The 1,153,433-nt window shown below is 45.6% G+C and overlaps 3 protein-coding genes and 2 pseudogenes across 8 annotated transcripts in view; 2 read left to right on the top strand and 3 right to left on the bottom strand.

Moving 5' to 3' along the window:
- Positions 1–6,893: 6,893 nt before the first annotated feature.
- Positions 6,894–277,333, top strand: LNX1 (ligand of numb-protein X 1). 6 transcript variants are annotated; one of them, XM_085642096.1, is made up of 12 exons: positions 6,894–7,159; positions 40,382–40,860; positions 136,585–136,829; positions 148,575–148,712; positions 155,004–155,171; positions 158,289–158,491; positions 172,813–173,178; positions 214,477–214,611; positions 246,485–246,662; positions 258,725–258,956; positions 270,844–271,002; positions 276,558–277,333. In XM_085642096.1, exons 2-12 carry the CDS (start codon positions 40,466–40,468, stop codon positions 276,691–276,693), a joined length of 2,355 nt encoding a protein of 784 aa, XP_085498222.1. In that variant the 5' UTR covers positions 6,894–7,159; positions 40,382–40,465; the 3' UTR covers positions 276,694–277,333. The 6 variants fall into 6 exon arrangements, with proteins under 6 accessions (XP_085498222.1, XP_085498224.1, XP_085498223.1 ...); XM_085642098.1 differs by lacking the exon at positions 148,575–148,712 and having other exon boundaries at positions 6,923–7,159; XM_085642097.1 differs by lacking the exon at positions 214,477–214,611 and having other exon boundaries at positions 7,003–7,159.
- Positions 277,334–392,177: 114,844 nt separating this feature from the next.
- On the bottom strand, positions 392,178–393,635 carry LOC146862796 (phosphoinositide 3-kinase regulatory subunit 4 pseudogene; annotated as a pseudogene).
- Positions 393,636–396,633: 2,998 nt separating this feature from the next.
- On the bottom strand, positions 396,634–916,939 carry FIP1L1 (factor interacting with PAPOLA and CPSF1). The gene is made up of 17 exons (XM_085642102.1): positions 916,426–916,939; positions 910,051–910,108; positions 832,881–832,941; positions 772,317–772,420; positions 771,570–771,634; positions 728,563–728,670; positions 706,947–707,077; positions 615,003–615,112; positions 578,605–578,752; positions 575,305–575,467; positions 539,579–539,605; positions 497,998–498,052; positions 480,340–480,395; positions 460,489–460,714; positions 427,562–427,585; positions 418,248–418,397; positions 396,634–396,987 (listed from the first exon to the last, which is right to left on the bottom strand). The coding sequence occupies exons 1-17, from the start codon at positions 916,664–916,666 to the stop codon at positions 396,840–396,842; spliced, it is 1,875 nt and encodes a 624-aa protein (XP_085498228.1). The 5' UTR covers positions 916,667–916,939; the 3' UTR covers positions 396,634–396,839.
- Positions 901,192–906,853, bottom strand: LOC146862798 (homeobox protein Nkx-6.1 pseudogene; annotated as a pseudogene).
- Positions 916,940–973,393: 56,454 nt separating the features above from the next.
- The window catches only part of SCFD2 (sec1 family domain containing 2), a 1,689,485-nt gene continuing 1,509,445 nt past the window's right edge, over positions 973,394–1,153,433 (top strand). Inside the window, exons 1-2 of the mRNA XM_085642103.1 lie at positions 973,394–974,246; positions 1,034,995–1,035,163. Of these exons, the coding sequence (XP_085498229.1) occupies positions 973,484–974,246; positions 1,034,995–1,035,163 (932 nt within the window). The 5' untranslated portion in view covers positions 973,394–973,483. The remainder of the gene's footprint in view (positions 974,247–1,034,994; positions 1,035,164–1,153,433) is intronic.

The following is a 1,153,433-nucleotide window of genomic DNA, read 5'->3' on the forward strand; positions in this document are numbered from 1 at the left end:
ATCCAGTCCTCAACCAATCATAAGAGTATCAACTTGGAACAACAACTATTTTCTAAGCCCTCAAATATGTTCTGTACTTCACAGTGAAATCTCAAAGAGTAAGCATCATAATCTAAAGGCACCTAGTGGCATAAAAAACATAGTCAAGCGGGTGCCTGTCATTTTCATGCTAGTCCATCTAGCTGTGTGCAGCTTACAGATCTCTTGCTTCTTGTAGCACAGTCAAGATTCCACAGTATTTGAAATTGAGGGCTGCTAGCTCTCACTTGCGGAGCCAACGTCTTTACTTCTTCCAACAAGTCCTCCACTGCCCGCGTCTAACCAAACATCCTTTATATGCCCTAAACGCCCCACGCATATTCAAGGCTGGGCAGGGTTTTTTTCTAACAGGCATTTTCCTGGTGGGCTGGAGCTCTTGCAGGTTGGTTTTAAGAAGCCCAGGCTGCTCCTGTGACTCTGACACTTTCCCCGGCTCCCCCAGGTTAATTTCAGCCAGCACTGAGAGGCTTTGGGAGAGAGGAGGAAGGTAGAGAGAAAGTGATCGGGAAGGGAGAAGAGAGAAGGAGAGAGAGAAAATGAATGGCTGAAAACAGAGAGATTGCATGAGGAGACAAAGGAAGTGGGACTTCTTTTTGTTTCTCAGCCCAGCACTGCACATGCTTGTCCAGGGCCAGACTCGGCTGTCAATCAACACTGGACTGCTTCCAGAGCTCTATGGTGTAGTGCTACCAACCTTCCCCTGACTGGCGTGATCAAACACTTGTTGACAATGTAATGATAAACAGCATTAGGGTTGCATGGAAATAATGTAATAGTAACATAGATGTGAGTATGACCAAAACTGTACTCCACCGACAATTGACCGAGCCAACTGAGACTCGTTCTATTGCGTTGTAAGTTCCCACTGCATGCGTGAATAGAGAATAGGTACAGAGGAAAGAATTACATCATAACAGTTTTTCTAGTCGTTTAGTTTATCATTCTTATAGATAAGATTTAGATTTGGGTGGTAAAACAAAGCCTATGATTTGTGGAGGAATGTACTGTACATTTCACATGTTAACTCCCTAGAACTCCCTAGACCTTCTGAAAAACTCCTGCTGAGATATTAGGCCGTAATTTTAAATATACAAACAGTAAGCATTCAGAAAAGACAAGCAATGCTGTCAGTTGTAGAATCAAGATCATTTAAGAATGATAATACATGCCCTTCATATAGGAGTGCGATGCATGGTTTAAAAATATAGATTTGTGACCTGTTGTGATGAGGGCAAGCACACAGAACATACCAGGCAGACCTGGTTTTGAGAGCCAGGCTTTTAAGAACATTACTAGAAATAGACAGTATAAGTGCATGTTTATGAGGTTTTTCACTAAAGTTCACACACACACATCTATCTAATAGAACCCCCTCCCCTCCATAGAACATACCTGCTTCAAGACATCGGATTTGTCCCCAGATGTTAAGGAAGCACAGGATGTGAAAGATCAGTTTCACTTCATTTAAAACCATTCAGTTCAGAATGTCCACTCTCTATTGGAGTTAAGGGCAGTGTTTCCTAAAGGCAGATTCCACAATGGGACTGCACGGTAGGCAAAGGAGCGACCTCGCACTTCTGCTTAATGGATCAGAAGCCCAGAGGTGGTCAATTTCAAGGACCAGGATGGATGGACAGTAAGCCTGAATTAGCCTGTGGATGAAAATAGAACTATGGCCAATAGTGCCCGATACATAGAGTTTTAGATTTAAACAGATTCTCACTAGGGAGCCGATGAAGATGCTCCGGGTGTTCAGAGACACATACCCTGCATGGGAGACCCGGACATAATCGACAACTTATAAAGTTAGTATTCAACTAAATACAAATAGAGACCATTGCGGTAGTCCATTCATGAGCCAATAACGGTACCAATCACTGACACGATGTTGTCAGTGGAAGTAGAGGTAACATTTTGTTCAGTAATTGCAGATGAAAAAAACCACCCAACGGATATTTTGGCAATTATAACAGAACATGAATGTTGTGGAGAAGTGTGGCTCAATGATTAGAGCGGCAGACCCTCATGCAGAGGTCTAGCCCAGGACCAGGGTTCAATTCCCCGCCTCAGCGGGTCTTGGGCTCAAAAATTTCACGGACCTGATAATTCTCGCCTCGGTGCCTATTCCAATCATGGAGTCCCACTCTGCAACTCTGGGCAATAGCTTGCTTAATCTCCACAACGGCCCCCACAACGCTAAGGATGCCTGGCCTCCACCTAGGGGGTGCCCAGGAGTGGACGCCTCACAGGGAAAGCCAGGATGGGTTCCACAGCGGTATTCGTACAAGCGCCTTGAGACCCTTGTGGGTGAGTAGTGCGCTATACAAGTATCAAAATTTACATTTGCATATCAAAGATAAACCACAGATTACATGTGGCAGATACATGTGTGGGCACATTAACCAGGGAATGCGGCCACCATACTCGAAACCATGCAAAGAAGGTGCAGCAATGACAAGAACATCTGTTTTTTAAGAATTTAATTTCAATTAATTCTGATTGATCCACATGATGGATTAATTGACAGCTATAAGACAAGGTTGTACATTATTTTGTGGTTGCTGGTGATCTCTATACAGTCTGAAAATGTTTAATAATGTTATTAAAGGTGCTACATATATATTATGTGAAGTTTGGCCTCGAGCCACCCCTTCGGAACAGTATAGACAAGCTTGGAAGCCGAGGACTGGTATGGGGGAGAAAGACAACTTGCACCTAATCAGATAGCAAAGGCTGTAGCCATGCTAGTGCCTTATCGAAGACCGCTTCCTCCTGCAGCCAATCCAGTTACTACGACTGCCTGAGACACTGTGTCGAAAGCTGCGAACAAATCAATTAAAACCAGGGCAGCTATGTCACCCACATCCAAAATCATGGATCCAATCCATCACTATCAGAGGGGCCACTTCCGTGCCATTAAATGCATGGGAGCTGGCGTGTTCATCCTCAAAACTTTCAGAATTATTCACAAAACTGTTTGATAATCTCCATTCCCGCCACCTAAAACAGAAATGAAAGCAGGGAGATTGGGTGGAAGTTACTGGGAATACTAGGATCAGCATTCTCTGTTTTTAATGCGGCCCTGCAGTAGCCTGCTTCCAATTAAGTGGTATACAGACTGAATCAAAGGGGATATCAATCAGATGCATAGTAGCAGGGGCTGTCGCATCTACAGCCACATAAAAATGAAACTTTTGGCAGGGCAAGGTTCATTTGGGGAGACAGATTTAGTGGTTAAAAAAGCAGTGTTGGCCTCATCAATGCTGATGGTCCAAAAGCCAGAGAGAGTGAGGCAATGGAGATTTTACACTGGTCTCTTGCTAAGACTTTGCATTTACGTTTAGTTATTCTTAGAATTTCTGTATCCTACTGTGGTGAGGGGATCTTAACTCCGACAATTTCACCTACACTATTTGTCACCCAATTGTTCACCCTGCATGGTTTTATTTTTTATTTGTTTTGGGTGTGGGTGGAGTTTTATATAGCGCGAACTAGACCCAAAGGTATCAGATCGCTTTACATGAGCACCAGTTGCGTTACAGACAGACACATTCATTTTTGTTAGGCACGGGAGATTAAGTGATTTGCCCAGAATCACAGGATGATGAGCGTCCCTGCCGACACTTGAATCCGGTTCCCCAGCTTTGAGGGTGACCGCTCTAGCCGTTAGGTTCTTCTTCCGTATTGATATAGGTCGTAGAAGCTCCAGACAGAAGGACTTAATTTATGATTCTAGGAATCAAATTTAAATCATTTCTACCAGCGAAGAATAGAGTCTCTCCTTTCCTCATCTCACCCATACTGGAAGCGGTAATATTAAAGGAAATAAGATAATGGTTAGTTCAACTAAAGGGAGAACTATTTAAATTAGTTACAAGACCAGGTATAGAGAAAATAAGGTCAATACAATGATCAAGGCGTAGGGAATTTTACCAGTTGTTCTAATCCCATGACTTCAGATGCCTTCATGTGGTAGAGTTAGGGTCATCAGTTTTATGCATATTCAGTGGTGAAAATATGGGTCCCCCAATCATTGGGTTTGTATCCACCCGTTGATATACATATACAACCTATAAGACATCTGCAAACCCAAGTTAATTGCAAGCATCATAACAATTAGTATGGACATTATTTTAATTTAGCAAGAGGGTATAAATATATCAGGACTAAAGAATAATTATTGTTTGCTTACATTTTAATACAGGTCCAATTTAATGTACATTCACAGCCTTTTTAGGGCTTTTACTTTGTGCTTCATTTGGTCACACAGGTCTGCTTGGTTCATGGATGCTTTGGCATCATTGTTTACCTTCATTATTTGAACTGAATACTATTTTCATGGAAATAGAAAACATGTTTTTCGAGGATGGTGATGCCTCTTGTGTGTGAAGCCGCTGAATGTCAACTACATTGGCAAGCTGGCCAAAGGCAAGTGTGCGTTGACACATCTAGGCTCAGAACTGGTGAAATTCATTGTTTGCCACCTCTCCGTGGGATGTGCGATATACATATTCACGCACACACTTTGAATAATTTGCGCAGGAAGCTCGCTTAAAGCACCTTAACTCATCTAACTTATAATTGCTAATGTTCAGCTGACATCCAAACTCAACAGCAGGTCCTCACTCAGTCCTCATACCGCGGTGTGAATTCAACTTGGATTCCGGTTAGATAGTGTCGTCTGATCCTTAACAGAGGCCGAGTCCCAGAGACATTTGGAAAGAGAGCCTGGGAACAGAGCCCTGCAACACTGCGGAAGAAATACTTAAACCACAGGTCTTGGAGCAATAGAAACCTATGGGCTATTTCGCCACCAAAGCAATAGTTCATGGTTTGCATAGTTCATGGTTTGCATAGTTCATGGTTTGCTCCCCCAGCACCCCTAAATTGTGTGGTGCTGTACTGGTTTGAGAAGGAGGTTTGAGTACCTAGCCCAGTGAACTGCTGAATTATGGTGAAAGGCCACCCTCCCCACGGGCGCTTTCTCCAGCACCCCCACATTGGTTGGTGTAGATCTGGATTGTGGGGGCTGCCCACTGCGGGCACTCGCACCCAAGCCCCCTATAGCTCTGTGACTTCCCCTTAGTCTCTTAAAAAATCTGGGTCACATACTTTCCTCCCAACAACATAATGTTCCACAACATACAGTATCCAGGGAGGAGGTAATGGTGGGCCTGGACTCTCATAAACAATTCTGAGATTAGGAGATGTGCGTGCCCTCCACAAATGACATTCTCAGGGAAGGGAGTTGATTCAGCATAACACTGTAGCCCTAAGGCGGGTAATAACTCCCCTCAGCATGTGGCCCCAGGAAGGTAGGGCAACTTCGCACATGGAGGACCCAGGCAGTGATGTGGACTCCCCAACATGGCAGCAGCCAGGCGCGCAACGCCCGTAGGGCTCAAGGGGCTTCAGCCCCCCTCCACCCCCCGTTGTGTGTGTAAACCCGGGCTGAGACAGCTTCCCGGGCACATACACGGACATTTTTGTCTGGTGTCCATCTTATTGCAGCCTCACCCGGGCACTTGACATGTCTTTAATAGACCATTTACTTGCTAACTAGGCTATGTTGTTTTTCAGCCCTTCTTAGAGCCCCTGCACTCCACTCTGCCTATTGCTGGAAGTATTAGCCTCCTCCCCCCCCCCCCACCCCCCCCCCCCCCCGAAATGTTGGTATCCCCCCACCCGAAATTTGGCTCCAGTTGCGCCTCTGGCAGCAGCCATCACGGTTGAAATATCCACCAGAAGGGGTATCGATTGTGGCAGAGAGGACGCCTGCCAGATAGAATGGGACATCTTCCGGAATTTGATTGACAACCTGTCAAACTGGGTGACATCATTTGATGGAAGCTTTACTTGATCCATCTTCAAATGTAATAATTTTTTATCACCACTGGAAAAGTATTTTAGGATAAAACCCTTCTCTACTCCCTCAGTAAATCCTAGGGTGGTGCGCCCCCCTTCTCCACCCTAGGAGGAAGGCACTTACTCGTGCCTGTCACGGTCACAAATGCATGTTCAGTTGCAGGGTGAGCAACTATCTGTACGAGGAATTTGAATAAACAAAAACGCACGCGTTTGTAGATGTTCACTTCTGCAAGAGGCCAGTCCTAAAAACGCTAGTGATCTCGCCTCTAACTCTAAATTTGCAGATGCAGCATTTGTACCATTATGGCTCATATTTCAAATGCACAGAGCACCTTATACATGCACAATTACACCGCACCTGATTCTGTACCACTGGATTGCTCCAAGTGAGCTATTTTACCATGCTTAGGAGATGCATTTGCGAAGAAAATGCCTGAGTCAGGTAAGACCGTAGATTCGGAGGTATCGCGCGCAATGTCCATTTCCTGGCTTAAATGTGATCAGTTATCCAGAAAAAGACAGGTGGGCCTGAGGCCTTAGTTTGTACTACAGCAGAAAAACACAGCCCATGGGAGTTAGATTGCCGCCCTTTCCCATGTGTGTTTTTTGAAAGTCTGCATTATTATGTTTTTGGGCGATCGATGTAGGAACGCCTCGGACGCAAGCAGTCTCAGGACGGCCACCAAAACTGCAGGTGATCTATAGCACAGAATTAATGGGAGGTAGCTTCTCTGGCATCCCTTTTAAAGTGCACTTCGGCATCCATTCACATATTCATCAGGAATGACCTCTCAAGAGTGCACCGTACACAAGATTTGCCATGCGATGTGCCAAGTTACCAGCTGCCTGCAGTTTTTGGCCCATTGGTTGACCAAATTGGGGTTTAAGCAGCTGGGTAACGGCTACAGGACAGGAACGAGGCCTCCGAAGTGTTATCCGCACGATCACCGCCCAGCGTCGTGCAGCCGAGCATACCTGGCAGCGAGGTACTGCAGGGAGGCAGGGCGTGCCCCGCGGAGCTCCAGGCACCCAGGTGTGCCGCAGCCGTGCAGGCTGGCTCCCGTGATGTCACACGCTTCCTTGTACTTAATAATCAGTCACTCCAAGGGTAGGACGCAAGCCGCCTGCAAACTCTGCGCACCGGACCGCGGACTGGTCCTGCCTGCCTGCCTGTCACGGAGGTGCCTTGGACCCAAGGGGAGCCAAGGGGCGCGCGGCCGCCAGGGACACGGAGAGGACGCGTACCACACAGGTAAGGGCGCCGGGCCCGCAGCGCCGATCCCTCCACCGGCCGCGTCTGCGGCTGAAAGTGAATGTGAAAGAATCTGTCGGAGGTCACCCGGGCTGCGCGTCTGAGAGGAGCCGGCACTGGCCGGCCAGCAGCAGCCATTTTGGCAATAAAAGTAGTACTTCGTAGGGAATGTGAACGCCGAGTGTTATAAAAAATGTCACATTTGAGGGTGGTAAACCTGTTAATATTACATTGGACTGTGGTGATTTCCTAAAGGGATATTGAGGTTTTTCGTTGGTTTGCCATGTTACTGTTAGTGAAAAAACGGAATTTATTCAGACAACTAAAAGCGCCAAGAAGCGAAGTAATCAGCGAGCAGCACTACCCTTTAAAACACGCTTTAACCTAGCATCGGTGCTCGTACTAAATCTTGTTAAAAACCAGGGTATGTACAACTCGACTAAAAAGCGGCTGCGTTTTCAGAGAACGTGGGAGTATCTGCATTGATTTACAAGGACGTTTCTCAGTTTCAAGGAGCTATACATCAGTGTTGGCACCAGGGAGACTGGTGGCTAATACTCCCCGCCTCCCCCCACGAGGCGGTGACACGTGCTGCTATTATCGCCCACTGACACACAGAATCCAATGCAGCTCAATGGTGCATTTTAATGGCACAGGTGGTGCCCAGCAAACGTCACGTCCCTCCCAGCCCGCTCTCTTCCCAGCTGGCACACTGGACTCCGGTGCCTGCCGCCGTGTCCTCTGTTTACCCACGTTTCCGCCCTCTGATCGCTTTAATTAGCTGTGGCCGCGCGCAGCGTTACTGCCTAATTGTTTCAATAGGCAGCCTCTGACTGTGTGGTTACAATTTAAAGCGCCCAGATTACGCTCCTATTAAGCGAATGTTCTTCCTGTGTGCCGCTGGAGAAGGGGGGCGGGGGGGGGGGCTTAGATCAGCGCACAACGTTTAGAAGATTGTAAAGCATCCATCTCTGTCACCGCGCCCGAGAGCTTCACTTTCATCCCTTAATGGGACGCACTGTATTATGCTGGCGGTGTCGGAAAGCAGGAAAAAACCTGCTTAATAGAACAAAGATTTATCCCCGGAGTCCTGCGACGGGAGCTATGTAGGGTAGACTGTCCCATGCGGGAGAAAAAAAGGACGTGTAAGAATAACCATGTTGTCAGGTGATTTTTAAATATGTCCTTTCCTTTTTCAGTAGGAGCAATCAGCGTAATTGGGGAACGGGATGTTGTACGAGTTTATGCACATTGTGCCGGTGACGGGCAACTGCACCCACCAGTTTTTTTAAAATTATTATTATTATTTTTTTTTTTGCAGTTTTTTTTTATATAGCGCGAACGCGACCAGAAGCTATTAGAGCGCTTTACTTGAGTACCAGTTACGTTACACGAGGACACAATTAATGTTTTAGTAGGCATGGAGAGAGATTAAGTGATTTGCTTAGAGTCACAGGATGTTGGGCGACGCTAAGACTCGAAACTGGTTCCCCAGCTCCAAAGTCGGCCACTCTGACCGATACGTCACATCCTTGAGTTGACATATGATTGAGGGGACTTGATTGAATATGTCGCCTTCACACTGATCAGCTGGTTCAAAATTCGATTTGGCACTGGTCATCTCTGCAAACGTCGCGGCAAAAATACGAGTCACTGATGCAAAATTGCACGAACAAGTGCAAAATAGCCCTCATGTGGCTGAATGGCAGTGCAGTTTATGCTAAAAAGTGCTACCCTGCTTCCCCATGGTCGCCTCATGCCACTTAATGTGACTGAGTGAGGGATCGTATACACCACACTGGCGTAGAGGACAGATCTGTGTATTTTGGTCCCCAGAATCTGGTGGACAGGACAGATCTGTGTATTTTGGTCCCCAGAATCTGGCGGAGAGGACAGATCTGTGTATTTTGGTCCCCAGAATCTGGCGGAGAGGACAGATCTGTGTATTTTGGTCCCCAGAATCTGGCGGAGAGGACAGATCTGTGTATTTTGGTCCCCAGAATCTGGCGGAGAGGACAGATCTGTGTATTTTGGTCCCCAGAATCTGGCGGAGAGGACAGATCTGTGTATTTTGGTCCCCAGAATCTGGCGGAGAGGACAGATCTGTGTATTTTGGTCCTCAGAATCTGGCGGAGAGGACAGATCTGTGTATTTTGGTCCTCAGAATCTGGTGGAGAGGACAGATCTGTGTATTTTGGTCCCCAGAATCTGGAGGAGAGGACAGATCTGTGTATTTTGGTCCTCAGAATCTGGCGGAGAGGACAGATCTGTGTATTTTGGTCCCCAGAATCTGGCGGAGAGGACAGATCTGTGTATTTTGGTCCCCAGAATCTGGCGGAGAGGACAGATCTGTGTATTTTGGTCCCCAGAATCTGGCGGAGAGGACAGATCTGTGTATTTTGGTCCCCAGAATCTGGCGGAGAGGACAGATCTGTGTATTTTGGTCCCCAGAATCTGGCGGAGAGGACAGATCTGTGTATTTTGGTTCTCAGAATCTGGCGGAGAGGACAGATCTGTGTATTTTGGTCCTCAGAATCTGGCGGAGAGGACAGATCTGTGTATTTTGGTCCTCAGAATCTGGCGGAGAGGACAGATCTGTGTATTTTGGTCCCCAGAATCTGGCGGAGAGGACAGGTCTGTGTATTTTGGTCCCCAGAATCTGGCGGAGAGGACAGATCTGTGTATTTTGGTTCTCAGAATCTGGCGGAGAGGACAGATCTGTGTATTTTGGTCCTCAGAATCTGGCGGAGAGGACAGATCTGTGTATTTTGGTCCTCAGAATCTGGCGGAGAGGACAGATCTGTGTATTTTGGTCCTCAGAATCTGGTGGAGAGGACAGATCTGTGTATTTTGGTCCCCAGAATCTGGCAGAGAGGACAGATCTGTGTATTTTGGTCCCCAGAATCTGGCGGAGAGGACAGATCTGTGTATTTTGGTCCCCAGAATCTAGCGGAGAGGACAGATCTGTGTATTTTGGTCCCCAGAATCTAGCGGAGAGGACAGATCTGTGTATTTTGGTCCCCAGAACCTGGTGGAGAGGACAGATCTGTGTATTTTGGTTCTCAGAATCTTGTTGTGGACTGGTGGGCTCTGCTTTGCCCAGAATGGGATGGGAGACGCTGTACTGTCAAAGTCTGCCTGGTGTTCACAGGTCTCCAAGAAAAATAAAGTTTTCAGTGCCCTCTCGAAGGCTTGTCAGGTAGACAGGAGCCTTGAGTGATTGTCTCACATATGCCCGTAGCTCGTTCCATGTCTTGGCTACGATGTGGGAGAAGGATCTTCCACCTGCTCTGGCTCCGTGGGTGCGCTGGGTTTCAGCTAGTGTGAGGTTAGAGAAGCGGAGGCTTCTTTTGGGTACGTGGAAGTTGACTCTGTCGTTGAGGTATTCCGGTCGGTTGTTGTGTAGGCATTTGTTGGTGTTGGTGAGGATTTTGAAAGTGATTCTTTTCTCTACGGGGAGCCAGTGGAGTTTTTGTAGATGTTGGCTGATGTGTTCTTGTCGGGGGATGCCAAGGACGAGTCTGGCTGCGGTGTTCTGTATGGTCTGGAGTTTGCAGAGTAGGGACTTGTTGATGCCGGCATACAGTGCGTTTCCATAGTCCAGTCTGCTGGTGATGAGTGCGTGAGTGACTGTCTTTCTTGACTCGGGTGGGATCCATTTGAAGGTCTTGCGGAGTATGCGGAGGGTGTTGAAGCAGCTGGATGTGACTGCGTTGACCTGCTCAGTTCATGGTGAGTGAGGAGTCGAGGATGATGCCTCCATGATGCCTCCATGTTTCTTCCAGCAGAATTAGCCTTGACTGATCCGCCTGACGATCGACAACCTGTGAATTTGATCCGTGGTATAGTGTGCACGTTTTTGTAGGTATCCTACGACTTTGCCACTAAAACTGTGCATACAGTGCACAATGCTTTAAATTAAAAAAATAAATGTTTTAGTTTCACTGGAAATCACCAAAGTGCTTTCGCTCCTAGTGAGATGTGGTCTGTCTTTCTCAGGTTCAACAGAAACCTCACTCGGTGACTGGTTCTGTATATGGTCAAGTTTCTGTAATTCCATTTTAGGCATTGGTGTAGATTAGGTTAAAATAAACCAGGCAGAATGACAACAGAGGTCTTGTGAGTTCAACCCATTGGTTGATCTGTGGAATGGGATGGCCCTTCTAAGGCTCGTGCTCTAGATGCGCATTTCCTGCTGGTTGCAGAACAGGTTTGAACAGAATCAAAATACCTCGATTTTACAATATACCTGGGTGTCATCGCTGATAAAAACTATGACGACCTCGGACATGGGTTGTCATTTTCTTGCCGTTGGCCCATTCAGACCCAGGCACTTCTCCTTCATCCAGAAGTAGATGTGTCTTGAATGTTAGACAATCTTGTTTGGGTTCTGAGCGCTGCCATCCCATATACGCAGAGGACACTGTGCCTGTCGTCCGCATGCATCTGGACCTGTAGCTCATGTGCCATGACCTCTACCAAGGAAACAGCCAAAGCTGAGAAGTAGTGGAGAGAATAAATGTCTGGAAACCAATGCAGGTGATGTGTTGGTTGAAGAGATGCTGTGTCCATTTTGACTTGCTGTGTTGGGATGGTTTTCCAGCTGGACCATGTGGTCCACTGCTTCATGGCTGCTAATAGGTCAGGGAGGAGCCACACTTCTCCAGGCCTGTACGCACAGCCTGCCTTGCAGTAGAGTTGTAGTCTCTTCAATGTTGTATGTGTGCTCATTCATCCTACGTACCCAGGTCCATCAACTTTTCTATAACGTTTATATTCTATCACTTTTCCTGATTATTTAGATTTTGGTTTTTTTTGAGGTAGCTGTTTAGTGCCGCCTAACACCTGGGATCAGCATTGCACTTTACAGAACTGGCTTGGCATGGACCGTAACCACCAGAAACTGAAATTGAAACTGGTAAATAACAGCAACAGGCTTGCTTGAGGGAGAATTCCAATTTTGCATTTTATGAAATTTCTTGCATCTCTGAATAATTCTTGCTAAACCTTTACATATTCTTCTCCATAATCTGCACATTTTTTCACTTGTGACTCTTGTTCTAGAGCTTGTAATGCAAGTACACGTTTGGGCAGTGGAAGGCATGTCTTTAGGGTAAAGGTATCCGAAAGGGGGAGGTCAGCATTTATTTTTGTGATCATGAAGAAAAAAAACCTTGGAGGAGAGATTTAGGTTAAAATAATTTGATATCTTCGAGTCATTGTTGGTCCATTCATATTTATCCAAAAGGGATAGTCATTGCATCATTTATTTGTTTGAGGATTTGTTCAGAAAATCAGAAATGTTTTGTGCTTCGAAAGGACTTTCTACCTGTGGCAAGGTCGCCTGCATACATTGTGTGCTGGTTTCAGAATCCAGAGAAACCGCGGTTATGTTATTAGTTCATTTTATAAAACTGAACTGTGATTGGGGAGATAAAGGGATACCCAGCTGTTTATCGCCTTTTGTGGTTTGTCTCTCTTGGATTTCTTTTTCTTTCTGTCTCAGAATATTGACTGGATGATGTGATTCACTAACTGATCTTCAGGTGACAGAACCATAGACATAGATCTTTGGGTTGGTCCAGGGCAGGCCCCAGACTTTGCAATTCCTTAAGGCCCAGACTCAGAGCAATTCTTCTATTTGTGTACACTATGACTACACCTATTCGGACAGTCTCATATTTCACGCCCAGTGTTTTATTTAGAATTTAATATATGTACAGCTTGTTTCGATGCACTTTCGGTTTTGCAGCTATGGGAACTGGGGCACAAGGAGATGAGATGATTTGCACAGGATCACACAACTTGATCATGCATCGAAGGGAGAAGTAGACCCTCTATACTGTCCTTCCACAGCCAATAGTATGATCTATAGAGTTCACTAACTTCGAGAAGTGCTAAAACACAAATCTTCAAAGATGCAAACAAAATCAAAACTGCAGGCTGCCACTTAATCACACACAAGACAAGCTTGCCAGATTAAAATAAGACAAGTAGAACAGTCCAACATGGCGATGGAAGTCACAGAAACCAAAGTGTCTGCAAGTAAGAGGCGCTGAGCTCTGTGCTGCCGAAATCCACAAATCAGTATATACCGCCAATAAGAATCTAGAACCCATTAAATGATAAAAGGACCATCACTGACACATCCAGTCTGACTGCACCTCCTTTCAGATTTGATGATGAGAGGAGCATAGGGCCTGAAGTGTGTTGAGAGAGTGAGTAGCTAGCCTGCTCGATCCAAACCAAATCCAGCCACTGTGACACAAATTGTCCTCTTCCCTCTTCGATTGTTGACCTGCAAAGATGATCCAACCGAGTCATACGTTAACGGGTATGCAGAGTAGTTGTGTGACATACTCAAAGTCGCAAAATTGCATCACAGGATCTAATCTCCTTTTTTGTCACTGTCCTTACTATGATGTGGCTTCCACCTCCGAGACAGGAACTGCAGTTCTAGGTTTCTGAAATGGCTGTAGATTGGTTCTACAAGAAGGAAACCCTGTTCAGCACCCTTCACGTTTTCGTCTGTTTCAACCCATTTAAGAGCTTCAACGCTAAGTAACTAATGCTCTTGACTCTTAAAGTAGCCCCTGTTGGCATGGTGAATTGTGGGATTATGGAAATGCAAAGAGAAACACGGTGATCGGGATCCCCTAAAGCAAGTGCATTTCAAGTATGCAGCGCTTAATTTGAGCCAGAGGTTCCCGGTGCGGACCACCGGCAATCATTTGTGGGGACCCGCACTTATAGCTCCTCATCAGATATTTGCTTAGAGCAAGAGAGGGAAAACACACAAAGATTAAAGAAGGAGAAAGAGAAAGATGGAAAACCATGGCAATGTGAGAAAGCAGGAAGCTGCAAGAGTGAAATAAAAAAGGCATGGAGTGTCTGCTGATGGATTCAAGAGGCTTGAGATGGATCCAAGACTAGGCAGCCTTGGTATGCGGCGCTCCGACGTTTAACAGCACCAGCTGTGTGCTTCTGAGCACAACTTTAGGCACGGCACTCAATATTTTACAAATTAAGCAATGCAAGTATGGAAACTGTTCCATGTAGTGCTTCCCCTGCTGGGGTTATGAGTACGGAAAGATAGCTGTAAACAGTTCATGGAGAAGGTAAGAGGGCTTGGCCTCGTACCTTGGACTTCATGCTAGTGACCTGGATTTCAGAGTGGGGGTTTTCCTTCTGCCGCTGAGATCCAGCCCCCTGATGTGGAAGGCCATGTTATATTTGGAAGAATGGAAGCCCACACTTATGCATGGAAGCAGTGGCCCAGTCACTGTGCATACTTAGTGAAGTTGCTTTCGTATGGTATGTGTGATGCTAAGTGTTAAGAAAATTGCTTTGAAGTCCACAGTGGTACTCAAAAGGGGTATGGAGGTAGCAGGGTGTTCTGAGCATTGGCAAAGAAAAAGAAAGCATGTCACACAGGAATCCTCTACATCCACGATCCCTCGCACCCGAGCAATCTATGGGGGCAGCACAAGTAGGGTTCTTAAAGAGACTGTAATTCCCTGCCAGCAGTAAAAATAAATGCAGGGATAGATGGAGATTCAGGAGGGAAGACATAGTAAGAAGCATGTGAAAAAGAACCAGTCTCTCTCAGGCTGTTCAAGAGGCCTTGATTGTGATATAGCGAGAATTTAAGGAAACATGGAATGTCACCTCAGAAGAGTTAAAGGGCACGTATTTGTTACACCCGGTTCCAGCTAAAGTTTGAAAAATACAGTTTTTGCTGCATCTTGGGTTCATGTCCTTTCCGTGGGACCCATCTATGTGTATTTTTCTTTCTCTGTAAAAAAAAAACAAGTTGCCCATAAATCAATGTGATTTTGAAATATCCAAATGTAATATATCTTCCTTGTTTTATGTCAAAATGTATAAATAACCCTATCATCACCCATAAAATCTATATCAAGACTGGTGGTCAAATTTGGTTCCTTTCAGGCTACAAAATCAATTGGACTAAGTCCACCATGATGCCAGTTTCAAGCGGAGAAATAACAGGCATTGGCCAAGCTAACAGGTCTGACTTTGACGCCATGTAAACGCAGGTATTCACTGATGCTGTTTATATGCATTGCAAGCGCACATGTTGTTGCTTACAGTAAAACCTGCCATATTGGCATAGCCTATGCTGGGGAAAAAAGAAAGCATAAGTGTTTGTTTTCTAGATAAAATTCATATGGGAGATAAAGAATTAAACGTGACACACAGAATGTTGGTTCTGATAATTTTTTAGATATAAAATAGTCCCTAATACATTCCAATGCAATCCCTTCTTGGAAGGTGGAATGATACGCTAAATAGAATGAGTTGAGAGAGTAATACTCATCTGGGTGGAGCCAAAGCCCATTCCATGTATATCTCAAAGAATTAGCAATAATCCGTCATGCAGATCATTGCAATGTCAAACTAGACCTAAAATGAATGGGTACCAGGAAGCCAGAGACAGTATGTGCCAGGACACTGTCCTAAAGCCCAAGTTGAGGAGTCGCCACTGTCCAAAACGCCTAAATGGATTTATTTTGGAAAACAACCAATCAAACGCTTATCATTCTCAGTGTTTCCTTTTGGGGGCAATATGCAGCTTCAAAATAGATTGATAGACAGTGCAAGCTTTGCTAAACATGTCTTCAAAAACCATATAAAATACACAAGAGTTGACTGTTACAAATGTGGTAAATTCTTCTATTTTGTACATTGCAAATATTCTTTGCTGTATAAATCATTTTTTTCAGATAGTAGGACATACCATAAGATAATCTTATAAGGGAAGTAATGCAACAAAATGAGAAATTCAGCTATCACTATGAATAAAAAAAATACCATGGTCTCACTCAAGGGATTTGTCACAAATGTGGGTTGTACCACCAACGAATAATTGGGTCCTTCCAATATTTGTTATTATTCAGTCTCTTTTATTCTTCATTCATAATAAAAACAGCCAAGCAGCCAGGACGTTTCATCCAGCTTCAGTGGAATTCATCAGGGCTTAATATCGATTTTCAGTCTCTTATTGATAGTGGAAAATTGCCACAATGCTGTCCGATTCAGTATATCTCCCACGTTTGAACTGTGCCCTCCTGTATCCAGGGTAAGTTCACTATTACTCGGTTCCTGTGCCACCCCACATAGTACTTCTGAACGCCAAAGTCTGCGTCTTTCCCATGTAGTGTTGAGCTGGTGCTTCGGCTTTTCCAATTAATAACGTGTAGCGTGTTGGCGTAAACACGGCACGAACAGGCTCCCAAGGCAATGCCTGTAAATTCTACGTGCTGAATCGAATTTGGTGGGGAATGTCTAAAAAATAGATATACTGAATCAGACAGCATTGTTGCAATTTTCCACAATCAATAAGAGACTGAAAGTCGATATTAAGACCTGATGAAGTTCACTGAAGCTGGACGAAACACGTTGGCTGCTTGGCTGTTTTTATTATGAATGAAGAATAAAAGAGACTGAATAATAACAAATATTGGAAGGACCCAAATATTAGTTGGTGATGCAACCCACATTTGTGACAAATCTATTTTTGGTCTTGGTGACTGCTCTCTGGAAACAGATGAAGCAGTTGCACGCCGTCAGAGTGAAATACTCAAAGCATTGGACTCTTTGTGGGGGATTTCTATCTTTGGAGGAGGTGCGTAACATGCATACCGAAGTGAGAATGTTAGGCTTGCTGTTTCATTTTTGTACTGTCTCACTCAAGGGATGAATGGACTTATTTCAATCCATGCCAAATTCTAAAACGAATGAGTTATGATATCAAAAATCCTGAACCGAGAGCCTTGGCCTTCAAGGAGCATTCCTTACAATACACAAGCTAAACAAAGACATCCAAGCTATAAATTCTAGTGCCTTCCAGTGAGTGATAATACTCACCTATTGCTAAAACATGACTGAGAATGTGAGCTGAATAATGACATATTAGAAAAGAACTGGTTTAAATTTCTAAAATGGCACCAAAAGTGTGTCACCAACCAAAACTCAATTGAAAAATTGGAATCAACCATTGATCCTCACATTGATATCTGGCTACTCAGCATGTCCACCCCAACTCAGCTGCAGAAGATATTGTAATTATTGGACGCACAATCTGAATTGTTTACTATATGGAAAGATTTTTTGGAACTGTATAAATTCTGAATCCTAACAGTGCACATCCAGTCATCTCTCCCCATATCGAGCAGGGATGATTCCTCTCCATCCTTCTGAGCAGTTCTTTAATATCTAAGGAAAGAGCTGTACTAGCAGTAGGATAGGAAGATGGTTGAGCATTAAGAAATCCCATGCTGGTATCCATTTGGCTCACATATCGAAAATGTTTGCAGCCTACGCAGCTCAGTCATTGTGCTCAAACTTTAGGGCCTCTACGGAGCTATTGGGAATGCCAAGATGCTGTAGGCTGCTCAAGGGAATGAAAAGGCAAGTGAACCTTCTTTTCACATAGGCTCCAAAGGCATTAGAGCTTCAATGTGCAGGTTCTTCAGTAAAATCTAGGGAGTAGTTTTGGAATCCGTACATGAGGAATTAGTAGCTACCGCCACCTGGTTGCTCTAAGCCGTGGGCCTAGTCTGGATCACTGATTTCTTTGTTTAACCTAAAATCTCTGTCCTTCCACTCTCCTTAGCATTAGAACAAATGGACAAAAAAACTATTGACTAGGAAGGTTATTTGTATGGCGGATATCACCTCAGTACAGACAGTGGGGGAACTAGATATCCTTTTACATTTAAAAAAATGTGGCCCAACTTGATGCTTTTATTGTTTGGAAGGATCTGCCTCTTGAGCACAAAGTTGGGGTGGGTTTTCACACACGATAAGAGAGATCCCTGCTGACTCTTTTAAAAAAAAAACTCCAGCCCCAGTAGGGGATGGATTGGAGCACATTATCATCTTTCACATTACTAATTAAATAGCCATTGGATGAGGAATAGGGATGTGGAAGCAATATCTTGATTACTAATAAGTAATCCTCAACCATGCTCCTCTTCGTGAGTAAAGCTGTGAGGAAGACCAGGAGTAGAAGGATGGAGCATGATTAGTATCCAGAAAAGGTTCTAAAATACATGGAGATTTAGCTTGTGTCTGCTTGTTTTTTCTTTGGAGTTTTATATAGCGGGAACTAGACCCAAAGGTATCAAAGCGCTTTACGGCAGCACCAGTTGTGTTACAGACTGACACATTCATTTCTGTTAGGCACAGGAAGATTAAGTGATGTGCCTAGAATCATAGGATGTTGAGCGTCCCGCCAAGACTCTAAGCCAGTTCCATAGCTCTGAGGTCAACCGCTGTAGCCGTTAGGCCGCATCCTCTCCCTGGGCTATAGGACCATGTCTGAATAAAAAAAATGACCAAGAGGCTAGCGTAAATGCTGATAGAACGTAAGTCTTAATGTCAAATCTTTGGAATGACTGTTTCTGGCCCCTTTCAATGGACCGATGTCCCACCTCGGTTAAAGTGGTGAAAAACGTGGGCATTAAAATTAAATGTGACCTTAATCTGCTTCCCAGAACAACTCTGCGATCCCTCGCTGTGTGTACTATATGCTCAGCAGCCCAGACCAATGCTAGCAAGTGGCTTGTCATGCCTTCCATTATTGAATCGCACTGGGACTACTGTATGTCTGTCTAAGTCGCATTACCTACATTTCTACTACAGCATTTGGAGCCATTCACAACTTTGCAGTCTATCTCACCTGCGAGCTCCTAAGTTTTGTCATGCTGATCTTCATCCTCAATCACTATCATTGTCTCCAGATGCAGGCCAGGATCTATTTCAAAGTTATTTGCCTAGTTCATCCTTCTATCTTTGGCAGTTCCCTTTCTTTATTAGACAGCGAGTGCCCATTTTTAGATCAACTGACTTAATCCCTCACTCAAATCACCTGCTGGTCCCCAAGTTAACAAGCGATGCCATGGCAGCCGTAGCTTCCCTGCGTTGATCCTTGTTCTCCAGAATGCTCACATTAAGGACATTTTTGAAAACCCGCCTTTTCCCTTCTTGCCAGGACTGAATTGGTCTGAAAGTTCTGTTTCCCACCTCGGTCAACTCCATCAAACCCATGTGGGTGTAAGTATAATGAACAAAAGCTAATTAACATAATACAGAAGTACTTAGACTGTTTTAAACAATTATCTTTTATAAAGCTGATGAAAGTAAAGATCTCACCACAATACCATACAGGGGTTTCAGTAGAAAACACATCGTTTACACCAGACACAGGGAATACTCAATAACCCACCATGTCCAAACACAACATCATTGGCACGGCCTCTTCAACGATGTGGAGACATATCACCGGTGTACGCTTAGAGGTTTAACACATAAAATTGGGAGGGAATTTGTGAGAAAACACCATAGAAAGGATAGCCTGGGACAAAGATCATGAAAAATCCAAACTCGTAATACTGGTCCACCTTCTTCTAACCAAGCGTATCCTCTGTGAGGAACGTCTACACAATTATCATTTATTTGCATAAGTCGTGATGAGCAACATTGAGGCTCATCATTTCATGACTCACGCAGGCACGTGCCTCCACACAATGGATGCTGCTTATACTGTGCCTCTGACACGTGGTATGCCATACTGCCCATGATGAATGTAATAGTCATTCAACTACCTTATCGTAATGACAGAATTAGTGTCCTGTAAACTTCACATAACTATATCACACAAAAGACAGAACAACGGGTTCAATAAGGGAGGAGGAATGGCAGCCGGAACGGGAACTGTGTGCTTGTGCGGTTTCTCAAGTGCCTCAGATGATGTTGTGGGCTGTGGAGCTGAGCTTTAGAGCATTCTGGGAAGGAACTTGAAGTACTGCAAGAAACATGTAGAGGCATGAATGCCGCTGGTGTAGTAAGGATGTATTTGAGGGGTGGATGGGCTTATCGGGGAGATTGAGTAGTTGGTTGTCTGGTGGGGCAGGGAGATAGCCCATCAGTCTAGAAAAGCCTAGGGGGGGGGAAGAAATACTTTTTGTTTTTAAGTCTGGCTTGACAGCGTACCTATCTCAATATCTATTAATACTAATATTTTGAAATATACATAGAGGGAATGGTGTCAGACTATCATTTGACAAAAATATCTTGTCCTATTTATAGTTTTCAAAATATATTGCCCCATGGGAGTTAATAATCGAACATCTACACCCAATTGGACAATATTGTAATGTTTTTGTAAATATTATTCATATCAGATGATATTTATGGATACAATGGCCCTGCCAAAGGAGTATTACTTGCTCACCTCAAGCTGTTGGCAAATCTGGTGTATCATTTCACCTTCTATGAAATGGTTGTAGTGTAATGTATCAGGGACTATATTAGATGACGAAAGTATACTGAATTTTCACACATTTCATTATTTATCTCATAGATCTATTTTATGCAGAAAGTAACTATGTGTTTGTTTGGTTTTTTTTAGTTTTTTTTTACTGCTGTAATCTTTTTTAGCCAGGACTCAAAATACAAGCCAGACCTATTGGCTCTGCCAAAGCTTGTTTTTTTCAAGATATTTATAGTCCTGCAGGGAAGATAAATGGCAATACCAGGAGGAATTTAGTCACACTGAAATAAATGTATTTAGATAGTAAGACAAAGTTAATGATGTAAATTTGCTTACTCTTCAAATTCATATTTCAAACATTTTACATTCCTTGACCAAACAATTACCACTGTTGTGCAGACATCAGTTCCTCAAGGAGGTGGCATGGAGTTTGTCTTGGGGACGTGGGTCCTGGAATGGTGATGCCTTCCTGAACTCTGCTAGCATTCTGATCTGGCCACCTCTGGTTCCTGTTTTGAAGGGGAGTCTGGTGCGCTGAGGATTCATGGGACTTTAGAGACCACCGGAGATGCTGCAGGGCTGTAGGAGAATACAGCAGCGATCGGGGTACCACACTAAGATTAATGTCTTGCATCCTTTTGGGATGGTCTTAGGACCTGGTTGGCAGCTTCCATCGGATGTGGCATGGGCACCCAGCTCCCAGACCGGTAGGAACATCAGGGCTGGGAAGGAACCCAGAGAGGCAGTTCAACTATGAGATGAGGAACTATGTGGTCAAGGTGACTGCTGCAGAGAAGACGTTTCGCTATTTTAAGGCGGTGGCGTGACTAAAGAGTATTGAGATCCTCCCCCTTTTCCCTTTTTTCACCTCTCTAAGGTCGAAGGTACTGGAGCCAAACGATGGCTCAAATTATGAGTGGTCTCCAACATTGCTAGAGTAGAAGCGAGTGCAGGGCAGACCTGGAGACACAATTGGGAAGGCACACAAAGACATGCTGCCCGGAAGACAAACAATTTCCCCATAGTGAGCGTTTGTCTCCTATTCACAAGTCCCAGAACCCCATGGCGCTAGAAGCTCTCCTTTGTTGGATGCACGGACACCTCGAGGGCTTGGGCTGCTGTTTCTCATCATCTTCAATCCGAGAGAGGGTTCTTGACGCATTACTGATGAGCATCAAAAATAGCTTTGAAAAGTCTTTCATATCAATTTGCATAACATGGTGGGGGTTCATTTTATTTCTTCCTGAAATGTTGGCTTTACAAGTTATGTGACGGAAGTAAAGATTAAACAAGTAACATGAACATGAAATTCCATGGTCCCACTGAGCACTCTGTTTCTTTGTTCCTTCGTGTTACACTTTTATCTCTTTCTCCTTCTCTGCTGGCTAGTCTCCCCAACTCTTTGGTGATTAAGTACAGATGCAACATGGCTCCTGTATCTAGGATGGTATCGCATACGATAGGATAGGATAGCATAGGATAGGACAGGAGGATAGGATATGGTTTCACTATTATCTAAGATAAGAGATGATGTCACAAAAGTGCATCTCTGTATGGCCTCTGCATCTCTGTATGGCCTCTGCATCTCTGTATGGTCTCTAAGAATAAGTTTTTCAGTGACAATCAATGTACATTGAGATAAACGGTGGGACATTGAAAATGTCTCCTTGCAAAAAGTATTCCTATTACTTGTCGATGGAAACTTATCACCTCTGTTGCTGTTTTATACATGTTTGTCATCTTCTAAACTTTGTAAGTTTTTGGAAGCACGTGTTTCTTGGACACGGAGACAGAGCTCCCTGCGCACCTTGAAATGCTTGTTTGTGCATGGCAGTGATTGTTAGATTAGATACGGGATAGGGAGAGGTTTGTGAGCAAACACCAGCGCTTAGCAGGCCTCACTGACACTGGTAGTACCAGCTATCTGAGACGTGCACCCATAGCTGCCAGGTGGCCCCATGCCATGTGTGGCACCTAGAGGGCTGTTGTTATGTTGGGCCCTAGGCCCTCATGCTCGGCAGCAGTAACGGACACAGACACATAGTTGGGGTAGTAGGGAACTGGCCTCGAGCACGTGCGCTCGGCCCTTTTATTACCCTCGTCACCTGACCCAGTGACGTAGGTGGTGGGTGGGTGTAAAGAGTATTACACACATGCATGAACACTAGAACGTGTCCATGCTAGGACACTACAGGCTGTACTCTGCAATCGAGACTTGAAGGTATGTTTCCTCATTACAATTACTGGTATGCAAGTCTCCGAATGCTAAAATGCCAAACTTAGCTCTTGGTGCCTGAGGTTAGATGGTGCCACTTGGAAGTACTGAAAGTCATGTGAAGTTCCCTAGAACATTATATAGGGTCAGGCAGTTTTACATGGTTGCCGCTGCCATAAATCAGCTATTTTGTGCTCAGACTGTGCAGGTCCCCATAACTGAAACGCACGTGCAATTGGGCCTTTCTCGTCAAGAATGCACCGCAGGCAGATCTGTGCTCAATGTTTCAAGCACTCCACACTTAAGAAAAGTGAGAGCCGGCCAGGAGAAATGCAGACGTCTGCGTAAAGCAACAAAAAAACGTAATGCCCTAAATGTAATTGCTTTAGAAAAAACATTTGGATGAAGCGAGAGTGCGGTATGATGCATGACGACTACAGCAGAAAGAGAAGAAATATATACGAGATGGTCTTGGGTAGAGAATGACAAATATTAAAATTGGTTACAATATAAAAACATGGCCTCTATAACAATGGTAGGTTTACGCACTTAATAGACAGGCTTTGGCGATTACGTATCCTTGGTCACTCCCCTCGGGTAGTGATTGGCTGGAATGTAGGCCACGCACACACACCAGCACGTGCGACGAGCTCGTGACATTACCAGAGGATCTGTCTGAGCCTCTTTTATAGTGTGCCTCAATATGACTGATAAGCACGTTTGAGCGCGCGATGCCTGTTCGAAAACCGGGTTCGAGCGCTTGCTCCTCCGCGCCAGCCTATACGTTCCTCAGTGAATGTTTGCACAAGCATACATAATGCCTTTTTGTGTGACTCGGGGATGACTGACTGACTGGCATGCCTCATGAAGGCAGGTTGGTTTTACACATGGAAGTTTTAATTTATTTTGTGCATAGCATGTACGTGCTTTTATTTCTGTCCTTTATTTCTCTCGATACAGCCTCGAGGTTAGTTTTTTTTGTTGCATTTTTATATAGCGCGAACTTGACCCGAAGGTATTGGAGCGCTTTACATGAGCACCAGTTATGTTACACAAGGACACATTCATTTTTGGTAGGCGCGGGGCGATAAAATGATTTGCCCAGAATCACAAGATGTTGAGCCAACGCCCAGGTTCGAACCCGTTTACCCCGATCCAGATCCGGGACCTCTAGCCCTACATCCTCTCCCGAGTTGCAATGGGCTGCAGCCGTGGCACCTTTTTCAACACCGACTTTGTCTTTTATTTATTTATATTGTGCACCCCACAAAACCAATTGTTTCAGACTTTTAAGAATTGTATGTCAGAGTGGAACTAATCTAGAATTTCAAGCAGCCTCCCATCAGAATAGCAAGTCCCTTCCAATTGTCTTCTAAATAAAGTTGCGTCAGCTACACCGCACTGACCACATTCCAAATGAGTAAATTGACATGATTAGACACATCCTGATATGACGAATCCAGGTGCTATAAACTGTTTAGTCTCACATGCGTGACAACAATATTTAAAGTAGGTAAAAAAAACTGAGTTGGTGGACTGGTAAAGAGGCGCGGCCTAAGAGGCATGACTAAGGAAGGAGGTGTGGCCCCATGGAACAAAGGATTCTTCCTAATAGTGCAGACTAGAATCCCGTGCCTGTTGAATTCTTAGCACCCCACCCCCCTCCCCCCTTAGTTCCATATGTTTTTTGTCGTTTTTTGTCATTTGATTAATTTACTGTGCTTTGCGTGCGCTCTTTAAAGGTGTGTCTTGCACTGGTCCAGCAAGCCATTGTAGGTTCCCGAAGAGGATGGTGTGAAGTACTCCTTTCCCTTTGTTTCCGGCTCCCTTCAGAGTTTGCTTCTGAGCAGCGCTTATGCTCTGTGGTGTTGGTCCAATTCCATAACACAGGGCCTGCTATCCGAGGCGCAACTAGAGCCAAATTTCGGGGGGGGGGGGGCTAAGAAAAATTTCGGGGGGGGGGGGGGGGGGCTGAATCTTTTAAGCCATAGGCAAAGTGGAACTGCAGGGGCTCTTAGAAGGGGTGAAACAACAGCGAGGCCTCATTAACATGCAAATGGTCTTTTAAAGACCTGTGAAGTGCTCGGGTGCGGCTGTGTGTGCGCCGGGAAGCTGTCTCATCCCGGGCTGCCACACACGACCGGGAGGGGGGGGGGGGCTGAAGCCCTGTGAGTCCAATGGGTGTTGCGCGCCTGCCTGCTATAGTCCAGTGTAAGGTGCATGTCACTGGTTTGATCCCTCATAAAACCGCTCCAGTGTTAATGTTCCTGCTGCAAACAAATGTATTTTATTGATGTTGGTCACCGGTGTGTAGGAGGATGGATTCACTTGTTTGTTGCGGAGATCCACGTGTGAGCTGCAGTTCAGATTCCAGTACTAGTAGGATAGCTAGGTGGGTTGTGTGCCCACCTGAATGGCTTGTGATGCTTGAGCCTGTTTTTAAATCCCTACATGGCTACCTCAAATTTCTATCCTTCTCAGTTTGTAGCAAGTACCCTTGAAACAGGAGCGTAGCCTCACTAGTGAGATTCGGGATGCGGGGGGTGGGGACGTGAATCTCAAATTTCCCAACTAAAAACAGTATGCTGAAGAGTGAAGGGATGGGATGACCAAGGTTTGGGATACACTGTTCCCATGAGGAGCAGGTTCAATATTGGTTTTTATTTGGTGGGTGTCTGTCTAAGTTCCTAATAAAAAGGTTAACAAGTTAAAACCTTTTAGTCAAATAATGACAAAGTAAAAAACCAACAAAGGCATTGGAGATCCAACTCAGGGCCCCCAGACCCAACTCTCACGCCAATAATGCATTTATATGGGTTGTAACACCCCAAACACCCTCTGAAGTTAAGCCCCTGCATTGAGATAGTTTACAACACCTGTTGGCTCTGATTGTTCTACACACCTTATGTTCACTCTTTCTCTGGAAATATGTTGTCTTTCCGGAGAGCATGAGAAAGAATATTGATTTCATATCCTTGTTCATTACTATATTTACTTGGGAATTCGGGCAGAGGAGGTCTCATTTTACCCCTAGCTTTATTTCTCCTAATATCCCACTGGATGGGGAGGAAAGATGGAAAAGAATCAATTGGTACTTATTTTGACCTCTGTCAGTTTTATTCAGAAGCAGCACTTAACTACCAAAATATAACAAAGAGCATTTTTGATTTGTGACAGAGCAGAGCACCAGCTGGGTGTGGTACAGCAAAGGCTACACGGAATTTCCAGCTCACTGGGTGCCTTTTCCACCTATTTGCAATACTGGCAGATTAGTAGGAGTATATTAAAATGAGTTTCATGAGTTACCAGCACCCATAAATGGTGATTGATCAAAATATTGAACATAAGATATTGCGTGTCCAAATATTGTAGTAAGAATTTCGAGGAAAAGAATATTGTGAAGCTTAAAAAAAATCTCAATCCTTTTATTGCTTGATTAATTAAAAAAAACATTAGAATATATATATATAAAAACATCAATCGAAAACTTAGCTTTGCGCTACATTGATCGCAATCTAGGAAAATGTGACAATTATATGTTAGTATTTACATTTAGATAAAAATTTCCTTCTAGAAAAGAGATCTGTCATGTAAAAACAGGTGTAAAACAGCGCTAAAGTGCATAGGTATTTGTAATCCAGTGCAAATTCAAAAAGTTGACTTGTTGCGGTAATTAATACTGTATTCAAACAATTCATCAATTGGATAAAAAGCTCTAGGTCAAATTTGCTTGTTTCAAACTATGCTGCCGCAGTTTAGATGGATTTAGGCCCAGATCTCTGTACTGGGGTGATTGTATGACATTGTTCTGCATTCTGTCCATCAACTGTTGTTTTTGCATTTGTCACCTCGACTGGGACGGGTATGCTCAGATGTGAGTCCCGTGCTCTCCATGCCACTGGAATCAAGCTATCCTGGCTGAAGAGGGTTGAAACCCCGAAACCGGTCCTAGGATGCTTGGTTCCAGTCCAGGGAGGACCTGGCTTGGCAGTACGGGCTGGACTGTTCCCATGAGGCACAGGGTCAAGACTGATTTGCATATGGCTGGGTTCAAACTGGAATGCCTTTCCTTCTAACATGGATCTGTATGATCTGGGGTACATAAGCTGCGGGGTGTCCTCCTTCACCTTGGCCCTCAATGGTCTGCCAAGAAAGAGGATTCAGAATCAGGTAGGTGGTCAGGAAGCCCATGTGTTCCACTGGAGTTCTGACTCACTAGTTTTTATAGGGAGTTTATAACCCCTCTCAGAACCCAACCACACCTATGAGTACTGTGGTTGGTGGTCTGGTGGCATCCCCTAGTCCTGCATAGAAGTGCCTATTGGGTGGCTGTGATCTGTGACTCTGCCGCTTCTCAAAAGGGAATTCCCTGCCTTAGCTCCTGGAGTGAGAAAACAAATGGTTGTTGGCATTCACTTTCTGGGAAACTGTTCCCTCACTCCCAGAATACAGCTGGAGGGCGATCCTACTTCCTACTCAGACCATCAGACACCAGAATGCTCACTTCTTGGCTCATTAAGACACAAAGAGGAAATATTGTTACCCCACCCAAGGTGTGGGCAGTACAGTACAGTCTCCTTTATGCCTGCAGAGGGAAGGGTGGTCTGATGACCCCCATTGCTGCCACCCTCCCAACCAAGGAGGTCACCACAAATAAAGTCCAGCAGTGGCCATGCACGCATGTCTCATAAAGATGGGGTGGTGCGGGATAAGGGAACAACCACTGGAGTGCCTATTCATATCAATTGTCAATTTAAAGACTTTTGCAGAAGAATACTAAAAAATAGCACATCAAAGAAATGATAAACTATGACTACTGAAAGCTTGCACAAATTAAGGTAAAGAAATACGGGTTGTGTACGAGCAAGTGAATTGTCTTAGCAGGCCTAACTGGCATTATTTAGGTATGGTGGAAGTAGGAACAAAGGCAATCAGGAGAGACAGAGTCCAGCTTCATTGTTCTAATTACAGTACAATTGTGTGAGTAGGTAGTTTTCAGGTCCTTTAAAAAAACGGTTAAAAACAAAAGAGTAATTAATTGACTGCCCCTAGTCAGACTACCTGATTGATGACTAAGGGCCAGGTTTAGATCTTGGTGGACGGGTTACTCCGTCACAAAGGTGATAGATATTCCGACCGCCGAAATATAAATCGCATTACATCCTATGGGATTTATATTTCGGCGAACAGTATATCCGTCACCTTTGTAATGGAGTAACCCGTCCCCCAATATCTAAATCGGGCCCTAAGTTCTTCTCTGACATTGACAGAAGGTGCAGTAGTGGTGAATAGTTTGAGGATGGTGCATTACAAGATATTCAGCCATCTGCAGAGCATCACTCTGAGTGATTGCTTGTTGTAGATGGAACACTTATAACCTGCATGCACAAATCCAATATGATTCTCGATGTACAACCGGATGTAGTTACTCAGCCATCTATGCCACACCTTCTGGTGCCCAGGAATGGCCACAGTGTGACTGTAGTCCTGAGCCAAACAAAGGGCTCAGTATTGATGTGTTCCCACGTGCTTGATTCAGTGGGATATATTTCTTGACACTTCCACCTGGCGTATAGGTGGTGCAGACCATGACAAGCATAATCTGCTCCATTTGCAGTGACCTCTGTTGCACTTGCTCTGTCTCACATGTTTAGGTAGCCTATCCCACCATTAGAGCAAGTTTGTAAATGCGTTGAACCATATCAGGGGCGTAACACAGGCCCCTGCAGCCCCCGCAGTGCGGGGGGGTCCCTGAGTTTCAGGGGGCCCCCTCAGCACAGTACTCAGGCCTGAGAGCTCCGGATTTTTTTTTTTTTTTTAAAAACCTTTATTCGTGCATCTTAATAGAACAAATACGGGCCTACAACCGTCAGGCCGGCCACGATACGGTTAAGCACTGATACCAACATTACATCCCCTGTGCTTCAACGGTCAAGATTAAAAACGAGTTATGAGTTATATACTGGAGAGATCCTTGACACCAGGGGAAGGAGAAGTGAAGGTTAATTTTAAGTTTTTAAGGTAATTTTATCAGGGAAAAAAGTCAGTGAAGGATAAGAACAAAAGAGATTCGAGTCCGCCAGATAGCTTCACCACACGGGAGAGCAGCAGCATCATTAAAACAACAATGGAAGCAAAATCTCAAGCAGTGAGGCGGTGCAGTGATATAACAGGATAGTCACATGAGCAATTACGCACCCCTCCAGAGCCGCCCCCACTCAATCCACCCCACACCCGGACCCCGAATCGAAGCAAGTATAGCGCAGAGACATAAAAGAAAAAGGCCCATAGAACTAATTAAGAACAGAGTATTACCCCCCACCCTACACCAATGCGGAGGCTACGGCCTGCCCCCCCCCAGCATAGTGCCTGTCGCCCAATGAACCCGAAATATAGACAAGAGAGAAAGTAGGAATAGAGTAAGGAAAATAAGAAAACAGAAAAGAAGGTGGGGAGGAGCCCACGGAACACCAGAGCGCCCCAAACCATCAGCCAGCTATGGCCTCCACACACTGAGAACCCACTACGCCAAAAAACTGCGTGCGAAAATAACGTGTCACAACAATTTAAGCGAAGGAAGACAAATCGCGACGAGTGCACACAACACATACATACAGTTCCAGTCCCAGTCCAGCCCGTCCATGAACCATGGCGATATAAGTCATTCTAGCCCTGGCCCGATCGCGGGCTTGGGATTAAGCCAGCCCCTACATGAAGACCCCGCATCCCGAGCAGACAAAGACAAGATGGCCGCTTGTGAGAAGATGGTGAAGTAGGATCACGAAATGGCCGCCGACCATCTATTGAGGTCCCTCTTTGCACCACATAAAATCCAGACCTGGCAAGTAGAGTACAGGAGTTCCACAGAAAAGAAGCAGTAGGCCACCGCGGACGATTCCTCGAGGCTGTCAGGTATCGCTCAGCAGGATACTCTTGCGGACGCGGTGAGGCAGGCAACAATGAAGCAGGCAGCCATGACCAGGGGAACAAAGTATCCGCAGTTGAGCTGGAGAGCGGTTGATCCTGGGTGCCGGGGACGCCGGATGCAGGCACCAGTGTAGCACAATCATACACCGCCGTTGCTTCCCCGCAAGAGGACAAAAGCACTGGTAGACCCACGCCTTGTTGATGACAAACAGAGCGCTCACGACCCGCAGCCGACAGTATGGAGTCAAACCGCTCACTCAGCGCCTGCAGGCCAGCACACATTTGTAGTCGAAAGTCCCGCAGGACAGCCAGAACGGAGCCACATGTCAGCGGAAGCTGGGCCCCCACATCGGCAGCAATCCGGGACGGCACTGTGGAGCTGGTGTCCGGAAGAGGGAGGGCGAAATGGGCAGCGGGCGAGACCGGAGCATCACCCCCCAGCCGCGAGCAGGCAATCAACGCCATGTTTTACCGCTGTACGGTGTAATGGCCAGGGGGGGGGGTCATGGCAAGGAGTCAATTCCCCTCAGGTCTGCGCCGCAACAGGGAAGGCCGACAGTCGCTTCTCTTCCCGCGGGTTCTCTTTGCCGCCGGCTAGGCAATAGAAGAAGGGGGTCAGCAGCCTCCCACAGCGCGGTCCTCAGAGCGGGGCAGGAGACCCGTCGCACCGGGGCCCACCCCACAGCTCCAGCCCGTCAGGCGCAGGGTGCAGAAGGTGTCCGGCCGTCCCTCCCCGGGCTCATCCGGCGACGATCCGTGGTGCGAGGTGAGATCGGGACCGCGGGGCTCAGGTTTGCGCTAGCGGGTACGGTAACTGCGGAGCTTCCAGGGGGCCGGCAAAGGCCACAATGGCACAGGGGTCCAGTGCAGAGAACAAAAGCACCCAGAACTCCGGCATCCGGGCGGGCTGAGACTCCGGGAAAGCGGCGGCGCGGTCAGCGCGTCTTCGCACACGTTGCACCTCGAGAATCGGCGAGGATGGGCATCAGGATAATAGTCCGAGGCCAAGGGCCGACGGAGCCGGGCGCTCAAGCGTCTGCTCCGGTCGCCATCTTGGCTCCTCCCCCTTGAGAGCTCCGGATTTAATCCAGAACAGGGGCCCCTCTGTGTACCTTGCAGGGGGGCCCCCTCAACTTTCATTACGCCACTGAACCATATGTAAAATGCACTAGATGTTCAATATAAGCAGCAGAAAGATATACCCACATATATAGTGATCTGCACATTGAGCATGAAGAGTAATAAAAATGGTAAATGTATTAAACGTCTGTGACTTGTGAATTAAAATTCTTGCAAAAAAAAGTTTTTATTTAGCAGTTTGTTCAACCAAATATTTAGATGATTTTCCTGTGTAGATCTCCAGAGCTCCAGAGCTAGTAATTACCTTTTTCACTTGTGGGTCACGAACCAAGAACCATCACACAGAACTTTTCCTGAAGCCCGGAGTGTGTCCATGATCAGGTTGAAGGCAGATGAATTAGGCAGCAGGATTCCATATTTTCCATAAAATAGACATAAGTGTTAATGTTAATGTTAGTGTTATTTGCATTTGTAGAGCGCAGCTGCTACCCGAAGGTGTCCTGGCGCTAGGTGAAGATCTCGGGGGGGGGGGATCAAAGGATTGGTGTATTGCGCAACCTAGTTTGTGAAAAACCATGTTTTTAAAGCCTTCCTGAAGGCCATCAGATTGGTCATGCATCTCAGATGTATTGAGAGGGTATTCCAAGCTTTAGCAGCATTGGCAATGAAACTTCTCCCGCCCCAGCTAGCTTTTTTCACCAGGGGCATCATCACCAACTTAGCATCCGAGGACCGGAGTTCTCTTTTAGCTGAGTACCAGCGGAAGTGTTGTTTTGAAAAGTCTGGCCCTGTTCCCTGAATGGCCTTGAATACCAGGCATAGAGCCTTGAATTGGGTGCGCTTCCTAACTTTCAGCCAGTGAAGTTTTTTGATCTCTTTGACCGATGCATACTTAGGAGTGCCCGTGAGAAGTCTGGCCGCTGTGTTTTGCAGCATTTGTAATTTTTTCATTGCTCCTTCTTGTAGCTTGAGGAAGAGACTTTTACAGTAGTCCAATCTGGACATTACTAATGCGGTGACTACCGTCTGTTGAGCGTCTTTTGGTAGTAAAGGTATTATTGTTTTACATGCTCTAAGAATGTACGAAGTAGTAGATGCCACAGAGTTCACCTGGTCCTTGAAACTAAGTATATCATCAATCCATACTCCCAGGTTCTTCACATTTCTAGTCGGGGAGCGCAGTGGTCCTAGGGAGTTCAGCCAACAGTCTGGGGTCCAGAAAATAGGATTGTTGCCGAAAAGCACAACCTCCGTTTTGCTGGAGTTTAGCTTTAAACAATTCTGTGCCATTGACGTTCCCACCGCGTTCATACAGTCTTGTAGTCTGGATGTGTTATCTTGAAGCAGCTCAGGTCGTATTGCCACCACAATTTGGGTGTCGTCTGCGTAGGATGTCAAATTAAAACCAAAGGACTCAATAAGGGGTGCCAGGGAGGACACATAAATATTAAAAAGCGGCAGGCTTAGTGAAGAACCCTGTGGGACTCCACAGGGTAAGGAGAAAGCTTCCGCCTCAAATTTGTCCAAATTGACCGTTTGGGTTCTTTCTAAGAGAAAGGATTTAAGGAGTTTTTGGGCCATGCCCTTCACTGCTATCTCTTCTAGTCAGTCCACCAGTAAGGCATGATGGACCGTATCAAATGCTGCCGAAAGGTCAAGCATGATCAGGGCGGCCCTACCTCTTTGATCGAGAATAGTCCTTATTTCTTCTGTGGACTTGATGAGCGCCGTTTCTGTGCTGTGGCCCTCTCTGAATCCATATTGGGTCGGGTTCAGAGCTTGAGATAAGTTTAGAAACTGGTTGAGTTGGGCGTTCATATTTCTTTCTATTATTTTTGCTGGAAGGTGTAGTCTGGAGACGGGTCTAAAATTATTCGGATCATTAGCATTCCAATTGGGTTTCTTCAGCAGGGGCAAGATGGAAGCCTTTTTCCAGTCTTTCGGGAAGTATCCTTCTGAGTACATTAAGTTGAAGATAGAAGTAAGTTTACCTACCACTATCTTTGCCGCTAGTTTTGCTATCTCTATCGGGCAAGGATCGTGAGGGGAGACTTCTCTTTAGCAATGAGATTATGGGTATCCTCTTCTGTGAGGGGGTTGAAGCTGTTGAGTTCAGTGTTATCATTTCTTTTTTTCATTGGGATAGTGGATGTGTCAGGTGGCTTTCTATTTAAGGGTCCGAGAAGGTAAGAAAAATGGCATTGACTTTATCGAAGAAGAATTTGGCTATATTATTGCATAGTTCTTGACTCGTTGGGATGGAAGGGGAGCTGAGGTGGGCTAGAGTATTAACTGTTTTAAACAGCAGTTTGGGTGAGTTTTTGGACTCCTGCATCTTTTCAGTGAAATACTTTTGTTTAGTGCTTTGTAGCAGTTGTTAGTAGTGAGCCAGGCTCAGTTTGTATTCCTTTTTGTCTTCGTCTTTGTAATCTTTCATCCAGCTTCTATCCTGGTGTTTGCAAACTAGTTTTTGGTCCCTGAGCTCATGTGAGTACCAAGGTGAGGAAGGCCGTTGCCTGTGAAGGCGTACCTGTGTTTTGGGGCTAGCTTATTCCCTGCCTCTTCTAACCAGTTTGTGTATGATTTGGTTGCTTGGTCCAGATCTGTAGGAAGCTGATTATTAGTTGTAGTGAGCAATTTGAGTAGCTCCTCCTCTTCTATACTTTTCCAGGCTCTTGTTTCAAAAAGTTTTTGGGGGGTTTTTATACCTGAGTGGTTATGTGTGATGAGTTTAAAAAGTACTGCCGTGTGATCGGTCCATGTTAGAGCGCAAAGATTCATAAAGGATAGCTGAGGGTTGTTTGAAAAGATACCATCAAGAGTGTGGCCAGATTGATGGGTGGGTCCAGTTACCAGTTGCTCTAGATTTCCGCCCTGCATCAGATCTAGAAGATTGGCGGTGTCAGAATCAGAGACTAACTCCAGGTGGAAATTAAAATCGCCCAGAATTGTGTATGAGGTAGTGTTTAACCCTATTTCGAATATGTTGCCTACTTGAGTTATGAACCGTCTTATAGGGCCGGGGAGCCTATAGATAAGGGTGCCTCTGAAGAAATCATGGGGTGTAAGGTAGAGACAAAACTTTAAGGCTTCGCATTCCTCTTTAACTAGTGAATTAAAAGAAGACGTGATTGTGTTGTGGTGTATAACCGCTAGTCCCCCCCCCCTTTCCTCTGTGCTCTGTTCAGTGAGTAACAGAGATAGTCCGGTGGCGTAGCTTTCACTAGATCAGGACCGGACGAGTCGTCCGTCCAGGTTTCTGTAATAAAAGCAATCATAATTTCCTCGTCCTCCAAAAAGGAGGCACACTCAGTACTATGCTTGACCAGGGACCGCACATTGATGAGGACGCAGTTCCAAGCAGTACCTGTCCTTTTATGTCCCTCATTTAGGGTGGCCACTGGTAGAGACGTGTTTTCCGGTAATTTGTTATGGCAGCCAGAGCAAATCATAACGTTTTGGGTGTGTCTGTGTTCTGGGTGAAGAATATGGCAGTTATGGTCCGCCTTATTGGGATTAAGGGACTTCAGGAAATTACTGGAGTAGAACCGAGTTTTGGCATTACCTTTAGTCATTTGGGCAGAGGGGCTGGCGCTGAGCACGGAATGAGCGCGGACGTGAGCAGACGAGAGCAGACGGGCTTGCCGGCGGGGGGGCCGCTGCACGTATTGCTGCGCGCTCGCGCCAGCGTCTGGTTAAGTACCAGCAGGGGCATCAACAACTAGCCCGCTGACCGAATTACTCCCAAAATGGTGGCGGTCCCGCGCTGTAACTGTGGGGAACTTCGTGCTGTGGACTCTGTGACTGGTGAATCCACAGTGTGCAAATGCGCAAATTAAAACTTAAAAAAAAGACAGTATTAAAAATGCTGCAAGTGCAGTGCTTTCATTTTAAAAACAGAACACGCAATAATCAAAACAAAGTTGGTCTCTCCCGGCTCAAGCCTCAGGAGGACTTCACCTGGCACGCTCGTGCCAGCGTCTGGTTAAGTCCCGGCAGGGGCATCAACAACTAGCCCGCTGACCGGATTGCTCCCAAAATGGCGGCGGTCCCGCGCTGTAACTGCGGGGATCTTTGTGCTGTGAACTCGGTGACTGGTGAGTCCACAGTGTGCAAATGCGCAAATTAAAACGTTAAAAAAATACAGTATTAAAAATGTGGCAAGTGCAGTGCTTTCTTTTTAAAAACAGAACGTGCAATAATCAAAACAAAGTTGGTCTCTCCCGGCTCAAGCCTCAGGAGGACTTCACCTGGCGCGCTCGCGCCAGCGTCTGGTCAAGTACCGGCAGGGGCATCAACAACTAGCCCGCTGACCGGATTGCTCCCAAAATGGCGGTGGTCCAGCACTGGAACTGCGGGGAACTTCGTGCTGTGGACTCTGTGACTGGTGAGTTCACAGTGTGCAAATGCGCAAATTAAAACTTTGAAAAAAGACAGATTAAAAATGCGGCAAGTGCAGTGCTTCCTTTTTAAAAACAGAACGCGCAATAATCAAAACAAAGTTGGTCTCTCCCGACTCAAGCCTGAGGAGGACTTCACCTGTGGAAAAACCCCACTAAGTATCATGCCATGTGATGTCTCTGTGTAGCGTGTTTCGTGATGTGGGTTCCACCTGTGGCAGTGCAAGCCAGGACGCTGTTCTGTCAATCTGGGTCCTGGTGAAAACTTATTTATGTAACAGTTAATGGAAATAAGGTCACTTCTGACCTAATCAGCGTAAGACTCCATTTATAGCACACAAACTCCGAATAGGCGGTGTTTACCTCACCCAGAAACTACCCTACCCTAAGGTAATTGTATTCTCTGGGTGCTGTACATACTTCACTCTTTACTGGCATCCTTGTATTTGATGTCTTGGGGACACTTCCACTTCCAGTACTTAAACGTGAGGACCATTGTCTGTAAATTATGATTTAGTGAGATCTCAAGGCACCCATTTGAGACTATATATGTGCCTTAGTTGATGGTGTGTGTGTATTGCAATCATGGGTTTTTCTGCCGCACTTTTAGTCTTTGTTGCCTTGCGGCAGGCTACATGGTTGGTCGACGTACCGGAGAATGACATTACAGTGTACTGGAGAGGACTCTTGTGAGCTGTGATGTCCAGCTGGCTCTGTTGGGAGAACCTCAAATGACATTAGTACCTCCCAAGTTAACAGGTGCCCCTTTGAGACAGTCTAACTCATCTAATAATCCACATGAGAATGTCTGAGGAAAATATTGTCAATCTCCAAACTGTGGCACCATAAGTGCATGTTGCACTGCTTTCAGAAAACATGGCTCTGAGGATGTGTATCATGCGTCCACTTGAAGGAATTTGAACGTTCATGTTTCGGCATGGGTGTTTCCTGTCTTTGGTATCTATGATATATAATGTCCACAAAGAATATTTGCAAGGTTAATTAGCATATGTTAGTCAGAAGCTGTGGCTGCACACATCACTTGAGACCACAGAGACATTGGTGCAGTTTTCGTTTGTAGTTGTGTAGGCTGAGGGTGATATATGTCACCACATACAGCTCCTCGTCGAGATTAAGCCCTAGGATACACTCAGTGAAGCCGGGTATGTCCGTGACGATGAAGTATGTACCGCCCTGAGATAAAGGCAGCGGCTGGCACATTCACTTATCCATTGTCAGTGTGTCAAATGATTTATCTTGAATATTTTATTTGCAGCACATCGGGTATCTATAACAGCTGTGCCAACAAGACTGGATGATGAGTATCACATTATATCCATGAAGGCAGAGTTACATTCGTAGACATTGACTTAGGCTGAACTAGTAGTTGAGCCCCTCTGCAACTTCCTCGACCATATCATGCAGCACTTATATCATGGTTGACTATTTGCTGATAGAGAATGGAAAAGACATTCCTAGCCTGTCTGTATATGAGAGTAGATTGTGGACATGGGTTCACATCAACTGTACTCTTGCAGCATCAACCACGTAGAGACCTCTCCGCTAAAGCGTGAATCACAGATTGCTGTGAATTTGTCTTTTTTACTTTCATCTTCTTCTTTTTCTTTTACTTGTTTCCTTTCTCACCCCTTTTGCTGTGGCCTCCCTACAAGCGCTTAGGTTACTCAGGGGCAAATTGAATATCCTTCTTTGAACTGAATACTGCGTTCTTTTGTCTCTGCTGTGGTTGCGTTTGGTGTGCTTCCCTGGATTTTTGGTGTTGCTGGTGCTCATGTATGTGGTTATTATCAGTCCCATTCTGATTTGAAGTTGATGAGAGTGTGAGTTGGGGTTCCTGCAATTGTAGAACCTATTCTACGTGTGTGTGTGTGTGTGTGTGTGTGTGTGTGTTGCATGCGTGTTGCATGCCAAGGAGTTCATACTCTTGCTACAGTCTGAGTCACTAATGGAGCCAGAGGGCATTAAGTTTATAAATTCAATCCAGATTTCTCAAATATACGCTGCTAGAAATTCCACCAAAAGGACAATCCTGCTGGCATCTGTTCTTGTTCTGTAGGTGAGACACAAAGGTGAGTGAGCAGTGCTTATCCTCCAAACTTTCTCTGAAATACTCATTTGCCCAATTCCAGGGAATTGCCCCAAGCAAGCTTTGTTCCTGCTTTCCTCTGTCCGCCTTCATTTGTTTTCATGGTTCCCGTGTCGGCTCTGTGTGCTTTTTCGAAGCCATCCTTTTTCTAAATCTAGATGTTTGACCTAAATGCTATTTTTTCATCTCCACTTGTAGGGCTAATTTCAGTTTGGCAGTTCTATGAATAGCTAAGGTGTTGCCTGCAGCAATTGGTGCTAAAACCACTTCATTCGAAATTCAAATGAGACCAGGGTAAGGACAAATTCAGATCATCCTTAGTAGCTGTGAAGTTGTGACGTGGTCCCAGGGGCTTCCCACAGTGATGTGTCTTCCTCTACAAGCCAGTTGCAGTCTGAGAAAAAAATCCCCCTCACATGTTCTTCACCAGAGGAGTTATTCGCAAAAAGAGCAGTGTATTTGAAATGATCCCTGTAAAAATATTCAAACCTGCCCCATCCTGCAGGAGGTCGTGGCTAGAATAGCGCCATGAAGGCATGGTTGGATCATCATAGCTCCTCGTGCTCTGAAAGCAGCCCCCAGCATAAACCCCATGGGGTAAATAGCAGGATTGCCCGTCCCGCTCTGGGTGTTGTTCTGATTTAGAGCAATTTTACTCCTTGCAATACACATGTTGTCTTGTGGGCTTAAGGGAACCAAACCATTAGTACAGTAAAGGGTTATCCCTTGAGGATTTAGTAATGTAAAATTGATCTACTTCACTCCTCGTCCCTCAAGGATCCCGCACTTCTACACCCTTCTGTTTGTCCAATAGTGGATTTGCCAGTTACTGGGAACATGTGCTGTAATTAGTAAATGTCCAATAAAATTTAGATGCTTTTTTATGTTTAAATCAATTCAGTTTAGGGTACTGTACATTTTCTTGGTCCAGAGCTGTTTTGTATTTTTACTGGATCGACCCGGCTGGAATGGGTAGCCAACAGAGAGAGAATTGTTTAGGGAATCTCTGGCCTCTTGATTTGGAGATACAAGGAAGGTAAACCTTGACCCCCACACTAGGAGGGTGCATTATTTACTTAATCTTTGAGTAAAAAGGATTGCCACAGAACCTACTTCTGGGGCAGCATCTCTGGTGGTTGTGGAATGGGGACCATGGATTCTGAGGAAACGAGTTTCAGCATTGGGGAGATGTTACGGAGAAGCGCTGCTAATCGGATGAAAATCTAGTAGATTCTTACTGATGTCAACAGCACTGTTCTGGTAAGGCACCACTGCTAATATTCATTATATAAGGTGTATGTCAAGCTGGTACCCAGGAGAGAACCGACTATGATTAACATGACGGATGCTGGAGTGAAGCGGGTCAAATGAGAATGTATATCCTAACTATATCACATGATATAACTATTACATTGACTACATAGCAAGGTCAGTGTAGGTACGTAGACGTGAAGTTAAAAGTAGTAAATCTATACTTAGCCGAACAATGTAGTGCTGAGCGATGAGGTGGATGTGCTATTTTTGTAGGTCGATATTGTCGACCTCAGTATAGTCACATCCAACCATTGTGATTCCATGTTGCATTTGTAAAGCTTGTCCTCATCTCAGTGAATTGCTTTTAGAATGCAGCCGGGAGCCATGATGTTGAGGAGGACAGTAGACTAACTTGCAGGGGGAGTGTGCAAACTATATAATACTTTTATTAACTAGTGCTATCACTGGGCTATAAAGCATGGCAAGAGCACAAGCAGCAAGTACAGCATGGGCTTTGCATAAAACATGTACTTTGCAGTAACGTGGAGGTCTACACCGCCATATGCAGACTCAGCTAAGGCCATTTCGAGATGTTTGTACCATTGAGATCACTTTGGACCATATCCTAAAACTGTCAGGTAGCCAGTGCAGTGTGCAGAAAGGGATCATGTCTAATGTGCTTTGTGTATCTTGGCAGAAGCCGTGCCATGTTTACCAGTAGATCAATCTGTCAAATGCATGAAGAACTAACTTTGTAATTGCAGCGCATGACGGTTCGCCAGTTTCATCGAGTGGCGTGCTTTTAGAAATGGAAGTGGAAATGCAGAAACACATATTGGCATATACAGAGATTGAGTCGAAGCCTCTCCTAACCAGCACCCCACAGTGGATTTGTAGTGTGTTACTCCAGGACTGAATGTTACATAAATTATAAGCTCTTCCAATTAATGCTCCATTTATTAGAAATTATCCTTGTAGTAATCATGCCACCACAATATGGGCACAGAGATGAGGCCAGTGCTATTGAGCAGCAGTGGAACTAAGTTCACGCAGACCGTCTCATCCCATCACATTTGCGAAAGAAGGTCTTCTGGTGTGATGGTTCTGAAACCAAAATCCTCCCCACTCCCAAGGGTCAAGTCATAGGTTAATCAGAAGAAAGGGAAGAACTCAAAAAATTAAGTAGCTATTACATTTTTCACATAAAATTCACAGAATATCTTGGTAACATTTGATTCAAATCCTTTATTTTCCTTTCAGGAGTATAGCTGACATATGTTTCGACCCATAATATTGCGTGCTTCAAGGCTAATCGGGTAATGAATGAGCTAAGAGGGCTAAAACATCCTGAATGCCTGCTCCATTTTATAGTCTGGTAATGAGATGGGTCATATCCCTGTATTTCTATTACTGCCTCTGATAAGTTGTGAAGTTCAAAAATAGGAATAGCAATGTGCAGGTTGTTTTTGATTCCCATCACTGAGTGACAACGAACTGGTACATGCATTAAGAAGATCGCGCTCTCTCAATAAAATGATTACTGAGCCTCCAAAGGCTCATTAAATGTCCTGTGACACATTCCAATAGTAGTAGGAAGACCTCATGCTCACATTTTTCAGAAGATCTGATGCCCAATGTATTCCGTAGCTTCATTCCAGAATCTACATGTCAGGTCACTTGTAAAGCTGAGATGTCAGCATTTCAGCCATTACTTCTAGCTTGGGAATTCAGCTTTCATTCTTTTCTTTTTTTCGTTCTTTTCTTTTTTCCTTTCTTTCTTTCTTACTTTCTCAATAGATTTAATCATTTTCTGATTTTGTATATTGTACTTACATTGTCTAAAACTCCTACTGTATGGCAGGTACCTACTATTTAAATCGGAGCTACAGAAACGTAGCGGTCTCCTATGCATGATTCTGACTGGTGTGGGTTTTACTTTTAGGTTTGGAGCTTCGACAGCTGACTGAAAACAGAAACTGGAGAAATCTGCTGATTCATTGGCTGTTGCTCAGCTTCCAAGAAGACCATGGAGCAAAACGATTGTGTGGAAGACATGGTCATCGGTGACTGCCCACCTTTGTGCGCCACGTGTGGCCAGCTCCATTCTCTGGAGGAGAACCATGTTTACACCTACCCAGAGGACGTAGATGATGACTTAATCTGCCACATCTGTCTGCAGGCCTTGCTGCAGCCACTGGACACCCCTTGTGGCCACACCTATTGCACCATCTGTCTCACAAACTTCCTGATCGAAAAAGACTTCTGCCCGGTGGACCGCAGGACAGTGCTGTTGCAGACCTGTAAGAGATCCAACATATTGGTGCATAAACTGCTGGACAAACTCCTGGTTACCTGCCCTTTCACAGAGCACTGCGCGGAGCTAGTGCCGCGATGTGACCTCGAACAGCATTTCAAAAACAGGTACGTCTGCTGGAAAGCACTCCTTAATGCTGTAGTGATGTGAACAGACTTTCATTGGCATGATTGGTTATCTCTTCATCATATCTTGACTCATGTTTTACCCTTCACTGCTCAGATCCTCCCTTTTGCATAGATAAAATATTATTTCTCATAAAAGAGATGTGGAAAGATACAAAGGATAGGTAGGGAAAGAGGAGAGTGATTGTAGGAGGGTAAATCATAATCAAAAACATGAAAGTTCATGTTGTCTCAGTAGTTGTGTTCTAATTGTTAATGTGTTCACCTGTGTTTTACGAGAAGCTTTCCTTGCTATCTTTTTTTATTTGTTTTTGAAGCACACTGTATTTTTTTTATATCAAATTATTTCCTGCTAATTGTGAACGATTGATGCCATTATCAGGCTGACAGTGACGTTCTTTCGTATAGTCAGATGGCATTCACATAAGAAAAATACATAGTGCAGGACATCTCTATTAGTACCATTACACGCGGCACTTGGAGTCTTACATATTTTCCACCTGTTTCTAAATTCTGTAGATTCTAGAATATAAAAAATTGCTGTCTTAAACAAGACTCTATTCTCCAGATTATTAAGAATTATAATGTAGAGGGTTATTTGCTCTTTCCTAAAAAAAATGCCCCTCCATGGGACGGGTGTGTCCCCAATATGTTCACCTACCATGCTGTCCCCTGCAGTCAAGCTTAAGTTTAATTAATTTAGTTATTTCTGGAATCTGCAGTTTGCAGTGAACCGTGTATTCAGAACCTGTTTTTGAGAAATCCAGTAACCCACTTCTTACTCAATTTATTTTGCATAGTGGTTACATTATGGGATGACCTATTCAACTCCTGATCAACATCCAATGAGCAAGGTACTTATCCTTACACCATATCTCTTTGTCCTTTTGAGGCAAGTCAGGTTATCGGTGAGAGGATGCATTTGGCCCCCAGTAATTAGTTGTATCTATCCTTAGATGCTTTCTTTCAAGGACCCCCACATTGCTCCAAGCTTCATTATTATCATTTTTTTTTTCAAATCCTGTAGGACCGCCAGCTGCTCATTCAGTCTTTTACCTGACAAATTGATGGGTAGTTGCCAATCCCTCAAGGTCGAAAATGTCAAGCTCAGATATTTGAAGCTATTTATTTACCTTTCTAATTGCTTCGCCTTCTAGATAGAACATTTTGTTCTTTAGTACTTTTTTGCCCCGCATAATGACCTCTGTTTTTGATTTGCTGACGTTAACTACATTAGCTTGTCTGCGTAGTTGCCATGAGATGTTGTATCCCATTGACAGTTCTTGCAAGCAACAGCCTTCTGTGTAGAGCAGTAGCACGTGTTCTCCTTTGTCCTTCCTTAGAAAGATATTGTCTTGCTTTCCTTTACTCTCCCTTTAGGCCAGTGGAATGTAGGTTGAAACTGATGGTGCGAGCTAACACCTTCGCTTCAGAGGCTAATGGAAATGAGTACTACGCTAACTGGTCCCATGTTCCAAAGCAGACTTGGGTCATTACCGGAGCACATTGTTTCTTGATTATGCTTATCAAGCACAGATCACTGTTGATTATTTTTTTCTTGCTTCTGCCTTAGCTTTCCAAAGACCAAGCTAACAAGTTGGCCAGGAAAGCCAGAAGTACTTAGATATAAGAAAATGAAGAATGGAAGCTCTCAGCGATGAGCTGTTGTCTGAATCCCCATGGGCGTGGTGATGTGATTTGTTGAAACTCTAACCATTCATTTAAAGTAATCAGAGTGAATTAAAAAAATAAACTCCATTTATGATCGCTCTGTGAGATATGCACTGTTACCCTTGTTTTAGGGGAAAATGATGGTACCTTTCTACAACCTCAGGGTGGCAACACTGGCAACGTAAAGCTTGAAAAAGTTTGAAGGATTGGCATCCCCCAGTTTGTAACCTTCCTTTAGATATTAATTCATTCAGAATTTGTTTCGAGTCCATTATTGTCTCTGATACCTATCAGCATATTGCTTTTTTTAGGCAGTCTAAAGCAAGCTACGATTTACTCTAGCTTTTATCTTTCCTGAAGCCACCTCAATTGAGACTTTGGGGATTTTCAGGGCGGGCAATCCAAAGATCCTTTGGGGTGTCCCCCTCAAAGTTTCTGTATCTTGTGTCAAACTCCCAAATCCATATTTTCCATGTGTTTGGACCGTTCCTGTTTTGTTGCTGCTGAGTTTCTTCCCATTGTTTCTGCCAGAACTTTCTTTTTTTCTCTTGATCAAATAAGTTTGTGTAAATATTAGTAATTTCCCTGACCAGGGTGCTGAGCATTAAACATGTTTTGAGTTCTTTCTTTTTATGACTGTGGAGAAAGGTTAGTCACGATTGACTGCAAAGATCGAATTAGAAGGTGGAAAAGTTCGGGAACTTCTGGAAATCCACACCCTGGCTCGCGGTTTCCTTTCCCACATTACATTACATTTCGAGGTTTATTTCAAGGGAGCTGAGCCAGATAATTCTGGGCATTTCTCATTTAACTACAGAACCTCCTACAATATATGTATTCGTTTTTGTAAAGAGCGAACCTAGCTGTAGAGCAACTGGAGAGCAGCTGAGGAGGCAGCATGCCCACTGGGAAGATGGAGGCAGCATGGTCACCAGGAAGATGCGATGTCCATCCTGCTGCTCCTCTGGCTTCCCTCCCACAGCCTCCTCCATTCCCACAATGCACCTCACACATCTGAAGGGCCCCCTTCTGGCATTTGACATACTTTCACACTCGTCGTTCACGTGCTAACACCAGAAATGGATTCCCTTCTGTGAAGAGAGTGCCCTGCTTGAACAGTCTCCATCGCTGCACGACAAAACCTTGCCCATAATCTTGACACCACATAAATTAAATAGAATCCTTTTCGCTTTATGTTTGGCACTTCCCCCTGAATGTAGTACGTCACTGGCACGCTGGCTCGGGGAGCCTTACCTCAGTAGACGTGCTTCCCTCTCCGATGCCTTTCGGCTCATTTCAGTGATGGAGTGTACATTTTATTTTCAGCCTGGCAGCCAGAGCCAGCGCGGATACAGCTTGGTTCTCACAGCCCATCCGTGATGTAAACGCACCAGCTGCCTGCAGAGAAGCACTCGGCGTGGGAGGCAGGGCCCTGTACCGCTCAGCCTCAGCATCACTCCCTCTGCACCATAAGTCACGGCTCGCCTGCTGTGCTCTGCTGTCCCCGCAGCCTCGTGCACCCCTCCACGAGCGCGATCGGCTAATCCTCTTACAGGTCAATGGTTTTTCCAGCATAGCTTAGCATAAGAGATTTAGAGGCGATTCCTAATGTGCTAGCAAGTGAAGTGAAATGGAAAGGCTCGTTTAAAGAGAGCCTGGCTGCCACCGGGGGCTGGGAGCGGAGGGTGCGAGCGCAGGGCACGGCGCGGCGGTGGCAAGCCAGCCAGGAGCACCAGCTCCTCGACGCTGCGAACATGAAGGCGCTTCTGTTGCTGGTCCTGCCCTGGCTCAGCCCTGCAAACTACATAGACAATGTGGGGAACCTGCACTTCCTGTACTCCGAACTGTGAGTACGCCCTTGAAGACTTTGTGTTGCATGTCTACGAGTGTGGTGCATGTTGCGTTGGTTGCAAACCATTTCTGCCAAGATGCATATAGCATGTGATTACTCAGAAAAATGAAGTAAATGATGCTGTATTCTAAGCAGAGGTTAGAAAGCAGCAGCAGTTGAATGGGGGGTGCTTATTGCTTGTGGTCCCCTTGGTCTTCTCTGTGTCTCGTCAGACATTGGGGGCAGGCCCGCCCAGTGTTGAACAGTACCCCTGGAGCTGCATGACTTCATGCACTCTGTGGACTGCACACACCCTTCCCAGGATTTTTTTTCCAATTGAACAGCAGAACCCAGCAGACCGCCCTGGGCCCCTACTCTTCAGTATCCAGGAGTAGGTCTTACTTCCTCATCTATGAGCTTTGTGGATCTTCCCTGTTCACTATGTCTCTTTGTAGGTTCACACGTTTTCTCTGTTTTTTGTTGTCTAAAGAATCACATAGGTTGTGAATCCTGCGGGCTGCGGTGACGCCTCTCTGTGGCAGTGCACATCTCCTGACCAGTGAGGCTCTGCCTCTTTAACAATCATTGAAGGGTCAGGACTTGCAGGAAGAAAACTGTGCGTAAACATGTAACAGACTGAAGGGAAACTGGCAATGTGGGCTTTACAGCAGAACGCTGGGCTCTTTGATAGTTGTGTTTTGCAATATACTAATTGCAACCAGTTGTGATGGGTACTGTTGTGTTGAAGTTGGTGTGTATCAATTGTGCTCTGCTGTATATTGATTTACCTGTCAACTGTAATGGGTATTGCTGTGTTGCTAGTGTGTATCAATTGCGATTGTTATCTGTCTCTTATGGGTTTGTTTCTGTTGTAGTAGGTATCAGTCTATTGTGATGGTTATTATCAGACGTGGGTGTCCGCCAGTTGTGATGGGTTACGTTTCCATTGTGTTCTCTTATCAATCAGGTGTAGCAGGATTCTATCCACTCAGGACCATTTATCCATTTAAATTGGTTCAATCTGTTCTAGCATCTTTGTATTCAGTGTATTGGCGCTCTTGCTGTCGGTCTCTCTCTCTTTCTCGGTCTCTCTCTTTCTCTCTCTCTCTTTCTCTCTCTCTCTTCTCTCTCTCTCTCTCTCTCTTTCTCTCTCTCTCTCTCTCTCTCACTCTTTCTCGCTCTCTCTTTTTCTCTCTCTCTTTCTCTCTCTCTCTCTCTCTTTCTCTCTCTCTCTCACTCTCTTTCTGGCTCTCTTTCTTTCTCTCTCACTCTCTCTCGCTCACTCTTTCTCTCTCTCTCTCTCTCTCTTTCTCTTTCTCTTTTTCTCTCTTTCTCTCTCTCTCTCGCTTCCCCTTCCCCAGCTAGCAGGTGTAATGGCACAAGTATTGGAAGGAAATGCACTGTTGAGGGTAAAGGTCAGACGAGGAGGGCCTGGTGAGCTGCGTGCGCTGTCACATTATTTTGGGCTGATTCACAAAGGCCTTTATTAGTACTGGGAGTGGTACTACCGGAGTGCTCGTTTACATACTTGTGTGTCTTTGTAAATCTGTCCTGAAAAGTCAAACTCACTGTTAGTAAAATTGCAAAGAGGGCACGGTCCTTTCTATTTGAATTGGGTATGAATATTTCCTCCATGTTCCCATGTTATTACAATTTTAGATGTTTTGGACCAAGTCACAAAACATGTAAAATTAAAAGAGTACTACAGGACTACAAGTTCAGGTGCTCCAAATCGCCTTTGCGAACAGGCCCCAATGCATGGAAGCCCTGCTTGTGGGGATGCTGGCTCACTTCAAGGTGCTGCCCCTGTAACACTGCATCTCGTGTGTGTTCTTTGGCTCTTCGTCGGTTCGGACTCTGTGCTTTCATGATCTGGACTTGGTGAATCGTCAGTCTTGCTGGAGTGCTCACTGTATGGGAATTGTTGGTGGCATTTCCGGCGCTGCAGTCCCACGGTGCATGGAATGCATTAAGTAGCGCCCAGTGTTTTGGGGTGCTGGGATGAAATGCACGAACACAAGACAGCAACAGACATTCTGAAAGAAATCTAAAAATGTCGTTTCTTTCAGTTTGTGATTTACTGCGTGCTGTGCTCTACAGTGGGGGCTGCTTTGGGCCTCCAAGAAGGCACAGAGGACACAGTGAAGGCCTCCATCACTCCTACAGGTGAAGCACATTTCCCAATTTGCAGAGGGCGGGTTGGATATATAATTATGAAGGAGCATGCTAAGGTGCCTAGAAGGTTTATTTGTGTTGTGACGTTTACTCCCGGCTTTGCTAGTTCGTGAATCCCTCAGCTGTGAGTCAGTGGTTGGTCGGAGTTCACCTTTCCAGTCAGTGCACGTGCTGCTCCACGGTGGGAGCACCGTTTGCCTTTGTGTTTGGACTGACTGAGGTTCGAGTTTGCAAGGAGTGTCCTGGGGGAGTGGATGAGATGGAGCGGCCCGGGCTTGTTAGGGCTGTAAGTAGAGCAGGCAAAGCCTGGCACAGCCAGCAATGACATCTGGGGCGCTCGCTGTGCAGGGAAGCGCGCGCTGATGAGGTGAGTCACGAGAGGGCTGCAGCAGCGCGCGCCGCTGGTCCCTTCACGAGGGCAGGGTATGCACGAGGCCCGCAATGCTTATCCGTGATTACAAGCCGCGCGGCCCTGCTGCAGGACAGGCCTTTAGACATCACATCACGTTCCTAAAGGCAGGGGCGCACGCGCCCCGGCTGGGCCCGCCTGTTGGATCAATGCACTCGTTTGTGCAGCGGCTAATGATCCTGCCTCTGCAGACACTGGTCGATAATGGAGGTGAGGCCTGGAGATTGAAAGTAGCTCGCCATGCAATGCAGGGCTGTAAATATGAATAAATAAATGATAGATCATGTGTGTTCTGCCTGGTCAGGGAGGATCTAATGCTCGCCTTGATAGAGGGCACGTGTCAGGCCTTCACCGTGTGTCATTGCACCGAAGCGTCTTCAAAGGCAGATGGAATCGCAGACCTACCTAGGCGCTGTAAGTACATCTATCCCAGGGAGTGAGGACACAGCTCACACTGTCAGGCGTGTGTTCAAGAGAGTCTGTTAGGAAGACACCCCTTCTCATCCAAAGCTTGTTAGTCTGAGTGAACATGTTTCTTGTTGGGTACTAAAGGGAATATTTGGGTCAAGAGGTTATTGAATCCGTTTCTTTTGTTATATATATTTGCATGGGTTTATCTCATCCGTTGTTTGATGTTTGTTGACGTACTAAACTCTGCTCTGTCGCAATGGCCATGTTCCCTACGGTAACTTTTTGGACCAAACTCAATTTTAAATAATTGTCCAGGGGGAAAGGAGCCATGGGTATCCAGTTTGCGCATCCCAGCGCATTGCTTATGATACTTTGAATGTCCTACAGTATCCCTTCCGAGAGCTGTCGAAGGATGGGGAGGAATCCGGCCCTTACTAGGCCTTGCTTGTCCCCAACGTTGCCTCTGGAATTCTCTGAACATCTTAAAAAAATATTGGGCCGGACTGCAGCTGGATGTCAATCGCAACCAGTCAAGCGTCTCTTCTTGACCATCACACTGTTGCTCCGGTAGAACTGTCAATCCAAGAGCAGAGACCAGCTCACCCTCGGCTTCTAATACCCTTAAAATACCCGAAACCTGGACAACTACCCTTCCTCGAATCAAAGCAAATCAATTTGGCTTTCTTTTTAATCACCTCGATAATCCAAAAAACTATTCTTTTTCCGGTATCTGAAAGATTAAGATGGCATACTCTCAGATATTGGGCAAACAAAGTTTAGTTATTATGGCGCACACCAGGAAACTCAAAAATCAAACAAAAGTGCACTGCATACGGAAGCCTTTTCATCTGAACTTTAAGTTCAACAACTTTGGTCGTGTTTGAAAAATTCCTATTTGTGCTGATGCCTTGCACAATAAGGAGGTTGAATCAGAAACAGGGAGGACATTTATCAAGCACAGGCTATACACGGGAAGAATAGCTGAGTTGTTCTATTAAGCTGCCCTGGCTTCATACATCCCACAATCATGTAATGTTGCATTACGTCTGCAGCACACGCCTCTCCATGACCTCATCTATTTACTTGGAAAAGCAAAGCTAAAACAAGAAGAAAAAACATAGTTCAGCTGAATGGAAAATAATATAATGCAATCACGTGAATGGACATAGCTCCTGTGCAGGAACAAATGCATGCTATCTCGCCACCGATGTGTGAGAGGCTCCAAAAAGAGATGCAGGGTGAAGCATCCAAAAACCGTCCCACACCTTTTCAAGCACCCTCAGTGCCTGTTGGTTAAGTAATTTCAGCGTGTTATGCGCGTAGGGAAATCTCCTGGTGTGCAAGTTTATAAAATATTTAAACAAACAAATCTTGGCTAGAAAACTGGAGGTGTAAGCACACATTATGCTATGGGCAGGCACCCAGAATCTGCTGAGTTCTGCTGTTCACGAGAAAGCCTGCAGCGAAATATTGTCACTGTGTGAGGTTTGAGTTTCTAGGAGTCTGAGGTATCGTTAATCACGTGTGTTTGTTCTCTGAGGTGAAAGCAGTCACAAGTATACATATATTTTTTAAACCCAGTCAAGAATTTGCTGGCCCATAAGAAAACACTTTTAATTTTGGAACATCTCTAAAAGAGACTTGGCGAAATAAACTGATTTGTCCCAGATCACACCATGAAATTGTGAAGCTGGGATTAGAAACTAGGACTCCTGGATTCACGGTCCACAGTTAAGTTACTAAACCTGAAGCAGATGAAATGAAAAAGGGCTACCCATTGGCTAAACAAAGCAGTCTATTCCTGTGTGCTAAAATGCCTTCCTGAAAAAGTGAAGTTGTATTTGTCCATGTAAAAGTGTGTTATTAACTAGAGCGCCAGATCCCAGGGCGTGCACGATGGCAGAGATGTCCTCGCGCCGTGCTACAGAGGAAGTGTGAAATGTCCTCTATGCCCCCTCACACTTGCACACGCCTACTCAGCGACCATCACGGTGCTGGAGGGTCACCTGCGGGTGTGCTGCAGGCCCCCCAACCCCTGAGGGGGCTGAAGGCCCAAGCGAGCAACGGCGCGTACAGTCCTACACTGAACCAGCGTCACTGGGGTCCACAGGCCCCCTCAAAAGCCAAGTGTGCCTGTCTGCGTGACGGTGACCCCTGCTGCAATGGTCCTGCTCGCGCGTGGACTCGAGCTTCTGGACACACAAACTAAGCACCAGCTGCTATAGCTGCCAATGCCAAGCCATGGCATCAGCAGACCTTGCTACACAACTGCCTGCCTCCCATCACCTGTAATAAACAACCTGTCCGTCATCCTAACAAAATCACTGCTAAATCTAACCTATTGACATTCCAATGATCTTGCTTCAGCTGGGCCACACTTTGTCATTCATGTTAACAGTAGTTTCACATCTGGGATTCGGTGTAAGGCGCTTTTGTGGTTTGTGGGGGGTAATGTACAGGGAGGTGTGGTTGGATTGGCAGTGCATTGCCTCTCACAGCATCCCGAATGTACTATTATTGGGGGTAGCCACGGTCATACTATAATGTATATATGGCACAGCTCGCGATTGAACACAAGTATGAAAGCCGAATGCTGAATAATAGACCTTACAGTACGCTCAGTATTTAAAAACACAAAGCTCTCCACTGGACACTTTTTACAATCCTTGGCTCGTTGCTGGGAAGTAAGTAAAGAGGTCAAGTAAGTGACGCAATGTGAGATGGTGCTGTATCACCCTTCTTCCGCCTGCAGCAAGTTCCTACCCCATTCCTCTGTCCATAAGAGGTTTCTAGGTCCCTAGTTCAATTACTTGTCACTATGAGGAAATATTGGGGTTCACCTGGTTGCTGCTTGTGATGTATCACCTGCTATAAATACATACCGAAGATCTCTATCGTTAAACTGTGGATGTAGGAAAGCAGTTCAATCAATGTAACATTCATGTCTTTGAGACCAGGGTCATATTAGTCAGTGGTTGTTAAATCGCTTTGAGAGTAGACTTTCCTTGCTAACAAATAGTTCTATACCCTTATTCCCCGCTTCTGCCTTGATTCAGCGGTGAAATCTGACAACAGACGGCTATTATATTAATAATAATATAACTCCTATTTGTAAAGTGCAAACATATCACCCCTTAGGTTTCAAGGCGGGGGGGCGTAGGGGAGATTATGTGAGCTATTGCCCAGAGTATGATGATGCTGAGCTGCCGCTGGGAATCGAATCGTGAGCCCCGCGCTCTGGAGTCAGTGGCTCTGGCCGCCGCGTCACACCTCTCCCACGGCTGCATGTGGAGTCTACGGTCGCTTTTTATTGATATATAGTTAATCCTACCAAGTCATTAGCTTTTATGAGAAACTAAGCACCTCAATCCTTTTGCTTCTGCGAATAAGAGATTACCAGCCCATCTGACCTCACCAGCATTACCACGCAGTGTTATAAAAGTGATATATATTAGGTCAAAATAGTTTAAGTACCATTAGCTTGGATGGGGACATCAGATTGTCGGCTTCTGGAACCACCCCTCAGATGCCGCCATCCAACTCCTCTGTCACTACTGTAATTTTGCAGGAGTTGAGTTTATAGCCCGAGCCCCATCCAGATTTGATTTCAAGCGCTTCTACTGCTGGTAGGGCAGTGGCAGGGTTAGTGGGATCAATGATGATGTCATCTGACTGCACAGTGACCTTTCTACTGACACTACTCATTACAACTGGTGGGGTGTGCGCTAGAAGGCTATGAAGGCTTTCAGGGGAAGGGTAAAGGGGGACGCAGACGCCCCTGCTGCGCTCCACATGTAACGGAAAAATAACTAGAGGGTTGACCCATCATACAGGTTTCTTTGCTCTGTGGTACACATACGTCTCACAGATCTAACTGAGGAATGGATTACCACCACCAAAGTAATGGAGAAATTGCCACAAATAAGGCCAAGACACTTTGTTAATTGCTTTTTCTGCTTCTATGAGCCTAGGTGTGCGGGTCACACGTGCAAATAACGCACAGCCTCACATTTCTTATACACAACCTTCTTCAGGGCTAACTATATTTAAACTTTCATAAAAGACATTTCTTTTGTTGAGCATCATTTGTTATCTGCCTAATATTAATGTTTTGGAATTTAATATATTATCTTCACATGGCATTTGCAGAAAGAATCTTTTTCATTGTTCTCATGTGATATGCATTGTTTTCTTAAGTATTCCGAATTTCATTGTTAATCTCAGGATGTCCTTATGCTGTCAAAAGCTTCCTGGCAATATTTCTGTCGAACTCCTCTTCGTTCTATTTACCTAGCGCCTCTATCCAGGGAATCTGAATCCTCCCCTCTTGCAGCTGCAAGTTTCTCAGTTACCAGATATGCACATAAGTGACTCCATGAATGCATGAGTCCCACCTTCACTCCACAAACACAAATGAGTTGACTGTTCGCGTGCGAATTACTCAAATGGAAAAAAAACCCTTAATAATCCCCCTCTGGTGGCATCAGCTGTGCTCCCAGATTCCTATCTGGTGGCATCAGCTGTGCTCCCAGATTCCTATCTGGTGGCATCAGCTGTGCCTCAGATTCCTATCTGGTGGCATCAGCTGTGCTCCCAGATTCCTTAGCTGGTGGCATCCGCTGTGCTCCCAGATTCCTATCTGGTGGCATCAGCTGTGCCTCAGATTCCTATCTGGTGGCATCAGCTGTGCTCCCAGATTCCTATCTGGTGGCATCAGCTGTGCTCCCAGATTCCTTAGCGGGCTGCTTTGAGGCAGCAGGTCCAATGCACACGGCTTTGTGCTTTTCTGTAAACTGGTGATTTTTTGGTAGCAATAAGTATTGTTCCATGTATAGTTTGATTTCCCTCGCCTCCACAGTTTAGGAGGTACACTGTTCATCATAAAACAATAACCAGTGTTGGGGAGTGGGGGGGATCAGCCATTCCTGATTGGCCTTCACTAGGGCCCTTCGCCTTGGTCTCTGGACCTCTCCTTATCTCCTGAAAGCAGCGGCGGCTCCCAGAGGTAACGCTGTGGGGTGGGGAGGCGGGGTGGGGGCGTGGCTGGGTGGGGGTAGCGGAGTCCGACATACGATGGCAGATATTTATTTACGTTTACCTTTGCCGTCGTATGTCGGACTCCACTACCCCCCACCCAGCCCCGCCCCGCCTAACCGCCCCGCGGCGTTACCTCTGCGATCCGCCACGGCCTGAAAGGGCCTGCTCCCCACACCATTTACACTTACGTAGAGTGACTTCCAGTGCGGTGTTTCTTGATCTTCGGATATTGGCGAGGACCGCTCTGTTTGAAAATGGCACGCTGATTTCCTTGTGTTTTGTGAATTCGGTGTCTGTGGAATCTCGTGTTGCTTATTACCACATGTAGTAAGTACATGCATTCTATTACACTATTTCCACATCCGGTCTCAGACTGCATATAATGATTTTTGACAATAACAGCTTCTTCATTCCAAACTGTTGCACATTTCCCCAGTATTAGGAGCAGTTTCAAGACTCTGACCAGCACCGCGTTCCAGAATTAATCTGACGGGCATCTTGCTCAGCGATGGCCAACATCTGGCCCAGAATATTTCACTCTATATCAGTATCTGAAAGGTGATCAGTGTAAGTCATTGAGTTGCTTCATGGAATGGATTCATTTATTCAGTGCTGATGTGTGCCTAGAAAAAAAGGCCACCTTTGAGGCTGAAATTAATGAGGCAGTTCAGAAAATGATGGTAGGCGGCAGAAGGGTACGTATCCCTATTTGACTCCACCATCTTCTCCATCAAAAAAGGGCTTTTTACTCTACAGTGCTTTAAATATATAAATAAAAAAAAAATATATATATATATATATATTTATTATTTTTTTATTTTTTCCTTACTCACTACGTGGCGCCTGCCGCTGCTTGAGAGGACACGATTGAATACCTGTCAGTGATGGGATTTGTATGAGGGTTTGCATCTGCAGGTTGTGAGATGGCATCGCCGTGGTGTAACGATAGTGTTAATCAGTCAATGGTTGATTTTCATTTCTTGTTATTTTTCACTCCCTTTAATAGCTCCAGATAAACCTTTCCCGTGGGCCTGGTCCTGCAGTGTCAGATTACATAAGGCAGCTTAGTATGTGGATATTGGCCTACCATTGGCTGCGGCTCCCCAAACCAATTCTAGGTCACTCAGTTTACACCCCACACCTACCTGCTATGCCGAGAGCAGTCACGGCATCTCCATGATGCTTGCCTGGACTGAGTGACAGGTGACCAGAGAGTAGCTGTAAGGCCTTTGTTAAGCCAGCCTTCATAGCAAAGTGTGAAGGTGATATTTCAGAAGAACTTCAAAAACATAAGCCTTGAATTCTGTGGTGTTTCTTTAGTATTTCATCTTGTTACTGGTGAGATAATTACTGAATCTCCCCTTTCAAGTGTAAAAGCTGATGGTGCACCATGAGATATAATGCTGAGGGGTGAGTGGTCCCACACATTCCAATTTTCACATGCACTTTTCAGCTCCCTTGCTCTTACGCCGCTCTTTTCTGTTTTCCTTGATCTGATTTCCTTTGTTGGCAGAATTTGCAGTTTCAGACTAGATCGGTGATCTACCCAGGCGGATTCATCTCTGGCCCCTGACATTTAGCTTCTCTAGAGCAGGCTCCCTCCAGGAAGAGTTTACTTGCTGCCTGATTTCACCCTGCAGTCCTTCACCAGTACATTAAAACATTAAAAATTGCCAAAGGTGAATAATCCGATCTTCAGATTAATGAAGAGCTTCTTAACTACTGATGTGTAGCAAAGATATAGAGCAAACATTTGGTTTTAACTATGCCCTTAAAGTAGACTATTTTTGTGTTCATACTGAGGAACCAGGTTGGAGCAAAAGAAGGAAACGTCCATCACCGGGAAGGTTTGTCTACCCACCATTTGGAGGCTAATGTAAATATTTAATTAATTGTGCCCCTGTATGAAGCACACTTTGGGGGCTTCCCAGGAAGTCTTATTATGGGAAATGTTGAGGAAATTGATACCATAGGCACTACAGGCCCTAACATCTGTTTCTATTTGGTGCTAAAAAATTCCTGACTTTTTAGATTAATTAAATCATTTCAATTATTTATGTTGACTAAAAAAGGGAATAGCTGTTCCTTAGCATTTTGGTTTTGTTCTTGAGGAAAGTGAATGCAAAGCTAGGTGAGTTTCATTAATGAGCACTTCTTGTGGATTAAAGTGAGCACCTTTAGAGGAAAAATAAATAAATCAGAAAAATTGACAATATAGAGCACGGCAAGTCTGACAGTGAGAGCACCACAATGAAAATACAACAGGCAACCAACCAGTAAAGAATGCCACAGAAAAATTAGCCATTGAAGATGCCACAGAGATATCAGTGAGTGATGATGCTGCACACAAATCCAATAATAATGATAGCACTGCGACAGCCTTTAAAGCTACGCCAGACAAATCGTTAAGTAAAAGGTACCACTGTGACAACGTATTTTCTTCCTCCTCCATTACTTTCTTGGCTCAATCAAAGGCCATGAATTGAGCTAATATTAGTTACCACTTACTACTGTTCTGTCGCTCCAAGTTTGTCTTTTGCTCTTCACTGACTCGCTTATGAGGTAGATCCACTTCCTCGACAGGAACTCTGCTGCTGCTCACCCACCAGTGACTTGCCCATCATACCTTCGCAAAATACCTTCCCTGCATCCCAGAATGCCCCTGAATAGACCTTGCAGGACAGTTTATGCTACAGGACCCTTCATTAGAAGCAGGTGGGTCATAAGGGCTATGACGAGGAAGAGACAGACTGGCAGCAGAGCAGAATTAATGTAAGTCATCTAGACCACAATTCCAAGTGCCTGTCCCTTTTCATGGTCCTAACTTGTCATGCTTACCAAACCGTGCTGAGGCTGTTGCCGGTGTAAACAGAATAAAAACCTCCAACTAAAAGTACTGCATACCAACACAGCAAGTGAATACAAGAAATGTATCTCAAGTTTAACTAATTTACAATTGAAAGGGGGTGGTGATAAACATTAACCCACAATCTTCATTAATCTGAAGCCAACTCAAACATATGAGGATTTGCCTAGGTAATTGCCGACTAAATGTGCACTAAATGAGTTACCACCCCCAGCTCCCTACCAAAAACCTCTTCCCAGGATGCTGTCGTGTCCACTTGTTGATCATCCCTGGATGCTTACTGGAATGGTACTCCTCATATCAACTGGTGAGTTTATCTACTTGATCTGCCAATAGTGATTATAGGTGACTTTCTACTGTAAAAGGACACTGTCTGTCCAGAGCAGTGTTTGATGACTTCACCGGCCATCCTCTCTCTCTAACATTTACTTTTCCCATGGGCCACCTCATTGCCGTGCTCCACCATTGTCCCTCTCTAAGTCATCTCCTCTGCCTTGAAGAGAGGGGACACCATTATTGGAGACCAGGAGAGCACTGGGTCTTACGAGACTGGGAAATTCCAAGGGGCTGAAGGGGTGTCGGGCATATACCCTGCCGGGGTATTGTGCTTATACCCCAACGTTGTTGTTGAGCTTCAGCAGGGTTCCTGTCCGTGAGGTCAGCACACCTCATAAGGGATGGTTCATTATTCATTGATATCTTGTATTTAATCAATTTCATGTATCCTCTTCCTCAAAGTCTCATCGCACAGGGCCTACATTTTAGCCCAGAAGCCCCGTAATCGTGGCATGAATTTGCAGATTTCATGCTTCCCTTCCTCTTCTTTTTGTAGCATAAATAGCATCCCTTTAAATGCTGCGACCACAACAAGCCTGTGCAACTGTCCTGAGCTCCAAGCACCTTCTGACTGTAGTTTATTTTGGGACCTGCTGAGGGGATTTTGGTGGATTTGCATCACTTGCACCTCCAGTGCGATGTATTTAGAAACACAGGAGTAGAACTGATCACATCTTTGCCTCAGCAGCTTGCTCTCTGCAAGCGATGGTATACAAACCGGAAGCACGGGACACGTCACAAGGGGCTGTGGACGCAGCTACCGGGCTGCGCGCGACCTATTTCTGACGAGCCCACGGGCTCGAGCGTCAGCTAATGTGGCTTGATGTTTTCCGAGACATGAATTGCAGAAATTAAACAGGCCCGCCCGTGTGCTTCGCAGTTGCGTCATCAGTGGAATTCTTCGTCAGGAATAGATGCACGTTTATACTTGTGTGAAATGTCTGCAGTGGAATGCTCGTCTCGAGGAAGGCTCTGTCGTGTCTTGAATAGAGCCCATCCCCACCCTTGGAATTCTGCTCTCTGTTCAAGGACTACTGTTAAGTAACAACCAGAGGATTTAGCATGGACAGTAAGATTGGGGGGTGCGAGCTTCGGCTTTTCCAGCAATCACGCAGGCATATAATGTTATAATACGTTATAGGACAATGAGGGTGCATGAGAGGGGCCTAGCCCTAGGGGTGAGTGGAAATGGAGAGGAATGCGGATTGGTGGGGGTACTACTTGAGAAAAAAACGAAATATTTTGTAAACTAACCAACATTTTCGAGGCCTTTCAAAACAGAGAGGGGGAGAGTGTGTGAGCATGTTTGTATGTATGTATGACAAAATTCTTGGTGACATCCAACAGATGCATCACCAAACCTGACTGAAAGCATTGGTATCCAACTATTTACCCGAAAACACATTTAATAGTCTAGGGGTGTAACACCCCAAATATCTCCTTGAAGCTGCGCCCCTGAAACAACAGATAACGAAGCAGTTTGGATGAATGTGACGTTCCTGGCACAGGATAGCCGTGTTTATAAATGTAATTTCTTTTTAGGTCGAGGCTGAGCAGTGCAAGCGCTGCGAGGCATGCTGTATTTGAGTATAGACTTGAAGCCCTGCCCGCTCTCCGCCCATATTTGTCATTGGCTTGCGTCATTGTCCTTCGTAAATGCTGGCTTCAGATTCATTAATAGACGTGTTAGTCCCTCCTTAGTACCGCCTTGTCTTCATTTGTAACCTCCCACGAGGACTGACCCTTTTACGTCTGCTGTTACATGGTATGTCTTATTTAGTCTGTAAGTACTATTTTCTTTAATGAGTTTGTCCTACTGCAGGCACGACATGCTTTCCTGCAGCATTCAGCGCGCCATGCGCACTTTCACTTTCCAAGCAGCCCGGGACAATGGCGGCCGCTACTTTGAAATGAAATAGGTCTCACATTTACAAGAGTTTGAGCTATTGGCATTGTAAATGACAATGCCTTATATTTATGTTAATTATCAAAACAGATAAATAAAAGGCATTGTCATTTACAAAAGCCAATAGCTTAAACTCTCGCAAATGTGAGACCTATTGCATTGCAAATGCTTATTCTTTTTACCTGTCTATGAAACCCGAACCAATGACTGTTTCATAACCTAGCTTTAAAGTCCGCCATTCCTCCCTTCCAGACCTGCCCGTGCAGGTCAGGAATTCTTTCTCCTGTTCCTGTCTGGAATTAGAAAGAACGTACAAATTCCAAAAGTTTCTGTCAGTTTTGTTGTTTACACCCTTTCGCACTTTTCTTAACCATGCAAAGAACATCAATATACGTTTTTAGTCTAGCTCGGGGCTGCGTCGGGGAGGTTTACTTCCCATCATTCAAGCGTCTGTGCTGAGACGGAGAGGATCCAATTTTAGTGCAAACACTTTGTGCAGTTCTGCGGCACTCCATGCTCCATGATTTTACTCGTTGCTGCGAAGCAGGAGATTACTTTCATTTCAATGCCACATTCATTCTGCCGTCTACCCCTGATAATTCAGACAGCTTAGTCTTATATTTACATAATGCCTTCATCTGCCTTGAGTGGTCCTTTTTAGGTCTCGCCTGGCTATCGCGTAAGCGATCGCCCAGCGAGACTTATGTAGGGGCTTCAGAAAATGCTCCCAAAGGCTTCCCAGGCGGATCGGGTGGCGGTTATGCGCACAACCACGCGCATTCCATTTGCCACCAGCTACTTCCTGCGCGTGCGCCGCCTCACGCATTCAGAGAGATTTAGTTAGAGGCACAAGACCTTAGGAATCCGGTTTATGGCCAGTGCATGTGAGGCATTCAAGCGCGAAGCTGGCATCTGGCATCGGACTTGAAAGCAGCAGACTGCTTTCGTCAGCGCGCGCTCGGCTCACTTCCTGCATCCCCTCTTACAACAATTAACGTTCGTTATAACTCACACCCCATATGCTCGTTCCCTCCCACCCTTCCTTTGATGTCCGCTTTTCTTGTTGTTTACAAACCACGCCACACACTGCTGCACGCCACACACTGCTGCACGCCACACACTGCTGCATGCCACACACTGCTGCACGCCGCACACTACCGCACGCCACACACTGCTGCGCACACTGCTGCATTACACACTGCTGCATTACACACTGCTGCACGCCTCACACTGCTGCACGCCACACACTGCTGCATGCCACACACTGCTGCACGCCTCACACTGCTGCACGCCTCACACTGCTGCACGCCTCACACTGCTGCACGCCTCACACTGCGGCATGCCGCACACTGCTGCACGCCGTACACTGCTACACGCCACACACTGCTGCACGCCACACACTGCTGCACGCCGCTGCACGCCACACACTGCTGCACGCCACACACTGCTGCACGCCACACACTGCTGCACGCCGCACACTGCTACACGAAACACTGCTGCACGCCATACACTGCTGCAAGCCACACACTGCTGCGTGCCACACACTGCTGCACGCTGCACACTGCTACACGAAACACTGCTGCACGCCACACACTGCTGCACGCCACACACTGCTGCACGCCGCACACTACCGCACGCCACACACTGCTGCGCACACTGCTGCATTACACACTGCTGCATTACACACTGCTGCACGCCTCACACTGCTGCACGCCACACACTGCTGCATGCCACACACTGCTTCACGCCTCACACTGCTGCACGCCTCACACTGCTGCACGCCTCACACTGCTGCACGCCGCACACTGCTGCACGCCGCACACTGCTGCACGCCACACACTGCTGCACGCCACACACTGCTGCACGCCGCTGCACGCCACACACTGCTGCACGCCACACACTGCTGCACGCCACACACTGCTGCACACCACACACTGCTGCACGGCACACACTGCTGCATGCCGCACTGCTGCACGCCACACACTGCTGCACACTGCTGCATTACTCACTGCTGCATGCTGCACAACACTGCTGCACGCAGCACACTGCTGCACGCAGCACACTGCTGCACGTCACACACTGCTGCACGCCGCACACTGCTGCACGCTGCACACTGCTGTACGCTGCTGCACGCCACACAGTGCTGCATGCCTCACACTGCTACACGAAACACTGCTGCACGCCACACACTGCTGCACGCCGCACACTGCTGCACGCCACACACTGCTGCACACCACACACTGCTGCATGCCACACACTGCTGCACACACTGCTGCATTACACACTGCTGCATTACACACTGCTGCATGCCGCACACTGCTGCACGCCTCACACTGCTACACGAAACACTGCTGCACGCCTCACACTGCTGCACGCCTCACACTGCTGCACGCCACACACTGCTGCACGCCACACACTTCTGCACGCCACACACTGCTGCACGCCTCACACTGCTGCACGCCGCACACTGCTGCACGCCTCACACTGCTGCACGCCGCACACTGCTGCACGCCGCACACTGCTGCACGCCACACACTGCTGCATGCCACACACTGCTGCATGCTGCTGCACGCCACACACTGCTGCACGCCACACACTGCTGCACGCCACACACTGCTGCATGCAGCACACTGCTGCACGCCGCACACTGCTGCATGCCGCACACTGCTACACGAAACCCTGCTGCATGCCACACACTGCTGCACGCCACACACTGCTGCACGCCACACACTGCTGCCCGCCACACACTGCTGCACGCTGCACAATGCTACATGAAACAATGCTGCACGCCACACTCTGCTGCAGGGCACACACGGCTGCACGCCGCACACTGCTGCATGCCACACACTGCTGCACACTGCTGCATTACTCACTGCTGAATGCTGCATGACACTACTGCACGCTGCACACTGCTGCACGCCGCTGCACGCCACACAGTGCTGCATGCCTCACACTGCTACATGAAACACTGCTGCACGCCACACACTGCTGCACGCCACACACTGCTGCATGCCACACACTGCTGCACGCCGCACACTGCTGCACTCACTGCTGCATTACACACTGCTGCATTACACACTGCTGCATGCCGCACACTGCTGCACGCCTCACACTGCTACACGAAACACTGCTGCACACCTCACACTGCTGCACGCCTCACACTGCTGCACACCACACACTGCTGCACGCCACACACTTCTGCACGCCACACACTGCTGCACGCCTCACACTGCTGCACACCGCACACTGCTGCACGCCTCACACTGCTGCACGCCGCACACTGCTGCACGCCGCACACTGCTGCACGCCACACACTGCTGCACGCCACACACTGCTGCATGCTGCTGCACGCCACACACTGCTGCACACCACACACTGCTGCACGCCACACACTGCTGCATGCAGCACACTGCTGCACGCCGCACACTGCTACACGAAACACTGCTGCACGCCACACACTGCTGCACGCCACATACTGCTGCACGCCACACACTGCTGCACGCCACACCCTGCTGCATGCTGCACAATGCTACATGAAACACTGCTGCACGCCACACTCTGCTGCACGGCACACACGGCTGCACGCCGCACACTGCTGCATGCCACACACTGCTGCACACTGCTGCATTACTCACTGCTGCATGCTGCATGACACTGCTGCACGCCGCACACTGCTGCACGCCGCACACTGCTGCACGCTGCACACTGCTGCATGCCGCACACTGCTGCACACCGCACACTGCTGCACTCCACTGCACGCCACACAGTGCTGCATGCCTCACACTGCTACACGAAACACTGCTGCACGCCACACACTGCTGCACGCCGCACACTGCTGCACGCCACACACTGCTGCACGCCACATACGCTGCACGCCGCACACTGCTGCACGCCTCACACTGCTGCACACCTCACACTGCTGCACACCTCACACTGCTGCACGCCACACACTGCTACACACCGCACACTGCTGCACTCCACATTCTGCTTTTATGCGAGTTTATGCTACTGACATTGTAAATGACAATGCCTTTTATTTGTTTTAAAACCAAAACATAAATAAAAGGCATTGTAATTTTACAATGCCAATAGCTCAAACTCTTATAAATGCGAGACTTATTGCATTGCAAATGCTTGTTGTTTGAAGTAGTTAAAATGTATGGACTGGGTCCCCGTTTTCTATGACTGGACAAATTATTGTATACCAATCTCATAGCTAGAGTCAAAATTGGTTATCATATTTCGGACCCCATTGGACCCCGTTTGGAATACAGCAGGGCACTTGCCAGGGTTGGCCATTGTCTCTCCGTTTTTTTCCCCTTGCATTGGAGCTGTTGGCACATCACCTGGGCCCCCAAGGCCAACATTGGGGGATCCCCATAGGAGATGGTGCACATTCGGTCTCCCTTTATGCAGATTACATGCTGCTTTACCTTAAGGGTGTTGGATCTATACCTCCCACTCTTGCAGACCTTCTGTCCAAATTTGCAACCATCGTCAGTCTTCACGTTGGCTGGACCAAGTCATGTCTTTTCCCTTTCAATATTACTAACCCAGACGCACAATACATGGTGAATGACATCACTCTTAAGTGACAACCATCCACTTTTCGGTATTTGGAGATACAAATTTACCACAAGTCCAAGGATCTTCTGGAGGGCAACATGGTATGTGCTGTCACTGCGCCACTGGCACAAGTATATTTTTGGCAGACTCTTCAACTGTCAGTGGCAGGGATAGTGATCCTGACGAAAATGGTGGTCTTGCCTCGACTGCTATACTATTTTACTAATTTCCCTCTGTGTTCCACCACTGCCCCCTTTTCCATATCTTAGAGAGTTTATTTGTCACAACACATGAAGCAGAGTAGCATTAATCCAGCTTTACCTCCAGACTGATGGCGGCGGGCTCGGTGTTCCCAACCTCAAACAATATTATCTATTCTCCCAACTCCTGTGGATTTCCTGTGGATGATACCGCAACCCTTCAGCCTTCTTGGGATTTAGCAAGAGTACTTTGCCCTGTTCCACCCTCTTGGCAGGACCCCACTACCAAACATCCCCTTCCTCCAAACCGCTCAAACCACTTCCCAGGGGCGGCTCCTCCATTAGGGCGGAGGAGCATCGCCCCACTGCTTTCTCGCAATACGAGAAGCAGAAACATAGAATTATATTTTAAATGCCCTTTTATGTTTCTGCTTCTCGCAATGTGAGAAAGCAGAAGGGTATGCCTGGTTAGGGGCGGGCTAGTGGGTGGGTCGGGGAGGAGTGGCTTGTCCAATGCTGTGGGCCCTGACTGTTTGGGTTGACCAAAACAGTCATGCGCACTCTGACTTTTCTCTATGTTGACTGCATGCAGCCTACATAAAGAAAATGGCCTCCCAATAGGTGCTGTCCCCACCAATCATAATGCTGCCTTTGGGCATTGTGATTGGCTTACGGGAGGGGAGGGTGGCTGCCTGCTTCCTGATCAGCAGGAGAGCAGGAAAACGGGACCCGGCCAGGAGCCGCGACATCGCAAGCCCCAGGAAGGTAAGTTTAAAAAATGTTTGAATTAAACACCCCCCCCCACGAACCTCCGCGTGACCCCCCCCACCCGGTAGTCATGCCGGCCGGGACTGCCACTTACTGATGTTACTGCAGGGCCCTGTTTATTGCTAGGTTGATCAAACCTTATGCCCCAGACCTGCCGCTACTTGGAATGCCGTGCGGATGCATAACCACTACCCACAGGGAATTAACACAATGGCATGCAGCAGGTTTACACACCTTAGGCGACCTATATCGGGATGGCGTTCTCCTCTCTATAACGGACTTGCTGGCTGGCTCTGACCTCTCGCCTGGCCGATTTCTATTATTTGCTTCTTTTCTTGGAATACTACACAAATCCTGGGGAGAGATACAAGAGGAGCCCAAACAACACCATGCTGTCGAATATTTGCGTGACTTGGGCAGAGGGGACACCATACCCAGTAGTTGGCAGGCGCCAATGGCACACCCACTTGCCAAACTGAGGAGACCCCGGGATCGCGGATCTTGGTAAAGCATGCACTGACGGTGAATGGTGACTACTTCTGGCCTATCCTCTGTTAGTGTCCCAAAATGCCTGTTTCAAATTGATTCAAATTTTATATATTATACTGCGCATACCTGACCCCCCCATAACATCAACTGTTAATTAAACCACAACTATGCTGTATGCCCCCACTGTCTGTTGCATAACACTAAGTTGGTACATATGCTGTGGTCCTGCTTGTCACTCTCAAGTTACTGGCCGATGTAACTACGCACTTAACTCGATGTGCAGGATCTGTTTTGACTTACACTTAGGAGGTGTGCTTCTTGGGCCTTTACCGCCATGTTAAAAAAATATAGGGCACCAACACAGTATCCAGACCTCAACATCCTATTAGAGAAGAGACTGCTAATCCGTAAGTGGAAGGCTGCGAACTCCCACCCCCCGTGGTTCTCTGTGTGGGTTCTTTCTATGCTGGCGTGGGCCCAGGCGGAGAGTATACTGTTGCGAGGGGATAAGGTGAAAGGGCTCCATAAATATCAGATCTCAGATACATGGGATGCTCTTTTGGACAAATTCTGCAATGGTGTGTCAACGGCCCCACATCCCACCTAACACCTCCTTCGGCACGCACTCTTCCTCCCCCGCGTCGCTTCTCCCTGCTTGCAGTGTATGTCTGCTGGGGCGCTTGAGTATTACTCACCACTTGGCACTGCTGTGTACGACCCCTTTGGTCCCCTCTGGATTCCCAATTTCTGTGCTATTTTATGCTGTCATTATGAGCGTGCGCAGTTTTTACTTTGTTCTTTATTAAGTTCATTGTTTAGTAATTTACCCATTTTTATTTTATTCTATGCATTTGTTTCATTGCATATACTGATTGCATTTTCATAATTTTGACATTTTACCCTCCAGCAGGCCTCTTTATTTGGACTTTGTACTACCAATCGACACTTTAATTGCTGTTACTTTTGTGGCCCTATTTGATCGCCCATGTATGGAAAATTGACCAACACTATTTTCAACGTTACATGTCATCTTCTGCACACCTTGAGGTAACACGACAACTGTCCTGTATTGAAACTATCTTTGTAGACAAAGGTAGGTAGGCGCACTCTCAGGATACAGCAAAAGTAGACACAGTATTGCAGGAAACTGTTTATTCCCACAACGCGTTTCGACTGTCCAGCAGCCTTGCTCATATGTGCATATATCACCACTAGGGTGTCCTTTAAAAATGCATGGTAGAAATAAAGAAAGGGACACAAGAGTCTGATGTGTCGGCCATATTGGAACTTGTTACACTAAGTTAGTGAGAGTAGTACATGTCATGAAAAGTGCATATCTAAACTAATGTAGGAAATTAACAAAACCAAAACGCCAATCCGGGCAAATAGCCTGGTAGTCAGATGAATTGCTCATTGCAGGTTGGCACCAAGTGGTGAAGGCTAACTTACATGGGCAAAGTTCCCACCAAAATTACGTTGCAAATGTAAACCTAGACCTGGGAACAGAAACACGGCAAGCCAGTGGGCATGTAGGCATAGTGCCAAAATTACGCCGTTTTCTAAATAAGATCCTAAACCATATGGATAGTTCAGGGTAGGTAGGTGAGTGTTCAGGATGTCGAGACGATTACTCAAAGTGAGTGTGTCCTGGGTACTGGACAAGTGTCCTGACTCAAATGACCATAACTGCAAAATGCAATATGTTCCACTAAGAATAACAACAAAAATCAATCATGCATGAATCTTACCTGTAATGGAATCCCATAAGTGAAGACAAAGAAAAGGGTAGGGATACCCGTGCAGGTGGGTTTCAAGTGATGGGTCCGTTCCTTTCCTCCTGCAAAGGAGAAAACAAAAACAAAATAAAATAGTTTGCATCAAAGGCACAATTAAAAACACTTAATGTGCGTATGTACACACAAACTGTACATATTTCATTCTCATTGCAAATGAAGGAAAATTTAAGATTAGGGATAGAGGTGAAGAGATCATTCTTCTTTGAGGTGAAATGCAAGTTCCTCATTCTGGTTCAGCCCTTCCGGGATTTTTGTCTGGAAGTCAACTATATACTTTGACTCCCTTTTCCTAAGCTTCAGGACCCTGCCCCACCCCTATGATCATTGATTATTTGCTCAATGGCACAGTATTTGAGTAGGGATGAGTCTGAAAAATGTTTGTCTTGGAAGTGTCGGGCTACCAGGTACTTGACGTCCCTGTTATTGACGGCCCTTATGAGTTCTAAGATCCTTTTTTTGGCCATCAAGGTAGAACTGCCAATGTTGCAAAAACGGAGGAACCAATAGCTTTTGTACTGAGGTCCTGCACAGTGCTCCAAAAGTATGATAAACAAAACCAGGAGTGCAGTTCCTCTGGGAGAGAGGGGGAAAGTGGGGAGAGCGATTAGTCTCTATAGAATGCCCTCACACACCTAGCAAGGTGTCATGCTTCATCATAGGGCTGTGCTCCTCGTCGGGCCGGCGCTGCAATGCCCGACGGGCATTTACTCAACTGCATTGCACTCTTACACATCCCGGGTTACATTACTATCGCGCTACCTCAATAGACGCTCGCCCGAATTCTTTCATTTAATACCTCGCAAAATCACACCACCTTACATGTGATCATGCAATCTGAGACTCGTCTTTGAACACCCCCTTTGTGGTAACATCATTAATTTATGCTCCCGTTACCGCGTTGACCACGCAATAAAGTTTCTTTCATCCCCAAGATGGCCGTCCAAGCATACGGTCTAGTCGTTCTCCCTTTTGCGTGCGAGCACTTCCTTTATTTTGAACACACCTTCGTTCCCTCACCACGGAAGCCAAAGCCTCAGTAGGAGTACGGCTGCGTGCTCGCCCAACTTTCGTGAGTACAGTCCTCTACATGCCGGTATTTGACATGCCGCCTACGGTATTTGAAGGTAAATTAACGCTTTCTTGTACGTTTTTCAGGGCGAGCTAATTCCGGCTTTATTGGCGAACCCGTACAGCAATATCTGTATCCCAGGGGGTGAGTCTTCCCCTTATGGAGTCCCCCTCATTCGTAGCCATTGGCACTGGGAGCATTACGCATTAAAAGCTTTCCATGTCTCCTTCACAACTTGAGAAGCCACCCGCGACCCGAGATTTGGGGGCAGCGGCATTGTACGCAATTTGCCACTTCTGCATCCCACGTTACCTCGCTAACGAATTAGCCCATATACCTGGGGACGGCAGTCTTTCAATGCACTCTGCCCGCCACTTGCTCTGCCACTAATCGCGGTCTCACGCCACTCATTACTTCATGAAGTAGTCCACAGCATTTGGCACGTATGGTGTTGTATTTTGTAGTTGGTAGTCCGTATATATTTTTTCCATCACGAACTCCACCCGAGTAGTCTTCTAGATGGATAGCCTTGGTTGCACCTATTTAGCCATGATAGCATGAATCTCACCATTGGACGGTTGCCCACCTTAGCCAGCCAGTAAGCACCGATGACCAACGCTGAATTTGTTCCTTGTGTTGTCCTGTTTTCGTTTCTCCTTTCTTCTAGGTCTCGCAACAGTGGGTCCACTCCCCTTTGGGACCCAATGGACTCTCTTTGGTGATGTACTAATTTTACTATCACCCACTATGTAGTAGAGATTTTTTTGAGCACTCTCTCACTTGGTCCTGAAGAATTGCCACCGACCCGTATTGGGCACAGGGCAAGAAACATGTCGACCTTTCTACTTCCCTGGGGAGCATCATAATCCCCTTGGGGGTCACCTATTTTAATTAGGCTGGTATACCACCAGAATAAAATTGTTCCTTGATTGGCAATACCATACCTATTTTAACCCACCACACCACCACTCACTACACTTGTTGCACCTACCCCCACGCACCCATACGGCTGTCTCTAAAAAGATCTCCGAAAAAGAGCCCCTTCGCGGGAGCCCGTCGGGCATTGCAGCGCCGGCCCGACGAGGAGCACAGCCCTATGATGAAGCATGACACCTTGCTAGGTCTGTGAGGGCATTCTATAGAGACTAATCGCTCTCCTCCCTCCCCCCCCCCTCTCCCAGAGGAACTGCACTCCTAGAACTGCCAATGTACCATAATTTACAAGGGCACTCAATAATGTAGATGACAAATTTAGTACTTCATGTGAGAAATTGTGAGATGACCTTTTTGGTAGGACCCCGTCTCATTTCTTTACGCATCAGACTATTTGTGCACACCTTACAATGACCACAGGGAAAGAAACACTGTAAATCATGCTTGTTACCACCACTGATCGTTGTAATATCACTGTGGACTAACATGTCCCTGAGGCTGCTCCCTTTCCTATAGGTAATGCGGGGTCTGTCCTCTATGCTGTTGCCTATAGTTGTCGTTCTTGAGAATGTTCCAGTTTTTCACAAATATCCACTTGACATTATTGGCATTGCCATCATAAGTCAGAATGATCCTTGTGCCATCAGCAGTGTGTTCTGTCTTGGTGTTGATCCTGTCAGCTGTTCTTTCCTGTCTTGTGATGCCATCAGCTCTCTCACTAGCCCTCTTAAGGACCCAGTTCAGGTAGCCCCTTTCCCTGAAACTCTTCAACATGATCTCACGTTCATGTTCATAAGCTGTCACGGTGTTGCAGGTCCGTTTGGCTCTTAATAACTCCCCTACGATGCAAATGCCGGGAAATTAAATGAACCAATTGTATAGATAACGTAGTTGAAAGAGTAATTAAATTGGTTTTCCAAGTAGATGAAAGTGTTATCACTAGTGACTTGTCACATTGTGAAATATTATTGGATAATCATAAAGTCAAAGCCTTTTTGATTCCTGTTCTCCTATTACCATTATAGATAGCAAATTGTTACTTAGGTATATTTGGTAAGAGAGAGTACCCTCTAAAAGAACCTTATAATAATTCTGGTGGGTATAAAAAAGATTCATACTTATTAGGGTGGGTACAATAATGTGAACTTGTTATGAAAAATGATCACGAAAGAGCTGAACCATCCTATCTTGTAGAAAGATCTTTAACAAAAGTCGATGTCGGTGAAGAATTTCCAGAAGGTTTATTTTAAAGTTCAACCATTTAAAAAAACTTCCAACATAAAATAAAACAGTAAGCCAGTGGTACATAACGTCCATCCTAGTCCACACTTAATGAAGGAACCATTAAAGAAGAAACTTGAGAAGTTATAAACTATGGGATCAATTGAACCAGTAGAGGCATTGGAATGGTTAGCTCCCATAGTTCTAGATAGAAAAAAATCAATGGACAAGACTTACGACCCTGTATTGATTTGAGAATTATGATTTCATAAATATCGGTTGACAGGCATCAATTGCCAAAAATTCCCGATGTGTTGAGTATCATGCATGATGAAGGTTATTTTACAGTTATTGATCTCTCTCAGCTGCCTACCACCAGGTTGAACTACATCCTGAGTCACGTCACTAAATTACTTTTGTTACACCCCTTGGTGCATTTGGGTATTGCAGAAAGCCATTTGGCCTGGCTTTTCAACAGCTGCTGTCATCCAGCACATAATGCAAGAAATTCGAAATGGTCTAAATAAAGTATGTTTTTTCCTGGATAATATAGTGATATATTGTAAATACATTGAAGAACCGAGTATTCACAACCGAGAAAGTGTTACCGCACCATAATACCCAAATCCAAAGAAGACCGATTTCAAGATTATGATTCAGCCACCAATCTGAAATCCAAGATGGATTTTCTGGAGACGAAAGCTAAGGCTTCAAATATTCTTATTTGAGAAGCCTATCAATAGTGCCTATAAATAATCCTAAATATCTACATTATGGGGTTCTGTGACTACCCTGGTGAATATAATGAAGGTGTCTCAGATTCCTAAAAAAACATCCTTCAGATAAAAACTGAGCTGGATAATCCTCTGTACAACAAACTACTTTTGGTGGTAAGAGGATCACTTTGTTACTCATAATATATACCATATGAGCATAATATTATATCCACTATATTGACCTGCTCCTACATTGTAAACTATCCATATCATTAGTATCAATAATTTCACTTAGTTTTGCTTATACACCCCAATTAAAGTATGGGTTTAATTTAGAATAATAAATATATACTTAACTAACAATGAAGCGGTAGGTTAGGGTAGTGGATGTCATTATTGTAGGTCAATATTAACATCTGTGATATATAGTGTCATTCAAATGTTTTTGTGATGCAGTTGAATATAGCACTGCTTCACCGTGAGGCATTACTATGCTTTACATCGAGCTGAGAGATACAAAGTAACAGAAAAAGCAGTGATGCACTATTAGCAGTGTGGAACAAACAGGTTGGACAGGCTTAGTTGGTGAATGTTCCTTGAATTATTTGGGGTCGGTGTTGTTCAGGTGTGTGCAGAAGAGCTTCTCTTTTTTGTTGATTCCTGAATGCCAGGAGGGTGGGTGCAGTTTGGATCACTACTGGAAGGAAGTTGCTGAAAGATGCTGCGGCCCAGGAGAAAGTGTGCTACAGCGTTTGAGAGATTTTAAATGTGTGTGTTTTGAGGTGTAGAGTGAATGGTTCTGCTGCTTCAATCTTTTTTGCCTCCTGATATATTGCAGTTATTTAAGCACCGGTGTGATGTGACTGTTTTTTCTTATCAAAGACGGGAGATGATTGGTAGAATAACTTACTGTTTCAATTATCGTCGTAAATGATTTCAGAATGACATCCAAACCAGCATTTTCTTGAGTAGTGTGGATGCAGAAGTTTTTAGCTAGGCCAGGAATATAAATGTGTTGATGTTCTTGATGTAGAGCAGATTGAAATTAGCTGAATTCGCTTTTCTGTTTGTGCCAGATAAATGACAAGGAGGGTTTTATTGAGTAGCATGCCTGACTGAACTAATATGTCTTGATGGAGAACCCATGCAACTGGCTATGACACAAAATTTATTTTCATTGGCTCGGGTTCACTCTCAATATCTCTGATGTAGATCATACCCAGAGAGATTTCAACCTCTAGACCAGTGGTCTTCAAACTGTGTGGCGCGCGCCCCTGGGGGGGCGTGGAGACATCTCAAGGGGGGCGCCAGTCGACCATTCAAAACCATCGGTACTGCATGCTCCTTCACAGACTGCATCCACTTGCTGAATGGGGCTAAAGTAATATCTATTGTAGGATAACTGGGCGTGATTTACAGATGATGGCTAGTATAAAATGCGCACGTTCTGCTCTGATGTGGTAAATCTGCCTTCAGTGGGATTGCTGATGGCTGAATTACCGCCAGCAGAACCGTACTACGGTCATTTAAGTTACAGAAAAATAAACAAATTGTTTCTTATATAAACTACGTGCATCTGTCAAACACTGTTAAAACGTGATAAACACTGCCTCGTTTACTGTACAGTGGCTTTCAGCGACTTTAGGAATCAATCATGCATCACCCCATTGAAAGGCCCACCCTCCTACCTCACTCTTATCGCAGTGCCTCGTCAAGACCGTCAGTATGCTGAAAAATAACCAATTACACATTTCCAGCACTTATTACAGGCTGCAACCATGGTGTGGGACGGAAATGTTTCACAGAGGCACCAGTTATTGCAAATATTAGCTCCACAGGTCCTGATGCTCTTAGGTAGATCCCGCCTTGTATACACAACCAAATACACAAACATATTTCATGTAAATACTGTTTTAACGCCTTTTCTCTTTTGCTTGGCGGTAATATTTCAATTTGGTTGGAGGCCGCAGCTGGGTTGGCAAAGGCGGTACAGCGTCTAGAGCGCCAAACATCTAATGCGATTCTTATTGTTTTCAAACCATTGCAAATTATTTAAATAATTATATCGGGCAATATAATTTAAAAGCCGCATTTTTCACAGTTATCTACCTATAAAACATAAAGACAATCTAAACATGTAGAACAGTCAACTGTTTGTTACTTTAACATTACATTGCGGAGCTCGAAAATTCTCACACTCAAAAGTGATCTGTCATATAAGTTTAAAAATGAAAAAATAATCTTCACTAAAAGGCACCTAATGACTAACATAAAAGCATCATTTATGTCTCGATAAGCTTTATACATTTCCAGAAATTGTACATTTGCATTAATGGGACATTGTTGACTTCAAGGATAATATATAATATTTTCTCCTTTATGATTAGCTGATGCACGGAAATTCAAGCATCTGGGCAGACGTGTAGTTTTATTGATAGAATATGGCATTTATTCATGCCGCATTTTCGTGAAGTTAAAAAGAAGTTTGCATACTTAGCAGTGGCCGTGTTTTTTAGCCTGGGCATTGGTTTCAGTTGTGCACCAAGTGCCTAGATAAAATATGGTTATCATGGGTGAGGTGAGGATTAGTCAACCTAACAGATATTTTCACTTGTATATCACTGCAAGCGGGTGTATATAGGAAAAGAAACCAGCCACCTTCCATAATGCATCAGGGCTCACCAAACCATCAGTCTGTAGATTATTTTACAGCCATTCTTAAAAGAGCCATGCAAAAGTGTAGATAATAATTTATGACCCCTGACTTTTGAAAATCTAAGTGCATCACCAGTGTTACAAGTTCCCCATCCCTTGTTCTAGTGAGTGGCCAGACTATTAACCAGTAGGGAGGGAGGAGCGGCATGGATTACCATCCACCCTCTTATGTCATTGTCATTTCTGCCACTCTATCTCTCCCATCTTATTCACAGACAGTTCGACAGAGAAGGATAAGGATGTGATAAAATGTCACTTTTCAGTGTTCTGGGATACCAAACTAGGGGGTGGGGTTGCATTTGTGGAATCTACTTTCATGAAATATGTGAAATGTTGTGAAAATTACACATAACTACCCAAAATGCAAATCTGTCATTTAGCTCAATATTTTAGTGCAAAAGTGTTGTTGTACCAATTTTGATGAGAGGACATACTTTGCACTGAAAAAAAGTGTGAAAAACACAAGTGCTGCTGGCTTTCTGGACGTGTGTGTTCATCCCACGCTCCAGCGCTATAACATTACCTCAAGCAATGGCATAATTACGAGGTTTGGCATAATGGCATAATTTTGGGAAACTCGTGTAATATGAAGCTCCCGAATTTATGCAAATTATGCCACAGCAATTTAAATTTCACCGGGGCCTATACCAAAACGACTGTGATTTATGACTGCTTCCTAAAACTGGATTGTACCCAAATGTAAAGCAAGGCAGTGCAGCGCCACTGTAGGGACCAGATTTACTAATGCTTTGCAACAGGTTTGCGTTACTTTTGCAATGCAAACCCGATGCAAAGTGTTATGCTGGGATTTACTATTCAAAGCAAGTCAGGATTTGCATTGGATAGTTTCCCAAAGTAACACAAAGTTTTGCCACATGCTGTCTTGCATTACTTTGCATCAAGGGTGCCTTCCATGAGTAGCGCATGGGTGTCTTTGCAAAAGGGACATTAGGACTCATATTGCTTGCTAGCAGTAGAGAAGAGGAAACCCTTGCTGCAGAAGAGACAATGTGTGGGAGCAATTTTTTCTCTCAAAGGAATGCAGAGCCTGTGTCAAGATGGGAGTGACGACCAGGCATGGCGGGGAAGGAGTAAAAGAGGTGTGCGAGACAGCCTGCTACTCAGGAATGCAGCTATCATTGGTGGAGCAGGTGGTGTTGCATTGGGGCCCAGGGATGTGAAGGGCTCACAACTCTCCCAAATATGAGCAGTGTTTGTTGATTAATTTTTGTTTCAAGCACTTACTCTATTATAAGTCTCACATTACTGTGGATTATGAGCTACAGAAAAAGCACCCCTGCAATGGTCTCACAAGCCCAAACCTCTGTGCTCAGCCCTGCCCCTCCAGCTCTTCCAGTCCTTGTCATAAAGTTTAGGGGGGGGGCGACTTCAAAATAGTTAGCATGGGGGGGCTCAACGTAACAAAGTTTGAAGACCTCTGCTCTAGACTCAGGCAGCTGTTTTGCCATGGTCATCTTCATGAAGTGTGTTTTACTAACAGTCATCAGCATACATATCGACAAGGGAGCCAATCAACTCGTTTTTCTTGAGGTTTCAAATGTATATAAGTAGTCTTGGAGATAATGCTGACCCTTGCTGCACACTAATGTCAGCAAATGGGACTTGAGGTGTCATATTTAAACGTATTCATCTACAGGACAAAAATATCTGGACCAGCACTGCACAGTGCCTGTAGCTCTGGCCGGCTGCGTTATCCTGACCTGCAATCAGTCATGACCCATCATACCACACACTGCCCATATGTGCAGCAAACTTTTGACTGTGCTTACTATATATAATCATATAGCAATATCAATTCTTTACTCGCTCACTATATTTTATAGACATCTAGTTTTACCAGCGATGTATCTGAATCGATCAAAAAAGCATACCAGCCCCAGCTCCCTTGAAGAAACCAAAATCAATTTCTTTTGTGACAAGGAAAATGTTCCGGGAATTTAAAGATATTGACTACCTCTACCTCATTAGTTGCTTTAAAATCTGAAAAGACTTGGATGCTTCCTTCATTCATGGGGGCGGGTATAGTAGCTATGGCCTTTTCCTTTTGATGTTGTCTAAGATAATAGTTTTTTATCAGTAAACCCATTTTTTAGATTTTTACATACTTTTTCCTGGTTCCAGATCCATGCCATGCTTACAGGATAACTACTCAGCATGTAAATGTGTTCCATTTAGATTGCTTGTGTGCTAATGTGTCTTTTGTGAAAATCTGTAGAAGCTGGATTGGATCCAGGCCTCCATTTTGTCCTTTGAAAGTATCTTTGTTGACTGAAATAAACATTTTTGTAAACATTTTTGAGTACTCCCAAAACTTTTTTATTTGGTAGACGTGTTGTAGCTGCCATCGAGGAAGTTGCACTGTGACCGACTGGGGAAAATCGCCTTCCCACACACTGCTATGATTAACTATTATATCAATTAATTAGGTTACACTAATCATCAGCAGATATATTCACGTGCAGGATAGAACCTAGCTTTAGTAATGACAAGTGGTACCAATTAATAAGTGACAAAATAATAATATGGTATGTAAATTTGTAAAGGGTGCGTCTCACTGGAGAGTTTATCCCGGTCCTTGAGCAAGCCAAGGGTCCTATGCCGGCTGAGCCTACATTTTAGGTAAAGCTGCATATATTCAGTTTGTTACAGAACTCGAGGACTGACATTGCTCTGATGTACAGTGGAAGGTCGTTCCAGGCTTTGGGGGTGAGGTCAGCAGCGGCTCCTCTGCAATGGCGGACGAGCGTCGCCCTACTGCTTGGCTCAGAGCCAGCAAATGAAAAATAAAACAATGTTGTAGCCTCGTTTTATTTTTCATTGCAAGCTGTGAGCTAGCACTGTAGGGAGGGCCGTGCCGAGGCATGGGAGTGGGAAGAGGAGTGCTATGTGTGCTTATGTGATTTGGCCGGCTGTCTCAGGCCGACCAAAACACACATGCGCACTTAGGTTTCTCCAGCCCGGCTGCATTGAGCAGCCGGGCTGGAGAAACCCCACAGACGCCCTGAGCGGAGCGTCTTTTCAGCCCGGTCAGGCCATTCACCACGCTGCTCTCCTAGCAGAGCAGGGCGGGGTTCGGATGGGAGTCTGTCACAGAGCCTGCCGGCAAGAGAAGAGGAAGCACATCGTGCGTGGCGAGGTTGCTGTTGGCTTCAGGTAAGTACATTTCTTTTAATTCATATTTTATTACTAACCTCCCTCTCCCCAGGAGCGCGACGGGACCCCTTCCGCCTCACCACCCTTTGTTTGTGGCGGCCTTCACTGGGTGAGGTATAGAAGGGTAATATATATATTATTTTACTTTCTGCATCAAATATCTAACAATATTTATTTAATCGTGAAACTGTTAATGTTGTAATATTTTAGAGTTAATTCTTCATTTATGGAACATGATAGGCATATTTCGCCCTAGTAGTGGTACTCATGATGGATACATTATTGTTTACTCTCTGCAGAGTGTGTTCTCGAGAAATCAGTGACTCCGTAATAGCCAATAGAGTTTTAGCATGGTTCTGCTCGGATTGTGTGGAAAGTTATACATACTTCTATATAGTTTAATACCAAAACCAGCACACACATCGGAGTTAGAAACCTCTTTTTATAAATAACTTAATGCAGCCATAAACCAAGTTGTTTAGTCTGTCTGTTGTGGTTAACAACTTCCTGTCCAAAATGTTGATATCGGGGAAGTTATTTTGAAAGAGGGTCGAAAAAAATCGTGACACTGTAGTGATAAGAGTATTACACGCAGAAAAGAGGTCCGGGTTTTGCTGGATTAGCCATCTGCAGTACGTGCGGTTGTTGCAGTAGTATTCACAAAATGCAGACTGTCGCGTTTTTGAGGCCTGGATGCAGTCTATCAGCACATAATGGATGCAGTCTATCAGCACATACAATCTGCCTGCTTCTCGGCAGGAGCCGGACACAAGTGTGCGTATCCCTCTGGGGCTCTTAGCCGCGCTTGACTGCCGATGGCCATCGCGTGCTTACATGGCGTGCGTGGCTGCGTCACTCGGGCGCTCGGCAAGAGGCACGCAGACGGACTTCGTCATGCGCTTTCTGTTCCAGCGCGTGCCGTTTTGTGCATGTTGTTTCTTCCATTTCCTGACTGGAGGCCCGACTCACAGATTTGTTTCCATGCCTAAATTCAGGGTCATCACTCAGATAACTGTATTCTGCAAGAGCAAAAGCACAGTCCCCATTCACTGAATCTTCTACCTCGCAACCTTCACCATGTGAGAGAGGTGTAGTGACCTTGGATGGGGCAGGGCCTGGGAAGGAGGTGAGGCTTTGATCCCACTATTGACTCTCCAGAAATGGAGAGGCACTTATGAAGATGGGGTCACCTATGGTGTGGGGCTTTGTTCCTGGCGCTTCACGAGCAGCATCTTCTACTCCCCAAGCTCCCAAATGTATGTGAGGCTGCAGATGATGCCCTAGGGTGGTTGCAAAATATGCACTAGACACAGCTGTGCAGAATCTCCACTCAGTGCTGGGGTTTTCAGCTTGCCTTGTGCTCACTGTGTGATATCGACTCTTCACCAGGTGAGGGGAGCTGTTTCGTGCCCCATACAGTCGTGCTGTCTGAGTTGGCAGGTCAGGAATCAGGATTGACATTATGGTAAAACATCGATTTCCTGCCAGTAAAATTAGGTCTTACCTGCAAACATAGAAAAATACCCACAAACTGGCATATTTTGGTCTATTCTGATATTGCTTGCATGATGTTTGCCATCCCACAAAAGACTGCAAATTTACCCCTGCTAAGGACAGAAGGAATAGTACTTCCAGGGGGTGAACAGGGAGGAAATGTCCCGATATTTTATAGAGGTGTACGTGTTTTTCCATGAGAGATATTTTGCCATTGGATATATTTTAAAAAGTTACATGCTAAAATGCATATTACTGTCAAATTTTCCTAAAAAGAAATTTCAAAATGGTGAAAGTTCTTTATGCGTACATTTAATGCATATATGTGTACTCCTGGGAAACATATTTTTGAGCAAATTTCCAAGATATTGTCCACCATCCCCCCCCCCCCCCCACCGCATGATGATTTGTCTTCTCCGTTTGTTTTTAGTGTTAGTTGATCCCTCTTCTTTCAATGACTCTTCTCATTTTCCATTTCTGGTAGCCCGCTGTCCCATATCATGGGTCCATTTCTTTTGTCCATTTACCACTTCCCTCTTGACAAATGTTGGTTCTGTCTTTTCCTCTCAATTGATTTCAAAAATAGTTTATTTAAATAATTTAAATGAACAGTCCTTGTCCTGGCTTGCGTTATATTTTGATATGGGTCCATAAATGAGTAAAGGTGGCCTGTTGGTCATGCTTATTAATTTGCTGTCCTACGTTCCTTTGATAAACCCACCACTGCAATCTCCAAGAATAGCCACTTCCACATTGACTTTGGGATGCCAATATTTAAATAGGCACTTTCTTGTTTTCCCAGTAGTGGGTGCAAGGATATGGAATCCATACCTGTGATTTTGCAACTGAGGTGGAGTTCTTGATTTCAATGTTCTCTTAACTCCAGGTACATTTTACAAAACAATAAGCATTTTATTTTCCTTTTGTCTGGAACTGCCTTCTTCTTATGTGACATTGCTGCATCTTTATGACAGGAGGAAGTAATGTTAGATGAAAATAAACTTTAGTGATCAGTGGGAGTAGAAGAATGTAATACATACATGAGAAAATACGATGAATATATAAAAAATGTAAGCTTCCAAAGGTTTATTTCTTTTCTGCCATTTGACCAGTTGTATTTGGCAGGCACCCCACCCCAACCCATGAGGGTTATCACTTACAGCTCTCTGAGGAATATCATATAGTAGAAGGGCCAGTGGCCCCTTTTCTGGACCCTCGAAAGTGGAAGATGCGCACTTTTCTTGGGCTGAAGGAGAGGGCAGGGATATGATGGTGCCTTAGCGTTATCTCCTGATGTCTAACAGTGATCCAGTGGAAATTATTTTAACATTTTATTTCAATCTATATCCAAATAAATGGATATAATGTAATGGATACTAAAAACTATACATGAGCCTGTATACAAACACCTTTTTTAAAATATATTTCTCAAAGAGACTGCAATCGTCATTGCAACATGTGACATAGTAGTGCAGACGAAAAGTGTATGATGACTTGATGCAAAACATTTGTTGCCGCAGCACCTAAGTGGGATGGGTATGCACAGACGTGGGTCCCTTGCTTGCTGTGCCACTGGATTCAAGCTAGCCTGGCTGATGAGAGGTAAATCCCGAAACCGGTCCCAGGATGGTTGTTTCCGGTTCAGGGAGGACCTGGCTTGGCAGTTTGGGCTGGACTGTTCCTATGTGGCACAGGGTCAAGACTGATTTGCATATGGCTGGGTCTAAACTGGGGTGGCATGGTGAGCAAAAGAACAATAGTTTTAACCCAGATCTCTTGACTGGGGGTGAATGTATGATTTATTCAGCATTCTATCCATCATTTGTTTGCGTAGCACTTTTCGCCCTAAGTGGGATGGGTATGCACAGATGTGGTCCCTTGCTTGCTGTGCCACTGGATTCAAGCTAGCCTGGCTCAATAGGGGTGTTACCCCAAAACCAGTCCCAGGATGCTTGTTTCCCGTCCAGGGAGGACGGAGCTTGGCAGTTCGGGCGGAATTGTTCCCATAAGGAACAGGGTCAAGACTGATTTGCATATGGCCAGGTCCAAACTGGGGTGGGGTAGTGAGTAAAAGAACGATGAATTTAACAAAGATCTCTTGACTGGGGGTGAATGTTTGATTCATTCAGCATTCCATCCATTCTTTGTTGCAGCAGCACTTTGTGCCAAACAGGTCTTTCAAAAATTGCCAAAAAACATCAATTGTAATGTGTGTAAAGGGAGATACTAGCTGAGTCCAGGCGTGTTACACTCACACCGTGGGACTGGGCATATCATACTTTCCTATACTATCTCATACCACACTGCTTGCACACACACATGTGACACTGGGCGAGCATCTGTCTCCCTCCCTCTCTGCAGCTTGTACAGTCTGCAACAAGTCACTGGAATTCGCCTTCTCTTCTCTTTATTTTGGTTCTTACCCAATGACATGTAGGTCCATTCCAGCTCTAGAGACACGAAAGTGTCACTGGAGTTCAAAGCTCACGAGGCTTTGGCTCGGAATCTGCTTGCAACGTAAACATGCAAAACACAAGCCGAAGAGACCCGCGGCCCTTTTGGAGTTAAACCTCGCCCTCAATCAATGCACAGGGTGTCACGCTCGCTGTGATATGCCTGTTGCATAGAGACCTGACATAAGGGGTAAAGGTACAGCTCTACAGACTGCCTGCACATTAGTAAATCATTTCTGTGAACTCCGTCTTGACCCCGATGCTTGCCTTCTGTGTTACTGCAATAAAAAACAAGGTGAAATGTTTTCTCTGAATATATCTTAAACAGTAACCAGGCCATAAATGTGCGCGCGTGTGTCTGCATGGCTGCTGGAGCAATAACAGTGAAAAAGTACAAATATCCAGGTTTGCAAAGGTGCATGATGCCAGGTGGCCTGGGACTAGGGGTGCGGCATGTGCTGCAGCACCCCAAGCCTGGAGGCAATTATGAAATAAATGGTGACCAAGGAGTGACTTTCAATCCGTTCTCTTTTCACAGAAGCATGAGCTGTTTGTTCCTTTGCAGTAAAAGGCCAACGGTATTAACGTGAGCCCAGAAAACAACTTTCAGCAAGCCACTGCACATTTGCTTGTCATAGATCCAAGGGGCATATCAGCGAGGCGAGGCAATAGAATTATCGCCGCTTTTGCGGCCGTTTTTGGCCGAAAAGCGGCGATAATTTTATCGCCTAATTAGCAAGCTCACGCTAACGCGTGAAAACTTGCGTTAGCGTAGGAATTCCTAACGCCCAGCTTTGCATCTCTAATGAGATGCAAAGTGGGCGTTCCTGACCTGACATGACAGGAGAAATGTCGCTAAGCGACATTTCTCCTATCATCAAGCCCCACTCTATGAAGCATAGCGGCAGGAAAAGTAGCGATAAACCCTGCTATCGCTATTTTCCATACGCCTGCTTCAGGACTGGCTTAGCCATGATATCCTAAGGAAGGTGGACATCATGGCTAAGTTTGTGGGGCCCTATCAACAAGCTATCGCCACATTGCGGGAGATTATCGCTGGGTTTCCAGCGATAATCTCACGTTAGGCAGTTAGTGTGAGGATTGTTATCGCTTTTGAGATAAGCGTTGCTAATAGCACTCTATCTCAGCGATAAAAATCCACGCTAGCCGGCGCTAATTATCCTAGCGCTAAGTGCGCTTAGCGATAATTATCGCCGGTTGTTGCTGATATGCCCCCAAGTTCCTATTATGAGGCTTCCAAGAGACAGCATTGCTAATTTTGGTCACACTTGTGATCAGGTCCCATGGAGAATGAAATAACGAGGCATGTGAAAGGTACCCATGGTAAAAACAGCCCCTTTTTAAACTATAGAAATATTAAGAAGAAATGGCAAAGCCAATAGCTCTGGCCTTAGCAAACATCAATTTTTATTTATTTAATTATTTTTCAAATATACGCAATAGAATTTAAAAAGTGTAGGCAGGGCTTTAAGTGGGCCGGGTCTGTTCGAATCTGAGCACCGGCAGTTAATGTCAGGGGGCCTCAAAACGGGTCTCTATCGGTCTCTATTTTCGGGCCTCGCAAAAGTAGTCCATTTTCTTTTTTTTCCCTCCACTGCAGTGGGAGCATGCACATCGATGTGCGCATGCTCATTTTGCTTACTACTGAGTAGTGGAGGTCAAGGCGTGACGTCATGCCAGGCGAGCTGCGTTGTAGGAGGAAGGGTAGTCCTTTAAAGAGAGCTATTTTCTCCCAGGATTTCCCTTCTCTTTTTGCAACGCCGGAGCAATGGTGTTGTGGTGCCAGCCTTGACATCGTGGGATGATTAGGAGAGAGACAGCCACAGGCAGCCTGCTCCAGCACAACCCTGCTCTGACCTTTCACACTGAGCGGCAAGGCTGCAGTGTAATCCAGCAACAAGTGAAGCACAGAGAGAGGAACTACTCTGCGTGATCCTGCCCCAGCCCTAACATAATTCTAGTTATCTTGATTTAAACCACGCTCCTACTTGGATAGGCCACACCCCTTTATGAGGTTTGCCCCACCCCTTTTAGAGCACCCCCATTTTTTTCCCCACTTAAAGCCCTGAGTGTAGGAATAATAAAAAGTAACACTGGTGCCATATAAAGGGAGTATGTATATGTTTGTAAAAAAAAACTAATAAAAAAAATTACACACTAAAAAAAATTAAATACATATTAAATGATAAAAAAACAAAGACCAAACTTCCCTGAAAAAGAAGTTGAGCACACGCGGGTCAATCGTTAAATTGCTCCTTTATTCTGACATAGTGCATGACGCGTTTCATCCGTAATGGACTTCCTCAGATGCAGCCAGAACAAAATAATTAAAACCAGTCCACACTTTTTAAATGGTATGCCCCTCTTTGATTGGGTGGAACACACCTTGCAGGCACATTGGAAAGCCCGGACTCGAACTCCAAGTCCGCACGGAGCAGGCATCAGGCATTGGTACTGGCCCCAGTGGGCGGTGTCTGCTCCTTACAGCATACCAGCAGAGATCTTGTGCGGATGGCGGGCAGTTCAGCGAGACCCTCACTCCGCCGCTGACATCCCGATTTTCGTCATCTGGCGCCACTTAAGTAAGTCGCTGCCCCCTGCAAAGTTGCAGTCCAATCCTCAATTGGTTGCAGTCCAATCCTCAAACATATTAAATGATATCAGAGTCGCCTACAAGCCCTGCAACAAAAGTATACAACTTTCTAGATAGACATGCACATGTAAAATAGAAAAATGCAATCACTCCCAGCAAAGAGAGTCAATAATTGAAGTGGGCAGAACCAAAATGTAAATGTCACTTGAACTGACCAATAGATGAAGAAGGCTAACCAGAAGCGCCTTTATGTAAATATACATATCTATTTCCACAATGGTTGTTTTGTAAAACATGGGGCTGGCAAGACAGTTTAAGCTGTTTCTAGACCAAACTTAAAAAGAAATAGATCAATTTGGATCTCTTAATTGTGGAATGTGGTGTTAGGTAAGTTTCAAAGTAGGATGAGAAAACAAACCAATACACATTTATTGCCTAAAACCTCTTTAATTTATGAATGGCCTTTTTAAAATCTGTTTAAATAATATTGAAACCATTTTTCAAGATTTATAAGAATATTGCATCATAATGTACCAATAAACCACATTTTTGCAAAATAATCTGACTACGATCTCCTCCACCTTCTTCCCTCCAACAAACACATGCTCCCAACTTAAAGATTTTTGTTCTTTTGATGCACTTGCTTGTTCAATAAACCCAAGATATTTTTAGAATCTGTATGTAATTTTAGTGAACCGATGCCCCTGACCTGCACCCCTAGCCAGAAAATGGTCCCACCACCACTGCATGATGCCATGCCTTTATGTTGTTCTACTAGGGATGAATGCATGATGTACGCTCTTTTGCATAGATACCAACATTTTGCACTCGGTGCAAATGTTACTTGAAAAATTTGAACTGCTCAGAAAAGCAGAAGAACAAAAAATGTGTTCCATTTTCTCCCAAACTAACAAATGATAAGATGTGGGCTTTTGCAGGTTCATTTTTGGCTGGTGAAGATCAGCTCTGGAGTGTAGGTAAGGAGATGAATGAAAGACCTCCTGCAATGACTAGTGTTTGTAAGCGGTGTGGGATGTTCAAGTATGTATGGAACGGGAGCATGCTGTTGATTTTGTGTGCTTTAGAGGAAAGCGTGACCAACAAATACAAGCAATTGACCACTGGTCAATTGCTTTCATTGGCCTTTAGAAATTTCTCTGTTTGACTAGGACAGGAGTGGTAGTGCCTCTGTTGGGGATAACGGCTCTACAGTACAATGTATGGCCGAGTCACCACTCACACCACAACCGTTGTCCCCCATAGTGAATAGGTCAATAAATTGGGCTCATACAAGTTTATAATTGTGATGCGCACATCTCAGATAGCAGTGATTACAGGCAAAGAGGTGCACCACAAAATTACCTAAGCAAGCAAATCACTTCCATGGTATACAATTTACTTAATTCACCTTTCCTATTACTATTGATATCAATATTGTCTACCCACACCCAGTTTTGATACTGCACTCAAAATCAGACATCATGTCACTGCATTATTAATCATGGGAAAATTATAATGGAATACTTAAGTCCTACATCCTGAACAGAGAATGAAGAAGCATAATAATGCCCTCAAAAAAAGTTCATTACTGATATGAAAAAATAAGCGATAAATGAGGTGTAGTCATTAGATCACACTGTTTTTTTCTGAAAAAAAATAAATTCTTGGAGCTCTTAAGGTTCTTGAATCCATGTCTGCGTAGCTCATCCAGCCCTGCTTTATTTTTTGCATCAGCCTACTTGCAGTCCTATTCATCTCATTATATTTTCAGGACTACAAGTACCAGAATGCAAAAGAAATGGACTGGGTGAGCCGCTCAGGATTAGAACCCATAAACTTCAAAGCTCTAATGTCCATTACTTTTCCTTGCAGCATTGGAGGCCAAATATTTTGTTTGTCTTGCTCGGAGACATGAATTCGACAGGGTGGATTTCTAAATTTTTGTATGTGTCTTCAGTTAATGTTGAAAGCCATTCTGGCTATATCATCAAAATGTGTATATATGGCGAGCAAACTAAAAAAAAGATTTAAAGAAACAGAGAGCCAACAAATGGACATGCACAGAGTAGACATCTAAACATTGTAAAAAGGAAATTAAAAATTATAAACCATTTACAACAAGCATTGGAAAAGCCAACATGTCTTGCTTTTGACACCTATTATCTCTGCTAATGTCTTTTGCTCATGCTGTACAGCTTCAGAAGAAATGCTGACTTGCCTGAACTTCTTGAACCGGAGCAAAAGGTCGTTTATCTTCTGATAATTCTAGAGTCTTTTTCAATATTCTTAGTAAGGCCTCTTCCTTAGAGTATCCGCTTGCTGCCATAGCTTTAGACGCGGAAAAAGCCTTTGATGGGATTGGCTGGGACTTTATGTTCCATGCTCTCAAATGGATAGGGTTCCCATCTAAATTAATTTCCTTGATTTCTCTCTTGTATTCTGGTCCCAAAGCATCTATTTTTGCCAACGGTAAAATCTCCGACTATTTTTCTCTTTCTAGAGGTGTACGTCAGGCCTGCCCCCTATCCCCCCTATTATTTGTAGTCGCATTGGAACCTTTCCTCACCAAAATTAGGCAGGATGCTCAAATTACAGGGTTCCATTTGGGCTCTCACCAAGTCAAAATGTCTGTTTATCCAGATGATATTCTTTTATATTGTTCCAATCCAGACACTTCTCTTCCCCCTTTCCTCTCTCAGGTGGATGCGTTTTCAAAACTATCAGGGTATCGTCTAAATCGAGATAAGTGTGAAGTTCTGCCCCTTAATGTCTTGTGACTCAAACACTATTTTGCTCACACTGGTTTTTCCTGGCAATCCTCAAAATTAAAATATTTAGGACTATGGTTTTCCCCAACTATTTCAGAGACTTTAAAACTGAATTTTGATTACATTATTAAGAAACTAAATGATTCGATTACTCTCTTGGTGGGGTAGATTAGACTCTATTAAGATGATGCTTGCTCCCATTATTTTATACTCTCTTTCAATGATCCCTGTACATATCCCAGGCTACTATTTTAAAAGATTAGATCGCATTTTATTAACATTTCCCTGGAAAGGCAAACCCCCTCGAATAGCTTTATCTACTCTTAAATAAGATAAATCAAATGGCGGGCTTAAGTTTCCCGACTTTAAATCTTATCATTATGCGTTTTCTCTAAAACAAGCCTCTTGCTGGCTTTCTTCTGACTTTCCTTTCCTACCCTCCAATTTGGTTACGCATAGAGAAGTTCTTCACTTCCCCCTTTACCTTTCCAGAATCCCTTGCTTTCTCTGCTAACACCTCTTCTTTACGGCATTCTGTCATTTCTTATACGCATAAACTCTTAGCTCCTCTTCTGCCGTCTTCCTATCCTTCACTTAATTCACTTTCTCAACAACCTATCTGGCACAACAAATTACTACGCATTAAAAATCGTGCTTTCTATTGGAAAGCATGGCATTCCAAGGGGCTGGTATGGATTTCTCAACTCTTGTCTGATAATGAACCCTTATCTTTTTCAGTCCTCCAATCTAACTTTGCTCTTCCTAATTCTTTCAAGAAACAATATGATCTTCTACTCCCTTCTCTTCGCCAATACCTCTCATCCCTCCAACCATCTCCTGATCTTCCTACAACATGTTCTACATTGTTTCCATTATTAAACGCCTCCCCTTCTGCATCTTCCCTTTACAAATGTCTATTATCTTCTTCGGCAAGGTGCAAAACGAAGACTGAATTGGCATGGGAAAAGGATTTATTGCAATCCTGGTCTGTCTCTGTGTGGGATAAGTTATGGTTAAAGATCCACAAAACTTCACGGGCGGCTAACACTACTCAAACTCTTTATTTTGTGTATCAACGCTCATTATATTCACCTGCAAATTTAGCTTCCTTCTCCTCTAATACCTCCTCACAATGCTGGTCCTGTCCATGTTTAAGGGCTGATTTAAAACACATGTTATTTGAATGTCCTAATATTGTTAAATTTTGGCATTTAGTTTGGTCTCAAATTAACAAAATATTTAACACTAAGGTTTCCTTTTCCCTCCCAAATATTTTCCTAGGTTCTTTATCCCCTTCTTGGTCTCAGTCCCCATCACATTTTCAGCTAATTGACTTGTTACTTGCTATAGCCTTACACTTAATCACCTCAAACTGGAAACATGCGGATAAAGTTACTTACAGAGCTTGGTGGAACGCCCTCTGCTTTCATCATAGGCTTGATACCAATTATGTTACCCCTGTATCATTAGCAATTAAAAGAGATTTGCTATGGCTCCCTCTCACTACATATTTATCTGCTTCCGCTTCTTCAAATACGTCAATTAATGCTATTGTGAGAATGTCAGATGATGTTCGTAAACCGCCCCGATTTTGTTTCATTGTCTTTTTGTCGAATAATCTAATCCTGTTTTACATATTATACTTGTACAATTATATAATTATATCTTTTTTAGAGTTTTAATCACATGCAATGCTCCTTTTTTATTGTTTTCATTTTATTTCGGACTCTTTTCAATGACATTTATATTGCCCCCCACCCCTTTTTTCCTCTTTTTCTTTTTTATTCTAGGATACAGTGTTTATTGTAGCCAATATGCTTTTTATCCTTTATTGTATATATTATGGTTACTTATGCTTTCTTAATGGTTTTTGATTGCGTATTGTAATGTCTTTTTCGTCTCAATAAACTCAAACTTAAAAAAAAAAAGAAGAAATGCTGACGCTGTACAGCATGAACAAAAGTTTAAAAAAAGGAGCAGTGAGAATCCACTGGCCGTTTTGCTGGTATTTTTTGTGTGTTAATGAACTGAGTTAGATTGCTAAATAAAAAAAAATGAAAATGAAGTAGTGCAAAAGCTCTTTTTTATAAAAATGGAAAGGCTTGCTGTCTGGACCTCTCAAAAAATCTATAATTAAAAAATATATATTAACCACGGAGAGTGGGGCAATGAGGAGTGGATCAGAGTACTGGATGGAGAGGAAGAAGGAAACAGAAGCATACAAAAATGAGGCAGCAACCTGAGTGCTGGGACCGGGGAACAACACCAAGAGCAACACAGTGTGTTGTGGGGAGAGAAACATACGGGCAAGAAAAAGCAACATGGCGTGCGGGTTGAGAGAAGCACATGAGGGAGACACCTGGAAAGTATATGCAGTCTCATGGAGTGCTTAAGCAAAAAATAGGTATTTTGCAACCAGACAGCTTGTGCTGTGTGGTAGGCTCCACTTAAAAAGTATTCTGACAAACCCCAAGAAAGGGTGGCTAGTTTAGCTGCCCACGTTTTCTAGCGTATTACATTTTACAGAGAATATATATTTTCTCTGTATTAAACAGCCGGATTTGGGCTACCAATCTTTTAAAGAAAGCAGAGCCCATAATAAAACTATGAATGTGATGGAATCTGCATATATGAACCAGGAAGTGTGGCTGTGAGGTATGCACGATGAGCAGCGTCCCTTTGCCATGCCTGTTGCAATTTCTTATTGCATCGAACGAGAGATGTGGGGCAGTAGGAGAAGCAAAGGGGAGTTATTAGTGGTACATTTTTGCTGACTTAGGATAATGGGCCATAGGTACAGAATTTAGGGATTGCAAGTTCCTAATTGCAATTCTATGCGAATCGCAATTAGGAAATCACAATTCCTAATATACAGAAATGTACAACTTAGTAATAGCGATTCCTAATGAGGTCGCAATAGACCTACCTCATGAATATTAATGAGGTAGGTCGCAATTTGTGCCCCATTGGGAATTGCTGCCGTCACAGGGATGGTGGCCTGCTGGATTCAGCAGACCACCATGTTTGTAATTGCTTTTTAATAAAGCACATTTTTTGCAGCCTGTTTTCTTTAACCCCTTCGACGCGCATGACGGAACGGTTCCGTCATGCACGTCGGTTGGGCTGTGCTTATGACGGAACCGTTCCGTCATGGCCCCGCCCGCGCTCAGAACCTTCAGCGTGGCGCGGAAATCCGCGCCGCGCTGAAGGGGTTAAAGGAAAACAGAATGTGTTTCAAAAAATAAAATGACACATTTAAGTTTCATTTTTTAAGAGTAGGCAATGGTCCCTTGGGCCACTGTCTGCTCTTAAAAAATATTTGTTTCACCATTCACAAAGGGGAAGGGGCCCCTCCCTATTTGCGAATGATTAGCACCACCCTTGAGGTGTCGGTAAAAAAATGAATGTTTTGTAACTGACATTCAGTTGCAAAACATTCATACGTAGCTCTGCAATTCAGTATTTGGAAGGGATGCCCTAAACACGCCCCGTTCAAATACCAAATTGCTAAATACAAATTGCGATTTGGTTACCTGTTTCTGAAACAATATTTGTGCTCTGTACATATGGGAAAGCATTTTTTACGGTCAATAATGACCCAGTTCTGCGAGTCGGTCCATTTCCGACCACAAAAATACCTTTGTACATATGCCCCTAAATCTCTTCCCTGACAAAGAAACTTTTTAAAAGGTTCCTGTAGAGGTTTTGTTGGTAGGGAAGGGATGTTTGCATAGAGAGGGATGAAAGAGCACTGTTTGTCACTTTATAACTGTAATGTGTGTCGACACAGTCATGATTAGGTTGTGCCATACAGTAGCGGTCCGTGGAGGGAGTTCGGTAGGGCAGTGAGGCGGGGCAGGGGAGGGGCAAGGTGGGGAAATGTAAACACTGGAATATGGATGAACGGAGGTAAGTACACATTTAAATAAATAAAACTAATTCCTTTGCGCGCCCTGCATTGCAAAATGCGATGCAGCGCGCGCAGCGATGCAGCGCGCGCAACGAAATTCGTTTTATTTATTTAAATGTGTACTTACCTCTGTTCATCCATATTCCGGTGTTTACATTTCCCCACCCTGCCCCTCCCCCGCCACACTGCCCCACCAAACTCCCTCCACGGACCGCTACTGGTGCCATATTCTGCGAGTAAAAAAACACACATGCTAAGTAGAGACCGGATTTGCCCTTAACTTAAAGGGCAATATATGGACAAGTTAAACAGCTACCCATTTGATGGAAATATGTACCTTGTGTAGAAGGTATATGTAATATAATCATTGATGCATTGTATGCAGAGGGCTCTAGTGATACGCTGCCAAGGTAGAACAGGCACTACCTCAGCAATAACCCAATAATGGACAATTACAAACATGCACTGAGTAGGGACAGGCTTCGATTTGTACGCTTTAAGATAACCCATCTCTGGAATTGGACAGCAGAAAAAAATGTCAACGGTGAGTTTGAAATGGATTGCAAACACTTGAAGGCAGACATACTATAATTTTGCACCACGTTTGCTTAAAAAAACTTAAGCAAACTCAAAGAAAATCTTTATTTGGAATTTACTTTCCAGCACAAAACTTGTTTTGCAGTGGAGAGGTGCTAAAAGTAACAAACATTACTCTGAGTCAAGAGGGCATTCCATGGGTACGTGGGCATTCCCATGCAACCGCCAATGTTTTTGACGGAAAGCCCTTTCCACTAACAATGGTAGACAAGGCACTGTGCCCCAAAAAAAAAATGCTTCTTTGAGGCAGAGGGGAAATTTACTTATTTACCCATACGTTTCCAGCTTCGCATGTGTCCTGCACATACAGTACAGGTTCAAAAAAGTTGTAAAGTTTGTAAAGGCATAGTATTTTCTACTAGAAGGGTACCCTTCCAGTTCAAAACCCATGGACATGACGCATACACTTTTGCACTATGGTGGAAAGAGCGATCGTGGCAATTGGCAGGCATAGTTTTGCTAGGGAGAAAGCAGGACAGTGACGCATCTTGGTAGATATGTTGCTGTCATGTTCCCTCCCTGTCATGCAACACAATGCAGCAACTCTGGTTGCAGCACAGCATTGTGTGGGTTTTTAGTACACATACGATGTGCATGCGGTTAACCTTTATCATATACACACGTGAAAGACATTTGTGACACTTCAGGTCTAATAAGTGCAGCGGCGGCCAGAACAGATAAACGTGTTAAGGTGGAGAGGGGTGGGGTGGTAGCAGGGGGCAGTCGAAAGACTACGGAATAGGTATAATTAAATAAATAAATAAGACCTATTCCGTCATCTGTCAGAATTCCCCCATGCCGCCCCCTGCCCCGGCCCAACGCGCTTATCTGTGCTGGCCACCGCAGAATAAGCAAGACGATAGGACAGAGTAGGGCAGACATGCACAAGGGTGTAAAGATCTGTAGCAATGGCCCTTTACATCAAACTATAAAGGCAATCGGAATCAGGTGCACGGCCGGACTGTGAATCACACATAAAATTGGCTGACACAGCTCAGTTAAGTGAAACAAATAAAACTCTGGCACTGTAAGAAAAGATAGACCCTCAAATGTAAGTGGAAGAGATGGCTAAAGCAGGCATCATTATACGAGAGGCTAATATGATTACCAATGGAAGGAAGTGTACACAGCACTTCTGAGCAAAATATCTCCAACACAGGAGCGGCGGTGATCCTAGAAGCACCGGAGCGGCGGTGATCCTAGAAGCACCGCAGGAGGGAACAGAGGAACCAGGAATCATATTAGCCTCTCGTATGGACTGATAAATGGTAGAAGGAATGAAGATCCGGTTGTGAGAAGGACTGTTGAATGCAGATGATATTATTAAGGAACCTTAGATACTAATGGAGAACTTGATGCATTGAGGCCATGAGTAATGCCAGAGCATGATGTGAGTAGTGTATACTGTGATAGGACAAACATGAGTTAGAAGAACCTTGCAAAAAGAAAGATGTATTCTACTTGGGTGATGTTTTATTCTGGGCACAAAGACTATTTCACCACCCTTTCTTAGCTGCAGTCCTATCAACCCTTCTTTGCTCCTACTCTGGGCTGCACTGGTGGGAGCACAAGTCACCCACTGGCAGCAGACAGGCTGCCCCCGGGGGAGGGGGGGCAGGCTGCAGATGCAAAGGGCTGGCCAGGCTCAGTTTCTCCTCGGGAATGCAATAGAATTATGGACATTCCTGGCGTATGCTATGAATGTTGTGTCGTGATCTCGCTTGGGAATGCGGTGTTTATGCTTCGCTAACAGTCGCACTTCTGTTTACATAGTTACTAAGGCAGACATGGGTCAATGGGGCGCATCCTAAATTAGTAGAACACAATGTGAAGAAAAACAATAAGGCAAAGAAAAAAGAGAAAAGAGAAATGTGCTCAAAGTCAGTGACACGCGCCTGCCCCTCCTCTCCAGGGCTGTCTGCCAAGAGCACTGAGATGCAATCTGCAGGAAACTGGCGCCAAAAAGCGAATTACCCTTCAATCAGCAGAGGCAAAATAAACAGTGAAATGTCGAGCATGAGTGACGGGTTTCAGACCCTCCCCTTTTGGCGAAGGAGCCGCTAGGAGGGGATCTATCACAGTATGCGTCAGTGCTTGATTTGTAAAAGAAAGAGTGCCAGTGCTCGAAGCTCTGCTCAGAAGGCGTGGCCGACGCGATTAAATGTCAGCGTGCCGAATACCAATGCTGTGTAGCCTGCAATCCACCTCATGCCTCTTTAATCGATTACCAGACACTTCCTTCCCCTTTATCTCATTCCTTCAGGTTCCTCCTGTCTCCATTTCTGACATTTGTTTTACAGTTGTCACTTCTTCCATCTTTCTCCTTTGTGTGTTTTCCCTCTCTTTCTCTCAAGAAATGTCCAATGAGGAAAAATAAGTGCTGGTCTCCAAAAAGGACTGCCGGTAGCCACCACCAGCAAACAGCGGCTCAAATTAAGTGTTTCACCAAGCCATAATTGTGTCAATTTAACATTTTAATACTGATTATTTGATCAATAGTCAAATCTATTGTTTCAGTAATAAATAATGTCAACCATTCTTGCATATGCTTGAAAAATGGGATTACATTGTGTGATTTTAGTCAGTAATGGAGCCAGGACAGTAGTGTGGGCACTGGATTTTTGTTCTGTGAGACAAAGAGATTGAGGGCTGGGACCAGGAGTATTGTGAGCAGGTAAACTAAGACTTTTGCAACACAAAATGTACACATAGCGGGTGGGGGAGTGTGTGTGCGCGCATGCGTGCCTTGTACTCCCCGCAGGATGTAGACAGTGGACCAGCTTGCACGGCGAATCACTCACACTTGCTTTGCTTATTTAAATTTGTTAAATTAAACATCAGAACTAATCTATCGTCCATTAGCTGGAGTGGGAACTATGAGTCATGACCCTTCATGAACAGGGTCATTTGATAGACAAGTGTGGCATCCCTCTGTGTGTGAATGCCAGCAGTCATACTCTTGTGGTGACTTGGTAGCCTCCGCTCTTGCCCCAAGTTGTGAGGTCACAGATTGTAAGCCTACCTGGGATCCTTCAGTGCCAGCTGCTTCAGAGAGACCCGATCTGAGCTGCTGCTAAATTATTCTCTCCTGGTGGACCCTTAGGGGCAGATTTATTAAGCTTCTGTGCTGTGTTTTGTCACAAAAGTGACGCAAAACAGCGCAAAATCTTTGTTTCCTAATTTACTTTCTAGTGCTAAACTTGTTTAGTGCTGGAAATAACGTAAAAGTAATGCTTTGGCCCATGGGGGCGTGCCAAGGGTGGTGCATGGGCGTTCCCATGCAACCACCCAAGGTTTCTCACCCTAAACCCAATTTTCCAAATACAGTAAATTGGGTTTAGCATGAGAAAACTGTGCCCTTTTAAACTATGCGCAAGGGAGGATAAATGCTTTCATTTGTCCTTCCTTTTCCGACTTTGCATGCACGCATACAAAGTGGGAAAAGATTTCCCTTGTGTCTAGGCATAGTATTCTGTACAGGAAGGGTATCCTTCCTCTACAAAACCTATGCTGGACTCACAAACACACCCTAGTGCTATGGCGCTAAGGAGTGTGGGCGCAAGGGAAAGGAGAGGAGAGAGCCGTATCTTTGTAAATATGGCGCTCTCCTGCTCCCTCCCTGTCGTGCAACGCAGCGCAGCCTCGCAAGGAGATTTGGTAAATCTCCCCCTTAGTGTTTACTTAAACTGTGCTCCAGTTCATGATTTGAAACTTTTCTTCAAACATAGGTGAGGTTTTACATCCACGAAGCGTGTGCTTGTCAACATTTCTTCACTTGGAAGGCTGTTATTGGCAGATTGACACTGCCACAAGAGTGCCTCTGGCCTCTGAATAGAGGCTGGTCGGGGGAGGGGGAGAAAGTGGGAAAGACCAGAAAACACGTGTGTAATTGCACTGTAGCTCTCTGTCCTGCATATGCAGCACTTGAGCAACCTGTAGTTAAGCAGATCCTCATGCTAAGGCCCCGTGTACTGTGGTCACAATGGCAAAATGTGATGCAGCATCTGAAACCATAGGCCCCCTCTAATCCTTTCCGCTAACTAAAGAAACGCTACAGGTGCTGATAATGGACCTTAAACAGGCGTACCTCAGTGAAAGTCATTCAAGACAGTGCCGTGTTAATGCATGGGCACGCTGGGTAGTTGTCTAGTGGCCCCATGAGCATAGGGCCCCATGCAGACCAGACTTTAACACTAATTTTCCGTTAAACATTTTTATTCCTGTAAGTGGTTGTATAGGCAGGGCCCAGTGCAATGCTTTGCCTGGGGGTCTATAAGGCTGTTAAGACGGCTCTGAGTCAAGATAAAAACTTTGAAACGCCCACAGTGCACTTGTGTAGAACGTAACCCTGTGAAAGTGGGCAGCGTCCGGCCAGCAGTTCAAGGAGAGAGCAAGCATCTCTACAGACAAGCCTGAGATTGTGACCGCTTCTTCCTAGAGGTCGAATGGACCCGGTGGAGTTAAGGCCCAACACATGACCTTTCTGAGAACAGACATGGTTTTGTGATTTTTTTTAAAAAGTGCAGCGACACATCAAAATCATCCAGAGGGCATCGACGAATGGCTGCCCACGGCTCATACTGATATGGACTCACACTGAAGCACACATCAGGATTGGGATAACCCTAATAACATATATGTAAAAATGCGGAGTGAGCGATTGCTGCAGGAAACCCACAACCATGCAACAACGTTCTTGCAATATTTCTAATTTTAAAAACACCAAGAACCGAAGTCTGACGGAAAGCCGTGGATAGGCAAACGCTCACTGGAGAAGACTCTGTTTAGTCATAGACATAGAAGAAATCAGACTATAATTCCGGCAAACATGATGGGTGATGAGGGGACTTGAGAATCAGTAGCATCACAAGACCTCTGGAGCAGATGTAAAGGCGGTGAAAGTGTGCCAACATTTGTTTACACTACCACAGAGGAGGGATGGGCATGTTTGCAATACCGGTGTGAAGCTAGCAGCAAAGACCACATGGTCTGGAATAGACACATTCTTAATAAGTTAACTTATCAAGTATAGTATTATATAATTAAAAATATTTGAATATGAGTTACTCATAATGTTTGTTTGTTTTGCGTACATCTTAAATCCAAGCCTAGGCAATTCAGTGCCACGCTGGAGGGCCAGCACAATATTTAGCTAGTGTTTTTAGGCCTCGCCTCAGACAGTGCATGCGCTGTCTGTTGCAAGCTATTTTGTTAGCTTACTGTAGGCTTAGAATCTGTCCACTGATTACCAGCGGTTGGCATCATTGTCACTCTCGTTTACTTGCTTCTTATTCATCAGCTTCCGTTGGCTTTCTTTCCCTTTCGTGTTTTTGTCTCTCTCCTGCAGCATGAATGGATTACTTGTGTCCTTCCACTGCTCTTTTTTCAGGTGCTACTTTTCTCGATTTGTTTAAGCACTCTACGAGAGCGTGTGTGTTTTCCAGCTCTCTCACTCATTTAATTCTCTCTCCCCCCCCCATGGTCCTTTTTCTCACCCTCCCGCAATAACCAGCTTATTGCCCCAGCCCTTCCTGCTAGCTTGTCATCTTGCAGCCCTAGCCCCTCCTGCCCTTTGTTATCAACTTGCTTTCCATGCCCCTCCAGCCAACTCTTCATTGTCAGCTTGCTTCCCGATCCCCACCAGCCCTCTTTTGTCAGCCTGCTTCTGCATCTTCTCTCTCCCGCCATCCATTGCTCACTTCCTGCTCCAGCCTCTCCTGCCCACCCTCTATTGTCCATGTGCTTCCCCTCTGTCTCTCGATTGGCTTCTCCCCAACCTGCATCCTTCTCTAATGCCCTTCCTCCCTCTGTGTTGATTCATCGCCCTACCTACCCCCCTTTTTTTCAAATGAAGGAAGCACATCAGCACTATTAAAAAAAAATTTTTTTAGCCATGCTGCTGTACAGTATGGTTAAAAATCATTGCTGAAACCAATGACTCTAATGGGCTGGCCCTAATGGTTTTGCCAATGCTTGTTTTTGTTATCCGCTTCTTGTTTTTTTATCACCCTCCTGTTTAAAGTATGTCTCTATGTTACAGTAGTTCAAAGCCAATAGTATTTTTTTTATGCGTGCCAAAAAGAATCATATTGTTCTGTATTTGTTTTTTTTAGGAAGGGTTTATATGATTGTTATATGTACACCTGCGTGCTAGGAAGCAATGGTACTGTTCAGTTGCGAATATGTGCAATGGTTATTTTCTCTTAAAATTTAGAGTTGTAGCATGTGGCCACCATGTGAAGGAAGCATCATGTTTTCTTTATTTTGTCTTTTATTTTGTTTTCTTCTTTTGGCGTATTCTTGCAATTAAAAAAACCCATTACAGTAGTTTAGAAGGGAAGACCTCTTGCCTTTGCCAATGTTTGTTCTACCTGTTCCTCCACTGAATCAAATGGAGTTGATTATCAATCACAAAATGGCTCTACCAGCATAATCAGTTCAAAAATCCCCAGAGGTGGTATGAAAACCTATTGCAAAATCGCACTTGCCATATTGAAATCCTTTTTTTAGGATTCTGTGTTCACCAAGAGGATGTTCACTTGGCTGCTGGTAAAGCTACTTGGAACACATGCAGTTTACCAGAGGATGAGGCCATAAGATCAGAGCTTAATTTGTAAAACAATGTGTCAGGCCTAAACTTGTATTCCTGCCCTACAAATATCATGTTGCCGAAAGCTCAGGCTTCGTAGTCTTGATTCCACCTTGTACCTTTTTCATCCACCCCTGACACTCCCAGTCCCTTTGTCACACTCTTGCAGATTCTTTTTCATCTTTGCTTTCTACATTTGTAGCTGTTTTTCGGGCTCTCTCTCCGTTCCTCTTTTGTGTTTTTCTCCCCTTGCTCTGGGTACAAGTCAGATGAGTTAAAATAAATGCCATTCCTCAAAAAATGAATGCCCTCGGTCCACACCCGCAACCACCAGTTTAAATTGAGCACTGCATAAGACAGCTCAGTGAGTTAAGTGACTGATGCTGAGATCTGTGTCCATTCTTAGGTTTGAACAGGATCGTGGCCGCTCATCCTTCCGTGGTCGTAAAGTCTGCACCTTGGAGTTGTGGTAGTAATTACAGAGGGCCTACAGGGTTTTGAAACTAAAATCAGATGTCAGTGAGTGAACACAATATCATTGCTTTTAGTAAAGGGTTTGATGGGATGAGGTATTTAAGCGCTTTAAACACAAAGGACATTTACACCAGTCCTGGGCTGGGCAGGCCTCGGGCAATTTTCCCACACGCCCAGGCAGGCTTGGTACTGCTGTGATGGCTGTATCAGAATGAGCATAGGATAGAACACATCCCAGACAGTTTTGTTGACTCTTCTTTGAAGAATTTGACAGCGATTGTCACAGGTGGTTGCCTTATAACCATTTTTAGAAAGAAAGTCTGACACAAAAATTGGCAAACCCAATAGGTCTCGCCTCTGGGATCTGTTGACTTTGCCAGAGATGTTTGGCCATGCTGTGTAGCATGGCCAAACGGAAATTAATAAAATGCAAAAAAAGTGCGATGACGAGTCTGTATCATTTTGTAGACTTCTTTATGTGTCACTATGCATGACATTGGCGTATTTTTTTTATTTGTCCATCTGAGATGGATCTGTACATTTTGAAAAATAAAAAAGAAGTGGTATGAAAGCTTTTATCTAAGGCAATTTTCTGCCTGATCCTCTCCAAAAATAAAATAACAATTGAAAAAAAAAAAAAGACAGGGTCCTAGGAGACAACAGACAGCAGACAAACACGTGATGGAAAGCAATGGAGAGTCATGAGGAAGGGGAAAAGTAGCATGTAGGGCAAATCAGCACTGGGTGAGGTAGAAGCCCAGGTGCGAGAAAGCCACATGGAGTGCGGAGGAGGAGGGAGCCTGGTAGGTGGAGAAGCACACGAGAGAGAGTTTGCAGTAACACGAGGGAGATAGCAACACAGAGTATAGAGGCAAGCATTTGACAGGGAGAAAAGCACACAAGGGAGAGAAAGAGATGGAAAACACATGCACTCTCGTGAAATGCTTAAAAAAATCAAAAAGCAACTCTCTAAAAGTGAGCAGTATAAGGATTGAAACCACACTTGGAGATATGGTAACTAGGCTATGCTCCATGGGAAGGACAAACAGAAGATAGAAAAGCTGGGACAAGGAAAGCAACTGAGAGTGACAATGATATCAACCAATGGGCAGGATGTAAGCCACAGTAGATGTTTTACAACTAGCCTTCTTGCTCTGTCTATTAAGCTCTACCTAAATAGGCCTGAACACTGCTACCAACATCCTTTTGAGTAACCGTTTCCCAGTATTCTAACAAATGTAGATATCCATTATTGGAAGTGTGGGCACATACTGTTTCTGCGTGTGTCTTTGTGTTAGGGTGTGCTGGCGCGCCTATGTCTTTTACATAAAATGATTCTTAAAATTAAATCTGAACTCGTATCTTCTCTCACATGTATGGGTGCAGGTTTACAATTATTTTGAATTTACAGAGTACTTCTGTAAAGCTGTGGTAGTCACTGAAATGTTTTGTGTATTCCAAATTACATGGATGTGAAGTCAGCTCTGCATGCGTAACTGCACATAGCATGCAATTGCGCATGTAAAAACGTCTTCTTGTGTGTGCAATACCTTTTTTGCCTCTGAATAGTGAACATATTTTCCTCTTGGACAACCCCCTTCTTGTTGCTTAATTTGAGCTGGTGGTTGCAGATGGGGCCCACTGCAACTCATTTTTAGGTTGAAGCCTAACAGACAGTACAGCTGTCTGGTTTGTAAAGACATCTTGGAGGCATTCAGAAAGCTTCCCTGGGAATGCATTCTGCCCTTTGCTTACCGTTGACTTGTGGCTTGTAACTCACATTTTCTGGTTTTCTATTTGCTGGCTTTATTTGCTGCAGTTTCACTTTAATAGCGGCTGCACACCATTTGTTAGACACAACTTTTTTAAAGAAAGGGGCGCGACTTTCATGCATGTGAAAGTGCGGCATGGGGGCTTTGACAACAAAAAACATATTTGCAATCCAATAGGTCTCGCATTTGCAAGAGTTTAAGCTATTGGCATTTACAATGCCAATAGCTCAAACTCTCTTAAATGCGAGACCTATTGCCAGGGCACAAGTCCTAAAAAAAGAAGTGGGGGGACGCTGACATCACAACAGGAAGAGACGTCACGAAAGGTGGCTTGCACCATCAGACACATTGCCTCACCTCGCTCACCCCTTAGATGCGATTGCATCAGAGAGGCCAGCGCGTGAGCAGCGTTCTGAATGAGCTCCGATCTCGCCCAAAAGAGGCCAAAGAGTGAATGTGTGGCTCCATTTATCGAGCTCCCGATAACATAAGTGGGGGGACGCCGACCACCCGCGTGGTACCCCGACTCGAGCCCTGCCTATTGCATTGCAAATGCTTGTTTTTCTTCCACTTCATACTGTCACCCTCGGCGTTACCACAAGATGTTACTGGCACGATAAAGAAAAATAACTAAACAGAGAAAAATAACAAAACATAGGAACCCAAGACACTGCTAAAAGTGGACTTTTAGTTGCAATTCACCCTTTTCGCAATAAGTTTTCTAAGAATCCGAGCATTAAATACATTTTAAAGAACACTCATGAACAGTGAGGAGCCCTCAAAACATGGTCCCCTTTCCCATCATTGCCATCTGTACACATCAAACGTGTTCCAGGTTAAAAGACCTATGCTGAGAAGTGAAGGCAGTAGAAAATCGCTTAAACTGAAAAGCATGGGAAATCGAAGGGAGTGCGGAATGCCATAGAAAATGACAAAAAATCATGGTTCCTGGGACATCCGTGACAAGTGTGACAAACACCCTGCCCCCTGATGATCCCGCCGCATGCCAGTTTGGAGACAGGCCCTATTATCCCAAGGTTCTGATTGGATGGTTCCCTTACCTTTGCCTGACCTTATGGCGGCCCCAGGGGTCTTCGGGGTCAGCGAGGTCAGAGGAATGTGTCATGGAATCCTGACTTTTGGGAGGCTTTTAACAGTGCTCCATCAAATAAAAGGTGTCAAGACAGGGGTCTTTGTTTGGAAATAAGCCCCCTAGCTTCAGTGCCAATCCGTCATTCACAGAGTGCTCCGGGCGCACTCGCACACGAGACCTCATCTGCAGATGTTTCAAATGTATATGGCGCCTCCTGAGTCTGTGGATGTCTCGTGACTGGATACTGTCCCCTACAGCAGCAGACTTTTTATGGTTCAAGCGTGCATATCTGGTGCACGAGAGAAGGCCTGGCTGCATTTAAGTTTCGAAATTCCACCTCAGGGGGGAAGATGGTGGTGAAACAGTATACAAAACAGCTAACTAGCTTGCATGCGAAAAGGTAAGACATAATATCAGCAAGAATAAATTCTCGTTTGCAGGCAAAAAATGAAATTTGCTAGAGAAGGAAAAAAATTGAACTGATCAAAAAATTAAAACTAGCAACACTCATCCAAGGGCAGAATAAAAACGTGACAACATAAGAACATAATGGATGCGTCAAGAATACTCGCAGAACTTTATTTTACCGTGAAAATGTCCCTCGGGTTTTGAGCGAAGGACAAAAATGCTTAAATAGACAGCTCGGCAGCAGGCCAGACACACACACAGAGGATGCTGATATGTATCTTAACAGCGGAGTTTGACAACTGGTCAGCGACAGGGTAGGTGTGGGGAGTTCCCCAGTGCACTGTGCACCTTATGCTCAGCTATGATGCGCTAGTGATAAAACCTACTTCATGTATAGCTGTGTATACTGATATCCGCGCATAACATTCTCTGTGTAGAGTGACATACCCCCTCTGCCCACAGAATGTTACTCAGCATTAGCCTGCAGCTCGGACGTATTCCCAGACCTTGATCCTGCAGCAGCACAGACAGGAAGGCCTTAGACTGACAAAATAAAAACAGACACAATTGCATTGACTTTTAAGAGATGATTGGCAGGCAATTCTTTCCAAATTGGGGAGGCGCCAGACATTTTTGGAATGCCGGCGGAATACTGCTTCAGAGTAGCCCGCATTAGACGCTGATAGACTACCCCTCGAGCGTCCCGAGGCGCTATTTACATGACCTCTTGCGTCCCAGGGGAATAATGTGGCGGAATGTGATGAGCGCGCGCCGCGTGTGGGACGCAGCGCCGCGCGCCGTTTGCTTCCGGGGCCTGCACGTTATATGAGCTTCGTGTCGTTGCTGCGGATCTTTGACCCTCTGTCCAGAAACCGCATAACCCTGGACAGCTCTACGGACACGTGGGAAAGGGATGGAAATCAGTAGGAAAAGATCTGCCATCTGGATGCTGCTTTCAGCATTCACAGAGATGCTCGGGCGCAACAAAGGAAACCGCGGCACCCTTCATTCTAAGGCCCATGAATATCAGTGAGAATCTGGAAGTCTCCGGGGCCAGCACCACGTTCTAATTAACGGGCGCTCACTTGAGGGTCAGCAGCAGTGCTTAATTTGTAAAATAATAAGTGCCAGGTCCCAGACTGGGAGGCCACTGGAGCTTGCACCACCCAGTGCCCTGTCATCGCTGCCAATGGCGGTACCAAAACTACTACTAACCATCTCTCTCGCCTGCAATGCGACAGTTCAGATTATTCCAGGTCCCCAAAGCTAAAGGAATGGCTGGGGAGGCGGGCATTAGTAGTTTTTTAGGTCTCGCCTGACCCAGCGCATGCGCTGGTCTGGCGAGACTTATTGAGAGGGCTCCAAAAAAGTGCTACCAGGCCAGCCTAGAGCTACAGTGCATGTGCGCGGGCGCGCGCGCCGCTCTTTACCGCGATTACTTTCACTTTCGGGCAGCTTTGACTCGTGATCGTGATCACTTTCACTTTCGCGGCCGCACGGCAGCTTTGCATAGCCAATAGGTCTCGCTTTTGGGATCTTATAAGTATTTAGTTATGCAACTGTTGCATGGCTAAACACTATAAGGTCCCAAAGGCGAGACCTATTGGCTATGCCAATGCTTGTTAATGTATGCTGTATTCATAAACAACCGTTGTTATGCTCTTCTCTAAATTAGATGAGCAGTGCCCCCATGTGGCAGTGTCACAAGCGTGGTGATTACAATTAAGTGCGGTGCCGAGCACCAGAAATCATTGGCTCAAGTCAAGCACTGGTCAGTAGCCCAAGTAAAATGCAAACCACACAAGTGCTCCCAACGGTCTTACTGGGTGTGAAATGCATTGAGCCAGAAGATGACAACCCATATGTAGAAGGCGCCTAGATCGCAAGAAATTGCCAGCTGCAGTAAAGAGTCCGGGGATACAATGAAGTGCAACGTTTTAGCAAAAGGATTCATACACCCCACTTCCCTTTGGAACAACAAGAGTGTAGGGCTGCCGTCTGTACAGGTATGTGTGAGTGTGTGAACATGGGCTCCTGAGGGCAGCAACAGGTGCACTGATAGCTGAGTAGCAGCAAAGCCACATGTTTAGGCTTGGAATGAAGCTGATAATGTTTCTCCTTCAGGAAGCTATTGTATGACCATGGGTAGAGCTGCTGCCTGATTGCAGGCCTTGTTTACATAGGTGTGTTTTAGTGGCATTTTCTGTAACATTAATGGTCCCCATGGAAGATACAAAATGTGACTACAGTCTCCACAGTGGACCAACTGGAAGGCAAGGTACAAGCTTTTATAAAGTGTAATAACCTTCTTCTAAATGTGCACACGAAGTAAAAAGATTTAAATCGAGAAAAAAACATGGGAAATAAGGTTGCTTTTATTACTACTAGTAAAGATACCACTTCTTCTGCTACTATTACTAGCGCTACTATTCTTTCTACTAGTAAAAGTACCACTCCTACTCAAGCTGGCAATAGATAAGAGGATAACTGGGAAGAGCTAATACCCACGTCTTATCCTCAGAATTTATTTTTTGATATCCCACACATACCCTGCTTTTTCCTCTACCTTTGCACCAACTGATGCAATGTTAGTTAGACGTCTGGTTCAATGAGGATTTCGACACAATTATGTATTAAAATATTTCTAAAAAAGTAATAAAGGTGGGCGGACCTCGTGGAGTTTCACTCTGCGGAATTCGCTGAGTTACATGAATACTCAGCAAATTTCTGCGGAGTTCCACCAACAGGCAAAAATATGCACGCCACACTGCTAGCGCTGTAATTTATCTCCGATACTTCCTTCCACCCTGAAAAATCAGCGCAAACTGCACCACACAGTCCTCAAGAGAGCATGGCCATTCAAGTTTTTTGCTGCTGCTCGAGTAGAAACTCTACTCAAAAAGCAGCCCACTGACTGTGAATGCCCATGTTAGAAAATTGTACCAGAAGTCCACCTAGCAACCGGAAATCGCACTAGGGGATGATAAATCTCACTCGCACACTCTTGTACTCACCAGTTCACATTTCTAGAGCCTCGCAGGAGAAACATTCTGCCATGCAGCGATTAGCAGAATTTGGATGGAACTCTGCGTTAAAAGAGGAATATGCAATGTTACATCGCATGTCCTACAAGGCATGCGATTACAACACGGTCATTACAACGACCGCGTTGTTACAACGCAAACCATTACATCGCAAGTCGTTTCTACGACTTGCTGTAGGGGGCGCGCTGGACTTAAGAATAGTATAATTTACTATTCCTACTCCACCGTGTGCAACAGTAGGGAAGGTGTTGGAATAGTAAATTATAATATTCCTTAGTTTAGCGTGCCTCCTACAGCAAGTCGTAGAAACAACTTGCGATGTAATTGCTTGCGTTGTAACAACGCGGTCATTATAACGACCACGTTGTAATCGCATGCGTTGAAGCGCATGCAATGTAAACACTGTTTCCCGAAAAGAGTAACCCAGAGTCGCTAAATTCCCCCAATTCCAAAAGCGAAATTACATTTTCCTCCCAGGCCCCCAAAAATACTTGGAACGTTAAAGCCAGATGATACAGGACATACCAGAAAACAAGATACTTTACACTAGAGAAGAAACAAATTATAGACAAGCTATTTGGACAACAAAAAAGGCACATTATATAAAACAAGAGTTATAGGGGGTCATCAATAAAGGAGAATTTCTTTAGAGTTATTTGATAAGTCAGAAGTCCAACCTGCCCTCTCAATTACGGGTTACTAACTGGCACATTAATGGCAATCGTGAGTCAATGTATAGTTTAGTCACAGACATGGGTCACTGAAAAATGGCTGTATGTTTATAAGCCTCTGCAAACTGCCTTTCTTGATCAAGAGGTTTTCCCTATACTCTCAAAGAACGCTTTCACATCATCGAAGATGCACCATTTGTTAGTGCCCTTTGTGCCAAATAGACCTGGTAGGTGGCAGATAATTTATCATAAAGACGTAAACATTTTGAGAAAAAACGCCTACTTAAGACAAGGCACCAGAAGGATGATCCAATGTTCTTGCAGATTCTTAAAACATGAAGCTCCCAAGCTATGTAAGTTAAGTAGTGGATTTTTGTCACCCTCTCCACAGCAACTGGTTTATATTTTAAAAGCAGCAATATACCTATTAGAGGTGAAAGCTGTACCTTAGAAATAAAATCTAAGATAACATACTAATGGTTCTATCTGCTATTTAAGGAATAACAGAACACGGTGTGCTGTCTTCTTCAATAACACTAGTTTATTTCAATTATTTACATATACTTTTACTATATTGTAATCATCTTTGTCTTAGGCACACTTCTTCCTATTTTTCCCTTAAAAGGAAGAATAAGACCAGTGCTTGATTTGTAAAAGAATAAGAGCCCGGCCCAAAGATTTGCTCGGAAGCTCACGGCTGGCACTTTCGAATTTCAGGCTGGGTAGTCTTGATCACACCTTATGCCTCCTCCATCCCCCAGCACACACTTTCTGCCCCCTTATTTCACTCTTTCAGTTTCCTTTTCATCCCTCTTTTCTTTGTCACTATTTTTCTGTCCTTCTCTTCATCTTATTTCCCCCTTTTGTGTGTTTCTATCTATTGATCTGTTTCAAAGCCTGATGAGGAAAATAAGTTCCGGTGTGCCCCACCTGCAACCACTGGCTTAAACTAAGCTCGGAATAAGACCTATTTGCCTACAATGTAACAAACAAGTTTTAGATACAGAAGATATTTGAGCATTTAGAGACAGAGTAACGGTGATGTTAATACATATGTTTTTCACTGCTTTTGTTGGCTGAGAACATCATCTTTTTGGCCCATGGTGAAGGTTTCATAATTGGTATTAAGTTTTGACCAGGAGAATCTCTTATTTAGTTAAATTTAGTTTTAAAAAGTTCTCTAACATCTAGTTTCTAACTATAGAGAAAAAAAGTTTAGATCGACACCAGTAACATATGCTCTGACTTACATTGATTGTAGATCCTTAAGATGATTTGCATGTCATCTGCATACATCACAAAATTCATGCCTATTGATCCCATGAGGATAGCTAAAGGCCTCAACAGTTTCTAGAGCATGGGTCTCCAACGGATAGCTTGGGAGCTACCGGTAGCTCACCATCTGCCAGCAGGTAGCTCTTGGACATGGATCCCAGTTTTTATACATCATTCAGTAAATTTATAACTTAGCCTTGATGCTTCCTGCATTGTGCAGTAGTCCGTACCTCTAAGTTGTAGACCGCACCAATTCCACAGACCCATACTCAAACACACTTACAGTGTGATTGACAGCACGAAGCCTGCAACATAATCAATCATCATGCAACGAAGGACCTGCTGACACAGGCCCTGGTGCTGTGAGTCTGGGTGTGAGTTCTGGCCTAGGAAGGAAGAGCAGAGTACTCCAGTTTGGAAATGCAAGAATTGAAGTGTGCAAACTTAAACAAAATAATCTGATGACCATGACTGGGAACTGGTACTGTAACAATTATTATTTTAGTAGCTGGAAATGATTCCTGTTGATCAAAAATTGTTCTCCTTATAGATTATAGAAGAGGGTCTAGAGATGGGATACCTGGGAAACTTCCAAGGGCATCAGAATCAAGGGGATTAGGTAGCTATTGAATAGAAATGAGTGATTATGGATCCCTGCACTTCGCCTCAGTAGAGTGTGTGAGGTACTGCTGAAAAAGGGGACAGGAAAACCAGGCTTTGTCGGTGTTAGAGGTATGGAGCAATCCATTTTAGACTATCATGTTCACCAAGATGTTGTAGTCTGAGTAGTTGCACGTGGTGGTGGACTGTGTCAAACTGTGCTGATAAGTCCAGTAGTAGAAAAGCAGTAGGTAGTAGTAATGTAGTATATGTCAACCATAAGTTTAAAGTTGTCCCATAGGATAGGATAGCGGACTGTGTGCCTCTGCCTCGTCTGATTCCAGACTGTTAATATGACAGCAGGCTGTTTTCTTCAGTGAAGTTGGATGAAAACACTCTTTTGAAATTGGTCTGAAGTTTTCTGGGTTGGATGGGTCACATTTCTTCTTCTTGGGACATGGTCTGATGTAGGAAGTCAGCTGGGATGGGAAGGATCCCTGCCCTAAGGATTTATGTATCTGGTAAATTCCCTTGCACTAGTTGTCAGAAGGATGGAGGAATGCTGATCCTGACTTCCGTCTTGCCTTGACAAGGTTGATGAATTCTTCTACAGAGAGCACGCTGAAGGTGTTAAGAGATGGTTGCTCTCTTATGTTATATCCTTGGTGGTGGGCGTTGTTTGGAAGATTAGCGTTAGCTGTTTTTTTCTTAAGGTGCTCCTCTTGTCTTTCAAGTTTTAGATGATATGTTTGAGAGTTCATCACAAGAGCTATTTGAAGAGACCGTCTGCATGCAATTTTCTAGTCGTATTGTTGCCTTTTTGTAGTTCTGGTTGCGGTTTTGCAGGCCCTATTATAACACTGTAGTAGAATTTGGTATTTGTCGTGCTGCAATTTCTTCCACTTGCATTGTAGGATGCAGAGTTGTGTTCTAATTTTTCTGATCTTGCCATCGTCCCATATGATCCTTTTTTTGGATGTTAGGTTTGTTCAATATCTTTAATAGTATTTGGTTGTCTAGACCTCAGTATAGATAGCTGTAGAAGGTGGTTACATTCCGTGGTAGCAGGCAGTCGGAGTGTTATTGATTTGGGAGTTTAGTGTTGTGAGGTTGTTTTTTTCTTCATTTTCTGTACGTGCTATTGCTGTTATGTAGTCGTCTGTGCTTTTTTACTTTGGGCTGGAAGCTTGAAGGCAATGACGGAATGATTAATTCAGAACAATGGGGAGTTGCTAGTTAGCAAAGCAAAACGAGCTGGTGAGAAAATTACATCTGTCTTGTGTGTGGAAGAAAGAGTAGGTTTAGAAACAATTTGATGACTGCAGTAGTGGTAGCACTAGGTGCATCACTGGTAGTTGGAGGTGTAATATGTGTATAAGCAGTAGTATGGATGGGTGTAGGGTGGACGGTTCATCAGGCATATATGTCTGGGGGTGGAAGACATGACCTACTCAGACCTCAGTCTGCGAAGAAAACCGTGGAACAACAGTAACAGTTTCTAAACATATGTCTGAGGGTTGTGGCGGGAGTCACAAGGTATTGATAGGATAGCCCACTTCCTAAAGCCTTCTTCTTGACAGACATATTTATTTTAGTCTTTCAGGCCTCCTTCATATATTATTCCCCTCAGTCCTCTATGGGATGTGCTGCGTTCGCAGGTATTTTCCCATGTGTCTTTGTATGTGGATACTAGCCTTTCTATAGTTTCTTTGTCTAAGGTTCACAGTAGATCCCAGCTGTTCTTATATCCCAGTGACCTAAGGTTCCTAGCTTTAGATTATTTCTTTAACAGTTTTTTATTCCTCTGGTTGGTGAAAATAACAGCCACTTTGTAGAACCACTAGTTTATTGAGAGGAGCAGTATCCCCTTGAAGGAGAAAAGTCTGACTATGGCTCTCGTGTAAAATATGCATCAGTAGGATAACCACTTACTTTATTAAAAAATATATATATTTTTTTTAAACCAAGCATGGGCTAGTGCATAATTTATAGAATAAACTGAGGCAAAATATTGTTTTGTGGCCTATTTGCCTTGTAATCTAACAAAAATACAATAACACATAAACTAAAGAAACATACTAAAAAAATGAAAAAGTCAGGATTCATGTCTTGTTACCTGTTAACCAATGCTTGGTCATTACGCATCATTACAATTTATGTTTACTCCCAATCTGCTAGGCTGGTCTCTCGGTTACAAGGATTTTCCCGCATCATTTGGTACCCTTACTAAATTCCTCCCATTGCTCCTGACCTATAATAAGTATTCTACATGACACAGCATTCGGGTGGACACTACCCAAAAAACTCACTTGATCACAACTCAGATGGATGTACCAGGATGTACCAGGAAGTCAAGACAGTTGGACGCCATAACCCAACTTTACACAACATGATAGGCTGCAACAGAGAGGCAATTCTCAAACCTAACTCTGTCTCAGATGGACAAAAGCTCCTATGACCACAATCCTCTTGGTAACCCAAAAATGGACAATACAGCAGTAAAGCATAAAAACACCAGGCACAGACCCCTGGCTCAACCTCCAAGCATTACAGAGGCAACTAGGAGATTTCTCATACACACTACCATGCCTTGTGGAACCATGGACCTACCCAAAGACATGCATGTATACAAAATAGTCTGTCACATTAAATGAGCATTTAACCTTTTTCATTATAGTACAGTGACAAGGTACGAAAGGTGACAAATACATTATGATTTACTGCTTATGGAGACAACCATATCTCCCCATAATAGCATTATTTCTAAAACAAATTCAGGGTGTTTGAAAGTCTAGAGCTTGACATCGTTCAGTGAGTTACATAGATGGCAAAATATAAACATAAGCTCTTTTACACTGCCAAAACGCAGGCGGGTGAAGGCTTGCTCATTCTACCCCTTCAAAAGAGGAAAACACTCTATATATGTCTCATAAAATATCCCATTAAAATGACGCATACAAGATTTACGGGAAAACACACAAAGTCCCAGAAAAAAGAGAATTATAGCTCAAGCTTTCTAGAACAATCTAAACTCAAAAGTTGTGTGACACAGTAGATTATAATTTTTACAATATACAATGAAAATCAATTGTAGTGGGTGAAACTAGAGAACTAATCACAAAAATAATTCAATAAGTTAACATTTAATCAGATTAGTCCACATTCAGAATTAAAAACATGACATATAAAAAAAATCTTTTTAATAAAAAAACATTTCATTTAAAAATATACATATATTATGCAATACAATGTGAAGAAAACATCTTATAAAAAATATAACCTACTGTGTCACACAACGTTTGAGTTTAGATTGTTCTAGAAAGCTTGAGCTATAATTCTCTTTTTCCTGGGACTTTGTGTGTTTTCCCGGACTATTGACCATGTCCCTGATTGATAAATAAAGGTACCTCCTTCTCTTTTTGTGCATACAAGACTTAGCCAGCATATCCATGGATATGTGTCTGCATGGAAATCTATCAAATTCTAACTCCTGGGGCGCACCAACATTTAGAACCGGGAACGGAGTAGTCCTGATACGGACTTTGGTCCTCCCCTACTGGAACCGCCTCTTTTAATTAGGAGGACCCGTGCAATGATACTGAAACATTCTTATAAGAATGACAGACAAAGATACTCCTTTCAGTGCTTTAAATAAGAATTAATTGGCAGAATACAGAAAAGGTGCCATGAGCACTTTTAGCAGCAAGAAGCATATAAGACTATAAGTCATACATTCACAGATTCTCATTACAGTTCTAAATGAAATCTTGCATAGTTTTCTAAGATGGGGAATAGGGGGTCTCTGTTGCTAGCAAAATCCACTCTCTAATATAGGGATTTAGACAAAGATGTTCCTACATTCTTTGGGACTACATGATTCTCAGAGTTTTGGACCAATAGGGAATAACCTAGAAGAAACATTTTACTACAGAATACATCTACGGTTTCTCTCAGCATAGTGGTACATTGAGATTCAACCATCCCCACAGCTTCTGTAGAGATCAACTTGTGTGCTACGCAGAAGAATTACCAAACAGCTCCAAGCCGCGTGACATATGGGGCCCATTGACCGCCTACTTGTTGCAATGTAATGATAACTTATAAATTAGCCGATGTTACACACATTGTGTTGTCGTATGTGGATCAAACTGCCATTTGTAATTTCATTGTCAAATGTAGGAATTGTCTGTGTTAGCTGTATTGATTCATCTGATTGTACTGTATCAATGTGTGCATACGATGCTGATTTCGTGCTGTTACTGTTTTTGAAAACTTAAATAAAAAAATAAAAACTATCCCCACTGCTTCAGCTGTACAGTTAAGCTGATACATTGTTTAACATACACCTGGGACAGTGAGAGTCATCCTTTATTCAGTATTACGAGGACATTTCTCTGAGAACACTTTCTACTTACTCAAGTGAAACTAGAAATGTTTTATTTAGCGCAGTTCTGAATAGTACTGTGAACATTGTCACTTACACTAAAATGCAGGAAACCTAACAAAAGGCACAATCATTAAGGCTAGACTTGGGGGCTCTGTCACTGCAAAGTAAACATGAGTTGCCTACAGTTAAATGTTTTTGGCCCCTCTCCACTCCATAGATGGTTTACAGCTAAACTCCTGCTAGGACAGTGCATGTGGTCCATCTTGGAGATTAAAGAAACTCCACATGCCTTTTACCCCTCACAAGATCTTCCTGCTCCCCAGCGCTGTCCAGAGGGCGGTCCAGGCCCGGCTCTGGGCTGACTCTGCGGTGGGGGTGGCAGGAACTGCTTGATTCCTTGGTGAAGGAACACAAGGGCCGTCGGCTCCGGTAAAGCCGCTCTTTCTTTTTAAGGAGTCTGTGAACCACGCCTGCTGGCACGGACGTGTCATCTCCAGAAGTTGCAGAAACCAGCCAAAGTGAACTGCTGTTTTCTATCAAATGTGCATTTGACTGCATTATGGCCGGATGCGCAGTCACCAAGCACACTCTCAGAGCAAATTCCTGATCTACATGTGAATGTGTTGGGAATTGTTCTGTGGTAACCAGTTTTATCTTGTTTCATGCTCAGTAACCCCCACCTACTCTCCCCCACAACGTCTTAGGGAAAGCTGCCAACACACTACAGTTTTTCTCCAATATAGATCCCTTAGTGGCTCGGCCTTGTACAACATCTTAGGTATTTACTTTTGAAAATTATTAATGGGGCATTATGAGTAGCGCAATGGGGCTCCCTGGGGGTGGCAATGGGGCGGAAGCCCTGTTTGTTCTGCTCACGGTCAGTGCATTTCTCTACTCCTGAAAAGGTCTTATGGAATGTGCTCATTACAAACAAAATACATGAGAAAAAATAAAAATTCAGTGCTTCTCCAATTTTTTTTTTTTTAACAAACGTGGCGATACGCTTTCCTGCTTAAATTGGCAATGACACAGTTTGCCTCCAAATCCAAGCATGAAACATAAAAATGCAAGAAGTGAAACTTTGCAACCACATTTGCAGGTCGACCATGACACTCAGAAGGTGAAAAAGGCAATGAGAGAATGAAAGCAGCTGGTGCTGTGCTTGGAGAATATTGGATGTTCTGGGCCTGCTGAAGCTTCCCACGGTAGAGAGCCTCATTTGTGTCCAGTCTCCGTACTCTCATACACTCAAATCTATTAGTCTGGAAATGCTACTTTTATGTTAAAATTAGTGGCCAGAAGAGAAGCCCCGCAAGGCTAGCATTGCCTGCTCTAGGCCCATTCAGGTTTGCACATCTCCAAGTAGGCAAGGCTTCTAGCATTGGGTAACGTTCCTGCTCCCCGTTTTGCTTTACATCTGACAATATATCTGAGTTAGATCCTGTTTATATTACACCATGGATCGCCTTTAAAAAGAAGGACATTGAGACGACCACTGCTAACACTGCACCTTATTGCGCTTTCCATTCGTACCAGAAGGCAGGAGGTGAATGGTTGCCACATCGGGACAAGATGCAGGCTAGTGCTCAGGTAGGAGTCACAAATAGATTACAATAGCTGTGAGGCCTGCTCTGGGGTGCCGGGAACCCAGAATAGATGACAACAACATGGTCGTACTGTCTATGTTTCAGACATTCATATATTTAGAAGGTGGAGGCAACCTAGTGAAGTGGACTCCTCAATTCTTAAGTTCCACCATCTGTAATGGTCCTTCTCTCCACCTTGTCCTCCAGGCCAGCGCCATCCTACCTGCCACAACCAGATCTGTGAAGCCAGGAAGCTGCTTTGGAGTGTCGTTCCTAATACTAAAGGTTGTCCTAGTCCTGTGTAATGGGCAGAGGGTGATAGTGAATGTATAACGGCTGTGGAAGTGTTGTGTTCATGTAAGCCGTCCAGGGGTCGCCACATTTAGGGAGCCTGTGGAGTCAGGGGTGTAACACAAACAGTTGCTGGCCCCCCTCTAGAATTTTATGAGGGCTACCTGAGTCTTTCATATCCCACAGGTATTCATTGGCCTTGGGCTGAAGGGAGGCCCCTGAAAGGGTGAAGAGTCCCTGAAGGATTGGGGGCCTTCTGTGTCGCAGGGGCCTACGCTGTTCCCCTGGTTGGGGGACTAAGGTCCGTGGAAAGGATACATCACTGCCTTGATTGACAGGAGGTGTGTCTGCAGTACGCATGGGCTGAGTCTGGCTTGAATGCTCGTGTTTGTTGGCGACTGATTGCTTAGATGCCTGAAATAGAGCGACGGAGTAGATAGCTATGAACATTTGGAAAGACTTAATTGTGTACAGTGGCAAGAAGGGTAAACCTGCCTTCAGTCCAAATAACACACTAGCTGGGAGTGTTGTCCTTGGGTAGGGCTTACCATCGGACAGGCCTTCCCCAGAGATCGAGCAGGAGTATCTGGGAGCCACGGCTTGGTGGGGCAGTCCAAGGCAGTTTCCTCTGGCCTCATCTGGGACAGCACTGTACCTAGAGATGAGTCATTAGAACCAGGACCTACGGATTTCCTTGCAAGCTGTAAGTGGGCAACTCATGTGAACTCCTCAACATAAGGCTATCAACTTGCGTGGGTGAGAAAAGACACAGGCGAGACCCCGCTCTCATGTTGTGAGGGTAAATCTTGTGCAAACTTTGGTCATGGACCAGTACCATGCCTTAGATTTAGCATTAAAAATGTGTTATGCAATATTCTTTCTCCTGTGTCCTCTGTATTTAGCTCTTACATTGCAGTGCCTTGCACCTCTTGCCTTCGTGGTTCTTGCAGCATGAACAAGAGCACACGCTCTCTCATGGTTGGGTTGGTCTTTTGGGCACTGTACTGGCCCACAAACAGATTGCCCATCTATCAATTCGGTCTCTTTGGTCTCTTTTGGTTGATGGTCAAATAGGGCATTTCCAGAGTGCAGTAAATGAGACAACTATGGTTTGTGAAGGCATTAGAATCAAACTTTGGGGTTTCCGTAACGAAAGGAGCAGCTTGTGCCCTATTAGTAAAATGAAGGATTAGTGAGTTTTCATCTTCCAAGCAGGCTGATGCTACTGCATAACTCCACGCCATGGAATTGGTAAAAAGACTTACAGCAGGGTTCTTTCTTCCTTTCTGTCATTCTTGGTCATTCTGACTTTATACTGTAGCAGATTCAAGACAGCTTCAAAAAGGATTTTTTTGCATAATTAGAAAGTGGCTTAGATGGCTTAGATGAGATAGATGTGCTGGTAAATTTAGAAAACATATTGAAGACAGGTTGACATCATTATTGGCTCAAAAGCAAGTAAAGGCGCAGATAAGATAATGTAGCGGTCTCAAAGCTATTTTCGTCTTTACCTTTTAATGGGATTTGTCTTTAAAAGGATTGATTAACCTTAGGAGGTAACTGACAAAGGCATAATGCCCACACCTGGCATGTAATGCTATTTAGTGATCTCATTATCCCCTCTTGAAAAGGCGTCTTTGCGTTTGCTGCGCGTAGTGCTGTTTCTCTGTCGTGTTTTGCTTGTGTTGTTCTGCCTGCAGTGCCAGCTACATTTCAAGTATAATGACTATTTTGAAAGTCCCATGCCATTGCAGGATGGCAGTTTCCTTGTAACGCCCTCTTTTGGTACTATATTTAGATGCTTATTCAGCTTCCTTTCCTGTCCCCAAGCACAATCCCTTTAGAAATTAGATGACTGATGCAGGAAAAGAATGAGCCATCTTGTTTAAACTATCAGTGAATTAAAATACATGAAAACTGGGGACTTCGTCATAGAATATGGATGAAGAGGTGTGTGTGGTGGCTTAGTAGTCTTAAGCGTTCACTGCAGGGGCCTGTGATTGACCTCATGGTCGCAGATTCAAATCTCGGTGGGTGCATTCAGCCTTTCATCCTCCTGAGGTCGCTAAAAAGAGTATCACTGAGTTGGGTAACAATAAACATCTGTAAGATGCCCACGGGTGAACGTGCACTTACAAATACACATGTTGGTCGGTGGGGACGGGTGGTTGGTGGTTTGCTAGGAAGGTGAAGGGAGACATAATTTATGTAAATGTAAACTTGCAAAAGTCTCATTTCTGAATGATGGTACACAAGGGACGGTGGGCTATTTCAATCCACTGCACGTTTGCCCTTGAAAAGATATTAGTCAGAGTGCACCACTGCATTTAGATCCTTCCATCTGACCTTTCTGGTGTGGCCAGCCCCCTCCATGGAGAAGGTCCTGTGTTAGCTTTGAAGCTCTGCGAGAGGGGAGGATGTGAGCCGGATGGAAGCAGGCAAGACTGGTACATTCGCAGGTCAAAATGAGTCCATGTCATCCATGCTTTTATTGGCCAATCAAGCAACCCAGGATTATCACTCAAATGTATCTTTCAGTTAACATTTGTAAATTATGTTCTTTAAACACTGCCTCCATGCCGCCAGTGGCACTTTGGATTGCTTTCTTCCCATAAAGAATACATTAGAAACTGTAGCTGCAAAAACCAGCTGGTCCAGTTCCGCCGCAGTTGCACGAGTTGTTTGTCGAGAGACAGTTACCACTGTAACAAGGAAATACTCAGTCAGAAGCGTTCAGAGGACACATGTACTGAGGTCATATAGGCCATAGAGAAGATTAGTTACACATACTCTATACATCTCACTTGCATTATGAACAGTGGCAAAACAGCGAGCTGTGAGTCCCTCCTGTGAAACTGTTGACCATCGCCGTCAATCTTCTCCAGGTCGGCCTCCCCACCGATCAGCAAATGTCTTGGGTTAAACAGTGGGTTCCTGCATCGCTGGAGAAGCATGCACACCCGTGCATACAACACTGACCAGGCAGAGGCATGCTTGTGTCTACCTGAACCAGCACTACGCATATTGGCCCACAAAGGCCATACAACTGCCACATTTTTTCTAATATTCACGAGGAATAAATTAACATAGGGTTAATCTAAACACAATAATTGACATAGTGGTCATATAGAAAACCAGGCATGGATGTTAACTGTGAGGATCAACGAAAGACAACCTTGACATAAACAAAACAAGCAACTACCACTCTGTGGCTCCCACTGCAGGGAGGTCTAAGGACATCCGTGATGTACAAACTCCAGGAATCCTTCTTCTCGCACTTCCTCCTCACTGACTGCTACTGTAAGGAGCTAAGTGGACCACCTTATTCTAAACAAACTCATGAGCCCCTGTTCCCCTTCCCTCTCATTGACTACTACCATAAGCAGACATGGGGCCAATCCTGCCCTAAACAAAACAAGTACCCTACTTCTCTCTCCCACTTCCTCCTCACTGACTCCACATATAAGGTCACAGCAACAACATCAGTGGTTCTTTTAGACTCATATAGTAGGACATTTCATCACTCTATTGGGATTTATGAATGTATTCCTAAAAGGATGTGATCCAAAACTAGAATATCATATATAAGATTTGTAAAGGAATACATATAATAATAACAAAAGGGGTGATTAAAACCGCACAATGCTCATTAGTTGTGAAATTGTGAGTTAAAAATTGAATCTTTAGAACAATTCTTGATGTATAAATCAATGCCTGGTACGAGGAAAGTTAGCAGGGATAAATGTCTTATTAATTATATTGCCCATCCTATAGAAAACATTTAATCCAGTCCAAAGCTGAAAACCATCAAACTTTTTTAAAGGAGCCTTCATCAGCACAATAAGTGTGTATCTACAAAACAGGACCCATATCACTACCCCTTAGTATTAGGAATTCAGGTTTGGCGAAGGACAGAGGATGATAATACCTAGCGCATGTGGCTCTTATGCCAGTATGACTAAAGGACAGGAATGGAAATACAAAAATTAATTGTTGAGTGTGGTGAAAGGTACAAATGCATGTGAGAACCAGGAGATGTATCTTATAGGCAAAGTTTACCACGAATATTTGGATTGGAAGAAGTAGATTTCTTTAGCTTCTGAAAGAGTTACATTAGAGAAAAGATCTTATCAGGAAAATATTAGGAATGTGGTGAGTGTACAACACAACCAATTATGTCTCAAAAACTGGTCACCCAGTCAATAACAGAAGGGGTTACAGAATCGCCCTGCTCTGTGAAATAAAACAGAAACCATCAAGTTTCTTATGAGAACCAACTGCACTCTGTGGAGGAAGATGAGAAAACACTTATCAGCGCTCCCACTCAATGCTATTCTCAGTCTAGAGTGGGCAAGGTGCAGGATTGCACAAACAAAAGAAATGTACTGAGTCATGGCCGCGTATGTGTGCACACCATAACTCTGTAGAAACTTTATTTGAGGGAATTCCTGTGTCCACTTATGACAATGTAGGGGCTGGTATTAATATGTAAAAGGGGGTGGGAGCACACTGACTTCACATCGCAGCGTCATTACCTCTAAGCATCGTGGTAGATGTAGTTCATTGTTTTTGGCACAGGACAAAGTTCGAAAAGTTTCTTGGCTCAATACCATAATTTTCAAAGCGTATCCCTAGACACGTGTTTCTGGATTTCTCCGTCATCAGTAGGGAAAAAATAGTAGGTTGCTGGACATGCTGCCGCTTAATTTTCTCAGGCTCAATTCCACTCTGGGCATGCAGGCGCTCCCAAGCTCGTCAGCTCAAGCGGCTCGAGGGAGCCTTTTAAATTATGAAAAAGGGGGTGGGAGCACACTGACTTCACATCGCAGCGTCATTACCTCTAAGCATCGTGGTAGATGTAGTTCATTGTTTTTGGCACAGGACAAAGTTCGAAAAGTTTCTTGGCTCAATACCATATTTTCAAAGCGTATCCCTAGACACGTGTTTCTGGATTTCTCCGTCATCAGTAGGGAAAAAATAGTAGGTTGCTGGACATGCTGCCGCTTAATTTTCTCAGGCTCAATTCCACTCTGGGCATGCAGGCGCTCCCAAGCTTGTCAGCTCAAGCGGCTCGAGGGAGCCTTTTAAATTATGAAAAAGGGGGTGGGAGCACACTGACTTCACATCGTAGCGTCATTACCTCTAAGCATCGTGGTAGATGTAGTTCATTGTTTTTGGCACAGGACAAAGTTCGAAAAGTTTCTTGGCTCAATACCATAATTTTCAAAGCGTATCCCTAGACACGTGTTTCTGGATTTCTCCGTCATCCGCTGGTATTAATATATATCTGGACCAAAAATAATTATATAAAAAATATTTAATCAAACTGTAAGAAATACTTAAAGGGTGTCGAGAAGAAAGGCTGCAGCCTGAAGGAAATGGAGAGCTGGCAGAGACACTTATCCCTCTATAGAGGCGGAGGGACAACCGTGAGCTAAACAAATCCAGAAACCTTAGCACCGCTTCCCCTTCAATAACTCCTACTCTAGGAAGACGTGCAAACAACCCTGGCCGAAATAAAACGAGGACCCTTTTTCTCTCAGTTCCTCCTTATTGACTCCTTCTGAATGGAGTCGTGTGGACAACCCTGACCTAAACAAATCCAGGAACACTCCTACAGCTTCCATCTCATTGGCCCTAATGTAGGGAGGTGTGTTGACAACCATGTCCTAAACAACGCCAGGAATCCTCCTTCTCCCTGCTACGTCCTCGTGACTGACTCCTGGTAGTAGGAAGACATGGGAACTACCAAAAACAGATATGCATCATAGGATGCACATTAAAAGACAGGCCCAATAAGGGCATCCAAACACGCAATCCTTCCTGCTCCTTGTAGAGCAGAGATCTTTGAGTTTCTACTAAGGCTCGAATGGCTCAAAACTTATGTATCTTGATGCAAAGGACACCATGATCAACTGGCATATTGGAACGCAAAAGATGGAGGTAATGCCTTAAAAACAGCAGAGCAAAAAACATACAACAGACCCTACTAGATCTCAGGCTTTTCCTTGACCTCATCAACAGCAGGGGCATCACCGCCTGCCTCTCCCAGGTGTCCTAAAGACCCTGTGCCTTTGTGCTTTCTTTACCACGGTTGTAACATAGAAGCAGCCTTGAAAGAGGGCTCCGTTGCAGTAATCCACTGCACGTCCATGGTGTCTGCTTGTCTATGGGCTTTACCTACTTTGAATTGTATCCCAGTTTTACCAGTAGGAAAAAACAAAGCTTATCAAAGTTAACAGCGCATGAATCTGATACGAGTGTCAGCAACCATTTAAATTTAAATGCCAAACACTTACGGGTCAGCATGCACTGACTTCCTTCAGTGGTTGGTACAGAAACCTAGATGCATTCCCTCAAACGCAGCAAGTGCTTCTTGTTTGTATTTTCTATATCCTGCACAGGTGTTCTTCTTTAGCAAAGACTGTGCACTTCGTCGCATAAAGAGATAGCAGTACGGTACTGACAAGAAATCGGAGCAAACCTATAACAACCTTGAGCACACGCAATGCTTAATAGTACAACATGGCAAATGTTTATTTGTATTTATTGTTAAGAAAGTTCCTGTCACCCACAGTGATCACATTCTCTCACCTGTTGGTGTTGTAGAGATTTGTCTTTGGCATGGATCTTTCCGTCTCCCCTGTTGTCTTAAGTTGTAGACAGGAGGCAGGGACATTCAGGACATGTACTGCTTTGGGATATTGGTGTCAACCCACTCAAGACTTCATGTGGGTATACTTGCCAATCCTGCCCTCTCCTATTAACATAGATCAGCACATAAAGCAGGTGAAAACGTATAGCAGGTGAAAAATAATGATACCTTGTACACACTGGAGGTCCCCCAGGGCAGAGAACGTATCGTTGCATCCTGGGCTAAGGTTGGCGCCCCCACACACGGATGAGTTAAGTGCTCCCAATGTCTTCTGGGGACAAGGATGTCCTGCAAGAGGAAGCTGACATTACCTAGAGTAATGTTCACACTTGCTGTCCCTTTAACTCATACTTGCCCATACACACATGCTGGAACACACAGTTGCATCCTTGGTTAAATCTGGCGCTCCCACACACGAGTAAGCAGAGTTTGCCCAAAAGTATGTGAGGGTCTCCTGTTCAAGGCAGCTTCCTCACTGCCCATGTCTCACATCACCTGTCTTTGCTATGGCCAGCATCTCAGGGGTCTCTGTCTTTAAATAAGCAGCTCTCTGAATAAATAGCACCACCTGGGCCGTTTTACTTTTGTGTTTTTTAAGAGACTCGCACCTCAGCATTCAGACATGGGATGGCATTTCAATTTAACAAGGAATCATCAGAGAAACAGGAAATGTGCTGACTCTATGCCAGAGAGAAAGCAGGGGCCCGACTGTATCCCCAGTCTTACACCATCCTAACTCAATTGTGCACACCACACAGCATGTATGGAACTGCAGCAGACAGGACCTGGGGGGACACCCCATCATAATCTGTTCTGGACACTGGCCACAGTCCTGATTCCTTAAACCATAAATTATTTCCAATTATGTGTCTAATTAGTTCAATTGATTCATCAGGTTGTCACTTGAAAACCCAGGACTGCGAACAATGCCTATGACAACAAGGAGCAAGATGGCCACTTCTGAGTGCAGGCCAGGTTCATTGTCCAGGCACACCCATCCCGAAGTCATAAAGGAGCTGAGTAGGGTACAGGACACCTGCTGCAAGGGAATCCAAGGCCTAGATCCTCCAGCCCAGAGGTAGAGTCTGCCCCTCCCAATATCCCGCGTGAGATCCACTCACCCAAAGCTCGCTCCCGCAGACTCTCACCGCGACGCTGGCACACCCAGGACTGCGAACAATGCCTATGACAACAAGGAGCAAGATGGCCACTTCTGAGTGCAGGGCAGGTTCATTGTCCAGGAACACCCATCCTGAAGTCATAAAGGAGCTGAGTAGGGTACAGGACACCTGCTGCAAGGGAATCCAAGGCCTAGATCCTCCAGCCCAGAGGTAGAGTCTGCCCCTCCCAATATCCCGCGTGAGATCCACTCACCCAAAGCTCGCTCCCGCAGACTCTCACCGCGACACTGGCACACCCAGAGCTGGGCGAACAAATGGATGAAAAACACCCAAATTCAGGACACAAGGAATGGTGAGAAGTTTCAGGAGCATGGGAGATATAGAGAGGACCACTATAGTAGGACCCCTGCAACCGAACTAATCCACCTACACTGACTACCCAGAAACCCCGCGTACTGACTAGTGCACAAGCAGTTCAGGGTGGAATAGTAGCTATAAATAGCGCAGAAGGTGCAGTGGCACCAAGATCCAGGCACTGCACCCCAGTTATAGCTGCATTTTATTACCAAACTAGAGACTAGTGTTCCTTAACTTCATTAAGGACCTTTGCCACTCGTACAGGGAAGGTAAAGGGTGAAAAGGAAAACAAATATAGCAGAAGGGATGGTAGGCATCCAGTTTTGTGCGATACAAATAAACAGGGAGTCTAGGCGGAGTTCAACCCGAGGAAGAGTAAGAGTCTAAGTTAGGGAGTGTGTGTAGGTATTTTTTTTAAAGTTCATTTTAGGGCTATGGCAGGCAGGCACATCCTGACTGTGCACCGTGGCCAACCTCACATTGTAAGGACTGGGATGGCGAAGACGGGCACAACAGAAATGCCTTGGCAGGGTTTAGTTATCTTCCTATATGGCTCAAGTTCTCGCCACTCTTAAGGCCATATAACAATTGTGCAAGCGAGGATTTCTCTAAACAGAGACCGCCTTTAGCACACGGCCAAGCAGCTTATAGACCTCACTGTGAGGCGCTTAGTAAATGCATAAGCATTTCCTGAGTACATTGCCATATGCATATCCTTTAAGGCACACGTGGAAACGGGCAAGCCAGCAACATGTGCATCTGTACAAAATGAGGACTAATGAGGGCAATGCCTGGAGTATTGGAACCTATCCGTTGTGCACCTCTATGCACTCAATAGGCGTGCACTAACTCGTACAAGTGCACTGCACAAGCGTGTAACTTTGCTGTCCCTCCAGGAGCTGTGCTCTTTGCCTGAATGAGAATACCTCACGAATATTCATGGTCACCCCTATAGAAGGGGTAAAAAAATGACTTTGGCACAGATTTACAATTCTGAAGATGGGCTCTTTAAAACTCACTCTCAGGAACTTTACCTCGACACGAAAGAGTGCAGTGTGCTGCCTGCAGGAAGCAGCGGTAGAAAGAATATGTAGGAACTGCTCATCTGTACCAGTGTCAAAGTGTTTTGTGAAATATGCAAAATGTGCAAATATCCTGTGAAAATGATTTCTGCAATGTTTTACTTTTAATGATGCATAAAGTCTTAACCGAATAACTGATGAGATTGCACCTAAAATTAATTACCTAGGTCATTAAGAAGCGGAAATAATACTGACTGGCTATGCCACATTTTCATGTAGGACACCATTATTTTGAAATGGATGCAGTGTCTAGTGGTTTGTTCAGCTTCTCATACTCTTTCCCCCGACCAATCAGTGTCCCTCTGAAAAGCCAGCTCTCATTGCAGAGCATCGAGTGAATGGCGCCAATCTATAAGAGATGTACATTTGACAGAAAGCGTGTATTGTGAATGAGACCTCCATGATGTACCCGAAGTATCATTTCCAAGGACTTCTTTTGGAAGTTCCACTGAAACCACGATGGTGTTACTTCTATGGACCATTGTTTAAGAAATGTTTCTTTCATTTGTATTCTCATCTCCGGAGTGCACTTACTCTGACCCTAAAAAATGTGCTTGTGCTGAATAATTGAGTCATTTTTAATTATTTAGTTGTTGTTCCTTATTTGCCAGATGTGATCCTAACAATGATCATACCATGCTGAATTTCAAAAATGTATCAATAGCTTATGAGATTTTCCTATAAAGCCTCTGGGATTCTGTGTTGCGCAGGATTACTTTGCCAGTTTCCTTGCGGGTGATCTGTTCTGCCGCCAGCACTCTTCATGAGTCTGACTCTCAGAATGGTTGCTTGGATGATGCCAAACTAGGGTTTTATGGTGTTGCATTTATTCTGTATTTCTGTCATTTGGGCCTTCATGTCAAATCATGCATTTTCTTTATCTGTACCGCATTTTTATTATTCTGTAATAAATACCCTTTTTGCTCCATTTTAATCTAGAACTCAGTCCTTTTTGTGGTCAATATTACATTCTGTTTAACTCTGTTAAATTGTAGTCTCCTGATGAAGAGTGTAGTCTCTCACCGCTCGATCAACAAGAGATTTCAGATCTGAACTATTGCGGTACAGTTTTTTGGGTATGGTCAATAATTGGGGTTCAGATGATTATTGGGGTTCAGCTCCCACACCAGTAATGCATAGTTATTAGTCAACTGAAAATCAATGTGCATGTCAGCTGGCATGTAGAAAATGTGCAAGTTCGTTGATGAATCGCTTCTTTGGCACTATATGCCAGCATCTTTGTGTACACAATTGTAAGTTGACTCCAAGTTTTTATGCACTATTGTTAGAATAATCGTGAATTGGACTATAGGGGTCACATTCAAAAAGCTTTATTCATGACCTTTTTTAATGAAATGTTATACCTAGAAAAATGTACAATGTACACATGTATTTAAAATAGGTTGACTAGACTACGTGCAATCGGGCACATAACTGCAATGCACATCTTAATAATGTACAGAACAAGTCATTTGCACATGTAGTTTCCGAACAGAAGTGCAAACGTGGACGTTCCAAGGAATGTGTTGGAGGACTGAAAAACACATGCAACGCAAATTTCGACACAACCACAATTAAATTACTTTTAGGACATTCACGTGGCTTGTGGAATTCACTTTCTAGCCTAGATAAAGGACCTATTCAATACTCAAATTAACCCAGCATAAGTTGTGCAATGGGCCTTGAGGGAGGTAAATTTATGGGGATTATTTTTTTTTTTTTAAACACAAAAAAGGGAAATTAATAAATGAATTGTGCATTACCCGTTATTCAGGAACTATATCACACCAGCTGTTGTAGATCATGGCAACAACAACCAGGGTGAATCGGCTTTGGGTAAAATAACAAACTCAAAAAAAGCATTAGCAAAGCCATTAGGTTTCACCTATGTGAGACCTAGTGGTGTTGTCAATGTTTTTTTTTTAGACATATTGTACAGCAGCGCAGGCTGCTGTGCAAACATGGCTCAAAGTACATTTTTGGACTTCTTTTAACTATGACATTTTGATCCCATCCTCGTCGCCAAAATGTCTTCGGTAAAAGAAGTCCAAATGTAGCCAGGTAGTAAGCTCCAAGATTGTAGTTTATTGATCCAGTTACAGAAGATGTAATTTGTAGATAAGATGTAAGTAAGATGGTAAATAGAAGCCCCACCAAGAGCTGCCTCCCTGCTGCTCAGCCTGCATCCACCAACTGGCACTCCACACGTAACCAATCACCCATGCATTCCATGACATCACCACACATTCCAACACTCATCCTGATTGAGCAGCAGGGAAGATGTAAGTGAAAGAAAGGAGAGGCGAAAATCAAGTCACAACAGAAACCTAGCCCAAAACTGAGGCCGGGCACTGCCATCAGAATAAAAAGGAGTGAGCCTAGGTGCACATCACTAGGGGTGTTCAAAGTTTTCATTTCGGAAACAAAGCCCCATGTAGACCAAGATTGATGGCCTAACTTTAGTTCTTAGAGTTAACCCTTTTCCTTACATCAGTGCCCTAGTGTAACGTTTCCACGCAACCTGGTAATATTTCTTAACTGGTGCTGGGAGGTGCTGAAAATGGAGGCCTTGGCTTTCTGCTAATTGCTTTTAAAATGGGTTTCCTTGCAATTTTGAAACTAGAGGGAGTTTGTGAGCCTTTTTTCCTCAAAAAATGTAGCAAAAGTCTTGATTTTCACTTGTAAACTCACTAAGAGGAATATTTGCAAAATACAGATAATACTCATACTTAAGGATAATGTTGCACATCCTTATCCAGACCAGTACACAAAGGGAGTAGCTGAAGACGCAGGATGCAGGCAGGAAGCCTCAACTCACTCTTTTACCTCATACTGATTTGAAAATCTACAGGGCAGTAGATAACGTGATTGGAAATTCCCAAAAGGTGGATACAATCCCCAGGGAAATGGAGGGTGCCACAAGGCCCATAACCTGACTTCTGTCTGCTCTAAAGGGCGGATTAATTGTATGCATCCCAAGCATACACCAGAAAAGGGGCCTGATATAAAGTTTGGCAGATGGATTAGTGTCTCTCGGCATAGAGGAGGACATTGCCTCCACAATCCAGAGAATACTCTGCATGCCAAATTAAGAGATGACTGATGGCCCTGCGGTCATTTTAGTACATTGAAAGGAACTGCCATTATGGTGTTTCCTTTCAGTGTACTAAAATTTGGTGTACAACCAATGTCAGAAATGACAGTCATCCGCCAATTGTAAAAATGTTTTTGTTTTTAAAAAACAAACTCCCAAAGCGGGAGTTTGTTTCTGAAAAACAAACAAGTAATGACCCCACACCCTGGGAATTTACTCCCAGGGTGGGACGGGGGTCATTTTTGGGCTTTTTCATCTCTCACCACCAGGTTTTCCCGGCAGTGATGGACAGCCAAAGAAGGCACTACACCATCCACCCTAAAAACGGCATACTGTGAAATGTTCTTCCTCTGACCCCCCTGCTCTTTCGGGCCGTCAGAGGAAGTTTTCTGTTGATGGAGCCAGTGGGGACTCCATCAACGGAACACTTATGGTCAACCCATCTCTAAATAACACAGGCAGACTGAAGGTTAAGCAAGCAGGATACTCTGTTGCGTTTGCGACAGAATACCCTGTACACCAATCTCTAAATTGAGGCCAAAATCTTTTATCTTCATAGACATGAACCATAAATGTTCCCTTTCAACCCTGTGCCCTACTAAAGCTCCAGAAACATGAGCATGCACTATGATAGAGGAAGGAATGGATTAGAGAGATCCTAGGAAACCATGTGTTGCTCTGCATCCCTGGATGAGCAGGTCTTACATAGTCTGATGGCTGTGATAAGGGGACGTTTTTTCAAGACCAGGCCAAGTAAGGAATCCACTATCCAACTTAAAGCCTTCTTGGGGAACCTGCACTGTAAATAAGCTGAGGTCTTGAGGGGATGAGGCTTCCCATGGGCTTCATTCCATGTGGTGTACAAAGTGGTCAACCAAGCACAGAAACTGTACGCACCCATTTTTCCACTTTGCGTATACTATAGTATAGGATATGGGGAATTGGTGCTCCCTCCTAAGTTTTGTAAATGCAATTTCTTCTAGGAAGGAAATAGCACAAGCAAACCACGGCAGTAGAGATACTACCACGCACAAAAGTAATAATCGGGGCAAAAAGCAACCCAGTACGATGCACAAATGTCATTTAGACAAGCATCCATTATTACCACAATACTCAGCATTAAGACTTTAGGCGGTAGAGCCTTTAAAGGTGGACGTTTAATGTGAATGAATACAAGAAAAATGATTTAATGTCCTATACGATTAATGCATGATTAATGAGTGTTTTTTCTTATTTTATGGGTTAGGGCTTCACAGACATGCTGGCGTAACTCTCAAAATATTACTGTAAGCATATGTCACAAAAATAAAATGAAGAAAAAATGGCAGCAGGCTGCAGCCTAAATTTGGAAAAATTTATGCTTGCAATAAAATGTTAAGTTAAAAAAAATGGCATTCAATTTTGATTGTGCTGTATGAGCGTCATTTAAATTAATAAAAGTACAGCATTCTGGATATGAGTGAAGCCAGCTGCGTCATATTTGTGGAAATCAAAAACCCTGCCAGTAATGTGTATGGCCATTAGGGAGCATCTTTCATCATGTGTAATAAACCCACTTATGGTGGCCATATTGGATGAGGATAGTTTAACTCAGTCCATGCTTATTAATGTGTGGTTGAACAGTATATAGTTTTAACACTTTCACGTATATACAGGCCAGCTTGTACAATTTTAATGTAGTCTTTAATCAAGACATATTGATGTGGTGGGATATTCACTAGGTAGGGATTCATGACACCTTACCATAATGGGGTACCGCGGATTATGTTATAATTAATAGTATTGTATATTGTGTCAGCTGGACACCTGAATAAGGAACTATTGTATTAGCATTGGCCATGTCATAATGCCTTTGCATATTTGTGTAGTTATCAAAACATTTGCAACCATGTACTATGTGAGCCCGTTTATGCATCTGGAGCTCAGAGAAGAGTAGAACGTAAATGTTAAAACACTATAAGCAAGGTGGTTAGTTTGACTGCGGATACTTTTGCTGCTCCTATGTTTATTCATTGATGCCTAAATGCCATAAATTGAAAAGCCTGTATGTCTTGGATTTATTTATGGTCTACTTTATACAGATCTGGTTTAGCCTATGGATAAAGATATTATGTGTGTTGTGGCATATTTAATACAAAGGATTATTTAAACACTTCCTTAATGGAGTGAACCCCTCTGTCATTTGGTTAAAAGTGTGCCATCTGTTGTAAATATTTAAACTTACTGGTCACATTATATTTGAGCTTTTTTATGTAATCCTATTTTTACTAATTGTCTAGAGTTCTACAAAACAATTTACATTTTCTTTCAGAATATAGCATGCCATTCTCTTAAAGAGCAATATATACATTTTGTTACTTCTGACTCCATATATCTCTACAGTGATTAAACATATATATGCACTAGAGGATAACTGTTTTTCAGAAAAAAACAATATATAGTTAGCCAATAATGGCACACATTTACATAACGTGTTAATAATTTATCCAATGCTTTGTACAGATAGCATATTGTTAAGCACAATCTCTTTTATAGATATTTTCATATTTCCAAACTTTTGATCAGATCAACAGATTGTTAACTTCCTCACAGTTATTCGGGTCTTCTGTAGCGGTGTCTCACGTGTGTAACTTTAGCTTACGTTAGACGTGTGGTGGGAATGTTTCTTTAAATGTGGCCATTGGGCATAGAATTATTGAGGTGTTTTGTTCTATGGGTATGAGGTTTCTGAGCAGTTGGAATCTGGTGATCAGAGGTTTGGCTGGCACTTGGTGGTTTCTTATTTTAAGCTGAATGCATCTATCAACTACACTCCTTCTTGTGTGGAAATCTGCTTGCATCACTACGTCACAACATCTACCATTTATGAGCACAGTAGACACCACTGTTTATTTTAACCACTCTGGCTGAAGGCCTGATCTCTGTACGAGATATAATTCTATATTTTTTAATTGCAATATGAATTGTACTTGCTGTATGTAGCTTTATATTCCCTCTACCAAAGGTAACCCTGGTGTTTGGACACACATTGCAGAGTAAGGCAAAAAAAAGGTTTTAGTGAGATTAAGGCATCACTTTAAAGAGCAGTGGCTAATGTAAATCTGTCCATAGATGCTGCATGGGGTATAGCAAACCTTAGGTCTCTTTTATCTCATATACTTGGGCAAGGTGTGGGAAATCCTTTCGGCAACTTTAAGGAACTTTTGTGCGGTTTATCACTTTTCACAGTAAATGGCATTTGCTCCTCACTCGTACTTAATGCATGAGGAGAGGTTCCTACTCCCCACACGCTGAAGTATTGCAAAAACGACCGGTGCCCAATCATATATAAAAGACATGGAAATAGGTGCCTGCAACTAGACAAAGCCCCACCCAAAACATTTGATAGTTCCGCCCCTTTATTTTAGGAAAGCCTGCAGTGAAGGACTAGTAGGGATCTGGGAGTGAGTGTTGGAACATGTAATACTTGGGAGGGAGGTGACGTCTCACCAGAGAATCTGGATCATATGTTACTGTTTTAGCAACCCCCCCCCCCCCCTTACCCCCCTCATCCCCGCCTCACAGTCCCTCAACTAACCTGGTCTGTTCCCGGGGGAGAGCAGGTTTTGGACCCTGCTGGCTGGGCACGGAATGGGCTGGGTGTGGTGAATGTGCTTGGGGCCACTTGGGAAAAACACCAAGTAATATTGTCACGTACATACTTCAAAGGAGGGAAATGTAATTATTAAATAGGAAAAAGTAGAGAATGAATTGTTGAGCAGCCAAGCAGCCTCAACCTCAAAACCTTGCCGGTTACATCATACACGACAGACTCGCTGTGGTCGGTGACCTCATTGGTGGTGTCTTGTAGTTATATCACTTCTGAAATCAAACCACTGCCTGCTATGAGCGAAATGAAATATGGGTATATATGATTTAGATTGTATGTGGATTCCACTCAATAATGGAATGACGTGTAACCACCTTCCCTGCCCCCTCCGGCCACGCTGCAGTTGGATCCGCCTCTATGCGGCGTCATAAAACCTTGAAACATTGAGGCTGTGCAGTCCCCTGCCTCTATCCATATTCTCAAAGTCTCAAAGAACACCTCTTGGCTGCACATCTTGTGAAAAGTAAAAAGCCACTGGCCTAGGTCCCCTGAGTGTAGTTGTGCACTACAGTTGTATGCATAATGTATTATGAGTGGCGTTTTGGCTTTCCCTTAAGTAATGACCCATACTTTTTGCCAAAAAATTAATAACTGAAGATAAATCGACAATGAATGCACCAAGTCTGTCCTCTGCCTTTTTACAAGTCTTTAGGGCTGAACGGCGAACCTGCACCGTGCAGTGTTCCGGTGGTAGGCGTATCTAAGCAGCTCCCTTTCCTCGCTCTCTAAATCCTGTATACCCGCTGTAATTCTCTAACATTTATTTAAGCATCGTTGCTTGTTATGGTGGACCCTGTACACAAAGGCGCCTGAGATATGTGGTGCGATAGGCGCAGTATGGATTTATCGGGTGTCAGTGGCATAATGCAAAATGATGGGGCCCCCATTCACAATGTGAAGAGCCCCTCCCCCCGAGTCTCCCATATATCACCGATATCCATTGGCCTGCGTAGGGCCCCTTGTAGGGTGGAGGGGCCCCCTGAAGGGTTGTGCCCCCCACACCACAGTGGCTGCAGGAGATGGCGTTAAACCCCTGTCGGGTGCAAACCTTAAATTAGTATAGAAATGTAGGCTGACCATTCTCTTGAACATTTTACCAACACCAAAACACATCTGTGATATAGGGGATACATAAAAAGCCAAACTGTAAACACAAATTACAATATATTATTTTGAGGTATTTACAAATCCACCTTTCACTCAACCGTCATTTCAATCCGAAGTGACTGGGAGTTTTCGGGACTGATGGTCGCACACCAGCTCTCTAATAGTCACGTTGTCACTTTGTACGTCATAAACAACCCTGGAATATGCTTCTAGAAAATGCCATGCAAAAGTGTGCCTAACCAAACCCTGACCCGGAACCAGAAGCCCAGTACTGCGGCGCGCGCTGTGCATTGACGTCAAGCGTCCAATAAAAACCTTTCGGAGGTTTCCTTTTCGGAGACTCTGGGGCTCTTAGGCTCCTCTGCATACATTAGCAGCTTCATTCTAGGTTGATTAGTGAAGCCTCTGTGCAGTCAGATGTGGCAGGCCAGACACAGGGGAGTAGCTTTAAACGTGTGGTGGTCAGCTTTAATGATTTATTATTGTATGCGGTTTAATGAAGCTTGGACTAGGCTGCTTATAGCATAACATAATATGTGTATTTGTAGAGCACCGCATCCGAACCTCAGGCGGCTTCTTGGGGATACTGATAGTTAATTGTTCAAAGCCTAGACGGTGGAACAAAAAGAGAGTCCCAGGCAGACGAAGTGGTGAAATGATTAGCAGCTTTATTGCAACAAAGGAGCCAGGGCTGCATCTGGAAGGGAGACACCACAGAGTGTCAGCAACTGTTCAGAAGGGACTGACCAGGGCTTTAAGTGGACCGGGTCCCTCCAGGTCTCAGATACGGTAGTAATTTAAAATGGACATTGAACCGGTTCCCTTTCGAACACTGTATTCATCCCTTCAACTTTTCATGCAAAAACCCTGCTCGAATGCTGAACAATGAGGGTAACAAATTCTAAGGTAATCCACGTTGTTTTGGCTTCTGTTTCACATGCTTTAGTTAATCTTGTATTCACTATGGGTTTGCTTTCTCCAGTGTGTTGTGTTATGGCTTTTTGCCAGGCAGCATATTTCTATTGTCTAATGCATAATTTGAATTGAGTCGCATCCAGGTGTTTATAACGGGGAACAATTGAGTTGTGGCTTGAGGTTTGGTGTGGTGGTCTTGTTCTGGTCCAGCCTGGAGAAGGGAGTTGGAGGGACAGGAGCTGTGTGTAGCATCTGCACTGGGTACTTGTGATCTACCTCACTCCCGTCGAGGACCTACTAGATTGTCATTTTCTTTCTTTTTGCACCAGTTGAGGCGGTTCTCCCGTCAGATGTGTTTACTTGACCACTGCTTCTTATGTTTTACCTGTGGTGCTTTTATTATGCCGTGTCCTGACTTTTGTATATTGTTTACTATAAATGGCAATTAACACAAGTTTAAAAAAAAAACCTTTGCATGTAGCTGAGTAACATATAACTTTTCAGAAAATGTAAAATGTGTGCCATTATAAGTAACTATTATATAAACAACAGGGGATTGATTCATTTAAGGAAAACAGAGGTTGGAATCCAAAAACTAGTAACAACACATGATACCTCTGTCACCATAAATCAAGGGGTCGATTTCTTAAAGTGGATTTTTATTATCCACCTTGTACATGTGATATTCATGGGCTAAGTTTTATCTTTTTCATCAAGGTCTGTTCAGTGCTGTACAACTTTAAATCAGATTACAAAAAACATTTAGAAACACTTAACAATAAAAACCAAATCGACAATTGGACAATCATGTGCAACGACAATATTTACATGGAAAGACAAAGACAGTTCTAAGTGGTACTTTTTGAATAACGGAATGTGAAATAATCAACAAGCAAAGGGAGTCCTACACATTTCATATAAGATACCGGGGACCTATTCTTTTAGTCCTCACAGACTAACAGTATTATTTGAGTGCCAATAGGAGGAAGCCTCCAGACAGTAGGGAACAGGTTTATGACACTGTACTTGGGTGTCGGGCAAATGTTTTTTAAGGACTTGACGTCAATCTTGTTCCTTGGAGTTCTTAATACGGCTTGCCTCCTTTAGAAACCAACGCGTTTCGACCTTCTATGTGGCACTTGTTGTGGAAGGTCTTCATCAGGGTAAACACATGTTTGTGCAGAGGACTGGGTGTATCGTCGGGGAGGTCCTATAGGAGTCCGGTGATTGGGTTTCTTGCGACTCCAAGGGTAGACGCTGTTTGGATGCAGCGAAAAAAAGGGGGGAAGGGAAAGGGTGGGGGGGGGCCTCCAAGCAATGGAGGTCGAGCACCCCAGTACCAGCTTGTGCCGGGGTCAGGAGTTTTCCTTGGCTCCTACGAATCGGAGGCCTGAGAGTTGTTGAGCAGAGTTTCACTTTCTCGCTAGCGTCGCAGTACAGCATGTAGCTCGGGGGCAGTCAGTCATCCCTCCAGAGTGAGGGATGACTGACTGCCCCCGAGCTACATGCTGTACTGCGACGCTAGCGAGAAAGTGAAACTCTGCTCAACAACTCTCAGGCCTCCGATTCGTGCTCGACCTCCATTGCTTGGAGGCCCCCCCCACCCTTTCCCTTCCCCCCTTTTTTTCGCTGCATCCAAACAGCGTCTACCCTTGGAGTCGCAAGAAACCCAATCACCGGACTCCTATAGGACCTCCCCGACGATACACCCAGTCCTCTGCACAAACATGTGTTTACCCTGATGAAGACCTTCCACAACAAGTGCCACATAGAAGGTCGAAACGCGTTGGTTTCTAAAGGAGGCAAGCCGTATTAAGAACTCCAAGGAACAAGATTGACGTCAAGTCCTTAAAAAACATTTGCCCGACACCCAAGTACAGTGTCATAAACCTGTTCCCTACTGTCTGGAGGCTTCCTCCTATTGGCACTCAAATAATACTGTTAGTCTGTGAGGACTAAAAGAATAGGTCCCCGGTATCTTATATGAAATGTGTAGGACTCCCTTTGCTTGTTGATTATTTCACATTCCGTTATTCAAAAAGTACCACTTAGAACTGTCTTTGTCTTTCCATGTAAATATTGTCGTTGCACATGATTGTCCAATTGTCGATTTGGTTTTTATTGTTAAGTGTTTCTAAATGTTTTTTGTAATCTGATTTAAAGTTGTACAGCACTGAACAGACCTTGATGAAAAAGATAAAACTTAGCCCATGAATATCACATGTACAAGGTGGAAAATAAAAATCCACTTTAAGAAATCGACCCCTTGATTTATGGTGACAGAGGTATCATGTGTTGTTACTATTATAAGTAACTATGGCCTTATGTGCTCCCTCTATAGCAGATATCGTATCCAGAAACATAACCACATTTTCTGTTTTGCAACACAGACAAATACAGTGCCAGCTACCGTTCAGAATAAAACCATGTGACACTCTGAAAGGCCTCAGGGGCCAAATGCAACGTGGAATAAAGAGAAGAGTTACAAAGTATAGAAAATATGCACAAGTGCTAGCACACTACAAATGCAATATCCCAGTAATAGATGTTTGTCGTTGTCCAACAGTACCATCTTATGAGCCTCAGAAGCATGAAAGCCTGAGTGAACCTGCTGGGATTTTAACACATGAGCATGGGGTCAAGCACTATTACCTGGAGTGCAAGAATGAATCCATTGAGACACCAGAACAAGCAGACCATACCCCTTGTGGCATCCGAGCACTGTTCCTCAGGAGTTTAACACACACTACCAATAGGGGAACTGGGTAACACAAGAGAGAACATTTAAAATTAGGCCTGATAATATAGATTAAAACACTTGCCCTTATCCAGATGATGATTTTATACCAAGATTCTTCACCAGAATACATGGAGGGTGTTCCCACCTCCAGCCCGACCACACAGAGCTGCTGATGGCTCCCTGCTTCCTGAGCTCAAAGAAGAGTAGATGGAGAATGCAAATGTTAGCACACTATGAGCATCTCTGGTGTACTCTTTCGTAGGTCTGAGTTGAGACAATGCAGCTACTGACAATATACAAGAGTGGGCTTTGGGTCAGCCTTTTTCAACCACTAGCTTTCTTCGACCACATTCTTGCAGCCATTGCCTTGAGACTTTGTCAATTACACCTTGGCGTAAACTAATCACCTCTCACCTAAAGCTATTGGCTGCTTGGGAGTATCCTTCTACTTGCACTTGAGTGTAGTTGCATGAGGGACTACTTTACAACTATAGCCCTCCCTCTATACTTCAGCTGACTCCCTCACAAATGTCTTCCTGTAATATGCTAATGTTGCATGTGTTAGCATATTAAAGCCTAGCCTATTGGCTTTGCCAATGCTTCATCATATAAAGATGTAACACATACACAGACTTACTGTATAGCGAGGTATTGTACAGAGAAGATACCAAAAGGATTCATACATGGCACAAGATACGTAGAGACCAAAACCATAGTGAAGCATTTTGCAGCGGGAGGACGCCATAGATTCTTAACACATACACAGCTCTCGCCAGGGTGACATCATTGCTAGAGACATTGATCATAGAAATGAACTGCATTTGGCACACAGTAGACCATAGTGTTAACACGCACAAAGTATATAGCAGGCCTACTACGTAGAGTCAGACCTGCACAGTGAGTTGGAAGATTGGGGAAGTAGATTCAGGTTAATAATAACTTTAGTGCTTCTTACTATTTCTAAGGTCTGTAAACAACACACGTTGCTTTTGATAGCACTGAATTCACCAGCCTCAGAAGGATGGATGGCTTGTTAATCTGGGCTTCAGATCTTATCAGAAATCATTAGTGAGCGCTAACTTGATGTCTGCTATAAAGGGATTGGTGTACTAGCAACGTGTGCACTTGTCATATAGAGTAATTGAACAAGGAAGAAACATTCAGATAAGATCTGGAAGTGAAAGCATCAACTACTTTCTTTCTACTTAAGCAGTCAAGTAACAGGAAAAAGAGTGGCCCTTCCAAGACCACACATTATATCTGGTGGAATAGGGTGAGCTGGTTCATGCCTTATGTTAGCCTCTGAAGCATTTCCCATTTGTAAAACACCACCTGCACTGACTGGCACCTCAGCTCATGACTTAAAGGCCTCTTTCTGGCATCGAAATTAACTCTAACATACGGTGAAACCCTAGCTGCCATCAATTGCCTCACTGTGGGGAAAACCTCCGTTCCGGACGGGGTCCCTGGTGACTTGTTTCGTGCAGACCCATGAGAATTGGGCAATGTACATTAACATCTTATCAGATGCTATTCTTAAAGAGACCAAAATACCTGGCAGGGGCGATAGAGACTCACCCCTAAACTACAAGCCTATAAGTTTGATTGATGTTACACAAAAAGTTTTGGTGGACAATTTCTATTGGGACTACATGAGTAGACATATGAGATCAAGACCCTGTCACATCTGCAACCCGGATTACATAGTGGTATTAGCACTATAGACCAGGCCTTCAGACGTATGGAGGTTTATTGGAAAATGGTTGTTCTCCAAAAGGCGCCCCTTTATATGGTCTTTGTGGACCGAAATTCCGCATTTGACTTGGTTCCCAGGCCAAAAATGTTTGCCGGTGCTACAACAAATGGGGGTCCCTGTTGAGTTACTGAATGTTATAGTGAGATTGCACCAGGACATTTATGCACAGGTCAGATGGGGCACCCAGGGAGAGCTAACAAAGCGAATAGTAAGTCCTAAAAGGGTCTGCTGAGGCTATGTCCTTGCTAAAACCTTATTCTCCATATACCTTAATGATGTCGTGACATATTTGGGAAATTTTGACATTGATGCACCGTGGATTGCGGGAAAGAAAATCCCCGTTATTGTTTGCAGACGACATTCTGCTGGTGTTTAAGACCCCTATGTGTCTACAGATGCTAGTAGATCATTTTGGGGACTTTTATGCAGAAAGAGGGCTGACAATAAATCATTAAAAAAACACATTTTTGAACATTAATCCACATGAGCCATTTAGAGGAACCATTACGTTAGAGGCTATAGAATCAAAAGTGTCCTAGAATTTGATTATCAAGGTATACTTTTTAACCATAATATGCTTTGGTCTTCCCAGGTGAAGAAGAGTAGTATACATTTAAGCCATCATGTATTTGGGATACAGAGACTGTATTGGGCGTCGAAAACTAGGCCGATCCAACCTGCTCTTAAAGTTTATAAAGTGAAGGCGGAAGATAGTGTCTTTTATGGAGAAGAGCTGTGGGGTATTGCAGGTTATCTAGTTTGGGGAAAAGTTGAGAACAACTTTTTAAGATCCTTGAGGGGCTTCCGAAGAGCACGCCCTTGATGCCCCTATGCTAGGACTTTGGTGTAAAACAAATTATCCATAAAGCACAGCTAAGACCAGTTTGATTCTGGAAAAGGTTTACGTCATCACCTACACTAGGGAATACAATGATGTTTTCAAAGAAATAGCTGAATTAGACAAGAACCATGGGCTACACTGGATTCGATCGATTAAGGAGATTCTCTCAAATCAGCATTGAGGAATAGTGGTCGGATTGCCCCCTGATTTTATCAAAGGTCGCACTTAAAGAAGCTTTTTGAGCCTATAAATGGGCAATCGAGATGAGCAGTAGCAGACAAGAAGTTCTAACAGTTGCCTTTTTTGATCTAAAATCCTATAGCATGTGTAAACCTTTCTTAAAAGATATCTCGGCCCCCTTAGCTAGGCAATTGTACATCAGGTTTAGACATGTTACACTCCCTTTGCAGTCTTTCTGTGCAAAATGGAAATCTAAGATTGATAATAGCTTGGATTGTCCAACATGCTAGCATCCAGATGAGAATCTGCAGCACTTTTTGTTCTTTTGCCCTGCATACGCAAAACCTATAATGTCCTGGATTCTCCCTATTTGTAACCAATTGGGAGCTAGGCAGTATCTAGTGGGCCTAAGGCTTTTGCAAGCAGAGACAAAAGAATCCATTGTCTGTGCAGTAGCGAAATATCTGCAGTTGAGCTGGAGTATCAGGGCAAAATCGCTAAGGCACTCTATATCAGACGTCGGAGATGCACCCTAGAATTAAACTCAGATTAAATTAAGGATGGACTGGGGGCAAATCACTTTCTTAAGTCAGGTCTAGCAAATCCCCTCTCTTTTGAGGGTAGGAGGTCTGGAGCCATATAAATGTCAAATTTTAGTACACGTATAATGAATTTGAAAATATAAAGAAATGGTTTTAGTTTGGAATAAGGAAGATATGGTTACTATATATTGTTGATTTAAGTATTTTAATATGCTCTTATATTTGGTGTTTTATGTATATTATTTATTGATTTTAAATTAATGGTTGTACTTTTATCGTTTACATACCGAATAAAGTTGATTGATTGAGAAAGACAAGACTGTTGTTCCTCCAAAGGGCTTTTACCAGTATCCAATATATCTAATAATAAAGCAAATCACATTCCGGCAAGACTTGGCTCGTGTTAAGTTTTTCTCTTATGCCCAGTCACACGACCCAAACACAACAGAAGATTAAACACATATCTGGGGATCACACGGAGAGTAGATGGGTATAATAGATATCTGAAGTACATTGAAAAGTAAATGTTTTAGGAACACAGGGAAAGTACAGATTGTAGGAACATGGAGAAAGAAATATTTGATGAGCATAATTACAGTAGATATTTAGGGATGAGGAGGAATACAGAGTAGCTTTTTGAAGAACATTGGAGAACTACCTGTTTTAGTCTCCAGGAATGAAGATGAATGGGGAAGGTTCTAATAATGCATCAGGTCTTTTCACTCATCCACCTATCTGGGTTCTCTGCATCTTCTGGATGGAGGAAGCTGCTGTGTAAATGTCATTCTTCAATAAGGACACACCTTGGGCAAAAGGAATGCGTGGTTGGGAAGGCGCATCCAATAGCCCCAATGTTCTGAGACTACTTGGGCGGCATGTGTCTGCTATAAAAATCTACTAATTTAACGAAGGAGGTGGTATTTACTTTTTGCAGGTACATGTCAAAAACATGAATTGAAAAGTCATTGTTGTATACAGTGGCGTAACAAATCTTGAGGGGGCCCCCTGGAAAGTACATAGAGGGGGACCTCCACACTCCGGACCCATTCAGGAGGTCGCAGGCACTGCCTGTGCACAGTGCTGGAGGGGAGCCCCTGGAGCTCGGGCTTTCCCCCCCCCCACGCTGCAGGGGCTGTTGGGGCTATTGTTACGGCACTGGTGGTATAAAAGGATGCTGCATCTTTGTGACCTAATCAATTTTGGTGGAGCAGAATTTTAAACAATAGAGCACTGTAATCAGTATGTAATCCCATCGCCTCTGCAAAACTCTTTAGTGTTATGGGTGCAAAACTCACCTAATATTGCTTAACATGTTGTAAAATATTATAAACCATGTTTTTCACTTCCCTTAGGTGTAAAGGTGCCTCCCACTATGGCATAACTAAAGAACAAAAGCGACGCTCTGAAGATGACGCAACAGAAGATGGATCCTCTGAGTCGAAAGTAGCGTCTCTCACTCCTGAGCTCCCAGTTTCTGTAGGAGATGCTTTAATGGAAGATGAGCCAGGTCTGGCCAATCCTTCGCTCAGCCCGAGTTCAGAAAATAACCAATCTGAGAACAGCTCTGAAGACTCCAGTAGAACAAATAGAAATCGGCGTAAGTGTGGCATAGTAGGCCTCACCGTACCAGAAAATGTTCTTTTCAATGTACTGCACTTTTTTTTTTTTTATTAATTGAGCAATACATAGTCAAGAGAGAAGATTGAAAAAGGCAGCCTTTTTCATACCTGTGTTGTACTGTGGTATCATTAGAAGATGATCTGTTACAGTGTTTGCGTCCAAAAGGGCTTGGCTTCTTGGTGCATGTGGGTTTTGGAGGTGGGAGACTGACTCTTGCAGGTTGTGGAGGATGCGAAGGGTGTGCGCTCTTTGGGGTGTCGTGGTTCTAGTGGTTGATCCTACACACAACCCATGTGGGTGTGATCACTCGGTTGAGGCGTAATCTCAATGGCAAACCCACCAAAGGGGGGATGGTTCTTGCATATACTTTCTACTAAGCCTCTGTGTATGTGTCAGTGTGTGGGTTGGAAGTGATCAGTCAGTCTGTGTGGTATTGATTCTAGCACATACTGGGTAGTGTCATTGCATTTACACCATGGTTTACTGTACAGCACGGGTACACCAACTGTTGGCAGTATTTGTATAAAAATGAAATAAGTCCAATAGAAAAATTTGCAGCTCTGAAATACTAATGATATAACTATCACAATGTATCTCATTATAAGTCCTTCATTATACATAATTTTTCAGTCAATTTTTAGTTTTTTCCAACCCGGAAGCCCATTAAGAATAGCAACAGGTGAGTTAGGCAAGAACGTTGTACATGTTGTTCTCACTAAATGGCAGTGTCCCACACTGTGGTATGCATCTATGCAGCATGTTCCATGTTGTATCACATAATATTATTGAACATTAACTCTGAAGGATTTATAGTACTCCCACGTGCTCAGAAAAACAAGGCTAGAATTTTTTAAAGAGGGACAAGTGTTTGAGAACCTGAAAGAACTATTGTTTGCAACTTCAACTGTACCAGGGAGTAAGGGGGTCACTGTCTCAGTGTAATTCCCATGAGATCAGAATAGTAATGTGTTTATATTTCTCTTTATACTGTTCTTATATGTTCTAAGGGGGTTCAATGCATTTATTGCAAGTGTTTGAGAACAATTACTGCATCAAACATTCTAAATTGCAGAAGCGTTTTCAAATATTCTATATTAATCGAAATGCAAGATTTAGAAAGGCTTACCAATTTTGTAGGCATAATAGAAATGGTGCAGAATCCCTTTCTCCTAGAAGAAGCATTGAACACTTATGTTGGCAATTATTGATTTTACTTTCAATCCAGAAGGGAGCTGGAGAATGGGGGTTCCAGAAGCCAGTCATGTGCTAACACATAATGGACTAAGGCAGCCATTAACTGTCCTTTGTTGCTGACATCTTCAAGAATAAGGGGCAGGCCAGGAACCCTGGGAACTGGGTAGGACAAGTACTAAAGGCACAAGTGGTCCCTATGGGCTAAGTGTAGCCCTTGACTTCCACAGCAATAGTTACAAAAAACCTTCACTAATCAGGTTTAGAATGTGATATACAAATGTATTGTTATTTCACAATGAAAATGTCTTGTTTTCAAAAAGAACTCAATCTTCTGAATCCGTCTGCGAACTTTGTTGCTGACTGGCTCTCGTTTTCAAGTAGAAGAGATAAACATGATCAATGCCGTCTCTACAGGGGCCAAATTACATGATGGGCCTCATTCAGAGTTGGACGGGTTAGTTTATCACAAATGTGACAGATATCCCAGCTGCCTTATTGCAGGTGCAATATATGTTACGACACTTGTAATAAATTAGACTGGATAGTCATAAGATTTGTGATGGACTAACCGGTCTGCTATATTCTACATCTGCCCCCCAAGTATCCAGAGGGTGCAACATGCATAGGCCCCCACTTTCTGTTCCCCCAGGGGCACTTTGGTATTTCAGAAGGGGCCGCAGACGCTTGTATGGCTCCCTTTGTGAGACAGATTGCACCGGAAATAAAGGTTTGCCAGCACAAATGTGAAGATGCGTTCCCTCATTTGCACGGGGGTATGGCAACATTCAAATGTGGGAATACTTTGCCTCTGTGCCCGTGCCTTATTATAGACACTATCTATCTGACTAAAAAAAAGGGACTTACCTAGAACGGCTGGCCGCCGCCTCTCCTCTGTCCTCTTCCAACTTCCTTCTTCTGATCTCCAGTCCTAGCCGGCAACAGGAAGCACCCGGGCACACAGGCTCCCCTGAACCAATCGCAACACCACAAAGCAGCATTGTGATTGGTCTGAGCACCGTGGTTAGGCTCTCAGACGGGTACAGGGAGCCTGTGCATGTTCCTCACTAGGCTGTGTAATGCAGCCTGGTGGGGAACATGCAAAGTGTGCATGACTTCTTGGGCCGGCCAAACAGTCATGCGCACTTAGGGAGTGCAAACCACTCCTCCCCTGCTCTAGCCAGCCCCGCTCCGCTACTGACTGCAATAGGACAAATAAAAGGATAATTACAATATGTTATCATTTTACTTTTACTTTTGAGCAGTGGGGCGACGGTCCTCCACCTTAACGGAGGAGCCGCCACTGTCAAAGACATTCTCTCAATAGCTAGTTATACTCAAAAGGTGTATCAATATTTTTTTGCCAAATGTTTTTATTATATTTCATACACAATAAAGTAAAGCACACATTCATTCATTTAAATACAGTGCTCTTCAAAACACATCACCTTGATTGCATACATCATTTAAATTCCCAAAGTTAGGTACAAACTTTGTAGAATGGAAATTCATTAGGTAGTATAATTTAATAACTATATTATATATCATGTTAGAAGATAAAGTAAATAATGAAAGTTGCCACCTATGCGGGTTCATAGGAGTCTTCTTAAGTAGTTAAGGCTGGTACTCGTGCAGGGAGTCCCTTTGAAGTGTCCCATCCAGCATGATGCTGCTTACAGAATCCAATATCAGCTGCCACTAAATTTACCATGTCTAGCTCTGAGGTTTTCTTGGCAATCCTTCTGTTTGCTAACATTAACACCAATGATTAATTTTGACTACTTGTTCTCCCCTTTCCTAATGGATACCATCCCTAGTAAGCATTGTCTCTAGGTCAACATGCGTCTAGCCAATTTACATTTCAATGTTGTTTAAAAATTGTTCTTTCTTGATACAGGTTCACCACATGTTCCTGTTTCTATCATGCATTTTGGGCTGGAAGTGTTATCTGCACCTATTCCATCCATCAACTGGGAAATCCTATATGTTCTGCGTATGCATTTATAATTAATGAATTCAAGTCTGGCGTTTCTAGTTATTGATTTATCCAATATAGATCTTATGTCAGTCAGCTTCTTCTAGTGGTTCCCCCAAATCAGCATTCTAGGTATCGTAAAGGTGGGAAAGCCTCTTAGTGTCAGTGGATAAGCATGCCTTGTACAACATGCATATGCATTTGCCCCCTCTTGGGACGATGATAACGACTGATTAAGCATGTGTATTTACAGTTCTTCTGGAAACTCTGGTAAAGTTTTATGGATTGTAACTGTCAGCTTAGCATAAGTGATAAGACTAGCACTGCCTCAATTACATCTGGCACAAATTCTGCAAAGCACAGAAAGCGACCTACTTGATCATCATAATATTTTTTATTATAATATGCTTGTGTCTTGTGTTTTTAAATAATCATATCCCTTGGAAGGATGTATTGGGTGGAGCATTGCTTCTCAATAAAGGCTGATATTGAATGTATGTTCCTCCAGCTGGATTGACCCTACTAGTCTTTTATATATCAGTACCTGAAAAGAAACTGCCAATGTGTTTCAACCCTTGATCTGTTATTCATGTGGGTCATCATCAGGCTTCGTTATGGGCCTTAAAGGTTTAATTTGGTTCGTAGCAGAGTTTAAAGCCAGGCTCTTTTTGCTGCACTGTTTACTTCATTGAATGTCTGTATAAGTGCTGGGAGTGGTTCTATTAATTTGCTTTATTGTGATGTTCATCTTCTTATATATGTTGCTGGCCGTGAACGCGTGTTTCTCATGGTTGTAAAGTGTCTGCAACTATAACTGTATAATTACTTTTGTTAGGAAGAGTATGTATGAGTTTTCCTTTTCAGTGGAAGTGTCCGTCATTTGTGTCAGATAAGCAATCAGCAGACTTGCTCCCACTGAGACTGGAGCATGGGTCCAAATGGTGTTTTAATATTTTTGAAAAATAAATCCAATCTTTGTCCATTTAACATGGACTCTCTGCTGAATTTTGGTTTTGAATGAACTTGAAAAGCACCCTTGAAGGAGACCGTGTACTTTTTATAACAAGACATATCTTACATGAACTCTGTAGGTGCACGGTGCATCAGAAATTGCAAATATGGTGGGGGTTTACATTTTTGTTTGGAGGAAACGGCACATATTTCCTCCCTGAAGAATCAATTTAAATACTTATCTATAGGTTATACAATTCCTAACCTAGGACAGACATAGTATAGCATATATAATGCCCTACTGAATACCAGTGAGGCCTCATAAAATTGCAAATAAATACATACCACTGAAATTCCTACATACTCTCAGCCCACTTAGTAAATATGTGTTTTAAACAGCTAAACAGATGTGTTCTGGAAATCGAAGTGGTGTAATTTGCACTACCACAACAGGTCCTGTGGTGTAAAACGATGGATTATGTAAACTGTTAGCAATAATATGCATCAGAATGTTAAGTCTGGGATAGATACCTGTCTTAGAAAGAGAGCAAAAATTAACGATAAATGCCTATATTCACAATTTTTAAGCTCAGAAAGTTAACATGTTGTACCACTTCCTCAGAATGTCACTTCCATAGTATTTCCATCTGCAGCTATACATCACTTATCTAGGTCCCCATTATGATGATACATCACAAAACTCATCAACCAACACTGCTCAGCAAATGCATTAGGGAAAAATACATAGTTCATCTTAGCCTTTTTTTAACCTGTGTCTAAGAGAAAGTTTCCTATATACCCCTGCTTCTCTCGACGAGCATTCTGAGGACATGTTCTAATCATATTAAAGAGCCTCCCAAAAAGTATTACTATTGAGATCATTGCTGTTCACTCAGGTTATGCTCCCTCGCCTTCAGGACTGGACAAATAATTTAGATGTTGAGCAAGTATTTTGTGAAAATGTTACACTGCACTTTTGGCACTACCAGACTTCCATAAAGTGCACTATCGAAAACCTCTGACCAGATGAAAACATTCGGTGTGAAATACTAAATGTAGCAAATACAGGAGGTCAGTCCAACATTTATTCCAATCTGTTTTGCATGATCAAACAGAACCAGTTTGATATTTTACAACTAAGTAGCCAAGATTTCTTTTATATATTTTTTCTTATGTTTAGGCCTTTTCCCATACCTCATGGTAATATACTAGACCTATCGATTTCCCAGTGCAATTTTAGAAACTTAAAGCCATGAAGTGTTGGATTTGGCAACAGAATATTGCTTATCTAACATCTGGGGGTAGGGTTGATGTGCCTTTATTTTGATCATATATGATATTTATTTTGATAATATGTAGATGTTTCGATTTTAGACAATGTGCCTTTACTTAAAATATAAAATGATACACCGCAAGTGAGACCTGGTAAGTTTACTTTGGTAAGCCCAGGAATAGCATATGGGTCGCCCCAAGGATCCTCACTGTCTCCTGGTCTGTTTCATTCATGTTTAGAACCCCAAGCTGATGTTAACAACCAATTCAAGATGCCATTTCGACCATATGCGAATGGTATACAGGTAATAATTCTTCTAGATCAAGGCAGTGGAAAAAGATTAGACATTATCTGATTCTTACCCACGTGCAGGAGTGCTTGAGGAAAAGCAATCTTAGCCTCATTGGTTCAAAATAGAAATCTTAGACTTTGGTAAGCTTACCACAAGGCAATTTGATAAATCTGAGACTCACTTAAGACTTAAAAGTAGGTTATCCGGAAATGATTTGAATCAGTTTGTAGCTTAGGGATGGGAGGGACTTACATGAGTCCACAGCTGTCATCCAGAGAATGTTCTCTCAGTAACCTTCCGAAATGGAATGCACATTTATTTTCTAAGATACCTTGAAGAGAATGAGAATACCTCACATCTCCCTCCGCAGAAGTGCAAAAGATAATGATATATGGCGAAATAACATTAGGAGTTATATGAGGAATAATAATAATACTTGTTGACACAGTTGTGCTGAGACAGTTAAACAAACATGTCTGAAAACGCTTCTGTAATATTATGTTAAATAAAAAACATATTATAAAAGCATAACAGTACAATAAGAATGTATGTATCAATTTAGATAGTTGTGAAACCGTACAGGATGCCTGCAACTCCTTTTGTTTCCTGTTACTGGACACTGAACTGTGAACAGATGTGGGCAGATATTTCTTTATAGAATGGGGGACCAAATCGATTTTACCCTTGTTCCACTCACTACTGCCACTGAGTACCAAACCTCCCCACTATTTTAATTGTGAAACACTCAGAAAATGAATACCTTCCCAGCTTCCTTCTGACCATGTCCCAGACTTTAAATTCTCTCTTGCTTCAGACACTCTAATTTTCTTTCTCCCAGTAGCCACTCATTTGACTTTTTTGGTACAATCTCCAAATCTCATCTTTTTGCCACCTTCCTTCTCTAACATCCAAGATTGCATCAAAACAGAACTATGTTTCCTTCCTCTCATTTTCTCAAGTGCAATTTTATCACCATTCTGTCAGGGCATCCCTCTTGTAGTAGTTTGATAAAAAAAAACTTCAGCTCTGGCTCCTGGGAGAATAATCAATCCATACAAATGCATAAACTGCTTTTGACTCTCCTCAGCAAAATGGTCCTAAAATGTCCGGGATAATCTTTTCCTATTCTTTATTCGGTTTTGTTATATTTTCATTTTCATTAACACATGCTGCTGTTTTCTGTGATGTGTCACTCCTAGCACAACTTTTCCTTCCGCTTCCCCCAGTCATTGGAAACTAGTACATATTCTCCTGGTTATGCCGCTCTTAGTAGGATAACCTTGATATTTCAAATTCAAAAACCTGTTCTCTAATCATAAGATAGCACCAACAAATTTCTTCTGTACAAAATATCCTCTTGGTTTGACAGCTCATTTCTGATGCCATAACTTGCAATCTCATCTCCCAGTTTTTTTTACTGCCAGCCCAGCCTGACAAATTACAACACCCCTTGCAACTTCTCATCCTCTCTAATAGCACAATTCCTCTCCGCCTCAGAGTACCTTAAGTCTCCTCAAACACACTTACAATTACCACATCATCATCTTCTTCACCACAACTTACATTATCATTTTCAGGTCTGTTTAAATGTAACAAAAAATCATCAATTCCATTCATGCAGCCTGGTACATTTTGCAGATCAAGTCTCATGCATCCTTACTTGCCACATAGAGATCTTAGATTTTCTCATAGACAGTATATCAACCAAAACCCGATAATCCATGAACACCGAAAATGAGGCATCCTAACATATAGGTGAGAAAGTTCTAGACCCAGAAACACGCTAATGTTTTTCTATTAATTGTGCAATATGTCTGCTACCCCCACTAACAGGTCCGGGTATATGTGCAACAGTTTCTAATTTACACTTGTACAGCCCCAAGTCGCAAACAAATGGCATTAGTCTTAATTATAGACTTAAACTGCATGCCGTACAGTTTTAAAACAGGACTGTGTGTTATTTCTAACTTGAGTGATCTAAACTTCTTCTCAGATCAATCACTCCACTCCTATTTGTATTTTTCTTTAATAAGTTCCTTGAACAGAAGGTTTTATCTTAAAACGTGCTATGTATCTTGAGTAATGTTTGTCAATCCCAAAAATTATTGCAATTGATCTTTATTATTGGCACTAGGAACATCTACAATCACTTCTACAAGACTGGTCTTGGGTGTTACACCTGTTTTGCTGATAGCGGCACGCTAACTATTCCACACTCTCTAATGCGAAACTGCGTTTCTCTTTTGTTGCTCTTTGCTGTTCACCAAAATGGACACCTCATTTAGGGCTGCATCGTGCTCCTCCTGACAATTCTCATAAACAAGTATGTCATTCTGAAACCATTAACATCAGTGACACCACTAAACAACCAATGCATCATCCTCTGAAAAATTAAGAAATAAAGCCAAAAGGCATCATCCTATTATCGTACACGCCTTCTGGTGTGAAGAAGATGTTAATGGTTTAGAGTCTTTTTGTAATGCCACATGGCGGCATTCAGAAGACAAATTAAGGGTGCTAACTATCTTTGCAGTTTTTAAAGTGGACATTATTTCACTTATGTTTGGCAGCAGATGATGGTTCACCTACACAGATTTTTTCACATCATGTAGATCAATCTATACTCTGATCTTCACATTGCTTTTACCAGAAATAACAACTGGGGGCAACCACTATGAGAATTCGATTTCCTCTGTTGCCCTTTCCTTACACAATTTGTCTTACTCCGTTTTTATATTAGTCCTCATGGATATTGGAATGTTTTTAACTTTGTGTGCCTTCGGGCTAATCCTGTTCCTAAAAAGATAGTCTGCTCAAAACCTTTAAATAGACCAATCTTCTTGCTAAACACTGTGAGATATTTATCTTCCCAAGCCTTACATGGTCGCTGTATCCCAAATGTTGTTCAGGATGTTTTGGTCTAGAGTAATCATCAACTACCTTTGCTAGGGTCAACTCAATAAACAAGTTTCCTCCTTAACGATATACAGTTTAGAGTTGACTTTCTATCCCTTGAACTTTGGAGTTGTATTAAAAACCCAACTACCTCTATGGGCTTATTCCCATTCACCTTCAAGCAAATATCCAGGGGGCACAATTCAAAATTTCTGTAATTGTGAAACTATTTTCTCCTAGTAGAGTGTGTCTCGCTCGATATTTCACCATCATAGTAAATCCACATGTCCAACTGTCATAGTGCAATATGGATCCTTTATTGTGATTCTCTTCCAATACTATTAATTCCAAGATGAACTCCTCTGGAAGTTCTTCTTGATTAACCTGCCTCATTCTGTATTCATCTGTGTCCTTATCTTCTTTTAACCTGCCCCCCTTACAAACGTTTGAAAAATACTCTTTACATTTACTCTTACATTTGCACTTTATGCATGTCTGTCCCACAGCTACATCTATCACATGTACAACAATCACTCTCCCTATCTTTATTGCATATCTCATACATTTTCCTTCCTCTCTAGACTTTAACACAACTAACTTCACTGCCCTTCCCATCGTCATTGACGTTAAGTTCCCTTATTCATTTGTCCTTAGCTTCAAATTGCTTGGCAATGCTGATGACCTTCTTCAAAGTTACATTTTAGTCAGCAGTAGTTTCCTCTGTAATTTCTTATTTGTTTTAGGAACCACTTGATCTTTCAGCATTTCATCATGAAACTATTTATATTTGCATACAGATGTTAATGCACGTAAATCAGTTATGCAACTGTCAATAGTTTATCCTGGATGCTATCCACATCCCAAAAGTGTAAGTCCATCAAATACTTAATTCACTTTTTTTCCAATTATTGGCATCTAGCTTGCTTATTGCAGTCTCAAATTCATCTAGTTCACTCCCATCTTCCTCATTAAAAATCCATCAGTAGTGGAGGTAAATGCCTTAAAACTGTCCTTCCCACGGCTCCCAAATGGTGTTTAACCGTAGTTCCCTCCTTGCCATAAAGATATCACCTCCGCATAAGCTTCAAAGCCTTCCTTCAGCCGATCACAGTCCAAAGGTGGGTCATCATGGGTTTGAAGAAAACAAGTGGTTGCACACATTCTTTCCATGGTGTGAAAGTTGCTTAACTATTATTTTGTTCACATAACAACAGGAGAAAAAAAATCTATTTAATGAATGATGTTTGCTATATACTTAATATTATTAAAAACATATGCAATTTTATAAAAATATTATTTATTTTTCAATGTTCATGAAACCTCTTTGTGTGCATGGATCAAAAGGTGGCTTATGAAATCCTTCTTTTGAGTATGTTCTTCCTTTCCGCCAGATCAGTAGAACGTGTGCTTTCTATCTCATGTGCAATTAAGACGGAACGCCACTAACAGCAACGATCCTCCTGCAAACAGTAGTGCTCGGTGTTCCTGGTTTTCTTGATGACAATGCTGGAGTCAGGCACACCGTGTTGGGTACACCTACACCCAGTGACATGTGCGCGCCATCAGGCATTGTTCCAACCTGCACTCTTACGCTCTGTACTAACCAGAAATAATGGTCTTTTCACAATATTGCCAACTTAGTTTTTGATCAGGTCTCTTTCACTGGGATCTTCTTCCCATTGTGCTAATGGCTGCTGGACAAAAATGTCAAAAGAGCTCCAACTCGGCAAGACCAGAATCATTCCTCATTCCTGAACCAGCTGATCGACTACCTCCATAGGACACTTCGGATCGACTCTGCTCCACTCATTGCCAGTAATCAATCCAGTATTCATATATGCAGTGAAGGTAGATTTATTGGAGAAGACGTGCATGATTGTGTAGCTCAGACAAGGAATGAGACCATCATCAACCCTCATCAAGAAACTTTCGCTCACTAATCTTCCAGAATGGAATGCACATTGACTTTCTAGGGTGCATTAAATAAGAATACTATGGCCACCTTTCCAGTGCCCCTCTACACTGGGTGAGCTCAATATCCCAGCTCTCACAGCAAGGATCCTGAGTAATCTTTGATCGTATACTGTAGTTAACTCTACAGGTGAATGCTGCGATGCGGAGCACACATTTCCAACTTCATGAGGTTATCAAGCCCACACCAATGCTAAACTTTTAACATTGTACTCTCACTGGTACTATTAAACTTCCATTATTGAAACAACATGTCCACAGGTCTTCAGAAGACTGCATGTTTACTTCGGCTGGTAAAAAACTAAGCAGCAAGACTAGTTCTAGGCATGAAAAGGATGGCACACATTACTCCTGCCATTCAAGCCTTACATTGGCCTCCTTTAAGTCTTATGGTAGCCTTCAGGATGCTTTGCATTACCCACACAGCTTACTGGTCTTGAGGCCTAAGATACAGGTCTAAACTATTCAACACCTACAGTCCTGGGCATCGGACACCTGGATCACTCCGGAGTCTTTCAACAAGAATTATATACAGGAACAAAATGCCTGACCACAGGCCTTCAACAACAGCAAGATCATTTCAAGATCCGAAGAAAACCCAAAAATGTTCTTGTTCCATCAGCTTTTCCCTGAAATCATCTTTTAACTGAGCAGCTTTCTAATTCTGACGGTGATTTCGATACTTAGGTGTCCGTCAGTCTGTGCTGGAGTAACATCTGCAGCATTGGGGCAATTTAGTTTGCTTCCATTTGGGTTCCTTAGTGGGACCTATAGTCCACCTCTGAGTAACAGGACTGCAATGCAACATATAGGTTCAGTTATCATTATCTCTTTGAGCATTGCTAGTTTCGACTTCCCCTCTCTCTTCTGAGACACTCTGACTTGCTTAGAAGCCGCAGGTGGGACCTAACAAATCAACTACAACGAATTCCCAAATAATGAAAGCAGGAACCTTTCACTTCATTTAGAGTATAAAATGTTGCTTCTGCTTTGCTTTGTGAATAGACTCTGAGCTTTTCTCTGGAGTCTGCTCTCACGCTTTTGCAAAAAGGAAGCCTGTGTGAAATGTGCCTGTGCTTGGGTTGTAATGGCTTGGCTTGGCAGGAAGAAGAAAGAGATGCAGCTAGTAATCACAGGAAGCTCTGAAATCTAAAACACCAATTTCATTTTATAGGAAAGAAATCGGTATTACCAAAGTTAAAGGATGGATTGCTCCTTGCAGGCGTGGAAGCAGAAGCAGAGTTTCTTTATTTAAAGGCGGATATGAATCGTGTTTGGTATCTGGGTGTGCAGCTGATCAAAGACAGCTCAGGTCAGTGTAATACAATCATGTATAATCTATTGATGGAGATAATCCGAAATCTGCAGTGCTCTCAAAATGTCAGGCCATTGTCAGCAATGGACCAATGACAACCGTGTGTACCAAAGCAACTTCCACTGGAAATATTTAATGGGAAAGTAATTAAAATGATTACAAGCATAGTAAGTAGAACCTGTTTTATTTCACTTCAAGAAAGAATAATAATTGATTTACATTGCATAATCTTAACAGAGAAGGCCAGATGCTTGACACTGACATGGACCAAAGGCTAAGGCAACTGATGTCATTCTAATCGCTGAATTGTGCCACAGTGACTTTTGGAAATCAGGGTTTTCTGAAATATGGTCACCACATAAATGATATATTAGTGAGATTTACCTGGATGGAAAACAGTAATTACAGAACACATGAAGCTTTGGAGCAAGCAAGGAAAGTTGACCGTATAAAACATCTTAGGGGCTTATTTACAAGCCCCTTGTGCAGCCGTTGCGCCACTTTGAATATGGGACAAAGGGATGTACCGGCGGCGCAAGGGACTTGTAAATAAGCCCCTTAGTCTTCAGGTGCTATTGTGGCATTCCACTCACAAAAACTGAAGGCAAGTAAAAATATGGCTCAGGAAGAGAATAAGAGAGCGGGGTCCTTTGCTCTTTCTCTTGACTGGCAAGTCAAGAAGAGAACTTCAGAACACATGCAGCATTCATTTAGTGCATTTTGGAGCTCTCAAATCTTACGATCACAGTGTTATGGTTCACCCTCGTGACACCGGGCCAATGGTCTGGGAATGCAGATTCTACTCATTGTAATGTTTGAATTTTTTATGAGGAAGATTTCAAAATCCCATTAAAGAGGATTTGGCAAGCGAGTGTTCCCAGAGAAAAGTCTGGTCTTCACAGACATGCTCAATTCCTCAGCCAGTCTGTAGCCATGCCAAAGAGGATTCTTTGGACTTATTAGAGCAGTTGTTGGTGACACTTCATAGAGGTGCGAATACTTTGTTCTAAAGAGATGGATGTAATGGAAAAAATGAGAAAGCTGGTGGCTTCAAAAGGGAATTACTGGAAGGTGAAATGCAGTTGTTTTTTTCTTCTCAAAACTGGGTGTTTAGAATCAGGCTATTGGCCTGAGGTATACACAATCACAGTATTACTGTGCAATTTAAGGCCCTTAGTATTTTGAAAAAAATTCTTATAGCGTAGATTCATGCTTGTATAAGACAATGTCCATTAGATGTCCGTTAGATGTAGCTGTGCAAAGCTGCCTCGATATCCATCAACCTGCTTCAGAAACATGCCTGCAACCAGCGTCCACCACTATGACCGCCCCAATCTGAGCTCCCAGGAAAATACTGGGGGGCATATTATCAAAAACAGCCTTAAAATTATCGCCGCTTTAGCTGCAGGAAATTGCCCCTAAAGCGGCGATAATGGGCTTGATAATATGCCCTTGATAATTCCAATAGAAGCCCATGTTCTGGTGTCAACATGGGCCTCTATTGGAATTCTCTGTGGCATATTATCAAGCTCCTTATCGCCGCTTTAGCGGCAGTTTCCTGCTGTTAAAGCAGCGATAATTTTAATGCCGTTCTTGATAATATACCCCCTGGTCTGGAATTAACGATTATAGACAGTATCTCCCCAAGTTTTAACTAGGATCAAAAGCGAAGTTCCTTGGAATGGGGACTAACAAGCTGACCCGAAATGACTAAGCCGTCAAATTAAGTTATTCCACAACTCCTGGCAATTTAAGACTGATATTTTCTACCTGCTCACAGCAGGTGGTAAATATCTGCTGGGGCAATGCATTTCAGGGTCAGTTGAATACGAGAAAGCATAGGGTGAGTGTGGGAAGGCTGTGGCCGGGGACCTGTGCTCAGCATCAGACCTGCGTCCTACGTGACTGACTCTGTCCAGCACTACCAGCCCTTCAGCAGTCCCTATCTGTCAGAATACAGAAACGTGGCCATAGGTAGGCTTATAACCGTAATAGATTAAATACAAAGAAATTGCTGCCAGAGCATTATACCCAATACGTGTCTTCTGTTTGACATTGTAGTGGCTCCACCCCGACCCCTGTGGTTTTCCAGAGGCTGAAACCTTTGGGTAGGCCGTGATCACATCCAGTTCTGCCTGTTGCCCTGCATCTGGTCACCGTGGCCCTCTGCAGCCGCTGTCTGTCTCAATGCAGGGCTGGCTTTAGCGCTGGTGGTGCCCCGTGCGACTACCATTTATGGTGCCCCCACCCCCGTGACCTCCTCCTCGGATTCTGTCAGTACCACTGGGCAAAAATTACCCCTCATCTCTCCAATCATTGGTTTTTGCTAAACATAGCGCATCCCCTGGGGTCAGCGCCCCCCTCAACAGGTCAGCGCACAGTGCGGCTGCACCGGTCGCACTACCCTAAAGCCGTCCTTGTCTCAATGTCAGCTCATCAGCGAGACCGCAGGAGCCTGGCGCACTTCTCCTTCCCTACACGGTGACAGCGCTGAAGATGATGCGCACCCTATGGTTACACCCTGGAAGCCAACACCCTGCTCACTGCTGCTTCTCAAAGGCCCCTTCAGTGCCCCGGCTCCACAAACTCAAACTGGAGCTGCCCTCGCTTCAGCACCCACGGGCGTCCTCCGCTCCTATCGGTTTTTAATCATTGGTCACCAACTTGTAGGCCTTGTTGCGGGCATGGCCGAGCAGGAGAGCCTGGAGTTTGGGAAGGCGGATTTCGTGCTGCTCGACCGAGTGACCATGGAGGATTTCATGAATAATCGAAGCCTCAGGTAAGTGCCTGTGATAGTATGTTTCTGGCAGGGCCACTGGAAACATGCAATTCTGCGGCTACGTATGGATTTGTTGCTCTTGCCACATAAACCATCATCTAGATATTTTTCAGATGTGAACACACACCAAAAATTTCGAACTCAAACGGATCAAAAGTTACAAAAACCTCAACCACGCGAGTTGCCACGAAGTGGCAGGCTCAGCGGCAAGACATCTTTCAGGTGTTAATTGCTGAATCTAGATGTTAAACGAATATTCCTGCCACATACCCCCCAATCCCATCCGCCACTTAATTTCTGTGCCCATAGCAATGAAGTTTCTTAAAAGATACCATATAATTCTGTGTCACTGAACAAAGCGCTGTGGTACTGGGCTTTCAATCCATTAAGACTGAACCATGGACGCTGGTTTTGGGTAACATCGATTGAAGCAATAGGATTGACGCGAATGCGATGGTTTGTGAAAAGAAAGGGAAGACCGGGAGCGTGGTGTCTCCAGAGACATGGAGTCATCTAGCACCTCTATGCAACTGGCCACTTTATGCATAGGCCCACTTGCCACCACAGCTGCTCATAGCTTTGTGCACAGGTGGCACACGTTAGGCTCCTTGTACTTTGTAAATGATCTGACTTGCCACCTTGCACAGATACATTCTGGCGTCAAACTGATGTAAAACTGACCACACTGCAAGTAGAACTGTTTTTGACTCTCAGTCTCCGGCACAAACATTACCCATCTCAGTGCTATTCATTCTAGGAACATGAATAGGATGAAAGGCTGTGTTGCCTGTGCCAGGGTCTGAACCAGTAACTTGTATGTTACCAATTGCGATCAGCAGCAGGCACACAACCCCCTAAGTAATGGAGAGAGAGTTCCAGCAAGCAGACCCGAGACCTCCTCCTTAGCATGAGAGGGCTCACTGCCCACAATCTTGGTCGCCCTTCTGGTCTTTGTTTCACCCCTGCCACTCTCACGCCTATCCGCCCATGGTCGTGAGGATGCTGTTGTGGCAGCTGCGGGTGTCCAAGCGCTCCATTTTCACCTTCTTTTTGCTCTCTGGCATAGGTAAGAGCAACTGCTCCTGCAACATTAATTTCAGCCCACAAAGGAGCCTGCCGCGGTCGTGCCTTCCTTTGGCAACAGCGCCCCATCCTTCATACGCTGTCCAATGACCAGCCCAGAAAGGTTAATTAACGTTCCCAATCCACATGTATAACCATTTAATAATTCACTGTTTCCTTATAAGATTCGATTTTGCTAGACGCTTTTAGCATTTGCCGATTTCCCTCATCCTTCCTACAATTTCTGCCTGTGCTCGCACCCTCCTGCCCCTTTTGATCAATAATGTGCCGGGCTCAATCCTCCATGCAATGGTTATTTATGTTGGTGTCTGTGTATGCTGGGTTGCTGTCACTTTTTTGAATCCTCATACCGTCTATTCTGTCTTTGTTATCAAGGTTGATAACAAAGCCCCATTAAATTAGATAGCAGCATCTATGGCAACACGTTAGCGGTGAGGCTTGGCAACATCAATTTCCTGCTGCCTTTTCACCAAGGCATGGTTTGAGTATGGTTGGGTTGTCCCTTTGTGTTATAATAAAAACTCTTACTTACACGACAGAACCTGTTTGCATGCTTGGTTTCAGGAATGTTAGATGACAACCGAGAGTGAGGTAGCACCCTTATCTAAAGCATTAAGTGCGTTCTCGCATTCTTCTCTCCCATCTAGGAAGTCAATGTGCGACCCTGCACTGCTTTGAAGGATTTCAATTTCTAGTAACATACCTTTCGTAAATTGAAGTACTTTTGAGGTCACACGATGCCCATGACTTTTATATTTGGACACTGGTGATGCCGCTGTGTTCCACTGTAGATACTTAGCATAGCCCTTGGAGGATGTCCGGAAGAAAATAGACTTATAACCCCATCCATGCTGACTGGGTTGGACTGACCTATTGGCAACCTGGCAACCTAGCAATGCCAGAAGGGCTGGTCTGACAGGTCAGTGTGTGGGCTGTTTTTTGTCAGTTTGTAGTCTTGTGTTATGGTCAGGCGATTTCCATGATATTTTACCACGAACAGGTAACACTCATCCTATGAAAGCTAGAGCTGTTCTATTGATGTCTTCAGCACACTACAGTTTCGTTTTTTACAGCTCATTAACGTAAGCTACCAATCCTCGCTCTCTCTCTCACATACACCTCTCTTGCTGTCTCACGCACTCTTCCCGCCTCTCTCATATGGTTCACTTAATGACTTTGAGCACAGTTTCTTTCCCGTGCCGTTTCAAGATTTCCATCTCTCAAACCCACGCTCTCCTTCTCTTCTTAAGGTGACTTCTGCGTACAGATTTGCACCCTCTTCATGCGTCTGTGGCCTGCTTGCCCCTACTTTCTCTCTTTCTCACATACTCTTTCTGCTTCTCTGTCTGGAGTTCATTCACCACTTTGTGCACAAATTGCCTATCCCTCTCTGTCTTCCTATCTATTCTGTGTAGCTCTCATCTCATATATTCGCCATGCCACATAATTCCACTACACAAATACACTACACAACACACAATTCCACAACTAACAATTCCATATCAACCCACATAATTCCACTCCATATCAAATACATCCACAAAAAAAAGAAGAAAAACATGGCTAAAAGACATTGTCATTTGCAGCTCCAATAGCTCAAACTCTCGTAAATGCGAAACCTATTGCATTGCAAATGCTTGTTACAGAATAGAGATCCCCACCTGATAAAACTGATTCCCATGCTTCTGGACCTGGTAATTTTTTATCTGGTAGCACAGGAGCACTTCTAGTTGCACAAAGTGGTACCCTTACCCCCACCCCCTTCCCCCCAGCTGGGGAAAACGCACATGGCAGCTTGTAATGGGGACCTACACGTAAAATATAGGAAACAAAAACAGATTTGCACCAAACTATGTCATTTGAGGAAAAGTTTATGGTACATTTAAACTGAATCTTAAGCTATTCCCTCTTAGGTACACATTACATTGAATAGTCCAGTCTGTGCATTTTGTCTACAAGGCACTCCTTGCATTTGTTCTATGTCATTGTTATATTGTACATGTTGTGTGGTTTGCAATCTGCATCAAGTAATACTTTAAAACAGATACTGATTAAAAGGGGCCTCTGATTGTCTAGGTAACACATTGAGGTTTCTTAAATTCATTTTACAAGTTTAATCTATAAAGTTAATTTGATGTGTTTTGTGAGTTTGGCCAAGCTTGATCTACAAGCACAATTGTAAGGTTATTCAGAGGAGTCATTGACCTGCTGCACAAGCCCATCTGTATTTGGTGTGACATGGGTTTAAATTCTAGGAGAGCGGATTCAGCTTTTCATTTTCCAAAGGTTGGTAAAATTAATACTGTTTCATGGGCAAATGTAATATTTGTTGTCAATAATGTTTAATAATCAACAATTTTGTCAACTCTATAAAAAAGATCTGTTCTTAAGGAGCAATTTATAAAAACCTTCTTCTTCTCTTTCAGATCGACATTTTGAGCGCTCCACTGTAAGAAGCAGATCATTCAAAAAGCTGAACAGAGCTTTCAGCGTTCTAAGGAGAACAAAGAGCGGAAGTGCTGTTGTGAACCCGCTGAACACAGACAGAGACCGCGACAGAGAAACCCCGCAGTACCCAAATACAATAGATGAAGGTATTGACTTCTATTGTCTCTCGGGTACAATCATTTGCTTTTCATTTTTAAAATTTTGTTTTGATTTCTATTTCCAAAGAAACTCAAAATTCCCAAAGCCCTTAAGTCTTAGTAAGAACATTTCATAAAATCTCATAACAAACCTAATGCTTAATATTATTTAGTGCATTGTTTGCAGTTTTAATATCTCTAACACTTGTTTTCTAAAATTTGCTTGTTCATAATGATATCGACCCTTTTCAAAAGAAACTTCCATCAAATAATAAATATTGGCTTCTACATACCATTTACTTTCCCAAGGGTATGTTTTTTCCTTAGGTGTGGAACAAGGTCTAAATCTAAATCCGGTATTTATAAAGCACAAACTACTCACCCCTAAGGGTCTCAAGGTGCTGGGGGCAATCGTGGAGATTAAGTGAGCTATTGCCCAGAGTCGCATGGTGCTGAGCTGAGCTGCCGCTGACGATCGAACCGTGAGCCCTGCGCTCCGGAGTCAACCGCCCTGCCTGCTGCGCCACACCCCTCCGCTCCCAGTGGCCTCCTTGTCTGGTTAGCAGAGTTTCTCTAATGCTACAGGGATCGCACTCCTGTTTTAGTACAATTTCAAATGCTCAAATGTTGTCAGGAACAGGCAAGGCTGTGCATAAGAGAGCATTTTCCAAATGCACAAAATTTAACTACCTGCAAAAAGTGAAGTACCACATCTTTCATCTCCTTCCTAAGTATTCCTTCAGTTATTTGAACTTGGAGAGAATAGGGTCGGCACAAAATGAAAGCTGTCTGGGTCATCATTGATGTGTAGTTTTAGTAAACCCATAATAATGCGTACTCTGAGGAAGGAGTCCATGCATCTCCCTGAAAATGGCAAGACAGACCAACATTGAAAATTGCTAAATCTAGTGCAAGTAGCTTATCTAGAAAATGCATCTTTTTTGTGATAGAAAATTCCACTGAGTTGTAACCACGTACTTGCATGCACTTATACATCAAAAAAGTTGTATTGTATCGAATTTGTATAGTTTTTACTACCACTATGTGGAGCACTGAAGCACAAAGGTGGCACAATGCTCCATGTGGGTGTGTGGTCTAAACAGTGTTGTATTTGCTTCAAGCCTACGAGGGAAGTGTTTCCATGTTATGTGTGCTCACTACCAAGATGCGGCTATCGCGTTATAAGTTGCAGCGCTTAGCGCTGTGATGGATGAGGAGGTGTGGGAGATAGACAAATATTTTTTATAGTTTGCATTTTTCTGGCCACTCTGGTTAGCTGTGCAGGACTCTTTATTGTGTTGGTGGTTTATAGTTTATGTTCTTGATTTACTATCTTGGCTGCGGCAGAAGGTCATCTAATCTATAGTTTTATGGATTTGGGGGAGGTCATAAGTGTGGATAAAGAGTGGGGGGGATCAGAGATCTGCCGAGATAGATTGTGTCACAGTCCTCCTTTATATGATTGCCATTATGAAATGTCAAATGAAGAGATTTGCCATGGTGGACTGCATTACCATCATCCTTTTTGTCATTATTGGATGTGAGTGCTCAGACTATGGGACTTTTTGGAACCTGCAGAGTGGACGATGTTAGACCTCTTGTTACCAGCAATTTCTGGCGGCGCTCTTCGATCTTGGCAGGCGTGCCTGATGAGCATTGAGTGGTTATGTAAGCAGGCTGGTATAATGCATCCGTGCCATCCAGTTGCCAGCAAGGTTCCACATGTCTTTTCATATTCTTGTCCCAATGAGGGATCAGGTAATGAGTTGGGTTACGATATCATATGGGATTTGAATATCATGGTGCTCTTAGAGACTGCCCCTGAAATATGTGGTTACACACCTATCCTACATTCAAGAATTAAGCTGCTCTGTTTACTTATATTGACCTGTACTGGATGCTGTTATATGCTTCATTTGCTTTTGTTGAACTGCGTATTGATAAACAGAAACCAAAGGCTAAAAGGAAAGGATAGCTCACTGAGTGGGATGCCAGGTTATTACCTGAGCTGTATCTCAAGGAAACAATTGGTGTCTCAAACAGGTAGGCCATATCACAGGCACACAGGCCACTTATCTCACTGAAGAAGAGCAAACCAGAGAATCTCCTTATGTTGCATCCCTGCATATCTTGTTTACTTCCCTCTGTGTGTTTTTGATGGTAGTTAGCTTGCTGTTGGAGTGTGACTTTATTTAAAAGATATGCTTATAATGACTTAATTGTATCTAGGCATGCATGATTTAGCTTGCAAACAATTAACTTCAATGGGCTAGCTCTTAGAGTTTCCTAAAAGGCTAGAAAACTGGACAGGTGCAAGATATATGACTCTGGCCCTGGTTCACAAAGGTAGACTTTACACATTAGCGTAAGTTGATGATTTTGTGCAATTCACAAAGGAATTTTATGAGCAGTATCTTTATGAGTGCAGAGTCTCCATGCCCGTGGTGGAGACTCCGCACATAAAAACAAAGGCAGTCGTAAAGATACTACTCGTAAAATTCATTCGTGAATTTAAAAAAATCCTAAACTTGCACTATAGTGTTTACCTTTGTGAATCAGACCCTCAGTATTTAAGCTGGTTCTTCACCTCACGGAAATATATTCCTGAAACTTCAAAATGACAAGTCCTGTGATTTGCCCGCCCTCACACTTCAACTTTAGCAATATTTCTGCCTATGTTTACGCTGATTGCCTCTCGCTCTACATATCTTTGCACTGGTAGTGTACTAAATTGGTTTAATACCTTTGAAAATGATTGACATGTCTTGCCTTTTTCTTTATTAAATATTGAAAGAGAAACAATTTCAGTCAATTTAAAGCCGATAGTTTTTTATAAAAACACCTGACTTCCCACAACTGGTTCAATTTAAGATTGCTGGTTTATCTTTTGTGTTAAGGGTTATCAAATATTTCACTTGGTAAAGTAAAGAAAGTGAATCCTCTCGAATATGAATTTGATCCTAAGGTTAATCAATCCCATTGAAGCTGATGTGACAGCCCAATGGAATTGGCAGGTGATAAAACTGGACAGTGAGGAGGTGTTGGTGTGGTCATGTGAGATAGGTATATTACTACCACCAACAACAACAACTTCCATGCAAGTGTTCATATACATTTCTCTTTCAGCACTGCCACAGCTCTATCACCTGATTCCAGACGGGGAGATAACGAACATTAAAATCAACCGCACAGAGCCCAACGAGAGCCTTGCCATTAGGATAGTGGGAGGCAGCGAGACACCTCTGGTCCACATTATCCTACAACACGTCTATCGGGACGGAGCGATCGCCAAGGATGGGAGGCTGCTGCCCGGAGACATGATCCTAAAGGTAAAGCCTTGGCACATCAATGGGATCGGAAGAGCGAATGATGTCACGGTTGACTGTGTCTGACATATTCAGATGCATCATTCTCAATATCCATCATGTGCTGGCATTCTTGCAATGATGCTTACTTTAGACTGATTTGGTTAGATTTTAAAAGCATTTTCATTGTAAAAATGGTTTTAGGGAGAGTTTATTCACTGTATTTGTGTACCTAGTAGGTGTACAGCTTTCTTCAAATGTTCACCTATTGTATTAGAGGTAGATAACACAATTTATAATCTCATTGTTAGAATGTGATGCTGTGGAGAAATGTCACCATCCCGTTTGAGTTCTTTGTTTGATGTTCTTTAAGGGTACAGTAGTATTGCATCTCCGAGCTATTCCCCTCTGCAGCATCAGGTGTGATTAGAAGCAAACCACACCAGAACAACGAATGTCACCCACCCACGCAAAGCAGTACCAGAAGACCAGGCGAGAACTGTTCAGGGACTGGAAGAGTTTAGATAAACCTGCGGACATAAGATAGTGATAGCTCAAATTCTGGAAGGAAACTTGTATGTGCTAGAAGTCAGATGCTGGTAATGGGCTTAGACTTCTTATTAACATGATTAGAATGTTATTGTCTGTAGTCAAAATAAGCAGTTTCTAGTGACGCGTGAACACGTTGGCTAAACAAATTAAATACAACTGGATCTTCTATGAAAAATATTAGTGATTGCTCGTAATTTAAAATAGAACAGGAAATGTGCTTCATTTATTGGTACTTCATAAAGAAAATACATAACAAATTTCACTATGTTACCAAACATACTTAAGACAAATGATTTTAAAAGGGAAGAAACAAAGCAGACACTTAAACCTGGATCAAATATTGGTATTGGGCATGAGAACAGCCATCACCTTTTAAGATTCATTAAAGCAGCGATATTTTACATTATCAGACCTCCTTAGGTTGTAAACAACCTATTTGAGGTTAGAAGGGTACCCATGAACTCCAAATTAAACCCTAAAGCCCCTCAGCCCTAGCAAACTGCAAAATTACATAGGGCCTTTTCTGCAACTGAAGATGGATTTGGAAAGCATGTAGGAGAAAAATATCATGCTTTACAGAGAAACAAGATAGATCCTTTCCAGGAAAGACCGGTTTAACATAATCTTATTCTTTATGAAGATGTCACAGGGCTCCATAGCTCAGAGAACATGAAACTCATGCACTGGGCCTAAGCAATGCTAAAAAGTACCTGTTTACCAGGCTCCTGGTTTTACATCACGCGAGGCTATAGATTCCAAAAGGTTAGAGCCTACAATGAAGGAAACTTTCCTGTACTAGATGATATCTACTAAATGAGGGCTAACAATTGTTGCATAACTAAATAGGAGTTTGTTTGGGGACAGTTGGGCCATATTATCCTGTTTCAAGCTAAAGAAGATGAAAGTAGTAAAATGTGATCTGGTAATCATCTAATCGCATGAAAATCCTTCCCACAACCGTAGGTACCTAAACGTAAGCCTTCTGTAGTGTGCTCGAGTTGGCAGTTTCCGACCCACCTTGAGAAGGCCAATTATTTTTTGTAGGAAAGACCTAGATGGCTATAGATCAGCTTTTCCAGAATTATGGAATCAATCTAATCTACTGTTGGAAGGGATACTGCACATAACTCCCTCCTAGTGAAGATGATCACACTTTATTGAGGAAAACAGTAAAGGCTTTTTGTCAACTCCAAAAGATCAGAAGACCAAATTCTGTTGCTCCATTTGATGTCACCAAATCCGTTCCATAGCTCTGGGTCCTGCATGGTTTGTCCACAACTAGAATTATGAGCAAAATCCATAGGAACACATAAAGGAACCTGCCAGCCACTACACAGGAGAGGGCTTTATTCAGAGAGGAAATATCTTTACTCCCCTCCAGGATTCAAATTATATTTTGTGGGAAACAGATTTCTTTTGAGGTACCTCAAAGATGTTAGGGTCTGCTTGTGCTATCGCCATTCATACCCCTTTTTTATAGCACCTGGGAGCAAGCTAGAGGAACGAAATGAACACATAATACTGGAGTGTATTGAGACCACCAAGCCATGGTAGAAATCTTAGAACGGGATTGCTGAGTCATGCCTTGAAATAATTTTCCAGACTGATCCCCTGAACCCAAAATCTGTCCATGCCCTTCTAGTGTTTCGCCCGTGGTGAAGTCTAATTGTCAATATCCGGCCTAACAGATCTGATGGCAATGTTCAGGCACTCACTGTGGGGTCACCTATACGATTATGCATCCTGTCTGAGCCACATCATTTAAAACATATGGTATGTTGCATAAATGAAGATTGGGAGGAGGTGCTCACAGGTCAGCAGGAAACTACTGCAGCACAAAGACACAAACGCCATTTGTAATTTGAAGACATCTGTGCTATACCTCAGGGTTGAAAGTATTCAAAGTCCGGCAGGTCTGTTAAGATGGAATGGGCAGGGGAAAAAATATTATGACAGAGTTGCATATGAGGAATTTTCTCACTTGTTTTAGCCAAGCACTCTGGTCCCTCTTAGTGTAGATGACAGATAACCTATGAGTAGAAAGGGAGGCAGTACATTAACAAGGTATCAGTTTTATCCTACTATTATCCTGCATGAGGTCAAACCAGCAAGCAAGGTTTAAAGTCCACCTTGTAAAGGAATAGTACCTCAAACATAATGGAATTTGACATAGTTCCTCGGAAAATTGCTTGCTCTGTGATCTTTCTCAAGAAAGTGGTCTTGAATATCCGCACAGAACAATGCAGAATAGAGGTTTATCTACGCTTTCCACTGTCTCAAGCATCATTTCTGCTATCTTCTTTTTCAAGTTAAACTTTCCAGTGCTAGATTTGCTTTGTCTCAAGGACCAGCTTTTTGTATAATTACTGAAAGGTATATAGCCTCCAATCAAATAGATTATCTGATGGTGACACAGGCTATGTCGGTCACCTGACTCCAGATGGATCTTTCACACAGTGACACAATAGGTATAAGCTGCTTATTGTAATAGAACATCATCTAGACCTACAAAACTCCCATTCATCGGTCATTAAAAGTAAAACTGGTGGACGTAGGTTTCCTTTTTGTTCTCATGATGTCAAATACGTAACAAACACGTAAATATAGAGCTCCAAATCTATCTGTTACCAAATTGGGAGAACTTTCCTATCTTGTCAGACGCTTATTCTTTGTTTTCCTACACGGAGAAGGAAAACCTTTAGATTTCCTCCTTTGAAATGATCAGTTTAATGGGGTATTTAAAAGAGAATTGCTATTTGCAACATATAAGCATGTCAGCAACAGACCTAAGTCATGCAGTAATGACAGGACTATGAATATCATCCCACCAGTTTTAAATCTCCAAAAAGCCCACGGATGGGCAGAATTTGTGATCCTTATTCAAATATCTGCAAATATTCCACAAACCACTATGTTCAGCAGTGTTACACTCTATTTTGAGGAGATGGTGTCTAATCTATTGGTCAATGTTAACAAGATCATGACTCCTTTATCTATACAGTTAACATAATACAAATGTACAGTAGGTTTGGCTAACAAGTGAGAATCTCTATCCTACACTACCAATTGGCTTTCTGAAATAAATGGAAGCAGAGCAACTTAACCTGAGGTTTATGGTGCATCCCTCTTGTTGGAGGGACTCCCATGATCCTACCAAACAACTTGTGTGGCTCTGCGTGGCACAGTAAATCAGGAGTAATGCAAGGCACGCAAGTCCCTGCCTTGCTTTACTCTGTGTTGGAAAGGTGTTCCATGGGTGGAGTGTGATTGTTCCCACGCATCCACCCATGTTTTTTGCTCATTCCCAGATGCACTGAGATTAGAAAACTTGGGAATGCGTCAAAAAGCTATGCCTTCCCGGGTGAGGCGTAACAAAGAGAAATATGTTTATTTCTCCTCGTTCTACCTGTGCTGCAGTATACAGTACACATAGAGAGAGGAAAATGACTCTGAGGGTTGGTTTTGTGCAGGAAGGTGCACCATCCTGCACAAAAACATTCCTGCCTGTAACGCAGGCACCATTGCACCATGGCACAAGGATGCCTTCGTTGGCGCTTGGCAGCCACAAGCTCACCAGCACAGAGAGAGAGAGCAGGAATGCACCATTCCTTAATAGATATGGCACATTCCTGCTTTCTCCATGTGACCCAGCGCAGCAAGTAGTCTTGATGCGTTGCGCCAAATATTGATAAATCTGGCCCTCAGTGCGCCTTAAATCGCCTATTTAAGTCAAGAGGTAAAACGTGTTACACTTGACAGTGTTGCGGGGATTCTGCTCATGCACAGAACTATGCGCAGGAAACCAGGACCTCAGTGAATTGTGGTGTACCAAAAAACTCACCTTAATACCCAGAACCCCTATCCAACTAGCATCAGTGTCTCATTCGTTCTCCGTACTACAGTGAAGCTACCAATGATTAGACAACCCAGAACAAGCGACTTAGGTTACTCTCAGGAATGGTGGGAATCAAGAACACTCTATCATTTTTATTCTCATATCAGTCCACAACATGAGTAATCAGAGACACGGAAAAGTTTAAAATGTTTATTTTTAACTATGTGCTCTAAGGTGCAGTACTTTGGCTAACAATAGCAGACACATGATTAGAAATAAAACCATCAGCATTGCTACAATTCCATAAAACACAAAGGGAGAAATCATATTATAATGATAGTGGAAACAGGTCCTATAGTGCCTTGTTTACCACCCTCCCCTGGCTATAAGCTAGTTTTATAATAATAGAAGGTCTCTAGGCTTGAATGGGGAACCCCATACCTCCAAGATCAGCTTAGGTGAATCACATCACAGGATCAGCACTGCTCTCTGTGTCTGGAAAGGTTTTCTCCAAAAGTGCCAGCATCATGCATGCAATGCAATATTAAAGGCACCCGAGTTTCAGATATTTGCAGCTGTGTACTTGTTGTGTATAGAGCGTGGGCCGATCAAACTGAATCAACAGCATACATTGTTATTAGACCTTGAAGGCTTCTGTACTCAGTGTGCAGACTAAGGTCACGGTGTAAGTCTAGGGATGTGAAAAACAGATTGTTCTCATGTGAACAAAAAGCAAGCAAGCAGTTTTACTTATAATAACAGTTACATGTAGTGTTGTGCGCAAAAGCAGCAAAGTGGCAAAATGGCGTTTAACTTCTAATACGCTTATGCCAATATAACAATGTGAGCAAGCAGAACCCTGTCTCCACTACAACAGTGTCTGAAAATAAAATGATAAACGCCATTTAAAAACCTGGGGGCAGATTTATGTTCCCTGGCGCATCCCTGCAAATCAGCATGGATGCGCCAGGGAAGATGCGTCACGCAAGTTTACCCTTGCGCCACAATACATGCGCCGCATTTACAATGCAGCGCATCGTGGCGCAAGGATAAACAGATGCGTGACGCATCTGATGGCGGAAGGGCGGCGCATTGCTGGAGTTGTGTCACAAGCGCGACGCAGCTCCAGCAAGGCTCGGGGGTGCCCTATCGGTACAATGCTGCGTCAATCCTTACGCCTGCTTCAAGCAGGCGCAGGGATTTGACGCAGCATGGTCGGAAAAGTGACTGAGTGAAATCTTGTAGATTTCACTCAGCCACTTTTCGGAGGCGTTCCTGCGCCGGAACGCCCCCCCTCTGCAGCTACCCCATATGTTGCGCAAGCTTCACAACGTGGCGCATCTCTCTAGATGCGTCACGTTGTAAATCTGCCGCAGCATGGCGCTGGCTTTGCGCCGCCGCTGTGTCACAAAAGTGACACAACGGCGGCGCAAAAGTGATGCACAGGGCTTATAAATCTGCCGCCTGATTTTTAACACTGCTTTAAAAAAAAATTGTTTTACCTCTTGTAAATAAAGTTAGAAATTCTATAGTTTTGTTCACACTTTCTTTGGAAAATCCTACAGATTTGATACTCTAAACCAAGTACTGCAGTGAATGCGGGCTGTTGAGAGTGTGATGCTAACCTGCTAATTCGATATGATAAAGAAATTCCGAGCAAATGTACCTTCCTCTGTTGGGCTTTCATTGTATAGCTGTTCCACACTGGAAAAAACATACAGCATTGAGCATGGCACACAAAATTGATTTGACCAGATTACATACAGACGGCAATAGTGAAGGGTTTAAACACAGCATAATCCAGATTGCAGAGAGCAGCTTTGTTTAGTGGCTGGTGTGAAACTGTAGTCTTGGTTCATAGTGAACCGTTTTAAATGTATTATCCTGCAGGCCATTGTAATTATGTGTTTTTGCACTTACAGCAGCTTCCGCATAATTTTGGATTGACTACATTTGCCCCATAATCCATCATCTGCTATATAGGCTGCAGGCTTCATAGAAAACTATCTCCTAGTTGAACAAGATCAAAGTTACTGAAAACACAGTAACACCTGCTGCCTCAAGAGGAAAGCCCTCACAAAGGATGTCTGTTTACTGTTCTGTTGCTATTTCTATATTCGGGGGGTCGAAGTGGTACTAATGAAGTGAAACCTTTGTCCAGATAGTGCTAACGTATTAAAATGCCAAAATATTGAGGTAATACAAACACAAAATGTGCTGCATTAGGCTAAATAACTTAGTCAACCCTGCCGCATAATTTTGTACTCCCCTGCCGAATAATTCCAGTGGCTCCGATTATCCTTCTAACAGGCTGCTTGATAAAGCAGTATTCCTTAGTCATTGGGATCTCATTAAAGCTTGTGCCCAGATTGACATGTTAAGAATCAGTCCCTCAGCTGTACTCCTCCCCCTACTAAGACAGACGCCAACACACAGCAAACAGTCTCCACCAATGGATCGCAAACTGCGCCAACACTCTCGCCCCCCTCCAGAACTCCGCCAGATGACACAACACGAAAGCCACCTGGTTCCCTACTGACCTCTGAGAATCCAAGCTCTCTTGCTGATGACTGGAGAAAATGTGGAGAAACAGCAAAACCCCGGAAGCACGTTCCGCCTACAAGGCTGCCAAAAAGGCACACCACCAACTCATCAAATCAACAAAGAGAATCTTCTTCCCGGACAGAATTCTCTCCAACTCCCACAACTCCAAGGAACTCTTCGCTATCATACAAGAATTCACCAGACCCAACAGCGAAACTATCAACGTCCCTCCCTCCCAAGACCTCTGCAACAAACTCAGCTCCTTCTTCCACCACATGATCAAGATGCTCTACGACAACTTCAGTGACCAAGACCACGGCACCACCCCCCAGTAGCTCCATCCAGCAGACCCTCCTCACCTGGACCCCTCTCCCCACAGAAGACACCGCAAATAATATGAAAGCATCCAATTGAGCACCTACTGACCCCTGCCCGCCGCACATCTTCCACAGAGCCGCCATCGTACCCGAACTACGATGAACTATCAACTGCTCCCTCAAGACCGCCACATTCCCCAATGACTGGAAGTGCGCCAAAGTCAAACCCCTCCTCAAGAAGCCCTCCGCAGACCCGACAGATCTCAAGTACTTCAGGCCCATCTCACTTCTCCCTTTCGCCACCAAAGTCATTGAGAAAGTCGTCAACACCCAGCTAGCCCACTTCATAAAAACCAACAACATCCTTGATACCGCTCAATCCAGATTCCACAGCAACCACAGCACCGAGACCACCCTTATAGCTGCCACTGACGACATCCACTCCCTCCTCGACCAAGGCCACAAAGCAGCCCACACCCTCCTGGACCTCTCAGCAACCTTCGACACAATCTCCCACCGCACACTACCCACCAGACTCCACGACTCCAGCATCCAGGCAACAGCTTTAGACTGGATTTGATTATTCCTCTCAGGCAGAGCATAAAGAATAAGACTCCCACCCTTCCTCTCTGAACCTACAGAGATCGGATGCGAAGTACCCCACGGATCCTCCCTCAGCCCCATGCTCTTCAACATCTACATGGTTCATATGCCGATGACACCAAGCTCATCCTCTCCCTCACCAAGGAACCCGACATCACCAGGTGAAATTTCCAAGAAGGGATGAAAGATGTCGCAACCTGGATGAGCAGCAGCTGCCTGAAGCTCAACTTAGAGAAAACAGAAGTTCTCATCCTCGTCTCCACCCCCTCTGCATGGGACAACACATGGTGGCCCCCCACTCTCGGAAACCCACCCACCCCTACGGACCACGTTCGCAACCTCGGCATCATACGCGACTCTTCACTCACCATGAGCCGCCAGATCAACGCCGTATCCTCCACTTGCTTCAACACCCTCCGCATACTTCGCAAGACCTTTAAATGGACCTCCCCGATGCCAGGAAGAACGTCACCCATACGCTCATCGCCATCAGACTGAACTACGGACACGCCCTCTGCTCCAAAATCAATAAAACTCCAGACCGTCCAAAACACCGCAGCAAGACTCATCCTCGACATCCCACGACAGGATCACATCACCCAACACCTCCGCAACCTCCACTGGCTCCCTGTCGAAAAAAGAATAAGCTTCAAACTGCTCACACACGTCTACAAAGCAAAGCCCTCCATAACACCGGACCCCAATACCGCAACAAACAAATTTCTTCCCACGCCCCCAAGAGAAACCTCCGCTCTGCCGACCTAGCCCTAGCTACGGTCCCCGCTTCCACAGGGCCAGAGCGGGTGGCAGATTCTTCTCCTACATCGCGGCCAAGACCTGGAACGAACTCCCCCTCCGCATCAGACAAAGCACGACACTGCACCAATTCAGAAAGGATCTCAAGACCTTGCTCTTCGAATGACCTATGGAGCTGCTCGTACACCCCCTCCCCAGTGCCTTGAGACGCTCATGGGTGAGTAGTGCGCTTCAAAAATCCCTGATTGATTGATTGATTGATTGATTGATTGATTGATTGATTGATTGATTGATTTATATCAGCCCTTTCAGAGGCACCAGTAAGCACCTTACTACGACTGTGAATTATTGGTTCCATATTGATTGGCGAGTGTAATTATACTCACATTGAGATAGTCAGGATCCTCTGCTTGTTAAGAAGAGCTAAATGCATGAAATTTTAAGTTGGGTGTGTATTCTTTTACTATTCTCAGACATTGTGTGTACGCTAGCCCTAACAACAAGCCCTGACAAAGCCTATTGGTTTCACCTAAGTTGTATGTTTTAGGCCAAGCTTAAGTGTTCATGGAAGCAGTCCGTTATAGTCCCGATATTAAAAAAAAGAGACAGTGAGCACCTCGCAATCTACAGGCCAATTTCCCTAATCAACGTTGAAGAGAAAATTATAGGGAAAGTGATTTTGTAGAGACTCACTATGTGGGCTAATGAGAAGGGAAGCCTCACTGACCTCCAATATGAGTTTAGACCCAGACAAGGCACAGTCGAGCAGAAACTAAATTTGTACCTCTTGATAGCTAAATATACCAGGGCAAAAGTGGGTTATGTCCACTTGGCCTCAATGGACCTCAGCTCAGCTTTCAATTGTGTTAACAGAGATAAGCTTTGACTGAGCTGGGATCCTTGTGGGTGGACCGGGCACTTTTTCTTTTATGAGAGACCTACTTAGTGGCTTACGAGAGGTGGTTAGGTATAGACCCGATTGGGAATGTTCCCAGTCCTTTGACCTCAAATAAGGCGTCTGCCAGGGTTGAAGTCTGGCCCAGTTTTCATTTATTATGTACGTAAATAGGCTAGAAGATAGAAGAGGTGCTTATCAATATTGATTCCAATGTCCCCAAAGCTGGTGTAAGATCTATCACAGTACGTTTATATGCCCATGATGTGATTTTAGTTTAGTACAGCTAGGAGCCTCCAACGACTTTTAGACACATTTATTGATTTTATGAACAGCTTGGACTTATCCACACATTTTAATAAATTACACTCTATGGTAGTAGGCCCTTAGAACAATAAATCTTGCAGTCTCTCAGCACAAGGACAGGTTTTAACTAGAGTGGAAAATGTCTCTTATCTGGGTCTGTTTCTCAATTCGGGTCTCAGATGGGAATCTCTACTCACGCAAAATGGAGGGACTCTACAGAGCCATCTCGGGGTTAAACAAGTTTGCCAGACACATTGGGCACAAGCCGCCCCAAGCTTCTATTAGATGTGTACAAAGCTAAATGCATCCCAATGCCCACCTTTGGATATGAAATCTGGGGTTATGCCAATATTGACCGTGTCCAGGTGAGTGAATATAAGTTGGTGAGAAACCTACTGGCATATGATCAAAGAACTTAGACTGAAATTATTCACTAAGAACTGCGCATGTCCTCTAGTGCAGATTTTATTTGTGTTTATCTGCTTTTACTGTGGTGTTCTGTATGGCATAAGGAGGATTTACATTTTAACAGGCTCATAGTCCAGGATTGTTTGCTTTTAGATAATGTAGCACAAATCCCATGGCTAAAATATGGATTAGGGCGACCAGGTCTATTTACCAACCCCAGGGACACAGTGAAAAGTGATCTTGCGTGGGTCAAACAGACTTTCTCCCAAAGGGTGGCTGCTGAACGGGAGAATTCTGCCTTAGCAAAGCAGACCATGCTCAAGTATGTCCTTGTCAAATCTGTCATGCTTAATAGGCAATGTCACTTCCTAACACTTTTGAGGTTGATTATTTTTCACCAGCTGTTGTTTCTGAAGGGGGTCTGGTATAAACAATCTAATTTGCCTGTTTGCGACTGTGATCACATCTCGATTTGTGGCACCATACATGTATTACTACTTTGCCAGACATTTTCTAATCTTCAACATAAGTATATCATGCCACTTCTTATTTCTGAAAACTTTAGACAAATTAGACATGCATGTCTCTTCTTACAGCTGCTAACACCCAAATTGTGTTTTTTTGTATCTCGTTTTCTCTCTGGCGACCTATCTGTTAGCTATTAAGTTTTGGATTTTTAGGAACTGGCTCTTCTGGGATAAAGATTGTCATTTTAGTATTTATTTTATTTTTAATTATTTGTTTTTATGTACTGATGTAAGTTTTTTTTCTCTAATTCTTTATTTGATGTAATTTAAGTGATGCATGCTTATTTTGATATATTCCTGATATTAGATAATATGTCCACTTTTATGATTTTATCAAACATTGAATAAAGTTTAATGAACTGAGCTGTTCAGGCGGGGATTTACGAACATAATAAGGCATTTTAAAACAGCATGCAATCTGAAGATGCAAAACTATAGAAAGAAAAGACATTATTTGCATGTGAGCTAGTGCCATATTAGTTATTTTTGATAGGCACAAGAAACAGGCGAAGCGCCTGTACTAGTCATCTCTCTAACCAGTACATCAACTTGGATGAAACAGAACTGGCTTAACTAAAATAATAGTCTGATTAGATGACTGTCGAAAGAAAGGCATGCTGCCTAACACACACACTGCCCATGGGCATGAGCCCATATAAACTAGGATCAAATTACTCTTCAGATATTCATCACCAGTTAAAGTTTTAAGATTCATGATGCCCTTGAATTAGGCAGTTTGATTGTCCAGGCTCCAAAAATGGAATATCGTCTTACGATGTGAAGATGCCTGATAAAATGCTGGGATTGAATTCCCCCATTTTGTTGACCCACTGGTTCGCTCCACTTTGATGAATTCGTCAAGACACTAGGGGGCCTATTAGGATGGCGGGTGGACTTTGGTCCGCCCGCCACCCTAGCGGTGCTGGGACCGGCCGCCAGTGGTGCGGCGGTCCCGCACCTGCAATTAGGATGTCACTGTGGCGGTGGCATCCTCCATTCCCAGCATTGTGGCGCACTGCCCGACACAATGCTGGGAATGCACTGTGTGCATTGACATACACAAGGTGACAGGCACCACGCGGTTTGATTGTCCAGGCCCCAAAAATGGAATACATTCTTACGATGTGAAGATGCCTGATAAAATGCTGGGATTGAATTCCCCCATTTTGTTGACCCACTGGTTCGCTCCACTTTGATGAATTCGTCAAGACACTAGGGGGCCTATTAGGATGGCGGGTGGACTTTGGTCCGCCCGCCACCCTAGCGGTGCTGGGACCGGCCGCCAGTGGTGCGGCGGTCCCGCACCTGCAATTAGGATGTCACCGTGGCAGTGTCATCCTCCATTCCCAGCATTGTGGCGCACTGCCCGACACAATGCTGGGAATGCACTGTGTGCATTGATATACACAAGGTGACAGGCACCACGCGGTGCCAGCCACCTTGTCCATGACAATGTAGGGGGGTACCATAGGTACCCCCATGTGCACCCCCAATACCTAGGTGGTCCGCAACGGGCCCCCGAAAGCACAATCTGCATGCCTTTCCCGGCACGGAAAGGCTGCTTCCCGCTGCCTTCCTAATATGGATGGCGGTGTCTAGCAGACACTGCCAGCATATCAGGCCCCTTTTCCGCCCGGTCACCTATGTGACCGGCAGAAAACCGGCGGACGGTCTTTCCGTCCTCTGGGGTCCCCCCGCCATACTAATATGGCGGGGGGAAATGGGTGGTGGGCGGGGTGTGGTGTAGGGCGGATTGCCACCATCATGCGGGTGGTGGCGATCCGCCCTACATCCTAATAGACCCCTAGGTTTTAACTGAGTACTAATTCTCCCCTCAGCCTGCATCTTTCTCAGTCTCAGACATAAGTGTGAGATATTATCCTAAAAATGCAAAAGTCAGAAGAGACTCCACTTCAGTTATTTGTAGATTGGTACTCCTGGCCTATACTTCGAATCGCTATCATGTGAAAGTATTGAAAAGATGTTGCAACAGTTTCTGATAAACAGTTTCTATTTTTTTTAAATTACTTTCACATTTCCATCCCTCAAATCTTTGCCTAATTCTTTTTGTATATTTTGACATGTTGCATAAGAAGCTTGCATTTGGTAAAACTGCAGAACTAAACAAAGGACAATAAAGTTGTGAAAAGACGAATAGCGAAAAATAAAAAAACGGAAGAAAAACAAAATATCATTACGATTCTTACCATTGCAGAAGGTCCACTTAGGTTCCAGCAAAACTTGTGCCACCCCGGAGACCCCTCACCAAGACTATGCATACTGCCATTTCAGGCTCTGTGTCTTGGCGCAGAGAAAACCGAAGAGTTGACATGGCACACAGCCCCCCTGTGTGCCATGCTCCCATACACTGCATGAGGTACAGGTATATCGCCCCTAAGACAGGATGCACTATATACCATGTGTGGACATATCTGCATGAGCAGATATAACCCTACAGTATCTGAGCCATTCTTGGATATTGTAATGCACAGGGACGCCATAAAGAGTACATGGGCTGGATACATGTCCTTTTGAGTTTCATAGCTCCATGATGGCTTCACTGTGCCCTAAGGTATTTGGTAGCAAACATCTTGTCTTAATAAATCCTCACTGATGCCAGTGTTGGATTTATTAATAAATGCACACATGTCATCTGAAAACCTACCAAGCACTGCTATGGTCACTGACTAGACAGAGCCACTCTGCCACCACCAGACATGTTTCTCATCTCATGGGGTGAAATCCCACACTCTCAGAGGCCTGAAACAAAGCCGGCACGTAGAGTAGGTGCCAAGAGAGCAGGCATGTGAGAAAGAGGCAGAGATGTGATCAGAGTGTGTGTATGCGAAGGACGTGCAGATTATCCACTCATGGGAGCGCACAAACCCACCAGATAAAAATCAACAATCCAATTAAGCTCCAACAAAAAGAAGACTTTTCTTTACATTGCAAACGTTACTTGCTGCGCTCTACAGCAAAAGATAACAAGGGGGTTTACAGCCTGTTACATAAAAAAACATTTATACCCCACCTTACAAGGACATGAAAATCCCGTGAGTAGGGAGAGGAGGGGGAAGGGATATCGAAACAACAATCAGTGGGGAGGAAGGTGGGGGGATATTCAGGGAAAAAACTGTAATTCATGCAAGTTCCATGGAAAACCGGAAGCACTTAAAAGAATGGGGAAGAAGGAGCCGCTGCCCAATGAGAAGCAAGGAAAAGAGAGTGACATCGGAGCCAAACAATGGTAAATATAGGTAATTAATGGGCAGGCTCTATGCCCATTTTTAGTTTTTTTTTTATTTGCAAGCTGTGCAGGTGAAGCCTAACAATGAGCCACAAATATATAAATATTAGCAGGAGCTGCAGTGATAAAATTGCTGTAATGCAAGATGAGCAAAAACTCAAAACTGCACCAGGCAGCACACAAATCCGATGTGGTCCGATCCCTAATCCTGAAGCATGTGCCCTTGCGCCTTGAGACCCTAACAGGTGAGTAGTAGCGCCTTACAAGAAACTTGATTGATCGATTGATTAGATTGTAGTTGTGGACCTGTTAGGTCTGAGTTTTCTCTCAGCTGTATTACTGTTTTCTCTTGTAGGTCAATGGCATTGATATCAGCAATGTTCCTCACAGCTTTGCCCTGGCGGTTTTGAAGCAGCCCTGCCTGGTTCTGAAGCTGACGGTTCTAAGAGAGCAGCGGTACCGCTGCAGGAACAATGGTTTTGCCTCTGATCCACTCCCCACCAACGAAACTCTTCATGTTGCACTCAACAAAGGCAGTCACGATGCGCATCTGGGAATAAAACTGGTCCGCAGGCCGGACGGAGGAGTGTTTATTTTCAGCTTACAGGAAGGGGGTGTGGCTGCTAGAGACCGGCAACTGCAAGAGAATGACCGGGTTCTCGCCATCAATGGGCACGATCTGCGGCATGGGACTCCAGAAAGTGCAGCCCTGCTGATACAGGTTGGTCATTGCTTTCCAAAAGTATACAATGTTCTAAATGTCGATTATGGCCACCAAGAGACCCTTCCCTTGTTTTCCGGGTGGTGCTGCTTGAGAATTCAGAAACATAGGGCCTGATTAACAAAGGCAATCTGAGACAAAAGTCTAGATTTATGACTTTTGGTATTCACAGAGGTCATTTACGAGTTGTTTCTTTACTTCCCAGTCGGGCCGTACTCTCCAGCTTGGGCCGGAATCTCCGGCTCAGGCCGGATGAAGCGTAATCAATAGGCTGAAACACAGTTTTTACAAAAAGGGGCATTAGGAACGTGAGATAAAGGCAGAGGAGGTCATGAAAATCAGTTTGGGCAGGGAAAAGGGTGTGGCCAGACACTGCATTACATCCCAGAAAAGTTTGCTCCTTTGCATCATGGTACATGCAGTCCACAATTTGCGTTCCCCTCAGTGATGACTGTAGTGTTACACCCCACACAGTATTGACCATAGTGTTACACCAAACTTTGGTGTAACACTACAGTCAACACTGAGCGTAGCACAAATTGTTGACCATGATGCGAAGGAGTAAACTTATCTGGGATGTGATGTAGTGTCTGGCCACACTCTTTTCCCTGCCCAAACTGATTTTGATGACCTCCTCTACCATTTATCTCACATTCCTAAGGTTCCTTTTTGTAAAAATTGTGTTTTGGACCATTAATAACACTTCATCTGGCCCGAGCCGGAGATTCTGGCCCTAGCAGGAGAGTACGGGTTGAGCCGCAGATTCCGGCCCGACAGTGGATGTAAAGATACGACTCGTAAATGACCTCTGTGAGTACCAAAAGTCCTAAAGTCAGACTTTTGTCTCAGACAGACTGCCTTTGTGAATAGGACTCATAGTGTGCTCAAGAATTGACCTTTCCAGTTAATATTTGTAAATCCACAGCAAGAATCACTTTGGACAGTTTGGGGGATACAGGGTCCTGCACAAAAGCAGCAGATGGGCAGACAGGACATCTACAGCGTGTTGGCACATGTCCCACACTTACCAGCCTCTACCTCAGGCCCTTTAGCTCAATACCTTACAGAATTAGTTGCCCAGAAAATATTTTATATAGCAATATCAGTCAATCAATCTCGTTTATTGTATTAATCACACAGATTATAACAAAAAAAAAACATCTCAGAATTTTAAAAACAGTATTGGTAAAAAGTAACTAAAATGTACTAGAAACTATTTCCTAAACTTTTTATAAGCAAGGTATAAACATTTAGTAAATGTAAAAATACAGTTACTGGCTTTGATAGTAAAACAGTATTGAACAGCCTCTGAAGTCGATCTTATTTCAATATCAAGTTATCAGTTCATAAATTATGTTCTCTACGTAAAATACAACGCTTTCAAATAAAAATAGTCTTTCTCAAAGTTCCCCTTCATCACTCTGTGATGCCACATCACAACCTAGTACGGAGTGTCGCCTGACTTTGCTTTTGTACTGTATTGTAAGTGTAGGAAAGTAGCGCTTCATACGCCAGACGAGGCGCTGGAAAAAAACATTTGTAAATTGTAGTCTTCAGTTAAGTCAAGATAACTTGGCATTGAGAACCTCATGAACCACAAACCCTCAGTGGAAAGCTGCTTTATAACCGACTCACACGTTTGCCAGATAAACTGCAAGACAGAGCAGCCAAGACGGAAAACAACTGTCACAGAGTCAATGGACAAAATACGGCTCGATGGAAGAGAGTGTAATAGCTACAAGGCGACGAGGGATAAAAAACAACATTGGTGGCATGGCTCAGTGCAGCGCTCATAAATATTGACAGACACCCACGGCCCTTCATCTCCTTCCAGAGAGGATGTGACTTTGTGTTGAAGGAAATACTTGGGTGATGCATGAGCCAAAATAAAATAAATCTGCATACCCTCGAAGGGAAACATCATTATTTCTGCCTTTCGATCTCCTGCTTCTGCTCCTGAAGTTGGCAGCGACGTGTGTGTCGTGCCCCCAGTGCCCTGTGAACCATCCGTGAGCCAGCACCCCGATCGGGGATTGATTATGAACACAGTACTGGAAAGTGAGCTGCTTCAAGCACAGTGAGCCGAATCCAACCCAGGAGCGGCATGCAGGCAAGAGGCTGCTCTCTGGAAAGTGTTCCAGCCTATGGCTGACTCATCGCTGTGTCATTACTAAAACATGGCGGTGCACATTCTGTTAGGCGAACCACTCACATCTAGTAAAGCATGAAAGACATTCTAGAAAATCTAATTTTGATTTATCAGGCTGCCGGCTTAAATAGGAAGCTGTGCTGTGTTCTTCTTGGCAGCAGTGGGTCTTGGCATCAGGGGGGTTTTGGCAGGCAGTCTCTGTTCTTGCAGGCTGTAGTGTGTGACCCAGACACCTGCCTGCAGTCTCTGTTCTTGCAGGCTGTAGTGTGTGACCCAGACACCTGCCTGCAAACCATCTTCAGATACTGCTTAAGGGTGTTCATGGTTTGTTTTAGATTCAGCAGGCATATTATTGCAAACATTCCGTGACAACAGTTCCCAATTTATTTTATACTTGGATAGGTCACTCCAACCCCTACACTCAGCCCGCACAAGACCCGTGATGATAAAGCAGTTCATTTATAAAGCGCTCCTGTATTTTTATAGGTTTGTGGCCCCATCTGACGTGGTAACCAAGTCCAAGCATCACACACCTGGGGGCAGTCTTGGCCAGAAGGATGGCCTATTGTCTAGTGCTTTGAGAGAGATTCTTATCTTCCATACACTTTCAATCTACAAATGACTTCCTAAAACCTTTCTTGGTTGCTGGGCAATGAATAAGTGAACTGCCTCATTACTCAGGTGTCTAAGACCCCGACCAGCCATATATCTCCCATAACTTCTGGTACTCCCACAAAAAAGTACAGCCTGCCGTCACCATTGCTGCTGTCTATATTCACGAACTACTACTGGTAAGCTATTTCAAAGGAAACATTTCTCCATCCCCTCCATACAAGGGATATACATATTGGTCACCGCAGAACAGTTTATTCATTCTTTGGCAAAAATCCTCACATTTGGGACAGGCCCTCAAGAAGTGCAGCATATCACCTTGAGATCGTCATGCCCTCCAGCAACATCTGCCTTGCTGAGATCCCCCACATCTATCTTGATGCAGTTTAAAACATGTGCTGATTCTTCAGTTTAATTTATTTCAGCTACATACAGGAAGTGCATAGAAATATGCTACCTCATTCGTCCTCCCCAGTCAATCTGGTTGCAGTGCCGTAACACAGGCCCAGGGGGGTGGACCCAAGCTCCAATGCCCCCCCCCCCCTCAGCACAGTACTGTGGCCGGAGGGCTCACCATTGAGTCTGGTGGGGCCCCTCCACGTACCTTGCAGGAGAGACCCCCTCTGTTACGCCATTGTCTGATTGTGAATTTTACGATCCTCATTTGAACAGGTCAGGATATAATGTATTGATTGGATTGATCTCCTAGCCCCCGATGAGCACTAGATCCACTTCTTAAATGGCGTTTAAGGTCTAGCAGCGCCCTCTGTACCACGTGTTCAATGAACATCTAAGTAAACAATATCAATGTTTTTCAGTTTCATCAACAGCAAGAATTGCTCTTAGATTGTGGGATATATTTAACCAAGTTACCCTCAACCATATTTTCCTTATAAATTGAGTGATATATCCCTGGAATCTAGGTAATTGTCCTCATAGAACTAGCAATATCTGGAAATCATAAGTAGCCCTGGAGAAGTGATCAACAACAACCAATAGCGTTTGAATGGAGCACATGACGTCTCTGGGTCTATTAGCCGTATTCCCATTTCTTTTTATTCTACACAACTATGAGTCTATAATTCTCTAAACATGATATGGTGAGCCTTTAAGAAGTACAGGGTCTTTGGTAAATAATAGTCTAACGTAGAACTATCTGTAGTTTTTATTTTATTAGCGTAAGATCGAGAACATTGTGTTTCATTATATTGCCTTTAAAACTAAAGTTATATTTTTCCTTGTGTAGTTAAAAGAGTGATGTGTTTAAATTAATAGTACATCAGAAGCAAACAGACTGATTATAAGCTCTTTGTTTATTAACCAGACTCTTGTGATGCAGCTTATTACTCTAATTCGTAACACTAATGGCTCAATAAATGAGGCTTACAACATAGGAGGCATTAGGAACTCTTACCTAATACCCTTATCTAAAAATACATTCTGTGATAATATCACAGTTATGAGGATTCTGTCTTTGTGGGTGCTATATGTGACCTCACTCATTTTGCAGATATTTTTCAAAACCCAGCATTAGCAGCACTTTTAATACGAATGGCCTTTCTATATGGGCCAATCCTTTCTCACATTGAAGGACAGAAGAACAGACACGCTCTCTTTCCTCTTGACTTATTAAATATGTGATAGGTCACTCCTCCCTGCATTGCGGTATACCGGTCTGTTGTGCAGGAAGCCACTTTGATCAGTCTCTACCAGTGCCGACAGGACTCTCACTGTTCATGTCGCTAGACCTTTCCAAAAACATTGACATCAGGATTAATACATGCTTATGTCTTGAATGAGAAGCACTTGGGGTACTTCCTCGGCTATGATGACAGGATGATCATTGCTTCAGACAATGAAGGAATAATCAGCCAAGATTTTAGAAAGAAATTTACAAAGTCCATCTTCGGCATCCGTAGACTTTTCCATAACAAGACACAATACAAGCCATCTGGTGCCTGAGCTCCCCCCCCCCCCCCCCCCGAAACATTTCTGTTTTCCATGTTACCAGATCATCCATCCCTTCTCTCCATTCGTCTTTTATCTTGGATATGTCTAGAGAAACCAAATAGCAGCTTTGCTTTTTTTTTTACCTCCGGCAAAGTTTCAGCTTTGTAAAGTTTTAGATAGAAAGTTTCAGTTCTATCTAATTTCGCTTGGTTAGAATGTAACGAGGAACCCCTGGTGTACTCTTAACACCTCGGTGTCCTTTGAGCGCCCTTGTTTTGAATCTTTGTGGTACAATTCTATCTCCTTTAGTTCCCATTTAAAGAAAAGTTCTGCTTTCATTTGTATGGAGCTGGTTCTACTCTGTGGGTTAAAAGGATATCCAGCTGACCTTTCACTGCCACCAGCCATCTGTAACCCTCCATTATTCCAAATGTCTCCTTTTGAGCTCCCACACTTCCACTCTCTACTGCTGTTGCTGTATGCAAATAGTCTAATAGATTGAAGAACCTATGTGCGTATGAATATAAGGTTGTCATTTTCTCTTGTGTAACCAGTTCACCAGTGACGCATCACATTTGCCTCCTCCAATCTTCTTTTTCTAAGCTTGCAATCTGCCTTTGTACTTAAACCTTGATCATTATTGTCTTTCTATTCATTGTAAAAGGCATTTAAACACTGTCACTGGCAGCTTTCTTATTTTGGAAGGACTTTACCAATATTGGTCTAGCTAAAGTCTCAAGCTATATTGAGCCGTAATCCTCATTTTCAGTTTCAGGAGGTTTGGTTCCATACAAATGGCGACTGTGTACTTATTCTGGCAAGAACTGGTCAGAGACTGAAACACAACGGCGATGTTGCAACATAACCACGTGAACCCCATAATTCCACCAAGTAAACTGCGACAGACAGAAACCACTTGCTTTCTATAACAGAAGGACAAAGTAATGAAACAGAACACTATGCGTACAGCGTGACAAAAAAATGATACCACACAAGACATACTGCCTGTCCTGAGAGCCTAAGTAGAATGTGTGTGTGTGTGTGTGTATACATATATATATTTACTCAATTGTGTCTTCCTTAAAGAAATTCCTAGGGCGTTTTCACTGTATTGAATAAATACTTCACGCTTAAGGAATTGGGCTCGGCATGGTTTCTTTAAGGAAGAAGAAAATGAGTATATGATAGGCTCGCTACCTCGCCGGGAGCCCCACCCCCAACCTAGGCAGGATAATCAGCGACTCATTTTGATTGAATATATATATATATATATATTCAGTGAAAAAACCATAGGTTTCACACATGTTATAGTTAGCTGGACATTTTACTCGTAAAAAACCAATGAAATTGCCCCGTTATAGTTAGTTCAGCTAACTATAACTCACGCGCCCGCAATGCACTGCTGATGACGTCACATATTACATCACTCATGACATGGTCAGTGACATCACTCATGACATCACTGATGACATCTCAAATGACATCACTGATGACCTCACTGATGACATCATCCAGTGAATGTGTGTTTTTCTGAAAATTAAATATGTTTTATATATGTATATCTCAAGGTCGATGGAAGAATAAATGGGTATATAAGTGTCTAAATGGATGATTTGTTTTTAAAAAATTGATTGTGTAACTGACTGATTAAGTGTATCTCTCACTTTGTGTATAAGTGGCTGCATGGGTTGGTGAGTAGCTACATGGGTGTCTATATAGGTTAGTAGTTGTTTTTTTGAGTATCAGTCTGAGTGTCTGTATGGTTCGGTGGGGGGTATTATGTAGTGCATAGGTGCATGAATGAGTGACTCACTGTTTGTATGTGTTGAAGACAGCATGTGTGCAGGACTGTATGGGTGGATGAGTGTGTGTATGGGTGTGTTAGTGAGTGAATGACTGTCCCAATAGTGTCTTCAGGAGTAACTACATATGTTTTAAACTAGTATATGTGACTATTGGTGTATATATGTGAGTATATGTGAGAGGGACAGATTGAAAGAGTTCCTGTATGAATAAGTATGTGTTTCTATAAGTGATTGTTTAAAAGACTAAGTATGTGTAAGTTTCCGTAGAAGTAAGTGTGGTGGTGTGTGTATAACTGTATATGCAGGTGAATGTATGTTTGATTCTTTATTAGCATGAGTGACTATGTGTGTGAGTAACTCTATGGATGAGTGGCATTATGTAACAGGATGTATAGGTGTATGAGTACATATGATGAGTGAGTACATGTATGAGTGACTGTATAGGACTGTTGGTGAATGAGTGGATGTGTATGTGGATCTTAGAATTACTGAAGAGGTTGTTGTAACTGGTATTGGTATGTCCATTGTTTTGAAAATTTTAGTCTCTATTTTTGAATGTGTGTATCAAAGCTTATATTAAGGTGAGAGGAGGTCTGCCACTCTATCACAAGGATGATGTCATCAGTGAGGTCATCAGTGATGTCATTTGAGATGTCATCAGTGATGTCATGAGTGATGTCACTGACCATGTCATGAGTGATGTAATATGTGACGTCATCAGCAGTGCATTGCGGGCGCGTGAGTTATAGTTAGCTGAACTAACTATAACGGGGCAATTTCATTGGTTTTTTACGAGTAAAATGTCCAGCTAACTATAACATGTGTGAAACCTATGGTTTTTTCACTGAATTTCTAAGGTTTTTTAAATGCTAATTCCTAACTTAACGTGTGTGAAACCTATGGTTTTTTCAGTGAATTTCTAAGGTTTTTTAAATGCTAATTCCTAACTATAACGTGTGTGAAACCCATGGTTTTTTCAGTGAATTTGCAAGGTTTTTTAAATGCTAATTCCTAACTATAACGTGTGTGTAACCCATGGTTTTTTCAGTGAATTTGCAAGGTTTTTTAAATGCTAATTTTTTTTTTTATTCTTCATTTTTTTCAAACATATTTTTAATTTAATTTTCTTTCATTTTATAAAGACTATGCTTAAATTTTTAAAATCCTTAAATATTTTTTTTTAATATATTTTTTAAAATAAACATGTAAAATTTATTACCAGATTTTTTTTTTTTTTTTTTTTTAGTACGCGTACCGTAAGCTCACGGTAAGCGTACGGTTTACGCAACGTCCGTAATCTATCTACGCTGCTTGCGTATAGTTACGCAATTTGCGTAGCCGCGCGTACTGCGCGTGGGACGCGTGCGCGCTTACGCCACACGCGCACGTTACGCGGAAGTGCCGGGGAGTGACTGTTATGCGCATGCGCGGAAGCGCGTGTCTTTTTTACGCGCACGCGTACTTTTTGCCGTAAGCGTACCGTAAGCGTACCGTAAGCGTACGGTAGGTCATGTGATCATGAAACACAACTTTTGATTGGTTGAAACTACTTTCAGTTCTAGAACTCTCCTACACCACACCCATTCTCCTCATTTCTGCTTGTGATCCCTTGGGAGAAGGAGCTGGTTTGTCTTTGGGATACGATGGCAGAACAGCAGAGCTCTTCTGAGAGTGAGCCTAGCACCAGCAGCACTGTCTTGAGGCAGAGATCGAGGAAACAAAAGCCTTCTTATGTTTGGGATTATTTTACTTTTCCAGAAGGCCAGCAAAAGGTGAATGCACCCTTAGTTACTTGCTGTCTGTGTAAGCGTGTACTTTCTAGAGGTAATCCTAACAGGAAGTATTCCTTTGGGAATCACACCATGAAGAGGCACCTCCAGGATGTACACGGAAGGACACATGGTCATCTTTTTGGAGGTAACTCTTCAGAAAGACGAGCCAGTACATCCACAGCAGCTCAGCCTGGACCATCATCTGCAGGGCTGACTCCTTCTTCTGCAGGTCAGGTGAGCCCTTCATCTGTGGGGGGAGAATCTCCTTTTGCTGGCCCTCTGGAAATGAACCTTCGATTTCGGAAGGTTGATATTCATTGCACATTTTGTAAAGGTCTAATTTGTCATAGGGAGACCAGTGTTTCCCTAGTGAACAACAAAATAGATCAGCACATTTGTAGCTTTGAATGATTTTCCCATGCTTCCTTTCCTCTGTCCCTGCATGAACACAACGGTTCTTTTAAGAGCCAACCTTATCTTTCATCTTTTTTTTACATATGTTTTTTAAAACCTTTTTTTTTTTTTTTTTACCGTACGCGTACGGTGCGCGTACCTTTTTTTTATTTTTTAAAAAAAACACTAAAAATCAATTATCACATTACAAGGTCCTTGAGAGACTACAATTATTATTATTGACTTACCATACTCACTCAAAAAAATATTTATTCATTTGTTTTTTTAAAAAATAGTTTTAAAAATGGTTGTAGTTTTCGAAAATTTTCTATATCGATCTGAAAAAAAAGAAAAAAGTATTAATATTTTTTTAACAATTTATAATACAGTATACATATTTACATTTTTTTCAAAAAAATATTTTTGCCTTATTTTTGCTGTTTTCAGAATATATTGCATTTCACTATAAATTGTGAAAGCAATTGCATTCATCATTTTACAGCGGGCAAAAAAAAATAACAATCTCAAAGATTGTATTAAAAAAGCCCAGAATCTCTTCTCACTTAAACTTATCATTACAGAAATGCATATTATTCTAAAAAAATATCATCTAAAAACAATACTTATTTCTTTAAAATACCGTCTGATATGTTTGTTTCAGAAGTATAATCACAATATTATATCTCAAATAACTCCAAAATACATCTGATTTCATTTCCTTTAGGCCAAATAGTATTTTTTTTTTTTTTTTTGGAATAAATTTCCAAGGGAAATCCATTAAAATTCTAAAGTTTAATCTGTCCAGATCTCACCGATTCTCTGTAACATTTTGGTTCACGAAAATTTTTTGAATAATTTATTTAGTCCACAATAGAATTGCTTACTTTTCCACATGGCCAAATAGTGATTTTTTAAATCATTTTTGAAAAAATTTCCAATGGCAGTCCAATAGCATTCCAAAATTTAAAATGTGCAGAAGTTACCGATTATCTATAAATTATTGGTTTTTCAAAATTGCATTAAAAATTAAAAAAGTCCACATTACAATTGGTTATCTTTCCTTTAGGCCAAATGATAATTTTAAAAATATTTTTTCTACAAAATTGCAATGGTAATCCAGTAAAATGGTAAAATTATTTTGTCCAGATCTTGCCAAGTCTCTCTAAAATTTAGGTTTCAGGAAGATTAGATAGGAATTTGCTAAATCAAAAGGCAAACGTTGTTTGAAAATCAATTGGGAATCATTACACAGTGTCCAGCCTTTTTCACATTTTAGATAAACTGTGTAATGTCCAGAAGTAACAGTAGGTCCATCATGGAAAATTATTGCAACAGTTACAAAAGTTTTTCCTGAAATTGATAATTGCTGTCCTGTAAACTTCTTTATTAAAGTATCCAATTTTGAACCATCAGCTCTACATCGTTGCATCATTAAAATTACATACTGTCCGTATTCCCTTAAAATTAATGTTGAAAACATGTCAGAATTACACTCACCACATTTCATGCTATGATTAGCATCTTTAACTAATTTTGCAAAAGTGACTGTTTTACTCTCTGGCAATGTCAAATAAATAAACCTTTCATTATCAACAATAGAGCCACATATATTATAACAATTATCACAACTATGTTCCCATTTATAAGAGAGACCAAAAAAAATGTCAATGGGAACTCCTTCTTCTTCCACTACCTGAAGAAAATACATCAAAAATTCGTGTGCATCTTGCTGTTCATTTTGTGAAAACTGTGTTCGTCCTGAACATACATCTAAAAGTTTTCTAATATCAGTAGCACTTTCTATTTGAGTTTTATCTTTACTCAGCTTTTGAAAAAGGAGACTCAGCTCTGAACAGAATCTTTTTCCCTGATTTACTATTATCTGCTCTTGCAAACTTTCCAGATAAAATGCAACATTCAGCACTACATTAGCGTAGCAGTTGACACCAGAGCTATTTTCAAAATGACATCCTACAACCTGTTCTTCATTGTCCTTTTTCTTTTTGCTTGCAATTACATCACTCCTCTTTTTTTTCCTCTTCTCTATATCTTCATTACAGATATTCTCATTTCTCCTTTTACGAGAAACTACACGTTTCTCCAACACAGGATACTGACCTAAATGAGGAGCATAGCTTCTTCTTAATCTATTATACTCCTTTACACAGTTTGTATCAGCACTAACTTTTGAGTCATCAAAGTCTATCATGAATAAACCTGATAATGTTTTGACTCGTGACAAAGCTACATATGCCATACCTTCTTTGAACACAGTTGAACCAATGTTCACAAATGCACAATCTACAGTCAATCCTTGAGACTTGTGGATAGTTACAGCATATGCTAGAGAAAACGGAAACTGCTTCCTACGTACATATAAGTCTTTCACAAGCATAAAACGAACTGTACAACGACAAATATCTTTAACTTCATCTATCTGATCAAATTTTATCTGTAAACATTCAATTCCTTCTTTTTTCTGATAATTAATAAAACCCACAACTCTTCCCATCGCTCCATTCACTAAGCCTTTCTCAACATCCAAATTTCTCCTTAAAAATACTCTACAGTTCATGCAAACATATAGATTTTTTTCTAATCCTGCTGTTTTGGAGATGTTCTTCTCTAGTGAGTCCAATTTATTTTTCAGTTTGCCTGTTACTGTGACAGTAATTCTTCCATCCTCAATTTTGTCCACTGCTTCCAATTTCCTGATCTCTTCCTTTTCCAATTTCAAAAGCTCCTCATTAAATATTGAGCATTCACGTAGAGTTGGCATTAAGCAGATGACACTTTTGTTTTCTGCAATATTCTTGTATATTTTCTCTGCAACTATTTCTTCCTTTGGAAATAAATTATGTAGCAGCCGACTCTGTAATGCTTTTTTCCCAACTTCTGTGAGTAGTCCAATTCTGATATCTTTCAGAATACTTCCATATTCTTCATCGTTTGCTTGCCTAATATTAGTTGTAAGTTCCTTGTACTCAAAGAAGGACCAAATATTTGTATTTCCAATGCTTCCCAATGACTTCTTCGTGTCTTCATGTGTCACAGTATTAAACACTGGTTGTCCTTTAACTGGAGTAAGTTGCAAAAGATCCCCAAAAACTATAACGTGTTTTCCACCAAATAACACGTCATAGTCTGTCTTCAAAATTTGCTGCATTCTTAAATGCACAAAGGCAAGCATTAAGTTTGATACCATGCTCACCTCATCAATAATGAGAACTTGCATCTTCTTCAATACTCTTGAAACTTCCAAGGATGCTTCTCCAGTTAGCTTGTTGAATTGTATTTTGTTCTCATGCTCCACTGGTAACATTAGCAAACGATGTAAGGTGATTCCTTTTATGTTATATGCTGCTAACCCAGTTGGAGCAGTAACCACACAAGACAAAGTAGAATCCGTTTTTTGCTTTAGGTAGCTTCTGATGACTTTAATTAGGAAACTTTTTCCAGTGCCAGCTTGTCCGCTTACATACATCCTGATTGGATGAAATGATGTGCATGAGCACTCTTTTTTTATATGTAGAAATCCGTGATCAATTTTGTTTTTGATCTCTTCATAAATGTGTTGCTGCTCTTGATTCAGTTGTCTTTCCAAATTTTGTAAGTCTATAAATTCTTCTTGAGCTTGATTCATAGCCGTTTCCACTTCATTCATGGCTATTGATGCTTCATTTTCAACGATTGGTTGTCCTAGGGGATCTTGACTGTATGTTCCTGAACTTTGGCTGTCCTGAGAACTGTCTCTAGCTATTTCTGCTGCAATTGTAGTTTCCTGTTCAATTTCTTCATTTAACATTTGCAGATAAGTTGAGAATGTACTGCATTGTATGCTGTCTTTGCAAGCATTAAAAGAATCTTCATAGCTCTGGAATTCTCCCAGTAGTTCATCCTCTGTACGCCATGGTTTAAACAACTGTAAAAGAGCCAAGTAGTAAAATTCTTTCTTGTCGGTTGTGTCGCAACTCAGCTTCCGGTGATTTATCAAACTTCCTTTGGTTTGCTTCACCAAACATCCTTCTTCACCAACAACTTTATATTTTCCACTGTTGATGTCTTCTGCAGCTTTCCGTGAATAAATGTAGTTCTGCAGCACTTCATAGAGACACATGTTCTCCAGATGATGACTTCTCTTGGGATAATATGTGTCCAACATGTTTGTTTTCAATATATCTGTACTTTCTGGGTCATTCTCGGCCAAATATTCAATTTCTCCAACAGATTTCAGTACCCGATTTCTCATTGCTGCAAGGCCTAAACTTGCCCAAATTATTCTTCTTGACTTCGAGTAGAGACTTGCAGAAGATAACCTATCTGAACATTCGTAGGATCCAATTTCTCGATGCGATAACATCTTCAAACTGAAACTGTACAGCTTCTTACTGACAGTCTTCTCGTGAGAAATCTCTTCCCACATTTCCTTCAATTCTGTTTTTTCTGATTTCGTAATGTAAGACGTTACATATCGTGCAACAGCAATGGAATTGTCAGCTACATACTGTATATCCATGTTAGCGTTCCACATGGATAAAATGACTGGGTTGTAGTCATTTATATTTTTTGATTCTTCTTTTCTTTTAAGGTTGTAGGTATTCTTAGGTGATTTTCTTGTGATAGTATGTCTCACAGCTGACATAAAACTGTTGACTCTTCCATTTGAAAGAACAGGTCTAGGAAATCCAAATCGACATTTAGTGTATTATTTTTCTTTGCTCTTGTATTTCCGTCGACAGTATTTTCCACACCGATGACTTTGGAAACGTAGAACTTGCTCCTTTAACTTGTTCTCTTCTTTGCTTTTTGGTATACCACATGTTGCATATTCTTCAATGTAAGATAACACTGCTTCATCAGTATCTGTTCCAAACTTTGGGGCATCCTTGATCCACAGCAGCATATGAATATGAGGAGCACCTCTTGCCTGGTACTCTTTTCTCCAAAAGAAATCCACTACTTCTCCAAGGGGTGGATTTTTTTTATTGCAGATGAAGGACATCATAGCCTCAAATCTATGATTGAAATATCTGCAAACATTAACCGGATCCAATGAGCACAGTTCTCCTGCTGTCTTGTATTCGATGTTTTTAATGTTTGAATTGGCCTCTCGTAGAAAATCCAGTAAATCATCCCAAGCGTACTCGGCACAGCTTAGGGTAAGGAACCATGTTGGTGTTCCTAAATTGCGTAACATGCATTTTAGTTCACCATGGCGTCGGTACCAATATTCATTTGTCCCACGCTGACAAGCCATCAGATTGATCAGTTGTGTTTCCAAATGATCATCTCGGTGCTGCACTTTCTCCATAAAATCCTTAGCAGACACATTTTGTAAATGTACTCCACTTTTTAAAATGTGATTTACTGCATAAGACAGTGCAGACAAGTCGCTTTCAAATAAAAGATGGAACAAATAAGGAATACTTTGTCGAAATCTGGGATCTTCAGCATATAGTCTTGTAGTCCGATACTCTGAAGCTGGAATCTGTTCTGGACGTTCATCGTATCGTCCTCCTTTTCCTTTAGGAAACAGCTGGGGAAAACATCGAGCTTCCAAGCTCTCCTCCCATACACTCACGGGATTTCCTTTTGCTTTCTTCATCTGAAAGAGATCAATATTGTCTCCCATAACTTCTTTCGAATGGAGAGGATTGTAATAATAAGTCCTTGTCTAATAAGTTGTAGTAGAAGACCTTTATTGGTAAATATCCAAAACAGCATCAACGGTCTCATCCGCTGCTTCGCTCAGCCTCGCACAACATAGAATGAATCACCCTCACTTTGACATTCCAATGACATCATAAGAATACGAATGAAATACATTCTGAAGTAGATTACAACACATCTCCCTTACCAAGAAACAAAACAATAAAAACAGAATAAACAAATAAAAACAAGGGAAAACAACTAACATAGGTTCACAATCCAAAGCAAGGTAATACATTACATTGTTCTTAATTTGTAACTCAACTTTCATGCAAAACACATTACATGGCATAATCTTTGAATTTGACAGGCAAATTCCAAAACACATTACATGGCATAATCTTTGAATTTGACAGGCAAATTCCTATTCCTCTGAACAGCTTTCCTGAAGACAGAACTCTTACTCATGGCTTGTTCTTTTCCACAGGTATCAGCACATTCCTTGGAACTATCCACAACTCTACCCCCATCCACCACAGAATGACTCAAACCTGTATGTTTTCCCAAACATTTCACTAATCTGGACATGCTCCACATACAACCCGTGTTCACTTTCACAACATTTTTCCTAATAGAAATAATCGTGAAAGGACCCATGAAAGACGATCTTCCTTTCAGTGTATGCTTGGGGTTCTTCACCATCACTTTATCTCCAACATTCCATTTCCTGTTCCTTACTCTCATCCTCAAATCAAAATCAGCTTTATACTTATTTTGATAATTCAAAATCCTCCTATGTCTCTCTTCTGCAGGAAGTGCCAAACTCGAGCTCGTAGGCAGCCAAGATGGATTCAACTTAGAAACAGCTTTTCTTCCCCTCAAAGCCTCAAAAGGTGATAACTGAGTGAGTGCGTTGGGCGTTGTACGATGCGCCCACCATGTGTCTCTCAAAACACTATTGAATGAAACTCTGGAACTAAGAGCACGCTGAGCACAATCCTTCACTATGCGATTCATTCTCTCAGACAACCCATTAGCTTGAGGTGCATACAACGCCGTCTTCTGGTGTACTATGTTGTGATCCTCAAGAAACTCTCGCATCTCATGAGACACAAACTGCACCCCATTATCCGTTATCAAAAACTTGGGCACACCTTCCGAAACAAAAACATCCTTCAAAAAGTTAATAACTACTCTCGTGCTCACAGAAGAGACACATTTTGTGACTACCCACTTAGAAGTGTAATCAACTAAAAGAATAACAAATCGTTCACTCGACGGCAATAGCTCAAATGGTCCAACTATATCCAAACCCAATTTGGACCAAACAACCTCAGGAACCTCCACAGGAGATAAAGGCGCTTGACAGACCACATGAGACTTGTCACTTGAGGCACAAGACACACAATCCCTGACTACATCTTCAATCATCCGATCCATGCCAGGCCACCAATACCTTTCTCTGACTCGAGCCTTGGTGAGACTCCTCCCTAGGTGACCTTCATGCGCTGTGTTGATAATCTTGCTTCTGAAACCCACAGGCGGAACAAGTCTTTCGCCCCTCACCAGGTTCCCACCAAAATACGAAAGTTCATCCCTGACAGGCCAATAACTTCTCATCTCCTGCTCCAATGTTTTATAATCCGGCCAACCATGAATAATCCACTGCCTCAACAATTCCAATTCTTTATCCTTGTTCACCCCATCTGTCCATGCTTCTAGCGTCAAAGTAGACTCAGCAACCCAACACACATTATCACTGCCATCGTCATCACCCTCTCCTGCCAAAGGTAACCGAGAGAGACAGTCTGCGGACTTGTTGCTAGACCCAGGTATATATTGCACCTGAAAATTATATTCTTGCAATCCTTCACTCCAGCGTTTGATCCTAGGAGTGATGTGTTCACTGTGTCTACAGGAAAAAAATTTGGGTGAGAGGACGATGGTCCGTCCTCACTAAAAAGGGAATCCCCCACAAGTAAAACTTAAAATGTTGCACTGCCCAAAAGATACTCAAGGCCTCCCTTTCAATACATGAGTAATTCGCTTCAGCTCCCCTAAGAGCCCTGGAGGCAAACGCCACCGTTTTGTGTTCCCCATCGATCACTTGGGAAAGAACCGCTCCCAAACCCTTAAGACTAGCATCAGTAGTCAATATTGTTTTTTTATTAGCATCAAAATGCCCCAGAGTAGGCATCTTCCCAATCTCCATTTTAATTGCCTCAAAAGCCTCCTGACACTCACTAGACCACAGAAAATGTGCACCCTTCTTCAACAACGCTCTGATAGGCTCAGTTACACAAGCAAAACCTTGAACAAACTTGGCATAAAATTCAGTAAGACCTAAAAATGACCTTACCTCCTCCTTGTCCTTGGGCGTGGGGGCATTCACCACACTTTGTGCCAATTCCAATTTCGGTTGAATGCCCTCACCAGAGATCACATGACCTAAATAAGTAACAGTTTCTACTCTAATACGACATTTTTCTTTTTTTACTGTTAGACCCTTCTCTCTTAACCTTCCCAAAACTTCTAGTAACGTCCGACTATGCTCATCATCATTCTTCCCATATATCAAGATATCATCTTGAAAAAACATGATATCATCAATACCATCTAAAACCTTCTTCATGACCCTCTGGAAGCATGCCGCTGCTGATGCCAAACCAAACGGCATCCTCAGAAAGCGAAATGCCCCCAGAGGTGTCACAAACGAGGTGAGGTGCCTTGAACCCTCATGCAAAAGAACCTGGTGATAAGCCGACGACAAATCTAGTACACTGAAAATGCGGGCCCCTTTCAGTGTACTGAGCGATTCTGCAATATTTGGTAGAGGCTGTCGATCTACCCAAATCCACTCATTCAAACCTCTCAAGTCAACACACATTCTGATACCTGCTCCACCATCCTTCGGGGCCAAAACAATCGGGGCCAACCATTCCGAGGATTCTATCTCTTCTATAACCCCCAGCTTTAACAACCTCTCCAGTTCAGACTTTAGTGGTTCTATCATCATGTTCGGCACCTTTCTCACTTTGTGCACACATGGTATGGCTCGATTTTTTAAAATGATTTGATGCTCAAACCCCTTCAGACACCCTAACTTATCAGAAAAGACTTCAGGGAACCTGTCAAAATACACACAATTTTGGTCAACTGATGCCCTCTTGTCAACCTCACGATCCACCAGCATGACCTGATCCTTAGGATCTTTGGCGTTAGGATTAAGCATAATGCCCAAATCACGTTGATGCCTCCATCCTAATAGGTTGTCCCCTCTTTCCGCTACATAGACCTTACCCAGAGTGTCCCTGTCCTTAAATGTAATGCGTGCTTCAATATACCCTAGAACATTTATTTTTGCACCCCCATAGCTGACCGGACTAATGTCCGGTGGAATGAGCACTACATTGTCAAAACCCACAACTTCGTCCCACTGTCTATTCCCTATCATCGTGAAAGGGGAACCAGAATCAGCTAAGACTACGAAGTCAAAGTCATCCACCCCAATTTTGCATTCGGGCATTGTTATTCTCCCAGTATCAACATCCCCTTCACCACCATCGCCACCATCAATATGCAAGAGCACCGTGCGCACAATTTCAGTCTTTTTGCTCGAATTGCGAGTCGATCTGCAAACCCTTGCATAGTGTCCCTTGACCCCACACTTCATGCAAGTGGCTTCCCTGGCATAACAATGAGGATAGCTAGAGAAATGAGAGGAACTCCCACACCTGAAACACTTCATTTTAGACTGGTCCATGGCTTTCTTTTCACTGTCGCCAGTGTTAGTACGAATTTCCTTGTCACTCCTAGCTGGTGAACTCTTATGGAAAGCATTAGTACGTAAGTCTTTCTCAGGCACCTTGGACTTCTCTTGTGAAGAAACCTTTGCCACATTATCGGAACTCTCTAAGTACTCTGTATCTGTTACAACATGGACCTCACTAGCTTCCTTCTTCTCTTCATGGTTTCTCTTCATTTCTTTCACCCAAGAAGAGGTGTTTTCCATGCCCTCTACAATCGCGACAGCTTCCACTAATGTAGGATTTTTAGATAAGAGTTTCTCTTGCACACGGGTACTGTTTGTGCACCTAACCAACTGGTCCCTGACTAATGAGTCAGAGAGATCTCCAAATTCACATGTGCGTGCCAGGGTTTTAAGAGAGGCAATATAACTTTTCACTCTTTCATTGCTACTCTGGACTCTAGTGAAAAACTTATGTCTCTCGAGGACCACATTTATCCTAGGGCCAAAATACTTCTCCAACATCGTCATTGACATTTCATAAACATCATTAGGCTCCCCCTCCTCCGTTCCAATATGAATAAGATCCATGCTATCATATGTATTTCGCCCCTCAACTCCCAGGTTATGTAATAAAATGGCTTGCTTCCTGATGGCTGAAAACTTTTCCCCTCCTATGGCAACAATATAAGAATCAAATAAATTCCTCCACCTTTTCCAAGGAAGTATAGGGTCACCTTTTTCCGAAAGAAAAGGTGGAGGTTGGGACATGCTTGTTGAAGCCGCCATCATAACAGAGTAACCAATGTAACAAAATCTGCGTGTGGAAATCTGCGTTGCGTGTGGAAGAAAGAGAGAATAGCAGATAATCAATCTAGTCACTATGAACAAAATAAACTAAAATAATTAAAGTAGTCACCGTAGTCTCCGTCGAGGGAAACGAAAACTGAGTCTTGAATTCACTTGCAAAAAAAAAAAAATGTCCAAAACGCCTTAAACACGTAAAAGAATCCAAATCCAAATAATCCAACTAGCGCCGACGTAGGTTTACGTTGCTTTGAAAACCCGTCAGGGAAAACAGGAAGTGTATTCGGAAAAACACCCCAATCCAAAATGGCGCTGACGCAGATTCACGTAGGATAAACCAACGTAATGACAAGAGAGATCCACTCCGTTTAAGAACTCAGGAAGTGCATTCGGATGAAGGCATGCGCGAGTGCGAGCAGAGAATGTTGAAGCGGTGAGTGCGAGCGCTATCACATTCAAAGAATGCACGGGTTTCCAACGATGTTCTTGACAAACTTGATAAAAAAAACTAAATAGTCTCACCTCCGACCTCACCTCCGACCTCTCAACAGGGCCATCCGCTATCTCATCCAGGCCATCCGAAGCTTGTAGTCACCACAAAAAAAAATAACAATTTTTTTTTTTTTTTTTAATTCAATCGAGAAAGTCCACAAATGGCATAGGGTAGTTAAAAGTAATGCCAGCTCCCCTCTGAAGTAAACGAAATTCGAGGCAATTTCCGTTCGCCTTCGTAAAATCCAAAGGAATTTCAAAAACGAGACATTTTCTCGTTGAAGGTTACGTTACGTGGGTCCGACTTCCGAAAAAAATCGTAGGGGAGTTGATGCTGGAATCCAGTGCTTGTCCCCAATCAAGCTTGGTCCTTCGTCGCCAGTGTAATAATAAGTCCTTGTCTAATAAGTTGTAGTAGAAGACCTTTATTGGTAAATATCCAAAACAGCATCAACGGTCTCATCCGCTGCTTCGCTCAGCCTCGCACAACATAGAATGAATCACCCTCACTTTGACATTCCAATGACATCATAAGAATACGAATGAAATACATTCTGAAGTAGATTACAACACAGATGTATGCTAAAATGTTCATAAATTTCTTCTTCCTTTGACTTGTCCACTTTTTCAATTTGTCCAGTTGGTGTTTCTGTGTGTTCTTGAAAATCTTCTTCTTCTTCTTCTTCTTCTATATAAATTGATTCATACCATTTGTTATTTTTTTTCAAATACAAATTTGCTCTTTGTACTTTCCGCACATCTACCAGCTCCTGCCAAATCTTCTTATTCTTTGTAGGTACACCATTAACCAGAATAATTAATGGTTCAGTTTCCAAAGTATCCGCATCAATAGTTTCCATATTTTTTTTCAAATCCAAGGGCAAATACACCACTCTACCTTTTAAACCTCTCAGTAAATCTGAAGGAGGTAATTTACCAGTTTTGGGCTCCATACGTACTATGGTCTGGAACGGATGAACACATTGAATGAGTATAGACTCATATGTATTTAATTCAGAAAGTTCAGCAGGAATAGCATCCAATTCTAAATTATTATGTACAGCTCTGGTCGGCATTCTATTTTCCTCTAACTTGTTGTAACAGTATTTACAAATACGCTGATCTTCACCCAATTCAAAACAATTTTCAAGAAATATATATGTGGCAAAATCCATCCACTTATAATTATCTTCATTTTCACTCTTTCTGTAGAGATCAACATTCCTAGTTTGTTTTCTATAATGAGTTCTGCGGCAACAAATACAAGTAACATTTGGTCTTTCATTAGAGACTATTGCAAATTTTGTTATGTGATCATTAAATGTGTTACTTACAGAGGGTTCTACATTCTCTTCCACTTCTGCCTCATTTACTGTGTCCTTCTCTGCACTGTTTTGTTCAGGACCAAAGTAACAAAACTGAATTTCATCAACAACCTTCTCTACATCTGATACCGTTCCTCGGAACAGAGCCCTATTCAATTCATTTAACTTTATTGCTGGACTTTTGGCAAAATACAACCGTCTCACAAACTTTCTCATTTCAGTATGATGAACAGCCAGCATCCTAAAATGATGGAAAACACTATTGCACACTTTTCTAGATAGACAAGCAAGAGAATGACCCTGCAAACCAGTATTCTCTCTCACTCTGCATGGATCCAGACTTTGAAGCACCTTAATCTTTTGTTTTACACTTTTTTTTACTATATTCTCTTAGAAACTCTCGAAATCTGTCAATAGATTCCTGACGCACAGTGCAAATACTACTACAATTCCAAGTGTACACTGGGGCTTTAGGACGTCTCCCCATTGCCTCATCTGCCATCACTTGTACCTCATCTCTTGGAACCATTATCTCCTTCTCCATTATGCAACCATTTTTTACTTCGTATGAACGACCTCTGGTGTCAACTGCATGCAGCAAACTATTACTTTGAAAATAGCTCTCTTCATTAAAAAAAGGTTCACTACTTGAACTATGCATCCACTTTCCTAAAAACACTTTACAAAAGTTTGTTCTGTTCACTACTCTTTTGCTTTTGCTTTGTGATTTCAGTACATTAACCATTTTATCTAATGTACGCATCCTATTCAAAATTAATATGAATAGTTTCCTTTTTAATTCTAATGCTTTTGCTGCAATGGCTTCAATTTCTTTTTTTCTCTTGTAATATTTTGCCTTTTGCTTATATTTCTTTACATCCTTTATCAAATTGGACATAACTCTTCTCTGAAACATTTTTCTACGTATCTCTTTAAACGCTGTTTTTCTGTTTATGTTAAACTTTTCAATTGCAGAAGGTATATTTGCATTAACTAAATTCTCAATTTTTTGCTGTTCTCTATGTTTTGTTACATTTTTCCGAGGACAGACATTTTGTACATTTTTCTTTGTTTTGAATATTTTGTTAAGAAATTGTTTTTTCTGCTTACCAGAAGATTTTTTCTTTTTCCCAACATGAGCATCTTCTACTAACTTTGGTCCTCCAGTTGTCTTCAAATATAGTTTTTTTTTTAGCGTTTTTTGAGCTCGAGATTTTGTAGGCATCTTAAATTTTGTTCACTGTTCTTCAGCAATACCTGAAAAAAACTAAAAAAAGAATCCTTTATTGTATTTAAATATATTACTACATTTGTTTTCACAATAGTCATAAAACAAAATTTCTTTGCCAATTTGAATGCACACAAACTGCTCTTTTTTTTGGGCAAGTGAAAATCTCTTTTACAAACTGTCACATTATGAAACCACTTTTCAGATTTTTTAAAAAGCCCATGTCCACAGTGCTACACTCCACCAAGGGCAACCAGCCTTAGTGAAGCTCAATGTATTTGCATTACAGACTGAAACCTGAAACTGCTCTTTTTTTTTCGGGCCGAGTGAAAATCACTTTTACAGACTGACACATTATGAAACCATATTTTTGATTTATTTAATTGCACGTGTACAAACTGTTTTTTTTTCAGACCACCACCATGTGCATTCTCTGTGACTGCCTACACTCCACCAAGGGCAACCAGCCTTAGTGATGCTGAATGTATTTGCATTACAGACTTAAACCTGAAAACCCCAGTGGCTTCTAAATACTGTGCATGACTATACATGGCAAGCACATGGGTGTGTGCTAAGCCTCTGCTTCTTCCCCCAAAAATTCGCTCCCCCTTTCCATCTAATGCAACTGTGAAATCACCAGAGCAAGACGCAATAAATCTCTGCCTATAATTCCTCTATGCACACAGAGTCATGTTTTCACATTAGACCCAAAACGAAATTTCTTTGCCAATTTGAAAGCACACTTACTGCTCTTTTTTTTTCGGGCCAAGTGAAAATCTCTTTTTACAATTTGAAATCACTTTTACAGACTGACACATTATGAAACCACTATTTTTGATTTATTTAATTGCACGTGTCCAAGCTGTTTTTTTTTCAGACCACCACCATGTGCATTCTCTGTGACTGCCTACACTCCACCAAGGGCAACCAGCCTTAGTGATGCTGAATGTATTTGCATTACAGACTTAAACCTGAAAACCCCACTGGCTTCTAAATACTGTGCATGACTATACACGGCAAGCACATGGGTGTGTGCTAAGCCTCTGCTTCTTCCCCAAAAAATTCGCTCCCCCTTTCCATCTAATGCAACTGTGAAATCACCAGAGCAAGACGCAATAAATCTCTGCCTATAATTCTTCTATGCACACAGAGTCATGTTTTCACATTAGTCCCAAAACGAAATTTCTTTGCCAATTTGAAAGCACACTTACTGCTCTTTTTTTTTCGGGCCAAGTGAAAATCTCTTTTTACAATTTGAAATCACTTTTACAGACTGACACATTATGAAACCACTATTTTTGATTTATTTAATTGCACGTGTCCAAGCTGTTTTTTTTTCAGACCACCACCATGTGCATTCTCTGTGACTGCCTACACTCCACCAAGGGCAACCAGCCTTAGTGATGCTGAATGTATTTGCATTACAGACTTAAACCTGAAAACCCCACTGGCTTCTAAATACTGTGCATGACTATACATGGCAAGCACATTGGTGTGTGCTAAGCCTCTGCTTCTTCCCCAAAAAATTCGCTCCCCCTTTCCATCTAATGCAACTGTGAAATCACCAGAGCAAGACGCAATAAATCTCTGCCTATAATTCTTCTATGCACACAGAGTCATGTTTTCACATTAGTCCCAAAACGAAATTTCTTTGCCAATTTGAAAGCACACTTACTGCTCTTTTTTTTTTCGGGGCAAGTGTAAATCACTTTTACACACTGTCACATTATGAAACCACCATGTGTAACTACAACAAAAACAATTCCCATTTCTATTATTCATTTCTTAAGTTACCACATACATCCCCTCTCAAACTCTAAACTCACCTTTAAAATTAGTTAGTTGTGAAAGAAATGTGACACTCAAACAGCAGATTATCAGAGCCAGGATCTCTGTTGTGTTCACCTCTCTCCTCTCAGCAGAACCAGATAATGGCAAACTTTCCCTCTATTTTTCCACACATATACATGTAAGTTTCAAATCTCAGTGCTTCCCCCTTTTTTTCAAATGTAATCACACATTTCTATTGGTTGAAAACCAACCCTTTTCCAAAAGTACCCTGCCCCCAACTTGACTTCTGCCTAGTACCCTTCCCCCAACTTGACTTCTGCCTGCTACCATAGCAACAGCTCATGGAACACTGCTGTGTGCAGTTAGGTCAGAAGTTCGACACACAATGTTTCAATTCCACAGAGCAAGAGTGCTTGACTTTTCAAACCTTACAGCAAATCCATAGTACTGTTCTTTGGTTACACATTTTTTTGTACCAATACAAAACATGCTTCTATTAATTTTCACATACAGCCTAGTTTTTATTCTAGAATGGTATGAAACAGCCAATCAGTTCTTTTTGTTTTAAAAAAATATGTATGCCTCCATTTCCAAACTGTCTTTCTTTTCATATTGCCATTCTACTGAAAGACACCTCCTGAGTGCATCCAGTTCTCCTTTGAAGATGTTCACAGTGTGGATTGTAGGGCACAGCTATGTCTTCTGGAGTGAAAAGTTTGCAGAGAAAACAGATATGGTGAGAGACCTTGCTTTGCCAAATGTAGACATTAAATGGATTGGTCAGAGAGGGTTAAAGTGGCACCAATTGATGCCATTGGTGAAATCCTTCATGCAAATCCAACACCCTGACCTCATAATAGTGCACTGTGGTGGCAATGACCTAGGCACTTTGACTGGGGTAGGTCTGGAAATGCTTATGAAGGACACCTTTGCACAACTGTTTACACTTTTCCCTAAAACTGCCTTTGTGTTTTCCAACATATGCCAAAGGCAAAAATGGAACTGGTCCAATCATTTCTGTCCACAGATTGACAAAGCAAGAAAGCACGTCAACAAATCTGTTTCTGCTTTCCTCCGTGACTATGGTATGGGTGCCATTTACCACAACAACTTGCGTTATGACATGCAAGACATTTATAGAGGAGATGGTGTGCACTTCAATGATGAAGGGAACAGAGTCTTCCTCTTGAACCTTAGACTCTGCATCGGTACTTACTTGTAGGTACCACTAAAAAAATGACTTCATAAACACAACAGCTCTTTTTAGAGCTCCCTAATTTCTAAACTCTTAAATCTGCTTTTCATTTATCTATTTTTATTTTTTTACCGTACGCTTACCGTACGCGTACCCCGTGATTTTTTTTAAAATCAATAAATGTTTTTTTTGTACTTTTCTGTCCTTCTTTGACCCCCTTACAAATGTTAGGGGGTCTGTAACTCTCCTCATTGCCCCCTTTCCTTGTTTTCACTCTTTTTTTTCAGAGTGAAATACACAAAATGGCGGCCGCCGCTTCCTGGTTTCGGCCGATTCGAATGTTTACTAAGATCTAACAGCCAATCAGAATCGCGCTCGCGCACGCCGCCGTACGCTTACCGTAAGCGTACGGTAAGCGTACCGTAAGCGGGCTCAGATATATATATTGATTTAAAGGCTATTTTCTCAGAATCTACTGAACAGATTTACACCAAACCTACAAAAGGCACTTCCTTGACCTAGGGACTACCTCTCTGCCAAATTTTGAGTAATTCTGTTCAGCCGTTCGGGCTGTAGCTCGTTCTAAAGGTCCTATGGAAAAATGCATGGGAAAAACGCGTTTTGGGACCCCCCTTTTATCTCAGCCCCCGCTTGACGGATCCCCCCGAGACTTTCAGGGTAGGAGCGGAGCGTAGCGCCCCACCTATTTTGAGAAATTCACGAGGATTCGTCGACCGGCGCCAAAGTTATTCAAAATAGAATGTTGAGGTTTTCCTATGGAAACGTGGTCCTAACTATAACTACCTACTGGCGACCGCCAGTAGGTAATATATATATATATATATATATATATATATATATATATATATATATATATTCATACTTTATTTCCTAGAAACGTGAAAATAAAATATATTTGGAAACCATACCGGATATGTGCCAACTCCTATTTTCAGAACGAGAAGTAAAACGTGGAAAAATGTTTGCCAGTAAAATTAAATGTGGCCCAACTACACGTTATTTACAACAACCGTACTAATAAACATACATTCACACATTTATCACTACAGTAGAGATCAAAATTACCATAATACAGCAAAAGTGACATTACAGATTGCATGTAACATGCAATGTTTTACCATTGTTGCGTGTGGGGAGGGCATCATGAGTCACTCGAGACTTTGCCTCTCGTGGTTCATGGCCCCTCCCCGTTCTCAACAATGGTAATAAATTGATATGAACAGAAATCACTACTGACAGAGCATAGGCTAACCAGTGTGCAGATTGGATGGCTTTCTTTCAAACCGGTATATTGTGGTTGAATGCACTCTGAGACACACTTTACAACACTGAGCTGTTGCGTAAAAATCCTTCCGCATATGAGCCCGTCGCCTTTGCATTTCCCTGTGGAGGTGTACGTACTCAGTTTGCATTGGAGCAGAAAAACACAAAATGGTAGCAACATAATGCAAACAAGCTCATGGAGGCCGGGATGGTAAAGATGGATAAGTCCAATGTGAGTGAGAGAAACCCATCCATCACCGGCAGGGTCGGACTGGCCGCCAGAGACACCCGGCAGTGACCGGATGGCTGCTCCAACTGGTCACTGTGTGGGCTGGTGTTTTGGCTGGTTGTGCGCCTGATTTGTGGTCTGATGGGCCAGTTTTTACAGTTGGTTTCCCTAATACTACAACAAACCTTGCCTACATCAAGCACAAATAAATACCTTGCAAAATACTAATACTGCAAGTTCAAAACTGCCACCATTTGCAAATGTGGCCCACATTTATCGATAATGGGGGCCACTTTTATTTCGGTGCCCAGGCCTATTTTCTGTACCGGCCAGATGCTGGCCACTGACAGAAAGAGCGAGGGAAGCCAACCAGGCTCAGAGCATGTCTTGGACCAGAAATTTGAAAACAGCATTAGAAACAGAAACATGCTTGGCAAATTGTACTTGATACAACACCCTATTCCAGCTCGCAGTCGAGCGCGTCGCTTCCACTTCAAAAAGCGAAAATAGTGGCGCATGCAGACCTCCGGACACACTCCGTTCCCATGCTTTCCCATTCACCTCCATAGCTCACAGGAAACTGCACACACTGTACTAACAAACCTTGGCCAGCCCCATGAAGGCTGCTGTTTCCACTGCAGTGATGTTAATCATACCTCCTCAGTCTTAGTCACTTAGCCCTTTGGAACTGAGAGGGCTTGCAGTGATTTACTAATGCCTGATACTGCACTAGAAAGCAGATACCATTTGCCAAAATGTTGCACAGGAAATGGCAGCTCACTGATTATTCCCTTAGGCGCTTTTTAATGTGCTCTTTTAATTTCTGTTTCTTGCCGAAAGTGACATGCATCTTGGCTGCCGACCTGTAGCCTGCCCTGCATTTATTGGTTTAATGTCTATGGGGAATATTTATTTAAATAAGGACAGACATCATGACCTGCCTCCCAAAAATAACAAATTATCAGTTAAGTCTTAAGAGCAAAAGAGTTTATGGGTGTTTTGTTGCCTTGTTTTCCAAGTCTTGGGAGGACCCCTGAGGTCTAGACATAGGAAGCTTGTGGTTAAGAATTGTATATTGCTTGTGGTCCCTAGCCCACATAAAATAATCCCTTCTCCATCCTTCCGGTAAATAACTTGGGGACAGATAGGGTGTTATGGCCACAAGGTTGAGAGGTACAAAAAATGACTTTATAAATATTATTTTGGAAGTGCAGGACCGATAGGGTTTTGCTGGTGGAAATATATTTCAAATATTTCCTTCCTGGCCAAGTTTTTCCTTAAAATAAATATCACCTTTATCACCCCTAAAATGTTTGTGTAAGACCTCCTTATCCTGCAAATGTTAATAAAACTGCCACGTCACCAATATCTGACAGCATCCGACTTTTAAATGCAGAAAGCACTGCCAATCCCAATAGTATACTGTAAAATTAATGTCTTTCCATAAAGGGCAGATAGAAGCAAAATCGAGGCCTCTCAATTCTTCCCCATTTGCAGCCATGAGAAGGGACACAACTAGTGAGAAACCATAGGACTACACTGGTTGCAGAACTTTCAAAAGCATCTTGAACACAACAAAACTCCTACTGAACCAGGACTGTGCCGTTGCTCGGATCCACTGATGCATATAAAATAATAGAAAAATAAAAACTGAGAAAACACTTAGGAGGAATCCAAATCATAGAAAAACAATATTAAGGAAAGGTAGTTTTAAGTAAATATAAAAAAATCCAAAATTAGAGGGAACATTTTAAAGGGAAGCTAATTTCAAAGACAAATTAAAAATGACATTAAAAGTTGGTTGAAGGTTAAGGGCAGTAAGAGGTTTTTGGGCTCAGGGTTGGGTGATGTTTAGGGATAATGAGGATTTTTTAGGGATAGGTGGAGTTTAGGGGTGGGTGATCCACATTATGCAACATAACTTGTGGCCAGCATACATATTTTATGTTTTTTAACATTCCATTACCTAGTACGCCAAATGAAATCCACAATACATCATCCTTCAAAATATCTTACATCCACTGCAACTCTCTTGGCTCTGCTAACCCAACATGCAGTCACTGCCTCTTTCTGTGAATGCACTATGTACCAGGAATGGAAGTTCTCATGAATCTCCTCACAATATAAAGAACATGCATTGGTAAAGCCGGTAGGTTTGACGTTTGTACTGTGTGCATTTGGCTTTCCAAGCAGTGCTTAATTTGAGCCGGGGCTTTCCGGTGCTCGACACCGGCACCTAATTGTCAACACCATACATAGAACAGTCTACTACGTGATGGCGCTGCTCTTCTAATTTAGAGATGAGCAGAACAACTGTTGTTTAGGAACACAATATACATTAAAATTGCAAATACCTGCCTCTCCAGCCATTCCTTTAGCTTTGGGGACCTGAAATAATCTGAACTGTCGCATTTACACGCAAGAGAGATGATTAGTAGTTGTTCTGGGAGAGATGACAAGGGCGATGGGTGGTGCAAGCTGCAGTAGCCTCCCGGTCAGGGCCCTGGCACTTGATATTTTACAAATTAAGCACTGTTTGCAAGTACTTGTTCGTGTGGAAGTGATTGCAAACAAAAACATCTGAAAAACAATATAGTATATATAAAGTCATTCCGTGCCATGTTTATAATCAATCTGCAAGCAGCACAGCAGCTTTAGTAATAAGTGCTACAGAAACTAAAGCAACTTTTTTTCTGTCTCATCCAGTGTCAGAGTCCGCGCAAGGGTTACAGGATCACTCGCAGACAGAAAACTAGGCACTCGTGCACTCTAAACAGCCAATAGAAAAACAATGAAGTCAAAATTCTCCAATGTCCCAACCCAATGGCTGAAGTTTAACAGGCAAAATAAACCAATGGCTAAAGGAGGATGGGAATACAATAGAATACAATATGTTTGTAATGATTGGTGCAAGTGCTATCAATACACATCAAAAATAAACTATGGGCCCACTACAACTGTTGTGTAATGAGGGCAGCCAATCTTAAATATCTTATTTCTGTTTAACCTCTGCAATACGTTAGTCACAGAATGACTAAATGTCTACAAAGACTCTGACGTTTGCTTGCATTAATTTCAGTCTGGCTTGTTCCCACACCGAGGCCAAAGACAGACAGGTCTGACAAAACTTCCCTGTAATGCTTATGAATAAGGAACCACAATTTTAGTGATTGTGGGACTGTTTTGTGGTCTGGTGGGCCAGTTTGTGTTGTTTATTTCCCGGATACCCCCGCAAACATTGCCTGCAACAAGCACTAAAACGTGTCTTGCAAAATCCCAATACTGCATGTCTTTGCAAGTTCAAAACTGCCCCTATTTGCAAATGCGGGCTACATTTGTAGCTATCTTTTTTTGCTAATGGGGGCCACTTTTAGTTTGGTGCCTGGGCCTATTTTTTGTCCCAATCTGACACTTGTCACTTCAGATCGAGCGAGGGAAGCCAACCAGGCTCAGAGCAAGTCATGGATCAGAAATAGGAAACCAGCATTAGAAAGAGGAACATGCTTGGCAAAGTAAATTGTAGTTAATAGAACACCCTATTCCAGCACACAGTCATGCGCGTCACGTTTACTTCAAAAGCTAAAATAATGGCGCATGCAGACCTCTCGGCACACTCCGTTCCCATGCTTTCCGATTCACCTCCATACCTCACAGGAAATTGCACACTCTGTACTAACAAACACCCCTTTGAAGAATTTACAAGAAGTGTTCATGTATAAATCCTGATTAAATACATTAATAAATATTTAAAAGGCCTACATGTACCCTTGTGGCCACTACAGAGCCACATTTCAAAAAACCAAATTGCGAAGAACAGCCTGACTGAGCTGTGATCAGTCTCATATAAATCTTGCAAGTAGTAAAATGCTCAAAGATAGAATGCTAAAACTCTGCCTCTGGTGAGGTCCAGGACATATAAGGACCAAAGCTGGAAATTCCAGCCTGGACTTAGGTGGATGGAGCAGCAGCAACTAAAATGGCCTACGCTCCTCCAGGACCCACATCTTCCAATTTTTTACCCGCAAAAATATAGATCTAGAAAACATACTGGGTAATGACTATGCAGTGGAATACCAATGGTTGTGTTGCCTTTCATGAAATGTATGAGGGCATATGACCGTCTCTTTTACTATCCCAATATGTTACACTCTAGTCACGAGACATAAGGTTCACTGAAACTATCAAGAAGGCTTTCTTAGTCTGGAGTCAGGGAACCATGTCCTTGATAGCAAATGTGTCTGCATGCTTCACTGTGCTTAGGGCCCAGGAGTTATGCGAAAGAAATGGGCTGTGTTGGGCTGTATTGGTGATAGGTAACATTGAATAAATAAAGCCACTTTCCTTGCGCTCACTGCATCGCTGACTAGACGATGCGACGAGTGCAAGGTAAGTGGTTTTATTTATTTAGTTCATTTTATCTATTCCGTCGTCTGCCAACTACCACCCTGCCCCGCCCCACTGCCCACCGCTCTTACCGGTGCCGGCTGCCAATGTCTCTTCCTGATGCAAGAGCGGAGAATTGGGCATAGCACAGAACTGCATATATTATTATGCACATCCAAATATATCTTCTGCTTGGAGATAACAAAACAGATATGGCATATGCAAATTAACAATAATCTTTTTTGAGTTGGCTGCAGATAATCCCAAGGTCTGATTTCTACGTTTCTGCCTGACCAATGAATCCCTATTCCATGCAATGACTGCCTTTCAGTTCCATAATTGCAATGATATGGTCACGGTGTTTGGGAGATTATTTCACCTATAGGTCACCAACACACTTCTCCCCATATTAGCAGCCATCAGCACTGATGGTCTTGATGGTAGTGATAAAAAATGTATGGCCGCACTACAACCCTTTGAATGGTAATGGCAAATATATAAATGAAAATATGTACGGATGAACAAAACAAATGTTAATATGTCTTAAGAATGTATATTGTGATATAATGCAAGACATATTGGCTACATTTCATTGCCACTTGAACACAATATTGAAAGTTTACTGGTGACATAAACTAGTTAGTGCTATTGACTCTCAGCAATGTGTCAGATGATGCTTTGGTTCTTCCTATAGACAACCATGGCCGATGCCCGGCGGAGCTGTCCCCTGCAGCTAGAGAGGAGCTTGGCTTGGGTTCACCCCCGTGGCCGGCACCTTCCCAGCTGGACATCTGAGATGGTTTTCCTCGTCTCCCTGCTGTGTTTTCCCCCTTCCCCCAGTGTCTTGACTATACTATACGTAAATTTTCCTTATTATTGAGTAATCTCATGTTTTTATACTGGGCTCCTGTAACTGATGTAATTATGTAACTTGTAAACCGCTGATGCTCATGTAAAGCGCTCGGATACCTCCGGGTCTAGCCAGCGCTATATAAAACTTCTCAAATATAAAAAAAAAATACATTAGTGTAGTCCCTTCCATTCTCAGCAAACCACAAAACCAAGCACATGCAAATAGGTGGTATCTCCCCCTGCTAAAATAATATTGGTGTAAAAGTAGAGCAGTAGAGTGTGGGAAGAAGATAGTCCATATATATTTTCACTGAGCATAGAAGTGTTATTAACTTCTAAATTTGTGTGTGAGGTTTAGGCATAAGGCATGGCCTTTCGACCAGTGCCTTTTTTTTAAATGCGCCTCAGTTTCTCTGAAAGCCGGTTGTTGGAACCAGCAGTGTCTGGTTTGCTGAAGGGATGCCCCAGCCAGGCAGAACTACCGCTCCCATCAATGGCAGGTGATTACACTCGCTTTATAATCCGGGCTCACCCTTGAGCAGCTTGGCACTGAACAGTCAGGCTTACTACAGGGGCAATGTGTAATTAAAGGCACAGCAACCACTCGCAGTAAATACACTGAGCATCACAAAAGAGACTTCACACAGTATCTATGTAAAAACGTTTATATTCAGCACACATATTCAATCATTATAACCTGACCATCATATACTGTTGGGCATAAAACACATTCAGAAATATTACTCGTATTGTTATGATATCAATATTATGCACACTCTGGACAATTCCTAATCTAATCCCCCCCCCCCCCCAAATGAGAGCACCATTATGCGGTGCATGATAGCAAAATTATGAACATACATGAAAATAGAACACTTTTTAGTAGCAACACGAGCCGGAGCCACGCGTTAAAACCCAATGTCAAAAGGTATTGTGATCCGAATCGTGTCCAGGCAATCTGGGCACAGCACTTGGTACGCGTTGGTATGAGTCGTACCAGGCCCTTCAGATGTTAAATACAATGAGTTGCAAATTTTGCACCTCTCAGGAAGGGGGGCATAGTGACCGGTGCACATTGAGATGGATTGCACCAGGCAATTCCGGCGAGACACAGCGAAGAGATGCAATTCTGTACCTCCTTGGGAAGGAGACACCACGACCGGACCCATCTGGTCACACTCAAAGGTGCAAGTTCAACAGAGCCAAATGAGGCAATACTCCGGGTACAACCCCACCTCAGGGGGTCGCACTCTGTGAATCGAATACCGCGCGCAATGAGCATGCAGTCAGCGTGTTGCATGACAGAGATGCGGCACGATCAATTTAACGGGCCACGCGGGGTCCTGCAACAGGTGAATCTGCTCACCACCAACTAGTCACTTATGAGTGTTGGGGTCCCCACAGTACAGGAACCACACGTCTTAAATGCGGGCAAGCTTTCTGGAGCTCCACACTTGACAATCCGGTCTCCAGACACAAGTCTTAGTTCCACATTTGCACCACGCTACCAGTTGAGATTCATTAGCCGAGGTGGGCATTTGAGAGGGCACCTCTCTCCAGATGTCACAGATATCTGGTGTAGGTCCCTCGCGGGAGATCTTTGATGACCCTGAGATCTCCGAGAGAACAGGAGGCCCACAGTCGAGTCCTTGGAGAGCACACTTCAGGGCTTCACACTTCAGCAGGTCCTCTGGCCAGGCCACACTCTATTTAGACAGTTATCCACCATGTGCATAACAGAGTCCTTAACAATTGCACCACGTAATCCAGGTTCTCCGGTCCCACATCCCAACAAGCGTGCAGTTGCAGATCTTAATCTTTAGTGGGGCCATGATCCAGCCCCTAGAGGCTAAGTGTCACAATCTCTATCTTCAGTCCCCCCCTGTCCGCCCTCAAATGGCAGGGGTCTGCCGTTCCGGTGGGATGCCCATGGTTTATGGCTATCAATTGGAGAATGGACAGATGTGCTCACCCCAACCCCTGGTGTCCTCTGGAGCCAGACACCATGGTCCTCGAGACTTCTCGAGCATAGAAATGTCCATATTCTATAAGTGGCATTTCTAAGTGAGGTATACCAAAACCCCTTTACCAATGGCAAGGGTTTGGCACTACAAATCCATTGATATGAAACATTATGAGACTGCTCCACTGCTAGAAAAACATATCAACACTCACCTGTCTGCATTCATTGAATCACCCGGCTGCCTCGACCATTCACAGTCAGGATTCCGCCCTCGACATAGTACAGAATCAGCTCTGGTCAATGTCATAGACAACATTCGAATGCAGACGGATGCAGGCCGAGCGGTAATTTTAATACTGCTCGACCTGTCCGCTGCATTCGACACCATTTCACACCAGATTTTACTGGAAAGACTGCAAACCATAGGAATACAGGACCCGGCTCTAGATTGGTTACGAGACTTCCTCAAAGGAAGAACCCAAACAGTAAACTTTGGACCGTTCAATTCTAAGACCACGTCAGTAACAAAGGGAGTACCACAAGGCTCTTGCCTTAGCCCCTCCCTCTTTAACATATACGTCGCCCCTCTTGCCACTCTCCTAAGACATATTGGGTTCACCCCACTTTCCTATGCAGACGATACCCAACTTCTTCTTTCATTTGATAAAGACTCCCCCAACACCAAAAATATCTTCTCGGAAGGCATGAAAACTATAACCTCATGGATGAGCAATAACCTCCTACAGCTCAATGCAGGAAAAACTGAAATAATGCTATTTAAGGATGCAATTACTAGTTGGGCACCGAGCTGGTGGCCAGAAGAACTAGGCCTACCCCCTTCCCCTAAACTAGTGGTCAAAAATCTAGGGGTCCTAATTGATAGCAAACTCAATTTGGACGACCACATAACCTCCACCAAACGAGCATGCTTCCATGCTCTTGGCCTACTCCGTAGAGTATTCCATTTCCTCCCCCCTCCGACTCGGAAAACTCTGGTGCACGCTCCAGTACTCAGCCGTCTGGACTTCAGCAATGCCCTTCTGATCGCCGCGAAGGAGTCCTCCCTGAACAGCTTACAGGTAGTCCAAAATACGGCAGCTCGTCTGTTAGCCAGTGCACCCCATCGAACCCCTTCTCTCCCCCTTCTCCGTAGGCTACACTGGTTACCAATACGTAAGAGGTTTAGTTTAAAATCTGCTGTCTGGTGTTTAAAGGCCTCAATCATATGGGTCCGACATATCTGGCAGACAAACTAGTTAGGTATTCCCCTTCACGTACCCTTCGTTCCCAAGGAAAAGGTCTCCTTACCATTCCAAGGATAAAACAAACCAGACGGGGAGGCAAGGCATTCTCCTATCTTGCCCCTCAGTTGTGGAATCAGCTACCTCTGGACATCCGTCTCTGTAACAATTACCTGTCTTTTAGAAAAAAACTTAAAACATCACTCTTCTAATCACTCCGCCATCACCTCTTCCGTCCTTAGCACGGAGATACCCCACCCGGGGTGATTCATGCGCTCTACAAATGACATAAATAAATAAATAAATCCACTATTGCAGTCCGAGGTAATGTCAACCACCTCCCCATCTTAACCGATGGGAAGAGCAAGCCTCATAGGTAGTAAAAACACAGATAGGCTTTCCTCACTACCTGAGCGCACATGCCCTATTGCGCACACTGACCTGCGATGGCAGGAGAGACACATAGTTCCCAGCACCAGTGGTGTAAGTGCGCACACCCGAGTCTGCACAACAGACTAGATATGGGTTTAACTAATACGTATGTCTGTCCACACGCACAAGCCTGCATTGGCAGACGGCATACTCAATCACGGGCACCATAGGTGTGGGTGCGCACTCACAGCAGCCTAGAATGGCAAGCTGCTCATGAGTTTACTCACGATAGATGCCAGTGAGCACCCAGAGGTCTGCAATGACAGATCGGCCGGTGTTTCAGAACATGAAATCAGCACCACTTCCCAACACAGATAGGAAGGGCGCGTGCACTTTCACGCTGCAAGGACAGGCTGGGCACATGGCTCTCCCAGGCCCTAGCACCTCTGGTGCAAGTGCACGCACATCCCCCTGCTCGGACCAGCCGAACATGGCTGGACCACCTTATGGGTGCGATTGCGCACTCCCGGACCGGGCACCTTGCTGCTAGCATCATGGATGCAAGCACGCAGACACATGCCTGCACCGGCAGGCCTGACCTGGAGGTTAGAACACCAGGGATGCAGGTATACACTCATCAGCCCGCGATGGCAGGCCAGGCACCTATCAAAAATGCCATAGGTGCCAGGGCGCATCCTCCAACCTGCCACGGCAGGCAAGACGCGTATCCGAAACTGCATCAGGGCTGGTGCGCACACCCCCGTCTGAGCAGGCAGACCAGCCTGTGTTCTGAAACAGCTTGTCATTGTCTCTTCCCAATATGTGTAGAAAGCGCACTCACTTCCCCACGGCCTTAACAATGAGGACATGTGCAGGACCCGGAGACCACTCCAGAGAATCGGCAACACCCCCGGAGTATCCATAGAAAGAGCTGAACTCTAAGGCAGGAGAAAACCCATTTAGGGGGTTCTTCACTACCTGGGCAGGGAACATCTGTATGTGCCCATCCAGCCTTCAGCCTACCCCTCCGCCCCCTGCGCCCATTAGTGCTTCCCTCATGGGGTGCCCTTGCGGTATGGGATGACCCACTCAGGGTTGGCTGAGGCTTAAGTAATGCCAACTTAGGCAGGTGTGCCATGCCGCCCCACAGGCCTGTCCTTGCAGACCCGGCATAGGGTCGATGACAATCCGGTGGGTGGAACACTCAGTGCTATGTCCCACTCCTAGCCAGTGCCGTACCATCCTTGGGTATGTGGTGTTCCTATTTACAAAGCACACAGAGGTTCGGCCCCCAGAACCCATCATATACACGCCACCAGCCCAATGCGGGCGAGGTGGGCTCATGCACCTTACGTCTGCCGTACAGGGGGAAGGTGCCTAGATTCCTAAGGTTATGCAGAGAGAGTCAGCAAAGACTAGGAGGAAAAAGCTAAATGTTTTGTGGTAATTTCTCCTAAGGAGACCATGTTCAACACCAGTGGAAGAGGATTTCAGAGTTGCACACCTACAAAGGAGAGCAAACGCTTTCACCTTTGTGGAAAATTAGGGCAAGAGACCATTTAGGATGAAGACTTCACCCTGGTTTGGGACTTCTGAAATGTGCAGAAACAATAGAGCATATTTGTAAAAGTTGTGATGAAACACAGAGGGCCTGATTCACAGAATTAACTTAAGACAAAATCCTAAACTTACTACCATTTTGGTATTCACAGAAGGCACTTACTCATTTCGGTATTCACAGAAGTTAGGAGTCTTAACTTTAGGACTCCTAAATGCCTTCTGTGAATACCGAAAGTCGTAAAATTAGGATTTTTCTCAGTTTAGTAGTAGTATAGTTAGGACTCCTAACTTTAGGACTCCTAAATGCCTTCTGTGAATACCGAAAGCCTTAAAATTAGGATTTTTCTCAGTTTAGTAGTAGTAAAGTTAGGAGACCTAATTTAAGGACTCCTAAACTGAGAAAAATCCTAATTTTAAGACGTTCGGTATTCACAGAAGGCATTTAGGAGTCCTAAAGTTAGGACTCCTAACTTCTGTGAATACCGAAGTGAGTAAGTCTCTTCTGTGAATACCCAAATGAGTAAGTGCCTTCTGTGAATATGAAAATGGTAGTAATTTTAGGATTTTGTCTTAAGTTAGTTCTGTGAATCGGGCCCAGAGAATTTCAAACTGAACACTGTTATGTTATGTTATGTTATGTTATGTTATGTTATGTTATGTTATGTTATGTTATGTTATGTTATGTTATCTAGAGATTTGTTAAGCGCTCAGCTACTCAGACAGAGTGTCCCGGTGCTGACAGACCCAAGACCATAAAGCTTCTACAGGGAGGAGGACTTACAGGCTGTGTGTCATCGGCATAAGAAACAATCTGGGCTCCAAAAGACTCGACCAGCGCAGCCAGAGGGGACATATAAATATTGAAAAGGATCGGACTTAGTATAGATCCTTGAGGAACTCCCACTTCCAAAGGCGGCAGCTGTGCTCCAGGGGTCTCGTCGCTGGTCCCCCGCCTTCTTTCCTCCTACAGCGCTGTCCGGGCGTCCCTCGCACTGCAGATTCGTGCATCGGGTCGGACGCTCGCACCGCGGCCATCTTGGGTGAGGCAGGCTTGCCAGTCGGCGGACTAGGCTTGCTGCCTCACGGGCGGGAACTATAAAGTGAGCTTCCTTGCCACAATCGGTTCAGACCTATGCCATAGAGACTCCCGGGTCGGCTGCCTTCGGTTCAGAGCCTCTTGTGGCAGCTCATAGCTAACTTGCCTATTTGCACATTTTAATACTTTTAAAACCGTTGTATTGTATATTTGTTTATCTGTCTTGGCGTCTTTTGCACACTTACCCTTTTCTCCTGAGGCGAAAAGCCGGGAGACATTCTCGCTGTACTCTCTCTTCTGGTTGGGGATCTCGGCTCTTACCTTAGGGGCTCTGGAGTGTCCTGTTGGTGCTCCAGGGGTCTCGCAGCTGGTCCCCCGCCTTCTTTCCTCCTACAAGCGCTGTCCGGGCGTCCCTCGCACTGCAGACTCGTGCATCGGGTCGGACGCTCGCACCGCGGCCATCTTGGGTGAGGCAGGCTTTCCAGTCGGCGGACTAGGCTTGCTGCCTCACGGGCGGGAACTATAAAGTGATACGGGGATGCCTCCGCGCAGCGGACGCGTTCAGCGGAAGCGCCTTTCCCGCGCCAAAGGAGCGCCTAAGGAAAGCCCGTCTGCGCCCGTCAGCGTCCCGGAGGCGGACGGATGCGGGCGGGGCTGGGTTCCAGAGAGCCATCGCCACGAGCAAAACTTAGACTACTCCGCCCAACAGCTTCTTGCCCTCAGACAACACAGTTACAGCGGGTGCAGTATCTTTGACCCCGCTACTCGGATTAAACATCACTGCACTAGCTGTGGCTGGTCACTGAGGGGCAGGCCGACGGATACAGAGGCTACAGAGGCTGCAAAGTCTAGCCAATCTATAATCGCATCAACAGAGCAGGCCTCTGCAGTCCGTTTTTTCAGCTGTGCTCTTTTGAACACACGGTCTATGAGCAAACATGCTCTGGACCTGTTTAACTTCCTTACCGATTCTAAGCCCGCCTGCCTGTTCCTCACGGAAACATGGCTCAGCAAAGCGTCAGGCCCGGATATAGCTAATGCCCTGCCCGCGAACTATTTCATATTAAGGAAGGATCGGAGCACAGGCAAAGGGGGAGGAGTGGCATTGGTAATAGACAGACGCTTCGAGTGTTCCATTATACCAACTGATGACATTCGCGGGGCCGAAGCACTCGGTTTCTGTCTTACACTCTCCCCCGGTCAATCTTGCGCTGGTTTATTGGTCTATAGACCCCCTGGCCCGGTTGGATCTTTTAACGAGGAGCTGGACGCTGTGCTAAGTGCTGAGAGAGCTGAGGGGTCACAAGCTTGCATAAGCATAGATGGGCAGGCAGATTGAATATGGTGGTCTTGGTGTAGTTGTTAAGTCTGCATACAACCAATGCCAAAGCAGAAACCACTCGATACAAGAAATTAGAGTATGTCAAATTATGTCACTGTCTTCAGTCCTCTAAAGTTCAAGCAACACGTTTTCATTACTCTTGTAATGTGTGGTGTAAAGGGCAAGTTCCTTAAAACATGAGGATCATGTTCTTTAACTTCTGAGCTGGGGCTGGTGTGGAGTATGTGCCTGAGTACCAAATACAATCCCTTGAAATGTCCTAGAATTTATCTTTAGTTGATTGTTAGTTAATCGACATTTGACATGTAGTAAACTGGAAAATTTGGAGATGCAGATTGCTTGGGTCTCTGTAGACTCATATTGATTCATGTATTAGCCGCATAGTTATAAAAGCTCCACCCGGGAGAACAAATGATTTTGTACAAAAGCTGAACATAGAGATGAGAACTCATAGAGTATGCTGTTTCTATCCAAAACCCAGGGAACGCTATTGGCGCGCCTGCGAATATAAGTGGCCGGTTAAAATGTTTTCTAATACTCAATCCTGAAGCAAATGGTATTTATTTTTAGGAAAAGATGCCCTCTTTCACTCGATGAAGAGGAATGGATACCTTTCTTGTACCCCCAAAAATGGGATTAGATGATCTTAGACTGTCTGTTACAGAGAATTTATAACCTATCAAATAAATAATTTTGTCCCAAGAAATCCTACTTTTTTCACATAGGTCCACGCACGGAACAATCTAAATGGTGAGAGGAACTGTTCAAGCTAGTGTTGCTTCCTTCTCAATGGTGTGGAGCAGTTTCATCAACCTTGGTACAAGTCAATCACTGCTCTAGCGTGCATCCCTTACCTTTGCCCTCATCCGCTGTAAGCGCAAGAGTAAACAAGTTACCAGTCTCGAAGACCACATGCTCTAAGATGGCCATGCTTGGGCATTATAGGCTGTAAAGTTATGGCTGTGAGTATTTTCACAAGTACACACTACATATGTCCAAAGGACCTCAAAGGTTCAATTATTCTCGTATTCTATACCTATTTGTACTAGAGGCCTTATTTCGAGCTTGGCAGACGGCACGCTCCGTGCCATAGGCTATAATGCACTTCTAATACAGTGGGACAGGCCATCCATCCACCACTTTTGTAACGAAGTATCCTGCCAAAAAGTAAAGCCTTAGGTTTCTAACTATGGGCAAAGTACCTTTATTGTCGCTCCTTGTGTCTGGAATAAATGCACTACACACTGCACCGTGTCAAAACCTTGATATAATTCAGACGTGAGTGTAAGTCTCAGCTCCTGTGGATAGCATTCCCAAGCATGTAATCCCCACTGATCTCTCTCTGAAGTAGTTGTGGACAATACACTCGAGGCCTGCTGGTTGTCATGCTGTAGAATCTCAAGAAAATATTGACCTGATGTGAAGAGGGCTGTACTGTTTCCAATCCTAAAAAGCGCGCCACGTAGGCGCCATGCTATCATGCCACAGACGTAGTGACCTGCATGACATGTTGGAAAGTATTCTAAATAAAATACGCCAATAAATTATTATTGTGAAGATAAATTTGAAGTAATTCAACCTGCTGCCTAAAGCTGTGTACTGGATGACGAATTTCACTGACATTCCAGTCATTCCTTGTCTGTGCATTATGAGGCAGATTTACAAGCCCCTTGCGACAGTTTAGCGCCGCTGCTGCGTCACTTATGTGACGCAGCGGCGGTGTAAAAAATGCAGCCAATTTACAACGTGATGTATCTAGGGAGATGCGTCCTGTTGTAAAGCCCTTCAGCAAATTATTTAAAATACAATTTTATGTTTCTGCTTTCTTTGCTGTATTTGGGGCGAGTAAAGAACGGAATGTCGAAGGTCAACAACGCCTTGCTGACCGCTCAGGGCATATATCTTGTGTACGTTTCTAATTGTCGTAAAAATGGCAGCCGAAATACAGACCGGGCTGCAGCAATTACACATATGATTGGATAACACCGGGCTGCTGAAGTCCTGGGAAAAAAGGGTTTCCTCTCCTTGAACTTCGGGGGTGAGGTGCAGGGGGTGGCAATGAGGGGGGCTGGGGTGCTGCTGGATCAGGGCTGTGTTTACATCTGTGTCTCATCACACAGGCCAGCGAGGAGACGGTGCACTTCATTGTGTCACGGCAGAGCAGAGCGCCGACCCCTGACATCTTGCAGGAGGCCGGGTGGAATAACAACGGAAGCCCCCCGCCATGCCCCAGTGAACGGAACCACCCGAACAAGGTGAGGCCGGCTTTTGTCAGACTTCCAAGACCTTCTTTTGATGCAAAAGAAATGAAAGCTACAGTGAGGGCCAGTGACCATGAAGGGCAGATCAGCAAAGAGAGCTCAAAGGGCGGGTTGTTGGGTTTGACCGTGCAGCCTATCGCCTCACGAGGAACAGTGTGGCTTGTCTTTGCTTCCGGTGTCTGCTCTTGCTCGCTGCATGCACTTCACATGGGGGGGGGGGAAGAGGCTGGGCTGGGCAGAGCACCAAGGTGCACGTTTTATTATGTACACACTGTTAGCAAACCTGTCTTCTGCACTGAGCCAACAAATGAAATGTGTTATATGTAATAAAAATAAGGGGATTAACTGCACTTACCCTTTCTGGAACTGAGCCGGAAATAGAACCCTCATGCGAGCTGGCTGGAGCTCCCCCCAGCATCTGGTTTGTGACCTATTTACGGTGCAGTAGCATGGCAGGATTTCAGGGGAACACAACTTAGGCAAGCACCTTTTAGAGGCGCAGCGTACAACGCCATCTGGGGGTTGGAACGATGGGTCTGTCACCTATGGGTCACCACCTTCAATCTGACCATGTTAGCAGCCATCGCCAGCAATAATGATCATGCATGCAGCGATTATAAATGTATCACCCTGTGATGACTCTTCTGATGTTGCTGGACATGGCTAAGTATATATAAGATGAAGGCTAATTCTCCTTAGACACACATGCATGTTCGTCATTATGTAATCTAGAGATATTGGCTGACATCACTGACAATAAAGCACACTACTGAAATTGTACCCGTGCCAGGAGCTCGCCAGGGCTATTGAGCCAATAATATATACAGATATACAACTTACAACACTGCGTGTGCATGTCCAGTGGTACCATATCCCATTGACAAAGCAATCGTGTCGCACAATGGGAGGGGCAGTCCTTTCGTAATTGTTAAGCTTTTTTTACACTGCCACCTTCTAAATTTCCAACTGCGGAAGGGCAGATTTTGGGTGTCATGCTTAAGGCAAGACTATTGACTCAAGTAGCATCTCAGAATGTAGATTCACAGGAAGCGACAGCACAGGAAGAAGGCAAACTGCTCTGTTAGGAGCAGCCTGTCTCAACAAATAATATGCATGATAAGGAGTTTAGTCAGGAACTGCCTGCTCCAATTGATCGTGGGTGGGAACAGGCAGCGTGGACCGGTGGAGCCTGCCACACCAGCTCATTGGTGTAAGCAGGCCAGAAGGAGGCCATTACCCACCTACTAATGGGTGGTGCCAGGACACCTAGTTGGGGAAACAAACCTCAAAACTCTTGGTGGTGGCACGCGGCTTAAGTGGGGGAACCTGTCCCAACAAAACAATGAAGTGGCAGATGCCCTTGAAGGGAAAGGACAATCTGGGAAGGCAAGTGAAGCGTGCACCAACAAATGATAGTGGGTAGCAGACAGGACTGACCTGCCGTAAGGTAAAATGGCTTCAGATAACAACAAAAGGCTACAAAAATTTGCATTTGTTCAGTGTGTGAGAGTTGGAGGCATTCTTCACAACCAAAATAGCATTCTGCCTTGAGCGCTCCAAATCCTGACACATTTCCTAGAGGCAATCTGCTTAGGCACAAGCTGTCTGCTATAACAACGCAGGAGTCTGAGGTGTGCCGCTTGGGAAGATGCCACCTTGTCTATTCACCTACTTGAGAGAGTAAATAGATGGTCAGAGCCCATTGCCAAAATGCAGATCCGTGTGGGTCGAGTCAAAGCCTGCCACATTGCTGTCATATGCCCCGAGTTGGTCCTATATCGCAGGATCGCAAGGCTGATGATGTGCCCTTTCCCAGCTGCAGACAGTGCGGTTAGGCAGCAACTCCTCCGAAGATCTTGGCACCATCCCCCAAATGCCTTTAAGGAGCTGTCAAACTGAGAAATGGTTTGCGGAAGGGGGAAGAGATGCAGGGGAAACACACAGCAGTGATTTATGTCAGGTGTTTCGCCCTTTTCTTCAGTCCTTTTCTTGGGCAACACCACTCTGTTCTCCTTGATGATGGTAGAACAAAATCAAATGCAACTTCCTCAAGTTCACTTTTTTCCCAGTGCGGCGCCAGAAAGTGTAATAGGTTTCTGTTCTGCTGCTCACCGCGTGGCATTTTGCTGGTTACTCTTCTGTACTAAAAAACGGAAACTACTTAGTTTTGGCCGAACGTTTTGTTTTTGGGAAATATTGTTCATTGCTGCCATCTAGAAAACTCTTTTTACCAATCTGAGTTAAGAAGGTAATTTGGATATGTGATTCAGGCCTTGATGAAGTAATTTTTATTGTGACACACCCGTTGGCCTATCAATATTGAGACAATAAACTTTAAATTGACATTTTTTTGCCCCTCACATTTCTTCGTGGTTTGATTTGTGCCGTTTTCCTGGGGTGACTGACCGGCACAGTTTTAAGAGGGCATTTTTTGCCAGTCAATTGAACCTCTCACCCCTAATTGTGAAAAGGTATAATGGTGTTGATGCCCTACTGTGCTACGTGTTTCATTATGGAAAGACTAGTATTTTGGCAATCCAGTCCCCTCACATCCCACACCTCCCATACCTTGCTGCTGTTGCTAGTCCCTGGAGCCCTGTTTCCTTCAGTATTGAGGATTGACAACCGCCATCATTGTATTGCTGCGTGTGCCCGAAGAGCACCAGCGTGTTTGGTAAAGTGTAGTCTCCTGCATAGATTCTTACCGGTATGAATACATACCTATTCATGCATACTCACTCTTGCACACGCCTGTTGTTTCTTTGTCAGTCAGTGAACGTCCGAGGAACAGTGCAGCAGCTTATCCAACAAGCATTTACAATGCAATGGTCTAGGCATTGTTAAAGTTAGAGCTGTTGGCATTGCTCATGACATTATTCTTGTTTTTGTTTTTAAAACATTTAAAGAAACGGCATTGCCCTTTAAATGTGGCATTTGAGTTGGGCACGCCTAGAAATGAAAACGAGACTTCCCCCACTTCTTGCAGCTTGCTGCTCTGAACACAAAGCAAGCAAAGAGCAGGCATAGCCAGACGTCTAGGAGTCAACAAATTGCACAGGAACAAAGTCAGCACGTTACACTATGGCAGGCACAAAACCAGCGCACTGAAAGCAACCAGATACACTATCCAGCTAGATTCCATCTTTTCAAGCAACAACGAGAAAATGTAGGATAGTGGAAAAAAGGAGCATGATGTGGAATCACAACTAAACAATCTTGCTCAATGGCAACACCAACAGTAAATCGGCTGCAACTTGCAAGCTCCTAGTGGGAAAAATTGGGCGCCTGCACTTACACCTATTAATTTTTAACAAATTAAACACTGTTGACAGCCCCTCCGATCGTTGTTGCTTGGTAAGAAAAGGAAGTTGACAGTCTTAGCGTTATTGTTCTCTCTGTATGCAGAAGCAGATGTAGACGTTTATTCCAGTGTCACTATCTGCGTGTCTGACAAAATAGGTTTTATGATCACTGCTCGATGGCTCCCAGACCTGGAGGGGAAACCTCGGATTCACTGATACATGCCAATGACATTAAAATACCTCATCTATCTCGGAGTCATTTATAATTAGGTGGCAAGGAGAAGACACAGGTGACAGCACCGTGTCGATGCACACAAAACAGCTAAAAGCTGAGGCATGCATCAGCTGTAGGTGGTGATGGGTAAGGTGGAACACAAATAACTCAAAGATTACTGCTCTTTGGGGTGGTAGTCAGTGATAGGTGACAGCCCAGGATCGACACTCAACAGTATCTCTCGGAGGCCGATAACAATCCCACAGAGTTGTGGTGGGGCATTGAAAGGGTTCCCCCTCCCAAGCGGACTCACCATGCTGGCGGTTACACAGGCGTTGCTGTAAGTAGCTCCTAAAACTGTTGAAACAAGCACTAGGCAGCAGCACGCTTTGGAAGATGATAGGAAGTAGGAGGAGCATAGAAAAGTAACACGACAATGGAAATAAAAAGAGGACTAAGTAACGATTCCGAAACGTACTGAGCTAAATAGAAACAGAAGAAGGTGTTATAAATATAGTGGCCATGTTTGAAATCTGCAGAGGTTTAGACCCTGTCTAACCGTATGTGAGAGAGGGAGGATTTGCGCTGTTAAAGCGAGCCCCTCTCTTTTTCTACATTCGCTTTGGAAAAAATTATCAATTTCAGCAACTTTCCAAACATGAGGAAGGCGATAATTATTCAATACGTATCATATGTAAAAATGACTACTGTCCTCTGAAATGCCATAGTGTTTAAATATAATAGACTTCCAGAACTTAATAGTTTTTGTACCCTCTTGCGGTCTTCTTAACTCTTCCCTCCGCTCTGATTTAGCCTCGTACTCTGTAAACTGCGGCCACACGTATTATTAGGGTGTATGTACCCGCACGGTAATTTAATTAGTGGAAACGTACTATGAATAGAAATAAACATACACACGCCTTTCCCCCTTGTTTAATGTAGTAATTTAGGCGTCTTTTGAAGTAACGGGGCATAGATAATTCGCATGTGTGCGGTTGAAAAGGGTGGGCTCGTATAAATCACTGGTTCGTTGCATCAGGCGACCCGATCCCATCCGGTTGGTTTTGTACATACTCTTCCTTCAAATCGCTTATTTTGTGTGGCCGTAGGTTATTTTGTGGTCGTTTTCCAAATAATTTTCCTAATTAAAAGCATTGTTTGGTGTAGAAGAGACATGACATGCTAGAGGTCTCAATCGTGATGTAATATGGTGGCACGTTACTTTTTCGCATCAGTACATCGTCTTTCTGCTTGAAAACTGCGTGTTTTCTCGGCGATTTCAGGATAGACCCGAGACCATCTTTTCATGAAAGCACCACCCAGTCTCCCGTCCATTTTCCTATGTTCTGTACGACCAAACATATAATTTAAAGCTTCCTGCATTAAGTTGGAGTGGTGCATTCAGACGCCACCGTGGTGCGACCCGTTAACCAGTAGTGTTTGATGTATGGCCTAGTCTATTTATAAGCGTTCCCAAGGAAACAGTGGCGCAGGGCGTGTGTGATCTTGGGCGAGTTACCCAGTTTTGTAATGAGAGAACGGCACTCAAATCACTGGACCCGATTCCCATGATAATTGTGTGGGGTCTGGCTCGCCCTCTAGCGACAGTGGATGTTTTGCAGCTTCTGCACTTGGTGATGGGCTAACATGTGGCTGCTGCCTTGATATACTGTGACCTCGGATGCCCCCCTCGGAATTTCCGTGCTGCGGATATGCAACGCTTGGCCTTGTATTCTTATTTTTGCAACAGCCGATGGTGGTTAAGTGTTCTTACTGTCTCGTCTTCCTAGCCCCAAAGCAGGAAAGATGCTAGCATAATTACGGAGTCGGGGAAACCGTGCGGCGTGAAGTGACATGCCTTCTTTTTATGGAAACGAGACCAAAGGGGTCTGTCTGCCTGCAAGGGCTAGTGTGCCGCCGCCCAATATCGCCTCGCCCTATATGGAAAGTAGTGGGTCGCAAGCTCGTGAAGTATCTGTTTGCACCACGATCTGCAGCTGGATTACCCTCTTCGCAGTGTTGTAACCATCCTGGAGTTTTGTTTACTGGCTACACAATTATATGGATTTACGTGTTGAGCTGTACAGTTAATCGCCGATTTTCGCCGGGTTTTCACACGCAGCGAACTAACACAAGTGTGCGGCGTTTAAGTGTTGGTTTTCTATTAAGCCTCTCGGCATATAGATATTGTCCGTTTTTCGAGCAAGTGGTAAAAGGTACGGAGGATAACTTAATCCACGTGGTTGCAATAGAATAGCAAAACTACACCTGTTTACCCCCGACAACCCAAACAAGGCAGAGCAAAAGGCAAGCACACCACTGCCTTTCTCCGAGGCAGAGCAGAAATGCCTCGGAGAAACACAGTGGCGGTTTCGGATTCGGGGGCGTGTTTTGCTTTTATCTCCTCTTGCCATTGGCTGGAGGAGATAATTAGACTTTCTGAAAAAAACACGCCCCCCGATCCGAAAAGGACGGGGCCTAATCGGAATGACGGACCTCTTCTCCAATGGCTGGCCAGCATTCAAGAGGCCAGCCAATGGAGAACAGGGGAGAAGAGGGGCGGGTTCAACCCCCTCTTCTCCAAGTCATTAAATCTCGGATCGAGACTGCGCAAGCGCAGCCTTCGAGCCGAGACCTAATAAACGGAGGCAACTTCTGGGGTTGTATACTGTTGATCATGTCCCAATATACTGGGAATTAAGATCCCTAGTTGGACAAACCAGCAGTAAGTAACATAGTAAAAAAAAGAATGAAGCAGAAGAGTAGAAAGACTAGAAAATATAACCAAAGAGACTGTGAAAGGTGCAAGGCTAAGGAAGGAGGATAATTGATCCAAGACACCAAATCTTACTGCAGAAATGCCACAACTTATAGTTTGTGGCTGCCCTCAGCATCCTGGGAGATAAAGAAATCATGTTATTTCTTAGTTCCATTGGACTCGCAGCAAGGATCCTACTCGGAGACCTTCTAGCACCTACCAAGCCTGTCCTGCCTCTGTTAGTTAGATTAACTAAGGCACTGACAATCACCTGCTGTACAACAAAGGAATCACAGAAGAGGTCAAACGAAACTGAGGATTCAGAAAGGAAAGGAAAACAATAAGGCACATATTAAACAAATTATCTCCGTTCTAAAACTTCAAAGATCTAGGTAAAGCCATTCCGACACAATTAATCACAGGCAAATTATGCTGAGTGACCTGTGAAATCCCAGTTTCAACAATAACTCAAACTGACCAGCACCATCAAGCTTGCATCTGCCTTCATCAGCAAAATAAAAACTGCCTCCCTGTTTGAATGCCGTCCACGGAATACCTAATTGTTATGTTTTTGTGATGTTATGTTGATTTGTATGGCGCAGCTAATCACCTGTGAGGGTATTCAGGCACTTGAGCAGGTAGGCCAGACAGTGCTCTTAGTTGAACAGCCAGGTCTTCAGTTTCATGTGGAAATTGAGATGTGTAGTAGCAGTCCTGATGTGTTGAGGAAGTTCATTCCAGTGTTTGGAAGCGATGAAAGAGAAGGTGCGCCCTCCTGACTTGCTTCTATGAGTGCAAGGGGCTTGTGTGAGGAAGAGGGAGGTGAAACGCAGCTGTCTGGAAGGTTGGTAGAGTTGAAGTCGGTCGTTGGGGTATGTTGGTCCAGTGTTGTGGAGAGCTTTGTAGGCATGGATGAGCGGCTTGAATTTGCAACGTTTCTGGATGGGTTGCCAGGTAGAACAATGAGGTACGGAGTGAAGTGAGTGCTTCTGGGAATGTCTAAGAGGAGTCTGGCTGTAGTGTTTTGGATGGTCTGGAGTCTGCGTGAGCTGGGGGAGATTCTTCTACATACTTCAACCACGAGAAAACCTTAACTTAACTTCACCCTAAAGTATTTTTCAGCAACACTTTCAAGTGTCACAAACTCCCACAACAGACAAGCAATAGTCTGCCTAGTAGCAACCAGACCAATATGAGGTCAGCAGGTAATGTTAGAAAGTACATGCTAGTCATTCCCCTGGTGCTTCCCATGTGCATGCCAGTGAGCGTCAGTGATAAAAGGTTTCAACTTCCAGACAACCACAGCTGCCCAACTCGGAGGGCCTCTCAACATCATCCCTCACAGTACCCTGCTCTATTTAGAATCTGGGGAGCACTGTGTTTAAGCCGGTGGGGACTGCACTGACTTTCAACCAGTGAAACCTCTGACCTGATGGTTTGACCACTAAGGTGCTGCCAGGCAGACACGCAAAGGGAAAATGCAGAATTGTCCCCATGTGCAGGGAGAACATTTATTTGGATTGAGAACTCCTGCTTAGGAAGTTTTTTTTCTCAATACAAAATATGTTGCCGAGCACATACTGTGCAAATCTTCAGGGCTCTTAAAGGAGCCCCTGTGGCTACATTCAACGCATAGAGAGAGAAACCCACCAGGCAGGTGGGAATATAACACAAGAAGATAATGGAGGGAGCACTGAAACCTTTCAGACACTCACACCCACTCACAGATCTGGGTTGAATACATAATCGTTCTTTAGCTCACTTCGCCAACTCAGTTCAGACCCAGCTATATGCAAATCAGTCTTGACCCTGTGCCTCATGGGAACAGTCCAGCCCGAACTTCCAAGCCAGGTGTTCCCTGGACCGGAAACAAGCATCCTGGGACCGGTTTCTGGGTAACAGCCTCCATCAGCCAGACTAACTTGAATCCAGTGGCAAAGTGAGCAAGGGACCCACGTCGGGGCATACCCTGCCAACTTATGGCAAACAAAGCAAACATAAGGAGATGATGGACGGAGCGCTGAAACTTTTCAGACACTCACCCCCAGTCACAGATCTGGGTTGAATCCATCATCATTCTTTAGCTCACTTCCCCACCTCAGTTCTGACCCAGCTATATGCAAATCAGTCTTGACCCTGTGCCTCATGGGAACAGTCCAGCCTGAACTGCCAAGACAGTTCTTCCCTGAACCAAGCATCTTGGGACCTATTTCTGGGTAACACCCTTCATCAGCCAGGCTAGCTTGAATCCAGTGGCAAAGTGTGCAAGGGACCCACATATGGGCAATCCTGCCAACTTAGGCAAACAAAACTAACACACGTAGATAATGGACGGAGCGCTAGTACTTTTCAGAAACTCACCCCCAGTCACATACATAAGTTAGAAGACCTTCTGCCAGGTGGTGGAGGCCATAGAGCCAGGGTCTAAAGGACCCCTGAGTCTTGCTTGCTGTCTCTGTCTCACTACATCAGATGTTTTCAGATGTTGTCCCACAACTTTGGTATACTCTGTCACACATATGTTTACCATTGATTTTCAAGCTGTGTTGAAAATACGGCAAACCGGCTGTCATTAAAAAAAAAAAACAGAACAGAACCACACCCATTGTTGAGGATGTTTCTACACAATTTATTTTGTGTGATTCTGTGGTAGTGCTTATTTATCTCACTGTCACATCTTATTTTATATTTTGTTGATGTAAGAATGTCTTGAAGCCGGCTGTCCTGAGTGCATGAAATAATATTAAAAGGTTCGGGCTGCCACCTCTGCACTTCTCTCCAAGTAACAGCAAGGCTGGGATTAAATGCAACGCGTAATGGTACATAGTGGATTAGAAGATTTAATTCATTTTATTTTCATTTATTATATTTACTGATTTGAATAAAGGGCTTTTTGTCAATTTAATGGATAATAATAAATAATTTACATCAGAAATACAACAGATTCCATGTTTTAGCAAACTAATTCAGGCAGAGGGAAAGCCAAAGAACAGAAGATAAAACAAGCTGTAAGACCTGCGGAGTAATGAAAGAGTTTTGTAGGCACGAGTTATTAGAATTTCCACAGAACTGGCAGAGAAACTGGGAGATGAAATGCAAGGAAACAGCACATAAAGATGTCAAAGAAAAATGAAAAGATAAGGTGTGGGAATAGAGTGAATGCATTTATACATTAGACAAAAACGTGAAATCGGAAATAGTAATACATATGGATCCTGGAAAGTCACAGAATATATATATGTCCATATGTAGAGGATGGGGCATAGCAACCAGGGCTGCCAATTTTGGAACTGGAGAACCAGGTTTGAGTCTCGGCAGTGTATGAGTAAGTGTATGGGTAAGTGTGTGGCTGTGTGAGTGCAGTATGGGTGAGTGAGTGGTTGTGTGAGTAGCTGTATGGGTGAGTGAGTGGTTGTGTGAGTAGCTGTATGGGTGAGTGTGTGGGTGTGTGAGTGGCTCTATGGATGAATGAGTGGGTGTGTGAGTAGTTGTATGGGTCTGTCAATGGGTATGTGAGTGTTTGTTTGGGTATGTAAGTGGTTCTGTGGGTGTGTGCATGAAAGGCTGTATGGGGTGTGAGTGGTTCTGTGGAAGATGTCATCAGTGATGTCATTTGAGATGTCATCATGATGTCAATAATCTTGTCATTAGTGATGTAATATGTGAAGTCATAAGCAGTGCATTGCGGGGCGTAAGTTATAGATAGCTGAGGTAACTATAGCTGCTGAATTTCTATGTTTTTGTACGAGTGAAATCTGAGCCTAACTATAGCATCCCTGTAACCTTTGGCTTTTCAGTGGAGATATATATATATATATACACACATACAGGAAACCTCTGCTCCACTTAAGGAAAAGAGCACGCACACGAGGGCTATTCAGGTAAAGGCTATTTTATTCAATTTAAGCCTCCTCCAACCCAGCACAGAGAGATGCGTTTCGGCTGTCGCAGCAGCCTTCTTCAATCTGACTGGTGGCATTTTGGTATCGGCCTATATACTCTGCTATTATCATAGACATAAAAGAGGTCATGTTAACTAAAATTCGTTCATATTTTAAAATTGGTGAACCAAATGCTCGTATAATACATATATACAGTATAAATAGTGTCTATAGTGGAAATTATTGTTGTGAACAACAACTAATGCATCCAATCGTTTATCTCTACGTGCATAATGTACAGAAGTAGCCAGTGTAAAACATAGAATAAAATGTACTAGAGGCACCAAAATAGTAAAATAAAATGAACAGCCTTCATGAACAGCCTTCATGAACATTTAAACCAAGTAATCACATAGGCACCAATTAAAACCATTGCGCTGGTTACACAGATAATATTTGCATGTGAAAATAAATTGTGCTGTATTAATCTTAGGTTGTAGGCGAGACACGCCACTTTACAACATACATTTTTTGGGTAGGCAGGCCCTTTGAAAATAGACCCGTGAGGTCCCATTTGGTTCTTATTTTTAAATGAAAGACAGATATATCAATGTGCATTCTCGGGGTTAGACTCATGCTCTTAAACAAACATTACTAAATAGATGTCCGCATGATTCCACACAGATACAGGAGCCAACATACATGTGAAAATATAGCATCGCAAATATGTATTACATGCCTCCTTTATACTTTAGAAACAGTGTCCAAATCTTCCGTCCGGGACTACTGCTCCCATAATGCCCTGGCCTGTATCATGTAAAGCGTTATGAGGCTTCGTCAGTATGCCGACGCCAAACAACAAACAGGCACACGAAAATACCTCGGCGTCCTTATGTTCTAAGGTAAAGTCTAAAAATCTCCCCAATTTGTAATTGCATGTCTTTCATCTCTGAGTTCGAGCCCGGACTCTCTGGGGCTTTAAACATGAATGAATTAATCCCATACATATCAGGTGTAAGATCAGACAGTCTCCCCTAATGCAGCCACATGAGGGGGTTTCCTACGATAACAGTCCACTGTGGATTTCAATCAACCAGGGGGGCATAACGGCAACACCACTACGGATGAAAAACAAGTAGAACTTTATTTACCATGATGCAATTGCTTCATACTCCCAGGGGGGCGGGACATTTAAACTTCACAGCTGTGTATGAATTCACTGCCGCTGTTCCTCCGATGCCTGCACCAGGGATCAAGGGAGACAAGACTCCAGAAACGCGTATGGACAAGTCAAGGCAAACAGACTCTGTTGTTTCTAAGGATCTCGCCTTATCCTTTTAAGCCACCAATAAAACGGTAATACAACACGAAGTGTGAGGCCCTCAATTGGGAGCGTTACATATGGATGGATATATATATATATATATATATATATATATATATATATATATATATATATATATATATATATATATATATATATAGATAATGCGAAAAGAGTTAGTGAGTTAAAATAATGATAGATTGAACTAGTAAAAGACTATAGAGAAGGAGACTGGTCTATAGTGATGATTAACAATTTAAATTTAAAAAAAATATATCATTTGATATAGCAGTCTGAAAGAGAATAGTGCATGAATGGAACTAAAATGTTGGCATAATAAATTTCCATGAGGTGTCAGTAGACCTTTGTTAGGTTTCAACGTTTGGTTTACACCTGGCTATGGGCAGTCGAGTCAATGGTGACCTAGAAGTCTGTATCTCCATCAGGTTCTCTGTTTGCTTCAAAGTTTTAAACCAGATCTCTGTAACAGAAACTCAGTTGTTGGAATAACCCCAAAGGAATGCCCATCAAGAGACAAATAATGATCAATGGAAGTAACAGCTGCATGCATGTGCTGAGATCCCTTTATATGCTGACAGAGCGGAAAGTGCCCCGTCATGCTGCAGCAGGACGTGAGGAACACAGCATGGGAACCAGTGGATGATGCAGCATAACCATTAGAACCAGAACTGCACATGGGAATTAAGCTGGGGACATGAAGGTAGCTTCAGATTGCAGATGTGCGAATGAGCTATTCTTCGGGTACAGAGGCAGTGCGTAAGAGGGCCTCCCTGGCATTCAAACATGGAAGGCAACAGCAAACCATTAGTCCAACCATGAGACTCAGAACATCTTACAATTAAAGAATGTGACACAGAGGGAGGCAGTCTAGGAAAAGCTCATGAATTTAAACTCCCCACAGTGATTAAAAAGAACAACAATAACAGAGCAAAATCCAGTATGGAATTCTCTAAACAATTAAGTCTCACTTCCTAAGAAGAGAAAGTTGGTGACAACATGAGCGAGATCATAAGGCCAGGAATTTAGTTGAAAGGCAAAACAAAACACTAGAATTATTGCGGAGACACTGTAAGAAGTCCGATGCCCAAGGGACTAGGTTGGTTACCGTACAGAATAAGATGGTGGTCCTGGTAGTGTATCTGACCTGAGAACAGTAGAGAGTGGTATCTTTGTATAGATATCTCTGAGCCCTTGAAGCAATCGGTAGGAGATCTGCCCGGCTCAAGGGTCTTTTAATTACTTTCATGGAAATGTGATGACCACTAAATACACAGCCTGGCAGCATCGCTTAAAAATTAGGCACTTTGAGATAACCTTAAACTGTTGGAGGAATCCAATCAGGAAGAGTTGAAAAAAGCTATCTGAAATATTTTGACGGACGATGTTCATTTGCACCTTGACACTATGGCCTGATCCCAGGTTGGTCGGGGTTTTCCCACCCCAGCACAAACTTCTGTTTGTACAGGGTCAGAATTCGAAGTCGGTGGTATTTACAGCACTTGGTAATTACCGGGTGTGTTAAATATCTCATTCTTCATTACATTTTGGCAGGTCAAACCTGGCGGAATTTAATGAGGGAAAGTGTACGGTATTTAACATACATGTATATTTTAATGCTCTATTCACCAAAATCTGCATATTATTCACCAAAAACTCAAAATAGGTGCTATTTAATTTATTTTGGTGGAAAAGGGGGTTTACAGGAATAATGATTTCATTGTCTCACTAATGTGTCTGAGGAAAAAAAAACTGAATTCTTAGAAAACTCTAGAGTACTTGGTCAAGATATAGAAACTAAAACATTTTCCCTCCTTATTGCTCTTCATAGAATCGAATCATTAGGGACCTCGTTATGAGAATCAAGAGCGGATTTTCCCCAAGAGTGGAATCCACTCTGCCATATTACAAGTTGTCTGGTGTATCCGGATCTAAAACTCAGGTCCTAAAACACCAAAAACAGTTTTATCGAGGTAGATTGGTACCCAGTAAAACTGTGGCTGGAGTGGGGCATGGTCTGCAGACAGACACAGTTCAGTCCCTGCCAACCTCCTCCGTCACCATCCGGACAGCAGACAACACTCCCTGCAACCTGGTCGCAGCCTTCCTTCACCACAGACCCCCTTCCTGCCCAACTGCCCCTGCAGACAGTTACCACTTGCTCAGTGCTGGTGATGAATGCCAGCAGATTTGTCACGGAAATCACACAAAAACATCAGATAAGGACCCAGTAATTTCAGGTCTGCATGGTTGTTCTCCTTTCTGGGAACAAAACAAAATATTTTATTTATAAGCGATTAGGCAGAAATGGAATGTCTAGTCAAAGAATCCGCTGGACTCAAACATTAGTCTGATCTCTCCTGGATACTCTCTTTTATGAAACCGTGGTTGGGGTAGTACTTGTCATTTGTGACTGTTCAAATTGATGTGTAACCACTTGCTAAGAGTTCACTCTAGGGAGCAGGAGGGGGCTAGCCTGGTTAGACATTTGGGGGTTTGCCCTGGAACGTGTTACAGCTGTGGAGAAGGGGCCCCTTCCAGCAAAAATCACAAGTCAAAGTTTCCCAAGGAGACACAGGTTCGTCGTGTCCCTATTACAAAGCTTCTAGACAATTACAACTTAGTGCAAGCATTTCTACAAAACATAGTGTGTTTACACCATATATTGTGTGATTAGAAAGTGTTACAATGACATATCTAATAAAGCAGAAAACACTTTCTTCGAAATACAACCCAACACAGTTTTTAATGTCAAAACTCCTTGGAAGTGTAAAGGGAACACACACACGTGAGGGAGTGTATGTTAATTCAACACAGTGATGAAGGCAACTTCATTGGAGATGGAACTGAGGATTGACCGTACGGGATCAATCAAGAGCCCTTTGAAAAGTATTTAAACATTCTGGGTGGGTGTTTAGTGTGGAAGAGCCGCCCTGCATGAGTGCAGAACAGGGATCTGTGGGAGCAGGGAGGTGAAGTGTGCATTCAAGTGTTTAGTACTTGTCCTTGGCGGCTATCAGGGATTCCTTTTCATGAATCATATGGATCCCCAGAGTACAAGAGACTATGAATTGGATTTTGTCCTTGGGTGACTATCTTCTCGGGTCTTTATCAAGACAGGAGTCCACAGCGCTTTCAAGGAGCAGGTCAGAAGGCCTGTGGCTGAAGCATGTTAAACATTCTACAGTACTTATGTTGGGAGTTTTGTCTTCTTCTTTGGGGTGGATCCGTAAGGGCTGGCATCCGGGACCTACATTTTCCTGGTCATGCGGAGTAATGCATAGCCCATAAATGCTGCTCGTCTTTCAACCTGGTTATGGAGCGGTGCACTTTTGTTGGTTTAGCGTTCTTGGTGATTTCAAATGCTTCACTTTGAAAAGATAATCATTTTCCTATGACTGTGGTGATAGGTGAATGTGCAAACAGGTATTTCTGTAAATATCCCTGCGATAGTCTCTTATACACTCGACCTGCACCAGTCTTTTACTCACACTTGGCATTTCCTACGATATCCGCCCTGTCAATCAAGGGAGTGACTTTGGTTCCTTGAAACAATTTAAAGAGTACACTGAGGTACTATTTATATCAGGGTTTGCCACTCATTAACTCTAATGATGAAGACAGGTTTGTTCACTAACTATAGGATTTCTGGAACCTGGGGTCTCTCTCAGGCTAAATTTGAGAGATTCCCAAAGTAACTATCTACATGACCTCAGGGACTATCTGTATGAAGGTTTCTCTAAGGGTCACATGTAAATCTTTGGCTCCTGGCCTCCTCCTCATCTCGGTTCCTATTCCTGACTTCTACCTCTTCTGCCTCCTACTTTCAACGGTCTCACATTCTCATCACCTCAACATTCCGTTGGTGAGGTTGTAGGCACTTTAGAACGGGCTTACACTAGAATCTTATGCACAACAGCACTCACATAGGCATCGGCTCTACAGACAGATACACAGAAATCAGTAAATCTCATGTGAGATCTGCAACTCCTAACCAGAAAAGAAACAAACAAATGTTGCAATCAATGTTCCCACAGACTAAATGACACTAAATACCAACTAATGGATCAGCATCACTCCTGCTGCGACCAGTTGCTCACACACAGGGGCGTAGCCCCCATCGGTGCAGTAGCACTGAGGCCCAGGGGCCTGAGGGGCCCACTGAACCCTGACTATTGGTGTAGTTTACAATTCTAACTAGAGCCAAGGAGCACATTTCCTTCCTTGCACCGGGTCCCATGACACACTGACTACACCACTGGTTGTGAAAGTTTTTGGGGGGAACTGGGGAATGTGTGAAGGAAGAAATTAGGCGAACCTAGAAACAAACTGTACTCGACACCTCAAGTAAGGACAACAAGGAAGGAAGAAGAAAAGAGTAGGCAAACAGCATCAAAAGCAGCTGATGCAATCAAAGCACCAAGCTAGCAGGTAGATACGGGTGGTAAACTCGGTGTAGTTTCTTGGGAAAAGAAAGAACAGACACGACTGGGGCAAAATCTTGAGTGCAGCGTAAAAGGCAAATTATCAGGCGAGGGTGCAGATCTTTAACTTTAAAAGGTCACCGCAGAGGGATTTTTGAAAGTTTGACAGTACAGCATAAGAGAAGAGTTAAACAGTGATGTATGTGTAAACGGCACAGCGTCGGTTCCATGACAGAGGAAGAACGCTGCACGAGGCCCGAAGGAGGAGCTGTAGATTCGGAACACAAGAAGCGCACAGAGTCATAGAGAAGACAGAGCGAGGAAAGCACGGCAGTGGGGATCGCATCAGAGATACACTGAGATGGATTCCATAGAGAACTACTTAGTGGAAGGAAATATATACCCACCTCATATACAAAAGCCAAATATAACTCCGCAAACGATGTAACAAAGTTGTAAAATAGATGATCTTAAAAGGCAAACCCGTCCTGTTGAATTCCGTAGACCTGTTTGCCCATTCACAAAATATAATTGACTTAACTTTTGGTGCGTTTACATAGCAGGCGCAGCCTAGAAAACAAAAGGTATTAGTGAAAGGAGATGTAGTGAGTTGTTCTTTTTAATAGAACTGCAAGCATATGTTCCTAATGTTTTCTTTTGTTAAGTCGTTTGTATACAGTACTCGCTACTGGTTCAAATAGCTCTGGTACTATTCACCCCTGGGGGTGCTTACTGCACCTGTGTCGCTTCAAGGCTCAGCATTGTAGTGTGAAGTGCGGCACAGCCTACACTGCCTTCCAATGAACTAACTGGTTGCAGACTCGCGATGCATCAGTGGGCTGTGGAGGTCGCGATCGAGCCCTCAGAGGTCCCCTTAGGACTTCGGGTTCTTTCCGGCCGGAAGTCCCTCCGGCAGCACGCGGCCGGCTGCAGCTGCGCCCCCGCGTGACGTACCCTTCAACCCACCAAGTGCAGCTGCGCTCGCGAGACACGCGCTACGCATTCGAGGCTGCGATAATCAGCTGTAAACATTTATCTTACAATAAACAGGGAAAAAAGCACAGGCTGCTGTGTATTCAGGGCCGCGTCCTCTCCGGGTCGAAAGATGGAGAAGGACAAATGTTTGGAAAGGACTGCACTGAAAGATATGCACAGGCTAATAAACATTTCCTGTATCTGACTGACGCAGTATCAGGGATACCTCCACGAGCGTCTGACGTGCACCATAAGCAAAATGACTCTTAATCCGCCAGAGTACTCTGCATCCGACCCCTGTTACTCAGACAGATGCGGCCTTTTTCATTCAGCGAGGATCGGAATCCCAAAAGAGTTTCCATGTACATCCCTGCAAAGAGTTTAATGTGTGATCACAGTTACAATTAAAAACAAAACACACCAGTAGGTATGAGTTAAAAAAGGGATCGAAGGCACTTTTATAAATATATGGACCCGTTTTGCTTTGAATCTACAAGCCCCTTGCGCCACTTTTGCGTCACTTTTAACATGGGCAAAGTGACGCATACGTGGCGCAAGGGGCTTGTAAATCTGAGCCATTGTGTTAAACTTGTCACCTGGCTAGGTATGTCTGTGCAAGCATATGAAATAATAACCGGCGCCCCTGCAGCTCCAAAGACACGGAAGAGATGCAATACTGAAGCACTGGGAGCTGCAACATGGACGAGTGGGGCCACACGTATGACTAGGAAGGATGAGTAGGTTCAGCACAAGGTTGATGAGTTTCACGAAAAGGATAAGGCCAGGGCTTTAAGTGAGCCGGGTTATGCCGGTGCTGGGCACCGGCAGTCCAAAAAAGCAGTTGCTGAGACGGGTTACTACGGGGCTCTTCATTTTCGCCCTCACCCTCGGTGAAATAAATAAACATTAACTCTGCAGCAGTGCCACCCTTCACAGCCTTTGATGCAACTTCAAGGAGACTCGTTATAGTTCTTTCAGTCTCATCAATTCAGCACTGAAGCATTTTCAATATTATATACAATGAAGCCATAGATGTTGCTTGTTTATCTTATGCAACTAACAACAATTGACAAAGCCAATAGTCCTGTCTTGTTCTAGGTATAATGTTACTTGTTGTATTATATATCTAGATACAGTGACAGAAGCAGCAAAATACCAGTCAGGTGGCACACTGTGCTAAGCACAGATTTTCAGTTGACGTGTTTTTAAGCCATGTCTTTAATTATATCGGCCACGCCCCTTTGAGAGATCCCCAGTTTTTTCATCCCACTTAAAGCCCTGGATACCTCTGCTTTGATGAGTCCCACCCTCCAGCATTGCCATGATTCCAAGTGCTGACAATGAACAAGTGCCGGTATGTCTTAAGCAGACGGGCAGATCTCATAGATTGGAATTGTTCCCCTTTAAGGAGGGCTTCGAATAGGTAATACACAGTTAAAATTTGAGAAATAATAATTGAGGAAAACGTGTAGTGGCTTTTGAAGCACATAGAAGAAATGGCAATGTCTGTTTGTATTATGAGCAGCAGGGCATGAGTCGGGGGTAGACGCAGGTACACAGTGTCCACCCACTATTTTCACAGGATGGACGCCGTCCCCCCTGCCAAGAAGTTGGGCCCCACTGAAATATGCTGAACGTGTCCTGGTGTCTTACACCAGGACACGTTCAGCAGAGCCTGCACGTTATCTGCTTTCCATTTCCAGCAGCAACGTGCAGGTAGCGAGGGGTGTTTTTTTAGTCGAGGCTAGTGCAGCGCTCATGCGCTGCTCTAGGAGAGGGTCTCTTGGAATCACTCCAGACTTTCTAAAAACTTGTGCGTGTGGCTTTAGATTTTCCACACATTGTATTGGCCTTTGCGTGTGGCTTTAAAAAATGAAAGCACGCAATTGGTCAAAGGCGGGTGCATGTTCCACCTTTTTCAGTAAATGTTTACTCCCATGGCATCCAGCTTGCGGGAGCGGGCAGCGGCGCGCAGGGTGCCATGTGTTGTGGACCATGTTTCAAATTAGCACGGTCGCTTTCACTTTCACGGCTCCGTGGCCACGCTTGTTTACATTTGCTTGTCTCCGCTCATTTCCCTGCCACGAAACCTTCTTCGGCGCTGCTTTTTTCGGCGCCTGCTATGCCACTGTTAATCTCCCCATACCCATGCCCACACCACCCTACCGCTTCCACAACAGTGCATGCCCGCTCTTTACTCCCGGGGATTTCAATGAGAATGCCATGCTTGTTTTGTATTTTAATCTGCCTCCCATGTATGCATTACCAAGCATGCCGCGGGGCACCGGCCTCAGCAGACCGCGTTCATCAATGGAACTCGATTTCCAAGAATGAAAGAGCATTGCGCCTATTATCGAGCCGGGATCATATGACCTCAGATATAGTTCTGTTGATACCAGGTATTGTTCTTGCTTGTCCTCTCCTGTTTTCTAGATCTATGCTCCCATACCTCAGGTTGGGGGCCTTTGAGGCCAAATATAGCTCTCTCGCGCCACAGGCTCGCTTACACTTTTATCCTGAGTTTTAAAATGAGGAAAGGCGTGAACACCAGTATCAGACCTCTAGCGTGCTGCTGCTGTACAAAAACACATATTGTTTCACAGTGAAAGTTATCGGTGGATACAGGGAGTCTAACCAAATCAGGACAGAGGCAGAGCAAGTCAGAGTTCGGGGTTTATATCCTGCCCTGAGATGTACTGTGCTGTTGTAGATGTTCTCCCCGGCCCTATTGCATTTTCACAGTTAAAGGCCTGCCAGGAAACCATCCCAATTTCCATGTTGGGAATTCTGCTTTTGTCTTCTTTCGGGAGTCCAGTCTTTACAGGAAATGCACAAGTGCTTCGAAGCAGGTCGGTCCTCAACGTGCAGTATACACACCTGCTTACTTATTTCCATAGGCCTTCGCTGGACAACATTCACAATGCTCTACAACACATATTAAAAACGTTAACAAAGCCAATAGCTCTATCTGAACACTTATAACGCCCCAAAGGCGAGGCATATTGGCTATGCCAATGCTTGTTTTTTTTTACCTCCAGCCAGGCCGAAGTTAAGGGGCCATCAGGCCTCCTTTTGTTTTAATATCTTGACTGGAGGCGGCCTGGAACCTAACACTAACGTAAATGCCACAGAGGTAAACAAAGGCACACACCTTGCTATCTCTTCACTAGTACTTAAGAGATGCATGCTTGTGCCTTTGTTCTGTCTCTGTATATAAGTGCAGACACTGTAAGACTCAGATGGGGTGGTCTGTCCCAGTATTTACACAAATAATTTAAATAGCACTATTTTTATTTATGTTTGGAGTTCCAAGTAAAATTAGAACTGATAAAATAATTTTTGAATGTAAATTTGGTCAAGGGCAGGATTTCGCATTTATCATCGTTCTGTTTATATCCAGAGCCAAAAGAGTATGAATTCACTTCTTGTAGGAAGGGAAGACTGGGGATTTGAGATAAATAATAGGGTGTCGTTGGCGTATGCTGCCAGATTCACTTGTAATGTATTAGATTTAAAACCATGTATTCCCTGATTTTGACGTATTTTAGAAAGGAAGGGTTCTGAGGCTAAATTGAAGAAGAAAGGAGACAGGGGACAGTCTTGCCTCACCACTCTGCCTAAGGTGAAAAAAGGGTAAGAAGTGTTATTAACATAGACAGATGCTTTAGGATTTAAATAGAGGAGAGAAATGAAAGAGATAATCTTTGGACCAAATCCAAACCATTTGAGAGCCTGAAAAAGAAAAGGCCAATGGACTCTATTGAATGCTTTCTCAGCGTCCAATGCAATTGCCGCTAGAGACTCGGAGGAATGGGAGGATTTAAACAAAATATCAAAGAATACTCAGGTAGTATTCGTAATGTAGCATCCCTTAACAAAACCTGACTGTTCCCTGCCTAAAAGATCTGGGAGACAAGAGTCCATTCTCAAAGCCAAAGCCTTGGAGAGAATGTTTTAGTCTTTGCTCACTAAGGAAATGGGTCTGTAATTCCTGCAATAATGCAAATCTTTACCATCCTTGGGAATGAGGCAAATCAGGGTTTCAAGGAAAGATCCAGAGGCTTTGCCAATTTGCAAGAAAGAAGATACAAGAGTTGACACTTTTGGGAGAAGTAGTTAACAGAAGTGTATATCAAATTCTACAGTGAATCCATCTGGGCCTGGAGCTTTATCCTTTTTGAGTGTAAGTAATGCCTTATGCACTTCATCTTGTGAGATATCAATCTCTAATTGGTCAAGGTTTAGTTGGGTATCAAAGTTTTTCGTTATAGTGGAGATATAATCTGTGATTCTGAGGGAGAGGTATCTGGTGTATATAAAGAATTATAAAAGTGATAACATTCTTCTTAGATCTTGGAATCTTTATATTTAGGAGTTTGTTGGGAATCTAGAATTGATTCAATGTTAAGTCTATTGTGTTTGATTTTAAGGTAGCTAGCCTGACTTATTCTGTCCCCCATAAAACTTTGTGCTGGATTTTAAAAGATATAGTGAGGCATTATCTGTAGATTCTTTATTGAATTTAAGCTTGGTGTCAATGAGTTCATTTAAACAATCTTTTTTTTTTTTTTTTAAACCGTTTATTACAAATCTCAATAATATACAATTATGGGCCCACAACCTTCCGGCCGGCCGCTAGGAATGGCAGAAACATATGGCATACGTTCATAGAACCCTTGGCATTACAAAGGAGCATAAGCAGGAGTCATCAACATCATGGGCCACAGCCATAATACGTCACAGTGCGGTTTCATTTTATACAAACAACAAAAAAAAAAAAAAAACAACACCCACAAGGCTACCCTACAGTCGAAAGTAACAGCACGTGCTCCCCGAAGGGGAACCCCAACTATTAGAGGAGTCCAAAGAGGGGAAGGGAAACAGAGCGAGGACTGGGGGAACCTGTGCCCGGGGCTAGGGTAAGGGGTCAGCTAAGGGGACGGGGCTGGTGAGGCAGCAGGCAGCAATGGTGGCGCGCAAATACTCCCACGGTAGGCGTTCCAGGGGCCCCACACTTTCACCCATGTCGCAGGCTTACCCCTCGCCACATACACCACTTTTTCTCGAAACATGCACCAATCCATGTGCTCTTTCCAGGCCGACACCGTCGGGGGACTCTGGGATCCCCACAGTTGCGCAATGTCACGCTTAGCAATCATATATCCCAGAGTCACCCACCACGTTTGCGGAGCCGAGTAGTCAGTTGGTTCCCACACATTCAACAGGCATCTCCTCGCTTCCGGCAGCAGCGCAACACGCGTAACCACTGGCAGGACCTCGTGCACCCCGCGCCAGAATCGCTCCACCCTCGGGCATTCCCATAAAATATGCAGGAAGGTCGCCACGGCACCACAACCACGCTTACACAATCCATCCACAGTGTAGCCCATGCGCAGAAGCCTTGGCCCCGTCATGTAGACCCGGTGGAGTATCTTGAGCTGGACGAAGCGAAGGCGAGCCGGTATAGCCACCTCCTTCGGAGAGGCCACCGCGGAGATCCAGTCCTCATCGTCCAATTCCAGACCGTCAGCAACCCAAGCCTCGCGAAGGCCAATCAGCAAGCCCGATCGATCATTGATCAGTTTTTTATAAATAAGGGAGATCGTACTATCTGGAACATGGCCATCTAGCACTCTATCCTCCAGGGGGGAAGACTCCGGGATGGAGGCGACGTCTGGGAAGACGGAGCCCAGTGCATGACGGATCTGCAGGTATCGAAAGTATTCACTACCCTGCAACTGAAACTCCGTCTGCAGCATCTCGAATGTTTTAAATCCTCCCCTCGACCAGAGATCCCCCACTTTACTGATGCCTATCATGTCCCATTTCGCGAAACCCTTCGAGGTCCAGAGAGAGCCCAGCTTCTCAGACGCATACAGCGGTGACGCCCGGGTCAAACGGTCCTTCCACCCCATAGCTGCATTAGCCGCATGCCATACTCTGATCATGACACGCGTAGGTCCCGTCAAGCGAGCATCGGGCGCGCCAGAGTAGAGCGCTCGATTGTAGTCGCCACCGGGCAGTAGCATCTTGTCCATCTCAAACGCCGGATTCAAGGCGGGCCCATAGAGGCCATGGTTAATTGCAGCTAGCTGGGAGGCCCAGTAATACCGTTTAATGTCCGGGAGGGCAATCCCCCCATCATACCATGGGAGCGTCAATTTCGCCAGGGCAATGCGCGGTCTCCCGTCCCAGAACAGGCGGCGCTGTAAACTCTCCACCTCACGGAAGTAGCGCGCCGGGACTGGATCCATAGTGTTCTGGAGAGCGTATAAGAAACGTGGCAACGACATCATCTTAAACAACGCCGCCCGGCCGAGCGGCGAAAGCGGCAGGCGCCGCCAGCGCACGACGTCCTCCTTCAAGCGCTGGAGAGGGGGAAGCAAGTTCCGCTCGTAGCGAGCCTCTGGGTCCAGAGTAATGTAGACACCCAGATATCGAAACCCCTGAGAGGCAATCTGAATCGGACAACCCCGCGGAAGGACAGGAGCCTCCCCAGAGAGCACATACACGCATGATTTCGCCCAGTTGATGACAAGGCCTGAGTTCCGGCCGAATGAACGTAAAACATCAACCAGGACTATGAGTGACTTACGTGGGGAGGCTAGGTACAAAAGGATGTCGTCAGCGTATAGGGACACACGGTCCTCATACTCGGGGGTCCAACGGAGACCACGGATGGAGGGGTGCCACCGCAGCCACTCCGCCAGGGGCTCCAAGGCCAGCGCAAACAGGAGCGGCGACAAGGGGCAGCCCTGTCGTGTGCCCCGGCCCAGCTCAAATGGGGCCGAAACTCTTCCATTCACCACCACCTGCGCCAATGGGCCCGAATACAACAGTTTGACCCAACTGATGAAGCCCGGGCCGAATCCAAACTTCGCCAGCATCGCCCAAATGTATGGCCACTCAAGCGTGTCAAACGCCATAGTGGCGTCTAAGGACGCCAAAATGGCCGGCTCCCGCACGAATGGGACACGTGCGAGCACCCCGTGCAAGCGCCGCAGATTAAGGGCTGTGTTGCGATGGGGGATAAAGCCGGACTGGTCTTGGTGGACCAGGTCGCCCACCACGCCGACCAGCCGATTGGCCAGCACCTTGGCGAGAATTTTGGGCTCCGCATTCAAAAGCGAGATAGGCCGACAGGATGTGACCCGGTCCCGAGGCCTCCCCTCCTTGTGGATCACCACGATAGTAGCCAGACGCTGGTCCGGCGGGAGGGAGCCCAGCGAGTGGGCCGCCAGGAACATCGCGCGGAGGTGGGGCGCCAGTACATCTGGTCGCAACTTATATAACTCGATAGGGATGCCATTTGGGCCCATGGCCTTGCCAGAGGCAACCGAACGTATGGCGAGGGCAATTTCGTCGGATGTAGGAGCGGCATCCAGCGACACCCTGTCCTCCTCCGAGAGGGAAGGCAGCGCGATATCCCTAAGCAGGGAATGGGAGTCCTCCTCCGAGCAAGGAGAGACCGGAGAATACACCTCGCGGAAATAATCCGCGAAACAGGAGACAATGTCTTCTGGCTCGGTGACACTCACACCATCCGTCCTCTCAATCAGCGGGACCACACGATTCACTCTCTCCTTTTTATCCAACCACGCTATCAGTTTGCCCGCCTTATCACCCACATCATACAGTCGCCCCTGCTGCTCCCTACTGAGGCCCCTGGCCGCCTCCGTAACGAGGGCCCTGTAGGCCGCCTGCTTAAGTTGTAGGACATGCAGTGCAGCATCCGTCACTCCGCCCTCTAAATCACCCTCCAATTCAGCAATTTCGGCCTCCACCCGGGTAACCTCCTCCCGCTCGCGCCTCCGGGCATGGGAAATGAGGGACAGGGCCTCTCCTCTGAGAACTGTCTTGAAGGCTTCCCACAAGGAAATAGCCGAAGGGACGGACCCCACATTCTCATCAAAGTATCGCTGCAGGGATTTAATCACAGCAGCGCGAATGGTGGGGTCGCGCAGGTACCAGGCATTGATGGGAACTACCCTGCCCTCACCCCTCGGAAGGACATCAAAATGGAACAGGAGCGGGGAGTGATCTGAAATACCCCGCGCCAGATGGCGCACCTCCCCCACACTCCCAGCATAGGCCGCCGGGACAAGGACATGATCAAGCCGTGAGAGGCTACCATGTGCCCCCGAGTGGAAAGTGTACTGCTGCTGCGTGGGATGTTTTAAGCGCCAGCAGTCCACCAATCCCAGTGTATCCAAGAGGCCAGGTAGCCACGCCTGGGCCCGGGGGAGGTCCCTAGGGGGGTGACGATCCAGAGTCCCAGAAACCACCGCATTGAAGTCCCCCCCAACCACCAGGAGTCCCCCCGGAAGGCCCACGAGGAGGCGCCCCAGGTCTGCAAAAGTGGTCGCCTGCAACCCGGTGGGACGTATACCGATACAAAAACCACCACTTTGCCTTCCATTCTCCCCACTAAAACAGCATAGCGCCCCCTATCATCATGGCGCAGCTCATCAATTTCCAACGGGAGCGAGTTCTTCACCATAATGCCCACACCCCGTGAGCCCGACGTGAAGCCCGAGTGGGCCACCAAACGATAGCCACGCCGATTCATGGCACAGAAAGAGTTTCCAATAAGGTGTGTCTCCTGCAGGAAGACTACATCGGGTGAGATTCGTTTCAAATACTGCAGGACCACACCTCGCTTGATCCTATCCCCCAGTCCATTAACGTTCCAAGACAGCAAAGTCAACTCCCTACCCCCCATAACACATAGGAGCCATCAATCGTCCCCCGGAGAGCACCTTAAAAACAATACAGAAAAGGGTTTGCCTTGTGGTAAAAACGAACAACAACACCCCACCCCAACTCCCCCCCCCCCAACAGAACTCCCCCCTCCCTGCACCCCTGCATGAGCCCAAACAGCCCCCCCAAAGTGCAGTGTGCCTTTCGCCCCATAGATGGTGAAACTAACTAAACCCCCAGAGGAGGAGGGAGAACCCCCAAGAGACCCCACACGACCTCCACAGGAGGAGACTTACTCACACAGGTGAACAGTCTAAAGTGACATCAATTTTGTCCAGAGCGAGGCATAATATTAGGCCCTCAGTCCTGATCCGGCGGGCCCTCTCCCCCCACCGCTCCCCCCCCACCCCCCCGATCCCGATCCCCAGGCAAAGTATCTAACCAGTCCCCGGCTGCTTCGGGACGATCAAAGAAGTGCGTACGGCCATCCAACTCCACCCGCAGCCTAGCCGGGAAAAGCATAGCGTACTTGAGATTTAGGTCCCGTAGACGACGTTTGACTCCGAGAAAGCTTAGTCTCTGCTTTTGGACCGCTGGGGTGAAGTCAGGATAAAAATATATATCCATATTGTCGAGTCTGACCGGCCCCTGTAGTCTGGAGGATTGCAGGATAGCGTCTCTGTCTCGGAAGTTGAAAATCCAGGCGATGAGAGGCCTCGGGGGGGCTCCGGGCTTAGGCCTTCCCCCGGGAACCCTGTGGGCCCGCTCCACCGCGAAGAATTTACTCAGTCCCCGGGGCTGGAGGTGGGTAAGAATCAAGTCCTCCACGAATAGATCCGCCGCCGCCTCCTCCCGTCCCTCAGGCACCCCGAGAATACGGACATTGTTCCTCCGGGCCCGACCCTCAGAATCCTCCAGGCGACGATCCATCAGCGCGCTCGCCTGGCCAAGCCGGCGCACCTCCTTTTGGAGGGCTGCCACATCCGTCGTGAGGCCCGATGTGGTGTGGGCCAACGAATCAACCCGGTCATTAGTCTTGGATAAATCGGCCCTTACCAGGCCAACATCCACAAGGACCGAGTCGATTTTCTGCGCCAGTGTATCAAAGCGCTGGTCCACCGAGGCCTTCATCTCAGCGATGGCGCCCATCACGTCTCGCAGGGTCAGGTCCGCGGGCAGAGCAGGAGCATCAGTCGGGCCCTCAGGGGACCTATGCGGCACCTCGGGAGATCCCTTCTGGAGGGTGTAGCGGTCCATGCTGTTAGACTGGGGGACTGCGCCACGTCGGGCCGATTTCACCTTTGCCCGATCTCCATCTTGCTTTGTGGACATGGTTCCAGTCCCACGGCCGTGCCAGGCACGTCGTAAAGGGCGGGCAAGCCGGTTCACGGGATCCGGGGGGGGGGTCACCACAGGGCCACGGGGCAAGTCACAGCCGGCGGGCCGGCAGGGCACCCCAACGGGGCCACACTACCTCACAGTGCCCCGCAACCCAACCTCGCCGAAACAGCAAGGAGGGTGCAAAAGCGAAAGTGAAAGTGCGGGGTACGCGAGCCGCCGCGCCCAGCCCGCCGCTGTTGTTGACTTTGCCTCCGGATCACCCCACAACTCCAATCCGGGGTCCGGCGTGGAGAAGGCCGGAAATCTCAAACGGCGCTACCGCCGGAGTCCGAGGTCCAATTTGGAAGCGGAAAGCAGGTGCCACCTCAGCTCTGGCTCACCAACACAGTCCCCTCATCTAGGACAGGATATTGTCAGGATATATGTAGGAGGTCGCGGAGGTCCTCGGGAGCCTCGCACCTACGCGGCCATCTTGGTTGCGCGCTAGGCTCCTCCTATTTAAACAATCTTTTGACATAGAAGTAAAGTAGGAGTGTTCCAATTTCTTTATTTTTGTGAAGGGATCAGTGGAATTTTTCCAGGCAATATGTCTCTTTTTGGAGACGTAGTTAATGATAAAGTCCCTTGCTGTTGCTTTAAAGGCGTCCCAAAAGGTATAAAAAGGTAAGTCATCTGATTCATTGAATTTAAAGAATTCATTCACAAAGGAGGTAAAAGAGGAGGTAAATTTGGGGTCAAGAAGTAGGGATTGTTAAAGTGCCAACGATTAGTTAGATTGGGTTTGTTGAGACTATCTAAAAGGATGGAAATTGGTGCATGATCTGAGATTAAAATATAACCAATGTAAGCGGACTGTAAGGGTTGTGAAATATTATTGGAAATAAAAAAATAATCGATAGATGACTGAGTCTGGTGCACTGGTGAAAAAATAAGTATATTCTCTTGTAATGGGGTTGCAAAGTCTCCAGGCATCTAGTAACTTCCGTTGCTTAATAGTTTGTACAAAACATTTGTGGACTTTGTTGTGTGTGAAGGAGGTTGGGAAACTATTGTCAATAAAGGGATCCAAAATTTGATTACAATCTCCCGCCAAGATAAAATTGTCATGGGTGTTTTAAAAGATTTTTTGTGAGGTTAGTCCAAAATAAAGAATCCCCTGTGGTCGGAGCATAGATGTTGAAACGAGAGAGTGGGGTCTTCCCAATCATCAATTCAGTTAACAACCATCGACCTACATCGTTAAGTTCTTGGGAAAGTAATTTGGCATTTAAAGATTTACGACATAATGTAGCAACTCCAGAAGAAAACCAAACCCACCTGGTCCCTTTTTAATTTCAAAGATTCTTTTTCGGTGAGGTGGGTTTTTTGTAATAGAGCTATGTCTGCACCAAGCTTCGATAAGTGTGTTAGTACACGTTGTCTTTTGATGGGGAGTTTAAGCCTCATACATTCCATGAAATAATTTTCAATGACATGAGAACTTCAATGCGAGAAGAAAAGAAATTACAATATACATATGAAAGGGGTAGCAGAGTACAGACCTTATAGTTCAGAGTAAGAAGATAAGTATTGTAAAAATTGCTTGAACGTCAATATTAACATAATAAAGAAGAAAAGAAGACCAAAGAAAACATTGGTAAAGGTTACAGAGAGGGGACAGAAAGAAAAAAGATAGACGAGAGGAGGAAAAGGAAACAAAAATAAGAATGAAAATAAAGCTAGACAAAGGAATACACATACCTAAAAAAAACTCCAAAAAAGGTGGGAGGGAGAAACCACATGAAAGGGTGGCACATCCAGACTCTGTAGACGGGACACACAAACCACCGTAGTCAACGAGATATAAAACAATGACGAGCACAGATAATGATATGTCTAAGGGGGAGAAACAGAGAAAGCATACCAACTTTAAATATCAACAACAATACTGAGATAAAACATCAGAAGAATATATAAACAACGTTAAATATTCTATGGCATTTAAGGAAAAAAAACAGTTCTGAAGATCAGCGAAATCCAGAAATATTAATTTGAATAGGAGGACGAAGGCCTTGAAGTATCCATGGTCTCTGTCTTGCAAGAGTTTATAAAGCTTCTCAGTTGCTGGGATCTTCATAGGCAGTTGTGTTGTTTCTGTAGGTAACTTTAAAAAGGCAGGGATGGATAAGGCCATAGCGGGCTCCCAACGAATGAAGATCCGGTCTCATGCTGAGAACTTCCTTGCGTCTGTCAGCCGTGCTCTTGGCGTAATCCTGGGAGAAAAACAAAGTGTGGCCAGACCAAGAAATACGATCGAGGGATTTTGCTGCTGAGAGAACTTTGAGAAGGTCTGTATATTCCAAATAATACAGGATAACGCCTCTTAGGCATCTTGGAGAAGAAACTGCAGCAGGCAAGAGATCCAATCGATGAGCACGTTGTTAGAGAGGTGTTCTCAGGAAGTTTTAAGAGTTCTGGAAGAAAGCTCTTGAAGAAAGTGAGATCGTCCGATCCCTCCACATTTTCCAGCAGGTCAAAAATACATCGATTATTTCTTCTGTTTCGGTTCTCCAACTCTTCAACATGTTTTTGTAACGATGAAACTTGAGTCTGGAGAGAGTTGACTTTATTCCCAGTATCATTGAAAAGAGAGACGCTACGTTCCACTGCCCCCAAGCACTCGTCCATTTGAGAACATCTTTCGGTAAGGTTTTGTAATTTATTATTCGTTTCTTCCAGAAAGAAACGTAAGGCTCAAATTTCTACTACCAACAGGTCCAATGAAGCTGCAGGAGGAGATTTTGCAGGGGAAAGCAGGTCTTTCTTGAGACGTTTTGTTGAGGCTTTCCCCAAGGCAGTGGAGCCAGAATTTGTGTCAGATAAGGCACCATTTTTAGGAGCAAAGGTAGCTGAGGAAGCTTCCATGGTTGCGAATTTTGAAAAGACCGTAGAATTTTGTATACATTTCTTTTGTTTCACGGGCTCAATACAGGAGTCAGCTTTCCTCAATCTCCCCATATGATAACAAATTAACAAGTTAATAAATGCTCCACAAAGTCACTGAGGTAAGGTAATGAATATGGTGCTTTTATAGGGGAAATGCCATTCAGCTTGCTTATTTAAAAAGAAAGCCTCAAAAGACAATAGCCATGCCAGAGGGCTCAAGAGTTCATGTGGCCAAAAGTGCTGAAATAACCATACCTTGGTAGCCTTGATACCAAGCAGCGTAGATGAGGAATTTTTCTCAGCGTCGATTCCTCAGCTAGGATATAATGAGAGGAAGCGGCCGCAATCCAAAATGGCGGCTGCTTCTGAGGTGAGAGAGAGCGCGCTGTTTGAAACACTCATAAAATACTGCTGCGAGGGAGTTGGCTCCCTTCAAAGACAGCGTGCAGCTCTACCCGCCTTCACAAACCCATTCCGGCTCGACGGGGTCTGATGCTCGTTGTCTGCGTCGACCCGGCGGGAGTCACAGACACGCCGCCATCTTCCTCGGGCATCAAGCCATGCCCCTGGATGCAATAACCCTCGACTTCCTCAGGGCTTAAATCCAAAATATAGGTTCCATCTGCATAGATATATAATATCCCGTAAAGCCAAATATGATGATGTGGTATAATCAACTGCGGAGTCACCCCTCTCGAGTACGAGCCAGTATCTCCTGTATTGGACAGGAGACACCATACTATCATTTTCAAAAACTCCCACCTCTATGTGTCTTGGAAGAAAAGGATGCATAATAGATTGTGTTTTATTCCTCCAATTTGTGTAAATACAAATTCCTTACTAGAATGCTTTCTACAAGTAACCATAGAAGTCAACAACTAAACAATACCAACCTCTTTAATGTGTTCCTTAAAATGGCAATATTGTTAATGTGGAAAACTGTTAGACCGAAAGTTTAAAATTAAAAGTCTTTTCCAGGAGTGGTAAATAATTTTCGATAAACCTCAAATACACTCCTTGAGAAAACGAGATAACCAAAGAGACAACCACATTTGCCATGGAACTGAAATCTTCTCTAAGGAGTCAAATTAACCTTCAAAAGTGGTCCAAATTAAAAGACGAACAATTCCACCCTAGAAATGATCCATATAAAATCGATAGTCTGGGATGACACTATGGACTGCCAATCTGGAGGTTTTTTCAGTCAGCTTGCCTCTCAAATGCGACTCATTTTTATTATGAAGACCAAACTGGGTGGAGTTTACTGTTCCCTTTCTCACAAGCCACAGGTATAGGAGTGTGTACCAAGGATGAATTAGGCTGTTGAGTATCCTGCATCATTCAGTACGGTTTACTTTAGCTGCCTTTCCATATAATTATATGGTCAAACTCAAAATTTGGCAGAGTAATGTAGTCTGTCCCTGTGGTAAATGGCTATGTTGTGTTTTCCTGTGGTTAGCCTTCCTACCATTTTTGGTAGCACCATATGGCCATTACCGTCACAGATTAGAAGAGCTGTGTGGGTTTACTGAAAATCTTAAGTGGGCAATATGTGTCATTTAAATCCACACTTTAGTAGGTGCAGTGGAATGAACAGGCTCATTGAGGAGGGTTTTCAGTGTTAGGTTTGTGTCCTTTAGGGAACCCACAGTCAAGTACTAAAGACGGGTATCTCTGTATAGCTGTATCCTAGAACCTTATAGTTCCTCTGAACCCAAACCTTCAGCAACAGCACTAATCTGTCAAGGACGTCTTGGCTTAAAGGTCATATTCCCAGGTTCTTTACATTTGCATAACCTCGTTTATCTAGAGGCACCGTATGAGGGTCTTTCCAGGTCAAACACTATCAAACCAATTTGGTGTTGAGGATTCAAGGATTACCCTAGCTGCTCTTCAGGTAAGCATTTCACCCATGTGTTTTTTGGAGCTTGCTCAGTACAAGTCGAGGAAAATGATGATTTAAAAAGGGCAAGCAATAACACCCCACTTTCTTTGTCTCCCACAGAGCGCCCTCCATACTGTTACATGCCATGAGAAGGTGGTGAACATCAGCAAAGATCACACAGAGTCCCTGGGAATGATCGTCGCAGGTGGGGTGTCCCACAGAGAATGGGATTTACCCATTTATGTGATCAGTGTGGAGCCGGATGGCGTCATAAGCAGAGACGGGAGAATAAAAACAGGTACAGCCAATGGGCCATGAGAGGGCTGATCCAAATGTAAAAACTGCAGTAACTTTGTGGTATACAAGAAGTCGGGGGTCTGTCTACAGATACAGGAAGAGACTGAGAAAAGATTAAAGCCCGAAGAAATTGGGTGGATCTTTTCCAATGTATGAGGATAAGTAGCCACAGAGACGACAACTGTTTCTGGTGATGTACCAATGCTTCATTGGAAGGTACAGGACTGGTTCAACCCCAGTCATAACACCATAAAAAAGTGCTAATCTACTGGCAGCGTGTATGAATTGGCTCTGCTGTTAATGCCATTGATAGTGACGTGGATTATAGAACAATTCCTGCATTCTTCCTTAAAACATTGTCAATAGTTCTGCAACTGCTAAAGATGATAGCAACAGAAAGACGATGATTAGCTTTCAAAGTTAAGATGAGTTTGCTCTATAGGCACAGAGTGTCCATTAAATCTCATGAAATCAAGCTCTTAGGCCAAAGCATAAAATATGCTTCTCATCAGATAAAAATACATGAGTCAAAAGGGTCACATTTAAATGTTTACAGATGTTGCTTGTGCGCATGCTGCAATGCGCTGCTGTGAATGTGCTCATTGCAATGTTAGCAATTCCTAGAGCGCTCTGCTCAGGTCAGTGGTAGCTTCCGGTTCACAAGTTCACTCTAACAGGACTGAAAAGTAGCAGTGTCCTCAGTGGTGTAAAGCGAACTGATGGCTCCTCAAAACTCTGGTGAGCGGCCACCAACATTTCACGTAGGATGGCTACCTCGCAGGTATATTGAGACACTCCTGCACCAAAGGGTCTGCAGGGGCCCCTATGTGTAGATGAACAATATCACATTGATTGCGCTATAGTGGATTGCTCTCGTTTCCCATCCCCCGGCTTACTCTCTCAAATGGGCAGTCAAAGGTCGTATGTCAGAATATAGACTCCAGAAATAGTGTGCTACAAGAATATTGTACCAAATATATTGATAACCAAAATATTGTGAAGGTAAGTATATAATGGTAGGTATATACCTACTATTCTTAAGTTCATATCTACATACCTTGAAGATAGATCAATAGGTAGTTATGCGGCGTAACGTATAGTAAACCTATACTAACCTATATGTACTTACCTTGTCAATATTTTGGTCATGGATATGTTTGCTATGATCTTTTTGTAGTACAATAATTGAAACATGATATTCTGGTACCTTGCCTCAATCAAAACAGAGTATACTGTGCCTTCCTCACACTTCTGATTGAAGGGTTACTCCGAATCACTGTCAATTGACCCAGAGGAGATAGACCAAACGCTAGTGGTGCATTTACCAAGGCAGACAATTCCCGACAGATGGAGTCTCATTGCATCTCCGAGTGAATAAAGGCCTTGAGTAGATTGTGAGTCTGTTGATGACAGCCTCAAACACAAGCATTGGTAGTAAGAGTCAGTAGGGGTGCCCTATTCATATCCACCTTGCCATTACTGGATTTCTACAGAAATAGAATGGGAAAAAAGAATGAGATGGTTGAACTATGGGAGAATAAAAACAGGTACAGCCAATGGGTCAAGAAAGGGGTATTCAAATATGAAAAACAGAGTAACCGTGTAGCTTAGAAAAAGTCAGGCTTGTCTACAGATCCATGCAATTTTACCTTTTTCCATTCAGTCAACTCAAACTGCTTGTCACTGGTCAACACAAGCATCGCTTCTTTTGAAACCACAGAAGAACATCCACTCAAACTAGGCGAGAGGGAGGTGATCATAAATGTCTCTGGAAAGGTTTGTCAAAGTCCTCTGACACACACAGGTTTGACCAGTGTCTCAGAGGTCAGCCTTTTCAGTTTCCTTCCAGTCTCACCAAAGAATTTCCATAATTGACTGGAGTATGGGTAGCATACACAAACAAGCATTTGCATAGCCAATAGGTCTCACCTTTGGGACCTTATAAGTGTTTAGTTATAGTTGTTTAGTGACTATAAAGTAAGTGGGGCACCAGATAAAATAGTCTGAAAATCGAGGTCACATGCTGAAACATTGAGAGCTTATGGGCAACATCATCAATAGTTGGCGCCCAAACATAAAAAATGTACAGAAGCATTGTTTTCCTGATCAATGCATAGTATATATATATATATATATATATATATATATATATATAGACTTCCCTTATAATGCACTACTGTTGTTACAGGTAAGTAATGAATTCATTTCTAAATTACCAGTTTGAATAGATCTCTAACAGTAAGTGTACAATTTGTGGTAAACTTCCTGAAAGGGAATGCATTTTGTGGAATAAAGCATATACAACAGTGGCATACAATAATCTCCAAATGATTCCACTAGCTGGTACATGTGCCCGTAGCTCAATCTTTAGGACCTGGTCTCTATCCCAAGGTATGCGCACACCTGCATGATGCCAAAGGGCTGATCACAAGTAACTGGAATTACTGCCGGAACTGAGATTCCAGTGTTATCGGTGGAATACAGCAGCCCGGTGTCCAACAAGCACAACCTAATTGGTGGGAACACAGCATGAGCTGCAGGATGTACAGTCGTGTGTGTGTGTGGCAGTCTAGTGCCTGAAGGGGCGGGGTATCCGGGAAGGGAGGAAAAGGAGTAGCGTGTGGGAGGACGGCAGTTGGAGTAGGGACGGGGAAGTGAAAGGATATAATAAAGGATTGACGAGATAGAACACGGTGTCTGTCGTTATTGAGATCGTATCGCGACACGACAGCTGGCGACGAGGGTGGGATGAGCAGTGTGCTCTCCTAAACCCCAACGTGTGACCTCATCTGCCCGAGCGCGAAACGCAGAAGAAGACGTCGGGAGCAGCGCTACGCGTGCAACCGTGTTCAGCGTCTGTCCGGAGAGCGCGGGGTGAAAGTGAGACCCTGGCCCCCCCCTGTTTGGTCCCTTCCGAGCGAGTGACCCGCTGTGTGAGAGCCCCCCCGGCAAGAAGCGGAAGACGAGGGGATCCGGTGAAAGCGGCAGCGCAGCTCACCTGCCTGACACCGACTGAGGCCTCGCGGAGCTGGTGAGTGAGGCTCCCAGAGCATGATGAGCAGCGAGTGAACAAAGGCTGAGACACGTGTGAAGCCCGGTGTGTGGAGCCGGCCCGGCGACCATCTTGAAACCAGGCAGTTCTATGAGGACACCCCCATTAAATCGGATAGGCGGCCATCTTGAAGTCAGGCGCCCAGGAGCCATTAAAGGGGATTGAACAAGCACGAGCAAAGGCAAGAAAAAAAAAAAGCACAGGAATAAATAAGCACGGGCAAAAGCAGGATAACCTTACAACAAACCCGAGCAAAGACAAGTAAAAGAGGTGAATGAGCGTGAGCAAGGGCGGCAAACACATCTAACAAGCCCAAGCAAAGACAAGTGAGCGGAGACAAGTCCACGTGCACAGAAACAAACAAGCACGAGCAAAAGCAGAATAACCTTGCAACAAGCACAAGCAAGGACAAGCAGCGGAGACAAATCCACGTGAGGCGCAATGTCAAATCAGGGATCACCCGTACGCCAAGAGGCGAAACCCATCGTCATGGGACTGTCGCACCTGCGTCCTCCAGAGCCATTGGCGCTTGTGGTCGGAGGCAGCATGGGCCCCCGCTGGGAAGAGTGGATCGAAGACTTTGAAGACTACATCAAAGGCTCCAAAGTACTGGGGGATGAGGATCAACTGATTGCGCTTCGAAACCTCGTGGGGAAGGACATCAGCAAAATGATCAAGGAAATCCCAGCTGCGGATGCAGGGACGTATGCTAAGGTACGGGAAGCGTTGGACAAAAAGTTCGTACACAAAAAGAACGTAGACTACGAGCGGTATGTGTTCCAGCGGGCGCACCAAGAAAAAGATGAAGCGATGGGCACATACATTACTCGCCCAAGAAGGTTGGCACATCACTGCAATTTTGAAGCATTCTCCACGGATGACGCCATACGGCTGCGCGTCATTGACGGCTGCCAGTCTGAGACCCTCCGGAGAAAATTGCTAAAGAAAAGCCACACCTTAGACGTAATCGAAGAGCTGACGAGAGTGCATGACCAGACTGAGGAGCAGGCCAAGGCCATGGAAGCTGGGCGCACGGAACGCCGAGAACAGATATGTCAGGTGCGAACCGGCCGCTCTCGTCGAGGATCCAGGGAGCGAGGGCGGTACGTTCAGCCACCATCGCGCCGGCGCAACTCTGGGCATCGTCGACCGGACTCAGAGAGGAAGAGCAGACGACATGATCACGTGAAGAAGGCGGCAGCACGGAGATGCTACAGATGCGGGTATGACTTCCCACACTCCGGTGCGTGCCCAGCCATGGGACAGCAGTGCCGCAAGTGCGGCCGGAGCAACCACTTTGAAGCCATGTGCGGAGAGTATCGACGCGAGAAAGAAAAGAATTTGCCTGCGGCGGCGCGGAGCGTCACTCGCCGGCATCACGCGCGAGCGGTGCGTGATCGCCCAAAATCGTCATCCAGGTCATCGCATTCCAACAGGGAGTCGCGAACATCGCGATGGTCGAGGAGCTCACCCTCTCGAGACTCGAGATCGACTTCAGACGAACGTGAATACTCGGTGGAGTATGCGAACATGATTGCTGATCCTGATCAGCTAAAGAAATACCCCCGGCTAGACATCAGTGTCGGTGAGCACAATTCAAAATTTGTAATGGACAGTGGGGCGTCGCTAAACTACATCCCAGTGACGGAATATAACAAAATGAACCCTCGTCCTCAACTGAGCCCGGCATATGTCCGTGTTTACACCTGGATGTCCAGGAAGCCACTTCCCTGCCTTGGGAAGTTTTCAACGACGCTGAGACACCTGACAACGTCTGTCCCCGCCGTGATTCATGTCATAGAAGGGCCAGAGGCGGACTGTCTCCTTAGTCTGCCGACGGCCGAACGACTCAGGCTGGTGGAAATCCTATACCGTGTCAGCAATACCAGTGACATCATTCACAAATTCCCGAAGTTATTCATGGGACTTGGCAAGATGATCAGAACCCGGATCCACCTCCACATCAATGAACAGGTCCAGCCGGTTGCCCAGCACCCTCGGAAAGTGCCATTCCACCTCCAACAGGCTGTGGAAGACGAACTGCAAGAGTTGCTGACGGCTGATATCATCGAACGCACAGAGGGTCCCACCCCGTGGGTGTCGCCAGTGGTAATCGTTCCAAAGAAAGGAACTCCCGGAAAGGTGCGGTTGTGTGTGGACATGCGGATGCCCAACACCGCTATCGAGAGAGAGCGTCATCCAGGACCCCACCTGAGCGACATGATAGCGGCACTCAACGGTGCGCGAGTGTTCTCCAAGCTAGACCTTAACAAAGGGTACCACCAGCTGGAACTCCATGAGAGCTCTCGATATATCACAACCTTCGCGACGCACCTGGGGGTATTCAGGTATAAGAGGTTGAATTTCTGCATCTCATCAGCCGCTGAGATATTTCAAGAAGCCATTCGCCAAACTATCCATCACATCCCTCACACACTGAATTACAGTGATAACATTCTGGTGTATGGGGCGAACGTCCAGGAGCATGATACGGCCTTGGACCGAGTCTGCCACGCGCTTCTGGAAGCAAATTTGACACTCAATAAAGAGAAATGCGAATTTCACCAGTCGAAGCTGAAATTCTTCGGGCACATCTTCTCGGGGGCCGGGATGAAGCCTGACCCTGATAAAGTGAGCACACTGAACGACACTAAGAGCCCACAAGATGTCAGCGATGTGCGATCATTCCTGGGTATGGCGAGTTACTGCTCGAGATACATTAGAGACTATGCCACGATCAGCCACCCACTCCGAGCACTGACAAAGCAAGGGCTGACCTTTGAGTGGACTTCCGAGTGTGAGCGAGCTTTCCAGGAAATTAAACACGCCGTGGGAGCAGCTGAAAGCCTGGCATACATTAACCCGGACCGCAAGACAGAAATTACAGTCGACGCAAGCCCAGTCGGCCTAGGTGCTATCCTGGCCCAATATGACAATGACTCGGACCAGCGTCACATAATAGCACATGCCAGCCGAAGTCTCTCCGACACGGAAAAAGCCTACTCCCAACCTGAAAAGGAGAGCCTTGCAGTAGTATGGGCCTGTGAGCACTTTCACATGTTTATTTATGGAAAGCACTTCACCATGGTGACAGATCACCAAGCGCTTGTCACTATCTTTGGGAATCCACGCTCGAAAATGCCGCCTCGCATTGAACGCTGGGGGCTGCGACTGCAGGAATACACATTCACCATTGTCCACAAGCCGGGGAAATCAGCCAACCCTGCAGATTTATGTCGCGGCACCCCGAGGCATCCCAACTCTCCACACCGTCTGTCGCGGATGAATACATTCACTTTGTGGTGGACCAGGCGCGGCCACCGGCGGTTCCCCTAGAGGTCATCCAACAAGCCACCTCGCAGGATGAGATGCTGCAAAGAGTGATCCGCAGGGTGCAGACACACCGATGGCGGCATGAAGAACCCCATGAAGAGAGCGACCCGACAATGCGCCAGGAGTTGCAGGCATTCAGGAATGTGAGCGAGGAGCTGTCCATCACTGCTGAGGGTCTGCTACTAAGAGACCACAGGATTGTAATTCCCCGACAATTGCGTCAAGGAGTAATCAACCTGGCTCACGAAAGCCACCGAGGGGTAGTTGCGACCAAGAGGGCCCTCCGTGAGCGCGTCTGGTTCCTGTTCCTAGACACGATGGTGGAACACACCCTGAAGGACTGCCCCCAGTGTCAGGTAGTGGGTCATGGTGACCCCCCAGCCCCCTTGCAAATGACGCCATTGCCCCCTGGAGTGTGGCATGAGTTAGCCATGGATTTCTACGGCCCGATGCAGTCGGGCAAATACGTTCTGGTAATCAATGATGAATATTCCCGATTCCCCATTGCCCAGTTTGTGCTGTCGACCGGTGCAGCTACTACCATCGCTGTGCTAGACGAAGTCTTCGCAGCCTGGGGTGTACCCAAGGAACTGAAAACTGACAATTGTCCTCCTTTCACCGGGCGGGAGTTCAGTGACTTCATGAAGCTAATGGACGTGCGACACCGGCGGATAACACCATTCTGGCCACAGGCCAATGGCGCTGCCGAAAGGTTCATGGCCACCCTCAAAAAGACATTCCAGCAGGCCACGCTTGACAAAAGAGACCCACAAACAGCCCTCAACGATGTACTCCGATCCTACCGAACAACGCCTCATGCCACCACGGGCAAGTGTCCGGCAACACTCATGCTGGGACGCCCTGTTCGAACACGGATACCTACATGGGAGGGAGCACTCCGACCTGTATCTCCAGGCCGCACGCATCAAGAAGTGATGGTGGCAGATAGAACCAGAAAAGAGAACATGAAAGAGTATGCGGACCGCAGGAGACGAGCCCGGTCTCTCTCTTTTCATGAAGGGGACTGTGTAGTGGTCAAGCAGGAGCAGAGCAAGAAGACGGACAGTCGGTTCAGAGCAGAACCTTTGACAGTCACTCGACAAAAGGGCACCATGTTGACTGCGGAATCGGACAGCAGACGCATCACGCGGAATGTTGTGGAAATATGGATTTTTCTGATCAGTTATGTCCCCTATCTTGGACCCCAACGGTTTCATGTATAAATCACAAGTACATGTATGTTCCCTCCAGTTCCAGTTATGAAGACGCAAACACATGTGCGTCCACCGCCAACATGTCCTCTTTCAGATCCGCCATGAATGGGCTGGATATTCCATTCCTAAGTATGAAAGGCCACCGGCTTTATATGGTTCACTTATGCCATTTTACAGTCCAGGCAAGTAGGCCCTGATTCTGCCATCAAGCTTTTCCTGCCTTCTGCCTCTGAAAGCTCCAGTCTGAGCTCGCATCTGTATCCATGAACTTTGTCCTCATTCTCTGCGCAGCTAACGGTGCCTGACATCAGCCTGTTGCCTGCCAAAAACTGTATTTCACCTTCGAAATTATCTGCTCCGCTCCCTACCCAATGCATTCCTGTCTAGTAGTTTAAGTAAACATTCTTCCAGCTACCGAGCAAAAGGCCCGGCTTCTCTGTCTTTATGCAAGTAATTCATAGCCCTGTTACTATGGAAGATTTCGGCCCTCGCATCTAGTGTAGACACTTAGACGCTTGTACACGCACTAACAGTCAGTATAGTCAGTATAGAATAAGATTCTACTCTAAGAGACCTCTCTTTTGGATAACATAGTTCTCTAAACATAGGATGTTAGATATGATTTGGGATTAGGTTGACTTGACCCTCCAGACTTCTGTCGCCACATGTAGAGCTAAATGTCAAGTCCCCTTCACCCCCTAGTTGCACGTCAATCACACGTCATGCTGCTGCGCGCGCATTTCTGCCAAGTATTTCTGCTGACATTGCGAAATTCTTTCATGGAACCACCCTATTATGACATCATACCTGATGACGTTCTTTAGTTACGCCCAGTTACACCCACTCTAGCTACGCATGTATGTTTTATCTTTACTATCAATTGTTACGCCTCCTGCATTTGCTTCACTGTAATGCCTATTGTATAAAAATGATTACTTGTCAATAAAGTAACGTTCTTCACTTCCTGAACCTTCGTGGTGATGGAATATGGAGCTCCTCAATTTAAATTGATTCTGGAATAAAGCCCGTTCCGAACCTCTAATACCACGGATTCTGCCTCCTATTTTACTGAGCTATTGTTATAGATTTTCCGCATCAAATTAAGTCCCGGTAATTAAATTATTTACCACAATGTGTCGCATTTTCAAAAATGCAGTCCTGCCCTGCAGGACGCCCTTGAGCTGCGGCTAACAACGCCGAGAACTGAACGAACTGAGAAACAAGCTGAGCGTACCGCTAGTCAGGAACAGGAAGATGGGGACAACCTTGGAGCGGTGGCAGAAGGCCGGTCCCTCAGACCACGGCACGAAATTCGACAACCCAAGCGGCTAATTGAAGAAATATAAACTTGTGTTCTTTCTTTTGTTAACAAAGGGGGAGATGTACAGTCGTGTGTGTGTGTGGTAGTCTAGTGGCTGAAGGGGCGGAGTGTCCGGGAAGGGAGAAAAAGGAGGAGCGTGTGGGAGGACGGCAGTTGGAGTAGGGACGGGGAAGTGAAAGGATATAATAAAGGATTGACGAGATAGAACACGGTGTCTGTCGTTATTGAGATCGTATCGCGACACGACACAGGTTCTCTGGATAAGAAGGGGTTTTGCATTTTTATTAGTTTATTGCGCTTAAATGCCCCCTCCATCAGTGATGCTGTTAATAGATACCACAGCTCACAGTGCAAGTTGACAGAGGAAGACCCATGGTAGCGACATAAAGTACAAGACTGCCGGAGAGACCGTATCCCTTCATTGCAACCTTGCACCTGGAGACTCTCATGCATGCAAGATGCAGCAACTAGCTTCAGTAGAGCATTCGTGCAGCACAGGACCGCCTTGAAAGAGAGAGAGAGAGAGTGCGAACAAAAGAGAGAGAGTGAGGAAGAGAGAGAGAGTGCGAGCGAGCAAAAGAGAGAGAGAGTGTGAGCGAAAGAGAGAGAGTGCGAGCGAAAGAGAGAGAGTGAGGGGGAATGAAAAAAAAAAGCGCGACCCGCGCTTTGTTTAATGGCGCGGCCGCAGTAGCCTGATCCCAAGTGGGGGAGGTGTGCTGTGTCTGCCTACTGGAACTCAAACAAGCAGCAACAGTTTTAAAGCACTCGTGCTTGTGCTGGCCTCCACCTTGCGGGAGCGAGCAGCGGCGGTGCGAGAGCCATATATTTTCAATTAGCACGCGCGCCGCTGCTCGCTCCCGCAAGGTGGATGGCAGCACAAGCATGAGTGTGCTTGAAAAGGAGCAGACCGATTTCTAAAGGTCATCTCCTAGAGCAGCGCATGCGCTGCCTCGGCAAGACCTAAAAAGGAGCTCTAGAGGGATAAAGATCAGGTCGCCCTCCTCTCATAATTATCAATCCAAAAAAGACCTGATCTAATATGGGACAATCTTCGTGAGCATACCCCATATCCTGTGTCTGGCCTCGGACTCCACGCGAAATGCAAGTTATCGGTTTTACAATGGGGAATGACACTGAACAACTTTTTAAAAAATATGGACAGGAGCACCTAGGAGTGGACACCATTGTGATAGCTGTTGCTGAATATTTTAGCTAAGATATGGCTTGGGGTATGCTCACGAAGATTGTCCCATATTAGATCAGGTCTTTTTTGGGTGGAGTATGGGTAGGCCTGCCACAGCAGCTCGCACGCAGCACTGCTAAATGTGCTCTCTGATCACACAGGAAGTGCCACATATGCACCATATGCTCCTCCAAAACTAACTTCTATGTGTATTATCTTGATATGTTGTGCACATTTGTGACTCATCACTGCCCTCATCCATGTCCATGGTCTTCCAAGTGTCAGCGTTTGTGCCCTGACCCCACTGGTAAATATCTTGAAATTACAGCACTCACAGTGTTCTCAATCAGGACTTTCCTTTATTGAGGAGACCATGCCTTAAGGAATTAAAAAATGCAAGCAGGCTCCAAAGGGGGAAGAAGAGGCCTCCCTCCTACAATGCTTTGTGATGTTTCTTTTGCACCTCAAATTCACTTTGTGTCGGGGAAGGTAGAATCATTGCACCCTGAGAAATAGATACAATTACTCTTCTCCCATCATCCCCTGCCAATGAGCCACCAATGCACGTCATCCTGACCTACAGAAAGGTTCAAACCGCACTTTACCAACACAAACCAAAAGAAAAGGATTCACTCATTTCCCATGCCCCCAGGTGGTTGGGCAGGGGTGTGTGTGTGTGTGTTTCTGCCTAGCTAAAATCCATGATATTCATCAATGAAAGGAGGAACTAGGTCAATTCAGTTTCCCTAAAGGTGAGGTGAAATTGCTGACAACAGCATTGTGGGATGATATTCAGCCCTCGATGACAAGTTACTGGGCCCAGAGCAAACTACGGGCAGATGTGCATAGCTTCAGGTGTTTGATTACTTAGTAGCGAATAGTTATGAGCAAATGTGTGCTGAATACATTTAGTGATTCCCAGTGGGCTTCAAATAATCCTACCTCATTAATATTTATGGGGTAGGTCGTAATTTGCGACCCATTGGGAATCGCTAAAACCACAGGGATGGTGGCTTTTTGGGGTCAGCAGCAGTGGCGGCTGGCACAGATCGGGGTTGGCGGGGGAGGGGGTGGAGGAGGAAGGGGAATGTAATTTTTTTTTTTAAACACCTTGTCGCCGCTTCCAGCGTCTCTACTCTATCTCTCTCTTCCGTGGGACCTCGGCCGAACAGCAACCAAGAAGCACACCCAGGCTCCACTGACCAATCACAACATTGGTAAGCATCCAGGCTCCCATGACCAGTTGTGATTGGTCTGAGAGCCGTGGTTCGGCGCTCAGCCAGGAAATGGGGGTCTGGGCATGTTTTCCCCGCAGTCTGTAATGCAGCCTGCGTGGAGAACATGTAAAGTGCGCATGAATGTTTGGCCGGCCCAAGAGAGAGATCGGGAACATGCAAGAGAGATATGCATGGGTAGGGAGCATCTAGTGGTGAATTAAAAATGCCTGAGGTGGCATTGGGCACCCTTGCCATTCAGTAGCACGCGCTGCAGGTTATGATAACAAGTTTGCAACCCGGCACTTCTTCTTTTACAAATTAAGCACCGGTTGAACAGACGTAAATTTCACACCTGGTAAAGACCAATACTGCAGGGTACAGTATTTACTGAGAGAATAATTTGTGCCCATTCCGATTTATGCATCTTGTAGTGGTGAATAATGCGACAACATTGCATGACATTCACCATGCTGAGGTTTGCAAAATTACAATGTGCGCTATTTGCATGATTTGCACTAGAATTAAGCTGGCTAAAATTGTGTGGGAAAAAGAGCCCACATGTGTTCAATTTGTGCTTGAGTTGTAATCCCGATTGGTGCACAAACAGGAGTTGGCACCCATATTTGAATTTGCTTGCATTGGAAGGAAGGTCCAGGATTTTACACTCAAATGTATGCAACAATGATACACTGTCATGATGTTCCAAGACGTCAACACGTTGCTAATTCACTGTGGTTTTCCAGGTGACATCTTGCTGAGTGTCAATGGCGTGGAGCTGACGGGTGTAAGCCGCGGCGAGGCCGTCGCCTTGCTGAAAAATACCTCCTCCACCGTGGTGCTCAAGGCCCTGGAGACAAAAGAAGAGGAAGTCCAGGATGATGTCGACAGTGACGCATTGTTCCACGACGCCAATCAGAACAGCCTAGACAGCAGCGAATGGTCACCGGCCTGGGTCATGTGGCTGAAGTTGCCACGGTAAGGTCACGCTTGACATTCCAAAGGCGAGCGAGAGGAAGGACTTGTGTTTCTTGGCCGAGCTCTCTGTTTGGCTGATTCATTGGTCTGTCCTATCTTAATTAAAACCAGACTTGAGCAGATAGCTTCACTCTAAACTCCCGACCCTCCCTCTTTAATTGTATATATGTTTAAACTATTAGGTTCATGTCTTGTTTCAAAAGATTACAAAAGTTTTGAGTTTCATGGTTAAGGAACAGTGCCTGGCAGTCAGTGTACAGGGGTAAACTATTCTGAACATGGAACTCTCCAGCATGGAGCCCTGCCGGATCACAGTGTGCTCTGCAAGAGCCCCCCATAAGTTAAATACAGCCGAGGCCACTCCGCACACCCGATAAGATGTTCACAGATTGTGGTGTGTTTCTGGGAATAGGCTTTTTTTCTCCAGCCACAAAAGTGAATTTGGCAAATACACGGCGCAGCTGTGTTGTATTTTTAATGAAAGCAATAAAGAAAGCAAAGCTCCCCAGTGCAGAACAAATGTTCAAAGCTGCACTGCAAGGCTGAGAGAGTCAGCCTGCAAGCCCTGGAAAGATGAGCTCTGTGTTGCAGTGCAGGACCTGAAACATGTTAATGACTGGGGTGAGTTATTTCGGCAAATGGAATCAATACCTGGTAAGTACCAGGGGGCATATTTGCAACAGGCAGCGATAATTATCGCTGACCTTGTAAACCGCATTTTTTTCTATCGCTGGAATATTTTGCCAGGCTAGCGTTGTATTAACATGGCGATGTATATTCCAGCGATAGCGCCCTTTTCCATGGAACATCGCTGGTTTTCCAGCGATGTTCCATGTAAAACGGCGATATGCTTGATGATACGGCCCTGTGGTCGTATCACATGAATCCACCTCCCATGTTAGGTATGCCTTAGTCAGGAATTTAACAGACGTTAAATTCCTGCGTTAAGGCATACTTAGCGCGATTAAAATAATCGCTTCCCCGCATTGTAAATATCGCAAAGCTGCCGTCGCGATATTTACCCATGTTATTTCCATAGACACGCCTACTTTGCATCTCATCAGCGATGCGAAGTTAAGCGTGCTGGAAACTGGAGCAAAATCAGCAAAACACGCGCTAGCATGGCCTTGCTGATATCGCAATAAACTTATCGCCGCTTTTTGCCCGTAAACGGACGCTAAAGCGGCGATATGTTTATCACCTACCCTTGATAATATGCCCCAAAGACATAAAAAAAACTCCTCCACCCTTTAAGGCTAACTTCAGTATCCTCCTAGCACATCTTAGGGCCCTACAGCCACGCAGGGTGACCTGTACGCATTACCTCAATAGCACGCCAGTGCTGGACAACGCAGACATTTATCAGTAAGTATGGTCCAAACCAATAGGACTTGGTTGTAACTGGAGGCACTTTGCTGATATCTTTCATGCAGTCACTCCTCCATCCAGTCACTCACATATTCACCGTTCATGTATCCAGTCTCTCATCCTCACGCTTGTGCATCTATTCATAAATCCATTGACTCATTCTTGCATTCATTCACATGTCAAACCACAACACACAAACGTAGCAGTTCACTAAGAGGCAATTTCAGACAGACCATTGGTCTGCTGCTAGTTTATGAGGGGGGGTGGCTGGTTGCGTGTGACCGCTACTCTAATAAGTATGGGAGAGTTGTTGGTAGTGTGCTAACGTGTGGGATGGAAGAATGCCTCTGGTAGTGGGTTAATAGTACTCTGCAAGTGGTGTCATTGTTTTCAGTAGTATGTGACTGCTAGCCTGTGTGTGCTTTTCCATCAGGAGGATTTTACAGTTTCTCTTTTGGTTTCATTGAGGCCCCGGCTGAAGTGCTTATTCAACAATGGTCGAGGGTTACTACTGAAACAATAACATAGCAATCTTTCTTGAGAGGAGTCTTCTTCATCCACTCGTGAACACCGATGGTCGACTTTACCCAGTGCGGCAACCCCAAGATCGTGAGGCAGTGATGACCCTAGCTGTCGATTTATTTCTTTTTGTAGTAACCTTGCCCAGTGACCTCTGGTTGGCGGTCCCCACCCACCAACCCACCCTTTCACTGATTACTGCCCTCCAAATCATGTGCATATCCAGATGCACTGTCACCAAGCACTGGGTACTCCACTAAAAATGTCTGACACTCCCCTCAAATCACTTACTGTTCACAGACCCTCCCCATCTGCTCCGGGACTCTGATTCTACCCTCACACGAACAGCTCCACAGCAGTTTCTGGCAGTTTCCCTACCTGCTACGGATGGTCCCAGTGCACCAACTCTACAAGCCTTGCCAGCTCCTCTGCTGCTCATGCATGCCATGTGTGTGTATATTTGCAAAGTGCCCTTCACCGCCAAGGTGCATGTGTGGTACAATGAACCTGACAGGAGCAGATGGACCGCTGCTAGGCAGGATCACTATGCTGCGCGTGTCACTAAGAGCACAGAAGAGCACCTCACCTAAGTACCAGATAAACAAGTATAATGATGTTGTTACAGGAATATCTCCTGCATGGTGTACAGTTGTGTCCCCTGCCCCAGGTGTCCACCTGCGAGTACCAGGGTTTTTGGAAGTTTGGCCCCAGCCTCATGCTGATCTACCATGGACAGTCCCTTGATATGAGTCTGGTCCTGGACCAGCAGGGGTGCTCCAAGCGTCCTCTCCATAGTGACAGGTAACTACTGTCCTTGTCACATGTTGAAGCATACAGCGTGGTGATGGCAGCATACCATGTTTCATGTTGTATATTGATCCTAGTCTGACCAGACCTATTTATCCATGTCACAGGAGAGGTGACCTACTGACCGATTCTTGTAAATGTCTGCAGCTACAGGTGAAGCAGAATCCCTGCGCTGATGTCCCAAGCACATGTATGTATGTATGTGTGGTTTGCATGCTACACGCACTGTGTATGTCCAAATGAACCAGATGAAGGAGGCTTGTGGTTTCCATTTTGGAAACCCCTGGGCTGCTTGTGCACAAAATGGCTGTAAGGTTACTTTCCCGCACAGTGGAAGTGGATTGCTGACATTCCTGACTGGTGAAGGGAGTCGATCTTGACATTGATGTGGAAAAAGATGAGGCACATTAGCACTTAGAAATTCGTTTAGGTCCTTTTGCCCTAGGGAGCTGATCATTGGTTACCATTTGGTGGACGGTTGGAGTGGAGTGTGGGACCACAGTACCTGTCAGAGTGTGAAGGGTCTTTAGAAAGTGGCCAGCATTTTGTCTCTCTTCCTGATCACTGTCAAATGTGGCTCTGATGGATGCAGAATGCTCACACCTCTTTATGGCTCTCCATTCTGGAGACAACTCTGCTGTGAGGAGCATCACTGTAAACTAGGAGTCACCAACTTTTTTGTTAATTAAATCTACTTATGTTTGATAAAAATCATATTGAACTACTAATATTAGGGTTGTAATGGTGACCACATCACACACGGTTACATTAGTGGCCACTGTACGCAAGATTACCAGTAGTAATCACCTATGTGCATCAGGCAATGTTGCCAGCAGTAATTTAAAAAAACCATTGCAGAATGTCACTACATGGGTAATACATTTCAGCCATAGCTGCAATGCCCCTGACACTAAAGTAATAGTATCAGTGAAAAGGCTCCTTAATGCCCTATGACTTAAAACTCAAAGATCAGCTTTAAATAGATTTTGGAAATTCAACCATTTTTCTCCAAACATAAGCTTATGAGTTCTGAAAAATACACACTTTTTCATTTTGGTACAAATATACTAATTCAACCAAGCTTCTAATTTAATAGACTGGGCTGCTGACAGGAGAACTACTCGTTGACGAAGCCTGCTGTAGACAAAGGCTGAGTCTGGAAAGCAGCCTGAGAATTAGATATAAAAGAAGGACAGATCAAAACTGGTTCAGTAAGTGCAAACTGAGAAAACACATCCACTTTCAGCTGGACCAATATAAGAGTGGGAGGCCTTAGTGAAGAAGAATAAAATAGGTCGAGCCACATTTTCTCCTCATTAAGGGGCATATCAGCAAGGGTCGGCGATAATTATCGCTAAGCGCAGTTAGCGCAAGGATAATTATCGCCGGCCAACTCTGAATTTTATCGCGGAGATAGCGTGCTATCAGCAACGCTTATCTCCAAAGCGATAAAATTCAAAGCGCAAGCTGCCAACTGTGCGATTATCGCTTGAAATGCAGCGATAATCGCACAACTTTTGGCAATAGCTTGCTGATAGGGCTACACATACTTAGCCATGATATCCACCTTCCATAGGATATCATGGCTAAGTCAGTTTCAAAGCAGACGTAAGGAAAGTAGCAATAACAGAGGTTATCACTACTTTTCTTGTCGCTATGCTTCTTAGCATGAGGCTTGATAATAGGAGGAATGTCGCTTAGCGACATTTCTCCCGTTATTCTTGTGACGAACGCCCACTTTGCATCTCATTAGAGATGCAAAGCTGGGCGTTAATGAGAAGGGCGAAGAAGCATGGATTCACGCGTTAGCATATCCTTGCTAATAGTGCGTTAAAATTATCGCCGCTTTTCGTCCGAAAACGGAAGCAAAAGGAGCGATAATTTTTTATCGCCTCGTTGATAATATGCCCCTTAGTTGCTTTTTATTTCTTTTTTTGTTATTATATGATCTCGAGCTCCGAGCTAAAACTAACTTTAACTAGACTTAAAAAGTGAAGATAAATACAAGAGATCAGGCAGTGGAGTATAAATTGTGGAAACAGGTTATGGAGAATACCTGTGAAATCAGCAGGTGCCAATGGATTGGGCGCGGTGTGTGAATTTCACTTCATGGGATATATTATTGGAAGCCAGAATCCACTAGGTTGCACCTATGTGTAGAAAACGCCATATTGCACCCTTCCTAGGACAGTGCCCTTGTTATACTGCTTGGCTTTGGCCAATGAACTTTTTATGATTTTAAGCAGCTTTCAGTGCTGGTTGTTAGCTGCTTTTGAAGTCTGCGCTGCACGGTGCAGCATTTGCATGGAGCGGTCTGTAGGAAGCCTGATGACTTGGACAGATTGCTTTCCGTCGCTAGATTCAATTTTGACAGGCTTAGAGCAAAAACAAACATGGAGCAAAAAAAAAAAAAAGGTGAAATACTTTATTTGATTTGCAAAACTGAGGAATAGTGAGATTAACGTGCCAGTCTATTGTGATTTTACCATTTTGCGTTAATGTATGGTGTTACAGTTCAAGATAGCCCTTGATGTCCCATGGGGAGAGATCCGCTTATCCTTCTAGTACTCCTGTGAAGGTTTTGTCTGACTAGGCCGCCTCCAAATAACCGGCAACTATTTTCCATCTCAGGTTGGGCCAAAGGAGTGTCCTGGGGCTGTCGCAGCGAGATACAGCAGGGGCGTCCTGCCAGCAGCAAGAATTTTTGTTGAACAAAGCAACATTGCACCTTGGATATTGTGACCAATGGCAAATGTGAAGTAGGATGAAGTCACTCCCCTCGATGATTGGTTCTCATGTGTTGCAAGCTGCGTTTAACCTTTGCGTTGGTAGGAAGGCGCAATGTCAGGCATTCTCATTCTGGGCTCTGAGTAGCTTTCTTCCAGCAGAGCTGTTCACTGCTTCAGATAAACCCTCAGTGGAACCACGGATAGCTCGAGAATCCACAAGTGTGGGATTCCCACTAAACAAAAATAAAGGGCCCGATTACAAGTTTGGCGGTCCATAGGACCCCCAAACCCGTGCTGGCTACTGCCGCACCAGGGGTCTGACCACCCTATTTTGAGTTTGGTGGTCGGCCCACCACAGGCCGGCTGCAACCTCTGTTGCAGCGGTGTGAGGCAGTAATATGCTGGCAGTGCCGTTGCCGCACCACCAAGCATATTACGAGTTTCCTCACTGCCAGCCTTTTCATGGCAGTGAGACTGCCATGAAAAGGCTGGCGGTGAGGGAACTAAAGGGGCCTGTTGCCTCAGGGCCATGGGATGCATGCAGGGGGGCACATGGGATGCTCACGCTGTCTGCATACACCCCCTTTCCTGCACAGAATGGACTTTACAGTCCATGCCATGCAGGAACGGGCTTTGGGGTTCCCATTGAAGTACTTTTTTAATAGGCACTGCTGTGGGAACGCCAAATGACCACCTGCTAGACTAGGAGAAAACTCCTAATCCGGCGGCGGTCTGACAATGGGTCTGACGATCCTGGACGATGGCGCTGGCGTGGCGGCCCTCTCCAGGACAGCCACACTCGTAATCAGGCCCAAAGACAAGGGAAGAGGGGATGAGGACAGATGTTCCAGGCAATGTTCTAGCCTGGTTCAGTCGATCACTCATTGTGAAATGTGTGAGTGAAGGCATGCATTGATGTACATGGTACAGCTCTGCAAACTGCATCCCTTTCTGGTTTTAAAGGGGGCATGCCCTGGGAAAGTCAGAGTGTGCAGTTTGTTATTGAAGGGGAGGTGGGCAGACATAGCACAGATGTTCTCAGAGTTTCTTTGGTAGGTCGGGCTCCTGGCTTTGGAAGTTTGTGTTCCGCCTGCAGGTGCTGTGGGAATAGTAGTATGCAGCAGAAGATTCGTGGGAAGGAGAGCACATTTTGGGTGATCGAGCACCCATCTTGTCAGGGAAAGTATTTCATGATCTTGCCGCCGAGAATCCCTTTAGAGCCACTGCGGTGGCCAGCCAGGTGTCCTGGCACCGGACTTCTTGCCTACAGGTCACCGGGATGCAAGGGTGGGGGGCTCTCAGTGCATTGTGGGGGTCACTGCTCGTACTCATTCGCTCTAGCAGCTTGTGGTTGTTCAAGCTCAAGCCCCCGCCCCCCGGCCGGCATTCCACATCTGCAACTCCTTTATGAAGTGCTCGAGCCAGGACATGTCTTGGTCACATTGACTCATTTCTCTCTTTCTGCATCTTTAACCCTTCGCTGCGCTAACTCTCCCCCAGAGCGGCTCGCGCCGGCGCAGCGCCCTCCCAGCTGCCAGGGGCCACTGGCTCCGAAGGAAGTGAGAGGGAAGAGGCCGTCTGTCGTGATTGTCAGCCTGAAAAACTCAGCTGTAAAGCAAATGGGAACACGCAATGTCTTTCTACAAAGAGGCTCCGGGCATGAATACAATACCTGCTCTTTTAATATCCCCATTGCTCCGGCTTCATTGTGCTCTCACAAGCTTGGGCGTAAACCTCGAAGCAGCAACTCCTTCTGAAGCGTCCCTCTTCACTTGTGCTGAGTGAATACAGAAGGGCTCCTATGGCAACAGTTCTTAATTACCCTGGTCAATTACTTTTTGCTCATGTTTACTAACTTTTTGCTCGTATTGTGTGAAGCTGATCTACCCCAGGCGGAAGGCGGCAGACGCCCCAGGATTCGGTAATCGTGATGTACTTTCCTAGAAATGCGCCTGACGTCGCTCCCTTGTTTGTGAATCTTTCAGTATGCAGAGGGGCTACTTAGAGGTTTGAGGATTTAGTACAGGTCCCATAAAATAAAAAGTAAGAACGTAAACATGTACATAATGGAGGGAGAGTCCAGATGACAGAGACATTGACATTTCAAAGGAATGATCACACTTAAAGAGGCAAGCATTTTCAGCCTACGAGTACTCCCTGAAAGAGGGTTCACAATAAAAAATTGAAGGGTGGTTGTTAGGGTGAAGATCAGTGCTTAATTTGAGCTAGTGGATTCCGGTGCTCCGCACCAGCACTTACTTATCAACACCTGAGCTGGACAGTCTGCCACAAGGTGGCGCTGTGTGGCTAATTTAGAGATTACAACAACAGTTAATTATTAATTCAATATACTTTAAAATGACTATTATGTACCGCCCAAACCATTCTTATAGCTGGGTTGGCCTGGAATAGTACGAACTCTCACATTTGTGGGAGTGTGGTAGTTAGCAGTTGTGTTGGTACTATCATTGGGAGCATAGCAGGGGTAATGTGTGGTGCAAGCTGCAGTGGCATCCCGACAAGAGCCCTGGAACCTATTTTTTTTTACAAATTAGGCACTGGCGAAGACTATCATTGGAAAGTGCTACAGGAACTGTAGTGAGTATCTGGAACATCTTCCTCGTGGAAATGATACATACAAATGCAGATAGTGGTCTGGGACGTATACAGGAGGACAATAGTACAATACACTCCCATACCAAAACCACTGCCTCTAAACCCATCATCAGTAGGAAGCTGCTACCATCATTTCTGGTCTGTTCTGGACCGCCACCATCACAGAAAGGTTTGTAGTATGACATCACAGCACATCTTCAAATCATCCTGGGCCAGTGCAAAGCAGGAATCAAGTGTTTTATGGCTTCTAAACCTCCATCTTATCATCAGTCATGTCCTGACTGGAAGAACTGCATGCTCATTCTTCCTGATTACCCTTCTGCCTTTGCCATAATGTCCCCATGTAGGTGTGTGGCTGCATGTACATGCTCCCTCTCAAACCTTCTCGGAGATCAATGTCTCTTTCCAGTCCTATGTTCTTCAAACTAAAATATCCATAATAGTAACTGGCAACCAAAACCGGGATTACTCCGCTTCCAGTATTCTGGATGTCTTCAAGAGAGTGATGCAAAGAAAAAAAACATAGCTATATCTGAGATCCCTCTATGCCCAGAGCACATCAATCGCCCAATAACATTTGCTGACTCTGCAAACCCCCTAAGTGCTATTTGTACAGCAACCTAAGAATGCTTCCTGTGTGTGCTTAGTGCCCAGAGAAAGATTTCTCTTGATTAAATAACCCTACAGAACCCAAGAACTTAGCACTGCAGTGATAGGAACCCTGGTCAATGCTCAGGCTTCTAGCCCCCCACAATATCAGCAGGATGGATTTCAGAAGAAACACAAACATTGCTGTAAGTCTGGAGTCAGTCTGCAAGTAAATATGTCCAGCAGCCTTCCTCAACTCTACAAGGACATAACAGCCTCAAACTACAGCCCAGAATAGACGTCAAAGCCCTACAACATGACTTTAGCAAAAATAATCACTCTTCCTTAAACAGATTCAATGACTCTCCAAATCTGTTCCTGCTCGCCACACCACACGAAGGAAAAAGGCTTTGCTATACAAGCTTTTAGGTACTTGAAAATACTGCATCTTCAGAATAGATCACTCCTGATACTCATTTTGTTCAGAAATGCCCTAAGACCATCAGCACATTTGAAAGCAGTGTGTTAACTAAATCCGTATTTTTAAATGTAAATCCGTATTTGTAAAGCGCAAACTACTCACCCTTACGGGTCTCAAAGCGCTGGGGGCCGTTGTGTAAATTAAGTGAGCTATTGCCCAGAGTCACATGGTGCTGAGCTGCCACCGGGGATCGAATTGTGAGCCCTGTGCTCCGAAGTCAGCTGCCCTGGCTGCTGCACCACACCTCTCCACCCTGACACCATTGTGTGACTTGATACAAATAGGTTTGTAGTTGAGTGACCTTTAAGCTGTATTGTATCATTTTCATAGCCTCCACCTATACAGGTTCTTCATAAGAGGGAATATCAATCATGGGCCACCTTGATTTAAGGTTTCTCCTTTGGTTTTAAAATCTGAGGGGGATATGTACAAGGCAGTGGAGGAGAGAGGTGTTAGCCTCCTTGGCTTAACGCCTCTCTCCTCCACTTCTAAAATGTTTGGCTGCACAATATTTACAAAGAAATGATGCAACTTTGCACCAGAAGGGTGTCTGCGTGCAGGGGAGGATTGTTTATGCGTACGAAGGTGTCCCTTCCTGCACATAAACAAACCTAGAAATGCCATTCTGTCACTTTCATGCGTGCTGCTTCATGCAGCACACATGAAAGTGACAAAATGGAATTTTTTTAAAAAAGTTTGTTTATGTACAGGGACACTTTCCTGTACATGAACGAACCATGGCATTTTGCTATTTCCATGTGTGCTGCACCAGGCAGCACACATGGAAAAAGCAAAAACGAGGAGAAATAATGCATTTCTCTTCGTTTCGCCAACTTAAGACCAGTTTTTAACCTGGTCTTAATTTTGGCGCTGCCTCTTATGTACGCCACCCTTGTACATAGATGACAGCGTCAAAATGAATGGGTGTTGCGGTGGGATGCCTACCGCAACAACCACTGCCCACCCCTTTCACGCTAACCAATGCGTGAAAGGGGGCCTTATGTACAAGTCAGCGTTAAGCCACGTTAAGTGGCCTAACGCTGCCTTGTACATAAGGCACAGCCCCTATCACCACCACAACGTCAATATAGGTGACGTTGTGGTGGCGACAGGGGCTTGTACATATTTCCCTGAGTTTCTTTTTTTCAAAAGGTTAGTCCCAAGGCATGAAATGCTTTGTGTGCAATGCGAAGCCTTTGCATGGTATTCTTCTTACCGCGGCTGCTGTGTGCTCAATTCTCTGAAGCTTTCCAATTCATTTTCTAGAGCGTCCAGTGTATGCCCATTTGCATAATCTAGATGGGATATCACAAGGCCCAGCGACACCTCTATCCTCTGTGAGAGGCCTTGGTAGGGCAAGATATGTTGAAGCATTCTAATCATGTCTCTGTTGATTTGGGACTAAACTGAGAGGTTTGAGGTTATGATCACAGCAGTGTTTTTCACTTCAGAAGATGACATCAGAGACTGTCTCATTGCATAGAGAGCATAGGGTCTTGATTTTGCCAGGATCCATACATGAGCATGTCATTTTGGGGGGAATTTAGCTTGGGACGAATCTCTAACATTCACAGTTCTACAGTCACTAGACATCAGCCTAGTCCTGTGTCCTGCCTTCGGAATGGTGCTCCAGTTCTGGATGATCTGAGCATCATCAGCAAAGTAAAACAAAATATATGTGCAGTGTTGTGCAATATTGGTACTTGTAATATGGGTGATGATTGCATACCCAGCTTCCACCCATGTAAGTGTAACATCTTCATTAGAATGTAATTTATCTGGAACATTTCGGTTGTGGAGAGGTTGCCTAAAGTTATGGGGACCACTAAATGATTGCAGATCAGTTTCAGCATCGTCAACACCTTCTACCCTAAGAAAGCTCTTGTTACAATGATAATGACCGTGTAATCCACCATGTTGGAATGGCAATACGCATCATGACACATACATGCGCATGTATGATGACCCACGTGCACACATATTTCATTATGATGAGATGTATTGTTTTTGCCAATGCAGTTCCTCCGCAGCAAGCAATTATGTTTTTCTTTTTGCGGATACTGAATAACATCAACAAAAAAAGTGACAATCCCAAATGAAAGGCAAGGCATAGTGGCTTTGCCAATGCTTGCTTGAACTTAGAAAGCAACAATTATTTTACGTTCACTGTCCTGAAATGTTTCCACAAGTCTTGTGCTTTCAACATCTAATTAAAATACTATAAATATTTTCTTTTCTCAAAATGTGTAAAATTAAAAGAAACAGTAGTTGACTGACTTAAAAAAAGTAATTTTTCATTGCTTTAAAAATGTTCTAAGCAATCGTCCATTGGTATAGTTTAAAATTCATAATGTTGGTATAATATAATACACACCAGCTGCATACATGTAAGACAACTTTCAAAACGCAATATATATATATATTTTTTAAATCTAAATACACTGCACTCCGCTTATTACTACCTATTTTCTAGGAGTAGAAAATGCTTCAATTAGCTGCGAGCATACATTACTTTTGAAAGCAGCTTTCTTTAAAAGAGGAGAAGACATTTTGCAGAATTTAAGCACCATATTGTGGATATAAGTAACAGTATAAGCAAACAATGTGCTGAAAATGGAAGCAGGATATTAATTTAGATTAAGTGTGATAAACGGAAGGGTCCTACTTGGTAATCCCAATATTTATTTCCAGGAATAGGCAAGACAGTATCTTTATGATTTATCAACAACTGCATTTTTTTCACAGAAAATAAACATTTCTACCATCTGATTTCATTCAGATATTTGTGCAGCTGCAAAGAAATCGTGCTGAGAAGAAACACAGCTGGAAGTTTGGGGTTCAGCTTTGTGGGCGGCTACGAAGAGCACAGCGGGAATAAACCCTTCTTCATAAAATCCATTGTAGAAGGGACACCAGCCTACATCGACGGACGCCTTAGGTAACGAGTGTGATCTAACGCCTCTCACAACTCAAGCTCTGTTCCATACACTTTTGTAAAAAAGTAGGGGTGTGCCTAAATCGTGTAATTTGCTCTTGCGTGATTACTTGAAATGTTGCTAAAATTATTTTTCAACTGGGAACTTAACAAAACATTGCAAAACAACACAAAGGACGTGCAGCCGCAGCTTTTGGGTGTGGGTGGGGGTGGGGAATATCAACATCTGACCACGATGGAAAATTAATTATTTATTTAATTGTCCCTCGTGGTCCCTTCCCTCGCACCACTCTTACCTACACCGGCCGCGGTTGATGCCGAGACCAACCTCCACTTGTGTTCTGTTAATACGTGTTGTTCCTGTGCTCCTGCATTTAAATTTGGCCTAGATTGTGACGCAACTAATTACAGAAACTTCATATAACAAGTGTAACACACAATTTCCGGAATTACTCCGGCATAATTGAAATTTCACCAAGCACTACTAAAGGGCGGAGTTTGGCTGAGAATGCAGAATTTCAGACTTCTAGCTAAATTGTAGCAGTGTTGAACTGTCCAATAGCTAAGTCTGTGGTAGCTACGAAGGTGTAATTATTAACAGTAGTAATTAAATAGTTTAAAACTAGAGCACTCCAATTTTTAAAAACAAATAATTCTATCACAGTTCCACAGTTTGTACGGATTACATTCCCTTGCATCTCCAAGAGGCGGCAGGAACAGACCATTCCTTCAGTCCTTGGTGGGGGAGGATTACTAGAAATCATGTTGCATACTTGAGAACAAGAGAAGATATCAAAGTGTAAAAAGAGACATCAATGCGGTATATTGTGAGGAGGCAACAAAGAATGCATTATAGAGGCCATTCAAAGCAGGACCGAAATTCAAGCCCACAGCGAAATCTGGAGTTGATCAAATAGAATCAGAGCTGTGAGACTGACAGGGCATTCTTGCATCCACTCTTGTGATACCCTGTGATTTTTGGATTAGATGGCAGTAGGGAGAGTTCATCCAGTGCAATGGTACGTAATCACTCTCTTCCAGCGAGTAGACTGATACAACATCTGCTTGAGAGGAGCTGGGGACCTGTCCCTGGGATCACCTGAGAATTGAAGAACAGACTGGTAATCATGTGTTAGCATCTCCAGTGCTGGGGAAGGCACCTGCCGGAGCTCGGAGAGCAGTAAGAGCAGTACAAGTGAAGAAACCAAGAAACCAACCAGAGTCCCTGCGTAAATCTCCTCACAACATCGCTAAAGCTGGGGAATTGGTGGAAACTAAGCGGATATGAATGTGTGATCAAGCATGGAGATTTGCTGCTTCCTTTTGTTGTATTTTGGATTTTACAGCCTCTAAATTGCTTGCCCTGAAACAAGGCTTGTCGCCCTCTCTGCCAAAGAGGGGAGTAACTCCAGCCTTAATTTGTTCTTCACGCTTCCATTCTCTTTTAGGTAATGTGAGTGAGAATGAGACAACTGATCGCAGAAAACGAGGAGGGTCCCGAGGTCTCACACACACGACATACTTGTCCATCAACATGCAAAATAGATCAGTGATTAGTTTGACGCTCAATTTTTTAATCAGGGGGTGACGGGGGTCGCATCTCTTAAGGTTTTTGCTTCAACAAAAACAGGAACTTCAGAGAAATGAATTCGATTACAGCAGTTCCTGCTAGATCTGGCTGTGCAATCAGGCATGGGCGAGAACCAATGTTCTCATTCTGAACTACACGCCTCTAATATTCGGAGGTGATATGTGAAGTTTTCCTCATTTTATTTATAGTGCATTGTCAATACATTTTTTAATACACATACATAAATGCAATCAACCAAAAACAAACTAGATTAGAAATAATATTCTATGTTTGGCTGTGAGACTGTGCGGTTTACTGCTACATTTATTGTTTATGCCAGCAATGAAAATTGGAAAAGGAAAGATGTTAAGAGAAAATGAAGTGTATCAAAAATCGTGATAAGGAGGGAAAATCATTGCGCGTCAACTCTTGAATCCTTTCTTCCATTCTTATCTTGCGTCGTCTCCCCTTTGCTTTTGTGGGTTAGATCATTCTCTTCTTTATGACACTCTTCTCTGGGAATGCCTCTGTGGCTGTATTTTAGTGTCTTTTAAACTACTTTCACTTTGTACTATGGTCCTGCCATTATTCGTCTCCCTCTTCTTTACTTGTACCGCACATTTCCATACATTGCTTACTTCTCTTCCTTTAATTATTTTCTTGAATGGAATTTTTTTCTTATTTTTCTGGCAACAATTCTAACGGTCGCCCTTTCATCACACTTCCCAGCATTTACATGACTATTTTGACCATGCAATACTCAATGTCCCTGTAGCCTGCTCATCACTGTCCTACCAATATGAAAATGATGCTCGCACTTGTTCCTGATGTCTTCAACCTCTCTCTGATCGGTTCTCTCTTGGTTTTGCTACAGTGTGTGCATGGAATCCTTTTGCCTTCATGCAACCTTTCTTTACCTGTGTCCTTAACCCATTTTTAAAAATAATTTATTTTGCCTCTTTTTCCCCCACTTTTTTGGCCGCAACCACCTTCCGTACACTCATTCCTCATCTCACCCAATTTCATAACCTGCGTCCCTCTCTCCATGCCTCTGCACTGCTTTTTTCCACTTGAATATTTAAAATATGTTCTCAAACCTACCTTGGCTATAGAGTCCACATGGTTTTCTTAAAATAAATAGTAAATTAATTTATTAACTGCGAAGCCATATTTCTATTAATCGTTTTTTCAAGGAATGTGTTCTGGTACAGTCAATTGTACTATAGAGTCCACAAGGTTTTTCTTAAAAAAAAAAAGTAAATTATTGTTTAACTGCAAAACACGTTCTATTAATTGTTTTTCCATTAAATGTTTTCTTGTACAGTCAACTGTGGCACCCTTCTTTCAACTCTCTCCACCTTGGGTATCACCGGTTCCGTACTCTATGCTTGTTTTAGGTGCTCATTACCTCCCACAATCATCTGTCACACTCAGTGTGTTTCTCAGGACTCCCTTAGGCACCTTCCAATTTGCACAGTACACCAAAATACAAAGCATCATCAAGTTAGCCGCAGAGTCTCTTTCCACCACTATGCATCCAGATGGTCCCTTTCACTCCTCCTGTTGCCTGTTCTCGGAACTTACTGACTCCGGAAGCCTAACAATCCTTTTATTAAACTATTGTTTTTAATGTAAATTATAGAATGTACAACACTGTATGATCTGTTACAAAGTACATGGGGGTACTCAGAGCTTTAAGTGGGATAAAAAAGGAAGGGCCTCTATAAGGGGTGTGGCTTATACAATTAAGGGTGTGGCTTAAACACATTTACTACACTTCTGTGGTTTACATAGTTTGCCGACCGACCAGTATTTTGGTTTCTCTATGACCTTTCTGTTATTGCATACAGACAAATAGCACAATACCTGACATACCTTCAACACCAACCAGGACCATTGGCTTTGTCAATGGTTATTAACTGTTTGAGATAAATAAGTAACAACAATGATTTTGTTGTAAATAATATTGAAAAATGTCCAACTCTGAAGTTGTGATACTATGAATAAATCACTACTGAGGGCCTGTGGAAGGGGTAGTGGTCTTCAGAGTGTCTCAATCGCTCCCATTATGTTCACTCTATGACATGTATGCTTTTTTTCTCCACATCTCCTCCGTCTGCATATCTTAGACCTCATCTTTTTCCTTTTCAGCACCCTCTTTTAACTCCCTCCTGAATGTACGTCCTCGCATCTCTTTGACTCCACCACTCCCCAAAATACACAACACCCTCACTCACCTATAAGCACTGCATTTTCTTTTAATTTCCCCTTGTTAATATTTTAACAACTGTTTACCTCCTTCACATACATCCGCAGTCTTTGAGGAATTCAATACAAGTCCCAAGCTGGATAGTGCAAAGGCGCAGCACCTTAAGAAAAATAAATCTTTTAGGAGCCCCCGCGATTCATTAATTGCCTGTAAATCGTACACCTTGGCCTGGATATTCCAATCTAGGATTAAGCAGATAATACATCTCAGTGGCTGCTCGAGGCTACCACGAGGAACCTGTGGTCTGCAAGGCTGGGTTGCACTATTTCAGTCATCTACTACCTGTGAGGGGGAAAAAACAAATGTTATCATCATGAAACATTCACTCCATATAGAGAGCAGTGCTGTAGCCTTCCATGCCGCAGGCGGCATTCACCACTCCCCGCTGCAGCATTAGTGGTTAGATGAGAATCCTTGTGACTCTTATTGTCAATAATTCTATTCTGCTTTCTACATTCATCACTTCTCTGAAGAAACCAGGGTGCTTATTTATGACAGACGCAAGCCTTTCAATCAAATGTGTGAGGCCCCGCAAAGCCGCTCTGCGTGGCTTTGCATGGCCTCATAGATGTGGATTACGCCAAAGCAGCGCATGTCACTGCGTTGTCCCATTGGCGTTGCGGTGAGTGTTCCCACGTAACACACATGGATTTTGACGTTGCCCCTCATTTACTTAATTACGTAAACCTGGGACAGCGCCAAAAACGTACGCCTTCCCAGACCAGGTGTAGCGAGGAGGAATATTTCTATTTCTCCTGTTTTTTTCCTCTGCAGTCTGCAGCACACATAGAAAGAGGAAAATGCCTCTCTGGATTGTTTTTGTGCAGGAATGGGCACCTTCCTGTACAAAAACAATCCTGCCTGCAACGGAGGCACCCTTGCACCATGGTGCAAGGTTGACTATGTTGGAGCTTGGCAGCAAATTGTGTGTCAACGCAGGGGGAAAGGACAGGGGGGGAAAGGACAGGAAGTAATGCACCGCATTTCATAAATACGATGCATTCCTGCCCTTTCACAGTGGCATAAGGCAACATAGCGAGAAGACTTGTAAAGCTGCCCTACGGCAAATCCTCATAAATGAGGCCCCGGGTGTGCATCACTACACTGCACAAAGGTCCATACATCATGCAATGCAGCAATGAAGCTTAAGCTGCAGTTGTGATTAAAATACACACTAATTTCAATGCATTCTGTATCTAACATGTTGCAGTGATGTGACAGCATGTTTGTCATTGTACATCAATAGGATGATATCATTATCATACCCCACTGATTTAGATGGTCCTATTTACGTTGGCAGGAATTCTGATAGGAAGATTTATCATTGCACAGATTAACAGAAAATATTTTATCCCGGCAGTCAATACGCCATAGGTTTATCCCTGTAACCTCTTGGTTCTCCCACTTCCCATCTATTGCATGACTAGTCTGCTTGGTCACTCATTGCTTCGTGATCAATGAGGCAGGGTGGATCATAGCTACATTACTCTGATTGCTATCTATGGTGTGAACATTTGCTGCTGTGGGCTGCTCTGACTCAGATGCTGTGTATAGACTTGTTATCTTTGATGGGAACATTTACTATTGTAAAGCGCTCTGATACCTTCAGGTCGAGCTAGTGCTATACAAAACTCTCAAATAAATACATACATTGGCTACGCGCTGTCCTTGAAGTCGTTCTTTGGATTTGTTTTTGATTCTCAGTATTTTTTGTCCTAGATGTGGAGATGTTCTCCTTGCAGTCAACGGCCGAAGTACATCAGGGATGCTGCACTGCTTTTTGGTGAAGATGCTGAAAGAACTAAAGGGAAGAGTTGCACTTGCTGTTGTGTCCTGGCCGGGTTCTCTGTCATAGGAAAGACAGGACATTGAGGAGCGACTGATCAACCCGTAGCACGAATGGGGACACAAGCCACTTGTGAAAGACACCCGTCTCCTTTGGCAACATCGTGGTTTATGTTTTAAATCAAAAAATGTAAATATAGATGTTGTGCAAAACAAAAACCAGCCGGGCGTGTGTGGCATAACCTCCACATTTGATATAAACACTTACATTGAAAAAATACCTGTTGTATAGGTTGTAAGGACGTGTTTAGTGGACTTGGCCCAACCTGCTCACCTGGGTCCCGTTGAAAAGGTATTTCCTCCAGTTCTGTGCCAATTGCAGAAACTCCTAGATACACTGTGCTGGCAGTTTGTATGTGTCCAATCAGTGCATTACTACAACAAAGGCCTTCATGAAACAGCTGTGGTTTGTGTGTGTACACCTCCTGTGTGATACTCGTGAACAAATAGATGCTCCGGGCAATCCCCTGAAATGATAACCCTCTGACATATTTTTCTAATAATCCTGTTGGAGGCTTCTACACTAGCACTTTGGTTGACCAACCCTTTCCATTTGTCTGTGTCCGGCAATTATTTTCTAAGTTGTAAAATACTTTGTAACGTGAAAGATACTTTATTTGTTGTTGATAATAAAAGTCTTTATGAGTACATTATCATTTTTAGGTCTATTTAATTAAGTTAAGTTATGCTTTCTTCAAGTTTATATCAAGGTAAGTCTGAGGTATTGAGAAAAGTGTCTGTTTGAGGGAACAAGTGGTTTCATAAACATGAGGGTAAGCTCCGAGTTCAGGTATCTGCCCGAAGGAAACACACAGACGGGAAGGGGACACGGCGATTGCGTCAAGTTAGTTCTTTCAATTACGTGGGACCTTGATCAGACCACATGACCAGACACAAGAAGAGACGTGTTTTTGGATTACTTTTTTAAAAAGCGGTGTCCCCAGCACTCTCAATCATAAGTTAAACTGAGAATATATCAATGAAAACCTTTTAGTCACTATCAATGTTTTTAAAGCCATGTTGGATACTTCCTCCAACCAGTCAATCACTAGCTACCAGTAGCTTCCAGACACCTTCAGAGTAGCTCACAGCCTTCAGTTCATTTTTAAATAAGCACAAGATCATATTTTCCTTTTAAAGTTAAGGGAAGGCTGTGTTTATTTTACATTATTATCATCAGGGTGCAGATAGTCAGGCCTGATAATGAGCAATGCTCAGTCAGGTTTATGACCCAGGGTGGGGCTGGGTCACAGAGGTGAAGAACTGAAGTATTAACTCCTAAACAAAAGGCCTTGTCAACTCAATATTGGGGCTGTGAAGTAAATTATTCTCTTAACCCCTTGCATGCTTCTAACGGAACCACTCCGTCATGTGCCACGGGCGCCGTGTGCTCATGACGGAGTGGTTCCGTCATGCTGCGGCCGTTGGCGGCCGCTCCTCCCTCGCGGCGCTGATTCCCCGCCTGTGCGGGCAATTAGCTCAAGTGGGTGGAGTCATGACGGAACCACGCCGTCATGAGCACAGCTCGCCCGTGACTCATGACGGCGTGGTTCCGTCATGAGCATGGCGGCGCCGCAAACCCCCCAAACCCCCCCAGCGCTGCGGCGGAATTCGCGCCGCAGCGAAGGGGTTAAATGGTCGAAAAATGAAAATGAAATGTTACCTTAATGATTAAGTCAACTCTTCATTTTAATTTTCTCTCATTTCAAAATGTTGCATTTACAAACAGCAGGCCCCTACTCCCAGTGGCAAGTCGTATAATTGAAAAATACAGCCATTATTTTTAAATGACAGAAATTTAAAGTGCAGAAAACCTTTCCATATTATGAAAATTTTTGCAGAAACTTTTTTTGCACTTTAAATTTCTTCCAGTAGAAAAAATTATTGTTTGTTTGTGTTATATATGTAACTGTGCCACATATGTCGAAACCTTTGTCCTGTGCTACAAGTATATACAACACAGGGTCTCAGTCACCCATACAAATATATCCCATGCATACACAAGTATGTTGATGCATCCCCAGAGACCACGCTCTCACTGACACACATGGCAGCCCTGTCATCGTGCCCCTAGCCGTCGTATTCTGTTCAAACCATAGTATCTGGGTCATGGATATTCGGCTTACAGTCAATTAAGCTTGGTATGGGGGTGTCTGGTAAAAATGTGTGAGCGGTTTAGCCTTCAGTAGCACACAATGATTTTCACTGATCAGAAGTAGCTCTCACTACAGAAAAGGTTGGAGACCCCTTCTATAGGTGAATGGCGTTGGTTGATTATAAAATTGTCACGGTGTTTGGAAACAGGTAGGAAAATATATTTTTTCTCTCATGCTAACTACACTTGCTAAGAGTCCGAATAGGTCTTCGATTTGGTTAGTTTTCTTTTGGATTACCACTAATAAAACCTCAAGATTCTGGAAACTGGAGACATACTCGGCTGGGAAATTATAACGATACCTATCATGTAAGTGTGGGATATAGTGCCGCATGGCGAAGAAGTACACATCAATATTGAATGTAGTGTCGAAGGGTTATTTGAAAAGTCAGATTTTGAGAAGTTGACATGTGCAAGGCTTGAAGGACCTTGAGAGGATAATGTAACACCGGTGAATATTACTGGAGCAGACAAAGGATGTTCATAGGAGGCAAGTAGCTGCATCCAAGCCGCATGACTGCGAGTGTAGCCTAAGATGACAAAAAGAAGGTACTGCAGAGTAGGGGTACTCATAGTTACTGCCACAGTTGTTAAGCAATCTCATTTGAAAGGAGCGGGGAATGGAGTCATTTGAGCATTTTAAACATTGTAAATATAGGCAACTTATCATCATGGGGTAAACGGCATTCTGTTGCTGCACCAGTGAATTCAGTCACAGACAATTAACTAATAACATAAATCCCCATATATAGTCTTCATATATTTCTATGTTTAAGTGATAATATTTGAAATCTTTAAAGGTAAAAATAAAACATCCAATTACTAAGGAGCTTAGCAAAAGAACAAAATACACTCCAACTTCAATAAAGCTTGCGTATGGATGTATTGTAACAGTTGTATTTAGCACTACTACATCAAAGCACATTACAGCTCTTTACATAAAATTCAACACTACAGAATATGGAACGGTACAACAGGAAAGCACCTGTTAATCATACGAGTGTTTGCAAAAACAAAGAGGTGGAGAGTGACAGAGGAATACCAAAAACAATACTAAAATGAATGGTCCTATATGACTTTGGTTATTGGAAGGAGATCCACCATTAATTCAGGAAGAAGCGGAAGACATGAGGCTTTAGAGGCTGAATGGACAACATCTGCCTTAAGTTGAATCCTACAAAAACAGAAGCCATTCTTTTTGGGGGGTAACACCTCCTTTTAGAATCCATCATAGTAGCCATTCGAGCCTGGCTTGCTCCCAGACCAAGTAAAAAAAAGTTAAATACTAATTGACGACAGGCTGACTTATAAAGAGCAAGTAAACATGGTGATTTCCACATCCGTCGCGTTATGAGTAAAATTGCTCAATTTCTTCCATCTTACCTGTTAAAGCCGGTTGTGCTGCCTCTGGTAATGGCCAGGGCGGATCACTGCAACCGGCTTTATCTGAATCTACCCAAACTAGCTCTGAAAAAACTTCTGATGCTTCATAATTCGGCAGCAAGAATATTATTGAATATCCCTAGGTTTCCTTCTTCCTCTCAGGCTTTATCAAGCCGAAATTGGCTTCCTATTCAAAAGCAGATAGCTTTTAAAGCTTTTTGCATCATTTATAAAGCGCTCCAGGGCTCAGGCCCAGCATTCTTGAGAGAGAAACTTAGAAGGTATGTTCCGATGAGAAATCTCCGCTCCAGTTCAGCCACAAATCTGGTAGTACCTTCCTACATACTTTCCTCATGGGGAGGTAGGAGCTTTGTAGTGAATGCCACTCTGTAGGAGAGTAGGATCTGCACTTATGTTGCCCCCACTTTTTTTCTGATGTATACACTGGTTTCTGGATATAGTCTGGCTGGATCCCTGCTAAGCAGGGCCCCATTCTCTCTGTTCTCTCTAAACGACTTGGTGTGCATATTAGATGCACTAGTGATTGGATACTGTGATACCTTATGAGCCCCTAGTATATGGTACCTTAGGTACATCGGGCATAGGCACTTCACAGGCCTACCAGGGGCTGCAGCATGTATTATGCCACCCCTGGGAAGCAGACTCAATCTGACACCACAGGCCTGCTACTGCAGCCTGGGTGAGGTAGTGTTAGCACTCCTCACTGAGGTATAGGTTTCTATATCTCACCATACACACACATATAAACCTATCAGCCACCCCTATGGCAGGCCCTATCAATCCTGAGGGCAGGGTGCTTGGTTTACAATGTGAGGGGGTGCCTCTGCATAAGCAGAGCCCCTCTGCAGCTGGCAGAGTCTATTCCCTGTGGCTGTTTGTGGATGCGGTTAAACCATATACTCTTAAGTGCATTATAATGCTAACTTTGGAATGACTGCATCAAAACATGTCGTGTTTGGTGTCAAACAACTTGGACTCATACCCCCACATCAGTCCATGATGTGGGAGCATGATCCCACCCTTCTAGAGGGGACGACATGTGCCTAATGTGGTAACACAGTAGAAATCTGAAAGAGCCCTGGCATCACAAAATGGATGCCACCAGCACAGGCACTGGGCGGCACTCCTGCTGCTGACTGAAACTCGCAGTGGAGGAGGCCCAACAATAGGCATCCTGTCACAGGGAGGTGTCACCACCTTCCAGACAGGCTTTAGTATATTGGAGCTGGGTGGGTGCACTTCTAGAGTGCTTTGAAGTCCTGCACTGGGGGAGCAGTAGGCTCCTCTGTGCGTCTGCCAGCTCAAACCGGTTCAGGGGCTACCTGTCCCTGCTCTGGTGTGAACCTGGACAAAGGGAGGTGGGTGTAACCACCCCCTACCCTGACCCTCCCAGAGGAGTGGTCATAGAGCTAGTCCCTCCCCTATCTTCAGTATAAGATAGAAAACTTTGCCATTGCAAAACAGATAACCCTGGACGACGCTCTGCAAAGAAGAATCCTGGCCCTTCAATGTTCCACTACCTTTGGAAGATAGAAGAATCTCCCTTGGAGTCCAGGAGTGACTCCCCTGCTTGGCAGGCACCAGAAACTCTAATCAATGGTCGCAAACGTTCCCGCTCCTGCCGGAGTCCGAAGTCCCTGCAGCCCCAGAAGTAGATTTCCCAACTTCGCGACGGCCATTGTGAGTCCCCAGCAGAGCTGAGGCGAGTGGACCCCACGAGTGACGAGGAACAGCAATACCCAGGTACCATGCACTATTGTCAAGTGCAACCCCTTCACAATGTTCTACGAATTTGTGCTTTGGACTACTTGTGGCCCAAGCCTCCAGCAGGTTTTGCAGCGAAAATCAGAGGCCTACCCTATCCCGAGTGACCGTGGTCTCCTGTGAAGCATTTTCCTCAAGAGGTGTCTTCGCGACCCCTTGCCCGTAAGCTTGTGGGTCCCCCGAAGACTTTCTTATCAACTCAAAGGGCTCCCCTGATTGCTCCAGGCCTGCCCTCACTCACCCTTGCTGGGTGAGTCCCTCAGATCTTGCTGGTCTGCAACGCTGACCTTCTTTGATTTCCACAAGACTTGCTGTTGCCAAAGCTTGTTGGCTCCAATCTGGTTGCCGACACCTCAGTAAGCTGCAGACGTCATGGGACACTCCGAATCCAGCTGCTGGTCATCGTCGATCTGTCCTGGACCTCGTGAGCGAAGAGTCAAAACACCCTTGATCACCTGAAATCACCCGACTTCCGTGGGCAACCAGCTTCCTGGCCCCCGGTCACCGGCAAGTGACTGTGAACACTGTCCCTTCAATTTTCAGGTCATCTGCATCTCGAATCCACCCTTTGATTTCACCGGACACTTCTTCAGTCGACGCAAGCAGCAAGTCTTCTTACATTCCTCTGAGACTTAGCCTGAAGGCTGCTCTCCACAGCTACCACTAGGATAGCTTTCTTTAAAAGGTTGTCTTAAACCTATCTACCATAAGAGTCGAATTGGACTGGTGCAAGGTGGCCACTATAACTAGTGACCAGCATATGCCAGGCCAACTTCTCACACACTCCGAATTGGAACATGCTCCCTCTTGAAAATAAGACCCCTCCCTCCCTCCTGGCGTTCTGCAAATCTTTAAAAACCGGACTCTTTGGGGAAATAACACTTATGGTCACTCCCTTACTGAGTTATACAGCGCCAAGACGCATCAGGGTAATTGTTTGCGCTTTACAAATAATGGAAATCAAATCATAATCAATTCATACCATAATGAATGAAACAACTGTTAGGTGTAATTGTAAGCAAGGAAGAAGATGCCCGTAGAAATCTTGCTGGGAGTTGCGATGGCATGGGGGGCAGCCTTGCTATGTAAACTACTGGTGGTGTGGACCCTTAGCACCACATTGGCATTGCATGGCAGTCTATGTTATACCCTGATGTGATCTATGGCCCTCCTCTTAACTCAGGACCCTATGGGCTGCCCCTGATCTGCCCATGCCTCCTGTGTTGGACTCCCTGAGGTAGGACGGGACCCTCTGAGGATAGAGCTGTGTATATAGCGCAGCTGTGCCATACGGTTCAGCCTTCTCCACCAAGCTCACACTGATTACACTCACCTTTCTTGTTTTTACAACTGGGATCACCTAGCTGAGCTGTTTACCCGATAGGGGAGGAGGGCTGTCTGCTTTACCTCGTCCCTCTTGTTCTGGTCATGTACCTCTCCCATTTACTGTAGTGGACAGTAAGTTTTCACAGAAATATGGTGCAGGCTGACAACAAGCAATCCCAATACCAACCCAGATGTCAATTGACTGAGCCAATCTTAGAAGATATGAGATACACACACGGGACAACTTTTTGTGAAATAATCACAGATCTTTTTATATGTCAATTCAATTAAAAAGGAGTACGACTAAACAATTGAATGCGCAATGAATCATGAAAAAGGCAGAAATAAATGTAATCCACATTTCATGACAAAAACATCTAATCCAAAATAAAACACAGAGATCTATCTCATTCTAAGAGAATAATCAACTGTACATAATTAATGTTATGGAAATAGATGATGAAGTCGACGTTTCGGTCTGTGGTGGTATCAATACGTCAGACCATCTTCAGGACAGTAGACATTGCTTTTAAAAAAAGATCCTTTAGATGTTTAAGCTTGGTGTGAGAAACGAGTTATTTCTTCTCCTCACCAGATGATTAACGCTGGTTCAGATCCTGGTCAAGTAATTGACTTCAAATAAATGTGGAGGGAATGGTCCTTCCTCTTGTTTTTGGAAGAATATGACAACAATGTAGGGCAACACCACGAATGGGGCACTCTTGTGTGTCGACAGGAGGAGACTATCCTTCCTAGTTTAGTGTTCTTTATTCGGAACTCTGCAGTGACAATTTCTAACCGAGAGCAGGGAATTCAAACGCCAGTCCACACGAAGGAACCTAAACTAGGAAGGATAGTGGACTGGCCTTCTGACTGGCCTTCTGACCTAGGCTTGTCCTCAACTCTATGTTCATGGACTACGTTATCCTGTACATCAGAAAACCACTAGAAAATCATAAACCACTTCTCAGGGAGGTTATTCGGTTTGGTGGTATAGCAGGAATCACTATCAACTGGTCAAAGTAAATCTTCTTTCCGCTCACCGATGCCACACAAACCTTTGCTCCTAATTTCCCCTTGACGTGGGCCACCGATTCTGTTGATACGGGGGGATTTGGCTCAATCGGAACACAGAGGTGCAGTGGTGCGATAACTATGGCAGGCTGATGTCGTGGCTCAAGGATCAGGTGGCAGTATGGTCAAGACTACCACTGTCTCTAAATGGCTGATTGTCATTGCCAACATGGTCATACTTCCTAAATTCCTTTATCTTTTTATTAATCTGCCCCTTCCTCTTTCGACCTGCATTACAGCTCCGGCCCCATCTTGTTTTGTCGCCTGGGCTGGCAAGCAGCCCCACATGTCGAGGGGAGTTCTTGCTCTCGCCTTTGAACAGGGCAGCCTCGGAGCGCTTGATATGGATCTCTATTTCGTCAGGGCCCAGGTCAACTTTGCACATTTCTGGCTGATCCCTTTACAATTTCAGCCACATACTGGCTCTAAAGCGGACAATTCAGCCCCGTGCCCATTACAGACTGTGCTGTATGTCCCTCAATGGAGAGAGCACCAACAAGCTGACACTGTGGCATGCACAGTCTGGGCTTGGGTGAGTTGTGGAAGAGAGTGCATTTGGATAATCTGTTCACCCCATTCATGCTGACCTTGGGACACCGGTGGTCCCTGCTACATCCGAAGATGGAATGTGTAAGTGACTGTGTTATCTGCAGCTCACTTCCTTTGGATCAGTATACCCTGATAACAATTTTGTTACTTATCAACAGCTATATCAGATCCCCTTGGTGCCTCTCCTGGACACTATGACCTATTATCAACTCTGAGCGTCCTTGCATGACCCCCATACCACCTTTCCTGGGCCCCCCTGTGTTTACCATGCTAGAGGAGATGCTTACTAATCCCTCGCCACACAAACTGATCATGCGCATTTACGATGGTATGCAGCGGTCTGCGGTGATTCAGTCAGCTTCAGCCCGACAGATCTGGTCGAACGATATTAATGTAACGATCAGTGAGGAACAGTGGTCTTTCTGCTGCACACAATCTAAGGCCCTGTCTCCTAACTACAGCTGTGTCTCATCTACTTCAAGTTCCTACACAGAACCTATCACACACCGGTGTGCTTACAATGACTGAGCCTGGTAGAGGAAACTCGAAGGCCGCACTGTGCTACACTGCATGCAGACTTTATGCATTTGACGTGGGAATGCCCCGAAGTCCGCGACTTCTGGCCGACAAGCATTACTGGCCACGCTACGGACTGTACACCACTTGTTGCCTTACTGTGCTACATCAGGGAGATTCCCCCAGAAGCCCGTATACTGACAGCAATGCTGATGTTGCTGGCAAAGTGAAGGGTGGCCATGCACTGGGGCAGATGAGGCGCTTCTACAAGGCACTGCAGGTTGCATGACGCTGCAATTTGGCAGGAGTTGCTAGATTCCTATTGGGAATTGATGCCCGTCAGCTCCCGCCCAAGGGATATCTTGGGTCCCTTGACAAATTTTCTTAGGGCGCTTGACGAGCCACTGGAGCAATGGCTGGATCCGGCTTCCCCTCCGTGAATGCTTGGCCGACCCTCTGAGACCAAACAGTCATGGGCACTTTGCATGTTCAAATAGCAGTTTTGTTTCTCAGTGCACTCCAATTAAAATCAATGGTCACATTTGTTTTTCTTCATATGAATGAATCACAACCAACAAGGCAGAAACATTAGCCTTTTCAGCAGAAGCAGCTGATAAATTTTATGCTTTGATACAAGAAACCAGAGCATTCAGTCCGCAAACAAGCACAGTAACCCAACTATTGAGACAACTCGAATATGTTGGCAAAAGAGAAATCAATCAAAGGCTACATGCCACAACATTAATACATTATCATAAAAATAAGCGCATCCCGAGGGGATTAAGAATCGCATTAAAGCCTATGTTGTGCAGAAACAATAACGCTTTTTTAGAGAGGTGGTACCAAATTCTAAACAAATGCTCACTGGATCTTATTCTATTAACTGTGGAAGAACGATCCAATATTCTTAAAAACTTAGAGGAAGAACTGTCTGGAATTAAGAAGGAACTAGATAAACATGAAAACCTACAAGAGACATTAAATGATATCAACCAGAAACTTGAAAGGTATGCAAAAGAAGAGCATGAAAGAAAGATCAGGAAATATCGTCGTGACACGATTGACTATAAGCTGAAAGAGGTATATACATGGGCTGAGGTGTGTAATCAAAGAAAATGGCAACAACCAAGAACAAATAATAGCTCTTCGCAGGAGAGTGTGGTCTCGGATTCGGATCTAGCACAAAATAGAGCAACTGTAGCCAGCATTTCAGTACAACAAGCTAAAAGTCTTCCTATTAATAAGACACAAAAAGCGGCTTTTTTGTCCACAAGTCCAGCGGCCAACAACGCCCCGTGGCAAGAAAAACAAGGAGGGGTCAAAGAAACAGAAGAAGAAAGGGAAACACGGATGACCAGGAGCAAGACCAAGACAACCTAGTCATGAACATTTCTAGTAAAAAAACTTACCAATGCACAGATTACACTGCTGAATAAAGGGACCTCATTTGTTCCAGTATATAAAAGTAATCTCCAAGAAACAGAAGTGGCTATGTTTAAGTTTTTGAGATCTTTAAGATTAAAATATTTTTTCAGTGTGATACAACCCTCAACAATAAGTGAAGACACAAGAAGCTTTAAAGAATTCAGAACCAAGAGTACCTTTTGTGCTACAATATCTCACAAAACTGTTGATGCATTTGGAAGGGTCGTTCTAACTGAAATAAATAAGATCAATTTTGCTAGCGGGACTCAATCTAATTTCGCCCAAAAAAACTGGAGTACCTTACAAGGATTGCTAGACGATTCAACCCTCACTTTTCAGAGAGCCGACAAGGGAGGTGCTCTTGTCGTAATGGACAGAGAGTTTTATGAAGGTAGCGTTAGAAATCACCTACTGGATGAAGGTACATACATGCAATTGGCGGCCCCAGACATACTGAATGAAATAATCACACAATGATCGGATTGATTTAAATATTTATGTTTTTTTGCAGATTTGTCTTAATACATATCTTTTTGCAGTATCTCTGTATAAATTTGCAGTATGCATTCTTTGATTATGTGTATAACAGTGGCATCACCGACCAGAGCCTGACCTTGTTTTTAGTATCTCTCTTATAGACCCCTGAGGAAGGGTCATTGTTCGACCCGAAATGCATTGGGTATACAGTGGAAGTTGGAGTTAATTTCCCATGAATTAATAGATGAACAAATAAACAAATGAAATAATTGAACCTCCAGAAACTTTGAATTGTATTGTTTGACAAAAGTGGAACCATGGTAAGAAACATAACGTTTCAAGGAAAAGTGCACACATCCTAGGGACTGTTTTCTCCTGACCCATATAGGTATCACTTTGCATGTTCTGCACCCAGGCTTCATTACAGCCTGGGTGGAGAACATGCCCAAGGCCTGAGTCCCAATTTGAGCGCCGAACCACGGCGCTCAGACCAATCACAACGAGGCATTGCAGTATTGTGATTGGTCAGGGGAGTCTGGGTGGTTACCAATCACACCGCTGCATTGCAGCATTGTGATTGGTCATGGGAGCCTGGGTGTGCTTCCTGGATCCTGTTCCAGTGCAGAGGAGAGACAAAGCAGAGACGCGGAACGCGGTGATAAGGTTAGTGGGGTTTACAAAAAAAATCCATTCCCCTTCCTCCTCCACCGCCCGCCACCCCCGATCCATGTCGGCCAACCCTGTCTATCTCCTTCAGCACCCCCTTCCCTTATCCTGCCTTCCTTCCACTCATTATTCCCCTGGCACCTATTGCATGTTTTGAATGATAATGTATATTGAACTGCCTAACTATGTACTGCACCTGCTCCAAGTGCAATCTGTGCTGCTGTTACTGTATGAATATGTTAACATTCTTTTTTTTTTTTTTTTTAAATAAAAAATCAGCTAGTATGATATAACCACAATCTAATTTTTAAACATTTCATACACTTTAATATGGATCAGCTCTTCAGGAAGAAATAGCCTGAACAATGTCTTTGGCAGATATGAGCTTGATAATTTGAAAGCGGATAAATAGAAGTCTGGTGTATTTTTTTATAAACAAATGTTATAATCTTTAAATCAAGTATTGCTATTTCATTAAGCTACAGCGTATTATGGTATTAAGGTTCTGAAGACATCATTGCATACACTATTCACAAGCAGACCTCTTCATGAAAGAAGATACATATGGCTATAACAGATATATATTTGTAGCGTGTTAATGCCATTTAAAAGAAGGCAATGTTCCACATTGAATGAAACTCTCTCTGCCAAATTTGTATTGAATGAGAGCTCTGCTTGTTTTGGTTTATATCACTATATTATTAAATCCAGGATGTATCTATCGTTAAGATGTTTGATGAATTCTGGATTTAATATATTGAATATTTTGCAATAAAAAAATAATCTTTAACTAGATTATTTGAGATAGGTGTCAATTATGTTCTATTGTTAGCTCATAAAATTCTTCTTGCTGGGGCTACAAACTACCAAATCTGAAAATTGGTGATCTCTGGAGAGTTCATCTCACTACAGAATGCCAACCCCCTTCAACTGGAAACTCCTTCTTTGAGAACATGTATCAGTACAAAGCGTTTGTTCTCAGGGAGCACATCTAAAGTTTGGAATTCTATCCCTCCCGTTATTGGAACCAATACCCTATAATATCTTCAAAAATGAACTTAAATGTCACCTCTTTCAATGACATTTTCAACTCTGACTTCTTAATTAGATAATGTTCATCAAATAAGGATTATCTTTTAAATACAGTGAATTGGCACAGTTGTACAGCTCTAGATATTTCTTTTCAGTATTTTGTATTTCAATTATATTTATATACTGTTTATTATGGGGTCATATTTTACTTTCCTAACCTAAATTGTGAAATCTAATATTTTTAAATACGCTCTCTGAACTGTTTTATGTGTTTGCTTCCAGTGAAAGCCCACTCTGCAGCCCAACTGGCTCTAGCGTGCATAATGCCAAAATACAAATAAATAATTAAAGAACAAGTCACTTACCTTCTGTAACGCCTTATCCAGTAGACATTCTATCTAGCCGCAGATTCCTTCCCTTAGAATATTCCCTAGGCGTTCAACTGGATTTGGAAAAGCTTAAGCAGTACGTCTGCGTGCTGGTAGGTGGTGCTGATTGGCTCTGTGTCGTGCCACCCCGGATGTGACGTGTGTGGTGCCTAGATAGGCACCACCCCAGCACACTGATATCAGTTTCTTAATGTGACTCTTTCCATGCCAGAAGCATGGATCCACGTCAGAAGGCTGATTGACCAGTGTGCAGAAACACAAGGGCAGAGCTAAAATAACTGGTGCATTCCTGCATATTAGCAGGGATGCACCAGTTATTTTGCATGACTTACACAAAAACCTTGTGCTACTATGGATGCGCTGCATTTACAATGCGGCGCACCGTGGTGCAAGGGGATAGACAGATGCGTCACGCATCTGTCGGCGTAAAGGTGACGCAGTGCTGGAGTCATGTCGCAAGCGCGACGCAACTCCAACACTTCTCATGGGCAGCCTATACTTGCTGTGCTGAGTCACTCCTTACACCTGCTACAAGCAGGCATAAGGTTTTGACGCAGCGGGGGTCATAAAAATGACTCAGTGAAATCTTGTAGATTTCACTGCGTCACTTTTACAAGGCTTTCTTGCGACGGAATGCCCACCCTGCATACATTAAACCTGATGCAGGTATAATGTAGCGCGAGGCTTTACAACGTGACGCATCCCCCTAGATGCATCACGTTGTAAATATGTCGCATAGTGGCGCATTGTTTACGACGACGCTGCAACACAAAAGTGACGCAACAGTGTCGTAAAGATGTCGCAAGGGGCTTGTAAATTTGCCCCACAGGGTCTACAGAGACCTTTTAGGTAGGAAGACCGGTTTGCAAAAACTGGGAGGCTTGATTGGTAGGTAAGGAATCTGCGACTAGATAGAGTCTCAACCAGATAAAGGGTTACCAAAGGTAAGTAACTTATTCATCTAATAGAGTTTTCTAGCTGCAGATTCCTGGACGACCGAATGTGGAAGTGCCTGTCATGACAGACCTGAATGTCAAGGCAGTAGTGTTTGGTGAATGTGTGCAAGGATGCCCACATCTCAACCTGACAACCGCCCAGCACAGGAACTCCATAAGCTAATGCAGTGGTCACAGCTTTGGCTCTCGTGAAATGAGCCTGTAAGTCATCTGGGTGTTGCTTTTTGGTCAGTCTGTAGAAGGTCTTAACGCAGGGTACAATCCAACTGCATATGGTCCGTTTCTACACTGCTTTCCCCTTCGTCCCAATGAACCCACCAAAGAACGGATTGTCCACTGGGTATTCTTTGGTGTGATTGATGTAGAAGGAAAACACATTTTTCAGGTCCAAGAGGTGGAGCCTCTCCTTTTCCTTGGAAGGGTGAGGCAGGACAAAGAAGGTAGGCAGCTTGATGCTTTGACTGATGTGGAAACGTATCTCCACCTTCAGCAGAAAGGAGGCATGGGTACAGAGAACCAGTGTGTCTGGGAAGAAGCTGGTGCATGAAAGGTGAACACAAAGCATCTGCAGCTCGCTGACCCTCCTGGCCAATGTAATGGCAACCAAGAAGACTGTCTCGATTGTCAGTAGTCTTAGAGGGCAACAATGCATGGGTCCAAAGAGTGAACACATTAAGAAGGCTAATACAAAATTAAGGTTCCATTGGGGCATAGCGAAAGTTATGGGGGGAAACATATGTTAAAGACCTTTCAGGAAATGTGTCACAACAACTGACTTGAACAGGGATAGTTTGTCCTTCAACCCCAAATAAGCTGAGATGGCCGAAGGAACTCCTTAACTGTGCCCAGAGTTCATATGCTGATGACACACAGTTGATTTTAGTCCTAAACAAAGAAACAACGGACTTGAAGAACAACTTCAAGTTTTGCCTAACGGAAGTCATTCAGTGGATGCAAGCTAACCACCTCCAATGGAATACAGAAAATACAAATCATCCTAGTAGGGAAATCAAACCCTTTTGACCAGGCACTATGGTGGCCAGAGGCTGCCCTCGCCAAAAAAGCCTTGGCGTGAAATTTGACGCCTCTCTCTCCTTCCACCTACCAGCACTCACAGTGGCAGGGATGTGTTTTAAACTGATAAAATCATTGAAAAAGTTCTCTGACTCTCCCCTGCTCAGCAAGAAAGACAGTGGCCTTTGCATTAATTCCGTCAAGACTAGACTACTGCAATAGCCTACATGCAGGTGCATCCCAATAAGTGCTACGGAAGCTGCAGACAGTGCAACATGCTGCCGCTCGACTTGTACTGAAATTGCCTTGCTGCTCTTCGGCTTCAACAGCTCTTCAAGTTCTTCACTGGCTGCCAATACATAAAAGGGTATTGTTTAGGATCCTGCTAATTACCTTTAAAGCCTTCAGAGCATTAGGTCCAAAATATTTTGCATCCAGATTTACGTCTTATGTCACCGCTCATACTCTCAGATCTTCATCAGCAAATCTTCTCAAACCTACCTTTAGGTACAAGACAAAAGGTGGCAAATCTCTTGCCGTCCTGGTGACTAGAACGTGGAATCTCCTCCCCAGGCATTTCAGATTGATTCAGAACCTCTTTCAATCAATCAATCAATACATTTATAGAGCGCGCTACTCACCCGTGAGGGTCTCAAGGCGCTGAAAGGGGGGGGGGGGGGGGGGGGGGGTGCTGCTACTGCTCGAAAAGCCAGGTCTTGAGGAGTTTCCTGGTGAGATGGTCCTGGGTTGTTCGCAGGTGTGCGGGGAGGGAATTCCATGTTTTGGCTGCCAGGTAGGAGAACGATCTTCCTCCGGCGGTGGTTCTGCAAATCCGTGGAACGGTGGCGAGGGCGAGGCTGGCAGAGCGGAGCTGGCGGGTGGGAGTGTAGAGCGAGAGGCGGTTGTTGAGGTATTCGGGGCCTATGTCGTGGAGCGCTTTGTGTGCATGGGTGAGGAGCCTGAATGTGATCCTCTTGTTGACGGGGAGCCAGTGCAGTTTTGTCAGGTGGGCGGATATGTGGCTGTGGCGAGGGATGTCGAGGATGAGTCGTGCGGAGGCGTTCTGTATGCGTTGTAGTCGTTTCTGAAGTTTGGCTGTGGTTCCTGCGTATAGGGCGTTTCCGTAGTCCAGTCGGCTGGTGACGAGGGCCTGGGTGACCGTCTTTCTGGTTTCGGTGGGGATCCACCGGAAGATCTTTCAGAGCATGCGCAGGGTGTTGAAACATGATGACGAGACGGCGTTGACTTGCTTGGTCATCATGAGGGAGGAGTCCAGGATGAATCTCAGGTTGTGTGCGTGGTCCGAGGGTGTCGGTGCGGAGCCCAGTGCTGAGGGCCACCAGGAGTCATCCCAGGCGGCTGGGGATTGTCCGAGGATGAGGACCTCCGTCTTGTCTGAGTTCAGTTTCAGGCGGCTGAGCTTCATCCATTCTGCGACATCTTTCATTCCTTCTTGTAGGTTGGTTTTGGCAGTGGCTGGGTCTTTGGTGAGGGAGAGTATCAGCTGGGTGTCGTTGGCGTAGGAGATGATGTTGATGTTGTGTTTGCGTGCGATGGCGGCGAGGGGGCTCATGTAGATATTGAAGAGGGTAGGGCTGAGCGATGAGCCTTGGGGTACGTCGCAGATGATCTTGGTGGCTTCTGAGCGGAAGGGAGGGAGGTGGACTCTCTGGGTTCTGTCGGAGAGGAACGAGGTGATCCAGTCCAGGGCCTTTCCTTGGATCCCAGTGTTGAAGAGGCGGGTTATTAGGGTGCGATGGCATATGGTATCGAAGGCTGCCGAGAGGTCCAGGAGGATGAGGGCGGTTGTTTCTCCGTTGTCCATCAGGGTCCTGACGTCGTCGGTGGCTGCGATGAGGGCAGTCTCGGTGCTGTGGTTGGCTCGGAATCCGGACTGGGATGGGTCGAGTGAGTTGTTTGCCTCGAGGAAAGCAGTCAGCTGTTTATTGACGGTCTTCTCGATGACTTTGGCCGGGAAGGGGAGAAGAGAGATGGGGCGGAAGTTCTTGAGGTCTTTGGGGTCCGCTGTGGGTTTCTTCAGAAGGGTGTTTAGTTCTGCGTGCTTCCAGCTCTCAGGGAAGGTGGCTGATGCAAGCGAGATGTTTATGACGTTTCGGAGATGGGGTGCGATGATGGTGTCCGCTTTGTTGAAGATATGATGGGGGCATGGGTCCGAGGGGGAGTCGGAGTGGATGGAGTTCATGACGTTGGTGGTGTCTTCAGTACTGATGGGGGTCCAGGCGCTGAGGGTGGTGGTGGGGGTTGCTGGTTCGGTGACTGGAGGCGGAGTCTGGGGTCCGAAGCTGTCATGTATATCTGCGATCTTCCGGTGGAAGAACGTGGCGAGGGAGTTGCAGAGTTCTTGTGACGGTGTGATGTCGTTGTTGCTGGCGCTGAGGTTGGAGAGCTCTTTGATGATGTTGAAGAGTACCCTGCTGTTGCGGGTGTTGTTGTCTAGTCGCTCTTTGAATGATGTCCTTTTGGTGGTACGGATCAGCTGGTGGTGTTCGCGGGTGGCGATCTTGAGGGCTGTCATGTTTTCTGTAGTTCGGTCGTGGCGCCAGGTTTTTTCGAGGGTTCGGCAGGATTTCTTTGATTCTTTGAGGGCGTCGGTGAACCATGAAGTTTTCCTGTTGCCGATCATGCCTGGGGGATTCTTCAGTGGTGCGAGGTAGTCGGCGCAGTTGGTGATCCACTGTGCGAGGTTGTGGGCTGCGTCGTTGGTGTCGGCGGTGTTGGCTGGCGGGTTCTGGCTCAGCGATGAGTGGAGCTGGTCTGTGGTGATTTTGCTCCAGCATCTGCGGGGGATTTGTTGCGTGCGGTGGTGGGATGTATTTTTTTTGAAGGTGAAGTGGATGCATTTGTGGTCGGTCCAGTGTAGTCCGGAGGAGTGGCTGAAGGAGACGTGGTTGCTGGCGGAGAAGATGGGGTCAAGCGTGTGGCCAGCGATGTGGGTGGGGGTGTTCACCAGTTGCTTGAGTCCGAGGTTGGCGAGGTTGTCGAGCAGGGTGGTGGTGTTGTTGTTGCTGTTTTTCTCCAGGTGGAAGTTCAGGTCCCCAAGGAGGATGTATTCTGGTGAGGCTAGGGCGTGCGGTCTGATGAAGTCGGCGATGGTTTCGCTGAATTGTGTGCGTGGGCCCGGGGGTCTGTAGATGAGCGTTCCTCTAAGGGTGGTCTTGTGGTCGGTGTGAAGGTGTTCTGCGGCGGAGAGTGTGTCTTCGGTGCTGGTCATGATGTTGATGGTGTTCCTGTAGATGATGGTGATTCCTCCTCCGGTTTGGTTGATGCGGTCCTTCCGGGTGATCTTGTAGCCGTCCGGGATGGCTATGGCGATGTTGGGGCCTGAGGAGGCGTTCATCCAGGTTTCCGTGAGGAAGGCGACGTCTGGTGCTGTTGTGTCGAGGAGGTCCCACAGTTAGACGGCATATTTGTGGACGGAGCGTGTGTTGAGGAGGATGCACTTGAGGTGGTTGTTGTTGTTGCGAGGTCCGGTGGGTGGTCTGCAGGTTCGGAGGCAGGTGTATTTGCAGGTTTGACAGGTGAAGGGTCCGTGGGTTCGCTTTGGGGTGGCTCGGTAGCACGCGGGTGTTCGTCCGGTGTTGAGTGCGTTGATGGCGGCGGAGTCGTATCTCAGTCGGGTGCTCTGGGTGCGGCGGGGGCCAGGGGTTCTGGCGCTGGGCGCGGACCTGACGCGGACGGGCGCAGACGGGCTTGCCTCAGGCACGCCTTCGGTGCGCCAGCGGCGCGCCCGGTGCGCCGCTCCATATGAGGGGCTGTGGGAGGGAGGAGCAGCTGGGAGGCGGGAACGGGGTGGCGAATCAGGACAGCAGGGGGCGGGGCCGCAGGGACGCAGCGGCGGGAGAACGGTGGTACGGAGGGAGGCAGGGGAGGGGGCACAAGGGCAGCAATGAACGAGGCACACACAGTGAACAGGGGCACAGAATGAAAACGGGGAAAGGGGGCACAGGGCACACAGGAAAACGAGGCAACAGAGATCAGGGGCACAGAATGAAAAACGAGGAGAGGGGGCACAGGGCACACAGGAAAACGAGGCAACAGAGATCAGGGGCACAGAATGAAAAACGGGCAGGACAACAGAAAACAACAGTGAGCAGGGTCACAGCGGACTTACTCTGGCGGCAGGCGGCAGCGAGGAACTAGCAGGGTAGCGCCACAGGAGGACTGTGTGGTGGCTGGGGGCGACCTACGTGCTGGCAGGGTCAAAGGTCGCTCCATTCAGCGCTGCGCGGCCTCCATATGAGAGGCTGTGGGAGGGAGGAGCAGCTGGGAGGTAGGAACGGGGTGGCGAATCGGGACAGCGGGGGCAGGACCGCAGGGACTCAGCGGCGGGAGAACGGTGGTACGGAGGGAGGCGGGGGAGGGGGCACAAGGGCAGCGATGAACGAGGCACACACAGTGAACAGGGGCACAGAATTAAAACGGGGAGAGGGGGCACGTGGCACACAGGAAAACGAGGCAACAGAGATCAGGGGCACAGAATGAAAAACGGGGAGAGGGGGCACAGGGCACACAGGAAAACGAGGCAACAGAGATCAGGGGCACAGAATGAAAAACGGGGAGAGGGGGCACAGGGCACACAGGAAAACGAGGCAACAGAGATCAGGGGCACAGAATGAAAAACGGGGAGAGGGGCCACAGGGCACACAGGAAAACGAGGCAGCAGAGATCAGGGGCACAGAATGAAAAACGGGCAGGACAACAGAAAACAACAGTGAGCAGGGTCACAGCGAACTTACTCTGGCCGCAGGCGGCAGCGAGGCACTAGCGGGGTAGCGCCACAGGAGGACCGTGTGGCGGCTGGGGGTGACCTACCTGCTGGCAGGGTCAAAGGTCGCTCCATATGAGGGGCTGTGGGAGGGAGGAGCAGCTGGGAGGCGGGAACGGGGTGGCAAATGGGGACAGCGGGAGCGGGGCCGCAGGGACGCAGCCGCGGGAAAACGGTGGTACGGAGGGAGGCGGGGGAGGGGGCACAAGGTCAGCGATGAACGAGGCACACACAGTGAACAGGGGCACAGAATGAAACGGGTAGAGGGGGCACAGGGCACACAGGAAAACGAGGCAACAGAGATCAGGGGCACAGAATGAAAAACGGGGAGAGGGGGCACAGGGCACACAGGAAAACGAGGCAACAGAGATCAGGGGCACAGAATGAAAAACGGGGAGAGGGGGCACAGGGCACACAGGAAAACGAGGCAACAGAGATCAGGGGCTCTCTCTTAGGTGGATCTGCCATTGCAAGCCTGAAGGTCCCCGCTTAGGGTAAAAGCAGTAAGTTTAGCTGCTCTCTCAGTCCATTTGACCAGAGGTAGACCCAAGGGTGGTACGTCCCATTTTGTTTGTCAATGCCAACTGTTAAATCTCTAGGAACAATAGCCAGGGGTTCAACTATGGAACTGAAATCGCCACCTACCATAATGTGACCTTTCACAGAGTCCGATACTAGAAAGAAGGCCAATTGCTGAATAGTAAATGTCTCTCTTTTTCAATCTGTTACTCTTTTATACACATTGAATATCCTGAGTTTAAAGCCGTTGGATGGCTGTAAACGAATGCCAATAATGTCATTAGAGTCAATTATCACTTCTGTAATCTTACAACACAAGGCTGTCCAAAGAGCTGGACCACCAGACGGTCTCCCCCTTCCTCGATATGCAGCTAAGAAGAAGAATAGCCAGGCCAAAATACAGGCGCCAATTGCCAGTCTCTTAAAAGAGACAGGTGTCAAAATGATCAACAAACTTTCCCCAGTCAGAAGCTCCCAATTTAAGACCCAGACCAGCCACAGTCCACGAGAGGATCTTTAGGAGGAAGTGATCTATTGCTTGCTGGGTAGTTGATAATCTATCCTTGTCACTATAATCCTGCACAAGATCTCTGGAAGGATTGGGAGCTAGAGGTTCTTATGGGTCAAACACACTCTATCTATGAGACTCATTTGTATGGATGTGTATAGGATCCATCTTTGAGATAGAAGACTCGATCACCCCTCTATTACCAATTCCCTGTATAGTAGGGCTACATTCCGCCTCGGGTATGGACAGTCAATCTATCAGATCCAATTCTGAGGATGAAATGTCCCCCTTGCGGGCTCCTGTCGAGTGCCTGTGCGCGCTGGATTCAGCTCCTAGCCTTCTGGCATTATATATCTGATCCCAATTTGTGAGCATGCTTCACAGATAGCACGATCATCAATTGACATTAGCCTAGTTACCCTCTCTCTACAGTGGAAGACAACCCTTATTATATCAAGATTTTCTGCATGATTTGTTAGTCTTTCTACAATTGCTATATATGTCACCTTGTTTTCTGCTCTCGCCATGTGTGGTGCATTCTGCAGCACACATGGAAAGAGTAAATAACCTTTATTGATTGTTTATGTGCAGGAAAATGTCCCTTCCTTCACATGCATAATCATCCCTGTAGCGCAGACACCCTTGCAGCATGGCGGCAGGGTGCCTGCCCTGGTGCTAGGCAGCTTTTTTGCACCAGCGCTAGGGGAAACACAGGGGTGCGCTGTATTCGTGTGAATACGGCGCATCCCTGCATTTTCAAAATTTCGAACCATGGCGCTGACAAATTTGGCACAGCTCCGCGCTCTGACATTTTTTTGGTAAATATGCCCCTTTGTTTTTTTTGTTTTTAGAGATTCTTCATTTTCTCAACCACCTTGTCTAAGTTTAGAAACTGAGGTTAAAACATTTGTGCCTGATGCGTATAAGTTGATTTTCTAAGGTATCTGCCTTCAGAGACCAATCCCAAATTATTGTAATATCAGGGAAGCCTTGATGGCCAGGCATGAGCTGATTTTGGTGATTGTACTGGGAGACGGGAGCGAAGTGATATGATATCCCTCTATGACATCTCACCTTCTAAGTATTTCTATTCTAGTTGTGATACCAGGAGTCCCAGCCCTCCCTACATATATCCAATGGGCTCCTACCTTGCCTGACAGCTCCTAAATTATCTATCCGCGGCATCTATGTTACAGTGTTTAGGTCTATTGCAAACCGTAGATGTAAAGTGTCGCCGGGGGCTGGAGCTGAACATTGGAAACCTCTTCACTGTTTACACAATTAGGCTCTGTATGTAATACTTCCTGTCTTCAATGTGAAATTTGACACCTGCAGTATCCCTATTTTGTTTAGAGGTTACCACATTTAGGGCAGGCATATTTCTTTTGCGTAGCTAGGTTGAGTACACCCTTTTTTATATCACAAATCTCACTTTTTTAATCCATATTTAACTAAATAAGATCACCTGGGACTCCCTTAGCAAGATTCTCCCTCTCTGCCCTTTCCAAGACTGGCAGATCACTGTTTTCTAGAAGCGCATATCTATTAAAGCAAATCATAATCGGTTGAAGAGGGGGGCTGCTGTTGCTGAACAAAGTCTAGATTTAGGTAAAGTGGGATCTACAGACTTTAAGAATTAAAATTGTCTGCACCTCTTCTTTTAGGTTGTCATTGTCACTTAGCATGCAATTGCTAGGAGCTGACGGTACAATTTGCCTTTTGTTTTGCTTTGGTTGTATCAGAAACTACTTCAACCACTTTGCATTTACCCATTATCCCTAATGGTAATGCTTCTCTACAGTCAAATGGGCCTAGAATATATTAAAATCAAGGTCCCAAATTACAGGTTATACAGGTCTATCATTATCCTTGTGTGTAAAGTATATACAGAGCTCGTAGGAGAGAATCAAATCAGTACATGGACCAGTTTAACAATAGAAATATTTCATCTACATCTACCTCATATATTACATTAACTTAAGTGGGTGTTTCATTTAGGCACTTCAAATAAAACAAAGCGATCATATGCAATAACAGATTAGTACAAACAATATAGGAAGACTTGATTCCTCAGCCCCCCTTCCCTTAGGCGGACAGTCGATGGATAATTAGTAAACCTATCAATTGGGTTCAGCAGTGAGACTTTAGTTTAGCTTAATAACATCTAATTTCCAATACACATGATAGTGCGCTTCAATTGCGATTAAATTCTTCTGTATGTCTAATTTGGATCCCATCCTGCTAGGCATGTTAAGATGGTCCTCAAAATCTCTTCGATTCGTTTATATCATTGACTGCAAAAGGTCTCAACCAATGTTGCAAGATGAACAAGCCAGGTTACGTATTCATTTTTCTTTGCTTTGCTAGCAATTCACATCCCATCGTCTGAAAAAGAGCCTCAAATACAGCAGTAGGACCACCTGGCTTTCGACTCTGATTCACTTTGATATACAAAGACCTTTAACCAACTTTGATAAGTGAAGCCAGGTAGAGGAAATTAGAAAGCTAGTTTATACTGATTGACAGGCAGGGGTGATACTGGGAGGAACCCATTCTTCTCAGATAGCTCATTCTTTACTCACCAGTATTTTTCTCATTCTTCAATATGTATACTTTTTCTTTTCCATCCCTTTTCCATATTCCTGTTCACCTCTCGCGACACCGTGTCATTTCCTTGTGCTTCCTTCCACTCACCCTCTTGTATCTCTCCTCCAGATTCTCCAGACATTTGGTCTCTCCTCACCCAGTTCTTCATCTGTATTATTCTCACCATTCTTTACCAATCTGGACAGACAGTCCGCAACCTGATCACTAACTTTAGCATGTATTTACGTGAAATATTTCTGCCACGGATATCCAATCAATCCGGTATCCTACAGTATCTGTGGGTGCCAAATGGAGTAACAAACACAGTCAAATCCTTATATACTCATCAAGCAGTTACATTTGATAATTTGAAATCTTGGGCCCCTCTCAACAGAGTCATCATCTCACCTATATTGGGCAATGAAAATGTGTCTACTACAACACTGTTGTTCAGTTCTCTCAAGCCATCACATACTCTGATCTTGACATTTGGTTAGTGTGCCACGACCACAGGGTCCAGCTATTCATTTGCCTCAACTTCCTTGATTATTCCTGCTTCCTCCAATCTTTGTAATACTTTTTCAGTGCTTCTCAAATACTAATCGGGACATTATTCACTTATCTTCAGTTGAACAAAGCTTCTAAAGTTTACTTTGTCCAATTATCCCTCTGATCCAAGGTAATCCTCAAATACTTCCCAAAAATATTTCCTAAATACTTTATCTTTGTCAGCATTGTGTTTTATTTCATACACATCTTTCATGTTCCTCAATATTATTGGCAGAATGGAGTCAGTATTCAACCACCTTCTATGACCTTTTTGGTGGTAACAGCTTGTAATGCAATCTCCTCTCTCTGAAACACATCTTCCCCCAGAGTCTTTGTATATACTTTATGTTCCCTTCGAAATACCCAGCCACTTTGATTGGTTCTCTTCTGCTAGAAATAGTTCAACTACTGTCTGCTCTGTGTCTTAACAGATCAGTTCATAGGCCACTGGGTCAGGACTGTTAGGCTGCATCTGGTGGAGAGCAGAGGGGTTTGTCAATGTGCAGAGAGTGACCTATGGTAGAGGAGCTACTTTGTTTGTGGCGGTGAACACCTTTGGCTAGAGGAAAAACTCCATTCAGAGGGCTACACAATGTCGTAAGTGATTGATGTAACAAGTTTCAGTGCTGCTTATTAATCAAGCTACACAATGTTTGTCTCCTGGGGTGTTATAAAAAAGGGCTTTGGCTGGGTCAATTCACATTGCTTGTGAGCACTAATGCAGCCCTTGGGTTTCGTGGTTACAAAATCGTTACTCTGTACTTGGTATTCCATATTCCCTCAGACTCCCCTCATAGACCCCCCCCACACCCGCCGCCAAAACGCCAAACCTATGTGATATCTAATTACATTGGGTGATGATCCGCACAACAGGTTAAAGGAAATGAAAAGCTTTGGCAGACACTACTGTCTGGGCCCCATTACGTCTTTGCTGACTGCCAAACCACAGTTGTTTTCAATCTGGGGGCGGCTGGTTCATTTGGAGGCAGGTGAACAAGGACTACCAATAGAAGAGTTGCTGTTGCGAGTAAAATGTAGTTACTGGTACATGTTGGCTCCTCTTTCTTCGTATAGACTCATGCAAACACTGGAATAGATACCATTATGTTATGGTGATACATTCCACAGAACTTGTGAATGACAGGGAGGAAGAGACAGTAGCACTGGGCAGCTTTACGCCTTGGCAAACAGGCTGCAGATCACTTGTCAGCCAACTCTTGCCCTAGTAAGCTGTAACTTCAACATTGGTTTTGTAATAAAGGAAGCCTATGTTTGGAGAGCACCCTGTCCGTTTGGAACAGTCTGAAAGGTCCTAAGGCACAAAGGGCTTTCAGCTCACTTGCAGATGTTTTGGACAACAATTGAAGCTCAACGTTGCAGGAGGCCATTTTTATAAAACATATGCAGCATATCACTACTTGCTACTGGATTGAGACTAAAAGGGACATATGAGACACAGTGTTAAACCTGTCAGACTTAGGGTAGTTTTCTCCTAACCTTTCAGCCTACTTACCTCAAATTATTGTGAGATGCGTTTTTGTTGGCCTCGGGACTCTGTGCACCTGACTAGTGCTAAAGTGCTTGTGCTCACTTCCCTAAACATGGTTTGATTGGCATATGCCTAATTGGCATATTTAATTTACTCATAAGTCTCTTGTAGAGTGGTATACCATTTACCAAGGGCCTGTAAATTAAATGCTACCAGTGGGCCTGCATTACTAATTGTAACACTCACCTAAGTAGCCCTCTAAAACATTTCTCAGGCTTGCGATTGCAGCCTGAATGCGGTGATCCTCCGCCATGTCGACTTGGCATTGAAAACCCCTTGCCAAGCCTTAAACTCCCCTTTTAGTACATATAAGTCGGCCCCAAGGACGGCCTTAGATAGCCCCTAGAGCAGGGTGCTGTGTAATTAAAAGGTTGGACATGTACTTTTAAGTTTTACATGCCCTGGTAGTGAAAAACGCCTAAAAGCATTTTTCACTACTGTGACGCCTACGCTATATGTAATAACGAATTAGGGGATTCCTTATTACATGTAATGAGCTGTAATTCCTAATTGGGAGCAGGTAGATATATCATGTTTGGTACCTATGAAACCCTCTTTAGTGGTAAAGTCAGATTTTCATAACAATTTTTAAAAATGCCACTTTTTGAAAGTTTTCATTTTCCTGCCCTTTGTTCCCGAAGCCCATCTTGGGTCACATGACTGGGTTTAGCTGACAGCTAGACTTTGTGAATTCCTCCCAGACAGCCACACAAAGGTGTGCCTCAATAGGCCTTTTGCTGGCAGGAGAAGTGGGGCGGAGCGAAGCACAGCCCCATTTACACCTGAATAGCCTGTGCTCTGCCTTCTCACACAGGGCCTAACAACCCTGTATTGTCACTGGAGTCAGCTTGAAGCCAGGGCAGGGGAGTTAGGTAATTCCATGCACTTCAAAGAACCTTTTCAGAAGCTTCTCCCACCATCCAGAAGAACTCTGAAGCTCACTACAGGACCTGATGAAGGACTCTTAGGGGACTGCCTGCTGCTGTGACCTGCTGTGCACTCTGCCAGACTGCTGCTGAACCTGTAAGGACTGCTTTGTTATCTGGAGACTTCCTTGAGTCCTCAGAGGCCAGCCCTGCTATTGAGCCGTTCATCTTCACCTGCAGCCAGGATTGCCAGAAGTGACTCCAATGGCTAGTTTGCTGGCCTTCTGTTCAGAGCCACAGGGACATAAAAGGCTCCCATCATCTTGAACCCACATCTAGAGCCAGCCTAAGTGAGTCCTGAACCCCCAAGAGGTGTTTCATCAGTCCTGGGCCCTTGGTTGTAGTGCTGAAGGTGCCCAGATGGCCAATTTCCAAAACTGAGGACAAACCAAATTTGGCCAAAAAGTGCTCCGATAACCAGGAGGAGACCGGGACCAACCTGCTCGCATATCCGTCCGAGTTGAATCGCTGGTTGGATTGACGTTGCTGCTTCTCCCGCTACGTTCTTCTCCACAGCAGCAAATTCATTTCAGGGGTTCTTCATGAAAGGGGTTTAGGACCTTCTTTTCCGTCTCAATATTAATTACTTTGATGGCGTCATGATAGATGCATCCCCTGGGATGGGGTCTCAACAGTTACCTGTACTTATGTATGCTGATCATTTCGTGCTCATGGCTAGATTGAAGCTTTTAGATAGTTTTTGAGCTTTTATGTCTGATTTAGGTCTCTCTACAAATAAAACAAAATCCTTGCCTATTATTTGTGACTGCCCCCGGAGCAGATTGTCTCTGTTTCATATTGGTGGCACTGCTATCAAATGTGTACCCACATTTACTTACCTGGAGGTTCCATATGACAGTCTGAGTACGTGGAAGCACTTGAGGAGCGTGAGGGTAGCCCAGTTTGAACAAGCTACTGCTTCTTTGTTTAAATTTGATGCTAAGTTAGGTTCTGTGCCCTTAGACACCACCACTACTATATACAAAGCAAGACCTGTATTGATTGTCCCCTAGGGTGCAGGCGTGTGGGTATACACCGATCATTTTCAACTTCAAACTAGTGAAAACTATTTTTTGTGCAGACTATAATCACTTCTACAGAGTGTTCCTACCATAATAGCACATGAGGAATAAGGGCTACGGTATCTATGAGATGCCGTAAGGCTAACACCCATTATGTGGTGGCTTTCAGTCAGGGCCAGGCCTGAATCAGCGTTGACACAAACATTTATTACCGATTGTATGAACCTTGCAGTGGCACATGGGTTCTGAAGTAGCGTGCTACTCGATGAAAAAGCACTTCGATGCCTCGTCAGGGGTAGTAAGCGCTATATAATTCCAATACAATACAATACATAAATTCAAATGGCTGACGTATATCAAAAATGAGCTACACAATATTAGTCGAACTGAATTGTTTGGAAATCCACTCTGCATTATCCATTCTGCCAAATCACTGGTAAAAAAGGAATTCTTAAGATTGATAGCGGCAGTGAGACAGGAGGGTGAATTGAGGAAGAGGTTGGTGGCGTCATGCCACCCACTATGTACAACACCTGGCATTGAGCCATATTTACTGAAGATGTCACGCCATCAAACATTTTATTTGTTAAGATTCTGGCTGGATTAGGCTCATTTTTTGATTTTCTGTCCATCTAATGTACACACAGAAAAAGACCTGATATTGTGTCCATGTAATTCAATAGCCCTGCAATATCAATTACATGTGATGTTTTTCTGTGAGCTGTACAAAGACCAAAGAACCAGGATACTCAAACATCTTCTGATGTATTTAAACATTAGGAAATGCAAAGAGGCTATGGAATATTTGCAGTTGCTCCACACTGGTGGGGTATGCGTAACTATTTATAGATTTATTGCCTCGGTGGTAAAACATAGGAGTGTAACCAGAAAATAGAGAAAACTTAATGGCCAGTTCCTCTCTTTTTGTAACCCTTTTCTTATATGGCATAGGTGTATTGTATTTAAAATCTTATGCACTAAGGCACTTTATTCATTGATTGCACAGTAATTTGTTTGCACAATTGGTTTGTTTTAAGCTGAATAAAGTCTTTAAAGTCTAAGGTGGTTCCACCAGTCCTGGAACCTTAGCTGCGGTGCTAAAGGTGCCCAGATGGCCAAAAAGTGCTCCGATAACAAGGAGGAGACCGGGACCAACCTGCTCGCCTATCCGCTTGAGGTGAATCGCTGGTTCGATTGACTTTTTGTCTTCTCCCGCTACTTTCTCCTCCTCCGCAGCAAATTCGTTTCAGAGGTTCATTGTCAAAGGGGTATCCGACCTCGTGGAATTGTCTTCAGCTACAGCCCTCTGCTTTGTCCTGCTGGAGTTTCTCGACTTCCATTTCGGCAATAAAGTCCAAATATGGAAATCTTCACTGCAGTTTCGACCCATGGCCATCCACAACATATCTCCCTCCTCGGACACCTCCACCAGCCTTGCCCTGCTGAACTTTACGTTCTCAATGCATTTTTCGTCAAGAAGTTTTCTTAGTCTGAAGGTAAGCACTGACCAGGCCCAATCCTTGAATATGAACCATGCTCCATCTTGGTCGGCCTTAACTTTTGACTTTGACCCGGTCGCGTGACCCTGCTGCATAAATACTTTACACATTGCTTCTATGTAAAGCCAGACGGCTTTTTGTGCCAAGCTACCCAGGGTTAAGCACAGATTAATTTAGTGACTTTTTGTGGTTCCCCTGAAAGGGATTGTGGCTGTTGCTTGACCAGGACTCACTCACACCACAGTCAACCATCAACCCACCTTGTCACACACAGGAACTGATGTGTTGGGCTCATCTGTGGCAGCTTCACTGAAGATGGAAGGCGCTGCACTTGGTCTGCAGCTGGGGAGGACAGGGTTGTTCCCCAAGCCTCTACCTTCACGGTCAGAACATCAAAAAACTATTTGAGCTGCAACTCTCCAAGAAGAAGCACTTTTGCTCGCCCTTGATGCCAGGATGGCGTTTGATACGGTGGCGTGGGAGTATCTCTTCGCTGTCTTGGCCCGTGTAGGGCTGGGTCCCCGGCTGATTGGATGGATCAGACTACTATATAACCTGCCCACGGCCCACGTCTCAGTTAACAATCACCGCTCGAGCACCTTCTCCCTGTGCCGTGGTACGAGACAGGGCTGTCCACTGTCGCCGCTTCTTTTTGCATTGGCACTTGAGCCGCTTGCGGTCTGGATCCGGGGGGACCCCGAAATCAGAGGCCTTAAATGGACACCAGATCATGAAGACCGTATTTCTTTATATGCGGACGATATATTGTTGTACCTGGCTTCCCCGGCGCGCTCGGTCCGTCGGGTACTCCATATTTTTCATATTTTTGGGGCCCACTCCTGGTACCAGATCAACTGGTCCAAATCCCAGATGTACCCCCTTTGGGGTGACCCACCACATAGTCCCAGGGGATATAACATTCCGGTGGTAACACAGGGTTTCCAATACCTCGGCATTTTTATAACATTGGACCCGTCCCTATTTCATGAGCAAAACCTAAGGGGCCCATTGCAGCGGTTCAGGGTGGATGTGGCCCACTGGAAGACGCTGCCCCTCACACTCTTGGGTCGGGCAGCCCTTTTCAAGATTCTAGCCCTCGCCCGTTTCCTCTATGTCTTACAAAATACGCCCATCCTGATTCCCGACTCCTATTTCTCGAAGATTGAGGCGGCACTGCGAGGTCTATTATGGGATACTGGACCGCCCAGAATCGCAATGCAAAAACCCACAATGGGCTGGTACGATGGTGGGATAGGACTGCCGGACATACGCCTCTATTATCAAGCAGCGCAACTGATCGCGATCAACCAGTGGGTGTTTGGAACCCACGATGATCCTAGCTTCCGTACTGACCACTGGCTTTTGGGGAAGGGAGGATACAACAGAGCACTATACTCAAATCACAAAAAAATAGACTTGACTGGCCCTACGGCCCGGACGGTGGAAACCTGGCACAGGCTCCAGCGGCGCATGGGTTGGCATGGGCGGCTGACTGAGGCCACCCCACTCTGGGAGCCTGATTGTCTGGGGCGTCTGAGCACCTGCGCAGGTTTCGATAAATGGGACCTTATTGGTATCTCTATGGTGGGGGATGTATGGATTAAAGGCAAAAAGGCGTCATTCGCGGAGCTTCAGCTCAAATACCAACTCGCGCCCTCAGAGTATTATCGATATCTTCAAATCAGCCATGCTATCGACGGTGCCCATCCCGCCGGTACCCCCCTCCCGGACTCCTCTCCTCTGGAGGACAGGCTTCTGCTGGATCCAATGGACCGCAGGGCTATCTCCTTGACCTATAGAAAGCTAGTTATTAATCGTACCGACCCAATGCATAAACTGCGGGCCAGGTGGGAGGCGGACTTGGGGGAAATGTCTGATGACGACTGGACTGACGCTCTAGCTTCCCCTCGTGAGGTGGCGATACCGATGCGACTTCGCCTGGTTCAACTCAAAATTCTGCACCGGGTGTATTTCGATGCCACACTGTTGTATAAATTGGGAAAACGTCCAGACGCACTCTGCCTACGGCACTGTCGCCAGACAGGTACATTTCTGCACATACTATGGGCATGCCCCCACATTCAGCAATACTGGATAGAAGTCACCCGACAGATGGTGAGGGCGATAGATAAGCACGTCGCCCCTTCCCCCCAGCTCTGCCTCCTTAATGTGTGGGAAGATACGGACCTCATTCAGGTGGCGGGGGGTTGGCCATTGCAAAAAGGAATATTGCCCAGAAGTGGGGAGTAGACACCATGCCGCGGCTGCGCGACTGGGCCACAGATATGGATCAGGCCATGGTGGCGGAGAAAACGGTTTACAAAAGTCGAGGCTGTCCGCGGATGTGGGATCGCAAGTGGGGACGCTGTAATAAATATCGGGGAGACATTTGTATCTCTCCAACGGTGGAACTTAGAAGGGAGAGACAAGCTATCCTGGATAAAGTAGGGGCAAACGCAGTGACCTAAAAGCTCAAGACCACCATTCATATGCTGTGTGTGGGGAGCTCCCCGATCCTAATATGTGTATGTAACCACCTCTGTAATGTTTTACTGATCGGTTTGATTCCAGGCATACTACCCTGGGTGTATTGCTTGCTGTGTCTAAAGTATATTTTGCCGGTGAAGGAGTTATTTAAGTGTCATTACTGCTGCAATGTTGTGGATTTTATTTTCAATAAAATTGTTATTTAAAAAAAAATAAAACTATTTGAATGGACTATTGAGGAAAAAATGAAGAAAAAACTCCAACCAGATTGGAGGAGTGGGGTAGGGTGGTTGATTAATTGTTTTGCCAGCTTTTCATGGGCAAAGGGTTGGAAGCTTCTAATCTGTCTGCAAGACAGTCCACAGTCCTTAAGGGAGGCAGCCAGGGAAGAGACGACTGCACTTCGCACTCAGTTCTGCTACTGATGGTAGCAGAAAGCACATGTGTGTAGGGGATGCCTGTTCCCATGAGTGAGTCGCAGACGTTATGGGGGCAAACTGCTTCAAATAGCCAGAGACAGAAAGTGCACGGCTTAAAGGCAGAGCATTGGAAGCATAACCAACCCAAGCTGAAAGAAAAAGAGGATGGCGGGGTAAAGAAACACCACAAAAAAATATAAAAAGACCCAAGAAATATGGCTACGCTCTTGTAAGGGATTTGAGGAGTGTCAGAAAAGTGGGTTCCAATCCTGATTGTGAAGTAAAAAGTAAAAAATGCAACTCGGATGTGTATGTCATGTATGATGCATGCATGCATGCCTGGTACCAGCATGCAATACAGCATATTAAAAACGGTAGCGGTAGTCTCTGATCCTTTAGGATACGCCTAGTTTGAGAATGGGAAAGATGTCTTACTAAATCCATATGGAAATTAATAATGTCCTATTGCACAATGATCCGCTAATATTTATGAAGTTAGATCCCAGGAAATCCACCTTGATCGTAAAAAAAAAAACGTCAGTATCACCATGGGGGTGAGGGGTGACTGAGTGGAGACCCTATGTAGAGGAGACCCCTCAAGGGAGACCCTCTCATATTTTTAAGCCTCATGTAAATGAGGAGCAGACACATATGACGAGACACCCACGACTCAGCAAGCTTTGCATTTATGTTCTCCTCATGTAGTTGCCAGTTAAAAGGTCAACAGGTTACACATCTTATGGGCCAAAACTGAGAGAAACAAGAAAAAAAAACCTGAAACGGACAGCTTGACCCTGCATTTTACAGAGAACACATTGAGAAGCTTCAGGCTCAATCAGCTGCTATCTGAAATAACAGAAGCTGGGAGAGGGGAGGAAAATGATAGCTCATCATCTGACAAAAAACACGATGGATTTATGTTGTGCACTAAAACTTAGAAGAAAAACCCAAGCCACGTTTTCTTGTATAATACATTAGCAGGTGTTAATCAAGAGCCTGAAGACACAATGGGTTACCCGAAAGGCCGAAGTAGCATGAGGTAGACTGGCATACACTGGGCATATCAGTGATCAGGTGAAGTGCCTAAAGGCAGCAAAGACCCCCCCCCCCCCCCCCCCCCCGGCCTGGCTGTCAATTTAACCAACTAGGACAAATCTTTTCCAAGTCATTAAACGAAGTATACATGAAAATATCGGGCTGAATGTGAATACTGTTGGGAAAGTGAAAAACTCTGCGACAAAACAAGTTTACAGTAACGAACTGCTAAACTGGAAACTAGGAAAGAGAAACATGCCATGGTTTCCAAAGTGAAGGAGAAATTAACAAAGGGCCAATCACACAGGCAAACGGGGTCTAAACAAACGTTTGTGAGCAAATCTACTTCTTTTTGCGCCTGCCAGGAATGCGTAACAGGGTTTCTGGGGGGCGTAACCAGCTTTACATGCGTGGGCATCTCCGCCACATGACTTGAGATGTCCGCACCAGTAAATCTCACTTAATCAGTGAAAAGTAGGCATTTCAGGGAATGGTTTGCCTTGAAATCTTGAAAGTGCTCACAAACATGCCCCTTTGAAGGCATTCCAAACCTCATCGCTGTCCCTTTGCCACCCTGGAATGGTAGGGAGATTTACTCCAATCAGGAGTTGGAGTAACTCCCGTCCCAGGGTAGGAAGGGATCACCCCCAGAATTGGTGGGGGTGCAGGGGAAGCTCTTTCTCCACAGGGTAAAACGTTTTGTCTCTGCAGAGTATGTTTGTAAAGAGGGTACCAATCTCTCTGTGCAGACTCCCTCCTGAGTGGGAAACTTACCTCTGTGCAGATTTCTCCCCAATGGAAAGCTTCGTACAGGATGAATAGAAGTATTTTTACAAATTCGTTCCAGAGCCTTGGTGGCTTACCTGGAAGCCTGCGCCTGGCCAGGCTTTCAAGGCGTACAACCCGGGATGTTGTGAATAGGAAATACATGAATAGGGCCTCTGTATATCCTCTCCAATCATAACCATTCTGGGCTAAGGCAGTGACAAACTGCAGACCAATAAGAATATCCACGAAAAGTGGATTAGCCTCTCCATCGCTTACATAGAAAGGAATGTCCATTTATTTGAATAGCTGTCCTTGTTAATGGGCATGCACTAAATAATACATAGCAAGTGCACAGTTTAAATGGTTACTTGAACAGATGAGAGAGATAATGGTTGGGAACTAAGAAGACACCAACAAGAGAAACACTGAGAACTTTAGGATCTCAGTTTACATTCTAACTATTCTACCAGTAGCTCACGAGCTGCTCGTTGGAGAAGCCTAGTTTAGGGGCAGCAGGAATGTTTAAACTGACTTGCACCAAGTCAGAGTCTAGTGTATGTAGTAAGTAGGAAGTAATTGCGGGCCAAGATTCTGATAGCGTTGTATTCTAAAATTAGAGCACACAGTGATTCCTAGACAGAGAAACAGTGTGATCTCAGTATAGGCAAGACAAATTATGTCTATGGAGATTATTTTTTTTAAAGTGAGCAAGTTGATGACCATGTCGAGTGACTGTTGGAGCAGTAATCAATTCTGGTCTGCTATGGCTTTCTCCATGACAATTTTGCAAACGTTCACTATTTGGTACCTTCAAGCAGTGGCAGACAAATTATTCTAGCCTCATGGTAAAACCTAAGAGTATGCTAATATTTCTGGAACCTCGTCCAATATCAGATTGGAGCCAGAAATGCAGAGGACACAGAATATAAAGAGTAGTATATTTGGGAGTCCTCCACAAGTCACAAATATAACAATCTGAAAGACTAGATGTGAACAAGAGGAAAAAGTTACTTACCTTTGGTAATAATCTTTCTGGTGTATACTCTATCTACTTGCAGATCACTTTCAATATGCCAGACATCAGACAGGATCCAGAAACTTCTGACATAAATCTCCAGTGCTGGTAGGAAGTGCTGGCTATGTCTTGATATCAGAAGGGGGGTCATGGTGTAGTGATTTTCCTTCAGGGTACACTTTGGTTCACCCGTAGTTTTGCGTCTTAGACAATTTAGGCTGCCTCTGCTCTGCACAGTGACATGTAATACATTTGTTTTTGCGACATTATTGTAGGAATATGCAGTTCATGTTGTTATTCAGGGACTCTTCTTGAGGTTTAGTCTGCACTTCTTGTACAAGGTTACCCCAAATATATGAAAACATAGGGGCATATTCTCAAGAACGTGTGGTAACCATCGCAAAATTAACTTAACGCAGCCTTCAACCTCGCAGTCTATCGCGGGAAATTTACACCGTGTTAACCAAGTATTCACAACACGGCGGTACCATGCGATAGTCAACAAATAACGCGTCAACTGACAGTGTTAAAATCAACGCCGCGCCGCAAAAATGCGAAACATAAACGCAAAAAAGCTGTGATGAGGCCAATCACGATACAAAAATCAGCGAAAACCAGCTACAGGCCTGCAATCCACACACGTCAGGCGGGAACAATCACCATAAAAGTAGAAAAAAAACAGACAAACAAATGCCAAACAACAGCGAAGCACAATGGACATTGCCGGAGCAAGTACGGAGGAGAACCAGAACCCCACAAGCCCCCCTGAGCACCAGCCTGGGACCTCGGGTCAGGGAAGGGCAAGGAGAAGAGTAGGAAGAAAAGGTTCAGTCCGCAGGAAAACAGGATCCTGATAACTGAGGTGGTAGAACACCATCAACAACTGTTCGTCACCTCCACTGTGTCATTGGCAACAAAAAATGGACTTTGGCAGTCCATTGTGGACAAGGTGAATGCAGTCGGAATGCTGAAGAGGACAATGGAAAAGTTCAAGAGGTGCTGGAATGATGTCAAGCGCAAAACCAAGCTGAAACTCACCAACAACCGGAAGGCAGCAATGCAGACTGGAGGTGGGAGCCCAGCACCACAGGAGGAGCTGGACGAGATGGAGGAAATGGTGTCCACAGTCATCAGTGGGGAGACGGTGGCAGGAGTTGGGGGCCCATACACTGCTCAACAGGACCGGACACAACAGCAACAGGGTAAGTAAGGACCAGGGCCTGGGGGGACGGGGGAGATGGGCACAATGGCACACCTGCACAATTAAGTAGAGCACATCTGCGGACAAACCATGCCCCAGACCACCAACTCCCACCAAGAGACCAATGTACCCAAGTATGCAACATGTCAGCACTGTACAAGCACAGAAGTCAAAGGCACACCGCATGAAAGGGATAGGGGGCAGCAAAATCAGAGCTGCAGGGGCGACTCCCGCAAAATGCGGCACACACACATCACATGCAGAGAACATCAACATTGACAACGATGTCGCACAATCCGCAAAACACCTACAACAGAACACAGGACACAACTTGCTTTGCAGGGAAATGTGAGTTGATAATGTACAAATACAAACACATACACGTCTGTTGTCGAAATGTCCTCAAATAGGCAACCCCTCCCAAACAGCCACAATGTACCCAGTCATGCTTTCTGTATGAAAACATGTACAATGCGACAACATACATGTGGACACATTGTTAAACTGCATCTCCCCTTCACATTGCAGAGGGAGAATCAACACCTCCTGCAGAGCAAGCAGCCCGACCCTCTCTTCTCTGATGATGAAGAGGACCACCACAGCTTCGACTCTGACACCCTCCAACTGCTCGTGGACAGCCTACGCAGCCCACTTCCAGGAGCTGGGCGGCCCAGCTGCTACGAGGAGACCCCACCCCCTACACAGACCACACAGCAGGCAGCACCCACCACCAGGGCTGCCTCCCAGGACTCCAACAAAGAACACATGGCCTTCCAACACCGTGTGTTGGGGTGCCAGGAGAATCTGGCTGAACAGGTGCGGGTGGGCTTCGACCGCATGGCAGACAAACTAGATGCCATGCGTGGGTGTCTTAGTCCCATCAGGGACCACTCACAGTCCCTAACGTACACCCACAGTCCCCTCCATGCTCACCAATGGACCATGGCTGACATCGCTGGAGTCCTGACTCAGAGAATAGAACAACTGTCCAGTCAGAGTGGCTCTAGCGATGTCACACGGGAGTTGGGAAACATGCGGAGGTTAATGGAGACCATGGAGTGGGCGAATGTAGAACGAGCGGCTGCCATGGCTGCACCCCAGCGAGAGGTAGCTGGGTTCCTCAATGACCTCAGGATCATCCTCATGGCATTGCTGCCACAAGGCCTGGCACTGATGCATGCTGCTGCTATCACTCCATCCACATCTTCGCCCCCTGAAGTGTCAGTTCCACACAGTGCGGCAGACCTTCCACCTCCGGCCACTGATGTGTCACTGCCACACAGTGCTGGCGAGAGAACACCACCACCCACACGTGAGGCACATGAAACAGCAGAGGACGAAGATGCGGATGATTCTGCCCTCGTGGTAGGAAGGACGCAGTAGCATGCATCTCCGCCATAGGGCCAGCTTCAGCTTGGTTCTGCCCTCTGCATCATCACCTTCCACTGTACTCCGATGCACTCTGCGACACTCACCTTGGACCTCGACATGGACTGCCATATGCTGTTTGATCGCCAATGACACAGCAATCAGACTGCGGACTGAACTCTTCCTCTTCCTTTGGACTTGTCATTCCCTGAAGGACTCTGGCTGGCCCTCCACGGGCCAACATCATCATGGGGGGTTTGCATGGCTCTGTACTGCTCCAGATTCAACACTCCATTGGATGTGCATTAAACATTCATATTCACACAGATGTGTCACGTCTATGGTCTTTCAAGTGTGGAAGTATGGATGAATGTAGGCTCACTGGACTCCTCTTACGTCCATGTGGCTCATGTCGTAGAGCAGGGATCACAGGGTGACACATTGCCGAATGCGGTCCGGGTGGCGCTGACACAACAACAGGGACACACGCATGAGTGACCTCCTTGTCCAACCCAGTACAAAACCACGCCCAGGGCCCCGGGGTCATTAACAAACCCTTACGCTGGACTGGCATACGCACACGAGTCACAGGACATGTGACTCTGCAAATAAAAAGGGCCGGGCGCACGTGCTCGACACCATTTCCACTCTCTATCTGGGTGCATCCGTGTGGTGTTAATGTGGGCATGAGGACCTTGGGCCCTGCAACATCACATTCCCCAGGACCGGAGGTGACATGATGGCGTCCGCAACACGATACCCAATCATACAGGGTCCATGACTTTGGGGCACAGACTTGGTGGCACTGGATACATTGCGGCCAGCACAGGCACACTGCCACGGGATGGTGACTTTGGGTGCACTGAGGTAGGGGCACCTTAAGTGTTGTGCGGGTGTGCAGCTTGCAATGATGCCCCGTCCCGGCGGTCCGGACTGCTCAGGATTTGTGTGCTGTGCTGGACTGCAGGGTAGGCCAGAGCCAGCGGGCAGCTCAGGCCTACCGCCATGTGGTGTCGCATCCCGGATCACAGAATTAGTGGCACCTCAAAGGCTGAGCGGGTGTGCAGCCTGCGATGATGTCGGGTGCACTGGTATGTCCTCTGCCATGGCGAAATCAAGACCCAGAATCAAATGTGAGACTTGGTGGCCTGCGGAGCGGGGCTGCATGATGTGGAGGGTGCCATGTCCGAGGACCCCGGGCTTGGGGCTTGCACCGGGTGCGCAGGGGCGGGCAGGCGATAATGTTGTGTGCAATTGTATGTACTCTGCTATTCATGTATCTGGACTCTGTTTCAGATGAGGGATCTGTAACAGATGTGGGACCTAGTGAACTGCACTACATACCAGCGCGTGGTTGGAAACCAAGCAGGTGAGCAGTGAGGCCTGGGTGCGAAGTTTCGGCACTCTCTCTCCCTGTCCCTCTCTTCTTTTCTCTGTGTCTCTCTCCCCCTCTCTGTCCGTATCTCTCTCTCTCTCTCTGTACGTCTATCTCTCTCTCTCCCTCTCTGTACGTCTATCTCTCTCTCTCTCTCTCTCTCTCTCCTTCGCTCTCTCTCTGTTCTTTGATGTGTGCGAGACACTCCTTCTCATCATGATTTTTGCCTTGCAGGCTGTGACCTACAGATTGTCCCGAGGGGAGCCGCATTGTGTCTTCATTTCTGTTCTGTGTTCATTTGAATACATTTTCATTTGTTAATCCGAAGGTGAATGTATGATGCTCATTTTTGGGATGACACATGCATGTCACAAAATGTGATTGTGCGACATCAGGCAGATTATTTGGTACATGATTCCATGTAATTGATGTGGCATGTCTTTGAACGGAGGGATCAGGGGGGGTCCTGGGGGTGGTGGCGGTGGGTGTTGTGGCCCTCTTGGGTGTCCGAACCGCTTGATCAGTGGCTCCATGGCATCTGTTGATCTTCATGTGTGGCTGTGGGCTGGGCTCCCTTTTCTGGTGCAGGCTGTCATCCGACTTTACACCAGGTCAGAGCAAGTGTTAATTTCCTGCTGCTAACGCGCCTTATCGCCTGTTTTGGGTTCTTATCGCCGATCTCGTAGAGAATGTTGCGGAGTGGTGTTTACGCGGCTTTTTGCACGGGAACGCCTACTCTGCATCTCATTAGCGATAGTTGCCATGGTCATCTGTGGCGATGTTTTTTGCGGCTGCTATTGCAGGTAAACTGGTGCTATGGGCTGTTAGCACCAGCTTGTGAATGGGGTGATAAATTTATCGCGACTTTGGCTGCGATAAAGTGCCGATAACTCGGCGATAACGCCTTGAGAATATGCCCCATAGTGTTTTATGCTCATTCAGCAACAGCTCCTAACATCTAGACATAAAATGGTCACACAGCTGCGTCTTCTAACACAATAGTTTTTATCATATAAACTATGTTCTGTCCCCTTTGGGACAGAGAAGAGAATTCCGGCAGAGAGAACTGTTATGGAAAGACATGCAGCCCTGCTTAAACTGAGTTTACACTCATGATGCGGAACACCTAACTACATACATCATGTATGGGGTCTGAGGCCAATGCCAGAGATAACATATTCATCCCTGTACTCACCCAGTAAGGGTAGACCTATACAGCTATATAGTTTATCCTATTCACCCTGTTAGTAATAGAAATTACTTTGTTTAGCTGCATCTGCATCTGCCTAATGAGAGCAGCACATTTGCTTCATAATAGACTACAATAGTTTCAATTAACATATTGCAAACTTTCTTCATGTCTTTCATATGTTTTCTACAGGCATGCATGAGTGAATAACAAAAAGGGAGGATACGTTTCTACGGTTCCCTTGAGGACTAGAGGGTCATGTTCAATGTTGCGGAAATCGCCTCTTATTCTGGGAAGGTTAGGAAGTCCAGGTGAGGCACTGTAAGCTAGTCAGGACATATTGTCATCCTGACACACAGTTCTGTTTTAGCAGAAGAATCCGTGCAACATGGCGCTACTAAAATTGGTCATGTTTTTATTTACCAGGTCTCGCTGAGAAGTGCTTGTATGTGCCCCTAGCACCCTATACACCTCAACCAGAAAAGTCTGTGTTGTTGGGGATTAATCCTCCACAGTATATTAGGAAACACTTTCATTTTTTCTGTAGGTTGTTTAAGCTTGAACCTTTAAAAGGATACCCCAAATTACGGTCTCTACTCTGTTTCCTTTATTTTATTAGTAATGGCAGATACCTAAAGCCGATAATTGCAGACCTGCACATTTAACTTTACATGGATTTGGCAATGTGGGTGGTGATGTAGCCTTCTTGGTTGAAGCCCATGATGCCTGTTGATAGGAAGTCTTTTATTCTTAGGCCAATTTTCCAGCTGTGGATCCTAATACACTTACATTTCATACATACAATGACGTTGCACCACCAGAACACTACAGAGCATATCAACAGCTAGAAATACCACTATCTGTTTGGGAACATGAGAATTGGTTTGGAGGCGCCCTTATACATGTACTGGACCATGTACGCGCAGGCCCCCTTAGTAATGAAAGGGCCACCTGGTTAGTTCTAGCTGGTTATACACCATACCATCACACACGAAATCTCAATGCTAATGAGCTACTGCCTTCATACAATGGTCTAGTAAGACTAAATATACGCTTAACTCAATACGTTACACACAACTTGATGGCTGTCCAAGCGCAGGCACCTCTAGCAGGGTAAACACATTTGCCTGCTGTACCTCAAATTCATCCTGTGATTATTAATGCAATTATGGGTAAAGTTCCCACAAAACATGATGAAATTCCAATTTAGATAGCTCAATGAATTAATTGAATTGAAGCTGTGTTTCCGCTTACAGGACCACAAGATAAACATAGAATATTAACTATGCGCGTACCCCTTGAATGGTACCCTCAAATAGGTGACTACGCCACTTGAAGCACAGTCTTTGCTGCAGTCTATACCATACTACATGGTTCTCCATCTCTGTCAGTCTTGCCGGAGGTGCTGAAACAAATTCAAAATGAACATGTGGCTGCTTCTGCCCTGGATTTGGGGATGAAATGAATGAGAAAATGTTCCCATGATCTCCTCAATGGTTCTAGCTAAGATTAAATGTGTAGCAGCATCTTTGGCTAAATGCCAATGGCTCGCGCAGCTTGCACCAGTCGACCAGGAACGTGAGCTACCTATAATTATTGCTGAGGTGTATAACTCTATAGGCCGCAGTAATTCGGGGGCCAGACCAAATAAACCAAATCTTGTCAAACCTGGTTCCAACAAGGACATTGCCAAGCAGAACCAGGAGTTTGCTAAAGAATGATGGGACAAACCTAAACCTAAAAAAAAAGCTAGGTCTCGAAGAGGTTCTCCACAACCCGAGCCCTCTGACACACTATATAATTTGTGTGATCACACACAATTGTAGCCACCTAATAGGTTCTAGTATTCTGATACGCGTTCCTTTCAGGACTCATCGGATAAACAATTTGAGAGAGGAGAGCATTCTGAGCGCAGACAGGAAGAGTACGTGAACATTAAAAAGGTCTCAATGCTTGCCTAATGTAAAGATAAAGAAGGAAGAGAAACATCAGCAGTTCAATTCCAATTTCCGAAAAAGAAAATTGCAGCGTTAACCGCACAATATGCCGCAAACAATGAGAACTCTCCTCCTGAACAGGTGGTGAGTGGTGACTCTCCTCAACAGCGCAGCAGAGATCACTATAGTGTGCCAGAATCTTCAGGAGTTTCTGGCAGCATAGCAACGGACAAATATATTACAGTTGAGACCCCAGACCAGCGCGTAGCCCTTCCAGATAGATTATATAATATGGCTATACAAACTGAGGGGGATATACAGAGCACCATACGGGTAATAGTCTGGGAAAAATGTACATTAACATATAACATTCTCTTGGCGGAGGTGATGCCAGACCACTCATACTATATAGCCTTAGACTACAGACATTTAAACAGTCATACACACACATAAGCAATACAAACGAGGCATAGTACATCACTTATCAATATTATAGTCCGTTAAAGATATAAAACAGCCTTGGATCTTCCCAGTGTTTTTTTATGTCAAAATATTTAAGCTGAAAGCAAGGATTGGAATGCCTTCTCGGCGTTAGGCTCTCAGGGTAGCTTTTGCTTACTCCCCATGTGGTATAAGAACAGTCCTGGACTGTTTGCTGCCCTCATTATGTCAATTCTACATTATATTGACCCTGACGCATTGTCCCACACAGTTGATATCTAACTTATTGACGATGAATTAAACAAGCATTTAGCGTAAAACGCATAATTTTGGGATTTGCAAATTCAACTTTAAGAAATCGAACATAGCATTTCTGTGAGGTCCATTAGGATGTAGGGCAGTGGGACCACCGCGGTGCTGGCGGTGCGTAAAAATGTATTTTTCCACCCGCCAGCAGCGGACATCACGCCCGCCATATTAGTATGGACAAACATAGGCCAATTCCCAACCGCCGCGGTGTGACGCGCACCGCCATCAAAGTGCACCCGTCACCGCGGCGGTGGGAGCCAATGGAGTCCCTCCGCCGTGCGGAATGATGTCCGCCCCGCTCCACAAATTAGGATGGCTCAAGCAAGCAGACGCACTGCAGCGGAGACACCGCCCAACCAGAGACGGCGGAAGCTCGACAGCGGAGCGCGAAACCAGAGTCCCGGTCACGACCGCCATGGACCCAGCTCTACACGTCTTTCCGGTTCTGTACCTGCTACATCACTCATGGAATGCCGCGGCCGCCACCGCAGGTACGCAATAACACAACACACAATCCACGGTCTGACACAAGGTCCAAATCCACAACAGACACCCTAGGGGGGACAGGGACACATCCACAAGGGCACCCACACATCACCCACCTGCCACAAAGTCACGCCGCTGCATCCTGGCCACACAGCTACCACCACCATGCAGCAATGTCCCGGTCACGTCACCGCAGCAGCGAACACAAGCAAATACATGCACACAATGCAGAAGGCAGGGCCAGTGCCAGGCATGGGCAGGGCACAAAGACCACAGTGCCACACCCACTCCCACCACACACTAGTACACCCCATGAAGGGACATGCCATGTGCCCCTCCTGTGCACCCCATGCACAACAACAAGCCAGAGCAATACATACCCTGCACCACACAACAAACAATCATGGAGACACGCAATGCAGGAGTGGCTGCACAGGAACACACAACACACAGCACAGTAGCACAGGGTCAGGGAAACACACACAACACCACACTCAGGGAAAAAGCAATGAGGACAAGCAACAAATGAAGACACACAAGGAATCAACATCCAAATGGACACACAGCCTGCACAGTCACACATACATATCACAGACTGACACATACACACATACACACCCCACATTCCGCAACAGCAATGTAGCACAACAAATAGGGAAACCAAAGTGGGCTGCACACAAATGGAAGGCCATGGAGACACACAATAAGCATGTGTACATCACATCAACACAAGGAACAGAGCACAACACCTTCACACCATCAAAGCACACATGGCTGGCACAGTCAGTGAAATCAAACCACAGACAGCTCAGTGCAACAACACAGGGAGACAGCAAGGCAAACCATGTATAGGCACAAGGATGAAAGGAAGGCCCTGAAGTCAAACTGGGAACAGCCACACATCCATACAACTACTTCACAGGAGTACACCAGCAGCACTACACACAGGGACCATCTACACACCTCAGGACTGACAAATACCAGTAAGAATCTACACACATACCCCCCTCACACCAGCAGCACACAACACCAGTGCCAAATTCACTGAAGGCTGGCAAAACTTGACAGACAATACACACACAAACAACCACACACCCTGGGCTCAGACACAAACATCACACACACACACACACACACACACACACACACACACACACAGGGATGCCACCACAAATGTGGAAACAAATACAACAGACAAACACATAACCCGACAGAAACACACACAGAGCCACAACAACAACAACAGACATGCCCTGTGCAGCTAAACTGGGGAAAGGCAATGGGAGCACAGACACAACAGAAGTGCACCATCACAGAACAACACAGCCACAGCAAACAGACAACAGATGCACAGGCAGAATAATCACATAGCAAACATAGCATGACATCAGGGGATGCACACCAGGCAATCATAAGGCAACATACACACACAGCACTGCATGCACAACAAGCTGTGTGTGCATACCAAGCATACCAGACACACACAGACATCAGTAACAGAACAGCAACGCACACAACACCATACAGCACAGCATAAAGACAACAGCACACCCAGGAAGTGAAGCAATAACACAAACAACACACATACATCCAACACAACACCCAATAGATGCACAAGTCTGGGACACAAAGGTGGAAACAACTTGACCACAGGACTGGGCAGCACACACAGTTGAACTGCATAGAAGCAACAATGACTGACAAACAGCACCAGAATATCACACATGGCCCATTGGGGAAATGCACTGAGTGACACATTGACCCTGGACAAAGAACTGCACCACAAAGCACAGTGGCACAAATGAAGTCATGGGGAGGCACACACACATACAAACCAATGGGACAGCTCACACCAAAGTGAAGTGTACTGCATGTCAGTAGGGGACATGGCAGGAGTGTACCATATACAAAGAGAGGGAGTGCAGACCCACAATGGGTAGGCAGCTGAAGCACAGATACGGGATGGCATGACAACACACACAACATGCCACACTGGAGGCAAGAAGGCACCATGGGACAGCAAGGCATGAGAAAACACAACCACAATGGCAGTGTGGAGCAGCAGGTCTGCACAGACCCCACAAACAGCCACCAGACACATGGATGTGCAACAAAACACAACACTGACTTGCCAGTAATACCCTCTGCATACTCACAAGTGACAAAAACAAGTAGGAGTCAGACAGAACTGCAAGGACACACCAACACACTGCACAGTGCACAACATACAACTCACACATGGGCATACAACCACATCCACATCCACATGGATGAACAATCAAAAGAACAGGCACACAACTCCTGGGTGACACGTGTGTAGTTGATATTGCATAGGCATGCACACATCAACACTCCCCACACACTCACCCCCTTCACACTGCACACTACCTGGCCATCCGAGAGCACGAATGGAAAGTAAGCCATGGGACTAGGATGACTGGCCATCACAAGATGACAACACACATACACCACTGGGCACACATATAGGAAGAACACACACACGATGACCCTGGACAGCCTGCATACAATACTGTGTGCAGAAACCCACCTTGTTTTGGCAGTGTCCCCCAACCTGACATGTGTACAATAGAGCCAACATGAACTAATCAAGTAAATGACTACTGATAACCATTCGAAGTTGACACCATTGCCACCACAAGTATCTGGGCCAAGAAGAACTGAAGACCCTGTCAACCCTGAAAAAAAGAGAGCAAGTGAGCCCAAACATTGACCATGTTGAAGTGCCACACAGACCATGTGGCACAGTAAACCATTTACACACAGCAAAATAACTTTATTCAGTAAGGACACTAACAAAATAGACAACTGGAGCAACTGTCTTTATTCACACATTGCACAGATAGGCACCATGAGAGGAGGAGAGTAAGGCACAAAATGCAGAGCATGTCCATGAGAAGCTGCACAGGCAAGAGCAAAACAGCAGTGAACAACAAGGCCAGTGGCCAGGGCAGAGTGCAGAGCATGTCCATGAGAAGCTGCACAGACAAGGGCAAAACAGCAGTGAACAAAAAGGACAGTGGCCAGGGCAGAGTGCAGAGCATGTCCATGAGAAACTGCACAGGCAAGGGCAAAACAGCAGTGAACAACAAGGCCAGTGACCAGGGCAGAGTGCAGAGCATGTCCATGAGAAGCTACACAGGCAAGGGTAAAACAGCAGTGAACAACAAGGCCAGTGGCCAGGGCAGAGTGCAGAGCATGTCCATGAGAAGCTGCACAGGCAAGGGCAAAACAGCAGTGAACAACAAGGCCAGTGCGCATGACAAAGTGCAGACTGAGTCCATGAGAAGCTGCACAGGGAATGTGTGCGACTGTACCTTTCCATGGTCAGCAACACAGTCAGGGGGCAACAATGTGCAGTACAAGCCCACCTGTGTGAGACACAGGTGTGTGAAGGTGACTACCACACAGACTTGACTGTCAGGCGGACTGGGAGCTGGCTGTGTCTCGGGGACTGTCGGGGCACTTGACGGGGGAGAGAGCGGAACAGCTGAGGTAGAGCTATCAGTGGCTTGGCAAGCTGGAGGGCAGCTTGGACCAGGGGGTGTAGTGGCACGTGGAGATAAAGTCATGCAGACGGGAGTCACGGTGTGGCTGGGAGATTGTGGAGGGGGTGCACTTCCACTTCTTGGAGATCCTAAATGCCTTGACTGACTGTGGATCAATGGGAAGTGGTGTGGGCACAACAGGCACACTCACCACCACTGCTGCAGCAGGTGCAGGCACTGGCAGCCCCTCTGGTGATGTGCTGGACCGAGCGGAATGCTTTGCCTTGCCTTGCCTTGCCTTGCCTCGCCTCTACCCCCCCTTCCCCTGTTTACTAGGTGTTACCCCTACTGTGCCCTCCGGCCCCTGCTTCACTGGGCTTGGAATGGGAGTCAAGGTGGTTGGTGATACCGCCTTGGAGCCCTGCCTAGGTGTACCCTTGGCATGCACCACCTCCTTGGTGGGTACAGACATTGTACGATTATCTTTGTGTGATGCTTTAGGGGCAGGAGAGTCCTTGGAGGGGGATGCCACTGAGGCAGTGTGCCTGAGGTCTGCTGCTTTGCTAATTGTCCACTGGTGTTGCCTGATGGGCTTTTCTCCCTGCGCTCTGGGGTGCCTTTGGTCTTCTGTGGGGATGGTGTCTGCGCCCAGGACTGCTTGGGTTGCTGCTGCTGTGTGCTTCGTGCAATGTATCATGACTTTGATGTATATGGACCGTGGTCACTATCGTCAGATGTGGCCACTGCCCTGGGGGTGGACAAAGGGACTGGTGCTGGACTGTGAGAATGTGCCTGTTGCAGGGCAGACGTCACTGTTGATGACAAAGCCTGAACTTCCGGTGCAGCCCACCCACGTCGGAATGTATGCCCTCCATGAAAGCAACCACCTGGGCCAATTTCTTGTCGTGGTCAATGAAGGCATTGAGGAGAGCTGTCTGGCCTACACACAGCTGGCGCAAAAGCTCCACAGACTCAGCACTGATGGCAGCAGGGGGGACAGGGGCAGGGGCAGCGGTGCCAGGGGTGAAGGACACTCTTCCCCTCTTACTGAGGCGGACACAGGCAGCACCAGAGGAAGTGGCTGGGTGGGTGGGCAATGGCAGCTGTGTGGTGGAAGTCGATGCAGAGTCCCCGTTCCCTGTGCCCTCCAACATGGATGCATCCCTGCTGGCATCGGATGATGTGGTGCTTTGCGTCTCAGGCTGGGACTCCTCCAGCGGACTCCTGTCCCCCTCTGAGGCGCTGGTGACATCTGTGTCACTGGGCTCCTGGGCAGCTGTGGTGCTAGTTTCACCCCCACTGGTGTCCGTCTCCTGTCCCTCCGTAACCACAGGTGATGCTGCATGGGATAGAGAGGTGTAGGGTCAGGTCAGTGGCAAAAACAGAACAAATATATGCAAGCAATGCATGACAAAAGTCGAGCAAATCTACATGTTGCCCACCACCCTGTGCAATCACAGAGTGCCAACTCACTACATAGACTCAAGCAGTGCATGGAAACTGGAAACTCAGGCATGCGTGAGCCATGTGATGACCACACTGCACAACGCCCTGCTTGTGGCTCTGTTCAAACAGACACACACCTAGTTCCGAGCACACCTAGGGACATGATGGCATGATGGGGGCAGAGTACTTTTTTTTTTTTTTTTTTGATTTTGAAAACTCTTTTTATTGGCATTTGTAATAAAAACATTGCATTGCATACATTTTCACATCTGGAAATGCAGTAAGTATGAGCCCAGGAACAGAAATATACAGACGCTGCTCTTGCGGTATGGGGGCAGAGTACTTGTTGCCAATGACAACTGGATGGAACAGGAGGGGACAACACAGACCCTGACTACAACATGACAGTCCACAATGGACATTAGCCCATGCCACCCACCATGTCGTACCTTGGGGACAATAGAATGCTGCACATTGCTGTAAGATGTCTAGCCCTCCCCAATATGGGTGCATGCAATGGACGCATTGATGTACGCAGATTGGGCACACTGCCGTTCTCCCCCCCCATGGGATTCCCAAGAGTACACCAATGCAGAAGAAACCTGAAGAGCACAACTCAAAATGAAATGTAATGTGAAGGCACAGCATCCAAATCACCTTTGTAAGTACAGGTAGTGCAAATGCATGCCACAGGCACCCAGGCCAGCAGCAACTTACATGCCACAGCATCACACTACCAACATTACAGCGGCCAGCGCTGGCACAGGCTCTGTACACATGCAGCCACTCCCAGCCAAAGTCAAACTCCCCAAATGCTCACCCCTGGCTTGCTGCTGATGCTCCTTCAAACGTGCATCCAGCTCAGGCTGTGTCACCGCCAAGATGCGCCCCATTAGTGGTGTCATACTGCGCCGTGCCAGACGCCAAGTGCAAGGAAGCAGCCCCAGGGTCATCTCCGCCACATTCTTTGCCAGCCGGCTGATGTCGTCCCATCTCTTGTGGTAGTGGGTGCGCCGTCGGTTTAAGACCCCCAGGGCTCGCACCTTCGCTGCAATGGCCTGCCACACAGACTTACGCTGGTGTACCTTGAGCTGCAGGCATGGGAGACAAGAGGGAGAAATGATCAGGGACACAGTGTCATGTACCGACATCTATCAGTATAGCAGCAAGATACAAAATTATCACATATCCAAAGATAGGTCAATCAGAGACTATAGTACAGCCCACATCGGACCACTGCATTGGAAAAGTTGATGTTAAAGCATGCAGGTGTGAGGGGGAACACCGTCCCTGCACATCTCACACACATGCAGGATGCCAGCACTGAAACACCCATATAGCCTGCCCACATCTCCAGTCCATTGTTGGCTTGAGTAACACATACATCAGATGTCAACCTGTGTTTGGCGGTGGACTCACTGTGTCCAAGACTGCGCAGCCATCAATGTCCCTGTCCTGTGAATATTTGAATGTGTCATGGTGGTCACATGGATGGACATGATATCACAAATACAAAATGCCAATCACAAGGGCAGTTGTGTGCAAACCACAGTGCTGAGATGGACCATAGCTGGAGTGTTATGTGACAAGACTGATGTCATACTCTGTAAGTTCAGTGAGTTGTCCTTGTCTTTGTAGGCGGGGACTGTGCAGGCCAGCTGGGCTCACACTCAGATGGACTACAGGGGCACACACAGCCATCCAGCCAAGCAATCACTGTCCTGACTACAGCATGAACAACCACTGTGTCACTGTATGGCTGACAACACAACACAGGTCACTCATACATACATGTGCAGGGAGGGGAAACTGTGGCATTGGGTACACACACCCTCCCACTGGAGACAGCATGTCCGGCAGTGCATGACAATACCCAACACTCCCAGGCACGTACTGCATCAGTCCAACTACATGTGTGGCCCCCCTGCCCTACCCCACCACTGTTGAAGACTTACCACGACATTTGGGGCACCATATAGCCTTGGGTACTGTGTGAGCACCTCGTCCACCAGGACCTCCAGCTCCTCGCTCGTGAAGGGACTGGCACGGATCTTCTCTGTCCTTGCCAATACTATGGACGTGAGACAACAGCAGGGGATTTTGGTGGCGAGGGGCCTCAGGCAGCAGTCCCTGGAGGCAGCAGCAGTTGAGGGGTCTCAGGCAGCATTCCCTGGAGGCAGCAGCAGGTGAGGGGTCTCAGGCAGCAGTCCCTGGAGGCAACAGCAGGTGAGGGGTCTCAGGCAGCAGTCCCTGGAGGCAGCAGCAGGTGAGGGGTCTCAGGCAGCAGTCCCTGGAGGCAGCAGCAGTTGAGGGGTCTCAGGCAGCAGTCCCTGGAGGCAGCAGCAGGTGAGGGATCCCAGGCAGCAGTCCCTGGAGGCAGCAGCAGGTGAGGGGACTCAGGCAGCAGTCCCTGGGGGCAGCAGCAGGTGAGGGGTTCCAGGCAGCAGTCCCTGGAGGCAGCAGCAGGTGAGGGGTCTCAGGCAGCAGGCTCTGTGAGCAGTGGCAATGTGAGGCTCACTCCCACATATATAGCCCCCTGGGGTCGTTTCAAAGGTGCCAAGCTGCAGCAATTGGTGGTCCAGGTCTGCCTCTTTCAAATGCATCCAATGACCGCCTCTGCGGTGGCGGAGCACGCTTACCGCCATCTTCAAAATTGCATCATTTCACCACAATCATGGCTCCCATTGGCTGTAAGGGCATGCTCCATGGCGGTGATACAATGCTGGGTTGCGCTACCGCGATGGTGCATCTTTCAAATCCGGCAATGTCCCCCTCCGTGGTGGCGGAGCACACCTACCGCGATCTTCAAAATTGCATCATGCCACCGCTATCGAGCTTCGCATTGGCTCTAGGGCGAGCTCCATGGTGGTGAAACACCGCAGGGGCCCGGTGTGCGCTACCACGATTTTAGTGGCGGAGTATGCCAACTGCCATTTCCACATGTCTCCATGCCTATGACTACAGCACTTGTGTGAATGGGGGTGCTGGTGACACACCGCCGGTGCCAGGCAGTAGCTACCGCGATATGGGTGCCATGCATTGACACGAGGCACTACCATTCAGGCGGCGGAGCATGCCAACTGCCATATGGGCATGTCTCCATGTCTTTGACTACCGCACTTGTGTGAATGGGGTGCTGGTGACACACCGCCGGTGCCAGGCGGTAAATACCGTGATACGGGTGCCATGCGTTGACACGAGGCACCACCATTCAGGCGGCGGAGCATACCAACCACCATATGGGCATGTCTCCATGCCTATGAGTACCGCACTTGTGTGAATAGGGGTGCTGGTGACAATGCCGGTGCCAGGCAGTAGCTACCGTGATATGGGTGCCATGCCAACCGCCATATGGGCATGTCTCCATGCCTATGACTCCCACACTTGTGTGAATGGGGGTGCTGGTGACACACCGCCGGTGCCAGGCGGTAGCTACCGTGATATGGGGACCATGCATTGACACGAGGCACCGCGATTTGGGTGGTGGAGCATGCCAACCGCCATTTCTACATGTCTCAATGCCTATGACTACCGCACTTGTGTGACTAGGGGTGCTGGTGACACACCGCCGGGGCCAGGCGGTAGATACCGCGATATGGATGCCACACAATGGCGATGGCCATCTGTCAAACATCAACAGTGAACAGTGCCAACATGTTCAATGGCACATCATTGTGCACACAATGCCAATGTTCAATTTACTCCACTGATGGCTACACATGCCATGTTTGTGTGTGTGTAACATAGATTTGCCCCTACCCACTCACATGTCACTTAAGGATTTGATGTTGGTGTAGGCAGGACAGCGTAGTCCTGGACTGTACAATGTGTACACATGTCAATGTGTTGAGGTCCAATGACAATCACAGCAATGCTCGTCTCGATGAATGATGATCTATTTAGCATTGTCTCTCATGTCTGCTCATGAACACATTCGTCATTCCAGCGCGGACTGTGGTCATTGTGTGGTGGATGTGTGCCAGGTTGTAATGACGCATTAAGGTGTGACCGGTACAGCATCCAGGTATGAGACAGTGGTTTTGATTAGTTACACATATGCTGGATGCTAGACTCCCAGGCGTGCACATGTGTACTGTGGCCATATCCCTATGTGCATTCACATTGCCCAAGGTGGTGTTTGAGGTACTTGTCTTGTGTGAGTTGACACATGTGCCCTTTGTGTAGCTGAATGTGTCCCTCCATGTAAGCTGGTCTGTTAGTCACTATAGATGTCAGTCGTTGTTGTCGTTGTGTCATCCAGAACGTGATATGCTATGCACATCTCATGATGTATTGCATTGACATGTGTCCACTATCATCTCCAATAGGAGGAGGCCAAATTTGACTCTTCATTTAACGGTGCTGGAGGACATGGAGGATGTTGCGATCATACGGACAGAGCCACCCTGAAAACCTTTTGTGATCTGTTGGAGCCCCACCTGCAGCCACGCAGGACATATCCAACAGCTTTCACCCCTACTTATAAGGTGATGGCAGCCCTGCATTTTTTTGCCACTGGATCGTTCCAGGAGACTGTGGCCAGCGCTGGTGGGATGTCACAACCGATGTTCAGCATGGTTCTGCGTGATATACTGTCCGCCATGATGCTATACAAGGACAGATACATCCATTTCCCCAGGGGTGCTGATTTGCCAGCTGTGAAGGGAGACTTCTATACCCTTGGACACATCCCCAATGTTGTTGGGGCCATTGATTGCACCCATGTCGGTCTTGTGCCACCACAGGCAAGTGAGCACATTTACCGCAATCGCAAGCATTACCACTCCATCAATGTGCAGGTGGTGTGCCTGGCAGATATGACCATCTCGCAGGTGTGTGCCAAGTTCCCAGGCTCGGCCCATGACTCCTACATCCTGCGGAACAGCATAGTGCCCCAGCTGATAGCTAATCTTCTTCCCGAACGTGCATGGATTGTGGGTGAGTATGCCTAGTTGTGTGGCATGCTGTGTGTGTGTGACCTGCTGCCCTGAGCCTCTGCGACGTTGCAATGTCTCTATTTGTGTTTGTCATACCTAGGTGACTCTGCATATCCCAACCGTCCCTGGTTGCTGAGCCCACTGCGGAATCCCAGGTCCCCGGCTGAAGTCCGCTACAATGAGGCCCATGCGAGGACACGTCGTGTGGTGGAGCGTTCTTTTGGCATGCTCAAGCCACGTTTCCGGTGCCTGGACAAGACCGGAGGTGCCCTGGCATACTCGCCCAGGAAGGTGTGTCAGATTGTTGTAGCATGCTGCATGCTCCACAACCTAGCCATTCGCAAGGAGATTACCCTGCTCCTGGATGATGATGAGGACCCAAGGTCCCAGCCTGCAAACCCAGCCGTGTCCAGTGATGAGGACAGTGGAGAGGAGGAAGGTGTTGACCTGCGTGAACAGCTCATCACCCGCTACTTCACTTGATGGTGGGTGTCAATGTGCAACATACCCATTGTCTGATGATATTGCTGTAGTCGTGAAGGGGCATGTGAAAATTGTAGCATCAGCCAGTTGAAGACTCAGTGGTGGTTGGAAATGTTTCTAGGACATGTCATTTGGGAACATCAACAGGATGTGTATGTTGACACTTGGTGGCCATTGTGACATGTGCATGTTGGGTTATCCTGATGTTAGGGCTTGTATGATGTCTGTGATACCACACCCAGACCAGTGACAGTTGTTCTGTTGTGTTTCCCTAGGTGCCTTCGACTTCTCCTTGCCTACATACAGCCCATGCTCCTGGTACATTGTGATCATGTTGAAGACTGTACACCCTGCAATAAAGACGGAGCAGACACAACAACATGTGTGAGGATATTTTATTTACTATGGTGAGATGTGAGGGGGTGTACATTTCCATGGGAGGGTGGGGTGGAGCAGTGAGTTGATAGTCGTGGTAGATGAGATAGTCGAGTAGTCACCACATTGCTGTGGTGACCCAGTCCAACAGACAGATGCCATTCACAAGGCAGTGTGGGGAAGGACAGTCCAAAGAGTGAATGCAGTGGTGGAGATGGTTGCCATCATGGCTGGCTCCGTGACTGGTGTCTGGCAGGTGCTTGGCCTCCAGATACTCCCAGGGTCTTCTTGGGACGGCCCCTTCGTCATTTGGCAGGGGGGGCCCTGCTGCAGGGCTAGTGGGGTCTGAGGACTCACCCCTCTCTGTGGGCACAGGGGATGATGGTGAACTGTCATTGTGCAGCCCACCAGAGGGAGGTGGATTTGTTGTCTGTGGCGCATGCCTGTCCCTCAGTACCACCACTTGCTGGTCCAAGAAGTCCATGATTTGTCCCATGCGGGTGTCGATGGACCTCATCAGCAGGATGAGCTTGTGCAACAGATCGTCTGACTGGCCTGTTCGTCCCTGGGCCTGTTCGTATGCACCCAGGACTCTGGTGATGTGTTCCAGGGAGTGGGTTCCAGCCTCCTGGTGTTCCTGGGTGACCCTGCCCCACCCACCTGCCCTGCTGCCACGGACCTGTTGCCTCACCACTGTGGACACCTGCATCCTCTCCCTGCCCTCCTCCGTCGGTGGTGTGTGCTGGGCATCCTCTGGGATAGGGAGGGTAATGCAGGCAGCACTGGTGGTGGTGGTGGCGGCCGCACAGACCATGACAGCAGGGGTCTGCTGTGGAGTTGTTGTTGCCGCAGATGTGGTGGGGGGGACGATGGGGCCTTGGGACCTGTTGCTCCCTGGCACACCAGAATGGTCGGCCTCGAGCTCATCGTCCATGGAATCCTGGGAGTCAACATTCAAGAGTCCTTGTACCGGGGGTGAAGAATGGCTCTGCAGGTTGCTGGTTTTGTCCTCAGCAGTAAGTTCTTGGTCACCTGTGGGTCACATGTGAACTGGTCATTGCAGTGCACAAGGCAAGCTTTGTGTTAGCTGTGTGTCATTCACTTTTTGTACACTGCACAATTGACATATCATCACATTGTTGACTATGTGCAGTACTGTGCTTCGTGACATGATGCAATGGTACAAGCATTACTTGTCCATGGTGTGAGGTGTCAAGGCATACCATGCGAAGCGTGCACAATTGAGGTTTACAGGGACTTGTTGCCATCTAGGGCCTGGCACAACATGTGTTTAGTTGGGCACTCATAGTTTATTTGTCTGACCTAGCCGATGTCACATCTGGCCATGGACTGGCTATTGTCATCTCCTGCATCCCTTTGTCCTGTCATGTGCAGATCTTGATTTGTGCCACCACACATGCTTTCATATTTTTCGAATGGTCCTTGTTGCACTTGCCCCATGGTGATGCACATGTAACTAGTTGCTGTGCATAATTGTGCCCTGAGCTTTCTTCTACTTGTGTATTGTTGTGTCACACTTTGGTGGTTTTGACAGTTTCCTTAGCTTACCTGTGTGCACACTGTGCTTGGCAATGGGGTAGGTATGCCTCTTTGTGCAATGAGAGGGCTGGTGTTGTCATATGGCACCATTTAATTTGTGAAAAATGGGTGGGTGCACGTACTGGCTACCTACCTGTAAGTTTGTTTGGTGTACTGCAATGGCTTCCAACTGCTCCTGGGTGGGGTGGGGGAGGGCTCCATCCTGCTCAGGTGTGGGCCAGGGGGCCTGGTGTGAATTGTAGTGCTGTCTGCCTGTACACATGCCCCCATGGTAATGTTGTTAGCTATGTTTGGGGTGAATGGGAGTGGGTGAATGTTGGATCTGTGAGCAATGTTTTTGTGAGTGTGTGGTGCAGATGGATGGTATGTATCCTAGGTGGTGTAGATTTGTAGTTGGGCAAGGCAGTACATTGCAGAGAGGCGGTAGTCATTTGTTTGTACTTACCAGCCTCCACTCCCCCGGCTACTCCTGTGAGACTCTCTGGAAGCAGTATGGCAAGCACCTTCTCCTCCCATTGTGTGAATGGTTTTTGTGGAATGGGACGGCCACTGCCAGTCCTCTGAGCCAGCTCACGGTTCTTGCTCCTCCTCTCCTTGACCACCCTCTTCAGATCATGCCAACGCTTCATGATCTCCTTTTTTGATCTTGGGGTGGTACCTACTGCACTGACCCTTTGGACTATCCTAGCCCACATTTGTGTCCTTGTGGCTAATGGTGTCTGTTGGACCAGGGTACCAAAAAGCTGTGGTTCCACTCTGACTATCTCATCTACCATGACCTTCAACTCACTCTCAGTGAATTTGGACATTTTCTGTGCGGCTATGATGTGTGGTATGTAAAGTGATTGTGGGTGCAGGAGTGTGAGTGGTGGTTGTGCTGTGTGTGGTGTGTGTTGTGCAGGGGGGTTAGTTGTGCTGGTGTGGTGGTGGTGCTGTGTGTGGTGTGGCTAGGTATGTTGTGTCCTTTGCCTCTCCTGTCAGCTGGGGTATGTGTCCCTTCTCTCCTGGAGTTTTGCAAGGGATTGTGGTCAGGGAAGGGGCTGGTTTTATACTCAGCTATGTGGGGGTGTCCAATTGGGGTGTTGCTGACAGGTGTATTTTTCATTTTGCCATGTGGTTGTGTCATTTGGGTGTGTTTTGTGTATTTGGGAGACATGGCTAGTTTTGTGTGTGCACTTTTTGGCCTTCTTTTGGGGTTTTGGCTTTGTCCGCCATATTTTTGACTGTTCGTCCGCCGCGGTGGCTGGGCTTCCGCTCTTCTGCTGGCTCTCCCATTCATCCCATTGTGAGACCGCAGCGGTCAGAGGCAGCGGTACGTACAGCGGGACCGTCGAGGGTATACTAATTTCCGGTGCGGTGTCTCCGCTATATTTGCTGCGAGTTGTTGTTGTCCGCCACGATTCTGACCGCCACGGATGGATTTTGGCCATCTCCGCCCGCTACGGGCGGTTTTTCTTGGCCTCGTACCGCCACGGTCGGATTTTTTGGGCGGTTAATCTTAATTTGGCCGCCGGTTTTCCCACAGTGCCGGCGGGCGGTTGTTTTCCGCTTCCATGTCGGTCGGGGTGCTTTTCCGCCCGCCATCCTAATGGACTTCTAAGTGTCCTATTTCTCGGATACAAACTTACACATGAGGGAAAGAGCCTTGCACTGCACTTCTAGGAGAAGTGTGCTTTGCTACAGCCACCTAATATGCTTAACTGCAATCCTTATTAGGATTATTTAATTTTGGCAGAACTTAAATTCCTGATTATGCACAACACATTAAACCATTATATGAATCAATTTATACTGACTTTTCCAACTTACATTGGACAGCAGACCATACAGATATACTCAGATCACTACAACCCGACTTGCTTGCTACATGACACTTACATACACGTGTCAATACCACAAACCTGGTCATCTGCATAGTGGCAGGTGCCACTGACTTTACATTTATCACCTTTAATGAAGGTGAGACAGTGCTGATTGAATATAAATCACATTTTTATTCCAATGTGGAAATGCACTTTGCATCCACTGAAAAAATACTGACTGCAGTTCAGATGGTTGTCATTAAGGAACAGCCACTTGCACAAGGGAAACACATTATTGTCGTTACTTCCATTCCAGCCTTAGAGGCGGTCACAAAAGCAAGCGTTACTAATGCTAGAGCCCTACATCCACAATGGATGCAATGGGCAACATTCTTAACAGCTACCGATGTAGACTTTGTCTTTGACCCATCCATACAAACACAAGAATTTCTCCAATATGAGCATATATCCCATGCCTAGCAATATTTAGCCTCTTAAGCAGTATAAATATATTGTTTAGACTGATTGTTCACCAAGCACCAATATTCGGCAGCGTGCGCCTCTGTTCATGGTGTGATGTTGGATGGTAAATTTCAACCACAAGAAACTCGCAGTCTCTAGTAGACTAATCTGCTCAGTTGGCTGAACTGAAAGCATTAATTCTTGCACTAGGAAAATAGGGATCCTGAACTCCCCACTCTTATAGTGTTTGAATCTTATTATTGTGTCCATTTTTTTAATGATAATTTGCATTTTTGGCACCAGAAGGATTCAGAGATTCTCAAGGAAACACTATAAAGCATACATTGCTTTGGATAAAGGCAGTGGACCTCAATGATTGGTTGCCACAGACTCATGTAATTCATTCATTGAGTCATCAGCATGTTGGAACACACACTGTTGGGAATTCTTTGGGAGATAAAGCTGCCAAATCGGCAATTTTGACTGCAACAGTTGCTACAACTACTCATTCTCATACAAGGGTAGATGATGATATATTGTCTGCCATTCAAGCTACACGCAACGGCACCCCTTTGCCTAGGGGCTTTCCAACTAAACATACTTCCCATTTAAGCTAACAAAATGTTCCCTTTGATACAATTCCAGGAGTTGGTGATCGTATGATTTCCAACCAAAACCGCAGGCTAGCCTTGGTGATAGCTGCGCATAAAGGTGTTGCTTCAGCACACGCTGGTTAGGCGGCCATGATTTTATTATTACAACAACATTATTGGTGGCATGGCTTATATGAACACGCCATGAAGTACATTCTCTGTTGTGATGTTGGTTAACCAATTAGAAATTCTACCACCGCTCACCCACTGCAGGCACACCCGATGATTTCTAACAAGCCTTTCGGCTGCATTTATAGGAATCATTCCTGTTTTTATTTGGATGTTGCATTTAAATGTATCCTTCTTGAAGTTGATTCTTTCTTACGATTCCTCCGGGTGTGGCCACAATGGTCGGCTGACGCTCGCACTGTTATTAAAGATTTGCAAGTCTTTTTTGGAGCATATGCATGCACTACATTCCATTCGGACCAGGGCCCTGCTTTTGCCTCAAAAGCATATAGGGGTACTAAGGCTTTCCTGGGTGTAGAGTCGCAGTACGCCTCCCCCTACCATCCTGAGGAAAATTCAGTAGTTGAGAGGATGAACCACAACTTAAAGCAATCCTTAAAAGCTGGAATATAAGGTTTAAGACATAGATGGATCCATCACTTATATGCGGTACGAAGAGCACTTAATAATCTCCATAAATGATCTGTGGATGGCTGGACCCCAAACGAGAATCTCTTTCCCATCAAAATGTATTTTCCAGACCTTGATGGTCCAGACATCGTGGCATCGGCCATGCCTTTTGACGTAAATATTCGTTCTGCTGTCTTACAGGATTTGCAACACTTCCGTGACATTCAAGCTAACGAACAGTCAAAGACGTCTACCTCTACTGGAATCAAGGAGCAGCCAGCACCTTTTGGATGGATTGCTCAAGTTGGGGATCTTGTAATTTGGTCCATCATACCCATGGTGCCAGTCCTCGGTGTTCAAGGTACAAGGACCATGATATTGCCACCACTTGCTGGTTATAAAGACAATCAATTTGTCTCCATTAATCAAGTAAAATTAAATCATGTGGCTTATACTGAACAGTAGGCCACGAGGACTCCTTGGTAGTTCCCCAACTCCTCTTGCTACCAGGCAGGAATTTGCTCTACAGCTTGTGAGCAACATCAAAGCTCCCCTCCCCATCTGGGGATAGGGGGTGGGAGGGGGAATGAACTTCAGTTGATACCTGATGCTACAAACGCCAGCCATAAAACGGAAGTGAATACTGTACTTGCTACTTCATCTCCTGCAGATAAAGTAGCTTATGATGATCAACTTTCTAGGTATCTGCCAGTTCTCTTTCTTCACCTGTGGCTCATGCTTTTCAACAAATTGCTTCTGGGTATTTTGGAGAACTAGATTTTCCATTAGACTCTTCTGACACTTCTAACTTTAAGACACTACACATAAACGTGTCTGGGTTTTCCTTTCATAACTGAAACACACTTATCTGACGCCCCCTGGATATATATCTGGATAACACTTTCCGTGATTTTTCTATTCCTTTGGATTGGATTTGTATCTGCCACAGAACTGGTGAATGAGGTGTTAACACCTCACTCATCCTCACATAAACTGAGGAGGGACCTGTTCCTTGTGAACATTTCAGCTGTCCCATTAACTAATGGAATTGTTTGGGATAAGGTCCCCTATGACATTTTCGGTCCTACAGAAATTCTGCAGATTCCTTATGTATTTAAGGTTTCAATGAGTGATGTTATGTACCTAGAATACCTTCTTATGACTGGGATGCTGACACTTAATTCCACGCTCCCAGAGCTGGAATATAATACTGTTTTTGAAAGTGAAGATGTGTATTGAAATTTCTGCTAATTATGTAGAAATGTTTTGTAATCTTCATTATGCACATCATTATTTACATAGAACTAGCGTTCAACCTAAACTTTTTAATTACACACAATAGGAACATTATCCGACTCACCCAGAAGGGAGTTCAAAAACATATAGGGATAAGTAACCATATTTTTCTGGCCATGATTCATTAGACCGGAAATCCTTTGATATTAAACTTGTCCCCACACCTTCAAAGAAATATATGCCGACGCAAACCAAGCCAATATATACAGATTTGTTTGTCACACAATCAGCCTTGAATGTCTGTGAGTATTGAAAAAGATACCATTGAATTGAAATAAATTTGGGGTACAAATCATTGGCAGGTTGGGGGAACAGACACCTAATTTAGTGCGTGATTGATTCCAACACAAGTGATTTTTCCAAATGAGACATTTCAGCTGACTACCTGTCGAAGACTTGCTAAAACTAAAGACATGAATTCACCTAATATTCCTTCCATTGCCCAATTTGACAACTGGCAACATTTAACAAATTGCAATGAAGAACAGCTCAATAGTATGGTGCAGAATAGTACATTCAACTCCACACTTTGAGGTCCAAAAGGGTGGTTATCATGGCCAGTGGACACAAATGGTTGTTATGCTCGTTTTTTTGAATTCCACATGGGTTTAAGGCAAGCAGACCAGACCCTCGCTATTCCCAGTCTCAACACTCATGGATATTCACCACCTATTCTGTAGGGAAATTGTGCCAACAATGGTTAGGATATTCTACACTGTTTGCAGTTAAACAACACCTTCCTCCTGTCGGATGACATGGATCTTTCAGATTTCTTGTGGGGTCCTAAGTCTCCGTGCTCAAAAAGATTTCTTTATACAACTTACAATGACATTTGGAAATTGTCACAGATGGAAGCAGCTGCTCGTTTAAGGTAAATTTATCAAGATCATTTGGTTAAAGTACTTGCTGTTGTTGATAATTGTCTTCTTACATTTACAACTTGAATAGCATTGAGTCAACTGTAATTGATATTATACAAAATGACATTTCTTTATTACACTATGGGCAAAGTCAGCTTAGATCTATTATTCTATTTAGATGGACACTTCAGGTTCTAAAATCTGGCACAGTGACATGGCGTTATTTAAAGTCTACACAACTATTCTTGCCTTTTAACCTGACACGTAAACTGTGACTCATGCAAAAAAAGATGCCACTTGCACAATGGTACACATCAAGAAGTAAGAACAACTGCATTTCACAGTGGCTGAAACACCTTCCACAGTGTGGTTAATTCATGACATAATATCTTTGCCAATTTCAACATTCCAGTTTACATCTTGCACATAACATTTTCTGGTAGGAAGATATGAGCTTTACCCTTGAATTGTGGTCAATTCCCTTTGATCACCAATGTGCAAGAGTGGATAGAGCGGTATTCCTTACTGGAACAGAATGCAATTCTTCTGTCAGCCACTCACTTGTTTGTAAACATATTACAATTTATGGGGCATGTAACGCTTCGGTAGCAAATTTAGCCTGTTTCTCCCCCTCACTTCTGTACTTTCCAATAAAACTTATTTGATGTTAAACGGCCAAGATTGTTGTGGAATGAGAGCTGGTATGCCGTATATTCTGTTTCACAGATAGTGACTTGCTATCATAACATGCTTTTCACACCAATGCATGAGGTTTCTGATATTTCCTTGTGGCCTTCAATTCCAACTTTGAAGGCCGATTTCAACAAACCAAGCAGACTCAAAGCCTTATTGTTTCAAAAAGACGAGGCACTTACATCTGTCCAAGAAACCTTTGAACTACAGGTTGCAAGGACATCCAGCAAAATAGTCGCTTTTAAGCACTAACCTTCCACAGCATCTTGGTAAGCTTGTGCGTCACATTATCAATGCTTCCAATTCTGCCGTAATAGCACACTTTTTAAAAGCAATCGGCACTGGCTTAGTCAGTACCTTCCAGAGAATCTTTGGCGTAATACTGGCGTTTATACATTTTCTAGTTTCAAGTGTTTTTGGGGGCATACCCTTGATATTATTCCTCATTTGCGGTATTTTTGTTCTATTTTTGCTGCTCCCCAATGGATGTTCCATTTTGAAGCCCACTGGCAATGGAATTACCACCAGTCCAGTTGTGCCGTAAACGCATATGATATGATTCTTTGGAGCTCCACTGCTCCAGGAACTGAACACTGAATGGTCATTGTAATTCAGTCCTGCCGGGTTTACTTGCATGCAACCAGCACTTCATTGCCTATGGGGTCCCTTCGAGTGTGCACTCAATTTTTGTCCTGCAATGCATTTGGTTGTTTCTATGGAAATAGACCGGTCAATGAGTCCAATACTGACCCATTGTTGGAGTTGTCCCACGAACTTGCAATTGACAGAATCAGTGCAACAGTGGTTATGGTGCTTGAGCCATAGAGCACCCCCACAACTGTTGCCCTAAACTCAATTATCTGTTTTTAACTGTGTTTCTCGAGGACAAAAATCATGTCCATAATGAAAACAGGAACAGTGCAACAAAACTGCAATCTTTTTTACAAGCCCTTTAAATTTCCTTCAGAAAGTGGAGGATATCAGTATTGATGAGGCATCTGCTGACAGAGTATCCACCAGAAATAACGCTACCAATGGTTACCAACTTTTTCCTCTGATGGATACTTCTACCTTCAGATTCCTCACTGTTGAACAGAATTTCAAGCAATATAGGCCCGGATTTCAACAGGTGGCTGTTTCTTTTACAGTGTGTAGGGGATTTTGATATATAGCATAAAAAAGTAGGAAAGCGTTCTTTTTTTAACTCTTTCCCTTCTTGTTGCCCGTGTACCCAACAAAGAAGTGGTCATCAGGCCTTATCTCTTTCGTGAGGCTGATAGAATATCTCACCCCACACGAGGTCCACTTATGCACCCACTCCTCCTCCGTGGTAGGGAAGGGTAGCAGATAGAAAGTAGTCAAAGTTATTCACTGCCTAAAATGGAATGGACAGCTACAACAGGGGCAGCCCTACTGACCCAGAACCAAGGGCAGTCAAACTATGTGTAGAAGCCTCAGAGGTTCAAGGAGATAATGTACATATGTATCACACATTTACAATATAAATAAAAACATAAATGCATCAACAGCGTTTCGACCTTCATAATTTTTTCGGTCATCATCAGAACAATAAAGTTTGGAGCAGAAAGAACATAAATGTTATTCACCACTTGAACATAACACAAAACCACCAGTTTGGAGTCTCCAGGGAATCTTCCCTGTAAATCAAGATTGAATCACTTCTATGTACCAATCGGTCCAATATCACTCGTATTTTTCCAATAAACACGTTCAGTATCCGAAAATTCAAAGTAATTTGATTTAAAGGATGAATTATTGAACGGCATTAGCTATTACCAGGAAACACGAATTAGCTCTCCTAGGAACTCCGCCAACCAACTCATTGTCAGCATGGAAGCAGCACAAAATGCAGCTGACACATCATTGGCATTGTAACATTGGTTGTAATAGGTTCCATCTTGCATGGACTGCTTAACTGAATTTAACCCCTTCAGTGCCCCGCCCTTTCCCCCTCCTGTGCCGGGCATTGTATTAGCGGGCGGGGCCCATGACGAGATAGTCTCGTCATGGGCACAGCGCAACCGCGCTCCATGACGAGACTATCTCGTCATGGGCATAGAAGAGGTTAAGACTCTTTGCTTTTGTTTTTGTTTACACTGTATATTGTTTGCATAGGTTCAGTGTAATATGTTGAGCACCAATTGTCTGTCTGTCTATTGTATTTCTGATATATGTTTTGTGGAAAATCATTACTCATTAATAATCTCAATTGTTTTGAATTTTCCTGTGGGCACTGTTTTATTTCTATTGTAAATTTGTGATACATATGTACATTATCTCCTGGAACCTCTGTGGCTTCTGCATGATTAGATTCAAGGGAGACACCACATTAGACAGAAAAGCAGTCCTAGTTTGTAGAACGATATTATCTTGGAAGGACACATGGTATTTAGATAAAATATCAAGTTAGAAATGTCGACTTACACATATATCTAGTTGGAAATATGGAGACACAGAAATATCAACAGCAAGAATATCGTTGTCAAGAATATCGATTTTAAGGTGATAAATATCATTTAAAAAATATCAAAAATATAGTGGTTTAAAATATCGATTATTAATTAGTGTTATGTATTTTAGTATATAATTTAAATGTATGTGATGTATTTTTTGTATAAGTATTGTTTATGTTTTTTAATATATGTTACTTTTTTGTAATTATCCATTTTTTTTTACTTACATTTTGCGTTTTTTAGTTTCGTAGCGGGTTGTGGGTTTATAGGGTAATAGGGTGGGAAGTATTTAATTATAATATATTAAATAGTATTTATTATTTATTATTTGATTGAGATTTCATAGTGTTAATTGTGGAAAGTAATTTATTAATTATTATTTGTTAATTAATATTAATTAATTGATAATTAATTATAGTAATTGCGTAATATTTTTAGGTGCTGGTTGTGGGGTTTATAGGGGTAAAGGGTGTGAAGTAATTTATGTTCAATTAATTTATAATTAGTTGTTAATAAATATTAATTAATTAAAAATTAAATATGGAAATTGTGCAATTAATTTTAGGTGGGTTGAGAGGTTTATGGGGTAAAGGGTGGAAAGTAATTTATGTTTAATTAATAGTTGATCATTAATATTAATTAATTGATAATTAGGGTAATTGTTCCATTTGTGTGGGTTTTGGTTTTATAGGGGCAAAGGGTGGGGAGAAAATACATTTTACTTACTTTGTAATTAGTTGTTAAATACTATTCATTTTTTTAATTGACAAAAAAAATTGTAATTGTGTAATTAATTTTTTTACAGTTTAATTTTAGCTGTGGGTTGTGGGGAAAATAGGGGTAAAGGGTGGGAAGTTAAGACATTTTTATGTGTTTTAATTTGTTTTTTGAATAATATTTCTTTAATTGATAATTATTTTTTTGAAAATTTAGATGTGGGTTGCATGGTGTTATAGGGTAGGAAATAAAGCTAAATATATGTAATAATTAAGGTTTTTGTTTCTAAATATTGTCTAATTAGAAATATTTGTTTTAAAAAAAAATATATATTTTTTTTAATATAATATTTGTAGGTATTTGTCATATGTATTTAACATTATAATACGTTTTTATATTTTTTATTTTTAATATTAAATATATTTGTACTTTAATTTCTAACATTTATATTTTTTTAGGTATTTTCTTTTTTTAAATATTTTTCTCGTTGTTGACATTTTGTTTGTTTTTAATTTAGAACCGACTGGAGTGGGAATAGTCATTTTTACCCCTCTGCAATCCAACGGTTTCCCTCATGTTGCACTGACTGGAGTTTGATTAGTAATTTTTACCCCTCCGCTATACGAAACACTTTTCCTACTGTTGCACTCACTGGAGTGGAAATCGTAATTTTTACCCCTCCGCTATCCAACACTTTCCCTACTTTTGCACTGACTGGAGTGGGAATAGTAAATGTTATCCCTCCGCTATCCAACACTTTCCGCACTGTTGCACTCATTGGAGTGGGAATAGTAATTTCTAACTGGCCGCTATCCAACACTTTTGCTACTGGTGCACTGACTAGGGTGAGAATAGTAAATTTTAACCCTCCGCTATCCAACACATTCCCTACTGTTGCACTCACTGTGTTATGTTTTATAGGGTACCCCAATACCGGCTTTAGTAGTCTCCTGGCCCTTCACCTACATTTACTGTACCATTACACAACATAACAGGTTTAGGTATTGACCATTTACCAAGTTAAGCTCTGCATAAAATGTGTAGTTTTCCCCGAAAACTAGCCTCATTAATTATGCATGAAGATTCTCAGAATCATAGCAGGATTACCATCTTCTGCATAATAACTATGTATAAGGGTCAGCCCTTCCGTCATCCACGGCCGACATGACACAGCAAGGTAGAATCACCCGAGGGTACCTTTTGGATATATATACACCATATCTTTGCCAAGGAAGGCAGATGAGAAAGACTTCGATGCTGACACACAGACGCGAGACGCTGAGGTTCCTGCACGCAGACACTCCACCTTGCAGTGGTCTGACATCCCTCGCGGGGTGTCCCTCTCAAGACCAGGACGGGGTCCCACAGTCTCTCACCTCAGGTAATGGGGTTGGCTTCAGCCTAGGTGGGTTCTTGGCTCTACACTTACATACATGCTAGGTACACTTAGATACTTCTAGTTAGGGTTGCATCATAGGAGTACGCATTATTAATGTTGTGTATTTATATGCTTGCGTATATCCATTGTTTTAGCACTATGGTAGAAATCTACCATCCCTTTACTCTACTGTAGCTTAATATAGTTGATATCTGTTTCTGTCTTGCGGTTGTGTCAGCACCCCTATTTTACACTAGAATGATGCTGGTTCAATAAATACTTATTGAAAACGTCCCCACCGTTAATTCTGTGTTTCTCTCTAAGACAAATTGAGCAAGAGTGACTGGGCGAAAAGTACTGTACCGTTTCCAAGATCCCTGATGGGACAGTGTTGTCATGTTCCATAGTTGCCAAGAACTATTCTCTCCTTGGTAAGAGGCGTTTACAGTGGCACTGTGAGCTACCTAGGTATGCAGGCGAACATACCTGGTGGGGGTGTTTGAAATCAGTCTGGACACCAATCCCACAGTTTATGTTGTCTAAAGACGCAGATCCTATATAGGTTTATCGGAACTTCACGACATGGAGCCGCCAACGTGTGTTTGGTACTTATTTAACGGTCGAATGTGAGTAGTTCAGTTGTGCTTTTCTCAGAGAACCCTACTCACATTATTCCAGAGACGTCTAGAGTGAGAGGGAAAAAATCCGCCACAGCTGAGTAGGCATATCCTATGTATTGGCTGTAGTTTTATTCAAGCTTGAAAGACAAATAGTTCCTATTGTGCATAACATCTTCTCAGTTTCCTTGAAACTCTTTCAACAATGGCTGATGAAGACAACCCTGCGCCAGCACAAAGTGCAAATGCAGCGGAGGAAGGAGAGCAAGAAGGCGAAATAAATATTTCAGAAAATGTCAGAACTGGCCTTTCTTTAAAACTAGCAGACTATGGAGTCACAGCAAGGGGTGGGACAGTACCGGCACACAAATCATATAGAACTGAGGTATTCTATTCATGGGTTAAATTCCCACAAGCATATGCTCGCACAAAAATATGACATTCTTACTCTCAAGAGGAATACTGTCCATATGAGGGCATTGAAGTTCAGCTCACCTACCAAGAGCACATAAACTGGTTTAAAGGTGCCCTCCCACACACAAAAGATAAAGTAAGACTCGGTCTGCTCTGCAGAGATGGAGCGACATGTCCGGTCATAGCGGCTTACACACCGCACCCTGACATTGCTACACAAACAATTATAAAACTCTACAGAAACCTGACACAGTTCGTTATGAGAACACTCAAACTTCAGCCAACAAGGGCTATACAAACAGGACAAATTCAGGGACCTTTAACTAAAATAACTCCACAAACATTACACGCAGTTATGGGTAAAATGCAGACTAGACGTGAGAAAATGCCTTTATGGATAGCACCGAAAATCACACAGTTAGAGGCAGTGTTTCTACACACAAGCCCTCAAGAAAAACACAGAATGCTAACAATCTGCTCACCAATGGGGATAGCTCCCTAGATAATAGTTTGTACCTAATAATAGATTGTACCTCTTGGGGTACCGTCTTTGCTGCCATATATACCAAAGCACATGTTATCCCTTCAATAGGAGTAATACCAGATGTATTAAGACAAATTCAGAAGGAGTGTGAATGCGTGTTGGACCTCTATCTAACACTTCCATTGGTTGCGCCACCGGACGTGGATGCATTGCTGGACCCGTTTAGGGCCCACGTACTGCAGTGTCCCCAGCGTATTCCAATGTTGATGTCGGCATTCTTAAAGCCCCCACGGGACGCTTCAACTCCTGTTGGATCGGATACTGGCTCTACTACAGGCATACAGGCTTTGGATATTATAAATGCTGCCCCATCATCGGCATCAGCATGTGGGAACTGAGGAAGATCATCTTTGCTCAATTGACCTAAAATGTGAGGTGTTACAGGGACCGTCGTCTGCGAAGGCGAGCAGCAGTGATGTTGCATCTCCCACACAGGACACAAACATTTGGATCTCCTTGTGCTGGGAAGAATTCGGCCTTTTTCAAAACAACCGAATTTGGAATTTTAAACACAATTTTTCTTTTCTATACTATTACTGAGCTCCATGGCTTTCAGACGTACTCAGTGGCCCAGACTATATATCTGCACATTTTTTAAGGACTTTAAGAGAGTATTTGTAGAGATTTTTCAGAAGCTATTTTAACGCATTTTTAACAATGTTTTATGCTAGATTAGATGGGCATTCCCTTTTTAGTATGCCATCCGGTTGGATGAGGAGTGGGTGTTGTGTTTCATAGGGTACCCCAATATAGACTTGAGTAGTCTCATGATTTTTCACCTACATTTACCTACCATTTGACTACATTAAGGGTTTTGGTATTGACCTTTTACCTAGTTAAGCGCTGCATAAACTGTCGTGTGGTTTTCCCCGAAAATATCCTCATTAATTATGCATAAAGATTGTCAGAATCACAGGATTACCATCTTCTGCATAGTAACGAAATGGCTACTTACCAGTAAGAGTAGTTTTGCAGCTTGAAGAGTTTTCTGGATTCACATGCTGGGCATTATTCCGTATTCTAGTGGTTGGGTCCAGAATAGTCTTTGTTTTTTCTTTTTTTTGGTGTGTTTTGTGTGTCGTTGACCACCATTTGGTGCTAGGTCCGTCCCCTGCGTGACGTCAGACGGCGCCCCGGATGTTGTTGTGATTAGTAGCCATCTCCGGATTCTTTTTTCTGTGTTTTAGTCTTACAGTCTTTCAGATGGTACTTTAGTAAATTGTTCATTATAGTTCCCCACCTGCATGTATTCCTTGTAAGGGAGGATGGGTGGGTCACATGTAAATCCAGAAAACTCTTCAAGCCGCAAAACTACTCCAACGGTAAGTAACCATTTCGTTTTGCAGCATGAATCATTTTCTGGATTCACATGCTGTGCATCACATTACGTAGCCGTTTCTCTCTTCTTGGGGAGGCTGTGGTAAGAGGAAGACTTTGCGAACAGGTGTTGAAGTACCCTTTGTCCTACTTGTGCTTCCTTATTCATTTGTATGTCCACACAGTAATGCTTTGTGAAAGTGTGTGGAGATGCCCATGTTGCTGCAGCATATATAGTGTCTATAGGCATATTGGTCATGAATGCTAGGGTTGCTCCTTTCTTTCTAGCTGCTTAAGCCTTTACTACAGTGGCATAGCATAGCTGGATAGTTTGGACTATCCATTGTACAATTGTTGCCTTTGTGACAGGTGTTCCAGTCTTGATATGCAAGTATGCTACAAACAGATGCTTGCTTTTGCGAGCTTGCTCTGTTCTCTGTAGATAGTACAGTAGAGCCTTCCTTACATCCAGGGTATGGAGGCTTTTTTCCGCTTTCATTTGCGGGCCTTTGAAGAAGACTGGTAGGAGAATGATTTGATTCAAGCAATACTTGGACACTACCTTTGGTAAGAATTGAGGATTCGTTCTTAGGATTACTTTGTCCTTATGGATTTAAATGTATGGTTCTTCTATGATTAATGCTTGTAGTTCACTTACTCTTCGTAAAGATGTAATGACTATTAGGAACGCTGTTTTTAAAGTGATGTGTTTGAGGTCTGCTTTGTGCATGGGCTCAAATGGTTCCGTCATAAGTTGTGTGAGGACTTTATTTAAAATCCACATGGGAGCTGGTGAAGTCCTTGGGATGCAATTCTTTTAGATATCTCTAAGAATGTTTTTATGACAGGTCTCCTTGCATGATTTTCCTCTTATGTAGGCTACGATAGCAGTGAGCTGTACTTTCAGGCTTGAGTAGTTGATGTGACTGTCTAGGAGGTGTGTTAGATATACGACTACTGTTTCTTGTGTGGAGATTGAGCACATCAGATTGTTTGTTGTGCACCAAGTGGTGTACCTCTTCCATTTTTGCAGCATACCATTGCCTTGTGGTTTGTTTTCTTGCCTCCTTTAGAATTTCCATTGTTCGCTGAGGCATGTTTAAGTGACAAATCTACATATTCAGGTGCCAGGCCACTAGGCGTAGTGTTGCTGGCTCTGGGTGGAAGATTTGGTCCTGTTGCATTGTTAGTGGGTCCTTGTCTGCTTTGAGTCTGATTATTTGTCTCTTGGACAGTTCTAGCAGACTTGAGTACAATGTTTGTCTGGCCCTTTGTGGAGCAATGAGAATTAGGTTTGTTGCTGGTTGTCTTGCTTTTTCTAGGACTCTTTGGATTAGGGGTATTGTTGGAAAAGCATATGCAAATGTGCCTGACCAATCTAGCGATAGGGCATTCCCTTTTGACAGGTGGTGATGAAACTTGGAGGCACAGAACTGGCATTTCTTGTTCGGTATTGTCGCAAACAGGCCTATTTCTGCGGTCCCCCAGAGTTTAAAGATGTATTGTATCATCTTCTGTTTAAATTCCCACTCGTTGGAGCAGCTGTTCTGCCTGCTCAGTTGATCTGCTGTTGTGTTGTATATTCCTGGTAGGTGTATTGTTTGCAGATTCATTCTTTGTGAAATTGCCAGTCTCCAGATCTGTTGTGCTAGGTTGCCAAGTGGGAATGACTTCGTACCTCCCTGTTTGTTGAGGTAGAACATTGTGGTGGTGTTGTTTGTTTGAATAAAGACAGTCTTCCTGCGATTGTGTTTTTGGAATGCCTTCAGTGCTAGGAAGACGGTTTTAATCTCCAGGTGTTTTATGGAGTCGAGGTCATTCCACTGACTTTCTATTATCAGTTGGCCGTGGTGCACTCCCCATCTGTTGTGGGGGATGCATCTGTTATTGTCATAGATGGAGTTGGGCTTTTGAAAGGTCTGCCTAAAGTTATGTTCCTGGATGCCCACCATTGTATTTCTGCTTGCAGTTTCTGCGTAACAACCACTAGATCCTCCCAACTCCCTGTGACTTGTGACCAATTGTTGGAAAGCCATTCCTGGAAGGGTCGCATATGGAGGTCGGCATAAGGAATTAGTGGGATGCCTAATGCCATCATGACCATGAGTTTCATGACTCTCCTCACTGTCAGAGATTGACCCCTCTGGTAAAGTGACATTTCCTTACTGATGGCTTGTATCCAGTTTCTCATTGGCTAAGCTTATGCGAGTTCTGAATTGATTCTTGCACCTAAGAATGTTTTTTCTGGCTCTGGCCGTGTGGATGACTTCTTGTGATTTATTGAGAATCCTAGTTTTTGGCGTGTAAGGATTACTGCTCGAACATGACTGCAACATAAATGTCTTCTATTTGCCTTTATAAGCCAGTTGTCTAGATAAGGGTAGGCATGTATTCCCTCCTTTCGTAGCTGTGCTGCAACTGCGGCTAGGCACTTGGTGAAGATTCGTGGTGCAGATTTTATTCCAAAAGTTAGTACCTTGAACTGATAGTGTGTTCCTTCGTGTAGGAATCTCAAATACTTTGTGGCTTTTGTTCATGGGAAGGTGCAAATAGGCTTCTTTGAGGTCTATTGTTGCCTCGTAATCTCCTTTTTGAATTTGCTGTATTATTTCTTGGAGTGCAGTCATCTTGAACAACAAGTTACTTACCTTCGGTAACAATATATCTGTAAGAGACATATTTGTTATGGATTCCTCACCTTAGAATTACCCCCAGTTGGCAGACTGGATCTGGAGAATTTTTCTTCAGTAGTATCCCTGCGCGTCGGTAGGTGGCGTTGGTCGACTTCGCGTTCGTCGTTGGCGTCGTCATCACCGGAATGACGTCGCAGTATCTACTTCGACACCGCCCCTGCACGCTGACGTCAGTTCTTTACAAGACATTCCACACCAGAAGCGCAGAGCCATGGAGAACACTGACCACTGGTGCACAAAACTATGGCCCTGAAACGGCGTACCTTACCTTAGAAGTCAGTTCGCAGAACGGGGAGGATGGATGGGGCGGTGAGGAATCCATAACTAATATATGTCTCTTACAGATATATTGTTACCGAAGGTAAGTAACTTATTCATCTGAAATAGACTATTCATTATGGATTCCTCATCTTAGAATTGATACCCCAGCAATACCAACCTCGGAGGTGGGTCTGCAAACTAAGTTCACACCAGAAAGTCCTGGAGAACTGAACGGCCAAAAAAGCCGTCCCTCCAGACTTGACTGTCCAGGCAGTAATGTTTGGTAAACGTGTGCAATGAAACCCACGTAGGTGCCTGGCAGATGGCATGAAGGGGGACTCCACGTCCCAAAGCAGTAGTGGCTGCCGTCGCCCTGGTGGAATGGAAGTGCAACCCCACTAGAGGTTTCTTATTTGCTAAGGAATAGCAAATTTTGATGCAACAAATGACCCATTGAGAGATGGTCCGTTTCTGCTCGGCCCAACCTTTCTTGGCGCCCACATAGCCAACAAGGAGCTGGTCATCCACCCGGAATTGTTTTGTGCGATCGAGATAAAATGAAAGGGCACGTTTTGGATCTAGACGGTGGAGCCTCCCTTCTTCTTTAGAAGGATGCGGGAAGAAGGTGGGCAAAGTGATTGGCCTGTCCTATGTGGAAAGAGGTAACCCACTTTGGGAAGGAAAGAAGGCCTAGAGCGAAGGAAAACTTTGTCCGGATGAACAGCCAGGAAAGGAGGTTTGGAAGAAAGAACCTGAAGCTCACTCACCCTGCGAGCAGAGGTGATGGCAACCAAAAAGGCAGTTTTAAGTGTCATAAGTCTGAGAGGACAGTTATGTAGCGGCTCGAAGGGAGTGCACATAAGATAGGTTAGAACCAGGTTCAAGTCCCAATGGGGCATTACAAAAGGAATTGGAGGAAACAAGCGAGTAATGCCCTTAAGGAAGCGATTTAAAATAGGAGACTTGAAAAGAGAAGGCTGGTCAGGAAGCCGAAGAAAGGCCGAAATATAGCCTTTTAGAGTGAGCAGAGCCCTGCTGGGCCGAAGAAAGAATGAAGAGGAGAACCTCTGAAAGGGGGGCAGAAAGGGGATCCACAGCCTTTGCTACGCACCATGCCACTAACTTGTTCTATCTACAGGCGTGTACCGTTTTGGTGGAGGGACGCCAGGCTGCCAAAATAACATTACAGACTTCTGGAGGAAAGTCAAAAGCTGTCAACTGTCGCTGCTCAATCTCCACGCAAGGAGGTGGAGGCTGGACAGGTTCCGGATGGAGGACCGTCCCCTGCTGCTGCGACAGAAGATCCTCCCGAAGAGGCAGTCTGATCGGAGGATCGATGGCCATGTGTAAGAGCTCGGGAAACCAGACTCTTCATGCCCAGTCAAGGGCCACAAGAATGACTTGGGCCCGGTCACGCTCTATCTTCTTCAGCACTCTGGGTAGAAGTGGTATAGGCGGAAAGGCGTATAAGAGACTGCAGCTCCACTCGCGATGAAAAGCATCGCCCAGCGAGTGCCGCCTTGGAAATTCCAACGCGCAGAACTGCTGACATTGCACGTGCTCTTCGGTGGTGAATAGATATAACCAGGGCTCGCCCACTGCTGAAAGAGACCTTGCACCACCTCCGAGTGAAGACGCCATTCGTGATCCATCATGCACCGGCAGCTGAGTTCGTCCGCCCTGGAGTTCAGAGAACCTGCCAGGTGTTGAACCACCAGGGTCATGCCCTGATGTTCCAGCCACTTCCAGAGACAAAGTGCCTTCTGACATTGGGTCCACGATCCCACCCCACCCGGTTTGTTACAGTACCACATGGCGGTGGTGTTGTCCGTGAACACCTGAACTAATCATCCTTTGAGTGCAAGACTGATCTCCCGAAGCTCCAGAAGGTTGATGTGCAGCCCGGCTCCGCCGGAGACCAGAGGCCTCTGATCTCCGCCTCTCCCATGTGGCCACCCCAACCCAGAAGTGATGCATCTCTCACTACAGTGAACTCTGACTGGGGACGGGAGAGGGATCTGCCGTTGACTCAATCCCGGTTAGTTAGCCACCACTGCAATTGATGTGCAGTGCCCTCCAAGATCTGGATGCAATCGAAAAGATTCCCCTGATGCTGTGCCCACTGGAACTTCAGGTCCCACTGCAGAGCCCGCACATGCTACCGGGCATAGTCCACCAGCAGGATGCATAAGGCCCAGTAGCCTCAGGGTCATTCTGACTGAAACCCGGGAGAGAGGCTGAAAGATCGGAATCATAGCCTGAATATCCCGGACTCGCTGTTCGGGAGGATAGGCCCGAAACTGCGTTGTGTTCAGATCCGCTCCAATGAAAAGGAGCTTCTGAGAGGGAATCAGGTGGTGAACCCCAGTGAGTGCAGGAGGTCGGCCGTAACCTGGAGGTAGGAGACGACAGCCTGGGGGGAGGCCACCTTCAACAGCGCTTCATCAAGATAGGGGAAGACTGGAACCCCTGAGCTTCACAGATGAGCTGCGACCACCGACATCACGTTCGTGAACACCCTGTTATATTCCATATAGGTACCCCAATATAGGCTCGGGCAACATCCCAACCTTTCACCTATATTCGTCCCTACATTACATACATAACGGGCTGCTAGAACTGACCCTTTACCTAGTTACAGCACTGCTTACAGAACGTGGGGTTTTCCCTGAACACTAGCCTCATACATTATGCATGAGGATCCTCGGATTCTTGGAAACTCAGCAGGGCTACCATCTCCTGCATAGTAACTATGTACAAGGTTCAGTCCCAACATCATTCTAAGTCCGACGGTGGCACAGCAAGATAAAACCCCTGGAGATACCTTCGAGTATATAAACATCACATCTTGCTGGGATAGTCAGAGGGAGATCACAACTTCCATGCCGACACACTGACGTGAGACGCTGAGGTTCCTGCAAGCAGATATTTCAGCTCGCAGTGGTCTGATATCCCTTGTGGGGTGTCCAGCTCGTGACCAAGATGGGTTCCCACAGTCTCTCACTTCAGGTAATGGGGTTGATTTTATCCTAGAGGGATTCTTGGCTTAACATCTACACACACGCTAGGTACACTTAGCTACATCTAGTTAGGATAGCATCGTACAGGTACGCATTTTATTATCATGTATTTTATATACTTGCCTGTAGTCATGGTTATAGCAATATGGTAGAAATCTACCATACTTTTACCTTTTTAGTGCTTCTAATCATTTATATCTGTTTCTGTCTAGCGGTTGTTTCCGCACACCTATTTTACACTAGAATGACGAATGTTCAATAAATGCTTATTGAAAAACGTCCATATTGTTTATTCTGTGTATCTCTCTGAAGCTAAGTGAGCACGAGTGACTGAGCAAAAAGTATTGCACTGTTCTCACGGTTCTGAGGGATCAGGGTTTCATTTTCAAAAGTTGCCAGGAACTATTCTCTCGGTAAGAGGAGTCTCTAGTGGCACTGTGAGCTAGCTGGTATACAGGCCAACATACCCGGTGGGGGTGTCTGGAATCAGTCTGGACACCAAGCCCGCAGTGTATGTTGTCTAAACGCACAGATCTTATATAGGTTTATAAGAACTACACGACATGGCGCCCAATGTTGGTAGGGTACTTTCTTAATGGTCAAATCTGAGTAGTTCAGTCATGCTATTCTCAGATACCCCTACTCACATTTCCACAGAGACGTCTGGAGTGGGAGGGAACAAAAATCTGCTGCAGCTGAGTAAGCAAAATTCTATGTATTGGCTGGTGGTTTAATCAAGCTTGAAGGATACATTGTTCCTTTTGTGCATAACACCTTATCTCAGTTCCCTTGAAAGATTCTTCTTACTAAAAACAATGACTGAGCACGAGGACATTGTGCATGTTTACATCTCTCAGCCGGAGAAGAAGATGCAGACACAATACATCGTTCAGAAAATGTTAGAAATGCCTTTCCCCTAAAACTTGCTTCATACAGTTTAACAGCTAGGGTGGGCCAGTAACATTCGTTATTGAGGCACACGAATCATATAGAGCAGAGGTATTCTATTCATGGGTTGGATTCCCTAGGGCAGATGCCAAAACAAAAACATTTCGTTACTATGTAGGAGATGACATAATGAACGAATATTGTCCGTACGAGGACATTGAAGTTCTGCTCACTTACCAGGAGTACATATACTGGTTTAAAGGTGCCCTACCCCATACAAGAAATAAAGTAAGACTTGGTCTCCTCAGAAGACACCGAGCAACATGGCCGGTACTAGCCGCCCACACACCACACCCGACATTGAAACAATGCCAGCAGGAGACTTACACTTCATAAAGAACTAATAAGACTTTACAGAAACATGACAGTTTGTGATGAGAACACACACTCCAGCCAACTACGACTACACCAACAGGTCCGATTCAAACATCGACAACCAAAATTACACCACAAACATTACACGCGGTAATGGGTAAAATGCCCACTAAACGTGAACAAATGCCATTCTGGATAGCTAAAAAAAAACACAGCTGGAGGCAGCATTTCCACACATTGGTCCACAAGAAAAGCATAGAATGTGGACAATTTGCTTGCCAATGGGCATAGCTCCCCTGATAGAGGATTGTACTTCTTGGGGTACAGTCTTCGCTGCAATATATACCAAAACTCATGGTATCCCTTTGTTAGTCGTAATACCAAACGTATTGAGACAAATACCGAAGAGTATGGAGCAGAACCTGCTCTGGACTTAGGGATGAAGTTACTAAATAACTATGCCCAGGTATCAGCTATAATATTTAGCAAACATTAAAGGGGAAGCAGTATCAGTGGCAATACGCCTGAGACATTTCACTCCTTCACAACAGGAGACAGAATTACCTAAAATTATTGAAACTTTTTGCAGAATTAGGTAGAGATAGTTTGTGAGCTAGAACAGTAAAACCTCAACTAATGGGAGGTCCAGAAAAAGAACAGGCAAATCAAACACCAGTTTCTTCAAAGAAGAAATGGGATATTAAGCAACAAAAGAATAGATCTCAATCCAGAGGGGTCTCCTCAGCAGGAGCCCTCCAAGAGGAGGTATAACCTTAGGAAAAGAGATAACATTAAAAACCCTGATAAGTATCAGGACACTTATTCCTCTCATTCCTTTCAGGGTTCATCAAAAAACTCAGAGAGGGAAGGATGGTCAGAACACAGACAAGAAGAGTGTACAAAGTCCAGAGACACGCAATGCACTTCAGACTGTGCTTCAAAAAAAGAAGAAAAGCATAAAGCAAAACCTCAACTCAAAAAGAAAAAATTAGCAGGTCTCAAAGATAGACATGCCCAGAATTTCGAGGACTGAACTACTGAACGGGGAAGGGCTCTGACGATGCTAGACAGCGCAGCAGAAGTAACAATAGCACGCCAGAAACTGATGGAATTTCTGGTGACAGCGAAGTTGAATGAATATATCACGGTGGAAACACCTGACATTAGGGTAAGCGTCTCACATAGGTTACATGAAATAATACTCCAAATGGAGGGGGACAAGCCCAGAAAAATTAAAGGTCTCTTTTGGGAGAAACTGACTTTTGGCTACGAAATTCCTTTAGGTGAAAGAGATTGGCCGCATACTATTGTTATGGATTGCCCAAAGGGAGAGACAGTAATTATGCCAGCCTTTTCTGACCTCGTTCCCCAACAATTAGAACACATATACACGCGGGAGTGGGCGGTAGCCCTTGCTCCTGCACTATATCGCAACCATGTAGGGTGGGATGAAGGGTCAGCTCAACACGCGATTCCACTAAAATCTACTCCAACTCCAGAGAGACAGTATCCAATAAAAAAGGAAGTGAAAAAAATGGTCAGGCAGATCTTAGATCAACTTGAGTACCAGGTTGTAATTGAAACTTGGACCTATTCAATGAATAATCCTTTGTTTCCCGTAATGAAACCCAACAATTTATATTGTCTCGTTTTGGATTACAGACATCTGAACTCATGCACAAAAATAATTTGCAGTACAAAACGCACAAAGTGCCGCATTAATAAATAACATTGTGTAGAAAAAATACAAAACACTAGAAATCTCAAATGGATTTTTCTGCCACAATATAGCGCCCGAGTGCAGATATTTGACAGCCTTCTCAGTGCGGGGGTCCCAGGGGCAATTTTGTCGAGTCCCCCAGGGGTATAAGAATGGCCCGGGGTTGTTTTCCGCCAGGTTAACCAAGTTGCTTCAGAATCTGGCCGAGGAGTCATTGTAGATATTTATCTGACGGATGATGACCTAGAGGAACACTTGACTAGGGTGAGCACCATCATTTGGGGATTTGCCTTTGAGGGCTATACGTTTAACTTTAAAAAATCAAAAGTAGTCCACCTCAATGTCCTATTTTTGGGATATGAGCTTTCAAGTGAAGGGAAAAGCCTGGCAGCTAAATTTTTAGAACATTGTGAGCTGCTCCAACCTCCAAAATCATTGAAAAATGTACAACCCATACTGGGATTCCTGAATTTCGGCAGAACATACATTTTGGATTACACAGAAAGGGTTAAACCTTTCTACAACCTCATAAGACTTGATTTTTCAGTTAGACAATGGACACAGGAACACACAGATATCCTTAGTTCCCTACAAGCTGACATGATAGCTACCATACACTTAGACACGCGCAAATGTCCGCAATCTAGTGATCCGTATAGTTGCGGATCAATCTGGGTACACCTGCTTGACATACAATGAAGTTGAAACAGTACCAATAGCATACAAATCACACTTGTACACAAACGCTGAGATGCGTTTTTCATCTACAGAAATAATTCTGACAGCCGTACAGACTGCTGTAGTGAGAGAAAGAGCACTGGCTCAGGGGAAACAAATAATTGTTGGGACTCCAGTACAGGCCTTAGAGGCTGAGACAAAGGCAAGCGTTCCAAATGCTAAAGCTTTACATCCGAGATGGATACAATGGGCTAATTCTCTCACTGCATCAGACGTATAATACAGATATGACCCAAGTCTAATAACAGAAGCATTCCTGCAATACGAACAAGAATATCCTCTCCCGAATGAAATTATGCCTCTGGATCAGTATGAATACATAATTTACACTGACGGATCTGCTCAACCGGTGTCAAGAACGGTAATTTGTGTGCTTCCATGGTTCCCCCTTTGTCAGTCCGCAAAAGGAAACTACTTAGTTACCCCCTGGGGTCGGCTGCTTTACTTCCCTTCTTTCAGACGTTCTAAAGGAAGATTAGTCTGCCAAAAAACCACTACCAACAGGGCGCCCGTTCGTGGAGCGATCTAGTTGGTTAGCGGTCTAGTGTTTTGTAAATAGCTTTCAAGAACGTGCGCGCGTTCCCTGACCGTGACGCACTTCAACTGTCGTTATCTGTGAGGAGGCTGTGTCGTTTTGTTCCTCTCACAGAATTTCTGAAAGACTCGTTAGGGGCGAGAGATTTAGTGAGTCTTCGCTGCCTAATTATATCAGGTAGTGGTGTATTGTCTGCTGCTGCCGGAGAAACCTGAAAATTCCTGATATTTCCAGTGAGTGGAAATTCGCCTGTGGAACAACCAGCAGAGACAGTCTTGAATGTCTATCGAGGCAAGAACTTTTCAGTCAGAGCAAGTAAACTGATAGTTCCTGGTGAGTGGAAAAGGTACAATCGCGATTGGATCAGAAGCAGTAGCGCGTATGAAGCATGCAGCAAGTTAGAGACTTACAAGGCTATTAGAACATCATTTGCAGCGCTCAATAAGAGTAGGAAAAAGAATCATTTGCTGTCTTCAGTCGCTAATTGACTTAATTCAATTCTTGGATTTGGTGACTGACAGTATCTAAGGAGAGCACCGTACAGTCTTCTATTACTTCAAGTTACTGCGCAGAAATCCTTCTAAATACTGCAGGCAGATAAGGAGCAACTTCTTCAAAGTTCTGTATGTAGAAATATATATATATATATATATTATGCTTACCTTCAATTTGCCGCAACAGCTAATCATCAATCAGCAGTGCTCCAGCTCAGCAAGGTCTAATAATATAACTGCAACATAAATAGAGAGAGGCAAATCCACAGTAAGATCCAGGTAAAGGAGAAGTAGCGAGGGAGAGGGTAGCTAGGGTATTTTGGAGGGAACATTCAATTAATCATTTGTTAATTGTATTTACAGACGCCTGAGCAACCCACATAAGAGTCCAGGAGAAGCAGGCGTAGCTGTGGAGTCTCTCTTGTTATCCCATTCCCCTTTCCCCCGTTTTGCTGGAAGTGAATTTATTTCGCTGTAGCGAGGCAGGGGAGCTGGGAAGATTGTCTTCGCGTTAGAGTCCAGGCCTTCTTGTTCGGCTGCTCCTGTGGAGGTATAGAATTTCAGGTGCGTGGTACCTTCTTTCGCTTGTTCTTGACAGATTGAAGTGCCATCTACTAAATTCCACCTGAGCAGTATGACGGAGGGACTGGATGTTAAAACGTTGGCTGTAGTTTTAGAAAGTATACAGGAACAGTTAAATGTTACCATGGAGGCTAATAAGACACTCAGTGAGGAGGTCAGGAAGTCTAGTCAGGAAGCGAACTTCCTTAGACAGAGGTTGGAAGAATTTGTTACCGGGGCTAGTGCAGAGTTTAAGGCCCCAAAACCTTTCCACTTCTCGCCCACTCCTTCCACATCAGAACTAACCACTCAAGTTATACATGCCATGTCTCCCACTATACCCGTGGCAGCTCCGGAAAGATTCACTGGGGACCCACATAAGGCGCAAATTTTTCTCACCCAATGCTCTTTGCATTTCCTTTGCAAGCCAATAGTTTTTAAGGAAGATCAATCCAGGGTGGCCTTTGTACTGTCTTACCTGAGCGGAGATGCGGCAGCCTGGTCTATGCCGCTAGTGAGCTGCAATGACCCAATTCTGTATAATTTTGAGGAATTCAAGGAAGAATTCCTTCGCATTTTTGATCGCCGAACAGTATCTCAAATGACTGATAACGAACTCTTAGATCTGAGACAAGGGAATCGGGAGTTAGTAGCTTACATTGCGCAATTTAACAAACTAATAGTGGAAACCAAGTAGCCAAAGGAAAAGAGGGTGGCAATTTTCTATCGAGGACTAAGAGATGAATTAAAGGATGGGTTGGCACAAATTCCTAAGAGGCCCACAGATGTTTCAGAGTTGATGGATCTTGTACTCCAGATCGATTCGAGACAAGGTGAAAGACGGAGTGAGCGTCGCAAGGAGGTGCGGCCCCTCCTTCCGCGCTTTGATAGAGCGAGGTCTGATCCGGTCAAGTCTCTGGAGACAACGTCAGTGGAAGAACCAATGCAAATTGGGTCAGTAAGGGGCCCATTAACTAAGGAGGAAAGAGAGAGACGACGTAATGGGAAACTGTGTATGTATTGTGGAACAGCTGGGCATTTTGTCAGGGAATGTCCACGAAAGCCTAAGATCGGTACAGGGCCAAAAGACAGGCCCCACCAGTAGGAGGAGTTGCTCTGGTGGGCGCAGGAGATAAGTCGACTCCAGATCCCCAATTGATTGCTAATACTCTTCAGTCCGCGGCTCCTCATCTGATTATTTCCAGTAGGATAAAATTTGGAATGAAATCTGTGGAAAACATTTCAGTTATGATAGATTCAGGGGAAACAGGAAATTTCTGCGACATCAAGTTTGCCAAATCCTTAGGCATCTAGTTTGTTCGCAAGATCAAGCCTGAACCGATACGGGCAGTCGACGGCACAAACCTCTCTTCTGGCCCCATCACTTGGGATACTGAAGAAATCATCTTGGAAGGTCCAGGGCGCCATAGAAGCATTTTAACCTCTTCAATGCCCATGACGAGCTGGTCTCGTCATGGGCCGCGGTTGCGCTGTGCCCATGACGAGACCAGCTCGTCATAAACCCCGCCCGCTAATACAACGGCCGGCACAGGGCGGGGAAAGGGGCGGGCACTGAAGGGGTTAAAGTTTGCCTTGATTGATGCCCCTCAGTTTCAGCTGATTTTGGGTCTTCCGTGGCTCACTGAACACAACCCAAGGATTGACTGGGCTAGAAGATCGATGGATATGAATTTGGATTATTGTAAGGAACATTGCTTTCATGGAAAGGAACCCAATCTTCAACCATCTCAATCAACTTTATTGGCAGAGCCGTCCTTGGTGGTCTGTGCGTTGGAAGCCCCAGCGATTCCCAGTGAATATCTGGATTTGAGAGCAGTTTTCGATGAACAGGAGGCAATTAAATTACCCCCTCATAGGGAGTACGATTGTACAATTGAATTGGAACCAGGGGCGCTTTTGCCGTGCAGTAGAATCTATGCCCTTTCAGAAGCTGAGAATGTTCATTTGAAGGAGTATCTGGATCAATATTTAGCTAATGGATTCATCCGGCCTTCCCAGTCTCCAGCATCTTCTCCTTTATTCTTCATTCCTAAGAAGGACGGAAAGCTTCGCACGTGCATAGACTATCGCGCCTTAAACCAGGTGACAAAGAAGAACAGATACCCGCTGCCATTGATTTCAGAACTATTGGATCAGGTGAAGGATGCTCGTATATACACTAAGCTGGATCTCCGCGGAGCCTATCATTTGGTGAGAATGGCCGAGGGGCATGAGTGGAAGACTGCTTTCCGAACTCGGTTCGGTCTTTTTGAGTACCAGGTAATGCCTTTCGGCCTGTGTAATGCCCCAGCTGCTTTTCAGCATTTTGTTAATGATATCCTCCGAGAATTTCTTGACCGCTTTGCAGTGGTTTATATTGATGACATCCTCGTTTTTTCTGCCAATCTTGAAGAACATATACAACATGTGCGTGCCATCTTGAAGAAGTTACTCGATCATCAGCTTTTTGTCAAGTTGGAGAAGTGCATTTTTCACACCACAGAAGTTGAATTTCTGGGATTCATTTTGTCTCCTGAAGGAGTGGCAATGGATGATTCAAAGGTGAAGGCGATAAGAGATTGGCCCCCTCCGCATAATGTCAAAGAAATACAAAGGTTCATTGGGTTTGCTAATTTCTACAGACGATTTATCTCGAATTTTTCAGAGAAGGTTCGTCCAATCACTCTCCTTTTGAGGAAAAAAGAGCCTTTCGTGTGGGGACAAGAAACTGAGGAAGCCTTTCAGTCTTTAAAGAAGGCCTTTACTTCCGCCCCGATCCTGCAACATCCGAATGTTGAAGAACCTTTCTATGTGGAGGCGGATGCTTCTGATCAGGCAATTGGAGGAATCTTGTCGCAGAGACACCGAGAGACTGGCCAACTCCGTCCAGTCGCTTACAGGTCACGCAAGCTAACAGCAGCTGAAATCAATTATTCCATTGCAGACAAGGAACTGCTGGCGGTGAAGGATGCCTTCCAGGATTGGCGGCATTACCTGTTAGGGGCCAAGCATGAAGTGACAGTCTATACTGATCACAGAAATTTGTAGTTCTTGAAGTCAGCTCGAACTCTCTCCCCACGACAACTGCGATGGTCATTGTTTTTTGCAGACTACAACTTTGTTTTGACATATAAACCTGGAACAGCCAATGGAAAGGCAGATGCCTTGTCTCGATTAAATTCAAGTGAACAAAAAGAAGCCTCCCGAGAAGTTCATTTAATTCCTGAGGAAAAGATCATAGGTGCAATACATTATTCGGAATTTGAAAAAGAAATCAGAGATTCAATATCTGAGGAAGAACTGGCAAGATGGATAAGAGAGGATCCAGAGAGAGAAATCAGAGATGGGAAACCGTACCATCATGGAAGCTTGTTCGTCCCAAAGGCAGATTTACAAAGAAGAGTAATACAGCATTGTCACGATGACCCTTTAGCTGGCCACAAAGGAGTCACAAAAACCATTGAATTGATAAAACGTGATTTTTAGTGGTCCGATCTGGAAGCTCAGGTGAGACAGTATGTGGCATCTTGCGCTATTTGTGTCAAGGGAAAAGCCTTAAGACAGGCCCCACAAGGTTTGCTCCAACCTTTGCCCATAGCACCAGCTCCTTGGCACACAATCTCAATGGATTTTATTGTAGATCTCCCCTCCAGTCATGGGTTATCCACTATATGGGTGGTGGTAGATCATTTCACCAAGATGGCTCATTTTGTTCCATTGAAATCACTCCGACTTCGACTCAACTCTCCACCCTGTTTACTCAACATATAGTTAAGGCACATGGGATTCCTAAGGTGGTCATATCAGATAGGGGTTCCCAATTTATTTCACGATTTTGGAGAACTTTCTTAAACAGATTAGGGGTGGATTCTCGTTTGTCCATAAGTTTTCACCCACAGACTGACGGGCAAACGGAGAGAGTTAATCAAGAGCTAGAGCAATATTTGCGCCTGTACTTGATGGACCATGAGGGAGATTGGGCAGAGTTAATTTGGGCAGCTGAATTTGCATACAATAATGCTGTACACTCATCCACAGGATTTTCCCCGTTCTTCTTGAATTCAGGCAGGCATCCCAATACCTTAGTGAATAAGTCAGAAAGTCTAGTACCAGCGGTAGAAGAGAAGGTGCGTAAATTACAAGAGACCTATAAGGTAGCAACTCAGAACTTGGTCAAGGCAAAGGCTACACATAAGGTTCAGGCCGACAAGAAAAGAAGGAAGAATCCAGTTTTTGAGTCTGGGGATAAGGTCTGGTTATCTACTCGATACATGCGCCTCAAGGGTAATCGGAAATTCCAGCCTAGATTTGTAGGTCCTTATGAGGTGGAAAGAATGGGAACCCCAGTTAATGTTAAGCTCAAGCTTCCTACCAGCCTAAAAATAAATCCAGTATTTCATGTGTCATTAGTAAAAAGGAACCCTGTGGGTATGAGAATGGAGTTGCCTCCAGCTCCAATTCAAAGCCAGTCTGGAGAAGAATATGAAGTAAAAAGGATTCTTGACTCAAAATTGAAGAAAGGGAAAATCTTTTACTTAATTGGCTGGAAAGGGTTTGGTCCAGAGGATCGTTCTTGGGAACTCAGTTCAGATGTCCATGCCCCCAGATTGGTTCGTGAATTTCATAGGACACATCCCAATAAACCAAAAAGGGGAGGGGGAGAATTCTTGGTGGGGGGTACTGTCAAGAACGGTAATTTGTGTGCTTCCATGGTTCCCCCTTTGTCAGTCCGCAAAAGGAAACTACTTAGTTACCCCTGGGGTCGGCTGCTTTACTTCCCTTCTTTCAGACGTTCTAAAGGAAGATTAGTCTGCCAAAAAACCACTACCAACAGGGCGCCCGTTCGCGGAGCGATCTAGTTGGTTAGCGGTCTAGTGTTTTGTAAATAGCTGTCAAGAATGTGCGCGCGTTCCCTGACCGCGACCCACTTCAACTGTCGTTATCTGTGAGGAGGCTGTGTCGTTTTGTTCTCTCAGAGAATTTCTGAAAGACTCGTTAGGGGCGAGAGATTTAGTGAGTCTTCGCTGCCTAATTATATCAGGTAGTGGTGTATTGTCTGCTGCTGCCGGAAAAACCTGAAAATTCCTGATATTTCCAGTGAGTGGAAATTCGCCTGTGGAACAACCAGCAGAGACAGTCTTGAATGTCTATCGAGGCAAGAACTTTTCAGTCAGAGCAAGTAAACTGATATTTCCTGGTGAGTGGAAAAGGTACAATCGCGCTTGGGTCAGAAGCAGTAGCGCGTATGAAGCATGCAGCAAGTTCGAGACTTACAAGGCTATTAGAACATCATTTGCAGCGCTCAATAAGAGTAGGAAAAAGAATCATTTGCTGTCTTCAGTCGCTAATTGACTTAATTCAATTCTTGGATTTGGTGACTGACAGTATCTAAAAAGAGCACCGTACAGTCTTCTATTACTTCAAGTTGCTGCGCAGAAATCCTTCTAAATACTGCAGGCAGATAAGGAGCAACTTCTTCAAAGTTCTGTATGTAGAAATATATATATATATATATATATATATATATATATATATATATATTATGCTTACCTTCAATTTGCCGCAACAGCTAATCATCAATCAGCAGTGCTCCAGCTCAGCAAGGTCTGATAATATAACTGCAACATAAATAGAGAGAGGAAAATCCACAGTAAGATCCAGGTAAAGGAGAAGTAGCGAGGGAGAGGGTAGCTAGGGTATTTTGGAGAGAACATTCAATTAATCATTTGTTAATTGTATTTACAGACGCCTGAGCAACCCACATAAGAGTCCAGGAGAAGCAGGCGTAGCTGTGGAGTCTCTCTTGTTATCCCATTCCCCTTTCCCCCGTTTTGCTGGAAGTGAATTTATTTTGCTGTAGCGAGGCAGGGGAGCTGGGAAGATTGTCTTCCCGTTAGAGTCCAGGCCTTCTTGTTCGGCTGCTCCTGTGGAGGTATAGAATTTCAGGTGCGTGGTACCTTCTTTCGTTTGTTCTTGACAACCGGCCATAGGAAGTAAACAACTATACAGCGCTGCGTGTACGATTGTTAAAGGTCGTATGCAGGATGGCAAGTTCCATCTGAGCTGTACAAAGACGGTCTCTACGAGGCTGCACGGCTCAGCTTGCAGAACTAAAAGCTCTTTTACTGGCACTGATTAATACGAATCGAGAATTCCCCCGCACTAATTGTGTGCGATTCCTTTTACTGTGTCCAGTCATAAAATGAATAACTACACTATTGGGGACAAAATGGGTTCAAAGACTCAAAAGGTGGCACAATTAAGCACAAAATGCTATGGGAACAGGAAGCTGAGTTGAAAAACTAACTACCCAGAGCTCACGTGATACACACGCTGAGTCAAAGTGATGGCGTTCAGGTTGAAGGGAATTCATTGGCTGATGAAGCCACAAAGGGGGCAGTACAAATTGCGTCCGTAGCTGCAATCACTCATTCAAAAACGAGAATAGACAGTCCGATAATGGTAGCTGTCATTGCATCATGCAAAGACAATAAGGCACTGCTGAAAGATTTTCCACTCAAGTATTCCTACAAGTTAGATGCAACCAACGTTCCATTTGCCCAGATTCCAGGAATGGGGAATAGAGTAATACCAAACGGATCGGAAATTAGGCTTAATTTTAGCTGCACACGAGGATCTTGGTTCTGCACACGCAGGAGATACGGCGACAGTTTCTTTACTGAAACAACGCTGTTGGTGACCAGGGTTAATAAAGCAGACCAAAGACTGTCTTAAAGTGCGACATCTGAAGGGCTCAACCATAACACATCCCGCGCAGACACCACTATTGTTATCAGATAGACCTCTTGCGTATGTCTATTTGAACCACTGCGGCCCCTTACAATCTGATGGGGCTTACAAGTACATAATGGTTGCAGTGGATTCCTGCTCGAGATTCCTATGGGTATGGCCTCAGCGCTCAGCTGATGCTCAAACTGTTATCAAACATTTGCGAGTCTTTATGGGTACATATGCAGTTGGCACATTACATTCTGATCGTGACCCCGCGTTTAGCTCTAGGGCTTACAAGGAAGCCATGGGAAGTTTGGGTGTTGCACCGCGGTACTTCTCTCCGTACCATCCAGATGGAAATTCATTTGTGGAGAGGAGAAATCTGGACTTAAAGCAATCATTAACAGCTAGATTATTAGGCGCGGGTGGTAGTTGGGTCAATCACTTATATCTGGTACAAAGGGCCTTAAACAACATGCCAAGAGGGGGTGTCACTCCTTATGAGGTCCTGCTCCAAAATGTTCAGAGCACCACCAATAACAGTACAAAGGTCCGTCACTCTAGCGGGTCCGTTGAGGTCGATTCAGCAATAATCGATGAAGGTACACAGACAGATGGTTGGTTTAATTAGTTTTTATTCCAAATCATCAACACGTGTTTTGTCATTTGCGATGACTTTTTCAAAGCTTGTAAGTAATCCGTCACAATGAAATGTCAAGAGGTAACAATTACCCAATCCAAATAAAAGCATCCAGAAACCGCAAGAATGTAGAGGTCGGTGGCTCTCAGAACAACAGTGACTCATCTGAGGTCTGTGATACCGAAGCGTAAAAATATATATTCAGGACCCTGAGAAGCCCGAGCACCCAGTGTTGCGGGAATGTAGTTACCTACGTGGCGTGTGTCCTATTTGGGACGAGAATATGAGTACCTGATCTTTATTGTGAAGGCACAGTGACGGTTGAAAAACTTTTGACATCAAACGTTTGGCTGTTTTACAGGATCTGAATGAATCCAGAGCACTACAGAGCAATGTTCAAGTAAAAAGGTCCACCACTGGAGAAGTCAAGTCAGTCACGGCAAAACCTGCATGGGTTCCTAAAGTCAGGGATCTGGTCAGAGAAAAGATAATGGCCAAAAGAGAATTTGGACCATCATACAGAAAGCCTGTACCTGTCCTGGCAGTTGAAGGAACAAGAACTGTACTTCTACCTCTTGCCGGAAAAAAGGAGAAAAGATTTGTCTCCATTGTTCTGATAAAACCACACTATATGGCCGATACTGAATAGTACGTCTCGTGGGCTCCTGGGTAGATGATGCCCTCCTCTCACTAACATACAAGAAGTTCAGACGGAAAGGCTCATCACATTTGAGGAGTCCCCTATACGGAATGATAGACTATGCAACAATGCCATGGAACTCGTTCCTCTTAAAACAGAAATACAAAATCAAAATAAAACACAAATTTGTATTCGACCCAACACGGATGTCTACATAAACATGCCTCAATAAGAGCCATCTACAAGTTCAACAAAACCTGCTGAGCTACCAAAAATAGATCGAACTGCATCTGGCTATTTCATCGACTTTGATACCTTTTCATTGGATCCCAGTGAACCTGAAACAACGCTAGCCCTAAGAACTCGTCAAAAACAAGTCAAAGACTTTTTCATTTTTCTTAAAAAGACTTACCTGGTGTCACCTTGTATAGAACTTTGGATTATCACTGGGATACTTTTCTTTCTTTTCTGGATAGGCTTAGTAACTGTCTTTTGCTTACTAGTTAATGGAACTTATCTTCGCCAAAGCTCTGCAGCATCAAAAGTGAACTTGATCCTGAAACCTCATGTCTCATCACATCGTGAACAAAGAGACTTGTCATCAGTGAACATTACAGCAGTTCCTATACCGGATGGTGTAGTATGGGACAAGGTTAATTAAGATATATTTGGCCTGACCAAACTTTTAAAAGTACCACATTTATTTAAAATTTCCTTAAATGATATCATTACCTCCAGTACATTTTCTGATGATTGTGATTTTGAAACTGTAAAAAATATGATTTAGAACAATTCGCCGCTTTTTTTAGCAATGAAATATTGGAAGACATCAGATTTTTACACTATGTATTGTTATCAACATTATGGTCATCATTTTCTGCACAAATCCAGTAACCCTAGGAATATTTTCACATATCACCAATGGGACATTGCCCTACACCACCGAAAAAGTAGTTTGAAAACGTTTGCACAGAAATGTTCATATTTTTCAGGGTTTAACGTTGCAGACAGACTTCATATTACTATAAGGTTGCATCGACATCCGCACAGAAAAATATGCTAACCAACACTAAACAGATTAAATGTGCTTCCTTTACTACCCAACTGACTGAACAGGGTTTCAACTTATGGAAAGAGACTATAGACTTAAAATCAGTCTAGGGTTCTAGAGATTGGCAAGTCCAGGGAACAGAAGCGCTATTTAGAGAATGCCTCATTCCTCAGCAAATGATATTTCTAAATGAAACTGTGCAACAGACTTCCTGTCTTGGGATAGCCAAAAACAAGGACTTGAACACGCCTCAAATTCCAAAACTATCACATACCGAGAAAAATTTAGATCTGAAGGGGCTACATTAGATGACATTTTACAATACAATGGATCAGACCCCAATTGGAAGGGATAGTTGGTTTAGCCCACAGACACTAACAGATGTCAAGAAATATTCAGGGGTACCACTGAAGGGTTCAGTTGAGTATCCATAGGCCAGACCCACGCTATGTACAAAGAGAAAATCCGGGGGTGGTGACATCATATAGTGTTGGGAAGTTATGCCGTGATTGGCTAAAGACCTTAACACTACCCCAGGTGAAACAACGCTTACCATTACTTACAGAGGATGTGGACCTACAGAATGTTTTTTAATAGGTCCCAGGAAACCACATCAAAAACATTTCTTATATGCTGTCTATATGAAATTTGGAAAATCTCCCAACAAGAAGCAGCGGAGAGACTACGAGCAATAGATAGGATTAACTTAGAAAAGGCGTTAGTTGTAGTTGACAATGGTATGACTATGTTAACATCCAGGATTTATTCACTGGGCAACATTGTATCTTCTGCTATTGATGTACTAGAACAAGACTTTTCCATACTACAGCATGGGCAATCACAATTATGTTCTATTATGCTATTAAGCTGGACGCTGCAATCATTGCGCGCAGGTTGTATGCCTAGGCGTTTTATCAACATTACGTCCCTGGTGTGGGGAGTTGGGGACGTATTTTCACATCATTTGGGAGTGCCCGGCAATACAGGCATACTGGCAGCGGGTGCATGCATGTATACGTATGGTATGGAAGGTTGACCTGCGGCCCGAGGTTAAGAGATGCCTCTTGAACATCTGGGAGCCCACGGACCTATCAGTAATGGGCAAACTATGGGCTACGCTCGGACAGATGATCGCAAAGCGTAATATAGCACGCATGTGGGGAGCGGGCACACCGCCGACGCTCAGTGAATGGAAAAGAGATATGGACTGGTGTATGCTGCAGGAGAAAACAGTCTATGTGGCCCGGGGGTGTCCTCGGAAATGGGTGGCAGTTTGGTCAAACTGGAATGAATATCGTGGGCGCTTGTGTGAACCCCCTGCAATTCCCTCACTTGACGAACCCTTAACGCAGTGAAGACCCTTGTAACATCAGTAAACTCTATGCTATAGTATCTTAAGTGCAATGTGTATATACTGGGCTGCATCTGCTGCAATTTACGTAAATGGGATTATGTATCGCAATGACCAACAAGTTGTAAATAAAAAGAATGTTTAAAATAAGATAAAAGAAAAAACATTACGTCCCTGTTTTCTGCTATACAATCTAACGGAAAAACAGATGAAAATGGCAGAGGGGAGCAAAATATACAATGCTGCGTATTGAAAAACTGGGCACATTACCTTTTACTGTGGCAGAATCACCATCCACGGAGTGGTTAACCCCTTCGATGCTCATGACGGAGCGGTTCCGTCATGAGCATCGGTTGGGCTGTGCTTATGACGGAACCGCTCCGTCATGAGCACAGCCCCTGGGGGAAGCGCTGGCGCTCCCCCCCTGGGGCATTGATCGTGCCCCCACCGAGGGGGATGGCAGCGGAAGAGTTTCCGCTGCCACCCCGAGCCCCCCCATGCTTCCTGGTGACGTCAGCGCGCGCCGACGTAATCAGGAAGCGCTGGGACGCCCGGAAGCCATTTGCTTCCAGGCGTCCCAGCAGCATGAAGAGGTATGTGGAGCTCTCCGGTGGGAACGCGGGGGCCGCGGCGGTGATTTTCAAAGTATTGAGGCATCGGGGGAGAGGAAAGAGTATTTCCTCTCCCCTGATGTCTCAATACAGGGCATTCCTGCAGCACGATCGCGCACAGCGTCGCGATCGTGCTGCAGGAATGCCACCACTAGGCACCAGGGATGCGTTTTAGTGATAAAGGAAGCGACCCCTTGGGCAAGGGTCGCTTCCTAGGCCCCCAGTATGTCAGCAAGACTTTTCTGCCCCCTGTGGGGGCAGATCGGTTTAGTTTTTTTGCCATTTCCGCTCCCAGGGGGGGGCAGAAGAGCCCACTAGACACCAGGGATCTGTTTCATATTGTAGGAAGTGACCCCTTGGGCAAGGGTCGCTTTCCTGGGCCCCCAATTTTTATTGAAGACTTTTCTGCCCCCTCTGGGGGCAGATTGGTTTTATTTTGTTGCCGTTTCCGCTCCCAGGGGGGGCAGAAAAGCCCACTAGACACCAGGGATGTGTTTGTTATTGTAGGAAGCGATCCCTTGGGCAAGGGTCGCTTCCTGGGGGCTCAAATATTTTTCAAGACTTTTCTGCCCCCCCTGGGGGCAGATCGGTCTTTTGTGTAGCCGTTTCTGGTCCCAGGGGGGGCAGAAGAGCCCACTAGACACCAGGGATGTTATTTATTTGCGTAAAGGAAGCGACCCCTTGGGCAAGGGTCGCTTCCTGGGGGGCCAACTTTTTTTCAAGACTCTTTTGCCACCCCTGGGGGCAGATCGGTCTTTTGTGTAGCCGTTTCTGGTCCCAGGGGGGGCAGAAAAGCCCACTAGACACCAGGGAATTAGTGTAAATAAAAATAGAAGTGACCCCTTTTTTCCAGGGTGCAATTTTTTATAATATGTATTTGGCCCACCCGCCCCGGGACAGAGTAGCCTTTTTTTTTCCTGCTGTTTTCTGCCCCACCTGGCACACAACCCGATTGACCATTTGGGTAGTGACATAGCATGTTATAATGTTTATTGTTGTATGTTTTGTGAATTGCAATTGTAATGTTTATTTTTTACTTTTTTGTTCTAGGTGAAGGCGTTTGCTCTTTTCAGTTTGCCGTTTTGTTACTGGTGGTTCTGCTGTTTGTGTAGTTTGGTAAGAGACTTTTTTTGTACAATGTAAATGTGTTTGATTTCTCTGCATGAATTTTTTTTGCAAATGGTGTAATAATAGCAGTATGTTTGTTTTTTGAGTGTCAAAAACTTTTCGATGTGTATTTTGTTGTCTTGTGAGTAATTTGTTTTTTTTTCTTCTTTCTAGTTGGATATCGTTGGTTTTTGCTGTGTCACTGCAGAGTTGGTTTCTGGTGAGTGCAGCTGTCTCTTGTAATTGAATTGTATAGTTTTTGAGTACATTGATCTTTGTGATAAAGGTACACATTTCTTTACTTACTTGGTTTGCACATTGTTGGTTGTTGTTGACTTGTTTGTGCAGTCTTCTATTTTAGTAAGTATAATGGCTAGCCGCAGGATTACTGCTCAGCAGGTTGTTGGTTTGCTGTTTGAGTCTTCCTCTGACCATGGTTCAGAGACTGACTCTGCATCTGAGGGAGAGGAGGCAGGGGACGATTCTGGCAGTGAGTTTTCTCTCCGTATGGAGTCATCGGATGATGAAGATACTCTTAGTGCGGATGAAGTGCCTGTGTTAGAGGAGGAGACTGATGTGCCGATAGTGCGGCAAGAGGCATCTGGGCTGCAGCCTGGGGCTGCAAGGCTTCCCGTTGGTGTAGTGCGTCAAGAGGCTTCTGGGCTGCAGCCTGCGGCTGCAAGGCTTCCCGTTGGTGTAGTGCGGCAAGAGGCATCTGGGCTACAGGCTGGGGCTGCAAGGCATCCCTTTGAAAGTGATGACCTCTGGGTTGCCCCTGGCATGGTGCAGCCGGCATTGCCAGAGTTTACTGGTGTTCCAGGGTCTAGAGTGAATACTGAAAACTTCTTGCCGGTAAATTTTTTTTAGTTGTTTATGGACGATGTGTTTTTGGCAGAGATTGTTGAGCAGACTAATTTGTATGCCGAACAGTTTTTGAGGGACAACAGTGCCAGTCTTAAGCCACACTCTAGAGCTACCCGGTGGACTCCCACAAATCTTGAAGAGATGAAGAAGTTCTTGGGTTTAACTTTGTTGATGGGCTTGCTAAGGAAGCCATCAATGGCTTCATATTGGTCTAGCAGTCCCTTGATGGCAACGTCTATTTTTCCGGCAGTCATGAGTCGTGACAGGTATTTGCTTCTGCTTCGGATGATGCATTTTGTTGATAATGGTTTAGCGTTGCCACGAGATCACCCTGATTGTGACCGTCTTTTTAAGATTAGGCCTGTCCTTGATCACTTTGTTGATCGATTTTCTGAGATTTATGCCCCTGGGAAAGAAATTGCAGTGGATGAGTCTTTGGTGTTGTTCAAGGGCCGCTTGGTTTTTAGGCAATACATTCCTAGTAAGAGGGCACGCTATGGAATAAAGGTGTATATGCTGTGTAACAGTAGGACTGGATATGTGTCTAATTTCAGGGTGTACACCGGTAAGGAATCTAGGATTAACCTCCCTGGTTGTCCGTCCACTTTTGGAGTGACTGAGAAAATTGTTTGGGAACTTGGTAGAGGATTTTTTAACAAAGGCCACCATTTATATGTGGATAACTTCTACACTGGTGTGCGGTTGTTCAGGGAATTGGCCAAAGTGGACACTGTTGCTTGTGGCACAATCCGCTCTAACCGTAAAGGTTTCCCGAAAGAACTTGTTTGTCAAAAGCTTGTGCGGGGACAGTGCAGTGCGTTGCGTTGCCAGGAGCTTCTTGCTGTGAAGTTTTCAGACAGGAGAGATGTCTACATGCTGACTACCATCCATGATGAAAGCACTGTACCTGTGACTGTGTGGGGTCAGGTCGCTGAAGCGCGCAAACCTGTGTGCATTTTAGACTATAATAGGCACATGGGTGGTGTTGACAGAGTAGATCAAAGGTTGGAACCTTACACTGCTCTTCGTAAGGCTTACATTTGGTACAAGAAGTTGGCTATCCATCTTTTCCACTTGGCAATGTTTAATGCTTTTGTTGTGTTCCAGGATTCTTGCCCTGAGTCAAAGATGACTTTTGCTAAGTTTCAGGAGTCTGTAATAGGCAGCCTTGTTGTAGTGGAACAGGCAAGTGTTCCTAGAGTTGGAGTGGTGGAGGATGTTGCTAGATTGAAAGATCGCCACTTTCCAGATCACATTCCTCCCACACCCTCAAAAGATTTTCCCAGTAGGAGATGTAGAGTCTGTTGGCGAAGAGGTACGCGGAAGGAGAGTCGTATGTACTGCCCCGACTGTCCTTCTCATCCTGCACTGTGTCTCCCTGCTTGTTTTAGAGCGTACCACACGCGAAATAATTATTGGGAGCATTCATGAGTGGTAAAGTGAACTGCCTGGTCTGTATTCTTTGGATAATTTGATTCTGTTTCAAGGTTGGTGTTAGTGCAATGTATTTAGTTGCTGATTTTCTGTTAGAAGATTTGTATCTATTTGCGATTTGTTTGTGTTTTTATTTTTTTCTAAAAAAATCCTAAATGTGATGGCAGTGTGTGTAGGCTTGCGCTTGGCTGTTGGTGTGTGTGGACTGGCACTTGGTTGGTGGTGTGCGTGGAATGGTGCTTGGCTGGCGGTGTGCATGGACTGGCGGTGTGCGTGGACTGGTGCGTGGCTGGTGGTGTGCGTGGACTGGAGCTTGGCTGGCGGTGTGCGTGGAATGGTGCTTGGCTGGCGGTGTGCGTGGACTGGTACTTGGCTGGCGGTGTGCGTGGACTGGTGGTGTGTGAGGACTGGGGCTTGGCTGGTGGTGTCCGTGGACTGGAGCTTGGCTGGTGGTGTGCGTGGACTGGTGGTGTGCGGGGACTGGTGCTTGGCTGGTGGTGTCCGTGGACTGGAGCTTGGCTGGTGGTGTGCGTGGACTGGAGCTTGGCAGGCGGTGTGCATGGAATGGTGCTTGGCTGGCGATGTGCGTGGACTGGTACTTGGCTGGCGGTGTGATTGGACTGGTGGTGTGTGCGGACTGGTGCTTGGCTGGAGGTGTCCCTGGACTGGAGCTTGGTTGGCGGTGTGCGTGGATTGGCTGGCGGTGTGCCTGGACTGGCGCTTGGCTGGCGTTTGGCTGGCGGTGTGCCTGGACTGGCGCTTGGCTAGCGGTGTGCGTGAACTGGTGCTCTGCTAGCGGTGTGTGTGGACTGGCGCTCTGCTAGCGGTGTGTGTGGACTGGAGCTCGGCTGGCTGTGTGTGAGTAGTGACTTTCTGCTGGTCACTACACACACTGCTAGCTGAGTGCCACTCCACGCAATCCATCAGCATGTGTAGTTGTTGTGTGTGGATTGTGGGCGTTTGAAAGTGATGGGCCCTTGAATGGCGCTGTGTGCTGGTGTGAGTTTTGTTATGTGATGGGCCCGCGGCTGGCGGTGTGAATGGTTTTGTATGTCTCACACGTATGAAAGGTGTATGAATGGCCTGTAAAGAGATTGGTGCCTTGTCGTGGCTTTACAGCTCACGAGCTGTGAGTCAATGGTTCAGTTTCTCGCCCTTTCAATTATTACCAGTGCATTTCATGTTTTGTGAAATCACTTGCTAATACAATTGTATCTACTGAACCATCACTCACCCTCGTGCCAAATCCAACCAGTATATGTGTGTGCTTGCGGATTAGATGGCTGTGCAGTAATATTTATCTTTCTGAAGCAGGGTGTACCTTGTCCCTTTTTGGTGAATTTTGTACTGTGTTGCTTTTGTACCTGGTGGTGCGAATGGTCTTGTTTGTATCACGTATGAAAGGTGTGTGAATGGCCTGTAAAGTGGTTGGTGCCTTGACGTGGCTTTACAGCTCACGAGCTGCGAGTCATTGGTTTGGTTTTTTGTGAATTTAATTATTGACAGTGCATTTCATTTTTGTGAAATCTCTAGTTGATAAAATTTAATACACTGAACCATGACTCACCCTCGTGCCAAATCCAACCAGTATGTGTGTGTGTTTGAGGAATAGATGGCTGTGCAGCAATCTTTGTCTTTAGTTTCTCTGCCAAGGTACACTTTCCATGTAAGAATAACCCACCAACTGTAGATATTGTCGAAAACCCATGGGAGTTCATGGTGATGTCTCTCTTGTGAATTCAAAAAGTTTTTTTTATCCCCAATGTCCTGCGAACCTCAAAATGTCTGCCACATTTTCTTTGCAATTTTATTCCAAAATTCTCACGCTGTAGGAACAATAGTTAATCTGGTTTTGCAAGGGGGGTCACTTTGGTTTTTGACCCGGTGCTCGGCGGCCATCTAGGGAAACCTACCAAACCCACACATTTCTGAAAACTAGACACCCGGCGGCTTCCAGGGAGGTATGGCTTGCGTGGATCCCCCAACGTTTCCTTACCCAGAATCCCCTGCAAACCTCAATTTTAGCTGAAAAAAATCACTTTTTTCACACATTTTGGGGTGGGAAAGTTGTGGCATCACCGGGCTCACACAAATTTACCACCACCCAGCGTTCCCCCAGGTCTCCCGGTAAAAATGGTGCCTCACTTGTGTGGGAGGCCCAAGTACCCGCGGCAGGCAAGGGCCCAAAACGTAGTGAGGTGACATCAAAATGGCCTATCGCCAAACCACCGGGTTTTGCAAGGGGGGTCACTTTGGTTTTTGACCCGGTGCTCGGCGGCCATCTAGGGAAACCTACCAAACCCACACATTTCTGAAAACTAGATACCCGGCGGCTTCCAGGGAGGTATGGCTTGCGTGGATCCCCCAACGTTTCCTTACCCAGAATCACCTGCAAACCTCAATTTTAGCTGAAAAAAATCACTTTTTTCACACATTTTGGGGTGGGAAAGTTGTGGCACCACCGGGCTCACACAAATTTACCACCACCCAGCGTTCCCCCAGGTCTCCCGGTAAAAATGGTGCCTCACTTGTGTGGGAGGCCCAAGTACCCGCGGCAGGCAAGGGCCCAAAACGTAGTGAGGCGACATCAACATTTTTTTTTGTCAATTTTTTACGTTTGCAAGGGATTCTGGGTAACAGACCATGGTAGGAGGCAGTCAAGTCACCCCATCCTGGATTCCCCTGGTTGTCTAGTTTTCAAAAATGTATAGGTTTGCTAGGTTTCCCTAGGTGCCGGCAGGGCTAGGGTTCAAAAACTACAGCTAGACTCTTTGCAAAAAAGGTGTAAATTTTCAGTGTGAAAATGTGGTGTGTTCACCTTAGGTTTTGAGCCACTTCCTGTCGTGGGCACTATGCCTACCCACACAAGTGAGGTACCATTTTTATCGGGAGACTTAGGGTAGTTCAGATTTGTAAAGCAACTGTTATTACCTATTGATTTTTGATGCATTTCTCCCTTCCAAATGAAAGACATTGTGTAAAAAAAAAGTCATTTTGAAAAATGACCAATAATTGTCATGCAAGTATGAGTATTCCCAATTTCGAAAATGTCCAAATATGCACTGTTTCTAAACTCTGTAATTTGTTCCCATTTCAGAAATACATAGGTGTCTTTCATACCGATTTTTCCATGTACACATTTTCCCACAATAATTGCTATATACCCGGAACAAAAAAAAAAACATTACAAAATGCTGCTCAGTTTTTTACTCTGGGTTCGTTGGGCTCTTGGTGAACCTACAAGTCCTATATATCCCCACAACCAGGAAGGTCCACCGGATGTAACGGTACATTGCTTTCAAAGAGATGTCATAATTCGAAGAAGTTACAGGTGAAAACGTTGACTCAAAAGGCTGCTTTTTTCAACAAATTTTTAATTTTTCCTATATTTACCTGTTAGTTTCTATAAAGAAACCTTGATGGATCTACACAAATGACCCCTTGCTGAATTCAGAATTTTGTCTACTTTTCAAAAATGTATAGCTTTCCAGGATCCATTATTGCTTTTCTACCCATTTCTACCATTATCTGGAAGGAGGTTGAAAGCACACAAAATAGCAAAAATAGGGTATGTCCCAGAAAAATGTCAAAACTGTGTAAAAAATGTTGGATTTCTGACAAAAATCTGTCATTCCCTAAAAGCTGGAGAAATTGTGATTTCAGCCCCACAAACCCTTTTTTGATATCATTTGCAGAGAAAAACCCAGACGCTTTCATTTGCAGCCAGTTTTCCCCATTTTTCACAAAAAAAACAAAATGTTGCTGTATTTTGACTAATTTCTGGGAACCCTCTAGGAGAATCCACAAACCCTGGCTGCCTTTAGAATCCCCATGATGTTTGAAGAAAAGGACGCAAATTTGACGTGGATACCTAATGTGGTCAGAAAGTTACAGGGGCCTAAGCGCGCACTACCCCAAATAGCCCAAAAAAGGCTTAGCACAGGAGGGGAAAAGGCCTAGCAGCGAAGGGGTTAATCCATGGCCATAAATGTTTACGATACACCGCAGTTTATGGCAGGTTTCAGATCGTGGATGGAGTGGGGGAGGTCTCTGTGGTGAGTAAATATTTCAAACAGCTGGAAAAACTTAGGGAAAGACACAAGGCATTGTTTATTTGGTGAAGAAAAAAAAGGGGGGGTAATGTCTCACATTAATTATATGGGCACAAGATTCAATGAAAGCAAGCATTTTTGTCTGAAAAATGTCGCATTTGAGTACGGAAAACTAATGGAGGGTGTATTTTTATTTCAACTTGTACAGCGTCCCCTGACGAAGGGCCAAGCATGGGCCTGAAATGCATTGGGAAATGTTAAACTACAGCTGTTTTCATGATTTGCAAAACCCACGTGATGCAGTAAGAGGCTCGGATGGGCACAACTGCCTCATTTGAAAAAATTGGGATTTTTGATCAGCCCTATTGTGAACATCAATCATAATAACAAAGAAAAGCATTTGATTAATGGATTATAAAGAATAAATTACGTTTGCAATTAAACAAGTTTGTGAGCATATCTAAGTGGCTGTGCGATCGGAACGCAGTACCAAGATGCTGCACTGGTTCCTGTTTAAGTACACGTGTTTTGAGGCGAGGCACGTATCTGGTCTGCACGCGAACAACAATAAATAATTGGAATCAAAAGAGAATTACATTGAGAACATTGTCGAATTGGTGTGCATCTGCTACCTATTGTGCACATATAACTTTACTAGCCACAACTTTCCAGCTTCAGTATTGCCTAGAGTAATACCAGCCAGGCAGATATGAAGAGATGGGTAGGGAAATCGTCAAGGAATATTGGGAATTACCATATAGATTTGGATGCAGGAGTGGGGATCTAGAAGTGTTTCTAAGCGGCAAAAACTGTGAGAACGCTTTAAGTGGATCTCTCATATGCCAGGATATCATGCTGCACAGGGCCTGCAATGGTTCAGTAGCTAACTTAAACTGTCACTTGAGGGAAAACCCGGCAGCCGTGATTACCCCAGCTTGATGCTGTACGATGAAGGTTGTTTGGGCGCTTCCTGGCATCGCATATCTAGTCACCGTGAGATCCAGGGTTACTTGCTCTATGCAAGTATTGTTTCCACCGACACATAGTCAGGGAGGCGCTGCTATGGCCTTCATTGAATGTTTCCATTATACAGTTTGATACTCTGAGCAGAATGAAAGCCATGCATCTACAGAAAACCATGCCCTTAACGTCTGCCCGGGAGACTTTTGATCTCCAAGTAGCAAGGTCCTCGGCAGAGATACAGGTACTCATACATATGAACTGCCCCTTCCATTTCACAGAAATGGTAAATCGTATCTTTAACATGTCTGATACGACGGGTATAGTACACCTATTTAAGACCATAGGTTTGGGACTGTTAAGCACCTTTCAGACGGTCCTCAGAGTTATACCAAACTTTATACACTCTGTATTCTGAAGCATTTTTGGAGGTATCCCGATTGTACTTTTTCTGCTATGCAATGGAAGTCTCAGTCACCAAGGAGATGGAAAAAGCACTCCTGGAGCGCAAATACCGTGATCGCAGGTAGATCTGGGCACACCTCGCCTACGGGAACATAGTGGATCTTGGTTCCTGTCATTTAGACCAGTCTGGGTGGACTGCATCTTACCTATTCTCCAATGCCTGTTCTGCGGAGAAGAATGTGTGTTGGATCTCTGCCTGACACTTCCATCAGTTGCGCAACCGGACATTGATGCATTGCTGGTCCCGATAACGGCCCATGTTCTGCAGTTTCCCCAGCGTATTCCAATGTATATGGCAGCATTCCTAGAGCCACCACAGGACGTCTCTGCTCCTGTTGGAATGGATACCGGGCCTCCACTAACACCCTGACCTTGGATGGCGCACAGGCTGCCCCAGCATCGGCTGCAGGCAGTACGGAAGATCATCTGTGCTCAATTGACGTAATCTGTGAGGTGTTACAGGGATCATCATCTGCAAAGGCAGGCAACAGCGATGTTGCATCTACCAGCCAGGACACAAACATTTGGCTCGTCATGTGCTGGGAATTTTTTTTTTTTAACAAACTCAAGATTGGAACAGCAAAACCATTGACACTTTCTATGACCAGGATGGCTTTCCGATGCTTGTAGTCGTTCGACCTATATATACGGACACAATAGAGCTATTGCTTGAGTGACAATTCTTATGTTTTAACACTTTTTAGATGTTTTTAACATTTTTTTTAGCAGAACTATGGTTTTTACTACATATGTTTGCGTACCAGTACCTAGACAGATTGTACGTTAGAATTAGATTAGGTCGTCCAGTTGGATGAGGAGTGGGTGTTATATTCCATATAGGTACCCCAATATAGGCTCGGGTAACATCCCAACCTTTCACCTATATTCGGCCCTATATTACATACATAATGGGCTACTAGGTCTGACCCTTTACCTAGTTACAGAACTGATTACAGAATGTGGGGTTTTCCCTCAACAATAGCCCCATATATTATGCATAAGGATCCTTGGAAACTCAGCAAGACTACCATCTTGTGCATAATAACTATATACAAGGTTCATTACTGACGTCATCCTAAGTCCGACGGTGGCACAGCAAGGTAGAACCCCTGGGGATACCTTTGGGTATATAAACATCATATCTTGCTGAGATAGTCAGAGGAGATAACGACTTCCATGCTGACACACTGACGCGAGACGCTGAGGTTCCTGCATGCAGATACTCCAGCTTGCAGTGGTCTGACATCCCTTGAGGGATGTCTAGCCTGAGGCCAATACGGGGTCCCACAGTCTTTCACTTCAGGTAATGTGGTTGACATTATCCTAGAGCGATTCTTGGCTTGACATCGACACACACGCTAGGCACACTTAGGTACATCTAGTTAGGGTAGCATCGTAGGGGTACGCATTTTATTATCATGTATTTTACATACTTGCCTGTATTCATGGTTATAGCAAGATGGTAGAAATCTACCAACCTTTTACCTTTTTAGTGTTTCTAATCATTTATATCTGTGTCTATCTAGAGGTTGTTTCAGCACACCTATTTTACACTAGAATGACAAATGTTCAATAAATGCTTATTGAAAAAAGTCCATATCGTTTATTCTGTTTATCTCTCTGAGCGTGTATCTAAGTGAGCACGAGTGACTGAGCAAAAAGTATTGCACTATTTCACGGTTCTGAGGGATCAGGGTTGGCATGTTCGATAGTTGCGAAGAACTATTCTCTCCTTGGCAAGAGGAGTTTCTAGTGGCACTGTGAGCTAGCTGGTATACAGGCCAACATACCCGGTGGGGGTTTCTGGAATTAGTCTAGACACCAAGCCCGCAGTATATGTTGTCTAAACGTGCAAATCTTATATAGGTTTATAAGAACTACAAAGCAACCCGAGGGGAGCTGGTAAGCCCAAATGGGAGCACAGTAAACTGAAAGTGCAAGTGGCCTACCGTGAACCGTAGGTAACGCCTGTGAGCCTGCAGGACGGGGATGTGAAAATAAGCGTCCTGCAAGTCCAACACCACCATCTAGTCTCCAGGGTCGAGGGCAGAAAGGACCTGAGCCAGTGTCAAACTCTTGAACTTCTCCTTCTGGAGGAAGCGGTTGACGTTCCTGAGATCCAAGCTAGGACGCAGGCCCTTGTCCTTCTTGGGCACCAGAAAGTAGTGGAAATAACAACCACGACCTACTTATGGGGCAGGAACTCGTTCAATGGCTCCCTTGGTGAAGACAGCTGTTATTTCCTGTTGGAGAAGGGCCAAGTGATCCTCCGACAAGCGATGGAATTGAGGTGGCACGGATGGAGGCGTAGTCTCGAATGGAAGGGAGTAGCCCATTTGGACTATGTGCAAAACCTACCTGCCAGACATGATGTCAAGCCAGTGGGGGAGGTGATGGCGTATCCTGCTGTCCACTGGCAAATGGTGGCGCTGAAAGGTCAGACTAGGAGGGCTTGGAGGCTGCTACAATGGGGGCGCTGGTGGACTGACCTGCCCGCTGGCCCCCAGACCCACGATGGTGGGTCCCCGCAAAGGCTGGACAGCTTGCGCCTGCCTGTGGCCCTGGATGGAAATTAGCGGGGAACCCCTTCCGTAGCCAAAAAAGGGGCGAAAAGCAGACTGTGCAGGGTCGGAAGAAGAAGCGAGGCCCAAGGACTTGGCTGTAGCCCTAGAGTCCTTGAAGCTCTTGAGCGCGTTGTCCGCTTTGTCGCCAAACAAGCGACGGCCATCAAAGGGAATGTCCAAAAGTGTAGCTTGGACATCCCCCGAAAAGCCAGTGGACCTCAACCAGGCATAGCGTCGTAGGGCTACCGACGTTGAAATCATTCTGCCCAGTGAGTCGGCGGTGTCCACCCCACATCGTACGGCGAACTTCGCTGCATCTCTCCCTTTGGAAACTGCACAGGAGAGCCTGGCCCGGGCCTCTTCGGGGCACTGTGGCAGCACCTGTGCGACCGTATCCCACACAGAGTGGGAGTAATGGCCCAAGAGACATGCGGTGCCCACCGACCTTAGTCCTAAGCTGAAGGAAGAAAACAATCTTCCCAAGGAGGTCCAGCTTCTTGGATTCCCTATCAGGTGGTGCGGTACCGAATGCGCCCTTAGAAGTCAAGTCAATGTGAGGTCTGGTTTTGGCACTAGGAAATATGGTGAGTGGTTTCCTTCGAAAACATCTTCCTTTGGTACGGTTTCTGTTGCTTGCTTTTGAAGAAGCTCCTTGATTTCTGATCTCAATTGTGTGAGTTCTTGTTTGTGGTACTTTTTTATTTTTGGAGGGTTTGCTGGTGGTATCTTTGTCAGCTCTATGCAATACCCTTATTTTATCAAATTTAATATCTAATTGTCTGTAGTGATATGTTGCCATTCTTGCAGATATTGTGCTATCCTGACCACACTGGTGTTTTGTGTGGGTCCTTTTTTGTGCACAAATGAATTTGATCCATTGCCTCTTCCTCTGAAGGGCTGGCCTCTGCCTCTTCCCCTTTCTAGAAAGGACTGCTTTGGCTGTTGTTACCAGCTTTGATATCCGGTCTGTTGACTTGACTTTGTTGACCGTTTCCTTGGCCCTATTGTGGATGAGGCATTTGTTGTCCTTGCATGAAGGCTCCTCTTCCTGTGGGTTTCCTTCGGTTAAACCGTCCTCTTTTGAAAGCTCCTCTCTGTTGCAGGGCTCCCATAGCTCTTGCAGTTTCATTGTCTTTCTTTATTTTTTTGGAGGGTTTCATCAACTTCTTTACCGAACAACAGGGCGTCCCCAGTGAATGGTTTGGTAATGTTGGAGACCTGCACCTCCTGCTTGAAGACGGATATTCTTAGTCAGGCACGTCTCCTTTGTGTGGTCCCTGTGCACATTTGTCTGCTGGCAATGTCTGCTGCGTTGAGTGCTGACTTTAGGCATGTATTTGTTATATTCTTGCATCTCTGGACAATGGATTTTCCCCTTTTCCTGTCTTTTTCTGGGAGCTTCCTGATGAGCTCCTCGATGTCCTCCCATTGCGGGTGACCATACCTGTTCAACAGGGCATTTGAATTTGCGATGCACCATTGTGTAGCTGCCTCCTTCTCTATTTTTCTGCCCACCATGTCCATTCTTTTGCTCCCCTTCTCAGGAGGTGGACCTGTGTTAGAGGGGGCGTTGCCCCTCTTCCTTGCTGTGGTGACAATGATAGAGTCTGGTACAGAATTTCCCTATATATACTTAGGGTCTTTGGAGGAGGGTTTATACTTCTACTCCCTTGGCTGAGGCTGGTTCCTTGAAGGCTTCCTTGCTGTGGTCCAGGATGCTTGGTAGCATTGAAAGACTGTGTGCCCTTGTTGGTAGGGGCTAATGTCTCTAAAAGGAAGCATGTTTCCTCCTTTTCATCTTCGATGGCAACCCCAAAAGCATCAGCTGCTCTCTTGACGAGCCCGTTATAGAGGGCAATGTCATCTGGAGGTGAAGCCTGTGAGAACAGAAGCATATCTCCTCTGCTGGACTTTCTGTCTTGAGGTTGTTCCATTGATCCTTGAAATTCTGAGAGGCTTCTTCTTCCTCTGGTGCGTCGATGTACTCTTTGACATCTTCGCTGCGTGCTTCGGCAGTTGGAGGCGAATAGAGGATTACTCCTTCCTCTTCGGCGTCCTCTGTGCCTTTGGCATTGACATTTCTGGTGTCAACGGCGGGAATCGCAGGGATAAGAAATCCTTAAGTGATTCGTCGAACTCCTTTTGGAGGAGTGCCGCCATTTCTTCCTCGAGCCGTCTTTTCTTCTTTTCGACCTCGAGGGCACTCTCGGTGTCGGTGATCAGAGATTTCCTCTTCTTTGGCGTGGTAGACTCCGTTTTTGAGGGTGGCGTAGCTCCCTTGGCGGGTTCGTGTTCGACCCTCAGCTTCGGCGCCTTAAGCGATCTTCCTTCGTCGGAGTGGCTGACCTTCAATCCCCTTTTTTTAGGCGTCGTAACTACCTTGGGCTGTGCCTTTTTATCATAGCCCTTCGGTTCTGACGGAAGAGAGAGTGTCTTACCTTGTCTGTCTTTTACTGAGCGTCTTTCGCAATCATTTTCTAGGTGCGATTTTTATCAGTGTCTCCCTCAAGAATTTTGAAATCTGAACCTTCGTGTGTTGACTCTGCTGGGACCCCTTGGTCCTCATCATCGCTGGAGAGACCGAAGTCTTTCAAGGAAGGTTTCTTCTGCCCTTGGGACATTGTCGTGTAGTAGCCCTCTCTCTGCCTGCAGTGTGCCCGAGAGTCTTCGACAGGAACACCGCGCAGGCCTAGTAATCCTGGTCTTTGTGATCCTTGGGCAGACAGAGGTTGCACATCTCATGAGGATCGCATTGGGCGAATTTGTGGTGGCACTTGGGGCAGAATTTAAAGGGGTTATTTTTCATGGCCACTACCTCGCCATTTGTCGAAAGGTGCATAGTCATGTAGTAGAGGTATTATGTATTGAAGACGTCGTCTCCAGATACTAGGTGTGTTCTCCCGTCTCGTCAATGTGATGTTAGTTTTCCTTAACAAAAAAACTAGTTTCTTCAGGGATTTTCAGCAATTTTTGGGAGCATCCCCTCTTGCTTCCAGACCCAACGGCGGAAAAAAGAATCTGAAGATGGCTACTATGCACAACAACATCCGGGGCGCCGTCTGACATCACACAGGGGACGGACCTAGCACCAAATGGTAGTCGACGACACCCAAAACACGAGGAAAAAGAAAGACTTTTCTGGATCCAACCACTAGATGGTAGAATAACGCACAGCCTGTGAATCCAGAAAAGGATCCATGCTGCAAAACTATGTATAAGGGTTATCCCTTTCGTCATCCTCGGCCGACATGACACGGCAAGGTAGAATCCCAGAGGGTACCTTTTGGGTAAATATATACACCTTATCTTTGCTAAGGCAGGCATAGGAGAAAAACTTCCATGCTGACACTGATGTGAGACGCTGAGGTTCCAGCAAGCAGAAACTCCAGCTCGCAGTGGTCTGACATCCATCGCTGGGTGTCCATCTCGAGACCAAGATGGGGTCCCACAGTCTCTTACTTCAGGTAATGGGGTTGGCTTCAGCCTAGGGGGATTCTGAGCTCTACACCTACATACATGCTAGGTACTCTTAGATACATCTAGTTATAGTTGCATCATAGGAGTATACATATCCATTGTCTTAGCACTATGGTAGAAATCTACCATCCATTTACTCTGTTGGTGCTAATATCATTTATATCGGTTTCTGTCTTATAATTGTTTCAGCACACCTATTTTACACTAGAATGACACTGGTTCAATACTTATTGAAAAACATCCCCACCGTTTATTCTGTGTTTCTCTCTGAGACCAAGTGAACACGAGGGACTGGGCGAAAAGTATTGTACTGTTTCCGCGATCCCTGATGGGACTGGGTTGTCATGTTCGATATTTGCCAAGAACTACTCTCTCCTTGGTAAGAGGAGTTTACAGTGGCACTGTGAGCTAGCTAGGTATAGAAGCGAATATACCCGGTGGGGGTGTCTGGAATCAGTCTGGACACCAATTCCACAGTTTATGTTGTCTAAACACGCAAATTCTTAATAGGTTTATAGGAACTACACGACAACTAGAGCGGGAATAGTACTTTTTACCCCTCTGCTATCCAACACTTTCCCTACTATTGCACTCATTGGAGTGGCAATAGTAATTTTTACCCCACCGCTATCCAACACTTTCCCTACTGTTGCATTGACTGGAGTGGGAATAGTGAATTTTATCCCTCTACTATCCAACACATTCCCTACTGTTGTACCAACTGGAGTGGGAAATTTAAGTTTGAAGATTTTTAAATAGTTTAATGTTTTAATTTATAATAGAATGTTTTTAAATAGATTTGATGTTATTGGTATATCTATATATATATATATATTTGTTAAACTGTCATAATTTTAAAGTGATAAAATAAATTACAATAGTCTATTAATTGTATTAAAGTAAATGTATATTATGATTTAACCTTTTAGTTTGTTAAATTTGTTAAAATGTATATTAAATCTAATATATTTTTTTAATAAATTTTATTTTTTAATATTTATTTTATATACATATAAAAACGATATTTTGTACAACTATATTTTTTACATCAATATTTCTGTTCGATATTTTTGTACCTACCATTATAAATATAGGATGTTGATATTTTTGACATCTATAATTAAAACTCAATATTGTGGTATGGGGATATTTTAGGTGTCTATATTCGGTCAGTGAACCAAAGCACATAAAAGGGGGTTGAACACTCAAAAGCCTGCAGCTCCCTTACGTGACAATCTGAAGTTACTGAATTTAAAAATATAGTCTTTAAAGTGAGCAGCCTCAACTGGCAACTATATAGGGGCTAAAATGGAGCTCCTTTATTTACTTGAATTTTATATAGCGCCGGCTGGACCCGGAGGTATTAGAGAGCTTTACATGAGGAGAGTTACATAGGTTACAAGTTACACATTGTTACAGAAGGTACATCAATTACAAGTTGCATCCGTTGGTTCATGGCGTGTGGAAGGGTGAGGGGGTAATGTAACAGGGTGATGGGGAGCGAGATTCAGTGGAGAAAAGGCACAAGGATAAACAAAGCAGGCAGGGGAAGCGATTCAAGGAAGAGAGGAAAGGAATAGGGGAGGCAAGCACAGAATGAAGGAGGGAAGCGGTGGGGGTTGGGGTAGGAGACACAGCGAGGCGAGGAGGAAGTAACTGTGTTTGATGTCCAGCTGGGTGGGAGACAGCTCCCTGCGGTAAAGAGAACATTCCCAGTCTTCCATTTTGTGCGATTCCCTTGTCGCGGTGGACTCTCTCAGCGGGGACGCTGAGACTCCAGGGCATAGGTGCTGGATCCCTCCCCAACAAGGGTAGAGGAGTGCTTAGGTCACGGGCACACTTAGAAGAATGAGGGAGGGGGAGGGGGTAGAAAAACCCAGCGTGAATACAGTGTCCGACTTCCGGCAGGGTAGTAGACGGATCCCGGTGGTAAGGGGTTCAATCCCAGCCCTCCACTATGTGAGACTCCCTTGTCACTGTGGCTCTCTCAGAAGGGTTTCTGAGACTCCAGGGCAAAAATGCTGGATCCATATTCAACAAGGGGAGTATGAGTGCTTTGGACAAGGGCATACAATAGGGGGCCATTTTAGGGAGTCAGGTTGGTAGCGTTACATCAGTTACAAGTTACACATTGTTATAGAAGGTACGGCAATTACGAGTTACATCCGTTGGTTCATGGTGTGTAGACGGGTAAGGGGGTAGTGTAATAAGGGCGATGGGAAGGGAGATTGGGCAGAGCATAAGCAAAAGAATAAACAAAGCAGGCAGGGGGAGAGAGATTCAGGGGAGAGAGGAAAGAAATGGGGAGGCAAGCAAAAAATGAAGGTGGGAAGTGTATGGGGAGGGGGTAGGAGACAAAGCGAGGAGATGAGGAAGTCTGGGCTAGACCCGTAGGTATCAGAGAGCTTTACATGAGGATTAGGACATGTTACAGCGTTACATCAGTTACATTACAGTTAAGTCCGTTGTTAGTGCATTCAATAAACATAGAAAAACAAGATCGATGGAGGGAAGGAAGGGAGCATAACGGGGAGATGAGGAAGAAGACATTGTCTGATGTCCAGCAGGGTAGGTGCCATCCCAGTGGGTGAACTAGAGTCAAGTTCCTCTATAGCTATATATAAAAGCTCCACCGGGCATCAACCAAACGTAACTCTAGTTCCGTGATAAGTTCAAACAGCTATCGATTCCTCCCAGGGGGCAACGTCATAATTCTATCAAAGCAGCGTCGGTAAATGCAAATATTAAAAAGAATGAGGTCGAGTAAAGAGGTCACATCCTAGGACCTCATTAAATCTTAGTTGCGAGGGGCGTGGCTTGCGGTCAACCGTGATGGCCGCGGCTTAGAGGAGCTCCAGGGACGGCGTAGTTTCCCCTTAATATCCGACTTGCCATCCGACCACTAATCCGTCCTCAAAGGCGTATAATGCAAGCGGAGGGTAAATAGCGGCGATTTATCCGGCCCTGGGCCCGAAACGTAACTCGCAGCGTCAGGGAGACCTTGTGAAAGGGAGCGTCCTTGCTTCGGATCGGAAGACGGGGACTATGGTACGCTGGGGACCCGGGTGTCGGAGGCGGGGCCCGGTGGGAGAGGCCCTAACACTGTGCTCCACGAGGGAAGCAGGAAGCGCCGGCTTGCACCCGCAGATAGCGGACCTCCGGCCTGCCACCTGGGACGATCGCTGCATCGGCGGGGAGCAGGGCTCCTGAGGAGGCGGTACCGCGCGGATATCGGCCCCGGAGCGGACACACCGAGAGGCAGCCAAGTCGCGCAGTGGTGGCTGCAGCCCCTGAGCTAGGGGAAAAGTGAGGAGCAGATCTGAAACGCTGCCTGGTGTGCTTTGGAGGTGAGAGAGACAGAGGAGGCTCAGTCCCCCCCAGGGGTGGAGGCCCACTACGGCACACGGATTTGGGACGCAATAGCGCTTTTGGGGCCTTGGATGTGGCACCAGCCCCATAGATGGCCTGAGAAGAGGCACACTGTCAGGGGCAGCACCACTACCTATATGCAGCAACTTGGATGGCGAGTCTAGGAGTGTGGAGCCCCCAGCCCCTATAGGAGACTTGACCCAGCGTCAGCGAGTGCAGGGGCCCCACGCGTGTTGTGGCGCCCGAGTTCCCCATAGTGTGTTGGGTCCACTGGAGGGCAGGTGAGGCTTCTCTCCCCACGCAGTGACCGACGGTGGCCCCGGGCCCCACAAGCCACCTATCGACAGAGAAGGCGGGAAAACCGACAGGCCGCGCTTGGCAGACGGTCCAGCGGCAGGCGGCGGTGACTACCAATCTGAGTTCAGTCGTCCAAAAGAGGATGGGAGGCAGGGGCCCACGCGCGACTTCGCAGGCAAAACTGGACAAATACGCGGTTGCGAGGGACTCTCTGGCCCTGCCTGAACGCAAAGGGATGTCGGACAAGGCTCCAGAATCGGAGGGAGCGGCCAAAGTAACGCTAGAAGATATCATGTCAGCTCTCACCAAGGTGCAATCTACGGTGGGTTCGATCTCCACGGATGTCTCATTCCTGTGTGCGGATTTTCAAAAGATGACCGCCAGGGTTACAGAAGTTGAACAGGTGACTGAGTCCCTCACTAAAGACACTGCCGCGATGCTCCATAAGGTTGGTCGCTTAGAGGCCGAAAATAGACTCATGGCGGCAAAGCTGGATGAGCAGGAAAGGCGCTCCCGGCGAAACAATGTTCGAATTACGGGCATTCCCGAAAGTGAGGGGAGCCCAGCCATGGACCTCTACGTAGAAGATCTCATAAACACCAAACTCCAGCCCCAAGGGCTTTCTACATTTTTTCCGTTGAAAGGGCACACAGGGTGCCAGGGGGTAAACCCAAGCCTGGGGCTCCCCCTAGACCTGTGTTGGCACGCATCTTCAATTTCCGAGACCGAGATGTTATATTGCAAACAGGGAGGTTGGCGCCGCCGTTGCGCATCCAGAACTCAGTAGTATCATTCTTCCCGGACTACACGGCGGCGGTTGCCAAACGCCGCAGGAGTTTCCTGGAGGTGAAAAAGGAACTTCGGCGCAAGGAACTACCATACTCTATGCTGTTTCCTGCGAAGCTGCGTGTAGTAGCGGATGGAAAGACTTGGTTCTTTGAAGCACCGGAGGAGGCCTGCGAATGGCTGGAGGGATGGCGAAAAACAGAGGGAAATGGACGATCAAGGAGATGCCAACAACGAGGCAGGGAAGAAGAGGACCCTAGTGCGTCCGGACAGGAGCAAGAGGAGCAACATCAGCTGCGTACTGAAGCTGGGGAATGATGTGCCTGGGAGTCGCAGTGAGCGTCGTGTCACTGGGGCCGGCCAGTCCCATGCGAGATGTGAAGTTCACGAATGATGGGGTTTGGGCCGTCCTGGTCTTCCCCCTCAGTGGAATGCTCATGACGGATAGAGGTGCAGGGATTGATCAGAGAGGGGTGAGGCTCCGCTGGTTGCAGGACTGTCTTTGAGGTTGGGTAGGTCTGCGGTGGCTCTCGGACTTCTTCCCCCCTACACGCAAGTACTGTTCTATGGGATTGAAGCACTCTGTTATGTTGGGGTGGCGGGTAGTTGGGGATCCGTCTGGCAGGGGAGCAGGGAGGGGGGTGGTTGTTTATTTTTCTTTTTTCAGGTATTTTGTTCTTCATTGTTGATCACTCACCTTGAATTTAATATGAGCATACACTCACACAAGACTATTTAGTCTCTGAGACGGACGAGGGGCATGTTAGACACACCACAGGAATAGACCATGATCTATGTTTACTCCTACACACATCGAACACACCATCATGACGGCCGCGCATTCACAACTGGATGATTGCCACGCCCCGGGCGCCCCCTTAGCAGTGATATTGTGGAATGTGAATGGCCTGGGGAATAAGATTAAGAGGGGGTTAGTGCTACAACACCTTAAGAGACAGGCTCCGTCAGTTGCTCTCCTACAGGAGACTCATCTAGTAGGTACGGCCATCAAGGCGCTCGATAGGTGGGGTTTTAAGATGGTGGCGCACTCGGGAGTTCACTTCTGGTTCCAGGGGGGTTGGGATCCTAATCCGTAAAAGTTGCCCCTTAGTGGTGACAGGAACGTGGGCAGACGACCAGGGACGTTTTGCAGCGGTCGCTGGGCAGTGGGAGGGTAAAAATTGTAATTTTGTTATGGTTTACATCCCCCCAGCGTTGCACTCACTTGCCTTTCTGGCCTTGGGGAGCTTTTTGTTGAGCCTTCCCCCTGGAGAACTGAGGATTGGGGGCGACTTCAACACCACATTGGACGGTGCGCTGGATAGACATCCCCCGAGAGGACAGGGTACAGTTTCATCGCCCCTACAAGACTTTGTAGATGCATTGGGACTATTTGATATTTGGCACATACGAAACCCCACAGAACGACAATACACGCATCACTCTGGTGTGCATAATAGTCTCTCGCGCATAGATTATTTCCTCACTTCACCTACATGTATTGATAAAATACACGAGATCAAACACCTTCCTAGGGGGATATCGGATCACTCGCCATTGTTCCTGACTTACTCCTCTGGCCTTTTGGGTAGGAGACGTATTTTTCCTATACATCCCGGGTACATGAAGGTCCCCGGTGTGCGGAAGGCCCTGCATAAAACTTCGGAAAATTACTTTCTCGAAAATATACAGTCGGTGCCTTCGCCCATTGTCCTCTGGAAAGCCTACAAAACGGTGCTGCGCGGACAAGCCATAGCGGTGATCACGGCTCACAAACGTGCCATGGCGCGCCAGGTGTCAGCCCTGGAAGAGGCGGTTGCTCAGGCAGAGGGTGTGCATGCCAGGGACCCCACCGATATAAACACCTACGCACTTCACCTTGCTAAACAAGCTTATAGGGACCATCTATGGGAGGCAGCCAGGGCACACATAGTGAAAACACAACACACGGTATACGAGGTAGGGGACAAAGCGGGCAAATTCCTCGCATGGCTAGACAAAAAAGAGCCAGCAAGCCGCTGGGTTGCACAGCTGAGTTTGCCCAGGTAGGGGTTGTGACGAACCCAGACGACATAGCTACGGCCTTTGCAAATCACTATGAAAAAGTGTACACCTCAGCTGCAACGACTACCATAGAGGAAAATTTAGCATTCCTAAAAGACATACAACTCCCGGGACTGACTCCAGATGACACGCTATCACTGGAGGCTGACCTCACAGTAGAGGAGGTCGCCTTGGCTGTTACAGGCCTCCAGTCCGGAAAAGCATTGGGGCCAAACGGGGTTCCAGTGGAATTGTTTAAGCGGGAGGCAGATACGTTGGTCCCACACCTACTGAATATGTATGAGGCCAGTCTGGAGGAGGGCATACTTCCTCGTGACCAGAGGGTCGCTACATTGGTCGCAATACTAAAACTGGGTAAACCCCCTGATGAGTGTGCCTCCTACCGGCCAATTCCGCTCCTAAATGTCGAAGCCAAGATATTGGCGAAGGTACTAGCGACCCGTATACAACCTCACTTAAGGACACTCGTACACCCAGACCAATCAGGCTTTATGCCTGGGCGGAACACAGCGATGAATCTCAGACGATTGCATGGTGTACTGGCGAGTGGGCCGTATATCCACGAGGACGCGGTCATTCTTTCGCTAGATGCAAGCATGGCTTTTGACCGAGTGGAGTGGCCGTTTCTATTTGTGGTGCTCGCGCGTTTTGGGTTCGGGCCCAAATTCTGTGCATGGGTGCGACTGCTCTATACGCGGCCTCTGGCACAGGTGGTGGTGAACGGGCGATTATCTGGGGACTTTATGCTGGGACGGGGAACTAGACAGGGTTGCCCTCTCTCCCCACTGCTCTTCACCCTGGTGTTGGAACCTCTGGCGGCATGGATCAGGAGGGATCCTACTATTAAAGGACTACAGTGGACTGAGGGATGGGACGACCGTATCTCGCTTTACGCGGACGATATACTGTTATACCTGACGCGTCCAGGGCAGTCTATAAGCTGCTTACTTGATATTTGTGAATCCCACGGCAGGGTATCCGGATACTCCATCAACTGGGCGAAGTCAGTACTCCATGTTTTACATGGGCCCCCGCCATGGTTGCCCGGGGGGGGGGGGGGTGACAATACCAGTGGCGGAGGATGGTTTCAAATATATCGGTATTAACATTACACCTCATCCTGAACAATTCATTGAACGCAACCTACTTCCGCCACTGAGGAGACTACGGAGTGATGTCAAGCATTGGCACTCCCTCCCACTGACGCTGCTGGGGAGAGCAGCTCTGTTTAAAATGATGGCTCTCCCTCGGTTTTTATATGCGCTGCAAAACACGCCCATACTGGTCCCTGACTCGTACTTTCAGTCAGTCGAGGCGGAGGTGGGCTCTCTCCTGTGGGAGGGTAAGCCGCATCGCATTGCCCTCCGTAAGCTTATGCGGAGCTGGTATGATGGTGGAATCGCCCTGCCTGACGTACGCTCATATTACTGGGCCTCCCAGCTTATTATAATTAACCAGTGGCTGCACGCGCCAAAAGAAAAACTGGCGCTACGTATGGACAGGCATTTGCTGGGTACAAAGGGAGTCCTTAGCGCCTTGTATGATAAACCCCGGAAAGCTACACTCACAGGTCCGACAGCACACACGGTCAAGATATGGTACACGGCGCAGCGAGCGCTGGGTTGGGAGGGGGTGATCACTCAACAGACACCGCTGTGGGTCTCCCCCAAGATAGGAAGGTTACACATGAGTAAAGGGTTTGCGGAGTGGGACCTCATCGGCATCTCCAGGGTCGGGGACCTTTGGCGGCGGGGAGGGGTGCTCCCGTTCGAGCAATTGCAAACGGAGTACCAGTTGGAACGGACAGAGCAGTTTAGATTTTTGCAAATACAGCACGCACTGAGGAAGGCTATACCCAAGGGAGCGGTCCTGCCCGAGTCCTCCCCACTAGAGGATCGTCTACTTACGGACCACCTAGCCCACAAAGCTATATCGCTGACATATCGCAAGCTGATTAACCACCATAAAGATGCCACAGAGCTCCTAAAAAGGAAATGGGAGGCTGAGGTGGGGGAAATGGACGAACATGAATGGCAGGAGGCGCTGGCGTCCCCGCGGGAAGTGGCAGCCCCTTCAAGAATAAAACTAGTGCAACTCAAAATACTACACAGAACATACTATACAAGGACCACACTTCACAAAATAGGGAGGGCGGATACTCCACTCTGCTTGCGGGGTTGTGGCCTTCAGGGTTCTTTCTACCACACTATATGGGACTGCCCAGGCATTGCTGTATATTGGAGGGAGTTCATGGCAACAATCTGCAGGGTCACAGGTCACGATGTCCCCCCTGAACCACGGAAATGTCTGCTTAATGTATGGAACGCTACAGATCTTAACCACGCCACACAAACCTGGGCATCTATAGGACTAGCGTTGGCGAAAAGGAATATTGCACAACACTGGGGGGTGCAGTCCATCCCCTCCCACTTGCAGTGGTGTCGAGACCTGGATGGTGCCATGGTCGCGGAAAGGACGGTGTGTATCAACAGGTGTGGCCCCCGAAAATGGCAGCGGATTTGGGGGAAGTGGAACACGTTTAGGGGCAATATCTGTGAACCCCCTCCAGTAGACTCAGATCCGGACTTGAGTGACTAGTACACTGGCGGCATAACGCCATAGGGGACACTGACCTCCGGGTGTGGCGAGGGCCCAAAGAAGAACACTGTGGTGGGTGGGTATGATAGATCTAACGGGGTAACAATACGATCAAGGGTGCTGTCTCATACATTCCACTGTTACAATTGTGTCTGTGAGAATATTGTTGGTGTTGACATAAGGTGTACAACTAACTAATAAAAATTGTTTTAAAAAAAATAAAACAATCAGTTGCAAAGGCAAGTGGACGAAGAGATATTTCGGAGCCTGACAAAATGCGCTACTCTTCCAATGTTTCAAATCATTTGACGAATCATGCAGAAAGACATCCAAATTTTACTGACAAATGCCCAGCATATGCCAGACGGACAATGGTAACCTCATCCTGTGCCAAATGTGCAATACCAGGCAAAATGTATTCTGGGTAGATGTTGAAATCATTGCGTGGGACCTCCGTCACCAGGGCTAGAACTTTTGTAAGCGTCCTCACTGCTTCTGCCCTCACCGGGGGCTCGGTGTCATTACTAAAATGTAACAGATAGGGTGTGATGCGATCTAATAAAACATCAACACTCAACCGTGGTGCCAAATGGAGAACAAGTTCCAGTGCAGCGAGCTTGGAATCACAGCCCTTAAGTGTCTGCAAGCACGATGAATGAGCAGCCCATTTTCCTTAGTCTCGCCCTCAGATTTCTCAGACTGATCACCACCACAGAGGTTGTGGATGATGTTGTCCAAGTCCTTACGAATGACGAGGATTCGTTCATCTGCAATCAGTAAGGTTTCCTTGGCAAACTGAGCCATATATGGCTGCAGGAAGGTGTAGAAGATCTGTGGGAAGGCATTTCCCCTCTGCTGTTTCAGGTAATCTTCAACATCCATTCGCTTCTCTGGCTCACGCTGGATCATTTGTGTAACCAGATTTCTGATGCTATGGTCTTCAATTTTGTTTAGCACCTGTTCAGAAGAAAAATCCCCTTCTCTGTATGCCAAGAGCTGGGACAGGTCAAATAAAGGGACTCCTTCTGTAAACAGCTCTGCTGTGACACAACCTGCAGAGATGTCCATTGCACGTTTCAAATCTCCCCTACTTCGTTGACTGTTGTTCACCAAGTCAACCAGGGGTTGACGCATCTTTCAGAGACTCAAGGTCAGTGGCAAACATACTACCCTCTACAAAATGCTCAGGGGCAATATAGCAGGTCCATGGTCGGGATGTGTCAAAGAAATAATTAAAGTCTGCTGGATTATCTTCAGAGAGATAGGTTGGTTTAAAACTGGTAAAATCAGTTAAAAGAACCCAGTTCCAACTTGTCATCATCACATTTTCAGTCTTGATATCTCCATGACGAACACCGGATTTGCGGGCTTGATCCACAGCTGTCAATATTTGGAATGCCAGCCACCTCTTTTCAATGTTGTTAAGGAAGGGTCGGGTGCTGATTCGGTCACAAAGATTGTCTCTCACATAGTGCCAAAACAGCATCGCAGCTTTTTCAGACAAGGCGCTCTTCTGGAATGGAAGGCAGTTCTGGGCCGAGCACAGTCTTATTTTTATCTCTTCAACCTCTTGCTTGTATCTGGATGGTGGTAAAGATGGGTCCTGGATTGCAAACACTTTCACAAGACCTTCTCTATGCTTGGCGCGTGCTACTTTGAAAAAGCAAGTACTCCCAAGACTTTTGTCATACTCAAAGTCATGTATATCAGAGGAGTAGTTGTCAACAGAGAGGATGTGAGAAGGTGCAATCCCAGCCAACTGGTTCCCCATGGTGGCAGCAAGCCTGTATTAAGTAGTAAATATGAAATACCTACATAGGGCCGCCCGTGAATTCAGCTTAATGTCTAATGAATAAGATACTCACCTTCAGTAATGATGCATCTGTAAGAGACATATGTTAGTTATAGATTCCTCACCTTAGAATTACCCCCAAGCGTCATACTCGATCCGGAGATTTTTCTTTAGCAGTACCCCTGCACGTCGGTCGACTCCGCATCTGTCCTTGGCGTTATGGTTGACAGAATAACACCACTGTGTCTACTTAGACGCCACCCCCCCTGCGCGCTGTCAGTTCTTTCTTGTTCCGCGCCAGCGTTGCGTAGATCCGGAGAGAGCTACCCCTGCAATCAGTATTAAACTACATTTTTTCTCAACTTTTGTCAAGTTCTTTTTTGAGTCTTTAAACTCCTGGTGTACGAGGGATGTTCCATCGAGGGACCGGGTTAAGCAGTGAGAGGCCTGTAAACACCTGATGTTGGTTACGGACCCCCACCTCATGTGCCTCCGGTGCCTGGAGCGCGACCACGACCTGATGTCGTGCTCCGACTGCCGGGCCATGAATCTGAAGTCTTTGCGGGAACGGTCCCGAAAGCTGTTGGAGGCCCGGTAGTCGGCTCCGCGTCGCTCGAGGTCCCAGTCGAGAGTCAACACCAAAGCTAGGTCCCATTGAGACACGTCAAATAGGCCTGGTGGAAAAATTTGTCAAACCCTTAACAAAAAATTCAGGTGACCGTGGGTTGGTCTGGGAGACATAAAAAGGTAGGCAAGGTCACAAAATACCCCTTGACCATGCCAACCACACAACCTTGCTGGGCGATGGGCAACACAAACGGAAGAATGTTAGCCAAGGTCAATTTTAAGGAATTCATGCGTCTGCTTGTGCACCCAGCTATTAACTTATGCCTGACTTAGAAGAGGGATGACAAACTGATAGGATCACGTAGATCACCACGGGCGAAAGCTAAAAGGAACTCAGATGGCTCCATTTAATCTCCATGCATGAATCCTTGGAGACTGGAGTTCAGGACCTAGCCCCCTAATTAGGAGAGAAGGTTCACTCTGAAAGAAGTACACAGGGAAAGGTGCAGGAGGTTTGTGTACCACACCCTTCTTCGCTAGTAAGGGCAGATAACAGTTTGGGCCCGGTCCTGGCAAACCTTACTCGTATCCAAGGAATTAATGGTATGGGGAAACCTGAAGTGAAGGAGAAAACTTCCACGTCAACTGATGTGCTTCCCACACATCTCCCTGCAACAGATGCTGGAGGGCTACAGGACTTGGAGTTGTGCTCCGACCCCAAGCATTGAAGACAAATCTGATACAACAGTGCCTGCAAGTTTTGAACCCTGTGGTTTAAGAGGTAACATTTTGCATAAACATTGAAATTGTTTGAGTAAGTAGTTTTGTGATGAGACGAGGGTTAGCTCTGGATCTGCGTCTGATGGAGCATAAATAAAGCAAGAGTGGTTGATGTGCTTTGGTGGTGCTTATGTGCATCTCTGCGTGTCACTTTCGGAGAGGAACTTCGTCGGTCGGTACACACACAATGCCACTTACTGGCGTACAAGGGTACTTCTGGAAATTTGCCAGATCCAGTCGCGCACCTGGGGAACATTCAAAAGGTGAGAACTGTGCAGTTAGAAGTATCCAGAACTGACGTATGAGGAAATTCTGCTGCTATTAACAGACTGACTTTGTATGAACAAAAATCCCTTGCCAAAGGCTTTGGGTCTTCAAATGGAGTGAAAATCCTTTTTTTAACAGATTTTCTTTAGACTTGTTTTTATCAAGAGTTGTACAACTTGAATAATCAACTATACCATTACATGTCAATGAATGCTTTTTAATTTAGCATAGCTGATTGCACTCAGAATTTCCACATTCCAAATAATAGAGTACATTGTATTGTGGTGCTCATTCCACACCAGGTCCACAGTACAACTTAAGCCCACACATTATAAGTAGGATTCAGTACATAAACATAAACCGTTTAATTAAAAATAGCAGATTAAACTTTGCATGCACCCAGCCGCTGACCATTGTGTTGTCCATTATCAGTATTATTCCTACTCTCATTCAATATAGATTATAACTAATTATAGGTGTGCCCTCACATCATTGACCCCCATCACTGAAGGAAAGTCATAACACTACCTTTGCTTCTTACTCAATAATGGGTTCTACAGGGTCGTAGTCTTCACCACGTCCACAGAATGCTGTCAGCAATCCAGTCAATCTATCGATCACTGGGCACCTACGCATTCCTTCCTGCTCCTCAACCTTCATAGCCGCCCTCTCTGCTATCGCCCATTTCTCCACCTCAGCCTTCCAATGCTATGTGGATGGTCCTCTGCCAAATGCAGGGCATTGCAATGGCACGCTTTGCTATTACTACTGCAATGTCTATGAACTTAGAGTCACTTGTCAGTGTCTTTGGCGAGGGTACACACCTATTATGCATGTCCATACAACATAGAAGTGAGTTCTACGAGTTTTATGCTCAAGATCGGTTGTCACCTTCCACCAATATTCTTCTATAGTCAGTCAGGTCCAGACTATGTGTGTTAAGTCTGCATCAATCAGTAATCACCGAGAACAAGCCTTATCACCTGTCCCTGCAATTACATAAAGCCTATGTGGCGTCAGGAATGTGTTGTGAACATAAGCAAGCTGAATGTAGCAGAATCAAGAGTTTCTAGGGACCTGGGGTCTCGCACAATTGTATCCCATTCCGTAACCTCTATTTCCCTGTCATGGACACCTTTCCATTGAGTTCTGGTCATTGCGTCCATTGTCAGAGTGCAGTTTTGTATATCCAGGAATCAGGAGATTCATGTATGAGATAAGCAGGGTTCGATCCCACTGGTCGCAAGTGCATGCGGAATGTGAGTGAATTTCTATTAAGGTTGATTGGGTGCAAGAGGAATGAGAACATATATACAATTTATTATGATACAATGCAATATAAATTCAAACAATCAGCCGAAAATAGAACATGAAAAAATCACTTTTTATTTGCAAAATAAACTGAAAACAAATTAACGTTATGTTTACATGCTAACAGAACAGATTTTAAGAGTCACTTTAATACCAGAAAAAAATGAAATTTATCATCCATCCCTGCAACATCGGACAGAAATTTTATTTTTTCCATAACTGTCCAGTAGTATATGCAGTAAGTTAAAATCTCGCTGGCTAATCCCCAGCCGCACCATCATTGTTATCGTGTTCAGTAAGAGGCTCGCCACCTGCTTCTTTGCCTTCTTTGCTTCTTTTAGACTTTTTGTGTTTATGCCGCCTGTGGCCGTCCCCTTCTTCACTGTCATGTCGACGCCTGCTGGTACTTTGGAACAAAAAAATATAATGTAGTGTAAGCAACTGGAAGAAAACATAATTATTGATAGACTTATCATGTACAGTAGTCTGCTGCCTCCCATTATTACCCTGAAGGTGTATACATAACACCAAAGGATGGAGGCTCCCTAATGGTGACTCAGTTGAACAAGTTACTCACCTTCGGTAATGCTTTATCTGGTAGAGATTCCGAAAGAGTCTGACTAGATCAGAATTTTTTCCGTGAGTAGTACCCCTGCGTGCCAGTAGGTGGCATAGTTCGGCTCCTTGTGGCGTCAACAGCGTCATCTGTGCCAGAAATGACATGTGCGGTGCCTTTATAGGCGCTACCGTAGCTCGTGGAACGTCAGTCTCTTTTCCACCAAAGGAACGCGGAGCCACAAAGAACCCCGACCACTGGTGTGGAAGAACTAGAGCCCTGAAAGGTTAACAGCCTGGTCCCTAGAAATCGGTTTGCAGAGAGGGGAGGATGGGTGGGTCAGTAAGGAATTTGCAGTTAGATAGAGTCTCAGGACACTCTGAGTAACTGCGCGCTCTACAAATGTTCTTTAATTCAGGGACTGAGTTTGTCCGCCCAGGAATTCAGTGAGCCCGCTAGGTGTTGGACCACCAGTGAAATACCCTGCTGTTCCAGCCATGTTCAGAGAAACAGGGCATCTTGACAAAGGGCCCACCCGTTTCTGTTGCAGAACTACATGGCGGTGTTGTTGCCCGTGAACACTTGCACTAGAGTTCCCTTGATGAAAGGTAGAAAGACTTTCAATGCGAATTGGATCGTTCGGAGCTCCAACAGGTTGTTATGGAATCCGAATTCCACCAGAGACCAATGTCCTCTGATCTCCGCCTCTCCCAGATGACCGCCCCATCCCAGGAGTGACGCATCAATCACAACTGTCAAATCTGGTAGGGGAAAGGAGAATGGTTTGCTGCTCACCTAATCATGGTTTGTAAGCCACCACTGCAGGTCGTCTGTAGTTCTCTCTAATATCTGGACCATGTGAGAGAGATCCCCCTGGTGCTGCTACCACTGGATCTTCAGGTCCCACTGCAGAGCCTGCATATACCAGACGGCATGTGTCACAAGCAGGATGCAGGAGGCCACGAAACCCAGCAGCCTCAGAGTTAGTGTCATCTAAATCCAGGACAGAGACTGAAACCTTGGTATCATAGCCTGAATATCTTAGACTCACCAGTCTGTACCCGAAACTGCACCGTGTCCAGAACAGCTCTGATGAAAGGGAGGGTCTGAGAGGGAATCAGGTGAGACTTTGTCATGCTGCTAGTAAATTCCAGGGAAGCAGGAGGCCTGCCGTAGTCTGAGGTAGGAGACGACAGCCTGGGGTGAGCCCGCCTTCAACAGCCAGTCGTCGATATAGGGAAAGACTGGCACCCCTGATCCCCGCAGATGAGCTGCAACCACCACCATCACCTTAGTGAACACCTGAGGGGTGCTACTGAGGCCAAAGGGAAGCACAACAAACTGGAAGTGCTTGTGGCCCACTGTGAACCGCAGGTAAAACCTGGACGGGGATTTGAAAGTATCCATCCTGCAAGTCCAACGTAACCATCCAATCTCCTGGGTAGTCAGAACCTGAGCAAGAGTGTGAATCTTGAACCTCTCCTTCTTGAGGAAGAAACAGAGAGCACAGGTTGAGGATAGGACGAAGATGAACAAAAGTTACTTACCTGTAAACTGTGGTTCTCCAGTATTGGTGTCTTTCATAGATTCACATGCTTGAATATTCCCCGTCGTCGAAGTGGGAGTCCCACGGTACATAATAAAGCAATGTAGTAATAACATAAGCCTATTAGGCATAAAAGAAAGAAAAAACCATAGAGTTTTCATAGATAGACAACTTGTCACTTCTATAACATATCCCTGTCGTTATTTTCTAGGCCAAATCCAGCCAATCAGGCGTCCGCACCCTCTAGAACCCTCTCACCAGAGACTCAGGCTCTCAGATTTTCGTAGCACAAGAGTGACATAAAGTCAAATAAACAATAGAGCCTCTGAGGGGAGGCGGGTGGGTCGCATGTGAATCTATGAAAGACACCAATACTGGAGAACCACAGTTTACAGCTAAGTAACTTTTGTTCTTCTCCAGTATTGGGGTGTCTTTCATAGATTCACATGCTTGAATAAGAGTAGTGAGCAGTGATAGCAGAATAATACAAGGTACATAAGAATCAAAACAATAGCATATACAGTGCAGAAGACTATATGCATATAAAAGCCATATATATATATATATATATATATATATATATATATATATATATTCACTGAAAAAAACATAGGTTTCACACACGTTATAGTTAGGAATTATCATTTACAAAACCTTGCAAATTCACTTAAAAAACCATAGGTTTCACACATGTTATAGTTAGCTGTACATTTCACTCGTAAAAAACCAATGAAATTCCACGTTATAGTTAGATCAGGTAACTATAACTTGCGCGCCCACAATAAACTGCTCATGACGTCACATATTACATCACTCATGACATGGTCAGTGACATCACTCATGACATCAATGATGACATCTGAAATTACACATTGTGGATTGCGGTCGCGCAAGTTATAGTTACCTGATCTAACTATAACGTGGAATTTCATTGGTTTTTTACGAGTGAAATGTACAGCTAACTATAACATGTGTGAAACCTATGGTTTTTTAAGTGAATTTGCAAGGTTTTGTAAATGATAATTCCTAACTATAACGTGTGTGAAACCTATGGTTTTTTCAGTGAATTTGTACGTTTTTTTTAAATGCCAAGTTATGTACTTATTTTTTATTCTGGTTTTTCACTGTGCGCACACCCTGCGCACACGGTGCGCTTCGCGCACCGAGCGCCCACGTTGCGCAGTCCATGCCGTGCGCGCCTCCCTTTTTTTTTTACACAGTAACATTTGGGGTTTTTTCCCTTGTGGGTCCTTTAATTTATTTAATAAATGTGATTGTTACTTCTTTATTTTTTTTTTTTATTTTTTTTGCCGTGCGCGTACGGTAAGCTTACCGTACGCGCACTCCGCGATTTTTTTTTAAAATTATTAAATGTATTTTTCGTACTTTTGGGTCCTTCTTGGACCCCCTGACAAACACTAGGGGGTCTGCAACTCTCTTCGTTGCCCCCTTTTCACGTTCCCCACCTTTGTTTCTCAGTGCGAGAGACAGAAAATGGCGGCCTACACTTCCTGATTTCGACCGATTCGAATGTTTACAGTCATGTAACCACCAATCAGAATTGAGCTCGCGCACGGCACCGTACGCGTACGGTAAGCGCACGGTAAGCGCACGGAGCGCGCTTACAGATATATATATTGATTTAAATGCTATTTTCTCAGGACCTACTGAACAGATTTACTGCAGACCTACAAAAGGCACATCCTTGACCTGAGGACTACCTCTCTGCCAAATTTCAAGTAATTCTGTTCAGCCGTTCGGGCTGTAGCTTGGACTAAAGGTCCTATGGGAAAATGCATGGGGAAAACGCGTTTTGGGACCCCCCTTTTTTCTCAGCCCCCGCTTGACGAATCCCCCCGAGACTTTCAGGGTAGGAGCAGAACGTAGCGCCCCATTAGTTTTGAAACTTTCGCGAGGATTCGTCGACCGGCGCCAAAGTTATTCCAAATAGAATGTTGCGGATTTCCTATGGAAACACGGTCCTAACTATAACTATCTACTGGCGACCGCCAGTAGATAATATATATATATATATATATACACATTTTATACATAAATAAATAAAAGTACCTTGTATGCAGGAGGAGGGAAGCATCAGAGGCTCACCTTATTTAAAAAGATTACGAAGGACTGCTTGTCCCACGGCTGTGTCCGTGTTGTCTGCAGCATCCAGACAGTAGTGTCTCGTAAAGGTGTGTCTGCTGGACCATGTCGCCGATCTACAGATGGATTGAAGAGGGACTCCAGCAAAAAGTGCAGTAGAAGAAGAAACCTTCCTTGTGGAGTGCGCTTTCACGGCAGCAGCGAGAGGTTTTCCTGCTGTTGATGGCAAAAGGTAATAGCAGAGGATATCCAACGTGCTATAGATTGTTTGGTGACAGGATGACCTTGTCGCATGCGTCCGTAGGCGACAAAGAGTTGGTCATTTTTACGAATGGCAGCAGTTCTCTGAAGATAAAATTTGAGACATCTCTTGACATCCAAAGAATGAAGTGACTTTTCTGCAAAAGTTTGAGGATTAGGAAAAAATGTTTTTAAAACAACCGGCTGATTGAGGTGGAAATCAGATGGCACTTGAGGGATATAGGCCGGATTGGTGCGAAGCAGGACAGAGTCATTAGTAAATTGAAGAAAAGGTGGGTTAATGGTAAATGCTTGCAAGTCACTGACCCGGCGTGAGGATGTAAGAGCTAGGAGAAGAGAAGTCTTCCACGTGACATGTTTGAGGCTGACCTTATGGATTGGCTCGAATGGCGATTTCATGAGCTGCGCCAATACAATGTTTAAATGCCAAGGAGGAGGAGGCCGACGTATCGGAGGAAACATCCGAAAAAGTCCTTTGAAGAATTGTTGCATTACTCTTGACGAGTAAAGGGAGCTAGAGCCATCTTGACGGAACCGTGAGATTGCCGCTAAAAAGACCTTAAGGGTAGCATATGAAAGACCCGATTTTGCTAGGTGCAAAAAGAAAGGTAAAAGTTGCTCTGGCTTGGAATGTATAGGATGAATTTTGGCATCACTGCACCATGAACAAAATCGTTTCCATTTGAGTTTATAAGTTTTTACAGTAGAAGGAGCTCTAGCCTTTGCTAAGACTTCTCTGCACTCCAAAGGGATGTCCAAATTCACAAATTCAAAGTACTCAGGTTCCAAGCCGCTAAGTGTAGGGACGCAGGATCGGGATGACAAATTTGACCGTGTTCCATGGTCAAAAGATTCGGAAGAGGACGAAGCATGATTGGTTCGCACTGAGACAGTAGCAGCAGTTCCGTGAACCATATTTGTCGAGGCCATCGGGGGGCTATTAGGATGAGCCGACAGGGTTCTTTCCTCATTTTCCGTAGAACCTTGGGGACTAGAGGTATCGGCGGAAAGGCGTAAGCATAAATTGTGGACCAGTTAATCAAAAAGGCATTCCCGCATTACTTTGGTTGGGGAAGCCAACTTGCGTAGAACTGGCATTTCTGGATCAGATAGGTTGCAAAAAGATCCAGATTTGGGGGACCCCATAGCTGGAATATTTGATCCAGAATGGGTTGGTGCAATTCCCATTTGTGATTGGTCGTGGAGGATCTGCTTAGGGAATCCGCCAGAATGTTGGACGCTCACGGAACATGTACTGCTGTGAGGGCAATGTGATGTTGAATCGCCCAATACCAAATCTTTTGAGCCTGAAGGGACAACAGAACGGACCTTGTGCCTCCTTGCTTGTTGATATAGTGCATGCACGTTGTGTTGTCCGTCCGGATCAATACCGTGCTTCCGTGAATGATGGTTCTGAAAGCTTTTAAAGCCAGAAAGATGAGCAGTAATTCTAACAGGTTGATGTGTCTCGTCTTTTGATGAATAGACCACTTGCCCTTCACAGTTAGGCCCTGCAAGTGGGCGCCCCAACCCTCGAGAGATGCGTCGGTGGTGAGGGTAAATTGTGGAGTGTCTGCTAGAAAAGGACGCCCCGCGGAGACATGATCTTCGTGAGTCCACCACAAAAGAGCTCTTTTTAAGCGATGGGTGACTCTGACTAAGTCGTTGAAAGTGCCCGAGACCTGAGCCCATTGCTTGTCCAGTTCTTCTTGGACAGGTCTCATCTTCAGGCGGCAGAGAGGGACTAGAGGAATGCAGGACGACAACATCCCTAGGAAAGATTTCAACTGTCGGACAGAAACAAACTCTTTTAGATGGATAGAGGCCGCTAGATCGCGAAGACGTTGTCGTCGTTCGTGCGACACAAAAGCTTTTCCTAGAGTGGTATCCAGAATGGCTCCCAAGATCAATCTGTTTTGAGCTGGGTGCAACTGAGATTTTTCCAAGTTCAGTGTGAGGCCCAGAAATTGGAAAAGAGATCTGCAAAACAGAGTTTGTTTGGACGCTAGTTCGAAAGACTTCGCCTTTAGAAGGCAGTCGTCTAAGTAGGGAAAGATTTGAACTCCCTGAAGGCGAAGGTAAGCTGCCACCGGTGCAAGGACTTTTGTGAACACTCGGGGAGCAGAACGAAGGCCGAATGGCAGGACCTTGAATTGAAAATCTCATCCGGCCACCCTGAATCTGAGGAATTTTCTGTGTCTTGGCAATATGGGAAGATGAAAATAAGCGTCTTGTAGATATAGTGTTGTCATGAATTCTCCTTGAGAGAGAAAAGGAAGGACTTCTTGTAGGGACAACATACGGAAAGTTTGTGTCTTTATGTATTTGTTCAGGGCTCGCAAATCCAAAATGGGACGCCATTCTCCCGACTTCTTCTATATAAGGAAGAACCTTGAGTAGAACCCCCTGCCCTTCTGTAGTTTTGGCACCACTTCGATCGCGCCCTTTCTCAATAAAATGTTTAGCTGCTTCAGTAGCTCTTTCAAATGTGCAGGAGGAGGACCGCTTGGTGGAGTATTTGGAGGAATCTTTATAAATTCCAAAGCGTGTCCCCTGCGCACAATATCGAGAACCCATTGATCTGTGGTTATTTGCGACCATTTGGAGAAGAAGCGGGAGATTCGACCTTCAAGTTTTGGAGGAGTCCGTGACTGAGGGTAGTGAGAGTCATTGTTTCTTTGAGGAATCCTTTCCTCTGTAAGAAGATTTGCCTCTGTATTGTCTGTAGTTGGAAGAATTTTGCTGCCAATAAGATTGCTGATTTTGTGAGGAATAGCGGTTTTGTCCTTGCCTGTATTGGTTGGAATTACCACGAAAGGAAGAAGAGGAACCACGACCTCTTGCGCCTCGAAAAAGCTGTTTTTTGATTTGTAAAGATCCTAGAGCACGAGCTGTGTCAGTGTCCTTCTTAATTGCTTGAAGGGCATCATCTATATGCTGGCCAAAAAGGGACTCGCCGTCGTAAGGCATGTCCAGGATCTTTGTTTGCACTTCTTGACGAAAAGACGTGGCCAGTAACCAGCCCTGACGCCTGAGGACTGCAGCACCAGCCAAAAGACGGAAGCCAGAAGAGGACACATCAATGGCGCAGTCTATAATCTCCGAATAAATTCTTTCTCCCTCTTGGAGAATTTTCAAAGCCTCTGGCCTGGATGATTCAGGAATGAGATTAATCAGAGATGAAATGTCCGACCACATTTGGCGATCGTAGCGGCCCAAGATCGCCAAAGAATTGGCCGCTCGAACCGTAGCTGCCGCCATAGTGGAAATTGTTTTCCCTATACCATCCAGCCGTCGACCTTCGCGATCTGGAGGTGCCGACAAAGGAGATGAAGGGTTCCTAGATCGGCGTTGGGCTGCCTGAGTAATAATAGAATCAGGCTTTGTTTGTGAAGTCAAACAGGCAGGAGAATTTGGAGGAGCCTTGTATTTTTTGTCTATCCTAGGAAGGATGGCTGGAATCGAATTAGGAGTCTGCATCAATTTAAGGCCCTCTTGCCATATAAAATCAATGATTGGAATGCAGCGGACCTGCTTTTGAGGTTGGTCCTTAAAGTCATAAGAAACAATCCTCCTCTCTGGTTGTCATAGGGAGGTGAAATCCTTTCGCTGCTCTTTCCATGAGCAAATGAAAACCACCAATGTCAACTGGGGGAGAATCCAAAGGGGATGGATCAGCGGGAGAAGGTGTTTGAATCTGATAGTTGTCCCAGTCAGAAAGGAGGGAAGCATCATCCAGCTCACCTTCCTCCTTGTCAGCGTCATCATCTTATTCCTCGACAATATCTTCCAGTGTGATTGGAGGAACCCCAAGACATTGTTCTCTGGTCACTGATGTAGGTGTGACTACTGTTTCCCTATGTAAAACAGGTTGTTGAGGTGTCTGCGGCGTTGGAGTGGTATGGCCAGACCGCGGAAAACGGCGATTATAATCATCCAGCATGTACTGTAAATTGGAAATCAGACTTAAAGGCCAGTGTGCCATATGAGGTTCCTGAACTGGATGTGTGTCATAAGATGAGAAATCATCTTGTTGCAAGTCTTCCTCATCATCATCCGAGTCCTGACATTTAATTCGAAGTTCTGAAGGACTGCGAGCAGCCCGAAATCTATCATCCTCGTAGTCTTTATTGTCAGATGAAAACAGCACTTCAGGAGGCTGTACAGGTGTTTTAAGTGGCATCAGGGTATCCAGAGACGAATGCCGTCGTTGAAGCAGAGAGTTGGAAGTCTCTAATGGTAGCAAATCCAGAGTTGGAGTCGTCGCCGTTGTTGCTGGCACTGAAATTCGACGTTGAACTGCTGTCGACGACGAAGCCACCGTCGACGACGAAGCCACCGTCGACGACGAGGTCATCGCCGACGACAGAGCTACCGTCGACGACAGAGCTACCGTCGACGACAGAGCTACCGTCGACGACAGAGCTACCGTCGACGACGAACCACTCCTCGACGACGAAGCACGCGTCGACGACGTTTGCTTCTTCTTCTGTTTGATAGTCGTCGACGACGAAGTTAAGGGTAGCGTCGATGAAATGGGTCTCACCTTAACTGACACCAGCGTCGACGGTGAAGACGCCGACGACATGATCATGGTTGGCTTCATAGACATAGATGCCGAGGTCGTCGAAGTAGATGCGACGACGGCAGCTCTCGTCGACGGAGGAAGCGTTGATGAGCTCGTCGACGAGAGAGGCAGTTTCTGAGGTAAAAACTGCGCAGATGGAATCTTAGACGCCTGAGAATCCGATCTCAGGGGCGTCAATGAAACAGAGACTCCTGGGGGGGGGGGAAATCACCCCTCTTGAAGTAGAAGGTTGTGTAGAAATCTTTTCTCCATGATGTTTCTTCATCACCTTAGGTCTAGGAGAAACCTTTTGAGAGTCACAGGACCTTTTCAAAGAGGGAGCAGTTTGAATGGAAGATACACTCTCCACATCAGAAACAGGATTTTCTGAAGTTTTTAACTTCTGTAGCCACAGAAGGAGACGCCCTTCTCTATCCTTCAAAGTTTTTTGTGAGAAGGTTCTGCAAATTTTACAGTCTTTTACCTGATGTTCAGGGTATAAACAATAAATGCATTTTTTGTGAGGATCTTCAGAATGAAGTCTCAGTTTACCACAGCTCCCACAAGGTCTGAAGAGGGACTTCTTGGTTGTAGACATCATAAACTCAATCTTCTGTGAAGTATGAGAAGAAAAAACTGAGCAAGCTCAGGGAGACTCCCTTCACACGACGTGCGGTAGAAAATCTGAGAGCCTGAGTCTCTGGGGAGAGGGTTCTAGAGGGTGCGGACGCCTGATTGGCTGGATTTGGCCTAGAACATAACGACAGTGATATGTTATAGAAGTGACAAGTTGTCTATCTATGAAAACTCTATGGTTTTTTCTTTCTTTTATGCCTAATAGGCGTATGTTATTACTACATTGCTTTATTATGTACCGTGGGACTCCCACTTCGACGACGGGGAATATTCAAGCATGTGAATCTATGAAAGACACCCCAATACTGGAGAACTCCAACCTCCCTAAGTAGTCCTTTGTCAGCCTGTCGTAAGTAGGTGGCATGAAGGGAGGGAGAAGCCCCTTCAAACGATCTGCAAAACCCCCCTGTCTGATGTTATGGACCGCGGGTGGGGCAGGTGATGGCGAATCCTGCTGCCCCCTGGGTGTCCATGATGGTAAAAGGGCAGATTAGGAAGGTTTGAGGACTGCGGCTGCTGGGGTGGACTGCCAGACCTACGAGGCCAGGTAGATACCGCTTCCTTGGCCACACAGAGGCTGTGAAGCTTGCGCACTGCAGTGGCTGGGCAATACAGACATGTCTGGAAGCCCCTTCTGTGGTCTCAAAAGAGGTGAAAGACAGATAGGGGGCAGCAAGGACCTGGCCGTAGCCCTGCTGTCCTTAAAGCGCGCCAGCACTGAATTTGTCTAGTCTCCGAAGAGACGGGAGCCCTAAAAGGGCACGTGTATGAGAGATTCTTTCAAGTCGTAAAGCTACCATCGATTAAACGACTCTGCCCAGTAAGTTGGTCATGTCAAGTCCACATCTAATCATGAACTTCGCTGCATCCCTCCAGTCTTCAGCAGAATGGGAGAGTACAGCCTGGGCATCCTCCAGGACCTTCATCAGCACCAGGGCATCAGTGTCCCACAGAGCATGGGAATAGTAGCCCAAAATGCACGCAGAGTTCACAGACTGCAGTGCCAGACTGGTGGAAAAAAACATCTTCTTGCCAAAGTTGTCCAGCCTCTTGGATTACCGATCCGGTGATGCAGTTGGAAATACGCCAGGAGTTATGGGGGTGGTGAAGCTTTAGACCACCAAGCTCTCCAGTGTGGGGTGCTGTTTGAGGAAGTTTGGGACACCAGGTGTGGGGTGGCAGCGGCAGGCAAACGTCCTTTTCACAGGAGCCACTGGGCTTGGACCAAGTCTCATGCAGGATGTCAGTAAGAGCCTCATTAAAAGGAGAAGCGGTTCTTATGTGGACACTCTTGGCTGGAGCACTTCTGTCAAGACATTTGTCTTGCCTGCCACTGAGGGAAAGCGGAGGTCTAGGACCTCAACCACTCTCCTCACCAGCATTACAAATGACGCTCCCTCCTCTGTAGCCATGCTAGGGGGAGAAAGCATGCCAGTACCTGGAGAAGTGTTCAGTCCACTGACTTCACCAGTCCTCACACCAGTCCAAAGTGACATAAGCCAGGTATTCTTCAGGGTCCAGCGACCCCTCCTATTTTTTCCCCAAGTCTTCGCCCTAGCCCATAAGAATAGGACTCAGACTCTGGCCTGAAAGGCATGCCTCCAGTTGGTGCCAGTCGGGCGACACCCCTTTGGCTCTGAGTCGGGGGATATAAATGGGGATGGCGCAGCCGGGAGCGGCAGCCTCAGGACCGGTGCCTATCCAGCTCCATCTGTGGATTTCTCGGGCCGGACAGGCACTGAGCCACTGGCGTTGATACAATAAGGGCCTTTCCTGAACGCACTGGGCCGAAGTTGCACCAAAGGGAACAGGCCGTCCAAATACGAGGTGCATAGACTCAGAATTATTTTAGCTGGGTGGTAGTTGCAGCCGCTCCCAGAAACTTGGGCGTATGCAGAGCCAGCTCAGGCGATGTCACAACCACACAGCCAGGCCTCGAATGCAGACGCTCCATCGGCTCATCGACCGATGGACCTAGAGGAGTCAAAGATCTCTTCAAACTCTTCTTTTTCTTGTGGTTGCTTACCCGAATGACACAATGACTGAGTGTGACGATGATTTCGGACTCCTCAACCGCTCCCGGGACCTTCCTCTGGACTGGGAACTCGATTGTTGCAGTGTCGTATGTTGAACCGCCAGGATCTTGAGGGATAGCTCCCTGAAGGCCTTCGGGTTTACAGCATGGCAATCTGCTCAGGCCTTCGGGTCATGGTTGCTCTCCAGTCACCGGAGGAATACAAGGTGCGGGTCTGTCACTGACATCGATCGATGACAGGCACCGCAGGGCTTGAAGCCTGCCTTCCTTGATATCCTGCCACACCAGGAGGAAAAAACTCAGGTACAAAAAAGTTTAACCAAAAATGAATATAGGGTAGCTCTTCTCCAGATCTGTGATGACTGGCACGGAAAGAAAAAAACTGACATCAATGCACTGGAGTGGTGTCTATATAGGCACCGTGCACGTCACTTCCAGCACGTACAATACTGATGCAATGCGGAGCCGAACTACGTCACCTACCAGCATGCCAGGGTACTGCTCGCAAAATAATTTCAGATCCAGCCTGGGGATGATGCTAAGGTAAGGAATCTGCGGCTAGAAGTCTCTATCAGATACTCCTAATCCGCGCACTCTCATCATCCTCAGGGTACTAGCTTTCATTTGGCAGGACGTATTCCTCACAATTAGTATATCCCCTGGTGTCTGATTGGATACCTTTGAGATTTTAATTAGCATAGCACCTGTTCTCCAGTAAGTGGTACCGTGAGGCTCTGCTCCACCCAAGCAATGACAACTGGAGCCACAAATAGGCTCCGCCCAAGTGCACCGACGTCAGTTTCTTTTTGGATATTGTCTGAGCCCTCGGACACAGAGCCCAAAAACTAATTTTTCAGGCAACTATTCAGATCTCTACTTTGGGAACTTTTTAGATGGTAAAGACTCCATTCCACAGAATGGGGAGTTGGGAGGGCGGTGAGGAAACTGTGGTTAGAGCATCTACCAGCAAGTAACGATATTGTGATGGATACTTCTAACCGCAGATACCTCACCTTTAGAATAGACAGCAAAGGATTGCTTCCCCAGAGCACTGACTGAGACAAAAATCTCCTGCAGGACGTAACTACCACAATACCCTTCCTGTCTGACCTGGCTGTCAAGGCTATAGTGCTTAGTGAATGTGTGCCCTAGTGCCTATTTGCAGCCTAAAAAATATTGAGGGTGAGCACGCTACATGCTAAGGCAGTGGTAGCAACCTTGACCCTGATGGAAAGAGCCTTCAATACTTCTGAAGGGTGCTTCTTGGCCATCCCTTTGCAGATCTTAATGTAAAGGACTATCAATCTGGCTGGAGTACTTATGCACTGCTTTGTCTTTCTTTGCCCCATAGAACCCCACAAAGAACTAACTGCCCACTGATGGTACAATCAATATAAAACCGGACTATTTTGTCGTAATGCATTCTCTCCTCTTCTATCGATAAGTAAGCAGAGGGCAAAGTACATCAGAAGAGTGAGGCATTGCCCGACAGTAATAGATTTATAGGAGAAAAGGCACTCTAGAACACAGTAGCAGTTTGTCTGGAAAGAAGGTGATGCAAGCTGGCTGAACTGAGAGAACTTGAAGCTCAAACACACAAAGAGCTGAGGTTATTGTGATGAGAAAGTCCACCTTCAGCGTCAAGAGATGCAGAGAACAAATGTGCAACCACTCAAAAGGGAATACACAAAAGCAAAGTAAGGACCAAATTAAGATCCTACAGTGGCATGACAAAATGCTTGTGGGGAAATATGTGGACCAAAGCTTTGAAAAAACACTTCACAATTCGGTGTTTGAACAAGAGCGGTTAGCCTGGTAAACACAAAATGGTCAAAAGGGCGGACAAATAACGTTTAACAGTGCTCACTACATATTTTTGCCAGATAAAAGACAGAACTAACAGTAATACATCCAGCAGTTTAGCTTGCCTTGGGTTACAGATGCCACACCAAGCCAAAAATGTGTCTGAGTGTCCAGCATAAACAGATTTTGTAGAAAGACGCCTGGTCGCCAAAATGATATCCATAACTTTGGGAGGCAGATCGAATGCAGTCAACTGCCACTGCCCAATCTCCATGCATGGAGGTGTAGAGTGTACACACCCAAGTGCAACATCCTGCCCTGCAGCTGCGATGGAAGATCCTTCTGAAATAGCAGACTGGTTGGAGGACAGATGCTCATGCTCAGATGCACCATGGTACCACACTCTCCTGGCTCAATCCCGGGCAACTAAGATAACTTGGTCCCAGTCGTTCTTCATTTTCTTCAGAAGTCAGGGCAGGAGAGGCAGCAGCGAGGAGGCAAAGAAGATTAGGAGTCGCATGCTCCACTCTAGGTGAAATAAGTCTCTGAGGAGGCTCGTTGGGTACCCAGTCGTATAAAAGTATCGACATTACGCACTGTTGTCAGTGGCGAAGAGGTCGAGCCAGCGCTCTCCACATTGTTGTAAGACATCCTGCTCCACCTCCAGGTGTAACTGCCATACCTGATCGATAAGCATCTCAACCTGAGATAGTTCACCCATGTGTTTAAATATCCTGCCACATGGTGTACAATTCGGTAGATGACCAAACGATTGAGCAATGTCCAGAGACACAGGATATGATAGCACGGATCCCAGGACCTCACTGCTGCCTATTACAATACCACAAGGCAGTGGTGCTGTCCATGAGGAACTGAACCAGCTTCCCCTTGATGGACAGCAGGAAGGCTTTCATAGCCAAGCAAATGGACCAAAACTCCAGCAGGTTGATATGAAAGTGGGTCTTTGCTGGAGACCAGAGTCCTCTGATCTATACCACCCCCAAATGACCTCCACAGCACAGTAGATGTGTCTGTCACTACCATCAGCTTTGGGTAGAGTAGGGAGAGGGGTCTGCCACTGATTCAATTGCAGTCGAGCAGTTAGGACTGCAGACCTTTTTCAGTCTCCTCCGAAACCAGGATGAGGTCTGACAGGTTCCCTTGGTGCTGAGCCCACTAAGATTTCAGATCCCAATGCAGTACCTGCAATTGCCACCTGGCATACTTCATGAGCAGGAAGCCAGTAAGCCATGCATCTTCAGTCATCCTCAATGATACCAAGGAGTGAGGCAGAAACATTGGGATGATAGCCTAAATCTCCTGGATGTGTTGTTCCAGACAGCAGGGTGGAAAATGGACCATATCCAGAATGGCTCAGGTGAAAGTGAGCCTTTGTGAAGGAGTCAGGTGTGACTTCAGCACATTTATTATGAACGCCAGCAATGTAAAGAAATGTACCGCTGTCTGGAGATGGCCCACAACTGACTGTGGCAGACCCGCCTTCAACAGCCAGTTGTCGAGGTAGGGGAAAGTCTGTTACCCCAACCTCCAAAGCTATGTTGCAACCACCATTAATATCTCTGTGAACATCTGAGGAGCACTAGTTAGGCTGAAAGGGAGCATGGAAAACTGAAAATGTGTGTGGCCCTCCTTGAATTGCAAGCAGTGCCTGCAGACCTGCAGGATGGGGAAATGGAAACAGACATCCTGCAGGTCGAACGCCACCATCCAATTCCCTAGATCCAGGGCGGACAGAACATGTGCCAGCATGAACATCTTGAATTTATCCTTCTGCAGGAACACACTGAGGGGTTAAAGATCTAACATAGGGCGAAGGACAACAAACTTTTCAAGCACTACAAAATAACAGGAAGACTACTCGGTTCTGATCTCTGAGAGCAAGGTTCGCTCAAAGGCTATTTTTCCCAAACGAACCTGAATTTCCCCGAAGTAAAGTGGACAAATGGTCCTCCAAAAGTCACTGTAATCTAGACGGAAGAGGTGGTGAAAAAGAAATAAATGACATGTTGCAGCCTCATTGGACTATCTGCAGGACCTAACCGTCTGACGTTATGTATTGCCACATGTGGAGAAAATGAGTGGTCCTGCCTTCCATGGGTGGTTGTGAGCCGCCAAGAGGCTTGGAGGCTGTTGCCGGAGGTGCTGGGAAGTTTACTGCCCCTGGTGGCCATGAATCAGTCTGACAGATCCACAACCCTTAAGTGGGTGAGGTTCCTGTAATTGGTGCAGTGGTCTTTGAAGTTGTTCGAAGGCAAAACCCTCAGCCATGCCTCGAAAGGGGCAAAATAGTTGGGTATACTGATTTGAGATTGTTAAAAGACCAAGGGTGTACACAGTAGCTCTATGTCTTTAAAGTGCTTGAGGACAGAGTCCACCTTCTCACCAAAGAGACGAGAACCATCAAAGGCATAGCCATGAGTGACATCTAAACATCACAAGAGAAGCCTGCAGAACTCAGGCGCTTGGCACAGAAGATCCACGCTAGTACTGAGTAGGCAGTTTGTTATGTCCAGGCCTGACTGAACGACATACTTGGCCTCATCCTGGCCAAATTGCCACAGACCTTCCGTAAGACTGCTGGTAAGATCTCAGCAACCAAGTCCCATAATGCATGGGAGTACCTTACACACAAACAGCTGGTAATGAATGACACAAGGACAAGGCTAGAGGAAGAAAACCTCTTCCTAAATGCTTCAGTTCTTTTCTACTCAATCTCCGGGGGTTATTTGAAATTACTGAGTGTTAAGCCAGGGTCACGCAGATGGATCTGGAACGACATGCCACATGTGTTTACGGGTGGGCAAAAGCAGGTTTTAATTGAAGTGCAGATGAGGGTGTTAGTCATGGCCTCATTGAACAGCAGTAGAGGTTCAGATGAGGATTGTCTGTGTTGCAACACTTCTGTCTAATCACCATGGTGAATAAAGCAGATTCTTCGGTTGAAGGACCAAAAGGTGAGGGTGTCGAACCCACTACAAGCTCCACACAAAAATTATATTGTGGGAAGAATTTGCCCCCACCAACACCAAATGTTGGTTGGCTCTGGTCAGAGTCAGATTCAAATAGCTGTGTAGCAATAGTGGACGGCTCTTAGACAAAGGTGCTGTCTTATCAGAGTCAGAATGTATGGGGGCCGGTGGAATAGAAACTGAACTTGAATGCCGCTTAAATAGAGGCTTAGACGGATTTGGGTCTGAGTCATACAGAACTATAGGATCTACACCTTCCTACATGGTCGGTGGCGTAAGTTCAGACATCGGGCCGCAGGAACTGGCCTTATGATCTTGATGCTAGATGTAGAGTTGGATTTGGTGTCAGAGCTGAAACAAGCAGGCTTAGAGAGACACAGAGTGAGCAAATGGCAGATCCGCCAGCAGTAATCGGACTGGAGGCTTCTGTGGATAAATGAGCCGGAAGACGTGCCAGAGGAAACCGGTAGGGTGGCAAAGGAAAGATGCGGAACGCAGCCTTCTTAAATGCCTCAATCTGTTGAGGTGGTGCAGATGGACCCAGAAATTGAGGGTACATCGGAATTAAATGCAGGTACCCTGACATCGCTGCAACTTCTCAGACGGAGAGGGGCAAGGTTAGGACAATACCTGCTAGGACTTCTTGTGTGTCGTTATGGACTAACGTATCCAAATACTTAGAATGCGACAACAACCTGTCACAAGACTAGCTCAGAGAGCAGTAATGGGCCCAGACCCTTGACTCTGAGCAAGAGTATCTCTTATATGACTTACTTCAATTCAAGGCAATGTACAGCTTGGCTATGGGGATCGGTCACAGACATTTGTTTGCAACAGTCCCTTCAAGAGGAGATATATTTCCTCAGTGGTAAAAACTTTTAAGGATAAAAAGCTAGTCAACTGACAAGAAAATGAAGCTAGCTCAAAGTAAATGAACGAATGCGCAGAAAGTAAGGAACAGATGTCAGCGCTCTTCGTGGCACCTCCAGTTGCCACTTCTGGGCAAGAGCGGAGACAACATGGAACCACACAACACCACTTAAATGGTGCACAGGGGTGTGCTGAAAAATCTGTCAGATCCAATCTGGCACCTCAGGATTTTTTATCTGAGGCTAAAATTTTCCATCACACAACACGTTTGTGGGTATGATGAGCAGATTGTAAGGGTGGGGTGTGTATCTGCCTGAGGGATGGCGGGAGGACAAACTGTGACTCTCTCAGGTTCAAGGAGTAAGTATCATCGTAACTTAAATTTACTTCTACTCCCTGTCTCACAGAGAGGAGAGGGAAGCATCAAACAGCTTAGTGAAGGGTGAACAGGTTTCACTGTGTTTTTCTCCATGAAGTTTCATGAGCATACAAACTTGCTTATTTCTCTACATGTCTGGTGGAGAGGTTTTTAGCTCCTGATAGAGGGCCTGCCACATGAAGAGCCCGACAGTGTGGAATGCAGCAAGTGATCCATCTGGCAATGGTAGCCACCACACCTCAATGTGTTGCCTCAGCCAAGGAGACCCATAGGCTAATAAATAAATGTTGGGATAAAGATCTCATACAGCTGAAACTCATGAGAAAGCTGGGATGACTCCTTAAAATCACACAGTCACAATGGAAAGTGTATGGTTCGGAAACGCACAAACTCAGAAGCTACCTAGTGTATCTAGTTGTAGCTTTAATTTTGAGAGGGGAGCTTTTAGCTTCCTTGTTACTGATTTAAAGAACTTGTGCATCCATTGGGGCAGAACCAGAATGAAATACCAAGAGATCGCATGAATAGAACAAGTCAATCAGATGTCATTTGGCAATCTTGTTAATCCTGTAGGAAGATTCACTCAGCATATTCCGTTAATGCCAAACAGAAGGGTAGGTTGATGTAGCGTCATAATATTGATCTGTATGCCTGGAGATTCTTGCAATGTGACCCACTGAGCAAGCGAACAGATATATATTCTTTGACAAGGTCCTAAATCTGAATCGTGCCCACTTATCACTGGACTGAGCTCTGGATTGAAGACTTGCTGACTCCTGATTCACTAATGAAAGGTGTAATTTTGGCACAAGCACAGTCTTCAGGAAATAGGTGCTCAAATTTAGCAGAGATAAGTAAGATTCTCTTCCTGGAAAGGAGGTCATTCTATTTGAGACTGTAGGCTGAGGTTGGACAACCTTTTGTTATAATGACAAGCTGGAGTCTCACCAGACCTCGCAGCTCCTGGACCTATTCTTAATCATTTGATGTACCCTCTAAACCAGCGAAGTCAGAGAAATGTCATACAAGGACATTCCTCTAAGACTCCCTGATCCTTAAAGAGGTAAACTGTTTAAACTTTTATTTCCATTGGTTGTTAGGACATCAACCTTGGAAGTCCTTGCAGATGCTGTTTGAGCAGTGTCAGGATTTTCTTTGTTCTTCAGTGGGTAAAGATAAGCAATGTGGAACAAGGTTAAAAGAAGCTACCAGTGAAGACGAATAAAGGTAGTGCTGCATTGTAACCCCCAGACACATCTGCAATACCAATAATGGGTTTTCAAACTTGTATAGCATTAAATAAACTTCAGAGCAGCCTTGCTTCCTTATTAAAGAGTTCCAATCTATAGCTTCTTCTTAATTGTAGAAAATAAGTCTGCATCCTTGGTAGGCTGGACCTAATCTTTTCCAATTTACCACTCACACATAAACCACATGGTCAAACCATTTTGATCCATTTCAGTTGGGGCAGTAACTACGCAACCTTTAAATCAAGCAGTAGGTGCATTTTTGAACATCGCGAAAGAAATAAAATCAAGTCTTCGGAGCGTGCTGCTTCTCCGACTCAAAAGATAGGGAATTTGGACCTAGATCTGGAAGCAATATAATTTTTGATAATTGGGGCCACCAATAGTTTAGCAGCCAACCAAGTTCTATTGGCAAAAAAAAAGGTCCATTTGACTCCATGGCTCTCCCAGAACATACGTCTTTAAATAAGGGGTGTAAAAACTGGAGCAACTTTGCTGGGCGGGTTATAACAAAGGATCAAGAATCTTGCATTAAAGCACTATCACAAGGCAATTAAAAACCACTTTGAGTGCATTCTTTGCAGTACAAATTGAGTCAGCTAACAACTCTACCAGAGAATTTTTCAAAACTGCAATCTCTTTCTTGAACCCCAAAGTCTGCAGTCCGACTATTCTTGCCGCCTCAGACTAATGTGATAAGCTTTCAGTATTCTTTGAGGAAAGGATTAAATAAATCCATGCCACTCTGTCCGTGCATCTTGCAGACATATCCACCGTGTGCAGTGGAGGAGTGGTCCAGCCATCCAATGCTATTGTTTGCAATCTGACTAAATTTGGGCCTCTCTCTTTGGAACAAACTCTTTAGGCCCTCTGGCATTGTTAGTCCAGGTCACCCAGAGATCCGTATCCACCAGCTATTCTGAGACGGGCTAGTGAAGTTATTGCTCCTGTGTTTCAGCAAATATTTAACTGTGTCCTAGACTTGGTGGTCGGTCTTTCATGGTTTTGGTTGGTGGCAAACTGAACTGGCTTCCCTTTTCTCGCTTGTCTATTTTACATGAGCCATCTTTTTGTAAAGCTCTAAAAAGAAAAATCGATAAACAGCCATTTCAACGAGTTTTTTACTTCGCGATACCATTACAACGGATGCATTACCATGCATGTGTTGTACATCGCAAAGTCATTACTACACATTTTTTTTACAACGCATGGTCATTTACCACGCATACCTTTACAACGTATTTTGTTGTAAAGGTATGTATAGTAAATGACCATGCGTTCTAAAAAACATGGAGACAATCCACGTCGTTGTAAGAAAACAGAGGCTGTTCCGTTTCCTCATAATGACGTGCACCGCCCCTCTGAGACGAAAGTGAAGCAGGAACCAGGAGGAGAGAGGAACCACGAGGAGAGAGAGGTAAGGGGGATTGGGCATGGGGTGGGGGTTACTTTTTTAGGGTTTAGGGGTGTCGTGCTGGGGGTAGTGTTTTAGGGTTGGGGTAGTGTAGTGGTGTTTGTGTAGTGTAGGGGGTCGTGCTGGGGGTAGTGGTTTAGGGTAGTGTAGTGGTATTTGTGTAGTGTAGGGGTCGTGCTGGGGGTAGTGTTTTAGAGTTTAGGGTAGTGTTGTGGTGTTTGTGTAGTGCAGGGTAGTGTTTTAGGGTTTAGGGTAGTGTCGTGGTGTTTGTGTAGGGGGTCGTGCTGGGGGTAGTGTTATAGGGTTTAGAGTAGTGTTGTGTTTGTGTAGGGTAGTGTAGGGGAGTCGTGCTGGGTACTGTTTGAGTGTAGGGACAGGACTGGTGTTGGGGGGTCGTGCTGCGGGTAGTGTTTTAGGGTAGTGTAGTGGTGTTTGTGCAATGTAGGGGGTCGTGCTGGGGTAGTGTTTTAGGGTTGAGGGTAGAGTTGTGGCGTTTGTGTAGTGTAGAGGTCGTGCTTGGGGTTGTGTTTTAGGGTTTAGGGTAGTGTTTAGGTATATGTGTAGGGTTGTTTTTTTTTCGGGTTTAGGGTAGTGTAGGGGGGTCGTGCTGGGTAGTGTAAATGTAGTGAGAGGACTGTCACTTACTGTAGAAACTTTGACCACGACTATACCGTTACCACGCATGTTTTTGTGTTGTAATGGCATGCATGGTAAAGGCATAGTCTGGGTAAAAGTTTGCGTTGTAATGGTATCTCGTAATTGACAACGCATACTAATACCGGCGTTGTAATGGTTTGCGTTGTATTGGTACGCGTTGTAATGAGTGCTATTCTAAAAAATCATCTATTTTCAACACAGTACCACGTCTTTCTGCTAACCTCACTCTGAGATGATATCACCGGGACGCTCCTCGGAGTAGTCATGAGCTTTACAAATCCCTTTCATTCATTTATTGATCAGAGACCAAGACTTCAAATCTCATTCTTTATCTATTATTTCACTCCGTCAAATGCCTTATGATGTGCACACATACTGTAGGTTTTAAAACACAAAGCCAAACATCTATTTGGGGTCAAAATAAGCTAGCTTGAACACTCCTCACAAATGACAGGCACACAAAAAATGGTAAAGGGGTTCATCACTGATGGGATGTACTGAAAGCATCTACGATCAGCATGCCTACGGGGTTACATTGCATCTGCAAATGCGGACATGTTTTTGCACATCTTCAGCTCAGATGATGCTCTTGTAAAATATACCTTCGAGATGACTTGTGCCTAGTCGGCTCTTCTTTTTCTCGGTGCCTTCGTTCTCGGTGTCGTTCTTCTTTTTCTCTGCTGTTTACGCGTTCTTTGTGACGTTCGTAGCCTCTTTCAGCATATTCTCTGTATCGATAACGTTCTTCATCACTATAACAGAAAGAAAATCATTTGGCTATAGCAGTCTGGTGACAAGTAAGAGTTAAGTTTGTGAAAAGAGTTACGTTTGCATGATCTGATTAGCAAACATCTTTTCAAATGTTAATGACAAATATGTTCCAGTGAACTTCAGTATAGTAGCCCAAGTCTCGCTTATCAAACTTTACATTAATTGAGAATACACTCATACTGTGCAGAAGCAGCCCCGCGTGCCCGCAATCTAAAATATGCTTAACCCTTATTCTTGATCTAGTACCTTGTCTGGAAGTTCTGGTCTAGAGTCAATAAATCAGCAATATCATGTAGTAAATATGTTAAAGTTCAATACTTCTAACTCTATATCTTCAAGGCTGCAATCTAAGCTGGTTTTAGAAAGCTATCTTGCGTTCACATTAAATGAAACAGAGAAGTTCACTCATTTGCTTCTCCTCCCTCCAATGTGGCTGAGCTGAGTTCACTTCTTTTGAGAACTTTCATGGGAAAGGGTGGAAGTGAGAGTTGATTACGAGTAGCCAGCCTCTGCAGAGAATACACAGGTAGCAGTAGTAGCTTCAGAGCGTGACTGATAGTAAGCGGCTAAGTACATTACATGGCCAGGAAGGAAGTGGTCATCAGGTGACTCCAGAGAGCTGGTGTTCACAGAGGATGGACAGGGATCGAAGAGGGTCACTGAATGGGAGTGCCTGTTAGTTGAAGCATGCTGGAGAAACAGAGTCCATATACGTGCCATTAAAGGAGTAGGCGTCAGAGTTGGCAACTGAGGGAGAAGTGGGTACTTGCATCAGCAGTCGGGAAGAAGAACCAGCAAGATATTCAGATTTTCTTTTTTTTCAAAGTTTATGGAGTGCTTCAGCAGGAACGTAAGCACTTTTAATTTGAGGCAACTATTGGTCTCAATTTTAGAAGACAACCTAGTTAAGGAAACAAACAGGTTCTCAGAGATCTAATAAATAATAGCAGATTGAGGCTGTGACAAGGCGGGTGAGAATTGCACCGACTATGCAGAACATGCAATATAAGCACAAATGGATTGTCCTACCTTCTCATAGAATTCCAAGTAAGGAAGGTTAACTGATGGGAGCCCAAGGATCTCAAAGTGCTCCCTCGTAAATACTTAATGCAAGGTATGCAAGCACCATACTATGAACACATTTAAAAATAAGACCCAGAATCATAAAAGTGATTTCGCTTTCACTCGTAACAAGTGCAATTGATACATAATAGCTGATATAGGCTCATGATTTTTAGCTCAGCTGCTGCTGTGTTCTGATGGGTCTGAAACTATCTGGCAAACTAGCATAGAACCTGGTGACATGGTTCTGTTTTCAGAGACGAATGCCTTTGACAAGGACAGCCTAGCAAAGATGTGTACGGGAACCATGAAGTCTCCTCTGCTCCTTAAGGACATTAAACTTCAAGGCCAGCAAACTACTGGAGGGCAGGACCAGTCCTTGTTTTAGTGGTAGGGAGACAACATCTTAATATGTCGAACTCTTCATTGGCCTACTAAAGATTTTTAAAAAACAGAATCGAAAACTAAACTCACCACCAAAACCGGCGGTAACTAACTTTTTTGTTGTTGATATCATTCATATTCACATGCTTTGAATATTTTATCAGGCTGTAAATCCTTCGTACATGAAACAGCAGGTTTAGAGACAACATTAAAACGTTATCTAAAACTACAGCCCATCCACCTCATCATTTAGGTTGTTTCCTTCTCAGTAGTTGAGTGGAAGGGCCTCCAGCTGCACAGAAGGCCATTTCAGGTTCGAAAAGAATGGAAAATACTATATATGATATTTGCCTTGCTGGGAAGGCGGACAGATCACAGGTTAATCTATTAAAGATGCCAATGCTAGCTAATTAAGGTTTCAGTAAGCAAAGGTGTCAATCTTCAACAGTGTTCCTTTCGTAGATGAGCATAGTTTAAATAGAGTATAAAGCAGTGTTGCCTGCGTAGGGGTCCCCATTGTAGCTCAGCTTTTACATCTATTTAAAAAATGTAGTTTCACAAACAAGCAGCATCTTTCACATCACTGCCAGGCATATCTCTGGAAAAGAGGAATTTGCATGAAGAGCCTCTGTGGTAGCTACACTTCTGGTGAGCAAATAGTAACTACTTCCAGGAGATATGTATTTGCCTTAAAAATAACAATTTCATACAAACACGATTTATGTGGCAATCTCCTATTTTGGTGTGTAATCTCTCTTGCAACTTAAAAAAAATACCCCCTAGCCCCCCTCCAAAAAAAATCTGATGTAAATTTTACATTGCATATATTACACAAGGACCCTGCTGCACAAGCTAGGCAGGTCAGACAATCCTTTCTGTCTCCGGCACTGTGGCGCTGAAGGCACCTTTTGGCATACAACCTGGGACTGCCCAATAATCACTCGCTTCTGGGAGGCCGTTCTACGCACAATGTCACAAGTTACCGGAGTAGAGGTCCCGCCCGGACTTAAAACGCTGTTTACTTAATATCTGGGAGCCCACAGATTTAAACCATGCAGACCAGGACTGGGTGACGTTGGGAACGACATTGGCCAAACAAAATGTAGCACAACTCTGGGGTTTAGGGGTGTCCCCGACGTATCAGCAATGGTGTCGAGACATGGACCATACGATGGTGACGGAAAAATCAGTATATGTTCATCGTGGCTGTCCCAAAAAATGGACGTGGGTATGGGGAAAATGGAATCGATTTCGGGGTGATATTTGTGATCCTACCCCAGATGAGCAGGTGTCAGATGATAGCGATTAATGGAGGAAGACTAAAGGGACAAGACACACACCATAACACACGACGGACCTACTGCTGAGGGGATTGGGATGTTTAATTGTTGTTATTGTATAAGCTGTGCCTTTATAGACGTTATTTCGGGATTTGTTGAGGAGCACCACTGTATGCTTCACCACTATATTATTGGAATGTATTCATATAACTTAAATGCCAATAAAATTTATAATAAAAAAAAAACGGGGGAAAACAAAACTCAGATGTTATTCTTTTCAGCCATTATATCTGAGGAAGAAAGACGTCTACCAGGAGCAGGTCAGGTACTTTAACAGAGCCCGTAAAATGTAGCCAAATGAGCCAGCAGTTGCTATGGAGAGAGATCTGAGGAGAACAGCAATGTTTGCAATTTAGCTACTAAGATGACAGAAGGAAAGAAAGTAGGCAGAGTAATGAACTACTCTACATGAAAGGGAGTAATGACTTTTGGCAGAAATTAAGCTCTAATTCGTAGAACTAGCTTATCTGGGTATATGTTCCGGTATGGAGGATTGGATGACAAAGTCTGAAGCTCACTGACTCTAAGGGCAGGTGTTATTGCCACCAGGAAGGACGTCTTGATGGTAAGGAGCCTGAGAGAACAGTTGTGCAAGGGTTCAAAGGGAGCGCACATCAGGAAAGTCAGGACGAGGTCCCACTGAGGCATGATAAAGGGAGAAGGAAAAAACATATGTTGCAAACCTTTCAAGAACCAATGTACAATAGAGGATTTAATGGGGGATGGCCGATAAGGCAACCACAGAAATGCTGAGATAGCAGAAAGATAACCTTTTAAGGTGCCCAGAGCAGCGATCTGCTGGGCAAGGGAAATAATAAAGAGGAGAACATGAGAAAGGGCATTAGAAAGGGTGTCAACCTGCTTTTCCGCACACCATGCCACAAACCTGCCCCAATGGCAGGTATATATATTGTTTTGTCAGGGGGACGCGTGGCTGTCAGAATAAAATCGCAGACTTCAGACGGAAGGTGAAAGGCTGTCAACTGTCATCACTCAATCTCCACGCAAGAAGGAGGAGTGTTGACAGGTACAGATAGAGAACCCTGCCCAGGGACAGAAGATCCTCCCGAAGAGGCAGCTTGTTCGCGTAACTGATGGCCATGCTCAACAGCTCGGGACACCGAACTCTCGGAGTCCAGTCCGGAGCCACAAGGATGACTTGGGCCCATTTGCTCCTTATATTCTTGAGAAGTCTGGGCAGTAGTGGTATGGGCAAAAAGGAGTACAGGAGGCCTGAGCTCCACTCGAGATGAAAAGCGTCTCCAAGCGAGAGTCGTCTTGGAAACTCCAGTGCGCAGAACTGCTGACATTGTGCGTTCGACACTGGCGAACAGATCTAACCAAGGTCCTCCCCAATGCTGAAAAAGACCTTGCACCACTTCCAGATGTAGACGACACTCGCTATTCGCTAGGCATCTGGGGCTAAGTTTGTTCGCCCTGGCGTTCAGAAGCCCTGCCAGGAGTTGAAGCATCAGGAAAATACCCTTACATTCCAGCCATTCCCAGAGATGCAGGGCCTCTTGACAAAGCATCCATGACCCCACCCCGCACTATTTGCTGCAGTACCACATGGTAGTGTTGTCCGTGGACAACTACACTAGCCTTTCCTTGATGGAGTGCAGGAAGACTTAATGCCAGCTGGATTGCCCAGAGCTCCAGAAGATTGATGTGGAGTCAAGAGGATGCCGGATACCAGGGCCCTCTGAAGTCCGCCCCTCCCAGATGGCCACCCCATCCTAGGAGTGACACATCTGCCACTACTGGCAGATCTGGGAGGGAGAGGGGTCTGCCACTCACCCAGTTGTGGTTTGTTAACCACCACTGCAGCTCTTGTGCAGTTCCTTCCAAGAGCTGGGCCAAGTTGGAGACATTTCCCTTATGCAGCGCCAACTGGAACTTCAGGTTCCACTGCACAGATCGCATATGCCATTGGGAATGTGTCACAAGCATGAAGTAGGAGGCCCTAAGACCCAGCAGCCTCAGGGTCGAACTCATCAAAATCCAGGACAGAGGCTCTAACATCGGTATCACTGCCTGAAAATCTTGGACTCGCCGTTTGGAAGGAAAGGCCTGAAACTGAACCGTGTTCAGAAGAGATCCGATGAAGGGGAGCATCTAAGAGAGACTCAGGTGTGACTTCAGCACATTGATAGTGAACCCTTGCAAATACAGGAGCTCACAGTAACAAATGATATTATCTACCGAAATTGATATCTATTTTATCCACATTAGAACAATACAAGGTTGAGTTAACCAATGTAAGAATTCAAAAGTTTGATTTGTATGTCTCACGCAGTTTATTTAATTGGACACATGGTTACTGTGTAGCTTTTGAGGATTTGAACTTGTGACACGAAGGTAAAACAATTATCTCTGCAACAAAACCCACTGAACTGCGAAGCGGGAAACAATTTAGTGGTTTCCTTTCCAAATTTACCCCTTTTCTAGCACTGCCACTAAAGATGCCATTGTCCTGAAAAGTACGAATATAAATACCGTTCTGGAGAAAATTTCCAGAGTCTGGAAGAACTTTAGGCAAAAGGAAGACTTAATTCTGAGGTCTGCCTATGTTAATAGCCTAAAAATGCCCCACTCACTAATCAATTTAGAGCGTGGAAAAGTATTGATACTTCTGCTTCTCAGTCTTTACTTCTAACGTCTTTGCCACCTACTGTGACTGACCCTGAATTAGGAGCTAATAATTACACAAATTGGATACAAAACACAGTTAATATGACAGTTCCTTTAAAGAAACAATCTATCAACAGGGTTTCTAAATCTGCTCCTTGGTATAATGACGCTCTCAGACAAGAAAAGCAAAAATGTAGACGTCAGGAACGTAGATGGAGACGAGACTATGACCCTCAGCAAAAATCTTGTTACAAAGCCATGATCCTTAATTACAAGCAACTTATCATCATGGAAAAAAGCAAATTCTATAGTACCCAAATCAATCTTGCACACGACTCCACTAAACAACTGTTTCAGGTAGTAACCCGTCTCTCTGGTCAAGCGACAACTGCCCCCATCATAGCTACGCAACAGCTCTGTGATTCCTTGGCGAATCACTTTCAAAAAAAAGTGACGGACATCTTTACTCAATTCAAGGCTCAAACAACTAGCGTTGAACTCTCGTCTCCCACCCCTAACGATTATAAGTCCCTTGCTCAGACATGCTCCGATTTGCCCCACTCTGTTCCCCTTCGCTCCTTCCAAGAATTTACTCAGGTGGTCCCTGAAACGGTATCTCATCTTATCCTTACCACGAACTCTGGTTCACCGGGAGATCCATGCCCTCCTCCTATTCTCAAAAAGTTTCCACATATCATAGCTCCAAAACTTACAGAAATTTTTAACGCCATGTTCTCATCTCATGTCTTCCCATCCATCTGGAAAAAAGCGACTATCAAACCTCTCATTAAGAAGAGTTCCTTAGACCCTGCATTAGTCGCTAATTACCGCCCTATAGCTTGCCTCCCCTTCCCCGCCAAAATTGTGGAAAAGATTATGAACACCCAAATCTCAGATTTCATAGAACAGAACAACTGTCTGGATAACTCACAATTTGGTTTTCGGAAGGGACATGGAACAGAAACTGCACTTATTAAGGCTACGGATGAAATCAGGATGACTCTTGATGGTGGAGGATCTGCAGTGCTCATTTTGCTGGACCTGTCGGCGGCTTTTGACACGGTCGATCATTCTATTTTGATCGACCGTGTCACAGCAGCAGGGATCACGGATGGTGCCAGGGATCTTATTTCCTCTTTTCTTGCTGCTCGAGTACAATCAGTTGCCTTTGGCAGTTACAGTTCACCTCCCTTCATTCTCCCTTGTGGTGTCCCCCAGGGATCCTCGCTAAGTCCGACACTATTTAACATCTATGTGTCGGACTTGGCGAGGGTCATAAAAATCTACCACCTGGCGGTGACATCCTATGCTGACGACACCCAGATTGTCTTGGCCATTAATAAAAATGGAGACGAAGTGGCCTCCAATTTTAATCAGGGAATGCTAGCAATAAGTGACTGGATGTCTACAAATTGCTTGAGGCTTAACTCTGACAAATCAGAGGTGATGGTGTTTGGCAATCTTTCCCCAGCCTGGTCACCCACTTGGTGGCCTGTTGTCCTGGGACCTCCCCCTTCTCCAGTGACCAAGGCAAGAAATTTGGGAGTTTTACTGGATACTAAGCTTACTTTTACTCACCATGTTAATGCAGTAGTGTCATCATCATTCTATACTATGAGAATGATTAAAAAACTCCTACCCTATCTTCCCATGAACATGGCCAGAATCCTGGTCAGTGCATTAGTTATATCTCGCATAGACTACTGTAATGCGCTTTTTGTCAATGCTCAGGAAGGAGTTTTAAAAAAGCTGCAGCTGGTGCAGAATGCTGCGGCCAGACTGATTACGGCCACCCCTAGGTACACTTCTATCTCTGGCACCATTGAACAGCTTCACTGGTTGCCAGTGAAGAAAAGAACTAAATTTAAAGCTCTTTGCATCGCGTATAAGGCAATTCACCTCCAAGGTCCTGCCTTTTTAAAGGATGCTTTTTGCCCTTACAACCCAGTCAGATCCCTGCGATCTTCTACTGCTGGTCTTATGCAGATCCCTAGGACTAAGAAGGTCTTATGGGGCGACAGGTCCTTTATAGTGACCACTACTAAACTATGGAATAGTCTTCCACGCTGCATCAAAACTTCTACCTCCCTTCTCTCTTTCCGCAAACAGATAAAAACTTGGCTGTTCAAACAATAACTACTCATGGACATCTTTAGTGAACACTCAGCGCCAAGACACTCTCGGGTATTCGTGCGCTTAACAAATTTTCTAAAATAAAAATAAAATAAATTAATGTAATATAGTATAGGATTCATTAGATGATAGGAACTGCAACTGGATCATTCACTGGCAAGAAAGGTATTTGGGAGTTACCTTTGCAGCTGGTTGATGATATAAGATCTGTATTGGTCAATTCACTAAAACAGTTGTTTGTTCTTAAAAAAAAAAAAAAAAACTTGATCTAGTTTAAACCTATGCTCAAATTTTGTATCTGCAAAACCAATTCCGAAATAATCTTTCATGCTTTGGGTCTTAGATTCAACTTCATCTATCAGTCTTCTTGGACTTTCACAAAATATCATTTGCTCTCAGCTAGTAGACAACATTGAGAACCAACTGTGATCAGAGACTGCTGAATGAAAGCGCATGTTGGCAGCAGGTCAGGACTGGTTACCCCAAAGCACGTTAACTTTACTGTTACTTTTTGATATTAGTTTTTCATGTGTAGCACTGCTCCCAAGCCTGCAATTGCATCTCATGAAGGTTTGTCAGCCTACATTTCAAGCACATACAAACATACCTGATACTTTTTGCTGACGACGGACAGAACCCAGAACCACATATCCAAGAAATGCTGAGCACTGGCTGTGCCAACACTGGTGTCAAACATGTTTCTATTTGTAATTTAATAGCACTATGAACTGCATCTACCAGGATGTAGTGCAAGAACAGCCACTGCTGGCAGAGTGCCCCCATTTAGTGGAGAGGTGTGGCTTACTGGTTAGAGGCGGCAGATCCGCAAGCAGAGAATCGGCCAGGGACCAGGGTTCAATTCCCGACGCGGCAGGGTCGTGGACCAGGGTCAAAAACGGACTCGATAATTCTCGCCTCTGTACCTACTCTAACCAGGAACACACTCGGCAACTCTGGGCATTAGCTTGCCTCATCTCCACAACGGCCCCCCACATTCGCCGGGGATGCCTGGTTTCACCTTGGAGATACCCAGGAGGGACCATCTCACAGGGATAGCCAGGACGGGTTCCCCAGCGGTCTACAGCGCCACGACGCCTCAGGGCAGCAGTGCGCTTTACAAGACACATACATTTACATTTACATTTACACCCCTCTGAAATGAAAGTTCATGATCAACTTGAAACAGGCCAAAACAGAATGGGCCGTAAGTGCCGCTAGTCATATAAAATGTGTATCTGATAGAGAACTATATGATGTGAAATGGAGGAATATAGCACAACTTAATTACTGGAATGTTACTGCATCCTTAAAGTGTGACCATTGGCACAAAGTAGTCACATTAACAAAGTTAGCTTGAGAATTCTAATATTCATACTACAGTGCAACTAATTTACTAAATTACACAAGGAAAAACGTAACAGTGCATGTGGGCTTAACGTTTTCAATAGGACTTTCACTATTTTGAAATCTTGCATCATGAGGACTTAACATTTTATTTTTAAAAGAAATGCAAATAATTAAGCACAGCAATTTGTGAACATTATGACTATTTAAAAACAATGCAAACTTAATATTTACATAACTAAACAGCTTACCTTCTCAGTGGCACAGGATCAACTCTGAAAGAAAAGAAAAATAACCTTTACTTGAGGCATACTCACACTAGGTTGAACAGAACACACTGTACTTAATGCCTCAAACGTGAAAACCTTATGAGTGAGTCTAAGCATCCCAGGCACACTGTACCAATATCACTCTGGTGTCTAAGACAATCCTCCAAATCAGAGTAGAGTAAAGGACAACATAACTCGGAACGCTCAAGTGATTCAAGTCTTCTGTCTGGGTATAATAACCCTGTGCTAAGACGAGATATGAGCCATTACATCCATCAGAATATTTATTTGCCGCAAGCTTTGTGGAGCACAAAGTCCATTATCATTACTCAATTTCAACTCTGAAGAATTTAGAGCACATTCACTGGAACATGACAATGAAACGCCATGGAAGATACCATGGCCCTGAAATGTGTGAGCATGAAAGCAGTCGTCCAGGAGAAAGAATTTAGACAGGCTAGCTCGCCAACAAAGTCTGAAAGAACTTTAGACAGAAGGAAGGATGAATCTGGAGGCGTGCTTATGCTAATATAATATGGTACAGGGTTCATCAGATAATAGGAACTGCAACTAGATCATCTTCAAGGATAAAAATGCAACAATAAAGGTAGTTTTCAATGTTGATTGTCACTAAACAACATCTCTTCAAAGGACTAATGAGCCATACAGCTAAAACAATATGGAAACCTGTTTATTACCACGGAACTGCGGACAGAAGTTGCCCATCCAAATGGGTTATATGTAATAATAACTCAACCAGAAAAGTAGGAAACAAAAACAATCACCCTAAAATGGTATTTCCGTTACTGCCTACAATAAAAATGTGTTCCTAATCGACAAATTAAATCTTGTTTGTTTTCTAAAACATGGTACTAACACAGAAACTTATTGATACCCAAAAGAACAAGTTACATACTCTCAGGAACATTCTTTCTGGTGGATACTCATCTAACCGCAGAGTCCTCACTTTAGAATATTCCATAAGCACCAGACTGGACCTGGAGATTTTTTTGTAGCAGTGCTCTGGCGAACCACTAGATGACATTTTGTGGCACTGGCTTCATACCGCCAGGACATGCTAGACTGGAGCCACGGAAAGCTGAAATCAGTTTTGACTGTTCCTTTTTAGCGCCCTCAGATGCAGAGTGCTGCATACTAACTTGGGGACACTTATAGATGTTTAAAAAGGCCACTCTACAGAACAGTGAGGTGGGAGGTCAGTGAGCAATCTGTGATCAGATAGTTATTCACCTGAAATGAAGTGGCCGAAGGTAAGTAACCTGTTCTTCTGATTAATACTTCAAACCGCAGATGCCTCACCTTACACTAGATACCAAAGCAGTACCTCCCCAAGATGGAAGAACTGTGGAGTGGACTCTAACCACAATGTCCTGCAGAACTGAACAGATCTGGGAATCATTGCAGTAGTGCTTTGTGAACGGATGCACCAATGCCCACACTGCAGCCTGGCAGATGTTGAGGGCGGGAATCCCTCGCCACAATGCAGTAGTGACAGCCTTAGCCCTGGTAGAATGGACTCTTAGATCTTCCAGGGGCTGCTTCTTGTCCTAGAGCACAGCAGATTGTAATGCATAGGACTATGCACCTTAACAAGGTCCTCTTCTGCACAGTCTTCCCTTTCTTTGCTCCAGAGAGCCCTACAAATAGCGGATTGTTCTCTTGATAATCCTTGGTATGATCTAGGTAAAAGCTTAAAGCTCTTTTGGGGTCCAACCGATGGAGCCTCTCCTCTTTTGAGAGGTAAAGGAGAGCATAGAACGCTGCCCATCATGAAAGGGAGTCACCAATTTCAGTAAGGCGACCAACGGAGTCCTTAACATCAATTTTTCCAAGAAAAAGGTAATGTATAGCAGTTACACTCATGCGACAAGCTGACCTAATCGCAATGAGGAAGACACTCTTTAAGGTCGGAAGATGCAGCTAGCAGCTACTCATCAGACTGAAATGTCTACACGAGAAATGTCAAAAACAATTAAGGGTTGCACTGTGGCATCACAAAGGCCTAGAGAGAAAACATGTATGCTAAACCTTTAATAAATCTCATCGGAACAGGTGATCTGAACAAGGACAGTTGGCCGATAAATAACCTTTCACAGTACCCACTGCAAGGCCTTGTTGGGCTAAAGACTTAACAAATAAAAAGACATTCAACAGTTTTGCCTGTAGGGCTCAGTCAGCAAATCCAATCCAATCAATTGCGGCGGCTCAATCACTACACATGGAGGTGTACGTTGAGTAGACTCAGGTTCTTGATCTTCTTTAGAACGCTGGAACGAAGGTGAATAGGAGTCCCTTGTACTATGCCAAGTAGAATACATTGCCTAACATGTGTTCTTCTGTAAAGTCCAATGTGCAAAATGTTTGCCACTGTGCGATCGACAGTGGAGGAATGATCTGGCTGGGGTTGCCCTCAGCAGTGGAAGATTCCCTGCGCCACTTCAGGAGGTAAACGTCACTCAATGTCTGCCAAACGATGGTCTGCTCAATTTCTCCGCTCTGGCATTCAGGGACTCTGCTGGGTGATTGGTGATCAGAACAATGCTCTGGAAGTCCAGCAATCAGAAACGGAAGGCCTCCTGGCACAATATCCAAGACCATACTGCATCCGATTTGTTGCAGTACCACACGGTAATAGTATTGCCAGTGAGAACCTGCACAAGCTCCCTTTGATGAAAGGCAGTAAGGCCTTCAGAGTCAGACAAATGGCCCACAGCGCCAGAAGACTGATATGGAGCAGCTCTCCAACTCCTTCAGATGTTACGCTCCCCTCAACTCAGATGTGATGGCACCGCTGTCTTTAGGTGGGAAAAGGAGAATGGCTTCCCAAACTGCATTCGGTCGTCCACAATTGGAAATCTTGAGCTGTTAACACAAAAATATGGATGGTCTTGAGAAAGAGGCTCTGGTGTCAAGTCCATTGGGACTCAAGTTCCACTGTAAGGCTCACATGTGCCTCTTGGCCAGGTTGACCGAGAGAATGCATGAAGCTAAGATGCCAAGAAACCTCAGGGCCACCCTCCCCTGGATCCACAAGTGAACCTGAAACATCAGAATTATATCCAAAATGTCTTGGGCTTGTTGCTGCAGAGGGAAAGTTCAGGTCTCTGCCATATTCAGGATTGCTACAATGATTGGAAGACTATGTGAGGGAATCAGGTGAGATTCCGGCTTGTTTATGGCCAAACGCAAAAGTTCTGCCACCTTTCGTAGGTAGTCCATGACTGACTGTGAAGAGCTTGCCTTCAGCATTCAGTCATCCCAGTACACGAATACAGCAACTGTCAAGCTCTAAAAATGGGCAGAGAGACCAAAGAGGAGTTCGGCAAACTAAAAATACTTTTGGCCCACCTTGAAGTGCAGATAACATTTATGGGACTGCAAACAGGTAAATGAAAGGACATTATCTAATCATCTGGGTCCAGAGAAGATCTGGGCCACTATGAGCATTTTGAATCTACCTTTCCATAGGAAGGCACTGAGGGGAAGGAGGTCCGAGATAGGCCTGAGGCCACCATCTTTTGTTTGGATGAGGAAATAAAGTATCAACCCCTCATTTCTCAGAGACCGGTCACCCTTCCTATGCCAATAATACATCAGAGGGTCCCTGTCTGTAACATTTACGGGGTAAAGTCGCAGGGAAAAGCACAATTCCAATAAACACAAGAGAAACCCCTTTGCGAAGAGACTATCCGACAGAAAAACGAACAGTCTTCTATACCATTCTTTGGTTTTTATTATGAAAAAATATATATATATTTACTTTTCTCTTCGAATTAATCATTAGATTTTTTTATCAAAAACATGGCAGCAGTGTAACTCTTCATCTAACTTGGAAGAGTCATGAGCATAGACGAAGCATTACATATACTAAAGGTGCATAAACAATTTACACAAACACATTATAGACAATTACAATTAATACAGTGCATGAAAGTGTAAAAATCAATAAAGACATAAAAAACAATCATGTACAAAAACAGAAAGAAAAATACAAAAAACCAATTGCGCCGACGCGCGTTTCGGAATCTTATACACCTTCCTTCCTCAGGGCGCTGATGGCATTTTCAAACGGCGGAACTCACACTATTAACTAATGCAGTTAGTTTAGTCGAATCGATCTTTCAATTCAATAAGTTTCCTTAATGCCTCGTCAATCTCATTTGTTATGCCACAAGAACTTAAAGTTGGACGTAACCACATAAGGTGGGTATGTATCACGAAAACTGACTTCCCAAAATTGAGTATGCGCACAGCTGGCGTCTTGTAGGAGATGTAGAGTCTAAGGAGACCCTGGATCTAATTGGCCTAGGATGAAGCTCACCGGGCCAATTCAACAGTAGATACTAGATGATTAGTGTTATCTAGTTTGCATCAAAGTGGCTTTTTCTCCACCAGTGTAGATATCCTTAGAAGCAAGTAGTCACAGTCTTACTATAACGGTAGATCACCGATCTCAATTCGATAGATTTCCGTCGGGAAAAATTCCCTCGCTTGTATCCAATTCTCCAAAATTTTATGTAAGAACCGGCCGCCTCTAAATTCGCCGCCCTTTCTATACCACCTTTTGAGAAAAAAAAATGCATACGTCTTGTACAAGTTTAAACAGATGCCCTTCTGAAATCCATTCTGGGTATTGGGTAGAGAGCAAAGAAAATGTATGGTATAACCATTTTGCATAATCTGCAAGAGCCATCTGTTTGATGCTATGGATCACCATTTCAGAAGGAACTGGCGGATCCTGCCCCACACTGGGTGAAATAAACAAACAATCATGCGCTGCTAACGGCAAACTAAAGTAGGGCGTTGGGCGCTATCCCAGGACCGGAGGAGTTGAAAGACTGGTGGACCTTCTGGCCTGCACTTTGCCTTCCAGATTTGCGTCGCAACACTGAAAGGACTGGGCTGTTTGTTGCATCACTGGTTAGTAAGGCTGTCCATCGCTTCACTAGACCTTTTAGTAGTCCCCTAAATTTCTGAACTGGTGCGGATATCATTTGGCTGGGGCCAATAGTCTCAAGGAATGCACTGCAGATCTGCTGTCCTTAAACGTATTCCAAAGCAGAGTCCACCTCAGCACCAAAGGGGTGAGAACCATGAAACTGCTTGTCTATCGGTGAAGCATGCACATTCCTGGAGAACCCAGGGAACCTGATCCAAGCATGTCGATGAAGGACCACACAGCTATCAGCCACCCAGCCAAGGCGATCTGTGGTATCCAAACCTGCTACTATAACGTGCTTGGCCGTGTCTTGCCCACCATGAATAGTCTGGGCCTACGAGGCCCGAAGATCTTCCAGGACTACTGGCATGATCTTACTGACCATGGCACAGTGTCCCAAGAGGGAGACAGTATTTGAAGACCTTAATGCCAAATAGGCGGATGTACACATACATTTAAAAGGCATCGGACAGTTTAAATTTCCTATCCAGAGGGGAAATGGTAAATTAATTAGGTTTCACTTTACTGGTCGAGAACTGTCGAATAAGGCTCTCTGGAGTAGGATGCTGTGTGAGAAAATTCGGGTTACAAAGCGTAAGTCTATGAGGCTTGCCCATCTGCTTGTTCACAGGGGGGCAAGAACGTAGTTTCAACTAAACAGCCATTAGAGTATCTGTGAGGACATCATTAAACAGGCTCAGAAGTTGCTGGCTCAGGCTGCAGGATTTCTGGTAAAACATTTGCTTAGTTTAAATTGGAGAGCAGTGGTACGTCTAACACTTTTGCTGCCCTCTGAACCACTACTGTGAATGAAAGATTGTCCACCACTTGTGGCCTGTGTAACAAGTCAAGTTCTGTCTCAGGGAAAGTGTCAAACCAACAAGCGTTTTGTAAATCAAGGTATAAGGCATCATTAGTATAATAAGAGGGAAGTAAGCTACCCCATCACCATCATCAACAATAGCATCTTGAGGTGCACCCTGCTCTGGCACAGGGTCAGAGTCAGAATCAAAAAGATAATCAAGTCTCTGCTGATAGTTTTGATGCAGTAGAGTCATAGGGTTAGAGTCAGGCTGCATGACAATCGCTTGCACTTTTGTAATTTCGTAGTGCAACATCAGTCAAGATCGGGCTGATGTTGGCTTGGAGTGCAACATGGGCATCGACACCGAATCATCCTCTGGTGCAGTGTAAGCAACACTAGTGCTGGGGTGGCGGGATCCAGCATGGATCGTGGTGCAAAGGTAGAAGTATGTACCTGGTTCGGTATGGGTCATGTACAGCTGGCAGCAACCAGACAAAGCCCATATGGTTTTCTGGGGCCCAAAGTGCACGAAATATCTGCAACAGACTTTTGTCTGTTGCATGCAGCGAGGGCCCGAGAAACTCAAGATGTGTCCGATCAGTAGTGGAATTGGCTAAGTGGCCGGTGACTTCGACAGAATGGGAACTGGATTTTGATGCACTTGTGCCTTCGCCCTGGAATTGCAGGATTGGGTCAGTTCCCACTTTGCTTTAATGCTCGATTTGGACTTTCACTTACAGGACTTCGAGCAAGAAGTGAAAGTGTCATGGGAAATAGTCCTGTGACTGGGACAGAGCTCGGGTCTATGAATGGGAACAGGAGGAGCACCTATAAAAAGGCCACAACTACTTCTTGAGTTTGTTGACAAAGTTGTCTCTCCCAATCACAAATTGCTTTTGGATGTAAAAGTGCGCACTTATTGCATGACTTAAGGGTTGCACCCTGTGACCAGGCACCAAAGAGACACATTGTGCAGATCTGTGACTGACATCTGTTTCCTGCGGCAGGATTGAATCCTGATGTATTGGTGGGTACATCCTTTCCTAGTATACTGTATTGAAAGTCTGGAAGTTGTCAGGTGACCTGACAAATTTAGGAGCAGAGCTCTGGATCTGTATTGGAGGCACAGAAAGAAAGAAATCGATGACAGTGCGCCAGAGTATCGAGTATATGCAGCTCTGCTCTGTCACTTCATGGGAGGTATGGAGCCAAAGCAAAAGCCGCACAATGCCAGCTAGAAGTGTGCGAAGCATTGCATCAAAAAGCTATCCGGATCCAGTCCAGCACCTGGGAAATATTCTAAGGTGAGGAATCTGCGGTTAGAGGTTTCCATCACAACAATCTCCATAAGATCTTTGATACTTTTTTTGGAAGGGGTGGGGGTGGGAGATAAAACGAGGCATCAACCTTTTCCACAAACATCTCTCATTTTGACCTTTCCAATTATTGTTTCATGTGGGGAAGATACATTATTCACCCACAACCACTCCACTTCTCATGCACCTACCATTTAATGCTCACTCAAATCTCTCTATGCTTATTTGAGTTTTTGATAGTGTGCGAGTGAACTTTGCTCCTTTTTATGGCTCGCCCCTAGCGATGCAGTGCGCAGCACTGCTCGTGCAGGCAAGAGACCTTTTGTGGGGGGTTCCAAAACGGACCCTGGAATCGCACACGCTCGTGCTTTTTCTTTGGTGTTACGGGATTGGCTTGTGAATGCTTGTTTTTCAGAAACACAGCACGCAATAGGCCAAAGGCGGTCACGTTGCTCCGCCCATGGCCTATAGGTGTCTGTTACCCACACGCCGACATCTGTTTTCAATTATCGTACCCAGACACGGGCGCGATATTTGAAAACAGATCGCTCGCTGTGGCGAGCGCGCACCACTCGTTTCCTAATGTTACCGCAGTCTAGTCTGTCTCTTGTTTGAAGATATATCTGGCGATACTGTGCTAAGCTTGTGTTTCTAATTCCATGCATTTGTACCTTAGACCCAGACCTATTGGTTTAGCCATTGCTTGTTTATAAAGTCTTCATTTTTCTTTTCAAATACATTTGCAATAAGATGATGCGAGTGCTACAGAGTCGCAGATAGTGCCCCAGGCATCTGCGCATTTATGCTCTCTGTAAAGTTATTCCATTCCTACCGCTTTTAAGTCTGCTGAACTCACACAGTTCCAGGAAACACAGAGCTGAACAAATCGGTGTTCTGAGTGGAGGAAAATGAAACACTGCAGATAGCAGCATCCCAAAGGAGCGAGATGCTGCACAGAAAGGAGAAGCAATCAACATGCTTTGTATGTTCAGATCCAGTGTTCATCTTTTCAGGATGCTGAGCTGTGGCATCAAAAAACGCATTATACACTCCGAGCAGGGACAGCAAAATAAGAGTCTTATCGATAAAGGAGTTACACTTGTAAAGGGCTGGAATGAGAGGGGGGGGGGAGCGGGGGCAGATTCCGCGGCTGCTGCGTGTAATGGACAGCCTGTCTTCGAGCAACTCAGCTGTGAAACGACGCAGGCCTCCAGTTTACTGTCCTGCTCTGATGGCAACTCGTATTCTGCAGCAGTGTGCGCATGCTACTGTATTTCCGTCTCTAGAGGCGGTGTGAGCGATTTGACGCCATGATAGAGTGTGCTAAACGCTCCTTTGAGAATGGTCATACGGGTCATTAGAGCCTTTCCTCTAAGCGCATTTCCTTTTCACAGGCTGCAGATGGGAATGCAGAAAAACACACACACACAATTCTTCTGACAATACACTGGAGTCCAGATGCCCTAAAAGATTACACAGGTCAGTCAGCGAGTTGCGCGATCACCTTTTACCTTTTGAAGTAGCATCTACAAGACATGCCACCTGGAAATTGAAATTGGCTCTGTAAGGATGCGGTAGATAACACTGTGCCCCTTGCTTTGTGCAAAATAACTTGTTTCCTGACGCGGATGTTCAAAGGAGATGGTACTGCTGAGGTAGCAGGTGGAGAACACGACTTATTCCAGGTCAGACGGAATCAATGTTAGATTCTAAAGATACCTTAAAGTGCAGCATGGGAGATATCATGGCATTTACACTGGTTCTGGTCAATTTGTCACCAATATTCTCAACAACGACCAAAGGAGGACACCATTTGCACTGATTTGCTTGTACTAAAACATTGACAAAGTCAATAGGTCTCCACTTTAGGACCTATTTGCGTTGCCAATGAGTTTTGCCAATGCTGCAAAGCTATAGCAGCAAAAACAAGCATTTACAATGCAATAGGTCTCGCATTGACGCGAGTGTGAGCTATTGACATTGCAAATAACAATGCCTTTTATTTGTGTTTTCTTTTTAAAAACATAAATAAAAGGCATTGTAATTTACAATGCTAATAGCTTAAATTCGCGTAACTGCGAGACCTATTGCATTGCAAATGCTTGTTTGTACTGTCAGCATCTCTATTCATTTCACATTCCCCTTTTTGTTGTATTACTTCCAATTTCAAAAGGAGTTTCTCCTTAATCACAATCGCCCTTGGCCTTCCAAAAAGAGATGGTCATTGTTTACTGAGAGCATAAATAGTGCTATGTAGTTGCAACATACAGTTGAAATGTACAAAGTGTTATTAAACTATAAACGAGTGAGTGACTTGGCCCTATTTGGCTGTTGGATGCAAGCCAGATATACTCATTTCCAAATAAAATCACTAACCAGTCATTGAAAATTATTTGTATATGACAATGTGCAGGGTGCCATTATAAACACATTTACATTTATTTTATACTCTTAAAACAACCACACTTTGAATATTCGTTTAGTGCACATTTAATTTGCATCTTTTTCTTCTACTTTCAAACTATGAGCAGGGACACTATCTGAAGACACAGTACATCAAAAACAGCATTCGAGTCTAGGGATTTTGTTTCACTTTTGTAAGCATGCCATTATTAATGAAAAGTTGTTTATTTTTTTTAACTAAGGAGATGTCACACTGTGAAAATTGTAAACTGCATTCCATCATTACCAGATACAACTTTTAATTGAGTAATTGTCTTATTTCACAGCAAGAGTGCATTTTCGAATCATGCATAATGCTGACGTTACTGTGGTTATTCTGGAGTATGGACACAATCAGGTTCAAAACCCCACCCATGTATGTTTAAGATTCTCGGGCTGAAGTTCCCAATTCCAGATAGCTACCAACATGAATGATTTGCTGTGTCTGTACCTTAATAGAACAACTGATAAAACAGATTGCAGACTATTTGCTGTTAAGTACAGATTGTTATACAGAATTATATGGTCTTTATTAATAATAATAATGATGATTTACATTAGGCTATTCAGTAGCTGGTGCGTGTTTTTTTTGATTACTTTTTTTCTCATGAAGATCTCCTTTCTATTTCTAGGACTTGATTGCTCAATTGTGCCCTTTGCATGTTGAAATTAGCACATCTCACACTATACACAAGCCCCACGTTTTGTTTTCAAAATTCAGAGACTTTAGGTTAAAAATAGTTTAGGCCTATCACTGGGGTGGGATGTTCACTATCTGACACAGAGACATATGACAACCACGACACCTTGATCAGTACTGAAATTGGGGCCAGATGTACGACGCCCAAAATAGTGCATCGCAAATTGCAAGGCACTATTTTGGATGTACTACAGTGTGTAACACAGCAATTCCCAATGGGGTCGCAAATTGAGAGGCTCATGAATATTAATGAGCCTCTCGCAATTTGCGACCCCAATGGGAATGGCGGGCCCTCCCAGGTATGGTGGCCTCCTGTGCTCAGCAGACCACCATGTCTGGAACTGCTTTTAAATAAAGCTGTTTTTGTTTAAAAAATGCATCCTGTTTTCCTGAAAGGAAAACAGGATGCATTTAATAAAGAAAAAAATTAAATATTTTGGTTGAATTTTTTTTAAGGGCAGGTAGTGGTCCCTGGGACCACTGCCTGCCCTTAAAAAATATTTTCCCATGCATTTGCAAAGGGGAAGCGGACCCATTCCCTTTTGCTAGTGCAATATTGAGAGTGTTTTGCACCCACAATTGCGAACGCAAAACATTCATACATGGGCTTGCGCACGCTATTAAGAAGGTAACGCCCCTTCCTAATAGCGAGTTGCAAATAAATTGCGACTCGCTAAATAGGCTTTGTACATGACCCATGCTGTTTTTGCATTCGCAAACGGGTTCGCAAACCTGTTTGCGCATGCAAAAAAGGTCGTACATCTGGCCCAAAGAGTTTAACACTAGAGACTCATTATCATCCCCACCGCTCTTAAAAGATGCGCTGTTGCAAGTGTTAAAGTAACAGAGAATTCTTGGTCTCCTAAAAGCTCACTGAAAGCACAGAGGGAAACTCAATGAGATCCTATCTGGAACTGAGCAATAGCGAATGTTAATGAAGTTGCTCTCTCTGAGGCCCCCACCAAAACCAGTTTTAGTCAGCATATAGCACTATACATGTTCAGACTCCTTACGACACCACAGGACCAAGAACATTGGCTGGAAAACCAGATAATCTATGGACAACGAGATAGGCAGCGACAGGTACTACAATCTCGATGGAAAATTCTTGCCCCAAAGAGAGCTCAATGTAAGGGATCCCATCTACTAAATGGGAGTCACTGAACCGCACTATGCGTAGTTCTGATGCACGCTGGGTCATTTCCTGCTTATGTGTCTTTCATTGCATTTCATTGATTTGTGCAAGTGTATGCACATTTCTCATTTATACACGTTTCAGTTAGTATTAACTGCATGTTATTATATAGCATTTGCTTCATTTTTGGTTAATAGAGCACCAATTGCTCGTATATCTTCCATCATTTGATAGTAAACGTGAATACTCATATGCTAACTCTTGCATTTTATATCACTATTCACTGGCCTTCTCACACCGAATGAAGGGTATTTATGTCTGATGCAAAGGCATCTTTGGAGGAAAACATCTTCAGCTTTCCTTGGGAGTTTCGAGCAACTGCATGCTGCAGACGTTAACAGAAGGCAATGACTGGCGTAGCCAGCCTTATCTGTGCTTTCACAACTTGGAATGCCACAAAAGAGCCGAGCTATGACTATCTCCAAGCACAGTAGCTCTTCAAAAATAGCTATCATACAGCAAAGGCATCCATGTTGGGGGTCCTCTGGCAAACTCATATGGGCACTTCGGTGCTGGAGATTTGAAAGGGATTTTCATCACAAAGTACTTTGATTTAATGAACACCATCTAGTGTGTTGCAATTCTTTTTAATACTGTAATTGCATGTTTAATTCCAACCATTATGTTTATTTTTGTAGTACCATCTATTCATATATTGTGCACTAGATTAGGGCATCATTAACAAGCTTATTTTAAATATATAGTGTGAATATCTTGTGTGTTCTCATCCAAGGGAAATGGTGCTTTGGAACTCACTAGTATAATCCTGTACTCACAGGACTGATCATTAGCCCTTCAGGTAAGTCATGGGAGTTACACAGGTTACAGTGTGGCTGATTCCCTGGGTCGAGTTGGTAAGCTGGCTCAGCCTCGTCTTGCCAGATGGTTTATGGGTATCTAAAACTGGACCGTATTCCCTGGAAATACTGCAAAAGTAGATAACTTCTTTTAAGGGATATGCCTAGGTATATTGAAGCATACAACCTTATGATCTAGGAAAACGATTCATTCCTGAAACAGGAGGGATAGCAACACGGACACAATCACTATCCATCTACCAATTCGGATGCTTCAGAATTCGGTACTAACTACTATGGTTTCATCAAAAGGGCAGCTTCGAGTGAACTGCTTCTCAGTGCCAAACCTGAACTCAGATATCTCATCTTATTCTTGTGGTATCTGACATAAGATGAAAGTCAGTGGTGGACTCCGGGTATGTTATGATAGACGTGCAATGTAGAATGCCTATGGAATTCTTGGGTTGTCAGTTGTGAGAAGACCCTGAAGCTGACGGGTGGATGAGGCGTTGATTACTTACAACTTACAATAAAAGATATTAAAAGATCATTAATGGAGGAGCCTCTTCTTTACAATGGTGACGAGTTGGAGGAACAAAGTGTGAAGAAAGGGATCGCTGTGACAAGTGAACCTAGTGAATTTAACACCTCAACACCAAGCGCTCTATTTTATGGGATATGGATTCGGCTGGCGGTGTGGACTATTCAAGCCTTTAGGGTCTATGTGCAGAGTATGCTCAGCAGTTGATGGATTTTAGGGAACAGTAAGTGAAATTTTACCTGTTATATGGGGCAAGGATGTATAAAATCAGAGCGTGCTCTGTGACGTGCTCGGTGATGAGAACAAGTGTGGTGCTGATGGAGCTCTGTATTTCAATCTCTTATATCGTGTGCGGTGACGAGAGGACCCAATCAATCTCGCGGAAACTGTAGTCCAAGCGTGTCCTGACATGCTTATGGTGACACGCACACATTAAACATCTAGAATGCTCACTAACTGGGGGAGCATTGGCATGTCTGCAGACCCGGAAGTTATCTTTTCTGCTAACGTGCTTTCGCCACAAACTGGAGTCCTGGTGTGTCCTGATGTGCCTACACGGACGCCCACACCTCAAAACATCTAGACTGCTCACCGACTGGTGGATCATAGGCGTGCCTGCGTTGACACGCACACCGGAAGTAATCTTTTATGAGGTTGTGGGGATACAGGCGTACCTGCGGTGATCTACACACCTGATGTAATCTCGCCCCTTTGTGCACAAATGTATCACTTTTTTGTATTTTGATGGGCTTTCGTTGTAGAGTGTAACCAACCTGGAGTACATCTAGCGTTCCAGCGGTGATACACACACCTGGAAAGTTGAAGGTAATCTTTTCATTGACCTGCTCAGGAGTGGCTGTGGTGAGGCAAGCACCTGGTCTACAACGTTTTGGCTGGCTAGCTTGTCATCAGAGGACACTCATTTTGTAGAGGTTCCAGGTACTGTGAAGGGCTGTTTCTACTTTATTCCAAGCGGGTGGGGGTGACAGTATTAGAGTGTAATGCAGAATTAACAGGGGAACCAGTTTTAACATGGTCAAAGTAAAAGAAGGTTTTTTTGCACCATGCAAGGGTTTGTGGATTCTCATTAAGTGCGGAAAGAACAACCTCTCTTCTTCTGTATTGTCTAGGCTCAAAAGGTCAGAAGATATATGAACATATACCTGATCTGCAGGAGGAAGAGGCAGATGGAGTTAATGAATATGAGGTGTGCATAAAAACACTGTACAAGCATTATCTACCAAAGGTAAGTTCTGTATTGGAGAGATTAAACTTTGGTAGGATGGTACAAAGAACACAAGAGTCAGTGGAGAACTATGTAACTGACCCGAGAAGGAATGCTTCCACTTGTAAATTTGGAGGAAGTCTTGAATAGTGAATTAATATCAATTTATGTTGGGGTGTTGTTTTGAAAGGTGAGAGATGAGATCTGGCTAAAAGTTTATCCTAAATTGGAGGAAGTCTTACAGGTGGCAAAGAAAATTGAATATTCATTAGAATTTGTTGCTGTAATTAAGAAGGATAAGAATCAATGTGGAAGAAAGCGGAACCAAGGATTAATAATGTAAAACTGGAAGATGTCAAAGGTGAGAAAAGTGAGAGTGAACTTAGAAAAAAATTCACTGGAAGATGTTATAGGTGAGATGTAAGTAGTCATATGGCCAATGATAAAAAGTGTCCAGCCTTGGGCTTGATTTGTAGAACTTGTGGGATTAAGGTTTATTATGCAAAATATTTTAGATCAAAGAACAAGAATAATAAAGTAAAAATGATGGGTTTGGATAGTGACCAAGATGACAAGTATGATGATGAATTACAATGTGGACAAATTGTATTGCAGGTTCATTATCCTGGAAAGGGGTGCCTGTAGATGTGGTTTGTGTGAATGGCATGAAGCTGAAAACGTTATTTGATTCGGGTGCAAAAATTACTTTGGTTCTTAAATAGTTTTATGACAAAATGCTGGCACCTAGGGTGACAATGTTCACACCTGACATAAGGCCATTGGCATATGGTGGCCAACCAATAAGATTAGCATATTATTTTTTTGGTTGAGTTGGAATATAAAGGGCATTTAACTGCAGGAAAATATTTATGTTTCGTGTAAAGGGGACAGCATAGTTATTTGGGGCCACCAAGGCAATCTGGAAGTAATGCTAGATCCCAATAGTGATACACCTATTGTATTAAGGAGGAAGGAGGCATAACAAAGTGGTGCAGGATGTCAGGTTGGGGATGTGCAGGGTGTGGGAGAAAGGGCATATTCACATGGATGGGCTGAGAAATTCCCAGAAGTTTTTAACAATGCTTTGGGTTGTCTCACTGGGTATGTGCATAAGATTGAGTTAGATGATAATTCTAAAGCAGTTGTGTGCAAGGTGAGGGGAGTTCCTCTATCTAAGAAACAAGTCATAGGGGAGGAAAATCAGACTTAAGGGGGAATGCATTACCCAGAAGATGGAAGCAACAGAATCGATTTCGCCGGTAGTTTTGGCAAAAAAACCCTCAGGGGAGATTAGGTTTTGTGTGGACCTAAGGGGGCTGATTAATTCAGTTGTTGTGGATCGGAACCAGTTGCTTAATATCACCGAAATGACTCAACTGGAAGGGGCGTGTGTTTTCCACTCTAGACCTGAGCAGTGCATATCATCAAATAGAGTTGGAGGAGGGTTCCAAATCTTAGGGCCTTTAAAACGCCCTTTGGCATGTACAAGTTTAATTGGATGCAGTTTGACTGGATATCTGCTTCCTCTTCTTTCCAGAGAGTGATGAAGTGTGCGTTGGAGGGGTCAAGGGCAATAAAATTATTAAGACGGTGTGCTGGTGTTTGGTGCTTCAAAGAAAGATCATGACAGTAGGTTGCGGAAAGTATTGAAATGTTTTAAGGAGAGTGGTTTGACCCTGAATAAGGGCAAACGTAGGTTTGGGTCCGATGAGATTGTATATTTGGGACTTAGATTGTCGGGAGCTAGGGTGGAACCAAATAAAAAATTGGTGGACACCATAAAAAACCTTCCTATCCAAGAAAATAAAGATGATTTCCTGAAGTTTCCTGAAGTTCTTGGGAATGGCCGAATATTATCACAAGTTCAATCCACACTTTTCAAGCAGAGCCCATACCATGAGGGGTTTGTTGCAATGGAGGGTAACATTCTTGTGGTCAATTATGAGGAAAAGAGTACTGTGATTGGAGGAAGGTTCTAGCCAAGGTGCCCTCTTTTGAAAGTTTTAACATGATTCATAAGACATACCATATAACAGATGCAAGTCTGAAGGTCTTGGGGCGGTGCTAAAACAAGAAAAGGAAAAAGATATTAAGGAAAATATAGTAATGTTCATTTCAAGAAGTCACAAGGGTTCAGAGTACCGATATTCTGTGATAGAGAGGGAGGCACTTTGTGTTTTTGGGGAGACAAAAAATGGAGGACATTTTTGTGGGCCTGTCAATTTAAGGTGTTATCAGATTTAAATCTCTAAAGGAAATTTTTGTTTAAAAATGGACTTGGTGTGGTTTTAAGACAAATTAGTAAAAGGGTGGAGTCACTGCAGGATTTTGATTTTAGAGTGCAGGACATTCCAAGATTGGAGAAACGGGTGGCAGACTGGTTGTCCCGGTTGGTACAGGTGAAAGATCATCAGGATGATGATGGATTGACAGAAGATGATCAGTGGCATCTGGATGACTATAAAGTGTGTGAGGTAGCAGAAGGGATTATATCGGAACAAGAGTAGAAGGAATATCTGAGTAATGATGGAAGTATTGAACATGGTTTCAGAACAGATGGAGCAGGGGTGGAGCCTTGGCAAGAAAATGGCACCGGAATGGTCTGGGTTTTCGGATGCAAGAAACTATATTGGCATCATGGACTATTGTGAAGAGGAACTAAACGTATTCTGACTCGAGGATTGAGAATTAAGTTAATAGCTCAGGCTCATCAAGGTTTTAGCAAGACCAAGGGGCGGTTAAGGCAAATATTTTGGTGGCCAGGATTAGACACAAAGGTGGAGACAGAGATATCAGAGACTGTTTGGCCTGTAGGAATAGCAATAAGGGATGTGTGACGAGAAGTCAATCCATGGCAATGATGAAACAACCAGAGGGTCCGTGGGAACAAGTGGCACTGGATATACTGGGTCCTGTATCTAATACGTTTGGGCAGTATTATGTACTGGTGATGGTTGATCTTTACTCTAGGTGGTCGGAGATAGGTGTGAGGAAAATTATGTAGTCGCTCGAAAGGAGCACACATGAGGCAAGTTAAGACCAGATTCAAGTTCCACTGGGGCATTACGAAAGGAATAGGAGAAAAGAGGTGAGTAATGCCCTTAAGAAATCTATTTATAATAGGGCACTTGAAAAGAGAAAGCTGATCAGGAAGGCTCAGAAAGGCCAAAATGGCCGAAAGATAGCCTTTAATGGTGCCCAGAGTAGAGCACTGCTGGGCCAAAGAAAGAATGAAGAGGAGAACCTCTGAAAGAGGGGCAGAAAGGGGATCCACAGCCTTAGTTGTGCACCATGCCACAAATTTGTTCCATCTACAAGCGTATACCGTTTTAGAGGAGGGACACCTGGCTGCCAAGATGACATTACATACTTCGGGAGGAAGGTCAAAAGCTGTCAACTGTCTCTGCTCAATCTGCACGCAAGGAGGTGGAGGCTGGACAGGTTCAGGTGGAGGACCGCCCCCGAAGCTGCGACAAAAGATCCTCCTGAAGAGGCAGTCGGATCGTCAGATCTATGGCAATGTTCAAGAGCTCGGGATACCAGACTCTTCGTGCCCAATCCGGAGCCACAAGAATGACTTGGGCCCGGTCGCACTTGATCTTTTCCAGCACTCTGGGCAGAAGTGGTACAGGCGGAAAGGCATATTGAAGACAGCAATTCCACTCGCGGCGAAAAGCGTAGCCGAGCGAGTGCCGCCTTGGAAATTCCAACGCACAGAACTGCTGACATTGCGCGTTCTCTTTGCTGACGAACAGATCTAACCAAGGCTCTCTCCACTGCTGTAAGAGACCCTGCACCACCTCAGAGTATAGACACCATTCGTGATCTATCATGCACTGGCGGCTGAGTTCGTCCGCCATGGCGTTCAGGTAACCTGCCAGGCGTTCAGGGAACCTGGCAGGTGTTGAACCACCAGGGACATGCCTGATGTTCCAGCCACATCCAGAGGCGAAGAGCCTCTTGACGTAGGGCCCACGACCCCACCCCAACCTGTTTGTTGCAATACCACATGGTGCTGGTGTTGTCCGTGAACACCTGCACTACTCTTCCTTTCACAGAAGGAAGGAATGCTTTCAGTGCTAGACGGATCGCCCTGAGCTCCAGCAGGCTGATGTGGAGCCCAGACTCCGCCGGAGACCAGAGGCCTCTGCTCTCTGCCTCTCCCATGTGGCTGCCCCATCCCAGATGTGACGCATCTGTCACCACTGTGAAGTCTGGCAAGGGAAGTGAGAGGGATCTGCCATTGACCCAATCCAGGTTCGTTAGCCACCACTGCAACTGGTGTGCAGTGCCCTCCGAGATCTGGACGACATTGGTGCTGCGCCCACTGGAACTGCAGGTCCCACTGCAGAGCCCCCATATGCCACCTGGCATGGTCCATAATCAGAAGGCCATGAGGCCTAGCAGCCTCAGGGTCAGTCGCACCGAAATCCGGGATAGAGGCAGAAACATCGGTATCATAGCCTGAATATCCTGGACTCGCTGCTCGGGAGATTAGGCCCGAAACTGCGCTGTGTCCAGAACTGCTCCGATGAAAAGGAGCTTCTGAGAGGGAATCAGGTGTGACTTCGGCATGTTGATAGTGAACCCCAGCGAGTGCAGCAGGTCCGCCATAGTCTGGAGGTGGGAAACGACAGCCTGGGGCAAACTCGCCTTCAACAGCCAGTCCTCGAGATAGGGAAGACTAACCCCTGATCTGCACAGATAAGCTGCGACCACTGCCATCACTTTCGTGAACACCCGAGGGGTGCTGGAAAGGCTAAAGGGGAGCACAGTAAACTGAGTGCTCGTGGCCTACCATGAACGGTAGGTAACGCCTATGCGCGGGCAGGACGGGGATGTGAAAATAAGCGTCCTGCAAGTCCAACGCTACCATCCAGTCTTCAGGGTCGAGGGCAGACAAGACCTGAGCCAATGTCAACATTTTGAACTTCTACTTCCGGCGGAAGCAGTTGACGTCCCTGAGATCTGAGATAGGATGCAGGCCTTTGTCCTTCTTGGACACCAGGAAGTAGTGGGAATAACAACCACAAACTACTTCTGGCACAGGGACTCGCTCGATGGCTCCCTTGGCCAAGAGAGCCGTAACTTCATGACAGAGAATGGCCAAGTGATCCTCCGACATGCGATGGAGTGTTGGTGGCATAGAGGGAGGGGTAGTATCGAAGGGGAGGGAGTAGCCCCTTCGGACTAACTGAAAAACCCACCTGTCCGACGTGATGATGTGCCAGTGGGGAAGATGATGGTGAATCCTGCCACCCACTGGTAACTGATGGCCCTGAAAGGTCGGACTAGGAAGGCTTGGAAACCGATGCAGAGGGGGCACTGGTGGACTCGCCTGCCCGCTGGTCCACAGACCAACGGACTGGGTCCCACGTCCCCAACCGTGCAGATGTTGAGTAGCTTGCGCCGGCCTGTGGCCCTGAGTGGAACGTGCGGGTCACCCCTTCTGTAGCCACAAAAGGCGGACTGAACAGGGCGAGAGGTGGCAGCGAGGTCCAAGGATCTGACCGTAGTCAGAGTGTTTTTGACGCACTCGAGCGCATTGTCTGCCTTGTCGCCAAACGGGAGACGGCCATCAAAGGGCATGTCCAAAAGGGTTGATTGGACATCCCCAGAAAAGCCATTGGACCTCAAGGCTACTGACGTAGAAATCGTTCTACCTAGCGAGCTAGCAGGATCCAGCCGACATCGAATGGCAAATTTTGCTGCGTCTCTACCCTCTGCAACCGCACAGGTAGAGTACAGTCTGGGTCTCCTCCAGGCACTGTGACAGCACTTGCGCAACCCTGTCCCACACAGAGTGGGTGTAGCGGCCCAAGAGACATGCAGTGTTCACCGACCGCAGCCCTAAGCTGGCGGAAGAAAACGCCTTCCCAAGATGATCCAGCTTCTTGGATTCTCTATTTGGGGGAGCAGTAGGGAACGCGCATTCGGAGGTTGAGGCTTGGACCACCAAGCTCTCAGGGGTAGGGTGTTGGGAGAGGAAAATGGGGATGCCCGGGGTGGCATCAGGCAATCATCCTATCCACAGGAGCCCCTGTGCTGGGCTTGGACCAAGTGCCCAGAAGGATGTCGGTGAGAGCCTCACTGAACGGCAGCAGGGGCTCCGAGAAGGACGCTGCCGGCTGAAGCACCTCAGTCAGGAGGTTAGTCCTGGCTGCCACCATAGGAAGCTCAAGGCCCAAGGCCTCAGCAACCCTATGCAACACCACAGCGTACGAGGCTCCCTCCTCCGAGGCCACGGTAGGGGAGAAAGCATACCAAGGTCTGGGGAAGTATCCAGACCACTGGCATCACCCAACTCCTCTCTCCAGTCCGGCTCTTCTAGCTGGTCTGCCAAAGGGTCCCAGTCCTCCTCACCCTCCTCTGGCTGCCACTCAGGGTGAAAAGGAATGCCAGGATAGAACAGTGGTACAAAAGTACTGGTCGGCGCCAGTACCGATAGATGCTGGTCTGGCTTTGTGTTCAAATCGAGGGGGAGTCTGGGTTTGATGCCGACCGGGGGCACAACCGGCGGCGGAGGCGTCAGTGGAATCAGCGCTGAGGGAGGTGTCGTGAGGTCAACCGGTGCCGATCCGCATCCAGGCCTGGATCCCTGGGGGCCCTGCGGCGTTGGGGATGGAGCCGACGGCATCGAAGGCCTAGAACCCCTAGCTGAGTCCGCAGGGCCTGAAGGCGCACCGGCAGAGTCGGGCTGCCCAAAGATGGAGTGGAGGGCTTCGTAAAAGGCATGAAGCTGGACAGCGGACGCTCCGGCTCCCGGGAAGGAAGGGTAGCTCGGAGCCGTCCCAGCAGGATCCGCGGGCAGAGCCAAAGGACGACGACCTTCCGCATCCCTTGTCGGCCACGGAGAAGGCGAAGAGCGACTGTGCTTCTTCGCCACCTTCTTGTGCTTCGACTTAGCCGAAGACAGACTTCGATGATGAATGATGATAGTGACTCCATGACTGGTCCCACGACCTCCCTCTCGACGAGGACCTTGAGCGGCGCGGAGCTGACTGCTGGACCTCCAGAAGCTTTTGGGACCGCTCCAACAAAGACTTCAGGGTCATGGCTCGACAGTCGGAGCACGACTTCGGTTCGTGGTCGCGCTCCAGGCACCAGAGGCACAGGAGGTGTGGGTCCGTGACCGACATCAATTTGTGACAGGGGTCACAAGGTTTGAAGCCGGTACGTCGATGGGACATCCCTACACGCACCAGGAGTCGAACGACTCAAAAAGACGTCAACAAAAGTCGAAAAAACTTTAGACAAAAAGTGACTAAGAGTACCGCTGTCTCTGGAACTGCGCTGGCTGGCGTGGAAAAAGAAAGAACTGACGTCAGCGCACAGGGGCGGCATCTAAGTAGATACTGTGATGTCATTCAGGCGATCACTACGCCAACAACGAACGAGGAGTCGACCGATGCCACCTACCGATGTGCAGGGGTACTGCTGAAGACAAAAATTCTCTGGATCCGATCCAGTCTGAAGCCTGGGGGTAATTCTAAGGTAAGGAATCTATAACTAATAGTCTTTTTCAGATATGTAGTAACATTTGTTAGTGAGGTTTTGCTAGGGAAGGCATACCTGATTTGCTATTAACGGATAACGGGGTGCAATTAGTCTTGTGTGAGATGGAGGAGTTTCTGTCACAGAAGTGAATTAATAATAAGAGGTGCACTCTTTACCACCCTGAATCCAATGGTGTGGTGGAAAGTTCAGTTGTGCGCTCTTTACCACCCTGAATCCAATAGTGTAGTGGAAAGTTCAATCGGGTTCTCAGGGAAGCCATCCAGATAGCTAAACAGGAGGAAACAGATTGGAGGGAAATTATTCAAGCAAGGGTGGAGATATATTGTCTTGCCCCACATTCGGTTCCAGGGAGTGTGCCATTTGAATTGTTCAGGGGAAGACATCCATAATCTCTGGGGTGTCCTCAGTGGATTGGTGAGAGGGTATTGAAGAGGAATCATGAATGGATTGAGAGGCAGCAGAGAAAACTGCTCGAGGTGACGGCGTGTGGGTTAAGGACACAGCACAGGAGATTTTAACGTGATTTGACGCATACACCGAAGAGGGAGCGTCGTGATATTGGATCCTGCCATCTACTTTTTCCCCACGTGAGCCATGTGGGTTGGAATTAACGCCACACGATAATAAGTCTAATTGAAGACAATGAAGCCTTGAAATATAGGGAGTAACAATACACAGGAGTATAACCCGTTAACCCAGGAGAGACCGGGCGCAATGTACAACAAAAAACAAACAAACAAAAAAAAAAAACAATGTCTCAACTGGAGAATATTTTGGAGGGGGAACCACTTTTGACCAAGTGAGATAAATCACATAAGAACCAAGGGGCAAGAAGGGAGACCACAGTATAAGTAGAGTAAGAAAAAGGTATTTATACAATTGTGCAAGTTGTTAAAGAAGCACTACAATACATTCACTTGTAAAATGACCTAAGCACACAACGTAAAAAACTGAACGTGCTAGTGAATAGTGAGCGACGCAGTGATACAGAAGTGTGAAAAACAGCATAAACGGCGCAAATGAAAAAGGGGTACAAGGGTCAACAAACAAGATAAATATATACAGTAAAGTACAAGAAATTATTTGGGATGTTTTGGTTGACCACAGGGAGGCCTTAGTTCTAGGCTGTGTAGTCGACGGCGTTTCGACCTGGATGATTTCAGGTCATCATCAGGACAGAGGTCATAGATTAAAGAGTAATGCTTCTGATGCAAATCATGCAGGACACGAGTAATAAAGTTGTTGAAGGGACACTGTGTGACTCAAGATTCGGGATCCAAGAGGAACAGAACAAAGGATGGTCGTCCGACCTGAGCGCGGGAAGGATCGATGGGGCACAAGGGCGGTTGCTTGTAAGGGTAGTCGTATTCTCAATAGAAAGATGGTAGGATCAATGTCGAGCAGAGTGGCCAATTTTGTTTAAAAAATCCAAACCGACTGGTCCAAGACGAGGGAGTGAAACTTGTTAGGGTAGTCCTATTTTCAATTGAAGGATGGTAGGGCCCATGTCGAGCAGAATGGCCAATATTGTTAAGAAGTCCAAACCGACTGGTCCACGACGAGGGAGTAAATCCAGGGCCAGGGAACAAACCGCAATGCCGACGGAGAAAACCTTCCTAAACAAATATAGGAAGAAATATACCCAGTGAACGTACACCGTGGGCGCCGGCATCCTATAACAATACCACCATCTCTTTTTGTGTCGCAAAGGAAAGAGCACAAGAGACAGGCACTGAAGGGGATGGTGGTGACAGTGGGTGATTGGGTCAGGATAAGGTTACCAGTAGGCGTGAAACAAGGAAAATGTTTTGGACCACCAATGAGGGTGATCAAGATATTTAATAATGTGGTCAATGTGAGTGATGGACGTACTTGGAATTTGAAAAGGGTGATGGTTCTGAGAGATGTTCAACAGTCTACTTCTTCAAAGGCATGGGAGGAAAATGGAAGGCCCCCTTGGTGAGAATAAGTGAAAAAAAATTGTTTTGCGTGATCTAGGAGGGTAAAGAAAGCACCAGCTCAGCTCAAAGATTTTGTGTGATTGAACTGGGGGAAAGGGAATAATTTTAAAGTTGTGTAACCTAGGTATGTGTATATATTCTTTTAGGGTAAAGTGAACATTCTTTCATTGTATGAATTTTGTATTATTACAATATTTTGTATAGAGGGTCTTGTAAATGTATTGGTCATGTGGTTTGGCAGTCGGACGTTGATGAGGGAATGAATGTTGGTTTCAATTATTATTATTATTGTTGTTTTAAAGAAGGGAGATATGTGGTATCTGACATAAGATGGAAGTCAGGGGTGGAACGAGGGTATGCCATGATTGATCTGATAGTTTGTAAGTCTGTGGGGTTCTTGGGTTGGCAGTTGTGGGAATACCCTGGAGTCGACAGGTGGATGAGGTGATTATTAATTCCAATAAAAGATATTAAAAGATCATTCCGGAGGAGCCTCTTCTTTATAATTCTGGTATGAGAGAAGGGGCAGACGCCACGACTACTGAACCCACACCAGGTATTACTATTGGAACAACAGATTCAGATGCTCTCATTTCATATAGTCATGGAATCAAAAGATTTACCAGAAGACAAGCACTGCACAGTCCTTTTGATTGGTATGTTCTTTTCTTCGGTCAAGGTGTGCAACACAGTGCCTTTTCCGTGTATAGAGAGAGAAGTGCACATGGGAAGGATATGGAATCTTTTTCATTGTGTTGTGAAAAGCAGAAAGACCACGAGCAGGGAGAAGTGTGACTGTAAAGGGGAGAGACCAGGATGTACAGAGCAACAAGTGCACAAAGATTAGGGAAGGGGAAAAAAGGAAGCAGATGACAAGAACAAAGGTTGGGAAAGGCATGAAAAGGTTCACAACTGTAGGGAGTGTAACAAGTAAGTGGGAGCAACACAAGGATAAAGAATTAAAAAGTAATTATTTTTTCTTAAAAATGTTACAGGTAAAAGTTATAAAAAGGCAAAATAATAGAAATCAAAAATAATACAAACGATGAATATGCCCCCCCCCCCAAAAAAAACAATTTGAAATTAATACACTGAAATGACAAGAAAACAGTTTTCAATGTGCCAAGGACAAAGTCAGCATTTTGGTTCAAACTATGGAAATGCTGAGCGCACTCGGCTGTGCAATTTCCAACCCCTTAGCTAGAACGAGTGACCTTTTCCTTACCGTACTCAATGTCCAGGTCATTTACCCCGTCGACCTGCACCCACCCCCGGGTTTCTTTATAATTCCTTCACACGGTCTCCCTTGGTGTCGTTTGGATTCCCGCTATAACCGGAATTTTCCCTTACCTGGAGCAAGTTACTGATGCATTAATAGAACACACACAGACCTGATTTCGAGACCCACAGCGAGAAATGTCTGCTGAATTCTCATCAGATCTACTAAACATATTCTGCTTAGTGGTTTCAAAGGAGTTAGAATGGTTTCCCCAATTTGAAACGAAAAATACCTCTTACGGTCTAAAGTTGGAGCCACAAACCCACATACATCAAACGGAAGTGGAACCAACAAAATCAGTGTTGATTTTAGAACTCTGCATACAGCCTTTTTCCGTGGAGGAAAAGGTCTGGTTTTAATGCAACAAAAACATTCCACTCAAATAGAAAAGGGAGAAAGAAACGTCCTCGTTGAGAATATAAACATGGACTTCCTCTTCGGAGAAAGAGCAAGAACTAAGATGCAATACATTAGCCTCCGTCTTCTGCCCCACCCCCAGCATTCCAATTTTAAATCTCAACACAAACAAGAGCCCAAGATCAACCGTTTCACTGAGCTAATAAAGTTAACCATCGTATTAAATATAAGGTAGAGAGCCTTCGGACTAAAACATTAGGAAAGGCGCCAAATCAGGGAAACTGCTAGTTTCTTTAGCGGTTTCTACGATTCTCCCGTGGGTGGTGTTATTTTCAATGTACTGTATAAAATACTTGCTTACAGTGTGTGCGTATCGGAGTGAATTGTAACTTTAAACCATTCACTTCTCCCCCATCCCATCATTTCTCATTTTCAAAAACCAGCTTTTATTACCTCAGGGCCGTTCTACTTTCTTTACGCAGCCATGTGGCAGCAGCTTGGCTGCAGATGGCGGACATTTTAGTCACATAAAAAAGAGGGGGGGCCTTCTTCCTCCCCCTCTGATACCTGGCAGGCGCACAGAGGCTTTTTCGTGGCCTGGAAAGCATTAAGGTTCATTTCCAGCACCCCTGAATGACCAGCCTTTTTTCTTGGCAGTCCATCAAGTTGCCTGACACACAGATGTTGGAAACACGGGCTCACTCGAAGACGTTGGCTCTAATTTTGTAACACAAAACATTCACCACCACCGAACCACTCCACCATCATAGGACCACGTGATCACAGATTGACAAGTAAAAATAACTCGATTTTTTTACATCATTTTCGGCAAGGCTGTGCGCTCTATCCATTTCAAGTGTTTCAACAAAGGATGTTTCCTCTTTAGCCCTCTTAAACTTAAGACAAACTGGATCTTCGTAAACCGCTCGCAATAAGCAACATGAAACAATTATTAAAAAGAGCCCCATCGCTTCACAAGAGGTTAATCATAACCACGTGTGCCACCATAATGCACGCAGAAGCCGGCGCAGTCACGTGGTTTTCCTAACGACGAGGGCTCTGCCTCACTGGAAACACGGCGCAACAAACTGAGTTAAACGTGCACATTTGAAAAATGTGGGGACGAGGCCCAATGCTGCCCCCTGGCTGCCACCAACACAAGATGCGAAAATACACTTGAGAATAGCTGTTCTGTCTAAGGAAACATTCATATAACTAATAAAAGAGCCAGGTTTCCAGCACATGGTATTGCTCCAAGTCTCTGACTACAAACATACGTACAGAATCGCACAATTGGACACAGGGGAGAGATGGAATGAGTCACCAAGCTAACAGGCAGCAGGAGACTGAGGGCAAGGCAATGGGACCAACACATTGGATTCAGCACACCAACTCGGACTTTCTGAGCTAGTTTCAGAGAGAACAGTTGCATCGTTTTTAACTTATCTTAATTAGAAAAAAAATATATATGTAAAACCTTTTTTTGGATGTCCCATTGCCCTACGCCACTGGTTCCCAAACTGTGCACCGTGGCTCCCTGGGGAGCCGTCAAACCTAGCCAAGGGAGCCGCGCACCAAGCACTTTTCGCATTGAGCCTACGCCATGGAATGTAAGCCAACAGCGGCCCACTAAGTGGTCATCATCTTCAAATTATTTCTCCCCACTGTTCGAGATGTGTCTCCGATACATTGTGTAATTTTGTTTGTTTTGAGACCTACTCTCTTCACTGTGGAGCTCGGCAGGCTGCATGTGAATCCAGAATAGCTTGAAGCAACAAAACTATTGTTGTAGCACAAATATCGTAAAACATGGGATATGCTGTTCCACACTGTATGGCACACTCTCAGTGTAGTCTGTATGTAGTCACTGGGAGCATGTATTCATGAGCGAGTGCTCTCACCCACCGAAGGTGGCATGCTTCATCATTGGGCTGGCACTGCAATGCCCAACAAGCCCCACGAGAGGGCTGGGTTTCGACACCGAGGACTTTGGTGCGGAGCTCGGTGTCGAGGTAGAGGCCGGTCTCTTTTTCGGTGCCGAAGTGTGTTTCTCGGCACCGCTGGAGGGCTGGCTCGAGCCCGAGCCGCCGGAAGGCTTATTTGGCTTCTTCACCGGGCCCAAAGGTGGGGTGTTTGAAGCAGTGTGTCTGGTCTTGCCTAGGCCCGGAGGCGAAGGCGTGACCGAAGCCTTTTTGGGTGTTGGCGCGGGTGCGGGTATAGTACTCACGACCCTCTGCGCCGGGGTGATGTCCTCCACATCTGAGTCGTCGGCTTCGGAAGCACTGACAAGGTCCTCTTCGGTGTGCCGCTGTCCCGGATCTTCGACGTCGTCCCCGAAGATGTCGACTGGAACGGAGGTCGAGGAGTGCGCCATGTTTCGTCTGGCCCTTCGATCTCGAATAGTCTTTTTCGATCTGAAAGACTTGCAGGCCAGACAGTCTCGAGCCTCGTGTTCAGGGGAGAGGCAGAGGTTGCACACCTCATGAAGATCGTTGTGGGGGAATTTGGACCCACATCGAGGGCACTTCTTGAAAGGAGTTCTTTCCATCAGCTGGGACCGGAGCTTGGGTAGGCCCGAAGGCCGCTGTCGACGACTGGAATCGAAGATGTGTCGAAGAGAAGGTGATTGAGGAGATCTGTATCTGAACAATACTGCGATGAGCGAGGATTCCGCTTCCATCGTTGAACTGGAAATGTTCGGAACCGGAGCGCGAAGTATTACATCCAAGCCCGATGGCAGAAAAAAACAATCTGAGGATGGAGCCGAAGCCCATGCGCAATACGATCCAAGGGAGGAGTCACCGACCTCGTGACTTCCAAAGACTTTCCAAGAGGAAAAACAAACTGCAAACATCCGGGCTCAACACCAGATTGCGATCTATGCAAAAGTGTGTAATCTGCAGCTCATATGCCTCGAACATAATACTTCTTCAAGACAGTCTTCTGTGCTTGCCACTCCGCTTCTGCAGTCTTATTGATGTAACATGCTCTTCATTTGGTGCAAAGCCCATGCTACTGTTGACACGCATGCATTCAACACACGGAATGAGCGGCAGGAGCAGCTAAGAATCAGCAGCTCCAGCAGTAACATCAGGGAGCTATAAAATCTAAACGTAACTACATCTTTTGCAATCCATAGCTTCTACAAGGCCACAGCAGTTTCCCTTCATGGGCACAGGAATTAAGCCAGCCAGCGGTGGAAAGGAGCTAAATGAGACATCACTGTGACCTACGCAAGCAGAAGATAATCCACTGAATTTCTGGTTGGTGTGCAAATTTGGCCAAACAAAGACCTGAAACCCAGTATGCAGTGCCCCTAGGTAACTAATGTATATTTGGAGGTCATAGCAGAGATACCCAGGCATCAGTGGGAAGGGGTCTAGAAGCCATAGCCAGACACTGCCTTTATTAACCTCAGTCTGCCCTGTTTTTTAATTTAAAAAAATGTGTTTACATTCCACTGTGCTGGGTGTAGGAAGAGCCAAAAGGATTAATCTGCGAACTACACAGAAAACGCAGAATTCATGAATTGTGAAAGTACACTGCTGCAATACATCAACAAATCAAATACAGATCCTAGTATGAAAACATCAATTATTGAGCTGCTTTTGAAATGGGTAATTAGAGAGAATTTGGTAGGATTGCAGGAACAGTGCAGAGGGTTATTGCGCTTGAGAACCAAATGGCTCAGTTTTTTATATACAGTATAGGATCTGGTCTCTTTCAAATCTCGTGCATGGAAAATATTGTGAAATTTGATGCAAGACTAGAGCTCCTTGACAACCTGAGATGGATGCACACCTTACTGTTGGGAGAGCCCTTAAGGATTCCGATGAAATTGCTAGCTAAGGTGACAGACAAAGAATTATGTAGATAAACGCAGTGGCAGCCACAACTGCAGTTGGTGAGACACACATACGAAATTCTGAGGAACAACGATGCAGCAGGAGGGATGGAGTTCCACTCTCCAGAGAGAAAAGATAGATGTTTGATAGCCGGATCCAAAAGAAAACTGTGTTCCTGGTGAGAATCAACTACTGCTTTTTCTTGACCTGAACTCTGTCACTCTATATACAGAGAGTTGCTAGCTCTGAAAAAGTAGATCGTGGTGAGGGGTCTGTCTCCTTGCTTCAGTGGACCTCCCTGCACGAATAAATGTAGATCATTGAGGAAAGCCTTACATTTTCAGATAGGTGGAGTCTGTAAGGGCTGAATGTGATGTGGGACTGTAGTAGGTGGGGACGAATCTTGAGTCAATTATTTCAAGGGTCCTCTTTCGAGAGGGCGGGGAGGGAAGGCAGTGTTGGAGATTCTGCAGTTGTTTCTTAGGCAGATTGTTTATGATGCTTTTTTCTGTCTTTCTGCTTTCCTATTTCCTTCCCCGGGCCAGTGATACAAATATTGAGCAATAGTTTCGCAATTTTTTTTTTTTTTTATGGTGTTGTACTATTTACTGGAAATGTGCATGATGTGTGATAATGTGACATATTTGAATCCTTTACTTTGAACTGTGTGTCAATAGTCCAACAGACAAATATAAATAATTCTAAACCAAAGCATGTGCTGCATATGATTTCAAGATCAATATCCTCCATTTTACTGTGTGCAAAGATCCTCTGATATGGACTGCTCTCTCTGTTAAGTATTACACATCCAGGAAAGATGAGGGAGATTACCACTGGATGTATCCGAGGGCTAAATGGCCGATGCTTATAGTGTTCGCAAAAGGTCCCATTTGCAGAATTGGGCCTTTTGCGAAAGAAAAAAGTCCTTTTGATATCTAAGCTATCCAAATTACATGTTACTGATTCACAATTTGGGTTTGTGACTACACAGAGAATTGGTATTTCAAAAGGGGTGTGTTTAGGGCATCTCTTTCAAATATATAGCAGGATACAACAGAGGGATGGATTAATGTTCTGCAACCGAAATCTGGTTGCAAAAAATGTATACTTTACCAGCTACTGAAAGGTAGTGATAAGGTATTCGCAAACGGGAAGGGGCCCACAAAGAACCCTTCTCCATTTGTGAATGTTGACAAAAACATTTTTTAATCGCGGGCAATGTCTCCAGGGACCACTGCCTACTCTTAAAAAAAAAAAAAAAAAGTGAAACATTTTGTGAAACATGTGCATACAATAGTTAACAGAATTTGTTTTTCGGCGAAGTATACTTAGTAAACCATTACCTGAATCAGAACTCCAGCAGCAAAGAATAAAGTTCACATTACAGGGTATAGACAGAACCCCCTGTGAAGTTGGATGTTCTCAAATGTACAATACTTCAAGTATGTTTACAATTTCATGATTCGAATTCCCATTATTGATTTTATTCTATGCTTCACCTTCTGATCAGACCCTATTGTAATCCTTTTGTTTGTTCCCCTCAATTTGTGCAAAATGCAGCTGTATCCATCTCTCAAATCGATTGGACATCTGATTCTTCTAGCTAGCCTCATTCTGCTGAGCTATCCACCGCCATTGGTCTACCTCTTTGTTTCTCAAATGTGACTGATTCAGAAACTGGTGGAATACTTTTTCCACCATTGATTTAGCCTCTTTGTCAGGCAGACCCCAAGCCATTGTTTCAGGCATTCAAGAATGCTATTTTTGTTACTCTTAAAAGAGATAATGGATTACGCTGCACATTCAGTAACTTTAACTTTCAAGATACATTATCACTACATTTTCAAGAGCAAATCCTAACTCCTCATGTTTTCAATACCCAAAAGATTCAAATTATCTCAAGATTCAAAATGTATAAGCCACTTGCACCTCTCAAGTAAGATATAAGAAATGCGGACCACGAGGGCAGTATTTGCCAAGATGAGGTAAAACAGATAATATGATCATGATTCAGTGAGTCCGAGGTAAATATGGAACCAGGACAATACCTCCTAATTTGCAAAATAAAGAATGATATACAATTCCAGTAAACTAGGTGAATGTTTTTTAGTATAAAGATCAAGGTGGTTTCCCCAGAGGGAAAACACGATATATGCATTTAAAAGTCTGTTATTTAACAGGATTCTGGTATTCGGGGATTTCGGGGTCCAGACTGTCTGACTGATAACAATGATAGCTCAAATCTATCACTTTGTGGTTGAGAAAGACTGCAGAAATGGGTAAAAAATAATTTGCAGTCCTGATAAACATTTCTTCCCATTTTTCAAGAAGAATAAGAGTTTGACTGCAATGTAAGATGGTTATCTTGTGACAATACCCAAAATATCCAGGGGAAAGCATGTGCATTTATTTAACAATAAAAGAGTATAATCAAATGATGGCTAAATCAAACTGGAATACATTGAAGATCTACACTGCTAAAAGAAACACCTCCACTTTAGAAATATTTTTATTTTATTAACTGGTCGACATATGTGTAAACTCCTTCTAAAAGGAGAATGCAATATTGATAACGTTATATAATCTGATACACATACAGAATAGTTCTGCCTGGGTAAACAAAGTAATAGCGAGAAAAGTTGCACAATGATTTTTCTGAGATGTGTTTTATAGCTCTTGCATTTCGTATTACAATAAGTGGGTACTAAAGAACGCCTTTGGAAGGAACCAGTTATAGTCCGATAAACCTCAGGACAGGAACCTAGTACTGCTCTGGTAATGACAAGGTGCTGAAGCCTCAAACCAGGGCATTATCAGCTTTGATGGATCATTACTTTCCTAGCAGATGTGTTGGTGTTCCACTCAGTGTACCAGTCCTCAGTTCTTTCTTGGAAGCGAAAATTTCCAATGCTGGATGGAAGTTAAAAGCCATACAATATTTTATAATTCAAGTATAGTGACAGTTCTCTCACATGAGAGTAGTTCCTCTGGTAGGTACACAAGATTAATTTCTAAATGATCAAACTAAGCTTGATATACTGAACGGTTCTCTGAACTCCAGCCAAACACCATACCTCATCCAGTCCTCCATGCTGCTAACACACTAAGTTCTGTAGGGTTTTTATATTACATCTCTAAATATCATTCGTTGAAGATGTTAGGTGCGCATATGAAGATTTAATCATGCAAAGAAAAAACCGCTCTGTAAAAGAATGGGTTTCCTAACGTGAAAGTAGCCAAAGAATTGGTCCCTACATTTGGAGAGCCCCAGTCGAAGACAGAGAGACAAGAGCCAGTTGACACCAAGGCAGATGACAAAAAAAACTGAAATGAGTGAACAGGATGCCTAAAGCAGCATACAAGGCACAGGAAAAATGTTAAATCATTGTATTTGATGCTCACATGTTTGCTTTTAACTCCTTTGTGGAAGTACTTTCATTCTCTTAAGCAGTCATAAGCAATTACAAATGGCAAATAGAAAAGAGAAGGACACAGAAATTCTGTAAAACGCTTGCAATTTTTCAAATAAGGGGCAGGATGTATTTAAAGTAAGGGGAACAATTTGAAATGTAGGAAAAATTCTACTGCAATTTTTGAAAAAAATAATTTACAAATAGAAGTGTGAGAAATAAATCACACAGAGTACTGTTCAGTTCCCTAGAGCATGCCATAGAAACGGATTTATGGGCATGATGCAGTCCCTACTTCAGTCAGTCAATCTTTTGAATGTCTTCCTTAAAAGGTAGTTTGGGGTGTTCCTGCAGCTCATCAAATTTCACATATTTCTACTCTTTACAAAGAACCTATAAGAATAGAAACCTCATATTGGAAAGCTATGCTCGGTCTTTTTCTATTTTCTGATAAACCGCACTCTTCATAGTTCTTGGTAGGACAGCGTTTAACCCCACCTGGTAGTCTATGAAGGTTATGTCATAAGAAACAAAGTTTTCAATGAATTGTTCACTCACCTGCTATATACCCCTCCACTTGGGCTATGGTCCCGTTCTCTCTCTCTTTCTCGATCTCTTTCTCTTGTGCGCTCTCGTTCTCTATCGCGCTCACGATCTCGTTCCCTATCACGATCTCTCTCTCGGTCTCTCTCTTTGTCTCTTCTTCCATAGTAATCCCACTGCTTGCCGGGATCCACAAGATTTGCCCATGGAGCAGCAGAACCAGGCATGTGAGGAAATGACACTAAAGGGGAAAATACATTATTAATAAAAGAGTTGTAGCAACATGTTTCTTGAAATTATAGTTAATTAACCGATTAGGATTACCAATAATGATTTTATTATGTATATAGCCAGTAAGACAAGATTGCTTTATTCGGTATATCCTGAAAAGACACAAAAAACTTACAAATCACTAAAAGAAAGGGCTGGTAAAAGAATACAATTGTTTTTAATTTGTCGAATAGCAGCAACTCCCACCCTGCAAAAAACCCATGCCAATATGCAAATAATAACTTGTAATCTATGAGCCAATGCACACTCTAAGAAGGGATAGGTCATCCTATTAGCCCTACATAGATCTCCTCGATCTTAAAGCAGCTTTTAAGAAGGCACAGACCCCTTGACACACTTCTTAAGTATTTAACAAAAGGAAATGGAACAATGCATCCATACTCTTCCTAAAACCTAAATACTTACAAAGGGGCTTAAAAAAAAGCTTTAAATTACAATCTAAAAAAGGTACAGAAAAACATTAACTGGATCAGGTATTGATCTGAATGATCGTCACAGTGACAAACTTCCTAAGAGCGCTGCTTGTGTGCCCAACCCCGAAAAGCAGCCCTAAAACAGAAAAGGAGAGATCTTTCCCACTGTGACAAAGATAAAGTGAGATACACTACATAATTTTCAAACTTGAAGAAGTCAAATTACAGTTTAACAGTCTTTTTGTTCATTTCACTTATAAATCGCTGGGAATGACAGTGGTCTAAAAGCAGCAATTTGGTCTTTACCTTCTCTGATTTCCTAATTTTGTCCAGTGAGACAAACAGAGTTGATAGATTCAGCATGTCACACATTTTACGTACACAGGCTAACCACAGGATTGCAAGTCATTATTTGAATTCAAGCGATCCATGATATTTTGCCTGTTTACTTTTGCCTCGCGGTTGGACCAAATACTAATCTACCTTAAAACTGGCACCAGCTTGGCCAGGTCAATGATAAACAAGAGTTTGAGTTCTGTATGCATACTAAAATTCGAACTTGAGGGCAGTAGGTGCATCATCCACCTGCAGATATGGGTCTTCTCAGACTGTAGAGCGTCAGTATTGCCAAACCCCCAGATCCCTGCCCCATAGATAGAAGCAGAGACACACCGAGCATTATAGATGTTAAGAATTGGGGAAACTGTGCCCCTACCATCCCCGAAGGGTAGGTTTAAAACTGCTCCGGCTGCTCTGCTAAGCTTTAGCTATGCATTTCTGATCTGTGCATGCCATATCCCTGCACTACTAAAAGAAACCCCTAAATAGTTAAAATCATTAATCATACCCAGGGAATATCCCTTCAGCATTATCTCAGACAGGGATTTCTTTCCTGTGACCTGCTGTAATTAGTAACCAGGTTAAATTCACTCATAAAGGAAACAACGTTTTCTACAAGTAAACGAAGTGTCCTCGGGGTCTGTACCATTAGAACCCCACCATCTGCGTGGAGCGATGCAGGAACAAAAGTAGTCTTGATTTTAGGGATATGACTGGTAACTGTAACCCAAGTGGAACACAGATTGTTAATGTAGACCACAAAGAGCAGTGGGGCCAGAATGCACCCCTGGGGCAGCCCCCAACAAGCGGGAATGAGTTTGATAATTTGTTTTGCCAAACCAGACCCTGGTAGCCAGATTCTCATGACGATAATATAAAAGGTTAACTAGCCCCCCCCCCCCCAAAAATCCAGCAGCATTATCCAGAGTCTGGTTCTGTTGACACAGTCACAGGCCCATAAAGGCAAGGCACACTGACTTGGCAGTGCTTGGCGATGGTATATTTGCTAATAATATATTCAGATTAAAGCACAGTTCAACTGTACCCAAGCTCCTACGGAAACCAAATTGACAGGGCCATAAGATGTTACTGTCATTCGCCCAGGACTTAAGCCGGTTGCAAACCACCCTCCCAATGATTTTTAAAGATCTATCAATTGAGAATATGGGGCGGTAACACTTAGATGAATTTCGAGCCCCTTTCTTAAAAATTTGCACACTAGTGGAAAAGGACCTGGATTCGGCGATTCGTCCTAGCCAGAGTTATTAAAGGTGTTCGTTAACAGAGGCTCCCACAGCTCTATGTTACACATGATCAAGTCCATAGGAACTCCATCCGGGCCTGGGGCTTCACCACTGCTGCTTTGTCTTATTGCCAAGATTATATGCGAAGTCAGTACGTTAGCTTGTCTGGCTCTTAGCTGCCCCATGGAGCTTCCATCATCATCAGACTCAATCGGGTCCAGCGACATCAGGACACAGGAGAGGATTAATTAGATGGAGCATCTCTGGATTTAATCCTATTTACCAGCTCCTCCCCAAAAAGTAGTTTTTTAGACTGGGAAGCTAGCTCAAAGTTATCCCAGTCTTTCTGAAGCAGCTCCTTTTTTCTGCGCCTAATGGCACATTTATACGCCCTGCGGACCTCACATACCGCTATCTGGTCCTTAGGTTTCTCAGATAAAGTTTTCCTGAGGTGCCGGTTGGCTACAGAACGACTGTGAAACCACCTGTGCGTTTCCAGCCAGTTCTTAACAGGTTGCAACAAGGACTATCTGATGCACCGATTTAAAGAAATAAAATAACTAGCCATCACATCCCCTTGCGCACCTGACAAACGTAACAGAAAAGTTGTAAAATTAGATTTCAGAAGCTACCTTAGTGCACCACCGGACCCTTCAGGTGCCACACCAACCATAGGCCATCCATTGTGTGTTGATTGATAGGGATTGAGGTCTTAGCAGGTACCACCTTATGCACTGAAAAAAGGCCTTCCAAGTATAGGGCATTATGGACGCTCCATTCCATGGCAAGAGTACCTCCTTGAGCTAACCATGGTAGCAAATCGCAAGATGAAATTATGTACTCAATGATGAGGCATGACCATGTCCCCTAAATGTGAGCAATGCCATCTTCTTACAAAAACACTCCCTGACATTTTATGAGATCATCCGCATCTAGGTGTCCCTCCAGTTCCTCCCCTCTGTGATCCGGTCGCCTCAGCTGGAGCATCAGGAGATCCAGCTCCTGAGGCATTTTGTTGGACCCAATGTTTGCAGTTGAGTCCCCCGCAAAGAAGATATGTTTCAGTTTGGCGGGCCCCCTGGGTTTTAGATAAGCTAGGAAAGCAGACACGTGTTTAAAAAGACTACAAGTAACATTAAAAAAATAATTATTACAAAAATGTAACAAATAAAAAGAAACTGCTTAACAAATCCCCTTAATCAATATGGCCATAAAAGCCGGATTTCCAGACTCTACTACTGACACACTCAGATTAATACTAACCAACTTAGAGAGCCCCCCCCCCCCCCCCCTCTTTAGAACTTCCATGACTGAGGGAGTGGATTGACAGGAAAAACATGTAAAACCAGGGAAAGAAACCACATTTGTTTCCCAAGGTTCCTGTGGTAACCCAAAGTCCAGCCAGGCTGAGCCTTTGATCTTGTCTTTAAGGCCAACAATGTTCCAGCTCAATATTAAAGGGCGAAGAAGGATCCCCATGGATTGGATCCAGATGAACTCTTTAAATATAAGGTTCCCACACAGGGCATTAGAATCAATGGCATGAATTGACATCATGGAGTAAGGTCCACCATCAGTGATGTTCAAAAGTCAAGCCACATTGCAAAGAATGTCAAAACTATGTCATAAGGGTATGGGAGCCAGAGCTCTTAAACATGGCTGTGGATCCATAATCAGTGCCGGAGCTTCAGCTGCAGTATGCACACAGCGGGACCCTCCTTCCATGCCCAAATTCCGACTTGGACACCCATGTGCGGACTCTGCCTGCCACAGATTCTTCATCTCAGTAAAGGGCCTGTAGAAAAAGCCAAGCGGAACCCCTTGCTCCCTCCAGAGCAGATGGACCAAAAAGGACACTCCTGCTCAAAGACGGAGAATTGAAATTGATGATGATACAGTCCCCTTCTGAGACCAATGAGAGGACAGCCTCTCCGTTCCGAAAGAAGAGTACGATTTGCCTTGAAAGACGGGCAGGGCATTGTTCTTTGCATGTGGGGGGGGGAGGTCGCTACAGAAGATCAATTCCCACCCTATTGCAGCAGCTGGCACTGGCAACTTGCACTAGATTATCGGATTGCTCTTAGGCAAAGTCTACGTTCGTCCACAGGGGCTTGAACTAATAAAATACCCCACCTGAGGGGGAATAATGGCCCCCCTAAAGAAGAATGGTTAATGGCCAGAACAGGGTGAACTGGACAGGGGGTTCCCATGTTGTTGAGCATCTCGTGGGCTGGAGAGGGTTTCCATCAGCTGCTCTAAATTCAGAAGCCGCTCCATCAACGGTAGGAGTTCAATTCTGAGCAGTTCCTTGATTTTTCCACTACAAGTGTCCCAACATTTCTCCCCACTAACATTCACCAATTAACGAGCCTCCTAAGAGGGAGTCAAATATATCTGTCAGACGTTGCGTAATCTGGGTGTCCTGGGATGACCGGGCTGCCTGTGCAGCCTTTAACGTGGAAGTCTTCCCTCTTCGGGTACCCCGCTTTGATTTAATATGAACCAACGGGGACTGGTCATCAAACAGAATAGAATCTGCAGGTAGTACAATATCAACATCAGTAATGCTAGTTGCTCCCCCAGGGGATAAAGGCAGTGGAATTGATGTCCCCGTGGTCCTCAATTTAGGGTCCCCTATCCCCCCCAATGGTGGTGAGAAGGTGGCACTGACCCATGACCGACAGCCTCCTCTCCGTTAGGGCATTTTCAGTGTTGTTAACCCCTCCTTAAGCCCTCACTAACATACAGTCGATGGAAATGCCTGTGGAGGGGGGAGCAGTGGTCAAACAGCACCCATCTGCTTTCTTCTTTCCTATAGTGGCCTTAAGCAGGATATCCTGCTCCAGCACCCAGTAAGAGAGGACTGACTCCTGGGACACGTAGTCCGTGATTCATCTCCGCTGGCTCCCGCATCGTGGGTATGCAAATTGCACTACATAGCATCACACAAAGAAAGTAGCTGCAGGTGTGGAAGTATCCTCCCCTGATCCCTGATACTGCGGATAAACATAGTCCCCGATTCATCTCCTCTGGTGTATTATGTATATCAAGTTAAAAAAAATACATTTCAACCCTGATGTTTTTACTTTCAGAGTTAAAGTTACTCACCAAAACATAGGTTTAACCTTAGAGAAAGGGGCCCTTTATCCTACTACATTGTTTTGATTATTACAAAGGCCTGTGCCATACTAGAAATGATTGGTCGTTTGCGACTGATTAAATAGTTAAACAAATACAAGTATTAGTGTTACATAACTAGCTGGACAAGAAAGTTAAACAATCTTGCTCAGAAATTAGGGATGATCCAATTAGAGAGGTAGTTCTCTCAAGTAGGAGGAAAGAACGTACCTGCTTCCCTGTTTGATATCCTTCTATCTTTCAAGTGAAGTATTTGAGTTGGAAACAGAAAGGTCATGGTTTGAACAACACTGTGCTTAGATGCAAAATGAGCAACCACAATGAGAGCTCTGCGACAAGCAATGTACCCTTCAAACAAGGGTACACATGGTCACCCTCATTCCAAAGACTGCTAGTGCCTTGGATACATGGAGACAAATATGGCAAACAGTTAGTCTGAACATGATGGTCTCTGTTCACCAAAACATAATATTTATAAAATACTTTAGGGCTGAAATGTTATACTGCTGCATTGTTAAGGCCACAAATCAGAACCAGAAACATTTTTGGGGAAAAAAACGCATGGTCACCATTTTAATATACACACGATAATGGTTAAGAACAAAGTGGTGAAGCGTGCCAAGAGAGGGCTTCCTTAGGCTAGTGCTAAAGCAAATAGACTTCGGCAAAATATTTATAAGTTGGATTTTTGCAACCTGTGCACCCGCAAGGACAGGAGTAGGGATAAATGGCTGTAGGACAGTGAAAACACAATTAAAAATGGTATGAGGCAGATTTGTCCTCTATTACTGCTTCTGTTTGCCTTACCAATAGAACTAATTAAGTCCAATTAAGACAGCCCAGACACTCATGGCATAATGTTTGAGGTAGTGTAACATTAAATTAGTGTCTTTGCTGGCAGTAGTATTTACCAAGACACATGCACATAATTCTTTGGAGCCCCTGATAAGTCATTTAGGTCTCTTTTAGTGAGTCTCAGGGTTTTGGATTAATAGGTAGGCAAGCAAGAGCAAGTACAGGTATTACAATCGTCATTCATATTCATTTGGGCTTAAGAAACTTTTCGATATTAGAGAGTAGATCTAACCAATTTGATGACCATCGAAGCTAATTGGGTGGATTTAAGGTAGCCATTAGAAAGGACTTGTCCATTTACCTCTGAATATACTACATCTGGTCATCAGGAGATCATTTACATCAACTGTTCCGCAATTATTTATATATATGTATGGCTATGCACAAAGACATATACAACCAATCTGTGGAGCAATCCAAGAAACAAAACATAAAACAGAACAAACCAAAACAAATCAAATATAGAAGAGTTCAGCTAATGAACTCTACAAAGAAGTAAGAAAAAAGTGAATATATCGACATGGGGTACATAACCAGCAAAACTCGTTCATTTGTCATGTACATATAGAACGTAGTGCATATATTTGAAGGAGCATTAGATAAATGTATGATCAGTTTACTCTTAACAGGGAATCAGTCCATCGAATGTGGAACTTTAGTTACATGTTTTGATCCAGAGTTCATGTTCAGAGCAAAGAAGTGGAACCACCGAAAATGCTTCAAGCTCTTGTGTATGAATTATGTAAGACCATCTTCAGATCTAAAATGCATAGAGGAAAGTTTTTGATCCCTACCTAAATTCTAGGCAAAAAAGAGAAGATGTCATATGTCGGCCTATATAGAGTGATTTGAAAATAAGTGACAATGCAAACGTGTACAACACAAGGGCATCATTTCAAACTAAAAGTGTTGTGTTCAATCTGTGCATCGAGAATGTGGTATGAAGCTTAACCAACATGCAACTAATAAGTTCCTATTATAGGGATAAAACATACCAGACTCCAGTAGGAGAACTGGGCCATATTGTGCTATTGTCATTCTATGAGACAAGATTATGATTAATTGATATCAGACTGTGAAGAAACAGTGGGCTAAAAATTAAATGCTGGGCTAAAAATTAAATGCTCACATATAATCACAGCAGGAATGTTTGTATGACATGTACTACTTCGCTAGTGGTCCTAGGATTAATCATGTAGTCTATTCTGTTTGGCTAATGGAGGTACTGAAACATAAAAAAAAAAATCAATGGCTGTTTAACCATAATAGGTAGATTCAGATCACACTCACATTATTTTCGGAAGACTCCCCAAAAATGAATGAATCGTACAGGTGCAATACAGTAGGACAGCTCACTTTCAGGGCACCATCTGCATTGAGCGCACTATGTGAAAGCATTTTAACCCAGAAAAAAGAGGGAATGCATAGGAGATTGAACATTTATGAAAAGAGGAGCATTCTGGATATTCACAGATCGAGCATATATATGCGAGAACAGATAGAGTTCATTTTCTCGTAAGGAACACCTTTTTGTTTTATAAATCTGGGAGTTCAATATGTAGTGCAAAAATGCCACAAAATATGGTAGAACACATTACATAACCAGTATATATGTATAAAACCATTAAAAAAGGACAAGAACATTACATACAAAGAAAGAGGAGTGATTATTTAAAATCACATGTGTAATATATGAGGCTGGCTAAAATGGCAGCCATGTTGAACCATGTTCAAACCAAGAGTTTTTACAGTTAGTATGAACATAGTACAATCGATAACCACAAAAACGTTTAACAAATGCATTGGGTTCAGATATTATCAATGATTTCAAATGCTATTCAACTGATATTTCCAAATCTTTAGCTACACTATTTACTTTCTATATGCACCTGTTTTTGAGTAATGAAAGGATGCAATAGTTCTCCTTGAAGTGAACCTTTCATCTCTTTCTAAATGTTTTTGTTGTATGTAATGATTAACCAAGTGGGCATGTACAGTGAGACATCGGATGTGTGATTGATTACGACTCTCCTGTGTAGTTTTGCCAATATAAGGTAGTTCATTCACATTGGGCATTGGATGCAGAAATTAATTTTTTTGCATGGCAGTTAGATTACAAAAATCAAACCATTAATGGTAAAGGTTTTCAAAACAAGGCCACCGTCACAAGACATACTCTATCAACATCAGTAATGTCCAATTATTGGTGGTAGGTGCAGACTTTGTTGAATGGAAACTTGGATTGGTTTATAGTAAGCTAAGACTAGTCTATCTTTGAAATGAGTGCCAGGTTTGAAAGCAAACATGGGATTGTTAAGAAACAGTGTGTCACTGCTGAGCAAGTTCCTGTATTTAAAAACTACTTTTTTGATCTGATTTGATAGGGTGCCAAAAGCAGAGACACACACACAAATCTAACAAGTTACTTACCTTTGTTTAATACTAATTTTAATAGAGACTATCTAGCCACAGATCCCTCACATTTTGAATATTCCCCAGGCATTAAGACTGGATCCGGAAACATTTCAACAGTGCCTTTGTGCACAGGTAGGTTGCTCGGAGCCCACATAGGTGGCACTCCAGCATGGCTGATGTCAGTTTCTTTTGAGTGTTTCTCCAGAATCAAAACCCCAAAAGCAAATTGATTTATCCAGTGTGCAGATTCCTAGACTTGGAATCCGATTAATGGATAGAGTTCAATCACAGAACGGAAAGAATGGGAGTGTGGGTGAGGAATCTGTAGCTAGAAAGAGTCTCTGCCAGAAAGAGTATTAACAAAGGAATAAACTTGTTGGTCTAACAGAGACTTTTAGCCACCGATTCTTCACCTTTTATATAGATATCATAGTAGTACCTATTTGGAGGTGGGTATGTGGCAGGACTCTAATCAGAAAGTCTTGCAGGGCCGAGCGGGCAAAATGTCCCTCTCGGTGAACTGGACTGTCCAGGCAATAATGATTTGTGAATGTATAGAGTGATGTCCATGTAGCTGCCTGGCAAATGTCCAGCACAGGGACTCGGCATGACAAGTAGTGGTAGCAGCTTTGGTCCTGGTAGAATGAGCAAATCGTCCTTACAGATGCTGCTTTTTGGTCAGTGCGTAGCAGATCTCAAGGCAGAGCACGATCCAGTGGGAAATGCTTCTCTTCTGCACCACCTTGTCTTTTTTTGCTCCTGAGAACCCCACAAGGAGCTGATCGTCCACGTGCTGTTCTTTGGTACGATCTATGTGAAAGCTCAGAGCTCTCCGGGTCCAACTGATGTGGTCTCTCCTCCACCTCCTCCTCCTTAAAAGGGTGAGGCAAAGCATAGGACACCAGCAAGGTGATGTTCTGACCAACGAGGAACGGCCAGAGGTAATCAATGTGATAACACAGATATAAAAGATAAGCTCATGCTGCACCTATGGATATATTAGTGTTCATTATACAGTAAACCTGTTAAGTTTCCTGTGAGCAAGAAAGTAGCCAGGAATAGCAAAACCCCTTAGGCTCGATTGCCAATTTCCTTGCCATATTGTCAATAAGATATGCCAGGTGTTTGGCGGTTTAAGACTTTTGGCCGCGAAAAACGGTTTTGTGTAGCTACTTACTGTAAATATTTCCTTGATGTTTTTCTGGAATCTTATAAAAAAATCTTACTTCCAACTTCTGACCACCAAAGTAGATTTTGTCAGTCTTATTTTCTCTTTATTGGGTAACTACAGTAATTGACGACATACGGTTTCCACCTCAATAGCTTGTTTGCATACCAACTATCATCAAAATCAGCTATGTGATTTTTCTCTAAGAACCTTGTTGGTTTTGATTAGTTTCATGTAGATTGCCCAAAAAAAAACAAAGTAAAAGTTTACATTTAAGAACTGCTCATAGTCCCTAGTAAAAAGCAAAATGTAGAGTAAGTTAAGTTTTCTTACTTTGATTATTTTTCTTTAAGAGTCTCGAATTTATGTTCATATGGGACTATCAAAGAGACTGCTCAATCACAGCAAAGAGAAAACATCTTTTAATTCAGTAGTGCGTAAGGTTCACTGATGAAATAAGTTCTGTAGGTTGTCTAACCTTGCCATTATCATTAAATAACTAGTCTGAGGCCCACTGTGATTCTTCAGCGGCCACTACTGGGCTCTTCTTCCAACATGATCAGCACTCCTAGAAAACCCTACCAGGCTACTCCAAAGAGTAGCTCCCCAGCTACCTGTCAGTAACTCTCCAGTGTGCAGCCCAGACTACTAAATTAGAAGCTTTTGTTTGGTTGAATTAATATATGTATACTAAAATTGAAAAGTGTGTATTTAATATGAAAATGCATGTATTTTCAGAACCTATAATTTACAAAATATATTTAAAGTGGATATCTGAATGTCAACTCCTGCAGCACTGGGAGACTTTTACTAATATTAGTACCTTGGCGCCAGGGGGCATTGCAGCTGAGGCTGTTCTGCATTACCCTTGTAGAGGCATTCCAAATTGACTAAGACTTTTTTATATTACTGCTGGCAATTCTGCATTAAGGCGATCATGGCCTGTTATCTTGCACACGGTAGCCACTAATATAATCTTGTCTGACGTGTACAACACTAATAACATTAGTAGCTAAGGATGATTTTGATTGAACATAAGTTGCTCTTGTTAGTGAAGAGGTTGGAAACCCTGCCTAGTCATTTCATGTGATTGATAGATTAAAAAAAACAAACACAGGCAATTTGAACAGTGGTATGTGTTTTGTTGCCGTTCCTGTCTCCTGATTGTGCTGCGTCTACAAGATGAGGTTTTGCAGCGTGAATCTTTCTGGATTCACTATGCTGTGCATTATTCCGCGATCTTGTGGTTGGGTCCGGATTCGTAGTCTTTTCTTTGTTTTTTGTTTTTTTGTAGCCCAGGTGGGCGGCGACGACCCACCATTTGGTGCACCTCCCGTGACGTCGTCGTGCTTCCTGAGGAAGTCCCACCTTTGGGGCGCCATCTTCAGATTCTTTTTTCCTCCGTTGGGTCTGGATCGTCATCGGGAAGCTCCAGAATTACAATCGAAGGAAGAAGAAAGAAAAGCGAGTTTCGTCGATAAATACTACGAAGTTATCACAGGAAAGGAAGAGATTTCATCAGGAGCGCGAAGAAAGGAGGTTCAGCGCCTTTTTCTTCGACGACCTTGGAGAATGCGCACTCAGAGGCCCTGAGCGCAATGGACAAGACGCCATTCAAGTTCTGCCCAAACTGCCACCACAAGTTCGCGCAGAAGGACCAGCATCCGGTCTGCAACCTCTGCCTACCGGTCGAACACCAGAGTAAGGACTGCAACGCCTGCTCAGCCTTCGCGCCGAAGACGCTCCGGGTGAGAGATCGGCAGAGAAGAGCCAACGCCAGCATGGATGGCAAGGGTAAGGCCCCGTCGCTCTACGATCTGGGCCTCTCCACGGACGATGAGGACAACGTCGCCGAGACAGCCGAAAACTTCACGGTCGTAGAGACCGACAAGAAAAAAGAAGACGAGGTAAGAGAATCGTCGAGCGCAAAACAGAAAATACCTCGAAAACACGAGGGTGACTCGAGAAAATCAGAGTCAAAGTCCACGAAGGGAGCCCCGGCGCCGAAAACATCGATGACCAAAGGGGGAACCATGGACAAGAGGCCGAGCGGATCCTTCGAAAAGGACTACCTGGTGCCGAAAGACGCCGAAAAGCAAGGGTCGTCGAAGACAACCCAGGAAACGGGGCGATCGACGCAGAAAGAACGGTCGACGTCGACGCAAGTTTCGTCGAAAAGACCCGCGGTCGACGCCGAAAGCATCTCCGAGATGGAGAAAAAGAAGAGGCGGCTCGAGGCCGAAATGGAGAACATCCTTCAAAGGAAGAAGGAGTTCGACGCCAAGATGAAGGAAGTCAAGATTCCAACTGTTACATCGACGGACGTCGTCGAAGTCGAGGACGAATTCGACACAGAGGGCCTGACGAGGGATCTCGAAGAGGAAGACGAGACCTATTAGGACGGCGAAGCCGAGGAAGATGACCAGCAGTCGTTCTACGGCTCAGCGCCATCTACCAGCCACGACATCGAATGGCAGGATCTCGACACCGAAAACCCGGAGGAGCCCGTGGACACGTACCCTTCGAGGCCTTCGCCACCCGACATCGGGGTGTACAATATGGTGGTCAGGAGCGCAGCGACAGCCTTCGGCGTCAAACTCGACGAAGAGAAGCCGAAAGCCGATTTTCTCCTCGAGACCCTGCTCCCCATCCAGACGAGGAGCCAGTTCCTCCCCATGCTACAAAGTGTGATGAATCAGGGGAGAGAAGCCTTCAAGGAACCAGCGACCTGCCGGTCGATCACGCCCAGGACTGAGAAGAAGTATAAGCACTCTTCCCTGGACCCCCCTTACATCAAAGGTAGCGTGACCGCCGACTCCATCATAGCTTCCACGGCCAGGAGAAGGGCCAACGTACCAGCAACTTCGGGCCCACCACCTGATAAAGAGAGCAGGAGTATAGACCTCACAGGAAGAAAAGTCGAGAGGAACGCCGCAATGCACTGACGCAATGCACTGGCGCATGGCGAATTCCAATGCACTCCTCAATAGACACCAGTACCAGCACTGGGACGAGATGGGGGAGCTAGTAAAGCACCTCCCTGAAGAATACCGCCAGAGAGCCTCACATCTGGTGGACGAAGGCAAAAACATCGCCAACTCCTGTATAAAGACGGCGTTGGACGGGGCAGAGACTTCAGCAAGACTCATGGCGATAGGGGTCACTGAGAGAAGGCATGCATGGCTAAGAATCTCGGGATTCAAACCGGAGGTGCAGAACAACATCCTTAGCACCCCCTTCAACGGAGAGACACTGTTCGGAGCAACAGTAGACGAGAAGCTCACCCAGCTGAAAAAAGAAAACGAAACGGCGAGGTCCATGGGGGCCCTACAGCTGAGGGGAATGAGGCGAGGCAATCCCTTGAGGAGACCCTACGGTAGGGGAGGAAGCCAGCAGGGGGCGTCGCACCAGACGTTCCAGCAGGGTCAGCAGGGTGAAAGTCACGGACAAGGTCAACAGAAGCAAAACTGGCAGTACCAACCGCGGGGCCAGTCCTTTCGCGGGAGAGGGAACGGACGTGGCCAGAGGAGGTGACCAGTCCTCATCAAAGTGACTCAGCACGCAAGAGGACGCCTACCCTCGACATGCCCCCAAGGGTGAGGCGCAAAACAGTAACATGGGGGGGGGGGAGAAAAGGATCAAAAGCCTACGAGCATACAACACCAGTAGGCGGAAGACTGAGGTTCTACCTTCAGGAGTGGCGGCGTATAACCACAGACAAGTGGATACTGAACATCATGCAGTACGGATACTGCGTAGATTTGGAGAAAAAACCGCCAAACAGGAAGCCAAAGGGAAGGCAGAGATCGGCTCAAGAACTGGCCCTACTCAGAGAAGAAACACGGAAACTTCTAGAAAAGAGAGCCATAGAGGCAGTGCCGTTCAGAGAACGCAACAAGGGGGTCTACTCAAACTACTTCGTGGTCCCGAAAGTAGACGGGAACCTCAGACCCATCCTGGACCTGCGGTACCTAAACAAGTTCATCAGAACGCAAAGGTTCAAAATGACTTCTCTGCAGGAGGTACTGCCCCAAATAAGAGACGGGGACTTCATGGTCACCGTGGACCTCAAGGATGCCTACCTGCACATCCCAATAAACAGAAGACACAAGGGCCTTCTAAGGTTCAACATCGACCAGGAACACTACCAGTTCACAACCCTGGCCTTCGGATTAAAATCGGCGCCAAGGGTTTTTACAAAATGCCTGTCGGCGGTCGTGGCCCACCTACGAAGGCAGGGAATACACGTCTACCCCTACTTAGACGACTGGCTGGTCAAGGCAAACTCACGCGAGAAGTGCGAGAGGCACGCAAAACGCGTAACAGACACTCTCACGAATCTGGGGTTCTCGATTCACTGGGGGAAGTCATCGCGGGAACCGGAGCAGGTGAAGATTTTCCTGGGGGCAAAAATCAACTCCCTGAACAGTACAGTGGTGCCCAGCGACAGGAGGACAGATGCCCTGCTGAAGGAGACGCGGCTCTACCAGAAGGGGCGAGCTCTGACAGTGAGGTCAGTGAGCAAGATGATGGGGATGATGGCGTCGTGTATCCAGCTGGTGCCGAATGTACGCCTGCACATGAGACCAATCCAGGAATGGCTACAACAGCAATGGTCACAAGCAAACGGAAGTTGGGAGGATCTAGTGGTTGTTACGCACGCAGTGCAGGAGGAGATAACTTGGTGGAACAGAGACAACATGACAGCAGGGAGAAGCCTGACACCACCAAACCCAACAATGACCATTACCACGGACGCATCGCAAAAGGGGTGGGGAGCGCACATGGACAACCTCAGAGTGAGGGGTCTGTGGGCTCCAGCAGATGCGGTTCGCCATATCAATTACCTCGAGTTGAAAACAATCCTGCTAGCCCTGAAGGCATTCCAGAGGCACCTGTACAACCAGAGGGTGTTGGTTCAAACGGACAACACCACGGCAATGTTCTACATCAACAAACAAGGGGGAACACAGTCGTTCCCTCTCTCCTCTCTGGCTCAGGAGATTTGGAGATGGGCCATACCTCTCAGGATAGATCTACTGGCAATTCACCTACTGGGGAAAGACAATGTGGAGGCAGACTGGCTAAGCAGGCAGACCTCGGCATCGCACGAGTGGGAGCTCAATGGCCAGGAAACGGAGAAGCTTTTCCGGAGATGGGGAACTCCCAAAATAGACCTATTTGCAACACCCCAAAATGCCAAAGCTTCGCGTCCAGGCAACCAGATCAGCAATCCCTGGGAAATGCCCTATGGATAAGCTGGTCGAGGACATTTGCCTACGCCTTTCCACCGATACCCCTGTTGCACAGAGTGCTCGACAAGTGCAGAACCAGCAACATGACTCTGATCCTAGTGGCTCCGCAGTGGGCAAGGCAGACATGGTTCTCACAAATTCAAGAAATGGCACAAGGCAATCCATACAGGTTCGAGAGGAGAAAGGACCTGCTCTCAATGCAAAACGGAGAGGTCCTGCATCCAGAGCCAGAGACCCTCAACCTGGCGGCATGGCTCCTGAAGACCTAGAGTTCGCACACCTAAGATTGCCGCCGAGCACTATGCGAGTGCTACGGGAGGCAAAGAAACCAACTACACGAAAATGCTACAGCGCAAAATGGAAGAGATTCACTGTGTTGTGCAGGAAGAAGGGCCTGCAAAACAGAATGACAAGAGACTCAACAGTACTGAGGTACCTCACACACCTTCTAAAGAGTAACCTCTGCTCGAGCTCCCTAAGGGTACACCTAGCGGCGATCGTTGCATACACCAGAGGTGAAAAGGGTGGAAGTTTCTTCACTTCGCAGGTGGTGAAGAGATTCATGGAAGGGGCAAAAAGAATGGCCCCTCCGAAAAGGTTGCCGCCGCCGGCATGGAATCTAAACGTAGTTCTAACAGAGCTCATGAAGGCACCGTTTGAACCCATTCACAAGGCCACACTGCAAATGTTGACAATGAAAACGGCCTTTCTAGTGGCCATCACCTCACTTCGCAGAGTGAGCGAGCTTCAAGCACTAACACTACAGGAACCCTACATTCAGATTCACAAGGACAGGGTAGTCCTGAGGACGGACCCACACTTCATGCCCAAAGTGGTGTCGGCGTTCCACATGAATCAGAGTATTCAGATACCAAGTTTCTTCCAAAACCCGACTTCAAACGCAGAAAAGGCCCCGCACACCCTCGACGCAAGAAGAGCGGTGATGCACTACATTGAGAAAACCAAGGATCTCAGGAAGTCGAAGCAGCTGTTTGTGTCCTTTGCCACTAGCTTCATGGGTAGGCCAGTGACTAAGGGCACCATCGCTAGATGGATTGCCCTCACTATTGAATTCTGCCACAAACAGGCTGGACAGGAGCTAGCGGAGGGGCCTCAGGCTCACTCCACAAGGAAGAAGGGGGCCACCGTTGCCTTCCTGGCGAACACGCCCATCCAGGACATATGTCTCGCGGCAACTTGGGCATCTGTGCACACGTTCACGAAACACTACTGCGTGGACATTCAGATGAACAAGGAAGCACAGGTTGGACAGAAAGTGCTTCAACACATTTTCAACGACCAACGCTCATCTACCACCCAGCCGCCACAAAATTAGGAAAACCGCTACAAAGTCTATGCACAGCATAGTGAATCCAGAAAGATTCACGCTGCAAAACGAATAGTTTCTTACCTGTCGGTGCAGTTTTGCAGCTTGAAGATCTTTCTGGATTCACTAGCGAACCCACCCACCTCCGCCAGGAAGATGAGGCTGGAGGAAGAGGGGGTAAAATGGAAAAGATCAAAAGGAATGAAAACGTACAGAAAAATGGACAAGAAAGATTAATCAATCGCCTAGGGTTTAAAAAAAAAAAAAAAAAAAAAAAGGGGGAAAAGAAAAAAGAACCCGAAGATGGCGCCCCAAAGGTGGGACTTCCGCAGGAAGCACGACGACGTCACGGGAGGTGCACCAAATGGTGGGTCGTCGCCGCCCACCTGGGCTACAAAAAAAAAAAAAAAAAAGAAAAGACTACGAATCCGGACCCAACCACAAGATCGCGGAATAATGCACAGCATAGTGAATCCAGAAAGATCTTCAAGCTGCAAAACTACACCGACAGGTAAGAAACTATTCGTTTTTCAATATCCACCTTCTGTCTTTGGTTCCTTTTGCTGGGCTAAAGTTGCCTGTCTCTTCTTGGTGTTCCGAAAACACCAGGCCATAACTGTATTGTATTGTAATTGCATCGACATAGTGCTTCCTACCCCTCACAAGGCGCTGGATTGCATTATGGGTAGCAGCACGCTACTCCAGAACCGAAGGTTAGTGGTAAATCCAGAGGTTACTAGAAGTAATTGTGTGCTCTCAAAAAACATGACATTCCACGCATTTATCCCATTTTCTCTGAGGTAGATTAAATTATTAGGAGTTAGACATGATCACTAGTGTATGTTACGAGGCAGGGCCTGCCTTTTTTTGTTTTCTCTTACTGCTGCTTCAGGATATGCAGTGCTGTCACTTGTTGCACTAATTCTAGCAGAATGTTTTTTGGTTGTGCTGGGCTGGGTACACATACACTTCAAATTAATCTCCTGAAAGCATCACAGGAGCCTCAAAACTAGGCCCGGACGAAATTTCATGAGCTCACCCCTAATCTTCGCCTTTTCGCATCACAACTGTCACCCAAAATACCTGAGATTACACCATCATGGCGCGTCCCGTAATAGCATAAAAATTCCTACTATGGGAACACAGTACAAAGTCGAAGGAACCTAACACGAGAGGCTGCTGTTTCCATCATGCGCAATTTTTTCCTTTCTTTAAGTTGCACACTCCCTCCAAAAATGGAAGCAAAGGCACATTTTGTGTTGAAAATGGATGAAAATGCCGAAGCCTACATTTTGTACAATAAACGTAATATTGTGTAATTGTTAGGACATGCAGCATAATCTGTGCAAAGGAAATTATACGAATTTCCTCTAGGCCTACACAAGATCGAACTGCATTATATTCTAAATACATCTAATGGCGGGCACTTAGCGCTGTACAGGACGTGGAGACAACCACCTGGCACTGACAGATTGCTATTTCATAACACAGTTACACAAGTACATGAGTCTCTGAGATAAAAGCAAGCATTCCAACCACCCCATTTTGCATTTCTCAGTAATTCAAAATCAGGCCCTCTATTGAGTTTTTGGAATAAACACCCACGAGGACATTTAAAGTCCCCCTTTTTTAGTACATATATCGCTATATTCCTACAAACAGTGGCACGTGTTAACTCCCTATAGAGTGTGATTCATACTTTGCTACATTATCATTAATGGTTCTCATTGAGTATCACGAAGTGTTTATTTTATTAGTAATGTCCATTATTATTGTGTTTTTGTCCTTAGATTGCCCCGACGAAGGGACGTGTCTGTCCCGAAATGCATTGGGCTCATCTTTTCTCTCTTATGTATCAAACTGAATGAACCAAAAATGTATTTTGTTTATCTACTGATATAAGTGTACTAGTTTGTGGATATACTACAAATGATGTGTTTTGTTCATGAAATGATCCACAAGTATATGTGTATTTACATTCTACATATATGAATCAATATATGTCTTTTGAACTTAATTGATTTGTTTGAGTACTTTGTACAAGTTAAGGTGTCTAATAACCAAGGGTCACAGCTACCCCTAGCACAGTGACAACTACCGCATGGTCAGATGTCAAACAGTGCCAGGAAGACAAACGCGTTACTGAATAAATAAACTTTAAAACAATAAAGGAGTTTGAGGCTTAGAAACAGCTTAACTCTGGGTCTGCGCACTTTTTGGCTTTTCAGACATCCACACATCCTATTTAAGGATTGATCACTTATTAATTAGCTACAACTTTAAGGAACAAAGGAAAAAGGCTTCATATCAATTTCAGTCAAATTCCAGACCTGTAGCTCCAGGATTACATATTTGGGCACATAGGAAATGTCTAATATTTAGCAAAATATTCATGAAAAATTCCTGTGACATATTCAAATAGCGAGATAAGCATTAGCTGGCCTTGTAGCACGCAATAAGTTTCAAATAGCTTAGTGTGGAGAGACAACTTCTAGCTCGCCTCAAGAATAAGGCAGAAAGCCTGTTGAACCCTTTATAAAATGTGAATTAATCACAACAGACTTTCCCTTACTATGTAAGGATGTAAGTTAAAAGCTGAAAAAAAATCAATCCTTCATTCAGGTCAAAAAATATAAGAATGAAACAAGACTCTTTGTAGGCAAAACAGTAAAGGCACAACAACTTGTTTTGGAAAAAGAAAGTGATTTTCTGGATACCATAGCTCATTCTAAACCTTCCAAATAGTATCGAAAATGCCCTGCCGAACTACTTCCAAAAAGTTGCTTTTAAAAGCGGTACGTAGTAACAAAATTAGAAATGATCGGGACTATGCAATTCAAATGCATGTATTTTTTTTAAGAGAAAAAGTTTTGTATTTAAATTAATGCATTTAACAAACACGTGTTAATTCTTTTTTCGTGCAGGTAAGAAACCAGGCATCAATCGATTCCCAAAACCAGCATACATTTATTACAATGTGCCCTGTGCAGGCCCGCTGCTTTGCTGAATGTAAATGCCAAAGATTTGCAAGGGCAAATCACACAAACACACTTTTACTCACCAACATCAATTCTGACAGGGTCAACTTTATGCTAGTACAAAATTGAGAGATAACTGGGAAGTGACACTGGTCTCAGCAAGATGAAAATATTCAACAAAGGACTAGTAGTGACTCTTTCCCTTGAAGTCTAAAAGGCTTTAAATAATTTTTTCAGAGGACCTCGGAAAGATGGTATTCAGAACTAACTAAAGCAAATGGAATTTAGACTATAATGTGATTATCATGTCTAAAAACAATGTTTGGTCTTTAGAAACAGAGTAAAGACTAGATTGCTTCCCTGTGGCATGTCTATGTTATGTACAGAATACATTTAAAACAACTACAACACAATTTGAATTATTCCAGTATTTGTGTACTCACCACCACCATATGGAAATGCGGGACCGGATCGACCATCATATCCAGAGCCATGGCCACTGTTTTAAAAGAAGAACATTACGCTTTCAACTTGACACAAACTGAGCACACTTATAGACTTTAGTAAAAATAGATTGGATCAGTGGACAAGTCTACCTAAAATATTTGTCAAGATTTAAACATTTCTCTTCTCTACAGATTATTAGTTTCAGGGGAGTGTAAAAGTAATCCTGAAAATTAACTATATTTATTTGAGACAGACCTGTATTTATTTTTTTAAGTTATTAAACTTAGGGCAGAGCTTAAAGGAGCAGCTGAGGGCTAGCAGAAATATTTACTTGTTTGGAGAGTATCTCAAACTTGAAGTGTGGTACTTAGAATGGTATGGTGTAGGTGCCTGAGAGGACATATAGAAATAAGCATGTGATGGGGGATCAAATCGTGTAATTCAGAGAGCACAATGTAGGGGGGGGGGGTTCATATTTACATGAAACCAATTCATACAAGTTACCATAAACAATGTGAGATAAAGTCAGTTACCTAAATTCACACCATTTCTAGCCAAGCGCGGACACCAAGAATAGAACCCATATATTTAGATTTTATTGGTCAACACCACATTCCTTTAATAACTGTGTACATAAATATGTTTATTTCAAATTCCTAGGAATCATTGTGCTGTTATACTAAGCAACTGAAACTCGCTAGGTAGCTATAGAGATCAGACTACTGTATTCCTTAAAGCATAAACATGAAGGGCCATAGATTTTAAAGGAAGGGGAGGTTGATAGGTCAGTTTCTTAGTTTGCGATCAGAACTTTTGCATTTGCAAATATGTGATCGAAAATGTGATCTAATAAAGTAAACTACTCACTTCTGTTTCATGTGTCCATGGCTAGTTACTCATTTCATTTACAGAAATAAGTAAATAACTTTATAAAACTGTCAATTAAGCTACATTAGAAAGGGGCTACTTGAATTCGCTTAGATGTGACATGTTTTCAAATAAGCTACAGAAATGCAACCACTGATCCAAAAGCTGCTCCTTCAAGCGTATCACCATCCTTCAATAATCAAGATTATGAAAACTGAAAAGACGTTACAAACAAGGGGACTATAAATGAAATGAAGCAAAGTTGTGTAAGGTCAAATATGTGGTCAAACATGCGATGAAGAATTCGTTTTTCATGAGGAATGGCACTTCTTTTCTCAAAACCAGTCGGATAGCACATTATAATGTCAAACCTTTACCCCAGCAAACTACAAAACCTTAGACCAATTTACAACCTCCGTTCCCAGGAAAAGCTATTAAGAAAGCAGCTGTCTCAACTCCATACCCACGTCTCCAAAAACAAACCTTCTCAATAATTTCCAGTCTGGATTCCGTTCCAAACACAGCACAGAGATAGCCACAATTCAAGTACTGGATGACGCTCAAAATCCTTGATGATGAGGATGCATGCCTGCTGGTACTGCTCGATCTCTCAGCAGATTTAAATACCCTTAACTACCAGCATATCATACACATTCTATCCTCAAGAAATGGATTCAAACAGAGCCGTGAATTGGTTCCAATCCTTTCCAACCTCAAGATCAAAGTCAGTTAAACTGAATTTGATAAAGTCACCCAAAATACTCGCCAAAGGGATGTCCCTCAAGGTTCTATCCTCTGACCGTGTCTATTCAACTTTTAAATGGAACCCTAGCCACGATAACTAAAGACAAAAGCATCTTTGCACATCAATTTATTAAGTGTATACAACCCAGCCACCATGGGTAACCTGAAGATCTTTCTTGAAAATATAACCAATTGGATGTGGATGGCATCTCTCTGAAAATACATCCAAACAAGCTGTGTGTGTTCTGAGTCCAATTCTCACCCACCTATATCAAGTGGCTAGAATCCCTACATCCTCAAGGGTTATTACCCATTCTGGTACCTCATACCAATTTTCTTTGCTCTCTTATACACCACTCCTCAACCTAATGGATCACATAGCTAAATTAACTACATCCTCCTCATTTCAACTCCACCTACTTAAACTAAAACCATACAGTCCTCACTCTGACACCAGAACAACAGTTCAAGCCCTGGTTCGGACTAAAATGCGAACCACAGAAAGCAAGAAACACTTCACAGATATTTGCCTGCCATTTTTCCTCTTGAGGAGCTGAATTTAGTCCAATCATCAATGTACGATTACCATGCGAGTTAGTGTTTCTGCTCCCTATTCCTTGGCAATTCCTTATTTTGATCAGATTATTATCCGAGAATTTCACCAGCTTAAAGCCGGTGAAATGCAGTTATGGCAACTTCTGGAGTTAAATATTTCCACATTAATTGTAATTCTAATTTGTTGCTAATTCTGTTACCACCTGAATCAGGAATTGTCACTGAACATAATATCTTTAGTGGTAGACCCCTGGCGTTTTGGCGTCGCTTGTGGACTACACCTGAATTATCGATTTATGCTAAAGCCCTCCTGGAGGTCAAAGGGCTGGAGGGTTCATACAGGATACCCTGGTTGTCCGGTATTAAAACCCTGTTGATTGACCTTGGGATGGGTGACCTTTGGGCAAACCCAGATACTGTAGTTTTCCCGCCGAAAAATGTCCTAAAGGATGCCTATTGGTGCTTTATTAAGAACAGGAGATTTGCTTCCCTTATGGGCACCTCGATGACTGCCACATTCTTTGCTTTTAAGGATGAGTCTGTCTATGAGGGTTACTGGGATACCATTCTGAAACATTTTGATCGCAAACTGTATCACCTCACCAGTTTAGAGTGGGCGCCCTACCACTGCGAGGACTCACCAAAAGCTGGAGTCCTCTTGGTAGCGATAAGTGCCCCTTCTGTGTAGATACGATCGAATCTATGGACCATTTCCTTTTCTGTTGTCCAACTTATCTACTTCCTCGACGTGTTTGGCTTCGACCCGTCTGCAGATTAATGAGCACTCGTTCTGCACAGATTGCTAGTAGAATCTTGAAAACAGACACATCAAAACCTGTAGTAATAGGTGTTGCCAAATTCATTAGTTGGGCATGGATTCTTAGGGTACGGAAACTCAAGCCGTGATATGTGTCCCATAAGGTTCCAGCCGCTTCCATTATTATGGACTATTAGGTTAGACTGGCGCGTTTTTCACTGTATTGTATTATGTTTGACATTATGTCTTAATGATTTGTTCACCATGAAATATTTTACATGATTTTAGAATTTTTATCTTGTATTGTAATATGAATTGTACTGTTTATGAACCGTTTTAACTTGTATAGAATGTCTTTTATGATGTTAATCGAATAAAGACTTATTGACTGACTGACTGATATCTTTAGTGGAATTCCTGGTGTCCATTTAATAACACTTAATGTGTTTTTCGAACTGAAAAAGATGTACCAGTACACATCCAAATTATTGATTTAACACTTATTTCTTCCACAGTTATATTGAACTATGGTACATGTGCATTGCAGATCTTGAAAACTGTAGTTTACTGTACACCCCTTGGCTACTGTTGAAAGCACAAACGATTTAAGGGCCACTGAACATGACTCCTAACATTCTGTGCATCTCCAACAGCCATCAGCAAAGAGCAAAGCAAATTTTACATAAAACATCTCCATGTGTTTTGTGGCATGTTCAAGGTATTTGTAGGTGCTATGACACAACAAAACTTTGGCTGAGCAGTTAGTGGTGGAACTGACAAAATAACTTCTGGCACTTAAGTCTATTGACACTTAATAGGTAAGATAAACCTCATCAGGAACCCTCTTCCCATGATCATTCCTTGTTGCTCTTATCCATTATATTTATTATTACTTGCTGATGCCTTCTAAAAGGTTTGACACTGGAAAAGATTCCGTGTAGGAGAATAAAGTTACTTATACATCCAAGTCAAATTTCACATAGATTTGACAAATTTAGCAAACAGCCTCTCCTAGATACCTCTACTGTTCATAGCATGACTGTGATCCTAAATAATTCTTTTTATAAACGTGATAAAGAAGAACATATTATGACAATTAATGAAGCGGAAACTATAGAAAGTATCAGAAGTAAAGTACAGTCTTATTAATCCTTGCTTGCTTAGCTTTCCAGCCTATGTATTCCTGCATGCAACTTAGCCTCCATTTAAAGAGCTGTGCTTGCCAGATGTTAAGTTACTGTAGTGTCATATTTTATTTATAGTGGTCTATTTAAAGACCACCTGTTCGGAAATCACATTTGGATTCATTTATATTTTCACCTTTGTAGTAAGCTAGACGGATGTGAAGATTTCATTCAGAAAGAGTTCTTGTGCCAAGCAATTGTAAACGTGAACATTATAGCTGCCCACAGCGTTAGACCTGGTTTTGAAATGTAAAACAATGTCAAGAAAGTGCGTGTTTATGTTTCTATCTACATTTATCTATATGTTTGCAACCTATAAAGATCAAAAGATGGATGGAAATATAGAATGATGGCTAACTATACACACCAAAACCAAACACACAACAGTGTCCTGATCCAGTGCTCAACATCACATCAAAATGTGGCTGGACATGGCCTGCGGCCATGCTAAGAGCACAGTAAATGCATAATTTGGCCTTAGGAAGGCCATACCAGCTCTCTTCTACTCTAAAATGTTTGTCTGGTATCCTTCAAATGCCCAATTCTGTATACAGATCCACCAGGGGCACTGCCAGGCTACACATTTCATGATCAACAGCAAACACTACGTTTCATTGACTCCCCCTCAAATCTGTCCTAATAGATTTTACAAGATGTCGATTTTTTCTTGTGACACACTGTTAGGCACTGGAATGTACACACATTACCCGGCCTGGACTGTCATCTGAAAGCACCATCGGAAGCAACAGCAACTGCTGTAAATCTGTTTCAGCACTTGTGAAGATCAGTGATGGACAAAAATCCTGCTATGTGCACTATCAAGGCATTGTACTTCTGGTGCTAGGTTTCAATAGGATTCACTTGTGTGCATCTCTAAATGCGGAATTAATAAGCACTTGCAAAGCTAATAGGTCTCACCTGTGCCACTGTGTTTTAGCCATGTTGCACACTAGAGTGTCTGTTGTTCAGAATGACTAACAGTTAGTGCAGTAAGGATGAGTGGCAAGGAGTGTCAGAGTGGAATAACAAAGTGTCGTGTATTGGAGTGTAATGGCGTAGGGTGCAGAGTAGAGTGGCATAGGGTGCAGAGTAGAGTGGCATAGGGTGCAGAGTAGAGTGCCGCAGAGTGACACAGAGTGAAGTGCATTGACACAGAGTGCAGAGTAGAGGGCATAGAGTTCAGAAGTGGAGTGTGCAGTGGTGCAGAGTAGAGTGTTGTAGAGTAGCATTCTGTAGAGTCCTGTGGTGCAGAGTGGCATAGAGTACAGTGGCATTAAGTATAGTGACGTATAGAGGCACAGAGTGCCGTGGAGAGGCACAGAGTGCCGTGGAGAGGCGTAGAGTGCCGTGGAGAGGCGTAGAGTGCCGTGGAGAGGCGTAGAGTGCCGTGGAGAGGCGTAGAGTGCCGTGGAGAGGCGTAGAGTGCCGTGGAGAGGCGTAGAGTGCCGTGGAGCGGCGTAGAGTGCAGTGGAGCGGCGTAGAGTGCAGTGGAGCGGCGTAGAGTGCAGTGGAGAGGCGTAGAGTGCAGTGGAGAGGCGTAGAGTGCAGTGGAGAGGGGCAGAGTGGAGTAGAGTGGGGCAGAGTGGGGCAGAGTGGAGTAGAGTGGAGTAGAGTGGGGCAGAGTGGGGCAGAGTGGGGCAGAGTGGGGCAGAGTGGGGCAGAGTGGGGCAGAGTGGGGCAGAGTGGGGCAGAGTGGGGCAGAGTGGGGCAGAGTGGGGCAGAGTGGGGCAGAGTGGGGCAGAGTGGGGCAGAGTGGGGCAGAGTGGGGCAGAGTGGGGCAGAGTGGGGCAGAGTGGGGCAGAGTGGGGCAGAGTGGGGCAGAGTGGGGCAGAGTGGGGCAGAGTGGGGCAGAGTGGGGCAGAGTGGGGCAGAGTGGGGCAGAGTGGGGCAGAGTGGGGCAGAGTGGGGCAGAGTGGGGTAGAGTGGGGCAGAGTGGGGCAGAGTGGGGCAGAGTGGGGCAGAGTGGGGCAGAGTGGTGCAGAGTGCAATGGCGTCGTGGGCATGGACATAGAGCACAGGGACATAGAGTGCATTGGCAGAGTGGAGTAGCAAAGAGTGAAGCAGCACTGTTTAGACCCTATACAGGCTACAATGAATTTCCGGATATGCTCCTCTCGGTTCGAGGCAGGTGGGGCAATACACACCCCTAAAAACAAAGTAATATACTTACACTGAATGAGCGGAGGCTGATAGTGATGAGGGAAAGAGATGATTGATAGTGCTTCTATGGCTTCTTCTGGCTAGCGAGTATGCTCCCCCGATTGTTCTACTGTGCACGCTAGGACTCGGACTCAGTTTTCCATGAGTCTCTGGCCTGGAAATGGGATGTTTGAGTGAGAGCCGACGTACTGTCAGCCATTTTCATTTTGGGGGAATAAAGGCCACGTCCCTTAATCGTGCTAGTCACTTTTCCTTACAGCAAAGAAGATGCTCTTGTATCCTGGTCAGTGCATTTATTTCGGTAGTCGAGCCCTGCCAGACTAAATGAGGTGTGGTAACGAGGGGCCGGTGTGCTTCTTCTAAACACGCTTTCTGGTTTTGAGCACATCTTGCCATTACTAGACGTTTCCCACAACCATGCAATGTTGGGAATTTTCCTGAGGACCTAACAGGGCATGGAGGCTCCTTCCCGGCCTTGGCTTTCTTAAAGGGACAACCACTTAACGCCGACATCGCTCAAAAGCTCTACGGCAGACGGCTGAGGATTCCTCTCAGCCATAGACGCATGGGAAGACCATGCAGTCACGGAGGTACTACCAGGCGCGAAAACTGGGAGCTAAGTGCTACAAAACCTCTCCTTTTATGTTTTGCCATGCGTGCGTGTAGCTGGCTTTTGTAACTCTTTAAACTAGAATATTTCCTTTTCTCTGTACTTTTTTGACATATGCTATGCGACTGGGAAATGGTATGCAACTGAGCCTTGCTAAGAATAATAGGTCAGAGTCGAGACTACATTGTTTCCCAGGACTGAGGAACATTCCACTCCTTGTTTGTTTCCGCTAACCATTCAACAGTCTCATTGGGCATGTAAATGAGTATGTACAGTGAATGGGGAGCATAAGAGTTGCTGAAAGAGGATGACCATATGAGCTTGCTTCTTATACTGTTCCCTCATCTCCTTTTTTACTGACAACTGTTAGCACCAGTGGAATTAGCTCATCTCTCACTGTTCCTAGAAATGTATTCAGTTGACACAGCAGGGAGACCAATCCCCATTGCCAAGCGCCCGTAGGCTGTTGTTTCTTTGTTTTATCCACTCCTCCATTCCCTTGGGTGTGCTTCCTGGCGAGTAGTATAGTCTGTTACCCCACTAGAACACCGAGTGGAGTGGTCAGACCATCTTACCATTGTCCCCACCGGCTGGATTCAACAGGTTAGCACGTGTAGTAATACAGATTTCCAACTGAGTCAGACAGGCATAGAGTGGTGTGGCGTAGAGTAGAGAGAAGTGGCGTTGAACGGAGTGGTGCAGAGGTGTAGGGCAGAATGTAATTGCATAGAGTAGCGAAGAGTGTAATTGCATAAAGTACAGAGTGCAGAGTAGATTACAGTGGCCTACAGTGGATAGGCTTTGAGTGCAGGGGCGTAGAGTGAAATGGTACAGAGTGCAAAGTGCATTGGCGTAAAGCGTATTGGCGCAGAAGGCAGTGTTGCAGAGTAGCCTTGAGTGGAGTTGTGCAGAACAGAACGGAGTGGCAAAAGAGTGGTGTGGCAAAAGAGTGGTGTGGCAAAAGAGTGGTCTTTTCTTGCTTAAATCATACTAAAGTATTTTTTTCCCACACACTTAAGAATTAACAAATAAATTGCTTTATTTGTGCTTTCCTAATTCTTATATTTTCTGAAATACTTCTACAGTTCATTTAAATGTTGTGTACTAGAAAAAAAAAAAGCTTTCCTACCCTCGGTATTGAGGCAAATTGGCACATATATCCTCTCAATTTGAAGTCAGAAAAATTATAGTAAACAGAAACTCTCTTGAAGACAGAGCCCTTTATGTAACCTATTTATTTGAACACATAGCAAATATTACAAGAAAAAGATTGACAGGCCTGTTTACAGAAAGGAGCACTTTCGGAAGAATACAAGGAGAGGTGGTGTGAAAAGGCTTTTCTCCTTTGGAGGGACGAACTCAAGCTGGACAGCCTAAATCAATTAAAGTCAGAAAATAAAAAGCCAGAAAACTGTCCTGGGTCTAGTTAGGCTGGTTTGCAAAACTTAAGGGTAGCTGTAGCTTCGAGCAGTAAGGCATTTAACAGCACCAAACGATGAAATAAGATAGTCACACAACAAGAAGGAGACAACTACAATTTCTACAAATAGAGCATGTTCTCATGAATTTTTTGAGTCGCTGATCATTAAAATTCACCGGAGGGTTCCCGAGATACAGATTTTAGAAGCATCATATAACTTTTAATCAAACTGCAAACCAAGTTTTGGTCAACAAAAACTGTGCAAACTTTTGGAAAGTTTGAAATAGTTAGTTTGGTAACTTCAGCCCAACTTGGGCAACCAAATCCAACAGGGTGTAGGTGTAGGCTTCCAGTAAGGTTACCTTGGACAGTTACCTGGCCACCAGACTTTTCCAGTCCAGGTCCAGACTTTAGGAATCGATCACCATAGACAATGGAGATGCGGGGGGATGCAGGAAGAAAAAATGCTCAATGATGCTCCGGGAGCGGTGCAGTCGACGGGGCGAATTGCGGATGATTCGTTGGTCCGTGGGTGGGGTGGGGCGACTTTGAACACTGCACTCAGGGTCTCACGATCTCCTCTTTGCGACAGTAGAAGGCCAGCTGTGGCTTGAGCCCGCCAATCTCGCAACACAGCGGTCACAGCGGATATCTTTGGTGGGGGTTAGTGTCCCTCTTGGGTGACGCATCCAGACTTTGCTAGCACTCCCGGGTCCTGCAGACTCAAGTGCAGCTTTTGGCTATCTCATATTTGCCTCTAGGTGCGCCCGGCGGCGGTCACCGGTAATTCCTCAGAAGTGGCTACTGCTTTGCCGGTTTGGGCTTCCTCAGCATTGATGTCCCTTTTGCATTTCCAGGGAGTCAGCGGACTAACTCTTGGAGTCGCTATTTTGATCTGGGGCTGGGAAAAACTTTTCCCTGAGCCACAGGCACAGTCCAAACTTCACTAGCCTAAAGTGTTCTCCAAATCGAACGTGTACTAAAGTTCAAGGTGCCAGGGGTGCCCATTATATCCTGGGAAAGTGTACTGAGAGGACAAAACGGTCACTAGCCAATAGGCTAATAGGTCCCCTCTTCTTTCGTGACAAAGTTCCAGCGATCTGTGGCATTTGGCAATTCCAGAATGCAATATTCTTGCCACTCTCAAAATGTCTGAACATTCCCTCTACTGTGAGGAGCTTTGTAGCCCACCACAGAGGTGTGGCTACCTAAGGGCTACACGCCCATGGGAAAACTGGTCTGAGGATGGGTTTTCCCTCTATGGCCCAGTCTCCAACTTGTCTACATGAACAAAAGGCAGCCTGCTCAGGAGTGTTATCCCTGGGTGCCCTTTAAAGGCAGCCTCCCCACTAAAGCTTGCCTTTTAGGCTAACACCTTGAGTGGCCTTCTCTGGACAACTGTCTTTCCAGTCTGCAGTGGCTGGCTGGGAACCATTTTGTACTTTGTTACACACAGTGTGGTGCAAACAGTGAGCAGCCCTGGGTGGACACTCTGCCTTACATGGCTTGGTACCCTGGGTACCATATACTAGGAACTTACAAGTAAGTCCGTGCTTACCAATTGTGGACATCCAATTCGACATATCTTTTGTAGTGGGACAGAACACTGGTTCTGGGGTTTGGTTCCTATGCCTCAGTGCACCCTCAAAGTCAAAAACCCAGCAGTTAGTAGTCCAAATGGGGGCATAAAGTGTGTGTGTGTGTGTGTTTGTGTATGGAGGGGGTGGGGACCTGCAAAAAGCCAGTTTCCTTACACAATCCATAAAGACAATGGTAAGCAACAGGCAGAATATAATCCCATGGGAGCTTTATGAATGTCCCCAAGATGTCTTTAGCTGTCTACTAGACTTCGACCTAAAAAGCTGATGAATTCGACCGCTTGTAATCACAAGAATGTCATACTCCACAACAGAAAACAAAATTCTTTGCAAAAAGCAGTGTCATCCTACATCCCGCTAGTTCCTTATTGTGAATTAGACATGAGGTCAATATAAACACCAGTGAACCATCAAAGATGGTTAATAGAAGGCCATTGGTACAACGGAGTGGTGGGTACAGATGGCCCTAGAATTGAACCATGCTTGGTGCCTTAATGGTCCAAACTTTGCAATTTCAGGAATATGTACAAATATACATTTTGACAACTCAAGGACACTTTTCTGTTCAGGAAATAAAATTACATATATATGTTTTGGAGCTGTGAGCCATCTGCCTATTTGCCCCATGTATATATCCTCTGTGAGGCTTATGACAAATAAAGTGACTGTTCTATAATACATTAGAGAATGAGTGGGCACAGTGTCCACTTTTCTTTCTCCAGGGGACTTTTGAGAAACATACTCAGTCTTTTTTTATTACTGAGAAAATACTGAGAATGTTTGCTTACTGGGCTGCATCGGTCGAATACTCAAAACAATTGGCTACCCCTTCAAAGTCTGCTCATTTCACCAAGGCTCTATAGCGGCAGTTTTTGTTGGGATTGCCTCTCGTGGACAGATGCACTACAGAAACATGGTAGAAATGCCACACTTTCACACAGCAAAAATGCTTTAACATGCATTCCAGAGCTAATTGCTCACGAACCTGTTTGGTGACCAACCTATTTCAGGTCACTACAGACTCTACATCCAATCTGGAACTTTTCACCAGCAAATAACTGTTTTCAGTTGTTTTAGATAATGTAGTTGAGTGAAAACAAAGCATGACAACAACACCAAGAACGCATTAGGCCATCACATGAAACATCAGGACCAGACATAGTGTCCACCATGTTGTGATGGAAGGTTGCCACCCTACCAGTCTGTCTGTGTCAAAAACCATCTATAATGATACCTCAGAGTTCTATTAAAATTCTTGTAGACATTCCCTGAAAATCAAACATGCATTGGTCTTCTGAAAAGGTAATAACTCAATCCTTGGGTTCAGCATAGCTGGCCCTTGAAAACAGTATAATAGTTTCAGTTACAAATACAGCCAAACTACAACAGCCAAACTACAGTTAAACTACTTAGCCTTCCTAACAGGGTGTAGAGCCTTGTAGACATGGGGTTAACTGTTCTTTTGTCAGGGCTTTAGCTTAGCTAGACTCTAGATAGTTCATGGTTTTAGGATACACTCAACAACTGTTCAAATATGCTCATCACCCAGCTCTTCCTTCATCCGTGTATGGCCTAGTACCTATTACCAATGCATGTGTACATTCAAGCATAAAATCTCAATGAAAGGTTTAATTTCCGTTTGCGTTTCTGAGATTGATTCAATGGATTCACCACCATTAAAACACTGATCTTGTTCTTCTTCCCTCTTATGACTCTTTTTATCTCGTCTTTATGATCACTCTAATTTCCTCATCACTAAAGTGAAGTCGTAGGACTTTTGCAACATCTTGTGGAGTCGAGATGAGGTAGGCTTTAGTTCTAGCTAGACGCTAGGTAGGCTGAAAGACTACGTGCATCATCATCATATAATTTCTTAAACAAAGTGGTTCATGACTGGCTTCATTACACACAAGTACAAACTACAAAAGGTGCTGAATTAGGAGTATGCTCAATTCATGAAAGAACATTTCTTGCTCTTTTTGAAAACAATGCTAAGCACATTTCTTTAAAAGAAAGAATGTATTTGGAGCGATACTTTGCCTAGAAATGTGTCATTTATTCGACTGCACCCTACAAAATTTTTCTGTTTTCATTTTAACCTCCTCTATCTTACCTAAACCTGTGGTAACAAAGTCAGTTAAGTAGCCCTCAAAGTGATCTGGTTCCATATCCATCTTTAGGTTCTGGTTCCATGTCCAGTCCAGAAGGAACTGACTTTCTAGATCCTCACATTAGCTTTGTGAAGCATGTGGATTTCTAGACAAAGGAGCCTCAGTCGTCTGCTCTGTAAGCCTTAGCATTAGGGTTTGAGAGCCTAACTAAGTCCTTTATGGCACACTGGTAGTTGTACATTCGTTATTTCCTTCTTGGTTCCAGCTATTATTTGCTTTGTACTTTTAATATTTATCATCATTGTGATGGAGTCATTCCTATGGGCCTGCAGATGTTCAATGAAGTCAGTTGTTGCCAATGGACTGTGTGTCAATTCAAACTAACAGGTTACTTACCTTTGGTAAGGCTCGGTTTGGTGGATACTCTAACTGCATATTCCTCACCTTGTGAATATCCAGAGGTGCCAGACAGGGTCCACGGATAGTGGTTTGTAAAGAACAAGGAAGTTACAGGAGGAAATTGGTGTAGGGTTGCATCTGGTGATGAGGGCCAAACAACCTTGTATGGAAACATTGTCAGCTTTGGTGAGATTTATTATTTCTTGACTATAACAGCTAGTCCGCCTCCTCTTTTGCCTATAAGATTTTGTGTGACAGTCCGATAGCCTGGAGGAACAGTTTCATGCAATACTGGAGCCATGTGATCTCCCAACAATGATTGTTATGAAGAGTAAGTCAGGTTGTGTGTCAGTGAGTAGGTCATAGATGTGAGGCTAGTCTTTAAAGAGTAATCGAGCAATTCTTAGTAGGCAGTCTAGAGATTTGTTTGGTAGTGGTGTGACTGTTTTCATAGAGTTGTCTTGCTGTGTAATAGAGAAGGAGATGCGAAGTTGGGAAGAATGGAATGTTGTTTATTTTGTTTGTGTCTGCTTATGGTGAAAGGTGTATAGGTTAGGGGTGGTGGTGTAGCATGTGGGTCATATTTTAAGGCTCTAAATTGTGCAATTGATAAGACATGGGTGAATGAGTGTTGTTGTGTTGGGGTGTTTGTGGTGGGAGTTGGCGAAGATAAAAAATTCGGGAGTAAAGTTGGTTTAGGATCATTATTATTGTTTTAGTCATGAGGGGGTTTTGTGACAGAATGTAGTAAGACATTTGTGTGTGTGTGTTTGTGATGTGCTGGTGTGTGTCCTAGGTTTTGTGGAGTAGCTAGATGCGATACTGATGTAGTGAATGTCTGTGAAGGGTTTGGATGTAAAGTATGGTTGGTAATTGGAAGATGGTTAGGGGTAATGGTGTGTGTCGAAGGAGAGTATGTGGTTTGTGAGAGGAGAAGGACTGGGGTTATGAGTGTTTGTATTGGATTTGGTAGTAGGAATAAGTAATATGTGTGGTGGAGTGTAAAGTTTGTTTGGCTGCTTGTTTTGGGCAAAAAGAGGAGGAGGGTGTTGTTGGTGGATGATATGAGAGAGGGTTGAGTATAGGATTGGTAGTGCTGGAAAGGGGTCTGCTAGGAGTAAGTAGAGGGTAAAGATGGTGTTTTGTATGAACAGGGAGTGTGTGTTTGAAGGGATTAAGGTTTAGAATGGAAGGCATGTACACCAGTAGCCAAGAAGGTGTGGCCACCATCGTGAGCAGTGGCCTGCTGCAGTACAGATGGCCTCAGAGGTCAAACCACGACAGGGGCCACCAATGACCCATAGGCCATCCCACCCGCCTGCCGGGCGCTCCTATCCACATGCTTCAACACAGGTTTGTTAGTGCACCACGTTTGGCAGCAAGGGGAGGCCCAGTGACGGCGCAAGGGAGACAGCGGCCTTGTTTGCTGCACCTGCAGCCTGTACCACTCCAGTGCAGAGCAGGGTTCATGGCATTGGCTCATTCCACAGACACCGGTGAGCACAAGTGAGGCCTCCTGAAGCAGTGACCTGTGCTGCAGTTGCCCCGGCTGTTGTGGACGACCCGCAGTGGGTGGGATATCTAATTGTGCCAAGTGAGCTGCTCTCTTTGGAGCCAGAGACCCGGTGGGTGGCCAGAATTGAACCAATGGGCCTTTTTGATATCGGGTGGTCCTGGGCCTGGTAGGCTCGCTGATGGCTGGGCATTATTGTAGGAGGCCTGCACTTTTCGGACCGTCGCTGTCAGTACAGATTTTAGCTACTGTGTTGGACCCCCTTGATCTGCCTGCAGTTCCCCCAGACTTGTGTACCTATATTTGAGCTTATTCTGAGGGTTGCTGTAGGGGGAGTCCGCCCACCTAGGCATGGACAGTTTATTGTTGAGGGACAACAACGTCTATTCCAGCTCCTCCATTCGCCCAGCAATTGCCACAATGGTAAAAACCAATTTCAGACAGGTTAAGCACCCCGGCGCACTGAATCAGAGTCCAGGGAGGACATTGCCTACTCGCCGGACCACCTGGGTGTGTCCAACTCTGCTATTGTGCTCCTTAGAGAACTTCAAACTAGCCTCCAATCCCTGGATGCCAATACTGATACTATGACCACTCGGTTGGATGGACTGATGGAACAGCTAGACCAATACTCTGTCAGAATAGATAGCGCAGAAAGGAGGATTTCTGGGCTAGAGGACAAACTCTCTGAAACCAAATCCAAACTGTCATGACTAGAGAAGCAGACCCTCGCTGTGGCGGTGAAAAATTAATATGTAGCAGCCAAGTCCTGGCAGAACAACATCTGCATAGCAGGCTTGGTAGAATCCACAGACACTGGCAGGATGACCTCGTTTGTTAAAACGCTTATGATCGGCCTGTTAGGACACGACAGCCTGTCTGGAGTGTTAATTGTGGAAAGGGCACACAAATCTTTAGAGCCCAAACCTCCCATGGGTGACCCCCCCCCCCCCCTCTCTTCCCGCGACCTATAATTGGTCGGATTCTTAGTATTTGGGATTGGGATGCTATCTTGCAGCTTGAGTTCTTAGCGATCCCTCTTCATACTGAATCATTAAGAGTCCTGGAAGATATTATCAATCTTTTTGGGCTGTTTGACCTCTGGTGGGAGACGCACCCTTCCAAAACAGAGAACACACATTATTCCGATCTGCATAATTGCTCTTCTCGACTGGGTTATTGGCTTTCCACCCCTGACTGGTGGGCACGGGCTACAGTGGTTTCCCACCTACAGTGCACACTCTCAGATCACTCTCCGGTCAAATTAAAGCTGACGTTTCTGAACTCTTCCTCACCCAAACCACAACGGCATTTCCGCACAGCTCTCTCCTAAACATGCCACAATGTGCGAGGCCCTAAAGCTTTTAAAAGGGGGGTAGGGATAGCTAAACATGGTGGCATTCTCTGGGATATATGGAGACAATTTGCATCATTAGAGCAGAAGCTCAAAGACCTGGAGACAACAGCCATTCCCATTTCATCCAGGAAAGCAAAATATAGTTATCACCACCTGCTTTAAGAGTTCAGAGATTTAGCATGTCGTACGGCTTCAAGTTTCTCAGTAAAAACTGTGCATTTGTTGGACAACATAAACATCAGGACTGTGCAAGACTGACTCCATGCACACCATCCAGATATGTGGCCTTAGTCCTGCTTGCTCACAGTGCACCATCTGTACCCCTAACCTGACAAGGTAACAAATGGATTGTGCAACCTCAGAACATGACAACCCTGACTCCTCAAGAAACCTTTTCATTGGGTAACCCGTGCATACCCAAAGAGACCGTGAGATAAGTTCCCTTGGTAAATATGCTCAAGCGCACAAATACAGTTAGGGAGGGTAGCCAGGTAAGACCTTGTCTTGGCTCCTACGTCGTGACAAGCGACAGGGGAACATATATACTATTACATAACAGACTAACTCGCCACAGGTTGACAGTGATGATGTCCTTGCATAGTGTGTGACATATCAGCGTCTCTAGGAACTACGGCTTACAGACTCTGCTGCCCATATATCCGCCTTCCTCGACAAGGTGGCCTTGGTTTGGCTGGACCAGGATTATCAATAGGTCCCTGAGTCACCTTATTTCGGTTGAGGAAATAGTTGTTGCCATAGATGCCTTATACGAGGGCAAGGCACCAGGGTCTGATGGCCTCTCCATCAATTTTTAGAATGTGTTCAAGCATATCTTAACGCCTCACCCTTTGAAGCCTTATGCAGAAGCGCTTGCTGAAGGTGAACTTCCTCCAATCTTGTGTGAGGCGGCAACCTCTGTGCTCCCCAATCTCGGCAGATTTGCCATATACTCTGCAACTTTCCTTGTTCCCTTAGCCCCAATGTCCAGGCTAAGATACCATGAGCCCTAAGGTTAAATAGCCCTCGTGATCAGGAGGACTTTGGCCAATTTGAGCCCTAACCCAAGCCAATCAGAAACGTAGCTCTAAGCCCTAGAGCCAAAGGAAGTCTTGGTCCTATTAACCAATCACAGCCCTAGCCACTAATCAAAACCCAAGCCCTAAGTCCAATAGGAACTCTAGCAATAGGAACTAACCAGAACCCTAGCATTATAAGCCAATCAGAACTTAAACCCTAAGTCTCAGGTCCAATAGAAACCCTAGCCCTAGGAACCAATCAGAACCCTAGCCATATCAGCCACTCAGAACTCTAGACCTAAACTCTAAGTCCAAAGAGCTACTCAAAGTGAACAATTCATAGACTACTAAGTACTTTTAAAAGACACATCACATCCCATTTACTTTGTATAATCGCAGAAAGTTTCAGCAGTAGGTTTCATGTAAGTGTGTTTTCTAATAGCAGTGTTCTTTACACTAGATTTGCCATCTCAGACACCATCCCAGTGCCAGATCTCCAAATGAACAGTAACTGCCATTTTATTTTCAAATTAAGTCCACTGCTGCCATCTAATCTAGCAGGATACTTTTAACACATTTAGTGAATCTTATACAGACTGGACAAGAGCAAGCAATTTGACGATTTGCAAAACAATAGAAAAAGGTAAATTAAGAGTTGAAAGTAACAAACGTTCTTCAACTATACCTGCACTGAGGTTTTGCAGGACTAATATACAGATATATTCACAATTCAAAAAATAAAGAACAGTCCAATGTAAACAGTTCCTAAAAGGTCACGCACCCTGATCCTACCGGACTCTAGTCTACACAAAAAATAAACAAAAAACTCCGGCAGACAGGAACATATAAATGTGCTGGCACTATCCCCATATTAAAGGTGCTTATGCTCCCCTACCCACAACATAATATTTCCCCCACTCAAGGAATGCCTACAAATTACAAATGCTAAGGAGCCAGACACAAATAGCATGTTAAAATAATCAGTCTCTTGCTGGCATGTCAACATCGCTTTTGTGTGAAATGCAAGTTTAAGAAGCTTATTTCCAAAATGTGCCTTAAGATTAGCTTAAACCAGTTTCTAAGAATTAAGTCCCATTAACCTTTTCCAGTATGATAAAAAATCTTTAAACTACAGAGACTTGTGCAGTATTTTTGTCGGGAGGTAACAGATGGTTAAGCACAATAAAACGAGTTAGCGGACTAAACATACATAGACCAAAATAAATGTGTAAAACCCGGTGTATCTGCCAGTAAGTATAAAACATGTACTAAGATAGCATATAATTAAGTTAACAAGACGATCTTGCTTTGTAAGTGATAATTGTGTATTAGAGGCAGTTTAAACAGAGTAACGGTAACTTACCTTTCAATGGTAGGTATTAGGGATGGCGGTGGACCGCCAGGAGGAGGTGGAAAACCTGAAATACAAAAAGATAGAATTTCTACATTATTAAAAACTCTCTGCATAGCACTGATTGTACATTAAAATATCCTGCAATCTACAATAGGATATGCAATGCTGGAATTATCATCAAAAATAGAACAGTAATTTAACAGTGACCTGCAATCATATTTTCCATGGTCAAGCATCAAGTTATTTATCTGTAGCTCATCTGATGAGAAACAGAACTATGTGTTGTCACCAACTGTTTTCCTGTTTTCAGGAACTTTGGCTAGTTCAGAGTGCGAAAATACAAGAACACCCCTCCTGGAAGCCAGAATCCGCGTGAACTGGGTTTGCTGTTGCGATTTAGCCATGTGATGCCATGCTTGAACCAAGAAAGGATGGTAAATAAGCTGCAGAACTGAGTGCTAAACTGCACCAAGGAAAAACAAACTATATTCTATAACAAACCTACAATCTATCAGTATTCACCTTCTTTAAGGCAGGAAATAATGACTTGCAGAATGGCTTTCATCACCCCATTTAGATACTGACAGTTTAAATCAGCGATGGAATTATTAGTCCAAGACCTTAATTTCTCGAAAATTAAATAACAAATTGTACCATTCATCCTACCACTTAGAAACTTACCAAAGCACAGACAATCTACACCAGTGACAAAATTCAGAGAGAAGGGATCCTCAAGACAAATCTATACATGCACAACATCTATTATAAACACAACCATATCTGGCAAAATTTTAAAGGTTTGGCGACAGATTCCATTAAAAAGTCATGAGATCACTGTGAGAAAGTGCCATCTTTGTTGCTTGGTATGCCCCCACTTTTTGCTAAATTGCTGAATGTACTTTTACTGAGAGTACCCTGGACTCCTGCCAATCAGGTGCCCAGGGCCCATGTTCCTTCCTTAAAACAAACAAAACCCAAATTGGCAAACCCTGGCCACATGTCAGCCCCTGGTAAATGGTACCCTAGGTACCCAGGGCCTTGTGACCAGGGAAGGCCTCTAAGGGCTGCAGCACCCATTGTGCCACCCTTAGAGGCCCTGTACCCTTACACACACACACTGCCTTTGCAGGCTGAGTGTCTGGGTGCAGGACAAAATGAAGAGTCGACATGGCACACATCTCTGTGTGCCATGCCCATCACCTACACTGCCAAGGCATATGTCAGTCACCCCTCTGGCTGGGTGCCTTACGCCTATGGTGTGGGCACAGGAGCAGGAGCCTGGTGCCCCTACAGTACCCGGGTCCATTCCTGGGCACTGTAAGTGCAGTGCTGCCATTTAAGAGTACATGGTGCTGAGAGCTCGTCAAACACGAGCTCCACAGCACCATAATGGCAACACTGAAGACTGGGAAGTTTGGTATCAAACTTCTCAGCACATTAAACCCACACTGATGCCAGTGTGGGATTTAATGTACCAAGCACCACAGAGGGCATCTTAGAGATGCCCCCTTTCCACTAACCTACAATCCACGTCTGCTCTGAGGGTGCCCAGGCTGCCACACAGCAGACACGTTGCTGGACCCCTGGGTGGGAGAGCCCCTGCTCTCCCGGGCCAGCAACAATGCACATCCTGGGTGAGGTGAGAAATCTCCTCCCCCAGGATGAGCAAAGGGAAGCTTCAAAGGCCTCTAGGAGTTTCCTCAGGCCACTGCAACCCCCCACTCTAGCGGGAAGCTTGGCCGGAAACCCCATACAAGGACAGGGGATGTGCCAGCCTGCCCACCCCACCCCTCAGGGGGGGGGAAAGGCGAGGTGAAGCACATCTCCGGGCTCTCGCCATCTTGAAGATGGGAGGCCCTACCCTATCAGGATTAGGCTACTGCCCCCTCCCACAGGAGAGAGGCAGGATAGGGGGTGTACCCACCCTAGGACAAGGACCCATTGGTCCCTGGCCTTCACCTACCTGTAACGCCCCTAAATCTAGTATTTAGGGGCACCCTGAACCTTCCTTCCCCAGATTCTGGAAGAGCGAGAAGAAAAGAAGACCTGCCCTGCAGCTGCAAAGGAGAGGGAGACACCAACTGCTTTGGCCCCAGCCCTACCGACCTGTCGACCTCGGACTTGATCCTGCTCCAAACCCGGCATCTCTTGTGGCCAGCAACCTCAGAAACCCCGGAGGACCTGGCTGCCTTTGAACTCTGATCCCCTGGGACTCCCATGAGTAGAGGCTCTACTCAGAAACTACCTTTCACCCCTGGCAGCAGCCCGGAACCGCGATCCCAGCCCACTCTGCACCCGCCAAGCCTGGCCGGTACCGGAGTGAACTAAACCCACGAGGACGACCCCACTGCGACTGTGACCCCGAGTCCGGCACCCAAGGACCCCCTCGACTATCCTGAAGAAGCCTGCAGCCTCAGAACAGAGTGCCACCCCAACCGCGATCAACAAGAGGGTAAGATTCCCGACATCAAAAGGCACCCCTGCACCCGGCGCCCCACGGCCCCCTGTGCCCAATTCCGGGGTACCTACCTATCCTCCAACTACCCAACTTACCCATCGAAGTGGTGGTGGCACCCAAAGAGTCCTCGTCCCCGAGCCTGCAGTCTTTTTCCAAACCGGAGATTTCTCATAGAAATCAATTGAGCGCCCGACGGCTCAAAAGCACCCTGCACCCAGCCGCCCGAGTGGCCCTGGCAGTGAAAACTCTACTCTAACATACTTCCCCAGAGTAAGTGACCAGGAGCCCAGCTCCCACAGCCGCGTGGCTTGCTCGACAGCAGCCACCAACCCAGGCCCCCCTATCCCTCATAGGATAACACTGGGCCTAACTCTCTCTGCACCCGGCCGTCCTGAAACCGCTGAGGGTGAACTAACTGTACCTACCTGACACTGGGGGACCCCTGAGTCTATGCCCAGAACTTCAACTCTGCCAGTCGAGCACTTACCCTATGAGGAAAATGAAGTTAGCGGTTTAAGGGTAACATTGACTGGCTTTTTCTTGGAAATTCTTTTAAGTGTGAACTTTTCAAAACTCAAAATATTCACCAAAAATCAGCCGAGTACCAAAAACGAACTTACTCACCTGCTCTTAGGTGAACTCCCAGTGCTGGATCTTGGTGCCCAGCACTGACTCTGAAAAGTACCCACAACTATACTTACCTTTAACTCATTTTTCTTCCATAGGAAACCATTGACTGCTTTTCTGTGAAATTTCTTCTAAGTGTTGATTTCTGCAATTTCTAAATATTCCTCAAAAATCGTATAACATCTGAAAACGTAATTACTTACCTGTTTTGGATAAATGTCCCAGTACTGAGTCTAGACACCCAGTACTGGATTACAAAAGTAACGATAACCTACTGTACCTGTAACCTACATTTCCTTCCATAGGGAACCATTGATTGTTTGCTCTGAAATATTTTCTAAGTGCTCACTTTTGAAATAGCTAAATATTAGTTAAAAATCATTACAGTACCAAAGTCGACTTTCAACAGCTGATTCTGAGAACTGACCCCAGGACTGGATCTAGGATCCAAGCCTGGAATTACAAAAGTAATCTACAAAGTAATCTGTTGCATATAATTTGAATTTATCATTGAGCTCAATGTATTGTGTTTAGAAATAGAGTTGCCTATTGCAACTATTTGTAACTGTTTACTAAAAAGTCTATTGCATATACAAAAGTATTTTTATGAAACATCTCCTGTTGAGAAAGTATATTTTAATTTCAAGTGTTGGTTCTAAAATAAAACAAGCATATATTTTTTTTATATACAAACCATTGGCCTAGAGTTCAGTTATTGAGTGTGTGGAACTATTTGCTGACTGAGTGTGTACAACAAATGCTTTACACGTCCTCTGATACTGCCTTACTGCTCGACCAGGCTACCACTTTGGAGAGTAAGGTTATTTCTAACTTTAACCTCTGTTAAACGCTTGGGGTCTGTGGACTCTGTACACCCTGTACCTATTAGGGAACAGTATATACAGAGCCACTTTCTCACAAACACACTATTCTCAATGCATGTATGATCCTGCATGCCCAACTAAAGAGCTCTTCAAAATAGTCACAGACATCTAACATCCTGCCTGTACTTCAAAAAGCATATAGCACTCGAGAACTCTGTGTTGTCCTAGCCAAACACTATAAAAAAAATTGATGAGAGACCTTGAAGTAGCAGTCAATTGCCACCTCAGATGATCTAAAAATATCTGTTTATGCTAAGAGTTTCCACTTTGCACATAATCGAACAGTGCTCAGCTTCAAACCTATCTTTTCAAGACTATAAAGCAAAAGGATCTAAAGTACAGTCCTAAAATTAATACAATTCTAAATCAAGAATATATCCAAACAGCTATCTTCATAAAGCTCTTCCGCTTTCACCTGTCAAATAGGTTCCCAGGGGTTCAACAACTAACCCCTCATGATCAAATTGTAACCTATCCCCTCCTCCTGATCTGGTAAACTCTCTCAACATTACTTTCTCCAACAATGCTGAAGACACTCACATAATCCTGTAACCGCAAAATCAAGGTATGGCCACTGCCTAATGAAAGTTGATGCTAAATTATCTGAAACGTATTGGCACCAAAAACTGTGAACCATGTTAAAACCAGGTACCTTTATTTTCCTGATCCCAGGAACTGGGACTGCCCCAACGGCACCTATCAACAAAAACATACCTATTTTACATGTTGAGAATACTTCATCATATCATCTTTTACCTTGGCGTCTCTCATGGGATACAGGCATCAATGCACTACAGCTCTTAAGAATGCAGCAAACAAGGTGCGCGCTCTCTTGACAAGACCCTGGAGGTTGAGCTTTGATTAGCTAGTAATTCAAATTGAGAAATATGGAATCAAACCTATCCCCAGAATGTAAAGTTGGGCCAGCACTTTAGTTAACACTTTGGCAGGAGGGTTTAAAACACAAGCATTGGCAAAGTCAATAGTTCTTGCCTTTGGATCGATAGGCTTTGCTAATGGATAGCCATGCTACACAACTTCCCCAATGCTATGCAGCAAAGCTAAGATTATAAAAGCAAACAAAGAATATCTTTTGGCATGACCACCCTCATTATTTTGTAGGTGCACACACTATGCATGTGTGTATCCACAAATTGACACTGGTGCTCTTTTTTTCGTTTTATTTAACGATCTGAGTTGGATCAGTAACTAAATAGAAAAGAAAATGCCCAAAAGCATCTTTTTGTCTTTTTAAAAGGTGAGGGGAGCTAAAAAAATAAATAGGGGAGAGCAGGGGAACGCAAACGCATCACAGGAGAGAACAGAGGACACGGAGGCAGCACAGGACGCATAAGCGACATGGGGCAGGGTGGTGGGAAGCGCTAGCAAATTAAGTTAGGAGAAAGCAATACAGAGGGCATGGACGGATGAAGCAACAGTGGAGAGAGAGAGGAGGGTGAGCGTGGAGAGAAAAACACAGGGGGCGGTTAAGCAATAGTGAGAAGCACACAGGTAAAGTGCAGCAGGAAGAGAACAGGTAAAAGCACAAGGGTTACAAAGCAACTTAAAATGCATGGGGGAGAAGTACATGAGGAAAACAGCTCTAAAACACATGCACTATAATGGAGTGCTTAACAGGAAAGAAAAAAGTAGTGCTTGAAAAGCAAGCAGTGGAAGCAGAGATACCAGTCAATCAAAGAGATGGTAAAAAGGACAAGCTCCATGAGAGGGACAAACACCAGACTGACAAGCTGAGACACAAGTAGGAAGCAAGCAAACAAGAGTGACAGGAAAGTCAACCAATGGTAAGCAATGGGCAGTTTCTAAGCACCTCCATGTTCCTGGTAAGAAACTGTCTCACAACAGACAGCACATACACTGTCTCCTAGTCTTGACCTAAAAATTGCAGAATCTATACTGATAATGCTATACTCTGACGGTCAACTTCAGATGCTATCAATGATGAATGAGAAGATGTCTTTTTGGTAACAGGAAAACATATTGAAGGTAAAGTTGGTACCAAATGACCAATGTAAATATTTTTATTTGATACTAGCATCATCAACATCACAGGTAGCAGAATCAGACTATGGTTTGTCAGTCATGACCCTCGACATGAGAGGAAACAAAGGGCAGTGGAAAAGGTATCAAGGGGCTATCAGGGATAGAGGGTGCTGAACAAGGTTAACCTAAACTAGTTCATGGCATATTATGTAACATGAATGCTGCAATGAAGTGAGCATTCCACAAGACATGACAGTTTTGAGGAGGCTTCCTTATTGCAAATCCCACACAAAGCACCCGAGGGCTCACTGTTAGCTGTAAGAGAACTACTGCAGATATTGGTACACAAGACTACTGATAAGGTTTCACTTCCTGGATACATAACCAGTCTTACCAACCAGCAAAACACTTGAAGTTAGCTCCAAGCCCTTTTGGTGTGCCAGATACAGAAGATATGGCAGGACATCACTCATCATCCACAGATCCTCTCCCTTAAATACACTTCCACCTAATCTCAGAACGAGGGACTTACGAGACCACAGGGCTGTATTCACGTCTGCCCTAGGATTTCGTTAAAGTTATGAAGTGGATGGATTCTACCAGACAGAGCTAGTTCAGATAATACAGATCTAATACTGACCCCAGTGTTCTTGGGAACAAGAACATGTCTAAAATAAAATCCCTGAACTCTATTTTCTGGAATCTTGTGTTCTCTCACAAGATGTTTTCGAATCTGTTATAGAACCTCTGGAGAGAACGTCGGAAATCAGGGAGCACCTGAGTCAGCACAAGGGAAAGTTCTAGACAAGCCATATCTAACTATGATAAGTATCCAATTGTCTACAGAATCAGTGTTAAAAAAGAAAATAATCTGAATTTTACAACAAATGTGGAAGCATGCTCCAAGATGGCTAGAAGAGCCTTGTACATCCCCATCTGAAGCTAAGCAGGACTTCTTAGTTCAATCTTGGTTTGACGCAAATACAGAATCATTTGATTTTGTTTTTGACAAAAAATGGTTGCTTCAGCTTACAAATGCTGCCTGCCCTTTAAGTTGGACATGATTAGGAAGGGTGGTTAATCCTTTGCCTTCAAGAACTCAAAGTTATACTGTTCAATGATTTAGCAGCCACAAAGAGCAGCATTTCAATTGTTGAATATTGTACTGTGTAAATAAAAGTTACCATAGGTTTCTGACATGAAAACTGGCCTATTGTTAACTGCGCTATTGGTAACACAAGCTATCATGCCGGCTAAGTCCTTAATTATTTGCAATTGCTGAAAAAAGCTGCTTTTTTGCCAACTTCAACCAAAAGAGCCAATATTCCAAGGCGTATGACAAAGAAGCTCCGAAACCTTTTTACAGTTCTTAAAATTAAAAGCTGCTTTGAAGCAGCTTACAATTTTGGGGAATTCTTTTTGAGGTTTTATGACTTTTTGCTCTGAGTTTCTCATGCCTTGGCTTTTTAGGTCTCGCCTGACCCAGCGCATGCGCTGGACTGGCGAGACTTTTTGTGAGGGCTTAAAAAAATGCTACCTAGAGCTACAGTGCATGTGCGCGCGCCGCGCTTGATCGCGATCACTTTCACGGCGGCTTTGATGTTCTCCGTGAGCCAAAACAATCACTATTTTACAACCCAAAGGTTCACTGAATCATCACACATTAAATTGTTTCTCTCTTGCATGCACTGCACATAGAATGCCGTTTTCTTTTTTCATTGCATCCGATTTTTTTTTTTTATGTGTTACTCGAGGCACAACACAATGCAAGCCAGACCCATTGGTTATGCCAATCAATGTCATTGTGCTGACTTTCTGGGCCGAAATTGGTATCTCTGCAGCAGGCAATTATTCATGGACGTCTTGAGCAATAGTACATGAAGAATGCCTCCTGAGCTTCAGGAAAGAGAGAGAACTGTGTTCGAGCTTTAGCGCTTAATGAATCAGGGGAAACACTTGGCCATGGGTTTAGTGTGTGCCCATTAGATGTAATATTTTTAATCTGCATATACTGGTGTAATTGAGCCTGCTTAGAAGTCTAGTTGTAAAGGTCTTGTATAGTTTAATGGTAAATGGATCATAGTCTAAGCACTAGGTTCTACCGTGGTAGGTATTTGATGTGGGAGAGGCAGGGATCATGCCATCTGATTGACGGCCTCCCCTCTGCATTGTGATTGCTCGCTGAGTGTCGAAGGCGATCTTTGCTGCATTGTGCCTGCTATTTCTCTCCCCAAAGTTTACAACAAGCATTGACAAATCCACCAGGTTTGGCCTGTGCTAGCAGGTGCAAATTTTGCATTTATTTATATTTCATTGCAACCAAACGCCACAAAAATGAAAAGAAAAGAACACCTGCTGCTGACCAAATGTGGCATCCGATGGCTTGTGATACAACTTAGATTAAACAAGCATTGGCATAGCCAATAGGTATCGCCTTTGGGACCTTATAAGTATTCAGTTATGCAGCACAATATCCTTGGTGAAACAACATCAACTGTTGCATGGCTAAACACTTATAAGGTCCAAAAGGCGAGACCTATTGGCTATGCCAGTGCTTGTTTATCATGAGATGTTGCTGAGAGCTGAACCATTCCCTTTTGGAGTGCTAAAATAACAGCCACCAATTGAGTTGGCAAGTTACTGTTCAAAATAAAGGGGTTGATTTGGGGAATGTTTGTATTTGTCATCTAAATATTTATTACACTAAATGCGTTCCAGTCTCCAATCATCAATTTGTACTCACTTAGGATGGCTCCTTGATGAGTAAACAACTTACCAAAGCCGAAAGTGAATACCTGTAAAAGATGACAGAAAGCCAACAGGAATAGTTCAGAGCCTCAATAGCATTATGCATCGAATTATGAATATGCTTAGGCAGAGGTTTGCCTACAAGAAAAGGAACCCAGGGAGAATACTTTTTAGGAGGTGAAGGCTAAAAACACTCCTCCAAAATGGCTTCAGAATCAGGCACTAGTAGAGGCTCCAACTACAAAAGGTGCTGTGATGAGACCTCAATCTCACACAGGCCTCATGCCCAATTCTGAAGTTCATCAAGGACCTGTTCAGGTGCAGATAAGATCATAATTGCATCTGTATTAATCAGGTCATAATGCCTATTCTTCTGAAGATAGTGAATGTCTAGAAGTCTCTTTAGTAACAGAATGAGGGATTGAAGGTAAAATTGGTTCTAAAGGACCATTGTAAAGATTTAGAATTTAAACAGATATGGTCATCATTACTAGCACAATTAGACTTAAGTTAGCAATGAAATTCTCAGAAATTGATTTTGAAAGCACTGAAACCTTCACTAGCGCTGATTGAATGACCAACTTATAAAGCGCAAACAAATGCCAAAAGGCGTCAAGGCGCTACAGCGGTTCCACAGCCGGGAGGACAGGAGCATCAACCCTCTGTAAGAAAGAGTTACAAGGCAAAGAGCCAGGTCTTCAAGGACTTACGAAAAGAAAGATGTGACTCAAGACAAGAGACCGATATGGGGAGTGTGTTCAAAGTTTAGCACTGAAAGTTCATAAACTGCCAGAATGCACACTTTACAAATGTCAATAACACAACTTAACTCCTGGAAATGACACAGTACATGTTGACATTATTGTGCAGAATTCTAAGGGAAGAGATGTCAAAAGTTCGTCCTGTGACCCTTCAGATGATACCACAAGGCTGACCCCTAGCACTAACTCTCACCACTCAGCGGTCTCCGGGAGGATTATGGTAATGGCAAAGAGAGGAAACTACCAATAGTAAATAGGGCTCTTAGGGTCCTCCTTACTTTCCCTACCTGTCGCTGTGTCCAAAATGGCATATTGGGGGTAGCAGCTGCTACTCTACCCTAACTTTAATTGAAATATGCTAGCACAAGTAATTAATCCACAGTCTATTGAAATGTTGAGCAGTCTTTCTGTTTTTTTAAATACATTTCTCACAAAATTACCTTAGAGCTCAGTGCCTGCGTCCGGAGCAGGTCTACTGCAGATTTCTGTACATAGGACTAGTGGAAATGCATCTCACCAAGCTCTGAAAATCTCAGCATTATACAGCAAGACAACATCAGAACTGCCTTGAAGCCCCTATGCTGACTTCCAGTGAACAAACAGAACTCATCCCACAGTAGCATGCAACCAGAAAGAACGGAGCACCCTGGACATATCCTGTGAGGTATAGAAGTAGGATATGCCTCTTCCATAGTTATTCTCTATAGAGCACCCTTTCATCACATCTCACATTTGAAGGAGCTTCAGAATTTTCAACTTCTCTCAGCATATTAATAAGAAATGGATCTGCCTTAAACACCCTGCCCCGCCAGATAGCTTAGCATGTGACCTCTTGTCAGACTGACATGCTCATCATGCCCTCACCCTGCCAGGTATACGCTTACGGTTTAACAAAGCTCCTACTCTTCAGCGAGCTCCAGAAGAATCTTAAGTGAGAGCCTTATTGACATACACCTGATTTACATGACCTAAAGCTTTTGTTTGGTGTTTTTGCTTAGATTCATTACTTACTCTCTATTATAGCAGGAAAGCTGTATTTAATTTTAATTAACAACAGTCACTCAGTTCCCAAGATCAGTACTCTTTATGAGACTTTCAGAATTACACATTTGAAGAGTATGCCTCGCCAAGGATGCTGGGGTTTTGAAGACTTGTAGACAGCAACTGTGTCAGCGAAAGATCAACCTAGCATGGCTAGAGGCTGGCTTTGAGTTCTCTAATGACACAAAGACACTGTGGAAGATTCAGGTTGCCCTGGAAGGACTACAGCATGGCTTAGCAAACTTCTACACCTAACAATGAAACAATGGGGAGCCTGGTGATGCATGAAAACGTGGCAATGCGGGAGATATTTCTGGATTCATCAGATTTATACCAGTATAAACTGTCTTTATCCAGTGGCCAGACTGAGCAGTATAGGGTGATTTAGTAATAATATTCATGAATGGGGCCAGAGTACCACTCCCTAAACCAATTATACTAGGTGAAATTTGAGCAGCTAGCTATTAAGGATTTTGCCAATGAAAGGACCAGGTACTAATGAGATCACGGTTGCCTTTCATAAGAAATCCACGGATTTACCAGATACGCATGTCCTCTGACTGTATAAGGAGGTAATGAAACATGGCATTCTCCATCCACCACCAAAGAGGCAGTTAACGCGGCGCTACTCAGGATCAACAAGAACATCAAGGATTGTGCATTCATACAGTTTACTGACCGTGATCAATATCAGTAACAAGATATTAGCTCATATTCTTGCAAACTGGTTACTATCATTTGTGATTCCATACCAATCTGTGATTATCTCTAGGTGACTAACCTCGAATAATGTATATACTCACACAAATTACGGTAGAGCAGTCAGTAAAATAGAGGACGAGGCTGACAAGCTGGCTAAAGTTGATTTCTTTCCTGGGAGCGATTGCACTCAAGATGGTGGTCCTGTCCATTTTTGTAGATTTTCATAAATAGACACTGCTGACCAGAGCATTCTTTGAAATATTAATAGCTGTAGTGATCTGATCGATGTGGGTAGCCAGTCCTGTCTCTTCTGGAAAGTTACATACACAGGATGGAGTTCCTGCTCCTATGACCGAGGTTGTAAGGTCGGTCCCTTATGATCTGAGGCTATGCTACATACAATAATTTTTCAGTAAAATAGCCTGTCCTGATATTGTTACCAACACTTGCATTTTCCATACAGATTAGTCACAACATCTGATTTTTATTGACCTGGTCTGCACTCCTCCTCCTTTGATGGACAAAACTTGCACATAATCCTACTTCGGAGCGGGGATTCAATAGACAATTGCCTTCTGCAATTGATAACCTTTGGGGACCCTTCTGGTCCTTGGAAGCAATTAGGGAAAGAGAAACCAAGGCTCCCCCTTTGCTGCTTTGAGGAATATATGACTGTTTTCTTAGTTCACCACCTGAATATTCTTCTCTTCTAATTTACTACACTTAATGTTGGTGCACATTTAGTTTCCTTTAGCAAGTTCGAATGCATGAAACTCATCTGCTTGGTCTGGTTCTCTACTGGTTAGAGAAGGCTGGAAGAACTATCAGGGGCATGAGATCAATGTCAGTCAATCTTTTTCTACTGTGAACATACTGGAGGCATCTCCTTGAACAGACAAAGACTAATTGATTTCAGTTATTGGCTTAGACTATATTACACAGAAATATCACTCTGCATTGCATGGTATGTACATTTGATGTGCGTATTTGTTTGCTTTTTTTCAATAAAATGATTTTATAGGCATTTTAATAAATCTAATTAAATTAAAATATAGCACATTCAATCATTTAATAAGCATGTGCTACTTTTCATTGTACATGGAATGGCATTATATAAAAAACACTACAATATTATGTACAGCCAAGTATTCAGCAATTAACCAAAGGTGCCTCGGTATGTCACCAGTGCGAAAAACATTTCCCTGTGTTTCTGTGGACAAATTAAAAGCGTGTACACAGTTTTCTCTGACTTTTTCCTAATTTGACCCAATTGACTCTACCAATTGCAAAATGTTAGACCACAGAATTCAGCACATCATCTGTGAAGGTGGATGGTTTCTTGGAAACAGACACCTTGCTAGAGCTACTTGGTTTTGTTGCGGAACTTCCTAAAGAGGAAATATGTAGCAATTTACTTGCTTTTGTTGGTAGCCTAGGATAATGTGGCCTTTTCTTTAAGGGGACCTCTGCCTATGCTTAAAGCTTGGTCACACGACTTTCTGTATAGCAACAGCACATTCATGCTCTTCAAGCTACTCACACCTGCGTCAAACAAGCATACAGGTATTTGGGACAACTGCACACATCTACGGACTCTCAAAAAAGACATTCTGTAATAAAGAGAACAATTGGAACTGACATGCACCTGGTGACTTTATGATTCTTTTTTTATATATGTGTTTAATATTACTGCCTACCCATTGCATATGGTGTGTATTAACTTACATTTCTTTATGTTACTGAAATCTGTAGCATAAGATTTACACATTTTTGCGCCTCATTGCATTATATGCCTGATGCACTATGTGTCTTTGTCATACCCCCCAAAGCACCCCATGTGTTTTGATCTTTTATTTTGCTCTGCGGGCTTTTTGTTTTATATTTGGGAAATCAATAATGTCAAGTGAAAATATGAGCTCACCACTAACATTTTCATCTTCTAAATACACATACACACTTACAGCAACATGTTCTGCTAGCACTCCTTGGTTGAACTCATGTTTCCATCTGAAGCAAAGTGTCCCCAGCTGTTTCTGACACTTACTAGATGGATCATTTGCTGGTAGTGCTAATGGACATTTGCAATACTGAAAGACTTCAAATTATCTCCACAGTTGGGAAATTTAAATTAAGAATCCTACAGTCCCACGGAATATGAGTGGATGCCGTCTAATAGGTATCAAGGCTTTTGCCAGTGTCATCACTTTGGATTGAGTTAGTGTTTAAACCAGTGTTCCCAAGTCGTAGAATACATGCTTCCTACGTTTTTAGACATCTAATATTAGGTTTTCAAAGTTATTTTAATATCTAGGTGCCTGAGGAATGACCCTAAAATAACAATCACACAAGTGTCATAGCTCCCATCTCTCATGGAGTTGAACATATTGGTGTCTACACCTTTCTTCTGTCTGTTTTTTCATCTACTTAAGCAACACCACAAGTTAGATGAAACATGCTTTTTTGAGCATCACAACTGAAGTCTTGGTTTAAGCTTCTGTAAAAAAAAGCCTTGCAGTTCAAACGAACAGTGTATAAACAATTTGGAAAAGAGGAAGTTACAGTTCTATGAATCACATTTTAGGAGTAAACAATCTCCTAACAGTTCAAGATTACTAATTCTCCTTGTCATAATTTTTGCCACAAAATTACAACTAGGAGAGCTGCATCACATGAAGCAACAGGATCTTGAGGACTATGCTTAACAGATCATTAGAGCTTAATGGCCTCATGGAACAAATGTATAAAAACAAAATGGGATTTCACTGCCTCATTATGATGATAAATGATGTACCGAGGTCTCTAAAGCTTACAATGGATGGGTAGAGCTTACCCAATCAATTATTGTTATATGCTAATTTAAATTAAAAAACATGACTTGAATAAACGTAGTCAAGAGATTGATTTGTTTAAGCACAGCCCAATAAAGTTTCAACACCTAATTCAAGGTCTGTGTATTTAAATACCATTCAAGTCAAACGGAGATGTGTTTAAACACTGACTGAGCCCCAAAGATGGCCAGCGGTGAGGGAAACTTAACTGTATATATATATATTCCACTTTCAAATCTGCACAGCCAACTTACAAAGGGAGATAACTTTACTTTGGTGGGGTTGTCAGCATAAACAATCGTCATCTTTTTCCTGAGAAAAGAATTAACAGATTTTGAAAGTGAGAAGGCTCCATAAGAGGATAGAGGGTGGCTTGATGCAGGCCTCAGCAGATGTCAACTACTGCCACCTTTCTAACACCAAGCTTTCACAATGCAATAGGTCTCGCATTTACGAGAGTTTGAGCTATCTGCATTGTAAATGACAATGCCTTTTATTTATGTGCAGTTTTTAAAATAGATAAAAATAATGCATTGTCATTTACAATGTCAATAGCTTAAACTCATGCAAATGCAAGACCTATTGCATTGCAAATACGTCCGGCGCCGCGCTATAATTTTTTTTTTTAAAATTAGTAAAGAGCTTGTTCTGCCTGCAACAACAGGCAAAACAAAGCTATTTGAGAAATAGTGCTCGGAGGCTGTAATGAAAGCCTACCAAGTAACACACGTAACAGGGGGTGATGCAATGTGAGGTTACAAAATGAGACAAGGAGATACTAAGGAGGGACTAAGTCTATTGACCAATGAACAGCCAAAGTTTACAGTGGACAATGACACAAGCCAATGAAAACTATGGGCGGAGAGTGGGCAGAGATTCAAGTCCCTACCTGAATACAGCATGCCTTGCAGAGCAGCGCGTGCGCTGCACACACTTGAACTAAAAAGCATTTAGCTAAGTCAAAGGCTTTAGAAAGAAGTGCGCTTAAAGTGAATTAAGATAGCCTGATTCTCAAGGTGGACGTGTACTGTGCGCTGGGTTTCAGGGAGCAGGAGGTAACCCCGAGGCATTTTTGGACACTGGTGGTGGCATCTCTGATGCAGTCTGTAGGCCTCATGCCAATTTACATCCATCCCCAGCTCCCCATACCCGGTGACCAGCCCCATCACCAGACATCCTTGAGGCCTTCTGTATCCCACAAGGACGCCATTTAAAATTCTGACTGCTTCCCCTTTGCCTGCGATGGGGCACAAAGGATGAGGAGCTGGTGCTTACACACATTTTGTATGCAAGACACTAGGATAATATCCTGTTTAAAATGTCAGAGCCTGCTCTGAATGGAAAGGCTAGCCTGCTACAGGAGTGAAAAATACATACTGTGCTTATAAATGTGTGCCTCAAAGTTAAAGCAGAAAGACACTTATCAGCAGCCCTGTGGATGGTGTGCACTCCTTTGAAAGGCAAACCGAGTTACTTCAACTACAGGTAGTAACTTACAACACTGCAAGATTCACGTCTGAAGGCGTGTTTCAAGTATGTGTAAAACAACGTTGTTGTGTTTCAGCTGTTCAGGCACTGCGGACCGTAAAAGCCAGTTTCCAATATATTCGACAGTCCTAGTTTTTAATAAAGCCAATAGCATTCTGGGACTTGTAGTTTCATTTTAGCACCATTTATCTTGAATTAGAAATCCAGGCTCCAACGTGCTGGCCACATAAAACGAAAAGTTTCTTACCTGTCGGTGTAGTTTTGCAGCTTGAAGATCTTTCTGGATTCACTATGCTGTGCATTATTCCGCGATCTTGTGGTTGGGTCCGGATTCGTAGTCTTTTCTTTGTTTTTTTTTTGTTTTTTTTTTGTAGCCCAGGTGGGCGGCGACGACCACCATTTAGGCTGTCGCTGCGCTCCTGACCACCATATTGTACACCCCGATGTCGTCGGGTGGTGAAGGCCTCGAAGGGTATGTGTCCACGGGCTCCTCCGGGTTTTCGGCGTCGAGATCATGCCATTCGATCTCGTGGCTGGTAGATGGTGCCGAGCCGTAGACCGACTGTTGGTCTTCTTCCTCGGCTTCCTCGTCATAATAGGTCTCGTCTTCCTCTTCGAGATCCCTCGTCAGGCCCTCGGTGTCGAATTCGTCCTCGACCTCGACGACGTCCGTCGATGAAACCGTTGGAATCTTGAATTCCTTCATCTTGGCGTCGAACTCCTTCTTCCTCTGAAGGATGTTCTCCATTTCGGCCTCGAGCCGCCTCTTCTTTTTCTCCATCTCGGAGATGCTTTCGGCGTCGACCGCGGGTCTTTTCGCCGAAACTTGCGTCGACGTCGACCGTTCTTTCTGCGTCGATCGCCCTGATTCCTGGGTTGTCCTCGACGACCCTTGCTTTTCGGCGTCTTTCGGCACCAGGGAGTCCTTTTCGAAGGATCCGCTCTGCCTCTTGTCCATGGTTCCCCCTTTGGTCGTCGAAGTTTTCGGCGCCGGGGCTCCCTTCGTGGACTTTGACTCTGATTTTTTCGAGTCACCTTCGTGTTTGAGGTATTTTCTGTTTTGCGCTCGACGATTCTCTTACCTAGTCTTCATTCTTCTTGTCGGTCTCTACGACCGTGAAGTTTTCGGCTGTCTCGGCGATGTTGTCCTCGTCGTCCGTGGAGAGGCCCAGATCGTAGAGAGACGGGGCCTTACCCTTGCCATCCATGCTGGCGTTGGCTCTTCTCTGCCGCTGCCTCACCCGGAGCGTCTTCGGCGCGAAGGCTGAACAGGCGTTGCAGTCCTTACTCTGGTGTTCGACTGGCAGGCAGAGGTTGCAGACTGGATGCTGGTCCTTCTGCGCGAACTTGTGGTGGCAGTTTGGGCAGAACTTGAATGGCGTCTTGTCCATTGCGCTCAGGGCCTCTGAGTGCGCATTCTCCAAGTTCGTCGAAGAAAAGGGCGCTGAACCTCCTTTCTTCGCGTTCCTGATGAAATATCTTCCTTTCCAATGATATCTCTGCAGTATTTGTCGACGAAACTCGCTTTTCCTTCTTCTTCCTTCGGTTGTAACACTGGAGCTTCTCGATGACGATCCAGACCCAACGGCGGAAAAAAGAATCTGAAGATGGCGCCCCAAAGGTGGGACTTCCGCAGGAAGCACGACGACGTCACGGAAGGTGCACCAAATGGTGGTCGTCGCCGCCCACCTGGGCTACAAAAAAAAAACAAAAAAAAAAAAACAAAGAAAAGACTACGAATCCGGACCCAACCACAAGATCGCGGAATAATGCACAGCATAGTGAATCCAGAAAGATTCACGCTGCAAAACGTGTGTTCCTCTTTAACCCCTTCCATGCTCATGACGGAACGGTTCCGTCATGAGCATCGGTTGAGCTGTGCTCATGACGGAACCGTTCCGTCATGGCCCCGCCCGCGCTCGAACCCTTCAGCACCGCGGGGGAATCCGCGCAGCGCTGAAGGGGTTAATTGGCTCATAAATAAAATTTACAGACATTCAAAAATGTTGTTTTATGTATCTCAATTCGTGTCGTGCTTTTCAAATATTTTTAGCCCCATGACAACTCTGCTATTGCCTGACCTACCCTCGAGAATTCTCTCGCTTGTCTAAGATTAAAAAAACAAAAAGGGCGAAGTGATACGAAGCGGGCGCCGTGCTCATTATTAAAGTTTAAAAATAAAATAAATTAAACCAAGCGTGGTGTCCCTGAAGCGGGGCCGTGCTCAGTATTAAAGTTCAAATAAATAAATAGAGCACGGTGTCCCTGAAGCGGGCGTCGTGTTCAACATCAAAGTTTTTAAAATAAAATGTAAACTGAGCGTGGTGTCCCTAAATCAGGCACTGTGCTCAGCATTCAAATACAAAAAAAAGCAGCCGCCATTGTCCCCATCAGTGCCGATAAACAAAATAGTGCTCACCCACTTATAATGCAGACCGTGGAACAAGCAAAGTAAAAAGTCCAGTCGTTATAGGCAATAACAAATGCAGACAATGAGGTACCAAGGAGGGACTAACAAGCCTATTTATGAATCAGAAGCCAGCGTTTATGAAGGCCAATGACACAAGCTAATGACAAATATTGGTGGAGAGTGGGCAGGGCTTCCACTGCATACTCTATTACAGCATACCTTGCAGAGCGAGCAGCGCATGTGCACTGCCGCTAGGCTTGACCTAAAAAAGTGGTTTGTCAAGTTAGATTGACAGCCTTGCCAGATCCACATAAAATGACAGGCGACTGTACAAATGCAACTAACATAACTACCTCACAATCACTTTCAAACACCTACCACCCTTCCACCCTTTCACTGCTTACATTTGCACAAATGACCAAGCATCAATTTTTGTAAAGGAGGGGTGATCCCAGCTAGCGTGCTGCAACTCATTGCACCAAGCCCTACCAAAACAACCAGTCAAAGTCGAACTTGTACAGCACTTTACAACAAGTGTCCTTCATGGGCAATGTTGCTTCAAACACAACACCACGGCTCTCAAAGTAGATCATGTAATCGATGATTCCGCAAAGGATTTAGCAGTGGGAGGAAACAGGGTGCTAAAAATGAAAGAAAGACTGTGATAGAGAACTCAAAAGCAATAATGCGTAGAAGTGTAAGAAGTTGTAAATATGTTTTTGCGACCTCTGCAAAGGTATAGGGAAACATGTGTAGGTTGTAAAGTTTCTCACTTAGAATCATCCCTTTGAAAACTGAGGCCCTGTCTTTCATGCAAATGGGAGCTGCATGAAAAATGGCTGTACTGCGTTGACAGAGTAGAAAACATCGCATCACCAGATTTAGTAAGAGTCGCCTACCAATGACATCAGCAGTACTTGCCTTCGATCTGGCTGTTCTCCGTGTAGCTAAGCCTCACACTATGATACAAAGGTGAGCCGGTGTTTCCTAGTTGGGATTTTTACTGGAGTATACCCTCCAGTACAGACTCATAGGAATATACTGCATCACACGGGTCAGTATTGTAAGATGTGTGCTTTAGGGTAAAACATGTTATATGTAGGTATATCAGGCAATATACCTCTTGATTCCTCGCTTGTGCTACTTTTACTTGTCAATAAGGTTTAGGGCAAAGAAACTAATGCTAATTTAGGAGTTCTGGCCTGACCAAAACCCAAGTCCTTGTGCTGGCCAACCCCAGAGACTCCACTCCACTAGTATACATTAATAGGGGTCTGGTGCAAAAGGTGTTGAGAGCAATGTGTGAGTGAAGGTTCACTACAAAATAGCTTTTGAGTACGAGTGTTGATGTGTGTCTGCAGTTTGTGCACTCTCAGAAATGCTTTGCGACATGCAAGTACCAGTACAAACCTTTAGTAAATCTGGGGCTGTGACTTTGTGACATTTTTTGTTGCATATATTTTTGTTTAATGAAACAAGATGTGTCTGCAGAAATATGCAGAAAACAGTGAATGTTCTTTGATTCTCTAATGCATAGTGCACATAAAAGTTCGTAAAATGCAAAGAAAAATACTGCAAATATTCTACAGCATTAATTTTCTTGGAGAAAATGACTTCGCAAGAAGATGAATGGACTTTCCGCAGGTAAAGGAAAACCGCGAATTCACAAGCTTCCCAAAGGATGGAACATTTTGAGAATCAGGGACTTTGCTGGCGAAAATGTCCACACTCGTAATAATGTGGCAGCTGTTTTGTTAGTTGAATGTTATGTTGACGTTTTGACAATAGTTGTATGGAGGGAAACTGATGTGGATAGGGTGGTGGGTTGAGAGGATAGAAAGAAAGGGGCAAAGATAATGCATGAGAGAAGGTAAGAGAGCAGTGCTTAATGTGTAGATGAATGAGTGCCGGTTCCCAAAGCTCAGCTCAGAAGTAGCGTCCGATGCTATTAAATATCAGCACTCCTTTTACCAAGGCTGTGCAGTCTTCAATCCACCTCATGCTTCTCTAATCCACTTCTTGCACCTTTAACTCTCTCTTGCTGGTTCCGGCTATCTCCTTTTGCAACGGTGTTTCTGTTTTTATTTTTCTTCCTCCTTCTTTCCCATTTGTACATTTTCTTTCTCTGGGGAAATGTCTAATAAGGAAAAATAAGTGACAGTCCCCAATAATAGGTGTTGGTGGGCTCCACCGGCACAAATTAAGCCCTGAAAGGGGGCAGCAATAGAAGGAAACCGAGTAGAGCGAAATAGAGACAAGACGGGGAGAAGGAACAGAGAATGGGAAAGAGTATGATATACTAAAGAGAGAGAGAGCTCAACAACAGACTGCGAAAAGGATTTCCAAAGCCTTTGAGAAAGGGAAACTGAGAGGAAACGAGGGAGACAGCGAGAGAAAGAAAGTAAAAACAGAAGAAAAAAATGATATGGAAGAAAACGAGAGTGTGAAATCAAATAGAAAGCGAGAAGGGGAGAGAAACTGGAGAAAATAAAATCGGAGGAAGAAGGAACGGGAAAAGACAGAGAAGTAGTGAGAAAAATAGGAATGAGAGCATGGGACCAAAGAGGAAGAGCACGAGAGACGGAGTGAGACAAAGCAAGAAAAAAAAAGAACAAGGAAAAAAGCGAAATCTCAGAACGAGGGGGGAAAGGAGAGACACAGAAAGTCAGAAAAAGCTGTCGAGCGAAAGAGAAAAAGATCGAAAGAGGAGTGAGCAGAAACAAGTCGAAGACCTAGTGAAACTGAAAAGCATTACAACAGACGGCAGAGACCGAGACGGCAAACAGCAGAGGAAGCGAGAGAGAAATCTGGGCCGAGATAGGGGCACATAAATCGGGCACTGTGGCATCCGTCTGCTGGAGCATTTCATTTTCTCACAACATAATGGCGTGTTATTGCCCATTGTCTGTTCTGTCAGTGCCAGAGTTCATAGTAAATATGGGGCAACTGCGTTTTGCTACTATTTCTCAACTGTCTGGCTGTCGCCATGGAAATTCAGTTGCTCTTTTTTTGGGACCTGCACCAGCAAGGGAGGGAGAGGCGATGGAAACAGGGCCGTGACAAAGGAAGAAAGGGTCTGGGTCTGAGGTAACAAGCACTGGTTTGCGGTGGTGGGACATGACGCAAACCTCTCAGAGAAGGAGGGCTCGAGTGTGAGGCAAGGACACAACGTGAAGAAACGCAGCACACATGACGACAAGTCCAGGCCGGGTGGGTGGAGCCTAAGGGAGACAGGGCGGTCACCAACTCCACTTCCAAAACAAATCCGACAACAATAGATCTCGCAAGCAAGCAGCGCATGCGCTGCGTCGCTAGACGAGACCTAAAAAGGTGCAGCCATGTCCAGTATTGATATTATAAGGGCCCCTCATATCTTTATAGTTCACTTAATACTGATGCACAAACACTGGTGTAAATTTCCTATGATTCACTGGCCTCATATGCCAATGGGATGTGAGTGTTTGGCTTCCTCGTTCCTGTGTTCCACTAGCCTCCTTCATACGCAGAACATCAGGCACCATCAAGAACAGTCATGCTCCAGAGAAGTATGCTAAGAGTGAAAAGTGTCAGCATTAGATATTGGTGTCACCTAGTTGGGATGCTAGGACACAGTCGGGCATGGAGTCAGCCACCATGTCCTTTCAAGCACTGGACACTGAGATTAATCAATACCTGGATCGTTCAGAAATTGCTGCTAATACTGCACCCTTTTACAGCTGCACACCTGGACAAGTCTTCACTCATTGGTATTTGCAACTGTATTCAGACTCCAGATCTTGATTTTGTTCCCACCAGCTATACAGTACACACTACTAACATTCAGTCAAACAATACCACACTTATGCTCCTTCCAGCACCCTAAAACCTCAGGCCTCCACAATCACAAATACTTTTCCTTGCCACACATCACACAACCGGATACTGCATTTCCACATGCTGCCAGCAGACTAGATCTATAATTAAGACAGACTAATGATTAAACATTAGAATACAGAAAGTACTACTCTAGCGAACACTATGTCCTTTTTATCTCTGACATGCTCAAGAGGTTTGCTACATTCAAATGCTCTGCCATTCTCCAAGTGCTATAACCTCCTTCTTTCAAGATCGTGGCAATGTACTTGAATTACATTTGCACTTTAACAATCAACTTTGCACTATTCTCGCAGTTTCTCTCTCACTATGTGATGCTTAATACACATACTATATGCATGTCCATAACAAGGCAAAGTCTGTAGCCCTAATACTGATTTTCAACACACTAACACTGTACACACCACTGACTCTTCTTTCTCTGACCGTGCCACGATAAACATATCAGTATATCAGTCTCCATGTATTCTACTCTTCCCTCAACAGTGGCAGACATACTTGTCTAAAAGGAACTCTCCCAACTATTACACTCAAATATGTGGAACCTTACTGCCCCCCCTCCCTCATCTTATCTTATCTTCCAAGTATCGGCCAGTGTCTCTTGCACATACAGCTCGCTACACTGCATACTCACAACCACCTCTCATCCAGCCACACTCTCCTCGACTTACCTGCAAGCCTCCACCATTGTTTACCACTCTATTTTACTTTCCAACCTACAAACACTTGGCATTGCAGACTCCAGCCTTAACTGTGCTCTTCCCCTGTATCTCGGGCTAGTACTCTCAGTCAACTGGCAATTGGTATTTCACTACCCATTTCACTACAGGTCAGTGTACTTCAAGGCTCAAACTTGGGTCTTCTCGTTTTTTCAATCATATCTGACAAACTCCTCCTTAGGATTCTCTTACCACTTATATGCAGACAATACCCAGTTAGTTTTCTCTTTCCTAATTGCCCTTCTACAATCATGTATGTCAGACTGTCTTCCCGCCATTTGTTGTTTTCTAATGCTGAACTCAAGATGGGCATCCTATACTTTCCCTCCTCTTCTACTGCAACCTGGACCCCTAGCTCTGTTGAAAAGCTACATCAATCCAGGCCTTTGCAGATTATGAATTTGCTCTTCCTGAACGTGCAGCTGTGTTTTGTTCATTTTCTCCAGGTTGTGATGAACACTGATGCCCTTCTAGATCTGTAGGCCTGCCCTACTATCTGTGTCCACTGAAGCCCTGAACAAGCACGAGTCCAGAGAAAAAGACCCAGAGCATAAAATAATCCATCTCTATCCCTTACCAAAGAATGGAAGATGGATACGTAAATTTTCTCCACTTGCCCAAGCAAGCTGAGTGGTGACATTGCCCTGCCACAAGTGCCTATGTTTGTATACCTTTAAATTAAGCCTACCCCCTTGACCTAGTCTCTCAAAGCGCCTGCCACTGTGGAACAGTGACCATTACCACTCTCCATGGCATAAGAGCTGGAAGAAGTACCCAGAAGTCACATTTGAGGAACCACTGACTAACATGACAAACAGAGATTCAGCACTCAACTGACTAGTCTGGCAGCCAGATTTCTAAGCTCAAACATGGTCGAGTGTGGTTTCTGTAAATGACATCTGTGAATGTCGTCCCACATCCCAATTGCCCAAGTTGTAGACCTCTGCCTGCCACCCATCAGTACCGAGATCGATCATCCACTGTCGTAGAGCCACTGACCTGGTGTCACTAGCATCATTGGGCCAAGAGGCATTCAGCTTTAAAGTTACTGCAACACTCTAAGCCTAACTCGGAGACAAAGTAGCAAATCACCTTCAACAGTAGACACAGTTAGAATCTTAAAGTTATTCTCAATAGCATGCAATTCATCACACTGTTTTTTTAAAAAAAACAAAACCACTCTGGCAGTCTATCTTTATTTCGACTGCAGTACACTGTTCCTAGTCTTTCAGCTGGGCCAGGAATGCTGAAGCAAGCTACTGCAGGGTAAGGTGGCTTGGAAGGCCAACTTTCAATCACAAAGCTAGTGCCTAATGTCTGAGTTAGTAAGAAATACTTGTGAGCATCTGTTTGATAGGTTTCAAAAAGTGCCTTACCTGTACTACCCTGAAAAAAATTAAAGTCTGTCCCCTGCAGGTTTAATTTACATTCAAGATTTTCTACATCATCTATAATGCACTAAAATCAACATTCGAAAGTATATGGCAAAAAAGAATCATCCCACAGGACAATAAAACGCACTGAGATGGCTTCATCAGACTGAAGGTCAGACTATGGAAAAAGGAATAGACCAGAAAACAAGTTTTTCAAGCTATGTATGCAGTCAGACTGGAATAATGTCCCACCACCAAACAGACTCACCCCATCCCTAATAAGCTATAGAAAGGAGTTGGAAAATGCATCTCTGAAAACAAACTTCTCATTAAGCATTACAACCAAATATAGAGAACAGACTTGTTCTGCTGGGCTCAACTTGAAAAGCAGCACAATGTTTTTAACTATAATAATGATCTTAAATCCATCTCCCTATGAACAGCACCCCCCCCCCCGCCCCCCCAATCTGAACAGCACTCTGTTGCTGACCATCTCTATTTGCGCTATATAAGTGCCAATGCATACAAGAAGCAAAACAAAGTAGGGGGAGGCCCATTACCTCTAATGGGCAAACCAATGTAATGCTACAGAGGTTTTGGTCATGTAATAGTTGCCCCATCATTATTAGGCCATGGTAGAGGAGAGTAGATGTGAATAGTTGTAGGAACAGGTATAGAAAGGGGGAAATGGACATAGGTAAAGAATAGGAAGAACATAGCAGCAGCAAGACGGGGGATGCAACTTGTGTTGTGCAGTCAGACCAAATCCCTTGGAACTATAATGTGGCTGAGCTTTTTGGACTCTGGCAGTATGAAAACCTTCATGTGAAAGGGGATAGGTGCAGCACAAAAAGTGCAACAGAATTATTCTTGCTTGATGGTTAATTCGAGGTTCTCAATTGCAGTATATATATATATATATATATATATATATATATATATATATATATATTCACTGAAAAAACCATAGGTTTCAGACATGTTATAGTTAGCGGAAATTTTACTGATAAAAAACCAATGAAATTCCCCCGTTATAGTTAGTGCAGGCAACTATAACTCACGCGACCGCAATCCTCTGCTGATGCTAATACTGTATTTAGACACTTATTTGCCCATGTCTTCTTCCATAAATTTTTAGCTATACATATATTACAAATATTTTTTTTTCATAAAGACACATATGTCATCAGCAGAAGATTGCGGTCGCGTGAGTTATAGTTGCCTGCACTAACTATAACGGGGGAATTTCATTGGTTTTTTATCAGTAAAATTTCCGCTAACTATAACATGTCTGAAACCTATGGTTTTTTCAGTGAATTTGCAAGGTTTTTTAAATGCTAATTCCTAACTATAACGTGTGTGAAACCTATGGTTTTTTCAGTGAATTTGTACGTTTTTTTAAATGCTAAGTTACTTTACGCCATTCGTGGCGTGCACGCCCACTTAACGCAGTTCGTTCCGTGCGCGCACGGTGCGCTTCGCGCACAGTGAGTACGCGGTGCGCTTCGCGCACCGCGCGCCCACTTTACGCAGTTAGTGCCGTACACGCAAGGTGGGCACGCAGTGCGCTATGCGCACCGCGGGCCCACGTTACGCACCGTGCGCACATGGAGGACATATTATGCGCTTCCTTGTGATAGGTAATCTGTTAAATTTAATTTGTAAGTGATGACAATAATATGCCATGCACAGAGAGTGTTTTTTTTTTTTTATTAAAATTTTTAGCGTAAGCGCACCGTACGCGTAATCGGCGAAATTTTCAAAAAATAAAAATTTACCGTTTTTGGCCTTGGGGGATCTTTGAGGACTCAACTAACATGGCTATGTGCATGGGCGCTGTCTAAACAGCCCCTTTATATGTTTTTTGCCTTTGTTTACAGCCCCCCCCTCAGAGTGCGAGAGAGAAAATGGCGGCCGCCGCTTCCTGGTTTCGACCGATTCGAATGTTTACTTAGATGTAACAGCCAATCAGAATCGCGCTCGCGCACGCCACCGTACGCGTACGGTAAGCTTACGGTAAGCGTACCGTAAGCTGGCTCAGATATATATATTGATTTAAAGGCTATTTTCTCAGAATCTACTGAACAGATTTACACCAAACCTACAAAAGGCACTTCCTTGACCTGAGGACTACCTCTCTGCCAAATTTCTAGTAATTCTGTTCAGCCGTTCGGGCTGTAGCCCTGTCTAAAGGTCCTATGGAAAAATGCATGGGAAAAACGCGTTTTGGGACCCCCCTTTTATCTCAGCCCCCGCTTGACGAATCCCCCCGAGACTTTCAGGGTAGGAGCGGAGCGTAGCGCCCCACCTATTTTGAGAAATTCGCGAGGATTCGTCGACCGGCGCCAAAGTTATTCAAAATAGAATGTTGCGGATTTCCTGTGGAAACAGGGTCCTAACTATAACTACCTACTGGCGACCGCCAGTAGGTAATATATATATATATATATATATATATATATATATATATGGTTAAAGCTTAGTTATAAAAACTTGTTTCCCTATACAAACTAAGGTTAAACTACACAAACATAAAAAATTATACAGTTATAACTTTCATTTACAATTTATCCAACACCCTCAAATTATTATTATAATTATTATAAGTAGCGCACCTCATTACACACTCTTTTCAGCTCGCTAACCAGACACCAACTATATCTCACCACGACAAATGGAGGGCTGACATGCAGGAGTGGGGAGTAGCTGAAGTGTCGCTTGAAAATTCTATGCAAAGATGAGCATGCAGAGCGTGACCTGGATGAATAGGGGCACATGCTGGAGGCACTCCCCTCAACCGCGGATCAGACAGGAGATGGAGAAGGTGCAGCGGGGTGCCAAATCCCACCCAATCTCTACAGAATTCACACAACAATGAAACCCCCCCCTTCCCTCCCCCTCCCAGATAAGCAAATAGGTAAATACCATTGGAGGGTAGAGATGGCCGCTCCTTTAACCCTCCCAAAAATATACCCCAGACAGGAATCCGAGATGGACAGACACCTGGGAACCGGCATAGCTGTAGAAGTGTCCAAATGACTATAACAGTTGAGCAACTTGTATGTAGATGTAAAGCAAGACATATTATGTTAACAAGCAGACGGCCTGCCACTTATGTATGTGGCACACTGTGCGATGTGATTTTGTGCAAAATTGCTAATAAATATGTTTTTAAAAAAAAACAACTTTAACTCACCACTCTAACATGCACTGTGTTCTCAGAAATAAAGATACTCTACTTGACAACACTATACTATATGAGATCGTTCTTCACTCTGCTGTACGACTCTGCACTCAGCAACACTGAACCTGAACCCGAACTGTACGACACTCTACTCCATTAAAACTCCATAGAGAAGAGTAAAGTTTTGGAGAGTGGCATACAGTGTAGTAAAGCGTTTTATAGTGTAGTTGGATAGAGTACAATAGTGTGCCAGACAGTGGAGCTGCTTAGAGTGGATTGTTGTACAGCAGCGTAGAGTGAGAAAGTCTCGTACATAGAGTAGAGTAGAGTGGCGTAACGTAGTGTGGAGTAAAGTACAATTGTGTTTGGGTCTGTCGTAGAGTGGTGTGAAGTGTAGTAGCGTAGGTAGTAAACTGTTATAATCTGGAGTGGGGTCTCGTACAGTAGAGTACTGTGTTGTATAGAAAAGTGTTGAATATTGGAAGAGTGTTGTACAATAGAGTGTACAGGCATAGAGTGGCGCATAGAGTTGAATAGTGGAGTGTATGGGGATAGAGTAGTGTAGAATGTTGTAGAGTGCCATAAAGTGTGGTTGACTTTAATAGAGTGGAGTTATACAGAGTGAAGGAGAGTGTCATACATTTATTATTGATTTATTATTTATCAAAACAGTGCAGCGGCGTAGAATGGAGTACCCTTTAGTGGTGTTGAGTGGATTACTGTACAGTGGAGTAGCACACAGTAGAATAGCGTACAGTGGGATACTGTACAGTGGGGTGTAGAAGAGTGGAGTGGCATAGAGTGGAATGGCATAGAGTGGAATGGCATAGAGTGGAGTGGTGTAGAGTGGATTAGCTTAGAGTGGGGTGGCGTACACTGAAGTGGCGAAGCCTAGAGTCGAGGAAACTTACGAATTAGAGTGGCATCTGACAGCAGAGTGGAATGCTGTGTCGTATAGTGTTTGAAACGGTCAGAGTTAAGTAGAGTGTTGTACAATAGAGTGTACGGGCAGAGAATAGAGTACAAATTTGGACAGTGGAGTGTAAGGTGATAGAGTAGAGGCTAGTAGAGTGGTGTAGAGTGTAGTACAGTTCTGTAGAGTGGAGTTATATAGAGTGGTACTGGAGTGATGTAGAGTGGAGTAGTGTACAGGTAAGTGGCGTACAGTCGAGTGGCGTGGAGTGGTGTAGAGTGTAATAGCGTATAGTGTAATAGCGTATAGTGTAGTAGCGTACAGCGGAGTGGGGTACAATGAAGTGGTGTAGACTGGAGCGGCTTGTTGTGCGATGGGGTAGAGTGTATCAGCATACAGTGGAGTGGGGGTAAAGTGGAATACCATACAGTAGAGTGGTAAAGACTGAAGTTGTACAGTGGAACAGCATACAGTGGTGTGGCATAGTAGAAGCGCATAGAGTGGCGTACAGTCGAGTGGGGTAGGATGGAGTGGATTACAGTGGATTAGTGTGGGTGGTGCACACTGAAGTGGCGTAGAGTTCAGGAAATTGTTATGAACTGGAGTGGAGTCTCATACAGTAGAGCGGAGGGCTGTATTGCACAGTGTTGGAAACTGTTATAAAGTGGAGGAGAGTGTTGTAGAATTCGGGCACAAATTTGGACTGTTGAGTGTACGGGGATAGAGTAGAGTCTAACAGAGTGTAGCAGAGTTTTGTAGAGTTATTTAGTGTGAAGGAGAGTACACTGGAGTGGCATTGCATACAGTGGAGTGAAATTAAGTAGAATAGAGTGACGTAGAATGGAATAATATATCGTTGAAGTAGTGTACAGTGGAGTAGAGTAGACTGGAGTGGCGTACAGTGGAGTGGCATAATGTGTAATAGAGTATAGTGTAGAAGCGCACAGCTAAGTGGCATACAGTGAAATGGTGTAGACTAGAGTTGTGTATTGTGGGGTGGGGAAGAGTGTTATAGCATACAGTGGAGTGACGTACAGAGGAGTGGGGTAGCGTGAAATACCATATAGTAGAGTGGCAAAGACTGAAGTTGCGTACACTGTAATATCATACAGTTGAGCGGCGTAGAGTAGAATAGTGTAGAGCAGAGTGGTGTAGCATTCAAACAGACTAGCGTAGAATGGAGTGGCAGAGTGGAGTAGTGTTCAGTGTATTGGCATAGGTGGAACAGCGTGGAGTGGTGTAGAGTGGAATAGTGTATAGTGGAGTAGCGTATAGTGGAGTAGTGTACAGAAAAGTGGTGTAGACTGAACTGGGGTAGAACAGCATACAGTGGAGTGGCATCGGGGCGTGGCCTGCAGCCGATAGGAACGGACGCGAGCTGAGGAGCTCAGACCGCCGCGTCCGTGTAATCAATCATCCTGATACCAGGACAAGCCTGGGGGAGCAGATTCCTAGACCGGGGGTCACCCGGTAATGACAGCAAGGAGAAGTGAGCCCCGAGGCTACTGCAACGCCGCTGTAAGAGCCGCAGTCGGAGCCACAGTCGGAGCGTACAGACTCAACAAAGACGACGGCAAGATGGCGCCCATGCCATGACCGACAATGTAAAGCCGCCCTGACTCGCAGACAAAAGGACAGAGGCCAGCAACGGAGCCTATACCACCCCCACCAGAGAGCCTTGGAGCATTATCGTCGAGGCAAGGCCACCGTAGAAGGGACTGTGAGACTCAAGTGAGGCGCGCACGATATAGCGGGAGCAAAATGGCTCCCACGTCACGGAGGCCGAGAAATAACTGCTGCAGTGGTGGGGCGTGCCCGACTCCCTGAAGGGGACCGGAGCACTGTAAGTAGCGGCAAGCACCTGGGGAGCGCTGGCGAAAGTGACATGCTTGCGCTGCCTGAGCAGACCCACCTTAACGCTATAGCTGAGGCTGTGGGATCCTGGGGCGAGCAGCCGGGAGAGAGCATGCGCGGGGGAGGGCTCAACATTGCCGGAGCACTCCTTCGGGAGAAGGAGGATCTCTACTGGAGCCATTTACGTTGCCTCCCGGGAGCGCACTGGAAATTAGACAGGGCCTGGAGACACGTTTACTGGTGGGTGGCGGTACCCGCATTCTGCTGGATCTCATCCAGAGCGGCGATCTCGTTGCGGCGAAGTTGGTAAAACTGCAGTGGGAGACACGAAGAGGCCTAGCAGTGAAGCGCTACGCACCTTGCGAAAGAACCTAAAAAGACATGAGGGTGGACAGAAGGCTAGTGGGGCTGTCGACGTTCACAGGGGGGCCTGAACTCCCCCCACTGGGACCCTCTGAAACATACTGCTGAACAACGTGCAAGCCTTCAGGAGCCCGAGGAGCTGGTCCATAACAGAGCCCTACCCATTGCTGCACACGAGGGCTGGTATGTCCCCAGCTAACTGTACGGACCCAGGGAAACCAGATAGAAGAGTGAGCGACTGTCTCTTGCCCTTACTTTGTGAGCTGGAGGTGGTAGCTGCGTATATTTCTCCCGGAAAGGGTGCGGACCTGCCAAGGTATAGGTGGGCCCACATCGCTGCACTGCTGAAGCGAGCAGACGTGTACCCCCAGAAGGGATTTGGGAACTGGAAGCTTTTCACTAACTTGTTGTACCATAGCGGTCGCCTTAAAGGGCCAGCCTAATCCTGAGTGAAATGGCCCTCAACATTGCAGCGTGCGCTGGAGGTGGGCAGAAAACAAAACCCATTAGTAGCTCCGCTGCGATGGTGAGAAAACAGAAAAAGAGGATTCACCGTTCTCAGCGTGGACGCCGCGTGCCCAGTCAGACGTCGAGGACAGAGTACTAGAGACTGGTCGTGACTGGACCGCCCCTGAAATCCACATTGACAGACATCACGCAGGCAATTACAGCCTCCAGAAAGGTACTGGAGGGGAAAATTGATGCTATTGGCACAGACCTAAACCTGCTAAAAGATGAACACCGTAAACTCAAAGACAGGGTGTCCACTAATGAAAAAGAACTGGGAGGCCTTCCGGAGAAAGTCCATGAGATGCGTTGATTCCTCCCAGACCTAGAGGCTAAAGTAAATGTGCTGGAAATGCGGGATGAACACAGTTAAGGGCGATCCCGCAGGAACAATATTCGCGTTATTGGGGTGCCAGAAAAAAAGGAAGGGACAAATGTAGTGCGCTTCTTGGAGGACTGGATCCGAGCAGAGGTAGCTCCAGAGGGGCTATCGTCCTTCTATACTAAACCACCAAAACCAGGGGCGCCTACCAGACCAATCGTGGCACCCCTGTTACACTTTCTGGACAGGGACCACATCTTGCAAAGCGCCCGCCAAACACAAGACCTACGCATTGACAACAGTGCCATAATGATCTTCCCAGACTTCACGAGAGAAGTCCAACTGAACAGAGCGTCCTTTACAGCTTTCAAAGCAAAATTACGCCAACTGCACTTGCCCTCCGCAATGTTATTCCTTGCACAACTCCAGGTGGTAGACCCAGAAGGCACTCGCTTTTTCATCACGCCACAAGAGGCTTGGGACCTGCTCAAAGCACATGGGTCGGCACTCCATCGACCTACGCTCCGAACTCTCCGCAACTGAGCCCTCACAGCTATAAAACTGTATCCAATGCCCCATCGCCCAGAGAACTCAGCCTAGAATGCCGTAAAGCATTACAGGCTGTGGTGACGCATAGCCAAAAAAGTCCCAGCCTTTCTTCGAGGGAGCGGACGCAGCACAGGAAGATCAGAAACCTCTCCAGAACATAGTGACAAAGACAGCCTGGGAACAGTCTTGCCTCAGGTTACACCTCAAACTGCAGACGATATCATGTGAGGACCATACTGCGGCAACAGGTGCAGAAGATCCCAGCGGCCTGATATATCTCTGTATTTGGCGAAGTTCTCACAGACTCGATTCCTCCCCACAATGAACTATGGATCCTGTTTAACAGGTCTGGAAGTTATTGACTAGCTCATTTACTGGGGAGGCGGTGGTGAGGGGAACTTGGACCTGTGACTGTCGGTTGTCCACCCCTGCCACTGTCCTTGGATGATGGTATGGTTTAGTACTGTTTGGACGGGGGCTAATTCTTTGGTACCTGTCCTGGGAGGGGAATTGGGGATGTTCTTTAAGTTGGGAAATGTTAGGGGGAACTAGGCGTGTCACGAGAGGGAAGTCTTTTAATGGGTACAAACACATTATACGACAATGAGACCCCCACTAGGCTTGAACTGTATCACGTGGAATGTGAGGGGAAAGCACTCAATGATACGACGCTATAAGATACACTCCTATTTGGTCTGCAGAGGCATTCAGATTCAGGAAACCCATACACTCGCAAAGGAAGGGAAGGCTCTGCAGCGCCGCTGGAGGGTTCAACCATTTTTACACCACTTACTCCGCGTTCGCAAGGGGAGTACTAATATGGGTAAGAGCAGGTATCCCATTCCAATGCACGAGTCAGCTCATCCACCCAGAGGGCAGATATGTGGTAGTGATCGGGAGGCTGGATGGCAGGGACCTGGCACTAGGTAGTATATATGCGCCCAACTCGGACCAGCCAGCCTTCTTTGCACATCTTTCTGGGAAACTGGCGAACTTCAATTGCAGATGTCACTCTTGACCACTCCCACCCCCGCTCCCTGATGCAGCCGCGCACAAACTGGCAATGGCGCGCCATGACTGACAACAGAAATGGGGCTTGATAGACTCTTGTAGGGCACAGCACCCTGAAAACTGGGACGACTACTTCTTCTCAGCCCTGCATGAAATACACGCTAGGCTGGACGCCATTGTGTGCTCCCCTGATGTTCATGAGGGGATTTGCAGCAGCGAATACCTCACTAGGACGCTTTCTGATCACAACCCTGTGCTGGTACAGCTACAATGGTACCGCGCGCGTCCCAAGATCTCCACCTGGCGCCTGCGTCCAAGGCTTTAGAAGACCAAGCTTTCCTCGCAGCGATAGGCTCAGCTATTACTAACTATTTCCAAGATAACGGTGGCACTGCCACATCCTCTCTAGTGGAGTGAGACGCATGTAAAGCAGTCATTAGAGGGAGATGCATCTCAGAGATGATGGGCATTTGGAAAGCGATCCTTTAAGACATAGAGAGGGACGACCGGCGACTGCGCGCCCTGGAAAAAGACAGGATTGAAAACCCAGACAAGGAGCTGCTGGAGGCCAGGGAGGCAGTAGCAACACAAATAGAGCGGCTACGTTATTTTGACTATAAAAAGTACATAACTCGAACACATTCGGAAAGGGACAAAGCAGGAGCTCTTCTGGCTTGATTAGCCAACCCGGCCAGAAGAGGCTCGGTGATCTTGGAGCTTAGGGAACAGAACAGGTCAGCGAGATATGGTCAGTAGGGAATAAACGATCTCTTTCTGGCATACTATACTGACCTCTACCGGAGTCAGTTTACCCCAACGGAAGAGAACCTACATGAGTTCACGCGTGGCGTGAACCTGCCAGCCCTAGACGAGGACACGGCAGTCACACTGGGGTGAGAAATCGAGGTTCGAGAGGTGCGGGGGGCTATTAAGAGCATTGCCCGAAATAAAACCCCAAGCACAGATGGTCTCCCCATTGAATTCTATCTAGCATACATTGATCTATTGGCCCCCAAGCTAGTACAGTTATAAATTGACACTAAGAGAGTTGGCAAACTACCTGCATCTACTCGAGAGGCGGTTATCATTCCGTTGCACAAACCGGGTAAACAGGCATGGGATAAAACTGCATATCGCCCATTATCCATGCTCAATTTAGACTACAAAACACTAAATAAAATTGTGGCTACCTGCTTGCTCCCTCATATGACTACCCTGATACACAAAGACCAATCCGAGTTTATCCCCACTAGAAACACAGCGCTTAATACCCGGCGACTCGTGCGAGTCCTAGAAGCGGACTCTTAATGCTCTGACGTTGCGACGATATTCGCCGCGGACATAGAATAAGTGTTCGACAGGCTGGAGTGGTTTTTCCCATTTCATGTGATGAAGAAAATGGGGCTGGGTACCAACTTCGTGAGCTGGACGGCTCGCCTGTATTTCGTCTCCACTGCCAGAATTAAAACTGGTGGGCTCATTTCAGACGCCTGCAGCGTGGGCAGGAGAAAGCGTCAGGGGTGTCCCCTTTCCCCGCTGCTGTTTGCCCTGGCGATGGTGCCACTATCAGCACAGGCCAGGTTGGGCGGGCATATCAGGGGCTTAATGTACATGGGCAGATCCATCATATAGCGTTATAGGTCGATGACCTTTTGCTTTTTCTAGCTGATTCGGGAGCGGAACTCGTAGGAGCGAAAAACCTGCTGCAGGCTCACAGTAGTCGCAGGTTTGAAAGTGAATTGGAGGAAGTCTTGCCTGTTTCCTGCGAGAAGGGGCAGAATAGGCCCACATGAAACAGATGGGGTGGCCTGGGAAGACAGATGCCTACCATACCTGGGCACACAAATATACCATAGCCAAGAAGACATCCTAGAGGGAAACATAGGTTAGTCCATCAGAGGAGCGAAAAGTAACTTCGAATTGTGGGGTTCTATGCTGTTATCAGTCGCGGGGGGGGGGGCGTGGCCCTGCTTAAAATGGTTACCCTCTCGATGTTATTATATTACTTCGGGACATTACCGATTTGGATCCCGACAAAACACTTCGTACAACACCGATCGCTGATCAAAGGCTTCAGATGGGGCACTGGTAGATGCAGAGTGGCGCTTCCTATTCTTATGCGACCAAGAGCAGAGGGCGGACTAGCGGTCCCAGACTACGAGACCTATTATTTGGCAGCGCAATTTCAATGGCTCACGCAATGGGTAGCGAATGCCACCAGGGGGGAAGAAGAGCGCAGAGAGGAATTTGGCTCCCTACCACTGCTATCCTGCATCATCCTGCGGCTCCCTGTCAGGACCTCAGCCCTCACCGTGGAACTCAGCATAGCACGAAAGTGCTGGAACAGGTATCTGCTGCGGGCTAAAATTAGGCGCCCCTATGCACCGGAAATCCCATTACTTATGTGTAAGGCCCTGCCCCATGGTAGTAACTGGCAGAGGTTGACGGTCTGGGCAGAACACAGGGGCTGGCTAGCATAGGAGATCTATACGAAGAGGGAGCCATGATCCCGTTTAATGATGTACAAGCTCGTTATGACTTGCCCAGGGGGGGATTTTCTGCTCTATACAGCCCTCACCGCGGCTATCAGAAACACTGGGGAGGGGGCCTCACTGAGCCAAAGACATCACTGGGTTGCCAGCACGTGGTAATGGCAGCAGGTACATTCAAAGCAGTAACGTGCTTACATAGACGCATGACGTTGGAATCACTTCTTCCCCTGACTGACCTGAAGCTCAAGTGGGAAACTGATGTTGGGGAGGACATCCCAGAGAAGACCTGGGGGAAGTTTGTGGAGAGAGCCTGGAAGAGCACCCGGAATGCAAGGTTCCAGTTAGTGCATTTCCATATTTTACATAGAGCATACCTTACTCCGGATAAGCCCAATAAGTACTTCCCAACCCACTCGGTGGCTTGCCCGCGATGCAATGCAGAAGGCGCAGATTTTAAACACATGTTCTGGGACTGTGTTCCTAGACCACTACTGGGTACCGACCCTGAAACACTGCATTCTATACTGGTTCCCTCACACATCAAAGAATAAAATCACCAGAAGTTTTTGGATTTGGGTCCACTCCTGGGCAAGAGAAATATCACCATGTATTGGAAAGTGAAGCAGGGTCCAAGCATAGTACGGTGGAAACCAGAGCTCCTTAAATGGGCCGAATGTGAAGGGGTGACCAGGTTGCAGATAGCAAAACGAACAGGGAGTGAGAAGGCGCTAGATGGGGCAAGAGCTTGGGAAGCACTAGTCATAGCACTCAAATCCCCCGAAGATAATGCTGAAGACACCTCCATAGAGGTCCCCGCAGCGACCACAGACTAGCGTGCGGACAGAGACAGGGCTATTAGGATCTGAAGTCTCACTAACAGAGATGGCATTGTATTACCCAACTGGGACGTGCTCCGCTCATGCGCTATCCCATTCACTGTCAACACCCCACTGACTAAAGTAGGTCTACCATACCTTACCGACCTGGACTAAAGTGACACACCTGGGGAGTGGGAGGGAGGGGGGCAGTTGGGGGAAGGACGCTTGCAGCTGAAATTGTATACAAATGCAGGGGCAGAAAAGCGAGTAACTATCATGTTAATCTCACAACCTACAAGGACTGAAGCCTTGAAATTATATGTTGCCATCCTTGTATCCCAGGTACACTGATTGTAATTTTGCTCACTAACAGGGCGTGACTTCTTGGCCCCATACTCGTATGCAAAATCAATAAAATTCTGTTAAAAAAAAAAAATACAGTGTAGTGGCATACAGTGGAATAGCGTGGAAGGGATGGAACTTTGGCTGTGTTCAGTGTTCGGGCCTTAGATATAGGTTAAGTAGTAGGTCCCTATCAATTAGTAACAATAGATAGAGAAATGTATTTATTTTTTATATATATTTTTAAATAAGTTTATGGCCATGTACTGTGGCAGTTTCACAAAATTCTGCGAAAGTACCACTGTGACATATCACAAAGTTTAAATGCCTTATAAATTTTTTTATAAAATACCCTACTTTGCTGCAGAACCGAAAAAGCATAATCTGTGCACCATAATGTATAATCCTGCCAAATTTCATGTAAATGTGTTCATCCATTTTCGCACTACGCCAAATAAATTGTCTATGAAAAAAGCATTTTGGGAGCCCCCTTATTTGTGTACCCCCTTCATTATTCACCACAAAAATTTACATCATCTCAAAATGATGTAGGTCGGGAAAGTTTTGTGGAGATTCGTCAAATGGGTGGAAAGTTATTAGGAAGCTAAAATCTGAGGAATTCCTATCTCTGGGAATACTAAACTAAAACTACAGCAAGGCAATCAGATTTAATAAAAGTTATATTTTTTTCTCTCTCGAATTTGTTATGTATTTGTTAATTGATTTACATAATCATGTCAACATAAATGTGAGTTTTAGTTGTTTATGTAGTAATTCTTAAATTTTACATATGCAGTCTAGTTTATTCTTTGAGCTTCCTTTCTACTTTTAGTAGAATTGTGCTATATATGATGCCCAAAGTAAATGAAAGACCATCATTACTATTGTCATAAAAATTGAGATTTTTTTTCCTAGTGGCCAATTATAATGTCCTTCGAATAGGAGTTTGTGTAGCTCACTGCGAGGCCACTTTTTCATTTTGCTGCACAGGAGTACATAAGGAAGATGATTTTATTTTGTGAGCCAGAAAGCATGCAAACAGAACTTATGTCGATTAAGATGTATTCTATTTGTTATGTATTTGTTTATAGGTTTCCATTAGTATGTGACCATAAAAGGGTTTTTCAGTTGTTCATGTGTAAATCTGAAACTTTACATATGCAGTCTAGTTCATTTTTCGGGCTTCCTTGCTACATTTAGTACATTGTGCTACATAGATATCACTAAGTTGTTGACCTTTACAACTTCATACACACTTCATAACATCACTTGCAGTACTAAAACGTATCATCTACATAGTATAATGTACATTGCTGTGAAATTTCAGTACAATCCGTTCAGCTGTTTTGCTGCTACTTGAAATACAAAAGCCTATGTACAATGCATTGGAGTGCAATTGTGTTTTGGGACCGCCCCCTCCCGTCCCCCTTTTTCTTTGCACCCCGTTGACCAAATGCCACCAACGTTTCAATCCTTCACCAACCAACCAATGTAACAAGTGCAATAAATCTGCAAAGTGTGGAGAAAAGTTGTCAAACTGGGGCCAGCACATGAGGATTGCAATGCAAAAACCTATTTTATTTAATAATTCTACGGTGTACCATGGTAGCGGCTAATGCTTTTCCAAGATCAGTGACCAGAATTGTAAACAGTAAAAATAGTAAGAGTCGAGGAAGTCCTCTATTGACATAGAAAAAATATTCATCGTGGTATTCTATGAAATAGTAATACATTATCAGAACCCAATAAAAATAATAACAAGCTCTTGTAAATCATTATAAGATCGTATGTTTTTCTCCAAATGCCCACTATATGATGACTAATTAACCACTAATCAATACTATCTTGATTTAAAATTTTATTTCAAGTAGAAACTCATGTATCTATCGATGTCTCAGACAAATGCTTTCTGGGACATGGGGCCCATATTTCCATGTTAGCAGAAAGTCCTGTTATTTTATCAATTTGGAATCATTTCACCAGCCCCTTTTAAATTATGGCTGTGCAATATAGCGCACATGGGCATAATGGCATGAACGATTATATGACAGATGCTACATCATTTCCTGGTAGGATAATGAATATAGAGGAGACACGTTTGCTCTTATTTTTTAATCTAAAAGTTAAATGCCAATCAAACATATATTTCATTATTAACCGTGAGAATTGATTTCTCTATGTCCTATATTCTATATAACTCACTGGTCATATGGTTTCTGATATAAACAGAGTGATACAAAGGTATTCTAGAGAAATATTTCTGTTATTCGTATGTGGTGAATGTTTCTCAAGAATGTTGTCTATATACAGTTCATTATGCACAATATACAAGGCAAATTGTGGCACGAGAACCCATGAGTTTATCGCTTTTAAAAATGTTATAAGTGGCCTACTGCCTGTGAATACACTGCCCAGAAATATCACTGTATTGCAGAGAGGTTCCTAACCTACCCCCCCCCAGCAGCCCTCTTTCATGAAATATTTAACCGCATATCGGGAGGATCGTAGGAACCATAGCTCAATTTATGGACCTACGTTCTGCAATCTGACAACTATAGTTTATTTCACTCCCATATTGGCAGAGTTTATGTTAATTCGGAAAGATTGTCCAGCACTGGATTTTTCATATATTCACAACATTCCCCACCATAAGGATGAGAAATGTAAGACCCTTCACTAATATTAACCTATGCAGTAACAGCAGGCTACACAGCCTGCCCTCTGTAGCCAATGCACTTCCTTGTCCTTTGCTGCCTCAGGTCCACTGTCACACGCTTTTTAGATTTTGTTTCGGTCATGAGGTGAAAGAGACTGCTCTGCTTACATTTAATTTACACTAGCTCCTTTCTAAATTGGTCTCCAGTCTTTGTTGGTTATTTTACCTTTGCCAAAGGCTGCTGACAAAGTATACCCTCACCCAGATTGTATAGGCTAGTGTAAGACGCATCTAAAAAATGGAACTACTGCACATGCACACCACATGGGTATAATATTAACATAAGCCATGGCTGCAGCAGCAAAACATGTTATATGTAGTGTAATTATCACAAAATGAGTGCCCTTTACAGCAGTTGCAGTAGGCTAACTTGCCTTATGAAAAAGAAATAACCGCAACCACCAGCATAGCTGCCACGCAATCTATCAACAGATCCATCCGAGGAGTTTCCAGGCTTTTCTTCAGGCTAAGAAAAAGGGACGTCAAATACAATAGTCTGGTGGTCATGTTAGTTGGGGACGAAACAAAGTCCCCGCCAATGCTTGAACATCGTTCTACACACTTGATTCTGAGCAGACATTAATCGGCTCACAAAACTCCATTTGCAATGACAGAGTACCTTCTGATGGCCCACAAGCAGTTTTGTTCATATGTACTAGCCCTTGCATCTAGGGGACATCCAAACAGATTGCATAAGCTTTTCTTGCACTCAAGTCTCTGCATTTAGGCTTTTCACCTAAAAGGCTAACGTTAAGCATCAGTAGTGATTCAACAACAAGAAACAATTGCCTTTAAAACCTGAAGGGTATAGACCCGTACTAAGCTAGGGAGAGGACTTGTAGATATATTTTGCAGAACAGTATAGACTTTTAGGTAAGAGGACTACATCCCGTGTATGACAAAACTTTAAAAAGAAATTTGAATTGGAATATGTAAGATAACACAAAAGCACTACAGAATGTTGAAGGTGAAGTAACCCAGGAAGTATAAAAATTCAGATAATGAGAATTACAAATCGTATACAGGTGGGAAATAAGTGTGAGATGAGATTAGAACTCAGATCTCAGAAGAGCAGCGATTGTTTATAGCTGTGTTCTAGGTCCACAAGGGTATCTGACTTACAAGTGTTTAATGCAGCTAACGGAGAGGGCAGCAGTTTTCCAGAATGAGAGAGAAGTATCCGGCTAAGGTCTAGGAACTTGGTCTAGAACGGTTTGTAAAACCATAATTATGAAAACAATGTAAATAGTCCTGCCATATGGCTCCAGTGATGTTACATTTGCGCTGTAACTGACCCAGGAGTGGAGCCAGCACCACCTTCTGGTGCAGGAGAGCTTTTGCAAACATTTCCAGATCCAGTATAGCCCCTGTGAAATGCAATAGGTGAGGCAGCCATCACAAAAGATCAACTTTATCTTGTCAAACCACTGGAAAATCTGTAATGATAGCCATATATGTCGCAGACCAGTTTTCTGCATCCCTTAGATGATATTTTTAAATGAAAACTATGGGGGAAAACCTAGTTGAAATCTTTGAGTTTCAGCATTAGAATCACTCATTGTACAGAATGAAGGAAATGATCCCATATATACACTAAAATTCCACCAATAAAGTAGTTCTTTTAAAACCAATCGTAGCAAAAAGTATAGCAAAGATGACACAGTAGGATGCCCGTTATAATAAACTGGGTGATGACAAGAATCACTTTAGTGAAGAACCGTTTCACTAAGCTTAGTTTGGTAATGGTTAAACATGCAGAAAAATTTTATACCTTGCCCTTCCGTCTGGAAAACACTGAACCATGACCACCTCCCATAAAAGTAAGCATACTGGAATGAACTAGTGAAATTAATGTCTTAATCTCTCATAGAACATCACGTTCACCGGCTGCTCCTGTGCGGCAACAACCCGCAAAACTTCAACCCAGCATGTATTTCTTAGAGTACAGGCTGATAAAGAGACACTGACTGGTCTTTTTGGAACTGTTTCTAGAGTTGGAATCTGTATCTTGGCAAAAACCAAAAAAAGAAAAGAGCTGAAGCTGGGACATAGGTGGAGTCAAATCAATCTGCGGGGCTCAGAACATGAACGAAAGTAACTTCAGGTGAGGGAGCTCGGGTATCAATGACTTCCTCAGGCAGAACTTGGGCTCAATTTATCTTCAGTATTTGTACTGTTGTACTGATGTATCCATAATGTGAAACGCTGTGCGCACAGGAATGATACCCATCTGTAAGCCATCAGGTGACAAATTTGATGGCTGTAACGGTATAATGTCCACAGTTAAAATGCAGTTATAATAAAGAAAACGTAAAGGCAAACGTGTACAAGACAACAATATTTTACATTACACCAAGAAGAAATTTTAAATTACTCAAACAAGAAAAAATATTCAACTGCAAAAAATACCTGCAGCTCACATATGTGTCACTCTGCAAAAAATATTTGGGGAATATAAACAACCTAGTGTCCAGAGAATGTTGTATTAGAGTGGAAAATGTATCCTTTGCATACAAATCGCATGCTGTTTTCATCAAGTACTTTATAAATACATTAGAGTTTTGCAATTGGTGGACATGGTTTAATTTGTGCGATACATTTACCTGGTGGTGGCACAGTTATCGGCATCCCTAAAATAAAAACAAACAAGACACATTTAATGAAATTAAATTGTATGGGCACATTTATCACATTTAAATGAGTGTGAGGAGGCCATGACTCGCACGCGCATTAGTTATAAACACAGTTACTGAGGCAGACTCCAAGTACAATCTCCTAACATAGGCGCCTAGTGTGAAGATGACCTTCTAGAGGACGATCACCATCCAGAAGAGCGAGAAGAAGCAGCTCTAATATGGCTAAAGCATAGCATTTGAACTTCGCACTGACTTAATCTGCGTTTACTCCTACACTTGCTCCAAATAACAGGTTTAATTAGGCCACATTCATTTTTTTTTTTTAAAGGCTGAACGGTATGCACTTTTTCCTATAGCAGGAAAAAAGTCAAGAGAACCAGTTATGTTTTCTTAAATCTGAAGGTCATCTAAAGCAAGTAAGTCTATATTGCCAAACTCCTCTGTTAAAAGAGAAGCGGATTTTATTAAAGTAGTGCTGCTCTGCAACATATCAAGATGTCATATGTTTCCAGAAACTTTTCATATGTGGTCAGGAGACGACCAAAATAACTCCCATGAAGTCTGACGATGTGTTGCACTAATCTGACTTACTTTGGGTTGGAGATATCATGCATGCAAGTAGATAAGGTAAGTGATTTCAACATTCCAAATGCTGCACAGTCTCTCAAAGCAGGAGGGACTACTCTTACACTGGTCCGGTTTACGGGAATGAGGCCTCATGAAGCATACCGGTGTACAAGTTGTTCCTGATGGCTGGGTAGATCGATAGGGCTCTCTGGTCGCTTCCAGAGCGTTCGGATGGTAGGAGCCTGGATATCATGAGATAATAGAATTGCAAAAAAGGGAGCTTCCAATATAATTCCACGTGGCATAGTTGCTCAACAACTTGTTTGGCAGAATTTGGATCATTATTTGACTAGGCAGCCGCCTAGATCAATGCACAGTAGGTGCTGCCGTCCACAGGTGGCATTTAACTACCAGTCCCTGGGTGTATCATAGATAAGGGACTTGTAGGCAAGTTAAATAAGTCATTGGAGTAAACCATTTCAACCATGCACTTTAACAGGCACTTTATTCCTGTTCAGCGGGGCATATGGAAATCGCACACAGTAGGATAACTATGGACACTACTGTGAAGAAAAAGGTTAGCTAATATCAACCTTTTTTCTTCTGTTTGGGCCTCTACTATTTGTATGCTTAGAATAATACTTGTTCAATAAGCATAGCCTTGAAATGGAAACATTTTCAATCTAAAAACATCATATGAGAGGGAGGGAGATTAATGAGACAACCCCAATTTAGTATTGTAGTATAGTGTGGCACTTCCATTTGAAAGGGGGAATGTGGTCAGTCCGGATATGATTATACAGCTGATATTCATAATGTTTGTGGGATCTTAAAAGATATTCAAACGCTTGGGACAGAAAACAAATTAAAGACTGTAAAATGCAATGTGGATGAAGTTTAACAAAGTTCTCAAGGATGACTTCTGACCTGTGGAACCAAGGTTACAAGCAGTATCCAAGATAATCTGTTTGCAGAAAGAATCAACAGATTGGCTCTTATGCAGATTTCAGAAAAGTGGTGCTGTCCATTAGAGTTCTAAACTGCAACCCAGAACAGTGGTTGACTTTACTAACAATTTGATTTAAATGTCTAACTTTATCAAAAATCTGTCAACATTGATTATGGAACCATGACTATTTTGATACAATCCAAAAACTGATACACATCCTTTTATCTTTCAGATAACACAAAAGAACTGTGCTTTTAAAAAAGAGAAACATCCTCATTTACAAGAACATATTAACCCATTTTGGCTGTGTCTATAAAGAACACATTGCAGAACTGTTAGAAAATGTGAAGGCCATTTGGTAAAATAATTGTGAGTTCATATTTGTGCCCGGCCAAAATGGTGACCTTAAGTAAAATGAAAAACAATCTAAAACCTTTAAATTAGATCTAAAAGACTTGTCTGATAGAATCTATTAAACTACAAAAAGAAATCATGAACATCCATATGCTTTCAAATGAAATATTTATTAAGTAGTTTATGACAGGCCTGGATTACGGATAAATGAACGCTGATAAAAGAAAACTACTATGGGCAGATGCATAAATCTAAAAATTTGAAACGGTAGCCTTTACAAATGGCTGTACATGATGACCTCTGTAATCTGGTGGCTACATTGTGAAATGTGGGTTCTGATCCAGGAATTCGATTCAATTTCTGATAACGGATAAAGGATGTTGAGAAGCTGTCATATTAGGTTTTCAGGCACCTTTTAAATATGGATGTGCTTTGAAGAATGGACAGCAGATCGCCATAATCCTGACTCTCTGTTGACTGTGGAGAAAGCCAAGATGAAGAGCTCCTTCTGGAAGCTGAAGAGAATAGCGCCCATTTTGGGAGCAGACTGGCTTTGCAAACTTATCCTCAAAAAATAATAAAAAATATACTTTAAACAACAAAGATGACTAGACTACAACATTCAGCCTGTTCACAGTGCATCGTAAATTCTCCTATTGTAAGAGGTATGGCAGCAAATAGAAGAATGAAATAATAGGCCCATTATCTCACACAGGGCAGTCTTCTAGAAACCATTCAGCTCTTTAGGAAGGGAAGGTTAGGGCAATGTCTCCCTGTATTTATTTCTTTGCTGCCAAATACTGCTCATGCCAAAAGGATCTGTAGCTCTCCAGGTCCTACAGGTGCAAGACCGAAAGAAAAAGTTGCTTTCCTTCAGTAAGCATTCCACTGGTGAGTACTGATATGTTCCAATATTCGAAACTGGATCCTGAAACTTTTCTTTAGCAATAGCTCTCCAGTGCCGGCACCACACGACTTAAGTCGTGGCTCCATCCACCAAGGAAATGACATGACCGGTTTATGTATGCCGTTGCCTAGTGTGCTCATGTCAGTTAGTTACTACAATGCCCGAATGAGGTGTTCCTAGAGGAGCTAAGCAGCTTTACTGTAGAATTAAGACACCAGAATGCACATTTTGGATATTACCTTGGAACCTTAGAAGGACCATCACTACTTAAGAAGAGGAAGAAGGAAGGTTAAGAGGACATTGAGGGAAGATTTAATATTTACCAGCAATACTGTTCCTAAAATAGGTTTCTTATTCTTCTGATAGATATGTCTTCCTACCGATTCCTCACCTTGTGAATAAGTGCCATTCCAGTACCTACCTTGAGATCTGATTTAGTTGTGCCTATTAAACAAGAAAGTATGTAGAACATCTCTTGTGAAGTAGCCATTACTCCTCACCCAAGCCGTCACGTATGCAGCAAAGAAAAAGTAACTGATTGGAAAACATTAGTAACCAAATCCTCATGGCCAGGGCAGGTCCTTGTTGAGTGGGCATTAATGTCAACTAACATGTGTTTCGTAGCCAAGGTGTAACAAATCATAATGCAAAGAGTAATCCAAAAAGAAATAGCATGCTTGGTCACTGCATTCCCCATCTTTTCCCCAGCAAAACCAAAACAAAGCTGGTCATCCACCCGAAATGATCTTGTAAGATGAATGTAGAAAAAGATGTCTCACCTAGGATCCAGCCAGTGTAAATACTCCTTCATTTTGGAACGGTGACGTGGGGATACAAGGATAAAGAGTGACAACGTGGCCAATGTGGAAGGTGAATGCCACCTTTTGCACAAAGGAGGGGCATGCAAAGCCCAACCATTCTACAGTAATTGACACCAGAAAGACCGCTTGTGAGTTAAAACACTAATAGCAAAGCTATGCAGTGGTTCAAATAGTGGTGCGATAAGATTGGAACTAGATGTAAGACCCACAGTGAAACAACACTGGTGTCAGAGGGAACATGTAGAGTAAACCTTTCAAGAAATGATCCACCAGGGACAATATGAACAAGAAAGGCAATTCAAGAACTGAAAAACAGACAAGACAGCCGAGAATTCTGCTGTCAACACGAGGAACAATCACACTGCTGGGTTCCTTCAGGATACCATCCCGCAGGGCCTGCTTTTCATAATGATAAGCTGCACATCCTGTTCTAACGTTTAATCACTCATCACAGTGATATTGTGTGAGAAAGTGCCATCTTTCTTGCATGGTATGCCCCCACTTTTTTGCTGAATTGCTGAATGTACTTTGACTGAGTGTGCCCTGGACTCAAGCCAATCAGGTGCCCAAGGCCTATGTTCCTTCCCTAAAACAAACAAAACCCAAATTGGCAAACCCTGGCCACATGTCAGCCCCTGGTAAATGGTACTCTAGCTACCCAGGGCCTTGTGACCAGGGAAGGCCTCTAAGGGCTGCAGCACTCATTGTGCCACCCTTAAGAGGCCCTGTACCCTTACACACACACACTGACTTTGCAGGCTGAGTGTTTGGGTGCAAGACAAAAACAAAGTCGACATGACACACATCCCTGTGTGCCATGCCCATCACCTACACTGCCATGGCATACATCAGCCACCCCTCTAGCTGGGTGCCTTATGCCAATGGTGTGGGCACAGGAGCAAGAGCCCTGTGCCCCTACAGTACCCAGGTCCATTCCTGAGCACTAAGTGCAGTGCTGCCATTTAAGAGTACATGGTGCTGAGAGCTCGTCAAACACGAGCTCCACAGCACCATAATGGCAACACTGAAGACTGAGAAGTTTGGTATCAAACTTCTCAGCACATTAAACCCACACTGATGCCAGTGTGGGATTTAATGTACCAAGCACCCCAGAGGGCATCTTAGAGATGCCCCCTTAAACCGAACCTACAATCCACGTCTGCTCTGAGGCTGCCACACAGCAGACCTGTTGCTGGACCCCTGGGTAGGACAGCCCCTGCAACAATGCACATCCTGGGCGCGGTGCTAAATCTCCTCCCCCAGGATGGGCAGGGGGAAGCTTCAAAGGCTTGCCGCCTCTGTGAGCTTCCCCAGGCCACTGCAACCCCCCACTCTGGCGGGAAGCTTTGGCCGGAAACCCCAAATAAGGACAGGGGATGTGCAAGACTGCCAACCCCACCCCTCAGGTGGGGGAGGCGAGGTGAAGCACATCTCCGGGCTCTCGCCATCTTGAAGATGGGGAGCCCTACCCTATCAGGACTAGGCTACTGCCCCCCCCTCCCACAGGAGAGAGGCAGGATAGGGGGTGTACCCACCCCAGGACAGGGACCCATTGGTCCCTGCCCTTCACCTACCTGTAACGCCCCTAAATCTAGTATTTAGGGGCACCCTGAACCTTCCTTCCCCAGATTCCAGATTCAAAACTACAAAGAAGAGCAAGAAGAAAGAAGACCTGCCCTGCAGCTGCTAAGAAGAGGAAGACACCAACTGCTTTGGCCCCAGCCCTACCGGCCTGTCGACCCTCGAACCTGCTCCTGCTCCAACCCGGCATCTCTTGTGGCCAGCAACCATACAAACCCCGGAGGACCTGGCTACCTTTTGGCTCTAAGCCCCTGGGACTCCCACGAGTAGAGGCTCTACTCAAAACCTACCTCTAATCCCTGGCAGCAGCCCGGAACCTCGAACCCAGCACACTCTGCACCAGCCAAGCCTGGCCAGTGCCACAGGGCACAAAGACCACGAGGACAACCCCACGGCGACTGTGACCCCGAGTCCGGCACCCAAGGACCTCCCTCGACACTCCTGAAGAAGCCTGCAGCCTCAGAACAAGGTGCCCCCCCAACCGCAATCAACAGAGGGTATGTTTTCCCGACACCAAAAGCCACCCCTGAACACGGCACCCCGCAGCCCCCTGTGCCCAATCCCGGGGTACCTACCTATCCTCCAACTACCCAACTTACCTCTCGAAGTGGTGGTGGCACCTGAAGAATCCTCGTCCCCAAGCTTGCAGTCTTTTTCTAAACCAGAGATTTCCCATTAAAATCAATTGAGCGCCCGAAGGCTCAAAAGCACCCTGCACCCAGCTGCCCGAGTGGCTCTGGCAGTGAAACCTCTACACCTACCTACTTCCCCCCTTGCCCCGAGTAAGTGACCAGGAGCCCAGCTTCCACAGCCGCGTGGCTTGCCAGTCAGCAGCCACCAACCAAGGCCCCCCTATCCCTCATAGGATAACATTAGGCCTAACTCTCTCTGCACCCGGCCGCCCTAGAGTCGCTGAGGGTGAACCGACTGTACCTACCTGACCCTGGGGGACCCCTTAGTCTATGCCCAGAACATCAACTCTGCCACTCGAGTACTTACCCTTAAACCGATAACTCTATTTTCCTCATAGGGTAACATTGACTGGCTTTTTCCTGAAATTTCTTCTAAGTGTGGATCTTAAAATATTCACCAAAAATCAGCCGAGTAACGAAAACAAAATTACTCACCTGCTCTTAGGTGAGCTCCCAGTGCTGGATCTTGGTGCCCAGCACTGACTCTGAAAAATACTTACAACTGTACTTACCAGTAACCCAATTTTCTTCCATAGGAAATCATTGACTGTTTTTCTGTGAAATTTCTTCTAAGTGTCAAATTCTGCAATCTTTAAATATTCTTTAAAAATCGTATAATATCTGAAAACGTAATTACTTACCTGTTTTGGATAAAGGTCCCAGTACTGAGTCTAGGCACCCAGTACTGAATTACAAAAGTAACGAAAACCTACTGTACCTGCAACTTGAATTTTCTTCCATAGGGAATCATTGACTGTTTTCTTTGAAATATTTTCTGTCAACTTTTAAAATAGCTAAATATTGTTTAAAAATCATTACAGTAATTAAGTTGACTTTCATCACTTGATTTTAAGTACTGACCCAGGACTGAATCTAGGATCCACTCCTGGAATTCCAAAAAGTAATCTGTTGCAAATAACTTGAAATTTCCATTGAGCTCAATGTATTGTTGTGTTTAAAATAGAGTTGCCTATTGCAACCACTTGTAACTGTTTACAAAAGTCAACTGCATATTGCAAAAGTATTTATATAAAACATCTAATTCTGAGAAAGTATATTTTAAATCCAAGTGTTGGTTCTAAAATAAAACAAGCATATATTTTTTATAAATAAACCATTGGCCTAGAGTTCAGTTATTGAGTGTGTGAGACCATTTGCTGACTGAGTGTGTACAACACTGTCCTCTGATACTGCCTTACTGCTCGACCAAGCTACCACTTTAGAGAGTAAGGTTATATCTAACTTTAGCCTCTGCCAAGCCCTTGGGGACTGTGGACTCTGTACACCCTGTAGCTATTAAGGAACAGTATACACAGAGCCACTTTCTCACATATAGCAACTTCACCCTAGAGAGGATTTATTTGACTGCAAACATTGAAATACGGATCATATTTGCAGAGCGACACAGTTTTGCGAAATATTGTGAACTATCATGATAAGCAGCCAAGTACGTTTCACTGTAAAGGCTGCCAAAAGAGGAGGTTGAAAACTGAGTTGCAACCGATCGCCATGCCAAATTCTACTTGCCAGGCCTAGGGAAATGAGAAGTAGCTACACCCCATCTTTGTGGACTTTCTGCATAACCCTATAGATTATTGGAATTGAATAATGTAGGCCCTGTGACCACCTTAAGTGAAAGGCATCCTGTAAGGCTATGCCTCTTTTTGTATGGTCACCCACAAGTTTTCAATACTGATGCTGCTGGTTTTTTGACTTGGAGTGCATGAAGGCCAGGCAACTAGACACCCCTGCATGGAGACCCTAAAACATGCAGGTGACATTGGCTTCTATCCAATTGGCATAAACTAACTTACCTACAAGTTCCTGGTATAAGGTACTCTGGGTACCCAGGGAGTTTAAGTTAGAGGGTCACCCCAGGGACGGAAGCACTGTTTGTGACACCCTGGGTATAACACAAGTACAACGAGTCTCCCAGTGCAGAGAGGAAGGGCAGTTTCAAATGTCGGGGTAGACACCCGTCAGCTTCCCGGATGCGGCCAGCGCAGGCCAAGCTGCCCATTTCCCATTGTGCCATAATGCTCCTCGGGCTTACAGCCGCAATGAACTTCTCATGCTTCGCCCACACCCTTGCCTCCAGTCTAGCAGGTGGGAAGTTTTGGAGCTCCCCACCTGTCTGCGATAGATGCAATTTCTGTCTGCGCCTAGGTTCAGACGTTTCCCAGCATTCTGGTACCGTTTCTAGTGGCAGCAAGAAGGGGCCTATGTTTAAAGCAGCAATGATTAACACTCGCTCATTAGGCAGACACCATCAGAATATTTTTGATCTCCTTTCTGATAAACAGCTTGATCTCTTATTCATTACCGAGACCTAGCTCAATGAATCCTCAAATCCCATTATTGAAATGGCTATACCCGTTGGATATAAGATTCCCCAGGCAAAGTCGGTAGGGGCGGCGGAGTTGCGGTTATTTATAGGGATAAGTAGGCCTTTCGCCGTGGGGAGTCCCCACAGTTACGAGAGGGTGAAGTCCTTGATTTCAGTATCAATATTTCCCCTCACGCCACCCTGGGTGGAGCTTTGGTTTATAGGCCCCCTGGGCCTGCAGGGCCTTTTCTTAAAAATTTGGCGGATGTTATTATTCCACGCGCTCTACATTTTCCGCACTCTCTCTTTCTGGGGGATCTCAATATTCATTTGGAACAGGCAGATGTAGGGGATACCAGTGAATTCTTAGACTCTTTAAACCTTGCCCAGCTTACTCAAAAAGTCAGGGCACAGACTCATTCAGGCGGCCATATTCTTGATCCTATCTTCTCTAACTTCCCCATTATGGTTGAGGATCCTTTCCCGGTGCCATGGTCCGATCATTTTTTGTCATGTTTCTCCTGGGTCCCGGAAGGCAAAATTGTCCCAGGCCGAGCTGTTCAAGGCCCGGCCTTTGCCAAAATTAACCCGATGACTCTCAGCCGAGTCCTGGCTGAGTCAATACCAGCGCCCTCTGATGATTTGCAGGGTGCGCTCTTGAAAGCTTCTCTAGCTGGTTCAAGAGGGCGGTGGATCTCCTTTCTCCTACGTCCCTCTGCAAACGGTACAGGGATTCTCCTTCTAAGCCGTGGTCTTCGCCTGAGCTTAAAATGCAGAAGCAACACTGCAAAAAACTAGAACGCTGTTGGCAGCAGGATTATTGCCCCTCAGCGAAGCGGTCTCTTAGGAAAGCCCAGAAGTTGTATTACACCTCAATAGCGCAGGCCAATAGCCTTTACTATGCAGAATGTATTGATTTAGCCAGGGATAATTCTAAATAAAATTTTTCTATTGTCCAGAGCTTTATGGCCCCTAGAGCTAAATCCATTTCACTTCCTTCGTCAAACGCCTGGTGCGAGGAACTCTCAAATTTTTTATTGATAAAATTCGCTCCATCCAGGCGTCCTTTACCCTAGGCAAAGTCTCTACGGTTAGGTTCTCGCCCCCAGAGGTGCCGCATGTCGATTCTCCCTCCCTGACGTTTTTTTCACCTATCGATCTGCCTTCTTTGAGCCCTCTTCTGTTTAATTTATGTCACCCCTCAGATTCACTTGGCTGAACAGTTGGGAGCCAAACTTATAGCATACACTGATGACACCCAGCTTCTGTTTAACTGAGGAAAGGAATATGCTACTTACCAGTATGCATCTGTGCTTGGCATGCAGAGCTGCAGATCTACCCACTTTTGCATAGATCGCCATCTGGTGTTGGGCCCGGATGTTTGCAGTTTGTTTTTCCTCTTGGAAAGTCTTTGGAAGTCACGAGGTCGGTGACTCCTCCCTTGGTTCGTATTGCGCATGGGCTTCGGCTCCATCCTCAGACTGTTTTTCACCAACAGGGAAAGATGGAGCGTAGTAATAACAGTGAAGAAACCCATGTGTGTTGTATCTAAATAAGATAGACTGGAACAGATACAGGTAGCCGGGGAGGCGGGTGGGCGTGTGTAGATCTGCAGCTCTACATGCCAAGAACAGATGCATACTGGTAAGTAGCATATTCCGTTCAAGGCATATGAGCAGCAGGTCACACACTTTTGCATGGACTATATAGCAGTTCCCAACCTTAGCGGCGACCACCGGTATCTGTTGCAGTGGTTTGAAATAGTGTTTTTAGTACAGCCTGGCCCACACTAGCTTGTTGCTTGGTTTGCACATCTACACAGTAATGTTTAGTGAAAGTGTGCGGTGTTGACCATGTAGCTGCCTTGCAGATATCATCTAATGGGATGTTCCCTAGAAAAGCCATAGAGGCCCCTATCTTTCTTGTAGAGTGGGCTTTAGGGGGAACAGATAGCATGCGTTTTGCTTTGTGGTAGCAAATCTGTATGCATTTTATAATCCACCTAGCTATCCCTGATTTAGAGATGGGGTTGCCTTTATGAGGTGGAGAGAAAGAGACAAACAGTTGCTTTGTCTTTCTGAAAGGTTGTGTTCTCTGGATATAGTAAAGCAAGGCCCTTTTAACATCCAGTGTGTGTAGAGCCCTTTCTGCAACAGTTTGAGGTTGCGAGAAGAAAACCGGTAATTCTACCGATTGGTTTAGATGAAAGGGTGAGATGACTTTGGGTAGGAATTTTGGGTTGGTACGGAGGACAACCTTGTTCGGGTGCATTTGGAGAAAAGGTTCTTGTATAGTAAGTGCTTGTATCTCACTGACCCTTCTAAGGGAGGTGATGGCTACAAGGAAAGCTGTTTTCCATGTGAGGAATTGCAGTTCGCATTTATGCAAAGGTTCGAAAGGCGGTCCCATTAGCCTTGTGGGAACTATATTTAAGTTCCACACAGGTGAGGGTGGCACTCTGGGGGGAATTATTCGTTTTAGGCCTTCCATGAAGGCTTTAATGGCAGGCACGCTGAAAAGTGATAGGTGCTGTCTGTTTTGTAGGTAAGCGGCAATTGCTGCGAGGTGTAGCCGAATGGATGTATATGCTAGGTTACATCTTTGTAGATGGAGTAAGTAGCATATGATATGCTGTATGGCTGCGTCTAGAGGGTTGATTGTGTTGTTATGACAATAAACAACAAATCTTTTCCACTTGGCAGCGTAGCAGGCTCTAGTGGTAGGGCGTCTAGCTTCTCTGATAACGTTCATACAGTCGGGGGGAAGGTTAAGGTATCCGAATTCTAGGATCTCAGGAGCCAGATGGCAAGGTTGAGCTGAGCTGGGTCCGGGTGTCTGATCTCTCAATGGTTCTGGGTTAGGAGGCATGGTGAGAGGTGCAACTTTTGGTGTGGCACTACCGAGAGTTCCAGCAGCGTGGTGTACCACGGTTGTCTGGCCCATGTTGGAGCTACTAGGATCAGTGAGAGGGAGTGCTGTTGTAGCTTTCGCACCACTAATGGAATTAGTGGGAGAGGTGGAAAGGCGTACGCAAATTTGCCTGACCAGTTCATCCATATCGCATTGCCTTTGGACAATGGGTGTGGGTATCTGGTGGCGAAGCTTGGGCATTTTTTTTTTCGTGGGTGGCAAATAGGTCTATCTGTGGATGCCCCCACATCTGAAAGAACGGCTGAAGAACCTGCGGGTGAAGTTCCCACTCGTGGATCTGCTGCGTCTGTCTGCTGAGCAGATCTGCCATGGTGTTTTGGACTCCTGGGACATGCTGGGCTAGGAGAAAGATTTTGTGTGGAATTGCCCATCTCCATATTCTCTGTGCTAGTTGAGAGAGCTGTGGAGAGTGTGTGCCGCCTTGTTTTTGAATATAGTACATGGCGGTCATGTTGTCTGTGCGAATAAGGACTGCCTTGCCTAAAATCTGTGTGTGAAAGGATTTTAGGGCTAGAAAGATTGCCAGTAACTCCAGATGGTTGATGTGGAGTAACTTTTGTTGCGGCTTCCATGTGCCCTGCACTGTGAGGTGTAGTAGATGAGCTCCCCAGCCGGAGAGCGATGCGTCTGTTGTCAGGATTATTTGTGGAACCGGGTGCAGGAATGGTCGACCTCTGGAAAGATTTGTGGTGTTCCACCACTGCAGAGAGCGATGGGTGCGACCGTCTACCAACACCAGATCTGTCAGTTGCCCCTGGGCCTGGTTCCATTGGCGCGCTAAGCACTCTTGGAGTGGACGCATCTGGAGTCTTGCATGAGGCACTATGAAAATGCAAGAGGCCATCATCCCTATCAGTTGCATAAACACTCTTGCTGGGAGGGAGTGTTGAAGTATGAATTTTTGACGCAAAGCCTGAATGCTTGCGATCCTGGCCGGATTGGGGTAGGCTATGGCTTTTGAGGTGTCTATGGTGGCACCGAGGTATTGCTTTATGTGGGATGGTGTTAGCTGGGACTTTTGGTGGTTTACCGTTAAGCCTAGTTGGTGAAGTAGTTGGATTGTAGTGGCGGTGTGGTGTACAGATTGGTTGTAGGACGCGGCTTTTATCAGCCAGTTGTCCAAATATGGGAAGACGTGAATGTGCTGTCTTCTGAGATGTGCCGCCACTACCGCTAGGCACTTGGTGAATACCCTTGGTGCTGTTGTAACCCCTTGAACTGGTAGTGATGCCCGTCCACTACAAATCTGAGGTACTTTCTGTGGGCATGGTGTACCGGAATGTGAAAGTATGCGTCTATCAAGTCCAGTGTGGTGAGAAAGTCGTTCTGGGAGAGGAGCGGAAGTACCTGCTGAAGTGTTACCATGTGAAAATGGTCCGAATGTATGTATGTGTTTAGAGGCCGGAGATCTAAGATAGGTCATAGAGTCTCGTCTCTTTTTGGTATTAGAAAATATAGGGAGTAGACCCCTACATTTTGCTGATTGGCGGGGACCTGTTCTATTGCCTCTTTTAGTAGGAGGGAGATTACCTCCTGTTTTAGTAACGTGGAATGTTCTTATGACATTGGGCGATGCCTGGGTGGAATGTTGGGGGGGGGGGGGGGGGGGGGTAGATGTGAGTTCTAGGCAGTACCCTGAACGAATAATTTGGGTCACCCATCTGTCTGATGTGATGGACTCCCAGACGTGAAGGAAATTTTGTAGTCTGCCCCCGACCGGAGTGGGATGGTCTGGAGGGAGCAGGGGAAAGTCATTGGGTAGGCGGTGTGGCAGAGCGGGCGGTATTTGTTTTGCCTCTGCCTTTATTGTTATTGCCTCTATAGCCGCCTCTTTGATAACCCCTTGTGAAGGTGGATTGAGCAGGGGATTTGTCGGACGTGGACGCGCTATCTGAGGAGTAGCCTCTGCCCGTGCCCCGAAAGGAAGAGCGGCGAAAGGAGCGCCTAGGAGGGTGTGACTGTAGGGCTCCCATAGATTTCGCCGTATCTGTGTCTTTCTTCATCTTTGAGGGCCTCATCTACCTTTGGACCGAATAGATGTTCTTGATCAAATGGATGGTTCAATATGGAGGCTTGTACCTCAGGTTTAAAGCCTGAAACTCTCAGCCAAGCGTGGCGACGGAGGAGGACACTAGTGTTAATGGCCCTGGAGGCTGTGTCTGCTGCGTCTAAGGCACAGCGTATAGAGGTGTTAGTTATGGTCTTACCCTCTTGAATTAATTCATTGGTCCTATTTTTGTATTTTTCTGGGAGATGTTGCATGATGGTTTCCAGTTCATCATAATGCGCTCCGTCGTATCTGGCCAATAGCTCTTGAGTGTTGGCGATACGCCATATATTGGCTGCCTGTGACGCAGTGCGTTTTCCTGACGCGTCCAGGAGCTTTGACTCTTTGTCAGGCGGTGGTGCTTCGCCTGACGCCAGGGAATTTGATCTCTTCCTTGCAGTGGATACCACTAGGGAATTCAGTGGCGCTTGCCCCTTGATGTAGGCAGGATCTGTGGAGGCAGCTTTATACTTCTTCTCTATGCGTGGGTTGAGGACCCTAGCCCTGACTGGGTCTTTAAAAACCTCTGGCGCATGTTTTATTACCCCTTTGAGCATAGGTAGTATAGAAGGAGACCTATGTGCAGTATCAAAGGTGTCTAGGAGGAAATCTTCCTCTACTGGGTCAGTGTGTAGCTCTACCCCGTGATAATGTGCCGCCCTCTGAAGTAGGTGGTGAAAACCTAATGAGTCTTCTGGTGGAGATGGCCTGGATGGATAAAGGTCATCTTGTGGGACATCTGGAATGTCTGGATTATTATTATCATCCCATGGTTCTGGGGATCCTGTAGGGGTGGGGTCTTGTGGCACATCTGCTGGGTCGTAGTATGGGTCCCCCTGATCATCATGGTCTGGAGACGGGGTCGGAGAGCGATGAGGCAGAGGCGGAGGGGGCGGAGGTGGAGAGGGTGGAGGAGGTGGGGAAGGCACTCTGAAAGGGGAGGTAGCACAGTCTTTCCTCTTTGGAGGTGGAGGTGGAGCTGGTTTGTCCAAATGTCTCTTTTTAGAAGACAGTGCCAAATGTCCAGTTTTTGGATCCTTGGTAAGTGTCTTTTGCAAAGGATCCGGTGTAAATAGTTCTTGCGACACTGGCTGTTCGGTCGGCGCCGAAGTTTTCGGGGCCGATGGCTTTTTAGGCTCGTCTGTGCCGTGCTTTTTTGGAACCTCCGATTTTTTGGTGGGTGCCGAGACAGGCTTCGGCGCGGAAGTGTCAGTGCAGAGGGCCTTATGATGTTTGGTCGGCACCGAGAGGCTGGGTTTCGACACCGAGGGCTTTGGTGCGGAGCTCGGTGTCGAGGTAGAGGTCGATCTCTTCTTCGGTGCCGATGTGTGTTTATCGGCACCGCTGGCAAGCTGCCTCGAGCCCGAGCCGCCGGAAGGCTTATTAGGCTTCTTCACCGGGCCCGAAGGTGGGGTGTTCGAAGCAGTGTATTTAGTCTTGCCTAGGCCTGGAGGCGAAGGCGTGACCGAAGCCTTTTTGGGTGTCGGCGCGGTTGTGGGAGGGGGTATTTTACTCACGACTCTCTGCGCCGGGGTGATGTCCTCCACATCCGAGTCGTCGGCTTCGGAAGCACTGACTAGGTCCTCTTCGGTGTGCTGCTGTCCCGGAGCTTCGACATCGTCCCCGAAGATGTCGACTGGAACGGAAGTCGAGGAGTGCGCCATTTTTCGTCTGGCCCTTCGATCTCGAATAGTCTTTTTAGATCTGAAAGACTTGCAGTGTTCAGGGGAGAGGCAGAGGTTGCACACCTCATGAAGATCGGTGTGGGGGAATTTGGACCCACATCGAGGGCACTTCTTGAATGGAGTTCTTTCCATCAGCCGGGACCAGAGCTTGGATAGGCCCAAAGGCCGCCGTCGATGACTGGAATCGAAGGTGTGTCGAAGAAGAAGGTGATTGAGGAGATCAGGATCTGAACAATACCGCGAATAGCGAGGATTCCGCTTCGATCGTCGAAAGGGAATGTTCGGAACCGGGGCGCGAAGTATTACATCCGAGCCCGATGGCGGAAAAAAACTATCTGAGGATGGAGCCGAAGCCCATGCGCAATACGAACCAAGGGAGGAGTCACCGACCTCGTGACTTCCAAAGACTTTCCAAGAGGATAAACAAACTGCAAACATCCGGGCCCAACACCAGATGGCGATCTATGCAAAAGTGTGTGATCCGCAGCTCATATGCCTCGAACATCAGTGTTTTACATGTCCGGGGCCAGAAATTGTTTGTCAGCAGTCCTTCAATGGCTCTCCTCAGCACAGCTTAAATGTAAGGAGGACAAATCAGAAATTCTCCTTTACAGGACATTTCCTCCTCCTCCTCCTCCTCCCCCCCCCCCCCCCCGTTCAGGGAAGTATTATGGCCAGCCGAATTCCCCATGCCAGCCTCGACAGGGCAACCCGCTAAGAATCTTGGAGTCTGGTTCGAAGAGAATATTTCCTTTTCTACCCAGATTAAGATACTAGGGGGGAATTGCTTTGGGATACTTAAGACCCCTAGAAATTTCTCCTGCTTCTTCCTAGCTAAGAAAACGGTGACTCGGGCCCTGATACTTTCACAAATAGACTACGTTAATGCTTTGTATGTCGGCCTTCCGTGTTACCTACTCAATAGACTGCAGGTTGTCCAAAATGCTGTAGCGAGACTTCTTTTTAACATCCCGATGAGAAGCAGCGTTCGACAGCTTCTGCGTTCACTGGATTGGCTGCCTGTGGCCGAACGAGTCAAGTTTAAAGCCCTAACCCTGGTCCATCGTGCTCTGCATGCCTGAGGCTCCACTTATTTAAGGAAGCGTTTCCGGTTCTACACCCTCTCGAGACACCTTCGTTCATCATCTCAGCTTCTGGCTCACATCCCTCGCTTCCGGCTTTCGAGAGTGGGGGGCAGTTGTCTTCCTGTCCGAGCGGCTATGGCTTGGAACTCGCTTCCTCTGGCTCTTCGCAGTATTCAAGACTTCTGTCTTTTCCCCCAAAAAAACCTGAAGACGCATCTCTTTGTTTAATTCTGTCTCTCTTCCTCTCTCTAGTTTCGTGCCGGGACACTCCTTGGAGTATCTGTGCGAGTTATAAGCTTAAATAACAACATAAAGAGCAATTGCAAAGCCAAGCCTCCCCGCAACATGCCCAAGACATTTCGGTGTCTTTTGCTTTCTTGCCAAAAGTGCGTTGGGTATGCCCTGGGCTCACTGTACCACTGGATCCAAGCTAGCCTGGCTGATGATGGGTGAAACCCCGAATCTGGTCCCAGGATGCTAGTTCCAGTCCAGGGAGGACCTGGCTTGGCAGTTTGGACTGGACTGTTCCCACGAGTAACAGGGTCAAGACTGATTTGCATTGGCTGGGTCTAAACTGGGGTGGCATGGTGAGCAGAAGAACAATGGATTTAACCCAGAAGTCTTGACTGGGGGTGAATGTTTGATTTGGTCTGCAATCCATCCATCATTTGTGTGTCTTGTGCAATTCAAACCCAAGGCAGTCCAACCAAGCACTAAGGCAGGGTGCAGCAAATTTCATGGACAGTGCATGTATTTTATATGTTCCGGCAGTAAAACTGTGAAACTCTTGTTTTTACTGTGGAAAAACTTAGTCGCCAGACTGGCGAGTACAGGGTTACACGCTGACCTCATCAGCTGTGCAAACACCTGAACGGTACAACCGGAGCTGATACATCAAAATATCAAACAATTTGGTAGATTAAGCCTGACTTGATTCTCAGGTCGAAATTGACATAATTTGTTGCAGTGTGCAACTTTGACAAAGTAGCCACTTTGTTGTCTTTAGTCTCCTTGCCCTTAACATGTGAACATGGTGCCTTGTCTCGGAGATAGCTTTCTGTCCTCCTGGGAAGGCGAGCTAACGACTCCCAGCAGAGGTTACAATAGATGTCTGTGTGGAAGAGAGGTGTCTCCTCCTTCCTGCAGGAAGCTACACAAGTGTTGGCCCAAACGGCGAGATTCAAACGAGAAACCACCTTTGTAGGGCCTATGGGTAATACTTGGGAGAGGGGCTGCTCTATTGCTTAGGGAGACTAGTTGGCACTAGGGACAAGGAAGGGAAAATCAGTTGTTGAACCGGTTTTCCACGGTCGTGCAGCTCCCTTGGTAGCCACACCTGTGGGTTGGGCTGAGGAGCTCTGGACATCAAGAGAGGGGTTCTGCCATTTTGGAAGTGGGCAGGGTGGTGCATCCTGAGACAGCCAGATGCCACACTTTGCAGGAAGTGGTCATCAGGCGGGAGAGAACCTGATAGCCTATTGACTACTGCATCCGACACTGAGGGCATTTTCTGAGTATAAAAGTGCACCCCAAACTCACATCTCACCTGGACTGAAGGACTTCCCCTGCTGCACCAAAGATCCGGCAAAGAGGCTGCACTGAAGTGGACTGCACCTGCGGAAACTGGTGGCTTGCAAAGGAGAAGGGACTGTGCCTGCTATGTCCTGCCTGTAGAGAAGCCATTTACCGAGCCCAGTTGGACTTGAAGGGGTCAGTTGGCTCACCTCCTGTTCGCAGCCCAGGGTCACAACAGCTGAAGAACCTTGATGGGGTGAGTTGGTAGCCCAAATCTTCCAGATGCCGCACCTCATCTTCATGCAGCACCAGAGACCAGAAACCGACACTCAAAGTTGCCCTCGAGTCTGCTGGACCTGGAAGAGTCGTCTGAGTGGAGCTTGGTCGCCCAGAAGACAAGTTATCACCCAGGAAAGGATCTGGATGTGACCACGATACCCGGCGACTGGTAGCCCAGTGTTAACTGGACTTCTACAAGGACCGAGTGGACTTTGAGGGACATCAACCTCTGTGGCCAGGACTGTCTCACTGAGTTTGTGGAATGAGGAATAGCCACAGAAAGACCCGTGAACCGCACCGCAGCCACAGAATCTTCAGCATCCTCTATCCCTTGCATAAGGACCACTTCCATAGGCACCTATAGCACAGGGACAGAAGTGCTTGGAACTTAATGAAGACTTCTTCTTCCTTCGAGGTAAATGTTTGAGGGCATGGAGGGTCTCCCTGATTGGCTGCTTCCTGGAGATGGTCACTTAAAGTAACTCTAACCGACTGCAATACAACTAGTCAAAGTTTTTGCTCAAAAAGTTATGAAGTGATAAATTTGTTGAATTTGCCAGTCCATATTCGTGGTCGAGTAAAAAGCTGTGATTTACTGTACCTTTTAAATATTGCATCTCCAGAACTCTGCGGTAGATCAGTTTAATTTGGTATCTAAAATACATACAAATACAGTATATTTAAAAAAAAAAATAGTTTGGGATTTCTTAAGTCTCATTGATTTCTTTTGAAATAGTTGTGGTGCTGTTTAAATGGTTTACACTTTTTCCCTTTGTGTAAGCCTTGCCGCTCAGAGTCACAGCTAACCAAGGTTGAGCTCGAGGGTTTAACAAAAGAAACCTACTGGTCCTAAAGGGGTTGGTAAGTGTATTACTAGTTGAAGTCACAACCACATCATATAAAAACACTATTTCTTCACACATCCTTAGAGAACCATGGTAAAGTGCGCAGAACATAAGACACTTTCTGTAAAGTACCACAGCTCTAGAGAGAAAATCACCCTTGCAAAACTAGCCGGCGTTCCTATTCATGATCTTCTAGGGGAAAGGCGGCTAAAGGCATCCAGTGTCATATTCAAAGCATCTGCCAAGTGAGCTGCCACCGAACAAAAGTCTGTGGCAAAGCCTTCAAGCACAGAGACTAGGAACCCACTTCTCCAAGCCTGTTGAGGTAATGGGCAACTGTGCGTTGTCCAAGAGGACATTTACATCACGGCACAAGATAGAAGGAAGATAGAGATGGAGGGAGAAATGCCTTCAGGGCTAGGCAGATGGCATGCAGATGAAGCGCAGTCATCCTGCTGGTGGCCAAAGGCCTTGCCTCCTCCACTCCCCCATGTGAGCAACCTAGCCCAGCTAGGAGGTGTCTGGTATGATGGTGTCTGTGACTGATATGGGAAGACGGATCCATATCATGAGACTCGACCGATGTTAGAATAACTGCCATCTGAGGTACCTACCCCTGGAGGGACCTCATCCTCCACTGGGCATTTAACACAAGAACATCCGCTTTTTGAGATTGAAGACTTTCAGAACAGGAATGGTCACTAGCATACAAAAAAGGAACCATATCCCAAATGTTTGAGACTCCCTCTGAAGTCGAGGAAAGGCTCCTATACAAGAATTAACATAATTAAGCCTTGGCAAAAAAAATGAAAATAATACTTGTAGGACCAACGTGATCCTCATGAACCGAACTGCTCACACTTTCTGAATTAGTTTCCACACTTCATTTTACATTAAAGCTTCTGTGGCCAATTTGCATCCAATACTTATTTTGCACTATATCACATTTTGAAAAGTAAATTTAATTTTATCCGCAATATAACAGTTTCAAAATCTATTATTCGTATCCAGTGACTATACTTAAATTCCTACTTTTATGTCTCTTCAAGATCTCCTTACCAGACATATTTAAAGTAGACGTTAACAAATACACCAGTACTGTAGTACTTCAGAAGTTCTGAATTATTCACTACCTAATCAAATACTTCCTTTACACACGTACGCTCGGAAAGCATTCCAGGTTTTTCTGTTACATAACTTTTAACTCGCGCCAATATACTGGGCAGGACACAACTTCAAAGAGGGGTTATTTTTCAAAAAGGCTTCTAGAGGATGTTTTACATTTAGAATACTTAATTTCTGGCAAAGAGTTCTAGGCAGTGTTACGCAACAGGTCTATCAAAATAAAGGAGGACGGTGAAACAGGATATTTTAGTCACAGCTTTGAAGATAAAATGCTGGCAGCAGCACAATTAAATCACAGGTCTGCAGGCGCAAACGCCATATCTCCCCTTGGTTATATTCAGATGTATAAATGTGAATGGATAATGTTTGAACATTCAGAGCCTGCCAAATGAACAGAGGGCTAACGCTGCAGTGCAAACCTAGCTGCTCAAATTGAAGCATTTGGAAATAATCTGAACTGCTTATACTGAGTAAAGGAGCAATATCGAACAAGTTACTTACGTTCAATGACACCTTATTTGGTAGAGACTCTATCTAGCTGCAGATTCCTCACCATAGAATTATCCCCAGGCGTCGCACCGGATCCGGAACTTTTTTGTGATGTGTACTCCTGCACACCGGTAGGTGGCGATAAGGTCCGCTTGGTGTCGTCCACGCTGGAAGTGATGTGCCTATATAGGCACCACCCCAGCGTGCGGACTTCAGTTTCTTTACGCCACTTTCCACGCCAGGAGTGTGGAGTCACGAAGAAAAGTATTAACTGGTGTGGGAAACTAGGAACCTGAAAGGAAAAAAAACCCTGTTCCGCGAAATCTGTTTGCAGAACGGGGAGGATGGGTGGTAGGGTAAAGAATTTGCAGCTAGAGTCTCTACCAGATATGGCATTACCAAAGGTAAGTAACTTGTTCATCTGATAGAGGCTTCTAGCCGCAGATTCCTTACCCTACAATAGATACCCAAGCAATACCTCCTCGGAGGTGGGTCTGCGAAACAATTTCATAGCAAACGTCCTGCAGGACCGAACGGGCAAAGTGCCCTTCCCGATGGACCGGACTGTCCACGTAGTAGTGTTTTGTGAACATGTGCCGAGAAGCGCACACTGCTGCCTGGCAGATGTCCAGGACCGGGCTTTGCGTGCTAACAGTGGTCGCAGCCTTGGTTCTGGTGGAATGAGCACACAAGCCCTCAGGGGGTTGCTTCATGGCCAATGCAAGGCAGATGTTAATGCAAAGCACCATCCACCGGGTGATGGTCCGCTTCTGCAAGGTCTTTCCCTTCTTTGCTTCGACATAACCCACTAAGAATTGGTCGCCCACCTGAAACTCTCTCTGCGGTCAGGGTAGAATGACAATGCTTTTTTGGGGTCCAGTGGATGAAGTTGCTCCTCCTTTTTAGAAGGATGCTGTGGAGCGCAAAATGTAGGCAGGATGATAAACTGGCCTACATGAACGGGAATGACTACATTCAGCATAAAGTAAGCTCTAGTTCATAGAACCAGCTTTTCTGGTTAGTAAGTATGGAGGCTTGGATGATGGAGACTGAAATTCACTGACCCTCCGAGCAGATTTTATTGCCCCCAAAAAGGCCGTCTTGATGGTAAGGAGTCTGACAGTTGTGTATGGGCTCAGAGGGAGCGCACATCAGGAAACACGAGGACTAGATTAAGGTTCCACTGAGACATGATAAAGGGAGAAGAAAGAAACCTATGTTGCAAACCTTTCATGAACCTATGTATTTAAATGGATTTGAAGAGTGATGGTCAGTCAGGCAACTGCAGAAAGCCTGATATAGCAGAAAGGTAGTCCTTTAAGGTGCCCAGAGCAGAGCCCTGCTGGGCAAGGGAAAGAATAAAGAGAAGAACATGAGAAAGGGGTGTAGAAATAGGGTCAACCTGCTTTTCTGCACACCATGCCACAAACTAGCACCAATGAATGGCGTATACTGTTTTGGTGGAGGGCGCCTGGCTGGCAGAATAACATTGCAGACTTCAGGCGAAAGGTTGAAAATAGCCAAGGGTCTCTACTCAATCTTTACGCAAGAATGCATAGCGTTGACAGGTTTGAGTGGAGAACCTTCCCCTACTGCTGCAACAGAAGATCCTCCCAAAGAGGCAGCCTGATCGGAGGACAGATGGCCATGCTCATCAGCTGGGGATATCAACGCTCCAAGCCCAGTTCAGAGCCACAAGGATGACTTGGGTCCAGTCGTTCCTGATCTTCATGAGGACTCTGGACAGGAGTGGTATGAAAGGAAAGGCCTACAGGAGGTCTGAGAACCACTTAAGATATAAAGCGTCTCCGAGCGAGAGCCACCTTGGAAATTCCAGAACTCAGTACTGCTGACAATGTGCATTCTCATCAGTGGTGCACAGATCCAACCAGGGTTCTCTCCACTGCAGCAAGAGATCTTCCATCACTTCCGAATCGAGACACCATTAGTGATCCACTAGGCATTTCCAGATGAGTTTGTGAGCCCTGGTGTTCAGAAAGCCCGCTAGGTGTTGAACCACAAGGGATATGCCCTGCAGTTCCAGCAATGTCCAGAGACGCAGGGCCTCGAGAAGGAGTCCATAACCCCACCCACTCTCTTTGTTGCAGTTCCACATGGTGATTGTGTTTTCCATGAACACCTGTACTAGCCTTCCCTTAATGGAGGCTAGAAAGTCTTTAAAGGCCAGCCGGATCGCCCGGAGCTCCAGAAGGTTGATGTGTAGTCCAGATTCCCAGATGGCCGCCCCATCCCAGAAGTGATGCATCTGTCACCACAATGAGATCTGGTAGGGAGAGGGAGGGGGGTCTGCTGCTGAGCCAATCGTGGTTTATTAGCCACCACTACAGATCTTTTTTAGTTTCATCTGAGATCTAGACCACGGCAGAGAGATTCCCCTGATGCTACGCCCACTGGAAATTAATGTTACACTGCATGCGTCACAAGCAGGATAAAGGAGGCCATGTGGTCATCAACTTCAGAGTCAGTCTCACTGAAATCCAGGAAGGAGGCTGAAACATTGGTGGTATAACCAAAATATCCTAGATTCGCTGTTTGGGAGGATAGGCCGGAGACTGCACCATGTCCAGAACATCTCCGATGAAAGGGAGCGTCTGAGAGGTAGTCAGGAGGTTTGCCCTATTCTGGAAGTAGAAGATAACCTTTACAAGCCAGTCGTTGAGATAGGGAAAGACTGGCACCCCTGATCTATGCAGATAAACTGCAACCACCGTTATCACCTTGGTGAACACCCAAGGGGAGCTAGTAAGGTCAAAAGGGAACAGGGCGAACTGAAAGTGATTGTGGCCGACCATGAACTGCAGGTAAAGGCTATGGGCAGGCAAGATGGCAATGTGGAAATATGCTTCTAACCCTACCATTCAGTCTCCAGAGTCCAGGGCAAATAGGATTTGAACAAGCGTGAGCATTTTGAAATTCTCCTTCTTGAGGAAGAAATTGAGAGGGCGCAAGTCTAGGATCTATCCTTCTTGCACACCAAAACATAGTAGGAATAGCAACCACGGCCCACTACTGGAATCAGCACCTTCTCTATTGCTCTCTTGGCCAAAAAAACTGTCACTTCCTGGTGGAGCAATGCAAGATGGTTTTTCGTCAGTCTGTCACAAACAGGGGGCATGGGTTGAGGGGTGACAAAGGGAAGAGAGTAGCCCCTTCAAGCTATTTGAAGAACCCATTGGTCTGACGTGATAGGACTCCAGTGGGGCAGGTAATGGCATATTCTGCCTCCCACTAGGTGCCCATGATGGCAAGAGGGCAAACTTTAAGGGTGTTGGAGGCTGTGGCTGTTGGGGGACTGTGGTGGACTGGCCCGACCTCTGGCTGCAAGACCCATGAGATTTGTGGGTACTGCGTCTTCAATCATGTAGCAGATGGGAACCTTGTTCACCGAAGGTAGCTGTGTGGGTATAGGTGCAGCTTGAAGCACCTTCAGTGGCCAAGAAAGTCAGATTAGGAGTGGCCAGGGGCCATGGAAAGGCCCAAGGAACTGGCCATAGCCCAGCTGTTCTTAAAGCGCTTCAGCGTTAAAACCGCCTTGTCTCCGAAAAGATGGGAGCCATCGAAGGGCATATTCATAAGCGATGCTTGGACATCTCCTGAAAAGCCAGTTGTCCTCAGCCAGGCGTGGCGCTTAAGGTCACTGTCGATTAAACCGCTCTGCCCAGCAAGACGGTGGTATCCAATCCTCATCTGATTGTGAACTTTGCTGTGTTTCTCCCATTGGCATAAGCCTAGGAGAGTATGGCCCAGGCCTCTTCCGGGACCATGGGCAGCATCTGTGCAACAAAATCACATCGAGCATGACAATAACAGCCCAAACTCAATCAGTACCAGGCTGGTGGAAAAAAATATCTTGTTCCCTAAGGTGTCCAGCCTCCTGGATTCCCTATCCTAAGGGACTGTCGGGAATGTGCTAGGAATTACAAGGGAGGTAGAGGCTTGGACCCTCATGCTCTTTGGGGTGGGGCATTGTGTGAGTAAATTGGGGTCCCCTGGGGCAGGGAGGGGGCGGCTGGCAATTGTACTGGTCAGAGGAACCCCTGTGCTGCCAAACCAAGTCTCAAGCAGGACGTCAGTATGGTTGTGGGGGGGAAGGGGGGTGGAGCTCACTCCTGGTTAAAGCAACTCTGTCAAGATGTTCGTTTAGACTGCTATAGAGGGTAGGTTAAGGTTCAGGACCTCGGCCACCCTTCTCGCCACCACTGCAAAGGACGCTCCCTCCTCCATAGACATGGGTAGCGTCCAGTACCCTGGCCTCCATCAAGTCCTCACACCAGTCCATTGGGGGGTCTAAAGGCTGGTATTCTTAAGGGTCCAGCGACCCCTCCCAATCTTCTCCGAGGCCTAGCTCTCAGGAACAGGGCTCAGGCTCTTGCCTAGAAGGCACGGCTCCATTTGGCACCACAGTCTGCATCAGAAGACGCCTCTACGGCTCCATGCCGGAGTCAGGATTTGAATGGAGATGAGACACCAGGAGAATTGGCATCGGAACCACTTCGACCATCCCTGGCACATGTATGAATCAATTCATGGATCCTACGGGCCTGACTGGCGCAGGAACTGCTGGCGTGGTACCAGTAGGGGCCCCTACTGAACTCACGGGCCCGAAGGCACGCTGGCTGGAACGGACCGCTCAAATATGAGGCGCCTAGATTTGAGGAGGGGGGCACTATAGCTCTTGGAAACTCGAGGAAGCACAGAGTCGACAAGGAGCTAACGACGCTCGCTTGTCTCGCAGGTCAACAGACGAGGCTAAGTCAAAGATCGCTTCGACTCCTTACTTTTCTTTTTTTGTGGGACTTACATGAGTGGCTCAACGACTTGGAATGCGACATGGATCTTGGGACACCGGTACCAAACCCGGGACCTTCCATTTGACTGTGATCGAGACTGTTGCTGCAGTGCACATCGGATGGCAAGAAGCTTGAGGGACCACTCCCTTAAGGCCATGGTGCGGCATTTGGCGCAAGTCTTCACGCCATGGTCGTTCTCCAGGCGCCAGAGGCAAACAAAATGCAGGTCCATCACCACTATCTGTCGGTGAATGGTGCTGTAGGGCTTGTAACCGGTCTTTCTAGTGGACATCCCTGCCACACCAGAAGAAATAAAACAATATTTGAAAAAACACCGAAAAAAGCTCCGTCAAAAAGTTACTTAAGGGATAGCTCTCTCCAGATCTGCGCAGACAGGCATGGAAAAAGAACGGACATCAGCCCGCAGGGGTGGCACCTATTTGGCACAGCGCACGTTACTTCAAGTGCGGACACTACCGATGCTGCCACGCAGAGTCCATCAACACCACCTACTGTTGCTGAGGGGTGCTGCTCATGAAAATTCTGGATCCAGTCTGACACCTGGGGATAATTCAAAGGTAAAGAATCTGCGGCTAGAAGTTATCAGATTTTTTAACTACAATGAACAAAACCAGAAAAGATATCCAACTCTTACATACTCTTGCAGCAGAATATGTATTCAGTTTAAATGAAGACCACCAGATAATTATTCAGATTATAGATCACACAACATGCAAGTCCTTTTCTGCGAGAAGCAGCATGCTGCCTTTCTAGGGATAATCATGCCCTTTTCAAATGCAATTCTTAGACGTATAATGTGTTTGCTCAATACAGGTGTCTGTCCACAAGAGGAAAATTCATTGCCCAAACATTTTCGAAAATCCTCTGACTTGTTAACCTGAGATTACTGAAAAAAGTATTGTGCAGCAAAGGCTAATAAGTGAGTAAATTATCGGGGTTCGCAAGCAAATTCCAAATATTCAAGCATTCAAGAATAGCAAAAAAGTGTTTTAACATATTTTTACTAATGTTGGCACTCAAAACAAGCATTACCCAATGATAATAAATCTAGATTCCCCTATATTTTTCTACTTGTCCTAGAGAAAATGAGCACACAATTTATATGAAAGCTATTAAAAACAAGGATTTTAGTCTTGTTTTTTTCAACAATACGATATTTTTTTAGTTTGATATAAACCTCTGTGATGGATGTCCTGGCAATCTACCACTATACCCTCAACTTTGCCAACAACTCAGATCAAACACTGGCTTGATACTTACATAGTCCTTGAATGCATCCTTCCTGTCCAGTTGTGGAATCTTATCAACTACTCTCTTCAATGTACAATCAAATTAAGACTTTAGTTACAATACAGAGATAATTCAGTTCCCCTTCATTAGCCTGCTCAGCCAAAATAATTCACCTCACAAATCGCTGGACAGGAGTTGTGCCACCAACAGCCTGGATCCACATTCCTTAAAAGCCGAAGTATGACCACTCAGATGCAGTTAACAGTGTGGGCAGCAGAACAGCAGCTCCACTACACACACATCAATGACTCTTTTCAATAATGCTCTTACCACACTCATCAACTATCCTTTCCAACATTGCTTTTAACTAAGGCATGGAACCAAAATTTGTCCCACCGTCTTTTCTTAATGTCTACTGGTGAACACATTGGCAATGCCTTTAACCCACTGGACCTCTCAGCTGCTGTCTAAGCCACATGACCAACAGACCCGTCCTAGCTGGTGCACTGCCTGCCTTCGACACAGAATGAGCCACCACTCTAAAATGACCACGCTCTTTCTTGGAATACAGGCTGGTACGGACTGTGCTCTATGTTTTCTACTCCACCTCTTTCCCACTCACATGTCACGTTCCACAATAGTGTGCCTGCCTCTTTTCCAATCTCTACCCCCCCCCCCCCCCAATATGAACAAGTTAATTTACTTTGTAGCACTTTTTCTGGGAGAGACTCTACCTAACCACAGATTGCTCACCTTACAATATTCCCCAGGCATCAGACTGGATCTGAAAATCAGGAGCAGTACCTCTACGAGCTGCTATGTGGCATTGATTCGCTTCGAGTCAGTGACATCTATATCAGAAGTTACATGCAAGATGGCTATATAGGCGCAACCCGGTGCGCTGGCATGAATTTCTTTTGTGACTATTTCCGCGCCAAAAATGCGATGGAACGTCACACTGATTGGTTGAACAGTGTGCAGAATCTAACGGGATATTAGGGGAAGGAACCCAGGTGGCAGAGTGGGGAGGATGTGCGGGTCTATAAGGAATCTGCGGTGTACCAAATGAAGAGCTGATAGTCCACTAGATCATCGTTAGTGCGAATGATGTAGAAAGAGCAAAAGACACACAATTGATGGACGGCATGCAGAACAAATCAAAACATTCACCCCAGTCAAGAGATCTGGGTTAAATCCATCATTCTTTTGCTCACCATGCCACCCTAGTTTAGTTGTTCTGCATTCTGTCTATCAACTGTTGTTTTTGCATTTGTCACCCCGAGTGGGACGGGTATGCCCAGACCTGGGCCCCATGCTTTCCATGCCACTGGAATCAAGCTATCCTGGCTGAAGAGGGGTAACTGCTCCCATGAGGCACAAGGTCAAGACTGATTTGCATATGGCTGAGTTCAAACTGGAATGGCATGGTGAGCAAAAAAACGATGGATTTAGGCACAGATCTCTGTACTGGGGTGAATGTACGACATTGTTCTGCATTCTGTCCATCAACTGTTGTTTTTGCATTTGATGTAGAAAGAGAGCGCTATCTTTGGGTCCAGGCTAAGGAGTATCACCTTAAAAGGATGCTGCAGAGCGAAAAATGTAAGCTAGGTGATGTTCTGCCCGACATGCTTGGGAGTAACCACCTGTGGCAGAAAAGAGGCACATGTCCACAGAACCAGTTTGTCCAGGTAAAAGCTGGAGTACGGAGGGTTAACTGAAAGAGTTTGAAGCTCGATGACCCTCCTGACCAATGTGTAATGGCCAACTAAACAGCAGTCTTAAGAGTGGGAAGCCAGAGCAGAAAACCATGCAGAGGCTCAAATGGTGAGCCCATGAGGAACGGGAGGACAAAATTAAGATGCCACTGGGGCATGATGAAAGGGGTAGGAGGAAACAAATGTTGCAAGCCCTTACGAAAACGAGTCACAATGGGTGACAAATAGTGCAGGCTTATTCAGCAACCTCAAGAGAGCAGATATAGCCTAAACCTCTAAAGGTGCCCAGGGCAAGGCCTTGTCGGGGTAAATACAACACAAACAGTAATACCTACAATAAGGGGGCTGAAAGAGGGTCAACATGGCGAGAGGAGCACCAAGTCACAGCAGGCACATACAGTCGAGGGACACCTGGTTGCCAAGATGACGTCACTGATCTCGGGAGGAAGTCAAAAACATTCAACTGTCACCGCTCAATCTCCACACATGAAAGTAGAGTGTGCGCATGTTCCGGTATAGAACCTTGCCCTACTGCTGTGACAGAAGATCCTCCCATACAGGTAATCTGATTGGACGACAGATGCTCATGCAGAAGAGTTGAAAATACCAAACTCCCCTTGCCCGGTCCAGAGCTACTAGAATGACTAGGGCCCGGTCGGTCTTGATTTTATTGAGAACTCTGGGCAGGAGAAGTATCAACGAAAAGGCATACAGGAGCCCTGGGTTCCAATCTACATGGAATGCGTCTCTGAGCGAGAACCATTTTGGAAACTCAAACAAGCAGAAGTGATGACAATGCGCATTTTCGGAAGTAGTGAACAGATCAAGCTAAGGTTCCTCGCAGTCTCAACTTGCACCATCTCTGGGTGTAGCTGCCATTCGTGATCTGCCAGGAGTCGACAGCTGAGCTAGTCCGACCTGGAAGTCAGCTAACCTGTCAGGTGGTTCACCATCAGGAAGATATACCTGTCACTTCAGCCAGGTCAAGAAGCGCAGGGCCTCCGGGCACAAGGTCCACAACCCTACGCTGCTCTGTTTGTTGGAATACTATATGGCGGGGTGTTTGCAAGTATCTGAACCAACCTTTCTTTGATAAATGGGAGAAAAGGCTTTCAATGCCGAGCGAATCACCCTCAGCTCTACGTGGTTGATGTGGAGATGGGACTCGGCGGGAGACCAGAGCCCTCTGATCTCTACCTCTCCCAGGTGGCTGTTCCAACCCAGAAGCAAATGCATTGGTCCCCACTGTCAGTTCCAGGTTGGGAAGGTAGAGGGGACAGCCACTGGTCCAACTGCCACCACTGCAGATCTTTTGCAGTCTCTGTCAAAATCTGGACCAGGTCGGAGAGATTCCCCTAATTCTGCACCCACTGGCACTTGAGGTCCCACTGCAGAGCCCCCATGTGCCATCAGGTGTGCTTCACCAGCAGGATGCAAGAGGCAATCAGGCTCAGCAGCATCAGTCAGTCTCACCAAGATCCAAGACAGAAGTTGAACCATCAGGATCACAGTCCAAATGTCCTAGACTCTCCACTTCAGAGAGAAGGCGCGGCACTGCACTGTATCCAGAACAGCTCCAGTGAAAGGTGGTATCTGTGACGGAGTCAGGTGTAGCTTCAACATGTTGATTGTGAACACTAGCAAATGCAGGACGTTCTCAATGACTGCCTGAGGTGAGAGTGCCTTCAGCAGCTAGTTGTCGAGATTGGGGAAGACTGGAACCCCTGACCTTCAAATTTAAGCTGAAACCACTGTTATCACTTTTATGAACACCCAGGGCATGCAAGACCTGATCCAAGGACAGCATCTTAAATATCTCTTTCCTTAGAGCGGCCTTGACAGGACATAGATGTAAGATAGCACTAAGTTTCTTCGCCCTTATGCGGCACCAGAAAGCAGCAGGAATAGCATCCTACGTCTGGCGTTTGCACCCTCTTGATGTCTCTTTTGGCATCCAGAGCATGCACTACCTGATGGAGAAAGTAGATATGGTCCTCTGTCAGCCGTTCTGAGGATGGTGGCAAAGGGCGAAGGGCATAACCCCTCCGCATGATTTGGAGCACCAACTTGTCAGAGGTTATGTTGGTTCATTGGAGCAAGTGGTGGAGGGTACTTCCACTTACAGGATGACTATGCTAGGTGGAGGGTTTTGCTAATGAGGCTTGGGGGCTGCAGCAGCAGAGTGGCGGGAGGCTGGCCTACGTGCTGAGCATGACTCATCTGCCCTTTTTGGGATCTACAAGTTTGCGATCCTGTCCATGAAAGTGCTAGGTCGGCTGCTGGGCTGAGGGGTAAGACTGTTATTGCAAACGCAGATCGGTGTCCCGACCATGGCCTGCTGATTCTGTAGGAGCTATTAAATGTCATGTCAATACGGGATTATTGCACATCCCTGGAAACCCAGTGAACCGCAACCAGGTATGGCAACAGATCACCACTGTACAGGTCATGACCCTGCCTAGAGTACGTGGTGTCCAGCATCAACACAGAGATTATACCATGGACACTACCTGTGATAGGGAACTAGAGGCTGTAGGGCCCCAAGGGTGAACTGGCCTCCAGTCACAGCCGTCTACACAATTAAGCCACCCGAGAAACTACTGAAACGAACACTACACCTTACAACCGCCTATCCCTGGGCATACACAAAAATGTGATGGGATGTCCTCACACATCACCAGGTGTCATGCTTCATAATAGGACTCCCGAAGCTCTTCAAAAACTCGGTTTGATGACAAGCGGCCCTACATCCGGAGGTCAGGGAGGCACTTCTAAGAAGCTATGGACCCGTGACAGTATAATTAAAAAACAATGTGATATGCCAAACGGACCTTTATGTTAAATAAAACACCACTTGGTATTAAAAACAAATGGAGACAAGAGGAGCTAGTACTCCATCAACACTCACTACCCTTGTGGGTCAGCCTATGATGAATCATATAGTAAAACCGTATTATTATTGTTTTGCAGGTACCTAAAGTGTGTGTACTACGCACAGATCAAGTGTTTGTCCTGAAGAATGCCACAGACCCGTATGAGCCAACAGGCAGAAACATGTTGACGATTTGAGTGTTGATGGGGTAATATCTCCAAAAGTATCCTGCCTCTTGGGTTCCCTATCCGGTGGGGTTGAAGGGATTGAGTTTCTGGTTAACTTTGGATGTTCAGGTCTGTACCACCAGGCTCTCAGAGGATGGATACTGAGAGTGGAAGGCCAGGTCCCCTGGGGGAGGACAGGGGCTATGGAGACAGGCAATCATGCAGTGCACAGCAGCCTCCGTGCAAGGTTTAGCCCAGGCCCACCAGGAGAACGTCAGTGAGGGCCTCATTAAAGGGGAGCACAGGTTCAGCAGAGTTTCCTGTGGGTAAAGCACCTCTGTCGAAATATTGGTCTTGACCTCAACCGTAGGCAGCTCTAGGTCAAGTACCTCAGCTGCCCTGCGCATCACTGTTGCAAAGGATACAACTTGCTCTGAAACAGGGCTGGGAGGGGAAGACATGCAAGATGTTGGGGCGGGTCCAGGCCACTAGGGACAACCATATCCTCATACCAGGTCTCTTCCTGGTCAGTGTCATCCCCAAAGGAACAAAACTCTTCGACTTCATCACCTCCCTCAATCAGGAAAGGCCTGTCATAAGACAGCAAGTCCAGGGGTGGATATGGTCTGGACAGACCAGGTGTCGACATCAAGCGGTGTCAGGTCAGGGCCAAGTCACAGCTATGTACTAGTTCGCCATCCAGCAGCACTGGTTGCATCAGGGTGGGCGCCAAAGTTACTGGGGCCCAGGAGGGTGTCGGCGCCCAAGGCAGTCAAGGCAGATCCAGAGGCCTCAGCTGGCATCGGGAATAAACCCGATGGCAGTAACCCAGTTGGGGCTCCTCATGCCTCTGTGGGCCCGAAGGTGCGCCAGAAGGAGTCAGTTGCCCGAAGATGGTTTGCATGGCATCATAAAACCTTTGCAACTGAGTGGACATCACTCCCGGGAAGCACAGATGGGGCCCAGACGCCGGCTCCGCAGGTGGAGTGCAGGAGCTGGGCATAGAAACACAACATTTGGATAGGGAAACCTTAGAATAATTTGACGACAACTTCTTGTGCTTCTTGGACTCACTCGACTTGGAATAAGACGTCCTGGAAAGCGAAGATGATCGCCTGTTGAAACGCTCTAGAAATTGCCCCGAGATCTATCCCTGGAATGGGAAAAGCACAGAGCCGCCTTCTGCATTGCCGCGAGGAGCTCCATTGTCCACTTCCGAATCGCACTGGGATGCATCGGCTTGCACTCCATGCAGGCTTTGGGGTTGTGACCCTACCCCAGGCACTAGAAACAGACCAAGTGAGGATGAAACAGACATCTGTCTGAGACATTCCTCAAAAGGTTTAAATACTGTAAGTTTTGCAGGGAACATTTCCCTAGCTCACTGGGAGCTATAGCTAAATAAATAGCAAACAAAAGCCGGCAAACGGTGGTCAAAAAAAATAACATAGTTAGATCTCCAGATTAGCACTGTTGGTGCAGAACTGATGTCAGCACAACAGACTGGAACCTATTTAGGCACCGCAAACGTCACTTATGACACAGGCGACACAGATGCGGAGCCGACTGATACCATCTATCGGAGCGCAGAGGTACTGATCAAGATTTTCCTGATCCAGCCTTAAGCATGGAGAATGTTCTTAAGTGAGGAATCTGTGGGTAGAAGTCTCTATCCGAAAAGCTAACCTCACCAAAATCTTTTCTCTTCTGGAGAGTAAATTCAGTTAAGACGAGCCCCCAGTTTTGCATGCTGCCAAAAGTAAATAAAAGCTTGGGCAAGTGGCAATGAAATTAACCTAAAAACCTCAAAGCTGAGATTCTACACTTGTTGAAAGATCCCACTTTTGGAGCAAACTCCTCTAACACTTTCCCAAAGTCATCATGCTGCCTCTATAGAAATCAGCAAAGAAAATGGGCTTCAAAGTGACTCCAACATCTGTAGGAAGCTAGCGATTTATATTATATATCAAAATGAAATATATCATGTAAAGAATCCATTGGTTCCGTTATGACTGGACTTGGGGGTTTGCTAAGGCAATCCTAAGGTGCTCTGCTAGTGGGTAGTGTGGTTGATCAGCGTTCGGCTTTTCACAGAAGAGTGCAAGACATCTAGAAATACACACAATGATCAATAAATGAGACACGACTCAAGGAAATGATCCACACTCATTTATAAAAAATAGCAGGTATCTTTATATATGTTTAGGCCTCAGAAGAAAATCGTTCAGGTAAGTACGTTTTTAAGTATGAATTTTTTTTAGTTCAAAAAGTTGAGACAATGCAATTTCTGAAAGCTCCAATGTTATCCCAAGGGAGGAAAAGTCAATGCGGCATTCAGGTATAGTACAGCAACTTACGGCACCCTTCTCCAGGAATTAAGGTGAGTAGTGGGCAAGGTCCAAGGTATCACCAGCAGAACACCACTAGCAGCACTAGGGGGGACAGTTGCAGAGGTGTAGAACATAGTCCGTGCCCAATTTTATTCTTTAGAGAACGGTAGCAGTGAAAAGAGGCTGCTAGCTTTGAGTGGGGGACTGTCGTGTTTTCACTTTTGTATGCACCAAGACATGCAGCCTGCAATGGCAGCCTTGCAAGTGCTTGGTGAGGGGTCCCTTAGTGTGGCACAATTTGTGCTGCAGCCCTTAGGGACCCTCTTAAGTAAGTCAGGCCCTATGTACCAGGGGTACCACTTACTAGAGACTTGCAGAGGGTGCTAAAGGTTTTGCCAATTGGGGGAAACAACTATACAGTTTTAGGAAAGAGCTCTGGCACTGAGGACCTGGTTAGCAGAAACCCAATGCAATTCCAATCGAAATCATATTTACCAGACAAAAAATGAGGGGGGCATGTCAAAAAGGGGTACTTTTCTACAACATCTTACTTACCTCCCAACCAAATGCAGGTTCTTCTACCTAAAAGTATCTAAATATTTCCCTTTCTTTCCTTCCAATGGATAACTACCACTGCAAATATCACAATCCCCTCTATGCTTGACAAAGGCAGTAGACTTTGAGTAGACCTTGCGATCAACTTAAAAAAATACAAAATACGGCTGCTTAAGTCACAAATGGGTCATAAACAGCACAGTTCACCTGCCTTGTCAGCTCTCCACTGATGCACCACTGCAAAACGGGTGTAATTCAAGGCAGTGTGCCTTTGCCAGAAAGTGCTCCAGATTTCAAAATTCTTTAACTGAGAGGACCACAGAGCACCAGACATCAGTCTACTTTGTATCCCCAAATTAAGAAAATAGTTAAGTCCTTGGACTTAATTGCAGAGCTTTGCTCCAGATAGTGTGCTACACGCACCCACTTGCAGCACATTCAGGTATGTAGAATGTAATGCAAACCTTAGTCTTTTGGAAATAGTCCGCTACTCTTGCCGTCATGGGCCACCTTTTGCATCTTATGTGGCCCCTCCAATTTTACTACTGCTCTCTAAAGTCAACTGGATTACATAGATTTACTAATGTAAAGCAAATAAAATACAATTCAAATGAAATATGTAGCAACATAGCTCTGGCCATACTAGTTTATGGGCTCCCACTTTTGGGATCACACAAACACATAATGAGGGGATATGTAAAACTATGTACATGGCTTTACTATATTTTGTAAAGACATGGCCAGACATATGATTCCATGTATCACTTTACCTCAGCTCCATCAAAAACGCATGCCAGTTACAGAGCACAGTCTAGTATGGAGGACGGCTACTGGAGTTGTGTGGGCCCAAAGGCTAAACGTACAGAATTTTTATGGCAAAACGACCCTATTCTGTAGTTCAACCCTAGACTCTTAATAAGTAGGCTCTGGATTACTAGTTGGATGAACAGAGCATTTGCTCAGGGGCTAACAAATGGAGACTAATGTTCTCAAAGCCTGTCTCAACAAACTTCTTCATAGGGGATTTCTTTGCAGAACCACTAAATACAGCGTTATTCTAATAGGATGAGCATGAACTCTCAGCAGGAAACATGTAAATATTGCACTATTGGTTGGTGGCCTTATGTGAAACCTAAACCTCTTTTCACATCCAAATGATCAAATAATTTTTCTCTCCAAATAGAAAAAGGCGTGGCTGGAAGACAGAGAACTAGGCCTTTGACGTAAAAATCTGAAATTATCTTTGGCAGGAAGGCCGTGTAAACAACGGAACATCCTCCAAATTTTTAAAGTACGAAAAGTGTGGAGCTCAAGAGATTAGTGTAACTCTTGTGCGGATTATAGCACCCTGCCCTTCTAAGAGACAGCCCTAACAACTTACGCCCAATTTAACCTATCTTGGAACGTTTGTCATCAAAAAATATTGTTTACCCAAAAATGGGTTAGTTGACTCTAAATTGAATAACTACCTTCCTCTTCTAATACGAAAGTGAAAAATGAGGATTAGAAATCTCAACAATACGGTTCACGAGGCCATGGGCATTGATCCATAGCAGATACTATAGAACTGAAAGCAATCATGTCTGAATAGGAACACATTTTCAAACCACCATGATTAATATATCAAATGTGTAACTGTGTGCTAATAAATGACACATGCAGAATAAGAATTCAAAGTATTCCTAACTTAATACCTGGCTTGTAAAGAGATACAGGACAATAGCTAGCACGCGATTACCCAACTATGTCCCAGATAAGAGTTCCTCTTCAGGCAACAAACACAGTGCTCACCTGGGGGTGGAATCAGTGGTGGCGCATTACTGACAGATGGAGGTGGCGGGAGAAACGGAGGTGGCGGCAGATGGGTAGGAGGTGCACCAGGAGGGAAAAACGGTGGCATAGGTTTAATAAAATTGTTATTGTCAACTTCTTGTGGAGACTGTTCAGATAAAACCTGCAAGAGTTAAAAAAAAAAAATAATAATTTACGTTATTACACAGCAGACAATTATAAAATTCCCAAGAATATTCGTTTTGGGACTTTTAAAGACCTGTAACCAGAGTGAGACATCACAGCAAACCATTGGTAGTGAGCCATAACAAATAAAACAATACAGATGAAACACAAATAATGGCCAACAGCATAAATGTAACCACGTAGTCTACAATATGGCCCAAGTTGTCATTTTTGAAACACAGTTTTTCTATATCTTTTTAATGTCTCCAATCAGTTTGCTGCTGCCAGTTAATGCCGATATACTGAAATGCGCAGTTACAGAACTACAACTCCCATGAGTCTGCTTGCATGTAGTGACCTCTTCGCACTCTTGTGCATATCTCGTCACACACAGAGGAAACCATTAACAATAATTATTCTCCCGTTCTCCAGCTCATCAATATCCCACCACACCGTCCAGTTCACATTAACATTTAGAAGATATGCATAGAGTCAAGTGCTGGGCAGGGTGTACCCTTTAATAAAGTAATTATTAGGACTATGTTTTTTTCGGGTATCAGCTTAGGCCCTGCTAGACAAAGAAATTAACATATTGTTATCCCCTACCAACACAGTGTGAGACTAAAAGGGTTCCCATCGGGTGAGCCTCAATGGGGCCCTAACTGCCTTTATTATAGGGTAAAAATAATTATAGTCACTATTCGCTGTGAATTACACTATGAACATAAAACTGTCTTGCCACACTGGTGTGTTGTGCGCTGTGCACTCCTACACATATGCCTTTGCAGTGAAACCAGAGCCCATACATGCCATTATATACCCAGAAGCTTTTCTGTTACATGCGCTTTTAAGTTTTGCTTTGTGCATGTGTTAATTTTCGGTTTATTTTGCAGAAACACTACTTAGTGGCGCAAAACAGGATTAATATATTAGGTTTTAAGGCATGAAAACTGTGTGTGGCTGCTGTATGCTGCATGAACGACTTGACACAATACTTGGGGATCCCAGTACTAATAAGGGCCAGAACCCAATTCTAGGGCTGAAACATGGTGACCCATATAATGTTGGAAGAATAACACTAACACACACCCTGACTTCATTTTAATAATCTATAGAGCAGTTCTGCAATAAAGTAGTATCTTTTAAAGAGGACCAAGATTTTGCACTTATAAATTGTGGCTTCCACACTACCAGTACTCCTGACGAATGCAGCAGCCTCATGATGAAGCATGGTACTTAGGTTGGTGGGAGGGCTCGCCGAATATTTTTTTTAAATATTTTGCATCTTCTCCAAACACATACAAATGATTTGTTAGGTTGCCTTACAAATTGATACATTCTTTGTGGATGCTCTTTTGTTCGTTTAGTTGTTAATGGAAGGATGCATTCCATGGCATCCCACGTCAGTCTGGTTCCCTCCCCCGTCCTCAGCAAGGGATTGGTAGATAAAACTCAGATATCAACAAGCATTGACAAAGTTAGGTCTAGCTTGCATTTTCATGACAAAAATATTTTTTGCCTGCTGCAGCCAAAAAAGCAATTACTTTCTGTGAACAAAGCATCTATGAGATAAAGAGTTTAAGGAGTCATGGATCAGTGTCCTTTCGAGTTGCAAAATAGTCCCTCATGCACTGCAATGCAAACACTCCAATCGCAGCAGAATAATACAGCAAACAGACAATAAATAATGAGTGAATAAAGATACTCCTGTTTGAGAAAGCCAAAGCCCAACCTATATATATTATGTAGATTTCAAAACAGACATATTAAAGCTACTCTGTCAAGCCAGTGCTGAAAAGGTAAAGTTGAAACAGCTTAATTTTGAAATATTTCATGCTGAAAGTATTTTTTAATTAATATTTAATTACGAAATCAGTGTTAGCCTTAGAATCAGTACACACCATAAAACCTATAACTAGGGCTAGACTTAGGCCTAAGAGGAGCATTACATTTAGGTTCATGGCCTAGGGTTAGCAATGGTCTTAGAGTAAGAAGAAACAGCAATGGTTAATTTTATTGTTAGCCTTAGAATTTGGGCAGGGTTAGGTATAGGTTCTAGGTGTATGTTACATGTAGGCTTGTGACTGGTAGATTAACTCTGTTTTCATTCATTGCTATTCATTTTGAGAATAAAGTTCCAGAATTAATAACTGTATCTTCAGGCGTTTACATTTCAGTATTTTTTATGTATTGTACTCTGTGTATTGTGACCCAAACTGTCCTTTTACTGGTTACATGAGTCTGTGTTTTCATACTTCTTAACAAAGCTTACATTTCTGTTTGGTAGACAAACAGCACTTCAGAAGAAGTTGCACAGGTTTTCTTCTGGCGTTCCCTGCTATACTGAGTAGAAATGAAAAGCTCAGCAATCTTAAAATCAACCTTTCACCAGTACCCATTTGTAAACAGTTACAGAAAACATTTTGCTAACATATGTAAAGTGTAGTAATGTATTCTGTAACATGAGCAAATCAGTAACTGAGATAGCAAGAAAAACAGAAATGTTGCTATGATAAACAGACAATATCCAATACTTAAATCTTATAATCACTTAAAACCGGAAGAAATGAGGCAAAAAGCTACAGGAAAAAATGTATTGGGACTAGAGAGTGGCGTAGAAAGAGAAATGGTTAGGCATGACATTACAATTTTTATTTTTTTGTTGTATAAATCGGTTTATTGAAGTTTGCTATACAAGCTTTCATTACAATTTCCATTTCATATGAAACTTAAGCAAGTCTGGTAGATTACGCCATTTTTAAATTAATCTGTATAAAATGTGCTCAAATTCTTAAGCAACGAGTCCATGTAAGATTAGATGTTTTCACCATACCCTGACAATAAAAAGAAAAGCATGAGATAATCTCTTTCAAAAGCATGGAAACGGATGCGCCAATACAAGAGCATGCTTTCCAAGCTACATTTCTAGATAAGAAAGGAGTGCAATACATTGGGGAGTGGGAGTGAGGTAGGGAAAAAACTAACCTGCATTATTACTACGTTTTACGTCTGTCAAAAAAGTATAGCTACTCTGCAATAGTGCACTTAATATGTTAATAACAAATCACAGGTGTCTTCCATTTCTGAAATGTAAGTTTTACAATTACAAGAAATCTGTAATCGGTAGTACAAAACCTGAATATTGCTGTTTTCATTGGCAGCCCGCCGTCTTCCTTCCACACGAGAAATTGAGGTCTGTCCAATAACATCTATGGCAGTAGTCATTTTCCTACTATTTAATGCCGATGAATATCCAGAATCATATCCAAGCTTCTCTGGAACACTTCAACAGAGAATTAAATAATGTTGGGTATTAATCACACATCATTACACCATAACAGACCGAAGAATTCTAACATGTGGATTACAAAAATGAATTCTTTCAAAACATTTCTACGGTACAAAATTAATGTGTTCTTTTTTGTAAAAAAGTACACAAGACTAAGTATCTATATTCGATTAGAAGCATGTCTCTCTTGTAAAAAAACATAAGGGGGAGGAATTATAAAAGAAAAAGAGCATGGGAAGTTCATTAGTTTACTAAGTGAAAGAGCTTCTGCTAGTTTCTTAACTTAAGACAATGATAAAATTCACTACATAAGCAAAAATACATTTAGTACTTCCTATAACTTGGTGGCCTATGATTTGCTCTTTATCTGTACAATACGTACTGTCAACAATTAAATCTCCACCCACCAAAGACCCAGTAACAAAATAAAATTAAGCACAAATAACCCAAGAGTCGGTCATGAAAAATATAAAGTGGATGTACTTCATCAAACTAGGATTAGCAAATTTCATATTTACTTCTTGGATGTAACAGTCATACCTCTCTCTTTTTCTGGGTTCCTAATGCATTCTAGGCCTGTATTTATACATTTTTAAATGAATTTGCTACATGACAGAATTGAGTTCCAATGAAAGATGGCCTGGTCACCTGACCAGGGCAGGACAACATTTTCCTGTTTCAAGGAGATCACCCTTGCTCAGGCATCCTTTGTATCTGAGGTATCTGAGGTACTCCCAGCAAATGGCCTGGAATAGCGAAGGGATAGAATCCTTGCAACCTATGTTCCCTTTAAGGTGTGTGCCTCCAATTTACCTTCCGCTCAATTGATTGTCAGTAGGGAGAAGCTCCTTAAATACAATAAGGCATGCCCGAAAGGCAAAGGAAAGGCAGACAGTCAGTGCGTTGCATTCTCACCAATGTGCTACCTGAAAGGAGTGAGATTCTTTACCTCCCTATACCATTACCATGTGTCATTTGTGAAGGGTGGGAGGCATGGGTATGCCATTATTTATCCATGGTGTTGAATGGAGGGACTGAATAGGACTGATGCAGCAGCTGGCAGGATGATGCTTTCTTCAGTGATGCACATTTAAAAAAAAGGCTGGACAGGATAGTGTGAGAAGGCACCTTTGTTTATAATGTAAATTATTAGACAGTGTTGCAGCACAGAGGGTGTTTGGTTGTATGGCGGCTTTAAAAACGCATTTTCTTCTTCAAAACGCTAATAAAGCGGAACATCAACAATTGCAGGGAGGACACCTTGAACCTAGAGAGCTGTAAAACCAAGGCATCTAATGAGGCCGTCACTTGTCCTTTGATGAACAAGTTACCTTTGGTAAAGCCTCATGTGATAGAGACAATACCTAGCTGCAGATCCCTTACCTTTGAATTTCCCCAGGCGTCAGACTGGATCTGGAAGATTTTTCGTGAGCAGTACCCATACGCGCCGGTAGGTGGCGTCGATCAGCTGCACCGTGGCGACCATGCCGTAAGTGGCATCTGTGTCACCTACATAGGCTCCTCCTCACCATTCTGACGTACTTTTTACACTAGAAGTGCGGAGCCATGAAGTGTGTCTCCAAACTAGTGCCCGGTAAGTGATCATCTCTGATCCTAGTAATCTGTCCGCAGAAAGGGGAGGCTGGGTGGGTAGGTAGGGAATCTGCGGCTACCTGATAAGGCGTTACATAAAGATAACTAACTTGTTAATCTAATAGAGACTTCCAGCCGCACATTACTTGCCTTTGAATAGATACCCAAGCAATACCATACCCGGTGGTGGGTCTACTGACAAATTTAAGCTAGAAGTCTTGCAGGACTGAACAAGCAAAATGCCCGTCCCTGAGGACCTGACTGTTCAGGCAGTAATGCCTGGTAAACTAGTGCAGGGAAGCCCATGTTGCTGCCTGGAAGATGTCCAGCACTGGGACTCCAAGTGCTAATGCAGTGGTCGCAGCTTTAGCTCTGGAGGAATTAGCCCATAAGCCTTCATGAGGCTGCTTCTTTGCCAGTGCATAGCAGATCTTGATGCAGAAAACAACCCATTGAGAGAGAGTGCGTTTCTGCATCGCCCAACCTGTCTTCGCACCAATATACCCGACGAAGAGTGGGTTGTCCACCCGGAACTCTCATGCGCGGTTAAGATAGGACAACAATGCTCTAATTTGGTTCAGACGGTGGAGTTGCTCCTCTTCCTAGAGGAAAGTGGAGGAGCATTGAAGGTAAACAAGGTGACAGATTGGCCCACAAGAAATGGTGTTACCAAATTGGGCAGGAAAGAGACTATAGTGAAGCACCAGTTTTTCCGGATAAACTGATAAGAATGGAGGTTTGGAAGATAAAGCCTGCAGTTCACTCATTCTCCGGGCCGATGTAATCGCCATAAAGAAGGCTGTTTTGATGGTGAGCAGCCTGAGGCGGCATCTGTGAACAGGCTCGAAAGGAGCACACATCTAGAATGTGAGGACCAAACTAAGGCTCCAATAAGGCATAATGAAAGGAAAAGGGGGAACAAATGTACAAGGCCCTTCAAAAATGTATTTATAATAGAGGACTTAATTAAAGAGGGTTGGTCAGGCAGCCGCAAGAAGGAAGACAGAGCAGAAAGATAACTGTTTAGAGTGCCCATAGCAGAGGCCTGCTGGACAAGGGTAAGAATAAAAAGCTAAATATCAGAAAGGGAGGCAGAAAATGAGTCACACTTTTCTGTACAATATGCTACAAATCTAAAAGCAGGTGTGTACCATCTTGTTGAAGGGACTCCTGGCAGCCAGAATAACATTGCAGACTTGAGGAGGATGGTCAAAAGCAATCAATTGTCGGTACTCCATCCCCACGCAAGAAGGTACAGAGTTGACAGGTTCGGGTGCAGAACCCTCACCTTATGCTGCAAATGAAGATCCTCCCAAAGGATCGGCGGATCAACACTCATGTTCAGAAGCTCAGGATACCAGACGCTGCGTGCCCAGTCCGGAGCAATAAGGATGACTTGGGTCCGGTTGTTCCTGATCTTCTTGAGAACTCTGGACAGGAGTGGCATTTGCCCGCGTTGGTGTTCAGAGAACCTGCCAGGTCTTCAACCACCAGGTTGGATATGTCCTGCTGTTCCAGCCATGTCCAGAGAGGCAGGGCCTCTTGACAGAGGGTACACAACCCCACCCCATTTTTTGCAGTACCACAAGGTGATGGTGTTGTCCGTGAACACCTGCATTAGCTTTCCCTTGATGGAGGGTAGAAAGGATTCCAATGTCAGTTGGATCTCATGGAGCTCCAGCATGTTGATGTGGAGTCCAGATTCAGCCAGAGAACAGAGTACTCTGATCTTCACCTATCCCAGATGGCCTCATCAGTCCAGGAGTGATGCATCCTGTGAGATCTGGTTGGAGAAGGGAGAGGAGTCTGCCTCTGACCTAATCACGGTTCAATAGCCACCACTGCAGGTCTGTTGCAGTTCCATCCAAGATCTGAACCATGTCGGAAAAATGCCTTTGATGCTGCATCCAGTGAACTTCAGGTCCCACTGCAGAACCGGCATATGCCATCTCGTATACATCACCTGCAGGAGGCCATGAGGTCCAGCAGCCTCAGAGTCAGTCTCACCAAAACCCAGGATAGAGGCTGAAACATCAGTATCAGACTAAATTTCCTGAACTCGCTGTTTGGGAGGACAAGCCTGAAACTGCTCAGATGAAAGGGAGCGTCTGAGAGGGAGTCAGTGTGACTTTGGCATATTGATAGTGAACCCCAGCGAATGCAGGAAGTTCGCCGTAGCCTGGAGGTGGGAGACAACAGCCTGGGGCAAGACCGCTTTTAGCAGCCAGTTGTCGAGATATGGGAAAGACTGGCACCCTTTACCTGCACAGATGAGCTGCGACCACTGCCATCCCCTTGGTTTACACCCAAGGGGTGCTGGTAAGGCCAAAATGGAGCAAGGTGAACTGAAAATGCTTGTGGCCTATCGTAAACCGCAGGCAGTGCCAAAGAGCAGGCAGGACGGGGATGTGAACAAAGGCATCCTGTAAGTCCACAGCTACCATCTAGTCTCCTGGGTCAAGGGCAGACCAGACCCGAGCCAATGAGAGCATCTTGAACTTCTCCTTTTTGAGGAAGTAGTTCAGGGGTTGGAGATCTAGGATAGGACTATGATCCTTGTCCTTTGTGGGGACCAGAAAGGAACAGGAACAGCAAACACAGTCTTATTCTGGCACAGGGAACCCCCTCTATGGCTGCCTTTCCCAGGAGAGCCATTACTTCCTCGTAGAGCACGGACAAATTATGCCCCATCAACCGGTTGTAAGATGGATGCATGGAGGGAGGGGCAGTCTTGAAGGGGAGGGAGCAGCCCCTTCGAACAATCTGCAGAACTCACCTGTCCAAAGTTATGGAATGCCAGTGGTGGAGGTAATGGCGGATCCTGCCACCAACTGGGCGCCTATGATCTAAAAGGGCAAGATTAGGAAAGTTTGGGGGCTGCAGCTGCCGGGGGTGGTTGCTGGACCAGAACACTAGCTACCCAACCCACAAGGCAGCTTGAAACCGCGTCCTAATCCAGGCAGAGGTTGGGAAGCTTGTGGGGCTTGGTGTATGGGATAGGTATGGCGCGGCTGAAAGCCCCTTCTGTGGCCAAAAAAGAAGCAAATGGCAGACTTAGGACGTGGGGCAACCGAGAGGCCCAAGAACTTGGTAGTCCAGGGCAGCAGTAGAGAACGCGTCACTGGAAGTGAAGGCTTGGACCAGTAAGCTCTCCAAGGTAGGGTGAGAAAATCTGGGTCCCCATGAGCGGTGCCGTGACAGCGGGCAATTAGCCTATTCACAGGAGCTCCTGTGCTGGGTTCGAACAAGCTCTCCAGAAGGATGTCGGTGAGGACATTGAACGGGTGTAGGGGTTCCGAGGAGTAGACTCCCAGTTGCAGCACCTCGGTCAAGATGTTGGTCTTGAATGGCACCGAGGGAAATTGAAGGTGGAGCACCTCAGCCACCCTCCGCACCCACATTGCGTCTGTAGCTCCCTTCTCAGTAGCCACAGTAGGGGGAGAAAGCATGCCGGTATCTGGAGACGTATCCAGACTCCTGGCATCACCCAGTTCCTTACACAAATCCATATCCTGATCATAAGGCTAGAATTCTGAAGGGTCTAGCGACACCACCCATTCCTCCCCGAGGCCTAGCCTTTAAGAATTGGCCTCAGGCTCTGACCTAGGAAACCGGGTCCTGTCAGCACCAGAATGGCTGACAGTTGATACAGCACCGGGTCCGTGTTTGATTCGAGGATCACAATGGGGCTGGCGCCCGGAGCATCAGCGTTGGGGCAGGCACCAGGTAAGGTCGCAGTGGCACGACTGGCGCTGGTCCGGATACATGGAGGCCCATTGTAGCCGGGGCTGGAGCCACCAGATATGACCCATCCTTTCCTACATGGTTTAAACGCATGCCGGAGGGGTCAGGCCACCAAAAAAGAGACATGACCTCATAGAACTCTCTAATTTGAGCAGGTGTTGCTCCGGAGCCTGAAAAATAGAATAGATAAGGAGTCAACCCAGGCGCAGGTTCTAAGGAACCAGGCCTCGAATACCAATGTTCCTTCATCACGTCAGCCAACGGACGAGGAGAAGCTGAAGCACGCTTCGACTTATGTTTTTGGTGCCTCTTACCTTCGGACTCCTGGAACAGTCTTGAGACCTTCCTCTCAAGCAGGACCATGACTTCCACGGTTGCATACCGGGACGCTAGCAGTTTTAAGGACTGCTCCTTCAAAGCCTTCGGCACCGTGGCCCTGCAGTTGTAGTATGACTTGGAGTTGTAGTTGCACGCCAGACACTACAAACACATGAGGTATGGGTCTGTCGCTGTAATGGCACGGTGACTGGTGCCACAGAGTTTAAAACCGGTCTTCCTCCATGACATCCTTGACATACCAGGTGGAAAAAACCTCTAAAAAAGATCAACAAAATGTCGCAAAATCCTGACAAAAATTGACAGAGGTGTAGCTCTTTTCTCGTATCAGCGTTGGCTGGCGCAGAAAGAAAAAGAACTGACGTCAGCGTGCCGAGGTGGCGACTATATAGTGACACGGACGTCACTTCTGGCACAGACGACGCTAACTATGCCGCGCGGAGCCGATCAACGCCACCCAACAGCACACAGGGGTACTGCTCACGATAAATCTTGTGGATCCAGTCTGATGCCTGGGGAAATTCAAAGGTAAATCTGCGGCTAGAAGTCTCTATCAGATAAATATGCGATTTATTTACGGCCAGGCACTCACATTCTTTTGGGAAATAAGAGACGGTGACACAATAAAGAAATCAATGAACATTTCCCCTTAAAGATAACTTTATATGCCTTTCTTTCTATGAAAATAAGAGGCTGTTGAATGAGTGTCAGGTCCGTAGCTCAGGCCTGCTAATATTTAGCACCCAGATGCAGTGCTGTCTTCATCTCAGCAGGGCTTTAAGTGGACTGGGTCGCAATTAAAAATGGACATTGAAATGGGTCCCTATCAGGCCCTATATTTATGTCCTTAACCCTATTACCAAAAACACTGATCTATTTTTAAAACAATGAATGTAAAAAACATTAATGTAATCTTTCTAATCTATTTAGTTTCTGATTATATTTCACATGTTTAACACTTCTAGGGAATGCAATAAGTAAGCTATTTCCAAGATTTTTCTTTCTATGTTTTTTTAGTGTCACTTATTACTCTTGTATGTTGCATACTTTGAACTAGGTTGTCTCCAGGTCTTTATAACTGGGCACAATCGCTCTGTAGTTGAGGCTGAAGGCACTATCAGTTTTTCTCCTCAGTGAGTGGGTCAGAAAAGTGTTCAGAACACATGGTCATGCAATCCTTGGCCTCTGCAGAGCGCACCGCGCAATGGTCACGTGTTCCAGTTACCATTGTAATTCTGTACAAATGTGTGTGAAGAAGGTACACAGTTTTCCCACTTTTGACAAGGCGAAAGTAAAAGACACTCCTACACAAATTTTGACATCTAAGGTCTAACATAATTTGTGCAGGGAAAATACTGCACATTCATAATTTTGCAGATCCGAATGGTGGAAACAATCTAATATCTGTATTCGGTGCTCAGGGCTAGGCATGGAGAGGTAATTACTGCACCAGTGGTATCTGTATACACCATACTTTCTTATTAAATTGACTGGCAACCCATAATGCTGCCGTGTAAGAGTGGCAATAAATTCCCCAACATTATAAATTGTGTCATTGTTCATGGAAAGCACGAATATTCATTTTAATTGAGATGGTACTGCGAGGCCAAGGGATTAGGATTTGGACTATGGATCATCAGGGTCAGGGAGCAGTGTCACATTTCACATGTGTTATCATGCTAACTCTTGAGCAAGTTTCTTCATTTCCTTACTCCTTCTATAAATTAGTAGTAATGAGTTAGCACTTACAGATCACCAAATTGTATCTTAACCATGGCAGAGGAGTATCGCAATTCTTTCCAATTTATTTAGCAAGAGTATTTTTTAATCTCACTTTTTTTAATTGGCAATATCCGTCATCTAAAGGAGTCCCAAGAATGACATTAGTTATTTCGAACAGACTGACAATAGTATTTTTTATTCAGTCTATGTAATTACATTGCAGTTAAGGCCATTTAAAGGATTTGTCAACACAGTTTTCATCCCCATGGAGGTTACATTTTTAACTAAACAAGAACACGTTACTTATCTTTGGTAACAATGTATCTTGTAGAAACATATGTTAGCTGTAAATTTCTTACCTTAGAATTTCCCCTAGGCCTCAGTCTGGTTCCACAGACTTTTTCGTCAGCAGAACGCCTGCGCATCGTTAGGTGGTGTCTGTTGGCTCTGCATCCGTCGTCAGGATGACGTTGCAGGACCTACATATATGCTGCCCATACGCGCGGAAGTCAGTTCTCAACACTACTTTCCACAAGCGCAGAGCCATGAAAGACACTGACCACTTGTGCGTTAAACTAGGGGTCTTTAGGGGAGTCCCTATTCCTAGAAATCAGTTAGCAGAGCTGGGAGGATGAGTGGGGCAGCAAGGAATCTACAACTGACATACGTCTATACCAGTTGCATCGTTACCGAAGGTAAGTAACTTACGGGCAAAGTACCCATCCCTCCGAACTTGGCTGTCCAGGCAATAGTGTCTGGTAAATGTGAGCAAGGATGCTCTCGTTGCTGCCTGACAGATGTCTATTACTGGGACTCCCCGTGCTAATGCCGTGATTGCGACCGTTGCTCTGGTGGAATGAGCACGCAACCACACAGGAGGATCCTTCTTTGCCAAAGCATATCATAGCATATTTAATGCTAAGGCCAACTCAACGGGAGATGATCCGTTTAACAGCCCGACCTTTCTTGACACTCACATAGCCAACGAAGAGTTGATCATCCACCAGGAAGTCTTTTGTGCGATCAAGTTAAAAAGACCGTGCATGTTTTAGGTCTAGACGGTGGAGTCTCATCTTCCTTGGAGGGAGGCAGGGGTGGATAAAAGTTGGGCAAAGTGAGTGATTGTCTTAAATGAAAAGGCGTGACAATCTTAGGAAACAATGAAGGTTTGGTCCGATGCACCACTTTATCTGGATAGACAGACAGAAAAGGGGGCTTAGAAGAAAAGCCTGCAGCTCGTTCACCCTGCGAGCAGAGGTGATGGCAACAAGGAAGGAAGTTTTGAGAGTCAGCAATATGAGAGGACAGTTATGAAGAAGCTCGAAGGGAGCTCACATAAGAAAAGTTAGTACCAGATCTAAGCCCCATTGGGGCATTATGAAAGGAGATGGAGGGAACAGATGAGTAGGGCCCTTAAAGAACCGGTTAACGATAGGAGATTTGAGTAAAGAAGGCCGATCTGGCAGCCGAAGAGAAGCAGAGATGGCTGGAAAGTATCCTTTAAGAGAGCCCAAAGCAGATCCCTGCTGGGCGAAGAAAAGAATAAACAAAAGGACCATAGATAGTGTAGCAAAGAGGGTGCCACCAGCATTTGCTGTGCACCATGCCACAAATGTGTTGCATCTACAGGCGAATACAGTTTTAGGGGAGGCACGCCTAGCTGCCAAGATAACATCACAGACTGCGGGCGGAAGGTCAAAAGCCGTCAATTGTCACCGCTCAATCCCCAGGCAAGAAGGTGAAGACTTGACAAGTTTGGGTGAAGAACCGTACCCTGCTGTGACAGAAGATCATTCCCGACGGGGCAGTCTGATTGGAGGATCGATAGCCATGGTCAGAAGGTCGGGAACCAGACTCTTCGTGCACAGTCTAGAGCTACAAGAATGACTTGTCGCGCTTGATCTTCTTGAGCACTCTGGGTAGAAGGGGTATAGGAGGAAAGGCTTACAGGAGGTTGAAGCTCCACTCGAGACAAAAAGTGTCGCCGAGTGAGCACTGCCTTGGAAACTCCAGCGTGCAACACTGCTGACATTGCGCGTTCTCTTCGGAGACGAACATATCTAACCAAGGCTCTCCCTACCACTGAAAGAGACCTTGCTCCACCTCTGGATGGAGACGCCATTCGTGACCGACTAGGCACCGACAGCTGAGTTCATCCGCCTTGGAGTTCAGGGAGCCCACCAGGTGTTAAACCACCAGGGTTATGTCCTGATTTTCTAGCCAAGTCCAGATGCGGAGAGCCTCTTGACAAAGGGGCCACGACCCCATCCTGCCTGGTTTGTTGCAGTACCACATGGTGGTGGTGGTGGTGTTGTCGCACCACTTTCCCTTTGAGAGAGGGAAGGAATGCCTTCAGTGCCAGTCGGATAGCCCGGAGCTCTATCAGGTTGATATGAGGACAAGACACCACTGTAGACCAGACACCTCTGATCTCTGCCTCTCTTAGGTGGCTGCCCCATCCCAGAAGTGGTGCATCCGTCACCACTGTTAGATCTTGTTGGGGGAGGGAGAGGGATCTGCCTCAGACCCAATCTTGGTTCGTTAGGCAACACTGCAGGTGTTGTGCAGTTCCCTCCAAGATCTGGACATAGTCGAATAGATTCCCCTGATGCTGCGCCCACTGGAACTTCAGGTCCCACTGCAGAGCCCGCATATGCCATCTGGCATGATCCAGCAGCAGGATGCAGAAGGCCATGAGGACCAGCAGACTCAGTCATTCTCACCCAAAATCCGGGGTAGAGGCTGAAACATCGGTATCATAGCCCGAATATCCCAGACTCGCTGTTCGGGAGTAAAGGCCTGAAACTGCACTGTGTCCAGAACAGCTCAGATAAAAGGGAGTCTGAGAGGGAGTCAGGTGTGACTTCGGCACGTTTATAGTGAACCCCAGCGAGTGCAGGCGGTCTGCCGTAGTCTGAAGGTGGGAGACGACAGCCTGGGGCGAGCCCTCTTTCAACAGCCAGTCGTCAAGATAGGGGAAAGACTGGAACCCCTAAACTGTGCAGATGAGCTGCGACCACCGCCATCACTTTTGTGAACACCCGAGGGCCACTGGTAAGCCCAAAGGGGAGCACTGAATTGAAAGTGCTCTTGGCCCACCATGAACCGTAGATAGCATCTGTGGGCTGGCAAGACGGGGATATTGAAATAAGCGTTCTGCAAGTCCAATGCCACCATCCAGTCTCCAGGGTTGAGGGCAGCAAGGACCTGAGCCAACATAAGCATGTTGAACTTCTACTTCCGGAGGAAGCGGTTGAGGACCCCGAGGTCTAGGATAGGCTGCAACCCTTTGTCCTTCTTGGGCACCAAAAAGTAGCAGGAATAGCAAGCACGACCTACTTCTGGCGCATGGACCTTCTCTATAGCTCCCTTGGCCAAGAGAGCTGACATTTCTTGGCGGAGATGTGCCAAATGATCCTCTGATATGCGATTGTAAGACGGTGGCATGGCAGTAGGAGTAGTCCCGAAGGGGAGGGAGTAGCCCCTTCGGATGATTTGCAAAACCCACCTGTCCGACGTGATGGATTGTCAGTGGAGGAGGTGATGGCGAATCCTGCCTCCACTGGCCAGTGATGGTCCTGAAACATCAGACTAGGAAGGTTTGGAGGCTGCAGCGGGGAGGGTGGGCAGGGGTGGCTCCCGGACCCGCAAGTTCACTGGGTCCCACGTCTGCAGCCACACAGAGGCTGGGCAGCTTAGGTGAACCGGTGGTTAGACTGGCCTGGATGTGGTTGGCCGTCCCTTCCCCAGCCATGAAAGGGACGAAAAGCAGACTAGAGTGGGCGAGAAGACGCAGTGAGGCCCAAAGATCTGGCTGTAGCACTAGAATCTTAAAAGCGCTCCAGCGTCGAGCCTGCTTTGTCGCCAAAAAGGCGACGACTATCGAAGCTTATGTCCATCAAAGTTGACTGGACAGCTCTCGAAAAGCCAGATACCCTCAACCAGGTGTAGCGCCTAAGGGCTACTGATGTGGCAATCGTTCTGCCCAGTGAGTCAGTGGAATCCAGTCCACATCATTTGGCGTATTTGGCTGCATCTCTCCCATTTGCCACTGCCTAGGAGAGAACGGCCCGGCCTCCTCGGGTACTGAGACGGCACCTGCATGACCGTATCCCAGATGGTATGGGAGTAGCGGCAAGAGGCACGCGGTGTTCACCGACCACAGTGCCAAGCTGGAGGAAGAGAACATGTGCTTCCCAAGATGGTCCAGCTTCTTGGATTCCCTATCTGGGTGAGCAGAAGGGAATCCACCTTTTAAAGAGGAGGCTTGAACATCAAGCTCTCAGGGGAAGGGTGTTGGGTCAAGAACACTAGGTCGCCTGGGGCCAGGCGGTGGCGGCAGGCTATCATCCTCTCCACAGGAGCCCCTGTGCTGGGCTTGGACCAAGTGCCCAGAAGGAATTCAGTGAGGGCCTCACTGAATGGCAATAGGGGTTCAGAAGAGGAAGCTGCAGCTTGAAGCACCTCTGTCAGGAGGTTAGTCCTGACTGCAACTGAAGGGAGCTCAAGGCCCAAGACCTCGGTTGCCCTTCTAACCACCACAGCATAGGACGCTTCCTCCTCCGTAGCCATGGTAAGGGGCGAAAGCAAACCAGTGTTTCCTGTTTATCAACCTTCACGTCCTCTTAGATCGATGGGCAACATGTTATTAGTAGTTCCACGGATTCACAGAGCAAGGATGGGAGGACGGTCCTTCAGACACCTTGCCAGTAAAGGCTGGAATGACCTACCCATCGAATTGAGGATGGAACCGTCCGAAATTAGGTTTAGACAAGGGCTGAAAACCCATCTTTTCCCCAAGACATAATTCAGTATAGTTTCTCCTGCCCAAGTACTCCACCTCTGTGAGCGATGCTCGTGAGATGTTAGTGGGATTGTCAGCGCGGGGACGCACTGTTCCTTGTGCAACCATGCGCTTAATAAATGCCATTAATAATAATAATAGTGTATGGAGAAGTGTCCATACCACTGGCATGTGGAAGAGTGTGGCTCAATGGTTAGAGCGGCAGACCCTGAAGCAGAGTTCTGGCCAGGGACCAGGGTTCGATTCCCGCCTCGGCGGGGCTCGGGATCAATTTCCTCGGACCTGTCTATTCTCGCCTCGGTGCCTATTCTAATCACGGGCCCCACGCTGCAACTCTGGGCAATAGCTTGCCCAACACCGGCCCCAACAGCGCTAAGGATGCCTAGCTTCACCCTGGGGGTGCCCAGGAGAGGACACCTCACAGGGAAAGCCAGGAGGGGTTCCACAGCGGTATGAGCATCAGCGCCAGGAAACCGCAAAGGCAACACCGCAAGGTGTCCGTCTGGTGACAGTGCGCTCTATAAGTACCTTGACATTTACATTTACATCACCCAGGTCCTCTCGCCAATCCAGTTCTACAAGCTGGTTTATTAAAAGGTCCAGCGACCCCTTCCAGTCCTCATCACCACCCTCTGGTCGGTAGGGAACACCAGGGATGAACAGGGGAACAAAAGTACCCATCGGCGTCGGTTCTGATGTCGACCGAGGTCGGTCCAGCTCCGGGTCCAAAGACAAGGTGTAAGGCCGCGTTGAATGGTCAAGGTTGGTCTGGGGACGCTCTGGCTCCCGGAAATGGGGGGAGGCGCGGATTGGTCTCTGAATCAGGCACCAGAAATTAAGCCTTTGAGCGACGATGCTCTGAATCCCACGTCGCATCAGCCAACGGATGGGGAGAAGGTGAAGAGCGCGTACGCATCTTCGCCTTCGCCGACAACATGGACTGCAACAAGGAGTGGGGGCTTAGTGACCGGCCTCAAGACCTTCCTATAAAACAAGACTGGTAGTGATGCATAGCTGACTGACAGGCCTCAAGCAACTTTTGGGACTGCTCCTGCAAAGTCTTCGGGTTCATGGCCTAGGAGTCGGAGCACGACTTACGGTCGTAGTCGGGCTCCAGACACCACAAGTACATGAAGTGCGGGCCGTCACAGACATCGTCTTTTGACAGCTGCTGCAGGACTTGAAGCTGGTTCGACAAAGGGACATCCCTCATGCACCTGGAGTCAAAGACTCGAAAGAAGACGCCGACAAAAAGTCAAAAAAAGCTAGCTAAAAACCGTCTAAGGGGTAGCTCTCTGCGGATCTGTGCTAGGCTGGTGCAGAAAAAGAACTGACGTCAGGGCGCAGGGGCGGCGGCGTCTAAGTAGGCACCGCGACGTCATCCCGGCTTCCACGACACAGACGACGGACCCGCAGTCGACCGAAACCACCTACCGACTGGTAATGAAAAATCTACAGATCCAGACTGACTGGGGAAATTCTATGGTAAAGAATCTACAACTAACTGTCTCTTTCAGATAAATGTTTTTTAAAACATTTTGGTAAAAGCATCTTACAATTGTACCATCTGAATGAAGAATATAAATGCCTACCAGGACCACCTCTATCTTGCTGTCAACCCTACCGCTAGCGTAGCGAAATATATTTTGCACATACTCAGGGAAATCATGCACAAAGGGTCCCTTGCCACACAGGACCACATTTAATTAGAGGGAACTCTGCCTGCAACTACATTAACTTACCAATCAGAAAGATAACAGAGACCAGCCATGAGCCTGCTTGAAGTAACTGGTATCTGCTCCACTCATCTTGTGAATGGGGTTAGTACCGTCCAACCAATTAATGTAGAACTGTCATATTTACTTATGAAGCAACAGAAGTTTTTCTAAAATATTACTTTCAACTAGCCTATTCTTTTTCATATATCTTTGATTGGCATATCAGAAAAAAATTATTGCTAAACGACAATATTTACAATAACCCACTAAAAACTTAGTTGCTTATAAGTCACTTTTGGTAAACCTCAAACCGCTTCCTAAGAAACGTATAACATCACTCATTCCTTGTGAATCACTCCATAGTAGTCTGTGGAAATATTTTTCCTGGGAATAGAGTAACCAGTAGCTTTCCTGGTAAATCACTTTTCAGCTAATCTCACAAACAATTTTCTTGGAAACTGAGAAAAATTCTGATCAACCATTTCTGAATAGACCTTATAAGTAAAAGTGTGTTAGAACAATCACTGCAAAATGGAACATGTTATGCAAATACTAGAAAAAACAGTTGATGGTTAGGCAGCTGAAAAAACACAGTTTACACCAATTTCGAAAATCTTGAAAATCACTGAGAAAACAACTGAAATACACAACAATAAACACCAACAGGAAAGCCTGGCAATGTGCTAACAATACCTACAAAGCTTCCACCAAATTACCTAGCATTCAACAGAAAATATTAGAAAGAATACAAATGCACTCAATAAAGCACAGCAATGCAATCTAGTTGGGCATCATCACACTCGGAATACTGCATTTAAGAAAACAACACACTCACAACATCCAACAGAACTCATTAGAAGAGTGCACATATGTTCATCACTGTACAACTGCACCAGCATTCAGCTTATTAATATCTCCAGGTGCTAGAATGGACCTGGAAACCTTTCCATAGCTCTCTCAAGATGGTAGAGAGCATTAACTCTGTCTCAGCAGTGGATGCAATGCAAGGGGGACATCACTAGAAACATATTGCATCCACCCTATGTCCATTTATCCATGCCCTTAGAGGCAGAGAAAGGGATATGACAATCAACGTGAGGTAGTGCAGTACAACAATCTAAACTGAAACCTTTTTATTGTGGCCTATGAACATAATTCTGTATGGGGTGGCAGGCGGGATCAAAGAGGCATCTGCAGATAAAGTCTCTACCAGAAGGTATATTTTTCTTCTGATGGATACTTCTACCTGCAGAATACTCAGCTGTGAAATATATATTCAAAAGCCACACCCGTCGCATGAGATGGGCCAAACAAAGAAATGCCGGAGAATAAGCATGCAAAATCACAATCTTTTCTCACCTCTGAATCCAAGCAATAATGTTTAGCAAAGGTATGAAGGGAAGCCCATGTCGTTCGACAACAAAGCTCAGATATGAGGACACCCTTGGCAAGTGCTGATATTTAAGACTTTGTGCTGGTATTGTGATCACTGATTTTCTCTAGTGGTTCCTTTTTGGGGCAGAGTTCTTGTATAAACAACTTTGCCTTTCTTGCTATCTACTACCCCACAAACAGCTGGTTGAGCAGACCTAATCTCTTTCATGCAATAAAAATAACAAATGGCTGCCTTCTGGAGATCCTGCTGGTGTAATCTCTTTTCCTCATTGGTAGGATGGGGTGGAGGATAAAAGTTAAGAAAGGTAATAGGGGGAGAGGAGTTGGCCTAACGGCTAGGAAGGTCGACCTCGAATCTGGGGAACCGGGTTCGAGTCTCTGAAATGACGCTGAACATCCTGTGATTCTGGGCAAATCACTTAATCTCCCCGTGCCTAACAAAAATTAATATGTCCTCGAGTAACGCAACTGGTGCTATGTAAAGCGCTCCGATACCTTCGGGTCAAGTTCACGCTATATAAAACTCGGTGAAAAAAAGAAAAAAAAGAAAACAAACTTTCCCAGATGGAAAGGTTCACTGCCATTAGAAGGAAAGATGCTTTAGTTCTGAGAACCAGTTTGTTGGAGATGCTTTAGTTCTGAGAACCAGTTTGGGAAGAAAGACAGGCACACAATCAGTGCTGCAACTCACTGACATGCCTAACCTAGGAAAGAACACAAGAAAAACTGTTTTAATTATTAGCAGTCACAGCTAGCAGCTGTGAAGATCGCCAAAGGCAGCGCCAATCAAAAAAGTCAAACCCAAGTTTAAGTTCCATTGAGGTATATAAAAAAAATGGAGTAGGGGGAAAACATGCGAGTCACCCCTTCAAGAACTTAATCATGATTGGTGACTTGAAATAGAATGGCTGATCAGAAAAGCACAAAAATGCCAATAAGGTAGGAATATATCCCTTGACTGTGCCAAGTGCACAGCCATGCTGAGCCAAGAAAAGAGTGAAATTGAGGACCTCAAGAGGCATTCCTTTAAAATGGTCCACAATCTGCAATGCACACAAAACAAATCTGTTGTACATTTTAGAGTAGAACACCTTTCTGATGGGGCAATGGGCTGATAAAATGACATCGACAACCTCGGCAGGCAGCTCAAATTTCAGGTGTCCCTGCTCAGTCACTGGGCATGAAGGTGGAGCCTCTGAAGATTTAAGTGTTGTATCTGCCCCTCTGTCTTGGAAAAAGCAGTCAACAAGAGCTTCTCGGACCACCTCACCAAACACCAACTTCGAGATGCCACACAATCAGGACTTCGACCCAATCACAAGAATGGAAACAGCCCTCAGAGCAGCAACGGATGACATCTGGATGATCCTAAACAGGGAGAAACCGCAGCCCTCATCCTCCTAGACCTATCGGCAACAATCAACACCATCTCCCATTCCATTCTAATCCGACAACTTCACGAAGCAGGCATCAAGCCCTCGAATGAATTGCTCTATCCCCATCGGGAAGAACCCAAGCCATCAACATACCCCGCTTACTCCTCTGAATCATAGGACTTCATCTGCACTCTCGCAGGGCTCCCTCCTGGTTTAGCACAACGTTTTTCAACATCTACACTGGCTAGCATCATACGAACTCGCAACATAAAATTTCTCACATAAACCAATGACATACAACACCAGGAAAAAGATCACCACATGCACGACTGAAGTGGCCACCTTGATGAAATCCAACTGCCTCAAACTGAACTCGGACGAGACCGAAGTGGTTGTCTTTGGGAAGGATGCCTCGCCATTCCTCTGATACCTTTGCAGAGTTGGCTAATGTGCTAGTTGGTCAAGCAAGCCTTTGGTTGCCATGTTTGTTTTCCTGTAAATGTTTTGGAGTGTGTTTTTTATGAAAAATATACTTGTTAGTGTTTATCGTGGTTCACAACCATGCTTTCACTATTCAGAATACGGTAGATCTGAATTTACAAAAACACTGTGTTTACTCTTTCCTGCTTGTTGGTATTTTATTTGTACCCCGCTTCTCTTTCCGTGATTTCTGGTGGTAACTTCATAATGAATTTCTTTTGTTCTGCATACTGCTCTGTGGTGAATTTGTGTTATGGTGCTTTGTGCATGCTGAACTCCAAGTGGCTGCACCATCATTCAATGTTTCTTTGTTACTCCACTGAAAGTAATAAGTGACTGCCATTTTGAGTTTCCTTTCTAATAAGCTTTGGCTGTGGGATGAGAGAGGGGCAAATATTGCACTTTTCATGTTGTCCTGCGCACTTGTGCTATTTAATTAGCTTTTGATTTTTTTGCTTTGTAAAACTAGTAAGTATTATTAAGTAAATGCAGCTTCATTGTGTTTTATAATGTTAACTGTTTGTTCTGATCATTTGCATTTGTGAACTTAATGGTTATTTCAAATGAGCATCACTGTCCTGTTTCAATTTTGTTTTAAAAAACACTTCTAATACTCCCAGCATGTTTATGGTTATGTTTATTGTGTTTCAAAATTCATGATTGAGTTTTTGAAAAAAGGTGTTGCCTTGTGCATAATTGTTTTTCTTGTTTTCCTTTCTAGTGGGATCTTTGGTGCTTGCTGTGTCTGTTCTGGATACAGTGCAGTATATCCTCAGTCTAGCTGTCCGTGGTGAGAGGTTTCTCTTTTGTTATAGAAAGTTCAATATGTGGTTTGTATTGACAGTTTCTTTCTGGAGCTTTATATGTTAATAGTCACATTTCCTGTTTGATACAGCCACAGTTGGTTGATTTCTAATTGTATGCAGTGTACTCTGTTTGAAACCAATTTTGTGATTATGGCTGACTGCCAAACAAGTTGGTGGTTTGCTTTCTGAATCTGCCACTGAACATGGTTCTGAAACTGACTCTGCATCTGAAGCAGCAGACCAAAATTCTGGCAGTGAATTTTCTGTCCAAGAGGAATCATCTGATGATGAATCCACCATCGGAGCAGATAAAAGTGTCTCATTTAGAGGACAGCATTGAAATGCCTGTTGTGCAGCATGAGCAAACTGGATTGTCGCCAGGGGCTGGAGGAATTCCCATTGGAAATGCTGAACCTTGAGTTGTCCCCAAGATGGTGCAGCCTGTTTTGCCTATCTTTAGTCTTGCTGCAGGACATAGAGTAACTACACAGAAATTTTTGCCAATCAATTTCTTCCAACTCTTTATTGATGATGTGTTTTTGTACAATATTGTTAAAAAAGACCAATTTTTGAGTAACAACAATCTCACAATTAAGACCCATGCTCGAGCTATCTGGTGGGCTTCCACAAATTTCTATAGGATGAAAGGGTTTAACATTTTTGATGGGATTAACAAGGAAGCCATCGCGGTGTTTATATCGGTCTATTAATACCTTGATGGCAACTATTTTTGCAGTGACCATGGTCAGAGATCAGTATCTGCTTCTGCAGTTGGTGTTGCATTACGTGGACAATGCTACAACGAGATCACCCAGACTGTGACAATCAGTCAAGATTCAGCCTGTTCTTGACCATTTAGTAGATAGTTTCTCAGAGATCTATGCTCCATGGATAGATTTATATATGGAAGAGTAAGTAGTCATGTTCAGAGGCAGTTTGGTTTTCATACAGTACACACCCAGCAAGAGAGCATATTATGGTATTAAGCAGTAAATATTAGGTAAAGGTGCCACTGGATATGCATATAGTTACAGGGTGTACACTGCTAGGGATTCTTCAACAGACCCCATAGTTATCCTTCCACATCTGGAGTCCGAGAAACAATGTGTGGGAACATGCTAGAACACATTTTCACAGAGGTCATCATTTACGTGTCCACAATTTCTGCACAGGATTTCAGTTATTTAAAGAATTGTTCAAAATGGACACTGTAGCATGTGGCACCATCCACTCTACCCATAAAGGACACCCTATAAAGCTTGTGTGTTAGAAACTTCAAAGGGGGCAGAGCATTGGTAGCAATGAACCACTTGCTTTGAAATTCTCAGACAGAAGAGATGTCCACATGCTAACAATTGAGAGCACTTCACCTTTTAGCAGACCAGTGCGCATTTTAGACTGCAATAAGTACATGGTTGGCATAGACAGTGCAGATCAAAGATTGGTGGCTTTGATGCTGCTTGAGTGCTATATGTCTGGTACAAAAGGTGGCTGTGCATTTGCTTCTTTTTAGCATCCTTTAGTGCTTACTTTGTTTTCAAAGAACATTCTCTGGATACCAAGTTGGCTTTTTTTTACAGATTCAGCAGTATGTAATAGGCACCCCTGTTGCAGTAGAGCATTTCAAGAATGAGAGTGAATATGCTACTTACCAGTATGCATCTGTTCTTGGCATGTAGGGTTGCTGACATTCATATCTGTGCATAGATCGCCGCCTAGTGTTGGGTCCGGATGATTGCACATTGTTGTCCTGGAAGAGTCTTCGAAGTATCACGAGATAGGTGGCTCCTCCCCCGGACCACAGTGCGCATGGGCATCCTCTCCATCCTCAGATTGTTTTTCGCCATTGTGGCAGTGATGGAGTAGATACAGTAAGTGATGACCATGCTATACAGTAATTCTGAGTGCTGCAGCCGCTACAGGCGCCGGGGAGGAGGGTGGACGATATGATTGTAAGCAGCCCTACATGCCAAGAACAGATGCATACTGGTAAGTAGCATATTCAGTTCGAGGCATGTGGGCTGCTGAATTCATATCTGTGCATAGATTATATAGCAGTCCCTCCATTAGCGGCGGCTGCCCGTGCCAGCTGCAGCAGTCTGAAAAAGGGTCTTGAGAACAGCCTGTCCTACAGCTGCCTGTTGTTTGGAATGTACATCTACACAGTAGTGTTTTGTAAATGTATGTATAGTGGACCATGTGGCTGCTCTACATACTTCCTCTAAAGGAATATTCCCTAGGAAAGCCATGGACGCCCCTAACTTTCGTGTTGAGTGGGCTCTGGGAGGCATCATTAATGTGCGTTTAACTTTTTCATAGCAAATTTGAATACATTTAACGATCCATCTGGCTATCCCTGCTTTGGAAATGGCGTTGCCCTAGTGTTGTGGAGAAAAGGCACCGAACAGTTGTTTTGTTTTCCTAAAATCCTTTGTTCTGTCTATATAGTACATGAGGGCCCTCTTCACATCTAGTGTATGGAGCATTCTCTCCGCGACATTTTGTGGATTTGGAAAGAAAACAGGCAGTTCAATAGTTTGATTCATGTGGAACTGCGATATCACTTTAGGCATGAAAGTGGGGTTAGTACATAGTACAACTCTGTTTGCGTGAACCTGTATGAATGGCTCTTGAATGGTTAGTGCCTGGAGTTCACTAACTCTTCCCAACGAAGTGATTGCCACTAAGAAGGCTACTTTCTAGGTGAGGAATTGAATCTCACATGAATGTAGAGGTTCAAAAGTTGGACCCATTAATCTGGTGAGGACCACATTCAGGTTCCACACTGGTGCCGGTGGGTGAGTTGGAGGAATCACTCTTTTGAGTCCCTCTAAGAAGGCTTTGATGGCAATCACTTTGAATAAAGAGAGGTGCTGCCTGTTCTGAAGATAGGCCGCTATTGCGGTTAGATGTATACGGATGGAGTTGTATGCCAGATTGCATCGGTATAAGTGTAACAGGTAACAGATGATGTTCTGAATGGATGCATCCAGCGGATTAATGTCATTGTTTTTACAGTAAATGACAAATCTTTTCCATTTAGCCGCATAGCAAGCTCTGGTCGTGGGTCTCCTGGCCTCCTTGATGATATTCATACATTCTGGAGGCATGTTTAGGTAGCCAAACTCTAAGACTTCAGGAGCCAGATCGCCAGGTTCAGCTGTTGCGGATCTGGGTGCTGAATTTCGCCATGGTTCTGTGTTAAAAGTTTGGGTGTTAGCCGCAGTCTTTGAGGCGGCACCACGGACAGTTCTAGTAACGTGGTGTACCATGGCTGGCGTGCCCACATTGGAGCAACCAGGATGAGTGTCATTGAGTGTTGCCGTAGTTTGCGTGCCACTAGCGGTATTAATGGTGCTGGGGGAAAAGCGTACGCAAATCTGCCTGACCAGTTCATCCATATCGCATTGCCCTGCGACTGTGGATGCGGAAACCTGGCGGCAAAGCTTTGTCATTTTGCGTTTTCCCTTGTGGCGAATAGGTCTATCTCTGGATGACCCCACTGCTGGAAGTACGGTTGGAGTACTGATGGATGTAGCTCCCACTCGTGCATTTGGTGGCTGTGTCTGCTGAGCAGATCCGCCATCTGGTTGTCCTTGCCCGGGAGGTGTTCCGCCATGAGTAACATGTTCCTCTGAATGGCCCACTTCCACATGCTCTGAGCCAGATGAGACAACTGTGGAGTGTGTGTTCCTCCCTGCTTCTGTATGTAGTACATGGCAGTCATGTTGTCCGTCCGGATCAACACGACTTTGTTGCACAAGTGCACTTTGAATGCCTTCATTGCCAGGAAGATAGCCATCAGTTCCAGAAGGTTGATGTGCATCTTCTGTTGCTGTGTCGCCCATAGTCCCTGCACTGTGTAATTGAGTACATGAGCTCCCCATCCCTGGAGAGACGCGTCCGCCGTCAGTATTATCTGTGGAACAGGCTCTTGGAACGGTCGGCCCTTGCAAAGGTTTTGTGGATTCCACCAATGCAGAGAGTTGTATGCCCGACCGCTCACCAACACTAGGTCTTTCAACTGTCCTTGAGTCTGATTCCATTGACGTGCCAAGCACTCCTGAAGCGGGCGCATATGTAGTCTCGCGTGCGGTACTATGACGATGCAGGAGGCCATCATGCCTATTAACTGCATGAACACTCGCGCTGGAAGGGAGTGTTGTGGTCTGAACTTCTTTATCAGCAGTTGCATGCTGTTGATTCTCGCAAAATTTGGCCGAGCTTTGGCAGCCAGAGTGTCTATAGTCGCGCCCAGGTACTGCCGTACGTGGGCGGGTTGGAGATGTGACTTTGGATAATTCAGTGAGAATCCCAGACTGTGAAGAAGGTGAATGGTGTGGGATATGTGGCTGGCACACTGCTGGGCTGACTTTGCCTGAACAAGCCAGTCGTCCAGGTAAGGGAAGACGTGAATGTGCTGTCTCCTTAAGTGTGCGGCCACTGTCGCTAGGCACTTGGTAAAGACTCTGGGCGCTGTTGTTACTCCGAAAGGGAGTACTTTGCACTGATAATGCTGATCCTGAAGAGTGAACCTGAGATATTTTTTGTGTGATGGGTGTATGGGTATGTGGAAATACGCATCCTTTAAATCTAGTGTTGCTAGGAAGTCTCCCTGACTGAGTAACGGCAGAACCTGCTGGAGGGTGAGCATATGAAAATGCTCTGACAGAATGTATTGGTTGAGAGGGCGGAGGTCTAGTATAGGTCTTAGAGACCCGTCCTTTTTTGGTATTAAGAAGTACAGAGAGTACACCCCTGACCCCCGCTGTTCCATAGGCACGAGCTCTATGGCTCCTTTTTGCAGCATACTTAGTGCTTCTTGCCGCAATAATGTCAAGTGCTCTGCGGACATAGGACGGTGTCTTGGTGGTATGTTGGGTGGATTGGATGTTACTTCCAGACAATAACCGTACTGGACAATTTCTCTGACCCACCTGTCTGTGGTGATGGATCTCCAGACTGGCAGGAACTGTTGGAGTGTCCCCCCGACCGGTGTTATGAGGGCGGGGGGCAGCGACAAGACGTCACTGTTTGTTATTGGCGGAGGACCTGGTGTTGTTGTGTCCTCGTCCTCTGCCTTTGGTGCTGGATCCACGATATCCACCCCTATTGTTTTTATTATAGGTACTCTGGGTACCTCCTTTACTGTACTGCTGCTGGGACCCCTGACCTCTAGCTGCTCCTCTATTCCCGGGGCGACGAAAGGAGCCACTCCGAAACTGCTGCGACTGTAGAGCCCCCATAGATTTCGCAGTTTGTGTCCTTTTTAATCTTTTCCAGTGTAGTGTCAACTTCGGGGCCAAATAAAAAGTCTGGGTTGACTGGTTGATTCAAGATATTATTTTGAATCTCAGGTTTGAAGCCTGATATTCTCAGCCATGCGTGCCTCCTCAACATCACACTAGTGTTGATTGCCCTTGCTGCAGTGTCAGCATTTGATGGACGCATTCGTAATGAGTTGTCCCTCTCTGATGAGGAGCTCCGCTCCTTCTTTGTATTCATCTGGTAAGTGTTCTAGCAGTGTTTCTAGTGTATCGTAGTGTGACCTGTCGTATCGGGCCAGGAGTGCCTGAGTGTTGGTAATGCGCCAGATATTTGCTGCTTGTGCTGCTACCCTTTTGCCTGATGTTTCTAGCACTTTGGACTCCTTGTCTGGAGGAGGAGCATCACCTGTAGTCTGCGAGTTAGCTCTCTTGCGAGCATTAGAAACTACCATGGAGTCCAACGGCAATTGACCCTTAATGTACATTGGGTCTCCGGGTGCTGGTTTGTATTTCTTCTCTATTCTCGGGTTCAATACCCGTGCCCTGGTCGTTTCCTTAAAGATGTCCTTAGCATGTTTAAGAACCCCTTTTAACATTGGTAGAGTCTTGACCGTTCTTTCTGATGTGGAGAACGTGTCCACCAAGAAATCCTCCTCCACAGAGTCAGAATGGAGTTCCACTCCGTGATTGGCAGCTGCCCTTTCAATGAGGGCGTTAAAAGCAGCAGTATCTTCAGTGGGAGATGGTTTGATATTGTAAAGATGAGTGTCAGGAGCATCTTGTGGGTCACCTTGGTCAGTAGGGTCTCCCCATGCTTGATCTTGGTCTTGCTGTTGGTCATCAGGGTCGTTATCCACAGGATAAGTGGTATCATCCCCAATATAGCCCTCTCCTGCATCCGCCTCCGAGTGTGTAGGAGAAAAGGATGGTGGTTCCTGATGATAGGTTTGGAATGTTTCTACAAGCACTGGCGTCTAACCTGATGCCAGTTTCCTTTTTAGTGGAATCTTGTATGAGTCCAAAGCCTTCTCTGGAACAATTCTCCGCTTGCGGAACAACAGCCTACCAGTGTCGGCATCGATAAACTGGTCCTGCGAGTCCTCGACATCGGTTCTTTCCGTGGACACTGTTCGTGGTTGTTCGACACTCCTCCTAAGTTCGAACATCTTCGGTGCCCCTGGTGGCGGCAATCCAAACTTGATTGGTGCCGGCGCCGAGTGAGCTTTGGCGACCTTGTGTGGTTCGGGACCCATTTTTGGTTCGAGGGTTGCCCGTTCCCTGATGCGCTTTAGGGACTCCGACACCTGTTGCAACGTGAATGCAGACGGTGCTTTGGAACAGATAGGCTCTTTGGAGACAGGTCTCGACGCGGTCTCCGGTTTCTTCCCAGCCTTCGGGTTTTCGATCCGAAGTTTGGGCTCGACGCCCTGTTGATCCGATATTTTGGCAGTCGCCGCACTCTTCGGTGTTGACGTAGTCGGATCGACCACCGTGACCTTGGTGGTTGGTGCCCCAACCTTCGGTGCCATAGGCCGTTGTGTCTTCTCGGGACCGAGGGCCTTCTTCCGTGTCTCGGTGCCGAAGCCCTTTTTTGGTTTCTCGGTACCGAAGTCCTTCTTTCTTTGGTCGGCTCCGATGTCCTTTTTCTGTGTCGATGGATTGGAGGGCGTCGATGCCTTCGATCCGACCTGAACCAGTTGCACTTTCGGTTTCGATTTGACCGGTGCTGTGTTTGGTTTCGCTTTCACTGAATCGAATCCAGTCTTTTTTGATATTGTTGGCTCTTTTGAAATGTTCGAAGCCGGGCCTTTAGGCGGGGCTGTAGAACGATCCGACTGATCTTGGGTAAGGCCCGCAGGCGATCCCTCGACCTGAGCCTTATCAAGACTGTCTCCTTCGGCCTCCGCATCGACGGATTGGCCTAGCTCCTCGCCATCTTCCTCGGCCCCAAGGGCCTCATCGTCGTCTCCTACCTCGTCGACGACGTCTTCGTCCTCGAAGATCACCTCATCATCGTCGTCAGATTGGGATTCATGCTCCGAAGCATGGCTCGAGTCTATCTCTTCGACGCTCTCGACTTCTTCATCCTCGGTGCTGAATATGTTAACCAGGTTAGGCGCCGATTGTTTGGCCTCCAATCTAGCCGCCCGTCGATTCCGAAGTGTCTTCTTTGACCGGAACCGGGCGCAGGCCATACACCTTGACTCATCATGATCCGGTGATAAACATTTCTTACACACCGGATGGACATCGATGTGTGGATATTTCCTAAAGGCTTTTGGCCTTAAATAAAGTTTTCCTAACTTGAGCTAAGATAAGCACATCCGAACCCAATGGCGGAAAAAAACAATCTGAGGATGGAGAGGATGCCCATGCGCACTGTGGTCCAGGGGAGGAGCCACCTATCTCGTGATACTTCGAAGACTCTTCCAGGACAACAATGTGCAATCATCCGGACCCAACACTAGGCGGCGATCTATGCACAGATATGAATTCAGCAGCCCACATGCCTCGAACTCATATGTACTGCCCTGAGTATCCTTCTAATGCTGGCCTACTTGTGCCCACATTTTTTAAACTGTAGCATATGCAACTGAAATATTGGGAACAACCTTGAGATTAAAAGGCAACTAACACTATAGTCTGTATTTACATTTTTTTATGTTTTGACAACAGTTAGCCAATTGTTTGAGTTGTTTTAGTACCACCTGTTTTGCATGCCAACATAGTTTTCATCTTCTTCCGATAGGTGGGCTATTATGAATTTGGAAAAAAACCTGAAATGAATGTGCTTTCTTTAGCTGAATGTTTATTTTTTTCTGTATGTGTTTTGTGAGTAAACTGTTCGTTTTGGGAGCGTTTTAGAAAAGTAAGTATTATGGAGGTTGATGGTGATGTGTGTGTGGCAGACGGCTGGTGGCGTTTGGGTTTAGTGGCGGTTGGCTGGCAGGGTGTTTGTGTTTATGAAGTGGCTGATGACTTGCGATGTGTGTGTTTAGAAGTGTTTGGCTGTTGGTATGTGTGTACTAGTGGTTGGCAGTTGATTTGTGTAGTGGTGGTAGACTGGTGGTATACATGTAGTGGCAGTTTACTGGTAATGTGTGCCTACTGGTAGTTTACTGGCAGCATGTGTGCACTGGCTGTTTGCTGACAGTGTGTGTGTGTATACACTGGCAGTTGCCCCTCAATATGTGCTTACGTCTGGCTGGCAGTGTGTGTACTGCAGCTGGCTGGTGGTGTTCACGTAGTGACAATTGACTGGCAATGTGTGTAGTGACTTTCTGGCAGTTTGTCTGTAAGATGCCGGATGACTACATGAGTGGTGGTGTGACTAGTGTCAGTTATGTGCGAGTATGAAAGTGAAGGGCCCTTGAATTGGCCCGGTTATTTGATGCGAGTGTTGTATTGTGTTGGGCCCGCAGCTGGTGGTGTGAATGGCTTTCGATGTGAATGGCCTGCAATGTTGCTGGTACTTGGACGTGGCTTTACAACTTATGAGCTGTGAGTCATAGGCTTCGTATTCTGATATTCCAATTATCTTATTTACAGTAGTTTTTGCATTTTGGTTTTTGTGAGATCATTTGTTAATGGCATTTACAATTTGAACTTTTCACTCACCCTTGTGCTAAACCAACTAGTGTCTCTCTACTACAGTAGTGGATGGGATTATTTTTCTCCTTTCTGAACTTCAATGCCAGTGTGTACATTGTCTCTAGCGAAATCTGCTAAACTGTGAAATTCCTGAAAACTAGATACCCAAGAGAGTCCAGGGTGGTGTGAACTGCGTGGCACTTGTGACTATTTATTTACCCAGAAGCCCGTGCAAATCTCAAACTTTGTATAAAAAACAGATTTTCCTCATATGTCCGAGTGAATGTTCTGGAATGTGAGGGGATTCACAAAATCCCTACCAACCATGGTTCTCACACTTACACCAATAGAAAAAACAGTACTTCACTGTGTATGAGGGGGCCAGCACCAGTGAAAAGAACAGTCTAAACTAGGGACCATGCAAACCAAGAGCCATCTTGGCAGGGCCTTATTTTGATCTGTTTCTGTCGCTGCTAGTTCTAAGGTTTCTGAAGTCCAACTGAAAATCTTTTGGTTGTAAACCCTTCCTCCCAGAGACATTAATAGATCCTTGCGTAAAGGAATCTTAATGTAGTTGCCTTGTGACAGATGAATCAGAGGTAAAAACAAAGTCTAATGTGCCAACCTGAGTCCAATTAGAATTAATGTCATCTAAGACATTGAGAACATGTTTATTACTATTGGGATTCATGAACTCCTGGCAAAAGTGTAAGCAAATATCCTTTACTAATTAATCAACAGATTGAAAAGGATGGTACAGCTTGCGACCAGTGAGTTCGCATTTTGCATCTCCTTTACAACAAACAGACATCTGTCTGACGTGCCCAACTTTATGAATTTATTCTTGACTACTGTCTCCTTTAATTAACACTTGTGTGGTGTTCTTGACCACTTTCTTAGCAGGTTTCAATACAGATTTCCTTCTCCTGTTACACGATGCACTACAATTGTGATGTTCCTAGCAAACATCCATTGCTAGGCTTGACAGAGGGTGAAAACATTGCAGTTGTGTTATCTATTAAAATCTGTTCCCGGTTGTTGTGAACTTAGCTTAAAAAATACATGGTTTCTGGATACACTTTGATTCTTGACAGTTGATATGTTTTACTGCTTCCTGATTTGATCATTGACTTGAAGGTGATGTAGGAAAGACTCTGCTCCCCTAAGGTGAGATGCATCCATGTTGATGATGGCTGTTCGGACTGGGCGTTTGTAATATCTTCCCTTTAACACATCATTGTTTCTCCACCATTGCAACTCCTTTTATTATACCAATCCCCTTCACTTGTGACCACAGGCTGCTTAACCAGTCCTGAACTGGTTACATATCTTTATTCACATCCACTCCCAGTAAAGTCTGCTGTTTCTGAGCATTGGGATAATAAATACTTTTCTATGTTGAATGTGAAACCCAGGCTTATTAATACTAATACATCTAAGCGTCATTCTTAGTGACAAACTAAGCTTCACCAACCATTATCTAAGTACGGATACACATTTCTGCCTGAATATCTTAGATGTTACTACTAGTATGAACAGACATTTTATAATCCTTGGTTCTAGTTGTATGGTATGGTAAAAGGTACTTTGAACTGATAATGAACATCTTTCGTGACAAACCTAAAACTTTAGATGGAATGGACGCATTAATATGTTAAAGTACATATCTTTTACATTTAAAGTTGCAAAAGTTGCGAGAAAATAGTCCTTCTCCAATAATGGTAGGACTTCATAGAGAGTTATCTGGAATATTTGTATTTTTTCAAACATGTTTAAGAACTAAAGATAAAGAATAGGTCCTATGAGTAAAATAATGTTTTGGGATCAGGAAGCAAACGTTATACTCCAGTGCTCTCGTCCAGAGGAGGTGTAATTTTAATTATAGCTCAACTATATTATTTTGCTGTGCCTGCATTTGATCTGGTTTGTCATTTTGTTTGGTTGTATATTTGAAGGAATGGTTTGAGATTATATGCAATAACTATTTTACTAATCACAAAGAAATGCTGAGATTCTAAATTGCTAAACCAAATGAGTAGGACAACCTTAAATGAGAACAAATTAGCACAATAAGAAAATCTCCACTTACTGAGGGAGAGCAAACATTAAAAATTTGTTTTAGCTTGCTCTCATAACGCAAAAGATTGCTTTTATGATGTATTTTTTAAAGTTCTACAGAAGTTGGATCTCTCAAAGTCAAACAAAGTGAAGTCCTCTTGGTATGGATCCAAGACGGACATTGTTGTTTGACAGTCAACAGAAAGTATGAAAAGTTTTCACACTATCTCCTTTCGAAAAAATAATTAAATTAAAAATGTAAAGGTCATCTTTTGTTATGAAGTTAAAAAAATAAACTAAGTACCACAATTCAGATCATTAAGAGCCTAACAGCAAGCTGATTCTAACCCAAGTGGAAAGAAAAGTGTACTGCAAGTTAGTAAACATGCAGAATTAAAACCACCATATGACAAAAAGCATTGCTTTTGCTTGCAATATTAAGCCGTTATGTGATGACAAAGGAAACTAGGTCAGTGCAAGTAGCTTCAGAGTGCTGATGCTTCAGTATAAATATTGTTAAACACAATTGTGTCATACACATTAGGACAACTAGGCAAAGAGGAACAAAAGAAGTAGGTAAAAAAACACTATAAAGTCCCACTAAGACATCCAATTTTTTGGGAATAGATGCCTGACCCAATAAATAGTGCCGTGCTTCGTCACTGGAGCCTATCAACACCCTGGTAGGGTGGTATCACCAGGATGGACTCTACCACACTTGGGAGTTCTTCCATAAAGTACGTGTGGATAAAGCAGGGATCCAGGAAGGTGAATTTGTAGGGTACCTTGGACATGAATAAAAACAAGAACAGGGTTTTAATTGAGTATTAGTGTCTCAATTGCACCGAATTTCTGCAAACACGTTTCGGCCCTTGCCAAGAGCCCATCCGGGTTTGGGTCCTTTGTCAGGGCTGTATGTATTTCCCTGCCTAGCTATACATGCACTCCATTCACATTTATGATGCCTAAGGCTCTCACCTGAAAATGAAACTTTCAGTTCAAAAGTACCCTATTATTGAGTGGTTCAAGAATCATTCGACTCTAGCTTGAGGTGCCATCCTGTAGTCAAACATTTGGCAGGGATTGGCAACCAGTGCTATTATCTACAGATGCCACTCAGACGGCTGTTGGTTAGAAACATGTTGGCAAAAATAAAGGGCAATTGACACACTAATGCTCAATTAAAACCCTCTACTTGTTGTATTCATGTCCACGGTACCCTACAAATAACAAGCATTGGCATAGCGAGTGAGTGAGTGATTTAGAAAGAAAGATTTAGCGAGCAAAATTTGGAGAGAGAGAGGTTTGGAGAGAGATTTGGAGAGAGAGAGAGATTTGGAGAGAGAGAGAGAGATTTGGAGAGAGAGAGAGAGATTTGGATAGGATAGGATAATCACTTATATAGCACAACGAATGCCGAAGCGTCTTGGCGCTGGTAAGCAGAGAGAGAAGACACCATCCTCAGAGGTTCTCATCAAAGAGCCATGTTTTTAACAGTTTTCTGAACGCTTGATGATTATCTGTTGATTTCAATGAACAAGGAAGCTTGTTCCAAAGACCAGCAGCACGGAAAGAAAAAGCTCTACCGCCCCATCTAGCTTTCCTGATCCGATTTATCTTAATAAGACTGAGTGGTGGACCTTAGCACCCGACCCGGAGAATAAGGAATGAGAAGCTTCTGAACATCCTTGGCTCCCCCCCCAAACACAGCCTTATGTACTAAGCATATAGCCTTAAAATCTATACGCTGCTGAACCGGGAGCCAGTGTAGTGTTTTGATTCCCACAGAGATAGATTGATCTCTGGGGACTTCTAGCAGAAGTCTTGCTGCAGCATTCTGAAGAGTCTGCAACCTTTTCATCAAAGTCTTATTTATCCCTAACAGCAAGGCATTGCAGTAGTCCTATCTGGACAACACAAGGGCCACTACCACAGTCTTGCGAAGGTCAGGTTCAATAAAAGGAAGGATCTTCCGCAAGGTCCTTATTAAAAAGGAACAGGATGATGCCAGGTTATTCACGTGCGCTGAGAAATTGAGCTGGTTATCAAACACGCCCAAATTTCTAACTTTGGGCACGGGACAGGGGCACTCCCCCTCCTCCACCGGCCACCAAGATCCATTCCACAAGGGGCTACCGTGGCCAAACTCTATAATCTCTGTCTTCTCGGTGTTAATTTTCAGGAAGCTATCCCGCATCCAACTCATAATTTCAGGCAGGCAGCTATGGAAATTGAAAGCCATGTCATCCGGTTGTTCAGCAGCCGAAACTATGAGCTGGGAATCATCAGCATAGGAGATTATCGTAAAACCATGTTTCCTAATGAGCTTGGTTAAGGGAGCTACATAGATACTGAATAGCGTCGGTGATAAGGCTGAACCCTGCGGTACACCACATGGCAAGTGAAAAATGTTTGACTGCAAACCATCCCATAGCAAGCTCTGCTCCCTACCTTCCAAGAAAGAAGAGAGGAGGGACAGTGCAGTTCCCTGAACATCAATCTCCTGGAGCCTCCGAATCAAAACCGCGTGGTTTAAGGTATCGAAGGCAGCCGACAGATCTAACATCACCAGGACTGCCCTACCTCCCCCGTCCACTATGCTCCGAATTTTCTCTGCTGCCACCAGAAGTGCGGACTCCGTAGAGTGTTGAGCGCGGAAACCGTGCTGAGAGGAGTCAAGCAGATCATGGGAACCAAGATATTCCGTTAAGGATCGGTTTAACTCCCTCTCCAGAACCTTGGCAGCCATAGGCAATGCAGCAATTGGGCGATAGTTCTTTAAAATATGGGGATCCAGAGTGTTTTTTTTTTTTAGCAGTGGTCTAATTATTGCCCTCTTCCAACTTGAAGGGTAACTGCCGGATTCAATTACTTGATTAATTAACGGGGACAACTCCTCTGCAATCAACTCTGCCGCAAGATGCAAAACTGAAGGGGGGGCAGGGGTCCAAGGGAGATCTTGATTTTGTTAAAGTAATCAGCCTGCACGTTTCCTCCTTTGTAATAGGGGCAAAGTTCCCAAGGCCAATATTGCCCTTGGGGCTAGGTTCCTGCCTTTGGCCGTGACACTCCGAGCTGGAGAACGAGCTCATGAAATCGTTGTGAATTGCCTGTACCTTATCCTGGAAGTACACGGCAAGCTTTTGGCATATTTCTTGGTCAGGCCGATAGGTGTTATCCTGAGGGAGCTTAGAAAGAGCAGATATAGTCTTAAAAAGCTCCTTGGTCGAGTTACCGGCTTCCCTAATCTTAGTCGCAAAAAAGGCACTTTTGGCTACAATTATTGCTTGTCTGTAGGCAGAGAGAGCGCAGTTATAGTGTTCTTTGCCCTCAACACTGTAGTCCCTTCTCCACCGACGCTCTGCCCTCCTACAGGTGCCTTTCAGGGCCTTGAGTTCGTTATTGTGCCAGGGCGCGGATGGTTTGGTTCTCCTGGAGCCAAGCAGCTTCTCAGGTGCTACCTCATCAGCCACCACCAGCCATCCATTCAAGAGCAATGCCTCCTCGGAAATATCTCTCCTGTAAGTGGGACGTGAACCTCCCAGTACAGAGCGAAAATTGTCCGCAGTCACCTGAGACCATGGTCTAATCTTTTGCTTCTCTAACCTGGGACCAGGGGGGGAATACTGATACTCCAGTCATGATATTAAAATAGACTGCCCTATGATCAGACCAAGGAAGAGTCATAATATTGACAATCTCCAAGTCCATGTTGTTAATAAAAATGCCATCTAAAGTGTGGCCCAGGCTATGAGTAGGACCCTTAACTACTTGATTAAAACCTAATGCTGCTAAGTTTTCAATCAACACAGCCACTTCCGGCTGATCCGTGAGTTCAAGATGGTAGTTAAAATCGCCCAGAATAATAAAAGGATGGTGATCCATCCGGGATTCTAAAAAATGCATAAGCATTGCAGGAAAAGTGGACTTGGGCCCAGGTGGACGGTAAGCTAATACTCCATGGAATTTATAGGAGTTGCCTACGTAGATGGTAAAAGAAAGTACTTCCGCGGGAAGATCTAGGTATGTTTCCGCACGAATTCTTAGGTGTGCTAAATGAACAACTGCAATCCCCCCCCTCCTTACCTATTCTATCCTGGGAAGTGACAACATACCCACTTGGTAAGGCAATATTCCAATCTGGACCGGATGTATTGTCCGTCCAGGTTTCAGTTAAAAATATTATATCAGGGGCGCCACTCTCAATCAAATCACAAATTTGATAACTGTGTTTGTGTAACGATCGGACAGTTACCAAAATACAGCTTAACATTTGGGGCTGTTTAGCTCTAGACGCGGAGTGCGCATTAAGTCCACCCTTATTCGCTGCATCTACTATGTGCTTCCTGTCCAACAGATTATTCAGGCCTGCCACCTCGCAAAGCCCCCTGTTCTGAAGAGCGCATCTAGTGCAGGACCAGAGCTCTGAAATCTCACGGGATAGGTCCCAGTCCTGGGGCCTGCATAGGGTGTTGTCCAGAGCTAGCAACTTACCTCTGCTGTAAAGGTATGTATTTGGAGGGGCAGGGGTCCTGGCGCTGGGCGTGATCCGGGGGCAGACGGGCTTGCCTTTGGCGCGCCGCCGGCGTGCCCGCTGCGCAGCCGTCCCAGCGCCTCTTTTGAATGCATTGGACCATGCCCCCCCCACTGACGCGTCAGCCCAGGTGCAATGCGGACCCGCCTACACCGGGTCCGCTTGGGTCGAGCGTCTGGAATACCAGCCGAAAACAAAACAGCGAAATACTCCCCCAATATGGCAGCTAAATCACTCGATCAACGATGTGCAAATATGCAATGTGCAAACTATTCAAGCAGCAGGTTTTAAAAGTCAAAAGTGCCTGTTTAAAAGCAGCACGATTAGTAGTGATTTAAAAAGATGGTGCAATTTGCGTTTAGAATGTCAACATATACAAAATCACGCTTTCAAGTAATGCAAAAGATAGGCTGAAGGAACACTGAAACAGAACAGCGAAGCCCTCTCTGTTAACCGCTGCGTGGAGAGAGAGAGAGATTTGGAGAGAGAGAGAGATTTAGAGGGAGAGATTTAGAGGGAGAGATTTAGAGGGAGAGATTTAGAGGGAGAGATTTAGAGGGAGAGATTTAGAGGGAGAGATTTAGAGAGAGATTTAGAGGGAGATTTAGAGGGAGAGATTTAGAGGGAGAGATTTAGAGGGAGAGATTTAGAGAGAGATTTAGAGAGAGATTTAGAGAGAGATTTAGAGAGAGATTTAGAGAGAGATTTAGAGAGAGATTTAGAGAGATTTAGAGAGAGATTTAGAGAGAGATTTAGAGAGAGATTTAGAGAGAAATTTAGAGAGAAATTTAGAGAGAAATTTAGAGAGAAATTTAGAGAGAAATTTAGAGAGAAATTTAGAGAGAAATATAGAGAGAAATTTAGAGAGAGAAATTTAGAGAGAGGAATTTAGAGAGATTTAGAGAGAGATTTAGAGAGATTGAGAGAGAGGGAGAGAGATTTAGAGCGAGAGAGAGATAGAGAGAGATTTAGAGAGAAGGAGAGAATTAGAGAGAGAGAGGGAGGATTGGCTTTTAAGGAATCAGCAATGAACGGGACACTAGGTGCTTGCTCGGGACTGTGCATAGGGGCCGGGCGGGGGAGGGGCTTCACTGGTCAGGACGGTGCAGTGAACATAGATGGAACCCTTGGATTGCCCACAAGAGCTAATTACTCAAAATTCTGCACGGAACAATAGGGGCGAACTGCTCAGGAGTGTGCACGAAACAGCAAACTGACATATCAGGATTGTGCACCTAACATAGCGGGCTCACTGCTCAGGATTATACACCTAACATAGTGGGCCGACTACTCAGGATTGTACACAGGTAGGAAGAACATTGCTTTGGATTGCGCACAATTAGATGGGTCAAAATTATTCAGAATTTCGCACAGTTTGTTAGGGAGAAAGAAGCCTGCTCAGGATTGTGCACAATTAGGTAGGGAGAACACGGCTCAGGACTGTACATAGTTCGGTATAGAGAAGCAGCTCTAACAGTTAAGCCACTAAGAGGGGGGCATAAGTAGGCACACAGCAACTCTGCCTACCAAGAGAGGGATGGGCTCCTTAAAGACGTAACGGGATGAATACTCATTGCGAATTCACCAATTCCGAAACAAAACACAATGGGCAGAGTAAAAACACAAAACAGCAAAGTAATATATCTAAATCCAGCCAAACCTGTGACATCTGGTGTGGTCTCCATTATCAAAGACTAAATCTTAGCACCAGGGAGTGTTTATAGCCAATTGCGGGGTTATAGTTACCACGAGGTTCATTCTTACGGGAAACAAAACAACAAAAAAGCGAGCACCATCTGTTTCCAATTACCGCCAACGCGATAATTGGAGACAGATAAGGTTGAAGCTTGCGCCCGAGGACCCTAGGCCATCCAACAAACAAGGCGAGACAATCACCCACCTTGCACCAATTGCGTGCTGCATTTTAAAAAAACACACATGCACAAGCCAATTGCGGGCTCAGAAAAAAACAAAAGTGTTCAGTGCTCAAAAGCCCTTACTTAATGCCTTGCAGCACATGCGCGCTGGCTCAGGCGAGACCTAAAAAGGAATTCTTTTTGGTTATACCGCAAGGCATTTTTAGCATTTTCACCTTCCTGGATCCCTGCTTAATCCAGACAATTACTTTATATAAGAACTCTCAAGTTTGGTAGAGTCCGCCCTGGTGGTACCACCCTACCAGGGTGCGGCTAGGCACCGATGCTGAAGCATGCACTATTTGGTGGGTGAGGGGTCGATTCCAAAATCTTTGGATGTCTTAGTGGCACTTTCAAGTGTTTTTTTCCTCTTCGCCTAGTTGCCCTATCGGGTATGAAATATTTTCTGGGAAAATGCAACTAGGATTTTCTCTCGCACTCCCTTTGTGAAAACAGATAACACAATAGAGATCTGTGATGGTAAAAGGCTAAAAATACTTCTTTAGAATTGTTCCAAAACGAGCTATCTGAACTCTTCCTGGCAACATCCTAAACAGGATTAATTATGCATATGAAAGCTACATTGTGAAATATGCGATATTTTTCTAAAATATTCAGCCTTCATCAATCAACATAAACAATTGTTTCAGAAGTACATCAGGTGACGAGGGGGTGGCACTCAAGCCCCTGGTATAACCGAAGAGTCATGATTATAATGTTCGCCATTGCCGACTTTCAAGGGAATTTAAAGACAAGAACATCAGAAAAGTTGATGTTTTGCAGCTAAATGAATTAGAATTGTCCGATATACTGATTATAGAACAAACCAGAGTACATCACCAGATATTTCCCATTTGCTTCTAGAGAGAGGAGTAAAATAGTCATTTGCATTAATACAACTAACCTTGGAGGTGGCATTGCTAGCTTGTAAGGGGGTGGAGGAGACGTAAAATCGGGTTTGACAGACTGGGGAGCTGAATCTTTTTCAGAATTTCCAACACGACCCTGTTGTACCTTGAAGAAAGAAAAAAGAATGATTTATAATTATATAAATTTCAACTGGAACTTCTGAGGGGAAACAGCGCTATCAACACAATGCAATTCCATTACAACACAGTCGTTAAAACGACCGCGTTGTTTCTACGCGATCTATTACATTGCAAGTCGTATCAACGACTTGCTGTAGGGGGCGTGCAATACCAGGGAATGTGTTGGGTTTTAAATCCAACACCTTCACTGCTGTTGCGCAAACTTGAGTAGGAATAGTAATTAATACTATTCCCAAGTACAGCGCGCCCCCTACAGCAAGTCGTTGAAACGACTTGCGATGTAATTGATCGCGTAGAGACAACGCGGTCATTGTAACGACCACGTTGTAATGGAAGGCGTAGTGAAAGCATTCGTTGTAAAGGGCCTTATTCACTTCTGAGACATTGAGCACATTCACGACTCTTCAAAAACAAATGAATTTCAGAAAGCGAGTAACAAACGCTAGTGTGTTCAATAGGTTTTACCTCCGTTTAGAATGTGTTGGAACAAAAACTTATATTTATAATGTCTATTGTCAAATCTAAAACCTCATTGAAAATGTTGATTTATAAATACCATGCGGTAAATCAATAAATTTGTTTCTTTTTTAGTACGTTAAGAGAATAAAAATCAATTAACCCTTTCCTACCAGCTACAATCAGTTGCTATCATAAAACAAATCCCAAACCTAAACATCTCAGCTACACACAACCACTCCTAAATATTTACTTGTCTCCACTGTACCCTCAACCAAATTTGATTTTTGAACCAATTCATCTCAGCAGCAGACAGTAAACTTAATACTATTGCTTACCAGCCTTATAAATCAGCGGCAACACATCCACAACTATGACCATTTTAAATTCTCTGATTTTTTTTTTAAAACCACAAGAGCAGGTTAATACTGAATTGGAGTGTCATGGTCAGGAAGATTCAATTAAAGGATTCCTTATGAGTCATTTAAGTAGAACTCTAATTGCCTTTAGGGGGATCTTACATCTACACATCATGAAAACAGTCACACTTAACTGTGAAACCTGAAAGCAGTGTCACTATTAATTCCTTGTAAAATGAATGAACTGCACTATTGGAAACACCAGACCACAAGTGTTTTAATAATCTATTTGGCTGAGTAATGTGAAAAGAAATTTAGCATGTTAACAGATTTTGGATAAAATAAATGTTTGGACACAAATGTAAAAAGAGAAACTGAATATTCGAAGCACACACAGGACAACTAATTAAACAATACCATAGCATTTTGTAAGGAGAACACTTGTGTCAAATTAAGTATATAACCAACACACATGCTAATTTTTAACAGAACATTTATGTAATATTAAATTTCAATGATAAAAGTTCATGCCACAGTTCTTGCAGGCATGTTGAATCTTATGAAGAATACTCCAGTTCAATATCATCTTTCAGTATCGGTAACACTCTTTCAGATCAATACTCTATCTACCCACTGATTTCACAACTTTTAAAGAGTTTTCCCAGCACCATTCAAAGAGCTTCCCTAACTCCTGCATGCCAGTAGGAGGTGCTTACAGTGTCAGTCACAGCGCTATCCCATGCTGGAATTACTAACATGGAGGCACCACCCATGCACAGTGACGTTAGGTTTTTTTCAGACCCTCAGAAGTAGGGACAAAACTGACAAAGTGAAACTAGCAGTGAGCAAAATCTAACTTGAGCTTTTATGAATTCCAAACAGTCCTCAACATAGATTGGGGACTTGGGTGGTTAGGCATTTGAAGGTAGATAAGTATGTTCATCATAAAGTGTTACAAATGATAAGTACCCTATTATTCTGATAAACACCTCTGCAAGCAGATTCCTCACCAAATCAATCCCTAGCCCCCACCACATGGTTTGTCTAATGAGTGGACTTACACCATAAGCCCTGCCAATGGACCTTACAATCAACATAGTAGTGCTTGGTAAACTTGTGGACAAAAGCAACATAGCGGCCTGACATGCCCAAAACAGCAACACCCTGAGGCAAAGCTGTAGTTACAGCGTTAACTCTTGTGGAAGGAACCGTGCAGGAAGCTGGCTCTTTATATAGTGCACTAACGAGGTACACTGTGCAGAGAGTACAGGCTAACCTGGCAAAAATTATAACACTAAATGCTCTCTTTTGAGGAACTGTGGGCGAGCAGTTTAGTCTTATCAGAGGGTAGTGCTAAGCATTTGTTGTACTCACAGAGGCAATAAATGAAACACACTGATACCAAGTACTTTGTAAGCAAGTAAGTACTTTTTAAAATAGCGACTTTCACAGGTAAGTAAAATGTTCACCTAAATGCGTCTTCACGCGTAATTCTTTCCTACGGGAGAAAAAGACATACAGTGTACAGGTACATGCAGTGGGTTTTCAGGGCTCCACTTCAGGACTTGGGAGGGGTAAGGTCCAAAGTACCACCAGCAGTTAGAGTTTAACTGCCATGGGGTGGACGGATGCAGAGGTGCTGGTCAGGTTGGTGACCTTGCATACTAAGCAAAGGCGAGAGAGGGGGCACCTACAAACAGGCTGCAGAGGGGGACTTGGGGACAAGTCAGTGAGCTCCCAACACAAAGCTCGCTTCACAAGTGTCCTGGAAGCAAGGCAGCACAGTCTGTTCTCAAGAACCCAGGCCTGGGCACTCGGCTGCAGAGGGGTAAAGTCAGCTGGACTAGTGCGTTGCAGATCCTAGCGGTGGTCAGTCTCGCCAGTTGACAGTGCAAAAATCTGGACAGCTGGGCCACTCTGGAAGTGAGTCTCTGCGGTGCTGATGTCCCTAGACGGCTGCTCAGTCTCAGAGTCCAGACTGGACTCAAACAGGCTTTAGTTGCTGCAAGGGGTCAGTACCCCAGGTATTGTCGCTGTGCAGCTCCGGTTGGTCCTGGCATCTTCTCACATGGTGGGGAGACAGACTGGACCCACTGGAGCACAATGAACTCTTCCTGGGTAGCTGCTGTGTCTCTACGACTGAAAAGCCGCAGCACGGTAAACCAGACTCTGCTGTTTTGGTGCCTGTTGACTGCAGGGGAGTAGCTCCTCTACTCCAAGGGAGACAGCCGGCAATTTGCGAAGGGCTGGCAATCTACTGGGGTTCTTGGTAGAGGTTCAGCTGCCGGACGAGTCGGTTTCATCACGGTTGTCAAAACTAGTGCAGACAGGCAGGGTTTGGTGCCAAAAAGTCCACAGCAAGTCTTCAGTTCTTGTGTTCGCTGCTTTTTTGTAGTCTTCTTCTGGGTCAGTCAAAATGAATTGCTGACACCAAGGGGTCACCTAAATACTCACTTTTTAGGGGTGTTAAGAGGACTGACAGGTGGTAGCCAATGGGCTACTCACCTTCAGGGTGACTACACCCCCTATATGACCACTTCCTGTTGAAGTGGGCATAAACCTGACCCAGTGAATCTAAATCCACCAAGATGGTGATATTCTAGTTTTTGTGTTCACATAAGGTAGCCCCAATTAGGGGTGGTACTGGCCTGAAATTAAACACCTCCAAACTAGCCAATTTTACCACCTGTCCTGGTGTCAAAGGCGCCCTGGGCAGGGGGTGGCATTTCCCCAGTCTGTGGGAAGCCTGGGTCGCATTTCAAAGGCGGCAGAGGTCTTGGGAGCCTCTTGCCTTGATATGCATAATAACCGCAAAAGAAGCACTTTCCTAGGGGACCATACGGAGACTCTAGGGCAGACTCAGGTGAGTTGTGCAGACCACTGGTGTAGGAGAGTAGGGTCTGCTATCCTATGGTCACCCCAAATTTTTGCTTTTTGCTTCACTGGTTTTTGACATATTGAGGCTGTGGGCCTGCCAATCAGACCCCCAGCCTGCTGTTCTCTCTACTAAATTAAAACTATGCACCCTAGGTGCATAACCAATTGGAAGTGGATCACCCTGTCAGCCCCTGTACCAGTGTACACTAGGTACCCAGGGCATTGGTGTACCCAAGGCCTGCCAGGGGCTGAAGCATGTATTATGCCACCCCAGGCTTGGCCTAACAATCTGACACAACTGGCTGATCACTCAGCTGGGGTAAGTTGGTGTAATCACCTCTTACTTAGGTGTAGTATACTTATACCTAACCTTAAATGGGACACCTGGTAACCTATAAGTCACTCCTATGGCAGGCCTTAACAATCCTGAAGGCAGAGTGCTTGGTTCCATGTGAGATGGTGCTCTGGCATGAGCTGAGCCTGTCTGCAGTGGTCGGAACAACTTCCTTCTACTGTTTCCAGATATCGTCATACCATATACTCTTAAGTGCATTATGAACCTCGCGGTTAAATGCTATCTTTGGTTTGGCTTTATCAAAACATGTCGAGTAAGGTGTCATACGAATTGGAATACTAACCCCTCGCCAATTCTGGCGACGGGGTTAGCATTCCACCCTTCTAGAGGGACACGACATGTACAGTACCTGAAACCCGGGTAAAATCAGACATAGCCTCAGCTCCACAAAATGGATGCTGCCACCACAGACACAAGTCTGCCCTCCTGCTGCTGGGAGTCCTTCCAGCTTGGGAGGTGTGGACAAAGGGTTTCCTGCCAGGGGAGGTGCGTGCACCACCCCAGACAGGATTTTGTGTATTGGTCAGGTAGGGCTTGAAAGAAACCAGACATGCCTGTGGCTCACAAGGAGCCTCGGTGCATATGCCAGTTCAAACCGGTCCTGGGGCACACCAGTCCCGGGCCTGGGGCGAACTGGACAAAGGATTGGGGGTGTAACCACCCCCCTTCCTGGTCCCACCCATAGGGAGGGACCTAGCAGGTAGTCCGGCCCCTAGAATCCGCTTAAAGGTAGGAGCTGTGTCCTAAGACTTCAGACATCCTGGAATCAACTTAACACTAAGAAGAAGACGGGAACTTCGACGCTCTGCCACACAGAGGACTGAAGCAAATCTCCCCTGTGGTCAGGGAGTGACCACCTTGCTAACGCAAGCACCATCCAGCGAATCAACGTCTGCTTTGCCGCCGCCTCCCGCCGGAGCCCGAGCCCAGAGACTGACAAGACCTGGTCCTCCAGACCTCTCACCGCCCGATCCACAGTCCCTGCAAAGAGGAGACCCGTGGAGGCACCGAGACACGTGGAGCCAGCCATCTTGGAACGACTACGACAAGCTGACAAGTGCAACAACCGAGGCTCCCTCCAAGTTGTGCTTTGGGATCTGAGAAGCCCAACACCCGAGCAGCATCTGCACCAAAGGTGAGCCCTCCAGCATCTCCACGATCTGCGTGGGGCCCTTCTGCATTTTGCCACTCGACGCGCCTAACCGGTTGCTGGCCCGCTGGCTAGTAGCCATCTTGGCGACGAACTCTACGAAATACACCGCTGGTCTGGTTGCTCCAGACTGGCCCTTGCTCCCCTCCAAAGGAGCAGTCCTTCTGACCTTGCTGGTCAGAACCATCAGCTTATTTCATCTCCTACAACAATTGCTTTTGCCAAGGCTTGTTTGCTTCGATCAAGTCGCCGACACCGCCGACAGCGAGAGCCTGCGTGGGACAGCTCGTGAACCGACTCCTGGGCGTCGTCGACCTCCAGGGACCACGTGGCTGCAGAGACAAGCTACACCTTTCCTCCTGTTTGCACCCGACATTGCCTGGTACCCACCTGGTGCCACGCCGGTCACTGGCTAGTGACTGTGAACACTGTCCCCTCTGCTTACAGGTCTTCAACATCTCCGATCCACTCTTGGATCCACTGCATCTCTCCCGGACCGACCGCCTGCAGCATCTTTGTCTTCAAGCTCCACGGAACAGATAGAAGAAACCTGACGCACTTCGAGGCCTATGCACCCGCTTCCTGTGGGTGAGGTAAAGCTGGCACAGCTGTGCCCAAGTGTAGTATTACAACTCTAGTGCCTGTGTTCCAAATCTTGAGTTCCTAGTCCATCCGGAAGATCCTCTTTGCAGTAACTTTGTACTTTTTACGCACCCATTGAAACCTATGGGAGCACGCGTGTGACTATTTGCTCTGCACACGCCACCCGTGGAACTCCTGGTCACTAACTGACGTTAGCTCCTTGTAGGCCCAGCGATTCTAGAGGCCCTAGGCCTTTCCCCTTTTCTGTTCGTGGTACTTATACCACTATTTTAGTATATGGTTCGAGTGCCCACCAGGGCCTATCCATATAAAGTGCAACTTCTGTGTATTCTGTGATAATCTTGTTTGACGATTTGTGCTCCTGTGCTCATAAAGAGACTAGGGGTTACTTTGAGAAATAAATACATATATATTTTGAATATATATCTGTGTGGTGTCCTTTCATTGGTATAAAAGGGGGTTACATTTGGTAAAACAGCTGGCTTAACACGCTTCACGAGTTTAGCCTCAAAGACTGCTTAGCCTACGCTACCACTAGGGCAGCTAGTCCGAAAAGGTTGACTTACAACCACACCATAAGGGTTGCTTGGCATGGTACAAGGTGATCACTTTAACTAGTGAGCATCATATACCAGGCCAACTTCTCACAACTGGCATTTTGTAGATCCAAGTAAAGGACTACATCAGAAAAAAGATTATCCACTGTAGAATCCTACATGAAAAAAGAGACAGACTCCATAAGACTCATATGAAGAAAGAAATATTTACTATACGTGAACACAGAAACAGCTGGTCTAGTAACCAAGTGTCCAAATTGCAGAAGTTCAGCACAGTCTTTTATTCCTGCCAACCACAAAAAGGCATTTCGGTACATGTCCAATAAAATCACAAGTACAAGAGAATTTCTTTGCAACTAAGGACCAATAAATCACATGTCCATTATCAGACTGCACAATTTACCCAATTATGAGATACAGAGCCAATCAGAATAAGGTAATAGTGCCCGCCACCAGAATGATACAGTGTGGTGGTGCTCATCATACTCATGTGTCCAATTTATTGGGATAGCAGCTTTTTTCTAAGCCAAAGCAATGCAGCAACCATTCAGAGGTAGACGCTTTGCCTCATCCATTTATGGCATGCTAACAGTGCCTTGTTGTTTGGCTAGCATGCAATTGCAAGTCACAGGTAATGTCTTTGAGCAAGCCTTGCGTTGCGCTACAACATCTGTACTTCGGCACAGTACATTAGTTCACCAAGGGTCAAGCATATTGCTTAGCATCACTGAATATCATATAAGACCAGCACAGAAGAACAAGTTACTAACTAATGTAAGAAACATTAGTTAGTTAGATTCCTCACCTTAGAATATCCCCAGGCGTCAGACTGGATCCGGAAGATTTTTGTAGCAATACCCCTTGCGCGTCGCTAGGCGTCGTCTGCGGCTCCGCGTCCGTCGTTGGTGTCGTGCGCCGGAATGACGTTGGAGTACTTAGACGCCGCGCTGACGTCAGTTCTTGTACATAGCTTTCCGCGCCAGGAACGCAGAGCCATGCAAGAGACCGACACTGGTGCCAAAAAGTCTAGGGCCCTGAAAAGGATAGCCTTAACCCTAGATGTCAGTTCGCAGAACGGGGAGGATGGATGGGTGGGTCGGTGAGGAATCTAACGAACTAATGTTTCTTACAGATACATCGTTACCGAAGGTAAGTAACTTGTTCATCTGAAAGAAACACGTTAGTTAGATTCCTCACCTTAGAATAGATACCCAAGCAATACCAACCCCGGTGGTGGGTCTGCGAACCAAGATCACACCAGAAAGTCCTGGAGGACAGAACGGCCAAAGAAGCCATCCCTCCGGACTTGGCTGTCTAGGCAATAGTGCCTGGCAAACGTGTGCAGCGAAGCCCACGTCGCCGCCTGACAGATGTCCTGCAAAGGGACTCCCCGTCCCAAAGCAGTAGTAGCCGCTGTGGCCCGAGTAGAATGGGCTCGCAGCCCAACAGGAGGGTCCTTTTTTGCCAAGGAATAACAGGTTTTTATACACAAAACGACCCACCGGGAGATGGTCCGTTTGTGCACAGCTTTCCCCTTCTAAGCACCCACGTAGCCAACGAAAAGCTGGTCGTCCACCCGGAACTGTTTTGTGCGGTCCAAATAAAAGGAGAGCGCACGTTTTGGGTCCAGACGGTGGAGCCGCTCTTCCTGTTTGGAAGGATGTGGAGGCAGAAAGAAGGTGGGCAAGGTGACAGATTGCCCAAGATGAAAGGGGGTCACCACTTTCGGTAGAAAGGAAGGACGAGGCCGAAGGACAACCTTGTCCGGATGAACAGATAGAAAAGGAGGCTTGGAAGATAGAGCCTGGAGCTCACTCACCCGTCTAGCCGAGGTGATGGCTACCAGGAAAGCAGTCTTAAGAGTCAGAAGACGAAGAGGACAATTGTGAAGAGGCTCAAAGGGAGCGCACATCAGAAATGTTAGGACAAGATTCAAGTCCCACTGAGGCATTACGAAAGGGACAGGAGGGAACGTGTGAGTAATGCCTTTAAGAAAGCGTGACACTACAGGGGACTTGAAAAGAGAGGGCTGATCAGGAAGCCATAAGAAGGCAGAAATGGCAGCAAGATAACCTTTCAAGGTGCCCAGGGCAGAGCCCTGCTGGGCCAAAGAAAGAAGGAGGAGAACCTCAGAAAGAGGGGCGGAAAGGGGATCCACAGCCTTTGCTGTGCACCATGCCACAAATGTGTTCCACCGGCAGGCGTATACCGTCATATGGAGGGACGCCTGGCTGCCAGAATGATATCACAGACTTCAGGAAGCAAGTCAAATGGCATCAACAGCCGCCGCTCAATCTCCACGCATGGAGGTGGAGGCTGGACAGGTTCGGGTGGAGGACCGTCCCCTGCTGCTGCGACAGAAGATCCTCCCGAAGGGGCAGACGTATCGGAGGATCGGTCAACATACTGAGTAGCTCGGGATACCAGTACCTTCGTGCCCAATACGGAGCCACCAAGATGACTTGGGCCCAGTCGCGCCTGATCTTCTTCAGCACTCTGGGCAGAAGTGGTATAGGCGGAAAGGCGTACAACAGACCGCAACTCCACTCACGACGAAAAGCGTCGCCGAGCGAGTGCCGCCTTGGAAATTCCAACGCGCAGAACTGCTGACATTGCGCGTTCTCGTCGGTGGCGAATAGATCTAACCAAGGCTCTCCCCACTGCTGAAAGAGACCTTGCGCCACCTCGGAGTTCAGACGCCATTCGTGATCCATCATGCACCGGCGGCTGAGTTCGTCTGCTCTGGCGTTCAGAGAGCCCGCAAGATGTTGAACCACCAGGGTGATGCCCTGATGTTCCAGCCATGTCCAGAGGCGCAGAGCCTCTTGACAAAGGGTCCACGACCCCACCCCGCCCTGTTTGTTGCAATACCACATGGCGGTGGTGTTGTCCGTGAACACCTGCACGACACTTCCCCGGACAGAGGGAAGGAAGGCTTTCAGTGCAAGTCGGATCGCTCTCAGCTCCAACAAGTTGATGTGGAGGCGAGACTCCGCCGGAGACCAGAGGCCTCTGATCTCCGCCTCTCCCATATGGCTACCCCATCCCAGGAGGGACGCATCCGTCACTACGACATGCTCCGGTAGGGGTAGGGAGAGGCTCTTGCCCGTAACCCAATCGCGGTCCGTGAGCCACCACTGCAACTGCTGTGCAGTGCCCTCCGAGATCAAGACATGGTCGGACAGGTTGCAGTGATGCTGGGCCCACTGAAACTTCAGATCCCACTGCAGAGCCAGCATGTGCCGCCTGGCGTGATGCACTAGTAGGATGCAGGAGGCCATCAGCCCCAGAAGCCGCAACACTAGTCTGACCGAAACCCAGGATAGAGGCCGAAAGATGGGAATCAGGGCCTGTATATCCCGGACCGCTGTTCCGGTGGATGAACCCGGAACTGCGCCGAATCGAGAACCACTCCGATGAAAAGGAGCTTCTTAAAGGGGCTCAGGTGTGACTTCGGCACGTTGATGGAAAACCCCAGCAAATGCAGGAGATCCGCCGTAGTCTGGAGGTAGGAGACGACTGCCTGGGGCGAGCCAGCCTTCAACAACCAGTCGTCGAGATATGGGAAGACTGGAACCCCTGATCTGCGCAGATGAGCTGCGACCACCGCCATCACTTTCGTGAACACCCGAGGGGCACTGGTAAGGCCGAAGGGGAACACGGTGAACTGAAAGTGCTCCTGACCCACGTGAACCGCAGGTAACGCCGGTGGGCCGGCAGGACGGGGATGTGGAAATATGCGTCCTGCAAGTCCAACGCTACCATCCAGTCTCCAGGGTCTAGGGCAGCTTGAACCTGAGCCAAAGTCAACATTTTGAACCGTTCCTTCCGGAGGAAGGCATTGACGTTCCGGAGGTCCAAGATAGGGCGTAGGCCCCCTTTGCCCTTCTTGGGTACCAGAAAGTAGTGGGAATAACAACCACGACCTACTTCTGGGCTCGGAACGCGCTCGACGGCCTCTTTGGGCAAGAGGGCCGAAACTTCCTCTCGCAGAAGATTCAAATGATCCTCCGAGATACGGTGGTGCTGCGGTGCCATGGCTGGAGGGGTCGTCTCGAAGGGGAGGGATTAGCCCCTTCGGACGATTTGCAGCACCCACCTGTCCAAAGTAATGGTACGCCAGTGGAGCAGGTGATGGCGAACCCGGCCCCCCACTGGCGAGGAATGGGCCTGAAAGCTCGAACTAGGAAGGCTTTGAGGCGGATGCTGCCAGGGTGGATGTGGACAGAACCGCGTTGTCCTTCAGTACCGCCTCGGCGGAAACCACGTCCGCGACCACGTGCAGGCTGTTTCTGCGGCCGGTGGCTAGGCGGACGTGAGGAGGTGCCCCTTCCTTGGCCACGAAAGGAGCGAAAAGCGGAAGTTTGTGGCCGCGGGGCCGAGAGGCCCAAGGACTTGGCCGTAGCCCGGGAGTCCTTGAAGCGAGCCAGCGCACTGTCCGTTTTCTCACCAAAAAGGCGACCGCCATCAAAAGGCATGTCCTTGTTGTTTTGGTGCCACCGAGAGTGGCCTTTGGGGGTGTTTGAGGCTTTGTACTATAGGCTAATCTATGAAGCCCACTTTCTTGCCTCTTCAAAAGGAAGCCCTCATTAGCAAACTCACATTATCTTTACAGTATAATTTGAGGTTTTTTTTGCATTTGCCTCAGGTGTGTCAACATTTGCTTGAACTTCACTTTTGAAACCAAAGATTTGGAGACAGGAGCGTTTTTGTAGAGCATCCTCTTGATAGTTGCCTGCCTGTTGTATACTTTAAACAAGTATTTGCAGTTATTCTGCCTTCTTGCACTATTGACTTTGCCCTTTTAAGGACTCTTATTGTTCTGAAAGCTGTTAAGGCACAACATCCATATATTTCCAATGTTAGAGAGTGGATCTGTCAAGCAAGGCATCTGAGTTTCCTACATGCTAATATAGGCTGCTGACGACTCCATTTTCCTGCTTCCAAATGTTTACTATCACTATGTGGCAGGAGAATGTACATGCCTGGGGTCTGGGCTCTTTTCCTGGCTACGCCGATAAAAGGCAGGACAAAAATGTAACCTATTGCATTAGGGGTTGAGTAGACAGTCTACACTTCTTTTCTGGGAGCTACTTATCTAAAAGGAACCGGTTTTAAGAAATCTTTACTGACTTGCTGCAAAACTGCAAGATCGACAAGTGAAAATTTCTTTACACTCATAAATAACATGACTCTGCTAGCTCAACTCCCATTGGGCACCAAAGTCACACTATGATACACAGTGATGTCATCTGGTGGCGATGTCTTAGTAGTGTAAAATTCAATATCTTAAGATGGTGAATTTGCTTAAAAAATGCTTCCGAAATGTTCCATTAGTTGCTCCTCTTTCTGAATGTCATACATGAGATTTTTTTCACCGTCTGGAGTATGGGGATAATGGTTCTCTAATACCTAACTTTGTGTACTCTTTTGTTGCTCTCCAACTTCATCTTTAGAAGGGGATCTCAACTTTATTCTGGTATATTTTTTCTGAATCCACTCTAGGTTTGGTTTATGCCTAATGGTTTTGGTGTGACAAAGTCTATATTTCTTCAAATACTCTGTTTTGGAGCCTTGACACTGTGGAATGTGTTCACGATTATCAGCATTAATGGCTTTTATTCATGCAATTTATTCTTAAATATTAATATTTCTTCAATTTGTATACTGACTCTTACACAAAGGACTTGTGTGATCTTTTGAATTGGTCTGAGGACCCCTTTGAGGCATTGTAAGCTCATGTTGTTTCGCCTTAGGAATCTGGAAAACATTTTTTAATCTCCTTTCTGTATGTAGTCCAAAGACTGATTTGAAATGACAAAATAATTTGGCGAGATGGATCCAGTCATTGAGAGAATTTTCTCTCAATGACTGAATCCATCTTGACGAATTATTTTTTCATTTCAAATCAAAGTCTTTGGCTTGAACCACAAATAGAAGAGGCATAGCAATCTTCAGGTGTATGGTCTCAAGGAAGATAGATCAAACAAATTGGCAGACCTTAAATAAATCACTCATGCAACAAAATGGCATTGAGGAGACAAAGTAAACTAAGACAAAATACATTCTCCAATCTAATGGAAGATTGTGACCAAAGACCTGTTTTACTCAATACCAAACTTATCGAACAATTCAATTTCAAGGCGTTACCTCGTCTTTCTCTGACCTCTCTTTTACACCTCTAAGTGCACTAGCAAATCAGAAATTATTCAAAATAAAGGGCACATTTTAAAACATTGTGGGCTTACGGTCAAAATGACAGTGTATCAAACTGCTCTGATCTGGTTGAAGTCAACCCTAAAAACTTTGCTAGTTTTAAACACATCCAGTCTAAGTAATGCAACAGCAGAATAAAGCACATCATGTTCATTTAGAACTGGATTCAGGCTGCAAGTCAAGGCTTTCCCCACTGCTAGGAGTGAAATAACAGGTAAGTGATGCAGCATTATCTGTGGTCATCACCCTTCTGGCATCCCTACGTAATGAGTAAGATGTCAACTATTGATTAGATGGTTTAACTAGTACGTGTGTGTGTGTTGAGCATGTCAAATTAGTGTAGCCACTGTATGAATTAAGTGTTCGACTCACCAAAATACGTGAAAAAATGCTGAAGAAAAATATGGCTGATTTACATGCAGGTTTTTATTTCTCTCATAGGTTGCAAACACAAAATGACCAGTCTAATGTATTGATGATCATAATTGCATGAATAGCATGAGATGTGTATAAGGAACAACAAATGAATATGTAGACAAACTAACTTAAAAAAAAAAAAAAAGATGGGATCCTAGGTCAAACGAAAGCCAGATAACCAGCAGGGCATGCTCGGCTAAAACAAGCTGAATACTGTAGAAGCCGGCGGGATAATCCCCCAAAATTCTGTTGTGCATGGTATATGTACTGGTATCTATTCACTGGAGAGGTGGAAGGTTCATATGTACACTTACAACAGCCTCTAGCTACATAACAATTGTTACTAGTACATAACTAACTTGTGGAATGAATCTATTAATGATCCACATGCTGTGTATCAACTGTACTGCAGTATTTCTCCTCTATAGAGAGGGGAGCAAACTGGCAGTAGTAGCAAACAAATTGTTAAACACAGTCTACTTAACATCAGTTTACTTCCTTGAATGAACATCTATACCGTGGCAAGAGGCATGTGGAAGACCACATGAAAGGATGCACTTTCTTTCATCAGAAACACAGCTGAAACGAGTTCACAATCTATCTAGGAACAGCTACCGGAGCAACTGCGTTAACCCCACAAGTCAGTAGTATGATAAGAAAAAAGGGGAACAGAAAGTTGAATTCGCCATACTACCTTTGACTTTTCTATTTAATACTTAACAGTCCTAATATCCAACATATGTAATGCCACTTCTGTTGGTACAGTTCTTCGTTAGCAGATATATAGCAACTATATCATCTAATTAATATGACAAGACAAAAAATAAATCTTAGATATACATTCTGGGTTTGTCATGATAATAATGCTTTCTTTACATCCCTGTAACTCTGGATAATGAAGAGAGCTTGAAACTCACTCACTCTGCATGGATTTGCAATAAATAGGTAGCTTTGAGCGCAAGTTGTTTCAGTATAGCTTTGTGCATTGTTCAAAAGATGGTAACGTCTTAAAATCGATTTTAAAATCCATATTGGTTTTGGCAATCTATGCAATGGGAAAAGGGGTTTCAAATTCCTCCCCATCCTCACAATGATTTAAATTACACTAGCTAAACCTCAATGACTGGATCACCTATAACATAAGCTGCATCGTATACAAGGACATCAGATCTGTCACCTACCCCTACCTGGTAGGGCAACCAGAAGACCAGCCTTCCCATTACCATCAGCATTGTCTGACACCTTGCGAAATTGAGAAAACTTAAACCCATCTCTTCAGAGAACACTATACCTCCATGAACATCCTGATACTCTATAAACAATCCTGAATCATAACTAAGGTCTCTGGCCCTTGTTCAATGCTGTGCTGCTCTCTAGCGAGATTTACGGACTAGAAATACTAGGGTATACATTGGTATATTGAAAAGTGATCCATTTTTTTTTATCCATTTGTACATGTTGGAATTTCCTATAAGTGTAACCTTCGAGAAGCATAGTACAAAAGGTTATCCAAAATAAGCCTTTCACAATCAGACTGATGTGGCTGCCACTTTTTAGCAATTAAGCAGCACACCAAATGTTTCCACCTTGCTTCACTACACATTTGTGTTTTAGGTCTAAGCGCCTTCTTCAACATTTCTAGACATCTTGTAATATATAAATGGCAACACTCCAAGACATCAGGAGCTATGCAGCCAAGTTGAGACTCCTCAATTCCAGATGGCATATTTTGCCCTCTTCTGAGATAAGCAATTCAGGAACCAAACGTTTTTTCCAGTGTCCTCAGTACCAGTTTTCAAATGAGAAAACAGTGGTTGTTGTGCCACTCTGACGCAAGTCAACACACGTAATCAGGACTATTTGTTGACAACGATAGGTTGGAATAGTATTGGGGAAAACTATACACAAAGATTCCAGACCAAGTCAGCGATAGTGATTTACTCTTGGATAGGATATCAGATTATCTTGATGCAAAGTCTTGACACCTCAAGCTTAAGGTTGAAACAAATAAGTAGCTGCATGCCGCTACCCTCATTGCAGATATTTCACCAACAAAAGGTTGGTTCGGTTCCCATTCATGCGAAACACCTGACCTCTACTTAGCGTTAATGCCTTGATGATCTGCTTTACTGGCAAGTGATATATCAATTACTGAATGCTAGTGAGCTGACCATTCTGCCATCCCCCCACCCCATTCTCACCTGACCCCACGCACAAAGTGACCTTTGATACAGGGCATGATTGTATTCAGTTAAAACAGGTGTGTTGTCTGTGAGAATCTGCACTGCTATCATCTGTTTCTGCTTCTAACATAACTTTAATGACAAAATAACTCTAGAGAGTTGTGAGTTTTATTGGGTCTTCATAAGTTTGACCTAATTAATCCCTGTACTTCCTTCAAGTGTTGCCCTGCCTCCCCTTCGCTCACCCCACCAAACCTGTATGTGAGGCTTCAGTCATAACTATTATCATCTGGATTAGGTTTTTGAATGATCTTCTCTGACCTGGTATTGTATTCACAATTTTAAAGCTACTGCCCCAGTGACCACTATTAAAATCGGCCTGATCCCATAAGGAACTGGTTTTCTTCCTCTGACCCTTACAGGAAAGGACTGTCGTAGCAGAGAGGACTCCTGTCAAAACATGGTTGTTAGCGGTCCGTGTCATTCATATGCTGTGCGTATCCTTGCTGTTGAGACTACAACTGTCTGTCTTGAGGACTACATTAAGTTTTACCCTAAGGCAAGATCCCTTATTTTACAGGACTCACATGGCCATTAACAATGTCATTGTCCTATTTTATCCTTTCAAAGGATTCATCAACAAAATGGCCAAAGGGATGCTTTCCATCCACAGGGGAGTCTATTATTTATTTTTGCACTTCAGGTCTAAAACATGAAACTTGAAGTAGCAAGCAAACATTTTACTACTGGCATAGTGCCTAACTGAAATACTGCTCTAACATCAAGTGATGATGCCAATCAAACATTTGAAAGTATTTTAACCTTCTTGAATGATTTTTTTATCCTCTTTCTTTTGTCCTCTGGCAGATTAAGTATGGCATCCTTAATATCCTTCCACTACCTTACCATATTGGATCAGCTTAAGTAGGCCATTGAGTGTGCTCTACAACAGCGAGTAGCTGAAACCCTATACTTTCTTACCCACTGCATCCAGAATAATTTCATTTTTCTTATCTAGAGATTGGCTAGAAGTCGGAGCTACATTTTGAAACCATTTCTTTGCAGTGGCTACTTTAAGATTCAGGTTTTACCCAAGTCTTGATGTATATTGAATTTGCATTTAAGTCCTATGTTTCTTACTGATCAATGTGGAAATGTCAACTAAGATTTCTGAAAGCTTTTAAAGTTACATTAACTACAGGGGGAATGGCAGGAGAGACAGCTTTACTGGGCTCAGGAAAAGCTGTGTTTCCATTGAACTTCAGGACAGCTCCCAGATCAAAACGGATTGCTGCAGCTGGGGACAAGTGATGGAAGAAGGCAAGGAGGATGCTCCTATTTGAGTATTGTAACCTGTAGGACACAGGTAAGTCAAGCCCAGACTACCATTAATCCTTGCAACTACAAACTCTTGAGAAGTGAACCTCCTGCTTCTACCAACTGCCACATAGCAATATGCTGCATCATGCAGGAACACAACAGAGAAACCAATATGTCTTTATGAACAAGTTACTTACCTTTGGTAAAGATATATCTGTAAGAGACATAGATTAGTTATAGATTTCTTACCTTTAGAATTACCCCCAGGCGTCAGACTGGATCCGGAGAATATTTTCATCAGCAGTAAGCCTGCACGTCGAAAGGTGGAGTGGGCCGGCTCCGCGTTTGTCGTTGGCGTCGTGGTCGCCACGCAGATGTTGCAGCAGCTTAGACGCCGCCCTTGCGTGCTGACGTCAGTTCTTTTACACAACATTCCACGGCAGAAGCGCAGAGCCATGCAAGACACTGACCACTGGTGCACAAAACTATGGCCCTGAGAGGTATTCCCTGACCCTACAAGTCAGTTCACAGAATGTGGAGGATGGGTGGGGCGGTAAGGAATCTATAACTAATCTGTGTCTCTTACAGAAGGTAAGTAACTTTTTTCATCTGAAAGAGACAATTAGTTAACTCTTCCTTACCTTTGGAATAGATACCCCAGCAATACCAACCCCGGAGGTGGGTCTGCAAACTAAGTTCACACCGGAAAGTCCTGGAGAACAGAACGGCCAAAGAAGCCATCTCTCCGGACTTGGCTTTCCAGGCAGTAATGTTTCGTGAACGTGTGCAGAGATGCCCACGTAGCTGCCTGACAGATGTCATTGAGGGTGACTCCCCGTCCCAAAGCCGTGGTAGCTGCCGTCGCCCTGGTAGAATGGCCGCGCAGTCCCACTGGAGGCTCCTTCTTTGACAAAGAGTAGCAAGTTTTAATGCACAAAATGACCCACCTAGAGATGGTCCGTTTATGCACAATCTCTTTTGGCGCCTACATAGCCAATAAAGTGCTGGTCATCCACCCAGAATTGCTAGGTGCGATCCAAATAAAATGAAAGCACACGTTCTGGACCCAGATGGTGGAGCCTCTCTTCCTCCTTAGAAGGAGGCGGAAAGAAGGTGGGCAATGTGATGGTTTGACCAATGTGGAAAGAAGTAACCATTTTAGAAGAAAAGAGGGTTGAGTTCGAAGGACAAACTTGTCCGGATGAACCGCCAGAAAAGGAGGTTTTGAAGGAAGAGCCTGGAGCTCACTCACCCTGCGCGCAGAGGGGATGGCAACCAGAAAAAAAGTCTTTAAAGTGAGAAATCTGAAAGGACAGCTATGTAGCGGCTCAAAGGGAGCGCACATAAGATAAGTAAGAACCAAGTTCAAGTCCCACTGAGGCATTACAAAGGGAACAGGAGAAAAAGATGAGTAATGCCCTTAAAAAAGCGATTTACAAAAGGAGTAAAGGAAAAGAGAAGGCTGATCAGGAAGCCTAAGAAAGGCTGAAATGGCTGGGAGATAGCCCTTAAGAGTGTCCAGAGCAGAGCCCTGCCGGGCCAAAGGAAGGAGGAACAAGAGAACCTCAGAAAGAGGGGCTGAAATGGGATCCACAGCCTTTGCTGCGCACCACGCCACAAATTTGTTCCATCTGCAGGCGTATACAGTCAAATGGAAGGACGCCTGGCTGTCAAGACAACTTCAAAGACTTCGGGAGGAAGGTCGAAGACTGTCAACTGTCGCCGCTCAATCTCCACACAAGGAGGTGGAGGGTGGACAGGTTCGGGAGGAGGACCGTCCCCTGCCGCTGCGACAGAAGATCCTCCCGAAGAGGCAGCCTGATCGGAAGTTCGATGGCCATGTGTAACAGCTCGGGATACCAGATTCTTCATGTCCAATCCGGAGCCACAAGAATGACTTGGGCCCGGTGGCGCTCTATCTTCTTCAGCACTCTGGGCAGAAATGATGTAGGCGGAAAGGCGTATAGAAGACCGCAACTCCAATCGCGACAAAAAGGGTCGCCTACCCAGTGCTGCCTTGAAAATTCCAACACTAGAATTGTTGACATTGCACTTTCTCTTCGGTGGCAAACAGATCTAACCAAGGCTCTCCCCACTGCTGAAAGTGACCTTGCACCACCTCAGAGTGAAGAGGCCATTGGTGATCCATCATGCACCTGCGGCTAAGTTTGTCTGCCCTGGTGTTCAGTGAACTTGCCAGGTGTTGAACCACCAGGGATATGCCCTAATGTTCCAGCCATGTCTACAGACAGAGTCTCTTGACATAGGTTTCACGACCCCACCCCGCCCTGTTTGTTGCAGTACCACATGGCAGTGGTGTTGTCTGTGAACACCTGCACTACTCTTCCTGGGACAGAGGGAAGGAATGCTTTTAGTGCAAGATGGATCACCCGGAGCTCCAAAAGGTTGATGTTGAGCCTAACCTCCGCCAGAGACCAGAGGCCTCTAATCTCCCCCTCTCCCATATGGCCGCCCTACCCCAGAAGTGATGCATCCGTCGCCACTGTGAACTCCACTTGGGGAAGGGAGAGGAATCTGCTGTTGACCCAATCCTGGTTCGTTAGCCACCACTGCAATCGTCGTGCAATGCCCTCCGGGACCTGAACGCAATCGGGCAGATTCCCCTGATGTTGTGCCCACTGGAACTTCAGGTCCCACTGCAGAGCCCGCATATGCCACCTGACATGATCTGCTAGCAGGATGCAGAAGGCCATGAGGCCCAGCAGCCTCAGTCATCCGGACCGAAACCAGGGATGGAGACTGAAAGATCGGAATCATAGCCCGAATATCCCGGACTCACTGCTCGGGAGGATAAGCCTGAAACTGCATTGTGTCCAGAACCACTCAGATGAAAAGGAGCTTCTGGGAGGGAATTGGCACGTTTATAGTGAACCCCAGCGAGAGGTCTGCTGTACATTGGAGGTGGGAGAAGACTGCCTGGGGCAAGCCCGCCTTCAACAGACAATCGTCGAGATAGGGGAAGACTGGAACACCTGATCTGCACAGATGAGCTGCGACCACCACCATCACTTGTTAACACCCGGGGTGCGCTGGTAAGGCCAAAGGGGAGCATGGTAAACTGAAAGTGCTCCTGGCCTACCGTGAACCGCAGGTAACGCAGGTTGGCCGGCAGGACGGGGACGTAAAAGTAAGCGTCCTGCAAGTCCAACGCTACCATCCGGTCTTCAGTGTCGAGGGCAGACAGGACCTGAGCTAGCGTAAACACTTTAAACATCTCCTTCCAGAAAAAGCGGTTGACGTTCCCGAGATCCAAAATAGGACGCAGGCCTTTGTCCTTCTTGGACACCAGAAAGTAGTGGGAATAGCAACCAAGACCCACTTCTGGTGCAGGAACTCACTCGCTGGCTCCATTGGCCAAGAGAGCCATAACTTCCTGTTGGAGACGGGCCAGATGATCCTCCGACATGCGATGGTACTAAGGTAGCATGGCTGGAGGGCTAGTCTTGAAGGGGAGGGAGTAGCTCCTTCGGACTATCTGCAAAAACTATCTATCCGACTTGATGGTGCGCCAGTGAGGGAGGTGATGGCGAATCCTGCCACCCACTGGTGATCGGTGGCCCTGAAATGTCAGACTAGGAAGGTTTGGAGGCTGCTGCAGAGGGGACACTGGTGGACTGGCCCGTTCGCTGGCCCCCAGAACCACGACGGTGGGTCCCAGGTCCCCAGCAGAGCAGGGGCTGAACAGCTTGCGCTGGCCTGTGTCTCTGGGTGGAACGTGGCGGGCACCCCTTCCGTAGCTACGAAAGGGGCAAAAAGCAGACTGCGCAGGGCGGGTGGTGGAGAGGCCAAAGGACTTGGCCGTAGCCCAAGAGTCCTTGAAGCACTCTATTGCGTTGTCTACTTTGTCCCCGAACAGTCGACGGCCATCAAAGGGCATGTCCATCAGGATAGTCTGGACATCCCCAGAAAAAAAACAGTCAATCTCAACAAGGCGTAGCGTTGAAGGGCTACCAACGTTGAAATCGTCCTGCCAAGCGAGTCAGCGGTGTCCACTCCACATCATATGGTAAACATGGCTGCGTCTCTCCCCATGGCGACTGCACAGAAGAGCACGGCCTGGGCCTCCTCCGGGTACTGGGACAGCACCTGCGCTACCGTATACCACACGGAGTGGGTGTAACGGCCCAACAGACATGCGGTGTTCAAGGAAGAAAACATCTTCCCAAGATGGTCCAGCCTTTTGGATCCCCGATCAGGTGAAGCGTTAGGGAATGCGCCTTTGGACGTCGAGGCTTGGACCACCAAGCTCTCAGGGGTGGGGTGTTGGGAGAGGAAAGTGGGGGTCGCCTAGAGCCAGGTGGCGGAATCAGGCAATCATCCTATCCAGAGGAGACCCTGTGTTGGGCCTGGACCAGGTGCCCAAAAGGATGTCAGTTAGGGCTTCATTGAACGGCAGTAGGGACTCTGAAAAGCTCGCTGCTGGTTGAAGTACCTCTGTCAGGAGGTTAGTCCCGACTGCCACAGTAGGTAGCTCGAGGTTGAGAGCCTCGGCCCCCCTATGCAACACCACTGCGTAAGAAGCTCTCTCCTCTACAGCCACAGTAGGAGGAGACAACATGCCAATGTCTAGGGAGGTATCCAGACCACTGGCTTCCCCCAACTCCTCCCTCCAGTCCGGTTCGTCCAACTGGTCAGTTAAAGGGTCTCCAGACCCTCCCAGTCCTCCTCACCCTCCTCTGGTTGCCAATCTGGCCTGAGAGGAACACCAGGGTAAAACAGGGGTATAAAAGTACCCATTGGCGCCGGATCCAGCGTCGGTCGACGTCAGTCCGGCTCCATGTCCAAGTCAGGGTGGGGGCCAGGGACAACACCGGCTGGGGACACTACCGGTGCCAGCTGCGGAAGTGGTGCCAGTGGAATCGGCGCTAGGGGAGGTGTTATCCGGTCGACTGGTGCCGATCCGGATCCAGGCCTGGAGCCCAGGGCCCCCAACCGAGTCCGCGTGGCCCGAAGGCACGTCAGTGGAGTCTGGCTGCCCAAAATGGCATGCATCGCTTCGTAAAAGCTTCGAAGCTGGGATGGGGTCGCTCCGGGTCCCAGAAAAGGAGGGAAAATCGGAGCAGACACTTTGGGCTCCGCACACGGAGCTGCGGGATGGGCATCATCCGTATCCCTCCTCGCGTGAGCCGATTGACGGGGCGAAGTCGAAGAGCGACAATGCTTCTTAGACGACTTCTTGTGCTTCGACTTACCTAAGGAGTACGAAGACTTTGAGGATGAGTGGTGGTGACTCCGCGACCGGTCCCTCGAGCTCCTGCACAACCGGGACCTTGAACAGCGCGGAGCGGACAGACTGGCCTCGAGAAGCTTTTGGGACTGCTCCCGCAAAGACCTCAGATTCATGGTCCGGCAGTCGGAGCAGGTCTTTGGGGTCGTGGTTGCACCACAGGCACACGTAATGCAGATCTATCACCGACATCAGCTTTCAGCAGGATCCGCAAGCCTTGAAAACGGGCATGCCTACGTGCACCAGGAGTCGAAGATTCAAAAACAGTGCCGACAAAAGTCAAACAAAGATCAGTCAAAAAGTGACTGGAGGTACTGCTCTCTCTGGATCTGCGCTGGCTGGCACGGAAAAAGAAATAACTGACGTCAGCACATGAGGGTGGCGTCTAAGTAGCTACCACAACGTCATCCCGGCGACCAAGACGAACGCGGGCGCAACCTTTTGATGCGCAAGGGTACAGCGGACGATAAAAATTCTCCGAATCCAGTCTGACGCCTGGGGGTAATTCTAAAGGTAAGGAATCTATAACTAATTGTCTCTTTCAGATACATATGCTCGGAGGGCACATGCTGGCAGCAAGCACCACATTCTTAGGTAGCCGAGTAATCCCTTGGGAGAACCGAATACAGACAAGGACACATCTCCATTGGCATGGCTTTATGTGTGAGCTCACTGAGCAAACATGCATGCCGAAGGGAGGCTGTTATGGGAGCAGGAGAGGCAGACCTGTATTGAAAGAAAAACAAGAATTTGCAGTGCAATTGGTCTCACATTTAAGTGAGTTTGAGCTATTGGCATTATAAATGACAATGCCTTCTACTTATGTGTTGTTTTTAAAACAGATAAATAAAAGGCATTGTCATTTACAATGCCAGTAGATTAAACTCTTGCAAATGTGAGACCTATTGCATTGCAAATACGTTCTGCGCCAGTGCTATAAAATACAAAAAAAGCATTAGGAGAGTGTGTGTCCTGCCTGCAACAGCAGGCAGGACAGAGCTATTTGAGAAATTAGTGCTCTGAGGCTGTAATTAAAGCCTACCGAGTAACGACACACGTTACAGGGGGTGTCGCCATGGGAGGTTACAAAATAAGAAAAGGCGTTACTAAGGAGGGACTACTAAGCCTATTGACTAATGAACAGCCAGAGTTTACAGAGGACAATGACACAAGCCAATGAAAAATATGGGCGGAGAGTGGGCGGAGCTTCAAGTCCCTACCTGAATACAGCATAGCTCGCACAACAGCGCATGCGCTGCCCAGGCTCGACCTAAAAAGCCGAAGAGTTGGGTGTGCTTGTCTGGGAGATGATTTAAGTCAGATAGCCTGTGTTTTAGAAGGGGGCTCCTCGAACATGCTACTGAAAGAAATGAAACACAAGAAGCCCAGTAAAAAAAAAAAAAAAACTTGTTTACCCACGGATGCTTTCATTCCACATAGCAGCAAAGTTAGGGAGAAGATGAGGAGGGTCTCCCCTCTGATACTGTTCTAGAACTTACTGAAAGCGGTAAACGTAACTACAAAGAAAAATGAGCAGAAGGTCATCTCTATAGTGGGCATCTTAAAGGGTAAGCTAGCATGGAGGAAGGCTAAAATAGGAAGGCTGGGCAGCAGATGGCAATGTTGGGGTGCCAAGGCTATGATCATTGTAAAGCACTTACATGAGAGCAAGTTCAGATTCTGTGCTTCATCAGCAATTACCTCTCTGGGACACAACCTGGGGATGCTGGATACTGCCGTCCAAGTCCCGAAACTGAGGTGTCTCGGCACACAGTCACTGCAAGAGTCTCTAGTCAATGATGCTAGAGGTCCTGCAAACATAGTACTGAAGGATACCTAAGACATATGAGGGGTCTATAAGGTGCTCCACCAACAAATGAGAGCATCGGAGAAGGGGGAGAAGAATAGGGAACATCCTCCAAGTGGAGAATACAGCAATTTAGAGGTGATAAGGTACTGGTTTATCCTAATATTGTCAGACCCAAAACAACCAAGAGTTTCTGATCAAAATAAAATGAATGGTGGCAGAGCATGAAACCTCTATCGGGCAACCTACTAACCAAGGTGCTTGAAGAGCCAACTAGTTCTTGCTACGTTTCAGAGGAAACTAAAGTGATAAGCTTATCTTAATGGTAGCTTCCTTCTGTTCCTCTAATCTGGTCCCCATCTCGTTTGCTCTTTTTCTCATCACTTACACATTACAAAGTAGTGTGCACTATTCAAGTTAATATTCTTGAGATGCAACGTATAAGGGCAAGAATAATGTTGAGATATAAGGTTCTTGTGCACGATTATGTGCTTTGCCCATTAAACCAGAGTTATAATTTTAGAAAACATATCCATACCCTTGCATACCATTGTTAAAAACAGACTCGGAACAGGATGTTTCATTTTTAACATACATCCACCTGCTCTTTTTTTTCACCTAATCCACTTGAGCAATTTTATACCAGACATCTCCTTTAGTGTGGTCCCAAATGTTTTGTTCATCTTCTACATCTCCCTGCAATAATCTTTCTTTCTCCTCGAGTGTCATATTATCATTGACCTTCACTCACAAGCATGTTGTGTGTTTCAAGACACAAAATGATTTGTTGCAGTGGTCTCCTCAACCCCGTATGTCAACTTTCATTGCTTTATATCCTCACTTTAGGAATGTTGTATGGTTTGATGCTTTAATTAAATATTTGCGACTAGCAATGGCAAAACGTGTCCTTTTCCACATGGATGTGTGAAGAGTGCTGGACTCTTCAGTGTTGAGTGTCCTTTCAAGTTCTTTCAAACACAATCTTTTAAAATCAAGTCACAGTCCTAATCCTGTGGAATTCTATTGTCTTTTGAAAGAGAAATGGCCTTTTTTTTCCTCCAAGTCTTTCACTTTTTTGTCTTAAACCCAGAAACTTTGATATAGTCTTTTGTAGCCCCTCTTCTATTAAAAGTTAATAGTATTTTGTAGCGCTTCTTCAATTAAAAGAATATCATTTGTTCGGTTGTCTAAACTCTTCAGCAGCGTGTATTTCTTTCAGATATTTGTGAGGATTGATTGGCTTGAGTCATTGCTGGTTTAGGTCTTTTTGGCATCACATTGTTTTGGATTGATTTGAGAACATCTATGTAGAACACATTTTTTAAGTGTTCCGTCTCTGAATTAAGAAGATATTTCCCCTGTGACGCTTATGCCCTTTCGACATCGTAGCCATTATCATCACAGCAGAGATACTGATTCAGTAAACTCAATTACTAAACTTTGTAGTCTTAACACTTCTAGAAATCACGTTGCTGAGCCATGGAAGATTAAGCCTCAGGTTTCTGTACTTATTTTCAAAGATTTTGTTTTAAGTAGAGAATAAAAAACAACTCTTCCACCTTGTAATCAAGAGTGAGGCATAAAAGGCAAACTAAGGCACATAGGCAACCCAAGTAGAACCTAAAAGGCAGTTCTCTCAATAAGCATTAGCCTCACCAGCCAAAGGGAATCACATAGATAAAAGCAACGCACCCACAAACATTCATGGTCTATGACCGGATGACCTATGGTAAAAGATCTTAAAGAATATTAACTCAATCTCAGACAAGTTCTCACAGTCGAAATCTAGTAAAATCTAAGATTTGGCAGCTCTTCAGTGCCGTTAATCTTGATTATCTTCCAAACACACAGGTCGTAAAAAATAACCCAAGGATTGTGGTCATATGCCAGAGCACTGAGGGCTCACAGTCAACACCATGAGTAACATAGGACCTACCATTTTTGATGCAGAAAATGCAACGTTGATTTGAACGAGACTGCCTACATTCAACGCACTAATTGGAAGAAGCATTCATAAAATGTGCATCTAAATTAGGTTCATGCTTCAACATACAGACTTATTAAGTCTCGGTTGATAAGACATCAGCGCAAACAAAATGTGGCAGCTCATCTGCTGCTGACCCTCCCTAGGTGGTCTTCTTTGGGATCTGCTCTTTCAAAATTCCACTGGCTACAGCTTGAGAAACGTCTTACCTTCAAAGTCATGTGCATTGCCATAAGATCTTAGGAACAAGGGTCCCAGTTGTCTGTACCCTTTTTTAAAGCCCTATGTCCCTACTAGTAGCTTAAGATCTGCTGGGTCTTTCCTAGCATCAGTGCCCACTGTCAAAAGGGTGCAGATCAGAGGATGCTTTAGCTTTTTAGCAGCCAAACAATGGAACTTCCGGACTCTTTCAATCAGACAGGAACCTTCAGAACCACTGTTCTGCAAAAGACTGAAAACAAAACAGTTGTTTGGGTTAACCTAATGGGCCATTTTTATTTATAGTTTGCTGTGTGGTGGTGGGGGGGGGGGGGGGGGGGGGAAATCAGGGTCTCCTTACATAGCACTGGGACACTTCGGTGTGAAATAGGCAAGTGCATTATAAGGGATTTTATTACTATCCCAGAAGTGATTAGAGCTCTTTTACTTTCTGAATTACCAATCTCATTCAGAAACGTTATATGTAGGATACTATAGAGTACTGACATCTAAGACCCAAGCATATCATTGTATACATTTGATGGATATTGTGTTAATACAGCTTGTATAGGGTGACAGTATTGATGAAGTGCTTTAAAGTAGACCTTGATAACAGGAATTAATTGAAATTAATTGACCCCTCTCATCAAGTCTACAAAAGCTGTAACAGCAATCAAACAAGATCTACGCATGTACACAGAATTGGGTCCAAAACAGCATCAAAAAAAAAAAAAAGATTACTATTGCCACCAACAAACTGACGAAAGGTTGGTACGACGGAGGTATAGCCCTCCCGGATCTTAGACTCTACTACTGGGCCTCGCAATTAGTGGTGATAAACCAGTGGATCTACCGCTCTCCTAATGATCCAGCATATATGCTGGACAGATATCAAACTGGGCGTTCAGGTGATCTGGGAGCGCTGTACTCCAAAGTGAAGCGAGGGCGATATTTAGGGCCTCTCTCTCATACACTGGCTATCTGGCATCGGGCTAACTCCTGCTTAGGGTGGTCAAACGTCCTCACAAAGGCAACGCCACTATGGTATGCCCAAAGGTTGGGTTCTCTCGGTCATCAACCAGGCTTTGATAGGTGGGACACTATTGGGATCTCTGTCGTTGGAGACATGATCAAAAAGCGGTCGATCGTCAGTTTTAAGGAGCTTCAAGACCAGTATGCGATGGCACAGGGGGAGCAGTTTAGATACCTGCAGATCCGACACGCCCTCACCACAGCACTGCCGAACCCCGCAGAGCTGCCAGAGTCCTCGCTGTTGGAAGATCGGCTGCTTGATGGGCCACTTTATTCCAAAGCCATCTCGTTGACTTACAAAAAATTGTGCAATAACATACCCGACACATTGCATAAGCTGAGAGAAAAATGGGAGGGGGATCTTGGACCACTTGAAAATGGTGTCCCCCAGGGAAGCAGCAATCACCCTCCGCCTCAGATTGATACAATTCAAAATTCTTCATAGATCATATATAAAGGGAGTAACACTTGCAAAGATAGGGGCCAGGACTGACTCACTCTGTCTCAGGGGTTGCAACTGTACGGCTACCTTTTTTCATACGATATGGGAATGCCCTCAGCTTCTTCAGTTATGGGAGGGGGCCACGACTCATAGCCAAGTGGCCTTAGGGAAAGAATTGACTCTCACACCGGGGTTGGTTAATATATGGGCAGCAACGGACCTTACAGAGGTGGAACAACAGCTAGCCACACTTGGGTATACCCTGGTCAAAAGAGAAATAGCTAAGGGGTGGGGGGCAATAATTTCTCCAACTATACAGGCATGGTTACGGGAAGTTGATAAATGTATGATTGCAGAAAAGGAAGTTTTTATAATTCGGGGTTGCCCAAAGAAGTGGGATAGGAAATGGGGCAAATGGAATGTATACCGTGGCAATCTTTGTATTTCCCCAACAATGGAACTGGAAATGAGGCGCAATAGTGATCGAGCAGCAGATATTATGTAAATGTGACTATCTTCCCTTGTTAAGGTACGGATGTACTAATTTATTGCTGAAATGTTGAAGCTAATGTATGCATAACTACAAACTAAACTAATAAAAATAAATTTAAGAATGCAAAAAAATAAAAAATAAAAAGATTACTTTTTCCAGACCCCAATGGCAATGCAAGGCATTTGCTCTCACTGCCGTTGGCTGAACGGTCTTCTCAGCTGTTTGAACAGTTTAAGTTTTTGTGAGAGAGGCACAACCAAAGAAAAAGAGCAGTTTGTCTAAGCATGGCAGGTTTAGTGAGAGAGAGCAAGGGTAAAGAACTAAGCCCAATCTTCTGAAAGGAGAACAAAAATGTTGGGTAGCATTTGAGGACCATCTCCTTTGTCAACTACAAAAAACCCATATACCTCAAGAACTAGAAGACACTGATACACATCGGTGATTCCAGTTTAGAAGGAAACCATTGCCTCAAGAAGAGAAGATCCTTCCAGGGCTAAGTTGCAAACAAGTTTCACACTGTTCTCTTGGAGAGGACTAGATCTGAAAATGACATGGTTGAAGGTTCAACAGAAAGGCACCATGGTTATGCAGCTCCCACATATGATGGAAAAGGGTCAGTATGCTGAACCTGTCCATTTACAGGTTTTGTACAGTGGACAGGTGGATCCTTTGAACATCTGTGGAAACTATCCAGCACCCTCTTCCGAAGGTTCACAGTGAGGCTGCAGAATTGGAGATGGCAGTATCTATCACTACTTGATATCAAACATCAATGTGGTATTGCTGGTAGAATTAGAACTAGTCTGTCTTTGACCAATGAGTAAGGGTTCGTCAACGCAACAATTATCACTTTTAGTATGATAAAATCCCTGTCTACGCAGATTAAAAATATTGCACACTGAAGTAGCCGAGGGTTGCTATCATTTTAGCAATGAATGCCTGTGATCTTTGGGTGAAGAAGGGGAACAGGAACCAGATTGAGGAGCAGGCATGTCAATATGGGGAGATTCTAGAACTCTGGGGGGAGGTAAGTCTCCAAATAGAAGGAGAAATTAAAGGTAGGGGTGCCTCTGCAGCGGTTATCTTAACAGGGGCTCTCTAAATTGTGCAAATGACAAAGGCTACTGCATTCTACTCATAAGCGAAATTGCTGTCCTGCTTGTGTTGGTGAGAAATATAGTTTCTACGCAGCATCAAAACTGAACTACATGCAAACTGCACTGGAAACATTGGAACATCTCTGGCAAGTCACACTAAACTTAAACTAGTCATATTGCCTGGGCAACTAGAAAAACATGTTCACCATCTTGCATTTTTCACAGCAGTGCAGGTCCTGAGGAGACAATAGACATCAGTGTAAGAAGCTGGCTGTGTATATACTATACCAAAATTAGGTATAGTGTGCACAGAGTCCAGTGGAACCCTGAAGGTAGGCAAAGGTAACAGTAGATAGCACCTTTCTCTCTATTTGTGGTAGTGTGGGCGAGCATTAAGGCTTTATCAGAGTGCAGTGTTAAGCATTGGTTGTACACACACTGTCAACAAATGATTGCAAACACTCAGACTGAACTTCAGACCAATTGGTTTTGTATAAAAATATTCTTTTAGTTATTTCATTTCCTAGAACCAAGCAAGCCTGGCACAGGTAAATGATTTATACTTTACAGTTATAATACTGTTTGAATTCCAGTTGAATATATATACGTTGGTTTGATTACAGTAGAATTACTGGTCATGCAATGCTTTGAAATATTGTACATTTACTTTGCATTGGCTTTTCAATGGGATGTCAAGTAAATTAATTTACAGATTACTTTTCTTACACAGTTACACAGTGTAGTATACCTGGATACTGTACTGGGACATTTCCTGTAAACAGGTAGGTAAAAGCATTTTGGTTATTTGGTTACAGTTTTAGGGACTTTTACGGATTTTCCAACTCCACACTTAGAAACTTTTTCATAGGAACACAGTCATGGTTATCCTATGGGAGGAAATAGTGTTATCGGTTCAGAGGTAAGTACTTTGTTGTGGGAGTTGGGTTTCTGGGGTTAGACTCAGGGGTCCCCCAGGGTCGAGGATGCACTCTCAAAGCACCCTCAGAGGCACTAGGGCAGCCGGGTGCAGAATGCTGAGGCCCAACGTAATCCAGCGAGGGATAGGGGGCCTCCGGTAGGTGGCTGCTCACGAGCAGGCCACAAGGTTGTGGGAGCAAAGCTCCTGGACTTAAGCTCAGGGCAAATGGGGGTTCAAGTAGCACCAACGATACCCCCTCAGGGGCACTAGGACGGCCGGGTGCAGTTTTGTCGTCGGGTGCCCTGTTCCTTTCAAAGGGGATTCTCCGGTTTGCAAACACACTGTAGACTCTGGGACGAAGGCCTTCTGGGAGCGACCACCACTTGGAGAGGTAAGTTGGGATGCTAGGGGTTCGTTAGACACCGTCAGTTGGGCCACCCAAGGCCGTGGGGCGTTGAGTGCAGGGGTGTCTTTTAGGGTTGTTTCTTCTTAGCAGCTCCTGGTCGGAGTTGGGGGGACCTTCCAGTTTGAGGATGCACGCATCGGCTGGAGGCAGGTCAGGGATCACTAGATCTCGGGTCTGGATCACCGGGGAGACTTCCTCATTGTGTTGGGCCAGTCGAACTCGGGATGTGGGCGATGGGTGCAGACTTGCAGATTTTGCCAGAGCTATAGTCTGTGGGTGAACAAATCCTGTGTTCACAGGAGACACAGATTTTTCCTTGGAAGGCAGGGCAGGGCAGGGCAGGTCCTCTGGGTTCTTGAAGTTGCTGGCTGCAGGTCACACTGGGGTTTCACTTCTGCAGGTTTGAGGGCTGAGGCCAAGTCTGTGAGAGTCCTCCTTTTCTTAGCTTCGGAAAGGCTGTCCGGGCCTTTTTCTTTTCTTCTTGGTCGTTGCTTGTCTGACTTCTTGGTTCAGGGCTGCCCCCTAAATACTGTATTTAGGGGGCGTTTTAGGGGTCTCGAGGTCAGTAGCCAATGGGCTACTGACCGTAGGGTGAATACACCCTTGGTGTGCTCACCCCACGTGGGGGAGTGAGCACAATCCCTAATTTTGATTGGGGAGTGTCCGCCATCTGAAAGATGAAGAGTAGGCTTCAGCTCGCCTCCCCCACCTGAGGGGTGGGGTTGGCAGAGGTGGGGGACACCTTCTGGGCTGGCTAATTTTTGCCCACCTGTCTGCCCGCCGAAAAGAAGGGGACACAGGAAGGCGGCCTAATCTTGATAGCAGGAGAGGCTGGGGGTCGCATTACAAAGTCTGCAAGGCCTTTGAAGCTCCCCTGCCACAGATGGCTCTTCCTTGCCTTGTGAAGGTGTGATCACCTCCTCCAGTAAAGGCTTTGTTTCTGGGTTCAGGGAGCGAAAGCTCCCACCGCAGGGGTCCAGAAACATGTCTCGTGGTAGCAGGCTGGTGTGTACAAGTCAGGGAACCCACCAGAGGCTGGACGTTTTTCAGGGGGAATCTCTAGGATGCCCTCTGTGTGCATTTTTAATTAAATCCAACACTGGCATCAGTGTGGGTTTAATGTGCTGAGAAGTTTGATACCAAACTTCCCAGTTTTCAGTAAAGCCATTATGGTGCTGTGTAGTTCGTAATGACAAACTCCCAGTACCATATACTCTTAATGGCATTACTGCACTTACAATGTCTAGAAATTTGTCTACACACTGTAGGGGTACAGGGCTCATGCACCTGTACCCTCACCACTGGTATAGTGCACGCAGCTAGAGGGGTGGCAGACCTATGCCAGGGCAGTGGGTTGTAGGCATGGCACTCAGGGATTTTCTTCCGTGTCGACTCTTCACTTTGTTCTGCACCAAAACACGCAGCCTGGGGGGAGGAGGAGGAGGAGGAGGAGTGAGTGAGTGAGTGAGTGAGTGAGTGAGTGAGTGAGTGAGTGAGTGAGTGAGTGAGTGAGTGAGTGAGTGTGTGTGTGTACATATATAAAGGTACAGGGCTTCCAAGAGTGGCACAATAAGTGCTGCACGCCTTAGAGGCCTTCCCTGGCCACAGTGCCCTTGGCATGTGGCCAGAGAGGTGCCAATTGGGTGTACAAGGTACAGCTTTTGGGAAAGAACACAGGCCCTGGGAACCTGATTTGCAGGGACCCAGGGCACATCAAGTCAAAGTGCATCAGTAGTCTGGCAAAAGGTGGTGGAATTACTGCAACAGAAACCCAGCTTCCTACAATCAGTGCATTAAAGTTATTAGCACATTATTGTGAAATTGAGGGTTTCATTTGCTAAATAAACTGCGACTAGTTAGCACTCGGATACTAATCATAAAAAAGGTTCAAGAGTGATTCCGGTCATAAAACCCTCCTTAGATAAAACAGTTGATAGCCAAGGGTAAAAAGAACTCTCTGGAAATGCTAAAAAACTTAACATTTTGTGTTTAAACATTTAGTGGAGAGGATGTAGCCTTACAGCTAGAGCAGTCTACCTTGAAGTTGGGGACGCTCAACATTCTGTGATGATGGGCAAATCACTTAATTTCCCCGTGCCTAACAAAAAAAAATGTAGCGTGTCCATCTGTAATGAAACTGGTGCTCATGTAAAGCGCTCCGATACCGGATATATTCGGGTCTAGTTTGTGCTATATAAAACTCTATAAAATAAATATTTTAAAAAAACACTTAGGTAGCAAAAGTAATATCAGCTATACCTCAATCTCTCAAACACTAAAAGTTCAGTACCTATGGGGAATTGATGATGCTACAGTCTTCCAAAGCAAAATGTTACAGGTGAGGGTAACTCTCTCGAGGTCCAACTTTAAAAATTGTCCTGTCATAACTCCTGAGTGTTGGAGGTATAATAAAATCAGACATTTTAGAAAAGTATATGAAGGAGGTAAACAGGTCAAGATCTCCAGGAGCAAGGTTAACAAGTTAGTTCTTTCAGTATAAGAACTGGGTAGTGAGTTTTCTAACCAAGTTCAAAGTGGTTCTCACATTGCAATCATTATAGAGGACAAGTGCCGAATTATTAATTGATACAGGGGCAAGTTGTACAAAAACATGGTGTGTTGGAAAAGTTATTTTGCCTTCTTATGTCATTACCACTGCTTTTGAAGGCAGTAGAACTGATTTGCTAGGATACGTTTAGGCAGAAATCAAGAACAAGAAAATCAGAGGCCAAGTGTATGTTGTTGAACATAAAGATATTAAAGTTTTGGAATGATGGAATCAAACTGATTTTTGGTATGACTATCAGGCCTAGTAAGAAATGTCCTGCTTCTCTAGTTCACACTAAAGAGAACTAAAAATTGGAGCAAAACTATGGCTGAGCAACAGCAAGTTAGGTAAGATTTTAGCTTTGTACACTCCATGTAGTTAAAAGAAGGTTGCAACCCAATAAAACATGCACTGTATAGCGTAAGATGTAAACTATATGATTTTTTCAGAAAATGCAGGATGAGTGTACTTTGAACAAGTCAACACCTTGGTATTCCCCAGAGGCTTTGCCAAAAAAAGGTATGGAGATTTATGCATTTGCATTGCTTCAATATGCAATGTAATTAGGGTAGAAAACGTCCCCCTACCTCGCACTGAAGATCCTATTACCACTGTGGGTCAAGGTAAAATAGTGCACAACATTAAGTGAAACTTGATACTGAATCCTGTCATTTTTCTGCTTTTGTGACACCTAATGGCACATTTCAATTTTGTTGCATGCCATTTGGTCTGGCCTTGGCGACCTCTGTATTTGAGGTCATGCTCACTTTTGGAACACCCATTTTCGAATGGACAGATCTCTCCAGACATCCCACCAAAACCAATACATTTTGTAAAATCCAAAGGCAATCCACTAGATTACATCTTAGCATCGCCTCCCTTGTCACATCAAGTCTCTTCAAATCATCGAGCTTATAGAGAGTGATCATCTTCAAGCCATTCAATTAAACTGAAAAGTAAAGCAACTATAAGAGACAATAATTATGAGTAGGCTTATATGACCACAGCAGTCATTAAAGAATTAGAACACTTGAAAGGCAAAATATGGCATCATGATTACTTGATCATTACCATCCAGCAAATCAGGAGATGGGAAAGTACAAGTTTAGGAAAATTTGGTAACACTTGAATACGTCTTTAACAATGCATTCTCAAAATGGAGTACTGAGGAAAACTCACAATAAGAATAGAACAAGAAATCATTGGCACATACTAGATCTCAGGCTCACAAGGATTTAAGAGATTGCTCTGATAAACAAAATCACAAAAGAATACTAGAGGCAACAATGTTATTGTCTTTTTCTAACATATGTTCAAAAACGTAAACTACATTTTTACAAAAACTAGGAGTTAAAAACAATTTTGAAGCAAAAATGTGCGGACCTATTCAGCAGTCCAACATCCATGACTAAGAGTTTTTGTCATTTAATATTCAACTTGTACAATTATGACGTTAATGCAATCCAAGTGGACAAATGGATATCCTATATCTAAATTGTGTTATGATGCTTGAGCCAACAACTGGAAAATCAACACGAATATTAATGCAGACATTGAGGGCTCTTAAAAAATAGTCAGTCATTCTCAATCTGAAATCTGCGAGAACGTCTGGTGCTCCCTGCCCAAATGGAACCCTCGTTAATGTTTTAAAGGCCAACTCGGATTTTTTGTAACATACTTTATCAGCACTCACCGTAACCTGACTTGAATCCCAACTAACAGACTCTAGGAGAGGGTAAATTTTTCACCCAATTCACAAAAAAGTAACAGAGCAGGGGCATTTTCAATCCGGGCTCCGGGCTTGGGAGAAAAGCCGTGCGTACCGAAACCTAATGGGCACGCTGGAGAGTTGAGCTGAGAGGAGAGATCTGAGCCCGTCATGCTGCTCTAATGCGAGGAAAGTCAGCAGCGCAAACTAATTGGTAGTTTCCTCACTGAAAATCCTCACCGGCTAACGCAGGCTGAGAGAAGTTGGTGAGGCAGGAGCCGAGGCGCGGAGCTCTGGCGTTTCTTCTCCACGTTTCTCCTGGAGCCCGTCGGCAAGAGGCTGCTCTCCAAGCGGTGCTAAGGCGGGAGACTGTAAAGTGACCGGGAGAGGTAAAGAAGCAGCTCCCATTCATCATTTTCGACGGAGGAGGTGAGAAGGAGGTGAGGGAGGTGAAGCCGGGGTGAAGGTCCGGCTTGGGAAAAAAGCCCCAAAAAAAACGGTTTAACAAGAAAGGGACCGGTAACCGTGCGGCAATTGTCTTCTCACAGCAAAAGTGGTTAATGGTTGGTCAATGGCTGAGCGTTGAAAGGACTCTAAACCGAGACTTATTTTAACTGTTTTTAAACCCACCTGAGAGCCCAGTTGGAAGTTAGAGACTTGGGTTCCTCACCATTGCTGCAATTTCTGGAGGGACAGAGTGTCCTGTCTGCCGCTGTATTCTTTGAGGGGGCTGTCCCTCACACACCCTGGTGGGACTCACTGTCCCAGGGTGCAACACCTGACTCACTTCAGCTGGTGCTGTCTGGGGAGGCGGGGTCAACGAGGGACGCATGCGGGACTCAGCGCGGACGAAGACCAAGGGTGGGCCCGTCTGAGCCCGTAAGAGACCGACGGAGGCCCCCCCTCCCAACATTGGTCGATAAGTGAGTTCGTTGCTGACATTGTTTGATATTGCAACTGTGTTATGTTTGCTGTGGCTGGAGGGAACTATCGGCTTGATTTAATGGCACTAAGATCAGGGAAAGGGAGGAAGTGTACCTCTGCTGTTAGAGGCAGGTCAGTTAAAGGTACCCTAGATTTGTTTATTACAAGGGCAGCAACAGTGTTGGAGCATGAAATTGCTCTTACAGAATGACGCTTGTCGTTAGAACCTTCTTTAAACAAGCGTTCGTCTTTGGGCCCTATACTTTTAGCAGCATCACCGGAACACCCAGTAACTCAAATAAACAACAGTGGTGGACTGGTGGGGGTTAGTGAACAATATCACCATCAAACTTATTCTCAAATTTTGACCGGGCGGCCTAGTATGGAGCTCGGTTTTATTAATGGGTCCAACGAATTACCCACACCAAATACATCAGAGGATTACTCCCCTCAGATAGAAACGGGGGCTGAAAACAAAGCGTTCGGTTTAGGCCCTAAGAGGAAGTGAGGGAGTATTCACCAGAAGGGCAGGAGTTTTAAACAAACTAAAACATCAGAAAAAGTCGGAATCTTAGGTACGCAGTCTCAACTACCATTAATTAGTACTGCTCCAAGCTCCTTAGATTTTACGCCAAGTACCCTGTTAGTATCATCTCCCCAAGCCCAGGGAACAGTGCCTCAAATTCCCGAATGTCTTATGGCCCAATTTGAACAATTAATGAAATCCTTAATATTACCTCTACTTGAAAGAATTAAAAATCTTACGTAAAAAATAGGGAGTCTGGAAAAGATGGCCTTAGTTAATTTTGACTCATTAAAAAATCTCGCGGCAATTTTGCCGACCCCTAGTAATCTAGAAATAAATGGTTTAGGCCCACCTTTAGTTGTTAATATCCCACTAGTGCCCCTTAGTTCAATTGACCCTCTAATTAGGAGTCCTGATTGCCATGTACAAGACGATTTATTATTGAGAAATAGGCTGTCGGACTGCAACAGAACTGGCCGAAAAGAAGATGAGGGGGAGTTAGTAAAAGACAGGGTAGAGGGGGAGCACGTAGAAAAAAACTACACATCAAAAAGAAGGTAATTATAGTAAGACCAAAGCGAAGATTGTCCTACCATGTATTGATTTACCCCACAATCCACACCATATACTGTGGTACTGACTAGGGTGCCCGAGCTTAAAAGGGACAAAAGGGAAACCTATCGAGAGCTGAAAAATAAGGTTATTTTTTGGTTGAATACTAATAGACCCCTCCCAGGCAAAATACATGCTGAACGTTTACATGTTCGGAGAGTAGATTGGGTTGGACACAAATGAAAGGACCTCCCTGGTGACTGCATAATAGTCAACTTTAGAGATAGACGGGCAGTGAGATACATCTGTGATTGGAACCACCAGGGATATAACGGTGGTATCCAAACTTTGGATTTGAGTAATTTTTATCCGCCTACATATTTAGCCCCATTGAAAGCAACCACTTGGAAGCAAGGGGGACCTATGATCAGCAATAGAGACAGGTTTGATATACCTACATTTAACCGTTTCGATATGCTGCAAGGGTTGGAGGATGTTGATTGACTGGGTATGGATACTCCCTCCGATAACCATATATCAACGCAAGGACATGTCAGATTAAAGGGAGGTTATGTCAATGAGGGTCCAAATAACATACAGGTGGATGATGGGTTTAGACACAGTAAAAGTATTAGGACTGAGGTGGACACACTGAAGGAGAGTAGCATAGATGTGAATATATCCCTAGCGATTGAGCAAGAGACTGGAGGTCCCAGGGATGTGTCGGATAGTGAGACTAACAATGTCACGTGGTCAATTTTGTATTGGAATATAGCAGGTCTAAAGTCACAATTGAGCAACGAAAAAAATTGGGTTAACTTAGTTAATAAATACGTGATTGTTAGTCTACAAGAAACCTGGTCCACGGTGGCACATCATGTATGTGGTTATAAAACTTTTTTCTCTCCTGCTATTAGTACTTCACACGGCAGGGCCAAAGGCAGGCTTTGCACATATGTGTCAAATATGTTTCATTGTATTAAAATTGAGTTCGTTTTTAATGATTCGTATTACCACATAATCAGGATAATTGTTGATAAAGCGTCTAGTTTGATTTTGCTAAATTTTTATAATAATGTCCCCGCAGAGTCCATGGATGATACCTTAAAAACCATGGCCAATGATATAAAAACCACTTTGGGCGGGAGAGCTAAATATGTCTGTGCTATATGGGGTGGAGATTTTAACTGTTCAATATGTCAAAGAGGAGAAAGACGAACCTGTGGAGTAATGCTAGATAATGACATTAGTTTAAGTCAATTCGAGCACACTAAGTGCGGGGACCTCTTACATGAAATTATCTTGACTGTGACATGGGTTTTGTGAATAGAATGGCTGGACATGAAATACCCTTCTACCCCACATTTAATGGCAGAGGGGTAAACTCAACGATTGTTTTTATATTGAGGTCTACTAGACACGGGGCAACGGTACAGGCATTCAGTATTTTGGACAACCCACTGAGTGACCACTTTCCTCTTAGTTTAGAAATTACGAGTAGGTCCAAAGATCAACGTGGAAGTTGTACTCGTAACCCTTATCTAGACAATATTGCTATGCACAGAAAAAATGGTTATTTTTTAAAGTGGACGAAAGGGGCCCCGGATGACTTCCTCCACAACCTGATTGTGAATTGTGATACTTGTCTGGATGGGAATATCAATGATGCTGACTTTATAAAAAACATTTTAATAATTGCCACACAAATTAAAAATAGCCTATGGGTCGAATTGAAAAACCCTAAACAGAAGCAAACAAGCTGGTTTGATACAGCTTGCACTAAGGCTTATCGCAACCTCAAACATGCTTTAAAATCCCCCAATAAAGATCGCATCTTAATCAAGGCATTGAGAAATATTTATAAGAAGTCCTTGAAAAAAAAAAAGACATTTAAAAAAAGGAAGCTTGGGATACATTGTGTGAGGCATCTATGCGCCGAGATACTGCTGCTTTCTGGCAAGCAGTAAATGCCCCTTTTTTTAAACGATAATACTACGGCTAGGATAGAAGTAGCTATCACAGAGCCAGAGTGGGTGAAGCATTACTCAGTATTATATACTATGGTGAGTCATGGGTAAGACATCTTAGCAATGGAAGATATATGGGAGGATTCCCATTATCTGAAGACTACTCTGGACCCGGGCATTTCCTTAGTGGAGGTAATTGCAAGTTTAAAAGCTAGCTTGGGGGGAAAAGCTCCTGGACCCGATGGGGTTCCGGTGGACCTATATAAAAACAACACCGACCTCTGGGGTCCGATTCTTACCCAACTCTTTAATGCTACATATCGTACCGGTCTTCTATCTTCTTGGTGCGAGTCTATAATCGTTCCGATATTTAACAAGGGCGATAGGGCAAGTTGTCACTGTTATCGCCCAATATCGCTTTTAGACTCCACCATTAAGATTATCGGTCGTGTAATTTTAAACAGACTTCAAATATGGGTCGATGAACATAAAATAATCAGTGATTTACAGTACGGGTTCAGGAAAGGCCTGAGCACCATTGATCAGTGCCTGAATTTGCATGTACTCATAGAAAAATATACCAAAGCTAAGGGTTGCAGCATGTTTTTAACTTTTGTTGACTTGACGCCAGCGTTTGATTGCGTCACCCATAGCAAACTTTGGCAGATCCTCGAGAATTTAGGGGTAGAAAAGTCAATCATACATTTTCTCAAAGAACTTTATTCAGGGGCAAGTGCCAGAGTCCGGTATGGAAAAAATGGAGAATGTACAGAACCATTCAGTATTGCAAGGGGAGTGAGGCAAGGTTGTGTCCTGGCCCCTTTTCTCTTTACGCTTTATATTAATGACGTCAAGAGAATACTATTAAAGGAATGCAAGGACATGCCGATGGTGGGGAAAAAGATCAGTCCCAGCGTTATTGTACGCCGATGACGCGGTCCTCATGGGTAGGACACCTTTGGCCATACAAAGTATAGTCACTTCCTTTTCTGACTTTATGGTTGGCCTTGACTTGAGGATAAATTGCTCAAAGACCTTCTGTATGACATGTGGCCCTGGGGCTAACAGAAGGAGAAAGGCAGCTTTATTGCTTCTAGCCCAGTTGATTTTACTCCAACCTTTCCATACCATGGCGTTCTATTTGATCACACTGGTTTATGGAATAATGCAATCAAGACAAGAAGGTTACTGTTTTGTAAATCAATAATGGCTCTAAAAAATGTCAGTAATAAGATGGGCAGGAAACCAATTGGGGAGTTGCTAACAGTTTATAGAGCAACCTGTGTTTCGATCGCCACATATGGCGCAGGACTGTGGGGATACGCAAATGTGAAGTCGTTGCAGGTGGTAGAAAACACCTTCATGAAATATCTTTTAGCTGTTCCAGAAAGTGTTTCCACATATGTTTGCCACGCTGAACTGGGGGAACCATATCTAGAATAGATCATAAAGGTCGCTCCGGTTCTGTTATGGCATAGGGTCTGGACCACCTAGGAATGCGAATTTAACCGTACAACCCTGATTGATGTGATGAGGCTAGATAATAGCGGCAAGGTTGGATGGTTAAGCTATGTGAAGAAATTTCTTATGGCTATAGGTCTGGCAGATTATTATGATGATCCTTCTTTTCTGCACGATGTCCATAGAAAAGCCTTGAAGGAAAAGTGCATGAAATACTTGGGAGAGTGCAGAACTGCCACTGAAATGTTTAAAAAAACGGTGGTCGCACACCAGCTAATAACGATCACAAGCAAAATGCAGCCATATGTTATGTTACAAATGAGTGATTACGAGAGGTATTTACTAACTCGTTTTAGATTAAACTTATTATTCAGGTCACTTAGTTTCCCTAAAATGAATAACTGGTTGAAGCATTTAAATAAATGCCCATGTGATGATTTGTCTGAGCAGTCAGACAGTCACATTCTCTTCTTCTGTAAACTTTATTTAATACCTAGGCGAAGATGGATTGTGCCGATATTAAAGATTATGGAAGTAAATCGTTGTTGTCCTGCCTTTTTAGCTGTTTTAAGATTAGATAACTTTCTAACTGTTGTATCTATCTCTGCGTTTCTTAAAAATGTTTTTAAACTTCGGAAATCTATAATATCCTGATTTGTGATGACATTGTGATTACGGTGTTTTATTGGATGAATTTATTTTCTTAAACATGTGGTTTTATTTGTACTTTTATGGTGGTTTTGTTTTAATAACCGAATAAAGTTACAATTGAATTGAACACAGCTAACCTGAAAAACTACAGAACCAAGCCTTAACAGATTCTGAGGTCAGTTTGCTAAAATTATACTTGAATTAGAAGAATGAGTAAATTCAGCAACTCTACTCCCAATTTTTCAAACTAGTTTCAGGTAAAGGCTCGGAGACCACGGATAATGCTACGCTCAAACACTTTCACACAGAAAGTTGAAGATACAGGGACTTGAATTTATACCAGTTTCTCGTATTACTGTGCAGCATTACATACAGTAAACAGAAAAAAGCTTCGGCTTAAATTTTCTACCTCCTCCCCCCCCTACTAAAAGCCCAATAAAACTACTTCAGAAGGGTATAAGGGTGAAATTCGAAATCGGTGAATGTTCAAGATTAAGCAGGATAATTCTTACAAACCTTAGTCTTAATCAAGGTTGTGTTTTGGCACCATTACTTTTCATCCATATACATTTGATATGTTAAAGTGGTTAGGCACTGCCTAAATTGGGCCATCTCACATCCCTTTGCTCCAAAACACCAACAGTTTTACTTGATACTTTCCCCATTTATTCAACTCCAACGTTCTCTTGAGACCCTAAATGATTGCAATAACAATAATACCTAACCCTGAATATTTACAAAATAAAAACACTGACTTTTAGACAAACACATGGCAGATAAAGCTGGAGTATTATGGGAAAATATGGTTGAGTAAACATCTTCATATCACCTAGGACTGTGGAAACACAGGAGGACTGATCATGTTTGTCATCTTAAAGCCTCAAACCATACAGCTTGGCCGCTTCAATTTTAACTCAGAGGGTTATAGCTCAAGGCGATGAGCCATTTCATTTGAGAATAAGCCAAATAAGGGAGTGGAAAAATCCTCAGCACCACAATCGAAAAGTTACTTTCGTTCGGCAACGCCTTATCAGGTAGAACCATCATCTAGCCGCAGATTCCTTACCTATGAACTTCCAGGCCTTAGGCTGGATCCAGGAGATTTTTCTTAGCAGTACACCTGCACGCCGGTAGGTGGCGTCAGTCGACTCTGCGTAACATCAGCGGCATCATGTTAGTCATCGTCGTGACGACCACGTTGTCAATATAACCGCCACTTTGGCGCGCCGACGTCAGTACCTTTCACGGCTTTCCATGCCAGAAGCGCAAAGCCATGAAGTGACTGACCATGTTGTGTTAAAAAACAGCAGCTAGGACCCTGAAGGGCAACAGCCCTAACACTAAAAACAATTCTGCGATGCAGGAAGGATGGGTCAGTAAGGATTCTAAGGCTAGATCATGTCCCACCAGAAAAGGCATTGCCTAAGGCAAGTAACTTGTCCATCTGATAGACACATATAGCTGCAGATTCCTTACCTTTGAACATGTACACAAGTATTAGCTTCCCCGGAGGTGGGACTGCGGAAACGTTTTAGACCAGAAAATCCTGCAGAACAGAGCGGCCAAATAGGCCTTCCCTGCGAACCTGAGAATCCAGGCAATAGTGTCTGGCAAACGTGTGCAGAGACGCCCATGTGGCTGCTTGGCAGATATTAGCAATTGGAACCCCACACTGAAGGGCTGTGGTGAATGCCTTTGCCCTTGTATAATGGGCCCTAAGGCCTTCAGGAGGCTGCTTCTTTACCAAGGCACAACAGATTTTTATACAGAGGATAACCCAACGAGAGATTGTCCACTTTTGACAGCACACCTCTTCTTTGCTCCCATGTACCCTAGAAAGAGTTGGTCATCCACCCTTAACTCTTTAGTGCGATCAAGCGCGGAGACGCTCCTCTTCTTTGGAAGGGTGCGACGGTGCATAGAAAGTGAGTAGAGTGCGAAGGTGCATAGAAAGCGTGTAGATTAACAGACTGTCCCAGATGGGAGTTACAACTTTTGGCAAAAAAGGTGCCCTAGCTCTTAGTACCACTTTGTCTGGAAAGACTGTCAGGTAAGGAGGCTGTGATGAGTGACTGCAGTTCGCTCAACGTCCTGGCAGAGGTATTTGCCACCATAAAGGTTGTTTTGATAGTGAGCAACCATAGAGGGCAGTTGTGCTGCGGCTCAAATAGGGTGCACATCAAGAAAGTAAGCACCAAATTAAGGTCCCATTGTGGCACAGGAAAAGGAGAAGGGGAAAACAAGTGGGTTAACCCCTTCAAAAATCTCTGAACCAGTAGGGACTTAAAAAGTGTAGGCTGATCTGAAAGCGGAAGAAAGGCAGAGAGGGCCGAAACATAGAACTTTAAAGTGCCCAAAGCAGAACTCTGCTGGGCCAAGGAAAGTATTAACAGGAGAATATCTGAAAGAGAAGTAGATAAGGGGCCAATAGACCGTTCTATATACAATAGTTACAAAATTTGTTCCATCGGCAGGCTGTCAGAATAACTTTGCAGACTTCGGGAGGAAGGTCAAAACCTGTCAAATGTCGCCGCTCAGTCTCCTTGCAAGGAGGTGAAGAGTGGACAGGTCCGGGTGTAGGACCCTCCCCTGCAGCTGTGACACAAGATCCTCCAGAACTGGCAGCCTGATTGGAGGATCGATGTTCTCAGCCAGAAACTCAGGATACCAAACTCTTCGTGCCAAATCAGGAGCCACCAGAATGACTTGTGCCAGGTTGCTCCTGATCTTCTTGAGCACTCTGGGCAGGAGAGATATGGGCGGAAAGGCGTACAGGAGGCGTGAATTCCACTCGCAATAAAAAGTGTCGCTGAGCAAGAGCCGCCTTGGAAACTCTAACGTACAAAACTGCTGACATTGCACGTTCTCTTCGGAGGCAAACCGATCTAACCAAGGCTCTCCCCACCACTGAAAGAGATCTTGTACTACCACCGGATGGAAACACCACTTGTAATCCACATGGTACATTCGGCTTAGTTCATCTGCTCTGGCGTTCAGACAAATGGCCAGATGCTGAACCTCCAGCGAAATACCCTGTTGTTCAAGCCTAATCCAGAGGCGCAGGGCCTCTTGACAGAGCCCATGACCCCGCTATGCCCGGTTTGTTGCAGTACCACATGGCGGTAGAGTTGTCCATGAACACCTTAACTAGCCTCCCCTTGATGGATGGTAAAAAGTCTTTCAGTGCCAATTGGACAGCACAAAGCTCCAATAGGTTGATATGGAGCTTGGTTTCTGCCGGAGACCAGAGTCCTCTGATCTCAACCTCCCCCAGATGGCCGCACCATCCCAGAAGAGACGCATCCGTCACTACTGTGAGATCTAGGTGGGGAAGGGAGAGGAGTTTGCCTCTGACCCAATTGTGGTTTTTCAGCCACCACTGCAGATCTTTTGCAGTGTCCTTTTATATCTGACCCAGGTCGGTGAGATTTCCTCAATGCTTTGCCCACTGGAACTTCAGGTCTCACTGCAGAGCCCACATGCACCACCTTGCATGGTCCACAAGCAGGATGCCATGAGCCCAAACAGCCTCAGAGTAATTCTCACCAAAATCCAGGATCGAGGCTGAAACATCGGTATCATAGCCTAAATATCCTGGACTTGCTGTCCGGGAGGATAGGGCCCAAACTGCACAGTGTCCAGAACCACCACAATGAAAGGGAGCGTCTGAGAGGGAATCGGGTACGACTTCAGCATGTTGATAGTGAACCCCAGAGAGTGCAGGAGGTTCACCATAGTCTTGAGATGGGAGATGACTGCTTGAGACAAGCCTGCCTTCAACAACCAGTATTCGAGCTTGGGGAAGACTAGAATACCTGATCTATGCAGATGGGCTACGACCACTGCCATCACCTCTGTGAACATCCGAGGGGCACTGGTGAGGCCGAAGGGGAGCACGGAAAACGGAAAGTGCTCGTCGCCCACCGTAAACCACAGGTAGCGACTATGGGCAGGCAGGACTAGGATATGAACATAAGCATCCTGCAAGTCCAGCACTACCATCCAGTCTCCCGGGACCAGGGCAGACAGGACCTGAGCTAGGATGAGCATCTTGAACTTCTAACTTTTGAGGAAGTAGTTGAGGGCTCGGAGACCTCGATCCTTCTTTTTGACAAGAAAATAGCGGGACTAACAACCAAAGTCTATTTCTGGCCCAAGAACCCTCTCTATAGGTCCCTTGGCCAAGAATGTTTTGACTTCCTTGTGGAGTAAGGCAAGGTGATCCTCCATCAGCCATTCGTACAGTGGAGGAATGGTTGGAGGGGTAGTCTCAAAGGGGAGGGAGTAGTCCCTTCGGACTATTTGCAGCACCACCACCTGTCCAAGGTGATGTCTCGCCAGTGGTGGAGATGATGGCATATTCTGATACCAACTGGCCGTGAATGATCCTGGAGGATAGGACAACAAGGGTTTTGCGGTGAAGGAGGGGATCGTGGTTTGGCTCTACTTCTGGCCTCCCGACCAATTGGGTCGGGTGAACCGCATCCACTGCCCAGCAGAGGTTGCAGAACTTGTGGGGCCCTCTGGCCGGAATTGGGCTGGCGTAGTTGGAAGCCCCTTTGATAGCCATGAAAGGAGCGAAAAGCAGACAATGTGAGGCCCAAGGACTTGCCCCATTGCCTGCGAGTCCTTGAAATGCTCAAGTGTGGCATCTGCTTTGTCTCCGAAGAGACGGGAGCCATCAAAGGGCATGTCCATAAGATTAGCTTGGACATCCCCCGAAAAACCATAAGTCCTCAGCCAAGCACGGCGTCATACGGCCACCATTGTGGAAATAGTTATACCCAGTGAGTCTGTCGTGTCCGAGCCACATCGAATGGCGAGCTTCGCTGCATCTCTCCCGTCTCAAATGGCTTGGGAGAGTAGAATCTGGTGCTCCTCCGAGATTCTGGACAGCACATGTGCAACCGTGTCCCATATTGAATGGGAATACCGGTCCAAGAGGCATGCAGCGTTCACCGACCGCAATGCTAGACAGGTAGAATCGAACATTTTCTTCCCAAAGTTTTTAAGTCTCTTGGATTCCCTGTCTGGGGTGCATAAGGGAACTCGCCACGGGAAGTGGAAGCTTGAACTACCAAGCTTTGTGGGGTGGGTGGTGAGGAAAACTGGGTTGCCCAGTGCAGGGCGATGGCAGGGGGCAATCGTCGTATTCACTGGAGCCACTGTGCTGGGCTTGGATCAGGTGCCCAGAAGAACGTCCGTCAAGGCCTCATTGAAAGCCAGCAAGGGTTTCGAGCTAAAGACACCAGGACGTTAGTCTTGACTGCCACCATAGGGAGCTGCACGTCCAAGACCTCCACAGCCCAACCTACGCACCACCATAGCAAATGATGCCCCCTCCTCCATAGCCAGATAGGGGGAAACAGCATGCCAGAATCGGTGTCCAGGCCACTAGCAAAACCCAGTTCCTCATACCAGTCCATGTCCTGGGGTTGCGGGATTTCTAAGGTGTGCTGCTCACCTTCCCAATCCTCCTCATCCATTCCTAACCCTTCAGAACATGGCAGATTAAACGGCACAGAGCCGCATCATTCTGGTCTCAGCGTTGGAGGACGCCCAACCGACTACGTGTAGTTGGGAATGAGAATTGGGGAGGCGCCTGCAGGGACCTCGGCTGCAGGAAAGATCGCTGTGGAGGTGCGACCTGCACCGGTCCAGACCCGAGAATGGGTCTAGTAGGAGGCTGTGGTGCCGGAGATGAAGGTGTGGAACCCATGGGGACTCCATCATCGGACCCTGCGGGGTCCAAGGGCACGTCAGCCGGCTCAGGTCACCCGAATATGGCGCACATGGCATCATAGAACTCCTTAAGTTGGGTGGGGTCGCTCCCCGACCTGGGAAGGGATGGAAACGTGGAACTGACCCAGGCACCCCATATGTGGAGCGAGGCCTCGAGCGCTGAGGTTCCTCCGTCTCGTCACACGACAGACGTGGCAAAGTCGAAGCACACTTGGACTTCTTGAGCTTTTTGTGATGCCTCTTACCTGACTACTTGGAAGAAGAGGGCTTTGATCCTCCAGAGCGGTGCTCGGACCTTCCTCTCGACCGAGACTGGGATCCAGACCGAGATCAACAAGGCTAACTCCATGGCACCAGTCGCCGGGCAGCAATTAGATGTTGGAACCATTCACTCAAAGCTTTCGACACCATGGTCCGGTAATCGGAGCACAACTTCGTGTCATGGTCGCGCTCCAGGCACCAGAGAGACACTAAGTTGTGGTCTGTGAACGACATGGTACGGTGACGGGCGCCGCACGGCTTGAACCCCGAGCCCTTCTTGCTAGAAATACCTAGCACACTAAAAGAAGTTGACAAAAAGTCGAAAAATGTCTGTCAAGAAATGGCAGGGGGTAGCCCTCTTCAATGCATTTGGCTGGCTGGCGTGGAAAAAAAGAACTGAAGTCAGCGTGTCAGTTATATTGATGACGCGGGCGTCACAACGACGGCCAACACAGACGTCACGCGGACTCGACAGATGCCACCTACCGGCACGCAGGTGTACTGCTAAGAAAAATCTTCCAGATCCAGTCTGATGCCTGGAAGTTCAAAGGTAAGGAATCCGAGGCTCGATGTCTAATTTACTAACACTACACAAGGAGAAGATTAAGAATAAAATGATTTCAGAGGAAACTATTTGAGCACTGATTTTTTAAATAAATAAAAAAACTAGTACCAGTTAAAGGTTTCACGTCAGAATAGGGTTTAATTTAGGTGGACAAATTATTTTTACTCCTTTGGGATCTTATTTAGCGGAGTAGACAATATGATTCTTCTCTGAAGATCCTCCGGCATATGCAATTATGGCAGATAGGGGAGCTCGTATAGAGGCATACAAAACATTTTTATTAAGCAGATGCATGAAATATTTGATCATTACTACATCATTTGATATTTGTACACATGTATAAAATATGGTCCACACAGCTGCCCATTGTCTATGAGTGGTAGGCCACATTCCCTCCTTTCACATGTTCATACATCTTCCTGGTAGGCCGAAATGACCAAATATCAGTCTTAAGGAGAAAAGCCACCAGTCTGAGTCTGGCTGGTTCAGGATGAGACACTTCCTCCTTGAAAATTTTGGTTGTTTTGGAAAACCAGTAACTTTATTTTCTGTTGCCTGCCATTTTCATTAGATCTGAATATCATATCTGGCAAGTCCACTATGGGTTTATGAACGTCATTTGCCAAGTTTGCACACACTTGCTAATCAGTACTACTATTTGTGGGATCGGTAGAAAAGCGCAGGTAAATGTTCATGACCAATTTATCAATAGTGCATTCCCTTCACACTGGTGGTGTGGAATACTGGAAGCAAAGTTCTGTCACTATGCATGTGATTGCGAGAAGGTCTTTTTTTTTTTCAGTACTCTATCTGTGGAAGATTACTTGTACCACTCCTTGATGTAATTCTAATTCAGGAAGATTCTTTCCAGTCTCCCTGCATCTTCTTTTTCAACGGTGCCCGTTGTCACTGCTTTTTTCTATCGTCCTTGAGCCACTAATGATCCCCATTAGAGCAACCAATGGCATGAAAGGTGTTAAGATGGGATAGGGGACACATTTAAGCATGTCCATGTTCACCGATGAAAATTTCCTTTTGATCAGTGACGCATAGACGTCACAGCATGCATTCCGGGAAGAACTGGGGGAATTTCATTGGGTCTCAGGATTTAAAATTAATCTAAGTCAGAAGTCTTCAATGTTTCGCTGAGCCCAGCTGCAGAGACTTCACTATCAAAGGTACCAACAAGGCAACTCTCAGAGGACATCAAACCGAGTGGACCCATATCAAAATGGATAAAGGGAGGTGTATGATAGACCACGCGTTAAGTGAGAGGTTATGTGAGTACCCAAAAATCAAAGAGATGCAAAAATGTATACCTCTCTAGTAACGAGCCACTGAGGTAACAAGAGTGCTCTACCTTTAGATGGGCTACAAAACCATTACTTAATACTTAATTTGGATCAAAATAGCACCTACCCTAAAAGAAACCAAAGAGTTAATACTAAAGAACATAATCAAGAGAGACCTGACTAACTGGAAACATAAGACCGTTTCACGGTTGGAGAGCATAGCAACACTTAAAATGTTGCTACAGCCTAGCATCCATACATCTTCCCTTCTAAGCAACCTCTTCGGGTGCCCAACAGAGTTCTTGCACTCAGTGCACCTTGCATCTTCTAATGGGTGGCTTGGGGCCAGCTGGGCCTGACAAAGTACCAACAGGCAGCTCTCCTAGGATATCTAATTGAGTGGACTCATACAAAAATGGATAATGGTGGTGTATGATGGACTACACGGTAAGTGGGAGGCTGTTGTGGAAGGTCAAGGTTGTGTGAGTGCCCACAACATAAAGAGATGCAAAGCCACTGAGATAATGGGAGCACTGGCTACATGCAATTGCAGCACTGGGCACTAAAGAACAAGTTACTTACCTTCGGTAACGCTTTTTCTGGTGGATACAGTATCTGCCTGTGGATTCCTCACCTTGAGAATATCCCCTGCGCCAGCAACATTCGGAAACCTTTGTAGCAGTCCACGATTATGAGGTCGAAAACGATGTCACAGAGACACGGCTCTGCTCGCGACTCCGCTGACGTCACCGGCTTCATAAGAAGACCTCGTCGGCGTGATGACGTCAGTTCCGCCCTTTTTTCCGTGCCTTCGAGGCACACGGATGGACTGACAGCAATATATACACAGTATACACAATATACAATGCAACGCACACAGTTTGAAGAGTGAATAGGAAGGCAGAAGAAATAACAATGCCTTAGACAGTAACAAATACATTTTGAAAAATCATCACAGAATTGCAGGTATACAAGGGTGAACAACGGGGAGGTGGGTGGGTCTGTGAGGAATCCACAGGCAGATACTGTATCCACCAGAAAAAGCGTTACCGAAGGTAAGTAACTTGTTCTTCTGATGGATACATCTGCCAGTGGATTCCTCACCTTGTGAAAAGATTCCCACAGCAGTCCCACTCCTGGAGGAGGGTGTCCACCCTTCTATACCAGAAAGTCCTGAAGGACGGAACGAGCAAAGTGTCCGTCCCTCCTCACCTCAGAATCCAAGCAGTATTGCTTTGCTAAAGTGTGGAGGGAGGCCCAAGTTGCCGCTCTACAAATGTCCTCCACAGGAACACCTCTAGACAAAGCAGAAGTGGAAGACTTCGCTCTAGTAGAATGAGCCCTTAAACCCTCTGGAGGTTCCTTACGAGCCAAAGAGTAGCATATCTTGATGCACAAGACAATCCATCTGGAAAGCGTGCGCTTGTGCACCGCTCTGCCTTTCCTGCAGCCAACAAAGGCCACGAAGAGCTGGTCATCAACTCGAAAGTCTTTTGTCCTGTCAAGGTAGAAGCTCACCGCCCTCTTTGGGTCCAAGCGGTGAAGCCGCTCCTCCTCCTTGGAAGGGTGAGGGGGAGGGTAAAAGGTAGGGAGGGTAATGGACTGCCCCAGATGGAAGGGAGTTACCACCTTAGGCAGAAAAGCAGCCCTGGTCCTGAGTACCATTCTTTCAGCATGAATAGTCAAGAACGGGGGTCTCGAACTTAGAGCTTGAAGCTCACTTACCCTCCTTGCCGAGGTGATTGCAATGAGAAAAACCGTCTTGAAAGACAACAGTCTCAAGGGACACTTGTGTAACGGCTCGAAGGGAGAACCCATCAGGTAAGTTAAGACAAGTTAAGACAAGATTTAAGTCCCATTGAGGCACAATAAAAGGAGAAGGAGGAAACTTGTTTGTAAGGCCTTTCAGAAATCGCAAAACAATAGGCGATTTGAACAAAGATGGTTGATCCGGCAAACAAAGGAATGCCGACAAGGCTGAAAGATATCCCTTTACAGTGGCTACAGCAAAACCTTGCTGAGCAAGAGAAAGGGCAAACTGAAGAATGTCAGATAAACGAGCCATCAAAGGATCAATTGACTTCTCCCCGCACCAGAGCACAAATTTAGACCACCTATAGGAATAGATAGATTTGGTGGAATGACGTCTGGCAGAAATAATAAAAAAATGCCACATCTGGCAGGAGAGAAAAAGAATTCAGGTTGCCCCGTTCAATCTCCAGGCATGAAGGTGTAAGCTCAGGAGGTGGGGGTGTAGAACCTGCCCCTCCGACTGCGAGAGGAGGTCTGCCCTCAGAGGGAGACGCAGCGGAGGGCACGAGGAGAGGTGGAGAAGCTCCGTATACCACACCCTTCTTGGCCAATCCGGGGCGATCAATATAACTTGGGCCCGGTCTTGGCGAATCTTCCTCAGAACCCGAGGAATCAATGGTATGGGAGGAAACGCGTAAAGGAGTCGTGAGCCCCAACTCAACTGAAACGTGTCACCCAACACTCCCTGCAACGGAAACTGGAGACTGCAGAATGACGGGCAGTGAGCGTTCTCGCGAGTGGCAAACAGGTCCACCCGGGGGGTTCACCACATCCGAAAGACGTGACGAACCACCTCAGGGTGAAGCCTCCACTCGTGGTCGGCGGAGAACTGCTGACAGACTGTCTGCACGTACGTTCAGAACTCCGGCCAGATGACTTGCCATCAGACAAATCCGATGATCCTGAGCCCAGGACCAGACGCAGAGCCTCTCTGCAGAGACCCCACTCCTCCCTGCTTGTTGACATACCACATCGCGGTAGTGTTGTCCGTCAGGACTTGAACCGACTGACCGCGAAGGGAAGGGAGAAAGGCCTTGAGTGCCAAACGTATCGCCCGCAATTCCAGAAGGTTGATGTGAAGCAACCTTTCCTTTGGAGACCAAAGACCCTTGATCTCCAGATCCCCCAGATGCACACCCCACCCTAAAGTGGATGCATCCGTAATCACTGTGGCCACAGATGGAGGTAGATGGAAGGGCTTTCCTTGAGACAGATTGCCCTCCACACTCCACCAAGATAGATCCGCTGCAGCTTCTCTGGAGATCCTCACAGACTCCCTGAGATCTCCTTTGTGTTGATACCACTGCCTGCGGAGGCACCACTGGAGCGCACATGGTTGACCAACAGAATCAGGAAGCAAACAGACCGAGCAGATGAAGGACCTTCAGGACTGGAACGACCGCTCCATCGTATAACAAAGGAATCATTTCATGTATGTCGAGAATCCTTTGTGGAGGTGGGAATGCCCAACACAGTAGTGTCCAGTACCACCCCTATGAACAGGTTGCGCTGAGAGGGCACCAGGTGAGATTTGGGTACGTTTATCGAAAAACCCAATTTGTACAACAGCTGATTCGTAACCTGCAGATGATGAAGCACCTTCTCTGGCGACTCTGCTTTGATCAGCCAGTCGTCCAGATAGGGGAAAACTGAAAAACCCGACCTTCTGGGATGGGCTGCCACCACTGCCATCACCTTCATGAAGACTCGAGGTGCAGTAGTAAGACCAAACGAAAGGACCGCAAACCGATAATGTTGCGACCCTACCGCAAAACGGAGATACTTCCTGTGCGACTTCAGGATGGGGATGTGGAAATACGCATTGTGCAAGTCGATCGACACCATCCAGTCCTCCTGATTCAGCGCTTGAAGAACCTGCGCAAGGGTGAGCATATTGAACTTCTCTTGCTTCAGATAAAAGATTCAAGATCCTGAGGTCCAATATTGGATGCAATCTGCTGTCCTTTTTCGGAATCAGGAAATACCGGGAGTAGCATCCCTGACCCCTCTCCTGCTCTGGAACCACCTCTATCGCACCTTTTTTTAGTAACGTCAGGACTACCTCCTGTAGGAGAAGACGGTGGTCCTCTGAGCAAGCCCCTTGACGAGGAGGGTAATTTGGAGGAAATTCCCGAAAGGGAAGGGCGTACCCATTTTCTACAAGATCTAGAACCCAAAGGTCTGTAGTAACCGATTCCTAATCTTGTAGAAAATGGGTAAGCCGGCCCCCCCACAGGACCAACATGATCCAGAATGGTGGATCTAGGGCTGCTTTGCAGTGGTGGGAGGGGCTGAGGAAGAGGAGGAGAGTTGTCCGCCACAAGTGCGACCTCTGATTCTGCCTCTGTAACCCTTACACAGAGTGCTTTGCTGTTGCTGCTGCTGTGGCTGTCTGTATGTACGAAAGGTAGACCTTCCGAAGCCCCTGTACTTCTTAAATGAGCCTTTTGGCTGAGTTTGAAGGCCCAAAGATTTAGCCGTGGCCTTACTCTCCTTAAATCTTTCCAGCGCAGCATCCGCTTTCTTGCCAAAAAGACAAGAGCCATCAAAAGGCAAGTCCAAGAGCGTTGATTGGACATCAGGGGAACATTCCGATGACTTAAGCCACGCACTCCTAGTGGCAACAGAAGATCCCATGACTCTTACGACCGAGTCAGCTGTGTCCAATCTACTCTGGATCACCTGACGCGCCGCCTGGGCATCCGAAAGGATCTCATTGTAACCAACCCTATCCTCTTCTGATAGTTTTGGGGCTAGCTGCTTTGCTGAGTCCATAAGAGCATGTATATAACAGCCCAAGAGACAGGTGGCATTCGTTGATTTAATTGCCATGCTGGCCGAAGAAAAGACCTTCTTAACGGACTGATCCAGTTTTTTTGCTTCCCTGTCACTCGGAACCTGGGGAAAAGAACCTGATGACTTCCTTGAACATGCAGCCTGAACCACCAGACTCTCAGGAGACGGGTGAGATGTCAAAAATTCGGGGTCCCCCGGAGCTGCCCTATACCTCCTGGCAATGACTTTAGAAACTGCCGGAGCAGAAAAGGGCTTACGCCACACCTCCATCACTGGCTCTAAGATGGCGTCTTTAAAAGGGAGTAAAGGCTCAGAAACAGTAGAGGGAGAGTGCAGAACTTCCGTTAAGATGTTAGGCTTGAACTCTGCAGAAGGCAACTGCAGATCTAAAAGTTCAGCTGCCTTCCTTACAACAGCATGGTAAGGTGCCATATCCTTTGAAGGAGCATCAGAAGGAGGAGTAATCTCCCATTCAGGAGATCAGTCCAGGCCACTAGCCTCCTTCAACTCCTCAAAAACATCATCCTATTCCATGAGTTCCCCTTCCTCTACCTCCTCCATCAGGTATCTTTGCTCATCCAGCACTCTCTGGGCCTGCCTCCTAGACCGGATTCTCATAACCGGCGTCGGCGGCGCCGTGACCGAAACAGACGGCGCCGGAGCCGGCGTCGAACGTGGATCCTAAGGAACAGCCGGCGTCGAACGAGGTCGAGTCGGCGCCGGTGAAGGGAGCAGCGTCGATGTCCTCGGCGCCGGTAGATGCCAAGACGGCGTCGCCGGAAAAAAATGGCATTAAGGGAGCCTGAGGATAGGCTTGGGAAACTCCCAAACTGAAGGCCATAGGACCCGAAGGTGCACCCGAGGGGTACATGGCTCTGGAGAATACTCCGTACATCGCATTAAGATAATGCGTAGGGTCCTGTCCTGGAAACGCAGGATATTGCTCAGGCATCACCGGACTCGGGCCGACCAGCACCGACAGTGGAATTAGCAGAGCCGAAGGCTCACCCGGGGCCGGAGGCTCCTCACATGGAACTGGGGACGAAGCCGGAGCCGGAGATGGAGCCGGAGCATGTTCCGGTGAAGCCACAAGTGACGACAGGCCAATAGGTGAATCCGGAACGGACAAGGGAGATAAAGTCCTTACGGCGTCGGGAGGGCGATGTCGATCTCAGGGCCGCATCTCTATCCGAGTGACGTCGCGATGAATGCCGCCTCCTTCTTCTTGTGCTTCCTGGTTTTGAAAGCATGCCCCGAAGTCGACTTAGACGCCGACCTCGACCTTGATCTCGATTTTCTCCGCCATCTTTTTTCTTTCTTCATCTTCGCAATGAAGAGCTTAGCTTCCCTCTCCTTAAGAGCCTTGGAACTCATCTTGCGGCAGCAAGAACATCCCTCGACATCATGGTCCGATGACAGGCACCAAATGCAGTCGTCATGCGGATCCGTTATGGACATGTGTTTCCCACATTCACGACCGGGTTTAAATCCTGACTTCTTCGTCGACATTTCTGCAGAAGAAGACAAAGAGAAACCAGCAGAAAACTAAGTAACCAGTATAGCTACAGAGAGAGATTCCCGAAATCAGTTGGCGTCGACGGCACGGAAAAAAGGGAACTGATGTCATCATGCTGACGAGGTCTTCTTATGGAGCCGGTGACGTCAGCGGAGTCGCGAGCGAAGCCGTGTCTCTGTGACGTCGTCTTCGACCTCATCGGCGTGGACTGCTACAAAAGTTTCCGAATGTTGCTGGCGCAGGGGATATTCACAAGGTGAGGAATCCACTGGCAGATGTATCCATCAGAAAAACAAGTTACTTACTTTCGGTAATGCTTTTTCTGGTGGATACTTTAACTGAATATTCCTCATGTTTGGAACATCACGTACACCAGTCTGATTGCAAAAACCTGTCGATAGTTGGATAGGGGGCACCGGCTCCATCACAGCTCATCATGCGACACTGCGTGGTGTCACTGGAGCCATAAAACTCCCCTATCTGTGTGCCGACATCAGTTGCCATTCGTTTTTAGCACGCCTTTGAGGCAATATCAAACATATAGGTGCTGTGTTAATTGAACTGAAGATTACAGATGATCAGGATCATTGGTACATACAACAATTTTAAAAAAAAAAGGAACAACATGGAGTTTTAAAACTCGACCCGGTATCGGGTATCAGAGCGCTTTACATACCACCAGTTACGTTACATGAGGACACATTAATTTTTGTTCGGCACGGGGAGATTAAGTGATTTGCCCAGAATCACAGGATGTCCAGCGTCACTGCAGAGACTCGAACCCGGTTACCCAGATTCGAGGTGAACCGCCCTAGCCATTAGGCCAACTCCTCTCCCCAATGCAACTGGGAGCCAAATGGTTTAGCGAGGAATATGCAGTAGATACAGTATTAACCAGAAAAATTGTTACCGAAGGTAAGCAACTTTCTCTTCTTATGAATACTTCTACTTCCATATTCCTGACCATTTCAATAGATTAACCAAGCAGTCCCAAACTTGGAGGTGGGTGCATGAATGTCTATGCCACAAAGCCCTGAAGAACAGAACGAGTGCCTATGCACTACGGTAAAAGGTTTTTGCTACCTTGCAAATAGATGCCACAGGTACTACTCACATCAGTGGGGTAAGGTAGAAAATGTGGCTCCGATAGAATGAGCACAGATACCTTCTGGGCTCCTTGTGTGTTATGTTGTGGCAGATCTTGATGCACAGGATAATCAGTCTTGAGTGTGACTACTTGTGGACTTCCTTGCCTTTCATCTTTCCAATGTAGCCCACTAAGACCTGATCATCTAGTCTGAACTCACGTGTTCTGTTCATGAAAAGCCGAAATCTCTTTTGGAGTCAAAAGGCTGAAGCCCTTCCTTCTCTTTAGATACATGTGGAGAAAGATAGAGAGGGGAAAGGGTTATCGACTGAGTCAAGTAGAAAGGAGCAACAGCTTTTGGTAGAAAGGCAGCCCGGTTTCTCAACACCAATTTGTCTGGAAAGAACTGTCTGAAGGGAGGCTTAACACACAACTCTTGAATTTCACTTGCCTGTCTAGCCAATGTGATAACGGTTTAGAATATACTCCTGAATGTTACTAATCTTAAAGGACAACTATGTAAATGTTCAAACGGGGAACACATTAGGTAGCAAATTTCGATCCCATTGTGGCATTATGAAGGGAGTAGAAGGGTACTTGTTTGAGAGACCTTTTAGGAGGCTGACAAATAACCTTTAACAGATGCAACTGCACAGCCCTGGTAGGCTAGTGAGAGGGAAAAACAGAGAAACTCAGACAGGTGAGCCTGGTGAGGATTTATGGATTTTTCTGTACACCATTCAACAAAATTGGCCCATTTGCCAAGAAACAGATTTGTTGGAGTGTCTTCTTGATCATAAAATAACATGCATCACTGCAGGGTGTCGATAAAGAGCACTCATTCTGCCCCATTTTCTGGAGTCTCCGGAAGTTGGGGTTTAGAACCTGACCTTGCAACTCCACAAGGAGGTCTATCCTATGAGGCAGACAGAGGGGTTGCAGGGAGATGCCAGTGAAGTCAGCATACCACACCCTGCATGGCCAGACCCGGGCGTTTAAGATTACTTGGGTGTGATCGAGGCAAAGCTTCTTCAACATACGAGGATTCAAGAGCATGAGGTGAGGGGGGAAAAGTGTACTGAAGTGCAAAGTTCAACTTGAAGCATAACACGCCCCCCAGGGTTTTCTTAATGAAATACTAAAATGTGCAGAATTTCAGGCAATAAGCGTTCGTGTGTGGCAAATATGTCTTCCTGAGGTGTCCTCCAAATTTGAAGAAAATCCTGGACTACCTATGGGTTACAGTGTCACTCCTAATAAGATAACGCCAGCTGAGACAGCCTATTCTGCAATCCGTTCTGATTGGCTACCACACATCTGATTGTCCAGAGACGTAGAGCATCTCTGCTGTCAAGAATTCCTGTCATACGAGGGGAGGAAAACGGTAACCAGCGAAAACGGACTACATCTCCCAGGATGCTTAGCGGTTGAGAGGTTATGTAAACAGGAGAGCTGTTACATAACTCAAGGAAACACGCCCTTATGTAAACAGGAGAGCTGTTACATAACTCAAGGAAAACACGCCCTATAAAGGGAGGAACCGGGAGGTACAACGCTGTCGGATATTGTGTTCACACCGACGTACCTGCTTCGTGAAGAGCAGTGTTCCGGAGTGGTGCTCCAGTAAGGCAAGAACGGAGGTAGGTCGAGTCGTTACTCCCTGGGCCGTGTCTTGCCCCATCGTCACCTGTGAAGGACCCGGAAGCTCTACCAGTCAACCATTGAGCTTCGCTTTTTGACTCGGCTGAGTCCAAGCGCAGTGGCGCTTTTGCTGGTTGGAGTCGTAACTCCCAGCCCGACCAGAGACACAGGGACTGCCAGCTGTAACGCACACCAGGAGGTGTTTGCCGCGTTACAGACTCGGAAGTCCACAGGATCGATCGAGCGGCTGCTCTCGGTTCAGTCTTCTTGCTTGTGATTGGGGTATCGGTGACGCATCACCAGGAGGTGACTCCGCGTCCCGGTGCAGTCTGAGGAAGAGGTTGAGCGGCTGCTCCCTTCAGGTAGAGACCCCGGCTGGGTGTTTCCCTGACTCCTCGATTCTCCCCAACACTCTTCGTGCCCCTCACAGCCTACCGATTGGCATTGTCGGCCATTTCATTTCTGCCCTCTGTTGGCATACGCCGGGACCGGCGTATATGCAGAGGACGGTTAGGACCATCCGTGCTGTGGGCTGGTAACGTACTTAGCCTGGAGGATTCCAGTGACTATAACTTTTGTTTGTTCTTTGTATTATATTTGCCTTCATTAAAACAACTAACCCTTCACTAGTGGTTGCGTCCTCATTGTCGTGTCTGTTAAACGATCCTGAGACGTTCAGGGCGTTACATCTGCAGAGAAGAGAGTACCCCAATCCCCCTTGCTTTTTGATGTACCACATCACAGGTTATGTTGTCCGTCAAGATCAGGACTAACAGTCCGCGAAGGGAAGGGAGCAAGGTATTGAGAGCTAGCTGTAGCTCCTGTAGGTGGTATCTGCTTAATACGTTTGTTGAGCAGCATACTGTTAATGGCCTCTACTGGAGCCATGAAACTTCTTTAACTTTCTACAGTCGTTGGGTTGGGCCTGCAGACCAAGAGTCCTAGCTGTGATTTTACTATCCTTAAATCTTTCCAGTGCCAAGTCTGCTGTAGCCCCAAAGCGATGTGAGCCGTCAAAAGGAAAGTCCATTAGTGTGCTCTGAACATCTGGAGAGAAACCTGACTCAGCCAAGCATGACATTGAAGCAATATCGATGTACCCATTGCACTTGTCAGAGTGCTGTATCGAAGCTCAGTTGAATTATGAGCCATGCCGCAGCTTGAACATCATTAAATAATTCATAAAAATAAGATTGCATGTCCGTTGGTAAATTGGCGATGAATGACTGGCCAGAATTAATTAAGGCATTAACATATATGCCAAGGAGGCTGGTAAAATTGAGGCACTTAAATTGCCATACTACCCACTGAGAACATTTTCTCAGCATACTACGCCATCTTTTTAGACTCCCGGTCTGATGGCGTGGCTGGAAAAAAAACACTGGGTAAGTTTTGAGAAGCATGAAGCATTTATGACTGGGCTTTCTGGAGACAGATGCAAAGAAAGGATGTTTGGGTGCCCAAGAGCAGACTTATAATGGCCAACAATGGGTCTTGAAGCCGCCGTAGCAGTAGGTGCCTTTTCCCAAATGGCAAAGATGGGTTTTGTCATGGCCTTATTAAAAGCAAGAAGAAGTGTGAAGTAATAAGAAGCAGAGTGAAGCACTTCAGTGAGAATATATGATTTCACTTCATTTGTGGGTAGCGACAGATCTAACATCTCTGCTGCTTTGTGTAATACTGAGTGGTAAGAGGTTACCTGTAGTTTAGGGGTCCTGCAATGGATAGCAATTGCCATTCGGATGATGTGGCCAGGCCACCGGATTCTCTTAATCCTTCAAAATCTGAGTCCATTGTAGGCTGACTCATGATAATTGTTTGCTCAGGAGGATCGATATCCCAGAAGAAAAACATTTCCTCCACCCCCAATCTTTGTGCCTCTCATCGGGATCAGTGAGGCATCAAGGCAAGTGGGTCCAAAGGGACTTAGGGTATCAGCACTGGTGTCCCGGAATGCAGCATCGTTCAAGCGGGTCCAAAGGGACTTAGGGTATCAGCACTGGTGTCCCGGAATGTAGCATCATTGGAGTCATCTCTGGCACTAACACAATGGGTTGTTCCTGAGCAAGAAGAAATCAATGTCCAATCCAATCTGTATATGTGAGAGATATTCTTCTTTATTGTCTCAGTTGTCAGGGTCTCATATTTTATTCACAGACCAAAGATGTTTGCAGCCAACACGTGTTTCGTCTTAGGGCAAGTGGCCCAAACGACTTCTTCAGGGCATGTTGAGTGTATACTCTGCTTGAATAGCATATGGTACAAAAATATATTCGTCACGAGTAGGATGAGTGTTTCAGTCAATATTCATCAGTAATAAAATTACAAAACCAAATATCTCGGATGTGACTCCAGGAGTATGTCCCAGTCAGCGTATAGTATTCAATGAACCAATGAGTAATCTGGTAACCGGAGAGTACTCTGGTGAAGTTCTAGGATCAAATGCAGGTAAACTCTGGCACCAAGTAGGATCTGTATCAGGTGCTGGGAACCCAGGATATGGCCGATCACCCTAGGGTCAAGGAGACTGCACCTTAGGAGAATTTGGTTCTGGAGCCAAAGTCTGGTCAGCTGGCGCTGTAGGCGCCAGTCTTGTTGGGAGTCAATTTTATCGGCGTTGGGACAACCTCTTCATGCGCCTGGTCTGACCTCAGCTGCGGAGTGGAAACCTTTGTTGACTTATCCTTCCAAGAATGACAACAGGATTAATTTCTCCTCCTCTAGTGTCCTAGTTGAATATTTGGATGAAGGGAAAGAAAACCTGGATCTTGGTTCAGACTGATCAACCTGCACTTCAACCATACACATCTTGGCTTCTTGCTCCTTTAAAGCTTTGGGATGCATCTTCTGAAATCTTGACACACATCAACATAGTGGTCAGATCCGAGGCACCAGAGACACATTTATGATGGACATTTGATCATTGCAGTATCGACAGGGCTTGAGCCCAGACCATTTTGGTGGCAACATCGTTTAAGAAAACTGCACCTATGTGAAAGGTTAAAAGAGAAAACGATGAAAAACAACAAATTGCTGAGGAGAGGAAAAGTGCTCTGGAATGCGTTGATGGCAAAGACAGAAGGGACCGGATGTCAGCAAACCAATGGTTCAGTTTCGTAGATCCAGTGACATAATGATGGGCCTGGCATACTCTAGCATCGTGGGAGAGCTATCCAAACGTTTCCAGATTCAGACTGGCACCTGTGATATTCACAGGGTGAGTAATTAGCAGGCAGAAGAATAAATAAATCATAATGAGAAAGTTAGAGAAGGGGCTCACAAGTCTTGAGGGAACACTGTATCCAAACTTTAGATTATCCTTAACCCAGAAAAATGAGGAGAAATGCCTGTTCTAGAAACACTAGGAGAAAGAAGGAATGGTTTCTTACCTTTAATCCTTGTTCTCTCTCAGGGCATCTCCATCGATATTCATAGGTACTGAATAAAACAGCTAGCTCTTACCCCCCAAAAACCCACTAAGGAAGAGATAAACAAGGTAAGATATTTAAGCTAAGATAGAGAGGCTTGTCCTACTTGGGTGTTTGCGCTCGCATCGAATGAAGACAATAGTGTTGTGTTAAAGTGTGAACAGATCTCCAAATTGCAGATCTCAGAGATTTGAATATTTCAAGAGTAAGGCAGCAGTAGCCACTTTACCTCTGGTGGAATGGGCTTAAAGTTTCCGAGGTAAGGCTTTGTTTGGCTTTTTTGTAAAACATGATTATGCATGAGACAATACATCTAGATAAGCATTTTTCAGACGTGGCAAATCCTTTTCGTAAAGGACCATTGTTTACAAGTAGTTGTTTTGACTTCTCAAAAGTTTAGTCTTATCCAGATAAACTTCAACACACTCCTAACATTAAGAGTATGGAGAAATCTCTTTGCAAGAGATACAGGGTTTTGAAAAAATGTAGGTAAGTCTGATTGACATGAAAATCCGACATTAATTTAGGGAGGAATTTAGGATGGGTCTGTATCACTACCCTATTACTGTGAAATTCTGTTTAAGGTTTGTGGCAACATAGGGCCTGTATTGCCCTAACTCTTCCAGAATAGGTAAGGTGGTTTTATGCATAGGTTCAAAAGGAGGACCCATAAGGAGAGTGTTGGGACGGATAAATCCTTTGCATGGTAAGTGATGTGTCCCCCCACATTGAGTGCCCAACTGTACTGTTGTCTGGAACCCTAATGCGGAGTGTTTTGTCATAGGTGAACACAAGTTATGTGGGTGTGCAATGACCAGTCTCATGGATTGCTGGGAGGGGCACCTAAAGTGCTACCCTGATAGTGGTGGAAGGATAGCACCTTTACCAGGAGAAAAGAAGCATGAGTACGGTCGTGGTAGCATACCATGTAGTAATCAGAAGTAGTGAACAAGACCTTTTTGCCCTGTGTCACAGGCTCACTCACCTTGTTAAAAGTTCCGCTACAGAGTACTTAACTCACCATCGCCTACATCAGGTAGATGTGGAGTGCTGCTCTTCGCAGGAGTAGTGACCGTGTGGTGTGACGTGTGCCTAAGAAGGGTACAGTACAGGGATGGAGCAGTACTGTGTAGTACATATACATTTGATGCATGTGCTGAGCATATGTATGCCAGTGAAGAATACAGGACAAGAAAGATGTAGCGCTGTGCAGTGCATGAGTGGATAAAGTATATGCTGGGTGTACATGTGTGAAGTGCAATACATAAAGGGTGAAGAGTTGTACAGAGTGCACACAGTGAGTGTGTGCCCTGGCAGTGAGTGTGTTTTGTAAATAACATACCCTGGTTAAAGATAGAAAAGCATCAGTGTTGAACAGTGCGCACATGCTGAGTGTGTACTGACTACATGTGTACATACAAGTGTACATTGCAAAGAGGTAACAGTGCTGGACTGTAATTGCGCTGTGAATGTACTGCGAGTATGTGTGCCTGCAATAGTACATTACATGGAGGACCCTGGGTTCCATTTTGGGAAGCTCAGGTCTATCTTGTACAGACAGCAGGCAATAAATCCCCCCCCCAACAGATTTGTTGTATTGTTGCATTCCTGTGAGCTGGCGGGGTGGGGGGGAGGGGGGGGGGGGGTGAGTGGTGTGACAATGGAGGGAAAAGAGAGGGACTCCCTTTACATTTCCAGAGGTTGCTCTTTAATGCAGTGATAGATCACAAGATAGGGGCCAGGACACATCTCAGGAAGGGAGATGGGGCTGATAAGAGAATCATAGGGAGTAGGGCTGGGGTTCTGGGATTCACTTTTTTTTTTGGACAGGTCACTGTGGCTGACATCCAGGTGTGCGCTATGGTCACTTTCATGAATTGTGTTGTGGACAACCCGCTTCTGAGGTGTGCCTGCTATGGCAGATCTTTTTCATGTAGTAAGATGATGAAAAGTAGAAGCGCCCACTTCACAGCATAAAACTTTAAAAGACCCAGACCCTAAATCCTATTTGGTGTCTAGAAAAGAACTATAAGGGGGGTGGGGTGGGGGGGGGGGGGTTGAGTATGCAAGATTGTTTTCAGTGACTCCTGTATGCCAGGAGAGGGTTGCCGTATACTGTGGTAAGTATTGAGCGCTTTGTTGAGGGAATCGAGTCCATACAGACTCATTCCGGCGACCCTGTATGCCAGTAGGGGCCGCCGTGGTGCAGGCAATAGCACCTGAGTCTACGTTGCATCCAGAAGGTACTTAGGCAACCCCATATGCCATGGGGAGCTGCTGGGACCAAATTAAAGACTTTGAGGCTGGGACTGAAGTGAGGCTGAGGCCGGCAGAACTAGCCACACAAAAGGATCTACCCAGACTGATCTTCTTGGACCAGGAAGATGGCACGCCCTCACGGGACTCCACTGGGGGGGGGCCCCAAGGACATAATCTCTCCCCCCCCACCCCCACAACCCTCCATGGAGAATTTTACTTGGAGCATTGTTGAGAGCAGGACGCCGCTCCGATCGCTGGGAAGTGGCCATGCCACTCCAGAGTGTGCCTGCACCTGCCAGACGATGCCGCACATACTGTGAGAAGCTGGAATTCTCCGGGAGGGATCAGACCTTGCGCTGAAGGCCCCCGCTGTAACACCGAACACTTCTGTGCTGCAGGAGGGGGTAATACTTGAACTAGGGCCTTTGTGGCCCTGGAAGATTCGCTGCTGAAGGTGCAGCGGACCATAGATAATTCTGACAAACCTTTAAGTGACAAAAGAGACCTCTTGAGTACAGATTACTAGTCTGCATACCCCGATGCAGCCAACAGTGAATGGGGAAATTACCCTGAACACACAACATGAAGGAGAGATTCACCGGACGACTACTAGAGCCCCGGAACTCATGGGGGGATTGTGTTGTGGCAAATGAATGTCGCTCCTCTTTGCACTTGTATAATTAGAAATAAAATACTACTTTATTATAAAACCAAGCATTTGGCTGGGCATTGAGTTATTGTTTGTACTATTTGTATTTTGAGTTCTAATTCAGGTTCGTGGACTTGTAAATATATTCCCCCCTGGCCTTCGAGTGAGACAGTTTGATGGTCACTTTTGGCAGGAAGGAATTGGAGAAAAGGCATTAAAGAAATTTGCCTGACTAGTTGATCCATAGAGCATGCCCCAATGTGCCTCAGTGGAAAAACATGGATTCAAGGTCTGGGAATTTCTTGCTTCCTCCATCTGTGAATAAGTCTATTTCAGGATTTGAGGGAAACCACAGACGCAAAAGATGTCTCGCAGGACGGCGGTGTTGAATACCCCTTCATGACTCTCTGGAAAGGTTTTGGTGAGAGTGTCCACTTGAATATTTGGATGCCCAGCAGGTGGACAGCTGTAATCCTGAGATCCCTGGAGATTCGAGATGAACTATTTCCAGATGGTTAGTGTCCCCAAGCACTGCTGGGGGTACAAACAGTCTGGATCTTGTTCCTCCCTGCTTGTTCAGATAATGCATGGTAGCTGTACGGTCCGTCTGAACAAAGAAGGAGTTAGTCTTGAAAGATGAGAGAAAAGCCTTCATAGCTAGGTGTACTGCTTGCTCTCAACTCTGGCAGGTTGTTTAGTCAACTCTGTTCCTTCAGAGACCACATGCCTTCAGTCCGTAAATGGTCCATGTGCGTAACCCGACCAGAAAGGGAGGCATCGGTCACTATGGTTTGTGCTAAGATTTCTGGATGAAAATTCAAACACACCAGAAGGTTTTCTGAGTGACACTACCATTTGAGAGACTGTTTCGCTTGATTTGTTCGGATCACTTTGCCCTCCCATCTACAGAGGTCGCAAGTACAGATGTACACTCAGGACCAGAAAGATACAGGATGCCATTGACTATGGAGAAAGAATATTTGCCTCACAGTTGGGTGGGATGTTCTCTTCAGATTGTGACGGTAGATGTCTCTCTTCCGAAGGAAGCACTTTTGTAAACACTGTCTCCAAGACTGCTACCATATAATATAGGGGTTGAACAGTCACAGGATGGATTTCTTGGGATTTCTATGCAGTGATTGAAGATTACAACAGTCATCTCATATTGTTGGCACACTTGTTGGTAAGAGGACGTCTTAATGAGCCAGTCGTCTAGTTACAGGTAGTCTAATATCTTTATTTTCCTGAGCTGAGCTGCAACGACAACCATATATTTGGAAAAGGTCCGGATGAAGATTTCAGACCAAAAAGGAAGAACTTTGTATTGGTAATGATCTCTTCCTACAGTGAACCTCACAAATTTCAGATGTATCTTGGCTATTAGTATGTGAAAATTGGCATTTAGCAGACCTATTGAGCAAAGCCAGTCCCTTTGGCGGAGATGAAGGTAGATCTGACAGAGAGCCAGCATCCAAAACTTCACTTAAACTCGGTTTGCTATTTTCAGGTCGAGAATGTGTCTGAGCTCGATTTTTTGACCTTTTTTCAGAAGAAGATCAATGGAATAAATTTACATTCCTTTGACAGAAGTTGGAACCTACTCCACTGCAGGTTTTTGCAAGAGGATGGAGAATTTTTGCTGTAGTTCTTCCCAATGGAACAGGGATGAATTCTTTCATGATATTGCTAGTAAAGGATACTTGAATAAGAGCCAGTATCCATTTTTTCTACAATATTCAGTTCCCATTTGTCACTAGTTGTCACTGGTTATATTATTCCACTCTTCTAAGCAAGATGTTATGATTTCCCCTACTGGAGTAGATAACGAAGGAGGGAAGAGAAGGCACTCATTGCTTGCCACTGGTGTTTAGTGGCTAGGGCAATTTGTTATGGACCTCCTCTGCCTTTTGACTGACTACTCTGCTGTTGATACCTTCCTTGTGGCTGTTGCTGTTCTTGAGGCCAATGAGGGGTTTGAACCCTATGATGGAAATATCAGCAGTCGCAGGGAATGTCTTTTATATTCAATCTTTTTCTCCAGTCCTATAGCCCTAAAATTGCGGAGTTCTGCCTTCTTGTGAGACATCTCATCTTCAGCATGAGAACCGAAAAAACGGTTCCCTGAAAAATGGAGCTTTAAGGTCCGATGTTGAGCTTTAGGCTTCAGCCCTCTGAGTTTAAACCAGGAAGAGCGACAGAGCTAAAAAGTGACAGCATCCATGTGCAGCTAGAATGGCGATACGAGATGCAGCACTGACGAACTGGTTTAATACTCTCATTGATAATTTCTTGGAAATCTTGGTGTTTTTCTCTGGGAAGGTTTTATGAGTCATTGAATAGAGTCCCAGAGTGACCCATCATATCTTCCAAGAAGAGCAGACATGACCGCTGCCTTCATAGTAACAGCAGAAGTGACATACACTTTTCTGCCCAAGAAATCTAACTTCTCACTTTCCTTCTCAGCAGAAACTACAACAGTGTCCGGTAGTGGGGGGATCTGGTGGCCTGTACTTTTTCTGTAGGCAGTATGGTGCAGCCTTAAATGCCAGAAACCAGAAGTAGCAATGCTCTGGAGACAGACCGTTGGTGCAGTACCTAGAAGATTACCCTTGTGATGGCTGTGGTAGTAGGCAAGTCTATGTTTAATTTGTTGACACACCAGATAAAAACTTTGTGGAGATGTGTTAATATCATAAACAGGAGAAATCCTCGCTGGTTGGAAGTCTGTCAATATAGGAGAATATAGGTCAAAAAGAAGGGTAAAAAGGCATTTTCTGCAGCGGATGACAACACTGACTGGCGCCAACAGAGACTATCCCCTCCGCACTCTGACTCTCAGGGACACACGGGAGGGCGCTGATCCTGTGGTTGGTAAGATGGTATGGGATTGACAATGCTCTCCTGCTGCCTCATGGTCTTGGCGCTACGACCTCCATATGGTGATTCCGTACACGAACAGTAATAGGGGGAATGCGGGGGAGGATGTCTGCTACCTGGGCCGTCGGGCCGCCTGGTCGCGGGGGATTACCCTAGTACTTGTCCATAGTGCCTACGCTACTGTTTGATCTGTTCGCTTAGCATGTTGAGCAGTTCTGGATCAGGATACAACTGTTATTACACTGTTATTGATGATGTGGGTGCCACAGGGCACTTTGTGGGAGTCGATATGAGCATCTGTATGTTATAGTGCTTTAGGGGTGGGGTTGGGACGGGGAGCGAAGTAATGTCTTATAACGATATGCAATCCAGGAGTGGGGTCACCTGTGTTCCCTTAAATTGTTCATGGGTGGGCGACAGGCACTCTGCATGTTGGGGGTGGCGGGCGGTTTTAGTCCCGCTGAGCAGGGAGGCAGAGGAGTTTGTTGTTCTGAGGGTACTCTTGGGTTTACGTTGTTTGGGGGCAGTCATTGGAGGACACATGGCAGCAAGACTAAGTCATTGTTTACACACTCACAGCTTGGGACGAGACTACATCTGGTATCAATGCATTGTGGCCAGTATCAACCCCCAGTTCGATGATTACACATTTCATGGCGCCACAGAGCGCTGTAACACAATAGAAGCAGTACGGAGGGGCGTCGCTGAGGGTTACACTCATCAAGTCCACTCTGTTCACTCCATTAAACCGCTATTAGGATTTTATGGCGAGAGGTCAGGGACTTAGATTCATGATTGTAAGCATAGGCTTCTGCCCATGTGAGCACATTAATACGTTACCACAAGGTACAAAGGATCCCAAGAGGGTTAAGAATAGCCCTTAAATCGACTCTATGTAAAAATAATCCACGGTTTACAGAAAAATGGGAAGCAATACTCAATAAGTGTTCACTGGATCTAATATTATTAATAGTAGAAGAGTTATCCAAACTTCTTGTAGACCTTCAGAAAGAAATTGATGAACTTCGTGAAGAAATTTCTAGTAAAATCTCTGACATTGATTGGAATGCAACACTTGCAGATCTTAACAAACAACTTGACGAATATACTAAAGAGATTAATGAAAGGAAAACACGAAAATTCAAACGTGACAGTACGGATTATAAATTAGGAGAGGTCTACACATGGGCAGAAGCCTATGCTTACAAAAGACAACAACGTCAACACACAGGACAAAGATCGGATATAGACACTACATCTTCCGATGACTCATCTAGTAGAGATAAGACAACCAGAGTCCCGGGTTCAGGAGAACCTATACATCACCATACCAACTAGTACCGCCCCTGAAGAAGGGCTTAAAAAAAGCCCGAAATGCATTGGGCAGTTGGATATATGATGCATTGATAAAGAATGAATACAATTCTTTGACTTCATTAACTTTGAACAACGGTTAATAAACTCAAGTTACACTTGAATAAATTCCGATTTACCCGAGTTTAATTTCACAAAAGAGATCATATCTCTGAGATTGAGTGCAAAACGAAAGACATTTTCCTATTCAGGAACGTGCTATCATTATCTACAATTTGAATTCCCTACTCAGGGGGATTAATTCGTTTGCACCAAGTAATTTTGCTTAAAATATTGACCTGGAGAAATTTTGAGTGCGCAACTTCTGTTCTAACTTTTCATATTTGTTCCAAGAAACTCATCTAATAGGTAATTCCTGTAAAGCCCTGGATAGAAAGGCTTATCGTATGATTGCACACTCTGGTTTTACATCGGGGTCCAGGGGGGTGGGGATCCTCCTGCAAAAGGGCTGTCCCTACATGATACAAGACACGTGGACGGATCCGCAGGGAAGATATGCAGCTTGTTCGGGCATCTGGGAGGGCAGAGTTCTCAATGTTATCTCCGTGTATGACCCACCGGGCCTTCAACGCATGACATTAACAGATGTGGGTGCAATGCTATTGAACTTACTCATTGGTATTTTAGAGATGGGGGAGATTTTAACCTGGCAATGAATGGCCAAATAGACCGGTCCCCGCCTAGACGTGACTCTGAACACAACTCGCAATTGCATGACTTTACTAATGCCCTGGGGATGGTGGACATCTGGAGATGGTCTCACCCTCAGGACACACTTCACGTTTCAATCAGGTGTGCATGGCAGCCAATCACAACTTGATTACTTGTTTACCCAAGCACAACACATACAGGACTTCACCAATTCTGCCTGCCTTGCACGAGGTGTATCTGATCATTCCCCGGTCACAGCAGTCTTCGGAGCTCACCGTGCTGTGCAACCAGGCCCCATCATGATTCAGCCATGGGCGCTAAAGATCCCACAAATCAGGGACAGCCTACGGAAAGACACTGTCTACTATTTTGAGGAGAATACAGGGTCTGTGCAGTCGGAAAGAACGCTCTGGGGCGCATTTGGGGAAGTTATAAAGGGGAGAGCATGGTCTTTGATGGTTGGCCATAGGGCGGAGCGCAACCGGCGCGAAACTGAATTGGAAAAAGAGATCTTGGCACTTGAACACACCACCTCGCAGAACCCTGATCAGGATATTCAACATACCCTTAGTGTTAAGAGACAGGATTATAAACAGCTGCTGCTAGAGGACGCCACTAAGCAGACTCTCGCCTCCAGTCATAGAATATATGAACAGGGTGAGCAAACAGGGAAACTTCTGGCATGGCTGGAACGTAAGGAGCAGTCGGCGAGGTGGGTGCGATCAATCAAGTGGCCGGATGACGTTCTGATCACTGACCCTCAGGGCATTGAAGAGACGTTCGTCAAATACTATGAGCAAATTTACAAAATTCCACGGGATTGACCAGCACCATGGGCGGCAGATCTCCTTGCTACTATCGAGGTACCAACTGTCTCCCAACAAGATAGAGGCCTTAGACGTTGATTTTTCATTTGAAGAGATTAGTAAAGCAACTCAAGATAACCGGGTAGTTATCGCGATGGGCCCCAATGGGCTTCCGATCGAACTCATGAAACCCATGGCAACGAAGCTCGCTCCTCACCTGCTGAATCTGTACAATGAATGCTATGAGACCGGCCTCCTCCCAGCAGATATCCACGAGGCCACCATTGTGGTCATCTGTAAACCCGGCATATCAGAGGACGAGTGCACATCGTACCGACCTATCTCGTTGATAATGGTAGAGGCCAAAATCTTGGCCAAACTGTTGGGTAACCGTCTACTTCCCTATCTCACTGACTTGATTCACCCGGACCAGTCGGGGTTTATGCCAGGTCGCAATACGGCACGTAACTTACTCGCGCGGACGCAAAAATGGCATTTGACACCGTGGCATGGGATTATTTGTTGGCTGTTCTGACTCGCACTGGTGTTGGGCCCAAGCTGATTGGGTGGATCAGATTATTATACAATCTTCCCATTGCCCACATCTCGTTGAACAACCCTCGTTCGGGCTCCTTTCCCTTGTGTCGCGGCACTAGGCAGGGCTGCCCACTGTCGCCGCTCCTCTTTGCCTTGGCCCTCGAGCCTTTAGCAGTCTGGATCAGGGGGGACCCCGGTATCCGAGGGTTTAAATGGACGGATGAACATGAAGACCGCATATCGTTATACGCGGACGATATTTTACTTTATCTAGCTTCACCGGCGCGCTCACTTCGCCACGTTCTTCACATTTTCCATATATTCGGGGCTCACTCTAGTTACCAGATAAACTGGTCCAAATCCCAGAAGTATTCCCTTTGGGGTGATCCGCCGCAGAGTCCTCGGGGATACACCATCCCTGTAGCGGCCCAGGGTTTTTGATACCTCGGCATCTTTATCACAACTGAGGCATCGGGTTGCCGGACATGCGCCTATATTACCAGGCGTCTCAATTAGTTGCCATTAACAAATGGGTATTTGGATCCCATGCCGACCCTAGCTTCCGCACTGATCTGTGGTTAATGGGGAAGGGTGGCTACAACAGAGCGCTATATTCTAACCCCAAGAAACTATGTTTGACCGGCCCTACAGCCCGTACAGTAGAAGTGTGGCATGGGGTCCAATGGCGGATGGGATGGCGTGGGCGCCTTACAAAGGCTACCCCCCTGTGAGAGCCCGACATCTTGGGACGCCTCAGTGCTTGTGCAGGATTTGAGAAGCGGAACATGATCGCTTTTTCCACGGTGGGGGATATGTGGGTCAAGGGCAGAAAGGCCTCATTTGCAGAACTCCAACTCAAATATAAGCTAGCACCATCAGAGCACTTCCGGTATCTTCAGATTAGCCATGCCATAGACTGCGACCTACCTACGGACGCCCCCCTCCCAGACTCCTCCCCTCTGGAGGACAGGTTGTTGCTGTACCCAATGGACAGCAAGGCCGTCTCCCTAACATACAAGAAACTCATCAACAACCAGCCTGCTCCAATGGTTAAATTGCGTACTAATTGGGAGGCAGACCTGGGGGCCATTACTGATGAAGACTGGCTTGAAGCGCTGGCTTCCCCCGTGAGATTGCCATCCCGATGCGACCCTAGGTGGTCCAGATTAAGATTCTACACCGTGCATATTTCAACGCTAAACTGCTTTTTAAATTAGGCAGGAGACCAGACACAAACTGTATTCAGCACTGCAACCAATTAGGCACATTCATACATATATTATGGGAATACTCTCACATACAAAAATACTGGATAGATGTTACCCGACAAATGACTAGATACTGTGGTAAACCCATAAATTCATCTCCCCGCCTGTGCCTCCTCAACATCTGGGAGGCAACAGACTTCACTCAAACCAAACAATCGTGTGCCACTATGGGATGGAGCGTAGCGAAAAGGAATACTGCCCGAAGTGGGGGGTGGATACTTTACCACAGTTGCGGGAGTGGGCTTAGGACATGGACTATGCTATGGTAGCGGAGAAAACTGTATACAAAGGTAGAGGCTGCCCTCGAAAATTGGATCAAAAGTGGGGGCATTGGAATAAATACAGGGGGGATATCTGTATCGCTCCCACGGTGGAACTTAGACGGGAGAGAAATGCAATATTGGAGGGGGCAGACAGACGGGGTGACATAACTCCCCGCGCCAACAAACGATGAACAGATGTGGTGATTCCTAGAACTGTGGAAATAAATGTAACCCTCTTTACTAACCTGCCTATTGCTTGGGGTCATAGTTGATGCTCCATAATGATAATGCACATTTTGCTTGTACTTTAATGCCTGTATCTACAGCTGTATTGCCTATGTACTGTCTTTTCTGCTGCAGTTTTTGTCTTTAATAAAAATTGATATTAAAAAGAAATATATGAGAATATAGACAAGCAGAAGTGGTGGCATGATGTGACCTTGAAGACCTCTACTGGGATGGGGAATACAGTCTTCACCTGGAGTGTGATTATCTATAAGATCTTGAATGGTAATGACTTAAGTGGGCTCTTGACGTTATTCTCGACCTAGATCTGTTGCAATATCTGGTATGCAGTGAAGGCGATATAAAGTGACTTGGAGGAGTTGCCACTTGTACAGGTCAATGTGGTGGCCAATAAGCACTGGCTATCATATTTGGTGGTGGGAATTCCGCTGAAATTACCGGTTGTAGAGGAGTAGGAGGAGGGGAAGACTTCTCTGGCACTTGTGTGAGTGTAGAAGGTATGGGACGTGAAGTAGGAGAATACAGCATGAGGACTGAAGAAGCCAGTCAACATGGAGTGTAGGCTCTGTAGTACTCTGAATCAGATGCTGATGGGAACCTGCAAGACTGCATGAGCAAAAGCCATTCCGCTGCTTTCTAGTACATAGCAGAATGATGTCTCGCCATCGAAGTTCTCGTCATTGACTGATATCTAGACGTAGAAGTACCTCTCAACAGAGATAGTCTCCTCCTCCTTGACTACGAACCAGCCCATAAAGGTGAGCAAGTGCTGTACCACTTCTAGATATCGATCGGGGAAGTTGTGTTTCACTGGAACTTCTTTTGGTTCTACTCTAACAGGAGTCCTCAGAGGGTGCGATAGGGCACTAGTAGAAGCGGATCAGTCCCTTCTCGCCCCTCAGATGTGTTTACAGCCAGGAAATATTGTGTTCCTCTGCGCTCTACTTAGCCATGAAGACTCCCTCTCTCAAAAGTACGCGAGGAGAGGTTCCAGCAGTGACATATCTTATGATCATGTGAATCCAGCAAATCTAGTATACAGATCCTGCGCAGCCTGTTTTGGGCATTTTTCAGCCATATTTTGGGCATTTCACAAAAAGGTATTTCATTCTGCGAAAAAATATATTTATTTCCTGCTAGGAAAATATCAGAGAATACTCTTCGCTCTAAAGAACGTAGAATGAACCACTTTTGAAACAGTTTTGATGAAAAAGGCTTAAAAAGGTGGCGTCCGGCTCTAGGATTTTGTCAGCAGTAGTGGGGGGAAAAGAAAGTAAAAGTAAACTGCCACCCGCAGGGCATGCTGGGACACTGGAGGTCAGGGTTCCATCGAAGGCACAGTACTCTATTCTCAGTTTAAATTCAGCAGCCTATGCAGTTACATTGCCCTATCCTTACCTATCATTCAATATGAAGGGAAAATAATATGTTTGCGAAGGACGTTTTAAAATCTAATTTTTGCTTATTTTTAGTGACATTTTAAATTCAATCTTTTTGGGTCATTTATAATTGAGACAAAATTTTACAACATGAGAACAATTTAGCAAAGGCTGTAGTAAGCAACAAGGAGCGTTACAATAATAGATGGAGGCTCGGGGGAATGACTTATCTACTTCGGGCCCGAAGATATGTTCCTTGTCAAAAGGAATATTTAAAATAGATTGTTGTAGTTCTGGTTTGAAACCAGAAATCCTCAACCATGCATGTCTTCTTAGTAACTCACTAGTGTTGATCTCTCTAGCTGTGGTGTCTGCAGCATCTAAAGCGCATCTTATTAAGGAATTGGATATGAGCTTCCCTTCCTGGACTAAATCCTGGGCTTTTGTTTTATGCTCTTCTGGGAGGTGTTGTAGCAACTGCTCCATTTCGTCCCAGGGTGTCTTATCATATCTGGGTAGTAGGGCCTGGGTGTTGGCAATGCGCCAATGATTTGCTGCTTGGGTGGCTACTTGTTTACCAGAGGCGTCTAATAGATTTAACTCCTTGTCTGGAGGGAGAGCATCACCTGTAATCTGTGAATTGGCCCGTTTACGGGCATTAGAGAACAAAATCTAGTGGTAACTGCCCTTTAATAAAGCGTGGATCTGAGGGAGCAGACTTATATATTTTTTTATCAATCCTGGAGGTGAGAATGCGAGCCCACACTGGATTTTTAAAGATGTCATCGGCATGTCTCATCACGTCTTTAAGCATAGGTATTGTGTGACTAGTCCTTCGTGTGGTACTGAGTTTCAAATACGAAACCTTCCTCTAAAGATACCTTGTGTAACTGTACCTCACGATATTCTGCAGCTCTAGCAAGTAATTCTAGATATCCTACATTGTCGTCAGGAGGGGAAGGCTTGCAGGGTGAAGATCTGGGTCGTTGGCTGTAGGTGAATCCCTGTGATAATCCTTCCAGGGGTCTATCGGTAAAATATTGTCCCCACTATCTCCATCATTATCATCAGGTGTTGGAGAGTTAGTTGGTGTAATCAGTAAACGATGCAAAGGTGGAGAGGTTGGTGTAGGGGAACGTGGTAAAAGAGGAGGAGGGGAAGGGTAAGTACCCACATTCTTCCTCTTAAAGGAATAAAGAAAGGTGCGGCCTGTGACTCAGTTTGCATTTCTGAGGTGACTTTGTAAGAACACGTCCTGAATCTGGATTTATATAAAGTTCCTTTTGTTTTGGGTCTGATTTAGGCTTTGGGCATCGAAAATCGGATCCTGCAGCTTCGGAGGAGCAGTTTTAGGTTTCGGCGCGGAGTATTTCGGAGCCGGGATAGAATCACTTTTCGGCGCTGAAGGTTTCGGTGCTGAAGGAGGGCTTTGTTTTCGGTGTCAACGATTTAGTCTCCGAAGCGGTTTTCAGCTTGGAGTCTGACAGTTTCTGCTCAATGCCAGACTTCGAGGGACTCTATCCAGAGCCGGAAGGCTTGGAAACGTGTTTCGGTGCCGAGCCGGAGAGCAGAACGTCAAACATCTTGTTGGTGCCGACCATGGCCCAAAGGAGGGGGTGGGACCGAGGCCTTTTGTTTTGGACGAGTTGGAGTTTGGGTTAAGGGGCGTTCAGTACTCGCGGTACGTTAACCTTTTGGCAAGTCTTCTTCCAACTCGGAGTCTGATTCTGGAATGGAGACAAGTTCCTCTTGTTCTTATTCGCCCCTTGTGCGTCGAATTCGTGTTTGGATCCTTCGCTATCACTATTTATCTCTGTCTGATTCTATCTCTCCGTCTCTATCTATGTATGCCTGTAACACTTCTTTCATCTCTGTCTGCCTCTCTCTGTCTTTATCCCATCTACCTCTACATATCATTTTTGTTCCGTCTGTCGTTACTTCATTTTTCTATCTTTATACACTTCTCTGCTTCTCAGTTCCACTCCCTCATCCTCTGTATCTCCTTTCTGATTCTGCCCCTCCTACTCCCTCTCCTACTGTTCCTCCTCCCTCTGCGTTTGGCTCACAATCTGCCCCAACGTCTGCGGTGACAGGAGTGAATTCTGGACACAATCTGCCTGCGCCTCTGCTGGGATGGAAGTGTCTGGGTGCATTATGACCCTGTAATTGAATGGACACTAGTCTCAGTCATATCTAAAGGATCAGTTTCACAAAAGGAATATTAAACCTGCACAATCAGAAGTACATCTATGCATAGGTGCAGACTATCAAGTGACGAGACAATACTGTGCCTCTTGTTGCCTCTTGTTCCCTGAAGCACACAGGACCGGAGGGCAGGAGCTGAAAAGTTGACTTTTTTTGTCAACAATCTCTTGACAAACTGTGTCCGGGCTGGCGTGGGGACTTGGATGAGCATGGGCCCAGCAGGCTGCAAAACAACAACCTCTTGCACCACGCCAGAAATACTTCAGCCTCGGGTTGCCCAGCACCGCTGTATTGCAGAAAACCATCAGGGAAAGGACAAGAACTGTAAGAGGCCTCTGTGCCTCAGAACACTCATCCTGTACTGTAGCGAGCCCGGTGTGCCTCCAACACATGAAAATCTTCAGTTTGGAATGACCGCAAGCTATTTCAAGATGCTCACGATCATAGCAATAGAAAGAGGACCGCACGAAAACGGTCCTTGGAGGAGATGCAAGTCTTTCACTTTCACCTGCCCCGTGGTTCCCAAACTGTGTACTTGATGTGCGGAGCCCCTGGCTAGTTTTGACGGCGCACTGGGGTGCCACGGCGCACAGATTGGAAACCACTGGCCTAAGATGTCCGGCATATTCGACGTAAATTATGAACTGTTAGTGTTGTATGTTGTTCTGAATTACTACACGAGATTATGTAAATGCGAAGAGCTGCACAATGTATTTGGTAAAAAAATCTAGCTGAATTAAAAGCTTTCTCACAGATAATAGTGATAATAGTAGCAGCAGCTTGAAGCAAGGATGGAGGTCCGGTTTCCAAATGTTCACAATTGTTCAATGGGAACCAATTCAGTAGTAAGTTATACATATATTAAGAAGACTATGAAGTCATTGGAGAGAACAAAAGGATTAAAATAACACAATCTAGCAGTTGAAAATCAAACAGATTTCAAATTGTAAAAACGATCAACAACAACGTACATGATACAAGTAGTGCGCACCTTTAATTGTGCCCATGTGCAAACAAATCCAGAGTAGAAAAGAGAAAACTGGAACATAAGCCAGCCCACAGAGCAGGTCTGTTTGGGCATTCCAGGGGACAAAGTTGACATGAGATAATGCCAGATGCTTGCCTTTTCAGAGACATCAGGATGCATTTGATGGCAATATATTGCCTTCTCACACATACATTTTACAGGAGGAAACGGTCAAAGAGGGAAGAGGCCTCAGGTCACAGACTTACTCCAAGAAGTCTGTGGTGCACATTTGTAAATTCATTTGGTAATTCAGAGAACTACAGGAGCCACCTATAAGACCAGGTGTGGGCTGGACTTAATATTTAAGAGGGCCTTCATATGAGAATGCACCTAACACCGCTTCAGACAAAGAAACAGGCCACTTGCTAACAAGGAAGCATTAGTCCTGTGAAATCACAACACTTTGGTATGGGTATGAGTGAAAATGCAGAGTCTGAATAAGATCCAACATTGCCCAGAGTCAGGAAGTAAATTACCATAAGATAGGCCATAACTGACTAGCACTTCATTCAGATAAGGAAAAGTTGGAAAAGCAGAACATCCTTGTGTCACAAGGGCACACAAGTGGAAGAGTCAGCAGGATAAAGTCTAGAAGGCAATTTGAAGCACGCTATGGTACTGCTATACTTAGAAGGCTCCTCTGAAAAAAGAAGGCACGTTGTTACACAGTTGTGCTGCAGATTACCTCAAAATCCCTAGCAGCATTAGGTAAAGTAGACATCCCAGAGTCATCCCTGATAACCTGAATTAACAGCCTTTAAACTCAAAGAAAACTTACTTAATTGGTGGGACTAACAACGCAATAAAAGAGAAAACCCAAATCGATGCCTGTTAAAACAGGCGTCTTCTTCCTTGCCAACTCCTAATTTGAAGGCAAAATACAAAATAAACACGGACTTCAAATAAGCTCGTTAGCGAAGGATCAAAAAAATTGCACCTGAGTGCAGTTTAGCTAGGAGTGCTCATTCACCTGGCACTGCATGTACAGAGAGCTCAGGTCAGCTTTAGAAATCCAGTGCTAACATGAATAGCATGTCCAATGGGATATAATGTGCAAGAAACATTCAGACAACACACAGCTGAGGAGTAGAGATTAGAGGAGTAAGAAGGCAGGTGGACATGTACCTGTAGCATCCACTCACATTTTTTCTTTTTTTACTCTGCTGAAAAATTACCTATGGTCACAACTTTCCACGAGGACTGATGAAGGGGGACTGGGCATACAGACAGCAACAAAGTCTCAAACAATGAACCAGAGTCAATTCAGCTTTCTTTTTTCTGTAGCTAAAAACACAGGCCCTGAGAGGCTGTATCACATCTCAGCCTCTGTTGACCAAGCACAAACTGCCCAGTGTTGTCAACTGTGACTTGAGTCACACTTGTCAGAGGCATCACCCTTCCACCAAGATAGTGCATGTAAGGGGGCCAAGGTGGACTTTGTAATGTACATATATGCCTTTTCTTCTAAACATCATATGGTAGGGTCTAGAACGTTTTCCATGCTCAACTTGGACATGATTGTGATTGGTATTTGAGGATCCTGGCGTCACCCAAGAACGTAATTTTTCATATTCATTAGTCCAAGGGTTAACGAACCCCAGGTTGGTGGCACCTCATCTGCACTCGTTAAAAGTGAAGGAAAACTCTCTTGAAAAGAATTTGTAAGCATCACAAAGCCTCCTTATTAACCAAACCCAAGAGAGGGAGGTGAAGGAACACATGTTCGAGAAGAAACGCAAGATGAAAAACAGCCATAAACCCCTAAGAGGGGTAGAAGGCAACATCTCAAGAACAACCAGTTCAGTAACTAAATGTTGGGGTTGGTGCCGGAACTGTCCTGGAAATGTTTCCAACAAAGTACAAAAAACATTTCAGAAAAGTGAAATATACAACTGCTTTATGCATGGCAGAAGCAGATTAAAAACAGTCCATGCAGTGGCATAGAAGAGTCTTGGCAGAGTAGTCCACCCATGATAAGATATGGACAAGGCACATGCACAAGGAACCTTGAGAGTAATAGAAACGGTAAGAGTCCTCATTGCCTGTGCATGTCAAGAGCTAACACAAGGACTGCTAACACCTGAAAGACACTAAAGAAATATACCCTCTCCCCTGGTGTCCACTAGGAAAGAAAGGGCACCAGATAGATTGTAAGGGAAAAAAACCCTGGCTAATGAGAAGAATACACTCAACAAAACATGTGAGGGGGGGGGGGGGGGAATTCTAGAAGAAACCCCTTGCACCATGTTACCAAAGTACACAATTTGAAGAAACATATGTAGGTATGTCTGTAAGGCATACAGACAAAGTACATTGTAGGACAGGGAACAAGGCAACAGTGCATCTGCACAATACAAGCAAAATACATCAATCAGAACCTGGGTTAGAAATGCAAAAGAACACCTTGCATCAATAGGTGTTGAAGCCCAACAGGGCCATAAAACAATATGCATCCCAAATAACGGGGAACATAACCTGTCATTGACAGTTTAAGACGCAATAAAAAACACCTGCAGGAGGCGGGAGCACCTCACTGGGTACCACCTGTAGGTGTTGTTTAAAAGAAAAAAAGTCAATGGGCATGGCACTAGAACGGCTCACATCTGAGAGAAATCAAGGAGACCATACCCCGTACAAGTTCAGAATAGGAGGCAGAATAGGAGCAGATGGTATAGCAAAACAGGGCTAAAGATTCTGCTCCGCCAGACTGTCCTGAAAACGGTATAAAGCGGAATCGGTGTGAGCGCCAAACTGATGTTCACCATTTAAGTCATGTTCACCAAGGAGGATTGAACAGCCTCCGAAAAACCAGAGGTTCGTAGTCAGGCACGCCCATGAAGTGGCACTAAAAGAATCATGGTTTGCCAAAAAGAATCTGGAGTTTCCATGCCACATCGAATCAGCAATTTAGCTGCTTGTCAGCCATCATGCAGTAACAGAGTAAGATCGTTACGCGTCTCATCCAAGAGCAGAGAGAGAAGGCAAAAGACCAACTTCTACAACCCATGAGAAAACCAAAACAAGCGGTATTAAGCAACTGTAAAGCAAAACTGGTGGCAGAAACAAATTTGCTGACCTAAAGATTTGAGACCCCTTGTCTCCCTGTCTGGAGGAACGTTAGGAAGGGTGTTGATGTCAGAGGAGGCTGTAGCAGCCTGAAACACAAAGCTGCGACGAGCAGGCAGCCGGAGAAGGAAGGCCAGATATCTAGGGGCTGGGAGGAGAAAACAAGCCAGAAGAAGGGGAGGACTCAAGGCCACTACCTTCACTCAGCTCAGATATCCAATTAACCTCCAGAGGCGGATGAGCAGTATCAGTTATATGTAGAATAAACCCTATTTCTTCTCCATCTCCATCAAAAGCCTGTTCTCCTGAAGGAAAAACAATAGGGGGCTCCTTCAAAGAAGGAGGAAAGTAGCCGGAGAACTGCTCCAACGCGCTGCCTATAATGCCATCCAGCGTCGATGTGGCGACAAGTAGAGGAGAGATATTATAGCGCCCATCAGCGCTGGAGCTGGCTGATCAGACACTGGCATCGCAGGTGGGACCCCGAAGGGCTGCGCACCAGAGCATACACGTATCAGACTCCAAATCCAGAGGGCCTCGCAGATGCCGAGGGAGACCCCGCCAGCGTGAATTCAGTCATGGCTCCTCTGGCCTCCTTGCGGCTGAGACACACACCAGAGGGAGGATGAGATCCAAAAAAAAGGCATGAAGGGAATTATACTATTCCCTCATCTAGTGGAGAGTCGGCCTGGCTCCAGGGAATACTGGAAGACGCGGGGTAGGCTCCAGCCCAAACTCCTCAACCGGAGATTTGGTAGGGCGTCAGACAGAACGCGTACGCCGCGAAGTCGGGGAGTGCCACGATTTCCACTGCTTATTTCGCGACTTACCTTAGGCCATCAAGATTAAAGGACTTCATGAGCAGGCCCTCGAGCATCCCTTGGAACGAGAAAGTGGCAACCAACTACATAGAGAGTGCGACAACCACGCCGCCAAGAGCTTCATGCAGCGTTCCCACAATGCCTTTAGTTGGCACCATGAGTCACACTCCTCAGAGTCATGGTGTTAACCAAGACACAACATACAAATATTATGTATGAAGGTCTGGGGCCGATATCTGCCGTCCACAGGACCTACAGAGTTTGAACCCGGAGGACATCCACAAAAAAGCACACTGTTCCATCGCGAAAAAAGGTTGAGATATGCCAAAAAAACAGCCAGAGGAACCGCTCTCCGGATCGGTGTTGGAAGCGAGGAAAGGCAGAAACTGGCATCAGGGGAGGGCGTACATGGACTGTCGACTTCGCTATAGTCATTCAACACCCTGAACCGTTGCGCAGAGGGACTGCTGTAAAAAAGTTTTGGGATCCAGTCTGGCGCCTGGGGATAATTCAAAGGGGAGGAATCTGGGGCTAGATGTCTCTCGGATTACACAGTTACATAGCCTATGATCTGTCATCAGCATGAAAGAGTGAGCTGGCAGGTGAAATTATAGGGTAATGAATTAGAAGTTAGAAGAGATGAGCATAAGTACTTTCAGGGTCTCCTTCAGTACCTTCACCAGTACATCCCCTCCTGCTTCACAATAGAACACTTCTAATTGGCTCCATTTCGGATAGGAAAAAATAACTTTACTGCCTTCCCTAGCTGGTATTATTAAAAAGGGGAAGTGTGGAAGGTGTATCTATCTCTGTCACCTCCTACTGGGTCAACATGTTTCAGAAAGCCATACCCCTGGCTTTCCTCGTCAGGACCAAAAAACGATCCCTACTATATTTTCTTCTGAAAATTTGAGTTGTGTACATCAGCCTATTGGTCTGCGGTACATGTGTATAGAATGCCTAGTTTAGGCTTTCAAAGATTACCCTCTTGGTAATATGGCATTGTTTGATGGTCCGGTGAGCGACGGGAAGGAAATAACCTGGTGAATGTGCAGCCTGAGCATTGTCTGAACAAGGGCGCACCCACCTACCATGCCAGCTCATGGGGCTAACTCCTCTTTGAGCAATAATTCCAGCTAGGGAAGGCAATAAAGTTATTTTTTCCAGGAAGTTAAGTCTTCACATTATTCTTCTATCCACGACCCTACCACACTATGCACTACACATATTTTCTATCACGATAGAAAGTGCTCCCACGTCTACGTAGGTCGTAGCCCGCCCCGCCCTGTAGAGGGACGGGAAGACCCCAATGATGAAGCATGACACTGAATCGGGTTTCAGCGTGTGAGGGCTATTTTAACCTGGAAGGGTTTCCTTCTATACAACTGAAGAAGGTGCCTTGTAACACATCTCCTTCCATACCCTTATAAAAAATTCACAACACTACGGGACGGAAGGCATCAAGTAGTATAAAGGTAGAATATTTTTGCACAGCTGCAACTCCAGCACAATAGTTCTATCATATAAACTGTTACGTCCCCTTGGGCGCAGGGAGTAGAATTCGGGCAGAGGACTGTTCTGGAACAACTGAAGCACCGGACATGCAGCCCTGCAAAAACTACAGCTACACTCATCATGCGGATGACGAAACTACATACACCATGTTCCCTTGGAGACACAGAATCATGTTCGAGGTTGCCTAAATCACCCGTTACTCCTGGAGGCTTAGGCGTTCAGGTGAGGCACTGCGAGTTAGACAGGATTGGGTCGACAGGTACTGACATCGTAGAGACACAGTCCCGACACTCTGACATCCTGTTGTCCTAATCCACAGTTCTGTTTTCCCAGCAGAATCCATGCAACGGTTTCTCCATAGCCCAATGCTGAGATAGCGATGCCAGCTTCAAATTTAACAAAAAAATTAATGTAAAAAAAGGAATTATACAGCTTGTTTAGGAATACTAGAGTGGGAAATGTGGAACTAACAATCTGTGACCCAGAGGGGCCCAAAAGGAATTTGGTTCATGGCCTGATGCTAGGGCCTGGACCACCCTTTTTACCCCATCCTCCCCAACACTCTTTCCAGCATACCTCTCCAGCTTGGATCGGTGTTCATGGCTGCTTACGTTCCTCTCCCAAAAAAGCAGCGATCAAAGTGAAACCAGTCACCTCCTAATGGAACAGACATTAGTGCACTGCGAATCTCACTGAAAAAAATAACGTGAGACGTATCCCAACATTATTTTTGCACCAGAATAATTTACTTTACCACTACTGTGGACACACCAATCACATCCACCACAATACAAATATAATGCTGTGGTTGTGAACTATTTGTCCATTATAATCGGTTAATATTGTGTTTTACATTCGTTTCGAACATTGCATGTGGCTTTAGTGGCAGTATTTCTTCTGTTTCTATTTAGGTACCTTTTATTTTATCTTCTTTCCCCATTTGTTTTATAATTATGTTTTGGCTGTTTAAGTAACTCAGTTATTTATAATGAAAATCTCCCACATTTCCCTCTTTGCACAGTTGCACAATGCGACCTTTTTATTTCTTAAAACTTCAGTTGCTGCCAGGCACATCAATCGTCTGCCTGCCTAGCCATAGTATTGCCCAGCCGCTTCATTCGACCATCCAGTTCATTGGGTATGTAAATATTTCCATATTTAGCACATTTACTGGGAGATCATTCTTTCACTGCTGGTCTATTATGTTGATCCTTGTTGCGTTTTTTATTACAGCTTGCCAATAGTACGAGTAGACAGTCATGACACTGGCATTCAGCACATTGCATCTCTGGAGGCATTTGATGGTGATTTCTTCCATCTAAGGCATTTTTTATTTTTATTATATTGGCATCCCTAACGGACCGTTTGATAGTGGTCTGTTCACGTGTCTAGTAATGTTTCCCAGAACAGAAGACAGAGTAATTGACAGGGTAGAATGCCACTGAAACTACAGCAAGTAGACTAGCCTCTATGCAATCATTGAAAACCATGGTGCTGAATTGGATGAAAATGACGCAGTAATATTGATCTGATCTTGCTCACTGCTATGCAAACATTTATTCAACTTTTTTATTGCACATGGTGTGATCACTTGGGGGCACTGACAACTTATTCACCTTTTTTATAGTATTATCCATTGATTTCATGATTGTGTGTCATGTGAAGGCTTATTAAAAATATTGTGATTGAAAGGCTAGTGTTATGACCAATATGGTTGAATTGTGTCACTATATTATGTAACATGTCCTGAGCCATGGTTTAAGATCAATACAAATACCCAGGGTCCTACTAAGCATAGAGTTGCTCAGGTGTTTTGTAAGGACTATGTTGTAGATGGCTTTAACAATTACTGTGTGAATGAGAGGTTTCACATTTCACATGGGGTTTCACATTTAAAACTGTCCTGGAACCGCTGATTAACTTTAGGCCTTTGAACTTGCCCATCTAGCACTGTGATTGATCGCCTGAGCTGCTCTTCCCTACCAGCCGATTGGGAATGCCAAGAGCTTGCCACAGAATAATGACAGCAGCATTTAATTACATCTGGTGACCACAACCCCTACATTTACATGGCACTCCGTATCACTTTGCCTAGGTCAATTGAGGGGGTGGGGGGGTCAGAGTGTAGCTCTGAGAGGATAAGGCACAGGTGCGGAGTCCTCTTTCTGCCTATGCCCAGTACACCCTCAGCAGCAACAATGTTGTGCTCTATAACTTTCATTCTCTTGTTCCAAGTGTGTTCTGTGAGGTCTGAAGCAGTCTCATCTTCCCCAGCCAGACTCTGCTGTACCGATCCACTGTTGGAGTAAGTATTAGCCAGAGTGGCCTTACTTGGACATGCCATTTTGCCATTTTTTCTTTAGAGAATTATTTTCGAAAGAGACAGCCTGCCTATTGTTTATCAAGGCACGCTTCCCAAGTGACCATGTTTTTAATGTCCTACTTGCTAGCAAAACTCAGTGGACTCCTGTATGATCTGCCTTTGCTGAGAGATCTGATCAGCACCATCTCATACATAAGTAATCTTTATAGACTCACAGAACTGAGGAAGCTCGATGTTTCTACACTTACAAAACCTCAGAGTAAGTCGAATTGCAGAGTATAGAGCTTAATGCCAGGATACCATCCACCCCCTGGGAACTCTTCTTTCGGAAGTGCTTTGTTGAGCTTTGCATGAGCTGATCCTAAATGGACAGAAAGGTTCTTGGCTACTGCCGTGTGGGGTGGAACTTAATTCTGCCATCAGTCATATGCCCAGGTTCAAATCACCCAGGTTCAGAGGGGAGGCGGAACGATACCATGAAGACATTGGCCACAAAGTGTTCCATCTCGTCTGACTTGCTCATGGCAGAATTCAAATACATGAATACTTCCTTGGGAATTATAGAACACACCACTGCAAAAAGAATAGAGAAATCAAAACAATATGACTCCACATGCCATCATTTAACTCTAGACTGGACTCTCGAGAGAATAGCAGCAGTATAAAATAAGTTGTTACACATCCCAGATTGGGGTGATAACCTGTAGAACCTATTCAGAAGTGAGTGACCTAGAGTATATGAACAGGCTTGACATTGTGAGCATTTCTGGGATCCCTGAACAGGAAGCAGCCCGCAAACTCTTCTGACAAAATGCATATACCATCTGATAGGCCTTACGTTCACAACTCCTTTCAAACTAGAGCAGAATAGAGAACAAGACAACAGCAAATCACACTATCAGATATTGGCTCATCTTCTTTGGCATCAACTAACTAGATAGATCATCAAGATCACCCAAAAACATGGTCCACACCCATAGAAGGGAAGAAAAAACTTATTTTACAGTCACATTTTCCAAAGAGATTATTGGCTGCAAACAAGCCACTGGGTCATATGAGCGATGACTCCAGAATGAAGGAGAAAGTTAAATCAACTGTGAATCTGTGACACACCAGGGCCATATCTTTGTGCTCCCTTGTTTACAGAATTTCTTTATCATACCGGTAACCATCTCAGTTTCACCAACCACCACCTTGCTTCATCTAGATCTGCATAGCAATATAGTACAATAAAAAGGATTTAATCTTGGGCTACACACACACATATATATATATATATATATATATATATTTATATACTTAAATAATAAAAATTGCACCTTGAAGTAGCTGATGCTGTGCCGTTCACTCAGTCCATCGCCAAGGGATAGAAGCGTTGTGATTTGGGGAGAGATCGGGTGTGGGTGGGTGTGTGTTTTATATATATATACAAACATACACGATAGCCCAATAATAGTCTCCAGCCCGCTACCCCTACATGCAGTTTTACAGCATGAACTGTAAATATTCACTTCTCCATTCACTTCCCACTCTTCTCTTCTGTAAACATTTATCATGCTTGACATTTTTGAGAGACGATCTACTCCCAACCTTCAAACAACAAATACCATACATGGTGTCATATACGGAGTCAGCAACATGTACATACAGTGACTTTTCCATTTGGTCTATGAATGTCAGTGGTCTTTCATGCTACATTAAACAAGAAAATACTCTTATTTATGGAAAAATGTCAGTCTTGCAAGAAAATCACCTACCTACAACTGAATATGATAAACTGAAAAGTAACTGGACAAGGAGTTTGATAGATGGAAACAATGCAGTGATAAAGACAGGTCTCGGCGACCTGATGACAAACTATACATTGGGTGTTCCCTGCACCTGCTCCAACTAGACAGCAGGAAAAAAATACATTTTTGGCCTATATGCACAGAATGTGAAACAATATTTATTGATTACGTATCAACTAGTAACTTCTCGCTCAAAGTCAGAGAATGTGTTATGACTGAAGAGATAGAATTTACCACTGTGGCGATTTTAAGTGTCATTTATTTACTGAGTGCATGACAAATGCTTTACACTTGTGTGTGTTACGCCTAAGGCTGCTATGCCCACACTACCACAAATAAAGCACTCTGGGTTTACATTGAGCCTTTTACACTACTGGGGGAATCTCTGTGCAAGGTAGAACCACTTAGTGGTATACCATATACAGAGCCAGCTTCCTACAGCGATTAAGATTGATTTCCGTCTGTTGATGCCTATGTGAAGTGGCTGGAGGATGAATGTGTTCAAATACCTAAATCCCATCAACAATAAAGTCTATATCTGAGGCTCAATGATGAGTGACTGAGGGGCGGGTAAAGAAACTTACCAGTGAATACTTCTATGCACCCTATCCGGACATCATGAGGGACTTGACACACGTGAAATACGACATTAACTACTTATTCACATCTAAGGCTGAAATGCACTCTCCTGTAATAGGGAGAAGATCTATGAGCAAGGGGAGGCAGCCAGAATCGATGGCACAACAACTAAAACAGAAAGAATCAATGATGGCAATCCTTGCAATCCAGGACCACGGCCAGGTGGATATTGGCAAAGGCAAATATTGCTAAGGAATCGGTGTCATCCTTTACCACTATATGATGCACAAACAGAAGAGACTCCCCTACGAAGAAAAACTGCTTCATAGGTAGACCCTGTCAAAACTCTTGCCAGACCTACTAGATACAGATATAACAAATAAAAATTGCAGAAGCCATTAAATCAACTAACTCTGGGGAACTCAAACACTATCTTGTCCATCTTTATGCAAGGTTTTCAATAAAATTGTTTAAAAAAAAAAAAAGAACTGATGTATTTCGCATCCTATGAATGTATTATTTACAGACTCAATTACCAGGAGCACTTCTCTTATAAAATCTCGGGTCACTGCGTCCCATGATGACAATAGTCTATTTTGAATTTAAAAGGATCTTTTGTGATACAGTTTCTGGTATCCAGCGGGTGACTCTAGAGATTTGTACCTTGGTCCTGACAAGTCTTAGCAAGGGAGATCTGATAGCACTGTATTTATAGTATAACCTTCCTTTTAGACACTGGATATTTAGCATGCATAAGGTTTTCAATTCCTTACTTGAGCCACTAGTCCTAATTGAGTTCCTAGAGCAGGATTCATCTCAATCGTTAGTTCAAGGTCACTGGGCTGGACATTGATGGTGGTGCTTCCTGCTCTTGACTGTTTCTGGGTAGCAAGTCCAACTTAATGCAAGAAACTGATATTAGGTCTATTTGATAAGTGCTTATTTTCACCAAGCATTAATGAGCCCTGACCACCTTGGCAGCCCCTCCCCCCTTGTTTAATGAGAAAGCTTTTGTATCTCTAGGAGTATCTGGGGATTTTTGCATCTTTAGACCTAGGGTAGTAGCTCATGCCAGACTACAATGAGCAATCCATTAACTGAGCAACATGTTACTGTTTGGGGTGATGCTGAATAAAGGAGGTTATGTTTCAGCTGCTTGTTTGAAGACGTTTATTTTGGTACCTCTGCACTGACGTCTCAAATATTTTCTTATGTCTGTTCCTTTTTGTTATTCTTGGCCTTTATTATGCCTATAACAAACAAACACTTACAAAAACATAAAAGCGAACAGGATACAACATCTATCCCTGCTGACAGGAAAGGTAAAGGGAGACCCATGAAAACGATAAGATTTATTGCAATTCACTGAGGTTGTACAAAAGTAAACTTCCTTATTATCCTCAGCTCACCAAATAAAACCCATTACATTATCTACCAAAGTCAGTGCACAGAAATAACGGATACATGGCCCAGCCACAATACGAATATATCCTCATAGTCCGCTTTTAAATCTATAACAAACCTTTAAAAAGCGAACTATTTCAGAACAGTGGGCTGCTAAAGCCCGAATGAACAAACGACTTGCCCTCAGTAACAATCTTTCTGGTAGATACTCTACAGGTAGATTCCCGACCTTTGGGATATCTCCAAGTTTCAAACTGGATCTGAAAAAACATTGCAACAGCTCTCCTGTGCCAGTAGATGTTGCTCAGCTCCATCACAAATCACATTCTTCCAGTGAGGACATCAATGTAGTCCTTTAAGCCCCACCCTGGCATCAGTTGCACCCCTGTTTTTACACAATGTAATAGGCAGCGAGGGGAGAAATGGAATGACAAATTGCTATGCTGCGGGCCTAAATATAAATTTTACATTCAAACTTACTAACATAACTAAGACCACTGGTCAGAAAAGGGAAGTGGGTATGAACTGTGAGAAATCTGCAGGTAGAGTATCCACCAGAAAGGTTGTTACAGAAGGTAAGCAACTTGTTCTTCTAATGGATACTTCTGCCAACATATTTTCCTCACCTTTTACCCAAAAATACAATAGTCTTTCTCAGGTGATGGGTCTGAAGAGATGGTCACCAGAAACTCTGCAACACATCCCTGTGCACTTCAGAGTGCCTGGTACAGGCGTAGATCAAATACAAGATTGCAGTCTGGTCTTTTTTTACACCAACAATCTATGAATAGCTCAACACCATTCTGAAATTCTAGGATCCTGTTTAATAGCCGACCACCCTACAGCAATCCAGATGGAATCTATCCTCCTCAGTGGGATGAGGTGCGGGGATAGGCAGGGTGATGGGGCAGTTCACAAGGAACAGGGTCGCAAACTTTAAGAGAAATTGAGTTTACATTCTCAACCAGCTAGTCTGGAAATAAAGACATGAATTGGTGGTGCGCCCACAATGCCTTTAGCTCACTCACATGTTGAGCTTGTGCAATAGTCAAGAAACAATCTTCATTGTCAACAGTTGCAACCAGTAGCTACACATTTGCTCACATGGAGTTCACACCAGAAACATGGGAACCAAATTCAGGTCCCACAAAAGCCTAATTAATGGTGATGGGGAAACAACCCCTTGAGAAACCTTACCACAAACGGGAATTTGGATAGTGAAAGTTGGTTTGGTAGATAAGACTGAAAGAGCTGAAATCTAACCTTGAAAAGTGCCCAGTGTCAAACCTTGCTGGGCTAAAGAAAACGCAAAGCACAATATCTGATTGAAGTGCCTCAAAATGATCAACATCCCCAGCACAGTAGGATGCAAAATGGCTCAACACACAGAGCAGATAGTTTGAAGGAGGGCAACACGTAGACAAGATGATGTCCAACACCTCTGACGATGTATGGAAAGAACTCAAATTGCCCTGATAAATCTCTAGGCATTAAGATTGAAGATCTGAAAGATCTGTCACAGAAACTGTCCTTCAAACTACAAGAGAAGGTCCACACTGAGCAGGAGCAGAAGGGGAGGACAGAGAGGCAGGACTAACAGGTACGTATACAAAAAACGTCAGGGCAGTTTCCTCAGCACTAAAGGAATCTGAGGAATGGGCTGAAATGCATTGTGCAAGGGAAAAACAAATCCTATTGCTTGTAGCAATGGAAAATCGAGGACACAACATATAGGGCAAATCATATTCTCACAAGTGGCAAAGAGGTCCATCGGAGGGGTGCCCAAAGAGGGCAAAGATCGACCATAACTCTGAATGCAGATGGCACTCATGACGATGCTCTTATAGGGAGCCTGTCAAATGGTTGGCAACAGTGCAGATTCCTTAACCCTGAGCCTAGACTTCATGTTTCTTCCACAGAGGGCATGAGCCTACACCACCCTTGTTGCTAACATACCACATTTGTTGTATTTCCCGTACCTGAATGGCGAGCAAGATTAATAAGTTACTTATCTTCAGTGACGCCTCAGCTGGTAGAGATTAACTAGCTACATAATCCTTACCTTAGAATATTCCCCAGCCGTCAGACTGGATTCAGAAACATTTCGAGCAGTACCTCTGCATGCCAATAGGTAGTGTCGTTTGGCTCACAGTCAGCAGCACCGGAAGTGAAGTGTGCTGTACCTATATAGGTGCCAAACCGGCACGCTGCAGTCTTCAGTACTGCTATAAACAAAACCACCTGAGCAGATGACACCTGCGCAGGGCATTAAAATTCCAACTAGCGGACAAGCATAGGTCTCAAGCCCGCTGGCATTTTAGAGGGCTAGGTCGTCAGTGTTACTGTTAATACGAGGGAGCAAATAGGCTACCTTACTGTCTGCCGTCATGCCAAAAGATGTTTAGAATCTGGATGTGGTCAGAGTCTATGTCAATGTCAAAGTTATCATCCATATGTTGATAGTACTATCCTATTAGCAAAGGCCTGAACTGAGACGTTAACCTATACCGGGCTTCGTCCACGAACAGAGCATAAGAGGATCACAATAGTCATTGGCATGGATCCTGAAGCCAGTGGCTCCGGAGATGGCACTGTGCCAGCAGAGGAGCTACTAGTGGAATTAGCACCAGCTGGAGTCAGCTGGTCATTCTGTCGTGGTGAGACGTGTGGGGTGGTGGGAATTCCACCAGTGGTTATCCCGGAGGGGGACCACAGGTTACATGTAGCACAAGAGCACAACATGCAGAGAAGGGATGCTATGTAACAGTGGCAGCTTGGGTGAATTCCCTAACTGGCACAGAGGCCGAAGCGGGATCGGATGCTAGGGTGACTTCTACTAAACTTTGGCTCTGAGGGTGATTTGGCACCCAAGAAGAGGAACAGCGCAGTAATCTACTGCTGCCTTTGGGGTACATGAGGCCACACTACTTTGAATTATGCTTAGGCCCCAAGTACCACAAACCAACCCCGTGAGGGTTCAAAATGGACATTTCCATGGCATGAACAGTGGGGTTTAAATCCTCACTGCTTGGGTTGACATATCCTGATGAACACTATGAACTTTCATCAAGCAAAAATACAAAAATGTGCCACGGAGAGCACCTTGGGAAAACAATAGAAAGACAAGAAAAAAAGATAACTGATGTCAGGGAGTCGAAATGGCTCTTATACCGACTCAGTGGTGTCATGTCCGGAGAAACCAAAAGTCGATACAGCTGAGCACCACCTACCATTGCAGGAGAGCTTTTGCAACTTTTTTTGGTATTCAAAAGCAGTGAAATCTGCAGGTAGAAGTACGCATCAGAACAATGAAGCATTGAGAAGCACTTCCACCTGAGGTGAAGATAGAACCTATTCCAAATAGCTATACAGATGCCCAACGCACGCACACTTCTCGTACTGACAGAAATGGGTTATGTAGGAATTCCAACAATGATTAAACCAACCTCTAAAAGTTATTTGTACTGTGAAACAAAATCACATTGAGAAAGTACATCCTGTTCCTGTGCTGTACTGATCATTAATCTTGTGATTGCTTGGGTGAAAAAGATGGTAATGGCTATGGTGGTTAGAGGAATCATTCTTCAACCATGATACAGTTTTAATGACAAAGTTTTTCATTTAAAAATGTTTTTTAAGTGGATTGTATTTAAGACAAAGCAGAACATCTGCCACATTTTTTTACAACAGTCAACTGCGCTGGCCCCTCGATCAAAATCTCAGTTCTGTTGTTCAGTTTAAGATTCTTTATTAGGCTTTAGCTTCTGCTGAAGTCAATAATGGAGCAGATATAAAATGCATAGCAATGTCTACATAAACAAAAACTAGACATTTTTGTAGAAAAGCATTTGCAAACAAGAAAATGCATTATTTCAGATGCATGAACTTAAAAAAACATTCATAAGTTAAAAACAATTTAACTCCAGGTACTAAAATAAATAAAGTTTGTATTGATACAATACAGTTGTGTGGTGTTGTGTTACTTTAAGCACCATATGTCATACAACTGAAAACTTCTCAGATCAAAATAAACAGCATTAACTTTGCACAACAAAGTAATGAAATTATAAACTTTAAAAACTATACAAACAGGATGAGTAGGCTCCACAGAATGTCTGCATATGAGAAACTGAAGTAATCCTTAAGAATTTCTAATTCTTGTACCGAAATTTTATTTGTTGTTGAAGTAACAGGTAATGCTTCTGGTCCAATACGTAATCTCTTCTGTTTCTCGCAGTATGCCTTCCATGTATCCTCGTTAAAACCATAATTGAAATAATCCGAGAGGTCGGCACCTAAAAACAAAGAAAATGAACGTGGCTGAGACATAAATCTTCAATGAAGACAATGCAATGTTAGCGTTTTATCAAGATCTACAATGGTGACAAGATAAATTAAGTTAGTCTAGTATAAATTAGCATTACCTACTTCGTCCCTTTACCTTGTTCGCAGTCCTTAACACAGCAACTCACCTGTAGGAACAGGCATCTTTAAAAAGGTCAGTTGAACAATGGGGGTACTCTTCATAGAGAAAGAGAGAGAACTAGGTTGTGGACAGGACACAGAGGACAATCCTAAGGACTATTCCTTGTTACCCTCACACACCCTTAGGGAGGTCATGCTTCATCATCGGGAAGGTGCTTCTCGTTAGGCCAGCGCTGCAATGCATTACGAGTCCCTCAAAAGTGTCACTTTGGCAGAGATCTTTTATTGTTGATGTCGTCTGATGAAAGATGAGAGTATGAAGGTTTCCAAAAAGTGGTTGGGAGTGACTGAAAAAGGTGAATAAAACTGTAGAGGGGGATATCAAATCATTCTTTAATATAAAAAGATTCTCCTGACCAAGTTAAAAATGAAAAAAATAGTGAGGCTACTATGCAGTATGTACCAGAGTAGCTCAATATGTGTAGGTGAGGTATAATTGGGTCAACAAGCTTCGCGCCCTAGTGGTCTAACAATGATCTGTGGTACTGCTTCTGTATAGAAGGGAAATGAGCCTACCCCATGCAGGGTCTGGTGGCTCAGTGGACTAATGCGTCTACTGCAGGAGCCTGTGTTCCTCCTCATGGTCACAAGTTCAAATCCCGGTGGGTCCACTCAGCCTTTCATCCATCTGAGGTCGATAAAATGAGTACCATTGAGTTGGGTAACAACAAACATCTGTTATTCAGCGCCAAGATACCCGTAGTGGTGAACGTGCACTTTACAAATACACGTTATGTTATGCCTATAATGGGATACAAGAGGGCCCTCTCTAAAAGGGAGTTACCTACTTTTTCAGAATTAAAATTATCGTCCAACCATGTAGATCATACCCTTCTCTGCTTGACCCAGGTGAGCAGAGAACGGTAGGTCTATCATACTCTTTACGTGGAAGTCATAACATTTGCCTGACCCATGGGACACAAACTGATGGATCTACAGTGGACGATCAGATTTCCGAGCTCACACAACGCTGGAGGATTCAAGGAAGCACTAGTTGCTCCTTGTAGTGATTGTGTGAAGCAGAAGAGGTCTGCAGTAGATGAATGCCTTTGAATGGCTCCTTTATTGATTTGTCCTTGGTGTAAAGACTCCAGGCTTTGAGGTTTCCGATTGACTCTGAGGGAGAATGCGCAATTTATTTTCATCATCTCTCCATGAGAAATATTCTCAAACAGGCTGTACACTCCAGGGTTATTGTCCTGATGAAGACCCCACGGTGATGTTGCCTGCCCTCACACATATATAGGGGGTTGAAACGGCGACTTTGTGAGAAAGTGCCATCTTTCTTGCATGGTATGCCCCCACTTTTTGCTGAATTGCTGAATGTACTTTGACTGAGTGTGCCTTGGGCTCCTGAAAATCAGGTGCCCAGGGCCTATGTTCCTTCCCTAAAATCTATACTGAAATATACAACCCAAATTGGCAAACCCTGGCCACATGTCAGTCCCTGGTAAATGGTACACTAGGTACCTAGGGCCTTGTGACCAGGGAAGGCCTCTAAGGGCTGCAGCACTTATTGTGCTACCCTTAGAGGCCCTGTCCCCTAACACAAACACACTGCCCTTGGCAGGCTGAGTGTCTGGGTACAGGACAAAACAGAGCCGACATGGCATGCCTACAACATACACTGCCCTGGCATACATCAGCCACCCCTCTAGCTGGGTGCCCTATGACAGTGGTGTGGGCACAGAAGCATGAGCCCTGTGCCCCAACAGTACCGAGGTCCATTCCTGTGCAGTGCTGCCATTTAAGAGTATTTAGTGCTGGGAGATCGTCAAACATGAACTCCACAGCACCATGATGGCTCCACTGAAGACTGAGAAGTTTGGTATCAAACTTCTCAGCACATTAAACCCGCACTGATGCCAGTGCAGGATTTAATGTACAATGCACGAAAGAGGGCATATTAGAGATGCCCCCTGAACCTAACCTACAATCCACGTCTGGTCTGAGGGGCTGCCTAGGCTGCCACACAGCAGAAATGTTTCTGGACCCCTGGGTAGAGAGCCATCCGCTCTCCTGAGCCTGCAACAATGCACATCCTGGGCGAGGTGCTAGGTCTCCTTCCCCAGGCTGGGCAGGGGAAGCTTCAAAGGCCTGCCGCCTTTGTGAGCTTATCCAGGCCACTTGCTGAACTCAGCAACTCGCCCCTACCTGTTCTCAACCCCCACTCTAGCGGGTAGACTGGCCGGAAACCCCAAGGAAGGACAGGGGGTGTGCCAGCCTCTGCCAACCCCACCCCTCAGGTGGGGGAGGCGAGGTGAAGCACATCTCCGGGCTCTCGCCATCTTGAAGACGCCATCTTGAAGACCCCCCCCCCCCCCAACCACGATCAACAGGGGTAAGATTTCTCGACACCAAAAGGCACCTCTGCACCCGGCGCCCTCCTGTACCCAACTCCTGGGTACCTACCTATCCTCCAACTACCCAACTTACCTCTCAAAGTGGTGGTCACACCTGAAGAATCTTCGTCCCCAAGCTTGCAGCCTTTGTTCGTCCTTGAGCTTTTCCATTGCAATCCATTGAGCGCCCGAAGGCTCAAAAGCACCCTGCACCCAGCCGCCCGAGTGGCCCTGGCAGTGCAACTTCTACTCCTATCTACTTCCCCATTTGCCCTGAGCAAGTGACCAGGAGCCTAGCTCCCACAGCCGCGTGGCCTGCTAGCCAGCAGCCACCAACCACCAACCAAGGGCCCCCTGCCTCCCATAGGATAACATGGGGCCTAACTCACTCTGCACCTGGCTGCCCCTGTGCCGCTGAGGGTGTAACAACTGTATTTACCGGACCCTGGGAGACCCTGAGTCTATGCCCAGAACATTAACGCTGCCAGTCAAGTACTTACCCAAAAGCCGATAACTCACTTTTCTTCCATAGGGAACCATTAACTGGCTTCTCTTGAAATTTCTTCTAAGTGTGGAGTTTCTAAACTTTAAAATAATCACCTAAAATCAACCGAGTAACTACACGGAAATACTCACCTGCTATTAGGAGAGATCCCAGTGCTGGATCTTGGTGCCCAGCACTGACCCTGAAAAGTACTTACAACCGTACTTACCACTAACTCAATTTTCTTCCATAGGAAACCATTGACTTTTTCTGTGAAATTTCTTGTGTTGATTTTGCAAACTTATAAATATTCGTTAAAAATCACCTGTATAACTTAAACACAGTTTCTCAACTGCTTACAGGTGGTACACTAGTGCTGGATCCAGGATCCAACACGGACCTAGAAAAGTAACCATAACCCCACTAACCTGCTAAGTGAATTTCCTCCCATAGGATAACATTGGTAATTTGATCAGAAAAAGTTTCTACGTGTCAACTTTTAAAATAGCAAAATATTACTTAAAAATCACGACAGTAACTAAAACGTATTTACTCACTTGTTTCCAAGAACTGTCCCAGGACTGAATCTAGAATCCAGTCCTGGAGTTAGAAAAGTAATCCTGAAAGGAATCAATTGCATCTAACTTAAAATTCCCATGGAGCGTAATGTATTATTGTGTTTGAAATTGTGTTGCCTATTGCAACAAACTAACTATTGCATTCCAAGTCAATTGCCTTTTGCAAAGTATTTAACTAAAGCATCTCATTCTGAAAAAGTATATTTTGATACCTATTGTTGGTTCTAAAATAAAACAACCATATATTTTTATATACAAACCATTGGCCTTGAGTTCTTGAGTGTGTGAGACCATTTGCTGACTGAGTGTGTACAACAAATGCTTTATACTGTCCTCTGATACTGCCTTACTGCTCGACCAAGCTACCACTTTAGAGAGTAAGGTTATATCTAACTTTAGCCTCTGCCAAACCTCTGGAGACTGTGGACTCTGTACACACTGTACCTATTTGGGAACAGTATATACAGAGCCACTTTCCTACAGACGTTAACTGCACAAGCGGTTTTGCCAAAATAGACACATTTATGCTTGGAATGAAAACCGCATGTCTATCTAGGGTGATCTAGTGTATATTGATGCTGAAAATAAGCCTTTGTTTATGTGTTATCTATGTATAATGTTTTGATTTTCTATTTTTGGTTGCTATTTGTGTAATTTTTCAGACACTTTTTTCAATTTCCTTCTTTGTGGCAGAACCTCTGTCCATTTACTGTTGACTATCCCCAGGTTCTGCATGTTACTGGGATACCCCCATTGTTATTAGTGCCTCTGTCTGACAGAGGGGCACAAACTGATTGATCTACAGTGTTGGACGATCATTGAAAAAGTCGGCAACTCCATTTAAGAGGGGGCTTTCTTGTAACACACATGTCTTGGGTATGCACATTTCCCTTCCCCATTCCGGTCCTGAAATAGAGTACAGTGTTGGACGATCATTTTGATCCTGAAATCTCCATTTTAGAAGGAGCCTTCTTGTAACACATTAGAGGTCTTGGGTAGGCACGTTTTCCTTCCCATTCTGCTCCTGAAGAAGCGCCACAGATCATTTTTTGGGTCTATCAGTGAATTTATCTCCTTGAACCTTGAACTTTTAAGTGGTTGTATACATTACAGGTGGTCATGAAGCCAATGTCTAAACAGCAGCTGATACAATTGTCCACTGTAGGCGTTCATCCGGTGGACAAATCTCACTCTGAGCACGGTTGTCTGCCTTAAAGCAAACACCTACTTTATGCTTTTTATCTGCCATGTATTATTTTTTAATGCTACTGTAGATTGAACTAATGGGTGGTACTGCAGACCCCTCACACTGAAAAATATCTCTAAAATGCTTCGCAATGAAACATGTTGGCCTTTTGTAACATACAGGTCAGAGCATGTAATTCTCTGATTTTAATCATGTGCCCAGGGATTGCAGGAATAAAAAAAAATTACACTAGCCCCTAGGACACATTTTTAGGTCGAAGCCTACCAGACAGCAAAGCAGTCTGGTATGTTAAAGACATCCTGGGGACATTCAAAAAGATTCCCTGGGAATCCAGTGGATTTGTGGTTTGTAACTCACATTTTCAGGCTTTCTATTTGGTCGCTTAATTTGTTTTAGCCTCTCCAGGGTGAGAATGTCTCTCCAGGCAAGCAAAGCTTTTTCACTCCAACTCCCCTTGTATTCTTCCACGAGTGCTCCTTCCTGTAAACAGGCTTGTATATCTCGTTATCTTTTCACATTCGCTGTGCATTCAAAGAAACTTCAAATGTCCGGCTCCGTCTTCCGCGAGAGGGAGCATGATGTTTACTTTTTATGGGACCATCTTGCCGAATACTGGTGGTAGGAAAGTTACTTTTTCTAACACAACATTTAAATAAACTGTGCAAGTCTTTCAGAATATATTAGAATTATGAACGCACAAATGAAGCACACTTTTTGCTATATCTGAAGTGTGTTGGAAACAATGTTTTTAATATGATCAAAACAAATCAATACAGCAGGTGATGCAATTTCCACACATTATTGCTTGTGGCCTGTATAATAGTTTTATTATTAAAACTGTATGTCTGTGCAAATGTAATGGTCATTTCAATTGAAAATGTGTGGTCTGCAATGGCAGTGGTAGCCACACCATGCATTCTCCACGCCACACACAGCAATGCACTCCGCGCCCATTTTATTCTACTCCACTCTTCGCCACTACAGTCAACTCTGCTGGACTCCACTCTATGCCACTCTGCAACACTGCGCTCTGCCATTGCATGCACTTTGCTCTAACACTCATCTCCGCGCCCCTCAACCCTACGCCAGTCCACTGTATGACACTGATCTACACTGCACTCTATACCATTACATTCTACGCCATTTCACTCTACTCTGGTACACTATTGTGACACACACTAGTCTGCGCCACTTCACCCTACTTTGCACCACTCCACTTTACGTACATTTTATTCTAATCCTCTGCACTCTTCACCACTGCAGACTAGGCCACTCCAGTCTACTCTGCACAAATCCAGTCTGCAACACTCAACTGTACGCCCTTCTACTATATGCCAATCCACTATAGACCACTCTAATCTACTCTGCACCACTGCACTCTATGCCATTACACTCCAAGCCACTCCACTTCACTCCACTCTGAAACACACTGCACCACTGCACTCTGTCCCTATGCCGCTCTACCCCACTGCAATCTATACCTCTCTACTCTGCACAATTACACGCCATTATGCAGCACTCTAATCTACGCCATTGCATGAACTCTATGCTTCTGCACGTCTACAATACAAGATTCAAAACCCAAAGATCTGATGTAACAGATTTCCAATTTTGGAGAAAAAGGGACACCCGACCTCCCACAGGTCCAACTTGCTCTAAGATGGGGGATCTAGAGCTGCTTGCCTGCGAAGCCATTTGGGGGAGCTGAAGAGGAGGAGGAGGAGACTTGTTGGTGAGCAGATCCCTGCAGATAACCTTTACCCTTCCCTCTGTATGTTCTATACAGTGGGTTCGCCTGTTGCTGCTGTCTGGCCCGAAATGGATTAGCCCTTCCAAAGTCCCGAAATCTTTGGTATCTAAAAACCTCAAGATGAGATTGCAAACCTAAAGATCTAGCAGTAGTACTACTGCCTTCAAAGCACTGTAGCGCTGAGTCCACCTTGGTCTCAAACAGTCTAGAGCCATCAAAAGGGTGATCCAAAAGTGTGGCATGAATATCTGGAGAGAAACCTGATCCTCTCAGCCAGGCATGCCTCCTAGCTGCCACCGAGGAATCCATCACCCTTGCAAAAGAGTCAGCCGTGTCAAGCCCAGACTGAATAACCTGACGGGCAGCCGCTTGAGTATTCGACAGCACGTCTGCAAAATGGCCCTGGATTTCCCCTGGGAGTTTAGGAATCACTTCCTTAGCCAAGTCCATCAACGTATGTATAAGCATCCCAGCAGGCATGTTGCATTAGTAGACATTAAAGCCATACTCGCTGATGGAAAAACCTTTCACCGACTGCTCCAATTTCTTCGAGTCCTTATCGACCTGAGTGGATGGAAACAAACCTGAAGATTGCTTCAAGGAACACGAATCCTGAACCACCAAGCTCTCTGGTGAAGGGTGAGTTGACAAAAAAAGTCTAGATCCCCAGGCGCAACCTTATCGCCTTGCCACCGTTCTGGATACAGCTGGGGCAGACATAGGCTTTTTCCATACTTCCAGAATGGAATGCCTCTTTGAATGAAAGCAAGGGTTCTATCACTGATGGAGAGTGAAGAGCCTCCATCAGAATGTTTGATTTGTCCTCTGTAGTGGGCAACTGCAAATCCAGAAGGTCAGCAACCTTCATGATGACAGAATGATAGGAAGAAATCTTCTGAGAGGAGCCTTAGGAGAAGAGAGTTCACACTCTGGTGATGTGTCCGTCCCACTAGCTTCATGAAGCCCTTCAAATTCATGCATCTCCCCTTCCTCTGCCTCTTCCAGTTACGCCTGTTATCCTTAATCTTCCAGAAGCCTCTGTGCCTCCCTTCTTGACCTTATCTTCAGTATTGGCGGCTGGAGGCGCAGCGCAGGTGACTTCGGAGCCGGCATCGATGGAGGCCCTCCAGGGACAGCTGGAGATGCTGCACGAAGTAGAGATGGCATCCAGACCGGAACCCGACGGCACCGGTGAATAATCCATCCTTCGCTCCTGGGAAGGAACCTGCATTGCTTCCCTAGATGTCAACCATTCCCTCACAGCCGGAGATTGAGCCGGAGTCACCTGCGTTGAAGAAGAAGGCGAGATCTCATCCTTAGTGTGACGCTGTAGGGCTGGGTACCTAGACTTCGGCAACTAGTCTTTAGAAGAGCAACACCTGGAGCCATGATGCCGCTTCTTGTGTTTCCACGACACCTTCGAGGTGTGCAGCGTGGTAGACTTGGACCTCGACTTTGTCCTTTTCAAACTCCTCTTCTGCTTCTTCACCCGAGCCATGAACAGTTTCGCTTCAATCACCTTGAGGGCCTTCGGGTTCATACGGCGACATGAAGAGCATCCCTCGACATCGTGGTCAGACAATAGGCACCAGAAAGCAATCATATTGGGTGTCTGTGATGGACATATGTCCCCCACATTCCCTACAAGGTTTGAACTCTGACTTTTCCTGGGCAGTCATCGCACTGCTACGATTACAGACTGTAACAATGTTAAAACCACAAAGAAATGGAGTGTCCTAGGAAAACCGTTACACGTCGACAGCGCCGAAAAGAGCAAACTGACATCAGCACGCTGATGAGGTCTTCTTATGACTTCGATGATATCACGCAGAGTCGCGAGCACAGCTGTTCCATTGTTACGTCCTCACCAACGTTGGAGAGCTATGAAAAAGGTGTCCCTGGAATGCTGCACAAGGGGTAATTCAAGAGGCGAGAGACCCACAGGTAGATGTATACATCAGGCCAGTACTTAAACAGCTCTGTTCTTAAAGGAGCAATCTATTGCCTTTCCCAATGCTTGTAACTTACAGAAGACCATGGAGCACCCTTAACTCACATAAGGAAATATTTCTACTGAAAAGCTAATGAGGTCCAGCTACTTACCCAGTAATGTGTTCTTGGCTTGCCTTCTAACTTCTCTCATGTACTAGGGGCGTGATGCAGCTTGGCAGGACAAGATAGCAGATACGCTCCCCTCAAAAGGCTATATAGTCTGATTTTATAATAGTGCTTGTGCCTATACACTCCAGAATCGAGGCGTGGTACAGCATCCCCTAATGGAAAGGAGCCCATGGGACAAGTACCTATGCCACAGATGACCCGATGGAGGTTGACCCTCAACAACAAAGATCCACAATTACAAAGATCCACCAGAGGGTTCTGGAAGAACAAGTTACTTACCTTCGGTAACGATATATCTGTAAGAAACAGTTAGTTAGATTCCTCACCTTAGAATATACCCAGGCATCTGGCTGGATCCAGAAAGATTTTCGTCAGCAATACCCTTGCGCGTCCGTCGTCGGCGTCGTGATCGCCGGGATGACGCCGGAGTACTTAGACGCCGCCCTTGCGCGCTGATGTCAGTCCTTGTACATAGCTTTCCGCGCCAGGAACGCAGAGCCATGCAAGAGACCGACACTAATGTTTCTTACAGATATATCATTACCGAAGGTAAGTAACTTGTTCATCTGAAAGAAACACGTTAGTTAGATTCCTCACCTTAGAATAGATACCCCAGCAATACCAACCCCGGTGGTGGGTCTGCGAACCAAGATCACACCAGAAAGTCCAGGAGGACAAAACGGCCAAAGAAGCCGTCTCTCCGGATTGGCTGTCCAGGCAATAATGTTTGGCAAACGTGTGCAGTGAGGCCAAATGTCCTGCAAGGGGACTCCCCGGCCCAGGGCAGTGGTCGCCGCTGTGGCCCGAGTGGAATGGGCCCTCAGCCCTACAGGATGTTCCCTTTTAGTTAAGGAGTAACAGGCCTTGAGATACACAAAACAACCCACCGAGAGATGGTTCGTTTGTGCACCGCCCGCCCCTTCTTAGAGCCCACGTAGCAGACAAAGAGTTGGTCGTCCACCCGGAACTGCTTGGTGCGGTCCAGATAGAAGGACAGCGCCCGTTTTGGGTCCAGACGGTGGAGCCTCTCTTCGTCTTTCGAGGGATGCAGAGGCGGAAAGGTGGGCAGCGTAACAAGACTGCCCGATGTGAAAGGCAGTCACCACCTTAGAAAGAAAGGAAGGACGAGTCCTGAGAACAACTTTGTCCGGATGGACAGAAAGGAAAGGAGGCTTAGAAGAGAGAGCCTGGAGCTCTCTCACCCTTCTAGCAAAGGCGATGGCCACTAGGAAAGCAGTCTTAAGAGTCAACAGACGAAGGGGACAATTATGAAGTGGCTCAAAGGGAGCGCACATCAGATACGTCAATACAAGATTCAAATCCCACTGAGGCATTACGAAAGGGACAGGAGGAAACATGTGAGTAATGCCCTTAAAGAACTGAGAAACAACAGGGGATTTGAAAAGAGAAGGCTGATCAGGAAGCCGTAGGAAAGCAGAGATAGCTGAAAGATATCCCTTGAGGGTGCCCAGAGCAGATCCCTGCTGGGCCATGGAAAGAAGAAAGAGGAGAACCTCAGAAAGAGGGGCGGAAAGGGGATCCACAGCCTTTGCTGTGTACCATGCCACAAATTTGTTCCACCTGCAGGCGTATACCGATTTTGTGGAGGGACGCCTGGCTGCCAGAATAACATCACAGACTTCAGGAGGCAAGTCAAATGGCATCCACTGTCGCCACTCAATCTCCACGCATGGAGGTGGAGACTGGACAGGTTCGGGTGGAGGACCGTCCCCTGCTGCTGTGACAGAAGGTCCTCCCGAAGAGGCAGTCGTATCGGGGGATCGATCGACAGACTGAGTAGCTCGGGATACCAGTACCTTCTTGCCCAATCCGGAGCCACCAAGATGACTTGGGCCCGGTCGTGCCTGATCTTCTTCAGCACTCTGGGCAGAAGTGGTATAGGCGGAAAGGCGTACACCAGACCGCAACTCCACTCGCGACGAAAGGCGTCCCAGAGCGAGTGCCGCCTTGGAAACTCCAACGCGCAGAACTGCTGACATTGCGCGTTCTCTTCGGTGGCGAATAGATCTAACCAAGGCTCTCCCCACTGCCGAAAGAGGCCTTGCGCCACGTCCGAGTTTAGATGCCATTCATGATCCATCATGCACCGGCGGCTGAGTTAGTCTGCTCTGGCGTTCAGAGGGACCGCCTGATGTTGAACCACCAGGGTGATGCCCTGATGTTCCAGCCATGTCCAGCGGCGCAGAGCCTCCTGACAAAGGATCCACGACCCCACCCCGCCCTGTTTGTTGCAATACCACATGGCGGTGGTGTTGTCCGTGAACACCTGCACTACACTTCCCCGGACAGAGGGAAGGAATGCCTTCAGTGGAAGTCGGATCACTCTCAGCATAAAAAGGTTGAAATGGAGCAGAGACTCAGCCGGAGATCAGAGTCCTCTGATCTCCGCCTCTCCCATGTGGCCTCCCCATCCCAGGAGGGACGCATCTGTCACTACTTCATGCTCCGGTGGGGGTAGGGAGAGGGATCTGCCACTGACCCAATCGCGGTCCGTGAGCCACCACTGCAACTGTCCTCCGAGATCAAGACATGGTCGGACAGGTTGCCTCGATGCTGGGCCCACTGAAACTTCGGGTCCCACTGCAGAGCCCGCATTCGCCATCTGGCGTGATGCACCAACAGGATGCAGGAGGCCATCAGACCCAGAAGCCGCAGCACGAACCTGACCGAAACCCGGGATAGAGGCCGAAAGATGGGAATCAGAGCCGGAATATCCCGGACCCGCTGTTCCGGAGGATAAGCCCGAACTGCGCAGATTCCAGAACCACTCCGATGAAGAGGAGCTTCTGGGAGGGACTCAGATGCAACTTCGGCACATTGATGGAGAACCCCAGCAAATGCAGGTCGGCCGGCCGTAGTCTGGAGGTGGGAGACGACTGCCTGGGGCGAGCCCGCCTTCAACAACCAGTCGTCGAGATAGGGGAAGACTGGAACCCCCAATCTGCGCAGATGAGCTGCGATCACTGCCATCACTTTCGTGAACACCCGAGGGGCACTGGTGAGGCCGAAGGGGAGCACGGTAAACTGAAAAATGCTCCTGGCCCACCGTGAACCGCAGGTAACGCCGGTGGGCCGGCAGGACGGGGATGTGGAAATAAGCGTCCAGCAAGTCCAGCGCTACCATCCAGTCTCCAGGGTCTATGTCAGCCAGAACCTGAGCTAAGGTGAGCATCTTGAACCTCTCCCTCCGGAGGAAGGCGTTGATGTTCCGGAGGTCCAAGATAGGGCGTAGGCCCCCTTTGCCCTTCTTGGGAACCAGTAAGTAGTGGGAACAACAACCACGACCTACTTCTGGACCATGAACGCGCTCGATGGCCCCTTGGCCAAGAGGGCCGTAACTTCCTCCCGTAGAAGATTAAAGTGATCCCCCGACATGCGGTGGTACTGCGGTGGCAGGGCTGGAGGGGTTGCCTCGAAGGGGAGGGAGTAGCCCCTTCGGACGATTTGCAGCACCCACCTGTCCGACGTGATGGAACGCCAGTGGAGCAAGTGATGGCGAACTCTGCCTCCCACTGGCGTGGAATGGGCCTGAAAGCACGGACTAGGAGGGCTTTGAGGCGGATGCTGCCTGGGTAGATGTGGACAGACCGGCACGCTGTCCCCCTGTACCGCCTGTGCGGAATCCACGTTCGCGACCGCATGAAGGTTGGTTCTGCGGCCTGTGGCTAGGCGGACGTGAGGGGGCGCCCCTTCCTTGGCCACGAAAGGGGTGAAAAGCGGAAGTTTGTGGGTGCGGGCCGAGAGGCCCAAGGACTTGGCCGTAGCCCAGGAGACCTTAAAGCGCTCCAGCGCACTATCCGCTTTGTCGCCAAAAAGGCGACTGCCATCGAAGGGCATGTCCATGAGGGTGCTCTGGACATCCCCAGAAAAACTTGTGTACCGCAGCCAGGCGTGGCAGCGAAGCGCCACTGTGGTCTACATGGCCCTACCCAGCGAGTCCGTAGTGTCCAGTCTACATCGGATAGCGTGTCGTGCTGCATCCCACCCCTCGGCAAGAGCCTGGGTGAGCTGTGTCCGGGCCTCCTCCGGACACTGGGGCAGCACGTCCTCCACCGTATCCCACAGAGAGTGGGAGTAACGGTCCAAGAGACAAGCGGTGTTAATAGACCGCAGTCCCAAACTAAGGGAGGAGACCAGCCAAACTGTTCTAGTCTCTTGGATTCCCTATCCGGGGGAGCGGATGCGAACGAGGTCTGGGAAGCAGAGGCCTGGATAACCAGGCTCTCGGGCGTGGGGTGCAAGGACAGAAAACTGGGGTCGCCCGGTGCAGGGTGGTGGCGCCGGGCCACGTTCCGGTCCACAGGAGGTACTGTGGAGGGCTTGGACCAAGTGGACTTCAGAACGTCCACCAGTGCTTCGTTAAACTGCAGCAGAAGCTCAAAGGAGCTTGCTGATGGTTGGAGCACTTCAGTGAGGAGGTTAGTCCTCACGGCCACAGCAGGTAGCTCCAGCCTAAGGGCTTCGGCCGCCTTGCGCAGCACCACAGTAAATGCAGCACCCTCCTCCTAAGCCACGGTCGGAGGAGAGATGAAGCCAGAGTCAGGGGAGGTGTCAAGACCACTGGCACCCCCCAGCTCATCTGCCCAGTCCTGAGATAACTGGCCCTGCCGGGCCAGAGGGTCCTCAGACCCCTCGCGGTCGTCACAGTCATCCGATTCCTGGTAGACAGGAAGAATGATCGGAGCCGGGCGGAAGATGAAATTGCCACCCATCGGCGCCGTTCCGACGCCGGGCCCGGGACTAAACCGGGGAACGGCGTCGTCCGAAGGCGGCGCCGGGGGTGGCACCGGAGTCGGCACCGGTGGAGGGGTCGTAATGTCGACCGGCGCCGACTGGGATCCAGGCCTGGATCCCGCGGGGGCCTGCGGCGTCGGGACCGGAGTCGACGACGGAACCAGAGCCGCCGGCTCGCTAGGCATCCCGGTTGAGCCCGCGGGGCCCGAAGGCGCGCCGGCAAGCGTCGACAGCGGAGTCAGGCCCCTCATGGCCATGAGGAAGGCACTGATCTCCGCCGGAGTCGCGTCAGTCCCAGGGACCGGCGGGTATGGGGATGGACGGGACTCCTGTGGCTCCAACGGAGCCGCGTGGGTGGTACCACCCGAACCCTCAGCCGAGTCGCGCGACCGGCGAGGGGAGCCCAAAGAGCGATGTCGCCTCTTGGACTTCTTACTATGCTTCGACTTACCCGAAGACTTGGAACCAGACGAGTGGTGGTGATGGCTGCGGCTCCGCGACCGGTCCCTTGACCTCCTCCTCGACCGGGACAGTGAACGGCGCGGAGCCGACAGCCGGAGCTCGAGTAGCTTGCGGGACTGCTCCCGCCTAGCCTTCGAAGTTAAGGCCGGGCAGTCGAGGCACGACTCGGCATCGTGGTCGGCCCCAAGGCAGTAGAGGCACCGGCGGTGGTGGTCAGTAAATGACATCAGTCAACGAGAATAGACCAAAAGAGTTTAGTCAAAAAATGACTAAAAGGGTATGCTCTTCCTGGATCGGCGCTGTCTGGCGCGGAAAAAAGAAGAACTGCCGTCAGCGCGTGAGGGCGGCATTTAAGTACTCCGACGACGTCATCCCGGCGATCACGACGACGGACGCGGAGCCGCAGACAACGCCTAGCGACGCGCAAGGGTATTGCTGACGAAAATCTTTCCGGATCCAGCCTGACGCCTGGGGATATTCTGAGGTGAGGAATCTAACTAACGTGTTTCTTTCAGATATATAGAATTTATAAGGTATAGTGAATCAAAGCATTTAAATCAAATGACTAATTCAACCAATTTGACAAACCATTTCATTAAAAAGTTGGGCTAGTTGTAACTCAGTCACTTGGAGTCACTTTGGGCGACCAAGTCTACTAGGAATCCAGCGAGGAGGACCAGCAAGGTCCTCAGTATCAGTTATCTTCACAGGTTAAGCAGTCTCCGGACAGTTCCAGGCACTTTATCCCCTTGCAAAGGATTTCTATGGAAGTGGTCCTGATGCAAAGGAATGAAGGGTGCTGAGGATGCTCAAGGATGCTGTAGATGTGATGCAGTCGATGGGGGAGGGTAGGGGGCATCCTGCAGCTATCCGGTCACCGAAGGGGGTGAGACAGTCCTGGTCACAGTGTTGACATCCCTCAAAGTCCTCTAGATGCTGGTAGAAGTCCAGTCTCCACTGGGCTACCAATCGCCCGGTAACGCGGTCACAGCCAAATCCTTCCCTTGAAGTTAACTCTGCTTCTAGGCTACCAGTCTGCACACAGACAACTCTCCGAGGCCAAGTAAACTCCATGCAACTTTGATCGTCAGGTCCTGGTCTCTAGTGCTGCATGGCAGCTACTTAAAGAATCTGGGCTATCAACTTGCCCCAGCACACTTTTCAACTGTTGTAGCGCTGTGCTGTATACAGAAAGTCAGCCAACTGACTCAGAGTCTCTCTGCTTTGGATAGGCTCTAGAGAGGATGACTCCTCAAGCAGGACAAAGAAGATCCAGTCCTCCTCCTTTGCTGGACACCAGGTTCAGCAGTTACAATCCAGGCAGGCGCACCCTCATTGACAGCTGCATGGTGCAGCAGAGCAGCAGTCCTTCGGCCTTTCCTCCGCTCAAGTCGAAGTCGGAATTCTGGGTGCCAGGGTTACACAATTTATGCTCAATCCAATCCAGAGGTGTGGCTACCAAGGGGCTACATGCCACTGAAAAAACGTTTTTTACAACAGATTTCCCCTCTCCTTCACAGGTGCCAGCTAGTCTGCCTAAACAATAGAGCAGCCCTCTCCTATGTGTTTCCCATTTGCTGTTTAACGGCAACTCCTCCTTTGAGGTTACTTTTGGGTCAACACCTGTGTGGCATTATGCAGAAGGGAGGTAACACCTCTCACCAGAGCAGGCCCCTATTATTTTCTGTCCTGTGAGTTATTAGGACTGTATCTCCAAGAGAGCAGAAAGCAGTCTGCAGGACAGACCCTTTGTACAACAGTAACCAGGCACTGGAAACCTTGGGCAACTTAAAGTGGCAACTTCTAAAGTTGGACTTTGCCGACCAGTGACATAATTTTAGATTTAACCATTAGATCTGATTAAACACACTGATTCTTATCACACCTTACAGTACCAACTTTAGAAGTCTCTTTCATAAGCTAGCAGGGCTGAGATGCCCGCCTGTGTCTCTGTACTTGTCAATGGGGCTACTAGCCTTTCGACGGTAAAAACAACAATTTATGGTTTTTACTGCTGGAACATTTAAAAAATATCTTTCACTTTTTAATACACAGTACCCTGCCTTAGGGCTTGTTAGGCCTACCTTAGGGGTGACATTAAAACGGGAGGTTTGGGCTTAGCCATTACTTTAAATAGCAAGTGAAGTTAGTAGTTTAACTGCTGAGGTAGACTGAAAGCTCAGGTTTACCTTGTCATACTCGTGGTGGCACAGCTAGTGCTGCCATCCACGAGAGACACCTCAAATTACAGGCCCTAGGTAACCCTGGTATCATATACTAAGGATTTACAAGCAAGTTGGGCTATGCCAATTGGGGACCAGCCAATAAAAATGCATCATGCTAAGGGTCAGAGCATATGCACGGAGTCCTGTTTAGCAGGGCTCAGGATATTTTAGAGCCATTACACCAGTACCTAATAGTCAAAATGGGTGCAAAAATTGGGGGCAATCCTGGAAAAAGCTTTTTTCCTTACATTAGTCATCGCCACAGGTCCCCATTGGTGGTTTCCCTGGACATAGAGAAGGTAGGTGACACATCATTATGGCCCTATCTATTTGAGGATTAAAGGAAACATATTGAAATGGATACGGCTGCTATACACGCAACCATTGGCCAGAGTGCGCACAGGCAAGTTTTTGTCTGATAAATGGATGCTACACATAAACGACCAGACTGGGATGCCCTCCATCCCCTATGGTCCCTCGAATCAATGGCATGCATGCTATGGGCTAGAAGCCCAGACTGGGGGTATTAAAATTGGTTGCAGGTACCACGCAGCGTCATGGCAAGCAGATGATACATTGCTGTTTCTGAAGGACTCTGAGGTCTCCATACCTCAAATAGTACCACTGATGAGCGTATCTGGTGATGTTTCAGACCTCAGGATCAATTGGGACAAGTCCTTTCATTCCCTCTTAAGAGTATGGCATTGACCGAACACCCTACTAATATGAGAGACTCCGTCAGATGGGAAACGGACACAAATATGATACACACTGATCTTGGCCTAAAAAGGGGAATCCTAGATAAATGCGTCCGACAGGCTGTCCCATTCGGTCTTCAGTTCCCACTAATGAGACTTGGTCAAGCATACATCATTAAAATTGTAGTTCAACCCAGACTCTTGAGTTTTTTCATGGCCCCTCCCTTGATCCTATTGAATTTTTTTTTCTGTAGTTGGGATCCATCGTTTCAGAACTGGTCTGGGGGATCCAAAGAAGATGCCTCTCGATAGAGAAGGATTTGTGCCACTTGGATGAGAGAGGAAGGAGCCTGCCCAACCCCGAGACCCATTATCTAGCTACCTTACTGAAACACGGGATGCACCTCAAGGCAGTGACATGTATAGACAGTGCTCTGACTCCTGCATTTTGTTAGCCCACGAGACCTCTGAAAACACTTCGGGTGAGGGAGGATAGCTACGACAAAAAAATGAGGACGAATACTGGAATAGACAAAAACGGTGAGCAGGAACCCACAGTTTAAATAAACACAGCTTAACTACCTACATTACTCTTATCTATCTATCTCCAGCATGACTCACCAAAATGGGCCTAGGGATGCTGGCTGTGTGCCCTAGGTGACAAACAGACCTGGCAGACATTTTTCATATGCTATGGGAATGCCCTCATATTGAAACTTATTGGGAGTCTCTGCTCGCTATGTTGATGGAACTGACAGAGAGACCATTAACCAACAACAATGCAGCATGCCAACTAGGACGGTTTGCTACACAAGGAAAAGCCACAAACACATCCAGAATCATAGATCGGACAGTGCTCCTGCTCCATGTTCATATATAATGAAAAGAACAGACTATGGAATTTGATGTCACTGAAGTTAAAAATCAATAATGAGCGGTTTACAAAAAAAAAGAGTTATAGATAACTATACAGTCTGCAATCAATGTAAAATTGTGCCTTCTGCTACTGGTCTAACATGTAGAGCATGTGGCAACAAAAAATACTGATATTGGCAGATTTAGACTTATCCATAAAATAAACCACTGCCTGTAAGCATTCCAGAGAATGTTCCTTATTCCGCTGATGACCATTTTGGAGGGAAAAAAATGACAAAGGGCTCATTAATTTATGGCTCATGTAAAAAGATAAAATCACCTTGTGTACAAACTTGAGATGAGTATGTAATAGCTTTTTGTGATGTACCTGGATATTCAGGAATTTAATAGTTACTCATTTACAACTGCAAGGAAATGCACTTTAAGATCAAACATTGCAAAACCTCTTTGCATATAGGATGAAAAGAAGGTAAACCTAATTTACATAATGTTTCCCCTTTAGAAAATAATTAATGATTAGGATGTTTGGTACTCCTGTAGACAGATTGCAGATAAGGGTGTGATTTAGGTGTGCCCATCAAATGGCTGCTGAGTAGCTGTAGCAAAGATAACAAAATTACTTGAACAAAAGGTCTTTGTCCAGTTTGCAGGCCTGCAAAACTCCCTGAAGTCCATGCGGCTCTGAGGAAGTTTTAAAAGATGTCTTGGGCCAGGCTGCCAAGTCAAAAGTGTGGGTAAAGGGACTAGTGCTTCTCCAGTAAAAGCAGGTTGAGACTGTTTAAAATTTCTGATGTTATACTCAAGATGCAAATCAGGGGAGAAAACCACTGTTGTTGAGCCAATGATAGTGCTACTAAACTGTAATTACATTTGTATGGTGTTTACTAACCCGGATGATTCATTGAAGAGCTTGAATGTAAGCAGCACAAAGGTTAGTGGTTTATCCAGTGATTAACTGATTGTCAGATTTTGTTTTGTACTCTAAAGAAAGCATTCAATTAGAGGACATCTTTAACGAGGGCTATCTGGCAACATGCAAAGCATTGGTGGGATGAATAGACAGGCTAGAAGAGATAGGGTATTAGCGTGAAGGAAAGGAGAGGCTGGGAGCTATTGAATTAGGGGTAGGTAGTTCAGATACACAATAAAAAGCACCGGCAAAGGGCAAGTGAATTAGAGCAGGATGAGATGGTAGCTACTGTAATGTGATAATGATATAGCACTTACAAGCTGTATATATATGAAAGCCATTTGGAATGAGAACCTTGATAATTCACAGCTACTCAAACTTCTTAGGCCAGTCAAATGTGTCCACTGACTGAAGAGTGGTTATGTACTGGTCTTGAATTTTATTATCAGATTAATACATGATCTCATTATTTCCACCAGTTTTAAGAACAGTCTCACTAAAGTTTGTGTCTCCTGGTAGAGCTGAACATTGAGAGAAAAGGAGAGAACTCTCTCTGCTGTCATAGTTAAACCACTGTCAGATGGTTATGTGGCTTCAGTGGCAATGGCAGAGGCTCTTTAACACAGGTCTCTACTCTTTCCACTGATACTAAAAAATGGTTAGTGTTTTGGCAGATGCTGGCTTCATCTACTTGCCTGCAGATTACATCCTTGGAGACTACTTTGATTTGTAGACTAGTCTCATTTTTGTTAGCTCAGAGCAGCACAAAGGACCACTCCGCTGTAATGCCCTCAGTGCTTTCGCTATCTCAGTAAGATTCTTTATTCTTTTCAAAGCACCATCTACATTAGCGCCGAAGACGCGGTCACAATCAGAAGGTATATATTATGTAACTTTTTTCATATGGTCTCAAGACTGAAAATAATAGGCATGCCTGCCATCGAATGACAGAATCTGTGGCCAAACGGTGAGTGAGTATCTGCTCTGCCTAATGATGGCAGTAAAAAAGAATTGGATATTATTTTGATTACAAGCAAAAAGAATAGGGCTTTATGTTTATGCTTCTCTATCCTCCCATTGATGATGTCAATGCCAGTTGAGTGACAATGGAGATTGAAATGCACCACTGTGTCAATACTTCATCTCCATCTCCTAGCCAACCGCATCAAGTGTCTCTCTCCATCAAGGGTTAGACCTGTGGGTAGCAAACAGTTTACTAATCTTTTTCTGATAATAGCTATAAATTAAATCCTCTTGTTTTTTGTAGTTTCCATAGTTATTCCTTTTTTCATTAGTTAACTGATGCTTTTCTTTGTGTTCTGCAGATTTTGAACCATCATCTGCAGATTAAGTATCCCCTTTGTGGTGGACATATTGAATTGCTCTATGGATTTCACAATGCTGTGGTTCCTCCCAAAGATTTATTTTTGCTTACTCTTTTACTGATTACAGAAAATGTAAGTAGACAAAGATTTTTTCGATGCCAATAGGCATAGATAACTTTTTTTTTTGTTGTTGTTTATTTGCCTCCGATTGTATTTATTACCATTTTGCCATCAATCCCGGTTCTGGGTTAAAACAAGTCTGGCATTCGTACAAACTTGATCTAACTCTCTATGATAAGCGTCATGTCTGTTCAGCACTTGATCTTTGCGCTGTTACTCACTGTCTGGGAAACAGAAGCATATCTTAAAGGTATCAGTTCAGAGATTTCTTTTCTATTAAGGGCATTGAAGGTTTATAGTTTTTCATGAAAGTGCGATTTTTTTTATGCTTGTGCTAACTTGACTGACTTACCCCCTTGTGTTAATTCGCTCAAAACGACATTTGAATTGTCACTTTTGGTACTAAAACCTAAATATTGGTAAGGAGAGTTCACATTCTATACCCCTTTAAACTATCAATGCCACAGTTTGGTTAAAAAAAAGAAGTACAGTTCATAAAGATAATGTTGTCAAAATTGTGAGGGAGGCAGAGACCTTCAACACTCCGCAAGCCCACCGGGAGTAACACTGTTAAAGCAGTCAGATCAAGAAATAAAAACATCCTAAATAGAAAAAGAAACATCCACTATCCGAGGGTCACTATAGAAGACCCTGTATTCTTGCAGGCATGTCAACTTTAAACTTCTCTTCAAGTCAATTTTTGGTCTCTTTCAAATCCTCTCCACTTGGTTTGCTCCACTGCGAAAGTCTTTTTCCTAAGGCTACTGTGAATACTGTCTGGTACAGTTTTAGTGGAAAATTAAATTTTACTCCTGATTAGGCGAATGCTTCCGATCCAAGTAGCTGAAAATCAAATTTGAATCTAGTGGGCTTACAGCGGGGCACAGTGAGCTTACGGTTAATGTCATTGTACGACATACATACTACACCTATGGTCAATGCTCAAAGGCATAAAGATACATTTTTTAAATGATGTTCCCTCACTCACTAACGCGTGTAATGATGTATAGCAGGTGAATCTAGATTAGGAGCACACTGCAAAATATTGCTAATTCTTCACAGCTTCAGTTATCCAGATAATGTAAATCTTTTAATTAAACACATAATATTTCATGTATAGCAGTTTCCTCGTCCTTATGATGTTTCACATCAGCTTCTTAATCACTCAATGTCACCACTTACCTCTCCCCCTGCCCCTCCAGCTAACCAAGCTCCCATAATAGGTTTTATTATTTTTCCAGGTAAATCTAAATCATGCAATCTCTTACACCATCGTCTCTTAAAGCGTACCTTTTTTTGTTTGTTACAGGTTAACTTTTTCTTCACTCCCTAAACTGACAGCACTTTGATCACTTTTCAACGAAGAAATTATCTGGCTTTTTTGCCCAACACTGTTAAACTGATGAAAGGTTAGTGATATTTTGCTAGGGAAAACAAATTACCTGGTTTTCTCCAGGGCTTGTCCTCAAATGAATCCAAGTCCACCTCCACTAGTGGAACCCCATTAATACTTCCTGGTGCTTCAAGATCAACACCTTTTACTTTCCCTCCTGTAGGAAAAAACATAGCTGAAATTACACATGCAACTATTTTGTAATCTTCATTTGTGCAATTTGTGTGAATAAATACATAATGAAATAACCCAAAGAATGTTCTTTACAAAGAAATAACTTCTTCATCCTTATTTTAACATTTATACAGTGATTCAGACACCAAAATGCATTTGAGCAGTTTAACACTACAGCTATGAAACATAGTTTAAAAGACAAAGAAATAGTACATTTCACAGTGTGGCTTTGTAGCATAGCACAAGGTTTAACACACTGCTTCACCATGTCATAACAAATGGATGGAAAACAAGCCAAGCAGTCGGCGATGGGGTAGAGAAGTGCCAATTTTCTTCTACATAACACAATATCTAATTTTATTTGGAAAAGTGACAAAGAGAAAAACAAGTTACCTTTACATATGTGCAACGAGCATCAAATCAAATGTGCCCTAACATGAGGAGTAAAGTGTCAAGGATCATTTTAACCTTAATACACTTTCTTAACTTACCTTAGACACATTGAAGAGCTGTTCGTGCTCATCAGCTGATGCCCTAGAGCTGCTGCAACCCCTCCATAACAGGCTGTGCTATCTGAACAAGAAAACCCCATCACCTTCCAGTAGCGGCCCAGGGTTTCCGATATTTGGGCATTTTTATTACACCTGAGGCCACGCCATTCTTTGAACGAAATCTTTTGGGGCCTCTTCAGCGGTTTAGATCAGATGTCATGCATTGGAGGGCACTGCCCCTTACTCTCCTGGGACGTGCATCCCGATTTAAAATAATCACCCTGCCACGCTTTCGCTATGCCCTTCAAAATGCTTCCAATCCGGTTCCTAATTCTTATTTTCTGCAATTGAAGCGGCAGTACGGGAATTGCTGTGGGAGAACAGACCGCCCCGCATTGCCATTAATAAGCTCACTATGGGGTGGGTCGACGGGGGTATAGGGTTGCCGGACATGCGCATCTACTATCCGGCTTCGCACTTGATAGCCATTAACAGATGGGTGTTTGGATCACATGACGACCCCAGCTTTCGCACTGACCATTGGCTAATGGGTAAGGGGGGCTACAATAGGGCACTGTATACGAACCATAGGAAACTATGTTTCACTGGTCCCACGGCACGTACGGTGGAAGTGTGGCATGGAGTCCAGCGAAGGCTGGGATGGCAGTGACGCCTAACGAAGGCTACCCCCTTGTGGGAACCGGACATCTTAGGCCGCCTCAGCACCTGCTCGGGGTTTGATAAATGGGACATGATCGGGATCTCTACGGTGGGGGACATGTGGTTGAAAGGAAAGATGGCAACATTCGCGGACCTCCAAATTAAGTACCAATTAGCACCGTCGGAGGCTTTTCGATATCTCCAGATTAGCCATGCCATTAATTCGGCCCTCCCGAAGGATACCCCTCACCGCTAGAGGACAGGCTACTGCTGGACCCAATGGACCGTAAGGCTATTTCCCTCACGTTTAAGAAATTGGTCAACAACCGAACCGACCCAATGCTGAAACTCAGATCGAGCTGAGAGGTTGACTTGGGAGAGTTACCACACGAAGACTGGCGAGAGGTACTGGCCTCTCCCAGAGAGGTGGCGATTCCGGTGCGACTTTGCCTGGTCCAGCTTAAGATTCTCCACAGGGTATATTTCAACGCGATATAGTTATTAAGGTTGGGTAGGAGGTCTGACCCACTCTGCCACCGGCACTGTAATCAGACTGGCACATTCATACACATCCTTTCGGACTGCCCCCATATACAACAATACTGGAAAGACGTCACCCGGCAGCTGGTCAGGACTTGCGACAAACCCATACAACCATCTCCCACACTAGGTCTCCTTAAATATTTAGGAAGCAACTGACCTCTCCCAGAAGGAGCAGTCGTGGGCTACCATGGGCTGGAGCATAGCAAAACAAAATATCGCCCAGAAGGGGGGGTGGACACTGCACCGCACTTAAGTGACTGGGCAAAAGACATGGACTATGCCATGATTGCGGAAAAAAGTGTGTATGAAGTGAGAAGGTGCCACGAAAATGGGATCATAAGTGGGGGCGCCGGAACAAATATAGGGGTGAGATCTGCATATCTTCCACGGTGGAACTGAGGAGGGAGAGACCATCATTGTTGAGGGGGGGGGGGGGGGGGGGGCGAGGATGCCACGTTGATGGCCCCCGCGCCAGGCAGCCAAGGCTGGTATGTAATTGCAGATGAAACAGTAACATGTTTTCTTGCTCTTTTGACCTTAGCACTCAATTGTAACCATCATATTAATTGTAATGCCGCTAAAGACTGAAGTCTTATGTGATCCTGAAGGTCTGAAGGCTGTGATGCAATGCTGAAATCTTGTGCAACTCTGCCAAGGATGTCTGTATAATGTCTTTCTCATCCAAGATGTATAAAGGGCCATAATATTGCACATTTATTTTTCCTCACAAAGAAACCAATGCGCAAAGGGGTTAATGCTTGACATTCATAATGAAAGGAAATCACAACATCACTGCACTCCAGAAACCCGATCTGAAAGGCAGAGACCATACTCTTGGGGCTAGACGATACCCCTTAGACTGTTATCTTCCAAAACAAAACATAATGGGGTCACCCTATCCTTCTATAAGACACTGAACATTAGGGTCTAGATTAAAAAGATTAAAAAAGGCGAATATCTGATTGTTGCAGGATTAGTAATAGGAAAATGGTTAGTAGCCACAGTGAATTCTCAATGAAAGGCAAGCCAGTTTCTAACTAGTTTTTTTGCATACATTAATAGGGAATGGGTGATTTTATAGTGACCAGAGATTTTAACCTGGTAGGAATGTTGGCTTGAGTAGGTTAGATAGGACTTGAGAATTCAAAATATATTGGAGTGGATTCAGTAGTGAAGCCAGACACTGTATGCAGTTCTTGAACGCACTCAGAACCTTTTCAATGTTTCAGTACACCATAGTGAGCACAAGACTGACGTCAGACATTAGTACAGTTGAGATCCACCCAATTGTGCCCTCTGATCATGGACCAGCATATTTACCTACCTCATAAGCCTCATTATAATCACTGGATATGGAGGCAGTCCATAGGGACCATGTTCTCAAAGACAAGCTGTAAACTCATACAGAGGAATATTTCAACATTAAAAATACAAGTAAAACTAATGTTTTATGGGACCACTGAGGAAACTGCAATGTACAGCAGGCCCCTCCCCTTCCACAAAATTATTGAGGACAAGGCTGCAGCAAAAGGCAAGTGAAGCGCGTCTACACCTGACTCTACATTGCAGGTGTGGACAACTGAACCGCTTGGGAGAAGACAGACAGAAGGCTCCGGACAGCATAGGTGGCACATCAACGCGACAGAGGGGTAGAACGCAGTGGCCACAGAGAAACTGTGGCTTATAATAGGCATATCCCCTCACCCACCGCAACCCAGTACATGGCCGCGAGAGGCACGGTATGAGCGTGAGGCAGCCAGCGGTATAAGAGTATGTGTGGCTCTCATTATAAATAAGGCCCTGCCTTCAACCTACAATACACCTTATATACAATGCTCTACAGCGTAAAAATTGGCAAATAGACAATAGCCTTGCAGAAGCGCTCCCCTTTTGGCATGAATATACTCATAGAGCCCCTGCAGAGCAGTGTGGCAAGGCAGCTTTATAATCAAGCACGGCAAGTATACCTCTAAAACAGTACAGTTTGACGGCCGGTAGAAGCTTAGTGAGACAAGTGAGTGCCGGGAGTATCCAGCAACAACCTCGGATGAACTCATTACCCTCAATACCAGTGGACCCGCAACATCAACTTTCTGAAAGATACTACAAAGCAGCTGCACTCTGCGTTCAGTCTCCAACAAAAAAAGGTGGGTCTTTGTCTGTATACAATGACCGCAAAATAGGAACTTCGCATTGGCTGTGGACATTTCGTGCTTGACGATGGGGAAAACAGATGGGAAACAAGCAAAGCTAACCGTTGAGCCTAAGAAATTGTCGTGCGCACAGCAAGAAGAACCTGAACACGAAGAAATGGACCAACCCCAAGAGGCTGCCCAAGCCCAGGACGATGATGTGAAAGCGCTCCTACTTGCCATGAAGCATACTCTCACTTCCATAGAGACTAAGATGGACTATGACAAACCTCATGGACTCCATACTACACAAGCTTGAAAAACACGAGGAATGTATTACAGAGACGGAGCCTGGCAGTCAGACGCAAATGGCGCAGATGGATAAATTATTGAGAGTGATAGCGGTCAAAACCAAAGATCTGGAAGCGTGCTCTTGGCGCAATAATGTACGGATACTAGGGATACAAGATAGCGTGAACACTGGTCGGATGGAAGAGTACACGGAACGGTTACTGGGTACCGTTTTTGGGGAAGACTCCGTCTCTCCTCATTTGGTAGAGAAAAGGGCGCATCGATCGCTGGGGCCTCGACTGCCTCCAGGCATTCCGCCGCATCCAATAATCGAAAGACACTTAAATTACCGCAATCGAGATGTCGCCTTTAGACTGGCTAGAGAGAAGCGGCAACTCCGTTTTGAAGGGAATGAATTCACTGTGTACCCAGATTTCCAGATTTTACAACTGCCGTGCAAGAAGCTAGGAAGAAATTCATTCTGGCTAAAAGGAAGCGGAGACAAGCGCAAATAGATTATGCTCTTATGTACCCTGCACGCCTCAGAGTTACTCATCAGGGCAAGCAGCACTTCACTGTAAATGCGCAACAGAAGCTACCGAGCACGCTGTGATTTTTAAATTACTCGCTTTGTTCTACTACCTTTCGCTCGGCTGTACCGCACCCTCTCATTATCACGAGGGTAGGTAATAGCTTTTTAATTTATTAAATTTAGTTATTTAATTTATTTTGGACGATTATTTTTAGACGCTACGTTATTAGTCATTTAATAAAATGATATATTGCCCTCTTACTTGCACTTTAAAATTGTAAAACACATCTCGCTACTTAGCGAGTCAAACAAGGTTCATACCGAGTTAGGGCCAGCTACTGAGCGCCATCTTGGTCAGTGCTCTAGTGGTTGGAGCTATTTAAGCAGGGGGGATGCAAGCGCGCAGCGGGCGCACCAATGGCGCGCCAGAGGCAAGCCCATCTGCGCCCGTCCAGAGCCAAGAGCCAGGACCCCTGGTTGTTTTCAATCAGTTATGTTAAAGGCTCCTAGTCTACACCACAGCTATACATGCGACCAAATATTAAATATGAAGCCTGCTCCCTGCGAGTTGTTTATTCATTCGCATCACCTATTTGACGGCCCATTTTCATGTTTGGCCTGCAGATTTCAGAGTACTGTATATTTATATCTTTCTCAGATCTCTCTGGAACAGTCTCATTCTAGTAAAAATTCTGATGTACTTAATAGCAACACTTATCGACTCGGACCAATCTTCATCAAACACTAAATGGAATTGTTTCCTGGCTAATGTTAGGTCTCTCACTAAGCATGCCGTCAATATATGGGACCTTCTAACTGACCTAAATTTGGAGATAGGCTTTACCACTGAGACCTGGATAAAAACCTCTTCCATCCCAACCATCACTATGGCCATTCCTGAGGGATATCGCATTTTGAGACTTGACAGGAAAGGCCGAGCTTGTGGTGGTATAGCTATAATCTATAAAGATGTTCTATCTATTACTATCCTTGATCAAGTGTGTACAGAAGCTTTTGAATGTTTAATATTTAGAATAGACCTTTTGGCTCAATGCAGTTGGAAAGGTGCTCTGGTGTAAAGGCCCCCTGGTCCGATATTGGACTTCACTAGCCAATTACAAGATTTTATTTCTCCACACGTAATTGCTACTCGCAATTTTCTTCTGTTAGGAGATTTTAACATCCATAGTGAAGACACTCATAACCCAAGGACGCGATGCTATGCTTGCGAGATATGGCCGCTTCTGGACTTGTAAGAATTAACTCAGCTCCCACCCATGTAGCTGGTCACACCTTGGATCTTATTTTAACTAATTCTCAAGACATTGAATGTGGCGACACTAAACCGCTTACTTGGACAGATCATTCCTTGATAAATTTCCAACTCATTAGTCCTATTATTATTGCTGCCACGCCTATAATTCCGGCTAACCGCTGGTATAGACCCTGGCATAAACTGACGCCTCATCACTTTCTTTCTCCATTTCTTTCTTGGGATAGGGAAACCGCATCCTTTAATGCTTAACAACAACTTCTCCATTTCAATTCAGTCATCTCTAATGTCCTTGACAAGGCAGCTCCCATGAAGCTTCAATCTCACCCTTTAAAAACCACTCCTACAGATTGGTATTCTTCTGCTTTGCGAGATGAAAAGAGCTCATGTAAAAAGCTAGAGCGTATATGGCGACTCTCATAATGAGCAAAAACAAAGTTATTTATAAGATCGCCTTGACCACATATCATAATAATATTAAAAAGGCCCGCAAAATTCACATTGCATCTCTATTAGATCAAGCTGGAAATACCTCCAGGATGCTTTTTCAAATCTTGAAAACTTTCACTAGCTTGAAAGCTTGTGAAACTATCGACATTTCCTCGCAATCTTTATGTGATAAATATTTTCAACTTTCTGAACAAAGAAAGAGGAAATTTTATCAGAAAATCATATTGGCAAATTCCTCTTCCTCCCTTACTATTATAGATTATTCTAATCACATAAATACACACTCAACTGCACACCTTTCCCCCTGTTGCTGTTACGGCAGTTATATCCCTTCTTAATTGTACCAAATCAGGCTCCCCTCTGGATATTATTCCTGCTAAAGTATCCTCTAAATTCTCGGTCCAACTTGCACTACCCATTTGCACCATTCTCAATAGTTCTTTGAGCTCTGGTAGTCTCCCGTTGGAATGGAAACATGCTCAAATCATCCCCATCCGTAAAATGCTCAAAATTCACACTTGTGAGTTGACCAATTACCGCCCCATCTCATTGCTTCCCTTGCAGAGCAGGCTTATAGAAAGACACATTAATAAACACCTATCAGTGTTTGTTGAATCCACCCACTCTCTTGATGTCTCTCAATCGGGCTTTTGGAGCAAACATAGCACGGAGACTGCCTTGGTAGAGGTGACTGATAATATCAGGTTAGCACTGGACTATGGTCAAGCGGCACTTTTGGTGCTGCTTGACCTTTCAGCAGCATTTGACACTATCTCCCACCAGATTTTGTTGGAGAGGTTACAGGATCTGGGAGTTTAGGGACTCGCACTGAAATGGTTGACTGACTTCCTAACTGACCGAACACAGACAGTCACCCTGGGCTCTTTCAAATCTGCCCCTTCTCGGGTTACCAGGGGGGTACCCCAGGGCTCATGTTTGAGCCCGACTTTATTTAATATCTATGTGACCCCTCTGGCGAAACTTATGAGAAGTTTAGGCTTTAATCCCATTTCCTATGCAGATGATACCCAACTCCTCCTCACCTTCGACAAAAATAGATCTGACATCCAACATATTTTCTCTCAGGGCATGATGCCTATTGCCTCGTGGATGCAAAATAATTTTCTCCAATTAAATTCTGAAAAATCGGAGATTATGCTGTTTGGAGGTGCCGCCATCTGTTGGTCCCCTAATTGGTGGCCTGAGGAGTTGGGTACAGCCCCCACTCCCAAAGAAGTGATCAAAAATCTTGGTGTTAAAATTGATCAAAAGCTCACTTTAGATGCCCACGTCAACTCTACGATTGGCACCTGCTACTACGTCTTGGGACTACTCAGGAGAATCTTTCCTTTACTCCCTCCTACGACCAGGAAAACATTGATACAGGCTTTGATCTTGAGTAGAATCGATTACTGTAACGCTCTGCTTCTTTCAACCAATGAAGCCTCCTTAAATAAACTGCAGGTTGTGCAGAATACGGCGGCTCGCCTAGTCACGGGAGCCCCGCTCAGGACTCCGTCTGTGCCCCTCTTGACTAAGCTCCACTGGCTTCCGGTAAGGAAAAGAGTGAAATTTAAGATAGGCTGTATTGTCTTCAAGGCCTTAAATGGTCTTGCTCCGTCCTATCCCTCCAGCACAATAACTAACTACACACCCTTACGCTCTCTTAGGTCAGGATCTAAACGTTTACTCTCTATCCCTAGAATTAAAAAATCACGTAGCGGCGGTAAAGCCTTTTCTTATCTGGCTCCGGTCTTCTGGAATGAATTACAGCAACATCTCCGGGATTGTATGACCATCTCTCAATTCAGAAAACTCCTCAAAACCCACCTCTTTTAATCAGCTCGCCAATGTAGTAGGGCCGTTACAAGCGCAGAGATACCCCTCAGGGTGATTCAGCGCTATACAAGATCATAAATCAATCAATCAACAAGTGGACGAATTCCTGATGCGTACTCTGCGTAAGGATTCACACAAAAAAAATCACCAGACCCCCAACCCCCTCGCAAGCAGCATCCCCTTAACTGGAGCAAATGCAACTCATGTGAGGAGTATTAAATAGAATGTAATTTATTGAACTCTACTGCTCCATGTCAGCCAGCTACTACAGCACAGCTAACATATGAATCAGCTGCATTCAAGTAGCTGATCAAAGACGGCAATGTTAGTTATGGACAACAGGATCGCTACTGGATACATCAAGCAGAAAAGTGTAATACTGAGACGTACTAAAAATATCAACCGGGCACCCTTTCCCCCCTCAATAGTCACCCTACCGGCTAGGGGGATGGGAGTGACCGTCAGCCCCTGGCGTACATCAAAAGGAGATCCCCTCACCCCGGTTGGAAATTCCATTTGGATTCGATACTTGGGAGGGGGTGGGAAATGTGATTCCGGCAAGGCTGGGATGCCATTGTGGGAGGGGGGAAATGGGACTTTGGGAACAGTACAATGCAGCTAACATGGTACATTATGTCACTACTACATACATCAACAAATGTAATCAGGATTACACCTTGCTCCTTAATTAGAGTATTCCTCTCTATACTATGACACACTCTAAACATTTACAGGGAAAACAGCTGCTCACTTGGAATGTCTGAGGGCTTGGGGATCCACGCAAATGCAGACAGATATTGGCATAGTTAGGCCGCCATCATTTCCAAATTGCCTTGCTACAGGAGACCCACCTTGATCCCTACGGTGCTCCAGCCTTCGCTGCTAAATGGACAGAGCACTGAACTTTCTCATCGTACTCTATATTCCAGAGGGACAGCAATTCTGATTAAAAAACACACCCCATACGTTCCAATTGGAGTTATTCAGTACCAGCTAGACAAATTCTATAATGTGGGGGAGGTTGGGCTCTACGTCGGTCACACTGCTGAGTTGTTACAGTCCAAATTCGGATGACCCTGTCTTTTTCACTAGACTTTGGGGGAAGATACATAAGCTAATACAAGGCATAATTACAGAAAATGGCCTCAGATGCCTGAAGACACTAACACCCTGCGGTGAGGGAGGGTATGCACCACTCAGCAGCAAGCAACCAGCCACGGTGTGAGAGTCCTTCAGGGTCACAATTAGAGGATTATGCATAGCTAAAGGGTTGGGCATACTACGGGATATTTGCAGAACACTACAAACGCTAGAAAAGGAGTTGAAACGACTAGAACAATAAATGAGAAGCACTTCAAGCGGCAATAAACAAAAAGAGCTCAAGGATAAATTAACGGACTATAAGGACACAGCAGACCAGGAAAGTCTATTCCAGGGAAAATATTTTAGAGCCCGTAAGTATGGAGAGGGTGAGCGACCAGGGAAGACGCTAGCAGACAAAATTCATAGACCCCGTTTCTCTATCTATGTGTTGGAGATTCAGGACCACAAAGGTAACAGCCATAGAGATCCTGCTGATATACGTCAAGTGTTCACCACACATTACTCCACTTTATACACCACTAGAAGACATCAACCAATGTACCTAGCCACATACCTAGACAATGTGGCCCTCGGCTGGCTTGCAGACACACAGCGAGAATTTCTCTCTGCGCCTTTAGAGAAGGATGAAATTCGCACTGCAATAATGCAGATGAAGTCTGGAGGGCGCCCGGGCCAGACGGCCTTCCGATAGATTTCCACAAGGCTTATGTGGACCAGTTCACTCCAATACTGAAAACTGTATGAGGAGGTGCAAAAGATCAGAGTCCTTCCTCAGACCATGAGGGAAGCACTCCTAACTTCGCTACTAAAGCCTGGGAAACCGGCTAATCAATGCGACTCGTATAGACCATTGTCCCTAATCAATAATGATGCAAAAATTCTTGCTAAAGTATTGTCCAATAGATTAATCTTACTGATGAAGAAGCTGGCATTACATGACCAGGCAGGATTCATCCCCGGGAGGGCGACATCCCACATTCTTCGCACCCTTTTCTCTATAATGCAGGATGTCGACACGGAATTAACGGCCACGATGGTCTTCCTTGATGCCACGAAAGCTGACTCCGTCAAATGGGACTACTTAGTAGGAATCATACAACGAATGGGAATGCCAGCTAGTTTCCTTTCATGGAAAAAGCTACTATACAATCTTCCGAAAGCTAGAGTCCAATTAATGGAATAAGTTTGCCGCCCTTCTCAATAACGTGGGGTACACAGCAGGGCTGTCCATTATCCCCTCTACTATTTGCTCTGTCTAGTGAACCCCTCGCGGCCAAATTACGGCAGTATCATCGGGAAAGAGCTCTGTGCTACCCCATACAACACATACTAATTTCCCTATACGCAGATAACGTCACATTGTCAGGAATCTGAATTTGAATATTAATCCCATACTGAGGGAGTTTATTGTTTTTGGAGAACTATCCGCAATTCATATTAATTGGGGAAAGTTAAAGATATTCCCATTGAGGGCTGCTACTACACCCTTCTCACTACACTATCCCATAGAATGGTGCATGACCGAGTTGACGTACCTGGGAATAAAAATCACAACAGATCGTGCAGAACTAAAGAGAGACAACTATGGCACGGCATTAGCTTCTGTAACTGCCTCTGTCACACAATGGGTGGATATCTTTACCCCTGTCGAAGGCAGGGAGAATATCTCTTATCAAGATGGTGATGCTTCCTACGTTATTATATCTATTCATAAATATTCCATACTGCCCCAGCAGACTTTTTTTGCTGCTTTAAAAACGGAAATTATTTGATTAATAAGGAGGGTAAGCATCCGGGACTGAAATGGGACATACTCATCAGGCTCTATTCACAGGGGGGATTTGAGATCCCCAAGTTCACTATGTGACATATTGGTTCCACCCACCCCCATACATGCCACATATAGCTGTGACAGAATAAATTAATATTGGATGTAGGTTTTTACAGCGATACCACAAATGATAATATCGCTACCAGTATCCCCACTACTAGCCTTGCTCGGATACACTGAACAGATAGACATAGCCTATAGGAGGTACGTCACACTGGGGTTCCTTCTGGCTAAGCGAAGAGTGGCCTGCAGATGGGGACGGGAAAGGGCCCCCAAGTTCAAGGAATGGCTCCGAGATATGTTATTCTGGCAGGAACAAAGACTGACATACAGGGAATTACTTCCGCCTACATCTCGGCCGAAGGACATATGGGATCCACTGAAAACAAATTTAATAATTCATCCTTTGGAGGTTCCCAATACCCTAACGCCAAGATAAATGAAAGTATCATGCTCATCGGGGACACTGCCCAGAGGGGTTCGTGGACATCACTAGTTATTGATCCAGATAGGTAGCCTGGATAAGGGCACTGGATATAGGCACACAAACGTAGCCTAGATGTATAGGGGAGGTGTTATGAGGGGAAAGGGATGTATGTATTTGAAATAACATGGAAATTATGACTGCATAGGCAGTCAGGTATGAAACCAGGGATTTTCTTTGTATGTTTTTTGTTTGTTTACATAGACGAACTGATGTACGTACGATATATTTAACTCCTTCAGTGTATATGTACTAATGCTGGATTTCATGTTTATATACCGAATAAAAAGAATAAAATAGAACAAAAAAGGTATATCCAATCACAGGCCTCACTGTTGCAGTCTGATTCCAGGCCCCTCTCACCTCGTATTGAAAAAGTTAACTTATCTTCGGTAACGATATATCTGTAAGAGACATACATTAGTTATGCATTCCTCACCTTAGAATTATCCCCAGGCGTCAGACTGGATCCGAGAATTTATTCCTCAGCAGTACCTCTGCGCGACGATAGGTTGCGTCGGTCAAATCTGCGTTAGTCGTTGGCGTCGTGGTCGCCGGAATGATGTTGTGGTATCTACTTAGACGCTGCCCTCGCACGCTGACGTCAGTTCTTTTCACGACATTCCATGCCAGCACAGAGCCATGCAAGACACTGACCACTGGTGCATGAAAACTAGGGCCCTGAAAGGGAGTGCCTTACCCTAGAAGTCAGTTCGCAGAGCCGGGAGGATGGATAAGGCGGTAAGGAATCCATAACTAACCTATGTCTCTTACAGATATATCGTTACCGAAGGCAAGTAACTTGTTTATCTGAAAGAGACAATTAGTTATGGATTCCTCACCTTAGAATAGATACCCCAGCAATACCAACCCCGGTGGCGGGTCTGCGAACAAAGTTCACACCTGAAAGTCCTGGAGAACTGAATGGCTGAAGAAGCCGTCTCTCCAGACTTGGCTGTCCAGGCAGTACTGTTTGGTAAACGTGTGCAGAGAAGCCCACATAGCTGCCTAGCAGATGTCAAGAAGGGGGACTCCGCGCCCCAAAGCAGTAGTGGCTGCTGTCCCCCTGCTGGAATGGGCAGGCAACCCCACAGGAGGTTCCTTTTTCGCTAAGGAATAGCATATCTTAATGCAAACACTACCCATCTGGAGACGTTTTTGCACTGCCCGACCTTTTTTGGCACCCACATAGCAAACTAAGAGCTGGTCATCCTCCCGGAATTGTTTTGTGTGATCCAGACAGAACGAAAGTGCACGTTTTGGATCCAGATGGTGGAGCCTCTCCTCCTCTTTAGAAGGATGCGGAGGCAGAAAGAAGATGGGTAAAGTGACGGTCTGTCCTATATGGAAAGAAGTAACCACTTTGGGAATGAAAGAATGCCTAGTGCGGAGGACAACTTTGTCCGGATGAGCAGCCAGGAAAGGAGGTTTCGAAAAAAGGGCTTGGAGCTCACTCACCCTGCGAGCAGAGGTGATGGCAACCAGAAAGGCAGTTTTAAGGGTCAAGAGTCTGAGAGGACAGTTATGGAGCGGCTCGAAAGGAGCACACAAGATAAGAACCAGGTTCAAGTCCCACTCGGGCATCAGGAAAGGAGTAGGAGAAAACAAGTGAGTAATGCCCTTAAGGAAGCGATTTACAATCGGGGGACTTGAAAAGAGAAGGCTGGTCAGGCAGGCGAAGGAAGGCCGAAAGATAGCCTTTGAGAGTGCCCAGAGCAGAGCCCTGCTGGGCCAAAGAAGGAATGAGGAGAACCTCTTAAAGGGGCGCAGAGAGGGGATCCACAGCCTTTGTTGTGCACCATGCCACAAATTTGTTCCATCTACAGCCATATACCGTTTTAGTGGAGGGACGCCTGGCTGCCAAGATAACATTACGGACTTCGGGAGGAAGATCGAAAGCTGTTAACTGTTGCCGCTCAATCTCTACGCAAGGAGGTGGAGCCTGGACAGGTTGGGGTGGATGACCGTCCCCTGCTGCTGCGATAGAAGATCCTCCCAAAGAGGCAGTCTGATCAGAGGATTGATTGCCATGTGTAACAGCTTGGGATACCAGACTCTTCTCGCCCAATCCGGAGCCACAAGAATGACTTGGGCCCGTTCGCGCTTGATCTTCTTCAGCACTCTGGACAAAAGTGGTAAACGGAGAGGCATATAGAAGACCGCAACTCCACTCGTGATGAAAATAGTCACCTAGCCAGTGCCGCCTTGAAAATTCCCACGGGGAGAACTGCTGACATTGCGCGTTCTCTTTGGTGGCGAATAGATCTAACCAAGGCTCTCCCCACTGCTGAAAGAGATCTTGCACCACCTCCAAGTGAAGATGCCATTTGTGATCTATCATGCACCTGCGGCTGAGTTTGTCCACCCTGGTGTTCAGATAACCTGCCAGGTGTTGAACCACCAGGGAAATGTCCTGATGTTCCAGCCATGTCCAGACGTGGAGAGCCTCTTGACATAGGGTTCATGACCCGATCACGCCCTGTTTGTTGCAGTACCACATGGCGGTGATGTTGTCCATTAACACCTGCACTACTCTTCCCCAAAGGGAAGGAATGCTTTCAGTGCGGGACAAATCGCCCTAAGGTCCAAATGGTTGATATGGAGCCCAGACTCCACCGGAGACCAGAGGCCTCTGATCTCTGCCTCTCCCATGTGGCCGCCCCACCCCAGCAGTGATGCATCTGTCACCACTGTAAATTACGGTTGGGGAAGGGAGAGGAATCTGCAGTTGACCCAATCTCAGTTCGTTAGCCACCACTGCAACTGTTGTGCAGTGCCCTCCGAGATCTGGACGCAATCGGAAAGATTCCCCTGATGCTGTGCCCACTGGAACTTCCGGTCCCACTGCAAAGCCCGCATATGCCACCTGGCATAGTCCACCAGCTGGATGCAGGAGGCCAAGAGGCCCAGTAGCCACAGGGTAATTTACACTGAAAACCGGTATAGAGGCTGAAAGATCGGAATCATAGCACGAATATCCCGGACGCGCTGCTCGGGAGGATAAACTGAAACTGCGCTGTGTCCAGAACCGCTCCGATGAAAAGGAGCTTCTGAGAGGGGATCAAGTGAGACTTCGGCACATTGATGGTGAACCCCAGCGAATGCAGATCGGCCGTAGTCTTGAGGTGGGTGACGACAGCCTGGGGCGAGCCCGTCTTCAACAGCCAGTCATCGAGATAGGGGAAGTCTGGTACCTCTGATCTGCGCAGATGAGCTGCAACAACCGCCATCACTAACGTGAACACCAGAGGGGCGCTGGCAAGGCCAAAGGGGAGCACGGTAAACAAAGTGCTTGTGGCCTTCCGTGAACCACAGGTAACGTATAGTTTCTTACCTGCCAGTGTAGTTTTACAGCTTGAAGACTTTCTGGATTCACTATGCTGAGCATTTTTCCGCCATCTAGTGGTTGGGTCCAGAATTGTAGTATGTCTTCTATTTTTTTTTTTTGTGTGGCCGAGGTGGGTGTCAACATACCACCATTTGGTGTCCTTCGTGACGTCGACACGCTTCCTCCGGAAGCTCCCACCTTTGGTCGCCATCTTCTGATTCTTTTTTTGTTACTTTTACTCATCTAACCTTGTAAAGTCTTTTTTCACCTTCTGCCCCCTTTATCCTCCTGTCTCATCTTGCTGGCGGAGGAGGGTGGGTTCGCTAGTGAATCCAGAAAGTCTTCAAGCTGCAAAACTACACCGACAGGTAAGAAACTATACGTTTTGCAGCGTGAATCTTTCTGGATTCACTATGCTGTGCATAGACTTTGTAGCGGTTTGTCCTTATAGTGGTGGTTGGGTGGAAGATGAGCACTGTTTCTGAAAATGTGTTGCAAGACCTTCTGTCCCACTTGCGCTTCTTTGTTCATTTGGATATCCACACAGTAGTGCTTAGTGAACATGTGCACTGAAGACCATGTAGCCGCTTGGCAAAGGTCTTGAATTGGTGTGTTGGCTAGAAACACAATTGTTGCTCCTTTCTTCCTTGTTGAGTGAGCATGAGCTGCTCCTTGTAATGGTTGAGCTGCCTGTTTGTTGCAGAGCAGTATGGTCTATGCAATCCATCGTGCAATGGTATTTTTGGTAACTGGTCGTCCCAAAAAACTGCTGGCAAAGGATACAAAGAATTGCTTTGTTTTCCTCCAGTTTTTTGTCCTTTCCATATAGTGCATCACTGCCCTCCTGGCGTCCAGTGTGTGTAAGGCCCTCTCTGTGCTTGTGGAAGGTTTTTTGAAAAAACTCGGTATTTGAATTGTCTGATTGATGTGGAACTTAGACACCACCTTTGGCATGAAATGCGGGTCCGTTCTCATGACAATCCTATCACTGTATTTGCAGGTAGGGTTCTTGGAGCGTTAGCGCTTGTAATTCACTTACACTTCGCAGTGATGGGATAGCTACTAGGAAGGCTGTCTTTAGCGTGAGCATATGCAGTGTAGCTTTGTGAATAGGCTCAAATGGTGCCTTCACCAGTTGTGTTAGCACTACATTGAGGTTCCATGCTGGTGCTGGCATTCCTCTTGGAGGTGCGATCCTTTTTACTCCTTCTAGGAATCTTTTTACCACCTGTGTGGTGAAGAAACCTTTCCCTGTTTCTCTTCTTGTGTAAGCCACAATTGCCGCTAAGTGGACCCTTAGGGATGTGTAGCTTAGTTTATTCTGTAGTAGATGCGTTAAGTATCTTAGTACAGTTGATTCCTTAGTAATCCTTGTTTGCAGTTTCTCCCTACTGCACCATTCGGTGAATCTTTTCCACTTTGCTATGTAGCACGTTCTTGTGGTAGGTCTCCTTGCCTCTCCGAGTACCGCTATCGTGCTTGCCGGTAGTTTGAGGTGTGCGAACTCTAGGTCCTCAGGAGCCATGCAGCTAGGCTGAGGCTTTCTGGCTCTGGGTGTAGTACTCTTCCGTTTTCCATTGTTAGCAGGTCCTTCCTGGCGGGGAACCTGTGTGCGTGCGTTTGTGACATCTCCATGATTAGTAAGAACCATGTTTGTCTGGCCCACTGGGGTGCTATCAGGATGAGAGTCATGCTGATGAACCTGCACTTGTTCAGTACCCTGTGTAGTAGCGGTGTCGGTGGAAAAGCGTAGGCAAATATCCCTGACCAGCTTATCCATAGCGCATTTCCCAGGGACTGTTTGCACGGTACTATGGATGCAAAGTTTTGGCATTTTACATTTTGGTGTGTTGTAAATAGGTCTATTTGCGGAGTTCCCCATTTGTGGAATACCTTCTGGATTTCTTGTTGGTTGATCTCCCATTCGTGGGATGCGGACGTCTGTCTGCTGAGCCAGTCTGCTTCTACATTGTCCTTCCCTGGTAGATGTATTGCTAACAGGTCTATTTTCCTGGGGATTGCCCATTTCCATAGTTCCTGCGCTAGCAGGGAAAGTGTCGCAGATTGTGTCCCTCCTTGCTTGTAGAACATGGTAGTTATATTGTCTGTTTGTATCAGTACTGTGTCCGTACAGCAGTTTCTGAAAGGCTTTTAAGGCTAGGAACACTGTCTTGAGTTCTAGGTAGTTGATGTGCTTTATTGCATCCTGATGTCCCCACAACCCCCTTACTTTGAGGTTGTTTGTGTGTGCTCCCCACCCCTTCTGGGAGGCGTCTGTTGTAATGGTTACTGTTGGAGTTGGTTGTGTGAATGATCTCCCCTGTGCTAAGTTCTTCTGGTTCCACCACGCTATTTCTTGCTGTCCTGCCTGCGTGACAACCACTGGATCCTCCCAACTCCCTGTCGCTTGTGACATTTGCTGCTGGATCCATTCTTGGAATGGTCTCATGTGTAGGCAAATATTTGGTACCAAATGTATGCATGATGCCATCGTCCCCATCAGTTTGCTCACTGTACTCACTGTCAGAGCTTGCCCCTTGCGGTAAAGACACGTCTTTGCATATTGCCAGAGTCCTCTTTACACATGGAATCACCGTGCTGTGTATGGTGTTGATCTCTGCTCCTAAGAATATCTTCACTTGTTCTGGTTCTATTGACGTTTTCTCCCAATGGATTGAAAACCCCAGTTGGGCAAGTATCTGTATCACTATCTCTATGTGCCTTTTGCACTTTTGGTATGAGCTTGCTTTTACCAGCCAGTCGAGGTACGGGTATACATGTATCCCCTTCCTCCTTAAGTGTGCTGCTACTGCTGACAGACATTTTGTGAAGACCCTTGGTGCAGATTTTAGTCCGAAAGCCAGTACTGTGAACTGGTAGTGAGTTTTGTTGATCATAAACCTGAGGAGGTGTTTGTGTTTGCTGTTGATGTTCCCTCATCACACCCAGTCTTAAATGCACTCTCCTTAATTGTACATCTGCCTCTAGACACCCAGCAGACATAGCAGAACTCATCATCTCACAGGAGCTGGACCTGATAATATTAACCGAAACCTGGCTAACGGAATCCTCCACTCATCGACATTCTAGTGCCCCCTAACTACAACATCATTCGATTGGATAGAATCGATAAGATGGGGGAGGTATCGCCTGTATACATCGTAGCAATATCAATGTAAACAGAACCATTTCCCCTGTATTCCCCTCTTGCGAATACCTATGCCTTGACATTAGCAGCAACAGCAAACCAGTATGCTCGCTACACATCATCTATCATCCACCTAGGGACAACCTCATCTTCACTGAACACCTCATGGATATGGTTTCAACGAACACCGGACGGCAAAATACCCAAATATTCCTGGGCGACTTCAATCTCCATTGGAACGACCACAATGACGCAGTCGTCAATAGTCTCAAACACTTCCTCGATGATGTAGCCCTTACCCATATTTGCAACAGCCCTACACATAAGAAAGGTTCAATCCTGGATCTAATAATCTCTAAAAGTGACGTCATTCAGTTGGAGTCGATCCAACCCTGTGACTGGTCAGACCATTATATTATTGCCTTTATTAACGAAACATTGAAACTTAACTCAACTCAATCCACATAACCAAAGATTTGGAAGAGAGACTTGAAAAAAACTCAACCCCAACATACTACCCTCCTCCAGCTACAACCTTCTGCCCCCCACAGGATCTTCCGACGTCCATGATCTCACCAACCACTACCTCAACTCTGTGACCTTGATTATTAACGAGGTAGCACCCCTTCAACTAAAGAGAGTTTCCACTAAAGACTCTAAACCCTGGTACAACAGTCTACTTAACGAGGATAGACTGTCTCTCAGAACTCATGAACACGCCTGGAGATCAATCCCATCTTCTACTCACCCCAAGTTACTAAGGAAAAAGATAAATGCTTATTATAGAAAGATTAAGCGCACTAAAACTGTCTTTTTCAGCCACCAACTAGACCAAGCAAGAAATCGTCCCCAAAAACTTTGAGCTTATCAAAACCCAATCGAAGGACGCTCCGCAACGGTTACAGGACATAGCCCGCCCGCAACCCAACTGCGAAGAATTTTCTACCTTCTTTAATCAGAAGACTGAGAACATCAAGAAGGATCTCCTAAATGACCTATTACTACTCTCAGGTCCCCCCTCAACTACCAACCGCGCCACACCAAATCCCCTCAAAGTTTGACTTAAAAAACGGCGCAGCCTGGTCATCCTTTTCTACTTACACTGAAGAAGCTTTAGGCAAGATTCTTAACGCCCTGAAGCCTGCCAATCACCTCACCGATACTCTCCCGGCAAACGCTGTTAAAGACTTAACCCCATGGCTTCTGCCTCTCTGGACGAAAATCATTAATAGTTCACTCCAACAAGGCTGCATCCTGGACTCCCTCAAAGTCGGACAGGTATCACCCATGCTAAAGAAAACCACAGCTGACCCCACGGACCTAAACAACTATTGCCCCATCTCCAATATTCCAACCTTGGCCAAATTACTTGAAAAATGTGTACATCACCAATTGTCTAAACATATTGATCACTTTGACCTTCTTAACAAACACCAATCAGGCTTCAGAGCAGGTCGCAGCATTTAATCAGCCATGACACACATTGACGATGCGCTACAAATCCTTGATCAGAACGACTCATGTCTACTCATCCTGCTTGACCTATCCTCAGCCTTTGACACGGTCAAACACGAGACTTTGATATATCTTCTGAAACATAGAATGGGCCTTTATGGATCAGTGCTAAACTGGTTTACCTCTTTTCTCCATAATCGCACGCAAAAATTCAAGGTCAACAACTCTTTCCAAACCCGTACCAGTTACTCTGGGGGTCCCGCAAGGGTCCTCACTTTCTCCGACACTGTTTAACCTGCTCCTGGAACCTCTCACCGAAATGCTACATGCGTGTAACGTGCAATATCATATGTATGCCGACAACACACAACTTTATCTTAAGATTCACACCCTAGAAGACATTAATTTGCTTAACACAACGCTCAGGAACACCCAGATTTGGCTGGCAGAAAGCCATCTCAAATTGAATGCTCTAAAAACTGAATTTCTCCTTATAGCTCCTCCAGCCAAAGTCCCCAGTATGCAAGACCTGATCAAACATCTAACTGCATTCAACATTCGACCAAACATTGTGGACTCCTTGGGAATAACTCTGGACAGCAACCTTACTATGCATAAACACATTAGCAACGCAACAAAGGGAGCAAACTTCCAGATAAACACACAGAGGAAGCTGAAACCATTTCTGCCAGTCAATGACTTCAAGCTAGTCATCCCTCGTGTAGAGTACGGAAGCGTCTCTCTGTGTGGCCTCCCAAAAACTACAACAGCACCCGTAAGAGCCTTAATAAATGCTGCAGCGAGACTCATCACCAGTTCGAAACGAAGTTCCCATATTTCCCCAGACTTAAAAGCCCTGAATTGGTTACCGCTTGAAGCCAGAATTCACCTAAAAATAGCCTGCATTACGCATAAGGCTATACATCACAATGCACCCAGCTACCTCACACAGAAGTTGATGATCTCGTGGGGGTCAAGATCTTCAAGAAGTGCGGAGAACCTGCTACTGAAACCTCAAAGATTCAACAAGAAAAAAACGTATAAACGATCCTTCTCTGGGATGGCGCCCAGGATATGGAATGCACTTCCCCCAGAAACCAGACTGAATGCTTCTACCGCATCTTTCAAAAAGGAAGTAAAAGCGATTCTCATGGCAAAATTCACCTGATCCTAGACTAAAGAGACCCGGAGATCAATCGTACCCTTACTAGTAATCCCTACTATCTCAAGGGTCCAACTAGACACTCTAGTCACTTTATCTGACCTTGACCTGACTCAACGGACATATTTTGTTCTGTACCCTATTGCTTCCCTTTGCACGAGTGGTTATGTATACGTGACTTACCTGCATTTATCAGTTTTGTATAATTAGCCTGATTTAAATGTAAAGCGCTCCGATATCCGCAAGGATCTTGTTCGTGCTCTATTAAACCTTCAAATAAATAATTTTGCAAGTAGGCGTCCTTTAAGTCGATAGTTGCCATGTAATCTCCCTTTTGTAGTTGAGGTATGACCTCTTGGAGTGAGGTCATCTTGAACCTTTGAGTCTTTATGATCCTGTTTAAGAATCTTAGGTCTAGAACTGGACGTAATGTTCCGTCTACCTTTGGTATGAGGAAGTAGGTCGAGTATACCCCCTTGTTCCGTTGTTTTTGTGGTACCATTTCTATGGCTCTTTTCTTTAGCAGTTCTCTCGATTCCTGCATCAAGTGTGCCCGCTCTTTTGTTGAGCGCACTCTGACCCTTGGCCTTCTGTTTGGCAGTGGCTTTTCCAGGTCTATACAGTACCCGTATTGTATGAGGTTTAATATCCATTTGTCTGATGTTATTTCCCTCCACTCCTGGAGGAAGTGTCTTAATCTGCCTCCTACTGGTGTTGTGTGTTGGAGGAACTATCGAAGGTTTTGATTTTTTGTTGGTCTTTGCCTTGACTGTTTCTGCACCCCCTAAGGTCTTGTCCAGGTGTGCGTTGGTTTTGCTGTTGAGTCACTTTGCTGTGGGAGGCGGACTCACCCTCTGGCCGTTACCCCTTCCTCAGCCGCGCCCTCAAAAGGATTGTCCTCAGGGCTGGTACTGCCAGTTCTGCTGTTGCTGCCCCTGCTGCTGTCCCTGGTTAGCTCCTTGATAACCTTGCTGGGAGCTTTGGTGTTGTGCCACAGGTTGATGGTTTCCTCTGCCTGTTGGCCTCCTGGAAGGTGTTCCTCTTCTCATACCATCAACAGGGAGGAGGGGGGAATCTCCACCCAGAAGAAAGGTTAGATATGTGCCTGAAACAAGAATATGATCATGCACACATGGACATGTTTTGCCATAATGGATAGTATCTTTCAAGAACGAGGCAGGTCTGCCCTCAGACAGGCTGTGCATCGTGCGTGTTATTGAGCACATAGCAGGCATGGGTGGCTTCAGATAGGCAGTGGTTGTGCTCAGAGCAGGCATGTCTGCCCTCCTGTGCATCGGGTGTGTTATTGAAACCTATCAGGCATGGCTGACCACCAGCAGCTCAAGGACAGAGTGTGACACAGCAGATCACCCCTCTCTGTCACCCTCTTCCTTCTTTCATCAAGCTGGTGTTTCACTACAACCCACCCCCGCCTGCCCTGCCCCCAACACATACACTGTCTTCAGCTGGAGCAGGGAGCTGCACTCTCTGCCTATTGTACACCAAGAGTATCCCATTCACATGGCACACTGCAGCTCCCCCTCCCCCAACAGTAAAACAGACTCACTGGTTTAAGTGCATTACTATTCATAAGATACTCCGTGGCTAAAAACGGGTCCCTCTTGTGCGTGCACTGGTTTATGTCAGAGAAGCTAAGCTTGGTCAATGACCGAACAAAATGGCAAAATTAAATGTCCCTGCAACCGCACAAGGACGTAGATTAGAAGCTACTTAGTACGAAAAAGACAAAATGTACCCGCAATATGCAAGTACTGTTTAAACGCATCGATGTAACTTGGAGGAATGTACTTGCAAAAACGACAATCAATCACCCGTAACAACGAACCCACCCCGACCCGTCCTTATCAAACCAGATCCGATGGAGAAGACCAGGCACACAACCCGGCCAAGGGTTGCCTGAGAAACCAGATCACCCTTGGCTCAGAAGTACTCTGTCCGTAGACCGGGTACGACGAAGAGGAATGGTGCATCCAATGGCTCCCCAACAGCACAACTGGCCTGGGTTGTTATCCTGACCATCACCCAGCGATATCGGTTACACAGGAGCCTAAGCAAAACACAGTGGGCATACGGTCAATAGGGGACCTGTACCTAATAAAATACTCACTGCGCATTCCACCCTTAACAAACGAACACGCGCAGCAAAGGAAACTGTCTGCGCGCACACGCTCCTCTCCTGCCTCCACGTACCGTACTGCATCACTGACATGCGCAGACGTCGTGATGCGCGTTTGATTCAAGTATTTTACAGTTTTTAAAAAATACTCACTGCGCGTTCACCAATTAACGCGCGCGGCACAGGAACCCGACGCGCTCACACGCTCCTCTCCTGCCTCCGCATACTGTACTGCGTCACTGATGCACGAGAATGTACGTCTGTCCTAAATCTTTAAGTCTTAAAGTTGTAAACAGATACAGATGTACATGCTTTATTAAAGCACCGTCGCACGACACACCCACACGTCAGGCGACACAGTACCGTGTCGCGACATTGTTTGGAAAGCTCTGCTCTAATGTACATGGGGTCTTTTGATGAATGTTTATATTTCTTCTCTGCTCGTGGAGTCACTGCTCTACACACGGCAGGCTCCTTGAATGACCCTGGTCCAGAACACTTGGGAGCATGACCAGGAACTGGCTTCTAGTCTGGGATGGCAACAAGGTCTCCAAGAGGAAGCAAGACTGGGGTTTTTCTTTTAGCTGCACTCCATATGTGTCTGCAGCTCTTTTGATGACTTGGTTGTAGATCACTATTTCGTCCGGCATCGAAGGCCTCGACCGATATGATTCTACACCCTCTTCCGGGTCGAGTCCTGAGCCTCGGAGGACGTTGAGTCTTGGTAAGTTTGCTAGTCTTTCTCCCCTTCGGTGACCCCGTAGTACAGGTCTTCTTCCTGTTCCTCTCCAGGTTCAGGTATGGTCGGCGGTTGGAAATCCTCAACGCACCCTTCTGTTTCGGCCGTGGCTTTCGACGGTATGCTGTAGAATTTCATCTTTTCGTCAAAGTCTTTCTTGCATTGCAAGATGTTCGCCATTTCTGCCTTGGGCCTGTTCCTTTTCTTTTCCATCTCGGCCGCATGATCGGCTTCGAGGGTTTCGATTTCCTTTTCGCGGTTGTCGACGCCGAAGTCTAAACCGTTTTCGGGCCTTCGCCTTTGGACGTAGAGGCCTCTTTCGTGGCTGTTCTTCGGCACCTTTCCCTTGTCTTGGGATTTCGCCATCTGGGGTCCTTCACAGAGGATCAGACGGTCTGCTTGTCCCTGGATGCAGTAGTCGACGTCGAGTACTTCGACGTCCCTGCTCCTTTCGAGGACTTTGGCTCACTTTTGCGAGTATCAGTGGAGTGTTTAGGGTTCTATGACTCTTACCTCCTTCGACGTTTTTCTTTTCGACATCGACGACCAAGACGTCCTCTGGTCCCTCTGCTATGTTGTCTTCCGCTCCGCTGGAGTCCCAAATCTCAGAGCGATGGGGGGTGTCCTCTGCCCCTGCATGTTTTAGTTTGCTCTTCTCTGCCTCTCCCTTACTCTGAGGGTCTTCGGGTGAAAGCTGCACAGGTGTTGCAGTCCTCGCTTCGATGGTCAAGCGGCAGGCAGAGATTGCAAAACGGGTGTTGGTCCTTTTGCGCGTACTTATGGTGGCAGTTCGCGCAGAATTTAAATGCAGTTTTGTCCATCACCGTGCCCAGGTGAGCGCCCTATATGCGCATTCTCCTTTGAAACGTCGAATTCTTCGATGTTCTCTCTTCTGTCATCGACCTTCTTCCTTACTTTATCTCCAGTGTCTTCCCCGGTGATATATTCTAAAGTTTTCTTCTCTTTTCGTTGATTCTTCTCTCCAAAGTTCTTGGAGCTCCTTCACTGTTGATCCAGACCCAACGGCGGAAAAAAGAATCTGAAGATAGTGACCAAAGGTGGGAGCTTCCGGAGGAAGCGCGTCGATGTCACGAAGGACAGCAAATGGTGGTATGTCGACGCCCACCGGGGCCACGAAAAAAAAAAAGAATACTCCAATTCCGGACCCAACCACTAGATGGCGGAATAATGCACAGCATAGTGAATCCAGAAAGATTCACGCTGCAAAACTTATGTGGGCCAGCAGGACGGGAATATGAAAATAAGCATCCTGAAAGCCCAACGCTACCATCCAGTCTCCAGGGTCGAAAGCAGATAGGACCTGAAGCCAATGTCAACATCTTGAACTTCTCCTTCCGGAGGAAGCGGTTGACGTCCCTGAGATCCAAGATAGGACGCAAGCCCTTGTCCTTCTTGGGCTCCAGAAAGTAGTGGGAATAACAACCTCGACCGACTTCTGGGACAGGAGTGCGCTCAATGGCTCCCTTGGCCAAGAGAGCCGTGACTTCCTTTTGGAGAAGGGCCAGGTGATCCTCCGACATGCAATGGAATTAGATGGCATGGATGGAGGGGTAGTCTCGAAGAGGAGGGAGTAGCCCCTTTGGAATATCTGCAAAACCCACCTGTCAGATGTGATGTTGAGCTAGTAGGAGAGGTAATGGCGAATCCTGCCGCCCACTAGCAACTGATGAGACTGAAAGGTCGGACTAGGATGATTTGGAGGCTGGTGCAGAAGGGGCACTGGTGGACTGGCACACCCGCTAGCCCCCCGACCCACAGCAGTGGGATCCATGTCCCCGGCCGCACAGAGGTTGTACAGCTTGTGCAGGTCTGTGGCTCTGGGCCGAACATGGAGGGGCACCCCTTTCGTAACCACAAAGGGGCAAAAAGCAAACTGCGCTGGGTGGGAGGTGGTAGCGAAGCTTAAGGATCTGGCCATCGCCCTAGAATCCTTAAATCGCTCAAGCGCGTAGTCTGCCTTATCACCAAACAGGCAACGGCCATCAAAGGGCATGTCCAAAAGTGTTGCTTGGACATTCCCCCAAAAGCCATTGGCCCTCAACCAGCCGCAGTCCCAAACTGGAGGAAGAAAACATCATCTTCCCAAGGAGGTCCAGCTTCTTGGATGCCCTATCAGGTGGTGCGATAGGGATCCTTGGACGTTGAAGCTTGGACTACCAAGCTCTTAGGGGTAGGATGGGAAGAGAGAACAATGGGGTCGCCGGGAGGTGGTGTCGGGCGATCATCCTGTCCACAGGAGCCGCTGTATTGGGCTTGGACCAAGTGTCCGTAAGGGCCTCGAGCGTCAGGAAGGGCTCAGAGGTGGCCCCTGACGGTTGAAACACATCCGTCAGGAGGTTAGTCCTGATTGCCACCGTAGGAAGCTTGAGGTTTAGGGCCTCGGCTGCCCTACACAACACCAATGCGTACAATGTACCCTCCTCCTTAGCCACGGTAGGGGGAGATAGCATGCCAAGACCTGGGGAGGTATCTAGACCATTTGCCTCACCCAACTCCTCTCTCCAGTTCGGTTCCTCCAACTTGTCTGGAAGAGGGTCCACAGACCCCTCCTAAGCCACACGTCGGTCCGACTCTGTGTCCTCATTGAGGGAGAGGCCGGGGCTGTCGTCGGCTGGGGACACAACCGGCGCCGGAGGTGTCGTCACTGGATTCAGCGTTGGAGGTGTCACAAGGTCGACCGGCGGAAGCGCCGACATCGAAGGACTAAATAGGTGTGTGTGTGTGTGTGTGTGTGTGTGTGTGTGTGTGTGTGTGTGTGTGTGTGTGTGTGTGTGTGTGTGTGTGTGTGTGTGTGTGTGTGTGTATATATATATATATATATATATATATATATATATATATATATATATATATATATATATATATATATATATATATATATATATATATATATATATATATATATATATATATACATCGCTCCATTCACGAAGCAGATCAGGGGACACAGCGGGGTAAACAAGAATTTCTTTATTGAGAATGGCATGACTCATTTCAGCAGAAGTGCCTCTTTCAAATGCCTTTTACCTTGGGGTTTGTTGATCATGTTTTTAAACGTTGGTGGGAGCACAGCTGACCATTGTTTCACGGAAAAAAAGTACTGCAACCCCTACTCCAGGACTGCAATTCCCAGCATGCACTTGTTTCGTCTGGATAAATATCTTTCTCCCAGCCCATAAAGATTCTATCCTCTTAGTGAGTGCGGGCTGTTCTGTATAAGCATAGTAAAGTTATTAAAATATTTACAAATTGCCCCTTGCAAACAATTCTAAACAGAATCAGTCTCTTAGCCCTCTACATCATAAAATGAACAAGCAGGAACCCTTTAACAGAAACTGATTCACTTAAATAAAAACACCCCTAATCCCTAAAATAAAAATCCACTTTATAAGCACACCCCCAAAACACAAAAAACCTCAGTCACATTTAGACATTGAAAACGTTCAACACTCCATCCATAATTAAACCTTACAAATACTACCCCTGAACACCTTAAAAACTGCTTTTTGGGAGGAAACACTCACACCCATAAATAAATATATAAATATATATTAAAAGAGTGGGGACTGTAGGAAGCTGGCTCTGTATATACTATACCAAAGTGAGGTATAGTGTGCACAGAGTCCAGTGGAACCCCAAAGGTAGGCAGAGGTAAAATTAGATAGAACCTTACTCTCTATTTGTGGTAGTGTGGTCGAGCTGTAAGGCAGTATCACAGGACAGTGTTAAGCATTTGTTGTACACACTCAGTCAGCAAATTAATTCACAAACTCAAAGACTGAACTTCAGAACAATTGTTTTTGTTTAAAAATGTTTTTAGTTATTTTATTTCTAGAACCAAGCAGGCCTGGCACAGGTAAGCAATAAATGCTTTACAGTAGTAAATGCTGATTGTAAACCAGTTCAATTGCAATTCTACATGTACTATGGTTTGACTTGCAGTATTGTTTCAGACAAATGCAATCACTTGTAAATACAGTACGTAGACTTGCATGGGATTTTCAGTAAAATAGCAGGTAAGTTACTTTTTGATTACTTTTCTTACTCAGTGCTGGATTCCTGGATGCAGCACTGGGACATTTCCTGTAAACAGGTGAGTAAAAGCATTTTTGTTAAATGATACAATTTTAAAGAATTTCTTTAGGCTTCAAAACTCCGCACTTAAAAAACTTTTTCAGGAAAAAGTGTCAATGTTATCCTATGGAGGAAAATATGGTTATCGGTTTTTAGGTAAGTAATCGGTCTTTGGAGTTGAGGTTCTGGGGTTAGAACAAGGGCGCCCCCAGGGTCAAGGATGCACTCATTACGTCCTCAGCGGCACTAGGGCGGCTGGGTGTAGAGTGCTGAGGCCCAATGTTATCCATTGGGGGGTAGGGAGCCTCCAGTTGGTGGCTGCGGGCAAGCTGGCCACTGGGTTGTGGGAGCAAAGCTCCTGGACTTTAGATCAGGGCAAATGGGGAAACAATTTAGCACCAAAGTTGCACCCTCAGCAGGACTCAGGCGGCCGGGTGCAGGGTGCTGTTTCGAGGTCGGATGCCCTGTTGTATCCAAAGGGGAACCTCAGGTTTGCAAAAGCACAGCAGGCAGGGGGACGAAGGACTTCTTTGTGCGACCAACACTTCGAGAGGTAAGATGGGAAGTTAGGGGTTGGTTAAGTACCGTTGGTTTGGGCACAAAAGGTTGTAGGGTGTCTGGTGCAGGGGTGCCTTTTGGGGTTGGATCTTCTTACCAGCTCCTGGTCACGGTGGGGGTGGGGGGTGGGGGGGGGGGGGGGGAAGACTTCTGGATTTAGGCTGCAGGCGTCGGCTTGAGGCAGGTCAGTGGTCGCCAGATCTCGGTTCAGGATCGCCGGGATGACCTTCTCGTGGTGTTTGCCCGCTCGGGCCGTGGACGGCGGATGCAAAGTGGGGCGAATTCTCGGTCTCTGGCTGCTACCAGGGGTCTCAGTTGAACAAATCCAGTGTTCACGGGAGAAGCAGTCTTTGGAAGTGAAGGCAGGCAGGTCCTCCAGGATTTTTGAGGTTTCTGGCTGCAGGACAAACTGGGATTTCGCAGGAGCAGGATCGAGGGGGTGATAGGCCGGTAGGGCTGCGGCAAAGTCAGTGGGCGTCTTCCTCTTGTTAGCTGCTGCACGACTGTTCGGTCCTCCTTTTTTACTTCTTGTTTCTTGTCTGGAACAGCCTTCTTGGTTCAGGGCTGCCCCCTAAATACTGTATTTGGGGGCGTTTAGGGGTCTGTAGTCAATGGGCTACTGACCTTAGGGTGACTACACCCTTGGTGTGCTCACCCCATGTGGGGGAGTGAGCACAATCCCTAATCCTGATTGGGGAGTGCCTGCCATCAGCAAGATGGCCAGCACTGAAGAGTGGGCTTCACCTCGCCCCCCCCACCAGATAGGGGAAGTTGGCAGAGGTGGGCACAGCTTCTGGGCTGGCTAGTTTTTAGGTCTCACCTGACCCAGCGCCTGCGCTGGTCTGGCGAGACTTATTGAGAGGGCTCCAAAAAGTGCTACCAGGCCAGCCTAGAGCTACAGTGCATGAGCGCGGGCGCGCCGCGCTTTACCGCAATTACTTTAATTTTCGCGGCCAATAGCCAATAGGTCTCGCTTTTGTGACCTTATAAGTATTTAGTTATGCAACTGTTGCATGGCTAAACACTTATAAGGCCCCAAAGGCGAGACCTATTGGCTATGCCAATGCTTCTTCCCATCTGTCTTCCCGCCGAAAAGGAGGGGAGACAGGAAGGGGGCCTGCTCCCGATAGCAGGAGAGGCTGGGGGGGTCGCATTACAAAGGCTGCCAGGCCTTTGAAGCTCCCCTGCCACAGATGGCTCTTCCTGGCCTGGGGAAGGTGTGAACACCTCCGCCCAGGAAAGGCTTTGTTTCTGGGCTCAGGGAGCGAAGGCTTCCACCCTTGGTGTTCAGAAACATGTCCCGTGGTGGCAGGCTGGTGTGTACCGGTCAGGGAACCCACCAGAAGCTGGTCGTTTTTCAGGGGGCATCTCTAAGATTGGATAGGTACAGGGCCTCCAAGGTTGGCATAATAAGTGCTGCAGCCCTTTGACGTCTTCCCTCATCACAGTGCCCTGGGTACCTGTGGTACCATTTACCAGGGAGTAACCTGTGGCCAGAGAAGCCAATTGGGTTCGTTTTAGGGAAAGAACAAAGGCCCTGGGAACCTGATTGGCAGGGACCCAGGGCACATCAAGTGAAAGTGCATCAGTGGTCTGGCAAAACAGTGGGGTGTTACTGCAACAGAAACCCACTTTCCTACAGGTACCATCCGTTGTCTATAGCAAAAGAAATCCAAAGTGACTAACACCTGAAGTTATTGATCTAAAGTATGTGTATGGAGAAATTATGGCTCAGATAACAGGGCACAACTCCTTATTCTGGAGTTGCTTTTAGAGAATCTTGGGAGCAAGGATCTTGTTCTTTAGTTTCCAGCCCAAACTACACTCTTTGTGGCAGGATTGAAAGCATACAAAAACTGCCCGTAAGGAAGATACTCTTCCAGGATAGAAGACTTTGAATTTCACATTACATTTCGTAATGCCCTAAAAACCTGGCTTTTTGCTCTCTAAGGAATGTGTTCAGGCCCTTATATCTTCTTCTGCTGCTTCTCCTTCCTAAGGCTACCCGCTATCAGCACATTGATGCTTTTGGGCAATTGGTTGCACTATATAAATTTATTTCATTTCAGGTTTGAAAATGGGAGCTCTCTGTTCAATGTAGCACCCCCACTCCCGAACCCACCCCCTCCCATCCCCAACCAGTGTCCAGAGCCTAGTTCAGTATTCTGACTGAATACCCAGAAAACAAGTGCACCTTCTATGGAGACAATACTAAACTCTAGAGTAAAACTGTTTTTAGGTGCCATTCATCATTTATACCTAGTAGAAGGCCTGAGGAAGTGCCTCCTGTGAAGAGAAAGAGAACCTAGCAGTCGGGGCTACTTTCATCGATCTCTTATTATTGAATGGGCACATAGGAGAGTGTGTGGACTTCGTCACAGGTGTGAAGAAAAAAACAAAGATCAGTTAAAAATCACTCCGCAACGAAAAATTTCAAAAGAAATGGAACATAATGAAAAAGACAATAAGGAAAAAGTGGGGTTAAGAAATAAAAAAAAGTTTAGTGCTCCACGATTCAGCCTAGACAAGAAGTGGAAACAAATGAGACCAGTTGCCAATACAGAGCACGAACGGTCACTGGAGTAACAACTTGGATTAACGGGGAAGTTACACATTTTCAACTGAAAGCTGCTACCAATCAAACCCCATTCACCTTCACTATTAATTATGTACTCTACTGTAAAATAATTTATATTTTGTTCAGTCTGCAATGTGTTTCCATTTTCAAAGTATTTTGTGCTCACAAAAGGTTCTTCAAAAGAGAATATAAATTAGATTAAGACCTATGTTGGTAAATGAATATTTGACAAACATTTTTTTCAGAATTGAGTATTGCCATTTGTTTAAACGGCTCCACGATTGTGCACATAGGTGGGACAGATCGAGGTTTACATAGGTGGATTATAGGAACGAAAGCGTAATATGGAAACAGGAAGTTAATCGATTTATTTCAAGCAGACTCCCTGCGCTAGAAGCCACAAGTGAACTTTGGTGGATGACATGGTCTTTGGATGTATAAACTTTACTCTCATATGACAAATATATTCATAGCATGTTAATGGAAATACTCAAGTATGGCTTCCCAGGGCCGAAAACTATTTATAACAAACAATATATGTATATATGATCACTGTGATGATTACCATGCTCTCAATACAAAACATTAACCAAATGTTTTAATCAGTAATTACATTTCAAAACTTGCATTTTGTATTTTTGTACAATGGTAGGCCTGCATGTATAGGAAAAATATATTGAGTAAATGCAAAATAAGTACATGCTATAACAATATTAGTGTCCTGAAAAACAAACACACAAAAAGTGAAGCTAGAGTTATTAAAGAAAATCAAAAACCCCATGAAACTGGCCAGTTATGATTAGCTGTGCAAACCAAACGTTTGCCCCCACCAGACAGATGAAAACTGGCACGCCAAATGGAATGCTTAAGGACCCAGCCATGATGTAACTAAGGACATCAAAAAGGACGACATCACTGGTGACATTACACATCTCCTCAGCACTGCACTGGTTGATATCACAAAACACAGTATCAAATATTTGTTTAGATGTGTTTAACCCCTTAACTGCTTTTCTCATAAATATGGCATCCACAAACTGTTTGATGTGCTAAAGTCATTATCTACCCAGCTTTCAGGAACATGCTGAGCTGAATCGAAAAACCTAATTTATACCATAGTTTTAGCATGTTTCAAAGAAGTTGGCAATTTTTCCTATTTTTTGTGCTTTCAACTTACTTTCAGTTTGTGGTGCAAACCAGTGTAAAACTCATGAATAATTACAAGAAAGCTATACATTTATAGATGAAATCCCCAATTCAGCAAGGGTACATGTGTAGATCCCCTCACGGTTTTCTCACAGAAACACAACTGCTGAAAGTAAAGAAATATTGAAAACAAGTAGGAAAATACTGTCATTTGTGAAGTTTTTTCATCCGTGACTTTTTGTCACAGTGGCAGATGTACAAAAGCAAAGTCCCATAACGATCGTTAGACCCTTTTGGTTGAGGGGATATATAGGGTTTGTAGGTTCTCCAAGAAAAAGAGGTACCCAGAGACAACAAATGAGCTGCACCGTACAATGGATTTTAGTTCTCGCCTAGGCAGTGCATGCATTGTCTCTTCGAGACAAGCTGCATCTAGAACATGGGCTTGGAGCACCACCCATCTTTTAATTGGTTCCTCTTTCTGTCCTTTGGAAATGCCTGCTTTTGTTTGGTGAATACACTTAGTAGTCCCTCCTTTTGGACTTCGGTATCCTCCCATGAGGACTGCCCCTGTAACGTGCTCTTACTATTCAGGTTATTTGGAGAGCACTTTTTTTTTTGTTGGGTCTTGTTAAGTGTACTGTTTTGTTTACTTTGTGCATTAAACTTTGGCAGCGTCATTTGCCCTGCCGTCATGTAATCTACCATTGTGGTCCCACCCACCCCCTCACAACACTGCTTGTCCACCCCTCAGAGGTTGCTGCTTTTTTATTTTGTTTAACTGAAATCATCGCTTCATTTGTAGTGCTTCGCTTAATATCCCTGTTCAGTCTCTCCCCACCCCTTTGCCCCTCCCACAACACTACTTGCTCGCCCCCACCACCCCTGCAAGATCACTGCTTTTTTTGTTTAATTTAATTTTGTAGATTTATATAGCACGGGCACGGGGGAGATTAAGTGATTTTCCCAGAATCACAGGGTGTTGAGCAGACGCAGAGACTAACACGAATCCCCAGCTTCTGAGTCCGCAGCTCTGACCGCTGTACCACATCCTCTCCCTCTGGGGATCCATGTTAGAGTCTCCTTTTGTTGGCAGCAGTGCCAGCAAAGACAGTCTAAGGTGCAAGGAACAACATGGACAGATTACAGCAAAAGAATATATTTGAAAAAACAAACATGCAAATAGATTCTTTGATGGAATCTAACCACGTCGTTCCTTGCACCCGCTACCACGGCTTTGCTGCCACTGCTATATTTTTTCAAAAAATGTACGCATCATCTGCCAGGTTGTGGTAGGTTTGGTTGTCCTGACCTCCTGATACCTTTCGCAGCATGTCTGATGCAGTTTCATTGATTTTTAAAAACGTTTTCCATAGATGGAGTTATTTATAAACTCAAATGCTGTTCAAGTCACACGGCTATATGCTAAGATCTCGGTTATTCGGTGTTTAGTGTGGCACACAAAGTCACTAAGGTGGCTGCATCAGAACTTGGCTTCTCTTTTCAAAGGTGCTGCTCTTACCTCTGGGGACTGAAAACTAGGTCCAATTACAGCAACCTGAAATCACCCAGTGGACGTTCTCCTCATTGGCGCATGCAGCGGTACACATTCTCTAGATATATTTGTACTGTCTGTGAGAAAGTGCCATCTTTCTTGCCTGGTATACCCCCACTTTTTGCTGAATTGCTGAATGTACTTTGATTGAGTGTGCCCTGGACTCCTGCCAATCAGGTGCCCAGGGCCTATGTTCCTTCCCTAAAACAAACCAAACCCAAATTGGCAAACCTTGGCCACATGTCAGCCCCTGGTAAATGGTACCCTAAGTACCCAGGGCTTTGTGACCCAGGAAGGCCTCTAAGGGCTGCAGCACTCATTGTGCCACTCTTAGAGGCCCTGCACCCTTACACGCACACACTGCCTTTGCAGGCTGAGTGTTTGGGTGCAAGACAAAAACATCCCTGTGTGCCATGCCCATCACATACACTGCCATGGCATACATCAGTCACCCCACTAGCTGGGTGCCTTAAGCCAATGGTGGGGACACAGGAGCAAGAGCCCTGTGCCCCTACAGTGCCCAGGTCCATCCCTGAGCCCTGTAAGTGCAGTGCTGCCATTTAAAGAGTACATGGTGCTGGGGGCTCGTCAAACACGAGCTCCACAGCACCATATTGGCAACACTAAAGACTGGGAAGTTTGGTATCAAACTTCTCAGCACATTAAACCCACCCTGATGCCAGTGTGGGATTTAATGTACCCAGCACCCCAGAGGGCATCTTAGAGGTGCCCCCTCGAACCTAACCTACAAATCCACGTCTGCTCTGAGGCTGCCTAGGATGCCACCCAGCAGACATGTTGCTGGACCCCTGGGTAGGAGAGCCCCTGCTCTCCTGGTCCTGCAACAATGTACATCCTGGGCGAGGTGCTAAATCTCCTCCCCCAGGATGGGCAGGGGGAAGCTTCAAAGGCATGCCGCCTCTGAGTTTCCCCAGGCCCCTGCAACCCCCCACTCTGGCGGGAAGCTTTGCCCGGAAAACCCAAATAAGGACAGGGGATGTGCCAGCCTGCCAACCCCACCCCTCAGGTGGGGGAGGCGAGGTGAAGCACATCCCCGGGCTCTCGCCATCTTGAAGATGGGGAGCCCTACCCTATCAGGACTAGGCTACTGCCCCCCTCCCACAGGAGAGAGGCAGGATAGGGGGTGTACCCACCCCAGGACGGGGACCCATTGGTCCCTGCCCTTCACCTACCTGTAACGCCCCTAAATCTAGTATTTAGGGGCACCCTGAACCTTCCTTCCCCAGATTCCAGATTCAAAACTACAAGAAGAGCAAGAAGAACAAAGACCTGCCCTGCAGCTGCTAAAAAGAGGAAGGAACCAACTGCTTTTGCCCAGCCCTACCGGCCTGTCGACCCTCAAACCTGCTCCTGCTCCAGCGCGGCATCTCTCGTGGCCAGCAACCTCACCAACCCCGGAGGACCTGGCTACCTTTTGGCTCTAAGCCCCTGGGACTCCCATGAGTAGAGGCTCTACTCGAAACCTATTTCTAACCCCTGGCAGCAGCCCGGAACCGCGAACCCAGCACACTCTGCACCAGCCGAGCCTGGCCAGTGCCGGAGTGAACAAAGACCCTGAGGACGACCCCACGGCGACTGTGACCCAGAGTCCGGCACCCAAGGACCTCCCTCGACATTCCTGAAGAAGCCTGCAGCCTCAGAACCAGGTGCCCCCCCAACCGCGATCAACTGAGGGTAAGATTTCCCGACACCTAAAGGCACCCCTGCACGCGGCGCCCCTCGGCCCCCTGTGTCCAACCCCGGGGTACCTACCTATCCTCCAACTACCCAACTTACCTCTCGAAGTATTGGTGGCACCTGAAGAGTCCTCGTCCCCGAGCTTGCAGTCTTTTTCCTAACCGGAGATTTCCCATTGACATCCATTGAGCGCCCGAAGGCTCAAAAGCACTCTGCACCCAGCCGCCCGAGTGGCCTTGGCAGTGAAAACTCTATTCCTTCCTACTTCCCCACTTGCCCTGAGTAAGTGACCAGGAGCCCAGGTCCCACAGCCGCGTGGCTTGCCAGTCAGCAGCCACCAAACAAGGCCCCCCTATCCCTCATAGGATAACATTGGGCCTAACTCTCTCTGCACCCGGCCGCCCTAGAGCCGCTGAGGGTGAACCAACTGTACCTACCTGACCCTGGGGGACCCCTGAGTCTGTGCCCAGAACCTCAACTCTGCCAGTCGAGTACTTACCCTTCAACCGCAAACTCAATTTTCCTCATAGGGTAACATTGACTGGCTTTTCCCTGAAATTGCCGAGTGACAAAAACTAATTTACTCACCTGTTCCTTGGTGAACTCCCAGTGCTGGATCTTGGTGCCCAGCCCTGACTCTGAAAAATCTCTACAACTGTACTTGCCCTTAACTCAATTTTCTTCCATAGGAAACCATTGACTGTTTTTCTGTGAAATTTCTTCTAAGTGTAGTTTTCTGGAATCTTTAAATATTCTTCAAAAATCGTATAATATCTGAAAACGTAATTGCTTACCTGTTTGGATAAAGGTCCCAGTACTGAGTCTAGGCACCCAGTACTGGATTACAAAAGTAACGAGAACGTACTGTACCTGGAACCTGCATTTTCTTCCATAGGGAATCATTGATTGTTTTCTCTGAAATATTTTTTAAGTGTCAACTTTTAAAATAGCTAAATATTAGTTAAAAATCACTACAGTACTAAAGTCAACTTTCATCACTTGATTCCGAGAACTGACCCAGGACTGAATCTAGGATCCAGTCCTGGAATTCCAAAAGTAATCTAAAAAGTAATCTGTTGCAAATAACGTGAATTTACCATTGAGCTCAATGTATTGTTGTGTTTAAAAATAGAGTTGCCTACTGCAACCTCTTGTAAGTGTTTACTAAAATCTACTGCATATTGCCCCCCCTTCAATGCCACGCCCTTTCCCCCTCCTGTGCCGGGCGTTGTATTAGTGGGTGGGGTTCATGACGAGATAGTCTCGTCATGGGCACAGCGCAACCGTGCTCCATGACGAGACTATCTCGTCATGGGCACAGAAGAGGTTATATGAAACATCTACTGTTGAGAAAGTATATTTTAACTCCAAGTGTTGGTTCTAAAATAAAACAAGCATATATTTTTTATATATAAACCATTGGCCTAGAGTTCAGTTATTGAGTGTGTGAAACCATTTGCTGACTGAGTGTGTACAACAAATGCTTTACACTATCCTCTGGTACTGCCTTACTGCTCGACCAAGCTACCACTTCAGAGAGTAAGGTTATACCTAACTTTAACCTCTGTCAAACCCTGGGGGACTGTTCCCATTATTTCCTTGCCTGCAGATTTGCTCCAGCGGTGTACCCTGTTAAGACCGTAGCTGCTGTATATATTGACTTGTGACAAAGTCATACAGTGAAGGGAGTTGAGCTAACTGCATTTTATTGTTAGCGGTGGCTTGGAAGCTTACATGGGTCGATTGGCACAGATCTCGGAGTACAGCCAACAAATGCTCTTGTTTCCCACCAGAACGGAAACTGGGCATATTTCTCACGCAGACATCTTTTTTTTGGGAGAAGAGGTTTAAGACAAGATAGCATCTTATTTTGTACAGCCAGAGCTCTTAATATGCACCAGTCGCCGCACTGTAGGAATGGCGTGAAGGTGTCTTGTACAGAAAAAAATATGCCTTGTTACTATAGCAATCCAGTTCTTTTGTGAAGTTTTTAAATGTATTGCAACCTAGATTTAACACTTTTAACCTTGACAGTTTCTCAGCTGCTCTGGTTTTCACTGGTTCGAAGACACCCTTTAGAGGGCTTTATTGAAAATGGTGTTGCTGGTAGTAGCATGGTGCGACAGCAGCGTTGTACATAAGCATGATATAATGAATAGTGTGGCATAAGAGACAGCTGGGCACATTAGACCTACAATTATATTGAGGAATTGACCCTTTCGGTGCGCATGATGGTATGGTTCCGTCATGAGCACCAGTGCTCAAGACAATCATTTTGTCATGTGCACAGGCGCACAAATATCCCTCTTCTGCAGATAGAGGGAATTCCTTTTTTTAAATGTTTGCCTCAGGGGGTGAGGAAGAGCTTCCCTATCCTCCCAAGGATTTTTTGTTTGTTTCTTTATAATGAAAATCGCACACATGGTGAGCACCGAATTACATGGGAGAGGTATTGTTGGAAAGGGGATAATCTCCCCTTTTCAATGACATTCTGCCCTAGTGGACCCCTGCTTGGTTATCGCACCAGGAGGGCAAACCCCAAGGAGGGATCTACCCACTAGGCACCAGGGAGGGGGGAAGCAGTCCCTTGGCCAAGGGCCTTTGCTCCCCCCAGAAAAACTGTCAAGATCAGTCATTCTGTAACCTCTGGGGGAGCAGGTGGAGGTAGCAGCCCCCAATCTGTCCCCCGGGACGCCAGGTCAGGTCAGATTTAGGTCAGGGGTGCGTGTTGTCTAGAATGGGCATGCCAATGCCCCCGCCTCCACCCCCAAAATAATTGCCACAGCCTTTCTGCCCCCATCTAGGGAATATTACCAAACGCACACATTTCTGAAAATTAGATACCCAGGAGAGTCCAGGTAGGTGTGACTTGTGTGGATCCCCCTTAGCATGCCTACCCAGAATCCCCTGAAAACCTCAAATTTAGCTGAATAAAATGGAATTTTCCCACATTTCTGTGTGGGAAAGTTGTGGAATCACCGGGCTGACACAAATCTTCTACCACCCTGCGTTCCCTCACGTCTCCCGATAAAAAAGGTACCTCACTTCAGTTGAGTTGGCGGGCCAAGCACCTGCAACAGGCAAGGGCCTAAAACATTGTGGAGATATCAAAATTATCTATCAGAAAAAGACCTGGTTTTGCAAGGGGAGCACCTGTGTTTTTAGGTGTCGCCTGAGCCAGTGCGCATGCGCTGCTCTGCGAGGCTTTTAGTAAGGGCTTTTCCACACTAAACACACGCTTGTGCGCTTTTGTTTTTAGCACCCGCAATTGTCCTTTGGATGAGTCTTTCTAAGAGAGACAGCATGCAATTGGTCCAAGACGGGTGCATGTCCCACCTTCTCTGTGCCCTAGCCTAGCCTTCTCGAGAGCGAGCAGCGGCCCACTGCATTCCTTAAATTGTTTAAAGTGCGCATCTGTTACCAATTAGCGTGGTCGGGGTCGCCGCGCTGCCCCGCTTGTTTGTTTTTCTTTTTCGGGGATAGGAGTGGTCTCCCATTCATACTTCTTTATCCAAGTGGTATTGGGTATGTCTTATGTCTACAGTCCTTTTTTCGTTGTTTTACATGAGCCCAGCCCGCTTACCCTTCCCCCCCCGGGGGGCACTGTCCATCCTGCTGAACCTCGCAGTCGGGCTGCCTGGGAGAGTTCCTGCTCCTCTTGGCTCACCAGAGGATCTTCCCCCGCCGGTTGCTCCCCTGCTAGTTAAACGGCCACGGCATGCTGTTTTTGGCGAACATGCTTGATCTTCCCCATCTCGGCAAAGTAACCCGAACCACAAATACCAGCACACACGTGGAAGAAGCGGGACCACAACATCGGCCCTTACCGGAACGGAAGCCGCACAGAACGGAAGCAACACGGTTGCTCTCCCTGAGCTCTACCAACACTATGGAAAAACTAAAACAGTGTCATCCAGGAGCAAAAACAGGGGGGCTATCTTCGACAGGCATCGGATATTTTTCCTCCAGTTTGCTGTGCTTTGATTGATTGATTGATTGATGTGGAACTTATATAGCGCAGCTATCACCCTACGGGCATCCTGGCGCTTTACACTGGAGAAACATACAAAGGGGGACAGAGGGAGGGACAGGGGAGCGGCATGGTTTAGACTTTGGGGTACAGCCAGGTTTTAAGCCCCTTGCGAAATTCGAGCAGGGAATTGCACTCCCTCAAATTCAGAGGGCGTTTATTCCACATGCTAGAGGCCACTATGCTGAAGGCCCTTCCGCCCACCCTGGAGCGTTTAAATCTCGGGACTACCAATAGGCCGGCTGTGGATGATCGGAGCTGCCTGATTGGTAGAGGACTGATTGGTAGCTTTAACAACCATAACCTTGTCCCACGCTCTTGAAACGGTTTTTGTAGCAAGATTATAACCTCTACGTGCCCTCTTTTTTCTAAACCTATCAGTTACTCTTTTCAGCCAAAACATTTTGTGTATTTTAAACAAATAGTGAGAGTGGAAGCGTTTGTCCAGTTCCCCCAAAAAAGTGCTTATGATATTTAACGAACTAGACGCAAAAGTGTATTTTCAACATAATGCTATTGTAAAGGCGCGGAGAAGCACAATTTAAAGATGGTGTTTGTTAGTCGCTCTGCTCTCAATAGCCAAAAATGGAGCGCGGTGCATCTGTTATTAGATTAATGCTCATCTTTCCTTCGCGCATTCCGTGATCCGCAGCGAAGACGATAAAGAGCCTCGCATAGGCAGTCCCGTTTCTGGCTTTTTTCAATGACCTTAAATAATTGAGTCATAAATATGGGATTAAATTGGTTAATTCTTACACACGGGAATCGTGCACGCTGGAATCATTTTTGGGATAAAGCTAAGTTGACCTTGACCCAAACCATCGTGGACTCTTGCTAGGACATTGAGCTCCTATTTTACAGTCTCTCTCTCCACTGTTGGAGCGCAAGTTTCCTCTCTTTCTGATTAGTCTATCAACATGCTTTTGTAATAATCATTTTATTGGTATGCTAGAAAAAACACATTTATGAAGCTGTACCCCCTTAACATTCCCTCTTCCTTTAAGTGGAAATGCTGATATCATGGAGTGCATTCACTTCACAAACGGAGAGCTGGAGGATGCAGCCTGTATAAATTAATAAAAAAATCGTAATCAACAAAAGAGAGATTGAGACACATCAGTGTGAAATCCAGATAGTAATAGATTTCTTTCTCCATCACCTGACGCGAGGATTATGCCTTTTGTTTTTTTAATACTTTATTAACAGCCATTAACAAGCATTTGCAATGCCATAGGTCTCGCCTTAGGGACCTTATAAGTGTTTAGCCATGCAACAGTTGATGTTGTTGCACCAAGGATATCGTGCTCCATAACTAAATACAAAAGCGAAACCTATTGGCTATGCCAATGCTTGTTGGTCTTGGGCTCAGTGGTCATCTAGGGAAACCTACCAAAGCCAGACATTTATGAAAACTAGACACCCCGGGGGAGTCCAGGGATGTGTGGCTTGCGTGGATCCCCCAACGTTTTCTTACCCAAATTCCACTGCAAGCCTCAAATTTAGATTTTAAAAAAATCTAATTTTCCTTACTTTTTTGTGAGGGATGATCGCGCTGGCAAAAATGTCCTACCACCCAGCGTTCCCTTGGTCTCCCGATAAAAATGATACCTCACGTGTGGGTGTCCAATGCAGAATTACCTAAAAGCGTAGCACTTAAGAGATTGCAGTGCCATACATCAATCCCTATGTTTTTGGCCTTTCCCAGTCGCAGGACCTTTGCCCACCCACACAAGTTAGGTATCATTTTACTCAAGAGACTGAAGGGAACGCTGAGTGGTAGGACATTTGTTCCGGCGCGCTGATTCCAGCCAGGAATATGTGATATTTGTATTGCTAGATTTGAGGTCTTCAGGGGATCCTGGGTAGGAAAACATTTGGGCATGCACGCAAGCCATACCTCCCTGAACTCCCCCGGGTGTCTAGTTTTAAGAAATGTCTGGATTTCATAGGTTTTCCTAGATGGCCGACGAGCCCAGGACCAAAAACACAGATGGCCCCCTTGCAAAACCAGGTAGTTGTGCGATAGATAATTTTTGATGTCTCCACAATAAGTTTTAGGCCCTTACCTGCCAAGGGTACTTGGCCCACCCACACAAGTGAGGTACCATTTTTATCAGGAGACCTGGGGGAACGCTGGGTTGTAGGACATTTGTGCCATTTCAGTGATCCCACAACTTTCCAACACAGAAATGTGAGAAAAATGTGATCTTTTCAGCTAAACTTGAGGTTTGCAGGGGAATCTGGATAGGATAACATTGGGGGAAGTCACACCTTCCTGGACTCTCCGGGATGTCTAGTTTTCAGAAATGTGTGAGTTTGGTAGGTTTCTCCAGATGGCTGCTGAACTGTGGGGGATCACAGAATAGTGGAACATGTGTTATTACCAATTGACTTTCTTTGCATTTCTGCCTTCAAAATGTAAGACAATTTGTAAAAAAAAAAAAAAAAAAAAGTCATTTTGAAAAATTACCTTTAATTCACATGCTTATAAGGGTACCCACAATTTTGGAGATGTGCAAATGACCACAGCTTCTAAACTCTATATTTAGTCCCTATTTCGGAAATGTGTAAGTTTCCTTGGTACCTATTTTTCACTCTTTATATTTTACCAAATGAATGGTTATAAACCCGGAACACAATGAAAAACCATTGCACGAGGCAGCTCAGTTATTGGCTCTGTATTACTTGGGTACTTGGTGAACCAACATGTCCTATATATCCCCGCAACCAGAAGGGCCCAGAAGATGTAACGGTGTATTGCTTTTAAAAAAATCTGTCATACTTAGAAGTTACAGTTGAAAAAGTTGGCACAAAGTGCTGTTTTTTCAACATTTTTTATTTTCAACTTTTAATTTCTATTAAAAAAAGACTGAAGGATCTACACAAATGACCCCATTTGTGTAGATCCTTCAAAGTCGAATTCGGAATTTTGTCTAGCTTTCAGAAGTGTATAGCTTTCTGGGATCCATTATTGCTTTCATTCCCGTTTCTACCACTAACTGGAAGGAGGTTGAAAGCACACAAAATAGCAAAAATAGGATATGTCCCAGTAAAATGCCCAAACTGTGTAAAATATTTTGGTTTTCTGACAAAAGTCTGAATGTCCCTGAAAGCTGAGAAGATGGTGTTTTCAGCACCACAAACCCTTTGTTGATACCATTTGCAGGCAAAAAAAACAGACACTTTCTTCTGCAGCAGTTTTCCCGTTTTTTCATAAAAACACAATATTTAGCTGTATGTTGGCTAATTACTAGTTCCTCTCCAGGGAAATCCACAAAGCCTGTGTACCTTTAGAATCCCCAAGATGTTGGAAGGACGCAAATTTGACATGGATAACTTATGTGGACAAAAAGTTACAGGGGCGTGAGTACAAACTACACCAAATAGCGAGATTATATATATATATATATATATATATATATATATATATATATATATATATATATATATATATATATATATATATCTCTCTCTCTCTCTATCTATCTCTCGGTTGGTCAAACTAATGTGAGGAACAATTGATGTAAAATTATAAAACTAATTTTTTTAAATATATTTACCTGCAAGAGATTTGTATGGCATATGTATATTCATTTCTAGGTTAGAAAAGATTAAGAACTTACCAGCTGCACCATAAATTCTACCACCAGTCTTGATGTTCAGATTTACAGGTGCGGTTCCATAGCTTCTACATCAAAAAATTAATATATTAGAGCAAAGAATGATAGTTAAGTTTCAGAGGAGGCAGTGGAAACAGATTTTATTAAGCCAATGCCTTCACACAATTATTTTTTTACAGCTGTCTTGATATCTGCATAATTAACAGCATAAACAATCACAACACATGGGATACAAACAGATTAACAATAGCACAAATGATAAATGAAACATTTAAATTACCATATACACACAGGTCTAAATCTAAGATCATTGTACAAGTCCGAAGTGGAACGTCTACAGATATTGGGATGTCCAGAGATTCCAGACAGGTTTATTTGAGATCTCTCTCACTAGGAACACTGGTTTCTTCATTACAGCATGTTTGTCTGTCCCTTGAAGCCATTCTCATAGTGGTGGGCTGTAGGGAATGACCAGTATTTTGTAATGTCTCATTTGGCTAACAGAAAGCTCAACCCAATCAGAGTGCTAGGACTTTTTGACAAGTCTTTCCCTTTCCTTACTCCCCAACAATGACAGTTTTAAAGAGGTTGATTGGAGTTCTTAGGTTAGAATCTGGGATATGGAGGCCCAACATCTCGAAATTAATTTAAAGTGTCTGAGAAATTTTATTCAAAATCTACTATAATTTCACGTGGCTCTTCAATAAAGTCAATATATAAAATTTTTCAAAATGAACAACCAAAGCTTACCCATATTGAGGCGCTCCTGTTTTTATATCTCCGATTGTGACATGAACATCATCCTCATCATCGTCACTGTCCGTGTCAGTATCTTCGTCTGCCTCAGTTACATTCTAATTCAAAGAAATTAAATGTTATAAAATCAGAGGAGGCTAGATCCTTGACATTTTGCCATAGAGATCACCATTTACCAATAAGTAAAAATTCCAGTGAAAATAGAGGCCTCACAAGAAAAACATAGTTCAATTTAATTAATGCTATTTGTTATGAATATATTCACCAGACTCAAATGCTTGCATGTTTGAGGTTAGAGTATGGAGGACTTCAGAAATATTACATTTGTGGGTTTTGGCTACAAACGACAACCCGACCCAATGACAGGACTCCAGTGCACACTCTCAGCAAATAATTAATGATAGCATTAAGGTATCCATTATGCAGGATTAGGGTATCAGGCGAGTGGCATACAAGTTCTCCTTGAAAACCGCACTAGATTTTCATACAGCAGACATTACCAGAAGCAGCCATGAGGCCGGCAAGGGAGGAAGGCTCACCTAAGACGCCTGAACCATGTGGATACCTGCCCAGGCATCAGAATTAAGACAATAGCAAATGTTGCATCTCTGTGCTAATGCAACCAGGGCAACCTAAGGGGAAACGATTGGAAAACTGAAAGCAGGTATTTTAACCAGGAGCTTGTTAGAAATAGAGAGCACATTGCTTTAAGCGTAAGAGGCAAAGTTGACTCACTGTGTCTTAACAATGTTAGGTGAAAAAAAGGCAACGGTTACTAGCAATAAACACCCAGAGTCGCTTAAGGATGAGTAGTTAAGGGCAACCTGGTGTCAAGTACTGCTGTTGCCTCTGTAACCAGAGAAGCCACATACAACTGGAAGCTCAATATATTGCCAACAACCTTTTTTTGCACTGAAGTGCCAAGAGAGGCTTGCATCGTCAAACAAGCTATGCTTACTCTTCTACAATGGCCCGGGATAGAATACTTACTTCAGACACCACAATTACCACTTGCAAAAAATATTTTTCCAGAAGTCATTCTATTTAGAAAAAAGGGAGTGGCATTGTATTCAATATAGTCACATATACTTCAAAAAGTCGGAGGGCATAAATATTCAGATTAATCATTAATGGAAAATCTGTATCTTAGTCTACAACATATTAGGTCATGCACTCGTACATGGCAGTTATAAAGTGTTAACTCCACAGTAAAACGTGGAGTGTCTGGTCAAATAAGCAGCAGTCACACTCAGGTAAACCATGGGTTTTAGCAGATTATGTTCTTTAATCCCTCAGAATGGCAGGCGACAGAAACCTACGTAGGGTCTGTAACCGGCCTGGTCAGAGAAAGGTAAACATGAAGTTTCCTTCCTGCTCTGTTCAACTTTGTAACTTCCAAAAAGACACACTGGCTTCCACAAGGGGAGAGGAAGAGAGCAACTGTAGTGGGAACATACAGGTAAGGGAATCAGCAGGTCTCGACCATTAAATGCAATGGAGCGCCCTGCAATCATAGAGGTCACTTCTAGAGGGGGCCTTTCCAAACTACAGGTCAACCACCTTATGTATGCAAGCACCACTAACACCACAAGAAGGCAAGGGTCCAATCAAATTACATAGATTTACAGAGGGAGAGTCAACAGCGTCTCACCATTTAGATGCAGATGAAAAGCCCACCATTGCAGGCAAACCGTTTCAGCTGCTATAAACAGCAATCTCATCGACAGGAGTGGAAACCTCCGTATCATACAAGAGAATCTCTGCAGTCTCCCACTAATCGTCCTCAGCCTGAAACAACCTTACTCTCAGAAGAGCACTGAAATCTTGTCCTTTCAACTATTTACTTTATAGTCCTCTCTGCACAGTCCTCGCAGTACAAGTGTATATGATCATTAGTAGTATTAAAAAGTAATACAAAGTGGGTCAGAATAACAAGCATTAGCAATGCAACAGTCTCGCCTTTAGGATCTTAAAAGTATTTAGCTATGTAGCACATTATCCTGGCTGTTATATTAAGTCTTGTCATTTAGCCTTACGTATAACCGGATGAAAAGAGCATTTGAATTCAGTAGGGCATCATGGAAAGGGGTTAAGGTAACTGTTAGCCCCAACAAAGTTTTCCAAAAAGCAACATGCATTGACAAAGTCAAAAAGCGGGCAGCATAATTCAGACCAGCCAGACCAAAACGCACAATGCGGCCCTTGTTCCACGCAGACATTGTAGCGAGGAGAGCGGAAAAGAAGCAGGTAGTTTGCATTTTTTTGTTTTAGGCAGAGAACAAGAAAGAAATAATGAAGCAAAACAACGACAGTGACGTGCACTTACTCGTTGGTTAGAAAGAACGGGGGTGCAGAGGGAGATTAGAGGGCTTGAACCGAAGGGCGAACACTTCTTTGAGCAAGTGCCAGACAAACAACCCACCCTGCTTAGAACCCGTGATCGTAGCGCCGCCATGTTTGAAGAGAACACCTCCACAAAAAACAAGCTGGCGGCCAAGCTGAACAAAGCCTTTGAGCCTCAAGCTGATGTATTCACACCAAGTTAGCGCACTTCCAGCAAAAAGAAAAAAAAGCAAAGCACTTGCACACGATAACAAACCCCCAAAAAAAGAGAAAACATGTCTCGTCACCTTGCCCCACCCCGTACACTATCTCTGTCAGCCTCCTTCCCAAACAGCCTGACTCCCCTGCAAAGATCATAGGGGCCTTTTGTTATGAACGGGTTACTGCACGGCTGCTCCCCAGGCCGCAAAGCCACTCTGTGCATATACGTACACACACTTTGCTTGCCACGTACATTGTTTTTTTTTTTTGCAGTTTTGTTATATAGCGCGAACTCGACCCGCAGATATTGGGGCGCTCGATGTGATCACCAGTTGCATTGCACATACATTCCTTTTTAGGCGCGGAGCGATTTGTCCAGCTTCACAGGATGTTGATCCGAGACACGGACCCGGTTCCTCCGCTTCAAAGTCGGCCGCTCTAGCCGATAACGCCTCTATTAAAAGCCTCTGCTAGTGACGGTAGAAACTATTGCGGGAAACTATCCGCAAGTACTTCGAGCTGACATTCGTGATTTGGAGGAGCTGCATCAATAGGAATTTGAAGAAAGGTACACCCCTGCCCACCTACAAAAACTAATAGGGTAGAGTTTACTACTGATTTCACTCAAAGGTGTAGAAAGTGGAAACAGACACCACAACCAATCCACTCACAAAGACATCACCACACATGGGTACACGCAAACACACCTGCAAAGCGCACGCGCGCGCACACACACACACACGTACGTACTTTCTACTAGATAGTTAGATACCTAAATATATTGAAATACATGGCCCTTACAGATGTTCATACAAGGCAGAACTATGGCAAAAACATAGGCAAACGCACAGACAGAGGCACTGAAGGCACTGCACACAGTCAAACACGCATACAGACAGACGCAGGCAAACAGGTGCGGGCACGTGAGTAGACAATCACTTGCAAAACTGGCCCTTGGGCAGATGAGCGTGCGCACCCACAAGGCACACAAAGACCCGCCCACCCAACTCACATACACTCAAATACACAGATACAATACACAGAGGCGAGGAGGCAAAAAGACAGTCGCAAACAAACACGCTGCGAGGCATACAGATGAATACAAACACAAATGCATAGACAAGCAAGAAGAAACAGAGACCGACACACAAATGAACGCACACACAGACACCCGCATACAGACACACACAGCCCATCAACAGTCAGCACCTATCAATCAGACGCATGCCGCGTCTGCCCTCAGCCCTCGCCTTTATCCTGATGTGCCCAGAAGCCGAATGAGAATCGTGTGCCCCGGAGGACACGTCTATTTAGCCAACAACAAGGACAACGTATAATTGAACGAGACTGGCCGAGCCAAAAAAGCACACTCTTATGTAAATTCTGCAGCAACATCTCTCACCTAGCAGAAGCTTCCAATGCATGCTTTAATACGGGCGTTGGGTTGTAGAAGCAACAGTGACACGCTGACTTCATTCATTCCCTTTCGCCTGCACAATCTTTTAATTATGGCTTGCTTTACAGAGCACAACTTCTCTGGGTGCTCCGGAGCTGTCTAATAACGAGCAAATAGATCGACACAGGGTTGGACCAGTCCTGTGGGAATGCAGTCCTGTGACCTACGGGTCACTCAAAGAACTCTGAAGAGCAAGCATTAACCTACTGAACTGCCTTCCAAATTATCACTTTGAGTCGAAACGGAAAGCGCGGTGTCTCTGAAGCAGGCACCGCGTTCATCTTTAAAGTAAAGGAGCGCTCCGCCCTCAGCAGAACAGCAGCAACGCTCCAGTGAACACAAAAACACCAAATACAATCAAACAAGCCCAGAAAGATAAGAAAAGCTTTACGAAAAACGGAAAGCAGGCGAGCCAGTCCAAGTGGGACGGCATAAAAAGCCAAAAGGAGGCAACATATATAGCTCATTTCCAATGGCTCGCCACCATTTAGCATAAACGGTGACGCCAGCCAATGGAAATGAGGGGCGGGGCTTAAAGCCCTTTTGTAAAAGTACTCATCTGCATTAAATCCCGCCGAGCGAGCTACGCATGTGCACAGCAACGCTAGGCGGGACCTACAAATAAATATGGAGTTGGATGCCACACAACGCACATGAGTCTTTCCAGTAAAAGGTCAGCTACAACCAGGAAATTACTGTGCAGGAAGTTGTGATCGCATAAATCAACTTGATAAACTTTGATGTTTATGTTAACGGAAACCACAGAAACATAGCACCAAAAGAAAAAGAAAAAAAAAAACTTGAAAAACACACGACTAGGGATTCAATCAATGTGGTCAACACAGCATAACCTACCAGTACAAGAAATAATTAAGATTAGCTCTTCAGAATCACAAGAAAAAGTGAATAAAGGACTACCAGACAGCCGCGTTTAGCATGCATCCAAAAGAACAAGTTACTTACCTTTGGTAATACTCTTTCTGGTAGGGATTTTATCTAACCACAGATTACTCACCTTTTGAATATGCCCCAGGCATCAGACCGGATACGGAAACTTTTTAGTAGTACCTCTGCATGCCAGAAGCTGGCACCGTGCAGCTCCGCACCGACTCGGTTATGCTTAGTAAGTAATGTGTGGAGTCTAGATAGGCAGCACTCCTGAACACTGTCACTTAATTTCAAGACTTCACAACATCCCTAGATGTAGAGTCCCAAAAGCAAAATCAGCAGAGCAGTGTTCTTAGTTCTAGTTTTGGGATCTTATTGATGGATAGAGCCCAATCAAAGAACAGGAAGGATAGGAGGGTTGGTGAAGAATTTGCAGCTATATAGTCTCTACCAGAAAGAGCATTACAGAAGCTACCCACTTAATGATAGCATTACAGAAGCTAATTAACTTTTTTTTTTTTTAATGTATAGACACTTCTACTCGTCGCAGATTCCTCGCCTTTTAAATAGATAACAAAGCAATCCCTATTTAGACGTGGGTCTATGAATTGATTAACACCAGAAAGTCCTTCAGAATCCAGAGGGCAAAAGCCACTTTCAGCAAGGCCGGTCCGGACAAAACTGCTTTGTTAAAGTATCCAGGGGCTACCATGTAGCAGCTTGGCAAATGTCCAGGAAAGGGATCCCAAAGGCTAATGATGTGGTAGCAGCTCTCCACTGGCAAATCGAGCAAGTAGTCCTTCTGAAGTCTGCTTTTTGGCCAATGCTTAGCAGATCTTAATACAGAACACGATCCAGCGGAAGAGCATTCACTTTGATACTGCCTTGCTTTTTCTTCCTCCACAAAAAGATGACCGTACACCCAGTGGTCTCTGGAACATTCTATGTGGAAGCTCTGCGCTCTCTTGGGGTCCAAGCGATGGGAGTCTCTCCTAATCCTTAGAAGGGTGAACCGGAGCACAGAACTCGGACAGGGTGATTGTTTGACTGATGTGTGCAGGCATCTAAACTTTCTGCAAGAAGAATGCCAGAGTGCACACAACCAGTTTGTCTGGGAAAAAATGTAATGTACCGTGGATTTAGACAAAGGGACAGAAGCTCACCCACAGAGCCTGCTGAGGGGATGGCGACGAGCAAAACAATCATAACAGTTAGAAGCCATAAAGGACAACTGGGAAGCGGCTCATAGTACAGATTCAAAGAGGTCTCACTGAAATCCAAGCCTGAGGCTGAAAGCTCAGGATCATCGCCTCAATGTCCTGGACTCTCTTTCCCAGGTCAAAGGCACGAAACCAAACTGTGTCCAGAAAGGCTTCAATGAAGGGGAGCATCCAAGAAGGAGTCCGGTGTGGCTCCCTCACATTGATAGCAAACACCAAAGATGGCAGGAGGTTTTCCATACTGAGGATGTGGTTGAAACTGCTGGGGGAGTCCTCCTTCAACAGCCAGTTGTCGAGGTAGAGTGAGACTGGCACCCATGACCTCCAAAGGTGTGCTGTCACCACCACCATCATTTTTGTGTGCACTTGAGGGGAGCTGGTGAGACCAAAGGGAAGCACAGCGAACTTAAAATGCTTCAGTCCCACCACTAACTGCAGGTAGCATAGATCAGCCTGCAAGACTGTTATTAGGAAATAGGCAACGTGCAAACCCAATGCCACAACCCAGGGTCAAGGGCAGAGAAGACCTGTGTCGGGGGTTTCTACTTCCTGAGGAAGGCTTTGAGAGGGAGCAGGTCTAGAATAGGCTGAAGGCAGATGTCCTTGTTTGGCACCAGAAAGTAATGAGAATAGCAACTGCACTCAACTTCTGGCACCAGCATCCTAAACAGCCCCTTTGGCCAAAGAGCTTGGACTGCCTGATGCAAAATGGAGAAATGGTCCTCAAGTCAGTCGCTGAGAGGATGGTGGAAAGTGCAAGGAAGAAGAAAGGAAGGGCAAGGCATAATCCCTGTGAACAAACTGTAGGACCCACCTGCCCAATTTTAGTCTGCAAACCCAGAACTAAAATGGTGGATTCAGCCTCCCAACAGGTAGCTGTGCTCCTGAAGGGCAAGCTAAATAGATCTAGCAGGTGGAGCTGCAGGGGGCGCGGTAGACTGGGCAGCAAGCATACCTTGACTACAGGGGCAGAGGTCCCCTTGCCAACAAAATTGCTGGGTGCCCTGTGGAGGCTGGACAGGCCGCTGATATGGGACGCCTCGGCCAAATCAGCAAAAGGAGTGGTGGAAGAGATCCAGAGAGTAAGCGGCAGCCCTTCTCCTAAAAATGCTCAAGAGGAGAACCAGCCTTGTCCCGGAATAGGCACGTCCCACTGATGGGCATGTCCATCAGGAAAGAATGAACATCGCCGGGGAATCCAGTCAGATAATTTAGAACACGACTTAGCTTTGCTCAAAGCCAGACGAGTTGCAGATTGGGTATCCCAGGTTATAAGACTTCAGTGAGTGCATTGTTTTTTACCTTAATGGAAAGGAACTACAAGTCTAAGACTTCAGTAGCTCTGACTTAGAATGACTATGGCGAATTTAGCTGACCTTTCAGCGGAAAGAGCAGGGGGGGAGAACCCAGCCCCGTGTCGGAGTAAGAGACCAGCCCACTGGCCTCTTGTATGTCCTCAAAGGTACTGTTTTTTAAGAGTGTATTGGGGCCACGTTCGTCCGATATGTGAATTAGATATGGAGTCAGACAGAACAATATGTCTGACGTCTTCTTCTGAGTGAGGGCCAGCATCAGCGACGTAGGTATCAGCATGAATAGTGGTGCCAAGCATGGAATCAGCTCCAAAGCTGAAACAGGTTCAGGAGGAACAGACTGTCAAAGAAGGACCAACTAGCGTTAACCAGACAGGACTCGGAGGATCCATGGAACCTGCTGGTGCACCAGAGGAGTGCCAAAGATGCAGAGCTTGTCTTTCTTAAACGCCACCATCTATTGTGCCAGCGGCAACAGAACAGAGAACTAGGGGTGAATAAGGGTCAGCTGCAGAAGCAGTTCCTTGGTAGGTAACTGGGAGCGAGACCCATGGGCACCTTAATGCCCCAGCAACTTCACAGGTCGAGGCTGGGACAAGACCCATTTGCACTTACCCAAAGACTTAAACCACAGACTGTGACCTGTTGCAGGAATGGGTACACATCCTCTACTTTGAGTGGGACTTCTGCAACTTCCTGCTGTGCTCCGTAACGTACAGCATGCCTTTACGTTACCGGACTGTCTTTGGGTGTATCCAGGCACACAGCTAGCACCAGTTGGAGTTGCAGCTTAAATCAAAACACCAGCTGCCAAACAAAAGGGAACTTCCTACACACGTTGTGGGAGTGCCCCCATATACAGTTATACTGGGGCGAGATAATGAAAGAACTAATCGCAATACTAAAAATATCCCTTCCAGCAGACCCGGAATTCATCCTCTTGGGTATCCCATGTGATGTTCCCATACCCCAGTTGCTTTATAGCTCCCTGATATTGGTAGTAGCGAAGCGTAGTATAGCAAGGCAAGTAACAGTTAGGAGCTACCTCTGTGTCTGCATAAGAAGGCACCGAGTGAAGGAAACAGATTAGTGTGCTTGTTTGACGCTTAAATGAGATTGCAACAGTCACCTCAGGGGCAGAGTGGGTTCTATGCTGAGCCACCCAACATCTACCAAGTTTAGGCAACACTCATTACTACTATTTGGATAAGATACATTTATCCTACTACAAGACATGTCCCAGTCCATTCACAAAACAGACGGCTCTCATGCCCCTTGTAGAAGCGCTGAACAAAAATAACAAGATTAAGGTGGACTTATCCATGCAGCCTAAGCTTCTAGTTTGACAACAAAAATGTTCACACAAACCATTCATTATGTTTCAGGGCACTTAGATTGGCATTCATCAATAAAGGAAATTGTTGAAACATTGTTCCACATGACATGGTCATTCCAGAGAGAGGAAATGTAAGCTGGTCACGGAGTCACTGCCGGGTCAGCAATGATCTTAAGTCAAAGTTGAAACAAAGCAAATTGACCGACCAAGGCAACTAGCAGAAGCCAAGCACAGGAAAGAAGTCAGTTTATCATATCAGATTATAGATTTTTATATTTTGTCTTTACTTCATCTATTCACTGATAAGAACATATTTGTTGAGATGTGTTACAAATGTAAGCATATGGGGGTATACATCTGAGCACACTAACAGAACACAGGAAAGTAATATCTTAGGGAACTGGACTGACAGGTATCCATACCTGTGAATAAGACACTCAGAGTCCTATCTCTGAATGAACAGCAGCTTAATTCTCTGAAAAAAGATACAGTTGTAATGCATAAAACCCACTTGTGAACGCCCCCATCAAACCTCTAAATGAATCAATCCCAAGCAACAACTAAGATCAGTAATGGGTGGTAATCCTAATTTCAAAAACCTTCAATTTAGTGGGACAAGAAACCTAGTCAGACAGTTCAGGTGGTTGCGTATTGTTTAATGGAAAGAAGGGGAAAAACAGCAGCCCTTTATGTACCTAACCAAAACCAGAATACTTTGCTTGCAATGACCCCACACAAACTGTCTGGGAATGCAAAGGGTGTCATTATCCTCGCAAGCACCTTTAATCTGATTGATGGACAGCATGACTAATAGATCAGCGCAACCATAAGTTAAGCAGATGACATATTGGAGACGGTGAAGGAGCTATTGGAGAAGGAATATGCTACTTACCAGTATGCATCTGTTCTTGGCATGTAGAGCTGCAGATCTACACACTTTTGCATAGATCGCCATCTGGTGTTGGGCCCGGATGTTTGCAGTTTGTTTTTCCTCTTGGAAAGTCTTTGGAAGTCACGAGGTCGGGGACTCTTCCTTTGGATCGTATTGCGCATGGGCTTCGGCTCCATCCTCAGACTGTTTTTCACCAACAGGGAAAGATGGAGCGTAGTAATAACAGTGAAGAAACCCATGTGTGTTGTATCTAAATAAGATAGACTGGAACAGATACAGGTAGCCGGGGAGGCGGGTGGGCGTGTGTAGATCTGCAGCTCTACATGCCAAGAACAGATGCATACTGGTAAGTAGCATATTCCGTTCGAGGCATATGAGCTGCAGAGTACACACTTTTGCATAGACTATATAGCAGTTCCCAACCTTAGCGGCGACCACCGGTATCTGTTGCAGTGGTTTGAAATAGTGTTTTTAGTACAGCCTGGCCCACACTAGCTTGTTGCTTGGTTTGCACATCTCCACAATAGTGTTTAGTGAAAGTGTGCGGTGTTGACCATGTAGCTGCTTTGCAGATATCATCTAGGTCGGATGTTCCCTAGAAAAGCCATGGATGCCCCTATCTTCCGTGTAGAATGGGCTTTAGGGGGAACGGATAGCGTTCGTTTTGCTTTGTGGTAGCAAATCTGGATTCATTTTACAATCCACCTAGCTATCCCTGATTTTGAGATGGGGTTGCCCTTGTGTGGTGGAGAGAAAGAGACAAACAGTTGTTTGGTCTTTCTGAAAGGTTGTGTTCTTTGGATATAGTAAAGTAAGGCTCGTTTGACATCTAGCGTGTGCAGAGCCCTTTCTGCAACGGTCTGAGATTGCGAGAAAAATACTGGTAATTCTACAGATTGGTTTAGGTGAATAGGGGAAATGACTTTAGGTAGGAATTTTGGGTTGGTACGGAGAACAACCTTGTTCTGATGCATTTGAAGAAAAGGTTCTTGTATGGTAAGTGCTTGTATCTCACTGACCCTTCTAAGGGAAGCGTTGGCTACAAGGAAAGCGGTTTTCCATGTGAGGAATTGCAGTTCGCATTTATGCAAAGGTTCGAAGGGAGGCCCCATCAGCCTTGTGAGAACGATATTTAAGTTCCACACAGGTAAGGGTGGTACTCTGGGGGGAATTATTCTTTTGAGGCCTTCCATGAAGGCTTTAATGGCAGGTACTCTGAAAAGTGATAGGTGCTGCCTGTTTTGTAAGTAAGCTGCAATTGCTGCGAGGTGTAGCCGAATGGAGGTATAGGCTAGATTACACCTTTGTAGGTGGAGTAAGTAGCATATGATGTGTTGTATAGACACGTCTAGAGGATTGATTGTGTTATGGCAATAAACAACAAATCTTTTCCACTTGGCAGCGTAGCAGGCTCTAGTGGTAGGGCGTCTAGCTTCTCTGATGACGTTCATACAGTCAGGGGGAATGTTTAGGTACCCGAATTCTAGGATTTCAGGAGCCAGATCGCAAGGTTGAGCTGAGCTGGGTCCTGGTGCCTGATCTCTCCATGGTTCTGGGTTAGGAGGCATGGTGAGAGGTGTAGCTTTTGGTGTGGTACTACCGAGAGTTCCAGCAGTGTGGTGTACCACGGTTGTCTGGCCCACGTTGGCGCTACTAGGATCAGTGTGAGGGAGTGCTGTTGTAGCTTTCGCACCACTAATGGAATGAGTGGGAGGCGGAAAAGCGTACGCAAATTTGCCTGACCAGTTCATCCATATCGCATTTCCTTTGGACAATGGGTGTGGGTATCTGGCGGCGAAGCTTGGGCATTTTGTGTTTTCGTGGGTGGCGAAGAGGTTTATCTGTGGATGCCCCCACATTTGAAAGAACGGATGAAGAACCTGTGGGTGAAGTTCCCACTCGTGGATCTGTTGTGTCGGTCTGCTGAGCAGATCTGCCCCGGTGTTTGACTCCTGGGATATGTTGAGCTAGGAGAAAGATTTTGTGGGGAATTGCCCATCTCCATATGCTCTGTGCTAATTGAGAGAGCTGTGGAGAGTGTGTGCCGCCTTGTTTTTGAATATAGTACATGGCCGTCATGTTGTCTGTGCGAATGAGGACTGCCTTGCCTGAAATCCGTGGTTGAAAGGATTTCAAGGCTAGAAAGATTGCTAGTAACTCCAGATGGTTGATATGGAGTAACTTTCGCTGCGGCGCCCATGTGCCCTGCACTGTGAGGTGTAATAGATGAGCTCCCCAGCCGGAGAGCGATGCGTCCGTTGTTAGTATTATTTGGGGAACCGGGTCCAGGAACGGTCGACCTTTGGAAAGGTTTGTGGTGTTTCACCACTGCAGAGAGCGATGGGTGCGACCGTCTACCAACACCAGATCTGTCAGTTGCCCCTGGGCCTGGTTCCATTGGCGCGCTAAGCACTCTTGGAGTGGACGCATCTGGAGTCTTGCGTGAGGCACTATGAAAATGCAAGAGGCCATCATCCCTATCAGTTGCATAAAAACTCGTGCTGGAAGTGAGTGTTGAAGTACGAATTTTTGTTGCAAAGCTTGAATGCTTGCAATCCTGGCCGGATTGGGGTAGGCTATTGCTTTTGAGGTGTCTATGGTGGCACCGAGGTATTGTTTTATGTGGGATGGTGTTAGCTGGGACTTTTGGTGGTTCACCGTGAAGCCTAGCTGGTGAAGTAGTTGGATTGTGGTAGCGGTGTGGTGTACACATTGGTTGTATGAAGTGGCTTTTATCAGCTAATCGTCCAAGTATGGGAAGACGTGAATGTGCTGTCTTCTGAGGTGTGCCGCCACCATTGCTAGGCACTTGGTGAATACCCGTGGTGCTGTTGTGACTCCGAACAGGAGCACTTTGAATTGGTAGTGTTGTCCGTCCACTACAAATCTGAGGTACTTTCTGTGAGCATGGTGTACTGGAATGTGGAAGTATGCGTCTTTCAAGTCCAGTGTGGTGAGAAAGTCGTTCTGGGAGAGCAGAGGAAGTACCTGCTGAAGCGTTACCACGTGAAAATGGTCTGAGTGTATGTATGTGTTTAGGGGCCGGAGATCTAGAATAGGTCGTAGAGTCTCGTCCCTTTTTGGTATTAGAAAATATAGGGAGTAAACCCCCAAATTTTGTTGATTGGCAGGAACGTGTTCTATTGCCTGTTTTCGTAGGAGGGAGATTACCTCCTGCTTTAGCAATGTGGAATGTTCTTGTGACATTGGGCGTTGCCTGGGTGGAATGTTTGTGGGGGGGGGGGGGGGGGGGGGGGGGGGTGGGAGTGTAGATGTTAATTCCAGGCAGTATCCTGACCGAATTATTTGGGTCACCCATTTGTCTGAGGTGATGGTCTCCCAGACATGAAGGAAATTTGTGAGTCTGCCCCGACTGGAGTGGAATGGTCTGGGGGGGGGAAGTCATTGGGTAGTAGGTGTGGCAGAACGGGCGTTGTTTGTTTTGCCTCTGTCCTTGTTGTTGTTACCCCTGTAGCCGCCTCTTTGGTAACCTTTTCTAAAGGTTGTCTGAGTAGGGGACTTGTACGATGTGGACGCTGTGTCTGAGGAGTAGCCTCTGGATGCACTCCGAAAGGATGAGCGGCGAAAGGAGCGTCTGGGCGGGTGAGACTGTAAGGCCGCCATGGATTTTGCTGTATCCATGTCCTTTTTCGTCTTTTCTAAGGCCTCATCCACCGTTGGCCCGAATAGATGTTCCTGGTCAAAGGGATGGTTAAGGATGGAGGCTTGTACTTCTGGTTTAAACCCAGATACCCTTAACCAAGCATGACGACGGAGAAGGACGCTGGTGTTAATGGCCCTGGAGGCTGTGTCTGCTGCGTCTAGGGCACAACGTATAGAGGTGTTTGTGATTGTTTAACCCTCTTGAATCAACTCGTTAGCTTTACTTTTATATTTTTCGGGGAGATGTTGCATTATGCTCTCCAATTCGTCATAATGAGCCCTATATGTGGGTTAAGGACCCTGGCTCTTACTGGGTGTTTAAAAACTTCTGCCGCATGCTTTACCACCCCTTTGAGCATGGGCAGTATGGAGGTGGACCTCTGTGTAGTATCGAATGTGTCTAGGAGAAAATCTTCCTCCACAGGGTCATTATGGATGTCCACCCCATGATAATGTGCTGCTCTTTGCAGAAGATGGTTAAACCCTAGAGAATCTTCAGGTGGAGATGGTCTAGAAGGGTAAATATCGTCTTGTGGGACGTTGGGGATATCTGGTATATGGTATTCGTCCCATGGATCTGGAGATCCTGTAGGGGTGGGGTCTTGTGGCACATCCCCTGTATCATAATATGGGTCCCCATGATCATCGTCGTCTGGAGACGGAGTAGGAGAACGATGTGGAGGGGGTGGAGGTGGAGGAGGAGGGGAAGGTATTCTGAATGGAGAGGTAGCAGAGTCCTTCCTCTTTGGAGGTGGAGGCGAAGCAGGCTTCTCCAAATGTCTCTTCTTAGTAGAGAGCGTCAAATGTCCAGTTTGTGGATCATTGGTAAGTGTTTTTTGCAAGGGATCCGGTGTAAATAACTCTGGTGAGGTAATTTGGTTCGTCGGCGCCGAAGGCGTCGGGGCTGATGATTTTTTAGGTTTTTCCGTGCCGGTTTGATGTTTAGAACCCGGCTTGGGACCCTCCGGTCTCTTGGTCGGCACCGAGATGTGCTTCGGCTTGGAAGTGTCGGTTCCGGTGGCCTTGTGTGGTTTGATCGGCACCGAAGATGGCGTCAGTGCCGAAGGGCTGGGTTTCGACCCCGAGGGCTTCGGTGCGGAGCTCGGTGTCGAGTTGGAGGCCGTCTTCTTTTTCGGTGCCGAAGTGTGTTTCTCGGCACCGCTGGCAGGCTGGCTCGAGCCCGAGCCGCCGGAAGGCTTACTTGGCTTCTTCACTGGGCCCGAAGGTGGGGTGTGTGAAGCAGTTTCTCTGGTCTTGCCTAGGCCCGGAGGCGAAGGCGTGACCAAAGCCTTTTTGGGTGTCGGCGCGGGTGTGGGAGGGGGTAGATTGGTACTCACGACCCTCTGCGCCGGGGTGATGTCCTCCACATCTGACTCGTCGGCCTCGGAAGCGTTGACGAGGTCCTCTTCGGTACGATGATGTTCCGGATCGTCGATGTCGTCTCCGAAGATGTCGACTGGAATGGACGTCAGGGAGTGTGCCATGTTCCTTCTAGCTCTTCGGTCCCGAATAGTCTTTTTGGATCGGAAAGACTTACAGGCCGGACAGTCTCGAGCCTCGTGTTCCGGGGAGAGGCAAAGGTTGCATACCTCATGAAGATCGGTGTGGGGAAATTTGGACCCACATTGAGGGTATTTTTTAAATGGAGTTCTTGCCATGAGCCGGGACCGGAGCCTGGGTAGGCCCGAAGGCCGCCGTCGACGACTGGAACCGAAGGTTTGTGTCGATGAGAAGGCGCGTTGATTGAAGAGATCGTGATCGAAACAATACAGCGATTGGGGTGAGGATTGCGCGTCGATCGTCAAACTGGAAGCTGTTCGGAACCGGAGCGCGAAGATCACATCCGTGCCCGATGGCGGAAAAAAATAATCTGAGAATGGAGCCGAAGCCCATGCGCAATACGATTCAAAGGAGGAGTCACCGACCTCGTGACTTCCAAAGACTTTCCAAGAGGAAAAACAAACTGCAAACATCCGGGCCCAACACCAGATGGCGATCTATGCATAAGTGTGTAATCTGCAGCTCATATGCCTCGAACATAAAAGTTTAGTAGCGATATAGAAGGTACAATACCATGAAGAAAGAGACCAGTTCTACTCAGCAGTACACCATACATACACTATAGATATCCAGATTTCCAGTCATGCAGTTAAGGAAGTTGGTTAACTGGGATTGGCAGAATCATTCTTTCTGGCCATGCCCTGGTATGTATAAAGACTGATGAAAGATTTACTCCTAGGAGGGAGGAATAATGGAGGTTCAGCAGATACATCATGTAAGATGCAGCTGGTAGGGTAGAGATTGCCAATAGCACCACTGTCTATCAACAACACACCAGATACCCCTAGGGAGATCCTTTGGGATGCCTTAAGATTATAACTAGGGGCCAGATAATAGCAGGGGCTTCAAAAATAAACAAGTAAGGGCTAGCATACAAGCCACACTGGAGGCAGACCTATGAGCTCCTAAGAGCTGACACTCAAGCTATATAGCAGATTTAAGAAAGGTGAATATACAAGTACAGTTAAGAGTACTTCTGCTCAATGAGTGAGAGAATCATTACTAATGTTAAAAGGGAGACTATGTATCAAATAGGTAATAAAAGGACACAATCTCTGAGAAAACTCTAAAGGACAGATAAAATGCATAGCTAAGAGCGAGGGAGACCAAATCCATAATATGAAAAAAGAAGGCAGAAACGTTCTCAGGCTTTTACCAACCGTTATACTCCTAACGGGAAAAAACTGAGGAACAAGATGCTTCCTTTCAAGACAGAACTACATTCCCCAGACTCTAGAACAAGAAGAGGAACTAGGAGCCCCGATGGAGGAGGAAGAAATTAATAAATCCATTAAGGTTACCTTGACATACAAGGCCTTTGGTCCTAATGGTTTTACTCTGCAATTTTATAAACGTTTGCACCCACACTTAAAGCAATAATGTAAGGGGGTCATCTCTGTCCTGCTTCCCAACAGGTAGGATAACTCAATCTATGGAGGAGGTGCACAAGACAAAAAAAAATCATACAAAATTTTCAGACTGCAGACTCCTTACGCTATTACACAGACATATGAAAATCTATAAGACAGTCCTGGCAAATAGGTGGTCTATAGTTCTCTCGACCAACATTCATGAGGATCAACCGTCTTTTGTGACAGGAAGACAAAAATTAATAACATAAGATTCTCACTATCAAAAAGGCTAAACATAAAACAAAGTCAGTGTGTTTAGTGCAGAAAAGGCCTTTGAAAGGGTGAGCTGCTCCTTCATGATGCAGATAATAAAGAGGTTTGGACTGAGGAAAGCGTTTGATGAAGTGGTCCTAAAAACTAAACGCTTCACTGTCAATTGATGTAATAGCTTTGAGAGGCTTGGTTCTGTGCCTTCCCTTCTTTTTGTGATAGTGACAACCTTTAGGCATGGCAGCACAAATCAATGAAGATATCAAGAAAAAATCCTCTGGAGGGCACAATCATAAATAACTACCCACTGACTTTCTTTCTTTCCCTGCAAGAAGAACTCAAGAAATATGATCTGTGCTAGGGTATAAATTCATGAAGACAAATCGGAGATCCTTCTTATCAACTTTCAGAGAGAAGAAACGAATAGTTTCTTACCTGTCGGTGTAGTTTTGCAGCTTGAAGATCTTTCTGGATTCACTATGCTGTGCATTATTCCGCGATCTGTTGGTTGGATCCGGATTCGTAGTCTTTCTTTTGTTTTTTTTTGTTGCCCAGGTGGGCGTCGACGTCCCACCATTTGGTGCACCTCTCGTGAGGTCATCGTGCTTCCTGCGGAAGTCCCACCTTTGGGGCGCCATCTTCGGGTTTCATTTTTCCCTTTTTTTTTTTTTTTTTAACTCTAGCCGTTCTCTTACTTTTCCTTTTCCAATTTCCTTTAGTATTCCAATTATTCTGTTCTTCCTTGTCCTTCCACCTCTTTCTCCTTCCTCATCTTCCTGGCGGAGGTGGGTGGGTTCGCTAGTGAATCCAGAAAGATCTTCAAGCTGCAAAACTACACCGACAGGTAAGAAACTATTCGTTTTGCAGCGTGAATCTTTCTGGATTCACTATGCTGTGCATAGACTTTGTAGCGGTTTGTTATCTTTGTGGCGGCTGGGTGGTAGATGAGTGTTGGCTGTTGAATATGTGTTGAAGCACCTTCTGTCCTACTTGTGCTTCCTTGTTCATCTGAATGTCCACGCAATAGTGCTTAGTGAACGTGTGCACTGAAGCCCACGTTGCCGCCAGGCATATGTCTTGAATGGGCGTATTTGCCAGAAAGGCAATAGTTGCTCCCTTCTTCCTTGTGGAGAGGGCTCGTGGCCCATCCGATAGCTGCTGCCCTGCCGGTTTGTGGCAGAATTGTATTGTCAGTGCAATCCATCGTGCAATGGTGGCTTTTGTCACGGGTCTACCCAGGAAACTAGTTGCAAAGGAGACAAAAAGCTTTTTGGTCCTCTCAATGTAGTGCATCACTGCCCTTCTAGAGTCTAGAGTGTGCAGTGCCCTTTCTGCGCTTGTCGTGGGGTTTTGAAAGAAACTCGGTATCTGAATTGTCTGGTTCATATGGAATGCCGACACCACCTTAGGCACGAAGTGTGGGTCCGTTCTTAGAACCACCCTATCCTTGTGTATCTGGATGTAGGGCTCTTGCAGTGTCAGTGCTTGCAGCTCGCTCACTCTGCGCAGCGAGGTTATCGCTACCAGGAAGGCTGTTTTCATTGTCAGCATTTGCAGCGTGGCCTTGTGGATGGGCTCAAACTGCGCCTTCATAAGCTCGGTTAGGACCACGTTGAGGTTTCATGCCGGCGGCGGCATCCTCTTTGGTGGCGCAATTCTTTTCGCCCCCTCCAGGAACCTCTTTACTACCTGTGACGTAAAGAGACTTCCTCCTCTCTCCCCTCGTGTGTAAGCTACGATTGCCGCTAGGTGTACCCTTAGGGAGGATGAGCCTAGATTACTTTTTAGTAGGTATGTGAGATATCTAAGCACCATTGACTCTGTTGTCATTTTATTCAGTAGTTTATTTCTGCTGCACCATATTGTGAACCTTTTCCATTTCTCCCCATAGCATTTTCGTGTTGTAGGTCTCCTTGCCTCCCGTAGCACTCGCATAGTGCTTAGAGGTAGGCTCAGGTGCGCAAACTAAGTCTTCAGGAGCCATGCCGCCAGCCTGAGGCTCTCTGGCTCTGGGTGCAGGACCTCTCCGTTCTGCATGGAGAGCAGGTCCTTTCTTCTTGTGAATTTGTGAGGAGTGCCTTGTGCCATTTCCACTATTTGAGAGAACCATGTCTGCCTTGCCCACTGTGGTGCCACTAGGATCAGTGTCATGTTGCTGGTCCTGCACTTGTCGAGCACCCTGTGTAACAGCGGTATCGGTGGAAAAGCGTAGGCAAATGTCTTTGACCAACTTATCCATAGGGCATTCCCTTGCGATTGCTGTTCTGGTTGTCTGGATGTATTTTGGCATTTTGCATTCAGGCGTGTTGCAAACAGGTCTATTGTCGGTGTTCCCCACCTTTGGAATAGCCTCTGTGTTTCCTGTCCATTGAGCTCCCACTCGTGGGATGCCGATGTATGTCTGCTGAGCCAGTCCGCCTCCACATTGTCCTTCCCTGGTAGGTGTATGGCCAGCAGGTCTATCTTGAGTGGGATGGCCCATCTCCAAATCTCCTGTGCCAGAGTGGAAAGGGGGAACAATTGTGTCCCTCCCCACTTGTTGATATAGAACATGGTAGTAGTATTGTCTGTCTGTATCAACACTTTCTGGTTGTATAGCTGTTTCTGGAAGGCCTTCAGGGCTAGCAGGACAGTCTTCAATTCCAGGTAATTGATGTGTCTGACCGCATCTGCCGGAGTCCACAGACCCCTCACCCTGAGTTTGTTCATGTGTGCTCCCCATCCTATTTGTGATGCGTCCGTGGTGATGGTCACAGTTGGGTTTGGTGGTTTCAAGGTCTTTCCTGTAGTTAAGTTCTCCCTGTTCCACCATGTTATCTCCTCCTGCACTGCGTGCGTAACAACCACTAGATCCTCCCAACTCCCGCTTGCTTGTGACCATTGCTGTTGCAGCCATTCTTGGAATGGTCTCATGTGAAGTTGTACATTGGGGACTAGGTGGATGCATGACGCCATCCTCCCCATGATCTTGCTCACTGTTCTCACTGTCAGAACTCGCCCCTTCTGGTAGAGACGCGTCTTGTTCAGCAGGGCTCTTGTTCCTCTGTCGCTGGGCATCACCGTTCCGTCTATGGTGTTGATCTTCGCCCCCAGGAAGATCTTCACCTGTTCTGGTTCTATCGATGACGTCCCCCAGTGTATCGAGAACCCCAGGTTTGTTAGTGTTCTTGTCACCCGTTCTGCGTGCTCCTCGCACTTGTCGCGAGTGCTTGCTTTGACTAGCCAGTCGTCTAGGTAAGGATATACATGAATCCCTTCCCTTCGTAGGTACGCTGATACTGCTGCAAGGCATTTTGTGAAAACCCTTGGGGCGGACTTTAGACCGAATGCCAGGGTTGTAAACTGATAATGTTCCTGGTTGATGTTGAACCCTAACAGGTTTTTGTGCCGTCTGTTCATTGGAATGTGCAGGTAGGCGTCCTTGAGATCCACGGTGGACATGAAGTCTCCGCCTCGCATTTGGGGTAGCACTTCTTGTAGTGATGTCATCTTGAATTTTTGCGTCTTTATGAATTTGTTTAGGAATCTTAGGTCCAGGATGGGTCTTAGTGATTCGTCCACCTTTGGTACAAGGAAGTAGTTTGAGTACACTCCCTTGTTCCTTTCTCTGCGTGGCACTGGTTCTATGGCCTTCTTTTCCAGTAGTTGAAGTGTCTCCTAACTGAGTTGAGCGAGCTCTTGACCCGAGCGCTGTCTTCTCTTTGGTTTCTTGTTTGGAGGCCTTTTCTCTAACTGTATGCAGTATCCGTGCTGTATGACGTTGAGAACCCATTTGTCGGAGGTTATTTGTTGCCATTATTGTAGGTAGAGGCCCAGTCTTCCGCCCACCGGTGTTGCATGTTCGTAGGCGCTTGTTTTGTGTAACCCCCTTGGTGTTCTTACATTGCGCTTCACCCTTCGGGGTATGCTGGGGGTGAGCGTCCTTTTGTGTGTGTAGTCACTTAGATGAGGGTTGGTCTCCCCCTCTCCTCCTTTGGCCACGTCCGTTTCCCCTCACTCGAAAGGACTGGCCTCGGGGCTGGTACTGCAAGTTCTGCTTCTGCTGCCCTGCTGGCTGTGACTGTCACCCTGCTGCCCTTGCTGGAATGTCTGGTGCGACGTACCCTGCTGGCTTCCTCCCCTTCCGTAGGGTCTCCGATTTGGGGTGCCTCTTCGCATCCCTCTGAATTGCAGGCCCCCATGGATCTTGCTGTCTCATTTTCCTTTTTTAGCTGGGTGAGCTTCTCGTCCACAGTTTCCCCGAACAGCGTTTCACCGTTGAAAGGGGTGTTCAGTATGTTATTCTGGACTTCCTGCTTGAATCCAGAAATTCTGAGCCAAGCCTGTCTCCTTTCAGTGATCCCTATGGCCATCAGTTTGCTCTAAGTTTCCGCCCCGTCCAATGCAGTCTTGATGGATGAGTTGGCGATATTCTTCCCTTCCTCCACTAGATGGGAAGCCCTTTGACAGTACTCTTCTGGGAGATGCTGGACTAGTTCCCCCATCTCATCCCAGTGCTGGTACTGGTGTCTGTTCAGTAGCGCGTTTGAGTTTGCCATGCGCCAGTGCATTGCGGCGTTTCTTTCTACCTTCCTTCCAGTGAGGTCCATCCTTCTGCTCTCCTTGTCAGGAGGTGGGCCCGAGGTCGCCGGCACATTGGCTCTTTTCCTGGCCGTGGAAGCAATGCTGGAATCGGCAGTGACCGATCCCTTGATGTAAGGAGGATCCTGCGAGGAGTGCTTGTACTTCTTTTCCGTTCTGGGTGTGATGGACCGGCATGTTCCCGGGACCTTAAACGCCTCCTTCCCTTGGTTCATCACGCTTTGGAGCATGGGGAGGAACTGGCTCCTCGTCTGGATGGGGAGCAGAGTTTCGAGTAGAAAGTCTGCTTTCGGCTTCTCCTCGTCCAATTTCACACCAAAGGCTGCTGCAGCACTCTTGACGACCATGTTGTAAGCCCCGATGTCGTCCGGCGGCGAAGGTCTCGAAGGATACGAGTTCACGGGCTCTTTGGGGTTTTCAGTGTCTATGTCCTGCCATTCCAGCTCCTGAGTCGTCGACGGCGCCGAGCCATAGAACGACTGCTGATCCTCTTCATCATCTTCCTCATAGTAGGGGCCTTCTTCCTCCTCTTCAGGACCTCTCGACTGCTCTTCGGCGTTGAAATCTCCCTGTTCCTCGATCTCAACGACATCCGTCGACGGGACCGTTGGGATTTTGAATGGTTTCATTATTTCGTAGAACTCCTTCTTTCTCTGAAGGATGCTCTCCATCTCCGCCTCGAGCCTTCTCTTTTCCATGCTTGAGATGTGCTCGGCGTCGACCGCAGGTCTCTTCGACGGAGCTTGCGTCGACGCGGCCTTGTCTTTCATCGCCGAACGTCCCACCTTGTGGGTCTGTTTCGACGAACTCTGTCTCTCGGCAGTCTTCGGCACCTGGGAGTCCTTCTCAAAGGATCCGCTCGACCTTTTGTCCTTTGAACCACTGGCGGACGTTGAAATTTTCGGCGCCGGTGTTTCCTTCGAGGACTTTGACTCATTTTTTCGAGAGTCACCATCCGATTTTCGGGGCCCTTTTGGTGGTTTTGTACTCTACGTGTCTCTTACCTAGTCAGGCGTTTTCTTAACGGTCTCTGCGACCGTGAAGACATCAGGTCCCTCGGCGATGTTGTCTTCATAGTCGGTGGAGAGGCCCAGATCGTACAGTGACAGGGCCTTACCCTTGCCTTCCATGCTGAAGTTGGCTCTCCTCTGACGTTCTCTCACACGGAGAGTCTTCAGCGGAAAAGCGGAACAGGCGTTGCAGTCCTTGCTCTCGTGGTCGACCGGCAGGCAAAGGTTGCAGACCGGATGTTGTTCCTTCTGCGCGTACTTGTGGTGGCAGTTAGGGCAGAACTTAAATGGTGTCTTGTCCATTGCGGTCAGAGCCTCTGAGTGCGCATTTTCCTATGTGCGTCGAAGAATTTCGAGGATCCCCTCCTTCGTCGTCCCGGCTGTAATACCTTTCTTTCTGTAGTCTTCTAAAAGTTCTCTTTCAATGAAACTCGCGGAAAAAAGAATCTGAAGATGGCGCCCCAAAAATGGGACTTCCGCAGGAAGCACGACGTCACGAGAGGTGCACGAGAGGTGCACCAAATGGTGGGACGTCGACGCCCACCTGGGCAACAAAAAGAAAAAAAAATAATAATAATAAAGACTACGAATCCGGACCCAACCACCAGATCGTGGAATAATGCACAGCATAGTGAATCCAGAAAGATTCACGCTGCAAAACTACAAATCTAGAACGGAGGGGTCTTACCAAGGTCTAAACAGCAATAGTTACATAGCTAGATAATAATGGGACCTCTTCCTAGTAGGACTATATGCTGCAAACATACCATCTAGATTTAAATCACATTTAAGGGGATCTAACAAAATACAAACACCTTCATATTTTCTGGCTGTGCTATAGAACGGCATTCAAATGTCTAATATTCCTAGTTGCTTGTAGGAACTTCCAATTGGAGTAGGGAGAGGGCAATATATCTCCTAAATAGTCTTCAGAATGTTGTTTTCTCTTGGAAGCTCTAAGGAACAAAGGTAATTTGGGATTTCTGAACATATTGGGAGGTTACTAAGGAGCCCAACCTAAGGTGGTAGGGGAATGGTCCAGGAGAGAGTCGGACAAACACAGCAACCATATAACAGAGCTGTGGCCTGGTAACCGTTTGACTTGGCTACCTAGGAACCACCAACCTCAAAACATTTAACACAGCCAAATTACAAGTACTTCATTAAATGAATGGGATAAGATAAAGTATACAATTAGTGTTTCCAGTCTAACATGCATAAGTAATACTCAAGCTTGTACAAGGAAGGTATTGCATCAGTGGGGGAAGAATAAAGCTATGTATTAGAAATTATATTTAAAAGGCAAATAAGATCATTTGAAGATTACAAATACACATTTAGTCTGACAAGATATGACAAATTCTGCTACCAACAAAAAAAGAAAATGGGTGATGTAAACAAACACTGGAGAGATAAGCGACAGGATCACTGACCCAGGGGAAAAAATGATAAGAGTCTCCCCTCCTGCTGCTTCTGGTTCAAGCTAGTGAGCGCCTGGACTCCCTCTCTCCCACCACTGGACTCTGGACTACATTTTCCAGCGGCCTGGGAAGCGGGGCAAGCTGGTTTACTGATTTTTGTGCCTCCCAGCACCTGTTTAGTTCCCCTGGAATCTCCCACATTGTAGGTCACACGTGGGCAGAGCCTGAGCCATGAGTGGAGCCAGAGCCATGGGCGAGCCCGTCAGCTCCCCTATCACTGCACTGCCTACTGTCCCGGCGCTGCCTACTGTCCCAGCCCCGGCGCTGCCTACTGTCCCAGCCCCGGCGCTGCTGCTCCCTTCTCTCTGCCTGCTGTTCCTATCCCTGCGCGGCCTGCTGTCCCTGACCCAGGACCTCTGGCCCACCCGTCAACCGACGGTATACCGCCAAGGAACTCCTAGACCTGGACCCCGGGTGCCAAAACAGCTGTCTTCTCCTCCACCAAAGGACCCTTCACCTGCAGACACTGCCACTTCTCCTGCACCACAACATATGAAAGATCCCGCACCAATCCTGCCCACAAGGCCAAGAACATCCCACAGTCGTTTCACTGTACCCTGCTCAACGCCCACACTCTCTACAAACATATCATGGAAATCTGGAACCCCATCACCACGAACATTGCCTACATCACCGAAGCGTAGCTCAACTCCTCCTCGAACCCAGACATCACCACAGCCACTCCCAAAGGCTACAAGATGATACACAGACTGCCAACAGAACAAGGCATCAACAGGGGACTATACCCGACGAAACGGCCCCGGGGGGCATCCATTGAGAAGTTGTGGCTTGGAGAGTCCTCACACTACAGATCAGAATGCCTGCAGCCTCCCCTTTAAAGTGGACAGTGAATCTACCAAACCTGTAGTCCTTGAGGCAATAACCCCAGGGAGGCATTCTGGACCGCTGTAAAAGGAATGTTCCTCTCAGGGCTGACAATGAGTATCAGCTTAACAGGTGAAGTGGAGACAGAGCCACCTTAACTGCATTTCCCCAAAAGCCCTGAACTTGTCAGGAATGCTTTTTGTACTAATCCCAGCCTCTTGAGGCACACCAGTGGACCTGAGGGAGTTTGAGGGAGTCCAGGTCACTTTGGGGCACCCTGATCCTTAGCATCACCCCTCCTCTGCATAAACTAGCGGAGCAGAGGAAGTCTCCATCGGGGCCTGTCAAAGAAGGGCGGCACAGCAGCATCTGGAGAAGACTTTGTCATGGGGGGCGTGGCTAAGAAGGCCACCGCGACGGACGTGTCTCGCTGAGGCTCCGTGACTGGGCTTTCACCTCGTCCGGTTTCACTGAGTATGGCTGGTTCTGGCCCACATCCAGCGGTTCCTGGCGGCGTCGGGCATCCAGTGCCCACGTTCCAAATGCAGCTTTGGCCTCACAGGGGTTGAAATCCGGAGTTTCCTGCGATAAGGGGAAGCAGGGCATAAGATGGCGCCCACTCGACTCGCAACTCCCCGCCACGACTGTTGACCCAGAGCATTCCCTGCGGCGCCGCCTCATGCGACCGGCCCTAGCGGAGGAGACGTGGACAGTGTGGGCGCATCAGAGGAGGTAACTCCAGACCTCCGACCCTGAGGGGGTTTGCCTGGGCATTCCGGGGGACGGCGGGGGGCCCAGGCATGGCTGCTCACTGATGCCGGCACCCTCCTACGGCTTCACCTGGCGCACGGCGGAAGCCCCCCCCCCCCCCCATGGGACCCACCGAAGACAACACGGCCTGCATAAGATAGAGGCGATCAGGGGCGCGCATTGTTGAGGAGCGCCGCCTCCGCCTGAATCGGCCTAAGGAGACACGTCTGCTATCGGCCTGGGAGGCCGTGTGGCACACTCTCGGAGGCCCTGAACTGTCGCCGGCTGATCCAGACGCGCGTGCATTGATGGACCCCGGGCGGCCACGGAGCAGAGGTGAGCCCGCGCGACGGTGAGGGGGACTTGGCGCAAAGCTATATATGCCTCGCAGATGTTGCTGTGATTCGCGGCCATGAGGTGGCCTGCCTGACCCCAAGATGGCGGCCCATCGTGTTTCTACCTAGCGGCCTGCACTGGAGTGTGGTGGGCCCTGGTGGATGGGGCGACGATCGCTGAGGCCCAGAGGCTTTACCCCAGCACTTGACTTCACCGCAGCGGCCCGCATGGGCTTTCTGGGAGCTGAGGGAGGCTGTGGAAGACTGGTGGTGCGCTGGAAAGGGGCCGGCCTCACAGCCGAGATATTACCGGTCCGGACGGGAGGACTCGCCCTGGGGCCCCCCGGGGACGGAGAAAGGGTCGGGCCCCCTGCGGCTACGGGACGCCGGCAGCCTCTATTACCGGCGCAACCAAACAGTTTGCCGCACCTCGCCTGCCCAACGGGCGACACTCGCCTGCCGGGGCGCCTGACGCCCGCGGTCGACTCTCGGATATTTGCATAAGCGTACTGCGCAACAACGCAACACAGCGCCTGGGGGGCCCATAATCGGCTGAGACCGCGCCTCACCCTTTACGTTCGCGGGGCCCCCAACGGACAGTATAGGCAAACACAAAGCGGCGACGACGGCCCCCGGGGCTGCATCAGAGGCTCCTGCCAGCCACTCTAGTGGTGTCTCCAAAGCCACTGGATCGTCTGGGGATACCTCTATATCGGCCAAGCTCGACAAGGTGCTGGCGGCGATAGAGCAGTCGCGGCTCTCCCTGGAACACCAACTGGGCACCCTCACTACGGACGTCAGCCTCCTCCGCGATGACCATCGTAAGCTATCGGACAACGTTTCAGACAACGCGAGAGCGGTCACTGACATCCAACCTATGGTGAAGACACCAGGACTCGATATGCACCCTGATGGGTCGCATGTCCACCATGGAAGAACGCATCGATGACCTGGAAGGGCAGTCACGACGCTGAAACATCCGTGTTCTTGGCCTACCGGAGGGAATTGAACGATTTGATGCAGTGGAGTATATGGAGACCTGGACTAAATCATTCACTCCCGGTGATGAACACACCGCGTACTTCTCCATCGAAAGGGCGCACCGAGTTCCAGCGCGTCGCCCCCAGCCGGGAGCCCAGCCGCGCCCAATGCTGGCCAAATTTCTACACTTCAGAGACCGTGATGCGGTGCTCGGGGCGGCCCAGCAGACAAGACCGCTCCGAGTCGAGAACAAAATCATCATGCTCTTTCCAGACTACTCCCGAGCGGTTCAGCGCCAAAGGGCATCCTTTTTGGAGGTGAAACTACGCCTACGGGCGGAGAAAATACAATACTCCCAGCTTTTCCCGGCCCGCCTTAAAATCATACACGATGGCGTTATTCACTTCTTCACAACCCCAGAGGAGGCGCATGACTGGGCGGACCAGAACTGTCCCGCGGGCCACCGAGCGGAGCGCACCCAGGAACAACGCGTGAGAGCAGCGGGCCCCAGAAGACAACGCTCGCAGAGGCGAAACCGACCAGGCGCCTCCGCATCGCTTCCGCATACCCTGGGGTCCCCGGACCTGGAACAGATAGTTCAGGAGAGACGCCAGGCCCTGAAAGCGGCAGCGGGCCTCTGTCCCGCCTCCCCAATAACAGACCTTGAACTAGCCCCCCATATATTTACGTCAGAGGAGGAGGGGGACAGCGAGGCGACGCAGTCTGAGGTGGACTTGGTGGCTCTACCCTCGGTCACCCCGCGAACGGGGGATGACCCGATATGACTGGACCCTTGCAACATGTTGAAAATTTACAGCGAGGGGAGATGCCCTCAATATACTGATAGCCCCCGCACAGCATGCGTCATCCCGCCACCTCTGGGCCCACTCTTCCCAGATGCAAATAGGCAGACCAGCAGCTAGTCACAGATTGCGCGCATAGCCCCCATGTTGAGACCCCTCGCGGACGCGGGCCGACACCCCTATATTAGGTTGATGCTCTCGCACCAATTGAGCTAGTTTGGGCGTATCGCCTATGACAATAGGTCCTCTGCTTTGGGGCAGGTTATTTTCGCCTCACCCCAGTTTCCCCTTCCCCCTGAACACAAGTTTTCTGCACTGTGTCCTAGTCCACAAGCCGCTGAGCAGCTGTACGGATATCCTAGTGGCGCGGGCATGGGGAGAATGTGTTAGAGCTTGGTATTTCCGGGGGAGCCCACTGACCCATCATGCGCTATACGCCGCACGCATGCACCGATGGCACACACTGGTAGAACCACAATTCTTATGCTGAATGTGCGCGGCATGCACACTACGCGCAAGAGATACTCCATATATGCATACATCAAGCGCCACCAAGCACAAATCGCGTTTCTGCAGGAGACGCACCTTACAGCAGGCGAGGTGGCGAAACTGCACAGACGATGGAGGAGAGCCATATGCGCCACGACTTAATCGGCCTTCGCCCGGGGCACCTTCATATGGGAACGTCTCGGTGTTCCATTTCAGGAACAGTCTCACATAATTGATCCCGCTGGCCGATACGTTTTATTACTAGGCCGGTTGGACGGTCAGGCAGTACTACTGGGAAGCATCTATGGTACCAACGCCGACCAAAATAATTTTTGGGACGCGTTGTCCACTCCCCTAAGCACATACACACAAATACCCTGGATCCTGGGTGGGGATTACAACTGCGTGCAAAAAATAACACTGGACAGGTCCCATCGTCCCCATCCGACATCCCCCATTGTAGTGCAGGCAAAGCGATTTGCAACATGGGCACAACACTGGTCCCTCGCGGATGCTTGGCGAACCCGGAATCCTACCACTAGACTCTACTCGTTCCACTCAAGACCTCATGACCTTAGAGTGCGCCTGGATTGTTTCCTTTGCTCCCCTACCATCCTACCTATCATTTCAGACACGGACTATTTAGGTAGAACCATATCAGATCATGACGCCCACACAATAACGATCCGATGGCGCCTGCCACACCCCCCTGTCCCTAATTGGCGCCTCCCTAGGGATTGCCTCGACGACCCGGTTTTTAAACAAACTCTAGCGGACCATATACGCCATTACTTCCAGGAAAACACAGGCCCGACCACTACACGCGCGCAGGAGTGGGATGCCTTTAAAGTGGTAATGCGTGGTACCTGCATTCGCCACATCACGGGAGTCCGACGGGTCCTGGAGTGGGACATCCAAAAGGCGGAACAAGCGTTAGCAGAGCTTACCAAAGAGACCAACCCGGATAACGCCACACCGGCTCAGACTGCTGGTGTCAAGACTGCCTACGTGGAGGCGCTGGCAAGTATGCGCTGATATAATTTCGCGGCGTATGCAGCTCGTGTCCATAAAGAGGGTGACCGGGCGGGCACGTTATTAGCATGGCTTGTTAAGCAGGACTCGACCCTTCCGCCCATCACAGCCATTCGCAATGCTCAAGACACTCTTGTATACTCGCAGGACCCGATTTTAGAAGCCTTTCAGAAGCATTACACGCTATTATATGCCAGCCCCCCCAGGTATCGGAGGAAATCCTTTCCTATTCTCTAGATCGCTTCCAGCTACCCCACATAGATCTTGACACACGCCAAGACCTCGACGGGCCTATCAAGGCGACGGAAATCAGGCACGCAATGAAGGCGCTAGCTACCCACAAGGCCCCTGGCTTAGATGGCCTTCCGCTAGAATTTTACCACGCCTTCGCGTCCCAATTGGTTCCCCAGCTGGAGTCACAATTCCAGGAAGCCATAGACGAGGGGGCTTTACCCCAAACCATCTGCGAATCAGTCAGTGTCCCTTCTCAAGCCGGATAGGGACCATCACCAACTAGGCTCCTATCGACCCATCGCCTTACTGCCAGCAGACTATAAAATTTACGGAAAAATCCAGGCGGACACGTACGCTACGGTCCTTCCTCAGCCAATCCACCCGGATCAGAACGGATTTGTCCCAGACAGGCATACCTCTTACAACATCCGGCGGCTGTTCCATGTGCAGGACCAGATACGGGATCTGTTCCCCCGGGCATCGTGTCTGGTGATAGACCTCGAAAAAGCTTTTGACACTCTCTTGTGGGCCTACTTATTTCGGGTCCTGCAACGCATGGGCATAGGACCCAAGCTACTAGCCTACACTCAGCTCATTTACTCCACACCCAGCTCCAGAGCGAGACTAGGCTCCCTTATTTCAGCCTCCTTTCCAGTCCGTCGCGGCACCAGACAAGGATGTCCACTCTCCCCCTTACTTTTTGCCATGGCGATGGAGCCTTTGGTGACCCTCCTCCGTGCCGCGGGTGAGGAGTGGGGTATCCCAATTAGCGATTCCACCCACTCAGTATCGTTCTATGCCGACGACGTGCTCATATATGACAGGGATAGTACAACAGATTTATCTCCTATACTACGTATCTTACAAGACTTTGCGGAAGTGGCGGGGCTCAAAGTCAACTGGCCCAAATCCACTGTCTATCCACTGGTGCAGGCCATGCCCCACTGTCAAATACGAATGGGTAACGTGGACATCTCATGGAGCCCCCAAGCGGTTTGCTACCTAGGAGTTCGACTATACCATACACCGCAGGATATATACGAGGGGAACTACCGCAAACTGATGGCTAGCATTCGATCCTCTGTCTACTTTTTGAAACACCTTCCACTGGCGGTCACGTGGAAGGTAGCGGTCGCAAAAATGATCCTCGTTCCGCACCTGCTATATTTCTTCTCCAATCTTCCGGTAGTCCCCCCCACGATCCCTATTTCGTAAGCCCGACACCCTGCTGGGGACCCTCATCTGGGGCTCTGGCCGCTGGCGTATTGCTCTGGCAAAACTGCAACTGCGCCTTGACCAAGGTGGACTAGGGGCCCCATCCTTTAAAACGTATTTCTTGGCTGTCCAGTTACAGTGGGTGTCTCGCTGTACGGCGGCTCGGACGCAGAGGGAACTGATCACCACGACAGGGCACATTCAAACCCCTACTATTCACCGTATGTTGTTACCAGGGGCAACACCGCTTCCGACTAAGCCCCTCCAAGTGACGACTGCACGCGCCTGTCTGGCACGCATTCATCGTATGAATCGGGCTGTGTCTCTGTACTCCCCGCTTCTGCCACTGATAGGGCTCCCCAAGATCCGGGTACATTACACAGAGAGAATGCTGCAAATATGGACGGATCATGCCGTGACGGAGGTGGGGGCGTTGTTTTCTGAGCGACAATTGCAGACTTTTGAAGCGCTTGTCGAAGACTTCGAACTTCCCAGGGGACAGTTCCTACTGTATAGACAGCTCCCAGCAGACTGCCGCAAGCAGTGGCGCACTATTGACACAGAACCCCCCCCACACATCCGGTAATCCATGCGATCCTGCAGATGGGACCAGGGCGCCACTTAGTCACCTGGATCTATAAAGCCATACGGACTCCAAAACAACCCACACTTGCACCCCTCAGAGAACACTGGGAAACTGACTTTTGAAGACCACTACATGACAGGGAATGGACTAGGGCCCTTGAGCATACCAAGAAAGTATCCCGCAACTACCGCTTTAAGAATATACAATTGCACATCCTGCATAGGGCTTACCTCACTCCCGAAAAATTTCAGAAGTATTTTCCAGACAGCTCGTTTGCTTGCCCCAGGTGCCTGGAGCCCACTGCCTCTTTCATACATATGTTATGGGATTGTCCGACGCTTCACAGTTACTGGCACGCGATCCACACCGCCCTTCGCACGGTCATGAGGCTACAGGACCTATATAAATGGGAGGCTAGCGCCCTGGGCATCCACAAGCGACACAAGCACATGAAAGTAGAGAGGCGGTTTGCTTCCTTGGTGCTCCTCCTGGCCAAACGGTGCATCACTATGCATTGGAAGACACCGGAGGGCCCTCCCCTAGCGGCATGGGTAGGCACAGTCAAAAAGTGGGGTAGGGCAGAGGAAGAACTACTCCGAGCGGAGGAAGTCCAGGGACATCGCAAACACCCAATTTCCCTGCCCTGGGCAATGCTACTGCATTCCTTTGCGCAAGAAACAATAACGTTGGCGGGACCGCAAACGATTGGCTCCCCTGGGGTCCCCATGGCCCACGAGTCCACCTAGGGAGATGTACAGGGGGTCCGGACGCCCGACGGGTCCTAACTGCAGACCGCGACTGTTTCTTCACCACACCCTCGCATGGGCAGTGATCAATGCTCCCACCTCCCTCTCCCCTCCCCCGCGTAACCCCAGCAACATACCTCGCCATGGTATAGCTCTCAAGCGAAAGATTAGTAGTGCTCATCCTCTGACAGCGCATCCCAAATTTTATATATCCCCAGTTTGTTTATGGTTAACATATGGCTGACATCCCATAGCCCCTATGATAAAATACAAGGGGGGAACAGACACACCCCACAGCCCCAGCAAGGCGCAGCGACCACCACGCAAGCTGGTTGGGTACACTTCGACACAGGCCTCGGGGGACTGTCGGCAGCTCAAAGACTGAGTGGGGGCCTACATACCCTAGGTTTACACACTCAAACGTCCACATAAAGCACGATTGTGCGCTCTTGCTTGTATGTCTATATCAATCGCATTACCAGCTGTGTTGTTGTATATACTATTACATAAATGCCAATAAAAAAGGTTTATAAAAAAGAAGACTGTCATCTCTACAATGACTTGTGAACTCTGTGGAGAACATCTCAGTTCAATCAATTAAAAAAATATATATTTTTACAATTCTTTTTAGAGTCTTTTGGTATAAGGCATGTCATGAAACAAATCAATTTAGGTGTACGTACATGTTCCTCTTCAAAATGAGACGACAAACACAAATGTAGCATATCAATGTCCCCCATCCCTACTGGATCAAAAACATTGATATGCTAAATTTGTGTTTTTTTATTTAGTATATATTGTGTGTATAATATTATATTATATACATACATACACACACACACACACACACACACACACACACACACACACACACACACACACACACACATATATATATATATTTTTCACCCTGAATAAAACATTTTTGTATCAAATATTTGACATTTCTACCCAATTATATAATTTTTTGTTCTGTGGCAAATCTCATTGTTTTTCCCTCCCGGGCTATCATTTGATTATCTGTTAATCTAGAGATACTACGTGCTCACTTTGCATCGTAGGCAGGGGACACCCACTCCGTTCTTGTGTAGGGTTTTGTTACATGGTCTGATTTTCCCAACTCACCGGCCTTTATTTATCTCGGGAACCCTCTTCTGTAGTTTGTAATCCAAGGGGTCAGGACAGGCCTAGCTGGGAGAGTCGACTGACCACAGAGGTCTTCCTGTTGAGCTATTGAACAGTCAGCGGCCAGGAGGAAATAACTGTTCAACTGCGATGCCGCTGGAGGAATGTGTAGCCACTGAATCGTCCAGTCTACAATAAGGAAGCTGCAAAGCAGGAGTCCGATGGTCTGGTGGATTTGTGGACTGGGATTCGTATACAACTAAGATCCAACTTTATTGCTTGTGTTTTTGCATTAGATTACAAGCTAGATCATTGTACATGTTAAAGTTGGTCTTGCACCAATGATATTCAGAAGAGGGGCTTTGGGGAGGGGGCGACTGCTGGGTCTACATGCAGTCTAAGCCCACCCGCTTTCGGTGATGTTCTTATGGGGCGACAGGCACTCTACAAATTGGGGTGGTGGGAGGTTCTGAACCCACAGTGCAGGATAGCAGGGTGATGGGACAGATGGGAGGAGAAAATATTGCTGTATGCCTATGACATACTGCTGTATGCTACAAACCCACGGTCTTCAATAGGTCGGGTATTACATCTATTCCAGTTGTTCAGTGGATATTCTGGCTACCGGAAAAATTGGGAGAAATCCCTCCTCTACGTTCTGGCCGGGAATGTGCCCACTCTGCCATCCAGCGCTTCGACCTTAGTGATGGAAGACAAATTCAAGTATCTGGGCATAATAATCTCAAAGATGGACATCGAGTTCCTGGAGGATAATTTATTTCCCCAGTTCGATAGATTGAGCAGGGATGTGCTGCACTGGAGGAATTTGCTAGTTCTTGATGGGGCGAGCTGCTGTTTAAAATGATGGCGCTCCCAAGACTACTTGTGGTAATGTGTATTTACTTAGTCACTGACTTGGAATGTAGTGAGCTCATGGAGCAAGTGTTCTACATTCTGGTAGTAAGGTTCTTGTGTGCGGCAGTTGCTCCAGAGCCCCTTCTTGTATGGATGTACATGGTGATTAAACTACATCTCTCCAGAAATGTTGCGTGACTCATCACTACAAGTTTGGCGACGACCGGGATTGTTTACCGTTCAAACGAGCAAGAAGGGGCCAGAGGATCAAGCGGCGAAGTACTTAAGAGGATTTGAACCAGTAAAGTTTTCAAATGGGTATTTGGAACTTTTGTTGCCATACACTACGAGTGAGGTGAGAGGTCTTGTTCATCCTTGGTTGTACTGTCCCGCTTTGTGAAGCAGCAACTCGGCATTTTGGAGCAGTGTACGAAGTGATTTTGAGGAGTTGCTGCGTTGCCTTAGTGCGCGAGACTGTTCATTTGATTCGGTCACAAGCGCCGATATTTTGAGACGTGGGGCTATGGCTGAGTCTTGGCACTGTTCCAGCTTGTGAACTTTTGAAGCTTTAAACCCTTCTTATGTATTCTTTTTGTTTTAAAGAGTATGTTTTCATTGTTGTATATGCACTGTTAATTTGGACATACATGTTTTAGGAATGTGTAGATATTATATTGTTATTGTATTTTAATTTGCTTGTTTTCTCCATTTAAAAAAAGGGGGATGTGTGGTAATGTGTATTTACTTAGTCACTGACTTGGAATGTAGTGAGCTCATGGAGCAAGTGTTCTACATTCTGGTAGTAAGGGTCTTGTGTGCGGCAGTTGCTCCAGAGCCCCTTCTTGTATGGATGTACATGGTGATTAAACTACATCTCTCCAGAAATATTGCGTGACTCATCACTACACTACTATATATCCTACAGAAAGTGCCCTGAAAGATACCACCTGCCTTTTTCTAGAAAGTCAACAGCAAAATCAGACTGCTTTTGTGGGGTGGAAGTAGTTCTAGATTAGCCCTACTTAAACTGCAAAGAGGGGGTGTATGAAGGTCGGCTGACGAGTCTTGACATCAGGAAATACTACTGGGCACCACAACTGGTGATAATTAATGCGCGGGTGTTTACGGAATGGGAGGAGCCAGAAATCAGGGTCGATCACTATTCAATGGGACAGAGGGGATATCCAGCTGCACTCTTGAAGGCGGGTTGAACAGCAGTTGCCAGCATACACACACACAAAGCAATCCGTATATGGAGGGAAGGAGACAAAATTCCTGGGCTGGGAAGGGAAACGGACGGAAAGGACACCTCCGTGGGATAGCGGCCTACTGCGAGAAGTGGGTGGACTGTAGGGTTTCCGTAAGTGGAAAGTGCTGGGGGTTGACTATTTAGGGGAGTTATGGAGGGGGAATAAGATGATTGACTTTGAAGAAACAGTACCAGATGACTGACTCCGCCAGTTCCGATACATTCAACTAAAACATGCACTTATAGGCAACATCCTTGAAGGTGAACAATTGGTAGAGTACACTCCACTGGAAGATAGGATCCTACTAGATCCTATGATTGATAAGGCCACCTCCCTAGTATACAATAAAATAGTGAATACGCCTGATCCTCTGAGGGCTCTCCGGAAGATGTGGGAGGGCGAGCTGGGTATACTTGAAGATGACGACTGGGTGGAGGCGATACAGAGCCCTAGGGAGGTTGCAGTTTAGGCACAGTTTTGCTTTATACAACTATTTATCCTACACAGATCATACACCTCAGGGGTAAAGTTATTCCGAATAGGCTCCACCGATACTGACCTTTGCCCACGGGGATGTGGAGAGTGGGAATATTTTTCCACACATTGTGGACATGCCCCGCAGTATTGGAGTGAGGTAGCATTGATAATGTCCGAAGTGGTGGAGCAGGAGGTGTCACTGGAGGCTAGATGGAACACACTGTGTCCGACGGGCGAAGATCGATGGCCCAAGTATTCCAAGATATCATAGTAACTGTAGGGGCAAAAGGAAATGTGGCAGGGACATGGTGGGGGGGTTGTCAGGTGTGGGGGGGGGGGGGGGGGGGGGGGGGGAAATCGCACCAGCCTCCAGGAGTTCCAGAATGGACGGAGGATCTAGATTGGTGCTGCACAGCAGAAAAAGTGATGTTCCAAAGTAGGGGGTGCCCGAAAAAATGGGGCAAAGATTTGGGGCAAGTGGGAGGAATATAGAAGCTTCCGAAGTCAGTGCAACTAGTAATTTGTTGCATTGAATTGGGAGATAGAACTGTACACGGAGGAGGTCCCACACACCCTTGGGGAGAAGGAGTAGTTTCTTTTCTGTAACTCCAGTTCTGTAGTAGGGGTATCTCTGTTATAGTCATAATCTAGTGAATAGTCCCGCCCATGTGCGCGGACCCCGGAGCAATAAAAAATAATCTCTAAAAGGTGACAAATCATGCAGACCTGCATACACCTTTAAGAGAGAATTTAATTTAAAGACAGATAATGCAGCCTATACCCACAGGCTACACTGTCCAGTACTTCAACTAGAATTCCACCAAAATCCACAAACAGCACTGCCTGTCCAGTTTTTCTCCCCATAGGAAAAAACCCTGCCTCTACCAGCAAAAGCCACTGGAATGATAGAGAAGAAGGAGTGGACAGACAAGCCCCATAGGCTGCCATTATGTGGCTTGGAACAGGATACTGTGCCTTTAAGAAAACTTTCCAGTTTTCCAGAACTTTCCCCAGTATCCCAGAATGCCCAGCAGGTCCCATTTACTTTCAGTTCTTTTTGAAGGCGTAGCACGCCAGACCTGTAGCATTCTCCATATGAATAAGTATCTCTCCACCGGGGAGGAGGGCGGGCGCTTATGACTATAACAGAGATACCCCTACTACAGAACTGGAGTTACAGAAAAGAAACTACTCCTTCTGTAGTAGGGGATCTCTGTGTATAGTCATAATCTAGTGAATAGAATGGCAAGCCCATCCCCACACAACAAAAGCGGTGGAGAACACATAAGACACAACCACTACTGTGCGAACAAATTTCGCAGCGAAGCCTGCCCAACCTGAGCATCTGCCCTGGCATCCGAGTCCAGACAGTAATGCGCAGCAAAGGTATGGACCGACTTCCAAGTGGCCGCCTTACAGATTTCCGCAATCGGAACATTACGCAGCAAAGCCGTCGTGGCAGCTTTGCCCCTGGTGGAATGAGCCTTAGGTTTACCCCCTAAGGTCTTATTAGCCTTTTGATAACACAACTGTATGCAGGACACAATCCACCGAGAGATGGACTGCTTAGAGGTCGCAAGACCAGTCCTGACTGAGCCATAATTAATAAACAATTGGTCAGACCTACGAATATCCTTGGTCTTATCCAGATAAAATTTCAACACCCTACGGACATCCAGGGAATGGAGAGCCCTTTCCGCTGGTGAAGAGGGGTTCTGAAAGAACGTAGGTAAAGTTATGGTCTGATTGACATGAAAGTCAGAGATAACCTTAGGAAGGAACTTAGGGTGAGTACGCATCACAACCTTAGCAGAATGAAACACAGTATAAGGTTCTTGACAACATAATGCCTGAAGTTCACTCACCCTGCGGGCCGATGTAATGGCCACTAGGAACGCCGCCTTCCAGGATAGGTGCTGCAATGAAGCCTTGTGAATAGGTTCAAAAGGCTCTCTCATCAGTCTGGACAGCACCACATTCAAGTCCCAAGAAGGCGAGGGAAGTCTGACAGGAGGGAACACCTTCTTCAAGCCTTCCAAAAAATCCTTGACCACAGGAATCTGAAAGAAGGACGTCTGTGAAGGGCACTTCCTGTAAGCAGTCAAAGCAGCCAGATGAACCTTAATGGAATGGAAATTAAGGCCAGACTGCGCCAGATGCAAAAGGTATGGAAGGATGACATCTTCCTTACATGTTGTCGGATCAAAGTTCTTGGACTTACACCAGATACAGAACCTCTTCCACTTGTAAGCATAGGATGTCCTAGTGGAAGGTCGCTTAGACTCCTTCAGAATGTCCATACAATCGTCTGGTAGATTCAGATGACCGTATTGCACTATTTCAGGAGCCATGCCGCCAAACTCAAAGACGAGAGGTTGGGGTGCACCATCCGCCCCCCGAACTTCGTGAGAAGGTCCGGCCTGCACGGCAACCGCATGTGAGGAAGGAGAGACCGGTGAAGAAGGTCCGTGAACCACCACTGCCTGGGCCACTCCGGGGCGATCAGGATCATCCGCGCCCTGGACTGGGACAGCTTGATGAGCACCGCCGGAATCAGGGGAATGGGTGGAAAAGCGTACAGAAAGCTGTTCGACCAATCGATCCATAGCGCATTCCCCAGCGTCCCCCGCTGGTAGTACCTGGATGCGAAGTCTCGGCATTTGCTGTTTTCGGCGGTGGCGAACAGATCTACGTCTGGAGTCCCCCACCTTGCGAAGACTTCTCCTAGTACTTCGTCGTTTATGACCCATTCGTGGTTTTCCTGAATCAGCCTGCTCAAGGCGTCTGCCTGAGCATTCTGCACCCCTGGCAGATGTGTGGCCGTGATCGTCAATCCTCGGGCCAGCAGCCAGCGCCAGATCGCCTGCGCCTCCTGCGACAGAGTGCGCGATCTCGACCCCCCCTGCTTGTTGAGGTAATACATCGTGGTTGTATTGTCCGTCTGTATCAGCAGCGAGTTGGTCTGGAAGGACGGAAGGAAAGCCTTCAGTGCCAGGAAGACAGCTCTGAGTTCCAGGAAATTGATGTGGTACGTCGATTCCAAAGGAGACCACTTCCCCTGAATCTGCAGGTCCCCGGAATGCGCACCCCAGCCCTGGAGAGAAGCATCCGTCACCACATTCGTCGTGGGAATGTCCTTGTGGAAGGGAACCCCCTTGAGGAGGTTTTCCGCCGAACACCACCACTTCAGAGACTGACGAGCATGTAGAGACAGTCTGATCTTGTCGTCCCAAGAGCCTGTCTTCTGATCCCACTGATCCTCCAAGCACTCCTGCAGTGGTCGCATCTGTAGACGTGCGTGCGGAGTGAGGAAGATACAGGAGGCCATCGATCCCAGCAGAGACGACACCTTCCTCACAGTCGTCGATGGAGCAGTCCTGAGGTCCTGAGCCTTCCGAAGGAGTGATAACCGTCTCTCCTCCGAAGGAGACACGCTTGCTGACCGCGTATCTATGGAGGCCCCCAGGTACTGTATGCACTGTACCGGAGATGGGACCGATTTGGACATGTTGACGTGTAACCCCAGCTTGTTCAAGAGCTCGCACGTCCAACGGAAGTGTTCTTGCGCTTCCTCGAAGGATGACGCCTTGATCAGCCAATCGTCCAGATACGGGTAGACAAACACCTTGTTCCTCCGCAGGTGTGCCGCCACCACCGCCATGCACTTCGAAAAAGTCCTGGGAGCAGACTTTAGCCCGAATGGCAGTACTGTGTATTGATAGTGATTGGCGCCGACTTGGAATCGCAGGAACTTCCTGTGCTTCTGTGCTATGGGCACATGGAAGTACGCATCCTGTAGATCTATGGCACAGAGCCAGTCTCCCCGTTGCAGCTGAGGGTAAATCTGGTGCAACGATAGCATGCGAAACTTTTCTCTGCGAATCCACTTGTTTGCTTGTCGCAAATCCAGAATGGGCCTGAACTCGTTCTTGTCCTTCTTGCGGACGAGGAAGAACCGAGAGTACAGACCTCTTCCCCTTTGAGACAAAGGTACTTCTTCTACCGCCTTTTTTCTCAACAAGATGTCTGCCTCCGCCTGGAGCTCCCTCAGCTGGAAGCGAGAGCTGACCGGCGGAATCGCTGGAGGCGGGCTGATGAACCGAAGACTGTATCCATTGCAAACAATATTCAGCACCCACTTGTCCTGAGTAATTTTTCTCCACTCTGCCGGAAAAAATCGAATGCTTCCCCCCACTGGAGTGGGTAACGGTTGAGGGGGAAGTAACAGCTCAGGGCAGAGACCCGGCCGGGCCCTTGTTTGTGGTAGTAGCCTGCTGGCCACCTCTGCCCCTCTGGCGCTTCTGGAAGGGCTTGCGGAACTGCTGCTGTCGTGGCTGCTGCTGTCCCGAGCCCTGCCCACGCCCTCGGCCTGACGACCCGAACCTCCTCTGGAACGGTCGTTTCTTTTTCTCGGCCTTCTCTAACCCGACTGCCGTCAGGGTTTCCGCTTCAGCCTTCATGCGGGCCATTTCATCGTCCGCATGCTTCCCGAACAGGGTCTCCCCCGAGAAGGGCAAGTTGGCCACTCTCTGCTGCGCCTCCGGCTTGAGGGACGTCAGGCGCAACCAGGAATGCCGCCGCTGGTGGACGCCATGACAGTAGGCGTGGGCGGCCAATAGCGATATATCCGCTGCTGCGCTGATCGTTTGGTTAGAAACCAGCATGCCTTCGCGCACCGTCTCCAAGAAGTCCTCCTTCTTGTCTCGTGGCAGGAGGTCCGCATATTGCTGCAGGGATTCCCACAGGGCCCAGTCGTAACGGCCCAACAACGCCCCTGCACTCGCCGCCTTCATCGTGGTGGCAGCGGTACCACACACCTTCCTGCCCGCAGAGTCCAGCCAGCGGCTTTCCTTGTCCGGTGGCACCGTGGAGGCCGGGGCGGTCGCATGTTGTTTTCTCGCCGCCGTCACGATAACCGAATCCGGTTTCGGGTCCCCTCTCAAGAATGACGGATCCGACTCCGGGGCCCTATATTTCTTCATGAGCCTGGACGGAGCGGCCTTCGCTGTTGCGGGAGTGAGGAACAGTTCCAAAGCTGGTTCCACCAGTCCAGGCACGAGAGGCAGGAGGGGGCGAGACAGGTGTCTTTTATGAAGCGTCTCAAATATCACGGACGTCGTGGGTGTTGGAACCGTCACCGTGATATTCAGCTTCGCAGCCCCTCGCAACAGCACCTCCTGGAACGAGACCAAGTCGTCCACCGGCGACACCCTAGTCCCCAGGGAGTCCGACAGCATCGGGGAAAGGTCCCTGTCCGAGGAGCGCGACCTGGACCTATACCTTCTGCGGCGTCGTCTAGAGTCTGACGAGGATCGCCCTCGGCTCCGCGATCTCCGCCTCCTGTGAGAGCGGGAGCGCGACCTCTTCGGCTTAGGCCTGTCCGCCGGTCTCGCTGGTCCAGGCGACCGTGGGCGTCGTGGCTTCGGGGTCCCTTGCGGCGGAGTCGGGTACCGTGGAAGGGAAACCGACCTCGGGGGGACCGGCAGCGGCACCGCAGGAGTGCTTGGCAGCAACAGAGGCCGGGGTGGCGGAGACATCCGCGGCCGCGGAGGAGGCGGTGGAGGAAGTGGAGACGGTGGTGGAGGAGGTGGCGGTGGTGGTGGCGGTGGCGGTGGCGGAGGCGGTGGCAGAGGTGGGAGAGGAGGAGGAGGCGACGGAGACCTCCGAGGCGGGGTATACACCACTGAGTACACCGATCCCGGCGACTCTCTCTTCCTCGACGTCGACGTGTGCCTCGACGTCGACCTGCGCCTCGACGGCGATCTTCTCGGAGTCGATCTCCGCCTCGACGGCGACCTCCGCCTCGACGGCGACCTCCGCCTCGACGGCGACCTCCGCCTCGACGGCGACCTCCGCCTCGACGGCGACCTCCGCCTCGACGGCGACCTCCGCCTCGACGGCGACCTCCGCCTCGACGGCGACCTTCGCCTCGACGGCGACCTTCGCCTCGACGGCGACCTTCGCTTTCTCGACGTCGACCTTCGCTTTCTCGACGTCGATCTCCTTCTCTTCATCGACGGCGAGTTGCGATCCGTCGACGCCGAACGCCGGCGCCGGGTCTTCTCTCGACGTCGACCGCTGGACGCAGTCGAAGACGGCGTCGTCGCCGACGACGCCGATGTAGTCGACGGCGGCCTATTCAGGTCCCTCGACGCCGATCGTCGACGCCGTTTCTCCCCAGAGCCCTGGGGAGACGGCGAACAGACGGTGGTCATCCTCCTCGACGTCGCCGTCGACGCCCTCGACGTCGACGGGGAGCGGGAGCGTTTACTGGTCTTCCTGCCCCTGGGGAGCCCCCCAGAGGCCTCAGCATGGGCCAAATCAGCCCCTCCAGACCCACCTGGTGCCTTCAGTCTTCGCTCCTCCAGAGCTTGAAGCCTGCTCTTCATCCTGTCCCTCAGGGTTCTTGCTGAAAACGAGTGGCAGATGGTACAGCTTTCAGGCACGTGGGACTGGGGAAGGCAAGCTATGCACACCTCGTGTGGGTCAGTTTTAGCCTTCTTTCGACCACATTCCGGGCACTTGTCGAACAAGCCAGGCATGTTGACAGTACCAGCTATTAATCACAAGAAAAAGTGACAAAATTTGCCAAAATCTCAATGAAAACCTTGAAAAAGGTAGAGCTCAATGCTCCAGGGTCCTGCTAGCAGGAGCCGGAAAAAAGAACTGAAAGTAAATGGGACCTGCTGGGCATTCTGGGATACTGGGGAAAGTTCTGGAAAACTGGAAAGTTTTCTTAAAGGCACAGTATCCTGTTCCAAGCCACATAATGGCAGCCTATGGGGCTTGTCTGTCCACTCCTTCTTCTCTATCATTCCAGTGGCTTTTGCTGGTAGAGGCAGGGTTTTTTCCTATGGGGAGAAAAACTGGACAGGCAGTGCTGTTTGTGGATTTTGGTGGAATTCTAGTTGAAGTACTGGACAGTGTAGCCTGTGGGTATAGGCTGCATTATCTGTCTTTAAATTAAATTCTCTCTTAAAGGTGTATGCAGGTCTGCATGATTTGTCACCTTTTAGAGATTATTTTTTATTGCTCCGGGGTCCGCGCACATGGGCGGGACTATTCACTAGATTATGACTATACACAGAGATCCCCTACTACAGAATTAACAACATACTGTATCATGGGTTGTGACTGCCACGCTTTTAATAAGAATAAAAAAAATATATATATGACGCAATACTATCACAAAATGTGCTGCATTATGCGGCATAATTTACCTTTCCCTGCATAATTTACTTAACCCTGCCACATAATTTGGCCTTCCCCTGTTGAATAATTCAAGTGGCCTCAACAATAATACACTATTGTATCTCTGCTTATGTCTTGGTCAGCTTTTGAAGTGATATACCAAGTTTTCTTTTACCAGTTTGACCCTAAAAGTATACAAGTAGCGGTCTGTGTGTCATTGGTTTCGGTGTATAATTTTACTACCAACTGCCATTTATATGTCATTCAATACTTACAGATTAGGATTTTGACACTTACTAATAAGTGTTAATTATTATCCAACCCAGTGGTACCTAGTATGTCAGCCATAGAGAAGTAAAAGCTAGAGGAAAAATCCTTAATTGAAATGTATGCCTTATAGGTTACTACCAGTTGTTTGGAGCAGAACCTGTCTTGAAATGTATACCTTACAGGTTACCAGTAGTTCCTTGGAGGGGAACTGCCTTAAGTTGTATGCCTTTGGGTGGTCTTCCCCCAATCTTTTTGATTTTTGCCTCTGTGTTGTGCTGAATCTTTTTGTTGGCCTTAGGACTAGGAGCACTTTACCACTGCTTAGTGCTAAAGTGCATGTGCTTCTTCACTATACGTGTGTAATTGGTGTATATATGACTAGCATATTCCATTTGCTTGCAAGTCTCTTGTAAAGTGGTATATCATATACACAGGGCTTTCAACTTAAATGCTACTAGTGGGCTGCAGCACCAATTGTGCTACCCACAGAAGTAGCCTTCCAAACCTGACTCAGGCCTGCCACTGTAGAACCTGTGTGTGCAGTTTACTGTCACATCGACTTGGCATTTAAAAGTACTTGCCAAGCCTTAAACTCCCCTTTTATTACATATTTCACTGTGAGGTAGGTCTTGGCCCTGTGGGCAGGATGCTATGCAATTAAAAAAGGAAGGACATGTACTGTGATGCTTTGCATGTCCTGGTAGTGACAAACAGCTACATTTGTTTTTCACTACGAGGCCTACTCTTCTCATAGGTTAGCACTGGGAATTCCTTAATACATTTTTACGTTGTAATTCCTGTTGAGAGGAGTAGCTTTTCCATCTTTAATATCTTTAGAATAGAATGTATAAATTCTCCTTAATGGTGAAAGTGGATTTAACATTACTGTTTAAGAAATGCCTCTTTTAGAAAGTGCACATTTCTATGCACTTACTGATTTGTGTGCCTGACAGGCTGTATCCTGTCTGAGGTGGGTGACAGGTAAACTCTGTGCATTCCCAAAGGGTACTCATTTGCAGCGAGGAGCAATCAGGCTACAGCACCTGTCTAATTGCACTTTGATGCATTGAAATCAAAGGCAAAGCGGTCAATGGTGCTGTGGAACCACGGCAGAGCAGAATCAGGCCTCTGCATTTTACCACCCAACTGGGGGAAAGAGGAGCAATTTTCTTTGCCTGCATTAAGAACCATTTCACATTGTTGTGCCATTGACTGAAGTCATGAGATAAAATCTCAGCAAGGCAGACTCAGCCTTCCATCCTACGGTCAGTAAGAGGAGTACCATTACATTTAGTGATACATTTGTTAGAAGTGTACTGCAATAGCATTGAAAGTCAAGATTCTTATCAACCTTTGAATGGAACAGTCAATCTTGGCCTGTGATGGAAAAGCCATACACACGTCACAATCATCTTCTGCAGAAAGTAATTGGAGTCAACTGTAATTACGGAAAGCAACATTTTTAAGCCTTTAAAGTTAGTAGTTTGTACACCGCTCTGGTTATATTAAATTAGTTACAGTTATTGTTTTTCTTTCGCGAGATTCTGAAGGTCAGAACAGAAGCAGTGCCGACTATTTAGTGAGGAGGCAGACAACAGGTGCATCACCAATGGCAGACATCAGGTTGCAGCTGGGAAGAACCACTGAAGCTCAAACTCAACTGAATAATGAAGGAAAGAGTTCAGCATTTGGAAAAAGGAAGTCATTAGAAGGAATCCACCGAAAACAACGTAAGTATGATCAAACAAAACGCCAGATGTACAACAGAAACGGCTTGAAGATTTTAAGTGGGCAGTGATGGAAGAAAAGGAAACTAACAGAGCTGTCATAGTAGAGACCAGTTAAAAAAAAATTCTCAAGTTTGCATTGTGCAGTTTGCAGGAAGTTTGTTTATCTTGCAGTTAGTAAGTCTTCTCTAATATGTTGGTGTAACAGGACAATTCACAAGGGAGATCCTGAAACGGCACAACTAGAGCAAATAACATGAAAAATGCATATTCAATGAAGCTGCAATTTAAAAACCTCAAGAGATCTGTATAGTCAGATCGATCCAAAAATGCATGAAAAAAATATCGATCACCTCAACAGTCTATTTAATACAACTTATCATGCAAAAGAAGGTGAGGCTTGTCCAAAACTCTGCACACTGCAGAAAATCCTGAATTTGGAAAATTATGCCAATGATCATGCATACCATAACTTTGTAATAGCAATTTCAGAAACCAAACAAATTTCCATCTGATCACATATAGAAGATATTAGATTCCTCAGGGTTTTGTCAGATGGGTCAACTGACAAAGGAATACTGTAGCAGGAACTGATTTATGTATGATTTGTTTGCGAAGGCACCCCTGTTACCCATCTGTGTGACATTGTCAGCTTTGAAAGCTTCACTGCATCCAGAGAGAAAAATGCTATATTACTTGGGTCTGCAAAGCATGGGCATAACCCTGGATATTCCGAGTCAGAAATGTATTGGTCTGAATACAGACGGTGCTGCTGTGAACCAAGGAAATCTGGTGCCGTGAACTGCACTTAAGATAAACTAGGAGTCTACAGCACTTCATCATGAGCACCTTGCTACTGGTAGGTATGAATACATCAATCTCGCCTGTATGCCTCCCTATGTTCATTGTGGCATTCTCGTTGAAATTGCTTCCTTCTAATTCGCATTTTTTCATTGTCCAACTAATCACATGATATCTGCCACACTATTGGATGTCTCCAATATATCTCTCAACCACTCGCAAACCGAAATCGGGGGCCTCGCTCACGTAATCCCAAATTTTAAACTTATGAACATGCCACCCTGATACATTTGATCCCTTTTCTGGTCATGATCACTGCTATATCCGATAACCAATATTTTCTCTTTTTAATATTGTTTATTTTCTATGCCTCTTTATTCAAATTTAACATTGTTGCCAATTTTTTTTTTATGTACATGCACTTGTTACATCTAATTTTATCTTTCAATCAATTTTTTCCTACATTTGACTTGCGCGGATTCGTAACCATATGATACAAATGTCATTTTCCCCAAATACTGCCTGCCACTCTCACCTGCTTTCACGGTCCTTCTATTCTTCTACTTCCCCTGTCCTTTTATTCCAAACTGACCTTGCATGTCTCCACTCCTCCCCGGGTGTTTCCCAATCCTGGTTCTACTATCCTTGTATCTTTATATTCACCTATTCCGTCTATAAATTGAAATATTCTGGTTGATCACTCTTATTTTATGAGTAACTACCCTACCTCACTGTACATTAAATTATACGTCTCTCCCGTTGTGCACTTCTCTTTTCCTCCCCCTCTTTATTCCCGTCCCACATTCCCATATTTTTAACGCTCCAAAAACAAATTCACTTTCCCCCTCTCTCTTTCTTTCGCCCTTCCCACTAATTGTGTTACCATCCCTTCCTCTTTTTTCACGGGGATAAACACCACTTCCTCCCTTCTTGCAATTTTTGAATGCATGTACAGCCTTGAGGAAGCCCCAGGCCGGATGGCCATGTAAAGGGGTGAAACGTGTGTTAGCTGTTCTTTCACTCATTATCACGGATAGAGTGACAACACCAAGATAAAAAAGCTACAAAATGAACAAATGTGTGATTGGAATTCTTCCATAAAAAAATATAGGAAACAAATCTTGCCCTGACAATCCTGTTTGAACCTACTAAACTAGTGTGAAGGAAGACCCTGCTGATTCAATAGAGGGTGCAGTTTATTTTATAAATAATGAGTTTCTGAAGCACATCGCTGCCAAGCCGCACTCTACATTTTCCATTTCACTCTGTGGCAAGACTGTTGAAAAGATTAGAGGTTTTGGGGATTAAGATTAAGAATTTGAGGCGCTTGCTACGTACTATAAAAAGGTACTTCCTGGTGATGAAATTCAGTCTGCCACTGGAGAGTGGCTAGATTTCAAACTGTACGTCTTTCATAGGATGACAAGTTAGTATCCCTCTTCACTCCCAGAAGAAGCCAAGCATGTCCTTCCAATTTTAGAAATTATGCTTTCCATCAGTCCAACAATGGCAATATGCAAACTTGGGTTTAGCAGCATAAACCGTTTAAAAAATTAACTTTGTACCTGTCTCAAAAGTGACACACCGTCTGCTTTAAAGCGAATCCAAGTGGATGGACCGGATGAAGATACTTTTGATCCAACCCCAGCAGCTTTGCATTGGCTGTCAGCAAACCCAGGAAAGAGACATTATGGGCCACAAATCTCCTTGTCAAAGAAACAAGACTGTTATTGAGTCAGAAGATAGCGATTCATTTATTGCTATACTCTGTTCAGATCAGCACCATTTTCCTAAACAAGTAATTGCCTGTTGGGCAGATATTTTACCATTAACTATTTGGTGTATGATTTCTTCATATGAGGCAGTGTACTACTCTCTACACACTCAGCAGCTGCTTAAGACGGCCCAGAATATATTACAACAGATGCTGCCTATCATTTACCACAACTACAGCTATATAAACGAAACCATGAAGGATTTGGCAGCACAAACTGATTAAAGCATGAGCTACATCCTACCTCAAACTTAACATGCCAGCGTGAATGCAAAAATAAGTGACTAGCTCGATAGTGGACACTTTCATCCAACCCGAGCAGTCTTGATTTTGCGGAGAGTAAACCCAGGACAAAGACAAATTACTGGTCTATAGATTTCAGAACATTCAGAATGCAGCAGCCAGGCTTGTCCTCAACCTACCATGGGCCCGCATCACACCCACCTAAAATCACTACACTGGCTGTCCATCACCAAACAGTGCCGGTTCAAACTTCTAACGCACACCTGCAAGACCCTGCACAACAAATAACCTGCATATCTTAACCACAGAGTGAATTTCCACCATCCCTCCAGACAACTGCGCTCTGCCTCCCTCTCCCACATGCCCCGCATCCACAGAAGCAGGAGCGGCAGCCATGCCTACTCCTACCTCGCCGCAAAGACCTGGAACGGACTCTCTCCTCCTCCTCCTCCGGACAGCCCTCATTCTGCAGGAATTCAGAAATGGCCTAAAAACCTTGCTGTTCGACTTACGGCCTGCTGCAGCAGCAGCATCATCATCACCACCACTCCACCCAGCGCCTGGATACCCTCACAGGTGATGAGCAGCACTATACAAATCATGATAAATTGCTTGACAAGACACAACCTTCCAGGTCCAATATGCAAAACTGTCCTTATTTGAACTAACAGGGACTTGTTCTGGCTCTAGTAGTCTCTTGGATTAGTCAGCATCAACCTCTTCATTGATACAAGCATGGTCCTATTGCAAGGATGTTACTTACCCAGTAAGCATCTGTTCTGGGTAACCATACACAGAAATAGGGGTTGCGTTCTTCAGATGCAACATTTCTGATCTTTGGAATACTTTCTGTCTTGGAATACTTTGTCCAACTAGGTTAGTGCAGGTAGCCAACACAGGAGTCTGGTGTGAATTTGAAGTGTCAATCTTAACCCATCCAATTTTATTTGCATTAGCACGGACAACAATGTCAATGCATGCTGGTAAATCCACATTTGCTTATATTGTTGCTGTGCTGAATGATTCTGGGCTATCTTTCGGTAGCTTCTGAGTAAATAGAGGTACACCGCCTTGTATTAACTTGTAGGAGGCGAAATAACTGTTGGAGGCATGTGCGCTATAGATATACATGCTTTGCATACTCCTTCCATCTAGTGTTGGGTCCGTATGTTTGCAAGTTGTTTTTCTTCAAATAAGTATTTCCTAGTCATGAGGTAAGGTGACCCCTCCTTTCGGTGATAGTGCAGTTGGGTCCGTATGTTTGCAAGTTGTTTTTCTTCAAATAAGTATTTCCTAGTCATGAGGTAAGGTGACTCCTCCTTTCGGTGATAGTGCGCATGGGCATCGACTCCATTGTTAGATTGTTTTCCCACAGGAGGGTAAGAATTGAGTAAGTAAGTGCAGCATAGAGATCTCAATGCGTACAAATGTATAATGAAGAACTGCAACAACTAAAAGGTGCCCGGGAAGGTGGGTGGGTGCATATCAATCTACAGCTATAAATGCCAAGAACAGATGCTTACTGGGTAAGTAACATTATCCGTTCGAGGCATGTGTGCTGTAGATACACATGCTGTGCAAGACTATAAAGCAGTATATTCCCAAAGCGGCGGCTAACTTATAGATGTTGCAGTTGTTTGGAATAATGTTTTAAGTACTGCTTGGCCTACATTAACTGTTGTGCTAATACATCTACACAACAGTGTTTGGTAAATGTGTGTGCTGTAGACCATGTAGCTGCATTACATGTCAGCTAGAGGAATGTTGCAAAATAGGGTCTTCTGTCGCCTTTTTAGGAGAGTGGAATGCGCTCTAGGGGGTATAGTCAAAGTCCTTTTGGCTTTAGCATAGCATGTTTGAATGCATTTAGCAATCCATCTTGCAATACCAGATTTAGAGATAGGATTGCCTTTATGAGGTCGAGCAAATGCTACAAAAAGTGGTTTTGTCTTGCGAAAGTCCTTTGTTCTACCTATATAGTATAATGAAGCTCTGTTAACGTTAAGTGTGTGAAGAGCACGTTCTGCTACAGAATCAGGTTGAGGAAAGAAAACCGGTAACTCAACGATTGATTTATATGAAAGGCAGAAACTACTTTAGGAAGGAATTTGTAATTGGTCTGGAGAACTATCCTGTCTTCATGTAGCTGAAAGAAAGGCTCTTCTAGTGTTAATGCCTGTAGCTCACCATCTCTCCTCAGTGATGTGATAGCAATGAGGAAAGCAACTTTCCATGAGAGGAACTGTAAAAGGCATTTGTGTAATGGTTCAAAAGGTGGGCCGATGAGGCCTGTGAAGACAATGTTGAGATTCCACACAGGGGCAGGAGGAATTCTTGGCGGTATTACCCTTTTTAAACCTTCCATAAAAGCTTTACTTAACAGGACTCTGAATAGTGAGTGATGTTGGCTATTTTGTAAGTACGCAGCTACAGCTGCAAGGTGCAAACGAATAGACGTGTACGCCAGTCCTGTTCGTTGTAAATGTAACAAATAACGGATAATGTTTTGTATAGAAGCATCTAAAGGATTGATTTTGTAGTTACAACATACCGCAAATCTTTTCCATTTAGCAGCATGGCAAGCTCTGGTGGTATGCCTTCTTGCTTCTTTTATAATATTCATACAGTCTGGTTGTAAATTTCAGCACCCAAACTCTGACTTCAGGAACCAGATCACTAAATTCAGTTCTGTGGGATTTGGATGGCTGATTTCTCCATGGTTCTGTGTGAGAAGACTGGAGTTCAGGTGTAACTTTTGATGTGGAACTAGTGACCGCTTCAACCGGGTGGTGTACCATAGTTGACAAGCCTATGTGGGAGCAACTAGAATTTGTGTGAGGTGCCTGAGCTTCTGAACCACCCATGGAATGAGCAGGAGAGACGGAAAAGTGTAGGCAAATATCCCTAAACAGTTGATCCATAGGGCACTGCCCTTTGATTGCGGGTGCGGGTACCTGGAGCCGAAGTTAGGGCATTTTGCGTTTTCAGCAGTGGCGAATAGGTCTATTTGCGGAAATCCCTATTGTTGAAAGTATGGAAGGAGAACCGGTCTGTGAAGTTCCTATTCGTGTATTTGTTGCCTCCTTCCGCCAAGGAGATCGGCAATTTGATTGTTTACCTCTGGGAAATGTTCTGCCAGGAGACAAATGTTGTATTGGTTGGCCCAATTCGAAATGGTTTGAGGGAGTGTTGATAATTGGAGAGTGTGTCCCCGCTTGTTTCTGCACACAATACATTGCTGTCATGTTGTCTGTCCGAACTAGGACAGTCTTGGTTACGGGATGAGTTTGAAAAGCTTTTAGCGCTAGGAAGATATCCAATAGCTCCAGATAACTGATGTGGAGAGTCTTGTGCTTGTTGCTCCACAACCCTTGTATTGTGTGATTTTTGAGATGAGCTCCCCAACCTGTTAGAGATGCGTCCACTGCAAGTACAATCTGTGGAAAAGGGTCTATGACAGGCCGGCCTGCTGATGAGTTTTGAGGTTTCCACCACTGCAGACAACGATGTGCACAGCCGTCTACCAACACTAGATCGGTTAATTGACCCTGTGACTTATTCCACTGACGTGCCAAGCATTCTTGTAGAGGACGCATGTGAAGCCTTGCATGGGGTTCAATTGATATGCAAGACGCCATCATTTCCAGTAGGTACATGAACATTCTGGTTGGTACCAATTGGTTGGGCAGAATCTGTTGAATGGTAGCTTGAATATTGTGTATCCTGGTTATAATGGCAGACGCTAGAACATTGACTGTCTAGAGTGGCTCCAACATAAGACTGCATCTGTGAGGGATGAAAGTGAGACGTTTGTGCATTGATGGTAAAGCTCAGTCAATGAAGTAGATCTATAGTAAACTGAGTTTGCTGCAGACAGTTTTGGTGTGTGCTGGCTTTGATGAGCCAGTCATCTAGGTAGGGGGAAGACATGAATTGGTTGTCTTGTGAGATGAGCAGCGACTACTGCGAGGCATTTGGTAAAAACCGTTGGTGCTGTGGACACTCTGAAGGGATGCACTTTGAACTGGTACTGCTTGCCTGCTATGACAAATCTGAGGTATTTGCGATGAGCTGAATGAATTGGAAGATGAAACTATAAGTCCTTTAGATCTAGAGTAGACATGAAGTCTGCCATTTGTAGAAGTGGGAGTACTTGTTGAAGTGTTACACCATGTGAAAATGTTCCGACAGTATGATATGATTTAGCTCTCTCAGATCTAAAATAGGTCTTATGGAACGGTCCTTTTTGGGGATGAGAAATTAGAGAGTAAACCCCTGAGCCGTGGTACTGTATTGGGACTAATCTATTGCTCCTTTTAGTAAAAGACACTGAACCTCTTGTTTTACAAGTGTATGTGTTTTGCAGACAACCTATGAGATCGAGGTGGAATGTTTGGGGGATTGCTAGTAGGCTCCAGACAATAACCATGTTGGATAATTTCAAGCACCCATTTGTCTGATGTTATAGACTGCCAAATGGGGATGAATTGTTGAAGTCTTCCCCCGACAGGTGTGGTATAGTCAGGGGGGAAGCATGAGAAAGTCAGTTTGTTTGGGGAAGGAGAGTTACAGGTATGTTACACTTACCCCTACATTTGAAATTGGTGCCTCTGTAACCCTCAGAAAAAACCTCTGGAGGCAGAGGACTGGCTGCTACCTTTATAAGCTGAGGTGTTTTGATCTGCATGTGAGGTTTTTGACCCACCTCGATAGGAGCGGCGAAAGGAACCTCTGTTGGCTTTTGTCTGAAGCGCTCCCATAGATTTAGCAACTTCAGTGTCCTTTTATCATTTTTTCTAATGCCTGGTCGACGCTAGGACCGAATAAATGTTCCTTATCAAATGGTGTGGTAAGGATGGATTGCTGTACCTCAGGTTTAAAACCTGCAAACCTTAACCAAGTGTGTCTCCTAAGTAGGATGCTGGTGTTAACCTCCCCAGCTGAAGGTCTGCTGCATCTAGAGCACAATGAATAGAGGAATTTGAAATGAGCTTACCCTCATTTACTAAGTCTTGTGCTTTATGTTCTTCTGTGAGATATTGAAGCAATTGTTCCATTTCGTCCCAGTGTGCCCAGTCATATCTAGCTACAAGGCCTTGGGTATTCGCAATGCGCCACTGATTTGCCGCCTGAGCGGCTATGCGCTTGCCAGAAGCATCAATTAGTTTGGATTCTTTATCTAGTGGAGGAGCATCCCCTGATGTTTGAGAATTTGCTCTTACGAGCATTAGATACAACTAGGGAATCTAATGGCCCTTGATAAAAATGGGGTCTGTCGGAGAAGCCCTATATTTTTTGTCCACTCTAGGTGTTAAAATGCATGCTCTGACTGGATCTTTGAAAATCTCATCGGCAAGCCGCATCATGCCTTTAAGCATTGGAAGGGACTGTGATGATGGGTGTGTTGATGCTAAGGTCTCAAATAAAAAATCTTCCTCAAGTGATTCTTTGAAGAGCTCTACTCCAGGGTAATATGCAGCCCTAGTGTTTGGCTGGGTAAAGGTTGGGATTAGTATCATTTGGGGGATCCACTGTGTAATCTGTCCGAATATCCATTCCCCCATCATCATGATGTGATTGAGGAGAGCCCTGAGGCGTGATCTGCAAAGGATTGTCAGGTGGTGACAGAGGTACTGGAAGCGGAGGAGATGGTATATGAAAAGGACGGATAGCCCTAGGCTTTCTTTTCAAGGGGATGTTATAAGTGTCCTCTTGTTGAATCCTGCGTTTTATAGGTGGCTTTATGTGGATATGGCCAGTGTCGGGTGAATATGCAGCCTCTTTTGCTTTGGATTAGGCAGTAATGGAATTGTGTCCAGTTTCGGATCCGAAGGGGTGTTTTGTGGTCGGCGAAGTCTTTGGTGCCAAAGTTTTCGGCATCGGCAAAGGCTGACCTTTCGGCATGGAAGATTTTGGCTCTGAGCCAGACTTGTGTTTGGAACTGGAGGCTTTAGGCTCAGAGGAGGCTTTTCGTGGACTCTGTACTGAGCCGAAAGGCTTGACTAGTAGTTTTGGTGCCAGGCCCGAAGGCAGGGCATCAGAAACATTGTGTCGGTGGCGACCTTGGCCAGAAGGCAGAGGTGGTGACAAAAACTTGTGCTTTGCTGAACTTGTGGGGGCAAGGGGTCTTCAGTACTCACGTCACCTTGACCCTGCGGCAGTTCTCCGGTGTCGAGGTCTATCTCGAGTTCAGAGTCTGAATCTTGTACGGAGAAGGCTTCCTCCTCCTCTGCCCCCGAAGCCTCTAGGTCTTCTTGGCTGGAATCTTCACCAAAGATGTCTGGCGTGTCTTTGATGCTTTGAGGCTGCATCTCACGACGTCGAGACAGATGATCGCAAGGTGTCTTTTTTGATCGGAACGATCTGCTGGCATCGCAGTCTTCTTCCTTGTGCTCCGGAGACAAGCACTGGTTGCACACTTCATGTGAGTCAGTGCGCGGATACTTCGCGTGGCACCGAGGACAGAATTTAAACAGAGTCTGATCCATCGACAGAGAGCTAATCGGGCGCGGTTAGGCCTTGAAGGCAGTCTACGAGGCTTTCCGATCGAAGGTTGATTTGGATGTCGAAACGATATGCGGAGAAGTGGGAAACACGTCAGGAAACAATACCATCGAGGGTAGAGGGGATTGCGCGTCAAAGGGAACCCGAAGAACGGTTTCCAACCAGAGTGCAGCAATACACGTCCGACCCGATGCCGGAAAAAAACAATCTAGCAATGGAGTCCATGCCGATGCGCACTATCACCGAAAGGAGCAGTCACCTTACCTCGTGACTAGGAAAGACTTCTTTGAGGAAAAAACTTGAAAACATACAGACCCAACACTAGATGGCAGGAGTATGCAAAGCATGTACATCTATAGCACACATGCCTCAAACAGTTATTTCGCCACCTACAAGTTAGTACAAGGCGGTGTACCTCTTTTTACTCAGAAGCTACCCAAAGATAGCCCAGAATCATTAAGCACAGCAACAATATAAGCAAATGTGGATTTACCAGCATGCATTGACATTGTCGATGCTAATGCAAATAAAATTGGATGGGTTAAGGTTGACACTTCAAATTCACACCAGAATCCTGTGTTGGCTACCTGCACTAACATAGTTGGACAAAGTATTCCAAGACAGAAAGTATTCCAAAGAGCAGAAATGTTGCATTTGAAGAATGCAACCCCTATTTCTGTGTAAGGTTAGCTCAGAGCATCAGCGTCTTCAATAACAAGAAAGTGCTTGATAGGTTGCTCAGAGATGACATTTCAGTGACATGTTAAAGTTTTTTTTTAAATATTTAATATGTTGATAGCCTCAAGCTTCCACCACCTCCAATACACACATCCCATGTATGTACTTGAGTGACACATTGAAATTTGCTGTTTACTACCAATTTGGTTTGCCCAACGTTTTCTTGGGCTGTTGGTGCTGCAAATGTTTAGAAGAAATTTGAATGAGACCAGTTTATGGGTTGAGTGTATTGATGTTGGGTAGATAATTCTAGTCACTAAACCTGCAGGTCTAGTGATATTTTAAAGATTTTTTGAGCCCTCATACCAATGCACATAAACAGGGATAGCCCAGGATGGTGAGGCTGCTTTGGCGAGAAGTCTGTTTACAGCAAGAACTCTATTTCTGTTAAAAGATGACCATTCACGCAGAAATATTTATGAAACTATGCTTTGGCAACGTGACTAGTCGTTTACGACTGCAGTCGTTTATTGTTGGGTTTGGGGACAAAAAGGTTACTTGATCATTAATGAACAGGCATGCATGCGACTGACTTGGTGAGATACCTCTTTCTGTTTGGTATTTGGGAACTCCAGAGCTTCACTGGTCCCTATGCACACAGACCGCTCTTGATCCATAACACTTAAGATACGCTTAACACAAGGGGACTTGACTCCCAGACTAAGCAAATGACTATCCTTAGGCTCCTCCTGGAATCCATAGCAAATATTTGCCTCCTTCTGGAAACTCCCCTCCTGCCCTCTGATTATAGCAGGATGAACTAAACCCCCCCCTCTCCACCACCAAATATTCACCTTGGCACAGGCAAAAAAAGCAGGGGTAGCGATCATCTGTAGCCGCTCATTTGAAGGGTGGGGGTATTTATGGTGCATGCAGACAACATGACAGGGCTTTGGGTCTGGTATTTAGGCTGGGCTTCCAATTCTACACAATCCTTAACCTTTATGCTTCCAGCTTTCACCAAGAACCCTTCCTTCGATCAGCCAGCAAGCACTTTAGTAAATCAGGGGCGACCTAAGTGTAGTGATGGATAATAGGGCTGATCGGATGGCTTCCTGATACGACACAACAGGTGTTGCCACCACACACTTGCAGTGATGGATGCTCAAAATTGGTCTTTGGGATGCCTGGCAATCTATCCAGGTCTCGGATAGAGACTACACTTTTAAAGGGGCAGAAAAAAAAAAAAGACATACGCGCGCCTGGACCACTTTTTCTTAGATGACCATTTAATTTCCACAAACAAGGAGACAGAAATTGAGCCGATTGCCCTTTCTGACCACACTCCCTCGATGGATACACTGGAGCTCTGAGTCCCCCTTCAAGACATTTCTTCTGAAAGTTCAATGTTGTAAAGTAAAGTAATAGATTACCATACCATACTATGCTACACCAACCCAAGCCATGCGCCCAATCCCCCATGGGCAGCAGTACAAATGTAACCAATGCAACAACCAAATCCAAAACATAGTAGCAACTTTCCAAGTACTTTACAGGACCAGTCACACTCCAGAGAAATCTCTCTCAAAAGAGGAATTGATCGCTATTATCTATAAAGAGTCCTCAAAAATTTCTATAATGAGAAAATCTCAGAAGAAAAGCTTGAGATCTACATCTTTAAAATTAAGCTCACGCCCCAGGACTGTTGGAAAGGTCCCCTGGTGTATCGTCCACAAGGGCCACTTTTAGATTTCACTGCCAAATTGATGAAACGCATTGCCATTCATGGCATCTCCTCCAAACGGTAAATGCTTTTAGGCGATTTTAATATTCACTGCGAAAATAGTTCAAATATAATTACTGCTCAGTTCCTTGCAGACTTGGCCTCTCTAGGACAGGAAAAACTAATACAGGACCCACCCCTTTGGCGGCCACACACTGGATCTCATTTTGACCAACTCTCCACGCATACACACTGAAGCTCCTCATACTGTTGTATGGTATGATCACTCCTTGATTAATTTTCAGATCCTTGATATTAATGTAGCCCCTACCTTTAATAAGTCTTCTCACAGTGTTAAGATACAATGGCACAAAATCACCCAAGATACCTTTATGCGGCAATTTAAGGCCCCTACTATTGGAGTTGAGAGATATCAACTCTAGATTAGATTAATTGCATGGACTATAAAAGCAGCTATAGATACTTTCGCCCCACTAAAACAACAACACAAAGAAACGCAGAGGCATCATGCAGCCTGGTACTTACCGGAACTTTGTAAAGAGAAAGCAAGGTGCAAAAAACTAAAGAAATATTGGCGACAGTCTCATAAATTAGACAAGAAGAAAACTGTTTAAAATCCACAAGCACTTTATCACAAGAATATAAAAAGAAGCCCGGAAAGCCCATATTGCCGTCCAATTGAGCCAGGCAGGAAATTCCACTACAGAACTTTATAAAGTCCATGAATCCTTTACCCCTCCCACCGCCTGTGCCAACACTATCCATCCTTCTCAAGTACTATGTGATAACATTGCTGATCATTTTGAAGAAAAAATTAACAAAATATATGATAAATTCCCTACGGTCACAGATACTCCGAAAGCCACACCCAGTTCCATCTCATCTTTCACCAGGAATGATTCTTTTTTGAAAAATGTCTCCAACTAAATGCTGAAAAGACAGATTATGCTTTTTGCAAATGCCCAAAAGCTCTGGTCTGCAGAGTGGTGGCCTTCCAATTTAAACACAGCTCCGGTTACCAAGACACTGGTTAAAAATGTAGGTATCCGATTGGATCAATGTCTCACAATGATAGATCAAGTAAGAGCTACCATAGGTACCGGTTTTCACACAATGAGTATTTTGCGGAGAGTATTTCAGTTCCTACCACCTGAGGTGCGAAAAACATTTATTCAGGCGCTAGTCATAAGTCGCCTGGACTATTGTAATGCACTATTAGCGGCCACAAATGAAGCTTTAATGAAGAAACTCCAAGTGGTCCAGAACACTGCAGCCCGTTTGGTACTGAATATGCCACCCAGAACATCCTCACTACCACTTCTGCGACAGTTACACTGGCTCACCATATTTCAGGGAAGTTTAAGATTTGTTGCATTGTATATAAAGCGCTAAATAACGAAGGCCCTAGCTATTTAACAGAAAAACTACTCCCTTATCAACCGTGCAGATCCTTACGCTCAGGATTAAATCTCTCCTCATTACCCCCGCTTTAGGAAGTCTCTCATCGGGAGCAAGATCTTTTCCTATTTGGCTCCCCTATATTGGAATTCTTTACCTCTATCTCCGCTAGTGCACTGATCTCATTACTTTTAGGAAACTTCTGAAAACTGAACTTTTCCGCAACTGATATTCGGGACCAATGCTACATAGGGCGCAGGTAGCCCTGAGGGGGTGATTAAGGCGCTATACAAATCATTCATTCAATAATGGCAATATCTAAACTTAAAACTGTTAAGTCCCCAGGGACTGGTGGATACATGGCTAATTTGTATACGTTTTGCTGCTAACTGCTATCCCCAGCCTTAAAACTCTTCAATGAACTTGTGAGAGTTACTGAAAACAAGCTGTGAAGCAGAAGTGATGGTCTTTCATAAACCAGGGTAAGACCAATCCTAGTGCTCCTCGTAGTACCCCATTTCTCTCGTAAACATCGACCTGAAATGCCTCACTGGCAGCTTAACACATCGACTGGGCCACAGCCTTCCAGCTATGATAGACAGACCATGCAGGATTTTCTCCAGGACACCCAAGCAGCTGCTTCATACAATTGAGAACGCCGGACGAAAACGCAAGTGTCCTACTCCTATCCCTCAATGCCGATAAAGGCTTTTGATAGTGTACTTTGAATGTACAAGGCAGGGGTTTAGCAGTCCCTGGGACTATGCTCTCATCTCCTGAGGTGGATCATGGCAGGTTATAGCCACCCCACGGCAAGGATTCACGCCAATAGCACTATGTCCACCTCAATCAGCACAGAACGTGACACTAGACAGAGGTGCCCTCTTTTCCCCCTGATATTCGCCCTTACAAATTAGTCATATGCCGACACCGTTAAATGGAGAGGGGCGATAGCAGGGCAACCTACCTGCGCAGACACATTCAAGACATCAATGTTTTCTGATGATATCATGCTTTCGCTAACCGACTCCTTGACCTCAGTATCCCATGTGGTGGAAAAACTCTGCGCGTTTCCAACCCATTTCTAACTTAAAAGCAACCCTGGCAAATCGGAGGTGCTCCTATTGCATACCAAACCTCACCAGGTGCAGACTTTGAGCAAGCCTAATCTCATCTTGTGGTCTAGCAACTAACTTCTTTGGGATAACATTGGCATGAACAACCTCCCTGAACTATGCAAAGCTCAATGCTGATGTGTGTCGGAATTTCCTAAATATGATAAGACGTTTTGCTGGTTGGGGCGACTGACAGTGGTCAAAACAAGAAGAGTTTTCCCCCGAACCTTTTATTTGCTTCAGACCATCTCACTTTCACCCCTACTCTACTTAAACAGCTGTAGACTTTCATAAATAATTAAATAAGGCAGAACAAACAGTACCTTATTGTCAACAAGACTATTGACCAGTTAAATAAGGTCTGTTGAAATGTTTTCAGGCCACTAAGCTCCTCAATCCATAAACAAGTGGAGGAAGATAGAAACAGCAAAGCAATGGTGCTTTGTGAAGTGCATTATTGTCACAACAACTCTATGGCTGATCCCTTGGCTGTGCAGGTTGCAGAGAAGCTAGGGGCTCTACTCCTCACTGGTCACAAGAGTAATGTAAGGCATTTGGAACAGGCTTCTATCGAACCAATGATCATGAACAGGAATTAGGCTTTTGACGCAGTGAACACTCATCCCATGAAGAGGAGATCTGACTGTACACCATAACGCTCAGCACTCATCTCTTACCCAACCTGACTGAAAAATAGGGATGGGGAGTAGATCTGGTTTTCTTCAAAGCGTGTACCTTAGATAACATAGTCCTAGTCATTAGCTGGGCAGCTGCAGATGACGCTATGTGCCTAGGATTAAAAACCATCCAGAAAAACGTAAGTACTCACACCATGAAGTAACAACCTGTGCACCCGCCGTGAACAATGTGGTCACAAATTATGTAAATTCAGATGTCATCAATGATGTCAATGTATTCGTCATGAATGATGTAATATGTGAGAGTATAAGCAGTGCATGACGAGGGAGCAAGTTATAGTACTTCAGTTAACTACAACTGGTTAATTTCAGTGGTTTTATTTTTTAAATGTTATGTTGTGAAGTGACATTTTCACCTAACTTTAACGTCACTTCAAACTTTTTTTTTTTTGTTGTGAATTTAAGTATTTCTTTTTTTTTAATAAGTATAAAGTCAGATGGTATTACAGTATCTAACTATAATATCACTTTAACCTTTTTTCTGTAAATGTCTACAGTTTTTGAAACGTAAAGTATTTGATTACTATGCCCAACTATACCAACCCAAGCCCTGCGCCAAACCCCACCCGAGGGCAGCAGTGCAAATGTAATCATACCAACAACCAGTCAGTACATAGTATAACTGAGAATTATTCCAAAGACTTGCAAAAAAGGATGACTGGAAAAGTGTAGGTTAAAGTCCAGTCTGACAAACATCACCTAATCCCAAAACATTTTCTCTTTCACTCAATCATTTTTCTTTTAATTTTTTCTTGGTTTTGTTTTTTTGACAAGCTCATTTTATGCCCCGGTATAATTATTTGAACAACTGATGTCACACCCTCTCAAATTGTTTAACATTAGGTCACTATTCTTTACGCAGTACTGAAATAGAATCTCCACGTAAGCTTTTTTGTCTTAAGCTAAAATTTATATTGACAGTATTTATGTTTAATTACCAAAATACTTCTAGTCAGTTTTAGCTTGATATAAATCTCTATGTTGACTGGAATATGTCCACTGAAGAATGTGACTGGAATCCAATTTGTAAGGTAGAAATACAGGTAAAGGAAAAAAATACACACAAATTACAACAAAACAAAAAAATTATATATATATATATATATATATATATAGTATATATTAATTAAAGTTGATCTACATTACCGGCTTTAATATTCCATTTTCAGCAGTCCTTTCCAGTTCAGAGTGTGGTGCTGGCTTTATGCTGAAGAAAAAAAAAAAAAGGGTGGTTCTGTTAGATGTTACATCTTAAACATTAATTTATCACTCATCCTCATTAGGCGAATACATCATAGAAATGCTAAATGATATTTGCATTGGTCTCCGTTTTCCAATTTTCATGTTCACTGAAAGAACACAAAAGTGGCAGTAGTGGACAAGATAAAAGTTTCACATCAATCTTATAACTATAATTACTTGGAACATTTTCACTTACTAAATAAATACAACTGATCACAGGTTCTGAAGGAATTAGACTTTATTGGAAGATTGTGCTTACAGATAACACACCAGAGGTGACTGCACCTGTACTGTGGGTCCAAAGTTTCAAAACAAACTAAAATATTACCATGAGCCACTAGCAGGACTTTCCCTGTCACGGTGTTCTTTTAGTCTTAATAATGGAGCATTTCGCATGAATGCCCAAGGATTAGGGTCTTTTGGTTAGGTGAGATGGAACATAAAATTTTGATGTTGACTGAATGTTCGTGACGGAGCTGGAAGCCTCAAACCCAGCAGTCTTGGAGACCCTCAAATCCTTCTGGATAAGATAGAGTCCCTCAGAAAAATCATCTCAGATGGAGGAGGTCCACCATACAATACAGTGTCATACCCACAATGACCTAGGGGGACAGAGTGCAGCCGACTGACTATCCTTGAAGCTGCTGACTGACAGACTTGACAAAGTACAATTCTTACTACATCTCATGGATAGGCCACATTAATATAATAAAATAGAATATGCTGGCATTTCATCTGATCTGTATAAGGCACTGCAGATTTCTATTCGGACTACAGATCAGGGGATTACAACAGGTTTTCAAATTCACATGATATGTAAAGCAGGCTTGGGTGAACAGGAGGATCCTTACGACACCTAGATCTGAATGGCAGCTAGCTTGTTTAAACCTTATTGAATACTACCAAGCCACCACATACTCATTGTGGAGCAACTGGTACAGGACTAAGAAAAAAAACTGCCTCTTTGTAGAGTGGGCCTGGCTTATAACACATAAAAGGCTAAAAACATTGTTGCCATCAGCACTCACACTAGGACCACCTCAAGAAACAAGGGGATTGACTACTTTCCCATCGCCCTGTGTGGTCATCCACTTCAACTCCCACCTCTTACAGTCTATGGTGGGAAAGTACTTTAATACATGGAAGAAGGGGGAATGCTTCATGCCAAGACATTTATCTGGTGGTGCAACATCCAAGTCTTTCAAACAATGCAAAAAAAGAAACGTTTAGGGAAGAAGGCGGCTACTGACTGTAGTACTTGCAGCTAAGACACTTGGTGGTAAACCTTTCCAAAATAATGATGCCATCACACACCTCACTCACTTTGAAAAGCTAATGACTACATTATACAAGAAACAAGGTCTGATCTCAATTGTACTGCTTATTATTCTACGTTAGTGAGCACATGTTTCCTAAGATTAAGGTGTTAATTGTAAGATCCAATAGACAGTCTGAAATTGTACTATTTCAGCACTAGAACTTTTATGTATCGCACATGTCATTTCCATCTCCAGCAGTTTATTGCACATATTTATTTTCAAAACAGATATGCTTCTAAAGAAAATGGCACGAGAATATTGAGTGCAACTGTTCACACACTTAACAAATATGGTTGTTTCTGGCTTATGTTTCATTTTTTCATATGTTTATCATCACAAAGCCCTATCCTGTCGTACATCTCCTTGGCAATGAATCGAGTACTGCCACAATTTTCCTTGGTAATAGATCAAATACACACTTTTAATATAACAAATTTAGATTTGGTCATATTTCTTTGGTGGTGAATCAAGTACGACCGGTAAACAGCTGGTAAGGAATCAAGTACAGCTGTAATGTCTCTTGGTAGCATATCAAATACAGCCAACACATGTTTCGCTTGAGTGGCTTGTGGGCCAGGGGCTTTCTCAAGGCTGAAATTAGAAAAATATACATTTGACGGCTTATCTAATAATATTAAAGACCCTAGTGTAAAGTGCAGCACACTATAGGTAGGACCACAGTCAACTGTGAAGGTTTCACACTTGTGCTCCTTATTACTTATCCTTACTTGTGTGGTGGTGTAATAGTGATGATTTAGTTTGCATGAACATGTCCATTCATTACTTGTATTTGTGATCCTTCTCCAACATCGTGACCAAGGCCTGGTACGAACTCCCGACTGACCAACCGACATCAGACGCACCCCCTTCCTGAACACCTTCAGGAAGGCACTGAAGACCTGGCTGTTCGATTGAACGAAACTGCTGACCCCTCACACCCGCCCAGCCCCCCCCCCCACCCCCAATCGCCTTGAGACCTTCATGGGTGAGTAGCACACTTTAAAAAAAAAAAAAAAAAAAATGATTGATAACCTGTGTTATTCTTGCCTTTAAATATCCCACCCTCCCCTATTGACGATAACAATATACCCAACCTTGATACGAATAGAAAACCACAGGTTATTCATACATCTTTCAAATGTCTTATTATGTCTGGGAAGGAGGGTGGTCATCGCTACACTAACATTCCATTTACAGCGTCGAGCCGGAGATTTTCTTAAAACATGCCAGACACTACTTTTTGCTTTTTTTCCATCCTCTGCTCCTTAAGGCTGAGAAAATACGCCTTTACCGCAAGAAAGTCCGGCCCTGCGTGCCCTTTGGCAGCGGGCTGGATTTTCTTTCAAAGTTGTGACTCACGATCAACCCGCGCCCCCTCACATAGCAGCGGTAGCGGCTTTTAAAAAACAAACAAGCCCACAGGATAAAGGGGGAGGAGTGCTTCGCGAGGGACATGCACCCAGAGGCCGCTGAACCGGGCGTGGTGACTCACCTCGTCGACGTAGTCTTTACTGCCTTAGAGGAGATTAAAATTGTGATCCGAGACACTGGCAGCCCCCTCTCTCTCTCCCTCTCACACAGTGGCTGCCGGAGCTTGTAATTATGCGCAATGGTGTGATGCGACGCACAAAGACCGCACCGCTGAATATTTACATATTAAAAAAGGGGGAGCACAGAGTGGGGGCATCGAAATAGACAAAGGACTTAGCTTTCAAGGAAAAGCCCTTAAGAAATGTTCAGGCATGCTCTGGTCATGCCAGTGGCCAATTTAATAGGTTGGGAAACAGCATTTCTCAGACTAAAGTGGCTATTTTAAGTTGTTGGGCTATCCGATTGAATTCTGGCAGTTGTAGTTCAACCAACAGCAAGAACAGCTGTTTACTTGCGCAGAGCCCTACAAACCTTGACAAATACTCACCTCTTACCATGTCCCTCGAACCTTCAATACTATAGAGAATAAACTGGGAGGACTTCTAAATGAAGCTCTAGATAAGGTAATGGGGTCACTGGACGACACAATTAATAAAAAAATGGAGATGCTCTCCAAGAAAGGTTGGCCAGTCGCTGGCACAGGACACCTGAAGGGGTAGATGGGGCAGTTAAAGTCCAGAGGAAAAGAACTGCCGGAGAAAACGTACCTAAAAGGACAAACCAGGTGACATCACGCCTTGGTGGTGAAAAAGACGGTGCCTTGGGCACTTCAGGTAGGCAGGAAGAAGGCCCACAAGTTACCCATCTCCATCGATAGCTATGAAGGGTTAGAGGACGAAATAAACCTCTCCTACTCCTCTGATTTTGACAGATGTCAAGGATTAAGAGGTGTGAGAAGTTGGCCTGGTATATGATGTTCACTAGTTAAAGTGACCACCTTGTACCATGCCAAGCAACCCTTATGGTGTGGTTGTAAGTCAACCTTTTCGGACTAGCTGCCCTAGTGGTAGCGTAGGCTAAGCAGTCTTTCAGGCTAAACTCGTTTAGGCATGTGAAGCAAGCTGTTTTACCATATGTAACCCCCTTTTATACCAATGAAAGGACACCACACAGATATATATTTTGAATATATATGTATTTATTACTCAAAGTATCCCCTAGACTCTTTATGAGCACAGGAGCACAAATCGTTGAACAAGAAAGTATTACAATATACAGAAGTTGCACTTTATATGTATAGGCCCTGGTGGCCGCTCAAACCATATACTAAAATAGTGGTATAAGTACCACGAACAGGAAAGGGAAAAGGCGTAGGGCCTCTAGAATCGCTGGGCCTACAAGGAGCTAACTTCAGTTAGTGACCAGGAGGTCCACGGGTCACGTGTGCCGTGAGGAAAGTTACACGCGGGCGCCCATAGGTTTTCAATGGGTGCGTAAAAGTTCAAATGTTACTGCTAGAAGGGTCTTCTGGATGGACTACGAACTTAAGACTTAAAACCTAGACATTAGAGATGTTTCTCTACACTTGTGCACCGGAGTGCCAGCTTTACCTCACCCACAGGAAGCGGGTGCATAGGGCTCGAAGTGCGTCGGGTTTCGTCTATCTGTTCAATGGAGCCTGATGACAAAGATGCTGCAGGTCCAGAAGAGATGAGGTGGATCCAAGGGTGGATCGGAAGTGTAGAAGACCTGAAAGCAGAGGGGACAGTGTTCACAGTCACTAGCCAGTGACCGGCGTGGCACCAGGTAGGTACCAGGCGATGTCGGGTGCAAACAGGTGAAGAGGTGTAGCTTGTCTCTGCAGCCACGTGGTCCCTGAAGGTAGACGACGTCCAGGAGTCGGTTCACGAGCTGTCCCACGCAGGCTCTCGCTGTCGGCGGTGTCGGCGACTCAAAGGAAGCAAACAAGCCTTGGCAAAAGCAGGAGTCGCAGGAATCGAAGAAAGCTTCTAGCTCTGACCAGCAAGGTCAGAGAGGCTGCTCCTTTGGAGGGAAGCAGGGGCCAGTCTGGAGCAACCAGACCAGCGTCGTAGTTTTCAAAAAGGTTCGCCAAGATGGCCACTAGCCAACGGGCCAGGGACCGGGCAGGCGCGTCGAGTCGCAAAGTGCAGAGGGGCCCCACGCAGACCGTGGAGATGCTGGAGGGCTCACCTTTGGTGCAGATGCTACTCGGATGTTGGGCTTCTCAGGACCCAAAGCACAACTCGGAGGGAGCCTCTGTTGTCGCGCTTGCAGCTTGTCGAGTGTCTTCCAAGATGGCTGGCTCCCCATGTCTCGGTGCCTCCACGGGTTCCTTCTTTGCAGGGACTGTGGATCGGGCTGTGAGAGGTCTGGAGGTCCAGTTCTTGTCGGTCTCTAGGCTCGGACTCCGGCGGAAGGCGGCGGCAAAGCAGACGTCGATTCGCTGGTTGGTGCTTGCGTGAACAAGATGTTCACTCCCTGACCATAGGGGAGATTTCCTTCAGTCTTCTGTGCAGCAGAACGTCGAAGTTCCCGTCTTCTTCTTGTAGTTAAGTTGATTCCAGGATGTCTGAAGTCTTAGGACACAGCTCCTACCTTTAAGCGGATTCTAGGGGCCGGACTACCTGCTAGGTCCCTCCCTAAGGGTGGGACCAGGAAGGGGGGTGGTTACACCCCCAATCCTTTGTCCAGCTCGCCCCAGGTCCGGGGCTGGTGTGCCCCAGGACCGGTTTGAACTGGCATATGCACCGAGGCTCCTTGTGAGCCTCAGGCATGTCTGACTCTATTCAAGCCCTACCTGACCAATACACAAAATCCTGTCTGGGGTGGTGCTCGCACCTCCCCTGGCAGGAAACCCTTTGTCCACGTCTCCCAAGCTGGAAGGACCCCCAGCAGCAGGAGGGCAGACTTGTGTCTGTGGTGGCAGCATCCATTTTGTGGAGCTGAGGCTATGTCTGATTTTACCCGGGTTTCAGGTTCTGTACATGTCGTGTCCCTCTAGAAGGGTGGAATGCTAACCCCGTCGCCAGAACTGGCGAGGGGTTAGTATTCCAATTCGTATGACACCTTACTCAACATGTTTTGATAAAGCCAAACCAAAGATAGCATTTAACCGCGAGGTTCATAATGCACTTAAGAGTATATGGTATGACGATATCTGGAAACAGTAGAAGGAAGTTGTTCAGACCACTGCAGACAGGCTCAGCTCATGCCAGAGCACCATCTCACATGAAACCAAGCACTCTGCCTTCAGGATTGTTAAGGCCTGCCATAGGAGTGACTTATAGGTGAACATGTGTTCCATTTAAGGTTGGGTATAGGCATACTACACCTAAGTAAGAGGTGGATACACCAACTTACCCCAGCTGAGTGATCAGCCAGTTGTGTCAAATTGGACGACCAGACCAGGGGTGGCATAATACATGCTGCAGCCTCTGGGAGGCCTAGGGTACACCTATGCCCTGGGTACCTAGGGTACACTGTACAGGGTCCAATAAGGTGATCCTTACCAATTGTGTATATACCTAGGGTACACGGAGTCCATTTTAAAGAGAGAGCAGACAGGAGGAAAGGACCGTACGAAAGGTTTCGATAAAGGACTAAAGTCCTGCCAATACGTAAACCAGACATTACGGGCCCAATGACAAAGATGTTTGAAATGGCTGAGGCAGCTTACCTTGAAGACACTCATCAATCCTAAAGAATTGCACCAATGGGCGCAAAGAGCAATCTGCCTCCTGGGGAATGCGAATACTGCACTCTCCAACGAGTGAGGAGCACACTACTCAAAATAGACCCCAAACTAGTGGAACTGGCCACTAAAGAAGGAGTAGCTACCTGTTGGGGCCTACTCTTTGGGGATGACTTCATTAAGGATATGGCCAAATACGTAGGAGCGTTCAGCTCGATCCAAAAATCTCAAAGACATCAAGAAAGTCTTCCAAGATAGAGTTTTTGGCAGGGCCGAGAGAACACCGGGTCGGTTCCTCGTCCAGGGCCAAAGCTCTTCAAGACCCTCCCTGGGACTTGGCCCAAGATTTACACATCTAAGCTTCGCTACCCATTCAACCTTCTATCCCCAGAAACAGAGGTCCAGTGGTGAGGCTTCAGAGGAGAGCAGAGACAAAAAACTTTCTCAACAGGTAAGAGCTATGAAAGACCCTTCAGATACCCCTATAAAGGTAGGCGGCAGACTGGCCCAATTCAGTGGAAACTGAAATTTGGTGAGTCAGGACCCCTGGGTCCTAAATACAAAGAAGGGATACAAGATACACTTTCTAGATACATCAATGCAAAGGAAAATCCCTCCGGAAATGATCTTCTCACAGGAAGACTCGACCCGAGTATCGGTAAAGGACTTGTTGACCAAAGGGGCAATCCAAGAGGTAACAGAGCTAGGAAATATCAGCAATATCTTTCTAGTGGCGAAGAAAGACAAAAGGGATGAGGCATTGGGGCGCTAGGTGGCGCACACGCAAGATGGCCGCACTAGCGTGAGGCTCCGGCAGCCCGATGCAATAATCCCATTACTTATCCTGCTTTTTGGCCTCCTCACTGCCTGGAAATGGTGGTCCCTGCTGCGTGAACCCTGGTTGCAGACTCGACGAGCTTTGTGGCCGTGTTGGTCCGACCTGCTGTCTGATATGGCCTCCTGAAGTTTGTGACTTAGAGCAGCATCGGCCGCTACGACAGCCCACAAGGATGCAAGGCCCGGAGGTACGGTCGGGCAGCGGCGGGGGCGCATGGGGCACTCCGAATGCTAGCGGCGCTCAGCACAGTTTCTCATGTGATGGTGGCGAACCCTGCTTTGCGCAGCATCAGCGGGGTGGCTTCGACCTGCGCTGAGCATAAGAGTGACGGAAGAGTGGTTGATCCGGTGCGAGGAGGTGCGCATAATCCCCGTGGCAGCCTGGCAGAGCAACGGAGGTGTATGCGACCCTGGTGGATGCACAGTCGTACATTCCGAGACATACAGTGTGAGCCTGTGGCCCTTTCCGCCCCGCTGGGAGGAGAGCGCGGATCGGCACGGGCGGAACGCTGAGGGAGGCGGATTTGTGCACCTGTGGGGAGCGAAGTAGGAGCGTGCGGGGGGAGCGCTTTGCCTGCCCTGGTGAACGGGGGCGGAGTGCTGCCTGCATTACCTGACTGCGGCTGAGATAATCTCCGCGCTGAACCTCGCACTCCAGGACCTTGCGGACTGCTCCCTGTCCTCTACCAAACTCACCAAGCACTTCACCGTTTAACACAAGTCATTACCTTACAGGACATAGGCCCTTGTCTCAGTAGCCCCACCGGCCTTCAGCTCACTCATTAAAGGTGTCCCTTCAAGAACGACACTGGCAGATCAGCCTCTGCTCCATACTGTAGGTGTGAGGTGAAACACCTACGCTTTAGACTACATACTAGAATTGAGACTTGGATTTGCTTGCCACCCGGGAAAGCGGGATACTGAAGCTGGTGGCGACCTCGTCTTGGTGGTCTGGAGGTACCGCACGGGGTGGCTTGGGGTGTAGGAGCCTCAGTGGTGGACGTAGCTGGCGCTTTTCTCCCCTCAACACATTAGCTATTGTCAGTTGAGACTCGGCTGGTGGCGGCAGGCTCCTGTAGGGCGGCCTGGCATGTAACATCGCTGGCATTGGGACAGTCCTTCCAGGAGGAGAGTGTGGGCTGTGGTTGCGATACCTGTTGTGACTTTGCCTCCGGTGGAACAGGTGTAGCTCCAACACCGCACGGAGCAGGTTACAAGAGCCGACTACTGCGTAGGTGGGACTGTCGCTGAGGGCTGGCGGTGGGGGAGACTCCCTTGCTGTGCTTGGGCGCACTTCCCGGCATTGGTTGGATCGAGAAGGGGTTACCGGCAGTAGCACTGATACACCACTCAGCAGGGAGATCAGAGGATATAACCAACTTGGAGGCACCCTCCAGATTCACTGTCATCAGCAGCCATGGGCAAATCAGACGTAAGGCAGCCAAAGCTGAATTTTGAATCCATGAAAAAAGGTCCCCGCAGCTTGCCAGCAGACCGGGCTGTAGACAGTGGAGCGGAAGCATCGGGGGGGGCAATGCCACAAGATACTGATGTGCAAAGTATCCTGCAGGAGATCAGACTGGGCTTCGCCACCATTGTGGATAAGGTGGAAAGAATGTCGACGCGAATGGACGCCATTGCCTATAAGCTGGAGGGGCATAATGACAGGCTGAAGGAAGCAGAGAGACGCGTATCGGATACAGAAGACGCGACCTCCAGACATACGACGCAGATAGCCCACATGGATAAGCTACTCAAGCTCATTGCCGCTAAGAATGAGGACTTGGAAGCGCGCAGTAGGCGCAACAATATTCGCGTAAATGGCATTCCTGAGTCAACCAACACAGGGCAAATGGAAGAGTATGTCGAGAAGATGCTGCTGTCAGCGATTGGTGCAGAGTCCTTCTCCAGCCAGTTTATTGTAGAACAGGCCCACCGATCTCTTGGACGGCGCCCACCACCTGGCAGCGCCCAGAGACCCATCATAGCAAGGCTTTTGAATTATCGAGACCGCGATGTGGCGCTGTGGGTGGCGAGAGGCAAACAGACTAACTTTTGACGGGAACACGTTCTCCATCTGCCCGGACTTCACACCGATGGTCCGGGAAGAGTGGCGTAAATTCATTGAAGTTAAGAACAAGTTGCGAAAAGCTCAAATTGATTATGCGTTGCTATACCCTGCGAGGCTCAGGGTGACCCACCAGGGCAAACAGCAGTTTTTCACGAAGCCGAAACAGGTGGAGGAATTCCTTAAGCGGATCAAGCGCGCGTATCGCACTGATGGCAACATAGAGGCATCGCAGAGGTCCGCATCGATGGCAGCGGAGGAGGATTCGTAGTGTTTTAGACTCCTTTGCATTGTGCACAGAATAGCATGTGCTGAGCTGATCGTTCAGAGATAAGACTTACGGCGTACATAGTATAAGGGTTTCAGAGGAGGACCCAATATGAGCACTATAGAATAAACATCGGGCACTCTGTCTGCACGAGCCTAAGGCGGTCATCAGAGGTGAGCTCGGCGGGTGAGAGGCTGTGCTGCCACCTATCAATGTCCCCCAATGGGCATCCCCCCCCGGGAATGCTCTCTGCATACTTATTGCAGGGGCGGTAATGGGGTTGTTGTTTATGTTGGAATTTGGGGAGGGTGGGTGAATATTTCTGGCAGGTTGGGGTTGCTGCAGTGGGTGGGGGAGGGGGGGGGGGGGCTGTTGTGTTTTTTGTATGACAATCATCCCACAAGTGAATACTTTTGATGTTCTGGAGGCGTTATCAAGTGCATCAATGTGCGCATATATTACGCAAAGTCAGGAATTGCTTTCGCATTGAGTAGGGGTATGGGGGGGCCATCCAAGAGTATCATGTAAGTTGCTGGTAAAGGTTGCGATAGATGGCGGATAGTGAAACTGGAACGTTGAATATTATTACCTGGAATAACAGAGGCATGGGGGATCCGAGGAAGAAACAGCACATATTAGCAAATCTGGAGCCATGCTGCAGGAGACGCACCTCTCTCCCCACAGACCGAACACCTTTGCACACAAATGGGCGGGCTATAGAATCTTCTCTTCCTACTCATCTTACGCGAGAGGTACAGTAATCCTTATTAAGAAACAGATACCATTTCAGCTTGCAGGAACCAGCTGTGATCCGCTACATCATTATGGGCTAGGATATTCAATATAGGCTCTAGACATAGTATTTTGGGATGGGGGGGGTAAGACTTTAATGTAACGCATGACCCTGGCCAGGACAGATCACACCCTGCCGCTCATCATTGCACCAAAGCATGCGCGGCGCTTCAGGATACCATAGCTGCCTACAACATGATCGATGCTTGGAGGCACGCCCACCCACACGCTAGAGAGGGAACACATTATACTGCATAGGCAGTGTCATGGGCACGTCTGAATTATTGGTTGATATTCCGGGCCTGGGCCTGCAATAGTTTCGGTGCAGCATCTAGCTAGAACATACTCTAATCATGCCCCAGTTAGGATCTCGCTGGCGTACGAAGAACTTTACGCTCCGCGCAGGGCCTGGCGATTGCATGCACCGATTTTATTGGATACAGTCTTCCAGGCAGAGCTACGAGAAGAGATAAAGGATTTCTTTGTACGTAACAAGGGCTCGGTGGCTAGTGTGGAAAATATCTGGGAGGCGTTTAAAGCCACTCTCCGGAGGTTCTGTATCGCAAAAGGGGCGGGGTGTTAAGAGATATACTTAATACACTGCGTAGATTGGACGGGGAGCTCAAATCGCGGGATGCACAACTGGCTGCGAGCCCAAATAGCACCACCCAACTCAAATTCAGGGAAACGCTCTCGGAATATATGGAGATTGCGCAGAGGGAGACTCGTTTCCGGTGGAAATTCTGGGTGGCGCGCTGTTACGGAGAGGGCGATCGACCCGGTAAGGCCTTAGCACAAATAATAAGGAGGGACCGGCAATCCGGGTATGTGATAGAGGTGGTGGACACCGACGGAATGGTTCATGGTGACACTGCCCATATTCTCCATGCATTCACACGTCATTATACCCAGCTGTACACCACTCAGAGGGAGGACATCTTGGAATTGGACAGATGTGGCGCTGGGCTGGCTGAGCGATAGGCAGAGGGAGTTCTTATGCACACCATTCAAACAGGATGAGGTCAGGGATGCTATAATGAGTATGCAATCTAGGAAAGCCGTGGGTACGGATGGCATCCCCATAGAGTTGTACAAAACATACATAGATCTCATGGCCCTCATCCTACGCGAGGTGTATGAGGAATCCCTGGAGGTTGGCTGCCTACCGGCATCTATGAGGGAGGCTATCATGGTCTCCCTTTTGAAACCTGGGAAGTCGCCCCGGCAGTGCGACTCCTACAGATCGCTCTCTCTCCTCAACTACGACGCTAAAATTTTAGCCAAACTCATCGCCACTCGCCTGAGTCTGCTCATGGAGAACTTGATTCTCCCAGATCAATCAGGCTTCTTGCCCGGAAGAGCCACCTCTCTTTTAATTTACGAACTCTATTTGCTGTTCTCAAAAATGTCTCACCGGATTTACCGTTAGCCGCTGTATTCTTAGACGCCACCAAGGCGTTCGATTCCATTGAATGGGATTATATTTTCGGGGTTATGCTGCGGATGGGTTTTCCACCACTCTTTTTATCATGGATCCGGCTTTTATATCGCTTGCTGGTTGCTAAAGTGCTCATTAATGGGCATGCGTCGCAGGCCTTCCATATCACCAGAGGCACAAGGCAGGGGTGCCCATTGTCCCCCTTGCTCTTTGCCCTTGCAATAGAGCCTCTGGCAGCCAGATTGAGACAGCGCCATAACGAAAAGGCTCTGCGGTGTAATATGCGGCAGATACTAATCTCACTCTATGCCAACGATATCACGCTCTATTTACGAGACCTGCAACAAAATCTGAACACAATATTAAGAGAATTTACACTATTTGGGGCGCTATCGGGGATTCAAATCAATTGGGGGAAATCTTGCGTCTTCCCGCTGACGGCGACCACGGGACGGTTCCCGTTAGATTACCCCTTGGAGTGGTGCGAGGAAGAACTGCGATATCTAGGTATTCCGGTCACTAAAGATAGGGAGGAACTCATTCGTTTGAATTATGGCACTACAATGACTCGCATAACCGAAAATATCAGTCGCTGGATAGCCCTTTCCCTCTCTATGGCAGGGCGGGCTTCCATTATTAAAATGGTGATCCTTCCCCAACTACTTTATTTTTAAATAACCCGTACTAACCAGGGGCCTTTTTTTTTTTCAAGACGCTCAGATCCGAATTGACGCGCCTCGTATGGGGAGGGAAGCAGCCGAGGCTGCAATGGGAGGTGCTTATCAGACCGTATGCACAGGGAGGGTTCGGAATACCAAATTTTGAACTCTACTACCTTAGTGCACATTTCACTACGCGTGGTTTTGGGTGAAGCAGCCACGGTACATGCCGCAAGTGGCGGCTGAGCACTGGCTTGCACACCCCACCCCGATAGAGGGGGTGCTGTATGACCTGAGCACGCCCAGAGACCGTAAGTCGACCACACTCGCATGCACCGTAACGGCCTGGCAGCGTATTGGGCGCATGTTGAATGTCCCTCTGCTCTATTCCCCATTGTTGCCTCTTAGTTATCACCCGAGCATACCCCTGCTCCAGGAGAAATTATTTCACCACTTCAGGGAGCGAACTCGCATCACAACCTGGGGGACTTATACCATGACGGCAGACCCCGATGGATGTCTTTTTATATATCGGCCTTAGACATGGAATTCGGTCTTTAACCCCGGACTTTCCGGCGGAGCCGCAAGCTTTAGCTCCACTTCAGATTATACTTAAAAACACGACGAGCAAACGACTGGTCTCCCTAATATATCGAACGGTACACACGCAGAGTCCGTCTCCGGACACAACTTCCCGTGGGCGCTGGAGTGAAGAGTTGGGCTTCGTCTTGACGGATGACCAATGGGAATATTGTAGTTTGCAAACTGAGAGGGTCTCGGCCAGTAGCAGGCTCCGTATACTCCATTATAAGTTTTTACACAGATTATACTATACTCCAGCAAAGATGCGCAGATTTAATCTGCGGGACTTGGACAGTTGTGATAGGTGTCGGCCTCCTAGGGCGGATTTTTTACATCTGGCTTGGGACTGCCCGAGGGTGCACGACCTTTGGGGGCAAGTCTTTGAAGCTTTAGCTCTGATGACGAATGCACGGATCGAGCTCACACCATTGATGGCTCTACTGGGGTATGTTAAGTCAGTCCCGGCGGTAAATCGTAAATACGTTGCTCTTGCCCTCCTCATGGCCACGAGGCGGGTGGCTTGTCGCAGGGGGAGGGCGCCTAGGTTTAAGGACTGGATTGCTGATTTTGTGATTTGCCAAGAAAGACTCACCACGTATGCTGAAATGCTCCCTGACGCCTCTAGGCCCAGGGATATCTGGGCCCCCCTGACATGCTATTTACTGACACATTCACATGGCCCTGACTCCTCGGACGCCACTGTGGCTAAGCAATGAAGATTATTCCTGCATTGGCAGTATCCAGGAAGACCCCCTAAGAGATACTTACTTCACACTTGGATCGAAGACCTATAGGTGCAAGGGGTGGTTGGTGGCATAGATTTCTTCTTGGAGTGGTGAGGGCATACTTGGCGCGTTGTAGGGATGGGTGGGCTGTCCTTGGGAGGAGAGGGGGACACCCATACTACATAACATTGAATATGGGTTCTCTGGCCATCAACAGAAAGATCTCACGTGGCCCCGTCAGGACTACGTTCAACTAAGATGAGCAGCTACCCACATAAATGGATATATGGTCATAAAGCAATGCACAATGGACATGCGAGTGAGACGGGCAAATGGTGTCGGCGAAGCGGTTACTCAGTTCAACTGTATTACTGATACAATGTCCGGCTCCGCACTGTTATGTCAAATGATCTGCTATTGCCATGATTGTAGCCTCATAAGGATGAATGATGTATTGTTAACCGCTTGTAATATTAATCTGTATGACTGTCTGTTTTTATTTGGTTGAAAATAATAAACAAAATTCCACAAAAAGAAAAAAGGGATGAGGCCAGTGAAAAATCTAAGAAAGCTGAATGAATGGGTGGTTAACTACCATTTAAAAATGCAAGGGGTGCACCTCCTAAGAGTTATATTACGGAAAGTGGACTGGCTAACTCGATTAGACCTAAAGGACATATACCGGACTATACTAATTTGGCCACCACAACAAAAATTCCTTCAACTTACCTGGATGGGCAAACTTTGGCACTTTTGCATTCTCGCTTTCTGACTTTCCTCAGCCCCGTGGTGTTTCACCACAGTCCTTTGCCCCGTAGCAGGTTGGCTCACGGCAAGAGGAGTAAGACTAATCCTCTATTTAGACGATATACTAATAATGGCAAATTTCAGGGAGATTGGCTCACGTCACACAGAGCTTACCATACATCTCTTAGAACACCAGGGCTTTGTCATAAACAAAGAAATCTTGCATAGTACCAAGTCAGGAAACACAATTCTTGGGTTTTGTCAAACACTAGACACACAGAATTGAAATTACCGGGGGAGAAGTTATGAAAACTTCACAAGGAGTTGAGGAAAATCTTAGCAAGAAAGGAATTTCCCTTGAGGGCTCTAGCAAGGATCCTAGGTCTCTTGTCTTCAACAATCCAAGCGATTTATCCAAGCCGCTTAAACTACCGGGCACTCCAAAGACTCAAAGCAAAAACATGGAGGACAAGTCAATCTTATTCTCAAATGTTGTGTCTGGACCCAGACTCCAAGAAGGAACTAGTATAGGGGCTGAGGAATTACGAAGCATGGAATGGTAGAGCCATTTTTGGAGAAGAACCAGAGATAGTGATAGAACCGGACGCAAGCTTAGAGGGATGGGGTGCGAGATGTGGCAACTCATCAGCAGGGGGACGCTAGACAGATCAGGAGGAGTTGCATATCAACTGCTTAGAATTACTAGCAGGTTCTTTTGCAATGTTTTGCTTCATCAAGGGCCTAATGAGTTGCTCTGAATGTTACGCATGGACAACTTATCTGCGCTCAGATAGGTCAACAAGATGGGGAAGGGGCCCACTCCAAGGGGCTAGCAAACAGGACCATAGTCTTTTGGGTATACTGCTTAAGCAAGGGCATTTCAGTAGTGGTTGAAGATACCCCTGGATTAAATAATGGTGTTGCGAATTGGTTCTCTTGAAACTTCAGGGACTCCAGCAATTGGAGGTTGAACAGGGGGATCTTCTGCCAGATCCAGATGAGAACCTTTCGGTGGGTGGGGGGGGGACCTCTTCGCAGACAGACTGAAGACCCAACTACCAACGTTCTTCAGCTGGAGGACAGACCCTCAAGCCCATGGGGCGGATGCCTTCCTTCAGAATTGGAGTGATTTCGCACCCTATGCTTTCCCTCCATTTGTTATGCCACCAAAGCTACTGCTGCTCGCACGCAGGATCAAGGAGATCACTGTAGTTCTAACTCTTTGGAGGTGAAAGGCCTGGTTTCCAATCCTATTGGAAATGAGCATAGATTTACCAATCCTAATTCCAACTTGCAGGTTGATAATTACAGGCCCAGAAGAGCCACACACTCTTGTAGAGCAGGGACTTCTAACAATGATAGCATGTAGGATTTCAGGAGACAACGGCAAATCCCAGGCCTTTCTGCAGACGCTTTCAGACTCATATCTGAGTCATGGGCATCAGGCAGAAGGAAAGCATATAGACTGGCCTGGAAGAAATGGGTTTGCTGGTGTCTTCGACGAGATTACAATCTCGTTTCAACTGGTCTAGTACATGTAGTTAATTACTTATCTGAACTATTCACATCATGACTCTCTTACAGTTTGGCTATTGCAGCAGGTCACAACATGGTAGACAGGGTCTCCGTAGGAGCAAATCTTTTGACTAAAACAATCATGCGAAGTATGCGGGTACTAAATCCACCTTCTGCAAAATATGCTGCCTATGGGACACTCGAAATGTCCTACAGGTCCTATTACGTTGCGGAGAGAATACTGGCTTATCCCTAAAACGTATTTCCTATAAATAAACGGTCTTACTCAGTCTAGTATTGTTTAGATGGACCTCAGACGTGAGAGCCCTAGCCATCACCAACAGGGCCTACCAGTCTGAAGGGGTTTGCTTTTATTTAAAAAGACATACAAAGACAGCACCAACTTCGGTTCTCTTCCCCTTCTTTACACAGAATGAAAGAGTTTGCATGATGAAGTGCTTGATGGAGTATGAGAACTGTGAGTGAGATGAAATACGCAACAAATGCCAACATCTCAGATCACCTCATAAAGCAGTCTTTTCCCCCCCCACCTTAGCACGATGGGTGAAGGAAGAAATGAAAGGATCAGGTGTAGACATTTCTATGTTTGGTGCGCACACACATACTGTTTCTCTATCAAGCAACAGTGAGTTGATTTTAGCTTCTTACCTGTCTGGTCACACTTTTTCTTTTAGGCACCGAGAGAGCTAGTATCTCGGCGCCCGTTTGCAGGAGTTGCCTGGCTCCACCTAGTCTATCCTGGTCCCAACTCCCCTTGGGAGCGCCATCTTAGAAGGGCTAAATAGCCCATTTTAATGATTTTATGTGTTTGCTTTCAGTCTCTTTACGTTATTTACCGGTTGTTCCCAGTATCTTTCCCACACAGGGGAGCCTGTGTAGGGCAAGAAGGGTTGCTGGGCCCCAGGTTTGACTCTGGTTTCTTTTGCCCATCAGTTTTTAGATCGCTCTTAGCCCCGGCATGTAGACCTGCACCTTCATATGCAGGGCTATTTAAGGACTGCTACAGCATGTCCTTGCCAAAGGAAAGCCCGTCTGAAGCATGGGCTAAACTCCTCTGCTCAATCAGCTATCGGCAAGCCAGAGTTAGCATCAGAAAATTAGTCTAAATGGCTTAATTCGGCCTTACCCAAACAGTCCCCATAAAAAAGGTCTGCTAAGGTAGAGCCCGTCCGTTCGCTCTTTTGTGCCCAGAAGTCCTCAGGCTAGAAAGAATGCGGCAGAAGCCAAGAGAGGAAATGGAGAGATCAATATGACTCCCATGAGAGAGAAACATACAAATTCTCATTAACCAAATACAAGTCTCTTCTGGTAAAGGGAAAAGGTGTCTTACTTCTCATCACAAATCTAATGGGCCAAAAAAAAAAAAAAAACTATATCAGGTGATCAATAAACTCAAAAAAATTGATTATAAAGGGGACTGGTCAGCCAGTCTTTCTGCGACAAGATCGCCTTGCACTTCAGGAGCAAAATTTATTCAATTTTTGACTCCTTTAATCACCCTGGAAATAATCTCCGACCTGTTTATCAAGATAAAAAAAGGGCTGGTCTCCCTGTCAATGTCCCAGTTATGAACGTCTTTGATTCGTTACTTCCGGTTACCTCGGCACAAATAAAAGATCTTATTTTAATCACCAAGTCAGGTTCCCCGGACGATCCTTGCCCACCCTCAGTTATCAAGTTGGTCTCTGATATTATTGCATCCAACCTCTCTGACTGTTCTGTCCTAAACACCATGTTTAGGACCGGTATCTTCCCATCCCAATGGAAACAAGTCTCCATTATGCCACTGCTAAAAAAAAAAAATTTAACTTTGGCCCTGGAGATCCAGCCGACTACCGGCCAATATCCAGACTCCCATTCCCAGCTAAAATAGTCGACAAATTGATGAACACTCAATTAAACCAGTTCATCAAAGACAATAACCGCCTGGATCCCACCCAATTTGGCTTCAGAGCGGAACTTAGTACAGAGACTGCCCTTATCAAGGCGACAGATGAACTTAAGTTGATCTTAAGACGACGGTGGATCAGCTGCTCTGATCCTGTTAGACCCATCTGCGGCCTTTGATACAGTGGATCATCCCACCCTGATCCACCGTCTGGAAGCAATTGGTATAAAAAAATCTTGCCTTAAAACTACTATCCTCTTTCCTGTCAGATAGGTAAAATGCCACCAATATTGATGCCTTCTCTTCAATCTCCTTTCGCCTACCCTGGGGTGTCCCGCAGGGATCTTCGTTCAGTCCCACGCTCTAACGTGTACGTTGCAGAACTGGCCCCACTTGTCCAATCCTTCTGCTTTGCTCTTACCTAAAATGCCGATGGCACGCAAATCATGCTTTCATTCTCCAATAATGCCAACGATACCAGTCATCGCATTCATAATTGTATGAGACATTAATTCCTGTACGAGCAAACATTGTCTCAAGCTCAATGTTGGGAAAACCGAGGTGTTTCTGCTCGGCAATAACTCCAACTTCTGGTCAGCACCTTGCTGGCCTGCAGAAATGGGATCCCCTCCTGCTCCTACCAGCAAAGCTAAATGTTTGGGGGTCATCATTGATGATCGTTTAAATCTAGGCAAACAAATCAATACTGTGGTCTCTTCTTCCTACAACACGTTTAGAATACTCAAGAAAATACTAATCTTTCTTCCTACCTCTATCAGAAAGACAGTTATTTCCACACTAATACTATTTACAATAGACTATTACAATGGCCTCTATATTGGCCTGCAGGCTCAATATTTGAAAAAAAAAGTGCTCCACAATTCCACAGCCTGACTGTTACTGGGACCGCCCAGACACCATTCGGTTTCTCCCGCACTTAAAGATCTCCACTGGCTAAAGGTTAAGAACAGAATTCAGTTGAAGGATCTCGGTCTTTCCTATAAAGGCCTTCACAATTCTGGACCCATCTTCCTGAAGAAAGCCCTATCCTGGTATACTCTAAGATCATCAGGCTGGGAGGAGGTTTGCAGGATTTCCTTAGGGCCAACAAAAGCATGATTAAATCTTGTGAGAAAGTGCCATCTTTCTTGCATGGTATGCCTCCACTTTTTGGTGAATTGCTGATGTACTTTGACTGAGTGTGCCCTGGGCTCCTGCCAATCAGTTACCCAGGGCCTGTGCCCTTTCCCTAAAACTGCATGATGCCTAAACCCAATTGGCATCTCTGGCCACATGTCAGCCCCTGGTAAATGGTAGCCTACGTACCCAGGGCCTTGTGACCAGAGAAGGCCCCTAAGGGCGGCAGCACTTATTGTGCCACCCTTAGAGGCCCGGTACCCTGACACACACACACTGCCTTGGCAGGCGGAGTATCTTGGTGCAGAACAAAACAGTCTCGACATGGCACACATTCCTGTGTGCCATGCCCACAACACACACTGCCCTGGCATACCTCAGTCACCCCTCTAGCTGGGTGCCCTATGACAGTGGTGTGGGTACAGGTGCATGAGCCCTGTGCCCCTACAGTACCCAGGTCCATTCCTGGACACTAAGTGCAGTGCTGCCATTAAGAGTGTATGGTGCTGGGAGGTCATCAACATGAACTCCACAGCACCATGATGACTACACTGAAGACTGAGAAGTTTGGTATCAAACTTCTCAGCACATTAAACCCACACTGATGCCAGTGTGGGATTTAATGTAAAAGATGCACGACAGAGGGCAACTTAGAGTTGCCCCCTGAACCGAACCTACAATCCACGTCCTGTCTGAGACATGTTGCTGGACCCCTGGGTAGAGAGCCATCCGCTCTCCTGGGCCTGCAACAATGCACATCCTAGGCGAGGTGCTAGGTCTCCTTCCCCAGGATGGGCAGGGGAAGCTTCAAAGGCATGCCGCCTTTGTGAGCTTCTCCAGGCCACTTGCTGTACTCAGCAACTGGCCTCCACCGGTTCAGACCCCCACTCTGGCGAGAAACCCTAAGGGAGGAAAGGGGGTGTGCCAGCCTCTGCCAACCCCACCCCTCAGGTGGGTGAGGTGAAGCACATCTCCGGGCTCTCGCCATCTTAAAGATGGGGAGCCCTGCCCAATCAGGACTAGGCTACTGCCCCCCTCCCACAGGAGAGTGGCAGGATAGGGGGTGTACCCACCCCAGGGAAGGGACCCATTGGTCCCTGCCCTTTACCTACCTGTAACGCCCCTAAATTTAGTATTTAGGGGCTCCTTGAACCTTCCTTCCTCAGATCCCGAATCCGAAACAAGCAAGAAGAACAAAAAGAAAGAAGACCTGCCGTGCAGCTGCTAACAAGAGGAAGACACCAACTGACTTGACCCCAGCCCTGTCGACCCTCGAACCTGCTCCTGCTAAACCCTGGCGTCTCCAGTGGTCAGCAACCTTGAAAACCCCGGAGGGCCTGACTACATTGTGACTCTAAAACACTGGGACTCCCACGAGCAGTGGTTCTGCTCAAAGCAAGTAACAGACCCCTGGCATCAGCCAGGAACCGTGACTCCTGCACACTCTGCACCCGCCAAGCCTGGCCTGTGCCGGAGTGAACAAAGACCACAAGGACTTTCCCGCCGGCGACTGTGACCAAGAATCCAGCACCCAGGGACCCTCCCCGACGCTCCGGACGACGCCTGCAGCCTCAACACCAGAGACCCCCCCCCCCCCACCCAAACCAGCTGAGGGTAAGATTTTCCGACGCGAAAAGACACCCCTGCACCCGGCGCCCTGCGGCCTCCTGTGCCCAGCTCCTGGGTGCCTACCTAACCTACAGCTTCCCAACTTGCCTCTCGAAATGGTGGTCACACCTGAAGAATCTTTGTCCCCGAGCTTGCAGCCTTTGTTCGTCTTGTAGCTTCTCCATAGAAATCCATTGAGCGCCTGACGGCTCAAAGGCACCCTGCACCCAGCCGCCCGAGTGCCCCTGGGAGTGCAACACCTATCCTAATCTACTTCCCCACTTGCCCTGAGCAAGTGACCAGGAGCCCAGCTCCCACAGCCACGTGGCCTGCTTGCCAGCACCACCAACCAAAGGCCCCCTGCCAGCCATAGGATAACATTTGGCCCAACTCTTTCTGCACCCGGCTGCCGCTGAAGGTGTAACAACTGTACCTACCTGACCCTGGGAGACCCCGGAGTCTATGCCCAGAACCATAACTCTGCCAGTTGAGTACTTACCCAAAAGATGATAACTCACTTTTCCTCCATAGGGTAACATTGACTGGTTTCACTTGGAAATTCTTCTGTGTCGAGTTTTGAAACTTTCAAATATTCACTAAAAATCAGCCGATCAACGAAAACAAAATTACTCACCTGTTATCAGGAGAGATCCCAGTGCTGGATCTTGGCGCCCAGCACTGACCCTGAAAGGTAATCACAACCGTACTTACCGATAACTTGATTGTCCTCCATAGGGTAAAAATGCATGGTTTTTGCCAGAAAATCTTGCCCGGTTATTGCCAAAAATTATTTTAAGTGTCGATTTTTGAAACTTACAAATATTCCTTAAAAATCGCATGTGTAACAACAACGATTTCTTTTAACTGTTTACAGGAGATGCACCAGTGCTGAATCCGGGATCCAGCACTAAGAAAAATTAACGATAACCCTACTTACCTGATAAGTGAATTTCCTCCCATAGGATAACATCGGTGATTCTATGTGAAAAAGTTTGTCAACTTTTGAAATACAATAATATTCCTTAAAAATCATACCTGTAACCAAAACGTATTTACTTACCCGTTTCCAGGAAATGTTCTAGGACTGAATCTAGGATCCAATCCTGTGGTTAGAAAAGTAATCCAAAAAGTAATTAATTGCATTTACTCAGAAATTCCCATTGAGCTCAATGTTATAATTGTGTTTGAATTGTGTTGCCTACCTAACAACTAACTATTGCATTCAAAAGTCTGTTGCCTATTGAAAGTATTTAACTAAAGCATCTCATTCTAATAAAGTATATTTTGATACCTATTGTTGGTTCTAAAATAAAACAACCATATATTTGTATATACAAACCATTGGCCTAGAGTTCAGTTCTTGAGTGTGTGAGACCATTTGCTGACTGAGTGTGTACAACAAATGCTTTACACTGTCCTCTGATACTGCCTCACTGCTCGACCAAGCTACCACTTTAGAGAGTAAGGTTATATCTAACTTTAGCCTCTGCCAAACATCTGGGGACTGTGGACTCTGTGCACACAACCTTACTTTGGTGCAGTATATACAGAGCCACTTTCTTACAAACCTTGCTACTTTAGACCTGTTACAAGAGCAAATGACAATGTACTAAATGCACTTTAAACTTGCATAATGTTTAACTCCATGTCATGCCATAATCTTTAGATTTTTCACAGCCTCGTGGGCAAAAAACGTGGATTTTATTAAAGACACGGAGGCTTGGATTAGCTGATTTTTTTCTCTTTTATAGTAAAAGACTTCTCTCTCGCCTATGAAAATGTTTTCATTTGGAAGTTAACAAAGGAAATTATTTTTTTCGCAACGCCAAAGAAGGGAGAATACTGTGTGTGAGGGGACCTTGTAGTATATTAGAATGTTACTAAAGTTCTATATTCTTTTATTGTTGCTGCTGTGAGCTGGCAATAAAAGATTGGCATAATCTTAGCCTCCGTGTCCTTAATAAAATCCAGATTTTCTGTGCACCTGGATGTGAAAAATCTAAATTGTCCTGTGGTGAGCCAAGGGGATGAGTATAACAATATTTGTTTTAATGCAAAAATAAGCGTAATTTACTTAGGAGGTGAATTACTTAATACTAAGTATGAGATGCCTTGCCTTCCCGATAGTATATGTATCTGTCTCAGAAACCGTAAGATGGATGATAAGATAGTATTATATACACAATAATCATGATTAGTGCTTCGTATTTAGATCTTTATTACTAGAAGCATCATCGGACTAGTGACTTATATACTGAAACGTAATCTCCAATAGGTTTCCAAATTTAGAGCAAGCAGAAAAAATTATCTGCGAGCAGCTATGGTCCAGAATCATTAGGAAAAACGGTTGTTTTTTTTGCTTTGTATTTCACTAGTCAAGTCGACTGGAATTTAACCTTAGATCCGTTATCCCAGCAGGGCTGTACTAACTACATGTTAAGTTAGCACTAGCGAACTATATTCTTACCAGCCTCGATCAAAATGCCCTTTCAGCACCCATCTCTGCAGTCAGTGTATTGTCCTTGTATCGCGTCCTATGCCAGTGCCATTTGCGACGGCACGGATGGTGACAAGCTAATGCTTCTAAATGCAAACTTTATCTGCTTATTATGAAACATTATGTCCTGAGCAGTAGGCCTGATGTATTTATTGTGAAAAGCAATTGTGTACAAAACAAGGGCCCCCTGTAATTACTAGTGTTTCCTAGGACAGGGAAATGATTCTGAAAGGAATAACAACTCCTAGGCAACACAGAACCTGGTGAGGATCAGGTAATAAACATCCCAACAAGGACTCGGTGTACTACCAAAATTATTTAAAAACAATGCATTTTATTCTTTATCAATTAATTAAAATAGAAAAAACATCAAAAAACAAATAAGACGATGACATGGTAATCAATAGGATCATACATATATGTTAATGTTGGTTTACATACACAAAACCTTTTGTTGTGGAAAACATAAAAAATACATAGACAAACATGAGAGGTGGCTAGATCTAAGTAGATGGAGATGTAAATCTCTACGCGCGTTTCGGCGTAACAAAAACGCCTTCTTCAGGAGAAGCCACTTGGATTTCTAAGAACAATAAAATGTAGGAAACCTTGGCAAAAGTGGTCCACGATGATAAAAACGGAACAAGAAACTGTTCTTATTACTGTGTGGCCCAAACAAGGATGTATGAAAGGGTCAAAATAAGGGTACACAGCGATATCCCTTATATATATCTGAGTTAGGTCAGTTCTCAAGAGTGGAAAACTATACTCCAAACAAAGACGCTTGAGCCGAAGACGTCTGCAGAACGAAAATCGTATATGGAGTACTGAAGCCAAGGTAGGTAAAATCAGGTCTGAAGGCAGGAAGAAATTTGATATAAAATTGATATTTTGGGGTGTATCATATGTAGAATGGGTTCGTAGGGGGCGGTAGATATTTAAGGGCAAAGGCATGCCCCTGGAAATGATGAAAGACCACAACAGGACATGATGCGCGTCGTTCAGTGCATGCAATTTCTATGCTGCCTCCAATTGTGAAAAGCACACATTAAAGTAAATGAGCATTTAAGGATAGATTGTGATTACCATGTATCAAGACCTGTATAGAGCTATTTTGTTACACAGATCTCACAGATGACTGTAGAAGACAAGAGGTTTTGAGCGGTTACTCTCTTTTTACCTTCTTTGACAAATGCCTGAGGTGGGCAACTTTGACTTCTATAATCCTTGCGGGGCACTAGAAGGTGTTATATATTGTTTTGCCAGCTGTAATTATAGAAGTATTTGCAATTTCATGACTGTAATCTGATGGTTGCCTTGTGGGAAAGCTTTTACTTTTTACAGTAGGACGGAGTTGGCGATGGTGAGAAGTCAACGATCAAGGCAATATTTCTAGTTAGGTTTATTTGAAAAGGTTTTGCCATATGTTAAAAGTCTGATCTGTTTATTTTGAAAAGTTACGACAAAGGCCAGCACATTTATTTTGAAAAATAGTTGTTAGAGCCAATAGATATTTTTAAAAGACAATTGCTATTATACTATGTTAAAGCCTGTAGACAGTGCTGGTTGCTCTGAGCAGAATTTGCCCCATGTGCCACTTGAAATGGAAGCCTGCCCTATGTCTTGTATACCAAGAATGATTACCAGTGGTTAGACTGTTAGCAGGCATTTATTCCATTACCTTTTGTGTGTTTGATCTAACGCCCTAAGTGGTAAGGGTATGGCCAGATGTGGGACCCTTGCTTGTTGTGTCAGCGGATCCAAGTTGAACCGCACTGACAAGATCTGGTAAGCCTGAAACCGATCTGGGGTTGCTTGTGGTCTGTTCTAAATGGGGAGGGGGTCTTGCCTGGCAGTTTTGGAAATGGATTTGTTCCCTTGTTGCTTAAAGTCATGTGAGTTTCTTCAGAGCTAGTTTCTGTAAAAGCCTGCAGGCCAGTATTACCCAACTTGTCGAAACCTGTTGATTCCAGTGCAACTCCAGCCTATATGCTTCACCCAGCATGTAATCTATTAAGGTACTATGAGTTCTAGGCCAGGATTTCCCATTTGTGCGTGTTAGCCTTAGTAGAAGCACCCCAGAGTCAGCTGGCAGAGAGTATCCAATACACAGCCATTTTACTTGAGTACATCCTACCAGAAAGGTTTGATGCACTCGAGTTCCCACCAGATATGCATCGTTTCGGTCTTCTCTGCACACCATGAAGCCCAAACATGATCCATGCACAGACTGTGTGCTAAAATGTGTTGCAATCAAAGTACATTAATTGCATAAAGACCAGTGATAACCGGATAATATATTAGCCTACAAATATATATTCTCACCAATAATTCCCCCTATTAACACTCATTGACGTGAGGCACATCATAACAATATCACTTCAAAACATACATTTAGATGTCGTCATCTGTAGACTAATACAATGCACAGTCTTATACCACAATAAAACCATGTAACCTAAGAATATATTCCTCAAAGTAAGAGTTGTAGCCAATTCTATTAAGAACCAAACAGATCTTGCTTTATACTTCTTATATAAACCTCCATTCAAAGATGGGGGTCCGCCATTTTGATTAGGGAAGACACAGCCTTATCTGTCAAATAGCTAAAACTTGACACTTATTGCGGTTCCAAGATGGTGTCTGTTATTCTGGGCATTTACCTGACATTAATGAAGGGCTATATTTCTGTATTCTCCCAAAAATGTCTCACATAGACTTGTTGATACTATATGCATCTCAAAGTGTTTCTTTCCATAAATTATAGAGAGCTAATATGGCACATCTGTGGTTAACAAAATAAGTACCAGGTATAAAACAAGTATGTATCTAACATTAAAGGCTGGCGCCAGCCACTTTGTAGGCTCACATATGAACACTAACTACCTGCACAATTAAATGCTGAAGTCAAGCCTATCTTCATGCGAGACCATCCACAGCCCCTCACTCAGTAATGATTTAATGTATCATAGAAGATTTGTACACTTCTGCGCTACCTAGCCAGATCTAATATATAGAGTCCCAGTCTCAAACATGTGCTTAGTAAAGAAACGTCTCATCTAAAAAAGAGGTCTTGTTAGTAGAATTCTTAGATTTGTAGAGGATGTAATTGAGGCAGTTTGAAGGCTTTTACATGAAAAAAATGGGACTAATCAAACAAAAAATGTATCTACAAAATAAGATGTGGAATTTACTATTTAAAAAAAAAAAATAGTGACATTACAGACCTTGATCGAGAATCGACAAACCATTTACCAAGCTTTTTGAATTACAGGGTTATTTTAAAAAGGTTCTGTTATTTAGATAATCGAAATCTTCGTGGAAGGTCAAAGAAAATGACTAGGTAACAATATAAAAGTTTAAAAAGCTTAGGACAATATATTTGAAACAAATGCACATTGTGTAAAATACAACTCGTTTGGGAGAGGAAAATGTCGGAGAATGTGCAATTGAAGTCCAAGATCTGCTTTGTTTTGCATTTAATTGTGGCATCAAGAGGCAGAAGGGGCATAACTGGAAAAATTATATTTGGCACCACCATTGCCTAGTGTGAAAACATTTTTTCAAGCACCTCAAAAGCTTTGGGCTAGTTTCCAAATACACTTTTTGTCATCCTATACAAGGTAGCTGCTGGTTTACTTAGATTGGAGAATGGATCCTGCTCCTTTGCAACGATTCTTCAATGGGTTTGCAAGGTAAAAAGACAATTACTAATTATAGATTCTTGGTCTGACAAATTTAAGATCAACTACTTTTAAAAGTTTTAGCTTAGAGAGAAATCAATACATAATAGTCAGCAGATCAATGGTTTAACGGTAGACTTTTAACACATCATGATCCATTAGTTATATAAAGTACAGCCTGGCCACACTTAGATTGTTTGAAGGATGTCCAAGTTTTAATTCCTTGGCAAAGGTTGGCCAAAGCCAAGTACTGGTTCAAAAGAGTTTACAATTAAAGGACGTGTCATCTTTTTTTTTTTTAATGGTCTCATCAGTCAGATATGAGAGCAAAGGGCATCCAATATGTGTTGCAGATCATGTGAAACGTCAGAAGTCAATTATTTTAAAAAAATTACATCTGTAAATATTAATGAAACTAGAATGCTATTTAGGAGAATAATTTTCTTTTATAAGGATAACATTTACTGATGAGTACCGAAGAATGCAAATGGGTTCCAGGTTAGGTCCCTCCTATACCAACTTATGTATGGGATGATATGAAACGGATTATCCAATAGGACAAATTCAACGATTTTCAAGAGAGAAAAAAAGTTATTTTTAGATTGATATATTGGTCACGAGTTATTAGCTGCTCATCAAAAGAACTGAGTCAACAATACCACAAATTACAGTAGGTTTATCTTATACATCTATTTATTTAACGATTTGTTGAGCGCCTGGTGACCCGAAGGCATCCCCGCGCTATATTAATTGTATTATCCAGAGGAGAGGGGAAGAAAGAGAAGGGTCTTTATTTTGGGAATAAAAGCGTTTTCAGTTTTTTTCTGAAGATCAGATAACTGGGCTCCAGTCTAAGGGTGCGGGGGAGGGAGTTCCACCCGGCAGATGCCTTCACGGAGAAGCGTCAGCCTCCAGTCCGTGTCTTTCTGTATTTGGGGATGTTGGCCAGTCGCTCATACTCAGACCGAAGGGATCTGGGGGCCTTATAAGGAGTCACCAGGTCGCTGAGGATCATAGGGCCAACTCCATTCATCAATTTGTGTGCAGTGCACATGGCCTTAAATTCCACCCTTTGGCGCACTGGCAGCCAGTGCAGGGCCCTGATTGCTGGTCTGGCTGATACTCTGGAGGGAAGGTTCATAAGTAGTCGGGCTGCTGCATTCTGTGTGCGTTGAAGTTTAGCCATGGTGGCCTCTGGGGCTCCCAGATAAACCATGTTGCTGTAGTCCAACCGTGCCAGTATTAAACCTTGGACTAGGAGTTTTCTAGATGTGGGCGGGAGTAAGGGGAGAATCTTGCGGGTGGTGCGCATAAGCCCGAAGCAGGTACCTGCTGTTTTGGACGCTTGCGTTTTCATAGAAAGCTCGGGTTCCAGCCAGACTCCAAGGGTCTTGTTTTCTTGTTTCGTGGTGGGAGTTTCCCCGAACACGTCTGGCCAGACCGATGGGGGTATAGTCGCCCATTGCTTTCCCATGAGCATAACTTCGGTCTTTGACCCGTTTAATTTAAGTGATGATTCACACATCCAACTGTGAATTTCCGTAAGGCAATTTGCCAGATTGTCCGGGTGGTCGTCCAGTTGGGATAAAGAGACGACCAGCTGTGTGTCATCAGCATAACTCACTATTTTGATCCCGAAGGGGGTCACCACATCTTCGAGAGGGGCCATGTAGGCATTAAAAAGCGTGGGGCTTAAAGACGACCCCTGGGGAACCCCACTCGTGAGGGGGAGGATGGTCGAGTGGTGATTGCCATCCCATACCTGGAACGAACGCCCAGCAAGGAAGGACTCTCCACCTGAGCGCCGCCCCAGTGAGCCCTGCTGCCGCCAACCGATGGAGGAGGACAAGATGGTTGACTGTGTCGAAGGCTGCACTAAGATCCAGGAGGATCACTGCCACTGACCCTCCTGAATCCAAAATGCGCCTTGCCTCCTCGATGACGGCAAGAAGGGCGGTGTCTGTGCCAGGGCCAGGGCGAAACCCAGTTTGGGATTGCCGTAAGATGTTGTTTACCTCTAGAAAATGTGACAGTTGTCCATTGACCAGTTTCTCGGCTACTTTGCTAATGCAAGGGAGGAGTGAGATTGGCCGGTAGTTTGACATATCTGCTGGGTCCAGCTGAGGCTTTTTTAGGAGTGCTTTAACTACTGCACTCTTCCAGCTAGCGGGTACAGAGCCTTGGGCGAGCCAACTGTTTATAAGCTCCGTGATCGTTGGTACGATGACTGGGGCTACGGTTTTGAGAAATCTAATAGGTGCGGGATCCAAAGGTGATCCGCTTTTCATTTTGGTCATGGTTACATCTACCTCGTTACTGGTTACTGCCCTAAACGTCGCTAGTTGGGGGCGCAAGCTGTTTCCTGTCTGACTGATGGGGGTTTCATTGTCCATGTGGCTTGATAGACAGGGAAGGGGAAGGGATGCTAAAATGCGGGCGATTTTGTCATTAAAATAGGTAGCTAGTTCGTTGCTTCGGTCTACCGGGGGGGTGTTAGAGGATGGAGGAGCTGGTATTTTCAGTAGCACTTTTACGATAAGGAAGGATTCCCTTGTTGAGTTGGTGGAGTCTTTTATCCGTGTATCGTAATGGGAGGCTTTGGTGCGTTTAAGGGCAGATTTGTATATTCTCACTGATTTCTGGTAATCTTCCTTGCTAGCGTACTGCCAGTCTTTCCTCCATAGCCGCTCAGCTTTCTTGCAATTTTTGCGTAGCATCCGAAGTTCCGGGGTGTACCATGGGGCGGATCCTGGTTTCCCGTTTTTATCCTCCCGGGTTCTAAAGGGGAGTATAGAGTCTAGGGATGTGACAATCCACTCTCTGAAATTACTGTCAGCGATAACCGGGTCTTCAGAATAAGAAGGGGTAGTTGCCTTCAGGGTCCCGGCCCAGTCTTCTATGGGGAGCTTGGACCATGCCCTGTCCCTGGTATAAGTGGGAGGTTTGTGAGGTTTACTGAAGACTCCTGGTAGCTGGAAGGAGACTAAAAAATGGTCCGTCCAAGGGAGGGGGAGAGACTCACTAGCTTGCATGGTGGGGGTGCTCGTGAACACCAGGTCCAGCAAGTGACCTTTGTTATGTGTGGCTCCGGAGTTTAGGAGGTGGAGGTCGTAGGCCGCCAGGTCTGTGATCAGGTCGGCTGCCCCTGTATTTAGAGGGTCATCAAAATGAATATTCAGGTCTCCTAGAATCGTAAAGTTGGTGGTGGAGTGTGCCTGCGATGCTATCGTATCCAGGAGAGCATTGGAAAAAGAGCCTGGATGACCGGGGGGGCGATAGACTAAGAGGCCTGATAGTGAGTTCGTCGGGTCCAGCTTGATCGTGAACTGAAGGCTTTCAGAATCAAGGACGTGCGCATCGTTAGTTTTGCAGGGGAAATGATCCCGATGGATGTCAACACCACCACCCCTACCGGAGGGACGAGGTAGGGACTGAATAAGAAAGCCCGGGGGAGTAGCTAGGACCATATCTGCGTCCGAGTGAGAGGAGAGACACGTTTCTGTCAGGAACAGAACGTCGATCTCATGGTCTTCTATGAGATGGTTAATTAACAGCGCGTGTTTGGGGAGAGAGCGACAGTTCAGGGTGGCGAGTTTAAGGGTTGAGGGCCTGTAAGGTCGGTTAAGGAGTTTGAGCTGGACTGGGTGGCAAAAGGTGCATCTGGTGAATGGACCTTCAAGATCATGAACGTACTTACAAGAAGTAGCGAACGGTGGGTCTGAGACTTAAGAGGTCCCTACGTGAGTAGCTTACCTTAAAGGCAGCTTTGTCCGACAGGGGTTCTGGCCCTAGGCCCGGCCGTGCGCGGACGGGCGCAGACGGGCTTGCCTTTGGCGCGCCTTCGGCACGCCGGCGGCGCGCCCGATGCGCGCGTCCGCTGCGCGGCCGGGAAATGCACATGATTATGAGAGAGGTGGGAGGGTAAATGGGGGCGTGTCCACACTAAGGGGGCGTGGCCTGAGGGATCGACGGCGATGGCGTGCGAGGTGTGTGAAGCAGGACCCGCTGCGGCGCCAAAAACTGCCCAAAATCCCTGTCCGAGGCGAGTTCGAGCCCAATTAGTGCCCAGGAATGAGGTAAGAACAATTTAAAAACAGAAAATCAGTGACACTCAAATTAGTAAAAACGATAAGCTTACTCCCGGCTTCCGCCTCAGGAGGATACAATTCTCTGAATGATCTTAGGGTGCAAATGTGGCTGTATGAAACAACTAAGAGCTTTTGAAGATGGAGTGGCCGAGTCATAGCAAGAGTCAAGAAGATGGACAGGTGCAGTGGATAATCAGGATAAGCCATAAACGAAAACCCTGGAATAGGGCTGGTATGTTTTTTGAGTATTATTAGGACTTTCACAGCTCTCGTGAAGAAGGAGAACTCTGTAAGTAACACACTATTGGAAGACTCCCAAACTTTGATAGACAAATGCTGGAGGATAACTTTACAGTTTAGGAGATGGAGGCAGCCACTCAACACTGCAAACTAGCAAGATTCCTATCCCCAGGGTCTCTGGTAGTGCTATTTCAACATTTGTCTGGCTATCTTAGTCGTAAACTCCTACAGCCATTTCAGAAAGCAAGAGCAGAAGGTAGCTTATCTGCTACCTTGAGGCATGCTGTTTTTACAGGGATACATAAAGTGAGCCTTCCAACTCCTCACTTCTACCAGACTGTTCCAGTTTGAATACAGAAACGCATATTTTTGCTAAAATACTTGCTTATGGGATGAAAACTGTATATCGTCTATGGTTCACTGTGGCCAAATGGATTTATATGTTGAAGACTGACAAGTAAATCTATTCTCCTTTTACAACAGGCCAATGAGAGGTGACTCAAAAGGATTCTTTAGATATTTTGGCACAAAGGAGGCATGTGACTCTATATAGCTTTCAATTAATGATCCTTAGGAAAATTAGTTTGGGACCCTGGTTCCTTACACAAGTTGTTCTCCTTTATGTCCCAGTTATCACGAATTTAACTTTGTCTGACACTTTCCAGCTAGAAAGAGATACAAGACAAGGATGTCTTCTTTCTACAGTACAGTTCACTATGACTGCACAAATGCTGTAGCAATTTTGAGTGGCTGGGGTGATTAAATGTTTTAAAAATGAACATACCTCGTCATCTTTCATACTTCTTTCACTCCCCCAGTGTCCTTTTGGATCCCCAAAGAATAATGGCTGAGTTTAAGTGAGAGAGGCTGAGCCCTAAAGTCTCTTCCAAAGTTTTTATGGTTGAGAAATATAGGGGAGGGCAAGCTGCATCAGATGTGGTTCAGTATTAGCAAGTGACCCAACTAAGGATCCTAGAGGACTAGACAGAGTCAGACAGAAAGAGATTTATGTGGCTGCAAAAAGGCCAGTGTGTGACCTTGAGTAGCAGAGTAAATCCTCAAGGCCAAAAAATGTATACATAAATCAGATAAAATACGCTGTATGCAGCACGTGAGACAGAGTGCTGTCACAAGCGTCCACTGTTACGCTTCTTTCAACACTTACTTTCTCCTACTTTAATGATCAGTTCACTTATGTGGCCTGTTGAGGGGGCGAAGGACTGTATTTAAAAGCCGTCAAGAATGGTCCCTGGTAGTATTAAGGATTTCGAGGGACATTCTTTTAGCAGAAGTGTGAATTATTTTCACAGTATAAAGAAAACTTTAATTTAGCTGAATCAGCCAATGTGTGCTCAACACCCAAATAAGTTTGAAGTCACAGGATGTGTGACCAACTGCCAGAATTGTGGCAATACCATTAGAAGAGGTTTTACCATGTGCTTCTACAGAATTTCAAAAAGAGTGGGCTGATGAACCAACAAGCCTATCACAAAGCCAGGGGTATGAAACTAGGGATTTCAACTCAACCCAGCTACTGGGAACAATTATCAAAAGATACCCATCAAGACTCGTGGTGTTTCATTTTTCAAAAATATGGATACAAGTTGATCTTAAGGGGACATCTCACTCTCAAGCATCTGAAAAGTGTGTGCAGAGACACAGAGGTTCTGCTCGAGATCTGGATGAAGAGGCTGGACCATGCCCGATATATGGTGCACTATAGTTTTCTGAATGTGTGGTCCAGGGAAGCAGGAGGCAGTGTTTGGAGACCGGGAAGGTTAAGTTGTTTGAGCCTTTTGCACAAACAGAGGGATGTCTTAGAGGGAGTGGAAGTAAGGTGATTTATTAGAGATTCACAAGATAAGCGACCTCCCACTTGGAGGTGTGTTTGTTGCTAATGATATTCTAATTCCTGCAAAACTGGGGAATTAGGGCTATGAGCCAATGTTTGACTTGGTTTTATATTCAATCATTTACATAAAAAACAATAAAAAGTGAATTGCAATGAAGAGTCTACTGGGAATTATTGGTTTGGTCAATGATTTCTTGTATTGGCTAAAGGAGAAAAAATAATTCTAAAACTGGTTGCCTGCGAGCCATACATGCACAAATACCTGAATAAAGCAGGGTCAGTGGGACAGGAAATAAAGTGAGGAAAGCCATCCAATCAAACAATGGGCTGACCCAAAGCCTAGTCTATGTATATGATATTGCAAGCAAAAGGTTTCGGACAACAGACACCTGAAGCCTTGCGAAACATTTGGCATACAAGGGTATTTTCAAATTTTCGCAGGGCACCAATCTGTAATCGACATGCATCATTAACCTCAAACTAACTTATTTGCTCCCCAATCATATGCAGCTGCAAATTTTGAAATTAATAAAGTAAGCCATGATTGAATTGAAAAACTTTAGACAACCCTCCCACTTGCCCTAAACATACTGTGGCATGGATTAGAACATGTTAATGCATAATAACAGGAAGTTTTGCCACAATCGAGTGTTCGTTGCGGCACATTTTAGGGTCAAAAAGCTCCTAGCTTTGAATTATTTTAATTAGATACAAATTTCTCTCACAGACAAATATATGTTGAACGGTATACCCGAGTGAATGCATGCGGATTGGTGTGTATTTAATGTAAGGTGAGCAATGTGGGCATTGAGTTCAGAGTGACAGAGGTCTCTGTATGAGATAAAGCAAGGTCAGATGAGTACCATGTGTATGTGCCCGTTGAACCCGATGACTATGAGAATCCTGGGTGAAGGCTATGCCAGAGTGCTGGGTGAACTGTGTATTGAGACTGCAGTGTGACAGTGTATGGTTAGTGAATGTTGAGAGATGTGCATGTGAGAGCAAGGTGACCCGTGTGTCAATGAGCACAGGATGAGGGTGTGAATGTTTAAGTGGCAGGGTGAGCAATGTATATTGTGAATTCAGGCTAACCAAAGGAAAAACAGACATTGGAAAATGCATCTCGGACGTACGGGGGCAGGACGCATTAAATATGCCATAAGAGCTTTCCTTGACAAACTCTTAGTAAAAAAAGATTACTGTTAGACCAGGCATCTTTTGGCGTGTTTCCACGGACTTTTTGCTTTCTGGCCTATTTTTTACTGTATGCTGGACTTCGTTTTTAGGTCGAGCCTAGAGAAGCGTGCATGCGATGCTTGCTAGACTTTTAGTAATGGGCTTTCTGAAAGCTCACCACACACTCGTGCGTGTGCTTTTGTCTCCCAGGCTATTGGGCTTTGCGCGCGTCTTTCTAAGAAAGACAGCATGCAATTGGGCAAAGGTGGGCACATGTCTCTCCCTTACCCTGCCCACGGCCTATTGTTTGAGGTTACCCGCACAGGCCACATCTGGTTTTCAATTATCGTGCCCAGACACGGGCGCGATAATTGAAAATAGATCGCTCGCTGTTGCGCGCGCACCACTAACGGGCTTGTTTTCCATTTACTATTACACCGTTTCTTTCCTGCATTTGCACCTTTCAAGCCCTGTAAGGGTGAAAGGTGTGCACTCAGTTAAGAGATACAAGGAACCTTCTGCTGACCTATAACACTGATAGACCTTAGATGTTGGGGGCAGCGGAGGGGAGGTCGCATTACTAGCCTATTAAATGCCTTACACTTCCCGAAATGGGGCACAAGGTGACACCACGAACATTTCTAAGCCCAACCGCCCACCACCCACCCCACCGCTGCCTGTGGCTTAGGGGGACTGAGTTTCCTTTCTGACAATAGTTGGGGACGCTGTCCACCGGTTTGCACCCCAAGACTTTAATCGATATAAATGAAGCATAAAAAACTATTTTACGGGTGTCCTGCACAGATGCTCGCAGGACCATATCACCAACGACACCCGCTTCCACTCTCGAGATTTTTTTTTTTTTTCCACAAAACACTGTTTTACACTTTCGTGCGAGTCGGTGGAAGTGAAGTATGACTCCAAATCATAACAAGCATTTACAATGCAATGGTCTCGGCAATATTATAGGTAGAGCTATTGGTATTGCTCATTATTTTTTTATCATTTTTGTATCCGTAAATAAATGGCATTGTCATTTCTATTGGCATTAGTATTTTTTTGCATATGTGATACCTATTGCATTAGCAGAGAGAAAGTGAGGTAGTGAGTTAGAGAGTGAGGTAGATAGAGAGTGAGGTAGTGAAAGAGTGAGGTAGTGAGGGAGAGGGATGTTGTGAGGTAACAACAAACAACAAAATCAGAGTAAAGCTAAAGGCATCACACCTGCCATGGGTATTTTGACTACTATCTATGATTGACGCAAGAGTCCATAAATCCTGTATGGTCATATGTGGCAGAACATATAAGATAGACGCCAACATTTTATTGGAGAAACTTGCAATACTACTTTTTCGTTTCTGCGCAAAACGTGCCAACTGGAACAAATACATGGTGAAAAAAGCGAAGGGTGCCTTTCTCTGGCCATAGCTGCCAGATTGCTCCCATGCAGGGACACATCTAACCGGCCATGTTTTTTAATCAACAGGACTTTGAAAGCATATCCGTGCTTACAATAAAAAAAACAAGCATTACAAGTCTTAGCAGTACTGCTGGCTCTAAAGTCAGAATTCGCTTAAAGGCGATGTGTGACATTTAGCCTTGCTGTCTGGTGCCTGCGTGAAACTTCTGGAATAGGAGAAAAAAAATCTTACTATGTTAGCACAGCAGAAATATTAAGTTTGTACCATGATTGCCCATATACTGTTTTCTTCGTTTCATATTACTCAAGCACCAGAAACGCTGCATAAGTGTTTGCACCAGTGCAAAGTGTTTTTGTAATCGAACCCTAGTATTGTACATTTAACGGCCATTGTTACCAGGGGCCAAATTAGGGACCTGACACTGCTGGTCTGTTTTGCGTGTGTACCTGGCAAAGACCGTGACGGTGCGCGAGATTGTTTGGGGAAATATGCGTGTTCCAGAAGCACACTCAAGTCGTATGCCTTGAGGGCAGTGACGCAATACCATGAGGAGGGGTGACTTCATACTATAGCGGCAGATCCAAAGTGAAGTGTGTGACAGCAGCGGCAGGCAAGGAATTCATTTCAGGGACCACAGAGACCCCCACACACGCCCACACTTCCGCCGCCCTCTAAAATGCACCTCCTGGGTGAAGGGCAACGCCAGAGGTGTGCATACAGCGCACTAGCTGCCAAACAATGCTTGCACTCCCACAATGTTGGTTTATACATGCACGTGTGTTAGTAAAACTGCATAGGAGCAAAGGAATCCCCCCACCTGTAGGGGTGTTTCCTCACTCGCATGAGGATATGACCTCCGCAAATGAGGAAAGAACCCTTTGAAATTGTGCTGCCCAAAATGTGCATCATCGCTGGCTACATCCCAATCTGCCATACGAAAATGGCCGGGGGTTGGGGGTTCTGGTTCAAACTCTTCCGCGACACTGTAAGGCGACTCTGGGCGTGTTATTGCAACTCATTCAGTAGGACCTGAAGTGAAGGCTTGCAAAGTATACATACACACTGTGAAAAGAGAGTCCAGGACCAGCAATAAATATGGCTTTTGGTGCCATGTGGTCACTCTACTGTGTGCAGAGGTCAAAGTGGACAGGATCTGTGGGGCAGGACTTGCCCATATTTATTTCTTCCTTTAACAAAAACAGCTCCCCTTCTTTTTGTAAAGGACAACGATACCGGGGGCAGTTAGCTTAAACAGCTGGAAGTGAAAAGGGGTGGTGGGGGGGGGGGGGGGGTGGGGAGTCTCCGGTGTTATGAAGGCGCGAGAGAGGTACGACCCTGAACAAGAAACAAGACTTTTTGCTAGGGTGCCTGCTGAAAGAAATGTAAATATGTGCGACTGATTGATCTGCGAATGTAAAGGCTGCTCGGGGGCCGGTGGTGGAGCCCTTTGAAGCTTGTTCGTTACTAAGCTTAATTCTTTTTCAGAGGTATGCTGAGGTTGTTACCAACGTGTGCTTTTAATGGACAGTTAAAAAAATGTTTGGACTAGGTGCAGTTTGTGTATTAATAAAATGTATATTTTAGAAGAGCTTTTTTAATCGTGAAACTAAATCTATTGCACACTTGTGGCAGCCAATCTCATACTGTGCAATGCTAGTTTAAAATAATGTAATCACAGGGCTTTCTGCCACAGGGTAGACCTCGTAGTACTAAAAATACACAAGTCATTGTTCCCCACCACACCAACCCGGATTCAGATCTCGTTACACCGACAGATCTCCGCAGTGATCGCATTAATCAATAGAGTCGTCGTCATAACGTCAAATAGCATATGTCCCCCTCACTAGTTTCCCTTGCGTTTATTTTTCATTTAAGGTGTGCGTTATGTTGTATGCCGTTACCTAAAGGTGATACACCAACATAATTAAGATTATTTAGTTCTCTTCAGCCAGGCCTTTCACTTTGTTCCCACGCCCTCTCCCCTTCTCCCCCCCCCGCCTCCCTCCCCACAATTAACCCAGGATCACAATTCCCGTACTTTTTTTCATGCACTTTGATCGCTGGTTGTGTGAAGCACTACTCACTTGCGTATCCGAAGGAGTATTTGGCCAAGTTATAAACTCTTGTGTGTTTGCGCAGTCAATTACTGAACAGAACATACTTTTTTTTCCAAAATGAAATGTTCGCAAAATGCAGCCTCGTTGTATAATAGGCGACTGCTTTAGTTATCCATGGATCTACTGGTGTCACGCGAAGTCCCTGCAGCTCCGTGCTCTGCACCGTGGTGCTAAAAAGAGCCGAGTCAATAAAAAACAAGCAAAGAGAGCAGCCTTTAAGGCACTGCGAACCGGGAAAGTGCGTGATCCTTACGAAGTTCGTAATTCGAGCCGTCAGGGTCCATCGGATGGCTCGCACAATCGGGAAAACGCACAAAGGAGGAAAAACAAGCACAGCCTGAAAACCCGGTGTGCAGGGCAGCGAGGAGGACGCTGGCGGGCAGCGCGGGAGAGCAACAGCAAGAAGATCCTCACGGCCAGACGATAGATAAAAAAATGGCGGATGGGAGCTTCCAAACTTTTTCGGATTCGGGGGCGTGTTCCTGCTGTTCGAAAAAGGGCGTGGCTAAAAAGTGGAAAGAACAGCAAGAAACACGCCCCCGAATCTGAAAAAGACGGAGCCTATTTGGAGGGACGGCTCTCTCCTCCAATGGCTGGCATCCGTTTAGGAAGCCAGCCAATGGAGGAGAAGCAAAAAGAGAGGCGGGCTAAATAGCCACTCTAGAAAACATTAAATCTTCCGACTTCCGGTTCTGCCTCCGGCAGACCGGTAGTCCTCGACCTAAAAATGCACTATTCTAATTAAGGAACGCGAAAGGCTAAAATGGAGTCCCGGGTGGACACGCATCCTCTGGTGATAATATCAGGGACAGAGTGTTCGGCACTCAGGGTCCCTGCCCACATCATCAGGCCACGGCCCCCCTGAGCACAGGCGTCACCCAGTTCATAGTCCGGAGGGCCACAACGACTTAAGTGTCCACACAGATGTCCTGGAACAGCTGTCATTAGCGCGGTCTGGCTTGCAAACACCTCTCTTACAGCGACAGTCCCCGCTACATAAACCCCTCTGCCCCCACACACACACACAGGGTAAGTTGTCCCCGGTGATGTGCAAGCCACTGCCCCACACCTAGCCTTACAATTGCATTCTGGTACTTGCAGTCCTGTGTTTAAAGCAGCGACAGTAAGCATGCCACGAAGGCAGACTGAATGAACCAGTCAGACCTCACATGGACGACCCAAGCCTCCGTGTACAAGTTTGGACCAGACGTGAACTTTCGTGTGCAGCCACACGCTGTCAGAGTGCACGCGCGGCAGGCAGAGAGTGCAAGTGTGGGCACCAGTGCCCGAACCATGCTGCTCCGGAGCTCCTCTCCTGGCTGTGTTGTGGCACTGTCAAAGGGGTTCCTCCGGGCTTAAAGGGAAAGTTGCAGCAGCCTTTCACGGCTCCGGGGGAGGTGCCAAGGTGGCGGCTTTGTCCTGTTCTCTAGCAGCGGCTCTGGCTCCTCCTTTAACGCTCCAGGGCAGAGCGTTGTTTAAATGAAACTTTCTTCATCTGAGGCCAGCACTGCATACAGCAGGCCAGGCCACGCCCCCTCGGTAACACGGGCTCGGCCCCGGCGCAATGATTGACAGGCCCTATGATTCTAGGGACAGCTGTACCGAGGAAGCGAGAGCGATGCTACGACCTGCGACCCTACTGCTCCCGACTTCGGCAGTCGCGCGGGCCGACAGCGTGGCACAGGCTGCAGTCGTTTGTTGAAGAAGAAAAAATTTCGTACCTCTTTCCTAAAGTAGCATTTTTTATTTTTTTTTAAACTAAACTCACCGCTGTTAAAAGTGAGCGCCTAGAAGTGAAAATGTGTGTACAAACTGCAGGCGTCTTGTGCTTCTGAGGAGTGCTCGTTGGCACCTGTGTGGGTGTCTCATCCAGTCCAGTTTTTGTGCGCTTTCTGGCATTTGTAGTCGTGCACCATTAAATAGGGTGACTGACGTAGGGGTTATTCACAGCGCTTAGGCACCAAAGTGAGGTTGGAAGCGCTAAATAGAAACAACGTATTATTTTTGACACATTTATTATTTAACCTCTTTTAAATTCCCGGCTACATGTGCGCAAAGAAAAACTTGCATAGCTGAGATTCTAGCGCAGGGGCCCGGGAAACTTTAGAGTGTCTTCTCTTAATTAAGGACCGTTTCACTGTTGTCAGGGGTACAGCAGAATATTATCGTCAATTAATCATTTACACACACCCCCCATTACTACACCCCATACCGCGCTTCAGTTGTAACACTATTTGATGTTATGATAGCCACGTAGAATCCTTCAGGCAGATGTCAGCTTTTCATCAACAGCCCACTGCATGCTGGGAGTTTTCAACCCATATTAACAACATGAACTACAGGTCCGACAATGCAACGGGCCCTTAGCTAAACAAGCATTGACATAGCCAATAGGTCTCGCCTTTGGGGCCTTATAAGTGTTTAGCCATGCAACAGTTGATGATGTTGCACCAAGGATATTGTGCTGGATAACTAAACACTTATAAGATACCAAAGGCGAGACCTATTGACTATGCCAATGCTTGTTGCTGGTTTGTCGTCTCTACAAACGTTACCACTGCTGATCAGTGTTATGGTGCAAGTGCTCTCTCTGTAAATCGTGTGATTGGTATTTCCAGGATTGGCTTATTTGATTTATTAGTAGCGCCAATGTTTTGGGGACATGTGCACCCAGGATGTGTAAATCAAATGCCACTACTGAGCCTGCAGCAAGGATTGTGCCACCCACACATGTAGCCTTTCAAATGCGTCTCAGACCTGCCACTGCAGTGTCTGTGCAGGCAGTTTTAAACTGACATGTCGACCTGGCAAGTGCACTCACTTGCCAGGCCTCACCCACTTGCCTGGCCTCACCCTTCCCTTTTATTACATGTAAGTCACCTAAGGTAGGCCCAAGGTAGCCCCATGGGCAGGGTGCAGTGTACTTAAAAGGTCGACATGTAGTAGTGTGTTTTTACACTTCCTGATAGTGAAATACTGTGCATTTTGTTTTTCACTACTGCAAGGCTCTCACTTTCAAAGGTTAACATGGGGTCTGGCTGTAAACACCTTTCCAGTGCATTTTCCCACTGGAAGAAGATAGAAAGTGGGAGTTTGAGATTTCTGAACTCACAATTTAAAGAGACAGCTTTTAGTGAAGATGGTTTCTAAATTGTGCGTTTTAATATGCCTCTTTCAGAAAGTGGGCATTTTCTTGCTTAACCATTCTGAGCCGGTCTGTGGAATCCATGTCTGTTTTGCCTGACAGCTGTGCTTTCCTGCATACACTCTAGACAGACCCACAAAGGGAGTTGAGGTGTGCCCTGCATATCCTGATGGCTCATCACCAGGCTGATGGGTCCTCCTGGGATAAGAGTAGTGGGAGGAGTTGTCACTGGCACCTAAATAACTGGGCCTGTCCCGCACAAAGAAGTCTGCACCTCCTGGAGAGTGTCTGGGACAGAGCAGGAAAAGATTGGATCTTGTGAGCATGGACTGACCCCAGAACTTTAGAACTCTTTTGGACTAATGGACCTGCCAAGAAGAGGAGCTGGAGAAGCTTGACAGAAGGAACTACAACTTTGCTGTGTGCTCTGCTGTGTTGACCTGCAGTGGCTGCTTCTGTCTTGGGCAGTGAAAGGACTGGACTGAACTTACTGTAACTTATTTCCTGAGTTTAATCAAGGGCTTCAAGTAGAGCTGGACTCCTCTTAGAAGTCTTAGGAATATCAAAGCCTTCAGATTCATCTGCCAATAGCACCGAGACCTGTGTGTTTTGTGCTGCAACAGAAGAAAAACAACGCCACTGCCGCATCAACCCCATCCCCATCAATAGATGCTGCTGCTAGCACCGCAACCTGTGGGCACCACACGAAGCATTGCTCTGCTTCGCATCGCAACCTTGGGTCTACTGACGACTTGGCTTCAGCAGCGACGATGATGTTGCTGCCTGCACCGTGTCCTTTTGACACCGGACGTCGCATTGCCCGCTTCACACAGCAGCCCTGCCCGCTTCACACAGCAGCCCTGGTCTCATCGACAACGCTGGACGCCGTCACAGAGCCGCTACCTGCACAGTGACATGTTGGCACTGCACGTCACATCATACCGATTTGCATTGCCGCCCCAACACCATAGATGCCAGAGCTCCTGCCTTCAACCTCACAGAGTTCGATCTGCAACACGTGTAACTTCAAGGTCCTGCACAGACGCCTACAATGCATGCCGCCGCCTCTGAGGAGCTCACTGCAAGGTCCACGACGACCTGCATTTTCAAGGTATTGCTTGCGGGTCCTCTCGACACCGTAGCTAGCCTGCGACCTCACGGTCAGCCTGAACTATTGCATTTGTTTGTTCACAATGCGCCAATAGCACCGGACGGAGCTAACGACTTTAAAGAACTGTATTTTAAATCGATTCTTGCAATATTCATATTTTTATTACTGTAGGTTGGATTTTTATTATTTTGATCTTGTTTTACACAGATAAATAATGGATTCTTTTCTAAAACTGGTGTGGTGTCATTTTAAGTAGTGTTTTCACATTATTACTTTGTGTTATGTGCAAAAGCTTTACATATTGCCTCGGAGATAAACCTGACCGCTTTGTGCCAAGCTACCAAGGGGGTGAGAAGGGTTATTTTAGGTGTATAACTTCCCTATACTAACTAGAAGAAAGGGTCCCTACTTGGACAGGGTACAAACCTGCCAACTAGAGAACCCCATTTCTAACAATTAAGAACTAGAAAAATGTTCAGGTATTGCTGGACCTACATTGACTGTGTAATGAAGAAGAGCCACGAACAGATGGGCCAATGAATAATCAATCCAGGGATTCAAAAGAACTTGGACCAAGCCAACTGGAAAGATGTGATGCATTTTCAGCACACTCTTAACCCAGCTGGTAATCTTATTTGGTTTGGGAGGTGGGGAGGGTAGGGGTCACCTTCGGAGGACGTTATTGGGGCCACATCATGAAACAATGAAGGGTGTGTTATCTTTTGCAAAAAAACAAGCACTGGCAGAGCCAATAGGTCGCACCTACCCAAGTGCTATTGGCGTTGCCAATGTGTTTTATCCATGTTGTACACCAGGTTGGCAGCTGTTCAGCATGGCTGAACAAGAGTGTCGCGATGAGTCATTGATTGGAGCGTCGCTGAGTATACTAGTGGTCCAGAGTGCAGAGGTCTAGAGTGCAATGGTGCAGAGTAGAGTACATTGTCACAGAGCTGAGTGGTATACAGTGAAGTAGCGTAAAGTACAGCAGGCCTTGACAAATAATAACAAGCACTGGCATAGCCAATAGGTCTTGCCTTTGTGACCTTATAAGTGTTTAGCTATGCAGAACATTATCCTGGGAAGTGCAATCATAGCTTAAATCCTGAATGTGTGTTAGGCTTTATCAAGCCCAAATTGTATTAACTTATTAAAAAAAAAAACTGTATATAAAATAGTAAGTATTTGCCAAATTGCAGGCATATGACTGGTGAAACACAGTAAACAAGCCAGAAATTAATGTGGATTCAGCTCCTAGGAGACTGGATATGTGCAATTTGGCCCCACCTCACTATCACTCTCGTATCTGTACAAGTCCGCAAGGAAGGTATCGCAAACCTGCTGTCAATTCCGTCACTTATGGCATTTCTGAAGAGTGATCACCAGATCACAGATCTGTCTCTGGAAATGGCATAACTAATGACAGCAATGTCCTTGGTGTTGTCCCCCTCCTGTGTGTAGACCTTTTCTAGACAGCAGAAAGGGCTAGTGGAAAAAGAGTCAGACACAAGGGAGCTAGTGGCACATCTTCCATCAGGAAAACCACATTTCCCCAAATCCTAACTGAGGGGGAGGATCAGGGAAGATTGTAAAGGATAATTGCCATTTTTAAACAGCTGTCCCAATTCCACCCTATTCTAAATGACCCCCCTTACTCACAAGACAAACACTAACGTACTCTGGGCCCCAAGCAGTAAAAGAAAAACATACTTAAGTTGTTTAATTCTTAAATTTATCCTCTCTAGTAACCTTCAATTAAAAAAAAATCATAAGAATATTAAGGGTTGTTCTTGCACGTATCTTCATTTCAACCCCGTAGGGCATATGCAGTATGAGAATGCAGTAAAATATTTGCATGAACACACCCTGTGAGTGCGCGGGGGCTGCATATCGCTATTCTATTGATATAACAATTCACTGAGGCCATTAACGCTATTCAAAGGCAAAAATAATTGAGTCAGCCAAGCGTTACAAATACATTGCAAATTCGCAGCTACTAAAAAGGTGCACATAAATTCCAAAGATGAAACTGAAGAGCATTTGCAATGCAATACAATCGGTTTCACCTTTGAGACTTAAGTATTTAGCCATGCAGCAAACTGTCGCGCTTTCAGTTAAAGTGTGAGACAGCAGCTGCGGCCTAGTGCTAGAATACACTACTATTGTCGCTGAGATCGGCTGACGCACCTTGGGCATGTTTCAGTCCTATAAATCTACTTGAAGGAAGCTGCCGCCCAACTCCGGTAAGTACATGATTTCTACAACTCTGGAGTCTGTTGTGGGGGAATGGTATTCGGTGCTTGCACAGCAAGGTCTCACCTACACATTGCAATAGATACCTTTTCTGCAGCTTTATACAGCATGAACCCAACCCGCCAGCACCAAAGCGCTCCACACCAGAAACACATCTCCCACATGAAAGCATATCTTCAGGTCTCCGCGTCACGGGAAGGCCAGATCCCAGCGCCAGGTCAACTTCCTGTGATTCTGGGCAAATCACATAATCCCCACAAAAACAGAAAAATATGCTCTCAAGGGCAAAACCTATGCCTTGAGCGCAAAGCGCCCACAATGCTCCCGAGCCAAATCTGCGCTATGTAAAGCAGTAAAAAACACATAGCAAGTACGCATGCGTTTTATATGGTAGAAAAAAATGCCGATTTAAAGGTGTTTATCAGCCACGCAATCAAAGCAAATGCTATTTGATATATAAATAATATACAACTGTCTGTCCGTGTAAAATTAAGGATGGATGGTCACCCTCGCTTTAAGCTATTTAATTCAAAACACGCCGCGTTTTCCAGCGTTTCACATAGAAGGCAGTACTGCTGATGTTCCTTCGTCAACACGGTCAGCAAACATTAAAACACTTTACATCATCATGAGAAGCACATCTTCTACACAAAAGCACACCTTTCTGCCTCCGCGGCATGGGGGAGGTCAATCCCAGCGCTGGGTCAACTTCCTGTGATTCTGGGCAAATAAGTCACTTAATCCCCGCGCCACAAAAATAGAAAAACATGCCCTCAAGTAGATAGTAACCGGACCCACAAGGAATTCAGCTGCCACCCTGCGCTCCGCTGCTCGCAGCCAGCATGCAACACAACAGTGGGAGTGAAAATTACAAAAGAGATAGGACATACACCCGCCCTCGGCCATTTGCATGCTTTCATTATTGAAAGACACAGGCAAAAGTCAATCCAATATGTGGGAGGAGTCAGACCCACACGAAGTAGACAAGACGCCTAGCAGCGCATGCGTGCTGCTAGGCTCGACCTAAAAAGGTACGATGACGCAGCCGTATTATATTGTAGGCATGCGCTTACATGATGGTGTGTGTTCAGACGTGTAAATATGCTTGGGCTCCAACAAAATGACACAGGTGCCTTTTTTTTTTATTTACCAATCCAAGATGGAAAAGTAAATAAAAAAATAAAAAAAAGTGTGAAAGTGACAAAGAGCTGCATTTAGCAGATTAGAAAGTAATGTGTTTTTGCCAGTCTCATTATCCTCCTGTGGCTAAAAATGGTTTGTTTGGGTAGAATTTAATTCTTTTTTTATTAAAGTCAACCCTAACCAATATGTTATGCTCTGAATCGTGGATTTGTGCTTCTCCATACCAAGCACTTTTAAAAGTGCCTACCTTTATGGCTGGCATGTGAAATCTACTCCTTGTATTCCCCATTACCTTATGTGACATTTTCTATACACTTATTTACACATGTATGATTCATTGTCTCTGTATGCGAGTGTGATGTAAAGTGCTCCAAAACCCTACACTGGTATGAGAGGTGCTAGAAAACAAATAAAATACATGTCAGAGAGGGCCTATGAAGACATGAGAGGTGCTGTTGGAGGATGATAGTGAGAGAATCATTGAAGAGCCCCAATAAAGATTGTTGTATCCTAGTGCACAGTAAGTTTCATCATTTACTATGCTTTAAAAGCTAAACAATTGAATATTTAATGACAAATTTATTGTAGAATGCACCATATTTTACCAAATTTTCTTGGGAGAGAACCTTCCCAAAAAAAAAAAAAAAAACTTTTGCAGTGGTCTGGCTCACTCGCTATGCACGGTACAGGGGGAAGGGACATCTTAATGATTTTAGGAGTCCTGGGTCAAACCTAGTTTGGGGGGCCCTGTTCGGAACAGCTTTGAATTTATGATCCAATTTTGGCTCTTTCATTACCTCTTTGGCTAGATTACGGACAGTGCCTAGGCGCACTGGCCCAAATTCTACATGTGTTTACAACTAATATTCAGGGATAGTGGTGGATGTTCAATTTTGTAACACAGCTGCAGCTCACTAATATTATTGCAAATAATCTGCGACTCCTTCCCATTTCTCATATGTGAGGTCCGGTTTGGATCCAAAATAAACTTTTTTTTATGAATGTTGCATGAAACAAACATTTCCCAGTAAAATGTCTGTAATAGTGTCCGGCACATCACCCACAATAAAACAAAATGAAAGGAAAACAGCATTTAAAACAACTGTTCAACAATTATTTAAGTTCATCAGGTTAAGATTATCTGACTGAAAGGCTGAGCCCCGGGCCAGAGCCCCCTATGCCCATGCCTTAAAGCGCCTCTGGTCTGACACAATTTGCCAGGGCTGCTTTGGGGTCCCAGTCCGGCCCTGGACATAAGGCGGTATTAGATCTCACAGAAGAAGGCGTTGGGGCTGCATGGCCTGAGGCAACAATGCATACAATTTTTGGAAGGCTAAAATATTGCAAAAAATATATTGAAAGTTGGGTTTAGATAGATTTTTGGGGTTCTCGGAGCCTCCAGTCACCTACACGGTGTTTGTTGATATGTGACCAGACACTTACCTGTGCGTCTGGTTTATTTACAGCGAGAGAAAAGCATGTTCCCGAATCATTAGAAAACAGCCCATGTAATATGATGCTGGCCTGTGGTGCAGCCGGCAGGCAATCTCTACCTCAGCCCACGAGGTCCCAGCGCTTTGAATATTATATCTGTGTTTGCTGCCACCATTGTGACCAGGGCACAGAGGCCTTAGTCTTCATATGCTTGGGGCGACCTAGCCCTGCTCAATGTTTCAGCCAGCACACAGCCACTTCAACATGCCACGGGGAGCGAAGCGTACAGAGCCTCAAAGCAGCGGATTGATTAGATCAGTGCAGGCATCCGGGCAACACACCAGGAGGCACAGAGCATCCGCGCAGCGTACTGCTGAGGTCAGGGCGGGCATCTGCGCAACACACCAAGGAGGCACAGCGCCTCCTAGCAGAACACTAGTGAGATCAGTGCATTCATCTGCAACACACCAGGAGGCACAGCGCCTCCTCGCAGCGCCCGGCTGAGATCAGGGCAGGCATCCGCGCAACACACCAGGAGGCACAGAGTCTCTTCGCAGCTCACTAGTGAGATCAGTGCAGGCATCCGCGCAACACCCTAGGAAGCACACCGCCTCCTGGCAGCGCACTGGGGGACTCTGGGCATTTGTGCCATACACCAAGAAAACACAGAGCACCCTCACAGCGCACCAGTGAGATCGGGGCTCAGGAGCTTGGGGGGGGGGGGGGGCAGTGGGGGAGTGAGGGGCAATCATGGCATTTGTGCAACAAACCAGTAACACAAACGTCATCCTCGCAGCACAATAGTGAAATCATCTGTGCAAACACACCAGGGATACGCCGAACCTTGTGATCAGCGTCATTTGTGCACCGCACCTGGAAGACAGAGCACCCTCGCAGCGCACAAGTGAGATCAGGACATTAGGGCAACACACCGGGAACACACCGAGACCTCTCGCTGTGCACCACGGAGCTCATGGCATCTTTGCAATACACCAGGGAGCATAGAACCTCTTTGCAGGGCACCGCGGCTTTTGTGTTACACTCCACAGTTCATTTACAGATATTTACAGTTTGCTGTGGGCTAGAAAAGCCTTTCTTTACACAGCCCCAACAAAATTGTCACATAAATCCTCTCACTTTGAAGTCAAGAAAAGTAAAGACCAAGCCCCCTCAAAAGACAGAGCCTGACATTTGACATCTGTCTTTGAATGCACAGCAAATGTGACAAGACAAGAACAAGGTTTAAAGGCCTGTTTACAGAAAGCAAGCTATTGGTGAAAGAATACAGTAAATAGGGTATTCTCCATGGGAGACACAAACTCATGCCGGACAGCCTAAAACAAAGTCAGCAAATAGAAAGTGAGCACATGTAAGCTACAAATCGCAAAGACAATGGTAAGCAAAGGTAGAATGCTTTCCCAGGGAAGCTTTCCGAATGTCCCTAAGATGTCTTTAGCAAACGGGCCCATGCAGAACGGGACAAGTCGGGGGCGCTGCTGGTGTGGTTGGCGAACCCGGCACATAGAGGGACGCCGATCCAGGAGCTTCGGGATCAGGGGTGTGGCGTATTATATTCAACAAGCCATCAACACACACTTTAACTATTATACCACTCTTTATCAGAGTAGACTTGACCCTGGAGCTGCCAATGGAATGGGGTTTTCAGAGGGGGGTAGAGCTTCCCCAGATCGACAACGAGGCGGCAGAGGAGCTCGGTAAAGAAGTTGAGGTGGGAGAAGTGTGTTGCGCCATCAAGCATATGGCAAGGAACAAGACACTGGGGACGGACAGCCTTCCTGTAAAATTTTATTCTGAATTTGTAGATATCCTTGCACCGACACCAGTGGTATTATATAACAAAGCAAAACGGGAGGGTTGTCTTCCTGTTTCCACGAGAGAGGCAATCATCGTACCTCTCCTCAAACCGGGTAAGCCGGATTGGGACCGAACTGCATACAGGCCGCTTGCCATGCTTAATCTGGACTATAAGATATTGAGTTGAATCCTGGCTAGTCGGCTATTGGCCCACATGTCAACGTTAGTTCACGTGGACCAAGCGGGATTTATCCCAACTGGGAACACGGCAATGAACGTACGGAGGCTACTGCGTATCTTGAGGGCGAACACTTATTGCAGGGAGGAGGCTTGCATTTTTACGGTCGACATCAGAAAGGCCTTCGGTAGCCTAGAGTGGCCATATCTTTTTGCGGTCCTGAGGGCGTTCGGCCTGGGGGACCGCTTTGTGGAATGGACGGCGATCTTGTACAACAACTCCACTGCTAGGGTCAGAACGGGAGGGCTGATTTCTGCTGCTTGCAAAGTGGGTGGGGGCACGAGGCAGGGCTGCCCGCTGTCGCCCCCACTCTTCGCGCTGGCAATGGAGCCGATAGCTGTTCATGCCAGATCGGGCCGTCACTACCAGGGGCTGATGGTGGAGGGACACTTACAACAAATAGCGCTGTATGCCAACGATCTCCTTTTGTTTCTGGCTGACTCAGGGGAGGCCCTCCGGGTGGCTAAGGGACTGCTGCAGTCTTTGGGAGAGGTTGCGGGGCTTCGCGTGAACTGGTCCAAATCCTGTCTTTTTCCGACACACCCAGACAGGGATGGGACGCAGCCAGCAGAGAAAGTCCCATGGGAAAGCAGATGCTTGCCTTACCTCGGAACCCAGATATACCATGATCCTGGCAACATGCTGGACCGGAAACAAGCTTCCTAGGACCGGTTTCTGGCATTTCAGCCGTCTTCAGCCAGGCTTGCTTGAATCCAGTGGCAAAGTGAGCAAGGGACTCACGTCTGAGCATACCCTGCCAACTTATGGCGAACAAAGCGGTACAAAAGGGGGTGGTGATGGACGGAGCATCAGAACCAATCAAACACTCACACCCAGTCAACAGATCTGGGTTTAATCCATCACCGTTCTTTAGCCCACTCTGCCACCCCTTGCTCACTTTGCCACTGGATTCAAGCAAGCCTGGCTGAAGACGGCGGAAATGCCAGAAACCGGTCCTAGGAAGCTTGTTTCCGGTCCAGGGAAGGCATGGCTTGGCAGTTCGGGCTGGACTGTTCCCATGAGGCACAGGGTCAGACTGATTTGCATATGGCCATGTCTGAACTGGGGTGGCAGAGTGGGCTAAAGAACGGTGATGGATCAAACCCAGATCTGTTGACTGGGTGTGAGTGTTTGATTGGTTCTGATGCTCCATCCATCACCACCCCCTTTTTGTACCGTGGAGGACAAAATAGGGCTGGCTGTACCCAAGGTCAAGAGCTGCTTTGAGTTTTGAGAAAAGTTCCCGCTGTTGGTTGCGTCGAGGATTGCCTTGGTGAAGATGGTCACACTGCCCAGACTCCTTTATTTATTTGGGACACTCCTGATCTGGATTCCAACTAAGGTGTTAGTGCAACAATACACTGCTTACAGGATTCTTGTTGGGGTGCGGTGCGATGCAGGGTGGCTCTGGTCACCATGCAGCGGTCCAGAGTGGAGGGGGGCTTTTACTATCACGCAGAGCAATTACAATGATTCACCAAATGGGTGGCAAGACGAACCCGACATCGGGAGGAACCTGATGGGAAGGACCCTTCCTTGCTGCTGCTCTCCCAGATGCTGCTCCGCTTGCCCATGGGGAATAGAATGTTCCCGCCTGACGTACAGGCGGTGCGCCAGTGTTGGAACCAACTAGCTAGGCGAGCGTGTACGCGCACCCCTACGCTCCGGTGATCCCGCTGACGATATGTGAGGCTTTACCTCACGGAGGGGACTGGGGCAGGCTATGGGACTGGGATGATGTAGGGATCACTACTATAGGGGACCCGTTTGAGGACGGTAACCTTCTACCTTTTAACGACCTATTGGAGCGCTAGGACCTACCACGAGGGAACTTTCTTCTTCATGCTGCATTGACAGCAGCCATTAGAAAACATTGGCGAGAGGGGATGGCGGAACCTCGGACCTCTCTGGCCTGCCAATATGTAGTAATGACGGCGGGAACCTTTAAGGTGGTCACGTGCCTCTACAGGAGGATCGCCTGCAGCCTGAGACAGCCCCTGACGTCCCTGCGTCTCAAGTGGGAAGAGGATTTGGGTGTACCAATTGAGGAGAAGCCATGGGGAGACTTGGTAGAAAAGGCCTGGAAGTGTTCTAGGAATACACGCTTCCAACTGATCCACTTCTATGTGTTGCATAGGACGTACCTCACCCCTGGCAAGGTGAATGAATACCATGGGGGCTCGACCGCATGCCCACGGTGTAACCTGGAGGGAGCGGGGTTCCTCCACATGCTTTGGGACTGTCCACATCTGGGAGAGTACTGGATGGGGTGACGTCTGAACTGGCGGCAGCAACGGAAAGGGGGGTGGCACTGACACCAGGCTGCTGCTTATTACATTGGTTCCCGCATACTGCCAAGACCAAAGTCACTAGCAAGTTTATAGACCTTTGGCTGGTGTTGGTCCAAAGGGAGAATACCGGCCACTGGAAGGCGAAGAATGGCCCCAGCTTAGTGCGATGGTCCAGGGAGTTAGAGAAATGGGCAGAGGCGGAGGGGAATTGCAGATTGCGAATGGCCAGGCAAACTGGGAGCGACAAGGCCCTGGAGACAGCGCGCGCATGGTTAGCACTGGTGGAACTGGTGAAACACCCAACGGCCGACACTGCTGGCACTCCTGAGCGGAGAGACCCTGCAGCAGACGACTGACTTCAGGAGGTACGGATAGATTTGAGAGCTGAGCGCAGATAGGGCGGGATGACCCTGAGAGAATATCTGTCCCCGACGCCGAAACTTGAGGTCTGGAATATATAGGACACAGAACGTCACAGTCCTGCTCACAGATCCAACAGCGTAACATTGTTAATCCAGCGACATGCCTCGGGGAGGATGGGGGGGGGGGGGGTTAGTTGAGGTTGGGGGTTTGTTAGAGTTACTTTATATGGCTGATGACCGGAGAAATTCCGACTAGTAGATTTTACTGATTCATACTGCAGGACAGAGGATGGAGTACGGGGGGGGATAACCCCATTTCAGGTCACATCACCCCACATCAGAAGCGACGTTTTACAGCCCACGATGCTCAGATGTCTAAATATAGTATCCTGCCAAGTTCTATTTCAGATGTGTCCATTCGCAGCCCTATCCGGGTTATTTATTGTACTATGTTTTTTTTTAAAAATCTCAATAAAAATTTGTTTAAAAAAAAGATGTCTTTAGCAAACCAGACAGCTGTGCATTCTGGTAGGCTCCAATCTAAAATATTTTATTTAAAAGGCTTGATGCACAAACTAAAAAAATACTAGGCCAAGCACGTCACAAGCAGAAAGGAAGCATCTCACAGGCGAGCAAGAATGTTCTCTCTATATTTAGGCCATCTTACCTGAAGCAAGGTGGCAGGACCAAGGAGGATGACAACAGTACTAACTGGCAGCAGAAAACGGTTCTCTTTGCAGCTCCTGTATCACCAGCTATGGGACACAAAATAAATGGGTACCCAGGTGGGGGAACCAACGGGACAACTGCAGCTCTATCTAGGATTCCAGAGGAACAAAAGGTCACACTTAAAAGAGCCGGCAACAATTACGAGCTTCATTGGTCATTATTGTTGGCAATTTTAACACCAGTTTAAAGCCATCTGGCAAATACAAAATGCTCTCCGAGGAATACGTCCATGGATGGGTTTTCCTCAAAACACTGAAGCCATGCTAATAGTTTTAGAGTTGCCACCAACTGGACCTGATACATAAAACATTAGGTATGTGACTGCAGCAGTAGGTCTTTATCAGATGCTACTATTGGGTGTACATTAATAATGGTGTACATAGCATACAATCAAACATATTGCTAAATCAGCCTAGCTGGAGCAATAAGACTTACATGGTATCAAGAAAAGCATGTAAAGTGATCACGATGCTATGATTTTGCATCTATTACAACGTGCCTATATGCCCCCCCCAATAACCCGCTATGAAGGATGCAACAGAGAGTGTGTGTGTGTGTGTGTGTCTGACATAAGATTAAAGTAAGATCACGTACAGTCAGAAGTAATGCGGACTCAAACTAATTTGATAGAAACGTCTGTGGGGTCCATCAACTGAATCAATGCACTAAACTACACACAGAAGTGTGCATATATACGATCCTACTCCTCACTTGCTCTTCCTGAAGGGTTCACACAACTAAATCACATCCTTGATTTAAAAGTATTTTTAAACTAACCTAGCCATCACCCCAGGTCCATTCAAGGGACCACAGCAGCCAAAAACAGTAAACTCCATAAGGCAGATTTGTAAGAAAAAATACAGAATTAGATCTACTCCTATACCAATGAAACGGTTAGATCATTGTTTGACCTTGTTCAGCAGGACACTTCCTCCAAGACCCGACCTCAAGCTCTCAGAGAAATGGAAAATACCTTGGCATAAGTTTAGTAAAGGAAAAAAAAAAAGAAAATTTCACTTTTACTTCAGTTACTGCTTTGGACTCTTCATTGTCTTTATACGAAGATCTATTGCCATGTAATTACTGGCTGTCTACCGCTTTTAGATAAAATAGCTCTCCTCCAGTTGATTAAATCTTATAGAGCCAGACCTTCAGCACCATGCCATATGGAAGAAATTAGGCTGATATAACTTAAGCAAGGAGGTCAAAGTAGTACAATGTAAAGCTGCTAAGAAATTACTGTATTATTAGATCCACGTGGGCTAAAAGAAAATGCGTATGAAGCACTCAAGAGAAGTGCTCTCTATTTTGAAGCTTCTTCTCTATAATTATCTGCTCAATACCATAATTAATTCTCAAGGGCTGTAACATGGCAAGATAAAATAGTTAAGATATGGACCTGGTTTCATTCAGAAACCGACAATGGCACTACTCCTGACAACGACTTACTCACAGCCTCTGCTTTTAGTCAGGGGCTGTAGGAATCCTCCCCTCACTCTAGAAATTTTTGATTTCCTGTTGTGCTCAATTAAGTCAGGTTCGCTGATCGACCCATGTCCCCATTAGGTTATGACACTGGTAAAGGACTTCGCATCTAAAAGATCAAGTGCACATTTCTACTGGTTTGGCTGACACTGCTTCCCTTCTTCCTTATTGGAAGTTGCTTTCACAGTACCTTTGCCTAAAAGGCGATCTGTATGGCACAGCCATCTTGGAGAAATATAGGCCTATCGCCTTGCTCCCACATTTAGCTAAAATCATTTAAAACCATGTCAATCATATCAAACTTAACTCCTCCCTGGAAAGGAACTACCTACTAGACTGAGCCCAATCTGGGTTCAAACATCTTCATTGTACAGAGACCACCCTCCTTTTGGTAGCGAAGGAGGTCCATAACATCTAGAACCTGGCCAGGATCTGTTGCCCTTGTCCAATTGGACCTTTCTGCAGCATTTGATATTGATGCTCATACTGCACTTTTAGAAAGGTTAATGAATTTCAGGTCTGTCATTGGACTGGAATAAGTAGTTCCTGGGTGGAAAGTCTGTGTATTCCTTTCCCATTCAAATCATAAAATTTTACTTTCCCCTGTGGGGTTCCCTCAAGGATTGTCTAAGAGTCCAACATTGAGATTTCTATATTATACTTACTGGCAGCCACCAGTAGGTAGTTATAGTTAGGACCTAGTTTCCATAGAAAAAGTGTTCACATTTGTTTATACCTTTGGCGCCATTTGGTGAATCTTCATGACATTTTCTATGAGTGCCCTCCTGTTTCTTTCTAGTTCTCTATGGAAAGTTTCAGGGTGATCCCGCAAGTGGGGGGGAATGTGGGGGCGGGGGTTGTCAGGTTCGAGAATAAGTGGGTGGTTAAAAGATGGGTGTTTTTAATGTTACTTGCCATAGACATTTTAGACACGACTACAGCCTGAACCACTGAACGAAATTACACCAAATTTGGCAGAAGCCTAGATCCTGGACAAGAAAGAGTGCTTTTTGCGATTTTGGAGTAAATTGGTTCTTTAAATTTTTTTATATTGAAGGAAAAGAAATGTGTTTATCTGGGCAGAGCCCAAGCACAGATCTCATGGTGAGATCTGATTGGCTGCCAACAATGCAATCAGGTGGTGCCTGAAGCCATCTTGGTTGGGACTCCGACTCAAGAGAGTCCCAAGAAAAAAAGGTTAACAAAAAACAAGAAAAAACATTAGGGGTAGAGGGGAGGAAAACCCAGCACCCCTAGGCCTAAGGCAAAAAACGCTCTCTTTTTTAGTGTTAAGCGGATCTGTAAATTTGCAGCAACATTGTACAAAAATAAATGAATGAAAAGACGTGGGCCAGGTCCTGAGGAACTGCTACCAGCCTATGCTTCCGGCTGCATTCTCATCTCCTCCCATGAGTCCAAGGAAAAGGGAAGGAACGATGGTGCAGGCTGCCTCGACTATCCCAACTGTCATCATGTGGCGGATGGTAAGCCTTTTTATGGCGGTTAGAAGAATTTCCTCCCACCAGAATTTGGCAGAGGGACCTGCTCATCCACCTGTACAATTCGCGACTGGGCAGTATATGTACCTAGTCCACTAGAGGCGTCCCGGGCCTGCCCTTCCTGGTGATAATCCTAAATTGTAGTGGTCTGTGCAAATCTGACACTTACACTAAAACCTCTTTCCAGGTTCACGTATGTTCTTGTTTTGCAATAGACTAGCCTATACAGTTAGATGTCTGATTTTGGTCATTGGTGTTTAGCGTACTGGTTCAGGAGAGAAAGGACTACGTGCTGAGAACTAGGTTAGGTGATAAGTGAGCGCAGAAGTTGATACGGTTACAATGAGCTCTGTGCTGTACAACTCACCTGTGTCGTCTTTTTCTTTACTGATATGGTATTTTATTAAGTTGATTGAAGTTTACTTTGCTGAATTATGTTATCAGTGATGTCATTTGAGATGTAATCAGGAATTGTATGCGTACAAAATGACCCTATCTATAGATAGATAAATACGAGACTCAAATAAGAACACAGTAGCTGATGTATTCCAGACAGCGAAGGAGAGTCTGCAAGACGGAGACAGCTTCTCTGTGTATAAACTCAAAAGGTCCCTCCAAATAACGTGTACAGACACTCGTAGCCGATGAAAGTTTAACTCCTTTATTCAAGGAAAGCCGATTCGCGCGTTTCGGCTGCTTGCTACAGCCTTGCTCACACCCAAGAAACGTCCTTAGATTGACATCATAAATACTTGTAACGAATATGTAACGTTACGTGATCATTTTGATCGCGAAACGTTACATCGCAGTTTTTACAACGCAACTCGTTAAAACGACTTGCATTGGAGGGCGCTGGACTTAGGAATAGTAAGATTTACTATTCTAACACCAGTCTACATACAGTAGGGAAGGTGTTGGAAGAGTAAATCCTACTATTCCTAAGGTTAGAGCGCCATGCAGCGCAAGTCGTAACGACTTGCGTTGTATTACCCACGATGTAAAGGCATTACGATACATTGCCAGCGTGGTAAGGGATGTTTCCCCTTGTAACACGTTACTGTGCAATAGACATAGAAGTGCTGCTATCGCAAACATCATGGTGCTAAATAAATTGTGAACTCAAAGAAACATTGAATATATCTGGCGAAACACAATCATTCTCAAATCAAAAAAATACATTTGCTCATAATACATGTCACTTTTTGGCCATAAATGTACCCGCTATAAACACGCAAGTTTCCAAAGTGATTTAATCAACATTAAAACTCCAACCGTCGTGCAGCAATTAATTTATATATAATACATTCATTTCCCTGCACTTTGGGGAAAACTATCTCAACATATTTACATATTTGAAAATGCATAAATATGCACTTACAACAGCTCGCAAATGGGAGCCTACAGGAGATGTGCTGTTCCATAATTTAACAGTAATGAAATCAATCAATCAGGGTCAGTATTCACACATGCGTCCTATGAACATACAAGCTGCGCCTATATGGTTTTAGCTCCGGAAGCCATTATACCTTGCTAGCCACGGATAAAGTTGCTCAAACCCAAGAATTCACCCCCGTGGGCAATGAATATCAAGGCCTTAGCAAGGAACATCCACCCCAAGTGTGGGAACATTCAAAAGGTTCTCAATCCCAAGTGGGCCCAGATATTATCCATACAACACTAAATGACGAAAAGAAAACATGGAAAAATAATCTAAGTGTTATCCACACCCCTCAAATCTACCACACCAAAATATATTTAATGTATACATAGCAATACATAACAGACAGAAGTTTCTAATCTAGAAATTTAAAAAAAGGGGCTTTATAGGAACATGTGTAGAGCCTCTTCCATATTTAAGCACGCTGGGCCTTCACTGTCCAACCCTATATGGTACCTGGATTCTAGCTGATGTAGCTTTCTTTCTCTGTTCCTGCCCCTGGTATCTCTGGGGGCACAATCTATTACAAGATACTTCAATTGTGTAACATCTCCTTTGTGAACGGTCCTAAAGTGTTGGACCACTGGGTAAGCTTTGTTGCAATTTTTCTAATTGACTTTACGTGTAGTAGAATCACTTAATGGACTTGATGTACAGTACTCCCAACATACTGGAGGGGACACAAACAGGTTAACATATAAACCGCATATTCACTTCTGCAATTGTAGGCTCCCCTGATCTCTTGGGTTTTTTATGAAATGGAGAATGGTATTCAGTTTTATTCGTGCCAAACTGACATGCCTTAAATTTAAAGCACTTTCTGAACCACTCTTCTCATGAGCCAGTTCTGGTTTTCTGCTGACCATACATTAGTGGTTACCAGGGCATTGTGCATAAACCTGCCGTTTCTATAGGTAATCAGTACTCTCTTTGGGATTTTGTCCTCTATTACGGAGTCACTCCTCACTAAATGTCAGTGTGGCGCCAATCTTTTGCCAATGTCTGCTGAAAACGATGATAAACCTTTTCATTAGGGGCATTTCTTTCTTCTTCCTACTTCCAAAACGTAGCTTCTCTCTTTTTGCCGATTGCTCTGTTCTTTGCTGTTCGAAACAAAGTATCCTCTTGCGCTGAATCGAACGTCTAAACCTTGATGCGCTTGTCCATCTTTATCAGGTTCACTACAATTCCATTTGATTCGCAAGTTCAATGAAACTGAAAGGCCATGGCTAACACCAGCTCTATAAGGAGGAAGCCACCTGGTCCCGTCTGATTTGTCTAAATCAGCGGCCATCCAATGAGGTTAATATATTTTGCTTGTGAGCAATGTTACCATGTTGGACTCTGCCCTCTCTGCAGGGTCATCGCCAAACCTTTTCCCTTAACCCTCCTGTTTTTTTAACCAGTTTTTGTTGGCTTATAGAATTGCAAGCACTTTATCACTGCTAACCTGTGCTAAAGTGACTCAAATGGCAAATTTAATGTATCTTTAAAACCAGAGTAAAGTGGTTCTACCTGTACCCAGGGTCTATAAAGTAAATGCTGCAAGTGGGCCTGTGCCACCCACTCAAGTAGCCTTGTCAAACATGTCTCAGGCTTGCTATTGCAGCCTGTGTGTGCAGTTTTAAACTGCCAAAATAAACTATTTGTCAGGCCTAAAATCCCTTTTTTTACTACATATATGCCACCTCTAGGTTAAGCCCTAAACAGGTCATACGGCAGGGTTCAGCACTGTGTTTAAAAAGCTGGACATGTACTTTCAACCTTTACATGTCCTAAAAGTTAGAAACTCTTAAATTCATGTTTCACTACTAGGTCTATTTCGCCAATATGACAACATTGGGATACCTTATTACATTTAATAGGCTAGAACTTTCAATTGGGAACAGGAAGGGATATATCAAGTTTGGTGTCTCAATAATTGGAATTTAAAACCCTGTTTGTGCATTACCAGACAGTGCAACAAAGGGGGATTAGGATTTGGCAGGAGGGTCATCTCTTACTTGATAGGGGGCAGAGCTGTCATGTATCACAATTGCACATCACAAAGACTGCCTCAGCACATTCACAAAGGGTTTCACACTAGTCGTTTATGCCGCCAGACAAGCAGGGCAGGGAGACAGGAAATTCCAGACACCTCAGTAGGAGGTAGTACTCTAGAGGCGTCTCCCACTTCAAAGTGGTTATCAATTATAAATGTTGGACCCGAGACACAACGCTTCAATAAACCCCTGGACCTGTGGAAGATACAGGAGGGCTGCTGTGCTGCTCTGTTGCAATAAGGACTGATACTCTGCTACCTGAGTGTGAAGGATTGGACATACACCTTTAATCCCGGACCACCACAGTGACTCCAAGGACTCATTGGCCGGCCTCCTGATCAAATCATCCGAGAGAGAAAAGGCTCCAACCCCCCTTAAGCCATGCACCAGGTAATGGTCTACTGTGAATCCTCCCCCTCCCGCCCACAAGTGGTGCTTCCCCAGACCTGGACCCTCTGAAGTCGGCCTCAAGGTGCTCCAGCAGCCCAGCTGTGGTTGCAGCAGAATTGATGAGGAGCTGTGCATTGCCTCGCAGCTCCTCATAAGAACCACTGCTGTGTGACAAATCCATGATGCAGAACCTCAGTGCCCATCGGAACCGCTGCAGCGCGACACACCCTTGATGCAGGAACTCACATTGTAGCCCCTAGAACCACTGCTGCATGGCGCATCCAAAATGCAGGGCCTTGCATCACAGCCCCGCAGCTCCCCAGAACGACCGATGAGCGGCGCAGCCTCAACGCAGATCTTGCAACGCTGCACATCCATTACTTAAGGTACAATTATAAGATCTGCTGTCTCACATATAAGGCCATAAGGGGCAAAAGCCCTAGCTGTCTCCAACAGAAAATTGCATTGCAAGTACCACCCAGAGGTTTAAGATCCAAGAACAAAGCCCTGCTGAGAGTACCCCACATCCGCTTGGCGAGATGTGGTCGGAGCCATTTCCTACCTGGCTCCTTTTTACTGGAACAGTCTAATCTGTAAATATTTGTACCTGCATGAACTATTGCTAGTTTAGAAAACTACTAAAATCCTCGCATTTTTAATTCCATCTTTTCACGTGGATGCTTGCCAGCTACTGTTTGCAGCGCCAAGATGCCCTTGGATGATTCGAGCACTATATTAAATTTAATTATACTAACATAACATTGTTCAGCGGTCCTAACTTGATCCTGTATACAGCCTGCGCTCCATCGTGTTAAGCCTGAATTTGTGACTCGGTCCTTGTCTGGTATGACCAGATAACCACAGTTGGCACTTTTGAGCACTATTTTTATCGAATCATTGAATGTGCATCCCTCTTATCCTACTGGCTGGATTTTTGTCATTTGGGTATCAAATAATTTATTAGATTGACGCCCTGCCATCCAGCGCGAGATCCACTGCAGTTGTGCTGCAAGGAAGTAGGCCTCAAAGGAAGAGGGCCCCCGACTCACCTTGGTCACGTGGTTGCTGTAGTGTCGCCATGGCTACTCTGCGGCGACCTCTGCCTCAGACCAGGGTCAGCAATAAGGAGTTTAGGTCTCGAAAAAGAGGCCCGTGTGGGGGTTGGGATCACTGGGACATTTGCAAAAAAAATAAATAGAGAAGACTGGATACTATTATCATTTTTAGGTTGAGCCTGTAGCAGCGCGCATGCGCTGTTCTGGCGAGACATTTTGTAAGGGGCTTCAGAAAGCTCACCAAGCTCACCACACGCTCACACGTGTTTTTTTTTATTTGCACAGGCTATTGGGCTTTGCGTGCGTCTTTTCTAAGAAAGACAGCACGCAATTGTGCAAAGGCGGGTGCATGTCCCGCCTTTGCTCCGCCCACGGCCTATTGCCTGCGGTTACCCGCACGGGCGGCATCTGTTTTGAATTATCGTGCCCAGACGCAGGCGCGATAATTGAAAACAGATCGCGCGCGCACCACTCGTGTGCTTTTAGAATTCCGCAGCCTCTTGGGGGGGGGAACTTGTTTTCGAGTTCGAGTTATATCAAACTGAAAAAAAGTACGGGTAGCATGAACTAGTAATGAAGGCTGCAGTGCTTATGGTTACACTATGCATTATTCATTCAGTTTTCATGCCCAGAGGTGGTGGGGCAGGCAAAGTCCGGTAGTGTCAACACACTGAACATGGTTTGCGTCCTCTTGAGGAGAAAGCACGACAAAGGGGTAGGCTGTGATGAAAGACGTGTGCACCAGATGACAGGACTCGTCAGTGACTTAAGCTGTTTACATGTCATCGCCAGTACGGGTGCATTGCTCTGCTTTGGAGTTGAATGCTTATGCTTTAGTCGTCTCTTAACCTATCTACTATAAAGTGACGTAAATGACACGCGGAAGCTTTAAGATCCTGCAAAGAGCATTTGTCCTACCCGTGTAGCTGCGCGTGCTGGTTATAAATGACGGGAAGAGATGCTTGTGGAATTTTTAATCGATTGCAAACAGCCTTTAACTATCTATCAAACCTTCAGAAGGTCCGGAGTTTTATGTCTTTAATACAAAGTGAGAGGTACAGATTTTCTCACTAGGATGCATTTTAATATCATTCATTTGCTGTGGCCTTTTTTACGAAGGGTACCTGCCTTAACAATCTTCGAACTGCCCCTGTGACTATTACATACAGCAGGCAACTTGCACTTCTATTGTTTTGCACTTCGTATTCCTCGCACAGGACGCACTACTTAATGGCCCCAGTATTTAGAGATGCTAATATTAGATGCTATAGCTATAAGACAGCTATCATTTTCTTGCAGAAGTTATACATCTGTGATTAACTTAATTAAAAGTTCAAGTTCTTTGGTCACTAGGAAGAGGTATGGTTTAGCAACATGCATATAAAGAATAGTGACTAAATATGAGCGCTCTGTGCATGGTTGAGAATAGCATGTTTTCCCCTCAATTGTATTCGTATTTATTTAAATCATATTTTAGAGGATATTTTTAACAGATGTGTTTATTGTATGTTTAATGAACTATGCCTTTATGGCAGGATTGACAGCTGAATTTAATTGACCTTGATAATCTTAATCTTATATAAATTAAGCAAAGACTGAGACAGACGTCCACAACAAACAGTTTTTCTATTACCAGTACTGCGTTGACAGCGGCCATGCACCACTGAGTACTAGTGGAAACTACTCATAACTTGCCACCAAGTCAGTCAGAACTCCAAGACAAAAGAAGACAACACTACCGCATACACACAGGCTGGCCCTTTTGGCTGAAGAAATGGAAGGTTGTGTAACTGTTTCCTGGTTATTATACAACTACACCAGTGGTTTCCAAGGAGACAGTTCTCCCGCCCCAATTGTCGACTCTTCCTGTGACGTCACTTTGTGGGCCGGCTAGGCATGAAACTAGAGCTGGCGGGAAAAAGGAGAAGAGTCCGATTTGGGGATGCGGTGGCAGAGACTCAGGGGGTATGCAAAGTCATAGACGCAGACTTTCAACAGACATAACTTACGCAAGAACAAAGAGTGGAAAACAGCACTCGTGAAAGAAGCATTGGCATAGCCAATAGGTCTCGCCTTTGGGACATTATAAGTGTTTAGCCATGCAACAGTCGATGTTGCGCCAAGGATATTGTGCTGCATAATTAAATACTTATAAGGTCCCAAAGGCAAGACCTATTGGCTATGCCAATGCTTGTTGATAAAGCCACCATCACTATGGGGGCCAAGGGAAGCATTCGACAGAAGGTGAGCTCGAAAGTGGTTGCCTTCAAGGAGTTCCCTGGGGAGTATGGTACAACTTGATTCCCAGATACCTAGGAGCGGACCCGTTCCATGCTAACCTAATTTCCACGGCTGTTATCTCCCAGTGAGGGGCATCTGGATGAAAGGAATAGATAATAGATTTGGCCCAATTCACCCTTAGGCAAGCAACTCTCCCAAAGTCATCGAGTGTGGCCCACAATGGCGTGAGATCCGTTGTGATGTCTCTTACATATATTAGAAGGTCATCTGCGTGGAGAGACGCACTGTGGGTTTGCCCCTCTAGTGGTATACCCCAGAGCTCTCCCCCCTCCCCAAGTCGTATCGCCAGTGGTTCCATTGCAAGAACGAACAGCAACGGGGAAAGGGGGCATCCTCGACGTGTCCCACGGGACACCTGAATAGACGGAGATATACGTTGGCCTATACGGACCCGGGTAGCGAGGCTGGTGTATAGCAATTTAATGTACGCCAGTAGTTGGGGGCCCATACCTACTTGTTGCAGAACCCGAATAAATACTGCCACACCACAGTGTTAAAGGTCTATTCTAGGTCTAGTATAAGGCACGCAGCAAGGTGGGAACCTACCCCGCACCCCATCTTGAAGATGACATAGCCGACGTATATTCTGAGAGGTTTCGTCCTGGCACAAACCCGCACTGATCAGGGTGTATCAAGCGTGGGAGCACCCCCGTTACTCGGTCTGCCAGGATCTTCCCCAGTAATTTGCAGACTGATGTTAGTAGGGTAATAAGTCGATAGGATGACCTAAGCAGTGGGTCCAGGTCTGGTTTGGGAAAAGTTACCAGTATTGAGTCCTGCATGGATTGGGGGAGTGTTTCTGCCTTTAGTGCCGCCCTATATACTATGTCCAGTTGTGGGGCTAGTTGCTGGGAGAATGTGTGTATTCTATGGGGAAGCCATCATGTCCCAGAGCTTTGTTTTTGGCTAAATGATGGATCGTGTGTTTGATCTCCGCTGTCGTGATGTGTCCCTCTAGTGAGGTCTGGTCGTCTGCAGTCAACCATGTTAGAGTAGTGGAATGTAGTATCTTTTGGATGTGTTCTGCTCTGTCGGGGAACGGTTCCCTGTACAGATCACTATAGTATTCATGGAAGGCGAGCAAAATATCTGCTTGCGCGTAAATGATCTCGCCAGTCATGTTTCTGATACTGGTGATGGGCTGGGTGGTCTGGTCCAGCCGGACAAGCCACGCCAGCAGGGTTCTGTCTCGGTTTCCCTCCCTGTGGGTTCTGGCAGCGTAAGCGCGGAAATTGTATCTGCGCAAATCTGCGCAGGACTCTGCGTATTTGGTCTTGGCTTCTGCTATTTGTGTGTGGGGGGTTACCCTGTGTGTCTGCCTTTTTAGATAACTGCGCTAAGTGTTGCTCCGTCGCTTGTACTACCCTGCTCTAGTGTTTTCCGCACCCCTGCTATTTGTCGGATGCAAGCACACCTCATGACCACCTTGAAGGCATCCCACTCGAGCGTCCTAGAGTCTGTGGAATGTGCATTGTCAGAAAAGTAGTTTTGTATGTTCTCCCGCTGTTCCATGTTGGAACACCGGATCCTCCAGGCAGTCTCGTGAGAGCCGCCATGTGGGGACTGGCGGGGAGGGTGGATGCAATCTAAGCGCCAGAATGTATGCATCATGATCTAATAACACCCTACCTAGATAAGCAGAGTGTTGAGCTTGGGGAAGGATTGAGCGCGTATACATGAATCGGTCCAACCGTACTCATAAGTCGTGGGGGATGGAATGGAAGGAGTAGAGTTTAGTTGTCGGGTGTGCGCTTCGCCACACGTCTGTCAACGGCCAGTGATTTGCCCAGGCTTGGAACCGGGCTGTGTACGCGTGGGCTTGTGACGTTGGGGCCGGTAGATACGATCTGTCAAAGTGGAGATCTAACGTGCAACTGTAATCTCCTTCCAAAACCCACGGTGAAGATGTGCATTGAGCCAAGCCGCGTGATAGGGTTACCCAGAATAGTCTTTGTTCCGTGTTTGGAGCACAGATGCTACCTATCAGTATTGGCTGTCCATCCAAAAATCCCTCTAGCAAGGAGTATCTCCCATCGGGGTCCTTCTTTCTGTTAGACTCCCGGCCTGAGCCAGATGGGGACTCCCGGCCTGAGCCAGATGGGGACTCCCGGCCTGAGCCAGATGGGGACTCCCGGCCTGAGCCAGATGGGGACTCCCGGCCTGAGCCAGATGGGGACTCCCGGCCTGAGCCAGATGGGGACTCCTCACGCGTACGCTGAATATTTCATGGCGCAAAAGGTTCCCCTCCATCGCTTTTGAAGCTTGTCCAGTTCCCCCTTTGTGGGAGGAGTTTCCTGTAATAGTATTATCTGCACCTGCTGGCGTTTAATGTAAGCGTAAATGGCGTAGCGCTTCCGCGCCGTATGTATACCCCGTGCATTTAGAGTGAGAAATGTTATGTCTGTCGGCGGGCTCATGGGGGCTGATAGGTCGCACAGTGAGGGAGGGAAGCCCCGGGGGTCCCACTTGAAAACGCCATGGAAAGTGTTTTGGCGCCAGGTGTGAAGTGTAAGTGTGCCAGCGAATGGTTCAGCCCTTCGAGATGGGGTTAGTATGGGATCAGGGTGGGGCGAGGGGTTGAACTAGAACTCTTTGGGGTTGAAAACCCAATACAGGGGGATCTGCTGCAGCAAACTGCACATCCAAACCGGTACGATTACGTACCCACTGTTGAATGTTGGGGGGGGGGGGGGGGGGGGGGGGGTGCTCCGCTGACTCACGTGAACTGCTGAGACTCATTGCGCCAGGTGGGCCCTTATGGTACTGTGTATATCTAGTGGGGGCCACTCATCTAAGATAGTTGGAGGCCAGCAGTAACATGATACTCTGTGTGTTATGTGGAAGTAAGGAGCACGGCCGCCCTGCTACCGGGGGCAGTGTGCCCGCAGGTGTAAGTGAACTTCATATAAGCGTGTCGGCCGTCTGCGGCGTGATGGCGGGCAGGGCCCCAGAATTCTCGTTAGAGTCACTCGAGTCACTGAGATCTTCTTCAGGCATGAAAATATGCAGAGTGTCTTCATGATCCGAGGTTGAGAGATTTGCCCCCATTTCCGCCGTGGCTTGTATCGCCTTTCTGCGCTCTGCTATGATCCACTCCAAGTCCAGCAATGCTAGTGTTTTGGGAAGAGGTTGCTTTCTGGATTGACTCCGTGTGCTCGGAGTTCCACGCCTTGGGGGCTTGGCCATCCTGGATCCCGGAGTCATGGCGTTTCTCTGCTTTAAGCCAGTCGGTAGGTTCAGGTGCATCCAGTCCGTTGCTTCCTAAACATACGTCAAGAACACAGTAGTATCCTTGTGGATTATTTTGAGCTTTGCTGGGATCAATAGAGAGCATTGCATGCCTTTGTCCCGTAGTAGTCTTTATCTCCAGAAATGATGCTAGTTTCCATTGTAAAACTCTGAAGTAGTCTGGGAAGAGCATGGCGTTTTTATCCTCTACCATGATGGGAGCATTCTGTCTGGCCACTCTTATTATGGCGTATCTGTCCTGAAAGTGGAGCAACTTTACTAGCATGGGGCGAGGACGCGAGCCCGGGGTCATTCGTCACGCCGGAACCTTGCGCACCGTTTTGATTGGGAAGGTGAGTTCTTCTCGTGGTGTAAAGGACCAGAGCCAGGCTTCCGCATATTCAACAGGATCTTTCCCCTCCACTACCTCCGGCAGGTTCAGAATACGCAAGTTGCTTCGCCTGGAGCACCCTTCCAGATAGTCTGTTCTGTCCTCCAGGGTCGTGACACGGGCTTGCAAATCTTTGATGGAGTCCTGTTGCACCTCAGATTGAGGTATCATTGCAGAGAGCGTTTCCCCTTACCACCCCCCCCCATCTCCCACCTTGTCCGCCAGCTTTCTGTGGTCATCACGCAGCAAAGTGAGGTCCGAGGAGAGGGTGCCGAAGTGCTCCTCCATTATAACCGCGAGTGCTCTATGGCTGCTAGAACCTGGTCTAGTTTTTCCCGCAATGTTGGCGGTGGGGTCTGTGTTTGCCTTCTGACCTGTTGGTGCCAGTGATCCAGGACTCGTCTGGTTAGGGGTCCTCCTGTTGTCTTTAGAAGACCCATGGTCGCGATCTGAGTCCCCTGCCTCTCCGTTTGTTTAGCCAGCTGGACGGGAATTGGGGGGTGGTTGTCCACGATTCTCTGGTTCTGGGTCAGTTCCGACTAAACCCCCCATCTAACCTTGTAGTGTTCCTCGCACCCTCCTGGAGGGGCGGCTGGCCTGTGGGTAGTGCGCCTCGGTGATGCGTGGCCGGATCGGCCTCCCCTCCTCCTCCGCACCCCAGTGGGCTCACTAATCCAGTCCCAGAATATGGGTTGACCCGGGTCTAGTTTTCTAGGGCTCCTTCTTCGATGGTCCGCTTGGGGCTATGGCTCTGCTTGCGATCACCTCGTGGGTGAGGCGGGCGTGGCCTGCTGCTGCTCAGCCCCTTGAGGAGCTATATCGTAGTGCTGCTGCGGTTTGCGGGTGGTAGGGATAGGAAGGGGGGGACCTCCGGCTCTTTCAACACCGTCTCAGGAGTAGATTGTGTGGGCCTCTTCCCCAGCCGCATCTGCCCGGTCCCTGGTTCCCAGCCCCCTCGGTTGCAGGTACAAATTCTCCCTACTTGGACTCCCGCGCCGACCTAACGTGGCTTGTGCTGCCCCCCGGTGGGTGCTAGCCCCCCTTTTAGAAGTCTGGGGCTCGAGATGGCCTCGTCTGTGGGCCATAGGCTACCCGGTGGCCCTCGGGGGTCCTTGCAGGTGTACAGCAGTTGCTGGCTTTGAGGGCCCCCTCACAGGGTCCTTTGCAGTCCACTGTCCCGTTAGGCCTTAACAGTGCTTCCCAGCGGCACCGCTTACTGTCGCCTTTGAGATCCGCCCTCTGCCACCTTACAGCGACGGGGGAGGGGGGGTTGTCAGTTGCTTTTGCACAGCTCCTGGTTCAACTCCTTCCCCGCCTTCTTGGCTGCAGGTTCAATCCTCTCGGATCACACTCTCAGGGCGACCCTGCGAGGTCCGTGTTACCCCCCCCAATGAGCTTCATCCCCTCCGCTAGACGTATCCGGGGCTCGAGATGGCCTTGCGCATCTGAAAGGCCGGCAGGGGTCGCTGCGGGCATACACTGGTCGCCGGATTTTAGGGGCACTCGCCACAAGACCCCTCCCAGGCTGCAGCCCGGTCAGGCCGCCAGCAGTGCTTCACAGTGGTGCTAAAGTATCTGGGGCTCGTGATGGCCTCAGGCCTCCATTAAAGTGGCCGCCGGGCGGTGTTCAGGGGTTGCTGCGGGCGCACGATAGTCGCTGGCTGTGAGGGCGCTCGCCACAGGGCCCCTCCCAGGCTGCTGCTGTGTCAGGCCGTCAGTCGTGCTTCACGGTGGTGCCGCTGGCTTCCACCTCCACAGCCCGTCCTCTGCCACCATCCAGCGCAACCCAGTGCTTCTGCGCTCACCTCCTGGGGCCGATCCGCCCCTCAACGTCAGAGAGGTCCTGAATTCTTCGTTCTCCCTCCAGGATCACCGCCTCTGCTGACAACCCTGCTGTGCAGGAGTGCGGCGCACACCGTCGATGTATGTCGCTTGACGGGCTACCGACACGGACCTCTAGCGAGGGGCGTCCACCATTGTGGCCAGCAAAGCCACGCCCACACGATAGGCAGACGTATGCTCAAATTCGTCATTGGGTTATGCACTACCAAATACGCAAAGGCGTAAAAAATTCATTAGATCCTTCCTGGTGTGAAAGGGGATGATATCAATACTCTAGAAGATCTGAAAAGGGAAGAGAAGAGGGATAAATAGGGATTTCAAAAGAAGCGAGATGGCTTTGTTGGTAGTGAGATTAGGGATAAAGAATGGGAAAGTCAGTGGCAGGATATACACGCTACTCATAAGAAAATCATCTTTAGGGAACAAAGATAAAAATTATTGTATAACTGCACCTCACATGCCAGCGTATCAAGCAAGTATATTCAAATACCCATGCTCAGTGTTGGAGATGTTGGGGGACGTGGCATCAACTCTGCACATTTGGTGGCCATACAAAAATGTACACCACTTGTATGATGAGACCCTTAGGAAAATCAAGCAAATAATCGGCCAATCAATCAATAGTAGCTTTATTCTGTTAGCATAAAAACGATAAAAGTATCACAATATATAAATCATAGAATAAATACATATAAATAATCGGCCACTCATTCCTGGAGACATCTATGGTGGTGCTCCTGGAGCGAAGGTCGTCAAGGATCAAGTGTACGGATAGCTACAATGAGATACTGCTTAAATCTGGGCTACTGAGGGGCCAGGCCCCAGATGTCTCAGAGCGGGCCGACCTCCGTGCGAACCAGAAGAGGGAAAATGACTGGGTCCAGTTTCAACAGACGAACTTAGTTCTGCATGTGTATTTATTGAATACCCCAAGTGCAAGTTGTCACACACACACATACATATATACACACACACACATACATATATACACAGGGGAGAGGATGTAGCCTTAAGTCTAGAGTGGACGTCTTCGAAGTTGGAGAAACTGTTTCAAGTCTTAGAAACAACACTCAACATCTTGTGATTCTGGGCAAATCACCTAATGTCCCCGTGCCTAACAAAAATGAATGTGTCCATCTGTACGGAAACTGGTGCTCATGTAAAGCACTCGGATACCTTCTGGTCTAGTTCGAGATAGATATATATATATATTCCATTTGCCCAAAACTTGAGTAGCACTCGAGTGTTTGTTGAAGGTGGCAAACCTTTAATGAACAGTACAAGCGGACATCCCACTGCAGCTTCAATCAGACAGCCAGTTGCGATAGCCTTACGCGTTTCAAAAGTCACTCTTTCTTCATCAGAGACAGTCGCTGTAATGAATGCGTGCGCCGGCTTCCAAACATAATGCGTATATTACGCCCCCAGATGAGAGGATCCATGAACCCCACAGCATTATGGATGATGAAGTCCTGGCAGATAACCCCACTGATGATGCACTCATTTCTGTCACCTTTTCCAACCCGCAGATGGGTCACGGCAGGAAATATCCACTTTAAATTCCTGGCAAACACTCCACAGAACGGCTCAACTTCATAGAACCGCGTGGCGACAGAGACAAGAGACACACACCTTTCCGTCTAAACGTGGGAACTACCCAGGGTTCTTAGTTTCCTGCTTTGCATAATTTATTCGCCACTCTAAACCTGAAAGAGTATTGACTTGAATTATACTGGGTGTTCCCACTACCACTCTGATGTGCTCCAACAAGAGCTAAAAGTGTGTCAGGGTTTGCTATTATTCATTTCAGGTTGGCTTGCATTGTATTTTACCAATCCAAAGTTCTAATACTGTGCCTGGAATGGTAGAAGGCTTTAATAATTTTTCAGCTCAGCGTGGATAGCACTGTATCCTATGATTGAAGACTTTGCTATAACAAGCATTTGCAATGCAACAGGTCTTGCATCAGTTAGTTAGGAGTTATTGGAATTGTAATTACAATTGTGTTTTATTGAACTCTCAATACTCCCGATGTTCTGCTTGAATTCAACATACATTGTTATATCTTCTGCTTTGACAACAGCAGGAAAATGTTCTACCCGTCTATAGTGGCATGTCATTTTGCTGAGGTGCTTGGGAACTCTGGCTCAGTATGTTTCCAGGTTCTAAGCCGTTTTTGTTGCAAAGTTAAACTCTGATCATTTGGGAGTCAATGACAAAAATTATGGTGGTGTGCGACTCATGTGCTGCAATCCTACAAGGACTAGTCAGGTGGCTAGGTGAACGACTGATTCAAATTGTCTCATTGTCTTCTTGGGTGACCTTGTTACATACTGATTAAATAGTCCATCCAAGACACCACCGGCGTCTGGACTAGGTTTGTCTTGAACTGCTACCCCTCTGGTCAGGGTAGTGTCCAGGACACAAGATGGTTCACAATGACTGATTGATTTGCAACTAATAGTATAGTCTGGGATTGCTTCCTCTTGCAGTGCGGAGAATTGCCTGTTCCTTACTATACTATAGAGTACTGATTAAGTCAATAATAAGGACAGTTATGCATGGTGTGCTTCAAGTGCCTAGAAATGGAATAAACCATCAAGTGAAATCTAAGCAAATTGATATCTGAAACTGAGGTCTGCAGAAAAGTTCAGACTTCTAGGCCTTATTGTAAATGGATTGACTCACAAACTACTGAACAGAGCAAACAGATGAAGGTAGACGTATGCAGAGTGCAGATATCCACCAATCAAACTGGGTATCAGAGTAACCAGCACAGTGATGTGCGTGATACTTAGCATTGCCAATCTCAAGTGGTCATTTAGTGATGCGACTTGACTTGCTCTGAAAAAAGATATTTGATGATGATGACTTGCTTGGAATGGCTATGTTAAAGGCAGAAGAAAATGGGCCTGTGGGTGTATATCGACATTTAGAACAAATATCCGACTTTTCGGGAATTTACAAAGGATTCCAGGACTACTTCTGGGAAGGTGTGCCTATCCCAGGCCTAGCTCTGAATTCGTTTTATGAATCCCAAACTTTATAACATGCCAAGGCATTTTATCATGTGTAACTGTGCATGGCGTACATGTACATAAGCACAAATACCTTGCAATAGTGCAACGGTATTACTTTTTCCTTAAAACCGTTCATTTATTAGCATCATTTAGTGTGGGCCATGCAGCCTTCCTCTACAACGGTAATAAACGCTACCATGACAGGAACGTGGGATGTATTTGAACTTGTTTGCATATGGAAATGTATTGCCAGATTACCTTTCCCGTGCCCTGCTAATATTTACAAACCAATCGTGTGTGTTGTTTTTCTCATCTAGTGGGCGTCTATGCGACACTTCAGTATGATACCACCAAGCTGAAAGTTATGGATCATGTACATACCATATTCGGTTATGGTAATTGGGAAAGCAGCGGTGGTTGAAATACGGCATTCAGAACCATGGAATCGTACTGGTGAATTAATTATGTTATATAACCAGAAGTGACGCCGACAGTAACGCCATTCTCGTGAATTGCAGATTTTTAAGCAATAAAGAGCGTAAAAGACTATTTTAACAAAATAGATAATGAGGCACAGACTGTATTTACCCAACTCAATATAACTGACTTAATAAGTGAAAGAATGAATTGTCCTTCGGAAATGCGAACGTCTGTGTCTAACCTACAGATAACTGCAGCTGCGCGCGGCGCTCAGGTCCCGATTGGGACTGGGGAGTTTCCTGTTTAAGGACTGCTGTTTGAAGCACCCCATCAGCTCACAGCGCCTCGAATCTGCTGTTTGTTATCAGCTACATCACCCACGGGCAGGTGTCAGATGCACAGTGAAACACAGCGTCACACACACTTGGAAATAGACTCACAAAGGCACACCAGACGCATCATACAGAGGAACTCACACCCACTCACATGGAACAGACGGAAACACACCACATGCAGGAACACACAACGAACCATCACCAGGCACATGAATACAACACACAGAAGCACAGAGAACCACACACCCCTTATACCACTTACACACATGCACGCACCCTCCCACGCAGGAGGGCGCCGGCACACGTATACAGACATCACACACAGAGGAAAATAAACAGTCCTACAAAGCACAAAAACCACACACACCACATAACTATACCACACAGACACTGCTGCAGGTCCACAAACAAACACAGAAGCAAGCACACACAGACAGCCACATCACGCAGACACACACTGTACCTAAGTTCCAGGCGTTGTATCGCAGAAGGTACTCACGGGGGGCGCAGGCGAGTCTGGCGTCCCTCCAGGGCGGGCCCTGTACCACCCCGGGCCAGTAGATGGGCGTCCTTCCCGGCAACTCAGCCAGGGGCTTGGGATAGCGGGCCACAGCGCCACCGGGACTGGAGTAGAGGCTGGAGGGCGGCGGCGGGGGGCTGAGGCTGGCGGGGCAGGCCGGCCAGCAGCCCCCCGGGGTCGGCGCCCCACGGGCTCATGGCGGACAAACAGGAGAGCGCGGGGCGGCTCAGGATGTCGTTTAAAGTGTGGCGTGTCTGCCGGTTGCTGCAGTGAGTGGTGCGGGGACCCGTGCTTGAGGGGCCCTGGTGCGGCGAGGGGCAGGCAGTACTGGAGGCAGGCGACAAGGAGGAGGGCGACAGGCTGCCAAGGCAGCGGGTAGGCCAGGTAAAGCGGAGTCTTCATCTCGGCGAGGCTGAGCAGGGCGGCCAGGGGAGGGCTGCCCAGGAGGAAGGCGCTCTGGTCGTATCGAACATTGCCTGCGTGACCCTCATATTAAAGCTCTTCAAAGGCTGGAAGCGAGCAGACTTCGATGACGTATTTGCTCGGCTTCTGCCAAAAGGTTTCTTGTCTTTATGAGGCCATGTGTTTAGCCCCATAAAGATAAGAAACCTTTTGCGACGAACGTAATTCAGGCGAATCCGTCCAAGTGGGGGCGGCTCAAAAAGCCAAGCAAATACGTCATGCACAGCTCTGTTCCAATGTCTGGCCACAGTTTACCATAAACGGTGACGCCAGCCAAAGGAACAGAGGGGTGGGGCTTAAAGCTCCTTACAGGAATCACCCGTTAACACTAAATCTCGCCAGCGAGACTGCGCATGCGCGCAGCCTACGCCAGGCGAGACCTAAAAATTACATAAGGTTGTGTCCCTTTCTAGTTTTGCGTGGATGGCACTGTCCTAATAACTCTAAGCTTAAGACTCTGCTAGAAAAACAGACATTTGAGGTGAGCAGATTCAGAGTGTTGTAGAAATATATATTATATATACATATGCGGCTCTCCGCCTAAACTCAGGAACTACCCAGACTTCCTTGCGTCCTGTTTTGAATAATTTAGTCGCCACTCAAGCTTGAAAGGGTATTGTATTTTGTTAAGGAGTTGTGTACAATTGGGTACAGCGAGGACAACTTCCAGTTTCTTCCTATGTTTTTATAATTCAACACTGGAGTAGAGATATATGAAGCATGAAAGAGATGGGTTTAAGAACATTACAAAGGCAGGCTCCGGTCATCAAGATGATAAAGCATATTAACATTTTAACCAATTGTAACGTCAATATCCTTTGTACGAACTTTTATATTTGTTTTGATCGTATAACGGACAACAGCATTTGCACTTGAAAGTGACTTTTTAGTTTTTTTAATAACATCTTTGACACGGCCAAAAGAAAATGTACCAAACAGAGCCAACCGGTACGAGCCTACTAAATGAAATGCTTTTTAGCCGAGCTGTTTTGTTTATTTGCAGTGAAAGGGCCTAATAACATCTTCAACGCAAAACAGCACTTTCGAAACTCCACCTCCAGCCCCCCTCCGCCCCCCCCCCCCCAACCCCCAAATCTCCCACCCTCGGAATAACTTTACCTTCTCGTCACCCTTCTGAGCCAAAATCAGCAAGAAATATAGATAGGGCATCATTATACTTCTCTTTTGGGAAAATGGGTTTAATTATTTTATGAGGAAAATTACAACAAAAAGGTTGGAACCAACATTCAGTACGTTGGAAAAAGTGCCAAATGAGCAAAAGTCTTGGATGCCTTCGAATTTGGTTGAGTTTTGCTCATTCTGCACCAAATTCAGCAAAACGCAATTAACAGTGGCACATTTTTGTGCTGGAAAGTTTGGTGCAGATTGGTGACCGGATCAGGAAAGTTATAAGCAAAAAATTTAAAAAAACAAATGTTTTAAAGCATTTCTTATAGATGTCACATTTGAGAATTAAATATAGAGATGTGACTGCTACAACTGTAAGACATCTACACATCTGTGTATAGATAAATATAAACAAAAACCAATTAAAAATCATGGGTGAGAAATAAAAACCTGTACGTAAGAAAAGACAAAGGGTAACAACTACAAGAATATCACACACCATGCAGACACTACATTACTTTAAATAGCAATTGCGGGCATGGACACATGCGTAGAAGGAGAAAGTGGGTTACACGGGCCAGGGTTGCCCGAGAACGTTTGGGGAAGGGCAAGGGAGCATTATGAGTTGGGAAGAGCAAAAGACATAGGGTCCCGAAGTGGGATTCTTTTAGCAGACCGAGTGTGAGAGGGAGCCAAGAAGCAAAGGCATGGGCCTGGGTGAGCTAAAGAAGGATTGTGAGATTTTGCCCATTGGTGTGAGTTGTAACTGATGAAGACTGGCAAAGTATGCCAGAAATCACTTGTTCTAGATTTCATTTTTTTGAAAGTCTCAAAGACAATTGGAAACAATATTAAAACACTATGTAGGATCGCCCAAATCTAAGCAGCTCCTTTAAACAGCCCTAATCAAATTCAAGGTCATATGCATTTGTAAGTCTAGTGTCAGGGTACAAACAAACTGGTCAAATAACATTTAAGGGTCTATCAGAACTTTTGGGATTTTGTTTCTCCATTACTTTCTTGGATAGAAACAGCATTACTCTTTTTCTGAGGTAGATTGCATTAATAGGAATTAGGCATGATCATTAGTGGAGGCAGAGAAATTATGTTAGTTTATAAAGATGGTTTGTGGGTTGAATAGTGGCACTACAGGAGATTAGGTATGGTTAGGTAGCAGGGTCATAACTTTCAAGGAAAGTTTGTGATGTTTGAAATGGGTTGTGGTAATTTTGCAAAAATGCATTAATAAAGATTAAGGAAGACATGCAAGTGACCTTGAAGATAGTGTTCAGTGGGGAAACATCCTGAACGCCGACTCCGGAACGAGTTACGGAGTGACGCAAGCCGAACGACGACTTAGTCTTAACCATGCATGTGCGTAGTTAAGGCTAAGTCGGTCTAGTGTTCGGGATGGGCGGAGTTGAGAGAAGCAGACAGGAAAGAGGGGTTCATGTTAGTTTTTAGGGGGTGGGAGGGGTTCGGGTTAGTTTTTAGGGAGTGGGAGGGGTTCCAGTTACTTTTTAGGTGTAGTGGGGTTGTGTTGGTTTTTAGAGGGTGGGAGGGGTTTGTGTTCGTTTTTAGGGGGTGGGAGAGCTTTGGTGTAGTTTCTAGAAGGTTGGGTGGGTTCGTTCGGGTAGTTTAGGGAGTGGGAGGGGTTCGGTTTCATTTTTAGGGGGAGGGAGGGGTTTGGGTTAGAAGGCTGTTTACCATGCATTTCTGTACCACGAACATTTGGGGCAAAGGAATGCGTGGTAAAAACAATTGGGGTGGAGATGTGGTCATACTAAAGACCGCATTGTTTAGGTAGTCGCTGAGGAACTCGTTGTTCCAACATACAACCCGTCTAGTGAGGGGAGGCATACAGAAGATGAAAGGAAAGGAGAGGGATATTTGGAAGAAAAAACGAAAGGAGGCAATCAGAAGTTTTGAGTTCTCAGTTTTCATGTTAGATTTTAGAAATATGAAGAATACTTTTTGAGATAGCGTGCAGCTTGAGGATGCAAGACTGTAGAAAGAAGCAGCATCATTTGAAGGTGAAGAATAGTGCTATATTAGACACTTGATAGGCACCCGGTCCTGCGGCACACCATGCCACGAAAGACAAGCCTAACTTGATGCAGTCTTTATTCATAAATGTTTAGTTGTGAAATGCTGCAGAAAGTAGGGTTTAACTATACAATGTTCTGTCTCAAGGCGTACAGTCTTCCCACAACTCGAGTGCCATTAGACCACTATTTCAGCAAGGAGACCAATTGGGTCTTGAATTAGTAGTGCCAAATAACGTCTGGTCACAAACAATGGAAAATCTTGACAACATTAGGCTTCTCTCAAATGCAGCAGTAACAGCAAGATCACAGTAACGTGACAAAAATAGATGTATAACGAATGCAAACATTGAAAATTTGATTCCGTGCTTGCTGGCGCAGAAGTCTTCTGATGTTCATCCTCGAGTATGGCTCATTGTACCAATAAGACAGAGTGGGATTCAGTTTGGATCTCTCTACACAAGATGAAGGGAAAGCAGAGGTTCCCCATACACTGGAAGTGTTTTGCCTGCTTTTCAGTAGCTGGCGGGTGAAGAGACAGAAACTGGGATGAAGGGAATAGTTCCAGACCTTCCTTTAGAAAGCCAATGAAGGCTGTGTTAGGTAAATGCTGCTGGTTAGACTTCCTGGAGCACTGCCCTTTGGTAGATCAGAGGGTGAGGGGTGGGGTTGCAAATTCTGTTGTGCAAGGTGAATGGGACACTTTGGGTGAAGCCAAGCCTTTGCTCTTCCTTGATCACCCAGTTGCGCTATTAATATGTTTTGCTTTTGGAATTTGTGATTCTGTTTTTTTTTTTTTTAACTAAAATATTTCTTGATAGATTCTAATTTATTTTATTTTTTAAACCTACTGCATTGGAGTGGATTTTGTGTTGAAATGGATACAAGACTACACCTACACATACACCCTTTTCATATAAGTTGCAAAACTACTGAAGGAGTATACTACAGAAACATTCACAGCAGCACTAATCATTTACTTTATCAGTCATAATAGTGTTTTTCTAAAATCCACACTGCCTTGCAATTTTAGATGTGGGGCTGTTAGTTTTCGAATTATAAACTGGAATGACAGCAACAGTAGCTACTGTAGTGTTGCAAATTTCTCAAACCACATGTAATCATTTGCCCAACCACCACATTTGTGGCATGAGAGTCATTCAAAAAGCTCATTTCAACACTAAAGAAACTCACCTCTTTACTTCTTCCCTTACTTCGGCGCCTTCATCAGGTCTAGCAGCCTCATTTTCATCTGCAAAAGAATAAACCATTAACAAAAGAGCAGCAGCTACATCTATCTCATATTATGAAAAAACAAACCTAATTCATTTACACAATCTGACCCTCATCACAAGTCAGTCATTATTAAATGCGATATTTATCGCATCGGATAAAAACCAACAGAGTTGCTCACTATTTCCTGGGTGTGATTTTCGCCTAGCACAGGTTTTTGGGAAATAACTTGCAGGTTTAGGTGTTTACCACACTCAAATCTCCATGTTCCGATAAATATTAGCCATTTATAAATATCTTCACATTTGACCTGATAATATTTACCACAAAACTCAAATCCTAAATGTGTGATAACAAGAGTCATTCCACTTATCAGATTTTAATCGCCCTCTCAAAATGAACTGTAAGGCCCTGTCAAAATGAAGGCATATCTGTGTTAGGCTCTAATGAAGCATACTGCCTGGAACCAGGCGCCACAATTCAAAAAGTTTAATGCCACCATGTGCTTGGTTCAGTTAGGAATCAGCTTCGAGACCAGTATGAAACTTTCAGCAAGATATTCAGCTTCGATTATACTGTTTAGATACATTCCCAGATTAGAAAAGTCAAACATTTTCTAACTTGAGGGCAAGGGCATTTTTGTCTAGATATAGAAATATGTATTTTCTTTAGCTAAGAGAATACACAAACGAGTGGGGTTAGTTAATGAGCTTTAGAAAATGCAAGTACTTACTGACTCAGGCCCTTACTAAATAAGTAATAGAAGTTGGGGGCATGGCAACATCTTCAGCACATCAAAACTAATAACACCCTCGAGGCGTTGTCCTATCCCTACCAATGCATGAAGCATGCCCAGGATGCTTTAAATGTTCTGTAGCACAAGCAATGTTTAACCTCATAGTTTAAGTTTCAAGTTTATTTATGCTCTACTAATAAAAGCCATTGCAAAATGTATAAAACATATAAAACTAAAAAGAAGGAAAAAACACTTGGGTGTGGTGCCCAAGCCATACCATTCAGATTCAGTAATGAAGTGCAAGTTTCAAATGGATATCATAATATGGGATTGCTTGATAGTATAAAGGTGGTGTCGGGCACTGCCATGGTATCCATTATTAGAACATTAAAATGGGGCTCAGTGGGTTGCCCTGAACGGTTTGGTAATTTTGGCATATTAAAAGGAAAATTGTTTCATGCTTGACGGAAGAGCTTCTTGCAATCGTCGATTAAAGCTGGACAGATGCCGAGAAGGTAAGCTAAATTCTCCCAGAATTGTCCGCATAGCCGACACTCAGGCGCTGGATGTGGCGACCAAGGCAGTAAGAGATCCAAGGATGAGAAATTTCACATCCTAATGTGGCAATACTTGATTTTGAAATGCCCAGCTAAAGGGTCTGTGAGATATTTATGCATCTTGCTTTTGTTATAACTTCTCTGAATTAAGCGGATATGATTTCTAGCCATCAGGATCCTGCGGTCTTGCAGAAATTACGCTTTTTCAGTTGCTCTGCTTAACACCTCTTGTAATTTTGATGTGGGAGATTTTGGATTAAGCGAGCGGTGGCTGTTTTCAGTTTTGGTGCATCGTGCAGGGTGACAGACCAAGGCTTTTGAAGGACTCCAATTTGCTTCGGATGCCTTTTGCAAGATAAGATTTTTCAGGATTCCAACCTAGGCAGCACGAGTGGAATGTAAAAATTTGAGGGTGCAGGCCTTTTGTGCCAAGACTTGGTCGTGTAACATGAATTCCAGTCGAATCTGAGCGCTGCGTAGAGGTTTGGGAGTTTAAATAATGCCCTGAACACCTGACTCTGAGACATGTTCTGGAAGGAGCCTGGCTTACCAAGGAAGGCTTCCAAGCCGTAGGCCAACGTGGGAATTAGTTTGGCTTTTACTATCTTCTAGCAATTGGATACCTCAGAGTACTGGTTCCAGGATGCCCCAGTGTTTCAATTTTAGCCAGAAGAGTGAACTTTGGACGTGGTCAAAGGCCATACTGAAATCTACATAATTTAAATTGTGTAAGGAGCACCTGATCTACAAAGAAGCCACTCTATTCATGTGGCATAACCTAGATGCAAGTATATTGAAATTAACACTACATCAAATGAGGGAACTACAAAGGGTAGCATAAGGGTGATGGTTAGAGTAGGATGTACTGGAAGGTTTAGCTTCAAAGGTTGGTTTAAATTTATGGCAAGGTGTATGGTTTCGTTTAGGGCAGTAAATCTAATGGGAAGTAAATGAGGGTGAGCACAATATGGAGGATGCGGTAGAGAAGCACATGGGCAACAGACATCAAGTCGGAGTGCAGTAGTAGAGAAGTACATGAGGGAGACAACTTGAACACATGCAATCTTATGGAGTGCTAAACCCAAAATAAAAGAAGGTAGTGCTTGAAACACAAGAAATGGAAGCATGGAAACCAGCCAATCACGAGAGATGGTAAAAAGCAATGCTCCATGGGAAAGACAAACATAAGCTTGACAAATAAGAAGGAAGCAAACAAAAGTGATAGAAAAGTCAAACCTAAGTAAACAATCGCCAGGGTCAAAGTCGGAGTAGGTAATTGGAAATCCCACAATATGTATCACACCAGACCGTGCATGTGATTTCTAGTAGACTCAACTTAAAAATAAAACAAGCGTTTGCAATGCAATAGGTCTCGCATTTGCGAGAGTTTAAGGCATTAGCATTGTAAATGACAATGCATCTTATATATATGTGTTAAAAAAAGATAAATAAAAAGCATTGTTATTTACAATACCAATAGGTTAAGCCCTCGCAAATGCGAAACATATTGCCTTGCTTCCTGTTGCCGCACAAGAGCAAACGAAGATATCGGCTTCAGTGAGCAGCGCCGATTAAAAGAAAGGCGCAGCCTGCCGAAGTCTGTTTTTTCAGTATTGTAAGCTTCTAGTAAGCAGCGCGCCACAGGTGACGTGCTGTGCTGCTTACCAAAATCATACAATATTGGAAAAATAGACTTCGGCAAGCCGCGAAGAAAAAAAAAATGCACGGCTCACCGAACTCTATTTTTTCAATATTGTATGATTTTGGTAAGCAGCACAGCACGTCACCTGTGGCGCGCTGCTTACTAGAAGCTTACAATACTGAAAAAATAGACTTGGGAGAGCAGCGACTTTCTTTTCTTCATGGCAACTCGCTGAAGTCTATTTTTTCTCAATGTTATAAGATTCTGGTAAGCAGCACAACATGCCGCCTGTGTTAGGCTGTAGAAGATAATCATTAAAGGAAATAGTGTTCGCAAACATAGGTGTAACTACAAGTCAAAGAGCCAGTCCTCATGAGAGGTTACAAATGTAGAAATGGCAGTACTAAGGAGTGACTAGCAAGCCTATGTACGAATCAGAAGCCAACATTTACAAAAGACAATGACACAAGCCAATTAAAAATATGGGTGAAGTGGGCGGAGCTTTAAGTCCATAGCCGAATACAGCATGCCTCGCAGAGCAGTGCATGCTGCTGCCCAGGCTTGAGCTAATGACTGGATAATTCTGGAATTTTGCTTTGAGAGCCAGTCAACGCCCAAAAGTATGCTGGGTAAAAGTTACCCAAATGGTTACTATACTAACCGTTAAGCTTAGTAGGTTTAATGTAGTGTTCATTTTAGGTATGGCGATATTGCTTGGTTTTATTTTCTGCAGTGACTTGCAACCTTTATAAAGTGCAAAACTGGCCATCAGCATGGCATTGCATATATTTTTTTAAGTGCAGGGAGATTTTTAAACAATTCTGGGGATTTGGTTTTCATTATAGACAGTAGGCTGGTTTGGCTGTACTGCTTTGTGGTCAGTGCAGTGAATAAGAGCATATATTTTACTTGTTGGGTGTTATAATATGACAACAACTCATCCAGTGGTCTCCTCCTACAGGAAGAAGGGTGGATCCAATGCTTATTCTCTGCTTTCCACTCTTCGATGACTGTAAAACAGCATTTCTGCTCTATTCAGTTGTATGGTTTTATTAAAGAAAATCAGTGTCAAACAGCTGCAAAAGATGTGCATCACAAGAACACCCAAGAACAGTGGCTCAAGTATAAATACGGTATTAAATCAGAGACCTTTCATCAGATCATTCTCTGAAAAAAAAGTGACACCAATAAACGATCTATAAAGATAAGAATCTCAGCACCCTTGAGAAAACGGGCATACACATAGTTGAAATGAAATGGAGACTTATAGCGCTCAAAACATTCACCCAAAGGTATCAAGGCGCTAGTTTAATAGGAAGTACTAATAATTACTAAGAAACAATACTAGCACTGCTAGATTGTTAGAAACAATGAAAGCACTCCCATGTACAAAATGAGATCTGTTGACTGAAGTTAATAAAATTGCTGTTTCCAGTTTCACCTTAAGTATGTCTAGCGCACTTGTGATATAAATTCTTAAACACTACATGGATCTTACTGAGTTTTAACTGATAAACACAAAGTAAATCCGAGCCGTGTTGAGAAGTATCTTTTGTTGCTAATGTATAAGCATGCTTCAAGCACAAGTGTCCAGAAAACAATTCTTTCTTAAGATCCAAAACTAGCAATGCAAGATTAAAAGTATTACTGTTCATCCACAACAAGATTCGAAAGATGATATGACATTAACTTTACCATGATGCCCTAACTTATTTGCCATATGTGAACAGTAGATTTTTATGCCATTTGTATAACGCCAAAATTTACAAAGCTCTCGAATCATCAATTTTCCCACCACAATGCTCTTGGGGTGCAATATTTTCTCTGTTGTCGAAGACCATCTTTAAGGTGTCAACACAATACATTTTATAATTTTCTTCACGTTAAAAGATAATAGCTGGAAGACAAACAAATGCCAACCCTATACTTTATACCTCCTCTTGCCCCATCTATTAAAATAGACAGGCCCTTACACTGCTTGTAATATGTTTCTATTTATGATGTTCAAATGTACAGATAATGGTTTTAGATTCTGGCATGTACGAGTCTTGTACTTAAGAACAAAACCCTGACCAGAAGCCCAAAATTATCAACTTTCTCCACTGGCATTCAAAATGTACTTGAGCCGTCAAGGGAAATGCTGGCTAGTCTGTATGGTGCACTAACACCCTTCCCTGCTCTTCTGGCGCTGGAAGCCAATTTATTCTACAAATATAACTCCTCCTAAAAAAGAACTGCCTATAGGAACAATGGTGTTTACAGTGACTTGCATCACCTAAGGCTGTTACATTTCAGCATTGGATCATTTTCATGCAAAAATCTAATGAACAAAGCGGAAATTAACGTATCAAAATAGTTGTTTTTTTTCCTGCGGTGTCTCGAGGGGGTATGGGGGAATGGAGAGATTAGGATATTTCCCTAGCAGAAAATAAAACTTCTCTACGGTCACTCTGTTCGGAGATGAGGTCACTGTCCACCCTGCAAAACCTTATTTTACTGCCAATAGCACGAGTACATTTACAACCTAATTTGAGGCCCTGTAAATACAACGGCTCACGTAAAATGTACGTTATCGAGATGTTGCAGGTGTATGCCACACTTACAAGCATTACAAACTTTGAGAACTGAGCCTATAACACTTTGACTGACAAGGACTTGTAGAGTTCATCTAGTTGTGAAGTGCAAGTCAACCAGCTCTTGGTACGTGCTCACAATTATTACAAACAAGGAAACTGAAGCTCAGTGAAATGAAGTGACTTGTCCAAGAAATACACAATGTGGCCAAGTGAAGAGGGCTGCACTTTAAAAAGTCTTGTTGGCCTTCATAGGGCAACGTAGTGACTGGACAGCAAATACGAACAGTATTAAGAGTACCATTTAAAGAAATCTAAGCAATGCTTAAAAGTAATGTTGCCAGACCAATTCACAAAAGACTTCCTCAGAACAAAGGAAAAAGAGCAATAGTATGATAAAACAATGGCATATCTTGAACTCTACTTTAGAAGTCAGAACAATTAAAACACGTGCACATTCGATCCCTACAAATATTAGGTCATTAGCCTAAGCACACACCATTCATAAATCTCGCGGCCACGAACTCGGGGCTTGTGCATATTCAATGAAGGAACAATGAAGAACAGGTATCTCATTTTACGTGGCCTCAAGTGTAAGAGAAGCATCGTCCACTAAAGTTACCAATTGGAAAGCCCTGTAGCGTTTATCGTATAGGGAAAAGTACAAGTGTGTGTGGTAGGGTAACACAAATAAAGGGAAGGGGAAAGTCAGGGTACCAAAGCTTGTCAGTAAGTTTGATACATTTGTGAAACTTGTGTTTAAAGTAGGACATATTTGGGAAAGTCCCTGTCACCCGTCCCCAGGCTCTCTGCTATGAGTTCTCGTACCACCGTAGAGCCACTCCTCCTCCTCATCCCCGTCACCTCCGCGGGATGCAGTCGCTCTAGCTTGAGTGGCCTCATTTGGCGCTGGATCGGGACTTGCTGCGAGATCCGGGCCTGGGGATCCTCCGTCGCTCTTTCCGTCACACGTCTCATCTTGCCCCACAGTACTGCTCGGGGGCCCCACCGGCTCCGGCGTCACTTGCATGCGCTCAGCCGCGGGCTCCCCGCCGCCCCCGCCAGGCATTTCGCCAGCGGCGGGAACGGGGGAGCCGCTGCTGGAGTCAATGGCTGCGGTCGGGATGTTGGCGGCGGTGCAGCTCAAATCCTGAAAGAAACAAGCTTAGGACGCAGCGTGCGCCGAGTCGCAGCAATCCCCAGGCCTCCGGTCACCACAGCTGCGCATGCGTGCCTTCTCCCCTGCAGCTCACAGGCCGCCGCGACAAGATTCGAAACAGGATGGAGTAGGGAGGTCGAGACTCTGAATACGGAAGCACTGCATTGTCCTACTTCCGTGTTCACAGAGTAATCCGACCTCCATTTTGGTTTATGTATCTTTGCTTGTTCTCTTAGGTTAACGCTCTAGTTGTTCATTGAAACCAGTTTTATAACAACCGTCGAAACTATTCCGGACTCATTTTTTTTTAATTTAAAACTATATTGGAATAAAGCGTTTAGCTGGCAAGTCTCCGGTTTGTTTTCTAGTGACATTTCCAAAATTTCTGTTGGATTATGGGTGACATTTCAATCTATTATGTGTTTCACTCTGAGTAACTCTTTTTTTTTAACCAGGGAAGCAAAGTAGAAATGTATGGAATGAACCATCTTCCCCTAAAATGTGATGGTTCTTTTGAATACCGGTGGGGATTGGAAGACAAACAATTACGTATGGAGCGCACTTGCAAACTCAAGCTTATCTGGATTATTCTGTTCGCTGCTCCATTATTCTTAACCTCCTTTGGGGCATATCATCAAGACAATTATCGCCACTTTAGCGACCCTCTTCGGACGGAAAGCGGCGATAATTGTATCGCACTATTAGCAAGGTCACGCTACAGCGTGAATCCATGCCTCAGCGCCCTTTCCCTTAACGCTGAAATGCTAAGTGGGTGTTCCTCCCCGAAATAACGTGAGAAATGTCGCTAACCGACATTTCTCCAATTATCTAGCCTCACGCTAACCTGCAGAGCGATAAGAAAAGTAGCGCTAACCGTGCTTATCGCTACTTTTCTTACGCCTGCTTTTCATCTGACTTAGCCATTGTATCCAATGGAAGGTGGATATGATGGCTAAATCTGCCCTGCCCTTTCAAGCTATCGCCAAACGTGTGATTATCGCTGGATTTCCAGCGATAATCGCACATTTGGCAGCTTGCGCATGGAATTCTATCGCTTTGGAGATAAGCGTTGCTGACAGCACGCTATCTCGGCGATAGAATTCAGCGTTAGCCGGCAATAATTATCCTTGCGCTAAGCGCGCTTAGCGATAATTATCGCCGGCCCTTGCTGATATGCCTCTTATCTCTTTAAAATGTACACTCTTTACAAGTGACTTGTGGAGTCCTATCTTGTAATGGGGACCCAGGAGGAACAGGGTGCGAGCCGCTGTCCCCCTGGGATTTTTCGTGCAGTGGAACAATCCACGCGCCACGAGAGGTACAGGTAGGTTTGGGGGCTGGGTTTGCGGGTAGGTTATAAATAGGTGCGCTTTGGCTGGAAGGCACTCTTTGGGGATAGTTAGCGGTTCGTTTTCTGTGACATTAACTTTATTTAAGTCAGTGTATACTGTCAATTTTTGAAGGGAATTTTGTCTAATTCGTAATAATATGGCGGAAGGTGAAGCAGTGCAAGACGTGCTGCGAGTCCTGTGCGCGGCGGGCCGGGAAGACTTGCTGAGGCCTGGGGTGTCTGCTGCGGTGGTGGTGGGCCTAGTGCGTCCTAGAAGCAAGAGGAGTGGCTGAGGCGGTGGCGGCATGTTTACCATCACACAGCTGAGCTCCGCTGCCGCCCGTCAGCATGGGAAATGAAGCGGCGTTCACACGGAGCCGCGGGCGCTCTTACCGGAGGAGCGGCGTTGTTAGGCTTCCAGCGCCGCTGTGTTCCTCAGCTCCGGTGCCTGTGGGACTGTCAGGTCAGTTGGGGGCGGTCCCAGCCCCTCGTGTGGGCCGGAGAAGAGCCTCGCTGAGGGGTGGGGTCGCCTCTCGGTCACGCTCTGCTTTGTGTCTGCAGGGAGGGAGGGAGCGTGGGCGTGGTTTTGATGGGAGGGAGAGTGTTGCGCTGGTTTTGCCCGCAAATTATTTAAATGCAGTACAGGCAAAAGAGAAACAGAAGGTGCCCATGAAGCGCCCAGGTTGTAGTATGGGAGGCGCTTTAATTGATATAGCGCCTCCAGTAAATTTAGGCAAGCGTGCTGCATCATTAGTAGACTACCTCAATGATAGTGGGGAAGAGTTTGTAGAGGAACACACAGTTTCCCCTGTACCTCAACAAGCAAGGAATAAACAGGCTAGGATTTCCAATGTTTCTGGGACAGTGTTGTTGGGTAATAATTCTGTGGTTGGGCAGTCTCCTTTGCCCAGAGGTCCCCCTGGTGGTAAATCCCAGCGGTCAAGCAGGTTTTCATTGGCAGCAGGGCAGTTGGAGCACATAGAGTCAGCAGCGGATGGTTTTTCACTTGAGGAGCCTGAGGTTGTGGAATTGTTTCTTCTCAATGAGCGTGTTGATACAACGCCTGAACAAATTCACGGGTGCATATGGGGGTGAATTTGTTTTTCCTACAGCTAGATCTCCTCCGGTTCAGCCCCATTTCAGTTTTGGTTAATCTTTCAGACCTCAAGCTGGGCAATGGGTGTGGGTGGAGCATTCTAACACCCAGTTGGTTACGAGTGGCAGCTCAGGACGAGGGTCTGGGGGAGTGCTTTGGAGTTTCCAGTGACTTTAGGCAGGAGCGGCTTGAAGGTGTCATCATCAGCAGGAGAACAGTCAGCGACTGGAGTTCTCAGTCTTTCGAGCACGGAGTTTGCTGCTCTTGGTCAGAAATCTGTCCCTCAGGGCGGATCAGGTGCGGTTTTTCAGCATACGGCCGGGCATTCGGAGCGGATGCCTGTGATCAATTGGAGGTTGTTTGATGGGGGGTGAGGGATGGGAAACTACCTGGTAGTAGTAACCGGGATTTGGATATACATGAGGAACATTTGGATTATGGGGATGATTATAATGATATTGAAGAAGGGGTTTTGGGTGAAGATATTGTGGATGGTAATGTATAATTGCTAATACAGGATAATGTGTTTTCAGATGGGGGGTCAGGGGCAACCAATGTTATTAGTGTGTTGCATGAGTCAGGAGCAGACAGTGCAACGGACAAGGAACAGCGACACGGTCATCGTCAGCGTGATGATCTACAAGAATTTCAGAAACGATCAGCCCAGTTATTGACAGGTAAGCCACATTGGTGGGCTTCTTGGTCACAACCCTTGGGTGTTAAGCAGAAGACACGAGCTGTGGGTGTGGGTGATTTTTCATTATCAGATGTTGTGGGAGTGTCTCCTGGGGAGGTGGCGGGGTCTGTGGCCGCACAGTCTTCAACTGTTGGTAGTTCTGACGGGGTAAACAAGGTTTCAAGTCTTGATAAAAAAGTGGATGGAGGAAGTTATTCTTGTGATGTGCAGGTGGGGGAAGTTACTAATATTCATAAGAAGCTCCCTTATATGGGTATAGCTATGCCATTGGGGAGCATCTTTCAGAGAAGAAAAAAAACAGGATTCGGCAACATGAGTTTGTTAATGTGTTTAAACTTCTCCATAGGGACATTCAAGCTAAAGTAGGGTCCAAAGAAGAGGAATGGGAGCTTGCTAAATGTCCCAGGGTCCCCAAAAGCATAGAGAATCGGACGTCAGCATTTTTGATTTATGCGAGTGTATATTGCGAAAGACATCAAGAAAGGGCAGTTGCAATGTTCAAATACATGGACATCATTAGAAAAGCCCAAATGCATTTTGGTGGTTTTGCGTGGCTCAGCTACGATGAGGAATTTAGAGCCTGGTTCAGTTTGTTCCACGATAAGCCGTGGGGCAATGTCGATTCTGAGCTTTGGCCCCAGTGGATGTCCTCTGCCCAACCGCCCGCCACGACGCATACAGCAAGTGGCTTACCAATCACATACCGCCCCACCCAAATCGGGGCAGGTTGGTTTGGGAGGGGACAGTTTCCAGTATCCGGAGCCTGTTGGAATTTTCACCGGGGTATCTGCACCAGACAGTTTTGTAGATTCAAACATGAATGTTCCCAGTGTGGAGGAAAGCATGCAATCACACAATGTTTTTCCAATCAAAGGTTTGGGTAACAAGGGAAATTTCAAAGGGGACGGGGATCAGTTTTCCAACCTATCCCGAAGGGCTCATACTCCAATTAGGCTGTCGGTTATGGAATCATGGCTGACTGAGTACCCAGATTCTGAGGCTGCGTCCAAACTTTATTGGGGTTTCAGGGACGGTTTCAGGATTGGTTATCAGTGGCCAAGGTATAATCGTTGGTCTGATCATTCGAAGTCTGCAAAGGAGTCACCACAGATTGTGCGACAGAAATTGGATGTGGAATTGAGAGCAGGCAGGATAGCGGCTCCATTCTGGCAGTGCCCTCTGGTAAACTTGATTGTGTCACCTTTGGGTTTAGTACCCAATAAAGTGTCTGCGGAATTTCATTTAATTCACCATCTCTCGTGGCCAGAAGGCCAATCCATTAATGATTTAATTTCACCTGCTGATTCCAATGTTGCTTATGCTTCGGTACATGATGCATTGAAATTGGTAAGGATGGTGGGGTCTGGGCTGAATTAGCGAAGAGCGATATTCAGTCAGCTTTCCATTTGCTGCAGATACACCCATCAGATTTTGAACTTTTGGGTATGTTTTTTGATGGTGCATTTTACGTAGACAGAGTTCTTCCAGTGGGGTGCTCAATATCCTGCGCTCTTTTTGAAATGTTTAGTACCTTTTTGCAATGGTGCTTTACCAAAAGAAGTGATCATCAATATGTTTGCCACTATTTGAACGACTTTATGTTCATTGGAGCCGCACATTCAGATCAGTGTAGCAGGGCTCTAGGAATTTTTCACGACATGGCTAATGAGTTGGGTGTCCCGCTGGCTCCAGAAAAGACTGAAGGCCCGAGCACTAAACTCACCTTTTTGGGGATAGAAATTGGCACACAGGATATGATGGCTCGGTTGCCGAATGATAAGGTACAGGAAATCAGGTCCTTTTTGCTGGGTGTAATTGTCAAGGACAAGATTGAGCTCAGATAGGGTCAGCGCTTACTGGGCTATTTGAACTTTGCCTGTCGGGTGGTTAGGGCAGGCAGGACTTTTTGCAGACGTTTGGGGTTGGCAATGTCAGGGGCGCACCTTCCTCACCACAGGATTAGAATTTCTAAGGCCATCAAGGAAGATCTTTTCATTTGGCTTAAGTTTCTGGAAGATTTTAATGGAGTTTCTCTCTTTTTTGTAGAAGACAGTACCATCTGGCAGATCCAGCTTTTTTCAGATGCTTCTGGGGCTCATGGATTCGGTCTGTTTTGGGAGGGTCGCTGGTGTGCAGAAAGGTGGTCCCCTCATTGGCTTCAACAAGGTCGCAGTATTGCCTTTCTGGAGTTATTCCCTCTGATTGTGGCTTTGCTGGTTTGAGGGCAGGGATTTCGGGATAGATGTGTACTTTTTCACGTCGACAATATGTCTGTCGTAGATCTTATTAATAACCAAAAAGCTAAAGATCTACGTGTGTTATGCCTGTTAAGGGTTTTCATGTTACCGAGCCTAAGACTTAATATAGTTTTCAGAGCACAACACATTCCAGGCATCAACAATTCTATAGCAGGCGCATTGTCTCGCTTTAATTGGCAGAAATTCTGCAGTTTGGGGCCAGGGGCAGACAGCTTCAAAACTCCAATTCCGCAGAGCACCTGGGTGCTGGGGGACTGAGGATCGTCGATTTAATTGAAAAATCTATAGCTCCTTCCACTAGACCAGGGGTCTTCAAACTGTGGAGCGCGACCCCCAGGGGGGCCGTGGAGTGATGCAAAGGGGGTCGCGCCTTCCCAGTCACACTTCTGCCCAGGCCCAAGGGCTTCAGCCCCCCCCCCCCTTCCCCCGTCCTGTGTCTCAGCCCGGGCTGCTGCAGTGAAACTTGAGCTGCTGGGGGCTCAGCTGGGCAGTGTCTGGATTCCTATCTCCGGCACCCCCGTGTTTTTTCACAGGTCTTTAAAGACCATTTAACATGCCTTTGTAAACTGCTTACAGAGGCTTAGGTTTTTTTGCTGGTTCCAGTACCCCCTGGGTTCCCACTGTGCCTATTCCTTACATTTGGATTTTACATTCACTGCCGTAGTGTGAGAATGCATTTCATGGAAAGGAATACAAAGTTGGCTTCCTGGGGGGCCGTGTGTGAAAGTCTATTGTGCTTTTGAAGCACCTGCTGCAGCATTTCTTTCCCCGCAATTGCCAGGCCTCACATAAATGTCAAGATAACTTGCGTGATTAATTATCTTCCTGGAGAGAGATCAGAATGTTGTATAGTTGAGGTTTTGACTTGGGTGAAGTTAGTGCAGAGGGTTAATATGCCTGCTGCAAAGAACGTGTACCAAGTAGATTACAGAGTGCGTATGATGTGAAGAGATCAGCAGGTTACTGCTTTCAAAAGAGACATCCTTTTGTTACTTGCAATTTATAACTTAAAGCCCTAATAGAGAATAGTGAGCTATTAACTTTCATCCTAGAACTGCATACACACTGCAAAGTATACATTATTAGACCATTGATTAATGTTGCAAAAAGGGTTAATTTGGCTAGAAATCAATTCTTATTATTAAAGGAAACTCCCAACTATGCTGTTTCTTTTTCGACTCTGAGTTTGTGCTTCTCCACACCAAGCACTCTTAAACTATACTGCCCACCAGTATGGATGACATGTGACTCCTACACTTTCAGTCCTTTGGTTTATGTAACATTTCCTATACACTGATTTACACACTTATGATTGTCTCTGAGTAATGTGTGTGTGATGCAAAGTGCTCGGACACCCTACACTGGTATGAGTGGCACTATATAACTAATTCAATGCATCAGAGAGTGTGGGGTTATGGAGACTTGGTCACTGTTAAAGGGTGCTAGTGAGAGAATCCGTGGTGGGGGTGGTCATTGTGGGGGGCACCAACAAACATGGTCGCACAGGGCACCACCAGCACTAAAGCCGGCCCTGGGAAGTATGCACAGATAAGCGCTGAAAATACCGCTTTAGGTGATTGTTTTTTTTTGTACCAACTGGGCCACCAAAATAATCTGCTGGCAACCCTAACCATAGGACTGGAAGTTTGTTGCAGGATCAGCACATTATTTATTTCCTTCACCCTCGATCCCCGATTAATGCCGCAATAGTTTAACTTAGATCTTAAAGTCTACGCCCCGTCAATAACATGCTGAGTTACTTCATGGGTCTGGGAATGCACCCTGCATTCAGACAACTCATTCCTCATTCTCGCCCTTCATTGTCACGCTCACCCTGCACTCACAGTGATCACAATGCACTCACACTGATCACCATGCACTTGCACCATTCACCCGCTCACCTTGCACTCACAGCGATCACAATGCACTCACACTGATCACCATGCACTTGCACCATTCACCCACTCACCTTGCACTCACAGTGATCACAATGCACTCACACTGATCACCATGCACTTGCACCATTCACCCGCTCACCTTGCACTCACAGCGATCACAATGCACTCACACTGATCACCATGCACTTGCACCATTCACCCGCTCACCCTGCACTCACAGTGATCACTCTGCTCTCAAAATGCACTTGTCCTGCTCACACTATACCTCAACCTGCAGTCACATGAGTACACTACTCATCCTGCACTCATGTGACACTTCACTCACCTGTCCCCCTCACTACTCAATATGCAACTCACTCAAACAAGCCCATCAGTAATCATACATTCATTCATCCCATTCTGAACTTGCATCCGCACCCAAAATGAGAGAGGACAGCAAGGGAGTGAGAGAATTTGATTGAAGAGGTCAGGGATGAGGAGAAATGTGAATTGCCGAAGAGAAGTGTGGACACGCAAGAAGTGAGTGTGATCCAAAGGTGAGGGCTTCTGTTAGAACAAAGGGGAGATGTGAAAGAGGAATGGGGGGACTGGAGAGGTGTAAGATACAAATAGACAAAAATTTGAATGAAGAGACGAGGTGAATGAGAAGTGCTGAGGGGCACGGGAGGTGACAGGGCCAGAGAGGCCATGAGATAAATGTGAGAGACTGTTAGAGATGAGGGCAGTGAAAGGACAGAATGGCAAGAGGTGATTAAAGGTGAAGTGAGAGGTTGAATGGGGAGAGTTCAGAAGTTGTAAAAAGGGGTGAAAGAAAATGACCTGCAAAGTGAGAGAGGGATCCGGGGTTAGGAGAGGAGAGAGGGATGGAAGGGAGGGGGTGAGAGGAAAGCTGCATGGGTAAAAGGCTTAACTCTACACAAAACCGCCAGGGTTTTAAGGGACCCCTGCTTCTTCCGGTCAGGGCCAGGTGTGCTTCTAATGTGGCAGCACGTATTGCTGCAGAGTGGAAGGCCCTTCACAAAGGTTGACTTGAAATCTTTCTGATGATAATTGCTGTATTTTGGTTATAAATGGGTACTGATTGGGTGAAATCTTTCCTCAGCGTTACTGTGTGTAACAAATATCAAAATAATGAAGCAATGCTATCCCAAAATACGCGGCATCACATAACCTTATTTACATTTTCATCCCACGCAATTTAGTCAACAGGTTTAGACATTTTTGTCAAGAGGGGGTCCTTACGCCTCAAAATGTTGACACGGGGGTCTCGGCATCCAAAAGTTTGAAGACCTCTGCACTAGACGTACCTATCAGAAGGCCTGGAACAAATTTTTGAGTTACGTAAATTCAAAAGATTTTGTTGGGAAAGCAGATGGTAACAAAAGTTTCATTTTGCAGTTTGTGTTACATTTAATTAATCAGGCATTGTCACACACAACCATTTCTGGGAAATTGGCGGGTATTTCTTTTATGGCCAATTATGGTGGGGTCAGGACCCGGTTGAAGATAGTTTATTTAGAAGAATGTTGAAAGGTTTTCGCAGGGATCATACTTATTCTTTGCCTTTTCGCGAGCTAGTTACTTTTGATCTATTGCAACAGTTGTTGTTACAAATACCAGTTTGCTGTTATGATGATTGGGAGGTTTCTCGTTTTAGATTATGCATGATATGGTTGTTCTTTGGGGCTTTCAGGGTTTCAGAATTATTAGGCCTAAGGGATCAGGTAGGTATTCAGAGTAGCGAGGTTCAATTACACGGTGACAAACTGAGGATCTGGTTAAGGAAGTCGAAAACTGACCAACTGGGGAAAGGTATGTGGGTTCATTTAAACGGCAACGGGGTAGTGGATTGCTGTCCTTTGAGGGAGTGGGAGTCTTTCTCTCAATCTACTATTTTCCGGCATGGCGTAATCTTTTCTCATGAGAATGGGTACAAGATTTTTAGTGCCCATCTGTTGGCTGTGTTAAGGAAGGCTTTGGTAAAACTTGGCAAAGACCCTCTCGTTTTTGGGACACACTCATTTCGTATTGGGGCGGCCACCGAGGCGGCCAAGTTGGGTTGGGATTGGAAGGCTATCAAAAGGATTGGGAGGTGGAAATCTGCCTGTTGTACTCGATATGTCAGGAAAAGAACTTGTTGCTGTGTACACTGCTTTTTGCTAATTTTGTTTTTCCATCTAGGTTGCATGAAAGGTTCATTGTCAACAAAGATTCACACCTGGATAGTGGGACACTCTTATTAAATGGGCCGCCGTCTTTGCCGAACAGCAGATATATGGCAGAGCACTTGGACTGCTGCAGTTCGGGTTCCTCAATTTCCCATTTCTACCACGGACAGAGTGATTTCTCAGTCACACACACACACATACACATCACACACTGGTGGGGCCCATAACACCAACATTCATTCTAATCAATCTATCCGTATATTCGTTTCAGAAAAAGGGGATATGACATTTGGGTTCCGAACTACACTGCTTTTCCCCTTGATGGGAACTCGCTAACATCACCTTAACAGGAGAATCCTCCTCCTCCTCCTCCCATCAAGGAGAAACACAAACCTAATCGATGAATCATTTAGTTGGAATTAGTTTAATGACTCCTTAATTCTCTGAATCAATCAATAATACATTTCAATGAAAGAACAACGCAACACATGAATTCAATTAATTTTTCTTTATCTAAATCAAATGCAGGTTAGACCTAATTAGTAAATTTCATCTTTTGTCATATTTACCTATTCTGGCTATTTGTCGTTTTCTAAGTCAGAATCTGGTCCTCAGTCAAATCGTCAAAGTTCTGTTCTATCATGCAGAGTCACCGTCCTCTCAGTCAGCATAACATCAGGATACTGGATATGATGAAGTGCGTTCAGAACGACCCTCTCTAGTCTACTATTATTTATACTAAAAATTTACATTCAAATGTTACAATCTTCTTTTCCAGAGCTTTTCATTGGTCAATCAAAGTACATCCTAATTCATTAGGAAACATTCGATGTCGTTCCCACAGGCTAAAAGTTCCAAAACGAATGTATGGGAACGTTGGCAATTCATGGTTTAGGTCGCAACAATTTGTATTGAAGGGTTGGCTTTTCGCCTGGTGCAGCCTTGATGGGCACAGCGATGACAGTTCACCGGCAGGTCGCAACTGCTGAGGTTTGCGCAGGCGCGTTTCTCCATTCCCTTCATTGCTTTTACTTCGTAAGGTCTGATTCAGTCGGCGGCCATTTTATAGCAGGCCCATATGGTCAACTTAAGCAAAGAAACACAAAAACGTCATTAATACATTGAAATGGTTAAACAGTGTTATTTCCCTTGCTAATACCCATATGTGTGTGCATTTATCTAGCCATATGCCACTTCCAAAGCCATCATTACTTGTTTATTTAAGCAGAATTCACGATAACAAAACATAAGCAACGTTTATCCTATTAATATGCATACAGACTTAGTTTACATATTATCTTTAGCCATGCAAAGCAATCCCACGTATATTCTCTCGGTTAATACGGTTGATTAGTTTCTTAAACAACACTCTATTAATTATTATGATTAATCATTAGTCATTTTAATACAAACATATATAAATGGATTGAGTATATAAAAAGAAAACATTTTACCCGCTCCATCAATCCCCCCTTTGGTGATTTTATCACCATAAACAAAACCCACAAAAATCAATTTATTTTCCCTTTTATGGAAATTCGAAATGTTGTCTTGCTCAATTATAATTCTGTTTCTCCTTCATCTTCTCTTTTTGTTTTGTCATACATACTCTCCTTCCATTCTTCCAATTCTACCTCTTCAAAATCCCTTTCTTGTTTCTTTTCCTTCTTTTTGATAATTTCTCGCCTAATTTTCTTTTTTATTTCTTTTATGTCTGCAAAACATACATCCTAATCTAAGTATTAATAATATGAAAATCACACACGTTAATGGAAATATTATTTTCCCTAATATAGTACTACCTAATTTACCTAAGAAAGTCTTAATAGCAGCCATCTTATTACTAATTTTAGTCCAGATACTTTCAACCTCCAGTGGTACTATTTCATCATGCAGTTCAGTAATATTTTTAATATATACCTTTAGATCTTTGCTTTCATCAGGAATGTAAGTGCAACAATGTTGAACTTTTAGCATTCCACAGACTCCACCCTCTTTTGCCAATAAGATATCAAGGGCAAGTCGACTTTGCATAATCATAGCATGCATGGCAACCATTTCAGTGTTTACCAAAAGAAATCCTCCAGCGGTGCTTGTTGACAAGCGATCCACTATGGTTGACAATTTCCGAATATTATTTTCATTCAAAGATATTCCCACTGCTGGTATCAAGGCTCCAAAAATATCACCTACAATTTCTAACCAAGTTTCTCTTCTACTACGCATTAATAGGTTATGTGGTCCACTATTTTCTACTCTATCCATGTGAAAGATTTTTGGAAAGACCAGGCCAACATAACATGTGCCATACCAATGGTCGGGCAACCTGTAATAAGCCTTGTTCCCACAAATATAGTACAATCCAGGGAAAACTGGATCTTCTCCGCCTCTAAATCCCCATCCAGATGCAATAAAATATGTATCATGACACTCACTTGTCCCTATATAATAATAATCATATTGGGATCTTTCCCTCATAATACATAATTTGCCTTTCTGTGGTGAATCTATAGCTATTGTTGGTCTAGCTTCACCCTTTGTCTCCTTTTTTCCATCTATGTCCCAAACATTTTCCCCTACTTCATGTCCTTCTGCCTTTTCATGCATCTTCAATCTTCTTTCTTCAACCATATCTAGAAATGTTTTCCCTTCTCTCTTCAAACTGCAAGTTAAATTGTTTCTAAAAATATATTCTAAGGTTAGTTCTTTAGTCTCTATAAAAATCTCACCTAGTATATTAGCAGTTTTAGCTGGATTCAATTAATTATTCATGGGTAATTGCCCAAGAATGTTATCTACATTAGCCAGATTATATTCTAATTTCCCTACTTGATAAAATATACTTGTTAAAATGCTACATGTTATTCCATAAGTTGCTGGAAGGTGATGATAAGTCACTCCTTCTGAAACAGAGGCAGGCAATTGCATACATACGTAGCAATCCCTTACGTCCATTGTTTTTACATATTCATACAACAATTTTGAAAATACATTGCTAGAAAAATCAGTTATAGACCTATCCTTGTGTAAATGTTCAGTGCTTGTTTTAAATGGAACTACCTTTTGTGAATTCTTCACTACATTAGTCTTATTCTCGGTATGCCCTTCTAGTGTATCTAAAGTTACTTTGAAAGAGATCAAAAGAGCAAGTACGCTCCAAAGAAGCATTAATAATCCTGTACAACAACAATACATTTTACACCATCTCCTCATAAAGGTACATCTACTCTTGTTATCATCTATGTTAGCCATCTTGTTAATTTGACCATGTCTTTTGACTTAGCCTCTTCTACCTCACTCCTCGTACTTTCACCTGAAAGAGCTAGGCACTTATCAGGTTATCTTAGTCATTCAATTTCTTATTCAATCCGTTATATATTTTTTTTTTCAAGGACCTTCTTGAAATCACTCAGTTTGGCATCTCATCGTTTTTTACTTCCTTCTCATCATCCACATACAGAATTTCCTGATCTTCTGCTTCTTCTCCTATATCGGATAGGATAACTCTCAGGATTTCCGCTGTTTCTTCTTCCTCTACCACTTTCAGTAAAGTCTCCTCTGGATTTCCTTGACTATCTACCTCTTCTCCTTGTTCAGGCAGTGCCACATACGTCCATTCAGGTGACTTATACTTCTGGTTTGGTTTTCTCGATCGTTTGTTTTCTTCAGACACTTCTGTTTCGCCCTCCTTTTCTTTGTGCTGACTTGTTACTTCGTTCACTTGTTCAGCTTTTGAGGGTTTGACTCGTGTCAATTGATATCTCAGTCTCTTTATTTTGTTTGGCCAAAGGTCTCCCTTAGCATTTCTTCTTGTTTTGCCTTCTTTACTGTTTCTTTCCTCGATCCAAGTTCTCTTCCTCAGAACTCGACCTTCTGGTTCACTGTCTTCAGATTCCGTCTCATTTGGCTTATCTTTACCACCAGCTACTTTCTCCACCTCTGGTGTTGACCCTACTTCTGCCCCTCCTCGGGTCTCCGACACGCGATCTTTCTGCTTGCTGTTTGTCCCTTCACCTAACTCAGTGTTGGGTGTCCCTACACCTCCTCGGGGGTCTTCCGCAGAAATCTGTCCCTCTCTCTCTATTTCTGTCCCTTCTTCTCTTTCAAGAATTTTCTCAGGTGGAACTTCTCCTACTCTTTCATCTGGTGTGAATGTTACTTCTGTCGAGACATTCTTTTCTTTTCTCTTCCTCTTTCTGTGCTCGCCACTGGCGTTTTGTTCGTCTCCAGAATCTGAACTATCTGAAATCTGCAATCTCTTCCTCAGGATTTCTTCTCTTGGAGTTGGAACTAGTCTTGGCTCCTTCTCCCCCCTTTCGGGATTTTCTTTTGTCTTTGAATTCTCATTATCTGAATCAGCACTTGATTCCGAATCATCAAAATATTATTTTCCAATGCTATCTGCTGGATTTGGAACTCTCAAAGTGTGACTTGCTTGTATCCAATTTTCCAGTCCAGCACACTTCACAGCAGTTGTTGTCAGAATAACTTGCCTTGGCCTTCCCCACCTTGGAACCAAGCAATTCCTTCTTCTGTGGACTTTTATTCTCACCCAGTCACCTGGGCTCAGGTCATGAGCTGGTTTTCTCTCAAGGGTGGTGGCATCCGCTCCAACCTGGTGAAACACAGAATGGACTGCGTCAGCCAGGCCTTTACAATAATCCAAAATCATGTCATCAGTTATTGTCATCAATTTGTTGACTGGAACAAATACGTGTCTCATGGCTCGTCCCATGATCATTTCGTGGGGACTCAAACCTGTAGTTCTGTCTGGAGTAGATCTGATTGTCATCAAGACTTGAGGCAAGACATCAGGCCATTTCATTCCCGTGGCTAAAGACATTGTCCCTATTCTGTTTTTGATCGTACCATTCATTTGTTCAACCACACCAGAAGCCTCTGGTCGATAGGCACAATGTAGTTTTTGTTGTACACCCAATGCTTCACAAATCAATCCCATGATCTCATTGTAAAAGTGTCCTCCTCTATCTGATTCAATGGTCACTGGGAACCCGAATCTTGGGATGAATTCCCTTAACAAGAGCTTGGCCACTGTGATTCCATCATTTCTTCTTGTTGGGTACGGCTCCACCCACCTGGAGAACAGACAAACTACCACCAGAACATACCTCAACTTGTTATAAGGGGGCATTTCAATGAAATCTATTTGCATTCTGGTGAAAGGTCCTCCCTCTCGGCCTATTGTGCCTAGGCTCACCACTGTTTTCCTTCCAGAATTGTACTGTTGACATATCAGGCATCTTTGACAGAGACTCTCTGCTATCAACCTGAATTTTGCATTGTACCAGGTCTGCTTAAAGGCCCTTATCATGGCATCTCTCCCTAGATGTCCTTGTCCATGATACATCGTTGCCATGGTTGACATCATGCTATCCGGCATTACTGGTCTTCCATCCCGATAGACCCACACATGATCTTTCTCCCTTGGTGCACAACCTGCTTTTACCCACTGTTTCATTTCTTCATCTCCTGCTTCATCCTGCAACTGCCTCACTTCTTCCTATGTTCCCACAACGTTAGTAAACATTAGGGAGCAAGAAAACATTTCCTTTTCCTTTGCCCTATTGATTGAATACTGGTTTCGGGCACAGTACTGAGCCATGTCATTAGCATATTGGTTCCCGGTAGTGATATAATTACTACCTTGACTATGAGCAGCACATTTTACAACTGACAGATCTTTTGGCAACTGTATTGCTTCAAGCAATTTTCCCACCACTTCTGCATTCTTTATAGGAGTTCCACTTGAGGTCAGGAAACCTCTCTGCAGCCAAAGTTGGCCAAAATTGTGGACAACTCCAAAGCCATACTGGCTGTCAGTTATCACAGTCACTCTCACATTCTTCCCAATTTTGCATGCCCTTGTCAATGCCACTAGTTCTGCTACTTGAGCGGATTTAACTCCTTTCAAGTGTGATGCTTCTATGACTGCAGCAACTGTGCATATAGCATAGGCTGCACTCAACAATCCTTCATCTGTTCTCAAACAAGATCCATCCACAAACAACACATAATCACTTTCTGGCAATGGTAAATCTTTTATGTCTGGTCTAGGTTTCGTGCAAAAATCAAGCACATCCAAGCAATCATGATCAACATCATCTCTTACCTCTACTCTCTCTGCATCTGGCAATAGTGTAGCTGGATTCACATTCACACATCTTTCCAGACTCACATTGGTTGCACCTAGAATGACCTTCTCATACTTAGTCAGCCGACTATGTGACATGAACTGTGTTCGGCTCCTTGTTAAAAGGATCGCCACATTATGAGGTACAAACACTCTTACTGGATATCCCATCACAATTCCCTCACTCTGCTCTAGGCTTCGGCATGTAGCAGCTACTGCTTTCAGACATCCTGGCAAACCTACCGCCACTGGATCTAACATTGACGAAAAATATGCAACTGGTCTTCTCAATCTTCCATGTTTCTGTATTAACACTGAGAGTGCACATCCATTTCTCTCACTGCAGTACAATTCAAATTCTTTCTCATAGTCTGGCATTCCCACAGCTGGGGCTTCACAAAGGCTGTCTTTTAATTTCCTGAATGCTGCCAATTCTTCTTTGTTCAATTCAAGAGGGTCTTTAACCTCACTTTTCGTCAATTTTACCAATGGTTTGGCAATCAGGGAAACGTTACTTATCCACTGACGACAGTAGCCAACCATCCCTAGGAACATTCTCACTTCTCTTTGAGTCATTGGGGCTCTCATTCCTTTAATAATTCTGATTCTGTCTATGGTTACTTTCTCAGCCCTTTTTCAATGTTATGTCCTAAATATTGTACTCCTTTTTTACAGAATTGTAATTTTGTCGGAGATACTTTTAGTCCTCCATCTGCCAAATGATTCAGCAAAGCTATCGTGTCCGTTTCACAAGCTTCGCGTGTTTTTGACGCCACCAATAGGTCATCAATATACTGAACCAGAACTGAATTTTCAGGCATGGTTAGACTTACCAGAGATTTCTTTAGCAACTGATTGAAAATTGAGGGGCTCTCTGTGTACCCCTGTGGGATTCGGCACCATGCCAAAATACGCTCTCCAAACCGAAATGCAAAAATCGTCTGGCTCTCATGATGCAACGGAATGGAAAAGAAAGCATGACACAAATCAATTACTGTGTACCATTCTGCATCATGGGGAATCTGATACAGAATCACTGATGGATTTGGAACAATGGGACAACATGACACAACGATCTTGTTAATCTTTCTCAAATCCTGCACAATCCTGAACTTCCCATTGGGCTTTTTCAGTCCCATTATAGGTGAGTTACATGGACTGCTCATTATTTCCCTCAACACTGCTTGTTGAATCATTTTCTCAATTAAAGGTGTCACTCCTTCAATTATTTCAGGTGTCAGTCTATATTGTGGAATGTTTGGATAAATTACTCCTTCTTTTAGTGTAATTTTTACTGGATCTATATTTCTCATAAGGCCTACATCTTCTCCCGTAAAATCCCAGACTCCTGCTTTCACTGACTGCTTCAATTCTTTGGGTAATTCATCTGGGTTAAATACTGCATAAGTTCCTGTAATTCCATTTTCTTGATTAGCTATTGTCATTTTATACAGTACATCCTCATCTGGTGTCTCTAATGCTATTCCATCTGGAGTACAGAATATAGTGCAATTCATCTTGCACAGAAGATCCCTTCCTAACAAATTCACAGGACTGGTATCGCACACCACAAATCGGTGCATGTCTGTGAATTTCCCTATTTTAACCTTTACCGGTTCGGTAAGGTAGGTCCTAATCTGGGTGTTAGATACACCAACTACTTGGATTGTTTCATCTGAGAGAGGAAGATTCTTCACATCTGCTGACCTGACAGTAGATCGCGTAGCTCCAGTGTCTACTAGAAAAGTAATGTTTTCTTCATTAACTTTCCCATCCACAAATGGTCCTGTCTGATCTATTTCTAGAGTTGCGCCAAGCACGCACTCTTCTTCCTCTCTTCGGCACCGTCAATAATTCTCCTCTGACTCACTCTCGTCATTTCGCAGCCAATATTGTGAAACAGCGTTCGCGCGTTGAGGTTTGTTTACTTGTGCTTCATTGTAGAATCCCACTTCTTTGCTATATTTCTGGGTATTTCTGCTTTGCGGTAATGGCGGTTTTGGCACCTGATTCTGTAGATTAACAGCCTTCTGCTGTTGCTGCGGTGGGCCACTCACCTCACACTGCACCTGTGGATTCAATGATAGATTTTCATTATTAGTACTTGGTGGATATTTACACTCGGATTTCCAATGCCCTAACCTTCCGCAATTGTGACATGGAAACTTCTTTTTGGCTTCTTCTATATTACCCTTTCCCTTTCCTGGGCCAAATCTCGGTTTGATTCCTGGGTTATTGGCTTGTTCGACCAGCTGAGCTTCCTGTCTTTCTGCGACTTTCACTTGAGCCCACATTGCCTTTTCTTTAAGTTTTCGATACTTTGCCTCAATCTCATCACTAAAGTATTTGGCATGTCTCAGAATTTCATCAATTTTCTTGCTTTGCCAATCTACAGTGTGCTGCTTGATCATTTCACCAATTTCGGGACGTAAACCATACACAAATCTGTACACAAAATGACTTAGATCCTTTTCGCCCAGATTTTCATCTCCACTAAACTGTTTGAAAGCTAGTATTAGCCTTTCATAGTAAGCATGAACTGATTCTTTCACTTCCTGATGCGTTCGATCTATTTTAACCCAATCTGTTTCTTTGGGAGGCACTTTGTTTTTCAAAAATACCATAACTTGTTTGTATTTCTTCATTACCTCGGGGTCTGGTGCTCCTGTTTTGGGATCTCTCGGGTATTCTTTAGCTGGCCAATCTATGACTATTTTGCATTCTGCCCATAAGTCTGCTGGCACTATTATATCAAATAGGCTATTTAGATCAATCCACAGCACCTTTGACAACTTAACAAATCTGTCTACCTGTCTGTACCACTCGACGGGCTTTTCTCGCAATCGAGGGAAGTCATTTGTAAATGACAAAATGTCCTGTCTTGTCCATGGGACATGCACATATCCCCCTCCTGGAATCTCTCTCATAGGAAACTCTATTACTACCTTTTCCTTTTCTCTCACAGGAAAGGCTGAGAAAGTTCTGTCTGAGGTATCATCCCGTTTTCTATACCACCTGCTTTTCCATTTGTCCACATCTCCCCATTTCCTTAACAATGTGATTATGTCCTTAATCTGCCCTATTCATCCTGCAGTGTTCAAATTCTCAATATCTTTATCCGTGAAATCCACCCGGTAAGGCTTTGTAAGAGGGAGGACGGCTCGGCTCAGCGGAAGTCGGAAAACCCGGATGGAGCCATGACGAGAACACCGGATATCAACCGCGTTCTAGTCTCCCTTGGAACGCGTGACGTCAGGACGCAGCCGCCAATGGAGCACAAGAGGGGCGGAATCAGGAAGGAGGAAGCGCGGAGCAGGACGGAGAGCGAGGGGATCGAAGGTGAATGGACGACGGAGCAACGGATATCCAGAGCGGAGGACAGCGAGGTTCCAGAACGGAGGACCGGAGGCGCTGCCGGAGAGCAGGAGCGGACGGGACGACAGAAAAAGGACGGAGACCCCAGCGCAGGTATCCCAGAGCCCACAGCGACGACCGAACAGGAGTTTGCTGCTTTCAAGCCCGGCGGCTCACGAGAAGGAGGAGACGCCCCGGGTCCGGCTGCCGCGGCCCGGTACACGGGTCGTGGCCTCAGGCAAGTGCCGCTTAGAGGGTCTTTTTGGTGGGGTAGCTGGAATACCTATTAGGAGACACACCCTACCGGAGCCCATTATTCCCTCACGAACCTTTAGAAGGGTTCCTCCCTGACATCCCCATTCCCTCCCCCCACGTCGTTATGGTGAAGGTGGCACAACGTAAAGAATAGGAAGGGTAAAGCCTAACCCGAGTGTTTTCTGTTCTTTGTTTTTCAACCCTGGTGAGGAGAACCCTGGAGACAGCCAGACCCGAGGAGGGACGACCAGGACATCCCAGAGTAAAGAGTGGTAGATGGACACATACCCCTTTGAAACAAGGAGACGAGAATCCTAACTTCTTGGAAGAGATTATTAATTTCCCGTTGAACCTATGGTGTAATACAGACTGTCTTTCTCTTACTGTGGCAAATAAACAGTATCCCTCTCATAGACACATAACCTGACTGCTTGTCCTTCTATACCACTACTCTGCCCTCAGGCCTCCTTACAAAGTGGTGTCAGAAGTGGGATCTCTAATCCCAGTGTGTCGACGACATGACACAACCCGTGCCTATTGAGGATGTCCTTACACAATTGGCCGAGGGACAAAGACACCTGCAGCTGGTGTTTGAACAACAACTACAGGCTGCTAGACTAGAGAGAGAGGCGTTACAGGGAGCTCTTAAGGATCAGGCTACAGTGGCTGCCACGAATCAGCAAGTTCAGGACACTGCAATCCTACGACTCACGGACGCCATAGTACATACCCGGGTCCATCCCACTGTCCCAAGCACGGTCCTGCAGAAGTATAACGAAGGCGAAGACCCTGACTATTTCTTCCTGAATTTCGAGCGAGTGGCATCCACAGCAGCCTGGCCACCAGAGAGGTGGGGCCAATACATCGCGCCACTTCTCTCCGGAGAGTTACAAGCCGCGTACCAAGCCGCAAATCCCGATGGGACTACTACCTATGTAGATGTCAAGAAGGCGATCTTAGAAAGATTAGGATTCGATCAGGAACATTATCGGACCAAGTTTAGGAAAGAGAAATGGAATGCTGGGGATAATCCTAGGGCTTTGTATTACCGAATCCGGGACTTAGGTAACAGATGGTTGACACCCCACACATCCACCATGGAGGAAGTAGTTGAAAAGGTGTTCCTGGAACAGTTTCTGGATGCCCTACCCCCCACCACGAAATCATGGGTGAAACAACAACCACACCTCACTGCAGCCTCCGCAGTGGAACTAGCGTGTGCCTTCCATAGGGCCCCAGATTTCAGATCCGGCACTACACGTCCACAGTCACAGTTTCCCATCTCACGACCCCAGTTACATCCCCCCATAAGACCTCCCCTAAGGCCCGAGTTAAGGACCTTACCACCCCTGCGCGTTAGTCCAAAACCTTCCCCTAGTTCTACAGGTGCCGGCGGTCAAGGTCCCCAATGTTTCAGCTGTGGTGAATGGGGACATATAGCCAGACAATGCCCCCACCGAGTATCACCCGCTGAACCCATGGAAGTAGGGTACACCAGGGGCAGAATTCTAGTAACACAGGGAAGCTCTCAACGCTACAGAACGGAGGTTTATTTAAATGGCAAGAAACAAAGGGCCCTGTTAGATACAGGGTGCCACGTCACAGTCGTTGACGGATCCCTGATAGGGGAACACCAATTACAAACCACTGAACAAGTACAGGTGACTTGTGTCCATGGGGATACCAAGTCGTACCCCACGGCGGAAGTCATCCTGGACGTAGATAACGACCCACATCTTAAACGGGTAGGGGTCATCCCCTCTTTGCCAGAACCCGTTATCATAGGGACCGACCACCCAAACTTTGATAACTACATAGAGGGAACCAAGAACAATACCCACACATGGCTAGATGAAGCCCCTTTTCGCACCGCAGAGATAGAAGCCATAGAAACACGAGAAAAGAAAAGCAGAAGGGAAAGGCGTAATGAGAAAAAAGGGTTTTTCTGTTCGCAAGTATCAAGGAATGCCTTTCCCCTTTCCATTGCAGATACCGATGGAACACCTCCTTATAGTTACCGGGCAGCCCAACGGGATGACCAAACACTCGTGCATGCCTGGGAACAGGTCCAGGAAGAGCCTCCAGATCAGGTAGGACCTTATTTTATTGTAAAAAGGGGTTTGTTATACAGAGCTGAAAAAAGAGACTCAGTAGAGAAGACTCAACTGCTCGTTCCCCTATCCTTCCGGGAACATGTACTCCAGTTAGCCCATAATAAGATGGGGGGTGGGCACTACGGCAAGGAGAATACGCTGAAGTATCTGTTAGATAAATTCTACTGGCCTGGGGTTTACAGGGATGTGGCAAAACACTGCGCTACATGTGTGCGATGCCAATACACGAGCTCTGGACCCGTCACTAAGGCACCCCTACAACCACTCCCCATCATAGACATTCCCTTTAAGAGAGTGGGTATGGATTTAGTTGGGCCTTTAACTCCCTCGTCACGTGGTCACCGATACATACTAGTTATCATCGATTATGCCAGTCGATACCCCGAGGCCTTCCCTTTGTCGCGTATGACTACTCCCGCTGTGGCCCAAGCCATGATAACGCTTTTTTCCCGAGTCGGTTTTCCCTCTGAGATCTTGACCGACCAGGGTACCCCGTTTGTGTCGCACATGATGAGCCAGATTTGTGATCTCCTCGGGATCAAGAAAATACGCACGTCAGTGTATCATCCACAAACAGACGGCCTTGTGGAGCGGTACAACAAAACCATCAAAAACCTACTCCGCAAGGTCGTCTCAGATACGGGGAGAGACTGGGACCGTCAGCTTCCGCTGGTTCTCTTTGCCTTGCGGACACACGAGCAACGATCCACGGGGTTTTCCCCATTTGAACTACTGTTCGGGAGAAAACCCCGAACCTTATTGGACATGGCCAGTGAACAGTGGGAGGGGGAAGAGGAAGAAGGGAAGCCCCTACTGAAATACGTTACTGACTTAAAGACGTCGTTAAACCACCTATGGGGTCTTGTACATGAGAATCTGCAGGAAGCACAGAGAACACAAAAAAGATATTATGACCATAACAGTCGACTTAGGGAATTAAGACCAGGGGACAAGGTTCTTATACTACTCCCGACCACAGAAGACAAGTTGTTAATGAAATGGCAAGGGCCGTATGTGGTAGACAAACGAATCACCCCTGTCACCTATAGTATACTACTGCCACATAGGACAGGGGGTAAACAAATATACCATATTAACCTCCTCAAGAAGTGGGAGGAACCCCAGCCCCCTGGAGCACCCAACCCCGCCTTGATGGCCTGCAGCTCCCCGCAGTTAGACATTCCACTCTTGTCACTGCAGGACCCCTTGACTCCCTCTGTTCCCTTCGGAGACATATTAACCCCTGAACAAAAAACGGAGCTAGGCGTCGTGACAAACATCTACCCAGACTTGATGTCCACAAAACCCGGTTTAACATCCCTAGTCCAACATAAAATAGTACCTCTGAACCCAACAATCATCAAACAAAAGCCATACCGCATTCCGGAAGCCCGTAGGGAGGCTGTAGAAAAGGAAGTGGAGGACATGCTCCAGGCAGGGATCATAGAACCATCCCGGAGCAATTGGTGCTCTCCAATTGTACTCGTACCAAAGCCAGACGGTAGTCTGCGCTTTTGTATTGATTTCAGACAAGTAAATGCGATCACTAAGTTCGACACGTACCCAATGCCCAGAATAGACGAGATGATAGAACGCCTGGGACAAGCTAGATACATGTCAACCCTCGACCTCACGAAAGGGTACTGTCAAATCCCGTTGGAGCATACCTCCAAAGAAATAACTGCGTTTTCCACACCATCAGGCCTGTACCACTTCAAAGTACTTCCGTTTGGGTTACATGGGGCCCCCGCCACATTTCAGAGGCTGATGGACAGGGTATTAAAACCACACCAAAAGTATGCAGCCGCATATCTTGATGATATTGTGGTTTTCAGCCACTCCTGGGAGGAACACTTAGTACACCTCAAAGTCATATTTCTAGCCTTACAGGAAGCCGGCCTCACAATCAATCCCAAGAAATCACTTTTAGGGACCAATAAAATACAGTACTTGGGATATGCCATACAAGAAGGACACATCAGGCCCCAAGTCGATAAGGTCGAAGCCATCCGCACCATTTCCAGACCTGTAACCAAAAAAGAAATCCGTTCCTTCTTGGGGTTTATAGGTTATTACAGGCGATTTATTCCACATTTTTCATCTATAGCCAGTCCGCTCACCGAACTACTGTCCAAAACACATCCCACACGCGTACAGACATGGCACGCAGCACAGGAAGCCAGCTTTGAGGCCCTTAAACAAGCTATATGTACCAGCCCCGTTTTACGGTGCCCCGACTTTACTCGTACCTTTGTCCTTCAAACGGACGCCTCGGACTGTGGGTTGGGGGCGGTCTTATCTCAACCAGACTCAAATGAAGAACTGCGACCCCTGTTGTACATCAGCAGAAAACTCTTTCCCCGAGAGAAGAACTACTCCACGGTAGAAAAGGAGTGTTTAGCTATTAAGTGGGCTATTGAATCCTTACAATATTACCTGTTAGGCAGACACTTCCTGGTCCTCACCGATCACGCTCCTTTGACATGGCTTGCACGAAATAAGGACACTAATTCTCGCATACTACGATGGTTTCTCGCTTTGCAACCCTTCTCTTTTCAGACCCTCCACATGCCGGGGATGAAGCAACTGAGTGCTGACTATTTATCCAGGCATCCGAGTTGTGAATGGCCCCATCGTCCATTCCTAAGGGGGGACGACTGTAAGAGGGAGGACGGCTCGGCTCAGCGGAAGTCGGAAAACCCGGATGGAGCCATGACGAGAACACCGGATATCAACCGCGTTCTAGTCTCCCTTGGAACGCGTGACGTCAGGACGCAGCCGCCAATGGAGCACAAGAGGGGCGGAATCAGGAAGGAGGAAGCGCGGAGCAGGACGGAGAGCGAGGGGATCGAAGGTGAATGGACGACGGAGCAACGGATATCCAGAGCGGAGGACAGCGAGGTTCCAGAACGGAGGACCGGAGGCGCTGCCGGAGAGCAGGAGCGGACGGGACGACAGAATAAGGACGGAGACCCCAGCGCAGGTATCCCAGAGCCCACAGCGACGACCGAACAGGAGTTTGCTGCTTTCAAGCCCGGCGGCTCACGAGAAGGAGGAGACGCCCCGGGTCCGGCTGCCGCGGCCCGGTACACGGGTCGTGGCCTCAGGCAAGTGCCGCTTAGAGGGTCTTTTTGGTGGGGTAGCTGGAATACCTATTAGGAGACACACCCTACCGGAGCCCATTATTCCCTCACGAACCTTTAGAAGGGTTCCTCCCTGACATCCCCATTCCCTCCCCCCACGTCGTTATGGTGAAGGTGGCACAACGTAAAGAATAGGAAGGGTAAAGCCTAACCCGAGTGTTTTCTGTTCTTTGTTTTTCAACCCTGGTGAGGAGAACCCTGGAGACAGCCAGACCCGAGGAGGGACGACCAGGACATCCCAGAGTAAAGAGTGGTAGATGGACACATACCCCTTTGAAACAAGGAGACGAGAATCCTAACTTCTTGGAAGAGATTATTAATTTCCCGTTGAACCTATGGTGTAATACAGACTGTCTTTCTCTTACTGTGGCAAATAAACAGTATCCCTCTCATAGACACATAACCTGACTGCTTGTCCTTCTATACCACTACTCTGCCCTCAGGCCTCCTTACAGGCTTCTATAAAGCGTTTACCTTGTCTATGTCAATTCCCATTTCACTTGCTATTTCTTCTAGCCTGTCATGTAAATTATTTGCTCTCCAAGTGACACTCTTACATAAGAACAACAGCTCCTCATCCTGGTAATTTTTCAGCTTTTCTGTGGAAATTGTCCCTACTATTAATTCTTCTAACACCATGCGTAATTTTGCCACATCAATGGTTTGGGATTCTTTCTCTTTACCTTGCAAGCCCTTCAGCCATTCGCTCAATTCGTCTGTAGTTATACCTACTGATTTTTCTACATTCCCTGGTTCTGTAATTCTCTGTGGTTCTAATATTGGCCCCCTACCATTCTGCTTCGTTCTACAGTATCAGGATTATAAAATGGGTTATTTGACACATGTAGTTCACCTTCACTCATTGTGTGTCTCCAAGGATTCTCCCTTGCTTTCATTAGGGGTTGTTCTGCTTGTCTATTACTCACATACGGAACTGTTAGACCATGCTCACTTTCTTTCTGCTTCTCAAAAATGGGCATAACTGGACCTATGGTTACAGGGACTGTAACTGCTTCCAGATTTTTAGTCAGTTCTAATGTGGTTTTAGCTAATTCCCTTGAATTTTCACTTTCAACCTTATTTTCCATCTCTCTTTCCCTAAGGGAATTTCTTCTCTTTACCACTGGAGTCGTAACTTCTGTTTTGATGATTCGTATGGTTTCCCTCACTGGAGTACCTGAAGCTACTATCTCTGATTCCTATCTGTATGGAGGTGGGCTTTTGTAAAACATATCATCTAGGACATCATCCTCTGATTCATTTGCTCCGTACCTTCTAGGTTCTACATTATGCCTTTTCTCTATACATTTCCTTCCTTCACTTTCCCCTGCAGTTCTTACGGGAAACAGTCCTTCAGTCATACTTGCGTCTCGCCACCTTCTCATTCGATCACAATGAGTTTCGCGATCATTTGGCTGTCGTAAATTCCTTAAAATTGCCAAATTAAATGAACCATTTTCTGGAAACGCTAAAACTCCGTCTTCCTTGGTATACTTCGCCCAATTGTCTAACCAAATGCAAGTATGGTATCCATATTTCGCAACCATGAAGGATGCGGGTGTTTTCGTCGGAGGAAGTAACTGTCCTTCCCTAGTCACAATCTCTTTGTCTTTCACAAACCATCCTTTTATTTTACTAACCAAGGATTTTTTATTTTTCTCGGGTGAATGATAATACATCTTCTTTTCTCTCGTGAACCCTTTAGTCTTGTCTTCAACTGTACGGTTTTTAGCCCAATAGCAACGCGACTCTCACTAACGCACCAATCCTGGCGCGCTACGTCACTGTCACAATCCTCAAATCCCAGCGCGACTCACACTAACGCACCAATCCTGGAGTGTCTACGTCACCCTGTACTTCTCCAATCCTAGCGCGGCTTTTCACTGACGTACCAATTCAGAGCGTTTTACACCTCTGACTAGCTGTCCAATCCCAGCGCGGTCTTCCTGACGTCAGCAGTCGCTGCAGCAGCTCCTGCTCCTGACTCCTGTCTCCAGTCTACCCCTCCTTTACAAAACTACTCGGTAGACTTTGTTTCAATTTTACAATACTGTTAGTTACAACATATAAACATCTCCATTGTCTGCCTCGCTAACCACAGAATAGCAATAGACCTTTCCCACGAGAATCCTGTTTTTCCCGAGAGCAGCACTTACCTCTGCCCTACTACAGAATCGTTACGTCCTTTGGCAATGTAGCACATCCCTCTACATCACCCTTCTACCAAGCATCAATTAACTGTTTCTCCAGAATTAAGACACATAGTTGGAAACACAATGCTCCTGAGAAATAAAACCAGAGTTTCACAATTAACCCGAATGCTATTTCATTCACGCACTCTCGCACAAGAAATGTAGTTCATTCACACAGAATCCTGTCTTTTCCGAGAACAGTGAACAGTCTGTCCTACTACAGAATCATGACATACGTTAACAAAGCAGCGCTTACCTCTACTTTGTCCTTCTAACAAGCTCAGAGAACACCTGCTACCTTTTCAGTGATACGCGTTATCGGTATGCCAATTGGTTTCCTGGTACTTAAAGACCAAAATTTCACAGGTACCCTTCGCTATCATTCACACTTCTCTCACACAGAAAAATGTCTCTAATGGTAACACTCGGCGATGCTACCGAATCGAACCCAGACAATGCGCCGTGCAACTTCTATTGTCACACATTTTTCCCGTGTACCTACGGGCAACCACAATCCCGTCTTTCCCGAGAGCAGCGCTTACCTCTGCTCTGCTACGGAACTGTTACCAATTCCCGACTTCCTACATCCCAGAAGCCATGCAGACAACATAAAACTCAATGCGACTTCAACATATAGTGTTAGTACAAATATCAATACCAATCAATAATCGATAAGCTACATACATGCCAAAAATCATTAAACCAAAACAATAAAAACCATCTCTAGCTACCAGAAAAACTGCTGCAGTTCGGGTTCTCAATTTCCCCTTTCTACCACGGACAGAGTGATTTCTCAGTCACACACACACATACACATCACACGCTGGTGGGGCCCATAACACCAACATTCATTCTAATCATTCTATCCGTATATTCGTTTCAGAAAAAGGGGATATGACATTTGGGTTCCGAACTAAACTGCTTTTCCCCTTGATGGGATCTCGCTACCATCACCTTAACTGGAGAATCCTCCTCCTCCCATCAAGGAGAAACACAAACCTACTCGATGAATCATTTAGTTGGAATTAGTTTAATGACTCCTTAATTCTCTGAATCAATCAATAATACATTTCAATGAAAGAACAACGCAACACATGAATTCAATTAATTTTTTTTTATCTAAATCAAATGCAGGTTAAACCTGATTAGTAAATTTCATCTTTTGTCATATTTACCTATTCTGGCTATTTGTCGTTTTCTAAGTCAGAATCTGGTCCTCAGTCAAATCATCAAAGTTCTGTTCTATCATGCAGAGTCACCGTCCTCTCCGTCAGCATAACATCAGGATACTGGATATGATGAAGTGCGTTCAGAACGACCCTCTCTAGTCTACTATTATTTATACTAAAAATTTACATTCAAATGTTACAATCTTCTTTTCCAGAGCTTTTCATTGGTCAATCAAAGTACATCCTAATTCATTAGGAAACATTCGATGTCGTTCCCACAGGCTAAAAGTTCCAAAACGAATGTATGGGAACGTTGGCAATTCATGGTTTAGGTCGCAACAATTTGTATTGAAGGGTTGGCTTTTCGCCTGGTGCAGCCTTGATGGGCACAGCGATGACAGTTCACCGGCAGGTCGCAGCTGCTGAGGTTTGCGCAGGTGCGTTTCTCCATTCCCTTCATTGCTTTTACTTCGTAAGGTCTGATTCAGTCGGCGCCCATTTCATAGCAGGCCCATATGGTCAACTTAAGCAAATAAACACAAAAACGTCATTAATACATTAAAATGGTTAAACAGTGTTATTTCCCTTGCTAATACCCATATGTGTGTGCATTTATCTAGCCATATGCCACGTCCAAAGCCATTATTACTTGTTTATTTAAGCAGAATTCACGATAACAAAACATAAGCAACGTTTATCCTATTAATATGCATACAGACTTAGTTTACATATTACCTTTAGCCATGCAAAGCAATCCCACGTATATTCTCTCGGTTAATAAGGTTGATTAGTTTCTTAAACAACACTCTATTAATTATTATGATTAATCATTAGTCATTTTAATACAAACATATATAAATGGGTTGGGTATATAAAAAGAAAACATTTTACCCGCTCCATCAGGACTACCAAGCAAGGGGCACAAAGTTTTATGGAACGGAAAAGCCGGGTTTGTTTCCCACGTTAAAGGAGCTTTCTTTTGCACAAGGCTTTCCTGACATGTTGATTATACATTTAGGTGAAAATGACCTCGTGCCTTTGTCGGTTCTATCCCTTATTAAGCAGATGAAGTTGGACCTTGCAGTTTTAAAAAACAACAGGTGAGGCACATGCTTGGTGTGGACAGAGTTTATTTACCGTCATCAGTGGAGGGGGGCACGTAATCACATTGCAATTGAAAAGGCCAGACGAAAGCTTAACCAGGCGATGAAAGATTTTTGCCAGGCTATGGGGATTAAAGTTTTATCACATGACAATATCACAGGTGCTGAAGATCATCTTTTCAGAGAGGATGGTGTTAATTTGTCACAGCTGGGTCAAGCTTATGACTTATTGGAGATGAGTGATTTGCTGGCAAATTTTTGGAACGAGGATCTATGGTGCAATAAAAGGGTTTGATAATTTTCTTTTTCATTAAGCAGCTTTGGGTGGGGCCAGGAAAACTCTCTGGTTTTCCTGGGTGGTATTTTTGGGGGGTTTGGATAGTCTCGAGCGGGCTCATCCATCCCTCTGGGATGGGGGTGGGGGGAGGGAGGGAAGGTCAAGAAGCGAAGGAAGGGAAAGGAAATTATGGCATTGTTTGCATTACATGGGGTTTTTATGCAAGTTTTTTTGGAACTATTTGGGTTATTATGATAAGATGTTTTGGGTTTGGCTGAAGTATAATGCAAATGGGGTTTTTAATATGACAAGGAATGTTTATAGTTTTGCAGAAAGAAAATACTGTTTTACCTGTCTTAATAAAGTGACCTTTTCTGCTAAGACAATAACGGTGAGTGGATTGTTGTTATTGCGCAATGGGGACCCAGGGGGGAACAGGACGTGAGCCGGTGTCCCCCTGGGATTTTTCCCGCAGTGGAACAATCCACGCGGTGCGAGAGGTACAGGTAGGTTTGGGGGCAGGGTTTGTGGGTAGGTTATAAATAGGTGCGCTTTTGGCGGGAGTGCACTCTTTGGGGATAGTTAGCTGTTCGTTTTCTGTGACCCACGCACCCACCCCTTTTTTATAAAAAAAATATATATAATTTCGTTCTATGTCACGATAGGACAGGTAACAGTTATTTCCTTGTTATAATTTTTCATTCCTTAGGCTTTTTGGGGGGGTTTGGATAGTCTCAAGCGGGCTTATCCATCCCTCTGGGGTGGGTGCGGGGGGGGGGGGGGTCAAGAAGCAAAGGAAGGGAAAGGAAATGATGGCATTGTTTGCATTACATGGGGTTTTTATGCAAGGTTTGTTGGAACTATTTGGGTTATTATGATAAGATGTTTTGGGTTTGGCTGAAGTATAATGCAAATGGGGTTTTTAACCCTTTCACCGCGGCGGGAATTCCGCCGCGGTGCTGGGGGGTGCGGGGGGCAGCGCGGTGGCGCTGTGCTCATGACGGAGCCGCTCCGTCATGAGGCACGGTTGAGCTGTGCTCATGACGGAACGGTTCCGTCATGACTCCGCCCATTTGCGCTGTCCCCCCGCACAGGCGGGGAAACAGCGCCGCGTAGGCGGAGCGGCCGCCAACGGCCGTAACATGACGGAACCGTTCCGTCATGAGCACACGGCAACCGTGGCTCATGACGGAGCGGCTCCGTCATGAGCAGGGAAGGGGTTAATATGACAAGAAATGTTTATAGTTTTGCATAAAGAAAATACTGGTTTACCTGTCTTAATAAAGTGACCTTTTCTGCTAAGACAATAACGGTGTGTGGATTGTTGTTATTGCGCGAAGCAATTTCAGCAAGATAAGCAAGCATTTGCAATGCAATAGGTCTCGCATTTACGCGAGTTTAAGCTATTGGCATTGTAATGACAATGCCTTTTATTTATGTTTTAAAAACGAAAACAAAAATAAAAGGCACTGTTATTTGCAATGTCAATAGCTCAAACTCGTTTACAACATGTTCTGGATAAGAGGCCACACTTGCTCAGAAGACTCTTAAGTATTACAATATTTCACGAGTGCCCATTAAGAAAGGTCATAAACAGGTAGCTTATAAATCAAAGGGAAGTGCTTCTTACCACGCAGGTTTGTACAGGTAGGTTTGGGGGCAGGGTTTGTGGGTAGGTTATAAATAGGTGCGCTTTTGGCGGGAGTGCACTCTTTGGGGATAGTTAGCTGTTCGTTTTCTGTGACCCACGCACCCACCCCTTTTTTATAAAAAAAATATATATAATTTCGTTCTATGTCACGATAGGACAGGTAACAGTTATTTCCTTGTTATAATTTTTCATTCCTTAGGCTTTTTGGGGGGGTTTGGATAGTCTCAAGCGGGCTTATCCATCCCTCTGGGGTGGGTGCGGGGGGGGGGGGGGTCAAGAAGCAAAGGAAGGGAAAGGAAATGATGGCATTGTTTGCATTACATGGGGTTTTTATGCAAGGTTTGTTGGAACTATTTGGGTTATTATGATAAGATGTTTTGGGTTTGGCTGAAGTATAATGCAAATGGGGTTTTTAACCCTTTCACCGCGGCGGGAATTCCGCCGCGGTGCTGGGGGGTGCGGGGGGGCAGCGCGGTGGCGCTGTGCTCATGACGGAGCCGCTCCGTCATGAGGCACGGTTGAGCTGTGCTCATGACGGAACGGTTCCGTCATGACTCCGCCCATTTGCGCTGTCCCCCCGCACAGGCGGGGAAACAGCGCCGCGTAGGCGGAGCGGCCGCCAACGGCCGTAACATGACGGAACCGTTCCGTCATGAGCACACGGCAACCGTGGCTCATGACGGAGCGGCTCCGTCATGAGCAGGGAAGGGGTTAATATGACAAGAAATGTTTATAGTTTTGCATAAAGAAAATACTGGTTTACCTGTCTTAATAAAGTGACCTTTTCTGCTAAGACAATAACGGTGTGTGGATTGTTGTTATTGCGCGAAGCAATTTCAGCAAGATAAGCAAGCATTTGCAATGCAATAGGTCTCGCATTTACGCGAGTTTAAGCTATTGGCATTGTAATGACAATGCCTTTTATTTATGTTTTAAAAACGAAAACAAAAATAAAAGGCACTGTTATTTGCAATGTCAATAGCTCAAACTCGTTTACAACATGTTCTGGATAAGAGGCCACACTTGCTCAGAAGACTCTTAAGTATTACAATATTTCACGAGTGCCCATTAAGAAAGGTCATAAACAGGTAGCTTATAAATCAAAGGGAAGTGCTTCTTACCACGCAGGTTTGTGGAGACAGAGGAAGAGAAGCCCTTACAGATGGAATTGCGGTTGGAGGTGGGATTGTCAAAGAGGAGCAACCCATCAAAGAAAGGTGGGAGGGGCAGAGCCCTCAATTGAAAGATGTGACCGGTCTGAGAGGAACACATAGCAGATGTGTCACAGGGAAGAGCCCCCCTCACAGACATGTGCAGGGTCAGAGGGATGAAACCCCAAAATAAGATGACCCGAATTATTATTGTTCGGCGCACAACACTAGAAGCAAGACGTCTCTGTCACTTTATCCCTGGACAAATTAATGACTCCCTGTCAACAAGAATGCGGTGCTCTAGTGCAGCGTTTCCTTTTAGCAACATAAATGACTTCTGGGAGTTGTAGTCCTTTATTTGTGCCAGATGAAATAATAGAAACATTGTCGGGTAAACCAGGAGCGTGGCAATGTTTCTGTGCAGAGTGAAAGAGAAGTTCCATCTAGTATGACCTGTTGAGTACTGTTGACTCAAGTCTAGTTTCTTTGGGTACATAAACAGCTTTCCAATTCAATTCACATTTGAAAATCAAAAAACAACTCAACAGAGTTCTTGGCATGAAGCTACAATCCAAATATAGCTACTACTGCATTTCCTGAATACCCCTCGCCTGGCATCGAGCCAGCAAGGTGCTTATCAACGGTATGCAATTGTTTGTTGTGTTAACAACACCCACTTCCAAAGAGAGACTGCAGAAAATCTCCCAAGCAGCACTGCTGTGTGGGCCACAAACAGAAATGCAGCATTGCAGGTAGGAAAACTCATGAGTACAGTGAAAAAATAAATAACTGGAGGCCTATAAATCACGAGCTCCCACTCCTGATGTGAAATGTAATGGATTCGTGTTGAGATGCAATAAAAGCTGTTTAAAATTAATCTCCCTCTCTTAAAACGAATTAATACGCATGATATGTCCGGGGGTATCAGAATCAGATTTTCGTGTGTTACATTTGAACTACAGAATCCTTGCTTGCAATCACAGAATCAAGAGTTTGTTGAAAAACAAAGATGTGAAATGCAGTACTTCTAATGAATGCAATAGCATATTCTGAAACAAAAACATAAAAAGATTCATTGGGACTCCTCGTCTGATTGGGTTGCACGCGTCCTATAGATGAAGACAGCAAACTCAAATTTCATGAAAATTTATGTACTGCACATAAATTAACTACCAATAAACCTGACCAGATGTCCACTCAAGCGGAAAGTTGGGGAATAAAGCGCATGTATGTAATATTATTGAATATAGTAAAATATTTTAATAATTCGTTAACAATAATAGAGATTAACAATCAAGAAACAGCGATATATGGTATCTTCAATTTAACGTGTCTAAATTGGAACGTTTGGGAAAGGATCAACATTTGACAATCATATTAGTGGGAAAGGATTAAATGCCCATTCAGTAATTCTCGCATTAGTCTTTAGTGGCAATGCACTTGGTCGTGTGCTCGTTGTGCAGACCCGAATTATTATTGTTTGGCGCACAACACTAGAAGCCTAGACGTTTCCGTCACTTTATCCCTGGACAAAATAAAGACAAACAGAACAAGCATGGAGGAAAAATGAAAGTTGTCTCGAGAATGTTTAACTTTTAAATATGCTTATAAAGCAACACCATTGTGACATCATGGAAATATGTGTATATCCAAATGACCTTCTTGCATCATGTAACAAAGCTCGCAATATTATAAAAGTTTGTTATTAATGCTGTCTGTTTGAACATGTGTTTTATTAACACACTGACAACAGGAGTAAGGTGAAGAGAATACTTCTTACCTCTACGTCGTGTCATGATTACTTTGGTGCCTGCTTGTTTATTACTCTCTGTTTGGGCTCTCAACAGTAGAGGAGAGGGGGGGTTGCATTTGAGCTTTAAATCGCCAGAAATAAGCCCGGTACAGGGCTTCAACTTTTGTGGTCTAGAAGCCGGAGGTCAGACACAACCAACCTGCTGTTGTGACAGGACTGAGTCTGCATAGGCGCCACAGCCCTGTCAAGTAACATATCAGGGGTTAGACTAATGCATTCTAGTGCAGGATGCGGCATCACTGCACTAAAATGCATTAGTCACGCATATAGAGCTCTCTCACACATCACAGGGATCATGGACGGTCCAAAAGCAGTCCCGTGTACAACACTTTATCTGTGCACTGCTTGTACCTTAGCTGTACCTACTGGCAATTTAGCCTGCCAGCCTGCCTGGGAAACTAGTTGCTATGGTGACTAGGGAGGGTGAGCTACACTGTTTCAATTACCATGCTCAATCAACAGGGAATTGTAAGCACGCTACTCATCCGTGAGCGTCTCAAGGTGCTGGGGTGGGTGTCCACAGTTCAGTTTGGTCAAAAAGCCAGGTCTTGAGGGCCTTCCTGAAGGCGTTCGGGGGGGGGGGCATCTGATGTCAATCGGGAGCTTGTTCTAGGTCTTGGCCGCAATGTAGGAGAAGGCTCTTCCCCCTGTTCTAGTTCTGCATAACCGTGGGGTGTCGGCGAGGACGATGTTGGCAGATCAGAGGTTTCTTTTGGGTACGCGGAAGGTGATTCTCTCGTTGAGGTATTGGGGTCTGGTGTTGTGGAGGCATTTGTAGGCATGGGTATGTATCTTTAAGTTGAGTCTCTACTCAACGGGGAGCCAGTGGAGGTTCTGTAGGTGTTGGCTGATGTGTTAGTGTTGGGGAATGCCAAGGACGAGTCTGGCGGCGGTGTTCTGTATTGTCTGGAGCTTGCAGAGTAGAGACTTGTTTATGAGGGCGTAGAGGGCGTTTCCGTAGTCGAGTCTGTTGGTTATGAGTGCGTGGGTGACAGTCTTGCTTGACTCAGGGGGAATCCATTTGAAGGTCTTACAGAGGATGTGGAGGGTGTTGAAGCAGCTGGAAGCGATGGCGTTGACCTGTCGGTTCATGGAGAGGGAGGAGTCGAGCACAATACCGAGTATTCTGGCGTGCTCTGTGGGGTGGGAAGGGAGGGGAGGGGTGCCCAAATCGGTGGGCCACCAGGTGTTGGTCCATGCTGACGGGGTGGTTCCGAGGACGAGGATCTCTGTCTTCTCTGAGTTGAGCCTAAGGCAGCTGTTGCTCATCCAGGATGCGATGTCCTGCAATCCTTCCTGGAACCTGAGTCTGGTGGTGGTGGGGTCCTTGGTGAAGGAGAGGATGACTTGGGTGTCGTCTGTGTAGGACACTATGCTGAGGCCATGCTGTCTGACGATGGTGGCGAGGGGGGCCACATAGATGTTGAAGAGGGTAGAGCAGAGTGACGATCCCTGGGGTACTCTGCATTTGATTTCCTCAGGTTCGGAGAGGAAGGGTGGCAGTCTGATCCTTTGGCTTCTGCCGGTGAGGAACAAGCAGATCCAGTCGAGGGCGGTCCCTTGTATGCCGACGGCGTGTAGTCTGGCGGTGAGTGTGCGGTGGGAGATGGTGTAGAATGCTGCTGGCAGTTCGAGTAGGATCATGGATGCGGTGTGGCCTTGGTCGAGGAGGGTGCAGATATCATCTGTGGCGGCGAGAAGGGTGGTCTCGGTGCAGTGGTTGCTGCGGAACCCAGATTTAGTGGGGTCGAGGATGGAGTTGTCTTCGATGAACCTTGTTAGATGTGCGTTGACGGTCTTCTCAGCGACGTTTGCCGCGAAGGGGAGGCGCAAGATGGGCTGGTTGTTCTTGAGGTCCGTGGGGTCTGCTGAGGGCTTCTTGAGCAGGGGTCTGACTTCTGCGCGTTTCCTGTCATTGGGGAAAGTGGCAGTCTCGAAGGGGGTGTTGATGGTGCGTTGGAATTCTGGCACGATGGCGGCAGAGGCTCTGAGGTAGATGTGTGGTAGGCAGGGGTCTGTTGGGGCCCCTGAATGGATGCCTTTCATGGTCAAGGCAGTTTCTTCAGTCGTGACCAGAGTCCAGGAGGAGATGGTGGGCTGGCTGGTTGCCGTAGGACGGGATGGTGGCGGAGTCAGGAGTTTGGTCGTTGACGTTGTCGTAGAGGTTTTTGATCTTCATGTGGAAGTAGGATCTGAGCTTGTCGCAGAGATTCTGGGAAGGGGTGATGTCTGTGGCTTTGCTGGGGGGCTTGGGGAATTCCTGGATGATGCTGAAAAGTTCCTTGGAGTTGTTGGAGTTGGCGAGGATTTTGTTGTGGATGAAGGTTCGTTTGGTGGTTCTGATGCATTGGGGGTACTCCGTCATGGCGTTCTTGTAGGTGGTGTGGTTTTCAGGTTCTTGCTGTTTCTCCAGATCTTCTCAAGGCGTCTGCAGGTGTGTCTGGCTTCTTGGAGTTTGGTTGTGAACCAGGTGGATTTTGTGGGGCAGTGTCTGCCGGAGTTGTATAGCGGGGTGAGCTTGTTTGTGCAGTTGGAGATCCACGTGTGTAATTCACTGGCTGCGAGGTTGGCATTGGTTGCAGTAGTGGGAGTTTTGCACTTGAGGGTGGAGTTGAGCTGCTCCTCAGTGTCTCTGCTCTAGTTCCTTTGCGGCGCGTTTTGGGCGGTTTGGGTTTGTAGACGAGGAAGTGTACGCAGTGGTGGTCAGTCCATGGGGGTTGCGTTGTGTGGCTGAAGTGGATGCTGTTTCCTCCTGAGAAGATGCTGTGAGGCAAAAACAAATTCTATGTCAGGACCGGAGGCGTGGATTACGCATTTCTTTCTTCGTTCGTTTCATCCAGCAGCCATTAAAAGCGAATAACAAACGAGAAAAAAACTACATCTCCCATGCTGCTCTAGGAGATGAACTACAGTCCAACAGCCAATCAGTGCAGGATAGCCTCTACTCCTTCCCCGTAGTTTAAGCTCTTCAATTTATCGATGGATTGTGCCTCTTATTTAACCACGTGGTTGGATTTTCTCTCGACCGGTGTTACTGCCGATTTATTGTGCTCATGTATGCACGCTAATTAACTCCTTTGTTTGCATCACGGCCAAGGGAACATCCGTTGTCCCTTTGCGGCTGCTGATCCTCTCACTGGCTCTGAGGCGCGGTGCAGTCTTCCGACCGCACCACAAGTCTTGACGCCCCGCGCTCCGGTCGCATCACTTCACCGCGATCTGAGGCTTGGTGAAAGCGTGTACGGGCGTTTGTGCTTGCGGGGGAATAAGGGCTTCATTTGCCTAATTTTAAGGTGATCGGATAACTCCCTGTGCTACACAGAGCCCGATCCTGGAGCGACACACCCAATTTTATGGGTAAGATGCATACTGTGTGATCAAATCAGGGACCGGCCCAGGCAGTCTTACTTTACCCCTACAAATACAAGGGGAGGTGGTCCCAGGCCGTGCGCTTTCTATTATCCTTGGTGGCCTGAATATTGTTACACAGGGAAGCCCTGTTGCTAACTTCCCCATGTCCTTTTCAGGAGAGTTAGCTGACTCCAATATGGAGGAATACGAAGACTACTATGAGGAGGAGGCGGTAACTTACCTCCCCATAGACGTTCATTATTGCCATGTGATGGACACGTCCATCTTTAAGGCAGTGTCTCACGTGGTAGAACCCCTGGAGAGGAACTGAGCAACTGCAGGCCCAGTGCCAACAACCCCTCGAGCAGAGGGAAGACCTGTCAGGGCCTCTGGCCCACTTACCTCCGGGGCAGCTGACCACTCCCTCCTCTGACAATAAACGTAAGCGGGATGGACAATCTGGGGTGGACATGGATGCCTTTGCATGCCTCAAGAAGGCATTTATGGACTCCCTGCCCGCACCTATCCCTAAGGGCCCTATCGATTCTCCAGGGGCACCAAATCTGGTGGAATCCCCCCAGACATCGGATGCGGATAGAGAACCTAGCAGACCCTGGAGACCAACTGGATCCACTTCGATGGCACCTGCGGAGGCTCCAAAGGACATACAGGATCAGGCCTCTGACATGCTGGATCCAGATGACCTTCTGCACCCTAGGTCAGCCGAAAGGACCCGAGCCCCTAAGGTAGCATCTTATATAGCGGTCCGGCTGCGTAAACCCCTGGATAAGGAGGTTAGGAGCTGCCTGTAGCAGAGTGCCCCAAACCAGCCTTGGAGGGGAAGGTAGCAGTTACGCTTGAGGTGGATGCAAAGATGGCCACTTTCTTAGCAAAGTTTGTAAAGGACCCGAAGAAGGGTATTGATCGCTCTTGGCGATTATGCCACGATAAGTTACTAGACATCACTAGTCTGTTACCGAAAATACTTGTCATGGCTGAGGATGCGAAGGCATCAGGGGCCCTAATCCCACATGATGTTTTGTCTAACTGGCCACAGAGGGCAGTCGTCTTTCTAGGGAACTCCAATTGTGCAATCTCTACGGAGAGACGTAGGACACTACTAATTAAAATCGACCCGAAGTTGGGCGACTTTTCTACCTCAGAGGCAGGCCACATGGCAGAGGGTAACCTTTTTGGGGACCCTTTTGTTAAAGAATTGGACAAATTTGTAAACCCATTTAATTCATTGGACAAGGCCCAATCTTCGATCAGAAAGATTTTTACTCCTCGTGCTTTTACCTGAGCCGATCTTGGCAGGAGGCACTCGACCGGCCGCACCTTTCACCAAGCCGCCTACAGAGGTGGAGAATCCCGCAGAGAGCAGTGGCAGGATCCAGCCAAGTTTGGGAATTTCTACCCAACGAGAGCCTATCCGCGCAAGAGAGGTGGCAGAGGACGGGGCAACGGCCCCCTTAACTCTCAACAAGGTGAGTGTACAGCATCAGGACGAAGTCCCAGTAGGGGGCAGGGTGGCGTTGTTTCCGTAGGCATGGAGATCTCTGACGTCGGATCCTTGGGTGTTGCAGATGATCAATGAGTTCCGTATAGAATTCTACACTTGTCCAGTTCAAACAGCCCGCCCCAATCCGTTACCTGTTAACCTTCCCCGAAGATCACATGAGACTGATAGATGAGGAGATAGCCAGCCTGTTAGAGAAAGGGGCCATCCTGTACTCTTCGCATCACCACCAGGGTTTTCTCAGCAATCTATTCTTGGTGGAAAAAAGGGATGGGGTACCGTCCAGTCATAAATCTCCGTGATTTCAATGAATGGGTGGTTTATCGCCACTTCATATTGAAAGGAGTTAATCTCCGCAGGGATCTTCTACAGATCCAAGATTAGATGGTTCATCTTGATCTACACGATGCATAACTCATGATCCTGATCTTCCCGCCACGTTACCGATTTCTCCAAGTTCAGTGGCGTTCTCAAGTCTTTGAGTTCGCATCCTTCCCTTTCCGTCTGTCCTCCGCTCCTTGGTGCTTTACCAAGGTGATGAACCAGGTGGTCGAACACCTTCGTCTCTGGGAATAAGGATGATAGTCTATTTGGACGAAATTTTGATCATGAATCAGTGTCCTCAATGTCTAACTTCCCAGTTGCAGCTGACAGTAGATTTGCTGGAATCCCTCGGGGTCCTGATCAATGGCCAAAAGTCAATCCTAATTACGACTCAACAGATTAAATTCCTGGGTTTTGTGGTGGACCTGGTCAATGCCACGCTGAGCCTGCCGTCCCGGAAACTTTCCAAGATCAAGCACAAGCTCAAATGGACACTCTCCAAGTCCACCATATCCCTAAGCCATCTCGCCAGGAACGTAGGTCTTCTCTCTTCCTCGATCCAGGCCATCTTTCCGGGGCCTCTGCATTACCGGGCCCTGTAATGTCTCACAATTTCCCATCTCCGCAAAGGCCTAACTTTTCTCGGTTTGTTCCCCTTCCAGTGGAAGCAAGGACCGAAATTCAATGGTGGATCACACATATGGAGGCCTGGAATGGGCACGTGATCTTCGGGTCCCAACGAGAAATCGTCATAGAGTCATAGAGTCGGATTAATTTTTTTATAACTTTTTTTTTTTATAACTGCCGCTCTGCAAGTCCTTATTTTTTCTCTCCTTAATTTTTCCCAAAGGACAGTTTTCTGGATATCTAGTAGTGAAGGACAGATGCATAGAAGATGTAGTAGTGACTTGTCACCTTGTCCGCAGAAGCGGCATTCCTTTGTCATCTATGTCTGTTTCTTTTTTGGGGTGAGATCTTTTGTAGGGAATGACCCCAGCCTCAATAGCGTCAGATTTTGCTTTTTTTAGTGTGAAAAGTGTTCGGACAAGCACGGTTGGGGTTTCAGCATTTTATAAGATTGTATCACGGCCCATGCGTGTTGTTTTTTTAGCAAAGGCTGTTTTATCCAGTGACATTGAGATCCGCTTGGTTGCTTTATTCACTATGTTTTTTTTTTTTTTAACAAATTTTATTGTCAGTTGCACAATAGACGCAGGGCTCTGCACCCCAGAGACAGCTGCAGCATCAAGTTATAAAGTGGCATGGCCGCAAATGACTGTTTTGTTTTTGTTTTTTTTAGATAGAGGAAAAAACCAACACAATCTTGGACGTAAAATGCCATTCCGGATTCCCACTTCAGACACCCCAACTCCCCACCCCCCGAGTTACTCAATTCCCACTGAAGACTGCCCACCCGCCAATAACCGAGGACCAAAAAGGAAAGAAACAGACATACTACCCGCTCCGAGGAAAGACCAAACCATTCTAGCTCACACCCCCCCCCAGGCAACCCCCTCCCCCCAGGCATCAGACCCAGCCACCCCATCTCTACCCTCAGTCCACTGGGATATCTTCTGTTGCAGTCGGAGGCTCAAGCCACAGGCCACTATAGTCCGGCCACCGCTTCCATATTTTATAATGCTTACGCGGACAGCCCCGAGCCACAAAGATGGGCTGCTCCAGCCCCATGCAGAAGTCCAGGCCGTTTTTCCAGGCAACCACCGAGGGAGCCCGCGTGTCCTTCCACAGTTTAGCAATATAACGGTTCGCCAAAGTGAGGCCCAACTGCAGAAGATGCTGTTTATAAATATTGCCCCCGATACCATCCATTACATGTAGCAGAGCTAGCTGTGGCGTGCGTGGGAGCATCCACCCCAGGACCTCAAACAGACAAGAAAAGTCTCCCCTCCAGAAACGATCCAGCGACGAGCATTGCCAGACCGTATGCAGGAATGTGCCCTCCGCCCCACCACACCGGAGACATTCCGGGGAGGCAACCAGGCCCGCCCGATACAGCCGAACCCGAGTATAATAAACCTGGTGGAAGTACTTGAATTGGATAAGGCGGGGGCGCATTGCTATGGCAGCTCCCCGAGGGGAGGCCAGGGCCTCCCTCCAATCTTCTTCCTCCAGTGTACCCATGTCCTCCTCCCACACCTTCCGCAGCTTATCCAATGAAGGCACACTGTGTGTGACCAGGGACTGGTATATCCGCGATATTTTTTTGGTTGCAAGGTCACCCATGAAAACCTTCGCCTCCAACGGGCTAAACTCGGGAATGGAAGCAAGGCCCTCCAGACTGGGGGAAAGCGCATGTCGGAGCTGGAGGTACCGGTAAAACTGTGTCCGAGGCATACAAAATTCTTCCTGCAGATCCCGGAACGATTTAACGGACCCATTCCGCACCACATCGCCCAGGGTGGAGATGCCGATAGCATCCCATCCGCTAAAACCTTGCAGGGCCGCCAGGTCGGGCAGGCGTCCGTTGTGCCACAGAGGAGTTTCCCCCGTTAGTGTATTGCACCACCTTATTCGTCTTAGAGATTGCCGCCAGACCTGGAAGACTACCCCCGTCACCGGCGGCAGCGCACCCCGCAATTTCACCAAATAGAGGATTGTGTGTAGAGTGTACCGCCCCATGAGTTGCCGCTCCAACGCATAAGCCGGGTCCCCCCTGTCCCCATACCACCACTCATTGAGTACTAACAGATGTGAGGTAGTATGTAAGGATATCGGAGGTCACCAGGCCTCCACAATAAGTGGAGAGAAAGCATGTGCGCAACTCCACACGCACCGCCCCCTGCCCCCACAGGAACCGGCTCAGCGCCGAATTCACCAGTCGGAACCAGCGAGGCGCGATCGGGTGCGGGTAATTCTGTAAATGATAGAGCAAGCGGGGGAGGGCAACCATCTTAAAGATCGCCGATCTACCGTAGATAGTCAGCGGCATACGGGACCACGTCGTAAGATCTGCACGTACGCGCTCCCACACCGGTGCCAAGTTCCGCTCCCAGGATAGCGTCGGTACCTCCGACAGGAAGACTCCCAGATACTTAAGGTCTCCCTCCGCCACCTGTAGCGCCGACGCCCATGTACCCACTCTCACCCGAGTACCCAAGACCCACAGTTTGGACTTGCGGGGGTTCATATACAGCCCGGATGTTTCCCCAAAAATCTGCTTTATCTCCAGTATGCGCGGTCCCGACCTGTCCAATGCCGTTAAGAAGAATAGGACATCATCCGCATTTAATGCAATCCTGTCCGAAAGGCCCGGGGCCCACTCAAATCCCTTCAGCTGTGCATCCATACGCACCCAGGCCGCCAACGGCTCCACGGCGAGGGCGAAAAGATAGGGCGACAGGGGGCAACCCTGTTTGGTACCACGTCGAATAGGAAAGCTGGACGAGACCGCTCCCGCCACGCGGACCGAAGCTGTCAAGTCGGTATACAAGAGCATCACATACGACAGGAACCGAGGACCGAGGTTAAGCCGACGAAAGAGGGCGAACAGATAAACCCAACTCAGGGAATCAAATGCCCTGTCCATGTCCGCCAGTAGGAGCGCAGCCGGCTCCCCCGTCTGCCGGACCGCCGCAAGTGCTACGTGTGCCCGCCGTATGTTGTGCCGCGTCGCCCTCTGAGGCATGAACCCGGCCTGGTCTGGGTGAACCAATGCCGAAATGTGAGGCAGGAGACAATTAGCCAGGGCCTTGGCCAGAACCTTGGCCTCAACGTTGAGGAGGGAGATAGGGCGGTATGAAGCATGCTGTTCCGGGGGCCGACCAGGCTTATGGAACACCACCACTTCTGCGTGCCGCCAGTCCGGTGGGAGCCGACCGGCCTCCCTGACCTCTTCCACCACCTCCCGATAATAAGACGCTAGTTGTAGATTATATCGACGATGGAACTCACTTGGGAACCCATTGGGTCCCGGTGCCTTCCCAGAATGGAGCTCACCTAGGGCCTTACCCAGTTCCTCTTCCGAGAGGGGGAGCTCCAACTGCCGGAGCGTCTCGTCAGACACTGCTCTGGGCGGGAGATCCTCAATGAACTTGTCCACCGTAGCCTCCGGCAAACACTCCCTAGAGGCTTATAGGTCCGCGTAATAAGTGGCGAAGCTCTCCGCTATGGTCATAGGGTCAATTATCGGCGCCCCTCTCTCATCCAGCACCCCCGGGGTGACCTGGGGATGAAAAACACCCTGGCAGATCCGATGTAGCATCTTGCTCGACTTGTCGCCCCACTGGTAGATTCTGCTACGTGTAGCAAACCATGCTTGGCGAGCCTCATCCATCTGGAGTGAGTCGTAGGACTGCCTCGCCAACAGTAGCTGTCGCACCCCTGGTCCGCTGCCCTCCTCCCGGCATCGACACTCAAGCCCTTCAATCTCCGCCTCGGCCCTAACCAACCCGTCTCGCCGCTTCCTACAGGCCACCTCTCGTAGAGTGGGCTTCAGTGCCTCCCAAAGTGTTACGGCACTGGGGACCGACCCCGCATTGGCGACAAAGTAGTCTGCAATCGCCCCCCTCATAAGCTTCTCGTAATCAGCATTCTGCAAATTCCACACTGCTAGTCGCCAACGAAATGGTTGCCACCCCCTACCTAACCGCAGCACCACGAATACCGGCGAGTGGTCCGACAGCCCCCTAGGAAGGATCCCCGCAGACAGTACCCGCGTTGCAATCGCCCGAGGGACGAAAGAATGACTTATGGACCGCCGAGAGGTACGTAAATTCCCTCCTATCACCATGTACGTGCCGCCAGGTGTCCACCCAATCGAGGCTTCTAACCAGGGAGTGCAATTTCGTGTGCTGGGTGCCACTCAGGCCCCCTCCCGCCCTGCTCCTGTCACTCCCCAAATCCATTACATCATTCCAATCGCCACCCACCACCGCGGCCACGTCCGGCATGTCCGCCCACAGGGAGAGCAACCGCTCCACCAAGGACCACTGTAGTGGGGGGGGGGCGTATACACAGCCTAGCACAATAGAGTCCTCCCCAATCTTGCCCTGAAGAAACAGGTACCGCCCCTGCGGGTCCAGCCACTGTTGCGCATGTACATATAGGACCCTGCGATGTATCAAGACCGCTACTCCCCTAGAGCCCTGCATGAACCCAGCATGAAAGACCTGCTGGAAACCATATCGCTGCAAGCACAGGGCCTTGAGCCCATCAGATGAGTTTCCTGCAAAAGGAGGATATCAGCTCCGACCCTTTTCGCCTGACGCAGGACTGCCCCTCGCTTAATTTTATCCAGGACCCCTCGCACATTCCAACTAACAATACGAAGGGTGCCCGGGGACGCCCCAGTCTCTACCATCCCACTAGCCATTGGGCAACAAGCCTTGATGTAGCGCGGATATAAGGTCCCACCCACGGGTGTGTATGACAGAAGTGCACAATGTGAAATCACAACTCGTATCCCCAACCAAACCCCTTCCCCATAACAAACCCCCCTCCCCATACCTCAGAAACACTGAAGTACCTATCGCGGCGGGGTTGGCTCCATGCCCCCAAACGGGGGGCACAGGCTGCGCCCGCCAATGGATCCCCAACTTGCAGCCCAGGTCACCCAGGCCCATCCCCCACAAACCCTGAGTTGGTGGGGATTCAGCCCTCCTAAGGGCTCCCTCTAGACCCTGAAAGCAAACAGTCACACAGTCCAATGAAGGAAGCACCCCGGCACCACCCAATTCACAAGTATCAAGGATCTAATGTCCGGAGTTGGGAGGCAGGGTCCTCCCGGGACGGGGCTCCATGGGAAACAGAGCGCCACCGGGATCGCAATCTCCTATGCCCCTTCCGGTGCTGTCCACGAGGATTCTTTGACGGCCCCTCGATCAATGAGGAGTCTGACTGCAGACCAGGCAGCGTATTCACCCGCACCCGTACGGTTTCGTCAGTCCACTTAAAGACCTCTTCCGGAGAGTCAAAGAAGTGGGTGCGGGATTGAAAGACCACTCGCAAGCGGACAGGGAATAGTAAAGCATACGGAAGATTATGGTCTCTCAGTCTGGCCTTTGTCGCCATGAACGATTGGCATTGCTGCTGCACGAGTCGGGTATAATCCGGGAACACCAGGATACGTTGGTTGTTATAGATCAAAGGTTCTTTGGCGCGGGCCTGCTTCAGCACAGTGTCTCGGTCAAGGTAATTTAGCAGTCTCGCAATCACCGGTCTTGGGCAAGCCCCCACCGGGGGCTTCTGTAGAAGCGCTCTGTGGGCCCTCTCCACGACGAAGCACCTGGATAGCGCATCTGGCGGGAGCCAACTCTCCAAACTCTGCGTAAGAAAGCGCTCCATATTGCCATTCTCACACCCCTTCGGAAAGCCAACAAAGCGCAGGTTGTTCCTCCGGGCCCGCCCTTCAGCATCCTCGACCCGAAGCGCCAAGCCCCTCTGAATGCTCTCCAGGCCCGCCACCTTCTGCTTGAGAACGCCGACGTCATCTTCCAACCCAGAAATGCGGGTCTCTGCCTCCGTGATGCGGGACACCGCGTTCCGAAGATCTTGGCGCAGTAACATAACGTCCGCTCCCACTGCGCCAATTTTTGCGTCCAGCATATCCCGGGATTGGGTGATTGCCGCCATCAGGGCCGCGTTGTCTGGTATGGCATCCTGAGACGCCCCAGAGGCTCCACCCGTCGCTCCCGGGCCCGTGAACTTGTCAATAGGCCCATGCTTCGTGGAGCCACCACCACTCTTGTCCCTCGTCATGGCGGCTTTCGACGGGCTCTTCGCATCTTCAGACCACGATGGACAGGACGCCGACATGAGGGCCTCCCCCGCGCAGGCACACCACAGATGAATCAGTCGCCCAGCCCGCGGGACGGAAGAAGGGAAGGAAGAGAAGCGGGAAAGCACCCCCGACTCAGGGCCCGCAATCCACTGATGTGAGCCTCAGTCCGTGAACAGACCCCGCACCAATCCGCCCGTCAAAATTGCCGGGCACCAAGGCCACGTGGCCCCACCAGGGACGCCGTTCTCAGGATCCCAGACAGCTCTCCTGCCGTCCCAAGGGGCGCGACATGGCGCGGCCGCCGATCACGGGCCCCGCCACCACAGTCAAGGCCGAGATGCCTTCACCAAAGCTGGCCCGCCAACCTGCATGCACGCCCAAGGCCCATAGGACTGCGACGGTCCAGCAAGATCCACCGTCCTCACCCTGCGGCCGCACTGTCCCTCCTGGTCTTGCTCCGGCCACTGGCCCGTCACGGGGCACCCCCGCTGGATCACACTCCTGACCCGGCGACTCTCCTCGTCAGACCTGGACTCCTCCAAGACAAGAAGAGCATAGGATCCACACTCCGGGGGACAACCAGGCAGCTCCCGTGGGGCCCCCCCAGCCTCACCACCGCGGCCCGGTGCAGCCACCGATCCCCCAGCGCAGTCACCAGTCCGGCAAGGGAATCGGGGGGGGTGGAGGGCCCCCCGCTCGCCCTGCTGCTACCGCCTCACCACCGCTGCAAAATGCCCGGGAGGTGGGCCCCCGGCTCCTATTCACTATGTTTTTAAATCCGCAGTAGGTAGTAATTGTAAGCCAGGCCCATAGAGCAGTCTGAGATTTTGATGAATTCTGTAGAGGATGGTGTCTCTAAGAACGCAAAGCATACTGATGAAGTGTGTGCTGTGGGGGATAGTTCTGGCCGCAAACTTTTTATAGGAAAAATATATTAAAAGGCTTACATTTGTTATAGGTGTGGTAGTCCCAGCCATTTGTCTACTTCAACCTTTTGCCACGCTGTTGGAAGGAAAATGTGGCAATTGTGGGTGCAAGAGACATTTTTTGTGTGTATGCAAAGGTAAAAGAAAGAAAGGGGTGGCAATACCCAGCAGTAAAAGTGTTGCAGCTAAAGAGACTGCATGCGTAAAATGTGTTTGTGGAAATGATGCTGACGTGGAGAAGGGAATAGTACTATCCCTTAATGATCAGGAGTGGGAAGTCAAAGTAGTTAAGCCTCCCAGGTGCAAAGTCCATGTACTTGATAGGGAACTGGAGTTCATGGCAGACTTCGGTTCACTGTGACCAATAATCACTATGGAATATTGAATTGATAGCTTTGGTGGAGTTAGGAGTGTGAGTGATTTGGTGAATCCGGCGTGATTGCCCAGAGTTTTGATGGGTCTGCTATTGAGATGGAGGGTTTCATGGAGCCTGAGGTAGAATAAAAAATTAGCTAGCATTCGCGCCAAGGATTTTCAATTCTATTAAGGACACGGCGGCGAGGATTATGCTTCTCTTTCTTTTATTTGCTACTCACAGCAGCCAATGAAAATCTTTTTGTATGCAAATAAAACTACATTTTCCATGATGCTTGTCCATAAATCTGTAACGCCCTGAACGTCTCAGGATCGTTTAACAGACACGACAATGAGGACGCAACCACTAGTGAAGGGTTAGTTGTTTTAATGAAGGCAAATATAATACAAAGAATAAACAAGTTATAGTCACTGGAATCCTCCAGGCTAAGTACGTTACCAGCCCACAGCACGGATGGTCCTAACCGTCCTCTGCATATACGCCGGTCCCGGCGTATGCCAACAGAGGGCAGAAATGAAATGGCCGACAATGCCAATCGGTAGGCTGTGAGGGGCACGAAGAGTGTTGGGGAGAATCGAGGAGTCAGGGAAACACCCAGCCGGGGTCTCTACCTGAAGGGAGCAGCCGCTCAACCTCTTCCTCAGACTGCACCGGGACGCGGAGTCACCTCCTGGTGATGCGTCACCGATACCCCAATCACAAGCAAGAAGACTGAACCGAGAGCAGCCGCTCGATCGATCCTGTGGACTTCCGAGTCTGTAACGCGGCAAACACCTCCTGGTGTGCGTTACAGCTGGCAGTCCCTGTGTCTCTGGTCGGGCTGGGAGTTACGACTCCAACCAGCAAAAGCGCCACTGCGCTTGGACTCAGCCGAGTCAAAAAGCGAAGCTCAATGGTTGACCGGTAGAGCTTCCGGGTCCTTCACAGGTGACGATGGGGCAAGACACGGCCCAGGGAGTAACGACTCGACCTACCTCCGTTCTTGCCTTACTGGAGCACCACTCCGGAACACTGCTCTTCACGAAGCAGGTACGTCGGTGTGAACACAATATCCGACAGCGTTGTACCTCCCGGTTCCTCCCTTTATAGGGCGTGTTTTCCTTGAGTTATGTAACAGCTCTCCTGTTTACATAAGGGCGTGTTTCCTTGAGTTATGTAACAGCTCTCCTGTTTACATAAGGGCGTGTTTTCCTTGAGTTATGTAACAGCTCTCCTGTTTACATAAGGGCGTGTTTCCCTTGTATGACAGGAATTCTTGACAAAATCATATCCTGTACAGCCCTATAAGAGCCACCGTATCCTGTTTCTGCTCCTCTTTCTTTGCCCGAACCTTGACTGTCCATAACATTAACAATTTCAGTCCAAAATAAGGAACATGAGTCCCAACGACCATCCTCCAACATGGAAGAACCATAACCAAACTAGAAAGTTTATATCTTCTAAACCAGAAGTACTTCTGCTCCATCTTCTTTTCCAGAACCTGAAAGGAATGAGACAGGGATAACCCGTAACTTCTGCTTATACAGAATATCAAATACATGTGGGTGGGTAATTTATTATCAACATTGTAATAAAAACCAGGTGGGATAATCCTCGCCTCCGTGTCCTTAATAGAATTGAAAATTCTTGGCGCGAATGCTAGCTAATTTTTTATTCTATTACAGGACCTGTAGGCTTCGGATTATGCTAGTTTAACGCTTAGCAAAACATAACTACAACTATATCACCCACCGGTTTAACAACTGTTTAAATGTGGACTGAGAAAAAACCAATCAACATATTTCCATATGTCTGGAACGGTAAAATCATCATCAAATATCGAGATGTCATGGCACCATGAACAGGAGGTGCCCCAAACTCAGGGCATGAATACGACTTCCGTCAGTTAACCTTAACCTCCCGGCTATAAAAGCCGCAGAGACAATCTTAAACTTATGTAATATGATCACCCATCAGGGCGAACATCCTTCGTAAGCCTTAAGGCAATGAACCCACATAAGTGCAGTAGCTGAAACACATAATGTATACCAGTTCTTGACAAATTGTGGTACTGACATTAATGCTAAATGAAACTCCCCCTGGAGTAGATACTGTACCTGTAAAATCCAGGGTCTTCTTGTCGTAAAAACACCGACAGGTAGCTAGGTTTAGAAACGTAGGACGGACGATAATAGCTGTCAACATATGAAGTGGCCGTTTATCCCAGAAGTAAAGAACTATAGAAACATGCCACAGAGGGGAATTTTTGGGTTTGGGAGGTTTCGCTACTCCAATACCTGTAATTAACTAACAGAATACTGGCGCAAGCCCACCGGTTTGCCCAGCATCCGAGGATGACGTGCAGGAAAAAACGGCCGAACGGCCGCTGTAAACCGAACAATATGCCAAATCCTATGACCTTAATGCCGAAAAAAAATCAGTCACAATGTGGAGAAGTCAGCCCCACAGAAACCACGCGCCGCATATTTACCGGCGAACGCAGTCTTCCCCTGTTGAAGAATATTGTGCGTGATTGGAAGGACTCAGATTTGGGAAAAGAACGCCTGCAGTGAGTACGAAACCCGGCCAATGTCATTGGTGCCGGAAAAGATCCCTATGACCTAAAGAATAACTGCCCCATTGACCCTTGGGTGCTGTGCCTGATGACCCTCGAGCATCATGGAGAGGCACAGAGCACTCGGAGCAAGTCACAGTCTGTCACAAGGAGTACGGGAACCAAGATGGCTCCCATAAGGGAGATGCTAAGATTGTCTCCGCTAGTTGGCGTGATATTCGTATCCGCTCATCGACAATGGGAATGAACGGAGGGAATCATAGGACAGTCTCACGGACAGTCGCGGGACAGGGCCTTTATCGGGTTAGTGATGGATCCGGTCTCCAGCTGAAAACAGTTGTAAGTGATGAAGTAGTCCTGACGCTAAAAGGTCAGTTGGAAGAGGACACTGAAAACAAAATCCAACAACCACTGAATCTTATGCAGTCGAAACTGCCATTCGCTGTAATCTAGGAGATACCTGGAAAATCAGTCCGCCACAGAGTGCAACTGTTTTGGAATGTATCCTGCAAGGATCTAACTCAGAGGACTGAGGCAAACTGTCTAAAGGTTTGTACCATCACCACTAGGAAAAATTACCTTATACCTTCCAACTTGTTGATGGGCCTCACTGCCAATAATTGTAAAACAGTGGAAAAAAAAATATCGGGAATTGAACACGTGCCCTTTGGTTAGGAGTGTGCACCTTATGTAATAGTCTGTTGTTAGTTATATATCACGCGCGCAGCTATTCAGAATAATGTTCCGGCCTGAGCCCAGACAGAGAACGTAAAACAATGAAAACAGGAGTAGAGGCCTAAGGAGACAAGGTCAGTTAAACCAAGAAGGTTTTTAGTCTGATTCTGCAATCGTATCCACTAGACGACAGTGCCTCATCGCATGCTGGGTAGGACATGTCAAAGACCTGTGTGGAAAAGTTATGAAATGAATAGAGAGGGAGAGAAGAAATTTTGATAAAGGAGGCTAATAGCACCATCACTCTGACAGTTCATAATCAGATCAGAACTCCGCCGCCCGAGACGGACAAGGGACCGAGACAATCCTGGAAGTTCACCCCCCAAAACAGAAGGATACTGAAATGATAGCCGGAAAAGTGTGAGGCTAAGAGCTAGGTTCGAGGTAAGATGAACAGATATATATATATCCCGATAAACCAGATCCGAAGACTGCTCTGTTCCCTTAAGGGATCAATTACCGATTTTAGCAAGGTGGTGAAACAGTAAAGCGCGGAGGAGCCCGAAGGAATGTCGGAGGAAGGAAAAAGGGGGAAAGGAAAGAAGGGGGGCCGAACTGGGCGCCCTCCTATGACCGCCTGTATGTTATGAATTGGTTGAAAATGATGGTCACTAACGCGGCTTGCCACACACAGCTAGACACTGTAAATTCTGAGGTCCTGTGAACAACTCCAGGATGAAGATATCCAGAGTGTCAACAAGTTCTTCTAGGAGACCATTCTGCGCTCCTTCCGCATAAATCACATCCTCCTTGTATCTCCCCCATGCAAGTTTAGGGGTGTCTGTGTGTAATATTGTAGTGCAACCCACAAATCACGGAGGAGTAAAGGGGGAGCCAACCCTATGCACACGAGAAGTGAAAATAATGTACCTAGCTCCTCAGCAATGCTGTAGTCAAATTATTCCAGCCCAAAGGGCGTAAGAGCCATAAATAAATATCCGGAGCGTGTGCGCACTCCAAGGGCCAGCCTGCTGTTGCAGCCGGGAAGGCGTCAAAGAAAAACTGCTCCGTCTAACGTACGAGGCAGTATGAACCTTGGAGCAAGCAGGGGACGCGTGTGATGTGCGTAGCTCAAACATCCCAACATATCTCTATATATAGTCCAATTGGGCTACGCACCTCGGAGCCTGATCGGCTTCATCCCGCACTCGGCAACTAGGGAAAGCCTTTGGCGGTTAAGCGCGATGTCGCGCAGTGAACATAAAATAATTCTGACATCAGAACGGTACCTTGCCTACATTTTTTAACTTCAGAAACAACATTACTGAAAACACCAGGATTTAAACACCTTTGGAACCAGAGTCATATACCTCAACCACTAGTCACAGTGACTCGTTAGGAGCGCTGTAGTCAACAGCGCGGTATCCCCGCTCACGAGGGAGTGTCTAGATCTTTAGTGCCCAGCCGGGCCAATCTGATTAATGCCAGTGCGGATCTCCGATCCCGCGGGAGCTTCATCATGCTGTGTCCGGGGAAAACTACTTAGCGTTGTGACGCATCAAGAAGGAGGATATTGACTTGCACCTCAGGTGAGACTCAAACCCACAAGCACTGGCTTAGAAGGCTTGTGCCTTATCCACTAGATCACCGATAACATCTGCAATGCCTTGGGGTTTCGAAGTGCGCCACACGGGAACGCACTTGGGCACACAAATCGCTAATGAAGTGCCTTAGAAATACGTAGCCCAGTCTTACTAGACAGTAACCCAATAGGGCTATGCACGTGAAAAACTTGGAATAAGCAGGCTCTGGGCACGTCTGGCCAAAGAGGGGAGCCTTAGCGAGTTATAACACCCGATGATTGCTGCCGCAGGCAGCGCCCTACCAGAACTCCCAGCGGAGCCTGAATGAAATTGGCCAAGCGGGCCGCAAAGTCCGTTTTTGACCCGACATAGGTGGGAAATCAAAGAAACCTTAAGTCCAAACGCTGCCATAAAAACGTTTAATATATATAGTATAATTAATGGGAGCTAGAAAATAACTTCACAAACAATTGCTGTTTTTATCCACTCAAGCAATGCAGGTTTTGTTACAATCTGCTTTCATCAACCCCGGGACTCGAACCCTGGTCGCCTGGTCACATTGATGCTACTGTAACGTGTTGCGCTATTCCATGTCACCCATGAAACACCTTGTGCTATGCTTCCTATGAGGAGCATACAAAGTAAGCGAAACAAAGCGCGAATAGCGCATTAAGTAATAAAATGTAATCGAGCTATGCACGTAGAGCAAAGCGTGAGTAGCGCATTTAGGTAATATAGATGGCGGCGCGATACTCTGGACCAGCAGGGAGTACAGCGAAACATGATCGGGCCACCATTGTCAATTAGCAGTCTCGCTCCGAGCGAGAGCGCACCACAGAGGAAACCACTCCCAGCGGGAGCCCCGCAAGACACCCGCAGGCCAGCGGGGAATGAAGCGACGAGCGATGGGGCTGCCCGCGATAATCCTAATGCAGTGTTTCCCACGGGATCGTTTCGCAGATCCTGCCGCTCCCAGCGGGAGCCTGTCAAGACGCCCCCAGGCTGAGAACGATAGCGCCCGTGAGCTCTAGAGCATGAACCATACGGTTACAGCGCACCCTGGAAAGGAAAACATAAATTGCCCACAGCGCAAAAACACGCACATATTTAAACCCAATTAGTCAACCTAGCGCGATACAAGCGCAAACATAATTGCAACATCGGCAATAACAATTTAACAGTCAATTAACACATAAAGAATAACATAATGTTCAGAGCACTTAACTTTCTGCGTGAGCAGCAAAGAAAGAGGAGCAGAAACAGGATACAGTGGCTCTTATAGGGCTGTACAGGATATGATGTATGGACAAGCATCATTGGAAATGTAGTTTTATTTGCATACAATTTTCATTGGCTGCTGTGAGTAGCAAATAAAAGAAAGAGAAGCATAATCCGAACCCTCCGGGTCCTGTAATAGAATTCAAAGGGAGAGTAGCTAGCATTAAGCTATAAGTAGCTAGGTAGCTAGGAAGTGTCTGAATGTTTTGGGGTGGAAGGATCAATGGAAGTTAGGAATTATTTTAAATCTTCACAGCAGGGAGCCTGCTCTAGCTTGTTGGCGATCCTGAGGAAGTTCCAAGTTTAGCAGTTTCCTGATTTGTTTTCTAGCAAGTTGAGAAAAATACAAGGGTACACTCATTGCATCAAACTTAAGATTGGAGCTATTCCAGTTAAACAAAAACTGAGGAGAGTACCTTTCAATGTGTGATAAGACCTAAATTGTGTACTCAAGGACATGGTAGAGGGGGAGATCATTGAGGGGGTAGAATCTTCTGAGTGGATTTCTCCCATAGTTCTTGCCCACAAAGCATATAAATCTTTGAGGTTATGCATTGACCTCAGGGCATTGAATGCAAATATTTTAGTGGACTGCCATCCTCTTCGTAACATTATTGAGGTAGTTAGTATGTTGGAAGGGGCTGCTGTATTTTCCACTCTGGATTTGCATTCAGCATACCATCAAATTGATTCGAGATCGGACTCCAGATCTCCGACAGCTTTCATAAACCCTCTAGGATTATTTAAATTCAAGAGGATGCTGTTTGGGTTGGTGTCGGCTGCATCCGTCTTACAGAGAGCGATGTTCCACATCTTCAAGGAAATGGAAACCTTTGTCAAGTGCTTTAAAGTTGAGATTTTGGTTTTCTTGAAAAACAAACAAGAACATTTAGAGCATTTGAAAAGAGTGTGTGCGAAACTGAGAAAACAGGGTTTAACATTGAAGCAAGATAGGTGCAAGTTGTTTAGAGAGTCCATGAAGTACCTGACCACACCCTGTCCACGGATGGTGTTGTACCTAAACAGTCATTGGTGGATGCTATTGCTAGTGCCCCCGCACCGGATAACAAGAAGTTACTTTCAGTTTCTGGGAGCTGTATTACAGCAAATTTATCAAGGATTTTGCGACAAAGATGGAGCCACTAAGAGAGCTTAATTGGAAAAATGTGGAATTTAAATGGTCCAAAGAATGTCAACAAGCCTTTGATTTAGCCAAGTATGAGACTGTCAAAGCTTCCTCTCTTAAGCCCTTATGTGTCAATAAGGAGTGCATTGTTGCTGTAGATGCCAGTCTGTATGGGGTGGCAGTGTACTGTCGCAAAAATGTGAAAGTAAGGAATGGAATGTGGTTTTTGTATCACACACCCTCAGTGAAGCTGAGCAAAGGTATGCAGTAATTCAAAAGGAGCTTTTGGCATGTGTGTTGGCTGAGGAGCATTTTAGGATCTATCCTTAAGGCTCTTGATTTACCATCAAGACAGACCATAAGCCGCTGGTTAGAGTGTTGGCTCCTGATGGTGGTGGTTGTGCCACTGCACGCATTGCCAGGCTCATGTTAAGACTTCAAGAGTATAACTATAAAATTTAATATGTCCCTGGAAAGAAGAACGTCATTACTGATTGTCTGTCTAGGCTTCCTATGGATAGTGGGGAGAGCAATGAGAGAAAATAAAACTGAAGTGGTTGCCAGTGTTGCTGATGTCATCCCCAAAGAGTTTGAAGGGGTGAATGAGGAGATGTGGAAGGCTGCAGTCAAAGATGTTTTACTTTGGAAAGTATGTGATTATGTGAAGGAAGGTTGGCCTAGAAGATGGGATGTTCCTGTGGAGTTGTATCCTTACTAGAGGATTTCAGAGGAGCTTGAAGTTGAGGGAGAGTTATTGTTTAAAAGTGGAAAATGTATCCCACCTATTGGATTGCATGTTCACATATTGAAGTCTGCCCATGAAGGTCATCTAGGCATGTCGTCCATAAAGAGGTTGATTAGGGTACCTTTTGGTGGCCAGGATTGGACAGACTTGTGGACAAGGTTGTACGTGAATGTGATGTGTGTGTCAACAGTGAAAGAATGCTTAAGACAGTGCCAGCTCTTTTGTGTCCTGTTCAGTGGTCTAAGTTTCCTTGGTAGAAAGTGGGTTTTTACATCACTTTACCTTTTAAGTGTTTACCTCGTGAGTGTAGATTTGCCATGATTTTGGTGGATTACCAATCCAAATGGCCAGAGGTTATGTTTGTGGCTCATGTCACCACTACCTTTGTGACTGAGTTCTTTAAAGAATTGTTTGCAAGAGAAGGTGTTCCTGACGTCCTCATCACAGATAATGGGGTGCAATTTAAGTCGCAAGAAATTAGTGAATTTTTGAAATTATGCAACATATGTCATGTGACCAATGCCCTGTATGAGCCTAGTGGAAATGGTCAAGTCGAACGTTTCAACCGTGTGTTGAAGCTGAGTATTTTGTGGGCAACGGATTTTGGTGGAGAATGAAAGGACAAACTTAGGGAAAAGTTTTGGCTGTATCGGGTCTCGTCGCATATCACTACTGAGGTTAGTCCTTTCAAATTGTTCAAAGGTAGGGATACTGTAATGAAGTTGTGTCCCTGGTGGTTCAAAACGAAGCAAGGGGACAAGGATGGTAGTGTGGTTAAAGAAGAAGTTGTAATGAAGATAGGAAAGAAACATGAGTAAATGAAACACACATTCGATAGCAAGTGGAAAACTAAAGTGCCTGACTTTGTGGTTGGTGATCGGGTCAGGGTGTGTAGACCAGGTGTGCTATCTACAAATTTGACTAAATTTGGAAAAGTCATGAGAGTGGTCAACGTCAACAAGAACAGTATGGTCCCTCAAGATGGTAAAGTGTGGAATGTCAGGAGAGTAGCTAAAAGCAAGAGTGGTGAGAATGCTTTGAAAGAGATTGCAATGAGAGTGCGGCTTCTAGGATTAAAGGAAATAAACGTGACAGGAATCTTAATGAGAGTGCGGCTTCTAGGATTAAAGGAAATCAACGTGGCAGGAATCTTCCTGACAAGTTTAGGGATTAAGTGTAGTGCATTTTTTATAGGTATCTTGTCTTTTGTCTGGTTGTGTTTATGTATTGTCGTGGGGTTCTTCTGTAAGAGGATAGATGTGTTACATTTTTTCTTGGTATCTGTCCTTTGTCCATTATCTCTTTAAGATCTGTGCTATGGTTCTAAATGTAATGATGACCTACATGGGTTCTGGATTGAGAATATGGAGTTTGGGGGAGTTCACTGCTTTGACTGTAGGCACGTACTGTGCTGCTGTATCTCCCATAAAACATTTAGAAAATATATGTCTGATGCCTTGGAGTTTATATTACAGTGGGACTGTTGGCCACCCTGGCGCTAAGTAATTATTTTCCTGGTACAGCACCCCCTCTTCCCCCCACCATCACTGTCCTTATAACTTTTAAACTTGTTTTTAAGGATAGTTGGTCTTGTACTAAGAAACACATCAACGATGGTGACGTCATCGTGCCGCGCCGTACTGTAGTTTACACGTCGTGATTTTGCTGTCACCTGGACTTTTGATTGTCGCTGCTCTCGGTGCACTTGGCAATGTCCTCATCCTTCAGCTCTGCCTCTGCCCAGGCATGGGAGCGCGTGCTGCCCTGCTTCCGAGGTTCTTTAGTGTTTCTGGACACTGCAAGTGCTGAGAGCCTGCACTGGAGCGCCGGAGGCGTCGGGGCTCTGTTGCGGGCTGGTGCACTTGCCGTTCGGGGGCTCACCGGACCGGTTGGAGACCCTGGACAATCCCGAGCTGTGCTAGTCCTGGACGGGCCGCCACGGGGTCGCGGACTGGACATGCTGCGGGATCTAGTGCTGGGCAGCTGCTTCCAGCATTGCCATGTGCTCCTCGTCTCCCCCGCTTCCCCCGAGGAGAGAGCGCGCCTGGAGGAACAGATCCGCCGATGGATGGGAGACGACACTGCCGTGGTTGAGGTGACGCACGTACCACTATCCTGGGCATCTCTGTCTCCGTTCTTTATTCTCGCCCCTGCTGTTGCCGCTCTCTTTCCACCGCTCCCCGCGGATTTTCAGCGCCTGTCCGGCCGATCCCGGGTAGAGAGGAAAAGACCGCTCCCCCCGGCAGCAGAGACTGAGTTGCCGGCTACTCTGCAAGCTCAGATACGTGGCCTGGCCCGTGAACTGGCCAGCCTCTTAGAGGAACTGGGGGTTCGCGAGGAGTGCTTCGCTATGGGCGCAGTCAGCCGACTCGTAGCTGGGGAATTGGCTGGAGACCCGCAGGGCAAGAACAGGAGGAAAACCGCGCCACACAGGTGCTCCCTGTTGCTGATCGACCGAAGCTTGGACTTGACAGGTAAAGATACACAATCAAATGTTTTAATACCGCGCTCCATAACGCCTATGCCATAAAACGTCAGGCGTTCTACATTCCAATTGTACACGCATGTGCATGTACTTGGTAATGTACTACATGATGAGAGTCATGGTCCTCTTGATAGCAGTTCTGCACTTCTTAATTTGATTCAGCCTCCCACCCCACGCTTGATACTCTTTTCAGTGCTTTCTCGGAACACATAGGTAAGGGGTTTGTCTAATTACTTTTTGTATAATGTTTTACTTTGGATGTTTCAACTAAGCAAAGGCTATACGAAATTCGTTGCTCGAATATTCAGAAAGACAATGTGAATAGACTACTGGCAGTGACCGCATAGATAAAAAGAGAAACTAAAACATTAGTCAAACTTTTTTTTTCGTCAAGCCCCACTTGAGTAAAAGAAACCAAATTGCCTAGGCTCCCCACTCTAGTCATATAACCAGTTACACCAGGTACAACATTTAATGGCAAATACTGCAAGTGCCAACTGAGCGTGTTAGTGGTGATTTGGATCTAATCTCAAAGATATCAGAAGAAATATGATATTCTGTGCTACACCTCAGCCTTCTCTATATTAAATGTGAAGTGTGTCCAACTGTTTACAGAGCACAATTTGCAGGGGTATGTGCGCATCTCACACACCGGAAAGGCTCTGCAAGGAACAGTTCAGATTTCTATAACGAACTAAGAACACATATTTAAAAGGCAGCAGGTGTAGGCTTTCTCCTCAAACCTAGAACAGGTACTGCAGATACATAAGCAGTGAGAACTTCCCTTCACATTCGACAAGTATAGCATGGACCGCAGCATAGCAATCTTTCTCTCCTGCAAAGCGCAGTTCAGCACAGTAATCAGCAATGCATAATTACCTCAGAATCAGTATGGAATGGGCAGCAGAGACCGTTGTGGGGAGCAGAAGCCTGCTTTTAGGCATTTTGTTAAGAGAGCTCTCAACATGCCCTCTTGTTACTTAAGACTGTCATCTTCAGGAAGGTTCGCAGAGACGAACATGCTGAAAAAGATTTGAGATTTTGGGTGAGATGGTAGACCGCACAGGGGACGTTGAGGGAGCAGAGAATGTAGGATCGGCTCCAGGGTCACCCATACCGGCAGTGCTGTCCCCCCACAGGCTACTGTTAGACTTGGAGTAGCCTTAATCATTGAGTCGCTCCTCCACTCCTCCCAGCTGCGTGTGGCCCAGATACGCGATGAGGAATGTGGATGATAAGGATGTCAAGCAAATGAGTATGCCGATCCCTTCCCCGCCCTCTCCCTGTTTTTAGGTCTCGCCTGAGCCTGTGAATGCGCCGCTCTGGCGAGACATTTAGTAAGCGGGTTTTCGAAGAGCTACGCACATGCTTTTTCCATCCACCAGGAGAACAACAACGACCACAACACCACCACCCTGCTCGACAACCTCGCCAACCTCGGACTCAAGCAACTGGTGACCGCCCCCACCCACCTCGCCGGACACACACTCGACGCCGTCTTCTCCTCCAGCAAAGACATCGCCTACAGCCACGCCACAGGACTCCACTGGACGGACCACAGCTGCGTCCACTTCACCTTCAAAAGAACGACGACCCACCACCACCAGCAACAGGTCGCCCGCAGAAGCTGGAGCAAGATCACAGCCGACCAGCTCGCCGCTTCCCTGAGCCAGCACCCTCCCGCCAGCTCAGCGAACCCCAGCCAGGCCGCCGACAACCTCACGAAGTGGATCAGCAACTGCGCGGACGAACTCGCCCCACTGAGGACCCCGCCCAGCAGACCCGGCAGCAAGAAGGCCCCATGGTTCACCGACGAACTCAAGAGCTCCAAGAAGAACTGCCGAGCCCTCGAGAAAGCCTGGAGAAGGGAGCCAACTCCGGACAACATGACCACCCTCAAGCTTGCCACCCGGAAGCACCACCAACTGATCCGCGACACCAAGATAACTGCATTCAAGGACCGGTTGGATAACAACGCACACAACAGCAAGGAACTCTTCAACATCGTGAAAGAGCTCTCCAACCCCAACGCCGGAAACAACGACATCACCCCATCGCAAGAACTCTGCAACTCCCTCGCCTCCTACTTCCACAACAAGATCGCGGACATACACAACAGCTTCAACACCCTACCGACGAACGCCACGTCCAACCCGACCGAACCACCGCCCCCCACCTCCACCCTCCGCGCCTGGACCCCGATCTGCACCGAAGAAACCGTCCGCATGATGAACTCCATCCACTCCGGATCTCCGACCGACCCCTGCCCTCACCACGTCTTCAACAAAGCCGACGCCGTCATCGCACCCCACCTGCGGGACATCATCAACACCTCCTTCACCACCGCCACCTTCCCTGAGAGCTGGAAGCATGCCGAACTCAGCGCTCTACTCAAGAAACCAACAGCGGACCCCACCGAACTCAAGAATTACCGCCCCATCTCGCTGCTCCCGTTCCCAGCCAAAGTCATCGAGAAGACCGTCAACAAGCAACTGGCCGCCTTCCTCGAGACGAACGGATCCCTCGACCCCTCACAGTCTGGCTTCCGAGCCAACCACAGCACCGAGACCGCCCTCATCGCTGCCACCGATGACATCCGAACCCTGATGGACAACGGAGAAACAGCGGCCCTCATCCTACTAGACCTCTCCGCGGCCTTCGACACCGTCTGCCACCGCACCCTAGTGCAGGGCCTCATCAACGTCGGAATCCAGGAGAAGGCACTGGAATGGATCATCTCCTTCCTCGACGGAAGAACACAGAGAGTCCGTCTACCGCCGTACAAGTCAGAGGCCACCAAAGTCATCTGCGGCGTCCCTCAAGGATCCTCGCTGAGCCCAACCCTCTTCAACGTCTACATGAGCCCCCTCGCGGCCATCGCACGCCAACACAACCTCAACATCATCTCCTACGCCGACGATACCCAGCTGATCCTCTCCCTGACCAACGACCCCGCCGCCGCCAGAGCCAACCTTCACGAAGGAATGAAAGAGGTAGCCGAGTGGATGTCGACCAGCCGCCTGAAGCTGAACTCGGAAAAGACGGAAGTCCTCATCCTGGGATCCTCGCCCTCCGCCTGGGACGACTCCTGGTGGCCCCCCGCCCTGGGCACCGCACCCAAACCGACAGACCACGCACGCAACCTGGGCTTCATCCTGGACTCCTCCCTCTCCATGACAAAGCAAGTCAACGCCGTCTCCTCGTCATGCTTCAACACCCTGCGCATGCTACGAAAGATCTTCCGGTGGATCCCCACCGAGACCAGGAAGAATGTCACCCAGGCACTCGTCACCAGCCGACTGGACTACGGCAACGCCCTCTACGCCGGAACCACCGCCAAGCTCCAGAAGAGACTCCAACGGATCCAGAACGCCTCAGCCAGACTCATCCTCGACATCCCACGACACAGCCACATCTCCGGACACCTAAGAGACCTGCACTGGCTCCCGGTCAACAAGAGAATCACCTTCCGTCTCCTCACCCACGCACACAAAGCTCTTCACGACCAAGGCCCAAGCTACCTCAACAACCGCATCAACTTCTACGCTCCCAAACGACACCTCCGATCAGCCAGTCACGCCCTCGCCGCCGTCCCCCGCATCCGAAGAACGACAACAGGAGGAAGGTCCTTCTCCTACCAGGCCGCCAAGACCTGGAACTCCCTCCCTCCCGACCTGCGCCTGACCCAAGACCACCTCGCCTTCAGGAAGAAGCTCAAGACCTGGCTGTTCGGGTAGTAGCATCGTAATTTTGCACAGGCACACAACCTATACTGTGTACGGAACTTGAATGGGCCTGGTAGCAACAGTGACTTGCTCATGCTTACATGTTTGTACTGTAACATTTACCAGTCTTGTTTATTTTCACTTTCGTAGATGTTTTTCTTATAGAAAAAACGTCCTATGTTGTAATGTCAATAGACATCTGTTTTGTTATTGTTGCATGTAGATACACTTCGTTCTTCACCCCAGCCTAGGAGCTTGGGGTTTCGCTTCAAGATCAGGTGAATAAATAGCATTTTGGAATTGTATTACCAAACCTGTGACCCATTCATTAGCTTACTGGTTCAGTTGTTCAACAATTTATTTGCACAGGTCCCCACTTTGTTTGTTATTTACATGGTGGTATTCGGCTAAAGGATCATCCAGTGAAAGTAGAACACCACTGCAGTGAGTTGCCTTTCTAAATTAACAATACTTGTTGATATGCCTAAGAAAAACAGCTTTCAGACCCTGGATAATCTTAACTGCGACTGAATGATTTCAATGCATGGACATGTTAACCGGCACCATGCTTCCAAATTCCAGCCGTTAGTTGTCCAGATCCCATGACGGGGCGCCAGAAATACTGAATTGCTATTGGTGTGGTTTTCAAATACTGCGCTCCTCTGCTGCTCCATCCCCGCTCCCCTCCCCCCCCCCACCCTCCCCAAAGTGGCCATTGTGGATTAGCTGGAAATCAGATTAATATAAAGAACACCATTTTATGTAAGATCTCCGATTTTTCTTTTAACACTTAGTGCACCCACAGTATCGGGAAATCTGCTCCCTTAATCTGCCATCTACTTCTATGTGCACAAGTCCAGTCGGTGTTCTAGAGTGTCTATTTTGTTTCTTCTGTAGCAGTCTTGGTCCATTGACTATGCCCCACATGTCCGACAGTATCCGTGATGGAACTGAAGACCTCAAGTTCCAGTACTTTGCAAACACCTGCACCTGAGTGACCCCAAGGCTTCTTGAAACTTGAACCCTAGTTTAACTTAGCGGCATGCATTAAATGTTTTATTTTTCGTCTTGTACGTTATATTAAATCGCGGTTGGGCCGAAAAATCCTTGTTTTTTCTCCTTAAATCGCCAGTTTAAGTACTCTTTCGCTTAAACCATAAATGAAACGCATATTATTTGCATAGTGGATATTACCCGTATTGATTGTGATAAACTGTGCACACTGTATTTAATTGCAACTTTCCCCCTATCTTACATAGTAAGGACTGCTTTCCTACAGCTGTCACTGGTTCCAGGAGACATCATGGGTCTATGTTTAGCATTGTATTTCCAATATCCTGTGTCTTGATCCAGGTGAAAAAGTAGGCATTTTCAACCCGGATACTGCTCGACGAGCTCTACATATAACAGGAGCAGGTAAAAAGTTTTATCTAGTCCATCACTGAGGCAATCAGTGGAGATCTAGGTTTGGGCATAATGTGAAATTCGAAGTCTTAAAATAATAGCTTATTAACCACATCCCATGTTGCCAACATTTACACCAGATAAAATGACTATAACAAAAATGTATTAAAACATTAAGAGGTAACATGTTAAATGGCCATATTTAGAGTGTGAGACCAAGTAGAATTGAAATAAGCATTGGCATAGCCAATAGGTCTCGCCTTTGGGACCTTATTGGTGTTTAGCCATGCAACAGTTGATGTTGCACCAAGGATATTGTGCTGCATAACTAAATTCTTATAAGGTCCCAAAAGTGAGACCTATTGGCTATGCCAATGCTTGTTTGGGTTTGTCAATGTTGTATGCCTTCTGGAATTGGGTTCGCCCTGCACCTGGTTCCCTTTGCCCCTTCCCCTTCTCACCCCCCACCCCCATTGCGCACTAGAGTTGGAAAAAATTATGATGTTTCGATTGAAATTCATAGCAAAGGGATGTGCCACTGCATTTTGTTAATTTTCCAGCTCTTGAACCCGTGTGTTTTGTATTGGATAAGTCCTTTTTGGCAAAATATTAATAAAGAAATATGAAAAAAGTCTGTCATCTCAAATGGTCATTTGTTCACCATAGACCGGCATCCAACCCTTAAAATGCCAACTTGTACCTCATCTATCAAAAAGTTATGAATCAGCCACTCTGCCAGTGTTGTCGGAGGCACACTTTCAGACTGCTTTCAAACCGTCTTCGGGAGTAAACATCTTATCTTAAAGTGAGAGCTGGGAGTGCTCTCTTTCAAAACATGAAGCAGAGAATTTTAATGACCAGCAGCACATGCAGCAAGATAGATCTGAGTCTTATTAAGAACGGTGCCTCAGACCAGAATATTTATCGGCTTTTTATTTTTAGGATACAAGCTTATTCCATTGAGCTTTATAGCACTAGATCAGGCAGGGAGAGAGTAATAAAAGGAAAATCAAAGGAAGACTTCATGATGGTGAGGGACCTGCAAGAGTAGGATGGCATCTGATATGTGTCATCTAGTTGGGGGTGTAGTGTAGAAACTGGGAAAGGAGACTTGAGAGAAGTCTTTTAAAAGACTTTATTTGGCTGTACTTTGTCTGGAACTGAATTCTATTATTGACCGACAGCCAGTGAAGAGTATGGCATGCATCAAAGACTGGTAAAACTTCCTATAGCTGTAAGGCAGTCGCATGGGCATAGCCGTGTTTTAAATCCTCTGCAGTAGGGTTGTCGGCTACTCTGGGTAGCCTATATAAATGGTGTTCCCATAGAAGATGTGCAAAAAAATGGTGGCACTGATTAAATGAGTCCAGTTCTGCAGATCAAATAAAAAACTCTTGCTCTAAGTTCACAAAACAGCAAACAGAGTGATTGGTCACAAGAGCTGGTGACACTGAAGCACAACACATGTAAAATACAAAATGATTCAGCTCAGTAATGCCCGCTGCTAACGAGTCTCTATGTACATGCCTCACCATCCTCCAAAACAAGGTATAAAGATGTAAGGGCAGTGATGGAAAAGAGGGTCGAAAAAAGTACCCTGGAAATAATCTGAACTAGCTCCTTCTTTAATTTGTTTTTCAGCAACATAGATACGATACCCTTTTTACAGAATGGTGGTACAATTCCTAAGTGGAAAGAAGGGTTGATAGCAGCATGTAAGATCGGGGCCTGGGTTGGGGACTGAGATTTTCATCTGGAGGATGTGATTGGCCGATTTAATCATTGGTTACTTATTCTTTGGAGCAGTAGCCGATAGTCCACAGTGTCAAATGCTGAAGACCGTCAGAAGGCAGGAGGGCGGCCACGCCTTTGCAGTCTACCATATTTTTGAGGTCCTCCACCATAATCTCCTAGGGACTCTGAATGCATTGAGGTCCTCCACCATAATCTCCTAGGGACTCTGAATGCATTAAGTGTATGCCTTGCCGAGTAAGTTGGTGGAATTCAGGAGGTTCAAATTTTGATGATGTCGTTTTGTTGTTGAACCAGGTGTTAAAGTCCCCAAGATACATAGATTATTTCTGGTCAGTGATGGTGTCAAGGATGGCATATGGAAATAGTGTTTTGAGGGGGTGGGTGGTAGATGAGCTGGCTGGAGGTGGCAAAAGTTCGATTAGGTGAACAAAATACCAGTAAGAACCAACACTGGAGTGTTATGTGGGCTTTGATAGAAGTTGGTTAAATATTTGAATCACTGCTGCTTCCCCAACAGTTTTGTTGTATTGTATCTTTTTTTCCCTTTGTTAATTAAGTTAATATAATAATTCCAGATCTCTAAAGCACGACTTATCACCCCTATGGGTATCCAAGCTCTGGGGCTGTTGGGGAGATTAAGTGAGCTATTGCCCAGAGTCCCATGATGCTGAGCTGAGCAGCCGCCAGTTCTGGGGATCAAATTGCGAGCCCCGTACTGCGGAGTCAGCCGCTGTGCCACAACTGAGAACAGCAACTGAAATTTAGAATGTAAAGAGACAACCATGGATATCTGTAGCTGAGAAAATTATTATTGACTGACATGGAACTCAATGCCGTTCAGGTGCTGATCTCCAAATTTTAGCTAAGGCCAAAGATGATTTGGCAGTGGAAAATGAAGTTGTAGTAGGGAATAGTCATTTACGCAAAATTAGACTAAGACAACATGATTTGCGCCTGTCACTTCTAGTGAATTTTAACAGTCCAAATATAGGTGGTGCAAAGATCTGGAAGATCAATCTCCTAATCTTCCACATAGCAGTCCAGCTTCAAAATATCGTTATTTAAGAGTGATCTGCACACACCATCCACCACATAGAATGTACATTAGTTGCAAATAATTTCACTTAACATAGTGCGCAGACTCCATCCATGTTCTTCTAAAAGGGTTCCTTTATTCACATCTTCAAACTCAAGTTTGTACAACACTGTTTTGCGGGATTCTGCGCTTATGGATTCAGATTCCGACATAGGCATAGATTATACATTTAGATAATGACTATACAGTCTGGACTATGAAAAAATACTTAGTAAATGTAAGATATCACAAACTGACTTCAAATTTAAGGTGTCCGAAAGATCTGCTATTCTAGAACGATCGCCAAATCTAATTATTAGTCAGCATAGGTGTTACCACATCACTAGCCCTGAATTATTCTCTTTTAAGAGAATAAATGCGTTGGCTACACTTGTGAATAAAGGAACCCTTTTAGAAAAACATGGATGGTGTCTGTGCATTGTGTTAAATGAAATACCTTGCACCTAATGTACATTCTGTGTGATGGGTGGTCTGTGCAGATGACTCTTATATCCGTGGTAGGGGATGGGTTTGTGCCAGCAGTTGGTTTGCCGAGTAAAATGCTTGCAATATCTCGGGATGCCTTTTGCACATCTCAAGTATGAAGATGAAACCAAGCAAAAACTTCAGCCGGCTGTCAATGGATGGCAATGTTTAGTATTGAGTGAAGTGATGTGTGAAGCGTAAGATGAATGAAGTTGAGCAACCCCCTTCATTTAACACCTTTTGAATTGTGATACAAACTAGTCTTGGTACAACCATCACTTAATAAGTTGAATACGTATGTGCTGATTGAAATTAAATAATCCGGAGGAAGTTCCACATGAATAATAATTCAGGAACTAAAGGTCTTGGAGGCAAGAAGTACTTGTAGAATCTGTGATGGAGTTAAACAATAAATTGGACTGAACCCTGAAAATGAACACTTTTATCATTTTAAACACAAACTTTGAGTGAAACGTTTGGTACATACTGGATGGAAAGTATTAGGAACAAAAACTTGTGCTTTCTGGTGGTTCTAGACTCTTCAGAAGGGCCAGCACCTTTCTGCTGAAGCAGCAGAAATTCCATATAAAGAAAACTTACAATCTAGCTTTCTCGGTTATCACCTGAGAATGTGGAACTCCCTTCCCCCTGAAATAAGGACAAACCCCTCAATGGCATCCTTCAAAAAAAAGTTAAAGCGCAATTGATGAACAAATTCTTGTCCTAGACCCCCCCCCCCCCCCCGCCCTACAAGTTCTCTAAGACTCGTCCTTTTTTATTACCTGACTCTTTTGATAGTATTTTGTTATGTGGGTTCAGAGAGTTACTTCTTCTTGTACTTGTTGGTTACTTTGGGGTTGTAATTTCTTTTTTTCTTTTTCGTTAAATTAAACACACAGACAGAACAAAGATTATATATATATATATATATGTAATTTGATCAGAAAAATTGTGACATATGTGAAACTAAAGATATATGTATTAATGGTGGTTATTTATTTGACATTTGTAGTTACCTTTGACGAAGGGCTCGTCAAGCCCGAAATGCATTGGGTTGCAATAAAGAGAAGGGCTTCGGACGATACATGCGTTTTCATCATTTTTAGGTCTCTCCTAACAGCGTGCATGCGCTGCTCTGCGAGACTTATTGTAAGGGCTTCAAAAAGCTCACCGTACACACGCTTGTGCGTGTGTGGCCTATTGCTTGCAGTTACCTGCATGGCGCCATATGTTTTGAATTATCGTGCCCAGACACTGGCACGATAATTAAAAACATATGGCCTGGTGCACGTGCGGGAGGCTGCATTCCTTGAATTCCTTGCGTCTTTAAGATAGTAACACAGTAAAGGATTCGAAATAATTTGAAAAAAATACACCTCTAAAAGCAAAAAGAATTATGTGCAATGAGAGAATCTTTCAAGACGCATGTCGAATACAGATGGGGAACAGTTGAAAGTGTGAATACCACGTGGAAGATAGCATGCATAGGTGGGCCTTATATGTGAGTAGCATTGTATTGCGCTGTAATAATTCTATAGCACTTCATACTACTTGAATGGCCTTCAAGCGCTGCCTGGGTGGTCAGTTAGGTCACTATTTATTGTGGGGAGTGTATGAGGAGCAGGAAAGGAGGTAGGTGTCACCTGAGAATGGACAGTGCGTCAATGGGAAAGACAGCGTCGGCTCCCAAAGCTTTGCTCCAAATGTGCTTATTAGCACTGAGAGGCGCCCCCATCTGCAGGCCAGGCTGTCAATCTCTCATCCATTTGTGTCCCTCAGTTTGTCATGATGTCAATCAATCCCCTCATCCTTTGTTTGGCTGCCATGCGGCGAGAGGAGAGCTCATGCCTCATGTTTGTAAATGGGCAGTGTGCGTGGTGTGCTGGTTAGCAGTTGCCCGGCTCCTCTGCTGTGTAGTAGTTGACCCCCTTTTAGGGTGGCTCATGGTCGATTGAGTAAACGTCTGTCATCAAGGCTGGCTGGGAACCACGACATAGAATTTTATTCACACTACAGGGAGGGAGACCTCATCCTCGAGCTAGAACATGAACTGTTGCACTTTCTTTTAAAAAGACAACCCCTCTCCACCCTTTCTGGCTGTGCTTCTAGCAAGAAAATGCTTCCTTGTTGAAAAGAAAGTCTTTAGTCCTTCCACGTCACGCCACATCCCAGCTTAGTTTTTTGTTGTCAGTAGCAGGCTGGACCCCTCTGGCTAATTTCTGACGTATAAAAAAAGTAGCAGGCTAGAGCTGAGGGTGAGGATTCCTTGGACAGGTGTAAAAGTGTTGAGTTCTCCATGTAATGGGGCACGACTTTTGCGCATCACTAACAGTCTCTGAATTTTTTTTTGCCACCTGGCAAGTTTTTGTACTGATATGACCAGTATTTCAAATGTCCAGGCCAGTACAAAAATTAGGAAAATCCCCTAGAGCTGGAAATTCTTTCCCTCATCAGTATATACTTAAAACATTAAATGTAAGAAGAGAGCAGCCTGTGTTCTAGAGCTACCTCAATGATGAATGACTGATAGTTAATGTAAACAAAGACAGTAAAGCTATGTTAATAAGCATTGGCTTAGCCAATAGGTCTCGCCTTTGGGACCTTATAAGTGTTTAGCCATGCAACACTTGATGTTGTTGCACCAAGGATATTGTGCTGGATAACTAAACACTTATAAGGTCCCAAAGTCGAGACCTATTGGTTATGCAAATGCTTGTTTATCGTGTTCTCAAGAGAGGCCGGGTTGGGCACAGTTTGAGCATTGGAAGCTTCCCCTCTTTGAAATGATGAAGCATGTCACATTATGTGAGTGAGCCATCCTCGTCCAATTCTTGGAATTTTCCCCCCAAAACTAGGAGTGATGTAGGTAGAGATAGCCGAGATGTCAAATATCTTTGTTATGACTCCCTAAAATAGCGAACTGAGTTAAGCACCAGGGTATCATGCCATTTTTGTGGTTTGATCAGTGACTAAGGGCAGGCGTGAACCCACTAATGCCCTGTATCTCTCCTCTTATGTGATAGAATAGCTTAAATATCCTAATCATAAAAACTAAAGGTGTCTTACATAGGGCTTCCGAACCTGGCATGTTCAATGAAGATTAGAGAGACAAAAACTTGTGCTTTCTGGTGGTTCTAGACTCTTCAGAAGTGCCAGCACCTTTCTGCTGAAGCCGCAGAAATTCCATATAAAGGAAACTTACAATCGAGCTTTCTCGGTTATGGCCTTAGAATGTGGAACTCCCTTCCCTCTGAAATCAAGACAAACCCCTCAATTGCATCCTTCAAAAAAAAGTTAAAGTGCGATTGATGAACAAATTCTTGTCCTAGAACCCCCCCTGCCCTACAAGTTCTCTTAAGACTCGCCCTTTTTTATTACCTGACTCTTTTGATAGTATTTTGGTATGTGGGTTCAGAGCGTTACTTCTTCTTCTTGTACTTTTCGTATTTACCTTGTTGTGTGATCAACTAGCTTCCTCCTCCTGGGCATTTGTAAATTGCTTCAATTATTCTTAATCTGCGAATGTCCAGGCCCGCTCTGGCACTTTTCCCTCACCCGTGTATATTACTTGACTGTTTATGATTAAGTCTAGTTCTGTTGGCCTAAAGAGTTTCTCTTCCTGTACTTTTTCGATTACCTTTTTGTTTGATTTATATGCCTCCTCTTTCTTTCTCTATTGTAAAGCACTCTGATGCCCCCATGGGTCTTGTTCGGTTTTATAAAACTTTTAAAACACATTTTCAATTATATACGTGTTGAGCAGATATACGTTTTCATATTTAATTCTGAATGAGCTATTCAGCTCTTGGATATTGAGCACCCAAATACCACTTCCTATTCCAGTACCCAGAGAAATAACTTATCTGTGGAAACAAAATTATTTGTGATCAGTTGTATCCTGAGGTGCAACTGTTAAACCTGTAGGTTGCCTTTTTATAGTACCAGTTAAACTACCATTAGGTCAAGAGTAAGGGTGCCCTACAAATTATGAAGTTAACTGTTGGGCTGCCGCAAGGCTGCAAATATTCATGCTCTGATGATGTTTGTTTTATTCCTTTACAAATTCTAAAAGTTTGTGGGATGGGCAAACACTAAAGGTCTGATCAATTTCTTAGGGGACATGTTTGTCCCCAGATATAGTGACAGCCAACTGTGTTCCGTTTGTGTCTTTGGAGACAATGCACACTCCCTCACTTGAGCTATTGACAGGAAAGCCAGTAGTGACACAGTAATGGAAAAAGGCAAGTCAGGCTTTGCAGTAAAACAAGGTACAGGTGGTAAAGGGGTGTGCTTGGCGTAAATGACTAAAAGTTGGATACAGATAGTGAAATTCAGGGAAGATGGAGGATGATAAGGTGTGCAATAAGTCAAAAGTAGCTATGTGGTATGGTGATGCAGAAAAGGATACACTGAAAAGTTAAACTGTAGAAATATTTGAACTGAGAAATTAATTGGAGGTTGAGAACTGGTTTATGAAGTTCTGATGATTCTGTGCAAGTTGAGCTTTGTGATAAGTGAGGTATTAGGGTAGAATGGACCAGTACATTAAATGGGCAGGCACTGAAGGGAGCCTGTTGTCACCCTAAGACTGATACCAGGGGCTGGTTTGATGCAAATTGTACCAGAGTAGGTATTGAGCTCCATAGGCCTCTGAATAACAAGCCTATAGTAACGGAACATATTAAATCAGCACGTGCACTCTATGAAGTGGACCTGGAGTCTAGGAAGTACCAGCTAAAGGAAGATGCATGGGAAGCACTCCAAAAGGCGAGTGAATGAATAGACAGTGTATCCTTTTGGAAAGTAATGAATGCACCTTATTTTAGCGATACCACCGACTCCAATATGGAAGCCCAAATACAAGCTCGAAAGTGGTTGGATTATTTCTCTAACAAAGGGGTCTCCAACCGCTTCAGTAATAAGAGCTACTTATGTTAAATGAAGGTCATCCCCGGCTACTAATGTTATTAGTATTGTAATAGTGACCACATCAGACAAGATTATATAAGTGGTCACCATATGAAAGATGATTAGCAGTGATCACCTCAGTGCACTAGGCAGTGTTGCCGCCAATGCCTCTTTAAATATTCAGCTTCAGCTTTAAATATATTTTGAAAATTATGAGGTTTCAAAATGCACAAACTTTTTTGTCTTCAATACACACTTTAAAATTTTGGTTAACATAGGATAATTCAACCAACCAAAAGTGTCTAATTTAGTAGGCTGGGCTACACACAGGAGAGCTACTTACAGGTGGGTGGAGAGTTGCCAGTAGCTCACGAGCTACTCGTTGGAGAAGCCTGCTCTAGCATATATATTTTGGAGACCATTGGAGACCAATGAGCAGATACCACCCCATAATTTCCAGGATGCTGACAGGGGGATCTGTTCGCATCTGACATTTGATCTTCAGGAAGTACAGAGGGCTCTGAAGGAAGTATCAGTGGGAAGGCCCGGGTCCTGACGAGGTTCCACTTAATGTATTCTGTGAACCCATAGACCTTTGGGCACCATTGATCACAAATGTTTTTAATGCTATCACCAAAGTAGGTCCACCTTTAACTAGGAGCACCTCAATTATAATCCCCATTTTAAAAAAAGGTGACCAATCCCTCCCCAAAAATTATAGGCCCATATCTTTCTTGGATTCAACAGTGAAGGTGGTGGGCCGTGGTTTATTTCACAGATTGGGCTATGGAAAACAATATATTAACAGATCCCCAGTTCGGTTTTGAAAGAGGATTTGGTACGATGGGCCAATGTTTGAACCTATCTTTACTTATAGAAAAACCTACAGCTGCAAAAGAAAGTACAATGTTTCTTTCATTTATGGACCTGTCTATAGCCTTCGACTGTGTATCACACTCTAAACTCTGGGTAATCATGGCTGAATTGGGAATAGAGGAGGCAATTATTACCTTTATTAGACAAATGTATAGAGACGCAAATGCTTGTGTTTGATATAGGCAGAATGATGAATGCACTGGTCACTTTAAGATTGAGAGGAGTAAGACAAGGGTGCGTACTTGCCCCTTTCCTCTTTTCTTGTATACAAACAGGGTGGATAAAGCATTGAGTACAAGGTCGTAGGATACACCCTAAATAGCATTCTTTCCTATGCCTACGGTGCAGTGTTAATCTGACTAACAGGCATAGGGCTCCAAGGGCTGATAAACGACAATATTGCTTTTATGTAAGACCTTGATTTACAAGTTAATGCTTCTAAAACCTTTATATTGACAAGTGGAGTTAGACCTATGAGAAGACCAGTGCATACCATAAAAAATATTTGAGTTATGGAGACTGCAACATTCCCGTATCTTGGAATTTTATCTGATTGATAAATACACCTGGAAACCTATGATCACAAACAGGGTGGCCCTGTTCGAACAAGCCGTACAGGGTGTACATAGATTCATGAAAAAGTTGGGTGCCAAACCAATCAAAGTGCTTTTAAAAATGTACGCATGTTTGTGACAATTGCTTCTTATGGGGCTGGTATTTGGGGTTTCCAAAAGTACAAGGGATTCAGTCAGTAGAAAACGTGTTTATGAAAAACCTCTGCCGCTTAGCTGCTCCAACGCCATAATCCATGAGGAACTGCGTGCCCCCTGCATAGTAGACACTATAACATGGCACCTCTTCTACTCTGGCATTCACTATGGAGAAGGGAGGACATGGTTTTCACCAAATTGATTGTAAATGATTGTTTATGATTACATGCGGCGCAGTAAATTCCTTGGCTCGCCTACATAAAATCACTAAGTGCAGAGCTTGGATGTCCCGATCTGTATAATGAACTGAGTTCTTGTTTGAATATTACTAAGCTCTCTTTAAAGTACATGTATTTGAACAAGACACAGACAAAAAGGGCAGAGGGGATAATCAGAAATCTTTTGTAGCTGCATATCATTTTTTACATTTTTAAGAGGGTCTCCAGTTATATTTATCGCAAATCTAGAATTTACAACACGTTATATATTGACAAGATTCTGTTTTAATCTTTTACCTTTTTTGATTGACTATCCAGAAAACTGTTTTTCTTTTGTTGACCATATTCTGTGCCCTTGTGATGGCGTTTCCATTCAATCTACTTTGACATCATGCTTTTTTGTACATTTTATGATTCCCCTAAGAATTTTTGATCCTTATTTTTAAAAAAATGGGCAGGTACTGCACTTCTTTGATTTAAAAGGGAAAGTACCTGCACTTCTACGCTCTGCTGCAATTCATTCAAAGGGAGAGTACCAGCACTTCCCCTAAGCAAACATGCTCTGTAGCTAGTGAGTACCAGCACTTTTGTATTTACATTTAAAGCACTGAACTAAAGACTTAAATGTATGATCGGGGAGAGAATTTGATGGCTGAAGCCAGTGGACCCTCAAGTGGGAAGAGTTCATGGAATCTTGAAGACAAATAAGAGACTGACATTATAGTTAGAAGATTGTTCATTGGTTTAAAACCTTAGTTTGGTGTTCTTTTATAGACGGAGAGTCTCTGTCCTTGTATGTGGAAGATGGCACAGATGGGCACCGCCAGTGGTCACTCAGCGGGTTTAAGTGATCAGACATAGATCAGACACACTCATTGCTGCTCATCCCTTTTGGTTACACTGGTGCAGCTTGCCTGTCATTTCTACTGTGTGCAACATAATTCGTTTTCCGAAACTTAAAGGCTGACTTTTTACCCTCACAAGTTGATCACGAGTGAAACATAACCAACGTTGTACTTACATGGAATAAACAACTGAATCGCCTACCTACCGGTGCTTCTTAGTTACAAAAAAAGCAAGCACGTGCCTATGAGTCCCAGAATTCAAAGTGTTATTCGGTGTTGGGGTTGGTGGATAAAACTAATAAATGCGCTAAAGGCATCTAAACTGATATGGGACATCTCAAAAAGAGCTATTCTACAAATTGCACACATTTAACTTTGCAGTTCTCTCGAATGCAATTTGAAATATTTTCAAGCAAATAAAAGCAATGAATTCCCCAAGTGTTCTTAACCCACAACAGTAAGAAATAACTCTATAAAACCAGCATGGGGAAGTTCCAGTATACGTTTGTGAAAACACCCAAGAGTTGCAAACCTTAGTCAGCAATGTATTATGTGATCTAACTAATTAAACATTATTCACTCACATCCCAATTACTCCCCTCGTGTGAAATCATCTGGGATATTTCTCTCAAGATTTTCATAACATCCTCTACATGAAAAATTGTCTAACCAGTCAATGGGTTGCGGCTGTTGAGGAACACCCGGAGACACGCTGTTCAGGCTCTCCCATGAAGCAGTTCAAACAAGGGAAACACTTTCAAAGCATGCATGCACTCTTTAATAATAAACTATATTGTATCATATTCTGTGCGACCAAGGATTTTGAATCCGACTTCTGCAATATAACTAAAGCATGCTCACAGAAGAGACGGTGCAAATTATTGCATCCTCAGTCCAAACAATTTTCAAAGACCTTCTATTGTCCAGGAGGCTGAGCTAAACTTGCTTTTTATGTTAACATTTCTATAGCTTCTTGTTTCTATGCAAACTTCACATGAATTAGTATTTTTAATACTGAGCATTTTATTTAGTGGTACTACAGTGCAGCTAATGTTGATTAGACAGTGCAACTCATGTTGATTAGTTTCTGATATTCAAGGCATGCGTAGTAGACAAGTCTCACCTCCCACCTTCGCAGCATCTCAGCGGACCCCTTAAATCAAAAGGAGTTTTATGATCGATCAGAATGCTTACTTCCACATTATGGTTTTGTGTTTGGGGCCACCAAGGACAGCCTAGGAATTAAAAGCAGCACTGTCAAATTTTGTCAGACTAGGCATACTACTGCACATAGCAAGCGAGAGTTGCAAACTAGCCCTACCAGTACAAGATGGAATGGGGGGGGGGGGGGGGAGGGCGGTCTTTTCATCCCCAGTAGTGGAGCGTGGCAATCAAAGTAACCAGTGTGTTTTTCAAATAAAAAAAAAATGTTTGTGGTTGAAAACATCAGGCTCGGAAAGCCAACAAACAACATTCCATACACACGAGGAAAGGCAAAATAGTGTGGCATAACTAACTCAAATGGCAAGAAGCAAAATAAGACATGTACCCGGGACAGTAGCCATGGGAGGAAACGGCACACCAAAAGGAGGGACAAATGGCCACGATTTACCATTGAATTGTAAGGAATTTATAAAGGCACACGAACCAACGCTTGACAAGTGATGGGGATGCTGAAAGCCTGCAGAGGCGATACAGCATGTCTCGAAGAGACAGCGCATGTGCTGCCTAGGCGAGACCTAAAAAGAGCTGTCGCTCAAAGAATGCAAGTATAGAGGTGAAAGTAGGTCTCAAAGCTGTCAAATTAATTCTGTGGATTTGTCATTAGCTGTGCTTTTTAAATGACTCTCCGAGACCAGGATGTCTATGGGTCACATGCATTGTCTGAAAACCTTTCCACTACTTCAGCTCAGATCAGCTGGAAGAAAACATTAGACGGTTGGTTTCAATTTGAAGATCAAGAAAATAGTCCTAGTGTGAGACATTGCTATAGGCACAGCCGGATGCAATGTCTTAAGATGAACACCTGGTTGCTTTTAGTTCTTCAAGATGAGACCGAAAGAGGCTTGGGGCTTTTGAACTATTTTGACTGGAGCTCTCAGTGAAGCAGCTGGATAAAGGCTGCGTTTGAGTTATGTTTGTGCTAAGGTTTGAACGCTGCACAAATGCTCTTGAATAGGATGTCATGCTGTCAGATCTGCTCAGTGACTTGTGGGTTTTTACAGCAGAGTGATAAGAAACATGTCTTGCTTAGTACCTACGTTATTGAACTGGGAACCCTTGTATGGACGCTGCTCTTGGGTAGTCTCCTTAGAATAGCTCAGCGGTAATACTCTTTATCTTTGTGCCTTCCTTTTTAGGTCTCGCCTGGCGAACGCAGCGCGAAGCGCTGTCGCCAGCGAGATCTATTGTTGCTGACTTGCCTCGGAAGTGGGACAGGAGATGGGCACGCGCAGGCTCTTGGCGGATTTGAGTTGGTGTACGCGCTTACAGCCACGCGGCGTGCACATCTCCTGTCCCCCTTCCCTCGCAAGTCAGCATGCAGTTTCACTTTCGTAAACATTCACTCGTTAAAAACGCAGCATTTGGGCATCCGCAGGGCTTTTGGCGCTTGCATGTAACGTGTACAGCTGGTGCTTGGTGCCGTGTTAATTAGGCTCGAGGCAGTAGTTTCTTTGTGAACGCGCTCATAAAGACTCGGGCCCCTCTCAATTCCTGAACTATGGCTATGGCGCAGCGGTAAAAATACAAGAACCACACCAAAGAGGTACGATGGACCTGCGCCACCTGTACCTTGGTACCCACATGCTGCGGTAATTACCTAGCCCTCGAACTCCAGTGCTCGCGCCCCTTGCGCCATTTCAATGTGTACATATTAACAGGTTCGAGCCTTATGCGCGCTCCGTTATACTACATGCCGCGCTACATCCGCTAATAGCGAACGGGAGGGTTGGTGCTCAGGGCGCCCTATACTGCCTTCTTCATTCAAGCGTAAACAAGAGGGCCCATTCCTTTTTAGCGCTGGGAGCTAGGCGATTTGCCCAGAATCACCCGATGTTTGAGGGTCGGTGCCGAGACTCGAACTGGATTCCCCAGCTTCAAAGTCCCACGCTCTAGCCATTATGTTGTGTTGCTCTACACAACGCGTGTAGTGTGCCTTGCACCCCTAGGCCGTCACGCTATCACCCCCCCTAGGGACAGGATAAAGGATCTGTGATCCCGGCTGTCAGGAAACCCGGTCTGGCTGAAGGGGGAAGTGAGGAGAGAACTCGCGGGCAGTCTTGCCCGAGTGTAATTCAAAGCGGGCCAGCCACCCCCATCGCTGGCTACCCTGGGGCAGTCCCCGGGCAGCTAAACATATCGGCATGAGCCCCCGGTCCTAGTGCCTGGTAGGCAAACCACTAATGCAAGCGCAATTCAAAGCAACAACGAATATTTCGCAGTCGCTGGGCCGGCATGTACTCCCGGGAAGACCCGCTGGTCATCTTGTACTCCGACTCGGCCTGCTCTCACCTGCTGAACTCCTGCAGCGCCTGCTTCGCCGAGTTCTACGCCCCCTGCGCCAACAAACACACACGCACCAGCCGCCCTCAGCCAGTGCATGCGTATCCCTCAACGCGCGCATGGCGTGCTTTCGCTTTCCCTCCCTCCGGCGTTTCAGCCCACGCTCAGGTTCTCCCGCCCGTTGAGGCCCCCTCTCTTCCTCCCTCGCAGCTCTCTCCCCTCCTCTCCCTGCCTCCTCTTCGACCGCCTTTTGTCTTACTCCCTGCCCTTTGAGTCACCTTCCTCCCCCCTTTGACTACCTAGTGCCTCTTCCCAGCGCAGCCACGCACTGCTCGGTGACCCTCGGCAGAGAGCAGCCCTCGCACGGCCACGAGGATGGAGAACACACTGCTGCTCAAGATGCTCCTGCTGGCGATCCTTACCGGTCAGCTGAGGCTGCGCAGGAAGGTGGGTGCCCCCGGCAGACACCCACCCCACCCCCTCCTGGCATGTGAGAGTGATCGGCCTGACACCCCCTGCTGGCATGTGTGAGTGTGAACGAGCCTGGCACACCCCTGCTGGCATGTGAGAGTGAGTGTGAACGAGCCTGGCACACCCCTGCTGGCATGTGTGAGTGAGTGAGTGTGAACGAGCCTGGCACCCCCTGCTGGCATGTGTGAGTGAGTTGGAACGAGCCTGACACCCCCCCTGCTGGCATGTGTGAGTGAGTGTGGACAAGCCTGACACCCCGTGCTGGCATGTGTGCGTGAGTGTGAAGGAGCCTGACCCCACCCTGCTGGCGATCCTTACCGGCCAGCTGCGGCTGTGCAGGAAGGTGGGTGCCCCCGGCCTGACAGCCTCTCCTCCCCCTGCTGGCATGTGTTTTGTGATGGTATTGTGTATCTTTATTTTCAGCGTGGTCCGCTTTCAGTGCGGTCCGCCTTGGTCACGCTTGTCTTTTCATATTATCAGAGCTGGTTGTAAATTGCATTAACTGATCTCTTGACTCTTCGTAAATGAGGTGCCATGGCGGCGGTACCTGCCCATTGATCGCTCGCCTTGCACCCTGGCATGGCAATTCGCAGCATGACCGGACTGAGAAATCATAAGGGGGTGTCCCGCCCAAACAGCCCATCTGAAGCTACGTACCTGCATTTACATTTAGTAAAAACATAATTTTCGGTCGATTTTACCATTGCCAGCACCTCTAAATGGGCCAAGTCCATAATGTAATCTTTTTGGCCGCCTTTGTGTGTGAATTCCCTTCTAGCTGAGTGTGCGGGTTTGTGTATTTCTTTAAAAGTGCATGGGCATGGATGTCTGTGCCACTCTATCTAAGTCAATCTGGGTGTGCGTGCGCAAGGCTTTTATGATTAAGATCTAAGAATCCGCCTCGGGCACCACACAACCCCTTCGTTAACACCTTTCACAGCGCAGCAGTAAATGGAACAAAAATTTCTTGGAAACCTACACGCGTCCCCGGGCGATTCAGGCTGGGTCAGTACTGCCAGCATTCAGCTTTTTGTTTCGTTTCTTTAATTGAATTTAAATATATTAATCAGCAGTTGAATTAAAAAGACATCCTGTGCATTTGAAGGCCGCAATCACTGGAGGAACGCCTGGCCCACCTTTCAACGCAACCACGGCACAAGTTTTCACGTTTTACAAATTATTTATGATTAATTATTTTGTTATTATGCAACAATACTGTATCCTGCCGTCGAGATGGAGAGAGTAACTGAAACATTTTGCGAATGTTCGCCCTGGCACCCCGTCACCCTGAGGTTAAGCAATTGTTTGGCATTGGAGTCTGGAGCTTGTTGCTTTCTATTGAGAGTGATTTTTGTGTTCATCGTTATTTTTGTGTAGCTGTCTGTTGGCAATAGGCCTCGCATTACTAAAAATTAGAGCTATTGGTGTTGCATTATTATTTGCAACGCCAAAAGCTCAAACTTTTACTAATGCGAGACCTATTGCATTGCAAATGCTTGTTGATTCGAGCCACTGGGTACTGCAGTTATAAAGCACAGCTTTTCACTGCTTCCAGTCGTTTTGGCTGCAACAGCAAATCAATTGCACAGGTGAGTAATGAAAAATATGTTTTCACTGTTTTGGGGTATGCTGTTAGATGACTGAGTCATATAGTTGCTCCACAGTTGCTTTGTCTTGCACTGTATCACTATTAGGGCTCCCGGTTTTATGGTATTTATTTTTTGGCCATTTCCGTCTGTATTTATCCATATTTATTTTGTGGCTATTGTATCTGTATTTATCTATTTTTATTTTGTGTTTTGCGTATAAATTAAGCTGTAAAACTGTACATTTCCATATCTATTTAACTGATAGACTTGCACCTCTTACTTTGATGTCTGTCATGTTTTAGCTATTTAAGCTGCCAAATATTACATAACAATACATCCATTGGTAAATACTAGCATTATACCATAAATGTCTTATTTAAAGAAATGTCATCCTGTTTTCTAATTAAGCATGCTGTTCATCTGCTCAGCTGCTGGCCTATAATTCATGAAAGACAGCACATAGAGTCACTTAAAAGAAGCAACATTTTTTGTATTTATCCACCTTTAAAAAGAAATACAGACAGAAAACACATTGTTTTCTGTCTGTATTTATCTATAAAAATCCGTAAAAACTGAAAACAGGGAGCCTTAATCACTATTGATTATTTTGAATTTCAAGGTCCTTGACTTACCATTCTGAAGCTTTCCAGCTGTGCTGTCTGTGAAACATGGTCTCAGTCCGGTCACTCACACATTTGTCTGTGTATTTATATGTGCTCTTCATGAACTGGGTTTGGTCTTCAAGCTTGCATGTCATAGTGTGCTATGGATTTTTGTCCTGTTGGAATTGGTTCAAATGATGTGCCTAGGATGGATGGTTATAGTTTAAAGCATGCTACACGGCAAACATCATTGTAGGTGAGCTGTCTTGGTGACTATTTGGGCCATGTTTTTGTGCAGTTACTTTTTAACTGAGGACCTCATGTTACATCATGTTGTGTATGGTAGCAACTTTTCCAGCTGATTCTGCCCAAAGTTTGAAGGTCTAAGGAAAGGCGTATTTACTCTGTGCGAGTTTGGGTTGTGAGCAAACTTACCCTTCTTTGGCTCAATCAAGGAGAAGGAACAACATAATTAAATGACAATAATGTCTATATTAGAATTAAATCCTCAAAACGAAAAGAAGTCATCAGGCAGATGGTTCATGATTCAGATCTAATCTTCTTTATTGTAATTCAAGTCAAGTTTTCTTCATGAAAAGTCATTCGATTTTTTTCAATTAAAGACTTACAGCTTTCTTGCATAAATCAGATCACTCTTTGTTGCAATATTAAATTCAGCCAACGCGTTTCGTCTTAAAAAGATGTCATCAGGGCTGAAATAATAGAAAAAATAAATATAACTATTCAATTGTAACTTAAAAAGAGAAACATAATGCTTAAAAAGTATAACTCTGCCTATATCCATTCTAATATTGAGGCAGTATCAGATGGAGGTACTATATTTAAAAAAATATAGTTTTGGATTATTTCAATGTGTACACCACCTTTACATGACGATTAGTTTGTTGCCTAAACACATTATCTATATTCATAACACCACAGAGAAGGGCCTGTATTAAAAGATAAAACATTCCTATACAGTTGACACAAATCCCAATTTCTATAAATTAAAAGGGTATTATTTATCTAATCAAATGATGACTATAGAGTAAGTCTATCATTTTGAGGTCTACAGTGGTTTAAGAACCAGTAATCACTATTAAATTGAAACCGAATTCGTACCTTAAGTAATTTTAAGGTGAATCTCCTCATTAAAACGTTCAAAGGCACCGCATGAATCAAAATATTAAGTGTACTAGTATTCTTAGAGGAGTTTCATCTAAGATGTAGGGGGAGAAAGAAGAAAACATGGCAAATCTTTAGGACTGTGGTCAATTTAAGCCAATATGGTTGCAGTTTATTTATTTTATTTATTTTTTTTTTTTTTTTGAAACCGTTTATTGCAGTTTATAGAAGTTACAGGTATGGGCCTACAACCACACGGCCGGCCGCTAGAGCATCAAAAACATATTACATACATACAGCAAAAAGCTTTCTCAGCGGTGCACAGTAGGAAGACAGGAGTGATCAATGGTGCAGGCCTCACAGCTCCATGCCCACAGTACGGTTCCATTTTCTTAACGCAAAACAACGTAAACAAACCACAACCGCAAGGCAACCCTCGATCCAACGTGACAACACGTGCTCCATAAGTGGGGGATCCAAACCAGCAGCAAAATTCTGAAGAGGGGGACGGGAGTAGATCAGGGACTGGGGGACCGCGCGCCCGCGGCCAGGGGAGGGGCGCCATCTAGGGAGACGGAGCCGGCGAGGCCGCCGGTAGCAGCGGCGGCTCACAAATACCCCCGCGGTAGGCGTTCCAGGGGCCCCAGAGTGTCATCCACGCCCCAGGCTTACCCCTCGCCACATACACCACCTTTTCACGAAACATACACCAATCCATATGCTCTTTCCAGGCCGACACCGCAGGGGGCCTCTGGGATCCCCACAATTGGGCAATATCACGCTTGGCTATCATGTATCCCAGAGTCACCCACCGCGCCTGCGGGACCGAGTAGTCATTTGGTTCCCAGACATTCAGCAAGCATCTCCTCGCTTCAGGCAGCAGCGCGACACGCGTAACCATTCGTAGAACCTCATGCACACCACGCCAGAATCGCTCCACCTTCGGGCACTCCCACAGTATATGCATGAAAGTCGCCAACGCACCACAGCCACGCTTACACATTCCATCACCGGCAAAACCCATACGTAAAAGCCTTGGCCCCGTCACGTAGACCCGGTGAAGGATCTTGAGCTGGACGAAACGAAGGCGAGCCGGGATGGCCACCTCTTTCGGGGAGGCCACCGCGGAGATCCAATCCTCGTCGTCCAGCTCCAGCCCGTCGGCAACCCAAGCCTCGCGGAGACTAGTCAGCAGACACGATCTATCGTTAATCAATTTTTTGTATATGAGGGAGATCGTGCTGTCCGGGACATGGCCATCTAGCACTCTGTCCTCCAGGGGGGAAGACTCCGGAATGGATGCAACATCCGGGAAGACGGAGCCCAGCGCATGGCGGACCTGTAGGTACCGAAAGTACTCACTGCCCTGCAGCTGAAACTCCGCCTGCAGCGTCTCAAAAGTTTTGAATCCCCCCCTCGTCCAGAGATCTCCCACCGTGCTGATTCCGATCGTGTCCCACTTCTCGAAGCCCTTCGACGTCCACAGGGAGCCCAACCTCTCAGATGCATACAGCGGAGACGCTCGGGTCAAACGGTCCTTCCACCCCATAGCTGCATTAGCCGCGTGCCAGACACGCACCATGACACGCGTCGGTCCCGTCAAACGGGAGTCGGGCGCGCCAGAGTAGAGCGCTCGATTATAATCGCCACCGGGCAGAAGCGTCCTGTCCATCTCAAATGCCGGGTTCAAGGCGGGCCCGTAAAGGCCATGATTAATTGCAGCTAGTTGGGAGGCCCAGTAATACCGTTTGATGTCCGGGAGGGCGACCCCTCCATCGTACCACGGGAGCGTCAATTTAGCCAGAGCAATACGCGGCCTCCCGTCCCAGAACAGGCGCCGCTGGAGGCCCTCCACCTCGCGAAAGTAGCGTGCCGGGACCAGGTCCATGGTATTCTGGAGGGCGTAGAGGAAGCGCGGCAGGGACATCATTTTAAATAAGGCCGCTCGGCCGAGCGGCGAGAGCGGCAGACGCCGCCAGCGCACCACGTCCTCCCTCAGACGCTGGAGGGGGGGCAGCAAGTTCCGCTCATAGCGGGCCTCCGGGTCAAGAGTGATATATATACCCAGGTACCGGAAACCCCGGGAGGCAATCTGGATCGGACAGTCCCGTGGCAAGACCGGGGCCTCCCCGGAGAGCACATAGACACAGGATTTCGCCCAGTTGATGACCAGGCCTGAGTTGCGACCGAAGGAGCGCAAAACATCAACCAGGACGATCAGTGACTTGCGCGGGGAGGCGAGATACAAAAGGATATCGTCAGCATAGAGGGACACGCGGTCCTCATGCTCGGGGGTCCAGCGGAGACCACGGATAGAAGGGTGCCACCGCAACCACTCCGCCAGGGGCTCCATGGCCAGGGCGAACAGGAGAGGCGACAGGGGACAACCCTGTCGCGTGCCCCGCCCCAGCGCAAATGGGGCAGATACTCGCCCATTCACCACCACCTGCGCCAACGGGCCCGAATATAGCAATTTGACCCAGCTGACGAAACCCGGGCCGAACCCAAACTTCGCCAGCATCGCCCAAATATATGGCCATTCGAGCGTATCAAACGCCATGGTGGCGTCCAAGGACGCCAAGATGGCCGGCTCCCGCACAAATGGAACACGCGCGAGCACCCCGTGTAAGCGCCGCAGATTAAGCGCCGTGTTGCGGTGTGGTATAAAGCCCGATTGGTCTTGGTGGACCAAATCGCCCACCACGCCAACCAACCGGTTGGCCAACACCTTGGCGAGGATTTTGGGCTCCGCGTTCAGAAGCGAAATCGGCCTATAGGATGTGACCCGCTCACGGGGCTTCCCCTCCTTATGGATCACCACAATTGTAGCCAGACGCTGGTCCGGCGGGAGGGAGCCCTGCGAGTGGGCCGCAAGGAACATCGCGCGCAGGTGGGGCGCCAACACATCCGGGCGTAGCTTGTATAGCTCAATGGGAATACCATTGGGGCCCATGGCCTTACCGGATGCAACCGAGCGAATAGCCGAGGCAATTTCGTCCGAGGTGGGCGGGCCATCCAGCGAATCCCTGTCCTCCACCGTAAGGGAGGGCAGTGCGATGTCCCGAAGCAAGGCATGGGAATCTTCCTCCGAGCAGGGAGAAACCGGGGAGTAGACTTCGCGGAAACAATCCGCGAAGCAGGAGACAATGGCTTCCGGCTCAGTGACGCACACACCATCCACGCTCTCAATCAGAGGCACCACGCGGCTCGCTCTTTCCCTCTTGTCCAACCACGCAATCAATTTGCCAGCCTTGTCACCCACATCATACAATCGCCCCTGCTGCTCTCTACTGAGGCCCCTGGCCGCCTCCGTGACGAGGGCCCGATAGGCCGCCTGCTTTAAGTGCAAAGCATGCAACTTGGCGTCTGTTACCCCGCTCCCCAGGTCACCCTCCAGTTCTGCAATCTCGGCCTCAACCCGGGTCACCTCCTCCCGCTCGCGCCGCCGGGCATTGGAAATAAAGGAGAGGGCCTCCCCTCTAAGAACCACCTTGAAAGCCTCCCACAGGGAGATGGCAGACGGGACCGACCCCACATTCTCATCGAAATAGCGCTGTAAGGATTTGATCAAGTCGGCACGAATGGTGGGGTCGCGCAAATACCATGCATTGATCGGGGCCACCCTGCCATCCCCCCTCGGGAAGACATCGAAATGCAACAACAATGGGGAGTGGTCTGAGATACCCCGTGCCAAATGGCGCACCTCCCCCACCCTCCCTGCCTGGGCCGCCGGGACAAGGATGTAATCAAGCCGCGAGAGGCTACCATGGGCCCCCGAGTGGAAGGTGTACTGTTGCAATACGGGATGCTTTAAGCGCCAGCAATCTACCAGGCCCAGCGTGTCTAAAAGGCCGGGCAGCCACGCCTGTGCCCGGGGGAGGTCCCTAGGGGGATGGCGATCCATAGACCCAGAGGCAACCGCGTTAAAGTCCCCTCCAACCACCAACAGGCCACCCGGAAGGTCCAGAAGGAGGCGCCCCAGGTCCGCAAATGTAGTGGCTTGTAACCCAGGCGGGACGTACACTGATATAAAGATAAACACTCTACCCTCCATTCGCCCCACCAGAACAGTGTAGCGTCCCCTCTCATCATGGCGCACCTCGTCAATCTCCAACGGGAGCGAGTTCTTGACCATAATACCCACCCCCCGCGAGCCCGAAGTGAAGCCGGAGTGGGCCGCCAAACGATATCCCCGGCGATTCATTGCATGAAAGGTGTTACCTATAAGGTGTGTCTCCTGCAGGAAGACAACATCTGGAGAAATACGTTTTAAATACTGCAGGACCACACCACGCTTAATCCTATCCCCCAGGCCGTTAACATTCCATGACAACACAATCAAATCCCTACCCCCCATCATACGTCAAAACAATCGGTCGCCCCCCACCGAGCATCTTAAAAACAACAGAACAGTTGCGGGTTTGCCTTGCGGTGCTAACAAACAACACACCCCCCCCCACCCCCCGGTCCCAACAGAACTCCCCCCTCCCTGCACCCCTGCATGAGCCCAGACAGCCCCCCCAAAGTGCAGTGTGCCTGTCGCCCCATAGCTAAGTACTAACTAGTCCCCCCGAGGAGGAGGGAAGCCCCCAGCAGACCCCACCCGACCTCCATGGGAGGGGAACATACGAAAGCAATATATGGTAAAGGAACAATATCCAGAGCAAGGCCTATACAGTCACCCCTCAATTCTGATCCGGCGGGCCCTCCCCGCCAGCCGCGCCCCCCCCACCCCGATCTCCAGGCAAAGTCTCTAACCAGTCCCCAGCCGCCTCGGGCCAGTCGAAGAAGTGCGTACGGCCATCCACCTCCACCCTCAGCTTAGCCGGAAAGAGCATTGAGTACTTGAGGTTTAGGTCCCTTAGGCGACGTTTAATACCAAGAAAGCTCTGTCGCTGCTTCTGGACCGCCGGAGTAAAGTCTGGGTAGAAGTGTACATCCATGTTATCCAGCCTGACCGGTCCCTGTTGCCTGGAGGTCTGGAGGATGGCGTCTCTGTCCCGGAAATTAAAAATCCGGGCAATAATAGGCCGCGGCGGTGCACCGGTCTTAGGGCGGCCCCCAGGGACCCGGTGGGCACGCTCCACCGCAAAAAGCTTACTCAGCCCCCGGGGCTGGAGATGGGTCAGGATCAGTTCTTCCACGAAGAGATCTGCCGCCTCCGCCTCTCGGCCCTCCGGCACACCAATAATGCGAACATTGTTCCTCCGGGCCCGACCCTCGGAATCCTCCAGTCGCCGGTCCATCAGGGCGCTCGCCTGGCCAAGCCGGCGCACCTCCTTCTGGAGGGCCACCACGTCCGTAGTGAGGCTCGTTGTGGTGTGGGCCAGGGAGTCAACTCGGTCGTTCGTTTTTGACAAGTCTGCCCTCACAAGGCCCACATCCACCAGGACCGAGTCAATTTTTTGCGCCAAGGTATCGAAACGCTGGTCCACTGAGGCCTTCATCTCTGCGATGGCGCCCATGACGTCCCGGAGGGTCAGATCCACCGGTTGGGCAGACGCCTCCGTCGGGCCCACCAGGGATGACCGCGATGTCTCCGGAGAACCCTTCTGGAGCGTGTAGCGATCCATACTATTGGCCTGGTGCGCCGTGCCACGGCGGGTTGTCTTCATCTTCGCCCGGTCGCCATCTTGTTTGGTGGACATGCTGGCCCTTCCACCGTCGTGCCAAGATCTCCAAACGGACCGCCACACCAAATCACGGGTGTCAGGGGGGGGGGCGGGGGCGACCACCGGGCCGCGGGTCAACCCACCGCCGGCGGGTCAGCCGGGCACCTGGACAAGGCAACACCACCGCACCCCGCTCCGCAGCCCGACCCCGCCTGAGGCAAGGAGGGCGCAAAAGCGAAAGTGAAAGTGCGGGGTACGCGAGTCGCCCAGCCCCGCTCGCCGCTGTTATTCACTTCGTCCCCGGATCGCCCCACTACTCCAATCCGGGGGGCCGGCGAGGAGAAGGCCGCAACCTTCAATCGATGCTCCCACCGGTGTTCGGGGTCCGATTCGAGCCCAAAAAACGGGTGGCGCCTCAGCTCGGGTTCACCGACACAGTCCCCTCAACAAGGACAGGATATCGCCAGGATTAATTCAGGAGGTCGCGGAGGTCCTCGCGAGCCTCGCACCTACGCGGCCATCTTGGTTGCGCGCTAGGCTCCTCCCATGGTTGCAGTTTAAAGATCTATATTAAATGATGCTTACCTATTTAATATCCGTTAATTTTGCATGTGTATTTTTCAAACAAGTAATCTTATTCAAATCTTGTTACAGTATGAAGTTATTGAAAATAAAAATATGGAGTATTTTAGTGTTAATATTTATAAAATTTAAACCATTATTAAAAGTTATATGTTAACTTATAGCTAAGTTTTGGTGCAATTCAAAAATAGCTGAATACAGCTCGAAAAATCAATGCAAACCTAATTAAAAGTGACCCAAACAACATTAGCCACATTATATGAGGCAAAGTCTCCTCGTAAACCCCCAGTTGTGCTAACACTCACCTCAGTGGCAGTAATTGACCATCGTCGACAGCGTGGCCCGATAAATCCCGCTGTAACTGTTTGGTCAAAGCTAGCATCTTAAATACCTCCCATTATCCAATGACTGTATAGATGCAAAATGTAGAATAGCCAATCGTAAAGTCGGTTATTCTATTCTTAATTTAAATAAACTGTTCCCTTTCTGGTCCTCTAAATATGTAGTGACCAATCGAACAAGTGGTTATACTATTCCTCATTTGAATAACCTGTTCCCTCCCTGGTTAGTGCTATCCAGTGTGTAAACCTGTAGCTGTGAAACTCATTACTATTGGCCAGAAAACTTATTCTGACAAAAAGCCTGTCTCTTACTGGTTGTCCTTTAAGCCAATGACAGTCCTTCATACTAATCGGCATCAAAATTGAAGGCAGGCAACACCTCATGCTATTAGCAAGATCCGAATTAGTCCATCGGTTAAGATGCCTAATTCAGTAAACCAAAGTCATCAACCTTGAGGGTTCGAATCTGCTATCAGGACGGGATGGTGAAAGTACAAAGACCCACGTATTCCCTTTAATAATGCAAAAAAAGGTACAACATAAAAAATATATTGCGGTTAAAAAAATATTTTTATTAGTTGGAAGAGTTTAATTAAAGATAAGGACATCTTCTTTTAAAAGATGTGTTTAAAGGAAGGAAGAATTCTAATTGGGAGAAGTCAATAAGAGAAAACGTCTATTATCAACGTAGTAGTGAATATTAGTCCATAAACGCTTTTCATATTGTGAACCTAGTTAGCACAGAGGAGAGACGCCCAGCCTAGCAACCCGAGCGATTCCAATTCCACGTGTTCAAGCCTGCTATTGAGAAAAGCAGGCAAAAATTCAATAATGCGGATTATGACATGACATAAACTTCTTCTTGTATTAATTACAAGCAATGAAAAGAACTTGTACCTCCAGTTTATTAATTCATGACGGTGCCTAAGAATCGAAACACACAAATATAAAAGAAAATAATTTTCATTTAACGAAAACAATCTATTTAGAAAAAATATATATTTCTAAAACAATGTACAATACAGTGTAATTTAAGTTAAACAATATCGCTAAATTAGCATGCTATACCAAAATATTATTCCATTACATTTGGATGTTGTACAGATCTTTTATATATTAATTAACTGCTACTGTAGAAGTGAAAATTAAATCAATTTCCTATATTTCCATAAGAATAATTGGAACATATGCAGTTTCTCAATACATTATTACCAACCTATGATCTCATACAAAAACTGCAAGTGAATTGTGTTTATTTTGTCATGATAATTAATGACAACTATAAAAAATAGTGTAATTCATTGTCACTGTTGAGGCCAAGGATTGTGACCCTACATCTACTAATCCATTTTGCCTCTTGCTGCCTCAGTTCTAGTTCCCAATCACCTCCTCTCATTTTAGGTTTAATTTTCTGTAAACCATGAAACTTGAAGCTACCATTATGTTCATGATCCTGCTTTACATGTTGATACAAGGGTGAGTTTGTATCTCGATTTAATATGATTCTTCTGTGTTCTTGTATTCTAAGTTTCAAGGTGCGTTTAGTGCTTCCTATATATATTTTAGTACATGCACATATTAGAACATATATTACACCCGCACTATTGCAGTTGATGAATTCATTTATATGATAACTTTTCTTGGTGTTTTAACTAAATGTTTTAGTGCGATTAATGCCGAAGTTACAATTTCCACATATAAAGAAACCTTTAGCTTGGCTTGTCAGCCAATTCGTACCTTCTGACCTAATAGGTTCAACATAATTTCTAGTGAAGAAATTTCCAATAGTAGCACTTCTTCTATATGTCATTTTAGGTTTATCAGAGATGACACCGAGCAATCCCGGTACTCCCTTCAATAAATTCCAATTCTTATTTAAGATCTTGAAAATCTGATTATGGTGTATATTGTATGTGGTAATAAATGCCACTCGATCAGTATTGTGATGTCTCTTTTTTTTTTTTTATCAATGTCATCTTCCCTTTTGACCTTTTTCAATTCGATGTCTTGCCTGTACAAGGCTATTAAAGGGGTAACCTCTATTTTCCAATCTACATTGTAATGCATTTAATTCCAATTCAAATTCTATGTCTCTGCTACACAGGGGTGTGGAATTTAATAAAATATCTACTTGTCCATGGGGCAGGTTCCTTCATAAATCTACTTGTCCTGTAACAAAATTCACTTGTCCCTTTTGTGCCATGTAATGCGGTGACAAATTATGACAGCAATCTCACTATATAAGAGCTCCTGAAATAGCTTCTCTGATTATGCCAGGGCACCTTCCATAGTAGTGTTTGAATACTTGCAATCCCCTTATATTGCAACATTTCCGCAGATCTACATACTGGGGCAAGCAAGAGTTCCACGGTTGGAATGCCCTTTTGAGTCTGTGCAAACTTGCATGTTTTAAGGATTTTCACCAACTCTTCTCTAACGAAAGCTGTGATCATGCAAAAACAAGTGACGCACTAACAAAACCAAAAGGCTGACCAACATTTTCAGACCTACTGGCTTTACCAATGCTTTTTTATTTGTATGTTTCCCATAATTTTATTAAAACTGGTTCCACTGATGTTCCATTATGAATATTTTTGGGAAATACTAGCGTACATCAACACATTTTACTAAGTGATGCTGCAAACAAATGGTACCTACATTTTTTCAGTAGTTTAGCGAAATGTTATTGCATTTTTTTTGTGAACATTTTATTCTGAAAGCAAAGAATAATCAATCTTGCTTTCAAGCTTTTGCAAATACTTGCATCTAATCAGAGAGCATTATACATAGCCTCATATTGCTAAACACTGAAAACTTGTGTACACATTTTTACACACTAACCACTGTCAGTAGTGCAGTCTGAGCTTACAACATTTACCAAGAGCACTCACCCTAATAATAAAGCCTTTGCATTAATGAACCATAAATACAACTTTGAACAGCATTAACACATGGACACAAATATTACCTTAACTGCAGGCAATGCCTTTTTCCTGATCCTTAATGTGGTCCTGTAAACTGGCAGCCAAAGGGTGTGTACTGTAGGGGGTTGGGCCTACTTGTCCCAAGGACAAAATACAAATGAAAACCTGTTGCCCTTGACCCCACACAATATGTCCTGGGAGTCGGGCTATAGGAATTCCACATCCCTGGCTACAGTTTCTCCGAATACGAATCATTTCCCCATAGGGAATTCCTTTCACTACTGAGACAGGGTGGGAGCTATCCGCTCTTAAGATAGAATTAGTTGCTGTTTTTTTTCTGAATAATTGACTGTGAACCTGATTATTGTCTCTGAACAGCTCAATATCTAAAAACTCTATCCTATTCGAATGATGGCTCATTGTTAATGTTACATTAAAATCATTGTTGTTCAAAAACTGGTGGTTGTCTCTCAATTCTGAGTCTGATACTTTCCAAATGACCAGGACGTCATCAATAAAACGTCCCCAGAAAACTATTTGATCTATCCATAAGGCTGCTCTTCTACTCCAGGCATGCTCCCTCTCAGACCATCCCACGAAAAGGTTGGCATAAGAGGGAGCAAACCTGGAGCCCATAGCCGTGCCTCTTATTTGTTGAAACCATTCTCCTTCAAAGATGAAAAAATTATTCTGTAAAATCAGTGAGCTCATATCGATCAACATTTTGGAGTGGTCTCTTAAACTCGCACTTCTTTGTCCTAAAGAGTAGTTTAACGCTTGCTGACCTTTTTGATTCGTGATGCACGTGTACAGCTCTACGACATCAAAAGTCACAAAACTTAAACTTTCATCCCAAACTAGATCTTGCAATTTATTGAGTACATCCATTGTGTCTCATAGAAATGCTGGTAAATTCGTAACTAAAGGTTTCAGAAACAAATCCACAAATTCTGAAAGATGTTCCGTCATACTCCCTATACCGGAGACAATAGGTCGACCCGGAGGATTTTGCATTGATTTATGTATCTTGGGTAAGATATAAATAAAGTGCGCAACAGGATTAGCAACTTGCAGATAGCTGAACTCTTTATCATCTAGCAACCCCTGCTCTTTCCATGAATACAACCTTTCATTAATTAGTCTACTAGCTGCTTTCAGTGGGTTAGTAGTAAGTTTGAGATAAGTTTCTGTATCATTCAATTGTCGTTTAATCTCATTACAATATTCTTGCCTATTCATTATAACAATATTGCCGCCCTTATCGGCCTCCCGAATTACTATATTGGTGTCCTTTTTTAAACTGTTAATGGCCATCCATTCATCCTTACTTAAGTTATTAACATGTCTACTCTTGTTCTGCCCAGATAGCACTTGATCTTCAAATATGTGTAAGTCTGAAATAACATTTTTAACAAATGCATCTATTGCTGCGAATTGTGTACCTTGGGGTGTGAATTTGGATGCTGGTTGCAAACCACTAGAGCAAGAATAATCCACAGGTATATTTAATAAGGAGATAATATCTTGTTCATTATAAGTATCTCTTTCTGTTATAGATAAAAGCATTTGTACATCTCTAATGTGTGCAATAGAGGTTACTGACTGTGCACTTTCCAAATTAACAGACTTAGATCTCTCATATGTTGAAAAGAAACTTTTAATTTTAATTTTCTGGCAAACTTAAACAAGTCAATTTCAATATCTGTAAAATTACATTTTGAACTAGGGCAAAAAGATAAACCTCTTTGTAACAAAGAAATTTCATAAGCATTCAATGATCAATTCGACAAATTAATAACTTTTACATTAATATCCTCCCTTGTATCTTGTTTATCTAGCAATCCAAGTTCTATTTTTTGATTTTGTTCTGGCTGCGGGTATCAATTCTTATATTGTCGGGGCCTCCGCTTGCCCCTCCTGATTGATTTGCCCGATTGGCTATTTTTTGTTTCCCTCTTTTTATTCGCTGGATTTCCTCGGAAAAAGAAGTATTCACTGGTTTTGATCCCAGTGTACTGGGTCCACCTCCATCCTCAATGGAGGAAAGCCGTATTTAATCTGTGCGAGTTTGAGTTGTGAGCAGACTTATCCATTTTTGGGTTGATCTCATAAGGTTGGATTTGGCCAGAAACTGTGAAAAGCAGTACACAACCCACTGGCAGTGTTCAGAATGTTTTAAGGATAGAAAGAGGGGCAAAGAAAGATTGAAACAAGTAAAATGGGACAATATGAGTAACCCCAAAGGCTCTAAGGTTTTGAATTATTCAGTTCCTGTCAGTCTGAGAAGAAAATTATTTAAGGAGCTCTGTGAATTACAAAAGCACTCTGCGAGCAGCTCCATGTTTATATAATTGAGTTGCTTGGTGAGCTAGAAATCCAAATGCTGATGAGTACTCAAGACTGATTGGAGCATTAGGGTTCTGTCTTAACTTTAAAACAAATCCACAGTGGCTACATTTCAGATCTAACTGAAAACATGAACACCTTGTTACAAATTAATAATAAAAAGTTGATTGTTGATTTAACGTTTCAGGCTGTTGTTAAATCTACTCTGTATTTGTTTTAAGATACTAAAATGTTGTTACCATCTACTATTCCAAGTGGTCACTCGAGACACTCCAGTCAGTTCAATGTAAAGATCAAATAAGACCAATCAAAATCCTGCTTCTTCGCTTGCTCTAGAACTGGACTTGCTAATTGCCTGTTTCTATCGAAACTGAGTGAAGCAAAATTGCTTGAGGGATATGGATTGTTGGCATCACTTTTGTATATACTCCTCATATCTTGGGGCACCTGTGCTATTAATTCAGGGTGACTCTGTTGAGACTCTGCTTGGAAAATACTCTGTTTATTCCAGTTGGCCTCGACCTTGACAACTGAAAGCTAAGGATTCAGTAGGAGAGCATCCTGCGAGTCAAGGAGATGGAGCCGAGCTACACAGATGGTTGCATCTATTCTGCCCCTGGGAAGAATAATTGACCACAATTTGGAGTGGCAATTATCTGGCTTCTTGTGTAATTCCAAAGAGATTCAAGCCTATATACTATATCCTATTGTTTTCCAGAAAGGCCCAATTCTCATCAACAATCTGGCTTCTGGTTCGAGTAGTAAAGGAGGGAGTATACCAGCGTTATGCAGAAACTTGTCTTTGTAAAAGGAACATTATGAAGGATTGTTGCTGAGAATAGTTTTAGCCATTCATTATTGAGAATATTTCTCTGATGAACATCTTATGGGGCTAAAACATGTTTGCTTGGCTGACGAAATGTGTTTTGTAGGGAAGACCGAAGAATAAATCAAGATTTTAATGTCAATATAGCACAGTATCTAAGTCTGTTGCTGGTTCTAATATTGTTAGGAGGATGATGCAACACAATGGACGCTCGGGTATATATCACTTATTTCAAAGGACTACAAAAAAGTTTGGACTACATGAGAGTTTGGAGTGCCTCCTCTTTGTGCATGTGGTTTTCCATAGGCATCATATTCCACGTTTCTGTAGAGCACACTATAAATATGGGAGCTGGTTCCATTACTCCGAGTGAGGCAGACGTTTTGAAGTAATGCAAACTAAGAGCAGACAATTGTACCATTACTGCTGTTGGTAGGTAATGGATTTGGTTTCAAGAATGTGTTCATTACTCAGGGATGAAAAGCTAGAGGAGGACATTGCATGGACTTGTTGAATCCAACGGGGACTAGTAGTGAGCAGGATTGTGAGTCTGATTGTAGCAGTAGGATGTAAGCGTTGGTGCTTGAGACAACCTTAACTGTGTCTGGCGCTGGTTTTACCGCTGTGCCATGAAAGTTTAAAGTATATTTAACTGGGCAGGACTCGAATGTATGTAATGGAAATTAGTCGATTGATGTTGTCTCGAAGGATTCTGTGTATGACCGCTCAAATTATGGTGTGGAAAGTTCATAAATAAAGTTTTAAAAATAATAATAATTTGTTCATTACTTACAAAGGTGTTCACAACGAAGGCCCATATATGGCTTTAAGACAAAAATAACCACAAATCCCCCCCTTCCTCTTCTCACCTCCAGCGGAGGTCTGGAAGTTAAGCACTACTACATTAACAGGTGTTTTTTAATACTGCATGCAAAAACTGCAACTTCCTGAGAAAAAGCATTTGACATATAGCTGATCATATTTACTTAAAGCTAAAACCCATGTTTGATTAAATGAACTTTTGTTCACGCTTCATTTGTGTGGTGATCAGTAGTTTATCATTTATTCCCTAAATGATGAGCAATACACTTTTACAATAATCATGATGATTTTAGCTTCATTCAATAAATACAATTTTCCATGGGAGAGAACAGAAACTACATATGCTTCACTAGCATCCTCAGTAGAGCTACATCATGCCATCTAGTGAGAAAAACACAGATTATGTTTTGGTACGTGTACACTTATGTACATGTTAATATTTATGTAGCAAAGACATATAGTTGTGCAGCAGTGAATCAAGGACCCCACGGGAAGGTGAGAAAGGAACGCTGTTAAGAGAGGAGAGGGAACAATCTAGATCAGTGCTTCCCAAATTGTTTAGAACCACGTCCCACTGTTTACTACGGCAAGGTGAGGCGATGAGGCGGAGTGCAGCCGAGCAGTTTGTGAGGGCCGGTTTCGGCCGATTTTGTTACCGGGGGCCGATATTGCCGACCCCTGGTAACAAAAACGGCACCCCAGGGCTCCAAAACCGGACCCCACTCTAGCGGCCTACCAGGGAAATGCCTGGTGCCCGCTATGGCCAGTCCGGCCCTGATTTGATGCATCATGTACCCTTCGCATTGGTACTTGCAGATAGCACATTTTCCATCGAAATTTTCCATCGAAATGGTCAATAAATTTGCACAGACATACAGTTTTATAGATAAAAATGTATTGCACAGAAATGGCAATGTATGGAAATCGGGTTTCAGTGAGTATTATGTGTGCATCACTAAAAAAAAGTCTTAATTTGTTCTGAGCTTATTAAAATCCCTCACACTTTAGAATTGCAAAAGAATGTGCTTCATTTTTGCTTAATCTGACACAACAGAGACACAATCAAAAAAAAAAAAAAAAAAGGCAGATAAGACCATATTGGACGCTATAAGTGGGAAAATCAATAGATATTATAATACTGCCCTCACACACTCGAAAGTGTCATGCTTCATCATTGGGCCGCATCATACACCTAGGTGCAGACCAACACCTTAGGTGGAGCGCAATTTTTTAGAATAGATGATGAAGAAAAGTGGTGAGGGTAGAGTATAAGGAAAAAACAAGCCGAACATACACAAGTGTTTAATTCTGAAAGAAAAGAAACGAATAGTCTCCAAGGGAAAGGGACCAAAAGAAATGCAGAAAGAAATCTAAAACTGTCTCGGGGTTGACCCTCAAACTTTATACTTGTCAACCTCTGGCAGGATTAAAATAAACAAGATGGGGTATCCAGGGCAGGTAACGACCCTACAATCCCTCTGCTAAAACCAACATGTATGTTTCTGCCAGCTTTTTATGTGCCCAACCGGGTCACTCTGGCATTCATCAGGGTGTTGGTCCATTTGGTTTGGTCTATACCCCTTCTCGGGTATTTTTTACCTTATTCAATCGGGGTAATATCCCCGCGTCACTCTTTGTGGAATTTCCAAGAGGATAAACATATCTACAACAGAAGAAGAAAAAGAAACGAATCATCATTTCCAATCTTCTTCTTCTCCTGGTTATTCACAATACTCATTGTATTTCCCACGCATCCTTTTAACGTGATATATAATCTCCAATGCAGCCTCACCTTCTAGCAAAACCAGATCCCCAAATTTGTGGATACCGCAACCACCAGGCACTACTTCACCAAGTGTTAGAGTGTCAGATCCTCCTATGTGTGTATATACAAATCATCCATTTTAAGAAAAACAGTCCATGGCTCACACCGTGTCTCTTTCCGTATACTCTGCGTGTCAAATCACATGTTATTAGTCTGTCTATCCTGTACACGTGACCCCCATCCAGTGGAACTTAATAATACTCACAAGAGTTTACGAGTAATTCTCTAAACCCGGGACAGCGGGGGAGGGTGCTCTTGTCGTCACACTCTGTATGAGGAAGGAGCATCAATATAAAAACACTTGTTTGTATGAAAATAAAATTCCCACTCAATCATCTTCTCCACACAGCCCAATCACATTTTATGGCCTTGTATAGTCGCCCTCGTCCTCATTCCACTATTCAACTTTTTCTTCTAATGCGGAACTCAAGGCATTGTAGAAAGTGACGGGGTGGCTGAACGACATTCTCACTTCAGGTAACTTACTCGCACAACAGGGATGTCACTTATGCACTTACTACTCCAAAGAGACCCTGTCTCCTTACTCCCCTCGTCCGTCCTCCGACGATACGGGTGCCTCACATCAAGCCCTTATTTAAAGAGGAGATGTTTCCGTGCACGCTGATCCCTCAACGCCCACTCTGTGCATTACCCAGCATGCTCTTTGTTTCACCAACATAGAAAGAGGCCCTCTGATCTATATTGCCCGAGTCAGTATTCGTAGCGGCCATCTTGGAGTTCCTGGACTCCTCTAATTTTGCCTTCCTAACATAACAGAGGTGTTCTTATCAGCTAGGGGAAGTGAATTTTATTTCAATGTGCTCACATTTCACCCTTCCTTCATGGGTAAGTTTAATGTTTATTCTCCCATAATTACACGAGGGAATGGTACACCGGAGTGGATCGACTTATTAGTTCATCATCTCCTTGAATAAAACCCATTTACTATTTCCGTAAACCCATTTCTATTGCATGATTCCATATAACTGGAACCAGGGGATTCCATCATTTAATCCTCTGGTATGGCTCTTCAAACCTTCTACCCATCTCTGTTCTCTCATTAGAAGGAGACTCGAGATGTCATTTGTGTTCTGTGTTATAAAAGGTTTATCCACTACTACCCATCTCCGGTCCTTCTCATTATGTTCCTTCTCAAGAAAATGGGCAGTAAGTCTCGTGTTGGATTTACCACAGCGTATTGTACTCATGTGTTCTAAAATACGGACTTTTATTTTCCGAGTCGTCATGCCCACATACAATAAATCGCAGGTGCACTTCAAGATATAGATCACATTTTCAGTGTTACACGTGGTATGTTGTCTGAGTTCCCAGGGGCTCTTCAGACCAATGTCTATGTTTTTCCCATTAATTGACAGGGGACAGGCTCTGCAGTAGCCACAGGCGTAATGCCCAACGACTAGAGGTAAAGGCTGAGGGCCAATACGCAGGCAACCCACGTCTCTGACTGGTCTCGGGCGGGTATTCACAATAATGTTCTTAATGCTTGCACTTTTCTTTAATGCGAATAAGGGGACAGGTTGGTTCAGCCCATTTGAGTTTAAGATCTGCCATTTCTTCTGGATTATTTTTTTGAGGTGATTCGAGGATGTATTATATGTAGTAACACAAATACTCCTATCCGTTGTCTCTCTCGTGTTGGTTTCGAGAAGGACATCCCTATTGCAATTCCTAGCTCTTTTTTGAGCCCTCTTGATTACATTCTCGGGATAGTCTCTACTCCTGAGTTTTTCACTTATAATTTTTGCTTCCTTTTTATAGTCCTCCACATGTGAACAGTTCCTGCGGAGACGCAGGAACTGTCCATAGGGAAGGTTTTTCCTCAAGGCCCGTGGGTGGAAGCTCAGAAAAGATAGTAAATTGTTCCTATCCGTTTCTTTGTGGAACACATTGCTAGTCAGAACACCTCCCTCGGCTTTGATATTCAGATCGAGGAAGGGGAGGGTATCATTTGTAATCGTTCCAGTGAGAAACAGAAAAGGACTCCTCAGATTTAACCAGGTTAGGAAGGTCTCGGCCGAAACCCTGTCTCCCCGCCAGATGATAAGAACATCATCTATGTACCGATGCCAATCCCTTATGTTGTTCTGAAAGGGATTAGACGGTTGAAAAATTACTTCTTCCTCAAACTTTGATACATAAAGACATGCCAGACTGGGGGCACAAGAGCTCCCCATGGATGTTCCGTGGGTCTGTAAATAAAATGTATCCTCAAACTTGAAGAAATTCTTTGTAAGCGCCAGTTCCAAGAGGCAGAATATAAAAGCCCTTGGTGTCTGGAAAATCCAGTTCTCTGAGAAAAGTATATTCTCAATCACCCTCAAAGTCTCTTGTTGGGGGATGTTGGTGTACAAAGATTCTATGTCCAGCCCAATTAGTAAGTCTTTATCTACATCAAACTCCAGATCTTTAATGAGGTTCAGTACCTCTCTAGTATCTTTAAGGTAAGCAGGCATCTTTTGTACAATCGGACGCAAATAAAAACAAGCATTTGCAATGCAACAGGTCTCGCATTTACCCGAGTTTGAGTTGGCATTTGTTCTGCTCGATTTTCCCGGCCTTCTTGTGAGGCACAATGATTGAATGTGACTTCAGTCTCTTACCATTCAAGCCTAAGGGTTAGAGTAGTGAATGGAGCCTATTTACTAGGCACTTCGACATGATTCTGTGCTCTTCCCCATAGATCAGGGCTCGCACACATAGCCTAGGGGATAGATTCGTTAGTATTAGGGATAACCTGTCCTGTAGTAAGGGTATTTCATGGAGCTGTGCTGAATTCAGGCCTGGTAGGCCTCAAACGGGAGAGACTCCATCTTTCTTTCTGCCCCGGCAGCTTGGGATGCTTCTAGGTCAAATGTGATGTTTTAGTTATGAGGTGTTATTCGCTTGGAGAGAACCGGTTCAGGCCGGCCCTTATCGAAGGATTGTATTTTTCTTCATGCCGAAGACACTACATCAGGCCGGCCGGCTGGGAACGTGTCCTTGGTACGGGGAGGTACAAGAATTTGGTGGGCGGCAGGTTACAGGCCGGAATTTTCCATGAGGAAACGCACCTCTATATTAGTAAAAGTCTGAGGCAGTTACATGTTCAGTCCGTAGGCGGCATCTAGCCGTTAGCAGTAAAGCTACTACTTATTCCAGGGAAGACAGACGCCATCTTGAAGGCGGAGAAGAACCGAGAGACAGATGCTTTCCTAGCAGAATAGCCAGAGAGGAGAGAGTAGCCGATAAGGAAGAGGTCCCAGTGACTCGGAGAAGGGTGATTCCAGGCGAGCCGAGGCACAGACGAGAAGGGAACCTAGATGACCACTGTGTGCAGGCTACATACTACTAAGGTGATGTCGACCCTTTCTTATTAGAGTGTACAACTTAATCTTTCACTTTTCTTTGCAGGTTATGTGTTATATCGTAATGTTATGTGATTGTGTATGTAATGAGTAATAAAGTATCCAGTTTGTAGTGAATCGACATGTGCTGCGTGTTCTTGTATAAGAGGGTAGCCTATTCTTCTAGTCAGCTGCGGCTACATGAACAGATGTTAACCCTGATCAGGTAAGTGGTAACTGAATAAGGGAAAGAGGAGCCCCTCGAACCTGAGAACAGGCTATGCTCGAACTGGCAATCCTTGTGTGATCTGATGAATAGTGAGACTGATTCCCTTTTTGTATGTTATGGTGATCATAGGATGAACTGTCGTATGAGACTGCCGTCTAGGTAGAGAGGTCTGGATTCGTAGGGGATCGCGAGGCCGCCACTTGTGATACTGTCGTCTGGGCAGAGAGGTCTGGGTTCGTATGGGACCGCGAGGCCGCCACTTGTGATACTGTCGTCTGGGCAGAGAGGTCTGGGTTCGTATGGGACCGCGAGGCCGCCACTTGTGATACTGCCGTCTGGGTAGAGAGGTCTGGGTTCGTATGGGACCGCGAGGCCGCCACTTGTGATACTGTCGTATGGGCAGAGAGGTCTGGATCCGGATGGGATCGCGAGGCCGCCACTTGTGATACTGTCGTATGGGCAGAGAGGTCTGGATCCGTATGGGATCGCGAGGCCGCCGATTGTGCTGAGACTGCCGTCTGGGTAGAGAGGTCTGGGTTCGTATGGGACCGCGAGGCCGCCACTTGTGATACTGTCGTATGGGCAGAGAGGTCTGGATCCGTATGGGATCGCGAGGCCGCCGATTGTAAGAGGTCTTGGTATGTATAGTAGGAATCCCCTGTCCTTAGGTGATATATATATATATATATATATATATATGTGGTTGCAGGATTGTGAATAGGTTCTAGGGAGGGGGTAACGTTCTGGCTGGGTTAGTGAGGCTCTGATGAGCGGGTTCTATCTGATCCGAAAACCCAAGCAGAACATTTGGCGTCACGAACCGTTTACGAAACCTGTGTGCGTTGTGGTTGTATCGTGTTTGCCTTCGGCGCGTGCGTGGTTTTGTTTGTGTATTGTTTGTATATACCTGCGTGTAGTTTTCTTTTCTCTTTCTTCTTTTTCTTTTTCTCTTTTTCTTTCTTTTCAAAGATGTTTTCTAGAAAGTCGAAATCTACTTTTCAGTTACCCGTTGAAATTCCCGGTTGGGATGCGACGCCTTATGAATCCTTTGCCCGTGAGTGGGCTGATTCTACTGGTTTGAGTGAGAATTGGAATTATTTTTTGGAGCTGGCGGAGCCGGCTAATGTGATTACTTGTTTACAGAAGGCGCCGGTATCTAAGGGTGATGAGCTTCCCGTTTTGGGGCGCAGAGGTTGGATTGTTCTGTCTGCGTACAGAATTCTGCATGAGAGGTTGTTGAAGTTACAGAACTTGCATAAGGATTTGGAAACGAACTTTGTTGAGATTCAGAATGCTCATACTTTGTTGCGGTGTCAAAATAAGTTGCTTGCTGACAAACTTGAGACGTACCAAACTATTGCCGAAAGGGCGGCTGTGCGAATTGCTCGTTATAAATACAAGAATCGTCGTGGTCGGGTTTCGACGCGAAAGGTGCGTCTGGTCGTGGCGAAAGCCGGACTGGATTGGAATCCTGATGAATGGGATGGTAATATCTGGAACTCGAGTGATTCTCCTTCCTCGGGTGAGGAGTCGGCCAAGCGCGAGTCTTCTCGCTCCGGCCGTGCTTGTAAATCTGCTTCTTGCGCCTCTGATGGTGCACCCCGTGATTGCGCTCGTCCTTCGAGCGGGGTCGATGCTTCTTCCACTGATTGTTCCTCTACGTGTACTGGTCGAGCTCCTTGTGATGCTTGTCCCGCGGTCTCGGTGCATCCAGTTTTTCGGCGGAAGGTGCAGCAGGCTCCCGGTGCTCCGAATGGTATTGCTTTAGACTCTTTGGAGGATTTTACTCAACAAGAAATTAGTGATATTTTGCAGCGATTTCGGCAGCGAGCTGGTGAGACCTTACTCACATGGATGGTGCGCCTTTATGAACTGGGCGCTGCTGGCATTATGTTGGATGCTGGCGATTGTTTGAAGTTTTGTTCCTTGAGTTCGGATTCTACTGTACAGGATCATTTTCGTAACTTTAATGGTGGTGGTCAAATTTCTTTGCTTCAATTGGCGACTGAGGGTTGTAAAAAATATCCTACTGAGTCTGACTGGCCTATGAATGACAAACCGTGGTATACTTTGCGCGATGCTGCACAACGTCTCAAAGAGGAGGTGATGAAAACGGCGATTTTTCTAAATACTGCCGACAGGTTGCTTGATGGTTTCTTGACATCTTCTGTGCGGAATCGTATTATTCGTTCTTCCCCTGTTGCTTATAAGCAGGTCATGATGACTTTATTGATTAATCAGACTGGTAACATGTTGTCTGTGGTGCTGGAATCGGTACGCCAACTCGGTGAGTTGGGTGAGTGGTTTAAACCTGAACGGCAGTCCCGGCCTGACACTCGTACTCCTGGTGACAATAAACTTACTAGACGTGATATGTTTTTTGGTCTTATGGCCGATGGTGTGCGGAAGGAGGACATTGATGGTGAGACTACTTCTCGTTTGTGGGAAATGTTTCGCAAACGTGGCTTGGATCGAAAGGAGGGTGCCCGGCGTGTTCGGACGACTGAGTGTGATCGTGGTTTTTCTGACGGTAGCGGTGATGACGACCGCCGTGGGCGCTCTGATCGTCGTGATGATCGACGTTATGTGCGTGATTTGTCCCCCCGTCGTGAGAGAGACAGGGAGAGAGAGGGGGAAAGAGAGAGGGGGAGAGATGATTATGTTAACAGCAGACGTAGAGATGATAGGGATCAATCCCCTGAGTTGAGAAGGAGAGAGGATCGACACATATTGGCCGATCGAAACCCGCAGTACAATGCAGGGAACAGTAATCCATTTCGTGATGGATATGAACAGGAGGTATCGATACCTGGGAAACGTGAGAGTCTTTATCCTGATTTATCCTGGTACACAGAACACAGTAAAAAGGACTAGGAAATAGGTCAAGCTCCAGTACACAGATGGGCTCACAGAGATAATAGACCCTATGTAGATATTGATATTTATTGGAGACATCGTAATATCCAAAGGGCCCGAGCATTGGTAGATACAGGAGCGGAGGCCACTCTTATTCATGGAAAATCAAAGAAGTTTACAGGGCAGCCTTTTACAATTACCGGATTAGGTGGAAAGGAAACTCCCGCAGTTCAAACCTTACTTGAAATGAGAATAGGTAGAATTCCTAGAAAAGAATACTCTGTATTAGTGGTGCCACTCTTAGAATTCATAATTGGAATTGATATTTTGAAAGGAATGACTTTGCACTTAGATGATGGATGTTACCAATTTGGAACTAAACATTATATATCGTCCAGGCCTGTACGGGTTGGTCGTTTAAGAATGCCCCCCATAAAAGTTCCCCAGGCGACAAAAGTGGTTCGTCAGAAGCAGTATCGTATTCCAGGTGGTCATGAAGAGATTGGTACCACTATTCAGGAGTTGGTGGATGCAGGAGTTATAACCCCAGTTACTTCTGCTTGGAATAATCCTGTTTGGCCTGTACGTAAGAGTGATAATTCTTGGCGCATGACTGTTGATTATCGAGAATTGAATAGACACACACCCTCTTTGACTGTTGCAGTACCGGATGTTATTACCCTAATTGAAAGAATCCAAAAACATCCAGGTACATGGTATGCGTCCATTGATATTGCTAATGCTTTCTTTTCGATTCCGATTGCCCCTGAGTGTCAGGAACAATTCAGTTTTACGTGGAACGGGCGTCAGATGACGTTTAGAAGTCTTCCCCAGGGCTATGTGCATAGTCCTACGATATGTCACCGGCTGGTGGCAGAGCATCTGGCTGAGGTACCGGTTCATCCGCAAATTCAGATATGTCACTATATTGATGATATTTTGATCCAAGTCGAATCACAAGAGGAAGTTCAGACCCAATTGGATAGAGTCATTGAGTGCTTGCGTGAGAAAGGTTGGGAAATCAACCCGGATAAATTACAAGGTCCGTCCCAGGCTGTGAAATTTTTGGGTATTAATTGGCATGAAGGGCACCGAGAAGTGATCCCTCAGGTTAAACAGAAAATTCTTGATTTTGCAGTTCCGAGGAATAGGAAAGAAGCCCAAAGCTTCATTGGTTTATTTGGCTTTTGGCGCCAGCATATTCCTCATTTGAGTCAAATATTGGCCCCTTTGTACCAGGTCACTCGTAAAAAGAATGCATTTGAATGGGGGAAACCACAGCAAGATGCGTTCAGTCTGGCAAAAGAAGCAATTCAGCATGCTCTGGATTTATGGCCTGTATGTGATGGTGAGGTGGATTTGAATGTGTCTGTACAAGGCCTTTATGCGAATTGGAGTTTGTGGCAGAAACAAGGCAGGAGTAGAGTACCGTTAGGTTTCTGGACCAAAAAGTTACCTGATGCTGGTGAGCGTTATACACCTTTTGAGAAACAGTTACTTGCATGTTATTGGGCTCTGGTGGATACCGAGCAATTGACTTTGGGACATGATATAGTTTTGCGACCTGAGATTCCTATCATGCAGTGGGTTATGAGTTCGCCGAAAACTCACCGAATTGGACACGCTCAAGAGGCGAGTGTGATTAAATGGAAATGGTATATACAAGACAGGGCACGTGTGGGACAAAAAGGAGTTGCATCTTTGCATGAGCAGGTGGCACGGGCGCCATCAACTGAGACTGAGAGTGAATGTTCCGTACCTTTAGTACAGGAGTCTCCTGTTAAGTGGGGTAAACCTTTTGATGATTTGTCCGCAGAGGACAGAAACCATGTCTGGTTTACGGATGGTTCAGCAAGGTTCATAGGGACGAAACGGCATTGGAAGGCAGTGTCCTATAATCCGATCACACACAAATTGCTGAGTACAACTGGTGAGGGTAAGAGCAGTCAATTTGCTGAACTCTATGCTGTTTATCAAGTTCTGAAACAAGAGTTACCTGGCACATGTCATATTTTTACCGATTCTTGGTCTACTGCCAATGGACTGGCAGTTTGGTTACCGACTTGGCATTCCCATAGTTGGAAAATCCATTCAAAAGAACTGTGGGGAAAAGAATTATGGCAGGAGATTTGGGAAATGCTCCCACAGAGTACTGTTACAATCTTCCATGTGGATGCTCATACCCCGATAGACTCTCTTGACAAATTCTTTCATAACATTGCAGATGAGAAATCTAAAATTGCTGAGGCAGTGGTGGACACGCAAGATTCTGATATTGCGGGATTGGCGAAATGGGCCCACCAGAAAGCAGGACACTTTGGAGAGAAAGCCACTAGCAGGTGGGCTGCTGATCGAGGAATTTATATTCCCCTAGATTTAATTAAAAATGTTATTCTACATTGTCCCATTTGTCAGCATATCAGGCAGCGCAAAGTGCCCCAAATTGTTAAAGGTCATTTACATCGCGGGAAATTGCCTGCTCGAATTTGGCAGATTGATTACATTGGTCCACTTCCTATGAGTAGGAATTGTCAATATGTTTGCACCATTGTTGATACATACAGTGGCCTGTTGGTGGCCCTTCCCTGTAAGCAAGCTACCCAATTGAATACTATTAAAACATTGGAATTGATTATGATGTATTATGGTGTGCCATTCCAAATTCAATCTGATAATGCATCCCATTTTCGTGGAAGATTGGTACAGGAATTCTGTGTGGAAAACAATATTGAATGGGTGTTTCATATACCATATTATCCACAGGCCTCGGGTCTTGTGGAAAGGTTGAATGGCCTGCTGAAAGACCAATTGCGCAAATTAACAGATGACGAGTATAAGAATTGGCGAGATTTTTTGCCTCGAGCGCTATTGATTTTGAATAACCGTCCTTTTCTAAATGCTGAATCCCCACTTATGCGTTTGTTTCCTCCGAATGTTGATGCTAAGCCCAATGAGATCAGAGAAACTGTGATGTACTGGGAGATTACTCCCGGAGCTTTGGCTCCATGTAGAGCGACCCCAGGGTCGGCAGGTTTAGACTTGCATGCCATGGATGACACCATTATAAAAGGTAAAGATCGAGTCATCATTGAAACCGGTGTTGGTGTTCATATACCAACTGGAAATTTCGGATTAATCGCCCCTAGATCGGGGCTGGCTGTAAAAGGCATTCAGGTGCTTGGAGGAATCATTGATAGTGATTATCAGGGAGAGATTAAGGTGCTCCTGCTGAATAGCAGTGAGGTTGACTTACTGATACATAAAACTGACCGAGTGGCTCAATTGCTAATAATGCCTGTCTTCAGTGGTGAGATGACAAAAGGCACTGCCCCAACGTTGCTAACTGTACGAGGCCAGAAAGGTTTTGGCTCCACAGATAATCCTGGGGCCAGAGTTTGGGTGCAGTCGCCTAAGAATCCCCCTGAACAAGCAGAAGTGATTGCAACCGGTCAAGACAACACCATTTTAGTTATGAGACCAGGGAAAGATAGCTGGGAAGCAGTCCCGGCTGACAAATGTTACTTACGAGAATGAATAATGCCTGTGTTTGATTCTCTTTCAGATCATTCTTTGGACTGTTGCTGCAGGATGTGTCGGCGTTGGACTCCTTTTGGGCTGGTACGACGAGAGAGGAGGGATCCCATCAACCCGGGCTGAGTTGAGAACCCGAGTGTCGCGTTCCTTCGCTGCGTGGGATTCGTCGCCGAACTTTTGGATTACATTGGCCAAGCAAGTCACTAAAGCCCCTCATTTCTGCTTGACACCGATGAGATCGGTGACGGATATACTGGCAACTTGTTTGGTTGCTGTCCCTGCTTCATTGGAGACTTTGACTCATATTTTTAATATATCAAATGCTCGCCCCAATGTTCTTCTGGGCGATTTCGCTGCCCATGAGTATTGCCCCTTGTGTACTGTACTGTCAGACCCGATACCCCCCATCCAGTCCCAAATAGTTACCTATAATATCACACAGGGCGATTTATGTTTTTTCCTTACTTGTGATCCTAGTGCGATTTCTGAATGTATGCGTTTAAAATTGAAAGGTGCCACTTCATTCACCGCTCATGAACGGACTTTGTGCCTTCAAAGGACACCGAAAACATGTACTTCTGTTCAGAATAACATGACTTGCAAGAGTATGGTAGTTACCCCCAGTCACTATCGCACGATGTTACTACCTGCCGGATGGCTTTTCTCATGTGGTAATACTTCCTGGCCATATATCCCCGCAAATATTTCTGGAGGCCCTTGTGCCATTACTAGACTGAGCTTACTAATGTTCTCATCGCATCCGAATGCCAACTCTCGTGTGATTCGAGATACAGTGAGGTTACAGGAGGATTGTGACTCCTCTTTGCATTTATATTCCAAGTCTGAATACCTTAGCCTGGCTGTTTCAATTGTTGGTGTTCCTGCTTTGGCAGTTTATAATGCCAAATCTATTGGGAAAATGGCCTGCTGGATGGTAAAATCCATCAATCATACTTCTACAGTCCTGTCTGACATGCTATTAGACGCCCAGGGTGAACGTAGGGCTATCTTGCAAAATAGAGCGGCCATTGATTATCTTTTGCTTAAACATGGACACGGTTGTTCTGATTTTGAGGGTCTTTGTTGTTTTAACTTGTCGGATCATACAAAATCCATTCAAGCTCACATTGATAAATTACATGACTTGACAGAAGAAGTTAGAAAACACATTGACCAGGGCTGGTTTGACTGGCTCTTTAATTGGTTACCTGATTTACATATGTTACGTCAAATATTAGGAGGTATTCTGATTACTATCGGCATTTTGATTTCTATCTGTTGCTTTATTCAGTGTATTCCTTCACTACTTCAATTCTGCACACCTGGTACTAGACATAGATCAGTTAGTCTTGTTTCATATTATTCTTCCACAGATATTAGTTCTGTTTAATGAATGTATAATAGACTGAAGTCAAGGGTGAAATGTTCTGCTCGATTTTCCCGGCCTTCTTGTGAGGCACAATGATTGAATGTGACTTCAGTCTCTTACCATTCAAGCCTAAGGGTTAGAGTAGTGAATGGAGCCTATTTACTAGGCACTTCGACATGATTCTGTGCTCTTCCCCATAGATCAGGGCTCGCACACATAGCCTAGGGGATAGATTCGTTAGTATTAGGGATAACCTGTCCTGTAGTAAGGGTATTTCATGGAGCTGTGCTGAATTCAGGCCTGGTAGGCCTCAAACGGGAGAGACTCCATCTTTCTTTCTGCCCCGGCAGCTTGGGATGCTTCTAGGTCAAATGTGATGTTTTAGTTATGAGGTGTTATTCGCTTGGAGAGAACCGGTTCAGGCCGGCCCTGATCGAAGGATTGTATTTTTCTTCATGCCGAAGACACTACATCAGGCCGGCCGGCTGGGAATGTGTCCTTGGTACGGGGAGGTACAAGAATTTGGTGGGCGGCAGGTTACAGGCCGGAATTTTCCATGAGGAAACGCACCTCTATATTAGTAAAAGTCTGAGGCAGTTACATGTTCAGTCCGTAGGCGGCATCTAGCCGTTAGCAGTAAAGCTACTACTTATTCCAGGGAAGACAGACGCCATCTTGAAGGCGGAGAAGAACCGAGAGACAGATGCTTTCCTAGCAGAATAGCCAGAGAGGAGAGAGTAGCCGATAAGGAAGAGGTCCCAGTGACTCGGAGAAGGGTGATTCCAGGCGAGCCGAGGCACAGACGAGAAGGAAACCTAGATGACCACTGAGTGCAGGCTACATACTACTAAGGTGATGTCGACCCTTTCTTATTAGAGTGTACAACTTAATCTTTCACTTTTCTTTGCAGGTTATGTGTTATATCGTAATGTTATGTGATTGTGTATGTAATGAGTAATAAAGTATCCAGTTTGTAGTGAATCGACATGTGCTGCGTGTTCTTGTATAAGAGGGTAGCCTATTCTTCTAGTCAGCTGCGGCTACATGAACAGATGTTAACCCTGATCAGGTAAGTGGTAACTGAATAAGGGAAAGAGGAGCCCCTCGAACCTGAGAACAGGCTATGCTCGAACTGGCAATCCTTGTGTGATCTGATGAATAGTGAGACTGATTCCCTTTTTGTATGTTATGGTGATCATAGGATGAACTGTCGTATGAGACTGCCGTCTAGGTAGAGAGGTCTGGATTCGTAGGGGATCGCGAGGCCGCCACTTGTGATACTGTCGTCTGGGCAGAGAGGTCTGGGTTCGTATGGGACCGCGAGGCCGCCACTTGTGATACTGTCGTCTGGGCAGAGAGGTCTGGGTTCGTATGGGACCGCGAGGCCGCCACTTGTGATACTGTCGTATGGGCAGAGAGGTCTGGATTCGTAGGGGATCGCGAGGCCGCCGATTGTGCTGAGACTGCCGTCTGGGTAGAGAGGTCTGGGTTCGTATGGGACCGCGAGGCCGCCACTTGTGATACTGTCGTATGGGCAGAGAGGTCTGGATCCGGATGGGATCGCGAGGCCGCCACTTGTGATACTGTCGTATGGGCAGAGAGGTCTGGATCCGTATGGGATCGCGAGGCCGCCGATTGTGCTGAGACTGCCGTCTGGGTAGAGAGGTCTGGGTTCGTATGGGACCGCGAGGCCGCCACTTGTGATACTGTCGTATGGGCAGAGAGGTCTGGATCCGTATGGGATCGCGAGGCCGCCGATTGTAAGAGGTCTTGGTATGTATAGTAGGAATCCCCTGTCCTTAGGTGATAGATATATATATATATGTGGTTGCAGGATTGTGAATAGGTTCTAGGGAGGGGGTAACGTTCTGGCTGGGTTAGTGAGGCTCTGATGAGCGGGTTCTATCTGATCCGAAAACCCAAGCAGAACAGCATTGTAAAAGACAATGCCTTTTATTTAAGTTTTGGTTTTTGAGACATATATAAAACGCATTGCCATTTACAATGCCAATACCTTAAAGAGACCTATTGCATTGCAAATGCTTGTTTTGTTTATTGTCTCTGAGGATAGCTCCGCCCCTCTGTTTGAAGAGTTATCTCCGCCTCCATTGTTTGACCCGTTAGTCCCCCCACCCAAGTTCGGATCTAATTGTGCCCCTGTGTATGGGTATATGTTCCTGTGCAGTCACCAGTGCTTTTCAACTGTACTAAAGAAAACGTAAAACACCACACACAGAAGAATGTATATAACTGGAGTCTGGCAGAGGCTTGAGTCTAAGCCGATATCACCCCATGCGCCTCTCCTCCTGTCTGTTTCTTTTCTTTGTCTGTTACAATATCTTCAATAGTATTGGCGGCTATACAAAAGGAAGTGACCTTAAACCCTACCAAAGCCCACTTCAATGTGTTTGAGATAGCGCAGTGGGTTAACAAGCCAAATGCAGAGTTAAGTGTGAAATCTGAGTCCCCTTTTAGAAATAGGTAGTGGGCTGCGCTGACTCAGACTCGACCTAAAGAAAATAACGGCACGTGTTATCATGTAAGCATGTGTGTGGTGATGACATCACAGCCCCTACTTTCTTCTCTTTAGCCATGCTCCTCTGCATTGGGGATACTCTGCAGTATCGCTAACAACCAGCGACGAAGCCAATAGACCCCCAGAGGCGAGACCTATTGGCTTTAGCGAAGCTTGTTTACGGTGGAGTGAAAGTGCACTTCAAATAGTGACCGCGCCAGACTTTCTGTCCAAGGTGGAACTACGGCACATTGTTTAGAACTTGACCCTTTATGGTATATAAAAATATATTTGTTGTTAAATAAGAAAAAAAATGGATATATCATGAACGATTAAATACATATTTATTCATTTATATAGCAGAGGAACCATTTAATTTTAAGCCGAAACATTGTCTAAAGGCAGCAGTAATAGTGCCGACGGACTCTGCTGGAATAGCACTGGCTGGAGAGAATCGCAAACACGTCCGTCTCATCGGCACGCCTGATTTCCGCAGCCCCACAATGCCCCAATAATTCACATGCCTGAATTAATTTGTGCCTGTATTACCTGAGAGGTAAACCTGCTCCTAGGAGCTGGATTCACGTCGCCATGGGTGCACCTACGCTCGGGGCAGCTTACGAGTGTAAATTAAAGTCAGACATTCATAAAATGTGCATTTGCACTCCCACATCAATGTATCCAAACGCAGCCATTTTATGGGGGAGTAAATCTGCCTCCAAGAGCGAGGAGTGGGCATTTTAGAGCAGGGAATAGGGATACATGAAAAGATGGTGAACAGAGGAGAGGATGTGTCTTAACGGCCAAAGCGACCGACTTGGAAGCTGGGGAACCAGGTTCACAGGTCCAGTTTCTGGGCTTGAAGTGAAAGTTGTGTCCTATGAGCAGCACATTGCCTAGTTACACTGTGACATAGTTGCCTGGGACCTCTGTGGGCTGGAGAGCTGAGGGCAGGCTGACCAGAAGAGTCGTGTGCTGTCAGCAGAGAAAGTGGCTGTGTCGATAACCATGACTATTCATAATTATTTGGAATTCTCAGTTAAATGTGTGAAACTCCCTGATGAATGACTTTGCACGCATCGTCAACTATTACCACATGTACACAGCAGGGAAAAGAGTCATTCCCTTTTGACAACCCAAAGTAGAGACCGAATTTAGTCACTTCTTACATCAGGTACTAACTAACAGTATGTAAACAAACGCACCCTGTGAACTGATGAATAGCGCTGCTGGTTTCACTCAAGACTATAGGCTTTGCCCGAGCCGACTCTATTGTCGGAGCTCATGTGTGGCGCTAAGGAGAGTAGTGAGTACACAACACTCGGCTCAGTGCTTCAGTTGTATGATTCACAGTTTCACACACAATTCATGTTTTCTGAAAACGCTAAAGTGGGACTAGAAATAAAATGTAAGAGGTAAACTGGGCAGGTTTGCACACTGGGCTTGGATTGTATTTCAAAAGCTTGTTTGTTTTGTTATGCTGCATGTCAGGATTAGTTGTGCGTTATGCTCAACAGAGTCAGCGCGCAAGTAATCCTGGCACGGCCACTGCAATAAAGATAGCTTCATCCCAGCTGATGTGGTCTACTGACTGGCACACAAACTGATCAGTGCATGATTACCAGCACAATAAATAGCTAGTCTGAAGACTTGACACACTACATTATGACGTCTACTCAGTGCCCCGCAAACTAATATATTAGGGTGTGGTTACTGGCACACTAACAGTTTAGTGGAGTCTCAATTAGTGCGTTGGAAACTGACTCATGAGCATGATTTTAGTTGTCACATGGCAACATTTCCTGGGCGCAAGATGACAATTCCAGTGGCTCTCTGCTGGGATTTAATTACCATAAAGACTTGCGATTCGGGCATATTAATTATATCATCGAGGTGGGGACTGGGGCATTGCAAAGAAAACTGAACGCTGGTGCACTAATAGTCTAGTGTGGGGCCACGAGGGCAAAGAAATCTGTGTCTGATGGGTCATGATTACTGGTCCAAAGTCTGTAACACATGGGCCCTTTTACGGGCGCAACAATAGCCTGAAATAACTATTTGTGAGGGGGAGTGGTTATTTATGTCATGGCTGCTGGGTAATGCTATATACTGTTAATGGGACATCTATAAGGTGTGTGCACGTAAATGGAGGTGAACCATTTTTCCGTCACTATTATACAGAGTGATTTTTGCAGCAGAAAAAAAAAACATTTAAATGGTTAGTTATAACAAAAATTGTTTTGAAAAAAGGCAGAAGCTCGTGTTGATGACTGCTCTCTTTGAATTAAGTATCCGCGAAGGAAGCTATTCTGTCATTAGGAATGTAAAACACAGACGGAGCAATTTATGACCTCCAATACAGCGACCGTGTCGAGCAAGGAGTCCGAGAAGGCAGAAGGACCGAAAACGAAAAGTGAACAACAGAAATGTATCTGTGTGCATGGTTGGAAGTTTAAGGCCCTTGAAAGGGGTGGGTGAAACTGAAACAGGGGCCAGGTGTGAAAGTAGAAAAAAAGAGAGATATGTTAGACTGTAAAGTGGCAGCAGATGACCAAACGATGAAAGGAAAACAGCAGCGGAGGTGTGTTGCGACAAGTGAAACCAGCAACAGAGGAGCCTGATCAAAGCTGAAGAAAAGGCAGGGGGAGAAGGGAGAAGGGAGGAGGGAGTGCGAGCAGCAGCTGTGTTAAAAAAGCCGAGGTGACAAGAAGGGCTGGGCGAGAAGGGAGGGGGGAATGCCAGCAACAGAGGAGCCTGATCAAAGCTGACGAAAAGTGATGGGGAGAAGGGAGGAGGTATTGTGAGCAGCAGCTGTACACGTGCACGCCAACGTGCACTCAAGGTTTAGGCCAGCCAAAACTGTGGGTAGCACTTTGAAAATCCCACATATAAAATGTCTCTTCGAGCCTTTGGCTCGCGAGACCTAATCACAAAATTTGGACAGGGGTTCCAGGATTGAATTTACGCCAGAAACAATGGGCCGTCCCGGTGGTGGTCGTGTCGATTTATGTACCTTAGGTAAGGTGTAGAAATAAGGTACAGTTGGCTGTTCATTACACAGAAATGTTGCCTCTTTTTGGCTAATCCAGTCATTCGTCAGAGCTTCCTCTAATAGAGAGGCAATTTGGGTCCTAAGTTCTTCTGTGGGATCCCTCTCTAGTATGGTGTAATTCCTCCTGTCATTCAGAAGGAGGAGACATTGGGCCTTATAGGTATCTAGGTCTTGGATAACTATCGCCCCGCCCTTATCAGCTGGTTTTATTACTATTGATTTCTCATCCTTAAGTTCTTGAAGGGCCTTATTTTCCACTGTGAATAAATTAAAGAAAGGTTTCCTCGTTCTTATTGAGTCCGATAGATCTAACTCTCTGAGCACTGCCTGTTCGAACACACCCACTTCTGGGGGTAACTGATTTAGGGTAGGGACAAATGTAGACTTCTTCCTAAACCCAGTGTCATCCCTATTGTCAGCAGCTTCTTTCCCTTCGAAAAAAACTCTCAAGCATATATTTTGAAAAAACCCAGCTAATTCACACTTGAGTTTTAAACTGTCAGGTTGATTAGTAGGTACGAATCCCAACCCTTTTGCTAGCACTCTCTCTTGTGTTGGTGTCAGGGTTATCTTGCTCAAATTCATAACTAAGCTTGGTCCCTGCTGGTGCCTGGTTCCCCTTCCCGGGCCATGCTGCGTGTTATCCTCTGGTTCAGATCGTCTCATTGCACTCTCTGTGTTCTGTCTCCCCCTGCCTCTCTCTAAAAAAGGCGGATATTCTTTTTGGAAGAATTGTGGAGGACCCAATGGAGGGTACATTGGAGGCCAGCCAAAGCCCATTTGTGGTCCATGTTGATATGGTCGCATATAACCTCTTGACCAACCTCTACCCCTATATCTGGGTCTGTAATCACTGTCACTACTCTCGCTACCTGAGCTGGAGTGATCAGTGGTCGGACGGGTTTTTTCTTCTTCTGTTGTAGATATGTTTATCCTCTTGGAAATTCCACAAAGAGTGACGCGGGGATATTACCCCGATTGAATAAGGTAAAAAATACCCGAGAAGGGGTATAGACCAAACCAAAGGGACCAACACCCTGATGAATGCCAGAGTGACCCGGTTGGGCACATAAAAAGCTGGCAGAAACATGTTGGTTTTAGCAGGGGGATTGTTGGGTCGTTACCTGCCCTGGATACCCCATCTTGTTTATTTTAATCCTGCCAGAGGTTGACAAGAATAAAGTTTGAGGGTCAACCCCGAGACAGTTTTAGATTTCTTTCTGCATTTCTTTTGGTCCCTTTCCCTTGGAGACTATTCGTTTCTTTTCTTTCAGAATTACACACTTGTGTATGTTCTGCTTGTTTTTTCCTTATACTCTACCCTCACCACTTTTCTTCATCATCTATTCTAAAAAATTGCGCTCCACCTAAGGTGTTGGTCTGCACCTAGGTGTATGATGCGGCCCAATGATGAAGCATGACACTTTCGAGTGTGTGAGGGCAGTATTATAATATCTATTGATTTTCCCACTTATAGCGTCCAATATGGTCTTATCTGCCTTTTTTAAAAAAAAAAAATTTTTTTATTGTGTCTCTGTTGTGTGAGATTAAGTCTATTTGAGGGAGTCAGAGACAGTCTTATCCCTCGTCTCTTCTGCATTGTGTTTTGAAGATTCTTCATTTTTGCTTCCCTAACTGCTGAATGTGTATTAACATTTTGTTGTGTTAGGAAAAAGTGACATCCTCTAGCTTTTCTTTTACACTTCATGTGCTCCAGCAGGATTGTCACGTAATTCTCTTTATTTTTCTCTCTCTGACTTCAAAATGAAAGGGGTTCTTAACCACCAGTCTCTGTGCTAAAAAACATAAGCAGTAGAAGACAACCTGACAGTTGTCCTCTTGTCAATGAAGGGCAATAAATGTGACTGTGATCTTTATTTATTGTTTGGATTTTGGTGACCCTCCAAAAATCAGTTTGCCGCAACCCACAGTTTGTGAAACACTGATCTAGATTGTCGTTATTAGTTAGGGAGATTTATGTTACCTTTCTAAATTATAAACCTAGTTAGTCTTGGTCCAGTGTAGTTTGGTGGTGTGTATTATGTTTAATGTAGATTGAGCCACGTGATAGGTCTGGATGGTGCGATATTGTGTATGTATAAGTAGAATTTTTGTGGGATGTGATGCGCATCAGAGACATGATGTCCCAAAGTCTGAAAGAATGTGTTGTATGGTTTAGTAGCTGTATGAAGGAAAGATGTGATTGAAGCATGATGCTAAAGCTTGGGTTGGGGTGGGGTGGTGTGGTGTGGGCTCATCGGTGTATGAAGGATATTTCTGCCTCTGGGATTGCAAGATCACCAATACTCCACAGTTTGCAAAACAACAGATTGCTTCTTATTGAGAAGCTGTCCACCTTCTTATTGCCAGCTGCAGTGGCAAATCACTAAGGATTTATCATTTTGTGAAAGGCCACCTTATAAAAAGTTTAGAAAATAATTTTACTAAAATCGTTGATGGTTCAAAAGAATCCAGGAATGTTATCGTACAACAGTGTGACCAGGCACACAAAGCAGATTCTATTTCTTTCTTGACCTGGGAATTTTCAAATTATAAACAGAAATACCATGTGTACCCACAAGCTCATCGCCTAGGAAATACACTATGGAAGTCACTTAAAATGGAGGAAAGGCATTTTCCTTGGCCAAACCTGGAGAAATGCATCTTGGAAGGTTCATGGGCTGTCAGCTGATTGGAAACCTGTGACAGAATGTTTACCACATTATAATTTGACCAACACTTTGATCTTCTGGACCGCAATGACAGGACGAAATGGAAATGCCAGAGGAAGCCTCCTTTTATCCTTGCTATGAATTCATCGAATGCAGCCTTGATCATATTGATGACTCGGAGCAAGAAAATTAGCACCTTTCAGCTCTAACCTTATTACCTACCCCTGAGGAAACTGCGTATCCCTAGAGAGATGAATGTGGTGTTTCTTGAAATGTATGTAAACCACCTACCTTTAAAAATGTTCTGCATAGCATTACATCTCGCTACTTTAAACCACTTGAAAAACTTCAAGTGTGTGGTAATCTAGCTCCATTTTCTACTCCAGATCTTTCACTCTGCCCCTAATATTTGTATGCAGACAAAAAATGCTGATGCCTGCCAATTATCTAGCATAAAATAGTTTCCATACCTCATATTATTTTCTTTCAAAAGATATAATTATGGGGGCGTGCAACCTAAATATTGGCATCAGTATATCGATGGGAAACAATGTAAAGGACAAAATATTAAAAATTAAATATTGACTGGTAAGTCAGTTTAGATTTTCTATACCTAACTCCACATATATGTACCTGGGTGATTTATAGATCTTCAAGGTACGTAGGTGAAGAGTTTGGAAAAGTAACTCTATACTTCCTAAATTCATTTACCTTCCAATATGTTGTCCCTTCAACATTCTGTCCTTGATATTGTTGTACCATGATATTCTGGGAGTTGATATTCAGCAGTACAAACGGTTATGGGGGAGGGTGGGGGTGAGTCACTCGCCAAGGAAGATGGCGGTGCTTCTTGAAGAGCCACAGTGACTTGCCACAGTAGCCATTGTATGGATATCCGCCACACAGTGGAATGGCCAGACTTTGCCTAGCAAGGAAGGGTCAGACCATTGGTGGCCGTGGGCACAGTGCATGGAGATGCAGTATTAAAGTCTGAAATGTGACCCAGAGCTGACATGCAAATGCGCCATGATCGCCTGGTGCACATTTGCAAATATAAGGTTGAGTGTACTTACCAGAGTGGTGAACCATAATGGTGAAGGAATGTGCTGAACTGAGCAAAAGGGGAGCAGAGGACACTGGTAAAACACCTGAGACTGACAGAGATTGTGACAAAAGATATAGGGCTGCAAAATTAAGTACTCCTCTGGTGGCCATCTTGGAACTGGTAAACCCACATAACAGAGCGTGGATGTGGGGCAAAGGCAGTTGTCCTTGCTCCCCTTTTTAGGTTTAAGCTTATCAGATGGTGCAGCGGTCTGGTTTGCTGATGACATCTCCGGGACATTCGGAAAGCTTCTCTGGGAATACATTTTGCCCATTGCTTACCATTGGTTTTGTGGTTTGTAACTCAAGTTCGTTTGCTTTCTATTTGCAGGCTTTATTTCTTTTATTCTGTCCAGCTTCAGTTCATTCCTTCCCATGCCCAAACCCTATCTACTTTATTCTTCTACCAGTGCTTGATTTCTGTAGACAGGCCTTTAAATATAGTTCTTATCTTGTCACATTTGCTGTGCATTCAAAGAAAGAGGTCAAATGGCAGGCTTTGTCTTCCATTTAGCTTGTGGTTTACTTTTCTTGCTCTGACTTCAAAGTGAGAGGATTTATGCCTGCTACTGGGGAAGTGCTTAAGGAGGCTGTACAATGTTATTTTTTTTCTAGCACACAACAGAATGAACTGGGCTGATATTTCAGAATATATCAGAATTAGAAAAGCACAAATGAAGCATATTTTTTGTGGTGGAAATAAATATTTTAATACAATCAATACACTTGGTGATGTCCTTTCCACACATTATTGTGTGTGCGCTGTATACTTTTATTTGTAAAATTGTATGTCTTTGCAAGCGTAATGGTCATTTCAATTGAAGATGTGTTGACTGTAATGCAGTGTGCTACTATATCATGCATATTCCACTCTACGCCACTCCGCACTACTCCACACTACGCCACTCCACACCACTCCACACTGTCACCCCTCTCTACTCTACCCCACTTCATGCCAATGTACTCTGCCTCGCACTACTCACCTTTACATATGCACCACTGCACTCTCTGCCAATGCACTCTATACCACAGTTTCTGGAATGGGATGTGGTTACTGTGACTTTTGTTACTTTCAGTTACTGATTTATTTTTGTGGGTTATCATCCTATTTGTATCAAGTGCTCTAGAATCTCCTTTGCTACAAGACTGAATTTTCATAATTTAACCTAATACCTTCAGTGGAAATAGTCTTTACGGTGTAAAAATGAGACTGAGTGAGAATAGTAAGCGTCATAAAGAGATTTTGCGTCAAATGCAGTAGATGAGAGTTGTAATTCATTGATACCTCTATGTTGAGTAGTGTGGAGAAATATTTGAACCAGCTTGACTGAGATTATGATGTATATGCCCCACACACACAGCTGGATTATCCTGTAAATGTATGGACTATGCTGTAATCAAGTTGACCTTGTAGGACTATAAATTGTACCCTGTTATAGAAGATTGAAGCCAATTTCAATTGTTTCTAATGTTTGTTTTGTTATTATTTAGGAGCTGTTGGTCATCATGGAGACAGTCTTGTGGAGAAAATTATTTCTACTCTTCCTAGGCTTCCAGGGCACACTATTGATGTAGCAGTTAACATGGTGGAACTCACAGCACTGCATATGGATGACACCTCTAAAAATGTAATAGCTCCAGGCTGCCTTGCACAACCTACGTAAGTTGATCTTTCATTATTACTGCACTTTCTACACATTAAACATATGAGGTCAGTCTCTCCTGTTAGTTCTTCATAATCAACTTGCATTCTCATCTGTAACATGCAAAGAAACCTCCAGGGTGTTTTGGTCATTTTGGGTAAATGTATTTATGTATCTAGAAGTTTTATAAAATGCCCATGCCTTGGGCAGTTTTCTTTAAGATTCTTTCATGTCATTATTGCTTATGAAGCTATTAGGGCATACAAAGTTCTGCAAAAGGACTAATCTATGGAATGTAAATTAACAGTGTTCCCTTTAGCTCTCTCCTTCTCTATTGTGTGTTTCCAGAATATTGAGATAGTTCAAAAGTACAAACTAAAGTAATGCAAGACTCTGAGCTATGGTTTTATTTGTCGTCTACACCTGCATAGTCTTCAAATTCTGATTAAGAAGATGTTGATTAGGTTTGAAAAAAAAGATTGTGAAATGAATATTAAACAGAAAATAAGTTCTCAAAGTATCACATGTTTGGGAGATGTATGAAATTCTTTTTTTTCTTTTTTTTTTAAATCTGTTTATTAGTTCCTGGGAGAAGTATGAAATTCTAAGCAATCTGATTCCTCTGACTCCTATATGCCCAGTTGTGCACTAAATGGGCTCATGGACTTGGGACATCATGTATTCTATACATTTTCTGTCAATCTTGATAGATAATATAATTAAAACAAACATCTAATGACAGTTGAATCTTTATTCACTGGTGATATAAAAGGACACTCTGACATGTAGTCTTCCGATGAATTTCTAAAAAAGTATAGTTTTGGGGAGTTCTGGGTTGGCGTGATCTTGGTTCTCCCAAACTATCTTGTTTTATCTTTCTTTAGTATTTGCTGAGTTTGGTGATTTTTATGAGCCATATGTATGACTTATCAGCATGCAAAGGCTGACATATTCCAGCAGAATATGCTATAATAATCATGTAAACAGACTCTCGCAATGTTGCTTTTAGGCTACAGTATGGTTGATTACAAATATTAAACTCTGAATGTCTGTAACCTTCTCTCGATGGCAAGTTTAATTTCAACTACGCACCTATTTGCTCATGTTGCCACATTTGCCATTAACGTAGTGCCACGGGAAGAGACCACACTTCATTTTGAGAGCATTAACAATTTGTAAAATGGAAATCCTTCTGTTTCCACTTGTCTTGTCTGCTGTTTACTTGACTCAGCACTAACATTCTGAATGGATGTAACTAAGGTGTCTTGCACCGCTTAACTTTAGAAACGCTTTCATTTTTTTAAGCCAACTTACAGCAAACGTGTAAAAATATGATAAAGTCTCTTCAACATTCAAAAATGAGTATTTCGTTAACATGCAGAACCATTTTTACTTAGTTATGTTATATAAATATATAGAGCGCAGCGGTTACCCGAAGGTGTCCTGGCGCTTAGCTTGAAGGGAATCAATCAAAGGATGAAAATAAAAATGGCAGAATTTAGACTAGTTATTAAAAAACATTGTTTTCAGTGCTTTCCTAAAAGACAGCAGGTCTGGAGAGGATCGTATTTCGAAGTTCATTCCATGCCTTGGCCATGCAGGTAACAAAGCTTCTGCCGCCCCAGTTTGCTCGTTTGAATTTAGGCACTACCACCGCCTTCGTTCCCAGGGAGCGAAGACTTCTATTAGGAGTGTACCATCTGAAACACTACCTGAGATTATGTGGTCCGCAATAATGAAGTGCCTTAAAGGTAGTACAAAGAGCTTTAAATGTAACACGTTGCCTGATTGGCAGCTAGTGGAGCTTCCTGATTTCATTTTGTACAGACTTCAATTTAGGTATGCCTGTTAGCAGCCTAGCTGCCATATTTTGCAATAATTGCAATTTATTCATATGTTGCTGCTACATGTTCATATATAGACGTTACTATTATCAAGTTTTGACAGTATGAGGGAGGTTATTACTATTTTTTGACCTGCGGTAGTAGATGTAATATCTTTAAGCATCATAAGAGTCAAAAACGTCGAAGTCGTCACAGCATTCACCTGATCTCCAAAGGTGAGTTTGCTATCAATTGCTACTCCTACGTTTTTTGCTTTCCTAACTGGAGTTGATAGAGTCCCTAATTCACATGGCTACCATCTAGGTGACCGAAAGTTGGCGTTATTTCCCAAAATTATCACTTAGTTTTTACCCAAATTCAACTTTAAACAGTTTTTGCTCATCCGAATTTTTACTGACTTCATACAATCATGGAATTTGCCTCCTGTCTCTGCTTCCTGGTTTGGCAGCAGTGACACCACTTTTTGGGTGTCATCTGCATAAGATGTTAGGTGAAATCCAAATGTTCTGATCAATTGCACTAAGGATGGCACATACACATTAGCGTAGGGCTAAGCGATGACCACTCAGGAACCCTGCAAGGAAGAGCAAAAGGTTTTGAGACAAAGGTGAGTAAGGCCACAGCTTGCTTCCTTTCCGTGAGGAAGGAGCACAGTAGTTTACAGGCCGTGCCCTGAATGCCACACGCATCCACGTGGCCTATCAGCAGTTTGTGTTGGAACATGTCTGAGGCCGCCGAAAGATCTAGCATTATCAATGCTTCTTAGCTCCCAACATCCAAAGGCTCTCTTATTTCTTCAACAGACTTGATAAGGGCTGATTCTGTACTATGCCCTCCTCTGAAGCCATATTGCGTAGGATCTAATAGGTGTTTATCCTGTATGAATCTAGTTAGCTGCGAAGTCATAGCACTTTCTACCAGTTTTGTTTTATCAAAAAATTGTTTGGATCCTTTGAGTCAAGGTTTTGTTTTATCAAAAAGAGGAGCATAGATGTCTCCTTCCATGCTTTGGGAAAGAGCCTTGATTTGAACATAGCATTGAACAGTGAAGTAAGTATTTCAACTATTGGTTCAGGGACCATTTTAATCACTGCTACTGGACAAGGATCAAGGGGAGAGCCGGATTTTAACAAATTGGATTAGGTCTGAGGTTTGTTTTTGTGAGAGCGGGGTGAAGTCTGTGAAAGAAGTCAAGGACGCCGATGGGCCAGAGATAGAATATGTGCTCTTTTTATCAGAGATCGATGAGACCTCGCATGTCACCACCAAAGAGCAATTGAAGGTGTGAAAACTTGGTTTGACTGCTAGTAATCTTTGGAGTACAAGGAGAGGCTAGTCTGAATACTATTTTTAAAAGTTCATTGATAAAGTGTTTTGCAGCAGTTATTTGATTATCAAAAAAACTGTTTTCGTTTTTTATTAACAGTGCCTTGTATGAGGAGGGGTTTTTGTTTAGATTTCTCTCTTTCTGAGCTAGTCTAGCTCTTTCTCCAACTGCGCTCTTGGTACTTGCAAATGAGTTTATGCTCCCAAAGCTCCTCCAAATAACAAGGTGCGGTCGGATAGGAGCGTTTAGGTTTGGATATTTTTTCAGGTGCTAAAATCCTGCACGCTAAGTAGATCCACTCAGTATACCATGCTGTGGCTGCCTCTATATCCTTAGGCAGTGGTGACACGGAGGTCGAGAGCTGTTCCTCTAATAGGGCCCATTGATTTTATTCCATGCCAGAGTGATAAGTGGGCTATTGGGAGTAGAGCGATCTTGATACTGATAGGGAGATACTAATTCAAATAGGATCGCTGAGTGATCCGACTATGTGAGTGGTAATAAACCTGTATAAGCTAAATGCGGATGATTTTAAAAGATGCCGTCTAATGTATGGCCTGCTTCGTGGGTAGGATCTTGCACTAATTGTACAAGGCCGGTGCTAATCATAATGTCGAGGATGCCAGCTGGATCTGAATCCACAGTGGATTCTAGGTGGAAGTTAAAATTGCCAAGCATGGTGACATTATTTGTACAAAGACCATCTTCTAATAGACTACCTAGGTTCGCCACAAAAGCGTTTTTCGGACCTGGAGGTCTGTAGAGTATGATTCCTTTAAAGGAGTAGTGCTTAGAATATTGGAAACAAAAGGACAGAGCTACGCGGGTAGTAGCAGTAACCGTTGCGAACGTAGCCGACAGCGAGTTGTGATAAATAACTGCTAGGCCCCCACCCCTCCTAAGAGCCCTATTGAGGGTATGAGAGATGAACCCTGTAGGTGTATCCTTGACCACATCGAGCCCGCAGTCTTATCCGTCCAAGATTCTATAACAAATGCAATCTTTATATTATGACTTTCTATTAGTTTGGCACACTCTGTAGTATGTTTCACTAGGGGTCTAGTGTTTAAAAGAGTGAAGCACAATGGTTTGTTGCTTTGTTTGGAGTGATTAGCAGGATTGGCGAGTGCATTAAGGTTAATTCCTGTGAACAGGATCTTAGGTAAGCAAGCACTTGTGGCAGGTTATTTGGGTCTGATTCGGTGATGTGTAAAAGTTTAAGCATATGCAGGCTAAGCTCTTACCTCTGGTGTTTAAGGCATGTTTTAGTATATCTGATTATATCACTGCATTGGAAAAATATTTTTTATTTATTTTAAATGATAGTTCTCAAACATGAATTTAGAAACATTTATGCTTCTACCGACCCTGACAACCATGTCAATAGTGAACTAAGAGGCAAGTCACATTTTATGTTATGTTACAGAGTACTTATAGAGCGCATATCCACCATAAGGTCTCTTGGCGCTAGAGCTATAGAAGTAAGATCCCAGTGCACTCTGACAGATCAATCAATAGTAGGGCTCCAGGTTTTATAGTATTAATTATTTTTGACATTTCAGTCTGTATTTATCCATATTTTTTTTTTGCTAATGTTATCCTCATTTATCGATATTTATTTTGGATTTTGTGAATAAATGTAGTTGAAACTAGTATATTTCCATATTTAAATAACCAGTAAATGTGCATTTATGCTTGAATGCATGATCGGAACACTCATAGATGATAAATCAGTGCACAGTGCACTTATATGAAAATATGATAATTTTAGTATCAAGATTGTGCATATCTACTGCTGCTTAAGCCTCTTTACTAAAATTCCATTCTTTTTTTAACCTACTCACACAGATATTGACCGGGCAATCGTGATTGATGGAATTTAGAATCTCTCAAAAAATAATCCAATTTCCGTTTCTAATCACATTTAAAAATAAATACAGTTCGGAAAATAAATGGTTTTCTGTCAGTATTTATCTGTAAAAATCAGTAACAAGCATTTACAATGCAATGGTCTCGGCATTGTTAAAGTTAGAGCTGTTGGCATTGCTCATTACATTATTCTTTTTGATGTTTTTGTTATTAAAACAATTAAAGAAACTGCATTGTTATTTACAATGTCAATAGCTTAATCACTCTGCAATGCGAGACCTATTGCATTTGCACCCACAAACAGAGCCACACACACAAAGCCACCGAGCCACCCACACATACAGAGCCACTCACATAGAGCAACCCACACACAAATAGAGCCACCCACAGAGCCACCTACACACACACAGAGTTACCCACACACAGACAGAGCCACCACACACAGAGCCTCCCACACACACACAGAGCCTCCCACACATACACACACACACACACACAGAGCCTCCCCACACACGCACAGCCACACACAAAGGACACCAGGAAGTAAAAGTGATACACAAAGCGATTGTGCTCAAGCAATACTGTATGATTGTCACCCGCACAATCAAAATCCAGTATTCCTGAGGGTAGCAGACCCGTCGCAATCACGAGTAACTACAAGCGTAAGTGTATAGTGTCATAAGTATTATGGTCTATGCTTCAGGAAGTCACTGGAAAGCAGTTAAGTGTATAACCTAAACCTTACAACAAACACAAGTTCGTGGATAGGTCAGCAGCGAGAACAGCGAATACTGCGATTGGTTGAATAATGTGCGATACAGATGTAGTGAGGCTAGGCGCTGTCTAATGCCATGTGTCCCACCTGGGGAGGGTGACAGGGGAGTTTGATGTGACCATTAGCGTACACTACGTAGCTTTGAGACACCAAGAGGGGAGTGACATTAGATAATATTAAACGCTCTCAAGAGGCGCTAGGAGTTCACGCGTGTTATATCAGACTCTTAGAGGAGGTTCACCGGTGTTCTGGGCAACGATAGCGCCACTTTTATATAAAATGAAGTGTTTGTTAGGGGGCAATACAAATGCCAATGCAGGTGTTCAGAAATAATGGCTGACGCCCGAAGGACCAATACTATAACAAGCAAAGGAAGATGGGGAGAAACTAGAGGGCAAGTTAAACCCCCAAGGCACACATCTTGGATTCAGGCCTCTATACTACCCACATCTCACCTCCATAAATCGTACTATACCACTGTGTTCGGTACATGTAACACCCCCTCTCTCCCACACACAAAGTTGGTGGCAGACGCTCATAAGAACTCACATTGCCGATGCAGTCACAGGTTGGGCGGCGGTGCCTTGGGCTTGGACTTGCCGAAAATGCGGGTCATAGCTCCTCTGCTCTCGCAATACTTGGGCTACGGGGACAATGGACGCAGTGCCGCCGCTAATGCTACTCCAGAACCGCACGCACGATCACAACGCCTCCCAGGGACGATCAGCTGCACTGACAGCCCATCGTGACGTCCAAACAGGGTTTGGAATCTTCCAGGAAGTGGGGCGAAAACAGCGGCCTGCAGGACTGTGGGAAACGGAGTGGCCATCTTGAAACATTAGCCGGCTGAAGGACATTATTCAATTATCTTTGAACAGTTGTTTTTAATAAACTGTAATTTATAGTAATAACGTTAGCGAATATACAAAAGCAACACCAGAATTTTAAATTTTATCAAGTAAGTAATAACACTGACACGATTTAAATCAACATTAATAAACATGACAAATCCCTCCGGTTTCTTGTCAATTTTACACAACTGTTTTACGGTGGAATCGAGGAGTCCCTACTCTGAAAATCTATCTTCATATTTCCATTGGGTACGTGTAGGTAAAACCAGGAATACCGTAACGTAATCATGGGAGAGCCTGGCAGGCAGGATTTACGATTTTATGACGTCTAGATTTACACTAGAGCTACAATTGAAGTCGATGTCGTCCACAAATAGAAATCGAAGAAAAAAACACATAGGTCCTTTTTCCCGGCCACAAGGTGCAGTAACGGTTTCTCGATATTGGACGCGTTTGTTACCATCGAAAGTATTCAATGCTGTGACTTGCTTTTTTGTTACCATTTTAGAACCGGCTCAAAGTAAAGATGGCCACCACGCTTGTCCTCGCTCTGAACACTTTTCTTTTAAAGGGATCCCCGGCTAAGTTGAGAGCAGGCATTATCGTGTGCAAAAGCACTTTTGAAAGAAAAAAAAGCTTGTATGTGAGGTCGATCGAAACTCAGGGAGTGGAAGGAAGCAGCTACCTCGAAGTTGTGACTAATGTCTTTAACTTTGTGCAACTGACTGACGCAAACACACGTGCCGTTCCTTTCATGTTATTTGTTAACGCCCCGTGAGTATGTTTTGTCAACTGCTGGGGCACGCTTACCAGGCAGGACTGACACCTTTCCCAGAAACAAATACCGATCATTTGTACACGGTTTAAGAAAGGCCGGGATATGTAGTAAAAAAAAAAATACCTTTTTACAAACCGTTTGCATTCATTTTAATGTGTATTTCTGCCTTTATTGATTTAATTAGTGAACTTAACCCCGAGCCACAGCAAATCATTTACCGTTTACTGCGCTTGAAAAACAAATCGTGCCCCACAGACAGCGGCATGGCTGACACCGACCCCAGGACCCCGCAGGAGCTCGCCGACTTGGTAACCATGTTTCTCCGAGGTCAAGCAGAAATGCCTCGGAGAAACGCAGTGGGATTTTCGGATTGGGGCGTGTTTTTCTTTCTCTCCTCTTCCCATTGGCTGGAATGTTTACATTCCAGAGGACAGAAAGAAAGTAAAAAACACGCCCCCGAATCCGAAAAAGACGGGCCTTGTTTGGAGAGACAAAGCTCTTCTCCAATGGCTGACCGGCATTTAAGAGGCCAGCCAATGGAGAAGAGGGAAGAAGCGGGGCGGGTTCAAGTCCCACTTCTGAAATCATTAAATCTCGCGAGCGAGACTGCGCAAGCGCAGCCTTCGCTAGCCGAGACCTAAAAATGGAAAACAGGGAGCCTTAATCATAAGCCACCCTGAAGAGCTAAGTCTTCAAGAGTTTCCTAAATTTCGAAAAACAAGGAGACCCGATATCGGAAGGTAGAGTATTCCAGATACCAGGAGCAAGTGCTGAGAAACCGGAGCCACCCAACGTCGTCTTCTTAAAGGAAGGAAAAGACAGAAGATTCAAATGGAAAAATCTTAGATACAGACGAGGTACATATTTGTGGAAGTGGGTTGAAATAAAGGCTGGGCTGCAACCCTGAAAGGATTTAAAAACCATGCAGCAGGCTTTGAAGACTGAGCGTTGCTCAATTGGTATCCAGTGCAACTCCCACTGCAGGGGCGTAATGTGACACCTGAGCGGTAATTGATACAAGAGCCTTGCAGCTTGATTTTGCACTAATTGAAGCCTGCCAACTAGGTCCTTAGGAAGGCCCAATTAGAGTGAATTAGCATAGTCAACTCAAGAGATGACCAATGCGATGATGACTTTTTGGAGTTGTAAACAGCAGGCAGAGACTCTAGCTCCTACCTGGGAGTTCATTGTCAATTTGGAGTCCGTCACAACTCCTAGACTTTTGACTGAATCTTTGAGCGTGAGAGGAGTGTCCATTGAGTCAGGCCAGAAATCAGCATTCCACTGGTTGGGTTGTTTACCAATGATAACAATTTCAGTCGTGTCTGAATTCAATTTAAATGTGTTATTATTCATCCAATCTTGAATGAACACCATTTTATCCTGGAAAGAAGATTTCGATTCCGGTACATTTTCAGTGGTAAAGATCGGTTGCATATCATCTGCATAATTATACACTGACATGTATTTCATTCAAAGCACACACTTAAAGGGCGGATGTATAAATTAAACAGGTAGGGTGAAAGGGACTAGCCCTGAAGAGCTACACAGTCATGTGCACCCTCTGGGTGGCCAGGGTTGCTAATATAAATGGACAACATCATAGTTTATCTAATCAAACACAAGAGAAGCAAAAGGAGGCAAAGTAAAAAAAATTAGCAATTTTCTAGGCTCACACGGTCAAGTGGGGAAGCCAAATTGATCACAGGTTTCGTTGTTTCGCATTGTGCAGTCCAGCCACTACATGTACATGCTCTGCTTACCCTACACCCACCTTACAAACCCCATATCACCCAAACGCCACCCTGCTGGCATCAATGTGGCCTTCTGCAGGGTCGTATTGGGATAAAAATTAGGCCCGGGCATAAAAAAAGAAAAGAAAAGTGGCCCACATTCCCGGATTGTGCCGTTTCATTAAACACCAGTTGATTAGTCTCATTTGGCACATGTTTATAGAAATGATTGGTAGTTTTACCATTTTATAGCTTATAGAGCCAGTAGCGTGGGTAAAAACATTGAGTTTTAGCCAGGCGGGTAAGGTGAAATATAATGGTCCAAGGGCCACAACACCTGCTCTGGGTATTTTAATATCATGGCCTGTACAAAAATGACAATAATCACCAGAATTCGGTATTTTTCCCCTAATCAGTATTATTTTAAAGAGTAAACGTAAGGCAAATGCACTTTATATTGATTTCCAAAGCTGTCTTAAGGACCCGTGACTGATCATCAAATTAACAAAGGCAGAAAAGCCATGTTAAAAAAGAATAAGGTTTTTATTCTATATAAAGATCTGTCTTTAATTATCATTCTCTGGCGTTAGCAACATTTGAAAATGTGAACAATGGCCGGTCATTTAATTTTTTTTTTTTTTTTTGTAGTTTTATATAGTGTGAACTGGTCCCAAGGGCATTGGATCTAGTTCAATGATCACCAGCTGCGTTGGAGGAGATGAAATTCGTTTTTATTTTTCAGCCTCGGGAAAAGAAGTGCCCAGAATCACAGGAAGGTAACCTCACAGCTAGGCCTATGCAGCTCCCCCCACACACACACACACACACACACACACACCACCTTACAATCAGTGCAGAAAGACACTGGGGCTGAGATGACAACACCTGGCCCCCAGCAAAGCTCCTGAATACTCTTTCCCTCCCCGTCTATCAGGGCCTGAATGTGCTGTGATGGCCCAGTGGGGAAGGGGCCAGTGGAAAGACATTGATTTTGGGCTGGGTTGAACTCGAGGGGATGAGGTAAAAATGACCCCACAGCCAGAGGAACAACTGGCCTCCAGGGAGCCCGCTGGCTGCTTCACACTCACCTCCTCCCAAGCTCACTATGGCCTTGGGGCTATGGCCTGGCAGAGGTGGGAGGAAGCAAAGAACAAAGCGTCAGAGCCGGCCTCGAAGGTGGGGGGCAATGGGGGCTGAGGTGAAGATGGATCTTCGGCCGTTATCACCTGACACTGAACCCCCTGCAAGGCTGCTTTACTCTTTCCGCCTCGCCTCTGTTTGACAGCCTAGTAGGGGAGAAGGAGAACTGCTTTTGGGCGTGTGCGCAGCCCCCTAGGGGCTAGGAGGAAGTCTGTGACGGCAGGTCTAGTGTCGCAAGTCCCTGCCCTGAAAGCCTGCCTTACAATAGAGCGGCCTCTGGCTTGGAGGGCTGCCAAAGATTGCAAGGCTCTGTGGGCCAGGCGACACAGGACTTAAAAAACAGACAGCCCACAGATGACACTAAGGCGCCGGCCCATCGGCCAATGCCCAACTACCTGCCTCCCCAATCCCACCCTGGCCCTCTGTCACACCATAGGTCACACCATAGACTATACTTTGTGGCCCCTGGGAAAATGTTTGTGAGTACCCATGAGTTAGGGAAAGGCTCATTGTTTGCATTAGACTGCTGAGAGAGAGGCCTAGATGGAAAAACTTGTCAGGAAACATGGAGAATTCCTCATGTACCAGGAGGGAGAGATGTCCAAGGTTGAGAAACACAGTCTCCGTGCTATGAGATGTGAAACTTAAGCCATGTTGCAGATGGACTCGAGAAATTATTTGACTTGCTCCTGGTGGTGTGAAAAGAGATTAGACGCTTCTGAATCTCTTGTTACTTTTAAATTGGTGTTCTTCTAGTTCGAGTCAGAGCAGATTCCCTTTAGACTTTGAGAGGAATAGAGCTCTTTGCTTGCTTTATTCTTGCAAGTGTAAAGCTTTATGCTGAAAACGTGTTTTCTTTTTTCCTTGGTCGGTAACCCTACAAATGACTTATGTTTAGAACATATCATTAATATGTTTCATTATTGTTGTCGCTATCACAATTCTGTATCTCATTCTATTGCGACTAAATCTATTGAGATATTTCAGCCTATCTGCTGTATTGCTGTACTTATTGAACTTTTGTTTTTCATATATACTGGATTGATTGATAATCCAAAATAAAACCCTTTATATATATATATATATATATATATATATATATTTGGCAACTCTTGGTCCTTATTGCGGAGTCACATTGGCTCCACAAATCAGAAATGTTTTCTTGATGTCCACTCCTTTTCAATGCTTCACATCAACTGATAAAGGCCCATATGACCAATGGGGTTGAATCTTTGATGATCTGAAGAGATTATGTTGCAAAGCCCATCGCTATTTCAGAGACTTCCTGCAACTTCACTGCATTCTCTTTATTAGCCCTGCAGAGTTGTTTATGCCATGGTTTATGTCTTGATGTGTGTTGGTGGCTTTCTTACAGTTTTTTTCAATTTCTGTCTTTATCTTCGTCTCTAAACAATGCATCCTTTTTATCTTTTGTGGACTTACGACATGGTGGTGGGTAGGTTCAGCAGTCTCTAGTCTAGGGTGATATATATCCTTTGGACTCTCTGCATGTTCCAGTAGTGTTATTCTACTTCTCTTAGCTGTAGTACAAGAACCCATCTAGTTTCCTTCTCTGTCCAATAGCTGTTAAGGTTTCTCACCATCAAAAACCGGGATGAGCAGCCTATGTTTGAATCTGAGCAAATCACTCAAAGGACTCTACGTGTTTAATCAGAACCTTTTGGTCCTATCGCCGCCTCACTACTGCAACAGGAACGACGCATTACCTGTGGGTTCTGCATTATTCAGAGCTGTAAATCCAGAGTCTTCCTCCCTAGGACCTACTTAATGGAGGCCACAGCGCAGCTACGCCCCGGCTCGCCAAAGGCAACCTGGACCGTGCCCAGTGCCAGGAACCCTGGTTCCCTGACCCTGCACAGCTACTCTGCCAAGGAACTCTGAGCACTGGATCCCTGGCACATCGACAACTACCACTGCAGCCGTCCATCTCCTCGTAGCACCAATGGACCATTCTCCTGCCGACACTGCTGCTTCACCCGCTACACCAACACAACCAACAACACCTGAGACACCGCAAGCATGACTGCGCCCACCATTTATTTATTTAGGCATTTGTTAAGCGCACTATCACCATTGCAGGCATCCTGGCGCTGACTGGATCAGAGAGAGGCGTGAAAGTGAGAAACAGGAGCGGGAGTTATCAGACAGATGTTTTGGGGAATAACCAGGTTTTGATCCTTCTCCTGAATGGGAGAAGTTCAGAGATGTGCCTAATATCAGCTGGGAGCGTATTCCAGAGCTTGGCAGCTGTTACCTCAAAGGATCTGCCTCCAGATCTGACTCTCTTGAATATGGGAACGACTGCCAGCTTGGCCTCCCGAGGAGCGAAGCTGCCTGGCTGGAGTGTACCAAGCAAATTTTGATTGTAGGGAGGCAGGGCCAATTCCATGGAGCGCCCTAAATGCTATACAATGGGCTTTGAATTGTATTCTCTGCCTCACCGGCAACCAGTGAAGTTTGTTCAGAGAGGATGACCCGTGTGCTCCTCTAGGAAGCCCCAAGGACAGCTTAGCAGCTGCTAATTGGACCCTTTGGAGCCTGTCCAGCAAGAATCCAGGGGATCCCAGCAGAAGGGCATTGCAGTAGTCCAATCTGCTGAGGATGGTGCATCTTACCACTTGGACGCGAGCATGTGGAGGAAGGAGAGGAAGGACCTTCCTAAGGGAACGGAGGATGGCAAAACAGCAAGCAGTAATCTTATGGATATGCGTCTCCAAACTGAGCCTATGGTCCAGTAAGACCCCTAGGTTACGGACTGATTCCACCGGCCGGACTGTAGTCCCAGTTTCAGGGGGCCAGAAGTTATCAGGAAAAGGCCCGGGAATCTTACTTCCAGCGCTAAAGAGCACCTCCGTTTTCCCTGCTTTGAACTGAAGGGAGTTGTCCTTAAGCCAACGAGAGGAGTCACGCAAGCAGTTGTGAAAGACCTCAACTGATGTAGAATCCTCTCCCTCCAGGGAGAGGATCATTTGCGTGTCGTAGGCGTAGTTGACAATTTTAATATTAAAGCTTTTGATTAGCGAAATCAAAGGTCTGAGGTAAAGGTTAAAAAGGATTGGGCTAATTGCTGAGCCCTGGGGGGCCCCATGTGAAATCAAAGTAAAAGCTGACTGAAAAGGAGGGATGGACACCGCCTGCTGCCTATCCTGCAGAAATGAGTGGAACCACTGCACTGCCGACCCTCTTACTCCCGCCTCAAGCTACCGCTTCAGCAAAATCTTATGGTTCACAGTGTCAAAGGCGGCAGACATGTCAAGCAGGATCAAAAACGTTGCCTGCCTTCTGTCTGAACGCCTTTGAAGCTCGTCCATAGCGGTGATTAGGGCGGTCTCGGTTCCGTGGGCGGGCCGGAAACCGAATTGATCAACATCTAATAGTTGATGACGTTCCAGATGGTTGGAGAGGGTGTTGCTAACCCATCTTTCGACAATCTTGGCTGGGAATGGTAACAGGGAGATGGGACGGTAGTTTTTTTGAGCAATCCGGGTCGAGAGAGGGCTTTTTTAGCAAAGGAGAGACTAGCGCCCGCTTCCATTGAGCTGGAACAGTCCCAGTCACAAGAGATTGATTGCAGATAAGATGGAGGGATGGAAAAAGTTCCTTCTCAAATTCCTTCCATATTTTATGTGCAACAGGGTCTAAGGGAGACCCCGAGGAAATCTCTCTGGCTAGTTTACCAAATGCTTCGTACGTAAGAGGTGGAAACTCGAGTAAAAGATCATTCGAAGCCAAGGTTGGCCCTGCGAGTTGGTCCACTGAGAATCCCAGTCTCAGGTCGGGGGGAGGGATAGAGTCTGGTGAGACTTCCAGATCCCTAATGATGAGATCAGTTTTTTCCTTGAAGAAAACAGCAAGGTTCTCGCAAAGTTCTTGAGATGGAATGATGGAGTTTTTGGCGCATTCCGGGTTTGTGACGCTATTCAATATATTAAAAATGATTCTGGAGCTGTTGGTGGAGTTACAGATCATGAAGGAGTAGTAATCTGCTTTTGCGACCTAGACCACCAGAGCCCAACTCCAGTGCATTCTTCTCAACACATGATCACTTTGCAAACACGCCATAGAGATCTGGGACACCATCTCATCCCTCACCTCAAACATCATCTTCCTCACAGAGACTTGGCTAAACCTCACCTCTGCACCAGAGACTTGGCTAAACCTCACCTCTGCACCAGACATTGACATCGCCATCCCCGAAGGCTATAAGATAATTCACTTGAACCGAACCGAACAAACCAGGAGGTTGAATCGCCATTATCTATAAGGACACCATCCGCTGCATTACCTCCCCAGACGACACAACCTAGATAATGGAACACCTCAACTTTCCAACTCCACACAGACGGTAAAAGCACCATCAAAGGCACCCTCGACTACAGACCACCAGGACCATGCCCCAGCTTCTGTGATGCCTTCTCGGCCCTCATTACCCCGATCTCCATCGACTCCAAGCACAACATCTCCCTAGGTGATCTCAGCTTCTACCTCGATGACCCCAGAGATACCAACACAACCGACTTCCTAGACAGCATTAGCAACATCGGCCTCAAGCAACTGGTCACTGACCCCACCCATATCGCAGAACACGCAATCTATCCCATCTTCACCTCCAGCAACATAGTCAAGTACAACCACGTCAGACAGCTCACCTGGACCGACCTCAGCTACAGCGCCCACTTCACAATCTCAGGATCCACAAACAACAGTATCACACCCCTAGCTCCACGCATAAAGACTGGGACAAGATATCTGAAGACCAGTGGAACAATGCTCTCAACTCCCACCTCTCAGATACATCACATAACCCAGTACAGACTGCAAAGAACTTCTCCCAGTGGATCAGAGACTGCGCTGACAGAATTGCCCTTGCCAAACTGATCAAATCAAAAAGACCCGCCAGAAGAGCCAGCTGGTTCACCAATGATGAGCTGAAATCTACCAAATGCAACAGCCGTCAACTAAAAAGAAAGTGGCGCACTAGCAAAAAGACAGAAAAGTACACCGCTTTCAAGTCCACACTCAACCAATACCACCGCATCCTGAACGAAACTAAGAAAAACACCCTAGCAGACCGTATAGAAGCCAGCACAAACCGCAGCCAGGAACTCTTTGACATCATGAAAGAATTCTCCAACCTCACAGCTGCCTTGAATGACTTTACCCCCCACCCAAGAACTGTGTGACACCCTGGCGAACTTCTTCCACAACAGGCGCTCAGCCATCTACCAAAACGTCACAAGCCAACCCCCCCCTTCACCTACAACCGGCTCACACCCACAAACTCTGAACACCCGCTCACCTACTGGAACCCTCTTAGAACCCAAGCCACAAATGCTTCATTAACTCCGTGCACTGGGGAGCATCCAAGGACCCATTTCTCCACCACATCTTCAGCCTTGTAAGAAAGATAATTGGTGATGAGCTCAAGAAAGACATGAACACCTCCATCACCATGGCCTCTTTCCCCGAGGACTGGAAACAGGCCAAAGTGAGACCCCTCTGGAAGAAACCCTCCATCGACCCATCCGAATCAAAGAACTACCGGCCCATCTCTCTGCTCCCTTCTGCAGCAAAAGTTATCGAGAAAGCAGCCAACCAGCAGCTCACCAACACCAGGCGCACAACAACCTTCTAGACCCCAGTTAATCCGGATTCCAAGCCAACCACAGCACCAAGGCAGCCCTGATCACAACCACCGCCTGTATCGGCGTCCTCCTCAAACCGTGGAGAAACAGCAGCCCTCATCCTCCTCGAGCTGTCTGCCACTATGGACACCGTCTCCCACCACTTCTTGATCAACAGACTCCACCACATCGGAATCCAGGAAGACACACTCAATTGGATCGCCTCATTCCTCACAGGATAAACCCAGAGAATCAGTTTCCCACTGTTCACGTTGGAACCCACAAAGATCATCTGCATTGTCCCCCAAGGATCCTCCCTCAGCCCTACCTTCAACATCTACATGACCCCCCTGGCCAACACCGTCCGATCGCACAGACTCAACATAATCTTCTATGCCGCGACACCCAGCTTATCCCCTCGCTGTCAGAAGACCTGCCTGCCACCAGAGCCAGCTTCCACAAATGCATGATGTACGACAACGACTGGATGAAGAATAACTATCTCAAGCTAAACACGGACAAAACAGAAATCCTCATCTTTGGGAACAATACCTCGTCATAGAGCGATGCTTAGTGGCTCGCAGAACTCGGGCCTCCCCCTGCCGTGACAGACCACACCCGCAACCTCAGCATCATCTTGAACAGCAAGCAATCCATGAAAAAACAGATAAACGCAGTCTCATCCACCTGCTTCCTCACACTACGCATGCTCTGCAAGATCTTCAGATGGCTCCCAGTAGTTACCAGAAGAACCGTCGTAAAGCCCCTCGTCACTAGCAGGCTGGACTACGGGAACACACACACACTACGTAGGAATAAGCGCACGCCTTCAGGAGAGACTACAAACAATACAAAACTCAGCAACAAGACTCCTCCTCGAACTCCCGGAAGTACCCACATCACGCCCCACCTCAAGATGCTACACTGGCTCCCGATCTCCCATGCATGCAAAGCTCTGCACAACGAAGGGCAACCATTCATCAAAAAACGCATGACCTTCCACTAGCCAGCTACGATTGGCCTCCCTCCTCCTCGCAGACCACCCCCAGAATACGACAAGTCAACAGTGGTGGATGCTCATTCTCCCACCTGGCAGCCAAACCATGGAACAACCTTCCCTTCACCTCAGGACCGCCCCCTCGCTCCAGCAATTCAGGAAAGAACTCAAGACCTGGCAATTCGAATAAATGTATCACCTTGCAGCAGTTAGCAACCACAGCGCTTTGAGACCCTCACGGGTGATTTGCTGCGTGTTATAAATAATTGATTGACTGATGTGCCACAAGCCTTGTTCCAGGTTAACATTACAGTAGAGTACTAGTTGGTCACTACTAAATGGGGGCAGTGCAGACCGTTCTGTGCTCAATCATCACATACATTTTGTAAACGTTTGTAGTGTATGGTAGCAAGTCATACAAGGGTTTATTCCACTATGCAGTCCCTGGCTCAGCAACTATAAGTAGCTGTACTCAACCCGTTATCAGAGAAACTCACAAGATACAATTGTCAGCTTTTATGCATTTCCTGAAATCTGAATGAATGTATTGTTTTTTTGTTTTTTTTTAAAAAAGATTTTATTGTGCATAAAAAGGGTTACAAACACGGGCCTACAACCACCAGGGCCGGCCGCTAGTAGTCGAAGTGTTCCAGCATATCAGAAAACAATGACTGGCCCACAGGGGCTCTGCACTATCACAGTAGATCAGACTGCACATAAGGGAAATCAGAATACACACTTTTAGTATAAATAACAACAAAAAAGAAAAATACAAAAATACAACAAACAAGGCGAAACGACTTATGAAGGGTGGCGAACACCAGCCGGGGGAGTCAACACACCAACCACCCGAGGGCGGTCAATAAAAGAAGACCTGAGAGGGAGGGGGGGGGCCACGAGAGAACCAAATCTGTACTCCATAGTACGAGATGCACCAGGAACCCTCAAGGATCAGGGGGACGAGGCAACCCCGGACGTATCCACCAAAGGGGGAGCACAGATAGACCCACGATACGCGTTCCACTGCCCCCAAATTTTACCCCAAGCCCCCGGTTTACCACGAGCCACATACACCGTTTTCTCCCTGAACATGCACCAGTCCATGTTCTCCTTCCAGACGGACACGGTGGGAGGCCGCTGGGAACCCCAAAGCTGTGCAATATCTCTTTGTAATCATGTTCCCCAAGGCCGCCCACCGAGCCTGAGCCGCATTGCAGTCATTGGGCTCCCATACATTCAGCACACAACGACGCACCTCCGGCAGCAGAGCGACCCCGGTGACTCGTCTCATAATATCATGCACCCGGCGCCAGTATTCCGCCACCTCGCGGCATTCCCATAGGATATGGAGAAAGGTAGCACTGAGCCCGCAGCCACGCTTACAGAGTCTGTCGTCTGAAAACCCCATCGAGACCAGGCGGGGGCCCGTCACATATACACGATGGAGAATCTTAAGCTGGACCAGGCGGAGACGGGCCGGGATGGCCACCTCCTTAGGGGATGACAGTGCAGTCTGCCAGTCCTCATCGTCCAGCTCCACCCCATCTCCCGTCCATGCCTCCCGAAGACGCACCAAGAGGTCAGCCCGATTGTTTATCAGTTTTTTGTAAATCAGGGAGATAGTACTGTCGGGGACGTGACCATCGAGTATGCGGTCCTCGAGAGGCGAAGAAGAAGGGACCGTGGTCCCCTCCCCAAAGACCGAAAGCAGGGCGTGCCGAACCTGTGCATAACGGAAGAACTCTCTGTCACTAAGCTCATACTCGCGCTGAAGCGCCGCGAAGGATTTAACCGCACCTTTAACCCACAGGTCCCCCACTCTGCTGATGCCGATCGTATCCCAGCGCTCGAAGCCTTTCGTTGTCCAGAGGCTTCCCAAGCGGTCTGAGTCGAATAGAGGAGTGGCGCACGTTAAACGCTCACTCCAGCCCATTGCAATGTTAGCCGCCTTCCATACACGGACCGCAATCCTGGTAGGGCCCGTAAGGGCCCTACCAGCAGACCGCGAGTAAAGCGCTCTGTTATAGTTACCGCCGGGGAGCAGGAATTTATCCATCTCATATGCCGGGTTCGAACCAGGAGCGTACGTAGCATGATTAATGGCAGACAGCTGGGAGGCCCAATAGTACCGTCTAATATCAGGAAGCGCGATGCCCCCGTCATACCAGGAAAGAGTCAGCTTGGCCAAAGCGATACGCGATCGCCCGTCCCAAACCAGTCTCCGCTGCAAACTCTCCACCTCCCTAAAGTAGGCCGCAGGAATGACATCGAAGGAGTTCTGGAGTGCATAAAGGAATCTGGGAAGGGACATCATTTTAAACAGCGCCGCGCGACCAAGCGGAGACAAGGGCAGCTTACACCACCGAGCCGTATCTGCCCTCAAACGCCGGAGTGGAGACAGGAGATTCTGCTCATAGCGGACCGCCGGATCCAACGAAACGTACACCCCCAGGTATTTAAAGCCGGACTGAGATATTTGGAGCGGAAGCCGAGGCGGCAAGAGAGGAAGACCACCAGAGATAGGATACACACAAGATTTGGACCAGTTGATTATCAGACCCGAGTTTTTCCCGAAGGAAGTAAGGACATCAAAGAGAACATTGAGCGACTTCCGCGGTGAGGTGAGATACAAGAGAATATCATCCGCGTACAATGAAACCCGATCCTCGAAGCCCGGGGCCCACCGGAGCCCTCTAATCGAGGGCTCCCAACGGAGCCAGGCAGCGAGCGGTTCCAGGGCGAGAGCAAAGAGCAGCGGGGACAACGGGCACCCCTGCCTAGTTCCCCTCCCGAGAGCGAAAGGCCGAGAAACCCGCCCATTGACAACCACCTGAGCCATTGGTCCAGCATAAAGGAGCTTCACCCAGCTAAGGAACCCCTCCCCAAAACCAAACTTCGCCAAGACGGCCCAAAGAAATGGCCATTCAATGGTATCAAAGGCCATCGTGGCTTCTAGGGAAACCAATATGGCCGGTTCCGCGAAGTACTCAGCCCTAGCGAGGACGCCGTGCAGACGCCGTAAGTTGAGAGCGGTATTACGATGTGGGATGAAGCCACATTGATCCGGATGTATCAAGTCACATATAACGCTCAGCAAGCGATTGGCGAGGACCTTAGCAAGGATTTTGGGTTCGGCATTCAGCAGGGAAATAGGCCTATAGGAGGCATGTATTGTTTTTTTAACTTGTGTTTTATTCAGCAAGCGCACAGTATACAATATAACAGGATAACATACATGTTGGCATTACAGAAGACATAGCAATACAATCCAGTAAAGCCATCTGTGAAAGGGGAACATAAAATTAAGTGGTCCATCAATTGAGGCCCAAGGCCCAGATCATCAGACAGCTCTGAAAAAATCCCAACCATGTGTGTCAGTGTTACAAAATGCGAATTTGCATGTGTATTGTGCGATAATATGTTGCCGGAGCAAAGTAAAACACAATGCATTAACCAAGAAAACTCAAACTGTAAAACCACAACTAGTAGTGGCAGTAGCTTAAAACAACTAGTAGGCCAGTGCATGTTCGTCTCCCCCGGGACCTCTGTCCCCGAGAGGGTTGAAGGAGTGATGAATTGGGAAGATCTGGTGGGCGGGTGTTGAGTTGCCCTCCATGTAAAGGTGGGGGTGGGGGGTGCAGGGGAGGCAGAAAGTAGACAGCCCAAGAATATTCAAAGCCCGGCCCTTACCTCATCTCCCACGCAGAGGCTGCAGCAGTTTTAAATATATACACACTACCATTCACCCACCTGCCCATGGGCATATAAATACACCCTCACCCCCTCACACGCCCAAACACACATACACGTCATTCAGATGTCTGGGGAACCTGTCCACGTGGCAGTAGCAGCTGCTACCGAACGGTGGTGAAGGGGTGTGGGGATGAAAACAAACAAAAAGGACCTACATGAAACGGACAGCCGCCCGCCTCTCCTCCGTCATCTTCATCTTCCACTCTCAGTCCCGGCCGGCAGCAGGAAGCACCCAAGCAGCAGGCTCTACTGAGCCAATCACAACACTGTAATGCAGCTTTGTGATTGGTCTGAGCACTGTGGCTCGGCGCTCAGATGGGGACAGGGAGGCTTTGCATGTTCCTCTCCAGGCTGTGTATTACAGCCTGGTAGGGAACATGCAAGGAGAGCAGGAATGCTTGGCCAACCCAAGAAGGCCGGGCAAGCAGTCATGCGCACTTAGGGAGTACAAACCACTCTTCCCGCTGCGCTGCCCAGTCCAGCGAGCCACTGACTTCCATAGGAAAAATATAATGCTAATAACAATACATTATTAGCATTGTATTTTTCCTTTGGCGCAGTGGGCAATGCTCCTCCGCCTTAGCGGAGGAGCTGCCACTGCTGTGTGGTCTCTGAGGATACAGCTGAACCTGCGACCGGTGGGTGCCCAGAGGGTGTAGCTTGCCGAGACACCTAGGTTATTACACCTCCCAAAATGCCACCCCACAGCTCCAGGCCCCTCTCTCATTCTTATCGGTGTGGATCAGCCTTAGCTGTCGCTCTTTCGACCACAACCCATTCGCTGAAGTCAACCCTCCATCTGTCCAACGTGGGAGGCCTGAGACGTGTCCAATGGACAGTGATGCAACACTTAGGTTTTTCTTTTTGTGATTGGTGCTGGCTGTGTTTCTTCCGTGTCCCTTTTTTCAGGGTCTGCAGCGCGTCCAACAAGCAGTGCCTGGCCAAGGTCTTGATCTGGATCCGTGTGTGACCTCCAGCAGTTCATGCAGAAATCCTTCCCAGTAAGTCGCAGTTTAGTGCAGTCCCAAGTCATATGGAGGAACGTTGCCGGCTCCACTCCACTCCACATCAGGGGCAAGCGGGAGACTGTGTTACATTCAATCTATGTAGTCGTTGAGGTTTTAGATCAGTGTGGTGCACGTAGTAGAACTGTATGAGCTTGAACTGGGCATTCCTGGCAACCTCGCAAACCTGTGCGCAGGCCCGTCGCCATTCACTGTCCGTGAGGGAATCCTGCAGGTCAGCCGATCACCTATCGCGAATCCCTGTTATGTCCACTTTACGGTCTTCTTTCAGGGCTTTGTATATGGAAGAGATCATCCCTCTGGATGAGCCCTGGTCCAAAAGTAGCTGTAACGCCCATGCGCGTTAACTTTACATATTGTAGGAACTTGCTGAATTGCATCTGGAAGCAATTCAAGGCTTCCTCCATTGTGAGGAAGGTGCCGAAATAAAAGTATTGTTAAGTATAACTGAAAAAAGAGTTGATCGTTAACAGACCCCTTCTTGCTTAATAGACTATTGTGTAAGGAAAAACTATAAAAGATCTTGGTTATTGGGGAAGGGGCAAGTCAGATGGACTTTTTACTGGAGGGACGCTGAGAGATGGATCTCCCATGTCAGGCCTTAGGGAATATAGAGGGTGGTATATGACTCAGCATAGATATTATAATGCAACCTGCAATGAAAATCAGTTGACAAACAAAACAAATGAGAACCATCAAAAATTTGTCGTTTAAAAAGCAATTTATTTTCCACATGCTAAATGGTGACTTGATTATGTTCTCATGGTCTCAGAAAGCTCAGTGAAGCAGTTGAAGTCCTATACAAGCACTCTCTAAAACCCGCTAAAATAATAAAACAGCAATCTGCTCCTAATCGTCTGTGGGAGGAAAACCAACAGCAGAATTTTTGGGTTGATGTTCTGAACACATCATATTTTTAAAAACCTTTCAAATTCGAAATCATGTGCAAGCTCCTCTCCATGACCCTTCCAATATGGTCCTTTTTAGGTCTCACTGAGTCAGCACGCATGCACTGCTCGGAAAGACTTTAGTAGGTGAGTTTTCAAAGTGCTGCTGGCTGGCGACAAGCTTGCGTTCACGCGCGAACCGCCAGCCTTCAGCACCATCTGTCTTTCCTCTCCCTTGCTCCCTGCCTCCGCCCCTCCCCCACCACGTCTCGAGTTAATTCGCGCTTACAAGCGCTTTCACTTTTGCCGTCTTGTATATCTCGCTGCCCTTCTCTAACTCTCTATGCCCCCTCTATCCCTCGTTACACTCTGTTCCCACGTCTACCCGTATGCCTACTTGTGTGTGTCTATGGACCCCTGCACCGTTATCCGACACCCTGTATATGACGGCCTTTCCTGCCTGTGCCTACTCTCCACTCTATGCTCACACACTACCACTTCCTCCTATGTGTCACCAACTCTGTCCTCACTGTTCCACCCAGGACGGCAGTCTCCTCAGGGTTCCCTCCACATGTTATCAGGCAGACATGAGTCTTTCTCCTTTAAAATATTGTCCGTTTAACATGTTATTTTGGTACTGTAAGTGCGCTCACGTCCCCCAATGCTGAAAGGTACAGGATGTATCCGATAACAAAATCACTACTTCTTGTAGTAGTAGTGTAGAAATTGAAACTTGGATGTTAGAGAGCCCGAGAATAATTGCAGATATATGTTTATTTATTTTTGTAGGTCTTGCTCAATTGCTTAGCCATCTGCAGACCATATTGTTGCAAATTCTTTGAAATATACGTAGAGTAGGCTTTAACTCCACCCACAAAAATATTACTCTTTGAGCTCATGCGATTGGCTGTCTTATGTATTAGTTCACCTTCTATAAAGTGCTTTCACTGGAATGCATGAGAGACTATTTGGTCTAAAAAGCTTCTGTGATGGAGGAACTGGCATAATATAGTATGGTGTTATTTCTTTTTTGATTCTTTGTTAAGAATGCTGGATATCCTTCTGCCATCAAGCCAGAACTAATTATTTCTTACTTTCACTTAAATAGGGAAACACCCAAAACCCTCCTATTATTTTTTATTCTGTGTCCCCCTCCTCCTCCTTTATTTCTGCTTCAGCTACCTCCTCTCTGCTTCTCTTCAATCCCTTTTGAAAAAGGAAAACAAATTCATACGCACCTTCCTTTTATTGCTGTTTTTAGGCCTGACTTTTGAGACCGCTTTATCCGTCTCACCAGACTATAGTTTATAAAAACAAGCATTGGCATAGCCAATAGGTCTCGCCTATTGGCAATAATATAAAACATAACAAAAAACGTATAAGATCCCGAAGGCGAGACCTATTGGCTATGCCAATGCTTGTTATTTCTATGTCCAGGCCAGCTGTCAGTTAAGGATGGTTACCTCTCCAATGTTCCCTTGTTAGTTTCTTCATGGCACTGCATAATTGGGCGCAAATCGCCTGGCATTGCACTCCCGATTTGCTCATCCTGTTCATAAAAACTGCGAAACGTCTCTCAGAAGAGATGCTAATAGAAATACAACTCACTGAAACACATCTAAAAACTACGATCTCTGCACATAAAAAGAAGCTGAAAGAGATAAAGAACTAGCGGAATACAAGGACTACCTAACCCAATCTAAAATAAAAAAATTCCACAAAGATCTAAAAGATTTTTCCTTTCTAACAGTCTATCTCCTATTTAGCACCAGAATTCACCAGGGTACATGACCACTAGCAGTCTCGGCCGGCATGACTCACGGGTGGGGTGGTATGGGGGACGCGCGCGCGGGCAGTGGGGTTAATTATAAAAAAAAAAAAATAACCTTAGCCAGCCTGATCGGGTCACGCATCGTCTCTTCTTCTCTGCTCCTCGTAGGAAGCAGGCAGCCTCCCTCCCCTAACCCATTGCAGCGTTGTAATTGGTGGGGCGGTGCCCAGCCAGGCGCCTATGGGGAGGCCATTTTCCCCATGCAGGCTGCATGCAGCCTACATGGAGAAAATGGCAGAGCCCGCATGACTGGTTTGGTCGGCCCCTGAGGGCCGACCAAACAGTCAGGGCCCGCAACATTGGGCTAGCCACTGCTTCCCTGCCCTTTTGCTGGACCGCCCTCCCCCAACCAAAGCCTTTTGCTTTCTTGCAGTGTGAGAAGCAGTAACATAAAATGGTATCTATACCATTTTATATTAATGCTTCTCGCATTGTGAAAAAGCAGTGGGGCGAAACACCTCCGCCCACATGGAGGAGCCGCCCCCGCCCACTAGTTAACTTAACAGGAGTAATCGACTGACTTAACAGTGCCCCACTTGATTACTGATTCACTGACAATTAAAAATGGAGTTTTCACTAACTGGCGAGATAATAGCATTGGCTGCGATGCAGGAGGGTAAGAAGAGTTCTCACCCACTCTATTCGGCATTATGGTGCGCTCAGCCCAAACGTGCTGCCCTTCCCTTCAAAACGCCAACATATATGCACTGACATAGAAATAGAGAAGGGTGCACGCTGCGTCTACTCATTTTGTGGGCTTATTTTATCTATTTATAATACTTGTAAAACACAGAAACTGATAGCTGTTGTGGTAACAAGACACCCCGCACTGGCCTCATTGTGGAACTACAAAAGAAAATGCAAAATGTTGAAAGATATATAATTTTCACAAGTAAAAAAAAAAAGTAAAAAATACCCTAAATTAGTGTAAGAGCACATGTACCGAATGTTAATATCTAGGTCTGTATACAGCATAGGCTGATGCTTTGTAGTTTAAGTAACGATGGTACCGGGGAGATGCATCATTGACATCTGTACTCCTGCACTGTAATGTTTGTGGTTTTTTGCATATACTTTATACTTGATTACAGCCACTTTCTATGCCGTAACATGTACCAACCTAATCTTGCCTCATGTTTTTGTAACAAACAGGCCACTTGTTTACAATGAGAAGTTAAATCAACTTTTAAATAAAAGAATAAAAAAATACTAGGGTGTTGATGCATTCACGGCGGTTACCAGGCTGTGGGTAATAATACATTTCCATACACTACCTAGGTAAACTGAGAGGTAGGGCTGGATGGACAGAAGGTGGATAAAGGGACAATGTGGAACACGATAGGCTGTTTTTATGTAAGAGATTAATTTCGGTCCCTTGGAAATGCCATGGTGTGGTTTGAGATGCAAGCTGGACAGTACCTTGTCTGTGCTAGAAGAGCTGCCCACCTTCCCTGAGCAGGATTTAGCTGGCCAGCCCCAGAAACTAATATATTTGTGTTTTCGTTTTACTTGTGCGAGAGAGATACCAGTTGTTTCCCTACACCTTGCGCTTAGACAAACCTGCCACTTCTATTGCAGATTAGGCCTCAGTGGGATCAGGATTATGTAGCTCAATTGAGTGACGCTGAATGGAATACAGCTCTGTAGTGTACAAAGACGGTATCTAGCCATGCCCATTTCTGCATCACTCAACTTAAAATCATGCATAGAATTAAATTTACTCAAAATATATCCGATGCATGCTGCCATCTATCCACGTTGCCGAACAAAAGAAGTCTATCCCTTAAATATAGTCTGGTCGTGCAGAGTAGTGGAGAAGTATTGAACAAGGGGCATGCATCAATTAGAAAGACGAGTGGTGAACCACAGATCCTAATATTAAAACACTATATCCAGGGGCTGCACTTGAGACCTAAAAAGAATACCATAAACTACATGTTTGTAGCATTTTGCCTCTTGCTCGAGAAGAGAACAACAGTGAAACATAGGCTACAAGAGGAGTGCCTAGTCTTTAGATCTTGATGTGAGGGCTTGCTGAAATAGGCTGTTGCCGGGGAGGTAGACATGCGCAGAACTCCCAGTGACGAAAAACTGGATGAGTAGCTCAGAAGTTGGAAAAATAAACTTGATGCAGCACTTGATGGAGAGGAGGGGAAGAAGAATGAATATTCTTGTTGAGTAACTCATTTCTGGCTACATAGAATGTCTGAACTTTAGTATCCACAAGGTAAAGTGAGAGCCAACTAACTGTACCGTGGGAATATTAGTGTTGAAGGAAATCTGTCTAGTACCTAATAAAGAATTAACCTATGTATTGTAATCCGAGCAACAGGTTTACTATTTTTAAAAGCCAAGAAAGAAAATCTTAATAATATTGGAATGTCCAGTTCTTTTTTAATATTGACCGTATATGAAAAAGTCAGTACAAACTCAACTCTTGAAGGGCAGAGAGTTGGAAAACTGGGAATATTGGTGGGTGGTACTGTAGTTCATTGAGTTGGTCCTGTGGTAATTTAATCCCCATTTGTTTCCCAGTGTTTAACAATTTTAATGTTCCTCTCTCGTGTGACCCTATGGGTTGCCTCAAGAATTGTGTCAGTTTTTACTGCTTTTTGAAACCGCGCCGTCTTTTATTCGCGCTGACGCTAAATGAAAAACTAAGGACTTTAACAACAAATGTCTGAGCCTCATTGAAAGATAACCTACATTTTAACTGCTGTGAAGTACACGGACAGCGACTGATGTTAAGAATTAGAGGCACTGTCTGTATTTACGTAACGAAAGCCGTTTTGGCACACAGACTGCTTGTCTGTTAAGCAGTTTCTGCACTAGTGACGTTTATTTGCTAGGAGATCTCGCAGGTCTCATGTTGTCCAGCGTAAGGCGTGGTAGCTAATAAATTTCCGTTTATCGTTCCTTAGTGTAACTTTTTGTTCTACATTTGTAATGGAAAAAACAAAACTATAAGTATATAACGTAGACGCAAAGAGCACTGAATAAACTACTCACCCCTGACACGCTACTTAAGAGTCTGGCAGTAACTTTGTTAGAGGAACATTAAGCTTGAGAGACTGTTAAAATGGAAAGTACAAATTTCTAATATTTTCTCTCCGCCTTAACTCAGAGCCCTTTAGGCATGGTCATGACATGAGGACAAGGATGGAAATAGGCAGTAGGTTGTCTTAGCTGAGCTCTGGAACTCTCATCAATAGTTTACTTTGCACACTAACATTAGTCTTGCTACCTTCTAGGCGATGTTCTGCATCTTTAACTTACATTTTCTTGCATTCCAAGATTGAAAATGGTGGTCACTATAAATGTTGCAAATTTGCATGACCCATGAGGTACGAGAAGACCATGCTCCTTGTACGTTATGCTCAGCAGTTTAATATTTTGCACTCTGTGTCAGAGTGAATTGTTAATTAACTCTGTTACAGGAATACGCTGTTGTGCACATGCTACTTGTAGGTGGTTTGAGAGCCTACACAAGAGATCAAAGGAAATAAATTGTTAAAGAAAGGAGAGCAAATGTTAAACAGAGATGGTAAATTATGAAAAAGTAGTTACTACATCGCAAGACGTTACTACTCGTGGGCTAGACTTTGGTCATCAGAAATGTTTTTTGCAAGATATCTGTAATCGTGAATGCTCTTCTTTGTCAGGCAAAAGGTTCGCAATTGGTGGACTCAATGTAGAGAATCTGTCTCCAAATATCAACTTATTTTATCTTATTATATCTATAACCTGCTAAAATGCTAGAATTTGTTGATCTTTCTGGTTTGTATCTCCTGGCCAAATTTTGTAGGTTTTGTGGCAGCTTTACCAGATGGCCAGTATATAATGTACAGTGTTTAATTGGATTGTTGCCTGAGTAACGGTGTAGTTTTGCGTAGTGTGATATCAGTGGCCTGAGATGAGCTGATGTAAATAGCTTTGCTGTAGGATGTTATATAGGCTTTTCATCAAATAATTTGAACCGGGGCAATATTTCGGAAGAAATAAAGCAGACACACTAATGCTCTGTATTGCAACTCGTGGCAGTGCACTGATAAAGCTGCTGTTGGACATTGTCGAGTCTAATTTTATTGTAGCATTTAAACGGGAAGTAGTTCACATAGTACATGGTTGAAAAGGGGTTCAGGGTTCGACCAAGCCTTCAAGTTAGGGTTGATGTAGTGACAAAATTCTGCTAGGAAATCGTAAGCACTTAAATCTGTGCTCATTCGGAAATGGTGGCACTTGTACATGCCTTACTATTTTTATTTTATTTTGTCTTTTAATTACTGTTTTCAGAAAACAGTACCCATTTCATGGTGGTATTGAGCAGTTTGGCTCCAATCAGTGTTTAGGAAGTGCCTTTTTTTGGAGGCAGTAAGTGGCAGTAACCTTCACTAGTTTGAGTATTCTATGTGGATAACCAGTCAGTCTTCGTGTACCTTACGTGTATCTCTTTCTAAAATATAGGTAGTATTCACATTTGTCCAAATGAACCGAAAAGTTTTAACCAACGCTTTTTCGGCACCATCTGGCTACCGCTTCTTTTAAATTCTGTCTCCTTTGAATAGGGTCAGTTAGTATCTAAGATATTTCTTGTCCATATTGTTTATGATTCTTTACTAATCCATTCACATCTCTAAATAGGTCCAATTTTTTCATGCCATGTATGCTGTCATGACTATGCCTATTGATGCTTTATTAAGGTAGGATGTCCCTGCTGAACGTTCCTTTAATTAAGTTTTTGTTTAAATTTTCAGGTTTTTGGTGGTCAATGGAAAACGGAGGAACTACTCAGAAGATTGTTTCCTGAACAGCTTTATGTTTATTAAGTGCTCTTTACAAACCAGTAAATTATCTACTGTAATAAAAAAAAGTTTTTATTATAAAACATTGTATGCTTATTTCTCTACATTATTTTCTTCCTGTTGTCGCATTTCTTTTTTTATACTTTGCCCTTTCAAAGCATTCTTCTGTATAGGAGATTAAGGAGCCACATTATTTACAGCCCTAAATATCCCCCAAACGTTCCTGTTGGAGACAGGTTGTCACACTTTATGGTATCAACAAGGAAGGTTTACAATATTATGCAAAGTGATTATAACATAACATTTCACACTGTTATTCTAGCTAGCTTCTGTTTTGTAAATCGGACCTGCATAGTCTTAGGACTGGAGCTGGAAACCCATATGATCTAAAACAAAATAGAGTAATATTGCAGTCTTCAAAATGTGCCTGGTAGTAAAATGTTATATCAATTGAGGGCTACAACAGGCGAAAAGAAATGAAATACAATTTTTCAAAATTAACATAAATAGCTTTTATCCTGTAAACATGATCTCTCCAATCTTTGGAGACTGGATTTGGAAACCTCCATTACCTAAAATAATGCCTAGTTGTTTTTAAGGGTTTATAAAGTGACACTGACCTATTCATATTGTAACCTAATTATCTATCACTCCATTTTAACAATTGTTTAGTAATTGGAACTTACTGTCACCTTACCAGGTTGTTGAAAGAGGGTACACTCCAGAATGGAGGAGATAGAACATGACAGCCCTCTCCAAAGAACTCCAGTCTGTAGAAGATGGACAGATGGAGGGCACAATGGAGATGGCCAGTGTGCTTTGTGATACAAATATCCAAATCTTGATTATAGACAGGGCCACTGGAATTATGGGGCTGCTGTGTTTTCCACACAGTTATGGATTTGTCTCCTTGCCACCAAATCCATTATCGGATGCATAATCGGCAGATTTTCTCCAAAAAACATAGTTTCTTGATCAAACGGATCAAAAGTTAATAAAAATATCGTGACAGGTGTTGCAGCACAGTGGAAGACCCTTTGCAAAGGTTGACTGGTCACGTTTCTGTTGCTTATTGCTGTGTGTGAATGTTAAACTGGTATTAATGAGGTGAAAGCTTGGCCCAGACAGTGTAGCTGTAAAAATAAAAAATCATAAGGTAGTTCAATCAGAAACTGTGCCACCTCACGCCAGATAATTTTCCTTTTCCTGATGCAAAATTTAGTCAACCTTGCCATATAATTCCAGTGACCTTAGTTATAGAGGAATGATAACGAGTCTTGAGAATAGCTTCAGCAGCCCCGGGAACTAAAGATAAGATGACAAGAAAATTAGTAATAATTAGTAAGTCAGTGTGACCATTAATCCACCCTGTTGGTTCTTTCCACCCACATGTGTATACTGCAGCCACGGTTCGGACTTTTGATACCACTTGTCCCTGTAAATACCATACTGGGTTGGATGCACATAGGATAGACCCATTCAGTGAAGTTAAAACAAAGTGCCGAAGTTCTCTTTAGAAAAAATAGTTCAGGATATAAGTCGATAGGAACATGACCCTCAAGACAGTAAAAGTTCAGTAATAGCACACAGGAAACTTGATTTAGTCTGACTGAATTCAAGGGGAAAAACAGGGCACTAAATAAAAGGCTTGTAAAAGTTCATCAGAAAGTAAAGTCGAGAGAACAAGCATGCAGTTCCAATTATTGAATAGAAAGGGCAAAACACATGCAAAGGAATCAGGTAGTCTAAGTCCTTCATTAGCGCCACAAAATAACCCTTTGAGCAGGTGTCTGATCGCGACTCTAACATTTCTAAGGCCATGGCATTTTTCTGGAACTCTCCCTTATGTGTTTGCATGAGAGATGAGAAGGGAATTGGATCATGTGGTCCCATCTTCCTCTCTATTTGTGGGTGAGGCCTCACAGACTGTTTGTGTGTACTGACAGAAGAACTGACAGTCGCTCAGCACAGAATAACACATTCCCATCAGGAACCATTACATGCCATGTTTAGGGTGACCAGCTGGCATGGGTGCAAGTTCAGGACGGCGAGTGTAAAAATTCAGAACAAAGGGTAAACATTCAGGACAACAAAATTCAGGACAGAAGGTCAAAATTCAGGACAAAACTTCGGGACAAAAGGTACGTTTCACAGACACATCAAAGGAGCAGTGGCGGCTGGTGACATTTGAAAGTGGTGCGGCGTAAAATTATCGCAGTACTGCACTGAGGCGAGCGAGCGAGCCTAAACAACCTACGGGGGGTTCTCCCCCGAGAACATTTTGAAAAGATTGTGAATAAATGTAGCATTTTCAAGCAAATATGAGGAAGCAGGAAGGTTAATAATGCAATACACCCAGCAGGCACGGTATGATGGTGCCAGGGGCTGTGCAGACAGTAAAGTATGAAGGTGCAACGGCCTGTGCAGGCAGCGCCTGATGGCGCACAGGTTTATGCAAGCAGGGTATGAAGGTGCACAGGGCTTTGAAGGCAGTGCTGTGCAAGGTACACAATGCTGTGCAGGTAGTATATGAAGGCAAAAGGGGTGTGAAAGCATGGGGTGCACCGCACAGGACTATGGACAACATGTATGACGGTTCACGGAGCTGTGCAGGCATGGCTATAGAGGGGGGTTACAGGGCTATGGACGGAGGGAGTGGGTTGGATGCATTTCCGCAGAGAATCTTTTTTTTAAATCTTCTTTCTGCTCTTTCAGTCTTTCATGGAAGCAGTCTCTGTAATACGATGGCTGGGTTTTGAGCTGTGGGAAAGTATTAATGTCTGCACGTGTCAGGGTAGGGATGAATGTTTTCTCCTCCTTAAGAGTGACTGCCATGTCTCAGATGAAATCCCACCGCAAAAAACAGCGGCAAGGAGGGTCGGTTTCTCCCATAAATTGTCTCCTCTTAGTTAAGCGCTTGTCTCCTCATTCATTTTCATTTGGAATCCGCAGGCAGAGATTGTGTTCCAAGATTCATCTGTGATCGAAACATCAAGATACTCGTCATTTTCCCCCTGCAGCACCCTCGAGTGATTATAAATCTGCTCTGGCATACACCCACACTACATGAAGGACACTGAATTTAAAAAGTGCATAGGAGATATCATGCAGTTAGGGTATAATCCTGTTTGAAATGGTAATATTTAACTAAGTAGTATCCATCATGGAGTCTGATTAGATGTGTGCAAGTTTGCGAGGCGGACTGACTTGCAAAATTAGTTTTATTAAGCGCACGAGCTTGATAAAAGTAGTATCTTACAAGTTTAATAAGCTAAAAAGGTCAGTGACGTTTGTATCGGCCATAATGGTTTGCTGCTGCTAAAAGAACTGCACAGGGGAGGTGTCCGCTTACAGGGCCGGACTTAGAACTTCAAGAAACCCTGGGCAAAAATAAAAATGCATCTCCCATGGGAGTCCTCCCCTCAGAGTACTTCTCTAAATCCTGCGCCTCCAACTCCAAGCATTCCGTTTACATACAGTAGTCCTATCTCAGAAAATCTCAAATCATTAATACTTGGCTGTCATACAGCTGAATACTGCAATAGGCTACTGAAAGGTGACCAGTTAACCGTTCGGAAAGAGTCGACCATTGCACAGAACCACTAGTGGTAATTCAATATTTTAGAAACTTTGGATTCATTGTGGCTAGAAACATTTTTCGAAATCTGTAAAATGTGCAGCAGATGGATTATATGCCAATTGTATTCCGATGCATAATCACATAATTCCCGTGGCCACTGGTTTAATGGTTTTGTGGCACTGGCTGTTGATGTAGGACCCAGGGTTCTGCCCCTGGCTTCACCACTTTATCACACTTTGTAATCTAGAGCCGATCTTTTGGTGTCTCAGTTCCTACACCTGCCAACATCGGGAGTGCTCAGAAACAACCGTAATGAGGGTCCAAAGCACTCTATCTATAACTGGACTCACTAGTCGCTACAGCCGTTTCATCATGCACGGTGTGCTTGCGATGACATCAGCAGCAGCCACAGATGAGGCATTGCCTCTCACCTTGTAAGTGTTTTCATTAATTACATACCCCTGGAGAGCAGGAGTGGGCGAGTGACTGCGGCCCTGAATTAGTGTCATCTGCCACTTCACATTTGACTGCCGACAGGTGATTGTGCATTTCGGCTGTTTGTGTGATTTAGGGCACTAACATTGCTTTTCAGCAAGCAGCAAATTAACCAATAACCCGACAACGCTGCTTGTTTGATGAGTGGCTTTTGCTGCACAACATCCGGTCCACTAATGGGAGGGTGATAATGTGATTTGCCCTCCTCTTATTGAAAGCCTGTGTTTATTAGGATCAAAGACAGTCAGCATCAGCGCTTCTATAAGGCAAAGGCTGGCTGCTGGTGGCGCATTTTATCACAGAAATAACCCCAGTGAAAGAATCAAAACACAACTTGCACTACACCACAGTGCAAACAAAGTACTTTAAAAATAAAAAGAGGGAATGCAGAGCGCACACACCGTGTGCTCTTCAACACCCACCCAACACCATAAACATCAAGCACCACACAACAGTTGCGGGCGGCGGGCATGACTGAGGAGGAGGGGGGACGGTACGCGCGGGGAGGGGGGGGGGGTAGGGGTTTAATTTAATGATCAAACTTACCAGGCATCTCCTCCAGTCCCGAGTTGCATCACGTCCCCTCTGCAACGTGGTGGACCGTGGAACAAACTTCTCCCAGCTCTTTCTTTTGCTGCTCAACAGGAAATACCAACTACCAAATCAGGAGACTGGATGCGACGGGGGGCCGGGCGGCTTACATTTGATAGGGCATGGGGCGACTTTACGAAAAACACGTCACCGCCCGAGCAGGAGCCTATCTCCAGACTCCTGCACTACACTAGGCATGCGCAGCATGCCTAATACTTTGTTAATGTGAGTGAGGGGCTTTGCTCCTCTCTCACATGCGCAGTCAGTCCATCTTCTAGACTCCTGCTATCGCGTGCGTGCGCTGTGCCTTGACACATGCACACTTTCACCCCTGAAGCACAGGCCGGCCCGGAAATGTAAACAGACGAATTGTAAAAGCTGTCAATTCGTCTGCTTACATTCCTGTTGGCCGAACTGCAGTGAGCAGTTTCTTTTGTAGGGTGCTGCCCCAACGCCCCTAATGGACCATCCGCCACTGCAAAGGAGGTCACGCAATAGTATACAAGTAAGTAGACAAACACATGAGTACAAGTCAAAATAAGTTTATATTAGGTTGAGACAATCGTGCACTTTGTGTTTTTTTGGTATGCACGCAGCTTTGAGCAACTGTGCAGGGCTTTGTGTGGTATTTTACATGCTCATAATTATTTATATGGTTACTGCACTGGATTGTCCAGTCTGATATTTTGTTTACAGTTCATGGTCCTTAGCAGGCATGTTTGAGAGAAATGGTCAGAATATCTGCTCGAATAGACTTTGTTACAAGCATCTCATATCTGAGTGCCATTGTGAGATGCAAAGCGGTAACCATAAGCTGTAGCTAATTGGAACCTGCAGTGCTGGTCTAGAGTGCAATCCTCCAAATGGGCAGCTTTATGTGTCGGATCACTTCAGGTATTCCATTTCTGTTCTGCTGGTGATGACTGGTATAGGGGCTGGTACAGTATTGAGTGATTGACAAGACCCATAGCGGACAGGTCTTGTGTGAGGGTAAGAGCATTAAGCAGGAAAAGGGAGTTATTAAGCAGACTGCATCAGCTATAATTGGCGGTAGACTTCTGAGACTTCTGAGTGTTATGGTATTATTGTGGGTTAGAGCGGTTAGCTAGGAGTTGACATTACTATATAACGCCCTGGCTAGCCATACATCAGCCTTACTTATTGTACCTGTATATTTGAAATAGTATACTGATAGGGCTACTTCATTTCCGTGAGCTCTAAACTGCAGATTCTCATTGATGCACAAAAGTGTGCTACAGACTAGAAGCTGTATCGCTGTTGAGGCATTATTGTAGGGCAGAAGGAGGCACTGTCTTTTACATACAGAACATTTAGTGGTCAAATGCAAGCAGAATGCCAACATGCATTTTACTGATAAAACTATATAGCGCACATCTACTAATATGTGGAAATGTGGTAAAGCAAATATGAATAATTTGAACATCACCAAGTAAAGTGTCTTGATTGTTTTTATCCTATTACAACTCTTTTCTAGCACACTTCTGAATTACAAACAAGTTGTCCATTTGTGGTTTCCTAACTGCTATGTTTGGAAGCATTTGCACTGTTCATTTATAGATATTTAAAAGTTGTGTCTTACAAACAAACAGCTTACAGCCTTTGCTTTTGCACCCCCAAGGAAATTTGTGGAAACATGGTGCATTCTACAACACATTTGTCATTATATATTCAATTGTTGTGCACCAGGATACAACAATCTTTGATGGGGCTCTTTAATGATTCCATCACTATCACCAGCAGTGCCTCTCATCTCTCTACAGCCCCACTCTCACATGTATTTAATTTGTTTTATAGCCCTTCTCGTACCAATATAAGATGTCGGAACACTTTGCATCACACTCACACATACAGAGGCAATGAATCATACGTGTCTAAATCAGTGTATAGAAAAGGTTACATAACGCAAAAAGGACTACTAGGTGTATGATGCACATGTCACACATACTGGTAGGCGTTTTTTTAATAGTGCTTGGTCTGAAGAAGCACAAACTCAGAATTCAGAGCATACACTGGTAAGGGTTGACTTTAATGATACGAATTTATTTCTACCCAAACAAACCTTTTTGTAGCAACATTAGGATAATGAAAGACTGGGAAGGAAACCTAACTTTCTAACCTGTACCATGCAGCTTGCATGCAGCTCTTTGATGGCAGTTCATAACTCACTGTGCTAGATAGCGAATGTAACTTATGAACTGCACAGTAACAAAAGAATTTCAGTGACAAAATAAGTAACCCACCGAGCTTTGCACATTAAATACTTTTCTTTGATATGCATGGTACAAATTCTTAGCAGTAGGCATTTTAACCTTCTGTGCTACCTTAGATGATTCAAAACTGCCCTAGACAAAATTCCCATCTCTCTCCAGTAGGTACATTAGTGACCAGAGTTATCGTAGCACTTTTATTATTGCCTGAAAACTGCGGGATATACAAGGAACTTTGCAGCGCAGGCCCCCAGTAACAAAACCAGCCTCCCAGGGAAACGCCCGATGCTCAGTATGGCTAGTCCGGCCGTGCTACCACCCTCCAATGGTGCTCCTCATCTTCCCATAGACCCTCTCTCATGTGTATTTAATTTCTTTTGTAGTGCTACTCATCCCAAGTATTTAGGTCAGGGTGTCGGGAGTGAGTTACATCACACACATATATAGAGACAATGACTCATATAAATGTTAAAGGTAATGTATAGGAAATGTTACTCAAGACAACGAGAGCTACAAGATGTAAGTGGCAGATGTCATCCTTACTGGTAGGCAGTGGCCTTGCATGGGTGGGGCCACAGGGGTGGTTTCCCCCGGGTGCAATATTCTTAGGGGTGCAAAAGTTTTAAAGAAAAAATAATTGTGGTGGAAGGGACTCAGTAGTCACCTTGGTGCTGTTCTCTGCAAGTGCAGATTATGTTGTCGCGCCCGCCTTTCCCCACAGAAGGGCTGCATGATTACCCTGCCCTAACGCATCTCTTGCAGCCTCAGGGCAGGTGGCGGGCTACTCGTGCTGCCTCCCGGTGGCATCGGGGGCAGCACCGCCCAACGGCAAAACAGCAGAACATCTCTTGTGGTACCACATCGCTGTACAAGGAATTAATTTTCTGCTTTTTAGCAGGCAGAAGGAGCATTTTGAGCCCGAGTTCCTCGCTTGCTGCCTGACGTCATGTGTCGATTTTTTTTTTTTTTTTTTTTTTTTTTTTTTTTTTTTTTAGTAACTTTTGAGCCATTTGAGTTCCAACCAAAATTATTCAACACAAGGAATAATCAAATTTGCCCAGGCGAACCCTCAAAGTCACTAAATTAACCTGAGTTGAACCCCCTGGTAACTATGGCACAGAACAGATAGGCTTAATTTAGGGCAATGTGTAAATTGTAGCATCCACCCAGCTCTGGAGCATGCGAATGATTACGCCCCACACAGAGCTCAGTAATACATTTCTTTATTCTTCTGAACGTACTGCGTCATAGATTTTATTAACCACACCCAGACACACCCCAATACCTCACAACGGATGTATGACGTTACAACGCACACTTTTACAACGCATGCACTTACAACGCATTTTTTACAACGCATAATCCATTACAACGCACTACACTTACAACGCATGACACTACAACGCATTTTTAAAAACTACCTTTACAACGCATACCATTACAACGCATAATATTAAATTGCATTTAAGGTAAGTATTAGATAGTATAGGGGTAAAAACTACTTTTCTAACTCCAGGGGGTGCAACAGTAGAGTAAATGTTGGATAGTATAGGGGTAAAAATTACTATTCTAACTCCAGGGGGTGCAACAGTAGGGTAAGTGTTGGATAGTATAGGGGTAAAAATTACTATTCTAACTCCAGGGCGTGCAACAGTAGGGTAAGTGTTGGATAGTATAGGGGTAAAAATTACTATTCTAACTCCAGGGGGTGCAACAGTAGGGTAAGTGTTGGATAGTATAGGGGTAAAAAGTACTATTCTAACTCCAGGGGGTGCAACAGTAGGGTAAGTGTTGGATAGTATAGGGGTAAAAATTGCTATTCTAACTCCAGGGGGTGCAACAGTAGGGTAAGTGTTGGATAGTATAGGGGTAAAAATTGCTATTCTAACTCCAGGGGGTGCAACAGTAGGGTAAGTGTTGGATAGTATAGGGGTAAAAAGTACTATTCTAACTCCAGGGGGTGCAACAGTAGGGTAAGTGTTGGATAGTATAGGGGTAAAAATTGCTATTCTAACTCCAGGAGGTGCAACAGTAGGGTAAGTGTTGGATAGTATAGGGGTAAAAATTGCTATTCTAACTCCAGGGGGTGCAACAGTAGGGTAAGTGTTGGATAGTATAGGGGTAAAAATTACTATTCTAACTCCAGGGGGTGCAACAGTAGGGTAAGTGTTGGATAGTATAGGGGTAAAAATTGCTATTCTAACTCCAGGGGGTGCAACAGTAGGGTAAGTGTTGGATAGTATAGGGGTAAAAATTACTATTCTAACTCCAGGGGGTGCAACAGTAGGGTAAGTGTTGGATAGTATAGGGGTAAAAATTGCTATTCTAACTCCAGGGGGTGCAACAGTAGGGTAAGTGTTGGATAGTATAGGGGTAAAAATTGCTATTCTAACTCCAGGGGGTGCAACAGTAGGGTAAGTGTTGGATAGTATAGGGGTAAAAATTACTATTCTAACTCCAGGGGGTGCAACAGTAGGGTAAGTGTTGGATAGTATAGGGGTAAAAATTACTATTTTAACTCCAGGGGGTGCAACAGTAGGGTAAGTGTTGGATAGTGTAGTGTAATATTATGCGTTGTAATGGTATGCGATGTAAAGGTAGTTTTTAAAAATGCGTTGTAGTGTCATGCGTTGTAAGTGTAGTGCGTTGTAATGGATTTTGCGTTGTAAAAAATGCGTTGTAAGTGTAGTGCGTTGTAACAGTTGCGTTGTAAATGTTGTTCCCCCCTCACAACTGATTACGTAACTTTGTAAGGTATTCCCCTTGGCCAACAAGGGTCCTACTGCACATGATCACACAACACTACATAAAGTATTTATGCAGTACCAAAATAGTAATAAAGTTAAAATGCTAAATAACAAAAATCTCAAAATGACTTAAAAACTTAGATGCAGTTTAATATACAAAATGACACCACAATGAGAAAAGTCCAATAACAGGTCCCGGAGATATGATTTCAAAAACGTTTTTAGGTAGAAACAGCACCAAAAAGCATAAAGGAACAATGATAGTCAATTCTCGTGGTAGACTTGGACCTAGGTGCAAATTGAGGCAGACTGCGATGGAGCGTGGGTTGTGTACAGCAACCAGCTTCATCTTTGGTCAATGATTTTACCTTCTGACTTCGTCTTTAAAGTCCCAAGACACCACAGGTATACACTTCTATATACCCCAGGACCTCAGGGGAGGCACTTTGAGGCTCCTTGGTTGTGAGGAAGGGGCCAGCAGCAGGGTCCATTAGTTGCCTCTGGTCAGCTGGGTACTTCCAGAAAAAGGCCTGTTGCAGCTTGTTGTCGCCCTGTAGTCACACAGGAAGTCTGCTAACTGATCCTTAGAGTCTACATCTTTGTCCTGGGTACAAGAGGGAGTAGGCTCGGTCCTTCTTGGCTCTTCTCAGATCACAGCAGTTCCAGTCCTCTCTGTTCTTCCATAGATCCAGAAAGAGTTCTGTAGTTGGTGCCTGGAGGTGCCACGATTATGCCTGGCACTAGGTAGTGGATGGAAATGACTCCTGGGCTTCTCTTAATCAATGGGATAAAAGTTCTCCAGAGTAACCCTACTCACTTTTCCAACTGTTCTGGTTTGCCAAATTGCAAACAGCCCCTAAATTCTATTAGGGCATTTTCGAAATGTTAAAATACTTTGGCCACGCTAAACCTGGGCTCTGAGGGTTGGGAGCTTGAGTGGGAAGTGTACTATGGTAGGTCTGGTGTTTTCTCACATCTAACCGACCCTAAATCCAGTTTGAGGCAGGCACTGTACCCACAGCATATCTAAGGGCATAAGTCTGGTAGGAAAAAAGCAGGGTCTTACAGCAATCAGACAGATGATACACACAAATTGTCTTAGCATCCTGTTAACTACCTTTAAATTATGCCCTAAGCATTGCATGTGGCTCAACAGTACTGTTGAGAAAGAGTTTACACTGTAATGTTAAATGGGATGCCTACACCCACCACCCTAAATATTCTGTGGAGTTCAGAGGAGTCCGTCAGACAGTCAAATCCAGTTTATTGTATTAAACATATTACAAATAAAACAGCATTTCATAATCATCATAAACATTTTATATAAAAAGATTGTTAAAATATACTAAACACAGGGTCCTAACACTTTATAGGCTTGGTCTAAAAATGTTGTTAATGGTAAACTAGAAGTATTATAGTTAAAATATAACAATAAATGCTAAATTTGGAGACAAACGTATAATGCATTCAGGAGGGTTTCTGTTTTGTATTCGCAGAGTCGACAGGCAGACTTCCCTTGCAAAACTTGACTTCAAGACCCCTTAAATTCACAAATGGAAATATAGAGCAATCTAAACCTTAGATATTTCATTTGATCGGATCAGGCAGATATAATGTTGACATATTGACAGATATGATTCAGATACTACGTCCATATGTTTGTATTTCTTTAACAAAGCCAGGTCATTCTCCTTCTGCCTAAGTAAGGCCCTTCATAAAGCGCATATAAGGGACACTCTGAGTGACTTAGTCATGGTTGCCAAGTCAGGTAAATTATGTGTTTTTAAAACCTTGTTTAATGATACAACGTTCACCTCCATGTTCTTATGTGAGGTTTTTTGTTTAGTTCAGAGTAGATTAAGGATTTTAAAGTTGTAGAATCTGCCCCAGCACAATCACATAGACAATTCCGAGTAGCCCTGTTATGGAGTCATATTCAAGATTTTAGGTTCAACTCCAACCTGATAACACAATGGGGGGTAGCTGTGCAAAGATGTAAAAGTTTTTATACGCTCTGCATGTAAATTTGGTCAAGATTAAGTATGCTATACCAAACAATAAAGAAGGGGGGTTGGGACCGGGGAGCGAGTTATGGTCCAGTGTCCATGTTCCTCAAATATAGTACTTCAACCAACAAAAGGACACTGTTCCTAGGGTGGGGTACCGGGTACGTCACCCATGTGCCCCAACCACAAGGAGGAGGAAAGATAGGAAAAGAGAACCTAGGTAAAGAGGGGACCACCTAAATGGGAGGGAGAACAAGTCTTGCCTCTTGTTGCGCTCACACCCCCCAAAGGGTGTCATGCTTCATCATCGGGCATATGCTCCTCGTGGGGCCTGCGCTGCAATGCCCCACGGGTCCCCCGAAGGGTCATTTTTTCGGATATCTTTTGAGGCAATGCCGGATGGTGCATGTGGGTGTGTGGGGCGGGGGTCCAATAAGGAGGGTAAGAAGTGCGTGCAACGTAAGTGAGAGTAAAAAAGGGGTTACTAAATAAAGCGCACAACCAAAAGTCATGCCTGAGTAAAATAAAATAAATTAGAACCCCATGGGTAAATGATTACCCCAATAGGCATAGATATACCTGTAGTAGACTGACATGTTTTGCGCCCTTCTTGCCATAAAGGTCAATGGCGCTTCCTCAGGGTCACAAAAAAATGTGATGAAGTGCACGTGAATTAAGTGAAATTAAAAACATATACCCTCAAGGTTTATGCAGGGCTAGCCAGCATCCTGTAGCCCGTACGGCGTGGCTAAGAAAGTGAGTGCTCCTGTAGAATACCTAGGTAAGAAAAAACAGGATAGAATACATACAGTCAGTGTATCAGTACAACTTGATACATAACACATGCCACAATCGTGTGCACGACCTGTAACAATCAAAGAAAACACATGACCTTTCCGGAGCATGCCAAGCATACCCCATGGACCACCTATACCCTCCTAATATTCAGCAACTCAAGGGGATAAAGCCAGCCTCCTGCGTTTATGTCTGCAGAAATTAACTCCACATCGGAGGATGTCTACTCAGCACCTTCTATTCCAGTAGTGGGCCACAGTATTTGAATTTATCTACAACACCATCGATTATAATAAAAAGGCATGTCCTATCCGAACATCCACTCGTAAAACATGACCGGGGCCTGGGGTTTACTTGTAGAAAACAGCAGAGCCAGTTTAATCCGTACCCGACGCCACCAGAAGAATTACTCTAATGGCACGAGACAATGAACGCCCGCATCTTCTCGGGCTGCAACAGGAAAACAGAGGAAGAGAAAATGAACAGACAGTCGCCGTAAACGCCTAGAGCTATCCTCGTATCGTCCCCGCATAAGTCAGAGCCCATTCTTAATAAGAAACTGCCCTGCATAACTTACAATGTTCACCGGATGCGGGCTGCGGATTACCTGCCCCGTCCATGTCTCGGCCGAACAACCATTCAAGGGCTGGGTTAGGACTAAATGGTTTGAATGAAACTGGCTAGGCGGGACCCACTTCCGGGGCGGCCCCATCTCCGTGTAGGTGGAGCGCATGCGCAAAAGTACGCTACAGGCGTCGCTGGGGAGAACTACTCGCACGCGCATTCATCCACCCCGGGATGACAGAAGTATTACAGCCGTAATAAATGAGCGCTGCATTTATAAAGTAAGGTGCCGTCAGCCTGACCGGTCCTTAGTACCCAAGACCTGATTACTCTCCTCTGAGTCAAAGAGCCCATAAACCTTTGATCCTAGCACAAGGTGTTTAAAAAGGGGTGTGTGACAGAGCACGCCAAGAAGGTGTCTAAGATTCAGGGCTGTACTTTGCCCTGGCATAAGCTGGATTGGTCCGGATGGACCAAAGCAGGAAGCATTGGAATAAGTCTTGGGGCTAATAATTTTGCTAAAATGTTTACTTCCACGTTGAGCAATGAGATCGGTCGGTAGGAGATAGATTGGTCCCGTGGCTTCCCCCTACTCCTGTTTTAGTACTGTAGTGCCCACCCTTTCATTTATCGGGAGCTTACAGAGCATACTGCTTTCATCAAACATTGCCTGCAGATGTGGAGCAGTATCAGGAGCTCTAAGCTTATATAGTTCCATTGGGATACAATTCAAACCCAATGCCTTACCCAAATTTAGGGCTCTAATCGCCTGAGTTTTTTCGTCTTCAGTGAGGTAATTTTCCAGAAGCTGCCTTTCTTCTTTGGTCAGGGCCAGGAGCTGGATATCTGCTTGGAACTCTAGAGAGTCCTGTTCCAAAGATACCAACCCTGTGGAGAAGATCTCAGAGTAGTGGTCAGTAAAAGCCTCGGCAATCGCTAGAGGGTCTCGGAGTATTTCCCCGGTAGTCAAGTTGATGGATGCGACCCATCGATTTGCTCTCTCACGCTGGTCGAGCCACGAGCCATGCCAGCAGTTTTCCTGCTTTTTCACTAATCTCATACACCCGGTGTTGAGTCGCTTTAAGTTAAGTCCTGGCCTCTTCTGTCACTCAGTCTTTATAGTCTTGTTGTTTAAGTTTTAGTGTATGCTGTAAGTTGTCATCGTCCTTTCTCACTAATTGAAGTTCGAGGTTTAGAGCTTACTCGAGCTCTGTCACTTTTGCTCTCTTTTCTCGTTTGCACCCTGAAATCAAGGAGATGGCCTGACCCCTGCTTTATATGCCTCCCAAAGTACCTGTACTGATGGAACTGACTATGTATTATCTTAAAAGTAGTATTCAGTGGCTTCAATAAGTAATTTCCTTATTGCTGGCAGTTTAATATACCAAGGGTTAATTTGCAACTGGGCCCAAGTGGCGTGGGTCACCCACCTTGTATCTTGTCCCTTGAGGAAATGATCGGAGATGCCTCTCCCTTTCCCGTTCCATCACTCACCCTGCACCCCTCAAGTGACAGTCCACATATTGGAAGCGAACGCTTCTATGCTTCTTCACCAAGGGGGGGTATCCTATGTTACTCGATCTCCAGGCACCATCATTGTTTTAGTTTGCTTCCCGCGGTGGGCCTTAGCACCGGGGCCCTCCACTGTCCTCCAGCCCTCAAGCCATTCCCATGCTGTCTCTGGTGTTGTGAAAAACCAAACCTTCCCTTCCGATTCAACTTGTAGGCGTGCCCGGAAGAGCATTGAGTACTTTACACCTTTATCTCTTAATACTTTCTTCACTGCTAATGAGCTGCGTCTCAGCCTCTGTGTCTTTAGGGTAAAATCCGGGAAGGTGACCTGTGCATTTTCAAATAGGACTGTTGAAGCAGTGCGGGCTGTTTGGAGTATCGCATCACAGTCTATAATTAAAGAGACGTGCTGTGATGGGTCTAGGCAGGGCCCCAGGTCTTGGCCACCCCCTTCGGCACACAATGGGCCTTTTCCACTGAAAAGAATTTTGTGTACCCATTCGGTTGCAGATGCTTGCAGACGAGGTCTTCAACTAATAGATCGGTTGCTGGTCCCTCTGCCTGTTCAGGGATCCCCAGAATTCGAACGTTATTTCATTGCGACTGACCTTCTTGATATTTGAGTCTGGCCTCCAAGCTAGAGTTGAGTGTTTGCATTTCCTCCATTTGAGCCTTGAGCACTGTGACATCTTGGAGTAGAGTCTTAGTGGAGTCTTCTACTTGTACTCTTGCCCCAATATTGCATAGGTCTGCTCGGATCGACGAGACCTCTGTCGTGACTGAGTCTATCCGGCTCTCCAAAGCCGTTTTCACCCCTCATATGGCTGCCATGATGTCGTGGAGGGATAGTGTACCATCGTTGGGGGTAGCCGTGGAAAGAGGTGGGGGGGGGGTGAGTAGACATGTGCTTGTTGGGAGTTTCTTGGGCCTCCACTCCTTTCGGGAGAGTGAATTTATTCAGTTTCTTATGGTGGCTGCTCTTCATGTTTTTCCCCTTTCATCTTGGAGCGTGACCTCAGGTAAGTTTGTTGTGCAAGGCGTATAGGACACAGGGTCAGCTGCTGACGCCTGCCAGTAGTCACCGAGGTAACCACTGCGGCCTGTCAGGTTTTCTCCCGGTGTCTCAGATGTTCCCCCGAGCTTCTGGTTGGTCTGTGGGATACTAGATCCCCATCTCAATCAGTGCGGCTACATCTTTTTTCCCCTCTTTTTTTACTGCAGGGTGGGCCTCCGCCCACAACCACAGGACTGGTAGCCGCTTTGGAACTCTCGTGACTCGGAGGTTGCTCGCAGGAGGCTTGTGGACTAATTTATGCCTAATTTAAATATGGGTCCCTTAGTATGTTTTTGGGTTTTGTTAAAATAATCTTGAGGAGGCGCTGTATCAGTGTAGGTGCGCTTCTATTTTGCCATGTGGTTCTTGGGCATTCAGCACTTTCCCTCTTCCTCCCCGAGCTTGTATGCAGCAATTGGGTTTGCAGCCCAGCAAGTGGCAGCCAGACCAGATATCCCAACAACGGCAGGGATGATCTGCTTCACACTCAGTGGTCACTTGCAACGCCGTAGTGGTCGCAGGAGGCTTGTGGACAAGTTTAAGCCTTATTTAAATATGTGTCCCTTGATGTGTTTTTGGGTTTGGTGGAAATAATCTTGAGGAGGCGCTGTATCCGTGGAGGTGCACTTATGTTTTGCCGTGTGGTTCTTGGGCATTGAGCACTTTCCCTCTTCCTCCCCGAGCTTGTATGCGGCAATGGGGTTTGTTGCCCAGCAAGTGGCAGCCATACCAGATATATCACACTCAGTGGTCTCTTGCAGCGCCGTAGTGGTCCACTATCCCGGTTCACTGCTGTGGTGACGGGCTCTAGTTGTTTTAGAGCGCGCCCGAGGCATGTCGGGAACAGAGGCGGCCATGTTAGTTGCCACGAGTTAATGATAGTGGAAAGACTCATCCCGGCGATCGGGGAAAATAAAGCAGGGTTACATTTAGCCGTGTCTGAGGTATAATTTACCGTAACAGCATCACTATAAAAAGTGCCGACGAGGCAGAGAGGGCGCCACGACCGCCTACCGAGCGGCACACGTCTGAACCCACCGCGCCCCGATCACAGCCCCGAGCGCGGCAGCGGAGTGCGCCCCCCACATGCTGGGAAGCAGACGGAAGAAGCAGACGGGAGAACTCACGAGTGCGCTGCTCTGGCGTTGCCTTTCCCCAGCAGGCAACGTTGCCATTACCGGCAGGAGAGAGCGGGTGTCACTGCAACCCCAGAAGGCACGTATGGCCACACAGCAGCAGCCGACTGCCAGGACTGGCGGGAGACGGTCCCGAAGCACCACCGGGGGGAGGGGGGGGGGGTCCGGTGGCACCAACAGGGAGCGGACGCGCCCGAGGTCGCACCAATTTGCGGAACCCAAAGCCGGCACCGGCAGTAACCTCTCACAGTGAGTACCCACAGGCACGGCTGTGCACCGCGGATCACAAAAGTAAGTCCCTACGCACGCCAAGGAAAGTCCACATAGTTGTCAACCCGCCATAGGGGAGCATAGCACTGGAGGCCCCAGGTTCATCCCGAGTAGGGCGAGGAGACCCTTCACCCACGCAATCCAGCGAATCAGGAGAGCGGCAAGCCCCAGGGAGCCCACCAGGGGTTAACACAACAAGTCCCTGCCCAGCGCAACGGGGGCAGAATGTGCGCTCAGTCGTCTTCGCTCACCAACCTAGTCCCCTTGTTACCCAAGAGGGGTGAGTCGGCTATGCCATGGGAAGATTGGAAGCGGTATTGCCTGAACTACCTAACAGCCTTAGAGGAAGAAGGGGAAGGGGCGTTTTCCAGTTTAAGGAGGAAGAAAATACTCCTGCACAACCTAGGCCCGGAAGGCATCAGTGTATGGCAACCTGGTGAAGAAGACCAGAGCCCCAGACGAAACCGACGAGTTCCAATACGCACTGGAAGATCTAGACTCCCACTACCGTCCAGTAGTGTGCACAGCCATAGACAGATGCAATTTCTTCCAAAGGAAACAAAGCAGCGGAGAGTTGATAGACGAGTACGTAGCAGCTCTACAGAAGTTGGCGGTGACGAGCAAATTCGGCACCCTGCACGACGAACTCATGAGAGATCAGATCATAATGCACACCGCCAATACAGCGATCCAAGAGAAGTTGTGGGTCAATGGAGATGCACCTGTGAAAGAAGTAGTGGCACTTGTGAAGAAAGCAGAACTATCAAAGAGGTGCGCAGAAGTGGCAAAAAGGGAGAGCATCAACAGAACTCCAGTATGCAAAGTATCAGACAAAAACAGGCCTGAAGCAACACAGCAACACACACCGCCAAACTCCAGGTACCTGAAGAAATACCCTCAGAAGTCCACGAGAACCCAGAGGCCACAAGGTGAAAGCAGACACACATGCTACAGGTGTGGTAGCCAAACACATACAAACAATGACAAAGCATGCCCGAAATTCAGGGACAAGTGCTCCTTCTGCGGAATAATGGGACACTATGAAAAGGTGTGCCGGCGTAAGCTCAGTAGAACGGAAGTGAAGTATGTCACCCAGGAATTGGACGGAGACTAGGAAGCCCGTGAAGGACGAAGTCTTGTGTATAGATGACCAAGTTCTTGGAGTAAACTGCACAAGATCCAAGAAACCGGCGTTACAGATATCGATCGGAGGGGTACAAGTGAACATGGTGGCGGATTCCGGCTCCCCGTACACCATTATTCGACAAACCATATGGGAAAAAGACTTCGAACCCAGAGTGGGCAGACCTACTCCCCACAGACATACACCCGGTCACGTTCACGGGGGAACCTATACCCATGGTGGGGTATTGACCTTTAATGTTCGAGTTCAAAGGACAAAACTGCAGAAGGAAAGCTGTACGTAGCAGAGAAGGGTCCCTCCGTTCTGGGGTGGATGGATCAAGGGCCTTTAGGTGGAACTCCATCCCGGCGGGACCACCCAGGTGTTGATGATAGACGCAGCCCAAGCATACGAAGAAAACGTGTGGAAGAAGGAATACCCAGAAGTCTTCAAGGGAACGATAGGGCGGATGACAAAATTCACGCACAAGATCTGCCTGAAAGCCGGGGCGAAACCGGTAAGCCACAAGGTTCGCAACATTCTCTTCAGGAGCAGGGAGGCGGTCCAGGAAGAATTACAACGCCTGGAGAGAAACGGCGTCATAGAAGCCATCGAAAGTGCAGAGTGGCTCGCACCATTGGTGGTCGCACAGAAACCCAATGGGAAGGTGCTCCTATGCGTAGATTTGAGGGAGCTCAACAAGAACATCATGGTGGACAAGTTCCCGCTACCCCGCATAAACAAGATGCTGGCGAAAACGATGGGAGTCAAGTGGTTTTCAACAGTGGATCTCACATAAGCGTACCACCAAATCGCCTTGCACCGATCATGCAATCACCTGACATCGTTTATCACACCTTTTGGATGCTATACGTTTCTCAGGATGCCGTTTGGACTAGCATCAGCTGCAGCGGTGTTCCAAAAGCTCATGCACCGATTGTTCCAGAAGGTGGAAGGAGTGCAGTACTTTCAGGATGACATCCTCGTCATGGGGAAAACAAAGGAAGACCATGATGAAAAACTGCACACTGTTTTGACCATACTGGCACAAAATGGTCTCACCGCAAAATGGGAATAATGCAAGTTCGGCGTGGGATCGGTGACATACTTGGGCCACGAGATCAGCGGAAGGGGGATAGAACCGAAACGAGCCAACATAGCAGCCGTCAAAGAAGCGCCTACACTCAAAAGGAAGGAAGATGTCCGTTCCTTCTTAGGCATGGCGGAGTTTTACAGCAAGTTTGTCCCTCACTTTGCGTCCAAAACACACCACTTGAGACAACTCCTGAAAGAGAATAACACCTTCAATTGGACGTACGAAGAGCAAGAGGAATTTGATATGTTGAAACAAGACATCTGTGCCGCCATCCCTCTCAAGGGGTTCGACCAAGCAGCCCTGTCCATACTAACCACAGATGCCAGCGACAAGGGACTGGGTGCGGTGCTAATGCACAGATCCCAGGAAGGAGAAGTCACCACGATCAGCTTTGCCTCGCGGTCTCTAGCACCCAACGAGGAGAAATTCAGTGTGATAGAAAAGGAGAAGTTGGCAACAGTCTGGGCCATGGAAAGGTTCAGACAGTTTTTGTGGGGTTCGAAATTTCTACTGCGCACTGATCACAAACCTCTGGTGAGAGTCCTGACATCTTGTGGACACGCCCACGTGACTCCCCGCATAGTGAAGATGACCCTGAGAGTACTAGATTTCGTGTACGAGGTGGAGTACCTTCTCTGTACCAAAAACAAAGTAGCTGATTTATTTAGCAGAGCAGCCGCGATGGAGCCGGCAGCAGATCAAGAGCCCTCAGAATGGGAAGGCTACATGGTAGCACTCACACAAGACCACGAAGGAGTAATCAGTGCACAAGAGTGGGAGGAAGCGTACACTACGGACGATACCTTGGAAGCTGTGAAGAGTTACGTAACGCAAGGGTGGCCAGACAAGAAACACCTAAATAGCAATCTGAGGAAATTCTGGGAAGTCCGGGAGGAATTATCTATCGGAGACAATCCAGTGTTCCTACTAAGAGGAGACAAGGTGGTCCCTCCACAGCCCTTGGTGAATCATCTTCTAACCATCCTACATGAAGGGCACCTTGGGATCATGAAGACCAAGGCAAGAGCAAAGTAGGCATATTGGTGGCCAGCCATGGACAGTCAACTAGAGAAACGCGTCAGAACGTGTGTACAATGCAACCGGGCAGACAAAAGTACTACTACGCCCGCCACTAGGGAAATTCACCTGTCCTTCCAGCCCGTGGGAAATGCTTTCGGTGGGCATACTGAGTCCCATTCTGGACACTGAGGGTGTGCCCAAATACGCCATAGTACTGGTAGATAGGTACTCCAAGTGGCCGGAGGGGGACGTGTGTGAAGTGGCTGACACCGAGGCCGTGCTGTCTTTCCTCACCTCCACATTCTTGAGGGAAGGAATCCCAAAGGTGGTTACCTGTGACAATGGACCACAATTCATTTCAGCAAAATGGAACGCGTTCATTGACCGCAACGGAATAGAAGCAAACACACTCCAGTGTACCACCCGGCGAGAAATTGACTAGCAGAGAGATTCAATCGAGTAATTATGGGGTCGGCGCAGGCTGCGATAAGTGCAGGACAAAACGGGGAAAAGGAGCTCAAACGGATGCTGTGGGCTTATCGTATCACCCCGACAAACACTGGATACAGCCCCTTCAAAATACCCCGAGGACGTGACCCCTTCACGAAGGACAATCTGGCGTGGAAACAACTAATCGTCCAAAGCAGGTGGTCTCCAGCGGTGGTGCGTCGCAACATTGACATGGCCCAAGCCTTGTACACCGAGTACTACAACAAGCGTCGGAATGTCAAGGAAGTAACCCTAGAAAGGGGTGAGTGGGTTAGAGTGAAACAAGCAGTTTTAAAGAAGAAAGGAGACAGTAAATTCAGTCCACCATTACAAGTTGTGGAGCCCTACGCCAGGTCAGCCCTGTTGAGCGATGGGAAGGTATGGTCGCAGGATAGGATGGCGAAATGCGACAGAATCATGAAGTGGGAAGATCTGGAGAGCAGGAGTTTGCCTACCCCGTGTGACTGAAATGAGCCCGAGAAGGCACCGGAACTAGAGAACACAGTGCAAGGGCCCCCCACTCCCAAGCGAGGTAGTGAAGACCAAGACACCTCCGGGGAGAGTGGAGGCGTAGAAACAACCAGTCGGCTCACACCGAGGAACCCAGGCGTCGGGGTAAGGGGGAGTGAGCCGCAAGGGGAAGCGAAGGTAGGAGGAGGACTTCCAGTAAGTGACCAGAGTGCGGCCTGCATCCCTACACACCCCCGAACAAGGCTGGGCAGACTGGTCAAGGTGCCCAAGAAGTTTGAAGACTTTGACATGAGAGTCAAGTAAGACTGCAATGTGTTTATGCTCACTGTTCTTTCTTAGTTATTTGGTGTGTGTCCAAAGGCGGGAGATATGTGCTGACGCGCTCTAGTTGTTTTAGAGCACGCCCGAGGCATGTCGGGAACAGAGGCGGCCATGTTTGTTGCCGCGAGTTAATGATAGTGGAAAGACGCATCCCGGCGCTAGGGGAAAATAAAGCAGTATTAAATTTAGCCGTGTCTGAGGTATAATTTACTGTAACAGCATCACTATAACTGCGTCCCCCCAGCTGACGCCAGCACACCTCCGGCTATTTCTGCCCTCACCTACGATTTGATGCATCTCTTCTCACCCGCCCCGGCAGGGGCTCCAGCTTACCTTCGTCCAGGGAGGGGGGCCGGCCGCTTGATGCAAGGTCAGGCGCCGTGTCATCTCGGCACTAGTTCTACGCATGGATCATCAGAGGAGGTGTATGTAACGGTCTGGTCGTTGGGAGATCACACGACCCCAGGAAGCACACACACACAATGTAACACTCCCTGGCCAGGCGCGGCCAGAGAGACTATAAATAAACGGGCGGAGGTCGCTCGGGACTTCCGGCCCAGACATGTACAGTGGCTGTGGTGTCCAATCATTTGTGCTACCCCACCTCACCGCGTGGCCTGATAGCAACTAGGCCGCAGACCCTCACACTGGCGACGAGGGTGGGCCCCGCCCGCTTCATCGCGTCCCCGTGAGCAGGCGGCTCACTGTGGAGGAAGATCGGCTGCATCGGCGATCGCCTACCCTGGTGGGGCTGGAGCCGGTCCTCGGCTGCCCTGGGTTGCTGTCCTGGGGCCCGGTGACTGACAGCGCGGAGATCAAGCGCAGCTGCGCAACCTGTGAGCGGCTTTCGCGCTCCATCGGACAAGGGTGGCGCGAGTCACGCGCCGACAGACGCTGCAGCTGCGAGACGGTGAGGAGCGCTGCTGCCAGGTGCTCTGCCTCCCGCTCATGCGCGCAACGCTGGAGCTTGGAACTGACGCTCCCTCCTCGCCTCGTGCATCCCGCGTGTGGCTTCACCATCTCCGGGGATGTGGAGCATTTCCCGATGAAAAGGGTGACAAACTCATCAAGCATTGGCGCAAGCAAGGTACATATCTTCGGCCCACTCCTGCTGCACCCCAGCTGAGGGGCCCTGGGCACATGAGCGGCTGTTTCGTGTAGTGACTTCCCCCGCCAGTCCTGAGCAGCGTGCCCACGTGGCGGCCACACACCTCAGGTCTTGCCTCTCCCGCAGTGAAGAGCACCTCGCTGCGCAGCCACAAATCTGTTCAAGGCGTTGGACCTAGCGTAACATACTGGTGAGCAGCCACCATGGTGGACCAGGCGGCAGGCACGAGCAGACCTCCGGTGGCCCCTGCGCCTGTAGTGACGCCTACGCACTCCCAAGTAAGCGCCCTGCCGCCATTCAGTGAGTTGGTCGACCCCGCGTCAGCGTCCCCAAGGTGGAAGGTATGGCTGAGTCGCCTGGACAACTATTTTATAGCAACAAGGGAAACCGATGACAAAGTAAAAAGGTCTCTGCTACTACACTTTGCTGGGGATGAAATTTACAAACTGTTTGCACACTTACCGAACACTGGGCCAGCAACAGACTATGACGCTGCGGTTAGAGCGCTAAACGCACACTTTGACCCTCCGCTTAACCCTGATTATGAGAGGTTCAAATTGCGACAGGCACGGCAGCGGGAAGGGGAGTCGATGGACGCTTTCCATGCCCGCCTTCGAGAACTGGCTAGCACATGTACGGAGGATGACCCGGTGAAGGAAGCCCGCGCTCAGCTAATCCAGGGGTGTCGCAATAAAACCTTACGCACTCTCATACTCCGCCAACCTCGCATTGCATTAGATGACATACTCATCCTAGCCAGGTCACACGAGCTATCTGATGTTCGCGCGTCTGCGATGGAGGCGGCTCTCCACACTGCCGCAGAACCGACCATCACTGTCAAAACGGAGAGAGCTGACGCACTCCGCATGGTGTCGCGTGGAGCTCGAGGGAGGTGGCTCACCAGAACATCACGGAGATCACAGTGTGGATACTGTGGGAAGGAAGAACATCCCCAAGAGAGCTGTCTGGCGAGGGGAAAAACATACACCAAATGTGGCACCCCTAACCATTTCGCAAGCGTATGCAGAGGAGGGGCACGACCGAGAAGCTTGTCAGGAAGGAAGGCGTCGTACAGGCAAGTGAAGCAGCTGTCTCTAGATGAACCGGCGCAAACGCCGTCACAAAGCTCCGGATCGGGGCGTCTACGATACATGGAAAATTCCTTGTCCGAGGAAGAAGAGGAGTGCCATTTTGTGTCGTTTGTGAATGACCTGAAAAGACAACGTCGCCCACAACCAACATGCGACGTCACGATCGCAGGGACACAGGTCACCACCCTAATAGACACAGGGGCCTCTGTGAACGTCATGGGGTCTCAGCACTACAGAGCACTCAAGTCGAAACCCCAGCTAATGCCGTCCAAAGTAAAAATTCTTACCTATGGGAGCCAGGTGCCGCTCCCACTGAAGGGCAAAATAACAGTGACTGTGCAGTCAGAAGACCGAGAAGTCACTACCACATTCCAGGTGGTAGACAAAGAGGCTGACATCTTGCTCGGGAGCCACACGGCAAAAGATCTTTCGTTAGTCACTTTCGCCAACACCGTGAAGACAACACAAACGGAAGACATCTTAACACAGTTTCCACAACTGTTTCAAGGACTAGGCACGATCAAAATGCCTCCCGTCAGGCTACACATTGACACAGCCATAAAACCAATAGCCCTACGACACAGGAGAATACCTTTCCATTTGCGCCCACTAGTCGAGCAAGAACTGGCCAAGCTGGAACAACAAGGAGTAATAGAGAAGGTGTCCGGTCCGACCCCGTGGGTGTCACCAATGGTGATTGCAGAGAAACCTCGCCAAACAGGGAAGATCCGCATATGCATTGATATGAGAATGCCAAATCAAGCCATTAAGAGGGAACGACATTTGACACCCACGGTCGATGACATCCTAGCCGATCTGAACGGTGCACAATGGTTTTCTAAGCTAGACTTGAATGCTGGATACCATCAGCTGAAACTAGATAAGGACAGCAGGTATATTACAACATTCTCAACACACATAGGCCTAAGGAGATACCGGAGGTTGAACTTTGGCATATCATCCGCCGCGGAGATATTCCAAAATGTAGTGAAGGAAGTGCTGACAGGGCTGCAAGGAGTCATGAATGTGAGTGACGACATTCTAATACACTCAGCCACCCTGGAGGAACACCACCGCCGACTAAAGGCAACACTGAAACGGCTGGCCGAACATGGGGTAACACTGCATAAAGAGAAGTGCCAGTTCTTCCAGCGGTCCATTGAGTTTTTCGGCTACGTGTTTGGTCCAGAGGGAGTGAAGGTAGACCCGAAAAAGTCGGAAGCAATCCAGCTAGCGCCAGCACCAAACACTGCCTCAGAAGTACGAAGTTTTATGGGCCTGGCCACATACTGTCGGAGGTTTATCCCGAATCTAGCGACAATAGCCGAGCCTCTGCGCCAGCTAACGAAGAAAGACGCCGGGTGGCAATGGTCCAAGAAAGAAGAAGAGGCCTTCCAGAAAATCAAGACAGCCTTGCTAGCCAGCACGACGATGGCGTACTTCGACACCAATCAACAGACAGAATTGATCATAGATGCCAGTCCGGTGGGGCTGGGAGCAGTGCTGACCCAAGAGACGGAACCAGGAACCTGGGTACCGCTGGCGTTCGCCAGCAAGGCACTTACCGCGACTGAAGCCAGGTACTCACAGATTGAGCGAGAAGCTCTCGCCATCAAGTGGGCATGCAACCACTTCCACTTATACGTCAGTGGACACCTGTTTCGAGTGGTGACGGACCACCAACCACTCCTACCCCTGTTCCGTGGGACAGCCCCGCATCCCCCACCGCAGATTGAAAGGTGGGCGATACAACTTCAACAGTACCAAATGGAACTGGTTTACCGCCCGGGCGCTAAAAACCCCGCTGACTTCCTGTCTCGCCATCCGAGTCAACAGGAAGGTGCAGATGCAACACAAGAGCGGAAAACCGAAGACTTTGTAAATATGGTATCCCAGTGGGTGTGTCCCCAGGCAGTTTCCTGTAAAGAAGTTATTGCACACATGGCTTCAGACATGGTCCTCAAAAGGGCAGTAGATACCATAATGACAGGAACATGGGATGGTTTTCTCCATAATGTCCATGGCTGGAATGAAACGGAAAGGACACGTCTCGGGAAGGTATGGAGAGTGCGAGACGAGCTTAGTACAACAGAGAGCGGCATCCTACTAAGGGGTTCAAAGATCGTAATCCCGCAAAGTTTACAAGACAGAATCACTATCCTGGCACATGAGGGCCACCAAGGCGCCGGTAGAATGAAGTCCCAGTTGCGGGAAAATCTGTGGTTCCCCGGGCTAGAGGAGGCCGTGGACCGGACAGTCAGAAACTGCCCAGCGTGCCAATTGACTGGAGTTGCTGAAGCACCGGCACCAATAATCACAGAGGACCCTGCACCTGCCCCGTGGGCAAGGATGAGTCTTGACTTTGGGAGTTTCCCAGACGGGAGGGTCACCGCAGTGCTAGTGGATAGCTATTCGAAATACCCATGTGTAGAAATACTACCATCCACGGCGTTCAACCATCTAGTCCCAGCTCTTCTGAAAGTATTTGCACTATTTGGGCTGCCCCAATCTATCAAAACTGATAATGGACCCCCCTTTCAGGGGAGTGAATTCAAAGAATTCTTAGCGAGGCTAGGAATAAAACGCCACCGGATAACCCCCCAATGGCCTCAAGCTAACGGTGAGGCGAAGCGGTTTATGCGAACCATAAACAAGATCCTGCGCATAGCCATAGTAGAACAAGCTGATCCTGACGTCGAACTGCAGAAGTTCCTGCGCGAGTATCGCAGCACGCCACACTGCACGACTCAAAGGACTCCTTGGTCGCTAATGTTGGCCGGGCCTCGGCGGGACAGTTTTCCAGAGTCCGACCGGTGGGAGCCAGAGCCGTACGACGCGTCGGCGACTCAGCGGCGAAGAACAATGACCAACGTCAGAGCTAGCCAACGGAGAGGAGCGAAGAGCAGGACTCTGAGGCCAGGGTGCAGGGTTCTGATAAGAAATCGATGACAAGGAGGAAAGTTCCGAACACCCTATGAAGAAGGGTCATGGTTGGTGCAGGAGGTCAGAGGCAGTGACGGTGGAACGGAACGGCGAAGTGGTAACCAGAAACATCTCCTGGTTCAAAGAAGTTCCGGAGACAGAACAAGATCACCTGAGGTCAGGAAGAACCCCAAGTACCGGCATGGCTGTCAGTGATTCAAGTATCTGTTGTCCTGAAGATCCGCAACTTAGCTCCCAGCCCACAAGAGGAACAGAGGAGACTAACATGCCAGAGCCAACAGGCGAGTCAGAGACTGTTAGCCCGACCAGGGGAATGGGAACAGTGCGACACAGATACAACCTGCGTCCCAATCCACAACGGAACAGCCAGCTCACAGAATTTGCGTGGAGTGCGCAGATGGGCCGGAAAGAAAAGAACTGATTTGGGATGGGATGTAACGGTCTAGTCGTTGGGAGATCACACGACCCCAGGAAGCACACACACACAATGTAACACTCTCTGGCCAGGCGTGGCCAGAGAGACTATAAATAAACGGGCGGAGGTCGCTCGGGACTTCCGGCCCAGACATGTACAGTGACTGTGGTGTCCAATCATTTGTGCTACCCCACCTCACCGCGTGGCCTGATAGCAACTAGGCCGCAGACCCTCACAGTGTAAACCTCAAGGCCCCCCCCTCCTCCTCCATAGTAGTCCAGTTCCGTCGCCTGTCGCAGCTGCAGTCCCGCCGCCTCTGGGATGTTTAGGAGCACACCGCTCCTCTAAAATTTAGGCCGGGGATCCGCTCAGACAACTAGGCCCCATTCTGGAAGCCCACTGGGGCGGTCGATGAACAGCCTGCCGGAGCGCTTTGCGGCCCGTCCTGCACCTTTGCCACCTTCTTCCACCTCCTGCAGCGGGGTTAGTCGGATTTATGACGGATTTAAGGGGGTTGTGGGAGGTCGCATTGCAGAGCTACTTTAGGCAGCGGCAGTCTTTGTTTGTTGGCAAGCCACGCCCCCGCAGTTAACTATAATGAATCCAAATCATATCAAAATGTTACCAAATAACGCTAGCATAAGAAGATAAAAGTGCATATAGAACACAAAATTGATATCTAAAGATGTTGAGCAATTCTGCTGTAATTTGTAAGATATTCATGCCAGCAACATGTGCATTGTTAGCCTGAAGGGAATCAGTACAGTAGTGGAATCAGAAACTCTTTGATACTTCTGCTGATGATCAAATAAAGTGGTGGCAGTGACGCTGTGCAGTACACATGCCGCAATCTAGATGTATATAATGTACAGGCTGTTTACACCAATGAAACAGAGGTAGAAGCAGAATGGGCAATATCTTCTTGTGTCTCATAGCTAGTAATATAGAAGGCAAACATCTTTATTTAATGCCCATTCATACTCTCCTGACAGATATACTTGAGATAATAAAACGGAAAGGAGCTGGGTACAGATGTTAATCAATACAAATCTCTTGAAATCAAATAAATCTGTAGTTGCCTTTCTTTTTTCGCATATCCACACGCAGACACTCCTGTAGTAAAGGAACCCACATGCAGCTGTGCTATGCACCTCCGGACCTCCAGCCCCACCTACTGATATTCTAGTTTTGGGACCAATGTGTTCAAATTCCATTTATATAGTGCGTACTACCCCTGACGGAGCGCAGTTCTTGTATGTGCCTTCTGACCTGAAGCAATAACCACTTATCTTTTAGCACTAGGACTCACAGGCAGCTCTACATTCACCGCAATCTATTACAATACATTCACCAACATGCAGCTCTGCTGTTAGAACTTAAGCCTCATGTGAAGAATCCAGGACAATTCTTCAAGTACTGGCACCTGAAATCTGACCTGCAGTACTCAACGCTAATACTTCTGTACTTCGGTACTGGGCCATGTTGTCATACACCTCAGTCATGACTTGCAAACACACGCCATTGTTCTTTGAGTACAGGGACCCACATGCATCCATACATTCCATTTGGAGTCCCCATCTACATACCTGCCAGTTTTCCAGTTTGTCTATGTGTGACGTTTCCATGTTTTCCGTGTGCTTGTGTGTGACTTTTCTATCCCCTGAGTGTGACACTTTGACACTCTAATGTGAGTAGAACACAGGGGCGGCTCCTCCACTATGACGGACGAGCATCGCCCCACTGCCCTCGTAGGCAAACGAAAAATACAATTATCTCAATGCAGATCATTTTATTTTTTGTTCTGCGGCTGAGTCTTGGGGCGGGGTACAGCACTGCAGCAGGAGAGGAGTGGTGGGCCCTGCTGTTAGCGCGCATGAGGGTTTGACCGGCCCTCTCAGGCCTACCAAACCGTCATGGTCATTGACATTTCTCCAAGTCAGCTGTATTGCTTGGTGGAAGATTCAGTAGGCATGTAATCCAAGCTCCCGATTAAGCGAAAACCAGTGCGCTCCGCCCTATCCCTACGCTGCTTTCATGGTGATAGCAGCGTAGGGATTGGCTGCAGAGAAAGCTGGGAGCTTCAGCCTATTGCAAGAGGAGAAGCCTAGGGAGCAGTGCGGCAAGCGGAAGACCAGCAGGTACATCTTTTTATTTTAGCCCCCTCGCACTGCCCCTTCCCCTGCACTTCCCCTACCCCGCGCTCTGTCCACCCCACCCCACCCCACTAGATTTATCTTACATCAGCTGCTACTGGTAGAGAACAGCAGTTATGTCCAGATAATCAAATAAATATGATATTGCTGCCATTTCTAGAACGTAGCTGTTTAGAAATAGCCTTAAAACACTGGTGATTCTCCAGAAGTGCTTATGTAATATTGCTTACCAATTTTGGTTTTCTAGCATGATTGTACTGGTAACATTTGTGGATCAGGGTCGGACTGGCCTTTAGGGCAATCAAGCAGGTCCCAAAGGGCTGGCCTGATCGGTCAGTGTGCGGGCTGGTCTTTGGCTGTTCATGGGCCTGTTTTTTTTTGTCTGCTGGGCCGTTTTTAGGTCTCGCCTGACCCAGCGCATGCGCTGGTCTGGCGAGACTTATTGAGAGGGCTCCAAAAAGTGCTACCAGGCCAGCCTAGAGCTACAGTGCATGTGCGCGGGCGCGCACGCCGCGTTTGACCGCGATTACTTCACTTTCGCGGCCGCACAGCTGCTTTGAAGTTTGATCGCGATCACTTTCGCGGCCGCTTGTCTTCTACTTGCTAATAGTCACTCTCCTTTTCTTTCATCCATCCTCAATTCCCCCTTATACCCGGCTCTTGTTTCTTACTCCCTCTTTCTATCTCACCTACATAGCTCATGTTGTTTTCTTCTTTCTGCCTCCCGTTCTCTGTCTACACCAAATTTACGTCTTTCACCTCCATATCTCCTTCCTGCCTCTATTCTCCCATCGCTTGTTAATACTGGCCTGGGAAGGGAGGGGCATTTTTTTTCCTCCTTACATAGGGCCCAGAGCACGCTTGTGACGTCACTGAGAGCACAGGCCCTGGTAGCAACACCTGAGCTCCCTTGTCATAGACGTCACCCTGATCAAGGATCCTACGTTCAGCCGAGGTTAGAGACAATGTGAAACCCCGCCCTCCCACCTGCTCAGCGGGTAGGCTCCCCCCAGATGCCTTCACGTGCACTCTACCTAAACACCCCCTCAGAGCAGCCCCTTCCCAGGCACAGTTTTCTGAGCTGGCTGCTCTTGACCAGCAGAAATGATCCTAATTATTACAGCTAATCTCGCGGTCTACCGGTAATCTGTTAGGATTATCTGCAGGGAGAAGGCCGGGATTAGTAGGCCCACCTCGGCTTTCGATGTTTTACTGTCACTTTCTGCCCCGCCCCCTCCTCTTCTTTCTTTTCACACCATATTCATTCAATCCCCGCCCGATCCATTACTCCCCTCTTTTCGGTTCTATTCCTAACTCCCCCTCTAGCGGGCAGCTCATTTTAACGCTCTTCTTCATCACCCTTATCTTCTGATTCTCTTACGTCACCTACCTGTCACTTGAGGGGCCGGTTCACAGAAACATGTAGGAGTACGTGACGTAACGCTGCAGGAGTACTACTTTACTTACTCCAACATGGCTTTGTGACAAGGCCACTTAATCGTGTGTTCCATTCATCTTTTCTCTTTTATTTGCCCTCGCACATTTCCATGCTCAGCGCATCCCTCCTCACCTCTCCTACCCGTTCAATCCACCCTTCTCTCCTCTTCCCATCCATCCATTCACCCACCCATCCATCCGCATTGCCAGAGAGGTCTGGCCATCAAGCCCCCAGCAGCTACTTTGAACTCAGTGCATGCCTCGTTTACTAAAGTCTGGGTTATTAGCAGATTTTTAGCAGAGAGATCTCCCTGTCCTGCTTTCTGAGTCTTTGGTGGGGTCTGCCCCACGAAGTGTTCTTCAGATGCGTCCAAGTTGTGCATTTTGAAGCTCACATTCTGAAGCAATTTATTATTAAGTCTTAGGTTTCAAAGGTAATGACGGCGCACTCAAGATAGGCCAACATTTTAGGTTATGTAGGGTGAGTTATGGTGGATTAAGGGGTATTCCCCAAGGAAATTTTGAAAACAAATTGTGTAGATGTTAAAATGTAGCATACATTTTTTCAGAGAAATGGGCTAATAAGTCCCAGATTTGATTGCTTCTCCATAGCAGCAGATGGTGAAGCGTCCATGAGCACAAAATACACCAGGAATGGTATTTCAATCATGTGCCAAGTCTTGGAAACGGCCTAAAAAATTCTACCGCAGCCACGTGTGCCGTTTTCCCGCAAGCCGACCCACGCTTGCCTTAACCGCGACCTTATAAGTGTTTAGCCACGCAACAGTTGATGTGGTTGCACCAAGGATATTGTGATCCATAACTAAATACTTAGAAGGTCCCAAAAGCGAGACCTATTGGCTATGCCAATGCTTGTTTACTAATGATTTCCCTGATATAAAAAAACAAACACTTCCTGCAGCAAGCTCTAATCTATGCAGTCTTCCATACCTAGTTAACACTTGTGCAGCGTGTCTTTACAAATTCAAAACTGCCCCAATTTGCAAACATGAACTATCTAGTTCACAAATGGGCCCACTTTTATTTTGGTTCCCGGTCTGACCCAGATTGTGATGCTGGAATAAACAATGTACAAAGTCTTTTGGTGGCTGTCCCTTAGTTTATAAAAGTTGTATGTTATGTCCAATATGAAAATACAAGTCACAGAATTCACCGTGTTATTGTGTTAAAAGGCAGTCAAGCTGAAAGTGTCGTACAAATAAACTGCAGGTTATTAAAAGTTATTTCAAAGGTTCCAAAATCAGCATGACCCAAAAAAGAAGAACACATTGCATGACTGAATGCCTATGTGTCTGCTAAAAGTTGTTCAAACTAGCTACTCCTGGCAACATTTAAAAAATGGTCTAAAATGTAACACTAACTAAACTTTTACTAAATTGAAATGTACAAGGTTCAGAAGTCTAGTGCAAAAATGCAACCAATATAGAGCACTCACTACAACCCTACACACTTTGTGGCAAGAATTCATTACTTGACCTGTCCGACTTTATAATCAATATCATTTTTTACGTCTCCCACTCACTGACAGATACATGGTTAGTGTCATGCATGTTTGAAGTGAGTAAAATTATTTTATTGTGACATTTACTAGAGTACATTTTCAACCCATACATTATTAGACACGTAAAATACCTATCCAAAATGTAAATTTTTTTGGGGTTTTTGTTTTTGCGGAGTTTTATATAGCGCGAACTTGACCCGGTATCGGGTATCAGAGCGCTGTACATAGCACCAGTTGCGTTACATGAGGACACATTAATTTTTGTTAGGCACAGGGAGATTAAGTGATTTGCCCAGAATCACGGGATGTTCCGGGTCATTGCCGAGACGCGGTTCGTTAGATTCGAGGTCGACCGCCCTAGCCGTTAGGCCAACTCCTCTCCCCAATGTATATTTCGTAATAATTTCAATCAATTTTCAAGCAAATGATATCAGTTGATCCAAAATCTTTGACAAAAACTGGTACTACCTGCTCCAGGAAATGATTCTGGCGGTTAGTGCAGCATCTTTAAGTCATGACATGGTGGACACGTTTGGTGTAGCTGTCAAGTGACCTCATTATGCGACATAATGATCCAGTATTGTCTTTTGCACTAATATAGTGTTGCATTCAGGTTTGTGTAGTTTTTCTTATCATCATTGCAAGTATGGTGGGCTGGCTAAAACGCCTCAACCGGCTGAAGGTATCGCATATGACCGCTGCCTGTTCTTTACATAATTTGGTTACTTAATATAAGGGTCAGCATAGGGGTAGAATGCTGCTGAGGTGGCTCCATTAAGGAACAAACCGCTCTTAACAATCAACAATGCAAATAAAGTGTACTGATGACTTTTTTAATCATTTGTGCACAAACCAACAACTTGTGTTTTGCACACATGAAGTTGTGGAGGGCATTGCAGTCCTGGAATGAGAGTGAGATGGCAGGAAAGGCAGAGTGGTGGATTCTTATGAGTGACTCGCACTACATTCAGCTATGGTGTGCCAGTGAAGCATTTATTGCTGGAGTCCCACCCTGCTCCCAATGCCTCAGCTTGTTCCCTCGCCAGAATATTCATTGACACTCACCCCTAATGCATGAGGCAATCATCTTTGCCAAACACAAAGCAATATCATGTATGACTTAGCACACTACCATATCACTGGCCCTGAATGAATGATTTTTTTTTCTAGAACCTAAACTTGAGTAAACCGGAATCTCTGCATTTAGAGGCTGACAGCTGTCAAACGCTCACTTCCGAATCAGTCCTTTTACAGAAGTCAGCTAAATTAACTAAACTTTCACTTCATAGAACCAGAATTTCCTGAGACCCTGTAGAAGTATGACAAGCAGAGGTCTTGTAAGTGGGACGTACGATTCTGCATTTTAAAAGCGGCACCACAACTCTGTGTTGGTGTGAGTCATAGGCACCATTCTCTCAGACTGAGAGAGGGAAGGAGTGAAAGAAAATGACTGAAAAGCAGGGGCATTGCTATCTATGGTGCAGTGACACATGGTCCAGAGGCCAGAGGGTTGGGCCTTACCACTCATCCAGCAGTTAGAGGACCAATCTTACATGCCTGCACGAGGGTCCTTTGCACAATTGCTACACCACTGCTGAACTATACAGTGTCTTAAGAAATGTAATGCTACAGCAGTAACAAACTAGACATGCACTGATCTAACAAAGTAAATGAGGGCACCTCTGACTGTGACCACTGCTTAATTTGTAAAATAACAAGTGCCGGTGCCCAAAGTATTCCTCTGTAGCATGCAGCCAGTAATGCAAAATGTTTGGCTTGCGGAATACCAAGACATTGTAGTCTTGATTTCACCCCGTGCCTGTTTCATCCATCACCAGCCGCTCCCTGCCACGTTATCAAACGCTCGCGGATTGTTATTTTCCCTGCTGTTCGATTCTCACTGTTTTTACGTTTTTCTCTTCTTTCTTTTCCCCTTCTCTGCCCTTCTTTCTTTTCCCCTTTGCTGCCCTTCTTTCTATTATTCTGGGCCAAACTCAGATTGTGAAGAATATATTTTGATCCTTAAAGTTGAGTGGTGTTGGGCTCCACCTGGAACCACTGGCTCAAATGAAGGACTGACTGTGACTGTTGACAGGAATTGTGGCATTTCAATTTGTTTGTACAAGGACATCAATTGTCCATTCCAACACCTGAAAAGTGAACTCCTCTTGTGCAGTGCTTAATTTGTAAAATATTAAGTGCCAGGGCTCTGACCAGGAGGCCACTGCAGCTTACTCCACCCATCACCCTTGTCATCACTGCCAAAACAACTACTAACCATCTCTCGCATGTAAATGCGACAGTTCAGATCAAGCCAGGTCCCCAAAGCTAAAGGAAAGGCTGGGGAGGCAGGTATTAGCATTTTTTATGTATATTGCTTTCCTAAACTACCGTTACTCTGCTCATCTCCACCATGTGGTGGACTGTTTTAAGTATGGTGTTAACAATTAGGTGCCAGTGCCAGCACAGGAAACCAATTAAGTGCCAGTGCTTAGCACCGGAAGGCCCCGGCTCAAATTAAGCACTGCTCCTGTGCAGACTAATCTGTCATTGGAGTTGCACACTAATATTAAAAGCCTCCGGGACAAGCATTCTCATGCTTAGGGCAGTCTGTGATCTGGGAGGCCCGAGGAGTGTTTTGCTAGGCGACACCTCAGCTTTTTGAGCTGCATTGTAATAGTTAGATATTGCAACTGTTAAATTGCCATCGTTACAATCTCAAGTAAACTGCTGTCACGAGAATCTACTTCGGAGCATTTTACTCAGTAAAATGTCCCTGTTCCTGGTGCTGTCATTTCCCATTAGAAGCGATGGGTTGCAAGGGCATTTCTAGGGGCTGCAGGTGTAACCACTGGCTACCCTCAAAGGACGTCCATGCAGCACTCTTTTGGAGGTCTCATTTATAGAACCAGGTGGTGGGGTCTCCTAGGATACATAAATGAGGATGGCCAATTGTGACGTCCAAAATCAAGTCTAATAGCTTATCCATAAATGGTGTTTTATCCTGATGTGATTTGTAGAGTAGGAGGAATGAAATAGCGAAACAGTGTAGTGTACAGAGAATATGTAAGGATTCAGGCCCGATCAGTTTCTGTAGAGTAGGATACGGTTTCATGCAGTATGGCTGAAACATTATGCCACATCCAGGTTTCTGCGATAAAGAGCAGGGGAAAATGTAGGTTAGAGTTCTCATAGCTTGGTCTCTTTATAGGATACTGCAGCCCAATATATCAGTACGTTCCCTTATTACTTAAAGACGACTAAAACAATTTTGATTACATTACAAAAAAAACTTTCCACACCATAATCTATATTCCTGCCAAATTTCATGAAAATCTGTTCATCTATTTTTCCTCTACATCTGTTTAAAAAGTTTATAAAAAACACATTGGTGGAAAAACAGGTTTTGTCCCCTCCCCCCCCCCTTTTTTTCCTTTGCACCCCAGTAACTAATCCCCATTAAACGTTGCATCATCAGCCAATGTAGACAAGCACTGGCAAAGCCAATAGGGTTCGCCTATGCAAAATCTAATGGCTTTTTCAATTTATTTTAACATGTTGCTCAGCCGCTGCTGTTAGGGTTGGTGTCCAGCTTAGAGTAGTGGGCCCATAGAGCTCCCTGTAATACCCCCTGGGTGACATGGCTTTCCTCTCTGCTCTCACTGGGGGTTCCTGCTATTCCTCAAATACCCAATCATTAATGATCAAAAGTTGAGAGACCCCGTAGTAAATGTAAATTTGATACTTGTATAGCGCACTACTCACCCGCAAGGGTCTCAAGGCGCTTGTACGAATACCGCTGTGGAACCCATCCTGGCTTTCCCTGTGAGGCGTCCACTCCTGGGCACCCCCAAGGTGGAGGCCAGGCATCCTTAGCGTTGTGGGGGCCGTTGTGGAGATTAAGCAAGCTATTGCCCAGAGTTGCAGAGTGGGACTCCATGATTGGTATAGGCACCGAGGTGAGAATTATCAGGTCCGTGGAATTTTTGAGCCCAAGACCCACTGAGGCGGGGAATTGAACCCTGGTCCCGGGCTAGACCTCTGCATCAGGGTCTGCCGCTCTAATCATTGAGCCACACTTCTCCACTAGTAAAGTCATAGATCTGGTGAGGCTGTGCCCCAATCATATGGGGATCTTGTCAGTGTGTGTATCGCTATTCGGGGGGGTGCCTCCATCCCAAAGCAGGGATTTTACGACGCTATCCTCACTCCGAAGGAGGAGATGGAGACCTGGTAAGGTGTATTTTACAGCATATTCACAGTAACCGGGGCAAGGAGATCATTTTAAACAGGGCAATCCGGCCCATTAAGAAGAGGGGAAGTTTCCTCCAATGCTCCACGTCCTTCTATAGTTCTCAGATATTCTTCCCAGGTTCGTACGCATAAAGACTGACTGGACTTGTATAATGTACCCCCTCCCCAAGTATGTAAATTCTCCCTTTCCCCACTATAAAGTATTCTCATTTGCCACAGGTAGTCACCAGTCAGTAAGCAGGTATGCCACTGATTTATGCCAATTAGTGTGGATAGAACTCTGTGGGTCAGTTACATATAGAAAAAGATGTCTGCATATAAGGCGACGACATCCTCACAGTCTGCTTCCCACCGAAGACCTCTCTGCTGTGCGTCGCTGCGAATCCAGTTAGCCAGGGGCTCCACCACCAACGCATAGAGTGGGGGGAAGGGGCAATCCCTGCCTTGTCCTGCGCCCCTGGTGACATTTCCCTGACACCATCCCATTTACCCTCACCCTTTGTATGCAGTCATTTGATCCATGCCAAAAGTTCCACGCCTATCAGCATTTTATATAGGACTGCCATAAGGTAAGGCCATTCCATCTCCACTGCCTAATTAACATTCAGTGAAAGATGCATAGCGTGCATTATTCGTAGAGGGTAGTGCAGGGGTGTCTTGAAAATATATGCAGTGGTGTATTAAAAATTGTCGCGTAGGAAACCATATGTAACAAAGCAATGTGTTCTATATCTACACTATATCATGTGTGTAACAAAAGAGCATTTTTCAACACAAAGGAAGATCATTAAAAACAGAGGCGCCATATTTCACCAGCTTTCCCATGCAGTCTAGTGTTTACATGCATGAATTAATTTATATCTGTAACACTTTACTGGCATATAATAAACATCACTGAAGATATGTATAATCACTGTGCGCTGTGTTTGTAAGCCAGACTGATCTATAGTATTTTTATTTGTACATAAAACCCGTTGCCACATCTTATGTCTTTTCAATCAGTTGTCTTTGTTTTTTTTGTAAAGTATGAAAGCAAAATTGAATAAGTAAATACATTGTGAGAATTATGGTTGTTGTAAGTGGCTTTCTTGACTGTAGCATAGCAATGCCTCTAGTAGAAACCGAACACAGAGTAAGTGAAGAATCATGATTTAATTTCAAAGCGTGATTTTAGTACCACTGAGGTAACAAATAATAAGTAGACTTCCTGTCTGACTTTATATATGTGTTATGCTAGAGCATTTTTCATAGTTCACTTTCTAGTGGTGCAGCCCAGGGTCTGGAGAGTTATACCCCGTGTTTTGCATTCTAATTATTTTAAAATGGCCACTTGGATAGCTCACACGACTATTAATTGTCTCCTAATACTTTGCTCATTTGTGGTATCGCCACATATATTTTATTTAAGCCATAATACCACTTTTGTTGTTTCTGCGTGCATTCACTAATGGGTATGAGTAGTGTCGGAAGATGAAAAGCAGTGCTTGCCCTGCAGGAATCCGTGTGTGCGGCCTGGCCTGCAGGTCACACACAGATGTCTTCAGCCAGCACTTTAATCACCAGGCAAACTTCCCATTTTAGTCAAACTGAATGGCACTCATTTCACCTGCACTGTAAGGATGAAAGACTTACTTGCCCACATCTACATAGGGTTTCAATCTATAGTCAAATTTTTTCAGTTTACCACATCCTTTATTGAGCTCCTCTTATATCCCTGGAGTCGCATATGACCTGTATCCTCTGTCTTTGTCCCTCTTTATTGACTGTAACTCAGATAATTCATGTGAAACCTTGTGCCTTTTCCAAGACCTTCTAGATATTTTTTAATGCTTTGCTGTTGTATCACTCCTCCTTAGGGTGAGCAGATGTCCCGGATTTCCCTGGACAGTCCCGGGTTTCAGAAGAGTGTCCCGACACTTTAATTATTTTTAGGTAAATATCCCTGTTTTTGGGACAAAGGTCAAATTATTCTGCAAAGCAGAATTGAAAGTTATACACTCCCATTCATAGGCGCCTCTAAAGACTGATATGCTTTTAGTAATGTATCTCTTTCTGCAGGGTCGGACTAGCCGTAGCGGGCACCGGGCAATCCCCCGGTGGGCCGCATGGGTGGGGGCCGGTTTTGGGCCCCTGGGGGCCGTTTTTGTTACAGGGCCGTTTTTGCAGCATAGCTGCAAAATCGGCCCTGTAACAAAATCGGCCGAAAACCGGCCCTGGAAAAGAGCTCCGAGGCACACCCAACCCCCCTGGGGGGCCGGCCGAGCACTTTGCCAGGGCCGGTTTTGGTTCCCAGTCCGGCCCTGCCTTTCTGTCAGGCAGCACAGGAGGGAGAGGTGCCAGCTCCCAGCTGAGGGGAGGCAAAGTGGGTATAAGAGGGCAGGGGGAGCTCAGGGGGGAGGAGTTCCTGGTATATACACACACGCACGCACACACACAAGCCTAGTGTGTGTGTGTTTGTGTGTGTGTGTATACACACACACATACATATAGAAACGCATACATTTACGCGCCTATTGCTTTGCTATACAATACCATTAGCAAAGCAAATGGCTTTAACTTAATCAAAGGCGAGACCTATTGCATTTTCAATGCTTGGTTATGCTTGTCACAGAGTGTTTTCAGGGGTCAGTCCAGACTGGGCCTTTGCCACAACAGAAGATCAAAGGCGATATGCAGGACCCACCTTCTGTGCGTGCTAGAAAACAACTTGTCCACCCAAGATATGTTTCCTGGAGTTGTTTTGCAAGGGGATCATGTACAGTCTCTCCCCAGTAGGGATGTTGACCTTGGGATAGTTGAACTCCTCTTTGAACTGTCCATGGTTTTATCTTTATCAGTGCAGTCCTTGTGGTCCGAGGTGCAGTAAGTGCTGACCCCACCTCGATGCCATGACAAGACAGTGGGATGACAGTGATGCATGCACAAGTCCGACACGTGAGAGAAAGCCATGTGTTACTGAACGCAACTTCAGAGACCATTCCGCATTTTAAAGCAAAGTACACACCACTGAAGTCGTGTAGCTGGCAGTGTTGCGCTGTCTTACATCCTATCCTAAAATAACCTTTTAAACAATGAACAATTGTGACTCTTTTATAAAAAGAAATGAAATGGTTAACTCCCCCATCTCACCAACATTGCACACTTGATACCCCATCGCACACCATCATGTAACAAAACAACATCCAAGCTAAAGAAACTCTGGTGAGGGAGCCTTGGAGCACGTGTGCACACATGTGGAGCACACAAGAGAGAGGGCATCGAAACCCTCAGATAGTACAGCACCCGATGCGCAAACACACAGGGGGGCTCTGAAGTGCACACCGGGTGCCTCGGAGCATGTGCACATAACTCTGGCGCACACATGCAGGCTTTCTGCCACCCAAGAGAGCACACAAGGGAGAGCATCGAAGCCCTCAGATATAACAGAACCCACGGAGTCCTGATGCGCAAACACACGGGGGATCTCTTTAGTGCACACCGGGAGCCTCGGAGCATGTGTACACCCCTGTAGCGCGCACCATGTCTGACAAACACTACACGGGGATGCATCGGAGCCCACAGACAGTACAGAGTCCGGGGAAGGGAGAGGCCCAATGAACACGAAACCTACGGAGCCCTGTAGGGCACACCATTGGGAGCCCAGAGGTACGCGCGTGCACACCCACTCCACTGGGGGCACCCAGAGACCAACCAACCAACCAACCAACCAACCAATCAATCAATCATAGCATTTGTAAAGCGCATTACTTACCCGTGAGGGTCTCAAGGCGCTAGGAGTGGGGAATGCTGATACTGTTAAAAAAGCCAGGTTTTGAGGAGTCTTCTGAAGGTCAGTAGGTCTTCGGTCTACCGTACATGGATGGGGAGGGTGTTCCATGTCTTGGCGGCGAGGTGGGAGAATGATCTGCCGCCGGCGGTCACTCTTCAGATGCGGGGGACAGAGGCGAGGGCGTGGACAGTGGAGCGGAGCTGGCGGGTTGGGGTGTAGAAGCTGAGTCGGCATTTGAGGTACGCTGGTCCGGTGTTTTGGAGTGCCTTGTGTGCGTGGGTGAGGAGCTTGAAGGTTATCCTCTTGTTGATGGGGAGCCAGTGCAGGTCTCTCAGGTGGGGTGTGATGTGGCTGTGGCGAGGGATGTCGAGGATCAGGTGTGCGGATGCGTTCTGGATGCGTTGGAGCCGTTTCAGGAGTTTGGCCGATGCTCCTGCGTAGAGGGCGTTTCCGTAGTCCAGTCTGCTGCTGACGAGGGCCTGGGTGACCGTCCTTCTCGTTTCGGTGGGGATCCACTTGTAGATCCTGCGGAGCATGTGGAGAGTGTTGAAGCAGGAGGAAGAGACGGCGTTGACATGCTTCGTCATGGAGAGGGTGGGTCGAGGATGACCCCTAGGTTGCGTGCGTGGTCGGTGGGTGTTGGAGCTGTTCCCAGTGCGGTCAGCCACCAGGAGTCGTCCCAGGCCGAGGGGGTGGATCCGAGGATGAGGACCTCCGTCTTGTCGGAGTTCAGCTTCAGTCAGCTGTTCCTCATCCATTCGGCGACAGCCTTCATTCCTTCGTGAAGATTGGTTTTGGCGGTGTGGGGGTCCTTGGTGAGGGAGAGGATCAGCTGGGTGTCGTCGGCGTTAGAAATGATGTTGAGGCCGTGCAGTCGGGCGACGTTGGCGAGCGGTGCCATGTAGATGTTGAACAGCGTGGGTTGAGGGATGAGCCCTGGAGGTACGCCGCAGATGATCTCCGTGGCTTCGGAGCGGAAGGGGGGGAGGCAGACGCTCTGTGTTCTGCCGGAGAGGAAGGAGGTGGTCTAGTCCAGGGCCTTCTCTTGGATCCCGGTGTCTTGGAGGCGTGTTCGTAGTGTGCGGTGGCTGACCGTGTCGAAGGCGGCTGACTGGTCCAGGAGGATGAGGACCGCGGTTTCTCCATTGTCTACTAGGGTCCTGATGTCATCGGTGGCGGCGATGAGGGCAGTTTTGGTGCTGTGGTTGCTGCGGAACCCGGACTGGGACTGGTCCAGGATGCTGTTCTCCTCGAGGTAGCTGGTCAGTTGTTTGTTGACGGCCTTCTCAATGACCTTTGCCGGGAATGGGAGCAGGGAGATGGGCCGGAAGTTCTTGAGGTCCTTGGGGTCCGCCTTGGTTTTCTTGAGTAAGGCGTTGATCTCGGCGTGATTCCAGCTCTCTGGGAAGGTTGCTGTTTCGAAGGAGATGTTGATGGTTTTCGGGTGATGGGGTGCGATGGTGGTGCTGGCTTTGTTGAAGATGTGGTGTGGGCATGGGTCTGACGGGGATCCGGAGTGGATGGTGTTCATGATCTTGATGGTGTCGTTGTTGTTAATGTTGGTCCAGGATAGCAGGCGGTTGGTGCGGATGGTGTTTGTGTGGGCGGGGGTCTCAGTGGTTGCTGGGGCGGTCGTGGCGTTGAAGCGGTCGTGGATGTCTGCGATCTTGCGGTGGAAGAAGGTGGCCAGTGAGTCGCACAGGTCTTGCGAAGGTGGGATGTCGTTGGTGTTGGAGCTGGGGTCGGAGAGTTCCTTCATGATGTTGAAGAGCTCTTTGCTGTTGTGTGCGTTGTTGTCTAGGCGGTTTTTGAAGGAGGCCCTTTTGGCGGCTCTGATGAGATGGTGGTGTCTGCGGGTGGCACAGACATTACAGAGTCCAGGGAAGGGAGAAGCCCAATGCACACAAAACCTACAGAGCCCTGTAGGGCACACCATGGGGAGCTCAGAGGTGCGCGCACACCCACTCCACTGGGGGCACCCGGCGACCACAGCTAGTACAGAGTGCTAGGAACGGAGAGGGTCCAATGCACATAGGGGAGCGCAGATGCACACAGAGACTTAGGGAGCCCTGGAGCTGACACGCAGGGGAACTCTGCTACACACAAACTACACAGGGGCGCATCAGCAGTGAGTCAGGGAGGGACTCAGTACACATGGGGTCAAGAGAAACCCTCAGTTCGCTCACATGGGAGCGTTGATATACAGAGGCGTAGGAAGCCCTGATCAGCGTGCGCACACACAGCACATTGGCACCCAGAGAGTACACAACCGGGGGAGGGGAACGCTGGGGTGATCGCAGAGACAGGGCAGACTCCGAGTGCACAAACAGGGTACATACACAGGGAGCCAAGGACCACACCAACAGTACAGAGCGAGGGATGCTGGAGAAGTCAGGTGCAAACTGACCAGGGGAGACCAGCAGAGCGCGCACACAGTAGAGGGGCGCGCGGAAAGATGTGGTGGACACAGAATCCCGTGAGCCCTGTGGCGCGCACACGAGCTTTGGAGCACGCCCTAATAAACCGTGCGTCTTCGCAGTCACAGGAGGCGTGCTAATGCGCAGAGGTCCACCACGGACAGACGGCGAGAGCGCACTTTTTAAAAGCAATAAAAAACAGCCGGTGTACTACCGCCAGTAAAAGATCCAGTCCCGGTGGGCCGGGCCAAAAGTGGACAGGGCGGCAACAAGGAGATACTAAAAAGCCTCCTTAACAATAGAATGCCAGCATTTAGCCTAAGCTATGACGCGAGCCAGTGAGAAGAGGGGGCGGGGCTTAAAGTCCCATTTCTCAACCGTACTGATTTAATGAAGCTTGCGAATGCCGAGAGCAGCGCATGCGGGAGCACATGTATTTTTCATTGCATTCTCCGATGTGCTTATTGATCAGTTTGTTTTGTGCACCCCTGATTCGCCTGTCTGGTTTGGATGCTGTATTTTCAGACGGATAGTTGAGAGTCCGGTATTGGACTCTTTCTCCCATGGAGTTGGTGGTAAGCTAAAGTATTATCTCTTGCAGGTGGAGGAATGTGCTATCCCACCGTGATTCCAGCACCATTGTTTGAGACTTCTCCCTTCGTAGTAATCTCTGCTCTCAGGAATAGGCTGGTCAGCTGGTCAATGCCTTCATCTTTTTTGAGTGGAGGGGTTGCGGGGCTTATATAGCGCGAACTTGACCCAAAGGTATCTGATTGCTGTACATGAGCACCAGTTTCGTTACAGATGAACACATTCATTTTTGTTAGGCACAGGGAGATTAAGGGATTTGCGCAGAATCACAGGATGTTGAGCGTCCCTGCCGAGACTCGAACCCAGCTGCGAGGTTGGCTGCTCTAGCCATTAGGCACCTCTCTCTATTGATACCACTGTGATCAGACTAGTAGTTGCAATGTCTGCTGGACTCGAACTATATTTAAGAAACTTGTTTTCTCCTGTTGAAGTGCTAACAGTAGAAACACAAAGTGTTACTTTACTTAAGTAACTGAAAGCCCGATAAAATCTTTTTGAAACGATGACGAACCACGCATCATATGAACCATTTGACCCATTTGACTTCGGTAACTTCATGGGTGACTGTTAATAGGAGGTCTCTGCTGAATCCCCTGTAAGCATCCCTGCCAGGCCCAGCCACCACCATGCTTCCAATCAAACCAGAGCCGTCCTCTGCTCTACTCCGAGCCCACGTAGGACTAAGTCTTTGTCTGCAGTGCAGCTTCCAATGTGAGGAATCGTGGTGGTCCACCCGGACTACTCATTCTTAGGGTTCACCTTTTACTGAAGATGGGAGGTTGGGTCATTTAACTCATCTCTAGCTGCAGGAACCAGGGACCTCTCAGGATAAGACCGAGAGAAGCCCTGGTAACTTTTAAAATATGAGGAGTCCAGGGCCGTTTCTAGGTGTTTTGCCGCCCTAGGCGAGAATTGAAAAATGCCGCCCCCACCCTTTTACTACCATCACTCTCTCCCCCTGTCATCCAGGCTAGAAGGACCGCCCCCAAAAAAACGTGTTGGAATATGAAGGTTCAACCAGTGTTCTCCCTAAGGGTATTTAACAGATAACCATTACACAAGAGAATATGTTGGGAACCGAAGACGTGTAGCAGACAGGGGACCTACAATAAGAACACACAGGCTGTTTAAGAGGTGTGCAGTGGGACATCGAAAAAGGAACATACAGGAGGACCTCAGAGTGGAAGTACAGAGGGCACCACAGAGCATGAGATTCAAAGACCCCGCAGTAGGAGCCAAAGGGAACCTGAAGAAGTGTCCCCGGGGCTCCAAAACAGAAGCCTAGAGGAACCCTAGTGAAGGAGGCCAGGACTCGGCGACCTCAGGAGTCCCACGGACCCGACAAACACAACCACAGGGAACACAGATGAAGAGCCCCAGTGATCCTGTATTGTAACAGTTATATATATATATATATATATATATATATATATTTTAGAGTTTTATATAGCGTGAACTAGACCCGAGGATATCAGGTATCAGAGCGCTTTACATGAGCACCAGTTTAGTTACAGATGGACACATTCATTTTTGTTAGCACAGGGAGATGAAGTAATTTGCCCAGAATCACAGGATGTTGGGTGTCCTTGCCGAGACTCGAACCCGGTTCCCCAGCTTCTAGGTCGTCCGCTCTAGCCGTAAGGCTACATCCTCTGCCCAATATATAGCGCCTACTACCCTTATGTGGGGCACTGAAGCACTCATCCACATGGGCAGAAGCTAAGCCATGTATGGTGTGTGGTTGCAAGGGTTTTGTCTTTGTTTTTTTATCCTATGTGGGAAGAATTTCCCTGTCATGCATGTCTCACACCCCAAGCTAAAGCCCTCCAACCTGCGAGACTGCCTCTCCTCCGTCCATCAATGGATGGGCGATTCTGACCTTAAGCTTAACGGGTCAAAAACAGAGATCCTGCTCCTCGGTCACAAAACTTCGAGTCTCCCCCCCTAACATCTGGCCCGCCTGTATGGGTGACCCCCCCTCCCCTAAGACAGAGGTTAAGAGTCTGGGAGTGTGGCTGGAGACAGATCTCACCTTTAGGACACAGGCTAGGAAAACATCCGGCATCTGCTATGGGCTACTTAGATCATGCAGAAAGGTGCTCCCCCTACTACCATTCCAGTCCCGCCTCCTGCTAATTCAAGGCTTAGTGCTAGCAAGGCTAGATTATAGCAACGCTATTTACCTCGGGGCGCCGGAAGCCACCCTCCAAATACTACAAAATACCCAAAATGCCGCAGCCCGCCTGCTCACAAACACCCCAGCAAGAACATCGGCCAAACCTGCTCTGAGAAAACTTCACTGGCTCCCCGTGAGGGAAAGAGTCGCCTTCAAGGCCCTCTGCCTGACACACAAGGTCCTGCACAACGCTGGTCCCCCCATTCTGAGCACTTGGATCACTCCATACAGACCGCCGAGAGCACTCCGGTCTGAACAGGGAAACCTTATCGTTGTCCCTAGGGTGAAGAAAACCCGCATCGGCGGCCGCAGATTTTCGGTAAACACGGCCAGAAAATGGAACGCTCTCCCCTCGAATCTCAGAGCTGAACCAAACCTCCTACGATTTAGGAAGTCCCTCAAAACCCTCCTTTTTCCCTGATTTATTCGAAGCTTTCCTGTGCCCCCCCCCTTAGGAGTCCGAGGTTTCAGCGCTGGGATACTCGAGGGTGACTACGCGCTCTATAAAAACCTAAAAATAAAAAATAAAAATAAATAAATGACCACCGAGGTGAGGTGCGGTTATCACATAATAAGAAAGGTGAAAATGAGTGCTCCAAGTCCAGGTACGATAGACAGGATGAAGAAATTTGAATAATGTGAGCCCCAGGAGAGCCCCCCATGACAGAAGACCCCGAATAAGAACTAAGGAGCCCCGACAGGAGATCCCAGAATAAGAGGAGGGCATGTGGGGGAGGTAGAGGGAGGGAGGCATGACAGGTCACATAATTACACTCTGCTCAATGCAACATAAGTACACTCAACATACCACTCAATACCACATAATTACACGTCACAGAATTACTCTATTCAATGCAACATAAATACAGTCCACATAATACCACTGTGCCACATAAATACACGCCACATCATTACACTCTACTCAATGCAACATAAACACCCTCCACAAAATACCACTCAGTACGACATAGTTACACGCCACATAATTACACTCTACTCAATGCAACATACACTCCACATACCACTCAGTACCACATAATTACATGCAACATAATTACACTCTATTCAATGCAACATAAATACACCACATAATACCACTAAGTGCCACATAATTACACGCCACATAATTCTACTCAACTCAATGCAACATAAATACACTCCACATAAATGCACTCTATACCACATACCACCACTCAACATAAATGCACACCACACCATGACACAATTTCACTAAGCATAATTTCACTCAACACCACAGTTCCAGGCCACACAATTCAACTCCACACATTTCCAATCCACACCACATAATTACACAGCAAACAACATATTTCAGCTCTTCTACTACACAATCCACAACGTACCTCCAATCCACACCATATAGTCGCACCACCTGAGCACCAAACATCACTCACCCACACCATTTTGCATCAGCGCACCACCTAAGCATCACATCAGTCTGCCTTTGGAATCTGGCATCTGTTGATTGTCCCATAGTGTCCGTCTGCTGCTCGTGTTCTAATTAAATTACTGTTTTACAACTTCCACTCCCCCAATATTTATGTCCCGCTCCCCATAACAATTTTTTTTTATAACAAACAAGCATGACAACAGGCAGGAAGAAGTTGCCAGCAGTGCAAGTACAAAATAACTAGAAGACATTTTTTATGTTAAAATCTTTTTTTAATCGGGTTGTTCAGTTGTATATAATGTCGTCTTGGGTTGTATAAAGGTAACAAAAATAAATGCTTAACCCTTTTTGTTATAACTTTTCAACATGATGCACAGCAGCCACAATGCTCTACAACATAGCCAAAAGTTCTGGCTAAACAAATAAGGACCCAAAGGCGAGACCTATTGGCTATGCCAATGCTTGTTTTTACTTCACGTTTGATTACCATCTCTTCATAGTCAAGTGACTTCACATTGCCTTCACGTTCGCACTAAGTACTATTTAGAAATCACATACACTTCAGCTGTTACTGACAAAGGAATATTCTGCACAAAAATACACACATGGCAGGTTTTTGTCCAGTTGTTTATAAATATATACTGAGGGACAAGGACGGCCCACAGAAAGTCCTATCCCTCCCATTTGTTTATCCCAGGTTTTTATCCAAGGCAGCATTTATATAGTCAAACAGATGTGTCGATGTCCATTAATAATTCAGGCTTTATACTGAAATAGAGCTACTTTTCTGTAGGCCACTGCTTAGATGTTAACATGTTGAAAGCTCTGTATTAAGCCCCTTAATTCAGCATAGTGGTTAATAAAAGTACCACACACCCTCTATCTATCCAACTGGGCGTAGATCACGGTTGTCTTTTCGCTTTATTGTATTTACACTTTTTAGGTCGAGCCTAGGGCAGCGCGCATGCTCTGCAAGGCATGCAGTAGTCGAGTATGCTGTGGAAGCCTCGCCTTCTCTCCGCCCATATTTTTCATTGGCTGGTGTCATTGTCCTTGGTAAATCCTGGCTTTCGACTGATTTTTTTTTTTTTTTTTTTGAAAACCTTTATTAATCGCAGTTGCATCATTTTACAATGTACATTCACTATCAAAGGCGTCGGATCAGCGAGACAAAAAACACACATTTCCAGATGGTGAGACACAGCCGTTCAGCCGACAACCCGGAGGTCCGGCGGCGATGTGCAGGTGAACATTTGCATAGGAATTAGGTGTGTACATTGTGAAAAGGTAGGTCTATGGTGCTTTTCTGTGTTTTGTTGTGAGGCGTCTGAAGCGCATTACCAGCAATAGAGGATGGCGCTGTGTTCCAGCCCGCATTGCGGCTACTTCGGTTGCCACCCAGGCCCGTAGCGGGAGTCGCACAAGGCACCGTGTTTACCCCCAAATGCCAAGGCCTCCGGGTGGCTTAGCACCAGCATCATGCCCATAGTGTAGGCTGGAGCGCGACAAGGAGGTTTCGGTATAGCTCACAGTGACATATATGGCAGCGTATATATCCGACGAGCCCAGTGTGCGGCTTCGCAGTTCAACTCTATGTGCGTGTTACGTGGCGCGCTTCCGTCCCTCCAGCATTGTGCCCCTCAAGCCGCTAAGCGTCTGGGTACGCCTGGTATGCAACTCTGTGCGCTCCGGGTGAAATCTGTCCGTGCTTTCCGGGCGTATCCGTCCCCTACGCGTAGTGCGCGCCATCGCTGCCTCATCAGCATTATTCAGGGCACGCTAGGTAGGGTAGCGCGTCGGGGGCGCCAGACAACACCTCCATCAATTGTTATCTGTGGTTGGGTAGGGATTCGGTCAGGGAGCGTAACCAATAACCAAACTGCTCCCTGCGTAGGTGTTGCGATAGGGGGGATCAAGATTAGGGTCGTAAACTCAGGCGGGGTCAAGGGTAAGGGGGGAAGAGGGAAGAGGAGATCATTCTGCGTTAGAGTGGGAGGGGGCATCAGCTGTCAATTGGGGCACAGCTGGGTCACGTGATATACGCGGTAAGCAGCAGGCCGGAGGGGGGGGCAGGGGGGGAGAAGGGGCTGTCAGAAAGGCCGAGAGCCCGTAGCGCCGGTGTCCGCACCCTCTGTCCCCTATGTATAAGGCGCTCCTCTGTGCCTGGGAGGGAGCGGCTGGGTAGGGTGGAGTGATCATATCTACCCGTCTGGGCCCGTAACCGGGTACTGTGCGCGTTACTTCAGACTGCGGCAGCAGCAATCCCTGCGCGCGCGCCATGGTTGTACAACGAGTGATGCCCGGCAGCAGTCTCTTGTAGGGCAAAAGTGAGAGGCGCTAGGGGGCAAGCAGAGGGGGGCAGGAGCTAACTCTGTCGCGGCCTTAGGGATGTCGCTACCCAGCCAGCAAGGCAGCGATGCCCTCCAAAGACTCAGGTTATCCCTCGGTCCCGGCAGGCCACCTGAAAGGCTTTGAGGAGGTCATCCCAAAGCTGGGCGATGGGGAACTTCCGGAGCCCTGCAGTTTCCTCACGGAGAAGCACCCACTCTCCGCCTGTGCCCAATTAACGAAGGAGGCTTTCCAATGTCTGATGTGCGGGTGGATTGCTGCCTTCCAATGCTTGGTGAGCAAGCGTTTGGCCGTTATGAGACCCATGTCCCAAAAGCGTGCCTGCACTTTGTTATCTTTTGTGCGCTTATACAGCCCTAGTATGCATGCGTCCCATGTGCGCGGTAGTCGTCCATCTGCCCTGCGCGCAAGCAATGACAATACGCTGTCCCAGTATGCCTGTATACCAGGACAGTGCCATAGCATGTGTAAGAGGTCCGCTCCCGGTAGCGAGCACCGCTGGCAAAGTGCATCTGCCCGCAAGAAGTATCTGTTAATCTTTTCAGGTGTGAGGTATGCACGCTGCAGTATGTAGTATTGTATAATTTTAAAGCGGGGGTTGCGTGGAATGTTGGTCGGGCTGGCCAGTATCATCGCCCATTCCTCGTCTGTCCAGTCTCTGCCCCTGTCTGTCGCCCAGCGTTCCCTCAGTGCTAATGTGGATGGTTGCGAGTGTGCCTGCAGCGCCTGTCCTAGCCAATGTATGACGTGTGCGCCATTGCCCATAACGTGCAGATATTGGATGAAGGTATGTGTCGGGGGTTCCACCGCCATATCGCCCCAGGAAGTCGTGAGTGTACGCATGAGGGAGGCATGCAGGAGGAACTGTCCCGCCGGGAGAGCCGTGTCTTCAGCCAGGTTGGCGAACGTAAGTAAGTCGCCATCTACATTTAGATCGCTCAGCGTGTCCACTCCCGCCTGTTCCCATCCAGCCAAGTGGGCCTCCGTGAGCGGTCCCGTCGGGCCAGGCATGCCCAAGAGTGGCAAATTCGGGGCGTATGGCTTAGTCGCGCGCATGAGGCGGAGGCACCGCAGGAAACATCTGCGCGCTACCACCAGGTAGACCTGGGAGGGGCAGGGCATGCGGGTTATCGGGTGGAACAGTGTATTTATTTGTGTTCGTGTCCAGGCAGCCGCGTGCGAGGTAGTGTCCTCAAGCTGTTTGCCGCACAGCCATCCCGCCACCCATTGCATCTGCGCCGCGAGGTAGTACAGTTCCATATTAGGAACTGCCAAGCCCCCGGAATCCGTGGGCATGTTTAGTTTAGCCAGCGCTACTCGCGGTCTCCCCTTGTTCCAGATGAGGCCACGCAGCAGTACCTCTAGTTCGCGGAACAGCTTGGTGGGAACATACAGAGGCAGATTTGCAAAATAATAGGGTAGGCGAGGCAGCACTATCATTTTGGTCAGTGCCACCCGACTAGGCACATTAAGGGGTAAGGTGTTCCAGAAGCTAACTTGTGCTCGGACAGAAGCGATTGCTCGAAGGAGGTTCCCCTCCAGAACGTCTGCTGGGGTTCTGTAGATCCTTATCCCTAAGTAGCGGAAGGTGGTGGGATGCCACCGCAGCCTGTCCCCTCCCAACCGGATGTCGCATTCAGGCGTTTCTGGGCTAAAGGGATAGGCTCCCGACTTGGCCCAGTTGACTCTCAGGCCCGACATCTCCTCAAAGGTGCGGAAGACGTCAGTGAGGGAGGCAGGGATGGCAGTTATGTCCCTGACGTACAGCAGCAGGTCGTCTGCATATAGAGACACCGCATGCAGGCCATCCGCCGATGGAATTCCCCATTCCAGTCCGTGCGTCCTAAGAGTCGCAGCCAGGGGTTCCATGGCCAGTGAAAACAGCAATGGCGACAGCGGGCAGCCCTGGCGGGTGCCCCTGCGGACCCGGAAGGCAGCGGAGAGGAGGCGGCACGTACGGACACGGACCGTCGGTCTGCCATAAAGTAGGTCAATCATGGCACCGTATCCCCCCCCCAGCCGATATTTCTCTACAACCGCCCTCAGATACGGCCACTCGACTGAGTCGAAGGCCTTCTCCAGGTCCAGTATCAGACATCCCGCCCTTGGCCACTGCTGCGTGGCGTATTCCTGTACCCGAAAGAGGCGGCGGATGTTGTAGGAAGTGTGGCGTGTGGGGACAAAACCATTTTGGTCCCTGTGCACCAGAGCGGGTACATGAGGGGCCAGCCTCCTGGCTAACGCAGAAGCCAGGATTTTATAATCCGTGTTCAGCAGAGCCAGCGGACGGTAAGAGCCCACCCGCGTGCTATCCTTGCCAGGTTTAAGAATAGAGACTAGTATGGCCTCATTTAACGTTAGGGGTAAAGCAGCTCCCTCCGCTGCCGCTATGTACATTCGCCGTAGTTCCGGGACGAGGATGTCCGAGCCAGCCTTGTAAAATTCAGCCGGTAGCCCGTCCGGGCCCGGGGTTTTGCCATTGGACAGGTTAAAGATGGCGTCTCTGAGCTCATCTGTCTCCAGCGGGGCTCCCAGCTCGTCTTGCTGCGCAATAGTCAGTTGCGGCATTTGCAGGGGGGAGAGATAGTCGGCTATATTAGGATAAGGGACTGATAGGCGGGAGCGATATAATGCGCCATAGTGGGCAGTAAAGGCATCATGTATGCCAAGTTGCGTGTACACTAGTTCCCCCCCCTCCCTCCGTACGGCCGTCACCGGGGTCGAGCGGGCGTCCTGTGAGATCAGCCACGCTAAAAGTTTGCCTGGTCTGTCGCCAAGGTGATGTGTTCTCGCCGAATGCGCGGCGTAGTTGACATTTCGGAGTCGCTCCAAAAGGCGCCCATGTTCCGTGTGGGCCTCGTGTAGTGGGTCCCCGTCTCCATCCACAGCCCCCTCCTCTCGCGTAAGCAAGTCCGATTCCAGCCTAGTTAAGTCCCTCTCCAGCTGGTGCCTCACATGCCCCTGGGCATGCAGGCAGTGTCCTCGGAGCACCACCTTGAAGGCGTCCCACTCCACCTGTGGATTGGATGCCGTACCGGCATTATCCTCGAAATATTGCGCGGCGCGCTCGAGCAAGGCATCACGGAAAGCCGCGTCCAGCAACAGCGCAGGCTGTAGGCGCCATGTGGGCACGGGGGGGTGTGGGCGGGCCCAGGCTATGGACATGAAGTGTGGGTTGTGATCCGAGTGCGTGCGGCCCATGTATTGTGTGTCTGTCACGTGGGGTAGGAGGTCAGTAGACGCCATGAACCGGTCCAGGCGGACATGCAGGTCGTGGGCACCAGAGTAGTAGGAGTATGTCCGCGTCCCCGGATTGCGCTGCCGCCAAACATCATGTAGATCCCATTGCGCGGCCCATTCCAATAGTGCTTTCGTGGCTCCCTTTGTAGAGGCGTTAGCTGGGGGTGGGGAGGAGCGGTCCAGTGTGATGTCTAAAGTGCAGTTATAGTCACCCCCTATTATCCACGAGGTTGCATGCCAAGTTGCCATGGTCGCAGAGAGCCGCGCCAGGAAGCCGCCCTGATCAACGTTTGGGGAATAGAGGGACACTAGTGTAATAAACTGGCCATCTAGCCTGCCCTGCGCAGCTGTATACCTGCCCTCCTGATCCACTACAATTTCTGTGGCTTCCCACGGAGTCCCAGGGTGGACCCATATCAGTGTTCCACGAGCGAATGAGGAATATTCCGTAGCATACAATTGCCCTCGCCATCTACGGTGTAGTGCCCGCACCTCAGCTCCGTTCAAATGGGTTTCTTGGAGGTGCGCTATGTTGACTTTATGCCGCTTTAGGTATGAATAGATATGATAACGCCTAGACGGTGTGTGCATTCCCCTGACGTTCCAGGTGCATATTTGTATATTAGCCATAGCGGTCGCGTGCGTGCGCGCCTCCCTCATCCCCCCAGGGCGTGGCCCCCATCTCAAGGGTCCCCCAGGTCCAGCAGTCCACTCCCACCGTGCAGCTAGGTTGAGTATTGTATGCGCAGTGTCTTGATCTCTAGTAGGGCAGGGGGAGAGGGAAGAAAGGGAACACAGAAAGCCTTAACATGGCAACAAAGTCCAAAATACCAAAAGGTCGGCTGCACAACGGTTCGCCGTCCAAACACTTGAGTGAGCTCGTGAACTATACAGTCTTAGGGGGATCTTGTGGTTTATATCTTAACAGTAACCAAAACAGTGCAGTCTTGGCAGTGCCCTGCATCTCTCCCGGGTGGGGTGAGCATGCCACTGCTGGCCGGCGGATGTCTAGTGTCTGTTGCTCAATGCCGTGGCAGCTGTACGTCCAGTTGCCGGTCTAGTGTGGGCGGGGGCGCCAGGGGGGGCATGTCCCCCTCCGAGTGGCGCCTGCGAGCCGGCGGTCAAGCACCGTGGGGCACATTTGCGTGTCTGTGAAGTGGGTGAATGAGTCACATGTTTACAATTAGAAAATGTACTCACAGTGTCCAGCTTCGTGGGCGAGTCCCCCAGAGTAGCGATGGTGTGGGCGCAGGGAGGCCCCAGACAGGTCTAGTGGTATGTGGGGCAGCCAAGCAGGAACTCAGGCAGTCCTGTGTCACGCAGCGGGCGGCAGTTCACCACCGGGTCCCGTCAACCAAAGAGATCCGCTGTTTGCGGCGTGACCTCCGGGGGCCCCCCAGAGCTCTGCGTGTCCGGGATGCCATAGATCGCCTCATCGTCCGTTGAGGACACCGCCGGGCTAGCGTCCGGGCGGATCGACGGCGCCGGGGAATTGCTGATTTCCGCCACCTTACGCAGGGCATCCCGCTGTTCCTGTTGAACGAGGTCCGCCGGTGGGGAGCGGCTCGTCGCTCCTCTGACCAGCGGCGGCGTGGGCGACCTGCGTCTTGGTCCTCTGACCCTCTCCGTCGCGGCAGCTCCCAGCGCCCTTCGCGGCGCATCCGGCATTCCGCCATCTAGCCAGGCCTCCACTTCCTCGGGGCTTTCGAAGAAGTGTGTCTTGTCTCGCGCCACCACTCTTAGTTTGGCTGGGAAAAGGAGCGAGTACTTGAGGGCCGCTTCGCGCAGTCTTCGTTTTACCGCCAGGAAGGAGTGCCTCTGTCTCTGCACTCGCGCTGTGTAGTCCGGGAAGAACATCACCGCGGCGTTGTCTATGGTTACTTCCCCTAGGTTCCTGCCTTCGCGCAGTATGGCATCTCGGTCTCTGTAGTTGAGCACCCGAAGGAGAAACGGTCTAGGGTTAGAGCCCGGGGGGAGCGGTCTCGTGGGCACGCGGTGGGCTCTCTCCACCACAAAGTGCGGGGAAAGCGCGCTGTCCGGTAGCAGGTCTCGCAGCCAGTCCTCAACCCTGCAGGCAGGATCCGCCCCTTCCCATTTCTCCGGGATGCCCACTAGGCGGATGTTATTTCTTCGTGCCCGGCCCTCCGCGTCTTCAGCTCTACCCTCTAAGTGTTCCACTCTGTTCAGGAGGTCTTGTACCTTTGTTTCCGTCTGTTTCATCGCTGGCTCGATATCTGCCATTGTGTCTTCCAGCGTTTTTGTGCGTGCTTGCAGCTTTTTATGATCAGCTCGGAGGTGGGTTAAGTCTATTGCCACGCCATCGATGCGGGTCTCCAGGGAGGTGCGTGTCTGCTGCAGGGACTCTTCCATCCTCTCCATGGCTGCCAGAACGCTATCCAGCTTCGCCGCTACGTGCTCTGTATCCATCGTGGGTGCTGCTTTCTCGTGCTTTCCCCGCGCCGTTGCAGCTCCCGGTCCGGTGCACGTTCGCGCCCCTCTAGGCATGGAGCTGGTGGCGCGTGCAAGGTATCCCTCCCTGTCGCAGAGGAGCGGAGGCCCGTCCTGCGCGGTGAAGCGTCTCCGCGACGTCGAGGCCGCCATTGCGGGTCCTATACCACCACGAGGGAGAGGAGCGGCTCACTCCGCCATTCCAGCGCGGCGCCGGGCTCTGCCGCTCCAATCCGCCAGACCGCGCGCGATGCGTCGCGGTCACTGCGGGCCTAGAGGTCCCAATCAGCGACGGGTCCAACCGCAGCCGGTATGGTGTTCGATGGCTTCCTCCAAGGGGTGGGTCGCGCCTGTGTCCCTTTGCCACTCCGCGTTCGCGGTCACCCCCCGCAGCGGCCAGAGGCGCAGGAGTTGCGCTGCGCGTGTCCGGAGGGCCCAGCCCGGCGCCCCGGCAGCGGTCTCAGTGCCCTCGGGCAGCGGCGATATGTACTGCTGCGCCCCTCAGTGTTGTAGCCTCCGTCCAGTGTAAGTCCACCCCCAGCGGCCAAAGGCTTACAGGAGGTTAGGAGAGGGAAAGGCGCCTCAGTTCAGCCGTAACCAGGCCAGGGCGCGGGGGGAAGGCAGAGCCTGTGCGTCCCCTCGTAAGCCTGGGGACCTCCGTTGCTATTTCCCAAAGCCCTTCTCAGCCCAATGGTAGCTCGATGGCAGTCTCTGGCTTGTGGCAGCGGCTAGGCACCGCACCTCTCCGGGTCCACCCCGCCGCTCCCAGGGCCCCAGTCATGCAACTCACTCGTAGGCCGGGTGTCGCAAGCTGCGTCTTCTTGTCCCCTCCGAGTTGTCCCCAGCTCGCCACCGCCTTCAATGAGCTCTTCGTGGGGGAGGGGGTGGGCCCCCGGGTGTCCCCAACCGCGTCGCCTGTCTCGCGGGGGCACCCTCGCAGCGGCCGCAGGTCTCCACTCGGCACCGCAACAGCTCCCCCGCAGGCCACAGAACGAGGCCCAAGGAACCAGCTGAAGCCGGGGGCTCGCGTAGTCGCGGTCTCCGGACTCGCGCCCAGCAGGGCGGCCTCAGTCTCATCGACAGGGTCGGTGCGGTGTCCCACCTCCGAAGTACTCCAAAGTCGGCCAGGGCACGTAGGTGGTCCCGGAGCAGGTCCGCCAGCAGTATCTGGCCGTGTGGAGGAGTTTTTTGTCGGAGAAACGACCCGGTGCAGGAGGGCTCAAGCGGGAGCTCTATCCGGGCACGTCTGCTCTCATCGCGTGCTAAGCCACGCCCCCCTGGCTTTCGACTGATAATGAGGCTTGTTAGTCCCTCCTTGTAACCGCCCTGTCTCTATTTGTTACCTCCCATGAGGACTGGATCTTTTACTTGTGGCGTTACACGGTCTCCTTCTTAAGTCGGTAAGCACCATTTTTTTTAAATGATTTGCAGCGCTTTCCGCTTTCACTTTAGCGGCTGCGCTTCTTTATTTAATTAATTTGCCGCATGGGCCGAAAGGGAGCGTTTCTACTCACTAATCTAACAAGCATTTGCAATGCAATAGGTCTCACGTTTACGCAAGTTTGAGCTATTGGCATTGCAAATAACAATGCCTTTTATTTTTGTTTTCATTTTAAAACATAAATTAAAGGCATTGTCATTTACAATGCCAATAGCTTAAACTTGCGTAAATGCGAGACTTATTGCATTGCAAATGCTTGTGTTTTTTTAAGCAGCACAGCCGCCCAGTAACACAGGCGCCTGCTTTCAATCACTTTAAATCGGCATTATCTTGTGTCTTTTTCTACTCCCCATCCCACCAAGTAAAATGGAATTAGAAAGGATTAGCGAATTAAGTTATGTGAATTCCAGGTAGCACCTAATGGTGGGCTAATTGGCTGAAGCTGAAAACAGCACATCTGTGTTACATGTCATCTGTACTAAATCCACCTGACAGGTTGTTTTCAAAAGCCTCTTTTATTAACACCACCACCACCACCAATACCTCCACCAGTACCACCACCTCCAATACCTCCAATAACTCCACCACCACCAGTACCACCACCACCACCAGTATTACCACCAACAGTATCACCACCACCAGTACCACCACCACCAATACCTCCATCACTACCAGTACCACCACCACTAGTACCTCCACCAGTACCATTACCAGTACCACCACCACTACCAGTGCCACCAGTACCACCACCAACAGTACCCTCGCCACCAGCACCATCACCACCAGTACCACCACCACCACCACCAGTACCACAACCACCAGTACCACCACTAGCCCAACCAGTACCACCTCCACCAGTACCACCTCCACCAGTACCACCAGTACCACCACTATCAGTACTGCTACTACCAGTACCACCACCACAACTACTAGTACCACCAGTACCACCACTAGCCCAACCAGTACCACCTCCACCAACACCAGTACCACACCACCAGTACCACCACTACTACCAGTACCTCTACTACCAGTACCACCACCACCACTACCACCACCACCTCTACCACCAGTACCACCACCACTACCAGTACCACTACCACTACCACTACCAGTACCACTACCACCATCACCACTAGTACCACCAACACCAGTACTACCACCAGTACCACAAACACCAGTACCACTAGTACTAGCAACACCACCACCAGTAACACCACCACCAACAGTACCACCAGTAACACCACTACCAGTACCACCATCACCACCAGTACCACCACCACCACCAGTACCACCACCACCACCAGTACCACTACCACCACCAGTACCACTACCACCAGTACCAACACCACCAGTACCACTACTACCAGTACCACCACAATTACCAGTACCACCACTACCAGTACCAGTACCACCATTACCAGTACCAACACCAGTACCAACACCACTACTACCATGCCCATCACCAGTACCAGCACTATCAGTACCACTACTACCAGTACCACCACCACAACTACTAGTACCACCAACACCAGTACCACCACTAGCCCCACCAGTACCAACACCAGTACCACACCACTAGTACCACCACTACCAGTACCTCTACTACCAGTACCACCACCACCACTACCAGTACCACACCCACCTCTACCACCAGTACCAGTACCACCACCACTACCAGTACCACTACCACCATCACCACTAGTACCACCAACACCAGTACTACCACCAGTACCACAAACACCAGTAACACCACCGCCACCAGTACCACCAGTACCACCACTACCAGTACCACCATCACCAGTACTAGTACCACCACCACCACCACCACCAGTACCACCACCACCACCACCACCACCACCACCAGTACCACTACCACCACCAGTACCAACACCACCAGTACCACTACTACCAGTACCACCACAATTACCAGTACCAGCACTACTACTACCAGTACTACCACTACCAGTACCAGTACCACCATTACCAGTACCAACACCAGTACCAACACCACTACTACCATGCCCACCACCAGTACCAGCACCACAAGTACCAATACCCCCAGTACCACTAGCACCACCACCACCAGTACCACCAGTACTACAACCAGTACCACCAATACCACCAGTACCACCACCACTTTCTCCACCACCAGTACAACCACCACTACTACCAGTACCACCACCACTACCACCACTACTACCAGTACCACTACCAGTCCCACCACTAGTACCACCACCACCACCACTACCACCTCCACCCCCAGTACCACCACCACTACCACCAGTCCCACCACCAGTGCCACCACCAGTACCACCAGCAGTACTACCACCACCAGTACCAGTCCTGCCACCAGTACCACCACCACGACAAATACCACCAACAGTACCACCACAACCATTACCACCACCACCAACAGTACCACCACCAGTATCTCCCCCACCAGTACCACCAACACTACCAGTACCACCAGTACCACTACCACCACCAGTTCCGACTACCACCACCACCAGTATCTCCCCCACCAGTACCTCCACCACCAGTACCACAGCCACCACCACTAGTACCATCACCACCAGTACCACCAGTACTGACCACTACTACCACCACCACCAGTGCCACCATCATTACCACCACCACCAACAGTACCACCACCAGTATCTCCCCCACCACCAGTACCACAGCCACCACCACTAGTACCATCACCACTAGTACTGACCACCACCATTACCACCACCACCAGTACCACAACCACCACCACCAGTACCTCCACCACCACCGGTACCAGTACCACCACCACCACTACCAGTACCACCAATACCACCACCACCACCACCACCTCAGCGTCTCTCGCTCACTAGTAATAGCATGGGCACTGTATGAGGCCTGAGCTGCAGCCGAGACCATCCCTCCCTCCCTCCCTCCCTCCATGCGTGCCATACAGCACAGCCCGCCCTGCACCATGATTTGAACCCAGGGCCCTACTACAGCTGGAGTGTTTATAAGGCCAAAGATGGCAATGACATTGCGCAATACTACACTGCACACTCAAACCACAGATAGTGCAGGAAATAGCCCCCTGTTTCGCTCTTCTTCCTGAGCCGCGACAGTGTAATCACAGTGCGAAAGATGTTGGAGCGCTTTGTTAGTGTTTATAGCTCGTAAGATATGTAACTCTCACTTCACACTTTGTTTCTGTGTAATTTACAACACTTACACATCTTCTTCTCTGCACTATTTATCACTACTTTGAAGACGTTGCAGACCGGCCTCTTCCTCTGTTATTTAAAATCTAACAAGCGTTTGAGAAGGCTATTAGTATTGTAAATAACAATACCTTTTATTCATTTTTTAACCCCTTCGCCGCGGCACGAATTTTGCCGCGGCGCTGGGGGGGTTTGGGGTGTTTGCGGCGCCGCCATGCTTGTGACGGAACCACTCCGTCATGAGCCACGGGCGCGCTGTGCTCATGACGGAGTGGTTCCGTCACGACTCCGCCCACTTGCATTGATCGCCCGCACAGGCGGGGAATCAGTGCCGCGTGGGCGGAGCGGCCGCCAACGGCCGCAGCATGACGGAACCACTCCGTCATGAGCACACGGCGCCCGTGGCTCATGACGGAGTGGTTCCGTCATGAGCAGGGAAGGGGGTAAAGCCCAAAACATAAATAAAAGGTATTGTCATTTACAATGGCAATAGCTCAAACTCGCATGAAAGCGAGAACTATTGTATTTCAATGCCTGTTTTATGGAGCCACTGGCATAAGACCAGAACTGGGTGATTCATATTTAAGAATCATACATGGGGCATCATTTTTATGCTGATTTTGCAGATAAGTGTCCGATGGAATGAATGGTATGGCATCAACTGTTTCTTTCATTGTAATTTAAAGGTCAAACATCTGGGAAAAAAGATAGAGTAAGTTAGAATCAATGGTGATGACGTTTTTATGCAGTAATTGGTTATTGCTCTCTTCCCATGGATATTACTAGAGTTCGTAAGGCTTGTTGTTGTATATATGTATTTATTATGCACAATTGATACCAGACGCGTCTAGTTTCTAGACACAGAAAGGAGACTGAAGATTAGAAGAGAGAGAATATGATAATTGATTAAGAAAGTGTATTAACGCAGAATGTGGGAAACAAGCCATAGGCTTACGTAGCATTCAAGGCATGGTAGCTGCTGAACAACACATACAAATCCATGGATTAAGACAGTGTAACAAGGAACAGATAAATGGTTATCCAGTACGATATTATTGAGTTATTGAGTTTTCAGCTTGGATTTGATTGGTGATTTTTAGTTTTTTCGATAAACAACTTTTACTGTTTTATTGCAAGACACAAATGACAATGCACGACCATAGATTGATCAGCCGACCAGACCCAGGCCGTGTTACTCCCACCATTTGCCCCAGATTTTCCTGTGCTTTTGCGGGCAGCCCCTGGCTGCTTAAATAGGATCTTCTTGTTGAGTACACTAGTCTGATCCCACCCAACACACAGCCACAGACGAGGGGTTCTTGGAATTCCAGCATCAGACAATGTCTCACTTGACAATGAGAGTGGCGAACCCAATGAACGTACGTTCCAGCCTTGGTCCGCCGAAACACTTCAGTTGGTCAAGGAGGCCGACTTTTGAGGCTGGCCCAGGACCGAAGAGAGCCCTCTTTCAATTGTTTGCCAGTACTGGGCCACCACAGGACAGGACGGGACCATGTGGAAAAATGTGCGTTTGGCGAGACACACCGGAAGCAGTCAGCCTGGGGAATCCTGCCTGCTCTGCGGTGTCGCTGTGGGGTCATGTCGGTGAAATGAAGGTAGTAAAGTGGGACCAGTCTGAGGCATTTGGAGATGGCAAACTCCAGCGGGGCTATTCTCACCTCCCTCCAATCTGTGTCATCTAGCTCCCCCACCCATGCCTACCACCTCTGTCTCAGTCCCTCAAACCGATCCGTGGCATTGATAACCAGGGAGCAATATATTTGGGAAGTTGCGCCTTTGGTGATCTTCCTGGTGAGTAGTTTAGCCACAAGAGGACTGAACTCAGGCAGGTCACTGTCCACTGGGATATTGGCTGTGAGGGTGTGATGTAACTGGAGGTATTTGTGGAATTGTGTGTGGGAGAGCTGATACTGTACCTGCTATTCTTTAAACTCTGTAGGTTGGGTCGTCCCATCCGACACAAACCCAGTCATTGATCACGGTCACCTATGAGACAAGTCTGCCATGCCCATTACTCCATCGTAGGCAGATTGGCGACAGTTAACAAAAGCAAACTGGGGGCGGGCACCAGCCTAGAGGAAAGGTCGGCTGATGGAGTTAAGAGTCGTAAACCACAAAGCAGGGATTGGAAGTGGAAAGTTTTGAAAGACATCAAGTAAACGGGGTAGCACCATCATCTTGAAGAGGGCTACTACCTCAAAGAGGTGAAGAGGGAGACAAGCCTATCTCTGAAGGTCTTTTTTCATTTCTGTCACTAAGGGTGTCAAATTAAGGCTCCATGTCAGTTCTGGAAGCAAAGTGATATGGACACCCAAATAATGAAAATTCAGGCGATTCACCGGGATTATTGACTTACAGGAGTAGGTGCTCGAGTCTCATCTTATTGGAACAAGCAGAGACTTCGCTTTGTTGATTCGGAGGCCCGAGACCTCCTCATAAATACCCAGTAGCTCCAGCGAGGAGCTGAAGACTGCGGATTTGTTAGAAAAAGCAAGAAGTCATCTGCGTAGAGCGCAATTCTTTCTTGGGGGCCAACGTTCCATTACCATCCCTGAACTTGGGCGTCGCTTTAGAAGAGCCATGCCAAAGGTTCAATGGCCAGGGTGAAAAGGAGAGCAGAGAGGGGGCAGCCCTGTTAGGTGCCTCCACAAATAGGAAAGAGAGAGGAGAGCGGCCCCTTAATCTGGATGTGTGCCATTGGTTGAAAGTACAGAAGCCCGATAAGTCCACGAAAATGTGCCCCAAGTCTCGCACACTCAAGCACTCTACTCAGAAAGGACCAGTCAACTATATCAAAGGCCTTTTCAAAGTCTAAAAGGAGTAGGGCTGCGGGGTGACAAAGGCAGTGTGCTTGGGAAAGGGCCAGTTGAACTCTATGGATGCCGTGTTGGGTGCTACAAGCTGGCATGAAACCACACTGGTCAGTATGAATCAAACAGGACAAGGTCTGTCACAGCCAGTTAGCTAACATTTTAGCGAACACTTTGATCTCTGAGTTGATGAGCAATATAGTCCTGTATGAGTTGCATCTGTCCAAGGGTTGGCTTGCTTTTGGGATAACCACAATTGCAGCCATGTCAAGCTCTGGAGTGAAGGCTCCAACTTCACCTGCCTCAGAATATATGGGGCCTGTAAGTGTGGGACCAGTGTGGTGTGGAGTGTCCGGTAATACTTGACAGGGAATCTGTCAGGCTCAGGAGTTTTACCCAAGGACCTGGCAGGCACCACAGTGTCAATTTCATTAATAGTGATTGGCTGGTCTAGGTCCCTTGCCTGTGACAAAGGCAGTGAGATCTCTGTCAGCAGTGGTTGTGCCGGTTCCCTTGGGGTTCTTGGCCTATAGGCGGTCAGATCCCGGTAGTAGTCAGTAAATTCCTGCACAATTTTGAGGGTGCAAACTCTGAGGTGACCCTCAACATCTGCAACTCAGGGGACCACCCTTGAGGCAATCTCCTTAGTGGCCAGCAGGAGGAGGAGGTGGTCAATGCACGAGGACATCTTATGGGCCACTGATCTTGGTGTGAGGAGCCTAATCCCATGAGTGCACATCGGGGAGCAGCTATTGAGTTGGCGATCTGGGCTAAGGGGCTTATGTGGGTATAAGAGCTAAGCATGTGGCATCGGTGTCTGTTACATAAAAACTGTCAAGCCAACAAAAACAAAACCCCTCCCCACAAACAAAGCAATGAACTGGGCAAATAATAGAGACCTCCTCAGTTACAGGATAACATGGTAAGACTTACACTTGATAGCAATGTGTTGTTAGAGTAGTTCCTCTCCCCCCAGCGAGGACATCAACCAACCCACTGAAATGGCTAGATCAAGTAGTCCATTATGATGAAGCATTAGTTGTCCCAGTCTGCGAGCCAGAAGGTCCCAGTGTGCACCTAGTGGGGTTCAGTGTAGTTGTTCTCACCAGTGGCCGCACGCTCCATGTCAGAGACAGAGGAGTCCAGGCAGCCGTGGGGCCCACGCGGCCTCCGCAAGATCTTGTTAGTTTCTTGTCCGACTGCTTCAGATGGGGGTGTAAGGAGGTTCCTGGAACATTGTTGTCAGTCCGGCTGAGCTCTCTCCTCTCGATCTCCCACTCCCAGGCCTGTTTGGGTGTCTCGCAGTAGTAGGTCTTCGAACTAAACTCAATTTCACAAGGAAGATGAGCATATTTTGAAGGTTAAGAGCATGCAGCTTTTGTTCAGTAAAAGAGCATCTGCGCTGTTGGACAGCCAAGGTATTTTCAAGAACAATCATGATACGTGAATCTTGGATTTGGAGGTCAGGTCGCCACCTGGCCTCTCACATAGAATAGTATCCCTGTCACAGTGGTTAAGGATCTTGGCAATTAGTGGGCGCACTGGGGTCCTAGGAGGGGGCCTGTGGGCCAGAGACCTATGGGTCCTTTCCGCAATGAACCACAACAACAGTTTGTCTTCAGGGATCCAGGACTGCGACCCTCCGGGAATCCAACAAACCAAAGGTTGTTGCTGTGGGAACTATTTTCAGCGTCCTTCGTGCATGCCTCAAGCAGCGCTGTTGTAGATACAATTTGCCGACCTGTTTTGTAAGAGTGGCTACATCGTCCTCCACTGAGGATACCTGGCTCTCTGCCTCTGTGACCCGGTTAACGACATTTCGGCAATCGTGGCACAGGAGTGAAACATATACCTTGACTTTGCCCACCTTAATCGCCACTGCTAACCTGGAGTCCTGAATTGCTCGTAAAATTGTAGAGAGGACAGATGGTTCCAGGGCCTACTGTGATGCCATGGAATTGCTGGTAGCTCCTGTGCAACCTGAGGCCGGCGTTCTGCATTGATCCAACTTAGTCTGTACCTGTCCAGGCGGAGGGGAGTCAGACTCTCCCCATAGTAGAAGAGTGTTGAGAGATGGATGGCAGGTGTTCCGTGGCCCACTTACCCTTGAGGGCAGCATGAGCAGTCAGAGAAGGGGCCTTCAACAAACGCTGTGCTTGTGCATCCAACATGAAGAAGTGCCATTAAGCCGCCCCGGGCACATTAGGCCCCCATGCAACAGGCCCACATGTTCCTGCCCCCCCAAGTCACTCCATCCGCATTCAGATCAGATCAACATGATCTCCAACGTCCTTCCAGACTCCAGGAGGGAGGAGTGTAAAAGCAGGGCACAAGGAGTTCGGGAGGGGCCACAAAGTCTGGTTTCCACCAATGGTACGGCCCCGGTCAGTGTGTGCTGTCCTGTGCCACCAGTCTCCTCAGGAGGCTTTAGGGACTAGGTGCCAAAGTCACTGTGGCCTCCTCTGCAGCACCGCCACTGTGCAGTCATCGCCACAAACCAGGGGTGGCTGCCACAGGTGGGAAGCACCAGCCAACGAACCAAGTCTTCCCGTGATCCATGGGGGCTCCACAGGGTATATTGCAGGGTGGAAAAGCCATACAACAGCAGCACATTCTGGGCCAAGTTCACGTCAGTGCAGGGTCAGGCTAGGCTGGGCACAACTCACCGTTCTTCATTTGTCGCGGTCCTGGCCAGCCCAGGCCCCTATGCACCATCCCATGCTGGACCACTCACCTAAAGGCCCAGGTTCCAGACTTCTCAGCCGTGCCGCTGCAGCAGGGTACCGCAGCACACGAGCCGGTCTCTTGAGCCTGTCAACCCAACGGCCCTAGGCCTCCAGCTCCCTCTCACCATCCCCCGGGCATCCAACGCCAGATGGCCTGTTCTGCCCACCCATGGTGGGCAGTTTTGGGGGAGGAGTCTCTGTCTGTGTTAAGGCAGCAGATGGTGACATTGGCTTGAAGAGGTCGGAAGCGGCTCTAACTTATGACAGCCTCCTAGGCCATGCCTGTTATATTGATAAGTGTCCATGATTGTGGAACAGATTGACCATGCTGAATTGACCTTAAAATCCATAACTGTTGCTAGAAGAGGAATAAATTGCCAATAAAATTCTGAAGGAATCCCATCGGGACCTACAAGCTTTAGGGCTTTTAGAGTATCTGCTGCATTTTATATCTCTTGCAGAGAGATTGGTTTATCTAAGCTCTCTTTTTCCTCTTCGATCAGGGTTTATACTGTCCAAAAATGTATCAATCATAATCTGAGATGGTGTTCTATCTTCTTAGTATTGAGGTTGGTAAAAGTAAAAAAAAAAAAAAACCTGAACAATGACTTTGTGGTTATGAACATGACAAATATTTGATTTTAACACTATACTATGCTGCTCTAAATCCTGTTTAAGATCAGAGTTACTGATTACGGTTTTAATTCTGCCAGTTTTATATGGTCTGGACTCTGCTTCAGTTTTGTAATGTATACCACAGATCCCGGTTTTGAATGTTTCCCACACTATGCCAGGTTCTGATGAGTCAACACCAAAAGTCAAAGTACTTATGGAGCCGAACTATGGGGCCATTCCACAATAGGTAGTCTATCGAGGGTAGAAAATTCCTTTATAAGGAAATTGTTAAGTTTACCCCCTAGTACACCGTTAGTCCCCATTAGATTTGATCTGGGACTGCTTCCAATTGAAGAAGTGGTGGCGGCCCGACCTGTGCAATACTGGAAGAGACTTTGGTCCAGCCCGGACCTGGAAGTCTACAGAGATGATTTTTTGGAGCTCTGGCCTGTAATTAAACACATGAATGTCCCTTGGTTAATTTATGTCAGGGATATTTGCCGCAAGATTGGTCGTCAGGAACTCTGGGATACTCCAGGAATTTCTTGCCCAGCTGTTTCTAAAACCATGTTTGCCGAGGAAATCAGGCATTTTAATCTGCTTCGTTTGCACATGAACCCAAATGTAGGTAGGCTAACGGAGCAGTTTCTTTTGGTCAAACCAAATTATGTAAGGGAGTCTTTTCTGGATGTGATTTTCCCCCCTGCTGCTAGGAAGTTATATGTCCAGTTTAGAATAGGTACCCTCCCACTAAGATCATTTACTTCTAAATGGGACATTAACAAAAGTATTCTATGCCCTGCATGTGGCTATAAACAGGAGGATGAAAAACATGTGTTTTTTTTCTGCCCAACATATCGTGCGCACAGAAATCGCTGGGTAAAATTAATTTGTAAGAATCTTGGTTTCCGTGATTGTGCTAATGCCCTGCGAGTTTTAAAATATGACACCTATCCTGCAATTGTATTTGCCGTTTCACGTTTCCTAAATGCTGTATGGTTACAGCGGAGGAAATTTGCTACCAATTGTTAATTCTTTGGTTATTTTAATCTAATTGATTTTTTGTATTCTGCATTGGTGGCTGAAATGTGTTGTGCTTTGTACAAAAATTATTGTTATGTATTGTCGCTTTTATGGCCTTTGCGGTCGAAATAAAGTTTTCTAAAGAAAGAAAGAAAAGTCAAAAACTCAGATCCAAAGTTCCATGTATTAATATACTTCTGGTCTAGTAACATCACCTCATCAAACGTCCCTTTTGAGACGGTTTTCTTTCATAGGCAATCTGAGATTTGAGACCAAAAGATTATGATCAGATTTTATTTTGCTCTATTTCTGTAAATGTGCATTGTGTAACAAACATGGGAATAGCAAGAAATAGTGGCCAATTGTGTATATTTTTTGTGGGGGTATGAGAGAAATGTAAATTCAAGATTGTTTGTTTAATCTGCTCCTAAAGTCCACTAACCCGTAGGACTTCATACATCTATAAATGGTATAGCTGACCTTCAGTTTGCTCCCTATATGCTCCTGTGGGGTATTTATGTTGTCTAAATTACAACTGTTCATAATAAGACAAAGCAAAGAGCAGCTGGGTTATAGATGACTGCACTACCTAAACAAGTCACTAAGAGTAGTGTAAGTATTGCGCACCTCAGATGGCCAGCTGCCAAAAGACCATAAATTACAATGGCATTCACAAGGATATGAGAGGCAATACGTTAGAGAGATAGTGTCATATATACATCAGGTACAAAGAAATAGAGAGTCCACGTCGATGCTCATGTTCTTGTGCTGTCTTTTATTCTTGACTTGCTCAAAGGTCAATACAGCCTTGATGTATTCAAAGTTCAATACAGCCAGTACGGTACAGCCAACGCGTTTCGCCCAAACATGGGCTTCTTCAGGGCACGGTTTGATAAACTCAAAAGCGCCTAAGGTCTGCCATGTTGCAGGGGTAAGTTATTCAAAGGTTCTGTGGTGGAGAGTTCAAATCTCAAAGTGGGTGGCAGTAATGATTCTGGTAAAGCCGGGAGACCGTGGTACGCCTCCTAGTAGTCCATCCTAAGGTAAGTTTGTTGAAGTTTAGTGCGGGTGGTCATGTCCGTAAGTGAGAATCCTTGGCGCCGGTACGTCCGTAGAGTTGGCTCGGTATGAAATTATTAATGGAGTGGGCCATAGTGCTAACTCTGTACTTTAAATCTCTGGATCGTCCGAGTTTGGACCATAGCCTGAGTACAGTATAAGAGATAGTGATCCAGTTAGGCGTTCCACTAGCGCTCATTTTCCCCAATGATCGGAAGCTTTCCACTGAATACTGCATCGATTATATTTTCTTAAGATAGCCACATCGCGAGTAGAGGATAATTGTGTTCTTCAAACTTGGAGCTGATACCCAAAAGCTGTCTAAAAACCTCTTGTTTGTATACGAAATAAGTGTTCCCTGAATGCATACCAGCTTTCCCTTAAACAATTGAAACCCTTTCCCCAGCAGGTTCCTTTTTGTTATTTATTTCAAACCCTCTAACATTTAAGTATTATGTACTTATGCATGTTCTTAAATGTGCAGTTCCGTACATCCTATGCTCTCCAAGTTAAATTGATAACCATGTTATCTTTTCCATTTTGTTTTTGAGAACTTGACCCCCATTTTCCCCTGCTGACCTCAATGTGACCATCTGGTCCCCCTCCCCTTGCCCTTTTCCCCTCTACCCCCATTACCCTATGCCTGCCCCAGTATGAGGACCCCACTCATAAAGGGAAAGCAGCCCAGCTAGAACCACGCAAGATGGACTATCAAGTGTGTGTGCTCTTTAGAGACTTGCAGCAGCATCCCCAACTCACGGACCGTGATCAAATCTTTTGTTTCAGACATCTTTCTGAGCTCAAGTATTTAAAACTTCTTTCACTTTTATCTCTGATGTGAGTGCATGCACTCTGGAGTTCTGTAACATCTTTAGGTGTGCTGGATTTAGTTGCAAGACTTGGCATTTTTTGTCCTGAAATGGTTTTATCTCCTGTCAAAGTCTCTATCTTATCTCAACGTGAAGTGACAGAAGTTTGGTCTAACAAAATATGCGTGCCCGTCAGCTTCTCTCTTCAATTCTGTGTGAACCATTTCAAATATCCTTTGTTTCAGTTGGAAATAAAAAAATAAAAAATAAAAAACAAGATCCTTCTAGGTCCCTGCATATCTTCAGAAGTTTCAGGGATGATTGCTTTATGTGTCGAAAGAAACTGTCACTCACTGGATTTGGCATTCCCAATCTAGGAAAACTTCTTTAAAAACGGAATGATAGAAACTCTAACCCCGAGTTCATATGCAGACCGATCTCGCTAAATAATAGTGATGCGCAAATATACTCAAAGGTCATGGCCAGAAACTTGAGCAGGATCTGTGCCAGGATAGTCTTGCCATGGCAGCATGGATTTGTTCCAGGGAGAGGAACGATTGATCATATTAGTAGGGCTGTCACTCTGTTTGACATAGCTTCTAGCCATTGCTTACCCTTGGCAAGGGTCCTGCTTGCCGCAGAAAAAGCCTTTGACATAGTAACTCGGGTGTATCTTTTGAGAACTATGGGTAAACTGGGGTTGAGTTAATCTTTTATCAATGCAATACAGATTATCTATAAACCACCACAAGGCAAGTTGCAGATTATGGGTCCAGAGTCAAAGAGGATCAAAATATCGAACAGGAGTCTGCAAAGGTGTCCCCGCTCTCTTTTACTCTTTGCAGTACAAATAGAACCCATAATGTGGAAATGATGGGATGAAACTGGTATATTATATTATAATGAGTATACTACTAAATTGACCTGTAAAATAGTATCCATGAATTATGAACCTTTATAGGCACTTCATTTGAGCATAATTTCTTAGGTTCATGAAGCAGAGCTATTACAAAAGTGTGATTTGAGGTAAACGATCAGGGTCTGGAAAAACTAGGTTAAAATGTTTATTGATCAATTTGGTATGAACATCCAATTCTAGTGTAGCATCAAATGATGCCCTTTTAATTGACTTTTTTAAAATTGCAAACTATAATATTGATAGACCTTTTAACAGTCTGCATTATTCCCAGAAGTATTTCAAGGTGATATTACAAATTAGAGGAGAAGGCAGGTGTCAAATGACTTGGGGAAATTTGCAACAACAACACAATCCATGTATCCCCGACACAAGCAACAGCATCATGTATTGCTATGACCTCATATCTTATGGTTTGGTTTCTATTTAAGCACGCAAAAGCCTCTAGGATTATATTTTTACCCTAGATTATCCATGCTCTGGATTAAGAAATGTAATAATTCATAACTAAAACAACATTGAAGCAAAGTGAGTCAAAACAATGACGTAAGCTTCCGTCCATGGACTGGCTCAAGGTCTGGGTGTTTGTGATTCCGTGTGCCATTGGTTAGAAGCCAGCCAATCACTATTCTCTGAGTCAGAAAGGAGTCTTCTTTGGTGTGAGAGCAGAGTGGCAATATTTGTTGACTGCAGAAGTTGAGACTTAGGGGCCAATTACTATGTCATTAGGAAAGCATTCCCACCGAAAAGGGTTAGGAATGCTTTCGGAACTATTCGTATTTGGGAAGCACTACCAACCGATTACAATGTGTCTGGATGCTTACGGACTCAGTCCAGTCGGATTCCCATTGACTTGCAATGAGAGCTTGTGTTTCAAACAAGAACACAGGCTCACACTGGAAAAAGGGGTGGTTGTGGAAAACCTTGCTCCCTGTGTTAGGCACCCCATGGTCACTGCCACATTGTGCATCGTTGGGAAGAGGGGTCCCTTGCATACCCCCACGAGCTACATTTGTATGCCTCTGGGTGAAGTGGGGCCTGCAACGGGCCCCCAAAGACCAATTCCCAAAGCTGTTTTGTCTCGGTCAAACCGATTTGGAACGGCTGCCCGAATTGGTCATCGTACTCGCTTGTTAGGAGACCATCTGCATTAGGCTATACGATTCGGCTCCAAACGACTTGGGCTGCTGGAATCCCATTCGGAACTGATTCGGACAGCCCAGACGGCTTCCTCTCATTGTACTCGGTTGTCCGGAAGGGTGACAGATTCGGTTGGAGGCAAGGGTTCTGAATCAGATTCGACAATACCGAATCCCATCTGGAGCTCTTGCTAACAACATCATATTCAGCCCCTTTGCAGTGAGCAATTGGAGTTTTCCATGAGGAGAGGTTCTAATTGTACTGGGATACTGCAGCTTTGTTGTCCTCCCTTTGTACAAGTTTGAGTTGCTGCTCCTGTGTTATTTATATATTTAGAGTCTCTTATTCTGGAAGACCTCTCCAGAATAAGAGGGAATAGCAAGAAATAGTGTCCAGTCGTTTATAATTTTTGTGGGGGTATGAGAGAAATGTAAATTCAAGATTCAGTTTGTTTAATCTGCTCCAAGAGTCTACTAACCCGTATGTCTTCATACATCTATAAATGGTATAGCTGACTTTTTGTTTTCTCCCTATATGCTCCTGTGGGGTATTTACGTTGTTAAATTACATCTGTCTTGTTCACCGCAAATTGTCGGTGTTTAGAGTCTCTTATTCTGGAAGACCTCTCCGTTTTTTAATTTCTCCAAGTCTGCTTGGTTTCTTGCCCAAGAGCTCAAAGTAGGGAAGCTTGTCCGTTCTATCATAGCATGATGAGCTGGGCTACCATGTTGCTAAGCCAGGTTAGGCGTTGGAGTGCGATAAACTCTCTATGGAGTCGTTAAATGTAATATGCTTAATATGATATGATTGTATCCTGTACTGTGTGCTACAATTTGAATAATACCTGTAAGACTAAGCATTTGATGTAAGAAGCAGCAAAGCATACATTTTTTTGGGGTATACGTCTTTATTAGTTTTTCTTCAATAAACATTAGTTACGAGTACAATTTCACAACACATAGCAACATAGCACAGTATCTCAGCCAATTAATTCAAATTATAACAGTGCAATTTTTTAGTACCGGAGCCATGCAGTTTAAGCAGCAAAGCATGCATAACGGAGAGAGCATAGCGTTTATTATCTAAATGTAAAAATGTTTTATTCAAGTAAAACCAAGTACATTGTTTAAAAATACTTCCCAAGGAGAGCTGTTTACTTACCTCATTGTTAGTGAATTTGACATAGACCACTTGTGAGGGTGTGGTATTTCTTTTAGACATTTCTTTTATGAGGCAACATCAAATAATGTATATAAGTGATGCATGGGGAGAAAATCATAGTCTTGCCCAAAATTAGTAGATTTATGTTGTGTCAAACCTTTTTGCCCCTCTTTTGGGGAGAACGGTTTTGGTTCCATAGCTTTAATTGCCTAGTTATCTCTTTTTATTTCTCCCTAATGAATACATTCTTTCAGTGCATTTTAGTGTGGGGGAAGGGACATGACGGGACGCAAGCTATAATTGCCTAAAGTTACAAGTTATAGTTGCCTAAGGTAACAAGTTATATTTGCTTGAGAAAACTATAACTGGTGAATGTCAGTGGTTTTGTTAATTTTAAAAAGTATGTTTTAACTGACATTTTCATCTAACTGTAACATCCCTTTAACCTTTGGTTTCTTTTTGTGAATTTCTACATTTTTTTTCTAATGTGAAGTAACGTATTATTACAAATCCTAACCATAATGTCACTTTGACCTTTGGGTTTTCAATGAATTTCTATGTTTTTGCAACTTAAAGTAAGATGTCTATTGCTGTGCATGGGATGGATTTGTCCAGGGACTACACCCACCCCTTGTCATGCTTGGCCTTCTGCCATGCGTGGCGTGGGTTTAGACATACAGGCCAGGCCCTACGCCCAAACCCCTGTGGGAGCCAAACCCCCTGCCACACACGGTATTTAGCAGTGCGCAGCAAGGGCGGGGATTGGGCGCACCTCTCACAAACACGGCTGACTATGTCTTGTAACAATATAAAGGGTGTCATTTTAAGTAAGGCAGTCCTGTTGGCTTTGTCAAAGGGTCAGCAGGCTTATTACCTTTATCACTGGCTCAGTAAATCAACATATATAATGCAGACCTATTTGCTTTGCCAAAAAGAACCACTAACTAGAATCAAATGTTTATTTCATAAATGGACACATTACAATACTTAATAAGAGTGATTATATCTTCATTTGATTATTATTAAAAATAAAATGTTAGTTATGTCTTTGAGTCTTTTTTTAACATTTTTTATGCCACTTTGGGCCAGATGTATCAAAGGGTTTTGCCCATTCTGTGTCTATGGGGAAATGTGTTGATACATATGGCCCAAAGTGTTGTCATAGAACCGATCCTCTTACTTAAGCTGAAGAGTGTACAGCTCCAGCTTGGAGTGCTTCATAACAATATGGTGAGCTCTCCTGGGGTCATGGATTCACTGACACAGGAGACTTGCTTTTTTTTGTACCTGTGGGGCTGCTCGTCCCTAAGCAGCCTTCCAGAACATTAAAAAAAATGTGTGGTGGAGCCCCCTATCCCTTCTACGGCCACCACCAAGATATAAAAATATTATTTAAAAAAAGCTTGCAGGGCATCATGGGGCACTCCTCCTGCTTATTTATTATGGGACGCTACTTCCGCGTATTTATTATTCTTCATATTTTTTAAATTATTTTTTGTGACAAAGTGTCCCCCCGGGCACCCACAACATTAACAGATGTTGGGGGGCAGTCCTGCACCACCAGGGCGCCTGCTGGCTCCCCAGTTAGAACCCATAATAGGTGCTGGCAGGAGCGGGCAATTTCTTTTTAAGTGGGTGTCCACTCGGGGTATCCACAACAGCCAAATTGTTGAGGGCCACGGGGAGCCCCAATGACCCCACGGCCCAAACTGGCTCCCTAGCCATCACACATTGTATATTTTTTTTTTGTGGGTGCCCACAACAGCTAAATCGTTGAGGGCCCCACTGCTCCACCCTGGTACCCAACCAGCACCCATTGTAATGCTGGTGAGAGCCAGCTCTTACAATTTGCTCTCGCAGGGGAGGGAGCAGCATTTTTCTCTGCTACTGCTCAGGGCTGACCAAAGTTGTGTTCCCTGCCCAGGAGACTGCGGGCAGGGAGAAAAGATTATATTTCCTGCCCACACTCTCCCGGGTAGGGAACACCAGTATCCCGGGGGATGGGGTCTGCTGGATTCTGCATGAGTATCAGGCCCTAGGGAATTGGGCAGCTGATGTATGGATTAGGAAATAGGCCCAATGCCTATCTACCCCTACCCCAAAAAAAAACACTGCCCCCATGGTTGGGGTTCCCAGGGCTTCAAAGAGGCTTAGTGAATAGGACAGTGCAGCCCGTCCCAATTTTATGAAAAGTGACCCCAGGGAATGGTGTCCTCGTAGCCTAAAGAAAGGCTCAATAACTGCGGTGACCCCCAGGACCTGGCCTACCCAGAGAAGCTTAGTTTTCTTTTAAATAAAATAAAATAAAATAAAAAAATAAAAATAATGTTTTTAATCTCCTGCGGATCTGTGGCGTCAATTAAAAAAAATAATAATAATAATTGGGCCTAGGCTTAATGGGGCAGAGTATCCCTACCCAGCCCTCCCCTATATGTTTTTTTTTCAGGATAGGGTACTGAGTACCTGCGTCCTAAAACGGCTGCCACCACATCTTTCTTGATGTGGCGCCAGCCAATCAGATCTTGTCTTGAGATCTGTCAGCTCCGTGGATCTTCAGTGGTAGGAATTACACAAATATTCTGAACCTTAATTTCTCAAGAGCTTCTGAATGGATTTACACCAAATCGCAAAAAGCACTCTTTCTGGACCAAGATCCAGTTTATTTTCCAAATTTGGTGTAATTCCATTCAGCTGTTTTTGAGGTACCGCTGTTCAATTTTCCTATGGAAAATTGCATTGGAAAAACGCATTTTATGGCCCCCTTTTTTCTTGGCTCCCACTTGACCGATCACCCCAAAACTTTCCAGGATGGAGCTGAGGTGGATGAACTTTTTATTTTTGATGAAAGATTTGTGAACATTCTTCAAATGTCAAATAAGTTATTAGTAAACCAAAAAATGCTTTTCCTATGGAAACGCGTTCCTAAGCAGCAATTGCTACTGGGTAATTTACATGTACATATATAATCTCCACATATACATTGAAGTAGATTTTAATTTCATTTTGCTGATCTAATCTGATTGAAAATAAAACGTTATTGATAATTGGGCTGCTATATTGCTTTCCATAGCCCACTTATTGTTATAATTGTGTTATTAATGTATTTTGCTCAGACTGCAAGCTGATTTGTCAGCTACTTTAAATAGCTGTTTACCTCCGTTCAGTTGTATATTTTATCGACTTCAGAAGGATGAGATACTGACTCGGTTTTGCTGGTTGCACTCTGTCCTCTGTAATGGATGCTCAGCCTGCTGACCTATCTAACCAACCGATCGGGGGGCTATAAAAATAAATATACCACATTGCATGTTCGAGGTTATATCATCAGTGTGGCTGTTATTGTACATTTAATTTAATCGGGACACTTCACTGCATCCCTTTCTGAGAAAGCATGGGTTTCAGCAAAGGCGAACAAGAGTCAACCTTGGAGCATTAATCGCTGAATTAAATCTGTCCCAAGAGGAATTGTGCGGGTTTTATGACTGTGAACATCTGTCCTCTGCCTAAAATTGGAGTGTATCATGTATCAGTCATCAGCTACGAAGTAAGGTTTAACAATGTAAATGACCCCTTTTTTTGTCAAGAATGTCTAGTTGGGGCTTGCAGGGAGATTGCTTTGGCCAGAGAAGTCCACTCATTAAAAGTAATTATACATTTTTTACTTTTTTGTGCGTAGCAGGTATTTATTGCTTATAAATGGAAAGTGTTGTTTTGATCTGATCTCTTCACATTTCGTTTCTCGACATATTTTACCATCTAGTATGAAAAACTCCGAAGCCCAATACAACGGGTGTCTGATTCTGAGATCTCAAATATTATTCGACATCTCCTACTCTACAGCTATATATGTAGAATTAAGAGCAGGAACTTATTTTTAAATAAGGCATTTGTTTTGATCTCATACAGATGGGCTCAATGTATTTAACTCTTAAATAAGGCATTTGTTTTGATCTCATACAGATGGGCTCAATGTATTTAACTCTTTCCATTATTCAAAACTTGAATCCCCTTGCTCATAAACACACAAAATAGAATCAATTTAATTTACATTTCATCTTGAACACTCACTTCTACTAATCACAAACGCAAAACATATAATGGCATTAAATCGATTAGGTTAATGCATTACATTTGCCAATTCTGTCTTCCAATATATATTTTTGTAAACCTGGATAATGACATTTCTGCTTGCCACCGTGGAGCATAATGCATTGAGGTTTGCTCTCCGCCTATGAGCCATTGCCGCTCCCCCATTATAGGACTTTCCATCAGCCTCTGCTGTATCCTCATATTTTATTCTATTTTCCCTAATGGCGTGCCATGAGACTTTGCTTAATTTAAGTACTTCCTTGTAATGCAGATGATCTTCCATGACATAAGTCAGGACACTGAATTGACCTAAAGGGGTGTGAGCCATTATTTGTTCTCCAGTATGAGGCAACAGGAATGGCCTGGGCACCTGTGTCATATTGTGGTGGACCAGTACACGGGTGTATCCTAAGCAGCCTGATAACGCGTCAGCAGTTCTGCAGGAATAGCATCTCTGTCACAAGGGAAGTGGGAAAGACATTCCTGAATCAGGAAGTGGGCCTTATTGGCAGGGAGTAAGGCTAGGTAAATGAACCTAAGGTACTCCGACTAGTCATGTTCATTTTATACTTTCATTCCCAGCTAGGGTTGTAATGACTGTAGTATGCTGTATGGTACATGTTTGCTATAGAAGGAGATGGCGCTCACCTTGAGCATCACTGCCCTTGGTCAGCCTAAAATCTCCAAAGGGGTGAGATTCAAGGTCCAAGTCGCAGCCGTGAACATGATTATAGATCTGTTCCTATCACTCTGACAGAGATACGGCTTCTTCGGATCATTCGGAGTCTAAGATTCGAGCTGATGTCTTCATGGGAGACACATGTATAAACATAAAGCAATTTTTTGGAAGTGGAAGCAGATAAGTTAGCGGTGGGCAGGGAAGAGAGGTCAGAGAGGGGCCTGCTAGTCTCAATGAGGCTTCAACCCCATCACTTGGAAGGATGTTTGAGATTTGGAAACGAAGAAGGAGGTTTCACCCCAGAGCTCCCGGGAAAGACCTCTCTCACCTCCAAGTGAATATATGCTCCAAAGATTTGTGCAGGTCCGGTCATACCCTTTTCTGAATGGGACTTGCTGTTACATTTAAAGCCGACAGACCTGAGGACAGCGAATTCCTGCTGCCAGAGAACGCGACTCCAGAAGGCCTCAGTGCTTAGAAGGTTTTACAACTTGCAAGTGCCACTGGCCTATAGAGTGATTCAGTGATTACTGGAGGTTCCAGGAATAGTGGGCAGACTGGTGCCACCGTCAGACTTGGTATGGTGAAGTCTGCTAAGGCCTGGAGGGAAATGTGCTTCTGTGGAGTTTGTAAGTTTAGAAGAGCTGGCCACTGTGCGAACCAGTAGGTTCTGGAGGAGCCCCAAGCTGCCTGTCTGCTGAAATCATCTTGTGAATGGGTTCCAAGATAAGAACCACATTGAAAACTGTGCGATTAAACTGGTGTTGTGAAAGACAGTTCTGGAGAAAATAAATTCAAAGAATAGTGGGAACAAAATTTAGTGCTCATTTGCAGCTATTGATGACTGGCTTTTCCAAGCCTTGAGTCCCTGGTTAACATCTTTGGTGTCTTGCCATCCTCCGCTTACTGTTTTAATAACAAACCTATTATTTCCTATTGAGTTGAATTCGATTTCTTTATAATGTTTGAATGGCTTATCCAGTTTGCTTTATTTTCGTGACGTTTTCCTTATAAAATGTTTTTTACTTAAGTTTTTAGAATTTGTACGTTCTTGGATTTAATTAGTAAACAATTGTATGGTTACATGTGGACATATCGCCCACATTGGAGATTGCCCTAATACTCTGGAACTACAGGTGAGCAAAGGTACCTTTAGTGAAATCTTTAAGGATGCTCCTACTTTGGGAAGCGTTTACGGTTGTCATACGGGGGAAATGCATATCACGCCATGCCGGGGTGCTCAAAGCTTACAGTAACACGTTGTCCTCCATGGAGGCCCATATCAAGGAGCTAGAAACTAATTACTATTCCACTGCAGACCCTACATTTTTGTCATCCATCAGGGAGCTTGTAATGACTACACGGAGTCAGAGGTCGGGAACAGCAAGACTTTAATCACGAACTCCCACGGGCACGACTATTTCGCCTGTGGCTCACTACAACACCGTTATCTATCTGTTCTCTCCAACTGTCAAACGCCCACGTCACCGCAGGCAGCACGAGACGCAGAATGTACGCCTCGCGCACAGGCTGCGCGAGGCAGGACAGGCCACTACATATCTCCTTTTCTTAGAGAACAGAGAAATGGAGAAAGCAGCAATCGGGGAGAGCAAGAGACAAGGAAGGAAGAGAGAAAGAACCAACGAGAGAGAGAAAGAGAGAGAGAGAAAGAGAGAGAGAGAGAGAGAGAGAGAGAGAGGAAGAGAGAGAGCGATACAGAAAACAAGAGCAGGAGAAATACAACAATGGCATAAAGGAACACCGAAAATCATTGGCGGTACCTGACAGGAACATTAATTGTTCTGGTACTCCTTCTGACAGCGGCGTGGCTGGGAGAAGAACTCTGGACATCAAGTTTACCTTGAGAGATCCTATGAGAGACCTCACTTTTCAACATGGAACACTTGACGTCATTGAGCACATTTTTAACTTTCACCACCTTGTTACTATTCCACCAGTCTTTGCCATTGACTCGAACTGCATTTCCACACACTTTGTCCACTACCACAATTTCCCCATACTTAGCTTCTCCTTTTCTTACAAAACCTGGTTTCTTAATTCTGATCCTGTCTCCCACCGCAAATTCTCTGATCTTAACACGCTTCCTTTCGTCAAAGTACTCTTTTTGTTTGGCCTGGACCTCAGCAGACTTGGACCTCACTTTCTCATCCATTTCTTGGGGAGTAGAATTGGATTTATTCCATTTGGACATCCAAGCCGGTCTAAACTCGGTACATGGTTTCCTACCTCTCAGTAGTTCAAAGGGGGACACACCAGTGGAAGAATGAGGAGTGGTTCTATAAAACCACAACATAGTCCTGACACTTTGGGGAACTGCTTTGTGGTGGGCAAGAGCCCACTTGACACAATCACCTATGACTCTGTTTAGTCTCTCTACCAAGCCGTTAGTTTGAGGATGATAGAGAGAACTACGGTGATGAGTAATGGCAGATTCTCTAAGAAACTCTTGTACTTCGGATGATACAAATTGTACTCCGTTATCTGATATTAAAGTTTGGGGAAACCCTTCTCTCATAAAAGTTTCCCTTAAGAAATCGATGATTTCTTGGGAATCGACCTTAGAGACAAACTTGGCCTCGGGCCATTTTGTGTAATAGTCCACCATGACAATAGCAAATCTGCATTGTTGGGGTAAACTGTGAAAAGGTCCAAGAACATCTATGCCAAGTTTTTCCCAGGGTCCACCCGGGAGGGGAATGGGTGTAAGAGGGGGACTACTAGTGTGAAGACTTTTGTCACTAGATGAACAAACAGTGCACTCTTGCACCATTTCCTCAATGTCTCTATCCATTTTAGGCCACCAAAAGTATTCCCTTACTCTACGCTTGGTTAATGTGGCACCTAGATGCCCCTCATGTGCTTTGGTAAGAAGAGTGGATCTGATGTCCACCGGTGGAACAAGTTTTTCTAACCTGAAAACCAGACCATCCTCAATCGAAAGTTCGTCACACACCTTGACATAAGGTTGCAAATTAATATTCACATTCCTTTCCCTGGGCCACCCTTGGGAAATATACTTCATCAGTTCTTTAGAAACTTCATCACCAGCCAACGCCTCCCTCCATTTTTGCTGATCAATGGTACAAACGTTATTAAGTTCAACACTTGCAATAATATAATCCTCCTTATCATCAGAACAACATTCATCTAAACCTTGTACGTCCTGACTGGTGTTAGCAGGTAAACGTGACAGTGCATCCGCTCTTACATTTTTCCCCCCAGCAATATGTACAATATCAAAGTTGAATTGTAAGAGTTTGGAAGCTAGGCGTGCGATGCGGGGAGTGGCCCCGCGGCTGTTGGTACACCCTAAAATCGCAACCAATGGTTTATGGTCTGTTTGAAGAATAAATTTTTGTCCCCACAAATAATTTTTACATTTTTCAATGCCCCACCAACACGCTAGAAGCTCCTTCTCAATGACTGAATAGTGAGTCTCTGCTTCTCTTAGTACTCTAGATGCAAACCCTACAGTGTGTTCCTTTTGGTCAACAATCTGTGTCAAAACAGCGCCCAGTCCATAACTGCTAGCATCAACAGTCAAGGTACACTGGACCCCTTGTACAAATGGCTTCAAGGCCTTGACAGTGCTAAGTTGTTCCTTGATCCAATCAAAGGCGGTTTTGCATTCTTCATCCCACACAAATTCACTTCTGTCTTGGAGCAGCTTGGAAATGGGACGAATCTTTGTAGCATAGTCTTGAATGAAGCGGGCATAAAATTCTGTGAGACCTAGCAGTGATTTGACTCCAGCTTTGTCTTTGGGAGCGGAGGCATCAACAATGGCTTGAACCAAACTCGGTTTGGGCGTGACTCCTTCACTTGATATCGTGTGACCCAGATAATCCATCTTGTCTTTAGAGAATTCACACTTGTCCCTTTTTAGGACCACCCCATGTTCCTGGAATATAGACAAGATCTTGTTCAGCACTATGTCGTGTTCTTGTTGGTCTTTAGCGAACAGCAGAATGTCATCTTGGAATATGGCCACATTTTTTATCCCCTTCAGTAAATTGACCATGACTCTCTGAAAGACAGAGGCTGCTGAGGCCAACCCAAAAGGCATTCGACAAAATTGGAACAAGCCTGCAGGAGAGTTGAACGCAGTGAAATGGCGTGAATCCTTGTCCAGTTCAATTTGGTGATATGCTGAGGCCAGATCTAATTTGGTGAAGACCTTGGCCCCTTCAACTACACCCAGCATTTCTGATATATTCGGTAGGGGATGCGAATCCACCCAGATTACCTTGTTTAGATTGCGCAAATCAATGCAGATTCTGAGATCATTATTTTTCTTCCTTGCCACGACCAATGCTGATGACCAGTCAGACGATTCTATGGGTTCAATAACCCCTCTTTTTTGCATGGACAAAAGTTCTTTTTCCAAGTCTTCTCTTATGCTGAAAGGGATACTCCTTATTTTGTGTTTTACCGGTACCGCATCACTCTTTATCTTGATCTTGTGTTTGAATCCTTTGATTTTCCCCAATTCGCCAGAAAACACTCTAGGATATTTATTGAGTAGTTCCTCAACATGTGTTTGGTCCCGCACAACCAGAATCTGTTCCTTAGCTCCAGGGCACAGCATCATACTGAACAAACCTTGGTGGAACCATCCCAATATGTCTAATCCATTGACAGCGACGTATACTTTTCCATAAATGTGCCTGTTCTTGAAAATCAAGATGTCCTCAAAGTACCCCATCAGTTCTATACTTCTCCCTTCATAGGATACAGGTTCACGGTCAGGCGGTTGCAGAGGTCTGTTACCCCATTTTTTCCTGAACAAAGATTCACTGATCATTGTGATCCTTGCACCAGAGTCTACAAGCAGTCTCAACCTTTCTTCACCTACTCCAATGATGGCATAGGGATCTATACAGTCATCTGGGTTACCACTTCTTATGTTCCCTTCGCTGACAACTACAACCATGTCCTTGAGTTCACACAGAGTGTCATCGCTGTCACTACCACTAGCATCAATGGCACATGCCACCAGTTCTTTCTTATATTTTTGGCTTTGGCATACTTTGTCAAAATGTCCCAATTTCCCACATTTGCGACAGGTTGCATTTCTCGCAGGACACGGTCTACCACTTTTCACATGGGAGGGATATCCACATCTGTAGCAGATATCAGTTCTTTTGAAAAAATTACTTGGCTGATAATCTTTTTTCCTCTCATACTTTTTAAAACGGACAGGGGTAACAACTTCAGCACTTTTACTTTCCAGTTCCTTTATAGAAGATTGTGACGTTTCAATGCTTTTCGCTATGCGAATAGATTCATCCAGGGAGGGATTTTCCAACGATAAGAGCTTTTGTCTTATGGTTTTGTCCAGACATTTTCCTATAAACTGGTCACGAATCAATTGTTCACTGAAATTTTCAAAATCACATTCTGCCACCAACTTCCTCAAAGCAGTAATGTATGTGTCTACATCTTCCTCGGTTTTCTGCATTCTTTTAAAGAATTTATGCCTAGACACCACCACACTGGGTTGCTTATCAAATCTGACTTTTAATTTCTTCACTGTGTCTTTGTATTCATCCGCATCTTCTTCTTCTTCACCCACTACGTCAGGTAAATGTTTAAGGGTTTCCCTCCCTTCAAACCCCAGAGAATGCAGTAGTAAAAACTTTTTCCTTTCTGCCCTGAACCTATGTGCTCCTATTGCACCCAGGTAATTTTCAAACGCATCGAACCACTTTCTCCAAGGCACAGGAGGTTCGCCTGGTGTGTCCAGGAAAGGAGGTGGAGGAAGAATGGACTGCATCATGTAAAGTTTTCTTCAAACGTGCGAATGAGGAAATGTAGATATTTATTGTTCCAACTTATATGTAGTTAACAGTGGCAATCCCAAGAGTGTACACAATTACATCAAAGCCAATATTTTTGATGAGCCATAACGTTTGAAACAGCCTATATAACCACAAGAGAGACTGCGAGAAGAATATATGTTATTTTTTTTTTTTTTTTGTCAAGATCGTGCCCACGTCATGTCCTTATTGCTAAATGCAGGGTGAGAAACCCCTTTTTGCCTTAATGCGTTTTTTGCCACTTGCCAAGAACACACCAGTCCAATTTTCCCAAGCCCCAGCACTTATTCGATGATAAGCCTCACGCAGCAAACCATATGTACTGTAAGAGACATAAACGAGGCTGTCACTTTAAGAGCAGGGCGGGGAAGATCGTGTGTCATAAAGCAGAGAGGGAGGGACAAACAGTGGAGTCTGCGCGCCTAACGCCTTTCGTCACAAGTTTCCTCACCTCAGGCGAAACGATCACAAGGAGACATAAGGAAGCAGACGCTTGTCTTTCCGTGTGCGGCTGTGGCAGAGATTCGTTACCGACCAACAGGTGAGGAATGCGCAGGGCGTCCGATGACCGTGGTCTTTTGTGGGTTCTGTGGGAGTCGTACTCGTCGCCAATTTCTTGATGTAATGACTACACGGAGTCAGAGGTCGGGAACAGCAAGACTTTAATCACGAACTCCCACGGGCACGACTATTTCGCCTGTGGCTCACTACAACACCGTTATCTATCCGTTCTCTCCAACTGTCAAACGCCCACGTCACCGCAGGCAGCACGAGACGCAGAATGTACGCCTCGCGCACAGGCTGCGCGAGGCAGGACAGGCCACTACAGAGCTCATCACAGAATTTGAAGAAGAAGCACAACAAGAGGTGAAATTATTGGGCAAACACACACAAGCTAGATGCTATGGGGAGGGAGACAGGCCAGGAAAAACATTAGCAAACATGCTCAAGACGCCACACACTACTACTTACTTACCCAAAATCATAGGTGGCAAATCAACTCTCATTAGAGGCCCCCGGAGGTTCTGGATGGTTTCACTTAATTTCACACCAAACTATATACAGCTACTCATCAGGTAGAGCCAGAGGAACTCTAACCCTTTCTTGATTCTATCGAACTGTTGTGGCTAGGGAGGGCACATAGGGAATATCTGAACAAACCCTTCACGTCCAACGATATCCTGCAGGTAATTAACAGCCTGCCCGCGGATAAGGCCCCAGGTTCGGATGGGTTAACTACTGCGTTTTACAAGGCCTACGCAGACCTGCTGACTCCCCGTTTGTTGGCGGTTTTAAAGAGGCCCATACTACCTGCATGCTTCTCCCTTCAATGCGGGAGGCGATCGTTCAAACGCTTTTAAAACCTGGGAAACCAATCCAGGAGATGGATTCTTATAGATAACTCTCTTTGATAAATATAGATGCCAATATGTATGCTAAATTGCTAGCCAACAGACTACAACCCCTACTCCCTCTGATAGCGAGACCCGACCAGTCCGGGTTTATCCCTGGCAGATCCACAGCCCATAATCTTCGTACCTTCTTCACAGTGCTGCACTATTTGAAGCCTGCTGTGAAGGCCCTCGTGGCATTCCTGGATGCTACCAAAGCATTCGACGCACTGGAATGGCCATATTTGTTTACAATACTGGGGAGAATTGGCCTTAGTCCGAATTTTGTAGCACAAATCACACTGTTATACACAGGGCCCTCAGTGAGATTGCGCATGAATGGTATGATCTCAAACCCATTCTATATATCCTGCGTAACCCGGCAAGGATGCCCCCTTTCCCCTCTTTTGTTCGCCATAGCGATGGAACTGATTGTGGCTAGGATTCGCCAACATCACGCAGCCAGAGAGTTGGAGTTCTGCACCAGAGGGCTCTTAATTTCGCTATATGCAGATGACATGACGTTGCATATCACTGACCCAGAGGTCAACTTAGGTCCACTGCTTATGGAGCGCACAAGGTTTGGCAGCCTCTCGGGAATATTTATAAACTGGTCCAAGTCTACCTTGTTTCCACTTACTGACGCAACTAAACCTTTCGACCTAGACCACCCGCTGAAGTGGGAGGAATGCCCGGTAAAATATCTGGGCGTATGGTTAAGCCGGGACGAGCAAGAGTTATGGAATCTAAATTATGGTTGTGCTATCTCTTGGCTAGAAGGGAAAATAAAGATGTGGGCCAAACTGCTGATCTCTCTCTCGCAGGCAGAATAGCCATCGCTAAAATGGTTGTGTTGCCTAAATTTTTATATTTATTCGTTAACATTCCGATTCCTCTCCCCCAAGCCTTTTTCAGTACTCTCCGATCTCTTATGATCTCCCTTGTCTGGGCAGAGAAGAAAAGCACGTGTTACCTGGAAACTGCTCACACTTCCTCTCGTGCAGGGAGGACTAGGGGCTCTGGACATGCCACTTTATGCGTTATGCGTGCAAGCTCAATTTTAGCATTTTTTGGTTACATCCCACCCCGTTCCAGCCTCACGTGGCTGTTGAGGCAGATATAGCAGCCCCAGTCCCTCTCCACGTAGCCATATACCAAAAATACCGAAGGCCGAGAGACGGGATAGATACAGTTGAAACCCTTAGGTGGGCTTGTGACAGATTACGCATCAGAGCTCACCTGGAGAAGCTATACACCCCCTCTATCCCTCTGCCACGAAACCCACAGCTCCCAGCTATGGCTGATGGCGGGAATATAGCGATCAATGGGACTGGAAACCTTCGCTGATCTCTATCCGGAAGATACATTCCGTGCCCCACCGGAACCTACGGTCGAGGGCTCAAGGAATTTTTCAGAGCTATTTCTTTATTTTAAGATTAGAGTCACATGTAGACAACTGCAAGCCACCTTTCCAGATCCCCCAATCAATTACCAGCACTTGAGCAGATGATAACTAATGATGCCGCCCGCAGACTAATCACAAGGTTGTACTGCTCTTTGCAAAACACAGAAGCACTGATTACACCTAAAGCCCAGTACAGTTGGAATCCAGATCTAGACGGGCAGGTGTCGGACGAAACATGGACCTTTTGTTGTGGCATACTACAACTGCTCTCACCTAATTATAGCCTGAGACTGATTCACTTTAAATATTTACACAGGTTTTATAGGGCCCCCTCTCAGTTACACTGCATGGGCATAAGGCCTGATGAGAGATGTTGGAGGTGCGGGTTTGCTCCTGCCACCTTTTTACACACGTCTTGGCACTGCCAACCCATCGCTTCCTTCTGGGCTGACATATTTAGTAAAATTCATGAAATTTTGGGGGTGCTCAATGAACCTCAGCCGGTCATTGGACTATTGGGATATGTGAAAGACACTAAGGCCAACAACCGCAAATTACACGCATTATTACTCCTGTTGGGTAAACGATGAGTGTCCATCCACTGGGGCGACAGGAGAGCACCCACAATAAGGGCTTGGATTCAAGATGTCACCTTCAGTCACACTCAATTGTCGACCTACTGGGAATTGATGCCCACAGCTCCAGACCAAAAGATATCTGGGCCCCCTTTCTAGACTGGTTGAAAACACTTCAGGAAATATATCTGCCTCCCCAACCCAAGCTCCCTCCCACGTCGCAGTCGTCTGACCCACATATATGTACTCACCCATCTTAGCTAGGCTCTCTTGAGAGGTTGCTGGGACCAGGCACCTGTTGGCCCCCCACGGCGAATCCACCGTGAGTAGCTTATAACTGTATTGCCGTGTTGTGTCCTAGCTGCGGACTAGCCAAATGCCTTATATCTTTATTTAGGTACTGTATGATATATATGATGCCTTCTGTCTGTTTTGTTATGCTTTTTTCTTGACTTTCGTTTGCTTTGTTAACACATTCGAGATGGAGAAGCTTCAGTCTCTGTAATACGATGCTGAATGTGTGCTGTTGCCAAAAACTGTCAATAAACAAATAAAAAAATAAAAAAGGATTCCCCTACTTGAAAAATGTGGGGCTTCCGTCCCAGTTCAAATTAAGATTGTGTCTTCTCTCCTACATCGAATGCCTTGAGGAATTTTGTTGTACCTTTTATGGCTGGTACAAAACTAAATCACTGTATTTTTGTATACCCTTTGTTGGATGATGGTTCCCATTGAAACTCTAATTAGTTCTGATACACTCAGCAAAAAATGATGGTTTAGCTTCCCTTTTAGTTCTACTCCTAGCCACCGCTTTAGTCGTTTGTGGACCTCATTTCATAAATACTTTACGAATTATAATAAATAGAGGTATAGGAAAGAAAAGGTTTTGGGTGCAGCCCCTTCAGTCACTGGCTTTCGTATGTTTTTTATGTTTTACCAATTGTTGGATGAGCTGTCCGTCAAGTCCTTGATATTTTGTGCAAAGTTACATTGTTTCATTGGTGACGATGCAACATGACCTTTTTGGGGTGTTTTTTACTTCAGGAGTGGATACTCCACTGAAGCTCATGGGCCAGCTGTCAGCCGGCTTGCACACTCAACAAATGCATCCGCTGCCAGTTTCAGCTTCATATTGCCCATTTAACCGAGAGCACTGGCCTGCTTGAGTCTTAGGACCTGGCCTTGTCCACTCCTGTCATTATGCCATCTCTGCAAATTAAGCTGGCAGGTCCCAGGCTACATAAGAAACAGGTTTAGCTGGCCGGCACTAGTGCAGAGCAGGCTAAATGATGTGTTTGGTGGCTGTCAGGCTTCAGTTCCAGCAGTGGCATATCCCTCTCACCTGCATTGTAGAAGAACTATTCAAGCTCTTCTGTCAATCTGGTTTTGTCAGAAATCAGGCGCCCCTGAGAACACAGACATCACTATGCCCCGTCCCCACACCCTGGAGAGTGCATCTGTGGTGCGAAACAGTGGAGCAGAATCACTGGCACAGCCTATCGCTGACCTCTACTGACGCCATTGCCTCCCAAGCTCTGCTGCCCAGTAAGCAGCAACAAGCTTAAATGCAGGCGATCACATCAGTGTCACTGGAGGCAGAACATCTCCCTTTTCATCCCATTCTCTTGTGCACCCTTCACCTGCCCATGCTGCCCACCCGTAAGCAGTGCCGGGATTGCTCAGGCTGTTTAATACCCAACCAGAGCTTCTTTTTCTGCCTATTCCACATGACTTCTAATTGTGTTTTTAAAGAGTGTTCTTTTTGCTGCCACACCTATGTCACGACTGTGAAGTTTCTATTACCTTCTCCTCCACACTTTCCCAATGTATTTCTTCCTCTCCCTCTATTTTAGTCTCTCCCCTCCTGTTCCCTGATTTTGTCTCTCCTTCAATCTCTGGCTATCTGACTTATTCTCTTGCTAGCTCCCTTTTCACCATTATCTTTGTTTCATTTACTCTATCTTGTTCGCCCTCTTTATGTAATTTCAGTTCTAAATTTGTCAGATACTTCAAAAGGCAGAAATAAAAAAAAAACTAAAATAGAATTGTTTGAAAACAATTCTTTGAATACTGTAGGCCCCAATTTGTCTTTAAAAGTTCCTGAATAAAAACAATCAAATTGGTTATAAACAAAATGTTAAAAAAATCCCCTGAATGAGTTTTCATTTCAGACTCATGTGTGTTGCGGTCCACTATGGACCGTGCTGTCTTCCTGTGCATGTTCCTCTTTCTGCTGCTGGAGGTGGAGCCTTTGGCAAGTGAAGCCCTTTCCCTTTTCTCAGCCACATGTGGCCCTAACGTCGGTAACCACAGGTCTAGGCCCCTGGTACAGAGAAAAGAGGTACATTTGAAGGCTGGTAGTAACCTGATATTGTAAATGACAATGCCAATAGCTTAAACTCTCGTAAATGAGAGACCTATTGCATTGCAAATGCTTTTTTACCTCTACTTAAGGTGCTGACTTCCATTCCTCACTGCATCACAGCGCAGTCGGAAGTCTGTTTCATTGGGATATTCACTCACTTTTTCAGAATTTTTGTTCTTGAAATTATTCTTTGATTTTCTGGCTGTGGATCTTCAGTATATTCTTATGTTCCTCCTGGACTCGCTCAGGATTGTCTAATCCCTGGAATTTCATCTGGGAAGCTCCTATTTAACTGCATCACAGCTTGCCAAATAGGTTTTTTATGCCGGAACTCTTTTTTCTTATGGTGATACTCCTGAGTAAATAACTGCCTTTGTCACGCTTACATCTTTACATTAAATAGCACAGTGACTACCAGAAGGTGTTGCACTTTCCTCGAAACAAATGAAGCACCAGAAACCTGAGTTACCATTGCGTTCAGCACTTGATAGATTGAAGTGCCAAGTCTACAACAAGCTACAGTATGGTATAGTTCCTAGGAGTCCCCCAGGACCTGCGCGTTTTGGATTACCTAAACAGAGGGCTTGATGTCCCAAACGCTTCTGGACACCCCCCACAGGATATGTCTGCCATTAGACCAGCGAGCTCTATAGTGCCTCTACCACTTGTATTCTACAGTGGTGTAGGTAGTCTCTGGCAACCACTGAACATGACAACTCTGATTCCTCCGGGATCGTGGAAAACAGTACAGTACTTTTTGCTCAGACACTCATGCTTGCTTACTCTCAGAAAATACACAGGATGGCAATTAGGATGTTTCAATAAGCATCAGTCTTGTGCAAAACATATGTGCTGCGACAATCAGGAGACAGAAGCATACAAAGGAGATTGCTAGTACCAATATAGTAAATAGTAGATACATTTCTACCATAGTGCTAATAAG

Source organism: Triturus cristatus, chromosome 2_2 (assembly GCF_964204655.1).
Source record: "Triturus cristatus chromosome 2_2, aTriCri1.1, whole genome shotgun sequence".
Lineage (NCBI taxonomy): Eukaryota > Metazoa > Chordata > Amphibia > Caudata > Salamandridae > Triturus > Triturus cristatus.

Bases quoted from the DNA above. Each gene is read 5' to 3' on its own strand.
- FIP1L1 (XM_085642102.1), bottom strand. From the start codon at position 916,666: ATGCCTGGCGGGGGCGGCGGGGAGCCCGCGGCTGAGCGCATGCAAGTG. The intron at 728,671-771,569 runs GTAAGTTCTTAA...TTTTTCCTACAG, and splicing joins TAGAATTTATGGTGCAGCTG to GAGGGAAAGTAAAAGGTGTT. The intron at 498,053-539,578 runs GTAAATGTATCG...TTTGTATTTCAG, and splicing joins GATAACTGTGCCACCACCAG to GTTTTCCACCTCCTCCTGGC.
- LNX1 (XM_085642096.1), top strand. From the start codon at position 40,466: ATGGAGCAAAACGATTGTGTGGAAGACATGGTCATCGGTGACTGCCCA. The intron at 246,663-258,724 runs GTACAGCCAATG...GTGGTTTTCCAG, and splicing joins AGACGGGAGAATAAAAACAG to GTGACATCTTGCTGAGTGTC. The intron at 258,957-270,843 runs GTAAGGTCACGC...GATTTCATTCAG, and splicing joins ATGTGGCTGAAGTTGCCACG to ATATTTGTGCAGCTGCAAAG.